The sequence below is a fragment of the Nycticebus coucang genome, chromosome 22 (genome assembly GCF_027406575.1).
Source record: "Nycticebus coucang isolate mNycCou1 chromosome 22, mNycCou1.pri, whole genome shotgun sequence".
Taxonomy (NCBI): Eukaryota; Metazoa; Chordata; class Mammalia; order Primates; family Lorisidae; genus Nycticebus; species Nycticebus coucang.
In genome coordinates this window covers 4,347,947-5,501,379 of record NC_069801.1, presented here as the reverse complement: position 1 = coordinate 5,501,379, position 1,153,433 = coordinate 4,347,947, and the positions used below count along the sequence as shown (strand labels likewise).

General features: G+C 46.9%; 8 protein-coding genes, 2 non-coding genes and 1 pseudogene across 33 annotated transcripts; 5 read left to right on the top strand and 6 right to left on the bottom strand.

The window, feature by feature from the left end:
- The first annotated feature begins 82,987 nt into the window (after positions 1 to 82,987).
- ERRFI1 (ERBB receptor feedback inhibitor 1) lies at positions 82,988 to 98,427 on the top strand. Of its 2 annotated transcripts, none has more exons than XM_053577387.1 (4): positions 82,988 to 83,161; positions 94,357 to 94,551; positions 94,660 to 94,736; positions 95,808 to 98,427. In XM_053577387.1, the coding sequence occupies exons 2-4, from the start codon at positions 94,430 to 94,432 to the stop codon at positions 96,986 to 96,988; spliced, it is 1,380 nt and encodes a 459-aa protein (XP_053433362.1). In that variant the 5' UTR covers positions 82,988 to 83,161; positions 94,357 to 94,429; the 3' UTR covers positions 96,989 to 98,427. The 2 variants fall into 2 exon arrangements, with proteins under 2 accessions (XP_053433362.1, XP_053433363.1); XM_053577388.1 differs by lacking the exon at positions 82,988 to 83,161 and adding an exon at positions 83,491 to 83,551.
- A 24,702-nt stretch (positions 98,428 to 123,129) lies between these two features.
- Positions 123,130 to 146,336, bottom strand: PARK7 (Parkinsonism associated deglycase). 2 transcript variants are annotated; one of them, XM_053577386.1, is made up of 7 exons: positions 146,253 to 146,336; positions 145,199 to 145,349; positions 143,896 to 143,997; positions 137,348 to 137,407; positions 134,749 to 134,818; positions 128,132 to 128,218; positions 123,130 to 123,514 (listed from the first exon to the last, which is right to left on the bottom strand). In XM_053577386.1, exons 2-7 carry the CDS (start codon positions 145,286 to 145,288, stop codon positions 123,354 to 123,356), a joined length of 570 nt encoding a protein of 189 aa, XP_053433361.1. In that variant the 5' UTR covers positions 145,289 to 145,349; positions 146,253 to 146,336; the 3' UTR covers positions 123,130 to 123,353. The 2 variants fall into 2 exon arrangements, with proteins under 2 accessions (XP_053433361.1, XP_053433360.1); XM_053577385.1 differs by having other exon boundaries at positions 146,202 to 146,327.
- A 14,929-nt stretch (positions 146,337 to 161,265) lies between these two features.
- On the top strand, positions 161,266 to 176,919 carry TNFRSF9 (TNF receptor superfamily member 9). Of its 2 annotated transcripts, none has more exons than XM_053577384.1 (8): positions 161,266 to 161,312; positions 162,157 to 162,340; positions 163,161 to 163,268; positions 163,657 to 163,794; positions 164,243 to 164,309; positions 165,843 to 165,973; positions 166,431 to 166,565; positions 173,169 to 176,919. In XM_053577384.1, the coding sequence occupies exons 2-8, from the start codon at positions 162,241 to 162,243 to the stop codon at positions 173,255 to 173,257; spliced, it is 768 nt and encodes a 255-aa protein (XP_053433359.1). In that variant the 5' UTR covers positions 161,266 to 161,312; positions 162,157 to 162,240; the 3' UTR covers positions 173,258 to 176,919. The 2 variants fall into 2 exon arrangements, with proteins under 2 accessions (XP_053433359.1, XP_053433358.1); XM_053577383.1 differs by having other exon boundaries at positions 161,287 to 161,348.
- A 35,585-nt stretch (positions 176,920 to 212,504) lies between these two features.
- UTS2 (urotensin 2) lies at positions 212,505 to 218,849 on the top strand. Of its 2 annotated transcripts, XM_053575056.1 has the most exons (4): positions 212,505 to 212,666; positions 214,547 to 214,657; positions 215,537 to 215,580; positions 217,369 to 218,849. In XM_053575056.1, the coding sequence occupies exons 1-4, from the start codon at positions 212,564 to 212,566 to the stop codon at positions 217,486 to 217,488; spliced, it is 378 nt and encodes a 125-aa protein (XP_053431031.1). In that variant the 5' UTR covers positions 212,505 to 212,563; the 3' UTR covers positions 217,489 to 218,849. The 2 variants fall into 2 exon arrangements, with proteins under 2 accessions (XP_053431031.1, XP_053431030.1); XM_053575055.1 differs by lacking the exons at positions 215,537 to 215,580; positions 217,369 to 218,849 and having other exon boundaries at positions 214,547 to 215,032.
- A 534-nt stretch (positions 218,850 to 219,383) lies between these two features.
- On the bottom strand, positions 219,384 to 281,697 carry PER3 (period circadian regulator 3). Of its 6 annotated transcripts, none has more exons than XM_053575051.1 (21): positions 281,048 to 281,200; positions 280,494 to 280,639; positions 279,587 to 279,702; positions 277,871 to 278,072; positions 275,500 to 275,548; positions 271,514 to 271,659; positions 270,106 to 270,184; positions 268,370 to 268,476; positions 267,984 to 268,140; positions 262,509 to 262,614; positions 261,376 to 261,504; positions 260,931 to 261,060; positions 255,158 to 255,308; positions 254,487 to 254,611; positions 244,030 to 244,203; positions 240,326 to 240,553; positions 239,249 to 239,946; positions 236,340 to 236,451; positions 228,048 to 228,231; positions 226,813 to 226,999; positions 219,384 to 222,038 (listed from the first exon to the last, which is right to left on the bottom strand). In XM_053575051.1, exons 1-21 carry the CDS (start codon positions 281,194 to 281,196, stop codon positions 221,955 to 221,957), a joined length of 3,459 nt encoding a protein of 1,152 aa, XP_053431026.1. In that variant the 5' UTR covers positions 281,197 to 281,200; the 3' UTR covers positions 219,384 to 221,954. The 6 variants fall into 6 exon arrangements, with proteins under 6 accessions (XP_053431026.1, XP_053431025.1, XP_053431028.1 ...); XM_053575050.1 differs by having other exon boundaries at positions 219,386 to 222,038; positions 236,340 to 236,448; positions 240,326 to 240,556; positions 281,048 to 281,697; XM_053575052.1 differs by having other exon boundaries at positions 219,389 to 222,038; positions 240,326 to 240,556; positions 255,158 to 255,290; positions 281,048 to 281,696.
- Positions 281,698 to 284,026: 2,329 nt separating this feature from the next.
- VAMP3 (vesicle associated membrane protein 3) lies at positions 284,027 to 293,902 on the bottom strand. Its single transcript, XM_053575048.1, has 5 exons — positions 293,818 to 293,902; positions 292,148 to 292,229; positions 287,767 to 287,925; positions 286,919 to 286,970; positions 284,027 to 285,812 (listed from the first exon to the last, which is right to left on the bottom strand). Coding segments are annotated over exons 1-5 (315 nt in total). The 5' UTR covers positions 293,820 to 293,902; the 3' UTR covers positions 284,027 to 285,792.
- On the top strand, positions 290,704 to 290,810 carry LOC128575626 (U6 spliceosomal RNA). Its single transcript, XR_008377053.1, has one exon. It is a non-coding gene; the product is annotated as a U6 spliceosomal RNA (small nuclear RNA).
- Positions 293,903 to 295,242: 1,340 nt separating the features above from the next.
- LOC128574629 (calmodulin-binding transcription activator 1) lies at positions 295,243 to 1,054,567 on the bottom strand. 14 transcript variants are annotated; one of them, XM_053575459.1, is made up of 22 exons: positions 1,054,536 to 1,054,567; positions 846,774 to 846,841; positions 725,804 to 725,939; positions 533,117 to 533,188; positions 396,709 to 396,862; positions 381,282 to 381,422; positions 377,955 to 379,801; positions 372,616 to 372,742; positions 368,202 to 368,336; positions 323,743 to 323,894; positions 321,126 to 321,322; positions 320,464 to 320,542; positions 319,906 to 320,221; positions 318,991 to 319,514; positions 316,163 to 316,350; positions 315,411 to 315,657; positions 314,041 to 314,112; positions 312,385 to 312,405; positions 310,807 to 311,000; positions 309,921 to 309,995; positions 307,178 to 307,208; positions 295,243 to 298,477 (listed from the first exon to the last, which is right to left on the bottom strand). In XM_053575459.1, exons 3-22 carry the CDS (start codon positions 725,921 to 725,923, stop codon positions 298,445 to 298,447), a joined length of 4,725 nt encoding a protein of 1,574 aa, XP_053431434.1. In that variant the 5' UTR covers positions 725,924 to 725,939; positions 846,774 to 846,841; positions 1,054,536 to 1,054,567; the 3' UTR covers positions 295,243 to 298,444. The 14 variants fall into 14 exon arrangements, with proteins under 14 accessions (XP_053431434.1, XP_053431440.1, XP_053431435.1 ...); XM_053575465.1 differs by having other exon boundaries at positions 318,991 to 319,175; XM_053575460.1 differs by lacking the exon at positions 307,178 to 307,208.
- LOC128575628 (U6 spliceosomal RNA) lies at positions 936,610 to 936,716 on the top strand. The gene has a single exon (XR_008377055.1). It is a non-coding gene; the product is annotated as a U6 spliceosomal RNA (small nuclear RNA).
- LOC128574643 (calmodulin-binding transcription activator 1-like) lies at positions 1,054,364 to 1,137,422 on the bottom strand. The gene is made up of 4 exons (XM_053575504.1): positions 1,137,269 to 1,137,422; positions 1,098,899 to 1,098,968; positions 1,093,466 to 1,093,584; positions 1,054,364 to 1,054,619 (listed from the first exon to the last, which is right to left on the bottom strand). Exons 1-4 carry the CDS (start codon positions 1,137,311 to 1,137,313, stop codon positions 1,054,611 to 1,054,613), a joined length of 243 nt encoding a protein of 80 aa, XP_053431479.1. The 5' UTR covers positions 1,137,314 to 1,137,422; the 3' UTR covers positions 1,054,364 to 1,054,610.
- On the bottom strand, positions 1,119,173 to 1,120,361 carry LOC128574639 (glyceraldehyde-3-phosphate dehydrogenase-like; annotated as a pseudogene). The gene has a single exon (XR_008376840.1). The product of XR_008376840.1 is annotated as a glyceraldehyde-3-phosphate dehydrogenase-like (transcript).
- Positions 1,137,423 to 1,153,433: the final 16,011 nt, after the last annotated feature.

Genomic DNA, 1,153,433 nt, shown 5'->3' with positions numbered 1-1,153,433 from the left:
CTGTCCCCACACCATCCCTTATTATTGTTGCAATTAGCAGATTTCTACTGTGACCCTCCCCAATTTACATAAAAATATTTATTTCAACTTTATCACATGCAGGGAGAGACACATGCTATTTAATTTACTTATTTCATTGATAAAAAGTATGACTCGTCACAAAAATTTAAAGTGATGCATTTTGTGACAAAAACAGCTCCAAAGTTAAGTATTACAGCATCAAGGAAAGATGAAAACGAGTTTTGGAATTTTTGCACGTTGTGTTCTTAACAATTGAGGTAGATTCCCAAAGTCACATTTTCTTCTAAATGACAAGCTAAGAGAGGAGGTTTGGGACTGCTAGTTGCAAGCACTCGTCAGTAAGTAATACAGTATGTGGGTAACCCTTATTCCTAACAAACAACGTACAAAATTGGATGTCATTGTCATTATGATACTTTTGTTTTCCAATTCTGGACAAATTTAATTTTGATCAGATGACAATGACTAAGAAATATGGGAAAGCTCGTGTTGGGGCCAATTTCTAGAAATTTCATTCTTTTATTCCCTCTGTTAGCCTTTATTTTCCTCAACAGTATTCCTTCGGTTTCCTTTAATTAACTATTCATTATGAGTATAAATTTTAAAATGAAAATGAGTTTAAAGCATATAATTGTCTGCCTGGCAGGGTCAGCTGTAGATCCACAGCCTGGGGACAGATTCCTGAGGACCCAGCTGAAAGCAGCTCAGTAGCTCTCAAACCGTCCCACTTGGAAGTTAGTAGTTTAGTAACTTCATTTTTTAAAATATTGAAATGGAAGCACTTTTCTGCCTTCCAGGGTCAGAACCCTCTGGTCTACCATGATGAACTTCACTCCTCCCAAATCCCCTTCCTGACAGATACGCATCTTTTAGAGTAAGGGACTCTTCCCTAACACCTAAGGCTGGTCAGATGTCCATGCTGTAAGATGAACAAGGAAAGCCGTGATTTCTGCAACCAGAGAAAACCAGTCAGTCAGTCACGCTGTCCTTTGGCCAAGATGAACTCAGCCCCTGGTCCCCAGAGAGCTGGCAACTCAGCAGCTGTAGAAACATACGGTTCTGTGTTTCAAAATGCAAATGACCACATTTCCCTGACCCCGGGTGTGCTCTGACACATTCCCCACCAGCGACCACAAATTTGCTCCTGGAATGTGCAAAGTTGATAAACTGCACACAGACACTCCAATCTGCTAACCTTCCTTCTGGCCCCTGACGGTATTGTTTATAGAACTGAATTTCAGAAAATGAATTCCTTTATAAGCTCATGGGTTTAGGCCTTTTCTCTCTCTCTCTCTTTTTTTCTAGGTGCCCAAACCATAAACCTTTTCATCGTAAAAGGAAACTGGCTGTCCTCCCCTTACCTTAAGTAAATTAGAGGAACTCAGGTTTCAGTCACTCCATGTCCCCGTTCTCCCATCCTCACGGCACCTGCGTTTCCTTATATGGGGCTGCCTCTTCCTCTTCGAGGTGGTCTGGGGAAGTCTCAAACCCAAGCACCTGCCTCCCACCTTAAGTGTGGGAAAGGACGGGGCTGCACACTTTCCGGAGACACACTGTGTCCAGCCCACATCCAGACCAGCGCCCCCGGCCCTCATCGGTCCCTGAGATCCTTCCAGTACACCCTTCACTGGCCTTCACCTAGTGACCCAGGGAGCTTGTTCACCCCTGGCAGCTTGCCTGGCTTCCCAGGAAGAACCCTGTTTTATCTCAAACCCATGTTCCTCTGTCACACACACACACAAATCTGCACACCAGGGTTTCGAAATCCAATGCTGTGGGGCTCTGGCTGTAGACGTAGTCTCACCCATCCATGAGTTCTTCTCACAAATATTTTAATTGTTTTCTTCTCAGTGAAAATCTTGAAAGGATTCATATGATCCATCCTCTTGTGACAGGGTTGTGGTCCTCAAGCCAAACTGGGCGTCAGAGGTTCATGTTAAAGATCATGGATCTGGAGTTGGGGAGGAAACAGCTGCAGGATAATGGGCTTCCCCGAGCACTAGGGACCCAGAGGTGGAGACACAGGCCAGCGACAGCAGCCGGGAACCCAGCCTACTTCCTCCGTCCGGATGAGCAGATGATCTTGCTGAGGCTGAACCCAGGGATGCAAATCCTTCTTGAATTGTGACAGTAAACCCAGATGGTAGAAGCTTAAAGGCACAGCAAAAATCACAGATGGTATTGGGCGGTGCCTGTGGCTCAGTGAGTAGGGCCCCGTCCCCATATATTGAGGGTGGTGGGTTCAAACCCGGCCCTGGCCAAACTGCAACAAAAAATAGCCGGGCGTTGTGGCGGGCGCCTGTGGTCCCAGCTACTCGGGAGGCTGAGGCAAGAGAATCCTAAGCCCAGGAGTTGGAGGTTGCTGTGAGCTGTGTGAGGCCACATCTACCGAGGGCGAAAAAGTGAGACTCTGTCTCTACAAAAAAGAAATCACAGATGGTGTTGACTGGCCCATTTGGAAATCTGTGGGGCATCTGCTGTTGGTCCCTGAGAAGCTAGTGAGATGTGTGTGACTTGCTCCCTCCTGGGTGCTGGGCAGGGGCGACACACCGCACTGCTTATAAATTTCAGTATTCTTCCTAATCTTACAGGGATGGGGTGCAGGTGTTCTCTTCTACTGAAATACTATAGCAGGTATCAAAGTGAGACTGGCACCACGGCGTGCAGAGAACTCCCCAAACTGAAAGTAGAGCCAGGGAACTGACCAGACCGAGGTGGAGGAGACCCAGCCTCCAGCACGTGGCTGGGGCGCGGCTGGGGCAAGAACACCAGTGGCATTTACCCGCAGTCTCCTTACACAGGACTGCTCAGCTCGCTGAGTAAGTACAGACCTGGAGCCTTCTCCAGCCTTCAGAGCTAACCGCTTTTATACCAGGAGGATAGAATTGAACAAGTTCAGGACGGGAGGAACTTCTATAGGGCAAACACCCCAGGTTCAACAAATAACATCCCGGGGGAAGGCGTGGAAGGGGATTACAAGAGATGGAACAGGCTCTGCACCTGTGGCTCAAGTGGCTAAGGTGCCAGCCACATACACCAGAGCAGTGGGTTCGAATCTAGCCCTGGCCTGCCAAACAACAATGACAACTGCAACCAAAAAATATCCAGGCATTGTGGCAGGTGCCTGTGGTCCCAGCTACTTGTGAGGCTGAGGCAAGAGGATCGCTTAAGCCCAGGAGTTGAAGGTTGCTGTGAGCTATGCTCCCACGGCACTCTACCCAGGGGGACAGCTTGAGGCCCTATCTCAATAAAATAAAATAAAATAAAAAAATAAAAGAGACGGAACAGTCGACAGCAACATGTGGACCTTGTTTGGTTGGACCCAGAGCTGAACAAATCAACTGGAAAAAACTCATCATCGAGGCTGAGCATGGTGGCTCACACCTGTAATCATTGCACTCTGGGAGGCTGAGGCAAGTGGATCACTTGAGCTCAGGAGTTTGAGACCAGCCTGAGCAAGAGCCAGACCTTGTTTGGACTAAAAATAGAAAAAGCTAGCTGGGCAATGTGGCCTGAGGCAGGAGGATTGTTTAAGCCCAAGAGTTTGAGATTGCTGTGAGCTGTGACGCCATGGCACTCTTCCCAGGGTGACAGAGTGAGACTCTGTGGAAGGAAGGAGGAAGGAAGACTGTTATTGAGAAACTGGGGAAAATTTGAACAGGAACCAGGTCTGAAAGGATTACAGAGGCTTGTACTGCATCATCGTGGCTGACAGTGAGCTGATTTCCCCAAATTCCTGCCTCTGTGTCGGGCTAGGGGGGATGTAGCAAAAAGGGGAATTCTTGTGAGATCTGGGGGTGAGTGAAGCTCCAGCAGTGACTCCCCGAGGTGGTTACGACTTGATGCACAGCACACACGGGTGTCCTCCTCACCCTGTCCACCCCTTCTCCTGACCACCAGCTCTGGGGACCAGCAGCAGCCCCGAGCCAACCTCCAGCTGCTTGGCCGTGGTCCACTCGGACTGAAGCAGTTACTATTAAAGAACCCTTGTTTACGGCATTAGCTTCACAATGGTGCTGCATTTAGGTTAGAAAAAAAACAGTCCTCCTCTGTTGTAGGTACATACTGAAGTATCTATGGGTAAAATTGTGCCTAGGATTTGCTTAAAAATACTTCCCCCCCCAAAAAAAGTTGGGGTGTAGAGAATAAATAAAGCAACTTTGGAAAAGTACTAATGATCATTCAAGTTGAACGATGGGCTCATTGTTCTATTTACCCCATCCTCCTGGTGTGTTTGATAATGTTCATGATAAAATAGGAGAGGTGGAGGAAGCCAGGGAAATGGAACAGAACCTGGAATCCAAACTTGGTAAATGTAGAATGTAAATGTTTTGGCACAGTAACTGAGATAACGCCGGAAAGGCTATGTTAACCACTGTGATAAAAATGTGTCAAATGGTTTATGAAGTGAGTGTATGATGCCCCATAATCATATCATTGTATACAGTTATGATCTAATAAAAAAATTAAAAAAAAAAAAAAAAAAAGAACCTGGAATCCTCCACCCCACTGTGCCAGTCCCAGACAAGCACTAAGGCAAAAGTCACAGGCAAAATTGCATAACTGGAAAATTCTTCAATTCTTTTTGAGGATGTGGGCTAAGAGCGGGAGGAAAAACTAAGCACGGCAAAGAGGGTGATTAATAAGACACCCGCCACCGGAGAAAAAAAAGAAAAGCAATTAAGTCTTGCTATTACTTTTAGCTGTGAGTAATACACTTGAACATGTGTGAGCTGGTCTTGTTCTTACTTACAAGGCTTAAAAAAAAAAAAAAGAAAAAGAATCTGCGAACTTGGACTTCTGACATTCATGCAGGCTACTGAATTCTTTTAAGTGGCATTCAGAGGACAGGGTTTCAGACCAAAGTATGTGCTTTTTAAAAGGTACCCTCTCATTTCAAATTTTACATACTAATTAAGATATAAAACTTCTCTTTAGGAAGATGTAAAAATCTTCAGGAGCTCAGACATGGTTTTGGTCAGTAGAGAAGATGACAGTGTCGGACCCGGGCCAACCCAAGCAGAAGGATGGAGGATGGTAATAGGCCTGCATTTTATTCACAAACGTTCTTCTCCAAGGCTAACCTTCTTGGAAAGAGATTTATTTTATTTCATTTAGGATCTCAGCTGGTGGCCACAGTTTTTGAGGCTTCTAACTCAATCTCTAGTTTTTGTTCTTGTCTTTTTTTTCTTTTTTTAAGGAGTTATTAAAAAGGTTTTTTAGGGCAGTGCCTGTGGCTCAGTGAGTAGGGTGCTGGGTTCAAACCCAGTCCTGGCCAAACTGCAACAAAAAATAGCCGGGCGTTGTGGCAGGTGCCTGTAGTCCCAGCTACTTGGGAGGCTGAGGCAAGAGAATTGCCTAAGCCCAAGAGCTGGAGGTTGCTGTGAGCTGTGACGCTACAGCACTCTACCGAGGGCGACAAGGTGAGACTTTCTAATTCATCCCTAGGATGAGTCTGCAGAATCAAAAGCCTCTAAGAAAAAAGGAAAAAAAAAGTTTTTTTTAAAGCAGGGAGTTGTTCTATGGGTGATGTCAAACAGAAGAACATATTTTGTGTTGAAAAAAGTAAATGTGTTCACAAAAATGTATACAGTTGATAAATCAGAACAAATGTTAACCTGACAGAGAAAGACAATCAAGGGGAAAATGCTGCATCGTGTTTTAAAAGTAAAAGTCAGTCCTAGTGCCCCATCTCGGATAAAAGAGCAAAGAGGGAGGAAATGGGAAATTCAGGTGACACGGGGGACTGTGGGGTGTGCCGGAGGTGAGAGAAAGGCAGAAGGTTGCAGATGCCCAAACTTGGACTTGGATGAAAAGATGCTCAAAATGCAAGCTCCCTGGAGGAGACCTGGCTCAGCCAGGCCCAAGGCAGACTGGCCAAGGTTACAGCACCTCCTTGTCCCACAGTAAAGTCCAAGAAAATGGTTGGGGGTGGGGCAGGGGAGCACACCACTTTAAAACATTCAGTTGTGGATTGGAACGTGCTACCCCCAATATGCCACTTCAGCCCAAGGATTATTGTGAGCTGGAGGTAATCAAGAATTGACAGATGCTGGAGAAGTTCTCTGTGGTAAAGTTGTCCCTTGTTCTTTGAAGGGACTCAAGGAAACGATTGGGGGTAGGGGGCGGTGATGAGAAGAGAAAGACCAGGAAGGGAAGAATGCTCATCCCAGGATGAGTCTGCAGAATCAAACCTTACTAAACTAACGCTTATTTTCCAGTAGCTCCCCATGTATTTCCTAATCACATCTCCGTGATGTAGTGTCCCTCAAAGCACAAATCCCCTTCTCTTTGTTAAAGTGGTATAGAAATCCCTGAGTCTAACCATGCCTTTGAGTTTCATTTTTTTCCCTGTGAACTCCATGCATGTAAGTGTTAGTAAAAAGCATGTGCCTTTTTTCTTACGGATTTTTTTGGTCAGTTTAATTTGCAGACCCCCAATCGCAAAACCTAAGAGCAGCGGAGTTTGTCTTCCCTGAAACCTACATCTGAAGGCTAATTAAATACACAAAATGGGAACCCTGGATGAGTTGCCAAGCCCCACCAAACAAATTCACCAAAGGCAGTTAAGGTCCTTGAAGCTACCCTTGCTGTACCTACCAAAGGTAGTTAGAAACGGATGACCAGCCGAGGCCCTGACCATGCCCAATGGAAAGTCCAATGCCAGGCTGACCTGTTTATGTTTGACACAGTTGACTACTGCAGTAGTGGTTTTAGCAATCTTATATGTCACAGTATTTTTTTAAAAATAGTTTACTGATTTGGAAAACACTTAGAGATCTAAAAATTAGACCTGCCATTTGATCCTACAATTCCTCTACTAGGTATATACCCAGAAGAACAAAAAAATCACATTATAACAAAGATATTTGTACCAGAATGTTTATTGCAGCCCAATTCATAATTGCTAAATCATAGAAGAAGCCCAAGTGGCCATCAACCCACAAATGGATTAATAAATTGTGGTATATGTACACCATAGAATATTATGCAGCCTTAAAGAAAGATGGAGACTTTACCTCTTTCATGTTTACATGGATGGAGCTGGAATATATTATTCTTAGCAAAGTATCTCAAGAATGGAAGAAAAAGTATCCAATATACTCAGCCCTACTATGAAACTAATTTATAGCTTTCATATGAAAGCTGTAACCCAGTTATAACCTAAGAATATGGGGAAGGGGGAAAGGGAGGGGAGGGGGAAGGGTGGCAGAGGGAGGATGATTGGTGGGACCACACTTACCGTGCATCTTACAAGGGTAAATGTGAAACTTAGTAAATGTAGAATATAAATGTCTTAACACAATAACTAAGAAAATGCCAGGAAGGCTATGTTAACCACTGTGATGAAAATATTTCAAATTGTATATAAAACCAGTGTATAGTGCCCCATGATTGCATTAATGTACACAGCTATGATTTAATAAATAAAATAAGATAAAAATAGCTTTAATGAGACATAAAATAAGATAGACAAGGGCGGCACCTATGGCTCAAAAGAGTAGGGCACTGGCCCCACATACCAGAGGTGATGGGTTCAAACTGCAAAATAAAAAGATAGACATAAAATAAACATTTAACATATGTATACACCCATAAAACCACCCACTGTGACTATAGAACATATTCCTGTGAATATAGAATATATTCATTACCCCAATTGTTTGCTCAAGCCCCTTTAATACCATAGTATTTTTAGGTGCTAAAATCACAATTGAGATGTATTTGAGAGTGTGATGCCATTGTTTTATTTTTTTTCACTTATTTTTACTTTTTATTTTTTATTAAAGATAGGGTCTCATTCTGTTGCCCAGGTTGGAGTGCAGTGACTCAAGCATACCTCAGGGTAACCTTGAATTCCTGGGCTCAAGTGATCCTCCTACCTCATCCTTCCAAGCAGCTGGGACCAGAGATGTGCACCATCATGTCCCGCTAATTTTTTTTTTTTTAATTTTTGTACAGGGCAGCTCCCATAGCTCAGTGGGTAGGGCGCCAGCCACATACACTGAGGCTGGCAGGTTCGAACCTGGCCCAGGCCAGCTAAAGCAACAATGACAACTGCATCAAAAAAATAGTCAGCCAACAAGGCTGACAAACTGGATGGGCCAGATCTGCACACCCAAGAGCCGATTACAAGATGATTGAGACCAGGATGGATGGATGTGGGGACCTGGATTGGGGGAGATGGCAGAACGGAGATGTGGGTGAGAGGGAGGGCCAGGGGCAGAGGCGGCAGAGCTGGGAACACGCGTGTGCTGTGAACTTGAGGTCTGATGTGAGGACAGGTGGTGTGAGACTTGGAAGGTCTAAACCCAAAGGGACACTAGACACATAAAGGGCCCTTCCCACCCTCCTTCTCGTGCCCGTTCCCTGTTTCTTTTCTGTTCCTTCTTGAACAATTCAGACCCTAACTCATCAAGGGTGGTAGAGCAGAATAGGGTCTGTCTTACAGTTTTTCCAGGCTGCTCTAACAAAAATACCATAGACTGGGTGATGTATGAACAATAGACATTTATTTCTCACTGTTCTGGTGGCTGGGAAGTCTGAGATCAAGGCCTGGGAGATTCAGTGTCTGGCGAGGGTCCCTTCCTGCTCATTCTCACATGGTGGAAGGGACTAGGGGTTTCTCTGGGGCCTCTTTTATAAGGGCACTAATCCCATTTGTGAGGGCTCCATCCCCATAACCTAATCACCTCCCAAAGCCCCCACCCCCTAATACCATCGGTTTAGGGGTTGGGATTTCAACATATGAATGTGGTGGGGATAGAAGCATTTAGTCCACAGCCTCATCAGGAAGACAAGCAGCCAATTGTGGGCAGTCTGAGCCCAGCGGGGGAGGAGGGAAGGCAGATCGCAAAAGGCCTGAAACAAGCAACAAGCTCCAACACTAGAAGGGCATCTAGGCCCGAGGGGGAGAGGGGCAGTCAGTATGGGGATCAGAGCCCCAAGCAGGGTGGGGAAGGAGTCCAGGCATGAGAGGGGTCTGGGGCAGGACTTCAGGGCCCAGGCAGGGGGAGGAGGACATTCAGGCAAGACAAAAAGCCTGGAGGACCTAAGTGAGGGGAGGAGGCTGTCCATTCGAAGGAGCTGTGGCCTGGGGTAAGGAAGGTGTCTTCATAAGGGGCTGAGTCCCTGTGGGGTGTCAGAGTCCAAATGGGGTGAGGCGGGCAGCCCATGTGGTACGGAGTGGGTAGGGTGAGAGAGATTGATTCCCTGCGGGGCACTGAGCAAATCAATCAGTATTTCTGGCATAACGGGAGCCAGGTTCTCACTGTTGGAGGAAGGAGATAAAATATGGACAGAGAGAAGGTGAGAATAAGCCCTGTGGTGCTGGACTAGAGCCGAAAGTGTTGGTGTGAATTTAAGGGTTTCAATAAAAATAGATACAGAAATAAATGTGTGTGTCTTGCCATAAAAATCTGCTTCCTAGCTCTGGCTGCCAGAGGCCCCGGAAGCAGGAATAGCCCAGTAGCACTGATCATGCCTCGTGCTCAGACCTTGGTTTCTAAACACCAGTTTCCACCCAAAGCTCTTCTGAGAAATGGCCAGTTCTGGGGCTGGACCGGGAAAGTTCAAGATAAGCCGAGAACTTCCGTCTGTGTCAGAAAAAGGCGGTGCTCAAAGAATGGCTGAGACGCACCAGGAGGACGCAGACGTCAGATTGAAGGGGCCACCAGATAGGGGACAATTTGAGCATCTGAATAAAGAGGGTGACAGATTAAACAGAGAGCTGTGAATCTGTGCTGAGTAAGCTCAGAGCTCAGTGAGGAAAGGGGCAGTTTTTAGCTGGTCCCTGAAGACACACACCCTGTACAGGCTGCTGTGTCAGGAGACTGAGGATGCTGTACCCATGGTCATTGCCACGAAGGGAAGAGTGCAGCTCCTGTGACTTCAGCCATCAGGAAAGGTCTGGGGTGAACCCAGGCACACGAGACAAAGCATGATCCTATCAACTTCCAAAGTGGCAAGGTCACGACGATCAAGGGAAGACCAAGACTAAACTCAATGCAATGTTCAGCCACGAACCGGGTCCTTCCTCCGAGGAGGACATTTCTGGGACAGCAGGGAAAACTAAGCAAGATCCTGCAGCAGCAGTGAGATCATACGGTTGTTGGTTACAGGGCTTCTACACAGGAGAACGTCCTTGTTAGTGGGAAATAGACCCCAAAGTGTTCAGGCTGGATGGGCCTCAGGTTGGCAACTGACTCTTTCTTTTTTTGAAACAGGGTCTTACTCTGTCACCCTGGGGAGAGTGCCATGGAGTCATAACTCACAGCAACCTCAAACTCTTGGGCTCAAACGATCTTTCTGCCTCAGCCTCCCAAGTAGCTGGGACTACAGATGTAACTGACTTTAAATGGCTCAGCAAAGGAAGTTTTTTTGTACTGTACTCACAACTTTCCTATAGGTTTTTAGTGGTTAGTAAAAATATAACAAAAATGTAAATAAATAAGGCATCATTTTTTTTAAAAATACATGTCTTAAGAGGGTTTGTTCACGGCCTCAAAGAAGTCAGTCTAGGTAGAGAAAGACATTGAGCGGGAGGCCTCCCCTAGTCTAGATGGACCATCCCCACCAGGACACCTGTTCTGCCTCCCAGTTCAGAAACCCTTCCCACGCGTTTTCACATGAGCCCTACTTTGCCCATCACTGCACTTAAGGTACTATCATTGTAACTTCCTGTTTACTCTCAAATTCTGTGAGATTGGACATATTGTCTGATTCGTTTTTCCACCATATTTCTAGAGATTGATACAATTCTGGGGCATGGTAGTTTCTGAATAAGCATTCACACTGACTCCAAAGAAGTCTCTCTCTCTCTCTTTTTTTTTTTGAGACAGAGTCTCACTCTGTTGCCCCGGGCCAGAGTGCTTTGGCCTCAGCCTACCTCACAGCAACCTCAAACTCCTGGGTTCAAGTGTGATCCTTCTGCCTCAGCCTCGTGAGTAGCTGGGACTACAGACACCTGCCACAATGCCCAGCTAGTTTTTCTATTTTTAGTAGAGATGGGGCCTCCCTCTTGCTTAGGCTGGTCTCGAACTCTTGAGCTCTCCACCTGCGTTGGCCTCCCAGAGTGCTGGGATTACAGGTGTGAGCCACCGTGCCCGGCCCAAAGAAGTCTCTTCCCATAAAGTCTTGGAATATTTCTAATCAAGTGAGTACAAGATCAAGACCAGTGATATAGCTGCATGATCAGTCTGTTCTTGGATGCAGGTGGAGTTCTTTGCTCTTGTCAGGGAACAATCACAGTTTTGCTACCAGCCTTCTTGAGTCTACACAGAAGCATAGGCAGGCCTGGCCTCAGTCACAGCCATAAGTCAGCATGACATTGTTCTCTGAAGGGCTTGCCGTGGAGAAACCTAAAAAGGAAGAAAGTCAGAGCAGGTGCCAAGGCTACCCAGCAAAGGGCCAGTCGCCAAATTCCAGACTCTTAATAAATAAGGTTATAAAGTTATGCAAATCCTTCATCCCTTCTCCAACTAAGAACCCTGGAACTTCTGAAATTGGAATAATGATTTCCTTTACAGAAAATGCTTCTGAGCAACCCAAGGACACTTCAGCGTTGCCTTTAACAATGTCCAGGACCTAAAAAAAAAATAAAATGAAAAATGTCTAGGACCTGCCCCGGAGAAACCTCGGCCGGAGACAGCCTTTGGCGGGGCTGTCCTTTTCTTTGTTCAGCTTCTCCCGGAAAAGAGTTTGTGTAAAAAGGAAAAGAAACCCGTATTCAGGCCACAATAGGGGCGATTGTTCTGAGCTGTCTCATCCCCTTAAATGTTTACCTTTTTGTTTCACAATCTAACAGGAAATGAGGGGTGAAGGGTTTTTTGGATTCCTCATTCCCCTCTGGTATTATTATCCTCACTATTATTATTTTTAGTTGTTCAGAAAGGAAATGCTAACAGGTAGGAAGTTAGTACTTAGGTGAAGACTCCAGATCACAACCCTGGGTTTTAACCAAATTCTACAGCAATTGCAGTGAAATGTTTCAGAGCCTTTGCCCGCTTTCTCCTCCTCCGGGAGTTTAGCCGGTGGCCTATTAACCATCTTTCTATCTGACCTACTGAACCCTTGATCCTGTCAAGGTTCAAGACAGAAAGCCAGGGGAGAGAGAGATAAGACAGGGAAGTGGCCCAAAGCTGTGACGGTGGGAAGGGAGCCAGGTTCATTCTTAGAGACCAGAGCAGAGCCAGCTTCTCCTTCTAGAAGTCAGTACCAGTGTTTGCATAAAGATTGACTCAGGGAAGGGCCTACTGGGATGGAAATGAGAGATACGGATTCCCCTACCAGCTCAGCCACTGAAAATCGGAATAGGACCTCTGGGCTGGAGTCTCCTGATAGGTAAATCCAAGTCAGAGAGTGAAATACCTTTTAGGGTATTTTCAACTTTTTCACTGTCTTGAAACCCAGTGTAGAGGAGGAAAGATTTGACCCTCCGGAAAAGCACCAACAAAGGTGGGTTGACAGGCGAAAGGGTTTGCACATTGACTAATCTCTAGTATTACGCACACAGGGGGATTTGGGGGGGTGGGAGTGAATACCATCTTAATAGGGGAGGAGGGTGAGATGGGAAGTGATGGGTCCTTAGAGGCGCAGGTGGGAGATGGCCATGGTTGGTGACAGAGCTTGTCTGGGTGCAAGAGCAGTCTTCCCTGGTCCATGAAACTCCCAGGCAGGGAGGGGATTTGTAACAACCAAGCTCTTTTGGAGGGTCTGTCCTGAGGCAGATAAAGGGAGCACAGAGAAAACCTCTCTCTAGCATTTACCCTGTTTAAGGATCTTTAGCTCAAAATCATCAATATACCAAAACAGTATTGGGGGGGTGGCATATCCTGAACCCCTTTAGAGGCAAGAATTATTTTAAAAAATTAAAAGGGTATAATTTCACTACAAGCAAGACTGTCATAAAGAAACAGAGTTAACTGTTTTCATTCTAAATGCTTCCATATTCGAAGCCCAGTCCCTGAACTTGGTGCCCTTGAATTCAAACCCCAGCTCTGCCACTTCCCAGCTGTGCAGCCTGGGGAAACCGATCCTTCTGTGCCTCTGCTTCCACTTAGACAAAAATGAAGAGAAGTAACAATATATATCTCACAGGTTTTTGTGAGGACGAAGAGAGTGACCGCAAACAAAGTAGCACCTGGCCCAGGAAACGCTCTATAAATGCTAATGCTCATCATTGTAGGATTGTTACATTTTAAGAAAGAATTGGCTATTTGGGAAAGAGGTGAATGTGTTTTAAGAAAAAAAAAGTTAAATATCTGTACACAGACCAAAGTCATGCATTTTCACATTTCAAATAATTTTGATCCACGTTCACGTCTGACCCCTTTCAGAACACAGCGAGAGTGTTCCCATTGCCAATGGTGCACACTGAACTCAAACCAGTTGGGGTTTGCCGAGAACCAGCCCGGGGCGGCACCTGGTAGGGAAGGGGTGGGGAGTGCACCAAGAAGCCTGGGGCCTGCCCTGCACCGGTTCTGCAGGACTCTCTGTATCCTCACTGTCCCTTGTGGGGCAGGGCGATGGCTTCCTAGATGTCACCCTCCTGCAGACCCTTGGTCCCCACCATGTCACGGGAGCCCCAGTGCAAGCAGTTTCTAGACCCACTATTGCAAGAGTTTAGAGGAACCTGGATCTTTTTTCTTTCTCAGATCCAACTGGAAAAACCTGGAGGGTGGACTTTGATGGGTGAAGTTTAGGTCACAGATCCCAGAACCGGATCCTGGGGAAGAGGAGGGTGGCAGAGGGAGAGCTGCTTCAGAATAACGGCCAGCGAGGCGGGCTGACGGAAGCCTTAGATATCCTCTGTGACAGCCACTGCCCTCGGAGGAAACCCGGCCATGCTCACATGGGCTTATGCAACAGGCGCCCAGTGATGAGACACCCGAGATCATGGTCATCGTCTGTAACACACAGTCAGCCTTTCCCAAGCATCCATCCCTCCATCCATCACAGTGGGGCTTTCGAGATGTGAAGGTTTGTTCACCCAAAAAGAGGGGTGCTTCCGGCTCACCAGGCATACGTCACTCCCCAGGTTTACAGAGTCAGGGACATGCTGGGAAGGGCACAGCGAACCCCATCCCCAGGCTTAATTATTGAACTGGGGATTCAGGACAACAAACAAACTCTCACGTCCACTCCAGACTGCAGGGTTTCAGAGGACTTTATGTTTATAAAATTTCCACTATCTAAATGTTACAAAGTTAAGTTAAAAAACAATTTTTTTTTGGTCTCACACTGTACTCTGCCCTCCTCACACTTCTGAGTTGATTTCTCGTCCCTCAGGTCTGTCTGGAAGTTCTAAGAAAGACCTTTTTAATACATTTTGCTAAACGTTGCAAAGGAATAGTTTGTTTTCACTTGTCATGAACAGCACAGGCCCACCTCCAGGTCTCTGGGGAACCATATGAGGCATTTTCCAGAGTTATTTCCAGAATAAACAAGCCTTGAAAGGCCAGCCCGGCTGAGGCTGCCCACAGCTCCACTGCTCTGCTCCAGGCTGGAGGAGAAACCTCTGACCTTCTGTAAATATTTCAACATGCGAGTTCTCAAAGGAATTAGAATTTGTATTTTTTTTAGTCAACCTCTTGAAACAGACACAGAAAAGGCAGCTTTTTAAAGGCTGTGTGTACTTTAGTGATATTGAAAAGTTTCACCTTTTTATTTTTATGGGTGTTCAAGGAATTTCACAGCCTAAGACTCTGGAGCAAAAAAAGCATAAAAGAAGAGTCTAATCAGGTTATAGGGAGTGCTTGTTTTAGCCATAAAAAAAGGTCAGCTCTCAGAAGAACTCTCTGTGACTGAGGAACGTCTCTGGCCACCAGCATAACTGAGGACCACCCAGCCCCTAAAATGAAGCTTAGAAAATGAAAGCAGGATGACGACATCAGCACAGAATGTTATGTATGAAAAATATTTAAAGGCTCAAATTTGTCACTGGCCTCTGCACCAAAAGTTCCTGGGTCTTCTAGTCCCTCCACACTCTCTTGGGGAAGGGGTCTTTACACTGACTGTTATGGGAAAGGGAACCCCAGGTATTCTGACACTTGAAATTCTTTGTATTGCAAGAGGCTGAACTTGGCCTCACCTTTGCCTCGGATATTCCTCAATGAACCTCAAGTTATGTGAACCGACAGACTGGGGCTTGTGATGGAGGCTTCCCAGGCCCTGAGTTTCAAATTCAAAAGGCTTCAGGTTTGCTAGCAAATGGCAGAGACTGCTTGGCCTCAAGAAGGCCTGGGGCATGGAGGAGGCGTGGTGAGCTCAGGACACATGTGCCCTGAGAGACAGCGCTTCTCACCTCTATACGACTGATGTCCACACTCCATGGTTACAGCACATACTAATTTTTAAAGAGAAAACACAAATCTCTCCATTTTTTTTTTTTTTTTTGAGATGGTGTCTCAAGCTGTTGCCCTGGGTAGAGTGTCAATGGCATCATAGCTCAGGGCAACCTCCAACTCTTGGGCTCAAGCGATCTTCTTGCCTCAGTTTTTTCTATTTTTAATAGACACAGGGTCTTTAGCTCAGGTTGATCTCGAACTTGTGAGCTCAAGCAATCCACCCCCCTCGGCCTCCCAGAGTGCTAGGATTATAGGCATGAGCCACCGCACACAAATCTCACCACTTTAAATATCAAAAACTAAAATGTAAGAGGCTGTGAGCTAACAATGAACCGACAAAGTACTGACCTTCCCGTGATGGCTTCTCAAATTTTTATTCTGAAATCTCCAATCTAAAGACTCTCCAGAGCTTTCGCTTTCTGCGTCATCACGCCCGGGGCTGGCCATGGGAGGGCACCGGCTCTGCAAAGGGGTCCGAGGCTTTGCACGCAGGTGTCTCTGGTCTCCAGGGTTCCTCCGTTCCCTGGCGCCATCATCCTCTGCTGTACCAAAGCCTACAGCAAAGTCTTATTGAAAGTCACAGTCTGGTCTCGCCTACCCCTGAGAGGGATGGAAGGAAAGTTCTGGAAAGTGACAGAAGTGTTTTTCGGGAATCTAGGACGTGAAGTCTGGACTCAGCCTCTGGGCTGCTCATGGGTTTGTAGGCAGGCGAGTGGCCTTGTGGAGGAGGAGCACCAAGGTGACAGTGCTCCTTCCATAGAGCAAACGCGCCATCACAGCCCGTAAGCTCTGAACACTGGGGTTACAAGAAGTTAAGACCCATCTACGGTGCCAGCCCCACAGGCCAACTCCACTGTCCCGAGTCCCTGTCTCTGCTCCCCAAGTGCCTTGTTCCTCCCAGCCTAGTCCCGCCTGGGGGTGGCCACACTCTCTCCAGCTCTGTGACAGTTACTCCTTCACCCTGAGAATAAGAAATGCCTCTTAACGGCCTCCACACTCACACCGGGAACAGAGTCATTGCACTGACTGTTAAGGGAAAGGAAAGCTTTGAAGTCCTTTGGCCAAAGGCCAAAGCATCTTCGGTGTCCAGAGACACCCCCCAATATAGACATTTTATGTTAGTTCTGTGCTGTTTTAATTTTTAATTAATTTGTAGACTTTATTTTTTCTGAGCATTTTAAGGTTGACTGCAAAACTGAGTGAAAAGTTTAGAGTTCCCGTACATCCCCACCCAATTTCTACTCTTATTAACACTTTGTAATTTATGAGCCAATAATCATTATTCGCTAGAGTTTGTAGTTTACCTCGGGGGTCGCTTTGGGTGCTGTATTAACTCTGAAACGTCGGATTTCCTTAAGTACTAAGTTTGACAGTTGGTATGTCTGACATTTTACTTTGACACTTCTTGGATTTGGCGGGGGACAGTGTTTGTGTGTGTGAAGGTGCATCCTCATTCCTTCAAACAGCCTGTCTTGGTTTCTGATTTTCTTTCAAATAAGTTTTTAGAGCAACTTTCGTGAAACCAGGGATAAGTCAAAATTTGCATTATTTCAAATATGAATTTTGTCGTATTTGGAACGAATACAACAGAGACAGCTTAAAATACCGGTGGCGCCTGCGGCTCAAGGAGTAGGGCGCCGGTCCCATATGCCGTAGGAGGTGGGTTTAAACCCGGCCCTGGCCAAAAACCACAAAAAAAATAAAATAAAATAAATAAATACCAATAGAGCAGTTTGGGAAGGACGTGGCTAATGAACACACAGAACATTGATGGTCTGAGAAGTTCTGGTGATTTTAATCTTGAAAACGAGCCACGTGAGAGACTGGAGACCAAGGTGGATAATGAGTAGAAGCCGTAATGGAAACAAATCTATCTTAACCTATGTGTGAAAGTAGCATTAGGTTTGATGCTACTATTGCAACAACATCAGACCATCTGAAATAAATTGGCAAGCTGGCTAGATGGGTTCCCTGTGAATTAAATGCTCATCAGAAAAGAAATAGTCTTAACGTTTGCCTTTTTGCTGTCACGACACAGAGGTGAACCATTTCTACACTGTATTGTTATGTGGGATGAAAAGTGGATTCTTAGGGCAGCGTCTGTGGCTCAAGGAGTAGGGCGCCAGCCCCATATACTGGAGGTGGTGGGTTCAAACCCGGCCCCAGCCAAAAAAAAAAACAATTGGGCGGCACCTGTGGCTCAAAGGGGTAGGGCACCGGCCCCATATGCTGGAGGTGGCGGGTTCAAACCCAGCCCTGGCCAAAAACAGCAAAATAATAATAATAATAATAATAATAGAAAAGTGGATTCTTTCTGACAACTGCAAGCATTCGGCACAATGGTTGGATAAAGATGAGGTGCTGAAACACAGTCCCAAACCGAGTATTCATCAAAACAAGCTAAGGTTCATTGCAGTCTGTGTGGTGGTCCAGGGCTGGTGTTATCCCCTACAGCTTCATGAAACCTTGTTGATTGATTACAGCGGTGTCTGCTGCAACCAGCTAGATCAAACCATGAGGATGTTTGCGATGAAGCAGCTGAGATTGGTCAACAGAGGCCAATCCTCTTTCAAGTCAATGATCTCCCACATGTTGCACACACAATGCTTCTCAAACTACAGAAGCTGGACTTGGAATCTCTCTGTCCCCCACCATAGTCACTAAACTTTGCAACAACCGACTACCATGTCTTCCAGGCTTTGGACCACTTCTTGCAAGGAAGAATATTCAACGCTCAGCAAGCTATGGGAAATGCCTTTTACGATTTCATCACCACTTACCCTCCAGGCTTCTTTGCCACCAGCGCACACAAGCTACTGTTGAGATGGCAAAACTGTGTCGATAGCTTAGGCAAACACTTTGATTAATTTTGTACAGCTTCTTGTTTGAGATATAAACCGAACTTTTGCTTTGAAATCAGACATTTCATATTTAGGGGCCTAATACACTGGGTTTGGACAAAAGTATGATGAATCCTGTGTTACCATATCATAGACTATCTTCACGGCCCTAAATATCCTCTGTGGTGGACACACTCTGCCTTTACTTGATAACTTTTCATTCAGTTAAAAACATTTTTCATCTTGTAAAATACACACACACACACGTAATCTCAGTTTGGCTGGCAGAATTCTAAGCTCTCCCCTTCTCCGCCCCCAAATCCCAGGCCCCCACGCCTTCTTCCAGTTATCCCATCAAGCACTAATCTAGGTTCTGTGGGGGAAAAAGACTTGCACGTGTCATCGAGGTCCCAAATTAGGTGCCTTAAAACAGGGGAAAGACTTGGGTGGGTCTAACCTAAAACCACACACCCTTCAAATGTGGAGAGTTTCTCCAGATGGTCACAGGAAAGTTTGGCTATTGGGGAGCAGGTGAGGGATCCAGGGTATCCTGGTTGGCTTGAATGGGCCATGTGGCAAGAAGGTGGACGCTTCTAGGAGTTGAGAGCAGCCCCCAGCTGACACTATCAAGGAAACAGGGACTTCAGCCCTGCAGCACTAACTGGTTATGGTGCTGGCTGCTGAAGGCCGGAGTGGCTGTGGCAATTTCTTAAAATAAGACAATGGTGAAGTTTGTTGCACCTGTTGGTCCTTCCTATCGTGAGAGGTTTTTCTGTGGCACGTGATGCTCTTAATAGCATTTGACACATTGTCAAAAATTCTTTCACAACTGGAGCCAATCCTCTCAAAGCCTGCTGCTGCTTTATCAACTAAATTTATTTCACATCCTAAACCCTTTGTGGTCATTTCTTTTTTTCTGAGACAGAGTCTCACTGTGTTGCCCTTGGTAGAGTGCCGGGGCGTCACAGCTCACAGCAACCTCAGTAAACCACTTACTTCGCTCATCTGTAAGAAGCAACTCCTCATAGCCATTCAATCCCCCTTCAGACTTCCCTTCTAGTTCCCTTGCAGTCGGCCACACCTGCCGTTATTTCCTCTGCTGAAGTCTTGAGCCTCTCAAAGTCATACATGAGGATTGGAACCAACTTCTTCCAAACTCTCGTTAATGTTGATTTCTTTTTATCTCCTTCCATGAGTTAAGAATGTTCTTAATGGCATCTAAAATAGTAAATTCTTTCCATAAGCTTTTCAATTTATTTTATCCAGACCCATCAGATGAGGAATTGCTGTCTACGGCATCTATAGCCTTATGAAATGTATTTCATAAATAATAAGCCTTGAAAATTAAAATTACTCCTTGATCCGTGGGCTGCAGAATAAATATTGTGTTTTAAGGTGTAAAAACAATACTAATGTTTTTGGCACCTGTGGCTCAAGGAGTAGGGTGCCAGTCCCATATGCCGGAGGTGGCGGGTTCAAACCTAGCCCCGGCCAAAAACCACAAAAAAAAAAAAAAAAAAAAGAAAGAAAAAAGGGCGGCACCTGTGGCTCAGTTGGTAAGGCGCCGGCCCCATATACCTAGGGTGGCGGGTTCAAACCCGGCCCCGGCTGAACTGCAACCAAAAAATAGCTAGGCGTTGTGGTGGGTGCCTGTAGTCCCAGCTACTTGGGAGGCTGAGGCAAGAGAATCACTTAAGCCCAGGAGTTGGAGGTTGCTGTGAGCTGTGTGATGCCATGGCACTCTACCGAGGGCCATAAAGTGAGACTCTGTCTCTACAAAAACAAAACAAAACAAAACAAAAAAACAATACTAATGTCTTTGTACAACCCCATCGGAGCTCTTGGGTGACCAGCTGCATTATCAATGAGCAGTGATATTTTGAAAGGAATCATTTTTTTCCCGAGCAGTAGGTCTCAACAGTGGGCTTAAAATATTCAGTAAATTATGCTCTAAACAGTTGTGCTGTCATCCAGGTTTAGCAGCCCCACTGATAGAGCACAGGCAGAGTAGATGTGGCGCAATTCTTAAAGGCCTTAGGATTTTCAGAATGGTAAATAAATATTGGCTTCCCGTGAAGGTCACCAACTGTATAGTCCCTACCAGTAGTCAGTCTATCCTTTAAGGTTTTGAAGTCAGGCACTAACTTCTCCTTTCTAGTTATGAACGTCTGAAAAGTCCTAGGAGAAATCTTCTTCCAATATTCGGCTGTTTCATCCACATTGCAAAGCTGATGTTTCATGTAGCCACCTTCATCAAGGATCTTCTGGGTAACTGGTAGCAGCTTCTCCTTCAGCACCTGCTGCTTTACCTTGAAATTCTATATTATGGAGATGGTTTTTTTCCTTAAACTTTATGAACCAACCGCTACTAACTTCAAACTTTTTTTCTACAGCTTGCTCATCACTCTTAGCCTCCATAGAATTGAAGAGAGTTAGGGCTTTACTCTGGATTAGGCTTTAGCCTAAAGCAATGATGTGCCTGGTTTAGATCTATCCAGACCACTAAGCCTCTCTCCGTATCAGCAGTAAGGTTGTTTCACTTTCGTATAATGCTTGTGTTTACTGGACTAGCACTTTTAATTTCCCTTGAGAACTTTTCCTTCACATTTACAATTTGGATTTAACTGTTTGGTTCAAGAGGCTTGGCTTGGCTTTCAGCCTGTCTCTACATTCAACATGTCTTTCTCACTAAGCTCCATCCTTTCCAGGTTTTGACTTAAAGTTAAGAGATGTGGGCTGGGCGCAGTCTCTCAGACCTCTAATCCTAGCACTCTGGGAGGCCAAGGTGGGTGGATTGCTTGAGCTCAGGAGTTCAGAACGATCCTGAGCAAGATGGTCAGGGTGGTCTCTACTAAAAATAGAAAACAGCTTGGCATAGTGGCGGGCACCTGTCGTCAGTCCCAGCTACTTGGGAGGCTGAGGCAGGAGGATCGCTTGAGCCCAAGAGTTTGAGGTTGCTGTGAGCTATGATGCCACATCACTCTAGCCTGTGCAACACAGTGAAACTATGTCTCAGAAAAATAAATAGATAGGCTCGGCGCCCGTAGTTCAGTGGTTACAGCACTGGCCACATACACCAGGGCTGGTGGGTTCAAACCCGGCCCAGGCCTTGCTAAACAACAATGACAACTACGACAACAAAAAAAAATAGCCAGGTGTTGTGGGGGTGCCTGTAGTCCCAGCTACTTGGGAGGTTGAGGCAAGAGAATTGCTTAAGCCCAAGAATTTGAGGTTGCTGTGAGCTGTGACGCCACAACACTCTACCAAGGGCGACATAGTGACACTTTGTCTCAAAAATACAGAAATAAATAAAGTAAGAGATGTGTAAATCTTCCTATCTCTTGACTATTTGGAGGCCATGATAGTGTTGTCAAGTGGCCTAATTTCAATATTGTTGTGTCTCAGGGAGTAGAGAGGCTTGAGGTGAGGGAGAGAGAAGGGGAAGGGCCAGATGTTGGAGTAGTCAGAACACAAACGTTTATCCATTAAGTTCATTGTCTCATATGCGCAAGGATTGTGGTGTCCCAAGACAATTACAAGAGCACCATCAAAGATGAGTGATCACAGATACCATCACAGATACAAAAATAATGATGAGTTTGAAATATTGTGAGAATGACTAAAATGTGATACAGAGGCACAAATTAAGCACAGGCTATTGGGAAAATGGTGCCAATAGACTTGGTCAACTCAGGATGGCCACAAAGCTTCGGTTTGTAAAAACATGTCTGCAAGGCTCAATAAAGGGAAATGCTAACATATCAGGTATCCTGGAATTCTCTGATTCTGTTTGCTAAGATTTTGGCTTAGGGTTTTTACAGCTACGTTCAAGAGTACAATCGATAAGGAGTTCGTCTCCCTTCTGCTATGCTCGCCTGCTTTTGACATCATTTGCATACAAATTGATTTGAGTATCAATATATTAGTTAAGGAGTGTTCCCGGCATGTCTATTCCTTGGAAGAGTTTGTGCAACACTGGAATTATTTCTTCCTTGAACAACTGGTAAAACTTATCTGTAGGATCATCTGAGCTGGATATTTCCTTGAAGAAAGGTTTTATCTTCTGTTGCAATTTCTTTAGTGGTTTTAGAACCAGTTTCATAATTTCCTCCTAAGTCGAGGCTGATAAGTTAGATTGCTCTAGCAACTTGTGAGTTTATAGTTCTAAAGACATTTATAACACCCTCTTACCAACCTGAGCTCTGCTGTGTCTGGGTTTCTTTCTGTTACCCTGCCGTGTCGGGGCTGTTTATTTGAACTCTTTTTCTGGTCTCTCTCTCCTTGATCAATGTTATTGGAGTGTGCGTTCATTTGGTTTCGGGGGGGGGGGGTTTGGGGGGTCCTTTCTAAGAACTACTTGTTGTCTTTATTAATCCTTCCTATTATTTCTCTTGTTTCTTAATTTCTGTTCTTATTTTGAGTATCCCTCTCTTTATTCTCCTTGCATTTGGCTCACAAATTAAAAGCATTTCTTCTTCTTTGGTGTAAATGTTAATGGCTAATGTTTTTGCTTTTGCAACATTCCTCTAGTTCTAACATGTAACACTTTTTATCATTCACTCTCAAATACTTCCTAATTTCCACGATCACAAAGTTTTCAATGTCTAAAAACATGGGAAATTTTAGGTAAAGTTTTGTTATTGATTACTAATCATATTGTGATCATAGAAGGACGGCAGGACACCGATCAGGGGAAATTAGCTAACTCTGCTGCGTAGACCAGTGGTTCTCAACCTTCCTAATGCTGCGGCCCTTTAAGACAATTCCAGTGGGTTGAGACCCACAGGTTGAGAACCGCTGCTATAGACACATGTTTTTTTTTTTTTTTTTTTGTGATTTTTTGGCCAGGGCTGGGTTTGAACCCGCCACCTCCGACATATGGGACCGGCGCCCTACTCCTTGAGCCACAGGCTCAGCCCTATAGACCCATGTTTTTATTTTTCTCTCATTCCTGAAAGACAGTTATTAGTGATGCAGCTCTACATGGAAAATCATTTCATTTCAGTCAACCAAAGACGTTATCATATTTCTCTTAGCACGGTCTCACCCTTCACCCCTACAGTAGCGGGCCTTCGTTCATTCAGCTGCTGCAACAAAATACCTTGGACTGAGCGGCTTATATACAACAGGAACTGATTTCTCATCATTCCTGAGGCTGGAAAGTCCAAGCTCAAGGCGCCAGCTGATGGGCTGTCATGTGAGGCCTCTCCCTCTGCCTCTCTCTCTGCCTCATGAATGGTTCATTCCTGCTGTGTCTTCTGCAGTGAAGGGGTGAGGGAGTCTCTGCGGTCTTTTACAAGAACATGGATACCGCTCATGAGGGCTCCAACCTCATGACCTGCTCACTGTCTTAATGCCCTACTTTTTTTTTTATTTTTTTTTTTGAGACAGAGTCTAACTCTATTGCCCTTTGGTAGAGTGCTGTGGCATCACAGCTTACAGCAACCTCCAACTCCTGGGTTCAGGTGATTCTCTTGCCTCAGCCTCCCGAGTAGCTGGGACCACAGGTGCCCGCCACAATGCCCAGCTATTTTTTGGTTGCAGTTTGGCAGGGGCCGGGTTTGAACCCGCCACCCTCAGCATATGGGGCTGGCACTCTACCCACTGAGCCACAGGCGCCGCCCAATGCCCTACTTCTTAACACTATTGCACTGGGGATTCGGTTTCAACGTGAATTTTGGGAGGGACAGAAACATTCAGATCACGGCATAACATGGGCAGTACCTCATTCCTTCCCAGTGCGGAGTAAGGTTCCGCTGTACAGATATACACCACACTTTACTTATCCATTCATCAGCTGACGGACATTTAGGTTGTTTCTACTTTGAGCTGTTAGGTATAAGTTTCTACAAACATTTGTGTACAAGTTTTTTGTGGACATATGTTTTTATTTCTCTTGGGTATATACCTAGTCATGGAATTGCTGGGTCATAGAGTAACAAACACCATGCTTAACTTTTTGAGGAATTTGCCAAACTGTTTTGCAAAGCAGCTGCACCACCTTACAAAACCACCAGCAGCGTATGAGGGTTCTAGTTTCTCCATGTCCCCAGTGGTGCTTGTTATTACATCTTTTTTATTATAGTGCTCGCTCCTTTTTGCCCCTCATTTCGCACTGTTGGTGGCACATGGCATACACATAAATATTTAATTATGAACAGCATGATGATCTCCTAATTACAGCATGCCTTTCATTTTTGTGTGCATGTGATGGTTATATACATTATGGTTATACATGTTGTATACATATGGCCAGAGTATTATTATATCCTGCACTAGTCATTAAATGTCTTAATTTACGTGACACTGCTATTTGAGTGGGGGGGGCAGGAAACACATCTCACTTGTGATCATCAGAGTCACCTTAGCCACAAAGAGCCACATCAGTGACGTACGAATTCTTGTCATTACACAGGCTGAGTTCTAATTTCTGGATACAAGATTAGAAAAAGCTTTCATCCTACTACACACCAACATCACCTAGACAGTAACAATATGGTTCCATTTTCCTCCATGAGATTTTTTAATTACTGAATCAAAAAGATAACCTAATCTTTTTATTTGTAGAAATTAACGAGGTACAAGTATAATTCTTTTCCAGGGATAGAGTAATGATACATTTCAAAAGTCTATATATTTTCCATGGGTCTCAAATCTATTTTAATTTTAAATGGGCAAGAAAATGATGATGGACTACGTAATCACTTATCAGTCAACAAGGTCCTTCCAGTCAACAGGTTTCTCACTGGAAACCAAGATTAAGAAGACAGACTCTATAGTGTGAGAATCTTGGTTCAGGAAAAAAGAAAAGGTTTACATTTTAAATACAACACCATTTAGGTGTTTGTCTTGGGGGCCAGAAAGGCAAGTGATGGGCTAAATTTGTTCACCCCAATGATCCTGGGGTGAGTTGAATGAATGAATAAATCACAGTATCCAAGCCCAACAGTGCTGGGGATCTCAAGTTGAAGTCCCCATGCTCATTTATATAACAAATTATATTATATATAATATAATTTGTTTATCTTCAACTTCAGCTCCCCAGCACTGTTGGGCTTGGTTACTATGATTTACACATCTTCTTTCTGGGCTATCATCAATGCGTTGGACGCCTCTTCCTCCTAAATAGCGTTTAAATTACATTTCCTTAAGCATCCTGGTATCTCCCTATACTTACCCATGGGGTGCTTGACCTAGTTTTTGTCTACTCACTTGGGCTTCCCTCCTGACTAGTCCTCGGGACCTCAAGATTTCAAATAATCACGGCTATATCATTTCTTCAGGCTGTTCTTTTGAAATAATAATAAATTGTTCTCTGATAATCACTGAGTTTGAAAAATTTACAGGGCAGTTGGCTTTGTACAGAGTTCCATATGTGATTACTTGCTGCCTTGAAGTCTGTCTGGAAATGACAATATGGAATTAGGTGATTTGGAACACAGATCTCAGCTGCCTGTCAAGCTATGACTTCAGGCCTGCCAAGGTGTGTCTGCAAAGGAAGATCCATTGGGCCCAGGAAGTAGGGCTCACCGTGTACGTGAGGGCCCCGGGCAATGTCTTAATCCTAGTCTCCTCAGGCTTGCCTTTCTTTTGTCCTGCAGTGAAAGGAATTCTGTTTCCCCTTTCTGTCTAAATGGAATCCTCCCCTATCTAACACGCGGTCTTTCTCCCCGGCCCATCCCCAACCCAGTTTTGGACTCTGGATGAAGGGGACAACGTCCCCACTGCAGGGCAGCAACTGAGGCTGAGAAATGGCAAGCATGGGGGGCTGGGAAGTAGGGGGCGGGCAGGGCAACCTGGCAAGGGGGAGCCTGCTGCATTGCAAGAAATCAGCACAACAGCCCTTCAAAAGGTATACCTGGGTGCTTCAGACTCGAGGACAGCATGCTAGGAGACAGAGGCTGGTCACAGAGAGACATTCTGCTCACATGAGGTCCCCAGAGAAGTCAAATTCATAGGGACAGAAAGTAATGGGGGTTGCCAGGGGCCGGGGGAAGGCGGGGAGGGTGGGGAGTTATTTAATTGGCACAGAGTTTCGTTTTCACAAGTTGAAAAAAGTTCTAGGGATTTCAACTCAACTTTATTGAGGTAAAATTTAAATAATATAAAGTGTATAAACTTGAAGTGTGCAATTCGGTAAGTTTTAACAAACAGATTTGTACGCCATGTACGAATCATCACCATGAAGACACAGAACATTTCTATCCGCCTTCCCCAGGACTGTGGGCCGACCAGCCCAGCCCACGTCGACCACAGACCCACTGTCTAGATTCAAGGTGTCTTTCCCAGAGTCCCCTATAAGTGGCATCTGACAGCAGGTGCTCCATTGTCTCTGGCTTCATTTGCTCGGCATGCTTTTAAAATTCACACACAGAAATCGTTAATGGGTTCCTTTGTGTTGCAACATCACATTTCATCCATAGACTTGTCACAGTTTTTCCACTCACCTGCAGACGAGGTCAGGGGTGTTTCTAGTTCTTTACAACTGTTACGAACAAGGATTCTACGAACGTTCATACACGAGTCTTTTTATGGACCTGTGTTTTCCCTTCTCTTGGACAAATGCCCAGGAGGGGGAAAGAGTTATAGGTATAACTCAATAAGAAATGGCCACGCTCTGCTGGTGGGACTGCAAACTAGTACAACCTTTCTGGAAGGAAGTATGGAGAATCCTCAAAGCACTCAAGCTAGACCTCCCATTTGATCCTGCAATCCCATTACTGGGCATCTATCCAGAAGGAAAAAAATCCTTTTATCATAAGGACACTTGTACTAGACTGTTTATTGCAGCTCAATTTACAGTCACCAAAATGTGGAAACAGCCTAAATGCCCACCAACCCAGGAATGGATTAACAAGCTGTGGTATATGTATACCATGGAATACTATTCAGCCATTAAAAAAAATGGAGAATTTACATCCTTCGTATTAACCTGGATGGACGTGGAAGATATTATTCTTAGTAAAGCATCACAAGAATGGAGAAGCATGAATCCTATGTACTCAATTTTGATATAAGGACAATTAATGACAATTATGGTTATGGGGGGGGAAACAGAAAGAGGGAAGGAGGGAGGTGGGTGGGGCCTTGGTGTGTGTCACACTTTATGGGGGCAAGACATGATTGCAAGAGGGACTTTACCTAACAATTGCAATCAGTGTAACCTGGCTTATTGTACCCTCAATGAATCCCCAACAATAAAAAAAATAAATAAATAATAAAAAAAAAAAAAAAGAAGAAGAAATGGCCACACTGTTTGCCAGAGGGGCTGTGTTAAGTTCCTACCAGCAGTGTCTGAGAGTTCGCCTTACTCCACGTTCTCCTCAACACTTGTCATGCTCTTAAAGTTTAGACATTCTCGTGGGTGTGTGTGGTTTTAGTCTACGTGTCCTTGATGTCGGATAATGTGAAGCATGTGCTTGTTGGATTACAAATACTGTTTTTTCCCAGTCTGTGACTTGCCTCTCCTATCCTTCCCACCATTTCCAGACCTGGTAAGAATCTCACTGAGTGCGTCTAAACTGTTTGGACAATGTGGTTTATGCTGAACACCTGCTTTCTTTCTGGGAGTCTAGAATTCTGGGCTATTCCATGCCCAGGCTGCCTATGAGACCAGTCCCCACGAAAAGCCCTGTGCTGAGTCTTCACGAGCTCCCTGGAAGACAACATTTCACATAGGGTGTCACAGCACAGGGAGAGGAATTTTGGAAGTTGATGCCTGGTCTCCTCCAGACTTCACCCATGTGTCTCTTCATCTTGCTGATTTTGCTTGACCTTCACATCCTTTCACTGTAATAAATCTTAACCACGAGTATAACCGTATGCTGAGTTCTCTCCAATGAAGCCATCTGGGCCTGGTGTCATCTTTCTCAGGAGTTTTAAAATTACAAATTGAATTTCTTTGATACATACAATGCTATTATGATTTCCTATTTCTTCTAGAATCACTTTCAATAATTTGTATATATATATTTTTTTTGAGACGGTGTCTTATTCTGTGGCCCAGGCTAGAGTTCTATGGCCTCAGTCTAATTGATAGCAACCTCAAACTCCTAAGCTCAAGCAATCCTCCTGCCTCAGCCTCCCAAGTAGCTGGAACTACAGGCACCTGTCATGATGTCTGGCTAATTTTTCTATTTTTAGAACAGCTCATGCTGGTCTCAAACTCCTGAGCTCAAGAATAATTCTCTTGCCTTAGCCTCCCAGAGTACAAGGATTATAGGTGTGAACCACCACACCAGGCCAATAATATGTGTCTTTCAAAGTATTTGTCCATTTAAGTTGTGAAATTTATTGGCATGAATTTATTGCAAATATTCCATTATAGGCTCAGGGCCTATAGCTCCGTGGCTAGGGCACCAGCCACATACTCCAGGTCTGGCAGGTTCAAATCCAGCCTGGGCCTGCCAAACAACAATGACAACTACAACCAAAAAATAGCCAGGCATTGTGGCGGGCACCTATAGTCCCCACTACTTGGGAGGCTGAGGCAAGAGAATTGCTTAAGCCCAAGAGTTGGAGGTTGCTGTGAGCTATGATGCCACAGCACTTTACTGAGCTTGACAAAGTGAGACTTTGTCTAAAAAAAAAAAGAAAATATTCCATTATAATCCTTTTAATATCAACAGGATCTATGATCATGCTTCTTTCCTTCCTGATATTGGCAATTCATGTTTTCTTTCCCTTTTTTTCTTAATCTGTCTAGTTAGGGGGTTCTTAATTTTATCAGTCTCTTCAAAGAACCAGCTATTGATTCTATCAATCTTTTTTCTCTATATTTTTTAAACCATCTTCTATTTCATTAGCTTCCATATTCATCCTTATTGCATCTAGGTTTGATTTAGGTTAGTTTCAACTATTCTTTTTTACTAATGTATTTATTTATTGCTGCTATGAACTTCCCTCTCAGTACAGCTTTAGCTGCATGTCACATGATTTGGTAAACTGTGTTTTTGTTTCCATCCACTTCAAAATATTTTTCTTTTTTTTTTTTTTTTTTGAGACAGAGTTTCACTATGTTGCCCTGGGTAGAGTGCTGTGGCGTCACAGGTCACAGCAACCTCAAACTCTTGGGCTTAAGCGATTCTCTTGCCTCAGTCTCCCAAGTAGCTGGGACTACAGGTGCCTGCCACAATGCCCGGCTATTTTTTGGTTGCAGTTGTCATTGTTGTTTAGCTGGCCTGGGCTGGGCTCGAACCCGCCAGCCTTGCTGTATGTGGCTGGCACCCTACTCAGTGAGCTACAATTGACACAAGATTAATGTTGAAATTTAATACTATTTTATACTTTAAGTGAAATATGAATGATTCTTTCTTTCTTTTTTTAAACAGAGTCTCATTCTTTTACTCTCAGTAGAGTGCCCTCATAGCTCACTGCAACCTCGAACTCTTGGGCTCAAGAGATCCTCTTGCCTCAGCCTCCTGAGTAGCTGGGACTACAGATGCCTGCCACAACGCCTGGTTACTTTCAGAAACAGGGGCCTTGCTCTTGCTCAAGCTGGTCTCCAACTCCTGAGCTCAAGAAATCCACCCACCTCAGTTTTGCATAGTGCTGGGATTACAGATGTGAGCTGCTGAGCCCCTGGCCTAATAGTAATAATTTCTAACAACCATTAATCTTACGTTAAACACTTGGATTCTTGTGCTTTTTTTTTTTAACTTGTGGATTTCAATTCCTATGTAGATCATTACACTTGAAACTAAAAGTCAGTCTCTGAATGGGTAAAGCACAGAGACCTTTAGGGCAGTAAACGTCTATGCTATTTTGAGTGATAGATCCCACGTCCATCTGTCAAAATCCATAGAATGTATAGCACCAACAGTGAGCCCCAGTGTAAAGTGTGGACTTGGGCGGCAGTGCGTGTCAACGTAAGTTCAACCACTGTAACACAGGCACCGCTGTGGTACAGGGAGCTGATTGTGAGGAACACTATGCTGGAGGATAGGGGCTATAGGAACTCCATTCAATTTTGCTGTGAACCAACAACTGCTCTAAAAAAAAGCCTGTTCAAAAAAAGTAATAAGACCTCATGATCTGCATTAAACCTTAATGTTTAAAGGTTAAAAGCTAAATGTTCATTGCTACTACTAAATTACCTTAGCTTCTCTGATCCCATCTGGTTTCAAGTATGATTTTTTTAAAACAATCCCCTTTAAACTTTAATGAGCTTTACCAGGTGACAGTAAAATTACTTGGATTAAGTCTACCCGATTTTAGAAATGAAGGATTTTGAGGCCTCAGCCAAGTCCCCAGGCTATGAGTCAGCTATTAAATTAGTATGATCTTAAGGAAAAATGACCCTTCTTAAGCTCCCCGCACACCCTGCTGAGCCCGTGTTAGCATCAGTCAGTGCTGCAAGTGCCACACAGCTGCCTCCCTATGAGTTCAGCCCGAGCTCGGTAAATAATATCAGAACTGAGTCATTTATGGTTGAATGACACAGAATGAAAAATAAATGCCTTTCAGGCAGTTCCTGTTGCCTAATATGGACTACGAAGCAGACACTTTAACCAAAGAGCCCCACCTGCGCCCCAAATGAACCTTTCCCTATAAGGATGTTGATCTAATTTCCTGATCCAAAAAAGAATCTGAAAACGCTGTGAGTGATCTGTCTGGACCTGAAAGGAGGCCTGTTTTCTCAAAGGCCTTGTCAACATAAGTTCACCGAATTTATCCCTTAAATAGCCGAGGGTGTCTTGTTTTGTGCTGTTAAAAGGAATTCCAATTAAAGTTGCTCTTTCATCCCGTGGCCGTCCTACAGGTGGCTAGAGTTAGTTTATTGCACTGGGAAGCAGAAACAAGATAACTGAAAACAGAGAATTCGTATTTAGAACTTAGAAAACAGGGCTGGAATTTTTATAGGCTGTTTCCAAACAACTACCTGTTCTACTGTGAATTGTAAGCCCAAGACAGTGATGCCTCCCAGAATCTATATCACTAGTTCCTAGGCCTTCTTACCTGATAACAAAAGTGAAATTGATATACTATAATATCCTCTTTCTCCATAAAGTAAAAAAAAAAAAAAAAAAAAGGAAGTTACATGACAGCTCCCAGGTAACAGAATTAAACTTTAAAAAACCAAAAGGAAAGGTGCCCTTTTCTAAGGAAGTGACAACAGATTCATAAAACAGAATGACTCATAAACTGATTTCATATTGCAAAACCGATTATGAATCACTGAAGAAAAAACTTAAAATCTCAAAAAAGCTCGGTTGTCTTTTAGGAACTGGCAAATACAGCCTCTGCTGTTCATTAACATAGCCTTATTCACCGGCCTGAAATAACCTCACGGCAATACTAAAATAGGTCAGTTTGTTAGAAATATTTGTTTAAAAGTCAGATTTGGCTCTAAATTTCTTTCGAATGAGTCATAGGAACCTCGATGATAAAAAGACTTATGCTCAGAAAAACGTCGTGGAGACAGGCATCTGTGTGTTTCTGAAATCTTGAAAGAAGATTCTGCAGTTAAGTAAGAACTTGATGAAGAATCAAGTGGCCTTGACAATCACACCTACCAAAAAATGTGTGTGGGGGGGAACGTTCAAAAGTAGTTCCGTGAGGTGTTTCATCATATAAAAGTCAGCAACAGGTGGGATTCTCTAGCTAACAACGCCTGTCTTAGGCCGTTTATGAACTAAAAATGGACGGATGACCCAAGACTGCTCCCAAGAAATGGCAAATAATGTCCACTCGAAGATTTCAGTCATTAACTTCAGAGCAACCTCAGCTTATGTCTAGGTCCAGGAACACGGAGAAGATGGACAGTAGCAAAAAAGATGACTTTTTTTTTTTTTGCAGTTTTTGGCCAGGGCTGGGTTTGAACCTACCATCTCCAGCATATGGGGCCAGCGCCCTACTCCTTTGAGCCACAGGCACTGCCCAAATGACATATATTTTTTTTTTTTTTAACTAGAAAGCTTAGCTATACTAAAGGTAGATAAAAATAATATTTGGAGTGTTGGGAATTTTTTTTTTTTTTTAGTATTTATGAAAAGGCAATTTTACTATTGCCTTTTGGGAAGTTGAAATACAAATAAACAATAAAATTGTATTTAGAGTAGGTAAACATTATGGATTTTACGATTTGGCCTGAAAAATTTGCTTGATAGATCTACATGTGACAGCTTCCTTGAATGTCACACCCCAAAATGAGAATAGATGATGAAAAGAGATTCTGAAACCTGACCATTCTATTTGGCGAGAGAATTTTAAGTTCCCCTGACCTCAGAGTACAGATAGGTTTTTTTTCCTTTGGCCCAGAGATGAGTCAATTTTAGGTGGTTTTTCCTTATGGGGCAACTTTGGCAGAGCAGAGAAATTTTAAAAGACCTGTGGGAGGTTTTTTCCCTAGTGCCAGTTACCAGCGTAAAGTCAGGGACGTTACTGCACCTCCCTGAGCATCAGTCTCCACACCTGCAGAACAGGAGTGACAAAACTATCTCACGGAGTTGTGAGGTCACTGAATAAAGTCAGGGGAGGCATGTCGTAGGAACCCCAGGAATGTTTAGCGGATGTGTAACTATACTCGCTGGGAATAGTTATTTTATGTTTCTAGTATTTGATGGTTAAAAATATTTTTTTCCCTTTTTTTTTTTATTGTTGGGGATTCATTGAGGGTACAATAAGTAAAAATATTTTTTAAATCACAATTAGTCAAACAGAAAAAGAAATGTATTTTCAGCATTACTACCAAGGATGCTGGCTTCAAAAATTGTCTTTGTGAAGACTCCGTCCCACGTCCACAAATAATTACAAGAACTCGCCTGCAAATCCTTCCAGTTACCGTAGACGTTATCATAGGTAAATTCTAAAGAGCAGAAACTGCGTCTCCTTTGCACCTGATCTCCGAACCATAGTAAACACTCAACCAATACTTGTTGAGACGAGTGTTTACAACAAGGAATTTTAAGGGATTCCAGTGTTTTCCTGCCTCCTTAACTTTGTCTCCTTTCCGTATGGAAAATGTCGCCTGGGCTGACCACAGATGGGCTTCCAGCCTCTCTTGATTTATGGCCCTTTCCTGTGAACTGCTGCCTACAGAGCTGAGAGCAGGATGGTAACCTTCGTGTTTCTTTTACTTCTTCTCTCTAGCAGGGAGTTTAAATCCACTGAGATTAAGAAACCAAAAATGTCCGCTACCCTTTTTGCTCTTTGGTAAAGTTCAATGTGTCAAACCCATTTGCAACCTGTGGACACTTTGCCCTCTGGCCATTGGCGGTGGTGATGTGGAGGGACCCGCCCGGCGTTTGGGAATAGATGTGTCTCCCTCAGCGCCCTCCATGGCTCTCCTTAGAGTTGGGTATCCACACTTTTGGATCCCTTTCAAAGTAAAAAAGAAAAATCATCCTTAAAGCTCTGCCAAGATTTTAAAAAGTAAAGTGGATGAAGTGACTTCATGTTTGAAGGCGAGAGGCGGCTCGTTGGGTGGAGTTAAGAAGGGCAGAGGTGAGTCATGGGGGCCTGAGTTGCGAGTGTAATTACAGCTCATTTAGCAATGAGCACGCACCTCCCCGACCTTTATTCTCCACCAAAGCTGCACCAACGTCCTTGTCAAAGGCAGAATCCAGACGTCTGATCCTGTTCATGGAGATCCTTAGCAGGCTCTGAGCAGATGAGGTGCTGAGAAACCCTGGCTTCCCTGTGTCAGTCACAGACCTGCAGGGTTCAGGTTCAAGGTGCCTGGCAGACAGTAGGTGCGGCTGGACAGCGCCAGGCTGGTGGCTGGAGTGGATGACCACGTGCCAGGTCCAGATCGCATCTCTGAGCTTCCCTGTTCCATGTCTCTGCTTCCCAGCCTTTGGCTGACTCAACCCTTGAGGGAAATCTTTGCTTCTTCCTTGCCTTGGATAATCCCTGATATTTGAATGACTTTTCATGGTTCATAGTTCCCACCTCATCATGTTGTCCTTAAAACGCCATCCCCACCCGCCTCTCCAGTTATTATTCTGGCCCATCTGGCTCCTTGCCTCCCACCTGTGCTGTCCCATGAGCCCCCTCATTTCTGCTCTGCTTAGCCCTTCAGCTGACCCTGCACGGCACCGCCATGTCTCTGTCCTTGGCATGCCCTTGGCAAACGTCATAGCTCTGAAATCTTTAGTACTCTTCCTCTGCCTGATGTTCAAATGTAAAATCTGCCTAAATCTACAGTACCAGGATTCTCTCCCACAACTCCCTTGCTCTGTCCACTCGATGGCCCTCACAGTACACCCTGCAGGACACCCAGGCTGCTTTCCTGGCTGGCTGCTGGCCCGTACTGTCCTCCTCCAGCCTCCTCTGTGCGCAGTGAATGACTGGCCTCCGAGGCCTGGTGCAGTGCAGCCTTCCTGGGAATCCTTACCAATCATCGCTTCCTCATGCCCAAGCTCCTCCGCAAAGCACCCTGGCACCAAGTGCCCCGATCCTCCCAGCCCTGACCTCTGTGACACTTTAGTTACGGCTCGTGACACATATCACGAACTGCCTGATTTTATAGTTATTTCCCTGTTAGATTACAAACTTGCTGGTGATAGGGACTGTGTCTTACTCATCTTTTTATACTCTACAGCACCCAACATGGCAGATTATCAGAAACGGTCTGCTGAATGAATAAACAAAACAGATAAAGAGCCCATCAAAGCCACAGGCATCTTCACCCGGACGGTTAGGTGACCCCTAGTGCCCTCTTCCCTGTGCCCCGTGACTTCCAGAAAGATCCACCATGGTTCGCCTAGCTACTCATCCAAAGATACCTTCCAGTTATATCTGATAAATTAATGGGGAATAAGGAAAATAACTATCACTCATTTCAATACGACCACTAGTATACATGGATAAGTGTTAGAGCTCAACTTTGCTAGCCTTTGGAACCAGCTGCCTAAAAACATCAAGCATTCAAGTCAGCCGTCGCAACTGAGGATAAATAGGGTAGAAAAAGAATGCATGGAGAGAGACCAGATTCTGGGTCCAGCGAGTGATTTATGCTAACACACACTCCGCCTTGTTCTCACCCTGCTAACACAGCCATACTTTTGCAAATAGCATTACAGAATCCCTGTTCACATCCATCAAAATATCCTGAAACGAAATGTCATTCTCTCCCCAGTCATCTCTCTCCAGCTCCTCCCCACCAGTCTCTCCCTGGTGCCCACAGCTGTTCCTGTTCGTGCTTCTCTGTTTTGGTGCTGAGAAGTGCCATGTGTTTCTTCCGGCAGGGATACAGTGTTGTCACCACCACACTCCTGTGTCGGGCCTCATAAAGACACTCAGCGTGCTTTATGGCCATCAGGCTATTACCAACTCAGTAATTGACATGATTCCATAAGGTAATTAACAAATATTCTTTCCACTGTGGAAACCAAAGCTCAGAAAGATTAAATAACCCACCCTAGGATATGACAAGGTCAACATCAGTCAACCAGGTGCTAAACTTGGAAGCCACACTCTTATCTTTCCCCTGGTGTGTTCTAAAGGCCACAACAAGAAACCACCAGCAGGGCATTAAAAAAAATGCTATCTTTAAAAAATATCATCACATAATTAATCTCCAGTTGCTCAGGTATCTGCACAATGTTCATACATTCTTATTTTTTTTCTTGTCCTCTCTAAACATTGGGAATGGCCTCTCCCTTCCCTAGAACTTCTATGCTGCAGCCTTTGGTCACAAAGCCTCTCAACTGCTCTCTCTGCAATCAGGTTATGTCATTTCTCAGCCCCAAACCCTCCTGGTTTATGTCTTAGCCCTTGTTTTCCAAGATGTGGCCCTGGTCCCCTCCTTCCTCCTGTCCCCACCTTATTCACTACATCCTGGCTATAGTCTTGTGTTCTGCCTCAGGGCCTTTGCACATGCTTGTTCCACTGCTTGGAATGTTCATTCCCAGATGCTGATATAGCTCTTATACTACTGAGGCCTTTACTTGTATGTTGCCATCCCAGTGGCACCTTCAACCTCCCCCCAGCAGGTTTAAGACCCTACCTACTATTTTTCACTACCTCTTGACACTTTCCAACATGTTTTAATTATCTTACAACAGCCAAGGGAACATGGAAGATCAGGAGTGAACATCTTTGGGGTGGGGGCGCAGGAAGGGTCACTCATCTCTGACTAACACCATCGTTAACTGTGCTCAAAGGGTTTTTATACTACTGCTAAGAGCTATTACAAAGTCACTTGTGGTTTGAATTACTTTAAAATTCAGAATACTATTAATTTCCGGTGAACGATTCCAAGAAACACGGTACTTGGGGAAGAATTAAGATGTTTTCAGAACAGCACAGAAGGCTGCCTGGTGTGGATCTGGAGGGAAAGACCAGGCTGCTGAAGTCATTTTCCTGTTTAGTAAGCCACAGCGGGCGGCTCGTGGATCTGCTGAGATTTACTGTACTCTGATTCATTCGAAATGAGATTCCACATGATAATATGTTTTTTTAGAATATTTTGGAAGAAAATCATTTCCATTCCAGTTCATACTTTTTTAAAAAGAAAGCACTTATTATTTCCAAGTTTAGAAGTTACTGAACTATACCAAAACATTTCTTATGGTTTGCTCCATAAGATTAAAAAGAGAGATTTAAAATAGACATACCTATTCAACTAACTTCAGTGTTCACTGAGTGCCTTCTGCCTGAGCAAATTATTTAGCTACCGTTTGCCTTAGTTTGTGCGTGAGTAAGAGGGGAAGGAGCCTTGCCTCATAGGATGCTGACTGTGTGTGCCGCCCTGCACCCATGAAGTGAAGGCTGGACAGAGGACGGCGGGCAGCAGTGCAGCCCTCGTCTCCCACCTGCATTTCAGTACCTGCCTCCAGAGGTGAGACTTGGCACCAAATTGATCGGAAATGTTCCCCAGCATCAAGACCCAAGAAACAAGGGACATAGAAAATTGCCATTAGACAACCATAGAAATAATTGTAGGCAAGATCTTCTTCCAATGAAGGCTAAAATTTGCAGGTGGAAGTTTAAGGAGAAATAGAACATTTGCTTAGTCTCAAAATAGCTCCTCCAAAATGTGTATCATTAATGAAAGGAAAAGCAGAACATTTACAGCAGGAAACCTCCCCAGAACCCTGGACCCGCGATCAAGGACAGTGTCTGTAGTAATTAGAGTGACCTTACTGTTCCTGCCTCAATACGATGAGGTCTCTGAGAAGGGCATAACGCCACTTCCTTCCATGTAATCAGGAGAAAACTTCAGACAAGCCCAGACTGAGGGACAGTCAACAAAACAGATGACGAGTACACTTCAAAAAGGTCAAGGTCATGGAAGACAAAGACCAAGGACAACCTCCGTGGGCGGAGACCAAGGAGACGTGAAACTCATGTGGGATCCTACAGCAGAGGAGGGAAATGAGTGGGAGAAGTGGTGCAATCCCAGTAAGAGCTGTGCGTCAGCTGACAGCGCCGTCTCCCTCTGTCATATTTTGGTTGTGTGAGGCGGTCATGTGTGGGGAAGCCGCGTGAGGGTATTTGGGAACTCTCTATATTATTTTGCAACTTTTCTGGACATCTAAAATTATTTCAAAATAAAAAGGGGAAAAAAAAAAGATGTACTGATGGGTGCCTGGGTATATTATGTGATAAATAAATGTATTTAAATGATAATTGCGGGATTTAGATGGTGACCACGTGGGTGTTTGCTGTACAAATCTTTCCACTTTTCTGTACACTTGACATTTTTAAGAATAAAATGTTGAGTCCCTGGGCGGTGCCTGTGGCTCAGTGAGTAGGGCACCGGCCCCATATGCCGAGGGTGGCGGGTTCAAACCCAGCCCCGGCCAAACTGCAACAAAAAAATAGCCGGGCGCCTGTAGTCCCAGCTGCTCGGGAGGCTGAGGCAAGAGAATCGCTTAAGCCCAGGAGTTTGAGGTTGCTGTGAGCTGTGACATTACGGCACTCTACCGTAATGGTAGACGGTCTCAAAAAAAAAAAAAAAGAATAAAATGTTGAAAACAGCCAATTAATAAAGTCAATTTGACTCTGATGCCGGTGATAACTTATTTCTTCCTAATTGAACAGAAAGAGAAAATGTAATCAGCAATTTGCACGCATAAAGGGGAACACATTTACTTGCTGGTCTTACTTTCTGGAGTTAGGAATCAAAGCGGTCAAGTTCAAACAACAAAAGGTCAAGGAAACAATAGCAAGAGACAAACTCTTAAAACCTTAAAAGTAAAAACGGAGTCATTAACTAAAGAGGACCACCCCTGTTTTTAGGTTCTTGAATATGGTTCTTGAATATTCATGATACTAATAGAAAACTTCTAACGTCTCTTAGTAGAGACAGTGACCCTGTTAAGACAACTCGGCCCCAGCCTGTCCCTGTGAGCATGGAGCAACATTAACAAGCTACTGATTAGAAGAGGGAGAAGGTGGTGGAATTAGTTATGCCAGGGCTGGTGTAAGTTGGGACAGTTGCCTTAGTTAATATGATTTAATTGCTAAATAAACAGATCTAATGAATCAGCCCCACAGTAAAACGAAGTAACAAGCAATAAATCTGAACGGGTAACCTTTGGCGCTCTGTGTGACCGAACACACTGTAACCCACAGATTTACCACTGAGCTCGGAAACCGTGGGGTTGTGATGAAATACACACGTGTTCCTTGGAGACTGAGAATCGGAGGATGGGGAAGGGAAAAACACGATCTTCATGCTCTGAAGATTCACAGATCAGGAAACATCCTCTGAGATAATTCAGAAAGCTTCTGGAACAGGAAACACCAAAGGTCCACTTCAGCCCTCAGAGGATATACATTTAGGGAAATTCCAAAACCTAGTCGTCCTGGGAACTCAGAAGGGAATCAGACCCAGAAGGTGGAAGCTTCATCAGCTGCTAAACTTATCTGGTTCTCCAAGTGAATTGTGAGTGCTTGAACATTCTGTCTGCAAAACAGAAATCCGTTTCAATGTTAGAGGAGGATTTAAAAAAAAAAAAAAAAATGCTTCCGTAATGATGAATGTTCTTCCTTTGATGTGTAGAATCTAAAACTTGGATATCTCGGTCCAGATCCTGTGTGTCGAGAAGGAATTTTGGTTCGTAATCACAATCATAGCTTTCGAGGACTGTGGTAGTGGCTGTTTCTCTCAGCCTCATCCTTTGTAGACACGCTCCAGAGCCCTGTGCAAACATTTTTTCGCATGGGAAAGGAATGTTTACTGTCTCAAACTGAATCCTGGGAAGTTAATTCTAAATAATAATTCTTAAAACAGCGATAGCTGATATTCATGAAAAGCTTACCTTGTGCCAAGCCTTGTGCTGAGCAACTGTCTGTATTAACCCAAATAATAATACTACGTCTTTCCCAGAGGACAGAGACCCTCCCAGGACACGGAGCAGACCTGTGTTCAGTGACAGTTCTAAAAGACAGGGCAATGACAGGATAGCTTTTGAGCTTCCTCCACAGCGTCTTTTCTTCTTTCTTTTTTTTTTAAACACACTGAAAGTTTGCCAAAGGTTAAATTAAAAATTATTCCAGCTGTATTTATCTCAAAACTGCCAAACAGGACCATTGCTCCAGCCAAAACTGCACTGTTCAATGTGACAGGATCATCCGACATGTCTTCCTCTGATCGTCAAAGAATATGCATCTTAGAGAGAAAAGAAATTTTGTGGCTAATCTATACTCACACATCCTGCAAAACATACAAGACTTTGCAAATATACAAAATTCACTCAGAGCAGCTGAAGTGAGAATCAGAGTGTTAAAAGCAAAGTTTCAGAGAATAAACGCCATCTAACAGAGCCTCTGTAACTATATTTTAAAGGAGGGAGGTAAATTTTAAGAAGGTCATTTCACTCTAATTTGTTTTCTGAATTAGGACATTAAATAAGCACACTCGGGAGAGCTGACACATCCTGTCTCACTGTCTTTTTTTTTGAGTCTGTGTCACTTTGTCATCTCTGTAGAGTGCCGTAGCCTCACAGCTCACAGCAACCTCAAACTCTTGGGCTTAAGTGATTCTCTGGCCTCAGCCTCCCAAGTAGCTGGGACTACAGGGAGGGCCCGCCACAACGCCCGGCTATTTTTTGGTTGCAGTTGTCATGGTTGTTTAGCAGGCCCTGGCTGGGTTTGAACCCGCCAGCCTCAGTGTATGTGGCTGGCACCCTAACCACTGAGCTACAGGCACCAAGCCTCACTGTCTTATTAAAGTAAAAAAAGACTAGCATCTATTTTAAAAGATTGATATGTTTTACCAGAAATTCCTGTGGCTTTCCTAACTTGTGAGTGTGAAATGTAATTACTGAAACACAGACTTGTGTCAGTATCCAGTTTATAAGAAATTATCGAGTCTTCCTAGGGAATGAAGCAAATCTCCAGCAGAGCTGTCCCTCTCCTGGGCCCTAACTCTGATCCCAACAGCAGAGAAACCTGCTTTATGAATCCACAAAATGACTCAACCAGGCTCAAGATGTCTGCTCTGACATTCGGAACTTTTTTTTCTTTTTTTGCAGTTTTTGGCCAGGGCTGGGTTTGAACCCACCACCTCTGGCACATGGGGCCAGCGCTCTTCCCCTTGAGCCACAGGCGCCACCTGACATTTGGAACTTTAAAACTCCCTGACTCTTTCCCACCATAAAATTGAAATATGGGCTCGCCTGTGGCTCAAACAGCTAAGGCGCCAGCCATATACACCTGAACTGGCGGGTTCGAATCCAGCCCGGGCCCACCAAACAACAATGACGGCTACAACCAAAAAATAGCCGGGTGTTGTGGCGGGTGCCTGTAGTCCCAGCTACTTGGGAGGCTGAGGCAGGAGACTCACTTGAGCCCAGGAGTTGGAGGTAGCTGTGAGCTGTCTCAAAAAATAGAAAATTGAAATATGGAGTTTGCAAGGTATTATGAGGATTATGCCATGTTCACGCACACACAAAAGAGACACAAAAATATTTCACCCTCTCATCTTCTAAGGCAACTGCGTCCTTTCTATGAACCATCTCACAGCTTCTTGCTCTTCTACCAGAGCCAGGTGCACCCCTATTACTTAGGGGGCCCCAGCCCCCTTCCAAGCCACATCTGAGCCCCCCTTTGTGCATCAAGGCTTCAAAGCCGGACTTCCCTCCTTTCCACCCGCAAAATTACTTACATCTTCACCAGCCCTCTCGTCTCACCTCAGGGTCAGTGCTCCTGATTCCAGAACCCACATCTTCCCTGCTGGGTTTTATTTCTTCACATTTCCTCTTCCTACAGTCCTTTCCCTTTGCCTACAAATAAACTCACGTATTCTGAAGTAAAAACTTCACCTTTTCCTCTCTCTCTCGCCAGGTTACACGGATTTCATTTGTTAGGTAAAGTCCCTCTTGCGATCGTGTCTTGCCCCCAAAAGGTGTGGCACACACCCAGGCCCCCTCCCCCTCCCTCCTTCTTTCTCTCTCTGCTCTCCCCTTCCCCCACCCCCACGGTGTCCTTAATTGTCATTAATTGTCCTCACATCAAAATTGAGTACATAGAATTCATGCTTCTCCATTCTTGTGATGCTTTACTAAGAATAATGTGTTCCACTTCCGTTCAGGTTAATAACGAAGGATGTAAAGTCTCCATTTTTTTAAATGGCTGAATAGTATTCCATGGTGTTCTCTCTCTCTTTCTCTCTCCCCTCCCTCCCCCCACTCCCACATTCCCCCCACCTTCTGGTGCTAATTTTAGCTACTACATTCTGGAATGAATGCACCTGCTTCTCTCTTCAGCTCCATCACAAAGACCCCAGTGCAAGATAGATCATCTCTCACCTGGACGCTTCGGCTTCATTCCAAACTGCAAAATGTTCTACCATCTACATATTAGCAATTTCCTAACTGTCCTTAGACCCAAATCCTTGTGATTGAGAAGACCCGGCACAGCCCCTTAATGGTCCCCTTGGCAATCCACCTTCATGAGGTTGGCACCTGCTGCCCCATGGCCAGGGCTGTTCTGCTCTCTGCCCCTTCCCAACCACTGGAAATCTCTATTTCCAGCTGACTTAGGAATGCCTAGTCACCGTTCAGATCTGAGCCCCCATGTCCCATCCTCTGGGAGCCTTCGCTGGGCACGTCGCTGTGCTCACACCACGTTTCTCCCCTTTGAAGCCCTGACTCTTCGTTTGTGTCATTATTTGATTAGCGCTCGTCTCTGCCACAAGAGCCTAAGGTCCATGAGAGCACAACCCTGGGTCACCTGCATTCACGTTTACAAATGACCCAGTGCCCGGCCCATCTTAAGAATTCAGCAAACATTCATTCTCACTGTCTAAAATTAACCTCCCAGAAAGAAAAGGCCAGACTAGCTGTCCCTACCCCCTCCTTCCCATTCTCTGCTTACTGCCCATCACTTGCTAGAGGTTGATCCAAAGTGTTCTTTTCATCCAGCCGACCTCAGGACACCACTTAGCCCAGCTGGCCATTCCTGCTATGGCTTTCTGCCCTCCTCATCCCTCTGGCCTCTTCCATTACTCCTCTGTGTTTACTCCTTAAATCCTGACCCCCTCCACCCAGTGTCCTGACCTTCTCGCTCTCCTCTTCCCATTCCCTAATTTCTTAGCCTTTGGAGAGATACTTTTAGGGATCTGATCAACGCTGTAGACACCCTCCATCACAGCACACTAAGTGGAAATTAATGGGAAATTTGCTTGTAATTTCTGACAGTTATGGAGCCCTGAGTGCCAGTATCTAGGCTGTGCTGGATCCCAGTGTGGGACCCCACCAGCCACCTATGTCTGTCATCCACCCACTGCCACCTTTGCCAAATCTCTACTTCCAACTCTGACTTCTCTTGAGCTCAAGTCCTGATTTCAAACATCTGTGTGCCCTCTCTTCCTAGGTGTCCCACGAAGACTGTCAATAAAGAAACGTATTTATTTCCCCCAATCTATTATTTTTTTCCTGCTTTCTCTATCTCTAGCCATTGCCCCAAGCTCAATATCCACTGTTAAAGAATTCATACTATTGCTGGGCATGGTGGCTCATGCCTGTAATCCTAGCACTCTGGGAGGCCAAGGTGGGTGCCTTGCTCGAGCTCAGGAGTTCAAAATCAGACAGAGCAAGAACAAGACCTCATCTCTACTAAAAATAGAAAAACTAGCCAGTCATTTGTGGTAAGCACCTGTGGTCCCAGCTACTTGGGCGGCTAAAGCAAGGGGATCACTTGACTTCAAGAGTTTGAGGTTGCTTTGAGCCCTGACATCAAAGCACAATAGCCTGGGTGACAGAGTGAGACTGTCTCAAAAAAAATAAAAATAAAAATAAAAAGAGAGCAAGAGAGAGAGAATTCATACTATTCATCCACACAGCTCTACAAAATCACCCAGGATCCGCCAACAAAGGAAAAGCTTTATTTTCTCAATCCAATTTTCAAATGATTTTTTTCCAAAATGCACTCAACATTTTTCTTGGAAACAAACCAATTTCAAAGCAAAATAATTAATAAATTAAGCTTACTTTGAAGCAAAGAACAGTGAAATCATGTGAATAATTCCCCACTGTACCCTTCAATACTACAAGAAGAGACAAAATGTGCCAAGGGTCCTGTGAAGAAGCTGACAGCTAACTCCTCGAAAAATAGGGAGGAAAAAATTGCTACTGGTTTGCCCCACATCCCAACCCCAGCACACTGGAAGACCCCCCATGGCTATATTCAGCCAGACCAATATCCCGGTTATTCTCCAAAACAGCCTCCTGGCTGCAGTCTGCCTGGCCTCCTCTCTGGCCCCGTATTTCATCAAACACTCAGCTCTGTTCTAATCATTGCACCAACCTGGCATTCTTCCCCACTGTTCTGGCTTTTCAAATTCTTCCTCAAGGCCCAGAACAAATGACTCATATATGGGTAACATGTCACCAGCCAACTGCCACCTCTCTATTGAAAAGCAGAGCCCGAGTCCTACCTTTCCAACAAGGCCTCCCGCCCATCCAGTGATGTCAACAAATGCTTGCCAGGCACGTGTTGTGTGAGCTGGGTCACGAGTGAAGCCTGGACGTACTAGAGCGGGGAGGAGACAGAAGGGGAAAATAACACAGCCTCTGACTGCTGGGTATTTGTAGTTCAGCAGAATGATTAAAAAAAAAAAAAAAAATACTAAGGCCGGGCCTGGTGGCTCACGCCTGTAATCCTAGCACTCTGGGAAGCCAAGGCAGGTGGATTACCTGAGCTCAGGAGTTTGAGACCAGCCTGAGCCAGAGTGAGACCCTATCTCTACTAAAAATAGAAAAATTAGCCAGGCACCTGTAGTCTCAGCTACTTGGAAGACTGAGGCAAGAGGATTGCTTGATATTAACCCAGATGGAGGTGGAGCACACGCTTCTTAGCAAAGCATAAGAACAGAGAAGTAAGAATCCAATGTACTCAATTATAATAGGAAGGCAGTAATGAGCTAATACAAGGTAGCGGGGGAGGAGAATGAGGGAGCAGGGGTCACAGTGTATGGCACACCTCTTGGGGCTGGACAGAATTATAAGAGGGATTTTACCTAACAAATGCAATCAATATAACCTAATTCTTTGTACCTTCAACGAATCCCAAACAATGAAAGAAACAAATAAATAATAAAAAGAGAAAGGAAGAGGATGGCTTGATGCCATGGCATTCTAGCTGGGCAACAGAGTGAGACTTTGTCTTGAAAAGAAAAAAAAAAAAAAACTAAATTAAAAGTAAGTAAAATGCGGGGCTGTGCCTGTGGCTCAGAGGAGTAGGGCACCACCCACATAGGCCGGAGGTGGTGGATTCAAACCCAGCCGTGGCCGAAAACTACAAATAAAAAAGTAACTAAAATGCTAGGCCAAAAGACACAGGCTAATATTACAGTACAAGCTGAGGCAAAAAGTAATTTCTGAAATTGCATTTTATTTGTACTACTTGGGATGGGTTTAGGACTCTTCTGGGTTGATCCCATATCCGAAACTGGTTTGGAAGCAGTCTCAGAATAGTAACTAAATTTTACCCATCTACAGGGAAGCTTGGAGCATGGGCCTTTGAATGGAGGAGGTGGGGCAGGGGAGGAAAAGTGGCCCAGGGCTCATCCTGTTCACTATCTTGAAACAAGATAGCAAATAGCAACTAAGCCTCAAATTAGCCGTAACCTTTCTTCAAGGAATTATACGTAGCAGAATTTTACGTAGTGACACATTCAATTGCCTTGGCTTTTGAAAGTTCCTAAATTTGAAGTTGAGATCAAATGCGTCTTCCGCGATCTTTGAGTAGCAATTGAGGAATACAATGTAAGAAAAATGAATGAAAGTATGTTTGTCCAAACCCCACCTTTACTAGTCCGGAAAGGCGATTGATAGTGATACCAGGTCAAGAACAAAACCGGCCAGGTCAAGCTGGGCCGCGCAGCCACGGGGCCACCAGACCGCAGTATCTGGCCAGCTGTTACAGTAGGTGGTTCACGAGCTCCTGTGAGTCACACAGGACCAGAGAGGCAGTGCTCGACCAATACTGTAGGCGCTGAGATCCGGTATTTGCTTTTAGACCGTGGGAGCAAAAACTAACAAGGAAAATACACCAGAACAGCTGGGAAACAAATTCCCTTCTGGCCTGCTCAGAAAGGGCGCCTGCCAAGTCATTTTCCGTCCTGGAGGCAGGGGAGGTCTAGGAAGGATGTGTGTGCTCTCTGTCCTTCACATGTATTTCTTTTGCCCTCCCTGGAGCTCACGGATCACTTTCCACCCCCCAACCCCTACACACCGCCAAAAATGATAGTAGCCTTGACTCCGTTTTGTATTTTTTTCATACCTCGCCAAACACTACCGGACAGAGAGAGAGTTCTACAAGCCTAAGAGATGCGAATTAACACGACCCCTGTAAGAAACCAAGACATGTCACCCCAACATACACTTCTTTGGCATATTTCCAGCTGGTTATTCAGAGAAGCTGCAGACCGAAATAGCTCTAAAGAGTTGTCCTTTTGTCAAAGAAAGTTACGTCTCTCTGCATCAGTGAGTGAACAGGGACACAGGCAGAGGCTTCCGCTGACGTCCCTTCACTGGGAGCCATGAACTCACAAGGACACTAAAGTTCTGACAGAGAAACTTTGACCGTGGGCCACCAGCTATTCTTTCTGAGGGCGGCTACGGCTACCTGCAAGACTTCATCTCAACCCTGCCTTTTCTCCCCTCTGCCCCCTAGCCTGTAACCACCTGCCCCTAGGAGGGCCAATCTTCTCACCCTTTCTTCAAGTTTCACATTTTGTGTGGCTCCCAGGCACATGTGCACGGAATAACTTTGTCTACCTTTTCTCCTATTAATCTGTCTGTTGTCAGTTTGTTGTACGGACTCAAATTATCAAACCTTCACAAGGCAGGGAAGGAAAGCTCCCTTCGTCCCTACACCCCTCTCTTGATTCAAGAGAGCCATGAACAACATCATTCAGCAATGAAATGCTTCTCTGAGAAAAACGGCCAGATTCCAGCCACAACCTTGTAGGATCAAAGTGAACCAGCCTTTGGAAGAAGGTCTGTATCTCAGAACCTACCTACCTACCCGTTTAGCACTCAATGCTTAGCTGAAAGTAATGTTTTGACCAGGCAGCAATCTTTTTTTTTTAAATTAATATATATATTTTAATTAATATATAATAATTAATATATATTTTAATTAATATATTTTAATTAATATATATATTTTAATTAATATATATATTTTAATTTATATATATATTTTTTGAGACAGAGTCTCACTGTGTTGCCCTCGGTAGAGTGCCATGGTGTCACAGCTCACAGCAACCTCAAACTCTTGGGCTTAAGCGATTCTTGCTTCAGCAAGTAGCTAGGACTACAGGCACCTGCCACAACACCTGGCTTTCTTTGGTTGTCATTGTCATTATTGTTTGGCAGGCCCAGACTGGATTTGAACCCGCCAGCTCTGGTGCATGTGACCTGCACCCTAGCTGCTGAGCTACAGGTGCTGAGCCAACCAGGCAGTAATCTTTTTTTAAATCTAGCTCAGTGATGAATCCACTTTCTGGATACCAGCATCTAGCAGCACATCTTACTTTAGTAACATTAATCACGGTGGCATACAAAATCTTTGATTTCAGTAACACTTTGCCCAAGCTGGTCCTTCGTGTGGGATGTTGGGTATCAAAAACACATATTGAGGTGTTCCTATGTAAAGGAAATACTATTCTAGTAGGGAATATGCAGAACTTATAATCAAATCAAGGGAACATACACAAATGACTTATTTGGGCACACAAATAATGATGTAAAAAATACAAAACTCTTTCGATGATTCTTTTCCAGTTAGGTTCCATCCAGGTGGCTTTCAGCCTAGTCCTTGCTCTTCAGTTTTCATGCTCATACTTAGGCTGAAATAAGGACCAGGATATTGAGCAAAGCAGAGTGTGGTATAAAGCTGCAGAAGAGAAGATGTAAAACTAATAACCTCTTACTCATCCAAGAAGCACTTACAAAGTCACCTCTGCTAACTGGAACTCCACTGAGAGAAAGAAAAAGGGAAAGAAAAAGATATTTCAACAGTCAAAACAGAAGTGGCAAAGTTAATGCATGTATGGAAAGGTAGATGTAGGAAGCTATGACAGTTACCTGGCAGAGGAAAGGAAGTTTTAATAAAGGCCAGAAGTGGTGGCTCACGCCTGTAATCCCAGCACTCTGGGAGGCTGTAGCAGGTGGATGGCTTGCACTCAGAAGTTCAAGACCAGCCTGAGCAAGAGGGAGACCCCCATCTCTACTAAAAATAGAAAAACCAGTTGGGCGTTGTGGCAGACACCTGTAGTCCCAGCTACTCAGGAGGCTGAGGCAGGAAAATTGCTTGAACCCAGGAGTTTGAGATTGCTGTGAGTTAGGCTGACACCATGGCACTCTAGCTGGGACAACAGAGTGAGACTGTCTCAAAAAAGAGAAGAGAGGAGAGGAGAGAAAAGAAAAGAAAAAAGAAAAGAAAGTTTAAACAAACAGTATATGAACTCAAAAAGCAGACTCGGGGAGGGCAAACCAGTGTAGTCAAAAGGTCTTAACACACCCAGAAACCTCCAGCACCCCTGGTTCCAATAGGCCAGGAAAGCTACCAGCACATAGTAGGCCCTCAATGTGCATTCACTGATGAATGGTCCAGAGTAGCTGCCGACCCAAGGATGACTCAAGACCTCAATGAATACATTGTATTTCATATAATTTTTACTTAAGTGTAATCATAGGAGTAGAGTAACATCTTTCTTTTTCTTCCCAAAAAAAGCTTACTATAAAAATAAGCTTCTTATATAACGAGGCAAACATCAGACATGGACAACTTAATGCAGGGGTGTCCAACCTGTGCCCTGTGGGCCACATGCAGATTATTTGAGGATTGTTTTGTTTGTCTACTGGGTCAGATACTATGAAAAGTATGCACAGATCTGGATGGCACCTGTGGCCCAGTGAGTAGGGCCCCGGCCCCAGATACCGAGGGTGGAGGGTTCGAACCCAGCACCGGCCAAACTGCAACAAAAAAATAGCCGGGCATTATGGTGGGCGCCTGTAGTTCCAGCTACTCAGGAGGCTGAGGCAAGAGAATCACCTAAGTCCAGGAGCTGGAGGTTGCTGTGAGCTGTGACACCACAGCACTCTACCGAGGGCAATAAAGTAAGACTCTGTCTCTAAAGAAAAAAAATGCACAGACTTTTTTTTTTTCCTTTTGCTCGGTACTACCTGTCCTTAGGGTTTGTGTTTGACGTGTGGCGCAAGGCCTCTCACTCTTCCAACGTGAGGCAGAGACGAAAAAGCTTGGACATCCCTGACTGGTCCTAAAACAGAATCTGGGTTGTTCTGCAAAACCTGCAGTCCTGCCATGCCCCAGTGGAAATGGCCAAATGCAGGTTCTAAGTGGAAGGGCAATTTTAATCCATTCTTTTGGGGTGACAGATGTATTTCTTTACTACACATATAAAGGAAAGGAAATTGCCCTCTTACAGACTCCACTGCTATTCTCCTTCATTTCTTATTGGCCTGCCCCCGCCAGAGTGTCTACACCTGTGCCTGTGCTGGTCCCCGCTGTGTCTCCGCCCCCAGAGCAGCACCCAGCACACGGCAGGGGGCCAGTAACCCAACAGAGAGACGGCAGAGTGACGCTATGACTTTCCTAAACCGACAGTAGGAACAGGCCTCTCCTTCACTAGGTGAGCCGTGCTTGGCAGGTGCTGGGAAAGCAGGTGGAACTCACCGTCTGGTTTAGACCAGGAGACGCTAAAATACAGCAAGTGTCAGGGAAGGGGGTGTTCAGGGAAGCAGCTCATCCCAAGGACCCTTCGTGTACTCTCGGGGATCAGGAAAGGGCCCCCACAAGGAAGTGACATTTAGACCGAGACCCACGTGGCAGCATGGTCTCCAGGCAAAGAGAGAAGAGAACGGTCCAGGCAGAGGAAAGAGCTGGGGTTCTGTTCATTCGTTTATGTCTGTGGTTGGGAGAACTGAGCCCCAGCTCCTGAGACAACAGAAGAAGCTCTGCATGACCAGAAAATGGCTTGGAGGGCGGAGGGCAGAGGGCGGAGGGCGGAGGGAAAGGGCTGGGGAGACCTGCCAAAAGGTGAGGACGACGGGTCTGGTCCTGGCAGGCAGAGCAGGGCCACTGGCTTTATTTCTAGGCAGTGAGAATCACTGAAGGGCTAAGTTGGGGAATGGCATCCTCAGGTTTTTTAACATGTTCCTGGTCACAGTAGTTTCTTTATAAAATTTCCAGTCAACCATGTGTTAAGATATTAGAGGTGCTGAGTGATTCTATAGGATAAGCAGCTGAGGGACGGTGGGGAGGGGCGAGAAAAAAATAGGCTGAACTGGGGACAACTGGGAATCGACACTGGGAGTAATGGATCGGGGTACAGCTGTTAGGTGAGCACATGGTTCACCGGGAATTTTATGCGGAAACTGCCCATGTTACTGGGTAACTGGTGACTGGGCAGCAACACAATAAACAAACATTTGCTCTATATTGTAAGAAGCGAGTTGGAGGGAGGCAAGAATGATGGAGGGAGATGAGTCAGGAACCGGGGCAGACAGGGGCTTGGACGAGGCCAGTGAGAGCAGGAAGAACAGCCCAGGAATGTCGTATGGGTTTATACAAAAGCACCACCCTTATTCAGGCCCTGTGTGCTCCTCGAACTTTCGCTATTTGAGTCGTCCAACACCTGAAGACTTGTAGATGAACTATGATAAACATGAAGCTGCCGTTAAAATTTTATAAATTATTTTTAAAACATTGCAAAGTATGTTATTTATTTTGCAGAAACAATCAAAATACAGCACTTACCAAATTACACGTGCAACTAACAGATAAAAACCAAAACAGGCTCCTTGACGTTGCTGAGGAAGACAGCCTGTGGAGATGTTTTTATTCCACTTTACAAAAAAGGAGGGCGTTGAAGCTCAGAGAGGTTAAGCAACTTCCCCAAGGTAACACAGCTAAGAAGCGACAGTGCTGGGAACCTAGTCTTTTGAAGACCAAGCCTGATTTCAATCCACTGACTTCACCATAGAGCACTCACTTCGTGTCTGGCAAAACCCTCTAATACCCACCAGTATCTTTCACCCCAAAATAAATATTTTAAGCTCAAGGTATTTGGGGTGCAGCAGTCACAGAAAGGGCTGTTGAGCTGTCCTTTCTCACCTGTAGCGGGAATTAAAAACTATGACATCAATGTGGCGTGATGATAGCAGCAGTGGTGGTGGGGTTCTGTCTTTCCTTTCTGCTTAAACACAGAGAGGTGAATGCCCCTTGCCCATCAGCCCAGGGCCAGGGCGATCCGATCCGGGAGCCGACTTTCCTACCTCCCTAAGGTATTCCTGCTTTGGGAGCCTGAAGCTGCTTCTTCCCTTCTCATGTCTGAATTCGTTGTCCTTTGTGAGGCAAAGGGATTCTAAGCCACCATTTCTAGAGATTTCTCCTGAAGGACAGGCCCAGCACATGCTAAAATAAAGTTGCCTGTTTTTTTCTTGTTATTTTGTTATAGAGGTGTCCCAGTTATGAATTTTTAATTGGGTTGAGAAAAGAAATCACGTTTTTCTTCTCTTCCGGATTTTTTGTATGATAAACCTCTTTTCCTTGTTTACTGAGCTTGCCTTGTATGTGCAGAGCCAGGCTCTGGGATAAGACCAGGCTGTGACCACAAGGGGCTTGTGGTCGGATAAACATGCAGTGATAACAGCACCCAAAAAATGCTGCGGGCTGAGAGAGGGCAGACAGCTCCGGGCACACCTGAGGGGCACAGCCGAGACGCAGAGTAGGTGTAGGGCAGGGGCAACTTACAGGAATCGTCCTCAAAAACCTCACTCCACAAAATGAATTTCCAATTTGGATGCCCTCTCCTGCCTGTCTCCTATACTCGCTTTCCAAAATGGTAATTACGTATTACTTTTGTAAAGGGCTTTAGCATGCACACAGAGCTTTTGCACAGAGCATCTCACTGGCTTCCCTTAAGGAAATAGACCAGACGGTCCTTACTACACAGCGGCTGTTTCACAAGTAAAGAGATGGGGGCTCGCGGGTGGTTACTTTCACACAACTGATAAGCACAGTTCTGAGGCTAGATCAGTGGTTCTCCACCTTATTAAAGGGCCGCGGCCTTAGGAAGGTTGAGAACCACTGGCCTAGATAGATCTCAAGGCCTTAGACTTCTCATCTGTGGCTCTTTCCCTTAAATCACAAATTCTCATTTAATGTACATTCCAGGTCTATCCCTCCCCCCCACTCTGCCTCTCCTCCCTGGTCAGTTGCTTCTCTGCTTTCTTTCTTTTATATACTGTGTGTAGTTCGGACAACTTACAGGATAATACACAACAGTCTTAATAAACAAGTTAGTGCTGAGTAGGTAAATTCCTAAAGGATCCACATAAATTCAAAATAAAGCTACACCTATGCCGGGCATGCTACGGAGTCACTAAGAACCTTCCCAGCATGAATTTCATTTATAGTTTTGAAGGAAAAGGAGGAATAAAGAATGACAGGAATGAACAGTGCAATTTACTCCTTTTTATCTGTCCTGGAACGAAATGTACTCTTGAAGACGAAGAGTACGAGTTGTTTTTATTTAATTAATTAGTCACAGGTTAAACGAAGCCACTTAAAAAAATTACTGCAAGGAGCCATCTGCACACGGATGCTGTTCATTGGAGAAACAGAAGTAATGAATCCCCAAATATGAAGAAGACAAGATAACGTGAAAGTAAAACAGTATCACTTTTACTTAAGGATTCGTCTCACAGAAAATGTGAAATCGCACAGTAATCTCGCAGGAAATAAATGGATCTGCGTAAAACAGATGAACACCCAAAGATTCGTGAGCTCCATCACGTGTCCAAATCTGTTCCCCATGTGACCCTGGGCCTTCTGAAGGTCAGTCCTGGCAGCTGTCCTGAGGCCCCGTCTTAAGGACTCAAGGCTACACTGCTTACTGCAGGGCCCCCTTGCCTCACTTTCTGATCCTAGAAACGTCTAGAATTCACATCTGAGCTTGCAGCCAGATCTAAAGCCCTTTTCTCTTGAACAAAGGAACAGCCATCCCCAAAACCTAGTCCAACCTGAAATACCAGATTTCTTAATGAGAAGTCTGCTCCCAGCGCTCCCATGCCACATTTAACCCCTTCACTCCCTCAGGTCCTTAGGAGTCTGCCTTCAAACATCATGAAGGTTATTTGATTAGTATATTATATATATATATATATATACACGATATATATTTTAAATTCAAATAACCTTCATGATATAAATATATATACATATATAACATATCTAAGGACTTTTTGGAGATAAATATTCACAACTTTCCTTTATACACACAAAAACATTCCAAAGAGTACCAGTTAAAAAAATTATAAGAAATAGTATCACCAATTATTACAAAGTTATGTATTAATCTTTCTAATTCATATATCTCTTTTGGATAAAAAAGGAAGTTAATAGTGCTGATCATGTCTCAAAATGATCTATCATCATCAAATTTTGAGTTGGGTCACAGAGTATATCACACACCTTTAGGAAAGATACCTTATCTAAAAGTCCGGCTATTTTTGATTTTTCTTAATACTTGATACATACAATTAAAACTAACTAGATCAGAAAAGTTTTGGCTATTAAAAAATTTGGTCAGAAAAATTTGATGGAATTTGAAGCATAGTTTTTTTGTTTGTTTTTGAGACAGAGTCTTGCTTTGTTGCCCTTGGTAAAGTGCTGGGGTGTCATAGCTCACAGCAACCTCAAACTCTTTGGCTCAAGTGATCCTCTTGCCTCAGCCTCCCAAGTAGCTGGGCCTACAGGTGCTCGCCACAACACCCGGCTATTTTTTAGAGACAGGTTCTCACTCTTGGTCTCAAACTCCTAAGCTCAAGCAATCCTCCCACCTCAGCCTCCCAGAGTTCTGGGATTACATGTGTGAGCCTTATCCTTGGCCCCTTGAAGCATAAATATTTTATTAAAAACTAATAAATTAAGGTGGCACCTGTGGCTCAGTCGGTAGGGCGCCGGCCCCATATACGGAGGGTGGCGGGTTCAAACCCAGCCCCAGCCAAACTGCAACCAAAAAATAGCCGGGCGTTGTGGCAGGCGCCTGTAGTCCCAGCTACTCGGGAGGCTGAGGCAAGAGAATTGCTTAAGCTCAGGAGTTGGAGGTTGCTGTGAGCTGTGTGAGGCCACGGCACTCTACCGAGGCCACGGCCACTCTACTCTGTCTCTACAAAAAAAAAAAAAAAAAACTAATAAATTAAAGATATTCAGATGAGAGAAAAAAATGCATCTTTTTCGTTTTTGTTCTTTCCTTTGTTGGGGAGAGAGCCTTGGAAATTTTTTTAAAAAACAAGACTAATACTCACTGACAGCAAAATACAGAAGAAATGAATTCTCAGATCCTGTTGGTGAGAGTGTAAATTAGTCTAACTTACTTGGAAGGTAAGCTAGCAATTCATATCCAAAGATTTATTTATTTCCTTTGGAACAATACTTTTGCTGTGATCAATTTGTTCTAAGAAAATAATTAAGATGCACAAAAAGTTTTTGGTAAAAAGTTGTTCATTCGGCATCATTTATAGTAGTCAAAATTAGAATCAGGTGGAGCACTGCAGCTCACACCTGTAATCCTAGTGCATTGGGAGGCCAAAGCAGGAAGATCACCTGAGGTCGGAAGTTTGAGATCAGGCAGAGCAAGACCCCATCTCTACAAAAAAAAAAAAAAAAAAACAGAAAAATCAGCCAAGCATGCCAGCATGCACCTGTCCTGGCTACTTGGGAGGCTAAGGAAGAGGATCACTTAAGCCCAGGCGTTTGAGGCTGCAGTGAGCTATGATGACATCAGTGCACTACAGCCTGGGTGACAAAACCCGTCTCAAAAAAACCCAAACAAACAACCAAAAACTTAGAACCAACTCTACATGGGAGAACTGAGAAAATAAGCTACAACATTAGGACATTAGAAGTCTTTATTTCTCACATCTAGTCTTCCTATGTACTTTATTCGAGTCACATCATCCATGCACTGGGCTCTTCAGACACGGACTATGTTAGTTTAATAAAATGTGGATAATCATTCCCACCTATGTTCTCACAGTCTCCTGACAGAGGTACTTAATGATAGCTCTGCTGTAAATTTCTAAATAAAATATGTGTCCAAAAAAAAAAAAAAAAAGTGGGTAATCTACCAATCCTTCTGGGCTCCGACTAAAATTACTAAATTCTAGGAACTGCATTAAAATATTCTTCCCGACAGATCACCTGGAAAGGCCTGGATGGACGGGTGTCCCTGGATGAGATGGCATCATTTTTCTTTTCTGATTTTGGGCTCATTATGGTATCTAGAGGAGCTCAATAAGGAGGAATTTGGAGAATTTAAGGAGCATTTCAAGCAAGAGACTTTAGAACTTAGACTCAAGCAAATTTCTTGGACCGAAGTGGATGGGGGGAGGGAATCAACCCAGGAAGAACTGGCCAACCTGCTCGTCCAGCATTACGAGACACCTTAAGGGTCTTTCACAAGATGGGGTAGGCAGGGTCTCTGTGATAAGGGTGGGAAAGAGCATGCAGGACACGAAAAGATCTATCGAGCTTACATTAAGAATAATTATTGTGGGCAGCGTCTGTGGCTCAAAGGAGTAGGGCGCTGGCCCCATATGCCAGAGGTGGCGGGTTCAAACCCAGCCCTGGCCAAAAACTGCAAAAAAAAAAAAAAAAAAAAAGAATAATTATTGCAGGGCAGTACCTGTGGTTCAAAGGAGTAAGGCGCTGGCCCCATAGCCCATCCACCCATGAGTGGATTAACAAATTGTGGTATATGTATACCATGGAATACTATGTAGCCATAAAAAAGGATGGAGACTTCACATCTTTTATGTTTACCTAGATGGAATTGAAACATTCCTTTAGTAAAGTATCTCAAGAATGGGGAAAAAAAGTATCCAATGTATTCAATACTATTATGAAACATATAATCACCTAAATGATGATTTAATAAATAAATTTCATGATAAAATACATGAAAAAATAAATAAATTTCATGATAAAATACATGAAAAAATAAATTTCATGATAAAATACAAGCATAGTTCAGAAGGAGTGGAGACAGAGGGGAGGGGAGGAGGGAGGGTATTTGGTGGGACCTCACCTATTGTGCACAATGCTATGGTACATTTCAAAACTATTAGGAGTAGAATATAAATGTCTGACCACAACAAATAAGTGAGGCGATGGTTATGTTAATCAGCTTGATGTAAGCATTCCACATTGTATATTAAATCAGCACATTGTATCCCATAAATGTACATAGTTATGATTTAATTTTAAAAAATCATAAATTCAGCAGCCTTTGCACTAGCAAATCTATCATTGGCTTTTATGACTGTTTTTGTCAGGAAGTCAGACCAGGAGAACCCCAACATTTGCACCTCTTTTGTGCTGCCAAGGAAACTGGGCAGGAATCACATACAACGGTCTCTCAAGGAGCACAAGGCTTCGGAAAAGCGACTTTCCTAACAAAGCTGATCTTGGGCTGGGCGGAGGGCAGCCTCTATCAGGATTCCTATACGAATCTACTTCTGCTGCCGAGAACTGAGGCAGTTGAAGGAGACGAGTTTGGGTGAACCAATGTCCAGGGAAGGGCCTCACCCTTCACCTGCTCCTATCGCAGAGATCGCGTCCCACCCAGAGACACAATCTTGTTGGTCATCGATAGCTTTGAACAACTGAAAGGTTACCTGAGCGAGCCCGAGTCGGGCCTGTGCGGTGCCTGGACGAAGAGGCGTCAGGGTAGGAAGGAGATGCCCGGAGGCCTTGCTGCTCTTAGAGGTCATCCGGATGCTGCTGGAACTTCAGACTCAGCTGGTGCGCCCAGGACTCATAAAGCTGCCTGGATTCAGTGAGGGGGAAAGAGAGCTCTATGTCCACCACTTATTTCCAGACAGGAATAGAGCCGTGACGCTTTCCCTTTTGTAAGACAGGACGCACAGGTGTATTCCCTGGGCCACATCCCCCCCATGTGGGTTGTGGGCACCTGTGCAAAGCAAGAGATGGGGAAAGGCAGATATTTGGCGCTCATTTGCCAACGTACACCTCTGTACTCTTTCATCTTGAACTCGTTCACTCCCCGGGGCACCAGTTGTCCAAGTCAGCAGAGCTGGGTCCAGCTGACAGGCTGTGCTCCCTGGCTGCAGACAGCATGTGGACCGACGTGTTTGAGTTTAATGACGAGAATCTCAGGAGAAATGGGATAGTGGGCTTGGATGTCCCTGCATTGCTGGACACCAACATGCTCCTGAAATGCGGAGAGCTCACACACATTCTGCATTCTCAAACAGGAGCGTCCAAGGAGTCCTGTGCCGCCACGTTCTACTTGCTGAGGCGCCACCGTCCCAACCCGGCCGTCAGACGCAGAGAGACACTACTAGTTGCTCATGTGAAGAAAGTAAAGAAAGTACCTTGGACTTATTGGGGAATTTTCCTATTTGGCTTTTTTTTTTCAAATCCTATTTGGCTTTTTTAATGAAAAGGAACAAGAAAAGCCAGACCAGTTTTGGCTTCCTAAGAGATAAGGCAGCAATTTCTCCAGCTCCTGAAGAACTTAGATGAACACGAAGGTCTTCAGAGCAGAGAGATTTCTTGGTATTATTTTACTGTCAGCTGGAGATGCAGGATGAGGCCTTCGTGAGGGAGGCAGTGAATTGCCGCCAAGGCGTCAACTTTTCTGTCCTTACAGACTCAGAGCTGGTGATCTGCACCTACTGCTTAAAACACAGCTGCTCTGGCTGGAGGAAACTTCCGTCTTCAGTCCCAAATGTCATTGACAGAATGGACATGGCTCTAGGTCAAGTTGCAAAGTCATTCAGAGGCATCACATTTTCTGTGTTCATGACCAATGAGCGCGTCAAAGAATTGGAAATAATAAGCCCTGACTTCTGCCTATCCATTCTATGCCTCCATGCAATCAGCTGAGACATCCCAACCGCTGTGCAAAGCTTCAGCTAACTCTTTCCCTTTCTGGTGGAAGTGGTGTTTTCTTTGAGGTGCTTTTTCACAGCCCAAACTTGAAATACCTGAATCTCCAAGACGTAAATCTCTCCTGCAATGACACGGAGCTGTTTTGTACAGTCTCAAAATGGTCAATGTAGAAGAATTAGCATTGTCTTGCCGCTTCCTCAGGAAGCCTTGCTGGGGCTTCTTCCATGAAGTTCTTCTTTGTTAAAAAAAAAAAAAAATGCCTGTGCTATCTGGCCCTCACCATCAATGGCCTGCAGGATGAAGGGCTGAAAATTCTCTGTGCAGCCCTGGAACTGCTACCCCCCAGTCACGGGGCCTGGCAAATTGTTCTTTCACTGCTGTGGGCTGTTCTTACCAGCGATCAAAAGCTGCCAAGTGTGCAGGTTGGGCTCAACAAGACAGGAGACGTGGGCATGAAGGTGTTGCGTGAAGCTCTGACGCATCCCAGCTGCCACCTGGAGACTCGCGGGTGAAGAACTGGGGGCCGCCCAGCAGCGGCTGCAGGGAACTCTTTTCTGCTCTCACCAACAGTAAGACCCTGTGGATGCTGGGCCTGGGCCTGAACACCTTGGACCATGCGGGTGGCTGTGCCCTGCGAGGTCCTGAAATACCTGAGATACCCACCGTGTCCCCTGCAAGTTCTTGGGCCAGAACAAACTAGATTTGATGAGGAAACCCAAATGTCTCCCACCTGACAATCACAGGTGTCTGACGAAGCAGAGACAGGGGCCGCGGGTGTGGAGACCTGACTCAGGGTCACCTGAGCAGGCCCGGAATCAGGGCCTTCCTTCAGGCCATCCTGTATCCACATATTGCAAACCTCTGACACTCCAAGATGTCATCTTTTTGGTACCCATTCAGCTGTGTTTCATAAAACGTATGTTTTTATTTGCTCTTTGGCCTTGTAAGACCTTTGTGGTAAAATGTTTACCCTGTCTCCTAAAGACATTTTAAACACTCAATAAAGTATTATATCTTAAAAAAAATTCTTCCCAAGAATATATAATTCCTTTATTTAAACTTTTTATTTTCCTGAATAAAAACTCTTCCAACAAATAACAATTTGTTACAAATGATTTTACATTATCCAATTATTTCACAGGTGAAATACAGCAATAACATAACTAAAATATTTTTTAAAGTCTTTTCTCAAAATCTTTGCAGTTGACATAATGGCTTCCTCACAGAGTGAACAAAGTGCTCGACACACATTGACTTGTCACAGTCAGCGTCTCAAGAGTTTCACAGACATTGAGTCTCTAAATCTTCCCATAGCCCCATGACGTGGGCAGTGTTATCATTCCATTTCACAGATGAGCAAATTGGAGTAATTTGCCCAGATAACCTAGCTAAGAAAATGGAAAAGCCAGAATTAATAATCCAGGCAGTCAGCATTCAGAGCCTGAGGTCTCAACCCTTGTGCAACACTGTTATTAAAATTAGATACAAATTACTAATTAAAACTCTTGGAACCTGGATTCACATTTAGAATGCATTGGAAATTGTGTTCAATGGAAGCAGGGGAGGGAGGAAAGAGCTTATCAAGGAAAGTTTAACAAGGAGGTGATGATACTGATCAGGGAGGAAGGTTGGGGAAGGATATTCCAGGAGAAAGCAGCTCACACCTGCAGTCCCAGCTGCTCAGGGGCTGAGGCAGGAGGAACACAAGAGCCCAGGAGCTGAAGTTGCTGTGAGCTAGTGACAAAGGGAGGTCCTCTCTCTTAAAACAAGAAAGAAAAAAGAGAAGAAATAAAAAAGAGGAAGAAATTCTAAGCCAAGAGCACACTTTCTTTGGCTTGCCCCTGAGGCTAGAACACCAGCAGTGAAGAAGTTCGGGTAGGTGGGCGAGGATGAAAAGGCAAGAGCTCTGCGTTTCTTCTCATCTTTATTTTGTGCTTCTGTCTTAGGTTGTCTTTTTTTTTTTTTTCCCCGTGAGAAATGAAGATAGAAGGATTTCCAGCGGCAGAGTGACGTGGTCAGGTATTGTTTTCAGAAGAGCCATCGCTACGGCAGCAATGATGAAGGTGGCTTGGCGAATGGAGGATTTGGACTTAGGAAGACCAGTTAAAAGGCAAGAGGAATGGCAGGGGCAGAACAGCTGATTGGGGAGGAGGGGACCAGGAGGCTCACTTAGCTGCTGGAGTTCAAGGCTTTGATCACCAATTAGATGGGAGGAATTAAAGGACCAGTAACAATATGGCAGAGCTAGTTGACTAAAGAAAAGCTCCCTGAAGGCATGTGCATGTATTTCCGAGGCACCTGCTAAGTGAACTGCTTTTCAGCAGACCACCTGAATTCCTAAGGGCAGCGTTTACTTTTTTCCTTTCTGATATTTCCCTTCCTTATTGTATCACTCTGAACCACAGTTACTCTGTTTTCTCTTTTAATTACTAGATCACCTCAAAGTAAACAAAATACGAAAGGCTGAAAGTTCATTTGTCAAACATCTTTCTGTCATCGAAACTTCCTTTGAATTTAAGGATTGGGTTAACCCACACCGAGTACAGGCGATTCTGTTACCTTGTTTTCTGAAGCTGAAAAAAAAAAAAGGTTTTCAAGTACAGACCTGATCTGATTTAGAAATTCAAATCCATAAAAGTCTCCACTTTGCCTCTTTCAAACTTTATCTTAGTTTTTACTTGAAGGTAAGGAGAAAATTCAGCCATGTCTTACATGTAAAAAGCACTGCCTGGGAATGGCTCTTAGCTGTGACGTGTAACCTTTTCATAATCGGTTCAGTTTTTTCAAATTACATCTGAAGGAGAACAATTATAAAGCACAGGACGGGAGAGCATTTAATGTTGAAATGTGCCTTTGGTGAACGTACTCTGGTCTAAACTGCAATTCAATGCTTTTTTATTTTATTTTATTTATTTATTATTTTATTTTATTATTAAATCATAGCTGTGTACTGCAATTCAAAGTCAGGATGGCAACTTGTTAAAATAATGTTTAAAGGCTGATTAAATTATAATATGTTAAAGAATAAAAGTCTTTGAAAATGACTAAAAACACTAATAATTAGTAATAATACTCAGAGAACTAGAAGCAGCCTCTGAAAACCCCACACTGTATCAGAAACAGTAACGATGACCCAGCAGCATCACGTAACAAATCTGCCATTCTCAATGAGAGGACGCAGAGCTCTGCTGAATTCTGACCTCCACGGTGAGGAGACAGAATTACAGTCTCATTCAACCCAGAGAAGAAGGCTTTGTCTCTCTTTTTTCCCAAGAGATGCAACGGTAACCCTGGAATTGTAATTTGCTACAAAGCCTCGGAGTATAGCTCTTAAAGCAGAGGGTAGATATCTAAAGGAAAAGCTTTAAGGGAAATAGAAGACATTGAAACAATTACAAAGAAGGTTATTTTAGAAAAACAACAGAGCACATTTAATCTGTAACACCCCCTTTTAGCAATAAATGCTGTTACTAAGTAATAATGGGAATAAGCAGAAGTATACCAGCTTTAAAGTCAGACAGACTGCTACTGTTTAGTTGCTGTGTGACCTTGGGCCAGTTGCTTAACCTCTCTGACATTTCTTTCTTCATCTACAAAACCGTGATAATTGTACCTACTTAGAAGAGACAATGTAAAAAGGAGATGAAATAATATGTGTAAAAGCACAACTGCCTGGAACACAGGCCCCAACAAATGGTCATTAGTTTCTAAAACTTTTGGTCATGAACTCTGTCATGAGTTCATGCTCTCTGGCCACACTGGGTTCAGATCCTGGATTTCCTAGCTATGCAACTCTGGGCAAGTTGTTTGATCTCTGCTTTTCGTTTATTTTGAGATAGAGTCTCACTCTGTCTCCCTGGATAGAGTGCTATGGCTTCACAGCTCACAGCAACCTCCAACTCAGACTCAAGCGATTCTGTTAACTCAGTAGCTGGGTCTACAGGCATCTGCCATGATACTGCCTAGTTTTTCTATTTTTAGTAGAGACAGGGTCTGGCTCTTGCTCAGGCTGGTCTCGAACTCCTGAGCTCTAGCAATCCACCCGCCATGGCCTCCCAGAGTCCTTCATCTTTGCTTGAGTTTTCTCAACCAGTAGAACTGGAGTAACACTTCCCTCAGGGGGCTCCTGTGGGGACTGAAGGAGGTGACACCTGTAAGTCCTTTACAATGGAGGTATTTTATTATTATTACTACTATTGACAACACTATTTTTATTAGGCTTTTTCCTCCTACAGGTTCAATCCCAAGACCAATTACAGAGGTATTTGCAAAGTCCTAGTCTAACACTTAAACTCAGATGTTCAATCCCTGATATCCAGAAGCTCTAAGTCTAAGCAGAGCATTTAGGAATTACTCTTCCCTAGACCCCCCCCTTTCCCAGGAAATTACTACTCACATCCTTCAAAGCCTGGCTCAATTCTAACCTCCTCAAATAAGCAGCATTAATTGGAAATTGCATTCCGCTGCATGGAAAAGACACCCATGTACTGTGGGGGAATCCTTATTATCCCCTAACCAGGGGTCAGGGGGTAGGCTGGGCACGGTGGCTCATACCTATGATGCCAGCACTCTGGGAAGCCGAGGCAGGAGGATCGCTTGAGCTCAGGACTTTGAGACCAGCCTGAGCAAGAGTCTCTATTAAAAACAGAAAAACTACCTGGGTGTTGTGGCAGGTACCTGTGGTCCCAGCTGCTCGGTAAGCCTCAGGTAAGTTGAGGCAGGAGGATCGCTTGAGCCCTGGAGTTTGAGGCTGCTGTGAGCTGGGATGACAGACACCACAGCACTGTAGCCTGGGCAAGACAGTGAGACTCTGTCTGAAAAAAAAAAGCCAGGGGGTAGAAAGCAGCAGTCTGGTCCTACAGTTTCTGGGGCTCTTACCTTTCAGCTGCGCCTCCTTTAACGTGTGACTTCAATCCTGCACAATCTCAGCTTATCAGGCAGGAATTAGAGGAAAGGGATGAGGATGAAGAGGCAGGGCTTCTCCCCACCACGCTGGTCAAGGTCAGCTCAGGAGGACACCCCCTTTTGCAAGGGAGCCACACAAATGGAGTTTTTAAAGCTAGGTACATGGTCAATCCCCACCAACTCCAGGTTCTGTTCTTAAGACACAAAGGAAGAATGATTATCGGGTAGCCCCCTCACAAAGAAGCTTCTGGCGAAGGCTAGTCTAGGTCCTGCTGGAGTGTGCTTTCACGACGGCCTAGACTTCCGTCTGTGTCACTCACATGGCAATTGTAATCCAGTCAATTCCTAGGGAAGCAACTGTTAATATCAGCCTCACCACAGGACGTGAGCTTTGGGAAGGCAGGGACCATGTCTGTCCTGCTCAGCTAGCCCAGGACCCCCCAGGGCCCAGTCCAGTGCCCCACACTCGGTAAGCACTCAGTAAGAATATGTAAAGACTTGGTGAATAAACCACTTCGTAGAAGAGCGTACGGCCATACTTGTCAGCTGCAGACAAATGACCAGGTTTTCCTGTGGAAACCCAGACAGCATACATTTCTATTCCTTATAAGGTTAGTGTTATGAAGACGTGTAAAAAAAAAAAAAATGAAGCAGCACTGGGAAGATACGTTGTGTAAGAACTTGATACATGTGGTAACAGAAATAACAGCCTTAGTATTCAGAAGGGATGTGTTTTAAGGTCATGGGAAGAGAGAACCGTACAACAGGGGAATCCCAGGAATACTAACTAGAGTATTTGGTAACAAACACGGGGACAGAGACGCTAAGAGGAGAGGTAGGGACATATTCGGTTACAGCTGCCTTTTTCTTCTCTTTCTTTCTTCCCAGGAAAGAGGGGTGCGTGATTATAAACTGAATGACACGGCTCAGGGAAACGCCCTGGCCGAAAGACTTCATTCACGCACTTAACCAACACTTCTTGGAGCACTCTGTGTCCCAGGCACTGGCAGGTGCAAGCAGTGTGTGGCACTTCGATGCCAGCTGGGGTGGGATGGGGGAGAGTCACTAAAGATGGCCTGTTCATGACAAGCACCATGAGGTGCTGTGACAAGGAATAAGAAGGGAAGTGGCATTTACACCACCCCCCGAAGAATGAGAAGACAACTCTAACAACAGCCAGAGGAAGAACACTCAAGGTCCCGGGAGCAGGAAGAGCAAAATGCAGCAAAGGCAGGCGTGTCATGGGAATGTGCCAAGGCCGGGTGCCGGCACAGCGCAATCAAGGCGACCAGGGATTGATGTGATCCTCCTCCCTGCCCATATCCCCTACCACTCACCCTGGCTCACAGGCCAACCTGGCTGTTACTGAAGCTAACCACTCTGCTGGCCTCAGGCCCTTTGCACGGACTTAAACATCCCTCTCACTGCTCACTCTGATCCGCATCTCTGCTCAGTGTCATGGTACCACTGACTTTCCCGCTTAACATAGCCCTGGGAGTCCCACACTGTCCCCTAACTTTAGGGTACATTTTCCCCCTTAATCACTGATCTACTTACCATCTTGTCTATAAGTAGATTTATTTTCTGTCCCTAGAACCTAAGTGTCCTAAGAGCAGGAATTGTGTTTATTCGTTGGTATAGCCCAGCACCTCTCCCCCTGCTCTGGAACAAAGCAGGTTTTTAGTAAATATTTGTGGCATGAAAAAATGCACTCCAAGCGAAAAAGCAATCTGGGAAGAAGCGGGAGACATGGATAATAGTAAAATATTGTATCTTGTCTAGGTCTGTAAACTAGCAAGAATGGGTTATATCAAAATAGGATACGAAAGAAAACATATGACTTCAACAATGATGCCTTTCAATATACAAAAAGCCTACCCTGCTAGACCTGTAAACAATTTTTTAATTGTACCTCCCAATAGAAGCTGAAATAGGAAAATAAATGCAAAGAGCAAAGGTTTAGCTATCCTGAATATACAACACATCCAATCTCCTGCCAAACTGAATAGATTATGACAAGGTAAGAAATATTAAAAGACTTGGAGAATTCATCAGAGAAATCCCTTTGTACAAAAGAAATGTATCAGGGTCATTAGGGAAGGTCGGGGATATGGAAACCAAAGAAGTAAACTGTCTAGAAGAAAAGGTTAAATAATTCTAAATAAAATAAAACCTAGCACAGTATCAGTTATTAGGCTGCTTGGGGGTGCTCTTAAAAACACAAGAAAGCAAACAAAAATCAAGGCTGTAAAAATATTCACATATCCTTTTCTTAAGTTTTCAAACCAAAACTTAAAAAAGAAAAACCTCAGAAAACTGAAAAACATATGTCAATGAAAAATAAAAATGATTTTGACCTCAGAGCTAAGAGGAAGATCACGAGTCTTACAGATGCAGTGTACCGGGCTGATGTGTCTCTTCAAAGGTAAATGGAAATATTTCCAGAACTGGAAAGGTGAAATAATCAATAATGACAAGTGACAGGTCTGATCACAATCAGGATAAAATAACTCCAAGTGTGTGAAAGCAGAGAGACATGCTTATCAACTCCATCAGGAGCAGAGCCAGTAACAGCAAGTTACTCGTCAGAAAGCAGAGTGGGGGAAAAACTCTAAAACCTACATAAATTTCAAAAAGAGTATTAGCTGACAAGACAAAAATTTGGAAGAGAAGAATAGACTGGACCTAATTTATCCTCCCTGGAAGGAAGGTGAAGTGTTATGTAACTGAAATAATTTAAAAGTAGAAATATTGAAAATCTAGCATAAAAATAAAAATAACATTCAACAAAACATTGTAAATTAGGCTCATGCCTGGAATCCTAGCACTCTGAGGCTGGAGGATCCCTCGAGCTCAGGAGTTCCAGACCAGCCTGAGCAGGAGCCAGACTCCATCTCTACTGAAAACAGAAAAACTAGCTGGGCGTGGTGGTGGGCGCCTGTAGTCCCAGCTACTGGGGAGGCTGTGGTGGGAGGATTGGTTGAGCCCAAGAATGTGACGTTGCTGGGAGCTGTGATGACACTAGGCCACTCTAGCCAGGGTGACCGCGTGAGACTGTTTAAAAAAAAAACCCAAAACATTGTGAATTAAAAGAAGCAAAGATTGGCAATAAAGTGATAGGGAGGTGGATGCTGGTGTGATGCGTTCATTCGTGCCTTGCACCCATCTTTATGGGGTCCTGCTGTGTGCCAGGCACTGTTCTGGGCTCTGGGGTGATGGGAACAGGCAAGATAAAGCTCCTGCTCTCCCCACATTCCAGCTAGGGAAACAGGCAAGGAACAGACAGACACACAGTGTCAGGGGGTGGGGGCGAGCGGGGGTCAGTTTCTGTTTTAGGTAGGAGGTCAGAGAGGCCTCTTTGAAGAAAGGAGTTTTGGGCAGATTCCTGAAGGATCTACGTGAGCCCTGAGAAGATGGGGCACCCAAACGCAGCAGAGGCAAAGGTCCCGAGGCCGAGGCTGTTTTCTGAGGATCCAGGAGATCTCTCAACACAGCCGGGGAAAATGCATCTTGTGTGTGTGAACACATGTGGTCCTTTAGGGTGATGGCAATGCTCTACCGGATCGTGGGGATATTTGCAGAGCTCTGCAGATGTGCTAAAAATCGCTGAATTGTGTGCTGAATAGTTTGTAGTTCAGTAAAGCTGCTTTAGGAGCCTCGCGCAGGGACAGAGCAGCTACCCCAACCTGCACAGATGAGGGGCAGGCCGGCGGTGCGCTGGGGTCTGGGAGGCAGCTGGGCTCAGTTCTGGCCCTTTCAGGAGGGTGTTAGCAGCAGAATGACACACTCTAAAGCAGGCGTCCTCAAACGGCGGCCAGCGGGCCACATGAAACGGTGTGAATTGTATTTGTCCCTGTTTTGTTTTTTACTTCAAAATAAGATATGTGCAGTGTGCATAGGAATTTGTTCATAGTTTTTTTTTTTTTTAACTATAGTCCGGCCCTCCGATGGTCTGAGGGACAGTGAATTGGCCCCCTGTTTAAAAAGTTTGAGGACGCCTGCTCTAAAGGATCTCTCTGGCTGCTCTAGGACAATTGCCAAAAAATATCTGACCAGTCTAGAAGCAAGGAAACCACACAGGAGGTTGCTAAGCGTTCCCAGCAAGAGAGGTGAGCGGCTTACACTGGACGAGAGCCGTGGAGGGGGCAAAGCAGTGGGACCGGGAAGCCGGTGCCCTGGTGGGACCACTGGATCGCTGGGCGTCGGGGTGTGAGCCAGAAAAGAGACGCTGAAGTTGACCCCTGGATGGCACTGGGCCTGAGCAAGTGTGGGAGCGGTGCTGCCATTTACTAACATGGGGAAGAATGAGAAAGAAGGTTTACAAGTTAGGATTGAAAAATTCTGTTGTCTAGGTATCTACTCAGAAGAAAAAAATCATTTTACCATAAGGACATGTGCACTAGACTATTTATCGCAGCTCAATTTACAATCACCAAGATGTGGAATCAACCCAAGTGCCTGTCAACCCATGAAGGGATCAACAAACTGTGGTATATGCACCCCAGGGAGTGCTATTCAGCCATAAAGGAAGATGGAAGCTTTACATCTTTTGTATTAACCTGGATGGAGTTGGAGAACCTTCTCTTTAGTAAAGTATCACAAGAATGGAAAAGCAAGTATCCACTGTACTCAATACTAATATGAAGCCAAAAAAAAAAATTCTGTTTTGAAATGTGAAGTTTGAGATGCTGTTAGGAGTTGAATTGTGTCCCTCAAAAAGATACGTTGAAACCCTAACCCCCAGTGCTGCAGATGTGATTAGAGGAGGCGAGGTCAGACTGCAGGGGGCAGAGCTTTAATCAAAGAGGACAGAGGAGGACCAAGGTCTTTATAAAATGTCCGTGGGAAGGCTCGGCACCCATAGCACAGTGGTTACAGCGCTGGCCACATACACTGAGGCTGGTGGGTTCAAACCCAGCCCGGGTCAGTGAAGCAAAAATGAAAACTGCAACAGAAAAATAGCCAGGCGCCTGTAGTCCCAGCTACTTGGGAGGATGAGGCAAGAGAATCATGTAAGCCCAAGAGTTTGAGCTTGCTGTGAGCTGTGACATTACAGCACTCTACAGAGGGTGACATAGTGAGACTCTGTCTCAAAAAAAAAAAAAAAAGATGGAGGTGGAGGCGATGCTGAGACACTGCAGGTCAAGGAAGCCAGGGATGGGTGGCTACCACCGGAAGCTTGGAAGAGGCAAGGAAGGAGTCTACCAGGGGAACCGTCCCCTGCTTATACCTTGACTTTGGACTGCGGGCCTCTGAGCTGTGAAAGAATCCATTTTTGTTGTTTTAAGCCACCCAATTTGTGGTACATTCCTAGAGGAGCCCTAGGAAATGAATACAGACACCTTCCGGACACGTAAGGTCTGGAGTTCAGGGGAGTGTTTGTGACCGAAGATGTAAACATGGAGATGATAATATAACACAGACGGCAAAGAGAGTGGACTTCACTACACAGCAACTCCTGAGATCTGCCATCTACAGGAATCACATAAATGTAAATGAAACAGATGCCGACCTTGAAAGTGAGAAGCTGGTCGACAGTCTAGGATGCCCACACAAATTTAGGAAGAGCAGAACTGATCACCAGGATATCAGATTAAATCAATGCCACAGTATTGGCAGATAAGGTCACCATGTGGTAGGACATTAAACAACAGAAACGTAACATCCCATTTACCATCCAATTAACATAATCAAAATATCCTCAATGGCAGAAATGCAATAGCAGTAACTGCTGACCTCCATACTTACCAAAGTTACAGAATTAACTACCAAAGATTTGACCCCCCCAAAAAGTAGCACAATAAGTATAATAGAATTCTCAGGAATAATAAGACAATAGCCATCCTTTTCAAGTATACATGTCTCTCTAATAAAACGTTATCGATAGCTCGGCACCTGTAGCTCAGCGGCTAGGGCGCCAGCCAGGTACACCGGAGCTGGCAGGTTTGAATCCAGCCTGGGCCTGCCAATCAACAATGACGATTACAACCAAAAAATAGCCAGGCATTGTGGCGGGCGCCTATAGTCCCAGCTATGTGGGAGGCTGAGGCAAGAGAATTGCATAAGCCCAAGAGTTGGAGGTTGCTGTGAGCTGTGACACTATGGCACTCTACCAAGGGCGACATAGTGAGACTTTGTCTCAAAAAAAAAAAAAAGAAAGAAAGAAAATGTTATCAAGACTGGGCATGGTGGCTCATGCCTTTAATCCTACCACTCTGGGAGTCTGAGGCAGGTGGATCACCTGAGCTCAGGAGTTTGAGAGCAGCCTGAGCAAGAACAAGACCCCGTCTCTACTAAAAATAGAAAAAAACTAGCTGGGCGTGGTGGTGGGCACCTGTAGTCCCAGCTCCTCAAGAGGCTGAGGCAAGAGGATTGCTCGAGCCCAACGGTGAGCTATGCCCTTTAGCCTGGGCAACAGAATGAGACTCTGTCTCAAAAATTCTAGAGCAGAATTTGGTCATATTCTTAGAGCAAAACAACGATAGGAACCAAACATGAACAGGTCCCTTGAAGTGATTAAAACTTACGAACTGTGAACACCCAGGATGGGATGAAATTCAGAACAGGTCAGGCCATTCACAGTGACGAGGATAACTATACCTCCATTTCTATAACGCTGTCTTAAATTAAAAATTATGTTGGGCATATACAAACAGGACTGGGAAACCCGTCATCCCGCCACTAAGCACATTCTTGCAAAGCCCAGGCCTCATGCTGGTGGAGCAGGACTGGGCTTCTCAGTAAGCAGCTGTTCCTCCCCTACAGAACGTTACTAAGTTTTCTTCTTTTTTTTCTAAAAAGTCTTTTAAGATGCTCATTTTTAGAGAAATCTCATTGCATCTAAAATTGAGGTCCCAATTTTTGTTCCAGCAGCCTCATTGAATTAAAAAATTAAAAACTGTGTAGAGGACAGCACCTGTGGCTCAAAGGAGTGGGGCGCTGGCCCCATATGCCGGAGGTGGTGAGTTCAAACCCACCCCCAGCCAAAAACTGCAAAAAAAAAATAAATAAATAAAAATAAAATAAATAAATACTTCTAAAAAAATTTTTTTTTAAAGTCTAGAATCCATTTTTAACAAATGATGGTCCTCAGACTCAAGTGAGTTTAAGTGGGTGTTTGGCAGGGTTAGGGATTTCCTGCCTCCTCTGTTTGATGAAATCTCTAGTTATAACATTGTTATGTCACCAAGATTCATCCCTTGCCAAACCTCATCTTAGACAATTATGTGGGTTTTCCCGAATACCCTTCAGCAACTTAAATCCTCGATGTTATTGCCAGCTACCAGGGAAATTAAATAGGGAATACAGGAAATATAAAGTGAGTAACAGTTACCAATTGCACAACATTTTTCTCATGGGCATTTTCCATGGCTGGGAAACAAACTCAGGGGTACAGTGAAACACAGTAAAACACTCGCAGACATCCTGAGGTTCGGTGTCTACAGACATATGGAGAAATTTCTGGTTCTGTTCCTGGAAGGACTGAATGTTTTAGTCGTAAACGTCTGTGCCTGGGGCTTGTTCAATTATATCTGAGTAGTCATGATTGTTTTAGAAAAGGTCAGGGTTTAAAAGCTTTAGAGCTATACAGTCACCTTGCTCTCATAAAAGTAATGAATTGATAAACATTGGACATCAAGAAGAACTATCAAAAGAAAGACATTTCCCAAACTTAACATGCCACAAGCATTTGAGAGTGCAAAAAGGGAAAACCTGAATAATAAATACAAATTTGTTATCTAAGCACAGAATGGGGAAAATGGGAACAGATAACCAAATACGGACATTATTTAGCAGTGCGGGAGACCTACTAGAATGAGGAAGCCGGGGAGAGGAGTCTGAGTCTGGGAAAATAAAGAGTATTTACAGCATTAGCTCAAGTATATGAAAAAAAAAAAAAACCCCAGCTAAAAGCCAGAAGATGTAATATGAAAACATAAGGTGTGCCTGCTTGAAATGGACTCAAAAGATAGATTTCACAACGTGGGAAACACAATTTTTTGTCCGGGATCCCTTACGTCTGGAATCTCCTCTATTTTTATGTATAATAGAAACCAAAACCTTCTGTGAAATCTTCACTTCTATAATAGGCTAATTTATCTGAGATTTTTCCAGTTAGTTATTAATTTCAACATTAGGGTGTGAATGCTCAGGGAAGTCTTAAAAGTCAAAAGGAGATCTCTCTCTATCGCTGTGTATCTGCAAAAACAATAAAACTCTTTAAAAGCATACTTGTTATTTATGAAAAATGTGCTTATCTAAAGTCTGTTTCCTGTATCCTGGACTAAGGAAACATTTATCTGTCTGCCAGACATCTATATATCCATCAATTTCCAGCTTCTCTCATGGAGAGGACAGTTTGCTCTGCCACCTGTTTTTGTGACATTTGGTAAACTATTTACGTTAAGGTGTTTAGTTGCAAAATAAGTAGTGTGTGCTCTCTCTGGTCACATCCGTCCTGTAGCCAACAAAAAGAGGCAGAGAACCTCTGAGAATCTCTAAAATCCTGCTTCTGTAAAACGTCCTCTGAACCAACTGACCCCTCATAACCTAACATCTCACAACTTAACAGTTTATCTCTGCTCTCCTCCACACTCCAGAATACACATTTGAGCCAGATGGAAAATCCACTGACTAAATTAAAACACATTAATTGGGCATCGGATTTCTCCTGAACATGTTCCTTCCCAGCAGCATCACTGATGGCAGACCGTGTGGGTGTCGGATGTACCACTAAGAGGAAATTCATTCTTTCTGTACAAATAAATCATTTGGGTTCATTTCACCAAAACTTTCTCATTGGCTCCTGGAAAAGATTGAACGTAGGATGTGGGAAATTTAACTAGTCAAACGTTCAAAAGGTTTATTCAGCAAATGGAAACAGGAATCAAGGCAACAGACAGCTAAATCATTTCTAGGTAAGATGTGTTCCTTTGCAAAACGATCCTAGAAAAAAACCAAAGATTTGTATCTGACACACGGTTGCATCCAGCTGTTCTCACCTTCATATGAATATATGTAAAACTTTCTTCAGTTCAACTACTATGCTAAATATTTTAAAGAAAAAATTTTAACAGTTTCTGTTCTTTCTTTTTTTTTTTGAGACAGAGACTCACTTTGTCACCCTCGGTAGAGTGCCGTGGCATCACAGCTCACAGCAACCTTAAACTCTTAGGCTCAAGCAATTCTCTTACCTCAGCCTCCCTCCCTTGTAGCTGGGACCACAGGCACCCGTCACAATGCCTGGCTATTTTTTTTTTTTTTTTCAGTTTGTTTGTTTAGCAGGCTGAGGCCAGGTTCAAACCCACCAGCTCTGATGCATATGGTTGGTGCCCTAACTGCTGAGCTACCGGTGCTGAGCCTCTAACTTTAATCTTTAGTTCATAGCATTGCCAAAAACATACTGCATAAAAAGTGTTGTCCAGGCTGGAGTGCAGTGCCTACTAATTAGACAAAAATCATAGAGCACCACAGCCTTAGACTCCTGTGCTCTCATGTCAGCCTTCTAAGTAGCTAGGACCACAGGTGCATACCTACCAGCTTTCATATTATATAAAAAATTAACCATATGCTCAGAGAATTCCCTTCAATATATTTATTCAGGCCCATGAATTGCAATGTATACAATAGTTTTATGGCTGCTGTAAAGTTTTCAGGATGATTCAAAGATAATTTGAATCCCCAGATTTTGTTCAGAATAGTTGCCTTAATGTCGCTAAGTATGTATTTATATAGGCCTTAGAAGGCTATGTGTTTCTCTCTAAGGTGATCAAGGTCAACATCAATAGTGATCAATCATATAGTACATTTGCCTTTGATATGATGTGATGAAACTGGCTTTTTGCCTCTGTGCCTCTGGAGGCAGTAAACAGTAACTCCAGTCAAATCATGAGAAAAGTATCACATAAATTCCAAGGGAGTGACTGTCTTAGTCTGTGCTGCTGTAAGAAAAATACCATAAGCTGGGTAGCTTATAAACAAAAACAGAAAAAAAAATTTTTTTTTTTTTGACACAAAGCCTCAAGCTGTCGCCCTGGGTAGAGTGCCATAGCATCACAGCTCACAGCCACCTCCAACTCCTGGGCTTAAGCAATTCCCTTGCCTCAGCCTCCCAAGTAGCTGGGACTATAGGTGCCTGCCACAACACCTATTTTTCGGTGTAGTTGTCATTGTTGTTTGGCAGGCCCAGGCTGGATTCAAACCTGCCAGCTCTGGTGTATGTAGCTGGTGCCTTAGTCGTTTTGAGTTACAGGTGCTGAGCCCAGAAATTTTATTTCTCATAGTTCTAGAGGCTGAGAAGTCCAAGATCAAGGAGCCAGCAGATTCTATGTCTGGTGAGGGCTGTGTCCTCATACAGAAGATGGAAGGTGAGAACTCTGACCTCTTCAGGCCATTCATAGTAAGGGCACTAATCTCATTCACCAGGGCCCCACCATCATGACATAATCACCCCTGAAAGCCCCACCTCCTGACACTATCACATTAGGGATTAGGTTTCAGCATACAAACTCAGGGAAGCACAAACATTCAGAGTATAGTGGGGACATTCTACAGAACATCTGGCCAGTTCTCCTTAAAACTGTCAAGGTCATCAAAAACAAGGGAAGTCTGAGAAACTGTCATAGCCAAAAAAGCGTAAGAGAGCATGACAACTAAATGTTATGTGGTGATCTATTCAGGATCCTGTAGTAGAAAAAGGACATTACGTTAAAACTAAGGAAAATCTGGACAAACTATGGACTTTAGCTATAGTAATGCATTGATATGGGTTCATTAATTATAACAAAAGTGCCATACCAATGTCAGATATTAAGAATGGAGAAACGAGGTGTGGCGTACAGGAGGCTTTATACTATCGCCTTAATTTTCCTGTAAATCGAAAACTGTTCTAAAACTTAAAGTCTATTTTAAAAAATTACAGGGTTACTTTTAATGCCATGGCATCCTTTCCACAACTTATTTTTAAATGGTTCAAGTAAAAATCACCTAGACAGAAAAAGAGAAGAAAAAGAATAGAACAAATGCAGTAAAATACAACATCTAAGGGCTCTGGGTGAGGAGTAGCTGAGAATTCTTTGTACTAATCTTACGACTTTTCTGTAAGTCTGAAGTTATGTCAAAATGTGTTAAAATGTAAGGTAAAAAAATTGCCATACACAGGAGACACATACACTAAAAGAGGGGAGGGAAATTTTATAATATATATGACAGACAATGAATTCATTCCCTGACATAAACCATAACGAAAGGACAAATACCACAATAGAAATGAATGAATCAGTCGCGAAAAGAAATAGAAGGCTAATCAGCACGTGTGTATATGTGTGCATATGTGTACACACATAAATATTCATCATCAGTATCAATACGAAAAATGCCAAAATTATTTTAAACTGGTAAAATATTTGGCCTCGTCAATTGCCACTTCAAAAATAAAACACCATATGTGGCTCAGTCGGTAAGGCGCTGGCCCCATATGCCGAGGGTGGCGGGTTCAAAGCCGGCCCCGGCCAAACTGCAACCAAAAAATAGCTGGGTGTTGTGGCGGGCGCCTGTAGTCCCAGCTACTTGGGAGGCTGAGGCAAGAGAATCGCTTAAGCCCAGGAGTTGGAGGTTGCTGTGAGCTGTGTGAGGCCACGGCACTCTACTGAGAGCCATAAAGTGAGACTCTGTCTCTACAAAAAAAAAAATAAATAAAAAAAAAATAAAACACCATAGCAGGGCGTTGTGGCAGGTGCCTGTGGTCCCAGCTACGTGGGAGGCTGAGGCGAGAAAATTGCTTAAGCCCAGGAGTTTGAGGTTGCTGTGAGCAATGATTATACCCCTGAGGTCCAGCCTGGGTGACAGAGCAAGACCTTGTCTCTCAAAAAAATTATTTTTTTATAGGCATATTACCCCTAATTATAAACTCTTCCTGAGCATGTGACTAGATATTCCATATTTCACTTGGTCAGTTTTCCTACCAACAGGCCAGTTTTTCACTATTGCAAATAATACCACATTGAACATCTTTGGGTATAAATAAAGCTTTCTGTATTTATGATTGTTTTCTTCATTTCGAGCACTAGTAAAGTACTAAATACGAATGCAGACTGGTTGATTCTCAAAAGTCTTCCAAGACATAAAATATACAGCCTTGCTGTCATGAGTCTTCCTTTGTATTTTCATATCAATTAGGCAGGATGTTTGCCTTCACCCAAATCTTTGGTCTTATAATTTAAGATTGTACTATGGCCAAGACAGTCAACAATGGTCCTGTGTACTATGAGATGTATAAAAGAGATAGCAGTCTCCACGGGGATGATTTAACTAATGAGGCAAATGCACATGAATGATCAAGAAAACATAAAACAGAAGCAACGAGAAAGTTCAAAGACCTGGAAATTTTTCTGAATTTTACTTTCAAAAAGGGCAAACCATCAGCAGTATATATATGTATCAGTAAATATTTGTTGGGTGAATGTAACGGTTACTGTCCGTGTCCCGAGGTGCCCTTCCCATGCGTCAGGACAATAGCAGAAACGAGGGACAGATTTTATTATATTTCTAAGTCTGTGAAAACTAAGTTTTGGTTCCTTTTTTTCCCCCTCACAGCTTTCATGAATCATAACTCCTGAAGATGAATGACTCGATCACACCTGTTGAATTGACGCAACTCAACATAAGCATGGTTATTTGTCTTAATTACACAAACATGTCTTTTTTGGGAAAAAAAGGAACCTTCCACCTTTAAGATATCAGGCAGTCACAATCATTATTTTAAGAGAAGAGTAACGTGGGAAGAAGATGACTTGAAATTCCACAGTCTTAGGTTGACTAAGGAAGAGGTTCAGAAACAACTCAAAAGAAATGATAGTGCTAAGAACATCAGCAAATTTAACTCAGGGGTTCATCATTATTAATCTGACCTTCATAAATGATTTGAAACTCATAACTTCTCTTATAAAAGAAGGTATCAAACCTGAAGACCCGAGTTCCAGGGGTGTCTCCACTAGAAATCTGTAGCGTTTGTAATGTAGACACCAAGGGATTTATTGTAGGAGAGCAGAGGTATAAACCTGTATTTCTCAAAACAAGGATGCCAGCCTTCCCTTCCCTAAACAGTTAAAGATGAAGCAGCAGAGCCTCTCTCTGAGCCACCCCCAGTCTCTAGATGCCAGGTCACGGACCACAGGGATCACCGCACAAACTTTCTTGAGTAAAATGAAACCAGGTTCCCCATCTCTACCCCATCCTGCACAGGGCTGCAGAAACTGATCATTTCAGAAACCTTCACACAAGAAAACCCTGTGCTTCCCATCTCCTGTCCTGGGCTCTTCACCTGGGTCATAAGCCCCTCTAGGTATCATCATACCTTCTCCCCAGACTACTGTGCTCCTCCCACAATTTTCTGCTACTCAATAAATGTCGTCATTCACTCATTTAAGCCAGAAACTGGAATCATCCTTGAATTTCCTTCTCTTTACTTCTCACGTGTAAGTCATCATTAAGTGCTATCGATTCTAGATCCTGAATTTAAACCTGGAATCAGTCTTTCTGGAATCATTTTGCTCTGTTCCTTTCCAAGTACCGTAACTCTCCCACAAGCCGTCAATTTTCACTTAGACTCTTGCAATAGCTTTCTACATGATTTCAGACGGACCTCCTCCCTGTCCCTCCAACACTGCGGTCCCCAACCCCTAGCCCGTTGTCCAGGAATGACCTGTGGCCTGTTAGGAACCAGGCCTGGTCATACGATGCCTCTGGCAACAACAGTGATCTCTGTGAAGTGCAAATCCAAACATTTCACTGTTCACCTGAACCTCTTCATGGCTCTCCTGCTTTCACCACAAAGTCCAAACTGCTTAACATGACGTACACAGCTGAGTAAAACCAAGCCTGTACTTAACCTCTTCAGCCTCAGCCCTTACCTGCATTCACAGTGAATTTGGCTTCCTCAAACATTTCGTATTCTGAACATTTGCTGCTGGCCCTGCTGACTTTGAACCATCCTTCTATTCTCAGTACAGATCTTACTTGCCTGGGGAGGGGAGCTCTCAACTTTTCCCCCTGGTGTCTATCCTATATTCCCCCCTACATGGCACCCGTAGGTCCCTATCACATCATTATGTGGATTTTTTTTTTTTTTTGTAGTTTTTAGCCAGGGCCAGATTTGAACCCACCACCTCCAGTATATGGGGCCGGCGCCCTACTCCTTTAAGCCACTCCATCATATGGATCATGACAAAAATTACGAGATATACAAAAGTCAAGAAATTTAAAATCCAAGTGGACGGGAACACAAGAAGCCCTCCCAGCAATACCCGAAACTTACACGGGTGAATCAGAAAGGATACAGTTGACTGTGTTTCTTGGAAGTGAAAAAATGGACTGTAACACAGTCTGTCTCAAAACTTTCGTAGTGACCCATGTATGTCACACCTGAGCTCTTAGCTATAGCCATCATTGCACAGAAATCTTGCTGAGGACAGTGATTATAATTCCTGCTCACTCCTGGATACCTAGCATGGGACTGGCTCATAGTAGAAGCTCAGTAAATATTTATTGACAGATGCATGAATAAATGTCTGAATGAATAAAGTGTGACCCCCCCCCAAGAAGTGTTGGCATTCACTCAGTTCTTACAACGCTACTGTATCTAGTTGTTGAGTATAACTGTTGACTTCTAGAGAAAATGGTAAAGTTGTTTATATCAAAACGTTTTGTAAGGACGTTTACGTATGTTTACATACAGACTAAATCTTTTTTTTCTTTTTTTAAAGGAAACATTCTATGGATGTTTATGACTGTGGGCTTAGAAGTAACTGTTCACAGACCTCTGACGACTTGCTAGCTTGCCTTCAGGAGAGTTAAGAAGATTCTCCCTGCCCTGCATATCTCCCCAAGGATTGCTGGTGCTTGAAATTTCACCATTACAGAGCCCTTTCTTTTTCTTTTCTTTTTGAGACAGAGCTTCAAGCTGTCGCCCTAAGTAGAGTGCTGTAACATCACAGCTCACAGCATCCTCCAACTCCTGGGCTCAATCAATTCTCCTGCCTCTGCCTCCCAAGTAGCTGGGACTACAGGCGCACACCACATCCCCGGCTATTTGTTGGTTGCAGCTGTCAGTGTTGTTCGGTGGGCCTGGGCTGGATTTGAACCCGCCAGCTCAGGTGTATGTGGCTGGTGCCTCAGCCGCTTGAGCCACAGGTGCTAAGCCAACGAAGCCCTTTCTTTATCTCCAGGTTTCAGAACCTCTTAAGTGGAAATGCTGCAGTCAAGCAAGACATTTTATCTTAGGAATCATTTATGTTCCTGGGATTTAATGAAACAAACTCTTGGGTGAATTACATCACAAACAATAGAGAATTTTGGAACTTTGCAATGGAAGACGTAAAAGAAAGAATATATATTGGGGCGGCGCCTGTGGCTCAAGGAGTAGGGCGCCGGTCCCATATGCCGGAGGTAGCGGGTTCAAACCCAGCACGGGCCAAAAAAAAAAAAAAAAAAAGGAATATATAATAACAGTAACAATGAAAATAATAGCTATAATAAAAATAGCTGACTTACTGAACTCTGATTGGGCCAGGCAGTGTTCTAAGCGCTTTTACATGTACAATCTCATTTATCTGTCCAATAACCATAGGGAACCACTCCTCTCCCCACATTCCAAGACATCAAGAGGTTAAGAGCCGTGCCCATAGTCACACAGCTAGTGTTAGGGGTGGGCTACAAGCCAAACCCTCTGATTCCAAAGCCTCTCTTTTAATCACTACCTAATTTTTCTTATTCTTCTTTATCCAGAATAAAAGAAAACACCAACGGATCAAGTTGGCAAATAAGACCAAATTATTTTACAACTAAGTCAAGGTAGCATCTCAAAGTTTTCTTTTTGTTTAACATAACAAAGTTACTTCTACCTATGCTTATATAGCTTGTATCTGTAGAAACACATCTCATCTTTATCAATGACAATGAAGAAGTGAAATATGCTTCTGAAATCTCTTATTAAAGAGTTTGCATTGATATTTTAAATTAATTAATTAATTTGGAAAGGGACTAGAGCACACCCTACTGGCCAGCAAATAGGCTAGCTAATGGGAACTACAGCAATTACTTGGGAGAAAATGCTAACCTGACTTTATCTTTAAATTGAAATAATGTCTAAATGAAACATGAACAGCTGTCTTGTAAACATCTAGATTATGTATCTAAATTAAAGTATCTGTGGTGGTGCCTGTAGCTCAGTGGTTAGGGCACTGGCCACATGCACCAGGGCTGGTGGGTTTGAACCTGCCACCTTTTGGAGCCTGCTAAAAACAAAACAAACAAACAAAAAAATAGCCCGGTGTTGTGGCAGGTGCCTGTAGTCCCAGCTACTTGAGAGGCTGAGGCAAGAGAATCGCTTAAGCCCAAGAGTTTGAGGTTGCTGTGAGCTGCAACGCCACGGCACTCTACCCAGGACAACAAAGTAGTCGAGACTCTGCCTCAATTAAAAACAAAAAAAATTAATGTATCTGTAAGACACTAAAAAAATTCTGACAATTATAAGTTGTTGAGATGGGAGAAAAATTAGAAATATAATAACTACTGATAGCATCAAATGTTCGTTCAGGGAGCACTCAGTAAGCAAAAGGTGGGTCAATTAAACACAAAAACTGTGGGTGGCGCCTGTGGCTCAGTCGGTAAGGCGCCGGCCCCATATACGGAGGGTGGCGGGTTCAAACCCGACCCCAGCTGAACTGCAACAAAAACATAGCTGGGCGTTGTGGTGGGCACCTGTAGTCCCAGCTACTCGGGAGGCTGAGGCAAGAGAATCACTTAAGCCCAGGAGTTGGAGGTTGCTGTGAGCCGTGTGATGCCACAGCACTCTACCGAGGGCCATAAAGTGACTCTGTCTCTACCAAAAAAAAAAAAACAAAAAAAACTGTACAAACAGCTTGTCTAAAATTTACACTACGAAAAGGCAGTTAAGTCCTAACCCTAACATCTAAAACCTCAGACTGACAAATTAGAACAGCCCAATCAGACATCTCATGGGTTAAGTATACACACATACTTAACACACACACACACACACACATACATATATCCTCACTTTTAGGGAAAAACTAGAAAGGGGGGGGTCGTATTAATAATTATACAGTCACAAAGTGAAATGCTGCAAAGAGGTATTTTTCTGTGCTACTTTTCAAAGGGCTGTTAAGGTTGAAAGGTCAATGGAAACCTCTAGTGATCCGACATTCCTCATGCATGAATCCTGGGCTCTTACCAGCGTGTATGTTTTAAATAATCCCGAGTTTACTGCATATATGCGTGGATGTGTCCAAAAGGTAATGTAACACACTAAGCAAATGACCTCTAGGAAATGCAATCCTTCCTTTCCCTTCCCTCACTTTTTTTTTATTGCACACTTATCTACAAATCAGTAACAAAAAAAAAAAAGCTGTATAATATACAAATTAAATCAGGTTTAGACAGAAACAAAGGCCCTAGGACCAATGGGGTAATGTAAAAAGTATCTCACTTTAAAATATTGTTTTATAGGCTGGGCATGGTGGCTCATGCCTCTTGCCACTTTGGGAGGCCAGGTAGGGGAAGACTGCTTGAGGTCAGGAGTTTGAGACCAGCCTGAGCAAGGGTCAGACATGACTCTACAAAAAAATTCTATTAAAATTAGGCAGGCTTGGTGGTACATGCCTATGGTCCCAGCTACTAGGGAGGCTGAGCCAGGAGGATCGCTTGAGCCCAGGAATTGGAGGTTACTGAGAGCAACGATGACATCACTGCATTCTAGCCTGGCAACAAAGTGAGATGTTGTCTCAAAATATATAGACACACATACATATATATGTACACACATACATATAGGTGTTGTTTTACAAAACAGAAACACAAAAACATTTGTAATCAAGAAGAAGAAGCACCAAAATGTGTCTACTCTTCTACAGGATTCAAACAGCACAGAAATATAAACTTGTTAAGGTCCCTGTCCAGAACATTTATGCTTACGCGTGACTGTGGAATTTCTCTGAGAGGACAGAAAGAAGCAATGACCTCAAGAAAACAGGGTCTGTGATTCTAAAGTTTCTAAGCCTCACCTTGTTCTCACTCTAAGTACAGTTTCTTCTTACACCAAAAGAAGGGCAAGAGCACAGTGGCAATCTGGGTCAGTAAGACACAAGTCCAATGTGTAGATGTTATGTTTAAGCGCTTCTCTATTGAAACAAAAAAAACAATCAGCTAACATAAAAATTTCTTGGGAAACTGCCTCGAATTTAAATGGCGTGTGAGAGATGCAAAAATCACGGACTTTAAATTTCTTTCTTACCGGAGATAACTCAAAACAAAGTTAGCATCAGGAAAAAGAGAATATTTTCCCAAATCTCTAGTCTACTGTTCTAATCTGTGAAAAGTCGATAAATAATCTTACTTGATAAATACAAATATGCTAGTATTGACTTCAAGATGCTTAGCACGTTCTCCTTAAACTCTTCCCAAAATATTCTGCAATATTACTGATGTATCAACATTATTATAAAATATCATTAAATAGACGATTAGAGAAGATTTGCGGGGTAAAAGTCTTCTCATGTGATTCCTTCCCAGCTGCAAAAGCCTATTACGTGACTATTAGCTGTAAGCGTGATTCAGTAAACCAGAAGCTATACCTTGTTCCCCCCTCCCAAAAAGAATAATCAAATGTTTATTTTGCAAGTTCAAAATAGAAGGGAAAAAAATCCAGATTAATCATGTATGACTCGTGTGATTTTACAATTTTTGATAATTTACCAAAACATTAGCACATCAGACAGCTCATAGCAATATAACTAATATCCTGTTGATCTTCTTTCTCTGAAGAAGGGGCGTGTTTCACGGTTGCTTGGGTGATTATCGCTGTTTTATGAGTAGGGGAATGTACAAGCATACCAAAAAGGCCAAAGCACAAATTACAACTGTATTGTAGTGACTTGAAATAGCGTAACTAGGCCTCCTTTCAGATGAAACTGGAACTTAGCTAGGACCCCATTCAGTCAGAGCCATCCTGTGAAGCCTGGAAAGATGTTCTCTGGCAAGTTCTCAGGCTGATCCTTTTTTCACACTGATAACAGCACTTGAGTGAGCCATGCACATAAATAACACCAAAATAGGGGTAGAATCTGGACAGATTGTCTTTGAATGAAAAATTCTACTTACTTGGTAAGGAAACCAGTCATTAGCTGTGACTCATTCCCATCATCCTAAAATAATACTGAATGGTAATAAGAAGACAAGCTCACAGAAAGATGGAATAACTGAACTGTTGATAAATAGCTTAGGCATGACAATGACCCAACAGCCCCCCTGTCGCCAGAAGAGCCATCAGAAGGGAGGGTCGAGTTCTCTTGGCTAAACGTTTGTTTACCTTGCAACTGAGAGAGGACAGAAGGATAGATACTTCCGATTTATGTGTGCGGGCTCCTCCAGCACTCAAGGCCTTGAATTCAAAATCAGGCTTTTGAATTACATTTTTAAAAGAATGTAAGTAAATAACAGTGGAGAAAAGGCAAATCGTTGCATGGGTGCCAAGTTAATAGTTAACCGACAATGAGGCTGGAATCTCAATCTATGTTAAACTGCCACAATTAGGTCGCTAAATGTCTATCAGCAGCGAGTGCGGCAGGGCGAGGTCAGCCGCGGGTCTCTGGCCTCCACTTGTTCTAGTTAAAACTAGAGAGTTTCTGTCTGTTTACTTTTTTTCTTTCCTTAGTTACTCTTGCTTTGTTATCATTTGTATTATTTATTCTACGGTTAAACTATAAGCCTAAGTTGCATCACTGGCGCCCGAGGAAACCACCCCTCCCAGGCTCGCTGGCCTTTGTGCTGGGGCACCTGCTCCGCCCATGCCACTGAGGCCAGCTCAGTCCTCGGGGATGACCTGGTCAGAACTGAGGGCCAGACCAGGCCTCTGCACTCAGAAGAACCCCAGCACTCGGCACGTGGCCTCGCCAGCCCTCACTGTGTCCTGCCGTCCCACTCTGTCCCCTGCCCCTCGCCGTCCCGCACTGTCCCCTGCTGTCCCATTCTGTTCCTCGCTGACCCTCACTCTTCCACTCTGTCCCCCACCGGCCTCCCACTGTCCCCTTTTCGCGGTCCACAGAGGCCGCCCCGCAGACTCCACTCTCTCTCTCTGGGGTCCCTCGCTCACCCGCCCGGCCGCGGACCGCAGAGAGGGAAACGCGCAAATATCGTTCCTCGGACTTGAAATTATGGGGAATTCAGCACGACGCGCGACGCACCCTCTACTGGCGCAGAAGCCGCGGCTGCCCTCAGACGTGTGAGGCAAGCTGCGCGTCGAGAGGCTCCTGGGGCTCGGCAGCCGCCGCCGGATCCCGCGCAGGCTGAGCAGCAGGGTCCGGCGAGCCCAGGGACCGGCGGGCGGGAGACAAAGCGGCCGCGCGACGCCGGCCTGGCCCCACGCAGCCACTCGGCCGCGGCATCGCCCCTTTAAGCGTGCGGCCGCCCGGATTGGCTGCGCCCGGGAGGCGGGGCGGAGCTCGCTTACTATATAAGGGCGGCGGAGGCGGCGGCGGCCACGGCGGCCGAGTGTGAGACTGGGAGCACGAGCGGGAGGGCAGCGAGGCGCCTGCGCGGTGTCCGGGCCCCCGAGCCCGCGGCGCTGAGCCAGCCGGGACGGACATGCGCGGGAGGGCGCCCCGGGGCAGCCGCCGCTCCTCCCGGGTAAGGGGCCTGGCGGCGGAGGGGTGGACGGGCGGCGCCGCGCTCCGCTGCCCCGGGACCAGGGCGGCTCCCCGGCGCGAGGGCCGGGGGCGCGGAGGGCGCGGGCGAGGGTCGCCGCGACGCGGAGTCCCCGCCGGGCCGAGGGAGGGGCGGGCCCGGGCCGGGGGCGCCGGCGTCCGCCTTGTCCCCTCCAGGCGGCAGTGGGCGCCGCGCCGCCGCTCGCCTCGGCCATGCCCCCCGGCGCCCCGGACACGTCTCCCCGGCACCCGGGACCGGCCTCGGGCCGCGGACGGGGCTCCCGAAGCGGCGAGCACCGGGGTCCTCCCCACCAGCCGGGGCTCGCGGGGCGCTGCGCGGAGATCAGTGGCTTCGGGCACCAGGGAAATTGGGGTGGGTTTCTTCCCCCTTTTAAAACATCGGGACCACGTTTGCCTGTGAACACCGTCTGCCGGGGAACCTGCCCTGAAAGCGGTGTGTGTGTTGGGGGGCGGGGGGCGGCTGCTGGAGGCTCGGTGATTGCTTGTCTGTGATTGGTACCAGTCCTCCTCGGCGGTCAGCCTGGGTCCCTCTGCCTGATTTCTCGGCGACGATGGTGATTCGTAAATCATCTTTAAATTCAGCTGAGCTGTAGGTAGCCTTTTCCTCCTCTTAGAAACGTGGTTCTTTGCTATGAATATCTTCAATACCGCTTCAAAAAGAATGGAACTGCAGAATTACGTGTTCAAACGTGGATGTTTGTTGGGAATTGTGCATCATGGCCTTGTACAAATTAACCATGATTGGTACTGCGCTGGTGCTTGCTAAGTCTTTATTAGGATTTCATCATTGCTCAAAAGAAACCAGTGTCTTCCCTGATAAAAATATGAATAGATCGTTAGTCATAAACTTCAGTGTAGTCAGAATGGAGACTGTAGCTTTAAAAGAGATGTGTTGGTGACTTGAAGGTTACACCTGCAACACAGGTAGGGCAGGACTGGTTTCTAGGCAACTGTCAGGGGTGAAGAAAGGTGAGATTAAAATGCCTTTTTTTTTTTTTCTGGAGAACAAGTTTTCGAGCTTTTTATATCTGTAGGAATGCAGTGGACACACATTTGTTGAGACGACCAGACCATCTAAGTTCACCCTGCCTAGCATTTCTTTTTCTGAAACTGTATTTTTTTCTTTACATTTCTGTAATGACAGTATATGGTTTTAAGTGCAATTTTACTTAAACCGAGACTAGAGATGTGCTAGGTACCTGTATCAGCAAATGACCAAAATTTGCAAAGACCAAAACAAAAGAAGCTTTTTTCTTGCTAATGTTCTTTTTTTACCAGTATGTTATCAACTAAACTCTTCTTGTTATTAGCAAGTTTGGAAAGAAATATACAGATGTTTTAGCATGAACAGACACTATTTGTCATTTCCGTCACTTCACGCAGAGGTTTATTTTCACCTGTGTGTTCCAGTGGACACACTTGGTAATAGGCGATAAGTGGTCTTGGACTAACAGTTTGGACTGTAAACTCCATACGGGTAGGAACTCTGTCTGGAACCTCTGCTTCTGTCTCATGCAGCCTCACACATAGTTGATGTTGATGAATAATTGCACAAAAGCATGTTTTACATTTTAAGGCTTAGCAAGATTGGACCTGTCACTGATAAAGGTTGGAAAGCACATCTGTTTAACTTTTTTAATGGCTGTTATGAAATGTCTGAATTATTCATGTTTTTAACAGATAGGTAAAATTGTTTCAATTAATCCTTTTTAAGTTCATAATAGATACTGGTCACTTTTGGTGAGATTTAATATGCTATAAACTTGAAAATAACTCTTGGCTGCTGCTTCTCAGAAGCTGAACTACATACCACTTCCTTTCTGCTAACACTAATGGTAGCCTTTAAAAGCAAGTTGCTTAAATTGCAGGTACAGTCTAACATGCTTGAAACTGACCTGCTTGTCTACATACCATCGGGTTGCTCTAGAAAGGTGAGCAGAGGAGGGAAAAGGTGGTGCCAAGGGTAATTCCAGGAATTTGAATGTTGGTAGGCTCCCTCTCCCAGAGAAACAACTCTGCTCTTAATCTAAATAAATTTGAATTGGTACCTTATGATCTGGAAGCATTTAGCATCCTTTGCATGTGTTTGGCTATGCTTTATAAAAGCTAATGAATAACTCACTAGCTAAATACAGTCCAGTTATGGTGGTCTGGCATTGTTCACACTGTGTAGATGAAAGAGGTGAGTCTCAGGGTCCTGAATGCAAGTTAGTAGCTTAACAGAATTAGTTTTAAGGTAGGAAGAAGAAAGTGGGATTCAGATTTCAAAAGGTGGGGGAGAGAAGATTCTGAGACTTGAAGTCTTCATTGATACTTCAGTCCAGTCCACTTCCTTGAGCCATAAAACTGGGTAGTACTAGAAAACGAGGGATCTCCCAGGTCTCAAGGAATATACTTTTAAAATGTGGGGTTTTGGCTACATAAAACAGAGTCCCTTTCAACTTGGAAACGATAGGAAGGTAATGATTTGAAGACATCGTCCAAAAGCTCTTATTAAAGACCCACAAGTATGAAACTGGACTAACTGTAGATTGTTTTTAAAAAATAACTATTCACTCTCTGTGGAATGCTCTTCTCTTCTCATGGCTGCCTCTTTTTCATCCTCACCTACTCAGAGAGGCCTTCCCTAACCACCTATGTGAATTTGTTCTTCTCTCCCTCCTTATGATATTACTGTACCCTGTGTGTTTCCTTAGAAGTTATCAGTCTGAAATTGTTCCTTGCTTATTTATTATCTCACCTTTCATTAGACTGAAGGCTTCCTCGGGCAGCGATTTTTTTCACCTATCTTAGTGTCTAGTTCCAAAGAAGCACTTGATAAGTATTCGTGAAAAGAATCGATCCCTGCAGGTGGTGATCACCGTGGGTTCCTGTCTCTGCAGCTGACTAGCTCTTAGGGCTTGAGGGTTTTACTCAACAATTCTTCGCTTGAGTTTCCCCGTTTATAAACAATGTTAGGAAGAGAAATGAGGTTGTTGCCTAAAATGAAGGTACTGTAGAATGGAGAACCCGTGAGAGTGGAGCGGGGACAATGCTGGATTATAGGACAGAAGAGCCGGGATAGCCTTTTTGCTCATAGCGAGATGTTTCACCTCACTCTTACTTCCTCATCTGCAAAGTGGAGGTTATAATCCCTGCCTCTTCTTACAGGGATGTTGTGGGGATCAAGTGAGATAATGTACAAGAAAGTGCTTTGTAATTTGCAGAGTGCTTTACAAATATAAGATATTCTGTTATTAAATTCCGGATTCTACAGTAGAGCCTGATTAAATGCTATCATTGGGATCTATGCTGTGGAAGTGTATGAAAAGGAGGCCCCACGGGTATGTGCAGTAATACCTTTTTTGTGAGTAAAGATTTGGGTTACATCAAATGCTGTGTTATAATGGGTTATATGGTGGTGAGGCATCGATGTATCATTAAAGATCGCGGGCTTCAAAGAATTGTTTGAAATGGTCATGGAATGTTCAATTCATACCCTAGCCCAGTCATTTTAGAGGATATATAGGCCAAATCTACAATTAATTTTTATAGTAGAATTTCAGGGAGTTAAATTAAAACAGGAACTTTCAAAGCCTGCATGTTACCCAAGAAAAACTATTACCAAGACCAACCAGGAAATCCCCAAAAAAGTACATCTGTGCTACCCTTAAAAGATGAGCATTATACTTGGTCAGATCTTATTCCACCTTTAGAGAATCTTATAGACCAGAAGAGGCAGTGGAGTGTTGATGAAAGGCCTGGACTCTGTAGCCAGGCTGTCTGGTGTTTAAGTCCTGGCCCCACGTTTCCCCAGCGTTGACCCCTGAACTCTGTAGGTCTCCGTTCTTCATGTGTAAGTGAGGGTGAGGGTGAGGATGGAGACCCACCTTACAGTGATTCTGAGGATTAAATCAGCCAATATGTGGAAGGCACTTAGGACAAGGTCTGCCTGGTAGATGAGTGTCCAGTGAATGTTATTTATTTATTTTTATTGTTTGGGATTCATTGAGTGTACAAAGAATTAGCTTACACTGATTTGCATTTGTTAGGTAAAGTCCCTCCTGTAATTGTGTCCAGCTCCCAGGTTATTTATGGTTTTATATTAATTGTAACAAGTTACCGATTGGGTGACTTAAATCCACATAAAATAAATTTGAAGTTTTAAACACCGTTGTACTCATCAGTATTAAGATTAGAACAGAATTCATATATCTTTACAGTAAGAAATCTGTTGTATCAAAAAAGGAATAATATTTTTCTGTGTTCTGTGTGTATATATATAGTTGCTGATTGTAGTACTTTGTAGGAAAAGTACAAAGAACAAAAGAATATATTCCTGCCGCCCTCCTCCTCTGCTATCACACCAAAATTGAGTGGGAGACTAAGCGAATCAAAAGGCTATTGATTATGGTGGCTGGACCAATAGGTTTATTGTCAGCTTGCCATTTCTTAAAATACTTAGCTAGAAAATATTCTGAATTATTGAAGACAGTATGTCATTTGTGCTTTTTTTTTTTTTTTGACAGTCTGAAGATAAATTATTTTCTTTGTTGCCTCCATTTTCACCACCTACAAATGGGCCATTATGTGGAAGACCCGTTTGAGGCCTGGAGGTGACACACCCAGAAGCTCATCTTTACCACACTGAACTGCATTCTGAACAGCTACCGAGCATCAAGTTTTGCTTAAATTTATGCAGGAATAGTTTAATTACATTACGATATGACTTTATTTTGAAAGCCATCTGTGCTTTTACTTTTAAAGGCTGTTTGTGCTTCCCGGGACGGTAGAGTACAAGGAGAGGGATTTTCTTGACTTGTTTCCCCTTTTCTTTCCCAACCCCCAAATCATAGCCTATTAAATTGAAATCTGAAAAACTCTGAACTGGGGCCTTTGTTTTTGAATAATTTGTGCAAATTCTCCTTTTGCTTTTAGTAATTAAACTCGCGACAGAATAACTCTCAGAAACACTGACTATGTTAGATGAATATCAGCGGGGTTACTCAGATTATTAATGAAATTCTATAAAACCGCTAAACCGAATGTTCAGGGTGTCAGCCTGCTTACTAGTGCTTTAGACACTAATCACGATAAAATTGGTAGGTTTTTTGGTTTGAGTGGTTTTGGGTTTTTGTTCCCATTTTTCCCAAAGGTGAAATTTTAGACATTTTTATATTTGTTTGTTTGTTTTTGGCCGGGGCTAGGTTTGAACCCGCCACCTCCAGCATATGGGACCGGCGCCCTACTCCTTGAGCCACAGGCACCACCCAAAATTTTAGACATTTTTAAAAATGAACATAAACGTGCAGAGACTGGTAGATTTGGGGAAGATCACAAGTCACAGAATTTGTCATGTTCCTAAAGCAGTGTTGTTTTATACATTTTAGCCCTAAATATATTACCTTGTGTCTCCCCTGGGTATGGAAGTAGTTATATAGGTAATTGTTAAATGCAATTGAAAAGCCCATTTATCACCCTGAGTAAACAGAAATCAGGTTCTAGAACCAGATTGAAAGAAGGAAATTACATCACACTCTTAAATAAGGAAGCACTGGGCAGAACTGGATGAGTTGTATGACAAAAATGTGCCCCTCCCCCTCTGGCGGAGTGCTTCTGAGATTTATTAATGAGATCTGGTGGCAAGGTAAGCCTATCTAGGTTAATGCCTTAAGGTAGCCTGGTTTAATACTTTTAATAGACTATCCTTAAGGTAAAGGTATACGATTTCACCTTAATAAAGAAGGTACAGTGTGCTTTTTGGTGTAACTTTTTTTTTTTAAAGGAATGTGATTTTTTTTTTTTTTGACACAGTCTCACTCTCTTGCCAAGGCTAGCCAGGCTAGAGTGCTGTGGTGTCAGCCTATCTCACATCAACCTCAAACTCCTGGGCTCAAGCCATCCTCCTGCCTCAGCCTCCTGAGTAGCTGGGACTACAGGATTATTTGTTGGGGGGTTTTGTTTTGTTTTTTCCTCTTTTAGTGGAGACAGGGTCTTGCTCTTGATCAGGCTGGTCTCTAACCCCTGAGGCTCAAGCAATCCTCCCTCCTCAACCTCCCAGAGTGCTGGGATTACAGGCATGAGCCACCAGGCTGAGAGCCTGACTAAAGGAATGTGACCTTAAACTTAGCAACAGGAACACAGTAGGTGCATTGTAATCTAGAAGGGATATTGTGTAAGAGAAGGTAAAATCAAGTGCTTTCAGGACCCACTCTAATTTCAGTAAATACACAGTAACAAACCAATATAGAAAGTTACATTGTTAACCACTGAAACTCATGATTTTTAGTCAATCTGTACAGAGTCCACTTTGCATTCTGGAAGTCACTTTAATGATGATTCCTTCCTGTCTGAAACTTATTTGACTATTACTGGACAGTCTTAGCACTCCAGCACATGTTAGGCGCTGTGACCGACAGTGTATGTGACTCTTCCTCTGTAATTTCTTAAAAATGAGATGGTTATTTTCACAGTATCTATTTAATAAATAATAGAGATGATTGATGCCAAGATTTACAGGGAGAAAACATAAGTCAGACATGAGTGCTGTCCTAAAAGACCTGGAGGAAACTGGGGACTAGCGAGAACCTGGTTTGGTGGTTCATAGTAAGGAGAGGATTCTCGGATCTCAGATTCTCCCAAGTCTGGTGAAAAGAGAAGCAAGAGCTTGAAAAAGATAGATTGGGTCCATGATGTGGAGGCCTCTCATGCCAGGCTGAGGGGGGTTCATTTAGGACCCTTGGAAAATTGGGGGCAGTGAAAGAACTTGGTTTGAACTACATTTAAGGAGTATTGATCTGGTCCTGGTGTGTAGAATGGGTTGGGTATTTTCAGACCCCAGAAAGGATGATGCTTATGAATGGAAGGAAGATAAGATTTGGGAAACTGTGTAGAAATAGTCTGTGGAACTTGGCAATTGATTGTATGTTGGCCTCAGGTCAAAAATGGTGCCTTGAGGAGAAGTGTGATTCTTAGACCTTGAACTGGTCTGGGGAAGGGGTGGGGTGTGACCTTATGTAGAAGGAGGAGATGCCAGTGGACCTCACCAGACAGTAGGAAACGCAAAGCTGGGGTCTTCATCAGGAGCTAGCTAGGAATTAAACTATGGAAATGGGTTACAACTTGGTGAGGTGGAGAGAAAATAAAAGGAAAGCCTCAAGAATAATGACTTCAGGGGATTTCTCCCCCAAATTAAGAAAAGATCAAATTATGTTAACAGGAAGTAGTTCACATCTGAGATTGGTACTTAACAGCATTTTGACCCATTAAAAAAACTAAAGATTATAGCTTATGAACCTTAAAAAAGTTATGCCCAAGGTTATTTGGACCCTGGTCTAAACCATGCTGTCCAAACGAACATTCGTTTTCCTATTTTTGCATTTCATAACAGAAAGCCATCTTATACTTTTGGATAGTGATTCTCCCACATAGGTGTATTTTTGTAATTGTTTTCTTTTTTTTTTTTGTAGAGACAGAGTCTCACTTTATGGCCCTTGGTAGAGTGCCGTGGCCTCACACAGCTCACAGCAACCTCCAACTCCTGGGCTTAAGCGATTCTCTTGTCTCAGCCTCCCGAGTAGCTGGGACTACAGGCGCCCGCCACAACGCCCAGCTATTTTTTGGTTGCAGTTCATCCGGGGCCGGGTTTGAACCCGCCACCCTCGGTATATGGGGCCGGTGCCTTACCGACTGAGCCACAGGCGCCGCCCTGTAATTGTTTTCTTAATGAATTGTAAAATAGAGCTAGTCTTGCAGTTACAGGGGGACGTGCCATTTGAAACACTGCAGCAGTATTTAAGTTTCATTTGAGCACAGTCTGTCTTTTTGGCTGGGGTTTGGCCAAACCGATTGATCCACCACCCCTAAGAGTAAATACTGAAGGTGGAAAAGAGTTTCAGGTGGATCATACCCTTAGTTTACAATCTGGGGAACGTGTGTTTAAAAGTCTGCTTCCAAACCTATGGCACGCTGCCCTTTTGAGGCTATGGTTTGAAGTTATTTTCCGAAAGAAGAGAACATGGTAATTGTATTGCACCCTCCCTTCTCCCATGCAAGCAAGTAGGAAGTTCGGACAGTTTCATAACATGGCCCATTCACAATTCCCCATTGAGATTTAGAGGCAGGTCACCTTCTACGAAGAGACAAAGACACTATTGTGGTCAGAAGTGAGCTGGCTTAGTGAACACAATTCTTTTTATACTAAAAAAATTTTTTTCTTAAGAAAGCTAACAAGTAGGTGATGGAAACAATGAATGCAAAATAACTTTTTCTAGAACACATAAATAATTTTAAGTGCCATTGAAATGTAAGTTTAGAATTCCAGGGCAATTTCTGCAGAGGCGATAGTTACACAATCATTCTGTTGAAAGCTAAGATTTAGATGGCATCAGGAGGCTGACACACAGTAATTACTAGTAGGACTTGTTGGCTTGCAGACAGGTGGGGGTTGGGCCTCCGAGTCCCCCACAGCGTTTTCCTGTAATCTGGGCGACTGATCTTCAAACGTGTGCTTTCAAACTACTTAAATTCCATATTCTTCCTATCTTGCCTTTCATTTTTATATTACCACAGATGCCTTCCCTACAGTCTTGCCAGTGCTTGTAGAATGCTTAGAAAAAGCTCGATAAAATGCTGGGCTAAGTACACAGGGGAGAGGCTAGCAATATTTTTTTAATTGGTTTTTAAATTTTTTATAGCTTCATGGTAGATAACACATTTGCTTCATTTCAGCGATCTAAAAACCAGCCCTCCAACCAACCGATCATTTACGGTTCCTGAATGGCAGACTTTTTTATCATGTATCTTTGAGCTACTGATTTCAGGAAAAATAATGCTTGACTCTCTGAAACAATATTTTAAACCTATCAAAAACTCTTTCTACTACTCGGGAGGCTGAGGCAAGAGAATCGCTTAAGCCCAGGTGTTGGAGGTTGCTGTGAGCTGTGTGATGCCACGGCACTCTACCGAAGGGCCATAAAGTGAGACTCTGTCTCTACAAAAAAAAAACAAACTCTTTCTAGTGTACTAAAACAGCTGACTTTGAAAGAGTAAAATGCAGAGAATCAGAGATTAGGAACCCCCCCACCCCCGTTTTGTCCCTGGAATCTTTGACTTGTAGAACATTACTATCTCTGTGTTCCTTCCTTCCTTTTTTTTTTAGAGATGAGTCTCACTTTGTCACCCTCTATAGAGTACTGGGGCGTCACAGCTCACAGCAACTTCCAGCTCTTGGGCTCGGGTGATTCTCTTGCCTCAGCCTCCCGAGTAGCTGGGACTACAGGCACCCACCACAACGGCTGGCTATTTTTTTGTTGCAGTTTGGCCCGGGCTGGGTTTGAACTCGCCACCCTTGGTATATGGGGCCGGCGCCCTGCTTACTGAGCCACAGGTGCCACCCTTTGTGTTCCTTTCTAAGGTGAAAAAATAAAATCTTGCAGAGTGTTTTCAAAAGATTTTTAGCTTAAGAAATACCCGGTGCCTCACACACTGTCTATACTTCAGTTGATACTGATGGTGATAATTAGATGGCATTATACAATCATTCACTGAACAAACATTCACTTACTGAGCACCTACTAATGTTCCAGGTACTGATTATTAAAAGGTGATTGAGACACAGCCTGTTCCTGAACTCACCGTCTTGTGGGAGGCGACAGATTTGTAAATAATAGATTTGAAGTTGCTGAGCAATTATGTGCATCCCTCCCCTCCCCCAGCAAATGTGTCCTAGTCACCCTGGTGTCATCCACAGTCCTCAGCTAGGGCCTGGCAGGAGGGAGGTGTGCAGGTATTTCCTGAGAGAGTGAGAAAGTGTTGTAGAATGCATCCGGGCATAACCCAGAAGGAGTCAGTGACACACAGACGTCTTGACAGGTATCGTCCTACTGTCCTGGAGACAAAAGCCTAACTCCTGTAAGTGAACATGAATATCTGAGAACTGGCAGACACTGGTGCTAATTTATGCTTATACAACAAAGAATAGGAAAATTTAAAAGAGGCAGTAGGGACTCCAGACAGGTGCCATCCAACAGAGGAGGAAGGGGTTCCTGGAGTTGAGGGACTACTAGTTTTAAAAAAACATACTTCGCCTTTATAATCCATGCCTTGCAGCTAAGCAGGATGGGAATGACTAGGCCTTGCACAAAGGAGAATGCAAAGAATGTACCTTTTAGTTTGTCTTTAAAGGGAGGGGGGAAGTGTCCAAGGCTTCCACTGTAGCTAAGCAGTCTTGCAGAACTTGGTTTTTACAGGATAATAGAAATTAGTATTTTCATATATAACTATTCCTTGGGCAAATAATAACTGGAAAATTTGTCTTCCCATGGTCAACCTTGAAATACAAAATCCAAATAAGTTCTGGTCTATGGGGTAGTCAGGTGCCAATACTGTAGAATTACCTGTTTAATTTCAGCTTTGGGGTTTAGTATTAGTTCTGCAGTATAAAATTCAGTAGTCATTTCTGAAATTACCTTTTTTTTTTTTTTAACTTTTTGAGACAGAGTCTCACTATGTCACCCTGGGTAGAGTGCTATGGCGTCACAGTTCACAGCAACCTCCAACTCTTGGGCTTAAGCGATTCTCTTGCCTCAGCCTCCCAAGTAGCTGGGACTACAGGTGCCCGCCACAACGCTCGGCTATTTTTTTGTTGTTGTGGTTGTCATGTTGTTTAGCTGGCCCGGGCCAGGTTCAAATTCACCAGCCTTGGTATATGTGGCCGGTGCCCTACCCACTGAGCTATGGGCACCACCTGAAATTACCTTTTTAGCTCAGGAAGAATTAGCAGGATTCCCTGGTGCTTCAATGCCCAGTACAGGCGCGTCGTAGGAGGTTGGTTTAACAGCTCGGAGAGGAAGGTTTGTGTGTTTTGGCAGGTGAGCACACTTGTGCAACTCACGGGCTCTGCTTTGGCTGGCAATAGATTGTTTCTGATTTTGCTAAAACATTTCATGTCTTGGAATGTATTTTTTGTATTTACAAAAAAGTTAATTAGGGTCTAGATTTAAGTACCCTTACTGGAAGTAAGAATTAGGTAAAGAATTCAGTGAAAGTCTACAACTAATCATTTCTGTTCAGTACCCCTTCACCCTAAATTCTCTAGTACTAGCTCCGTGGTGGAATGTAGACCATCCTAATGGGGTCTTTCTAGATGTTTCTTCATCTCTTCTCTGTACCCCTTAGGGAATGAAAGCTACTGGTTGATTTGAAAATCCCTGGGTCTCACAAGTCTGGAGACATCCCAGAATACGGCACAATGTCAACAGCAGGAATTGCTGCTCAGGAGATTAGAGTCCCATTAAAAGCTGGATTTCTACATAATGGCCAAGCCATGGGCAGCCTGAAGACCTGCTGGGGCAGTCGCAGTGAGTTTAAAAAGTGAGTAGAGGCCTTACCCTGCGTGATCTGAGGAAACGTGGGATATTAAAAGTGACAGAGGACGTAATTGCTCCTTGATTATGACCAAGATGTTTCCTTTCCTTTTAGCAACTTTTTAAATATTGACCCCATAACCATGGCCTACAGTCTGAACTCTGCTGCTCAGGAGCACCTAACATCTATTGGTATGTATTCCGAAAATCTGAGTGAAGTGAGCATTTGAGGAACAGTCTGGATGACTGTTAGCTTGTCCAGCAGCATTTTTTAAATGAGGAAACCTGTATTGTTTCCAACAACAGCCTGACCCCTAGTGGCACTAGATTCTGAAGACAACTGTTTTTCTCCAGTTGTTTCACTCCACTTCCTTTATCCTGAATCGCTGCTTCCCAGCTACAACTATTTATGAAAGTGTGATGTTTTGAAATCAGGAATGAGTTCCCATTCCAGCTGTGATGCGTACTTAACTTTGAGAAACCTTAGACAAGACTCACCTTCTTACTAGTATTGAGTGCGTGTGCAAAAGTGACAGATGAAAGTAGTACGTGTTAAGGCTTAGAAAATTGTGTCTATATAGTACATTTAATGTAAACGTGATGGATTTTTGTCAAGAGTTGCTTATCATTAGCCAGGCATTGTGGCGGGCGCCTGTAGTCCCAGCTACTCGGGAGGCTGAGGCAGGAGAATCGCTTAAGCCCAGGAGTTGGAGGTTGCTGTGAGCTGTGATGGCACGGCACTCTGCCGAGGGTGACACCATAAGACTCTGTCTCAAAACAGAAAAAAAAAAGAGTTGCTTATCAGTTGAACACACTGCGAGCAAGTTGACTCTCTGGCAGTGTTAGGACGTGCTGGAAGTAAAGGCCTGGTCTTACCTCACTCGCACCCTGCGTGCCTTGTGTCGTCACGTGTCTTGAATGGAAGGCTGGTGTAGTATGGTACTCATGGAAATTACATGCTGCTCATCTCCACAAATTTTGCACATGTCACAAAACTTGCCTGTGATGAGTGGGTGTGTGCTCTGCACATGTCCAAGGGAGATAGAAGAGATAGGTTGTTCTTTGAACCAGATCATGTGCGTTAACAATCTTTGGTCTCTAATTACACCTGTGATTACTGCACGGGTGTTCTCAGGGTTACCACAGTCAAGTATTTCCCTCCCGGTTTAGGTAGAAAGCTGTAAGTACAGGTAGCTGGAGCCTCCACCCCACTCAGTGGAGGGGGGTTGTTGCCCTTTCATTAACTTATCTCATTTATTCTAGGGCACACTTCAAAATCTGTTCCGATGAACAGCCACTACTTTACAGAAAATGGTCCACCTCAAAAGTCCAGCTTGCCCCCTCTCATTATTCCTCCAAGTGACAACTTGGGACAACATAATGAGGATCAAGTTGTCTGTGGTTTTAAGAAACTCTCAGTGAATGGGGTCTGTGCCTCTACTCCTCCACTCACACCCATAAAAAGCTCCCCTTCGCTCTTCTCCAGCACGACTCTCTGTGAACGGGGCTCTAGGCCCCTTCCGCCACTGCCGATCTCTGAAGACCTCTCTCTGGACGAGACAGACTGTGAGGTAGAATTCCTAACAAGCTCAGATACAGACTTCCTTTTAGAAAACTATACGTTTTCTGATTTCAAATATGATGTTCCTGGCAGGCGAAGCTTCCGTGGGTGTGGACAGATCAACTATGCATATTTTGACACCCCGGCTGTTTCTGCAGCAGATCTCAGCTGTGCATCTGACCAAAACAAAGGTGTCCCAAGTCCAAATCCTCCACCTCAAAGCCACCGAAGGTTAAGAAGGTCTCATTCAGGACCAGCCGGATCCTTTAACAAACCGGCCATAAGGATATCCAGCTGTCTACACAGAGCTTCTCCTAACTCTGATGAAGACAAACCTGAGGTCCCCCCCAGGGTCCCCATCCCGCCGAGGCCAGCGAAGCCGGATTACAGAAGGTGGTCGGCAGAAGTCACTTCCAGCACTTACAGTGATGAGGACAGGCCTCCCAAAGTGCCGCCCAGGGAGCCTGTGTCCCGGAGTAACTCCCGCACACCGAGTCCTAAAAGCCTTCCCTCTTACCTCAATGGGGTCATGCCCCCGACCCAGAGCTTTGCTCCTGATCCCAAGTATGTCAGCAGCAAAGCTCTGCAGAGACAGAGCAGCGAAGGAGCTGCCAACAAGGCTCCTTGCATCCTGCCCATTATTGAAAATGGGAAGAAGGTTAGTTCAACACATTATTACCTACTACCTGAGAGACCACCGTACCTGGACAAATATGAAAAATTTTTTAGGGAAGCAGAAGAAACAAATGCAAGTCCCCAAATCCAGCCATTGTCTGCTGACAGCAGTGTAGTCTCAGCCACGGAGAAGCTGGACTCCAAAGCAAAGGTGGATCCGGGCGGCCCCGGGAAGCGTAAGCACTTGTCCTACGTGGTTTCGCCTTAGACCGCAGGGCTGTGGTTCAGCAGAGTTTGCATAGGAGCAGATGGCTCTCAGTTTTCCATTTTGATTGAGGTTCACAGAAAAATCTTCCAGATTGTAAAATAAAATAGTTGAGCTCTCTGTCTTAATGAGAAAAATTTAGAGCAATCGTGAGATGCTATTGTGCTGAGAATCCCCGATTTTGTTAGATGGAGAAAAGTCTATTCAAGTTTATAATTTAAAGATGTGATGGCAGGGAGGGAGGATGGGGAAACTTTTATATATTCGTACCTTATATGCCTACATATAAACTTGTGGTATAACCATAAACCATAGTTTCAGGTTAACCGGTTAGTTACTATCTTAGAGTAATATATATTCAGAATAGCTAAAACCCAACCTGACAGACTGAAAATTGAGCAAATGGAAGAAAATACAGTGTTGCTTATTTCGGAATTATGAAAAAAGATTATTCTTGTTTTGTAGGTTTGAAGATTTGTGGCTTTTAGGCCTGTTCCATTTTGTTCATTTGCAAGCGGTCTTTCCCAGGGAGGGCAGGGTGTACGTCCTTCACCGTGTCCGTGCCGATCTAGTTTGGAGGTCGTCCCGAGGCCTCAGTTTTTGTCTCGCTGAGGGGAGGGATAGCAGGTTATTTGGCAGCCAGTCACCTGCACGCGTCTCATATCTTGAAGAGGGGAAAGATACAGAGTTAGTGAACAATTTCTCCTTACAATTCCTGCTTGATCCTACCCACTGAAGTGGCCGCTTGTGGTACAGGCCTTGCAGACACAGTGGGGTCTTGAGACTCCAGAGGAAAAGCACACTGGATGCCAGTGTTTAGCATGTCAGTTTTACAAAATAATGAAGCAATTAGCTATGTGATTGAGAGTTACTGTGTGGGGATGTGTGTTCTGTTTTTTGTTTTTGTTTTTAGACTGTATTAATAAACAAATACGACACAAGCTGGCCTTGTGTTGCTGGTTCCTAGTCAGTATTTCCTGGGGATTGTTTGCTTTTTAAGTCAAACACTTCTGACCAACAGCATGGTATGTCTTCATACCAGAGGTCACATCAGCGTCTTTCTGCTTTGGAAACTCTCCCAGCCGGCTGCTTCGCCTAGGTGCAGTGAGACACAGCTCACATTCGTCTTCACACCCTTCGATGGATTCAGCTTGAGTAGATAAGCACAGAGAGAAGGTGCTCACTAACAGAGGGACATTGCTACAATGTTCTCTTACTAGTTAAACAAGCTGTTTACAGTTTAAACTGCTGAATATTATTTGAGCTATTTAAAGCTTATTATATTTTAGTATGAACTAAATGAAGGTTAAAACATGCTTAAGAAAAATGCACTGATTTCTGCATTATGTGTACAGTATTGGACAAAGGATTTATTCATTTTGTTGCGTTATTTTGAATATTGTCTTTTCATTTTAATAAAGTTATAATACTTATTTATGATACCATTAGTAATGTTTCTTGACTAAACTCTTATAAAATGTCTGAAGCCATTTGATAGCATCATTTTTAAACACAAGGGAAGATTCATCGAAGCTTACCCTCGCTCTTTAAAATGGCAGATTTTTTTTTTTTGAGACTAAAGAGTCTATATTGCCCAGGCTAGAGTGCTGTGATGTCAGCCTAGCTCATGGCAACCTCAGACTCTTGGGCTCAAGCACTCCTCCTGCCTCAGCGTCTCAAAAATGACAAATAATTTGAGTAACTTGACAAATCATAAAAGCGTACAGTGAAAATGAGCTGTTTTTATTTGCCTTTAACAATTAAAAAGTTGGGTGGCACCTGTAGCTCACTGGGTAGGGCGCTGGCTGGCCACATACACTGAGGGTGGTGGGTTTGAACCCAGCCCAGGCCAGCTAAAACAACAATGACAACTGCAACAAAAAGATAGCAGGGCATTGTGGCAGGCGCCTGTAGTCCCAGCTACTTGGTAGGCTGAGGCAAGAGAAGCACTTAAGACTAGGAGTTTGAGTTGCTGTGAGCTGTGACGCTACGTACTATACTGGGGAGCCACATAGTGAGACTCTGCCTCAAAATAAAGAAAAAAAATAGGGCAGCGCCTGTGGCTCAATGAGTAGGGCGCCAGCCCCATATGCCAAGGGTGGCAGGTTCAAACCCAGCCCCGGCCAAACTGCAACAAAAAAATAGCCCGGCGTTGTGGCGGGCACCTGTAGTCCCAGCTGCTCCGGAGGCTGAGGCAAGAAATCGCGTAAGCCCAAGAGTTAGAGGTTGCTGTGAGCTGTGTGACACCAGGGCACTCTACCCGAGGGCAGTACAGTGAGACTCTGTCTCTACAAAAAAAAAAAAAGAAAAAAGAATAATTAAGAAGTGAACTCTATTCTGGTGTTACCATCAGAACAGACACTGGGGCTCAGCTCCTGTGGCTCAAGCGGCTAAGATGCAGCCACATACAACTGAGCTGGTGGGTTCAAATCCAGCCTGGGCCCACCAAACAATGACGGCTGCAACCAAAAAACAGCCGGGTGTTGTGGCCGGCGCCTGTAGTCCCAGCTACTTGGGAGACGGAGGCGGGAGGATTGCTTGAGCCCAGGAGTTGGAGGTTGCTGTGAACTGTGATGCCACGGCACTCTACCCAGGGTGACAGCTTGAGGCTCTGTCTCAAAAAAAAAAAAAAAAGAAAACAGACACTGGAACAGTCCATATCAGAGAGAAGGTAATGGGAGAGACCAGCTCTGGCTGGACTGAATTTAACTGAGTTTTAGGAGTAGGTCCAGAACTGTTCATTGTTGACTAGAGAAAAGAGAACTATATTCATATATATACTAGTTTCAGAGTCAAAATACAGTAGAACCTCTGTAAGCTGACCACCCAAGGGACTGTAACACACGGGTCACATAAGGGACTAGGCACTCTGTATGATGCACATGTGTGCATGTCCTGTCTATGAAAATCAGGTCAACTGGAGGTGGTCAGCTATGGAGGTCCTACTATATATATATTTTTTTTTTTTTTTTTTTTTTTGGAGACAGAGCCTCACTCTGTAGCACTCGGTAGAGTGCTGCAGTGTCACAGCTCACAACAACCTCCAACTCTCGGGTTTAAGCGATTCTCTTGCCTCAGCCTCCCAAGCAGCTGGGACTACAGGTGCCCACCACCACGCCTGGCTATTTTTGTTGCAATTGCCACTGCTGTTTTTTAGCTGGCTGGGGTCAGGTTCAAACCTACCACCCTCAGTATATGGGGCTGGCCTGTTCTACTATGTATTTTAAGCTTCATTTTGGTTCTTAATTTACCATATAACTAAGTTTAAGGTATATTGGAGCTTTTATTCTTTAAAGTAAAGCTTCTATCACCGTTATTTAATACATAGGGGTTTTTATTTTTGTTTTGAGACAGAGTCTTACTTTGTCGCCCTTGGTAGTGCTATGGCATCACAGCTCACAGCAACCTCCAACTCTTGGACTCAAGGAATCAACCCTCTTGCCTCAGCCTCTTGAGTAGTTGGGACTACAGGCACCTGCCACAACGCTCAGCTGGTTTTTAGAGACAGGTCTCACTCTTGCATAGGCTGGTCTAGAATTCCTGAGCTCTGGGGAGTAGCTGGGACTACACGTGTCCGCCTGCCACAACGCCCAGCTGTTTTTAGAGATGGGGTCTCACTCTTGCTCAGGCTGGTCTCCCAAAGTCTTGAGCTCAAGCAATCCACCTGCTTGGGCCTCCCAGAGTGCTGGGATTACAGGCGTGAGCCAACAGGCCTAGCCTTACTTTTTATCTTGTAATTAGAGATCAAGAAGTTTCCAACATTAAGATTGTCCTCTGTGCCCATTATCAGGTCCCCCCAGTGATAATATTTTATGTAATTTATCAAAACCAGGACGTTGGCTCCGCGCCAGCCACATAAAACCTGAGCTGGTGGGTTCAAATCCAGCCCAGACCTGCCAAACAACAACAGCTGCAACCAAAAAAAAAAAATAGCTGGGCGTTGCAGTGGGCGCCTGTAGTCCCAGCTACTTGGGAGGTGGAGGCAGAGGCAGGAGAATCGCTTGAGCCCAGGAGTTGGGAGGTTGCTATGAGCTATAATACCATGGCACTCTACCCAGGGCGACAGCTTGAGGCTCTAAAAAAACAAACAAACAAAAAAAGAAACAAACCAGGACATTACCTAGCCCAATATTCACGTAGTATCTCACTTAGAAGTAGTTACAATCAAGCTGAATGTAGGTTCTACTTTTTAAAACTAATTTAGAAATTAATTTTGGTCTTCAGTTAGGCATTTTGTAAAAAGCTAATAAAACTTTATATATTGTCATGTAACTATACATGATGGTGACTATGATTGAAAGGATAAAATCAATGCCTGTTAACTCTGCTCTGCCGAGGTTTCCTGCAACATTAATTTGCACTGGCTCTAGTATAGACACTACTTAGAGAAGTCAGGAATGGTTTTTCTTCTAAAGGCCTCCAAATATCCACAGCCTTGAGGTTCCACTTTTTTTAATCTGAAATGTGTAACAAGCCAGGAAGCCAGATGTGAATTTCTAATTCAGTACTAAAGCTCTGAGATGTTCTTATCCTTAAAAAAATAAGTTTCATTCAAACTAAAATACACTCAAGGACTTGTTTTCTTCATGGGCTAGATCAACTGACAGTGGTTCTGGCCCTTTTCCTCTCTGAATGTGAATCATACAACTCTTAAGAACCATCTTGGGTTTTATTTGGGGAAAGAAGAGGCGAGTATGGTTGTGGTTGGGTGGGAGGTGAGAACAATTTGTCCGAACTCCACTGGCCTTGCCTCTCGCTCCTTGCAACTTACAGTATGATTTAGTCATGTTTAACGTAACCTGATGGCTGTGGGGTGTGAACTGTGCTTTTCACTTGCCTGCGTGGCACGTCACTGCACTCACACCTGAGCCCCTGCAAACCTGCTAGGGAGCGGGTTGAGACAAGTGCCTCTGCCTCCATGCTGTCTGTCCGATTTCAGAGTCCTGTGCCTGAGGAAACCATTCGCATCACGGGGGCTCTGCTGCGATGATCCCGGGTTCTTCAGTGTCCCTCTGCCACTTGGCCGCAGGTGGGGTTTGGATATGGGAAGGTGCCCCGGGAAGGGATAGCAGGGTCTGCTCCAAGTACTAGTTTGCATTGTGTTAGAGACCGGCCATTGGGCTGTGGGCCTGCCATCTCTCTCATACCATCAGCTCTCCCCCATGACCCCAGAACACCACCAGGAAGCCCACACCAGTAATCCTATGGCCAGGTCACTAAAACAACATGCCCACAAATCTGCCTTTTTCCCCTCTCACTAAATAAGAATGTTATCCCAAGGGACCACTGCTCAGGGATGTACGTCATCAATTGAGTTGATATTTTGCTCTTTTGTAGAAAAGCAGCACCTTCATTCCTTGCAAATAATTTTGGAGCCATGTCAAACATCTTAATCACAATATCTCATGCACATTTCTTCATTTTACGCTCATGAAGCTTCAGTCTGGGGCCCTCCCCTGAGTCTGGATGACTTACCCCTCTAGTCAGAATGAGTCCTGTCTTCCTGGCCAAGCCCTGCACCTTCCTCTGGCTGAGCCTTGGCACCGCCTTGGGCCCAGCATGCAGGAAGGAAGCTGTATTTTGTATGTTCTGAGTTCCTGGCTGCCCTTACGTTCTCGGATGAACTAGTGTCCTTGTACAGAGTGTCTCTCCTTAGTAACTGATAAAAGTTCTTGGCAAAGCAGAAGCCAGTTGACAGTTCCTGCAGTTGGGTGAGTCATGGAAGCCTCCGCTCACCAGCTCCAGGCTGCAGGGGCAGCTCCGAGCACTCAGCAGCCCGGCACATGATAAGACTTGTCTGCAAACCGCATCGTCCCAGCCCAGGAGCCTCTAATTACACGTCTGGTGTTTGCAGGAGCCCAGGTGGCCTGTGCTCACTTGGGCCGAGAACTGTGAAGACAGCACGGACTGGGTTCTCACTGCCGGTGCAGAGGGTGGGTGGGGGAGGACCTCAAAGCCCTGTGCGTCACTTGAATACAAATTATAATACCCACATTCCAAAGAAAACAAGAGTCCCCTTGATGATGCACTTCTTTTTTTCTTAAAGCATTGCCACAATTCTATCTTCCAATAGATGTTTCAAGCCCTTTTTGGTTTTTATATCTTGGTTTTCCCCTCTAAGTACAGCAGAGACACCTGGTACCACAGGAGAGTTAGTGTGTGGGAGATGCACAGTGAGAAAGAGTCTGAACGGCGGCGTGCTTTCCTCCACACCATGTGGCTTTGTCTTCCCAAGTGTCTCGCGAGGGGACTTCTGGCGGAGCTGACTTGGCTGCAGGGGTCTTCCACAGCCTTCACAGCCCCCAACTGTCAGGAGCCTGATGTTTGCCAGGCACAGTGCTGGGCACACTGCAATGTCGTATGGTGCCACTGGGATCAGCCTTAGGACCGTGACTCCTACTTTAAAGGAAAGGACACCTGTACAGAGAGCAGAGCAAGAAAGTCACTGCCAATAAGACTGAAGCTGGTCTGGGCGCGTGCAGCCTCTGGCTTAGTGTTGAGGCTGCGAGCTGAAGAGCATTCATTGATCCTCTTAGGAGCATCGGCTGTGTGGGAGGGTTTTGAGGACAGCAGCCAGAAATCTGTTTTTGTTTTTGAAGCTACGTGGGTTTTCTCCCTTCCACATTTAGTTGATGCTGAATAAGTCTGATTGTTTCTTTTACAAGAATCCACAAACTTTAACAATAAGAGATTGCTCTATGTCATCTGGCAAGATGAGATTGTAAGAATCTCATTAAAAAATTGATTTACCCAACTGAAATGTTCATTACAATTTTTTTTTCTCAGCTCAGCGCCTGTAGCTCAAGCGGCTAAGGTGCCAGCCACATACACCAGAGCTGGTGTGTTCGAATCCAGCCTGGGCCTGCCAAACAATAAGGACAACTACAACCAAAAAATAGCCGGGTGTTGTGGCGGGCACCCTTAGTCCCAGGTACTTGGGAGGCCAAGGCAAGTGAATCATGTAAGCCCAGGAGTTGGAGGTTGCTGTGAGCTGTGATGTTACAGCACTCTACCCAGAGTGACAGCTTGAGGCTCTGTCTCAAAAAAAAAAAAAAATAATAATAATAAAACAATTTTTTTTCTTTTCTCTAAAACCTGGAGGATTAGCATGTAGACAACTTCTATTTATATATTTTTTCTTAAATTGTATATTTAAACATTCTATGTATTTAGTGATCACAAAATGTCTGTTTTGTGGATATGGTTTGTGTAAGCCAGAAGAGGTGTTGCCACCCACAGGCATGCATTCTAATTCTGTCCTTGATTAATCCCCACCCAAATGCCCATTGCCATCTATACAACTTATATTATTCTTTCTGAATCATACATAAATGCCACACCCTCAGCTGCACATAAAACTTCGCCATATGATGTACACATCTGTGTGTACTGAAACAAGATGTGGCTGACTGAAAAGTGCATTTGTATTTTCTAGCCTTGTCTATCATCTCCCTTCTCCATAACTGGTTCCAGGTGGGAATTTAACTTAAAGGTTTTCTCCTAAAAGTTTGACAGCCTAATTCTGCAATTCTGTTTTCAACTCCTTTTCTGGTTACAATTCCTGACGTTGGCAGGATCCCCTGTAGGAATAAACACCAACCAAAACAAGGCACACTATGGTATCAAAGTGGCAGCAACAGCACTTGGGAGGCTGAGGCAGGTGGATCACCTGAACTCACAGGTTTGAGACCAGCCTGAGCCAGAGCAAGACTTCATCTCTAAAAATAGCCAAGCGTTGTGGCAGTGCACTACTCGGGAGGCTGAGGCAAGAGAATGGCTTGAGCCAAGAGTTGGACGTTGCTGTGAGCTGTGACGCCACATCACCCTACCCAGGGCGACTCTGTCTCAAAAAAAAAGGGATTTGATGACATTTAGATTCAACCAAAAGGCCACATTAAAAGATCCAGATGGCCACAGGCTCCCTCCCCCTGGCAGCCTCGTGGGCCTCGAGGCCACGGGTTCCCTACCCCTGGTAGCCTTGTGGGCCTCCTGCTTAAATATCTGAAAGTCTCTTGAAATTAAGAGTAAACCCGTAACAAGAAAAAAATCTCTATTGGTATACCAGACTGGTTCAGGAGTTGATGAAAGATAGAAAGCAGACGGATTTGGTTTGATAAGAGCAAAGGAAAAGAAAGGCTAAAAACATCTATAGGAGTTGACTTCTGTGAAGGTAGCTCTGAGTTCTGGAAAGCTCTAATATTTATGGAAATAGGGGTAAGAAGGCGCCTTGGGATAGCCGTCAGGGTGACCATCAAGGGAACAACTTCTGGAAGGCACCCAGCCAGCTTCCCCGGCTCCCATGCCTCCCTTTGCCAGACTGTGTCAGTGTGTGCTCAGACCAGAGCACTGGCAACAGGCACGTTTCCCTACATGGCCTGGGAAGCCCTCCTGGTGGAAAGGACGTGTCTCTGCTACCACTCTGTCCAGAGCAGCCCCTTCCTTGTCTGCGGCTACCAGAGGCAACACGTAACCAGGCCCAGGGCTGACAGGAGAACAGGGATTTTCAGATACAAGCAAACAATTAAGAATCACCTAGAACTTGGAGAAAATTAATGACAAGAAAAGCACAAAACTCAATAAACAAAGACTGACCCTCACGCAAACATTTCACGGAGCAAATAGATGTTAAAACAACACTGTGAAATCAGACACGATATTATTAAATATATCCATGCAAGAAGAACAGCCTGTTTTGTAAAAAAGCAAAAGGATGGGAATTACGAAGAAAAGTTAAAAGACCGGGCAGCGCCTGTGGCTCAAGGAGTAGGGCTCCGGTCCCATATGCCAGAGGTGGCAGGTTCAAACCCAGCCCCGGCCAAAAAAAAAAAAAAAGTAAAATGTTAAAAAAAAAGAAAGAAAAAGAGAGAAGTTAAAAGACCTTTGAATCTAAGAAGAAAGGAATAGAGAGTGACACAGAAGAAATAATTAAAACGTAACAGAAGAAAATGTCTCAGATCTGAGGAAAAACCCAGGTCTTCCTGTGGAAAGGGCCCTCAGAGTTAAATGATTTACTTGGAAATAAGACCATGCCCGGGCACACTTCCTGAAAATGCAGAACACCAAGGATACAGAGAAGAAACCTTCCAAGGAAAAAACAAGGGAGTAAGGACTGTCTGAGCCCCAGCAACGCTAGACGCTAGAAGAAAAGTCCTATACTCAGCCACGTTAGTATTCAAGTGAAAGATCAAAATAAACCATCTAAGGACGTACAGAACCTCAAAAAGCTTTTCTTTTCTTTTTTTTCTGTTGTTGAGACAGGGTCCCACTCTGTGCCCCTGAGCAGAGTGCAGTGGGCGTGGTAGCTCAGCACAACCTCGGGCTGCGGGCACCCCGCTGCCTCAGCCTCCGGAACCGCTAGGATTACAGGCTGGGTTTTTCCATTTTTTTCATGAGTCGGGGTCTCACTGTCGCTCAGGCGAGTCACGAACTCCTGAGCTCAAGTGATTCTCCCTCAGCCTCCCACAGTGCTGGGATTACAGGCGTGAGCCACCGCGCCCGGCTCAGAAAGCTTTTCACACTCAGATTTGCTCTCTGAAAGACTTTCTCAAAGATTGTGACCTAGCAAGACAAAAAAAATAAATAAATAAAAAAGTAACAAGATGTGGCATCCAGTGGCAACGGTAAGCAAAGCAGCTGTTATAACTTAAGTGATTCTTCATGCACAACTAAAAAATTAATAATAATAATCAGGAACTAAGACCCCAGATTAATTAAGGAGAGAGGGAGATGGAGGGATGGAGTGAGAATAGGCTGAAGTTTCTGTCCTTTTGGAGGAGAGGACAGAATTGACTGAATCTGCACATTATTGAATATGATCAAGTGTGTCTTAAAAATTTAGAGAGGTTCCACATCCAGTAGTATCAGAAACTTGCATCAGATCAACCGTCCTGCCTATGGCATTTATAAACTCAGGAGAAAATATAAAAACCAATTCTCTGAAGGCACTGGAAAGTGACCCGTGAGCACCCTTCAAAGAAAAAAAACAAATGGAAGTCCATATGCTTTTCCTGAATGCATTCTCTGACCCTCTCAGCACGCCAGGGAACTCAAACACAAAGTGGCAGTCTTGGCTCAGTGTCTGTGGCTCAAGCGGCAAGGCGCCAGCCACATACACCGGAGCTGGTGGGTTCGAATCCAGCACAGGCCCGCCAACCAATAATGACAACTACAACCAAAAAATAGCCAGGCGTTGTGGCGGGCGCCTGTAGTCCTAGCTACTGGGGAGCCTGAGGCAAGAGAATCGCTTAAGCCCAGGAGTTGGAGGTTGTTGTGAGCTGTGACGCCACAGCACTCTACCAAGGGTGACAGCTTGAGGCTCTGTCTCAAAAAAAAAAAAAAAAAAAAAGAAAGAAAGAAAGTGGCAGTCTTCTTGCATTGAGAAGACAGAATTTGGATTTCAGGGCTGCCGGAGTAACTGGAAATGGAGGGAGCTCCAGAATCTGTGTACAGAATACCCTGAAATACTTGGCTAAACTCAACACTGTACACTGTACACTGTACACCCTCCAAGGGGCCCAGTGGAAAGTGATCACTGTAAGAAAGGTCAAGGGAATCAAGCAGAGATTTTAGCAGCTCTCCACCTGCTAACTCAAGTCCATGGTATGTGGTAAACACTATGAGTTTTCTATTAAAACCCCACAAGGGCCATGTTTTAGAAGGGAGGGCCACATCCCAAACTGAAGGCAAAACTCAAACCTTCCCTAACAAGCCACCACAGGATCAAGGTTCTCGGCCAGTAATTTAGCTTCCTTTTAAAAATCTATCACTTTTAAGGAGATGACAGAAAACAGCCTTCCATAATGTGTTATCCATAATGTTCAGTACATTGACCACAATTCATTTACGAGGCAGAAAAGCAGGAAAATGCATCCCATAATCAAGAGAAAAAACAGTTGAAAGAAACAGACCCACAGATAATCTAGATACTGGAATTCTCAAAGACTCTAAAATAATTATAAATATGCTAAAGATTTTCTAAGAAAGGATGGAAAACATAAGGCGTTTCCAGACATGATATAGAAACTCTAAAAAACCAAACAGAAATCTAGAACTGAAAAAATGCAATATCTGGAAAAAAAAAAAAGCTTTATGAAATTGACAGCAGATTGGACATTACAAAAAAAACGGTGAACATAGAAGACAGATAAATGAAATTATTCAAACTATAGCACACACAAAAAAAAAGATTGGGAAATTGTGTCAGTTGGGACAGCAAAAATTCAATATACAACTTTTAAACCACTTGAAGAAAATGAAAAAGATTTTTTTAAATGATCGACCTAGGCCAGGTGCAGTGGCTCATGCCTACAGTCCCAGACTTTGGGGAGGCCAAGACAGGAGAATCACGTGAGGTTTAGTTTGAGACCAACCTGGGCTACATAGTAAGATCCCATCTCTACCCACTCACCCGCCCCGCCCCCCCCCCCAAAAGCTTAGCTGGGCATGGTGGCACATGCCTGTAGTCACAGCTACTCAGTAGGTTGAGCCCAGGAGTCTGAGTATACAGTGAGCTATGATTACATCACTGGACTCCAGCCTGGACAACAGGGCAAACAAGACCCTATCTCTAAAAAGGCCAGCCACAGGCTTGGCGCCTGTAGTTAATTGGTTAGGGCACCAGCCACACACACTGAAGCTGGCAGGTTCGGACCTGGCCCAGGCCTGTAATCCTAGCACTACGGGAGGTCAAGGGAGGAGGATCCCTTGAGCTCAAAGAGTTGAAGACAAGCTTGAGCAAGGCCCAGACCCTGTCTCTACTAAAAATTGCAAAATTACCCTGTAGTGGTGGGCGCACATAGTCCCAGCAACTTGGGAGACTGAGGTAGGAGGATCACTTGAGCCCAAGAGTTTGAGATTGCTTTGAGCTATGATCAGGCCACTGTACTAACTTAGGCAAAAGAGTGAGACTCTGTCTCAAAATAAAATATAAAAAAATAAAGAGACTTTCAGATGAAGTTATTATCAACAAAAAATCTATATACAGTAAAACTTCTGTAAGTGACCAAGGGACTGTAACACATTGGTCAAATTGGAGGTGGTCAACGTAAGGAACTAGGCATGCTGTACTGACATGTACATGTGGGGAACGTCCAGTCTATGAAAATTAGGTCCCGTTAAGGAGGTGGTCAACATAGGGAAGTGGTCAACAATGGACGTTCTACTGTATTATTCAGAAAAGATATAAAAAGTAAGTTCTATAATGCTTGGGACTACTTTTATTTTTTATTATTTTTCTTGAATTTTGTATTGAATTGTTTTTTAGTTTGAAATTTTTTTTTAACTTTTGATTTTCATTTTTTTGAGAGTCGCATTTTGTGGCCCTCAGTAGAGTGCCATGGCATCACAGCTCACAGCAATCTCAGGCTCTTGGGTTTACGCAATTCTCTTGCTTCAGCCACCCAAGTAGCCGGGATTACAGGCACCTGCCACAACAGTCTTTTTTTTTTTTTTTTTTTTAGAGAGGAGGTCTCGCCCTGGCTCAGGCTGGTCTCCAACTCCTGAGCTCAGAGCAATCCATCCACCTCAGCCTCCCAGAGTGCTGGGATTATAGGAGTGAGCCACCGTGCCCAGCCATTGGGACTACTTTTAAATATGAATAACGGAAACAGCAGCCAACACCAACAGTGGCTTAACAAAAAAATGGATTTATTTTTCTTATATAAGAAGTCTGGAAGTACGTGGCTGCTGGTGTTGGTTCAGCAGCCCAGTGATGGTAATTCAGCGATACTCCTGGCCTTTTCTTCATGGTCACAGAACAACTGCCAAGGCTCCAGGCATTCCTTCCACATTGAAGGCAGAACATGGAAGGAAGCACTGGTCACATTTCCTCCTCTCAGGGAGAGAAAAACCTCCCTAGAGGTCTCAACCTTCTAGATCCTGCTTTTGTTTTGCTAATCAAAACTGTGTCATATGACAAGAGAGGAGGGTCACCCTCTGTCTATACAGTATAATAAAGTAAACACAAAAGAAGAACAGCAGGAATGAGTCTTCAGTAGCCAGTGACTAGAGTCTCCCACAGGCTGAAGATAAACGGTGGGAGAGGGACACGAGACCAAAGCGAACAAAAGGCTAACGGCGCAGAGGACGTTTCAGAGCAGTGGAAACACAAGAGCAACAGGACCAGCACCCTTTTCAATTTCTGTAGCAGAGAGGCTGGAAAATAAATACTTAATGTCTGAGGCTCGTCTGCAGCTAGGATTCTAGATGTGAATGAAGTTCTGCCAATTGCAGGGCCCTGAGCGAGATGTGGTAAGTGGAATCAAGGTGGAGACTATATTTTGGTCACCAAGGCCATGGAGATGTGAGTGTAAAAGGCAGGGATGGCAGTGGCCAGACTCAACATTTCAGTTTTATCAGCAGCTTTCTGGTAGATGTGGTCACCATGACGACAGCTGCAGCGGCAGTGGCTGACCCAGAATGCCAGCTTCCTTATGCCTGAATCCAAAACTGTGGTGATGTAGTTTTGAATGCAATGGTTCTAGAGAAGGCCTCTTGATTTCCACTCTTCCAGTTTTTCCTGCACCTGGTTTATAAGCACCTAATACCCTATATTAAACCCCCCTCTGCTTTAAAATGCACTGCGTGCTTTCTGCACAGAACTCTACAACTGATACAGGCACGCGCACACACACATAAAATATTGGTATTATGGGGCCCTCAGGTGTCTTTCAGAAGCAACGCAAACCTTCCTTGGAAGAACTCAACTTTAGTCCAAACCTCAAAGAATTCCCACAGAATGAAAATAAACGAAAAAGAATACTTTTCAAGCAAGACGCCCCAAACATGCAAGGAAAGAAAGCGCCGTGAAGGAGAGCCGGAGGAGCCGCGGGCCGCGGGGAAACGCACCCAGACCTCAGACTGCAGTCACCAGACCCGGGGCGTCTAATGAGATCACACATCATACAACAAACGGGTTTGGAAAATGCTCTGAATGTCTGTCGAATCATTCAAACACGTTTAAATCCGGTTTAAACTCACACTGAAATGTAGTTGCCATTGTAACAGTATTAACAGATGGGACCTTTAAGAGGTGTGAGGTCAGAAGGGCACCACCCTCCTGACTAACACCATTATCTCAGGAATGGGTCCCTTATCGCAGCAGTGGGTTCAACACCTCTTACACTCTCTCTCATCCTCTTTGCCTTTCCACCATGTGACGACACAGCAAGAAGGCCCTCGCCAGTTGCCGGCACCTTGACATTGGACTTCCCGGCCTCCAGAACTGAGTCAATACATTTCTGTTCTGTATCAATTTTCCAGTCTTAAGTATTCTGTGGTAGCAGCAAAAATGGACAAAGACAAAAAGGAATGAAATAAAACATTTTAAAATAAAATGTATATATAATAATGAAAAATTAGTGTTATCAATGAATGCACTGGCAACCAGAGCGGACCCAACTAAAGAATTATGAACAAGATGAGGGATCTGGGACTATTACACAGAAAGCAGTACAAAAAGACTGAGGAATGGAAGGCTAAGAGATACGCAAGTGTCTGACCCCGTTTAGTGCTGCTGTAAAGGAGTGGCTGAGGCTGGGTAATTAATAAAGAAAAGTGGTTGATTTGGCTCATGGTTCGCAGACAAGAAACAGGGCAGCAGCACCTGCCTCTGACGAGGGCCTCGTGGGGGAAGGAGCTGGGGCTGTTATGTGCAGAGACCCCCACGGTGGGAGGGGAGGTGAGGAGCAGGAGGAGATGTCAGGCTGCTTCTAACCACAAGCCAGACAGCTCTGGGAACTGAGAGCGGGAGGGCGTTAATCTATCCCGAGAGATCCACCCCATAGCTCAAATACCTCCCATCAGGCCCCACCTCCAATCCTGGAAATCAAATTTCAACATGAGACTTTAATGGAGTCAAATAAATCATACCCAAATTATAGCAGAAAGAATGAAATGACGTGACTTATGTTTTCAGGAAGGAGAGATGGAGGGACTGAGGAAGAAGCATTATTTGAAGAGATAATTGATGAAAAATTTCCAGAACTGCTGAAGCATACAAAGGCTTACATCCAATCCAGAAATTCTAAAGATCCCAACTGAATGGAAGGAAGAAAGGAAAGAAGGCAGAGAGAGGGAAACAGGTTCATAAACTGCAGAACACCAAAGACAACCAAAAGTTTTGGAAGCAACCAAAGGAATAGGAAAAAAATCGCCTACAAAGAAACAGCAAGTAGACTGCTAAATTCTCAGCTGCGACAAGGAGAATCAGAAGGAAGATGCCAGTAAGGCCGGGTGGGGTGGTTCACAGCTGTGATCCTAGCACCTTGGGAGGCCAGGAATATGAGACCAGACCGGCCAACAGAGCAAGACCCCATCTCTACAAAAAGTAAAAACACATAAATAAATAAAAATAAGATGCTAATTAAAAAGAAAACATGGTTTTAAAGTAATTCAGCTATATGTTATTCACAAGAAGGGCTCCCAAAACATAAGGACACTAAAAAAAATTGAAAGTATAGAAAAGGCCAATTGGAAAGTAGTAGTCACAAGAAAGCTAGAGGAGATTATTTTATTTTTATTTTTGGAGACAGAGTCTCACTACATCACCCTGGGTAGAGTGCTGTGGCATTACAACTTAGAGCAGCCTCAAACTCTTGGGCTTAAGCGATTCTCTTGCCTCAACCTCCCAAGTAGCTGGGACTACAGGCGCCCACCAGAACGCCCGGCTATTTTTGTTGTAGTTGTCATTGTTGTTTGGCAGGCTTGGGCTGGATTTGAACTTGCCAGCTCTCGTGTATGTGGCTAGTGCCCTAGCCGCTGAGCTACAGGCGCTGAGCCTTTTATTTTTAATTTTTGAGACAGAGTCTTACTATGTCGCCCTCAGTAGAATGCCATGGTCACAGCTCACGGCAACCTCAAACTCTTGGGCCTAAGTGATTCTCTTGCCTAAGCCTCCCAAGTAGCTGGGACTACAGGTGCCCGCCACAACACCTGGCTATTTTTGTTGTAGTTGTCATTGTTTTTTTTTTTTAGCAGGCCTGGGGTGGATTTGAACCCACCAGCCCCAGTGTATGTGGCAGGCACCCTAACCACTGAGCAACGGCACTGAGCCATGGAGGAGCTTTTCAAATACAAAATAGACACAAAAGCAAAAATCATTACTAAAGATAAAGAGGATAATAAAGATAAAAAGTCCAAATGACTAGGAAGAGATGATGATTCTAAACCTTCATGCATATAGCTCCCAGATACATAAAGCAAATATTTACAGATGAGAAGAAACCAACAAATCCATCATTTAACAAAGTTTAACATACTTGTCTTAGTAATTGCTAGATCAAGCATATAAGCAATAAGGATAGAAAGATTTGACCAGCCTAGTTGACAAGTTTGATTTTTTTTTTTTTTGTAGAGACAGAGTCTCACTTTATGGCCCTCAGTAGAGTGCCATGGCCTCGCACAGCTCACAGCAACCTCCAACTCCTGGGCTTAATAAGCGATTCTCTTGCCTCAGCCTCCCGAGTAGCTGGGACTACAGGCGCCCGCCACAACGCCCGGCTGTTTTTTGGTTGCAGTTCAGCTGGGGCTGGGTTTGAACCCGCCACCCTCGGTATATGGGGCCAGCGCCCCACCGACTGAGCCAGAGGCGCCACCCAACAAGTTTGATTTCATGAATAAACACTGCCCCCAGCAATTAAAGAATACGCATTCTTTTTTTTTTGAGACAGTGTCTCACTATGTCACCCTCGGTAGAGTGCCCTGGCGTCACGCTCACAGCAACCTCAAACTCTTGGGCTTAAGAGATTCTCTTGCCTCAGCCTCCCAAGTAGCTGGGACTAAGGTGCCCGCCATAACATCTGGCTATTATTTTTTGTTGTTGTAGTTATCATTGTTGCTTTTTAGCAGGCTCAGGCGGGTTTGAACCCACCAGCCCCAGGGCATGTGGCCAGCTCCCTAACCACTGAGCTACGGGCTCTGAGCCACTCATTCTTTAAGTAAACGTTTTGGTGAACTATAGTGTAGTAGACAATAAATAAAAAAAACTATGACTCGGTGAGTTTTTACAAAGTGAACCCAGGATATAACCAGGACTTGGATCAAGAAATAAAACTCAAGATTGTCCCAGAACCCCCTCTTCTTCCTGAACCACTTCCTCAGTCACAATCCATGCTAAAGGTAACCCCCACCCAGACCTCTACTGCCACAGATTAATGGGGCCTGGTCTTAAACTTTGTATAAACAGAATCGTGGAGCAGTATTACTGTTCTCTGTGTGGTTTCTGTTGGTTAAGACTATGTTGTGAGATTTTTGCATGTAGGATGTCCTTTATTCTCATTCTATTATGTGAATAAACCACAAAATATTTACCCATTTTTTTTTTGTTTGTTTGTTTATGGACATTTAGGTTGTTTCTCGTCTGTAGCCAGCATACGAGGTGCTGGGGTGAATATCCTTATATGTGGTCTCTGGATGATCCTGTGTACACATTCCTGTTTAGCTTATGTTTAGTTATTTATTTATTTATTCTTGAGACAGAGTCTCACTTGGTCATCCTGGGTTGAGTGCTGTGGCATCTTTATCTCATAACAAACTCAAACTCTTGGGCTCAAGAGATCCTCTTGCCTACAGCCTCCCTGTAGCTGGGACTACAGGTGCCTGCCACAACACCAGGCTATTTTTTTTTTTTTAAAGACAGGGATCTTGCTCTAGAGCTCAGTCTGGTCTTGAACTCATGAGCTCAGGCAATCCACCTGCCTCGGCCTCCCAAAGTGCTGGGATTACAGGCGTGAGCCACCATGCCCAGCCTAGTTTTTTATTTTTCACTTTTTGGAGAAAAGGGATACAAATTTATTTAACATGTATACACAGAGAGAGTCACAGAGGGATCACCTATGTTTAGTTTTTAGATATTGCCAAAAAATTTTCCAAAATAATTGTAGCGATTTATCTTCCCACCAGCAGTGTGTGAGTTCTGCTGTCTCCGGCTTCATCAACATTGGCATCATTCTGCCTTCTTCATCTCAGCCATACTGAAGGGAGTTACAAGGCCTATTCTTTCCGATAGCAAATGAAATATTTACACAAATTGACAAACTGCTAAAGGTACAGCCGATTTTTAAGGATTGGTACCATACAACAGACCAGGTGCTCAGTATATAGAAAAATACATTGACTTGAATGTGCACAGCAGGAAAGAAGAAAATCTCAACGTTAAGGAGCCAAGCATCCACCTTCGGAACGTAGGAAAAGCCTGGAAAAGTAGGAGCTAAAATTTCTGAAAAATTAGGAAAACATAAAATGGAGATTATCAAAGCCAAAACTGATTGTTTGAAAAGATTAATACAATAGACAAATATCTTTCATGATTAATCAAGAAAGAGAAAACATAAAAGAAGAGTAACAATGAAAAGAGACAAAAATACAGACATTAAAACAGGATTAAAAACATCCTGAAGAGGAGCAGACAAGCATGTTAGTAAATTTGAAAACTGTGATAAAGTAGATAACATCCTAGAAAAAATACAACCTACCCAAACCATCTCAAGAATTAATAAAGAACCTGAATAATCCTTCCACCTACAAAGAATTTGAGTGGCAGTCCCTGAAAAAGTTCAGCATAGAATTACCACATGCCAGCGACTCTATACATGGAGGAGGACGGGTGCTCAAACGAGGTCATGAATGTGATGCTCGCAGCACAACAGCCAGCAGGTGAAGAGCACCCAAATGTCCACCAATGCACACATGGGTGAACAAAGTAGGGTACGTACACACAACGGAACACTATTCAGCTCTAAAAAGGAGTGCAATTCTGACACACTCTACAGCATGAACGTGTGCGTCCTGAAAACACCATGCTGAGTAGGCACATGAGCCGGACACACAAGCTGACACGCCTGTGAGTCCCTTCATATGACATATCCAGAGCAGGTACAGCTATAAAGGCAAAAAGTAGAATAGAGGTCACCGCAGGCTGGGACAGAGGTGCGGGCAGTGACCGCTGGTGAGTACCTGGTCTCCTTTGGGGTGATGGGAAGGTTTCAGAGCCACAAACAAGAGATGGTGCACAATGCTATGAATGAACTAAATACGCTGAACTGTCCGCTTTAAAATGGTTAATTTATGTTGTAAGAATTCAGCTCAACTCAAAAAGATTCTCACCATATTCTCACCAAAAACACCAGACACAAGTAGATTTAGAGGCAAACTCCATCAAAGAATAGATAATTCCAACCCATCATAAATATTTCTATACAAAAGAAGGATAACCCCCGATTCAAGATAGGACTTTAGCATAACCTTAATACCAAAATTATACAAAGACAGTACAAGAAGGAGTAATTAAAAAAAAAAAAAAAAGTTACAGTTCAACCCAACCCTTGTGATACAAAAATCCTAAATACTTAGCAAAAGATAAAACATCATGGTGACGTACACAAAAGATAAAACATCATGGTCAAGTTGAGTTTATCTCAGGCGTACAAGAGCGCTTCATTAGAAAATCTCCTAATTTGCCACGGTTACAGATTAAAGGAGAAAAGGCTATAAGATTTCAACTGACGTGGGAAAAGCATTCAATAAATTATAACATCATGACAAAAACTCTTTCACAAACCAAGAACAGAGGTGTATTTTCTGAACCTAATAAAGTATATTGTGACAGGCAGAATAATGTTCCCCCCTTGACCAAAGATGTCCCTACTCTAATCCCCCAAATGTAGGAATATGTTTCTATACATGGCACAAGGGAGTTTCAGATAGAATTAAGGTGAAGAACCTTGAGATGGGCTCAATTTACTCAGTGAACCCCTAAAAGTAGATTCCTTTCCCAGCCGCAGTTGGTCAGAGAGATTTAAGGGGATCAGGTTTGGCTACCCCAAAGTACGCCACTTTGACATAAAGACTGTTTTGGGCTGAAAACAACTGAGTATCAACAGATGTGGGAAAGAGTTCTCTGCCCTGCCCTTTTTAAGCAGGGCCTACTTTATTTATTTATTTTTTTTTGAGACAAGAGTCCCACTCTGTTGCCCTAGGCTCGCCTCCCCAGCTCCGAGCCTCAGACTCCTGGAGCCGCCTATGGTCTAGCTATTCTGGAAGCTGAGGCACATGGATTGCCCGAGCTCAAGAGTTGGAGTCCAGCCTAGGTGACACAGGGAGACCCTATCTCTTAAAAAAAAAAAAAAAAAATCAACTTACAAGACAGTATACCCAATGGGATCCTATCTATTTATTTACACATAATTTTTGAACTGTATTGTACAATCTCTGTGTATGCCCAAAATACAGTGGGTGTGGGTGTGATTATACATTTGCAATTACCTAGAAAACAGACCAAAAGAGAGACCTCAAAGTGGGACTCTGGAGAAAGGGAGAGGGATTAGGGAGGGAGGGCAAGATACAGAATGTTCAAATCTTGCTTTATGTGTTCATGGATCATTTGAGTTTTTTCCAACAAGCAGGTATGGATGTATTTATTATATAAATTTTTTTGAGTGCTTTAAGACCCAGGCAGCAATGAGCTAGATGCCTCATGCACTAATGACATAGTATCATTCACCATCCAGAGATAACTTACTCTGTCGCAAGGGTGCTGAGTGGCTGTCATTCCTGGATAAGGGATGTGGACGCAAAGCCGAGTATTAGGAACCAGGATGACCTCACACTTGCCTGTGAACTTAGTACATTTCATTCTTGCATCAATTTTCTGCTTAAGCCCAACTATGAGGCGGGCATGTGGGGCTGATCACGACCGTCACCCTGTGCCCTGCCTCTGGGCGCAGGTCATCTGTGAGGAGGCTTCCTCAGACTCTCTCCACCTTCCTCAAGCTGTCATTCAGCAATGCAAACAGAATTCTGCCCTTCGTAAAACTGACCACACACCCCAGTGAGGGCCTCAGGCCTCCACCCTCCAGATGGGGCGGGCTGGAAGGACAGACCCTTTGGACAGGGCAAATACAGGATGGACACCAGGCCACATTCCATCTGAGGCTAAAAACAAAACACAACTTTCTCTTCAGTAAACTTTGAAATATCATTCTCCCTTGGAAAGCAGAAACCTGAGCCAAGCACGCTTTTTATGGCTTACTGACCTCTGCGTGGCTTTAAAGAAACCACTCAAGCAAAGAGATGGAATCTAATGAGGACGACGCCTCTTGATCCTGGTTCTCCTGCCACACAGCCCCTCAGAGGAACCCCGGTTCCTCCTTCACCTGGGGTTTGTGTCTGGAAGCTCCTCCCTCATTGCCGAGGATTTGGTCTTTCCTTCTTGATTTTTTAAGAAATAAACTTTTCATTCTAACTTTATTAGTAAGCCAAGTAAAAACCTCCAGGCTGGCAGAATGAAAAAACAAAGTATTTTTATTTTGAGACAGTCTCCCTCTGTCACCTGGGCTACAGTGCCCTGGCCACAGCCCAGCATCATCGCTATCTCAAACTCCTGAGCTCAAGTGATCCTCCTGCTTCAGCCTCCCAAGTAGCTGGGACTACAGGAGCCCACAACCATTACAGAATTTTACAAAGAGGTGGCCCACACGTAGAGAGTATTTTGTTAATATTTTGTGAAACTGTGTAAGGAACATTTTGTAGATAGACCGGGTGCGGTGGCTCATGCCTATAATCCTAGCACTCTGGGAGGCCAAGGTGGGTGGATAGCTTTAGCTCATGAGTTCCAGACCAGTTTGAGCAAAAAGCAAGACCTCATCTCTACTAAAAACGGAAAAACTTGGCTGGGCACCCACAGCTCAATGGTTAGGGCGCTGGCCGCATACATTGGGTCTGGTGGGTTCGAACCCAGCCTGGGCCTGCTAAACAAACAAACAAAAAATAGCCAGGCGTTGTGGTAGGCACCTGTAATCCCAGCTACTAGGGAGGCTGAAGCAAGAGAATCGCTTGAGCCCAAGAGTTAGAGGTTGCTGTGAGCTAGGATGCCATGGTACTCTACCCAGGGCAAAAGCTTGAGACTGTCACACAAAAAAAAGAAAAAAAAGAATCTTTTGTAGATAAAGGTACTTTTAGCTATAATTTCCCGTTTTCTTATGTATGACATTTGGGACACCCGTAGAATGTTACATCAGACTCTAAGATGATACAGTGGGCTACAGTAAAATAATGCTTTACATTCCATGTTTAATGTTTTTTCTTTTGAGGGTGGGACAGAGTCTCACTATGTGGCATCACGAGGCTCACATCAATCTCAAACTCTTGGGCTTAAGTGATTCTCTTGTCTCAGTCTCCCAAGCAGCTGGGACGACAGGCGCCCGCCACAATGCCCAGCTATTTTGTTGTTGTTGTTGTTATCATTGTTGTTTAGCTGGCCCTGGTTGGGTTTGAACCCACCAGCCCCGGTGTATGTGGCCGATGCTGTAACCACTGTGCTACAGGCGCCAAGCCCACCTTTCATGGTTTGAACAATGATCTTCCTCTTTTATTATTGTAGCCTCTGATTCTTATGACAATCTTATGGCACAAGACAGACAGGTTCTGGACCTCTAAAAGGACTATTTTTCTTTTTATAATAGATGGTACCATCGGCTGTGGTTGGTAGAACTGAGTGGGTGATGAGGCCAGCATGGACCTGTCCACACAGCGGTAGAGGAAAAACTAGATGCAGTAAGCAAAAAAGCAAGGCCAGGATGGCCCGATCCCTTTGGGATTTTGGTAGAAAACACATCAACAGACAAGCTCCAGCACAGGAAGCGTGCTCACCACACAGCTGTGCTCAGTAAGCCCTGGCCCTTTCCTGTTGTTCTGTTCAGCACCTGGGAAGCAAACCTCCCTTCCAACAAGGCGGTGTGGCCACCTCTTCCCTGATGAAGGCTCTGACCAGGCCTGGGAATTCAGGTAGTCGGGGACTGGCTTTCCCCTGCCCAGCAGGCCACAGCTCCCAGTCAGGTTGCCTGTCCCGAAGAAACCTCAGCTTCCTTCCTAACTCTCCAAGTGGCCTTGGATAAGACACTTGGGCTCCCAAAGCTGCAGGTACTGTCTCTGAGGTGAACCTGACCTTCGGTGACCACAGGCTCAGAGGAGACAGGCAAGCCGATCACCCCCACCTGAATCCCAACTCCAGGCCCCTTCTCCAGTGTGGACAGCACTACTCCACTCTGTCCACTCCCAAGGTTTCTTTGACCACCCACCCTTCCTTAGTAGAAGTAAGAGAGCAGGTTTGTTCAGCCCAGGAAAGCAGCCAGATAGAAAGGGCGGAGGCTTTTTAAAAGTTATCAACCTGCCAAAAGCCGGTAATTCAGGAAGGGCCGGTAAAGAACCCGAAGTTTAGATAAAGCTGGTTCCTGAAGACCCCACCCCACACACAGGAAAAGAAAGCACCACTACAATGCCCGGCTCCCAGACACGTTCTTTAGAAATGTCCATCTAGAACCACCTTTTCCTGCTGCCCTGAAGGCACAAAAATTCAGAGCTAATCTCTCTCACTCTCTCCCTTCCTGCAGCCATCTCTAACATTCCAGGGAGCTTATTCAGACACAGGGGCTGCTGGCAAAACATCCAGCTGACTTGGGAGAGTTAACAAATTGTTAGTAAGGGATTTTTAGCTCAGCAACTTACAGTGTTCAAAGTTAACAAATCTCCAGTTTTTCTTTTCTTATTAAAAGAGCTTCACCAATGTGAACCTCTAAATTCACCTCCAGCCCTTCCCCCAAGGGCTCCTTCACCTGCTTAGGACACAGAATCTCCACCTGACCTGTGTTCAAGTCAGAAATGTGAGAACTGCCCTTGAGGCCCACGTAGGTACCCAGAGTATCCTGCCCTGGAGAGCACCCTTGCTCCCCAAAGCCTCCTCTCCGTAGAGAAAGCCTAAAACTAGATTGATCAAGTCTCTCTTCCAAGGTTCCCATCCAGGTCAAGATTCTAGGTCTTGACCGCTTGTTAGGCTCTGCTAGCCCCCTCCCCCATCTCCTCACCCTGCCCTCAGTGCTCCTCCCTGCCCCAAGCATCAGCTACCTCCAGGCCTTTGCGTTTTCTGTTTATTCTGCCTGTTCTTTTTTAAGACAGAATCTCACTTTGCCCTGGGTAGAGTGCTGTGGTGTCATAGCTCACAGCAACCTCAACATCTTGGGCTCAAGTGAGCCCCTTGCCTCAGGCTCCTGAGTAGCTGGGACTATAGGTGCCCACCACGACACACGGCTATTATTTAGACAGGGTCTCACTCTTGCTCAGGCTGGTCTAGAACTCATGAGCTCAAGCAATCCACCGGCCTGGGCCTCGGAGAGTGCTGGGATTACAGGCGTGACCCACAGTGCCCAGCCAGCCGGGTTTGGTCTTAACAGATAACTGCTTGTCTTTCTTTCACACCCAAGTTTCTTCAGATTTCCCCCAAGATCTCTTTTCAGAGGGTCCTTCTCTAACTGTAATGCAGAAAATATTCCATCGTTGCCTGCTACTGCTACTGCATTTTTCTTCATAGAATGTAGATACTTTAAAATTGGTTTCCATCTCCCTCCCTCTCCCACAATAGAAGCTCAAGGAGAGACTGTGTGTTTCTCCCTGGCTTATTCCCAGAGCCAGTACCAGAGCCTGGCACACAGCAGGTGCTGAGCTGAGCAAACAGCTGTGGAGCTGATGAGAAAGCTAGGCGGTAATTCTTACCCTGTCAGTCCCAAGGCAGGTCCTCAGAGGCCTACCCTGTCCCCACACCGCACAGTCTCTCCCTCAGCATCTTATCTTTCACAGTGCTTCTCAAAATGTGTAATTACATGTGTTTACATTTAAAAAAATGAACACCTGCCTTACCTTTTAAACCAGGGGTCAGCCACCTTCAGGCAGGTTCTTTCCTTGAAGTAACAAGGTGGCTGCAAGGTGACAGCATACCCTCTCGGCCACTCCAGGAGAGAGCAGCGTAGCTACAACAAAGGCCCTAGAACTGAGTCTCATTTGCTGACCAATCTCACCTGGTCTCAGAGGTCAGGGGACTAGAAGGCTCTGATTAGGTGGGCCTGGGTCACGTGCCCACCTGGTAAGCACCATGGGCTCTTCAGCAACCTGAGGAAGAATAGGTGCCAGACAGCCTTGAAAAGGTTCAGTTCTGGGCGGCACCTGCGGCTCAGTAGGTAAGGCGCCGGCCCCATATACCGAGGGTGGCAGGTTCAAACCCGGCCCCGGCTGAACTGCAACCAAAAAATAGCTGGGCATTGTGGCGGGCGCCTGTAGTCCCAGCTACTCGGGAGGCTGAGGCAAGAGAATCGCTTGAGCCCAGGAGTTGGAGGTTGCTGTGAGCTGTGTGATGCCATAGCACTCTACTGAGGGCGATAAAGCGAGACTGTCTCCACAAAAAAAAAAAAAAAAAAAAAAAAGGTTCAGTTCTGAGGAATCTTCCCACAATGGGAAAAAGAGTGGTTTACAAAAGTTCATCATCATAGCCACCTTCATTGTTTTTTGAGACTGAGCCTTAAGCTGTCACCCTGGGTAGAGTGCTGTGGCATCATGGCTCATGGCAACCTCCAACTCCTGGTCTCAAGTGATTCTCTCTTTTTTTAATTATTATTAAATCATTGCTGTGTACATTAATGCGATCATGGGGCACCATACACTGGTTTTATAGACCGTCTGACACATTTTCATCACACTGGTTAACATAGCCTTTCTGGCATTTACATTCTACACTTACCAAGTTTCACATGTACCTTTGTAAGATGCACCACAGCTGTAATCTCACCAATCACCCTCTCTCCGCCCACCTCCCCCTCCACCCCCCTCCCTGCCCCCTTCCCCCACTATTCTAAGATTATAACTGGGTTACAGCCTTCATGTGAAAGCCATAACTTAGTTTCATAGTAGGGCTGAGTACACTGGATACTTTTCCTTCCATTCTTGTCAAGCGATTCTCTTGCCTCAGCCTCCCAAGTAGCTGGGACTACAGGCGCCTGCCACAACGCCCGGCTATTTTTTGTTGTTGCGGTTGTCATTGTTGTTTGGCAGGCCCGGGCTAGATGCAAACCCACCAGCTCTGGTGTATGTGGCTGGTGCCTTAGCCGCTGAGCTACAGGCGCCGAGCCTTTACTGGTATTTTTAAATAGCACATTACAGTGAATGGGAGAAAACCCCAAACCTCTTGCAATCTTGCTTTCATGCCCCTCCTCCTCACTGCACATAGTGTGTGTTCAAGGCTCTTTTACTTCGGTAGCTACATGAAGAATTAAGAGCTGCCAGTGATGCTGATCGTGAATTTGGTTTCATAAAAGAGACAAAAGAAGAACGGTCAGTAATTTATTTGCTAAGTGCCCCGTTTATTGTACACGTAGGGCTCAAAAATGTGCCGGCACGTCTGCAGGCTGAGATCGCTGCAGCTGCTACCTGACAACGACATTTTACAAAAGCAGTAACGAGGTGGCTTCGCGTCACATTAACCTACCAGTTTTTGTCAAGAACACGATGAGAATGGATTACAAAACGGCCTACTTCTGTCATGATCTTTGCTCTAATCTTTAAGAACAAGCGGAGCCTTCACTTGATCCGCCACCTCCTTGCCGCTCAGTGCCTCCACGATGGCGAGCGCAAACTCAAAGCTGGTCCCGGGGCCGCGGCTGGTGAGGATCAGGCCGTCCTTCTCCACGCGACTCTCCGAGTAGTTGTAATGACCTGCCAGGTAAAGATGAGAAAGGTGACGTCCTGACCGGCTATGCCGCAACTATCATTTGGCACTTAATTCTCTGTTACAGCAGGTTATTGGTCTCCTGAAAGTAAAATTTTTTTGATTTTTTTTTAAGCAGCTCTGAAGATGGCACTCAGAAATGTTCAGTAGGCTCTCTAAGCTCTGCACCTTATAAAGATATTGAAGACACTGGGGACTTCAAAGGGCGCTGTGAATGAAACAAAGATGCCTGAGCTAAATGCAGCTGCTAAGACCTTAAGTGAGTGCTGAGGGAACGTCAGGGCGAATGCTCATTATTCGCATTTCTATTGCACAACCAATGTTCGAGCAAATTCTGTGCATGCTAGGCAAGGGGGCAGGTGCAGCAGAGGCGAAGGCAGAAACAACCTGTGCCCACAGCCTGTAAGCCTGCACCCCCGCTCTCGGCTGCCTCAAAAACAAACGTGAACGATCACAGCACCGCACCGTGGAGGTGGAGCGTGGGGAGACGTACGCCTCTCAGGGGCTCCTTGCCTCCTGCGTCCCCCTGGTCAGCTATTTCTTGACAAATACATAGGATGATACCAAAGCTGGGCTTCCTCACTGCACAGACTTCCCACGCCCCATCCCCACACCAGGCAGTCATCAGCCACCCCCTCTGCATGTGGAGCTGCACCTGACCCTGCCCCCACCTCGCTCCCCACACCTGTCCCATCTCTCTCCCACCTGCAGTTCTCCTTGCTGAACACAACAAGTTCCTTCCTGCCCTTGAGGAGCTCCAAGGGCTGCTCCCTCTGCCAGGAAAGCTCTGCCCAGCTCCCTGGCTCTAGGTTTCAACATCAACCCCAACCCCTCAGGGGGTATCTGGGACCCCCTCCCTAAATTAGCTCCCTCTGCGCACTCAGTCACAGCGCCCAATTTATTTCCTTCTCAGCACTGATGTGGTCTGTGAACAATTTGTTTCCTTATTTACTGTCTGCTCTTTAAAAGGGCTGGGCCTTTACTTGTCCCCATCTGGCTACCACACTGATAGCACAAGGGTGGTGCCCCTTCAGTACAAGGTCAATTAATGCCCACTCCTTGACCCGATCTCCCTCTTGGCTTTAAGGAAGGACCTCTGCATCGTTACAGTGGGGCTCCGGTTCTGCGCGGCTCCAATCCATGTACAACACCCAGAAAGGTAACTTCCCAGAGCGCAGGCACATTAGGTCTCCCCCCCAAGGAAAGAGCTCACCAACTCTCTTCAGCACCTAAAGGTGACTTTGAACCCCACTTCACAGAGCACGTAGCCCTCTGGGGTTTGGCCTTCAAGTTGAGACTGGACTAGGAGGGAGAGGAAAGCAACCCGCTGTCCAGGTAGGGGCTGGTGCTGGCCTGGCCTAGGCAGGTGACAGTGGCAGTCAAGAGGAAATGATGGTTTGAGATGGCTCTCAGTGACAAAAAATGCCCAAACTTAGTGCAGAACTAAGTGCAGGACCTGGGGAGGCTTCAAGTATGGCTTTCAGCGGTCTGTCCTGGGTGACTGGGGGATGGTTCACCACTTAGTGACCTGGGGATACACGACAGACTGTAGGAGAGGGGTCAGAGCAGACCAGATTCCTCTCTGAAGCCCTATGTCCTGATGTACCTGCCCCTACAGGCAGCGCTGGACATGCCGGCAGGCACCCAGCTCTGACCACCTCCCACCCAATCCCAGCCCAGCCTGGACCCCCACATCTGAGGAGGCCTCCAGCTCTGCACCCCTCCAATCTGTACCCCAGTGTGTGGCTTTATCGTGCTCTTTTTTCTGTTCCCAGCACCTGGCACTAAGCAGCTCAGGAAAAGCCTCACAATGAACACACAGGAACATTCATCTACTAACCTCCCATCAGGCAAAGAAGAGCTGTGGAAACCGCACAGTAAAGCTCGTTTCTTTTCAAAGTGGATTGATTTTCAATATCTATGGTAACTTGCCTTACTATCGCATTAAAAAATCAAGTCAGCCACTGAAATAACTGAGTACATTAACAAATTTCGTATTTATATTCCTATAGAGAAAAAGAGGGTCCCTAGTTTGAGGGGAAGAGATTTTCATAATCTAGGTTCAACTACTGATGGTTAAACCACACCAAGGCCATTTTAAATGCTAAACTAGAAAACCGGCTGGGCTAGGTCTCCCCGAGCTGCTGAGAGATGCTCTGTAAACTGTTCACTTAATAATACCTTCGTGGGTAAAATATAACAAGCAGGACTTAACTGGGTAAATACACTTAAAGGTTCTAAGGTTCTTTTCAAAATTTCAACCAGGAAAAAAGCTTACACTTGATCACTGCTTCCACCTAGTGGCAATGGGAAAGACAGACAATACTCGCCCCGTCAACGCTGGCAGGGTGCACGTTTGTGAACGGGGTCAACGGACACATCTTATGCCTCAAGTTCACAACAGCATAAGGCACTGAGGTTTCTTTTTTTTAATTTTAGGCAAAGACCCCCAAACCAGGGAGCCTCTCCAGAGAACAAGCACCTGTGTAGGCTCAAGACAGGACACAGGGGTCAGTGAATGAAGGCCAGACCCAGGCTGCTGTCTGTTCTGCAAGTCACAAGGCCACACTGATAGTTCATGGACTGTCTGTAGCTACCCTCGAGCTCCAACAGCCAAGCCAGAGGACCTGCAGGCTGGGGAAGCCAGACATGTTTGACAGTCAGCTGACCCCTGAGCACTGTAGTTCTGGGTTTGAATCTGTCAGACCTCCAGGAGCCTCACTTTTCTCTTCTGCAAAATGGGGATGATACTAACCTGACAATCACGCAGTACTAAATAGTGGCCCTACTGCTGGGTGTGGGCAGCCTTTTCCCCAGAGATCCAGAAACAGGATTTTTCTGGATCTGTCAGCTTCATCTGATGAGGACCCCGAGCCTGCCCAGAGAGGGGAGCTGGGAGCCACCCCCACGATGGCTGGCTGCAGAGAGACTGCCTGTCACAGCTCAGCTGTGATCAGGTATTCGAGCGCTTACTCAAACAACAGACTTAAGAGAATGGTAGTAAGACATTGCAGTTACAGTTTGTTTAATTTAAAAACCTCGGGCAGCGCCTGTGGCTCAAGGAGTAGGGCGCCGGTCCCATATGCAGGAGGTGGCGGGTTCAAACCCAGCCCCGGCCCAAAACCACAAAAAAAAAAAAAAAACACCTCCACATTTGGCTCGACGCCTGTGGCTCAAGCGGCTAAGGCACCAACCACATACACCTGAGCTAGCAAGTTTGAATCCAGTCTGGGCCTGCCAAACAATGATGGCTGCAACCAAAAATAGCTGGGCGTTGTGGTGGGTGCCTGTAGTCCCAACTACTTGGGAGGCGAAGGCAAGAGGATCACTTGAGCCCAAGAGTTTGAGGTTGCTGTGAGCTATGACAGCATAGCACTCTACCAAAGGTGACAAAGTGAGGCTATGTCTCAAAAAACCCAAAAAACAAAAAGAAAGTTTATTTAAAAAAATAGGCAATATTATTAAAAAATTATCACTTTACTTTAGTAGAGAGCTCCAGACATGTTCATAATGGCATGCAAGGACGTTCATTACGGCAAGATTTGTAAGGGCAAAAAGCAGAAACCAGCTGCTATGTCTACCCCGAGGAGAACAGTGAACGGCATCGGCAGACCCCACCCCTGGACTAGAGCACAGCCCTCAGAAAGAATGGGGCGAGTCTAGATCCGTGGGTACTGCAAGATAACACGCAATGTTAGTTAAAAAAGCAAGCTGAAGAACAAGGTTTAGTACATCTCATGAGTAAAAATATTAAAAAGACAGTGAGTACGTACACAGCTAGACACCAAACTCTCAAGAGAAATGACAGAGAAAGGAGGGACAGCTCATTTTACATCACCCCTCTTCTCTACTGTTTGCATTTTTACCATGAACAGAAGTTGCTTTTATAAAATAATAAAATTTAAATGTCTAGCTGATATTTACAAAAGAAACATGTCATGAAGAAAATAGGCCTTCCACTACGGCATTCTCTGACTGAAGAGAATAGTGTTAATTTTACTTTGGACCAGGGATAAAAGGGCACTTTCTAAAATTGCTGTCGAAGTTTAAAATTGACCCTCAGGCAGCTGGCGAAGTATTGAGTAAAGATACCAGTTAAACCAGCATTCCATAATCACTTTCTTTTTGAGACAGAGTCTCACTATGTCACCCTGGGTAGAGTGCTGTGTGGTCACAGCTCACAGCAACCTCCAACTCTTGGGCTCAAGTGATTCTCTTACCTCAGCCCCCACACAGCTGGGAGTACAAGCACCCGCCACAACTCCTGGCCATTTTGAGAGACGGGGTCTTTCTCTTGCTCAGGCTGGGCTCAAACCTTGGCCTCCTAGAATGCTAGGATTATAGGCGTGAGCCACCATTCATCTATGACAAGGAATCCGGCTGGTCTTTGGTGTGGACCATGCAGCCCTGTTATGGTATACACAGCGGCTGGCACACACCCCCTGTCGAGCCCAAGGTCTGAACCGCTGCAAACACCTTGAAGGTGAGCAAGGCCCCACTGCACCTCGGCCCCTACTCTCTACACCCTGGATTATACTCATGAGGACACAATGCTAATTTATGAGACGGCCTTTTTGTACATTAAAATACAAGCATATACTTACTTCCGTTCATCATTTTATCTTTAGCAAGTGGATGTGTTGTAACTTTACTTCCAAAACCTATTTCATGAGCCAACAGAGCAGTAGGACCTAAAAGTAAGATCAATAAAAAGGTCTAAGTACAGATACAGAAAAAATCCATGTCTTAAAAATTGCAATAGCAAAAGTATTCTTCAAAATCAAGAGGTTCTTACCTAAAGTATAGTTATGTTTCTCAAACACTTCTTAGTATAAGAGGTAAAATATGTTTATAACAAACCATTTGCTTAAATACTTCAATAACCATTTAATCAAAAAGATGTACCTGGATACCAGCAGAGCTTACACAGCCAAACAAAATGTGCTTATGTCCCTCCAGCCCCCACCACCGCCCCAGCACAGGGACTGAATGTACCAGGAGTCCAAAGGAGGGACAGACCACCTTGAGGCAGGACTAACTTCTTACCTCACTCTTAGCAAAGGGAAAGATTTAGTTACATATTAAAGGCAAGTGATACTCTCTGAACTTCTGGGCTTTATTGCTATTTTATTTTTCTACTTAAAAATGAAAAGTGGAAAATTAACACTCATTCATCATCAAATATACCAGGTGGCAGGATAATTAAAATGAACAGCAGGCCGGGCACGGTGGCTCAGCCTGTAATCCCAGCACTTGGGAGGCCGAAGCAGGTGGATTGTCTGAGCTCACGAGTTCCAGACGAACCTGAGCAAGAGCAAGACCCTGTCTCTAAAAAATACCTGGGCATTGTGGCAGGTGCCTGTAATCGCAGATACTTCGGAAGCTGAGATAAGAGGATCACTTGAGCCCAAGAGTTTGAGGTTGCTGTGAGCTAAAGACGCCACGGCACTCTACCTAGGGTGACCAAGTGAGACTCTGTCTCAAAAAAATAAAAATAAATAAAATGAACGGCACATTGTTCCCTCCCCGAAGGACAGACCTGTAACATGCCTAAAAGTCTGAGATACAAAGATACCAGTATCACTTTATTAAAACTACTTAAGGAAGGAATCACACACAAACTCAATTTGTGATACTATGCCTTGCTTTGAAAATAATGCATGTAATAACTTGAGCTTTTTAACCAAATTTATCCACTGAAAATGATCAGCTTCAGTGGTAATCACAAGCATATTTTGTATGTAGGGGTCCCTGAATAAGGTTTAAAATCAAAAAGAATAGCGGAGCCTGTGGCTCAGTGGGTAAGGCACCAGCTACATACATGGAGGCTGGTGGGTTTGAACCCGGCCCAGGCCAGCTAAAACAACAATGACAACTGCAGCAAAAAAACAGCCAGGCATTGTGGCAGGTGCCTTGAATCCCAGCTACTTGGGAGGCTGAGGCAAGAGAATCACTTGAGGCCAAGAGTTGGAGGTTGCTGTGATGCCACGGCACTGTACTCAGGGTGACAGATTGAGACTCTATCTCAAAAAATAACAAAAAACAAAAAAGAAAAACCAAAAAGACTTCATATGTTTAATTGTTACCTTACCTTAAAACTTTTTTTTTTTTTTTGTTTTTTTTTTTTTTTTGGCCGGGGCTGGGCTTGAACACGCCACCTCCGGCATATGGGACCGGCGCCCTACACGTTGAGCCACAGGCGCCGCCCACCTTAAAACTTTTTACAGAGTAATTATTCTACCTTTTTTCCTCTAAGCCACACAATAAAAAATTACTTCTTAGGTCTCATGTCATACCTAGAAAAATGTATTGGAGCTGCGTCTTGGCGGTGCCCGTAGCTCAGTGGGTAGGGCACCAGCCATATACACGGAGGCTGGCGGGTTCGAACCCAGCCTGGGCCTGCTAAACAATGACAACTGCAACCAAAAAATAGGGCGTTGTGGCGGGCGCCTGTAGTCCCAGCTACTCAGGAGGCTGAGGCAAGAGAATCACTTAAGCCAGTGGTTCTCAACCTTCCTAATGCCACAGGACCCTTTAATACAGTTCCTCATGTTGTGGTGACTCCCAACCATTATTTTGCTGAAAATAATTTTATGGTTGGGGGTCACCACAACATGAGGAACTGTATTAAAGGGTCGAGGCATTAAGAAGGTTGAGAACCACTGGCTCAAGCCCAAGAGTTTGAGGTTGCTGTGAGCTATGACACCATAACACTTTACGGAGGGCGACATAGTGAGACTCAGTCCTAACAACAACAACAAAAATGCATCTGACCTTCTAAATGCTTAGGGTCCTGTGGGTGGCCAAGACCTATAGTGCAGCCTGTATACTTTCAGCTTCAGCAAACCTAAAGACTTAGTCTTACTGATTTTTCTTTTTTTTCTTTTTTTTTTTTTGAGACAGAGCCTCAAGCTGTTGTCCTGGGTAGAGTGCTGTGGCATCACAGCTCACAGCAACCTCCAACTCCTGGTCTCAAGAGATTCTCCTGCCTCTACCTCCCAAGTAGCTGGGACTACAGGCACCCGCCACAATGCCCGGCAATTTTTTGGTTGCAGCCGTCATTGTTGTTTGGCAGGCCCGGGTTGGATTTGAACCCGCCAGCTCAGGTGTATGTGGCTGGTGCCTCAGCCACTTGAGCCACAGGCACTGAGCCAAGTCTTACTGATTTTTCATTTTTCAACAAAATTCTAAGAAAAAGTAGTTAAACAAGGTGTGTACTATGTACCCCACGGGCTATTCAAGACTGTAGGTGTTACAAATATTTAAGAACACAAAAATACCTAGTTATGGCCGGATGCAGTAATCCTAGCACTCTGAGGGAGCACTGCTTGGGCTCAGGAGTTAAGAGATCAGCCTGAGCAAGAGTGAGACCCCATCTCTTAAAACAAAAGACAACTAGCCAGGCATGGTGGTGGGCGCCTGTAGTCCAGCTGCTCAGGAAGGTGAGGTGAGGCCTCTGGGATTGAGGCCAAGAGTTTGAGGATACTGTGAGCTACGACGCCATGGAACTCTACCCAGGGTGACGAGTGACTCTCGAGAGGGGAAAAATAAAAGAAAGAAAGAAAAACTAGCTGGGCAGCCACCTACAGTCCCAACTACTCAGGAGGCTGAAGTAAGAGGACCTCTTGAGCCCAGGAGTGTGAGGCTGCTGTGAGCTGTGATGACAGCACTACACTCTATCCAGGACAACAGAGGGAGACTGGGTCTCAAACCTCTCCCCGCAAAACCCAAACATCTAATTACATAAGCTTTCTGCCTAGTATCACGTGTCAGCTTCAGCCCAAGTTCTGAATCACAGCTCTTAAATCAAAAGCGTCAATACTCGTCTCTCCCCGTTACTTGTTATTCTACATGTAAGACAACAGCTACAAATAGCAGCAAATTGAAAAAGTCTGTAAAAACAAAATAATTTTGTCTTTCTTTTCTTTTCTTTAAATTGAGACAGACTCTCACTTTGTCACCCTTGGTAGAATGCTGTGGCATCACAGCTCACAGCAACCTCAAACTCTTGGGCTCAAGTGATGGTCTTGCCTCACTTTCCCAAGTAGCTGGGACTATAATAGGCCCCCACCACAATGTCTGGCTATGTTTTGTTTCGTTTAGCAGGCCCAGGCCAGGTTCAAACCCACCAGCCCGAGCATGTGGCCGGTGCCCTAACCACTGAGCTATGGGCACCCAGCCAAAACTGTCTTTCTTATTTAAGATTTTAATGAAAAATTCCTACATTATATATATAGAAACAGAGTCTCACTTTGTCACCATTGGCAGAGTGCTGTGACATCGTAGCTCACGGCAACCTCCAACACTTGGGCTCAAGTGATCCTCCTGTGTCAACCTCCCAAGTAGCTGGGACTACAGGCACCCACCACAATGCCCGGCTATTTTAGAGACAGCGTCACGCTCTAGCTCAGGCTGGTCTTCAACTCATGAGCTTAGGCGATCCCGCTCACCTAGGCCTCCTGGAGTGGTGGGATTATAGGCATGAGCCAACCTCATCCAGCCTTCCTACGTTTTTTTTTGTGACAGAGCCTCAAGCTGTCACCCTGTGTAGAGTGCTGTGACATCACAGCTCACAGCAACCTCCCAACTCCTGGGCTCAAGCGATTCTCCTGCCTCAGCCTCCCAAGTAGCTGGGACTACAGGTACCCACCACAATGCCCAGCTGTATTTTGGTTGCAGCCATCATTGTTGTTTGGCAGGCCAGGGCTGGATTCAAACCTGCCAGCTCAGGTGTATGTGACTGGCACCTTAGCCGCTTGAGCCACAGGTAAAATAAACTTCAATTGATGATTGTCAAGCGAAGAAAGTGATTTTAGAGGGAGTTAGAATTTTCAAGCTGCTCCTTTCAAGGTGATAAGCTTGCTGCCTACAATAATGTTAATTTACATTACAACTGGATGTAGGAATTTACCGATGTCTTACTCATCATGGCAAGCTCATATTACTGCTTTCTGGGGCTTAAGAACCCATCTTGGAAGATTACACAAGAGACATTTAATACTCCCATTACTTGAAATTCTGATGGATGAAAATGCTGCTGAGTCTGCACCGCAGTGGAAGTGTGGGTAAAGTTGACCAGATCCCCTTCTGCAGTGAAGAAGCCAACAGCGCCACCTTGTGGTGACTCACAAGAAGAACACGCTGGTGAATCCCCCTGCCCTGGGGGGTGTCCAGCCCTTGTTCCCAGACCCGCCTCTCACCTGACACCCCACCCTTCACCTCTAGCTTCCACCGCTCCCCCACGACAAATAACTCACATTTAATCTCAAGATAGTCTCCCTTCTAATTTCTGTCTTGCTCATTTACTCAATATTAAAGGCTAAGCTAATACTCTTTCGGTTCAGAAGTTTCCAATTCCTAACTGCAACACTTTAGAAAAACAAATTGTTTTGTTTGCTGATTTGAAAAATCTGAATCTCTTTCATCAATTATTCCTCTGTTCCATGCCCATCACACACCTGAGTTACAGTAATGTACTCAGCTCATTATCACACTGGTTCCCACTTTGTGTAGTGCAGGAAGGCGGTGCAGGGTAGCCCCTAGAACCACACTGTCAGCGTTTCCTACTGCTGCCATGCTGTGAGGTCCACGCTTCTGAGCATGACAGTCAGGCCTGCCTGAGCACCAAATAGTGAGCCAGACACAGCTACTCCTGTGGACTGACTTTCAGCACAGTCCTGAGGGAACAAATCCAGCCCAAACCCTTACTTTCTTCCTTAGGTCAAAGCGCCTAAAAAAGAGGCCACTTTCACAGAAGCACATTAGTCAAAGAAAACCAAACCAACAGGATCTATATGACCTATGACCTTCTTCCCAAAGAGGACTGCAGCACCCCAACTCTTGTGAGCCCAAGGTCAGGGCCAGCCAGGGGGGTTGACCTCTGTGGTCCTTCCCAGCCCCTAATGCTGCAGTTCTAAAATTCTAAAACACTTAGGGCTTTAGATACCTTTAGCTTTTATGTGGGTCACACCTATCAATATCTGCCATTTTACAAATTAAAACTGTGAGTTTTTAAAAAATAAATTCACCCTGATAAACTGAAAGTCTTTAATAAAGCACAAGAACGGCGTCTTCATACTCGAATGTCATCCTTGCGAGAGGGACAAGGAGGAGGGCAGTGAGGTCTTAGTCGATCTGCTCTGACCTCAGCGGCCACAGGGAGGGCTCTGCAAACACAGCTCTGCTGCAGGGCCTCCGGATCTCCGGCCCCAATTTCTTTTAAAAAGTCCTTTGTGCTGAACAAAACAACATGTACTTTTATCAAACCATCCATCTATTCATTCACTCTTCTGCCCAGCACTTACTAAAGACCTATAACAAGGAAAGCATGGGCAAAAATTACACTATAGAAAAATGCAAGATGGCAAAATATCATCTGATGTTAAAGCAACAAGAATGGATTTTACAATGTTGCCAGAAAATGAAATGTTCCTAAGTTACAAAGATCTGGGGACATTTGAGAAGTACAAATGGGCAGGGCGTGGTGGCTGACACCTGCAATCCCAGCACTCTGGGAGGCCAAGGTGGGTGGACTGCTTGAGCTCACAAGTTCAAGACCAGCCTGAGTAAAGCGAGATCCCATCTCTGCTAAAAATAGAAAAATTGAGGGAAGAGGATCACTTGAGCCCAAGAGTTGGAGGTTGCTGTGAGCTATGATGATGCCATGGCATTCTACCTAGGGTGACAGCTTGAGACTTTGTCTCAATAAATAAAATTTAAAAAAAGAAGCACAAATGGCCTTATTCTAAATTACATGGCAGATATAGTGTCCAAGATCATTCAACACAGCATCAGAAAATGCCCAGGAAACTGGTGGAAAGCACCTCGAGGCTCCCGAGACTGCAGGGCAGGCACGGGGCAGAGCTGCTGTTTACATCTGACAGATTCTTGCTGACTAGGTGCTGGCAAAAAGACCTTCTGGCCCAGAGATTTGCTGTAACAAGCTGTTCACTGAATTCCAGAGGGCCTTACTTTCCTCTGAGGTCAACCAAACACTGAAAACTAAGTTTCACAGAATGTAGATCAAAGGCACCGAGGCAGAAAATGGAACAATTGTACTCATTTCTAAAATGACACCAACTTCATGCCACCCAAACTAAACACATCAAAACGGATGCCCTTCACACTGTGTGAAGGGGAAGAACTACGTGGAGTAAACTTAGAAGGCAAGGCTCAACCATCCCCCGGCAGCGCCTTGTAACAGAGGTGCTCCTGCGCTCACCTGCACAGATGGCGGCGATGAGGCCCTTCCTCTTCTCTTGCTCCTTCAGTATCTCTTTCACAGCAGCAGACTAGTCAAAGAAAACCAAAATATATCAAGTTACCAGTAAACCACAAACCAATCTCTTCACCTGGAAACTTCGGTAGAAACTGATCTTAGCTTAAACCACAACCTCTTTGATCTATTTTCCAACAATATTTCTAATCACTAATGTACATTCATAATGTCTGTATTCTTACACCCAAGCAAAGCATTTATTATGAGGAAGGTATTGCTCCGTAATTAAAAGATAAGAAGAAAAAAGCAATTTTCTGTGGGCACATTCGATCCCGGCCATTTCATACTCCAGGGAGAAAGAAACAGAACGGAGGGAAGGTGGTGCCTGGGGTGATCTCAGCCGGCAGAGGGACAGACAGACTAGCGGGAAACCACCCTGGACCTCAACCGGAGTCCCCCTGCTCCTGGGTGTCTCTACCCGCCCTGCCCCTCCCCCTCCTGTTTCTCAGGGGCCGACTCTGACTCCCCCTGCTCCTGGGTGTCTCTACCCGCCCTGCCTCTCCCCCTCTCCTGTTTCTCAGGGGCCGACTCTGACTCCCCCTGCTCCTGGGTGTCTCTACCCGCCCTGCCTCTCCCCCTCTCCTGTTTCTCAGGGGCCGACTCTGACTCCCCCTGCTCCTGGGTGTCTCTACCCGCCCTGCCTCTCCCCCTCTCCTGTTTCTCAGGGGCCGACTCTGACTCCCCCTGCTCCTGGGTGTCTCTACCCGCCCTGCCTCTCCCCCTCTCCTGTTTCTCAGGGGCCGACTCTGACTCCCCCTGCTCCTGGGTGTCTCTACCCGCCCTGCCTCTCCCCCTCTCCTGTTTCTCAGGGGCCGACTCTGACTCCCCCTGCTCCTGGGTGTCTCTACCCGCCCTGCCTCTCCCCCTCTCCTGTTTCTCAGGGGCCGACTCTGACTCCCCCTGCTCCTGGGTGTCTCTACCCGCCCTGCCTCTCCCCCTCTCCTGTTTCTCAGGGGCCGACTCTGACTCCCCCTGCTCCTGGGTGTCTCTACCCGCCCTGCCTCTCCCCCTCTCCTGTTTCTCAGGGGCCGACTCTGACTCCCCCTGCTCCTGGGTGTCTCTACCCGCCCTGCCTCTCCCCCTCTCCTGTTTCTCAGGGGCCGACTCTGACTCCCCCTGCTCCTGGGTGTCTCTACCCGCCCTGCCCCTCCCCCTCTCCTGTTTCTCAGGGGCCGACTCTGACTCCCCCTGCTCCTGGGTGTCTCTACCCGCCCTGCCTCTCCCCCTCTCCTGTTTCTCAGGGGCCGACTCTGACTCCCCCTGCTCCTGGGTGTCTCTACCCGCCCTGCCTCTCCCCCTCTCCTGTTTCTCAGGGGCCGACTCTGACTCCCCCTGCTCCTGGGTGTCTCTACCCGCCCTGCCTCTCCCCCTCTCCTGTTTCTCAGGGGCCGACTCTGACTCCCCCTGCTCCTGGGTGTCTCTACCCGCCCTGCCCCTCCCCCTCTCCTGTTTCTCAGGGGCCGACTCTGACTCCCCCTGCTCCTGGGTGTCTCTACCCGCCCTGCCTCTCCCCCTCTCCTGTTTCTCAGGGGCCGACTCTGACTCCCCCTGCTCCTGGGTGTCTCTACCCGCCCTGCCTCTCCCCCTCTCCTGTTTCTCAGGGGCCGACTCTGACTCCCCCTGCTCCTGGGTGTCTCTACCCGCCCTGCCTCTCCCCCTCTCCTGTTTCTCAGGGGCCGACTCTGACTCCCCCTGCTCCTGGGTGTCTCTACCCGCCCTGCCTCTCCCCCTCTCCTGTTTCTCAGGGGCCGACTCTGACTCCCCCTGCTCCTGGGTGTCTCTACCCGCCCTGCCTCTCCCCCTCTCCTGTTTCTCAGGGGCCGACTCTGACTCCCCCTGTTCCTGGGTGTCTCTACCCGCCCTGCCTCTCCCCCTCTCCTGTTTCTCAGGGGCCGACTCTGACTCCCCCTGCTCCTGGGTGTCTCTACCCGCCCTGCCTCTCCCCCTCTCCTGTTTCTCAGGGGCCGACTCTGACTCCCCCTGCTCCTGGGTGTCTCTACCCGCCCTGCCTCTCCCCCTCTCCTGTTTCTCAGGGGCCGACTCTGACTCCCCCTGCTCCTGGGTGTCTCTACCCGCCCTGCCCCTCCCCCTCCTGTTTCTCAGGGGCCGACTCCTGGCACAAAGCAGCCAGGGCACTGCTGAGGCATCTGTTATCCCAGCTGGCAGCTCTCGACCCTGACCGCTGAGTGGACAGCCAGTCTCTTTACCTTCCTATGCCTAACCCTTCCCAAAGCACAAAACCAGAGCATTCTTCTGCTGCAGGGGAAACAAACTAGTCGTCTTCCTTGGCACTATAGCCACTAAATCTGCTTGTAAATAATCGGGTCACCAATTCAGCTGATTTCCGTAGTAAATCAAAAAACAAATTTTTTTAGTGAAGGCTAGAACACCATTTTGTTAATTTTAGTTGTTTCTGTGGTATTTGTAGCCTCCTCCCTGACGTATCTGAAAAACAGCAAAATCAACAGAACACAAGAAGAGGCTGAAATACTGTTCCTAGAGCCCCCCCAGCTTCACCGGGGTGTGTGAGTACAGTCTTTACCTCAGATAAATTCTGTGCGCCCAGATTCCCTCCTGGTAGGACTACCACGTCATATGGTCCCTGTAACAGTTCAAAAAAATTTTTTTAAAAAGGACTTTTCAAATATATAATAAGACAGTGCAATAATATTTTCCCATTTTAAATGTGGGACACAAACAAAATACAGGGGATAATCTAAATATCTGCAACAGAAGAAGTTAAAGTGTATCCGTAGATGGGATTTTGTTGTAACTAGCCAAAAAATCCAGAAAAATCGGGATACAGTAACATGGAAGGGTGCCCATGTTGCAGAATAGCAGATTGGAATAATCTTATTCCTGTAAAAAGCTGTATATAATCTATGTGTGTGTGAGTAGATTATATATGCATGTATGTGAACATTACAAGCAGCCCCCACGTGTTGGTGTATGCAGGTGGGTCTGTATGAACATCACACGCACACCCCACGTGTTGGTGTAAGCAGGTGGGTCTGTATGAACATCACACGCACACCCCACGTGTTGGTGTAAGCAGGTGGGTCTGTATGAACATCACACGCAGCCCCCACGTGTTGGTGTATGCAGGTGGGTCTGTATGAACATCACATGCACACCCCACGTGTTGGTGTATGCAGGTGGGTCTGTATGAACATCACATGCACACCCCACGTGTTGGTGTAAGCAGGTGGGTCTGTATGAACATCACATGCACACCCCACGTGTTGGTGTAAGCAGGTGGGTCTGTATGAACATCACATGCACACCCCACGTGTTGGTGTATACAGGTGGGTTTGTATGAACATCACATGCACACCCCAGTGTTGGTGTATGCAGGTGGGTCTGTATGAACATCACATGCACACCCCACGTGTTGGTGTATGCAGGTGGGTCTGTATGAACATCACATGCACATCCCACGTGTTGGTGTAAGCAGGTGGGTCTGTATGAACATCACATGCACACCCCACGTGTTGGTGTATGCAGGTGGGTCTGTATGAACATCACATGCACACCCCACGTGTTGGTGTAAGCAGGTGGGTCTGTATGAACATCACATGCACACCCCACGTGTTGGTGTAAGCAGGTGGGTCTGTATGAACATCACATGCACACCCCACGTGTTGGTGTATGCAGGTGGGTCTGTATGAACATCACATGCACACCCCACGTGTTGGTGTAAGCAGGTGGGTCTGTATGAACATCACATGCACACCCCACGTGTTGGTGTATGCAGGTGGGTCTGTATGAACATCACATGCACACCCCACGTGTTGGTGTAAGCAGGTGGGTCTGTATGAACATCACATGCACACCCCACGTGTTGGTGTATGCAGGTGGGTCTGTATGAACATCACATGCACACCCCACGTGTTGGTGTATGCAGGTGGGTCTGTATGAACATCACATGCACACCCCACGTGTTGGTGTATGCAGGTGGGTCTGTATGAACATCACATGCACACCCCACGTGTTGGTGTATGCAGGTGGGTCTGTATGAACATTACAAGCACACCCCTCGTGTTGGTGTAAGCAGGTGGGTCTGTATGAACATTACATGCACACCCCTCGTGTTGGTGTAAGCAGGTGGGTCTGTATGAACATTACAGGCACACCCTACGTGTTGGTGTATGCAGGTGGGTCTGTATGAACATTACATGCACACCCCACGTGTTGGTGTAAGCAGGTGGGTCTGTATGAACATTACAGGCACACCCCACGTGTTGGTGTAAGCAGGTGGGTCTGTATGAACATTACATGCACACCCCACGTGTTGGTGTAAGCAGGTGGGTCTGTATGAACATTACATGCACACCCCTCGTGTTGGTGTAAGCAGGTGGGTCTGTATGAACATTACATGCACACCCCTCGTGTTGGTGTAAGCAGGTGGGTCTGTATGAACATTACATGCACACCCCACGTGTTGGTGTATGCAGGTGGGTCTGTATGAACATTACATGCACACCCCACGTGTTGGTGTATGCAGGTGGGTCTGTATGAACATCACATGCACACCCTATGTATACACAAAGGAGATACTCCAGCTGCTAATGGGAGTAGGATGGGCTGGGGTAAAGATGCAGAGGGAGAGTGAGAAGAGACACTTAGCACTGTGACTTTCTTTCTGTGTGTATATATCTGTACTGTAAGAATCATTCCTCAGTAAGAACATCCCTAACAATTTAAAAAAATAGGCTCTGTACCTGTAGCTCAGCGGCTAGGGTGCCGGGCACATACACCAGAGCTGGTGGGTTTGAATCCAGTCTGGGCCTGCCAAACAACAATGACAACTACAACCAAAAAATAGCCTGACATTGTGGCAGGCACCTGTAGTCCCAGCTGCTTGGGAGGCTGAGGCAAGAGAATCGCTTAAGCCCAAGAGTTTGAGTTTGCTGTGAGCTGTGATGTCACAGCACTCTACCGAGGGTGACAAAGTGAGTCTCTGTCTCAAAAAAAAAAAAAAAAAATTAAAAGTTTTAAGTAAAATGTACAGAAAAAATACTTAACTTAATGAAAAAGTGGGACAAGCCGTATTTTAGAATCCCTAACACCAAAGGATTCTAGAAATGTACTTGTAATTAATTTCAAACTTGCTGAAATTATAAAATTATAAAATGCAAATTGGTGGGGTTTTTGCTTTTTAAACAATGTCTCACTTTGTTGTCCAGACTACAGCGCAATGGCATTATCATCCCTTACAATAACCTCAAACTCCCCACTCAAGCAAGCAATCCTGTGCCAGCCGCCCAGGTAGCTGGGACTACAGACATGCATACCAGGCCTAATTTTGTTATTTTTTTGTAGAGATGGGGGACTCAATTTGGTGTTCATGCTGTCTCAAAATCTTGGCCTCAACCAAACCTCCAGCCCTCGCCTCCCACAGTGCTAGGATTATAGGCATGAGTCACAATGCCCAGCCTAGAATTACTTTTTAAGACCATAAACATCCTGTTATTTTAAAAGCAAGGAAAACTCAAAACTAAAAGAAAATTTATAAAGTATAAAATTTCTCTCACTTAAAAAATACATACAAAAGGTACCCCCTGTCTCAAAAAACTACAAATAGAACCATCACATGATTCAGCAATCCCACTACTAGGGGGATTCCCAAGGACAGGAAATCGGTATACTGAGGAGACACCCACCCACTGTAATCACAGCAGCACCATTCCCAACAGTCAAGGCAGGAAATTAACCCAGGTGTCTGACAACAGATGAAAGACCAAGAAAATGTGGTGAACACAATGGAATACTATTCAGCCATAAAAAATGAAACCCTATCATTTGCGGCAATGGAAGTGGAGGGCACGTCAAGTGAAATAAGCCAGGCACAGAGATACAAATATCACATGTTCTCACACATGTGGAAGCTAAAAAGAGCTGATCTCATAGAAGTAGGAAGTAGGATAGAGGATGCTGGAATCTGGAAAGAGCAGAAGAAGGGTGGGCTAGGGAAAGTTTTGCTAAAGCATACAAAACATAGTAACAGCTAGACAGTAGGCCTAAGTTCCAGTGTTCTCTACCACCATGGGACAATTAATACACATTTTCAAAGAGGAGGAGGCTACTGAATGCTCCTAATACAAAGCAATGATAGACGTCTGAGATGGTGGGTATGCTAATCACCGATCTAATCACCACAGGTGCACGTGTCAAAACATCACTATGCACCCAATGAATATGTACAAGTATTATGTGCCCATTAAAAATAAAATAAACCACTGTTCTCAAATACACAGACACCATAGGACAAAAAAAGAACAGAGAAAAACCAGTATTCAAATTCTGCACGATCTGGCAATGAAACGTCTGAATCGGTTATAAAGGAATAAACTTTTTCCTGTGCTCTAGAGGACAGCTCAACCTGGAACCACGCTCCAGGTTCCTCAGTGGAGGACAGCGAGCTGTGCACAGGTGTCCCTTCTGCTTCCTCTCCGGTAGTGACTTTGCTGCCAAAGGGTGCAGCCCATGCTCCCGCCACGCTGGCCAGTCCCCAGAACCTGTCAAAGGTGTTCAGAAGGGTCTGTGGGTAGGAATGTTTCTGAGGAAATGGATCCTGACAGATTTTCCCAAAATTCTCCATCACACTTACAAGTAAGAACCGTGATTCTAAAGATACTGAAAAAATGGTAACAAAAAATAATGATAAAGAAAAAAATAACAAAAGTGAAAAAGCGACACAAGTAGGATTCTTTTTTCTTTTTTTTTTTAAGTAATTTTTAATAGATTGATGTATTTTAATGTTTTTTTGTATGTGTGTGTGTTTGTGTGGTTTTTGGCCGGGGCTGGGCTTGAACCTGCCACCTCCGGCATATGGGACCGGTGCCCCACCCCTTTGAGCCACAGCCACTGCCCGTAAGTAGGATTCTTACTCCTCCCTTAATCCAGCCACTAAACAAATATGGGTTGTACCAAGTGAAACACGTCGCACGGCTACATCTGACACTGTAGGGAGAAGAGCAAAGTGGCTTTAAGAAAAGAAATACACAGTGTGGCAGCTGATTCTCTAATACCAGGTAGAAGTGTATATAATAGGAGGCAAGGATGCGGTGTAAACCAGAATACTGAGGCGAGAACAAGGCGCCCCATCCAGCCACCCACCCGTCCATCCTCCCCCAGACTGAGCACCTTGTGGTATCAAGCAATAGTCAAGCTCTGTGGATACAGAGCAGAATGTAAAGTCCTCCTCTTCACGGTGGTGTTTAGAGGGGAAAGCACCCAAGCAAATTATGTTCTTTCCTGGGGGGGGGGAGCGGGGGGACAGAGTCTCACTATGTCACCCTAGGTAGAGGGCTCAAACTCTTGTTCAAGTGATACTCTTGCCTCAGCCTCCCAAACAGCTGGGACGACAGGCCTCCGACACAACACCTGGCTATTTTTATTGTTGTTGTTGTTGTAGTTGTCATTGTTTAGCAGGCCTGGGCCAGGTTCGAACCCACCAGCCCCGATATATATGTGGCTGGCACCCTAACCACTGAGCTACAAGCGCTGAGCCCAAAAGGATGCTCTTAAAGTAAGTCTGAGCCAGGCACAGTGGCTCACATCTGGAATCCCAGCACTCCAGGAGGCCCAGGCAGGAGGATGACGCTTGAGCTCAGGAGTCTGAGACCAGCCTGGGTAACAGGGAGACACCCATCTCTACCAAAAATAGAAAAATTAGCCAGCTATTGTGATGGGCATCCATAGTCCCAGCTACTTACTTGGAGGCTGAGGCAGGAGGATGGCTTGTTTGAGGTTGCTGTGAGTTAGGCTGAGGCCATGGCACTCTAGCCCAGGTGACAGAGTGCGACTCTGTCTCAAAAAAGAAAAATAAAAAGAAGTAAAGTAAGTCTGTATCAACAAATGTCAAAAGGCATTTCAAGAAATAAAGAAGACACTTTTGGCTCAATGAGCACCACCATGGCAGTCGGCAAGAACAAGCGCCTTATGGAAGGGGGCAAAAGGGAGTCAAGAAGAAAGCGGTTGATTCATTTTCTAAGGCAGAGTGGTCTGATGTGAAGGCACCTGCAATGTTCAATAAGAAATGTTGGGAAAACACTAGTCACCAGGACTCAAGGAACTAAAATTGCATCTGATGGCCTCAAAGGTCGTGTGTTTGAAGTGAGTCTTGCAGATCTGCAGAACGATGAAGCTGCATTTAGAAAATTCAAGCTCAGCTTGAGGCTCTGTCTCAAAAAAAAAAAAAGAAGCTAAGGTCAGAGGATCGCTGAGGCCAAGAGTTTGAGCCAGCTTGGGCAACACAATGAGACCCCAGCTCTAAAACAGAAATAACAATTAAAAAAAAAAACTTACTTAGAAAATTCAAGCTGATTACTGAATATGTTCAGGGCAAAAACTGCCTAACTTCCATGGCATGGATCTTACCCATGACAAAACGTGTTCTATCGTTAAAAAATGGCAGACTATGGGTGGTGCCTGTGGCTCAGAGAGTGGGGTGCCAGCCCCATACACCGAGGGTGGCGAGTTCGAACCCAGCCCTGTCCAAACTGTAACAAAAAAATAAATAAATAAATAAATAAACTTAATTAAAAAATGGCAGACTATGAGTGAAGCTCATATTGATGTTAAGACTACAGATGGTTATCTGCTTTGTCTGCTCTGTGTTGGTTTTACTAAAAAACGCAACAATCAGATATGAAAGACCTCTTACGCTCAGCACCAACAGGTTCGCCAAACCCGGAAGAAAATGATGGAAATCATGACCAGAGAGGCGCAGACCAATGACTTGAAACAAGTTGTCAATAAACTGATTCCAGATAGCATTGGAAAAGACATAGAAAAGGCATGCCAATCTATCTATCCTCTCCATGAGTAAAAATGCTGAAGAAACCCAAGTTTGAATTGGGAAAACTCATGGAGCTTCAAGGTGAAGGTCGTAGTTCTGGAAAAGCTACTGGGGATGAGACAGTGCTAAAGTTGAATGAGCTGATGGATATGAACCACCAGTCTAAGAATCTGTCTAAAATTCAGGCTTTTAATAATAACAAATAAAGAATCCTATTTGTGATTAAAAAAAAAAGAAAGAAAGAAAGAAGACACATGAAAGAATAATTATATGTATAAAAAACCAACCTCTTTTTTTGCATCTTCAAGACTGGCATCAGGACAGATGAGAACATCACGGCTACACTGTACTGGGTCTTTTCCAGCCAGGCTGGCTATGGTGACCTTAATCTGAGAGAAAGACGTCAACCATCATGATACTTAAGAACACTGACACGTAAATTTAGGGTAACATTTTCACAGCTGCCCTGTGTTTTAAAGTAACTTGACCAGAAACAGTGCAACTAAAACCATGCTGAATTTAAGCAGAATATAGTTAGCGACTAGGTCAGTCTGGTTTGCCTGGGACATCCCTAATTTATAACTGCTGTACTGGCCCTTGTGGGGTTAGAATGCCCTTTCTCCCCAAATGTTTTGGTTTGGGTGGTAAGTTACATGATCATCCTATTAATAACCCATCTTACAGGGTTACTGCTGCCATTTAAACACCATGGTATAAAAGTCAAAATACTACCTTATCTTGAAATTATTTTTAAAAGTTAACAATACCAAGAGCTGGTACTGGAAAAATGAGAATTTTCCTACATGGCTGGTGGGACTACAAATTAGCAACTTGGCAAAACCTAGTAATGCTGACTATCGGCTGTCCTTAAGTCTAGCAATTCCACTCTCAGGTATATAAGCCTGGAAAAACCTCCACACATTAGCATGAGGAAACCTACACAAGAATATTTACTACAGTATTGTAATACCATAATTAGAAGAATGGATAGATTAAGGCATATTGATACAGTGCAGTGCTGAGTAGCAATTTTAAATGAATAAACCGGATCAACATGTATTTTCATTTTCGACAACCTGTTAAGCCCAGGGTTAACAGACTCTGGGGCCAGACTGCCTGGGGCTGAGTTCTGGGCTTTTGTACTTACTAAATCTGCAGTGTGGGCACATTACTTAGTGTCTGGGTGCCTCAATATCTAACTCATGGGGTTGTTTTAAGTGCTCAGATTGACGCCTGGCACACAGTAAGTGCTAAATGTAAAGTAAATGTGCAGGAGAACCACAGTCTAATGCCAGGGATACCTATGTATCAATGTAAGGATGGTAGTTACCTGTAGAGAAGGAGGAATGGGATGGGGACATTTACAAAGGGGGCTTCAAATATATTTAAAACATTTGCTCTTAAAGAAATACGGCAAGATGTTACGTATTAAATGCGGACAGTGGATAAACAGGTACTTATTGTTACATAACCTCTGAATTTCTGTGTATGTTTGGAGTATTTCAAAGAACATCATTTTATCAAAAGAACTTTCAAAAATCCAAAACTTTTCAAAATGGGGAAGACAAAAAGCAATGGAGGAGGACTTACCCCGGCTCGTCTCATGACATCTACAGGGATGACAGTCTCCATTTCCTCTGCTCCTTTAGCCAGGATGACTAGGGCTCTTTTGGATGCCATTTTTATGTTATATTTCTTAAAGACTTGAAATAAACGTTTTCAAAAATCCTTCGCCACAACCCTGGAACACCCCAAAATTTGTAAGTTTAGGAACAATTTCAAGCAGAGTACCTCTGAGAGAAAAGGTTCTGATAGACACACACAACTCACTATGAAAAAAAGCTATTTAGATTAAACTCTAGTGTCAACTGCTCTGTTTCTGAGATGCAAACACAGCTAGTTCACAGGGGTTAGTATTGTTTAGGTTTTCTTCTACCACATTTTCTTAAAATCCAGTTTCTAGTAATGTCATAAGTGAAGTCTTCTAAAACATAAGTGGGTCTTGCATTTCACACAGTGGGTGAAGACAGCATTTTTTGAAGCACAATTTCAGAGAAATGAAATGAATTTTATAGGCACATATTTAAATACAGTTTTGGGGAATTAGACTGTTAAAAGAGTTTTGGAGGGGATTTTTTTTTTTTAGTTCTAATAACTGTACCAAAACTGGGGGGTGGGAAGGGTTGTGTTAAGTATGTGAACAGTTTTATGATAAAGATGGAAATCCCCATTGAAGTCAACCCAACTAGACTGCATTGGCACACAAAGTTCTCTCATTGTAAACGATGGCTGGTAAACGACACTCCGGATATTTTTTAGCCTACTTTCCAGTAAAGTTCGCTGTCCGTGCAAAGCAGATAATAATAGAGCGATTTCAACACACACAGGGTGGACTAGTTCCAAGCTAGAGGAAAGCTACGCTGACGGCCACAAATCACAGAATCTGCTTATCCTAGAACGCCGCGGGATCAGCAAACGCACGGGCGCCCTGCAAGGTCGGCCCCGCAACCGGGCTGGGTGCAGTGGACACGGTCCAGCCGGCGGCCCAGAGCCCCCAGCCGCCCACAGCTCTGCGCTCCCCGCGGGCCCTGACCTGCACCGCGCGTCTCTTCCCACAGACGCAGAACCACTGCCCTCCGCGTACCGCTCTCCCGACTCACACCGCGAGGGGACGCACGCACGCACGTCCTGCCGGCCCCTCCGCCGCGCACTGCGCAGACTCGCGCTGCTTTGCGCACGCGCATCACAACCGGCCGAACCCACTGCGGACTACGTCAGGGAAGCGCCCCCCGCCTGCGAATGGTACAGTCCGGCTTGCTCCTGGCGGCCGCTGGGTTTAACACGCGCCCTGCCGCATCGGCTGTTGCCTGTTTGAGCTGTGCGTGTTTACGAGCGAGGTTCCCTCCTGCACATTTTCTTCTGTGCACGTCCGTCAACCTTTGCAATGTTCCTCATTTCCCGAACGCCTTCCCGTTTTTGCTCCCTGTTAGGACTTTCTTCCAGGTCCCGGGCCACTCTGTTGGGTATTTATTCGTGCACGGTGATTTCACGGTTATTAGTTTCTCTCTCAACGTTGCTTTTTTTTTTTGCATATCGAGTCTTACTATGTCAGTCTCAGTAGAGTACTGTGACGTCACAGCTCACAGCAACCTCCAACTCTTGGGCTCAAGCGATCCTCTTGCCTCAACCTCCCGAGTAGCTGGAGCTACAGGCGCCCGGCACAACGCCCTCCTATTTTTAAGAGACGAGGTCTCGCTCTGGCTCAGGCTTGTCTTCAACTCAGGAGCTCAGATGATCCACCCGCCTCGATCTCCCAGAGTGCTGGGACTATAGGCGGGAAACGCTGCGCCCGGCCTCTACCTTGCTTTTTAAAGGTCTTCCTGCTGCACCCCCTGGATGAGAGCAATGCTGAACACATAAGCCCAATAAAGTGGTTGCTTAAGTTGATTTACACCATAATTTCAAATTTTTAAAAAGTATGTTAAGGCTCGGCGCCTGTAGCTCAGTGCTTAGGGCGCTCCCCATATACACGGGGGCTGGCCAGCTAAACAACACAACTGCACCAAAAAGAATAGCAGGGCGTTGTGGCCGGCGCCTGTGGTCCCAGCTACTCGGGAGGCTGAGGCAAGAGAATCGCGTAAGCCCAAAGTCTGAGGCTGCTGTGAGCTGTTGACACTACAGCACTCTACTGAGGGTGACTTAGTGAGACTCTGTCTCAAAAAAAAAAAAAAAAAATCTATTGAATAATAATTTTACCAGTTTCAAAAATCAGAAAAAGGGGTACATACTCCTTTCTAGTTCCATCCCCCACCCTCCAGGTGAGGATGTTACTGCTTTCTTGTGTTTCAAGTGTTTATTTATGCAAGCACAAGCAAATACAAATATATACTATTAATTTCCCTCTTTCTCCCATAAACATGTGTTATGCTATATACGTTGTTCTACACTTCCCCCACCCACTTACACACACTTAAGTGAATATCTTGGGAGATCTTTCCCTATCAAAAGAAATTTCCTCACTTTATTTATTTTTCAGATAGGTAGTATACCATTGTGGGCATGCTCCAAAGTTTATTTGTTGGTGCCCCATTGATAAAAGTTATTTCCAATTATTTTCTGGAGCTAGCACTGCATTGAATAACCTTATACATTTGTCCTACTTGTGCAAGTGTAACAGGTGGAAAAATCTCCAGAAGTCAGAATTACACTTGAGCAACCAACTCCATACAAGTTGAGACACATGGCACTCTTATCAGTAATACAGGAGATGAACATGTATTATAACATGTCAATGTTTTAAAGTTTCAATTTAAGTATTAAAATCACATTTATTTTCAAGAAATAACATTTTCTTTGTTATTTACCAAAAAAGATGGTAATTTTTATTTGATTTTTAAAATTGCAAATAGTCTTTTACGCAACATTCAGTACTTGCACAGAAGTTTGAAATGTCTTTAATCATTTGATATTCTAAGAAGAAACTTTTAGTTCTGGAATGACTTCACCTCTGGCTGTTTGCAAAGGAAGCAGGCAAAAGCCACCCCCTTACAGAAAACAGGAAAGACAGAGGAGGCAAAGGGTTGGATGTGTGTTTCAAGTTCCCCAGAAGGATTTAGGTAGCAAAAGAAGACATGCTGTTTTGCTCCAGTTCCTGTAGTAAACTTTTAAAAGGAGACAACTATGCTGGCAGTTTACAGAATGAGACAGTCATGATAGAGCAAAAATGGCAAAACAGATGGTTCAGCAATCAAAGAAAGAGAACAAACCACAGTTCACACTCCAGAGATAATCTGCATTACCTTCAAGCTCGGAAATGGAACTGAGTCAGCATTAATTTTTATTCAATTAATACATTGCACACAGTTTCTTAAAAACTCAGTATCACTTATGTAGGTTGGATTATTTTTCAGAGGCAGTCTTTCCTGCATGGGTGTACTTCTTGTTCCTGGACTTTGGTTTTGGCCTTGTTTTGGCCAATGGAATGTTAAGAGATGACCAATCAAAGCCTTCAAATGATTGAAGCCTGGCTGATGATTTGGACTGTGCTTCTGTGCTTTTGAATTGCATAAGAAGAACCTTCACCCAGAGACATGCTGCTGTCCCCTCAACCTGAGTTTCAGAATGAATACACATGGAACAGAACTGCCCCAGCCAACCTGCACAACTAACAACCTGAGGCAAGCACCAGAGCCAAACAGCAGACTGAAATAGTCAGGTTTTGCTACCTAGCAGTAGCTAACTTCTGCAGCAGCAGCCCTCTGACTCAGTCCTTCCTACTCAGTCCTCCTCTTCAGAAGGAGGGTGCATGTCAACCCTTTTAAATGATATCTTTTGGTAATTATCTCAGTACTTTCTGTGCTAATATTTTTCTCTTGTTTATTTGCTTTAGACATTATATGCACATATTGACTTCCTGGCAAGTATTATCATAAATTTCATTCCCCAGATATGAAGATTGAGGTCCAGAAGGGTGAAATGACTGTAAAAGGTCCTGCAGTCTTGATCAAATTTAGATATTCTAAGGCCAAATTTCACATTCTACCCACTATATACTCTGTCGTTATTATTTCATAATAAGTCAGTTAACACTCAGGACACTCTCTTCACAGTTCATACATATTTCTTACCACACTTTTATAGAACAAAGCCAAAAAAATCAAACCATTTACCAAAAAATATTGCGCTAGTACTGGCAGTGAAGACACTTCCTCATTCAGTCCCTACTTTCCAGGCAGAACCACCTCATTCCATCTATTACCTTTTTTTTTTTTTTGACACAGAGTTTCACTATGTTGCCCTCAGTAGATTACCGTGTCATCACAGTTCACAGCAACCTCAAACTCGGGTGTAAGTGATTCTCTTGCCTCAGTCTCCCAAGTAGCTGGGACTACAGGTGCCCGCCACAACGCCTGGCTATTTTTTGGTTGTAGTTGTCATTGTTGTTTGGCAGGCCTGGGCTGGGTTCAAACCTGCCAGCTCCGATGTGGCTGGCGCCCTAGCCCATCCATTACCTTTTAAACTCCACGTTTGACAAGTCTTTACAGATTTTGAGAAGTACAAACTAAAAACTCTTCCCTGTTTTCAGGGAACTTGATTTCCTGCAGCAGTTGCAACATTTAATAAGAGATACTGTTCTGCCTTGTGGAGCTTACAAACCAACAATGGAGAAACAGCGTGGACAGTTACAGCAACAGCCACCGTGGCATTCTCAGTCTGGCTCTGAAACACGATTCCCCCCAGAATTATCCAGATCACAATAGCAAAGAAACTACTGCCAGGTTACTTATTATTTTTCCAAGGGTCGCTCTTACATTTTGGATCTTAAATACTTTAACAAATCACTCTCTATGAACTTCTCATCCTAGCATTTTCTTGTCTTTCGTTTACGGTTGTCTACCCGTATTCCTACGAACTCCACGAGGTGAACTTGGTCTTGGTCCCTGCTGAATACCCAGCATCTGTTAGTTCTACACACGGCAGGTGCTCAATAACTATTTGCTGACCAAGCATTATCCTGTTTTCACCCTATGTTGACAGTTTTCTTCATCGCCATAGATTAATAACTTCATTATTTTGGGGACATTGTTGTTGCCAATCTTATTTCTACGTCAAATTCATTTCGCCAGATGATAAACAGTGAGATGTAAAATTTCACGTGCAGTGGATAAGTCTAATTTTCCTCTGCTTTCTAGCTTCACTGAAGAGAAGAAATTTAAACTGCAGTTATCGGACATAAAGACCTTTGGGGCACTAAATAAATGTGCTTTTCAACATCCGATCCAGTCTGTGTTCAGGGCTCACTCTAGAGAGGTCCGGCAGAAGCGGCAAATTTCCCCTCTGGAGCCCCCAAAAGGTTAGGTGGGCGAGAGCGGAGGAGAGTGGGCGAGCCCTGACATTTGAGGCAGCGCTGGCGCAAGGGGGGAAATTCTGACACCGAGGTCTGCGAGGGGCCCCGGGCACGGCTTCGCGAAAGCTCCCACCAGTGCGAAAAGCCCCCCAAGCGTGGGCCACGCAGCACAACTCCCACGGGTGCGGGCGCCGGAAGTGGGACGGCTGACCCGTAGTGACGTAAGACCCAGTTCCGCCGGCCGCTGCGCGCAGTCCCCGGCGGCGCCCCGGATTGGCCGAGCCGCAGTGGGCCGGACGAGAGTGGGCGGGGCGTGCGGGGTTCCCAGCGGCCTGTGCGAGGCCTGGAATGGGGGCGCCGCTTCTCTGTCCCGCCTGAGACAGCGTTTCCTGAAAGGTCACCTCGATTGAGCGTTGCGAGTGTGTCCCCGCGGTGCTGGAGTCTTCATGCCTCAGCTACCCCGCCGACTTCCGCGGGGGTGTTTGCCGGGGGTGGAGGAGGCCGGCTGAGTAGGGGCAGGAGATGGATCCCTTGCCACCTGCGGGACCTGCTGAGTAGGGGCGGGAGATGGATCCCTTGCCACCTGCGGGACCGGCTGAGTAGGGGCGGGAGATGGATCCCTTGCCACCTGCGGGGCCGGCTGAGTAGGGGCGGGAGATGGATCCCTTGCCACCTGCGGGGCCGGCTGAGTAGGGGCAGGAGATGGATCCCTTGCCACCTGCGGGGCCGGCTGAGTAGGGGCAGGAGATGGATCCCTTGCCACCTGCGGGGCCGGCTGAGTTGGGGCAGGAGATGGATCCCTTGCCACCTGCGGGGCCGGCTGAGTAGGGGCAGGAGATGGATCCCTTGCCACCTGCGGGGCCGGCTGAGTAGGGGCAGGAGATGGATCCCTTGCCACCTGCGGGTCCTCGGTTGGTCCTGACGACCGCAGCGAATGGGCACATCACACATCACTTATCTTGTTCCCAATCCTCAGAGCCTCTGTGTCTTGAATCCAGTGTCAAGGGATGCTTTTTTTCTCAGAAGGATATTCTGAATAAGATGAAGCAAATAAACATGACTAGGAAAAGCATTTTATTTTATCTTTTTTTTTTGAAAAGCATTTCAGATGCGAGAACAACAGGCTAAAAGCCCTGAAGTAGAAGTGTGTTTGACGTATTAAAGAAAGGCAAGGAGGTCAGGCCAGTGGAGGGTGGTAGGATGCAAGTCGGAGACTTTAACGGGGTTCAGATGATGTGCATTGAACATTAAGTTCGTTGAATTGATAAGGGGTAGAGAATAGTGATAGTGACAATAAAACTTGGAAATTACTTGAGATTGTAACAGCATGGAAAGTATTTACAATTTACAGGTACATTGGAACTATTATGGGTGTGGCAATATTTAACTGAAAAAAAAAATTTTTTTTTCACAAAAACCAATGGTTTATGCAAAGTTCTCCCATTATAATGGAAACCCAGAATAGGAGACAGATTCTGTGGAGGAATAACGAGAATGACTTGTGAGTGGAATTAGTTGGTAGCTAATCCTGATCACCATTAAAAAGTTCAGAAGTAAACAAAATCCATCTCCTAATGTTGCCTGTTTATTTGGAGGAAAGAATACTTCCATGTCAATTGACAAAAGTTGAGTAAATTTACGTATGTACGGTATTAATTGTAATAGTACTTCCCAAGGTGAACACCAGGGATGGGGAGCCTGTGCCCCACAGCCAGAAGCTGGCCCTCTGTGCAAAGTCATGATACCTCAGGAGTACATAACTTTGGGGTGATAATGCTTTTGTCACAATTGTCTCTTGCAGCCCCGGAAGTATTTTCCCCCTTAGTGGTTGGCATATGGCAGCTCTCTCCAACAGAATTAAAAAATACAGACCACAGACTTCGTAGCTTTTTGATTGTGTGCTTTTTAAAGTTATTCTCTAAAAAAGGGACACTCTGAGGCTATGAATTCTGTTCACAATTCATGGTATTTCTCAAAGTTTAAGTTGACCAGTTTCTTGGTAGTCATGCATGTAGATGAGCTCTGATGTGGTTTCCAACTCAGCTCTCAAACCACTGAATTGACAATCTCCAGCGTGGTTGCTGAGTCAACACATCTTTTCATTCATTCACAGGAGTGAACCATTTATAAGTAGCTCCTTCCTCACTTAGTCATACCTCTTGGCCAAATGTTAAGGTTTGGAATGAGACCTGGGTCCCGTCCCTGGCCTCCTCACTTAGTCATACCTCTTGGCCAAATGTTAAGCTTTGGAATGAGACCTGGGTCCCGTCCCTGGCCTCCTCACTTAGTCATACCTCTTGGCCAAATGTTAAGCTTTGGAATGAGACCTGGGTCCCGTCCCTGGCCTCCTCACTTAGTCATACCTCTTGGCCAAATGTTAAGCTTTGGAATGAGACCTGGGTCCCGTCCCTGGCCTCCGTTCTTACATGTGGCAGTAGTGTGTGATGGGAAAGTGTTTTCTGATTCCAGCCCGTTTGGGTTTAAGCCCAGGTGTGCCCAATGCTAACTAATTTTCCCTGAACAAATTAGTTATCCCTCATGCCTCAGGTTGCCTATCTTTGTAACAGGGTAATGGTACCTATGTACTTCAAAACGTGTATCAGGGTTAAATGAGCTAGCAATGGTAAATTCTGAAATGCTGCCACTTACCTGGCTCAGTTACTCAGCTCTCTCCGCTTCTGTTTCTTTTTTTTTCTTTTTTTTTTTTTGTAGAGACAGAGTCTCACTTTATCACCCTGGGCAGAGTGCTGTGGCATCACAGCTCACAGCAACCTCCAACTCCTGGGCTTAGGCGATTCTCTTGCCTCAGCCTCCCGAGTAGCTGGGACTACTGGTGCCCTCCACATGCCCGGCTATCTTTTTGTTGCAGTTTGACCGGGGCCACCCTCGGTGTATGGGGCTGGCGCCTACCCCCTGAGCCACAGGCACTGCCCTCAGCTTCTGTTTCTTTAGTAACAACAGTTCTTGACTTCACAGAAATGATGAGAGGCTAAATAAAATAATATATTTAATAATAAAATATTTAATAAAATAAAATATTTAAAGTGGCCACAGTGTAACATCTGCAATGCAGGAAGCCACCCATAATTATTAGCTTTGTGTATTAGAAAACATTTATCAATAGTCAAAACCTGTTTTAATTGAGTGATGGAGGGATCAGAGGAGTGGGCCACAGAAAGTGATACATCATGAATGTGCCATGTGGATGAGGACACGGAAGGGTAGAAATGGGAATCGAGTTCATGCCTTAAGGTACAGTGACAGTCTCTGAAGAAATAAAATGAAAATAGCTCTTCTTGGATTCAGAGCAAATTCCCAGAGCTGAAACTATTCAAGTGCACGAACAGCAATGAAGAGTCTTTGTACAGAGCTCACGACTCCGGGGTCCCCAGATGCCCAAGCAGGCACAGATAAAATTCAGGGAGTCCGTGAAGTTACGTGGGAAAATCATCTGTGTCTTCGCTAACCTGTAACGGAAATCCAGCATTGCTTCAATTTTGAATATAAAAATTCACAAAAGAACAGTGCCTGGGGATTTGCACCAATAGAAATTGAAGTTATCTTCATGTCACATTACACTTCTTACAGATGTCCCCCAAGTACCATTTGCATTCAGGAATAATTATAATTATGACAGGTCTGTGTTACGAAGAAGTCCGTGTATTACCACATCACAGATTTTTTAAATAGGTGGTAGGAATGCATCAATGCACTTAGTTTCCTTTGTAATCTTTTGTATCATGTTTTAGGAATTTAAGAATACTATTCGGAGAAGGGTCCCCAAGCACAGGCCCCATAAGTTGCGTTTCTTGGGCACAGCCAGGTTAAGAGTCTTGGGTAAGAAAATGGGCTCTGGAGCTGGACAGCTGAGACTGAACCTGTTTTCAGCTCCTCACCAGCCAGGGGACACTGGGCAAGCCACCTGGCCTCTCTGTGCCCTAGTTTCCTTACTGTGCAACAGGAAGAGACAGTGCTGTGAGGTGTAACTTGAGGGACCTTGTGTATGCACAAAGAACAGTGCCTTGCCGGTTGTAAGCCCTCAGTTGATGTTAGCCATGACCAGAAAAAGCATTTCCTGTTAGACCTGAGAAATACTTTAACAGAGAAGTCTTTGAAATAACATAAAAAATTGTTTTATGTTACAAATTGACAACATATCAAGCTGACTGAGTTTAATTATTATTGCAGATGTGAAGTTGTTCTTGGACAGCCCGGCAATGTTTGAATGGGTGGTAAATAAGGACACTCATAAATTATTTGATCTTCGCTCCATAAAATGTATTTTTCTTGCTTTCCTAGAGGATTTCACACAATTTGCGTGTTGTTTTTGTTTTTTTTTTGAGACAGAGTCTCATTCAGTCATCTTGGGCTGAATGCTGTGGCATTATAGCTCATAGCAACCTCAAACTCTTGGGCTCAAGTGATCCTCTTGCCTCAGCCTCCTAAGTAGCTGGGACTACAGGCACCAGCCACAGCACTCAGCTGGTTTTTAGAGACAGGTCTCACTCTTGTTCAGGCTGGTCTAGAACTCCTGAGATCCGGAAGTCCACCTGCCTTGGCCTCCCAGAGTGCTAGACAATTTGTGTTTTGACAGTAATTGATCTAAAGGATGAATAAATATAATTATACTCAGAGTATACAGAATTTGTATATATTTAATGCAAAGTGTGAATTGAGCTATAATGCCACAGCATTTAGCCCAATGTAAATTTTTAAAAGCTATTTTTTATGTTTGGTTTTAAAGAAGTTATTCTTCTAAAAGTTTTAAAATTATTTATTAGAATTAAAATATATTGATAAATATAAGATATTTAAAATTGTTTATTATATTAAATAAGCTGCCAGGCGCGAGTCCCGGTAATCCTAGCACTCTGGGAGGCAGGTGGATTGCTTGAGCTCAGGAATTCGAGACCAGCCCGAGCAAAAGTGAGACCCTGTATGTAAAAACATAGCCAGGTATTGTGGCAGGCACATGTAGTCCAGCTGGAGAGGCTGAGGCAAGAGGATTTCTTGAGCACAAGAGTTTGAGGTTGCTGTGAGCTATGATGCCATAGCACTCTACTCAAGGCAACTGAGTGAGACTCGGTCTCAAAACATGAATAAATAAATAAGCTAAGATTTTTTATTTTGTAAAATTTAATTAAATCATGTTAAAGATTTTTATAAAAATTAAAATCATTTGGTATTCAGGGGATTAGGGTCCTTCTAGGTGATGTTAGGAAGGAATTGACCTTGGAGTTCTTATATTACATAGCACCTAAATGCAATCAATATTCAAGAGTAATATGAGTTGTTCAATATCACAAAGGGTTCCTCAGACTCTGTGTGCAACTATTGTGAATTCCACGCTAATTTACAAGGACTCCCAGAACCACAGACGGGAGCATCAATAAGATCGAGAAGGTGGGCACTTGGTATTTTGTGAAACTACTTTCCATAATACTCTTGCATATAACAGATTACGCAAGAACCTATTACGCCCCTGGTATCTGAGAAAGGTTTGACAAGTCAGTGCGCCTTGACCCTGCCCTAGTACTCCTGTGGCTCACACCCTCCCTACCCTCTTTGAAAACAGCAGCACAGCCCTCACAGCTCAGGGACCCTGTCATGCAGAGCTTTAAGGACACAGATCCAGGTATGTGGAGAAGGGTTTACAGGAACCTGATGTCTGCGTTCCCAGAGCAGATGGAGCTGAGGTCTGCAGTCATGTGTCCCCTATACCCTCCCCACACAGCAGCGCAGGTGCACCTGCGTCTGAGTTGTGTGTGTTTGTGATGTGTGGTATCTGTTGCCAGATAAAACATATATTACTTAGCGTGTTTCACTCGATGCATGACTTCTAAATGTTTGGACGTATCGTACACAGGCTTCCATCTGTACTCCTGTCCCGTGTGCTGGGGGTGTCCTGACGCTGGAGATAACTGTGCATGTGTCCTTGACAAAGAAGTGGACACCACATAGGGAAAGGACAGAAGAGGGAGGGAAAGTGAGCCAATTATAAACATTCTACCTTCCTAACAGCGTGCACTTCTCTCTCTTTTTTTTTTTTTTTGGCCGGGGCTGGGTTTGAACCCGCCACCTCCGGCATATGGGACCAGCGCCCTACTCCTTGAGCCACAGGCGCCGCCCAAGCGCGCACTTCTCACTCCACCTCCTTCCTAGTCTCTGATTTCCTACTCTTTTTCCTTTTACTAACTTTTCTTTTTCATGTACTCCTTCCCAACCTTAGAATTCCCACCAACCTTACAAGCACCATGTATACCTAAGAGTCACAACGGCCTTGACAGCTGGATGCATGTGGTCAGGGATGGAGACACTGAATCGTGAGACAAAGAATACCCTCTTTCAGGAGGGTAACAAGTATAAACAGTGAATATTCCAGGGATTAGATTTCCTCTAATGTGTGCCCTGGAAGAACAAGAGCATATTTTATTGGAAGCTTATTTTAATTTTTTTATTTCTGTTAGAGACAGGGTCTTGCTATGTTGTCCAGGCTGGTCTCATACTCCTGAGCTCAAGAGATCCTTTTGCTTCAGCCTCCCATAAGGCTGGGCTTACAAGCATAAGCCAACACACCTGGCCATGGTCTAGTTTTCTTTGCCTTTCCAAATATCTTCTTTATATTTAGAGTATTTGAGCCTGCATGCTATAAGTCTCAAAGTATACTCACTTGAAATATTTAAAATCAGACCTGTAGTCAAACAAAATAAAACAAAATTTATTCTTCAATTGAGAATGAGATGCTTAGAATGTAATGAAGCAAGTATTATTAATTTGCACTGCTGAAAGGTGTTGATATTTTGCTAGGATCACCTTGGATTTAGTTTGGGAAGGTTTTATGGAAGAGATACGTTTTTTATTGCATTTGAAAGATTACAGGGCTAAAGTGGGGAAAGCAATGTGATATATATTTTAAAGGAAGTGAAAATCATATTAAAAGAGTATTATGCTTTTTGCTAGTTAGATAGTATATATATGTGGTCAGCTATATAATTTGCTTTAGCTTATTATGGTGATTTTATTTTATTTTATTTTTTAGAGACAGAGTCTCACTTTGTCGCCCTCGGTAGAGTGTTGTGGCATCACAGCTCACAGCAACTTCTAGCTCTTGGGCTTAGGTGATTCTCTTGCCTCAGCCTCCCGAGTAGCTGGGACCACAGGCACCCGCCACAACATCCGGCTATTTTTTTGTTACAGTTTGGCCGGGGCCAGGTTCGAATCTGCCACCCTCGGTGTATAAGACTGTCACCCTCCTCACTGAGCCACAGGCACCGCCCACTATGGTGATTTTATAACCCCAAAATGTAACATGAGTTCTTTAAACACCTAAACAGAGTGTAGCCTTCAGCAGAATAATTCTGAAGTTGATTTTATTTAACTGTAGGCTGGCAAAATTAATCTTGAAAATCTTTTACCTCATTCAAGACTTTTATATTACTGGCATAAAAGCTCAAGCTAGTGAGCTAATTGCTGTGCTGGGAAACTAAATATGTCACTTTCAGGGGAGGGAGTATCTCTGCCCACAAAATACCCCAAACGTGGACTAGTGAGTAGCACGTAGTTAAATGAAAATACAGTCTAGTTAAACGTCACGCCATGATGTTAAGCACAGAGGACCACATGTAAATGAGGCGGTCACCTGATTCGCAGCGACTTGGGCAGTGCAGAGTGCACTCGGCAGTCCACCTGTACTGCACGGCACTGTCCCATTCAGCTAATTCTGCCCAAGTGAGGGGAGGGGAGGGGATCCCACAAATATCACAGATAAAGTGACTCTCCGCTGACTCTCAGAGTTTATAAATTTTATAGAACAGCCCGTGCATTTTTCTCCCTTTCTGTCATGACTTGCCCTGTGGCTGCTTTACTGGTGATCAGTGTGGGAGGCGGGGAAGCAACATTTCTAACCAGTAAGTTTGATAATTACAGTTATTATTTTCTGAGAAGCACTGAGTTGCTTAGCACCCCCCACTAAGCAAGGATGAGATACGGTGTTACTATGCATGTAAGATGTGGTTGAAGAGAACTAAGAGGGGGGTGAAGTAACTTGCCCCGAGTTACACAGCTGTACATAGCAGAGCCTGTGTTCCACCCAAGTCAGTCTGGCAGCCAAGCCTGGGCTGGTAACAGAATTGAGGTAAGGATAGCAAATCAAAATCACAATGAGACACCACTTAACACCTGCTACGACATGATGTGTATACTTTTTTTTTTTTCAATGGAAAAATTTCAAGTGTTAGCAAGGATGGGGGAAAACTGAAACCCTCATTCACTGCTGGTGGGGATGTAAAATGCGGCACCTGCTGTGGAAAACAGTCTGGCAACTCCTCAAAAAGTGAAACTTAGAATTACCAGAGGATGCAGCAATTTCTTTTTTCTTTTCTTTTCTTTCTTTTTTTCTTGAGACAGAGCCTCAAGCTGTCACCCTGGGTAGAGTGCTGTGGCATCACAGCTCACAGCAACCTCCAACTCCTGGACTCAAGTGATTCTCCTGCCTCCGCCTCCCAAGTAGCTGGGATTACAGGCGCCACAACACCCAGCTATTTTTTTGGTTGCAGCCATCATTGTTGTTTGGCGGGCCCAGGCTGAATTCGAGCCTGCCAACTCAGGTGTATGTGGCTGGCGCCTTAGCTGCTTGAGCCACAGGTGCTGAGCCAGGATGCAGCAATTTCACTCCAAGGTATAAGCCCAAGAGAACTGAAAACATGACTACATGAAAACCTGAGTCAAGAATGCTCCAAGCAGCATTATTCATAATGGCCCAAAGGTAGAAACGACCCAAATGTCCATCAACTGACGAAGGGATAAACAAAGGGTGGTGCATCCATACGATGGAATATTATTCAGCCATGACAAAGAATACAATGTGGCTATGCACTGCAACGCGAAGAAACCTTGAACGTTATGCTAATTGCAAAAGCCAGGCATAGAAAACCACACATTGTATAATTGCATTTTTATGACATGCCCAGAATAGGCAAATTAATAGAGACAGAAAATGGATTAGCAGGTGCCAAGAGCTGGTGGGCGGGTGAATGGGAATGGCTGTTAATGGGTGTGGGATTTCTTTAGCACAGATGAAAATGCAACATACAGCTGAATTTTTTTCTTTTCTTTCTTTTATTTTCATAATCTCTCTTCCTATAATTGGTGGAGGTGGGGTCTTGCTTTTGCCCAGGCTGGTAAGGCGCTCTGGATTTTGAAGGACCCACCCAGCCTGGCACCCCAAATTCCTGGAGTTGCAGGTGTGGCCATAGCACCAGCCAATCAACACCATTTCTCCCATCTCTCTCTTTCTGTCCTCCTCTCCTTTTCTCCAATTCTTTTCTTTCACGCTCCCCCCTTTTTCCTGTCTGTTTCTTTTTCTCTTCTTTCTCACTGCTCCCTCTTTACCCTTCTCTTCCTTTGGGCCTTTATACGAAGAAGCCACTTCAATAGCTAAGCTCTGAGATAAGGCAATTCAAAGTGAAGGAAGTGGTGAGAAGGAAAAAAGTAGGGAAGAAAGGGAATAAGAAGAAAACACACATGAGAAGGGACCAACAATGGTTGGAAGGGACCAACCATTTTGGCACCATGAAAACCCAAAACAGAGCAGTTCCCCCCCCCCACCACCAAGGGCATGCCAACAGTTACTGCAGAGGACTACGCCCATCAAGAAGTAATGAAAGTGACAGAAAGGGAACTTCAAATATGGACAGTAGAGGCAAGAGAAAGTAGAAAAACAGAATCAAAAATGGATGAAAGATATGAAGACTATAGAATGGATATGGCAGAGCTTAAGGAAATGAAGGAATCAATCAGAAACTTAAAGATGCAGTAGAAATTATGAATAACAGATTAGACCGTGGAGAAGAAAGAATCTCAGAGCTAAAGGATAAAGTTCATGAGCTAATCCAGGTAGTCAAAGAGGCAGAAGAGAGAAAAAGCAAAACATTAGCTCAGAGAATTATTGGACTTCAGGAAGCATTCAAACATACCAATTATAGGGATTCCTGAAGGGGAAAAAAAAATGTCCCAAAGGTATGGAACCCCTAGGAAGGATATCGGAAATTAAAACTCCCCAAGTTTCACTGAACAGTCTGAAACTCTCCTTTCAGAGAGATAATTGCACCCTAGGTCATCTCAACACAAACAGAGCCTCTCCAAGACACATTGTAATAAACCTGTCCAAAGTCAACACGAAACAGAAAATTCTGTAAATGCCAACTGACCTATAGGGGCAGAACCATCGGGGTGACAGCAGACTTCTCAACAGAAACTTTTCCTGTAATTCTTCATTTCCAGAAGATAATGACCATCTACCTTCAACCTTTTTTTTTCCCACTTCCTTTTTTTTTTTTATTTTTTGCAGTTTTTGGCTGGGGCTGGGTTTGAACCCCCCACCTCCGGCATATGGGGCCAGCACCCTACTCCTTTGAGCCACAGGTGCCGCCCTACCTTCAACCTTTTTAACAAAACAATTTTCAGCCTAGAATTCTGTATTCTGCTAAACGAAGAAGTTAATTGCATCCTTCAAATCTCAAATATGGTTCTTTTAAGTATTTTAAGGACATACTAAAAGCTTTGATATAAAGAACTATTTTAAGTCACACTTTTTCTAAAGCCATCTGAGATATGCCCTAACAGAGGGCTGCTTCCAAGAAACAGTTTGAAGTGCTATTGTCAAGCAGAGGCAGGGGCTCTAGGGGATTTTGGGGTCAGCAAACATGAACCTGGCAGAGCCCTGGAGGGGATTTCCCATGAGACCCCGCCCCCAGCTGAGTCACCGCCTCCTGTATTTGACCTGCAGCAAGCCGTCCTGAGCTGCAGAACCCTGAAGACCAAGGAGTGGAAAGTTTGCTGGTGCCCTGAGATCTCCAGGTCTGTCCGTTCAGGGCACTGGGTGGGAGTATTGAGGTAGGGGAGAAGACAGAACCTTTGTTCTCTAGACTTTTCCTCATTCTTACTTATAATAACTTTTCTTCAATAGCCCATTCAATAAAGATCAGGAATTCAACCTGAAAACAATAGTCTTTACAAGTTACTAAGTTAACAACTTTATTGTAATGTTCATCACAGGAAAAGTTATGAAATGATGAAAATGCCTCCTTTTTATTATTGCTGTCACTTTTTACACGAGGTTGTAAAGACTGTGGCTCTGGGACTGTTGCTTTTACTCCCGAGTTGTGTTACTATACAGACTTCAGATTTTAAAATGGGCTGTGTATGTCTGTGTTTAAGATGATGTGATAACGAATTGGGTGGAGAGATTGTTGAGCATGTTACCAGGGAGGCATTTTGTCAAGGAGGGGTAGTGATCATGGGATACCATCTCCTTGAATTAAACTGTCTGATGAACGGATAAATTCCCTTCCTGGGGCTCTATTTCAGGGACAGCAAACAGTTGGCACCATTGAAATCCGGACACTAAGTATCTATGAAAGTCCCCAAAAGTTCTTGCTGTTGTTACATCTGCATTTTTGCAGATTATGTTGGAAAATTCACTCTTGGACTTTGGTAAACCTGTGCAAAGATACGAGTTTAGTCACGCTTGCCCTGTTACATACGTTTCTATGAATTTGCTGCTTTTCCATAATATTCCATTGTAAACTGTGCCCCCAAAAGCACACGTCATGGTCTTGTGGAATGGTGTGTGTAATGGTCGAAATGGAGCCAATTCTAAAAGGAGAAACCACCCTTCCTTGGGAATGTTTATCTTCTGCAGAGTGACGTTTGTGGAGCCAGCTAACTTGATTCAAGTTCTCTTGGCATATACTTCACTAGTGTCCTATCTACGCAAGCTTCTGTCATGGGAAGTGGCTATTACAGCATGTTGGCAGCAGTGGTGCTAGTTATGAATTTGGAAAGGATGCAATCACTGCAGGATTTCTGTGGTAACTGTCCCGCTGGTAAGTGCCAAGTTAACATGTGCATTTGATCTGTTCAGTTGAAAACACGGTTGAGTTAGTCCATGAATGAATCTTTTATTCATTCATTTACAAATATTCATTCAATGTTACATATGAACTATGGATATGGGTAAGTCATTTATCCTCTTGCACCTCAACTATCAACTGGGGATAATAAGAGAACCCATCTCACGGGCTGGCTGGGAGGATCACAGGAAGGGCTTATAACCTTGTATGGCACATGGTGAGACCTCAGAAATGTTACTTTTGTGTGGAGGCTCTGTATTTAGACTGGAGGCACAGTCCGCAGTTAGCAGGTGGCAGGCAGAGGGCTCAACAGAACGGGAAAGTCAGACACATTTAAATTTTTTTTTTTTTTTTTTTGGCCGGGGCTAGGTTTGAACCCACCACCTCCGGCATATGGGACCGGCACCCTACTCCTTGAGCCACAGGGGCCGCCCAAGACACATTTAAATTTTAAGGTAGCAACAAAGGACATTACTTTTCTCCTTCATCCAGTCTATGGGTCTCTTGGATTGATCAAGAGAATTGGCCCATTTTATTCAATAGACTGAGGATTTTCTTTCCATTGACTTATTGGTTACAATATCTGCATTTTTTTATTTCCAATTCCGTGATTATGCAAAGGACGATCTAGCAAATGTATAATTTTAAAAAGTCCATCGAAATAATGTCTATCACTGTGTCATCTAGAAAACAATTCATTCTTTCTTACTCCAATTTTCCTGTAAATTTCATAATGCTTTGGGTGACAACTGTCCACTGTCAAGCATGTACAGCTATTAACTGCTTTTTGTAGGTACTTTCTGTGGGAAAAACAAGAATCAGACTTGCATTCTCTGTCCTCCAAACAGCTTCTCCAGCACAGGTGGACAAAGGACCTGTGATATATGCAGACAATGTAAAGGTATGATTTAAAACATGTTTCTTTTTCCAGAAGGTTTTTGGGAAGACAAACTTTTACTGCCAATTTACTGATTGATCTGTACTGAAAATCTTAAATGTCAAAGATTCTGACTCCTCTGTCACTGGGCAGGTTCAGTAAAATAACATACTGTAATAGCACTTATTTGTAGGTCAAGCTTTTTAATTATTAGAGGAAACATTCCTTTGATGACAGAGATGTTTTTCATTAGCAAAACGTAAAAATGCTTGCTGGAGATTTAGAAGTTAACTTTATACTCTAAAGTTCTTAGGAACATAAGTAGAATGAATATGATTTTTATTGCAGAACATAAATTTGCTTCCTGGATCTAAAGGTCAAGTATAATAAAATGTTCGGGGGGACTTTGTAGGTGTTTTCAGGACCAAGAAGCCGTGCTCCCCCATCAGCAATGCAGAGTGTGTCTGCATCTCCGGGTTCCACTGCCTGGGGGAAGGGTGCACCATGTGTAAGAAAGATTGTACACAAGGTCAAGAACTAACAAAAGAGGGTAAGTCTGCTCTTCCATCTAGTGGGAAGCTTGTTGTGTAGACATATGCCGTTAGGTTTTGAGCCTTGGAATATAAAGAAGCAATAGATTTATAGAACCTTAAAGTAACAGGTGATGAACCCCTGAGTCACGTAACTATTAATATCATATATTAATTACTATTTTAAAATTAAATTAATAAAGTACTTTTCCATTATTTTTGCATAAATGGAAGACATTTGAAGGCAGAATGTTTATTTCCAGAACCATGCTTTCTCCCGCATTTTAGATATACACTATATGTACAATTAGAATAAAAATAGCAATCTTAGGGTTTTGTTTCAAGACTTACTCACCAATCTGTGCAGGCTGTATTATGTTAACAACTTTACTGTAATGTTCATCACAGGAAAAGTTATGGAATGATGATAATGCCTCCTTTTTATTACTGCTGTCATTTTTACACAAGGTTGTAAAGACTGTTGCTTTGGGACATTTAACGATCAGAAAAATGGCATCTGTCGACCCTGGACAAAGTATGTATAATTTCCTTTTGCTAAAAAGCATTAATTGCCTTTTGCTTATGAAATAAAGAACCGGGGTTAAACTTCCCTAAAGACGAGGAATGCTATCATTAAAACGTTTTTACACCTGTGAAATGTAGGCAGAAAGTAACTAATATTGTGAGTTCCTGGTGACTCAATATGCAAAGAGAGCGTTTTCTCCAGATCAGAAATACGCACGGAACTCCGCCACTCCCCACAGTCTTTTCTGTTCTGTCACCTTCCAATCTGTTTGCCGCCTCTTACCTTTCCTCACTGATCAGCCCAGCTCCCAGAGTTCAATGCCAGCCCTGAAAACGATACCGAACAAGGCTAAAGATTGCCTGTTACTCACCCTCCAGAATGTGACATGTGGCTTGGGCACACGAGGCCACCACAAGTAGTAAAAAGCCAGTGATATCTGAGAGAACATGACCATTAACTTGTGAGACCAGCGCTTCTCCAACTGTGGTCAGGTGCCGGCCTTCTCAAGGTCTGTCGTACGTCCCCGGCCACACCAGCGCACGGTTGGAGAATAAGCATTTAGAAACTTTTAAGGCAAAACGGCAGACTAATGTGGAATGTTGACTCTAAGAGTAAACATTTGAGCTTTTTTTCTGAGACAAGGTTTCATTCTGTCACCCCAGCTAGAGTGCTGTGTCATCCTCCTCCTGAGTAGCCGGGATTACGGGTGCGCTCCACTATCCCCGGCTAATTTTTTCTTTTTCTTTTTTTTGGTAGCGATGGGGTCTCACTCTTGTTCAGGCTGGTCTCACCGCAAGTGATTCTCCTTCATCAGCTTCCCAGACCCATGCATGTTGTATACGCCTTTATCTTTGTTTTTTTTTTTTTCACTTAATTTTTCTACTAGAAAATCATTTTTACTATCTTTTGCAAGTGTTATTGGTTTGTGACAGATCGAAGTTGTTTTCTTTTTAAGGTTCTACACACACTGCTCAGAGTCGTTGAGTGTCTCCGCATGGAAAAGTGGGAGTGGGTGTGAACTGGGCTTTGGAGGATGGGAAGGAGCCAGGGAATGTACAAGGACAATGGTGGTGACGGTAATGGTGACAGCTGCCATTTATTGGGTGTGTCAGGCATGCGAAAGTGACCTCATTCGTTAGCTCTTTCCAACAGTCCTGGAAGCATACTCAGATGAAAAAATCGAGGCTTAGAGAGATTTCTCAACTTGCCCAAGGTCCTCTGGAAAGCAGCAGACCTGGGGCTCAAACCCTGGTTTGTCTGATGCTGAAGCCAGAACAAGGCTAGACCTCTCCCCTCTTTCAGATATGCCAGTGACGGTCAAATGTAGCCAAGAGACTTGGGAGTGAGAGACGACTCAGGTAAAGTGGCCTGAACTCAGGTGCTGCAGGAAGCTGAGGGCAGCCAGCTGGAAGGTTTCCACATCTCAGCATCAGCTATGAACATGCAGTCCCGTCTCTGTGTCACCAGGCTAAACAGTCAAAGTTTTAACCCGCAATCCTCTGCACCTATATTCATTATTTGAACTCTTTTCATTGAACTAAGCTGTTCTTCGAATGGGAAGTCTGTGCTCGTGAATGGGACGAAAGAAAGGGATATGGTCTGTGGACCGACTTTGGCCAACTTCTCCCCAGGACCCTCCTCCACCACCACGCCTGCCCCCACCAGAGAGCCAGGTAGCTGGTTTGATGCTGTGAAATCTAACTGAATATATTATGGTTGTTCCCAGCTGTTATTTAAATTGCACCAATACTGTGGTGTCTCACGTCCCCACCTTCAATGGACCCTCCAGGTACCTCCCTCCTTGTTCCCCACCATCCAGGACGGGTCTGTTTTGGGCAAGGTGGGACTTCACCCAAACAGACACATCTTCATCAAGGGCAAATAAAGGGGGTTAGAACGTCCCTCATATGCTCGAAAGGGTAAAACACTTACCTTTTAGGGCCTTCTAAGAAAATGAAGTTTGGAGCTTTGTTTTTTTTTTTTTTTTAAGTTTTCTAAGTTTACTAAGTTAGCAGGTTGGAAACGGCCAAGGCTCTGACCCTCTCAGAGTTGGCCCATGGAAATACAGACAGGAGAGTGTTTGCAGAGACCCGTTCCCATGCGCCTGTCTCCTTTTGCTCTTTTTTGAAGGACACGCTCCGCAGGTCCTCACCAGCTTCTTGGCGCTGACGTCGGTGGCGCTGCTGCTCCTGGTCTTGGTCCTGATCCTCCGCGTCTCTGTTGTCAAACGAGGCAGAAAGAAACTCCTGTATATAGTCAAGCAACGTAAGCTCCCTGCTCACTGTGATGTGAGCTCTCTCAAGACAAAGCTGTTTGCAGCAGAAGGGAAGGGCTGTAGAAATGAGGTCTGACACTGTGGCTATCAAGCAGGGACAGTTTTTTCCCCGAGGGGACATTTGGCAATGTAGTGGGTCTGGAGACAGTTGTGGTGGGCCATGCTTTGTAGTGGGGGCTGGGGGACACTGCTCACCTGCTAGGATGCCCAGGACACCCCTCGGCGAAGGTGATCTAGCCCCAGATGTTAACAGTGCTGACGGGGAGAAAGGCTGGGGTGCAGCAGAACACATCCCAGGGTTCTAGAAAAATGACAATTTAAGTATGCTGCCGTCTCAGATAGTGGGTGTGTGTGTGTGTGCGCACGCCCTGCACAAAGGACTCCGGCAAGGAAGAATCAGAAAAAAACATTCCCTGCACGCTCTTCTGCTTGGTAAGTAGCTTTAAATCGAGTTTAGACTCACATGCAGAGGAGGCATTGTGAGCTAAGAGGAGGTTTGAAGTGAGTTTACGAGATGGATTATTATAATACCCATCTGGATTAAACAAAAAATCTCAACAGTGAATGTCATTCATTAATCCATTAAACGAGACAGAATTTCTGTAAGGTACCCAGCAAGTACCGGGCAGAGTCAACCAAAGCCACAGGCGATGTGTGTGGATAGATGTGGGGCAGTCTGTCTTGTGTCTCTGCGGAGGGCAGGATGAGCTGTGACAGGCTCACGATGACTCCACAGGAGGAATTCTGAAAGCAAAAGCTTAACCCAAAACACTTCAGTCAGACCAGAGTGTGTCAATTTGAAGGTTGTTAAGACATACGGGATGACCCAAAGTTCAGGTGTGAAGACAGGGAAAATGGGACCTTGTAGCTAAATGCACCTTTATTTACCAAATAGTCATGACAACATTTTACAAAGTGTGCTCAACACGTTGGTCACCTCTTTGCGAAATTTTGTAAATAAAGGTCCATTTAGCTACAATGTCCCATTTTCCCTGCTGGGTACATGTATAAGGTGCCACTACACACAACCTTTGGTGCACCCATGTATGGGGGGGAGCATTCGTAAAGTCTTATCCAAAGATATACGGCACTAATTTAAAGATTCTTTTTAATGCAGCACAAAACTCTTTTAGCTTGTGAAATGTACAGAAAAACGCATGAATGTAAAGTTTAACAGATTGTAAATGAACACCCCCAAACCTTCCCTGGGCCAACAATAGACCGGAGTTGCCTCCCTCCGAGCCCTGCACGCCGCAGCCTTGTAGACCACAGCCGCCTCCCCGCTGCTGCTAACCACAGCTAGATCTGCACAGCGTTTACTTCCTTGTTCTTTATGGTTTAACTACCTAACGACCCCGTTTTATTTGGCTGTGTGTGAATGTCACACAAGTGGAGTCACAGGCGGTGTGTGTGGCCCCTTCTCACCCTCCACCCTGTATCTTTTGAGATTCACCCCTGGGTTGAGTTCCCCTGTGCTGATTTCCACTGCTGCAGACTCTCCTATGGAGTGACCGACAGATCATTGCTCACTCCTTCTAACCCTGGAGGACCCTGGGCTGCTTTCCAGTTTGCCGCTGTTACAGACAAGGACATGAATATTTTTCTGCGTCCTTACGGATGTCAGTACACATAAGCACGTGTTTCTGTTTCCTTTTTATTTTTTTAACCTAGGAATAAAATCTGCTGAGATATGAGGAATGTGTATCTTGGTAGGTATAGCAGACAGTTTTCCAAAACGGTTGGCCCCCATGTACACTTCCCCAGCGGTATGGAACAGCTGGCTCCGCGTCCCTTCTACCTCTTGGTACCATCCGTCTATTTTTACCTATCTGATGGGTGGAGACGAGGATCTCGCTGTGGTTTTGATTTGCGTTTCCCTGATTCCCAGTGAGGCCAGAGGCCTTTTCATGTTACATCAGCCATTCGAATGTCCTCTCTTGTGAGTGCCTGATCAAGTCTTTTCAGCATTTCCTCTTAGGGCTATCTGCTGTTTTCTTATTAATTTATAGGAACTTTTTAGTCTGTTGCTCATGTGCTGCAAATATCTTTTCCTATTTTGTGGTTTGCCCTTTCATTCTCTTTCTGAGGTCTACACCTCTCTGGGGTAGGGAAACTGGGGCCTTCTGATTTTAAGATTTCTTTTTTATTTTTAAGCACCAAAGGAGGCGAGAAAAGCCTCATCTTTCTCTGCTGCACCCCCTTTTTTTATTGAGACAGAGTCCCACTTTGTTGCCCTTGGTACAGCAACCTCCAACTCTTGGACTCAAACAATTCTTTTGCCTCAGCCTCCTGAGTAGCTGGGACTACAGGCATCCGCCAGAACACCTGGCTATTTTGTTGTTGTTGTTGTTTTAACAGGCCCGGGCAGGGTTCAAACCCACCAGCCCTGGTGCATGTGGCCAGCACTCTACCCAGTGAGCTACGGGTGCCACCTGCTGCTCCCCTTTTAATAAAAGGGTTTCTTCTGGGGTGGCACCTGTGGCTCAGTCAGTAAGGCGCCGGCCCCATATACCCAGGGTGGTGGGTTCAAACCCGGCCCCGGCCAAACTGCAACCAAAAAATAGCCGGGCGTTGTGGCGGGCGCCTGTAGTCCCAGCTACTCAGGAGGCTGAGGCAAGAGAATTGCTTAAGCCCAGGAGTTGGAGGTTGCTGTGAGCTGTGTGAGGCCACGGCACTCTACCGAGGGCCATAAAGTGAGACTCTGTCTCTACAAAAAAATAAAAAAAAAAAAAAAGGGTTTCTTCTGTAAAATTTGGATTCAGTCGAAAGGCACCACTTAAAGACCTAGAAGGCTACAGGTGACCTACGGCTGTAGATTCCACCCCCTGCTCCTGATTTTAAAGAACTCTCTCTCCCATCCTACCCCAGATGACAACAAAGTTCTTTATAAAATGCTTTCCAGAAGTATTTATGAGTAATGAGTGAATTGCCATGGAACTATAATCAGTTTTTAAAAAATTTTTCAGATCATTCAAAAGATGATAGATCATAGGAAGTTACAAAGAACAGTACAGAAAAGTCTCATGTGTCATTCATGGGGTCACATCTTGTAGGATAGCATCAGAACCAGGAAGCTGATGGTGGCACTTGGCGCAGGCATATGCAGTGAGTCATTCTGGCAAATGAGTAGAATCGTGTAACCACCGGCACACTCGGAATACAGAACTCTCCATCCCCACAAGCTCTGCCCCACGTGCCCTTTCTAGACACGTCCCGTCCCTGCCCCCACGGGCCCCAGCTCCTGGCAGCCACTCATCTGTTTTCCATCCCTGTACTTCTGTCAGTTCAGGAGTGTTGGATACATTAATATATAGAATCACACGATACGTGTCAAACCTAAGTAGTAGACAGAGAGAGATTCTCTAAAAAAACCCTGATATTTATCCAGGAGCACACTGCAGCGTCCACCTGGTGGGGGCATCCAGAGAAGTAAAGGGAGACAGCTTTTTTTTGGGGGGGGGAGACAGAATCGCCCTTGGTAGAGTGCTATGGTGTCACAGCTCACAGCAACCTCAAACTCTTGGGCTTAAGCAATTCTCCTGCCTCAGCCTCCTAAGTAGCTAGGACTATAGGCTCCCACCACAATGCCCCACTATTTTTTGTTGCAGTTGTCATTGTTTAGCTGGCCCAGGCCAGATTCAAACCCACCAGCCTCAGTGTATGTGGCCAGCTCTGTAACCACTGTGCCACAGGTGCCGAGCCAGGAAGACAGGGTTTTTAAGGGAAAAATGAGGAGGGTTGTGCATGATATATATTTGAGACAGAATCTCACTTTGCTGCCCTGGACAGAGTGCCGTGGCGTCATAGCTCACAGCAACCTCAAACTCCTAGGCTAAAGCAATCCTCTCGCCTCAGCCTCTTGAGTAGCTGGGATACAAGTGCCTACCACAAGGCCCAACATCTTTTCTTTTAGAGACGAGGTCTCACTCTTGCTCAGTCTGGTCTCAAACTCGTAAGCTCAGGCATTCCACCCATCTCAGCTTCCCAGAGTGCTGGGATTACAGGCGTGAGCCCCTGTGCTGGGCATTGCATATGATTTCATGGCTACAAAGATCAATAACAAGGATGGCTTCAATCCAAGGTTGGACCAGCAGTTGCTGGGTAAATGTCCTTGCATCTTCCCAGAGGCAGTTTTTGTGCAAGGTTGAGGCTTTTGTAGAGTTGTGACAATTCTCATTGTCAGGCATCTGTGACAGGGTTTTTGACAGCGACTCTGTTTTGGTTCTGACAACTTTCACATGTGCAACCTTTTAAGATTAGCTTTTGTCAAGCACGATGCCCTTGACACCCACCTAGGTTGTGTGTTTTCAATAGTTCATTCTTTTTTCTTGCTGAGTAGTATTCCAAAGCATGGTGGTATCACATGTGGTATCAGGCACCTGTTGCCAGACACTTTGTTTCCAGTTTTGAAGCTCATAGAACTGGTAGGGATAATCACATAGAGGTTTATGTGGAGATACATTTTTTTTTTTTTTTTGTGAGACAGTCTCAAGCTGTTGCCCTGGGTAGAGTGCTGTGGCGTCACAGCTCACAGCAACCTCAAACTCTCCGGCTTAGGCGATTCTCTTGCCTCAGCCTCCCAAGTAGCTGGGAAAACAGGTGCCCGCCACTACACCTGGCTATTTGTTGTTGTTGCAGTTGTCATTGTTGTTTAGCTGGGCCAGGCCGGGTTTGAACCTGCAGCCTTGGTGTATGTTGCTGGCGCCCTACCCACTGAGCTATGGGTGCTGCCTGGAGATACATTTTCATATATAAGGTAAGTTGCTGAGAGTGCTGTTGCTGGGTTACATGCTAAATGCTTGCTTAGTTTTTTAAGAATCTGTCAACTACTTTCCAGAGGAGCGGTATCATTTTAATTCTCACCAGCCATTTATGAGAGAGAGATGCGGTTTCTTTGCATCCCTGCAGGCATTTTGCACTGCCACGATTTTTTGTTTCAGTGGTTCTGACAGGTGTGCAGTGGTACCTCATTGAGGCCTTCAGTTGCATCTCCTAATGGTTGGACATTTTTCCATGTGCTTATTTTTCTTCTTTGTATCTTCTGCCATGAAGTGCTCCTTCAGATCTTTTGCCTGTTTTCTAATTGTCTTATTTGTTTGTTTTATTGTTGAGATCTGAGAGCTCTTTGTATTTTGTAGATATGAGTCTGATCTCAGATAGGTGGTTTGTAAATATTGCTCTGCACTCGGCAGCCTGCCTTTCCATCCGCTTCACAGGGCCTTCCACGGAGAAAAAGTTTTCAATTTTGACGAAGTCCAATTTATTGATTCTTTTCATTGGTGGAGTCATGTCTAAGAATGCTTCATTGAGTCTTTGGTCCCAAAGACACAGATATTTTTTTCTGGTGTTGTCTTCTAAAACTTGTGTTTCACATTTAAATCTCAGATTCATTCGTTTAGTTACATTTTGTATAAGCTGTGAGAGGCTTAGGTCAGGTTTTTTGTTTTGTTTTGCTTTTTTTGCTTATAGAAGTTCAATTTATCCAGCATCATGTGTTTAAAACATTTGCCTTCCTTCATGGTATCTTTGTTGAAAATCAATTGTCTATTCTTGTGGGGGTGGATTTCTGGTTTTTCTCTTCTGCTCCATTGATCTGTATGTTTATTCTTTTGCCAATACTACACAGTCTTGATTACTATAAAAGAAATCTTCCCCTTCCCCTCCGACAAGGTTTGGCTCTGTCGCCCAGGCTGGAGTGCTATGGTGTGATCGTAGCTCACGCAGCCTTGCACTCCTAGACTCAAGCTATTCTTCTTTTTTAATATTGTTCTAGCTCAGCGGTTCTCAACCTGTGGGTCGCGACCCACAGGAACTATATTAAAGGGTTGCGGCATTAGGAAGGTTGAGAACCACTGTTCTAGCTATTTCCATATAACTTTAGGAAAGTTTGAATATCTTTTGTATATCTACAAAAAGTCAGCTGGGATTCTGCAGCTTGTATATCAGTTTAGGGAGAATTGCCATCTTTAATGTGTTAAGGACAGTCAGGCCTTGTTTAATGACTACGTTTTGAGAAATGTGTCATTAGGGGATTTTGTCATTGTGTGAATAGCACAGAATTTATGTACTTACATACACCTAGATGATGTAGCCTAGCACATCCCCGGGCTACATGGTTTAGCGTACTGTTTCTAGGCTACAAACCTAGGGACAGTATGTTACTATACTGGATACTCGAGGCAACTGTAACACAATGGTATTTGTGTATCTAAACATATCTAACTATAAAAAAGGTACAGTAAAGATACAGTATTGAAGATAACAAGTGGTACATCTGTATAGGGCGTATGCTTGGGAAATGGCTAATATTTCATGCTATAGTGATTCATTTTCAGGACATTTTGTAGCCAACGTAGACAATAAATAAACTCATTTCTAAAGATAAATACAGACATTTGATAGGAGGGAAAATCACAAATAATCTCTAGAAAAACTCATGCTTGCTATTATCTCTCTTGAGGACGAATTTGTTAAGATTAAACTTGAGACCGTTTGCTGCTTCGAGATGTTCTACAGCTCTGATTCTTGGAAAATACGTATGAAACGATTAACACAGACAACAAAACGTAAGAATCTTTTAAATTGCTTTTCAGCATTTATGAAACCAGTTCAAACTGCACAAGAAGAAGATGCCTGTAGCTGCCGGTTTCCAGAAGAAGAAGAAGGGGGGTGTGACCCATGAGATGGAAGCACAAGGGCTGTTGGACTCTCGGAGAAATTTCAGCAATTCCCCCATCATGTTTTCCAAAACCCAAAACGCCATCCTCAATAACACCCAGCATTCCCCCCGACAAGTTTTTTTTTCTAAATGCTAGTAAGTTGGCCTTTAAAAATGCACCACTATTTTAACAGAACAGACACGTAGGGACAGAGCGGTGGTAAAGGGTATTTTCTAGATACCATTTCACAGGCTGCAGGCTGAGGCTAGCCTTTAGAAATCCAAAGAAAAATATAGTTTAAATTTAATCACATAGGCCAACAACCCAGCTACAATCATAATCCAAATCAATGCAGGTTTGTGTGCAAATATGACATATGGCAATTAGCCGTAAGATGCAGTAAGTAGCCCCAACCAAACTTTCCATCGGGCCTATCATTTAGACGTGGTTGGGGGAGAGGGGTCAGAGTGCCTGAGTTTGGCGTCAGACCTTGATGAAGCGTTTCAGAAAGAGTTCACATGTCTTCCTGTATTCCATGGCCCTTCCATCCTCACACCTCCTGCCTTTGTCTTGCTCCGCTCTGAACCAGGTTACTTTTGTTTTGTTTTATTCTTAACTTTTTACATAATATTTGACACACAAACTAATGAATGAAAGGTATGAAGCACAGTGAGACAATGAACACCCATGAACTCATAGCCCAGCTGGAGTGCTGGGACAGGGCCCACCAAACTCCCATGGCCAAATCTGGAACCATTTGCCTGTTTTGTTGTTGTTGTTGTTTGTTTGTTTTTGAAGAGCTGGGTCTTGCTCTGTCACCTGGGCTGGAGCACACTGGCTATTCATAGGTATGATCTTAGTGCACTACAGCCTGGAACTCCTGGCCTCAAGTGATCCTCTGGGACTACAGGTGCGAGTCATTGGGCATGGCTGCCTTTATAGCTTATAATTAAAAAAATAATTTATCATATAATCATGTACCTTAAAATGATGTAATTTAGTTTTGTTTGTTTTTGAGCTTTATGAAAATGGTCTTGTGCTGTATGTGAAACTTCTGTGATTTGCTTGAATCAGTCAAAATTATATGATTTTTATGAGACTTGTTTATGTCAAGTGTAGCTTTAGTGTATTTATTTTTACTGACTAATTTTGCAAACATGCCATTATTTATCAATCCATTCTCTACTAAGGGAGATTGGGTTGTTTTTAGGTGCGTTACAATCATGAACAATGTTGCTATGATTTTTTAAAAATATATTTCTTGTGCAAGAGTGCTGCCGGGGCAAGTTTCTGAAAGTAATAATTGCTGGATCTTATGGCACAGGAATGCTCAGCTTTATAAGCTGGTGCCCTACCAACACATGCTAAGTTATGCAGAAATAGCAAATGACTCCCTAATTTTTAATGGATTATAACAAAACAACAAAGGTCCATTTATTATAATCATGACAGGCCAGTTGCAGGCTGGCTGGGGCTCTGCTCCACATAATTTCACTCTGGAATTTAGGTGGATGGGGAGATTCTATTTGGAACATTGGCCATCTCATGGCAGAGATATCTGTCACTTCTTTTCATATTTAGCTAGATTGACTCGAACCTTTAGAATGAGTCGTGAAGCAAGCCAAGTATTAATAGGGCACAAAAGTATATAATGTTCACACAGGGAGGGACAGAAATATTTCTGAATAGGATCTACCTCAGTGCCAAATTGCTCTTTAAAATGGTTGTCCCAATGTAGGCTCCCGTGAGTCATGTAAGTTTCCTGGGTGTCTCATAAGGTATTCCATCGATCCAATCCTTGCTACTTTCTGGTATTGCCAGATTCCTTTAATTTTGCCAGGCTGGTGGGTATAAAATGGGAGCTTGCTGTGGTCTTATTTTGCATTTCTTGGTTACAAATAACTATTTTCTCACATGTTTATATATAATGTGTGTTTTCCTTTTTGTCCAATGCTTGCTTGTACCTTTTTGCCCATTTAAAAACAATTAGTTGTCTTTCTTATTGATTCCAAGAACATCTTTATATATTCTGGATCATCATCTTTGATCAGTTACATGTGTTATAACTACCGCCTTTTGCAGGAGACACCTGAAAAGAAACACCTTGGTCACAAGGGAATGGGGAAGGGATTAGTCTCTCGTTGAAAAGCACGAGAGCAGGTACATCATTGCTTGGCAAGCTCCACACCAGTGGTGTAAATAGCCACAGGATCACTCTAGAAATAGCCACAGGCAAAGTTAGTCAGACTCCTCCTAAGACTGACTGCTGCACCTTTGAGGCACTCCGGCATCTCTGACCTGACTGAGACAACGGGCTCCCCGGCACTGATGGGGAATCATACCCAGAGAGAGCTTGTACAGCAGTCCACATCCTGGCAGTTTCATGGCTGGGGCCGGTGGCCTAGCGTCCCAGCTCGGACAAATGGCAATGAGGATGGGAAAGTGGGCAAGGACCGAAGGGAAAACAAGCTTTTAGCAAACAAAAGAAAGAGAGGAGAAGTATATAAGAATATTCGGGAATGAGAAGAGCCTTTAGCAAGAAGAAATATATAAGAAAAGATTCGGGAGAGAATGGGCGGAGGGAGGGTGATTGGTGGGACTACACCTGTGGTGCATCTTCCAAGGGTACACGTGAAACTTAGTAAACGTAGAATATAAATGTCTTAACACAATAACTAAGAAAATGCCAGGAAGGCTATGTTAACCAGTGTGATGAAAATGTGTCAAATGGTCTATAAAACCAGTGTATGGTGCCCCATGATCGCATTAATGTACACGGCTATGATTTAATAATAAAAACAAAAAGAAAGAAAAAAAGATTCGGGAATAAGTAGAACCTTTAGCAAACAAGAGCCTTTAGCAAACAAAGAGGGGAGAAATATATAAGAATTGGGAATGAGCACAGCCGTTAGCAAACAAAAGAAAAAGAGAAGAAATACATAAGAAAGATAAGAACTCAGGAATAAGAACCTTTAGCAAACAAAAGAGAGGAGAAATATATAAGAAAAGGGACAGAGGATGAGCCTGGGGGTGAGAGAAGCCTTTGGCAGATAAAAACAGCAAGGGAAAGAAGAAATATATAAAAAGTAAAAAGATAAGATACAAGAAGTTTGGGAAACAAAGGGAAAAGAGATAAGAAATAAAAAGAAACAGGAGGGATGCTGCTTTGAGTAATGCGGGGCCTCCAACAAATTCGTAAACAAAGGGAAAATCCGCTGGAGAAAGCGGGACCTTTGACCAAACCGAAGGAGAACCTGCTTTAGGGAAGCGGGACCTTTGACCAGGTCAAAGAGGGGCTCGAAGTAAATGAGAACTTTTGGCACCCCGACGAGGGCCCCCGGCACCCTATCCCATCCCGCACTCCTTACTCAAAGGAGGGCAGGAAGCAAAACAGCAGCTGGAGTAACGTGGAACCTTTGCAAAAAGAAGCTTGAGAAAAAGATAAATGTAAGAAAAGGGTAAGAAGTTTGGGATCGGGTTGTAAGAACTCTCATCAGTTAGGGAAAGAATATCTAACTGCCTTCCCCATATCATCGTCTGTGGTCAGCAGAAAGCAGTTTAGAACTGACGTAGGGCGGCGCCTGTGGCTCAGTGAGTAGGGCGCCGGCCCCATATACCGAGGGTGGTGGGTTCAAACCCGGCCCCGGCCAAACTGCAATAAAAAAATAGCCGGGCGTTGTGGCAGGCGCCTGTAGTCCTAGCTACTCGGGAGGCTGAGGCAGGAGAATCGCTTAAGCCCAGGAGTTGGAGGTTGCTGTGAGCTGTGTGAGGCCACGGCACTCTACCGAGGGCCATAAAGTGAGACTCTGTCTCTACAAAAAAAAAAAAAAAAAAGAACTGACGTCGCCCCCTGTCCCTTCAAGACAGTCAAAGGTTCTATATGGAACGACAGAAAAAAGCAGGAAAAAGAGAACGGCAGGCCAGAAAGACCTTCGGCAAAAAAGAAAGCAGCCGGAGAGAAAAGATCCTGGCAATTCAGATACAAGACCAATGTTGAAGGTAATGATCTGAGTTCATGTTTTGCGTATGGACAGCCACCGGTCCCAACACCATTCACTTAATGCTACTTCTTATCCCCTGTGGAGCTGCAAGGCCACTCTGCCATCCAAGTTTCCACATGGCCCTGGGGCAGCTTCTGTGTGCTCTCTCCTGCTCCATCATCAGTTTGCCGACCCTGTGCCAGCAGATTCAACACTATCTTTCTTGCAATAGCTTTGTAATAACCCTTGGTAGCCCAGTGGACACCTTGTTCAACATCAGGAATGTTGTGGGTATTGTTGGTCTTTCATTTTTTTTTAATAAAAATTCTACAATCTGAATCCCTAAAGTCTTTTATTAATAAAAATATTTTATTTTAGAATATAATGTATGAAAAACAAGTGCCTGGAACGTAGCTTGATAAACCAAACCAGAGGGGGGCTATTCTCCCTTTTATAGAAGAATTCTTAATGCCCAAGTGAGAATTTCTCAACCTCTCAAACATCAGGAAAATGAGCAATAAAACCAAATGAAGTCACAAATCAGTGGAGTGGGTGGGGACGCTCACCCCACTGGGGGTGCTGGGATAAGCCCTTTAGAAAGCTCTTGGCTTTCAAGAGGAGCCTTCGCTCCTAGTCAACAGATATTCACAGTCAACCCAAATGACCATGTGGGGACATTCATAGCAGGGTGACCTGTGATAGTCACACAGAGAAGGCAGCCAACACCCACTCCCACAGGTTGGGTAAAAGGCAGTGCATTCAAGAAAGTAACCAGCCGCTGCTGCAGGCCCTGTGGCCCCTGGGCTTCACAGCCATGGCTCCCTAAACCTCCACTAGTATCCCAGAGCTGGAGTCTTTTTCGTCCACAAAATCATCACCCTCTTGGTGCTCAGATGTGGTAGTGGAAACCGAGGAGATCAGAGAAGGGTCTTGGGGTGACAGAGGCTCAGAGATGTCAGACAAGGGAATGTCTGCAGAGACGTGAGGGCTGTGGGACCCAGTGGGCCCGGGCTTGGTCCTGTGACGAGGACTAGGACTGAGCCTGGGTTTGAGGTTAGGCCTGGGCCTGACAGTGGGCCTGTGAAAGGAACTGAGGTTAGGCATGGGTCAGCCAGCCAGTGAGCCAGTGGGACTGGGAATGGAACTGAGCTTGGGCACTAGAACTGCCAGCCAGCAAGCCAACAAGTGGACCTAGGAACAGAACTGAGCTTGGGCACTGGGCCTGCCAGCCAGCCAGCCAGTGGGCCTAAGAATGAAACTGAGTTTGAGCACTGGGCTGGCCTGCCAGCCAACCAGTGGGCCTGGAAAAGGAACTGAGGTTGGGCACTGGGCCAGCCAGCCTGCCACCAGATATTGGCCCTGAGTATGTAAGTGAGGTAGGGCATGTAGCCAGCCAGCCAGCCAGCCACCCAGTGGGCCTGGGAATGGAACAGAAGTTGGGCACTGGATCCTCCAGCCAGCCAGCCACCCAGTGGGCCTGGGAATGGAACTGAGGTTGGGTACTGAGCTTGCCAGCCAGGCGTCCTGCCAGCCAGGTAGTGGGGCTAGGAATGGAATTGAACTTGGGCAGTGGGCCTGCCAGCTAGTCAGCCAGCCCGCCAGCCAGCCCACCAGCCAGGCACTCAGTGCGCCTGGGAATGGAACTGAGGTTAGGCCCTGGGGCTGCTAGGCAGCCAGCCAGTGGGCTTGTTTATGGAAGCGAGGTTGGGCACTGGGCCTGTCAGCCAGCCAGCCAGCTAGCCAGGCCGCTGGCCTGGGAATGGAAGAGAGGTTCAGAACGGGGCATGCCAGCCAGCGAGCCAGCCAGTCAGTGGGTCTGGGACTGGAACTGAGGTTGGGCACTAGGCCTGCCAGCCAGCATGCCAGCCATCCATCCAATGGCCCTGGGAATGGAACTGAGGTGGGCACTAGGCCTGCCAGCCAGCATGCCAGCCAGCCATCCAATGGGCCTGGGAATGGAACTGAGGTGGGCACTAGGCCTGCCGACCACACAGCCAGGGGCCCTGGAATGGAACTGAGGCTGGGTAGTGGGCCAGCCAGCCCCCAGCGGGCCTGATAATGGACCAGCTCTTGCTCGGGCTGGTCTTAAACCCGTGAGCTCAGGTAATACACGTGCCTTGGCCTCCCAGAGTGCTAGGATTACATACGTGAGCCACCGCACCTGGCCCTGGGAGCTGACATTTTTACAAAATGGAGTTAATTTACACAAGTGTTTAGAACAGTGCCCAACAAAGAGCAGGCACTGTGTGCATGCGTGTGTGTATGTCTGCGTGTGCTGGCTCTTCCCATGCATGTGAATGGTACGACACTGCCCCGGTTAGTTAAAACTTCTTTAATGTCCAATAATAAAGTCTGAAAAGGTTTCTTCAGAAATCATTTGTACATCTTTTTTCAAGTTACTTCTAGGTACCTTGCTGTTGCTTTTTACTTATTATTATTTTTTTTTTTTTTGCAGTTTTTGGCCGGGGCTGGGTTTGAACACACCACCTCTGGCATATGGGGCCGGCGCCCTACTCCTTTGAGCCACAGGCGCCCCCCCCCCCGTTGCTTTGTAAATGTTTTTTTTTCTTGCTAGAATGTAGAGATACAGTTCATTTCTTTAAACTGGATTATAGCTGGTCTCTGTGCTAAGCTTTCCTATTTATTTATTTATTTTTGTTGCCGTTTGGCCGGGACCAGGTTCGAACCCGCCATCCTCAGTATATGTGGGGCTGGCACCCTACTCACTGAGCTACAGGTGCCGCCCAAGCTTTCCTATTTCTAATAACATGTATGTAGACTTTTTTGTTTTCTACATAGACAATCACATTATTTGCAGTAATGCTTTCTTCCTTTTCCAGCCCTTTGTTTCTTGCATTTTACTTACTAATTGGCATATTGTTAGGACTCCAATACAATGGCATAGCCTGGTTTTGTTTTTTTTTTGGAGACAGGGTCTCTCTGTCACCCAGGCGAGAGTGCAATTGTCTGATCTTAACTCACTGCAGCCTTGAACTCCTGGGCTTGAGTGATCCTCCCACTTCAGCCTCCCAAAGTGCTGAGATTACAGGTATGAGCCACTACACCTGGCCAGGTGGCCTGTTTTTTTCTTTTATGGAAATACTTTTAGTTTTTGTTTTTTTTGCAGTTTTTGGCTGGGGCTGGGTTTGAACCCACCACCTCCGGCATATGGGGCCGGTGCCCTACTCCTTTGAGCCACAGGCACCGCCCTACTTTTAGTTTCTTTGTATATGTATTTGATCAGATTAAGGAAATTCTCTTTTATTCCTGGCTTATGAAGATGATTTGTTTTTATTTTTTATCATGAATGGGTAGTGAACTTTACAAATATTTTTCTGTTAAAAAATAGCATTTGATTTGCAGATGAATCAGCTGATGGTTTTTATCATCTTTGATTTTAAAGATGGATCCGAACTACAGCAATAGTTCAAGAAGATTATGCCTAAAAGAAATTTAATGCAGTAATAGGTATCCATTTTTTTCTCCTCTTCACAGGATATATTTTCTTATGCTTGGGCAGATGATATATATGTTCAGAAAATATTTGTAGTTTTAATTTAAATCGATGAAGCACCTTCATTTGGTTTTTTTCTTTACTATTTGGTAAGAGATTTTTGTTATAGTAAAAGGGGAGGTAATATTTATGGAGGATTGTATTAACTTTCCGAAAAACATCAGCAAACATATTAAAACACTCTTAAGAGTAAGAAAGGCAAAATAACTTACAGAACAAGATCAATTGGAATTTGATTTGAGCACATGACCTACTGTGAATGTCCCGTATGAGGTCTCTGGGTGGAATTACCTGAAAATCTGGGAGCCTGAGCAGTTGGCTGCAGGCAGGAGTCCTTTGAACCTGGTGTTCTGGCAAGAATAAGAGAATAATCTTCGGTGGTAAAATTCTTCTAAGAGGCAAAGCAAAGTTTAGGGAGTTTACCTGTGCTGTTTCAGCAACAAAGCTAGCTATAAATTTTTTCGTTCTTTCCAGATCATGAAGCCATAAATTCTTTTTTTTTTTTGTAGAGACAGAGTCTAACTTTACCACCTTCCGTAAGAGTGCCATGATGTCACAGGACTCACAGCAACCTCCAGCTCTTGCGCTTCTGCAATTCTCCTGCCTCAGCCTCCCAAGCAGCTGCGACTACAGGTGCCCGCCACAACGCCCGGCTATTTTTTGGTTGCAGTTCAGCCGGGGCTGGATTTGAACCCACCACCCTTGGTATATGGGGCCAGCGCCCTATTCACTGAGCCACAGGCGCCACCTGAAGCCATAAATTCTAAAGTGATTTTCCTTTTGGCTTTAGGCTCATGGTCTTTGATTATCAGTCCTACATACAGAAAGGGACTGGTCATGCCCCACAGGCTTAGGGCATCCAGGGCAACTCAACTGGCCTGTCATGTGTCCCAGACTATAAGCACAAATCAATTTATTCTGCTTATCTGATAGAGGCTGTGTTTATTGCACAGACTACGAATCCTTATTGTAGTAAATTTGGAGATAGTATACGAAAGTTATAAATGAAAAACAGAACTTAGAGTCATCTTTCTCCCTAAATGATGATTAACAGGGAAAGAAAATTGAGACAGAATACAACGATCCCCTTCTGAATTTAATTTAGGAAGTCCAACAATTAGGTTTGATAGCTATAAATGTAAGTTTTTTTTTGTTTTGTTTTGTTTTTTTGGCTGGGACCAGGCTTGAACCCGCCACCCCCGGTATATGGGGCCGGTGCCCTACTCCTTGAGCCACAGGTGCTGCCCAAATGCAAGTTTTTATGATCAAAAATTAAAATATGTAGGGATATACTAATTGAAAATGGATGTTTGGTTTCATTTTTGAGACAGGGTCAAGGTCTTGCTGTGTCTCTCAGACTACACTGCTCTGGTGTCAGCCTGGCTCACAGCAATCTCCAACTCCTGGGCTCAAGTGAACCTCCTGCCTCAACCTCCCAAGTAGCTGGGACTAAAGGTGCCCGCCACTGTGCCTGGCTAATTTTTCTATTTTTGCAGAGACAGGGTCTCTCTCTTGCTCAGGCTAGTCTCAAACTCCTAGTCTCAAGCAATCCTCCTGCCTGGGGCCTCCCAAAATGTTAGGCTTTACAGGTGTGAACTATTGCACCTGGCCTGGAAATAGTTTTCTAAATGTTTGAAAACAAGCTTAGGTTATTTCTGAACCAGATTTTGATTTTGTTCTTAGTGGAAGATTTCACTCTGATGGAAACTTATGATATGAGGGGCGTATGACTATTAAGGTGGGTGTATGCCTCTGCCAGACAGATGTTTCCATTTGTGGGTGGAAGGTGCCCAGGAACCACAGCTGGGGCAGTTTACGTGTGGTCTAGTGGGGGTTGGGGGTGGGGTGCTACAAGAATGATAATGATTGATATGTTTTGAAAAGGAGTCTATAATAAAACACAGATCTATCACATTCACAGAAAATCTAGTTTTTAAGAAAAACTGTATTACTATTACAACATCAAATCCTAAAGTCTAATTATGAAATAAGGCGGCAATTTTTTGTGAACAACAGGAACTTAGACTTTCATGCCAAGGGATGTTAAGGATTTAAGAGTTCAGAATTTCTTTTGCTTCCCCAAATTGACTTATTAGTCACATAAACCTGAATTGTATTTTTATATCAATATTGATCCAGATAGCTATATTTCAAATTAAGTCAACCATTGAAGGCTTTCAAACAATACGTGTTTTCCAAATTCATCAAAAAAGCAGATTCTGACAAATTCACTGAAGCAGCTGACTATGGGATTGTGAATAAATGACCCCCTCATTGAACTAGTACGTGTTGAGGTGTCTGCTCCACACTGGGGACCATGTAAGGACACAAAGGCATGAAGATAAAACCCAATTCCTTGGGCGGCACCTGTGGCTCAAAGGGGTAGGGCGCCGGCCCCATATGCCAGAGGTGGTGGGTTCAAACCCAGCCCCGGCCAAAAACAACAAAAAACAAAAACACAATTCCTACCAGAGGACTGTCAGCTGAGGGGACTGACAGGTCTGACTTGGAAAGAGCTGCACCAGGGTCCCTCCAGACCCCTAGGAGGATTCTGCTTCACCACAGTGATGCCACCAGGGATCTGTTGTGCACTGGAAACAGAACTGCCCTCCTGGCTCTCAGAATGGGAAAAGGCAGCTAGGCCTTGGGTAGTACATGTACTTGGCTGGGAAACTGAGGCAACAAAGGGTGTTGATGGGATGGAGGAGACCCCAACTGGGCACCAGCAGAGACCCCAGAAGGAGCTCAGGGCCCAGGCTTCACAAAACCACAGGGTAGCAGGTGGGTACAGCAGAGACACCCCCAGCAGCCTCCTCTGGTGGGTGAGGGTGCCAAGGAGGAAACAGCAATTGCTAGTTGCAGACCTGAGGAGGGGCTTCCTGCCGGCCTGGCCCGACCCTCCTCACTCTCCCCTCTCCATCCTCTGTGCCCCTGTCTCTACAGAAGAGCCACAGACAGACAGCTTTTCATCCCAGAAGAACACCAAGTTATACAGACTGTCACAGACACGACATCCTGGGGAGAACTCATCTCTACTGACCTGATGGTTGGGTGTCAGTGTCTCGTCTCTCTCCCAGGCTGGCATGGTGGCTTCTGGGCAGGAGTTTTCTCGGATACTCTGCTGCGGTTCCATCCCTGGAAAATGCCAATCACTGTGGATTGAACGAGTGTACAAATGGGATCAAAAAGGCTCACAGGTCGCCAGCCAGTTATTACAGTGTATGTGGCGAGAAGCGATTTCTGCAACACGAACTCTATTCCCTCATAAGATTTACCAAGTTCTCTTCTATTTCCCAGTGACGGAAGACAAAGGTTGGATGAGCTGTCGATAGTCATAGTTTTAAGATTTATAGGGGCTTATTTTCTTCCAGCTTTGGTAATGACTGCGGGTCACACCAGAGAGGGACTGTGGGAAGGTTGAACATGCTGTGTTACTTTCCCCTTTGGGGTTATGAGGGGGCTTAGGAAAAGATTTTATCTGCTATCTGGGAAGCATATTATTACTTCTGTGGTCCTACTTTGCTTCTGTTTAGAACAGCTGAGACTGAGATGGAATTTGATTTTTTTTTCTAATTTAATTCTTTTTTTCTTGGAGACAGAGTCTTGCTCTGTAGCCTGGGCTAGAGTGCAAAGGCTCAGCCTAGCTCACGGCAACCTCAAACTCCTGGGTTCAAGCGATCCTCCTGCCTCAGCCTACAAAGTGGCTGGGACTACAGGTGTGGGCCACTGCATCCACCCAGGGGTGGAATTTCAGTTTTCAGTCTCTATTCTTGGTGTTGGCAATCTCCTGCAGAACATGAACAGAAGTTTTTGAAAAAGCATTTGGAGGAAAGAGACTTTGTTCCAGTGAACAGTTTGAGAAGGAAGGAACAAATAGCACCAGGTATAAAACAAAGGTGCAAGGTGCGTGGCAGAGAACAAAGAGAGCGGGGGGGGGTTTTATAGAGGGAGTTCCCACTCGGGTTGAAAGGGTCTGTTTATGCAAATGAAGGAGCGAACCGTGCTTCATTTCAATTGGTTGATGCAGCTGAGCCCTGATTGGCTGAGGCACGTGAGCTCTGATTTGTTGGTTCAGGTGAGCTCAGAAAGGTGTTCCGCAGCTCAAAAGCTACAGGTTTTCTGGGAACTCAGAGTATATGTGTGACCCCTGGTCAGCAAATGGCTGCTTGGCTGTATTTTAAATTTAGCTTTAGATCCGGATTGGCTCTTTTAGGTCCACGCTTGTTCACAGAAATAAATAACTTGACTGCATTGTGGAAGAGATGGCTTCCAGGCGTCCCAAACTTTTTAAACGGGGGGCCAATTCACTGTCCCTCAGACCGTTGGAGGGCCGGACTATAGTTAAAAAAACAAACTATGAACAAATTCCTATGCACACTGCACATATCTTATTTTGAAGTAAAAAACAAAACGGGAACGAATACAATTCACACCGCTGCATGTGGCCTGCGGGCCGTAGTTTGAGGATCCCTGCTTAATCTGTCAAACAGGCAAGATAAGGTGGCATTTGGATCTGGATTACAAATCCCTGGATTACACTTTATCAAGATTTCTTTTCACTACTGTAACTTATTATGAGAAGCCAGAATCCCCTGAAAACTCTTCCATCTGATACACTTAAACAATTTTGAGTCAGGGTTAAGTTCACGGATTTTTGGAACCATGCACTTTGAGGTTGGATCACCACCACTGTCACTGTTTTGTAGCCCAGAGCCCTTGGGCAGTTTACATAATCTAAATCTAAATCTAAACCCTCCTTTTCTCATCTGTAAAATTTCATGGAGCTGTTGTAAGGAATAAATAAATAAGGTATTTAGCACAGTCCCTCACTGCGACCAAGCACTGAAAAAATGTTCTTTTGGTATTCTCATTAAATAAATATTAATAACATGTTTGGACATGCTTGATGCAGAAACACTCACTTTTATTAGGTAATTTAAAATTTCTAATGCAAGAAGGGCTTACAATTCATTGCAATTATGGTGTTTCCAAATATAGATACTGCTGGTCTGGTTCTAAGAGGCCCCAAGAAGTCAATCCAAGCAAACTTTCTAACCTCAGGGACACCTACTGTGCAGCTTTGCAGTCTGATAACGTCATTGAGTCCTGATTCCTCCTTGTTCACCATAAAAATACAAGGAAGTCGAAAATACCTGGGCTTGCCTTTAAGCCAAGGAAAACTTTACCTTCACCTTCTGGAGGGTCACGAGAAGGCAACTGACAAAAAGGCAGATTAAGATAAAAGGCACACAAATTTATTTGACCAGTTTTCAGTGACACAAGAGCCTTCAGAATGAAGGCCCAAAGATACAGCGGAAACTGTCCATTTTTATGCTTAGGCTCAACAAAGTAGAACCACCACATAGAAATATGATTGCACTGGATAAAAAGGGTATTCTCCCCACCAGCAAGCAAGCAATCAGTTCTTCCTTGGATACCAGGTGAGTGTCCTGTAATTCCGTTTTGGTACTATCCGCTTTGAGACAGCCTCAGATCCCACTGGCTGGAGGCTCACTCCCCAAGACAGCCCCCTTCTTGCTTGAGTTATCAATCCCAAGTCCAGGCCTGGAGACCTTCTGACTGGTACCAGGCTTCAAGTTGAGTTCAATTGACTTGCTAGAGCAGCCCACAGGACTCAAGGAAACACTTAGTTGCCTGGCAGTTTATTATAAAGGGGAAAGGGGCTCAGAGCTTCCAGGCCTTGCTGCTGCACTACCCTCCAGGAAGCTCCCTGAACTCGGTCCTCTTGGGTTTTTCCAGAAGCTTCAGTGTGTCATCATGCCTTCCTCCAGGGTAGGCAGAACCCTCTCTGGAATGAAGGTCATAGGACCCACATTTAGAATGGCCAGAAAGATGAGAATAACACTCTGGGCGGGTGAAACAGCCTCCCAAGTAGCTGGGACTGCAGGCACCCACCACCACACCTGGCTAATTTTTATATTTTTGTAGAGATGGGTCTCGTTCTTGCTCAGGCTGGTCTTGAACTCCTGAGCTCAAGCAATCCTCTTGCCTCAGCCTCCTAAAAGTGCTAGGATTGCAGGTGTCCTAGGATCACAGGTGTGAGCAACCACTCTCTGCCCAACACAGATATTTATTTAACTGGTTAGCAATGTTTATTTTCTAAACTAGGTGGTGGATATGCACATATCCATCAAATTTCCCTTTAAACTCCTTTTCTGTGTCTTATTAACACATTAATGCTGCATAATACATAAATATTTAAGAGTAATAAATAGCAATGATCAGAAAGTATGTTGTTTTTTTTTTTTTTTTTTTTGAGACATAGTCTCACTGCTGCCCTCGGTAGAGTACTGTTGACTCACAGCTTACAGCAACCTTAAACTCTTGGGCTTAAGCCATACTCTTGCCTCAGCCTCCCAAGTAGCTGGGACTATAGAGGCACCTGCCACAACACCCAGCTATTTTTTTTGTTGTTGCATTTGTCGTTTTTTAGCCAGTCCAGGCAGGATTTGAACCCACCAACCTCGGTATATGTGGCTGGAGCCGTAACCACTGTGCTATAGGCAGCATGCTATGGAGCTGATCAAAAAGTATTCTCAAATCCAACTCCCACAATGAAAACAAATCAACTATACACGTCATATACACATTAGACGCCTTTCTTAAAAGTCAGGTATAGGGAGGCACCTGTGGCCCCGTGAGTAGGGCACCAGCCCCTATGCTGAGGGTGGTGGGTTTGAACCCGGCCCCGGCCAAACTACAACAAAACAATAGCCGGGTGTTGTGGTGGGCACCTGTAGTCCCAGCTACTCGGGAGGCTGAGGCAAGAGAATCGCCTAAGCCCAAGAGCTGGAGGTTGCTGTGAGCTGTGATACCACAGCATTCTACCGAGGGTGACAAAGTGAGACTCCGTCTCAAAAACAAAACAAAACAAAAAACCCGTCAGGTATAAACTAAAAATTTATATTTGAACCATAAAAATTAAATTATAATGAAATGAATGAAAAAAGGTTGTAATATAAATTTAGAAATAAATCAATTATCAGATCTAAATTTAAAAATCACACAACCCTAAAATCCTAACTTTAGCAGTTTGGGGCAACACATTTCTTTCACCTCTCCCCAAAGTCACTTCAGGCAGGAAATAAAACACAGGAAGTTCTTTTTGTTTGAGACAGAGTCTCATTATTGTCACCCTCGGTAGAGTGCTTTGGCATCACAGCTCACAGCAACCTCCAACTCTTGGGCTTAGGCGATCCTCTTGCCTCAGCCTCCCAAGTAGCTGGGACTACAGGCGTCCGCCACAACACCCGGGTATTTTTTGGTTGTAGTTGTCATTGTTGTTTGGTGGCCTAGGCTGGGTTGGAACCCACCAGCTCAAGTGTAATGTGGCTGGTGCCCTAGCCACTGAGCTACAGGCGCCAAGCCAAAACATATGAAGTTCATTTTTGAAATGCAAATTTGGAGAACTAGCCAAATAGAAGCAAGGTATCAGTTTGTTTAGAGCTCCTATCAGGAAAAATTAAGCCTCCTTCCTTCCTTCTTTCCTTTCTTCCTCTTTCCCTTCCTTCCTTCTTTACCCTCCTCCTCCCTCCCTCTCTCTTCTTTCTCTTGCTATTACTAAGTAGGACACTTAAATGTGAACAAATGACACGCAGGTGCGGGCATTCCTTGGCGCACCTTTGATGCTTCCAATTTCAGGATTTCATTAGGAACGTTCAAGGCTGGCGACGCGCCGGCGAGAAGGCAGCCCTCCGCCAGCAGGGGGCAGCACACACCGCTGAGCGCAGGCGGAGCTCCCGGGCTGGGGAGAGGCGGGGGGTGGGGGGCGGCGGCGGGAAAGGCCCAGAGCCTCTCCTCTGCCTTTGCTCTGGGGCCTGGGAAGAGGATGGCCAACCAGGGTCAGCGGTGTGCCTGAGACTGTGGCGCTCATGGCCAGAGTATATTGTCTTCTAAGGCTCCCATGCCCCCAAATCGAAGAGAATGAAATAGAAGGTGCCTTCTGGGGGGTGCCTGTCTCCCCCACCTTAGGACTCCAGTGAGGCTGTGCAGCTCACGGGGTGACCCCAGCACTCTGGGAGGCTGAGGCAGGTGGATTGCTTGAGCCCAGGAGTTCAAGACCAGCCTGAGCAAGGGCCAGACCTGTCTCTACAAAATAGATAAATAAGTAATAGAAAAATTGGGGGCGGGGTGTGTGTGTTGTGGCAGGTGCCTGTAGTCCCAGCTACTCTGGAGGCTGAGGCAGGAGGATGGTGAGCTAGGCTGATGGCACTGCACTCTGGGGGTGGGGGATTGACACACTGAGACTGTCAAAAATAAATAAATAAAAATAAATTAGTAAATGTATGCTCATGGATGAGAAATGGAAATATAGAAAACATGATACAACTGAGGCTGTTTTTAGGCATATATGACATGATGTTACCCAAATTATTTTCAGGGTCTTTACTAAAATGGTAAAAGTGTCAGGACTTCCCTTGACCTCTTTGCCCCCAGCAGCCACCCCTTCCCTTTTACAGCCAGTGGCCGCACCCCTTGAAGACAGCCATCCTTCCCAGAACCCATGGAGAATTGAGATCGTTTCTAACTTTCACAGGACAAAGCTGAGTAGAGGCAAACATCGGTTCTATCAAGGAGAAAATGCTCCTCACAGGATATCCTGGCACAGAGGCACCATACAGAGCCTGGGGCTTTGGGGCCAGAAGTTCTGTCCCCGTCCCAGGTGCTGCTGTAGGACCTGGAGGGGCCCTGCTGCCCTCTACAGCCCTCTGGACCCAGAGCTTCACTTCCAACCTGGTATCAGTAATGCAGAGTCCAGCTCCTCCTCGCCTGTCACCCTCTGCCTCTCGCCCCCACCCTGGTATCATTGCAGAATAGCTTTCTGTTCCTGGAGCCCACTGAAGTCTCTCCTGCTTTGGGACATTGCTGTTTGCTGTTCCTTCTGCCTAGAATGCTTTTCCCTCCAGACCTACCCCCCAAGGCTCAGTCTCACACCTTCAGGGATTGCCAGACCCGTCCACAGGGATCCTCGTAGACATCAAACCCAGGACGTTCCAAACTGGTCCACTGGGTTGAACCTGGCCTCTCTAGCCTGATGGCTGAATAGTTCCTTAATTGCTCTAAGTCTGTTCCCTCATTTGTGAAACGAAGGGAATCAGAGGCTTTGTGCGAGTTTGTGAGGATTAAATGAGGAGATCATATATATGCATATGTGTATATATACGTGTGGGGCGGGGCACGGAGGACAGTGCTGGTTCCTAGAACACCTTAACACCTCAATGAATGGCAACCTTTACAGTCAAGGGTAACATCTTCTTCCATAAACCGGCTCCTCCCACCTCCTCTCCCAAGGCAGAGTCAGATCAGTATCTTTCCACTTTGTCCCGTCTCCCACCGGCCACATTTAACTAATAGATCCCAGTGTGCACTCCAGGAACCCAACCCGTCCTTTCCACAGCCCCCCTAACCTCACGTCCTGGTTCCTCCCTACCCTACTTCTTGCCTGGGTGGCTGCAGCAGCCTCCAAAGCCTGCCTCGGAGCCAGACTCCACTGGCTCATCATGTGACAAGAGGCTACCATGAACAGCTTTGGGCCGATACATTTGAAAACTCAGACAAAATGACCAATTCCCTAGAAAAAAACATAATTTACTAAAAATGACTTAAGAAGAAAAAAATTGTATGGATGGGGTCATACAATTATTGGGGAAATTGAAACAAAAGTAAAAATATTTATCAAATTAAACCTTAGATTTTACAGGGGAACTCGCCTAACTCTCACGGAGTGGATCAACCCCATCTTACACAAACTCTTCTAGAGGATAGAAAAAAAAAAAAAAAAACTACAGGTTGTCCCAAAAGTCACCCATATATAGGAAAATGGGAAATTATGGTTAAATGTACTTTTATTTACAAAATATTCATTACAAAATTTTACAAAAAGGTGGCCAACACAGAGAACATTTTGTAAATACTATATAAAACTTTGCAATGTATATTTTGTAGAATGAGGGTAGAGCTCCCACAAAGACATACTGTAAGTACAGTGATTTTCAAACAGGAATATTCCCAAGAATTCATTCTTAACATATTTTTAGAAGCTGTATAATGATCTGATGCACATTCTCAAATACGCCAAGCCAGAGAAAATTGGGAGGCAGAAATCTCATGTCATTTGGAAGTGAAAGAGACTCAAACATAATTTTGTAAATACATAATCCAGAAAGCTTTCTCAATAGACTCAATGAACTTCATTCTCATATAAAACCTTGGAAAAAAAATCTACTATCTAACATAGAAGAGATCATTAGTGTTTTTTTTTTTTTTTTTGTAGAGACAAAGTCTCACTTTATGACCCTGGGAAGAGTGCCGGGGCTTCACCATTAGTGTTTATAGTGATAATATTATTGAAGTTTTTCTTATATAATAGAATAGTTGATTTTCCTAAAATGATACGAAATAAACTCTTAAAACTCTTAAAGGCTTTCCTCAAGACAATTTTCTGCTAAGAACATGTATGTGCTGAGACACATATTAAGATTGTTTTGAAAGCCAGTAATTTATGCTATCATATAATAGCAATCATCAGTTCCACGCATGTTTAAAATCAACTGCAAAGCCACATGTGTTTAGTGTTTAATTTGAAGTTTTAACCTCTGTTTTAATCAATTCACATAGAACTGGTTTTGTGTTTAACGCGAGGAAGACAAGCTATTTCCCCCCCATGTGAATAACCATCCCTTCCCCACTTAACCTGCAATGCCACTTTTGAAAACCCAAGTATCTAACTATAGATGAAGCGAAAGCACAGTTCAAATAATACCTAGGAACAATTCCACTCACCACCATAATATTTTTCTTTTTTTTTTTTTTGTGGTTTTTGGCCGGGGCTGGGTCTGAACCTGCCACCTACGGCATATGGGACCGGCGCCCTACTCCTTGAGCCACAGGCGCTGCCCATAATATTTTTCTTAAAAAGCATTGTCAGAAGGAAATGCAAGGGGAAAGTGGCATTTGCCGTATTGTCTGGATGACAGAAAGAACATCATTTATCTCAAGGACTGGTATAAACACTCGTGTCCCCTCTGAGATTTAGCATGTCAAAAACCCTGGCCTGAAAAAAGGAGGGAGCATCCCAAGATGTGTACATCCAACTCTTTCATTTCAGTTACAAAATGAAATTCCGGAATGAACTCTAGTGATTCTTGAATAAGACGCGAAGATCGGGCGATTTAAGCTCTCGCTCAGCTCTTATCATGAAGGACTATTTTTTAAGTTTCGGTCACATCAGATGGGTGTTATCTTCAGATTAATAACGGGCGAGTTATTGATTCTAAAGTCCACACTGCTCACCTTCCTGTTGCTGGGACCGGCTGACCTGTGAATTTTCTCCTGCGCTGAGCACACACCAGCTCTGAATCTCTCCCTTCCGTAAAAGTTAAAGGAAATGGGATTAAGAGGAGAAAAAAAGTCACTTTAGACCTGTTCAGTTTAGGCCTGATTCAATGCACTCAACAGCATATTTTCTTTATGCACAAAGCTGATGAGGATAATACAAGTTAAACATCCGGGTGGTTATAAAAATAATAAAAAGGAATGGAGACCATTCATTCATTGTCAAAAACCAATGCCAGGCCTTGGAGAGCGGCCACTTTCTTGTTCTCTGTTCCTCCGTGATCTGGAAGTCTCCCTCTCACTGTGACCCCTCTCCACGCCTCTTGATCATTTCACTGTTGATTCTTTTCTATGTGATGTTTCCCAATAAATGTATGAAGACCTCTTAGAAGCATCGGGATCTGTCATGGTAAATGCCACCCTTGGAAGGAACAACCGTGTCATGGATCGAAGGGCATGGAGGTCATTGTCCCCAACGAAGGCTGGGGCAGGAGGCCAGTGAGTGGGGGAGTAAATCATGAGGGGAGGGCTCCTTGGAGCTGCCACAGGCTGCTGGAGCAGGGAAGGTGACCCCTGCCACTATGGGAGCAGGTGTCCAGAGACTCTGCACATCCTTCAGCAGGTGGGGCTGGCAGAGGAAAGGCAGAGGTGCGGGGAGCATCTCTCCTGCCCTAGGGCTCCTCCTGGGCTTTCCTGGGAGTGTCTGAGGGGTGGAGAGGGGTCTGCCCTGGGCAGGCAATAGATGCCCCAGAGGGGCAGACTGCAGCCACAATGGGCAGCGGCATCTCGCTCAGCTCATCGTTGGGACATTGGGCCCTGTTGTTCACTTTAAAAAGAATCTCTCGGGCGGCTCCTTTGGCTCAAGTCGGTAAGGCGCCAGCCCCATATACCGAGGGTGGCGGGTTCAAACCTGGCCCCGGCCAAACTGCAACCAAAAAATAGCCGGGCGTTGTGGCGGGCACCTGTAGTCCCAGCTACTCGGGAGGCTGAGGCAAGAGAATCGCTTAAGCCCAGGAGTTGGAGGTTGCTGTGAGCTGTGTGAGGCCATGGCACTCTACGGAGGGCCATAAAGTGAGACTCTGTCTCTACAAAAAAAAAAAAAGAATCTCTCTTTTTTCTCATTCTTATCTTTTGTCACTTACAAAGCAAACAAGCATAAGCCACCTTTCCCCCATATCCTCTTACTTTTCTCCACACAGAAGGACTCCCCACAAACGTCACGATGCTCGGTCTCCACCTACCCCTGGTTTTGCTGTGACGAATGCCCCTTCCAGAGTGGACTTTGATGTCCGTCCAGGCCCTTCTGGATTCCATCTGAGCTAGTAAGCTCTCCCAGTGACCAGCCGGGAAGGGGGATGGCTGCCACTCTGCTCTCGGGGCAGGCACAGAGCGGCACCCCAAATTCCTGGCTGTAGGGAGCTAGAGAGAATGTTCCAGCAGAGGGCACCCCCACGGGGGACAGTTAATTTTGTCTTGTTCTAATAAAGGTAGCAGTGGGATATAATCTCTGAAAGAAGAAAATTTGCATCCAAACACACAGGCACTTTGGAATGATGAATAAAACTTCGGTTCTACAAAAGTACATCACCATAAAGACAGTAGATAAGAGCCTCTCAGACCTTAACCTCTGAGCATGAGACTTGGGGACTTTTCTTCCTCACTTTTTTGTCTCTTTCATCTTTTTGGTTATCCAACTACCTTACTGATTCCAAGTTTGGAATCAGTAAAAGATTTTGAAGGACGAGCTTTAAAAGGGTTGTCAGGATAAGAATAATTATCAATCGAAAGTGGTGCTTCCCTTCCTGCTTTGAGACTTTTTGCTCTGCGATGGGCATGGAATCTCTTCAACTGCAAATAGGATGTCTTTTAATGACTACAAATCAGTATTTGTTATAACACAGTACTGTAGAGAAGCTTAAATGGAACGTAAATATGTATAAACCTCTGCTACAGCACCCCTTTCTGATTAAATACTTTTTTTTTTTTTTTTTTGGAGACAGGGCCCGGCTTTGCTGCCCAGGCTGGAAAGCAGAGGCACCATCACAACTCAATGCGGCCTCCAACTCCTACTGCCTCAGCCTCCTGAGTACTTGGGACTATAGCCTAAATTGTTTTTTGTTTTTTTTTTTTTTAACAACACAAGGACTTGGGTAGACTGCTACTGCCCACAGCAATGGGTTTCATCTGCATATGGCCTGTCCTGCTTGCGGCTTGTCACTGCTTCATGCCCAGGGACCAGACTTGAGGTTTTCTCTCTCATCGCCATTCTTCCCTCACAGCAGGTGGGCAGGACTTCACAGGTACCATGGATCACACAGGAAGGAAATATTTGGGGTCATTTTTCACTGAACATCTCCCTGGAGCAAAGCCAGTTATATGGCCCCTGGATGCCCCATTCTTGGACTCACATAGGGAATATTCAGCAAAGAGGCATCCAATGCCCCATTTTTCACCGTGGTACTTAATTCTATTCTTCTATTTTTCCTGTACCAATAAAATGCTTTGTATTTTAGATGTTTTCTTAGATGTTCATTATTAAAATTTTAAGAGCAATAGAACAGTTTAGTGAGGGAAGGAAAAAAAAAACCCACACTCCTCATTCTGGAGATGGCTAGGAAATTCTCTGTCCTTGTATATAAATGTGTATACACATATTTTGTTGTTAAGTGTACATCCTGTTTCCTCACAATGAGGTGCACAGACCCCTAGCCCTGGAATCACCTGGGAACTAAATAGAAATGCAGAATTTGGGGCTCTGCCCTAACCTTACCAAATTAGAATCTGCATTTATCATCATCATCATTAGCATTATTGCAGTAAGAACTCTCCTACCATGAGATCTGCATTTGAGAAAAAAAAAATTTTTTTAATATAGTCTCACTCTGTTGCCTCAGGATAGAGTGCTGTGGCCTCAGCCTCGCTCACAGCAATCTCAAACGCCTGGGCTCAAGAGATCCTCCCGTCTCAGCCTCCCGAGTAGCTGGGACTACAGGCACCTGCCATGACACCCAGCTAATTTTTCTATTTTTAGTAGAAACAGGGTCTATCTCGCTCTTGTCCAGACTGGTCTCAGCTCCTGACCTCAAGCAATTCACCCACCTTGGCCTCCCAGAGTGCCAGGGTTACAGGTGTGAGTCACTGTGTCCATAAGTTCTTCAGAGCACCATATAGTAGTGGTGGCTATGACACAATGTCGGATACCAGCTCTCTAGTCAATCCTGTTCTTTAAGTGAACCATTTCTCATCCGTCTGCCTCATTCATTCCTAAAATTGGCATTTCAGAGGCCAGCAGCGGAGCATGGCTAAGAGCAAGATTTTGGAGCCAGAGGGCCTGAGCTGAAGTCCTGTCAACTCCTTCCTCACTCGGAGACATGGGCCTGTCGCTCCACCTCTCTGTGTCCTGGGGTACCCACCTGTAGCAGGGGATGAGAATGGTGCCACCCAATGGCATGGGATTGTCGTAAGGATGCCCTTAGCTAATGCTCGTATAGAGCTTGGTACATAAAGGGAGCTTTAATAAACATCCTATGATTGATTATTTATTTTAATAGAGAGAGTCTCACTATGTTGCCCTCAGTAGAGTGCAGCCGTGTCACAGCTCACAGCAACCTCAAACTCTTGGGCTTAATTGGTTCTCTTGCCTCAGCCTCCCAAGTAGCTGGAACCACAGGCGCCCACCACAATGATTAACTATTGTTGCTGTTGTTGTTATCATTGTTAGCAGGCCTGGGCTGGGTTCGAATCTGCCAGCCCCGGTGCATGTGGCCAGTGTCCTAACCACTGAACTACTGGCACTGAGCCCTATGATAATTATTAATGTTTTTTCTTTGCAGTTTTTGGCCAAGGCCGGGTTTGAACCTGCTATCTCCAGTATATGGGGCCTGCGCCCTACTCCTTCGAGCCATAGGTGCTGCCCAATTAAACAGATAATTTTAACATTCTCAAAATATAAAAATAAAAGGATATGAACTACAAAACTCAAGTCAATTTTCTGAGCGTGTGCATCTGGCTTTGTGCAGGCTTCCATGCCAGGCCTGTCTTAATGACTCCAGATCGGCATTTGCCCCCAGACTGCGTGATATCTGTCCTCAGCACACTGGCAGGAAGGCCTTTTATTCAGCACAGCGCCTCTGCTGAGAAATCAGAGGCATAAACTCAGCGAGAGGGGTCCTTGGGGAAAGAGTTCAAACACCTCAATTTACTTTGGTTAGCCATAGAGTGACTAAGCACTAATTTAGGGGGGCAAGGAGCCCCACTGTTGGCCGGAGAGAGCTCAGCATGGCAGCCAGACCTAAATCGTATCTCTAGCTCAGCCTCTGACTCACTCCACAGTGTTGAAACAGAGAAGAATCTATCATTTTCCAGCTGCAGTAGAAGGGTGATTAATTGTGTGTGGGTTCTTTTTTTCCTTCCATTCAAGGTGCTGGATGACAGGACAGTCATATTTTACTGGGTTGTAAGTTAATATAAAAAACTATAACAAAATAGACAGATGGGGGAGTGTATGCGAGATGGAGGCAGCCTGGAGGACAGTATTTAGTTATGGGCACCACTTGCACTGCTGCCAACATCAAACCAAGGCATAGAGGTGGCTGAGCCAGTAAATACTCAGCTCACAGGCTCAGACCTCTCCTGAGATGCTTGACCTCACACACAGCACTGCAGTGGGGTTCCGTGCTGTACCCCTACCCGTATTTGCAAAAATGGTATTTCTACGAGTATTTAACCCCCAGGTCTTATTTTTCTGTTCCTGCTATGACCCAGTGGTCTGTCTTCAGGGATTGCAAAGTCTTGACAAACCATCCAAAAGAGAGGAAAAGTAATTAAACACACATAGGATAAGGCATTCAAAATCCTTCACTTAGCAGTTTATTTAGCCCACAAAAATGTCCTGAGCCCCTCCTGCTGGGAGGTTTTGTCGATCTTGTGTGAAGAGACACAAGCCTCTGCTCTGAGACCCTACAAGCACTCAACCAACTATGGCAGGTGGAATAACGGCCCCCACAGCCACCCATGTTCTAAGCCCAGAACCTGTGGATAGTTTACCTTACTTGGCAAAAGGGACTTTGCAGATGGGATTAAATTAAGGATCTTGAAATTTGCCTTGATTATCTGGGTGGGCCCCCTGTAATCATAAGGGTGGTTTTCAGGCAAAGAAGGATGCAGGAGGGCCAGCATCAGAGTTGAGGACAGATTTGGAGATGCTATCCTGATGGCTTTGAAGATGGATAACTCTAGAAGGTGGAAACAACAAGGAAATGGGTCTCCCCCCTCCAGGGCCTCCAGAAGGATGAAGCCCTTGATTTTAGCCCATAGCACCCATTTCAGACTTTCGACTCCCACGACTGTAAGAGTAAGTTCGTATTGTATCAAGCCACTAGGAACAGTCACAGGAGGAAAGTCACACCAACAATGACAGCACAGTGGGACAGGTGCCCTGCAGAGGTGTGCTCAGGACACTGAGAGAGCAGGAAGGGGTCAGAGAGGCCCCGGCATCTACGGAGAGCTGGAACCTGTCACCACAATCAACACAGCAGACAAACCACCTCCCAAGGCTTCCTCATGTCCCTTTGAAGTTCACCCTCCCCATCCTCTGCCCCAAGCAAATGGTGACCTACCTTGCTGTCAGCACAGATTAGCCTGAATTGTCTAGAATTTTATGTAAATGGAACAATAAAGTATAAACTTCTTTTTGGACCTGGTTTCTTTTTAAAATTTTAATTGTTATTTTTAACTAACAAAATGTGATTTGTTTTCCTTTTTTTTTTTTTTGAGACAGAGTCTGACTCTGTTGCCCTGGGTAGAGTGCCATGGTGTCATAGCTCACAGCAAACGCTTGGGCTCAAGTGATCTTCTTGGCTCAGCCTCCCAAGTAGCTGGGACTATAGGCACCCACCACAATGCCCAGCTAATTTTCTATTTTTAGTAGCGATGAGGATCTTGCTTTCGCTCAGGCTGGTCCTGAACTCCTGGGCTCAAGCCATCCACCTGTCTCAGCCTCCCAGAGTGCTGGGATTACAGGGGTGAGCCAATGCACTGGCTAAAACACAATGTTTTGAAATGTATATAATATACATTGTGGAATGGATGGACCAAAATAATTCACACATGCATGACCTCTTTGTGTGTGTGGAGAACACTTAAAATCTAGTCTCTGGAAGAAAGTGGAGGGAAAACTCTTGAAGAAATCAGCCTGGGTGAATATTTTATGATGAGGACTCCCCCCAACCCCGGGCAATTGAAGCAAAATAAAAAATACACTACTGGGACCTGATCAAACTAAAAAGCTTCTGCACATCCAAGAACACAGTAAGTAAAGCAAGCAGACAGCCCTCAGAATGGGAGAAGATATTTGCAGGTTATGTCTCTGACAAAACTTTGTTGTTGTTGCAGTTTTTGGCTGGGGCTGGGTTTGAACCCGCCACCTCTGGTATATGGGGCCAGTGCCCTACTCTTTTGAGCCACAGGTGCCACTCATCCTGACAAAGTTTTAATAACCAGAATCTACAAAGAACTCAAACGTATTAGCAAGAAAAGAACAAGTGATCCCATCTCAGGGTGGGCAAGAGACTTGAAGAGAAACTTCTCTGAAGAAGACAGGTGCACGGCCTACAGACACATGAAAAAAGGCTCATCATCCTTAATCATCAGAGAAATGCAAATCAAAACTACTTTGAGATATCATCTAACTCCAGTAAGATTAGCCCACATCACAAAATCCTAAAACCAGAGATGTTGGCGTGGATGTGGAGAAAAGGGCACACTTCTACACTGCTGGTGGGAATACAAACTAATACATTCTCTTGGAAAGATGTTTGGAAAACACTTAGAGATGTATAAATAGATCTGCCATTCAGTCCTATAATTCCTCTACTAGGTATACACCCAGAAGACCAAAAATCACATTATAACAAAGATATATGTACCAGAAAGTTTATTGCAGCCCAATTCATAATTGCTAAGTCATGGAAGAAGCCCAAGTGCCCACTGACCCATGAATGGATCAATAAATTGTGGTTCTTGGGCGGTGCCTGTGGCTCAGCGGGTAGGGCGCCGGTCCCATATGCCGGAGGTGGCAGGTTCAAACCCAGCCCTGGCCAAAAAAAAAATAAAAATAAAAATAAATTGTGGTACATGTACACCATGGAATATTACGCAGCCTTAAAAAAGATGGAGACTTTACCTCTTACATGTTTACATGGATGGAGCTGGAACATATTCTTCTTAGCAAAGTATCTCAGGAATGGAAGAAAAAGTATCCAATGTACTCAGCCCTACTATGAAACTAATTTATAGGTTTCTTATGAAAGCTATAACCCTATTATAGCCCAAGAAGAAGGGGAAAGGGGAGTGGGAGGGGAGGGGAGGGGAGGGGAGGGGGTAGGATGGGTGGGTAATTGGTGGGAGCACACCTACAGTGCATCTTATAAGGGTACATGTGAAATTTACTAGGTGTATAAATGTCTTAACACAATAACTAAGAAAATGCTGTGAAGACTATGTTAACCAGTTTGATGAGGACATTTCAAATTGTATATAAAACCAGCACGTTGTACCTCATGATTGCATTAATGTACACAGCTATGATTAATAAAAAAAACCTAGTCTCTAGGCAATTTTCAAGTGTATAATACATTGTTATTAATTATATCACCCAGTTGTAGAATAGAGCTCTTGAACTTATTCTTCGATCTAACTGACAGTCCGTATCCTTTGTCTAATGCCCCCCCAAACCTCGCCTCCCCCAGCCCTGGTGACCACCCTTCCGCCCTTCTGCTTCTGGGAGTTTTTCTGGTTTTTTCCACTCACCATCGTGATGTGGAGGTTCCTCCATGTTGCTGTGCATATCAATAGTTCATTCCTTTTTATGGCTGGATAATATTCCCTTGTACCGCCAGGGGTTGCACATTCACTTGTTAGAAGGCATTTGTGTTCTTTCCAGCCTGAGGATATTGCAACGAGCTGGTGTGGACAAGTGTACGCAAGTCCTTGTGTCATGTCTTGTTTTGGGCAAATACCCAGGACTGGCATGGTTAGCTCCTATATGTAAAATTTAAAGAAAAACATAGTATCATTTCTTTCTTATGTAATCCATCCTTTACCCTTTTTAATTTTTTTATTAAATCGCAACTGTGTACAATAATGCAATCAGGAGGTACAATGTGCTGGTTTTATATACAGTTTGAAATATTTTCATTGAACTGGTTAACATAGCCTTCATGGCATTTCTTAATTATTGTGTTCAGACTTACACATTCTACATTTAGTAAATTTCACCTGTACCCTTCTAAGATGCACCATAGGTGTGGACCCATTAATTACCCTCCCTCCACCCATCCTCCCCACCCTTTACTCTTAACAATATGTTGTGAGCGTCTTTCTGTGTCACTATCCAATTTACTTCGTTATTTTGATGCTACTAGAAACATCTTTGAAAATTCATTTTTGCACACCTGTTTCCTCAGGGGCATATTCCTTGACCTGGAATTGTGGTGTCAAAATATGACCTGCATTGCTGCGGTTCTCAACCCATGGGTCGCGACCCCTTTGTAACAATGAAAATACATCCTGCATATCAGATATTGACATGATGATTCATAACAGTAGCAAGATTACAGTTAAGAAAATCATTTTATGGTTGGGGGTCACCACAACACGAGGAACTGTATTAAAGGGTTGCGGCATCAGAAAGGTTGAGAACCACTGATTTAAAGACTTTTGAGCCCTGTTCCCACGTTTTTGGGATGAAGATGGATGAGCCACCACCTGGCCTGGTATGAATGTCCCTCTCCCCAGAGGTGTCCTTGGAAGGGTGGAGCAGAACCTGAATCTTCCGGTGTCAGTAAAGTGAAGAGAAAGGATGAGAACGTGAAGAAGCTGAGTTTAAAACGGACTTGAGAGAGACGTGTACAGTCACTTAAAAAATAATTGGTGGCTGATTTGTTTTTATTATATTTGTCATACTCTGAACTGCTTTTATTTTTTTTCGAGTGCTGTGGCGTTACAGCACACAGTAACCTCCATCTCTTAGGCTCAGGTGATCCTCTTGCCTCAGCCTCCCGAGTAGCTGGGACTACAGGCACCTGCCACAATGCCTGGCTAGTTTTTCTATTTTTAGTAGAGATGGGGTCTCACTTTTGCTCAGGCTGATCTCGAACTCCTGAGCTCAAGTGATCCCACCGGCCTCAGCCTCCCAGAGTGGTGGGATCGCTGCACCCAGCCCCAAACGAGGACATTTCTCATACTGAGTTGAATTCTACTTCCCTGTACCTGCCCTTCATTGGTCCCACTCCTGCTCTCGGGGGCCTTTTTATAATCAAAAAACCCCATCACTACCATCATCACACCACAGCTAACAGGCAGTGAGCACCGCCTTTATTCATACCTTTAATCCCACTCCCCCCTCTGGGGGTTCTTCTATTACTATTGTCACCCCCAAATCTGACATGAAGAAACCAAGAAGCCGCTGGCCAGAGATGAGGCAGGATGCTCACCCAGAAGGTCTGTCTAGAGCAGCGGTTCTCAACCTGTGGGTTGAGACCCCTTTGTAACAATAAAAATACATCATGGCATTAGGAAGGTTGAGAACCACTGGTCTAGAGCCTCAGGGATCTACTCTCGTCCATGGGACGACCCTTGCAAACCAACCCACACCCACCCGTTCTTGATTGCCTCAATTATTCCTTTAGATTCTTAGAGATGTTTTTCAGACTATCATCTGGACACAATTGGGTTTGTCAAAAGATCTGCTTAAATTCACCCTTTACAGGTGAGGCAGGAGCACAGAGTTTTAACCTCCTTCATTTGAGACACCTGTCTTTGATGAGCTAGCCAGAGGGGTTTCTGGCCGTTGGGCCCTTGCGTTGGCTCCTGCAGACGGTGAAAACCTTGGCATGGAGACAGCATTGCAAATGCGGAAGGAATAAACAGAAGGGCACAGATGTTTTCTGGGAAAAGCTGCACTACCGACCTTATTATCGAATGAATCCTGGCTTTAAAAGGGGGCAGTGACTCACAGCGGACGCATCAGAGGTTGACCCTGGACCCCAGGGGGAGGGGACGGCAGGCCCTGATGGGGTAGGATGGGGGCAGAGATGTGGAGGCAGAGCCAGTCTGAAGGGCGAGGACGAGTGCCATTTCTGTGAAAATTAAAGTGTGGCTGGAAACACTGCTTAGGTGGAAAGGGGGATTAGAGAGATGCGGAAATTGTGAACACAGAGGTTGAAGTGGAAGATACGTGTAAAGTTCAAGTGTGAACCAACAAAGAAATGAAGAGATTCAGGAGCTGGGGGTGGTTCACTTGGTGGAGAGCAGGGTTTAACCTATGAAGCCCTTTTCCTGGTCTGAGCCTCTAAAATCTTGGACCACTTAGGAAGGGCCAGGGCCAGACTTCTTAACATCTTCCACAAAAGCACTTTAGTCTTTGGGAAGAGCAAGCTGCCGCTCCTGAGGTTGATCATTTTTGCCTTTGAGCCTCACTGAAATTCAATTCTATAAAACATCAATCTAAGCGCCTCCATTTTTAAAAAAATGGTCACTGAGGAATCTCCCAAGTTCACTTCTAATCTGCTATAAATTTCAGATATTTAAAAAAATGCATTGATTGTGGCAGATAAAGATTTTAATCACACAAGCTTGATTTTATGGGTAATTACCTTCATTATTAGGTGAATTTCAGCTTTCTGCTTCTGTCATCTCTGCTTTAGGCTCCAGATGGTAAACGCACACCCGAGTCCAACTGTAAGGCAGGGGTCCCTGTGGGTGCTCACCCCTTGCTGTGGGGAGACCACTACAGGGCTCTCGAAATGGAAGTTAACTCCAGCAACTCAATCCCATAGTGAACTTCTTAAGAACGGTATAGGACAGCCTGGTAACTTTTATGAAATTGTCATGGTCACTGACAAAGTCCCTGCACAGGCCAACTGGCAGTAAAGAACAGAAAAAACGTGAAAAAATGCATCCTGGCTACAGGAATGAATGGCAGATCTGAGCTTCTTATTCCCCCTAATTATTCTCTGGCAAAAAAAAAAAAAAAAAAAAAATCCATGAAGAGTAACTGGGCGATGTAATGCTGACCGGAGAATTGAAGCAGAAAGTGAGAGGACAACAGAAGGGCAAGAAGAACCATCCTCTGGGGTGACGCCAAGGGCTGGGAAACTTGATTCATTATCTGGCAACTGACAGCTCCTTCGGGGACCACGGGTTTCTCTTCCACCTGGCAGAACCTGCTCCCCCAAGCTCACCTGTAAGCTGCCTTTTAATGAAAAATGTTAATCATTGGGGCTGCTGATTCCTCTGTCTTTAAGAAAGCAAGTACTGGGTGGCACCTGTGGCTCAATGGAGTAGGGTGCCAGCCCCATATGCCGGAGGTGGCAGGTTCAAACCCAGCCCCGGCCAAAAACTGCAAAAAAAAAAAGCAAGTACTTCTCGTTACACATCATTTGTTGCAGATATGGATTATTTAAAATTAAGGCTAGTCTGGCCGATACAGTGTTTTAAGCATCCCCACCCGTGTTGATCCAGTTTGATAAATGTTAATACTTTATGCCATTTGGTGCAAAACTGCCATCTGTTCCCTTGGTCTGGTGGGACATGGGTGTGGAGCCAGTAATCCTGACAGCAGGAAGGACCAGAGGCTTTAAGGTCTCGGCAGTGGGTAGGAAGCTCTTTGTGTCAGACCCTCCTGATGTCAAAGTCCCCATACAGGGAAGGTTGGTCCCCAGGCCTCTGGACAGTGCACACAGACACTGATGTGGGTGGTAACAAGTAGGGGGCCAATGGTGCACACATGTACAGGATAGGGCGGGTGGGGTGGGATGGGTCGGGCCCCAGACCGGGTACCGGGTGTCAGCAGTGAAGGGCAGGCCTGCCCACAGGCCCTCAGATGGTGTACCTGGGTGGGTATCAGTGATGGGGATGCCAGGCCAAGCCTGTTGTCAGGCCCCCTCATGATGTGACCCCCTCCAATAGCTGTGGGCGTGAAGGGCTCCCTTCCAGGCCCCGAATGGTGTGCTCACATGCCAGTAGCAGCAGTGGTGAACGGGGTGGACCTGGCCTCAGGTGCCCCCACCTCTACGGTGCATGCAGGCAAGAGCACCAGCAGGCGGGCTGCCTGGATCCCTTGGTGCCCAGATGATGGGCACTGGTGATGGCAAGGAGACAAGCCTGTCAGGCTCCCGACGGTGTGAGTGCCAGCTGGGGTAGAGGGGGTGGGTCAATTCTCCAGCCCCTGGACAATGTGCCAGGTGGTTGTGGCAGTGGTGCGTGGGATGTCCTGGCACTGCACCCAGCAGGTGTGTGGCCCTGCTCCTTCCCACAGGTCAACACGCCCATGGTCCCCATCCTCCATGGGTTTATGGAAGGAGCGAAAAAACCCAAATTTGTTTGGCTACAGGTGTGCTCCTGGTGCTTTTTGGCTAGAGGACATTGGCAATGAAGAAGTAATAAAAATGACATGATTTGTGCAGAAACAATAGTTCAATGTGCTGTCTTTCAGAAACTTGAGGAGAGAGTCTCTCCTTCCGGCCTTACTCTGGAGGACTCAAGCAAACTACTTTCTGGTCCTGGAAGAAGCTTGCAAGGCCCATAAGGAGAACTTAGGAAATCAAAGCTGTTACTGTTCCAGGGCACAAGAAAAGTCAATGTTCCCTGTGAAACAGCTACTCTAGTGCACTGCACTGGAGTATTTACTTACTTTGATGATTACACTTGCACTAGAACAGTTACATGAAGTTCAGAGCCTACTATGTGAGTGTCCCACAGACGTGGGCAGAGGATCAGTGTATGCAATTTATGTTTTCACTGTCCTGGAGGCTGCAAGACAGAGGTGTCAGCAGGATTTGGGTCTTTCCAAGACCTCTCTCCTTGGAATGATACCCACAGGGTCATTCCTGTGGGTGCATCTGTGTCCTAATCTCCCCCTCTGTAAGGACACTTGTCACACTGGATTAGGGCCTACCTTAATGACCTCATTTTAATTTAATTGCCTCTTTAAAGACCCTGTCTCCAAATAGAGTCACATCTGAGGTATTGGGGGTTGGGATGTTGGCATATGAATTTTGGGTGGGCACAACTCAGCTCTTAATACCTACTTTCCATTATGTATGATTTAAAGATGGGAACTAGAGACAAAAACCATTGGGAAAATCACCCAGCTGGCTCAACAAGGCTCAGCATTGATTCTCCCCACAAAGCCATAGTTGGTGGCACAACTGTGTTGATGTTTTCCATTTCTACTTAACTTCACCCCCAGTTTTCAGCAGCAATCAATATTCTCTATAACTAGAAATGTCCTCTAATACCCGTGATGTGACATAAATACTGGCTGAAGCCTTGCCGGCATCACTCAGGTGACATCTGAGTCACTGCCTTGAACCTCTCCACAGTGAGCTTCCTGGGTAATTGGATGAATCAAATCAATAAATGGAGTGGATATTTATCTACACGTCACCCTTCCTCCCCTGCCAGCCGTCTTTGGGGTGTGTGACACATTCCCTGCTGGAGCAGATCCAGGCCCGGATGTGGCTCCCTTGGCAGCTCATTCTTTAGAAAGTGGCCTTCATGGTCACAGGGATGGGAATGGACGTTTCTGCTAGAAAATGGTGTCTGAATGTTAAGCACCAGCTCATCTGTGGCTGCCAGAAGAGCCTTTAGAAAGGTGACATTTTCAAGATTTGCTTTTCAAAGTACTTTGTAAACCTAGGCCAGTGGAATATCACTAGGAGTGTAGCCACTTTCTCAGGTCCTCACCCTGTTTTGGGCAGGGCAGGGTAGGCAGAGCCACATGGTTCAGCTCTGCAAAGTTGCTCCTCTCAGGCACCACTGTGGGGAGGGACCCCCAGCCACCCAGGGGTCCCTAGAAAGAGATCAGTCACATACCTTCCACCTTCCAGTGTGGTCAGGGTCATTTCAGGGGATGTAAACACTGTGCAACAAGCCAACGGTCCTCCCATCACAGGCCCATCAACAGCAACAGCAGAACTTCGGGCAGGTCATCTGGAAAGTGGGGATGCTGCTGCAGCTCTCACCTCTTTCCTAGAGACATTGGACACATGCAGCTTGACTTAGTCTATCTAGGCTACTATGACACACTACCACAGAACTGAGGGCTTAAACAACAGATGTTTACTTCTCACTGTTTCAAAGATTGAGAAGTTCAAGATCAAGGTGCCAACACATTCAGTGGCTGGTGAGGGCTCTCTTCCTGGTTTGCAGACAAGCAGCCTCTTCTTGATGGGGAGAGAGCTCTCATGTCACTTCCTCTTTTTATAAGGGCACTAATCCCTCGAGGAGGGCCCCATCCTCATGACTTAATCATCTCCCAAAGGCTCCACCTCCGAACACCATCACATTGGGGAACAGGGGTTCAACATAAGAGTATGTTGAACTGTCCCAAAGTTCACAGAGCCCTGGCACACTTAGGTAAGCACTGACACCATCATTATTATTTTGCTTACAGAGAAAAAGCCAAGGCTCAAGGTCACATGGGGGGAAGGGCCATAAGCTTTCTGACTCTCACTGAGGAAGACAAACTTGTGGACTAGGGTGGGTCACGTCTGCTGTCATGATCTTGCTTCCCTCAGAATCCCCAGGGGATAGGCTCGCATCGAGTCTATTCCAGGATGTCCTTACCCGCTTCTCTCCACAGGGCCAAGCACTTGCACACTGCCTCAAGGGATGTTGGGGGAAGGACTGCAAAATTGCCTCCTCTTAAGCTTGAATTAAAAATCAGAACTCTGAAATTCAAGTTCATCCTCCTGCAACTGGATGGGGCTTATCTATAGGTTGGGCAGAATATGTGCCCACAAGCAAGCCATTGCCCCATCTGCAATCAAGCAGTGGAAGACATTATCATACTGACTCCGCTGGTACTGTGGCGACAACACACTTCAGGGGAATGCTAACCCCGGAAGACACCCTCATTAATAAAATTGTCAGAGCACAGAACAGCAGCAGACAGGCTTTTGGGGGGATGTGCTGGAAGAACTATGGATTTGTTTTCAGTTTGTGGCAGCCATTGTGCAGGGAGAGAGGCAAAATTTTGAACATGTATTTTGTGCTAATTCTCTTAGCACAATGGTCACTCTAATGGTTATTCCCCCCCTCCCACCCCGAGGTCTGCTTTACTATGTCTTCATTGCTAACCAGCTGGACTCATCTGCTTGCTAAAGAAGGACAGGGTGGTTCAACAACAGAGGCTTATTTTTTCACAGTTCTGGAGGCAGGAAGGACTAGGTCGAGGGGTCAGCAGGTTGGGTTTCTCCTGAGGCTGTTCTGCCTTCTCCCTCATGTGTGTGTCTGAATTTCCTCTTCTCAGAAGGGTGCCAGGCAGGTTGGGTTGGGGTGGCCCCCCACTGACGTCATTTCCACTTGATTGCCTCTTCAGGACCCTGGTCCAAATGCTGCATTCTGAGATACTGGGGGTTACAACTTCAACATATGAATTTGGGGGAACACAATTTAGTCCCTGACACCAGACAATATCAAATTGTGCTAAATTCTTGCTATTTCAGGGGCTCTCCCCCTTTTTTGCATGGAATCATGTTGTATGCTAAACTTATGGAATTTGATGGTCAGTGACAGAGCGCTGGCTCTGGGCAAGGTCCCGTCATCAGCTCTGGGAATGAGTTCACCGTGGGATTTAGTGGGACATGTCAAAGCTCCAGCAGGCTTGGGGCACTGGTGTCTCACACCCACCATGAGCATCTGTCCCTGGTGGAGGAGACAGGTGGGCACAGAGTTTACTAAGTACCTTCCTTCCTTCAGCTTCGTGAGGAGGGAGGAGGGGAAGCTCAGAGGCACTCTTGGGCTGGGTCTATCCAGGAAATGAGGGGGAGCCCTAAAGGCAAAGAGCACCTGAGCTGGGAGAAATTGCAGGGCCTTGGACAGGATGTCCCCCGTCTCTTGAGAGCTCAGGCACCGGGCCTGTGATTTCCATGGTTTACTGCTGTGGTGCAACTGACATATTAGACATTCCTTAACCACCTAAGCTAAACAGTTATCTGAAATATAGACCCATATAAACTAAATTCAGAATATAGATTTATCGAAGCATCCAACCTTTCCAGGGCTGCATATTGGCATAGGAAGAGTTGTTTGGGGGGCCACATATTAAATACACAAACAGTAATGACAGCTGAGGAGTAAAAAAAAAACAGTCTGCGCCTACTTTTCATGATATCTGATACCACAGATAAGCAAAACAGTCCTCATTAATTTGCATGTGGCCCACGGGCTGCAGGTTGGACACCCCTAGTAAACTTTACTGTAAATTAAAGGTCTGAGAGCCTATAATCTTTAATTTTACATTGACAAAAATAAGAGTGGCCCTCAATAGAATTTGGAACAGGTCAATGTCAGCTGAACATGATTGCGCAGTTTCAGAAATCTTGAGCTTCCAGGGACCAAGTCCGTATGGGTGCCAAGGGTTGTCAAGGATCAAACTGTCCCCAAGGGTTGTCAAGGACCCCCCATACCTTGACACACCCTTATAGATAACCCACAGGACGGTGTCAGTACATGGGCATCACGAAGTGCCAAGGAGGCTTTAAGCATTTGGCAAAGTCACTTCCTATCCATTTCTCTGTGTGGAGTCCCCACAACCCAGGACAGCCAACGTGAATACTCTGTGCACGCACCCTGGCCATATTACAGCAGGGTGGAGACGCTGTGCCAAGGGAACTTAGTTCAATTTCAGGAGCAAAACCAAGAAGCAGTTGATTTTTATGCTTCTCTAATGAATACTGGTGCTTCAGGAACAAAAATCACTCAAAATGTGAATGGTTTGCTTCTTCGCAACATGGACAAAATACCCCTGTGTTTTAAAAAGGTGCCTTGCACATACACCAAGGCTGGCAGGTTCAAACCGGGCCCTGGCCTGCTAAAACAACGACAACTACAACAACAACAAAATAGCCAGGCGTTGTGGCAGGTGCCTGTAGTCCCAGCTACTCAGGAGGCTGAGGCAAGAGAATCGCTTGAACCCAAGAGTTTGAGGTTGCTGTGAACTGTGACGCCACAGCACTTTACCAAGGGTGACAGCTTGAGACTGTCAAAAAAAAAAAGAAAAAAAAGATGCTTTGCAGTTAAAGGAACCGGCCTTTCTAGGTAGTCATTGTTATGCGTCCCGACATACACGTGAAAGTTTCACTGCCTGAGATGAGGACCATTAGGGAGGGATGACGTGCGCGTGCTCAGTACATTTCTAGGACAAGGTGACACTGTCATTGATGGCCTGTTGAAGGAAAGAAGCTAATTTTCTTTTCAGCTTAAGCCTTTAGTACTAACTTAATTAGGCCAAGCTATAAAACCGTCACTAATAACTGCCAGAAGTACCCCTGAGTCACCCGAGATTGATGAAGCTCTGCAAACGGCCTCCTCCATGGAGGAGGAGGAGAGGAGTGTGGAATTCACCCTCCTGCCTCTTTCTGAAACTGTCCCCAAGGGTTGTCAAGGACCCCCCCACGTCTCTCGGCCTGTCCTTCCCCCATCCTGGAAAGACCTGACCTCAGGAGCACTTTACACACGCAGTGCACACATACAGACATCTATATATGTCAAACAACACTTTAAGAAAAGAACGCTTTTGTAGTCCCAGCTGCTCGGGAGGCTGAGGCAGGAGAATCGCTGAAGCCCAAGAGCTAGAGGTTGCTGTGAGTCCTGTGACAGCATGGCACTCTACTGAAGGCGGTAAAGTGAGACTCTGTCTCTACAAAAAAAGAAAAAAAAAAAGAAAAGAACGCTTTGCCACAACTATTTTCAGTTTTGCAATATTACACAGCAGTGCCTGCCCACATTGCTCTTAGCCACCATCTGGTAGTCCAATTCTTTAATGCCATAATTTTCCAGTTTCTATGTTCACTTTGTTACTATTTCATTGATTTCTAAATGACATGTTGATAGTAACTTATGCCCTTATGTAGGCCCAAATTTGGTGCCTGTAAGTCGAAGGATGGCTTGTGGATGTGCTTTGTTCGAAATACACAGTACTGTGGTATCACAGCACTTTGTCTGGATTTTTTAAAAATTTGAATTAGTTGTCCAGGGGCAGCTCAGATTTCTAACATTGTAGTGTGATGACTGTAGCCCCATTGGGTTCAGAGGGATAACAGGTCTCCACCGTGCTGCTGCCCCCCTCACCGCTATTGTCACTGACTGAGCCTGCGTCACCTACTCATGTGGCCACCTCACGGTCCCCAGGTGTGTTTGAACTCACCACCTCTGACTTTCTGCCACCATAGATAAAGCTGCCGAAGATCCCCTTTTGCTTCTGTTCTGTTATTTCCTTCAGGTATACGGAGGGTGCCAAAAAATGTATACCATGTTAAGAAAGGAAAGAATTGTATTAAAATTCTATGTATACCATGTTAAGAAAGGAAAGAATTGTATTAAAATTCTAACACTCAAGTTACGTTTGACTTCTGCAATTATAAAAGATACAAGAGAAAACTAAAACATACAAGATAACAACCTTATTGGTGTACACGGAGTATTTATTATCTTTTCAACTGCAGGGCACGCTCACGGTGATTTTAATTTGCATTTCTGATGACTAATGATTATTTTCTTATATCCTTAAAAGCCACTTATGTTCCTTGTCTTGTGAAGTATCTGTTCAAACCTTTTGCCCAATCTTTTAAATTGGGTTGTTTGGCTTACTGAGTCATGGTTCTTTATATATATGTTCTGAAAAAAGTCTTTTGTCAAACATATTTTGCAACTATTTTCTCACAGTTGTGGCTTTTTTAAAGAGCAGATGTCTAATTTTCATTAAGCCTAATTTATCTGTTTTTTCATTCATTTAGTGACAAAATTGTATATTTATGGTGCACATTTTGATATATACATATACCGTGGAATGGCTAAATAAAATGAATTAGCGTCTTACCTCACATACTTAATGTTTTTTAATGATGAGAATAAAAATTATTTTCAAGCAATTGTTAAATATACAGTATAATGTGATTAGCCATAGTCACTGTGAGGTACAATGGGTCTCTTGAACTTGTTCCTATCCCAGTTTTTTCTTAAGCAGTTGGTGCCCACTCTTAAGAAAGATCTGCTTAACCTGACGTGATGAAGCTGTTCACATTCCCCCCCAAGTAGTTGTATTGTTGTGGCGTTTATGTTTAGGCCAATAGAGGTTTTTTGTTCCTCTTGTTTTGTTTTGGAGATAAGAGTCTCACTCTGTTGCTCCAGGCTACAGGCCATGGCGTCAGCCTACCTCACAGCAACCTCAAATTCCCAGGTCCAGAGATCCTCCTGCCTCAGACTACATGTGCCCACCACAATACCTGGCTAGTTTTTCTATTTTTAGTAGAGATGCGGTCTCACTCTTGCTCAGGCTGGTCTCAAACTCCTGAGCTCAAGGGATCCTCCTGCCGTGGCCTCCCAGAGTGTTAGGATTACAGGCATGAGCTGCCGTGCCGGCCCCATACAGAGCTTTAAGCAAAGAACTGATGTGCTCTGACTCACGTGCCAGAAGTATCACTCTGCTGTGTGGAGATGGTCCAGGGGGGCTGAATGCAGAAGCATCACTCTGCTGTGTGGAGGTGGTCTGGGGGGCTGGATGCAGAAGCATCACTGCTGTGTGGAGGTGGTCTGGGGGGCTGGATGCAGAAGCATCACTCTGCTGTGTGGAGATGGTCCAGGGGGGCTGAATGCAGAAGCATCACTCTGCTGCGTGGAGGTGGTCTGGGGGGCTGGATGCAAACTTGAGGAGGCTTGTTAGGGGATCCTTACCATCATCTGGGCTTGGACAGGGCTGGACAGAGCACAAGTGGTGTAGAGGCCAAATTCTGGAAGTGTTCACTACTGAGGTTTGGGAGCAAGCTCTTCACCCCTCTTTGATGACTCACGTCCCACTTGATGGAGAGTCACCCCGTTTCTCTGAAGAGGCTGAGCGTGCATACAGAACTGGTCTTGAGCCTTGAGCAATGTTCGCTGTGGATTTTGACTTACCTTCACTATTTTTAAGGGAAATAAGTGGTTTCAAGTTTTAATCCACATGTTGTCCTTCCTCAGGGATGGCAGCCCCAAAGACAACACAACAACCCATCTATTCACTCACAAAAGATTAAAAAAAGGAACCCGACATATTTCATGTCATGCTGTGCGTCACTTCTGTGAGGACTCATAAATCCACGTCTCTCTGCTTTGGCTACTCCAGTCATCTCCGACCCTTTCTTTAACTCATGATTTATTACTCTAAGTTACTCTTTTTGCCAGATTTATACACTTAACTGTTCTTTCTTTATATAATACCTACTTTGTACACTAAGCAACAAGACAGGAGATTTATTGTCGATGAATTGTTACCTTGAAAAATTACATCAATGCAAAGTGATTGCCTTTTAGCTCCCACAGCCAATAAATTTATTTTATTTTTTTGGAGAGGATGATATGAGGTCATGGGGTGGTGTATATAATGGGAGATCACAGAACAAGAAGCCAGAGAGGAGGACTCCTGTCTCCGGCTCATCATGTGTCAGCTGGCCTCCTGCTGTCTGCTTTTGATCGGATTCTTAAACCCTTTCTTATGTCTTCCTATCACTGACTCCAGGGAAGTGTCCCTCCAGCTCTCAGGTAAGAAGTTTGTTTTGTTTGCTTTTCTTTTAGTCTGAAAAAGAGTCTTCACCAGTCTTAAATGCAATGTTGTAGATAAGAATGAAATTCTTGCTCCAAGGAGTCTTGTTACCTCAAAATTCCCAGCTTTGAAAAGAATATTAAGGGAAGCTTGCTGCGCATTTTAGACAGTGATGGATACGGTTTTTTTCTCTCTAAAACATGCAAGTAGAATAATAGAATTGCTTGTTTCATGCTGCCTCTGCAATTCACACTATGGTTTTGCTTAACATCCCCCCCATTTAAAAAAACTGCACTAAATTGAAAATATGATTACTTTTAGTTTTTATTTTAAACAAACCAGTTGAATGTAGAGTTGATTATTCTAATGGTATTTATCTTATATGAACTTAAAGTCATCATCTGACATGTGTTAGACGCAACAGAGAATGTTTACTGTGAGAAGTGACGAGCTGCAGCTAGGGCGTCCCAGCTTGCAGGGTGCCCCATGCCTACCTTTCCTCGTGGCTAATGCTCACTCAGTGTAAGTCTAAGTTGGATTTTTAAAAATACTAGTCAAGTAGGTGACTTCTTTACTATTGTTTAGTTGAAGAAATAAAAAGTTGATGCTTGGGTGTTAGGTTCTATAACAACTGGATTTGTCTGTAACTTTCAGTACTTTAAGAATTTTTTAAAAATGAAAAACTCTTCTAAGCCATGAATTTTATAATATCTAGTCTCTACAAGTTCATCCCACGCAGCTTTGGGATGACTGCCAGGCACTACTAGTTGCTCGGTACTGACCTTCGATCGAGTCACCAAGGTCACAGATGGCAGTCACCTGAGAGGTCAAACAGGCATTAGCTTTACTGGATCTCTGCTATTTAAAACGGAACAGTGACAGTCACAAAATCAAGAATGAATACTCTGATAACAGCGTCATCCTCAAAAATGTACACGTAATTGTTACAACGTTAAAAAACTTGGATGAAGTAAGTGTAGCATCTCAAATTATGAACAGGTGGCAGCTTACCTTCCAGTTTTTGCCAGAGTTTTTATTCATTTGAAAAATAATAAGCCTTTATGACATAAGCATTAAAGTATAATTGAATTTCTTAGATTTTCATTAATATTCATTAGAAACACTGGGAACGTGCCCAGATGTCTTTTTCGGTGTCCTCCAGTCAAGGCTGGAGCTACCTGTAAGCCCAGCGCCAGTGCTATGTGGCCTCCCGTCCTCACCACAGCTTCCAGTTTCCACAGCGCAGCTCCTGGCTGTGACCGACGCCAGCTCTTTGTGTACCACCCCTCCCGTGCACTCTAGCACACGTCATATGCACACCCACTGCACACTTCTGTGCCATTTAGTCGACCACATTTTACCTCGGAAATGCCGCAGTCAAGCTCCTTAAAGACTATTTTGACACTGACTCTTTTCTAAGTAGGATGATTGTGTCTGAATTGTGAAGTCCAGTAAGGTGGCAGTTCCTCCCACTTGCTTTATATGAGGAACATAAACAGTCTTTGCTTTATTTTTCTTGCTCCAATTTCACCATCCAAATACCTGACAGCACAGGCGACAGGCAGCAGCAGATGACATGCGGGTGGAACAGTTCCAAATGCAGGGGTTTCAGGGATGAAGCTCTGCTCTCCTGTCTTATTTGAGGGTCTGGGCAGGTCACACGGGCAGCGTAGGCAGGGTCAGAGCCACTGCTGGCTGGCAAACCGGATGGCAGCATGGCCATGCCTCTTTCAAAACACCGCCAGTGACAGATCACACACTTGGCATTAGACGTGTTTCTAGTATTCACCCCCCTTTGCCTGGTGTTCTCCAAAGACAACAGGGACAGACGCGCTCACCCAATGATGAACTGAGTTTCGCATCTATTTTTACTCTGTAGCACCCAGGGAAGATGCAAGGTTGACTCGCATGGCGCCGGGGAGCGGCTCCCTCCTGCAGGTGCTGCTGGAGATGCTTGGCGCCGAGAGAGAGGATGGCCTTAGGAATGCAGGTGAAATTATCCCTGTGTTTATAGGGTGTCTGATTCCATTGCTACTGAATTTGTGCTCTATTCCCATCTACTTGATGAGGTCAAACTGCATTTTGGAACACAGAGATGAGCTATATAAGACGAGCCGGCTCCCCGCACTCTCCCTCCTGACCCCTCCACTTGTTTCCTCTCCCAGCTTCCGGAAGGCAGCCCAGCTCTGCTTGGTGCCTCAGGGTCCTCTCTTTCAGAACGGACTTTTACTCGGGGGTGGATTGGTGTTAATCATTCTAGTTTCCAATGAGTGCAATTAAAAATCCTGGTTTCCTGCTTACTAAAATCTTAAAAACATATTACATAATTTTCTGAATTCTTATTAATCTGTGAACAGGAAAGATAAAAATGTCCATCTCGTAGGGTTATTGTGATGAATCCACAAGTAAAAGCGACAGCAAGTCACATGAAAATAATCCATAAAATGTCAGCTTATGTTCCCCATGAATGTTTTCCTCCAAGCATTGACACAAATGCTTAGGAAGTTCTAGAAACAAAATAAAATGGAACCTTTTGTAGGCACTGATAGCTCTTCTGCTAATATTTTTGATAAAGTACTGAGTTGCTAAGTTACCCAGGTGAATGCAGCACCTTTGTGAACTCCAGAGATGAGAACAAGAGTGCCTGCCTGTCTGCATTCAAGTAACTGTCTCTGCAGTGCGGAAAAAGACCAGAAAATAAACATGGTCTGGCCATATTCTTTTTTTTTTTTTTTTTATTGTTGGGGATTCATTGAGGGTACAATAAGCCAGTTACACTGATGGTCTGGCCATATTCTATTTCTGTATGTTTTAAAACAAGCTGAACATAGAAACAATAGATGTGAATTGGCTTCAAATTGTTTTCCAGATCCCAGTACCAACATTTTTAACCCAAGAGGAAATCTGAGGAAGGTAAGTGACTCTACTTACAAGAGGCGTAAAATGTCAAACATACACTTCATTTTCCAGTTATCTTTTTTTTTTTTTTGAGACAGAGTCTCACTCTGTCACCCTTGGTAGAGTGCGTGGTGTCATCAAAACTCAAAGCAACTTCAAATTCTTGGGCTCAAGTGGTCCTCCTGCCTCAGTCTCCCACGTAGCTGGGACTAGAGGTGCCGCCACAACGCCCAGCTAGTTTTCTATTTTTAGTAGAGATGGGGGTCTCACCCTTGCTCAGGCTGGTTCCAAACTAGGATCTTAATTTTATGAGTGTTCTTGGTGGAAACTACACCTTAAAATAAACGGCCAGTGTTATTTCACAGCATTAATTTTTCCAATTTTTTTTTTTTTGGCCGGGGCTGGGTTTGAACCCAGCACCTCTAGTATATGGGGCTGGCGCCCTACTCATTTGAGCCACAGGCGCCACCCAATTTTTCCAATTTTTGATTGATATAAAAAATGAATCAGAAAAAATGAATCAACCAGAACTTACCCAGTGCCTGTTTTGGGTAAATGACAAGTTGGAAGGCAATGAAAAATGTAAGAGTCCCCTGCAGCCAGGTCTGCCGTCTACTTGGGCTCTTACGCATCTTAACACGGGGCCTGCAGTTCAGCAGCTTTGCCCTCACAGGGGAGCCTGTGAGAAGCCGGAATCTCAGACGCCACCCTCAGCCCACTGAATCAAACCTGCAGCTGGCTGAGACCCCCAGGTGACTCATACGCACCTTCATTGCAATGTGGCACCTAAAGAGAAGAATGACATGCTCAAAACGGAGATAAAACACATACATCACAGAATTCCTAGGAAACTATTTTGGTGTGGTACAAAGACTGTCATAGGGAAAGATGAATGATAAAACCAAACCGTTAGAAATGGCATGCAATTAACACAAGGCTTTAACTGCTAAAAGAACAATGTGTATTTGATCATTATCAGCCCCCAGAAAACTGTGAATTAGTGTCTTCTGGGCTGGCCATCCTGTAAGCCGGTCTGCAGTGCTGTGCTGGGCATGGTGGCCCTCCCAGTCAGAAATCAGGAGATAAAGCTATTTACATTTAAGTCTTTACTTTTTTTTTTTTTTTTTTGTGGTTTTTGGCTGGGGCTGGGCCCGCCACCTCCAGCATATGGGACCAGCACCCTACTCCTTGAGCCACAGGCGCCGCCCTATATTTAAGTCTTTCCTAAACATTTTGATCAGAGATATCTTTTTTGTGTAATACACATTAACATTCTAGCAAAAATATACTCCAGAAACACTGAACCCTGGAGACTGCACACACCACCCGAAACACCGAGGAGGGGCTCTGTGGCTTGTTCACGTGGCTGATTAAAAGTTACCATTCAGACGTTTCTATTCTCCTGAATAGAGAGATTGTGACTGAAGACTGTAAAATCACACAGGTGATTAGTGAGATAGGCTCTTATTATTTTATTCTAGAATAAAAAGGGTCAACTTTTAAAGAAGTTAATTTCGAGATGAACAAATATTTTACATAGGACATAATCAATGCAAAGAACACATCCCTGACAGGTGATTTAAACAGAAATAGGTCGAGAGGGTTTTATTCCTGCAGTCACTGGAGGAACAGTGCACAGACCAGGAGCCTCCCGGAGCCTCGGACACTCTCAAGCAATTACAGTCCAGAGAACAACAGAGCAAATGCTTTTTTAAAAAGCCCAAAGTCTTGCCAAAAGATCCCTTTTTTCTTGTAAAACTCTTAACTTATTGATAACTGATTTGGGTTTTTGTTTTGTTTTAGTTTCAGGATTTCTCTGGACAAGACCCTACTATTTTATTGAGTCATCTTTTGGCCAGAACCAGGAAAGAATACAAGAAACGTGGGACTCCCTCCGAATGCTTCTGGAAATACTGTGTCTGAAGTGAAGTCAAAGTCAGTTAGTTAACTCAAATACCTATACCTTAGAAAACTAAAAATAAAAATGCTTGGTTTCAAAGAATGAAAAACTAGGCAAACTATACCCTGTTCCTTATTATTTGAAAAATAAATCCTCTGTTTTGCAAATACCATGAGTGATTATTTTTCCTATACATTATCCTGAAAACTAATTAAATTTTTTCCTTCAATTTATCCTTAAATAATTCTTTGAAAATTTAGAAGTAAAATTAATAAACAGAAGCAAATACTAAGGAAGTTGTAATAGTTGAAATTAAACTACAAACCATTTACAAATAAACTGTATTATTTTAGCTTATGAGGTCCTCTTGAAAATGATGTTATTGCTTTCTTATAATAACAGGTTTTTTTAACTTAGGATCTTAGCTTGGAAATATCTGAGTGAATGATGCCTGAAGACAGCGCTGGGAATAGACTTAATTCTCTTCAGTATCTGAGGAGACGTTCATGTGCTCAGGTTCTTTTTTAGATGACCAATGTAGTGAACACGTGAAAACTTTAACCTTGTAATACTGAAATTTATTTGATCTTGGTTTCTGTAAACTCCAGGATTATAATCCATTTACGCTAGGGGGACAGACCTTTGCGTTTCTTATACAAAGCTGAAATGAGATTTAAGATTATAGAAAAATGAGCCTCGTTGATTAATTTTTAAACCACGTGTGTGTCAATACGGATTTTTGTTCCATTCCTACACCTCTGTTGTCTGTGTAGAAGGGACAGGGTGAACTCCCGGAGCTCTGAGCAGCACCGAGGACACACGTGTCTCTGAGAACCAAAGTCAGAGCCAGGTGTGATGTATCAGTAGACGTCACGCACTTCTTGTAGAGCCCAGGTCTGATAAAGTTCACTTCACAGTATGAAGAACAAACCTACAGGGAAAAAGGTTTTTCAGCTGGAAGACCGAGCTACATAATCTCAGCTGTGATAAAATGGTGGTCTCTCAGGGTCAAGATTAAACTAGTAACTGTTCTCGGAAACAGAACTATGGCACCACAAAACTATTTTATATTTTTAATACCAAACACAGTTTAAAAATGGACTTCTGGCTTGGCGCCCATAAAACAGTAGTTATGGCATCAGCCACGTACACCAAAGCTGGCAGGTTTGAACCCCGCCCAGTCCAGCTAAGACAACAATGACAAGTGCAACAAAAAGTACCCGGGCGGGCGTTGTGATGGGCCTGTAGTCCCAGCTACTTGGGAGGCCGAGGCAAGAGAATCACTTAAGCCCAAGAGTTGGAGGTTGCTGTGAGCTGTGATGCCACGGCACTCTACCAAGGCGATATAATGGGACTCTGTCTCAAAAAAAAAAAAAAAAAGAAAGGTGTAAATTTAAAAAACCCCTGTTGTACACTCTGGCTTCTCTTCAGTGTAAATCTTTAACCTTTTGAAAAGCCTTCTTGGCTCCAGGATCTTGTTCCATATTTTAATTTCTTGATTTTGTTGCTACCAGTTACACTATCAGCCTTTGTGAAACAGAGGTGCACACTACAATTTAGATACTGAAATTTTAAAAGTTGGCATTAAAATTAGTTATTAAAAATATGTACGTTAGGGCAGCGCCTGTGGCTCAAAGGAGTAGGGCGCTGGCCCCATATGCTGGAGGTGGTGGGTTCAAACCCAACCCCGGCCAAAACTGCAAAAAAAAAAAAAAAAAATGTACGTTAGCCGGGCGTTGTGGCAGGTGCCTGTAGTCCCAGCTGCTCGGGAGGCTGAGGCAAGAGAATCACGTAAGCCCAACAGTTAGAGGTTGCTGTGAGCCGTGTGACACCACGGCACTCTACCGAGGGTGGTACAGTGAGACAATGTCTCTACAAAAAAAAAAAAAAAAAAATGTACGTACGTACATTCAAGACCCAATAAATTCTACACAGTGTTGAAGGGAGGATTAAAAATGCCAGTGGATAGGAACACAGCTGCACCCGAGTCTCGCACAAGAGGTGCCGGGACATGCTGACCAGGCAGACACAGGTGCAGATGGGAAGGTGGCACTACCCTAACGTGAGCAGCCTCCAGGATGCTGTGAAATACATGCTCAGGCAAACACTTGTTAACACAGTGCAAGAAAATGTCACGAGTTTTATGTGTACATGTTTATTTACTGCTTTTTACTTAAAAAAGATACCCATTAAAAAATTAGTAATGATTAAAAACAAGTCAATTCATAAAGTTAATTATGAATTCAGATGACACAAAATTTCAATTTGGATTAAACTTACCTTGTGAATCTATCATAAAGGTATGCTTAATTGCAAAACTATTCTATTCATATGACATCTTGTTTTTCATACATCTTGACCTTGAACCCCCCCAAAATACAGCTTTTTGGGTAACATTTATGTAAACATTGAAGCCTATAATGTACATTCTTATTGTTTCTAGTCATTAATATAAAAAGTTAAACTTGAACAACAATGTTTAGATTGGGTAAAGCCCCCGTGGGGGGCAGCAGTCATCACCACTAATCCCCACTGCTACTTTGGGCAGCAGGATCAATCTCAAATGTACTGACGAATCTATTTACCAAAAGATGAAAATTTTAGTTTTACAGATCTGTCTATAACAAGCACCAGTTTCAAATCAAGTCTAGTATAATATACACTTCATAAAATGTGTACTAAGGCAAAGAAATAAGCAAATTTAGAAAAAACAAATATCCAGAAACAATGGAAAAAAAGAGCTTGCATTATTGGAGAGCATAAGGCTTATTAAAATATGCACACACAAATGCAGGATGATTCTGATATCTATACACATTATTCTCTATCCATACAAATAAAAACATTTTTACTACAGAGGTCATTGGTGGATAATTTTTAGATGGTTAATACCAAAATTTGATTTTCCACCAATAACAAAAATACAATTTGACCAATATACAGGCTTCAAAAATCATTTAACTATCAAAATGGAGTAGACAGAATATGAGCATTCTCTATTTATAAAACAGGAGCATTTGCATGGAACTGCTTAATATTAGAAAATGCCAAGAAATGCCAAATGCAGCATCTGAAAATGGTTTGACACATTACGATAGAATTACCATCCAGAAAACCACTACTGTGAACGACAGGGAGAATCAGGGCCCGACAGTTACCATGGATGGAAAAACCACTTCTCATTATCAGGACGCATTTATAAAAAGCTATAAAACTTCAAAGAGATGTTTCCTAAAACTAAAAAACAAAAATAAGAAGGATAAGTTAGTTTAAAAGTTTTATGAAGAAAAAGGTTATACCGTAAGTTTCATTTTTTTTAATTTTTTCTTTCTTATCTGCACGAGTATGAATTTCATCTATCATTCCAAATGTGAGAAGGAATCACTCTCTAGAGCACCAGACACTGAGCTGACGTATCAAGGGAACAACCACACTCACACCTTCCAGACACAAAGGCACGGAAAGATTCACGGGCCGCCACAGCCCCCTGCTGGCCGGGAGGAGTGAGCTCTCTCGGCAGGTGTCCCCGCAGCACTTACCCCTATTTAAGGGCAAAGAAAAGGCAGTGGCAATCACCCCTCTGGCAGGGATGGAGAGACCTCTTTTGTGTAAATTGATTGAAAAGAAAGAATTGTTAGTTTTGGTAAGACTGAACATTTAAACATACAAGCATATAAGAATATTAACTTTTGCATAACTTTTGACACTTTTACAATCATTATCTTAAAACAAAAACATTAAAAAGGGAAATACTAATTGATTAAGATCTTTTAAGAGGACACATGAAAATGCTAATTTCAACTCTCCAAAGAATAAGCCCATTGTAAACTGGTCCATTAAGCAAGACTTCCAGAATTTCAGTGGAAGGTGGAAAACCAAAAGGAAAGGCATCTACAAGAAGGAAGATCCAGGTATTTCCAGATATACTAATGGACCATGTGTTTCAGTACGTTGTGAGAACACGGGAATGATCTCCCTTAGAGGGGACGCACCGACCGGTACAAAGTCTATATGACGGTATGAACTTCATGGAAACCATTGTGAAAAGTACATGGCCTAGTCAGAGGTGGGATCTCCTCAAGTAACTACCAGGGGAAAATAATTCCGTAACAACAGAATACAACAGATGAGGTTAAGGTTGGAGATGACAGTAGCTATACTTCTAATTTATTTTGGGTGACACCTGAAATAAAGTTTTACCACACACGTACCTCTTTAGAGGCCATCCAATCTCTTCAGAAGGCACCTAAACTAGAAAAGGAGTCTAAATGACAGTTCTAGTATGTAAAGAATAAAAAGAAATAAGATTCTATGTACAATGTCTGCTTCAGAAAATGATATATATTAAAAAATCAAGAAGGAAAAACCTTAACATTCAATTGTAACTTCACAGTCATTTAACAGTACAGGATTCAAAGAGATAAGCAAAAAGGTCTGTCTGTCTGACATGGCTGGGGAGGGGCACAAGGTGCATCTTCGTAGTCACTACTCAGCTGCTGTCTTCTGCTGGGTCCCGACCGCAGGATTCTGCAGCAGCATCAACTGAGTCTTTGTTTTCAGCAGTGACACAGCCCTCCAAAAAAGAACAAAAGCATGCAGGTTATTTGATGTTAATATTGTTTTTAAAGTCAGTAAAAGACTAGCCAAGCAACATATTTCTAACTCTCCAACTTATTCATGTCTGAAAATACCCATTATAGTTCTTTTTTTATTATTGGAAGTTAAATGACAGAAATTGTTTAAATATAATCATGTAACACGTAACAACTTTGCAGTTAATGATGGACTACATATACAATGGTGGGGTCCCCTATGATTATAATATCTTATTTTACTATACCTTTTCTATGTTCGCAGATATACAAATACTTACCATTGTGTTACAAATGACTACCATATTCAGTATCCCATGTTGTACAGGTTTATAGACTAGGAGCAAAAGGCTACACCTTACCGCCTAGTGTGTAGACTGCAGCATCTACATTTGTGTTAAGTACATTTTCTTTTTTTTCGGGGGGTGGGGGACAGAGCCTCAAGCCATTGCCCTGGGTAGGTAGAGTGCCATGGGTCACAGCTCATAGCAACCTCCAACTCCTGGGCTTAAGCCATTCTCCTGCCTCAGCCTCCAAAGTAGCTGGGACTACAGGCACTTGCCACAACGCCCAGCAATTTTTTGGTTGTAGTTGTCATTGTTTGGCAGGCCTGCACCGGATTCGAACCTGCCAGCTCTGGTGTATGTGGCTGGCGCCTTAGCCGCTTGAGTTACAGGTGCCAAGCCTAAGTACACTTATGATGCTCGGAACATATCCCCATTGTTAATTATGACGCACTGACTGTACTTACTACGTATCTATCTATGAACGACAAGAGTCTCAGTCTCACTGGGGTCTTATTGTTCTTGCCAAGGCTGGTCTCAAACTTCTGGGCTCAAGCAATCCTCCTGCCTAGGCCTCCCAAAGTGTTACGATTATAGGTGTGAGCCACCATGCCTGGCCTGTACTTTTGTTTAAACTGCTTTAGACAATTCAATAGTTCATTCTTCACAGACCCTTGTATTCAAAAACTGGAAAAAATGGGCGGCGCCTGTGGCTCAAGGAGTAGGGCGCCAGTCCCATATGCCGGAGGTGGCAGGTTCAAACCTAGCCCCGGCCAAAAACCAAAAAAATAAAAAAAAAAAAAACTGGAAAAACAACATTTAAAAAAATAAAGACGTTTTGGTGAGATCCTATCTAACCATTCTCAAATGGAAGACACTCGTTCTTTCCTCTGAAAATGGGGTGGGAGGCAGGATTCTGAGAGCATGGCAGGAAGCCTAAGAGTCTGTCTCCTCACCCAAACAACAACTGCACTGACAAAATCAGTCTGGTGTAACTGCTGGGAGCTCCAGGGCCGGCGTGAAGGCCTGTGACTTCCGGATGGCAGACTATGGTCTGATTCTGATTGATCTCAGCTTGTAGTACAGCAGCAACTACCCACTTCCTAATTCCAGGGACAGGTGTGTGTTCCTGGAGCCCCTTGCCACAACTTGTGGGAGTCAGCGTGGGCCACAAGGACCAGTTCTTCCAAAAAAGGGGGCTTGTGTCTGTATTTCTGATTGCTTCTGATCTTGGAGGTGCAGAGACAGGCTGGTGGCCACTGTCACACTCCTTCCCCCACTGTTGCAAGCTCCTTTCCTTCTGGCTGAAGCAACTTCTAAGAAATTTGAAGAGCCAACATCCTCCTCCTCCATTCATTTTTTCCTTTTTCCCCCTTTTGTGAGCCAGACAATTTATAGTCTATGACTTTCTTTTCTTTTTTTGAGTCAGAGTCTTACTAAATTGCCCTCAGTAGAGTGCTGGGGCATCATAGATCACAGCAACCAAATTCTTGGGCTTAAGCGATTCTCTTACCTCAGCCTCCCAAGTAGCTGGGACTACAGGTGCCTGCCACAATGCCCAGCTATTTTTTGTTGCTGTTGTAGTTGTCGTTGTCGTTGTTTTTAGCAGACCTGGGCTGGGTTGAAACTCCCCAGCCCTGGTGTATGTGGCCGGTGCCCTAACTACTAAGCTACAGGTGCCGAGTTTTGTATAAGGCTTTCAAAAGAAACTATATATGTGGGGGAATTTAGAGAGTTACCATGCATGCCCAGGGAAAGAAGACTTTAAAAAATCTGAAAAGACTCGAAGTTTACACCTACTAATCTCTAGCAAAGATATGGCCGATAATAATCATAATCATAATAATAATAATAATAAAAAGATGGCTGGGTGCAGTGGCTCATGCCTGTAATCCTGGTACTCTGGGAGGCCAAGGCAGGAGGATTGCCTGAGCTCAGGAGTTCGAAACCACACTGAGCAAGAACGAGATCCCATCTCTACTAAAAATAGAAAAACTAGCTGGGTGTTGTGATGGGAGCCTACAGTCCCAGTAAGATTATCAGCAGACGTCTCAACAGAAACTTTAAAGGCCAAAAGGCACTGGGCCAATATATAAATGAAAGTGCTTAAAAAAAAAAAGGCAACCAAGAAATCCTGTATCTGGCAAAACTGTCCTCCAAAAATGAGGAGAAATGAAGACATCTGCAGATAAACAAAAGCTGGGCATGCAGGAGAAAAGAATCCACCAGACCCGCCAGACAGGAAATGCTGAAGGCAGTCCTGTGGGTTGAAATGAAAGGACTTTAGACTTAACTTAAAGCTGTGTGGCTAAACAAGGATCTGAGTAAAGGCAAACACATGAAAACTGAGAAAGCTAGCATTATGGTAATGATCATGTATAACTCCCCTTTTTGTTTTCTACATGGTTTAAGAGACTAATACAATCAAAGAAAACTACTAGTCTAAAAGCTAGTGTTCTAACTTTGGTTTGTAATCCTGCATTTTTCTTTCTATGTAATTTAACAGATTAATGCATAAAAGAATTAGTTTATGTTTTAGGACACAGAATGTACATTAAAGATTCAATTTTGGGCTTGGTGTCCATAGCTCAGTGGTTACGATGCTGGACACATACACTAGGGCTGGTGGGTTCGAACCTGGCCTAGGCCTGCTAAACAACAATAACTACAACAACAACAAAATTGCTGGGCGTTGTGGTGGGCGCCTGTAGTCCCAGCTACTTGGGAGGCTGAGGCAAGAGAATCGCTTCAGCCCAAGAGTCTGAGGTTGTGGTGAGCTGTGACACCACAGCACTCTACTGAAGGTGACATAGTGAAATTCTGCCTCAAAAAACAAACAAAAAAAAAGAAAGATTTAATTCTGTAACATCAATAACTAAAAGGAGATGGGATGGAGCTCTATGGAACCAGTTTTGTATATTACTGAAGTTACACTGGTATAAATTCGAATTATAGTGATATGATGTTGGAATGTTGAATGAAATCTCCATGATTATCATACAGAAAATAGCTACAGGATATATAGAAAAGGCAATGATAAGGCAATAAAAGTATTTTACTTCAAAAAATCAACTAAAATCAAAAGACGGTAATGCAGCAAATAAGGGGAAAAAACTATAAGGCATATTGAAAAGAAGTAGCAAAATGATTTGAGTTAAGTCCTTCTTTACCAGTAATTACTTTAAATGTAAATGGTTAAATTCTCCAATTAAAAGACAGATTAGCTGAATGGATTTTAAAATGTACTATCCAAATCTATGCTGTTTGCAAAAATCTAGACACAAGTATGTCAAAAGGGAAAGGATGGGAAAGAATGACATAAAAATAGTAACCAAAAGAGAGCAGAGGTGTCTATGAATATGCCAGTAACAAAAAACCAAATAGTATATGATTCCACTCACAGGCACTACCAGGAGTCGAATTCGTAAGGACGGAAAGCGGAATGGTGGGTGCCAGGGTCAGAGGGGACAGGAGTTGGGTACGGAGTTTCACTTTTACTAGATGAACGGTTCTGGAGGTGCATGTGGTGATGGATGCAGGATGTAAATGTACTTAACGCCAGTCAAATGTACACTGGAAAGTAGCTAAGGAGGTACATTTTGTGATATGTACTATAAGCATATTACAGTAAAAGGAGTGTTATTAATTTTAACCAAAGGGGGTGGTGGGAAGTAATTTGTTTACTTTGTAAGCCTCAAACAATACTGGTTTGAATACCTAACTGTATTCTTTAGTTATAATTTATTTTTATTTTTATTTTTTTGAAGTTTTGGCCAGGGCTGGGTTTGAACCCACCACCTCCGGCATATGGGGCCAGGGCCCTACTCCTTTGAGCCACAGGCGCTGCCCTTTTGTTATAATTTTTAACCTGACTCTTCACTTTCACGCATCTTGATACTTGTGTGAATAAAGCTCTCATTACTAGTACAAGTGCCACAACCATCGCCACAGCTGCCCCCACTGCTGGTTGGCACCAAGGGTAAATCACAGCTTTACTGTTCTGGTTTTCACAAATGATCTCATCGGGAAGACCCCATAACAGCACAAAGACCACTTGGGTCCCAAGGAAGTTCCTGTGTAGTATGAACACTACCTTTGGGGTGAACCTCCACTTTGAATTTGTCTGTTCCAACACACAGGCGTACTTGAAATGCGTATCTCATATCACAGCACGTGTCCTTACTCTTTCTGTTCCCTTTACATCACTAGGACAGTTTCATGTCTTTACTCATTTTTGCCTCCAAACATTCCAACTGGTGGAAGAAAAAGAATCACTTGGAGGCAAGAAAGACTTTTATTCAAATCCAATGAACTGCATAGCCTTGTCCTGTTATTAATATCCGCACGAGCTTGTACTATTATTTAACATCTGTACAGCTCACTTTGTTGCTTACTGGTAAGGTGGGGAATACCTACCACAGAAGTAAACTGTGAGGGTTGAGATTTTCAGTGAACCACACAAGACTACTACCTGTATTAAGGCCCTGCCTGGCACCAAGCTGTCAGCGGTGATGTCTGCTTCTTGAGGGACAGTCTGGCTCTGAACCCAAGAATAGACCTTGGCCAGCTCCTCCTTTTGGCTGTGAGAAAACCGGGGCTGCTGCTGCCTCATTCTTTCCAGCTTTTCTAGGTCTTCTTTTAGTACAACTTCTTTAACCCTGAAAACAAGCAAACAAAAGCTTAACAGTCCTGAATAAGACACGGGGTTCTCCTCACGCCATCTATGAGCAGCACTTCTTTTAGGTTGGTAATACACTCTATGTATTTTATTAATATGTTACACATTAACAACCAATGGAATCATTTCTTTGTCAAGCTGGCGAAGTAGACCATTTTTCTTGGTAGAAATTAGGTTATGTTTGAATGAGGTGCACAGAAGGAAGATCTCCCTTGGCTCATCTTTTTTTCTTTTGTTTTAGTATGGGCAAAGGAAAGGTCTAACAGAAACATCCTTGCATTTATGAACCATACTAGAAAGCAGAGTCTCCTATGTTTTCTTTTCTCTCTATATATTTTTTGAGACAGAGTCTCACTCTGTTGTCCTGGGTAGAGGGCCAAGCGTCACAGCTCAACTCTTGGGCTTAAGTCAGTGGTTGTCAACCTGTGGGTCATGACCCACAGGAACTATATTAAAGGGCGGTGGCATTAGGAAGGTTGAGAACCACTGGCTTAAGTGATTCTCTTGCCTCAGACTCCCAAGTAGTTGGAACTACAGGCACCTGCCACAACACCTGGCTAATTTTTCTATTTTTGGTAGAGATGGGGGGTCTCGCTTTTGCTCAGGCTGGTCTCACACTCCTGAGCTCAGGCAATCCTCCTGCCTTGGCCTCCCAGAGTGCTGGGATTACAGAATGAGCCACCCTGCCTAGCCTCCTCTGTTTTCTTGCTTCACAACATGGACATTTGTTTAGTCTGGATCTGAACGTATGAGGCACTATCACTACAATCCTCATTTTAAAAAACCATCTGTCACTTCAAATGAATGAATTTGAAAATACATTTCTCTAGGGGTATGCATAAACCATTAAAAAATCCCTTTTTATCAAAAACACAAAAATATAAAAAGTGGGCCTTCCCAGGCAGTGCCTGTGGCTCAAAGGAGTAGGGCGCCAGTCCCATATGGTGGAGATGGCGGGTTCAAACCCAGCCCCGGTCAAAAACTACAAAAAAAATTTTTTAAAGGGGCCTTCCCACATGCTTCCTTACCTCTCAGGCACCTGATACGTCATGAAGATGCTCTCGGGTACTTGTCGTATCATTCTCCAGATGGGCTCTTCAGCTAAACTGGGAAAGGCTTCCCTTTTCCGTGAATCCTGAGATTGCTGCCCATTTGGGGATATTCCAGAAGAATAATCACTACTAGCAAAATAAATACTGCTGTCACTGCTTCCTATCAAAAATCAACAACAAATCATTAGGAAACACTTGTCAGAGAGCGACTTGCCAAACTGGCTCTCTTTCTTCAAAGACTCTGGCAGCCAGCTGATAGCTTTCCTCACCATACGGCCCTGCAGTTTTTCCCAGGTAACGTCATCCTCCCTGAGGACAGACTTCCAGTTCCTTGGTCTTCCCCACATCTCTTCCTTGCCTCCTGAGCCATCCATTCCCAAGGCCACACATTACTCCTTTACCATCACCCTTAACTGCTCCACCTCTAAAACCAAGCAACATCTCAGCTTCACCTTCTCATCTACTTGTTGAATTGTTTTGACTACAAATTCCTGGTGGCGCCTTGGTCTTTCAGTTCCCTCACTATTCATCGTTCAGTAACACACATGCAACACCTTAGACTTCTTCCAACTTTTCATAACTATCAAGATGTCAACTCCAAGAAAGCAGATTATTGATTTTGTTCTTTTTTTTTTTTTTTTTTTTGTAGAGACAGAGTCTCACTGTACCGCCCTCGGGTAGAGTGCCGTGGCGTCACACAGCTCACAGCAACCTCTAACTCTTGGGCTTACGCGATTCTCTTGCCTCAGCCTCCCGAGCAGCTGGGACTATAGGCGCCCGTCACAACGCCCGGCTATTTTTTTTTTTTGTTGCAGTTTGGCCGGGGCTGGGTTTGAACCCGCCACCCTCGGCATATGGGGCTGGCACCCTACTCACTGAGCCACAGGCGCCGCCCATTGATTTTGTTCTTACCTAAACCAAAATAGCCAAACACATAACAGAACACATCATTTCTACAGTAACTTCATCATCACCAACCTCCCAAGGCCTATCGCAATGCTGGGGAGATCCTGCTGCAGTTCTCTGGTCAGTGCACTAACTGACTGATTTCAACTTCTCTACTTCCTCCCTCGGTCTCACCTATTTTTCAAGGGAAAAAAAAAATAGTTCTTTGAAAGCAAGCTCACTATCTTCCTGACACTGAACGTACAGATGAATCGCACACCCCCCCACTCCTCCTGTGCTGACAGAGAATGCGCATCCCAAGGCCCAGCCCTCCCTGCTGCGGGCAGCGCAGCTCATTCCTTTCCTATCTTGCATTTGACAGTTTGAGCTCCTGCTCACTGACTTTGAAAGAATTAAAACATACAAGAAAACTTGTCTAACTTTTAAAAAGTAAGCATATGGGTAAGTAGTAAAAAATTATTTTTCCTTATAAAAAAAAAACTCTTTAAAATGTTACTATTTAAAAGAAAAAAGTAAGAATTTTTTTTTTTTTTTTTTTGAGATAAGAGTTTTACTTCATTGCCTTCAGTAGAGTGATATGGTGTCACAGCTCACAGCAACCTCAAACTCTTGGGCTCAAGCGATTCCCTTACCTCAGCCTCCCGAGTAGCTGGGAGTACGAGCGCCCGCCACAACGCTCGGCTACTTTTTTAGAGACAAGGTCTCGCTCTTGCTCAGGCTGGTCTCCAACCTGTGAGCTCAGCCAATCCACCCACCTCAGCTTCCCAAAGTGCCAGGATTACAGTAAGAAACTTAAAACTCTAAGTATAAAGACGAAGACAAGTTAAAATAAGAGGATTAAAAAAAAAAAAAAAACAAACACAAAAAATTGCGCCCAGCCAAGAATATATGTTAAAATGTATGACAGAAATACCATAGATGATATGGAGGGGAATGAAAACACTCGGTTTTAAGGTTCTAAAATGTAAAGTGATAAAAGTATAATATTTGAAGGTAAATTGTGTAAGTAAAAAATGTAAGTTGTAAATCTCCTACAACAACGAATTTTTAAAAAAGGCAAAATAAGAATAAAAAGAAGAGGTATGCCTAAGAAACTAATACTGGAGAGAATCTGAACTCATAAAAAAAGACACCCAAAAGGACAAGGAAAGGAGGAATAAAGAAAGGACAGATGGAAGATGGAGTTTAATTCAACCATACCCATAACCACACTGAAGGGCCCGAGTAAGCACTCCAGTTAACAAATTAACAGCAAGATGGAAGACGGAGTTTAACCCGACCATACCCATAACCACGTTGAACGGCCTGAGCAAGCACTCTAATTAAAAGGCAGAGATTGTCACATGGATGAAAAGCAACACTCATCTACATGCTAGTTACAAGAAACTTACCTTGAGTATAAAGGCAGAGACAAGATAAAATAAGAGGATGGGGAAAAAACCCATGTAAACACTAACTGAAACAGAGCTAGACGGAATATTCTGATATCAGACAAGTAGATTTCAAAGCAATGTATGTTTCATGTTAAAGGGATTCATCAAGAGGATATGGTCATCTTCAATGTGTATGCGTCTAACAAAAGAGCTTCAAAATACATAAAGCAAAACCTATTGAACTGAGTTATAATGAACATGGTTATATTAGCATAAACTTATTTTCAGACATTTCCCACATTTTAGAGTCTGTCACAATAAATGAAAAAACAGACAGAAAATCAGTTGGCTATAGAAGGCCAGATTAACATTACTAACCAATTTGATCTATTTTTTACATTTACAGAACAAATGACTCCCAGGAACAGAACACATATTCTTTTCAAGTGTACATACAACACTTATGTAGACGGATAAATAAATATAAATATAGTAAAATAAATTCTGGGCCATTGTGCAAAGTCTCAGCAAATTTAAAAGAAAATACAAGAAAGTCCAATGCATTTAAATTATGTATTAATAAAATAAAAATATCTGAAAAATCTCCAAATATTAGGAAATTAAACAACTTTCTAAATAACCCCAAGATCACAGAAGAAAACACAAGGGAAATTAGAAATAGTCAGGACTGAAAAAAAAATGAAAGCACAACCTATCAGGATTTGTGAGATGGAGCTAAACAGTGCTTACAACATTAGACTTTTATATTAGAGGGAAAAAAAGGTCTCAAATCAATGATCCAAGCTTCCACCAAAAGAAATGAGGAAAAGTATAATAAATTCAAAGTAAACAGAAAAGAGGAGGTAATAAAAATTAGAGCATATATAATAAAATACAAAAAAGGATGAAATATAAAACCAAAATACAATAGGAAAAAAACTCAGTGGAACTGAAAGTTGCTCCTTTGAAAAGTTATTAAAATTGATATACACATAGTCAGACTAATCAGGAAAAAATTATTAATATCAGCAATGACAAGAGACATTACTTATAGACCTTACAAACATTAAAAAGATAAGGGAGTATTATAAAAAACTTTATGCCAATAAAAACAAATTAGAAGAAACAGATAAATTCCTTAGAAGATACAAATTACCAGAGATCAATCAATAGCAACAGAGAACTCGAGGAGACATGTATCTATTAAAGAATTTAAATTTGTTAAAATCCTTCCCGCTGAGAAAACTTTAGGCCCATTCCGATTCACTGGCAAATGCTACCATACATATAAAAAAGTATCAATTAAATACAAACTCTTCCAGAAAATGGAAGGAGGAGGAACAGTTTTCAACATATCTTTTGAGGCCAGCATTACTATGATATCAAAACCAGACAAAATTACTGTAAGAAAAGAAAGCAATGGGCCAGTATTCCACACAACAGGTGTAATAATCTGTAACAAAATTATTAGGAAGAGAATCCAGCAACATATAAACAGGATAAAATAGCATGGCCAAAGGCAAAGTTAATTATTTAAAAATTAATGTAATTCACAATATTAACAGAATAAAGGAGAAAAATCAAATGATTACCTCAATATTATAGAAAAAGCACCTCAATAAACCAGCACTACAAAGTAAGCTCCTCCAACTGATAGAGGACATTCAAGGAAAACTTAACATTTCACATCACACCTAAGGATGAAATACTGGCTGCTTTCCCCTTAACACTCTGAACAAGGCAAGAGTGTCTGTTTTACTATTCAACACTGCACTGGGAGGCCCAGCCAGTTCCATAAGGCAAGACGAGAAAAGACACACAGATGCAAAAGGAAGAAGTAGAGCTGTATGTGCAGACAGCAGGACTGTAGGAAAGTCTTAAAGAATCTATACAGAGCCACTACAGTGAGCTAAACACGTCACCAAGACTGAGAAGAATTAAAGACCTACATAAACAAATACAAGAGTCAGTGTCATTAAGATTGTTCCCAGATTAAAAAAAAAAAAAAAGATTTTTCCCAGATTGATCTACAGACTTAACACAATTTCAATTAAAACATTAGCAAACTTTTTTGTAGAAACTGAGAAATGGATTCCCTAATCCATATGAACAAAGGACCTAGAACATTCAAAGTCATTTTGAAAAGAAGAATAAAGTTGAAGGACTTGCCGGATTTCAAGACTTACTTGAAGGCCATGTTACTCAAGAGTGTGGTATTAGCCTGCAGTTAGACACATGCATCAATGGAACAGAAGAGACTCAGAAACGGCCCCACACTTGATGCCCGACAATTAAGTTTGTGAGCTGAACTTGCTACAGCATGCTTACACCGGGCAACACTGTGCACACAACTCAGCAAGCACCCATAACCTTGGTGTATCAGTGTCTTGCAGCTGTGTCTGTGTGGATGTGCGGCGGTGTCTTGCTGAAGAGTTGTTCATTATTGTGTTTTAGTGCGCTATCTTAAGAATGTCGAAACTTAAATTAGAGCAATGGATGAATATTTGTAAATTTCTTGTTAAACCTGGCAAGAATGGAAATTAAGTCAGGGACACATTAGTCCCAGGTTATAAGGATAATGCCATGAATTAAATGGCAGTGTACAAACGGATTAAACATTTTTCTGAGGGGAGAGAAAGTGTCATTGATGGAGAGAAGTCAGGGTGGCCAGTAACCAGCAGAACTGATGAAAACATTGCAAAAACTTGTCAAATTGTGTTTCAAAATCCTCTACTGACTGTGAGAAGCACAGCAGACCAAGTGAACATAGAGAAACAGGAAAATCTTAACTGAAAATCTTGGCCAACAACTCATGGCTTTTGCATCATGACAATGCACCTGCTTACATGGCATTATATGTGAGAGAGTTTTTAGCTAGTAAACAACTGTATTGCAAACACCCTCCCTACTCACCTGATCTGGCCACCTGCAGAGGCTCTTTTCTTTACCCAAAGATAACAGAAATAGTGAAAGGAAGACATTTTGATGACATTCAGGGCATCAAGGGTAATACATGACAGCTTTGATGGCAATTCCAGAAAAAGAGTTAAAAATTGCTTTGAAGGATGGACCAGGCACTGGTGTCAGCGCACGGCTTCCTAAGGGGAGTAGTTTGAAGGGAAGTAGTTTGAAGATGCCACCGTAGTGATAATTTAGCAGTGAGGAATGTACCACCTTTTCTAGGATGAGTTGGTACTTGTCGACATTGTATACGACCAATTTATTTTCAACAAGTGCCAAGGTAATTCAATATGGGAAGGAGTAATCTTCTGAACAAATAGGGCAGGAACAATTGGACCTCTACAGGCAAAGAAAGCATATCACACTTACCCTATCCTACCTGTAAAATCAGCTCAAAACAGATCACAGACCTAAGCCATAAAAGCTAAACCTATACTACTCCCAAGAAAAAACAAAGTCTTAGTGACTTTTGGTTAGGCAAAGATTTCTTTAAAAGAACACAAAAAGCATGACATATACAAGAAAAAAGTAAGTTGTGCTACATTGAAATAAAAAGTTTTTCAACTCAAGCTTCAACAAAAGCAAATGTAACCAAAATATTTATACCCTTGCAATATTCTAAAATAAAAATAATTTAAAAAACCTTTTTTCTCTTCGAAAGACACTGTCAATGAAATGAAAAGGGAAACCACACAGTGAGGAAATTTTTGGAAAATTGGTATTTGATAAAAAATTTGTACTCAGAATATGTACAGAACTCTTAACTACTCAATTGGAAAACCAAAAACCAAATTAAAAAAGATGTGCAAGACATTTTTAACACACCACCAAAGATGACACATGTATGGCAGAGAAGTACCTAAGAAGACGCTCAACACCTCAGTCAACAGACACATGCTTAAGACCACAGTGAGATGTCTACACACACCACGGGACGGACCACGCTGAGATGCCAACGCACACCACAGGACTGGACCACACTGAGATGCCAACGCACACCACAGGACCGGACCACACTGAGATGCCATCACACCCCACGGGACTGGACCACACTGAGATGCCATCACACCCCACGGGACCGGACCACACTGAAATGTCTACACACACCACGGGACTGGACCACACTGAGATGCCACCACACACCACAGGACCGGACCACACTGAGATGCCATCACACACCACGGGATTGGACCACACTGAGATGCTACCACACACCACAGGACCGGACCACACTGAGATGCCACCACACACCACGGGAGCGGACCACACTGAGATGCCACCACACACCACGGGACCGGACCACACTGAGATGCCATCACACCCCATGGGACCGGACCACACTGAGATGCCACCACACCCCACGGGACCGGACCACACTGAGATGCCATCACACCCTACGGGACCGGACCACACTGAGATGCCATCACACCCCACGGGACCGGACCACACTGAGATGCCATCACACCCCACGGGACCGGACCACACTGAGATGCCATCACACCCCACGGGACCGGACCACACTGAGATGCCATCACACCCCACGGGACCGGACCACACTGAGATGCCATCACACCCCACGGGACCGGACCACACTGAGATGCCATCACACCCACGGGACCGGACCACACTGAGATGTCATCGCGCACCACGGGACCGGACCACACTGAGATGCCAACGCACCCCACGGGACCGGACCACACTGAGATGCCATCGCACACCACGGGACCGGACCACACTGAGATGTCATCGCACACCACGGGACCAGACCACACTGAGATGCCAACGCACCCCACGGACCGGACCACACTGAGATGTCATCGCACACCATGGGACCGGACCACACTGAGATGTCATCGCACACCACGGGACCGGACCACACTGAGATGCCAACACACCCCACGGGACCGGACCACACTGAGATGCCAGCGCACACCACGGGGCCGGACCACACTGAGATGCCAACGCACACCACGGGGCCGGACCACACTGAGATGCCAACGCACACCACGGGACCGGACCACACTGAGATGCCAACGCACACCACGGGACCGGACCACACTGAGATGCCAACCCACACCACGGGACCGGACCACACTGAGATGCCAACACACACCACGGGACCGGACCACACTGAGATGCCAACACACACCCTGGGACCGGACCACACTGAGATGCCATCACACACCCATGGGACTGGACCACACTGAGATGCCAACACACACCACGAGACTGGACCACACTGAGATGCCATCACACACCCACGGGACTGGACCACAGTGAGATACCATCACATAGCCATGGGACTGACTAGGATGTTTCAAACTGGAGCTCATACACAGCTGATGTACACGTAAAATGGCACAACCACTTTGTAGAACAGTCTTGACAGTTCCTAAGACGTTAACCACATGCTCACATGACCTGGTGATTCCATACCTAGGTATTTGCCGAAGGGAACTGAGACCATGTATCCCCAGAAAGACTCAAGGCAGCATTATTCCTAACAGCCCTGAACCAACACCCCTGACCAACAACTGGGGATGGCTGCCCGTACAATGTAATTCTGCTCAGCATGGAATGAAAAGGAACAAACTGCTGCCACGCTCAGTAGGGCAACTCGGCAGCATTATGCCGACAGGAGGATTCAGAAGAGACTGTGTACTGTCTGATTCAATTTATAAGAAGTCATAGAAAAGGCAAAACTCAGGAGGAGTGTCAGTGGTTGCCAGGAGCCAGAGGATCAGGGCAGGGACTGACTGTAAAAGGTCAAATAACTTTTTGGGGTGATGTTAGATGTTCTATATGGCGATTGTGGTGGAGGTTACACTAAGTTACACATCTACTGGAATTCTTGTTTTGTATACCTACAATTGGTTAATTTCATCGTATGCAAATACACCCTAGTAAAGCTTATAAAAAGAGAAAAAAACCTTTCCTTCTGTACCACTGCCTGGTGTTCACAGTGACAGCTCAAGATACAGTGACCAACCAGCAGTCGCTGGAAGAACTGGGAACCCAGGTACACTACCTGATGCTGCAGACCTTGCTCCAGACTGAGACTCCTTGGGAAGTGACAGTGGGGTCAGTTCACTGGCAGGAGGACAACTGTTCTTATTCACACTCTTGCCTGTAACATACTGCTAGAAAGTAAGGACACAAGAAAAGACACTTTAATTTTTTTTAAATATTATATATATATATATATATATTTTTTTTTTTTTTTTGTAGAGACAGTCTCACTTATCAGCCTAGGTAGAGTGCCGTGGGGTCACACAGCTCACAGCAACCTCCAACTCCTGGGCTTAGGCGATTCTCTCGCCTCAGCCTCCTGAGTAGTTGGGACTACAGGCGCCCGCCACAACGCCCAGCTATTTTTTTTGTTGTTGTTGCAGTTTTGCCGGAATCCGGGCCCAAACCTACCACACCTGGTATACAAGGCCAGTGTCCTACCCACTGAGCCACAGGCACCGCCCTAAGACACTTTAATTTTAACATCTCGAGCCCCATGTCACAAATACGGCACCTCCTTTATCTGTGGCTTTGCTTCTACAGTTTCTGTTACTCGCCATCAACTGCGGCCCAAAAATATTAAACAGAAAAGTCAGAAATATACAATTTGTAAGTTTTCAATTGAGCTCCATTCTGAGTAGCTGATGAAATCTCAAGCTGTCCTGTTCTGTCCGGCCTGGGATGGGAACTGCCCCGTTGTCCAGTGTCTCTACGCGGTGTGTGCCACCCCCCTGTGAGTCCCTCAGCAGCTGTGCTGCTCGTCACATCTGCCGCTGGGGAACCACAGTGCTTGTGTTCACGTCATCTTATCTGACAGTGGCCCCAAAGCATGAGAGCAGTGACGCTGGCAACTGGGATACGCCAAAGAGAAGCTGTAAAATGCTTCTTTTAAGTGAAAAGATGAAAGTTCTTGATTTAATAAGTGAAGAAAAAAAGTTTGTTGAAGTTGTTAAGATCTTTGGTGAGAACAAATCTTCTATCCATGAAATTGTGAACATCAGTATACGCAATGTTTTATTATAGTTGTTAATTTCTTATTATGCTTAATTTATAAATTCCACTTACTATAGGTATGCACGTATAGGAGAAAACATTCTGTATGCAGGCAGTCCCTGAGTTACAAACATCCAACTTATGTATAACTCACACTTAAGAACACAGGCTACTCTAGGTAATAGGTAAATGTACCCATTCCAACTTAACACACAATTTCAACTTAAGAACAAACTTATAGAACCCATCTCATTGATAACCTGGGGACTGCCTATATAGGGTTTGGTACTACCCACGGCTTCAGGCATCCACTGGGGGCCTTGGAAAGTATCCCCACGGATGAGTGGGGATCACTGTTAACTGGTAGATCTTCAACGTCACATCGTAAGCAGAACAGAATTTACATATATAGCTAGGAAGCAAAACCTTTCCAGCCTGTCCCCGTATGTGTGATCCAAGTTCCTATATAATGATACAGCTACTGCTGTTTTCTGAACACCTACTCCCTTCCAGGCACCACACAAGTGTGAGCTTTAATTTTCTTTGTCATTTGGCAAATATGTATCGACCACATTCTATGTTCCAAGCCCTGGTCCAAACATGAGGGGAGACAAAGCTCCCATTCTTCCCAAGAGTCCACTGCTTGGAGAGAATACCAGAAAATACTACATCATTCAGTCCTCAGCGAAAGCTATGAAGTAGTAAACATTTCATCTTTCTAAAAAGGAAACAAAAGCAAAAAAAAAAAGAAAACAGTTAAGTAACTTGTTTAACCCACCTAACTAGCGAAGAGAGCAGGGTTAGAACCTATCTCTTCACAGCACTGACTTGCTCACTGCGACCTGCTGCCTTGCCTCAGATTGTAACAAGGGCATTAATACCAAGCTTTCAAAAGTGAGCATGTTTTCCCAGTTTGAATCACCGGACTTGGAACATCTGTTAAAGAAGGGTATTACAACTTGGAGGGAAGACCAAAGAAAAAAAGGTATGTAAATAATCACACTCGTCTTGGACTCTATACTTAAATACAGTAATGTCAGTGTCCAAAGTTAACCTGGGCAAATAAATCCGAAGATGCCACTTCACATAAAGAGATGAAAAGTTAAAGGAAACTCATTGAAAAATGTGTGTTTTTGAAAATGACACATTTAAGTGTCAAACTATAAACTGGCTACTCTACTGATAATAAAAATGGCTCTACCACTCCCTTCACACACGCCTGTTACATACAACTGGGCATGAAAAAGTACCATCACCACATTCCTGTCATATCCATATGGCTTGTGCCATCTTGCCAGACCACAACTGCAGTTATAAGTAAAAAATATATATACGTATTTTGAGACAGAGTCTTGCTCTGTCACCCCAGGCAGATCATCCTTGCAATCTCAAACCCCTGGGCTCAAGCAATCTTCGTACTCAGCCACCTTAGTAGCTGGGACTGCAGGTGCCTGCCACAACACCTGGCTAATTTTTTCTATGTTAGTAGACCACTCTTGCTCAGTCTGGTCTCCAACTCCGGAGCTTAAGTAATCCTCTTGCCTCAGCCTCCTAGAGTGCTAAAATTGTAGGTGTGAGCCACCATGTCTGGCCAAGAAAATACTTCTGTAAGCAATGAACATATTTAAGTTTAATATCTAGGTATCAAATTTTACAAGGTGGAAGGAACCCAGAAAACTCGAAAGATAGCACTTTGGGGAAAACCTCGCAATGGATCTAAAGGCCAGAGCATAGAAGAGCCTTTAATTCCTACTTTTCAAATGGAGTCAGGTAGTATGTTTCATGTTCACGTAGAACAGGCTTATATAGTCTCAACTGCAACAGTAATGCAGATTACTCACTTAGGCTGTCAGTACTGAGCCCCAATGCACCTGCCTTACTTTTAATAAGGTATTTACGCTCTCATTTTTGTGCTGAAAAATTAGCATCACTTACATACTCAGGTTCTGGGCAAATATCCCTTTTCATGTGATCTGAAAATTCAGAAGATTTGGGCATTTCCTCCTGAAGTAAGTTCAGCTGTAGCGGTGAGCTGCTCCTTGAACTAATAAACGGGTGCCCTTCACCGTGAGTCTCCCACTGCTCCTCAACGCCAGTCTGGCTGGTGACTGAAGGTGCTGGTTCTGGGTGTGGAGGTGCTGCTGCTGTTGGGGGTGGTGTTTCAGAAGAATCTGTTGCTCCCAAGAATGGATACGGAAAGAGCGATGATGACGAGAGAGGACACACTGGGGGGCTGTGCAGGAAAATGGTCATGACAGTATCCAAGTAAGGAGGGGGGAAAGCTGGGAGAGGCTGCAGGCCCCTGGCCAAGGGTGGCTCAGGTGGATGGTCTAGTGCGGTGCCCACAGCTGCGTATCCTCTTCCCAGAGAGGTCACGGGCGGGAGGGGGAAAGCTGGGGTGAGGTAAGGGGCCTGGCTGGGAGTCATCACAGCAGACGGGAATGACAGGCCCAAAGGGTGTGGACAGGAGGCAGCAGGAGGGCACTGGGGCTGTGTGTGGCCAAGTGCTCCCCTGGCGTGGGGACCGGAGCCGGCATCAGAGCTGCTGCTGGCCGAGGGTGCCGGCATCATCTTGCCTTTGCGCTTCCCTTTCTTGCAACCAGCTGATCTTGTCTGCTTAGAAGTAGAATCTCCTGAAAGGATAAACATGGAGGCAGATTATGGAAAATTAAACTCGAAAAAGAAGAGAACGATGCCATTTATAGGTACTTATAAGCAGATCACACAGGAATATGCCTTTGCCAACCCTACCAGGATGGCACAAAGTAGCTCCAAACAGATGAACAAAATTCTAGATGAAAATGGTTGCTATAAAATAAACTTTCCCCAGTATTTCTCCATTTCTTAGAAAAAGCAGCTACTCAGACCCAGGATCCTAGATAAGTTATTGATGTAAACGGATTTATTTTGGCTTCTCTCAGTTTCTTACAAGCAAAACTGCTGCTCTCCACTCACCTTCCAGGACCTGCATACGTAATCTTACTGGCATGGATTTTTAAGAATGTTATGTACCTGGAACATAAGAATATTTAGCTTTGTTTCTGCTTTCCTGCTGAAGATAGGAGCTATAGGGTGATGACAGGATCCTCTCCCGGAATTTATCAACGTAATTCTGTTCTTCCTTCTGCGTGTGGGCTGACAGCACAGCCTTTGTGAGCCCTATGGGTTTGAACTCTTCCGAGGTCAAAGGGACTGGCTGTGTGTTTAGAGTCCAGGGCTCACAAGTCAAGGTAGCGTCTCCTGCTGAGGTGGAAGGAGACATATTTAATTTTACCTTCAATCAATTTTTTGTACTTGTTTATTTTTACTTTTTGGATTACCTTTCAGTAAATTTTTACAAATATTATTACAACTGCTGGAGTATAAAAAAATTTCATCAGCTTAGCATAGTAATTCTTATTTTCTATCTTTACTTATATTCTTTGTATAAATAAATGTACATACATTTTATAGTTGTAATAAACAATACACATACATTTAAATTTTGCTTTTGTTTTAAACATTTTTTCTCTCACTGAATTCACAATTTTTATTTTTGAATTTAAAGAGGTAATACATTCATATGATTCAAAAATGAAGAAGTATTGAAAAGCTGTTTAGTAAATTCTCCCAGTCCCTGTCCACCATCTGCCTAGCCCTTACTCATTCTTCCTCCAAGTAACCCTTCCTTTTATACATCCTGCTGGCTCCTTCAAGTCTGCGCAAACAAGCCTTATGGGTTCGTATCTTCCTCCCTGACCCCACTGCTGCTCAAAAGGCACATGTGTGTATTAGGCTGCAGCTTACTTTTTCACTTCCTATCTGCTGGAGAACTTTATCAGTACACAGATAGTTGTCTCACACTTGTACACTGCATGGGGTTCCATTTTATGTGTATAACACTTTTTATAGTAATCATCTGTGGATGGACTTTGGACTCCTTCTACCTGGGGTTTTCCTTGATCTTTTTTGCTAGCTTCCTAAATTGGAACCTTAGATCACTGATTTGAGACATTCCTTAGCATTCAAAGCTATTAATTTCCTTATAAGCTGTTTTTTAGCTGCATCCCACAAATTTCATTATACTTTTTCATAATCATTCATTTTGAAATACTTCCTAAATTCCCTTTGTGATTTCTTTTGTATGGATTATTTAGAAATGTATTATTTAATTTTCTAAAGATTAAGGTTTATATATCTTATTATTGATTTTAATTCACTCTAGCTGACAGTAGTTAACATATCACCAATTCTTTTACAGTAGAGACTTTTTTTGCAGCCCAACATGTTTTATATCACAGTGGACATACTGTGTGTACCTGAAAGGAAGGTGTGTAATGCAGTTATTAAGTGTCAAGTTCTCTAAATGTCAACTAGGTCCAGGTAGCTAGGAAGTGTTTTTCAGGTCATTTCTTTCTTATTTTTTGCCTAGATGTTTCATTAACTGTAGACACAGGTGTAAAAATCTTTCAACTATAATTATGGAAAGTCTATCTCTCTTTAACGTTTTCCATTTTTGCTTTTTATCTTTCAGAGCTGTTATTAGTGAATACACATGACTACTATATGCCTTTCTGATGAAGTGACTGTCTTATCATTACAAAACGACCCTGTTTTTATATTTTATATAAGACACATCTGAAACACAATATGCATGATGGCTGGACACTTTCCGTACAGCCCTCGCATATTAGCACAGAAACTGCAGCCTTCTCAGCTTGTAGCCTGAACAGTGTGTCTACTCTCATGCTCGCTGTAAATTTAAACTGTACTTTTCAGACAGCATATAGTTGGGTCTTGACTTTTTTAACCTGTTCTGACAACTTTTGCCTTTTAATTACAGTGTTTAGTCCACTTTATGTCATTATTGATACAGCTGGATTTAGAGCTATCATTTTCTGGTTTGGTTCCCATTTCTTGCTGTTAATCTCTTCTTCCTTTCCTGCCCTTCTTTTGGAGTATTTTTATAAATCTCAATTTATCAATTTTCTTTTTAGTTAATTTTGTATTCTTACATTCTACTTTATTGAGACTCTGCTGTAAGTTCAAAATATCCATAACGAAAACAGCTCCTGGAGTCATTCCTATCCTGCTCACGCGCTCTGTGACTCTGGACCATTAATTATGTCATCTGTTTGTGCCTTAATTATCCTGTATACAATAAAGTGGAGACAACTCGCAAGAAAATGCCTTTGTGATCATGGTCCTCCGACTCCAAGTTAAAGCCAGGCGGTGTGAATATGGACTTTCCAGAAAGCAGAAGATAAAGGTACTACACAGCTTAGGAGTATCTGGGCTTTGATTCTGCTTTTTGTCCTTGGAATATGCCTTGCAGATGCTGACTGATTTAATATCAGGAGAAACTATTATCAGTGAATACTTCCCGAAGCATATAGATTTCAGCAAAAATTCATTCAAACTTAATATAAGATCAAAGTATAAAAAGTGCAGCAGGCCGGGCACAGTGGCTCATGCCTGTAATTATAACATTCTGGGAGGCCAAGATGGAAAAATCCCTTGAGCTCCAGAGTTTGAGATCAGCCTGAGCAACGAGACTCAATTTTTACTAAAAATAAAAAATCTAGCTGGGTGCAGTGGTGCACACTTGCAGTCCCAACTACTTAGAAGGCTGAGGCAGGAGGATCACTTGAGCCCAGGAATTTGAGGTTGCCGTGAGCTAGGCTGACGCCATGGTACTCTAGTTGGGGCGACGTAGGAAGACTCCTGTCAAAAAACAAAACAAAACAACAAAAAACCCACTGTGGCATCCTCAGAAAAAGAGCTTTTCATACTGGGTGAGACCCTCTCCATTGGCTGTATCATGGACAGTTATATGCTCACACAGGATTCCAAAGTGTTAAGAAAATGTACACTAAAAAAATGTGTATATATGCTCCTGTCCTGAGGGGCTAGCTCAGTTCCAAATAAATGCTATCTTTTGCTATTTAGAAACATAATCTAATCTCACAACAGCTGTGTCTCTGTTCTTTCCCCACCAACCCATAGCTCTCCATGTCAGTACCACATCTCATGGAGTTATGGGGAGTGAATGCCTGCCAAGAGCCAAGAATGGGAAGTGGGACGCAGAAACAGCTCCACACAGTAAGCTACCGTGTCACCAAGGGCCAGCAAAGATAAAGCACAGATCATCTGAAAACGTAATTTATCACGTTTCTCACCATTTCTTCATCTACCAATTTGTAGATGAACCAAAGAAATGACAAAATGGATAGGAGGCAGTGAAAAGGAATTTTTTAAAAAGGCATTAGATTAATTTACCAAGTAATTATGCTATCAAACAAAGTTTAAAAAGTACTCTTTTCATTGTTATCAGACTAGCACAAAAATGTAAATGTACATGTGACTGATTCAGTCAACATAGTTGAAATGCAGAAGAAATGAACATCTTTTTTAAGGTCCTAACAAAGTAACCTAACCCAGCCCCATCAATGACTGCATTAACAAAGGCTCACGCTAACTGAGGGCTTACCACTGTGCACCTGCCAGTACCTTCTAAGTGCTCTGCAAAAGATGTCCCTGACAGATAATCTAAGAGAAATATAGCTCAAAATATGTAACCAGCACAAGCCTAAAAACATTCCCCCAAATACTTTAATTGAATTAAAGAAAGGCATAAATATTTATAATGTATTTAGTTACAATTAAGCATATGTAAGTATTAATGATTTTTGCATCTAAGGTTGACTATGCTTCCCGAGTGGCAGGTAAACATATACCTGGCTCTGTGGGTGGGACGTGAACCATGGTGCTGCTGTAACTACACTGGCTTATGCCTGACCCCAAGCTCAGTGCCGCAGTGGACAAGGTCCGTGGGACTCCTCCTTCAGCATCTGTGGACCATTCATTTGTTGGCATTTCTGATTTAGGTACAGCTGGGATCTGAGAAACAGCTGGTGATATAAGAGAAACCGACAGTCAGAACCAAAATTCCCATTAGGAAATTTATATAAAAGACCCAAACAGTTCACAGTTTATAAGTGACAAATTAAAGTCTACTGGCTATTAAAAAGTAATACAGGACGGCGCCTGTGGCTCAGTGAGTAAGGCGCCGGCCCCATATGCCAAGGGTGGCAGGTTCAAACCCAGCCCCGGCCAAACTGCAATAAAAAAAATAGCTGGGTGTTGTGGCGGGTGCCTGTAGTCCCAGCTGCTCGGGAGGCTGAGGCAAGAGAATCGCGTAATCCCAAGAGTTAAGAGGTTGGTGGTGAGCCGTGTGACGCCATGGCACTCTACCCGAGGGCGGTACACTGAGACTCTGTCTCCACAAAAAAAAAAAAAAAAAACAAAGAAGTAATACAGGCTGCTCCGGGACACACAATCTGCACCCTCCTGGACCTCCGGAAGAGCTGTGCCAGACCCATGATTGGCACCCTCCTGGACCTCCCGAAGAGCTGTGCCAGACCCGTGATCGGCACCCACCCAGACCTCCAGAAGAGCCGCGCTGGGACCCGCTACCCCGCCCGCCAGGCCTCCCCACACCCTGACCAGGAACTCAAGGAGCTGCGCAACCCCGCATCCTCCCTCCTGTACCCTCCCTGCCTCCACACCGGCCCACTCGTCAGGCCGTGTGCCCTCCGGAGCCCTCCCTGCCTCTGCATGGAGCCCTTTTCCTGGCCAGAGACCGCTAAAGCCTTGGGCCCTCTGTGCCAGTCACTGGGTGCCAGGCACTCCCAGAACTGTGTGCACCATTCCCCGCCCTGTTGCTGGATCTGGGGGTTTCACACTCAGGAGCTGCTCCCACAACCAGAACTCCCTGGCTGGGGCAGCCCCAGAAGAACTACACAGGGTCATTCCCTACAAAGATCTAGCAACAACAGAGTGATCCCCCTGGGGTCTAATCTCAGAGAGACACCACCCCAACTCTGAGGACGGCCAGAGGCAATGGTGAAAAACAATCATGAGACGAAATCAAAGGAAAAACTTTGGCAATCTGAATAATCAGAGTAGATCAACTCCCCCAAGGAACAACGGGGCAGACACAGCACAAGATCCCATGCACGGACAAATAGCTGAGATATCAGAAATCGAATTCAGAATCTGGATATCAAATAAGATCAAATTAGAATTCCAAGCAGTAACCCAAAAGATGTCTCAAGAATTCAACGAATTCAAAGACCAAATGACCAAAGATTTTGACACACTGAGACAAGAAGTTGCAGCCCTCAAAGATCTGAGAAACAGCAGAATCCCTCAGTAACAGAATGGAGCAAGCAGAAGAAAGGATTTCTGACATCGAAGACAAAGCTTTTGAATGCTCCCAAACTCTCAACGAGGAAGAGAAATGGAGGGCAAAAACAGATTGCTCTCTCAGAGAGCTCTGGGATAATTCTAAGAAAACCAATATTTGTCTTATAGGGATCCCTGAAAGCGATGAAGTGGCTTCACAAGGCACAGAATCTCTTCTCCATGAGATTATGAAAGAGAACTTTCCAGACATGCCAAGAGATTCTGATATTCAGACAGCTGACAGTTTCAGAACTCCAGCACGACTCAACCCAAATAAGACATCCCTCAGACACATCATAACCAATTTCACTATAGTTAATATGGAGAATATTCTGAAAGCAGCCAGACGAAAGAAAACCATCACCTACAAGGGGAAGAATATTAGAATAACTGCAGATCTCTCTGCTGAAACCTTTAAAGCTAGAAGAGGATGGGCATTAACTTTTAATGTCCTAAAACAAAATAACTTTCAACTCAGGATCCTGTACCCAGCTAAATTGAGTTTCATTTATGATGGAGAAATTAAATACTTTAATGACATTCACATGTTGAAGAAATCTGCCACAAGTAAACCAGCTCTCCAGGATATTCTCAAACCCATCCTCCATAAAGACCAGCATAATCCTCCACCACAAAAGTAAACCCACCCAGAAAATTTTGATCAAATTCCAACTTTCATAGTTGCAAAAGGATTAAAAATGTCCACCAGACTCTCAAAAGTCTTATCAATATTCTCAATTAATGTGAATGGTTTAAATTGTCCTCTAAAGAGGCACAGGTTGGCTGACTGGATACAAAAACTGAAGCCAGATATCTGCTGTATACAAGAATTGCATCTTACATTAAAAGACAAATATAGACTCAAGGTGAAGGGATGGATGGTCATCTACACTCCAGGCAAATGGAAAGCAAAAAAAAGCAGGCTTTGCAATCCTATTCACAGATACAATAGGCTTTAAACCAACCAAAATAAGGAAGGATAAGGATGGACACTTCATATTTGTTAAAGGTAATACTCAATATGCTGAGATTTCAATTATTAATATTTATGCACCCAAACAGAGTGCACCTCAATTTATAAGAGAAACTCTAACAGACATGAGCAACTTGATTTCCTCTAGTTCCATAGTAGTTAGAGATTTTAACACCCCTTTAGCAGTGCTGGATAGATCCTCCAAAAAGAAGCTAAGCAAAGAAATCTTAGATTTAAACTTAATCATTCAACATCTGGACTTAACAGACATCTACAGAACATTTCATCCCAACAAAACTGAATACACATTCTTCTCCTCAGACCACGGAACATACTCCAAAATCAACCACATCCTAGGCCACAAATCTAGCCTCAGCAAATTTAAAAAAATAAAAATTATTCCTTGCATCTTTTCAGATCATCATGGAACAAAAGTTGAACTCAATAACAACAGGAACCTGCATACCCCTACAAGAACATGGAAACTAAATAACCTTATGCTGAAGGATAGATGGGGTATAGACGAGATTAAGAAGGAAATCACCAGATTTTTGGAACAAAACAACAATCAAGAGACGAATTATCAGAACCTCTAGGATACTGCAAAGGCAGTCCCAAAAGGGAAATTTATAGCACTGCAAGCCTTCCTCAAGAAAACAGAAAGAGAGGAAGTTAATAACTTTATGGGACATCTCAAGCAACTGGAGAAGGAAGAACACTCCAACCCCAAACCCAGGAGAAGAAAAGAAATAACCAAAATCAGAGCAGAATTAAATGAAATTGAAAATAAAAGAATTTTCATGTGGATTAATTTGAGTTCTCTATAGATCCTAGTTATCAAGCTTTTGTCTGATTGAAAATATGCAAATATCCTTTCCCATTGTGTAGGTTGTCTCTTTGCTTTGGTTATTGTCTCCTTAGCTGTAAAGAAGCTTTTCAGTTTAATGAAGTCCCATTTGTTTATTTTTGTTGTTGTTGCAACTGCCATGGCAGTCTTCTTCATGAAGCCTTTCCCCAGGCCAGTATCTTCCAGTGTTTTTCCTATGCTTTCTTGGAGGATTTTTATTGTTTCATGCCTTAAATTTAAGTCCTTTATCCATCTTGAATCAATTTTTGTGAGTGGGGAAAGGTGTGGGTCCAGTTTCAGTCTTTTACATGTAGACATCCAGTTCTCCCAACACCATTTATTGAATAGGAAGTTTTTCCCCCAAGGTATGTTCTTGTTTGGTTTACCGAAGATTAGGTGGTTATGTTAGTTTCACTTCTTGGTTTTCAATTCATAGATTCCAAGTGTCTATGTCTCTGTTTTTGTGCCAGTACCATGCTGTCTTGACCACTATGGCTTTGTAGTACAGACTAAAATCTGGTATGCTGATGCCCCCAGCTTTATTTTTATTACTAAGAACTGCCTTAGCTATACGGAGTTTTTTCCGGTTCCATACAAAACACAGAATCATTTTTTCTGATGTTGGTATTTTGATAGGAATGGCATTGAATAGGTAGATTGCTTTGGGAAGTACAGACATTTTAACAATGTTGATTCTTCCCGTCCATGAGCATTGGTATGTTCTTCCATTTGTTAATATCCTCTGCTATTTCCTTTCTGAGGATTTCATAGTTCTCTTTATAGAGGTCCTTCACCTCCTTCGTTAGGCATATTCCTAGGTATTTCATTTTCTTTGAGACTATGGTGAAGGGAGTTGTGTCCTTAATTAGCTTCTCATCTTGACTGTTATTGGTGTATACAAAGGCTACTGACTTGTGGACATTGATTTTATATCCTGAAACATTACTGTATTTTTTGATGACTTCTAGGAGTCTTGTGGTTGAGTCTTTGGGGTTTTCTAAGCATAAGATTATGTCGTCAGCAAAGAGGGAGAGTTTGACCTCCTCTGCTCCCATTTGGATTCCCTTTATTTCCTTGTCTTGCCTAATTGTATTGGCTAGAACTTCCAGCACTATGTTGAATAGTAAAGGTGATAGAGGACAACCTTGCCTGGTTCCAGTTCTAAGAGGAAAAGCTTTCAGTTTTACTCCATTCAGTAAAATATTGGCTGTGGGTTTGTCATAGATAGCTTCAATCAGTTTTAGAAATATGCCACCTATGCCTATACTCCTCAGTGTTCTAATTAGAAAAGGATGCTGGATTTTATCAAATGCTTTTTCTGCATCTATTGAGAGGATCATGTGATCTTTATATTTGCCTCTGTTAATGTGGATAATGTTTATGGACTTGCGTATGTTAAACCAGCCTTCCATCCCTGGGATGAAGCCTACTTGATCATGATGAATGACTTTTTTGATGATAAGCTGTAATCCATTGGCTAGGATTTTGTTGAGAATTTTTGCATCTATATTCATGAGTGTGATTGGTCTGAAATTCTCCTTTTTGTTTGGGTCTTTTCCTGGTTTTGGTATCAGGGTGATGTTTGCTTCATAGAATGTGTTGGGGAAGATTCCTTCTTCCTCAATTTTTTGGAATAATTTCTGCAGTACAGGAATAAGCTCTTCCTTGAAGGTTTGATAGAATTCTGGAGTGAAGCCATCTGGACCAGGGCATTTTTTGGTTGGAATATTTTTTATTGTTTCTTTGATCTCAGTGCTTGAAATTGGTCTGTTCAGGAGCTCTATTTCTTCCTGGCTGAGTCTAGGGAGAGGGTGTGATTCCAAATATTTATCCATTTCCTTCACATTGTCAAATTTCTGGGCATAGAGTTTCTGGTAGTATTCAGAGATGATCTCTTGTATCTCTGTGGGATCAGTTGTTACTTCCCCTTTATCATTTCTGATTGAAGTTACTAGAGATTTTACTTTTCTATTCCTCATTAGTCTGGCCAATGGTTTATCTATTTTATTTATTTTTTCAAAAAACCAACTCCTTGTTTCATTAATTTTCTGAATGATTCTTTTGTTTTCAATTTCATTGATCTCTGATTTGATTTTGGATATTTCTTTTCTTCTACTGAGTTTAGGCTTAGATTGTTCTTCTTTTTCCAATTCCATAAGATCTCTTATGAGATTGTTGATGCGCTCTCTTTCTGTTTTTTGAATGTAGGCATCTAAAGTGATGAATTTTCCTCTCAAAACTGCTTTTGCAGTATCCCACAGGTTTTGGTAGCTTGTGTCTTCATTGTTGTTATGCTCAAGGAAGTTAATGATTTCCTGTTTTATTTCTTCCTGCACCCATCTGTTATTCAACAGAAGATTGTTTAATTTCCATGCCTTTGGGTGGGGTCGAGCATTTTTGTTAGAGTTGAGTTCCACCTTTAGTGCCTTATGGTCTGAGAAGACACAAGGTAAAATTTCAATTCTTTTGATTCTGTTGATATTTGTTTTGTGTCCCAGGATATGATCAATTTTGGAGAATGTTCCATGGGGTGATGAGAAGAATGTATAGTCTTTATCTTTGAGATAGAATGTTCTATATGCGTCTATCAAGCACAGTTGTTCTAGGGTCTCATTTAAATCTCTTATATCTTTGTTTAATTTCTGTTTAGAGGATCTGTCCAGCTCTGTAAGAGGAGTGTTAAAGTTCCTGTTATTATGGTATTATCAGATATCATATTGCTCAGACTGAGTAAGGTCTGTTTCAAGAATCTGGGAGCATTTAAATTGGGTGCATAAATATTTAGAATTGAAACGTCTTCTTGTTGTATTTTTCCCTTGACCAATATAAAGTGACCATCTTTGTCTTTTTTGACTTTAGTTGCTTTAAATCCACATGTATCTGAAAATAAGATTGCAACGTTCTCTTTTCTTCTGAATTCCATTTGCCTGAAAAATTGTCTTCCAACCCTTGACTCGGAGCTTGAATTTGAAAAAAAGCCAACAATCCCATATATCAATGTGCAAGAGACATGAATAGAACCTTCTCTAAAGATGACAGACGAATGGCTAACAAACACATGAAAAAATGTTCCTCATCTCTATATATTAAGAGAAATGCAAATCAAAACAACCCTGAGATATCATCTAACCCCAGTGAGAATGGCCCACATTACAAAATCTCAAAACTGCAGATGCTGGCGTGGATGTGGAGAGAAGGGAACACTTTTACACTGCTGATGGGACTGCAAACTAGTACAACCTTTCTGGAAGGAAGTATGGAGAAACCTCAAAGCACTCAAGCTAGACCTCCCATTTGATCCTGCAATCCCATTACTGGGCATCTATCCAGAAGGAAAAAAATCCTTTTATCATAAGGACACTTGTACTAGACTGTTTATGGCAGCTCAATTTACAATCGCCAAAATGTGGAAACAGCCTAAATGCCCACCAACCCAGGAATGGATTAACAAGCTGTGGTATATGTATACCATGGAATACTATTCAGCCATTAAAAAAAATGGAGACTTTACATCCTTCGTATTCACCTGGATGGAAGTGGAAGACATTATTCTTAGTAAAGCATCACAAGAATGGAGAAGCCTGAATCCTATGTACTCAATTTTGATATGAGGACAATTAATGACAATTAAGGTCATGGGGGGGAGCAGAAAGAGGGACAGAGGGAGGGGGGTGGGGCCTTGGTGTGTGTCACACTTTATGGGGGCAAGACATGATTGCAAGAGGGGCTTTACCTAACAATTGCAATCAGTGTATCCTGGCTTATTGTACCCTCAATGAATCCCCAACAATAAAAAAAAAAAAAGAAAAAATCTTTATAAACAGATTATTAAGAAATGACAATACCAGAAGCTGCTTTTATTACTGTACTAATAAATTCAAAATTTGTTGAAGAAAAAAAAAAAAGAAAATAAAAGAATTATACAACAGATCAATAAATCTAAAAGTTGGTTTTTTGAAAACGTCAATAAAACAGATAAACCTTTGGCCAACCTAACCGGTAAAAAAAAGAGTAAAATCTCTAATTTCATCAATCAGAAATGGTAAAGGTGAAATAACAACAGACCCCTCAGAAATGCAAAAAATCCTTAACGAATATTATAAGAAACTTTACTCTCAGAAATATGAAAATCTGAAAGAAATCGATCAATACTTGGAAGTACGCCACCTACCAAGACTTAGCCAGAACAAAGTGGAAATGTTGAACAGGCCTATATCAAGTTCTGAAATACCATCAACTTATACAAAATCTCCCTAAAAAGAAAAGCCCAGGACCAGATGGCTTTATGTCAGAATTCTACCAAACCTTTAGAGAAGAACTAGTACCTATATTACTAAACCTCTTCCAAAATATAGAAAAAGAAGGAATATCACCCAACACATTCCACAAAGCAAACATTACCTTGATCCCCTAACCAGGAAAAGACCCAACAATTAAAGAAAATTATAGACCAATATCACTAATGAATATTGATGCAAAAATACTCATAAGATCCTAACAAACAGAATCCAACAACACATCAAAAAAATTATATACCATGACCAAGTGGGATTTATCCCAGGCTCTCCAGGGTGGTTCAATATACGTAAATCTATAAATGTAATTCAGCACATAAATAAACTAAAAAATAAAGACCATATGATTCTCTCAATTGATGCAGAAAAAGCTTTTGATAATATCCATCATCCCTTCATGATCAGAACACTTAAGAAAATTGGTATAGAAGGGACATTTCTTAAACTGATAGAGGCCTTCTATAGCAAACCCACAGCCAATATCGTATTCAATGGAGTTAAATTGAAATCATTTCCACTTAGATCAGGAACCAGGCAAGGTTGCCCATTGTCTCCACTGCAATTAGGGAAGAAAAGGCCATCAAGGGTATCCACATAGGGTCAGAAGAGATCAAACTTTGACTCTTTGCAGATGACATGATCGTATATCTGGAAAACACTAGGGATTCCTCTACAAAACTTTTAGAAGTGATCAGGAATACACTAATATCTCAGGCTACAAAATCAACACCCATAAATCTGTCCCCTTTATATATACCAGCAATAGCCAAGCCAAAAAAATAGTCAAGGACTCTATTCCTTTCACAGTAGTGTCAAAGAAGATGAAATATTTGGGAGTTTATCTAACAAAGGACGTGAAAGATCTCTATAAAGAGAACTATGAAACTTTAAGAAAAGAAATAGCTGAAGATGTTAACGAATGGACAAACATATCATGCTCATGGCTGGGAAGAATCAACATCGTTAAAATGTCTATACTACCCAAAGCAATATATAATTTTAATGCAATTCCTATCAAAGCTCCATTGTCATATTTTAAAGATCTTGAAAAAAATAATACTTCGTTTTATATGGAATCAGAAAAAAAACCTCGAATAGCCAAAACTTTACTCAGAAATAAAAACAAAGCAGGAGGAATCACGCTACCAGACCTGAGACTGTACTATAAATCCATAGTGATCAAAACAGCATGGTACTGGCACAAAAACAGAGAAGTAGATGTCTGGAACAGAATAGAGAACCAAGAGATGAATCCAGCTACTTAACCATTATTTGATCTTTGACAAGCCAATTAAAAACATTCAGTGGGGAAAAGATTCCCTATTTAACAAATGGTGCTGGGTGAACTGGCTGGTGATCTGTAAAAGACTGAAACTGTACCCACACCTTTCACCATTAACTAAGATGACTCTCACTGGATAAAAGATTTAAACTTAGGACACGAAACTATAAAAATACTTGAAGTAAGTGCAGGGAAAACTCTTGAAGGAATCGGCCTGGGTGAATATTTTATGAGGAGGACTCCCCAGGCAATTGAAGCAGTATCAAAAATACACTACTGGGACCTGATCAAACTAAAAAGCTTCTGCACAGCCAAGAACATAGTAAGGAAAGCAAGCAGACAGCCCTCAGAATGGGAGAAAATATTTGCAGGTTATACCTCTGATAAAGGTTTAATATCCAGAATCCACAGAGAACTCAAATGTATTAGCAAGAAAAGAACAAGTGAACCAATCTCAGGGTGGGCAAAGGACTTGAAGAGAAACTTCTCTAAAGAAGACAGACACACGATCTACAGACACATGAAAAAAAGCTCATCATCCTTTATCATCATAGAAATGCAAATCAAAACTACTTTGAGGTATTATTACCTAACCCCAGTAAGAGTAGCCCACGTAACAAAATCCCAAAACCAGAGATGTTGGTGTGGATGTGGAGAAAAGGGCACACTTCTACACTGCTGGTGGGAATGCACACTAATATGTTCGTTTTGGAAGGATGTTGGGAGAATACTTCAGAGATCTCAAAATAGACCTGCCATTCGATCCTATAATTCCTTTACTAGGTATATACCCAGAAGACCAAAAATCACAATATAACAAAGACATCTGTACCACAATGTTTATTGCAGCCCAATTCATAATTGCTAAGTCATGGAAGAAGCCCAAGTGCCCATCGACCCACGAATAGACTAGCAAATTGTGGTACATGTATACCATGGAATATTATGCAGTCTTAAAGAAAGATGGAGACTTTACCTCTTTCATGCTTACATGGATGGAGCTGGAACATATTCTTCTTAGCAAAGTATCTCAAGAATGGAAGAAAAAGTATCCAATGTACTCAGCCCTATTATGAAGCTAATTTATAGCTTTCATATGAAGACTATAACCCAACTATAACACAAGAATATGGGGAAAGGGCCAAGGGAGGGGAAGAGAGGGGGGAAGTCAGGGTGGAGGGAGGGTAACAGGTGGTGCCACACCTACGGTGCATCTTAGAATGGGTACAGGCAAAACCTACTAAATGCAGAATACAAATGTCTACATACAATAACTAAGAAAATGCCATGAAGGCTATGTTGAACAGTTTGATGAGAATGTTTCAGATTGTATATGAAACCAGCATATTGTACCCCTTGATTGCACAAATGTACACAGCTATGATTTAACAATAAAAAATTAAAAAAAAATAATAAAGTAAAAAAAAAAGAAGTAATACAAAACAGGATTTTATGATTATACTACAGTAATCAAAGATAAGAAATTAAAGAGAAACAGAGAGAAAGGACAGACTGTTCTTTGCATCTAACACCGAAGGGCATTTTCGTACCGTGCAATGCTTGGACACTATCTGCCTTGAGGTTTTGTTTGTCGTCTTCGGAGGATGAAGAAGCTGTATTTGCACAGGATACGTACTTTCTTTTTAAAGCTGGAATATTATAGCTCTTCAGGTATCTGCAACAACGTAAGTAGGCACCTGATTCTTACTGTTCCTTAATTGGGCCATTTCCTACCTCTTCGCTTTTCTCACACGCTGTCTGTTGGGTGCTCTGTACTCTTTTCTTTGACGACGTCTTCCCTGACCATCCCAGCCTCAATCACTGGAGTACATCTCCTTCACTATGGTCCTGAATAGATCTCTAAATGTTTTAGGTCTTCTCAACTGTACCACAGCGCCTTCAAAGAAAGGGCATGTCTTCTAATTTTTTACGCCTTCCATAAAGTTCAGTATATCATGAACTATATGCACCTCATAAGTATCTACTGATTTACAGTGAAAAATCAAGACAGGATACCTATAAAAAAAAATCTATGAAGGTGGGCAGCACCTGTGGCTCAAAGGAGTAAGGCACTGGCCCCATATGCCAGAGGTGGCAGGTTCAAACCCAGTCCTGGCCAAAAACTGCAAAAAAAAAAAGGAGAAAAATCTATGAAGGTTCTACTGTTACAACGTATGCTTTTGGAAAAAACTAACATGCGATCAAAACTTGCATCTCATACCTGATAACACTGTCAATACAGTTTATTTGTTGATAGGATGGGCTGTGCTGACCTTTCCTCAAATCCTCACAAGACTCAGTATATATGGTATTATTTCTCAGTGCTTGGAAGGAAGAAAAGCCCTTTTGCTCATCTGAAAGAAAATGGAAGGCTGTAGAATTAAAAATATTAAACATGGAGTTAAGCACATATATTTACTCAACAAAATTAAATCATGATACTTTAAGAATAAACTGCTATTAAAATGAGCTTAGACCTAAGGACATCACTACAAAGATACTCACCACAGTTAATGTAAATAGAATAAGGTTCAGAGCACAATACACACAGAATGATTACATCTATATTTAAAAAAGTAAAGAGTGAAACAAATGCTTCAGACAAAGATTATCACAGACTCAAACTATAGGTGAAAGGTTGAAGGGAACTTCCCAGTGTTGAGCTGACACTACTGGTTTGAAGGGTCAACCCCAGCAACCCAGCACCACTGAGAGAGGGATGAACAACACAGCTCCTTCTACAGGTGTGTGCTGCTATCTCATGTGGTTCCATTTCTTTTTGTCTAAGGACTAATGAGAGTCAGCATCTTTTCACATGCTATTAGCTGTTCACATTCTTTTTTGGAAATGTTCATATTTCTTGGCCATTTTAAAATTAGGTTGTCTTATTATTTTTTGAAAGTTCTTTACGTACACTGAATTCAATTTCTTTATCATATATGTAATTTTCAAATATTGTCTTCTGTCTTCTCAGTGTCTTTCAAAAATGTTTTAAATTTTAAGAAAGCCCAATTTTCTTTCCTTCCTTCTGTTGTTCTGTATAGCTGATGATTTCTCAATTTTACTACCTTTCGGTTTAATTAACTTTCTCTACATTTTTTTTTGTTTTCAATTCCCTTGATAGCTGGTCTTCATTCTTTCTTCCTTTCTGCCTATTTCAGATTTCCTATGTCCTCTTTCATTTGTTTCGTAAGGAGGGAGCTTAGATTCCTGAGTCGAGATGGTTGTTTTTTCCCCATCCAAATACGCAATGCTGTAAATCTCCCTTAGAGCACTATTTTAGGTTTGTCCCACATATTTCATATTGTCTTTTCATTTCATTCAATTCAAATGTTTTTATTTCCTATTTGACCTGTGGATTGTTTAGAAGAATATTATTTAAGTTTTAAATATTTGGGGATTCTCTTTGTAGATATTTTTATTGATTTCCAGTTTAACTGATTATGTTCAAAGAATAAACTCTGTATAATCTCTATAAAATTTAAGATTTGTATCATAGGCAAGACTACGTTTCATGTGAAAAGTACATGGTGTTGCAGGAGCAGAAGTGCCCCGTGACCGCTACACGGCGCCCCCTGTAGACAGTGCTGTGCCAGTCTTCTCTGTCCTCCCTGGTTTCCTGCCTCCTTTATCAGAGAGAAGTCTGCTGAAGTCGACCTCCACTATAGATCTATTTTTCTCCTTGCAGTTTTGTTAGCTTTTGCTTCCTGTATTTCGAAACTGTTAGGTGAATAACCATGTAAGCAGATCAATCCCTTTACTGCCACGCACTCTCTGTAACCCTAGTAACAGTCTGTTCCGAAGTCTACTTGGTGAGATTAACACAGCTTCCGTCTGTCTTTTGGTTGTGTCCACACGGGGTAACTTCTCAAGTCTTTTAACAGCTTTCACATTCACAATGTGCTCTTGTAGACAGTATGCAGCTGGGTCTATTCATTCAATGTGACAACTTCTGTCTTTAAACTGGAGATCATTCCCATGTAATGTCATTATTGATACTGCTGGATTCAAATATGTCAACTACAAGTAGTTTTCTCTTTGTTCCCTTTGTTATTCAATTTTTCATTATTTTTTTTTTTTAGAAATGTAGTCTCTCTTGCCCAGGCTGGATGGGAACTCCTAGGCTTAAACAATCCTCCCACCTCCGCCTCCTGAGTAGTGGGGAGTATAGGCACATGCCACCAAAACCCAGCTCTAGTTCTGTTTTGGTTTCTTTTTTCCTCCTTTTTTGCCTCATTTTGGTTATCTTAAGCTCCATTTTATCTCCTTTTCTCATTTATTACATGTACTTCTTTTAAATTTTTTCTAGTTTTGTTTTTCTCAAGTTTTCTAGATATATTCTTAAGGACTCAGTGTTTACCTCAAAGTAATATTACACTGTTTCAAATATAGTGTAACGACCTTACAACGGCCTATTTCCAAGGCCTGCCCTGACTCTGTGGTACTGTTGTCATGTAAGTCACTTTTATGGATGCTGTAAATGCAGAGTACTGTTTTTGCTTTAGTTGGTTATCTTTTGGAGCAATTAAAACATGATTTCTAATGCTTGTTACTTCTTTGTGTAGATATAAGTCTTTTTGTGTGGTATCATGCTCCTTTTGCCTTAAGAAATTCTAAATAAAGGAAAAATAAAGAGTATGTCTGCTGCCAATAAATTCCCACCATCTTTGTTTAAGAAATTAAGACAATAGATTTTCCCAAAGTTATTTTTCTTATTTTCCCCGAAAATAAGACAGTGTCTTATTTTAAGGTGTGCTCCCAAAGATGCGCTAGGTCTTATTTTCAGGGGACGTCTTATCTTTGATGTAAGTAGGTCTTATTTTCGGGGAAACAGGGTAGGTATAGAAGTCTGTGTTGACAGGTTTCTCTTTGAGGACATGATTCTATTATCTGTGGTTGTTTGACCCCCAACATTGTTTTTCTGTCACCCACAGTGGAGTGCAGCTGTGAAATTGCAGCTGTGACCTCAAATTCCTGGGCGCTGCCTCAGCTAGGACCACAGGCGCATGCCACTATGCCCACTAACTCTTTAGTTCCTGTGGAGGCTGGTCTCGAACTCTTGGCCTCCCAAAGTTCTGGGATACAGGCTGAGCTGCCACTCTGGCCTCTATTGTTTTTCTAGTGTGCATGGCTTCTGAAGAAATGTCCATTGTAATTCTTGTTATTGTTTCTCAGTATGTAACCTTTTTCCCTCTGGGTGCCTCCAAAACTTTTTCTTTAGTTTTGTTTGCATCAGTTTGAATATAACATGCCCAAGGGTTTTGTTTTTGTTTTGTACTTAACTTACTTGAATGTTCTTCAGATCTATAGAAAATTCCTGGCCATTATGTCTTCAAATATTTCTTCTCAGATTTCAATTACACACGTTAGAATCTTTCTCTGTTTCAGTCTGAGTAATTTTCCAAGCAATCTATCTCCGAGTTCCCTGATTCTTCCCTTGGTTGTGTTCAGCGCATCTGACAGTGTCCGTCTCCTCATCTCTGGCACTTGTAACATTTCCGCCTGATCCTTGTTTTATGCTGCATCTCGGTGCTGGATCACCCCCTCTCCCCCAATCCTGCATGCTGCCCACCTTGTCCGTTAGCATTATTAATGTATTCTTAATTATTTTAACTTCCCTACCAGACAGTTCCAACTTCTATGTCATATCTGCATTGTATTCTGAGGGCTGCCTTGTCTCTTGAGATTTTTTTTTGCTTGCTTTATGCTTCGCAATCTCTTGGTGAGGACTGAATAACTTGAGTAAGACAGCAGAGCTGGGGACGCCTTGCCTTCTTAGGCCGGGTCTGCATTTACGGGTTTACAGGATGTGGAGAGGCTACAGTTCTTCTCTTCAGCTGTACTGAACGTGGAACGCCAACTCCTCCTCATTTCCACTTCTCTTGCAGTCGGCATCTGGACACGTGGCTGAAGGGGCTTTGCCTGTTTTTCCCTGCCCTCCCATGAGAACTTTTAAAATCTCCACTCTTACTCTACCTTAAAAGCATTAACTGCCCTTATAATAAAGATAAACATACACATTTAAAATCTTACCTTGTTGGCTCTAGTACTTTATACATAAAATGTGTATACCCCGGAACAGTTAGCATTTTCCTTTCCCTTGGTGTATATTTCTACCCAAATTCTAACATTAAAATTGTAACATTTTTATTGTTAAGTTCCATCCTCATTTCTCATGAGTAAGGAGTTCTAAAGACTTTCTAAAAAGACTATAAATGTTAAATAGAATCAAGACACCCAAGAAACACTAGTCCTCCAGAGTTATACCAAAGTCGCGACTCCTTGGTGTGGCGTCGGAGCCAAATACAAGCATCTACCTAGTGTCTCAGTCTCTACAGCAGCTGGTGAGCACAGAGTTACCGTAGCCTGAGTTTTCTAAGACAGTGAATGACGGAATACTGCTCTCTACCTAAGTAAGTAGCCTTCAGGGGACAGTACCACTGTTGATGAGGAGAAGCTGAGTAATGCGGGAGGTGAGCAAGGAAGCCATTCTAGGTAAAACAGGTCAGGATGTGAACTGTGATTCCAGGTCAAGGCAGCTGTGAGCAGGACTAACTGTACCAGACAATCAAGAAAACATTTAGAAATTTTAGCTTTGAGGCCTCCCCCAAAATGTTCTCTGTTAGGACACAGAATAAAGGTACACAGCAAAAATGATATTTAAGATAAATTCATTCATTCTGGTGGTTTTAAGAGACCAAACAAACAAAAAGAGCTATTACTCTATCTTGTGCCCTTATACACCTTGCATGTAACAGAAGAAACAAACGGAATGCTTATCGTCTCATCAAGACAAAAGGAGACAACTAAAGGATAGGATTTACTGTGTGTGGAGAGTCAAAACACATGTCTCTCCAATACGCATGTTGGAACACAAAACCCCTGTGTGACAGGGTTGACAGGCAGGGCCTTTAGGAGGGAGGAAGTCATAAGGTATTAGTGACCTTATGAAAGGGCTGGAAGGAACTAGCAAAGTCCCTTTTTTGCCTTTTCGTCCCTGTGCTGTGAGCAGAGCTCATCCCCCACCCTCCTGAGGATGCAAGGTTCAAGGCACTGTTCTGGAAGCAGAGGCCTGGCCCTCACCAGACATGACAGCACCCTGCTCCTTGGACTTCGCAGCCTCCAAAACTGAGAAAAGTAAGTTTCTATTCTTTATAAACTATTCAGTCTCGGGTGCTTTGTTATAGCTGCACCGGGTCCCAGTAACATCACCTATGGGAACAGCAGCTTGGTTTCTGGTGTGAATCATGTCAAGTGCTGAAAAAAAAAAAAATAGCCATTACTATTATTCACCTTAAAAAGGAAATTTCACCCCTACTGTGTAAAAGTGGCTATGTTTGACAATGATACACACCATCAATAACATTTAGGTATCCAAAAATCCATCGTAACTTTGAAAACCATATTAACGTTCAGAGAGAAAAATGAAGAGAAAGATAAATTAAAATGTCAATCTAAATGATCTCTGTATCATAGAACTCTGTTATGCTATATAAAGTAACTCGGTTAACTTTTCAAATTAATGCCAATTAGTAGGCCTGATCCAATTATTTTGGAATGATCCTTACCTAGTAAACATCTATCAAGAAAAAAGCTAAAGCTTTTCACTCAATTTAGGTCATAAAAATATTCTCCATTCATTTGAAATGACAGGAAAGGAATACTATTAAATATACTTTATTATTTAAAATGCATTCTAAAATCAACTCTTTTGGTTTACAGATAGCTCACATAAGGGGAAATCTATTCATCTGCTGGTATTGTCAGAAAAGTTGAGTCTCCAGTAAAAGTGCACTGGAACTACATTCTCACACCACGCAGCTCCCGGAAAGCACTTGCTGCTGCTAGTATTACCACTACTCTTGTCATTACCACTCGTTTCTGGGCAAATAAAGAAAAATGGAAAGCATAACACTGCAAGCTCAGGGGTCACACATGACGTCTAGGCAGAAGGTGACAGCCCGAGGAGTCCTGGGGCCGCCCTGCGGACTCACCACCACCGAGCAGCTCTGTGCATGTCCCCGTCACGGGCTTGGCTGATGACCTGGTCATCGACTCGATGTACAGCTGCTGGCCCAGATTCTTAATTTTGTTTACACTGGCATAGACCTGTTGCAATGTCATCTTAGGAAAAAGAATGACAAAATATGTTTCAAAAATCAGAAAAATGTGCATTAAAAGATACATAAAATATACTTATCTTCTGGTTCTCTGAAGACATGCTGACTAAAAGCACAGTAATCACTTTAATTCCGTTTCCCTCGTGCCAAGTACACAGATACCAACAAACTATCTTTTTACAGCCACTTTCCAAAACAAACTGTTACCAGCTGAGGCTTCAACTCAAGAACATACACTATGATGTCACCACAACACACGCAGAGCTGCCACGCTGCAGGGAACACGAGTCCTGCTCAGGGACACGGCATGCCTGCTTACCGGCTCCTTCCGCGGCTCCTCCGCACAGTGCCCACTCGACTCGCTGGAAGATGCCAGGCTCACGTGCTGCTCCTGGGAGCCACTGCTGCCCAGGCTCCCGTAGCCACTGGAAGCGCTCACATGGACCGGCTGAAAAGACCAAGAGGACCCATTTCAGAGCTACTGGCTATATAAATGGCCGGGTTACCTGCATCAGAGCCGATCCTGAATCATCTGAAAATTAAGAGTAAAATTTGTAGGACTGGTGGCGCCTGTGGCTCAAGGAGTAGGGCGCCGGTCCCATATGCCGGAGGTGGCGGGTTCAAACCCAGCCCCAGCCAAAAGAAAAAAAAAAAAATTTGTAGGACTCTAAATTGTGTACAGATTGATGTTTTGAGCCCTGATGCTGTCTTGAAAGGCTCTGTCATTTCAGTAATTTTCAAGGGCAAAGACTTGTTTTCTAGTCTAGGTTGGTATTTCTGCAACAATTTTTTAAAAAGCCACAGCATAACTTTTAGAAATAGGGAAATAAATTCTAGCTCTTTATGCTGAGTTTAGAACAAATTCATTACCTTCCAGACTTTTTCCCATTAAGTATACCCTAGAGATTTTGTGGCAAACATTCTGAAAAGCACTCGAGAACAATTATTCTATGTGACACCATCAGGTTTATTTACTACAAACGTAATGACTGAATGTCTAGTAGACACCATCTTTGGTATTTCTTTCCCACATGTAATTCTTCCTACTTTTACCTTATAATAGCTAGAGGAGCTGAGAGCCACCATCTCTGTTCTACCACCTTGAAAACTGGAATCGTTTTAAAACATACTAAAGCCAAACCCAGAGGCTGAGCACACTGCTGCCACCTGGAAGGCAAGAAGAATCCTCTTAGGCAGAGAAACTTCTCTGTCCCACTGCTGACTATGTATGTGTCTGCTGTCTTAAAATGGGTTCTTATAAAATGTGCTGGGTATTTAACACAGAATAAAAAATTAATAAAACGAAAATAACAAAGACAAAAACTTGAGAAATGTAGATGGTTAGGGTTCCTCTGTCCTTACAGTTTATTTTTGTGAAGTGACTTTATGAAGACTAAATGTTAAAACACAATTACGAGGATTTTGTGTTCGTTTTTTAAAATCTTACTTTACCTGCAAGAGAAGTTTGTGAATTTGTTCTTGTAATTCTGTTATGTCTTTGCCATTACGGTTCATCTTTTTTATTCTGGTACCAAAAACATCCTCATTTAGTGGACTCCTACAAAATGCCAAGTGAAAGATTGAGTCAAGCAATTTCAAATTCATCTATGATGAAATCTAAAATGATTTTCAATATTCAAAGAATAAATCTATGCTTTTACAAAGTGACTCTGTGACTATAAATACAGAAAATACGAAGCTAAAATTCTACTCACGAAGCTCTAGATAATGTTAAGAAACAAATGAAAAAATTTTTTTTTTGAGACACAGTCTCACTCTGTCACGCTGGACGGAGTGCCATGGCGTCAGAGCTCACAGCGACCTCAAACTCCTGTGCTCAAGCAATCCTCTTGCCTCAGCCTCCCTAATAGCTGGGAGTATAGGTGCCTGCCACAATGCCCAGCTATTTTTATTTTTATTTATTATTATTATTTTTTTGAGACAGGATCTCACTATGTCACCCTCGGTAGAGTACCATGGCGCCCCAGCTCACAGCAACCTCAAACTCTTAGGCTTAAGTGATTCTCTTGCCTCAGACTTCCAAGTAGCTGGGATTACAGACCCCCACCACAACACACGCCTATTTTTTTGTTGCAGTTGTCACTGTTGTTTAGCTGGCCTGGGGCCGGGTTCGAACCCACCAGCCTCCGTGCAGCGCCACATCCACTGAGCTACAGGCACCAAGCCACACCTGGCTATTTTTAGAGATGGGGTCTTGATCTGGCTCAGGCTGGTCTCGAACTGGTGAGCTCTGGCAATCCACCTGCCTTGGCCTCCCAGAGTGTTAGGAATACAGGTGTAAGCCACCACACCTGGCCAACAAATATTAACAGGCTTTTTAAGTTTCTCTATAGCCATAATTTTCATACAAGTTTCAGTAAGACGTGTCTAAACCTAAAATTAGTGACAAACAACCTCCTTAGCTACTAAAGTATCTTTAACAATGACTGGTTTAAAAATGTGACATTAACTGAGAAACCTACTGTGAATTTTTTTTTCTTTTTTTTTTTTTGTAGAGACAGAGTCTCACTTTATGGCCTTTGGTAGAGTGCCGTGGCCTCACACAGCTCACAGCAACCTCCAGCTCCTGGGTTAAGCAATTCTCTTGCCTCAGTCTCCGGAGTAGCTGGGACTACAGGAGCCTGCCACAACGCCTAGCTATTTTTTTGTTGCAGTTTGGCCGGGGCTGGATTTGAACCCGCCACCCTCGGCATATGGGGCCGGCGCCTTACCGACTGAGCCACAGGCGCCGCCCCCTACTGTGAATTTTAAGACCCTAAGTTTGCCAAACAACATTTAATGTTGAATGCATCTAATTGCTTAAGCTATCTAATAAAGATGATTCTGTGACCCACCCTAGTGGTGAAACTGTAGCTATTACACCTTTACAGTGTCTCATTTATGCTTAGTTCTACAGCATTTTACCTGCTACCTGAATTCAGCAAATGACAGATACGCTAAGAGGACAGCAGAGAAGGAGCTCACATTTATTTAGGATCTTCTATGTGACAGGAACTGTACTAGTTTTCATAATACAAAAAATGAACATTTTCAAAACCCTTACAGTTCCAAGTACTTTATAAATATTATCTCCTCCATTGGTTAGAAACCCTCCCCGTCCCCTGGCTGCAGAGGAGAGGCAGGTATTTGTAGGACCTCCACATTTCACCACCACACTGCACTGCTGCCGGTACTTGGAAGAGCAAGTACTAATATATACCGAGTCTGACACATCATCTCTGAATCCTCACAGCCACTCTAGGAAGCAGGAATTATCCCTGATATGGAAGCCAAAGAGGATCAGAGTCTAAGAACTTTCCCAAGTTCACACAAGCAAGAAGTGGAAGAACCAGGATTTGAGTCCACATGTCTGACGACAGAGCTCCTGTCTTCTCATTTCCACTGTGCCCGCCTGCTGACTCTCAACAATTTTTCTTTCTTTTTTTTTTTTTTGTACAGACAGAGTCTCACTATGTCACCCTCAGTAGAGTGCTATGACATCACAGCTCACAGCAACCTCTAACACCTGGGCTTACGCGATTCTCTTGCCTCAACCTCCCGAGCAGCTGGGACCACAGGCGCCCGCCACAACGCCCGGCTATTTTTCTGTTGCAGTTTGGCCGGGGCTGGGTTTGAATCCACCACCCTCGGCATATGGGGCCAGCGCCCTACTCGCTGAGCTACAGGCGCCGCCATGCAACTCAGCTACCTAAAAACTGAAACATTTTTTCCAAAGGCAGAAATTACTATATAAAAAATATCGTAGGTGTCAGCATTGCCATCAAAGTAGCCGGGAGTAACTGCACAGGCGGCACCCACTCAGGTGTCACGCACGCCCCTCCACTGCAGGGTCACGAGCTCTGCTCACCTTATTTCCCCTCAGCATCCAGTGCCAGGTGCCAGTATCAGTGGCACACTACGCTGGAACACACTACCTGAGTCACAACCTCACATGCTTGCACTTTATGTAACTGTTTTGTAGGTTATTTCCCCCTCCCCACTTCCTACTACTGAGTAAGCTCCATGAGGTCTGGGGTCAGGTTTTTAGTCTATTTTGTTCAACCCTGTTATCTCTAGCACCTAGAATGGTGCCAGACAGGTCTACAGTAAGCAGTCCCTAAATATCTGTTAAAAAAATGAAAAATACATAAATGAACAATCAGTCTAGGAATAAAAGTACATCTGGTCCCTAATATAAATATATCCTACACAGTAGGTGACAGAAAATCTTTCAGAGGTATTTATTCAGATTTTGTTTTTAGAGTGAAATTCTATAGATCGCTTTATACTGTGATATTTAGGTATACCTAGTTGTGAAAATTTCTACGTATTTTAATCACTAATTATGTAACTCAAAACTAATTAATCTGCAGGTGATAGCCATCGTCAAACAAGTATCAAAAAAGCTTTGAATTAGGGTGGTGCCTGTGCCTCAGTGAGTAGGGCGCCGGCCCCATATGCCGAGGGTGGCGGGTTCAAACCCGGCCCCGGCCAAACTGCAACAGAAAAATAGCCGGGCGTTGTGGTGGGCGCCTGTAGTCCCAGCTGCTTGGGAGGCTGAGGCAAGAGAATCGCGTAAGCCCAAGAGTTAGAGGTTGCTGTGAGCCGTGTGACACCACGGCACTCTACCCAAGGGCGGTACAGTGAGACTCTGTCTACACACACACAGAAAAAAAAGCTCTGAATTATTATGCTTTGTATGCAAAGGAACTAGGAGTAAGAAAGAAAACCTGCCTTTATTCTCCATTTTCAATTTCTCCCTGCGATTCCTGGGAAAGTTACTCTATTCTGGATACGGACTTGATCCGTAAATTGAGAGGGAACATTACGTAACAGTCCTCTCTGCCTGCACAGTACTGTGGGCAGAACCCAGGCAGATGGGGAGGGTTACTTGCTAAATGTTCTCCTAGCTCATTCACATGTTAACTGTCTGCTTTCCAGAGCTCCAGCTGTAATTATAGCACTAGATTTCTTTACTGTCTTTATAGAACCCATTGCAATGTGGGTTCCATGATGGTGAAGAGAGTGCATCTTGATTATTACATCATTCTCAGGGTTTAGCACAATGCTTTATACAGAGTAGCCTATTTCTTTTTTTGGCCGGGGCTGGGTTTGAACCTGCCACCTCCGGCATATGGGGCTGGCACCCTACTCGTTTGAGCCACAGGCGCCGCCAGAGTAGCCTATTTCTAAACACTTACTGAGGGCATGGATACATTAAAATTAAGTTTATAAACGTAACAGACAGGTGCCTGTAATCCCAGCACTTGGGGAGGCCGAGGTGGGGGGACTGCCTGAGCTCACAGGTCGGAGACCAGTATGAGCCAGAGTGAGACTTCATCTCTTAAAAAAAATAGCCGGGCATTGTGATGAGTGCCTGTAGTCTCAGCTACTTGAGAGGCTGAAGCAAGAGTATTCCGTGAATCCAAGAGTTTGAGGTTGCTGTGAGCTAAGACGCCATGGCACTCTACCAAGCGCGACCAAGTGAGACGTCGTCTCAGAATATAAATATATACATATAAATGGTAATACCTACTGCACCTTAAGTTCTTTCTCTCACATAATCTTTGTTTTTGAAGATGTAAATATTGGTGTAATTTTTAAAAATACTGAAAACATTCGGAGTACAGCAAATAGTTTCATTTTATATATATTTAAATTAAGGAACTGAAAAGACAACTTGGGACAGGCAGGATGTATCTGTAGGACTGACAGAGGCGGGGAGAACAGCCCGATCAATCAACCCCCAGACAGATGTCTGGTGAGAGGAATCTTACTTGCTGCTCTGGGGCTTCCCACATTCATACTAAGCAACCAACTGATTTCATTTTCATTTCTCACTGGAAGGAAAAAAGTCCTTTCTGATTAACAAAAATAGCAATCACTTGGCAGTCATATTTTTTATTTTAACTGTTAAATTAGTTTTCTAGCACAATTCAGGCTCATGAGTTAAAACAGCAAAGGGCCCATTTCTTCCATTAAGATTACAGCCCTGCTCTGTAGAGAGGCCAAACCTCAGAGTACGAAGAGGTAAGGGCAACCTTGAGACGTCTTCTCACTGTGGATATGAATCACCTCTACTACAACACTAACATGGGATTACCCGGGTGATAGAGCTACTGCTGTTATAAAGCTCAATAACAAGTTAGTATCAGTCTCGGTAGGATCCTGAAGAGTTAAGGGAAACCTTATGGACAGGCTGAGAGTCCTATAGGTCAATTAAAAATGGGACAAAAATTCAAGGGATTAGGAATATTTCAGGCCACAAGCAGCAGTGTGGCGGGTTGTCTCGGATCCATCTCACAAGACTCTGCTGCACGGCAGGTAAGGGCCATCAACTAAGCTGAGTTAGGTGGCTGGCAGGGAAGGGAGGGCTAAAGAGGATGAGTTTAAAAAGATTTAATAAAATACACACAGTAAGTGGACCTGACAGAAGGCTGATAGAAAAAGTTTTACATGTTTAAAAAGATAATTTAAAGAGAAAGCAAAACAAGAAAAAACCTTTTACCCATAGTCTCACTACCCACCTGAATCCAAAATTCGTATTTTATTTTCTTCCAATCGTCTTTTCCCTATTCATAGTTTGGGTGTTTTAACCATAATTATAATCATATGCATAAATAATTTCGTATAGTGCTTTTCACATCTAATGTTTCAAACATTTATCTCTGCAAAAATTTTTATTGACCAATGTAACGTCAAACAAATATTCCAGAGTTCACTTAATAATGGACATTTCAGCCACTTTTAAGTCTGATATTATGCTCTTGGTACATAGTAAGAAATCACCTTCCAAAAGCATTAAAAAAAAATGTGTGGTTTATTTAGTTCATGAGTTAACTGATTCGGGTGGTGGCGGGGACTCAATGAGCTAAGGAATAGTAGGTAAAATACTTCTTTTCAAAATGTGAAAACTGATTGACTCACGTTTGAACTTTATGCCGACCAATGATGAAAGAAACCTTCCGGCTCCAAGGGTTCACAAAGCTGGACCAACTGGAATCCAATATGATGTAATCTCCATTTTGAGTACAAAATCTAATGGGAGAATGTTCAAAGGGAGGATGGCCTGCATACTTCAAGACTATATAAAATAACAAGACCAAAAATGAATTTATTCAACATAGATATTTATTAGAAATGTCCTTTTTAAGTCATTTATTTGAAAATTTATGTTTAGAAAATGATTGTTCTGGCAGTTTCAGTACAGTGTACAGATGGTTAAAGGTTAGGCTCTAACAAGAAATGAAAACGAAAAATCAGAACAACTCAATGGTAGAAAAATTTCCTTCAATAAAGAAATAGGTCCTTACCTTTCTGGTGTACAGACACCATCAGAGAACGATCTTCTGGGTGCAAGTATGTTAGGATGGAGGTCCCAATCAGGTCCTGAGGTAGGTAACCCAGCAGAGGCACTGCTCTGGGACACACAAACACAGCACAGGCAGCATGCTATACTCATCACGTAAGTTTTGTACTCTGTATAGTTTTTAAAATTCTCATTTAATTCTAAATATGAAAACATTTTATGTAGAAGATATTTATCACAGCATTTATAAATGCAGCAAACCACCGAGGTGCTCAACCCTGTGGGGAGACGGCTATGCGGTCTGCTGTCTGTGGTCATCTGAGACGATGCAACCTGCTAAGAGCTCGCTGAAGCAGACTCGTGGCTCACTGTCAGCTTACTAAACCAGAATCTCAGGAGGCAAGAGCAGGGAAGTGTTATTTTCAGCAAGTTCCTCAGAGGATTCTGATGTCTTCCATTATGATGCCATTTTAGAAGTCTATAAAAATCACAGCATAATGCAGAAAAGATGCTGATGCTATTAAATGAATAAAGCAGCTTGCGAATGCATGCGGCATAATTAAAGGTACATAGGAACAGCGTCCCCTAAAAGGCAGTAAAAGATAGACAACTAGTACACAGAACCATTTTCAGGATACAAGTTCACAACAACCTTGCAATGGTAAGACAAGGCTGACTTAGAAAAAATGGACTCCATAAACATTTTGTGTGTAGAAATCCACAAATCTTTCCTAATGCAACAGATTTAAGCTACTTTCAGAATTATCTTTAGGCGAATTTTTTTACTTTATACAGATTATATTATACAAAGTATCTCGCCAATCATTGTTTGCTTTCAGGATAAATATTATTAAACTCATTTTCAGATATAAAGACATTTTAAAAATCAAAATTAATACTGATTGTAACTATGCCCAGATTTCTGATATTTTTGCTTTATACTTAAGTGTGATTAGGGTGCCTTAGTTCCCAGATTTTCAAATTTCATGAGTAAGAAAAATTTTTAAATAAATGTGGGGAGAAATGGAGGAATACGGATGTGGTGATACTAATATTTACTTTTTCTAAATTAAGATTTTAAAAACAGCAATAAGCAGTAACTATCTACTATAACTATCCTTTAAATAACAAAGACTATTTTAACATCAAAAAAGTAGGACAGATAGGTTCTAAAGAAAGAACAATCCTTTAGAAAAAAAAAAAAAAACTCTATACACACACATTCACACACACAGCCTATCCTTCCCCACCCTGCATTTCCGATTAACCAAAATTCGAGATGCACTGTAATAACTGCTGGCAGCAGGATTCTGGTCCCTGCCTGAGCACATCCAGACGCTAACATATATTCCTGGAAAACTGGCTTCACTGTCCTCTGTAAAATGGAATAATTCTTGACCTATCTTAAGCCTACTGTCGTGAAATCGAATATGATTACTCATGATCACCTTATAACATGCAAGATAGTTACATTAGAAATTCACACAGGGCGGCGCCTGTGGCTCAAAGAGTAGGGCGCCGGTCCCATATGCTGGAGGTGGCAGGTTCAAACCTAGCCCCGGCCAAAAACCAAAAAAAATAAATAAATAAAAGAAATTCACACAACACAAATTTCAATGTAACAAAAATCAAATAGGTTAGATTTCATCTATATACTATGTAAACATGCAAATACAATGTAAACGTTTTCAAATTTTATTTTTGGAATCAAATTTATTTTAGGTTTAAAGAAGTATTTACCTTTCATCCACTTCAAGGAAAACACACCCTGGGCTGTGCGTTGTGGTAAAAATTCTTTTATCCACTGGGATTCTAGGAGCTATGAAAAAAACAGAGATGCACTTAAAGGCAAATATCTAATTAATCATCCACTTAACATACTAAAAAAGGAACAAAATCTCTTCATGAAAATAGCAGAAATCTCACTGAGAAGCCCAGCCTTCAAGCAGCCACATGTACAATTAAAGATAGTTAACTCTCACTACTGACTACATTTTAATCAGGTGAAAATGTAATGCCTATAAAGACAATTTTAAGCAAGAAAGCATGTGCAGATTGAAAATCTAGTTTTCTCATCACAAATAATCTCATTTAAACCCAAGCAACTTAAAAAGTTCAGTCATATTTAGTGGCTGTATACAACTAAACAAATAAAAGGTTCTGAAGTGTTAAACTTAGCACCATATAGACATTCTTTATTTGTGTAATAAAATTGGTACAGTCAGTTCTTTTCCAACACTTGCCTTGAAAACGTGGTGATCGATATGTTAGCAAACAATGTGCACATAGTGCTAATATCCTTTGTGCTTATGCATTATTTCATTTGCAAGAAATCTTCAGTGAACACAGAAAACAGCACCCCCTTGAATGGAATCACTTAGGAATATAGAAAAACACACACACACACACCTCTCAAAACATCTGCCTACTACCTCAATTCACCCTACCCTGTGAATCATTGTAGTGTTTGTATATTTTCTAATCATTTAACTTGTAAACTGTGTTATCATTTTGGTTAGATTCCTGTCTTATTTTTAATGCGAGATAAGTTTTTGAGGATTGTGTTCCTGAACCCATCTTCCTCATAAGCCCTGCAGTTTTTGTGTGACAATGGCACAGGGCAGTAATATGAGGGAACCACATGTCATGTTACATCAGAACTGACTGTGATTTCAAGTAATACACGGAAGCTGCCTATGTACTGATACGTGAGTTTAGAAACATAACTCTGTTCATAGAAGATACAAAATGCATGTACCTCTTACTCGGGGAATTTTAAAACACTTCAAAGACATAAATTCATACCTGTGGCTTCTCTGTGAAACAATTTTCACGTGCTTGTTTCATATAAGACAGAAGGCCATACAATGCGTCATCAACAGAGAAAGGACTAGAAGACTGAGTGCCTATCGCCAAACCCTACACTGAGACCATGCTGCCCACGATGGAGATGATGGCAAAGAAGTCAAGGTCAGCCAACAGAGACCTCAGTAAAAATCAGCAGGAAGTGCTGACAAAGTTTAGAAGCCAAACTGGAGACCTGAGCAACCTCCTGTGTTCTATGGCTGCGGGAAACAGGCGCTCCCACACCCCCTTCTGATTGCTGACATTTCTACATCTTTTCTAAAAGAACATTGTCCTCACTTACCTTCGTAACCAGAATGAATCTTTTCAACCAGTGTGAGACAGCAGGGTTCCGACTCTGGTTGGGCAGAACTGTGTACATGAATCATGTAGGGAATGATCCGGAATGGGGAATAATACTTCTCTTGCTTTCTCCAGTTTTCACCTCCACTGAAGAGATTAAAGATGATTAGTGCTGGTCCTGATGCATTCAGTCAGCCACTGTGAGACAAGGCTGGGGGAAATGCTTTATTGGTAATGTCCAAGGGAGACATACCCAAATCTAAATTGTTTAAACCTGTTTGTTTTCAGAAAAAGGAAAATGTTAGCTTAAATTTTTAGTACCAAGGGCAATCATATTCATTATTCAATAAATAAGACATTTTCTAAAGAAGTGGCTTAGATTCTGTTGAGTGTAAAAAGAAAACCAGTCCTTCCATGCCTTTTTCCTCCGGTGATTTTCCACATGCGGTGTGAAGGGGGACGGCGGCCTAACGGGGTCACTCCACCTGTCTACAAGTGTCACAAACCAAAAGACTGGGCCCCCTGTGATCATATCCCTAGAGCAAAGTCTTAGTCACCCCTTTTGAAACTCTTTCAATGAACTAATTTATTTTCACAGCTTCAGCAACCACCAGAGCAGAGGCAAGGCCCCTGCATGCAGTGAAGCACTCTGTCCCTAAAGGTGACTGGCTGAGGAGGAAAGAAAAAGTAGGGACTGAAATTCAGCTCTGCAGGCCTGGTCTCTGACCAAGAGGGTGCGCTTCTTCAGTCCTCACGAAGGCTAGGAAGGAGAGGCTCAGACGGATGACTACCAAGACTCCTACCCTATTTATCACTCTAGCTACCTAGAGGACATTTCTACCTGAAGGTGCTGCTCTCCCGGAGAAGTTACGAGGTCCAAGACTAAATTCATACTCTCTCGTGTCTACCGTTACTCTCCCCCCAGTGTTTAAATTCATGGCCACCAACACCAGGTGGCTCTTCGGGGCTGCCCAGGGGGCCTCTGGTCTATGCACACCCATTTCCCTCTTGAGCTTTCTCTTCTCTCCTCAAACTCCTGTTCCTTTCCCATTTCCCCGTCTTCAACTGATGACCTGTCTCTTGTCTCACTGTGACAAAACAACCACCTGCAAGCGAGTCTTCTCCCAGCACTGCCTGCAAGCGCCCACACTTACATTCTCTGGCTTTCTCTATTTCCACAAATGAATTTTCCAGGCTCACCCAGTCAATGAACTCTGAATGCCACTGATATGATATGATAACTTCAGTATCCATCTCCAGCCTGGGCGTCTCCCCTGAACTTGAGGTTCAACACAGACTCAACTGAGATTCCTAGTAGTGTCTCAAACTAAACCTATGTGCCTAAATCTAAGCACCACATCCTTCCCCTCTCTCCAGGAAGAATGTTTTCCCTACAGTTTGCTCCACCTGCACAAATAACTCCACCCAAAGCCCTGGTGTCACCTCGACTCCTCTTTTTATTTCACACCCCAAATTGAATCCATTAATAAATTCTGGTAACTCTAAAAATGAATCCCAAACTATCCAGACATGTCTACCCCCAGCACTGCCACCAGCCCTGGGTGCTGCTCCCGCATCTGCTCCCGCAGCAGCCTCCACCTGCTTGTCTGCTTCCCCTTCTGCCCCCACAGCAGCCAATGTAACACTTTGATCATGGAAATTACATTTCCTTTCGGAAAAGTGAACATTTCCTACCTCTGTCCGCTGTAAATTCCTAGAAACAAAGGCAACACCGCAGCAATGACCATCCCTACCACCAGACTCTGCCTGCAGATACTAACGCCACTTCCTACCACAAGAAACCAGGGGTCCTTAGAGAAACGTCTGAGGAGGTAAGAAATGACTAAAGTGAGTCCCATGCCTGAAACAAAGGAAGCTGTCAAAGACTAGGGGTTATTCTCACCAGGGCACAGGAGCCAACCGGAAGGGATTCCTACTAGTCTAAAAGTGGGACAGTTTGATTAATGAGTTTTTTTTTTTTTTTTTTTGTGGTTTTTGGCTGAGGCTGGATTTGAGCCCACCACCTGCGGCATATGGGGCCGGTGCCCTACTCCTTGAGCCACAGGCGCCGCCCTGATTAATGAGAACTTTATCTTTTAGAATGACATTCTGCAATACTGATGGAGGAAATGATGTGAGATCTGAGATGTGCTTCAAAATACCTTGTGTAGTGAGAGCTGAAGACTCAGGGGTGACACAGACGACACCAGACTGGTCACGGGTTAAAGTGACTATGGGTGGGTGATAAGAACATACTGGTTCACTACACTATCTTCTATACATTTTTGAGTTATATTTGAAAATTCCCATAGTAAAAAGTTTTGAAAATAAATAAGAGATTAACTTGAGGGCGGCGCCTGTGGCTCAGTGAGTAGGGCACGGGCCCCATATACCGAGGGTGGCGGGTTCAAACCCGGCCCTGGCCAAACTGCAACCAAAAAATAGCCAGGCGCCTGTAGTCCCAGCTACTCGGGAGGCTGAGGCAAGAGAATCGCTTAAGCCCAAGAGTTGGAGGTTGCTGTGAGCTGTGTGATGCCACAGCACTCTACTGAGGGCGATAAAAAAAAAAAAAAGAGAGATTAACTTGAACAAAATGTTTCATTCAGAAGTCAAAACTCCCCACTTCCTCATCTTTTTCCATCCTCTCCATCCTCTGCTCTGGCCACATTAGCTTCCTTGCTTCTCCTCCCACAGGCCCGGTGTGCTCTACCCCGCTGCCTGGAACGCAGGTGCTTGTGTGGCTCCCCCCTCACCTCCTTCAGATCTCTGGCTCCAAGAGAAGAACTCCTTGCTCACCCTAAACACACAAGAGCAAACCCTCTACTGCCTAGAACTCCCCTCCTTTGCTTTACTGTCTCCACAAAATTTATAGCCAGCTGACTCATGTATTTGGACATTTGCTCATTTCTGGTCTCCTCCTGACACAATTTCAAGAATGAAATTGAGACAATGAGACAAGAACTTTATTTTGATTCCAGCACTGAAACAGAAAAAACACTCAAAAACATCTATTAACATAAGAACACACACAACGCTTTACCAAGCAGCAGGCCTCAACTCATTTTTGCGAAGGACCCAGTCAACATCTCCTTAGTTTATCCCTCCCCAAGTGTCTAGATACTATTAAGTTCCCTAATTCCATGGAGGGTCAGAATAACCCATTGTAAGAATTTTCTTCTTCTGTAAGCATCTAGAGCAGGGGTCCTCAAACTGCGGCCCACGTGCCACATGAGGCAGTGTGAATTGTATTTGTTCCCGTTTTGTTTTTTTACTTCAAAATAAGATATGTGCAGTGTGCATAGGAATTTGTTCATCGTTTGTTTTTTTTTTTTAAACTATAGTCCGGCCCTCCAACGGTTTGAGGGACGGTGAATCGGCCCCCTGTTTAAAAAGTTTGAGGATGCCTATCTAGAGCATTTAGTAACTTCAATGCTAATATTGGCAATCATAATGCAATTTAAAAATGTTTTCTTTTTATTATGAAAGTAACATTAATATATTATGGTAAATTCAGAACAGAAAAAAATCACTAAGAAATCCTCTCAGAAGTCAACTACTGTTGAAATTTAGGTCTATCTTCTTCTAGTTCATGGTCTATAGATCTTTTAAACACTTTTAATAAACATAAATGTCTTGCTCTGTTTAAAGCTATTAAAAATTTCAAAAATTAATTTTAAGTATGACTGAAAATCAAAAAGCAAACAAAAAGAGCCCCAAATAATGGTCATTTTAAATCTAGTGACTCTTACATGCGAGAGTTAAGAACTTTCTGCTCTTTTTTCTTACTGCATTATTATTTGGTTTTCTCATGAGTCAGTTTCTTCTCCTCAATCAAAATATAAACTCCTTGTGATAAGAACCAAAGTCTTAATTTTTGTATCTGCAACAGAACCTAGCTGCACATGCAAAGGAATTAAATAAGTACTAAATAGAATCAGAGTCTAATGCCCACTTGTGGTCTCCTCAGTCAGCAGAGGGGACACTCACCGGATCCTGCAGAAGAAGGATTTCACGGGCGCGGGTTCACACTGGGAGGCTGCGAGAAACAAGAGCAGACTGTCAATCACTCCCTCCTGGGCAGCCCTTCCTCAGCAAAACAGGATTGCACTATTACCAAACAACAAATCCTATTTTTTAAAAGAGAGAGGTCCTCTTGATTAAAACACAACTCTTTTCCCTAATTTTGAGATCCAGTCACACCCAGTTATTTTCCAATGGCTTTACTGGAATAGTAACTCTCAGGTAAAACAGCGAGTCTTTCCCTATTACTTCCTGTCCCCATTCTGTAACTGCCCATATTCACTGTCTCATGTGTCAATGTAATGATCCTTTGGCACAATTATTTTGATGGTAATAGTCTATTTTACTGTCTGGACATTTCTCAAAAATTGGGAATTTAGACTATTTTCAGCTTTTAGCTATATACAATGTATAAATTTTTTTTCTTTTTAAATTCTTTCCTTGGACAAATTTCAGAAAGTTGGCTGGGCATGGTGGCTCACACCTATAACTCTAGCACTTTGGGAGGCCAGGAGTTTGATACCAGCCTGAGTGACATAGCAAGACTATTTTCAGCTTTTAGCTATATACAATGTATAATTTTTTTTTTCTTTTTAAATTCTTTCCTTGGACAAATTTCAGAAAGTTGGCTGGGCATGGTGGCTCACACCTATAACTCTAGCACTTTGGGAGGCCAGGAGTTTGATACCAGCCTGAGTGACATAGCAAGACCTCACCTTTACAAACAAAAAACAAAAAATTAGCCAAGCATGGGCCTGTAGTCCCAGCTACTTGGGAGGCTGAGGCAGAAGGATCACTTTAAGTGCAAGGGTTTGAGGCTACTGTGAGTTATGATGATGCCACTGTAATCTAGTCTGGGCAATGCAGCAAAATCCTGAGTCAAAAAAAAAAAAGGAAAAAGCATTGAGCTCCTAGGAAAAATGACAGGATCCTTTCCTGACTCTAATCATCTCTAAAACATTGTGCCCATTTACAGTGTCATTAATGTTTTCTTACAACCCTCATGTCAATGGCTTGTATTTTATTGATTTTTACATTTTTTTGATTTTGCATCAATTTTATTGATTTATGAGGTGTTTATTCGGAAATGTTTAAATCTGCCTATCTTAGGGACAAATGAGGAGGCCAAGTGTTTGTTGACTATATGTATTTCTTTTAATTAGGGCTCCCTAAGTATCATTTGAGGATCTGTTCAAATCTTGAGATGTTTAAAAATAATACACTGAAGGTATAAGCTAAACAATGAGAATCCTAAAGAACCACGATATTGAAAAAGTCCAGGTCCCTGTACACATAAAGAAGAGTTCACAGAAAAATCAGAAAATGGCCTCTACTGTCCTGTAAATTTGCTCACACCACGTGTATGCATGGATTGCAGCAGGCACCAGAACACCAGCCACACCTCACTGAAGTCCTGTCCTATCCTACCCAAGCCAGACTGCGTGATCTAAGACAGAGCTAGACACAAGTGCATGATGCATTTCAACATCTAGGCTCTCAGATCCTTCTGAGAGGTCTGCATAACACAAGTTAAGTAGAAACATGTTCTAATGCAGGACCAAAGGCTTACACCTGTAATCCTAGCACTCTGGAAGGCTAAGATGGGTGGATCTTCGGAGCTCAGGAGTTCGAGACCAGTGTGAGCAAGTGAGACTCTGTCTCTACTAAAAATAGAAAAAATTAGCCAGGCATTGTGGCAGGTGCCTATAGTTCCAGCTATTAGGGAGGATGAGGCAAGAGGTTTGCTAGAGCCCAAGAATTTGAGATTGCTGTGAGCTAGGATGCCGTGGCATTTAACAAAAAAAGGCTGATATATACAAAGCTCTTTAAGAGACACTTCACAAAGAATATGAAATAATAAAGGGTGACTTTAAAAAGAATAAAGATCACACAGAAACAAATGTCACAAAGAAAAGTGTGAATAGACATCCCTGGTTTAGGAAAGTAAGTATTCCAGAAGAAAAACAAAGTAAGGAGATTCATGAACTTTCAGGGGCAAGAAAAACTGGAAAAGGGAGTGAACCATCAGAATTTTATCTCCAAAGTAAAATCTATTATATAAAGAAATCTTAAAGTCAATGTAGAAGGAAAACATTTAATTTTATTAACTATAAAAAAACAAACCTTCATAGCAATTAAACTGCTAATCAAATCATTTTACAATATATAATCTATAAAACTGATGTGACTAAATGAAAACAAATGTACTGTGACTTTTTTAAAAAGCAGAAAAACTGTACATTTCACATGTTCTAAATCATAATTTCTGTGCTATTTCTGAAAGAATGAAGCTGATCCTGTTGAAGCAGTATAAAGAGCTGAATAATGGTCCTGTTACCTCTTTGGGTCCAATTGTTCCAAAAGGGAAGCTGAGCTCGGGCAGTGTGCGTATAGAACACTCTCACATCTTGAGGAGCGAGCAGGTCAACAAAGTGAGAAGACTCCAAGCAACCTTTCTTACAATTCAGGATCAAAGCAGCCTGTTCAGAAATGTGCACTAACCTTCCAGACAGAAATGAAAACACTGCCACAAAGGTATCCTATGGAAAACATTTAAAATAAATGCAAACACTGAGACACTTACTAGCAGTGTTTCCTGAAATATAAATTTCTCCTAGGTTTCTGCCATGATCAATAGCTTAAGACATACATGCACATCATACAAAGGCAATATAATTCCTTACATAGTTTTCCCAAACATGCTTCTTTAGTATCAAACTTGCATTTTTTCCTTTTGAAGGTTTGACTTCTGTATCAAAAAATATACATGTAGCAGCTCATTCTATGTAGACTAAACATTCATATGGTACATAAACTTCTGATGCCTTCTCCTCTGCACCTACTCTGTTTAAGTCCCTCCTTACACCTGGAGGGACTGTCTTCTCTTCAACAACACAGATTTTATGCTTTTAGACCAAGCACAAGAGTCACCTCGTGGCTGGGCACAGTGGCTGACACTTGTAACCTCAGCATTCTGGGAGGCCAAGGTGGTAGGATCATTTCAAGCTTATGAGTTTGAGACCAGCCTGAGCAAGAGCAAGACCCGCCTCTACTAAAAATAGAAAAATTAGGTGGGCCTTCTACTTGGGAGGCTGAGGCAGGAGGATTGCTTGAATCCAGGAGTTTGAGGTTTCTGTTGGTGAGGCTGTCATGGTACCCTAGCCCGGGGCAATAGCATGAGACCCTATCTCTCAAAACAGAGTCACCTCCTTGAAGAAGCTGCCCTTGACAGCTATGTAATTCTCATTACATAAGAATTACTGCTCTAATTTCTTCCATTAGACATAAAAAATAACTTATTATTATCGTGTGTTTGCCATCAATGATGGACTTTCCTCCCTAGCTTTATTTTAAAAATCTTAAAGAAAAAATGTTCTCTTAAACTTTTATTTAAAATCTCCACAACACGTACTCAGTACTATGCACACACAAGTCTGTTAAACAAGCACTATTATAATATTAGGGATAGCTCACGTTCCAATGTTATAAAATCTTTAAGTTACAATTGAATCCTAAACCTATTAGTAATCTCCACCATATCAACAAAACGTGTGGCTTGATTATTCTGTCAACAAGAAGAGATTTAAAAAGATATACTAAAGGTCTCTTCCAACATTTTACAAAAAATGACAGCATCTCAACTCACCTGTTCTACAAAATCCAGTTGTTACAACTTGAAGTAGTAGGTATTGGAACTAAGAATGATATAAATAGAAATTAACAATTTGGAGATTAGCATAAGATGCAGGAAATTACTCTGCAGCGTTATTTTTTTTCCTTAATTCAAGAGAACTCAAGAATGCTAAGGAGACAGAAGCACCTCGTAACTAAAGTACACGAACTACACACAGCACACTGCTTCTGTTTTGAGATGTTTTCTCTGACCAAGGGCAGGGGAAACCACACAGTATCTCTTTAGCAGTTTCTGCACTGTTTACGTCAAATTGTGGTTACTAAAATTTTCAGTTATCGTTTTAAAAAATCTACATCTAGAGGAAGAAGGTCCTTAGAAAAAGTCCCCCAGGTTGATATGGCAAAATTCATGAACTCTTACTGTGTTTTTGGAAGTGTGTTCTGAAGCAATAGTGGCCAGCTCCTCAAGACTGTATGTGGTCACATCTGCCTGAGATGCTCCATTTTGACTGAGAATCTGGAAAAACTCACTGTTTGCTAAGAAACACAGGGAAATAAACAGGCATTCTCAGGACATCTTTAGGAAATCATCTTATCACTATAAAGCTGGATTTTTTAGGACAATAACTCAGTCCATCTACCTCAAAACCAGATAGTTCTGCTTTTACCTAAAATACTGATACTTGTGCCCCGAAGATTTTGAATTACATGTTCTAGATCACAAGGCCCAAGATACATTTAAGGTGCTAAAACAAGTTACTCAAACAGAAAATTTCAAACACACACAAATGTTTTTGGCAGAAGCATTACTCCTGCATTCAGGAACTATGTATCATTTACAAAGCACAGAGGTTTGTGCTAAAAAAGATATGACTTTATGACATCTTTCAAGATAAGTCAAAGAGAGAAGTGTTTAAAACTTTTCACTTTTAATTTGGTAAAATCCTGACAGATCATATTGCATTTTAAAAGTATGTATAGGACAGTGAAAGGTAATTGTATTTTGTCAAACGTATTTTTTCCCCTTAATAACCACAGCGGACAATGCTCTTTCAGAAAACTAGCTTTCAAAATGTGCTTATGCTAAACTATATCCTTCTGCAGCAAATCAGCCAAATGCTGCAGTTACTAAACTGTTATACAAATGAGGTGGTTTTTGTGTTTTCAGATGTGAAAAATTATGACACTAATGGAACCAGTACGGATCTGGTTATCTTACACAAAGCATCATAACAAGTATTTCTGTGGCTAAAATCCCACTGAGCACTCTCTGTTGCATGTGACAACTACATCCCATGGAGGATCCGATTTCTTTCCAGCCCATTTACCTTGCACACTGTGCACACAGCGAAGGGCATAATTGAGGGCATCTAGAGTGCTTGGCTTATTGTGTCTCTCTGATGGGAAATATTTCTTCATTTCTTGGATAACCATTACAAGTTCTTCAGAAACTCTGTTCCGATCTTGCTGTTTCCTGGAAGATTAAAAAATACTACCATCAGAGCCAGCATTTATGGAATAGTTTGCAACTTTGTGCCAGGCAACTTTCCAAGTGTTCAGATTTATTATCCCTTTTCTTAAAAGTACGGAACCCTCGGCAAAGACATTGATAAATACCAAACCTTTCCCACTCTGTTTCTCTCCTTCCAACTTGGAACCTGAACTCGGCTCATTTTAACCCCTTCTTATCTCCTTCTGGTATTCTGGTGATTTTCTTCAGTGTCCCAGATCATTTCATCCTAAGTTGCCTGAGTTTCCCCCTACATTTTTCCCTGGCCTTCAAAGCAAAAAATTAAAAAGACTTAAATCCTCCTTCCCCTTTTCCTGCTCCAGTGAAAGACAACAAACACACTGGGTCGTGGAAATGAAGCCAGAGCGTCACCTGTTGCTGCTCTCTACGAATTTCCTCTGCAGCTGGAACTGAGGACTCCACCTCTCCGCCTCTCCACCCAGGACCTCTTCATCGGCCTCCAATCGCCCTGGGTCAGGAGACTTCCCGCCGGGCATCTCCAGATCTTCGCAGCGGTCCATGAAGTGCGGGCAGCCCTCAGTCCTTTGCTTGCTTCTCTCTCACTTTGCAAAGAGCGACAGACACCGACTTCTTATTTTGGTCCGTGCCATCGCGTCAGAGAAAAATCGGTGAACTCCAGACGGTAGGTGCCAGTGTACGTTCGTATCAAAGAGGCTTCCCTCCCCAGCACTTCCATAAAACCTTCTGAGACTTCTCCGGTCCGCTCCCGGGAGTCCAGTCTGGGGAGAGGAGACAAAGGGGACGAGAGACAAGTGAAACGCACGATCAGACGCCCGAAACCAGGCCGGCTGCGGCTCCCCGGCGCGCGGCCCCGGGGAGCGTCCCCAGCCTGTATCCAACTTTACCCCCGTCAGTTCAGGAAAGTCGGCGTGCGCCGAGAAACGGGGCCCGGACAAGGGGACACCTCCGGAGCGCAACGTTCCGGTGGCCTCCGACAGGAGGGCAGGGCTCGGGGTGCCCCTGGGCCGCGCGCAGGACGCTAGAGGCCTCCCGCCCGCAACCTGCACCCACCAGCCACCGCTGCCCCTGGCCCGGAGCGCAGCAGCTCGTCACGCCCTGGAGCGCCGCACGCAGTCTCGAGGCCCGCCGCGTGCCGGGCGCCGCGTGACCAGGCCCCGCCCCCGGGCCGCGTGATTGGTCGCCAGGCCGGCTATGCGGGCTTCCATTGGCTTTGGGGCGGGGCCCGAGCCTGGGCGTCCGGGGTTACATAATCCAAGGCAACAGGGCGGGGGCGAAGGCTCAGGAGCGCGTTACATAACCTGCAGAGGTCGGGCCGAGGACGGCATCGGGCCAATCGCGGCCGGCGATGCGTGGGCAGGGGGCGGAGTGGCTAGGAGGAGGATTCGGTCTAGGCCTCAGGAGTCTAGTGCCGGGTCCCGTGCTCAGCGCCGGGGGAGGAGCCGCTGGAGCCAGCGCCATGATGACAGGGAGCCAGAGCTGTCAATCATGAGGGGGCCAGAGCCTTATACGCGGGGTAGGCGGGGCCGGCGCGGCCTCCACGTGAGAGGAGGGGCGGGGGAGGTCAGTGGGAGGTGGGAGGTGGGAGGTCCAGAGTCAGGTGGGGCGGCCCGCGCGAGAGGGAGGCGGGGCGTCGGTGAGGGGCGGGGCGGGAGCTAAAGGGAAGCACAGTGGTTAGGACTGTTTTCTGGGGGCAGGTGGCTCTGGCTCCCGACTAGGGAAGAGCCACCCGGGCGGGCAGGCAGAAGAAGGCGCTGGACTTCGAAGTGCTCTGGGCGGCTACTTGGGTTTCTGTAGTTTTCATCTTTCCTAATCTTCTTGCCCTCTCTCACGCCACTTCTTTAGGTGAGCCAGGTGGGCTTGAAGGAACCCGGCTGTATTAAAATCCAACCCGATTTTCAGTTATGGAATTTTGACAGTAGTATTTAAACCCGTCCCTGGTCCTAAAATTACAGATGCATTTGGCAAGTGGAGAAAGAGAAGTGTATGTAAGGGACACTCCTTTCAGAAAAGGAGAATCAACCAAGTCTGATTGTCTCTCACCTCATCTGAAATGAAAGGTACAGTGCAGAGCTCCGCCCCTCTGTGCTGCCTGGTGCATGAAAAACATCCAACATTTTTTGCATCAATGAAAGGAACTGTGTATAATGGAAATGGGGAAAAGTGAAGTGGGTGATTGTTTCTATTATGTACGGGATAAACCACCTTTTTTTCCTTGCTAAGTGATTGTCTAGATTGCATGTCTTGCTCCCAGACCCTTGTTTTGTCAAACTGCATTCATCCATCAATTGAGTGCATAGCTGAGCAGGGGCAACTGTAATCCCTGGAGACTGAATGGAGTATAAAAGTCCCTGCCACCCAGGGAGTCTACATTTTGTTGAGAAAGATACACAAATGACCCCATAAAGTTAAGTTCAGAAAGCCCAATGTGCTGTGTAGAAAATGAAACAAGCTAATGTGATGAGGTGTGACTGGGACAGAAGCATGTTGGTGACGGAGGCAAGAGCCGCGTTAGTCAGGTGACCGGCAAAGTTAAACCCTGAGTGATGAGGAGCCTGCTAGCGGGTAGGGAAGCAGGCCCCACAGAGTAAAACCGCACCTGCAGAGGCCCTGACCAGAAGGAAGTTTGCTGTTGAGAAGGGAAACAAGCTTAGTCCTGGTCTGTTTCTCCCTCAATACTGCCCGTTTACATTCGTACTCAGTTGCTGGTCTTTAAGCAACATATCCTGATGGTGAAAGTCTCTTGCACACCTGTAACCCTCTTACATGACAACAACTGTACTAGCACACTCTGCCTGAGAACAGAGGGGGGAGGGTGTGTGAGATGAGGTCAGAAAGTTGGGAAGGCCTTATCATGGTGGGGCTTTGTAATTAGAGAAGCAGTTTGAATTTTTCTGTTGTAAACATTGACAACATTCCATCCGTGTTATGTGGTTTCCTAGGGGTCGCAGTGTCAGAGTGAAAACATATTTATGGGGGAAAAAAGATAATACAGAATGGAAACAAGAGCCATGTGTTTGGAGGTGTTCCTCATCTATTCCATGTCAGAGGCTGACCAGCCTGCCATATGCAGAGCCAGCTCGCACATCACTCTTGAAAGACTATTTAAGAAACTCAAAAACCAAATCCTGAACATTTGGTAACTGTGTGAAAGCCAGTTTCCTGTTCATTTCCTATACTGAACAGCACTTTTTACAGTGTTTTGCTTCTATTCTCTTGGGTATGGAGAATTGCTGGGTACTCGTGACAAAGGAGAAAAGGAAGTGTAGTTTGGAGGTTTATAAGGGAGACGGGGGGAAGCAGCAATGAATGACATTTTTAGGACTTAGACCAGGCATAACTACCCCTCTACAAGAAACACTAGTACCAGAATTATGTTTATAAACATTTTATTCAGGTCATTATAGTGGGCAAGTTCTCAGCTAAATGCACGGTTATGAGCGAGGTATTCCTGGGTTAATGCAGGAACCAATGGGTTACATGGAACCGAGCATTGAGGCCAAGGAGAAAGCACCAAGGTTTCAGAGTCAGACTTGGCCACAGACCCTGTGCTGAAGGTGGGCTAATGTCCTGACACTGACAGCTGCTCTCTCCTCACAGCTAGGCACATTGCAAAGCCTGTCTTCAGTATTAAATCATTTCAGTGACATCATGGGAGCAGACACTAGAGAAACAGAACCACATCCTGATGCACCTAAGCTGTTGTTGCTTTGAGTTGTAATAGAATGTGAAGAATTTTAGAACTTTCTAGTAACATTGGGCCACAGAGAAGTCTGTTTCTCCTTCAGCGCCTCCTTTCCTGTTTTCATACCTAAACTCCCATCTTTAAACCACATACCCTGATGTCATCATGTAGACAACAAGTCTTCCAGATGACAACAGATTTTTCAAAGCAGCATCCTGTGCAGGTAGTTTATGACACTGGAGAAAGGAAATGTCTCTGTGAAAAGCGTCACCCTCCCCTGACCAATGCCTAATTGGAAGCATAATTTAGAAGACTGATTTAGGAAGTAGAATATGAGTAAAAATAGGAAACAAACTCCAGAAAGCTATAGTCTATGAGGACTGGGCCAGATAATGATCAAATTCACAGATGGTCTTACTTGAGGGCTACATCATTCCCAGACACCTACTAGAGTCCGGGGCTGATAATCTGCAATTGCAGAGTAAACGCTTTGTCCCTAGGTATGAGGCAGTCAGATTCTAGCTCAAACCTTCTCTAACCCCCCACGAAAAATGACAAATCAGAGGGTGAATTGCACCATCTACATTTCAAAGCCAGGAAAGAGCTGTTAACGTGTAGTAGAAAATTCAAACACAGTATTACCATTTTAATTCTGACGGGTACTTTGAATTCCATTTGGCACTTTTCTATATTTATCTGTTGGGAACAGACTTAATGATATTTTATCAGTATTTAACTTTTTGGCAAAATAGAAACTTTGGTCATAGCCGCAGCTCTAAAAAGCTTCGTAAAAAGGTTTGTTTCTGATCAAAAGAGTATTTTTTGCAAATGATACAAATATTAACAAGAAAGTAAACATCTTCATATCTAATGTTAGAGAAGAAACTCTTTACCAGCATCTTATTTTAAAAACAGTGAAAAAGTCAGTAGTGCTCATGAAAACACAGAGGAGCGAGTTTTTTAAGGGGAATCAGAAAAGTATCAAAATAAGGCACAGCCTATTAGTGTCACAGATTTGTGCTAGGCAGTAGTGTTTTCTTTCTGGAAGGCACAAGTTGGAAATCTAATTACCCAGGAGTTTAAAATGCAGTTCTGAAGACAATGCCATATGACAAGGATTACTAACTTGGCACAAATTCCCTTAACTGGGATCAACAGCAATTAATCAGTGACGACATTACATCTAATCTACTCTGGAACTTAAGAGGTCCTCTTCATCAGCCCATATGTAAATCTGTAAAGGCACTGTGCAAAATGTGGACGGGGCTGGCCATACTTCTAACTTGGAGTACATGTTAAAATACAAAGGTACATTTCCTAGAAACTGAACTTTACATTAACTAACAAAAATAACCAGTTTAGATATAACAGTAGGTAAGCTTGATAACAGAGCAGGTTCTACATCAAAAGTCTTGAGGTTTCTTGAACAGCAGGCTTGAGTTTCACTGGTTCTTCATGAAGAGATGCTCCACACTAATAAAAGCAAGGGAGAGGCCAAAAAAAAAAAAAAAAACCAGGGAAAAAAGCGAGTTAGTCTCTCAGTGCAACTCCAGAGTGAGCATCAAATGCTACAGGTGAAATGAGAACACAAATCTGACTTGGCTGATCTCCTACGAGTGGCTTCTCTTATGGTATAGAGGGCTACAGGAGACCAGAAAGGATCCAAGTAGCTGTACATTCTTGTTAAAAGGAAACATCTGCTACTCACATCAACCTATCAATGAAAGGAAGCCATGAGAAATTGTGCCCATCTACTGGGTTACTCTGCTCTAATATTATATGTAATAACTAATAACAGTAATAGTTGCATCCATTTGTGTTTATAGGAGCTCAGACTAAAGGTTCCCTCAGAAATGTCTCTTTATTGGGTGTGCGTACACACAATATCTGACAATTATATTTGTGAACTTGTCCTAGAAAAAGTGCTACATACCTACCTCATTGCTGAGTATCACTACGGTCACCTTCGAAGTACTCCCCTTGGCCATGTGGTGACTGTAGTGATATTCAGCAATGAGGTATGTAGTATTTTTTCTAGGATGACTTCATGAACTTAATTGTCCAACCTTGCATATACACTTTATTTGTATAACTGTTATTTTTATTATATGCCAGGTACCATCCCAAGCATTTTTCACATATTACCAGATTTGTCCTTATAAGGAACCAACAAGGTAGGTACTATTATTACCTCTATTTTACAAATGAAGAAACTGAGACCCAGAGATATTAAATTGCTTCCTGGATGGTGGTGGAACCAGTGTGGATCACAGGTAACCGATGCTTGTCACTACTACAGTACATAAATGGAAATATAGGATAAAAATATATTCTAAGGAAAGAACTGATCGGTCAGTGGAAATGAATACATTTTCTCTAATCTAAAAGGATTTAAGTTTATATCAGAAATTTCAGACTCATACAAAACTCAAATATTTAAAACATTTATGAAAGAAAATTAAAACCCTTGGAATAAACAGATGTTTCTGGGAAACTTTTGGTCTGAGCTCCTGTATGTGTGATCACCTGTGAACACATGGAGAGGACTTTCCCAATGAGTTTAGAACAGGTTAACTTACCGATGATGATGATGATGATGATAACCAGAACACTAATCCCTATGGCCCACATCTGTAACAAAACATATGTCCATTTCACATCTCAGAATTAGACATAATGTGCTTACTGAAGAGTATCATATGATGTTATTCTAGTCACTAGAAGAGAAATTAAGGTGCATTACAATTTGGAATATTTAATGATTTCTGAAGTCTAAATGTAATGTACTTAATTAGGCCTTAATTACTTATCTGCTTTTTAAAAGGTATTAAAATGATTTGTGGTCTCTAGATAGGCATTTATTTGTATATATAAGTTTTCCACATAAGAAAGGGCTACTAAGCTTGTCCTATGTTTGAAAGTATCACTTTTAAAGCAAGCAGAGGACAGGATACATTTGGGATCTGATCACAGAGCCTTATTTGCTAACTGCGTAAAATCTGCTTTGGGCCATGTTCCTTGTGTGGCTGCTTTCTACTCTTTGTTGAGCACACTGTGACTTTCTAGCATTGCTTTCCCTTGACCTTGGAGCCATTCACAGAACTACATGGAAATTGATCATCCAGTTCCAGCCCTCTCCCTTTAAACTGTGTTAAGGGCACTGCGGGATGGAGGGCTGGGAGAGGCTGATGCCTATGATGGATTCTGGAGATTCCTGTTCTATATGCTTCCTGAAACAGCCACAGGACATGGAGGATACCTGGGAAAGTGGATGTGGTCAGTGTTTCAGATTCATAGTCAACCCCAACTTCCACATGTGGGAAGTAAAACCCACCTCCCAAGATTCATGAAAGTCCAATATTTGTAGCCTCTGTTGAAGCTCTAAGAATGGAGAAGGGGACTTAAAGGTCAGTTAAAAGAGAATTACCTTGCAATTCTTCCACCAGTATTTTCTCTTCAACTTGGCAGCACTTGTTTCAAACTGAGAGGCGCCTGCCTGCAGCGCATCTGCACGGTCGTCTAACTCGGAGAGCTTCTGGTCTCTTTCCAACACCTTATCCACGTTAACTCGCATTATGTCCACCACCTAAGCAAATATGATCACAGTAAATTACACATAATGGAATGGGAGAACAAAGATTCCAAATAAAATCTACTGGCACATTTTTTCAGGTCCACATTTTATTGCTTTGAGCCAAATTTTCATTAAAAAAAAAATGGGTCCACTTTGTCATGATAAAAACACTCAGCATGTGATAAAAATGTGTCAAATGGTTTATGAAGTGAGTGTATGATGCCCCATAATCATATCATTGTATACAGTTATGATTTAATAAAAAAAAAAATAAATAAAAAAAAAAACACTCAGCAAACTAGACAGAAGGGAACTTCCTTAATATGATAAAGGGCACTTATGGGAAAACCCACAACTAATACCATAATGATGAAAGACTGAAAGCCTTCCTCCTAAGATTAGGAACAAAACAAGGATGCTCTCTTTCATGACTGCTACTCAACATTGTATGGAAGTTCTGACCAGAGCAGTTAGTCAAGAAAAAGAAAAGGCATCTAAATAGCAAAAGAATAAAACTCTCTACTCAGACAATTCTATACAGAAAATCTCAAAAGAATCCAAAAACCTTTCAGAGCTAGTAAATTCAGCAAAGTTATAGGGCACAAGATGAACACACGTACATTGGCTGTGTTACTATACACCAGCAATGAACAATCTGAAAAGGAAATTTAAAAAAATTGCATTTACAAAAGCACACAAGATAATACCTAAAAATAAAGGTACCCAAGAAGGTAAAAGACTTGGCACACACGAAACACTGCCGTGAGACATTAAAGATGACCTAATTAAATGAGGAGACATCCCATTTTCATACATTGGATGACTTAATATTGCTACAGTGGCAGTCCTCTCCAAAGAAATGTATGGATTCAGTGCAATCTCTATCAAATTTCCAATGGCTTCCCCCACTCCTGAAATATAAAAGCCAATCATCAAATTCATATGGAATTACAGGGGTCCCAAATAGCCAAAACAATATTGAAAAAGAAAAACAAAGTTAGAGAGCTCGCACATTCCAATTTCAAAACTTACTACAAAGCTACAATAATAAAAACAGGGTAACTGGCTGAAGGACATTTATAGACCATATAGCTGTAGACCTAGAGCTATAGACCATACAGACCAATGGACCAGAATTGGGAGTCCAGAAATTAACCCAAATAATCTATGGGCAACTGACTTTTAACAAGGATGCTGATTTCCAATTAGGGAAAGAATAGTCTCTTCAAATAATAGTGTTGGGATAAGTGAATAGCTACATGCAAAGGAATGAAGTTAAACCCTACTTCACCCTATAAACAAGCATTAACTCAAAATGGATCAATTATCAAAATGTAAGAGCTTAAACTATTACAACTCTTAGAAGAAAACATAAGCGTAAATCTTCATAACTTTGCATTTGGCCACAGATTCTTACATTTGATACCAAAAGCAAGACCAACAAGAGACAAAACAGATGAATTGAACTTCACAAAAATTAAAGACTTTTGTGCATCAAAGGATATTAGCAAGATTGTAAAAGACAGCCTACAGGATGGAAGAATATGTACAAATCACAAATCTGGTAAAGAAAGGTTTACCGTCCACAATACATTTAAAAAACCCTCTTGCAATACAACAACAAAAAGACAACCCAATTAAAAAATGAGCAAAGATGAGCAAAGGACTTGAACAGATATTTCTTCAAAGAAGACATAGACATGGCCAATATTCTTAACATCATTTATCATTAGAGAAATGCAAATCGAAAACACAATGAGATGCCACTCCATGCTTGCCAGGATGACCATAATAATAAAAAAAAAATTTGTTGGCGAGGATGTGGAGAAACAGAAACCCTTGGCCACTGTCGGTGGGAATATAAAATAGTACAGCCACCGTGGAACACACTCTGGCAATTCCTCAAAAAGCTAGACATAGAATTACCATGATCAAGCAATGCTACTCCTATCTGTAAACTCAAGAGAAATAAAAACATATGTCTCACCCACATCTTATAAATGAATGTTTATAGCAGCATTATTCATAAGAGCTGAAAGGTGAACAACTCAAATATCCATTAACAGATCTACACACTGTGGCACACACATACAATGGAATACCACTTAGCTATAAAAAGGAACGAGGCGCTGATACCTCGATGCTACAAGTTGGATGAATGTCAACAACATCCTGCTAAGTGAAAGAAGCCAGATGCAAATGGCCACACAGTGTATGATGCCGCTTATATAATATACCCAGAATAGGCAAATCCACAGACACAGAAAGCTGATTGGAGTTACCAGGGAATGGAAGACAGGGGAATAGGGAATAATCACTGAATGGAACAGGGTGTTAGTCTGGGATGACAAAAATGTTTCTAAACTGTAAAGACGTAATGGTTGTACATTGTGAATATACTAAATACCACTAAATTGTACACTTCAAAATGGTTAATTGTATGTGATCTGTCTTTCACCTCAATTAAGAAATTCTCCTGAGATGGAAGAAAAAGTATCCAATGTACTCAGCCCTACTATGAAGCTAAATTATAGCTTTCACATGAAGACTATAACCCAACTATAGCACAAGACTATGGGGAAAGGACCAAGGAAGGGGAAGGGAGGGGGGAGGTTTTGGTGGAGGGAGCGGGGAGGTTTTGGTGGTGGGGCCACATCTATGGTGCATCTTAGAATGGGTACAGGCGATTGCACTAATGTACACAGCTATGATTTAACAATAAAAAAAAGAAAAGAAAAAAAAAAATAAATTCTCCTGAGAATTACTTTGATTAAAAAAAAAAAAAATCAAGTGCTCGCTTCAGCAGCACACATACTAAAACTGGAACCATAAAGAGAAGATTAGCATGGCCCCTGCGCAAGGATGACACCCAAATTCTTGAAGCATTCCATATTTTTAAAAATAAACTTAAAAAAAAAAATCCAATTTGATTTTCTGAGAAAACAGAAGTTTTAGGCCAGACAAAATTACAACAATATAAAAATTTCAGAATTAAGTTCATTAACAAAACCACCAGTTCAAAACATTACTATGTAATTTAAAAACAGTGTCTAGTATAACTTTTTTTTTTTATTTTTTTATTTTATTTTTTTTTTGTAGAGACAGAGTCTCACATACCACCCTCAGGTAGAGTGCCGTGGCATCACACAGCTCACAGCAACCTCTAACTCTTGGGCTTACGCGATTCTCTTGCCTCAGCCTCCCGAGCAGCTGGGACTACAGGCGCCCACCACAACGCCCGGCTATTAACTTTTTTTTTTAAGAGACAGGGATTTTGCTCTGTTGCCCAGGCAGTCTAGACTCAAGCAATCCTCCTGCCTCAGCCTGCCAAGTAGCTGGGACTATAGATTTGTGCCATAACCCCAGGCTAATTCTTTTAATTTGTGTAGAGATAGGGTCTCACTTTGTCTCAAACTCCTGGCCTCAAGTCATCCTTCTGTCTCAGCTTCCCACAGTGCTGGGATTACATGTGTGAGCCACTGTGCCTGGCCCTAACGTAACTTTAACTCTGCTTTTTAGGGCAGCAAAACGCTGAAGGCCAAGATTATTTTCAGGGCACAGAGACAACTTTTAGGAATATGGAAATACTATTCCATTGTGGTTCTCCATGTACAGGTCACAATAAAAGATGCTTTGAAATCCTCTAGTTCAGCGGTTCTCAACATGTGGGTTGCGACCCACAGGAACTGTATTAAAAGGCCACGGCATTAGGAAGGTTGAGAACCACTGCTATAGCTTAAGAGTTCTACAAACGTAGATTGGCTGGGCTGATGCAGTTTGCTATCATCTGCCTTCTGTGTGTCAGTGGGCAACCATCAGCGATGGAGGCTTGCTCAAGCCCACAAACTAGTAAGGTCAAGCTACAGGCAAAGCATTTTGATAAAAAGTCTGATCCGAAGAACTGGTTCTGGCTTGAGGAATCTAGAGACCTAATACTTAAACATTTTTACTACCATATTCTATAAAGTGGCTTTTGAGGAATGTTCTCAGGGTGGGGTGCTTGTTTTTAGACATGTGATTTTGTCACAGGAAGGTAAGCAAAAAGCCTTGACGGTGTGACTTCTGCTTAGATCAGGGCTTCCAGAACAGCAGGAGCAAATTTCTGTTACGATCATGATACAGTCGAAATTTACTTTACACCCACACTTTTATGATACTTTTTCTAAACAGAATTATTTCCAGAGTGTTCTCATATCTGTTTCAAATTCAAGTTTCCAACATGTCAGAGCAATACCTCATCTACTTGATTTTGTGTCTGCTGAAGTCTTCGATTACTGCCAGCAGCAGCACTTGAACCTGCAGGTGCACCCGAAGCCCTGAAACGTGTAAAGGCAGGAGCATGAGTAAATTATGACCCCAAATACACTTGAGTAAATATAAAGATACTATTCCAGGACTCTCAGTGCAAACCATCTCTTACATCATAATTAAAGCAAAAAAGAGAAAGATCTTCCCTAAAGTAATGAACAAAGGTCCTAACAGCATTTCTTCTAAGTCCTCTACAATTTCCAAGATTGTCCTACATGGTAAAGTGACCAAGGTCGAAAGTGAAGATGTAATAGAATCTACTTTTTGTCACTGAAGTACCTGATCCTAGGACAGATGTCTACTTTTTAAAAAAAAATTTATTGTAAGGCATAACTCTGCTTAAATGCACTCAGTACTCTCCTGATCTCTTCATTGTCTTCACAGTTATAAACAATTATAGAATGTACTTTCTCCAATGTGGAGAAATAGATCCATTTATAGAAGCAGAGTCAAAGAAACTTGGTTCCAGGGAGAGGGTGGTGTTAAGTGGAAGGTGAGTTGAACAATGTTTCCTTTTTCAGAAAGGTATTCACCTTTTAAAATCTTCATGGAAGGCTTTATTTGCCTCCATGAACATTTATTTATCTTAAATCATTCTGGCCGGAAGTCCTTATTGCCTCCATTACTTGGTTGGCATCACTTTGTTTTTTCAGGTGTACATCATGAAGTTTGCCCTCCCCTAATACAGATCACAGGCTCCTGGGTCTTGGAATTCTCTCTGTATCCAAGACAGCACCTGCAAAAGCTAGGTCGTTGTCCAGCAGCCACTGATTCACTGATTAAACAGAGTCACTTCACAACCACGTATGAACTACCAGGCATACAGCGGATTAGACTGCTGCCCCCAAAGAGTTTAGTGTCTGGCAGACAGTAAGGACCGTGCCCTGATGCTAGGCCTTTCCTATATATTTTCTTATTTAATATTCATAACTCTTTGAGGAGGATACTACTGCACCCCTCCCATTTTACAGAAGAGGAAAGTGAGGTTTAGAAAGCAGTTGGCTGCAGTGGAGTCTGTATTTATTATATCAGGTTCTGTATAATTCCGCAGACCTCGATCTTAACCACTGTGATCTACTGGCACAGGACACTGGATCAGTGTTCCCAGCTACCAGGGGAAACCCGGGGCTTCCCGCGTGGGTGGAGACAGGGTCCTTGTGGCTCTAACAATTACCATTTTGAGTCTCACCACTGGAAACAGCGGTTTTCCAGGGCCACACGATAGTGTTTCGCTCAGGAGAGTGCGAAGGCCCCTGCCTAAGTTATCCTGCCGGGAGCGCTTCGGCCCGCAGCGGCCTGGAGACAGGGCCCAAGTCCTTCCTCTGGCAACTTCCGGGCCGAGCGCGGGCGTCACCGCTCCTCTCAGGGACCGAGGGGCCCGGGGAAGCGGCGAGGCGCCGGGGTGCGAGGGAGGCGGCTAGCTCCCCCGGGAAGGCCCTGGCCGCCCTCGCCCCTTCCGCGCCCGGCCAGTCTGCAGCCCGCTCCCCCGGGCCGCCGCCCACCCCCAGGCCGCCGGCGGTACCCGGGCCGTGCGCGGGCCCTGGCCGCAGGCCGGCACCTCCGGGGTCTGAAGAAGCCCAGCGTCGCGTCACTCACATTTTGGCGGCGACGGCGGACAGGGGTCCACAGAGCTGCACTGCTGGGAGCGGAGGGCGGGGCAGCGCAACACAGACCAGTGACGTCACCGGGCGGAGTGGGCGGGGCGCGCCGACCGCGGAGGGCGCGCCGGAAGTGGGCGAGTGGGCGGGGCTTTCCGCCGGGCCAGAGCGGCCGCCCCTCTCCGGGCGAGGCCTCGGTGGCCCGGAACCTGTGCTGCGCTAGGAGCTGGGCAGGAACTGTTCGGGTCAGTGTGGGAGGGGCCATCTCTCTGCCGGTGACAGTATTAGAGACAGCTTATTGGCTGCTTCTTCACGTCCCAGATTAACCTGGTGACCCGGGCTTACCACGTTCTTCCCTGAATGTTAAAATGAAATAGGTAGTCCATCGAGACATTTGTCGCGGGCTTGGGTTGGGATAGGTTCCCCCGCTTCAGGTTTTCACTTGTGACACAAGTATTTGTCATTGCCCAGACCACCTTGACATTAGGAACTGTACTTTCTTCATTTCTGTGTTTTCCGGCCCTAGCACATGTAGGTCCCCACCTTTCCGGTGAATGAAGGAACGCACAAGTCTGAATTCCTCCTACATTAAAAAACCAAAAACTCTAATAGATTTATTGGCAGATCTCTTAGGTGAAGAGAGAAAAATAAAATCTAGTACTTAAATACTAGGCTGTATTTTCCAGCTCTAAATAGAATAATTTGAAAAGGGAAATGTGGGCATATATTAGAATAAACAAGAGTGTCTCAGAGGCAGTGGATTTAAACTCAGTAATAGCTAGATAGGAACACCACGAACAAATATGACATTTGAAATGGAAATGGAGATGGAAAAATGGTGTGCATAGGCCAACCGGAGGGTGCAGGCTGGGCACAGTGAAAACAAGCCTGAATACACAGGATAAATAAGCAAAATGTCACATAAAAGGAGTGGAGTCTAGAAACCATTGAGGACTCACAGATTTAGGAGACCCATGATACAAACTTTGGCAGTGGCACTGAGATGGATTAGAAAGAAGAGGTGGTGTTAGGGAAATGAGAGGCCGTGTAGTAAAAAGGAATGAACAGTGATGACAGGATGAATCTTCGGAAAGGAGGATGATAGTAGTAGTCTGCCAGAAAATGCCTTTGAAAAAACTTCATTAAGTTTTTACCTGGGAAGATGAAGTTAAATTAACATCTTTACCTTTCAAATAACTGCACTGCCTTATGCCAGGGGAGATAGGTGAAAAACAAGTGCTATAGGAACAGTAGCTCTAAGAAATTTTTTCTTTCAAGGACTTATCTGGAACAATGTAACGTTCAGTGTCAAAACACTGTATCTAGATTAGAAGGAAATACTTGAAATCATTTTATATGGCTTGAAACATGCTCATTATCTTGGATTTCTCTATGAGGTCAAGTTAAAGTAAAACACACATAGTATGGGGAAATTTTCTTCATTTTTAATTTACAGCAGAAAGAATATAAAGCATTCAGAAAACATTTTCCATATTTTAAGGGCAATTCAAAACATTTTGCATGGTTTCCAGCAGCTGAGTTCTTCAACAGATCCATTGATTCAATGATGCTTTACATGCACAATTACAAAAATAAAACTTACAAAAAAGAAGACATCTAGACTAGTTTTACATGCAAGTCTCAGGGACCCCCCATTGGGCGCCAACTACTGTGTGGAACTGCCATAAGCGGCCGTGCAGCCAGAGAGGGGTTCGTGTTATTGTCTTTATTTTGTTCACACAGTACAGCTGATTTTGAATGGGTAACAAGAATAGCAATTAAATCTTCAGGAGATAGAATAAGATTAGCTATTAATTTTATAATGAAATCCTACTCCTGGCACTTGGGAATTCAGATTATCCAAGAAAGCTGCGCTTACCTATCATCTTATATCCAAAATTAAGATTCACAACCAAGAAAAAGCAGTCAGAAATACTTTGTTTCAGTGGAAGTGTGTTTTTACCTCACCTAGGATTCACAGTTGTACTGGTAGGTTACACTGGTGGTAGATTTCGAACCTACTTCCTATCCCTTCCATAAGAACCCTCCTAATTCTACGTAAGTCTCTTATCTTCTGGAATTTTCTAACTTATTCAGCTAATAATGTAGCATGTGAAACATTTAAAAAAATAAATGTGAGGGTTAAAGCAAATCCACTGAGGTCATTACTCTGGTCAAAAGATCATTATTTGTACCATAGTAAATGGAATAAATGTATCTAAAATTCAAAGTTAATATAGGATGTCCTGAAAGAGCTGGCTTTCACATTCTGTTCCCATTTATGAATGCAATTGTGTGTCCATCAATTACTCAGTGTCCTCCTATAGGTCAAATTGTGTAAAATGGTATCTGGGGGACTGCGACAGCTGCAACATAACCCACACATTTAAAAACAAAAATTGAGTCAGGTCAGTTTAGAAATGTACAGGTGGCTACTGGTTGTGGGGCTGTCTCTGTTGTCAAAGCTGATCACAAGCAGAACGACATACACTGTACAGTAATTCAAGGTTGGCAGTGAAAGGAAGTAATTAAAAAACAAGTACAATTATAGAAAAGGCACCAAGAGCACTGACCCCAGTTTGTACCACAATCTTTTTGTGTCTCCCTCCTTCCAAGACACCAGTTTAAAAGCTTATTTGTGAATATTTTTAGGCTTCACAACAAGCCTTGAGTTTTAACTCACAGTTGGCAGCCAGAACCAAGAAAAGAAAAAAAAAATCTCAGCTTTACACCAACTGATCTTCAAACTTAACCTGGGAGGTTTAAACTGGCATCAGCAAATGCAAACTTTATTCTCTCAATTTAACATTAGTAGTTTAATTTTTAAAAGCATCAGATTTCTTTGGCTCCTCATTATGTGGAAATAGGAATACACCACGACATCCCTATAAGACCAGTTTGATTCGTTTTCACTTTTAGTTATTTTTTTGTGCAATTTTATTACATTTTCTGATTTCCAGCAGGAGATATGAAAGCGTGACTTTTTTTGACTTTTCATACTATTTCTTTTGTCAGGTTTTGATCATTCTAAGTGTTCTTTTTTTGGAGTGAGTGGATGGTGTTATGCTACGTACTGATTCGTCTTATTATCTGTTTTGCAAAAGTAACTTAATTTTCTTAAGCAATATTAGCATTCACATTACTTGGCACCATTGGCAAAAAAATTTTAAATAAAATAAAATAAACTCCTGGTAGCCAAAATTAAATGTAAACATATCCTTTTTTTTTTTTTTAAGTAATGTTACTCTGCCTTTGTTCCTAAGTCTAAATACAGTAGCTCTTTTTTTTGCAGTTTAGTCATGCTTTAGCAAAATGTTCTTCTAAAGAACATTTAAAATAAAGTACTCTTATACTGAAATAAAGTTTTTTTTTTGTTTCATTTTACAGACCATAGCCACTAATGCTTTGCTTTTGTTCATTTCTTTTTCTTGATTTCATGCACATATCTCTTTGTTTTAATATATACAATATATACAAACAGTACATCCATTTTTTCTCGCTCAGACAAAACTATACAAATAATTTTATCTTGCCATGTTATTGACCTTTGTGAATAAAATATTTAGCAATTAATATAATCCCTTTCAAATATTTCCTCACTTTTTCATTTCTACCTCCTATATATACACAGAAACTGCTCAGTTTGGATGAGATATAGCCAAAACATGGACTTTACTGGCCAGAACGCAGCACCACACTCATTTAGGTGGCAAATGTCCAGGCAAGGTTTATGATTCCTTAGAATGACTACAGTTTCCAAGGTTACTAAAAAAGGCTACATGCTTTTCCAATTCTGAAGTAAATCCTCATTGCACATGAAAGTAAGGCAAAAAAATTAAAGTGCTGAACATGAAAAAGGGGACAATACGATTACTGTCCTTGCAGGTTCCTGGGAGGTGGTGGGGACAAGAAAATAAATTTAAACTCTGTAAGCTGTTTCTCATTATTTCCCATGCATTACCCGTTTACCACACACCTGCCCCTCTGCAAATTTCCACAAGACATTAAAAACCTGCAGATCTTAAAAGTTGCATTTAGTGTGCTGTAGAGATTCAAACAAACGAACAAACAAACAAACAAACAAACAGAAATAAACAGTGAAGGAATTGAGAACACACGGACCCGATGAAGATTTGTATGGTCTAAGCCCTCCACTGAGAATCAAACCCAAAGATTCAGCTTCTTGGAAATAACCGACAGGTGCAGGCACAGCATTCCTTTCTGTTGCTAGTATATCCCCACCTTTTCTTATCTATATTTTTGGTATAAATATTTGTACAGTTCCACACGATGTTTGAATACAGCCCTATGTGAGAAGGAAATGACTTCTTCCTAAGAAGAAGCCTTTTTCAATTCCTCCTGGTGTCTTGTTTTCCCATGATCCAACAGAAGATTGAGTTCCAAGATGTCTTGCTGATCAAATTAAAAGTTGTCCATGAAAGTGCAAATGCAATGACCAAAACATTCCTGTTAAAATCCTGCAGCTGATCGCCCCAAAACTGCAGAGGGATTTTGTGTGTTTGTGTGTGTGTGTGTGTGTGTTGTTGCTGCATGTCTCTGCTAAAAACAAATGAAAACAGTCTGAAAAGCAATGTCACATTGCTAAGGGATGCTGCTGTATGTCTTCAAGTTCCTTGGCCTTTTTCAATTCTTTCACTCTGGAAGAGAAACAAAACAAAACACCAGGCGATAACTATATAGTGAAACTGTGACCAACTTAAGGAAAAGGGCATTACGATTCCCTCTGAAATGAAAATCCAAGACAAAACTCTTTTGAGGACTGATGTCAAAACAAACTCCTGCAAAACTGCTGGGAAAAATATTCAAAGAGAGGACATGACCCTTCTTAAGGTGATTTTAAAACCCCCCAAAACTTTGCTCTATATCTAAAGTGCTCAAGAAGCAAAGCAGACCTGAAGCCTAATGTATTAAATCAAGTGTGATAGTAACATGCTTATGTTAGAAAAATTCAACTCTTCCTTTTGGCCTGGTGGAAAATCACTAATGGTCTATAATTCTATGTGATGTAAATTAAGGAAACCACACACACATTCATTTAGCTTTTAATATACCTAGGGATCAAACTATTGCTTTGCTCACAGACTCAAGATTGTTAGCTACTTTGAAACTGATCATATGTCTGCACAACTCTACTATGCTATCTATTTCAATTATGGATTGTACAGTCTCTGATTTTCACAATCTCCTTCTTCCCCCCCACCCCATCCCACACTGTAATTTTAAAAGACATCCAGGCTCCTCCCTCAGCGCTCCCAGATGGACAGCTGCAGGGCCCCTACGACAGCAGTAAGGGATTCCATTGCAGTCATCAAAGTAGTAAATGAATTTAAATAAAATTGTTACGGACTGAGTAATCTGCAAGTTCACACCAGCAAATTATGAGCTTGCCTTAGTAGCAGAATGATCAAATGCAAGTTAGCACAAACTGTGTGTAAGTCGTAGTTGGTGCCATTGCATATTACAGAGTAACATCTGTTTCCCCAAAATGGGCGGGAGAGGCCGCTGTTAGCCAAACAGCAGTAGCAGTTTCTCAGAACACCTATACTTCACCTCAGCAGCATGACAAGGAAAAGCCTTGATTTGTTATGGGCCTACACAAAGGTCAAGCATTTCAAATACAGTTTGCATCTGGGTATCTAACAGTAAGGTGTCTCCTACTACCTTAAGTGATACTAGTGAATTACACCTTCAAGGAGATTCTTGGTTAAAACTCAAGAAGGGAGAAAAACATATGGAAGAAACCAGTAATAAGTTACTTTTACCTTGTGCAGGGTGAGAGCAATTTAAGAAAACAATTAAATTTACCTCCTCCAAGCAGAATCACTTCTGACTATTCTGCAAGGTGGATGCAGTCTCTTCAAAGAGGAGATGCTCTTTTTCAGAAGAAAAGCTTTATCATTTTATCATCATTCATACTAAAATGAATTGTAGTATTTGAAAACTTTCATATCTGTCTGATTTACTGACTATATACACTAAGCCCAGCTTGGTGCTAGTGTGATTTTTACAAGACAGTGACAAACTGTTACCGCCAAAACTGCTGACTCCTTTCTTGACAGGCACCTTTAGAACACATTGTCATGTTCACAGGTAGATACTATTTGGTTTTAAATTTTATAATCCAGTATACCATGGATTTTTAAATTGGGGGGGTAACTCGGGTCGTATTACAGTATAGAATTGTTCGTCATCATAGGTTCCTAATTTTGGACATGCATACTTCATACATGGCTTTTTAAAAATTGAAACATGCCATAGTCTACGTTCAATTTTTAAACATGCAACGTCTAAGCTGACATCCCTCGGCTGGGAGACGCAGGGCATGCACCGATGCCAACTCTCCTTCCCGACATGCAGCGTCTGTCCCCTGTGCACACGTACCTGTGCACACGTATTTGCTGGATTACTATGAACTGTGCATGCTACTTCAAATATTACATTTTGTGTCTGCACTAGCACAGAACTCATTCACAAATACGCAACAGTGACTCCACCACTGATGAGCTTTCTAGAATCTGAGGAATTCTGAACTCAAAATCCAATAGCAGAAACACAAGGATATCCATTCAGAATTTTCCTGGAGTAAACAGGAACACCTTACAAATATTAAGTTCAACATTGAGATGAAATAAAAGGGAGACTGAATTATAAACCAGAGATGTTTTATGCAGTTTCATACCAAAGAATCTGTAATCAGCTGACCAGGGTAGGTATAACTTAAAACTTTTTTTAGTTAAAATAGTCACATTTGTTTTTGCAGGGTTTTTTTTTTTTTTTTTTCAGTTTCTTTCAGAAGTCGTTAAAAAGTTAAACTAAGTTTTCATGAGGTGTTAAAGTTACCATGCAAATGCTGTGTTATAAGATTAGTGATGGTCTCATAGACTACTAAGTCAAGGAGACGCACGTCCACAGATGATGCCTGCACAGGAAAAATGAGAGTATTTACAATTTTCAGGTATATTTTTTAGGCTTTTATAACTCCGAAGTTGAATCGGAGAAGTTACTTCTTAGTTTTATGATGAAGTTAGCAAAGTATGCTAGCATGATGAACAAAATGAAAATGACTTAGATGGTACTTTTTTTTTATTTACAGAAGTCATTAAAGGAGGAATTAGGGGAAAAAGGAAGAAAAGAGAAGGAAGAAGAGCACACTGACTGCATTCTGAAAGCTGCACAGTTCACTTGGTATCTCTGACCTTCTGGAGTCCTCACACATGGCCACTATCTCAGTTTGCAAATATAGGACTTGAGACTGAACAGGAATTAAGTGACCTGCCCCAAATTACCTATGTAATGACAGAGAAGGGATTTAAACTCAGGTTTGTCTGACTTCAAAGCCTGTAGGTTCAACACGTCACTCCCCCGCCTCTAATAATATCTCTTAGAATAACACAGAAATCAAAAACAAATTCTTACTTTATTGGTTTTTCCAAAAGCCCTCATTAAAAAACGTGCATTTGGAAAATCTCCATGGTATGAAATGGACAGCAATGATATTTTCTCAATTCTAGGCTGTCATCTTTTATAAGATTGATTTTTGTGACAGTGTTCTGGAGAAAATGGACCCTCACACAAAAAGTATGCAACAATTTTATAACACAATTAGACTTAGAATCCTAAAGCGTGAAAACAATGTGTCCAAGAATCAAAGCCTCTCAGCCTCATTCTCCGGTCTGTGACTGATACACCATGTTGATCTGACTCACCTTGGAAAGCACATGGACTGACAGACTTACAATCTGCCCTACTGAAATCGTAAATGGGAGTTTAAACTTGAGAGCAGATTATCAGGATGAGACAGTGATGCCTAATTTTTGTTTTGCTTTACATCAAGTATCAATTGGGTAAAAGTAATGTCTGAGTGTTATATTGCCCCCAAAGAAACAGGAAACAATTTGTATCCCTGCAGTGATTCAGTATAACATCTGGTTTACTAGAATTTTTAACATATTAAAAAAAAATAGGGGCTTCAAACCAGAGTGTTTCAAATAGTTAAAAAAAAAATCTGAAGTTGTCTTGTTATCAGTCAGGGACATGGATAATCACTAAAAGGCAGATATTACCTAAAAATTAATCTGTACCAACGAGAAGGATGCACAAGGCAAGTTTAACCGTTACCATCTCTGGTGATGCTCCTCGCTTATCTGTATTTCCAAAATTTGCTCTGCGCATGTGCTACTTTTGTGGTAGTGATTAGTACTGCCTGTTAGTTTGTAAAAGGAAAAACTTACTAGACGTTTTCTATCCATCTGTTACCACTTCATCTCACAAACGCTGTGTTCACGTGACATGAAAAACAATGGCTTCCACTTTCCATCACACACAAGACAGGCAGGGCGGTCTGCCCTGAGAGCATAAAGACAGCACAGAAGCTGCAACCTCTGCAGGTGCACGGCTGCTGCGACCCTCGGAGGGCTGAGGGACCACATTTCTGAACCTCCTTTCGGTAACTTGGGAAGAAGTCCCCATATCACTAGCTTGGAGCTACAGTATTGAGGATACCAAGACTCTGACCCGTGACCATTCAACTATTAAAATTAAAGGCAACCCCAGGATTTCCCCAAGCACTCTGGGCTGAAGATAATCACCACTTGGGGATACAGCTGCAGTCTCAACCCATCCCTCCTTCTCTCCCCCCAAAAGTTGCATCATAATGTACGGAAGTGATGTAGTAAAGCAACAGCACCAAAAGCCAGCACAAGCCCATGGCTCATCCCCCTCAGACGTCCAGTGATCACTTATGATAAATGAGGTAGGCCTGCTTCAGAAACTCAGCGAGCAATGGCTCCATGAGCAAAGCAGAAGGCGAAGCTGCTTCGTTCCATCTATTCAGTAGTGCTCAGCCAAAGAAATGTTTCATGAGTCAGTGGATCCCAGCAGGTATAATCTCGCAATGCTGGACGTCAAAAATAGGGCAACCAGAGGTGGCTTTCTGATGAGTTACCTGTTGCTCTGAGAGCTGCAATAGCTTGTGGGGAATTTAGGAAAAGAGAGATCTTGCCATTTTCCAGAAATCTCATTTGGATTGCAAAACAAAAAAGACAGAGAGGCCCAATAAGAACGACACAGAGCATGTTGTCTGCGATTTAACACACACCACTGTGTTCCAAAAATATTCATTTCCTAAAAGAGGCAAGTGAGACAAAATTACTTTGGAGATTTAAAATACATCCACGATGACACATCCCACATTCATTTCTCATTCACTGAATAGACTGGGCCACTCAGAAACGATAGACCCCGTGTCAAATTTAACTAACCAAGTTAAATCCAGAGCACTGTTTACTCCTCTCGACAGTACACTTCAGGCCTGGTTAGAGAACTGTCTCTCGGATAAAAGTGTACATAACAAAGCAAAAAATGCAAGGACAGCCTGCAGAACTCGGAGATGACCCTCTGACGGCAGTTCTCAGGGCTGTTGCCGTAAGCCCACAGCAAAGCTGCTTTGCTGAAATTGCTACTTACCGAAGGGACTGGCAGCTTCTGGAAAAGTTGAGTGTTTAGAAATATTCAAGTACAGAGAGGATCTACTGTTTAAAATTTGTGACCCCAAAGGGTATTTCTTCTTCCTCCAGTTAAGGTTCTTTTACTCCAGTAAAATAGCTGCCCCCACCTTTATTGAACACAGATAACTAGGCCAGTAATTTACAAGAAACTAGTTATTTAAATACCAGAATTCCCATTGCTTACAATGATACCTGTAGTGACTGTTATACGAAGCATCCCAAAGGTTTCCCCTAAAGTCTCCATACACAGAAAAACTGGGAATTATATATAGCTAAATGTATCTTTATTTGCAAAATATTCATTATAAAATTTTACAAAATATTTAAAAATATTTTCTACATGTTGGCTGCCTCGTTATAAAAATGTATAATGAATATTTTATAAATAAAGGCACCTTTAGCTACAATTTCCCATTTCCCCATCTATGGAGAGTTGAGGGGCAACCTTCAGGGCACCCCTGTAGTTTATAAAGCCCTCTCATAGGGACCTTATCTCATACAGGGAAAGGAGGAATTTGTCCAGGGATGGCTTTTCAGAGAGTAGTCTCTCTCATCTTTTATCCACTAAAAAGAAATGCCTTAAAACAGAAGTGAAAAACCAGTTTTTACCTAAAAGGGGGTGGTGGTGCATTTTTTTAGGCCAGTTAAGTCTCAATACCTTGAGTTAAGCTGTTAAGTAAGAACTGTATTTGCTATTTCCTTTACATGAGGTGTCTTGGTTTTTCTACTGTGAAACTGCGTAGCATTCTGTTAGATACACTGAAAATCCAACTGAAAAGTGGTATTCGGCACACACCCTTTAAAAGTTTCTTAAACCTTATACGTCCTGCTGAAATTTGCTGAAATCAGCATAACACTTAAATTAACTAAGCGAAATAATTTAAACTGTTTAAATATCTCTTGGTGTATAACAAAAGTTCTCTCTTAAATACAGTTATTGTGTCCAAGACAAAAAAAATCCCTGACAGTATCAAGGTTTTAAGCTATTGGACAAAACACAGGCTAAGCCTGAAGGAAAAGTCTGAATGAAAATGAACTGGATTCAGTGAAGAGTATTCGGTGCCTTTTGTTAGCCTCCTCCAAGCAAAGACTAAAAATGTCATCCCACGAGCAGCATCTTCGGGTTGTTGTGCTCCTGGAATTAGCCACTGTGCTTCAATTCTGAAGAGTGACGCGGCCTCCCTTTTTAGATACCTTGGCTCCATCAACCCAGGAGTCTGTATCAGTGATGATGTTTTACAAACACTGTACCATATAAAGTTTAATTCTTTACGTTTTCAATGATTATTTTTTGCTGCATAAACCTTAAATGTCTTAAATATGGTGTATTTTACAAATGAACGAAATAAGTATATTATCTTTTGATGTGATTTCCAGAAATACAAATCCTCCTCCAAGAATGCTCGTCCCCCCGAGAGTAATTTCAACATGGGGAATGTTAGTAGAGGGAGAGCCACCGTGACTTCTCTGATGGAAGAAAGAGGGAGAGAAGGTGTGTGTGTGTGTGTGTGCTGTTTCTCTAAATTCACAGTTAGAAGAACATTACCATGACAGAGGAAAACTGAAAGCTTATCAGCTCCTATCTCTCAAAGTCTCTTAAACTGCGTGAGGCGTGAGGGGTGTTATGAGATTCCAACCTTCCATGCATGAGTGGGAGTTTTAGGAGTTCACAACAGAATGCAGCAAGCACTAAAGAAATTAAGGTAGGGATTCTGGCTGGCATTGGAAAGCACCTGTGGGAAATGGACTCTTAAAGATGATCGTTAACATACCAGAAACTAACAAGCTTCAAAAATGCATAAGCAACCACTTCTAACATCACGTCGATTCCTGGCGGCAGGCTGGATTAATTGCATATGACATGCAAGATACAACAACTTTTAGTTAAATTGAATACCAGGGCATGCATATGTTCTTTTAGAGTTTTTTTTTTTTTTAATTAAAATGGAAAGTAATATTATCTACGTATGCAGAAGGTGACAAGGAAAGAGAGAGAAATGGAGATTTTTATCCTTTTCCTCTTGTATTTCAAACACAGACATCTCTGAGCCGGCTCTAGTATTTTAGTATTTTAGCTCTAGGGAGCTAAAATATGTAAACTGAGAACACATGCCTATGACTCAAAAGGATTAACTACAGAGTTTACAAATGAGTAACTGCTTTTATCTTTCAAAACAAAATTTCTCCTTCAGTGACTTGTTCATACTTTTAAGATTTCAATCTTTTATAAGAAGAAGGTCATTATTTAGGAAGAACTTTTAAACACTCAATTTTCCTATCATCAAGCTGGCAAAGGACAGCCTGTGGGCCAAATCCAGTCCAATGCCTGTTTGTGTAAATAAAGTTTTATTAACACACAGCCACAAACATTCCTTTATGTACTGTCCCTGGCTGCTTTCACAAGGCAATGGAAGAAACTGTCCCAAGTTGGGATAGACTGCATAGCCCTCCAAGACTAAGATAATTATTATCTGACCTTTCAAGAAAATGTCTGCTACCCTCTGGTTTAAAATACAATGAATAAACATTAGCATCAACATAAGTCTAGTTAGACAGGAAATGGTATCTTCAGAAACATTAGAAGTTTTAAGATTTTTTTGAATTATGAACTTTTCAGTGTAAGGTTAAGGGGGGGGTATTAAATACAGCTGATAGCCATAACGCTCATGCTATATTTTAAATTCATCTTAAGACTATATATAAGAAAAATGTTGTTGAATTAAAGTCAAGTCTGAGTTTGGTGAAATTCTATTGCTGGCTTTAAAAAAAGTTTTTGGACACTAAATCTCATATGGTAACTTAAGGTGCGTTATGGCAGCATCTGGCAGATACTTCTCCCTCTTGTATATGGGTAGATATTTGTGTTGTATTCTAAAATCTCAGGGACAAAAATACAAATTCTACTGGACGATCCACTGTTTTGTTTTTTTGTAGAGACAGAGTCTCACTTTATGGCCCTCGGTAGAGTGCCGTGGCCTCACACAGCTCACAGCAACCTCCAACTCCTGGGCCCAAGTGATTCTCTTGCCTCAGCCTCCCAAGCAGCTGGGACTACAGGTGCCCGCCACAACGCCCGGCTATTTTTTGGTTGCAGTTTGGCCGGGGCCGGGTTTGAACCCGCCACCCTTGGCACATGGGGCCGGTGCCCTACTCACTGAGCCACAGGCGCCGCCCTATCCGCTCTTAACTGCGATACAGAATATAGAGATTTAAGACCCTTTACATTGCGTTTTCTTTATTGCTGGGAGTCTGGTTCACTCACTATTCTAAAACGAATGTCCTGGGTTGGTTCTGAAAGGGCAGCTGTGTGTACTGACTTACCTCATAGCACCAAAGAAGGAAAGATTTAGGAAAGGGAACTACAGGAGCGGCATAACAAGGAAACGGTAATTCTAAACAAGCAATAGATTTGCCTAGGACCACCTTTAGACATTTGGACAAAGCATTTGAGAAAATGTCATGTGGCAAATTATTTTAATCATGAAAAACACTTGGTTAATATTTTCGTACAAGGCAACCTTATTTAGATTTTTTTTTTTAAATACTGAAGGCTTTGTCCACCACCTTCTCAGCATGCCCTGCAGTGGCTGCAGAAGGCCCCTCCCTTTTACTTACTCATGCATTTGTACATCCACTATACGTGACTGCTCTCCTGTTATACACAATAGCAGTGTTAGTAATTAGGGTTAGTTTTTATTTTACTCAATGTCATTCAAAATGGAGGTGAAACTTACTGGCATACCTAGGCTGCAGCCCCATGCAAGCAAGCAAAAAGCAAAATATCGAAAATGGAAGATACAGATAAACTGGCTAGCAGGCAGCTAAACTCACCCTTTTGTACAGCCTATGGTCCACCAGGGGGCTTTAGACAGTAAAACAACACCAAAGAGCTATTAGCATGTGAGGGTCACAACAGAAATCTTACAAATTGCTTTACTTCAACAAAAAAGAGTATCAAGTGTTTTCTTTTTTGGAAAGGAGGATGATGGTGGGGTATGTGAAATGAGCAGGTAGAAAATTCAGCAATTTACTTTAAGTCTTAAATTAAAAGCTGGGGTCACAGGAGTTAGAAAATGGGACTTTTTTTAGTGATTCTGGTAGCCTCTATCTACCTACCTGTCTGAGAGGGTGTCATATGAGTTTTTCTATTTTGATATAGATTTTAATGCTTCTAAGGGACAACAAACATGATAGCTTCTTTCAGAATAATTAAATAACCTAAAATGAAAACAGGATTACACACATCCCGGGGAAGATAAGAGTTTAAAACAAACTTCCAGGGTAGATTTTCAGGATTTCTTCAAGTTCCTTGTTGAATGTATTAATTGAGTATATAGGAATGGGAAGTGAATAGTGATCTTATACAGTCAGTACACAAAGGTTATTAAAATTTGCCCACATTTTCTAACATCAGAACTATATAAAGGGTCAACTAAAGAAAAGCATCAGTAATGATCTCTATTTTATTCCAAAGAATGCACAGAAATTTAGAGCCCACAATCTGATGTTTACTTCATAATGAACCTTCGTTAGTCTTCTTACCAGGTTGTTCCTAGTTAAAATATAAACCTAACAAAGGTAAAAAGCGTAATGAAATTTTTCTCTACCAGTTTACAAAAAGAGAACTCTAAAAACAAGAATGAAAGGATTGCCCTGTTCAGCCCACTTTGGGAGGCAGACTTGAATGAATTTACATTTGATTTATACCTGATTCTCTCAACTCACCGAGTGTGAACACAGGGCATAGCTTTGGCAAAAATAAAAGGATAATGTCGTTTTGCTCATAATCAGAGCTGGAGGATAAGACTAGAGGAGATGTGGGGAAGCACAGCACAATTCAGCTGTGGGCATCCTGCTGTGGGATGACCTGGAGAACAACAGTAAGGTGGTCTTCTTGGAAATAAAACCTGTCTGCAAGGACTAAGCAAAGTGCCGTGGAAGCAGAGGTGCCAACGTGACTCCGCTCAAACTGGCCCAAATCTATTGCTTTCAGGGTGAGACAGTCTTCCTCGGTTTTTCACTTTGCAGATGTAACAGGGAAAGGGAAGAAGGGGCTGTGAACGCAGTTGAGAATGAAAGGGAAAGGGCCAAGATGAGCCCTCACTATTTTCACCAGAGCAAGGAAATCAGCTACTCTGTTCCTGAGGGCCCAGATGCTAAGTCACAGGTCTGACTGAGTTATAAAGAGAAGAGAGTGAACATGGTAAGGCTCACGAACTCATTCCCTAAAGCTGCAGCCACGCCTGTGTTTCGCTGCACTTCCTACCAGGACTTCCTTTGTCAGAGCCTGTTAGCTGTCACACGGGAGAGGGGGACTCTCCGTCACTGCCGGCAGACAGCGCGCTGCTGAAGCACGTGTGGGAAGTGTACACTAGCTTCTGCCACAGTGCGGGGAAACCTGCATCCTAACAGATGCTCTTTTTACATTTGTTATTGTTGTTAATGCACTGCCTGGGCATGTTTCCTTCTACGGTCACGTGAATGAATTCTTTCATGAATTTAAGTAAAAGTACAAGTAACCAGTCAAACGCTATTAAGTCTCAAAGGCAAAATATTTCCAAAGCTAGCAATAGGCTGGTTGTAGGAGTAAGGAAAACTACAGGGAACTCTGAAGAATAAAATTAAATATGAGTACTACGGCTTTTGGTACAATCAAACGGGAGGAGGAGATAAGACGTTAAAGAGACTGTTTCAAAGCTTGGTTCTATAAACCGCTCGGCTCCTGATACACAGAGAAACAGCAAAGCCACATGTAAACACAGCTCAGAAGGCCATTGCTACAGATGTCAGGTTGGAATATTAACCTAAATAAAGGAAACGCTTTCGCCAGCCCCCCAACAATCTAAGGAAAGAGTCTTGTCGTCATAAAAAAAGCTTATGGAGACAGAGAGATTTCTCTAGCTTAGCTCCCTAAGAAGATGCTGTGTCCCAGAGGAACCCCGGGGTCACAAGATCCCATATACTTCTAACCTCAAATGTGCCTATGATCGCAGTTCTTTCTTTTCCTGCACAGTTTCATTCCAGTACTTTCTCCCTGTTCTTCCCTCATCACAGGAGAGGCTTTACTGGTAATTAATAGACCGTGTTAGCTACTGCACAGCCAGCAGGGGGCACCAGCTATTTAGCAGAGAATCTACATCAGAAAGCTTGGATGGAATTAATGGTTTTCTTTCCTTTCCTTGAGAACAGAAAAGTGTTTATTTTCTGTTTGGATACACGTTAGCATATCCAAATATCCCACAGTAAGGGATTAGCATGAAGAGCATTCTTACAAAGTGGCACATAAACAATAGGTTAAAGAGAAATTTATAATTAAAAGCTACATTCAAAATAAAACAGAAAAACACTGGCACGAATCTCCATCATTCGACATACACAACCTAGGCAGAAGTGGCTGCCAGAGTTTGACAGTAACAACTTAGTCCTTAGTTAGTGAGGTCTATCATCTTACTGTAATTTAGGACACTTGCTCTGACAATTTTCTGGGTGGCATTAGCCTTACACGGGAGTTAGTGAGTGGTAGGGTTGTTTTATTATTCTTGATAGAAAAATGTAGAGATGAGGATTAATGTACCTGTGGCGACAGCGGCGTAGAAACCTCATTATTTTTCGAGCAGCTTGGTCCTGCTTTTTGGTTAGCAAACTGCTCCTGGAAAAGCCAGAATATTATTGTCAAAAGAAAGCCTAAAATGCAAAAGTTGGAAACTGGTCCGTGGTGATGGAGGACTTTATTAATTAAGCAGTTCACGAAGCAAATCCAGGGGCATACATGCGTGTGGTTTTCAAAAGGTGAAAGAGTCATGGCATTGAGTCTGGACACTGCCAGGACAGAAAGGACGGGGCATGTGTAAGGACTTTGACTTTTATGCTGTCTTTAAGCAGACAATATAAAGACTGAAAATAACTTGGCCCTTAAATATTCCTGCACATCTCTTTATAAGCTCATTATATGGAAAAAGCCATTCTGGCATTAGATGGGCATTCTTAGTCCAGAAGATGATTCACCTGAGTTTGATCATTTCTTTGGGCTATTATCTTCTAATTTTTATCAATATATGTTACTTTGCTAAATGTTTTTACTGCACTCTCTAAAATGGAATAGCTTAACCCTGATTACTCCTCCAAGGTTACAACATGCCAGAATTACTACTATAATACAATGATATCTTTTTTTAGCAAAAACTTTGGTCCTGCCAAATTTTGATTTAAGCCGAAATTGGAAAGTGACATCCAAATAATTGGGGTGGGGGCTACAGAGAAAGGGTTAAACCGTCAAAATTAGATTCATGGCACAGGCATAATTTTGAAGTCACTACACCTAGAATATTCTGGAAAAAAAAATAACTGCAAATGCATTAGCCTCCATACAGACCCTCATGTCAATATAGGGCAATTCTTTCATCTAAGTCAGAGTTTTTTTCCCTAGATAGCTTTACCTCCAAGAAATCTCCTCCACTCACCTGAGTTTCTGTTGTACGATCACAGCTGTCCGGCGAGCCTGCCGTCTTTTGCCACATTTCTTATAACTCCGGTAATACTTCTGGATCAGCACAGCAGCCCGTCGGCTCTGCTGAAATTTTTTTTGTTCATAATAACTTCGGAATTTGCTCTGGATCAGAATGGCAGCCTGTGTCATCTTTTTATAAAGTGCATACTGCAGGGGAGACAAGAATAAGCAAAACAGTAACAACAGGAGCCACACGAGTTTACGTGTCCTTTGAGCTTACCGGGGAAGGGAAGAAGGGAGACTCAGCTCCCCCTTGGTATTATATTCTCTGTTTTGGGCTCAGTCACAAGAGGCAAATTAGGAATCTTTACACCTACCTTTCCAAAATACAAAATAGTACTTTAAGGGTTGCCTTCAGATTATAACACATTGCTTTATATGTGTTCCCCCCCAAAAAAAGATACCGTACCAAAATACTTTGCCCTTCTTGAAAAAAATTTCACAGTAATATTTTGAGTCTAAAAACACTGAGTAAAATTTTAAGTGTTTAAGATTAATATTGACCATTCAGTTTTGAAACATTTTAAATCTTTTTTATGGCTCCCAATTCCCACCATGAACAAATCTGTGTTAGCAGTCAGCACCTAATTTCTAACTATCATTCCACATGACAAGTTTCTAACTGAGTTGCAAGGTCCCAAATACAAGGCTTATCATGAAACGCTGACACCTTTTAAGCCTCTTTAGCTGTGGTGAAGCGGTAAAGCCGGAAGGTCGTCACTGAGCTGGGGACTGCTCCGGAGCCAACACTAGCAGCCCCCTCCTCCCCCCAGCCCACTGCAGAGTTATAAAAGTCAGGAACGGAGGCCCAGGGGGATAAATCCTCTTCCACATCACTTTCTAGGCAATAAAAATACTGCTCTCTCCATGGTTTAAAAATGCTACGTATGAATCTCTAATGAAGTCGATAGAGTATGACTCTTGGGACAAGAAGAATGAAGCCCTGGGCTTGGCAAGAAGGCAACTTACCATTGCAATGAAAACTATCCCCCAGAAAGGCCCTGTGCCTGCCTCACTGTCTCTGGATGTGTGAGGAGGAAGGAGGGAGGGAAACTTCTCAGAATGTCCAAGGAGCACGACTCCTCTGCAAGAATCTTTAGTCTTATCTAACCTGCTTTTTATTTTCACTGGCCTGAAAGTCTTTCAAGACAAAAACACTGTACCCTACAGAGCTTCTGTGATTTTCTTCATCTTGACCTGTACACACTGCACATTCAGACCCACTGGGCCACAGTGAAGCACATTGAGAAAAAGGGACTATTTACTTAGTGGCCACTGGGCTCACGTTACTTGGCTTGAGTCGATTGATGGTAGCCAAGAAAATGTCCATTTATCATTAATGTTAAAACCCACTCCAACTGAACACCAGGTGGTCCCCGGAGGATGGATGCACTGTGGGTGGGTGGCCTGACAGGGCAGCATGTCTATTTCATGACGTGCCATCTCAATGGCCCTCCGTGTGGTGGGTGATGGGTGTGGAGTTTGTGACTCTGGTGGAATGGTTTGTGAGAGGACTTGGGTGTATCATTACCTTCAAGGCTATCCATGTCAGCTTGGGGGAGAAACAGAAAATACAAGATTAACGTTAGATTGCTGAATATAATGGAATTAAAAACCAGAATCAATAAAACTCCCAACCAGAAAAAGAAAAAAAGAAAAGCAACCTGGTTATATTAATGCCTTCCGTTTTCCAAGGTATTTGCTTTATAACTATCAATAGTTTCAAAAATAATGCCTTCCGTCTTCTTAGCTGTAGACAACGTAACTTTGGGAGGGGGCTTTATTTTTTTAAAAAGCAAACTCACATTTTGGAACAAATACCTGTTGTAATCACAGACTTGAAACCTTGATGCTGTCTCTCACTGTGCTCCTAGGAAACCTGCTCAGCAAACAGAAGCCGGTCTAGTCCCCTGCCGAGGGGCTACAGGTAGGTGGTGTCAGCGTTTGCACAATAAACCTTTGTTTTCTGGGATCGTGAACTCAACTGGCTATAACCTGAAGGCATCTCCTCCCCTATCCCCCACCACGGATAGGGCTTAATCCTCGAGAATCCAGAGAAAATAGCAACCCTGTGAGAAGTCGAAGCAAGCCCTCAGTGGAACCAGAGAACATAGTCCCAAATTTCTCTGTAACTATTACACATCTTAGCATTTATTACTCTGCAACTAATAGGTTTGAAACTGCCAAAACCACAACTTTATAAACCAAGTTCAAGAATCTGCTGATAGGACTGAATTTTACCATGTGAACCAGTCAAAACTCAACCAGGCGATTTTTCATATTTGAAAACCACCTTGATGATTAGAAAGATCTAAAATTTATTTCTCTGAGCCTCAGCTTCTTCATCTGTAAAATGGAAATAAAACTATTTACTTCAAATTACCATAAGGTGCGACTGAGATGGTGTGTCTAAAAGTCCCACAGTAGTGTAGATAAAGTGCTTCACGAACATTAGGTCCTTGGTAGTGTATTTAACACTACAAATTGTTTTGGAAACAGTCATAGTGCACAAAAGAGTCCTTAGACATTCTTCCTGCACCTCTTAACTAAGGAATGAAACAGCAGTTTAGGATACCCTGAGCTTCCAAAGATTTTCAAAGATTTTTACAATTCTTCATTTACGACTGGATATGAAGAAGCTGAGAGGTAAATGGCCAAATGGCCAATGATGACATATTCATGTCATGCAATGTCAAAGGTAATGGGTAGTATTTCCTTCTCCAATCACCATATACAGCCCCCTAGAGTTCTTTAATTACCAGGGAGTTTTAAATTATGGATTTATCCAAATTATTGGATCATAGAGCCTCACTTAGAACACAAAAATTTTCTTTGCACCAGACCCATATCTCAGGTAAGTGATAATACTATAATAAAAGGTAAAAAATTTGAACAAAAATTCTTTTATGGTGCAAGTTTAATTGCAGATGGCTTTGTTTTGTCTTCCTCTGTTTTTGCCTTTTTTTTTTTTTTTTAAGAGACAGAGTCTCAATTATGTTGCCCAGGTTGGACTTGAACTTCTGCCTTAGCCTCTAAACCAGCTCCTTTTGGTTTTTAATTGAGGTGGCAATTCAAATTCTTTGTAAGGAGGGGCTGAATGCAGTGCTTGTTAGCCACACTGCACGTCAGAATCCTGGGTGGCCTGGTGAAGCTCATCCTCCTTCTGCGGCACAGAACTGCTGTTTACCTGTTTGTATTTCCTGTAACAGCGCTGAATGACAGCAGCAGCTACTTCTTGCTGTTCCCGCAAGGGTCGTCCCTTAAAGTGAAGTGAAGGACAGAAAATCAGCCATGATTCAATGTAGGAAGTGTCAGCTTTCTCAAAATTTAAACAGAATTGCTATTTATCCAATGCAACTTTCTTAGAACTGAGACTCTAGGGTTATCAAAATACATTGATAATTAACTATAAATATAAAAAAAAAGAGTTGACAGACTAAATCTCCTGCTATTCTTATTTCTAAATAAACCATGATATTTGAATGTTAGAATTTTTGAAGTATTTAGCAAATTAGGGACTGTATAAAACTGTCTTGCTAGATCTCAACTGTCTTTCAGATAACACCAACCACTTTACTTTTAGATCAACGATTAACGGCTTCTGACACCTTTTGTGGGAGCAGGGAGGTTACAGATGGTCTCTGAGAATCTCTAGAAGGCTACGTAGCCTCTCTTCACCAAACACCTATGTTTAGAAAGCTTTACCATGTGATTTTAGGAGTCCAGGGGCTGCCTATAGTTGGTCCCAGGCCCCCAGGTGGAAATCCCTGTTTTAGGTCATAAATACCCGTGGCAGAAGAGCCAACTTGCTTATGTTAACTAAACAATAGATATGCATTATCACTACAAACAGGAGGGTGAGATGGTGCCATCATACTACTGACAGTTTTATTTTACTAGAGCTTCTGAAAATAAATTTAATGTGACATAATCAATAATTTTAAACACAGATTCTATAAACACATGAAATCGTCTTTTAAGAGACTCGAAAAGAGATGCTGCTATTGGGGTGGTGGTAGAATAGAAGCATCACATTGTCCCACGCCCAGGGAGCCTCATTCCTGCCCTGGCCTCCCCTGGGCAGAGGCAGGTCCCAGCCAGATAACTGAGGAGACCACAACTTTTTAAAATTATTCTATGAAGGTGCTTTAGGGACTCTGGAAATATTTGATTCTTGTTTCATTTTTAACTATTTAAAAAATGGCCTGGGATAACCCAAAAATTCTGGAAATGGACAGCAGTGATAGTTACATACTGGGAATGTTCTTAACGTCCTATTTCATATGCTTAAAAATGGCCAAAATGGCAAGTTTTATGTAATGAATGTTTTACAATAAAAAAAGTTCACAAAGCAAATATACATACAGACATCCTATACACCGAACTTTAATAAATTAGAAGCTTCCAAAAATTTCTATAAATTTGGAGAAAAAAAACAGTAGTTTATTATGCATTAGTATTATGTTATGTTAGTTAATGGCATTAGTTTAAATTTCTCACTTTTATCTGTCCTCCCTGATCTTAACAATGTCCCATCTTGACTTTGTCCTGCTGTACCTTGTATTTCCGGAAGGCTGTCTGGACGAGCCTAGCGGCCTCATAGAGCTCCCTCTGCTCATGGTCAGACAGAGTCAGCTGAGCAAACTCATTCTCCACCTTCTCACTGGTAGATGCGCTCAGGAATTCTGACCAGTCTGCGGCGGAGGGTAGGTTGGGTTTCTCAAAAGCTATTTCACTGACTGGAGAGCCTGCGGGGCTCAGGCTGGTATTAGAAGAGGGTGTGAGAGGCTCAGTATACGCACTTCTGAAACAACAGGAGAAAAAGGAGGGAGATTAATGATTGATCTGCACAACCTGTCTCCTCAATTATTGGGACAAGATGGTTATCTACCAAAGCTGCTGTGGGTGATTTAGAACGAGCCTTCATTCAGTCAGGTAAGCTGCCAGACAGAGTGTGTAAAATTGTCCTCCAGTTAAATAAATCCATACTTGGCATCCGTTAGGAGCTCGGTTCTGTGGCTAAATATCAAACCCACTAAGTGCACTACCCTGTCCTTATGAAACTCCAATTGAATTGGAGGGAAAACATTACATTATCTCAGATGCTCTGACACCAGGCAAAAAAATAACACGAGAGGTGAGGACAGCTGGGCCTTGAAAGCGGAGATGGTCTCACCACAGTCCTTCCTTCCTTACTTGGTAAGGTCTTATATTATGCAGCATTCATCAAATATATTTAATTAGCCCCCTTTGCCTCTAATTAAATCCAGGAATTTGTACTGGGTAGGGCCCCCCACAATTTCACTGACCTGATCTGGGCAGCACTTGGCAGACGGTCGGCGTCGGCCAGATAACTGGCCAGCCAGCTCATGGTACTGCTGGTGCTGGCAGCACCTGTCCTCTCCACGCCCGAGGCCTCCATGGGCACAAAATTCTCCTGCTTGATTCGGTCTGGTGTGGCTTCAATAATGTGTTCCGCCAAGGTCATCATGTTCACCTGGAATCAGAAGTTCACAGAGGGTTAGGAAAGGAACCTTACAAGTTGTCTAAGTCTTCATCCCCTCCCCCACATTGGAAAGAAAAAAACCAAGGGTGTGGGGCGGGGACAGGTTTATGACACCATCGTTGCCACTCAACTATCATTTTGAGGTTATAACAATTCACCCAAATATGCTGAGATCCTGAGACCTGATTTTCTCCAAATCATAGTTTGGCTGAAAACCTTTTGCCATCTCTTAGAGAACTTCCAGCTTGTGCCCATGCTCCATTCTTGGTTAGGATCAACCAATGAATAATACTACAACTGGGCACATCTAGAGTAAGTGGTAAGAAAATGTGGTGGCGGGCGGCACCTGTGGCTCAAGGAGTAGGGTGCTGGTCCCATATGCCGGCGGTGGCAGGTTCAAACCTAGCCCCGGCCAAAAACCAAAAAAAAAAAAAAAAAAATGTGGTGGCATTATGAGTTGCCTAAGCAGTATCCACCTGCCCCTTTTCACCTTGCCTAGAGAACCTCAGTCTTGCAGCTACAGCAGCAGCAAGCCAACCCCCAGGGAACAGATGGTGCCTGACCAAAGCCAATTGTGAGGCTCCTTTTCTTGATTTCCTACCTTCTGTGCACTCAACAGAAGACAAGTGACCCATTTCCAGACAATAAGACTACACAGCAGGAGTCTGCTGGGAGGGTCTGGTACAAAGCTTTTTGTTTTCTGACAAAAAGGTACCAATGCACCTGGCATGTCCCCGTCCTCTCTTCTTCCTGCCGTGACTACAGACAAGCCTGGGCGGCCATGCCCTAAAGCAACAGGCATGAAGAGGAAAGCCAACAAGAACGGAAAACTAGACAAGAAACCCCTGGTCCCTGATGGTGTCAGTGAGCAAATGAACCCCTGCATTTCTTGTCATCTGGAAAAAAAAAAATCATTTTGCATTAACCCAACATAGTTAGGCTGCTGGTGCTTGCATGGAAGATACAGTCCTAACAGATACAGTTAAGAATGCTCAAAGCTGGTTTGAATTAAGGTGTCCTTTATCAGAATCAGAGATAAGAGCCCATTTTAAAAAATTTTCTTGCATACCTCTCAAAAATGGTAATTGCAATTTGGCAATTTAGGTCTTTAAGTGAATCAAAAATGTTCTGAAAGGAGCTAGACAAAGGTGATCAAATCCAACATGAAATTAGCCTTAAAAACATCACATGCAAGACGCTTGAGGCCAGATGCAGAAGATTATGTATTGTATGACTGCATTAATATGAAATTTCTAGAAAAAGCAAAACTCTAGGGATAGAAATCAGATCAGTGATTGCCGGGAGCTCTGGGGGGTGGCAGAAGTGTTCTAAAAAGGGACTGTGGCAATGGCCGCACAGGGTATAAATTTACCAAAATTCATCACATGGAGTACTGAAAATGGGTGAGATTTGGAGCATGTGGAATTATACCTCAGTAAACTGTTAACAAATGCATATCTTGGATAACTTTCTCAACCTTCATGAAAGAACAGGAAATAATTTTTTATAATAGGAGTAAAAAGAAAAAATTAAGGGATAAATATATCACAGTTTTCTTCTCCTTCTATATTGGCTTTCTTGATTTGTGACTCAAACTGTAGGAAATCCTGCCTTTATTCCTTTCCCATAAAAGTATTCAAATATTTGTATTAAAAGCAAAGTGGAATTTCTGAAACCTGAAGATTACCACATGGTGGTCACTCCCTAAATCTTTCTCTAGTTTATGTACCCGTGTATTAAGATGTAAGGACAGGTGTGGGCCCTCTAGTGGGAGACTTTTCCATTTGTTTGGGGTTCTATCAATGGGGAGTTAGAAAGAGAAGCAGCCAAACATAGTTTTTAGGTTGCTCTTTTGGTCCTTGCCTATATACAGTGTGTCCCAAAGTTGCCCTACGTAGGGAAAAAATTGTAGCTAAATGTACCTTTATTTACAAGATATTCATTACAAAATTTTACAGAAAGGTGGCCAACACATAGAGAGTATTTTGTGATGAATATTTTGTAAATAAAGATACATTTAGATACAATTTCCCCTTTTCTCTCTATACATGGACTTTAGGTTCGACCTTTGGGACACCCTGTACATTGATGAATGGAATTTGCTTAATAGCCTAATGTCAAATTGCTTCAGTTCATATTCTCTTAGTCTATGGCAAGTTGAGCGCCCTGAAAGGATTCTGGATTTTGACATTTATTACAAGGGGCAGTCAGTTATCAGATTTAGGGACATTTTGCTGCATCTCGTGAGACACTCACGCCATATATGCCCTTTACAAGGGCTAGGGGATGGCTACGTCGATCCACGTCACATGTGCAGTTCAAAATCTAGCCACAGCTTTCCTATTTTTAGGGTCACAAGTCCATTCTAACAAGTGACATCAGTGACATCAGTGAATACGGACACCGAGAGAAAGCAGACAGCTCGCCTGAGAGTGGTGAGTGAGTTCTGAGGGGCTGGTGCAAAGAGGGTGTCACTGGGGTGCAAACATGGGCCCAAAGGAAGAAGTTGCTCCAACATTAAGCACAAAACCAAACTTCTACTCCTTCAGTGGGTAGAATGCTACACGACCTTCAGAAACTGCCGGTGACATCAAGGCAGCCACTCTGCTTGTACGCCTGGGCAGCGCTTACCTGTATGTCATCCATGGGCTGTGAGCACTCTTCACTGTCTGCACTATCACGGTAGGCCCCCATCTCTGTGTTCACCACCTCTCTGTTAGCCATCATCAGGACACTCATTGGCTCCCGCGGACGCACCTGTGAAGGTGCTGCGTCCTTTCCTACACTGGTCCCCTTCGGATTTCCAGTCACCTGTACTGTAGACACACCAATGTAAAGATCTTTGGCATTCCACTTTACTACAGGCTGAGATCCAGAGGCTTGGAATCCTGCAGTCTCTGGAGTGGGAGGGGAGAGTTTCCGGCTGCAGTCCCTCACTCCTTCACTGGGGCTGACTGTCTCAGGGACAGGCTGCTTAGAACTAGGGCTTTGCCTCCTGATATTTGGCTGTTCCAGACTCAGTGCAGTGGAAAGCAGCTTCTCCTGCCTTGCCTGGAAGTACTCAGGGTTCAATTTATGCTTTTTGGGAGCCGGAAAATCTTTGTGGCTCTCACTGCTGTAGTAATTAGAGGGTTCAGACCGAGGTCTTCTCAGCTCTGAAAAGTACAGTAGAAAGGATAGTCAGGACAGGTGATAAAATCAGGAAACCTAAAGAATTAACACTTTCTCTATGTCTGAGAGTTACAAAGCACAAAGCCGGAACTCAAGACACGTCCCTAATACTTAATTATTCCCTCCTAGCATATATTGTGTTCAGATAATCCTCCTTCAAAAATTTATACTTCTCACATGAACATAGAATTTTTGCTACTTTCTATATTTTTTTGGGGGGGTTGGGGTGGGGCACTAGGCATTCTTAAAGGAAAATCAGAAACATTAAAAAAAATAAATCTATGTGACTATCTTCTGGACTTTTCTGAGGACAGGTACATGAAAGCAAATGGGAGCCCTGTCAAGTTCTGAGATGTAATAATTTTGAATTCTTACCTGGATTGGTACTTGCAATAACAGTGACTCCTTTGGGTATTTCTGTAGAGTTAATGGCTTCACTGTGCCACTGGGCCATCCAGCTCTCTGTAGCAGGCTCTTCACTTGCAGGACAGTGGATCCTGGGGTTCTGACCCAGCTGAGCCTGCTCATCTCTCTGCAGGTGCTCCAGACATTCTGCTAATTTCACATGACCCCTTGACCTAGCAATTCCCAAAGGTAGTCTTCCTAGAGAGTCTGGAATGGAGATGGCCCGTCGGTCCCACTTGTACAGCACGACAGCAGCTTCCAAGTGCCCTAGGGCACATGCCCACATCTAAAAGACAAGAGGACAGAGACAAGTTTCTTAGTAAGAGATTAAAACTGTATTTCACTTTTGTCAGTGCTGCCAGTTGGCAAGCTAGTCCTTAATGGCAATCTCAGTGGGGCCATAAAAAGTTGCCATTTACAAAGTATCTCACAAATGCTGTATGTCAACAAGAGATAACAATGAGAACCAGGCATATCCCAAAGCCAGATGGGAAAATCTCTTGGGGACTAAAGGAACCTACTCCTTACCAGAGGAGTGCAGGAGAAGTGGTCCACATTCAAAGGGTCAACTTCCAGTTCCAGATCAATGCTATCTGCATGCTTTGTACTGTAAGAGACAGCATCAGAAATCACCGCTCTATTAATCAATGCTAAAAGGAAAGATCAAACTACCACAAAACCCCACAAAGATGAAACCAAACTGTAAAGAAATGGAGTTCCAGGTTTCTCAGGCAGCTAGGACTCTCTCTGGCCAGCAGAGATGTCCGAACTTTTTTCCCTCTGCTGCACATTGGAAGAAAGGTTGTCTTGGGCCACACATTAAATACACAAACACTAAGAAAAGCTGATCAGCAAAAAAAAAGGTCTGTGCATCATTTTCGTGATATCAAATACCACAGATAAGCAAAGAAAGTCCTCACGAAATCAGCATGTGGCCTGCACTGCAGGCTGGACACCCCTGGTAGGAGTTCAAAAGAAAAAAATCCAACAATAAATTAGGATCTCGTTCAGTATTTTCTGGAGAGAAATTCATAAAAAACCCTTGGAAACTATGTTAGAGAAAACCTTTTGCTCACAGGCTACAATGCTTAGAACAGCCAGATTTCTCTCCACAGGTATAAATCCTCAGGAAGAGTTTGACACTGATAAGCAGCGAGGCTGACCCCAAGTTGCCAGCACCGCAGGCTTACCGCCACTTGATGAGGGTCTGGATGAGAGTGGCATAGCCCTGGGCAGCAGCCAGGTGTAACAGCGTCATCCCGCGGAACGTCTTTGAATGGATCAAGTGCTTGGACTTGGCCCAGCAGGCTCGGCTCATCATCTTCTCACACACGACGACTACACGGCTCTCGAAGCAGCTCCCCAAGGTCCCAGTCCCGGAAGCACACTACATGGAAAAGCACATTCAGACATCAGGACGCCAGGCCCCCACCAAGTCAGCATTCTGATGGCCAGGAAACAAATGCTCTAGAATCAGCACCTCGAAACAGAAAACACAAAACACTAAAATCAAGGAACATCGTGAAACAGAGAAGCGAAGGTGCTTGGTCTTGCAGCACTGCTCTGCAGCTGTGTGGTATGATGTGATCTCCCCGACCTTAAGGACACGGGAGTCCATCTGTTTCTGCTGACACTGATCACAAGCATCATGCCTGTCTCAGGGAGAGTGTGTACTACTTTAAGAAAAAAAAAAAAAAAAAGGCTCTAGCCTCCCAGTTGAAATCAACATCGTAGGCAGAAAACCGCCCTGAGAGGACAAAGCAGAGTTGGCTTTCCTGATGTTTCCACCTGGGGATCCAGAGCTCTGTGCCTCCTTTGCTTCTTCTGAAGGAGAATTAAGTCACTTAGATGTGGATTTTTTTTTCCCTCTCAAGAAGCACTTACTAATATCTGGTAATAATTCGGTCCTCTGTATAAAGTAAAAAGGATGCTGGAGAAAGCACAGAGATCTTGAGTGTTACTAAGAACAATAAAGGTATAGGAAAGAGAAATTCATGTATTTTAACCACACGGCTTTCTTCCTGTGAATCTGTTGCAAAGGAAAAAAATAAAATCAAAGTAAGTAATCTCAGTAAGTTATCCGAGTCTCTAACCCCAGTTTTATGTTTAACAATCCCCTCCCCCAAATAAATGGGCATATCCAGCCTAATTCACGTCTCTGGCGTTATTTTTAATTCTATTTTTTTCTGGTAATAAATGCCATAAATTTCAACTACTATAGAAATACTGTGGCTCCTGGTTGCTTTTATCTTTAAATCTGGGGAGAAAAATGCCTCCAGAAATAAAAGGCAGATGTGGGACATAATGTCCCCTTACAGAGCTGTAATGCCTTGAAGGCACAGCGGGGTGACCCCATGGTGCCGATGGGCCTGGCTGCCCCACAAGGCCCAGCAGAGCCATTTCTATACACACCAGACAGACAGGGAAATCGCACAGGAGAGTGAATGAAGAAGCAATTTTCTTGTATTAAACAAAAATGAAAAAAATTAAAAAAAAATGGTCAAGTGTCTATATATACAGGAGACACAGGCATTTACTGAAGCCAATTTAAACTGATGAAGGAATATTCAATAGTAGTTAATATGGGATAAGATTATAATAGCCAGATGCCATATAGCTGAGCTTTAAGACGAAATCAACTGCCATTCCCTTTTTGCAACCTTTGCTGGTGAAAAAAAATATTTTATGGGGATCTCTTATTTTAGCCATGAGGTATATTCAACAACGATTACTTCTTTTATAAAACACAGTAGTGTCAGGTGAAGCAGCAGCCTGTCTTAGCCTCAATGACATGTCACTAGGTGCCAAACCTTCTCTTTTCTATTAATTTCTGAAGACAGGGAAGACAGAAGAAGAAAGTGTGAGGAGAAGGGAGGTCCCTTTCTGGGTTGCGGTATACTACGTTTTGTTTCCATCTGTTGTTATTATGAAAATATTACTGGGCGGTGCCTATGGCTCAAGGAGTAGGGCATCGGTCCCATATGCCGGAGGTGGCGGGTTCAAACCTAGCCCCGGCCAAAAACCAAAAAAAAAAAAAAGAAAGAAAATATTACTGACACTCACTACTTGAGTTCTCAGGTAACAACTCAGTAGTGGAGGTTGGAAATACTACCAGCCTCTTTAAATTTATCTCTGGGGTCTCTGGAAAAATTATTTCTGCCTAGGAGATTTTCCCAAAATGAACTTCTCTAAAGCCTTCTAGGCCAATGGGACGCTAAGATAATATTCAGTAATTTCCCTGTCCTTAGGAGTATAATACATTGTTCATGGAATTTATGAAAAAGCAGGTAAAAGATGCTGCACCAGATGAGGTTGTTCAGTGCTGCATAATCGCATAAACTGTTTCTCTGGGCCCTTTCATACTGATCTTCTTGAGTTTGTAAGAGGCTTATAAATTACTGAATTCAATTATGTTTTATACACCTCTCTTAAGATAGGGATAAAATACAAAGCAGGGAGATTCTAATTTAGTTCTGAGCCCTAGCAGATCTGAGTCACCATCTGGCCTCTAATTTTTCATTGGGTGCCCTCCTGCCACTGCCAGGTCAGAGCAGTGAATTCTGAGCTGAGTAAGATCAATATACTAGATCCGGGCGGCACACAGGTGAGAAGCTCCACATCCCGGGGCTTCTTTTATATTACACAGGTTACAACTCTGGGAAGTACAGGCACTCTCAAGCACTTCCTTGGACATCCTGCCCATCCCAGGAAGGTTGACAGGCAGCGGAGAAGGGACTTGTGACCCACCGCCTCACCCATCAGTATGATGCTGGACAAAACAAGATGGTCACCAGCACAGAATCCCACCTGGGCTTGACTGCTGCCGCTGCTGCTGCTGCCGCCACCTCCGCTGCTGCCTCCTCCGCTCGCTTGTCTGTGCTGCTGGGACCCCGTCATCTCGGCCATCCTCCTTTCCATCTGCTCCAGTCGCTCCAGGATGGACATCCTGAACTGGTTATCTAGGGTAGAGCAGGGGGTCAGAGTGAGGTTGTGTCTGGAAACAAAGCAGTTAACGTGCGCTCTATCCCAGGACGGGCACCTGCAGGCTCTGAGTAACAGCACCAGATCAGAGAGGTCTGGCTGGACCTTGCAGCACGGCAGTGGGTCTGGTACTTTACACATGACGGTAGCACCACAGAGCCCGAAGGTCTCAGATAAAGGAACAGTAAATCCCTTTGTCAAAGATCCAGGTTTCAGGTTCCTACCACCCCGTTTCTTTGTCTAATTCCCCAATGGAAACCTCACCATGAGAGCTGGTGGAGCAAATAGATGGAATGAGTACAATTTAATTCAAAAGAAGAAAGCGATCACTGCAGGAAAAGAGGATATATTAAACCCACCGAAAAAAGAGTGGTAGCCATTGGACTCAAACACTGAAAAAAAACAAAAAAACAAAAAAACCTTACATTTTACTTCCTCACCCAGGCTCTAGCTTTTATAATTCATTTTAAGGTTAGTATCCCTCACTGCCCGAGACCCTTACACATTTCTTTTAACACACATCTCAATCAGAGACAAACACAAAGAAAAGCTTTAATTCTGTGTAAGAGGAAACCAGCCAGGGCTGTTAACTCAAGGAGAAAAAGCTCGTGATTATACACCCCCTCACGGAGGTAAAAATGTACATGTCCACTGTTACACCTGCGTGTGTGCACATACAGCACACGTAGATTAGAACTGCGTTACCTGTATGTACACAAGGAGCTGAAGCCATTCATAAAATCAACCCACCTATATTCATTTAAAATATTTTAATGAATAAACCGGGCCAGATAATTAACAGCAAACAAGAGAGAAAAAGCCTCCTTCTACCCCAGTATAGTCAGATCCGGTAAGAACACAGGATGCTGTCATGAGGAGGGATGTGGTAGGGGTGGAACTTATTAAGTCCAGGTAACACTCAAGTTTATCCAGAATGACAGACATGCCAACAACTGGGGCAAGGTCATGACAAATGCAAAGGTCCTGGGGCAGGACATCCAATGAGCAGAACGGGAGGATCATGGGAGGAGCTGGAGCTGGAGAGGTGGGCAGGAACCAGGCAGGAATAGTGGTTAAGGGCACAGGCTCTGCCATATAACAGTTACATAACTTTGAACACTGAGCAAAACCTTCAGTGCCTCAGTTTCCTCACCTCTTAAATGGGGATGATAATTACACTCCCTCAGAGGGTTGTTTATGTAAATGCTCGGAACGTGCTCAGAACGTGGTGAGCCCTAGGTGAGTGTGCTGGCCCCCAACTTCACCTTTGGACAAATGAATTAAGTGTCTGTAGCAAGTGGCTAAACAGCTGTGACAACATGGTTCTCCTCAAACTGCTAAGGGTGTAACTATTTTCAAAATACAGTCATCTGAATCATGGAAAGGAGAACCCAGAAAGGAAATATTTTATCAGTACTCCTGGCCATCCTCAGATACTACAAATTACCAGACCAGTGAGCGAGCAAAGCTTCCCGATTCCCCGGTGAGAGAGAACAGTGGGCAGGGCTAACACGGCCCCCTCCCCGCCCGCGGGCGCTGTTTCCGTCACTTCACAGACATCAACTCATTTGCTCCTCCTGACAATACATGAGGAGGGTATTGTCATCTCCCCCACTTCACAGATGAGAAAACTGAGGCAACTGGAGAAAACTAATCTGCTCGGCTGTAGGACCGGGAATTTAACCACACATGGTAACAGGAAGGGCAGGTTCTGGGAAGAGAAGGTACATACAATGAGAAATCTCAGCTTTAGGAAGAGAGCAGAAAATACCCACTCACCACCAAAGGACTCAGTGCTGACTTAGTATCAAATTGATTTTACTTCGCTAAACCACAAAAGCAAGAGGGAGACTGCTTTTCAAGAATCCTCATATTATTATTTTTCTAATAAACTATTTCCAGGAACAATACTAAAGGAAAAATCCTTCGTCTTTCAAAGTGAAAAATGACATCTTTGTTCCAACTTCACACCTACGGATAGACCAACATGGGCAAACTGGGGGATCCTGGCCCTGTTTCCTTTCTGTGACTTCTCATGGAAAACAAGATGACTAAGAGGGGTCATAAGCGTCCTCCCTCCAGATCCCACGGGTTTCCATGAGAAACCCAAAATGCTGCAGAATGCAGACACCTCCATCTCAAGCCAGCTGAAGAATAAGAATTTTACTCTTTAGTTGAGAGTTCAGCTCAAAGTAGCACAACAATAACCCTTCAGGAAATATTTATAAAATTCCCTGGTTGGCCGGGCATGGTGGCTCTCACCTGTAATCCTAGCACTCTGGGAGGCCGAGGTACATGGATCGCCTGAGCTCAGGAGTTCAAGACCAGCCTGAGTAGGAGTAGGACCCTGTCTCTACTAAAAATAGAAAAACTAGCCTAGCATTGTGGCAGACACCTGTAGTCCCAGTTACATGGGAGGCTGAGGCAGGAGGATCACTTGAGCCTAGAAGTTTAAGGCTGCTGTGAGCTATGATGACGCCATAGCACTCTACCCAGGGTGACAGAGACTCTGTTTCAGAAAACAAACAAAAAAACCCTCCTTGCTCATTTCCAACGGTGCTAAGCCGGACAGGCACTGGTGTCTGAACCCACTCAGAGATATACTCATGCATTCCATTGCAATGCCGTGGCTTCACTGCCACCAAATACCTCTTCTGCAAGCCTACAACTCTCGCATCTCATGGATGAGTTTTCACTATCCATTCCACTGGTTTCAGAGCACTGTGGAGCCAGGGGCCAAGATGAACATTCCATGACATGCGAAAGGGCAGAAGAGCATAGAGGCAGCCGCCCACCACCACTCACCAAGGCGGCTTCGGGCTGGCAGGCAGCGCTGCAGCACGGTCCCTGTGGCAGGTACAGTCACTGCAGAGACAGACACTTCCTGACCTTGCTGGGCCAGGCCACACCTACAGCATCACCAGGTCAAAACACTCCACGAGTCACGCCGACTCCACGTCTGGCCTTTGTTCCCTGACAGCACTCCCTACTGCCATGCAGTGAGCTCTGAGACGCACTTTGCCAAAATACTCAGAAAACAGTTATTTGCCTCTTGACAAAATCACATCACGCATGACAGAATGTCTGAGCCTCCCAATCCCCAAAGGAGAGAGGAGTGATCATTAAAATAAGAAACCAATCACAAACGGAAAGGGCTGAGCGGCACCCCAGGGAGGCAGGTGTGCTACACGGCACTGACCAAGAGTCCGAGAGACCTTCTGGCCGCACACACTGCCTCTCCCCTGTGCAGGGCCAGGCTACGTTTCTGAAACTTACTCAGCTGGACAGATAGGACGCTGGTCTTCATGTCTCCTTCACTAGTGAGTCAAAAGCAATGCCCTTCTGCTTGTTTTGGTTTTACAGCTACACTGTGATCATTAAAACACCGTAAAAAACTCGGCAAATTCGGAGGTCTGTATTGCTTTAATTGCATACTGTGTGATTGTGGTGTGAGGCAGAAATATAACCACTTGAAGCAAAAACAAGTTATGATTACATGAGAGAAAAAAATACATTTTAAAGATTCACTTATTCATGCACAAATATTTCCTGAGCACCTACTGTGTACTAGGTACACAGGAGTGCCCAAAACAGCAGTGAAAATATCTCTGCCTGCTTTTATTGACCAACAAGTAATTTCTGCAGTCTGAATGAACCTGAAGTTTTAGGTTAACACATAGGGGAGGGAGGGAGAGAAAAAAATAGCGTGTGGATTTAGAAGATTGATGAGTCTGGCCCCGGCTGTCACCCAGGATGCTTCAAACCCAGCCAACGTGAGTCAGCTTTGCGGGCTTTCAAGTCAGATGTCCTTAAGAAGCTACCAGACTACCCCATTGTGGGAACTACTCTGCAGAGAGACAGAGTCGGGAGTGCAAGTTTCCAAGGACACGTGAGGCCAGAAGGACCCCAGAAGTCACACAAAGCAAATCAGCTATTCTTACTCTGCCTCCTGCCCACGATTCTAAGATTTGAGTTCTTATCCAGAAGTACTAGATAGTATCTGTCTCACCAAAAGAACCAGTTACTAGCCCACTGGCTACCAAGTAAGTCCAGCCCCTCAAGGAGAAGGCAATTTATCCGCTGGAGTTCTCCTGTAAGGAAGCTTTATCTTCTTCTGTTTTTCAGTCGTCACTTAACCTGTATCAGTATGGAATCATGGACACTTTAATTTTAAACTTTGGGTCATCATCTACCACTCTGTCATTTAGTTCGCTGCTCCCACTGTTCCAGCCTTGGCCAGCAGGAGCTCTTTCAGGCTGGCTCCTGTATCCCTCATCCTCATCCTTTTTTCTTCTTTTTTGAACACTTCCTAACTTTCTGGCATTTTAAGATGCTCCAGGCTCATCTCTTATTTCCCCTGTCTCAGCCCTAGAACTAACAATTTCTCTAAGAAGTGAAGCCCTGGTTCCCCTTATTGGAGGATGATATTTAGAAACCAAGATCTGGGCGCTGGTGCGCTCACTGGTGTTGGGTATGACTGCTGCCAGGCCCTCTCAGTAGACAGAGCTAGGAAATATCGGTAGAACCACCCACCTTCACACATTTATCTACAGTCATTCCTACACCTGCCTGTATACACATTAAAATAACCAGGCGTTCATACGGATGTCTCTAATACAGCACCACGATGTTCATTATGTCCCCTGAGGGCATTTTAAACATAGATACAATGGTGATGAATGCTGAAAATGAAACCTTACTGATGTTTAAGCTACAAAAAAAGTCTAATTTCTGCATCTCAAAAGCATAGGTATAGCGTATAATACAGTAGTATAATCCACTACCTCCTTATACTCCAGTGCTTAGTTTATAAGAAAACAGAACATGTGTTTATATATTAGAAAACTTAAGTATGAAGAAAAATATACTCATAATCCTAGAATAGCTTTGAGTATTATAAAAATCAAGAAGATACAAACCTATTTCTAACCAACAATGGGCCCAAGAGGCATTGACTAGCCAGCTGGGGCTCCACATTCCCTTTGCTTTTGCTGGGTCTGCCCATCCCAGCCTCTCTTTTAGGGCTATTATGCAAAGTGTCAACACAGCACAGCCATGGGGCATCTGTCCGTTTCTTTTTGATAGGGATTCTTAATCTTCAAAGGGACTCATTTAAAAACGTCCCAAATTAATATTCCCTTAAGTGTTTAAAATTCCTAAACAATACCAAAGTTTTAAAAACAGAATGTTTCATGAAATCAGAGGCCCTCAGCACGTTCCAAGTTTAGAAAGGCTGGGGTCTGCTGCAGTGACAGCAGAGAATCCCGTGTGCCTGTGCACCTGTCGTAACAAAACATCTGTGCCAGCAAGTCAACTACTAGCCGGACCACCTAGGCCCTCACACCTACTGCTTCCTCTAGGTTTTGTACAACTCACTTTAGATCTTGGACCCTAATTAACTTTCATGGCTACAATGAGCACTGTAACATGAGGCGGTTCTAGACACTGTATCAGATGATTTTAAAATGATTTAAATTCTTCCCCTTAGACCTACAAAATAAACTTTAATTTAACCTCTTTGTTGTGGCACAGAATGCACCTTCCCAACCACCCCAGGCTACATTGCTAGTGATCCCTCATAACTCATTGCTCGCCAGCACCACCTGGAAGTGACTTACCTTTCAGCCTCTGCAAATGCTGACCTCTCCCCGCGTCTACTTGGTGAGCTTACTCTTCAAAGTGTGGCTCAGACATTCCTTCAGCATCACTAATAATAACAGCAGCAACTGAGCATCTACATCAGTGTAGCAAAGGGCTGTCAACCTTCCTAATGCCGCGCGACCCTTTAATACAGTTCCTCATGCTGTGGTGACCCCCAACCATAAAATTATTTTTGTTGCTACTTCATAACTGTAATTTTGCTACTGTTATGAATCATAATATAAATATCTGATATGCAGGATGTATTTTCATTGTTACAAAGGGGCCGTGACCCACAGGTTGAGAACCACTGATCTACAGTGAGCCAGTCTACCTGTGTTATTCCTAGTCCTCGGATTCACTCTGAGAGATTTTTCCTTTTCATTGTACACATGGGGAATTTGAGGCTCAGACAATGTGCAACCTGCCCAAGGTCATGTCACCTCTGAGTTTCAGGGCAGAGATGTGAACACGGGTCCAAGTCCAGATCTGCGTTATCCCCGCTACACCCGGTGAGCCTCCCACGTCTTGCCCTGTGCCCCAACGCTACCTAACAAATGAACACGTGGTTATCGTCCTACATTGATGCTCCTAATAGAGGCTACACCGTATGCTTTTTGAAGCAGGGACCTTGTCTCGTATCCCTGGCATCATTAGAGCTCTTGAAAAGGAGTATTTCCTCTTTTTAACCTCTGGAAGGCAATTTATCAATGCCGTCATCGAAATGCTGGGGCGAAACTACTGAGTCCTTGGTGGCCTCCAGGTGGCTAATATGCCAATTAGCAGTTTCGTCTCCAGTTCCAGTCATGAGAGAGAGAGAGCCGTCAAAGTGATCAAAACCCACAGGCGCTGACGTGGGAAGCACAGGAGCAGCTCGGAGTTGACCTGGCCGGCTTCCATCTCCTCTCGGTCAGGTAAAGAGGTGATGAAACCACAGCATGCTGGAGTGAAACTCTGGTGGTAAAGCCAGGGAATTATCTGCCTCCTTCCCCGACAGACACAAACTGGAATTCCCCAGCTGTGTCACTTTTCTTGAGCCACCGAGCTTCCCATTAGAGATACTGTTCCCTGTTCTTTTTACAGGGTCCCTCTTTCCACGGGTGAAATGGAGTATTTGGAATACAAAAGACCAGAAATACGCCTTAGTGAAGGGAATTCCTCTAACTAGTTACTGAAGCGTTTAACCCATCCGTCAGGTTAAGCTGCTATACAAATATGACAAGTCATGGTGTGAAATAAGAAACGTTTTCTAGAAAAACCTCAGAAAGCGTGCATGGGTTTGAATGCCTCCACACTGGCCGATGGATAACAGCCTCTGGGCAGGAGAACTTGCTACCATAATTGTTTCAGCTGATCCACTTTGGATCTTGCTGCTAGTGTAGATGAAAAAGTCTTGCCTTGGCAGATAAATGAATGAAGAAGCAATCGTCAAATACCATCTGCTATTTTAAAACCGTTATTTGTAGCTCAAGTGCACATGTGCCCTCCTGTTGCTATTTGGACTGGGAATGAGAGGCCATCTCTCGTTCCATTTACAGCCCTTTGCTACACTGGCAGGAAGAGCTGAGGAAGCAGAAGGAGGCAGGACTTGAACTATTTCTGTAGAGAACTGTAACTGCAGCTTAGGAAGTCTCCTAAATTTTTTAGGAAGCTTAGAAAATGAAGTCACTTAATTCCCTCCCAGAATAAACGGGGCCGCCAAGGGCGTATCAAGCTGCTCCTCCCGGGCAAGCCATTTAAGATGTCCAAGTGCAGAGGAAAGGGTAAGAGCCCAAGATAAGGCACAAGCTGTACCACTCTGATTTTCCAAAGCAATGGCTAAATTTAGCCTCAGAAAAAGCTGCCATACTTCACTTTTTAAAAACTCTCCAACTAACTCTGTATACCAAAACACTGAACATGGAAGTCAGTCATTCTTCTAAGGCTTTCTTCATTTGCAGTGATTTTGAATTCATATTTCTTCTTGGTCTTTGTTTCATGCTATTCACAAATTCAGAGTCTTAGATATGTCCAGAAAAATCAATTAGGATTTTCATTTTCATTAAAAGATGGCCGAATCATTTTTGGTGCTAAAATAACAGATTAACAGCAACCGGGAGACAAAACATTACAAAGGTGGCAAAGTATATTTACAATAATTTATCACTTGAAATCTTTCAACATTAGAGTTAGGGGTGCATCTGGGAGAAATGTGGGAGAAAACCTCAAGCCTTTTCTCCAAGGAACACCAGGCTAAGAGAAATCTTCACGGAGCCCAGGATAACGCGGCATTAGGCAGACAGGAGCACCCATGTCATGCGGTCCAGCTTTGCTGTCCGTAAAATAACAAAAACAACCAGAGTTAAAGGCAGTAAAACTGCAGCTAATTATCTCAAGTGCAAAAAAGATCAGGAGTTGCCATGCAGACTCTGTTCCCACCTTTATATAATTTACAGAAAAGTTCATTTTTCAAAAAGCAGCCAATTTGGAGGACAAGGCCTCACCAGTTTCTGTGCGTAGCAACAATGAGATACTTTAAGCCTGAGCTGAGATACTCTGAAGTGATACGGGTGAGATGTACGCAGAGGATGGGGAAAGCCCGCAGCTGACAAGACCACTGAGCTCTTCAAAAGAGAAAGTGTTGCACTGAGCCCTGGAGCTGGGGTGTGATTTACACGGCTTGTATGAAGGAACATGGAATATGAAAATCCTGACACTTAACTGAAACTGCAAAGACCGATGCTACAAAACGCCCAGGAGTTGCCAGGAGGCGTGAATACATTCATGAAGCACCCACAGGTTGTTCTGTGGTGACCAGCATTTATCAAAAAATGACTTAAAATCCTTTGGGAGTAACTATGACCAATTGGGGCCAGAACAGATACATTCCACAGATGTTCACTGAACACACCTGGGACTGTGCTAAGGTGATGAAGGGGACAACTCAGGGTGTGGCCACCAGGCATACCAAAACCAAGTAAGGTATAAGCCTCGATTTCAAGACACTCAGCCTAATATAAAAGAGGAATCGTGTCAGCAACATGAGGCCAGGGACTATGTTCACTCTGGTCACTGCTATATTCCTAAGGCTCGGCACACAGTATGTCCTCAATATTTTTCCTGATTAAATGATTTCATCTGTTTGAAAGATTAAATGTAACCTTCAAGAATGACAAGGTAGGCTTGGGGCAGTGCCTCCCACCTGTAACCCTAGCACTCTAGGGGGTCAAGGCAGGCATATTGCCTGAGCTTCGGAGTTTGAGACAAGCCTGAGGAAGAGTGAGACCCCATCTCTAAAGACAGTGGGGTGTTGTGGAGGCACCTGTAGTCCCAGCTACTTGGGAGGCTGAGGCAAGAGGATCACTTGAGCCCAAGAGTTTGAGGTTGCTGTGAGCTGTGATGCCACGGCACCTACCCAGGGTGACAAAGTGAGATCCTCAAAAAAAAAAAAAGAATGACAAGGTACAGGATGCTATCCAGAACAAACATTCGTTTCCATTAGTCATTTCTATGATAGGCTTTTTTTTCTCCAACAAAGTTATTAAAAGCCACATCTTCACAGCCACTTTTTACGTAATCCCATCAAATATATCACGGACTGGACATCTGAAAACAAAGAACAAACAAAACAGCTCACTGAGACAACTGACAGCTCACCGAGACATGATGTTTAGGGCAGAAAAGAGGGAAATGCTGATGGTAGAATAACCCCGGCAGCTTCTAGCTTCCCCACTTTCACTCCTAACAGATGCATTTGCCCTGAGGTCCTGGTTTTCAATACATGACTGAGAAACCAGGAGCTGGCGGGTCTAGATAGAAAAGTCCTTCTCTAGTTTTTTTATTTTCCGATTTATTTTTTTAAAAACTGACATATAAAACATATTTATCATGCAGCATGATGTTTTGGAGTATATTTATACCACGGCCAAGTTAAATCTAGCTAATTAACCAAATGCGTCACCTCACATCATCATAGTATTTGCAGTGAGAATACTTCCCATCCACCGTCTCAGCATTTTTCTTTTTTCTTGCAGTTTTTGGCCAGGGCTGGGTATGAACCCACCACCTGCGGCATATGGGGCCAGTGCCCTACTCCTTTGAGCCACAGGCGCCGCCAGTATTTTTCATGAACATATTGTGACCAACTACAGCTCACCGCAGCCCCGCTGTTCTACAGACTTCTTGAACTTATTCCTAACGGTCAATACGTATTCCGTGAGCAATGTCTCCCCAGTCTCCCCTCTCCGGCCTCTCCTAACGACTGTTCTGCTCTCCACTTCACGCCGTCGACTTCTTTACACCCCACGTGAGTGAGACCATGCAGTTGTCTTTCTGGGCTGGCTTATTTTGCTTAACATAGTGTTCCCAGATTCGTCTACGCTGTCACAAAGGGCAGGATTTCACTCTTCCATTGCGGCCGAACAGTATTCCCTTTGTGTCTACAGTACATTTCGGGGCCTGATCACCTGCGGCTACTGTGAACAGGGCTTCGGTAAACACAGACAGCAGCTACTTTGTTGCCCTCCTAATTCCACTTCCTTTGGCTACATCCCCAGTGGTGGCTGCCGTCTCTTCTCTAGTTCAGACGAGTCCTCCTCACCTTGTGTAGGGGTTCATTTCTGGCAAGGCTTCATTCTTGCACCTCATTGTAGGAACATCACCTGCACAAGTGGTCCCAACTGTCTTGCTAACTTGCGAGAGTTAGTCCAAGATGTTTCAAAAATGTTTTGTTTTCTTTTTTTAAAACAATGGATTCTACATAAAAGGACTTCCACTCCAGAACTCAAAAGTACAATGTTTTTTCACAATGCTATAAAATGTTTTAAACATCTAAAATAAATATAGGTGAGAAAGTCATTCCCACATTAGAAAATAGAAATGAACTTTTTTTCAGGTCTTTTTTTAAATTTCAAATTAACATGAAAGTACAAATTTTTAGGTTAGATTGTGGGTAAAGTTCAAGTTGTAGTAGAGCCCTGCACCCAGGGGAGTACTGTACCCTCACATCGTGTACCTAAGATGGAAATGTATTTTGGAAGAAACAGCTGCATTCTTTAAAATACTGAACACAGTATAGATAAAATAGGTTGTAACAGAATTTTTTGAGAATCCTACTTTATAACTCACCAAAGGCCCTTTTGATAGAGATTAAATGTTTTTTAAAAATTCAATCGATCCTTTGTTAGTGTAGTGGTAAATATCCCCACCTATTATTACAGGAAGAATGAGTCAGATCCCCCCACAGGGAGAAGGGCACTTGCCTTTGGGCTGAGGCGTGGTGTCTCACCCAAGTAATCTCAGTACTCTGGGAGGCTGAGACGGGAGGATCCCTTGAGCCCAGGAGTTTGAGATTGCTGTGAGCTGGGCTGACACCACGGCACTCTAGCCTGGGTGACAGAACAAGCCTCATACTAAAAAAAAAAAAAAATTTGATACCACCTTAAACATTTTATTTAGAAATAAAATATTTCTTCAAGGGAACCACCAGAGGCTTAGAAAATTTTTAGTCCTTAAGCTCCTTTTCAGTTGTGCCATGATCCCTGAGAGGATTGCTTTGTTTCCTGGCTCCACATGCCATGCCACAACACACCAAGGACTGCTGTCCGAGTCCGGGAGACACTCACTTCCACACCTGAGTTTGGGAGGAGGTAACAGGTGCTACACTTCCTTTGGCACCCTAGTCCTACTCCAGAATAATCTTCCAATTTTTGCAAATTCCAAATCAGTGAGGCCTGAACAGACACATTCCTGAGGTCAGCATTAAAACATGCCTTGGATTAGACAGAAGAGCTAAGAACTCATGGTGTCTCTCATCAAAGTGCAATTTGACTTCATCTGGCTGCAGAGATTGTCCTGTCCTGCTAACCTCACAGAAGGCCCCCAAGTGGGCTTCTTTAATCATCCCATTCAGGGTACCGTTCCTCTAAGGCAGGTATTTTCACTGGTACATGGTGTGCTGAAAAAGGTTTTAAAGAGCATTAATTAAATTATTCTTAAAAGAAGTTCAAAGAACAGTATATTCTTTTTCTAACTCTTTTTTAGATCAACATAAGTGAACCATGCAAGTTTAACTACAGCTTTGAGCCTGCTGTGATACAAAAAGGTTGAAAAAACGCTCCTCTAAGCATTTAGAACGGTTAACTAACGGACTCAAACGGCAGTGGGCGCTATTCCTCTCGTAAATCCCAACACATCAAAACTCCCGTGCGCCTCCTTCTCTCCCTTCTTCTCACGTATCCCGATTTGCTTCCCCGCGCCAATCCATGCCCCCTCAGCCTCTCCATCTCCCTCCCAGGCTTGGTGTAACCGGTAACAATCCTGGACCCAGGAATATCTGCTTTAGGTGGCTGCTGTAAATACTTATGACCTTATGATTAGGGAAAATCAAGACTCACAAAAGATCAAAATAAACCTCAAATAGAGCTATTATATAGAATAGCACCAAACCAAACTGGTGAAATGTAAGGTCCAAAAGTTGGGTGAACTTAGCAGTAAAGCAAAAAAGGGAGGCTATTAGCTTCTCAATCATGGTATGTCAGCTGCTTTGGAGTATGACTTTTCCTGGGACTAATATCTGAAAGAAATTTCTCTCCTAGGTCCTAATAAGAAAAGGATGCTGTGATTTAAAGGATTTCAACATCCTTGCAGTAAAAGCAACACTAGGTTTCAAATGACTGCTTATTACTCTTTAGTATTGAAGGTTATGTATGTACCAAAGCACCACTTCACAAAAGCAATTCAACAAAGGCCCAACATGGTCCCGCTTCATGGCTCTCTTAAGATTTGGTAAATTAGACTACTCAGAGAAACACCTGTTTACTACCTACTCTTTACTGAACAGTATTTTGTGATCCCAATTTCTAAATCTAAAGGTAGATGAGTTTAATGTTTTAAATGTCTTGCAGAAAAAGCTTTCTACAATTCTTTGCTTTTAAGTTCTTTACCATTAAGTCACTCTCAACTGATTGTTCCCTTTTGAAAAGTCTCTTTACTGGAATGAAATAGTACTTTATTTTCCTTCCATGTTTAGGAATGAATGTAAAAGTCTGGCAAAAAGGCAGTGTCCTGCACAGGTGATTTCTTCCCACAATTCCTGGTGCAAACAGAGTAGTCGCCAATTTTTTAATCTATTCAAAAACAAGCACAAACCTCAAGTGACCAGTGAGTCCTGCTGATAACCTGGGATATGCAGGGAGTGGCTGCTTGACCACTGAGCCACAGCCCCGTGCTGCCATAATACGAGCAGAAAGAGATTTGAAAGAAATTGGACTTTGCTTATTACACAATAACAACGATTCTTCTCCTTTCTGTTCACTAACAAGGATAAAAGCTCTGGATCCTTTAGGGAAATACCTACCTGTGAAAATCTTGCAGATTCCGGGGACTCACAGAATTGTGGGAAGTCCATGGAGTGAGTGTAAGTTCAAAACTATTCTGTGATGATGGTCTACTGTGGCGCTTCCCCCAGTGCATTCTACAGAACGTCCTCCATCAGACGTTCATCAATGGGTCACAAAAACAAAACATCATGTCAAGGATGTTTCAGAAACCTCCCCAGGTGAAACACAGCCATGTTTACAAAATTCATTAACATTAAGACTTTTCTGAACCTTAATATGCTGACGTACACTATAAACTGCTGACACAGAGCGCTAATGGCAGGGGGACCTCCTAAACCCACCTGAAGCTTTCTTCATGGGGGGAACTCTTATAAGCACTTCCTGTGACTACTGTTCCCACAAAGTTTGGGAACTAAAACTAGTCCTAAAGATATCTTTTCAATACAGTCTCTAAGATGGGAAATTCTTGGTCCACACTCTTCCTCTCATCAGGTCAAGTGCTTAGCTCAGCCCCCAACACAGCCGTGCAGAGTAATGGTGCATGTCCCCCAGGGACTAGCATGGGACACTGTCTGATCCAACATCTGCTCCCTCCCAGCCGCTTTCTTCCATTGAGGGACACTCCTCCTTACTTCTCAGGGCCAGTCACTTCCACTTCTGACAACCTTGGACAAAGACAGTCACCTCTGGAACCTACACTCTCCTTTCCCTTTCGTTGTTCTAACTCCTCAAGATACCGCAGAAAGATCTCTCTCACACACTCTGTTCTATTTGGGAATAAAAATACAATTGTAATCATAACAGACAATACTAATGCTAGGATTATGTTATCAAGAAACTTAAATTACTCTCTCTGGCTTTATCCTAAAACATCAGAGAGTTGAGCTTTGTGTTTAATTTAGAGAACCATTTTCTTCTTCGTACATGATATTTGTACATATATATGAGGTGTGTGTGATATTTTGTGACATGCATAGAATGTGTTAATGATCAAGTCAGGGTATTAAGGGTATCCATCACCTATAGTATTTACCATTTCTATGTGCTGGGAGCATTTCAAGTCCAGAAAATCATTTTGAGTTCTATATCATAAATTAAGAATCTTCACACCAAACAAAATTACCATTCACTGATGTAATTTCATGTTTTTATTCAAGCAATGTCATTTAATATATAAATGTGAGGTTCACTATTGCACTTGTTTTGCAACATGTAAGTGTATGTTATAACTGACATTACTGTGTAGATTATGCTGTTCAATGTTTTATAGTATGAACATGATATATGTATACACACATTCTTTTAATCATTTTTCTCCTACAAATGCAGAGTACCTGTTATGGGTTCAAAAAGATTTTTGTTTTCAGGCTATCCTGGGAATCTACTTACCATTTATGGCACTGTTTACCTGGGAAATATTATTCAATTGATTTATAAGCTTTCAGAATCATCGGTTTTAGGGGAAGCATATCCGATTTTCTTACATTACTAGATAAAACACCACACTTGCACAAAAAGTGCCAGGGGTATTGATTCTGGCCAGTGTGGAACAAATGGTTTCTTTTACCAGAAAAAAACAAAATAATATTTAAATAAATTCTTTGTTGCTTAATCCAAACCACAGGGTGTAATAGTTAAGTAAATCATATTATCTGAAAACAGTTCTAGGGATTGTTAGCAGCCATTTAAAGATCACTGAAAGGTGATGTGTTCTGGTTTCTCCTCATTTAAAACAAGACCCCAAGAATAAAAACATGGAAAAAAGCCTTATCATGAGTTTCTGTGGTTTCAGAATGGTGTTTTCTTTAGGAATAGGATAATCGAGTGTGAAGATAAAAGTACTGGTTCCTCCCCAGCACACCTTCCCAGTATCCCTCTCCCTTTCCTGACCAGGGCCCTGCTTTTTCTTCAGGGGTGCAATGGCCTGAATGTTTATGTCCCCCTGAATTCACATGTTGACATCCTAACCCCCAAGGTAATGATACCAGGAGGTGGGTGCTCTGTAAAACGATTAGGTCATCAGGGTGGGGCCCATGTGAACGGAATTAGTGCCCTTATGGAAAGGACCCCAGACAACAACCTTGGCCTCTTCCTGCCTCGTGAAGATAGAAGGAGTCGGCAGTCTGCAGGCCAGAAGAGGGCCTCACCGTGCAGGCACCCTGAGCTGGCCTTCCAGCCTCTTCTGTCGTGTCTAGGTCACAAGTGAACGGCACTTTGTTACAGCAGCCTGCACTAAAACAGGGGTCGCACCCAGTTTAGGAGGTGCTGACCCTGACTCTTGAGTCCGGGAGTGAGTGTCTGAGCAAGGCCTTAATGACCGTACCACTTCCCCTCATTCAAGTGACTGAACGCATGATTGAAGTCAGGCCGTGAACAGAACACTCCTGGAACTACTGGGGAGTTCGAGCTGTCTTCCTGTACATTTGTTAAATTGGCAGACTATAAAGCCTGGCGCTGTGTGGGACATCTTGGTGCCACCCTGGGAACCCCTGCCTGAGAATAAAATCAACACAGAAGAGAGGAGAGCCAAGAGAGGGAGACATTCCTAATGAAATCAGCTGAGCACCTAGAACCAGCCGTACCTGAAGATGATGCTAAATCTGGACTTCTATGCGTCAATAAATTCCCCCTTTTAGGTAAGCCAGTTTAAGTTAGAATTATGACTCTAACCGACCTGAAAGAGAAGTCTAAAATCAACTTACTAACTGAAATGTGGACCCTTTTAATAAAATTACAAAAGTTCTGTTTCTACTTACAAATAAAAATACTTAATATCATTAAATATACCTTAGTAGTAGCATACAAATATCATCAGAATTTTTCTATAACACAAGGGATAAATGATGGCAGAAAAATATTGTCACGCTTATTTGAAACACTGATTCAATGTCCATTATTCAAAGAAATCAGACAAGAAAAAGGTACGTTGAACCCCAGCCTAGCTGAAGACCATCTGTTGTTGAGTTATATCCATACAGAAGTATCTTAACTCCTCCAGGCTTTCAGTGACTGCCAAATGCAGTGTCACAACACAGAAGAAAATCACTACAGAAGGCTGGAGTTGAAAACGAATGTAGGAATTACCCAGTCGAGTGGCTTTCAACTTGTTTTGATTGTGGCCCCACAGAAAGAAACAGGACCAGTGTGTGTGCGCGCATACATACAGACCTGAAATAAGAACTTCCCAAGTCAATACTTACCCTTCCTGTGTGTAACACACTCTGATTTTAAAATCTGATGAGCTAAGGAGGTAGTGATAGGGAGAGCAGGCTGAGAGCGGGATCAGGTCTGGATGGTAAAAGCCAGGTGGAAGAAGAAAGGTGGTAAGAAAATGGGAGAGACGAACTAATTTTAATAATTTATAAGTATTATTTTAATGTAACAGCAAAGTTTAATTTACATTATTTACCATCACTTTCCGTATTACAAAAACATTATGTAAGTTTATTATCAGTTTAACTCCTATAAACATCAGCCCTGTTCAAATCCTTAACTTTACCTTCTTCCAATTAATATTTAGTTATTAGTTATGATTTGCTTAACAGTTGATACATAGTTGGGGCTTTAAAAATGAGCTGACCTGTCTCCCCATGTCACGTGTCTAAAAGCAATGCCCCATTTTCAATGCTTGAAAGACAATGTAAAATTGAGCAAATTATGGGTATCATGATACTTTCAAAACCAAAATTCTGGTTAGTACATGAAAGACAAAGCATCAAACAAGATCATACTGGCACCCCACCATGTTGTTCTTTTAAAAAACCCACTATTAAAAAAAATAAAAAACAATAAAAACCACGTAGAGACAGGGTGTCTCACTCTATTGTCCTGGCTGGGGTGGAACGGCACAATCATAGCTCACTGCAGCCTCAAGCGATCCTTTCACTCAGCCTTCTGAGCAGCTTGGCCTACAGGCATATGCCAGCCACCACCCCGGATAATTTTCTTTTTTTGTAGAGATGTGTTCCCCATATGTTGTCCAGGCTGTTCTTGGACTCCTGGCCTCAAGTGATCTTTCTACCTGGGCTTCCCAAAGTGTAGGGCTTACAGGCATGAGCCACCATGCCCGGCCCCTTCTGAGGTTTGAATGAGCCACTTGCTATGCTGGGAGAGTGTGCAGAATAACTCTTTCCTGATGATAAAGGCATCCCCTTGTCTGTCTGTGGTATTATCCCAAACGTACGCACATCAGAGAATGGCAAAGCATAGGAGAGCATAGGACTTCCGAAGCAGTTCATTCAAGAGGATGAGCAGACCATAACCAGACCACCTCATGATTATGACGCCAATATCCTCAGAGTTGAGGTGGTGATACCCATTTGTGTCACCCTTTGGGCTAACAAGCTGCTAAGTGTTACGTGTGACTAATATTAACATGTGGTCTTTAATATAATGTAGTACATCTCATCTAGACTTCTCCCCTCATCACTTAAAATTAACTGACGGCTGCCAGACCTTACATGGAATATAAGAACATTCATTTTGTGTAAGGCGTAAGACAAAATTAACCACACACTGCTTATTCTACAATCGCCAGCAAACCTAGAATGCAGTGTATGGCCTACACCTAGAAAGTGTGTAAGGTTTTATAAAGTGAATTCCTCTGTTAACTTCATTAATTGCATCATTTCCTTTTCCTTCACTTTCCTTTTGCCTAATCCTCCTTTATTTCATCTATTTTTATTTTATCTTGCTGCATCATATAATCTGTACCTCAGTAAACTCCCTTGAATCACTTTTTGGAAAAAGGTGACGTGTACACAAATAAACCACATCAAACCTGGTTGCCAAAAGATCTGGCAAAGGAATATACAACTGAAATTAGCTCCCAAATATTAGGTTTATACACTGTGACAGGATACACAGTTGTTATTATAATAACCTTAGTTATTATTAATATTTCATAACTAAGACTTGGCACCACTCTGAGAATCTCTTCCTTTTGCAAAGATCAATAGAATACAAATATTAAACCACTTTAAATCAGAGAGAGCACAATGAATAGTTGGGAGACGGGGTGTGGAGGAGGGGTGGGGTGGGAAAGAAAGAATAAAGGACTTCCAGGAAACCTCTACACCAGCTAAAGAACTGTGCCAAGTTAAATTAAATGGTCTTTATTGAACTTTTGGTGTGGTATCTACAGCTATGTTCTATATTAATATCAATGCATTAACAAACTTTCCTTAAACATTTTTAAAAGGCAGCCTACAAGCACAGCTTTGCAACTTCAGTAAGTTCATGATAGCAAAGACCAAAATATCAGAAGGATTATGATGGTTCTCTAAGTAAACTCCAGCTCCCTCCAAATTTATTAATATATTCCCTTCACTTCTAGAAGACAAATGATGTTCAGATGAGTGCATGAATCTTAGCCATCAACAAGAGCTTCGCACACACACAACCTTCACTCCGGGAAACTTTCTATGTCAACTAATTCTTTCAATTCACTATCCTCACGTGAAATAAAGATTTCTCCATTCCACCTTTGCCCTGCTCTGTACTCCAGAACAGAGCAACATGAGTATACTGCACAGTGACAGTGACTTCACACAAGACCCAGCTCAGTCCTAAACAGAAGACTAAAGCCTGAAATAACATGCCTGTGAGTGTATCACAAAAGCAGAAGAGTTGATAAAAAAAAAAATCCTTAAATAATACAATGATATTAACCACTGCACTAAAAGATGTATCTCCACTTGGCTTTGTTCAGATTATAACCAGGATGACCTAATCAAGATTCCTTAGGACTTCTGGGCAGTCCTTGCTTGTTTTCACTACTAAGCTAAATTTACTTGGGAAATGCACATCCTGTAAGTAAATGCTACTTTCTAGAACATTAAATATTGCTATTCTCTAAATCTAATATAAAGAAAATGAGAACTATAAACTTATCACCACCTAATTCTGTTTGCCTCTAAACACACCTGGAAAAGTGCTGCTTTACAAATGTACTTATCTTTAGGCTCCTAGCTACTAGTTTCTCTATAGGATGCAGAATCCACGGGGAAACTCTGAACATTTCCTTTAGGTAGTTAGAGAAAAAGACTGAGGTACAGCCAGGCATTTTACCAACACACGACAAAACTTGCTGGGGGCACAATTTAAGTGTATCAGGGTTTGCCTCACTGGTGGAAGAGATAGGATACATTCAACCAAACACACGAGGAACCTCTGTGAGGTGTCCAAGGGTTCCCATTTGTTTACTGAGTCTGTACCCCAGGTTAGGTAGGCTCTATTCTGTGGGATAGTAGAAATCAGATCAAATAATAGCGGACAAAATAAGAAATGAACTTTAAAACCGTTGTCGTCGTTCCCTGGTAAGGCAACTGATAAAAAAGATAATTTACAGGAATATTATCATTTCAGAAATTTGTTCTGGTTTGTAATTTGCAAAGAAATCAGTCTTGACGTCTGCAGAGATGGAAGATCTTCAGACACACAAACACCATCAGTGCCACCTCTAATGTTGTGCCATACCTGGAAACCCGCTCAAGATAGGTTCTAAAATGCAAGGGGGCCATCCCGAGCATCTACTCCGGCCCACCTGCGCGCGGTGGAGGAAGCCAGAGCTAAACGGCTCCTCCTGTTACTGGTCTGCAGCTAAGCAGAGCTCTCAGGAAGTTCCTCCAAACCTTTGACTTCGCTTTCGGGACTTCACCCTACTCACGGAGGAATAAAGCGTCCAATTCCTTCCACTGGCCTGCAGGCAAAGGCGTCCCAGCCGCCGAGTCCACAGAGCCGACTGTGGTCGGTGGAGGGGAGCGCGGGGCTGCCCTGGCACCTCTCTCCCTCGGGAGGAGGCACTCCATCCCCAGAGCTCCAGGAGGGGACACACGTGCCGGCAGGCCCGGCCCCGCGCGCACCCTGAGTCCTCACCAGGCCAGCGCGCGCCACGACACCGCCCTGGCCCCGCCCGCGCGCCCCCGACACGCGCGCCCACACAGCCTCACTCCGGCACATAAACACGCGCGCTCCCTCAGCCCGCTTCCGAAACACACCCCGACACCCAGTCCCGGCACGCTCGCGCACACACCTAGGACACTCCCTTCCTCGCGCGCCTCCCGGACACGCGTGTCAGACACCCTCGATACACACACGCAACGCCCCCCACATCTTCCCCGCACCCCTAAAGTAAACACGCGCTCCCCTCCTGGTTGTTCTAACACGACCCCATCCCCACGCACACTCCGGCAGCTACGACACTCCCCACTCGCCCCATGGACACGCGTGTCTCATACCCACTCCCCAACGCACGCCTCGCTGCTCACATTCCCCACTCACTCGCTCGAGAAACACGCCCCCCACGCCCGCTCCCCGCGCACACTCCTGCAGCTAAACACGCGCCCCCACTCGCGCCAGAAACGCGCGCGCTCCACGGCTCCGCCTCAAATGCAGTCACCTCGCCGCACACTCTCTCAGTAAACACGGCCGGTCTGCGCACGCCCCCCTGCCCGTGCGCCCCCACTCGCGCCCGAAACACGCGTGGCAGCGCACCCACGCCTCAAGCGCACTTGCCCTCACACCCCCTCCCCCGGGCACGCGCGCGCCCCCGCCGGCCGCCGCCCTCGCCCCAGACGCGCCGGGCCGCCTGGCCCCCTCAGCCGCCGCACACTCACTGGGACTCGGTGAGCACCGCTGCCGCCTGGTCAGGCTCGCGCCGAGCAGCCTCTCGCTGCTCCTCCGCCCCGCCCGGCCCCTCCCAGCCGGCCCCGAGCCCGCTCAGCTCCACACGCCCGCAGCTGGAACGACTCGCGGGTCTCCGGGTACCGCTGTCTCCCCGCCACAGCCCGAGTGTGCGGCCACGGCCAATGGCGGGGCGCGGCGGTGAGCTCACCGGCTCCGGCCCCACCCTCCGGGTAGCACGGACCAATAGGAGAGCGCGACGTCACCCGCAGCCGGGCAGAAGCAGGTGTGGGGCGCTGAGCCGCTGGGCACGGGGACTGCGCCGGAACTGCGCCCGAGCCGCGCGGCGCCGCGCTGGACGGCGGGGGCCCGGCCCGGAGGGTGCGGGCGGCGCACGACTCTGGGCGCCTCACTTACCCAGCCCGGTGGGCCATGGCCCGTTGAGACGCCGCCCAGCCAGCCCTTCGCCCTGCTCGTTCCTCCTCCCGTCCAGATAAGGGAGGCCAGCTAAGGGGTCGCCACGGTCTGCTCGAGGGTAGGGACGGCTCCGAGCAGGACAGCTGCTCCCGCTGCCCGAGCCGACGGCTCCAGGAGCCCCGTTCGCCCGCTTGAGCCGCGAGTTCCCTGCACAGCGGAGCCGCCGGTCTCCCGGCGCCGTCGGGTCCGCCCGAGAGCCCCGCGCCCAAGGGGCCCGCGTACCTGGGCTCGGGCTGTCTGCGCGGCCCCGGCGCACCCTGCGGCGGCGGCGTCTGCAATGCAGCCGCGGGAGGAGCCGGCGCTGCGCAGCGAGCGGGGGAGAGCTGAAGGCTGGGCGGGAAGGAGGGGCGCGGGGTGCCGGGCGCGACGGCTTAAGGAGCCAAGGCAGCGCCCAGGAAAAGGCGCGGACACAGGGCGGGCCAGGGACTGCGGAGAGACCCCGGGGCGTCGGCCAGGGTGGAGCAGAGGATGGCTCCGCAGTGACGGTGACAGGCGGTTCCCCTAGAGTTCAGGGGCGTCCAAGGTTCCTCATTAGGGCAGTACAGGGCTCTCCCTGCTTAGCTGGAGTTGGAGGAGGTTTCTGCTCACTCCTTGGGTCTAAACTCTGTCCAAAAGTTCTACCCCAGCTTTGCTCACTGGCATACTTCTGCATAATACGCTCTCACCTGCCACAATCCCAAATCACACCCCTGGCTCTGAGCAGCCAGCCCAATTGGACACCACTACACTTCCTCCTTTCCCCCTCAACATTCCTAGTCCTACCGTTATTCACTTGACACCCACCCACCCACAGCCTTGCACAAAGAAAGTGCCTGACCCACCCAGACTTGTGATGAGGCTGCCACTTTTCCCCCCACATTTTCAATTCTTTTCAAATGGACTATGTTTCCTTTCTGCCATTGGTGTTAGAAAGAATCTAGAAGATGGGGGTGGAGTCTCTGTTTTGACCCTACCCAAACACACAGGAAAACAACCACAAAATTTTGCACAGCCTTTAAGCCTGTACAGCCAATAATGAACCGTTGGTTAGAGGCCAAGTGAAGGACATCCTGGAAGGCTGAATCCTATCCTGGGTCCACGCCTCTGAGCCAGGGAAGCAAGAGGTGCTGTATGGTCTCAGATAGGAGCTGGCCACCAAGTCAGAACCTGAGCAAGTCCATCTGTTCCAAAGCCGGCCCTGGCAAAGTCTGAACACCCAAACATATTTCCAATCCTGCTGGGTCCTTGATATTCCTACCTCCATCTGCCTGCACCCTGCATCATCACACAGGAACCCTACCCCTTCCCAACTCTGCCTGTGCAACCCCCCCCACCCCCACCCAATACCTGCTACGTGAACACCTGTTCATTAAGGTCTGGCTCAGACCTCACCATCCCAGTCTTATGGCTTTTCCTTGGAAGAACTGAGCTGTGAGCAGGTTCCGTTTGTTTCCCGGGGAGGCAATGAAAGGGCAGTAGTCAGGGACATAGGGGCCTTGGAAACAACGACCTGAGTTAAAAGTCACATTCTGCCACTTGCTAGCTCTGTACCCCACTCTCTTGTGTCTTTACATCTAAGATGTACCTAGCACACATTGTACATTCAAGTTAGCCATTGTTGCCAACTTTGCAAAGCAAGGTACCCTGCAATGGTGAGTAGCATTCCGTGGCTTGGTGGGGGGGCAGCTTTGGGGGTTTTGGTAATGTTGTGTTCCTGACCTGGGCACTGGTTTTAGTTTGTGAAGACTCCCTGAGCTGTATCTTTATGGTATGTGCATGTGTGCACTGTCCCACATGTAAAGTGCTTCTAAAAGTTAGTTGTCATGAGCTAAGAGAAAGAAAGCCCTCCTCTCCTTGAGAACAGAAACAGTCTAACTTCTTCTGGCACCCTGCACAGTGCTGGCTGGGCACACTGTAATAGCTCAGCCAATAGTTGCCGCGTTGCTCTGAATGACTTGTGACTCATGTGCAACTCAGGTGCACATGAGTGCCAGCAGCTCCTGATGGTCTGGATCCAGCTTCAGGAACTTGGACCCCACCACAGAGAAGGAATCGCCAGTCTTTTTTCTCTCCCAGGTGGGGAAGTTCTTTCTCCTTCTCCTATTATTGTTTTTTGTTTGTTTTTTGAGAGCAGAGGCAGATCTATCCCTGGGCATCCCTGCTGTCTGAGAAGAGGCCTCAGGGGAAGCCCCACATCCACTGTGCAGGTGAGACCGGTGAGGTTGTGACCACTGCCACACCACGGCCACTGTGGCACGGAGGCACTGGCTTAGCCCTGCTGAGTGGGTTGGGCCTGCAGCTATGAGCGTTCTTTTCAGACAACCTGAGATGCCATTTCTGAAGTGAGAACAGCCTCTTACCATTCCCCAGCTGGACTCATTCTCCCACAAGAAGGCCTGCCACTCTGAGTCCCCACTGTACTACAGGAGACCCTTCCTTGGGCCCCAAGTGTGGAAAGACAGACAGAGCTGGGGTGGGGTGATCTGGATGCTTCTGAAGCAACTCACAGCTCTGACCACATGCCTACCAAGTGCCCATGTGTTCTTTTATTCCTAGTTAGAAAATGAAAGGGTAAAGCATGCATGTGATTCAAGCAAATTATTACCGTGGGTTTCTACGGGACCATTTTTTTTTAAACAGAGAAAAAGAAAACGTTACTCAGTCTGAATCCATTTGGCAGCTCCCAGACAAACTATAATTTTTTGTCCCTGGAGTTGTGTCAGCTCTAAGCCCTGCTGACACCCTCTTGATGAACCAAGGGCTGGACCTTGCTGTTGATGAGGAAAAAGGGAGCTAATTTCTTGGATGCCCATTTTCTGCCTACACTGCTGCTAATTCTTTGTACCTCAGATACAGAAGATGAGACAAAATCTTCACGAAGTCAGATAACTCGCCCAAAGCCACACAGCTGACAAGCGGCAGATCTGGGTTTCAAGTTGTGACCCTGTGCTCATTCTGGCCTATATTCCAAGCCCTTAACAATTCTTACCATCAAGTTGATACCATATGTTAAAGAGAACAGTCAGCAAATTTCTACAAAGGAAGTTTCTTACACTAAAGTTTGTGATACACAACAAAATGTCCAAACCGTTATATTTCAGTACACTCCCGGGAAATAATGTTATATTATACACTAAATATTTCTGGTTATCATTCTTGGGTGTTTTTTGCATTGGCCCAAGCCTTTTGACGTTAGATGTGACCATGACCTTCTTTGGCCAATGAAATGTGAGTACAAGTGATGTATGTTATTATAGAGAGAAGCTTTAAGAAGCAGTGACTTGACCACCATGTTCTTTTCCCAGTCCTGGCAATTGTGACAGCTTGTTTATGTGAACAGGGAGCCTCTACCAGCCGAGGTCCCTGACTGACCTTGATGGCCAGAGCCCTCCTAACCTTCCGGCTTTGGACTTGTAACATGAGTGAGAAACTTCAGAGATCGAACTGTTTGTTACTACACCATAAGCTTTCCTATCTTACAAGAAATAAGTTTCTGCATATATCAACTTCCAATAAAAGAAAAAAATAGGATTTTTCTCAAACTAAGGGACAATTTAAAAGTAAGTGTAAGATGCATATTCAATGTATCTTTAAGGCACAAGGAAGTAAAAACTTTTTAAAAACTACAGGTAAGGGTGACAAGGCACTTGAACACAGAAAGAATAGTCTTTTCAACAAATGGGGCAAGACCAACTGGCTATCTCCAATGCAAAGAATGAAGTTGGACCCTTACCTCACATCATATATATAAAGTAACGCAAACTGGATCAAAGATCTAACTATAAGAGCTAAAACTACAAAACTTAGAAAAAGAACATGACTTTGGATTTGGTTTTAATGATTTGAATTTGAATTCAGTGGTTTCTTAAAAGCATAAGCAACCAAAGAAAAAAATAGATAGGGGTGGCGCCTGTGGCTCGGTGAGTAGGGTGCTGGCCCCATAAACCGAGGGTGGCGGGTTCAAACCCGGCCCTGGCCATACCGCAACAAAAAATACCTGGGCATTGTACTGGGTGCTTATAGTCCCAGCTACATGGGAGGCTGAGGCAAGAGAATCCCTTAAGCCCAAGAGCTGGAGGTTGCTGTGAGCTGTGATGCCATGGCACTCTACCCAGGGCAACAAAGTGAGACTCTGTCTCTCCAAAAAAAAAAAAAAAAACAAAACTTTGTGGTACCAAAGTGCAACACCAAGACATGAAAAGACAATTCACTGAAAGGAAGAAAAATATTTTCAAATCACATAACTGGTAAGGTAATTCTATGTGGAATTTTACACAATGAATATCTACAACTTAAAAGTAAAGGCCAGGCCTGGTGGCTCACGCCTGTAATGCTAGCACTCTGGGAGGTTGAGGCAAGTGGATTGCTTGAGTTCAGGAGTTTGAGACCAGCCTGATCAAGAGCAAGACCTCGCCTCTGCTAAGAAAACTAGCTGGGCATTCTCACAGGGTCCTGTCATCCCAGCTACTGGGAGATTGAGGCAGGTGGATCAGTTGAACTCAACAGTTTGTTTGTTTGTTTTTGTAGAGACAGGGTCTCACTTTATGGCCCTCGGTAGAGTGCCGTGGCCTCACACAGCTCACAGCAACCTCCAACTCCTGGGCTTAAGCGATTCTCTTGCCTCAGCCTCCCAAGTAGCTGGGTGAACTCAAGAGTTTGAAGTTGCTGTGAGCTGTGACGCCACAGCACTCTACCCAGGGCATAAGAGTGAGACTGTGTTTAAAGAAAAGTAAAAAGCAAATAACCCAATTAAAAAAAATGGGGTGAAAGATCTGAATAGATAGTTGTCCAAAGGAGATATGCACCTATATAGTAAAGACATGAAAAGATGCACCACATGTGAGGAAATCAAAACCACGAGACACCCACTAAGTGACTATGGTCAATAGCAAGTGTGGGCAAGGCTATGGGGCGAGTGGAGCCTTCCTGCACTGGGGGAATATGAAATGTCACAGCCACCTTGGAAAACAGTCTGGCAAGTCCTCAAAAGGTTAATCATCACATTATCACATGACACACCAATTCTAAGTATATAGCCAAGACAAATGAAAACAGATGTCCACACGTATGGACATCTATATGGCAACAGAAATAAATGAAGTGCTGACACCTGCCAGGACCTGGACGAACCTTGAAAACATCACGCTAGGTGAAAGCAGCAGGCTACGGTACCACATGTTGTACGGTGTCATTTACAGGCAATGTCCAGAATAGGCAAATTTATAGAGATAGAAAATAGAGTAGGGCACGGGCCCCATATGCCAGAGGTGGCGGGTTCAAACCCAGCCCTGGCCAAAAACTGCAAGAAAAAAAAATAGATTAATAGTTGCCTAGGAGGTGAGGTTTTAGGGGAGGGAAGAGCTGGGGAGGAATGGGGAGTAACTGTTAATGGGTTACAGGAATTTTTTTTAGGGGGGGAATGAAAATGTTCTAAGATTGTGTGAATATATTTTAACTTTTTTTTTGAGACAGTCTCACTATGTCACCGTTGGTAGAGTGCTGTGGCATCACAGCTCACAGCAACCTCAAACTCTTGGGCTTAAGGAATTCTCTTGCTTCAGCCTCCCCAGTAGCTGGGACAACAGGTGCCCACCACAATGCCCAGCTGTTTTTTGGTTACAGTTGTCATTGTTGTTTAGCTGGCCCAGGCCGGATTCGAACCCGCCAGCCTTGGTGTATGTGGCTGGTGCTGTAACCACTGTGCTACAGGCACTGAGCCATATTTAAAAACTTTAAATTGCACACTTTAGGTAAATTGGATGGTATGTTAATTGTAGCACAGTAAAGCTGTAACACACACTGGAGAAAAGAAAGAGAATGAAGAAGTATGGAAAAGAAATCAACGGATTTAGGATTTAACTGGAGCAAAGAAGACTGCCCCTGGGCCCAGGTCCTACCAGTGAGTGGGTCCGTCCCTGCTCACCACGCCCTGTGTCCAGTCCTGTGTAGGGGATGGTGGCAGGAGGAGAATTTCCTACCCTGTGAGGGGACAAGGCTAACGGGAGTGGAGGGGTGGCCCCGAGTCACGTGACAGTGATGCCCAGGGCAGAAGGAAGTCCGAGGACAGGCTGTTTTTCACAGTGCTTATGAGGGATTGTGAACAAGCCAGGGGTGAGCCCATCAAGTACTGCTTGCCATGGCTGCCGTTGCCAGCTGGGGGTCCTGGAGAGAGCGGCATCCTGAACTTGGCGCTCACCTTCCAGGTTATAATGGTTGGCTGTTTCAGTAGCCAAAGGGACCTTTGCAGAGAGCCTCAACTATGTCCAGCTGAGCTGCAAATGTCCTTGGTCTGGGTCCCTGGTCTGTCCAGGACGAGGGAGGTGCTGAGGGTGCGGCTCTGGTTCCACCACAAACTAGCCATGTGGTAAGTGCCTTTCCCACCCTCTGCCTCAGTTTCTTCTGTAAAATCAGACTACAGCCTCAACATGATCCTTTTACAATTCCTGTCCAATCCAAATCCATTTTTACTGCTGAAGGAAGAGGTCTAAGGCCACATAGAGGTGGTCACAGTGTCCAGCATGACCCAACGCAGCAAGTGCCCCATGCCTGGGCCACCGAGGGCTGGATTTATAAATGACAAACACAGTTGCCTGAGTGAGCCCGGCCAATGCACAGCATCAAAAGAACTTACACATTTCAAGCCACTTGGCTTCGGACGCTGTCAGTGAGAGAGGCAACGGTGGGGAGGAATGTTAAGTACTACCAGGACATGCCATGATTCACATCAGCGGGGAGGCTGTGAGCGCTAATCTGTGGGGAGGGAGCCACCCATCAGCCACTAAGAACCTGCAGAGCTCTCAACGCAGGGAGAGAATCCAACCACCTGCAATGCATTCTCCCTTATACAGGCACATCCAGCAACCTCACCAGCCTCCAGCATGACACACATATCAGATGATAAAATACTTCCCTATTATTTGCATTAAAGTGGGGGTGGAAATGCAGAGACACCTCTGCTCTCAAGTGGCCGTAGGGTGCCGAAAGGCAGATCATCCGGAATAAATTCGGCAGGTGGGAATGAATGATAAGCACCCAGTGGGCTTCAGCGTCCAAAGGCCCTGAGTTTGAATGCCAGCTGTGTGGCACAGGGCAAGTCACTTGACCCCTCTGAGATTCAGGTTCTTCTTTAGTAGAATGGAAACAGAAACACCTCCTGGAAACACGGCCAGGATGAAACTAGAAAGTGGGTAGCCCAGGGCCTGTTGGGTGCTCGGTGAGGGCTCAGGGGAAAGAATCAGGAATGTCACAATCGCTTTGGGTCCCACAGTCTTTGTGATATACTCCAGGATCCTCTCGAGAAGCAGACCCTTCCTACCACAGTTACTCCCTATGCTATTAAAATGAGCTTGTCTTTCCTTGCCTTCCTGAGTACAAGGTAGGATGCCTTAGGAATGGTCAGAAATCTCTTTCGGATGGAGAAGAGGTGCCCTATCTGAATCCTATTCTGTAGCCATTCCAAAGTAGCTGCAGTATGAGTACCCAGGTCCCTTGGTACCTGCAAGTTTAACACACGGGTCCCATCCAGCCCAGTCCAGCCTGCAGATCAATCCAAGCTCTTTCTTCTAAGCATGAATCCCTGCACTTCCATGTGTCTCTTTACCTGGCTGAGGCCTCGCAGACCCTCATGTGCAGAGCTTGTCAGCTGCCAGGGCCTCCTCTACAGTTGCCCGTCCTGGGTTGCTCTTGTCAAATCAGGACCCAACCTCCTCAATCTCCTGGAGAATGGCTCAGGGAACCCCAGAATTGAGGCCTGAGAGAGCACTGCAGGTCCCATGGGTCTCCAGCTGGCCTTTCCACAAGGCAAGAAGACCCATCTGTGCCTTCAGGGAGGATGCCATGTACTCACAGCCCATTGGAGTCCCAGTTGTGAACAGCCCTTTGAATCGGAAAGCTACACTCAAAAGGCACACTCAGTACAGCTGTCTTACAAAGTAGATACCTTTAATTTTTTTTTAAACATGGGGATCTGATTAAAAAGAAACAAGTGTGTTCTTTTGTGGGTGCCAGCAGAGTCACAAGAACCAGATACTTATTGGGAAAGCCACTGTGAAATCACCATCCTCAGAGCTGCTGCCGGCACCCTGACCATGAGAGTGGAAACCTGCCATTTCAGGGACACAATTACTTGAGACCCTAAGTAGGACTGAGGTCATCAACGGAGGAGTCATGCTTGTTGCCAAAAAGAAAAAGAACAATCAAAAAGGAAGGCGCAATTATGCACAAGTGCATTTTAGATGACAACCATCTCCCGTGCCCAGGGAGGCAGAGCTGACGTATTTAGCCCAGGAAGGGCTGCACGCACACAGGTGCTCCCACCCCTAGTGGTCTCCCATTGATTCCCCTGGTCACTCCTCCCTGTAGCCCCACACTGGCGGGCAGATCTCTGGGATCAATCAAGTCCAGTCTGTCCCTTGCTTGGTTCTGCTGCCCCCGGGGCCTGAGGAGCACTGTCCTTGTCCAAAGTGAAAACCCTTGGATTACACTATTTGCCGAGTGGAACAAGAAACACAGCCCAACCCGACCATCCCCCTGGTTTAAACTCACTTCCAAGCAACTTGGAATAATGCCGGGGCCTTTCACCAAATATAAATGAGCACCCACTCCCTTTTTTCACTGGGAATAAAATAAGGAGGACACCAGGGGAAGAATGATGTCTTTGGGTGCAACAGGGGAGGGGGACCTTGGGGCTTCAGACTTCCTGTGGTACCTTCTGCTTTCTGCTCAGAGCTTGCCTTTTCCTGCTGCTTTCCAAAGGAGGGGCAGAAAGACTCATGACAAATGCATCAGTCATTCCCAAGTTCCAGGGCGCTGGGGGTTCAAATGCATCAGCCCCGGTCTCCTGGGGCTGTCTGCGGCATGTGTCCGCTGGCTCCACAGCACCCCTGTTACAGGCTCTGTTCAGAGCTGCACGCCTGCATTTACGGGAAACTTTAGCAGTTCCCAGGTGACCCAGGCCAGGCCTTCCAATGTCATAATAAACATCATCACGCTTATAAAATTAGAGCATTGATGCATTTTTTATGCCTTAAGAATCACACTGAATTGTTAAGGTCTTAGAAGACAGCTGAAGATGGCTGCCTCTGTGTTTTTCTTTCCCCCTGAAGGGTGAATTATTGAGCAGGAATGCTCTCTCCCCAGGCCCCGCCCTGGCCCCAGATCCTGTCTGCACCCAGCTGGTCACCATTTGCAAGGTCAGAGCTCTTCCCATCAGAGTTGGGGGAAGGAAGAGAAGCCCGTAGGGAGGAGGGCAGCCACACAGCTAGCTCCCAGCCCCCAGTGCAAGAGGGGGAGGAGGAGAGAGAGGGTGGGAAGCAGAGAGTGAGGGAGAGGCTCAAAACGAAGCTGTTCACCACCTCACACAGGAATGGAGCCATGGGGAGAACACTTGACTCAGAAAGGACATAGCTGTAGCCCAGGTGCTGTCGGCAGGCGGGATGCAGACAGGGGTGGGTTTGCTTCCAGAGCATCAGGGCTCACGGCACAGGTGAGTAATTCAAAGAGGTGATTGAAGTAATATGTTAGAGTAATAACCTTTAGCAGTCAAAGGCTCCTGGAATTGCTCATTTAATTTCACATTTAGGTGGACTGATCTGTCATTGAGTTAATTTCACATCCCTACCCAGGAGAACTTGGGCACTGCATAATATTCTCTGCAGAGACCAAGTATCCTCCCAAACCCCTTTTCATCATAAAATGTGTTCTTCGGCCCTAAAGAATTGCTGAATACTAGGTAAGATCTGTGTGGGGCAATTCTTTAAAAACAACAATTGGGAGGAGGTAGGGAGATTGGTGTGCTCCCACTTAATGGGCACCCTGCACAGGTATATGGCACACCACCTGGGCGCAGGACATAACTACAACAGGGACCTCACCTAACAACACAAACATTGTAACCTTATCGTTTGTACCCTCATATTAATCAGAAAAAAAGAGCGGAAACAGCAACAAAACCTTACCTTGGATACACAACACAATTTCCTCCTTCAGTAAAGATTCCAGAAACAATCTGGTCTCTGGGGTAAGGAGGAGGGTATGCAACGGAGGGTAGGTGGGGGCAGAGGAGGGCAACGTGTCATTCTGCGTACTGAAGCATTAAACTTTTCCCAGGGAGGTCTAGCTTTGTCCTCACCTTCTGGGAGGTAATCACAAAGCCTTTGGAACGCTGTGCCTGATCTGAGTGTCTTTCTTTGCCTGGGTACCTTGCGTCACTAAATAGTCTAACAATATGATTTAGGGTGGGGGCTGTCCTTGCTAGAAAGATCAACAATGCAATAGAGGGGTGGGGCTTTGGGGCACCTGGTATCAGCTGACTCTGAGGTGTAGAGATGGAGATCAGCCATTTGGGCAACCAGTCATTCCTATTGATGGAGCCCCAATAAAAACTGGACACTGGGTTTCCAGAGAGCTTCTGTGGTTGGGAATGTTTTAGGAGCATTGTCACCTATCACTGCCAGCACAGTGATGCTATTCACGACTCCATGGGCAGAGGACAATAGAAGTTCCTGCTTGGTCCCTTGCTGGACCCTACCCTAGGCACTTCTTCCCTTGGCTGATTTTAATTTGTACCCTTTTGATGAAATAAACTATAACTGGGAGTATAACAGCTTTTAGTGAGTTGTACGAGTCCTTCTAGTGAATTATCAAAGCTATGGGTGGTTGTGGGGAACTTTGAACTTGCAGTTGGTGTCAGAAGTGAATGTGGTCTTGTATGGGTATCCTCCCTCCTCCCTTCCCTCCCTCTAACTTTACAGTTGGCTGAATCCTGCATATTCTTCCTACACAGGAAGAACATACCTGTGAACACACAAGGTAGTTTGCATACAGGATCAGCCCCTGCAGAGTGCATTCCCCTCCTGATGAGGGAGCAGAGGGACACACGTCCCTCCCACACCTCCCCAACACTTGGAACCTGCCCCTAGAGCAGTCATCACACCAACTGTGCAGTCCTACTTCCTGCCCTGGGCTGTGAGCTCCTGAGGAGTGGGGGCCCAGGCCTTGTTGATGGGCAGAGCCTTGGTCCTAGTGAGATGCTTCTAAGGTAGTTGAGGCTCAGCAGGTGCCACCGAGTGGCAGGTGCATGGATGTGCTGACTTCTACCAAGGCTGTTTTCTTCCATAATGGCTATGACCCAGTCAACCACCTGAGCACACAGTTGCCAAAGGGCCTGGGTGCCATGAGACTTCCACAGGGTCATCATCTGAAGCAGCAGGCCTGGGGCCTGGGACCTGGCTGGTCATTACTGTCATTGACATAGCAGCACATTTTGATGCAGTGGGTTCCATGGGGTGTGTTGGGTAGGGATGTTACCACGGCCCTCGACTCTGCTACCCACCCACTCATTCATTCATTCACCAGGCTGAGATGGGATGGGACTAAGTGATGGAGGTCAACAGGTCAGATTGCAACTCACCAGGCAGAGACTTGCAAGGACCTGTCTGGAAAGTCCCCTTCTCTGAGGTCCACAGATAGGTCACAGCAGTTCAGGAAGAACTGCTTTTTCCCTTCTTTATATAACTGCAGTGAGCTGGAGGGAGTCTTCTCTGTCCTCACGGGTGGTCCCTTAAAAGCTCTGAAGGCGGCTTCAGGACACATTCAACAAAGAAGTAGCTTGGCACGGAGCTTCTATTTTCTTGTCCTGGGTCTCCTAGTGTTGTGCCCAGGTTGCGGGGTACCCCTCATAAATCACCCGAAGACCAAGTCCGATGCAAAAGCAAGAGGTAGTTTATTCACAAGCTCGGGTTTGGGCTTCTCCATTCCTGACGCAGCAGAAGAGCAGAGATGCCCCGATGCAGAGGGAAGAGCAGTTTTAAGGATACCGAAAGGAAAAAGGGAGGGGGAGTTGGGCAAACTGCTGGGGAGAGCTGACAGGGGCTTAGGGAACTGGACAATGTTTGTTGACAATGTTTGATCTGGGCTAATTAGCCTGGGGAAGGATATACTACTACTGGGGCTGAGGGTGGGAGCCGGGGTCGGGGAGGAAGCAGGTTGCCTATCACCTTTGGTATGCAGCTGCAAATTGAAGGCTGTGGGGCAAAGTGGGGTCAGTGAAGGTTGTGAGACAAAATGGAGTTGGTTTTAACAAAATGGAGTTAGCTTGGTTCTTTCACTAGCTGAAGTTCACCTAGTGATGAGGGGCACTGGTGCCTGGATGGTTCTGGACTCCCTCCACAGCACGGTATTGGAGAGCGGGGCTGCTGCAGCCTGAGGCTGGAGTCAGTTGGTAGTGAGGACAGTGGGCACAAAGACACCACGGGGTATCCATCTGTCCATCCACCCTTTGAAGAAACACTTGATGAGAACTGACTGTGTCCCTGGTTCCCTTGGTTGAGCATGATGATAATTAAGACAAAAGCTTTTGGGCTCAGGGCTCAGCAATATTCTCACTCTTATCAGTTTGATCCAGACCCACTGACCCATTTCATCTGATGCCACCTCCATGCAGACATTTCTCTCTGAGCTCTGCAGCCTGTCCACTTGCTTGTCAGATGGAAAAGCCCCTTAACTCCGCCCAGCTCACGGCCGGTCCTCCTCCAAGGTGAATGATATGGAGTCCCATGGAGATCCATCCATGAGACCTACTGATGCCTCCTCTCAACGTCTCTATCCTCTTGTCCTCAGAAACGCCAAGTCCACCAACACTCTAGCCTGGACGTGTCCCTGGTCTACCTTCACCCACTTGGCCTCCTGCCATCTGTTCTCAATGCAGCAGCCAAGCACGCGTCCCGCAGACCAGACCTGGTCACACCACTGCCACTCATACCCTCAATGGCTTCCCTGTCCTCAGAGATAAAGCCACACTCCTCAGCCTGGTGCAAACAGCCTTGCCTGGAGGGTCTTTGCTCCAGGGTAAGCTGGGGGAATGCAGGGCCCCACCTATTCATCTCCATTTGTCTGACTCTCAGCACCTGGCACGGTGCTGGCCCTGTTGGGGACTCCATTAAACATCAATAACCAGACAGCGGGGAGGGGAGGCTCAGAGGGGGATTCTAACCATGTGGAGGTCCAACCACTCTGTGCTCCCTGCTCACTGTTGTGTCTGAATGCCCTCACATGCAGAATGGGGACCTCGTGGGTTGTTGGGGAGTCTGGTGAGTCAGTGCAGGCAAACACTCCACGGGCAGGTCCTGGCAGGTGATGAGTGCTCGGGCATCAACTGCTGTTACTCCTGGGAGGAGGTAGCTCTATGCCCCAGGAGGTGTTTTGCTGAAAGAGACAATCGCGGTGGCTCAGAGGTTGGCCAGCACTCCTGTGTGCCTCAAGAGCAATCCACGCAGCTTGGTGCCACTGAAGTAACACAAGGTGTCACCAGTTCCTCTTAACACCACCAAATTGGGTGGGCTTGGGGCAGGGTTCCCTGCTCACATGCCAGCACATCTCAGGTCCTGGTAGGAGAAGAGCAGCTGGGGGCTTCCCATCTGATGCTGGAACCTGTCCTTCCACACGAGGGGCCTGCAGCCGGTCACTGCTCCCTCTGTCATCAGTGTGAATGTGGGAAAGAGAGTCCATCAGCTCCTTCAGCCAGGACAGCTGAGACAAGCCACAAGCCACGGCATGGCCCAGGGCTCTGGCCACCGCCCATTTCTCAGCCGCCTTTGTGACCTGCCTTGCTGGGTGTCCGCAGGTGGTTTCCATCTTGATTCAGAACACGTTTGGGGTAAGTAGCTGCTCTAGGCAGGGCCTAGTTTCCTTCCAGAAAGATGAAGAAAGTGGACTAGGTGACGAGCGAGTTTCCCTCAAGTTCCAGCACCCTAAGTCTGTCTCTGGCATACTGACCAATTCCACCGTGCCAATGACTTTTTAAAAAGTCTCCTGTGACTTTTACTCATTGAAGATGGACACACAACACAAACGTGTCCCTGCCCCTCACACAAGACTCTGAATTCACAGAAGGTGAAAAGCATCATGGGGTTGCCATGGGGGTCTTCAGCCTATTGAAGACTATTTTGAGTGTCCTGGCATCATGGAGGCAGGGGACAAGGTTGCTGGGTTGCTCGTAAAGGATGGAAAATGTATGTACTTTAAGAGTTCATAAAACAGTTCATAAACCACCTCCAGCCCTTGTCCCCGAAGAGGGATCCTGTCCTACCCAGAGCAGATGTGGGCTCTCTCTGTGAGCCCAAGGATGGGGGTATGAGGCAGGGAAAGCCACAGAGGGGCCTTTCCTCCTGCTGCCGGGAGGGGATGGGGCAGAAGGGGGGCACAGCTCAAGGTCTGGGAGGTCCCTGCCCCAGATGGTGGACGGCTGTGGCTCTGAGCTCAGACACAGGTGAGGCACCATCCTACCGCCTCTCTGAGTTCTTCAAACCCACGGGCCTCCCTGCTGGGGTTCCCTCTTCCCCATCTCTCTGCTTGACACTTGACATGGCTGACCGGGCCTTTTCCTTGAAACACCTCTTCTGTTGACCTACATGGGGTCACGACATCCTTCCATCTCAACGGCTGAGCCTCCTCAGCCTCTCTTGCCGGCTCCTCTTTTGCATGACACCCCAACATCGGTGTAGCCCACGGGCGACCCGGAGGCCTCTGCTCTTCTGTATCTTGACCCTTTCATGGAGCTGTCGCCTTTGGATCCACGACTTTAAATGCCATCTCTAAGCTGGTGACTCCTACCTGTCCTCTCACTCCCAGTCTCTCCTTGGCTTCTGGACTTTCAAACACAACAGTGACCCTGGTGTCCCTAATAAAGTGTCTCTGGTAAGGTGGCTAACACCAAATTTGAGATCTTGTTCCTGCTCCTTCAGACTTCTCTGTCTCAGGAAGTGGCCCACCTGCCCCCAGGTGTTCAAGCCCCACATCGCCCTCTTCTCATTCTCCATATTAAAAAAAAAATTTTTTTTTTGAGACAGTCTCATTCTGATGTCCTGGGTAGAGTGCCATAGTGTCACAGCTCACAGCAACCTCACACTCCTGGGCTCAGGTGATCCTCTTGGCTTAGCTTCCCAAGCAGCTGGGACTATAGGTGCCTGCCACAATGCCCAGCTAAGTTTTTCTAGTATTAGTAGAGATGGGGTCTCGCTCTTGCTACTAAAACTCCTGAGCTCAAGCACACCACCGCCTTGGCCTCTCAAAGTGCTAGGATCATTCTCCATATTCAAAGCATCAGCAAGACCCTTAACTTTACCTCTAAATGTTCCCCATGGCCACCATATCCCTCGGGAGACATTATTACCAGCCCCATCGGAGCCACTATCATCTCTTGCAGCTGCTGGGTAGTCTCTGCACTAGCAGAGACACAACTCAATTTCCATACGAACACACACGTGAGCGTGGTAACTCACCTGCTTTAACACACACCTGGACACATGAACTCACCTGCTTAAACACACACCTGAGCAAGGCGACTCCTCTCCCGTGGCTGCCACTGACTTTATGATGCAATCCCAGCTCCCTGCTTTGGGTGACAGGCCCTGTGGCCTGGTCCCTTCTCCTTCCCCTCCACCTCCCTTTATTCTCTTCTCACCACGGTGGCCTCTTCAGCTCCTCCCATGCCCTGCTCGGTCTCTCCCTGAGGACATTGTTTTTGCCCTTCCCTCTGCCTGGAATGTTCTCCCATGATCAGCATGGCCTGCTCTGTAGTCATTCGTACCCCAGCTTCAGGATCACTTTCTCTTTTTTTTTTTTTTTTTTGCAGTTTTTGGCAAGGGCCAGGTTTGAACCTGCCACCTCCAGTATATGGGTCCGGCGCCCTACTCCTTGAGCCACCCCCAGGATCACTTTCTCATAGCAGCCTCCTCTGACCCCTCAACTTAAAGCAACCCCCCAGCACCCTCTCCCAGACCACTTAGTTCTGAGTTGAGCTGCCCCATGGGCTGTGAGAGGGACAATCTGAGTACAGACACAGAGGACTGGCCAGGGCAGCTCCCTGCCAGAGAGGAAAGAGCCCTCCGTGGGAAAAAGCCCTCAGGGAGGCTGGCCAGAAAGAGGCCTAGCAGCCACATGGACATTTACAGAATCTTCTGGAAGGAGGAGCTGGTGATAAGAGACTGAGAAGGAGCAGTCTGGGGAGATGGGGGAGAGTGTGGAGTCACAGAGCCCAGAGCTAGGGGGCTTTCCCTGGGGTAGGAGGGAGAAATGTATCAGAGGTGCTGGGACTCCTGCAGTCAAATGAGGACTAGGCAAGGATGGACCGTGGCCTGCGCATGGTGTGCGGAGGGCATCCTCTGGGCCTCCCGGCAGGGGCACTCTCCCCAAGCAGGCACCATGGCAGTGTGCACAGAAGCAGCTCAATAAACACTGATGGGAGCTGCACATCTGGTCTCCTCCTTACAACATCTTTGATTACAGAATGTGAACTCCCTAAGGGACTGAAGAGCAAGCTCCTAGAGACCAGGCTGCACCCCCCTTTTACTGTCTGTCTCACAACACCTGGGTCAGAGCCCCGCAGAACTGACCTCGGGAAGCTCCTGGTGTTTTCCAGGGTCAACCTTATCTTCAGCCGGGCCTGAGGGCTGGGACCGTGTCTGGTGCTGGGCAGCAGATTCCTTTGGGGACCAGCTCACAAGAGATGGTGTGACAGGTTGAATAGTGTCCCTCAAATGTTCAGGTCTACCCAGAACCTCAGAATGTGACCTTGCTTGAACACAGATTCTTTTTGACTAGTGAATTACAGATGTCCAGTAGTTCGTTAAGGTGAGCTCATACCAGATTGGGTTGGGTGGGTCCTACCCCACGGACTGGTGCTTTCTTAAGAAGACAGAAACACACATACCAAGGGAAGATGGCCATGTGGCAATGGAAGCAGAGATCACAGTTGTGTTGCCACAGCCAAGGAACCACAAGGATTGTCAGCAGATGCCAGAAGTGCCAAGAAAGGATTCTGCCATACTAGGGCCTTAGGAGGGCGTATGGCCCTATGGGGACCTGCATTTCAGACTTCCAGCCCCATCAGCTATGAGAAAATGCCTTCCCTCTTAAGCCCCCAGTTGGTGGTCATTCTGACAGCAGTCACAGGGCACAAATGTACAGTCAAGGACAAGCTGGTTAATGCTGATCACCAGAGCATCTGAGCCTCCCACCTTCGGGCTGCAGGACAAACCACCTGATTTGCATGTGGCCAGTCCCACAAGTGCATTGTGCACTGCCTGAGTTTGGGGCCTCCTCCGTGGGGTCTACTTTGCTTCCTGTCCTAACAGCCAGGATGAGGTGGCAAAGGCTCCTCCTCGGCCACCGTGCACAGGCCGGCTGAGCCTTCTCTTAGATGCCATTTCTCTGCAGGGCACCATTTGTGACTGCTTCAAGGAGGCTGGGTGAGGCCCAGCACAGGGGGACACAGTCCCTACGGCACACAGATGCATGTGGTGGGGCCCCAGCAGTAACTGCAGGAAGCCACTTCCCCATGAGGTGTCTGACGTCTGGGCCCCTCAGTATCAGCTCAGGAGCAATAGCCAGCCCTTTGGGAACGCCAATAGCTACAATGCTCCCAAGCTGGATGCTTCCATCATTAGCACAGCTGTAGAGCTAAGGCAAGTGTGCGACGGGGCACACAGACCCAGGCAGATGGGCATCCACCCCCATCTGTGATGTGGACCCCACAGAGAACAAGGGAGTCTGATGAGACAAGACACTGTGCTTTGGAACAAGGCACTGGCAGGGCTCAGGGAGGTGCTATTTCTGCTGCTCAGGTTCAAGTCCCAAGGGCAAAACTAGGTCATACCAGCTTGGCTGCTGCTATGTGAGCCTCTCAGATCACTGCTATGGACAGAAGTACCCAGAGACCCACAAGCTAACCCACTTGTGTCTGCCCCAGCCCTACTCTGGGTGGACACCAGAAAGCTCACAGTGGGGCCCTTCTGGCTTCCTGTCAACCCCCTACAGAAGCACTTTGCTTTGACCATGGGTAGAATTCACACAGCTCTCCCAGTCAGGACAATTCACCTGTGCTGTTTCATCTTAAAAATTCTTGTGCATTTTTTTTTTTATTTGTTTATGAGACAGAGTCTCACTTTGTCAACCTGGGTAGAGAGCTGTGGCGTCATAGCCCACAGCAACCTCAGACTCTTGGGCTTACACGATTCTCTTGCCTCAGCCTCCCAAGTAGCTGGGACTATAGACACCCACCACAACGCCCAGCTATTTTTAGAGACAAGGTCTTGCTCTAGCTCAGGCTGGTCTGGAACTCATGAGCTTAGGCCAGTGGCTCTCAACCTTCCAAATGCTGCGGCCCTTTAATACAGTTCCTGCGGGTCGTGACTCACAGGTTGAGAACTGCTGGCTTAGGCAATCCACCTGCCTCGGCCTCCCAGAATGTTGGGATTACAGGCATGAGCCACTGCACTAGGCAAAATTCTTCTGCATTTTATATTCTATTCCATAAAACCACAGACTATGTTTGTTTTAATAAAATAATGACATGTTAAATTACTTAATGATGAAATTACTTAAAGTTTGTCCCTTCCTCTTCCATCATCCAGGGTAACAGATGCCTTTGGAATTTGTCCTCAGTTTCTGCTTGACTCTGTGTCACACTGAGGGTGACTGGAAGGTGGGCTGGGAGGGTGAAGGGAAGGGGTCAGACTGGGAGGGGCCACTATAGGCCCACTGGCCAGAATGCCCAGGAGGAACACTCACCCAGAGGCCTCCCAGGGGCCAGTGTCCCAGCAGGAATGGCCTCTCCTCCTGTCCCTGGACTGTACCAGTGGTTACTAGGTCAGCACGTGGTCACCCAGCTCTGGAGGGTGGAGGCCAGTGCTGGAAACCAGCAGGGAGGAGGCAGCAGGGCCACAGCCACATTGGTGGACAGGCCTTCTTGCGGCTTAGGTGGCAGTTCAGAAGTGCTGACAGAGCTGGGGACTACCCCAGCTTCAGTCTCCCACCAGGCAGCCCAGAGGGCTTGGTCAGCCTAGAAGGCCAAACCAGGAGGCCAAATCTCGCCTTCCCTTTTCTCTGCTTCCTGGTGTGAGAGTGAGGCTCTTAGTCTTCCCATATGCCTAACACAGAGTTGGGCTGCCCCAGAAGTCAGAGGATAACCCCTTCTAGCACCTGGAAAATGAGGTCTGAACTCCCAGTCCCTGCTCCTCCCTGTGCCTGAGATGACCAGGTCCCTGCCTGACCCCTGAGGCCAGCAGGGGGCCTGCCCAGGAGATAGCCAAGCCGGGGAAAGCCTCAGCCATGCCTCACTCCAATCCTTTGATGCCAGCAGGAGGCTCAGTGCCCAGGAAGCAAGTGAAAATAGAGCCTAGCATAAGCAGCTTAGTGGGGTTCCAAAAAGGAGACCAGCGGCGTGGGGGTAGGGGCAGGCGGACCCTAAATCTTCTCAACCTGGTCTTGGGGACAATCAGATGCTGCAAGAGAAAGAACAAGGCACGCAGACACTCCACTCGCCACTTATTGTAGGGACGGGGTCACTCACATAAAGGTGTCCCAGTGCCCTTGACCAGATGAGGGCCTGCCCCACCCCCTCAGCTCCAGGGCTGCAGTCTAAACATACCAACAACCCTGGCTGTTTTATCCACAGGGACCTGCTGTGTAGACAGAAGCGACAATTTCCAGAGGCCCTCCTCAAAGGGTTGCCAAGGTAAACCCAGTTGCCTGCCTACCTCTAGCTGGAAGAGGGTCCCTGGCATCCCCAAAGGAAGAGCTGGCCAGCTCCACCTATCCTGGGGTCCTGTGAAAATGGCCAGGAAGTTTGTTCTGAATCTGGACTTTGGGGAAGGAGGGTGAAAATGTTGGTTCCCAGTGAGCCTTGGACAAAGGCAGCTGGCTCTCCTGGGGCCCTGACATCCCCTCTTCCTGGGACACTTCTGCCATCTCTCTCTGGGCCTGGCTGATACCTGCTCAGGCTTCAGATCTCACCAAAAGGGTCACTTCCTTTGTGAAGCCCTCCCGACCTAAGCTGGATTAAGTCCTGCTGTGTCCAGTCTTGACTTACGTATGCATACATGGGTGTGTACTGCAGCCCACCTCGAGCCAGCCTAGTGATAGGCAGCTGGGTCGCAGCAGGCAAGCCTCTTCCACATTACCCGCAAGCTCACAGCAGGGGGCGAGGAGGGAGGGGAGGCTCCCCAGGTCTGGGGGGACCCTGCGGCTGCCGGCTCCAGAAGGCTGTGCCTCCTCCTATCCCCTCCCCCACATCTCCAGGCCGGGTCTCGGCGGCGATGACTGCGCCCCGCGGAGGTTTGGGGGACCTGGGCCCCCTGTGCAGCGGGAGGAACTCTCTGCAGGACGGTCCCCCTCCGCTGGGCTGGGCTGCGCAAGCAAACGCTACGCCGCGGGGACAAAGGCTGCGGCGCATTGGCTGCTGCGTGTGAATTCGCAGCGCTCCGGACCCGTGCCCCCCCCCCGGCCTTTATTCTAGCAAATACATTTTTAAAATCACATGAGAGCAGAAATCCTCCTCCCCAAACATGTCGCTCTGGGACGGCAGAGGGGACAAAGAGCACTCCCAGGATGCAGCGAAGGACCAGGACAGGAGGGAAACAAAGGCGCACACCCGGGATCGGCGGGACAGCCCGCGGCGCATGTGCAACCGCAGCGCATTGGGCGGGGTCCCGCCGGGTTAGGGCCCCCGCGGCTCCCCGCAGTCCTGCCGCAGTCGAGGCGCCGCAGTTCCGAAGGGCGCCCGCATTGCGGCTGCGCGCTGAGACAGTGAGCGCGCGCGCGCGGGCACGCCTGTCAGCAAGCCCCTGTGCACGCGCCACCCGGCCACTGTGCCCCAGTTTGCTGGGCGCCGCAGTCCCCTCGTCCGCGCCCCTCCCCTCATTCCTCCGGTGCCCCCGCACGCACCTCTGCCCGCCCGCGAACTCTGGGGCAGCGTGTGCCCGGCAGCCGAGGGGGCGAGGGCTATGCCTGGAGCCTCAGAGAAGGGTGGGAGTTGGGAGGGCAGGGGAAGGCTTCCTGCTGCGCGGCTACTGCGGTATCTCCCCGATACGACACCGCAGGACCTAGGGGTTGGCCAGAGGCCGGGGACTCCCTCCCTCAGCGCTCCCGGCTCTCTGTCCCAGCTGCCCCCTTTGCCCCTGGTCCTGTGGCTGCGGTGCTGCCCTTCTCCCCCTCACCCCGTTAGTATTTATCAAGCTGGTGGGAGGCTGGGAAAATGGTCCTTGGGTGGGTAAGTCACTTGTATTCACTTAGGGGAAAAGAATAACCAGGGGAGGTCCACTCTCTCTTCAGCCAGGTAGGGGGCCAGCTGGGGTCTAGCAGGTCCTCTGCCCCATCTTTTCCTCCAGCCCTTTACTTGAAGTTCAAGGGAAAAGGTTGGAACATGGAGCTGCTCTCTGTAGGGCACCTGGACTGTGGAGGAAAGCGAGATGGCCCAGGCCAATTCAGCAGGGTGCTCCGTGCTCCAGGCTTGGCCCCTGGGGAGGTATTAAATGTTCCCCAGCCCTGGCTGGGGCTGACACAAAACCTACATGGTCCAGACACCCAGGTCTTGATGTGGGATGCAGAGCAAGAACACCACATCCCCTCCCCAACTTCCATCATCTCTCTGGTGTATCCTGCAGAGGCAGGGGGTGCTTATTTCAACTTGGAGGTCTGCAGAGGTCAGAGCTCAAAGCCTAGGGGAGGAGGCTGCAAGGGAGCAGGTGCAGCAGGCCCACTCTTGGGGGCTATATTGTCATGAAGTAGTTATAGCAGCTCTGCTTCCCCAGGTCTCCATCCTCCCCTGTGGGTAGCCTCTGGGCTTCTGGGGGCTGGCAGATGTTTCCTATGCTCTGGGGTACTGCTTGGCTATGACTCTGCTCTCTGCAAAGGCTCCATCTGACAGGTTCCTACACTGGGACTAATATCCTTTGGTCTACCCTGGGGAGGCTGACCAGGTCACTCAGGGAGAGTCCAGCTCTGCAGAGCTCCTACTTCATTCCCCATTGGTTCTGCATAACTGAAACGAGATTTCCCAAACAGGAGCCCCTGGACATACTGCCCTGCTCTGTTACATCCTGCTACTGGTCATCGTCACAGCTCCACCTGGCTCCAGCCTCACCAGGGACACTGCCAAGGACAGCACAGTGTTCCTAGGCAGCCACTGCCAGGGTGCAGAGCCTGCTGACTCAAAGCCATCTCAGGGAATATCTCCTGAGGGTTTACGAGCCAGGGCAGCTGCCAGGAACCCTCTCCTTGCTGGACAGGGGCTGGAATAAGGTTTGCACACAGGGTGGCTCAGTAAAGTGTCCAGGGCACACACCCAGGCCAGACATCCTCCAGCAGCCGGCAGCAAGTGGCAGTCAGAAGCGAGAAGGCGAAAGGGCTGCTATAGGTGGGGCAGGGATGCTGAGAGACCTGACTTCTGCAGGGGACCCCAGCTTAGCTTAGCCAAGACCCCAACATTCTGGCTTGATAGGCCTCTGGCAAGGTACTTCACCTCTGTGGGCTGTGCCAATACTGAGGTCGTGTACAGGCATTTGGTCTACCATATCCTCCCAGTGCAGAGGGCAGCCTGGGCTCAGACCCTCAGGCATTGGCCAAGTTGGGGGCCTCCTGCAGCATTCCCAGGGGTGGAAAGGCAGCTTGACCTTGGCGCCCCTGCTCATCTTTGGCAGCTCTTCTCTGCAAAGCCTCTGTGGCCTTGAGGGGATGGGTGGAGCCAACACTCATCACTCTAGGGAGCCCCCGCCTCTCCTCGGCCAGCAGGCCCTGCCTGCTCCCGTTGAATCCACTGGGTTTCTTTGTCCCTCCACCCTCTGCCACTACCACAGCCCTGAGCTTGTCTCAGAGACTGTAGAGGGCAGAGGTATAAGTAAAAACAGTCAAGAAGCAGGGGGTGACAGGCATTTGAGGGCTTCCCAGAGAAGGTTTGGCAAGTTAGCCCTTAAAGGCAGAAGCAGTCAACATGAAGTTCTCCCCATCTAGGCCTCCAAAATTAGCCCAGGCCTGAGCCGCTTCTTCCCAAAGAGGCCTGGGGCTTGGCAGTGGCCTCAGGAACTTTCTTTGCTTCCAGGAAGCCATGGAAACAGCCCTAGAGGGGCACAGCAGGTGCCTGGGATCTGTCCCAGAGGGGCCTCCTAAGCTCCCTGAGGGCCTGATAGGCCAATCAGACCACCCAGCAGGAGTGACAGCCACAGGCCAGGAGCTCACATCATTCTGTCACAGGGAGCAGAATGAGAGCGGGGCCAGCCAATGTCCGGACACAGGCTGCCCAGAGCACAGACGCACAGCCTGACAGTAGGGACCTGGCCAGCCCTCCTTCGGCAGACACTGTAGCCCTCCCCACTCCTTTCTGGGTGCTTACTCTTAATTCACACTGTGTGCATAAGGCCCCCAAGTGCCCCCCTCCCTCAGTGCCTACCAAGGTGACCACGGCGCTGTTCTTACCGTCCAACGACAGCCAATCGTGCTGAGAAGAAGGGAGTGTGGGCAGGGCCCGAGCTTTGTATTCAAACACCACTGAGTTGGAGATGATCTGGTTGTTGAAGGCAACTTGTAGGGTCACTAGACCAGTATCATGGGCTGAAAGCAAGAGAAAGAGAGGTCAGGTCAAGCGGTGGGTGGGCACCCCACAGACTGGAGAACCACACAAGGGCCTGGAATGCCCCACCCTTGATAGGTTAATGTCCAACCCTCCTCACTCCCAGCCTATGCCTGCTCATTCCCCAAGGCCCACATGCAATGCTGCTGCTTCTAGGACCCTTCTTGGGTCCCCCCAGATCCAGCCAGGTGCCCTGTAATCAATCCCTGCTTCTGTATTGTACCTGTCAGTTTAGTTTGTTCCTCTGCTCCCTGGTGGGGGCAGGAACTGAGTGTATGGTACAGATCGACTGATTGAGTAAAGAAACAAGTTAATGAATGAATGCTCTTCCATCCCTGCCCCATGGCTGCTTGACTTCTGCCCTCTTCCCATCCATCAGGTACAACTTCTGTTTGGGGCTTCTCTGTGCTTAGATCTGTTTCACCTTTTTCTACAAGCTTGTGCTGACTCAGTGAAAATGGCATTCCATACATATATATTTGAGACAGAGTCTCACTATGTCGCCCTCAGTAGATTACCATGGTGTCACAGCTCACAGCAACCTCCAACTCTTGGGCTTAAGCAATTCTCTTGCCTCAGCCTCCCAAGTATCTGGGACTACAGGTGCCTGCCACAATGCCCGGCTATTTTTTTGTTGCAGTTGTCACTGTTGTTTAGCTGGCCTGGGGTGGGTTCAAACCTGCCAGCCTGGGTGTATGTGGCCGGAGCCATAACCACTGAGCTACAAGTGCAGCCCCATCCCATATATTTTTACAAGTTCTGCTTCCCAGTTGAAAAGCAAGAGCTTCAGCTATGCCTCACTTACTCTGGTTCAAAGCCAGGGTAGGATGCTTTGGACCCAGTGGGTGCTGAGCCAGGGGTGCTAGTGCAAAGGTTGAACCTTCCTCCAATGATCAGAGAAGAAGCTTCTGGAAGGCTCTTATGGGTCTCAGCGGTAGCTCTGAGGGTTGAACCCTACCCAGGGTTCACCAAATACTGTATGTGCTGAACACATGAGAGATGTTCTCACGGTGGCAGAGGCTGCCACTCCCTAGTTACCTGCGCTGATGTCCTGGGGGATGGCCCCAGACTCCCTGCCTTGCCACAAGTCCTGGTAGATGTCAGGGTTACGTGGCCTCTGCCCTGCTTTTCTGGAACACCAGGGCCATCCTAGTACGGATTTCCAGGAGAACACACACGGGGATCATGTTACTGTTTGGGCTCTTGGTTGTCAGAAGCTCACAGAGGTGAGGAAGCTGTCCAAGTCAGTCACACTGCCTGGGGCTGCATAAAGCTCCAGCCCCACTCCTCCCCCAGGCTCTCTGATACAAATCCCACTTCCAGTGGGAAAACCACTCATTCTCCAGCAGCTCCCATTCATCCTAGATGCATGAAATAACACAGCAGCCACCCTGCCATCATCTCCAGGGCACTTTAGGAGTTACTGCCTAAGGGTGACAGTGGGGTTTTCCCCTGTGCTTTGCCACCTCAGCTCCAGGTCATAATCTGAACCAAGGGGCTCTGTAGTAGGGGTTACCTAAGACCTCTGAGGTGTCTAAGCAGGGATCTCCAGCTAAGTTCAGAACCTCCCACAGCTCTGCCAGTGTTCCCGGGCAGATTTCCAAGCTTGTGGTCACTGGCCTTTCCGGTGGAAAGGAAGGAAGGGCAGCGGCGGTTCATGTCAACCGTGTGCCCTCTTCCCAAATCATTCCCAGCCCTGAACTGACTGGTGCTCACAAGCCTTTGAGCTCTTCATTGTGTTGAGGCCTGTTTGGTTCTGGCTTCAAGTGGCTCTTCCTTCAAGTTCAGCCTCACATTCACCTGGGGAGATGGACAGCTGAAGTTCCTAACCAACCAGCACAGTCTCCTGGGGCAGAGGTTGGTTCATGTAACTTGTTCCTCCTTGGACTGGGAGCTTCTTGGAACCAGGGCCCCAGTTAGGGGCGGGGTCTTATACTTTGCTCTCCTCCAGACCTCCTCTGTACCTAGAGACAGGGGCTACTCTACAACTATTTGGCAAATCAGGAAACGAATGGATGAATGAATCAAGAAATACCTCCAGTGCTGTTTTAGGAAGTGACATGTTTCAATTTGGGCCTCAAAACAAAGATACCCAAAGGAAACTTCCTTGGGGGGTTATTAGGTATAGACAGAATGGCACCTTAGCTAGGGGCCCGGCTCTCAGTCAGCCTCAAGCCTTGTGGCTTCTGGGTCCCAGGTCCCAGACTTACTACGTCTAACACAACAAGCCTGACTGACTGGGCAGAGACTCTGCCTGCCAGCTTTGGGAACCATGAAATGCTCTAGGACCAGAAGAACTGCCTGCTGAGACCTCAACAGACCTGGCACCCTCTCTACACTCCCCCTTGGGAAAGAAAGCTCAGGGCTCATTGACGCACATTTTCATGAGCTGAGCACCTGAGCAAGGTACTTCAGAAAACTTCTCTCACCTCATAGTCTCATGCATCTGGTGGGCAGTTTTCAAAGATGTAGAAATTGAGGCCCAGAGAGGTCAACCACTGAACTAGAGTCACATGGATGGTTTCTGGCTTATCTGGGATGGCCCCAGGTGTGGCTGACCGCAGCCCCCAGGATTCTGCAGGTCCTGGCCTGGGACACCCACCAGAAGCACACAGTGGCCAGTGCTCTTATTTTGGAGGGGTCAGATAACTGAGGACAGGCCTGAACAACCCTGCCCTGGGTCTTCAGCCAGGCAAGAACCAGGAACAGGAAGTGGGGTCTATTTTTAGGCCAGGCGAGCCCCATTCCAGCAACAGGTGACAAGTGGTCTGTTTAATACCAAGCAGCCCTCTCCCTTATCCCTGCTGGGGCAGGGGCTGCCTTAGCCGTGCACAGCCCTGACCCAGCCTGGCTGGCTTCCTAATTGGCTGTGCTCCAGGCCCAGCAGGGCTGCTGGGAGCCCAGGAGGCCAGGCAGGCAGGGACAGGAGACCAGCAGGGGTGGGGGCTCCCTGGGATATTTGTGGTGAAGGAGGCCTTGAGTTCAAGAAAGCTTGGCCCACCCCCTGCAGCCGGAGCTTCCTGCTCTGGGGGCTGCAAGAGACAATTGAGAGGGAGAAGGAAAAATGCTCTCTGTGGGCTCAGGAACCCCAGGCTGGGTGCACAGTTCAAGAGGAAAGAAGGCTGAGGTAGCCAAGGCTCAGAAGGGTGGCCAGAAGGATGCCGGGGCTTGCCTAGAACTGGCCTGCTCTGCCTCTGCCGTTGGGGACCCCTGCTCGCCCTCCCCTCTTCTATGCCTGGCCTTCTCCATGGAGCATTGTCTTCTCTGCAGGCTCCCTGGCTTTGTGTGATGAGGGTGGGTCTCTCTGCCCTCTGCGGCCCCTGCCGCCTCCTCCCTCTCTCTTGCTCATTGCTGGGGCCATCAGGGCAGGCCATCCCTAGAGCTCTTGATGCTCAGCCAAGGGGTCCTCCTGACACCAGCCCAGGGAGCTCTAGAAACTCATGCACTCTTTTGCAAATATTCATCCTCTGGGACATGCTAGTACTTCGTGAGCCCTGGGGGTATAATGGTGAACCAACAAAGACACAGTCCCTGTGTTTACCAAGCCAACAGGCGTGATGGTTGGAGGTCCAGGAGGAGCTGACCAGAGAGGGATGCCTTATTAAGTAGATAATGAGGACACCCTGGGGAAGGGGAGAGGGTCAGAGCCCCAAGGGACAGCACAGAGGGACTCTTAACTGGGTTTCCTTGGTAAGGGTCATTGAGCCCCCAAATTAGAAGCAAATCGTGTGCATGTGCCATTTTTAGGCACAGAGAAGATGGCTTAATGACATTCTCAAAGGAGTTTGTGCTGTTTATTCTTTGTCTGACACCTCCTGGCCCCTACTCCTCCCTTCACCCTTGCAAGGTCTTCTCCTTCTTTCCATAGCCTGCTCCGTGGATTGCATCTCCTGGGCTTGGTTGGCCTGGGCCATGCAGGCAGGTGCAGGAGAGGGGTCTGCCTTGCTGCAGGAGTGGCTCCTGGCCAGGCCCCTCTGCCTGCCAGTTTCCCGTGCTGGCCATTCCTGTGTCTATCACCTGTTTTTTTCTTGCTCCAAATAGTTCCTACATCATGTGCTCTTCAAAATGCCAGCCCTGTTTGATATGCAGCCCACAGGCCAACACAGATGACATTCTAATGGACCACCTGGGACCTACTTCTTCACAGCCGAGGAAACCGAGGCCCAGAGCAACAGGGTGACTTACTTAAGGTCACCCCAAGGCTGACTCCAAGCCTGGTGCTCCGTGGCCTCCACACCCTCCTGGGGAGTGGCCGCTCACCTGGGCAGTAGCAGCGCAGCACCCCGGGCTGAATCAAGGACGCTGGTACTGATATCTGGTCGAACAGGCAGCTGTAGTTATTGCTGGCCTCCTGCCACGGGCCTGTGATGAGGACCTTCACTCCTCCCTGGAGGGTATAGAGAGGGGGACAGTGATGGTGCCACTGAGGGAGGCAGCACAGGGAAGGCCCCTGGGCCCACACTTCTTAGATGAGGGTCGGCACCCCCTTATGTTGGTCAAACATGCATATTCCTAGGCCCTTTCCTCTGGGATTCTAGTAAGCCCAGGCTTTTGAGAACCACTGCTCCAGGACTACAGGAAAAAGAGGGTTCCCAGTTCCCCTTCCCCACCCTGGGGAAGCCCCAGGTGCCTTCCTCAATTGGTCCAACATGCACGCAGCAGCTCTAATCCCTGAACCTCTCCTGCATAACTCAGCAGTTCTAGGCAGAAAGGAGCAAAGAGTTTTTCAAACTATTTCAGCCTGTGATGCACAGGTCAGGTGGGACCCCAGGAAGGAAGCAGAGGAAAGAGAGGGACCTGCTCTGTCGCTGGCTTGTAGGCAGACAGAAGGAACTCCGTGTTTTGGAAACAGGTCTGGGCAACTAAGTGTCAGCCCAGGGAACCGAAGTTCTTGTGGGGACTTGAGGAGAGCCCCAGGAGCCCCAGGGTGTGGCGATGGCAGGGGAGGGGCCCAGAAGGGGTGGAATAAAGGAGCTCTATGAGAAAGGCCGCAGAAAGAGAACCGGCGAGAAGGGCCGGCGCTGGAGGGGCCAGGACTGCCTGGGAGCTGAGCGTGAGACTGAGGGCTGGGGGCTGGGATGGAGTGGGGCCTGGGCATTGGTTCCTCCCGTCGAGGGCACTTGCTCTGTGCCTCTGCCCGGCTGCTAGACCAGCCCTCGCCCCACAGCAGGCAATTGGCTGGGAGGGGCCTTGACTGCCTTCCTCAGAGCCAGAAGAGAGGACCCCGCCCCCAGGGACCCCTCCCCGCCCCGCCCAGTCGCCCAGGAACCCCGGAGAGGCTCGGGGGCAGGAAAGCGGCAAGAAAGGTTCAGACACTCCCTGACCTGAAGCTCAGACCAGCCCAGGGTGCGGCAGGGCACAGGGCAGCCCCACGTCACGGTGCGCGGGGCAGTCCTGTGTCCTGGCCTTTGTTCCCGCTTGGGGACTAGTAAGAACATTTCCTCTCCCTCCAGCGGGTCCGAGGTGGACCATGCGTCTTAGGTCCCCTACTTACGGCGTAGCAGGGAAGAGGGGCTGGTCACTCAGAGTACAGAGGGTGGGGGGCACTGGCCTCTCTGGCTCTCCTGGCTAACCTTGGGCGGCCCCACCCTCGAGGCTCCATCCACCCCACCCCCAGACCAGTAAACACCTTTCCCTGCAGGGGGGCGGCAGCTGCGCAGGTCGGGGGGCGCGCCACCTAGTGTCCAGGCTGGAGAAGGCGCGAGGCGCGTCTGGAGATGGGGAGGCGGCAGGGGTGCGGAGCAGCCTGGAGCCCCTCCCCAGCGAACCCTCCCACGGCTGCCAAAGCCACGCATTCCTGCACGGCCTCTCTTGTGCACCCATCCCGTCCCTGCCTTGAAAGGACCCGCAGCATCCACACGGAGATTGCTCCTGATTCTCCCCACAACGTTCCTGGACCCCAGACCTGGCCCCCGGCTGGCCTGGGGTCAGGGGTCGGAGGTGGAGAGGGATCCTACTTCCACCTCCAAAGGGCCTCTGCCAGGCTGAACGCCATTCGGTCTGGGGCGACGTTGGAGGGGTCACCTTACCGCTAAACAACCAAAGCTTGGGGGCAGGGGAGACAGCTCAGGAGCAAAAGCAGGAGGCCTGCCTATGCCTTTCAGTAGCTGTGTGTCCTAAGGCAGTGGTCCAACCTCTCTGGTTGTCATTTGGTGTCAGGGGCCCTGCTGGCCCCAGCATTCCTCGGTTCGGATCTATGGCTTTATGGGGAGATTTGGGGCTCTGTTGGAAGTGGGAGGGGGCAGGAGTGGGTTCCTGGCTGGGACCAGAGCCAGGTAGACAGGTGTAACCCAACTTTGGGATGTCTGGAAGCTCCAGAAAGTCAGCTCAGAGCATCGTCCTCCCTGGATCCTGGGAAGTGGAAGAGCAATGGCCTCAAAAGGCCACAGACAGTTACTACATGAGGAAAAAGGGGAAAAAATAACCCTGATCAACAGCTGCGAGCGTGGAGCTGGGCTGCTGTGGGGAACAAAGAACGGCAGAAATTGCTGGATCACATCAGGACCTTCTCCATGGAAACCACCACAGGAAGGCTCAGCATCCATCAGTTCCAGGGACAGTTCCCATGGCAACAGCTCGCCTGGCTGCTGCTCTGAATCACTTGTGATGCTTGTGGCTCTAACTGCAGCCTCTTCTGCCTGCTGCGCCAGGAGTGTCAGTGGCAGGAGATGACGAAGGAGGGTTTGGGGTGGGAGGGGGCACTAAATGCCATCTGAGGTCTCTACGCCCAGGGCATGCTGAGAGTCCAGACTTCTGATGCAGCCAGGGCAGATGCTGGGGCACAGGGGGCTTCTCCTGGTTATGTGTGTGTCCATGTGTGGATCTGTGCATGTTGGTGACCAGCTGCAGCTGGAGGTGAAAGGGTGGACAGAGCAGAGGAGAGCTGGGAGCAGCCCATGGGAGGGAGGGACACTCAGAGAAGAGACAGCAACATAGCCTGGCCATGGCATTTCTGCTGCGTGGATGCCTGGGAACCACCCAGGTTTAAAGCGGGGAGAAGATGCTGGGTGACCGTTTAGGAGTGACATATTTGCAGACTGGAGAGCAAGGCAAGGGCTTTCATGCCTGGCCACAGAGCCCTCCCTGAGTTTGACAGAGCCTGGCTAGAATGGGTTCCCAATGCAGGAGGCATGTGGATTGGATGAGGGGCAAATGGGAGACCTGGGAGGGCAGAAGGTGCTGCCTCCTGTACAACCAAGAGGAGGAGGGGTGGCTCCTGCTGTGGTGGGGGGACAGTGGCCTGGGCGGGAAAGGACAGCAAGGAAGAAGGGGCAGGTCAGAGCGGCCAGGGCCTCTGAGGCCTCATGTTGAAGCCACATTGGGCTCCAAAGGGACCAGCTGGGTGGCATCTATGCATTTTGCACATCAAATTGAATTTGAGTCGCTTTTGTTTCTGGGTAGCTGGAAGCATCCAGGGTTCTGGAAAACCAGGGCTGGACGCTCCCCCTGCCACCACCCAGACTGCTTTTGCTTTTCCTTTCCTAGGCCGCCCTCGCGTGGTGAGCGGCTGAACTGACTTTCTCTAAGAGTTTAGGGATCCACAGGCGGGAAAAGAACACAGAAGGCCAAGCCTGCTAAGTCTGTCAGACCCAATGGGCCCAAGGACCTGCATTCACAGGGAAAAGGCTGAGCTGGACCTCTTAGCTCCTGCAAGACTCGGGCTCCAGGGAGTCTCTAAGCATCTCAAGGACCAAAGAACTAGGAATGCTTCAAAGCCACCTCCTCTCAGCCACTTATAGATAGGGAAACTGAGGCCCAGAGGGTCAGGTCTCAAGGGGCGAGGACCAGAAGACAGCTCTTTTTTTTTTTCTTTTTTTGTAGAGACAGAGTCTCACTGTACCGTCCTCGGTAGAGTGCCGTGGTGTCACACGGCTCACGGCAACCTCCAGCTCTTGGGCTTATGTGATTCTCTTGCCTCAGCCTCCCGAGTAGCTGGGACTACAGGCGCCCGCCACAACGCCCAGCTATTTTTTTGTTGCAGTTTGGCCGGGGCTGGGTTTGAACCCGCCACCCTTGGCATATGGGGCTGGTGCCCTACTCACTGAGCCACAGGCGCCACCCCCAGAAGACAGCTCTTGAATCTTGGCTCTGACTTCCCACTGCACACCAATCCTAGCCCCCACCCCACCCCTTTGTAATTGCTTTTTTAAGCCCCATGGGCTCAAGAGAGATAAGATACACAGCTGGCCTGTGTGGAGGCTGGGAACTTTGGTGGGAGCTGTAATGATGCTACTGAGTTCAGTGCTGCTAATAGGAGCAAGGGTCAGAAACAGGGTCATTCTGGGCCACACTAGGAGGAAGGCGGTGGGTGGGCTCTAACTAATGGAGGTGGGACCTAGAGGACTGACAGAAGAGGCAAGGGCTGTGCTGAGCACTTTCCTTGCTTAGTCCTTACAGCAACACAAGGAAGTATTGTTCCAATTTTAGAGACAGGAAAGGAAGGGTGACCTTGACCAAGGTCACTGGATAGTAAGTGTGGAGCCAGGATTTGAATACTGACCTACCAGCCCTAGCCTTCTCCTCCTAACCATATACATCTGGTGGTTGCCTCTGAATTTCCAAAAGCAAGCTGTAGGCAGCAGCTGTGCAGTCTAGACCCCTGCCTTGTCTCCAGGCCAACTTGTCCTAAGGCTGGGCCACTACGTGGAATGATATGGAATCTTTCTGGGGATGAGAGAGGACATTTATACATAGATTTTCTTAGCTTTGCCAGAAGGGAAAGAGGCATTCCTCCCTTAGTATTCTGTAGCAGCCCTCACCCTGGCTTCTAGTGAACAGCAGCAGCCATGGGCAGCCACCCCCTGGGGTGCAAGTGTCAGATCAGGCCCCATGGTAGATAGATTGCTCCCTGAGCACCTGGCAGGCTTGGGGGGTTGGTCAGACAGCATGTGTCCATGTGCATTGGGATACTTAGGGAAAGCCTAGACCACTCTGTCCCCTTTCTTTGCTATTCTGCTCAGGAGAAAAAGCAAAGATTCCTCCTTGTGCCCCTGAGGCAAGAAATCCTGTTCTTTGGAGCAGTGGTTCTCAAAGGGAGGGAGGGGCCCACAGGTTGGAATCCTGCATCATAGGACAGGGGCTTGATGTTGCAGAGGGCCAGACTTGCTTGGAAAGAATCTTAAGGATGACTGCTCAGAAGCTCTGCCCTATTCCGTGTCGATGAGAGGTTGTTCTGTTTGTTCTTGCTTGACTTAGTGACACAAAATAAGAGCAGTAGATAAACATGATGTACAATGGCAATTTTCAAATGTTTTTAGCAGGCCTGAGACCCATTTTCAAAAAAAAAAAGCAAAGCAAAGCACAGGTAGACTGTTTACACATAAGCCAAGAAACAGCAGACTGCTCTGGCAGGTGCTACAGTGGGGTGGGGGGATATTTGCCTTCAAGGACACCCTGGTTTTTAAGCTACTTGCTCCCGTGAAGTTTGAGCACCGCTGCTCGAGTGCTGGAGGAATTCCAAGTGCCCTGGGGATGGAGGGACAGGAAATCCTTGTCTTTACAGTCCAGAGCTTCATCCAAAGGCCAGCCACATGCAGTGAGCATCCCTTAGCTGTGTGACTGCGTGGGGGCAGGTGATGGGAGTGGTGGCGGCTGCTTACCTCGGGGTAAGACCACTCTGGGGAGTAGTCGGTCACCATGAACACCCGTCCACTCTGCTGCAGCATCCCCAGGGTGCCCTGGGCCGAGGCAGCTGAGACCACCTCTGCGACGTGCATGTAGGCCATGGTGCTGGCCCCGGCCTCTGCGCTGCTCAGCTGCAGGTTCCCCTGCTGGGGGCTGCAGCAGGGAATGCACATCTCCGCTTGTGTGAAGGGGGCACGCACCCCATCTTCTGACTGTGAGAGCGCCGCACTGTCCCCTGACACCAGCTGGTGCCCATAGATGGTCCCGCTGCCCCCCTCCACGGAGATGAAGTCATTGATCAGGTCAGAGAACTGGTTGCTGAAGGAGATATCAAAGTGGTCCAGGCTGAGCTCCATGTTGGAGGCGTTGCCAAGGCTGGGCTGGGCCACTGGGTAGAGTCCCTGCACCACATTGCCTGGGAGGATGGGGACTCCGCCGGCACTGCGGATCACCCCATTGGTCTCGGGCTGCAGGTAGTGCTCAGAGCTACAGGACTGCAGCTCCCCAGATTTGAGGAGTACCTCGCCCCCTTCTGCTGCCTGTGAGGTCTCCATGGTGACCTCCCCTTCGGCTGTCATGGTCTGGAAGTTGGCCTGGAACTGCATGAGGTGGAGGGAGGAAGTGGACTCTATCCGCGTCTCCACGTGGCCACTGCAAGAGCTGGTCTGGGACGAGGCTTCTGTTTTCACTGTGGGCATCACAAAGGTGCCCCCAGAGTCACTCAGGCTGCTATGGGCATTTTGCTCGAGGGGAAGGGGTTTGCTGGCGTCCTGCAGGAAGAAGCTGGGGGAAGGGGTCTGGTGGATGTGGGGGCTGTGGCCTGTCTGGCTGAAGCTGGACGTGTAGTCCTTGTTGGAGTCTATGGCACTGAAGTCCATCTGCTCCAGGGTGGTGCTGGGGCTCAGGCCACCACCCGATGGCAGAAGGCTGGAGCCGGCGGTCAGGGTGAGGGAGCCGGACGCCGAGGCCGCCGCAGAGGAGGAGTATGCTTCTTTGGCCATCTGCTGCTCAAAAGAGGTGTCCTCAGTCTTAATCTCCTTAGTGAGGACGGTGGTGAAGCTGAAGCCTCTCTCCACAGGTGGTGAGTGCCGGACGTTGGTGCTGACCATCTCGGCTTTCAGGCCTCCGCCCCCGTACGTCTGGCCCTGCTTTGGGTTATTGAGGAAACAGTCGGGGTCAAAGTTCATAGTGGTTTCTGGAATCTTTCGGCCACCATCGAGGGTGGTGGAGAGGACCAGCTCTTCAGACACGTTGGCGGGCAGCATTGACAGGCTCTCTGAGCTGCCCGTGGTGGGGAAGGCAAACTTGTGGCCATCGGAGCTCACAGCCAGAACGAGGCCCTGAGAGGCGTCGGGGGAGAGGAGGTGGTGGTTGGGGCCAGCGGTGGGGGACATGGTGTACACAGCCTCGTTGGTGACCTCCGACATGAACACTGTGGCGCTTTGGGACAAGCTCCCCATCACGGAGGCCACCGCCATGCTGGACACGCCGGTGACCACCGGGCTATCCACCATGTCTGGGTCACTGTTGAGCCCGCTACTGATGGACACTGGGGAGCTCTGGGTGGTGTCGGGGACCTCCACCTGGTTGGTGGAGGAGACCTCCGTGCTGTTCTGGTGCAGCAGCACGGGCTTGGCCACCTTGCCGTTCCTCTTCTCACGGCCCGAGCCCTTGCTATGGCTGTGTTCATGCTTCCCCTCAGACACGTCGTTGTGCTGCACCTCTGAGTGGCTCCCGTACCCCCCTGTCCGTGGCTCAACCTTCGGCGAGATGATTCGGTGTTTGGCACTGTTACACTTGTGGTGCACACTGCTGCCTGCTCCTGCAGAGATCAGAGCGCACACACACACGCACACACACGCAACATGCACGCATGCAAAGAGGGAGTCAGAGCTGGGACTTCAGTGGACCCTGTCTCTGAGCAGCTGGGACCCTAGCAAAGTCCGGGTCCCACTCCTTAGATACGCAGGGTCTCAGACCCACTTACCCAACCCCTGGGGCTCTCCCACAGCCTATGTGATCGTTCTCCATATACTGGGGCCTTTATCTTTGATGCTCTTTTCATATAGGAATGACAGCATCCTGGCATGTGGAAGTCAGGAAGGAGAAAGTGGAGAGGCTGCCACCAGCCAGGGAAGTCCCCTCCACTGTCACGGACCACTCACCTGGCTCTTGCTGGCCAGAAGGGCTCAGCCCAGGGACGGTGGCTGTGTGCCTACCACTTCCCCTGACTTCCCACACCTACTCAGGCCGAGCCATGTTTCAGAAAGCCTGTCCTTTGGGTGCTCCAGGGGGAGCCACTCATGGGGACTGGCAGTCAGAGGTCAATGGCAGGTGGACAGAATATACTTCCTGGATCAGCTCTCAGGCCCCAGCGCCAGAGAGGGCTTCAGATCCTGCCTCAGAGGCAGAAAGGTATGTAAGCCTGGGGCTGTCCTCAGCTATCTGGGGGGGACAAAAGTCCTAAGTTCTAACCTGGAACAAAGCCCTAACCCTCTTAGTTTAGAGGCAGAGAAGAAAAATTCCTCAGGAGCAGAGCACTTCTGAGTGCTGGAGAGTCCTTGCAGCTCCTCTGGACCGGCAGGCCAGGACGGCTTTTCTCTCCCACTCCGTCTGATATTTTCATTATTTTCATTCCATCTGATGAGGGTCATTTTGCTTTTGATAAAAGGGTAAATTCTCCCCGATCTTGTTACACAGTCCCACCACCAAGATTCCTAAATGCATGAGGACTTCACAGAGAAGTGACATGACCCTTTAATGGAAATATCTAATTAAGGCAGCCAAGAGAGTGGAGAACGCACATTTCAAAGCGCAAATACCATTATCAGAGAAACAGCCACATTAGGATGGAGAGTGCCAGGCGCTTGCTGCTTGTGGCGGAGATACAGATTGAGAAAGAGGAGAAGCGGGTGTGGCTCTATTGAGGATAGGCAGATCTCCCTGGAATGCCAGGATCTAAGACTTGGGTTCCTGCTGAAGGTGCCAGAGATGTGGGTCCTGGCAGGCACCTACAGTGGACAGACGGAGGCCTGGGGCCCCAAACCTCTTCACTTTCCAACTCTGCTCTTGCCCCATTCCTGGAGGGAGCTGCCTCTCTGGAAATTGCTCCCTCTTGCCTGGCCAGCAGTGCGGGGCAGAACGCTGACTAAGGCGCCTGCTGTGTCTGTCCTGGTAGTCGTGGGTTGCCCCAGGATGGCTCCCTCTTCCCTCTCTAGATATCATGGCCACCCCTGTGGAGAAGCCCATCACACTGCCTGGCAGGGCCCCACACCCTGTGTGCCCCAGGAGCCCCGGCTCACCCAAGCTGCCGGTGCAGAGGCAGTTGTGGGTCCGTGGCTGGGGCTTGGTCTGGTGGCTGTCCAGAATCTGCTGCACCAGCTGCTCCACTGAGAAGCCCGAGCTGCTGTTGCCGTTGCTGCAGGTCCACTTGATGCCGTGGACTGCGGAGAGAGCGGTGTGGGTAGTTAGAGGCATGGGGTGGGGGAGGGGGGTGGGGGGACCCAGACCCTCACAGCCGAGGGTAGCCCCCTCTCTGCTGGAAGGCTGACTCTGGGGGTGACCTGCTGAGCATGTGGGAGGAGGAAGAAGGGCAGCCAACCTGCCTCTGCCTCTGCCTCTGCCGGAGGGACCTCGAAGCTGCACCTGCCCCTGCTGGAGCTGGAGTCATGGGGAGTTCAGGCCTCTTCCTCCCTTCCTGTCTTCCCTGCCTTGAGTTTTGCTTTTGTTTTCCGAAAGTCTGAGTGCACCAGACGGTGGGTAGGAGCTTCCATGGGAGGCTGAGGGACCTCCCCAGGCTGCAAGCACCTCTTGACACTCAGAGGATGGAGGTTGGTGGGTTTAGGGAGTAAAAAGGACCAGGCTCTCTGCAGGGGAGGAGGTCCCCCCTGGAGGGGAGAGCTTCAGCTCCTGCCCTCACCAGACTTCTCAGCCTCAAAGGGAACGCAGCCCAAGGGCCTGTATGGCCCAGACAGTGGGTGCCTCAGTGCCCAGTGCTGCCTGCCACCCCCTATACTGTTGCAGTCCCTGGAGTTGGGGTGCTGAACCCAGAGTGGGTAAGCTCTACTGCTGCCGGACAGGGTGGGGGCTCACGTCTACACTGCTCTGCCCAGCTGAATGTAGGGGCTGAGTCTCATGTCAGCTCTCTGGTATTCCCCATCCTCAGCTGGAGTGGACCTGGCTAAGAGGGGCGGAGCCCTGAGCCCAGCATGTGGCCCAGCTCCAGTGTGGCTGGGCTCCCGTGGGGCTGGGCTCTGGAGGCAATGAGGCTGCAGCCCTTGGCTGAAGCCATTGCCCGCGGTTTTACTAATACAAGAGCAATTTCCTTCCTCATTTGGCCACAGATTCTAACATGTGGACTCCATGCTGACCCTCGCAGCTCCTGCCCTAGCTCTGAAGGGTCCAAAATGCAGTCACTAGGGGAGCTGGGTCGGTCTCAGACCTGTCTAGGTTTTGATCTTGCTGTGCAGATTCGGGCAAGTCACTCAGCCTGCCTGAGCCTCAGTTTTCTCACTGTCAAAATGGGAGTATAATAACAGTTCCTGCCTCACTGGTTATCCAGGAGGAAATACCATTTACAAGCCTGGCACTTTGTGTGTGCCCAACAAAGAGTGCCTGTTGTTTTAACTGTTACTGGTGATGATGGTGATGACTGAGACAAAACTCAGGCAAGGCTGGTCCTGCCCTGGGGCTTGGGTGACCTTATGGGGCCAAGCTTAGGAAAGGAAGCAGGAAGCCTCTTGCTGTGAAAACCCTAGATAGCTCAACCCTGGAAGGCTGGGGGGAGCCACATCTCATGTCTTTCAAAGAAAAGGACCCATATGTGAGGGTTGGGATTTGGCCAGGACACTTGTAGGGAGCTGGTTTCCTTCTTGGTGACAGCTGCCCACCTGGCCCTGGTGTTTGCTCACTTTCCAGCCCTTTGCTCCTCTCTGATGAGGCCCAGCCTTCTGGACCTTCACCTGTCCCCAGAAAGACCCAGATTCTGATGAGTCATCCAGAGGAAATGGATAGGGCACAGCTGAGCTGCTGGCTTGGGCTCCCTGGAGGACTCTCTGGCAGCCCCAGAAGAACTTTATTCTCGCTGATTTGGGTTTATGGTTCTCCCTGCTCACCTCGTCCCCAGCAAGGGAAACCCCAGGCCAGACATTTTTAAACCTCATCATGGTTACAAAGCTCTTTTCTCAAATAAGCCCAGAAATCCAACGTGAAAGGCAGAGAACAGCAGAAGCGACCTGGTGGGGGCAGGCTTGCTGTCCTGTCTCTTGCCCAGGGCCCTCTTTGGCTGAGGACCTTTCCAAACTCATTCTGCAGATGAGAAAACAGAGGCTCAGGGAGAGGAGGCGACAGCCCGTGTCACCCTCCGGGGGCCACAGGGCAGGGTTTGGGACTGCCCTCTGCACCACTGCACATGCAATGGCCGGTGCCAGCTGTCTGTCCCCTACCCTGGCTTTGCCCAGGCTTCAGCTTGGAGATTCTGATGTCATTGGTCTGGGGAGGCACCAGGTTTTTTTTTTTTTAATGCCATTAGAATGGGGAACCCTCAGCTCTGTCCTGAGCCTGAACTCAGCAGGGACTGCAGGTTTGAGAGCAGAAACACCTGCAGAGCTCATCAGCACTGCCACCTGTGGGGACTCAGAGCAGATGTCCCTTGCAAAGCCTGGCCAGAAGTTCTCCAGGAAAACCCCCACTGAGTGTGAACTTGGCTGTGTTGGGTAGAAGACTGTTCTCAGAGCAGTCCTACCTCTGGCTTCTGGCCTCCTGGCCACACCCTATTCAAGGTCCTTGGGTCTTGGGGCTGGGGGCTTGTGAATCCCTGGACTGGCAGAACCTCCTGGCATTTCTGGTCAGGGGCCCCTGTTTACTGACCACTACTACTGGGGGCAGGTTGTTCTTCCTGCCCCTTGGGGGAGGGGTGAGGCTAGGGCTTTCTCTGTCTCTTATTCACTGCCTTATGTTGTGAAGGTTACACGATGAGAACCCAGTGAAGGGTGACAGATTGCAAGCAGAGTTTCTGGATGCTTAATGCAAATCACCTACTGTCTTGGCACATGCAGTATGCAGATCGTCCCCTCCCCCTCAGGGGTTGGGGATAGGGTGGGGGAAAAGCCCCCTCCTCTGAGGTGGCCAATTGTTAGCACTGAATATCAAATACCATCAAGATGGCTTTCAGCATGTCATGCTCTGCTTCCCCCTTGCAGTGAATCAGTGGGAAAGCAGATCTCTATAGGGAGAAAAGCGCTTTCTGAAAGGAGGGTAAATGACACCAGCAGCGGCCCCTTTGGCGGTCCCTCCCCCTTTCTAAAGCAGCACAAGAGAAGCTTCCTGAATAGTACACTGGGTTGTGTGACCTTCCCTAATGTGTAAGGTCATGGCATGTTGTGAAAAGGAGGGGGCACAGAATGAGAGAGAGGCATTCATTCCCAGAGAGGTAACCTCCCTGTGGCTCTGGGTCATATCTGCCCTCAGTGCAGGGCACTGGACTCCTGGTTCCCGGCATGGTTGGCTGCCTTGCCAGGCCCAGCGGTGGTCCCAGGGCCACTCAGGGGATGGAGAGGAATCCATGTCCCCAGGAAGGCTGGGACAGAGGAAGCAATGGAGAGAGACAAGCGCAGGGGCGGGGTGGGAGGAGCCACAGGACAGGGGCCCCGGGATGGCCACACTGGCCACTGGGAAGTGGGTGCTGGACTCCATAAAGGGTGCCCTCCTGCAGCTGCCCTGGGACCCACAGGCCGGGGGACTGCGTTGTCGCAGATGGGGCTGGCTGCAATGCAGTGTGGGTGAGGACTGTTCCATTGAACTAAAGCTGGGGTGGCTGCCGCAGGATCCCAGGACCCACTCCAGCATGGACCTGGGCAGCTGTAGGAGATGTTTACCCTAATCGCAACCTGCAGAAGGCAGTGGTGCTTCCACTAATATGAATAATCAAAATGAAATCAATGACAACAGCATGTGGGCCATGCTTTGGAGAGCATCTTCTGATGAACAATTTACCCAAGAGGCGGCCAACCGCCGGGAAGAGAGTAATTGAGATCTGGAAGAGGGCTGGGGGAGAGGGTGGGGAGCTCACCCCCATGCAGGGCAGGCCGCCAGCGAGGGCCTCATGGGTTGTGGCTGTTGCAGCCCGGGCCCCTGGGAAGAAGTGGGGAGCTTCGGCTAGGCAGGCTAAGCCTGTGTCCAGACAGAGCCCCTACTTTCTTCCATTATGAACTGAATTGGGCCCCCCAAAAGTCGTGAGTCAAAGCCTAACCCCTAAAGGGACTATATTTGGAGGCAGGACTTTAAGGAGATCATAAAGTTTAAAAGAGGTCACATGGGTCCTAATACAACAGGGCTGGACTCCTTAAAAGAAGAGGAAGAGACACCGGAGGGGACCGAGAAAAGGCCACAGGAGGACACAGTGAGAAGGTGGCCGTCTGCAAGCCAGGAAGAGCAGCCTCACCAGACACCAACCTCAGTGTCACTTCGATCTTGGGCTTCCAGCCTCTAGAACAGAAAATGCTATTGTTAGAGCCACCAGTCTGCAGAGCTGTTATGGCAAAGTCTTAGTTTGTTCCATGCTGCTGAAACAGAACACCACTGAGGGGTAATTTAGAAATGAATGGGCTCGTGGTTCTAAAGGCTGGGAAGCCCAAGATCCAGGTACTGGCATCTGGCAAGGGCCTTCTTGTTGTCATCACATGGTGGAAGGTCAAAGGAAGAGAACCCATTTGCGGGAACCCTTTGTATGGTGACAGTTATCTGTTCACTAGAGTAGAGCCCTCACGACCTAGACACCGCCCATTAGGCCCAACTTCCCAGCACAGTTGCATTGGGGATTAAATTTCGACCTGGATTTTGGGGGGGACAAACATTCAAACTGCAGCAGGCAGCCTGAGCAGACTAGTACATGGGGGCTCAGGCCTTCCCCGCCCCTCCCCCGGCTCCTTGGTTGAAGGCCCGCAACCTCCTGAGAGACCACCCTGTCCTGTGCACAGCACGTGTGTGTGTATGTGTGTGTGTGTAGTTCAAGGGGCCCTGGCATCAGGGGCTTGCCAGAATCCCACCCTTCTTCCCAGCACAGCCCAGATCAAACCCCACCTAGACCTACTAAATCAGAAACCCTGGAGATGGGGTCCAGCATCCTTGTCTTAATAAGCCCTTCACGGGGGTTCAAATATACACTCAAGTTTGAGAACTATTGGTATAAAGGCTACACCTTTACCTTCCAATGATCCTCTAAGGCACTCTATCTCATTTGATTACTGTAAAATCTAAGACTCAGAGAAGTCATGTCTGTGCTCAAGGTCACACAGCTGATAGATAAGGTGGAGGTGAGGAAGACTTGCGGATTCAACATCTTTTCACCGAGTGACTTGCCTGCCTGCGTGCCTCCCAGGCCCAGCTTCTTCTGGAGGAGTGAAGGCAGTCTGGACGCTGATCCGCTCAGTGGGCAGAGGAGGAAAGCTTCCCTCTCTTCAAGAGGTGGAGGTTCACAGCCTTGCGCAGTGAGGAGAGCCTATTTCCTGCAGCAGAATCTGGGGCTGGCACCAGTGCTGCCCAACTGAGCTGGATGGCTGTCGCAGCAGCACCAGGCTCACTTTGTTTGTGGTATCAGTAGGAGGCAGAGAATTTGAAGTCCCTGGCTCTTTTCTCTTGTAATTTTCCTCACTTAGGGGCCAGGCCAGGTGAGCAGTCAAGCCCGAGTGAGTGGCCGTTCAGCTGGCCAAGCCCCCAGGCCAGAGCAGAAGGAACTCTCCCATCAGCCTCCAAGGGGAGGGTCTGATGGCATCGGCTGGTGGGAAATCCAGAGTGAGCTAGAGAGGAGCGGCAGGGGGCCCAGGGCCACCATCTCAGGGAGGCTGAGGTGGCCATGGCAGTTCAGTGTTTGGGCCTGTGCACTGCGGGTTCCTGCAGGTATGTCCCGGCCTCACCGTGGTAGGCTGGCGTGCCTAGGCAGGGGTGCTTTTAGGGGAAATTTCTATGAAAGACAAAGAACCCAATTAAGGGCTTCATTCTGGATAGCACAGGGTTTGCGTGGGCAGTATTGGCTCCAAGACAGGGCCTCTTGGCTTGGATTTCCCGTCACTGGGAGTGAGACGGGGGTGTGGAGGGGACCCACTGAGTGACAGCCTTTGGGGGCTGAGGGACAGCTTCCTTTTGGTTGTCTGTGGAAGCCACAAACTTTCATTTCCTGATGTGGCTGCCTATTTACCAGTGGAACTTTCCTGAAGGGCAGGGCGGACCTCTGAGCTCAATGCCCTTGAGTTGGCTACGCATCACTCATGTCACTGTCCCCCATAAAGATAAATGGACACCACACCTCAGAGTCTGGTTTGGTAGCATGCATAGGAGATCTGAGCAGGCCAGGGTGGAAAGCCCCGAGTGAGAGGATGCTTTCTGCTCTGAAAAGGATTTGGACAAAGAGTCAGAAGGGGGAAGTCTGGAAGCTCTCCTTGGCCCACCAAGGCCTTGGGAAGTGGGCGGGAGCCAGCTGTGTGCCCCCCTTTGCTCTGCAGGGCAGTAATTTCTGGAAGGATGACAGGGTAAGTCCGGCTGGAGTGTTGGTCACCACGGTAACACCACAGGCAGCACCTGCTGGAATTGACATTTGGCCTTTCTTTGCAGGGGGGAGCGATTCCTTGGTTCTGTGGTAAGCAAGTGATAAGGACAAGTGGCAGTGTCCTTGTCCAGAGGGTTGTGGAGGTCCCTTCATTCTCCTTGGCCTGTTCATCTTTCGTCCCATCCAGGGACCGACCACCCAAGAAGGATCCATACCGAGAGTGACCATTTGACTCACAGAACCAGGTCACCCTGGGAACTGAAAAGGGTGCTGCGTCGTTTGTCCAGGCAGTGGTAAAGACAACTGGGAGTGACTTTTGGGTCCCCCCAAGTTGTTGACACTAGGCCTGTCTCCATGGCGACAAGGTCAGTGGGAAACGGCAGCTGGGTTGGGCTAATTTTCACCGTATTCTTGTTGACAGGAGCACAGGCCCTGCTTCTGATTTCTTGGTTCAACTGGATGAAATTTTCATTAGATTTAACGTCTCATATCCAGACACCCACGTACTATTCAATTTCCCGATCTCACCACTCAACTCTCATTCTCCTATTGGTCCTGAGGACAAAATTTGCAGAAATCTCATTTCAAGGAGTGCAGAGGCTCAGCGGGGACAGGATGGAGTGGGTGCTTGTGTGTGTGGTGTGGGGTGTATCTGCTGTGTTCCTGATGAGCCTGGGATGTGGGGCTTCAAGGTTCCCCATTTTACTAGGAGGTGCAGGCTTCGATCCAGTGTCACACATCCTCTGGGAAAAGGCAGAGGATGAGGGCCCAGCAGAAAGCCTGGGTGTTGAGAACTTAACCTGGCCATCTCCCTTCAGGCAGATGGGCCTCAGAGGTGAGGTGCAGGGAGGGAGCAAATTGCTGCTGGCCAGTGACTCCAAGGCCAGGAGATGCATAGCATGGGGGACGGCATGCCCTTTGCCTCTGCACTTGACCTCACTGGACAGCTCCAAGCTGCTCAGTGACATAGAAAGTGGCCAGATGTGGCATGTCAGAGCTGCCCGGAGGCTCTCAGAATATCCTCCTGATTGGATAAGTGGCATCGTTACCAGGCTGGGAATTCTTCCCACCATAGGAGCAGGGATATACTAGGATTTCTGATTGTCTAGAAACATGACAAAAGCATTTAGCAGGAAGGGAAGAAGCTTTGATCATACCTCCACATCCAGGAGCCACGTGGCCCCTGGTATCCCATTCTCCCAGGCCCTGGCAGGGGCAGAGATGGCGGGGATGAGGGAGTGACCTGCTGTCTGTCCAGCCTCTCTAGGCTCTTACCTCTGGTGAGACTGCCCTAGGACTCTCTGTTTGGCTGCCCTTCAGGTGTCTGGAGGGAGGCCGCTCCCAACTGCGTGGCCTAGAGCTTTTGACTTTCAGAGAGGCTGCAAATCTGAAGATCTACTTGTTGGAAATACATTCTAAATTTAACAGACCCACTGCCTGGAGATGAGCAGGGCTCAGAATCAGCTCTGGGTGGCAGTGAGGACTGAGACCCAGGCAGCACAGACGCCTCCCCAGCACCGACACAGAGGGCTCCATGAAAGCAGGGACCCATGTAACAGCAGGGGGTGAGCAGTGCTGGAGTGGCCCTGAGCAGGGAGAGGCAGGAAATCCAAAGGAGTATTTCTCTTCCAGCCCTAGGTGGGGCTGGCTGAGCTCCATAAGATGTAGCCTGAGGGGGGAATGAACATTTGCAACAGGACCCTGGATTGTGATACCCACTGGATGCTCTCAGCTGGCTGCTCCCATGCCAGCAGGTCCTCCCCAGCCCCTTCCATGCTGTCCCTGCCATCCCTGACTCCCGTCCTGTGGACACAGGCAGGGAGCAGGGCCTCTGCTGTTTTGGACAGAGCTGCTGTCCCTGACCCTGGGCCTGCTACAGGAACATAGAGTTACTTCCTTTGGTGGGACTCCGGTGTGACTTCTCACAAGTTTATGTCAGCACATGTCTGGCAAGACCCCATGGTGTGCTGGCCCTGACCCAGCTGCAAACCAGGGCAGCCTCTAGGGTGAAAGTGTAACCGGGGGCCTATGGAAGGACACCCAGGAATCACAAACCCAATTCTCTATACATGTTGTGGGGGACTGCCACCCTCTGGGAGAGTGTCCAGTCAAAACTTGGCAGCGCCTCCAAGGTTTGTCTCCTTCCCTCCCAGATGCGACTTCCGAGAGACCTGAAAGGTGTTGGTCCTGCTCTCCAGCACGGAGCTCCTTAGAAGGCCTTTTTCTGGAAGCTGCTTGAGGCTGGGGTTCCTCAAAATGTGTGGTCCTGGGGACCCCAGCATGAGAAAAACCTCAGATTCCTCTGGCACATTCCAGACCCATGGATCAGAATACGTGGGGAGGGCTTAGGGCTCTGCTCCCTAACACCCTCCTGGTGTTCTGGCTGCTTTTGCTGCCTCTGCTCAGGCACTGCTAGGCTTTATGGCTTCTGGGCACAACGGTGCCTGGATCTGCCTGAGCCCGAGGGACAGGACAGCCCGGAGGGAGGGTGGGTGGGTGCCAAGCCCACTCCTGATTTTTTGTCCTCAATTCTATCCTGACAGTCTCACCTCAGAGTTAGAGACCCTTAAAAATGCTTCTGAGTAAACACTGCTGGCCAGAGAGAAATCCTCCACCCCTTTCTCATGATACATGACCCCCAGCCCCCCATGCCACACCCAAAGCTCCATGGGGGGAACGTCCTTGCAACTTTTCAGCTAGCTGTCCCTCCTTCTGCACAAGCTCTGTCTGAGAACTAGGCACATATCCCCCAGTCAGGGGTGAGCTCCCAGTCTCTCCTCCCACTGCCAGCCAGGTGGTGTCTGGGCAGGACAGAATAAGCTGATGGCAAAGGTGGGGCCTTTCCCCAGAGCCCTCTCCTGCTTGTTCCAGCCCCGCAGCAAGCCCCAGCGCCCCCATCCCCAAATCACAGAGCAGTCCCCTGACAGGTCCTGACAGGCCTCCCATCACATCTCAGATGCCACATGCAGGGCAGGGGTGGGACAGTGCCCCCTGCCTGCGGGTTCCCACTGGACTGTGGGGAAGTCCGCCTCCCCCGCAGCGCCCCTCTCGGAGCCGGTTGCTGCCACTGGCCACCAGGTGGCGCTATCGGACCAGGAACCGGTTCAGTGAGGCCGCGGAAAGGAAAGCCTGTGTTGATTTTACTTCTTGATACTCTATAATCACCAGGATTACAATCTAAGCAAAAAAGCAAAACAAATAAACACAGCCCCCCTCACTGGATCTTTGGTCTTTGTCTGAAAAATTACAATAAAACAAAAGATGCATAGAAAATACAAGCCAAGGCTTGGGTGTTAGCAACAGCCAGGGCCTGGTGGGCAGGTGCAGGCAGGGGTGGGGGCTCTGGGCCTGGGGGTTCCATGGGCTTCTGTCAGGGCTCCTAGGAGGCAGGGGGCTGCTGATCAGCCTGCTCTGTTGGATTCCTCTGCCACTGCAGCCACTGCTCAGCCACCCTGGCCTCTTCTAGGTCCTGGAACTCGCAGGGTCTTGCAATGCTGGGCTTGCAGGAGCATGGAGAACAGAGTAAGACCATTTCTCAGAGCTGTGAGGGGCCGAGACCGTGGCTCCCAGCCACACCAACAGACTACAGATGAGTAATGACAGCCTACTCAAACCCCACACTTGGCCCGACTCACCATGGCCTCACTCTAACTCAGTGCGGCCTCCTCCTCCAATTCACCAGGGCCTCCATCCAACTCACTGTGGCTTTCACCCTCAATGCACCACGGTTTACACCCCCAACTCACTGTGGCCTCTATCTCTAATTCACCATGGTCTCCACCCTCAACTCACCATGGTGCTACCCTAACTCACTGTGGCCTCTATCTCCACTCACCAGGGCCCCCACCCCAACTCAGGGCTGCCCCCACCTCAACTCCTGTGGCTTCCACCCCAACTCCTATTCCTCCCACCCCAACACCTGTGGCCCCCACTACAACTCACGGCTGCTCCCCACCCTCAACTCACTGTGGCCCCTACCTGTAACTTACTGCCACCCCCACCCCTAACTCAGTGTGGTCCTCACCCCAACACTGTGGCCCTCACTCTCAACTCGCTGTGGCTTCCACCCCCAAACCACTGCGGCCTCCACCCTAACTCACTGCTGCGTCCACCCTCAACTCACTGTGGCCCTTACCCCAACTCACTATGGCTTCCACCCTAACTCACTATGGCCTCCCCAACCCACAATCATTCCCACCATGGAGGTGAGTTTGCCTTTGGAGAAATCATTATAGGTAGAGGTGCTGGAAAAGTAAGCGCCCCTGCCCTTGTGAGCTCACAAGTGTACCCACATTCATGTGTGGCAAGGGCTGCTGTGCTCATATGTGTGGGAGCACACATTGGGGTGGCTGCAGGCTTGGCACTGTGCTGATTCCATAGGCTGGCTGCCGCTTTGCCCAACCAGTGCTTGACACTTGCCCCAGATGCCTCGGGACTCTGTGAGGACAGAAGAACTCCAGAGAAGGCAGTCAGAGCGTAACCACACCCAGAGGCGGCTGGCAGAGCATGACCTTTGGGGCCATCAAGATCTGATGTAGGCCCAGGCCTTGGTCAGGGCTGTAGGATTTCTGGCCAACGACCAGGACACTCTGAGAGCAGCCTCCAGGTGGAGATAATGGGGCAAGGTCACCCTTTGGGGAAGGACTCTGAATGCAGCCTACAAGTCTTGCTTTTGTCCCTCACTCTGGATGGTACAACCTCGTCTACTGCTAGCTGGGAAATGACTAGCCTGCCCATCCTCGCCCAGGCTTCCAGGAAATGGGGCTGGTGCTCAGAGGTAGAGGATCGGCTCCAAGGGAACTGGCTCCATCTGGCTCCCTGTAGGCTCAGCTAGAGCCTAGGTGGGAGGTTTGAGGCGGGGGGCTAGAATCACTGTGGTTCTGAGCAGCCAAAGATCACTAAGCAAGTTTCCTGCCATCCTGGCAGTGCTGGGGCACAGGAAACTTCCTGGAAGATCAGTCCATTCCACTCAAAATCACCTCTCAGCGGCTGCTGTGGGAAGAGAGGAGCCCTACCTAGCTCCCTGCTCATGTGATGGGAGTTTACTGGGTACAAAGCTGGTGTTCTCTCAGACCAGTTGCATTGAGATAGACTCCAGAATTTACAGACTGAGGAATACTGAGCTTTAGATCATGTTCACTTGAGTTCTATAAACTCCAGTCCCCAGACAGAAGCCCAAATAATCATCCCCAGGCCTAGAGCTGAAAAGAGCAATTCTGTGCACCATGATCCAGAAAGCTGAAGCCTACAGGGGCACCCCAGGCCAAACTCAGCTCTGCTCAGCCCTGAATGACTCACATGCAGAACCTTATTCCCCAAAGTATGTTAGGGCATGAGTCCTTAGCAAAAAAAATACACTTCCCAGACTCCCTTGAAACTAGGGGTTCCCACATGACTTAATTCTGGCCAATGGTATATGAGTAGAAAAGATGTGTGTAATTTTTCAACCCTGTCGATAAAGGGAAGAAGCTTTTCTCCCCTTCCAACTGGTTGGAATGCAGTTGCAATGGCAGGAGCTGAAGCAGCCATCTGGGACCTACACAAAAGAGGGCAACAAGCTAGAAAGGGCAGGGTAACCACCTGGCAGGAAGCTGAGTGGCTGATCCCTGACACTGTGGGGCTGCCACAGCAACCCTGAACTGCTGTGTGAAAGAGAAATAAGCTTCTATTTCATTTAAGCTGCTGTTTTTGCTTTTTGTCACAGAGGCAGGACCTGTATTCTAACTGCTACAGAAGAGATTACAAGAGACAAGAAGGAGTTTTGGAAATACAGTGGGAATTCCTATCAGATGTCTTCATTTATTTCTGTGTTCATTTTCTTATCTGGAGGAGCACTCCTCAGATGGCAGGTTGAAGGGAAGCCTCCTCTGACCAAAGGGCACAAATTACAAGAATCAAGATGGGACTCTGAGAATAAGCCCAGCTGGTGAGCTTTCCCAAGGCATGAGAACAATGAGCCTCTCATCTCACAACAGGTGAGGTGAAGGCTGCGGATCAGAGTTCCCCTTCACCACCGATAAGCACAACATTTTGATTAAACCACTGACAACTCTGCTGTAGGGCAGAGAAATTTGGAAACATCAGGAAATCAAACTGTGAAGTCTTTGAAGGAATGTGATTTATGTGAAAATGTGATGAAGCTAATGTGTTTGGCTCCAGTGTTGGGTAGCATGCCTGATTCTGATGCCTTCTTGGCTCTGAGCACACTCTGCTTACCCTGAGCACAGTTAGCTGGTGCTCTGCGTGCGTTCCAGGCCCGATCGGCATCTAAGCTTCTGTGGGCACCGTGCTCCCGGCTGTGCCTCTGTAATCAGAGCCAGGCACAAGCACACGCGCTCCCAGTAATTGTGTGCTGCTCTGCTCCCCCCTCACAGCCCCCTGAGACCCCACAGAGCCAAGCGTTATTAGATTTATGGGGAGTTTGTTGAAATTTTACATAATTTTCTTGCTGCACTGCAGATTTTTGAGCAGGCGTTCGCAGTTCCTACTAGTCACACATCAGAGGCCCGCTCAGGTTGGGTTTCTCTCCCCCGTTCAGGAGCCTAATCCCTCCTCCCAGCCCTCCCAGCCAGGAGGTGGCATTCCTGTCCTAGAGGTCATGGCTCCTGTCTGGGGAAGGTGTCATGGAAAATGGAGATGACAGAAGGGCTGTCTGTGTGTGTTGAGAGGAATTTGGGCAGGCCTAGGCCAGAGACCTCTGGCTGTGGAGGGCGTCTTGCTCTTCCCTTGGGAGTATCCTTTCGGCTAACACAGTCTCTGGAACTTTTGTGGGGGCCTCCTCTCTGGGCGGATGGGACTTTTCACCAGGGATGGGGCCTAATTTGCCAGTGGAATCTGACAGTAACCTAAGAGGAAACAGAGGCCCAGAAAGGCCAGGGAGGAATGTCTTCCTTCCAACCGAGGATGCGCGTTGGGCATCGACTCCTCTCTCTAATGGTGAACATGGAGGGGCCTGATGTCCTGCAGAAGCACCCGGATCCTGGCCACCTTTCCAGGGAAGCATCTTTCTCTGGACCCTTGCTGGAAGCACTGACCAAGCCCCAAGTGCACCCTCCCATGGCAGCTTCTCTAGGACAAACCTGAACTACTTGGTGAGTCCACTTGCCAGGAAATAGGGAGAAGTAGCAGCCTCAGGCCCTAGTCTGCAGAGGCGAGGAGCTAGGTGCAGCTCCCTCAAGCTGGTGAATGCAGTGGCCTTGGTGCAGAGTCTGTTGGATTCATCTCTCACTTTACAGAGGTGGCCACAAAGCCAGGACCAGGGCCCCTTGCCTGACTCTCCAGCTCTTTCCCGCCTGCCCTGGGTAGGTTGCGTCAGTACCCCCTAGGAGTAGAACCATCGTGCTACTCTGCCAAGGCTCTGCTGGAGAGAAAGTGTGATCAGGCCAGGTGTGGGGGGAAGGGCTCCCTCAATGTCCAGTGCAAACCCAGGACAGGGGCAGGCAGGTCTGACAGCAGGGCCCCTGGAGACTTTGCCCCAGACCCCTGGCCTTGGAAAGAGGCTGAGGGGAGCCTTTGTCCAGCACTGTGCAGAGAATAGGAGAGACCCATGGGGAGCTAGCTTTCCTGTCCCCACATTTCCAGGTGCCCTGCAGGAGGGGCAGGGCAGCCCCTCTGGTTAAGGTGAGAGGCTGACTTCAGGCTGATGGCTCCTTGGTGGGGTTTGGGGGAGGTCTGGATACTGGGGCTGCAAAGTCCCTGCTAGGGGTGCGGAGGGCCACCAAGAGGCCACATGCAGGCTGAGAGCTGTAGGGTGAGGTGGGGTAGCAGACGAGGGCAGAGCAGTGGGGAAACCGCAGAAGGTGAACCACGATGACATGGCACAAGTCTTCACAGGGCAGAGGCTGGGATGGGGGCCCCTGCAGGCAGAGGGCTGTGTGCTGGGCTCGGTAGCTTGTGTGTCGAGTGGGGACATACGGAGGGCTTACGCAAGGAGGGACATAGCCAGAGCTGCAGTATCGAGGCTCCACTGCATGTAGCCTGGTTCTGGGAGGCCCCTGGGCCACCTAGTTTGACAGTGCCAAGGCCAGGCTGGCCTAAGCCTCCCCACGGGGCACTTGGTTCAGGAGGACGGTGTGTGAGGACTCTCAGTTTTGTGTCCAGCCCCTGGACAGTCTGGGCTATTGCCTGGGGGGGCCTCCCTTTGTATGGGGAGCCCTTCATCCTCCTGACCTCCCCAACCCTGAGGCTGGGGGCAAGTCCCTGAAGCTGAGCACTCAGGGGACTTGAGGTCAGCCAGTCTTTGCAGGTGCCCTGGCCTCAGTTTGGACTCCCCCAGGGACAGGACCCTTCTCATACTCTCTCTGTTCCCAAATTCCCCTGAAAGGATGTTTTAGCTCCTTCCCTGTACATGGTGACCCAACAGCTGCTTCTCTGAGGAAGTACTGGTTCCAGTAACCCATCGACCTGCCTTCTTTGCCCTGATGACAGGTTTTTGGCCTGAGCCTCAGTGATCAATATTCTGGAACCCTGTGGGCCTTATGTCCAGCACTGGGCAGCCCCCATGCTCTTCTCGTGTCTGGCAGACCTGGTTTGTTCTCCTTAAGCCCAGCTGTCCAGGGGCAGGAGAGGCTCATGGAATCTGGTACTGGCTGCGCCCCAGTTTCCAGGACTCGCTGGGTGTTTTGCATTCAGTGATTTGCACCTGACAGATGCTTCAGAAAGCATCACTTTGCTGACAAAATGAAATCCAGCTCAATTACCATCATCCATTTGCCACCCAGCCTGTGAGCTGAGGCAGGCCCTGTATCCAGCAGGCGGTAGCTGAGCCCAGAGCCAGTGCAGACAGGTTGAGGCTGGCATCAGGGTCAGCTCTGGCTGTCCCCTCCTTTGTCCCCTAGCCTCTCCCTGCCTGGCCTGTCCCCTGCCTGTCTGTGGCCCGGGAGACACATTCGCAGGCCCACTCTCTGCTTTGCTCCTTGCTTATGTTGCTTGTGTCTCTGAACCTCACTTTTCCCATCTGTCAAATGGGCCTGATATTCTGTGCCCTGCTTGAGTGGGGGCTCACAAGGCCCATGTGGGGGCACCAAGGGTGTGAACATTCCAAGAATTACGTTCACAGCGCTACCATCATCTGAGCCAGATGGGGCTCCACAGTCGGGTCCCTGCAGCCGTGGAGGACTATCCAGGGCCTGCCTGGACGGCACCAGCTGGTCCCCAGTGTGGACGCCCGGCCGGCTGAGGCTACTCACACATGGGCTTCAGCTGCCCGATGAGCTCCTCCTTCGTCCATTTTGCCCACTCCTTCTTGTCAGTGTTGATGGAGCAGAGGATGGGGCCGCAGGGCTTGCCACAGTCCTCGATGGCCGGCACGTTCAGGTAGTGCACCAGGACGATGTCGGGGTTCTGTAGGGAGAGCACAGGGACTGGCAGCATGAGGGTGGCACAGCGCCCGCCACAGTCGGGGCGCCCAGACCTCCAGCAGGTATAGGCAGAGACTGAGTCCCCACTTTAGGCCTCCTGGGCCTTGGAGCTGCTGACGTCTGGAGCCAAGGACTCTCAGCTGCTGGCCGCCTGGTGCTGGGCAGGCAGGGTGTGGGCAGCCTCCCCTCTCTAGATTGCTAAACCCCTCCCCCTACAGCTGAGACAACTGGAAAAGTCTTTGCATGTGGGCCAACGTCCCCTGGAGGGAATCCTCTCCATCTGAGAAGCACATCAGTTGAAATGTGCGTAACTAAGGACCATGGACGTGAGGTCTACCTGTGTCTCCAGCCTCACATCCCGACTCACACTCACAGTGGCTCCTGGGGCACTTGCTCCCTGCTTCAAGCCTGACATGCATTTCCTTATCACAGCTTGCCAGACACTCCGACACAGGCACCTCCTCTTCCCAAGGGGACACAGAGGTCCCAGGCCTTCAGGTCCACTGCTGCTAGGAGCTGGCACCCCTCTACCCTTCAGCCTATTGTCTTCTCCCCACACAAACAGCCCACCATATAGTACTTTCCATCTAAGCATCGCCCAGGCAGCAGCTGACATCCAGAATCCCTGGGACCTCCTCCCAGGAAGCCCCTTTGGAGCTTAGAATGGATGGAAGCATTCCTGGTCCAAAGACCGCAAGGGCCCAGTTTGTCTCAAAGTAGTCTTATTTAAAGGAGTTAGCCTCTGACCAGCAGATTCCATTCAGAATTCCCTCCGTCCCTTTCCTGACACCTAAATTCTGCGGGGCCTTCATGGGATAACATCTATCCTGTGATGGGCACCGGGCCTTCCAGAGATTTCTCATGGCTCCCAGAAGGCAGGTCTGTTATGTGGCCAGGTCAGGCCTGATGACTTTGTTACGAAACAATCCTGCCACTTTAAAGATGCATCTGGATAAACCCAGAAAAACTAGGCTTATCCCCTTAGAAGGTATTTCTTGAACCATTTTCTCTTTACATTGTTCTAAGGAAACATGACATGAGCCTATGAAAAGAGCCCTGGGGGCGCCCCCTCCTGTGCCTCTTCCCCAGGCCTGTCCCCTCGGTGTTTTCCACCTGATGTTCAACCACAAGTCCCAGTACCCGGCATGGGCAGGACCCCAGGCCGGAGGCAGCTCAATCTGAAGCTTTTTTTTTTGGATGTGGTCAGAGAAAGAGTTGTAAATGAATATATGAATCAATCACACCATTAATAAAAAAAAGACTCAAGACTACACCATGCCTGGTGTAAGGAAGTAGACTGGCATAATTTAAAAAGATTTTCAATAAGGGTTGAAACACGGTTTTTTTCTTGCCAACGCTCAGTTAACCAGGAAATTAAATCAACACGAACAGGAGCCTTCTTGTTAATGGCAGCTTTTCTGGACTGCGGTAATCATGCTCCTTAATAATAATGATAATCCCTGACATCGGTGCAGCACTTTATTCTTTTCAAAGCACTTTCCAGCCATTATCTCATTTGGGGCCCCTGCTAGCTGGGGAGGCAGGCTGGCCGGGGCAGGGCAGGGCACCCTCTGCTCGGACCAGGGCATGGCTGCTCAACAAAGTTGCGGCTTGCTGGGGCAGAGCCTGGGCCTCGGGGATTCTGATTCCAGACTCTGGTCCTGCTGGGACCTCTGGTGGCCTCCTTTTGCTTCCCCCAAGTTCTTTGCCATCTCCCATTTTGCTTCATCTGGCAACATGCCCTGAGCAGTCTGTGGGCTGGGGAGGTCTGCTGTGTCTGTGACACGGATGGGGTGACTGAGGAGAGTGGGTGATTCACCGAGTCCCTGACCCGTGTTCTTCCCCCTGACCGGTGCACTGGCCTTTCCATGCTGCGTCTGGGCAGGGTGCGCCTGCCTGAGCCTGCACCCAGCGGTGGCAGTACAGCTGCTGAGCAAGATGAGTAAGGATCAAAGGGCTGCAGGGCCTTCTCTGATCCGGCCCCTAGAGCAGGAGCCTGGCCCTGTAGGAGGGAGTCAGGTTGTCAGTAGCCTAGGAGATGAAAGGGCTGCAGCCTCCTGCCCCACAGCCCTGCTGAGCATGCAGCCTGGGCTCCTGGGACATGCAGGAAGAGGCCTGTGGAGCAAAGGCTGTCACTCTCCATGAACCAAACTCCCATACCTACAGCTCCTCCTGCCCTAGCATCAAGAGGCTCCTGTCAAGAAACTCCACTGTCCGCCTGCAGGGCCTGGCCTCCCTCTATATAACCAGCTTCCCCTGTTCTTTGAGGAAAGGCACCAGGACCTCCTCCTCCAGGAAACCTTCCCTGATACCTTACCCTCTCTCCCTCTGCTGTAGCAGGATGGCAATCAGTTTTGTGTCTTTTTCTTTTTTTCAGACAGAGTCTCATTATGTTGCCCTTGGTAGAGTGCTATGGTGTCACAGTTCACAGCAACCTCCAACTCTTGGGCTTAAGAGATTCTCTTGCCTCAGCCTCCCAAGTAGCTGGGACTACAGGTGCTTGCCACAATGCCCAGCTATGTTTTGTTGCAGTTGTTATTGTTGTTTAGCAGGCCCGGGCTGGGCTCCAACCCAGCTCCCTCAGTGCATGTGGCTGGCGCTGTAACCACTGTGCTACAGGTGCCCCGCTGGTTTTGTGTAGTAATTGTCTGCACATCTACTGCATTACATCAACCTCAGGGATGGTGCCCTGGAGATAGAACATTGTCTGGTCATAACTGGAGCTCACTTCATATTTGTAGATTTGAATTAGGCCGAACTGTGGCCTCTTGTCCTCATCCTCCCCACACTTATGTTCCACTGACATCTGTTTTTGGTTGTCTCTGTCTACTAAGGGCAGGGAAGCCTTTGGGAACATGGAACTTTCAGGGGGAGGCTAAGATGTAAGGCTGGTTCTTAGTCTTGTCTGGGTCTGAAGTCCCACTCCTATCCCCCCAAAATGCCCCAGGGCATATCAACACTGCCTTTCAGGGCTTTCCAGGTCCATGGTCAGCAGACACTACTTTGGTAACTACTGAGTTAGGGATTATAGAGCGTCTCAGCTCAAGGCATGTGCCTGACACACAGGTCCGTTCCCAGAGTTCTACCCAGGGTCTTGCCTGTCTTTGGTTGTTTTGACACAATTAGCAGGAAGTCCTAGTCCCTGGAGGGCCTTGAGGACTGGGTTGGGATCAGGAGATGCGGGAGCAGCTGTGGGGCCTCCATCCCCCAGCTGGAGTTCCTGCCCCTGGAACTCTGGAGTTGCATGTTAAGTAACAACCTCCTGGCATGGGGCTGGCTTTAAGACACAGACTGATGGAAGTATTTTTTGAAATTTGGGGGATACATCGCTTCTTGGCAATGTTGTGATTTTATTCATTAGTTGTACATTTTATTGGGTGTTTTTGGCAGAAAAATATGTTAGCCTTGGAGTCCTAATGTATCAGTCTCATGGAGTGTTCACAATAATGTCAGGGTCCCTGCCGCCAGAAGCAAGATGGGCTCTGGTGAACCAGCTGGGCTGGCCAGCTGGACAGATGTGTGTGGGGATGGTGGGGGTGGTGGGGTCTGCCTCTGAGGGTCACAGGAGGGGGGTACTTCCCACCAGTCCTCTTGATTCCTGATTCTGGACAACTGAAAACCAGGTTGCCTTGGCCTTGCCGGGGCCACTCTCCTGTTTCTCTGGGGTTTTTGGTCCAGAGCAGGCCGTGTGGGTTGGGCGAAGGTATGAGAGCTTGTTGTCAGGTGCCTCCCTGGGCTGTGGAATTTCCACAGTGATGCTAGAGGCTGTCCCCCCAATGTGGGCATGGCCTTTGGAAGTGAGTCCCACGTGTCCTGGAAGCCTGGTCGGTGTCTGAGGCTGTGGGAAGGGAGCCTCATGGGTGGGCTGTGGCCATGCTGGTGGTAGGGGAAGCCAAGGATAAGAAAAGTCTCAGAGAAGTTCCAGAATCTTCTGGAAACAGGCATGGACTAGGGAATCCCACCCTCCCTCTTGGTGCCTCCAGCTTCTCATCTATAAATGGAAGTAGCGCGCCTGCTATGCCTGCAGGGGCCAGGGCAGGGCCTCAGAAAGGTCTGGATGCCATCTGGGCGGACTGAAGCCCTGCTGTGCTCGCCCCCAACTGCCACTGAGCCAAGCCAGAGCCCTGATACTACTCCTGAGAGGACGACCAGAGTGGAACTTCCAGAGGCAGTTACCCCCTTAAAACTCACTTTAGCCACTGGCTGCCCGGCCTGCCCTGGTTCCTCCCCTGCCCGTGTGCATGCCCTTCCTCTGTGGGGCTCTCTCCCCTTCTCTGTCTTTGGGGACCTCATCCAGTAGACTCTGAGGACTCCCGAATTTCCCTTTCCAGCACTTGTCCGACTGCCTTTCAACAGCTCCCCGTGGAGGCCTCAAAAGACCCAGGGCTTCCGGGCTGAGCACAACCCCTGACTACAGCCACTACACCTGGCCCACCTGGGGCTGCACTCAACAGTGAGAGGCACCTGTGTCCCCTAGCTGCCCAAGGCTAGAACCTGGGAGCCATACTTTCTTATTCTGTCCCTCCTTCCATCTAGTCCACCGCCAAGTCTTGCCAGGTTTTTCTTCCCATGAATCTGACTTGCCCATTTGGCCCACATACCTGCCACCACCGAGTCCAAGCCTCCACCTGCTTCCTATGGACATGGGATCGAAGCCCTTCCTCCCAGTCCACACTTCAAACACCAGCAGCTGCGATTGGGCTACTCTGGCGAGGGCTCCTGGCACTCAAACTAGAGCCCATGTGCCTGCTGTGGTTGTAGGCACGGCCATCTGTGCTTGTCGCCAGCCGCTCCTGGCCTGGTGCTCCCCCCCACTGCCCGGGTTCCCACCACCCTATTTCCCTAATCTTCAGCCTTCAGCATCAGTCCCAGGTCTCATGGAAACCTCATTGAGCCACCTGGCTCCCGGCCCTCCCGTGCGGTGAGCCTCTCCACTCCCTGCCTAGGACTCATCTCTCAGTTCCTGTTCAGTAACTACTTGGGTTTTGGCCTGTGTGCCCAGCCATAAACGTGAGGTCTGGATGGCCAGGCCTTTCTTGCTCATGGCTGGCTCCCCAACCCAAGGCAGGGCGGATACGCAGCAGGTGCTCCCGTCCCAGGCGGCTGGTCCTTGCTGGGGAACTGCTGCGCGGGTAACTGTTTCCTCCTTGGTGACTCAGTGTCTCAGGACCAACCCTGGAGAAACCCTGGTGTGTCTTCCAGAGGGACTGTCAGAAGGAGGGATGGGATTATTAGAGGCTGCCCCAGGCATGGGTTGAGTGGCACCTGCGGGGCCCACACCAGTGCAGGAGGCTCAGCTTGTCCCTCAATATAGGTGCACTTCTCTCTCTTCTTTAATCTGAAAGTCTGAGTTTTAGATTTGCTGATTACCTAGTTCCAGACTGCCAGGACTCTGCAGGGCAGAGGACTCAGGCTGAAGGTGGTGAAAGGGCATCTCCCAGGAGCCCAAGTCAAAGTCAGTCTCTTAGATGCTTTTTCCAGATGGTACCTTTCACCTAAACCACAGGGACAATGGGAGTACAGAGAATAAACTGAGGACCTTAACTTCAAAGGCACAGGCGGGATTAAGAATGTTCTGCAGGAAACACTTGTTAGACAGGCTCTTTAGTGCAGGACTTGTCAGAGCCTTGACGGTGCTGTGTATAGGAGGACCCCTCTGTGGCACTGCAGTGGGCAGGCCTCTCCAAGGCTATTTGACTATAAATGTGAGCACCTCTCGTGACCCTCCTAGTGTTCTGGAACATACTTTGGGAACCTCTGATAGAATTCAAAGCCAAAGGAAACAACTTTCAGAGCTACTGGGAGAGAGGGGTCCTTGCCAGTCCCCAGAGTCTCTGGGGAAATTGGGCTTCAGGTGCCCCCTCTCCCACTGCCCCCCATCCTTGGCCTGGCCTGAGTGCCTGAAGGTGGGGGAGAGGTGGGCAGGAGGTGAGGAGAGCGTAGTAGGTCAGACTGCTAGCTTCGTTTAATCTTAATGACAGGTGATGAGGATTTGAGGAAGTGAAACTGCTTTGAACAAGAAAGCCTCACCAGCTCCATGAGGCTGGCAGTGATTATGCAGGAGTTCATGACTGAGGTGGACAACAAAGGGGGCCCGCAGGGGCCCAAACGGCAGCTCCTGTGGTCTGGATTAATACACAGCAGCTCCTGCTGCAAAAGCTCTGGCTTTATACTCCCCTGCCTGGGGAACCTGGGCACAGCAGCCTGGGAGAGCGCAGGGAAGGAGGGCTGGGCAGGTGTTCTTACCCATCGCTTCCCACCAGCCCGGGGGCACCAGCTTCCCCAGCAGAGCCCCCAGCCCTTGGAGGATGGACCTCAGGCCAGGCCTGGGGCAGGAGGGAAAGAAAAGAAGGAAGGAAGAAGGGGTGGAGAAAGAGAGAGGGAGACAGACCAAGAAAGGTGCTGCAAAGTGATGTGGGAAGTTCAAGCCATGGGTGGGTACCAAGCTCTCCCGAGCTCTCAAAGATTCTGATTCAAACCCTGAATGATCTGCCCACAGCTCCTGGTTTCTGAGGGGAGGCATATGGTGTAAGGTGGGTGAATGGGTGCTCCCCCTCAGGCCAGCACCTGCTCTTGCTGAGCTTAGTGTCCACTCTTTGGAGCCAGGGAGATGAATACAAATGGCCTTGACCTTGTATCAAGGCCATTCTCCTACCAGGCCACCGACACTGCTTGCTAAGTGGGTGTCCAGGACTCTGACTCTGGTGTGGGGTGGGGTGGGGGGGCAGTCCTGTATCAGAGGGAAGCTGAGCCCTACGCTGCCTGCAAGTGGAGCCTGCTCCAGGGACGGCTGAGGCTGCGGTGGGAGCTTCTCATCACAGACCTGCCCAGGGAGCTCCAGGCACCCAGAGCCCTGGGAAACTGACATCCTTCTCTTGGCCATTTCTGGGTGGATGCTGGGTAACAGGGTGCCGGCTGGGGCCCCGCAACTGGGCCCTGACTCCTCCACCTCTGCTGGGTGGGAGGAAGCCCAGAGCCGGCACCCCTTTCCCTGGAGTAAGCAGGCCGGCAACACAAGGAGTGGTTAAAAATGCAAAAAGCTGTTGGTTTTGATAAGGAAAAATGCAGCTGCAACATCTGTTTGACTCTTGTTTGCAGCTTCATCAACACTAAGTGGTCAATAAATCAGAGTGGCGTGGCGTTCCGTTTCTTCTGGGGCTCAGCCATTAATCTCGTGCCAGTTCTCATGAAAAATGAAGGAGAGAGGCCTGTGAGATACTGACAATGTATACATTACCCAGAAAGTCCTAATAGCATGTAATAGTGGCACACACCTCCCACCTGCCGCAGGGGGCGCGGGGGACGGGCCTGTGCGCACCAGCAGGGGAGGAAGGGGGAGGGGGGCGAGCGAGTAAATCAGCATGGTTTGCGCCACAAGCCCAGTCTATTATTGCATTTGTCATATTAGCGCCATTTATGCAGATTCCACATGCCCCATCAGCCCAATCTTCAGGGGGACGGCCTCCCCCGTACCTGGGTGCTTAATAACCAATGAGGGCAGGAGCCCGTGAAGCAGGCGTGCAAAGCAGGCCGGAGGAAGGGTGGGATTTATTAGGGGATGAATAAATGATGATAGCAGGTGGCTCAGGGCTGTGGTGCCACGAGGCTGCAAGGCAGAGAAAAATCCTCTTACCCACGTTCTGGCTGCCCCAGGCAGCTGCGTGGGGTGCCTGTCCTCTCTGCTCTGGATAAAGGCATGAGGTGGGCTCATTGGGGTAGACTCCCTGGAGCTGAGGCCTGAGGCTAGAAGGAACTATACTCCCCGAGAAGGGCCAGGGTGGGCAGGCACCCACAGCTCAGGTCTCCTGGGATCTGCTGGATGCTGGATTCCACTGCCTTCCTCTTAGCTTCCTCTGTCCTGCCATGGAAGGGAATAGGGTCCTCCTGGGCCCCAGTGGAAGCAGCAGGTGTCCTGTTCTGCCACATGTGGGTGTGGCCGTGTTCTGGCTGCTTCCTGGGCCACAGTAGGCCTGCCCCCTTAGCACGCATCTCCCAGAGGGCACTTCTACCTTCGAAGATCACTTTCCCAGTGTCAGCTGTGTCCTGTGCCTCACACTCAAGCTTCACATATGTTTTGTCCTTAACCGATGTGGATACTGGTGTTACCCTCCTCACAGAGAGGCAAGTGCATTTGAGGTCACTGAGATTCAGCCCCAGCCCTGAGCTTGAAGCCACTATCTTCACACGACCCTCTGCCCCCTGGGCTCTGCAGGACGCCGAGGGATTTCCCGGCAGGGCTGCATGCTCTGTCCCCAGTTCCCTGGGTGGTGGCATCCTAGTCAGTGTCTGCACCAGAGCAAGAGTGGGTCCTGGCTGGGCCATGTAGGTGCAGGGACCTGGTGGGAACTAGGATGGGGCTGGAAGACTCCTGCACTGGTCTTGGAGCTCCTCAGGTGGGACCAAGGATGCAGATGTCCCTGTCTCCACAACGGAGCCAGGCAGTAGTCAGGACACGCTCTGTGGGGGTGTTCGAGGGAGTTGGGGGAACAGCCGCAAGGAACGAGACCTGGAGCTGAGCTCACAGCACCTGGGGGGCAGATCCAGGCCCTTAAGTCAATCAGTTAAAGAAGCAAAAAGCGAGGGAAGGGAGGGAGTCAGAACACAAACGGGGGCCCTGGTGCCCTTGGACTAGGCAGGGCCAGGCCCTGTATCACGTGCTGGGTTCGGGAGTTCCCTCTGTGGTTCCATGCAGGAAGGACACACAGAAAACCTTTTTGCTTCCTCACCAGCACTGGGCAGGGCCAGGTGACCAGCAGGAGGCCTGGAGGGCCCCATGAGTGGAGCCCCTACAGCCCCTTCCAATGGCTGCCCTCATTAAGTGAGCACACGTCCCAGCGGGAGTCAGGGCCGCAGCCCTTCCCTGCTTTGGAGGGAGGCTGGGAGACTTAATTAGTTAATGTGGGTAAAGTGGTCTGAAGATGAAAAACCCTGGGTAATTGCGGAGTGCTGCCGCTGTTGTTATTACACAATTACCAGAATTTTCCAGTCATGGGAATATAGTTAAACAATTTCCACCTGGTGCGGGGTTCTGGGCACCATGCTGGCTTCGGCACTGCCTGCCCTGCCTCCTTCAGCCTGAAGGTAACGGAGAAAAAACACGCTAACGCAGAAACCATGCTTGGCACCGTCCTGGGCACATCCCAAACGCCTGAGAATGCGGAGGTGAAGGATTATCTCCCACCCTCCCTGTGCAGAGAAGGATGTGTGTGCTCTGAGAGGAGCTAGAGGATCCCACCTGTCCAGACTTTCCAGCAGCCTCTGATGGAGTTCTACCCAAAGGCCCCTGGAAGGCCAAGCCATTCTGCACGGATGCTGAGGGGAAGGACGTTTCATTGGGCAGCGAGATCTGGTTGCATGTGTTGGGTGGGGGCCAGGTCTGGCCTTATTTAAAGTTGTTACAAATGATCTCAGAGAAGAAATGTCCAATGAAATCTCCTGTTTGCAGATGACTCTAAACTTTATGGGTAATGAACGCTCTCAGAGGTCGCCTTGGTGGGTGGAAGAGGGACAGATGGCTCCCAGTGCAGTGCAAGGCTGGGGAGGAGCGGAACAAACTGCCCGGGGAGGCTGTCATCTCTTGAGCCCAGGGAGGACCCTGGCCCAGAGTTGCTGCGGCGACCAGAAAGAGCCCAGCCTGGAGAAGTGGGCACAGCCTGGAAGGTGGTCTCTGTTACAGATGGTGACCCCCAACAGCAAGCATGGGAGTGAGGGGAATGACCACCGAGGAGGTGCAGGCAGCCCCCACAGGACAAAGACAAAACCAGAGAATGATTCAAGTCTCTTAGGTCAGAAAGGGAGAAGTGTGATTTTATCTGCAGATCCCAGAAGGCTAAGAATAAGGCTTCCCCTCCTCCAGAGCTCAGGGAGGTAACTTTGGCACAATCAAACTACACAGCGGGCATTAAACGTATACGACTCATTATTTCGAGGGAGATAGGGGCTGGGAAGTGTAGAGCGATTTTTCTAAAATGGGTGGCATTAGTTCGTGGATGGCTGGTCCTTAAGGCATTAAGGAAGGAGCTGGGGGATGTTGGGGTCATCATTTTCTGGAACTCAAATCCACGAGGCACCGTGATACTTGGTGCCACCCCAAAGTGGAATCCAGGGCTGGACGTTTCAGCCAGAGGGGTCAATGTCCACCCAACTGTTTGCCCCTTGCTGGGGACCTCTCAGGGCATGGGCTGCTTGGGCCCTGCAGTTGGCACAGCCTGAACTTGGAAGAGATTCCTGCTTCTCTCCTGCTCTCACCTTGAACTAGTTTTTGATTTATTAGAGATCACTGCAAGAGTTGCTTGAAGCAGCCCTGAGATAAGAAGACCTTATCCAGGGGCCTTTTGCTGGGACACAGACAACTCCTATAGGGAAAAGGTCCTACCCACGTGGGCAGCCCTGGGCTAGTAGGCAGCGGTCTCTCCTCCTCTGACCTCCTCTCCCCTCCCAGGAGTCAAATCTATGGCCCACAGGGCCTCCTCCTCACCAGTCTCACAGAAGCCCTACCTGCAGCCTAGATGTGGTCATGTCTTCCTGGAAGGCTGGAAGCTCACAGCCCTCCCCTGTCTCTCCCACCCTCTCTGAGGACATGCGTCTCAGTCCTCTTCCAGGGCTTGCTGTGCCTGCACAGGACTGTGCCCCATTAGGCAGTGAATCAGCCCCGTCAGGTGACAGTGGCACCACACAGCCATCACAGTGTCTCTAGAGTGACCCATGTGCTCTGGAGCCTTCCCTGCCCATCTGTGCCCCATGTAGCTCTGGAGGAAGTTGGGCATGTGCCACCATCCTCACTGGACTGAGAGGTGCCAAATGATCTGTTCATGGCCATGGCTAATGGGAGGCAGAGCTAGACACAAATGGTGTTCTTTTGATAAAAGTATCCACATTTTCCTTAGCAAACCAGCCATCTCCTCCCACTCAGTCCAGGGTGGAGCATGTGACTCAGGCTGGCCAATAGGAGCCCTGCCTTCTCTGGGCCAATTTGATTGGTTAGACTCATGGCCCCACCAGAGCCAATCAGAGATAATTCTGGGATTTTGGCTAGCGCCACTGGTAGGCAGAGATGCTCTTTCCTGCTGGACTTGAACCTGGGAGGATGACACCCAGTACTTCTGGAAGCCATCTCTTGCCAGCGCATGGAGTCTGAGAAGGCAGCTGGCATGGAGGAGGCTGAGCTGAGGGAAGGAGGCACTAGGCCTTGATGCCATCAATTGAACACCTGAAGCCGGCAAACCTCCAGACTTCCCAGTAACTTGAACCTCAAAATTACCACTTAACCTGAAATCAGTTCAAATTGAACTTTCTTTTGCATCAACCAAGAACCCCAATTTCTAAAAACATCCTATATTTACTTTCTGCTAAGCCAATAATTCTCTCCATTATGTAATGAAGACTCGTATCTGGTTTCAACCACCAGCACCACTATGATTACTGAGAACTATCATCTCTTTAGTCCTGTATCTTCCAGGTGCTGGATTCTAAGTACTGTCCAGGGCTTAGCTCACTTAATCCTCACAACTCTAGCCAAAGCCCCAGGCCTTGAGCCCAACCCTTCTGACGCTGAAGAAGCAGAGTGGTTGACAGTGGGTAGCCCAGAGGTCGCTGTCTGGGGTTGGTCCTGGGCTCTGTTCCTTCCTAGCTGTGAGCTTTGGCCAAGCACATCTTTGTGCCTCGGTGTTCTCACCTACAAAATGGAGATAATAATAGTACATTTCTTGAGGTGGTTGTGAAAATTCAATGAGTTAAAGCATTTGAACAGTGCTTTCCTGACACACAGCAAAGCTTTAAAATTGCCAGGTATCTCCGGGATTGGCCTTTTAAACTAGTGGTATGTGGCCTCATGCTGTGGCCGCAGACAAATTTCCCTAAGACCTTACAGAATTATATGTGGAGCAAAACTGAATTGATTCATATATTGCTTATTTACGAGGTGTGATTCTTTAAGATAGAAGTCCCTCCATGCAAAGTTTAGAAATCCTTTTCAAACACTGGGGAAGCAGCCTTATGTCCAGGGGATGCTCAAAGCATCGGAGGGATTTTGATGAGCTGAATGCCAGTCATTCTCATCCAATCATAAAAACAGGGTCTCTGAGACAATTCTTCCAACGGCTAGAAGAAAACAAAACTATATTTCCTCAAAAATTATTCTATAAGTCTCTATGCATTAAAGAGATCCCCACCCCACCTCCATCCTACCACATTGCCAGAATGTGTGGGAGTCTCCTAGGCCACTGGGCCCATTTCTAGTCCTCATCTGGATGATAAGGGCAGCAAGCGACCTGCAGGTCCTCGGGGAAACCCAAGTCATTCAAACCTTTCTCTGGTAATTATTATTCACTTCCCAGATGCTTTAGGTATTTTAATTTGTACAGGAAAGATCTTCAAGGAACCTACAAATCCTGGGTCTCCTGAACTCTGTTTTTTCCTCTTGGAACAGAGGATAATAAAAGTGGGAAGAAAAGCCTCATCAGGCCAACATGGCCATCCCTTTCCATTGCCAGTGGGACAACTGAGCCAGGAGAGACTGTGACTTGCCGAATGCCAGCAGATGGGGAGAAAGACAGAGGACAGTGACCCACACCTGACACCTCCCCACCTTGCTTGGCTTCTTGGCTTTGCTCCTTCCCCAATGTTTGGATTTGTTCCGAAACAAATGATTGCAGAGAGAATATGCAGAAGGGCAGAGTTGGCTGTTACACACCCAAAGTGACATTCAGAACAAGGCTGGCTTCCGGCCAATGTGATCCTTTGCAACTTTGAGGGTAAACTGGGTCCTAAGATCCTGGGTGGGCTCATCAAGGAGCCCTGGGCCTCCTTAGAGCTCATTCTTTTTTCTACTTAGCATCTTCCTGGTGGTGGTGACAGTGGGGCAAGTGCTCTAAGCAGGGACATCTAAGAGGATGGGACTGAGGGCACCCTCCCTCTGCTCTGGGGGAGCACCTGGGGAGCCCCTTCACCAAACTCTGCAAGACCCCCAACCCCCAAAGCTCTCTCCTTTTACTGACAAGCCAGCTGGCTTTGGAGGCAGCTGAGGACAAGTCGTGCCCAGCTCATGGAGCATCTATGATTTTTATGCTCTGGCAACTGTAACTGTGAGATTCCAGCAATTGTTTTAGAGGGAATTGTGATTAAATTGGGCTGTATGTTTTTTTAATGTGTTCCCCAGTTCCTCTTTAGTACCTTGGTAGGACAAGATAACGTGTAATCACTGAAGTAATTGTGGCCCTCAACAGTTTGTGTCTTGAAAGAGTAACCAGGGTTTAACAAAGCCACCGCAGGGCAAGGTTGGGATCAGAAAATACAGTTTCTCTTTTTGTTATTTTCTTTTGAAATCCCTCTTTATCTTCTTCCTTTCTGCAGGAGCTCCTGGAGCTCACTGATAACCTGGAAGCCTCCCTGGGTAAGCACAGAGCCCGCTGTACTAATGACACAGGCACATTTGGCTGTCCCCTCTGCAGAGCTGCTGCGGCAAGCCCACCCCTTCCTGGAGTGTGTGCCCTTGTAGGCAACACCCACTGTCCCCCCAAACCAGCGGGGCTCGACACCCTGAAACCAGCGGCGATGCCTATGTCGGCTTCATCACCACCTCCTGAAACCGCAGGCTGGATCCAAGCAGTCAGGCTGCTCCAGGCCAGCCCACTGCTGACAGCAAAGGAAAGTGAGCTTGCAAACCTGACACCACCTCAAAATGTCCCCTGTCTTGGCAAATGCCGACTTACCAGTGGGTGGGTGTCTGTGGCCTGCAGGGAGCTGAGGGCCCTAGTCATCCCCCTTCAGATGGTGTGATGGAAAGACCTGGCTTCCTTCAGCCTCCTCTGGGAATCTTAAGCATCGTGCTTGGAGACTGAGCTGGTGGGGGCAGAACTGAGCTGCAGAGAGATCACACAGCCTTTGCTCCTGTGGCTCTCAAGGGAGGGGGAGATGTGGGAAGGAGTGAGGCTTTTCTCCAGGTCCCTGAGAGCACTGCCCCTGCCGGCCTGCACTATCTCATCCACGTACCCTGGCACCAGCACCCTGACAGGCCTCTTGCCTCTGGGCCACGTGCCCCTACCCCTGACTTGCACAAGCCCAGCTCTGATGTGCCATCCGCTGCTAACCTTCCATGGCACCTTGTTTTCCAGGAATGCAACCCTACTCCTGACACCAAAGGTCTCCATGGCTGACCCAACCTGCCTTCTGTCCGCACCTCCCATGCCCCCTCATCATGCAGCCTGCTCTGCGCCCAACGCCTGCATTCCTTCCACAGTCCCTCTGCTTGGCAAGACCCAGCTTCAACAATGCCACATTGTCCTTGGGGCTTCCCCGAATCCTTCCAACCAAGAAAAACTGCATGCTCCTCGGGACCTCCCAGCAGCCCCCTGCACCTCCCTCCCAGCATCAGATCGTCCTGCCCCTTCCCGCTGACCTCTAGTCCCCAGGGCTCCTGAGAGCCGAGTAAGTGTTGGGAGGAGAATCATTCTGTTAGGTGGTGACAGGTGTTGGTTGAGTCCATGGCTGCCTGACTACATCTGCCTTTGGGCTGCGGTGAAGGTGACCAGTCTAGACAGGTCACCAGAAGGTGCTCCAGTTCTGGGGGCCGGGTGGCACCTTTGGAGGAGAGTGTGTCGGCCACCCCGCCCCTTGCCCCACTCTCTTCATCTCTTCCGCCTTTGCTAAGGTAGCGTGAAAGACCCACCATGACTTTTGGGGAGCTTCTGCAGGGAAGCTTACTGGAGTTTTCATTTCAACCTGGTGTTGCCTCCTTGTCACCTGTGGGCGCAGTGGTACGCTGGGATGATTTGTTCCAACTGCTCACACTGGGCCCCCAAGCCCCATTGTGAGCCTTGGAATTGTGCACTTAAACCATGGCAGGGTCTTTGCACAAAGCTCATACAGTGTCCCAGAAAGCTCATATCAGAGCTCTGGCTTGCCAATACCAACCAATCTGTGCCAGTGTGAGGGACAGAACATGGGTGTCATCTCTGTACACGCACACATAAAGACATAAACGCACGTGTGCACACACACCCACACACATACACAGACGACCCCCTGAGTGGGGAGACTCCCTGCTCTCTCTCCTTGTTTGTTTTTAGGTCTCACCACGGCTGCCTTGAAGCTGAGAAAACAGATGCTAGGCCAAGGGCCTTGGCACCAGCCCAGGGTAACTGGGACACCCGTGTTTGCAAAGGAAGCATTTGTGAAGTGTGAAGAAATCAGAACAGCGCTGTTCAAAAACTGTGTTTAAATTTCACTCAAAATGTTCTATTTTATGTTGGGGGATAGAGTCCCTTTGGAAAAAACACTTGCTAGCATTTGCAAAGCACCGTTGCTATGGAGCTGTTAAGCGACATTAGCTATCCAGGGATGGCAGTTAATTCTGGTGGCTGTAGGTAAATCTACCCAGCAGCTCCCTCCCAGAAAACTGATGGGAAAGAGGAGGCAAAAAAGCAAAGCTGGAGAAGTACTTCTGATGGGCCTCTTGGGCGGCCTGGGGCTTTCTGGGCTATTTCTTTGTGCTCCTCTGGCTCCCTGGGGGCAAGAAGACCAGTTCACTGGACAGGCCGGGGGCGCCCAGCCCATCGACCCTCCAGTGGGGGTGCCCTGGGGTAGGAGTCTTGGCCTCCCAGAGGACAGTTTCCACCTCTGTAGAGCAGGGGTAACCGTGGGACTCCCTTCAGAGGGCACACGTTCATTCCCTCTCTCATTCCTTTACTCAACACTTATCTCTCAAGAACCATGACATGGCAGGGACTGGCCTAGGTTTGTGTCGACCGTGATGAGACTAAGTCAAGCAGGAAGAAACCTGAAGGGGATTTGGACAAGTGCAAGGTGCTGTGAGCATAAAACCTCAGGCTGATGAGGAGGAAGGAGACGGGTAGGTGGAGAAGCTGGCTGCGGAACTCAGGGAAGGCGTCTGAGGACACGGCCTTGCACTGAGTCTGAAAAGAGTGGTGGTGTGAGGACAAAGGGTTCAGGCACAGGGGCCGTGACAAAGATCTTAGGATAGACTCAGACCCACAGCGAGCATCTGGGAAAATAGCCATCCAGGGGAGAGGTGCGGAGAGTCGGCCAGAGAGCCGAGAGTGGGGCAGGGAGGGCTGGTGTTCCAGGGGGTGCCCTTGTGGCCACCTTGCTTGCGGGGCCTCGAGCCTGGCACCCAGCCCAGAGCTGGGCCCCGCAAATGGGTGTTGAATATGTGAAACGGTCTGGGAAAAGTTACATGTTGAATGAGCCTCTACATGGAACTAAGATCGAATCTCTCCAGGGAAGAAAAACCTCCATGTTTAGAGATCCAGTCACCAGTCAAAGCTCATCCAGGCAATACGGATGAAACACACGATTTTGCCTGTTAAGGAGAAGGTTGTCAAAAAGTTTAAGTTGTTTAAGGCTTATTCCGAAAGAATAATCTGTTTTGTTAGTTATTTGCTGAATGGAGGAATAGATAATGGGTTATAATTAAGTCAGCTGTTTTCAGTAGCAGATACTAATTTTGCAGCTAAAATACACTAGGAAGAGTATACCAATCTATTACCCTGCTCTGACGGAAAGAACTTGGATGTGGAATCAGACCTTAGCTCAAATCTCACCTGTGCCACTTTCAATACTGTGTGATCTTGGGCCAGTTACTTAACCTCTCTGGGCATCACATTCCTCACCAGTAAAACAGGGGATCCTCATGTCTACCTCACAGGGACAATGGAGGGTGTCTTACACAGTTCCCAGCCGGCAATATGCTCCTCAGCCATTGACTAATGAATGAAGGAACAAACCAATCTCTGCCCCCTCCTCCCCCCACAGCTCCAGGGTCATGAACAAAAAGAGCAAGGTTAGATTCACTGGGCCTTCTTTTGTTTTGTCTTAGAGGTGACCAACTCTCAGCTTGACAGCTGTTTCTGTAAAACTAAATGTTCGACGTGACTACAATGTCTCATGAGGTCACCCAGAGAAGATGTCTTGCTTTGTCTTTAGCGTATTCTCTCTGGAGGCACAGGGAAGCCAAGACATGGCAGAGCTGAGTCAGTGCCTGGAATTTTGAATTTTGCAACAGACCAGGTAGAAATCAAAGTGACCTTCTCAGAAGTGATGGTGCCACGGCCAGGCTGTGTTGCTGGGCGCCCCTGACCTGCTCAGGAGTGCACAGATTTTTCCATTCCTCTTCTAGAATGGGAGCAGAGATTGGTTTGTTCCTTCATTCATTCATCTTCTGGAAGGGCCAGCACAGCATATGGCACCCCCAGCCCCTCTTTGTTTGTTACTCAAGTCCATTCCCAATGACGGAGGGGGTGGGGCTGCCATTGCCAGGCAGAGCACCTGATGGGAAGTTAATTTCTCAGTTCCTTATTGACTTTGAGGAGAGTCTCTCTACTGAGCCTGCTGCCAGGACAAGGTTCACTGGGGCTTCCAGCAATTTTAATTTTGGAGGTTGGTGCCAATCTTACCACCCTCTCAAGCTGGCACTTGGCTTAACAAATGTCTCAGGAGCGAATGGAAAATTCTTGGCATCTGAGACTGCAGCCCCATTGAAAATCCTGCTGATGCTGACAGGTGACAGTGATGAGATATTCTGGCTGTAGAATGTCACCATGAAATGGAAGGGCTCTGGAGCTCTTGGGGCCCACTCTGGGGTGCTCCCAGAGCCCTCTGCTGCTCTTGGACCAGCAGCCCCCCTCCTGTGGCAGCTTCCCTCTGGCTGCCCCTTTTCCTGGTCCACCCCCTGCCTGGCTCTCTCCTGTTCACTGGTCCCCAATCAGGACTGGTCGCCTCTCAGGGACCTTTACCATTCTCTACTCTAGTCCTTGTGTTTCCCAGCACTGGACAGAACTTTGATGGATTCCCTCGTGACCCTCTGACTGTTCCCTGATTTCCGCTCCTTCTGCTGGCTGGGCCCTCTCTGACCCCATGCTTTCTGTTCCCATCCGCAGGGCTGCCTCCTCTGATGCTACTTCTTCCCTTCTCTTCTCAGAGGACCCTTTGGCTTGGTCTTAACTGGCAGGTTCAGTTTCTCAAGCAAAACCTTTGCATCTCTCTGACCCACTCTTGAATGGACTTGGTTCCCTAGCCAAGAATTAGCTGATCTCAGCTTGGTCAAGGTTTGCCTTGAGGGCCTCGGCCTCTAAATCGCACCTTCTCTGCTCAGTCCCAGGCATTTTCTCCACCTGCCTCTCTCCTCCCTCCCTCTGGCCCATGTTTATGGGATACCCTTTGTAAGTGCTGGTGTGGATACAGGGAAGGCTAGAAGGCGTCCTGCCCTCCAAGTGCTGACAGCCTCCCAGGGAGATACTCATGGTAGAGTGGAATAGATTTTTTTTTTTTTTTTTCAGAGATAAAGGAAAATTCTGTGGGAGAAGAGAAGATGGGTAATGACTAATCTGAGTTCTCCAGCTTCCAGCCACATCTGGTTGGTAAGCTGCCCTCCTCTCTCTCCTCCTCCAGGAGCAAGGCATCATGGGAATATCTTGGATAAAAGCCAGGCTTAAACAAGGTTTCTCAACCTCACAACAATAGACATTTGGAGCCAGGGCTGTGCTGTGCATTATAGGATGCTCTGCAGAGCCCCTCGCTAAGCTAAATACCAGCTGCATCCTCAAACAGTGACAACAGAAACATATTTGGGGATAAAGTTACCCTTGTTAGAGAACTGATGGTTCCAAAATGGCCCCAGGTCCCATCCACTCTCTTGGCACCACTCTCTTGTTCCATGTTTAAGATTCCAAAGGTAATGGAGAAGAATAACACTGTCCATAGAGGGAACTTAAAAGATCTGGGGCTAGTCTGGCCTGTTCTGGGGTTCATTTTCTTGCTACTCTGGTTCTGTGCACGTACATTTCTTTGACAGTGCTCAGGGTTACAGTGGGTATTACGGTGGATGCTGCTGTGTCCTCTACACAGCATTTATTCCCCAGCAGAGTCCGTCCCTCCTCAATGTTCCCATGAGCCTCAGGGGGTGAGGCTGGTCAGCCTGATTAGCCCGGAGTTCTCCCATCCTGCTGCCAGGCTTACTTGGGAATGGAGGCAAGGCTCAGTTCTGACCGTGCGGTGAAGAAGAGTGAGGGTTTCCAGGACAGGTTTTTTCACTGGCAGGAGCTGCAGGATGTCCCTTCTCTCCTTCCTTTTGGCACTGACCTGTGTCATATGAACCTGGGCTTGCTACAGTCATCTCGCTCCCCACAGGAGGTTGAAGCCAGCAGTAAAGATAGCAGGGTGAGCAGTTGGCTGGTGACATGGCTGAGCCCCAAACTCACTAACCCTGTAGTCTGCACGCCCTCCAGCTTTCCTGTAGGACACCCAGTAACTTCTGCATTGTATACCCCAGTTTCAGCTGGGGTTTCTCTCCTTAGAAGCAGGAATATCTGCCATTCAGTAACAATAGTAGGTGGGAGGCAGTTGGACTGGAGTTTCCTCCTAGAACTGGCTGCCTCTTACCTCTTCAGGCTTTACTCTGCAGTGTAAAGAGGAACCTCAGCGGCCTCCCTGGCCTTGGCCTCCCTAAAGTATACTTAAGATGGCCAAATTTCTTCATCAAATTTGAACAAATTCTTTATTTCTCATCCCTATTTCTAATCTGGGATCAGGATAAGGGGAAAAAACATTTCTGGAAAGAAAGGACTCTACACTGAAACCCAAATAACGTAACAGCTTTCAAACTGGCATTTGCAATTGGGCTGAGTTAACCTAATTCAATATCGAAGGAACAGGGAAGTTTTTAATTATCTCATAATGGGAGAAGAAACTGGTTCCATGGGATGTAAACACCCTAAGCCACAAGGTTTTCATGTAAATTACAGTGCTCAACTTGAGCTGACAAGGAGAGGGGACATTTCTTCCTATTTGATGGCATTCCCTGATGTGTGCCCTTTTACTGTAGTCATAAAAAGGCAATAAATTAAGAAGGCATTGTAAAATATCATCAGGACTGGCTGGGATCAATCACAAGGAGCCAAATTCCCAGCTGAAGCCTTGACAATGAGGGAGACATAAACAGCACAAAGCCGGGCTGTGGGGCAGAGGCCCCAGGCCAGGAGAAAGCAGGTGTCTTTTCCAAAGGTGCAGAGTTGAAGATCTGGGCCTGCACACAAAGCAAGATGAAAGGGGGCTACAGAATTGGAAAGAGAAGGCTTCCCACTCCTAAAAAATGGTGAACTCTAGTCTGGTTCAAAGGCAATGTAGGCTGATGTCACCTTTCCATTCACCACTCAACCAACTCTCGAGTCACCTGCACAGAGGTGGAGATGGAAGAAGAGACAGTCCCTGCCCTCAGGGTCCAGGCAGAAGACAGATAATGTGCCAACCATACGGTCTGATATGATCAAAATCAGCTGAGATGACAGCAAGGGACGATATAACCATGATGGCCTCAGTGGGGACATGCCCAGGCTGCCAAGGGAGCACTGCACCTCAGAAGTGGACTCAAGTCCATCTGAACAATTTAGGAGCACCTGCTGTGTGCCTGGAGCAAGACTATGTCCTTCCCTGACAATGCTAAGAAGAGCTAATCAATCTCCAGCTGTGTCGGGCCCCAGGCTGCAGGCTTGAAGTACTATCCTATGTTGAATTCTAAGAATTGTGATCAGCCCTATGTTAGAGCTTAGGAAACAGGCTCAGGGAGGGTAGGAACTTACTTCTGGGCATGGTTTCATGTTAGAGGTGCCAGTACCTGAGCCCAGAATAAGCTCCTCTTGCCCTGGCTAGGCTGGCCCAAATGCTGGACGTCTGAATGGCTAAGACTCTTGACTCTCTATTCATTGGATTCTTTCATAATCAAGAAGATTTGGGCCCCAAGAGCAAATTCCCCTGAGGGACATGAATTCCAGTCCTTAGAAATCGTGCTTTAGGCCTTATATGTACGTGTGTGTGGGGTGCGGGGCGTGTGTGTAATCAAAGTCTTTAAGGTGGCCCTACCAGTGAGACCTCTATGACCCCTGCTGTGCCTGCTCCCCAGTGTCCAAGTATCTGATTAGCAGGGAAAGGTGCCACTGCAAGACTTTAGGACCTCCTGAGCCTTGAGGCTTTACTTGTTTCAATGGTATACTGGCCTGAGTATATCAGCAAAGGGATTCTGCATTGGGGTTCTTCTGGGAATTTCCCAAAGCTGCTGAAGTCTTCTGATTCTTTTCTTGGTGTCAGGAAGAATTGCCTTGAGCCATTTCAGGCAAAGGAATGTTTATATTTCCAGACTTTGCAAAAAGGGTTGTTAAGCCCCAGACACATTCCTCCTGTCTCTCCTGATTCTCTGATGTGATACTTTCCTGCTCTCTCTCCTCTTCTCTGTTGGATTTGGAGAGGGGACCTGGCAGAAGAGCCCTCCTGATACTTAAAGACAGAATTGAGACACTCCTCAGCCATGACTGTGTATGTCAGGCACCTTGATTCTGGGGCACAGGACAGCCCTAACAGCTTCTTGGCTGGAAATGAAGGTCAGGGCCACCAAAGCTGGACCTGGCTTCTTCTCTGAGCTCCTGGCAGTCACATTTCCCCCCACGGGAAGAGCTATTTATAGAGCAGAAAGAACATTTGCAGCCGCATTGTACCCCATGAGCCCAACCCTCCGTGTCTTAGAGGGAACACTTCACTGCAGGTGACACCTGTATGATGGCAAGACTTATTTGGGAGACAGATTTATAATAAACAGCCTTATTTTATAGAGTCCCAAATATTTGCACAAAAATGAGCCCTTCGTATAACTTGCTCCATTAATCTCCCTGCTGTCACCAGGTGTGTCTCTCTACTTTATTACTTTATTTTCCAGTTCCTCCAGCTTCTGCACTCACCTCTCCCTCTCCTCATTTCTACTGCAGTTGTCATTCTGGGGGGCCCTGTCTCCCCTCCCCGCCACACTTCTCCCTCTGCCTGCTCATGCAGGGGACCAGGCATCTCAGGACCCCTCCATTCCCCCCAGGATTCTAGGGAGCAACACGAGTGTGTCCCTGGAGAGGAGCCCCATCCAAAAGCCTTCCCATCACCCCCCTGGGCCTGGCTTGCCTTTCAGTACTCTGGACAGCGCTCCCGGAGGCTGTCACTTTAACGGACTTGGCCTTGGCTTTGCAGGTCCGGGCTGACCCATTCCGAGCCTTTTACAATACCTGCCTGCCTCATCTCGTAGCATTTCGAGCACTATGGAGTAAACCCCGAGTGTGTCTAACCTCCACAACTACCCAAGACACAGACTCAATAGAAGAGTGAGCAGTGTATGAAAAAAGAAGTGATTTTCATTTCAAAGTTCTGCTGACATTCATCGAGTGCTCACAAGGTTTAGACAAACAGAATGCCCTGCTTGGAATATCACTTTCAATTCCATTTGTGCAATGGCACCTCTAATAGGCTGCTGTTTTGGTTTCTCTCAGCAGTGTGGGCCTTTGTGTTTTAATATTCAGAGGCACGAGGAACAAGGAAAATTATAGCTGGGGAAGCCCAGGCTTGGCTCTTCATCATCCAAGTTAAATTTGGCTGAATGGAGGAAAAACATCCTTTTAAAAGGGTGGTGAATGGGAATAATAATCTGTTACATTTACAAAACACTGAGCATTTTCAAAGCCCTTTCGCATTCATTATCTTGTTAGCTTTTCAAAGCAAACCTGCTCAAAACATTCCACAAGTAGCTGTTGTAGGTGCTGGATTTAATGGCAGACTTGAGGAGGCCTTCTTGGCAAATGGAGAAACTGGGGCCAAGGAAGGATAAGTGACTGGCTCAAGGTCACTCCATGGCGGCCAAATTGGAGCAGGGTTGGCTGTGGCCAGGAGGTGGCAATGCCAGCCACCCTGTTTTGCAGGCTGCCTCTGCCCTTCCCCGTGTCCCCAAAGTGATCTTTCATCTCTTCTCCAGGCCAAGTGGTGACAAGAACACCTCGCTGGGGCTTCTGCCTTTTTAGGAGAGTTAAAGCCCAAAGCAAAAGGACAGAATCTTCACAAGTAGCAATTGTCTTCACCTACTCAGCACTGACTTTGTGCTGAGGAGCCTGCTGTGATCCCCGTGTACTTTATTCATTGACCATCTTGAAAATCCTGAGAACGTGTCTAGTCCCATTTCACGGCTAAGAAAACTGACATTCAGAAGAGCACAACTAATCAGTGCTACAGCCACAGCCACAGCCGTATTCAACTAGCCTGCTCCAAAGCCTGAGCTGCCTGTCACTATGCCACATATGTCCTTCCTGGGTGTGTCCACAGACAGTTTATAGCATCAGCCAGATGGGGGGGGGGTGGAGGGGCGAGGGGCCTGCTTTGCCTGCCTTGTCAGTGGCAGGTACTCCCAGGATGGGGACTAGGGCATGGTAGGTTCTGACATCCTGGGTTCTGAGGCTACCCCTCTGCCTGGCATTGCCCTTGCCCAGCAGTGCCCTTGACCTTCAGGAGGGAAATCACTAGATTGCATCCTGTGCGTGGCCCAGGCATTGATGCAACCTTGCAATCATTTCAGCAAACATGTTATACGGATGAATAAATGAATGAGTGAATGAATGAATGAATGAGGAAAAGGGTCTGACTCTTTGCAGGTGTGCAGATGGAGCTCTGCAGCAGAAAGACAGCAGCAGTCAGGAAATGTAACACCTGCCCTGGCTCCAAGCCCTGACTCTGGACGGAGGCCCCACCGTGCCCCCTGCAAGCCCCAGCTCCTGGTGGATGAGGTTGAGCGGATGCAGATGGCATCAGGGCTTTTGGGGCTCAAAGTGATGAGGAGGCTGGAAGACTCAGGGAGGGGGGCCGTGGGGTGCTGGAGGCCCGTCAGATAAGCCTGATTTGACGTTCATGGTCCAGCCTGGGCCGGGAAGGCTGCCGGCGGCTTCTGATAGGCTCTGTTTCTGGGCGTGGTGTCATTTATAGGTCCTTGAAATTTGTTGCCTTTGATAACAGTGACGAGCCATAAACATCCTCAAGTGAAGAGTGTTAATAACATGGGAGGCATTTTTTAAGTGGTGGCTTTGGGGAGTCTTCAGCGTGTCAGCACCGATGGGGCGGCAGTTGTCACTGTCATATGTCTGGGAAGTTATTCCGGGAAGGTTGTGCAGTGACTCCGTTGTCATTACACACAAAATATTTCCATTTTCCTGAATGGAGCTGGTTCTGGCATCAAGGAATCTCGTCTCCTTTTATATTACCCTGTTTATCTCTGGAGTCTGGTTTTGTGTGAACAGGAGAGGGATATAAATAGGGAGCTAGAATGGGGAGCTCCGAGCTGGAGCTGTGACGGGGAAGGTCTGGGGGGTCCAGGGATGAGCCCCTGGGACCCTGTAAGGGGACAGGGCAGCCAGCTGTGCAGGGCTTTGATCCCAGCTCATCCAGCCTGACTCCTCCCTGGACGCAGCCTGCACCTTCCTTTGCTCCGGCCTGTGCTCACATTACCGTTTCTCCTCTGCCAATCCATCCTGTCTCTGTCCACCTCATGGCCAGCCCGCCCTTGACACCCCTTATTCTTTTCCGACTGAGAGCCAGTATGGTGGATGTGATTCATCTGGCATTAATCACGAGCTCTCCTGAACCACGGCTTCCATTCCTTGCTTGGCAATGGGACTTAAATCTTGTTCTATTTAACTTGTCCCCAATTTGTCACCACCTCCTTGTGGGCAAGGACCATGGCAGGTCTTGAAGGGGCTGGCTGCACCTTGCGCCTCCATGCATCCTTCTCCTGGAGGCCTGGTTACCCCCAACAGTTCTCTGAACCTTCTCCACCTGCGGGGCCCCCTGGGATGCCCCCACTCCATCCCTGCCCTGCATACTTGTGGACCCCCTGAGGTGCTCATCCATCTAGCCCACACCCTCTGCTTGGGACCCTCCTCCCAGCTCATCTGCCTGTCCCAGCACTGGGCACACAGCTGGTCTTGAATAAGTGAGCGGATCAATGGTGGGCACTGGCTGGGGTTGGGGGACTCTGTCTTTGCTATGCAGTCCAGGTTCAGGGCAAACTGCCGAACATGTAGCCAGACATGTCAGCCTCAGGCTACCCACGGATTCAACACAGCCCCTATCTTTGGGAAACCTACACCTTCAGGGGAGACAAGACAGGCCACGTGAAGGGTTAGCAGCGGACACAGGTCCTGCGGGGGCAGAGAACCAGCCCGAGGCAGTGGGCGTCCCTGGGGCCGGGCACTTCCAGGGGAGGGGGCTGGAAGCCCAGTCTTTGCTTTCACAGGCCCCATGTGTCACTTCCACTGTCTTTGTTCACCTGAACCTTTTCTTTGAAATGCCTTATTAACCCTTGAAGAGCAGTCACGTCTCCTAGAGGTCAAGCAGGACAGCCAGAGCTGTCTGATCCTGGCCTTGCTTGGAGTCCAGCCCCTACGAGGTCCACAGTCTCTCTAAATGCCAGAATGGCCATGCCCAGCAGGTGGCCCTGCGCGTAGCCTGTGTCTCCTGCGGCCTCTAGCCAGTGAGCTCTGAGTGGATCAGGCCAGTACCTTGTAGGTCAAGGCGGGAGGGTGGGCAAGGCACAGGGTGGTGTGGAGCCTCAGGTGGCCCTCCCCGGGCTGGCCAGTGGGGAGAGTTGGGGGTGAGGGGCAGCCTGAGGCAACAGCAGCCTCCATTTGGCCCTGGGGACATGGCAAGAACAGAACCGGATGCCCCAGCTGTCCCCTGGGAGCCTGTCTCTAAGGCCTCCACGTACTGAGCTGGCTGCATGTGCGTCTGTGAGGGCCATGTCATTGTCCACTGCCGCCACCGCCACTATGCGTGTATACATACACACATGTGTGCACATGTGAATAGGTGTGTGTCTGTGCGTGACCCCTCGCTGGGCTGGGCACCCTGGGAATGGGGGGATGGGTCTGTGCCCTATAAGCTTCTTCATCCCAGAATGTGGTTAAGAAATGTCCTCAAAGCCTGGGCATGGTGGCTCACACCTATAATCCTAGCACTCTGGGAGGCCGAAGTGGGTGGATTGTTTGAGCTCATGAGTTCGAGACCAGCCTGAGCTATAGCAAGATCCTGTCTCTAAAAATAGCCAGGCATTGTGGTGGCACCTGTTGTCCCAGAGGTGAGGCTAGAGAGAATCACTTTGAACCCAAGAGTTTGAGGTTACTGTGAGCCATGAGGTCATGCCATGACACGCTGTACCCAGAATGACAGAGTGAGAGTCTGTCCCCCACAAAAAAAGAGAGAGAAAAACCTCCTGTGGAGGCCATGAGGCCCCTTCCCAAAGCTGTACGTGCAGTTTGGAGGAGCAGCACACTGTCCAGAGACATGGGTACCATCTGGCTTGGCTCTCATTTCATGGACAAGAACATAAAGGCCAGGAGAGGTGATGTAATCTCAGTAAATGCTAGTAATACTATCACACTTGGACTTCTCCCACACGCCAGGAGCCTCAGCCCCTAGAGAGTATGTGTGTTCACGGGTGCCCTGTGGGACTCCCCACCTGGCTTGGTAGATAGGAACAGGGTGCTCAGACAACCAAAGTGACCCATTCAAGGTCACACAGCCTGTTGGCGGTGGAGGTCTGGCTGGAGTCTGGGGGACTTGATGGGGGTCTTGAGCTTAACACCCTCAGCAAGGTCACAGGACATGCAGTGACAGCAGGACCCTGGAACTCTTCTCCTCTCCCCATTTGTGCTGTGGTCTGGCTGGGGCCCTGAGGGAGGGCTGGTGGGCCCTGGGCATCCCTCGGGGCTCTGGGGACTCTTGGGAATTGCAGGCCAGGGCTGGGGCTCCCCTCCCAGCAGCCACTCTGCCACCCGTTCTGAAAGGCTTTGATTTGCTGTTAACACCCAAAGTTGAGCAGAGCCTTATGAATCATTCATGAAGGTGCTCCAACGAGATCATTATTTTGAGTGTTGAGTGTCAGGAAAACAGCGTTGGACGGGTAAACATGATGTCTGATGACAGAACAGCCGATGGGATGACCCGGCAGCCGGGCACCTGCCATGCTGCTGGGAATTTTTAAACATTAAAAAAAAAAATTCAACCCAGGCTCAGGGAAGAGCAGGCCAGCCTATCATGAACCTCTGCCTGTGGCTGTGGCCAGGGCAGGAGGCGAGGAGCAGGCAGAGGGGCTGGGCAGGGGGGCACAGACTGTCCCGGGAGCCCAGGGCCTGTCCTCTACCAGCAAGTGACTCAGCACAGGGGCCGAGCCTGCACCACAGACCCCTCTCCCATCCACAATGCAGGCCTCTCAGTCAAACAGGTTCCCTTGGCTTCCTCTTAAGAGTTTCCCAATAGAATGCCCTTCTAGAAGAGGCCAGGCAGGGTTCAGGCTCCCACTGCCCACGTTGGCTCACGCCAAGGGCCTGGTCTTCTCTGGGACCTGTGGCCAGCCGAGGCCCTGGGGGCCCTCCCAGGCTCTGGCTGTGTTGGAGCCACTTTTTCTTGGATGACAGGTTGTCAGTAGCCTCACCACCTGTATTGTTTAAGTAGAACAAGGTGCCCCAGCTATAGCCTCAGCAAGGTGAGGCTCAGGTCAAACTGATGGCCAGCATGGAAGCCACGGCCATCAGATTTTCTAAGGAGACAGCATGGGGACTAACAGGCCAAAGGGCATCCTGCTGGTGGGGTGGGCATAGCTCCTCCCCGGCCACCAGCCTTTCCTGGGGGTGGGAGGAGATAGGTCCTTGTGTCATCCACTCTCAGGTCCCAGAGTCTCTCTTAGACCTTCTCTTGCTCCTTTGAGCCCTGGCTCTGAGTAGGGGAGGTGGGTGCCAAAGCCACATGCCTGTCCCTAGAGGAGGGCCCTCCAGCCCTGAGCACATCGTGGGAGCCAGGCCCAGGAGGCTCTGCCCTGCTCTGTGCGACCCCTCCCTGCAGGGGTTTTCTGGCAGTGCTCTGTGCCTCCCCGGTCTACCCCTCTCTCCGCTCTGCCAGCCTGCCTGGCTGTCACATGCTTTCTGTCTGTGCAGATCAGCTTCCCCCAGGCCTGTTGGGAAGAGTGCCAGGGCTGCATCTGAGAGCTGGGGGGCAGGGGGGTTGGGGCGGAATGCAAGGGTCTGCAGCCAGGAGAGCCCCCACCCCACATGCAGCAGCATCACAGGCCAAGCATGGGTGCCCTGTAGGGCCATGGACAGACCTAGCTGGGGAAGGGGCTCAGTAGCAACCACGGTGACCCAGAGGTGGACACACGCTCTCAGGTCTCCTCCGGCCAGCTCAAGGACAACTTCTACCACACCCAGCAGGTTCTTCCTGAATACTTCCAGGGACAAGGGCTTATTCCCTCTGCACCATTCATTCTACAATTTGGGTCATCACAAAGTTCTTTCTTAACCTGAGTCCGAATCTACTTCTCTAGAGGATCTGCCATGCTGCTTTCTGCCTTCAGAGAGGATGGGATTTCCCTCTCTAGGGCATGAGAGTCCTTTAAAGATCTGAAGAAAGACGCATGCCATTCACACATCTGTTCACCCATATGTCCATCCATCGACCCCTCTATCCATCCATCTACTCCTTCATCTGCCCACTCACCCACCCATCCATCTGTCTGTGCATCAGCTCATCCATCTTTCCATCTATCTTTCCACCCACCTATCCACCCAAACATTTACCTGTTATCCTCCCGTGAATCCTCTATCTACATATGTGCCTTCTTGTCCTCCCTTTCTTCCACACATTCACCACCATTCACCTGTCTTCTCTTCACCAATCAACCCATCCACTTACTCATCTGCTGGTGTCCATCCCCCCACCTATCCTTCCATCCATTCACCCATCCCCCTCACAACACCCATCCTTCCTCCGTTTAACAGTGTGGAGGACCTGTTGAATGCCGATACCACTCTGGGTATTGACAGACCCAGTCCTTGCCTCAAGGTGCTCACTCTCCCAGTGCTGAGCTCAACATGTGACCAGAACCACAGGACAAACCGAGTGCTCGCCTAGAGGAGTGAAGACAGCGTCCCAGGCTTCCGCACCTCCACACTCCCACCCTCTTCCCCTATCATCCTATGGACTCTAGACCCCTCCTTAGCCTGGTGATCCAGCTCCAGTGATGGCTCCTGGTCTATACACTGCCCTCTTCAAACTCAACACCTGGGCATTGTCTGGTGTGGACACAATCCTCTCCCACTGGTGGAGAGCAGGCAGGCCTGAGGCCAGGGGGCAGGGCAATGTCTGCCAGGGTTTGAGGCTGGGGGTAGGATCTAACCTCCCCTGTCCCCATCCCCTGGAGAGGACAGTGTGCTTGTGCTGTGAAGAGGAGGAAGAAGCTCCTTCCTCCCAGCTCCTCCATAGATCACGTTGGTGCTTCCTGATGCACCAAAGAACATATCAAGCTTCTCCCTGGCAGGCTCAGTTGAGAAGTTTTCTTGGCCACTTAAAACCTCAGCCTCTGAGTGTAAGGCATGCTGGCGGTAATTGTTCAAGAAAAGCAAATGAAAGCAGAGACAGCAAGTTTCTGGTTATTTATCAGCCAAAGATATAGGCCACTTTTCATCATGCTGAGCCTCAAGGAAAGATAAAAGCAAGAGAATTGATCTGAGCCTCTCATGGGAGTGTCGCGTGCTGCTGGCAAACAAGTGCCATCTTATAGGAGCCATTTCCTGGCCTGCACCATGCCCTGGACAGCAGCTGTTGGTTTTGGGCCCTTCTCCAGTGGCTCCTTTGACCTCTGGCACCCCCCTTGCTACTTCCTGAGCACCCTACGGAGGCACCTGTCAGCCTCTGTCTGGCTGGGGGTCTAGGCCAGAGTGGGGGGACCTTGCTTTAGAACGAGGGCCTGGGGGCCTGTCCAGAGTCTCCACTGAAACTGCGCTGACCACTTTCCACCCAGACCAACCAAGGTGACCTCCTTATTCTTTCCCCAGGGGCCTTGCTTCCGTCACATGACTCAGAGGGCACCAGGCTCTAACGGGGGCCAGCCCTTTGCTGAAGCCTTCAGCTCTGCCAAGGGCAGGAGGTCAGGCAGGGCAGAACCATAGGTCTAAGGGACCATGGTGCCAGCAGAGGATGGCCATGGGCACTTGGCTGTTCTTCCCTGTGACAGTTAATTTTCTGTGTCAACTTGACTAGGCCACAGAATTCAGACATCTGGTGAGACCTCCAGCCAGCTGCCTCTAGATGAGATGGATTAGTAGAGTTTGGGGAAGCGGATGCCCCTCTGAATGGGACATGAATGGGCTTCAGTTATTAAAGCCCATTCAGTTCTTAAAGGCCTAAGAGAAAAAGACTGAGGTCCCCCGTGGAAGAAGGAATTCTGCTAGCAGACGGCTATCTTCCTTGGGTCTCCAGCCTATTGGTATGCTCAGCAGAACTTGGACGTGCCAGACCCATGGTCAAGTGTACCAATTCCCCAGAGTGCCTGCATTTGCACACCCCAGTGGCTCTGTCTCTCCAGAGAACCTGACACAGCCCCCAGCCAGGAAAGCCAGGCTCTGCTCCAATGGCCCCACGGGAGAGCCAGGGGCCACCCAGCTCTGGGCCAAGTTCCCTCTTCCTACCCACGCAGGTCTCTGGGCCAGCACCAACAATCAATCAACCAGTCAATAATAAGGACAAATCCTGGTGGTTTCTGGCACTTATCGGGCAACCATTATGTGCAGGACACTGGGCTAATACCCATGTGCGTCATCTCCTCTCGTCCACTAACCCACCCCAAGAGGCAGGTGTCATGACCGCTCCCGTTTAGAAGCAGGAGAAAGAGAAGATGGAAGTGGTCGAGCAACTTGATCAAGGTCAAGCACAGCAAGTACTTGGTGGAGCCAAGACTTGAAACACACCAGGGCTTTGTCCCAGACCTTTGCCCATGCACTGGGCTCTTGTCCTGGTCTTTACTAGGGAGCCTGGGAGAGCGGGGGGAGGGCATGGGTGGGGTGGTGGCACAAGAAGGAGGCCATGATCTTGGAGCGATAGAAGGCACGAACAGACCAATAGAGACCAATGCCTGGGGCTGAAGAGGCTGAAAGTGGGGAGGCTGGGACCAGGCCAGGCTGGACTCCGTGTCCTCAGGCTCCTGGGGTTGCTAGCGGACATGGTCTCCCCCAGGGGAGGGCATCAGCTCTGCTCATGTGGGCAGTTATCTAATGCCTGTCACCTTGTCATTCTCTCCCACAGACAGAGACACAGAGGGGGGAGCAGGGTGTGTGTGTGTGCAAAATCTAAAAAGCCCTTGTCAGCTTGAGTTCTTGGGTTCTTGAGCAGCCGGCTGCCCCTCACTGCTCCAAGAACAGCAATAAGCCAGGAGAGTCAATAAAAGCAAATGCCATGGGGCCTGACAGATGTGCTGTCCCTGGCAGGTGATGGCCAATTTGGCCGCAGAGGGAAATGGAAGATAGAGAGAAGTGGTCCAGGGAGCCAGTGACCCTGAGAAGGCTGGCACCCACACTCACCTGGGGAGCGGGCACTTGTGACAGCCGTGGGTAGAGGGGAGCCCACAGCACAGTGCTGTGAGTGGTCGTGGATGTGAGGTGGACATGTGTGTCTAGCACAGCACACGCACAGGGGTGTGAGCAGGCTTGGGGGCTGAGGAAACATGGGAAGCCTTCAGCTGTGACAGGATTTGTCCCAAGTCCAACCACATCTTCTGAGCTGATCCCTGTTCCCAAGCTGCAGCTGAACCTAGTGTGGAATCCCCCACCCCACGGTCACACGCCCACACCTGGGGTGAGGGTAGGCACTGCTCTAGCCCCACAGTGGCCTGAGTTTGTTACTCAATGGGGCTTCCTGATTCCCTGCCAGCCGGCAGCCACTGCTGGGCTTTTCTTCCTCCCACCCTCATCTGCAGGCAGCCGGGCCTTGTCACTTACTGCAGTGGCCTCTCTCTGGCTTCCCGCCCATCTCCAAGGACAGAGGGGCAGATGGGGCTGGGAGGGTGTGGGCTAGAGGTCGTTGCTGCTGGAGCTGGCCCCCCAGGAATCTGGGAAGAGGCTGAGGCCACCACCCCTGGACAGCTGGGCCTTCAACCAGGGCTCACCTGGACACGACCTCCTGTCTCTTCTCTGAAACACCTCTTTGGCAGACACCCGCGTCACTGGAGTGTGACTGGAGGTGGGGAAGGACTGGGGGTGGGGGCATCTGTGAAGATGAGACCTTGCCAGAGGCCTGGCTGCTGTCCTTCTCCAGGCTCCTACTTCTTTAGCTGTGGAGGGAGGGGTGATTGCTAAGGCCCCTCTGACACTGACATTCTCTGTCCTGTGAATCTAAAACCATGACAATGGCCCTCGCTGGGGAGGCAGCCTGGCCTCTCAGGCTTTACTGAACTTCAGAATCACCTTGCAGCTCCCTGGGGCCTGCTCTCTGGACTGCTGTTAGCCCAGTGAGGCTGCCTGTGCCACAGGCACCAATGGGGGCTGATGTGGGGTGAGGGCCCCAACCCCTCCGAGAATTGCTGCAGTAAGGCCTGTGCCAGGGGTCCAAGCCTTTGCATACCAGGACCTTTCCCCACCCTGGGAGCACAGAATACTGCACACTCCTGGGGACAACCAGCCTGGCTGGTGGGGTGGGAGGTGTGGCAGTGCAAGGCCCAAGGTAACTGAGATGCTCAGGCAGGGCAGGGCAAGCTCCAGCATCCTTAAGACCACAACACTCCTCCCTCGGAGCTCTGAAGCCTGGGGCACTCCCTTCATCTTTCCTCTCCCCATCTGGCCTTGCTTAGCTTCTTATTTATTAACCAGCCTGGGCCTCAGCTTCCCCATCTCTGAAATGGGAGAAGCCACATCGCTGCTTTCACCTCCTTGGGTGGTGGTGAAGATCCAGGGATGGCACGTCAAGGTCTGGAGCCCAGCCAGCCCTCGGTGGGGGGCATCCCTGGAGACGGAGGCGCTGCCACACTGCGGGGGAACCAGCCTCCAGATTCAGTGAGGCTTGTGAGGAAGCAGCTTCCCACCATCTTTGTTTAACAAAGAAGAACCAAATTAAGGCGTCAAGTTTACACATTAATTTTGTTATAAGATGGGAGAATTTAAATAGCTTTCTAAAAGGTATTTTTAAAAACAGCTTTTCAATGCTCCATTAAAAGGCTCTCTGCCTTGCCTTGGAGTCTTTGCAGCTGCCAAAAATACTATGAAAATTACTAAAATGCAGTCTATGTTGGCTCTAAAAGAGTTTGTCAACTTGCTTCAAATGATCTGAAAACTAATGGCGTGAGGGCTGAGACGCAATACGATGGCCCAGGGGGCTCTATGTGTTGTGTCCCTGGGATGCTGTGGACCCCCTTTCTGAACGCCTCACCGCGTCAGTTCCCTCCAGGTACTCTCTGCTTCTCCTGTTGTGACCTGAAATGTTAGGTTGTCCCTGGACTCAGTCCAAGCCCCTCCCCGCCCCCCTTCTCCTCCTGGGTGATTCCCTGACCCTTGACACCATGATTCCTATCTTGGGTCCTGACTTCACCCAATTCTAAACCCACAGCGTCCACTGCCTGTTTAAGATGAAAGAACTTTGTTACAACATGGCCCAAGTGGAGCTTTTCACCCCCACCTGTTTGGTCACCAGCCACCCAGTACTTCAAGTCCTGAATGCATCCGTCACCCTGGAGTACTCTCGTGGCCTCAGCTTCACGGTCAAACCACTGGCACATTTGTCAACCTTGTTCTCTGCCGCCCCTGACTCTGTCCTGGTCGGCAACGCCACCCTCTCTTGCCTGGACACTGCCAGGGCCTTCCCACTGCTCTGCAGGCCACCACTCTAACTCTTTGTAAACATTCATTTTGCCCATAACAGCCGGGGGGAGCTTTAAAAACACATCAATCAGATCATGTCACTGCCTTGTTTAAAATGCCCCCAAGGCCTCCCCTGCGCTTTGAAGTCCACATGAGGCCCCCTTGGCTGCGGGGCCCCCCTGGCTCAGCAGATCTGGCCCCCGAGGTGCTTTCCTTTTCCTTCCTTCAGCCTTCATGCCCCTGCCCCAGCTGAACTCTCTGGAACATTTTTTCCCCAGGCCTTAACAAGGCTCAAAGCTGCTTCTGTGTCATCTGTCACAGCTCAGATGCCACCTTGTCAGAGAGTCTTTTTCTGACCCTTGACCAGGAAAGACCACAGGCCTTCCATGTATCTAGAATTTTCTTGTTTATTTGCTCAGCTGCTCCTTCCCACTGGGTCACCAGCTCCATGAGAGCAGGGACTCCAGGATCCCCAATCCCCTGGACCTAGAATCATGCCCAGGACTTGCTTTCCAGTTAGTGTATCTTGGTGAACAAAGAAATGAAGGGTCAGGACCTGTCCCAAGCCATTCATTTGCTGGTCTCCTATGTGCGAGGTGCTCACAGTCTCTCCACCTGGGGTGTCTTGACTGGGGAACCTAGGCCTCTGCTGAGCCGCCTCTGGCTGCCTCCAGACCTGGGGGAGACATCACCAGCCCCAGAGCAGAGCAGATGAGGCAGCATTAAACGCCTCGGACGGCAGCTTGACATGATGGTTTTTAGAACCTCAGCAAGTGAAGTCCAACCCTGCCACTTACACATGTGGCACTTGGACAGGTTTCCTTAATTAACCTCTGAGCATCAGTTTGTCCCTCTGAACGCCGGACCCTGCCAAGGGGCTTGTTGAGGTTTAAATGTACTGTTGCATTTCATGAGGTCACAGTGTCTGACCCTGCCCTAATGTTTAACCAATTAGGTAGCCATTGTTCTTGCTGTGATTATTGATGAGAGACCAAGGTGTGTGAGGGTAGGAAGAACCCTCAGAGAATCCTCATTTTCTAAGGAAAAGGCCCCAGGAGATCCTGGTTGATATCAGCAAAGACACTGTGCCCCACATTCAGGGTGCAATCAGCTTCTGACCTGATCCAGAGCCCCTGGAGGCGACCCACCTCCTAGGGACACCTGCCACCCCTTCCTAACCTGGAGGGCACCTTGCAGAATAGCCAGGCTTTTACATGGCCCTGTGTCCTTAAAAGTCCTTGCCCCGGTTCCCAGGGGACCCTCAGGTGGTGCCAGTCCATTCCAATAGGCTACTACCCTCGTCTCACTCCTAGAGCTGTCACCAATTGATCACTCACTGAACATTCGTCATGTTCCTGTTGCGAGGTGGGCTCTCGCTCTGCTGCCAGGTGCTGAGAGGACACTGGCAGGGGAAATGTGACCAGATGAAGATGTCATCTGTGGTCCTCCTCGGAGCTGCGGGAAGGAGGAAGAAGGGTGGTGGCCAGGACAACAGGGAAGGATGCTCTGAGGACGACTGCTGAGCTGAGACCTACACCACAGAGTGAGGCAACTGTGGAAGGCAGGGAAGGGGTTACAGGAACTGCCGGGGCAGAGGCCTTGAGCTTGGTCGGTCTGCAGGAAGGGAAGTTAAGCCAGTGTGCCTGGAAGTGTGGTAGACGTGGGGCAGAGAGACCCAAAATGCCACCTGAGGGGCAGGTGGAAGCCACGCTGTGCAGGGCGTATTTTGGCCAGAGTGGTAATTCTGATTTTAGCCTGGGAGCAGGAGTCGCAGGAGTTCTTTTGGACTTGGGGTTTCCCACCTGCTATCAGGATCCCTTTCTTCATATTTGATTTGCTTAACAATGAAGAACTGGTTAGAAGTTTTAATTATTTCTGGAAACTTTGAGGCCTCGGAGCAGTGTGCAAAGGCCTACTTTAAATGTTTTACAATAACGGTCTGTTAACAAATTCCAGACTTAATTTATCCAAGAACTTGTTAAAATTCCCTCTGCGCAGCCACAGAGGAATGGGCTTTTGAAGTCATTTACTTACCAATAAATTACAATGGTCTGAAATCATTAGCAGCAAAGTAAATTGTTTTAATTGATCTGAACTTCGTTCCGACCCGGGGACTCCGTTTCTGTGCAACTGCACTTTCTAAAAGTCTAAAATAACAGATTAATTTCTTTTGAATCCTGTCATCTTTGGATGAGTCCTTTGTCCCAGAGACCAGGAAGGGAGGACAATCTATCGATTTTGCTGCATGGCTGTGGACTTGCCCAGAAATAGTATTTCCATTCTGGGGTGCGTGGGAGGTCTAGTCCAAGGTTACTCTTTCCATCTAGAGGGCAGAGGCAAGCCTCAGAGAACCAGCCTGTGTTTCTGTCTCTTTCTCATCCGGGTTGTGGTTACTCGCCTGGTAATTACTTATTAGCTGGTTTGTGTATGTTTCCTGTGCTTTTCTGTAGGTGTAAAGACTGCTTCCCAGACTGCTCCTTGGGAAAGATCTAGAATTTGTGTACAGCAGTCCGCACTGCGAGAGCTCCTCTCTCTGGGGCTGGCTGCTGTGGGTGTATAAAAAGGTGCCGGTCCCTTGGAAAGCGGGACCACACATGGCTGCAGCTGTACTTTGGGGCTCCTCCAGGTTGAGGGGAGGGAGCAGAAATGCTAGGCTGGCTGGCAGCCCACTGCCCACTGCAAGTATGGCTAAAGGGTGGGGGCATCTCCAGCTGTGGACCTCAGGAACCACCTGTCCAAGGTACAGATAGCAAGGCCAGACTGTTCCAAGTCACTGTCCTGTGTGCAGACACATCAGACCAGGGGCTTGTAGAGTCCCCAAGGCTCCCCTCCCCTAGTTCTGGGGTTAGTCTGGGCTGGTTATATTGAGGTGTGGGGGTCAGCATCCATCCAACTGCTCCAGCCTGTGCCAAGGCCCTGCCTCTCTGTCCCTGTGGAGCATGCTGCTCTTCCTGCCAGCATCGTCCCTCTTCCTGTGTCACTGTTTCCACATGAGAAGCTCAAGGCTGGCCCTGGCCAGGGACCCATGTGGAACAGCAAGGCTGTACCTAAGTCCTCCCAGAAGTGCCTGTGATAGTGGCTTATGCTCCACAGACCCCAACTGCCACCCCAGGGAGACGGGAACCCTCTGCACAGCCAAATGCAGATGTTGGGTTTCAAGGTGGAGCCCTTCAGGACAAGGTTCAAGACTCAGGACTTGGCTCTTCAGCTCGCATTTCCAGAGCATCCTCGGCCCGGTCCTGCCAAGCTGGGGTGTGTGCAGGGCTGGAAAATCCCATTCGCACACAACCCTGCTTTGTGTGGTTGGCAGGGGCGGGGATCTGATCAAACAAGCGGGGGCCGGGGCTGGAGCCACACAGCCGGGAGGGCAGCCAGGGGTTGAGACTAACACGACAGTTTGTCTTTGCTACGTGGACAGAGCGGCCTCGGGGGGTGACGGTTAAATTTGCAAGAGGAGGACAATTTACATCTCCGCAAACCCTTCTCTTATTACCCATGGAACAAAAGGAAACCAAGGCAAGGGCTTTGGGGGTCAGTCCAGAGGCCTTGCCCAGCCTCCCAACTGTCAATAACGACTGAGCAGAGAATTTCTTTCCTGGAATTCTGAACAAACCTTGCAGGATTTTCCCCACAGGTATCTGTGGTGCTGTGAAGACTGAGGGGAGGACATGTGGGAGAGAACTGTTGTCCCTCAGACCCCAGGCTGCACAGAGGGGCAGACCCCACAGTGCAAGTTGACAAACCGAGTGCTGACTGCCTCTCTAGGATCCCCAAACCTCCCAAAGTCAACCTCTGATCTTGAACTTGGAAATGAGACCAAAACTCTGTAGAAGAATTGGCTTGAGGACATCTGTCCCTCACAGCCCAAACACATCTGGGGCACGTGGGCAGCCCTGCCCGGGCAGGGAACAGGACACAGAGCCCCAGGAAAAGGGCACCACCCACCCTGCTTGGGGCCCCTCTCCCTGCTGCACCTGCCTCCTCAGGTGCGATACCCAGCTCGGTGCCTGGCCAGCTGGCCAAGGAGGAAGGGGAGGGACTACGTGCATTCCTGGTGCCTGGTGTCTGGTCTCCTTACCGGGAGGAGGGAGCAAGATGTCACTGCAGGCCCCTCCCCAGTCAACCCCTAGTCTCCTGGAGGAAACAAATGTTAATGTCGGCACTTACCATGGAAAGGGAGTCTATTTCTCCTTAACTGTCTCTGGCTGCACAAAATTCTGAGAAGCGATTGAAGTTAAATTGCTTGGTTTTCAATTTTAAGCTGCACTTATCCAAGCACGATCAGTCTCCTCTGATCGTGGCAGAAAATAATAAGCGCCTGATGTGGGGTTGCCCTGGTGCCCAATAACATGGTGGGATTGTATCCCCATTTCATTACAGAAGACAGAGTGTGCTCTAAGCAAGTTTACTGATAGGATAAATTGCCCTGTCACTTCCCTTTGGGTGAATCTCCAGCCTTGAGGCTGTTGACTGGGTCCCAGAGCCAGCACCCACCAGTAGGGGACAGTGGTCCATGGGACCACACCTACCAGGGGCCTGGAGGTAACCCTGGGGTACCCTATGGGGCAGGGACAGCATGGGTCATTGTGGCCAGGGTTGCTCAGACTGCCCTGGCCTAGAGCTGGGAGTGACCATGCTGCATAGGGCTTGAGAGTCCAAGGCCTGGGGTCTAGCCGGTGTGGGTTCTAGCTCATGCGACCTTGAGCACACTGACCTCTCAACACCCTCAAATGTAAAATGGGGGTGATGATAGCAGTGGCAAGGGCCAGATAAGATGGTGTGTGCGGGGCTGTGAGTGTCGTGTGATTATGGGGCTCCCCCATGCTGCGCAGCATCCTAGGCCACTGACCACCCATCTAAGTGAATGAATGGACACCAGAGCAGGACCAACGGGGAATGAAGGAACTGGGGGATGGGAGGTATGGAGAGGCCCCTGGTGCTGTATGTTCCTCTCCAGTAAAAGCCATTTTAAATCTCTGGGTCCAACCTCCCAGCTCTGCTCCCAGGGGTCCTTCCCAGGGGACGGGGTGCCTCCTCCAGGTCCCTGCCACCCTGGGGACATGACCTGCAGACCCTGGGCCAGAGCAGAAAGGAGGAGAGGTCCCTGCAGAAGCCGAGTGCTCAGGCAGTCCAGGTGTCTCGAACCTGTCTGAGGCTCTCATCTCTAAGCACTTACTATGAAGATAAACGGGTGGGAACGTGGCGTTCCCTCAACCACGTAAACACCAGGCAGCAGACGAGTAAGTAACATTAAGCCTGACACGGGGAAGCAGTGAGGTATTACTCACCCTGATAAGTTTAATGTATAATTTAGAAACACATCATCAAAATGGGAAAAAAGGGAAGAACCTCTTAAATAACTCTGAAAGATATTCAGCTCTGAAATCACAGCTGTTAGAGCTGAGGGTGCGCTGCAAACGGCAACGCCTGGTGGACGCACACCCTGCACCCAGGGGGGATTGGACCGAGGTGGATCTGCCAGCAGGGCACTTCAGAAGGAAAGACCCCTCTGCAGGGGTGGGGGCCTGGGCTGGGGGCTCTGCCAGGCACAGCGGGGCACCTGCAGAAGCCTTCTGGGTGGGGGACCCACTCAGCTCCCGCAGGCTCTGAACTCTCACAGGCAGCTGGGCGGGCAAGGCTCCTTGGCACCTGACCTCTGCCAAGGAGGCCTCTTCCCTCTCACCTGGCCTAGGGCAGCGGCGGTGGGGAGGTGTGCACATGGACAGGTGGATGGAGAGGCTTGGGGATGGAAACAATTCCTAACACGCCATTCCCCTCTTGGGAGAGCAGGTGGTGTGTACAGATAGTATACAAGGTGGGCCGTGGCAGAGTTTGGGGATGTCCTGGGCCCTTCTCCTGGCATATCTGGGTGACTTTGGATCCACAAGCCCCTCTTGGATGGTACAACCTCTCCCAACAGGGTGGGGGCCCCTATCCACACTGCTCTTTTACTTCCTTGCCCCACCAGGCAGCACAGGTGTCAGGAGACCCAGGTCCCAGCTCAGCCACTGTGTGAGCCACAGACCTGGGCCTCTCTGAGCCCATGTAGTCTCTGCCATGTCTCAGGGCTGCTGATACCTCAAATGGTGTGAGGATCCAGTGGGACGCCAGGGGACAGTACTGGCCTGGTGAGCCAAGCACGAGACTCTCCTCTCTTTTCCAGGGATTTCTGCTGCCGTGATGATCTGAGGCAGGGGAGTGTTGGGAGGGGAGAGAGGCTGCAGGGCTGCAGGGACTGGGGTGGCATTTTGAGGCAAAGATTCACCTCTTGGCCACTGCTGCCATACCTGGGCAGGCCAGGGTGTTGGTGTTTGTGGTGTTAATGTGGCTCCAGGGTTTAGCATCTCTGACCTTGACCTGTAGGATGTGTGGGCTTTATCTCAGGCCTCCAGGAAGAGCACAGATAAGGGGAAGGACTCAGGCATTTGAACAAATGACATTTCCCACTCACACTCAGCTGCTGAGCCCCCCAGCTGGCCCCTGAGACACAACTGCAGGAAGGAACTGTCCACACTTGTGGTCGCTCTGGTGCCCAAAGGATGGACATAGCCAGTGACTGCCTGGAAGTGGCGCCCCCATCCCTACTCCTCTAGATTCTTTTTTTTTTTATAGAGACAGAGTCTCACTTTACCGCCCCCGGTAGAGTGCCATGCCATCACAGGACTCACAGCAACCTCCAGCTCTTGGGCTTTCGCGATTCTCCTGCCTCAGCCTCCCGAGCAGCTGGGACTACAGGCGCCCGCCACAACGCCCGGCTATGTTTTTGGTTGCAGTTCAGCCGGGGCCAGGTTTGAACCCGCCACCCTCGGTATATGGGGCCGGCGCCCTACTCACTGAGCCACAGGTGCCACCCTCCTCCAGATTCTTCATCCTACTTGTTCTTGGGGTCTTGTCTCCCTGGGAATTGCCCTGACCACTCAGCCCCCTCCTTGAGGATTTCTGGCATGAACTCCGCCTCTCCCTGCAAGCACTCCTGCTGCGCTGTCCCTGGGGTACTGTGCACACGGCCCAGCTGGGGAACTAGACAGGTTTATGCACAAGGGAGGAGTGGCCCAGAGGGAGGGCTGGGGCTGGTGGGGCTGTCTTGTGACTACAAGACAGGAATCGGCAGGTGCCTTCAGGATGGGTGAGTGGTATCTGGCCTGAGGATGTACATCTGCCTGCCCCCCTTTTGTCCTGCCTGGGGCCTCCACCCTGGGGGCATGAACTGGGGCACCTTGTTTCCTGGCCATCCTTCCGACCCTTGAGGCCATCTGTTCTTATCCTCCTGCAGCCCATTCTGTGCCTGTAGCCAGCATGACCCATGTTTCTGTCCCTCTGTGCTCACAGCAGAACCCCAAGCCCTGACAATGCCTGCAGCCTGGGCTCATCTGCTCTAGGTCACCTCTGTAGGCTCCTTGTCCCCTCCTGGAGCACCTACTGGGGTTTTTGGCCTCCTGACTGTTCTTACACTCCATGCTCACTCCCACCTCAGGGCCTTTGCACACGCTGTCCCCTGTGTCAGGATTGCTTGTGCCTGGATGCGTTCATGGCCTGTTTCCTCAGCTCACTCAGATCTCTGGGCAGATGTCACCTCCGTAAGGGACTGTTCTGGGCTACTCCATCTAAAACCCTCTGTTACTCTTTCCTTTATTTGGCTATGCTGTCATCATGGCATTTATCACTATCTGAAATTATATTATAGGCCCACAAGCCAATTCCCAAATCCATAAAGCTCTGAAAACCAGAAGCTTATTCATAACTCATTTGGTGACAAAACGTGACCTGAGCTGATGTGAGGCTATTTATAGTCGTGGTTCATCCTTCTTCGTGTGAATATTCATATGTTTTGCCATAGAAACAAGAATGCATTTGATTATGGGGTGCTACTCTGCACCCTGCTGGGGATGTTCCATAACATATGGTCTGTGCACCAAGTTACAGTGCTGAAATGTGAGGATGGAATGCTCCAACTGGGTTTCTAAACCGGGGCACTAGTTTCGGCATCAAGGGACAGATAATGCTTTGCTCTAGGGGCTGGTTAGCAGGTGAACTCGGGGATGTTTACAGCGGCCCTGTCCCCCACCCACGAGATGCCAGTAGCACCATTCCCCAGAGCAGTGACAACCATTCGTGTCTCCAGACATTGCCAGATCACCTCCTGTTGAGGACCACTAGTCTAAGCACGTCTGGCCGTGGGTGTTTCATGTGGGGGCTTGTGGCCCCCTCTCTGGTTGTTTGTTTATGTGCACGGAGTGTGAACTCCACGGCAGAAATCCTGTCTGTTCTGCTCTGGGCTGTGTGCTCAGCAACTTGGGGTGTCTGCTGCAGGCTCAGTGCTTAATTCTGGCAGGGCCTCTCCTTGACCAAAACTTTAATCAGTCTCCCCTGAGTCCTCTGCGTGGCTAGATCCAAACACAGGTTCCTCTCTCCACCTGGGAGAATCTATTTTGAGCAAGAATCCTGATGTCAGCTTGGTAGAAACCCCCCACTCTTGGCTGTGACCATCTATATCACCCCAGTCTGCAAGGCAGTTTAGCCAGAAATCCCTTCTCCTGGGTCATCCTCTTATTTTCCAGCCACTGACCCCACGCTGCTGCCTGTCCTTTTTGATAGTAGAGCTGAGTCCCATCTCCTCCCCAAACCTATCGCTGTTCACCTTGTGGAGTAAAAAGTGCCTTACTGTCTTTAACACGCGTCATGAAAAAGTTTTCTTTACCAGCACACAATCGCGTATAAAGAAACAAAGGGTCATACAGTCCCTCTAGCAGATGCCTGGGGGTCCCCACCCTGAGGGGTGGATGTCCTTTAGACATCCTCCTCTCTTTTTTTTTTTTTTGTGGTTTTTTTTTTGGCCGGGGCTGGGTTTGAACCCGCCACCTCCGGCATATGGGACTGGCGCCCTACCCACTGAGCCACAGGAGCCACCTGACATCCTCCTCTCTTGAGCAGAGTCATGGACACCTTATCTCCATTGTATCCCTGAGAGTCTGGGGCCCCAGGAAGCTTCGCAGCCCCTCCACTGCCATGGTTGACCTCAGATTGTTGATCCCCACAGCAGGGACAATGGTCTGTGTCCGCCCCTTGGGAGATGGTACCTTACAGACACGAGACAGTCGCTGTACAGAGTTGAACTTCTCTGTACCTTCTTGTGTACCTGGCACAAGTCTGGGCACATGGGAGGGCCTCATGGGCCAGGGTGGACTTGGAGAGGGGCAGAGGCTCCAGGTGGCCTGCAGCATCTGGTCATCGACAGGCTAGGGTGCGGGTAGGGGTCTGTGAGGAGCTCTAGGCTCTGGCGTTTGTCCTGCTAGAAGGTGCCGAGGGCAGATTACATGGTGGGTAGGGAAATGTACAGGGTCCCATCCCCATCTCCGTCCAGTAAGAGTCCGGCCTCTCCAGGAACCCCCTCTCATTGAACTAAAATCCTACAGCCCTTGCCTGCTGGCCCCAGCCTGTTCTCCAGAGCCCAGGGCATCCTCAGGCTCCCTTATGTCACACCAATTGGGTGGCCAATGTCCTTGGCTTTCCCAGGGCAGTTCTGGTTCCAGTCTCTGCACCCCTTCTACCTTCCCAAAGGGGGCACCATCACTGGGGGCGTCTGCTTGCTGACTCCTTCCACATATTCCCACACAATCTGGAATCACATCCCCTCTTTCCCAGGGTGATAGGGCAGGGAAGGATCCACTTCGGAGGAGGCCAGACCTCGTGCTGTAGACAAGCCCTACCATTCTCCACCCAAGATGTGCCCATTCCTTAGCCTGGACCCTTCTTAGCTGATTGCCACTGGAAGGTTCTGGAGGGTGTGCACTCAGGGCCAAGTGACCACACAGAAGCTGGGGGCAGACATGCAGGAGATACTGAGCATGGAGAGGGTGGGATGGGGTGAGGCCTGGGATGTGGTCATGGAGCCCACAGCACAGGCTGCTCTTATCCCCAGTGTTTCTTTCCTTCTGTTCCTCAGTGCCCAGTCTCTTGGGCACACAGCCACCTGGATGACTGGTGACATTTCCCAGTTCTTTTTGCAGCCAGGCATGGCCAATAATGTAAGTGAAAGTGGTGTTCTTAAAGGGAGGGCCTGTGCCTCTCTCCTCCCTGGTGGCTGGGAAGTAGACATTATGGGTTGGAGTTAGGGCAGCCACATTGGAGCAAAAGCTGTTAGAACAGATGGTAGAGCAACAAGATAGAAGGAGCCTGGGTCCCTTGGAAACTGTTGAACCACTGGTACCAGCCTTGACTGCCTTGGTTTGCAGAGAGAGAAGTGAACCTTTATTTGTTCAATCTCCAGTTAGTTTCAGTTTTTTGCCACTTGCTACTGAAGCCACCCCCACAAAAAGTCCAAATCCCAGGTGGATCTTCTTACTGGAGAAAATGACTAAGACTCATCCATGGCCCCACCCAAGGCAGGGCGTGGGTGAAGGTCAGGGCAGGAGGCCCTCAAGTGGGGGTGGGAGGGGATTGAGGAAAGCAGTGGCCAGGTAAAGCACTGCCCCACTGCAAGGACAAAGAGCTCCGGGCAGAGACAGGAGACAGCTCTTCTCCCTGAGCAGCTGCCCCGTGGGCTATATCATTGTGGGCACAGCTGGTTTCTAGCCCAGCAGGGCCCTGCTTTCCTTTGGGACAGACTCCCAGAGCAGAGAGTCCAGGCTGGGACCTGCACCTGGTCTTCCTCCTACTGGCCTGCTTGTGATGTGGAAGTCACAGATGTCATAAATGCTGCCTTTGGTCCTCCAGGAGGAATCATCCCCAGAGAGCTACTAGGAACGCAGAGATAAGGAAAGGAGGAAGAGGAGCCCTCCTGGCTACACCTGTCATATCACCTTCCCAGGCTGTGCATCTCTGTTAACCCTGCAATAGCCATGCAAGGAACAGGGGACACGTTCCTGCCTCCCTGTGACAGAGGAGGGACTGAGGCATGGCTTAAAGCAGGTGCTCAGAGCCCCTCATTATCGAGGTGGGAACCAGACCTGGAAGTAATACTCCTTCCATTCCAGAAAAATTCCAGTGAGAAGATGCCCACTTCCCCTCGGGCAGAGCCACCCAGGGCAGAGGACGCACCCAGGTTGCACAGGGCTGGTATGGAGGCTTGTCCCTAAGGGCTTTAAGGCTGCTCTCAGCCTGGCTCATCTCTGCAAGGCTCTCACAGTGGGGGAGGACCGTGGGATGCCTGTCTGCAGGTCCAGGCCTCGGGTCAGCCTCACCTCCTGATTTCTGGTACCTGGCTTGGCTATTGGTTTTGTACTTTCTCCAAATTAAAAGAGAGAGGTGGCACCTCTCTCTATTGCTAGGGTGGCGCCTGTGGCTCAGTGGGTAGGGCGCTGGCCCCATATACCGAGGGTGGCAGGTTCAAACCTGACCCTGGCCAAACTGCAACAACAAAAAAATAGCCGGGCATTGTGGTGGGCGCCTGTAGTCCCAGCTACTCAGGAGGCTGAGGCAAGAGAATTGCCTAAGCCCAGGAGCTGGAGGTTGCTGTGAGCTGTGGGGCGGTAAAGTGAGACTCTGTCTCTACAAAAAAAAAAAAGACAAACAAAAACCCCCAAAAAACCCCATTGCTGCCCCTTCCTTGGTAAAAAGAGTTAATTTTCAATTCAAGCACATGGGAAGGTGTCCCCAGGGAATAGAGTAATGAAGCAGCTAGTGCTAGTTGCAAAACAAATAGATAAATCAATGTTTCAATTTTCTCCATGTGAGAAAGGCCGCTGCTGCTTAGAACATTTCCATGGGTGCTTTTGAGGAAGCCATAAACACCAGCAAAGTTTCTGGGGTTTGAGCCATATTAGGACAACAACGGAACTTCTGTTCCCAGGGCTGCAGCTGGCTGGAGCCGGGAAAAGAGGCTGTGTCCTTCAAATCATCCTCTTGTGTATGGCATCTGAGTCCCCAAGGGCAGACAGGTGGGACAGAGCCAGAACCCTGACTGTCACTGGGGCCCGGGCAATGGGTCAGGGTTGGTTCTCACCAGGCAGGTAAGACTGCTGTGACCCTCTGGGCTGTCAAGACACCCTGGGGGAAAAGGGGTGCCTGCTTTCCACACGCTCAGAGACCTCAGCCCAGCCCAGCCCGAGTGCTTCTGGCTTCAGCCCTGCAGCGAGTGACACTGGTCCTATGCTTCCTGTGGCTCCCCAGCACCCCGGCACAGAGTTACCCAGAACCACATACTCTATGGCTGTACATTACTAAGCTCTGCAGGTGTCTCATCTTCTCCCCAAGCTTTCATGGTATTTTCTATTATTACATCCCCATTTACCGTGAGAAAACAGAGGCCCCGGGAGGTTACATGACTTTCCTAAGGTCACAAAGTCAGGACAGAGTGTTTCTCACTTAGACTGAGCACACCATATGGGGTTAGTGATGGCACAGGCTTGGGGGGGATCTTTCTTGAGGAGGGGATACTCTGACCTCCAAAGCCAGAGAGTAAACTCTCAAGTTCACCTTCAACCAGCAGATGAATCTGGGGAGATGAAGCATATGGGGGATTTTGTACAGCACTTGGCACAGAGTCAGGCCTCCAGTCTAGTGACCAGTGACGCTTGGCATGTAAGGCCCTGGTGGCCTTTGGCGTCACCAAGAATGACTGGTAATTGTCAGTCACTGACATGTCTGTCCCAAAGGAGTGGGAGGGTCTGCCACTCATTAGTAGCTGCTCCACAGGGGGGTCCTTTGTGCCACCTGCATTTGGAAAAGGGACTATGTGTCTCAGGGGTTCCTGCAATGTCTGCTGTGCCCAAGGGGGGGGCATACTGCTTGTGTGATCTCACCGTGGTTCTCAGCAGCTCCCTCACTGTCTTCTCTCCTCTGTCCTGGCTGCCCCATGCTCATGGGCTTCCTTCTGGAAAGCTCCTCCCACCTCTCCACCTGCCCTCCCTCACTAGCGGCTCCCAACGTCCAGCCTAGATCCTGTCACTTGCCCAGGCACCCCCTGCTTGTGCCCTGAATAGACAGACCTTGGCAGAAGCTTCTCCAGTGAGACCTCAGTTCCCATGTCTGTCTCTGTCTCCGCCCTACTCCTCTGGCACATGCCTTTCTATTTCAAGTCAGCCACCACCCCCTCCTCAGCCCCAGGACTCAATCTGGCCCTCCAGGGGGGAGAATATACCTTCTAGCTCACGTGTCACTCTTTCCTGGGGTTTCTGAATGGGGCAAGGGAACACCTGTGCTGCCTAGAGCAGGGGTGGTGCTGGGAGAGCCCCCCACGGGGATGGTCTGAACACCTTTGCATTTGTGGATTGAACGTGTCCTCAGAAGTTCAGGTGTGGGAAACCTAACCCCAATGGAACCACGAGGGGAGACATGTCCTCATGAGAGTGGCTTTGACCTCATGAATGGATTGATGTCATTTTGAAAAGAGCGAGTCCCTTGCTGTGTGATGCCTTCCACCATGGAAAGATGCAGTGGGAAGGCCCTCACTAGACATGGCCCCTCAATCTTGGACATCCCAGCCCCAAGAACTACAAGTTATTCAGCCTGTAGCATTCTGCTAGAGCAGCTCAGGGCAGGGGAGATAGCCCTGTTCCATGGGGTGCGGCTTCCTATTGCCAGGGGAGTGAGTGCACATGTCTGGTCTGGCACTCCCTATCTCTAGAGGTGTCGGTGGGACCCAGTTTCCATCCCATCTGACTTCAGCCCTTGGAACAAGGAGCCTTCTGAGACAGGTCCCTGTGAGACAAGGAGCCTTCCTGAGAGCTGGGGACTGGCAGGCAGGGCACCTGGTTCTGTTTTTGTTTGATTTGTTGAATCTCTGGTTAGTTACAGTTTTCTGCCAACTAATCTCTGGTTAGTTTCAGTTTTGCTTCCAACTGCCTGAACACCCAGGGCCTGGTTTTCTCTTTGTGGAACAGGGATGTCATGGAATTATTGACACATATGACCCTAGAGCAGGCCACATCCCTACATCTGACCCTCCAATAGGATCCAGAGCTGGGGGACATCTGAATATGACCACCAACCTTCCTTTAGCAAACTTTCCAGGCTATGTTTCAAGAAAGATGTTAACAGGAGCTGTGTAGGAAACATGGGAGTCACCAGGTCCTCTTGGAAACAAAAATTCACAGACAAAATCCATGTTACCTCCCCACTGAGGGATCTGTGGTGTGATGTCAACATATTAAATGGGTCCAGAAAAACCTGTCAAGTTTTGTTTTAGCTAGTGTTCCCCAAATTCGTCTGATGGCAGAACCCTGTTTTTTTGGGACAGAGAATTACAGTGATGCTGAAATATAGTTTTGGAAATGCTATAGGCCAGGAGTTGGCAAACTATAGCCTACAGGCCAAATCTGGCCCATCACCTGTTTTTGTAAATAAAGTTTTATTGGAACACAGCAGCCCATTCCCTGAAATATTGTCCATGGTGGCTTTCCTGCTACAATAGCAGAGTTGAGGAGTTGATATAGAGACCCCCAAGGCAGAAAATTCTTCCTATCTAGCCCTTTAAGAAACAATTTGCTGACATTGCTTTAAACCAAGGGCTGATGAGACCATTTTAAAGAAATGCAGGCTGGTGTGGGTGTAAAGAATATCAATCCATTTTTATGCCATCGGGAGCACTTGCAGTTAGGAAGGAGATCTGATGCTAAGAAAAGGGCACCCCATATTCCAAACAGAGTCCCCATGCCTGTGTCTGGATGGAACCTTCCTCCAGGAGGGCTGATGAGTGAGAACTGTCAGAGCAGATAAAGCTGGCCATTAGGGAAGCCACAGTCTATGTCTGGGACAAGCACGGGTGCCATAGGTGGCCTTGCTTCCCACCAGGAGGGAGATGTTGGGGCTTCTCCTCAAGGTTGTCAATCTTAAAATAAATAAATATACATAGCTGGGGGCACTCTTTAGCGCTGGTGCAGCTTGCTATACACACTAGATGGGCTTCTGGAGAGAGGCCACTGTCCCAGACAGGCAGAGGTAACGGGGATCTGAGGACCAACCTCTCCAGACCTCTGCTCTCAGGGCTCCCAGCAGCAGGGCTCAGGAGAGGACCATGCTGGCCTGTCAGTTCTTCACCTGGGCCAGCTGCCAAGATGCTGCTGTGTTCTTGGGACCCCATAAATCCAGCCCCTTCTCCACTTTCAGAGCCATTAGACAGACAGATCCTTCTCAGCAACTGCCCCATGTTTGCAATTGCCGTCCCTGTCCCCCTCCCTGCCTGCTCTGGTGGGTTCTACACCCTCCAGACAGTTCTCTCTACAACGCAACTGTCCTGACGTCACGCCCCTTCTCAGGGCCGGCTCTGGTGCACTGGTTAGTGCCTGCTCCTAGCACTCCCCACAGCACGGCCCTCAGCCCACTCACACCTTGGTATCTGGGCCCACTCAGGCCTCTGTAACACAGTGTCACAGTCTGGGTGGTTCATGAACAATGGAAATTGGTGTCTCCTGGTTCAGAAGACTGGGAATTCCAAGATCAAGGTGCTGGCAGACTTGGTGTCTGGTGAGCACCCACTTCCTGTTCACAGATGGCGGCTGGTGCCATCACATTGAGGGGGTGTTAGGATTTCAACGTAGGAGTTTCGGGAGAACACGGACACTTAGTGCAGCACCTATACAATTAATATTCCCCCACTCTGGGCGGTGCCTGTGGCTCAAAGGAGTAGGGTGCCGGCCCCATATGCCAGAGGTGGTGGGTTGAAACCCAGCCCGGCCAAATACTAAAAAAAAAAAAAAAAAAAAAAAAAATATATATATATATATATGTATATATATATATATATATATGTATATATTCCCCCACTCTGGTGCTGAGCTCCCTGCAGTGAGCCCCCTCTGACAGCTTGGGTCTTGCCCACCCCTCTGTATCCACCCTTCTCCAAGGGAGGCAGGAAATGGGTGGGTTCTTACCAATTACTGGGGATGGTCTCCCTTGTAGCCATGTTCCCCTCCCAAGCAGACTCCCTTCGGCTCTCCCCTTCCCCAGGGGTCTCACCCAATAGGGATGTGGGTGCTGCTACTTAGCTGGTTTGACAAGGTGAGGTCTGCCTCACCTTCCCCTAGCTGAACCTGTGCCAGATGCTGCCAATCAATCACAGGCCTCTTCTCCCCTGAGCCAGAACCCAGACTACCCCATGACAAATGTTTCTGAAAGTGGTGAGCCCTACTGGCCATGGTTCTGCTGGGCTGGAAACTGAGGCCCTAGGAGGGGAAGTTACTGGCCCAAAGGCATATGGCCATTTGAGGCAGAGCCAGGCTTAGATCTCCTATTCTCCTGGTCCTGTCCCAGAGTTGTGGACAGGCCACCTGCAAACTCTGGAAACTGGATCTTGCCTCAAACAAGCTGTAGGGACTCAGCAGGAGCTGGGATGCTTCTGAGGTCTGGCCCTGCCACCTGCCTGTCTGTGGGCCTGACTGTGATGCACTAAACACAGGGAGAAAGCCAGAGTCGGGTGGTGTTGGGGGGAAGGACTGGCTGCAGGGGCACAGCCTGGGCTACTGACTCAAGGCACCCTGGCCTGACTCCCAGCTCGGAGGCTCTGCAAAGATGTCCAGTGGCACTCACTGAGCATTTATCACTGGTCAGAGGCACAGCCCAGCACTCAGCACCATCATCGGAGCAGTAGCATTAACCCATTTCCTAGATGAAACTGCAGAAGTTCAGAGAGAAACAGGATCTTGCTGACACGGAGGCAGGGCATGTGCCTGCAGGGGTCACCCAGAGCCCACCATGTGGCCGCTGTTTGGATTGGTGCTACTCAGACTACCCTGCCGTCCTTCCCTGGTGAGGCCATGGGGTGGGGATGGAGTGAAGGCTCGCGAGTGAGCCCAAAGCTGGTGGGCCTGGGGGCTGCCAAATGAAAGTGGCAGCTGGACACCAAGTTAGCTGGGCTCAGGGGAGCCTGGAATTCCTGATATGACCCTGGCCTCTCCCTGTTTGTCCCCTGCGAGTCTAAGGACCTTCCCCAGGAAGGCAGAGAGGGCAGAGTGGGCTGGTTGGCTTAGCAGGGGACAGAGCTGGCGGGGGAAGACCTGCCTATATGGTATCAAGAGGGAGCTGAGTAAATAGCCCTCCCTCTCCAGAAAACGACGCTGCTGATCCCAGAGTTAAAAATAGAGGTCAATCGATCGGGGGCCTGTGCCCAGTGCAAGTTATCAGAGCTTCACTGGCAAAATGACCAACCTGAGTCAGCCCCTCGGGTAATTTATTTTTCTACTCAGCTGGCCAGGGAGCACCCCCTGCACATCCTGGGCTGTGCGAACCAGGTGCTACATGTTCCCCAGCACCACAGCTCTCTGGCCGGGGCGCCCTAACCCAGGGGTGGGCAAGGAGCAGGCTGCCCTTCCTTCCTGGCTTGGTTCAGACTCTGCCCGGTTACCCCAGTAACTGGTAACACCTGAAGTGTTGCTGGGAAGGGCTCAGAGCTCCGCACACCGCAGTGCCTCTTTCCCCTGTTACTACGTGGCCCTGCAGGTGGGGGAGCCCCAACTGTCTCTCAGCCCTGGTGGTGGTCAGACCCAGCACCTGCCCTGAGTGGGCTTTGGGCTTCCTGGAGAGGATCCAAGCCTGTGGGGGAGTGAGGGGACAAGGCAGTTGTTTATCTGCTGAGGATGCTGGAACCATATGGTTTCTGTTCCATGGGCAGTGCCTTGCATGGGGGTACAAATTCCCTCTCCACATGGACCACCTTCAGACTTTCTCCTCCCCAGGGCACCTTGTCCATCAGGAATGCAGGTGTCACCGCTCTTAGCTGGTATGTGGGCTGAATGATATCCTCACAAAACTCAGGAACTCAGAATGTCACCTTATTTGGAAACAGGGCCTTTGAGATGAGGTTATGCTGCCTTTGGGGGGTGGGGGGTGGTCCTACATGCAATGGCTGGAGAGATACCAGAAACACGGGGGTCAGGGGAGAGGCCTCCCCTGAGGCAGAGATGGGCCTGCTGCAGCTGCAAGCCGAGGGGCGCCAAAGACGGCCAGGTGCCACCGGGAGCTGAGTGAGCTCGGCACAAACTTGCTCTCATACCTCCTCAAGGACCCAGCCTGACTAGACTTTGAGCTTGGACTTCTGGCCTCCTGATCTGGGTGAATAAATGTCTGTTGTTTCAAGCCACCTGGTCTGTGGTCATTTGTTATCACACTCAGGGATCAATGCTCCTTTGTAGAAATGCCACAAGCCTGTGCCAGGATGGCAGGGAAACAATAGCACCCCCCAACCCTCAGGCTCTTGGATTGAGCACTGCAGCCGACAAGTTCCCTTTCCAAAGCCTCCATTTCCTCCAGCCTAAAAAGGAAACAATAGTCCCCCCTGGGAGGGCTGCGTCCATCTGGGTGGTAGAACTTTGTGCACTCCAAGGTGCACCCAGCTGTGGGGGCCGCGGGGCTTCCAGGGAGCAGGGCCCTACTGCTCTGAGGGTTAAGTGGGGCTTCTCAGATGTTTCTAGTTTCCCATGCACCTTCATCAGGCTGGCTTTGCCCAGTGTGAGGAGTTGAGCCCTGTCCAGGAGTACACTCCTCAGAATCAGAAACATGAATATGGCTTGAAGTGAAGACCTTGCTTCCGGGCAGACATGGCCAGGAGCGAGGAAGCAGTGAGTTCAGGCACCAGCTGCCTGTTCTCCAGGAGAGCTGGGGCTGTGTGGGCCAGAAATGGAGGGACAGGTGTCTGCACATACAGCTGGAGCATGACTGAAGTTTCTTAGCAGTCTGGGGCCTTGGCCAGCCCTGGGGGCCTTTTATTTTTGTCTCCATTTCTCTTCTGTGTCTAGTGGCCTTCCTTCCTACGAGTATTTGTGCCCTCCCCCAAATCCATAGGCTGAAACCTATGCTCCAAGGTGATAGATTCAGGAGGTGGGGCCTCATCAGTGGGATCAGTGGTCATATGAAAGAGGCCCCAGAGAGGCCCTCATCCCTCCACCATGTGAGGCTGCAGAGAGAAGGTGGCTGTCTGTGAATCAGAGTGGGAATCCATGGGTACCTCGATCTTGAACTTCCCAGCCTCTGGGACTGTGGGAAACACATTTCTATTGTTTAATAGCTGCCCAGATCATGGGATTTGACTATATAGCACCCAAATGGTCTAAAAAACTTTCCAGAGGTGGTGGGAACCAGTCCAGGTTCTAGGAGCGACACCCCACTTAATCCTCACAACCTCCGGGGACACTGAATGACTGCCCTGTTTCACAGCTCATAGAAGTTTCACCCAGCAAGTTCACAGGGGGCCAAGTCCCTTGGCTTAACCTTGCTCTGTCCCCTCTCTGTGCCCACCAGGACAATACTGACTTCCCCTCCAGGGTTGGAGGTGATGGAGAGCAGAAGTGAGGCATCCACCTGGGGAAATGGGGGCCCCTCAGGGTCTGTACAGATGCAGCAGGAGGCCAACAGGACCTGGGCCTTGGTGAGCAGGGTAGCGCCAGGCTCAGAGAACAAGCTGGATGAGCAATGAGCGAGATCCCCCTGACCTTACCTCCACATTTAGGGTAAAGGATAATGGCACTAAAGGAATTTCCATATGAAAAGCTGATATCAGAACACTTTCCAGGGCCCTGGCTTGGTCCACTTGCAGTCCAACTCCCCACTGCCATCTGAGGCTAGCCCTTGGCCTGGGCACAGGCAGGCAGGGTTTTGCCCCACTTCCCCTCCCTGTGTTTCTTCCTCCAATCCTCCCAGCCCCCCTCCAAGCACGAGGTTCTGCAGCCTAACAGGGCCCTAACTCCTGTAACAGTGTAAATGACCTATAGCAGAGTGTAGGAACCCTCCCAAGGAGGCTGCATCTCATCAGGAATCAAAAGCAGATGCTAGGAAAGAAAACCCTCCTAGGTGGATATCAGGATTGGGTCAGAGGGGGAGTGATGGGCACCTGTCCCTTCCAGGGAGCTTCAGGATCCACAGTGCCCAGCAGGGGGGCCCCGATTCTCCACTTGAGGACTGGGTAGGATTAAGAAAGTTGGCCCTGGGGTGGCACCTGTGGCTCAAGGAGTAGGGCGCCGGTCCCATATGTCGGAGGTGGCGGGTTCAAACCCAGCTCCGGCCAGAAACCACAAAAAAAAAAAAAAAAAAGAAAGAAAGTTGGCCCTAAGACCTACAGGATCCCTAATTACCAAAGCAAAAGTCATTTTAAATTGATATACTATCATTTATAAGGCAGGGAAATGGACATGTTATTTTAGAAATGTTTCCATTAAGAGTTAAAAGGATCAGGCAGGGCAATTTGCTGAGTGGGAAAACTCACTTCCTGAGTGTTTCCTGGTTGATGGGACTGATCACAACAGTTGAAATTGGGGCTGCAGGGACTGGGACCAGGGCACACGTCCACACCTGGGTGGCACAATGGTGGTGATGATGATGGTGGTGGTGATGATGATGGTGTTGGTAAAGGTGGTGGTGATGATGACAGTGGTAGGAGTGACGGTGGTAATGATGATGGTGGTGATGATGAGATGATGGTGTTGGTAAAGGTGGTGGTGATGATGACAGTGGTAATAGTGATGATAGTGATGATGATGGTGTGCTGATGATGAAATGATAGTTTTGGTAAAGGTGGTGGTAATGATGATAGTGGTAGGAGTGACAGTGGTGATGATGATGGTGTAGTGATGAAGGTGTGGTGATAGTGGAGAGGATGATGTTGGTGAAGATGGTGGTGATAATGACAGTGGTAATAGTGATGGTGGTGTTGATAATGGTGCGGTGATGATGGAGAGAGTGGCATTAGTGATAGGGGTGATGATGATGATGATAATGATGATGGTGGTGATGATAGAAATGATGATGGTGATAACAGTGATGGTGATAATGGTAATGATAGTGATAATGGTGGTGGTGATGGTGGAGATCATGATGGTGATGAAGATGGTGGTGGTGGTAATGATGATGGTGGTGATGGGGATGATGGTGATGATAGAGATGATGATGGTGGTGATGATGGTGGTGGTGATAGAGATGAGGATGAGGATGATGGTGGTGGTGGTGGAGATATGGTATGATGGTGATGATGATGATTAAGATGATGATGGTGGTGGCAATAGGGGATGGTGGTGGTGGTGATAGAGATGATGATGAAGATGAGGATGATGGTGGTAGTGGTGTTAGGGTATGATGGTGATGATAGGGATGATGATGAGGATGAGAATGACAATGGTGGTGGTGGTGATGATGATGGTGGTGATAGGGTATGATGGTGATGATAGAGATGATGATGGTGGTGTTGATGGTGGTGGCAACAGGGTATGATGGTGGTGGTGATAGAGATGAGGATGAGGATGATGGTGGTGGTGGTGGTGATATGGTATGATGGTGATGATGATGATTAAGATGATGATGGTGGTGGCGATAGGGGATGGTGGTGGTGGTGATAGAGATGATGATGAAGATGAGGATGATGGTGGTGGTGGTGTTAGGGTATGATGGTGATGATAGAGATGATGATGAGGATGAGAATGACGATGGTGGTGGTGGTGATAGGGTATGATGGTGATGATTAAGATGATGATGGTGGTGATGATGGTGGTGGCGATAGGGCATGGTGGTGGTGGTGATAAAGATGATGATGAGGATGAGGATGACGGTGGTGGTGGTGATAGGGTATGATGGTGATGATAGAGATGATGATGAGGATGAGAATGATGATGGTGGTGGTGATGATGGTGGTGGTGGTGATGGTGGTAGTGAGAGGGGATGATGATGATGGTAGAGACGATGATATGGATGAGGATGAAGAAGGAGATGGTGGTGGTGGTGGTGATAGAGATGATGATGAAGATGATTAAGATGATGATGGTGGTGATGATGGTGGTGGTGATAGGGATGATGGTGATGATAGAGATGATGATGGTGGTGATGATGATTATGGTGATGATAAATACTTATTGATTACCCTTTATCTGTCAGGAAATATTCTAAGAGTTTGCCACACATTAACTCCTAACCCCTACAATCTTAATTAGGTAGATAACAGTATAATGTTATTTACTATAGGTATATAATTAGGTATATATAATTATATATATGATATATAATTAGGTATATAACAGTATTATTCCCCTTTTACTGATGTGGAAACACACTGAGAGTTTAGTGTGCCCTGAGGGCACAGAGTTAATTGTGGCAGTGGTCAGCTTTAGTTCTAGTTGTTTAGGACCAGACTCCTCCCTCTTCACCTTTCAGTGGTGAGTGAGTCCAGGATAAAACCCTCACCACAGACCTGAACTCCATAGACTGGCTGGCCATCCCAATCACCCAAGCAGCTTATGAAAACACAGATTCCAGAGCCACTTCTGGATTCTCCGTGGCCAAGACCTGGAGATGTGCATTTTTCATAAGGTCCTTGGGTGATTTCAGTGAGGACAACCTAGGACCGTAGTGGATAAACAACCTACAAGGAAGTAGTAGGTAGTAGGCTAGCACAGTGGTCAGGGGCCGCTTGTCCTGTCTCCAAATTGCATTTCCTATCCTGTCTATCCACTGCTTTCCTTGTCTTCAGCATCACCTGTGCAGACACCATTCCCCGTCCTGCTGCAGCTCAGCTGAGAGCTTTCGAATACCCGCACCTGTTCCAGGTCACTGCTTCTGTTTAGGTGTAATCTTGTAACTGTGCATCTGGCACAGTGGCCCTCCTCTAGGTGATCTTCCCTTGTCCTTCAGGCTATCTGTGTGCACATCCTGTCTGTCCCAGTCCTCCTCACTACCTCTTCCTCTGTGGCCATGACATCCCTGCTCCTAGGATGCACAGCTCCCTGGACCCCAGGGCCTGCTCTCATTGCTTCCAGCCCTTCCCCTGCTGGCCCTGGCTGCTGCCTTCTACTCTGTCAGGTCACTGGGAATGCCACCTCCACAGAAAGCCTTACAGAGCCATACTCCCGGCTGTGTGCTCAGTAGCCCTCTGCCCTAGACCCTGCCCCAGGCTGAGCCACACAGGCGACCACGTGGAGTCCCTGCTTTCACAGATCTACAACGCTGGCTGGTTTTCCATCCCCTAGCAGTGGGTGAGGTCCATAAACTCTGGCCTATGTTATTGCCCATGTGGGCACTGAGGGGACTTGGGAGTCTGTTGGGTGAACTATGGTGTCAAGTGCTCCCCATAGCGACTATGAGGATTTGGGCTTAGAGTGGTCTTCCTGGCCTTCTGCCCCCAAAGGATGGAGCCCACCTGACACAGAAGCACAGGACTGGGCACCTCGTCACCTGCCCCTCCGGATCTGAGGACAAGAGATGTGCTAAGTGTGATGCAGCCGTTAAGGGACCTGGGGTCCTCGGCCCCTGTGGAGGCCTCTTGGCCCAGCAGGGCTGAGGTCTGGGCTTCATATTCCTTTTGGCCAGGCCCGAGAAGCTGTGACCATGAGACTTTCTTGGAGCTGTGGCTGCCTGTTTGTTGTTTAGGCCTGGTTCTCTCTGCTTGCTGACAAGCCTGGAAGGAGGGAGGCAAGACGGGGGCTGGTGAGAAGTTTGGCAGGGGCTGGGCCGGGGTCTCTTTGGTATTCTGCACAGTGCCTAGAACTCAGTGGGTGCTTAATAAATGTTTATTATGAGCAATAAAACTAATCTTATTTACACCAAGCCTGTCTCCAAAGGCTGCTTTACATACTTAAAAATAACCTTAATCATCTTTTCCAACATCCTCCAGAGATATGGTTGACTCTTTGCGGTTTATAAATGAGGGGAAGGCCCAGAGAGAGAAAGCGAGTTCCTTGGGGCCACACAGGAGCCTAGCCCAGCATGCCCCAGGTCCCTGTCTCCAGTCTCTAGGGAGCGAAGCATATAGGAAGCTTCCATCTTTCTTTCTGAAGTAGTTTCAAGGTGCTATGGACTGAATGTGTCTCCCTACCCCAAGATCCATATGTTGAAGCCCAAACACCCATATGTGACTATATTTGTAGATAGAGCTTTTAGGGGTAATCAAAGTTCAGTGAAGTTGTGGAGCAGGGTCCTAGTCCAGTAGGATTGGTGGGCTTACGAGAAAAGGCAGATCCCCCTGCCTCTCCACCACATAAGGACACAATGAGAAGGTGGCTGTCTGCAGGCCAGGAAGACAGCCCTCACCACACTCCAGCCTTGCTGGCATCCGGATCTCAGACTTTTAGTCTGTAAAACTGTGAGAAAATAAACGTCTGCTTTTTAGGCTGCCTAGCCTATGGTATTTTGAGCAGATTGAGACACAGGGCAAAGCAAATAAGGTAGGACAGCCCCCAGAAAACACCCAGGAATTTCTTTCCCTGAGAAGCTCTACAGAGTGGCTGATGGTGCTCAGGAGCCTCCTCCAGCAGCAGGGCACTTCCTGGGGTCTCTGACAGGTGGGCCCAAGAGTTTGAGGGAGATGTCATGTCCCACCCAGGCTCTACCAGCCTGCCCTACTGAGCCAACATGTGGTGTCCCTTCAAAGCTGGGAAAGCCCAGCCCCCTGCTGTGGACACACAGCCCTGCCCTCTGCTCCCAGCCATGTACACACATGAGCCCGTGTGAACACACATGCATGTGCACACACTCACACAGTGTGAACACACATGCTCTCAATTCCTGTTTGTTCCATTCACTTTTGGCTCTCAGGAAACAGGGCAAGGAGGGGTCAGAGTTGAAAGAACTTCCAAATAAATGAGCTCTCAGCTACTTGTGGGTGAATGTGATGCCCTTGATAATTATCAGAGTTCACTATAAACTGTAGAACGTGCATCCCGAGGCAGCTGTCTCCCACAGTCCCTTACATGTCACACAGCACTCATAATCCCGACAGCGTGCAATCTCCGAGAAGGCGGCTGACTTGGCCGCCTGGCACGTGAAGTGATGGAGGCCCTACCCAGCACCAGGAAGTGGAGGGTCTGGGAGGACCAGAGGCCAGGAAGGGATACAGAAGGGAGGACATGGGGTCAGCCATGGGGCTGGCTTTCCTGAGAACAATGTGCTCCCCACTGGGCGTATCGGCCAGAGTACACATCTGTAGGACTCAAATTCTATTTGATTCTCATTTCAGTTAGAGAAACCTAAAACTGAAAAGGTCCCTTACAGACTGTTCATGCAACTCAATGCTTGAGTCTGAAAGGGCAGCCTCATGGCCTCCCCACAAGCCGCCCACTCTCCCTCTCTCTGCAGCGTGCACCGCTATACGCGCGTCCCCACACCTGCTAGTCCTCTGCCTGCTTTCTCAGGTGCGGTTCTGTGGGCAGCTTTCTGGTCTGCCTTATCTGTGGTGCTGTACACAGTAGGCGCACGGTAAATACTCACTGAGCCAGTGAGTGAGCCCCACTTCATATACACACAGAGCGTTCAGCAAATTCCTGAGTCTCGAGGACTCAGCTTGCCCAATGGGCATAAAAAGATGTGGGGTCCCAGAGTGCCCCCGTCTCTCCTTGGGTCCAAATATTGTCATTATCTCTAAGACTCAGGCCATGTGGCCACAGGCAAATGTGCTGGCTGCCGTCCAGTCTCAAAATGATCTCCTGGGTCCCACTGTACTGCCGGTCTCCGTCCTGACCGTTTCCCCAAACCAGGCTTCTTGAGTCGCAGCTGGGCTCCCCCGATGAGCCCCCTCCACACCCCCCATAAAGATCTGGGCCAGGCTGAACACAGGTGCATTGCCCACAGCCGTGCTGATGGCTCTATGACAAAACCTGGCACATACTTAGGGTCCTCCCTCAGAGGCCATTTGTTCACTTGCCCCCACATGTGAAGAAAAGTGCAGGGTAGAAAGGAGCTGGGGACGCTGGGCTGAGAGAGCCCTGCTCTGTTGCCTGGGGGCTGCAGCGGGTAACCAGGACAGTGCAGCTTGGGACTGAGGTCAGTCACGCTGGGTTTGCGGGGGACAGAAGTGTCTTGAAGACCACACAGGCCATAGCAGGAGCAGGCTGTGGAGAGCTCCCTCTAGAGGGCGAGGAGGGGCACCCAGAAAACATTTCTGTAATGGGTGCCACAGAATCTGCCCGAATCTGGATTTTTGGACCAGCTGGGGTAGGTGGATGCTATGCTGTGGCTAAACTTGGAGCCTGGGGGGTGGGGTGGGCTCCAGAGCCACCATTCCAGGCTTCAGGGGAGAGGGTGGAGGGGTTAGAGGGGCGGTCAGCAGCCTCTCTCATGGGGCAGGCTCCTAGTGGCCCCGGTAGGGTTAATGACAGAGGCAGAGGACACCAGCCCCTCTCTATGTGCCTTGGTGCCAGCCCTTGGAGTCAGATAAGCCATCTGAGCTGCGTTGTACAACTCAGTATCTCTTCAGATGGCTGTGGTGACATTTCCGAAGAGGAGGAGATAACCTTTCTGGGATGTGTGGGCAGCGTGACAGCGGTAGGACAGCCTGTCGGGGTCCAGGTAGCTGTCAAAGGCAGCAGCAGGTGTGGGGTAGCGGCACCACCCGCCAACCTGTGGGCGGATGTAGAGGGCCAGGCAGAAGTTTCTGCGCAGTGCAGACAAAGCTTAAATTACCCGAACTGCTGTGGCCTTCCCGGTCTGCCCGACAAGCCGCTGACATCAAACTGAGTTATGCTCTCTACTGTGCAGCCAGGCGCTGAATTAAACAGCCTGGTGCCCTTACATATTCAGACCGAGGCACAGCACCACAGATGCACAGAGTCACAGTTGTCTAATGCACAAGCCTTAAACTTCTTGTTGCTCTGATGGCAGAGTTGGGAGGGGCGGGGGCTCTGGGTGCGTGGCCTCAGGACAGGAAGGCTGGCACCTGCTTGTCTTGGTGGGAGTGAGGCTGGTAGAAGGCAGGTATGTGCAGGCAAGGTGGCCTGTGACCTAGCTCTGAACACCCTCTCTAAATCACCATCTTGGCCACAACATGTTGATGGGCAGAAAGTCCAAAGAAAACCCTTGTGATCTCTCCAGAGACTCTGCACCTACTCTTCTGACCTGGGACAGTCCTGGCCAGATCAGGGAAGGGACTCAGAAGCCAAGGAAAACTGGGCGGATGGTGGCAGAGGCTGTCCTGAGGGTGGCTTCCTCCCCCAGGGCCAGTGTGCTGGCAGGTATGAGTCACCTCTCCCCCTTGAGAGTGGCATGTAGTCACTGTAACACTGTCCTGGGGGGCCTGGGAAGGAGAGGTCAGGGGCCTATGCTGCTGCCACCACATGAAGCCAGCACTGCCCATGAAAGCGCCTTGTGCAAGCTGACTCACTTTCCCTTCCTCCTGGCGAACCAGCCCATCCCTGGGCCGGCAGCCAGTTGTCAGAGGCAGTGTGCGGGTGCGTGTGCCAGGCAGGAGCTGGGAACTCAGTTGTCAGAGGCAGTGTGCAGGTGCGTGTGCCGGGCAGGAGCGGGGAACTCAGTTGTCAGAGGCAGTGTGCAGGTGCGTGTGCCGGGCAGGAGCGGGGAACTCAGTTGTCAGAGGCAGTGTGCAGGTGCGTGTGCTGGGCAGGAGCGGGGAACTCAGTTGTCAGAGGCAGTGTGCAGGTGCGTGTGCCGGGCAGGAGCTGGGCACTCTGTGCCATGTGACTCACAAAGATGAGGCTCCTGCTCCTGCCTGCCTGGCTCCTGCTCCTGCCTGCCTGGCCCATCTGGCTTGCTGTCCAGGGACTCCCAAACTGTCCCTCTGTCCCTCCATCACCCCAGCTGGGCCTCTGGGGGTTCCTATGAGAGTGCTGATCTCAGCCCTGGTGGCCGAGTAGATGGCAGAGGGGCCGAGGTAATCAATGATCAGGTCCACATGCTGCTGGGGGGAGCTGGCTGGGTTCCTTCCACCTCAGGGGGCTGGGACCAGGGCAGCCCTTCGTCCACCAACCCATCCAGCCATCATCTCTTTGCCAGTGCCTGGCTGGGCTCAGAACACTGGCATTGTTTATAAGGTGTAGAGATGAGGCTCCTGTGACAGGGGAAGTGCCTTGGTCATATCACTCCCAAGTGTGGAGGGCCAGGACCTCCAGCAGCCAATCGGTCCCATGGTCTTTGTGAGTCACCTGTGCTGAGAGCGTCCTGTCCCCCCAGGCCTCCTGAGTACATCTTAGCTATAGTGAGGCTGACACCTCAACTTTCCTTCCCACTGCCTCTAGCCGTGCCTGACCCTACAGCCCAGGGTCCCCAGGTCTTAGCCTTTTCCCATCCAGCTGCCCACCTGGCTCCCTTCTCTTATGACACTCTTCACTGATGACACCAATGCAATCCTTTAGCCACCTCATGGGTTCCTGTGCTAGATGACACCACATCTTAAATCAGCTGAAATGCTGATCAGACCTGTGATAATTAAGTGTGACCTGTCACATCATGTCCCTACTGACCCCTGCCTGGCCAGCCAGCCCTGCCTGTCCTGCACGTCTGAAGGCCCTAAGGCCTGATTTCAGTGGCCCAGGCCTTACTCATACCTAGATTGCCGTGAGTCCCTGGGGCCTGACAAGGCATGAATTTGCTCATCTTGTCCAGGGCTCATGTCATAGAGGGGAAACTAAGGCCCAGAGGGACAGGGACATCTTGTGCCCCAGGTCCCAGCTCTTTGTCCCTGCTACCACTGTTAGGCTTTGCTTGGCCCCCTGCCCCTGGGGCTCAGCTCGAGTCTCACTGGAGGGGCCGTGGACCAGGGATGCCTTAGGGGCCACAAGGAGTCATGGCAGGACCCCACGCAGGTGCCACCTTGGCCCACTCCCCTCATTCTCCTTCAGGGATGAGGGCCAGGGATGGGAATGAGAACCCCAGGAGGGCAGAGGGGAAGAACCCTCCTGCAGCTGATGTCACACCTCATTTAGACTCATCTTCAGCCTGTACCTCAGGGGCCTGAGTCACGATAATTTTGGAGGGAACATGCACTTATTTTATGAAGAATCCTTCAAACAACAGAAAAGCTATGTTTTCCTAAGAGCAGAGAACCAAGCTCTTATCCAAGAAATCAGACATGTGCCAGAAACTCGCTAGGCATCTGACTTGTGCTTTTTCTGGAATTCCCTTCCAACTAGGATAAGGAAGCTCAGGTGCCGGGTGGAGGGGGCTCACAGAAGGTCGGTGCAGCGGGCCTGCTTCATCCAGGACCCTGAACTCCTGAGGCCCAGCACTGGCCCCTGGGGACTGTCAGTGCTCCTGGACCCCGTGTGACAGGGGCAGGCTGGCTGCCTGCTGATGTCCAAGTGCAGACCGCCAACCCCGAAACTGTGGCTTTACCAGGCCCTCCATAGAGCAAGAAGCTTTGCTCCATGGGAAAATACGAAGCTGACAGGCAGGCTTCCCGCTCCCCTCTGTGCCCTGATCCTTTAATCTGAGACTATTAAAACTTCATTCCACTCCTATTGGTAAACCATCAATCACCGTCAGCAAGCAGCCCCTGGCTGAGGGAGCCTGGCAGGGGAGGCCTGTGGCCATCTGAGGCCCGAAGGCAGGAGCCTCCCTTCCCCAGGCTGGGAGGCCTGTGTGCTCTTGAGAAGGACGGCTGCGGGCAGAGGGACAGGAGGCGGAGGCCCTTGTCTGGGGGTGCCTGTGAGGTTCCATGGACCTGGGAATGTAGGAAGGGCTGCCACTCAGGGGTCACTTGGGGTGTGTTGGCGGTGCCCACACCCAGTCTCCTGAGCCTGACAATGTTATCAGTGCCAGCTGCCCCCTTTCCTGAGCAGCCACACTGTGGGGAGCCTTGGCTGTTCTCTCTGGGTGGCTCCCTGCTTCCTCCTTGGCTCAGACTCCAGGCCCATTGGCCAGCCTGCCCTCCCCAAGTCACCCTGCCCTCAAGTGGGAGGGACACAGTCTGAGGCCCTGGCCCTTTATGGTTAACTTACAAAATGGTGGCACCAGCTCAATGCTTGAAGGATTATGGGTCTTTTTCTTAATTAAAAAAATCCAATTAAATTAAGATATCAGAACTAAATAATGCTTGAGTCGTTAGTGCGACTTTTATCTTAATGACTACAGCTGCCAAAATCCTTCTCTAATTCTGACGCCTCCTGCCACAGTGGCGGGCACAGGGAGGCCGCCTGGCACTGTAGCCACGGGGTGGGCGGAGCTGGGCCCCGCTTCTCCTCTGCACCCCAGGCCCACAGAGCGGTGAGCTCTCCTGTCTCAGGGTCTGCGCTCACTCCTCACCAGCCCTGGTGGACTTAATCTGTGCAGGCAACTTTGGGAGAATTTTCCCTGGAGAAGGGAAGAGAGAGAACCCCCCCACCGTGGAGTCAGGAGAGCAGCTACTTAGAACCTGCTGAGCCCTGCTTTGGATGGGTTGGGGGCTTCTTGGACCACACAGAGGGTCTTGCCTCCTGGCCAATCCTGGTGGCCTGGTGCCCTCCCTCTCCTGCTGTGTTCTGGGGGCAATGCCAGCCACTTCAGGGTTGAATCCAGTTCCGCCAGAAATAGAGGCAGCTGGTGCGGCTCTACCACATGGCCTGAGGTAGAGCCTGGCTGGGGCGAGCAGAGCTCTGGGAAGCAGGAGATAAGAGTTTGCTGGGGACCCAGGGGCTGAAGGGAATTTGGGTCACAGGGGGATGGCTGGGGGTAGCTGCAGGGAGTCCAGCAGTGGAGAAATCCTGGTTATCACTTCACTCCAGGATGTCACTGACAGACAGAGGCAGCGAGACCCCTGCAGGGGGGGAGCTGCTCCGAGGTGATTGGGCTCATCCTGCCCTCCCCTGCTACAGCCCCAGTGCTCTCCCTGCCTCCCCGCCCCCCTCGCAGATGCTCTCAGACAGGGAAGGCCCTGGTGGCACCCCAGACCCCGAATGCCTCCTGTGAGCCCTCCTGCCACAGAGGCATGAGGATCTGTGGCTGCAGACCGCCAGGCCAGGGACTCCGCTGCCCTGTGTCTAGGCGAGAGTCTGCTACACAGTAGGTGCTCAGTAAATACCTGGCAACTGACTGATGGATTGAAGGAAGCCAGGGGAGAAGTGGACCAGACCCTCCCACTGAGCTCTACCATCTTGCCGTGAATGTGTATAATAATTTTTAAAGTGGCGAAAATTATATTTTTTACTTACTTTTCTATTAGAAAATAAAGGCCTGTAGACAAAGAGGCTATGAACATTCTGGATCTTAGAATATTATCATGAGGAATAGCTGGGAAAGATCCAGCCCAAATCCTCACCGTTTAGCCGAGGAAGTGAAGGCTTGGGGAGGACAGAGTGGTCTGCCTGGCTGGCAGGGCTCCAGATCCCCAGTCCAGGTTCTTTCATGCCCGATTACATCCCTGCTTTTGGACACGCAGGCCCTGGTAGGGCCCAGGCCAAGGCTGCTTTGTGCCCGGGTCCTGGGAAACAGCCACACTCAGGCAGCTAGCTGCACAGAGGAAAGGACAGGCGCTGGCCCTGGTGCTTAGACAGGGGTGTGGCTGGGAGGGAGAGGACAGGAGGAAGAGGAGACCTCTCTGTACTGGGACAAGTAATGCCTGCCCCAAATTATCTTCTACCTGGGACCTCAGAGTGTGACCTTATTTGGAGATCAGATCTGTGTAGTTCTCATTAATTAAATTAAGATGAGGTTGCCCTGGATCATGGTGAGGCCTAAATTCTATTTGACTGATGTCTTCCTAAGTAGAAAAAACTGTGGCGACAGACCCAGAGACGTACAGGGAAGACACCATTTGATTGGAGTGACGTGCCTGCAAGCCAAGGAGTGCCAAGGCTTGCTGGCTGCCACTGAAGCCAGGGCAGAGAGCCAGGGCAGGAAGGGTCCTTCCCCGAGACTCAGAGAGTACAGCCCTGCCCACCCCTGCCCACCCCATCTCAGACTTTCAGCCCCAAGACTGTGAGACTATAAATTTCCTCAGTTTGGGGCCACCCATTTTGTGGTACTTTGTTATATAAAAGCTCGAAGACACTGATGCACCCCTAAACCAGCACTCAGCAGTGGAGCAACCCCCCAAGCAGACCCTCCCCACTCCCTAAGCTGCTAGTGCTGGTTCCGTTGCTTGAAATAGGATGTGGGATTGGGAGGTGGGTGGGGGCACCCTGGGGGCTGGGCCCTGACCATGTCATCAAGTGATCACAGCTGAGCATGGGGCAGTGAAGAAGCATAGAGAGGCTGGGGGCCTCCCAGGAGCAGCCCCGGCTTGAGATCCTGGCCTGTCCCTTCTAACTGTGTGACTACAAAGTCTTGAGCCTCCCGAGACCCCATGCTATGGTTTCAGTGTGTTCCGCAAAGTTCACGTGTTGGGAATGTGATGTCCCACATGGTGATGTTGGGGTGCCAATGGGAGGCTTTTGGGTCCTGGGTCCCCTGTCTTCAGGAACAAATGGATGCCATTACTGTGGAGGTGGGTTTGTCATCTTAGGAGAGAGCCCCCACTCTGCCCTGCCCTGCCCTGCCTATGACCCATGGGATGCCTTCTGCCACATTAGGACACAGCACGAAGGCCCTCACCAGGTGCCGGAGCCTTGACCATGGCCTTCCCAGACTCCAGGACAATGAGGAAATACATTTCTGTTCTTTATAAATTACCCAGTCTCAGTGTTCTGTCCTAGCAGCGCAAAGTCATTCCACCTCCATGTCTGAAGAACAGGGATGAGCAAGAATATTGGCCTCCCAGGGTTACCAAGGGGAGTTTGAACCTGCAAGGGCCAGCATGTCTGGAGTATGGGGTGGGGGCACATGGGTTGCGCTGGGGCCTGAGAACAGGAATGGGCACAGTGGTCTCAACCGTAGAGCACAGGCGAGGTTTTGAATTGGCAAAGGTGTGTGTGTGCGCACATAGATGAAAAGATTGGATTGACCTTTCACCCAGTGTTTGCTGTGTAAAGAAGAGTCTGGAAGGGCGAGGACATACTCAGGGCCACCTTGGAAGGTGGATGAACATTGCTGTCTTATTCTCTGCACTTCTGATGCTTTGACATCTGTGGCCTTGCAGACCCTGGAGGGACTGTCCCTCTCAGGATTAGCCAACTGCTAGAGGTAGTGGAGGACCTACCTGGGGCCCACCTTTCAAACCCACCCACCCAGCACCTCCTCTAGCAGGGTCTAACCCCAGGGCTACCGTCAAAGTCCTGATCACCCTAGGGCCAGGTATCAGACAACTATGGGTGGCGCCTCCAACCAGAACTTGCAGGAATTTCTCCTGCCAGCCAGCTCTGAGCCTGCTCAGACTGCCTCACGTCTCTTCCTGCAGAAACCACAGTGGAGGCCCCGTTTACAAGTCCACTTTGCCGCCTCTGTCTCCTGACTGCCCTGTCCTTCCCTGTGGGGCTCTGTGTGGTGTGGCCTGCGCCCCTCCCCCCAGGTCTGTGAGCAACACGCTTCCTTCCCAGAGCTGCTGTCTGCTGACCTGGCGGCCTCACCACCGCTGAACAACAATATAACCTCTGATTGAGACAGAAGGACCGTGGCGGCTTAGACTGGGGCTGGCACAATGCAGAAGGTGGCTGTGTTGGATTATTTAGGAAAGAAGGTGGACAGGCCTAGTGGCGAGCTGGAGAGGGAAAGTGACAGAGGGGTGTGAAGTGATTGGCTCCGGGCTTGAGGCCTGGCCTGGGGGACCTCGTGCTGGGTGCGTGGCTGGGGTGCTGGCACAGAGGAGGACACTGGGCTACAAGTGTGACTGAGCCAGCCAGGGAGGGAGTCAGCCTTTGCAGAAGCTCTGTGGGGGACAAGGCTTTCTTGTCTGCTGCCAGGCGCAGAGCCCACCAAGATCCTTGGGTCAGAGTTCTGAGCTTGTGGTCTTTGGGAAATTGCCCTAGCCCATCCACCATGGAGAATGAGGACAGAGTGGCCTCTGGCAGGGGACAGCCCTGGGTCCCCAGAAGGAAAGAGAAGGAAGAAGGGGAGAGCTGTGGGCTGGCCACAGGTGGTGGAGGGCAGAAGACCGGGGCCCAGTGAGGACAAGGAATGACAGCACCACTTGGTTTGGTTCCAAGAAGATCTCATCCCAGCTGCCCCCTGGGTCCTGCCCACATGCACCCCAAAATAAGCATCAGTGCTTTAAAAATGGAAACACACGCTCCCTTGCTTTTTGTGGAGTTTTCTGTCACTCAAAGCTGTCAGTTTTCTCTAGTTCTAAATAAAGGAGCGTCTAGGGTCCCATAAATAGATTTCCAAAGCCACAGGCCAATCTGGCTCCGAGAACAGAACAGTTCCCATCTTGCCACGGGCTCACAGGGGCTGCTGCGGCACAAGCCCCTCGGCTGGAGGGCAACCCTGGCCGTGTGGGTTGCTTCAGTGCTTGGGAGTATCTGGGAATATCCTTGAGGTTCACAGTTTACCGTGAGGTGTTGGCGTTCACACATCATTACCCAGTGTTGACAGAGGCAGCCCATGACTCTCTGAGCCTCGTTCTCACCTCCATTAGCAGATTGCTTGAAAAAAAAAAAAAATACCAGAAAAATTTGGCTCTCAGATTTGGGCCCCCACTACATGGCTTAGGAAGACAGCTGAATTTTGTAAGCGTTCCACATTGTATATCAAATCAGCACACTGTACCCCATAAAATGCATCAATGTACACAGTTATGATTTAACAAAGAATTTAAAACCAGGCATATTGGAATTCATAAAAAAAAAGACAGATGAATTTTGTTGTGCCCTACAGAAATCTGTCTCCTTTTTTGGGAGATGGAGCAAACCAAGGCGAAAGGTCCCAGGAGCTGGGACAAACCCAGCAGGTCACTGAAGCTTAAGTCTGGGGGGTTGAGAAAGACCCCAACTTGTGGTCAAGGGTGGGTGCTGGGGGGGGGGGATGTGCTCAGTGTTGGTGGAGGTTTAAAATGGCAGAAAGAGCAAAGAGGTCAGAGACAACCACGCTGGAGACAGTGACAGGAGCGGGTGACAGCAGGGACAGCAAATTGCTTCCATCTTATTCACCCACTTTTGCTGACAGCTGACAGCTGACAGCTGCAGGGCCAGGCTGAGAAGGTTTTTGAGGCTGCATGCAGGTTCAGCAAGAAAACATGCTGTGATCCATTAGTAATGTCTGCCCTGGGCCCAGAAGGGGAGGGTGGCAGCTGGTGGAATTGTTTTCCTGAGTTTAAGACAAGTGGCTTAGAACTAAGATGAGGAAGAGCAATGTCACCTTCCAGAACATTCCTTTCATGTGATACCTGGAATGGGGGGGCTGAAGTGACAGAGGTGATCCGGCGGAACTTGTGTTTATCATTTGTCATCTCTGATGACTTGTTGGCCAACGGAGACCCCATGTCTGTCTGACTCACAGCTGTACTGTGGCACCTGGGACAGTGTCTGGTGCATAGCAGGTCTCTGCGCACATCTGCCAAATGGCCGGCTGACAGAGCCAGGGAGGGCAGGCTGGAGGCGTGAAGGAGGAGGGACCACTGCTGGGGAAAGCTGAGCCCTGCCAACAAGGGCACCTGAAGGAAGCAGCTGGCAGGGCGGGTCTTTCTCCCTGTGAGGAAATGAGCGCAGGATTCCCACCCTTTCTTCATGCTGAGGTCACTTTCATCTGCCCTCAGTATTCATGTCCGATCCCCTCTCCTGCTTCTAGACACCTCCCTGCAGCAGGACATAGCCACACCCAGGAACTGTGGGCATAGGACTTGTCACTATGCCCTGGCAAGGGGCAGTCATGGTGGCCTCAGAGCTCAGCACAGGTGACAACTGTTCTGATTTTAACCTCCTACATCGTGGTGCTAGTTTAGGCCTGGGCTCTGCTCACAGCCGAGATGGTCCTGCAGAAAGTGACCTCCTTCCCTTCTCTTTGAGTCCCACGCCAAGCTCTTGACTGCAGGTGAGAATTTCTGGTTGGAGCTGTGTGACCCGAGCCTCCTGGCACTTTGCCAGCTGCCTTTCCCTTTCCTGGGGCTTAAACTGAGGGAGAAGTTTCTCTCAGCTTCTTTCAGCCCCTCCATCCAGGCCTCCAGGAAATATGTGCCGAGCCAGCTCTGAGCCCCCTCTGTGCACAGATAGGGGCACTGTTGAGGGTCAGGGTCTGCGCTGAGCCTTGGCTCTCTCTTGTGCTTTCAATCTTTTCATTGACTATGCTGTGGGCCTCTGCAGGGGAGACCCTGAGGGTCACCGAACCACTCAGGAAAAACCTGACCGCTGCTGGGATGGATGTGCTCGGTTTCTTTAAAGGGCTGACTTCTTCCTATCTCTTGCTCACAGCCAGCATGTCCCCCTCCTCTGCCAGGGGGCCCTGATTTCACATGCTAGCTCATTCATTCATTCATCCATTCACTCATTCAAGATACTTCCTGTGTGCCAATGTTAGTGCGGCCCTTGGGCCTGTCTAACAACAATCAGACCGTGGATGCTCCCCTGCAGCTCCTGCAGGCTCCCCTGTCCCCAAAGCTTGAAGGTGAGGATTTGCTGCAAAGACTCTCCCACTCAGCTGCTGTTTAATGTTAGCTGGAGATCAGGGTGATGTTTGCGTCATAGAACGTGTTGGGTAGTCTTCCTTCTTTTTCTACCTTTTGGAACAGGTTGAGTAATATAGGTACTAATTCCTCTCTAAAGGTTTGGTAGAATTCTGACATAAAACCATCTGGTCCCGGGCTTTTCTTTTGGGGGAGATTTTGTATGGTTGATGTTATTTCCGAACTTGATATGGGCCTGTTCAACATTTCCACTTGATTTTGGTTAAGTCTTGGAAGGTGACGTGCTTCCAAGTAACGGTCAATTTCCTTCAGATTTTTGTATTTCTGAGAGTAAAGTTTCTTGTAATATTCATTAAGGATTTTTTGGATTTCTGAGGAGTCTGTTGTTATTTCGTCTTTGTTATTTCTGATTGATGAGATTAGAGATTTTACTCTTTTTTTCCTGATTAGGTTGGCCAAAGGTTTATCTATTATGTTGACCTTTTCAAAAAACCAGCTTTTTGATTTATTGATCTGTTGTATTATTCTTTTGTTTTCAGTTTCATTTAGTTCTGCTCTGATTTTGGTTATTTCTTTTCTTCTACTGGATTTGGGGTTGGAGTGATCAAACTAAAAAGCTTCTGCACAGCCAAGAACACAGTAAGTAAAGCAAGCAAACAGCCTTCAGAATGGGAGAAGATATTTGCAGGTTATGTCTCCGACAAAGGTTTAATAACCAGAATCCACAGAGAACTCAAATGCATTGGCAAGAAAAGAACAAGGGATCCCATCGCAGGCTGGGCAAGGGACTTGAAGAGAAACTTCTCTGAAGAAGACAGGTGCACAGCCTTCAGACATATGAAAAAATGCTCATTATCTTTAATCATCAGAGAAATGCAAATCAAAACTACTTTGAGATATCATCTAACTCCAGTGAGACTAGCCTATATCACAAAATCCCAAGACCAGAGATGTTGGCATGGATGTGGAGAAAAGGGAACACTTTTGCACTGCTGGTGGGAATGCAAATTAATGCATTCCTTTTGGAAAGAGATATGGAGAACACTTAGAGATCTAAAAATAGATCTGCCATTCAATCCTGTAATCCCTCTACTGGGCATATACCCAGAAGACCAAAAATCACACCATAACAAAGATATTTGTACCAGAATGTTTATTGCAGCCCAATTCATAATTGCTAAGTCATGGAAAAAGCCCAAGTGCCCATCGATCCACGAATGGATTAATAAATTGTGGTATATGTACACCATGGAATATTATGCAGCCTTAAAAAAAGATGGAGACTTTACCGCTTTCATGTTTACATGGATGGAGCTGGAACATATTCTTCTTAGTAAAGTGTCTCAAGATTGGAAGAAAAAGTACCCAATGTACTCACCCTTATTATGAAACTAATGTAGGACCTTCACATGAAAGCTATAACCCAGTTACAACCTAAGAATAGGGAGAAGGGGGAAAGGGAGGAGAGGGAGGGGGGAGGTAGGGGGAAGGAGGGGGATTAATGGGATTACACCTGCAGTGCATCTTACAAGGGTATATGTGAATCCTAGTAAATGTGGAATGTAAAGGTCTTAGCAAAATAACTAAGAAAATGCTATGAAAGCTATGTTAACTAGTGTGATGAAAATGTGTCAAACGATCTATGAACCAAGTGTATGGTGCCCCATGATCATATGAATGTACACAGCTACGATTTAATAAAAAAAAAAAAGAAAAAAAATAATGTTAGCTGGACAAGAGGCTCTCTGTGCTGCCTCTGTGTTCCTAGGCCTGTCTCCTCCTGGCTCATCTGTGACTCTGTGGAGGTCACTCTGAGCACACAGTGCTCAGGGCTGTGGGCAGTGCCTCCTGGCTCCTCTCCATCACCTACTCCCTGCTGTGCTGCTCTGTACTGGCAGGAGCCGCAGGGAACGGGAGAGCCAGACGTCACCTGCTTTCTGTTAACAAGCAACCTCTCAGACACACGTGAGCAGTGACTTGGCGTAGCTGGGTCTGGGAGACCAGTGGGGTGACTTCTGAGCTTCCTCCCACCCTCCTTCCTACAGGCCACGGCCTTGCTGCCCTCCTCCAGGGGTCAGGTGCACACACAGGACAGCCTCGCCCAACATCCTTGGATCCTCTCCTGCATCTGGGCACCCTCAGCATCACCCCAGCCCCACATAGAAGCTCCGGATTTCCCCCTTTTGCCATGCCCCTCCTCCCTCGCCCCTTTCAGAGTCCTCCCAGTGGCCTTCTCTGGGCGTCAGAGTCCCAGCCTCTGTGCCACTCCCGTTCTTCTCCCCACAGACACTGTAGTCCCTGAGACAGGGCTGGCCTCTTCTCTAAAGCTCCAGGACCACAAGGTGCTCCCTAAGTTCTCGAGAAATGAAACTCACCCACCCAATCCTCACGTTCTTCCTGAGCTTTTTCTCCTTCCCAACCCTCATCACTTTCTGACATGCTGGGTTATTTATTATTTTTCTTTTCTGTTTTTTCTCTCCTGGCCCCAAGGGACCTTTGTTTTATTCACATAACATCATGCATCACTCGAGAACACTGTCTAATTGATAGTTGGTCCTCAACAAATATTTGTGGGGTGAAAAGATTTAAGCCAAAGGTGGGCAAACCCAGCATTGAATTTTATCCCAAGCTGGACTTTCTGAAGCACACCCCAGGGCATCAGGAGGAAATGAGTCATGTTGTGTCTGACGCATTTGCTGACAGCCATCTGTGAAGCTCAGGTCCCTGGTCACCAGTCTGGGGAATTAGGATGAGGGAGGTGGGCAGGGACTGGTTGGTGGCAGGAAAAGATCAAATACTGTCAGCTTCCTGCTGCCACCAGAGCCAACCCAGAAGAAAGTAAGAGTTGACCCTGTGAGGCCTGAGTAGAATCTTCATTCTTAACAAGCCTTGTTAGGGACTCACTCAGTCTACAGAAGAGGGGCAGGAACCAGATGGGAAGTGGCAAAGGACCTATTAGAAGCTGTAGGTGTATCCTTGACAAAGAAGGTTGAGAATCACGGAGCAGACCCGGAACTAGTCCCCGATGCATAGCAGGACCAGATGACCTGCTTCCTGCCGGTTGCCCATTGTCATAATCAACTTTCGTTAACTGTAATTGTTAACTATTATCTTTCAAATTTATATGATCACTTAATTAATATGGATGCCCTCACTGACTATCCTAAGTCACCAGTCAGTAGCACATGCAAGGCAGGTTGCTCCACACTTTCTGTTCCTCTGTCCAGGGCAGACATTGCTAACCACTCACATTGCTCTTTCCCCAAGCCTGAGGGTGGCATCAGAATCCTTCTTACAACAGAATCAAGAGCATGTTGATGGGTGAAGAAGCGGTCCACCCAGTGGTGTGTCCTTCAAGAGGTGTCACAGCCCAGGCAGGGTGAGGAGAGTGTCCACCTGGTAGAGACGTGAGATGGACTGGGCACAGGGAGATTGACCAAACATGTAGGTGTATTTAAGGATAATAGGAAAGAGAGAAAATGAGAATGAACTCTCTAGTGGTATATTAATTCACTATATCAGAGTGAACTAATGGTTTCAATATATCTACTTCTCTATATAGAAATAAATACAGATATAAAAGTGAACATTAATCACACATATGCATGCGTGCACACACACACACACAGAGTTGTCCCTCGGTACCCATGAGGGATTATTCCCAAACCTCCTGCAATACCAAAATCCATGGATGCTCAAGTTTCCAACATAAAGTTGCACATTGTTTACCAACTCCAATGTCACATATAGTGACATTTGCATAGTGACCCATATATGTTAAATCATCTCTAGATTAATCATGAGACCTAAGGCAATGTAAATAGTTGTTATACTGTACTGTTTAGGGAACAATGACAAGGAAAAAAGTCTGTACATGTTCAGTACAAATAGAATTTTTGCTTGACTATTTTTGATCTGGAGTTGGTTAAATCTATGGATGCATAACCCATCAATATGGAGGGCTAACTGCATATTCATTTATATACATACACACACGTAGAATATATATATTCCCCAGCTCTGTCCATTGAGAGGAGCAGTGTCATACCAATAATAATGAGCACACTTGTGCCCATGTCTTGGCTTCTAAATATCACTTTCCACTAAAATAAACTGGGGCTTTTTGGAGAAATGATTGATACCAGGGAAGTACACGATGTGCCTGGAACACCTTGTTCAGAAAGCAAAGAAGTGCTCAAAGAATGGGGGGCTTACACGAAATGAACCAGAAGCCAGCTTGAATGGGCATCCACCAACCAAGGCTGAGATGATTGAAATAAATAACAATAGTGATGAATTATAACCCACTGAATAAAATAGGAAATGATGAGTCTGTAAAGTCATAAATAAATGAATGGATACACCGAAAGTTACTGCTGAACTCTGAAGAGAAGAAGAGTAACTTTACAGTGGAGAAGCCTTGCAGAGACCACCTTCACCCCATGATCAGGGTGAACATCACCCGCAATGAGTGAAAAGGAAATCTCAGACCCCCTGATGGGGATCAACCCCTTTGTGTGAGGTCCCTGCTAAAGATGTACCCTGAATCTAATTACCATGGCCCATCAAACAAACCCACACTGAGGGGCACTGAGCAAAACAACTGTAATCTTCAAAAAAGAAAATTGGTCAAGGTCACAAAAGTCAAGGACAGAATGAAGAACTGCTATAGACTGAGGGACGCAGCTACTCAATGTGACAGTGATGGGACGGTGGGTGAAACTTCAGTGAAGACTGAGGGGTAGGCGGAAGTGGTACTCCAATGTCAGCTTCCTGATTTGAGAGTATGGACATGGTTCTGTAGGAGGAAATTCTTGTTGGTAGGAAAAGGACACCAAAATATTCAAGGGTCATGGGCCATCAACGTGGCTACTTTCAAATGCTTTGTAAACCAGTTCCTTGAATTGTACTCCCGACTTTTTAGTAAGTTTGTGATTGCTTCAAAATTTAAGAGAAAATGAGAGGGACAAGTAGAAATTCAAAGAAAAAGTAAACAAAAATAACTACATCAACACATCATGGTTCGAATAGAAAAAAATATAAGAGAGACTCAACGACCATAGTAATACATGTATTTTGGTGCTTGCTATGGTCTGGATATGATTTGTCCCCCCCAAAACTCATGTTAACATTTGATCCTCCATGTGTTGGTGTTGAGAGAGGTGTCTGGGTCCTGGGGGTATAATTTATAACAAAATTAATGCCCTTCTGAGCAAGTACGTCTTCATTCTTTCTGAGAAAATGGGTTGTTAAAAAGATGCTGGCTTCCTTGGTTCCTCTTTCTCTGCACACTGGATCCCCTTCCACTTCCTGTCAGAAGTTGAAGCAGCCTAGAATCTTCTCCAGATGCAGCTGCCCAATCTTGAACTTTCCAGCCCCCAGAGTCATAAGCCAAATAAACACCTTTTCTTAATAAATTACTCAGTCTTGGGTATTCTGTTATAGCAAAACTAACTGCATGAATACTGTGTTTGAGGGGAAAACTTCAGCTATATAGAAAATTATCTTTTTTGGCAATTTTCAGGCTCAGCACAGAAGGACACAAAGGAAACCACCCACTGATCTTTGATTTTCACGGGGATGAAAGGTGAGACCTAAAAAAAAGTCCCCTGATGGTCAGGGATGTCCTGACTCCTCAACGCCAGTAGGGGAAAAATCTTGCACGAGCAGGACTAGCTATATAGTTTGTGTGGCTTGGCGCAGAATAGAAACATTGGGTCTCTTGTTGAAAAATCATTAAGAATCTCAAGAATAAGGCAACAAAGCATAAAACTAAGTTCAGTTTAATGTGACTGCACAGGTTGCACCCCCAGAATCTGGCCTTTGCCATGACATTTGTCACTGGCTGTTGGTTGAAGAGCTTGCCCTCTATAATTCTCAGAGATGAGATGAAAGATTCATTTCTAAGGGTGCGCATCGGTGCATTATCATCGAATTATAATGCTGAACCCTGGAAGCATTACAATGTCCAGCAACAGGGAGTGACTAAATCAGTCATGGTGTAGCTATAACAGGGAATATTATATAGCCATTAAAAACCATGTTTTGAAGAGCACTAAATGACAGGGAAAATGCTGTTATATAATGGTAGGTGAAAAAAATGCAAAACGCTACATATCATATAGGCAACTCTGTAAAAGAGAAAACTATTCATACACACAAGGATAGCAGAAAGACAGGTAGGAAATTTACCAAGATGAAAAGACGGCTTATTTCTGGGTGATGAGATTGCAGCTGATTTTTATTATCCTTTTAATACTTTCTTGTATCTTATAAATATTCTGCTATGAGCATATCTAATTTTTCTAATTAGAAAACATTTTTATATATTAAAAAATAATGTATTCATTTGTTATAATGGACCCGTTTGCCTTTGTGATTAAAAATTTTTAATTAAGAAAAAAGCAAAGTGAAAAAAAAAGGCAGTCTGTGCTACCAATATTTATGGAATGCTCCCATGTCGGGTGTGATGCTTGGTTCTGGAGGAACACCTAGGAAGCAACGAGAAGCAGACGCTGTTGTCTGACTCCTGGGTCTTCCGTAGACCTCTCCTGGGATCGGGCAAGCCCCAGAGCCTGCAAGTTGAGCTTGGAGGGTCAATCGGGTGACCACAGGAGTAACAGATGCTGGGGGTGGGGACGCCCATGGGGTGGAGTAAGGCGCCTCTGTGACTTTAGTGTATTTCAGTGGTGCACAATGAGGAAAATATTTGTTAAACATATTACCCTTTAATAAACTACAACTTAAAAACCAATGGCAGGTTCTAAGTAATCAATACCACATTGTAATAATTTCAAGCAAACAGAGATTTATATTCTGTGCGCCTTGGACAGCAATTACTTTATTCTTCTAATATACTGGTGAATGCCGCTTTATTTTCACTTAAACCAATTTGCCTTATTGACCAAATCAAACCCTGTGGCTGTAATATCAACCCTTCTCCCATCTTCTAACTCAGCAAATCCAGTTCCCATCAATAATGAGGGCGAAGGTGGTGATTTTTTCCTCAAAGCCAAGACAGCATTGATGAGACCTGTCTAGAGGCATCCTGTTCCTCGCCTCCATTTTCCTGACCTGGGAAGGAACAGGCAGAGGGGACGGGGCTTGCCCACCCGGTAACTCCAGGGGTAACAGAGCTAATTCTAAATATGAGGATGGGGTAGGAAGGAACAAGAAAAGGAGGGACGAAAGGAGGAATGCAAGAGAAAGACAGGAAGAGGGCTGGGAGAAGGGTGCACAATTTGGGCCCCATATAGGAGAAGCAGCAGGGAAGGTGACTCTGCCCTTCTCAGCATAGCCCCTAAGGGCCAGTTTGCAGGGGGACCCTGAGCCCTTGGTTCTTCAGGCCGATGTGCCCAGGGCAGGTTGGAAGCAACTCACTGGGACACATTATTAGCTAAAGACCAGTGATCAACCCCCTCTGCCTGGCGGGAAAACAACTTTTTGCAACTCATCAACTAATTCATTCAACTTCAGGGAGGTAGGTCAAAGCCTCTGTGTTTTAGTTAATTAATCAAGGACCAGAGTTTCACTTGGCTTTGGATCTCAGCAATAGTTTCCTTGACCTTTCTTTGACTAGGTAACTAACTCTCAGAAGCCTTTAACATACTGCGTTTTTCATGTTGAACCAGCCAGTTTGTTCCCACCTATGCCGTGGGAAGGGCCAACAATTAGGCTTGGGCATCCAGGCTGGTGTACCTGACAAGCAGAGGCAGGAGAGAGGGACTAACCCAGCTGCTTGCACAGGGGAAACGGCACACTGTCTCCTATGCCAATTACCCATGCCCTGTACAGTGGACGTCTCTTGAACTCAGGGCCAAGGAGCCAACAGGTATCTGCAGGCAAGATGGCCGCCCTCCTAGCTACATTCTCCCAAATGGGCCACTGTTCTTGGTGGGGGAGTGGGTATTAGGATATCAGAGACTCTCATCTAGGGGTTCAGAGATGTTATGGCAAGACTTTGGGTTAGGGGGCTCTTCTGGTAATGTCTGATTCCAAAAATGAGCTTATTCTGACTAAGCCCTGCCTGCACTCAAGGTAGTTTTTTTTTTGTGAGACAGAATTTCACTTTGTTGCCCTTGGTAGAGTGCTGTGGTGTCATAGCTCACAGGAACCTCAGATTCTTGAGCTCAAGTAATCCTTTTGCCTCAGCCTCCCGAGTACCTGGGACTATAGGTGCCTGCCACAAGGCCCCATCAGTTCTCTATTTTCAATAGAGACGAGGTCTCGCTCTTGCTCAGCTTGACCTCAAGTTCTAATGCCAGGACCCAGTCTGAGCCCCCCAGGCCTGGAATTATTCTGTCTTCCACACACCCATCTGTCCATCTGTTTCTTCATTCATTCATTCACGTAATTATTCAGTGAATCCCAATTATATCCCAGCACTGAGCACACAGTTGTGAACCAGGCATTGCTCTTACAGAGGTGCTAGATCACAGCAGCACACAGCAGCACCATGTATGATGTCAGGCACGCCCAGAGTTCAGAGGAGGGCCCAGCTGACTTCCTGGAGGAAGCAGCGTCCCACTGGGCTCTGAAGGAGGAATAGAAGTTTGCCAGGTGGTCCATGCAATAGCAGGGGTGAGCCCAGCAGAGGGCGGTGCTTGCTCCCCTGTCTGGAATCCTGGCGTGGAGGTCAACCTTCTGCCTGGCTATCTGGTACTCCCCTGACATGTGATTGCCATCAAGCACTTCTCACATCTGTGTGGGGACTGCCCGCACTGGGGCTGCTGATCTCTGGGCCTTGACCTCATCATGCTTTGCCAGAATTTCTGTGAGACTGTGGAGTTGAGCAGAGCCAGCTGTGCAGACACATGAGTGTGTGATGTAGGCCAATTATGTGTGCAAACAACGGCATCTTAAGTGGAACAACGTTGATGCTATTTGATTTGCACATTAAACGCAGAGGAATCAGGCTGCTTATGCTGTGCAACGCACAACTCTAGGAGGCGCCATTCCCACTGACTGCAGTGCGATGCACCCTCCCCCCCCCCCCGAGAATGGTTCAGTGCAATGGCCCCAAGGAGACTATTCTTCACTCCCACAAAGAAATATGCTGTGTGCTTTCTCTGGAAACACATGGCCCACTTGCTCTATCTTTCATTTCCTACTTTTGAAAGAAACCTGGGTAGAGGGAAATATTTCTCTGAGAAAAACCACAGTGCAGGCATCATGAGAAATGGTAATGGCTCCTTGGCCTGAGCATGGGAGAGGACAGTACAGGGCCCTGTGGCCTGGGAAGCCAGGTGGTCCACGTCCTGTCTCATGGGGCAGCGGCTGTCCTTCAACCTCTGCCTGTTGCAGCCACATGGGGATTTAGGCCAAAAGTGTTAGGTCTTCTGACTGTTTAAGAAATTCTAAGTCTGGGATTTTGTGTGAAATTTTCAGATTTTTTTTAACGTTGGTTCGAATTTGTATAAAACACGGTGGAAGGCCCAGGAAGGTGCAGGCTCTGTGCATTGGAGGCTGCCATCTTTAGGAGGGGCTCTGAACAAGGGCACGGGCTACAAGGGGATAAAGTGGGTTGGGACTCAGGATTCAGGCCCTTCTATCAGGGCTAGCCAGGAAATGGTAGCTGTTCAGAGGTTGGGTGCATCTTCTAGCAGTTCAGAAGACTGGAAGCCAGGTAACCCCATCAATGTCTAAGCAGGAAGCTGGGGCTCACACTGACCACTCTGTGTTGCCTGTTCTGAGCAGGGCCTGATGCGGTGCCATCTTGGGAGGCCAGCTGGTCCCACTTTTTCCTTCATAAGAACCTCCACCACTGTACCATAACCAGAGGCAGACTCATTATTATAATCTGAGGGATCTGAGGTTTATATAATTTTGGAGACCTTCGTAAAGAAAAATTTTACATGGTGTAAAAAGTTAGGCACAGGGGCCTGGGAGAGCCTGTAACAGTGGCATGCTGACGTCTGCCCGGACCGACTCACAAGAGCCAATTATATGTTTTCTCCCAACTTTGCATTCAGTGACATCATGCTGGTACCTTGAAATTGGCCATGGGGGGATATTTACACCATGGAAGTTGGCAGATGCTACAAATTAGAGGTTTTCCTCTAGAGAGCTGGTGGTTAAACATTTACCAGCACACCCCTGCATGTCCTAATGAGGGCCCTGAAGCTCCAGCTTCCACAGATCTGCTGTGAATCTGCCTCTGATCATAACACATTTATTAGGCAGGAGTCCATGAAGGACAGAGAGAGGGGAAAACAACCTAGAGAAGTGATAGCAGAGAAGGAGGGAGGATTGTTTTCTGAAATAAAAGAAAATAGGAAAAGACCCTTCTGACAGGAAGAGGTTTTCCCTTCTCGGTTTGAGCTGGGAATGAAAAAGAGAAAAAAAAAGTCTTTCTTCTATGCCCAGAAGGCGAGACTGAACCTGGAGTTTCCCTTTGAAAAGCGCATGGTTTGGGGGCATTTGCTGAATGAAATCATCCCAAATTAAAATCTCATTTCTTTCAAGGGGCTGGAGAGTGTGTCTATTTGTCTGGGGCTAAAGGATTTAAAGTCATTTTAAGGGGAGAGATTCATCAACCAAGACAGGCTGAGGAGCTTCTGGGGAGAACACTGCTCCAGCTCCTGGATCTTGATGCTCTTCAGTGGGGAGAGTCTCATCCTTGGGACTCTGGGCCTTGAGGCTAGTGTGCCTGGGCCATCTCCTCGGGGGCTGGCTCTAGGGAGACAGACTCCTGGGCTCAGCCTTGCCTCACTGTAGCTGGTGGAAGCCCGAGTGGGCAGCAGCACCTAGCACAGCCTTGGTGCGTGTAGAGGCCGCTAGGGTCACCGCAGCCAGGGCAGTGCTGCATGTGGCTCAGGGAGGGGCCTCTCTGACTATGCCCGGCCCCCTTCTGAAGCTGAAGGGGCTGCACATGGCTCCTGGCCACTCTCTGGAAGATGGGGGGTGGGCAGTTGGGGTTCAGAGCACCTTTCACAGGTGGGGGTAGCCCACATTGCCAACCGCCTGGGGCAGTGGCTCTGTGTGCTTGGTCCTGCTGCACATTGGCAAAGGGTCACAAAAAAAGTGGTCTTTTCGAAGATAGCCCCAATACCCTATCTGGTTAATCACTTTGCTCCATAAACCGTGGGGCAATGAGTCCCTCCTGCTTAAGCCATATGCCCACTGTTTGGTCTCTGCTTGGTCTCCAAGTGCTGCATGTGTCAGTGGTGGGGGAGGAGGTGGCCAGCTGCAGCTGCAGATGAATGTCCTCCCCTGCCTGCCGTGCAACTGCTGCTGCCCCCTGGCCAGATGGGGCCTCAGGAGGAAGGCCAGGGCCAGGGGGCCGCCTGACCACGCTGGATCCAGGAAGCCCCCTGGAGGAGGTGGCACCCAAAACGACAGAGGGACAGGAGGAGCTGGGGGAGAGGGCATCAAGAGAGCTTCAGGAAATACCAGAGCTGAGGCCTAGGGGAATAAAATGGGTCAGCAGGGATCACAGGGAGTAGCGCAGGGGTCCTTTGGGGAGGGAGGGCCTCCTGCTTCAGGGAAAGGTGCAGCACCATGTGTGGAAGCAGAGCAGAGACCTGTCACGCCTGCTCTTCTGAGAGAGTACTCCTGCGGGTGCCCGGGGGTCCCTGCCTGGTGTGAGCACCTGCCCCGATGCACCCACGCCTTGCCTGATGCACCACAAGATCGGAACTCTCTCTCAGAAAGATAGGGCATAAGGGGACCCACCTTCCATCCCCAGCAGCCCTGCTTTTTCCCAACAGGGGAACCTTGGGCTAGAGCTCTTCTCAAGCCCAGCCCAGCTCCAGTAAAACCAGATCCTAATTCTGGGCTCTCCGGTCGCTTTTTTAAGGACACCTGACGCCTCTGACAGAGTGACCCAGAGAGCAGAGAAAGCGGGACCTCCAGCAAAGGCTCCCCCAGTGCAGCATGCAGGTTTACTCAGGAGCCACCCATTCACTGTCGTGTGATTTGGCCACAGAGCCCCTCCCACCGCTTACCCCCAAAGTGCTGAGTCAGATGCAGTTACTTTTTAATGAAAGTACAGTGCAATTTATTTTGCATGAGAATCTCCAACTCTCTGCCCCGCCCCCCACTCCCACCCCACAGACTCGGGTGGGAGGGAGCTGTGGGTTTTACGAGCCTGGCATTTAATACACAGAGTGCGGGGGGTGCGGGGGTCACCTCTGGGAGCCGCCAGCATGCTCGGCCCACCTCTGCCTTCATCAGCATTTAGTTTAATGCCACGCGGAGGCTGTTATAGCCCAAGTCTATAAATAAAGGATTTACAATTAAGGTTATTAGCATCAGGTGGAATCTAAACTCTGTAACCTCAAATCTCATGCACAGAAAAAGTCATGCCTTGTATTTTGTTCTTATTTAAGAAAGAAAAGCCTAGTGCTCACCCACCGTGAGCTTCTTTGCCAAGACACACCATTCCATAGCTCATGGCCGTGCCCAGGTTCCTTTGGGGTCGGTCCAGCCTCTTTGAGAGATGCTCATGGGTCTCAAAGAACCAGGGCCTGGCTGGGCCATTGGGGTCACAGGCTGTGTAGTCCAGGGCAGTGGCCATGGGAGGGGATGACACAGGTGGCTGTCCAAACTCCCAAGGATTTCTACAACTTTCAAGTGGCCACTCCTTCCTGGTTCTGTACCCTAGCAAGCTCCACTGAAATATCCCAGAGCTTGAAATCTCAGAGCCTGCAGGTTCTTACTTTAGGGTAATGTCACAGAGCAGGTCCTAAGTCACACACTCTTTCCCACATGAAGAACAGCCTGCCCCTGCAAACCAGTGCACTTTCTAAAAGAAAAGCCAGGCTGGGAGAATTCAGGGCTCACTCCTTGGGAACTACGGCTTCCCAGCCCCAGGAGGCTCTCACCCGAGAGTGTTTGAGGGGCCTTCCAGGGGTGCTGACTTCAGAGGACCAGGCCAGCCCATCAAAGCCCTAGTCCTCAGAGCCAATCATCCACCCATTCATTGGAGCTCACCAAGTTCCTCCTATCAGCCCGGCAAGTACTGGCAGCCTTGGGGGCTCAGTGGCCTGTGGTCCCCATATCCCAGCCACCTCCTGCCATTTAACTCGCCCTTCTTGTGTGGAATTCCTTCCTCTGTCCTCTTCAGGCCTCCCCTCTACCTTTCTATTTCTTTTTAAAGATGCAGATAGAGAAGTTTGCAAGGGGTGGAAGGCCAGCCAGCTCTGCATGTCCCGGGCAGCCTCAAGGATGAGCCACGAGCGTTTTGGGCTGGCCTCTCTGAAGTTGAGGACTGCTGGTGGAACCCCAAACGAGCCAGCAGAAGCCCCCTTGGCCCCAGATCTGCCACCTGTGGTGCTGTGTGGTTGCAGGCAGGAGGAGGGAGGAGACTCAGCTCCCCTCTGCTGTGACTGTCCACGGTCACAACTGTGGGCAGTTGCTGGCATTTTGCAGTTGAGCCCTGGCTCTGCAGAGGAGGGAGGTTGATGGTACAGGGCCTGGGTTGGGGGTGGGGGGTGGGAGCAGGCCATGTGCCTCAGCGGCTCAGCTTCACAGGAGGGTGGTGACTGCAACTTGTTTAAGGGGAAGTGGGCTTTGTGTGAAATGTGACACAAATTCATCTGGACAATTATTACACCATCACAAGTAGCTGCTCCTCCTCAGGTCTGCGGCAAGCTCTCCCCATGTGTCAGAGAAGGCACTGGGGTGTCAGGAAGATTTAATTCCTCCCTTTCTAAATTGAATGCTTGCAGAAGGATGTTGATGCAAACTAAAAATAGCCCCACCACCCCCAGCCTCGGCCTCCAGCCAGCCTGGGCTTTGCTGAATATTATGATGACTCTCACGTAAAGGAAAGACTAATGGATTTCTTCCTTGAGGCAATTAAAAAGTGATTTGTCACACACCAAGATGTATGGCTTTGTCCTGGCAGCTATGAGGCTGCAGGAAGGCCGGGTAAGGGCAGTGGGCGTGGCTTCAGGGGCAGGCATGGGGAAGCTGGCAGTGTGGAGGGGTCCTCTGGGGCTGATGGATCTGCTGGAACAGAGCAGAGCTGCCACAGGACAGGGTTGGGGTCAGGAAATTGGGCTTGGCCTCATGGCCTCTGGAAGACCTTGCTCCTGGCCTGGGGGAAGACATTGGTCTCAGCATTTTCCTATCCGGAGGCCCCAGCCCAGTGGCACCCCTACCTCTCTGGCCACATCCAACGGGGAGAGAGTTTTGCTCAGATGCTTCTGCTGGACAGGACTCTCCATCCCGCTTTCCTTTTGGGGTAGCCCTTGCTCCCCTCTCATGTCTCCTTTGTAAGGGATAGACCTGGTAGACTTCCGCGCTAATGACACCTCCCTCTGCTGTCCCGGCTCACCCACACTCCAGCATGCTCTACCCCACTGCTGAGTTCGGGGGCAGCACAGGCTGCCTCCTGCTTGATCAGCTGCCTGCTGGGGCAGGGCCGCCTGCTCTCCACCAGGGTGGAGCTGGGGAAAGGCCTGCCCCAGGGGAGGGTCTGATGGTGCCTGTCACTTGCAGGCCAGCTAAGTCCTGAGTGATCCCGGGCCTGGCTGGAAGATGCCTGGGCTTATCCCCACTGCTGCTCCACACCTGGGCACAGCAGCTCTGTCGGGAATGAGGCCAGGAGTTCATCTGGACTGTCTATCTCTTTGGTTTCTCTCAAAGAGATGGGAACGCCTGCGGGGGAGACAGCTGCTAATTATTTGGCTCCTTGACCCCCACCTGGGCCTGCCCTCTGGCGTCCCAGATGAAATCCCTCCTTCCCATCCATGCCGGCAGAGAGGAATCTCATGTCTCCAGCGTGGGAGACCTTTGGGCCCACCGCTTCTCTCCCTTCCTGCCCTTTCTTCCCTTTCTTCCTCCTCTGACGTGGATTAAACACCCCTTCATTCACTCATTCCTCCTTCCAGCAGGGACTCGGCACTCATCCTGCCAGTCACTGCCTGGCCCAGCCCTGGCTTTGAGAAATACTCATCCACCGGGAAACAGTTTAAAGAGAGAGGCTTAGATTATGGGGGTGTGATTGGGGGGCACTAGTGGGCAAGAAGGTCCCCTCCACTGAGAGTCTGAGGGCCGCATGGTGAGGAGAGGCCTGATGGAGACGCCCAGGGAGCAGCTTCGGGCCCAGGTGGCCCTCAGTCCTCTAGGTCCTGCTGGAGCCCTGGCCCCCTTCCTCTCCTCCTTTCCTGCTCACCTCTCTCCTCCCTCCCTCCCTGCTTCCTCCCACTGCTTTCATGGCAGCAAACACCTAGCAGAGCAGCATTACTTGAAGCCACAAGAACGCCAGCCATCTAGGGCGTTTTGTAGGTGGATGTGAGAGCATTTCTCATCTACTTAAAAGCCAATGTCCCGCCCAAAGGTCTGCGGTTGCCCTCAGAGAGGTGGGAATGGGATGGCCCGACAGGCTCATAGGGTGACCTGCCCTATCAGCCTCCTCTGAGTCTCAGCTGCCCCAGGGACCCTCTGCAGGCCTGGTGAGGAAGAGCTTCGTGCACTCTCTGTGAACGCCACTCTAAGAAGCCCTCTGCTTTTGGAGGCAGCTCAACTTCAAAACTTCTTGGAGCAAAGAGGCAGAAGGAAGGCCCAGGAACAGAATCCCTGTCCCCGGACATGGCCAGAGGGAGGCCCCACTCAGTGTCTCCTGGCTTAGGGGACCCAGGCACACTTTTCCCAGGCCTGCTTCTGGTCTGAGACCCCTGCAGGCTAGAGTTTATCTCCTTCTGGACTTGTGGTTTCTCTCTCAGGGGCCAGGAATAACATACTCAGGAATACGACACCCTCTGCAGTTTGCCTCATGGTGACAGTGGATGACATTGAGCACTCAGGCTGGGCCTGGTGTCCAGTAATGTGTCTACCTGTGTCAGCTCATTTAACCCCTCCAGCGACCCTGTGGGGTGGGGGGTTCTATGATCATTCGGCCCATTTGCAGGCAGGCGGCAGGAAGCACAGATCTGAGACTTTGGATGCTCATCAGGCAGAGAAAATGACTCTGACACCTCTGTCCCTCCCTCCTTTCCCCACTCCCTCCATTCTTTCCTGTTTCCTTCCACGTATCCTCCCACGCCCACTGCCATCCTTCCATCTGTACATTTATTCAATATATTACAAGGTCACTCTATGCTGGAGATAGTTCAGTGAATCAAGAACCCAATCCATCTTCTGTTCTATGGATACGGACCTTATTTTCATGAGGGAATAACGGTACGCATTTAATGAGTCCCTATGGTGTGCCTGGCAAAGTGGCAAAGATGGGACTCAGACCTGAGTTTGAATCCTGGTTTTGCTGCTCACCAGCTGTGTAGCCCCGGGCAGCTCCCTTACCTTCCCGGGCCCTGTAATCCTCATCTAAGCAGCTCTTCAAGGCTGCTGGGAGGATACCTGGGTTACAGTGGACTGTGACATCTGTGAGGCTCCCCGGAGTGGCTGGATTTCCATAAATCATGGAAACAAATGTGTGTCCCCAGCTGCTGGGGACTGACCACAGCGCCATTCTGCCTTGAATCAATAGACTTAATATTTAATAACAATCCGCTGAAAGGCACTTTGGTCAGCTCAACGCATCAGTGCCACACTAATAACAAATTACTTCTTAAATTATTAGCCTCAGTTCCTTTCATGAAGCTCTGGTTAAGTTTGTAGTGGGAAGGGAGGAGGATAAGCTGGGGCCAGCAGCAGCCCCAGGCCAAGGTGGCCACGTGTAGGCTGTGGCCATGTACGCCTATGTCCTCCCGTGGTGGTGACCACAGATAGGTACAGGTGCTGGGCAGGGCTGCGGAGGTTCTGGAGAAGGGAGGGTGGCCTGGGCAGTGTGCTAAGCCGCTGAGCCCCGCTGGTGCAGGGATGTCTACCTCTCCTGCACCCAAGAGACCCAGTTCAGCTCCCAGTGGGCAGCGAAGGGGTGGGTGAGGTCAGCAGACACCCCTCTTGGGCTGGCCACCTGTGGTTGGAACTTCATGTCCAGCCTGTGGCCAGCATGTGCCTATCCAGGATAGCTTCATTGCTGGTATCACACATCACCCGCATCACAGTCACAATTTATCAAACACACACCATCTGCTGGGCTTCATGCGATGTCATTTCCATTGAAAACCCAACCCCAGCTTGATGACTGCTTTTCCCCATTTTCCAGATACAGATGATAAGGATCTTTGTCCAGGGTCAATAGCTTGTGCCCCAGATCTGGGACTTAACTATAAGCTAGCCAGGCATCCTCAAACTTTTTAAACAGGGGGCCAGTTCACTGTCCTTCAGACTGTTGGAGGGCTGGACTATAGTTTAAAAAAAAAAACCTATGAACAAATTCCTATGCACACTGCACATATCTTATTTTGAAGTAAAAAAACAAAATGGGAACAAATACAATCACACTGCCTCATGTGGCCCGTGGGCTGCAGTTTGAGGATCCCTGAGCCCATAGTGAAAGTTCTTAACCTTTAGATGAGGAAGCATCACAGCAGTGAAGACCAAGAGCACTGGGCCCGACTAGGTGCAAATCTTAGCACCGTTGCTCATCTGCTGTGTGACCTCAGGAAGTTATTTACACTCTCTGTGCACCAAGTACCTCATCTGTGACAACAATGGTTCCTACCCTGACGGGTTCTGTGTGGACTGAGGGAATGGACAGTGTTGGCACAGGGTGGGGGAGGCTGGGAGGACCTGCTACTGCCCTCTCCAGGCTCCAGGCCTAGAGCACTCTCTGTCTACGTGGCTGCTTCACAGCTCATGAAGTACAGAAAGGACAGAGGACCCTGGCTCATGCAGGAGGAGCTGGGGTGCAGACCAAGCCCATCCCACACGGGGAAGCAAGTGGAGGCATGTCCAAGGTCACAGTGACCTTGTGCCCATCTCTGCCCCACTCATCTCTACCACGAGGCAGCGTGAGCTGGCTCACTGTCCCACACTGCCCCGGTCCTCTCGACCCCGGGAACCATCCTGGACTTATATAAGATAGCTCTGTATTTCCATAGCACCTCCATAAATTCCGTGCTTACAAGAGACCCACGGGGTGGATAGGATCTGGAGGAAACTCCCTGTTAGCAGGTAGGCAGCTGAGGCTTTAAGCAGTGGGCTGGCTTCGCTGGGGTACAACAGCCAGTTACTGGCACCAGGGCACCAGGGCACCAGTGCTATGCTGGTTTCCCCCCTACCCCGATGCTGGGGAATAGAGCATGGGACATACTCTAAGGAGCCACTGTCAGGTGCTGCAGGGTGGAGCTCACTCATCTGTCTGTCCACCTGTCCGTCCATCCATCCATCCATCCATCTGTCCAATAGCTACGTGGTTTCCTAAGTTCAAATTCTGGTTTCCTCACTGACCTGGTGCAAGTTGCATGGTCTCAGGGTCTCCACTGCCCTGGGTGTCCTACTGCCCTTCCCAGGACCCGTGAGTGCAGGTGCCAGGCCTGGTGTGAAAGCACCTCGCCCAGACCCATGCAGATGTTCATCAGCAAAGGTCAAAGGCTTATCTATGCAGAGCTGAGTAACCCGGGCTCTGGGCCCTGCAGGAAAGCTATACTTTTCTTCAGAAAGAAAATATTTTTAACCAAAATATTAGCGGTGGTTATGTGCACCAGGCCTTGAGGCTATTTTAATTTAAAATTATTCCTGTCTATTCCATCTGTATTTTATAAGTTTCCATCAATAAACATGGATTACCAGTGTCATAACAAAGATGACAAACGGGTGAAACAGGGACTCCCCCGGGCCATTTTCCTTGCAGGCTGAGCCCTGAGTCTTTACTTCTGTGTGGTTTAATTGCCAAAAAGGAAAAGGGAACATGTGGAAAGGCTTGAGAACTCCAGCAGTCTGCTGTTGTGTCTGAAGGACCCACACTATCCTCCCCGCTTCCCCATTCACACTGTGAGCAGCTGACTGGCCCTGGGGGGTAACCATCCAGGTAGCGGGTGCTCAGAGATGCTTGTGAAGGGAGTGCCCACTGGTCAGGGCTGTCTACCCTTGGCTGCAGGCTGAGATGGAGGAGGGGGAGCTGGGTGGTGTCACAGATATTCAAATCAGGACAAAGTTGCCAGTATCCCTTGATAACGTCTATCATCTTCCTGGCTGGGATTGGTTCTAGGGAAAATGAGCCTCCCCCTCCTCCCAGGAGTGGGCCTGATGATGCTGAGAGCCTCTCTGTGGAAAACCATCCACTCAGCTCCTCTCCAATTCTGTGAGACTGCCTGAGGCCACACTGATAATAATATTATTATTATCGAAGAGATTTGCATTTAGAGAAATTGTTCCCTTGATTAAAAAAAAAGAAGAACATCAATAGTATATCATCCTGTAGCTGTTGGGGGTTGGGGGGGACTGGGGCCTCTGTAGAAGGTTCCAGCATCAGGGCTACAGCTAGGCGGGAGTGAGGAGGCTGGTCCCCTGCCTGTGTGTGCTGGTAAGAGGGGCGAGAGGGCCAGGGGCTGCTTCTGCCTTGATGAGGGTAGCCTTGGCGGCTATTTGGGATACATGTTTCCTGGTAAAAGGAAATGTTACTGCACATTTCCTGCTGGGGTCACAGCTGGCCCTGACTGCCCTGCAGAGAGGAAGGTGCAGTCCTGTGCCATGGGCTGGGGCTGATGTTGGGGCAGGAGGAGTTTGGGCATTAGGCCGCCCTTCCCTAAGGCACAGTCTGCAGCTTGGCATTTCTGTACCACGGGCCCTGGCCTAGGGGCTTGGAGCTGGCTGAACGAATGACCAGGTGGAACATCAGTGGCCTGCACTGGTTTGGTTTGCCAGGGCTCCTTCCGCTAATATGGCTGGGGACATGGCGGAAGGATGTGGGCTGGTTGGGGAGAGGACAGGACTGAGAGTCAGAGACCGGAGCTGGAAGTCACAGACCCCGCACTTTCCGAGGGAGGCCCGTGAGATCAAGTGACAGCGTGGATGAGAAAAGCAGTCCTGGGCGTGGTACAAACTGGTGGGTCCCAAATCTTCAGCATTTCTGGACAACGAAGTTGAACAAATGAGGGATGTCCTCTTGGTAAGTAAGGAATAGAGGGAAATGATCTCAACTAGATAAAAAGCATCTATAAAATCTCTGCAGGTGACTTGAAACGGCGGAAGGCTGAACATGTTCCCCCAGATGAGGAACAGAGCAAGCACTTGCCCCACCCCCAGCCGACACAGTGCAGGGAGTTCTGCCGCTAAAAGGCAGGAGAAAGAAGTAAGGGACTCACGGACTGGACAGGAAGAAATACACCTGTCTCCACAGATGACATTATTGCTTACATAGAAAATCCCCAGAAATCTACAAGAAAACAAAAATCTCCTGGAGCCAATAAAATGAGTTCAGTGAGATCAACACACACAAAAATCCATTTCATTCCAATATACTCATAATGAACATGTGGAAACTGAAATTAAAACCACAATACCATTTACAATAGCTCCAAAGAAAATGAAATTCTTAAGCATACTCTTCACAAAGCATGATGTATAGGGTTTATAGGCTGAAAATTACAATGCACTGATCCTTGGAAATCCAAGAAGACCTGAAGGATGGAGAGACACACCTTGTTCATGGATTGGAAGAAGGTTCCACATAGCGCAGATTCTCAATTCTCTCTAAATTTATCTACGGGCTTAGTGCAATTCCTATAAGAACTACAGCAACACTTCTGATGGACATAGCAAATGTATCCTATAATTTATATGGAAAGGCACAGGTCTTAGAATCGCTAAAACAAGCAGGACAAAGAACAAAATACAAGCTTAGCAAGGCTCACTATACCTGATTCTGGGGCTTTCTCTGCGTGATAGCAGGATGGTGGGGGGAAGAACAGACACGTAGTCCAATGGGACAGAATACAGAACTCAGACATAGCCCACACCAACACGCTCAGCTTGTTTTTGACAAAGACACAAAAGCAGTTAAATAGAAAAAGTCTGGTCTTTTTAACAAATGATGCTGGAACAAAGGGATAGCCATTACATGGAGTGGGGGTAGGGCAGAAGGAACCTCGACCCGAACCTCAGACCTTATACAAAAATGAACTAAGAATAGATATGGGCTTAAATGTAAAATTACAAAACTTTTAGAATAAATAAAAGACCTCTGAGATCTAGGTCTGGGCAACTTGACACTAGAAGCAAGATCCACAAAGGGAAAACTTGAAAAATTGGACCTCATCAAAATCAAAAACTTTCATTCTGCAAAAGCTCATTTGAAGACAAGCTCCAGACTGGAGAAATATTTGCAGACCGCATATCCAACACGGGACTCAGACCAAGGATGGAATGAGCAACTCTCGAAATGCAAGAGTAAAAAGTCAAGCGAGTCAGGGAGCAAACAGGCAAAAGACACATACAGGCATTTCACCAAAGACGACAGAGGATGGCCAGCCAGCACAGAAAGAGACGGTTAGCATCCTCAGCTTTACAGAAATGCAAATCAAAACCACAGTGAGACGTTACCCCCTATCTATCAGAATGCTCAAATAAAAAATAGCGACAGCATCAAATGCTGGTGAGGATGTGGAGAAACTGGACCCCTCAAACACTGTGAGTGGGGACGTGTACAGTCACTCTGGAAAACAGCCCGGCAGTTTCTGTAAAACATGCAATTGTCACGTGACCAAGAAATCGCCTTCTCGGGTGTTGTTTATCTCAGAAAAATAAGACTACATTCATAAGAAAACCCACACATGATGTTTACAGCCAAAAAGTCGAAACCCCCAGATGTCCTCCAACAGGTGAATGGTTAAACAAAGGTGGGATGGTACCATAGTGCGCCGCTCAGCGGCACACAGGAATGAGCTATGGACACCCCCAGCAACTCGGAAGAATTTCCAACCAGTATCTCCATGGTGGTGGTGGATACACAGACTACGCAGATGATAAAATTGTGTAGAACTAAACACACACCTATGTGCACACACGCATACAAATAAATACAAGGAAAACTGGGAGAAACAGAATAAGACTCATGGATTATATCAAGACTCTGGCTGCCATATTATTCTAGCATTTTGCAAAATGTCACCATCGGGGGAAATGGGGTAAAGGGTATATGGGGCCTCTCAGTATTATATCTTACGACTGAATAGGAAGCTATAATGACCTCGATAGCAATTTCAATTAAAAATGGGGGAACCGACAGGGATGCTGCCTTTGAATGTTGCCAAATAAGTCATTAAAAAACAGTCACCCCATAGACCATCCCCCTGCTTTCATAAAAGAAAAGACATTTTAAGTATAATAAAAGCAAGGAAGGTCACAGTCTCAGAATAAAGGACGGTTCTTTAAAAATGAACATTTAGCTTATGAAAGCTCACCACATTTTTCTTATTTTTCTCATTTCCCCAAGGACTGATAAGAGCTTGATCACAAGCTATAAAGGATTGAAGAGCAGCATTTGGGAGGGGTTCATATTAAGTACTAGGGAGTTAAAGATTACTTTGGGGGAAGGTGGTGTGTGCGTGCGTCTGTGTGTCTGTGTGTCTGTCTGCAGGGGGTTTTGAAGTGTCTGGCTGTGCTCTGGAAAGCTGGTCTGGGTAAGGTCCTGATGTTCTGGATGGTACAATGAGCACATGGGGAGTGAGAGGTGGGGAGGTGCCAGGGCCTTTTTTTTGACACCAACACCCCCTCCCCCACTCGGCAGCAAGACGCAGGAGGCTGTGTGCCCTTTGGGTCCTCAGTATGGGAGCCTGGAACAGCTGGGACTGTGAGGGGAGGGGCTACCCTCAGCAGCAAGGCCTCCCAGCAGCGTGACAGTGGCGTGCTCTGCTCCCCTCAAGTGACTGCCCCAGAAACATGGGTGGATCATGGGTGCCCACATGCTTCTCTCTCTCTGCAGGAGAGATACTGTCTTTTAGCTGGACCCTGCTCATAGTAGATGGGTCTCCATCTGCCCCATGACACCAGGACTGGATGGCCTAGGGAGACTGGACATGATGCTGTATCGGCTGGTCCCACCCCGCTTCCAAGAAGTTTGCACTTGACACTTCTGAGAGGGGTCTTGCTCCAGGCCTGGCCATGGCTCCAACCACTCTCAGCCCCTAGTTATTCCATGTGGCCCAGAATTGGATTTTGTCCAGCCAGCTCTGGGAACCATGGATGCAGAACTTTACAGAGGAGAGTCCCTGGCACAGAGGCCGCTGTCATCCCACACCTGCTCGAGGTGTGCTGGCAGACATCAGCCCCACCAGACGCAGGGCGTGGCCTTCCCTTGAGCGACTGTCAAGTTGGGGATGTTGAGAGGTAGGGGGGGCAAGGAGCTCGCTCGGGGAGCTGCTTTTTCTCTCACAGGACAAGGAGCCTCTGAAGACTTCAGGCAGGGGAATGATGTGCAGAGCTGTATTTTAGACATCGCCAATCTGCTGGCACGTACACCATGGAGCAGGGTGGGATGGCTGATGTCCCCAAGACCAGCAGGGAGATGAGACAAAGCCCAGGGCAGAGGCAAGAAAGCCCAGGGAAGGTGGTAGCCACACAGAGAGGGGGGCAGGGACAAGCTGGGGAATACAGAAGAGTGGAATTGACAGGCTTTGAGTCATCCAGGTGTGGGGGCACCTCGCAGAGCGAGGGAGCCTTGGAGGAGCAGATGGGGCAGGAGGGTGGGACAGAGCTGAGATCAGCATCACACTCAGCCATGGGGGGCGTGTCCAGGAGAGGGCTGGACACACATGTCTGCAGTGTGGGGGGAGGTGCTGAGGCTGCCCAGGCAGAAGGAGAAGTCGAGGTATCTCAGGGAGGACGAGGACAAGAAAGGTCCCTGGCTAAGGACATTCAAGGAGGGGTCACCAAGCCTGGGAGAAGCCCCACCGCCGGCTCCAAGGATCCCTGGACACCTCTGAGGGCCTTTTAGGCCTCCTCTCCACATGTGGCTCTAGGTGTGTGGCACTCCCTCTGTAAGAGGGCCCAGCAGGTGGCCGTGCAGAGATGCCTAGCAGGGTGCCATGGCAGGGGCTGCCCTCCCCAGGCCTGGTGAGAGACCTCCTGTGAACCTCACTTCTCCAGGCCCCTGCCCACCTGCTAACGCCTCAAGTAGCCAGGAGAGGATTCTCCCCAAACCCCTCCTCACCAGCATAGAGCTCCATGTGGCACAGCCACCTCCGGCATCTCACCTGATAAATGAGCTTCTGATGACTTGAGCAGACTTCTAATTAGAGCATCTGTCTATTATCTTGACTTCAATTGCATATTAATATTTTTCCTTCTGCTTCCCTTTTGTCTGGAGCAGGCTGTCTGTGGTCGTGGATGGGGCAGCAAGGCAGGGAGCTCTCCCTGGGGACCACCTTCCTCTCCCCATTTTGTGCTCTTGACACCGGGTCCAGACCCTCTCCCTGATTGCCTGGGCCGTCCTGTAGCGCTGGGACACCAGGGGATCGCCAAGTTTGACCTGAGACGGGAGATTAGTCCCCACCAGGCTCCTGGCCCCACAGCGGGGCATGTGGCTCCTTGTGAGTTTTAATTATGACATTTGTCTTCTAGAGAGGGAGATGGGGAGTGATGGAACCCCTCTCATTTCAGGAAGAGTGTTTGAATGGGGATGTGGGCCATGCCTTCCTCTCCCCAAGGGGTCAGCCTGGCCCTCCCCCTGGAGCCTCCTCGCTCCCAAGTGTAGGGTGAGTGGCCCATGCTCTGTTCAATCAGCTGCCTCCTGCGCTGGGAGTATGACTCTCCCTCAGACAGCTGCCCTGCGAGGGACTTTGACTCTGTGATAAGCCTTCACCTAAAGGTGTACAGGACCCCCTATTCCTGCATCCCATTGGAGTTGAAGACCTGGCACTGGGGCTGTCACTTGGGCTCCTGGTAAAGCTGGTGTGGGTGAGGCCCTTGGAGGCAGCAGAAGGGCCACAGCAGGAATACAGGCTCTGGGGTGGCCCAGCCTCCCAAAGGTCCAGCCACATCTCTGAAAGGGACTTCTAGGAGTCTGGGAATCTAATTGTTAGCTTCATTTTACTAGGTTCCCCCCCACCCCCCACCCCCGAATCGTATCATAAAGACAGTCACAACCAGCCCTGGAAACTAGTACTGGGACCTCACGTCTCTGCCATGTTCTCGTCTAACAGAACCTGACTGTCTGGCATCAAGGCCCCGGGCCATTTCTCACCCCAGGCTTCACCACACACCACTTAGCTACTGAAATGGAGAAGCTTCTCCAGGTTCTGCCGATTGCCTGAGCTTAGTAAGCAACGGGATCAACCTCAGAGGTGGCCCTGGGGCAGCCCAGAGTCCAGGCTCTCAGTTGGGGGAAGGGGGGAACTTCCAGGCCACTGTGGGTGACTATCGCCTCCCACGGCAGGACTTCTCTTTACAAAACCTCGGCTCAAACCTCTGCTGGGGCTCCTTGTCTGAAATCGCATCCCTAGGACTGGACGGACACTGCATTCTCTCTCTGGTGGGGGATGCCCAGACATGGGGTGTGGGGTGCAGGGTACACAGTAGCTGCTCAGGCGCCTCTGACCCTGAACGTTTGACGACCAGCCCCAGACACCTCTCTGTCACCAGCTCATCTGGAATCAGCCACCCAGGAATCTACCTTCTTGAACCTTCCTATGTGTTTTACTTATTCCTCCTTTTGGAGTAAAAAGACTAAAAGGGACAATATATAGGAAAGCTCTTTGTAAGCCAAGAGCTCACATATACACAAATGTGCTGCGGCAGAGCCAGCATTCAGCAGAACCTACGGAATGCCGGGCTCTGTGCTACACCCTACAATCCTCAGAACAGGATTATTATATGCATTTCATGGGATGGGGGGAAACAGCTTCAGGAAAATCAAAACACTTGGCCAAGGTCACAGGTAGACATGGACTCAAGCTTTTTCTCCTATGAGGAGAAAGTTGCCCACTGATCTTGTCCCTGGTTTATTCCAAGGGTATAACCAGACTAACACTGAAAGGGGGATTTGAAGGACCCTGATTATGAATTATGAATAATGAGGGATAATCCAAACATCCAATGCTCAGAGACTGCTTAGACACATTATGGCACATTCGCAGGACGGGTTATAACGTAGCCGCTGAAAAGAATCATTCTTTAGCCCAAAAGAATGCTCATGAGATGTTATGTGGTCAACAGAGCAGACCACAAGGTAAGTACATGCCCAAAGAGAGCTTAGAGGTTCACACACTGAAATACGTAATGTTAAAAGTTCCGATCTCTTGATGATGGGATTTTATGCAACATCTATTACCTCTTTTCTGGATGGTTAGGTTTTTAAACATGGGCTTGGATTATTTTCATAATTAGAAAATACTACTAGAGCTAAGTCCATTTTACAAAGAGCCAATTAAGGGCCCCTCATGTGGCTCCCTTCACTGTCAGACACGACTTTCGTCCATTTGTCCCCAAATATGCAACTTCTCCTTCCAATGAGGACCAGGTCTGCGACACCCGTGTGGTCTGTGGCCACCTGGGGTGAGATAGCCTTGGTCCCTTCTCCTTTTCCTTCTGGCATTTTCTGGATGGTTCCCTGGCATTCCTCCTGTCTTGGGCTGAGGGAATGGGGAACACAGGATCCTGAAGGGTCTCAGTAGGAGGAGACTTGTGGAGCCACTGGGCAGCCCCTTCCACCTCAGCTGTTGCTACTGTCAGTCTGGCCATCCAAAGGGGCTATGAAGAGGCTGCAGCAACCTGGACTCTGGCCAGTGAGCTGTCCGGCCAGCCCCATGGCTCTGCCTCCTCTCAGCACCCAATTCCACAGTGTGACTTCAACAGGAGGCTTCAGGACAGCAGAACAATTTAATTCCTATTACAGTATAAAAATTAATAACATTAAAATGTCATGATCATCCCACACTAATTAAGCACCTAATGAATAATTAGCTGTGGACATATCTGACATTTTTGGTCATTAATTTGAGCAAGTGTTTTAAGTTCCAAACAAAACCCCTCTGTGGTGGAGCCTGCATCTCCGAGTTAAGTGGCAGAGACTTACAAAGTTGCAGTGTGTTCCCAGCTTGTGGGAAGGTTTGCTGCTGGAGACAGAAAAGGCCTGGGGAGGCTGAAATGGAGCAGACCCTTTCTGGCTTGGGAAGCCCCACTGGGGAGGACATGACTCAGGGTAACAGCAGATGCAGATTCTCAGGGACATCAGCACCTGAACCCTGGGGTCCACAAGCCCTGTATCCATACACCCCCGTGGCAGAACGCGACGGTGGTCAGCCCAGTCTCCCGGCTGGCTGGCCAGAAGCGGCTGTCTCTGTCTGAAGCCCTGCCCGCTTGGGCCTCCACCTCGCGGCTGGGCACAGAGCTCCACCTGCCTGCGTTCTCCACATGAGTTGTTTCTGTGCAAAGTCTTCCCCAGAGCAGTGAGCAGTCGTAGATGCTAAAGAACGTTAGTGCAACTAGAGGGAATCGTACTCATATCCACGCGTCACTGCCCTCCCCAGCTGCCTGGCTCCTGAGGGGACACTCTGCCATAGGTATTGCTAGTCTGCCTACCCAGTGTTTGGGCAAATCCTTTAGACTTGGGTTGGCTGGGGTGGGGGGTGGTGTGGGGTCTAAGGAATCTCCACCTCCCTCCCTTGCCTGGGGAGCTGAAGAGGCACCTGGGATCCCACCCAGGGGGGATCCTCCTCTCTCTGGGGAGGGGCTCTCCTCACCTGCACGCTGTTACAGGAGGAGCTGCATCTTCCCCACACCCCTGCTAACTTGTACGTTGAAGTCTCCAGTACCTCGGAATGTCACTGTACTTGGAAATAGGCCCATGGCTGATATAATTAGTTAAGAGGAGGCCACACTGGAGGAGGGCAGCCCTAATCAGACGCGACTGGTGTCCTCATGGAAAGGGGGGTTTGGACTCAAGAGGCATGCACATGGGACGACTGTCATGTCAACATGGATCCTTCTACAGGACAGGGACTCACAAAGGTTGCAGTGACCACCACCAGCTAGTGGTGAGGATGGAGAAGACCCTGCCCCACCCTGACCTTAGACTTCTGGCCCCAGCATGGCAACATGGTAAAACCTGTTGTTTAGGCCCTGCCATCCACGTTACTTTGTATGGAAGCCTCGAGTGATGCAGACAGGTGTCCATAGCCTCCTCCAGCTTAAAATACCAGGGCAGCCCTCCTAACCCCACAGAGACACCACCAGCAATAGCAGGACCCAGGGTCAGCCTGGAAGCTGCTCTTTCTCTCCCACATTCCAGCGGCCAGCAGACCCCAGTGGCTCTGCCTCAGGATTCAGCTAGACTCTGGTCTCTTCTCCACACCCAGGGCTCCAGCCTGGATGTCACCATTGCCTTAAACGTGGGATCACTGAAATCTCTTTGCTGGTCACCCCACTTCCACCTTGGCTCCTCTGGTCTCCCTTCAGTGGAGAGGCTGGTGGGATGGTGAGCAGAGCCACTGTGGCCATCTATGGCCAGAGGAAGAAGCGAACATCTGCTCTTGCCAGCCACCAAGATCCTGAGGCTATTTGTCACACAGCAGTGTCACAGCAAACCTGGCTAATCACAGCCCCTCCCACGTGAAATTACATCTTGTCCTTACCAAGGACACCCTTGGGCTCTCCCTTCTCATCCTTATCCAGCTCCACTCTTTCTTTCCCAGAGCACCGACACCTTCTTCACACCATATAATCGATGAGTATGTCTCTTGTTTGAGGACACGTGCCCATGCGAGGGCAAGCTCCCGGTACGGGGATCTTTGTCTGCTTTGTTCTCTGGCATTTCCAGACATCCAGGATGGTGACTGGCACAGAGCAGGTGCTCAGTCAACACTTTTGAGTGGGTGAATGAATGAACGAAAAGCACTCTAATGGGTTGACAGCTCGCCCTCGCTTCCTTCAGGCAGGGAGTCCCTGAGCAGCAAGCAGCCAGGTGCAGAGTTAGGCAACCCCGGGGCGTGGCTCCATTTATCCAGAGAAGCCTGTGCTTCCCAAGTCTGGGTCAAAAATTCTAGGAAGCTCAGAAGAAGCAGAGAAAACAAAGTGAGCTCCCTGCAGACCGTAACTTCCTGTGGCTTGTCTTCTGGTCCCTATTTTTCCCAAGGGAGGTGTATGAGGTGCTTCCTTTGCAGGGCAGAGCTCAGGGAGCAGGGGAGTCACTGGTCCATAATCTGCATGAGAAGCACCTGGCCAGATCTGGGGAAGGGAAGTTCCAGGCAACCCCACCAACTTTTTGGGGTCGGTAGCAGGAACCTAGAGAGAAGCTGGTGCTGCTGCGGTCAGGATACACTAACCCAAGCTCTAGAGCTCTCGACGGCTATTGTCCCTTGTGCCTGACCCCGGTGGCAGAAACACTTGCAGTAGCTGGACAAGCTCCTAGATGTTTCTTGCGGTAGAGAAATAGCAGCAGGTGCACCTCAGGGACAGTGGGCACCCAGAATCCTGCTCCTTGGGGCTAATATCCCTGAATAGGAGTGTGTGTCCACAGTGGTGAGGATAACTATCAATCCACAAATGCTTAAATGCCTTAAAGATACTAAATGATTTACATTCATTATTTCTTTTTCTTATAACATTTAATATATGTTTGACTATCCCCATGGTGAGAAAATGGATACTACTAAGAGCTATGAAGTTGTTCCTCCAGGATTTGAACTCAAGGAGTTCTGATTTTCAAGTCTGAAGATTCCTATGCCGCCCTATGTTATTCTGGTTTAACTGGAAGTTGATAAACCAACTCGAAGACACAGGAAGGCAGCAGGCATAGTCCCTGCCTTGGAGGAGGTCCAGCTGCTGGGGAGTGAGGGCCACTCACAGGTCCCCTACCCAGCCCACGGTGGGTGCCACGCACATGGCTGGGGTGACTGCTCGGGGCAACTGCAGAGAGTTGAAAGCAGGGAGACTCTGAGCTCCAGGAGGCTTCCCAGGAGAGACCCATGCTTGGCGGGGTAGAGAGGTGAGGACCAGGGCAGGCAGATAGGGCACAGTGAAGCTGGCGAAGTGACTCCCAAGCCACAGGGACCCCGAGCATGGCCCTCAAACACCGGTAGGAATTACAGTGCTTGTCTGTGACCCAGGACACCTGGGAGGGACAGAAGTGTCAGGCTTCAGGAGGACAAGGTCCCGCTGTCCCCAGCAGGGCAAGTGTAATGAGGGAATCTTATTTTATGTGGTTTCTGAAGGCCACTTGTATAAACCACACACCCTTGTCCCAAGAATTTAAAGAATCACTGAAAAGATTCTTGACCTCATTTCTGGTGGGTCATTGATGGATTCTGAAGCCCTTGGAGTTAAGCATTCCCCCTTCTGGACCCCCACCCCGGCTGGGCTCCACTCAGCAGTTGGTCAAGGCTGTCCTGTGTCCCCCACATTGCCGTGGCGGGGGAAGCTGCTCTGGATGCTCCTACAAGTGAGAAGGTGGCTCTCCCATTCTTCCCACGTGATGGTGAGCTCCTGGGGCCCAGCTAGGTGCACAATCACTAGCAGGTCTGGGAGGCGGCGGGGGCCTGAGTCTGTCTGGCACCAACACCAGCCCGGGAACTGGGCTTTGCTGAGCAAACAGCCATCTGGGCTCTTCCCCAGACCATGTGACCAGAATTCCTGGCCCATGTTTTTTTTTTTTTTTTTGCGGTTTTTGGCCGGGGCTGGGTTTGAACCCACCACCTCTGGCATATGGGGCCGGTGCCCTACTCCTTTGAACCGGGGAAGGGAACCTCCCACAGGTGCTGCCCCTCCTGGCCTGTTTTTTACAAACTCTTCAAGCCTGAGAATTACTTCTCTTTCCTCTTCCACTTCCCTGCATGTTAATGACAATGGGAGGGTTATTTCAAGTCCCGAGTACCAAATGTGGAGTCCCTTCCTAACGTGAAAATCAGTCTGCGAGGTATCTCTTTGGTCACTGGGTAGAGGCCTGCAGCAAGGGGCCTGTGTGGCCTTGGAAGAGGTATTTCTTGCAGGATGACTTAGGAATGACAGTTGATGGCCTAGGAGACTCATTAAGAAGCAGGGAGCTTTTCCCCCTTGGTCGCTGGCCTGCCAAAAAGCAATCTGGCCTCACTAATTCATGAGAATCCTTTGTGGGCAGCCATTTGGACCATGTAGCTCCTCGGCCTGGCAGGAGCGAGGCCTGATGTCCACATCCCCTCATTCTGGGGTGCAGAGCTCCCCCACCCTGCCTCCTGCCCTGCTGGACATTGGGCTGGAAGGAGCCCAGCAGCTGTGCATGGTGCAGTCCACGCCTCGGGACTCAGTGCATTTTTATGGCCGAGATATAAACCTCTGAGAAATGGGGTTTATAATGGAAACTCTGACACCACCTAAAATACTGCAGCACTACAGGGTGCTCCCAGAATACAGCCCTAATTTATAAACCACTCAGGGATCCTGGGCCATTTTGAAACTTATAGACAATAATCCAGAAATAGAGTAAACCAGGAAGGAAAAAATGGTACAAGTGTCCACGGATTATAAAGTCTGCCGAGGCCGCAGTTCAGAAATCAAACCGGTGTCACAATGTTTGGTCTCTGTCCTGAATCCTGGTCCCCCTCCCCACCCTGCTGGCCCTGGAGGCTGCAAGTGGCGCTGTCAGCTGCTGGCACGGCTCTGTCCAGCTCCCAGCTGTATTTTTAGCGAGAAGTGGATGGAGCGGAAGAGGGAAGTGCCCAGCTTGGTCTGCCGTGACGGGTGCGTGTGAGAAGGCTCAGCGCTCTCTCACATAAACTGCGAAGAGTGAGGAGGGAAGAGATGCCAGCACCTCCCTAAGTGGTGGAGGGAAGCACCTGCCGGCCATCTCCCACCTGGGGGACCCGAAACAGACCCAGTAAGGGACGTCCAGGCTTGCTCAGCACACGGCTCTTAGCGCCTGGTCTCAGGTCATGGGCACCTGTCATGTTTTCCAGCCCTCCACGATCCTTTGTGCAGGGGTGGGGCTCACTTTCTACCTGGACCTGCCCTGCTTGGAGCCTTGGCCAACAATTTCTGAGTCCCCCAGGAGAAGGGTCCTGGGGGGCCCAGAAGGTGTTGATTTTGCAGGAGAGGTGGGTGCTGGGACCCCTCCCCTCCAGGGCCCGGGGCTGGATCCCTTCCTCATTTTTCTGGTTTTCTCCCCAGTTCTGGGGTTCATGCCCTCCCTCCATCCCTTCCCTCTGTCTTGTCCCATCACTTTGCCCAAGCTTCTGACTTTCCCAAACTCCCTCCACTCCTTCCTCCCCACTCCATCCCTTCCCCACATCCTCTCCCTCCTTCCTTCCCTTTCACTCTTAATTCTAATCCCAAGTATGCTCTGAGCATTTACCATGAGCCACACTCAGGGCTGGGTGTGGGGACACTGAAGTGACTCAGGGAGCTCTAGGGACCGAGGAAATCACACCCATAAGTGCACAGGTGCCCGAAAGTAGCATTTTCCTCCCACTTTAATCCAGGCCTCCTCTTGCCAGTCTTTAACCCTGTACAGACTTTAAAGTAATCAGCATGACTAGTAATAAATCACAGCAACAGGGTTTCAGAGGAGGCTTTCCCAAAGCACACCAGCCCCACACCCCTGCTTCTGGAACCTCCTAAATGCCTCTTCAGGTGGGTGTGGGTGGAGGAGTCTCTCCCTGCCATAGGCACTCTCTGGCTGTGACAGGGGTCTACAGAGGGTCTGGGGGAACAAAGGGCCTGGACCTGCCCTGCTTGAAGCCCCGGTGAAAGCCCAGATCCATTTGCTTTTAGTGAGACCTCTGGGTGGTTTCCCCATTGGTAATGTGGCCACACACCCATTCCCACCTCGGAAGGGTGTGGAGCAGATTCTGGATACTAAGTAAGGCTTGGCTCCCTGTCCAGAACACGGCCGAGCGCCCCTCACGCCTTGCTGGTAGGTAGAGCCTTGTTGAAGGAACAAGTGGGCATCACAGAGAGTGGGTGCGGGGGCGTGCAAAGTCCTAGGGCAGGAACCAGCGTCCGGTCAATACAATGTGGGACAGCTGCCATATGACCAGCTGGAGAAGCAATGAAAGCCCTTCGGTGGGGGAGGGGACAGAGCTAGGAGGCAGGTGCAGGTGACGGGTGCTGCCCACTCAAAGGTTGGGTTCTCTTAGGAAGGGGGGAACAAGGTTCTTCTATCTGGACCTGGCCCATGGTCCCCACAGTTGCCAGCAGTGACAGGGAGCCCTCTGGGGACTGGGCCTCTGCCACTTGCCTGCTTGGGGGCTGGCCTTGGCCGCTTGCTCCCCCTCCTGTGGCCCCCCTTCCTGCTCTCCATCCTATGTGCCTCCTCGGAAATGCAATTTGAGTCAAGCCACTTTCAATCACTGCGATGCAGTGTTCTGAGCCTAGGCAGTAATAAAGGGCCTGGTCGCCCTCCTGGGAATGTTTGGGGTTTTCCAGACGCCAGAGGAGCGAGAAAAAGGAAGTGAAGCTAATTGCTTGCTCGGAGGAGCAAGTGACTCTGGTAGACCTGAGAGCTGGGTATGTGCCCCCCTCCCCACCCTGCAGGCCACTCCCCAGCAGCAGAGCAGCCACGATGGGGACAGCAGGAGCCCTGACCCCAGCCCAGATCCTGGACAGCAGCAACCTGGGAGTGTCTGAGTGTATTGGAAAGGCAGTGAGTGTGTAAGTGTGTGTGTGAGTGTGAGCATGTGTGTGAATGTGTGAGCCCGTGTGTGAACAAGTGAGCATGTGAACATGTGTATGTGAATGTGTAAGCGTGTGCATGAACATGTGAGTATGTGTGCGAGTGTAGTGTGTGAGCATGTACACAAGTGAGCGTGAGTGTGAGAATGTGTGAACATGTATGTGTGTGTGAGAATGCAAATGTGCAAGCGTATGAGTGTGTGAGCATGTGAATGCCTGAGAGTGTGTGTGAGAGCATGTGAGTATATGAGCACGTGTCAGTGTGAGCACTGGATGAGTGTGAATGTGTGAGCATGAGAGTATGAATGGGTGTGAGTGTGTGAACTGTGAGTGGTGTGTGCCTGTTGGGTGGTGACATGGGCTAGCATGGGCTCCCCTGCCCTTCCCTGGGAACCTGGGACTCCGTCCCCACCTGCTCTCTCCTTTGCAGCCCTTGGAATATTTTCTTCGGTTTCTGGCATGTTTGTTCCATTCCTGCTACCTGTGAGGCCTTCCCACCACCCCCGCATGGCCTGGGTGTGGCCTGTCTGTCTGGGATCCCCGTGTCTGCCCTCCTAGTCTGGGCCATCTCTTCCCATCTACCCAGGTGTCCTGCCCCTCTGCTGTGGGTCTGGCGCTCTCTCGTGGGTCAGCCCACACATGGCAGGCCTTTGTAAACCCTCTAGTCTGAAAATCAGATGGGAAAGGCCCTCTTGAATGGGGGGAGGGCAGGTAAGGCTGTGCAGTGACTGCACACTAGGTGTGTCTGCTGGGCCCTCAGCCAGCACTTGTTCTGTGCTCCAGGGGCCCTGGAGTACTGGGGCTGGATGCCTGGGCTCAGGAAGGGGCTGAGACCATCCTCTAGCCATGTGCCCACTTCAGGGATGGTGTGAGGGCCCGAGAAGACCCACAACAGCCAGGCCCTGCTCAGCTGGCTGTGGTGGCCCTACACCATCCAAGGATGTCCCAGTCTGTCAGGCCCAAGTTGGCTGCCTCATTTGGGCTCCAGATGGGCTGCCTCCAGCCCAGCCTCCATCCCTGGGAGGGACACCTTCCTCTCCCCGGTGCACCGCCTAGCCAACAGAAGCCACAGCCCTTGGCGGGGGGATGGTGACTATGCTGGGCTTGTCCGCACAAGCTTGTCTGCTGACTCCCCTCCTGGCAGTGCCTGGGCCAGTGTGTCTTCCTCTTACTGCTTCCTTAAGGGGGCATTCTGGGGACATAGCAGGAGGTGGGCTGGAGCTGGGGCGGCATGCTTTGCCTGTCCTAGTGACCAGGACTGCTCTAGTTTTCATTGTGTGTCTCTATCTCAGGAAACCCCCTGGTCAGGCCCTGGGAAGAACTAACAGGCTGCAGTGTTCCTGGCAGCTCCTAGAAAGCGATGGCGGCAGGGGTAGGGGGTGGCACTTGGCTGTCGGAGGAGGGGGGCAGGGAGTGCAGGTGTAGCCTATTCTTCTGTGGACAGGGGCCAAAGGACCCTGGAGTCCACTCAGGGCTTCCTCTCCAGCCTCTGGCCAGCTGGCACACACTAGCATGTGTGTATCTGGTCTCCAGGTGACCATCATCACACATGTGCCCATGAGGCACCTCTGTCCTTGTGCTGTGTGCACAGAGTCTTTGTCTTGGAGTCAGCTGGCAGAGAGACCAGGAGTCTCTGAGGGACAGTGGCACCTGGTGGGCTGAGGGGCCCACACTCCCCTACTGAGGCTGAGACGCATATGCGAGTCCCCTCCCTCCCTGACCCGGGTGTGTCCAGCTGGGTCCCTGAGGCCAAAAGGAAAGAAAGCCCTGTGTCCAGGCCAAGCCCAGGCAGTAGAATAGCTGAGCACAGTCCCTACACCTGGGTGCCCAGGAGCCATATCTGGGCCAAAAGAAACTGTAGAGGGTGAGCTGTGGCCACAAGGTCCTGAGAGACCCCTTAGGTCTCCTGAAGAGCAGGACCTGGGAGCTGACTGCAGACCCTCGGCTCAGGCCCCGTGCTCAGCCATTGACCATCTCCCCACAGGGAGAGCTCCTAGCAGTGCTGAGTGGACATGGAGCTTCCCAGTAGCCATGTCATCCAGGAACACAGCACCTGCACAGAGGCCTCAGGACCACAGTAGTGGCTGAACTCAGCCAGAGAGGGAGCAGCCCTGTCCTGCCCAGAAGGCCCCTCTGGCTGCTCCTGGGGTCAGGCAGTGTGCCCGGTCCTCCTGCTGCCAGGGCCCCAGCTCCTGCCTCCTGCCAGCCAATCCTCCTTCCAAACTTTACCCTTGGACACAGTGAAGGGCAGCAGAGGCCACTCAGGGTGGGGGTGACAGGCACACTTGCAGGGAACTCTGACAGGAGGTGTGTCCAGAATGGTCAAGCATGACCCTGGGTCAGCGATGGTGCACTGCAGACGGGTAGGCCTCCCTACCAAACCTGAGACAGGAGCTGAGCTGGACCTAGATGGAAACAGTTGGGGACCCAGAGAGAAAGCCAGGGTAGTAGCTTGGAGCTCCCGGGAAGGCCTCTGGGTGGCCTAGACTTTGGTTTTTACGCAGCCCCCAGCATAGCTCACACACCCACCTTGCCATGAGCCAGGCCCTGAGCTAAGTGCTTCCTGAGCGCCACCCCACCACTGCCCTCCACAGCCGTGGGAGGGAGAGGCACGTGCCACAGATGCCTGAGTGGGCGTGGAAGGTCCTTGCTGGGGGCCCATCAGCTAGTAAATACTGGAGCTGAGATTAGGTCCAGAGGCCTCACTATGAACTGTCCTCACAATCTACCCCTTGGAAGCCAAGGGTGAGGGCAGCGACCTCTCCATTTATTTCCTTGTAGTGCAGGTGGCTGGGGCCCAGGCCAAAGAGAGATCCAGGCCGACTGGGTGAGCTTTATTTCTCTAGGACACAGGCTGGTCACAGCAAGGAAATCACTCTTTGTGCTGTGACTGAAGGCCATCCCATGAGATCACCCCTTTAGCTTAACACTCCTCTAGTCCATCTTCACATTCTGTAAGGAAAGGCGAGGCAGGCCAGCCCCCCATGCCACAGGCCTTTGCTCTAGGTACCCAGCCCTGGCCATGCAGGTACAGCAAAGCCAGGAGCACTTTCTGGCAGTCTGGCGCTGTTTCACCAGGATGAAGGCTGGCACTACTGGGGATGTGCCCAGCAGGCTCCTTCGCCACATGGGAGGAGACCTCTCACATCAGCCTGCCGCTGACTGGCCTCGCTATCTGTGCCAGGCCCCAGGTAAGAGGTGAGGACAGAGAGGGGAGAGGACCCGGGCCTTGTCCAGTGGGCGCTTATCTTCTAGAATGCCTCCTCTCCAAGCCCATCTGAGCCCAGTATGACCCTTGGGCTGTGGGGCAGGGGCTATTGGGGCAGGGGCTGTGGGACCTCTCTTCTGCCCCGGAAGGGAAGCTCTTATCTGTGTGCTGAACAAAGAGAGGTGTCAGGATAATCACAGAAAATGTATGGCACTTCCCCCACTGACCACAGTAAATTCATTTCTACCTCTTCACTCTCTCCATGTCCTCACAGGCATCGATCCCCACCCAGGGTCTTCATCATATTATTAGAGCTGGATTCCCTGAGTTCCAGGCCCTGGGGCTTAGCTGCTTCTTGGGGGCAAAGGCCAGGAACTCCTGACTGGCTGCGTGGAGAAGCGCTCTGGCCCCTTCCAGGAAGCAGAAGGCTGTAGGCGGTTTCCTGGTGGGGCATGGCCCATCCTCCTCCAAGAGCTCCCTCACTAAACAGGCCACTTGCAGACTATAGCTGAGTCCTGCCCAAGCCAGGGACCAAGCAAACACTTGGAATTCGTAAGGAGATTCTGCTGAGCTGCCGGAGCCCATCAAATTTTTATTGAATGCATTTCCTCTGGAGAACTTGTGTACTAAATCCTGCCTAGGCTGTATTAGAGGAATAAAAATGCAGTGCACAGACTCGCCTGCAAATGTTCCTTCCCAGAGCAGAGGACACACACCTTCAAAAACCACTTCTCTGCACAGAGGCTGGGCTTGGCCTTGTCCTTGGCTGGGAGCTGGAGGGATGTAGAGAATGAGGCCTCCAGATGAGAGACTACCCTGTGACTCCTAACCAGCCCCCTCCCAAGGCTTCCGTTGACCTTGGACCTGTCCTGGCAACCTGCAGCCTCCTCATTGCTGCGCCATAGGTCCTACTTCAGAGCCATCTTGCTGCAGCCTCTTTCCCAGGGGCTCAGGATGGCAGCTGAGACAGAGGACCCCTTCACTTCCCCCCAGTCCATCTGAAGACTCAGAGTCATGGACTTGCCAGGAGCCCAAATGCCCTCACTGGAGGCCCTGTGGACCCCCATGGGCTGCAGGCAGCTGAGGCATTTAGGTTCCTGCAGAGTCCACCCATTATATAATCCCCAGCCTCAACTGGCTTAGTACAAGTGGATGAAATGACCGAAAAAGCAGGAAGAAGCTCATGGAGAAAAGCCCAGAACAGAGGCCCTGCCAGCTGGACGGAGAGTGCCAGTTACAATAGAATCTAGACAAACCATACATCAGTTACATAAGTGTATCCCAAATGTACAAAATTGCTCTTTATCCAAAATTCAAATGTAACTGGGCACCCCAAACTTTCATTTTCTAAATTTGACAAATCTGCACACCAGCCCCCAGGGGTTATGGCACAAACCATCCCTGTCTCCCTGACCCACTGAGATCCACACTTCATCAGGCACCAGGCCACTGAAGGCACCTTTGGTGAGCCCTCTGCCCCCTACAGGCTCTAAGAGTTAGAAATCCGGGACAGCAGCCTGAGCAGGCCGGCAGCTGGGAGGCGCATCTGGCCCGGGGATTCCGGAACCAGGGATTTTCCCAGACCTGCCTTCTTCTTGCCAGCCAGCACCAGGGCCCTCACATCTAATTCATCTCAACACTCTGCCTCCTGCTCTTCTGCTACACTTTTCCCAGACTGATGCCTGGCTCCGAAATTACTGCTGACTGGAAGGGCAGGGGCGGAGGCTGCTTTCCAGGGAGAGCCTCCCAGCGGGTCTCTGAAGACTGCTCTGGAATCTGCTTACTTGGCAGCATTCTCTCTCTCTGCTCCCTTTCCTGGCTCCCTAGCAGGGGCCCATAAACACGTAGACATCAGGGACAGGCCCACATTACCGATGGGTGATGACCAGCTTCCTACAGCTGTGCTCACTTTTCCAAAAGGTTCTTGGGAGGTGGTCCTGGGCCTGATGATCCTACCTCCATCCCAGCTATCGGTCTGGGTTACCGTTCCCAGAGTCTCCACCCAGGACCCATCTTTCCAGTTGAGTCTGACCAGTGCATATGAAGCCCTGATGTCACAGAAGCCTGCAGAGGTGACACTCAGACCTGCTGCCACAAGAAGGTGAGGGTAACAGGTGCCTGTTCTCTCTTCTCTGAAGCTAACCCAGACCCTGAGGGAGGGAAACAGCCAGCTCACACCCTGACTTTGTGCCTAGAAGCAGGAAGGTGGCCTGAAAAATGGGGGCCCTTGAGAGGAGGCTTCTGCAAAGGGAGGGCAGAGCCCTGCACTCCTGCCTGGAGGAGTGGGGCTACGTCTTTGGGGCCATGGGCACAGCATGGGTGCAGCAGCCTCAGCTTCACATGGAAAGTCTCCAGATGGCATAGGGGCTGAGCAGAAATGATGGCTGATGGTATATGATGCTGAACTAGCACACATGCTCACACTCTCATATACATAAGCACACAGTCATGCACACACATTCATATGCACACACCCATACACATATGCATACACTCATGCAGACACATTCATGTGTACACATGCACACAGTCATGTACACACATTCATATGCACACAACCATATACATATGCATACACTCATGCACACACATTCATGTGTACACATGCACACAGTCATGTACACACATTCATATGCACACACCCATACACATATGCATACACTCATGCACACACATTCATGTGTACACATGCACACAGTCATGTACACACATTCATATGCACACTCATAAACATAAGCACACAGTCATGCACACACATTCATATGCACACACCCATATACATATGCATACACTCATGCACACACATTCATATGCACACGTGCACACACTCATGCACAGTCATGTACACACATTCATATGCACGCTCATATACATATGCACACACTCATGCATACCCACATTCATCTGCATTTGCATACACACACTCATACAGACATGTACACTCAATGCAGTCATGCACACACTCATATACATATGCACACACATTCACATGCATTCATATACTACATATGCACACACTCAATGCACACTCACACATAGGCACACATGCTCAATGCACACAAACCCATGTGCATGACATAATTGTACACACATGCAGATGGCACACACGTGCTCTCACCCACATGTACACACCTTCACATGCATGTATGCACGCACATGCTCCCCACACACACACATGTATACAAACATCCACATACTCACACATCACCAATATCCTGGTGATCATTGCTTAGAAGCAGGAAGACGTGTCCTCTGTCCCCCACACCCATCCCAGACTTCCATGAGGATAACCCAGAAAGGACTGGACTCATCCCACGTGTTCAGAAAAGACTCCCACCTGGAGCACTAAGGGTCTCAAAGGCGACCCAACAGACAAGGCCAGTCTTCCTGGTAATTGGGTCTTCTCTCTCTGCCTGGGCTGTGGGCAGGATTAGAATCGCCTCACTTAGTAGAATTCTCTGGAGTGAAAATGACCTCTCTTTGGTCTGGTGTCTCCCCCCATGAAGGTGCATTCTTTTGCCCACTGGGGTGGGCATCCTCATATTCCTCTCCTGAATTTGTGTGGCTGTCTCTCCCACCTAGGTGACTCCCTTAAGATGGAAGGTAGTGGAACATGAATGTGATAATGTTTGTGAAAGTATTAGAAGAAAGAACGGAAGACTGTGAGAGATTACCATTCTGGAATCACACCAAGAACATGCCAGATGAACAAAAAAGAGGGGTTTGTGGATCTGGCACTGCAGGCCAACAGCAGGACTGTGCACAGGGCCAGGGCTGTCACCTTGTTCCCTACACAAGCTGCGACTTGTCCAGGGCTGCCTCATGTGTGAGGGGCAGAGCCAGGGTTCTTGCTGCTCAGACAGGGAGAGGTTCAGAGGATGTGGGTGGGGGGCATGGGCTTGGCCCTGGGTGAGCTGTTGACATGCAGGGGGTGGCTGGCTTCTAGCTTCAGGCCTCCGCCGGGACTGGGCAGTGTCTGTGCTGGGCCACTGTGGCTAAAGGTATGGGGAATGGAGCATCACAGGGGCTCTATCTCCCCAGGGTTGGGGGGACACTGCCAGCTTCTTCAGCCCAACAGGAGATATTCAGTGGGGGTCCGCAAGAGAAGCTGCAGCCACTTTTCTTTCTGCTTATCTCTGGTGATGAGTTTCATGTTCAGTAAACTGAGAGGATCGTGGCCATAGTGGCCTTGGCTATTTATCCTGGCCCTAGGTGCCCTGGAGGTGAAGCCTGGCTTGGCTTCTATACCTCTCCCCAGGCTGTGGCACCTGCATACAGCTGAGTAAAGTAGTATGTTTCTGTGGACACTCAGGACGGAGGCTGAGCTTCCTGACAGCATAGGGACCACAGCCCTGGGGGGTGGTGCCAAGGTGGAGGAGCCTCATCCCTGGCTGAGCTCAGGGCCAGTGAGCTCTCAGGAAAGTCCAGGCGACAGCCCATCAGGAGGCAAAGGGATGAGGGTACAACCTCCCAAGCACCTTCCTCTCAAGGGGGACAGCAGGGCAGGAATAGGGGGTGCTGCTCTCTGTCCCTGCCTTTATTTTCTGAAGCACCCATTTTTCAATTACAGCCAACACCAAACAGGCAAGGCCAGTCTGAGACACTGGTGATTAATTCCCAGAGAGACATTTCTGTGGCTGGGGCATCTCAGCTCAGTGGGATACCCAGGCTGGGCTGCAGCTGGGGGAACCCACGTCTTCTTTGTCCACTGCACAAGGATGTGGACACAAACAAGAAGGGAACGGGCAGCCAAGACCAGCAAGCTGGCTTTGCCCCAGAGCCAAGGACATAGGCTCTGCCCTGCTTCTTGTGCCCTGGAGGCCAAGGATAAATGGTGACTTGGGCCAACCCCACTCCTGCGTCCTGGCCAGAGCAAAGGATCTCGGGTTGATCTCCAGGCTGTCACCCCCAGATGAGTGCCCCATCTTTGAAAACCTGTGTTTAGGGATATAGTTAGCATGTGAGGCTTGGCCCAGCCTGCTTTCCCACGCTCTGTGGGGCTCGGCTTCACACAGAATCCCTGTCTGAATTCCCTTCACACAGAATCTACGTCCACTCCGGGAGTCCTGAGCGTGCATGTCCGACATCCAGCCCCGTCTTGGGGAGAGCTCACTTAGGCTCACTCCTCTGCCCCCCACACCTCCTCCTGTGTATGGACTATTTTCAAGTATAAATAAGCCCCCAGACTATTTGGGCTACCTGTGTAAGGCCACTCTTAGCAGAGGCAGCCCAGGGAGAGGACAGCGAGCTACTCGGAGCTGCCCCTCCAGGTCCAGTGGCCAGGCCTGCCCAGGCTGCTCCCCACTGGCTCAGAGGGCCGGTCCTGAGCCAGGAGCGAGAGGAAGTAGTTTCCCAGTTCGAGGGGAAAGAGAGGAACTTTCTTCTACCTGAAATTAAATTATAGCAGGAGACCCTCTTAATAAGCCCTAACAAGATAACTGGGCACAAGCAGCCCCCACTATAACTTCGGATTTGCAGGCTGTCCCAGATTGGTTTATCCCTGAGAAGTCCAGGAAGTAATTCTGTTCTAACAAGATCTAGGGAACTCCAAGTTAAAGGACACAGTCTTCCCGGTTAACAAAACCCTTGTTAGCAGAAATCTCCCTGACAGACACTAAAATCTGGAGACAGAATGGTCACTCCACACCTGGCCAGGGTCCATGCGGTCTTCAGAGTGGACCCTGCTTTGCCTGGAGGGAGGCCAAGTGTTTAGGATGTCTCTCCTGCCCTGGGCTCTGTAGCCCTTGGAATGAGAGGACAGATGTCAAGAACCCTGATAAGTTGACTCAGGCTCTGTCTGACGGTGCCAGAAGGTCTCAGGCCCTGCCACGCCCAAGCATGGTGGACGTAGCCTGGACATGGGCTGGTGGGCAGGGGCAAATCGCTTCTGGGAATGGAAAACTAGGTCGCAAAGACAAATGGCTTTAGATCAGGCTCTGACGTCATAAGGAATTCATCACTTCTTATCGCCATCTGCACCCATGGCCCAAGCTTGCTCCTCCTCACAGAGAACCCAGACGTCACTGTAGGAATCAGGTGACTCGAATCACAGCAATTGATGAATGACAAAGCCCAGCAAAAAAAAGTGTTAAACTACAGTCTGATGCCCACTCCCTAGAACGCCCCAAATCTTCCATCTCTCGTGGAATGTGCGGGATTGGCATCTGGGTGGAAACAATTATTAGGCTTCTTAATTATTTATAAATTTGCATCTCTTACGCCTCTGCAGCAAGTGGACAGGAGTCCGACAACTTGGAAAGAGGGTTTTCAAAGATGGAGCTTGGAGATCAACAGAGGCTCAGGATCATTTGCTGTGGCCAGAAGCAGGAGTCACCCCTGTCCTCAGCCCCCACTCCCAGGGCACAGGAAGCAGGGCAGGACCCACATCATAGGCCCTGGGGCAAAGATAGCTTGCTGGGCCCGGCTGCCCATTCCCTTCCTGCTCAGCCCCAAGCTTCTGTTCTATCCTGATGACCTGTATACACCCTGGGCCTAGCAGCCTCCACAGAGCCCCCTCCAGGGACCCACTCCCCAGGCTCTTCCAGACAACCCCCTCCCCTCTGGCGGCTGCCTGCTGCTCGGGAGTTTGGACTCATTCATATTTCTAGGTACATTCAGCTGAGGTTCTTCCTCTGATCTCCTGCCCAGGAAAGGATAAATATTTCTGATCTATAGCAAATGTGTTTTCCTTTAGCCAACATCTTGGCAGGCAAGTATACTAATCTCTCAGGTAAATCTAGGGCCTGAATAGCAAGCAGATTTTTTTTCCTCCTGAACAAATAAGAAATTCTGAGTTGCTTTTTGAATGTAGCTTTTTTTTTTTTTTAAACAGCAGATCTGGAGAAAAATCACAGTCCATTAAATCTGCATCTCTTAAAAGAAAAACCCAGAAGGCCACCTCCCCATCAAAGCCAAAATGAACAGAGCTTGGAAGTGTGTTTAAAATGCATCAGGGGAACAGCAGCCACCCTGAATTACCCCTGCACAGCCCAAAGTAGCATGGGCTCCTGAAACAGGCAGGGGAGGCCAGCAGGCAGCCTGCACAGCCTGGGAGGTGGTGACAAAAAGCAAAGCCACACGTCCCCACTGGCCTGTCCACTGCCACCGAGGCCTTAGCAGCACCCCCCCACCCCAGGTGCTTTGTAGCCCCCAGGCTGAGCCCAGAGCACACTCCCCCAAGACCATAGAATCTCCCAATGTTCTCACTTGGTAGTCCTACATTTCATAACTTCATGGCTGGACGCCGGTCAGGATGCCGTCCAAAGAGAGGTGTGGCCCGGGAACACACACATAACTTTGAGGGAGCCCCAAAGAAGATGCCCTGGGGGACGGAAGCTTTGCCTTTGAGGAATAGGAGAAAGGTCGCAGAAGGATCTGAAGTGCATGGATTGGCCACTGTGGGCCACACACTGGTACGCTCAAGTCCACGCAGCAACAGTAGGAATACATGTATCTGTCTTTTACTGCCTGGAAAGTTCTGTCCGCCCCACAGTGCTGCTCCCTGAGCTGCCTGGGGCTAGAGGCGGGAGATGGACCCCCACTTGCTATCTCACATACCTGAGCTGAGGGGCCAGACCTCGGGGACTGAAGCCAGTTCCACCTAGGCCCCAGCTGAGCCCTGGCCAGCCCCCTCTCGGGGACCCCACAGTTATGCCTTCATTCCACTCACAGGGAACCTGCGCGCGCTGTCCCTTTCTCTCTGTAAGAGGTGAGTCTTTGTGTCCCTGCCTTATAACCGCGGCATGCTGGGAAATGCCCCCTACCCAACAGGACTTACTTAGCACCTCTCCAGCTGGAGTAGCCAAGGTGTTCTCTGCAGGGGAGGGCGCCCCAGAGCCACATAGGTGCAAATGCCATCCTAGACACACTTCCTCCACCCCACGTGGGGCCGAGGGCTCCCGCTTAGAGGCTCTAATAAAGCGAGGCAACAATCTGACATCCAACATGGCCAGCAAGACTTCCGGGGTGAGCGGCCTCAGCTGAGAACACAAGTTCGACAGCAGCACGGGCCTTTGTTTTGCAGGAAGACCAAAGTCTCCGCAGAAGGGAGCCCATTAAGCCTGCGTTTTCCATCACGGAGCAAGAAAACAAACAGAGAGGAAGAGCTGCCCGTCACTGAGCTGGCTTCCCGACAGGAAATGCTGTGAGTGACTTCGTTTTTAAACATTATTATCCTCTTGAAAGCAAAAGATAAAGGACGCCTTGGAGCAGCCAAATTGCTTTGGCTCAAAAATCATTTTAAATACCATTTCCTTTAACAAGCCTACTGCCTGGGCAACGGATCAACACTATTCATTTTAACCTTAGTCAGTAGAAAAAAAAATCATCCAAGTGCTTGTAATTATTTAGCTCTCTCCCTTCCTCCCCACCCAGGCTCGTTAACTAATGACCAAAACAACGCACACCCAAGTCCTATTTTAAACAATGGAACCTTCAGTGGCACATACAGAATCTATCCGGAAGCATTTTCCCTCAGTCGACTCTGAACCCAAACAGGTGGATTCATGGTTATTTTTGGCCCATTCCCCAAAGTGATGGAACACCTACCCCCACCACCCCCGTCCCCCCTGCATTTCTTGTGTTTGTGACAGCACCAGATGAGTGCGGGAGCTCAGTTGGGCTCCTGAGAGAGTCATATGAATGAGAAAGACGGCAGAGGAGCCAGCCCACCTCTGCCCAGGCTGCCAGGTTGGTCCAGCTCAGGCAAAGGTGGGGAGTGGATAGGAGGCCTTCTGAGAGTGCCGCATAGGCTAAAATGCTACGATGAAGCTTGGGGGGCTCAGATATGGAGGTGAAATGTGTGCTACAGACTCCTATTTTGAAAGAGGAAAAGGAGTTTTCATTAGGTTATTTGCAAACAAACAAACACAAATATAAACATCCAAAGTAAAGGACAATCACAGATCAGAGACTGAGTCAGTGGCATGGAGCTGGAAGTGACTGGCTCTGTCTTAGTTGGGTGGAGACACACAGGCACAAAGGGAAATGCCTTCCCTACCCAAACCAGAAGGGTGACGTCCCCAGCCTGGAGGCTCAATGTCTCTTGGCGGAAAAGCATCTTGCCCGGGAGAGAGCAGCAGCTCCTGCCCAAAAGACCATCTCCAAAGGTTGAAGTCAGAAAAGGGGGAATGTAGCCCTCACAACCAGGTCAGAAACCCCCCTGGGGCAGCGGAACCTTCCAGCACAGACCCCAGTAGGACAACCACCACGCCAGCCACTCAGCAGCAGCAGGGCGGCTTTTGACATCACTCTTGACAGTGTGGACTTTGTGGAGGGCTAACTGTTGTGTTCTGGGCTGATTGACTGATAACCCGAAACAGTGTCTGCACTGAAACAGGACTCGCCACCAGGCCCCTGCATTCCCAACTGCATCTCTTATAGAAATTAGTTCTCAAAATTGCCCAGAGCAGCACGAAGTCCAGAAAGTCAGCAGGGGCTGCCGAGCGAGCGTTGGGTTTACCACAGGACAATGTGTGTCTGGGCTTGGGGAGAAGCGCTGGTCACGCCCATCGTGCTCTGAGACATCAACCAGAACGCTGGGTTACTTCTAGAGCAGAGAGCAATCCCCCAGGATGGAGGCTGGTGGGGAGGACTTCACCTTCAGGACTCGGGAGGGCAGGCCGGGGAGATCTGATATTTAGGCCTGTGCATATTTCTGCTGGGGTCTAAGTGTCCTCCTGTAACTGCTGAAAGTCACTCATCTGCTGAGCTGCCAGAAGGGAGCTGATGATTCCAGTGGCCAGCCATCACTATGCTCAGGGGACTGGGCATGGAGGAGTGGCAGGGGCATGTCCTAGCCTCTTCTAGGCCACAGCATGCTGGCTGAAGGAGTGGGGAATGCCCTGCTTATCCTGGCTCTGGCCCCGGGGTGGGGGATGGAGGACTAGATGGCGATGGGGGCACCGGGAGAGGAGTCCCCCCACCACTGCTGTCTTGGGGGTGGGGGAGGCCTGCATACCCCACTGAACATCTCTATTTACAAAATAGATAAATTTGGGCGAGTCTTTGCTTTCCAAAGGACTTGCCACCAGGCACCCTTGTGAGTGTATGTTTACCATCCGTGCCGCTCAGACTATAAGCTCCTGAGGCCTTGTTCACCCATGTCCCCAGAGCCTGGCGTGTTGCCTGATCCCTAATAACACACACTGATGGCTGAATAATGAGCCTCCCCGCCCTTCCCCCCACCCCAGAATTCTGCAAACAAGACTCCCGAGCCAGGCAGGAGGCCACGCAGGCCTGTGTGGGACAGGTGCCTACTCCCCAGCGCAGCTCTGAGCCTGTACTGCCCTGTGGCGCTTTCCTCCCCCTCAAAGACCCAGGAAGGATGTCTGGGATGTGAGTTTCAGAACTTCTGGATGGTTCCATAGAGTGCCCCACCTAGATAGCCGAATCTTCAGGACCTGCAACAGGGTGCAGAGACCACCAGGAGCGAGCTAGGGGCTGGCAGGCTCAACCTCCCCACCCCATGCCAGGCCTACCCTATCACCAAGGGCCCCAGTGAAAATCCATCTGGGTTCTCCTTTGTGCACCGGAGGCCAGAGATCCTGGCATTTGTTCCTGCAGGCGGCAGAAGCGAGGCCCAAGGCCGTGGAGCAGCCACCCTGGCAGGACCTGGCAACCCTGAGACGAGGAAGGAGGTCGCAGCAGAAGGGAGAGGAGAGGAGAAGGCGGCCGACACGGCAGGACCATGGGTGGGGCGGGGAAGCTCAGCCTACATTGGATCCAAATCTCCTTTTTCCATATGAGGCAACTGAGACCCAGAGAAGGCAAAGGAAGCCCACATTGTGTGTTGAGATTCCACACAGGTGATGCCACGTTTTTATTCCTAGGAAACAAGTCTCAAGAGAGCAGAACCCTGCCCAAGGTCTCAGGGCTTGGTGACGAGGCTGGGTAACGAACGAGAAATGTCTGTGGGGGACATTACCACGTGGCTTGGGTATCGCTGTGCAGTGCCCAGAACACGGATGGCCTCTCTCCCGACCCCAGGGGACAAGAAACAGCTCTTTGAAGTGTCTCCCCCCACAGGAAGACCACTGTGCTCCCTGGGGCATCACGGGGGCTGGAGCACGGTGCATTTTCACAGAAGGAACAGAACGGTAATGGGCACCCTCACGGTGTGAGCGAGCCAGCAAGTGAAGACAGGAAGGAAGGAAGGGAGACTTCCAGCCTGGACCCTCAGGAAGGCTAATGCACGTTCTGGGCCTACTCCTGCTGCTAGGATTTTATTCCTTGAGTTTTGAATAAAGGGTATTTTTATGCCCGTTTAAAAGTCCTAACTGTCCACTTTGACCTAACACAGGGGAGAGAGAGGTGCCCAAGGGTGCCACTGAAGCCCCAGCACCAGGCATCCCCAAGTCCCTCAGTCACCTGGATACATCCCCGCCAGGCTGCAGCTGCAGCAACACTACGAGGTGAGTTCCGAAAAGGGACTGAGTTTCCACAGGGCCACAGGAAGCCCCCCACGCTGGGCATGGGCCAGCAGGGCCTACCTGGGCCCTAACTCCTAACTCTGAGGTTGTGAGTGTAGCCATGGAGAGCTATGATTCTGGCCTTGACACAGATACGGGAGCTCTCTGGTTTCTGGACCATGGAACCTACGTTCTACGGGGAAACGTTTTTTGGTTTCTAGAAAAGCCTCTGCAGGAGAGTGTGGAACAGCTTGGGACAGGATAAATAAAACAAAGGGCTATTTAGGGAAACAAATGCCTGCTGGACACGGGGCAGAGGCCTGGGCCAGGCCCCGCTGGGAGCCCATTCCTAGCTTCTTCCCCTCTACAGGGGGAGGCATGGAAGGGCTTCCAGTGCCAGGACCTGTGGCAGAGGCACCAGACTGGGGCTTTCTTGGCCAAGCTGAATACATCTCACTGAGGCAGACAGTGGAGTCAGCCCTGCCTGAGTTAGGGGCAGGTAGGGATACCCCCCAGGAGCCTTTGTGGCTTCAGATATGACCAGCTTCCCCTAGTTAGCTGGCAGGCTGGCTTCTGCTGTCTGCTCCGAGCACCCAACCTTCTGACCTATTTTGCAAAGCTAGGCTATGCTTTTGACTCTTCAGAAGCACATTTCTCTGCACTTACAGGGACTCTGCCTCTGGACATTCGGGGGCTTGCCTGTCCCCCAAGCTGGAGTATTTCACCACAGCTAAAGCCACTCACTTCAGTGTGCTCCAATGCCCACCTTCTCATAGAAGCAGGCAGAGGGCCGCCAGTTTAGATGGAAAAGTCGGAGAACAAAGCAAAACCAGTAGAGCCCCTGCATGGGGCAGTTTGGATCCAGATGGCGTGGGGCTGGTGCTGCAACTGCCCAGGACCTATCAGCTGTCCGCTCACATGCACCCGCCCAGCTGGTGTCTGAGGACAGTGGAGCCTAAGTGGGACCGAATAAGATACAAAACTCTGCAGAGAGAAAACACTCCTTTGGTGTCCGCCTGGGGTGGGATCTCTCCGGGCTCACTCTTTCCCCACTCATAGCTAGACCCAACGCCCCGTGTGGCCAGGCCCCCTGCAGTCTGTGTCCCTCCTTGCAGAGGAGTCCACATATTTGTAAATGTGAGTATTGTGTGCATGTGTGCATATGAGCACGAGGTGTGATGTGCATGAGTGTGTGCTGTGTGTATCTTGTATGCACACACATGTCCACACGTGTACTAGGTTGTACACATGCGTACTGTATGCATCATGTGATGTGTTTGTGTACGTATGTAACTGTACAGTGTATGTGTACGTGTGTGCTCCTGCATATGTGACTGTGTGTGTGTATATACACATATTATGAATGTGTACATTATATCCACAGTGTATGCACGTGTATGTGGGTAGATGTATATACGTGTGTTGGGCATGTATGTAGGTGTGTGGAGGTATATATGTGTAGCATGTGTGTGGGTATGTGTGTAGGTGTGTATACATGCAGTACATGAGCACATGTGTGTGAGGGATTAGCAGACAGGCTGTGTAGAGCCAGGCCTCCCTGTCCTCCCTGATTCCACCCTCTGTGGATCTCTGTGGTCCTCGAGGCCCAGGGAATGAAGTGGGGTGGTGGTGATGTGGACCTTTAGAAGGGTGGGTGCCAGAGAGGTCTGGGCTGATCCCTGAACACTGCAAGCCTCTCCGCTCCTATCAAGAGTGAGTCCTGTCCATGCTTCCATCCAGCCCCACAGGAGCTCTGACCCCCATCCCAGGTGCTGCTGCCAGAGACGCTGTGGTCACCTGGGAGGCTCCTGGCTGACCACAAGTGTCCAGAGAGAATCGGGACGGTAGATGGGAAAGGTCTCAGCACAAAGAAAGAGCTTTTGTCTCCCTTGGAGGAAGTGTGGGAAGATGACAGCAAATGACCGGGGCTCTGGTACGTGGCTGAGACGCCCCCCAGCTGGGCCTGGGTGTCCTGAGGCAGAACTGTGCAGAGAGCCATAGAGAAGGCCTCCGGGAAGCCGCAGAGCCCAGACAGGAGGAGGTGGGAGGCAGTGAGTGGGCAAAGGACGGGCCGGGGTCCCCTCTGCTGGGGGCTAGCTGGGAGTGCTCTGGAAAGCTCAGCCTTTGGGACACTCTCTGCTTGTTCTAGTCCTTGGTTTCTATTCTTCTACCTACACCTGGCAACTGAGAGTGGCCTCCTCTCAAATCACCCTTTAGAGACCTTGTGGGCATTGGCTGGTCCTCAGTGGATGTCCAGGCAGAGCTGGAGTTGGGGTGGGAATTTCCATGGTGGGGGGGAGCTCCCAAACAGCCATCATTACAAATGTTATTCATAAATCAAACTAAGGCCAAAATTCATGATGGACAAAATATCAAAGCTGTAAATAAAAACGGGTCAGTAGTCTGACTGTTCCTTTTTCTTTAAGGCTCTGATAAGGCAGAGCCGGGGCGGCTCAACCCTGAGGGAAGGTTCATTACCCCAAAGTGCTGCCTTCTCAGCCCCTCTGGAGGAACAGCCGATGGCTGCTGAGGGACCTTCATGCATTTGTTACAGGAAATGAGGAACACAGAACACGTGGATGGGGAGAGAACTGGCTGCTGGCGGGGAAAGCCACTGTGATGACAGCTTCTATTTACTGAACACCTGCTCTGTGCCACACAGAGTGCTGAGGGCTTCCCCTCCTGACAACCCCTGCAGGCAGAAACTATTAGCATCTCCATCACACAGATGGCAGTGCAGAGGCCCAGAGGAGCCAGGGAAGAGCTTGGAAGTGCTAGGGAGGTAGATGGGGAAGCTGCTGCTCCTGCCCCCAGTGAGGATGGAGGGCCTCTACTCAGCTCCCCACTCTAGGGAGGCGGCACCCCAGGGAGGAAAGACTGAAGTCACCCAGGGATAACTATGACCATCAGAGTGGAACCAACGTTCACCATATTCCTGATGCTAGGTCCCACGGAGTCATCCCAGGCATGGAAGAGAGGCACCTAAGACTGGGCCCAAGGTCTGGGGGAGCTGAGCCTGGTAGCCCCTGCAGGACAGTTAAGTGACTGATGCAGGGGAGCAGAGACCACCCTGGAAGTCAGGTCTCAGATGCCCGAGGCAGGCCCCGTTCAGCCGCGGAAATCTCATAGTAATATTATCACTCCTGCCAGTGGAGACTTGAGTGGGAGACCCTGCCTTTCATTACCTAAAGAATGAATGTCATTAGTCTAGGGCAAGGAGGGGAGGGGCTCACACAGGTCCTAGGAGGCTGGACACACAGAGAGGAGATCAAACAGGGGCGTGTTGGATTTGTGCTGGCTTAGGAGAGCTGCCTGTTAGAAGTTTACAAGCCAGTGGAGCTACTCGGGTGGGTAGCGTGAAGCCAGCTTTGGTGGCAGTATTTACACCATGGAAATGGGCAAACACCACCAATCAGGAATTTGTTTTTTCCTAGAAAGCTGATTGTTAGGCATTTACTGGCACACCACCTCCTTAAAGGACAGAATCTTATCATTCATGAAAATCAGTCCGTCTTGCAATCTGCCCCACCAACTGAGAGGCCGTTTGTCTGTCTCCTCCTGAAAGAGGCTATCATCATTCCTACAACAGTTATACCTGAGTATCAATTGTGTCGCTGGAGAGCACGACCCATCACTGGCAGCAGAATGCTCCTTTGTCTAAGCTCAACTTGGGCTAACACCGCAGTGTGTTCTCCAATTAGGAACCGAGGCTCGGCAGCTGGGTTGCATGCTGGGTGGCCTGAGAAGCCAGCCAGACATGCTAACTTGTTCCTCATTGCCCACCACCTCCACGCAGTTGGGAAGCAGGGTTCAAGCCTATCCCATCTGCTAGCTCACTGGGAGCCCCAGGTAAGTCATTTGGCCCAGGTGACAGCTGTCCTGTGTAGAGCAAGGGGCCTGGCCAGTGGCTTTCTGAGGCCCTGCTGATGCTGCCATGAAAGCTGAAACCTCCAAAGTTAAGGGGGGCCTGGTCTGACCGAGGGGCAGAGTGACCAGGACTGAGTGGGTAAGCCCTTGGGAGCTCCACCCAGTGGCTCAGCACCTAGCAGGATCCCAGCCACAGAGGGTCTTCCAGTGTCACTGACAAGATTGGCTTTGGCTGAAGAGGTGAGGTGCTGGGCCCAAACCTCTCGCCTTCCCCAGCTGCCCCCAAAGGCAGCTGCCTCCAGGAAGCACAGAGTGGCAACGTGACACTGTGAGGCACCTGTCGGGAAGGTGGGGAAGGGACCTCTTTCTTCTTCTCTCCTGGGGCAGCAGGCATAACCTCCCTGACATCCCTGAGAGATGAGGTACGATGGAAACAGGTGACAAATGGCAGGCTGTATGCACAGAGGGCCCCTGCATCCGGTCCTAGATGTCAGGGGATGCGGGGAGGGCAGGTCAGGTGTGGCAGCCAGGAGGTATTTTGCCGGTAGAATTTTGAATCCTAGCCTTTTGGAGGTAATCAAAGGAGCTGGATCAAAGGGAGGGCAGCTCTAGGGACACTGCTGGAGTCACAGGCAGGGACATCTTGTAGTGAGTGTGGACCAGGCTTAGCCAAAGTCTTTGGCTGTGAATGCCAGAAGCAGATGCCTGGCAGGGTCTGGTGGTCGTCAGAGCGGGAAGGACCTAGGACTGGGACTCCGTGGGGCTCGGCGGCTGGGTTGCATGCTGGGAGCAGGCAGCTCTGTCAGGGTGACCATGTGGTTTACAACAACATAACAGTCTGATAACAGCAGCCATGACCACTGAGTGCTGCCTGTGTCCAACTCAGCACAGTGCCTTGAAAATCTCTTTGAATCCTCACAACCATACCATTCTACGAGTGAGAAAACTGAGTCCTAGACTATGAATTAATTAGCTCAAAGTAACCTGGCTCCAAGTAGCTTTAGAAGGGTAGATTAGAACCCCAATCAGCATGGCCACCAAGGCCCAGCCTCTGCGCTGATCAGAGAGGCCATTCCAGGGGCGGAGGCTCAGCCTCCTGGGACTGGAGCCAGCTCAGAAAGCCCGCGAGCCCCTTAGGAGGGAAGGTGTGCAGACACTTATTTACCACCTCACAGGACCTGTCCCTGGATGCACTGGTGACGGCCTGGAACATCAGGTCATGGTCTGCGAGTGTCTGAGTTTTATATCTTTTGCTTGGTCAGGCCCAAAGTGATGTGGGGTCTGTAACACTTCAGCCCACAACTAAGTGGGCACCTGCTAGCTGGCAGGGGCTGGAATAGGCCCAGGAAGGAGCGAAGGTAACAGCCAGGTTCTCTACCCCAGTGGGGAGGGGCCCAGAGGTGTTTGGGGCCAGGCCACTAGAGGGGTGAGGGCAGGGCTCAGCCCACCCCAGGAGCGGCCATGCCTCCAGGCTGTGTGAATAGCTCTCTGCAAATCTGGGAAAACCTCTGATGCAGCGGGAGACTGTGGAAAGATGTGGTTTCCCTCCCCAGGGTAGGGTGAGTCTCTCCTTGTTCTATATGCCAGTCCTGGGCTCCTGTCCCTGGGTCAGCTTCGGTGGTCCAAGGGAGAATCCCATAGCCTCCTGCCTGTGCCCTGCCCTGGCTTTTGTGGCTGTCCTTGAAAAAGTGGGAGAAGCTTACTTTTTCTCAATGGCTCCAGCTCTTGTCTTTGTGCTTCCAAAAGATCTGAGGGGTGCCCATCGGCCACCTCCCCTCCACCCAGGCTCCTAGGCTGCTATTCTGGCTGTGGTGGCTCCGCATGGCTGCCATGGTGCCTGCCCAGCCTCCTGCCTTGGAACTCTGAAGCCCTCTCGGACTGTGAGATGCACCCCCCACCATGACTTGGGGTGGGGCCGAGTACATTCCCAGTTCACAGCACCCCAGGAGACTCCTGGTTCACCTGTGTCAGGGACCTGAGCCCTGGCGGCACCCCCTCCCCAGCAGAGAGGTGGAAAGTGCAGAGAGGCACAGTGGGACCCGGGAGCTCATTTCCGTGGAACTGACGGTGTTTCTCTGAGAACTTGGCCTCCAAATTAAGAAATCTTTTAGCAATTCAGGATCAACAAACATTTCTGCTGTGGGCTTCCTTCTCAGTCCTCCAAGCTAAACTCACAGAAATCCTCCTGCCTCGTGTCCCCTGGCTTTCCACAGGCTTCGATGCCTTAGCTCTGCCCAAGCTAAGGCCAGTTTAAACTGCATCTCTAAAGAGCAAAACTTTTCCCTCCTAGGAGGGATGGAGGGAGGAGGGAGCTCATCCACCCTGACGTCTTTACCAAGTTTTGAGTCATGTGCTCATGGGATACAGCCAGGGTCAGGGAGGAAGCCCCAGCAGTAGAGACCCTGCCCGGCCCACAGGATGGGGTGGACACCACTCACACCTGTCCAACAACACAGACCTAGGTGCCAGGCCCTGAACACACACGTGATGTCCCCACACTTACAGAGCTAACTTCTAACCGTCTGTTATTTTTTTTTTTGAGACAGAGTCTCAAGCTGTTGCCCTGGGTAAAGTGCTGTAGCATCACAGCTCACAGCAACTTCAAACTCTTGGGCTTAAGTGATTCTCTTGCCTCTCAAGTAGTTGGGCCTACAGGTGCCTGCCATAATGCCCTGCTATTTTTGTTGTTGTTGTTGCTGTTTAGCTGGCTCAGGCCAAGTTTGAACCCATCAGCCTCAGTATATGTGGCCGGTACCCTACCCACTGAGCTACTGGCGCTGCCCAGAACTAACTTTTAAAGGATGGGGTTGGGGCTGGAGCCAGGGGGTAGAGAATGCATGAATGATACCGCGGTGTTGCAATAACATGAGGAACGGCCAAACACCACCCTGAGCAAAGGTGGTGCCCCATCCCAGCACCGACACCATACAATTCCATCTACATGAAATTCTAGAATAGGAAACATTAACCAATAGTGGAAAAATCAAAAGAGTGATGACCTCTGCGAGGTGGAGGTGGGGACTGAGGGAAGGGAGTAAGTGGGAACTTTTAGGGGGGAGGGTAATATTCTTAATTTTGATCTGGGCTTCAATTAAAATTCATCGATTTGTGTGGATCGATCGCAATCTATCAGCACTTAACACTGTGCCTTCAGTCATTTCACTGCCAACTACACCTCAAAAGCAAAAGGGGACCCGCATGTAAATACTGAACTTTGGGGAGGTGAGAGATTTGTGTGCTGAGAAACTTGGGGGGCAGTGCATTGTGTCTGCCACTTACTCTGACATGCAGGAAAAAGGAATAAGACACATGGCTGGATAGGTGACACAGAAGCGGCAGAACAATATAGTCAAAGGCTAACGGTAGAATCTGGTGGAAAGTATTTGGGTGCTGGTAAAATTCTCTCAACTTTTCTGTATATCTTAAATGTCTTGTCACCAAGTGGGAAGGGGGGGTCAGCGGGGCTCTCCAGAGAGTGAGGGAACTGTAGGTGGGGTGTCTGGGGGACTCCGATGAGGACTGAGCCCTGCATCTTGGCATCAACCACAGGTCCTGGAGGCCTCCAGGCAGCAGGAGGAACATGGGCAGAGGCCCTGCAGCGGGACAGGGCTGGGCGTACTGAGGAACGGGAAGAAGCTGGCGTAGCTGAGGAGTGCCCAGGGAGCTGCAGGGCAGGGTACAGGTCTCCAGAGGTTTAGGAAGGCAGAGGTCACTGGGGAACTTCCTGAGAAAAAAGTGAACTCCAGGCCCCAGAGGGGAAGGAAAGCCAAAGGGCAGGGGAGGGACAGGGGAAGCCACTGAGGCCGGGGGGGTGAACCCTGCACGGGAGGGAAGCTGAAACCAAGGCAGGTGGCCACAGCTGCCACTGCCAGGGTGACCTAATGATGGCAGACGAGGACGAGGTCAGGAGAAGGCAGAATTGAAGGGACAGCAACGGAAGACACGGGCAGGAGGCTGCAGATGGTGGGAGGTGCTTCTGCTCGGGGCACCTGCTGGGTGGCACTGAGCAGAGGGTGCCCAGCACAGTGGATCTCTTATGACAGGCTAAGGAGGCCAGGGGAGGGCGCAGCTCAGCTCAGGACTGCCTGCTCCCAGGCATGCAAAGAGAGAGGGACAGCCTGATAATCCCCCACATCACCAAGGGGGACCCTGCAAAAGGAAAGCAGAAAGCCCCACCCAGGAGGTCCTGAACATTTTGGGGGTGTTGGTGGGAACAGCAAGAAGTCTTCTTGGGGATCCCAGATCCTACCTCCAGGAAGAAAGCAGGAGAATGGAGACGGGGGTACGTGAAGAAACACCATGTCTGTGTACAGCCATGTGCACCTGTGCGTACCTGTGTATACTTGGGTGCACCTGTGTATAGCTGGGTGCACCTGTGTGTACCTGTGCGCACCTGTGTATAGCTGGGTGCACCTGTGTGTACCTGTGCGTACCTGTGTATAGCTGGGTGCACCTGTGTGTACCTGTGCGTACCTGTGTATAGCTGGGTGCACCTGTGTATAGCTGGGTGCACCTGTGTGTACCTGTGCGTACCTGTGTATACCTGGGTGCACCTGTGTGTACCTGTGCGTACCTGTGTATAGCTGGGTGCACCTGTGTGTACCTGTGTATACCTGTGTGTACCTGTGTGTACCTGTGTATACCTGTCTAGCTAAAACCACCTGCACTCTAAGAGTAAACAAAATTTTAACGGTGCTAAACGCAGTGATAACACCATATCGTGGAATCTCCTTGCTGAACCAGAGTCTGTAACATGCCAGTGTAAAGCAACATCACCAGCTGGACCCAGCTGGAGGCCTGAACAAGCTGGACGATGTCCACACGTGAAACGTGTCACCCAAGACTCCATTTTTCTATTTCGCTCTATCGAACTATATCGGAATTTCATTCTCAGTCCTTTGAGTTCCTTCAGAGGCAACACAAAAAGTGTTTCCTAGAGGCAAACTTTTGTCTTTTGCTTTGGAAACCAAAGTTTCCCCTTTGCTCCAAAGAAGATTAGGATATTAAGGACAGAATGTCAGCTGAAGATTACATGAAAAGGATAATTAAACAAAGGCCCCATATTATAAGCCAACTAGAAGGGAAATTAAGCAGCTTTTGAATCCCCTCATCTTTGAAGGATGTTCTGTGGAGGGAGCAGGAATCGTTTGGCTTGATAAGTAAAGATAGTAACCAAACTGTATCGCCCATTGTTCTGCCTTTATATTAAAAGCAATTGCTTAGCCAAGCTGACAACACACACTGTGGAGGCATAAACCCCTCTGCAGACAGAAGGATTAAGAGACTGACAAGTTCTGGATAATAAGACTAATTAATAATTTCCATCTCTAAGGAACTGCTGCTCTGGCAGCTTCATCCTTCCTCTGTCTCCTAAGTGAGTCCCCCAAGGGCTGGGGACAGAGGAGAGTTGGCAGGACCAGCCAGGATAGATTGTGGTCCCCGTCACAGCAGGGCAGGGTGCAGAGGGGCCTTGGGGTAGCAGCATGCTGGGGACAAATGGTCATAACTCAGAACTTCCATCTCCTTTAACCAAATACCAAATTCCTGCCTAAGACTGTGGAAGAAACTAGGAAATGGGGTTTCTAATCACAGTTGCCTTGGAGAGACGTAGAATTCTGTCATTTGAAAGGTGAGCCACTGCCACACCCACCTGCCCAATCCTCTAGAGTGAAAGCCACCAGGTAACAGCATGATGACAACAGCCACTCCTTCCTAGGGGCTGCCGTGGGCCAAGCATGACACTATGACCTTTGTGTGTCTTAGTTCAATTTATCTCTCCAACTTCAGGAGGGAGGTATTTTGTTTTAATATAGAGAAAAAGAAAGAAGATTCAAAGTGATTGATTCACGATCAGAGTCACATGGCTGATAAAGGTGCAGTTGAATTTAAACCAGGGGTCCTGGTGGGGTTGCCAGGAGGAAGACTTTCCTGACATGGGGGTCTCACCTGTTCGCACGGGTGGGAGCAGAGCATCCCACTTTCCAGAGGGCTCTGGCAGTTGGTGTTTTCAGAGCAAGGGGAAAGTGAGGGAATCTCCTGGGTCTTCAGCCCTGCTACAGCCTGCAAGGTGAGGCTGAGCAGCTGGGCCTCAGCACAGGAGACCCTGTGAAAACAACTACGGGATGTCCCCCTGTGCCCTGTTTTATGGAGGAGAGATGAAGTAAGGGATCAGGATGAGAGAGTCTTCTGGAAAATGCCCAGTGACTTTCCTCTGAGAGCATAATGGCTGTTTTGGGGACTGACATATTTTCTGGAGGCTTTAGGTAGGTACAGCAGTGGCCTTGGCATCGTAAATTGCAATCAGCCAAAGATGTCTGAGAAGGAAATACTACCCACTCTGCCATGCAGCTTTGGCAAGGGTCCTGAAATCTTAATGGAACTGAGCAATTTTTTGCATAGCGCCGTAAATTCCTAGTGTCTACCTTATCTCCTCATCACGTTATTCAAGGAACATTAAATGGAGAAAGATGTGGAAGCTGCTAGCCAGAATAAACCCGGAAGCAGAGGCAGCTGAGCGTCGCTGGCCTGATACAGCCTCCCCCAGCTCCTCTTCCAGAACGACCCTCCCCAGCTGCAAGGGGCTTTGCCATTCACTGGAGGAAAAGCCTCCAGATGGCTAACAGGACCGGGCCTGGGTTTCACCATCCCCGCCCATAACCTTCTAGACTGAGGCTTCCTCCATGTCACGTGTCTCGTGGTCTCTCCAGCAGGGGTGGGGGGCTTGTCTACCTGGAGGCAGCCCCACCCCCACAGCCCCGGCTTCCCCTCGTCTTTCCTGCTGGACAGCGAGCTCCCAAGGTGAGGGATGGTGTCTCAGTCTTGGTCAGATCCCTCCTCCCTGGGCAGGCCTGCTGAGGGCTGACCTAAAGCATAGACCCCAGGAGCTCCCAGCCTCATTTCCACAAAGCGACAGTAACAAATACAGGTCTCAGGGCAGCCAGGGTGCACGCAGCACCCAGCACTCGCAAGCCCAAAGCCAGCAATGACTATGGCTGTTACTGATGATGGTGGTGGTGGTGGTGGTGGTGGTGGTGGTGGTGATGGCGGCCATTGTTATCATCAGCCTCAGGAACCTGCAACCTCTGCTCTGGCCTGGTCTTGCCTCTCCTGCCCTCTTCTGAGCTCAAAGCAGAGACTGGAGAATTCCTGGCCCCTCTCCTGTTCCCTCCAGATCACCTGGCTGGCTCTGGAGCTTCTTACAGGCAGCCCTGTATAGGTGTATGAAACTGGAGCCCATGGCAGCTGGGAATCCTCCTTTTTCCCTTCCCCCCCCCCCCCAGCCTTTGAGCCCCACTGACCACTGGGCTCCCTGGCCCATGCCTGCCTCATGTCAGGAGGACACAGAACGGCCCCTCCCTATTTCTTCCATCCTCTAGCTTTTGGCTCACCTCCTCCTCCAGGAAGCCTCCCCTGACCACCCGACCCATCTGTATCTCCTCTGGATTCGTCATGTTGAGTGGCTGTAGGTGCCACCTGCTAGGCTGGGGTTAGAAATGGCTTCGATGCCCCAGAGTCCTTTACCTGCTGTCCACACAGGGGTCTTCCCCAAATGCTCCAGGCCTAGCCACTCCTGTCCTTGCGCCACTGAGGTGAGCCGCCACTTGGAGTGGAGTGCGCTGGCTCAGTGCCCCCTACCAAGGACTACATGCTCTGGAGAGCACTCACAGTCAGCCTGGGGTTGTCAACCAAGAATGTGGGATAAAGAGGCCTGGCATCAGACCCAACATCACAGGGATGCACACAGCCAGGGGAGGGGAAACTCTGGCTTTGTGGCCAGGGACTATGGAACTCTTTCTTGCCCTTGTTGGCATTGGGACTGGGTCCCTCTGAGGTCAACACACTTGGGGTCTGTGAGCATTTCTCTCTGTGCAGCCCCCATGCATGTCCCTCGGATCTGACCCTGTGAGCTCTCAAGGTCAGGGACCATGCCTGTTTAAAGGGTCTAAACCAGGGCCCTGCCTTCCCTGTGTCTTTTGGCCTCCCTATCTTCCCTGATTGTTGGTTTTCATCCAGGCCTGATTCCCTCCCAGGGCAGCTGTGGAAACCAAAAGATGTGACACTTGGAGCTCCTGGCCACACTCAGTGGCCACCCTCAGCCAAGGCTGTGGTCTCCCGAGCCACATGCAGTGGTGAGCAGGGAGGGCCTCTGTTCATATCCGCCTATGTCCTCCACTCTTCGTAGCCAAGGGTGACACACAGTGCTTACAAGACCAAAGATACCAGGGCTGGACTGATGCTTGGCTTTTATGATGCTGCGACTGCAGGACAGTTCCAGAGGATCTGGCAGCCCTGGGGCCCCTTCTCCCCCTATAGGTGTGGGGGTCAGTGACACCTTGGACAACAACTTGGCTACCCTCCTTGAACTGCATGGGTCCAGATGCCCTCTGGGGGCAGGGTGCTGGTAACACCAGCACCTCCTGTTGCTCTAACCGCTGCACAAAGCCTCGCTCTATGGTGAGCCGTGGAACTGCACAGCCACGGTAATGTATGGTGCGGCTGAAGGCCACGTGCAGAGCAGCTCATTAATACTTCACTTCCCAGCCACTTCTATTTCACCCTGACAAAATATAAAGACGGTAACTGAGCAGAAAGCCTAGGTATTTTTTATGAAGCTATAATATTCTCCATTTTTAAAAAAAATTAAAAAAGGAAGAAAGCACAAGAAAAAAAGACATTTTGTTAAGCTATTTTATGCATCTTAGAGACCTCAGCCAGAGTGGAGGTGTCCTCACCACTAGGACCACACCATAGGCTGAGGGGCGAGTGTGGACGTGCTCTCTGGCTGTCACGCTTGGCCTTCCTTGGCCTAGCTGAGGACCAGGGCGACCCTTCCTGAGGCTGGTTCCAGGTGGGGCTGGTTTCCAGAGGGGTGGAGGCGTTGCTGGGGGAGGCACTTGGGTTGCAGGATTGTTGATCATTCTGCAAACAGATGTCAAGTCTGTTTGGGGACTGAGGACATTTACTGAAAGGATGGTGCCACTGTGGAGTGTCCTCTACTCCCTGTGAACAGGGCTCAGAGGAAGATGGTGTGAGAGAGGAGAGGCTGCCTGGGCCACCGGGCCAGCCGGCTCATGCTCTGGGGGGACTGGCTTGGCCTATCTCAGCCTTGCTATGGGAGATGAAAAGGACATGGGAGGCTGGGGGGCATTTGTCACCAAAGCTTCCCCGGGTGTCAGGATATCAGCTGACAGGTCCACCTGGCTGACAGCATGGAGCTATCATTTACAGAGTGCCAGCCATGTGCCAGGAATCAGGTTACATTTTAAAGGCACGTGTAGAAATTCATTGAATTCCTACAGTAACCCTTGCAGGCGATGCTGTCGTCTCCACTGTATTGATGAGGAAACTGAGACTCAGAGAAATCAGCCAGAATGCCCAGAGTCACAGGGGCACAAGCGCTTCTTTGGGGGATCCCCCCGACTATTCTCAGAGTCTAAACACCAACTCCAACAGTGGTGTGCAGCTGCCCACTCAGAGCTCCAGGTGGGTGGCCTCAGAAGGGTGCAGGGCCTGGTGCCCAGGGACCCCCACAGGGCCGTCCACCCGACACAGATGTATGCCTGCTTTGGTGCTCTGTGGAGCTATGAGTTCTGAGGACCCTTCTGGTTCTGGGGAACCAGATGCAGTCAGCTCAAAGAGACCCTCATGTCACATAGACAGATTCTGGTGTCAGTGGAGAGGGACAGGGACTAAAGCCGCATTGGCGTGGTGCTAGGCACACCTCAGACCCACCGCCAGGTGCCACAGGCCCTTGGACTGGGCCACGAGGGTCACGGCTGCCAGCAGAGAAGACCCAGGTGCCTTGCAGACCTGAAAGGCTGTCCCTCTGAAAGGATTCTTCAGAGCTGAGGCCCCAGTGGCCACCATGAGTGCCGCAGCAAGAAGGAAAGCTTTCCTCCCTACACCGGGACACACCAGGGGCCAAGGCCTGTGTAGTCTGTGTCAGGTACAGAAGTGGAAATGGCTGTTTGCGTTGAGCTCAGTCTCCAGAACCAGGAGGAGAGGTGGCTTCATGGTGCCCCTGCCTGAGAAAGCCCAGGGCCTGAGGCAGCCTGGTGAGGTCGGCTTGCCCCCTCCTGCTCTGGAAGCCGGGCACACAGCCGGTGATAATGACAGGACCTGCTCCAGCTGGAGAAGTCCACGTTCTAGATAACTCTGCAGCTCCTGCTGGAGGGCAGACGGGCCCAGACTGCTTCGTGTCTGTGGCCGGCTTGGGGCAGGAGAAAACCAGGGCACCTCCCCAGGGTGACTAGTGTCTCCTGGCTTCCTTGTCCTCCCCCTGCTGTCCCTGAGAGCTGCCTCAGGAAATGCTGTCTCCAGGATGAGGGTGGCCGAGAAGCTGACCACACCGAGGACGAGATGCCTGCTGCTCTGGGACTTGGGGGCTCCTTGTGGAGGGATGTGTCTTTTTCTGGGACCCCTATGCCCATTTCTGTGGGATCCAGGGCCAGACAAGGAGGAGGCAGAGAGTGTCCAGGCTAACAGCCCAGCAGCTGTCCGGCTTCTGACCTGGGACAAGCTGTCCAGCCTCTCTGCTCCTCAAACTCCTCATCTATGGCAGCCATTGAAGGCAGTGATGGGTGACCTCAGAGTCACCCCTGGTTCTGACCCCATTGGCTGAGAACTGTGGGACTTCTCAGAGCCTCAGTCTTTCCCTGGTGAAATGGGAGCACATGGTGGGGGCTCCCAGCTGGTCAGAAGTCAGTACCCGGAGGTGGTTGGCTGTGCTGCTCAGGGTGGTTGGGCAGAGCTAGGACAAGCTCCTCAGACTCTGAATCCGTGTCCTACCTGGTCACTCAGCTCCTAGGCCTGCAAGCTCCATCAGAGCCCTCTCCCCACTCTACCCAGTCCTGGGGTTTTCCCAGAGCCCCAGGTGCCCTGTATTCCCATAGAACACTGCACAACCCCCAGGATGGGCCAGGAATGAGCCCTGGTGGCCTCTGCCCCAGCATGCAGGCCTTGGCAGCCAAACATCCCTGAGGACAGCAATGACAGACACGTGGGACACACCCCCTACTTCACTGCAGCATGGAAAACATTCATTAAGCGGTTTAGAGGACAGGCCAAAAACACTCATTAGAAACAGAAATGGTTTCCAAACAGCCATACGGATTTATGGGGAAGTCTGGCCTGAAAGGGGGTCATCCCCGGGAGGGGAGTGTTGGGGAGAACCTGGAAAAGAACCGAGGTGGCAGGCTGGAGAAGGGGCACAAAAGGAGGGCAGGGAGCCCTGAGCTTCTGCTGCCTGCCCACTCCCTGCCACCATCAGGAGACCCCAAACCGGAGGGATGGCTGTATGGCTTGCCACGACTCGCCTCTCCACCCAGCAAGGCTCAGGGCCCAGTGGCTGCTATGACAACCCCGTCAGGAGTCAGGATCCCCACCTGCTCCTCCACTGACAAATGGGAAGCCCCGCTTTCTCTGAGTCTCAGTCATCCTTCCAGAAAATGTGGTAGCTGGGGTGAGTGGAGCCCGAAGGCCCTTCTAGCTGTGCCACAGAAGGGCCAGTGACGCCAGCAACATGAGCAGAGGTGGTGCGCCTGCCTCCAGCAGAGACGGCCTTGTCCAGGTCACAGCGGGGTGGTGGCTGGGGCCCTGGAGACACTGCACTTGGGCAGCCTGAGGCCTGAGATGTTGCCTGAGCAGGAGTCGCCTACTCTCTGGCACCACTGAGCTGTCCCGGTCGCCCCACGTGGTGCTCATCAGTTAGGGCTAACTGGGTTCAGGAGCTACATTTCTGGGGCTTCTCCTCATGGGTCACAACCTGATAGGATGTTTGTCAGCAGTGAAGAGAGGGAGCGGGAAGGAGGCAGAGAGGGGAGACTAAGTGGTAGACACCAGGCAGCGCCCTCCCTCAAAGCAGGTGACTTGGGGCTCTGAGTGCTACGTCAGCTGGCGTCCTCCTCCCTGTGTCTCGACACCAACCCTGTGCTCCTGGCCGCAGGTCTGTGCGGCTCCCTCTGTCCTGGAACCGGCAGGCCGGCTGCACACGCAGAGCTGTGGCGCTCCCTGATGCCGTCTCCTGCACTGTCACAGCTGTGGCTTTACGCCGGGTCCCTCCCTCAGGGAGCTGCCTGTCTGGCTGGAGAGGAAAACCCAGGCCTCTGCGGGTAGAAGTCCCCTCTGTGCTGTGTGGCCTGGAGGTGACATCAGCTGGGAGACCTCAGAGGGCAGACTGCATTTGTGGCAATCTGGAGAAGCTCTCCTTCCCTCCCTTCCGCCTCCTTTCTCCAAGCCCCCTCCTTTCTGGAAAGTCCACCCCTGCCATGGGCTGGGTGGGTGTGGCCAGCCCATCATCCCTTTCCCACAGGGCCTTGTCTTGCTCAGGGGACTGGCTGGCCGCTGGGCTGGGTTCCCTTCTCACTCCCATGGTGGGCACTGCCTGGACACCTCCACTCCTATCCAATCCTTTTTCTTGGTAATTTGCATCGGAGACAAATTTGGGCAATTTCCATCTGAACCAGTATCTCACAGCTTCCTCCCCATTTAATATCTGAGAAATTAAGCAGGCCACCCCATTATCATCCTGGTGTTGTAATCAGGACCAAAACAAATCGCCTGGCACGGCACAGGCTGCTGCATTAGCCCCGGCTTGGAGCAGGACGCACGCCACACTCCGTGGCCTCTTCTTGCCCACCCAGCACAGACAGGGGAGCGGGAGACCCCCACCCTGTGTGTGTCCCTTCTTTGTTATCTGATCACAGAAAGGAGAATGAGGCTGGAGGGCACAGAGGATGGGGAGGGAGTGACAGCACCCTGGACCTGAGCAGAGAGAGTCGAGAGGCCCAGTCCAGCCAGGAAGAAGCCAGGGATACAGCATTTTCAGGACATTCCTGTTTCCTGCCCATTTGGAGGTAACAAACCAGATGTACACAGAGGCCAGGAAAGGGGGCAAGAGGGAGGCAGGGCTGGGGCACAGGAGGAGGACTCTTCTCCTTCTCTCCTGGCCTGGGAAACCAGGCAGGAGCAGCTGGATGCATGGAAGAGGGGCCTGGAAGGAGCTTGGGAGGTAACCAACTTAGACCTCAGGCTGCCCAATGGTGTCTGGCTTTGGGAAAGTAAATTCAAGGGAATTAAAATGCCACAAGAGTGTGATGGAATGAGGGAGGCAGGCGCAGGCGTGAGTGCAGGAGGACGGCTGGGGAGACGGCTATCCTTGGCGGCAGGTGGTAAGGGCTGCTGGGGGGTGGGCTGGACGGTGCTGCCCAGCAGGAGGGTGATAGCTGGGTCTGGGGGAGACAGTACCAAAGAGGTGTTCTGACCAGGGGCCATGAAAGCCAAAAGGAAAAAGCCAAAACCAGGTCCTGGGGGTTGAAGGCTCAGAAAGGACTTTACAGGGCTGCAGGCCACTTAGGGAAAATGGCATTTCTCTAGAAGCCAGTATTTGATGCTGGGGACACAGGGACAAGCTCTGAAGGCTAAGCCCCACCCTCCTCCACTCCTGCACCAGGTAGAAGAGAAAGTCCTCTGACAAACATTTAAATGCATATGGCTCAGTTCCTATTAGCAAGACACAGAAAGTACCACCCATGACCACGATAAACCTCCCTGTCGTCACAAGGACACAGGTCTGAGCAATTAGAAATCCAGGTGCTACCATCAACCTGCACAGGAGACAGTCAGCGGGGCTGATAGCAAGACAAGGTGCAGGCAGTGTCTGCAGATCAGCACGCCCGGGACGGTCTTGAGCATCATTCTCTAATGAACTAGCTAAGCCACAGACAACTATTTCTGGAAGCTGAGGGAGAAAGAAAGTGTTTGGGGGCTATGGCTGGGTGGAGCCTTGTCTGGGCTGAGTTCTGGCCTCCGCCTTGAGGTGGCTCTGGGCCCTGTGGACACCAGCCAGGCCAGCTTCCCCGGGGCCAGCGGCCTCTCTGTACTGCCTGACATGCACAACTCTTCTCTCCCTGAACACACACCATCCACGTGGGGGCTTGATTCCCCATCTGCCAGGCCCCTCCAGCCACACCCTCTACATCAGGGGACCCTCAAACAACCCAGACCCTGGAGTTTGCTAATGTGTGGAACCATGACGGGAAGGGCAGTAGGGAGAACTTGGGGTGATGGTGCCAAGCCCCCAGGGGACAGGCCCTACAAAGAGAAGCTACTAATCAGAGCACTGAACATGACCCGCCAGATCCCTCAGACCTCCCCTACCAAACGGCAGGACCTTCCACCAAGCGAGACAGCTGGGTGACCACCCCCAGCTGGCCAGAGCCTGGTGGGTGGGGTGTGCTCTGCACAGACCCACCTGTGGCTCAGCACTCAGCACTACTGTGTCACAAACACCACGGACAGAGATCAGGATGCCAGGCCACCCTTCTGTAGGAATGGCCAGCACTCCCACCACCAATTGCTCCAGCCCCTCTGCGGCAGATGTCACAAACTGATCACGGAGCTCCTTGCCCTCGAGCCCTGGCTTCTCCACCTCCAGCGGCCGCCCCTGACAATCCCTCTGCACCTGGCATGCCCCCGAGCATCTCCTTCACGTGCCCTGTGACTAACCCAGAAGAGAAAATGCATTGGTAGCTTTCAGCCTACAGGCATTTCAATGTCAGGGGCAGGAGGCTAAGCTGTCTTTCTTGTCCTACCAAAAGGGAATGGAGGCACCTCAGAAACTTGAAGCACGTAGGTTTCTCTCTCATCAGGTGGGTGAGTGCCACCCTGCCACCAGGCGTCCCCTCCTGACACCTGACAACACCAGACCAGCCACCACGCTGGGCTCAGCACCACACAGCTGAAATCTTTCTAGGAAGCTCTCCTGAGCCTAAGTTGAAGCCGCACAGGACCCCCTGCCCCTCAGTGCCCTCCGCACACCCTTCCCGAGCACCACTGACGGAAGAAGGATCCAGTCCCAGCCACCTACCTGAAGGAGCCAGTAGCACCTCCGGTGGAAGGTGGGGATGATGGAGGAATGGACATAGCAGCCGTACAAGCACTAGGGAGAGAGGAAAAACGAGAATTCAGTTGGAAAGAGGGAAGGAAGGAAGGAAGGAAGACGGCGCGACAGAGAAGGGGCAAGAAGGGGGCACAGCCTCTGCCAGCGGCCCGGGAGCCCTAGGGCGCCTCTGTGTCTGCCCCAGCTCCAAGACTAAGGTTCTGGGACAGCCTCTAAGAAGCACTGTCAGGTCACCCCAGCCAGAGGGCAAACTCAGATGGGCAGCAGGGGCCTTAAGCTTCCAGGGCGTAGAGGCATCGAGAGTCAGAGGCAGCCAAGGACCAGGGACATGCGTGTATATATACAATTTGCCTATAATTTTAGGAGCTGGCAGTGACTCTGTAGTTCGTTCCTGGTACTCAGGTCAAGACTCTTTGTGTACAGGGAAGGACTGAAGGGTACAGATTGATTAAATCACACCAAACACACACACATGCTCCAGACCTTTCCTGGCCAGGGAGGGAAACACCAGGCTAAGCTGGGCACCCCTGGCTGACATGAGCCCAAAGCTGGGGGGCACAGAGTGGGGTCCGGGGATGGGGTGGGGGATTCGTCTTAGGATTGCCCTTCAGAGCCCTAGAGACCCCTTTTGCACATTCCTGACTTTCACTGTGAGTGACAGTTCATTCATTCGTGTATATATATTTAAGTATAAGCCTGCATCTTTTGCAGACGGATTTTGTTTTGGAAAAGAGCCAGAACTAGGCTGGGGAATAAGGTAGGGGGGATGCAACTGTCATGAGGGACAGTGCTCAAGGGGCCCGGGTGGGTGGAGTGGACTGAAGGGTGGGGACATCAGGACCTGCATGGTTGTGGGGATGCCCACACAGCTCTGCTTCTGGAGCACACTGAGCTCTGCTCAGCTGAGAGGGAGGAAGGGGCCTGAGCAGAATCATTGGTCAAGTCCCTCTCGCAGACCCACTGGAGGGTCGGAGGGTGAGGGAGAAAGGTCTCAGGGCACCCAGTGATGGGGCCCACAACAAAGCCAGGGCCAGAGCCTCTTCTTTTGGAGCCTCCAATTCCAGACTGGAATGATCTTCCTTCCAGCAGCTTTGGAGCAGCACATGCTCCTGAGGGCTGGGGCAGAGAGGGGCAGAGGGCCTGCAGAGCCACGAGGAACGCCAACAGGGAAAAAGCCTCTGCCCCTTCTCTTTGCCCCCTGCCCGCATCCTGACGCCCACTCTCCAGAGGGTAGTGGTTCCACGTTCAAAGCTTCCATCAGATATTATTTACACCCCCAAAAGACCAAGTGCAATTTTGTTTGAAGAGGAATCCGTTTGAGCCCTGCCTGTCTGATTAGCAGAGTTGAAAGAGAAATCATTTTGGACTATGGGATTCTGGCTGCAAGAAAATCAGATTTCAATATGTTAGAACTTTTACAGATCGCTGTCAGCTGGGACTTAAGCCCTGTATAAACCAAACAAACAAAGCGGAAATTAATTTAAACGATTCCCTTGCAATTCTTGCCCACGAAATGTATTTATGATTAAGAAGGCAATATTCTTTCTTGACTTTTCTGGTCTTCAAGACACCGTGTTTTATGATTTTGTTGTTTTGGCTTTTTGATGACTCCCTCCTTGCCAAAGGAGACTCAGGCACGGGCATTTCCTGTGAGCGTTTGGCTGCTGTGAGCAAGCGGCCCACCCGTGGCTGGAGTCAGCGGCCTTCCTCGCGGATTGCAGGCTCTCAGGGGAGCAGTGAGCTGAATGGAGGGAGAGTCTCTCTCACCCTTTAAATCAAAGGACTCCACCTGCTCTTTCCCTCATCTTATTCGTCTTTCTTTCGGTCACTTGCCCCCTCCGTCTCTGTCCGCTGCCTTTTCTCGGACTCCAGAAGAACATGATTGATTTTCTCCACCGCCTGTGTTTAGGACTTCATCATCCTTGGACCCCACATTCGGTAGTCAGAGAGAATTCACCGAAGCCCTACTCTGTCCCTTCCTGAAAGCACAAAGCAAGGAGAAAGCACATTCTCCCTGAAGCATCCCAACATCTCTCCTGTTGGCGACCCAGCCTATCTGGAACTGCCCAGAACCACCCAATAAGCAAAAGAGAGTTAAAGAGAAAAATTGCTGTTTCTACATCAAGGCTCATGCATTTTAATCCGAGGAACCCTTGGGACCTCGCTCAGAACCTCGTCACTCTATTTTTAGATATTCTTCTGACCACCGTGATGATCCCATGTCTCCGGCCTCCTCAGAGGAGAAGCTCAATCTCAGGAAGGTGGGAGGGAAGGGAAGTGTGACACATGCAAACAGTGACAAATGGCACCAAGGGAGGAAAGGAAAAAGCTACACAAAGAGCCCCAAGGACTCAAGAAGCCCGAGGACGTCGCACTCCTTCCCATGTTGCTGTGCTCAGCACACGGGGTCATGCCTGTTGTTAATTACCTGACTTCCTGACTGGGGGCTTCTGAGGGCAGGGAGCCTCAGATGTTTTGAATGAAGATGGCCCAGCTCTCCACTCTGGAAGCCCCAAGACACAGGTCTTCATAGCCTGGTCCAAGAAAGGACTTGGGAGATGATGTTGAACCTTTACTGGGGCACCCTGAAAGCTGAGGACTTCTAATACACACCAGCAGAGGGTCCTGAAAGACAGCCCTACCGTTGATGCATAAAGAGTCAATTTTTGGTCTCAAGGAAAGCAGATTTGAGTATAATGGCTGGTCTGCTGTCCTGGTGGGGAAAGAGGCTCATAGTAATGGCTCTGGAGGAGCTAGAGTCACCACCGAGGTGGATCCTGCTTGGGGTGGGAGGCACAGCTTAGAGCTCAGAGGATCCTTGCCCTTCTGGGCCATAAAGATGGTTATGACCCTAATACTTTCCTGTAGGGTGGCTGTGAAGGCTGAGAGCTGATATGGCAATGGGATGCTTGGGAAAGTCCCTGGATCCATGTGCAATGACATCAGTTATTCTGACCACAGCAGGTGGGACATGGAATCAGAGCAGGCTTGGCCCAGAGAAGAGGGTATTTGCAGCAGCAGGAAAAGCACAGGGCAGAGGCTGGGGGGTGCAGAGAACAGGCTAGGCTTGAAGGTCTGTAAGAACACGTAGATGGATTAAAGTACACAGGGGAGTTCAACAGGGCCAGATCACAAAAGGTCACAGCAAGGAGGTTGGCTTTACCCTGGCACGGTGGGACACAGGGATGTCATGATCACATTTGCATTTTTGGAAGCTCACTGTGGCAGCAGGATGACCAAGGGATGGGAGCCAAGGAAGACTGGGGCATGAGGCCCAGTCTGAAGGAGGTGGTCCTGCGAGTCTGGGAGGCATGTTTGGGATGGGACGGCAGCAGTGGCAGTGAGCACAGAGGGAAAAGAACATGTTTGCCAGGTGCACTCACACCCAGTTTTCTGGCTGGGCAGGTGGGTATGTGGGGGTCCCATTGCTGGGACAAGATCCCTGGGTGGGTCCCTGCAGGCAGGCTGGAGGGGGAGGCTAACTTTGGATGTCCACTCGGTGACTTTGAGGAGATGTGCAAGTGGAGATGTGCAGGGCGCTGGAAGTGGCAGAGATCTGGTGGTCAGCTGGGCTGGAAATAGTCTGGGCAGCAGCAGCTTAGGAACAGTGTCTGAAGCCCAGGAGGAGGCCAAGTGGCCCAGGAGGGGCTGCACACTCAGGCTGGTTTCTGTGATGCAGTCCTTCCAGCGGACAGAGCAGCCTAGGTAAGAACTTGCCAACACACAGAGCAGCCTGCCCTTCCTTGGTGTCCGCAATTGGCCTGCCTCCTGCGGGCCCTGCAGCCCTGTCCCCACAGTCCTGTCCTGAACCCTGGCTCTCTTGCTCTGCCACCATCCTCACTTTGCAGTCTTGTCACCAGATTCTGGTTTGTATGACAATGTCATTACCAAGCCAATTGGGGATTAATTGCACAATATTTCCTAAGGTGGTGTATCAAATCCATTCCCATTCCCACTAATCAAAAAAGCAATCAAGTTTGTCTGTAATGATTTGTGTTGTACAAACTCCTGGCACTTTCTGATCAGGCTCCTGGAGTCCCCGGGGGGTGGGGGAGATCTCTGGGCGGAGCTTTCCATCTGGGGCTATGCTGTGGTGGGAAGGGAGAGCCACATCCCAGGGCTTGTGGAGGAATTTGTGTGCTTGTGTCAATTGTATGTGCACAGTCTCGGGGGGTGTGGGAATGTGTGCCGTGGGGTCCCTTGTTTATATGTGCACACAAAGAAAGAAAAAGAGGAAGCAACTAGTTTTTTTTTTTTAAACAGGGTCTTTCTCTGTCATCCCAGCTCCCAGCTAGAGTGCCATGACATCAGCCTCCCTCACTGCAGCCTCAGACTCCTGGGCTCAGATGATCCTCCTCCCTCGGCCTCCCTGATAGCTGCCAAGGTGCCTGCCAAGACACCCAGCCTATTTATTTATTTATTTATTTATTTATTTATTTATTGAGACAGAGTCTCAAGCTGTCACCCTGGGTAGAGTGCCAGGGCATCATAGCTCACAGCAACCTCAAACTCTTGGGCTTAAGTGATTCTCTTGCCTCAGCCTCCCAAGTAGCTGGGACTACAGGCACCTACTGCAACACTCAGCTATTTTTTGGCTGTAGTTGTCATTACTGTTTGGGAGGCCTGGGCTGGATTTGAACCTGCCAGGTCTGGTGTATGTGGCTGGTGCCCTAGCTGCTAAGCTATAGACACTGAGCCTAATTTTTCTATTTATTGTAGAGATGGGGTCATACTTTGCCCAAGTTGGTCTCAAACTCTGGAGCTCAAGGGATCCTCCAAGCTCAGCCATCCAGAGTGTTGGCAGTATAGGCATGAGCCACTGTGCCAGGGCTAAACAGATATTTATAGGAAACTCAAGAGAATTTCACCCTTCAGATGAAAGCAACCTTCAAATTAGTTATAGTTGGGCAATTAAGGCCTGACAGCTTCGCTTTAATATGGCAGTTGAGCGAAGAAGAATTATTTCGTAAATACTCAAAATTGGTTTTTGGCACTATAGGGCTTCTTTTAAAAAAAATAAAAATAAAAAAAGATGAAATTATAGGGGAAGCCAATAGCAAACAAGAGCTTCCTTCAGTTCAAAATACACGCTTCACATAAAGTGGTGTCCCTGAAGGGAGCGGAGTCTGCCGAGCTCCCAGGATGGGTTTCTCCACACAGGCTGGGCTGCCGGGCAGGGCTCGGCTGACGGCCTCAGTGGGCTGATGGGCTGAGGAAGGGAGCTCAGCGCTTTACTGGTGGGAGGTTGGGCTATGACGGGCATGGCCCTTCCTGTCCAGCTCTTGATGCCCCTTCTGATACGGCCTCTCCCTCTCTCACTTCTGCCCATCTCTGTTCCTCTCTCCCTGTCCGTCTCTCCCTCCCTGTCCCGCTCTGTTTCTGTGCCTCTCTCCCTATCGTCTCTTTCTGTCTCTGATGCACACACACCCTCTAGCCCTTTCCTTCCACCCCCTGATGCCCCAGAGGGCAAAGCCAGGAGAGGACCCAGCAAGCTACCCAAGGCAGCCTGAGCAGGGCAGGCTTAGGGCACAGTGCCTGGGCCATGATGTTGTCCCCCAGTGCCCCACTCATGCTGATGCCTGGGTCTGGGCAGACCTCGTGCCCCCACCCTCAGGCTCAGCCTCACTCTGCACTGCTCGCCAGGACGTCCCTTGCCAGCCCTGAAGACCTGGCTCAGCTGAGTCCAGCTCTGCTCTCCCTCCAAGAGCCCTCCTGAGCCAGTGGCCTGGGGCGAGGGCAGGTGGGGGTGGCTTTTGCCCCAGGGTGTTGCATGCACCGTCATTATCATTTCTTTTCACCTCTATCATTATCATTCCCTTCTCACACCTATCCTGGGGCAGGCACAGGGCCAGATAGCAGAGGTGCTCAACTTTGGAGTCCAAGGGCTCAATGTTCATGACTCATCTCTGCCCTTGCTGGGGAAAAGCAGTCTCCAGCCATAGGTAATGATGGCTGCGTCCCAATAAAACTTTAGCATGGGCACAGATACTTTAATTTTACATGATTTTCACATGTTGTAAATGCTATTTTTCTTTAGATGTTTTTTCCAGCTATTAAAAAAATATAAAAACCATTCTTACTTCACGACCTATTCAAAAACAGGTGGTGGGCCAGATATGGCCAACCAGCCGTAGCTTGATGATTGCTGACGGCTCCGATTGGGAAAAGTACTAATGGAATAGTCCTTCTTAAAATTCCCCACCACGGTTTTCATGTAGCAGATGCCCACTAAGCCTCGTTTGATTTCTACACAATGTGGATGTCCAAGCAGGGCAAGAAAAGAACAGCAGGGCCCAGGCACATGGACAACCACAGACGCCAAGGGCAGGGAGCAAGTTCTTCAAGTGTCCTTGGTTTGGGACGTTTGCTTCCTGGTCCCTCTTCCCTTTGGGGAACAAAATGCTCCTATAGCCTGGGCTTCCCAGGAGGTTTTTCTGGGGAAGGTCTGTTGATACTGTTCTCTGCGCCCCGCAGCCCCCAGGAAGCAGGGAACCCCCTAAGCCGATGGCTTGCTGTTAAACATAAGCCCAGGGTCTGACTTCACAGACAGCTGGAGAACCCAACCCTGGCACTGTTCAACAAATCTCTTTAGAGCTGCGCTATCCAACTTGGCGGCCACTGGCCACATGTGGCTACTCAAGTTCAAATTTAAATGAAGTAAAATGAAATAAAATTAAAGTTTCAGTTCCTCAGTGATACGTGCCACCTTTTAAGTGCTCGACAGCTGCGTGTGGCCAGTGGCTACCATACTGGACGGCACAGAAGCTCCATTAGCACAGAAAGTTTTGCTGGACACTCTGACTCTGGAGAACATCTCTGCGATCCAGCTCAGAGATCTTTGGCCAAGATGCTCTTGAGCTGGGGCCCAGAGTTGAGGAAGTCAACTTTATGGGGAAAGGACGTGGCGAGTTGGAGTTTTAGGGGGAGAGGACGTGGGGAGTGGGAATGTTTGAAGGTTGACACCTGTCATTCTACCTGGCCAGGCTGAATCAATCTGTGAGGATGTCCCAGAACCTTCTTTGCCTCTGACAGAAAGGCTCATGGCCCTCTCCAGCCCTTCCAGTCTATAACCTAGTCAGATGATACCCCCGGCTCCTCAGACACTGCTGTTTATCAGCAAATCTGCATCTAAAATCCTCCCTTATGGGGCTCCCTCTGCCACCTCTTCAGCACAGAGTCCTGCCTCAGCCCCATGAGACAGGCCACCCACAGCAGGCATAGAGAGCTGGGTTAGGCTTGTCATGGAGGCCATGCCCACTGGGGAGGTGACCGTCTACAGCAAACCCATCGGAGTGAACATAGAGTTTTAGAGCTTGGTATCCAATGCACACATGACAAAGATAAATAGGGTTTAAAATGGGTCATGGGTATAAAAGTGAGAGAAGAAAAAGACATCAGAGAAGGGGAAGGAAAGCCCACCCAGAAGGTAAGGGTTTCACCCTGCCCTGAGGAATGACGCAGGGGTGGTGAGAGGCAGCCGGGGAGGGGGAGAGGGCGCTGGTCTGTGCTCAGATCCCCCAGGAAGAATAAAACCAGTTCTCTGGTGAACAGGTTGTCCCTGGGGTTTGCCCTGGGCCTGTCGTGAGCCCTGGCCCTCCAGACTCCCCTAGCTTTTAAGCCAACACACAGGACTAGGTCAAGCACCCTGGTGCTGAGTGCAGGACCCAAGAGGGGCACACACAGTCTGGGGACGGGAGAGGCCCTTTGTCATTCTTAAGGTCAGCAAAGTCACCTGGGAGGACATAGCATTTGTGATGGTCAGGTGGACAACAGGTGGAAAAGACTAGGCCAGGTGGACAAAACAGGAATGCTGACCGGAAGGAGAGGCCTGGGCGGGGCAGCAGCCCCTCCCCTGCATTCTCATCTAAATCCTGTGCTCAGGACGAAGCTGGACCCAGCCCATGACTCGCAGGCTGCTTGGCAGAATCTCCCCCAGGGGACCCATGCCGGGAGGTTGGCAGATGGCCCTGTGTTTGAAGCAAAGGCCCTGTGATTTTTATGGCTCTGCCCTTCTCCGCTGGTCTGAACTCTACATTGAAGTAGATTGCCAAGAAGGACTCTGGGTCACTTCCGAAATTGGCAGGCCAAGTGCGGGCTCAGGACTGGAACTCTGGCTCCGACCCCAGCTCCTCTGCCTGTCCTCTCCCTCCTCACTCTCCCCCTCTGTTCCCTGCGTCCTCCCTGACCTTCCTGCTCTCCTGCCACAGCCTGGCCGACTGCGTGTGGCAGGTAGCAAGGGGCTCATTATGACCCCAGAGGCAGGAAGGTCTCTTTCTTCCAGATTTGGGATGATGGCACCAGGGAGAGACTCTGACCCACCTGAGCTGTAAGCCCAACCTTGGGGACAATCAGGGGCAGAAGGGCACCTTTGTGGTTCTCCCGGGACGTGGAGAGGGCCTGTCCCAGTGTGCCGTGCTGGTGTCTATTGAGGGCAGTGCTGCGGGACTCAGAGAATAGGGTAAAATGTGATTCTTTTCTTGTCAAATCCTTGACCTCCTGGGAAGAAGTAGGGGTTCTTCAAAGAGCAGGTGGGAGTGAAAACTTTCTAGCACCTTCCAGATCTCCCTAAACTAACTGCAGCTGTGACAAGGCACAGAAGCAGGTACAAGCAGCCCCACTGCTCCCGGGCGCCCTGAAAGCCCCAACAGACTAGGAGGCCTTGGGAGGATCTGTGCGCGGCACACGCAGATTGTGCCTGGCCCCTCCTGCCTCATCCTCGCTGCACGAGTGCCCTGCATGGGGGCGTCCCTGGGGAAGACCAGGGACCAGACAGGATGAGCAGCTTGTCCAAGATCGCACAGCTAGGAATAGGCCAAGGACTCAAATGGGACCTTGTTTCTTCCTGTCCAGTGCACCACCTCCTTGAAGCCTGGCTCAGACCCCACTGCCAGCGGGTAGTCAGCCTTCTGCAGAGCCCACCTTCATCCGAGACAAAGAGGAAAAGTCCCGGGCTGCTCACTAAAGGATTTGGTTTGTATTAATCGAAGATTAGACCAAATGATTCAATTCGCATGCTGCCTGCAAAAGCACAGGGCCTCAGAACTTGTTAAATAGTGAATTGCTTGAAAATGAGTTTGAGATAAATAGATTGCAGCGTGATTCAGCCTCCGGGGCTAGGTGACAGCAGAGATCTGGAATATTAGATTGCCATCGAGCAGGGCTCTAGCCCAGCCCCTCTCCTAAGATACTCAGCAAGTGTATCCCAAAGCAGGCTGAGCTGTGGCCCTGCCATGCCAGGGCACCCAGGCCATATAGCAAAGGGGCTGGCCTGGACCCCTCCATCTCTGAAGCCTTTGGATTACTAGGCAGATGCTGCCACAGACCCCCCAGGCTGCATCTGTGGGACCAAAGCTCCCCTGGATTCAGCCCTTGGACACTGCACTTTCTTGGGGGGCTCCTCTGGGCAGGGGTGAGCAGCCTCCCCAGGAAAGTAGCTGCCCCTCAGTCTGGCTTGCTGGTGGCCTTGCACTTCCATTGTGCTCAACTGGTCTTTCTGACCATTAGGAAATGCCCATGCTTTGTGCAAAGGACCCAAGAGGACAGGGAGGGTGGCCTTGCTGGGGACCTCTCCACCACCCTTGAAAGAGGGAGAGTATGGATCCTTTTATAAAGAGCTGAGGCCCAGGGGTCCCGGGGTCACATCAGAGCTAGAATCTGGGCCCCCAATGCCTCCAGACATTCATCCCCATCTCCCTGGGGCAGAAGGCCTGGGGCACACTCTTGAGAGACACATGGGGCCAGGTGGCCCAGCCTGGCTGCGAAGGTCGGGTCCTCCAAGGTAGAGGAAATTTAAGGGGCGGGAGAACCCAGGGGGGACCAGCAAAGTTTGCAAGATTGCTAGCTCCCCGTCTACACTCTGCCCCCAGTCAGGAAGTGTGCAAAGGACAAAGATAGGAGAATGAGGCAGTGCTGGGCAAGCCAGGGACACATGTGTGCCCCCACCCCACCCCCGTAGAAAGTGCCTGTGGGCCCCTGGGCCCTGGAGATAGCAGAGACCCCTGGCACCTGCATCAGCAAGAGCTCAGAGGAGGGGGGTGCACCTGGACAGGGCAGGGAGACCGCCCAAGCAGGGACTCTGCCAGAGAGGGAGGACAGGTGGGCTTTGGACCAAGAGAAAGTGGAGGCACCCCCCAGTCTGGGTGAGGTGCTATAAGAAACTCTGCCAGTTCTCAAGCTGGAGGCTCCCCTAACCTCTGCACAGAAAGTTCTAGAACACACCATTTATGGCATGGGACCTTTCGGGGGGCAGGAAGGGGACCTAAAGAGGAAATACTGAACAGAGGTGAGAGTCAAGGGGAGTGGTGAGCTCTCCAGAAAGGGGCCGGCGGAGGTGCTGGTCCCATCCTGGGGCCACTGGTGGCACCTGCACCTCCGCTCTGCTTGGTGGCACCTCACCTTGGTGCCTTCCCGGGGGATGTGGAGTGACTGCGGAAGAGACACATCTAAATAACCCAGCTGCCAGCCTAACGATGACATGAGTGAGGAGGGCAATGAAAATTAAATGAATTTTTAGATAAAAAGGTATAAAAATCATGTTTAAAGATATAAATAAAATCCCTGGAGCTTCAGCTTTATTGTTTTTTGGGGGGGGTTCTGAGATTAATAAATTAGTGGGCATAAAATGGAATAATAGCTGAAAATTGATAATAAGGTAAATTTAGATTTAGAGAGGGAATTGATCTGAACCATGAATCTCAAGTCTGTATAAACCATCTTCGAGATCAGCCAGGAGCTGCATGGGGGCACGGTGGGGACTGACTCTCCTGCTCCGGCTACATGTGGGCTCTTCCCACCCGCTCTGGCTCTCTCTGCCTGGGGTCAAGCCCAGGGACCCGGCTGCCCTCAGCTCATTTTTCTGTCCTCTTGGGAACCTCAGCTAGGCCCACATAGGCACTACCCTCCCCAGACATACTAGATAGCTTTGTGGGGACCTGGAAGCCTGGGCATTCGACCGTGCTGAGAGCTGACCTGCTGCTGTGTCTCAGAAATCTGTCCTGACACCTGGTCCCCTATGGGTCTCGAAGAGGGACACACTCTGTCTTTCTCTCTCTCTTTCCCCCTGTGCTTGGCCTGCCCTCCTGTCACCAGCAGGAAGCCCCCTCAGTGTGCACATGCACACGTCTGTCTGGTTTTCTCCCATCTGTGGGTTCTTGCTCTTTGAGCCTATTTCAGTGCCTGTGCTGTTTCCCTCTCAAATACTTTCTAAAAGTGCTGGGCGTCGGCTGGGCGCGGTGGCTCATGCCTATAATCCTAGCACTCTGAGGCCAAGGCGGGTGGATAGACCCCGTCTCTACTAAAAATAGAAAACTGAAGCAGGAGGATGGCTTGAGCCCAAGAGTTGGAGGTTGCTGTGAGCTAGGACGCCACAGCACTCTACCTAAGGTGACATCTTGAGACTCTGTCTCAAAAAAAAAGAAAAAAAATATTGGGCATCGATAATACGTAAGGTGAAATTTCCTTTCTTCCTTCAAAGTGTGTTGCTAAGACCTGTTTCTTGGAGCACTGCCAAGTGGCTGGAGCTGGTCTCGAAGATGGTTTATACTGACGGCGGCCTGCCTTCCTGCTGCCTCCCTCTGTCCCTGCCCTGGTCAGGAGAATCCTTCCCTGCCCTTTACCAGGCACACCCCCAGCAAATGGGCTCCCGGCCTGGTGTGTCCCGTGGCAACTGTTAGGCTGACGGAGCTTTGTGTTTCTCAGCCTAAGGGACGCCAAGGGTGACACTGAGCCTCCTAAGGAGGCCGGGGCTTTGCCCTCTGGCGTGGGGAGCCTTCCTGCTGGACATCTGCAGGGAGCTGCCCCTTTCCTCACTCCTCCTCCTGTCCTGCCGGGGGCAGAGGCAGGCTCAGGAGCACAGGGTAGACGAGAGCAAAGTGCTGCCTGGAAATCAACCACTGCCCTCTCCCCCCGGCAGTGCACTGGGGCTGGGGCTGCCCAGAGCTCCTGGCTGTGGTGACTGCTCAGCTCCAGAGTCTGCCCTGTGGACCTGCTGCCCAGAGCTCCTGGCTGTGGTGACTGCTCAGCTACAGAGTCTGCCCTCCTGCTGGCGACAGGAGGGCAGTCTGCACTGTGACACTGGCCAGGTAGCCACCATGGCACACTTCAACCCATGCAGCTGCACGAGGCCGCCTGGGGAATCCGGGAAGGAATTCTCGCTGAAAACAGGCAGCAGAGGCTTGTTTATTAGGAAAGTGGGGGAAGCGCCAGGCCAAGCCTCTGCTACGTTAATGTGGGGCCGGGCTGCCTGCCAGGACATTAAGTGGAGTAGAATTCCTGAAACCAGCTTTAATCAGCAGATTTTTAAGGTTAGAATTACTCTCTCCTCTCGAAGGCTTGCCAAGGTTAATTCGGGCCTGAGCATGCAGAATTAATGGGCTGGACAGAGGGAATCAGCCTTTTCCTGATTTTGTCTCAAGTTCATGAAAACATCTCTACAACAGAGAGAAGCCAGCTGCGCAGAGCCTTCTGGGAAGGGAGCATCCCCAGAGTCAGGCCATTGATCTGCGAGCCAGTGACGGAAATGCACAGACAGAATCACGCCACACAGTGGCTCCTGCGAGAGACTTGGGGGCCTGCAGCAGGTCTCGTCCTGGGAACCAAAGTGCTTCAAACACCGGTGGGTGCCCAGGTGGGTCTGCTCTGGGGGCCTGCGAGGGCCCAAGCACACCTGACCCTGCAAGGCTGTGAGGACACCTAACGGGAGTCTGAGCCTGAGCTGAATCTCTCAGTCGAACTGAGCCTTGATCTCCTCGACAAACAATAATGATGGTAACAATAGTAATAATGACCCTTCTGTATCTGCTACTGAAAGCAGTCTCAGTGGGTTAGCAGAAAGAAGGGTTGCACTCCAAAGGCTCTGTAACTCTGGATAGAGGAGAAGCACAGGATGGGAACCCTGGACCTCGTGGGCAGAGCAGGAGGAAGAGGCAATGTCCCCAGGAGCTCTGCACCCCCCAGACCAGCTCGCCAAGGCCTTCTGCTCAGGGCTGCTCTTCAGGCCTGAGAACCTCAGGAGGAAAGAGTTGAATGGACGACAGCCCTGCCCCCCCACCTGTCTTGATCAAGCAGGAGTGTCAGGGTCCTAGTGGAGGTGTGGGCAGGCACTGAGCCAGACCTAGTTTTTAGAATCAACTGCACATCTTGGCAGCACTGACTGCGGGGGAGGGACTCGGTCTCTCTGAATGTCAGGGTCCTCTATAGCAGACAGGGGGTGGAGGTGACCCCATTTGTGCAGGGTGCTGGATGGAATGGGAGCACATTTTCAGCGATGGGCACCTAGAAACCTTGGTTTTCCCAGACACAGGCACCAGGTCTCCAGCCCACCCACCTCAAGATTAAGACAGTATCCTCTCTGCCACTTCCAATGGCCTGGACACCACCGGGACAAGCTGGCCTCCAACCCTTTCTCTCTTCCCACCTTCCTCAAACAGCAGGGCTGTTTGAAAATAAGCAGTGGAAAAAATAAAATAAAATAAAATGAGCAGCAGCTGCCTAGGACTCAAGAGCCCTGCTAACATGCTGATAGAAAGGGGGACACAGCTCTGGAGAGAGTAGAGAAGGTTGTCTGAGACCACCTGTGTGCCTGCCCACCCACCTGCCTCCACCATGAGCATCCCCACAGGGCCACCCACCCTGTAGGACTTGAGCCGGAGGCGACAGGTCTGTTTGCCTCGGTGCCCAGGTTCCTAACAGTGTCTAGAAATATGTCGTCTGCACATAAAATGATGAAAGTGCAGCCTTCCCTGTGGAAAGGCCTGGGACCTTCTTTTCTGGCCAGTGGTTCCTTCATATGAGGCCCAGGAACATGGAGACCTGGCACCTGGGAACTGTCAGGCCCACCCCGACTCTGCAGATGAGAGGGGGACCTGCCCAAGGCCAAGGTGCTCTCTGTGTGGCTTGCTCAGCCACATACTTTACAGGACAGCTTCCTCCTGTCAACATCCCGGTCTAGGGATCCTGGGCTGCCAGTGGATGAGATTTGTGCTCCAAGGACCAAGGCCAGCTCAGAAAAGTTGCTGCCCCCACAGGCTGCCAGGAGCGCGAATGCACCGAAGCTTCTAGCAGTCCTTCTGTTGGTGTCTCATGGGGGCTCAGAGCAGACCAGGAGCTCCCACGAGCTCCCAGGAGACAGGGACAGGGTCTCATTTTGTATCTGTTTCCCTGGAGCCCAGTAGTGCTGGTCACCTAGAGGACTATTCAAAAACCTCAAGTGAACTTTGTAGAGAGAATGCCCATCCCTTATAAAGTTAGACACAGAATTAACATATGACCCTGCAATTCCACTCTCAGGCATGTACCCCAAAGAATTGAAAACTGACTCACATGAGTATATACACACACACATCCTTATGAGGAACGTATAACGCAGGCCGTCCACACCGTGGTATATTACTCATCCTTAAAAAGGTTCAAGTGCTGGCAAAGGCAACCACAGAGATGAACCTCGGAACATCACACAAGCTGACGGAAACCAGACACCAAGGTCACATACCATATGATCCCACCCATACAAAATATCCAGAACAGGTGAATCCACAGAGTTGGGGTGCAACTTGGTGGTTACTAGGGACAGAGGGGAGGGGGGTTGCTAATGAGTGGGGGCGGTGGAAAGGTTTTGGAACTAGATGGTGATTGTTGCACAACACTGAATGTACTTCATGTTGCTAAACTGTTTACTTAAAGGTTAATTTTAAGTTATGTGAGTTTGATCTCAATGAAAAGAAACAAAAAGAAAAAGTGGCCCAGGCACAAACAAGGGACATGGATTTCGCTTTGCCCAGTCCCTGGAGAAGCTGCTTCAGCACACACACACTCCGGGGGATAGTAGTCTGGAGGAGACTCAGCCCCATCTATGAGCTTACCTGTGCAGCTAACATGAATTTGCTGAGCACCTATGACGTGCCAGGCCCAGTCAAGGCACTGGGATTCAGGGGGGAACCAGACAAAACAGGTCCTGCCAGTGGGGCTCAGGTCTGCAGAGGGTGGGAGCTGCCTGCCTCTTGGGTCCCCTCCACAGTAGGCTGTCCCTCCCTCCCCACAAATGACCTCCCCTCAGCTGGTCACCTGCACCCACCCATTTGGGTTCCCAGACCTCCACACCTGGCCCAGAGGAGCTTCTGAATAATGGTGTGTTGTTGGGACCCAGCTTAGAGGAAACCAGGAGAGCTGAGGGCAGAGAGCCCAAGGGCCTTTCTGGGTGGGCTGCTGGTGACCTGTCCCTCTGCAGCTCTGTGGCTCTCCTCAGCTCAAGGAGCCTCCCTGGAGAGTGCACCCAGTGTAGGTTTGTGGAAGGAAGAGGGCCCCACACCCCACATCTCAAGTCTTCTTGAGGAGATATGGCTTCTTGTTTCTCTCCATGTCCCCACCTGCCGTAGCACCTGGTACACGGTTAATATTCTGGAAGAGTTCATGGGTCCAACTACCAATGAGGAAAGATGGCTCAGCAGGGACCATGAGCTTCTGTGAGCAGGGATGGTGCCAAGCTGATACCTCCTCCATCCCAGGGCAGGGTCAAGACCTTCCCCAGGCTGTGACAAGGCCATGAAGGCAGCCCCCTGCCTTGGTGGGCGGAGGTCCCTGTGTAGGGCACAGCCCCTAGGGGTTGTGTGCTCTGCACACTGAACTGGAGCCCTGGAAATCCACTTCCAACCCCCTCCCTGTGCATTCTGAGCAGCTCTTGGGTGAGAGGCACGGTCTGCAGATGGGGACACAATGCCAGCGGCTCTCCCCTGGGCCAGGCACAGGGGGTCAGGACTGGCTCAGTGCCTTAATGGGGCAAGGCAGGAGGTTCAGGGATCTGGAGCCTAAGCACAGTGTGGGTGGGAGTCCTGGGGGCTCAAAAATGTGTAAGACCCCAGGACCCCCACCCCCACTGTGGGCTGCGGATCCGGCATCTGCTACAGTAGTGCCCTGCCCAGCCTGGTAATTACACTGCTCCTCCCAAGCCTGCGCCTGCACCAACCTCCCTCCCCAGGACACAGAAGATCCTGCAGATCCAGGATGAGCCTGGGGGTGGGGGCTGAGTCCTTGGCAGGAGTCAGTCACCTACACTTAGCCATGAGCTCTGCCCCACTGGATGACCCTTGGCCTCGGTCCTGTGTTTCATCTGCCTGGTGATGGGTCTATAGGCGCTAGACAGAGAGGATGTGGGATTTTAAAGTGTGTAATGACATGCAGGCTGCATGCGGGACAAATCTCCTAGATGTATAAAATGGGAATGAAACAGGTTTTCTGTCGCCTGCAACTATTCAGCAGTGTTAAAATATGACTCGCTGGAATCCAATATGCTGCTACCCCAAGCGGGGCGGTATTGACTCTTGCAGGCAGGGAGATGAGGCAGTGGCTGCAACCCAGGGCACTTGTGAGTAATTCAATCCCACCTGTCTCCAGTTCTGTGTCTGGGCTGCTTATGAGGCCCACAGGCCCCCTCCCCTCTCATCTGCACTGAGGTGGGGGTAGGTGACAGGGGGCAGCCATCCCTCCTGCTGCCTCTCATGACAGGTGTCCCCTGCCTGACACCACACTTTGTGTTCTGGATGTTTCTACGCAATTCATACCACTGGGCTGTGCCTCTGGGCTATACCTCTGGGCTGCTACTTACCCAAGGCATTGTTCTCTTAGGCTGGCTGCTGGGAGGATGGGTGCCTGAGGTCCATGTTGGTGCCAAGGGGATGAGAAGGCCATATCCCCACTGGGCTGGCTCGTGGAGCTTCACACCAGGCCCCATAACCACAAGCAGGACACCAGGCCTTAGGGTGATGTGACAGCAAGGGCAGAACTCAAACCCAGCCCCCTGCTCACTCCTACCCTGAGCCACCTGCTCCCTTTCTCCCCTGTGGCTGTGGTGAGTGGGAAGGGCAGTGGGTGGTTAACCCTGTTTCCCAGGGGCAGCGGCTGAGGACCTTAGAAAGAAGGAACCTGAGGGCCGTGGCTCTTGGCTCCCACCCACCTCCAGCACCTCCAGCACCTCCACCACTCTCAGGGGAGCCCATCTGCCTGGGAGTCCTGGGCCATTTCTGAGCTTCCTAGTGAAAGTCAGGAACCCTGTGTCAGAAAAACGCCACTCAGCCGCCATGGGCACCATGTTGGGTACAGCTTCAGATGAGAGGCTCTGGCCTCACCCTGATGAGGGGTCCGGTCTGTGCCCCCTTGCCATGCTCCCAGGGTCAGCCTCTTTGATGCTGTTTTTCTTAAAAACATGCAAACCACCATCTTTCCTACTTAGCAGTGGCTCCCTGCAGCTGTCCTGAACTTCCAGACACTATCCCGGCCTGCTCCTCACGATGCCCAGATGGGCCATGTTGGTATTGATGTTCACAACAGATCACTGTTTATTTGGGGACATGTTTTACTTCTGTGCCTTGGAGCCATTTTCTGCCTGTGTGTGCAAAGCAGCCTGGATGGTGGCTGTGGGACAGGCAGGCAGCAAAGCTCAGGGCCCACAAAGGGATCTGCTACAGTCTAAAACATCTGTGCCCCCCAAGGGAGTGGTATTAGGAGGTGGGGGTCTGGGATGTAACTAGATCATGGGGACAGAGCCCTCAGGAATAGCATTAGTGCCCTTACATAGGAGGCCCGAGGGAGACCCCTTGCCCCTTCCACCAGGTGAGGACATAGAAGGCCCCGTCTGCACCTTGATCTTGGACTCCCCAGTTTCCAGAACTGTGAGAAACAAATTTTTATTTTTTTAATAAGCCACATGGACAGGCCCACCCCCAGGTGCTCCCAGCCGGGATACAGAGGGACTCGTCTCTGCTGGGGACCTCAGCTCGGTCCTGGCAGGGGTCCTTCCTGCAGACAGGCACAGACACGCTCCATACCCACTGAAGCACCAGGCTTCCTGCTTCCTTCTTCTTGGCCCAGAACCTGAGATGGCAGCACTTACAGAATGGTCATTTGTGGAGAGCCTACCCTGTGTCCATGTTTGCAGCTGGCGAGTGAAGCACGCCTGTCTGTGTGGCCCCACCCCAACATTTGTCTAGGGAAGGTAGGAGGGGGTCCCCAGACCACCTCTCTGCTCAGCAAAGCCCAGGCCTGGAGCCAGGGGGAGGAGCGAGGGGTGGTAGAGGGTCTCTGAGGTCTGTGGGGTGCTTCCTGGGGGCCTGATTCAGAGCGTGGGCTCTGGGGCAGACTGACCTGGGTATAAACCCCGAATTATTATTACTGTGTGACCTTGGACAAAGAGCTTACCTTCTCTGCACTGAAGTGTCCGAGAAAAGCAGAGAACAGCCTTGACCTTGGCCAGTAGTGAGCCTGGCCTGGGATGCAGGGGCTGGTCCCAGAAAACCAGCAAAGGGCCCCTATGTAGAGCACTGGTTTTCTATCCTTCTTTCCAGGAGAAAGGAGATGATGGGGTTCCTCCCTCCCCTCAGGCTAGGGAGGTTGCCAGGACCACAAGTCCATTAGGTGAACAAGAGAACCCCCAGGCAGGTTGGGAGGTCTGTGGCAATAGCAAAGACAGTCTGAGTCCTTGATGTCCCCTGAGGCTGCCCCATGTCCCTAGCCTAGTGAGTGCCAGGTGGAGATGGCAGAGCCAGACGGGCACTAAATGGGAGCTCCCAAGGGCTGGCAGGATGGGGACAGTCTGTAGGGGGGAGTTGAAGTCTGGATGAAGTTGGAGACCCACCCAGTTTGGGTCTTGAGGGGTGGGTGGCCCACTTCTGGGCTATATCAGGAGCTCAGCTGGGGGCTGAGGTGGGGGAGTCCAATGTAGGGGTGGCCCTGGAACCGCCAGGGAAGATGCTTGTGGAAGCTGGGAGCATGGCCACTCACACCAAGTGTTCAGCAATTCCTGGACCCACCAGCACCCCCGACATGACAAGCTCCTTCTCCTCAGGACAAAGGCAGGGAGGGCCCCCACCATCCAGCTGGCTTGACTCCTGTGCTCTTCCTCCACCCCCATCCCTCAGCCAGCGCCTGCCACCTGGCACCTCGGGGTGTTCCAGGTGCCTGTCCTGTGCAGTAGCACTCTCCACTGTGGCACTCAGTCCCTAGGGACATTGGGCACTGTCTTGGTGGGGGAGTGTTGTACCTCCAACAGTGCCTGGGACAGTTCCCTCCGCAAAGAATGACCAGCTCAGGGGCGGCGCCTGTGACTCAGTGAGTAGGGTGCCGGCCCCATATGCTGAGGGTGGCGGGTTCAAGTCCAGCCCCGGCCAAACTGCAACAAAAAAATAGCCGGGCGTTGTGGCGGGCGCCTGTAGTCCCAGCTGCTCGGGAGGCTGAGGCAAGAGAATCGCGTAAGCCCAAGAGTTAGAGGTTGCTGTGAGCCGTGTGACGCCACGGCACTCTACCCGAGGGCGGTACAGTGAGACTCTGTCTCTACAAAAAAAAAAAAAGAATGACCAGCTCAAACGCCAAGTCCCCTGCAGACCTCAGTACTGTGCCTGGGAGGTAGGAAATGTGGTGAGAGTGGGGATGGGTGGGGCGCCCATGAGCTGAGGGGACCCACTGCAGTGTCTGCCTCCAGAAAGCTGTGTGTACCCCACTTCTGGAGATCAGATGCTCTCACGAGAACTGGCAGGGGGCCATGTGCACTGTTCCACAGAACCCCAGGCGGACCATAGCCCTGGAAGGGACTTTGAGGGCTGTCCCTTTCACAATATCCCCTACACATGGTACAGACTGGGATGACACAAGCCAAAAGGCTGCCCCTTCTGCAAGGGAGGCTCCTTCACAGCCCTGCAGAGGTGCGGCTCCAGAGAGGCCTCTGTGCCCAGCCGCACCGCCACAGCCACGGGAGCACCATCTGTCACTTCACCCAGCTGAGGGTCATTTAGGCCCTTGGCAAACCTGTGGTCACCTAGCCTCTCCCTGTGGCCAGGCGCATCCCCTCCCTTCTTGGTCCCCCAGCCCCTCCTGGCCGGAGGGATCCCCTGCGCCATGGGCCCGTAGCCCCAGATGCTCCATCTTTCTGAGGCTCTGTCAGGCCAAGCAGCTTTTGTGATCAAATATTGTTATATTTACCTAAGGATCTGTTAGGAAGCAATTTTTGAGATGATGAATATTTAATGAAATATTTAAATATTTAATAGGAACTTTTTCAAACCTGACTTAATAATCCATGTCATAGGGAGAGGAAAATGGGGTTCGTGTTTTAACATTTTCACTTCCTCTGGTGCTCTTGGTGTTCACTGGGCCTTTTTTTTTTTTTTTTTTTACCACAGCAGAGTTTTAATTATACTCAATATTCCGGAGAGAAATTCTTTTCTCATTAAAACTTAACTCTTGCCGACAGCAAGGTGAGTGGGCGGGCAGAAGATGCATCAGGTTGGAAAACGTTTGGAGCTGAAAGGGCCTGCTGGGACCGTCCACTCCCTGGCCTGAATCCTTTGTTTTCCAGATGAGGAAGGCACGGCCTCGCCCAAGGTCACACTAGGGATCTGTGGCCACACCCTGATGGGACCTAGGTCTGGGACTCCTATGGTCTGAGAGCTCTGGCCATGACACCAGCCTGACCCCCAACAGTTTACTCGAATCAAGGCTGACATCAGGCAACACCTCCCAGCCTTGCTCCCTCCAGCCCTGGCCATTAGTAGCAGCAGCAGATGAGACTTTTGTCACTTAGGAGGCAACCTCAGGCCCCGTTGAAAGACTTCAAATTGAATGCTGTGCCAGACTCTCCTAACAGGCGGGTGGACGTGATTGAGGCCATGTGCGTCCCTGCCCTGTCCTGAGTGTCCTCACCTTCTCTCCAGCTCCTCCAGTGTTAGATAGCCTTGGGCCCCACACCGAGGGGTCACCTGAGTTCTCCCACCCCGGAGCTGAGACTCTCCCTTCCAAGCTGAGACTCTCTCTCATCCAGCATCACTTTGGCTGGTTTTGCCTTGGGTGGGCACCCACATCCTGCCGGCCACCCTGGCAGCAGCCTCCCAGCACCCACTGTGGGCAGTGGGGCGTCCTGGGCTCCAGCTACACTCTCTCAGGACTTCCCCATCCGCACCTGCTCTGCCTCAGCCACTGCCAGACCTTCTTCAGTCCCTCCTCGTGGAGTCTGCATGTTCCTATGCTCGGATCACTCCAGGAGGTTCTGGCTCTCTCTTTCCCACACCTTTCCACTGCACTTCTCAGTCTCCTTCTATCCCCATTGGTCCAGTTCACACAGCTTTTCCTGGTAAGTTCAGGTTCCTTTGATCCCTCCCCTACCCCCAGAAGGCAGCTCTCCCACCTCCCACCTGACTCACAGTAATCACTCCTCCCCTGTGCCATGGCTGCGGAACATGCTTCCATTCCAGCACATTTTAATCAGCCGTTTCTAGTCTGTCTCTCCCACTGGGCCGCAGAATTTACAAGGAGTGAGGAACACGTCACACACATCATTCTATATTCTCCGGGCCTGGCATGGTTTTCAGCATAAATTAGATGCTCGATTGTTTGTTGAATGAATCTTCGAACCTCTCTATGTCTTTGTATGTTTTTCTTTGCTTTTGGAGGGTTGGGGGAGAGCTGATTTCTATGCTCAGCAAACTTGCTTTCATCCTTGGTGTGCTGCTCAAACACCTAACTATACTCCCTAGCCCTAACCCTACACGCTAACCCTCACATGGGCTTCTCCTCTTGTCCAGCCCTAATTCCCCCAGGCGGGAGTCAGTTCTCCTTTCTTGGTGCAAAGAACTTTGTAGCCATGCACTGGAGCGTCATCTGCCTCCTCTCAGTGCTCCCTGACTCCTGGCAATGTGGCACTAGCCATCACATTGCAGAAGCTACTGTGGCCAGAAGGACCAGGCTGAGCTGCCAGACACCAGGGCAGCCTACAGTGCCGGGCACAGAGCAGGTCCTACTTGAGAGGCTCTTGGGTCCCAGGGCAAAGGTTTTCTGTCTCTGGGGTGCTTGTTTCCAACCCTGAGGCCATATTCTAGAGGAAGGACCTGACGTATGAAGAACTGACATTTTTAAGTTGGTGACTCTTTTAATAAGGGGTCTTTAAATATTTAGCAAAACAGTGGAAGAGGCCAATTCAGCCAGGAGTGATAGTTTTAATCTCATGGAGCACCAGCGGGTTTCCTCCAAGTGAGGGAAGCAGCTTCTCTTGGCTCCCATCCCTATCTCCTGCCTCCAGGAATTCTCCTGATCTCTACTGGAGATCCTGAGGGGGGGGGGGAGGGACAACTTCTGGGCCCAGCAAGACCAAGAATGGCATTTCCTGGACCTTGTGTCCAGGAGAGGCATGGGTGGAAGGCTGGGTCTCCTCCTTCTGGCCTGCTTGCCTGGGACCCTCCCTCCCCTTCCCACTTAGGACCCTGGGCAGGATGTTGGGGGTAAAAAAAAAAAAACAGAAAAGAGGAGGGTGCAGAAACTTGAGGGACCCATTCTGGAACTCAGTTCTCCCTTTCCCCCTAATTCCCACATTTATGAAACCTAGCTCTGGCCTCGGCCCATCCAGAAAGGCTCCCCCCTCCCCTTGCTCTGGGCTTCCTGCTACCTTGACGCTAACCCCAGGCCACTGAATTCATCTCTTCACTTGTCCATCTCCCTGCCCACTCCACACAGCCAGAAGGCAGGACTGGGTTTCCAGTGCTAAGAAGAGCTCAATAAATGTTGGTTATAGTGCTGAGGTGGCCCAAGGGCCAATTTCCAGAAAACACTGATTTAGATGCTCAGGGCTGGGTTCACCTCTGTCCTGGCTTGCCCAGCACCGTCTCTAGGTGCTTCCAAGAGCACTTTGACTCAGCCATTAACTCAACACTGAGACTCGCCACATGCCAGGCCCTCTGCTGGGCTGAGCATGCGGTGGGGTCTGGAGCAGACCTGGTCCCTGCCTCAAGGGGCCCACAGCCCATGGAGGTGGGAAAAAGGGCATCAGGCAGGTCATCACACACCCCAGGGCATGAATTCCACATGTGACTGGGCTGTGAACTGGAGGCCACAGTGCTCTGAGGGCTGTCACTGAGGCTTTGACCTGGGTGGGGAAGCTGGGAGGGGCAGCTCTGTCACAGTGAATGAGCTTGATAAGTCAGGAGTAGGGTAGGGGAAGAAGTGTGCAAAGAAAGAAAGGGACAGAAAGAAAGGACACCCATGTGGCTGGGCCCAGAAGGTCAACAGAGAAGGCGGCACCTGGGAAGGCGGGGCAGGGTGGTGGCAATTCTTCATGGCCCTTTTGTCTGACGTCTGTCTTCTCCACAAGAATACCAGCTCTGGGGGCAGGGACAACACTTACCTTATTCCCTGCCAATTTCTCAACACCAGTACAGCATGGCATATAGTAGACGCACGGTAAACTTTTGTGACATTAGCTAGCACATTCTATTTTAGCAACAACCTATTGAAATAGTTCGGGTAAAATCCACCTGCACCCATCAGGAAACGGAGGCCCTGTGACCAAGTCCCATATTGAGTAAACTGTGGGGGTGGGAGCTGAACCCAGGACTGATCTGACCCCCAAACCTACACTCTCGTTGGGTGTGTGGTTTTGCTTTGCAGTCCTCCCCCAGGCAGAGCTCCTTCTCCCTCAGAGCTGCTGCCACCACCTTCACGAACATAGCCCAGCCATTGGTATGCAAACCCGCACACTCCTCTACACAGGCCGCCCGCCTGTCTATGCATATTTCTTTATTAAAATGGGGGTACTTTAATCTCAGTCTAATTTTGTCTTTAGGGAAGCTCTGTCCCCTGGCCGCCTGCAGCTAAAGCCCCCAGGAGGCGGGTGCCTACTTTTGATTCAGGCCGTCGCATGGATCTGTTAACATGTTTGTCTCCTGTATCTGCCATCTCTTATTTATAATCCCGCTCAGATTAATGAATGACAGTAGTTCTCATCACAGGAAATTTGATTAATCAATTTAAGTGCTTAATCACCACAGCCTTTTTGAGAGCTGAACAGAAGGGATCTTGCTTTGATGTGGGTGAATTTCGGAAAGAAGCAGGGCACCGGAGACAAAATAGTCTGTACTTCTCCTTGAAAACACAAGGGCTCACACAGCTCTGGGGGAGTCCTGGCAGGGGGCGCAGAAGCCAGAGGTGGAGGCTCTTGAGAGAGGACTCATGGGTGCCTCAGGCATAGAGCAGCCCTTGGAAACTTCCAGAATTGAGGCCTCCCTTGGGCCCGGGTTCTGCTCAAAATCTGAGCTACATGTTGGCCAGGCAAGGAGATTAAGTGGGCAGTGCAGGAGGACCCACTTTGGTGTAAGTACAGGGAGGCCTAGGCATGGTCCAGCCACACCCCACAATGTCTGAGGGGTACCAGGACTTGCTCTTTGTGTGGTAACCACATGGCAGACAAGCAGCGCTGTTTCCCACAGGCTACCCTCCATGGCAACAAATTCACTCTACCATTAGGCATCAGCTCAGGGCACTGACTTTCCCTGCAGAGCTGAAAGCAAATCCAAGTTGTATCACAGCTCCAACGGCCTGGCCTCTTCTCTCCCAGGAAGCTGATTCAGACTGTGCCCTCCCCCCACACCTCCAGGCTTCTCCGCTTCCCGACCCTCATGCGGCCCAGACTTGGCCTTGTGTGTTCACATCTCTTAACTCCCCTCTCTCCACCACAGACGTGCCTCTTTCTGAGATCATCCCTGAAATTGCTCTTTATCCCTCAGGATTGGCCCAGCGTGGGGCCAGGCATACAGCAGGCACTTAGTAGCAGCTGCTTTTACTTTCTCAAGTCAACGAGAATTTGAGGACAGTTTTCTAACAGTGTGTCCAAGGGGGGTGCACACTCTGGGGGAGCACGTCCAGGTGCTGGGTTGGGGAGTGATTTGAACATGTAGTCCATATTATACCAGGTTTTCATTATTGGAACCTGTTATTTTGAATTGCAAACAACAGAACAGAAAACTCAACAATAAAATCTTGGCTGGTGGAGGAGCTCAGAAGGTCCCAGAAGACAGTCCCCCAGCAGTGGCCAGGCTGGGGGAGAGTTTTGGAATGTTCACCCAAAGGAGACAGCTCACAGCAAGGGCTGAGAGGCTGCGCAGACAGGGCTGGGAAACTGAGACAGATCAGCTGCCCAAAACCTCTAGGAGGGCAAGAGGCAGGAGACGGAATCTCCCACTTACTGAACGCTTATTGGGCAGCTACTACGTGGGGTCTAGGTTTATTGTCATTTTGATCCCAAAGCAGCTTCAAGAAGTAACTGTCACCATCACCTGAGGAAACCGAGGTACACAGAGGCGAGGTCACTCAGCCCCCGAGCCACAGAGAGCAGGGGTGAGAGGAGGGTGGCCAGCTGGCTTTGCCTCTGTCACGCCAGCCCCCATGCTACGAGAAGGCAGGACCGGACCCTTGCTTCCAGGTGCTGGGTTGGGGGACTGCACCTCCCTCACCTGCTGCTCTCTCGAAGGAAAGCAAATGTCTACGTTTGACAGGTCAAGAGTGTGTGGTTCATGCTGTTTGGAATAGCTGCTCCACAGAGAAAGGCTAATTTTGGAAAAAGACTGTTAAGAAATATATCCACAGTGACTGTACCACTCAATCAACCACTCAAGATGCAGACTGGCCCGGTGCCGTGAGCCTCCTTCTCTACAGTGTGGCCAGGCCTCCCTCCCACCGGAGCTGCCTTGCCTCTGCCCCTGAGACCATTGCCACCCACCCGGCCTCCCCAGGCCCCAGTGGGGAATGAGGGTCCTATCTCCCGACTAGTCTGGAGGCTGCGGAGACTCAGATCAAAGCTGCATTGCTCCTGGGGGGCAAAGTGAAAACCTCCTTCCCCTAGGTGCTGGGCACAGAGCCGGGGTCGCCTGACCCATTGGCTGTTCTCTAGGTCACTGGGCCACTCACAGAAGCCCAGCAGGTGTCCACCCAGTGCCTCCTGCTCTCCGGGAGCTTCCTCCCTTCCTTGCCACTGAGACAGGTTTGCTGGGCCTCCACAGGCCTGGAGAAGATTCTGTGAAGGGTCCCCAGTCGTTGTGTTTTATAAATGAGGAAGCCAAGGTCGGTGCTCCTCAGCTCGGAAAGCCCCCTGGAGGCTGGGCGCACTCTCCCCTTCCCTTCCCCTTCTCCCCCACACAGAGGGGCTCAAGACCCTGCACCCTGGAGGCTACCTGCTCACAGGTAATCACCTTGGGGCCGTCCCAGGTGAGGACTGGCACAGGTGGGGTCTCCTCTGAGTGCCTGCACGTAGGAGGCTGGATTTGGGGGCTGTGCGGGGTGGGTGTCTGTGTGTGGTGGGCACCCGTGCTCTACAGATGCCCAAGTCTGTTAAGAAGCAGCACAGAGGGTCCATAGTGGGGAGCTGCCTAGTCCTGCATTGGGGGTGTGAGAAAGGACACTGACATGCTGGAACCCGGCACGGGACCGAGGACATACCCTCGGTGCACGGTCCATTTAGCCTGAACTAGTGGAGGTGGCCAGGGAGGCTTCATTCTCTCACGGTGGCGTTTCCGGGGAGGGGCCAGAATCCAGACCAGGAGGGATGGGCCAACAACACTCCCTTCGATCATGTCTTGCTGCCTCTGGCCCCAGTCTCAAGGCCTTTACCTGCCCACCTGCCTGGGCCGGCCCCGCGGGCCTCGACTTGGCCAGGAGATGGCACCTCCTCTGTGCCTCCGCCTTCACCTCTGTCCCTCTCACGCTTGAATGCCCCCTTACCCGATTTCAGCTCACACTTAAGGCTCGTGGCGAGGCCTCTATTATCTGCATGTTACCTCCTTTGTAGCTCAGAGTATTTTTTATATTTGCTGACCTTGGTGTCTGAATTCCCCTTAGAAAGTAAGGCCCGGGTGGCTTCGTGTAGCCAGCTGTACCCCGAGTGCCAGGCGGCACCTGCAGGAGCGGGTACCAGGAACACATGAACAGGGGAGTACAGGAACCTGTGGGGAATGCGCCTGCAGGGGTCCTCTGGGGATGTGGAGACCCCTGGTCAGCCCAAGGCTGCGTGCATCTTTCCCTTCAGACCCAGAGACCAGGATTTCCTTGGGGCAGGGTCTGTTTGTTTGCTTAAAAGTCAGTGGTCCCCTGTTATGGGTTGAATTTTGCCCCCAAATTCATTTGTTGGAGCTAACTCAGAATGTCACCTAATCTAGAAAGAAGAATCATCGCAGTATAATGATAAGGAAACCCTCAGCACTCAGGGTATTTCAAATGCCCTCCCCAACAGCCAGCATCTCCCACCCGGTCCTGCTGGGCCCTCTCTAGCCTCCCAGCCTGCTTGGAGAGCCCCAGGCAGGCCAGGCCAGGGGCACAGGGAGAGGAATTTCTCCAATCTGTATTCATATCAGTCCGACTTGAGCTGCCTCAGGGCTGAGTCTACTCTGTAAATAATGGGCTAAGAAAGCCTAGGGCCCTCTCCCCTGTCAGACCAGGCTTGTTCCCTGTTGCAGGTGTAGGGTGGTGGTACCGGAGTTTCTCAGCTCCCTCTTCTGCTAGTGGGAGGCCTCTTATAGCTGAGAAAGAATCTCTCACGGAGTCCAGCACAGCCAGGACCCCAGGTCAGGCGCTGTGAGCACAGGGCTGTCCAGGCTTCACCACAGGCAAGGTGCAGGAGGAGGGTGAAGCCCCTGAGCTGGGCCCTCTACATGGGCCACCCAGGCTGGTCACCCCATGCTGGGTAACTGCGCCCCCTCCCACACTATGTTAGGCTGGGAGTCCTGCAGGCAGATCTATTGCTGGTTATGGTTACCTTTCTCGGGGTGATGGAAGGTTGATGACTCTGCCTTGGAAAGCCAGAAGGTTCTATTTGAAAACATCAGTGGCAGCAGGGCAGGGATCCCATGGAGAGAGGCCCAAACTTGAGTCCCAAACTTGCAATCCTGGAGCTTGGGAATTTTAGGCTTCAGCCCTCCGGGATCCTGCCCTGAGAGCAGGGAAGGGATGGGGCAGGTGCAGGCCTGGCCTCTCCACCAGACTGTGAGCTCAGCTGGGACAGATACGCTGCTGGTGGTCCGAACGTGTCTCCTCTAGAATTCGGGTATCAGAATCCAGGGTCAGGTGTTGTGTTATAGCCACATAAATGGACTAAGGCAGGAGCTACATGCACCAGACTCATTTTAGAGCACCCACTGTGTAGGACAGGTGCTAAAACATAGTGGGGAATCAGGGGCCATTGGTTGAATGAATGAATGAATGAACGCGTGAATGCTGCTTTCCTCCCCATCCCCCAGGGGCGGCCAACCCAAGGGCTGCCCAGACACTCCCCATACAGTGTCTGCCCTGCCAACGTGGTGCAGTGAGTTAGGAGGCATCCTTGCCGCCGGCTCCCTGTGGCTTCATACCCTGCAATCCCATGCGTGGTAAGAGATACAGGTGCCATGCGCTGATCCCTGCACATGCTCAGGGCTGTAGAGCACAGCCCCTCTGTTCTGAGAGCGAGTTTGGAAAGAAAAGGAGACAGGGCCAAGGGCTCCCAGAAGGAGGAAGGGCAGGGGGGAGGCATAGGGGTGCAGGTGGGCAGGGCAGCAGTGGAGGCCAAGGCCCAGATGGCAGACTTGATGCTCCCCTGTCCCCATGCACCGCATGAGGAGGGCTGAGAGCAAGCAGGGATGCGCACTGTCCGCTGTCGTAGACAAGTAAGCCTCGCTTTCCTTCACAGCCCAAACGCTGACACAAGGTAGGGACTATTCCCATCACAAGGATCCCTCCTGTCGCTCCTTTTAGCCACACCCCCTTCCCTCCTGCCCACCCCCTTCTTAATCCCTCAATCCCTGGCAGCCACTAACTTGCTCCCCAGTCCTATAATTCTGCCATCTCAACATTATCTAAATGGACTCCTGCAGTCTGCAGCCTTCTGGGAATGGCTGTTTTCACTCAGTGATACTCTCCGAAGAGTCCTCTGAGTGGCTGAAAGATGCCAAAAGCTCATCCCTTTTTCCTTCCATCAGTGAGTGATGTGGCTCCCAGCTCCCCCGTGTCCCTGAGACGCAGGCACCCAGAAGGACCCTGCCTCTAAATAGTCCTTGGGAACCTGGAGGCGAAGGGTGGGGCTGGGCAGAAGTGGAGGATCGCCCAGCCAGCATCTTGCAGAAGCCCCTACTGCCAAAGTTCCATTGAAGGGCCACCAAGGAAAGGGAAGAAGGGTGTCATCCCCTCCCCTGACCCCCACTGGCCTAGCAAGGAGGCAAGGAGGCCCTTGCAGGTTGCAGAGGCCTGGGTGAGGAGGCGAGAAGGCAGCCCTCCCTCTCCCCACTCCTGTCATGACAGGCGGGCAGCCACAGCCTCGTGAGGAACTATTTCCTGCAGAGCTCCCTGAGGGGCAGGACCAGGTCATAGGAGCCAAGTACTACTCAGCCACGAGACCCAGGGCTCAGCCATGCGTGGTGTTCACAGGGAGGCGCCCGCATCTTTCTGAGCAGTGACTGTGCCAAGGCTGTGGACCTGTTAGGTCTGGAGACCTCCTGGGGATCAGCCCCTGTGAGGAACCTGTGCACTCAGTGGGGCAGGCCCTGGCTGCCAGGCTGCGCTGCCCTTTGCGACCTGTCTCCCCAGCAGGACTCGGCCTGAGCTCTGTCCATGGACTCGAAATAAACAAGGCCATAAATAATTCTCTCCTGGTGGCACTGAATGCAGAGGGCCTTGGATAGAGATAACAGGAGTGGCAGGGCCACAAGAGGGTCAGCAGGGAGGCAGCTGTGGCTGGGGAAGGAGCCAAGAGGGGCCAGCATGGTGTCAAGGGGCAAATGCCTGCTGGCCTCAACCTGGACGGATGGAGGCAGAGTGCTGGCCCTGGCACCCACTACCCTGGGCCAGATATGACCCCACAGGAGTGTCATCTCCCAGAGGGAGCCCCAACTTCTCATGTCACTCAGTCCTCTCTTACTCATCTGCCCCAGCACAAAGACTGATCCCCCTGCCTCTACGCCCTGCCACTCCCAGGACACGCTTCTCCCATCCCTGCCAACCCTCTAGATCATGTGAAAAGCTCGCAGAAAGCCCTCCCAGACTGAAGTCCCTGGGACACCAATGTGTAGTTAGACCTGGGTTCAAATCCTGACCTCACTACTTCCTGACTGTGTGACCTTGGCGAGGTCACTTTCCCTCTTTGGGCCTGGTTTTTATCTATAGAAGGAAGATGTAATGAGTAGCTCACAGGTTGGGTGAAAGCTAAAAGAGGGAGTGTGGGCAGTCCTGGCACCTGGCACGCAAACGACAACCGCAGAGCTCATGGCTCCAACTTCCCCAGCGTCCCCTCAGTTCTACGCTGGTCGGCCTCGTCTCTAGTCTGCCGTGCAAGTGTTGTTCAGTCTCCTCCCCAGGTTTAGTTCTTCTTCTCCAGAAGTGACTACAGGCTTCCCGAGGCTCAGATGTTCCCCAGCATTATCAGCAAAATTCCTGTGTGCCACTTCATTCTGGGTACTAGCCGTCATCCTGCCGACAACACACGGCCGCTGCCTCCTGGGGTCTCAGAGTCTGGTAGGATGAGCGGCACCCACACCACATGTGCTAAAGGCCCCTGAGCAGATGACTCAGGGCTTTGGAGATTAGGAGTGGGAATGGGAGGAGGAGAGGGTATCTCCAGGGGGTTAGGTTTCAGGAAGGGCTTATAGAGGTGGGTCTCAGCCATCAGGAGGGATTGGAGCAGCTCAAGGGAAGAGCTTACAGCGCTGGGAAGACACTCAGCAAGGGTGCAGGCATCCTGATCTGCAGATGGGCTGGGGTCTGCCTGAGAGGTACCATGGTAGGAGGAAGCAGACACTGTTAGTTGGCTTAACTGCCTGGTGCCCACTTCAAGGTGGCCATCCATTCAGGTAGAGTGGGTGGAAATGCCCCCTCCTTCCATCTGCAAAATGGGGCTTGCCCAGTGAGGAGCCGAATCCACTGTAGGGTGGGCTTCCAGCAGGCTGGGGCCAGGGCCTGCCATGGGCCAGGACTTGAGGAACTAGAGATCTGCATGCCCACACGTCCAGGTCCTCTGGGCCAAGGTCAGCTGTGCTGGCCACCTGGAGGCAGCGAGGCTTAGCCAGAGGCCGTGGTCAAGGGCTCCCACTTTTGCCCTTCCAGACCAGGCTTCCTGACTGGGCTCCTCAGGAACTCAGCTACAGAGGAGTCCCAAAAGTAACATCTCTGGCTTCTCAGAATGGCCCAGGGGAAGGACGCTTTGGGGTTGTCAGATTGGTTTGCTCTCAAAAGGCTGAGCAGGTATCTCTGCATCGGCAGCAAGCTGCTCTCCCCGAATCCCCATAAAGTGTCCTGCGTTTCCACTAACTCATTGATCCAATGCCTTCCCAGGCCTGAAGATTTCTTAACTGTCATCACAAGGTTAGAAGAATTGTGAGTTGGAAAACTATGCAGCATATTAAAGTCAGGCTGAAATATTGCCACAATACAGAGAAATATTTTATATTTATTCTCTTTTAGAAATTGTTATAAAGGGAATATAATGAGAATGTTGCAAACGAGTGGAATATTTTCTTCTAACCTGACAATAAAAATATGTCAAAAGGATGTGTGAAACTCTAATAGGAAACACGATGGGCCCTGGAAGTGCAGGGATTTAGCAAAGATTTTACTCGGCATCTTTATTGATTGGCCCACAGAGGCTTCTAGAGAAGGCTTCCTATGAGTGGACATACCGAGGATGGGAGGGGAAGAAATGGTGCTCTGTGTATCTGACCAGGGGCTGTCACCGCTCAGATGTCGGGGACTCATACACACCTGCAGACATGGAGCTTCGCTGGGCCTCAGAATAGGAGACTCATACTAACATGCCAATCCCCCTCATCCCCATTACCCTCCTCGTCATTGCCGCCGTCCTCATCATCGTCCCCATCACCATCATTGCCATCATCATGGTCTTCACCACCATCATCTCCAGGCTAACTGTTCCCACGTGTGGAACGCTTACAATGCACTGTGCCATATGCTAATGGATCCATGTAAATTATTATCATACATTTCAAATTCACAGTAACCACATGAGCTACTCTTATGATTATCAAATATGAAAACTGATGTCCAAAGAGGTTTTTGAACTTACTCAAGGACACACACCCTGTGAGTGGTGGTGCTCAAATTGGAACCCAGGTCATCACAGCTCCAACATCCTGATAAAACTATGTTTCAGATGAAAAAGCCTTTCATGGAATCTGCAAGCACTCCAAGAAATCTAAAGATGGGAGAATCTTCTCCCTCAGAGGCCTTTGTGCTGGCATATCGTCTCAGCCTATGGTATATGCATGTATACACACACACAAACATAAATAATATACACATACACAGATACACATCTGCATGCATACCCACATCCAAATATACATATATAGATGTACACACATGCATATACATACATATACATCCAGGCATATACACACATAGACATCCAGGCATATACACATGCATATACACACATAGACATCCAGGCATATACACACATAGACATCCAGGCATATACACATGCATATACACACATAGACATCCAGGCATATACATACATATACATCCAGGCATATACACACATAGACATCCAGGCATATACACATGCATATACACACATAGACATCCAGGCATATACACATGCTTATACACACATAGACATCCAGGCATATACATACATATACATCCAGGCATAAACACACATAGACATCCAGGCATATACACATGCATATACATACACAGACATACACAAATTCATCCATGCATATATACATATGTGCACATACGCATATACACATATACACACATATATATACATACATATACACACACGCATATACAGAGGGTGACAAAAATGTATACACATTTTAGGAAAGGAAAAAACTATTAAAATTGCAAGGCCACCCTGAGCAAGAGGGAGACCCCATCTCTAAAAAAACATTTTTTTTAATTGCAATACTCAATATATGCTGATAACAAAAGATGAATACAAGCCGCGCTTGACTTCTGCAATTACAAGAGGTGCTCAAAGAATATATGTAATATAATATATAATACATAGATAACACCTCTTATAATGTGCATATATTTTTGGCATCACCAGCACATACACATACACACATATACATATATATGTGCCCACATATGCACACACACAGACACAGACACACAAATACCTACAATGGGGCTGGGATGACTTATGTCCTCATCATCGCTGTCAGCAGACCAGAGAAAATTCCACTTAATACACATGCACGGAGCCCCTGCACTGGGCCCGGCTGTGGAGAGCCAGGGGAATAGGGCACAGGGACGACCAGCTCTAAGACACACAACCACAGTCCAGGCAGCACAAGGCACGGCACACAGTCATTCTGATCCTGCACAGGGGTGGTGGGGACATAGATTTGAAGGATACAGTTTCATCAGACAGGTAAGGGAAAGGGGTACGTCATCCCAGTGGAGAGGGCAGTGCGGGAAAGCAGAGACAGAGCCAAGAGCTTTGGGCGATTTCGGAGTAGGACCCTAGAGCTTATCATACCTCAGGGCTGATCCTTGAGGACCTGCAAGGTATGAGGGACTAAGTGCCTGGGGGCAGCCCTCACTTGCCCAAAGGCTCAGCAGGCCACCTCAGGGGAGGATTTCTCAAATTGACATTCAATTTCCCATAGCTAAAAATATTTCTGCAGCCAAGCCACTCAAGATTATAAAAGAGACTAGAGATTGAAAATTAAATACATAGGCGCTCAGTGTTGGGAAGGATTTGACCTTCAAAACTTCCTTTCAATGAATTCCCAAATAAAATACTATTTATACAGCTTAAAGAAAATTATTGTGTAGCCCCGTACTAAATATTCACATTCCAATTTAGACTCTGCAGACTTTCCCAGAGCTCCGAAGCTCTGGCAAGAGCAACAATCAGTGAGTGTTGGAGAAGGTCTTTCCAAACCCATTGCTGTAGAAAGACTGGGTTCGGATCGCTCATAATCGACTTATAAATATTACATTCATGTTCCCCAAACCCAAATAGCTGAGCATTAATCTCTTAAGATTAGTGACTAAATGTGCTGGAATTCACAATGAACAAATAGGAATGAAGCTTTTTTGACATATGCCGGCCACTTAGGAAGCAGCCGAAAGGTCAGCATTATCTGGGTTTTTTTTTTTTTAATCAAAGATGGCCAAGCTCATTTTCAGGGTGGCTCAGAAAACTCCTGTCCCCACCTCCTGGAGCCTCACTTGTCCTTGAGGATGGGGACACCTCATCTTCAAGCCTCTCCAAGTCTCTAAGCCACTGCCCTGCTTCTAGAAGATTCATCCAGGATACCTTAAGAGGGGATGACACCTGAGAATTTTGGGTAAAGAAAACGCACTCTAAAGGCCACCGCTGAGCAAAAAGGCCTTCCTGGTGCCCCGATAAATTACTAAAAATACAGGCTAGATCTAAGGACCAAATTTAATCTCTACCTGCCTCCCAGGAGCACAACTGTTCAGGTCTTTTTAACTCTGATCTTGCAATTCTATGTAAGCCCTGATTTATAAGTCACCTGCAGGCTAATACGCTGAAACTAAGCACAAAAATGATCCAATTCAGAATTCCCATTTCCCCAAATCTCAGATTTCTCCTTCCCAAATGTGGTGAGGAAAGGAGCTCGCTCTCCCTTCCCCACTGCCACCCCCTTCTTCTTTTGCAGAGTTGTCACCAGGCCCCAATTACAGCTCTGAGCCAGGCTGATTAATTATGGATTTGCCAAACCTTGAAGCTTTCACTAAAGTTAATCTTTTAAACGATCTCCATGTAAATCAGGCCTTGCTCAGCCAGGTTCAGGGCCCTCTGGTTTATCTAACAAATAAGTATCAATCGAATTGATGCAGTTATTTAGCAGATAATAGGCTGTGAGTTGGAAACCCCAAGTCGGCAGTTTTGGGGGGAGATTGTTCTGCTGGTCTTTTGTCAGTAGCCAGGACTGGGGTTGATGCTGCCCCCAGCCAGCCTGCCCCTTTTTGGCCCCACGTTCCTAGGTGGGGCACTCAGGGAGGCTCTGAGGGGCTAGAGAAGTTGAGAATTCCGTGAGCCTCAGACTGTGTACCTGCAAGGCTTGAGGGAGGTGCCCTCACCTCTTTAAACAGCAGGCTAGAAAAATAACCGGTCAGAAGTGCTTCGGCACAAGGATGGGTGCCGAGGCTGGGGGATGGAGGGAGGGACCCTGCCAAGAGGCCACTGCCCTGCCACCTTACCCAGGGCCTCAGCTCACCGCAGTTCTTGAGGATGTGACACGCTCGTGGTCACTGCAGTCCCCTGTCTTGGCACCCAGCACCACACCTGGCATAAAGCAAACCCTGGGTAGGTAAATGCATGGTGACAGCATGAAGGCACAAATGTCAGCCAGCAGTGACTGGCTCAGTGGCTATGGTGGGGGTAGGGGGAGACAGGGAGGCAGGACCCACACAGTGGCATTTTTCACTGTATAGTGGGACTGGAGTCCACAGTGCAAGGGAGACCCTGTGGCCCCCAGCTAGGAAGCTCACAGGGGGGATCGGGTGCTCCCTGCTCATTTGCCTCAGCGGTGGAGTGAGGTGGACAGCCCGGACAGCCCAGGGGGAGGCCCTCAGGTATGTGGAGGGTGCCGGCCACATCTGACCTCCTTCGGCCATAGAGGAAGGGTGGCATGTTGTGGGGACTTTGCCTCCTTCTCCCTCACTGTGCTCTGACCACAAGAAGCTCCTGGATCTGTAGACACCCTGACCCACTGCCCTGCAGCCTTGTCCACACTCTGCCTGCATCTGCAGACGCCAAAGGGCTTGTCCCTTTCCACCAAGGCACAGCCACGGAGGCTGCTCCTGAGGACCTAGCCTTACAGCACCCACCCAAAACAAGGTCTTTGGAGGACTGGCCTCCTGCCCTGCCCTGGCAAGATTCACAGAGGACGACTGACCTGGGGTAGGGGACAGCCAGGGCCTCTTTCCCCAGGGTCTGCGTGGCCCCTGAGGCCCTGAAAGACCCACTAGCAGCATTTCCTTAGGCCTTCCCCACACCCGCTGGTCAAGGCCTCTTGGCCTGGGGTCTATGGACCCTTTGCGACCCCACAGATTGATGTCTCATGAGGTGATGTATATTTTTTATTTTCTCTTGGGGACTAGGGTCTGAGTTTTGGTCCAAGTCTCAAATACATTCAAGCTCTCCCCCAAGTAAGTATGCAGCGCTTACGGTCTAAGGGCAGGGGCTGGGTTCCCCAAGCTCTCTTGGAAGTGACTTTGACACCAAGTCCACTCTGCCTCTCTCCCCTCCCTATGCAGGGACACCCTCTTCTTCTTGCTCTCAGTCCCCCCACCCCCCTGGGAAGGATGCTGATGGCCACACAAAGCTGCGCGTTCCTGCTTCCCTTCCAGAGGAGAGTGGTTTATCTGGCTTGGGGACAGCTTCCCCTCTGCAAGTCTCAGACTGCGCTGAACTTGGCCAAATGCTCATCTTGCCTTATTGAGCAGCAACACGACACTTTCAGGCCACACTTCCCTGGTCTCTGAAGCCACCTCCCAGGAGCCTGGGCATGACTGGACTTTAGCTGGAGACTCAGGGGAAGGAAGTGAAAAGTTTAATCCTCAAGAAAGTATCATCAACATCGGGGCCTGTTTTCTTACTGGCAACCCGTAAGCTGCACAGACAGGCCGTGTAGAGCCAGGCTCCAGCTGCCCACCCAGCTTCCCTGCAGCACGTGGGCTGGGAGTCACCAGGTAGAACCCCCTGGGGGGGCAGAGCCCTACCCAGCTCAGCCAGAAGAGGAGGCTTGCTTCATGGGAGACCCCTCACTATGATACATGAGGCAAAGTGATGTTTCTAAGATCTGGCAGAGAATAAGAAAAATCAAAGCAATTTAATTTGTAGAGCAGAGGAAATGGGGTGGGGGAGGGGTTTTAATTTAGTTTCCCTTTTAAAATGTCTGTTGATGTTTATATGATAAATGACTTCGGAATGGTTTTAGTTGATACAAGAGAGAAGACACTGGCCACACAGGATGGCTGTATCTGAGGGGTAGCTTTCTTACAGGGAAGAAAGCGATGCCCAAGAGAAGGTGGCCCTGACTGTAGAGCCCAAGTGGGGCTGATGACAAAAGGTACGTGCAGGTGTGTTTACCTGTCCTCATGTGCCCACCAAGCACCTATGGCGGGTGCCGAGGGCTCAGCTGCAACAAAAGGCTAGGGCAGACAGCGAGGGTTCCCAACAACCCTCAGTGCTCCCTGAAGCCCGAAGCAGGAGAGGACATTTGGGCCAGGTCTTGAAGGATGAATAGGAGTTCACCTAGTTAATAAAGGTGTAAAGAGCATTCAAAGTCGCTTCCCTTCTTTCCTCCAATCCTCTCTTACCCATACCCTATTCTATTTTCCTCCAGAGCACATTTCTCTTGCTTGTTACCTGTTTATTTGTCTAGTGAATGAATGAGTAGAGAGTGTGTGCAAAGACCTGGACACACCGGACATCAGGCCGTGGGATAGCCCTCCCTCCTCCTTATCATGGTCCACCCGATAAGGCAGGCAGGGAAAGTCGTGGACAATTTTATTGGTAAAGAAATTGAGGCAGAGAGATTAAACGGTTTGATTGCTGTGGAATTCATGTTAATCCATGACAAAGGCAAGATTTAAAAATGAGTATGAAGTATGATCTCACCCAAATAGAGCAATAGGTAACAAGGGGAATGTGGCGAGGTGTCAGTGCTGTGCTGGTTCTAGGAGTGGGGATGGGGTGCTCTCAGCACCACACCAGGTGATTGTCAAAGAAGCGTGCCCGGCCCAGAGAGGCAGGTGCCAGGGGCAGGCACTCTCTGTGCACTGATTCTGAACCAATTAGGAAGTCCTACTCCCGGCCGGGCCCTGATCTGGACTGGACTGTGAGGCCCACATCACCCAGGGCTCTTCCCCCGGGACTCTGTCTGACTCTTGCTACGTCTTCATGAGCCTTACTGGTCATAATTGGCTCCCAATCGAGACCAATAGGGAAAATATGTTCAAAGCACTTGAATGTGCACTTCCATCAGTCTAGGCTCTGGAAATGAGTCCTGTCGGGCAACCTGCAAAAGGTGTTCATGGCAGTTTCAGACACAAACCCGTCAAAAGTTTGCATCTGCTCCTAAAGGCCAGTCTCTGGGAGCCAAAGGGAAGTCCATCCTTGTCATGGTCCTTGTGGACTCAGTGGCCCTGGGCTGGCTGGGCCAATGTGGGGGGTTTGGGCTGCAGGGAGCCCCCTGCCCACACAACATGTGCCAGCCCCATGCTGGAAGCTGCTCAGAGAGCCAGCCAGTGTGGGTCAGACAGGCAGTGCTGACAGCCTGGCCCCACTGGTTGTGGGCTGTTGGCCTTGGTCTGAACCTCTCTGACCCCATTTTTCCTACCTGTAAAAGAGGGATATTAAAATACTCATTTTGTTTTTAATATTTGCAGTCCATCTTCATCATGGCATCCCATCCCCTGCCAGGCTGCTGTGACAGGCAGCAGAGCCTCTTATGTGGAGGGGGTATAGTTATCTGTGCTATCTGTGCTGTCAACACCTCACCCATGATGCACCCTTCCTGGCTTATGCTATGGACTGTCTCTGGAGGCCCAAATCTGCTATCTTCCCCAGACTGGCTCCCTTACCCCTGAAGGGCCTGCTCACCTGCCCTCCAGCCCCCTAGCCCCCAGGCTTTCCTCTGGCCTCTTCCCATATGGCCTAGTGTCTGCCCTCAACACCCAGAACATGTACATGCAGCTGCCCTTTGAAAATGAGCATCTTGAGAACTGGACCACACCCGAGAATACGGTCCACAGTGTGCCCTGGCATGGGGGAGAGCTCCAGAAGCTCTGTCCAGCCCCACTCTGTTGCTCACCAGCCACACCTGCTCCCTGCTTTCTTACATGCTCATGGCTTCTGATATGTGGCCCTGTTCTCCCTGGACTGATTGTAATATCTCAAGGACCCCAAGGAGGGTCTTGGGAGCACTCTGAAGGGCCGTGTGCTCATCCACCCACACAGCCATCATGTGCTAGCAGGGTGAGTTCACCTCCTGCCCCAGAGGAGGAGCCACATGGATGAGCAGAATGAGACCCGATGGTTGAGCCCCACATGCTCCTGCCTGGCAGGTGCTGAGCTGTGAGTCCACTCCATCCGTTGACCGCAGATGCCTACTCCAGGGAGAAGAGCTCTCCTGCCTTACTGGTCCTCCATCCCCACCCTTCATCCAAGGACACACCTGAGACTGAGGCAGTAAGAACGAGCACCAGCATACAAGGCCTTTCGTGTGCCAGCCACCATCCTTCCCGTCACATCTGCTAATCCTCATGTAGCCCAAGGGGGTTGCACTGCCGCCATCTGCAGCTCACAGTGGAAGACACAGGCCCAGAGAAGCTCAACAACTTGTCCAGTGAGCCCACTCATAAGTCACAGAGTGACCCAGCTGGTCCCTAGCCTTGGCCATTACACTCTACATCCTCTGCTTAAAAATATTTAGCCAATGCATATGGAACATGAGAGGTGCCCGGGTGCTGCATCAAGGGGTGGTGGGAGTGCCCTGGATGGTGGGCAGATGAACATAAGAGCTCAGACACGGAGGGGCAGTAAGCTGGTCTGCGCAGTGAGGAGATGGCTAAGACTTTATCCCCAGGGAGAGGCACCTGGGGCAAATCGCAAGCCCCCAAAGCACTTGCCATCCAGCCTCCAAGGTGCTCCAGGCTTGAGTCCGGGAGGAGCTCAGAACCTGGGAACATATACTCTGGACCAGGTGGGCCCCCACCGGCCTGGCCGAGTGCCCTCCTCAGAGGCCTTGTGGCACAGATGGATTTGCATTTGGACGCCTCTGGCTGCTTCTCCACCAGCTTGGAGGCTCAAAGAACATGCCGATTTTGGCTCAGGGCACTGCTAACATTTGGACTATGAGGTTATGTACGTGGATCTCTAGGAGATTGTGCAGGGAGCAGGGACTTGTTCACAGAGTGAAGACACATCCAGCTCTGTGGAGATGCAGGCTGGGGGAAAAACTTCACGCCAGGGCCACGTGGGAGAGAAGCCCTCCTTGGCCTGTTCATACTCTTATGCCTCCGTTAGACTCCACTTTCTGAGTGCCACAGCCCTGGCGCTGCTGCAGGCACTCAGGATACAGCCGCTAATAAATGCAGCCCCGTGGACACCAGTAACTACCAGTGAAGCCCAGAGTATTGTTCAGGCAGGAAGAGATGGAATGCAGGAAAAGAAGACAAGGCAAGGAGGAAAGAGAGCCGGGCACTGGCGGGGAGGAGCAGGCCAGGGGTCCCCAGTGGTGGAGGAAAGTGCCAGAGGGAAGGCCCCAGGTGAGGATGGTGCAGCGTCAGGAGAGCAGGGACACTGCCGGCATGAGGAAGGCTGAGGTCCTGCTCCGAGTATGCTGCCAAAGCCCCTTGGGCATATGGAGGCCACCAGCAACAGAGCTTTTAAGCCGAGGGAGGTGGGGGCTCTTGCAGGGTTGTGGGCAGGGAAGTCACCTCACCTGGCCTGTGTTTGGAAGTGGAGAGTGGATGGCAGGGGCTGGGAGGAGGCTGCTGTGGGGGCTGGGACAGCTGGGAAGTGAGGTATTGGTGGGGCACACGGCTGGGGGAGGAGGGGAGCAGGAGAGGAGTTAGGATGCTCCAAGGTGTGCGGCCAGGAAGCCTGGAAGGACAGAGCTGAGAGGGAAGGGCTGCAGTGCAGCAGGATTGGGAGGCCTCTGGGGCCCAGCGTTGGCCCGTGACATTTGAGACATTTATTAGGTAGCCAGGTGGAGGTGTGGGTAGACAGCCGGATGAGCAAATGTGAAATTCAACAGATAAATCTGGATGAGTCACAAATATTTGGGGACATGGGTATAGAGACGGTTTTTCAGGTCACAGGGCTGGAGGAGATGACCAGGAAGTGGGCTCTGGGTTCTCCACCCTGAAGAGGAAGAAGGGTCCCGAGACGGAGGAACCCGAGAGTAAGAGGAAGGCTGACAGAAAGTGGTGTCCTGTAGCCAGGTCGGGGCAGCAAATCCAGAGGCTTGCCAAGTCCCCTCAGAAATGGCCAGTGGGGAGGGGCCAGGTGTTGACACAGAGGAGGGGCCTGGGTCCCAGACTTGCCTTCCTAAGTCATATAGAAAGCTGGCTTTCTCCCATCATGGGAATGGGCTCATTCATCCATCCAGCCTTGTTTGCTGAAACCTAACACGGACCCAGGTTCCCTCACAAAGGCCAGGGGGCCAGCGGCCATGGGGGATGCCTCAGCCTCCGAGTATCATTTCCAAAAGAAAAAGGAAGGGTCCCTGCCAGTTGGCATTGCTGTAGCCCTTCAATTTGATTTGGTTATAATTCTTTAAAGAATTATAAAGTCAGCAAGCTGTCTCCCCTGGGAGGGGACCGACACTCAGCACAGAAGAGGTGACAGGTGTGCTGGGCCAAAGACAAGGAGGTGGCAGGAGCTGGGGCCTGGAAGATGCAGAAATAGCCTGCACCAGTCTGGGGCACGGCCTCATCACTGCATCGAAGAGGGAGCCGTGCTCATGCGCCAGGGCAAAGGAGACCTGAAATCTCTGAGATGACTGCTGTCGCCCCTGCTGTTCTGGGTCAGACATGGCCCCTTCTGAAAGGTGATTGATCAGGATCACTTCACCAGTAAAGAGGGTGAAGACACATTCTGCTCAGGCCGCCTTCTTATCCTGAGGAGCAGAGCAGGATGAACACCCAGGAAAGTGGGCTGATGGCGAGAACAGAATCTACCATGGGATCCATTCGCTTCTCTAAAAAAGACGCGAAAATGCACGTCCGGGCACACTTCTATGCACGTCCTGCACAACAGGCTTCCAAAACTCCTCCAGGGCACTGGAAAAATTCTCTTCCCAGTCAAGTACGTGACACAACTAGCAACTGTCTCTCAGCAGAGTGTCGTGCGGGTCCGGGTGCCCTGGGTTTGCTCAGCATCTGTCTTTTGATGGCATGAAGATGCCTGTAGCCTCAGGGCTCCATATTTACAGCCCCGCCACCTGTGCCATGGAGACATCATCAAGTGGACTCCACTCAAGGACTCGGGTTACGAGTCTTCCAGCAAGCTGGGACGAGCATCATCTGAAGGCTGCAGTCTCTGGCTGTAAATATTCATTGGGGCTTCCTCTCCCTCTGTGGGTGATGTTGACTTTTTTCCTTTTCTTTTTGCAAAGAGTTACTGTTTTTATGGTTATCAAATCTTTGATGATGTTGCTGAGTCAGGGATTTAGCCTGTTCAAACATGAAGCCATCAGATAGGCTCTGAGTGTCACTCTGCACGTCACGTGGGCTCTTGACCACAGGCAGGCAAGGTGGGGTCCTGGCCATGGGGAGGGTGAAGGCTGGGACCCTCACTCAGCCGCTGTCAGGAGACGATCTTTGGCAGCAGGTCCTGGGCTGCAGGGGGTCATGCCTGGGGTTTTCAGTTCTTCCTTCCCCACTGTGTGTGCGTGCATGTGTGTGTGTGCGCGCGCGTGCGTGTGTGTGTGTGTGTGCGCGTGTGCACCCGCGCGCACATGTGCTTCGGGGTCCAGGCTGCCCTGCAGTGAAAACTCCCAGGCCTTTTCCATGTCTGCCCTCCCAAGTTCTCCTGTTTCAGCTCACTTTAAAATCAATTGTAATATATCCTCGTTGCTACTTCCCTTCAAGGAGGAAAGAGCAATGAGATAAAATGCTCAAGCCACATACTCTGCTCTTTGTCTGAAACACAAAGCTCTAGTCACCATCCCCTTCAAAGCTCCTTGTGCTGCCTCTGCTGCTGAACAGGCAGTCAGCTCTTTCCTGCTTGGTCACTGGCTTTGACTGTGGTTCCCGGCGACGGCCAGGTCTCAGCTCTCCCATCATCAGCAAGGAGAGTTCCTGTGTCAGATACCCAAAGAACTTGAGCGTCACCCACTGAGATGTCTTAGAGAGAAACCTAGGCTGGGTAGCTGGTGTCTCTCTCTGAAAAGAAAAAATTAATCTAGTTTGCATTTGAAAGCAGGACCCTGGTCTTGGATCCTAGATAGAATATTCAACTTCCACTGTGGACTAGCCAGTGACTTTGGGCAGGTTACATCACCTCTCTGAACTCCCCTTTCCTCCAGTGTAGACAGTGGTCATCTCCACCCCACGGGTGGCCAGGAGGGTTTGACACAGTCAGTGGGAAGTGCTGAGCACTGTACCTAGGACTGGTGACGGGCACAAAGTGTCAGCCAAGGCCCAGGAAGCCCTTGGGAGGGAGGGGTCTGGGCAGGGGAGGCTCTCACACCAGCCTTTCCCTCAAGGGCAGCCTGTCGGGGCATGGGCTTCAGTCCCCACTGAAGGTGGGTTTTCTTTTAGCCTGGACTAGGTCAGGGACCAGTGAGCCGACCATTCAAGGGACAGGACTGGAGGCCCTTCCCTCAGAGAGAGGCCAGGGTTTTTGGATGTCTTGGGCTACCAGGGGCACCCTCTCTCTGGGTGGCAGGATTCAGCCAAACAGGCTGCTGTTCCTCTTTCATCCTTTGCTCAGCCCCCTGTCTCTCCACCTGGGACTGCCCAGGAGAAGAAAAGTGAAATCTGGCTGGTGGGCCTGCTAGGCCTGTCTCCCCCTACTCCCACCGTGGTTCACTGCTGGGAGAATCACTGGGCTTGGGATGTGGCTCCTTCTCCAGACTGCTCCTGTGACCTTGGATAGAGGGTCATGGGCATGTACATGAAGGAGCCCGAATTACTGTCTGCAGAGAGCCAGGGGGACTGGGGCCAGAGAAGCACTCCAGGGTGTGCTCTGGCCTCTGCTGCTTCAGGGTAGGCCGGGGGAGGAGAAAGTCAGGGAGGCTGGGACAGATGGATGGCTGGGCACAGGGTGCCCAGGGGCTGTAGATGATGGCACATGAGTTGGAAGGGGCCTCCCAGGCCCCAAGCCAATTAGGACCAGACCTCAGTTTACCTATTTGCCAAATTGGAACACTGGTCTAGATGATCACTAGTCCTCCCAGCTCTGATGCTGGCCCAGTGAGGTATGCTGTGGAAGCCCAGAGGCCAGGGATACCTGCATCCAGGGCTTATATCCAGGTGTCAGTGTCCAGAAGACAATGGCTACACATACCCAGCTAGGCCCATCACCAAAGGCAAGAAGTGCCTGCGGGTCACTGAGAAGACTCCAGCCAGGGCACAGGTGCTGCCCAGGGTGGGAGCTGCTGAAGCTGCTCAACAAAGGCTCAGGGGCTACATCTCATACTCAATAGACATTCTGGGGAGCTGCTGGGCCGTGCCCTGTGCTGGGTGGTCAGGTGAGCCGCCGTCCTGGGCCACACACTGTGCTAGGCACTCAGGTGAGGAGTTTCCTGGGCTATGCCCTGTGCTGAATGCTCAGGTGAGCAGCCGTCCTGGGCCACACACTGTGCTGGGCACTTAGGTGAGAAGTTTCCTGGGCTATTCCCTGTGCTGGGTGCTCAGGTGAGCAGCCATCCTGGGCTACACACTGTGCCAGGCACTCAGGTGAGTAGCCATCCTGGGCTGTGCTCTGTTCTGGTGGCTCAGGTGCAGTCCCTAAATTGCACGCACTCTGGCCCTGTTCTCAGGCATCTCCTGGACCCCCATCTCAGGACTGGGCCAGGGGGCTGGTCTCTGATTTTCCTCTGAACGGACCCCAGCTGGACTATGGGGTCACTGTGAGCTCTGCCTCAGATGGTCTCTGGGAGAGGACAGGACAGGGGAGATTACACGTGTCTCCCTGTGTTCTGAGAGCCAGGCCTGTCCCTGACCTTTCTCCAAGTCAGGATGTTTGGCCCTCTCTCTGCCTGCACCAGTGTTTGTCAAGAGCTCCTGGTTTCTCTACTGACAAAAAAAGTTCTCCCCTGGAGGTTGGGAGCACTTGCCTGACATGTGCAAGGCAAAGAGGGATGAAATACCCAAACCTTTATCCAGACCTTTGCTCTGCTTCCTGGGCCATGCCCGCAATGCCTGGCAATGCCATGATTACCCAGATCCGCGCTGAGTCTCGGCCTCACGGGAGCACCTGGGCTGAAACCCTGCCTGCTGGTGTGGGCTCCCCAGTGTGCTGGGTGGAGAGGCAAACTGAAGAGTTACTTTTAGTCTTAAAGCCTGGAGGGGCCTACGCCCAGCCACCCGCACTCTTTGCATTTGGGGGTGGGGAAGTGAGGCTGACACAGAGAAATGCCTCCCTCCAGATGGCCTGGCTCTTGAGGGGCATCTCAGCCCTCCCACTACCACCCGGCCTTGTCTCTCACCCTGAGACTTCAGGCTCCAGGATACATGGGGAGGGGTCCACAGAGCACAGCCCTTCCCAGCCTCTGTGATCTGGTACTGCAGATGCTGCCTACAGCCCCCCAGGATGGGTTCGTGGCCCCCTGAGGCCCAGCTGCTGCCAAAGGTGTGGGCTCTGACGGCATCTTTTCCCTCTTTCAGAGTCACCGCCCTGGTAGCCCTCCAAGTCAGCTCCTCCAGCAGCCCTGCTGGCCCACAGCCACAATAAGGTGGTCAGGTGGGGGTACACTGTCACAAACCTACCCACGGCCCGAGCAGCAGTGTCACCAGAGTCTACTCCAGAGGGGCGGTTTGGCCCACGTGTGTCTTCAGGTAATCGAGGGGTGTCGGTCAACCACGTGATCACAGTCTCACTAAGGGCAGGCCATAGGCTGGCTGCCCTGGGGCCACAGGTTCAAAGCACTGCCAGAGAGCCCAGGGCCAGCTGGCTGGGGACTGAGAAACTGAACTGACAAGGCCTCACCACGTCCCCTCTCTCAGTTGGGTGTACAAGTCTAGGAGCAGTTTCTGCACATGTAACTCAGAACAAAAACTGGCAGAAAGTCAAACAAAGTTTTCTGAAGAGCTTAAATAACTCTTTGCATCACCTGGGCAGGCGCAGGCTGCTTGCGGAGTCAGAGACGGCTGTTCTGCCACCATCAGGGCCCAGGGGCCTCTGGATGTGGTCCGTTTGGCATGTGGGCCCCGTGTGCGCGCGTGTGTGTGCACACGTGACAACATGAAGACAGAAAAGGCAAAGCGTTATTGGCAGCCCAGTGTCCAGGAGGAAGAGCCTTCAAAGTCCCCCCATCCTGTCATGTAGCTCAGATTTAGAGAATCGCCTCGTACAGTAGCTTCTGGTATTGCTGGTTCACTTCTGTGACAACTGTGCTCTAAAGCTGCCTCCTCCCTCCTTGTCAGAGTCTGGGGTCCAGCACCAGATGCAGGGAATGTCGGTTCACACTGCCCAGCTGTGACACATTCCCCTCCCACCCAGGACTTGGCAGCACCCCCCCCAATAAACCTTCCCTCACTCTGGGTCCAAAGGAACATGCAAATCAGAAGAGATTTACTTCTCACAAGGAGAGACATGTACCACAAACCCGAGTGCCTGCAGAAGCCCCAGCTCAGCTGTTAGAGGGGGACCCGTGCTCCTGATAGCTCGACCTCTGTCCAAATTGTCCTTCAAACCTGCCACAGCAGAGTCAGGGCCTGGGCAAGCAGCATGAGCACTAGACTCACCATCACAGCAGCACGAAAGACCCGAATCCCCGACATCAGTACAGCTGCCTACAGAACAATGCTTCCTCCTGTCCCTCAAAAGCTGTGAGGGCATCCTCAGCCAGCTTCCAGTTACTCATTCAACACAGAGTCATGCTCATCACAGTAATGGCCGTGACTAGTCAGTATCAACCTACAAGTTCATAGAAGGCCCACATCTGCCCAGAGTGGTGTTATACCCATTTACAGATTCAGAAACTGAGGCTTGGCAAAAACAACTCACACGTCAAAGCTTGTTGTAACTGAGGCCCCAGGCTTTGAGGCCCATGCTGGTGCTCCATCAGGATGCCCCACCGCTGAGCCAGAAGATGCAGAAGCTACACAGGGGACATGTCCTACTGACCTGCAGGGGCCAGGAGAGGAAGGGGGGCCCGGGACCCCTCAGCCCCAAGGCCAGCCTCCAACAGCGAGCCTCACCTCCCACCTCAGCGTGTGTGAGGGAAAAGTGGCCACGTGTAGCGCTGCCCTCGTCTTAATGGTATTCTCACTTCAGCCCAGCTGTGTAAGTCATTGTTGTACTAAAGAGACCTTCATTTTATGCTGATCATTAACCGGGGAGGCGTCATACTCCAGATTAGTTCTACTAAAGACATGAAATTACTTCTATCAATTTCGTTGTTCTGCAGAGACTTCCTCAAAATGGGTTTTAAATGGTCTCTCAGCTGCCCCCAAATAAACAAGGCCTGCTCTGCCATCCATACAGGCGGGTCCGGCGGCTGCGTTTGGCCCCTCGTGTCTCAGAGCTTGACCTCCTGCAGGGGAACCCTAAGCAGGACAAAGACGGGGTCCCTGACAATCTGGGCCAGGGAGGGCTCCACCCACCATGCAGCATGGACAACTCAGATGACAGGCAACGTGACCCTACCAACTTAGGAGCTCTCATTTCCAGTCAGCTTTGTCCCTGGTCACCGGCCAGCCTCACAGGGATAACAAACATAGAAGGGTGGTCTCTGCCTGGAAGGGGCTCACCTTCTTTCTGTGGTGCAAGGGACAGCCGAGGGTCCCTTGCACCACAGCACATCAGAAGTCCATGTCTAAATGTATAGGACTCATGCGTGCGAAGTGGGGTGTCGGAGTTGGAGGAGACCAGGGCAGGACTGAATAGGAAATGTGAGGTGAAGGCAGCCCCCGGGAGTGGGCAGCAAGCCCGAAGGAGGTTCAGGGACGGGGCAGAGTACAGGGTGTTCAGTGGCCAGCAGGCTACAGCTGGACAGGGTACAGGTGGAGTGGGCAGCAGTGAAAACAGGTCAAAACTACAGCATCAGATAAAGCAGAAGTCAGGCCAAAAGCAGAAAATTAGGCAAAAACAATACTTTATGATGTTAAAGAGTAATTTCCAGTGAAGGAATAACTGTCAGGGACCAAATAAACAACGTGCAACTTACAGACAACGAAAGTTAAAGAAAATGGGGCGGTGCCTGTGGCTCCAAAGGGTAGGGCGCCAGCCCTATATGCTGGAGGTGGCAGGTTCAAACCTAGCCCTGGCCAAAAATAACAAAAAATAAAAAAATTTAAAAAATAGAGAAAATGCAAGAAAAAATAGAAACACACTAATGACAGGAGACATTAGTCCCCTTTCTCAGTCCAGGATAAATTAGATGAGAATGTGTTAGGATATTAAAGACCTAATAAGATAAATTATGATTAATAAATAGAAAAAATTATAAATGCATGTTCCTTCTGACTCAGAAAACCCACTTCTGGGATGTACTTTGCAGATACGTTTGTGTAAGTACAAAACGACTTCCCTCAATACAGTTTGTCATAACATCTGTCCACACAACGGAATATTATGTAGCATTAGAAAGAACGAAAGAAGGAAAAAAGAACAAGGAAGTTTTCTGCAACTACGGAAAACGTTTTCTGGGTTATTCCTTTAAATGACAGAATCAAAGATCCATAATTCTGAACAAATGGACAAGAAGCCCAAGAAAAAAGGTGATCAGGAATATGTATGCGCATTTATACAACGAGGCCTTCAGGTAGCACAAAGGAAAAATCCAAGTATGCTCAACGCCATACCTCATTTACAATATTATTTTGAATTTTGAATCATGTGAACGTGTTACTATGGTAGCCAGGATAATTGCCATGCAAAAATATCCACATCCTAATTCCTGGAACCTGTGAATATATTTCCTTTCGTGGCCAAAGGAACCTTGCAAATAAGATTAGGGGTAAGGTCCCTGAGTCAGGAGGCTATCCCGGATCATCCAGGTGGGTCCAGTGTGTTCAGGTGGCTACAGAAAAAGGGCAGAAGCGTGACATTGCTAGCCTTACAGATGGGGAGGGCCATGAGTCGAGGAATGCGAGTGGCCCCTAGAAGCTGGAAAAGGCAAGGTAACGGGTCCTTTCCCAGTGCCTCCGAAAGGGACACGGCCCAGACGACAGCGTGACTTTAGCCCTGTGAGACCTGTGTCAGACTTCTGACCTCCAGAACTATGAGAGGATAAATTTGTGTTGTGCTAAGCCACTAAGTTTTTGGTAATTAGTTACAGCAGCTGTTGGAGACTAATATAAATCACTAAATTTTTAAAAATTACATGGAAAACATCAGAGATGATTTTTGGCTTATTCTACTTGTCTGGCTTAGAAATTGTTTATGGCAAGAGACTCCTGGGTTAAGGCTAAGTAAGTACACAGCTTACTGGGTCCAGAAAAGACAGGATGAGTGTGAGGGGTCTGGATGCCCCAGCTAGGGGCTATCCCGGATGGAATACAGGGGCCCCAGGCTGTTCTCAAAGCCCAGAATGTTTGGAAAATGGGGCCAGCATTAATCAAGGGCTACATTCCTGATGACATCTGTCATTAGGCAGCCTGTGACCTTGGGCAGCCACCTTCACCTAGAGGCCAGTCCTGCCCTTGGTATCATAAGGGGGTGGCCAGACGATTTAAGTACAGGAGCTTTGGAGTTGTAACTCGGACATCAGATCCCACCTGTGTGACCTTGAGCTTCAATGTTCTCACCTGAAATATGCAGATAAAATCACCCACCTATATGTTTGTGAGGGATGAAATGAGCTTGTAGATGTCAGCTGCCCTGCCCAGCACCAAGCCCACAACAGGTGACAAGCGAATAGCATCCCTGACCCTCACCCTCCAGGACGCTCTTGGCAGGTAGGACCCCATAGTCAAGGGAGCTACCTTGCCCCTCTGTGCCTATTTTCTCACTTGTAAAATGAGTAATTCTAATATGTCCCTTGGGAAATTGAGGTGAGGATTCACTGAGACCCATCACAAGCGTCAGGAGCAGAGGCCAGCACATGGTATCTCTCAGTAACTTCTTCCCATGCAGGTTTTATAGTGGTCCCAGTCTGCAGTACTGACCCTGCAGTCAGGAGGCTGGTGGGTTTCCTTGGCCATGGAGGGAAACTGCAGACAGCACTCGCCCGTCTGTCTATAGCACCACCAAAGCGCCATCTACTCCCAATCCCAGGCTTGTGTTATCCCCTGCCTTTCCCTCTTCTCCCCTCCCACCCCTTAACATCTGACTGGCTCCTGCTCATCCTTGAAGGCCTTGTGTCGCCTCCTCCAGGAAGCCTTCCCTGATTATTCTCCTCTCTCCTCACTACATACACCCAGAGAGAACTCTCTCCCTGGACTTATCTGCACAGTATTATTTGTATTTTTGTGTCTGCCTCCCTCACTAGGCCATGAACTTCGTGAGGGTTAATATTATTTCCTATTCATCTTAGTATCTTGAACACCTAACATAGTTCCTGGCACATAACACATGACCATTCCTCATTCATTCAACCCATTTTCTGTAAGCACTTACTCCGTAAGAATGAGTGGATGCCTCTCCCACCTGCCCCATCCCTGCTGTGGAAAATGCTTTGAGAACATTTCCTCCTCTCAGTAGGGACACTGTTTGAGAGAGAGACCGCTTAGGAGGTTAATGTGATATATCTTTTAGTTTCAAAAATAACGTCTTCTGTATCCTCCACACCAGCTTCTGCTCACCACTTCTTTTTGCCAAGGCTGCTGCTCACTTCACCCGCTTGTGTTCACTGTCAAGTCTAGACTGAAGCCCCTCCCAAGGTCAAGTGCAAACCATAAAGAAGGGAGAGGAAGGAGAAGCTGGTGCCCCAAGTACAGTGTGGCTTAGTGTTTGTTATACCCTTAGCATGACTGGGGCATCTCACGGGCCCCCTGACAGGCCACAGGAATGAATTAGATTCCTTCTAATGCCCACAGTGCAGGGAACAAAACAAACATCCCATAGGAGACAGAGCCACCTGCCCTGGCCTTGGGGAGATGGATGGGGCCAGGTGATGTCCTGCAGGAGGAGGCGGCAAGAAGGGAGGCTCAAGCTGGGTCTCCCAGATGGTAAAAAAGAATGGTAAGGAGAGAGGTGCTCTGGGAGGCAAAATGAGGGAGGCCCAGGGGTCTTCTGAGGCTACGTGAGAGGTGGGAGGAGGTGGCTAGAGCCCTGCAGAGCACGTGCAGCTGCTCCTGACTCATCATCCACCCACCTCCATCCATTCCCCCCAACATGCAAATGACAGTAATACCTGGGGTAGGAGAAAAAAGAAACGACCAGGTCTCAACCACTATTCATGTCAGAGGCTGACACCTTTGCTGTCTTAGTCACTTGTCTCTAACATTCCTGGGAGCAGTAAAGGAGCAGGTGGCTCAATCCTTGTTTTAGGGAAGAGGAAAACTACAGCACACGAGGTTGATGACTCATTTCTTCAGGATGACTCAGAATAATGAACACTGGGACCATAACCCAGTTACCCAGTTCCCAGACCTTGTTCCCGCTGCCAAGGAGACAGCCTAGAGGGTGGGGGTGGCAGTTGGGAGGGGTCGGGCTGGATATGGAGCCAAAAGGCCTAAGCTCAGGTCAACATACAACAATCAAAAATCAACATAAAATCAGAAATGGGAAAGCAGCATGATTTATGATAGCAACAAAAATATAAAAAGTTAAGAATAAATCTAACAAAATACGTGTAATAGCTGTGTGCTAAAAATTACAAAATTCTGATGAAATATTGGGTATTTGTTTCATCCCCCAAGACCTAAATAAATGGGGAGATGTACCATGTTGATAATTTGTAAGACTCAATAATTACATAATGTTAATTTTCCCAAAACCGATCGATAGGTTCAATGCAATTCTAATCAAAATCCCAGTAGGTTTTCTTTTTTTTTTCAAGAAATCAAACTAATTCTAAAATTCATATGGAGAGAAAAAAAAATTAAAAAAAGGAAAGAGTAAAAGAATCAAAAAACAAAAATAAAATAAAATAAAATTTATATGGAAAGGCCAATGAGGTATAATTGCCAAAACAGTTTTGAAAAAAGAATAAAGGTGGAAGATGCGTGCTACCTGATTTCTATTACATTACAGCCATCAGGACAGCACGGAATTGGCAAAGACATAGATAGCAATAAAAAAGAGGACAGATAGAATCACAAATACATATGTTTGTGTGTGTATTTATATATATAAATCACAGTTGATTTTTTTTTTGGTAGTGACAGAGTCTCACTTTGTCGCCCATGGTAGAGTGCCGTGGCCTCACAGAGCTCACAGCAACCTCCAACTCCTGGGCTTAGGCGATTCTCTTGCCTCAGCCTCCTGAGTAGCTGGGACCACGGGCGCCCGCCATAACGCCTGGCTATTTTTTGTTGCTGTTTTGGCCGGGGCTGGGTTTGAACCTGTCACCCTCAGTATATGGGGCTGGCGCCCTACCCAATGAGCCACAGGCGCCGCCCAATCCCAACTGATTTTTGACAAAAGTGCAAAGGAAATTCATTGGAGAAAGCATAGTCATTTCAATAAATTATGCTAGAAATTTGGATATCCAAATGTTAAAAAGAAAAATAATCTCAATCTACACCTTGCACCATTTACAAAAACAACAAAGAAGAAAATGATAATTTCCAAAAGGCCAAACTCCCATGATGAACAGAGATGCAAAAATCCTCAGGAAAATACCAGCCAACTGAATTCAATACAGCACTAAAAAGATAATCACTCCCCATGACCAAGGGTGATTTATCCCAAGGATGCAAGGCTGGTTCAACATACACAAATCAGTAAATCTGACACACCACATTAACAGAATCAAGGACAAAAATCATATGATCATTTCAATGGGCACAGAGAAAGCATTTGATACCATGTCCCTTTACTATATATACGTAAAAAAAAACCTCTCAACAAATTATGTGTAGAAGGAATGGACCTCAACATGGTGAAAATCAGACAGGAGGATCCCACAGCTCATGTTACACGGACCTGGGAAAAGTGGAACGCTTTTCTTCTAGCATCTGGAGTAAGATAAAGATGCCCACTATCACCAGTTTTATTCAACATAGCCCCTGAAGTCCTGACCAGAGCAATTAGGCAAGAGGAAAAAATAAAAAGCATCGAAATTGCAGAGGAGGAAGTCACATTGTTGGTATAAAGGAACAGCTGAGGCTGGGTTCATTTATAAAGAAAGGAGGCTTATTTGGCTCATGGCTCTGCAGGCTGTGTAAGAGCACCCCCTGTGAGGGCCTCAAGCTGTCTCCATTCAGGACAGAAGGTAAAGGAAGCCAGTGTGTGCAGAGGTCACAGGGAGAGAGAGGAGGCGGGGGTGGGGTGGAGTGGGAGGGGCCAGGCTCATTTTAACAACCAGCCTTTGTGGGAACTCAGGATGTGAACTCACTCATTATCACAAGGACAGCACCAAGCCATTTATGAGGGGTCCATCTCCGTGAGCCTAACACTTCCCATCAGGCCCCTCCTCCAATATGGGAGACCAAATTTTAACACGAAGGGTGAAGAGGTCAAATGCCCACGGCATCACATCCCTATTTGCAGAGAACCTGGTCCTATGGAATCACTATACACAAATAGCAATCTCTCTGAAAGATAAATTAAGACATCAACCTCATTTACAATAGCTACAAAAAATAAGATACCTGGTAATAAATTTAACCAAGGAGGTGAAAGATCTCTTTACAAAGAAAACTATAAAACATAGCTGAGTGTGGTGGCTTATGCCTGTGATCCAGCACCTTGGAAGGCTGAGGCAAGAGAATTGCTTGAGGACAGCCTGGGCAACAGAGTGAGACCCCATTTCTTAAAAAAAAAAAAAAAAAAACATTAGTCAGGTGCGCCTGTAGTCCTAGCTACTCAGGAGACTGAGCCAGGAGGATCATTTGAGTCCAGGAATTTGAGGTTGCCACTACACTATAGGCCAAGCAATAGAGCAAGACCCTGTCTCAAAAAAACAACTCTTCCCATCCCTAGAAAACCTATAAAACATTGATGAAAGAAATTGAAAAGGATAATAAGTGAAAAGATATCCTGTGTTCATGGACTGGAACAATTAATATTGTTAAGATGTCCATACAACCCAAAGTGATCTACAGATTCAGTGCAACCTTTATCAAAATACCAGTAACATTATTCACAGAAATAGAAAAAAAAATCTGAAAATTCATATGGAATCACGAAAGTCTCCAAATAATAAACAAATTCTGAACAAAAAGAATGAAGCTGGAGGCATCACATTACCCAACTTCAAAATATGCTACGAAGGTACAGTAAGCAAACAGCATGGTACTAGCGTAAAAACAGACATACAGACGAACAAAATAGAGAGAAAACTAAATATCTCCACACACAGCCGACTGATTTTCAATAAAGGCACCAAAAATACACATTGGGGAAACGACAGTCTCTTTAATAAATGGTGTTGGTAAAAATGGATAGCCACATACCAAAGAATGAAACTAGACCCCTATCTCTTGCCATATACAAAAGTCATCTCAAAATGGATTAAAGACTTACATGTAAGACTTAAAACAATAAAACTACTAGAAGAAAACATGGGGGAAATGCTTTATGACATTGAGCTGCGTCAATATTTTAAGATAATACCTTAAAAGCAAATATAGACTAATGAGATTATGTCAAATTAAAAAAGCTTCTGCACAGCTAAGGAAATGATCAAGAGTGAAGAAAAATCCTACAGAAGAAGAGAAAATATTTGCAAACTATGCATCTGACAAGGTTTTAATATCTAGAATATACAAGGAGTTCGAACAGCTCAATAGCAAAAAAAAAAAAAATTTAAATTATGATAACCCAAATAATTTAATTAAAAACAGGCAAAAGACCTGCACAGACCTTTCTCGAGAGAAGATTTACAAATGGTCAAGAAGTACATTAAAAAAGCTCAACGTAGCTGGGCGTTGTGGTGGGTGCCTATAGTCCCAGTTTCTTGGGAGGCTAAGGCAAAAGAATCGTTTAAGCCCAAAAGTTTGAGGTTGCTGTGAGCTGTGACGGCACAGCACTCTACTGAGGGTGACATAGTGGGACTCCGTCTCAGAAAAAAAAAAACTCAACATGACTAATCATCAGGGAAATCCAGGTCAAAACCAAAACTACCTCACCCCAAGTAGAATGGCTATTACCAAAAAGACAAAAATTAGCAAATACTATCTGGATATAAAAGGGAACTTTTTTACATTGTTGATAGAAATGTAAATTAGTATATTCATTATGGAAAATGGCTTGGATAATCTTTAAAAAATTAAAAATAGAACTACTATATGACCCAGCAATCCCACTACTGGGAATATATCCAAAGGAAATGGCATAGCTTCGCTGAAGAGATAGCCACACCCCCTGTTTCTTGCCGCACTATTTACAATAGTTAAGACGTGGGTTTAAGCTAAGTGTCCGTCTGTGCAAGAGTGGACAGAGAAAGCCCCTTCCCCACCTGGCATGGGAGGGGGAAACACCATGGGAGAGACCATAAATGGCTCCAACAACCCAAAAGGGCTTTCTAGACATTATCTGTAAAAAGCCAAGCCAGGGGAGGGGAGAAGAAAAGCAATCAGAGAGAAGATCAATTGTGCTGCAGACAACGTAGCAAAAAGACGAATCTCGTAGGAAATTCCTTCTGGCTGGAGTCTGCCAGGACCGGGGTATTTTTCATGGCAAGATTAAGCAAAATTCCTTCCCATCATAACCTCCTACCCATCTGTGTCCGATCTCTGGTCGCCGTTTTTATACTGGGCACATTTTAAAATCTATCTTGCAGCATGCTCTCTCTCTGTGTTAGTTGAAGCAAACCTGCCTCCAGCTTTCAGAAGAGCAGAGACGCACTTCGGGAAGCTCACAGCTGGGGCGACCTCAGGCTGTCAGGGGATCAGGCAGGCCACAGGGGACCAGGCAGCTGGGACTCACTAGCTGCCAGGGCAGCCGCAGCCATGGAGCCCTGAGTAATTCCAGTTTCTACCCGCGGCCTGGCCTGGGTAGACACAGAGAACAGATGAGCGACTAGAATCGGAAGTTCTTAATTGGGGATCGCATTTGGGATGCAAAGGGCAAGGAGAAATGAAGGTTATGAGTCTCCTGGTCGGGGCGACCGTGTGGATGGCGGTGCCGCTCTAAGTGGAGAGGGTGGAGGCAGGTCAGTTGGTGTGGTGGGGGCCGGTGGGGGTCTGTTTGTTGTCAGGGGCACGTAGGGGGCTCAGGGCTGAGCACAGCCAGTGACAAACTGACAGTGCACACAGGTGAGGCGGCTCGCCCTGCAGAGCCGATCTGTGGGAGGGAAGTCTCAGGGGTGGGCTGGAGTTGTGGGCAGGGGTGGGATCCAACCAGGGACAGAATCTTGGGCCCTGGAAGAGAAGGAGGCCAAGGGCAGGATTCTAGGAGGCTCAGACTCTGAGAAGCCAAGAAAGAAGACTGGAAACCAAAAGGTTAGAAAGAGAGAGGGACACAGAGGTAGCAACAGGGACCATGGCAACGAGACCCTCCAGGCAGGAGTGTGAAGCAGAGCTGAGCATGGCAGACTCTGTGAATCTGAAGCCACCGGACCTGGCAGCAGGGACTTCTCAGAGCATTTTAAGTGCCCTTCGTGGTGTCAGAAGAGCAAGGAAGGAGCCGAGCGCTCAGGCAACATATTTTTCACGTGTTATCCTGCGGATATCTTAACCCAGAAAACTGGAATTACTGCCCCTTGGGTTTTGTTAAGGGGGAGGCGGAAGCTGGCAGCAGTTAAGTAACTTGCAGCAGGTTGCAGGGTTAGTGAGGGTGCCCGAGGTCAAGGTGAACGGTGCCCTCAGGAGAAGGGAGAGGTCACTGAGCAGGCAAACGCCTTTGGAAACATTTGCAGAAGACAGGAGGCCAGGGACAGCCTCTGTGGGGACCAGAACACACCAGTGGGAGGTGAGATGCTCCATGGAGTAGTACGCAGGGCCTGCCCAGCAGCGAACAGAGCCCCTGGGCAAAGCTGACACTGCCACCGACCCTCAGCGGAGGTGACATAGTCACTGCAGCCTCCCCAAGGGCAGCAGCTGTGACCAGATCCTCTGGACACTGCGCCCATCACTGGCTGCAAGCTCAGCTGGGTGCAGCGGCTGCTGGTGACCAGACATAGGAGGGCCAACTGAGCTCTGCATCATGGGCCTGGGAGTTGACGCAAAGCCACATCCTTGGCACAAATGTGGACTCTACAGTGCAAACCTGACCCAAGTCGAAAGACAGGCTCGAATCGCCGCTCTGCACCTTCTAGCAGCTGGAGCTGCAAATGCATCTCTGCTTGACCTGGTCACTGTGAAGCTAGGGTTCCCTGGGGAAGGGGGTCGATGTCTTTAACACCAGAGGGAGGAGAGAGGCCTAGGGTCAGGCTTCGCCCCCGCTGTGTATGAGGGAGGCACAAAGAGACGCTGGGACCCTCAGGGATGTGCACAACCAGACCCCTTTGGGAAGCGAGGCTCCTGCACGTGGAAGGAAGCTCAGAACTGTGTGAGGTGGAGCTGCACCTCCAGCCAAGTCCTGGGTCTCGGATGAGACAGTCAGAGGCTCCTGGATGAGGGGGAGACACCTGGTGGGGCTGGGGAGCAAAGCTGAGCCTTCTGGGGAGGGGGAGAGGGCACCCCAAAGTTGCTTTGGAAACCAGGGAGCATTGTGCTTGGCCGAACACTCTGGGGGCGTCTCCCGGTTTTCTCCAGGTATTTGCTGTTCCTGCTGGGCGTCTGGCTAACGGCTCACAATGCAGGGCAGCCTCTTGGGGCCCCCCAACTGTTTGGTTCCCCTCATTTCCAGCTCTGGCCTGCAAGCAGGAAATGCAAGTGCCCAGAACCTCCCTCCAGAGACACCACACAAACAGTAAGGCCAAAATAAACATATTCAAATTGAAGCGCAAACGCCAAAGCAAATGTCTAAGCAGACTTATTTGTTCTAGAAATATTGCTCCCTTTTGCCCAGCAGAAATCAAGTGTCCTGTTAACATAGCAAACAGACAAGCAGGATGGGTAGGTGGTGTCCTCTCCTGCTGAGGCCTAGTGACCCCTGGCAGACACCCACCTGGTGCAGTGCCACCTCCCCCAGAGATGTCCTGACCTGGCAGCCCAGCTCAGGAGCTCACGCAGGAGTGGAGTGCGCAGGGGGCCCCAAGTGCACCCCACCCAGACTGGCTGGGCCATCCTGAGCAGTGTGCTGACTTGGGGGGAGACAGAAGTGGCCCAAGGGTGGTCAGACGTGTCCCTGGGCCCTTTCCATCCCTTGCTGACTCAGGGCCCCGCCAGAAACTGATCCCAAAGGTACGGTCCTGTCCTTCTGGATTAATGACGACACCACACCCAGCTCACGTGCTGAGGTGATTTATGGGATTTTATGGTCTGTGATTTAGTGTACTAGATTTGACTATCTCTATTCTAATTAAATTAACAAAAAATTGGGAGTGACAAAATGGCAAAGACTTACTTACTTAATGTGTGCCCTTGCTGCACAGATGGATACAAACTCCTTTTAACTTTGAATGTAGTCAAGGGAAATATCAGGCATTTGATCTACTCGTTTGCCAAAAAATTAGTAATGGATTCAGGGAAGCCTCTCTGAGTGGCACACTCAGCACAGGGCCTGCAGGGCAGGGTAGGACACAGCAGTACTGGGCAGGCAGGATTAACATCCAGGTGCCTGCAGTCCCAGAGGGCCCTGGCCAACCTGCTGCCCTTTCCTGCCCAAGTCCAGCTTTCCCTGAAAGTCATGCTAGAAACCAAGCCACTGATGCCACCGTGAAGATGCAGCCACTTTCAAACATTTGGAGAAGCAACGAGCATACATACACTGTGCTGCAGAGGACGCTGCCAGCGCACAGCCAGCAGCACCTTTCACTCCGTGACTCTTGTTCCCACAGCCTCTGCAGGTGCCTTACCATGGAGGTTTCCTGCAGGGAATCCACAGCCTTCCCACAATCTCTCTCCCTTCCCAGGGTGGTCCTGAATTGGGAGTTGGGGATGGGGGGCTTTAGCAGGGATGGAGTTCTGTGCCCTCCTTTGCAGCCCAGACCCTTCGTGCTGCTCCATGGCATTTGTGCCACCTTGCGGTCACCTTTGGGCTTCTCCGCTCCTGCTACATGGGAAGAATAGAGGCAAAATCTCGTTCCTTTCTGCACACTTAGCATGGAGGGTGGTGGTTGGCACATAGTGGGGTCTTCCATGGTCATCCTCATCATTATCCTTCTCATCATCTTCAACATTGCCATCATCACCATCTTCAATATGATCATCATCACCATCAGATCTGTCACCATCATTACTATCATCAATGCCATCCTCATCCTCATCATCTTTAACATCTTCATCATCCTCAATATCATCACCATCACCATTAGCTCTATCACCACCATTATTATCATCAATGTCATATTCATCCTCATCATCTTCAACATCCTCCTCCTCCAGTTCATCATCATCAACATAACCATCACCTTCTTCATCATCACCTTCATCATTATCATCAACCTCATCATCATCATCTGTATCCTCCTCATCATCTTCAGCATCCTCCTCCTCAAGTTCATCATCCTCAATATCACCATCATCATCAACTTCATCAGCATCATCTTCTTCATTATCATCATCTTCAACATCATCATCATCATCCTCACCATGGTCATCCATATCACCCTCATCATCTTCATCTTCATCATCATCACCAACACCCTCCTCTTCAAGTACATTATCATCAACATCACCATCACCATCAACTTCATCATCATCATCAACCTAAACATCATCGTCATTCTCATCACTCCATCATCTTCATCAACATCATCCTCATCATCTTCAACATTCTCCCCAAGTTCATCACCAATATCACCACCATCATCATCTTCATCAACATCATCCTCATCATCTTCATCAACATCTTCATCATTATCATCAACCTCAACATTGTCATTCTCATCACCTCATCATCTTCATTATTATCATCAACCTCAACATCATCGTCATTCTCATCACCCCATCATCTTCATCATCATCCTCATCATCTTCAACATTCTCCCGAAGTTCATCACCAATATCACCATCATCATCTTCATCAACATCATCCTCATCTTCATCATCATCAACCTCAACATCATCGTCATTCTCATCACCCCATCATCTTCATCAACATCATCCTCATCATCTTCAATATTCTCCTCAAGTTCATCACCAATATCACCACCATCATCTTCTTCATCATCATTATCATCAGCTTCATCATCATTATCTTCTTCTTCTTCTTCAACATCATCTTTCTCAAGTTCATCATCATCAACATCACCATCATCATTAACTTCATCATCATTATCATCAACCTCAACATCATCCTTATCAACATCGTCCTCATCATCTTGAACATCTCCTCCTCAAGTTCATCATCATCGCTATCATCATCACTATCAACTTCATCATCACCTTCTTCATTATCATCAACCTCCTCATCATCATCTTCATCAACATCCTCTTCATCATCATCTTCAACATTATCATTGGCACCATCACCACCACCACCACTACTACCACCATCCTCACCATCACCACCACCTTCATAATCCTGAGCTAGCACTTCCCTTAGGGCTTACTGCACCCTATGTTCTTTTAAGTGCTTTATATGTAGTAACTCCCCTTAATGGCCTCAACAGCTCTATGCAGAAGGTATCCTATCCTTGTTTTATAGGAGAGATGACTGAGGCACATCGGCTTTAGCCTAACTTGTCCAAGATTAGTTACTGGGTAGACAGAACCAGAATTTTATTCAATTTGAACCTGCCTGGCTCTAGAGTCTGAATTCTAGTTCACTGTGACATGCATATGTTGCATGAGTGAGAAAGAGTAAATGAATAAATAGCATCTGAGTAAGCACATAGACGAATATTCAGTGAGTGTTAAGGCCACTTACGGAATAAAGAATGCTTTTCCTACTATTTATATTTGGCAATAATGTCTGTCTTGGCCCTCTCTATTCCTTTTCTTAGCATGTCAATGATGTGGGAAACCCTGCAGGGTTGGGACCCACACTCTCCTGGCACCGTGTTGTTTCAGCCATGCCACTCACTAGTAAGGATGCCCTCGTTTTGTGATGCCCCCACAGAACGCTCAGCTGCATACCAGCATGGAGATGGTCTGGTTTGTTCACCACCATCATTCTAGTTTATAGCACAGTGCTTGGGACACACGCATTGCTCAGTAAATAGAGAATGGCTGTATAGACTCATGAACTAACAGCTAGAACGAAAGCATTTCCCCCAAATTTCTTAGATATAACCCTATAGCTATAGGGATATCTATCTATCTATCTATCTGTCTATCTATCATCTATCTACCTACCAATCATCTATCTCTCTGTCTAGGCTAATAAACCCCTGCAACACAGAGGCATGTACTTAATGTTTAAGTCAAATATTGTTGTTCTTTTATTCTTCCCATCTGAAGGAGGGCATAGCAATTTACAGAGACACAAAAGAATACTGGGTTTTACATCAGAAGGACCTGGGGAGCTGGGCATTGTGGTGGGCACCTATGGTCCCAGCTACTTGGGAGGCTAAGGCAAGAGAATTGCTTAAGCCCAAGAGTTTGAGGCTGCTGTGAGCTTTGATGCCATGGCACTCTACTGAGAGCAACATAGTGAGACTGTGTCTCAAAAAAAAAAAAAAAAAAAAGAAGGACCTGGAGCCAGTCTCTCTATGACAGGGTCACACTGGTTACTGTGGAATTCAAGTGTGGCAAGGTGGCAAACCACACATGTAGAACAAATTATCCCAGGCCTGGCAGGGATCCTGGTTTCAGACTGGGGACTTAGTGGCTGTGCCTGTCTTGGGCAGAGACGGCAAGTATTTCCACATTTTGAGCCCTTGTTTACATCTGGCCCTAACCTAAGCATTGTAGACCAATGATCTCACATACTCTTCATAGCCCCATCACGTACCAGCTTTTACTTGATTTTATAGATCAAAAAATGCTATCTAGAAACCACGTCCTAACTCACCCAAAGCAAACAACTAGCTTTGCACATGGGTCTCTGGGGCAGAGTTGATGCTCTGTTCCCCAATTCCCTTCTTTCTTAAGTGCTAGGCAAGTAGATACTTGGAGTAAAGACTACATTTCCCAACTTCTTCTGCAGTTAAAATGTGGCTTTAATTGTGTTGTGGTCGGTGAGACACAAGCAGAAGTGTGGTTCTCCTATTTCCTGCTGGATGGGATGCAGGCACTATGGCTTGAACTCAAGCAGTCATTTTGTGCAATGAGGCTGAGGCTGTGTATGGAGGACAGTAGTGCTACATTATGGGAGTCTGGGATTCTGATGAACCACCAGCTGCCATGCCAGCCCTTAATCCTTTAACTGATCTTTTCCAAGGTCAAGAAATCAAACTATCCTATTGAAGCCATTGCTATTATGGGATTTTGGGTCACTTGCAGCTGAGCCTATCCTAATACAGTCTGTCTGGCCCCAAAGCACATTTTCCTAACCAGTTTCTTTAGAAAGCAGCTTATCTTTGTCATCCTTTCAAGACCTTAGGACATTGTGATAAAGCTGTTGGCACAGAGTGAATGCTCAATAAATGCAAACTAGCCACTGTTCTCACTGTTCTGTGGCTACTGCTGCTGCTATTTGCAAACACGTGTCACCCTGACAGCTGTGCTTAGTAATCCAGAATGATCAGATCAACTAGGTGGGCCGGACAAGCCAGTTTTCATACAGCTCCAAGTGCCCACCCCTGCCTGGCATCAGAAAGCAGCATTGTTATTTTGGCTCCAGAAAGAGTCTTCCAATTATTTGTACCAATCCTGTATTTATGCCAGAGTCTTATTTAGTAATGATGAAATTAGGCTATAAAGAGGAAGAATTGTTTCAGCTCAGCAGCCCTGTTGGACGGGTGGCCAAGAATGGTGAGATCTGATCCAACTGGACAACCTTTTAAAGAATGCCCAAGGAGAGGGACATGCCAGGCGAATGGACGGTCACTTTCTGAGCTTGCAGGGAAATGAGCCCAATGTTCTCTGGGGAAATCCTTTCTGAAGAGCCAGATTTGCATATAAATAATGGACATGTCAAATCATATGATGTCTGGATTTGGTATTCATCCTAAGACCCGAACGTACAATTTGTAATAATTTCCTCAAATTCTGGAGATGTTCCTGCAGACCCTGTCTGCAGCGCTGGCATCGGGCAATTAATTAAATTGCCATTATCTTTCACAAAGTGATGACTGCTGATTAAGAACTGCCCTTTCTGCGCTGCTCATTCTGTGGTCCTAGTTCTGCCTGGCCACACAGTTGCATCAAATCTCTGCTCCGCAGCAGACGCAGGCAGACAGGCTTTCTCGGTTCACTGATGGTGTACAGTTTGGAAAATGAAAACACAAGGAAACATTTCCTTAGGAGGAGGGAGTGAGGAGAGGCAGTCAGGGTGCCCAAGAAAGCGAAGCAAGGAGTCAGGAGCAAAGAGGGCGGAGGTGTTCATCCCCTTTCAATCCTGCCTGCTAGTTCAGGTGGCCACTGCCCCCGCCTTCTAGGACATTCTTCTGGGATGAGAACCCAAAAGGAAGGTGACCCATAGACAGAGCAAGCGCTTTGTTTTACAGTTTCCTGGGTGCGGATAGCAGTTCAAAATATGAGACACTGATTTTTCCTTTCCCAGGCTCCCTGAATTTAAATTACATCACCAAAGAAGAAACTTCCCGAAGGAAATGAATTTCTGCAGATAATCAACCTTCACAACGGATTTCAAATTGTAATAAAAATATAACTTGAATGTTAAAGGTGAATTTCAATTAAGGATTCCATCACATATTTTGCTCCAGACCACAATAAAAAAAAAAAAAAAAAAAAACTTATTTCACTGCCGACAGCAAGTCTCCTGCGACACCTCTTTGAAAACTCAACTATTTTTGAAAGCCAAGTTAGAATAACACATGTGCTCTAGGGTATAAAGAAAGCAGCATTGTGTATAAAATGTAATACTGAGAGGTAGATCTTAGTATGTTGACATTATAAAAACCGGGTAGCAATGGGAAATAATATTTTTACAAAGGTGGCAAACATAAATGCCAGACCTGCAGGCAAATTTATGGACTCCATTCTGCACTGGGGCATTTCACCACTGAGTGCTAAAGGAGTCAAGTGAGGAGGGCGCCTGCAGGTGCCACCCTGAGGCACGAGAACCTCCTCAGACAGGCCTGCCAGTCAGAGACCCCCAGGGGCCTAGGTGTGAGGGCGCCTCCGGATTAAAGTCCCCGGGCCCTCGGGCTCTGCCTTTGACCGCCTGCTGAGAACACAGTCCTTCTCCGCAGTTTCCTGCAGACTTGGCACTGATTTTTTTTTCTAATTTGAATTAAAGTCAAATTCACATAGCATAAAATTCACCATTTTAAAATGTACAGTTCAATAGATTTGAAGGTATCCTCGGAGTTGTGCAACCATCACTACTGTCTAGTTCTGAAACATCTTCATCACCCTAAAAAAAACCCCATTCTCAGGAAGCTGCCCGGCCCCACCTCCGGCCCCCAGCCCCGGCAAGCCCTGAATCTGCCTTCTGTCTCTGTGGATTTGCCTGCCCTGGACACTTCATATGAATGGACTCACAGGCGCCTGTTGTGACCGATGCTGTCCCTCGGCAGCACATGCTCCCCTACCCGGCGCCACGTAGTGAGACCTCCTCTCTGTGGGGGAATATCCTCTCTGTGGGCAGACTACTTGTTTATCTGGGACGCTTGAGTTGCTTCTACCTTTTGGCTGTTCTGACTACTTAATACGGCTTCCTTCTCTCTCTGAAGTCAGGATCTCTCTGGCAGAGCTTAGGGCATTAGTCACTTATATGGGTCATTATGAAAGTTTTAAGATACACAAAAATCAAGAAACGTTAAGCCTGGATGGAAAAACAAATGAAGCCCTCCCAGCAACACTGATGAGCTAGGCAAGTTGTACGGGTGAATCAGAAAGGACGCTGTGCACAGTACATCTTGTACCACAGCACAGTCTGTCTCAAAACTTTCACAGTGACCCACGGATAAGGCCACCAAGCTTTGTTGCCTGTGTGACTACATGAACAGGAGGTGTCACCGTACACAGATGACTGCCTTCTCAGTGAGGGTCCCCACACTGCTCTGTCCCCCATATGTCACGCTCAGGAAAGTTGGGAGAAGTCCCCCCAACACCATCTCGCAGGGGAGACACAGCTGCGTGTAAGCTGGAGCAGGCAAATTTGTTCTCTCAAAGACCTTTTCTGAACGTAGTTTTGGTTTGGGAGGCAGTACCGTCTCTGTGGCGGCCTCTCCATTCTGCCAGCGTCTCCCATAAGCTGTACAGTGTGTAAACAAAAGGACGTGCTCCAGTAAAGTTCCAATAAAACTTTATTTACTGGGCGGTGCCTGTGGCTCAAAGGGGTAGAGCGCTGGCCCCATAAGCCGGAGGTGATGGGTTCAAACCCAGCCCCGGCCAAAAACTACAAAACAAACAAAAACAAACAAAAAAAAATCTTTATTTACTAAAACAGATGGCAGTGTGGATGGTCCCTGGGCCACGGTTTGTTAGACCCTAAACTAGTCATGCCCTCCTAGCCACAGTGACTGGTTTAAGGTGGTCACATGACTTTAACTGATCCAGCGTGAAGCCCGGGTTGGGAAAAGACGAGTTCTCTCTCCTTTTCGACACTGGAGTGTGTTTGGGGCTTCGAACGCCTGCAGCTACTTCCTAACAGGAGGGAAGACAGCCTGAGGATAAGGAACACCAAGGAGAAGGGAAGCAGGGAGAGAATTGCGGGAGAACAGGGCAGAACCCTTGATCAAGCCATGCCAGAAGCCCCCTCTAGCCCGGGACCACTCACCGCTGCCCTTACACATGTATTACTTGTTTATCTTCTGATGTTATGACCACATATTATAAAAAGTGCATTCCCCATGCCTTGCACTCTTAGAGTCCTTAGTAAATATTTGCTGAGTGAATGAACTCTGAAGATTGCCCTATCTCCCCTAGGACAGGGAGGCGGAGTGTGAGCAGAGGCTCTCCCCTCCTCAGCACTCAGTCGGGCTGCTGTTCTGTGAGCTGCCATTGGGTGGAGCTGGCCCGAGTGCCATCCAGCCATGGCAGAGTCCTCTTCAGGGGGACATGCAGCAGGGGCCCAGAACCCCTACACTGATCTGAATCTGCAAACTCATCCACTAGGGCCATCAGACCCTGGCTGAGGTCAGCAGCCCCAGGGAGCAGCCCCACATGGACGGGCTTTGCCCCCACGGGCACCAACACTGGATGGGCTTCCATCTCTGGGGCAAAAGAGGCACCGGAGTCAGGACAGGGGACATGCTCACAGTCAGACAGACCCGGTTCAAGTCCTAGCTCCATCATCCCCCAGGTTCATAACCTCAGCTGCAATTTTTCTCTCTCTGACCTCTGGCAAGAAGCGGGTGTGCTAACCACATACCTCCGAGGGGGCAGTGAGCTCAAGGAACAGGGCTGCTGCTGTTAACCCCTTCTGCCCAATGAGCTCATTACACAGAATGACCAGGCTGCTCAAGCACACTGCTGGACACTAAATTAGCTACCACCTGTGCCCTGTCATCATCACAAATGTGCCAAGGGACTGGGCCAGGGTCACCTAGATGACAGTACTCACTGGCTCACCCATGTGAGGTGGCAGGCCCTCTGTGGTAAGCGAGCTTCTTGTTTGCAGCTAAGGACCAAATGCAGCAATGTGAGCTTTCCACTCAGATGATGCCCAAGCAGACAGGCAGATGTCAACACCAGGCAGGCACCTGGGGCCAGCCAGAGCAGAGACACATGCTGTCCTGTTACACTGGACCCATGTGGTTGGTGGAGGCAGCAAAAATAAATTCATAACCAAACAAATAAATAAAAAGCTGCTCTCAGAGAGAGGGAAGGAGGGAGGGCAGTGGGGCCTTGGCGTGTGCCACACCTTTTGGGGGCAAGACATGATTGCAAGAGGGACTTTGCCCAACAAATGCAATCAGTATAACCTGGTTTCTTGTACCCTCAATGAATCCCCAACAATAAAAAATAAATTAAAAAAAAAAAAGCTGCTTTCTCACTACTCATACTTCTGCAATTTGAAATGTTTCTAGGTCAAAGCAACTAGGATGCTGTAAATAAACAGGACCCAGGGGAGCCTTTAGGTGACCTTGAAATATTTATTTGGCCTTCCCATTAGTGTTTCAAGAGCTGAGGACGCAGTGGCTCTGAGTCTGAGGTGGGCCAGGGGATGAGGCAGCTGGAGACCCCTGGGTAGGGCTGCTCACCTGCCCCAGCCCGCTGCGTCCCTCACCCCACCCGGCACCCTCTCTCCACCACTTCCCTCCACCCTGTCTTTGTTTACAAAGGGTGGCTAGAGGAAGCCAACTCCATAAAGTTTTAATATTTGCATTCATCAATGGAAAAGCCATTATGGTAGGAAACACCCAATTCTTAAACTCACAAACCTGAGTCTCATGTGACTGGACTGGAATTGAGGCCCCAATATTTACCACCGTCATCTGTTGCCCAGGCTGGTTAGCCATGGGGACATGGGTCCCTTAATCAGTAGAGCCTGGCCTGGAGCAGGAGAAGGCCTCACCCACTGTGGCTCGGGATAGGAAGGTGGGTTCAGAGACCTTAACACCTGGGCCCTCACCAGTCTCCCTGGGGGCTGCTCCCATAGCTGGTATGTTTTCCATTTTTTGACAGACACACTGTGTGCATCCATTTCAGTCCCCCAGTGGCCACTAGGGAGCTCCTGAGGTCAGATTGCCATAGCAACAATCACTCTTTGAAACAGGGTTTTACTTCTAGCTGATGAGGTGACCCAAGGGCTCTAATGAAATCACCAGGGTGAGGGTGTTGGGTGGGTTGGGTAATCCCCCATTAGTCACTTGGAGACTGAGCTTTATCCTGCTTGCACTAATATCCTTTCTCCCATAAGCTCAGCTCAATGCCCCCAATGAAAATGACTCAGGCCAAAAACTCACTCGTCCTTTGCTTCCAGAACCTTCTAGGAAAATAGCTCTACCATGGAGTTCCCTCACTGTGATCACCCTGCTGACAACCCGGGGACTGCGGGGGAGAATGGGAACAGCGTTTCATCTTTGGTCCCTGCAGCTGGTCTAGGTGAGTAGCAGCCTAGGGGCCAGAGGACGGCCAGAGGGTCCCTCACGCTTTTACTTCCACCCCTGTAACTTTCAGGCGTCCTGACATGTGGTCAGCTTGTGGACCCAGTGCTCAGGCCCCCCGAACACTCTCCTTCCCCTACATTTGTCTTCCCACCACTAGGTGTAGAACTGTGACAGCCACTACACTGCTCCAAGGAAGGATGAAAGGCTTCTCAGACCCAAGCAAGGCTGAGATGGGCAAATGGCCTCTGTATGCAGGGGAAGCAGCGAGACAGTGCTTTCCTGCCATTGTCAGTGGCCCCCTCCTCCTTTCTCCTACCTGCACCCTCTGCTAGGCAGTGGGCTGGGCTCTTCCCCATCTGCCCTAGGACTGCAACAATTCCCTTTTGTGTAGAATGTGAAAGTTCTTCCATCTCCAGTTTGAGGCTATTACTCTTATTTCCCCTCTCTCAGCAATCTATGAATTTTCTAATATGGAGAAAACAAGAGCAGGCCTGCACACGTGCATGACTTTGCCCATCCCTGAGTGGTGGTATTGAATAGAGGCTCTATTAGAATTTCATCTCTGCGTAGGAAGGAGCGCTTTGGACAAGGCTCTCACGCTGTCTGTACTGAGATGGGCGCTTTTCCATCAGGGGCTCGGCTGCTTCCCGGGCAATCTGTCAATGACATGCGCTCATTCTGGGCTTGCGCTGGAGGCTGCGGCTGCCGGCAGGGCCGGGAGGCTCTGGGGCCTTCTTCTTGGCCAGGGGCCGCCAAGTGGGACCTTCCTTGCTCTTCTTGACTTTGCCAAGCTCAGAGCAGCCAGTCGTTGTTGCAGCTCATCCCATCTATGGGGGCGTTCTTTATTACCCAAGGAAATTGAGGATGTCCAATAGTGAGGGAGGAATAAATCATTGTTCTCAGCTAAATGGAGTAGTGCAGATCTGCTGAAAATGCTGCCTTTTATCAACAGTGCAAATAATGAAGATTCCATGCGCTGAGAACAATGAAATGAGCCACTGCACTATTGATGGGGCATTTGTACAACTCTGTGAGTTATGTTTCAAAACCAGGCTCTATTAAAGATGCAGAACCCCTTTCAGAAGCAAAAAGACTAATATTGCTCTCCAAATAATTTATAAGTTTCCCCACAAGGCAGAAAAGTAAAGCTATGTGGAAGCAGGCGGTCGGTCGTTGTTTCAGGTTCCTGCCGTCTCTCGGGGCCTCAGCTCCAAGTCTGGGTGCGACTCCTTCCCACCGGAAGCCCAGGGGATACACAGGCAATGGCTGGAGGCACAGTATCCAGGCCTGGGCCTCGCTTCAGTCAGTCCCAGCCACTGCAGCCCCACTGGGCACCGGGAGAACTGAAATCCACCGAGAAGCAAAGCCTGCAAAGCTTTAACAAAACTCTTGCTTACACCAGAGCTTTGGTGGTAGCTCTCAAGCCCAAGGATTTTGCACCCTACCTGCTCTTAGGGATATCTGCCTAAGTCTGAAGACACTCTTGGTAGTCACCAGTGGTGGGGAGGGTGCTGCTGGCCACAGACATTGCTCACCCTCCCAAGATGCGCAGGACAGTATCTGTCCTACCCCCACAACAGAGAATGACCCAGTCCAAAATGTTGACCAGGCCTAGGCTGAGAAATACTGGCCTAGAGTCCCCATCTCATTTCCCCATCCAGTCCCCAGGCTCCTGATGACTAAGTTTGGGGGAGGAGGAACCTGGCAAGAACTCACGAGCCTCAACTTGCGACACCAGGCTGGGTACTCAGCTTTGAGGAAGGTGCTGCGGAAACACCACCAGGTTAGCCCAGGGCCATATGGGCCGGTAGGGCGTTGGCTAAGAGGGCAGCTTTAGACTGTCGTCCTGCTTCTGTTCCACAACCAGAATGTCCTGCTTGTTTGACTAATCGCTGAGTGTACCTGCCTCCTGGGCTGCCGTGAGCGCTGAACAGCTCTGCATGCACAGCCCACAGCGGGGGTGCATGGTACAGTAACCGGAGGCTGTTACCATCAGTAACACCGACAATGATGACGTTGAGTGAGAAATGCAGAGACAAGTTCCTGCATCCGACTAGGTCAGAGCGTGAAATGCCAGATTGTACGCCTGCACTCCCTGCAGCCCCATAGTGGTGAGCCTGTGACAACGTGGGCCGGTGTGCCTGGAAGACGTACACTGCCCATGGTCACTAGTGTAACTGAAAAATCAACCAACAAACAACATAAACTCCTCACAAAAAAACACTGACATTTCCAGTCTTACCTGGATCTGTGCTTATTGGCATAAAGCAGGTGTACGCAGCAGGCTCACCTGTGCTCTAGGCGCAAGCAGCTTCCGAAGGGCTGGAAAGCCAGCACAGGGCAAGGAGTAAAGATGCAGAGAGATTTAAGACAGAAGGATGGCAAACCCCAGCAGCCTTGGCTGGGGCAGCCCTTGGCTCTCCTGAGGCCCCAACCACACAACCAGCGACAGAAGCTTCAGGAGCACGTCCGAGCAGGGGCAGCCAGGAAAGGAGAGAGGCGCATACTTGGCCCAGGGCCTGGCCCAGGTGGGGTCTGGACTCAGGAAGGTCTTGTCCTCAAGTATGGTCAGAGAAAAACACAGAACCATCCTAGACCTCAGAGGTCAGCAACCGTCAGGAGTGCACCCCCACTTTCCAGTCATGACAACCAAAAATGTCCTTGGGGAGAACAATATTGCCCCACCCAGGTGGAGAATCACTAGGACTTCCTCGGCCCTCAACTCGAAGGTCATGGAATCAAAGTACCACTTCAGTGAATGTCAGAAAGGGAAGCAGATTTCTGCAGGTCACTGCTTTGCTGCCAGCAGAGGCCTCCTCTTGAGAACTGTCAGGCTGTTTGGAGCCATGAAACTCCTGAGCAGATTTGGTGAGGATAATCAAGTAACACCAAAAGACAGGGCGATTAAAAACACAGCTTTAGGTGGAATTGCAAACTAACCTAACCTTTATGGAAAGAAGTATGGAGAATTCTCAAAGAACTAAAGGTCGACCTTCCATTTGATCCTGCAGTTCTATTACTAGATATCTATCTAGAAGAACAAAAATCATTTTACCCCGAAGACGTTTGTACCAGAATGTTACTGCAGCTCAATTCATAATTGCCAAGTTGTGGAAGCAACCCAAATGCCCATCAACCCATGAATGGATTAATAAACTGTGGCATTATCTGTACCATGGAGTCCTATTCAGCCATAAGAAAAGACGGAGACTTTACAGTTTTTATGTTTACCTGGATGGAGTTGAAACACTCTCTTCTTATGGCTCAGTCGGTAAGGTGCCAGCCCCATATACCGAGGGTGGCGGGTTCAAACCCGGCCCCGGCCAAACTGCAACCAAAAAATAGCCGGGCGTTGTGGCGGGTGCCTGTAGTCCCAGCTGCTCGGGAGGCTGAGGCAAGAGAATTGCGTAAGCCCAGGAGTTGGAGGTTGCTGTGAGCCGTGTGAGGCCATGGCACTCTACCAGGGCAAAAAAAAAAAGAAAAGTATCTCAAGAGCGTTAAAAAAGTATCTAATGTACTCGATACTAACATGAAACCAATATACAGGGTGGCCATAAAGTTTATGTGCAATTTAAATAGTTGTAATTATTTATAGTCTAACAAGGGAGAGGGGAGAGGTGGGGAAGGGGAGAGAAGGAAGAGGTAAGGGCCTTGGCGTGATCTCACCGAGGGCACAATGTGACGGTGTGTGGCACGCTCCCCGGGTGAAGGGCTCAACTACATCTTGAACTTTACCTTCGGAATGAAAACAGTGTAACCTAAAAATTTGCACCCTCATATTAATTTGAAATAAAAAAATAAAAATCCAGCATTAGAAAGTGCCATACCCAAGAACTCAGAACAGAGAGAACAGGCTCTGGGAAATCCTGTTAGGGGCGAAAGATAACCTAGATCTTGAGAACACATGGAAGCCCTGGAATCTATTTTTAATGAAATGAAGACATGGAAAATTGGCACTATTTCTCAACGGCTACATTAATTTAGGTGGTGTCTGCTTCTACATACATATGCATAAATGCATTCATAAACAGTAAGAAACCCACCGAGGCCGAGGGTTAAAACCCCTCCCCGCCACGCTGTTCTTTCTCACTTAGCGATAGATTAATCCTGAACAATAACACGTGTTAGTAAATACCAGTCTGTGGAACATGAAATGGTAAAATCACTTTTGGTAATGGGTATCTTCCCTCGGATCTGACCTGGACCACAATTGATTATTTTACTCCATTTCGGGTTGTGGATGTTTCTTAACGTATATTTTAAAACTCTTGGGTTCAAATGTACCTTATTACATTTTAAAGTCTTTGGATTGTAGCAGAAAAATGTTCTGCACTATAAAATGTAGAGCATAGTTGAGGTTTGATGGGTTTGCTTCTATTTTCTACCCCACAAAATGCTTTCTAAATGCCATTAAAATTTAGCATATGCCATAATAACCGAGCCGCATTTGTTCCATGTTTAAGTCCATTGACTTCCGAGTTTTATTTCTGCATATACATCAAATCAAATAAAGTTGTTGCCACGGCTGGAGGTGAGAACACGGATGCCCCTGTGTGCAGACTTGTCCCTGCTGCCACGTGGAGGATGGGCTGGGTGTTGGGACGTGTGGGGTGAGGAACAGATTTGCTGCTGTGAGTCTGGTGCAGAGAAGCACCATGATGCAGGTGAGGGCACTGGGGCCTGCAGCAGGGACAGACGTCATCAGACGGCTGAACAGGCAGGGGCTGGAGTGCCCTGAGCCCAGATGAGAACAGCCTGGCAAGGAATAAGTTGGAATTTGGCTCCCAACACTCTCCTCATTGGCACTGTGTTGAATAAAGCATTGACCTTACCTGAAGAGATGTCTGGCCTTGGTCCTAGACCCTTGGAGGCGATCCTAAGACAGGAGCCGGGAGTAGTGGGCCATTTCAGATGGCCTAACAGTGTGATAAGGCTGCGTGTTTTAAGTCATGTGGTGTCAGCTTGGCCTTGGCAGGGCTGGAGACTAGAGGCAGACACAGGGGTGGCTAGCGAGGTCTGCGCGTGAGCCCCAGTACAGTCAGGGCACCAAGGCCTGATGAGCTCCCTGGTGGGCAGTGCTGGCCCCCAACACTGCCGGGAGGGGTTAGCAATGCCCATTCCACACAGAGAGGATGACTGGAAGCCGTCCACACAGAACGTTCCTGTAGACACAGAATGCTCCTGCAGGCACAACCCCCCTGCACGCACAACCCCCCTGCACGCACAACCCTCCTGCACGCACAACCCCCCTGCACGCACAACCCTCCTGCACGCACAAGCCTCCTGCAGGCAGAACACCCTTGCACGCACAACCCTCCTGCACGCACAACCCTCCTACACGCACGACCTCCCTGCACGCACAACCCTTCTGCAGGCAGAACCCCCCTGCACACACAACCCTCCTGCACGCACAACCCCCCTGCAGGCAGAACCTCCTGCATGCACAACCCCCCTGGCACACACAACCTCCCTGCACGCACAACCCTCCTGCACGCACAACCCTCCTGCACGCACAACCCTCCTGCAGGCAGAACCCCCCTGCACACACAACCCTCCTGCACGCACAACCCTCCTGCAGGCAGAACCCCCCTGCACACACAACCCCCCTGTACGCACAACACTCCTGCACGCACAAGCCCCCTGCATGCACAACCCCCCTGTACACACAACCCTCCTGCACACACAACCCTCCTGCACACACTACCCCCCTGCATGCACAACCCCCCTGCATGCACAACCCCCCTGCACATACAACCCTCCTGCACGCACCGACACGTCTCTTTCCCAGGCTGATTTTTATCTGTGGACCATCCTGGTAATAAACTGTAACTGTAACAGATTCCAGTGAGTTCTGGGAGTCTTTCTAGGGAGTTAGCAAACCTAAGGATGGTCTTGGCAACCCCTGAACTTACGAATGGTGTCACAAGTGCAGGTGGTTTATGGATGGTTCCCCTAACTCTTATACCAATCAGGGAGCCTCAAGTTCAAGTCTGAACTCTGTCCTTCCCCTAACTAGCTAGGAAACCTCTGCAGATAGAGCCTGCACTGAGCATGGCGAATACCCCTGGGCCCTGCGTGGTCCGGGTCAGACACTTCCCACCAAGGACAACACCCTGCCTTCTCTAGACCCCTTGACAGAGAACGGCAGGAAGCTCCCACCAGACAGGGGGGCCTGGCCACGCCCTCCACACTTCTACCTCTGCACTTTCCTGCTCTCTACTCTGCGGCAACATGGAAGCTTTAACTGAGCCCCAAGAAAACAGAGGCAGAAGGGAGGAAGTGGAGGTGCCTTGGGTTAAAATTCAGGGTGACAGTCCCGGTGCCAGGAGAAGTCAAGAAAACGTAGGGCTTTGAAGTGGGACAAACTGGGGCTCGAATCCAGGCTCTGTCAATAGCCAACTGGACGACTGGGGGGGAGGGGGAACTCATGTCCCTTCATGCTCCTAAGTGTGGGGAACTGGGCGCCACCTGAGGTGCCAAGGCTGCAGAGGCAAGACAGAACAGAGCTGCAGCTCCTGAGGGGGAGGGGAGGCAAGTTGGGAAGAGAGGACAGGTGGCGAGTTCTACCCCAGGGGGCAACAGCAGGAGCCCTGACATGGCTGGGCAGGGGCTGGGGAGGCGCCACCTCCCGTAACCTCCTTCTCACCCACACCTGGACACACAGGGCTGCTTCATGTGCCAGCCGTCCGCTCCCAGTGAGACCACAAGTGCCAAATGTCTGCTCTGGGTCTGAGGCAGGCACACGCTCACCAATGGCTTCTGTAGTGGGATCAGCATTCAAGCCTTAGACGTGGGCTGCTTACTCTCAGAATGGCCCAGAAGTAGGGGACCTCCCAGGAGAGTGCTCACCAACTCAGTCTGGACCCAGATCCTGAGCGTCAGAGTCCCCAATATTTCTCCAAAGGTGCCATCTCTGCCCAGAGCCAGGCGTAGGCTGAGGACACAAGAGCTGGTGTCCCCAGCAGGGTGCTCAGCAACACCCACTGAGCTGGGCTCACCACAGGAACATGTGACCGCCCTCATGTGCCATGATGGGAAGGAAGCACAAATAAACATCATAAATCTGGTGGAGTGGCCATTACAAGGTAGAACGCGAGCAGAGCAGGGCACGGGGGCAGTCGGGTCTCCTTTATGTCAAGGGAGCTCACAGCTCTTTCCTTTTACCTGGGGCTCTGTTCTTTACAGCAAATTGGACCTTTCGCTCCGAAAGAAATAATTACTCTCTGAGGAGAAGGGAGCTGGTCATGAATGCTGATATGACACACAGTGTCACCTTGCCAGTCAAAAGAGGCTCCAACTCCTCGGCTTGGGTCCCGTCCAACTCCCCGTCTCTTTCTCATAATGGAGGTCACCTCTCCATAGAATTTGTTGATGATCTCCAAAATGACAAGTTAGAAAGCTCCTGTCAGCAGGATTTTTTTTTTTTTTTTAAGAGGAAAGAATGGCAAAGAGATAAAGGCAGCGGAAGCCACAGGGTGAGGAGAAGGGAAGGAGCCGAGACTAAGCCAAAGGTCAGGTTTGGCATAACCAGAAGCCGGGGTGACTGTGAAGTCCCATCCAAAATTAACTTCTGGAACCAGTGACCCAGACAGATAGGCCAAATCAGAAGTCGGCTGCTCTCCCTCATCCATTTCAGGGACAGAGCCTGCAGAGAGAGCTCGGGAAGGCAGCAGCTGAGCCGCGGGTCACTGCAGTCTCACGGCAAGGCGCGGGCTGCCGCTGGTGCTCTCTGCGGCTCAGAGCCCGAGAGCCTTCACTACAGATGCGTGCACTTTGGTGCTGACTCGCCTGGGAAAATAAAAATATCAGTGGTCGTGGCACCGACGACACAGGGGCGGGGTGGGCAGAGCTGAACGTTATCATTAGCTCTCTGCAAGAAGAGAGCGCCCACTTCATCTGCTGCCCGTCGTCTGCGGAGCAGGGAAATATTGGCCCTGGTGGTTGTAAATAATTCCATTTGCTGAGAGTCCAGAAAAGAATTCTAGCCATGTGCACACTCGGCCAGTGCCTAAGTGGAGGCCACAGGGCTATTCTGGGCTTTCTCCAAGGCAAACCACAGCCTTGGAGGGGCAGTCCCCCGAGAGGAACGAGGAAGGGGGAAGCTTCCCCTTCAGGCTCCCACCAGCTATGGACAGGCAGCTCCTTCCCTCAGCTGAAGCCCCCCACCCCATCCCCTCTGCAGGACCTGGCCCCCGGGCTCCCCAACACAGGCTGAACACCAAAGACTTTGTTTCCACGTGGAAACCCACCTCAGGGGTAGCTCGGTGAAACCAGGCAAGAACAAACAAGCACAAGGAAAGCAGGCAAGCTAGAATTGAAGACGTGTGCCTGGCAAGGGGACAGAGACGTGCTGAGGACGTCACCTCTGCCTTTGAGGAGTCATATGGCCACTTGCACAGAAAACTCCCCAAATCACGCTCCTTCTGGGTGCCGATGGGAATTCAGCCATCCAACTGAAAAATACTTTCTGAGCACCACGTGCTGGCAGCTGTGCCAAGGACGCCAGGCTCACTGAGGACAAGCTGGCAGAGGATGAAAGAGGACAGAGTCACCAGGTAACATACACAGCTGAGCAGGTGGCAGTGCCAGGTGAGCCCTGGGGGGCGTGGAGGACACTCCCAGCTATGGACTCAGACCCAGAGAGCTGATAACTGCACAAGGCGGAGGGGCCTCGGGGAGGAGTGGAGTCTGCCTGTGGGGAGCACTTTCCCTTGCCCTGGGCCGAGCCAGCTCCTCTGGATCCCACCAACTACTGGAAAAGCCAAATTCTGGCCTATATTCCCAGATTTCCCAGAATCATACTGGAGAACGAACTCAAAGCTGAAGTCTTAAACCAGTGGCAACTGGAGCTGCCTGTTTAATCCAGAACCACAACTATAATCTTAGGAAGCAACCAAGCTGGGAGGAGAGAAAGGGACCCTCCTACCAAAAAGGGGGTTGCAAGAGGAGACTGGCACCTCCACCCACAGGGCTGCCCTGCCCACCAGCACGCCCAGGCCCTGCCCTGGCAGATAAGACTCTTGGCTGTACACTTACACTTTTAGAAGCATGAAAAAATAGGTCTGAGATTTTTTTTTAAAATATGAACAGGAGGTTTTAATCAGAACTAGAGAGAGGAATTCCTTCCCAGTGATAGCCAGTAATAGCCCTTCCTACAGTAATGAGATTTCAGGATTCAACAATAAAATGTGATCTACTCAGGATTCAAGGAAATAAAACTAGAGATAATTCTAGGGCGATTTTCTGATGCCTGAATTGGTGTTACAAGTTCAGGCCATTAAGCTCATCCGCTGGGCAGCGGCCAAGTGCTTGCCACTGGATGTAGCCTCGCCCACTGATGGCCACCCTCCCATGGCCCCCAGGGATGGTCCTCATGAAGCCTCCAAGACAGATGCAAGGTTGGCTGGACGTCACAACTCTCCCTGGGCTTGGACTCCTGAGAAGGTCAGGGAGGAGCACCTCAGCTTCAGGGCCACCTCCCCACCCATCCTCAGTAGCCACCCTTGGTGTGAGGTCACCCACTGCTGGGCCAGGGCTGACTGGAGAAAGCAGTCTGACAGGTGGCACACTCATTTATTCATTCAATAGATACATACTGGTGCCTGCTTTGTGCCACAGATTCTGACAGATCTAGAAGCTCCGTGCAGTGTCTCTTACTGGGATTACCCAAGTGCCATAGACAGGGACCCGATCTTTGCAGCCCCACAGCCCACGCCACATCAGGACACCCTCTCCCATGGCCCCGAGAGATCCTGCACCTCCTTTATGTTTCACCCTCCAACGTCCCCTTCCTCAGGGACGCCTCCGCCCCTGGGTCTGCTATGGCAGCCTCCGTCATGCCTGCTTTCCAGCATCTCTGACGGCCACTGTGTGCTCGTCTGATAGACGAGACACCCAGGAGGGCAGGGACAGCACACCAATCTTGCTCCCTATGGTGTCTCCAGAATGCTGTCCAGCAGCTGCATGGAGTCAACCCTACATGAGCGTTTGGTTACAAACGAAGTGACTCTAGCACCCGTCCCATGACGGGGAGCACTGGCGAGGGGGACCAGAATCTCAAGATTCAAATAGACAGTTTGCTCTCACCCATGTGCCACTTTGGGGAAGCCTCGGCTTTTCCAAACCCCCAGTTCCTTTCTGAAAGCTAGGGTGACCAACCTGCTGCCCGTGGGCTGCATACAAATTATTTGAGGTTGGTTTTGCTTATCTATGGTGTTGGAAATCATAAAAATTATGCACAGAGCTTTTTTCTTTGCTCATCAACTTCTTAGTGTTTGTGTGTTTCATGTGTGGCCCAAGACAACACTTCTTCTTCCAATGTGTGGCAAGAAAAAATATTTGGACACTTTTGTGAAGCTGAGGGACTAGATAAGCATTTTGGCTTTTCTGGCTTTAGCCCTCAGTGATGTTACGGTCCCGTGACTCTCCATAGGGCATCTGTTCCCAGGTACATCCTTTGGGGGGACCAAATGTAGAACACCTTGAGGACAGAGCACATCCGCAGCTGCCCACTGGAGACATCACTCACACCCAGCTGGCTGACCACAGCACTGTCACCCTGCTGGGGACCGCCAGACCTCATCTCAGCTAAGAGGAGACACCCCAGAGCTCCTCCCTCCCATATTTGGTGGGCCAAAAACAGACCTGCTAATCACAGGGTTTAAATCCTTCTGAGGGTCCCAGAGGCAATGGCATAACCGACCGTTCCAGTGTCACCCCTCCTGTGAAATATCACTGACGGGCAGGAACCAAACCACCTGATTTGCAAACTGCCGGAGCCTAGAAGCCAGAAGACGGTGTAAAAGGAAGGATTAAGTGAAGTTCAACTGACGGATGATGTTCTACAAAAGGTCACCCCCAGATCATTTCTCCATTCATTATTTATTAACAACCTCTGAGACATGAGCATTACATCAAATGTCCAGCATTGAGAAGATGATAAAGTAATATTTTATAGCTGGAGGCCTCTTAAAGGTGTTAACAGAAAGCTTACAAAGTGATTTCAATGCGTTACAAAATAATTTATTAAGAATTCACTGCAGCAGAACATTAAAAGAGATATTAATCACTAAGTGAAATGGATGCTAGGAAAACAGCCCAGCCCATGTCCGTGAGTGATACAATGAATGAGAGCCACCTTCCCGTTGATTTAGCACTTGGGTCAGACAAGGGCACTGTGCATACCGTTCACCTCATACACATTTCAAGTTTGGCATAATGTCCCCTTTAAAAAGATTCCTCAACATCTTTCTTCTTCTACAGAGAACCTTCCTTAGCTGAGTGGGTTGGCAAAAATAGTCATGTCCCAGAAATTGTCTTTGCCACACACCTACCAACTCTACCCAAGTTTATCAATTCCACTCAAGTCCTCTAACTCTATCCAAGTCTACTAACCCCAACCAAGTCCATCAACACTATGCAAGTCCTCTAACTTTACCAAATCCCTCTACTCTACCCAAGTCCACTAACTCTACCTAAATTTATCAAGTCTTGCCAAGCCCACCAACTCTATTCAGATCCCCCAACTCCACCCAGGTCCACCAATTCCATCCAGGTCTACCAACTCCACCCAGGCCCATCAACTCCATCTGAGTCCACCAACTCCACCCAAGTCCGCCAACTCCACTCATGTCCACCAACTCCACTGAAGTCTGCCAACTCCACCCAAATCCACCAGTTCTACCCAAGTCCACCAGCTCCACTAGAGTCCACCAACTCCATCTGAGTCCATTAACTCCACCCGAGTCTGCCAACTCCACCCAAGTCTGCTAACTCCACTCATGTCCACCAACTCCACCCAGGTCCACCAACTCCACCCAGGTCCATCAACTCTACCAGAGTCCACCAACTACACCTATGTCCACTAACTCCACTCATGTCCACCAATTCCACCAACTTCACCCAGGTCCACCAACTTCACCCAGGTCCGCCAACTCCACCCAAGTCTGCCAACTCCACTCATGTCCACCAACTCCACCCAGATCCACCAATCCCACTAAGGTCCATCAACTCCACCCAAGTCCATCAACTCCACCCAAGTCTGCCAACTCCACCCAAATCCACCAATTCTACCCAAGTCCACCAGCTCCACCAGAGTTCACTAACTCCACTCAGGTCCATCAACTCCATTCAGGTCCACAAACTCCACCCAAGTCCACCAACTCTACCCAAGTCCACTAACCCTACCACACCCACAATTCACAAAAGAAATGCTACAAGACAGAATAAGCATAAATGATAAGAGAATGAAAAGGATGTGAAAATAGATAGTGGACATGTGTTATGCCCTTATGAGGACACTGGGTCATTAGCAAATGGGTGTGACTATTTGCAACTCCTGGCCCTGTCCAAACACAGATACATGATTCAGGTTTGGTTTTCTAACGCATACAGATTATGGCCTCTGCATTTGAGGACTAATTAAATTCCGAAAGCATAGATATCAGAGATTCTTTCTCAAAGAAGAGCCAAGATAGAGAGCAGCCTCAGGGCTTGAGGAACCAAATGAGAGACGCAGAAAGGGAGGAAAGGGGACTGAGACTCAAAGATGATTAATCTACATGGACCCACTTGGAGGGAAACTTGTGTAACTTGCCAAGCAGAAGAGGTGGGATGATCCCCACCAAGAGAATTTTCACCCCAAATTCTATTAAATAGTAGCGAGCCCTCTCTTGCATAAGAAATTTATTGCCATACATAAAAGTTTAATGCACCCCTAACCTTCCAGGTTAATATTTATTGCATGAAATGAGATTCACCTTGACTTTTTAAAAAGTCAAGCTGTGGAAAAAGTCGCTTAGGTGGCTAGATACATAGGACTTGTATTCTTATTCCTTCTTCTCAGTAAATAAGTAGAATCACAGAAGTCCTTGATTGGAAAGTACATGGTTCCCCAGCCGTCCCAGACTTCTCCAGCCTTTCTTTTTGGCCCGGCCGGCTCTGACTCACCATTAGCATGATTATCTCTACAGAGACTCTGTCTCCTAGTAAGTTGACATTCTAAGATATAGGGGATTAATTCTTCAACAGATGAATGTTGGTGGACACAGCTCCACCCATAACACCTTATTAACACGGGAGCCAGGACTCACTATGGAGGCCACAATCCCCTCCCGCGAAGGTTCTCTGCTTGACTCTCAGTTCCATGAATTGGAAACCAAATCTATTCCTAGTACGGGTGATGGGCCTGGCCAGAACTAGGAGTTCAATAGATATTCCATGGACAAATGAATAAATTATGTTCAGAGTGATCTGAGGACCCACCCTCATTGTTCAGTCCAGCAATGATAGCTTGTTACGATGAAGGGTCACAAATTCTAAGCAAATATAGTATCACTCTTATTTTGCTGTCAAAGACAACCCTTTGGCCGGGCTGACAGGCAGCAAGTGGAGCGGCAAACCAAGCATCCATTACTAAGTCCTCTTACGAGCTGTATCCCTTCCCAAGGAAGAAACATCCAGAACAATTCACTAACACCTATAGCCCCGCTTTCCAGGGGCAAATCCCATTAACAGTGGCTGGTGTAGCAGCCACCTGGGAACGTCAGCCGAGCATGGACAGATTTATGTGCTGGAGAAAACGACCCTATTAAGTCCAGCAGTAAACTCCCTTCATCCCAGCTGCCATGTGCCCTGACTGCCAAGTGGGTGCAGACAGACCTGGGGGAGAGAAGGCGGCAGGCGGGACAGGAGAGGGACGGCCTCTTGTGGCCATCGTGTCTTCTTCCCTGGAGCATATCGTCTCACGTGAGTGCTCCAACACTGACCATCCACTCTGCCAGGCCAGCTGAGGAAAAGGCTGGGGAGGACAAGTCAGAGAGAAACAGCTTCAGGGGCACACAGTCCCGGGGGAAATACACAAAGGCCGTGAGCACCTCCCATGTTCCCAGCACAGTGTGGACACACAGGGGCACGTTGTCTGTAATCTCACGAGACCCAGGTCAGTCCTAGGATGGGGGTGGTATCATCTGCCTTTTACAAATAGGAAACTGAGCTTTGGGGATGTGAAGTCCCTTGACTGAGGTCACATGCTGGTAAACTTGGGATTTGAACCTGGGCTCGCAAGAAGGCAAAGCCCACCTTCTCAGACCCACACTTCACCACCCCTGTGAGGGAGTCCTGTTGGGGCACACACGTGGTAGAAGTCACCTCCCAAACCTGCCTTGTAGTGAGTTCCTGGCTCCCGTGTTAATAGGGTGCACCCCCTTTTCCTAGACGTTATGGGTTGATCTGTGTCCCCCCACATTTGTCTGTTGAAGTCTTAACCCCCAGTATCTTAGAAGGTAAACTTAATATGTGGTAGAGTCTTCACAGAGGTGATCAAGTTAAAACAAAGCCTTAGGGTGGGCCACGATCCAATACAACTGTGTCTTTATAACAGGGAGATTTGGACGGACGCGCACACACAGGGAGAACTCCATGTGAAGATGAGGAGAGAAGATGGGGTCCGCTTGCCAGCAAACCCCCAGAGTCTGGGGATGGCTTGGCACAGACACCCCTCCCAGCCCTGGAAGGAACCTACCTGCCTGCACACCTAGAATTTCATCCCCCAGAATGATGAGACAATCAATTTCTGATTTTAAACCACTCATTTGTGATATTTTGTTACCGCGGCCCCAGCAAACTAGTCCACTCTGGAAATCCTGGCACAGGCCCTGGTTCACAGGAAGGTGAGAATTTTTCTCCCCTGGGCATCATGCAAGCGACTGCACCCCTCTCTTCCAAAGCTTTCGTTCCGAGGACACTGTGGCAGGCCAGGCACCACTCACAAGAAGCCATTACCTTTGCGTATGGCCCATTTGCAGACCATCCCTCTGCAAATAACCATCCCTCTGCAAAATGTTTCTCGCCACAAAAGAGCTAAAAACAAATTGCAAAAGGAGAGCAGGAGAGAGAAATGAATTCTAAGTGACAACTTCAAGAAAAGACGACTTTGAGTCCAGCTGTGTATTGAAGAGTGAAGAGGATCTATGGGTGGGCTGGCGGACAGTTGCTGGGTCCATGCAGCCTGGCTGATGGGGCTCAACATGGGGCCAGCGGAAAACCTGAGAGGGATGGTCTCCAGCCTCTTCCAGAGCACAGCTTGGTGAGGCCACTCATTGCCTCCCCTGTCTTGGGAAAGGGGTCATCCAGCCGCCTGGCTCTTCTGTGAATCCTGGGACACTCTGTAGCCTCAGCATGCCTTCTCAGGCCCTCCATAGTAGTGCTTGTGGCACAGGGATGGGGAAAGGGTAGCTTCCCGCTGACTCCTGGTGTCCCCAGAGTCTCACTGGAGATGGGCCACCTGGCACCCACTACTGTAAAAAGCCTGAGCAGGGGCAATAAGACCACAGAGAACTGCCCACTGCTCCTGGGAGCCCTCCAAACCCGGTGGGCCTGCTCCATCTCAAGCTCTGCTGTCAGGGCAAGCCTCCTAGAACTTTCTAGAAGGGAGAAAGCCCAATGTGCCTTGTGGGCTGGTGAAGGGGAGATTTCACAGCCAAAGCCAGCAGGCTCAGGGCCCTGGGGGCCGCTGCTCCGCTGCTACCTTTTCAACTGTCAAAGACATGCCCCGTGGCACAGGGCTGGACAAAGCTGGGCGACCGGCCTGTCCATAAACAACACCTTCTAGTAACAAGACCCCGAGGCCTCATTCGGTTTGGAAACAGCAGTACTTCTCCTGACCACGTGCCTCACAAGTCACATGAGGGTGGCTGGCTGACCAAGAGAGGCTGCAAATCACTCTCTAAAAGGCGGAGGAAGGAAAGTATATCTATATTCACCACTGCAGATTTATTCGTGCGGGCTCTCAGAGGTGGCTGAGCCTGAAGAAGCAAGTCTGGGCCCGGGATGAAGGAGCAGTGAGGCAGCACAGGCCAAGCCAGGTGGGCACCGGGGTGGGCAGGGACCCTGGGGCCTCTCAGGGGAAGGACAGAATTTTGGCCCCACCACAGCCTGCCCTGGGTGCTAGCCACCTAAGCATGACTCTATCAATAAAAAAAAAAAAAAAAAAAAACAGTATAAAAAGTCATCAAGCAGAGATGAGTTTACTACTAATTATGAAAAGCTTGACATGCTCCGACTTCTCGTAAAGTAAATGAAGTCCATTTTTAACGTCTGCTTCCATGGTTTCTAGATAATAGGCAAATTCACTTCAAGGTCACAGCTCATTTACCAAGTCAGGGTTTTTAGCTACAGATTCAGAAAAGTAACCAAAGAGTCCACCTCCCCATATCAGTGATGAAAACCACAAGGACCTGGGACTTTGTGTGACCCCCTTGTGACCACTGACACGGCCTTTCCAATTAACCTTGGAGGAGCCTGGAAAAGTGTTCTCTGTGGCTATCGGCCCTGCAAAGAGCTGGGCTTGGACCTTCATTTTGAAAATGAGCCCACAAATCTCTTAACCACCCGGTTCCCCCAGGACACGAACAGCCCTGAGCATGGCCCAGAAAACACAGATCCTGTTTGCAGCCATCCAAGTGTCGCGGAGGGCAAAAACAACCTTCTAGGGAAGACAATGGTGGGGAGGGGGAGGGAACCAGGGAGCAGGCTACAGGCTGTACCCCCAGCACCCTGCAGAGATGCTGCATGGCTAACAAGGCTGTACAGCCAAGGATTCCCCCAAATCTAAGGGAGCACGCTGCACAGAAAGCTCCAGAACACTGACCCACAAGACCCCGGGAAAGACACACATGTGGATGAGGACACCCAGCTATTTAAAAATAATACAAATAAAAACCAACCAACCAACCAAACCTTCTATCCCTTTTCAGGTTGCCTTAAGGCAAAGAGAGAAAGTTTTACCATGGCTTAGCGGGGACCCCTCGGACTCATCCCCGTGAGCCTCACCTCTACCCTTTCACATTTGTCAGATGACAGGATGACCATACTTAATTATTACTCCCCCCGTCACAAAAAAGCAAAGCTCAGAGAGGTTAGGTGACTGGCCCGAAGATGCCCAGCGGTCAGGCAACTCAGCTCCTCCCCCGCTGCCCTTCCACCAGCTCACTCCCTCCTGAGCCAAAAAGTACAAAGCCTGGGAAGGGAGGCTGAGTTAGGGGTTCTTGGCAACTGCTGCTGCCTGCAGGGGCCTTCGGGGAGGAAGGTTTGAAGGGAGGAAGGGAGGTTGGGGGGTCCATTCTCTTCTCCCTAGCTTGGTGTTCTGTGAGACTAGATAACATCATCTCACCGGGCCTTCAGTTCCATCCTCAAATCCCCTGAGCCAAGGAAGCCACCAAAGCACCAGCAGGGTTTATACATAGCAATATCCTTCACCTGGACCTGGTCACCAGCAGGAGTGACCATCAGAGGGACTCTGTCTCACCTAAAAATGGGCAGAAAAGCCCACGTGAGGGGCGGGGAGCCACAAAGATGCAGATGCAATGCTGAGTGTGGCTGATCACAGCCGTGGCCAGTGTGAGCCAGGGCTGGCTGGGGGCTCTGGGCTTTACAAACAATTCATCAAATCCTCACTAACCACAGAAGACAGTCGCTGCACTGGCCCCGTCACAGAGAAGGAAGCCATGGCTCAGAGGAGCTGAGTAATTTGTCGTTGGTCTATTGGTAAATGGAAGAGGCAGGACTTTAACTTGTGTCTACATGACTGCAAAGGCTGGGTTCTTAACCAATGTTCTACCATTTTCCTACAAAAGCAGCCACCGGGAATAGGGCAGGCTGGGCACCTACAGAGCTGAGTCCCAGTATGCTAGAGGGACCCTGTGAACAGGCAGCCCGACGGTCTGGAGGTTAGGTGCTCTGCATTCACCTGATTCGGAGATTTAAGGAGCCGGTGGAGTAGTCACTCATGGAGAGTTCCAAATCTTCCTGAACCATTGTGGGCTCCGCTGTGCATCCCCAAGAGGAAGAAGCTCTGGGGCTCTGGGGCTCTGGGAAAATATCTTTCAAGAGGCATGTCTCACCCAGGGTCACCTGGTGTGATGAACTTCAGGATGAGGCCAAAACAGTATCAACACAGCCCAGTGCCAGGATGGGAAATTCCACAGTGCGCGCTCAGGTGTGGTGCACTGCTGTGCATTTGGTGAGGATTCAGACAGTTCAATGCCCTGTCTGCCAAGGGCGTTTGGGTTCTGGCCCAAAGCCTGCATGGAGGCTTCAGAACTGCCTGGAGGGTACACCCACCTCTCCGTAGGCATGTCCATCCAGGATAAGGGAATGGGGAGTTTGGGGCTCTTCTAGTTGTGGAAGAACACCTGCAACCAAAGCAACAAGTTTGCTGAAGCCAGATGGCCTCTATGCCCACCCCTCCCAAACCTAGCTCTGATGTGGAATCACCATTATGGCAACAGACTCCACTTGAGCTCTCTCCAGCCTTCTGGGTGGTAGGTGAACCTCTCTGTCCCTGGGCCATGCAGAGTGATGCCACCCCCAGATCCTCCTGAGGGAGAGGAAGGGACATGTGTCCCTCATGAGTGGAGCCAGCTGTAGTAAGAGTGTTCTAGGCAGAGGGGATAGCATGTGCCAAGGTCCTGGGGTTTGACCAGAGGTGGCAACCCTAAGGACCAGCAAAGAGGCCAGGCTGGCTGGAGCTAAGGGAGCAGGAAGGAGCCTGCTGAGAGGTGAGACTAGAAGGCAGGGCTGACCAGGGCTTGGGGGACCATGGGCAAGAGTTGGGATTTTATTTTAGCTGCAACAGGAGCCACTAGAACATGTTAAGGAGGGAAATATTAAGATCTGGTGCATGTATTTTAAAGTTCACGCTGGCTACTGAGTGGAGAATGAATTGTAAGAGACTCAGCAAAGGGCTTCTGCAGGCGAGGTGGAAAGCAGTGGATGGGCTTGAGCTATACTGTGGGTTAGGGTCAGCAGGTTGGCCGAGCAATTAAATAAGGAAGAACAGGAAAGATAGGAACTCAGGGTGACTCCTTGGGTTTTAGAGAAATGGATGGACGAGATGATTTGGAAGGAGTGTGTTTGGTGAGGATTCAGGAAGTTCAGATTTGCTTGTATTAAGCTTGGGAGGCCAATTAGACACCCAGGAGGAGGCATGCGGTGGGGGTGCTGGATACTGGAATCTGGGGTTTGGGAGAAAGAGGTAGCTTTTGGTGTCTAACATGGGTTGGGCACTGTCTTTACAATAAGGAACAGAGTAGATGCTACCCCTGTCCTCTCACAATTTATTGTGCAATTACAATCTCTGTGTTACAGACGAGGAAATCTCTCTTCAAGAGATTAGCTGATTTGACTTGGCAGAGTCCACAGGTGACCTAGGCTGACTGCTGAGGTTCCCCACCCCTGAGAGCTCTGTCTCCATCCCCTTCACCAGACAGTCGAAGGTGATGACTTCTGAGTGTCTCATTCAGGACCTGGAGCCTACAGATGCTCCATGGACATTGTGGACATCTCAACATAACTGCACTGACCCGGGCGGTGGACTTCCCTGTCTGGGCTACAATGAGGTTGGCTCACCTGGAGGGCGAAGAGAGTTCCACACAAGATTCTTGCTCTTCCTCTCAAGATTAAGGCCTTGCCAAGAGTCCTAAATGAAGCTAGGGAGGAGGTGCAACTTCCCTTCAACAGAGTCCACGCCCCCGGCCTTGCAGCACTCACAGGGGCTTACCCAGGAGTGGGGTCTGCTGAACTAGGGCCAGGAAGCCTAGAAGACACGCGGCTTGTTATAATTTACTTTGAGAATGCCTTTCCTGGGAAGGGGACCACAGTCTGCGGCCAAGGAGTCTACCCTAGAGGGCACCTTCAGAGACAAATGCCACACTCAAGCCTGAAGCTCGGACAGAGTCACAGACGGGGCCACTCTGTCTCTGCTAATGACCCGACAACATGCAAATGCCTGGGGACTTTTGTGCAGACACCAGGACAAAACCAAGAGGTGACATCCAGCATGTGCTTTTTGGAGTCCACAGCCTGACGAATCTCAAGACACACCTGGGATCAGACCTCCAGGATGACAAAGTAATGTCCCTTCCCCTGAAAGGAGCTGGTAGGCCCAGGTCCACAGTCATGGAAGAGACAGACCAGGACTGACTCGGTGACTACGCAAAACCCTCTCTCCGCTTCCTGCTTGTCCTTCTCCCGGCCCCTCTCCTCTTTCTCCTCCTCTCCCCTTCCTTCTTCTCCCTTCCTTCCCTCTCCCCAGGACCCCAACTCATCCCCCAGAGGGTGAGCAGGCCACTCCTCTCATCTGAGTTGACTCTATCTCTGCTGCCCTGGACCTGGCGCTTTCCTGATGGTTTCAATTTTCTGCTCTCCGCTCTCCTGTTTTATGGTAGCCGTATTAAAAGTGGGAATATATCACTTTGTTCTCTTTTGTATAAAAACTCCTTCTCACTTGTGCGTGCTCTCAGCGCTGCCTTCCTCTTGGTCGGAGGCTCATGATTTGGTAGTAATAACGCTCTGTTTATACTCACCATAAATGTCAAGCCCAAATAATATACTGCAATCGTATCTTACCCTGCAACGCAGGGATTTATGCACGGCCCCGAGTGCAGAGCTGAAAGCTTCCCAAAGGACCGTGGCTCTGGGAAGGCCCTGCGCTTGATCCCACCTGACCGGACAGGTAGACACAGGGGCCGTGCCTGGATAGGAATGGAATGTGTTTCTCTAGTCTCCGTGTCCATCGCTCCCTGCATCCTGCCTCCCGTGGAAGCTGGGTTCAGGCCACAGCCATGGCCAAAGCTCGGCATGTGCTCAGTCATTGACCTGAGGTCCTGCCGCTAGTTCTGCAGAAGGAGGACTTCGTGGATAAGAGGACCTACTCCCTCCTCGGGCAGGGACCTGTGAGTCCTGGGAGGTGCCTGGCCCTTTCTAACAGAGCAGCCTCATCTGTGCAGTCTGCACTCAGGCCGGGTCAGGAGCCTGGAGGCATTTCAGGCCGTGTCCTGCTAGAGTCCCCACCTGGCTATTTTTAGCTCCTGCGTGCCTGGCACTTCTAAGATTAGAAGGGGGAACAGTCCGCCAATGCTGCACAGTCTCCAAATGAAAGTAATGCCTCAGACCCCAGGATCTATGCCTGGGGAAAGCAGGAGGCTACTTGGACGTGCTCTTAGGAAATGCTACCCTTGGCAGGTGGCCCTGTCTGGGTCAACTCCTGGGGGGTAACACTGCCCAGCCCCAGGTTTCTTATGATACTGAACTCTGCCACCACCAAATGTTCAAAAGGGACCTCAGAGTGCCACCGTGGGTGTGAACCCTGCCCACGATGGGCCTGGAGGACCCAAGCAGCTGGTGGGGCAGAGGAGTGCCCCCTCAGGAAGCCCCGGCAGCTCAGCCCCACGTAGGGCCCCCATGCTGCTAGGCAGCCTCACAACATAACCAGAAGGCTCCCTCCTTTTCACCCCAAAGGAGTACAAAGGGCCCTGGCAGAACTTGCAGGGACAGAGACCTCAATATGAGAAGTGCCCTCTTTTGTACGGTGCGTGTGCCGTGCAGACACACAGGTACCCAGATGTCATACCTGTACTCCCACGAGTCGTTGTGATTTCTTTTATTTAAAAATTCCCTGCAATTGTATGCCAACAGTTTAATATGAAGTATGAAGTCCTAGGAGATAGATCTTGGCTCAGAATAAAGAAAAAAATTAAATTTTCTAACAGATTTTCCCAGAAAAGGAGCAGGCTGCACAGCAACTCATCATGGGAGGTTTTCAAAGGCCAGACAGCTGCTCCCACCAGTGGCGCAGAGCCGGGGACTCTGCGCCTCTCCCACCTTTGGTTTTCTCTGCAGTGAGAAAGGGCAAAATGACTTAAATGAACGCAAACACTGTCATCCGTGTCTGCAGTGGTGGGCTGTGGGCTGGGGCTCCCAGAGGGGTCAGGGGACGTCAGAGCAGCAGCGCTGCATGGCTGTCTCCTGAGCTCCTCCCTGGCTCTAGAACAAACAGCGAGACTGGCACCACTCCAGACTGGTGCTCAGTGTGGGGCACGTAGGCGGGAAATGTGGGCTGGGATAGAGGGGAAATCAGGAGACACCCCTCCCAGGGGGCTCGGTCAGAGTCTCACAAAGAGCCTCAGCTCAATCTGGGGATCCAGGGTGACAGACCCGGAAACATGCCCCACTCAGTGTCCCCCTCCTCCCAGCACCAAAGTTAGGCCCCAGTGTGAGCCCAAGCTGAGACCTCACTGCACTTCCCTTCAAGCAGAAGGTCCCTTGCACACCTAAGAGCTTACACAGGGGAGCAGGGGCTGCTGGGCTGAGCCAAGAGACCCAGAGGCATGTGGCTTACCAGGGCTTCCTTTGAACCTGAGGTCCAGCTACAACATGCTTCACTACTGTGATAGGGTGTTCCCCCAAATGTGTCAACGTTCTAACTCTCCTGTACCTACAAATGTGACCTTATTTGGAAATCAGATCTTTGCAGATGACCAGATTAAAATAAGGTCATTAGGGTGGGCCCTAACACAACATGGCTATCCTTATAAAAGGGACATTTGTACACAGAGACAGACATGCAGGGCAGATGACATCAAGTGGCAGAGAGAAGACGGTGTCCCCACAGCAAGGACAAACAGGGAGAGAGGCGTGGCGTAGGTCCCCCACAGCCCTCCATGGGAGCCAGCGTCACCAACACATTGATTTCAGACTTTAGCCTCTGTAATGATGAGACCAGGTATTTCTGTCACTCGGTCCATGGCCATTTGCTACAGCAGCCTCAGAAAAATAAGACAAGTGCCAGCATGACAAGTTTAGTTTGCAGAAAGAGAAACTGAGGTAGCCCAGATGGTATAAGGGCTTTGTCTCAAGCTACTCGTGATAACGTGGGGATGAATGCGTGGGATGGGGATCACAGGCACTGGGTACAAGTCCTACCACACCCCTGACCTGCTTTGTACCTCAAGCATGTTAGGTGACCCCTCTGGATTCAAAAAACTGGGGTGGTAATGGTATATCCTTCATGGGGCCACTGCATGAATTGCTAAGGAACGTGTGGACAAAGGTGTAGGAGGCTGCCTGGCTCCTGATAGTTGGCGAGTTACTCAGATTGAGAAAGAGTAAGCGGGATCTAGCACCCAGACAGCACCGAGCACAAAGCAGCGCCCCTGACACCCACTTGACGCCCAGAGAGGTGGCCCTGCTGTGCTCCTGGAATTGGGAAAGTTGATCATGGGCCATCTGACTCTCTCTGAACAGGACTGGGACCAACTCCACCCAAAACAAGAGGGACCATGTGAGGTTGTGCCCCAGCCAGATGCCTTGGAGGTGGGCGGGGTGTGGTGACTAGTCACATGGGGCCTCCAGACACAGCTGGGAAGGGTGGTGCCCCTGACAAAGGCCATCTGACGGGGCATGACAGTGGCCCAGGAAGGGCTGCTGCTGGGCCTGTGAGAGTTACGGTGTGTGCCATGGGCTGGGCTGGGTCCCCTCACATGTAGGTATTGAAGTCTGAACCTCAGTGCACCAAAGTGTGATGGGGACTTTAAAGAGGTGAACAAGGTAATAGAGGTCATTGAGATGGGCCTTCGTCCAAGCCAGCCGGCGTCCTTGTAAAAGGAGATTAGGACACAGAGAAGCACAGAGAGAGGCCATGAGAAGACACCTGTCAGCCTTGGACAGCAGCCTCAGGAGGAGCCCACCCTGGCAACACCTTGACCCCACTCTTCCACCCTCCAGAGCTGGGAGAAGACAGAAAGCGTTGCTTCAGCCGCCCAGTCTGTAGCGCTTTGTTACGACACCACCGAGCATGTGCAGACAGCAGGTGGCTGAACCGAGGGCTCACGCCAGGGCTGGCCAGGCTGGGGAGCAGAGGGACAGGGAGGGCAGGCAGAGAGTGCGTTCTCCTCTCAGATCTCTAGAAAGAGGCAGGGGGATGGCGGCTGTGCACTCATCAGGCAGTAATTAACGGCGGCAGGAGAGTCCCCTCGTCGGGTGCTCTGAGATACTGCACCAGTCTCCATTTTGCTGACTTTGGAGAAAAGAATGGCAATAAATAAATGTAAAGCACGCTGGTGATGGTGTGAAATGATGCTTCATCTAATTATCACTATTCCGTGGTGTCGTTAACATACACTCGAGGAGAATGGTAATGACTTTTACGTTTATATCACAGCTCGGATTTGCCATCTGAAGCCCACAGCACAGGGACACGCTATTCCCTGGGATGGAATCTCTTACAGACAAAGGACATGACTACACAACTCGGTAAGAAGAAATGACTCGCTGTTGCCGAATTGAAAGCAGCATAGTAATAACTCGCAGGCGTCCGGGAAAACCCAAAGACCCAGAAGGTCGGGAAAAGAGGAGTGCGTGACTTTGATGGACGCTCAAGGGGTGTTGCTGGAAAAATCTTCCCTCAATCGCAGATGTCCCTTCTCAGCCGACCGGGGTCATAATACAGTGAACTGGGAGGTTCCATCTTTCTTTGCTGCCTCACAGACCGTGGCCACGTGCCGTTCTGAGTCTAAGGGGTGAGTGGAATCTAAGTGTGCATTGAAGCTGGAACCCCCCTGCCGTGGCTTTTTCTCCAGGTTCCTATTATCTATTTTTCTCTCCTCTCAAACTGGAATAAAACCACAAGTACTTCAGTTAACTGACAATTTGACAACTCTCCTTATTTGGGTCCCGGCCCCTGGAAGATCCCCTGTGGGGACCATGCTGTCACACTGTGTCCTTGTAGACATCCTAACCTCCACCCTGTCTGTGCCGCATGCCTGCCTCCTCCATGCTCGGTGCCACAGCCCCATCCTGCTGTCTCACCAAGAGGGGGTCCACGCTCAGGGACAACCATCAGCCAGGGGCCTGGGAGGTGTCGCCTGTGCTGAAGTCACAGAAGATGAGCTCAGCCAGTACATTTTCCTGCTTGAGAACTGGACTGGGAAAGGCACAAGAAGAAAGCAATTAGTGGCAGAGACGGAGGCTGGAGAGTGGACACGGACCCACGAGGGGTCTAGGCAAGGAGGGAAGAAGTCGAGAAAAGGAACACAGCACAGAGAGGCAGAGGCTGGGGGCACAGCAAGGCCAGAGAGGCAGGTGCACAAGGCAGAGGCAGCGACACCGAGGAACCCAGGGGATGGGCAGTCCAGGGAGCACAGCCCTGGCCCCGGCCTTCTCCACAGCTGCCTCTGTCCCATAGTCTTGCCCTGAGGTCCAGCCCTCCACCCATTTTCTTAACCACACTCTTCCTAAGGTCAGTGTTGGCCCCCCCAAAAGATCTGTCACATCCTGACCCTCCGAACCTATGAGTGTGACTTGGATGTGATGAAGGACCAGTATGAGAGCAGGCTGGAGAGGGTGGTGTGACTCCAGTGGGTGTCCTTATAACAGACAGAGACAGAGAAAGGAACACTGTCATGGGAAGAGAGAGGCAGGGGTGGGGCGATGTCCTCAGGTCGGGGACCCTAGATCACTGGCAGCCTGCAGCAGCAGGAGCGCAGCCTAGGACAGAATCTCCCTTTGAGCCTCAGAAGGAGCCAGCCCTTGGGCACCTTGACTGTGAACGTCTAGTGCCTAGAACACAAGAGAACGAATCCCTGCCGTTTTAAACCACCAGTTTGTGATCATTTGTTATGGGAACCACTATGGTGATCTGAGCAAGTCTCAGCTCCTTGCAACCAAGGAGAGAACTTTTAAAAATCAAAATTGAAGGATGTGACCCAGGGGCTTGGTGTGTCCAGGCTCTGGATTCACCTCTGACCTGGGGCTGGTCATTCCCACACTGGAGGTTGGCTCCCTCCAGAGAAAATGAGGGTGAGCCCAGAAGCCCCTTCCCAATGGAACAGTCCGGGCTTCACCATAGATCCCTATGAGAAAGGTGAGGTGAGGACAGGACCTGGAGGCAGGGTCCACGTCCTGAACTCTTTCTGAGCCCCGTAACCATTATTCATACACAGCGTCTGGGAGGAGGCAGCGGAGTATTTCCTGCCATAAATAGCTCAGAATCTCTTTGCCATCTGTGGCTCACAGAGATTGGAAGAGAGTGTGGATCTTTCAGTAGCTGTCTCTAAACAGCTGATCTGGTCAGGACGGTCATCCTGCAGGGCCAGAGGACAGCTGCATCATATGCACTTTGCCCTTCAGTCAGTGACAGCCCATGAGTATATCTGGAACGCCCTGTTCTCAGTGCAAGGTTCAGACCCAGGGGCACCTACTAACCTGGGGTAGGAAGCCAGCCCGCTAGGAGGAGTGGGCCCTGGGTGTCAGTCAGGAGTGCCACCTGCCTTCAGACCTAGCAGGTGGGGCAAACCCAAGCAACCCCCTTCAGATGTCAGGAGCTCTGCAGAGGCCGCCTCCTGCCAGGCTCCGAGGGAGCTGGGAGAAGGACCATCCTCCCAGAAATGAGCCCACCTCCATTCCAGAGGTGCAAGCTTAATGTCCTACTCTCTTCCCTGCAAAGTCCATTAAGAAATACTTTAGATTTTCACCTTGAGACAGGATTGGCATTATCCCTGATAAAAGAGACCTCACTGGCTGAACGCGTCTTTTCACGCCCAGGTAACAACTGCCACTGGAGGTAGATTATGATCTTTTCAATCATTTAAGATCAAGAAGATGCAAGCCCTTGTCTGCTTGCATTTTAGGCTAATTCTGGGACCTTTCTTGCTCCACTTCACACCCTTAGCAAGAGGCAGCCACCCAATACCTCCACCACAAGCCCAGAGACAAGAGAAAGAGTGGGCTGGAGGGACTGTCTCAGCCTCTGAATGGTCCTTCCATTCTAAAGAGAAGTAACCTGAGATTCAGAGAGGGAGAGTAACCTATCCAGGGTCACACAGCAAGGTCATCGTGGAACAAGGACCAGAACCCAGGACTTCAGGGCTCTTTTCCTGTCTCGGTTCACAGCTCCCATGGAAATACGTTCTGATCCTTGGATGAGATGGACTAACTCTCTGCAGGGCCTTTCACATCCTAACACATTAACCTCACTAAACATGAGTCCCACGCCAGTGCTGCCCAGCCCTTCTTGAGCTTAACTTGCAAAGGCAGTTGCCAGCGACTGGTCCCGGGCTTCTCTGGCATTTAGGGACTCACCGTGGCTAATGGGAAGGGAAGGCTTCCACAGCACAGGGCCTGCCTGCACCCCAAAATACCTTCTTGAGATCTGCAGTCCTGACATCTCCCAGAGCCCCAGGAGTGCTGTCCCTCTGCCTTTCCAGAGATGTGGCGGGATGCTTCCATGTGTTTGGAGCAGGAAGGCAGGTAGGTTCAGTGACAATATTTTAGCCAGAGTGACTGTGGCCATTGCTTTAAAAGTCAGCCTAGTGACCCCCAGGCATTAAGCACTGATCATGTGCGTGGTCTTAGCCATCACGACGAGATGTGACCTTCCCGCCACCCTGTGTGGGGTGAGCATGGGTGTGCGCTCAAATAGCCAACGCTTCCCAGGGCTGAGAGTCAAAGATGTATAAAGTGAGAGCAGCCTTCCTGCACATATGACATGGTCTCACCCACACCACTCTCAGTGGCTTCCAAGTACAAATAAAAGTCCTATCAGGATGAGCCTACCACCGTCAATGTGTCAGAGACAGCTGGATCATAGGAAGGGTGCTGGGAAGACTGGCAGTCCCCAAAAGATTTAAACAACAACAAATGAGATCAACTTCAGATAGATTCAGAATTCAACGGTCAACATCAAACTTTAAAACTTTGAGGAAATGTGCTGAGTATCCTTCTGACATTGAGATAGAGAAGGATTTCTTAAATAAGAGCTAAATAAGATTTTAAAAAGATTGAAAAGTGCTACCTTTAAATGTCAATAAATTAGACTGTATTAAAAGAACTGTTCACCAAAAGATACCTCAAAGAAACTGAAAAGCTGCAACTGAAAAAGAAAAGAAATTTGCAGCCTATAAAAGGCAGGAAGGATTAGTATCAAGAAAATATAAACAACGTTTACAGTAAGAAAAACAACAAACCACCAGATAGAAAAAACTTACACAGGGAAGAGGAGAAACACAGGGCCAGCCAAGGCTAAAAGGGGTGCCGCCCCCCAGATGCAGGCAGTTAAGGTGTCTGACATCAGACGTAGACCTCACTCGTGCACGGCTGGTAGGACTATAAATTGGTGATCACGCTGGAAAAACAACGTCAAGATTGATATTCACGTGTTGCATGGGATCTAGTGGAGATAACTGCTTTTCCTGGACCTCTACCAAGAGGTGAAATCCAATTCGCTTGCTGTGAACCTAGACTGGCCCAGGGGACTTGTTTCACCAACTAGACATTCTGAGACTGCTGGGTTAGACAATGGGAGGCCCTATATCTTCCACCAGGTGTCTCGGAAAACTCATTCGGAGCCCCGAGCTGCTGCTGGGGGAGACCAAAGCGGGGAGACCAGGGGGAAGAGACCACGTGGAGAGGGCCTAGACCAGTGGTTCTCAACCTTCCTAATGCCGCAGCCCTTTAATACCATTCCGGTGGGTTGCAACCCACAGGTTGAAAACCGCTGGCCTAGACAGCAGGGGGAGCGAGGGGGGGCCCCGCCAGCCCCAGCAGGCCGGTCCCCAGCCCACAAGTCATCCATCCCAGCTGAGGGGCCAGGTACGGTGCAGCAAAGAAGAGTCATCCCCTCGAGCCCTGGCGGCACTACCACGGCCACGGTTGTGTGGGCAGCATGTCTCACGGCAGCAGATAACCCATCCCGCGAGCGCACTCCCAGGACACGCAGACACACAGGTGGCTACTCTGGGCAGTGCTGTGCCTAACAAGAAAAGCTAGAAGCGACTCAGTGTCCACGGGCAGGAGACAGCGAAGTGAGTGGCGGCAGGAATATTGCACGAGCTGAGAAGATGGGTCCACTGCAGCCTCCTGCCGACGGCTGAGCTGGGGACGGCGTGACGAATGGCCAAAGCTAAGCCAGAAAGACCACAGAGCGCGTGAAACGTTTTCAGTGACATTCAAAAACAGGCAAAACCAAGCAACGTACCATTCAGGGACACGTTAGAAGCGGTAAGACCGAAACAGTCATCAAGAGACGTGATTGTGCATCAGCCACTAGGTCTGGGCATTCCTTGTTATGATGCTCAGGCAAACACTCTAAAGTAGTGTTTTTCAACTTTTTTTTTTTTTTAATCTCACGGCACACTGGAACCTATAGGAACACTTTCACAGCTCACTTAAACTATGTCAATCAAAAAAAAAAAAGAGTAAAAACACACTCAGGGTGCTTTGAACTTCTTTCGAAAATAATTTAATGATCTTTAAAATGTTCGCGGCATATCTAAGATCCTCTCATGGCACACCAGTGGGCCTCAGCACACGGGTTGAAAATCACTGCTCTAAAGTAAGCAGTAAAGAGTGTGTCATGAAGGAAGGGTTGCAATTAATCCAATTCCTCCAATTCCTCCTTTGTTTTGAAAACAAACACCTGACTAGGCAGATAGGCAAGGCTCCAGCCCTATGTGGTCGCAGGGGGCCGGCCAAGATGCCCCAGGTTGGGCCTCAGGCTGTGTGTGGTTGAGCAGGACTCCGGCGGCCATCACCCCCGCGTGCTGGGCACCCGGCGATCCAGGGCAGCTGGGGCGCAGGACGCTACCACCTGCCCCTCCACGGCCCTAAGCCACTCAGAGTCATGGAGCTTTGTGTTTTATTTCACAATTGTGTGCCCACCACTTAACACAGAAAGATATTACTTATAAAAGATGATTCCTGAAAGGAAAGTTTGGGGGTTTATTATACCTCTGGGCTAGATTGGACGATCTGTGAAGAAATAAGGTTGTACCCTTTTCATTTCCGATCCACGGGACAATATTTTAGCGGTGCACAGGGTCAGGGAGGAGGCACAAGGACTGGCGCCTGTGGAGCCAGGAGGGCCCTGAGAGGGGCAAGGAGACCGTGGGTGATTGACAGTCCCAGGTTAAGTGAGAAATGCCTCCCGCAGGACAGGCGTGGTACCACGGAAGACAGTCGGGCAGAAGGACAGTCAGCTCCCTGGCCACCCAGGGCCCTCTGGGGCGGCTCCATCTTCCGCCACCTGAGTTTCTCGTCACAGCTCTCCAGTGCCCTGCTGGGAGACATGGACAACGTCTATTCATCTCTCCCCTCTACTCCAGTCTCCCTTTAATTCCAGTGTTAGGTTCAATTACTTGCTCCCTGACGCGCTTCCAGCCCTATGTTCTGGGATTCTACATGTTATAAGATTTGAAAAAATGAGGCCCATTCTTTAAGTACTACCATGGGCACCTTTCATACCATGGGGTCATCTCTTCCAGACCCCAGACCCCTGAGCCCTCCAGCCCCACCTCTTACCACAGCCCCTGCCTCCCAACCCCCAGGCACAGCCGGAGCAGGTTACAAACTGATTCCCCTCCAAGCAGTCGTTTAGCATGGAAAGGTCTAGAATCCTTTTGCCCTGCCCCTATGATGACCCCCAGGGCAGTCCTGAAGCTGCAAAAGAAGTCACCAGCTGGATGGGTGCTGGGCAGGAGAAGGGGGGGTCTGCCTCCCATCCCAGGAAGCCCAATGCATCCTGGGCTCTGCACCTGCGGAAGTCACCAACTGGATGGGTGCTGGGCAGGGGAAAGTGGGGGGGTCTGCCTCCCATCCCGGGAAGCCCAACAAACTCTGGGCTCTGCGTCTGCCTTGCTGCCTCTGGACAGGTTGTGAAGGTTGCAGCTCTTCTGAGGTCACTTGGCTGCAGCAACCTGCCCTCTACCCTGGGCCATCTGAGGCCCCAGGACCACTCCCAGAGGCGGCCCCCAGTGGGCAGACCTAAAAGATTCCACACCTATTTCTGATGAAGAAACCACAGCATGCCTCAGTTTCCTCCTGAGCAGAACAGAGTCACCAGTGGCCCCTGCCTTCCAGCTGGTGTGAAGGTTCCTGAGATATTGCCACAAAGCAGCTCCCAGGACAGAGCAAGCAGAGGCAGGCTCACCAGTCCTAGGGGTTATCCAGCAGGGGGACGCTGGTGGGAGCCCTGCCTCTGTTCATCCCTGCAGCTCCTGGAGCCCAGTCTCTGGACCCCCTCTAACATCTAATCCTCACTTATGCCATGGAGGCTGAGATAGTCACGACTTAGATCTGTGCAGAGAGAGAGCGCTGGACCCTGGCCAGACTGCCGAGTGCAGACTGTCTGAAGATAGAGCAGGCACAGACGATGTTTACGGGAGAACAGTCGTGCAGACGTGGGGCTGGTGGCAGCCCTGGGAAACCCAGGCTGGCTGGGGTCGCCACCGCCCCCTGGCTGGGCAAATGCCAGCTGGGGCTACTGTCATTGTCCTTTGCAGGGGAGCCAGCTCTGAACTGGGCAACAGCTCAATTCAGAGCTCTCATAAGAGAGCTCAGCTCATCCTTCAATACCAAAACCAATCTCCCACCTCCTCGGTTTGTGCCTAGATATCAAAGAGGATGGAAATGCTTTTGTGTCACTAGACATGATGACAGCTGCACCCCACCTCCTGGAGGGTGTCCCATTCTGCTCAGAATACATAGGCTGGTCACCTACTTCTGGTTGGGAGGAAGAGAGAGGTGTCTCTCCTTCTCTGCCTCATGGCTCTCCCTGTCAAGCACCCCTCAGCATGGTCCCCATGTCCCTGAGAACCAGCTCTTTCCAGTTGCACTTTCCCCGTGGGGAGCTACAGGCCCCAAAAAGCTGAAGGCAGCTCCATGCCCAGCAGCCCTGATCCAGCGCGCATGGTGCAGGCTGCCCGGAGCCCTTTGTCAAAGAGCTGATGTCACTAGTGTGTGGTGAACTCTGGCTAGGCTTGAGTCCCAGCTCAGCCTAAGAAGGAAGGACTTCCAGCCAGCGTGCAAAGCCCCTGGACAGCTTTCCAGGCCACCCACTGAACCCTGAACATTTTTTTACCATGGCACTCACTCCAGGGCTTTGTTGTCTGTGTATGGGTGTATGTGATCTCTTTGAGAACAGAGACCCGACCTCCACTGAGTTGCTGTGGCCCAACTCAGGGTTTGGCACAGAATAGGCCCTGAGGTTAATTTTTGAATGAGGCTGGGGATGGATGGATGGGTGGATGGAAGGGTAGGAGAGAGGGAGGGACGGAGAAAGGGAGGGAGGGAGAGAGGGAGGGGCGGAGGGGGAGATGGAAAGAGGAAAGGAGAGAGAGGGAGGGAGGAAAAAGAAAAGAAAAGAAGGGAGAAAAGGAGGGAGGGAAGGAAGGGAGAAAGGGAAAGAAGCAAAGAAGGAATAAGGAAGGAAGGAAGGAAGGAAGGAAGGAGGGAAGGAGGGAAGGAGGGAAGGAGGGAAGGAGGGAAGGAGCAGGCTGGGCAGATGGGTGGATTACAGCACAGTTGGGAGAAAGCCACCACCCAGGAAAGGGCTGCTCCCTGGGCTCTCCAGCCTAAGCCCTCCCCACAGAGACAGGTCCACAGGGCTCTAGCCTCATCCCACTCCTTGGCGGGGGACAGGGGGCTTGGGGAGTGGGTCTGGCCTGAAGAAACTCTCGTGCCTTTTCCTGGATATAAGCATAGGGGAGGCAGAAGTGTCAGGCCCCCTCCAGCCTCCCCTTCCTCCAGGGAATCTTTCTGGAGATGAGAAAATCATGAGCCAGAGCAAGAATTGGCAAATTATGACCATGGGCTAAATCCAGCTCGCTGCCTGTGTTGGTAAATAAAATGTCATGGGAACACAGCCACATGCATTTGTTTACACGTCGTCTGTGGCTGCCTCTGTGCTGCAACAGCAAAGATGAGCAGCTGCAACACGGACCATATGGCTAGCAAAATCTGAAATATCAACTGGTCCATACAGAAAAGGGTGGCCCATCCCTAGGAGGGAGCACTGTCTGGGGCCCTGCCATTGGCCATGGGACCCTGGCTCAGGCCCCAGATGTCTGTCTCTCACTGTGTCTGCCGGAGGAAAGACAGAAAACAAGGATGCCTGGAATGGAGCAGAGACAGTGTGAAGTGCTCTGAGAAGGTGGGAGACTCAGAATGGCTGCATGGGCAGGGCAGCTGGCGGGGGGCAGGGGGCAGGCGGGGCTATGCGCCCCAGACGGGCCACTCTGGGCAGGTCGCTCAACCTTCTTGAGACGCCTCTGGAAAAAGGATGACAATAATTCCTACCAAATTTTTTCACTTCTTGGAGAGGGCTTCCCTGACTGCTCTACCTGAAATAGTCCACCCTCCCTTTGCTCTGTCGTTTTTTTCTTTAAATAGCATTACTGAGATAGAGTTCACACACCGTACAATTTTCCCCTTTAAAGACTGGCTTTTAGTATATTCACAGAGGTATGCAATCACCACCGTAATAAATTTTAGAATAGTTTACATTATTTTAAAAAATACACTCAAAATAAAATTCTCCATTTTAACCATTGTTAAGCACCCCCTCAGTGGCAGTAAGCACCACCACACGGCCATGGAAGTATCCAGCCCACTGTGGCGCCATCATTTTGCCCAGGCATACTCTTTTTTTTTTCATGGTATCTACTTGAAAATTGCTGATGTTTTAGTTGTTGACTGAACATCCTTCCCACATGAACTCCATGAGGGCAGGACTCTGTCTTGTCCTCACTGTTTATCCCTAACCCTTGGAAGAGTGTCAGGGAAATGGCAGGTGCTTGGTAAATACTTGAATAAATGAAAATGAATGCTGAGTGGACGTGCTGAGTTCACCCTGGTGCTCGTGGCGGACTTCATGGGAAGGCTTGGCACTGCTCCTGGGCACGGGCCATGCTCAGTTAAAGGTGGGCAGCAGCAGACCCACCAGGATTAGACAGACGTGTCACTCCAGGGACAGTCTGCGTCCCTCCTGACCTGGCGTGACTCTCTAAGTAGCATTGTCACCTCTGTACAGCCCTTGCCTTGAGAAGAAATCTCCTATGGAGGAAATCCTTCCTTCCAGGACCTAACGGGGGGCAGGGACCTGGGTGGGGACCTAAGCAGGAAGGTGACTGAGGTGTCAAGAGCAGAACCCCCAATATCTGAAGGAGGAAGTGGCACCTCCATACTTGTTTCAGTCAGGGTTCTCCAGTGACCCAGAAGCAATTGGATATCTATCTATCTATCTATCTATCTATCTATCTATCTATCTATCTATCTATCTATCTATCTATCCATCCATCCATCCATCTATCTATCCATCCATCTATCTATCTATCCATCTATCTATCTATCTATCTACACAGAGGGAGAGATTTATCTTAAGGAATTAGCTCATGTGATTGATTATGGGGAGTGACAAAACTCAAATTTGTAGGCAGATAGGCAGGCTGCACAGTCAGGTAAGAGGGGATGTTGTACTCCTGAGTCCCAATTCCCCGGGGGCAGTTGGAAACTCAGGCAGTGCTTCCAGTTTCCAGTCTGGAGCAGAATCCCTTCTCCTCCCGGGAACCTTACTCTCTGGTCTCAAAGCCTTTGGCTGATTAGATGAGGCCCAGCACATCAGGAAGGTCATATCTGCTTTGCTGAAGGTCCACTGATTGAAATGTTAATCACATTTACAGAATATCATCATAGAAATATCTAGATTGGAGTTTCACCAAAATCTGGGCACCACGGCCTGGTCGAGTTGACCCCTGGAATGAACCATGGCTATCCTAACCTCACCCATCCTCTCCCAAACCTGCAGATGGCTTTCACCTTCCTGAAAAGTGGAGGGCAAAGTGGAAGTTGGGACAGAAGAGCCTCTGTGCTTATATCTTTATCACAAGGTGGCAGGCACTGATCAGCTGGTGCTAAGCCAGGCCTCCTGGGATGCTGGCTGGCTGCAGACTCACCAACATCCCTCTCAACAATCCGTCATCATCTGCATAAGCCACTCCCCTGGAGAGGTGAAACCATTAGGAATTGTATTCAATCTATTTATTGGTGAAACCATTAGGAATTGTATTCAATCTATTTATTATCGTGGCATATGGAACATAAACCAACAGGAGAAAAATGGCTTCTAGCCTTGGCCACCTCACTGTCTCTCTTCCTGGATGGGACTGAGGGGCTATCACCCAAAGGGAGATGAGAGAAGGACTCCAGCTTTGGGTTCCTTGGGGCATATGTGGGGACTCAGAGGACAAGAGGGAGGAAGGGAGAAGGCTGTGTGGACAGCCCCCGCCATCCTGCCCTCCCCGGACATGAAACAAGGAATAAACCCAGGCCACCCGCTACGCACCTGCTCCTGGCCTCGTTGAGTCCAGTCTCTCTGCCTTATCTTTTTCATCACATCTTTCTGAACCTTTTCAAAACCTTTTCAACATTCCAAACTAGCTTATGCAATAAGCCCTGTGCTCTCTTCTCTCTGCTTAGCGTCCTCACTGCACCCGTCCACCCACACATGCCCATGCTCAGGAGGGAAGAGGTAATGGCATCTCCGGCCATGGGCCAGAGCCCAGGAACCCTGGAGATTCTTGCAGGACAGGAAAGAGACACTCCTCTACCCGCCAGCGCTTCTCGTTCACCCTGAGTCATTTAGGGCAACTCTGGGCTGCACAGATGCCCGTGCAAGTGGCCCAGGCCTCTGTGTCCTGATGCACACACCGCACTCTGCTTGCTCTACATGGCCCAGCTCCTGGCCGGTACAGCACCTCATCCCAAGCTGGGGCCTCCTCAGGGGCCAGCAAGGCTCACTCCCTCTTTGAACCAACATGAACCCCAAGCGCTGCCACAACCCAACACCCAGCCCCGGTGGGCAACGGCCAGGCAGTCAGTGTGAGTAGCCATTCCAGGCGACAAATTCAGGCCTTTGTTTTGTGTTCCAGTGGGATAAAGAATGAAAAATAAAATCCCAGGTGCTGAACAAAAGGCTGCTTCTTGGGCAGGAAAGCCCTGCTATCAGAGTCGAGGAGCCAGTGGTTACATTTTAATTAGTTTAATAAATAATTAGGCCCGGGGGACACCCAATCTGCCTCACAGGCTCCCTTCCCCACCACCAATAGATTAATCTTATTTAACCACATTTTGCTTATTACACAGACTTGTGCTCTGTGTTTCAAACACCAAGGTTGCAGAGGTTTTTTTTTTTTTTTAAACATTATCTACAAACACATCCACCTTTAGGATTGGCAAGATCCCTGCACTGTAAGTCAGCCTGGCAGGTGCCACCCAGGAGGATGCGTCCTCTCTGAGTGTAAATCCTGGCCTTGGTTTGTCTCCCCCGAGTGATGCACATGGCTCTCAGGTGCAGGCCCGTCTTTTTATCCAAAGCACCAGGCAGCTGGAACCAGAGCTGCTGCTCAAGGGCATCATGCAGGGAAGCTGGTGACACGCAGAGCCAAAAGCGCTCAGCCGCTCTGATGGGCATCTCCAGGACTGTGGATGTCCCAAGCTGCTGACAGGTGGCTGCTGGGTAAACTGTCATTTGACCTGTATGTTTGTTTTGATAAACGCACTGATAAGAATGTGCTGCCTGTAAATTTCAGTCCTCAGGGAAAGAAAGAGTCCTTTTCTTCCCAGAGATATTGTTACCCCGAGGCATTTCTTCATTCCCTGGGCTTTGCGAGGCAAACCCGGACTGCCCCAAGACTCTGAGATGTAACCTATTTAGAACTTAATGGGAACTTGCACAGAAAAATCCAAATAAAACCCCAGAAGGGTGACCTTGGGGTGTGACTTGCCCAAGCTGTGGTGCTGGTCTCTTGTGTGGTGGGCGCCAGACGATCCTTCCCTTTTGTACTATACCGGTCCAATCGCATCATGGAAGGCATGTCTCAGAGCTTGGATTTGTTTTAAAACATGGCGTGTCCTAAAGGGAGCTGTATGGGCTTCCGCAAGCAGATTCATCAGTTTAAATTGTCTGCAGAGTGCAAAACGAGCTCTACCTCCTAAGTCAAGCTACGACATGTTCTAGTTAGGAAGGGGCTCTCCTGCACTCCAGATGCCAGGTGAGAAGAATTACTGATGCACTCCTTTCAAAGCAGTTGGTTTTATGGCCTGGCTTTGGAATCTGCTGGGCTCCATTTGCATACCACATGATAGCCCAGGAAAAGGCGACCTGAAGGCCTCGGACACTGTAGGCCTCCTCCATCTCTGCTGCCAGTTACAGGTCATTTTAAACTAACATCTGGCAAGTGTATTTTTAAACCGCATCTGTAGCTTTAATTAGGGATCTCCCGGGAATGTCAGGGGACAAAGAAGAGAGATGTCCCCAGGGAAAGGTGAAAACATTGGCAGCTGTGCCATGCAAAGCCCCAGAAGCTGCTTTGACCCAATGTGATCACACTATATAATTGACTATGATAGACAGTCCTCTGCACAAGAGCGCTTTAATACCAGCTACATGCTGGGATGAGCAAAAATTCTGCCCAAAAGAACTTGTTGCCTCCAGAAAGTGGCTTCTGTGTCCCAAGATCCAACTGGGATTTCCCCTCACACAGCCACAGAAAACAAAACTGTCCCCAAAATGCTACTACCAAGGAGTTGGGGTCACCTTCCCACCCTCCTAATCAGAATATCTGTCTGTGACAAAGAACCAGTCCAGGGCTTCTCTGCCCTGCTAGGGAGGTTGATTTTTCTCCCCTTTCTTTTCCATAAGGACAATTCCCGATTGACCCCATTAAGTAAGGCAGATTTTACTGTCCACATAGACCAACGAGACTTAATATTCTTCTTACACATGTTCATGTCTTTCAGCAATGTTTGAGATCTAAAATACTGTTTTAAAATTCTGTAAATTCTCAGAGATATTTAAAACCCCAATAAAAGTGGCCTTTCCTCTTTGTTGCACCTGCCTGGCTAAAGAGCACAGTTTGTTCACACTGGGGAGCGGAGAGGCCAGAGGCCTCTCTGGGGAGAGGCGGCCATGCTGCTCAGCGGGCTCCAGCCCCACCTCCTTCCTTGATAAATCTAAGTAACAAAAAAAAAAAAAATTCTTCCATTTCACTGGAATGCCCATTAAAATGTAAACACAGAGAGAGGATTTTGAGTAGGCTACAAAAATGCTTTATTCAAGATACTGCAAAAGGCAAAGCAAATCTAAAGTTGATTTTTAAACCGAGGGCGTAGTATGTAAATATATGCTAGCTCCATGTTACTAAGAGGTTCATGGGAAGTCCGTGTATGTGTTGGAAGATCTGCAACATGGTGTCAATACCCTTGCAAAACCGGAGGCTTGGCCCCTTCCTTTTACAAACACAAAGACACCCATGCCTGCGGCTGCTCATGGCAAAAGCTCGGGACATTTCACACTGACAAAATACAGGCCCCTGCTACCCTGTTTCCCCAAAAATAAGACAGTGTCTTATTTTAAGGTTTGCTCCCAAAGATGTGCTAGGTCTTATTTTCAGGGGACGTCTTATCTTTCCTGTAAGTAGGTCTTATTTTCAGAGGATGTCTTATTTTCGGGGAAACGGGGTAGAAATCTCCCAGTGAAAGGGAATTCCACAGCAGACAGAAGGGTGCATTCTGTCCATGCCCTTTTGCACACATGAGCTGGCACAAGGGTGCACCTGTGTGATCATCATCGTTGGGTGTGCAGTCCAGTGTCAGATCATACTCATCCAGGGGTCTCTTCCTCATTCACAGGGACAAGTAGGTGCCGATTTCCACAGCTCACCACTATCTATCTGGAGCCTGAGCTTAAAAGGGAAGCTTGCCACCACCCATCAGAGTTGGCTTCTGGCACACCATTTGAAGCCAGAAAAGCAGCCTGCAAGATGGGGTTTGAGAAACTCAGCGGAGGCAGCACAGCTGACCCGGTCTGCTCAGCTCATGTTCTTCCCACACCCCCATGATGATCTAGTTTAGGTTTCGCCACAATTGTGAAGATGTTGATCTCTGGAGGCTCTGAGGAGGCGGTCACACACATACAATAGGTGTCGTGGTATTTATTTGGAGAGTAAAAGTTACTGTGATGATATGATGTTTTCTCTGATGAGTCTCTCAGATATTTTGTTAAAATGAAAATCACCTTTCTGTTGTTTAAACATTGTGCATTGTTAGAATGGAGACTATTTTGATGTTATTTCCTATCAGATAAAGTTAAAATTTTCTAGGTTTATTTCCTTGTATTTCCCTATAAAAGTTATTAGAACTGTAACCAAGGCAGGACAGAATTGAGAGGCTACTCTCGCTGTTCTCCAGAATTGCCAGCCTTTGGATAATAAAGTTTGTTTGGACCTAAACCCTGTCCGCATGTTGGCTGGACAGTGACAGGCGGCCAGACTTTCTTTGTCCAGTAACACGTTTGTCATCCTTGTCCAAAAACTGCAAAGAAGGGTCCATCCCTCATCAGGCGTGCTGTCCTCATCTCAGCCAGCTGGTCACAGGGTGACTTCCTACTAGGATTAAGGAAGATCCTATGGCTCCTGCCCTCCAGAATGGGTGCAGGAATAAATGGCTGGGGACTACCAGGGAAAAGCACATAAAGGTCTTCACACTTGCCCCTTCTTCTGGGAGTCTCCTGGGCCCCCCAACTCTCCACGAGCTCACAACCCTCAATATGGGTGGCCCCAGGGTACATTGCAAACTTAGCAAACCCAGCATCACTTTCCCTGAACCCCCTCCCTGCAGGTAAGTTCATGTTTTGTGTACCTAAGGGGGTTACGAGCCTAATAGGTATTGGGTGTGTGTCGCTAAGGATTTGTGCACTTTTCTATAAGATGCTGAGTATGCTCTTTTTTCTTTTTTTTTTTACTTTTCTTTAAATTTCAGGTTAATGTGAGGGTACAAACAACCAAATTACAATATTTGAATTTTTCAGGGAGAGTCCCTCTTGTAATTATGTCCTGCACCCAAAAGGTGTGCCACACACCCCTACATTATGCCCATTCAGTGGGAGCAGCCCAACCTCCCCTCCCCTACTCCCTCATATTCCCTTATCCCCACTTGAGTTGAAGTGAGTTTTTCTCCTATGTGGGAGTGAATTAGATCATCTACCAGCTTCACATTAGAATTGAGTACACTGGATATTTGCTTTTCCATTCCTGTGATACTTCACTGAGAAGAATGTTTCAACTTCATCCAGGTTAATATAAAAGATATGAAGTCACCATCTTTTTATGGCTGAATAGTATTCCATGGTATACATATACCACAGCTTGTTAATCCATTTCTGGGTTCATGGGCATTTAGGTTGTTTCCATCTTGGTGGTTTTAAATTGAGCTGCAATAAACAATCTAGTGCAAATTTCCTTATGATAAAATGATTTTTTTTCTTCTGGATAGATGGCTAGTAATGGGACTGTGGGGTCAAATGGGAGGTCTAATTTGAGTTCTTTGAGGATTCTCCATACTTCTTTCCAAAGAGTATGGAAGTATTTCTTAGTTCGCAATCCCACCAACAGTGTAAAAGTGCTCCAATCTCGTCACAGCCACGCCAGCACCTGCAACTTCGGGATTTTGTGATGTGGGCTAATCTTACTGGCATTAGTTGATATCTCAGGGAAGTTTTGATTTGCTGTTCTTTCCTTTTACTGCCTGCTTTGCTTAGAGTGCAGGGAGTGCCAAGACCATCGGCAGCCTCCTAAATTATAGATGGGCTCTCCAAGTGTTCCCCGTCACTCATTAGCCGCAGCATCCTCAGCTCCGCACAACAGTAAATTAGGTAACACAATAGCTGCAGGAACATTAGGTGAATAATTCCCACATTAAATAAAAAGTTTTGGCTGCCTTTGGTTTCTCCCAGGCATCTCCTAAGACAATCTGGTACCGTGAACAGACAACAGACAGGACTCTAAATTCCAAGGGTGCAATTCTTCAGAGCGAGTTAGGTGTGGTTTACATTAAAAATAGAACAGGCTCCCGCAAACAGACTTGTATTTATATAGAATGTTGCGACAACTGTCATTTTACATTAGTCAGAGAAATCCCACAGGACTGGTGTAAGTATTAAATGTAGCAATTTTTTTTTGTTTACCGACAAAACATAATAAAAAGAACACAGCCTCCTGCATGACATTCTGGGTGATTTTTTTCCTCTTTCCCTGAAGTCATTCATAAAATAAACATGTGTTCCCAGTTCTCACTGGCCTGCTTTATGAGAGGCTCCTGACAGTGGACTAGAAGTGACGGGCAGAGCAGGCCCTCAGAGACCCCCCACCAGCATCTGATCCAGGCCCTGCTGCCCTCCTGCTGTGTTTCCATTTGTTGCCCCCAACGGCAACCACAAGGCTCCATCCCGGAGTCTTTCTTGAACAGCGTAACAAGGATGGAGTTACAGGTTTCAGTAGGAACATTTATCTTGTGAGGAAAGCCAATCTCTCTGAGCAGATGGCTGGGCATCAGAACCCTAAATATCTTGGGACTTACTTCTTGCTGCCAAGAATGTGGAGGTCTTGAAAGTGCCCCAAGGAATCACCCAAACAAGAAAAAGGAGGAGAATTAGGACAGGTGCACTACTCAGATAGAGTCAGCAGCCCTGGGTGGCCACCTCGCCCTGCCCCTATCCATTGCAGGCAAGCGGGTCAAACAGAGAGACCGAGAGAAACTGCTGACCTTGGCACGAGGTCACCTCTGGTCTTGCTGGGCACACGGTTCTGACCAGCGCTTCCTCTGTTCCACTCCCTGGGGGGGTGGGGGTGGACACTGAGGGCAGAGGCTCTCAAGGCATGGTCTAGGAGTTCCACATCACCTTTATAATGCCACTAAGACATGACCTGCCTTGAGTGTGTGGCAATGTTTTGCAATGGCTACTGGTGACAATGTTGCTGTAGCGACTTATGGGATGGGCAATGCTTGAGTATCTTTGCATTTTAAAATTGCCTCATTTTTAACTCAGTGACTATTGATAGATGCATCCTACACAATCTGAAGGCTTTTGAGATCTACCTTCATTTTTAAGCATGTAAAGGGGTCCTGAGAACTTTCTGGGGACTGCACTGCCTTAGGGGACACTGGGTGGACTAACAACAGCCCCATCTGTTCATTCTCCTCTGAAACTCCGGCACAGGAGATGTCCCTGAGTCTTACTCTAACCCCACTGCCCCTGCAATGTGACCTCAGCCTGACGCTGGCAGCTGTTTGTTCTTATGACAAAAAGGCCACCTCTGCTTCTTCCTTCCAATATCTGGCTGACGGGATAAACACAGCTCCTGCCAGCCTTCCCTTCTAGCACAGCCAGTCCCTCTGTTAAAAAGGGAAAACAAACATAGAAACCATCTTGGCATTTAACACTTGCCTTTGCTCGTGTAACTCACAGTCAATTAGCACAAATAAACGTGATTAATTGCTTGCTGTTTGCCAGTGCACAGTCGCTTGTCTGAACAAGGTCTTCATCTAGAATTCAGGTGTACGAGACTGGAGTCATCTTAAATTCTCAGTGAATGATCTGACATAACGAGGCAAAATGCCCTCATCCTGCTGACACTCACGCATGGCTTACGTAGGGACGGTGGGCTCCTCCTCTCTGATCTCAACTCACGTCTGGGTCCAGAAGGACGGCCCCTCAGAAGAGGGTTCAGGCCCCATCTCCCAGCCAAGTGGAAGATGCGAGGGTCACTGCAGGCGACGAGGACAGCGGACTTGCCTCTTCCCCAGCATTGGCTGCGCCATCGGGCCTCCTGCTGACCACATGGTCAGGGCAAGAGGGCACTCGGTTTGAGTCATGTGACTACTACCCATGTGGGCTGGCTATTTGGTATCTTAGACCCTCCTTCCTTTCACTGTACTATACATAGTATTTCTAACTCTGGTTAGGCATCCAGAGTGCTGGTTAGACACCCAGAGTGCTGGTTAGACACCCAGAGTGCCGGCAAATAGTTGGTGCTCAGTACACACAAGGGTCCCTTGTTCCCTCCTAGCAGTAAAGGCTCGAAGCTGAACCCCCATGACCACTAGTGTTTTCTCCCAATCTGTTGCCTTCCTAGAATCCAGAAGAGAAGCAGAAGGCTCAGATACTCCCCCACCCCAAATACCAAGAAATCCATTTGTGACAATTGTTACCCGTGAGCACAGGTCTCGAGGGAGACGCGAGAGGCAGACACTTCTCATTGCATATGCTTCTGAAGTCTGTGTATTTTTAACAGGTGTATGTGCAATTCCATACTAAGAAAGGAGGAAAACCTGTCTTTGTTTTGTGATAATGGTCATTAAATGGAATTTCATTTCATTGTCTATAAAAGTGACATCCTTGCAAGTCTTGGTTCTAAAGTTTGCCTCAGACTTTTGGGATTTCTTTCTACAAAGGAAAAGGGTCTTAAATGGAGAGAAATAATGATTCATTATGAATATAACTATAATGTCTTAATTGTTAAAAATATTAAATTATTTAGAAAACAGTCACAGTTTATGTTCATGTAGAGAAGGAGATTTTTATAACATAATTAGAAATTATAGTAAGTTATTAATTTAGAATTCAGAATTTTTGTCAAGGTGTTACTTCAACTTCTTTGACTTAATACTTCTATCACCCAGAGTAAAAGGAAGATAATCACACTATTTGGATTTTTAAGGACAGATTTAGGAAGGATGTGGATGCATTAAGTGGAGTTAAGGCATTTTGATTTTATCTCTGTACAGCTTTTAGGGCACAAGGTCATAAGGAAAAACTCAGCAAGCACAAAAGGAAACAATCTCCCATAAACGGGGACCAGCACAAACAAAAAAGTTGAGACTCAGACCTGCAGGGACTCTGATATTGCAAATACCACAAACAGAATATAAAATTAGTTTTTAAAATCTGTTTAAAGAGAGGAAAGAGGGAGATAAAAATATGGTGAAGAAAAAAGAGAATCTCAAAACCAACTGGGCAGATTTGGAGGGGAATGGGCAAATAGAACTCCTAGAAATAAAAAATTCAGTAATTAAAATTTTAGAACTCAATGTGAAGAAAATATTATACCGTCAAAGAAAGAATTGGTGAATTTAAAGATAAATAAAAAGAAAATCAATAGCAGAGGTATTTAACCTATAGCCCACTGGCTGCATGCTGATTTTGTGAGGATTTTTTTTTTTTTATTGCTCATCTGTGGTGTCAGATATTATGAAAAGTATGCACAGGTGCTTTTTTCTTCCTAATCAACTTTCATTAGTGTTTGTGTATTTGATGTGTGGTCAAGGACAACTCTTCTTAGTCCGAGGTGCAGCAGAGGAATGAAAGGTTTGATGCCCCTGTAATACATAGAGAAAAGCTTAGAAAATATGAAATAGAGGTAAACATATGGAAAGCAGAGTACAGATGACCTGAGTTCAAGAAGGAGAGAAAAATAAGGCAGAAGCAATAACTGACTTTGAGAACTGACAACTGAGTGTCCAATTTAAGAAGCCAAATGAGGGCGGCGCCTGTGGCTCAGTCGGTGGGGTGCCGGCCCCATATACCGAGGGTGGTGGGTTCAAACCCAGCCCTGGCCAAACTGCAACAAAATAATAGCCGGGCGTTGTGGCAGGCGCCTGTAGTCCCAGCTACTTGGGAGGCTGAGGCAAGAGAATCGCTTAAGCCCAGGAGTTGGAGGTTGCTGTGAGCTGTGTGAGGCCACGGTACTCTACCCGAGGGCCATAAAGTGAGACTGTCTCTACAAAAAAAAAAAAAAAAGAAGCCAAATGAATCCTGGTCAGAAAAAGCAAAAACAGACCCTTACCTAGTAAATAATAGTGAAAATGAAGAACATAAAGTTAGGGAGGCAATCTCAATATAGTCAACAAAAGAGAAATGATGGTTAGAGCGATAGCTGATTTCTCAACTGCAATAATACGTCCCAATGCTTTCAAGTGCTGAGGGAAAACAACCAAAAATGTCAGATTAAAATCAGATATCCAGAAAAACAATCTTTCACAAATGAGGATGAAATAAGATATCTTCAACAACGAAACAAAACTTGAGAGAATTCACATCCAACAAGACCCCACGAAGGAAGTTTCTCAAGGATACACTTCAGGAAGAGGGAAAATGATCCAGAAGAAAGGTCTAAAGTGTAAGAATAAATGATAAGAAAAAAAGGGGTAAAATGAGAGAAAATATAAATAGTTCCTCCTCCCATGTGTAAGCCTGCTTCTTCCTGCCTACACAAACACGCCTTCAGCAGTTCCCCCTGTCTCCTACTATTATCAACATCCCACTCTCTACCAGATCATTCCCCGCTGCACGCCAACGTGCTATTTCTTCTATTTATAAAAAAAAAAAAAATCTCATGTCTGCACAGCACCACCTCATTCCTTTGGTTTCCTTTGCGGTTACCCCTAAAATCAGTCATCTTTACTTTTTGTTTCTTATTTCTTTCCTCTTGATCTCTCTTAAGCCAGCTCCAAACAGACTTTCACCTCCAACTGCCCATCAAAGCTACTCTCATCAATGACATCATCATTGCTGAACCAATGGCCAGCTCCCAGGGCTCCTCAAATGTGACCTGGGGAAGGAATTTCCTTGGTTCCTCCTTGATACGACTTTGTTCACCTGGCGGTCAGAATGCTCTCTCCCCAGGGCTCCTCCTTACCTCGTGGTCATGTCTTTCTGGACCTGGTTTCCTAGATCTCATCTCTTCCCTGACTAGTCTCAGGGATGACCCCAGTGTCCTTTTAGACACATTCTCTTGCTGTGTCCTGGGGCCACCATAACAAAGTGCCACAAACTTGGGGGACTTATAATAACAGAAATCTATTCTTCCACAATTCTGGAGACCATAGGTCCAAAACCAAGGTGTTAGGGCCATGATCTCTCTGAAGGCTCACGGGGAAAATCCTTCCTTGCCTCTTGTTTCTGGTTTTGGCTGGCAGCCTTAGCATTCCTCAGCTGGAGCTCATCACTCCACTTTCTGCCATCGTCACTTCATGTCCTTCTCCCCTGTGTATCTGTCTCTAAATTTCCCTCTACTTATAAGTACACCAGACGTATTGGATTTTGGCCTTACTCTAATCTAGTATAACCTCACTCTAACTCGATTACATCTACCAAGACCCTATTTCTAAATAAGGTCACATTCACAGGCACTGGGATGTAGGTCTTGAATACATCTTCTGGGAAGACACAATTCACCCCATTACACTCATCCAATCTCATGCTTTGAAATGGCCCCTCTCTGCAGATGACACACACATTTCCTTTTTTTTTTTTGGCAGTTTCACCAAACTTTATTAGATATTCTTATTTTCTTTGCTACACACGCTCAAAAATTTCAGTTTCATTAAGAGTATCCTTTATCAAACAGCAGAATTGTTAATTTTTTTTTTATTGTTGGGGATTCATTGAGGGTACAATAAGCCAGGTTACACTGACTGCATTTGTTAGGTAAAGTCCCTCTTGCAATCGTGTCTTGCCCCCAAAAGGTGTGGCATGCACCAAGGCCCCACCCACCTCCCTCCTTTCCTCTCTCTGCTCTCCCCTTCCCCCACCCCCACCCCCACCATGACCTTAATTGTCATTAATTGTCCTCATATCAAAATTGAGTACATAGGATTCATGCTTCTCCATTCTTGTGATGCTTTACTAAGAATAATGTCTTCCACTTCCATCCAGGTTAATGAGAAGGATGTAAAGTCTCCATTTTTTTTAATGGCTGAATAGTATTCCATGGTGTACATATACCACAGCTTGTTAATCCATTCCTGCGTTGGTGGGCATGTAGGCTGTTTCCACATTTTGGCGATTGTAAATTGAGCTGCAATAAACAGTCTAGTACAGGTGTCCTTATGATAAAAGGATTTTTTTCCTTCTGGGTAGATGCCCAGTAATGGGATTGCAGGATCGAATGGGAGGTCTAGCTTGAGTGCTTTCAGATTTCTCCATACTTCCTTCCAAAAGGGTTGTACTAGTTTGCAGTCCCACCAGCAGTATAAAAGTGTTCTCTTCTCTCCACATCCACGCCAGCATCTGCAGTTTTGAGATTTTGTGATGCAGGCCATTCTCGCTGGGGTTAGATGGTATCTCAGGGTGGTTTTGATTTGCATTTCTCTAATAGATAGGGATGATGAACATTTTTTCATATGTTTGTTAGCCATTCATCTGTCTTCTTTAGAGAAGTTTCTATTCATGTCTCTTGCCCATTGATATAAGGGATTGTTGGCTTTTTTCGTGTGGATTAATTTGAGTTCTCTATAGATCCTAGTTATCAAGCTTTTGTCTGATTGAAAATATGTAAATATCCTTTCCCATTGTATAGGTTGTCTCTTTGCTTTGGTTGTTGTCTCCTTAGCTGTACAGAAGCTTTTCAGTTTAATGAAGTCTCATTTGTTTATTTTTGTTGTTGTTGCAATTGCCACGGGAGTCTTCTTCATGAAGTCTTTCCCCAGGCCAATATCTTCCAGTGTTTTTCTATGCTTTCTTTGAGGATTTTTATTGTTTCATGCCTTAAATTTAAGTCCTTTATCCATCTTGAATCAATTTTTGTGAGTGGAGAAAGGTGTGGGTCCAGTTTCAGTCTTTTACATGTGGACATCCAGTTCTCCCAAAACCATTTATTGAATAGGGAGTCTTTCCCCCAAGGTATGTTCTTGTTTGGTTTATCGAAGATTAGGTGGTTGTAAGATGTTAGTTTCATTTCCTGGTTTTCTATTCCATTCCAAGTGTTTATGTCTCTGTTTTTGTGCCAGTACCATGCTGTCTTGACCATTATGGCTTTGTAGTACAGACTAAAATCTGGTATGGTGATGCCCCCAGCTTTATTTTTATTACTAAGAACTGCCTTAGCTATACAGGGTATTTTTGGGTTCCATACAAAAATGCAGAATCATTTTTTCCAAATCTTGAAAGTACGATGTTGGTATTTTAATAGGAATGGCATTGAATAGGTAGATTGCTTTGGGAAGTATAGACATCTTAACAATGTTGATTCTTCCCATCCATGAGCATGGTATGTTCTTCCATTTGTTAATATCCTCTGCTATTTCCTTTCTGAGGATTTCATAATTTTCTTTATAGAGGTCCTTCACCGCCTTTGCTAGGTATATTCCTAGGTATTTCATTTTCTTTGAAACTATGGTGAAGGGAGTTGTGTCCTTAATTAGCTTCTCATCTTGCCTGTTATTGGTGTATACAAAAGCTACTGACTTGTGGATATTGCTTTTACATCCTGAAACATTACTGTATTTTTTGATGACTTCTAGGAGTCTTGTGGTTGAGTCTTTGGGATTTTCTAAGTATAAGATCATGTCCTCAGCAAAGAGGGAGAGTTTGACCTCCTCTGCTTTGGATTCCCTTTATTTCCTTGTCTTGCCTTTGTATTGGCTAGAACTTCCAGCACTATGTTGAATAGTAAAGGTGACAGAGAACAACCTTGTCTGGTTCTAGTTCTAAGAGGAAAAGCTTTCAGTTTTACTCCATTCAGTAAAATACTAGCTGTGGGTTTGTCATAGACAGCTTCAATCAGTTTTAGAAACGTGCCACCTATGCCTATACTCTTCAGTGTTCTAATTAGAAAAGGATGCTGGATTTTATCAAATGCTTTTTCTGCATCTATTGAGAGGATCATATGATCTTTATTTTTGCCTCTGTTAATATGGTGGATAACGTTTATGGACTTACGTATGTTAAACCAGCCTTGCATCCCTGGGATGAAACCTACTTGATCATGATGTATGACTTTTTTGATGATAAGTTGTAATCTATTGGCTAGGATTTTGTTGAGAATTTTTGCATCTATATTCATGAGTGAAATTGGTCTGAAATTCTCCTTTTTGGTTGGTTATTTTCCTAGTTTTGGTATCAGGGTGATGTTTGCTTCATAAAACGTGTTGGGGAAGATTCCTTCCTCCTCAATTTTTTGAAATAATTTCTGCAGTATGGGAATAAGCTCTTCCTTGAAAGTTTGATAGAATTCTGGTGTGAAGCCATCTGGACCAAGGCATTTTTTTGTTGTTGTTGGAAGCTTTTTTATTGTTTCTTTAATCTCAGTGCCTGAAATTGGTCTATTCAGGAACTCTACTTCTTCCTGGCTAAGTCTAGGGAGAGGGTGTGATTCCAAATATTGATCCATTTCCTTCACATTGTCAAATTTCTGGGCACAGAGTTTCTGGTAGTATTTAGAGATGATCTCTTGTATCTCTGTGGGATCAGTTGTTATTTCCCCTTTATCATTTCTGATTGAGGTTACTAGAGATTTTACTTTTCTATTTCTAGTTAGTCTGGCCAATGGTTTATCTATTTTATTTATTTTTTCAAAAACCCAACTCCTTGTTTCATCAATTTTCTGAATGATTCTTTTGTTTTCAATTTCATTGATCTCTGATTTGATTTTGGATATTTCTTTTCTTCTACTGGTTTAGGCTTAGATTGTTCTTCTATTTCCAATTCTATAAGGTGGCTTGTGAGTTTGTTGATGCGCTCTCTTTCTGTTTTTCGAATGTAGGCATCTAAAGTGATAAATTTTCCTCTCAAAACTGCTTTTGCAGTATCCCACAGGTTTTGGTAGCTTGTGTCTTCATTGTTGCTATGCTCAAGAAAGTTAATGATTTCCTGTTTTATTTCTTCCTGCACCCATCTGTTATTCAACAGAAGGTTGTTTAAGTTCCACGCCTTTGTGTGGGGTTGAACGTTTTTGTTAGAGTTGAGTTCCACCTTTAGTGCTTTATGGTCTGAGAAGATACAAGGTAAAATTTCAATTCTTTTTATTCTGTTGATATTTGTTTTGTGTTCCAGGATATGATCAATTTTGGAGAATGTTCCATGGGGTGATGAGAAGAATGTTTAATCTTCATCTTTGGGATGGAGTGTTCTATATGCGTCCATCAAGCACAGTTGTTCTAGGGTCTCATTCAAATCTCTTATATCTTTGTTTAATTTCTGTTTAGAGGATCTGTCCAGCTCTGTAAGTAGAGTGTTAAAGTCCCCTGTTATTATGGTATTATCGAATATCATATTGCTCAGACTGAGTAGGGTCTGTTTTAAGAATCTGGGAGCATTTAAATTGGGTGCATAAATATTTAGAATTGAAAAGTCTTCTTGTTTCAAGTCTTCCCTTGACCAATATAAAGTAACCATCTTTGTCTTTTTTGACTTTAGTTGCTTTAAATCCACATGTATCTGAAAATAAGATTGCAACTCCTCTTTTTTCTGAATTCCTTTTGCCTGAAAAATTGTCTTCCAACCCTTGACTCGGAGTTTTAATTTGTCTTTTGAAGCCAGGTGTGTTTCTTGCAAACAGCAAATGGATGGCTTGTGCTTTTTAATCCAGTCAGCCAATCTATGTCTCTTCAGTGGGGAATTCAAGCCATTAACATTTATTGAGATAATTGATAAGTGTGGTAGTATTCTATTCATCTTATTTTGTGGGAGTCCATTGCTTAGTTTTATCTTTTGCATCAGTGTGGAAGTTAAGTTCTGTCCTTTAATTTCTGAGTTCTTACTTTGCTGCTGATCCATTGTGATGGTCAGTGTGTAGAACAGGTTGAAGTATTTCCTGTAGAGCTGGTCTTGTTGTGGTGAATTTCCTCAATGTTTGTATATCCGTAAATGATTTGATTTCTCCGTCAATTTTGAAGCTTAGCTTAGCAGGGTATAGATTTCTGGGCTGGAAATTGTTCCATTTAAGTAGATTAAAGGTAGATGACCACCGTCTTCTTGCTTGGAAAGTTTCTTTAGAGAAGTCTGCAGTCACTCTGATGGATTTTCTCCTGTAGGTCAACTGGTGTTTACTCCTGCAGCTTGCAGAATCTTTTCTTTTGTCTTGACTTTGGACAGGTTCATCACAATGTGTCTTGGAGAAGCTCGGTTAGAGTTGAGGCGACCTGGGGTTCGATATCCCTCTGAAAGCAGTGTGTCAGAATCTTTGGTGATATTTGAGAAATTTTCCTTTATAATATTCTGTAGTATGGCTTCCATTCCTCTGGGGCATTCTTCTTCCCCTTCTGGGATTCCTATAACTCATATGTTATAAAGTCCCAGAATTCTGACAGTGAATGTTCTGCTTTCTCTCTCTTCTTTTCTGCCTCTTTAACTATCTGAGTTATCTCAAGAACTTTGTCCTCTACCTCCGAAATTCTTTCTTCTGCATGATCTAACCTGTTGCTGATACTTTCCATTGCATCTTTAAGTTCCCTAATTGACTGCTTCAGTTCCTTCAGCTCCACTATATCCTTTCTATATTCTTCATAGTGTTCATCTCTTATTTGATTCTGTTTTTGGATTTCCTTTTGGTTATTTTCCACTTTATTAGCCGTTTCCTTCATTGTTTCCATCATTTCCTTCATTGTTTTCATCATGTGTATTCTAAATTCCCTTTCTGTCATTCCTAACATTTCTTTATAGGTGGAATCCTCTGCAGTAGCTACCTCATGGTCCCTTGGAGGGGTTGCTCTGGATTGGTTCATCATGATGCCAGGAGTTTTCTTCCTCATGACTGATTTCTTTTATCTGTTTCCTTGCCCTAATTTTCCTTTCACTTCCTCTTGCTCTTTAAGTTCCTGTGCCTGTGGACTAAGGTTTCGATGAGTCCTTTTGGTACAGGATCAAAAGAATGAGAAGGTTGAAAAGCAAGAAGGGATTAAAGAAAGAAAAAGAAGGAAAGAAAGAAAAGAAAATAGAGAAAGGAGAGGGGGTGGGTAAAAGGGAATATTGACAAAAAGAAGAGAGGAGACAGAAAGAGGGAGACAGAGCAATATAGGTGTACAGTAGGTTATACTTTCACACAATCTTAAAAAAACCCAACCTCTGGAGGTGCCTGGTTGGGTGGTTCCCTTGAGGTCAGCAGCTCTTTGATAACTTGATTGGACACAGTACCCCACTTCTACCAAGTAGAGAGGAAAGACAGAAATGCTATAAATCAAACCAAAACAAGCAAACAGAAAACTTTACAGGATAAAATTGGGTGAAAAACCAAATAATAGGGGTAGAAACACTAGCAAAAATGAAGTTATAATTATTGAAAAAGGCAGCAATGGGAAATTGTATTTAAACTAGAAAAATGGAGAAAGAAAAGAACGAAAAAGAAAAGAAAAAATCTGTACAGAAAAGGTTGAAATTAAAAAACAATATAACAATGACAAAATAAATAAAAGACAAATAAACTAACAGCACCAAAAACCCCCACCAAAAACAAAGCAGTATATATATCTTGTTGAATATTGTCTGGGCAATTTGTGGTCTTCTGGGGTATGAGATGTTAATCACAATGCTGATACGACTGGAGGCCTCCGCTGATTTCTCAAACCCCACAGAGTGGAGACCCTAAATCTTCTTCAGCCCTCTTAAAAGGCACTTTAAACTTCTAAACATGGCTAAGCAGAAGCTTTCCCAGGAAAGTGCTTGTCGCTGGGATCACTGCTAAAGTGGCTATCCACTTACCCAGTGTGCCAAAATGGGTTAAGGCTGTAAGGCGGCTCAGTCCCCACCTTTAGGCTGGTCAGTCACTAGGTTACTGGCTCCTGCCCGATCCTTGCTCTGCAACGCTGAGGGTGGAGCTTGCCTGGACAGTTCTCTCACAATGGCTCCCTGCGGCCCAGAGCCGAACACTATTAGCTTCATCTGGCTCAGCGGCTCAGTCTGGGGCCCTAGACAACACCCAAAGTTCTCCGCACTTCTGCTCAAGCTCTCCCCAAGGCAGTTCAACTGAGTGCCAAGACCAAAAACACAAAAACGGTTCACAGGTAAGGCCTTTCTGGTTTGCAGTCTCACTGCTGCTGTACTTACAGCTCCCAGCGGGATAAGACCGATCGAACACACACAACCACTTGCCATTTTTCCACTGTTTTTGTCCTTCTCTTGGGGTCCAGAAGTCTCTTGCTGACTCCCTGTATCCTCAAAGGGATGATTATAAGTAGATCGCACCAGCCAGAGATGCCTGGAGTCTTATCACCCCAGACTCACGGTGCCCAGTTGCAGGGAAGCTGTTACTCAGCCGCCATATTGCTCTCACTCTCGTACACACACATTTCTATTTCCAGCTCTGGCTTTTCTCCGCAACCCTAAAAGGCAGCTCTCTATCAAGTCAGAGGAGCTAAAGCTTCTGGGCCTCTCTTATATCTGACTTTTATGTAATTTTTTATTTTCTTCATTGAAGAAGGTCCATGAAACTTGCATCTGCATTTGAAACCCCAGACATGAGTATCTAATGGCTTATCTGAATTTTGAGGCATTTTAAGTTCCGTGTACTTTCACACTCCCTTTCTTCCTCCCAAACCTGTTTCTCCTGCAGCTTCCACATCTCAGTCGATACCCACTATTCTTCTAGGTGCTTGGGGCAAAAATCCTCAAAACCCTTGACTCTACCCCATATCTGTTCCATCAGGGAATCTGTGCCGAGCATCAGACCCCTTCTCACTATCTACCTGGCTGCATGCTCCAGCAAATAAGTCCCCAACATCTCCGGCTTGGGTTACTGTATTAGCCTCTAATTGGCCTGAGTCAACCCTTCTTCCTCCCAGCCTGTTCTCAAGGCAACAGTGAGAGGAAACCACTCAAATTGTAAATCAGACCCTGTTCTCTTATGTGCAGAACATTCCACTGGCTCTCATGACACTCAGAGCAGAAGACAAAGCTCTCATGTCAAACACCCCCCAAGGCCCTCTGGGGCTGGCCCTGCCTGGACTCTGTGATCTCATGTCCTCACTTACTCTCCCCAGCCTTGCTGGCTTCCATCTGTCTTACAGCATGATAAGCATCCCCACTCAGAGGCTGCACAAGCTGTCCCTCCACCCAGATGCTCCTCCTGCAGATGGACACGCTCCCTTCCCCTCTCCCTACAGCCATCATGCAAATCTTACCACCTTGTTGAGGGTGCTAGCCCTGAGCATCCCATAGCAAACTGCAATTTGTATTCATAGCCTCCCTGTCCCATTCTGCCTTTTCCTCACAGTAATTACCCTTTTCTGACATCTTATATAATTTACTCGTGGATGATGGTTATTGTTTGGAATCTGTTACCCCCAGCTAAAACAGGAAATCTTTGAGGGTGTGAGACCTCTGTTGTGCTCACTGTGAATCCCAAGTGCCCAAAACAGTGTCTGGTACCTGGTACTCACTAAATACCTGTGGAAGGAAGGGAAGTAGATATTAAATGTACAAAAGGATAGTGATAATAATGTCTATTTTGTAGGGCACACAAAAAATCAAGACAATCAACAATTTCACAGCAAGAACATAAGTGTATTGGCCGGGTGAGGAGGACGTGGGAGGGGCTCAGTTATGGTGAAGTTTCTTGTATAGTTTGAGAGGACACTCAAACTACTGATTCACTCAGTCTCCGTTAAGCTAACTATGTCAGACTTTCTAAGGTAACTATTAAAAAAATAGAAACAAAAGTTATAACGTCTAAGCCATAGAAATTAAAAAAATGGAAAATGAAAGACCCAAAGCTCAATCAATTGAAAAAAGAGCAAGAAAAGAGAAAAAACAAAGAAACACACACACACAGAGAACAGATGGAAAGTATTAGATGGCAAATAGATCAGTAATTACAACCAAAGCAAATAGATTTCAATTTTCAAAATAAAAGAAGAGATTACCAGGCTGAATCAAAAAAGGGATCTTGCTATATGCTATTTAAACCCAGCATGGCTATTAATAAAACACAAGCAAATGAAATTCTTAAAGTATGAAAAGAGGAACACCAAATGCTAATCAAAAGAAAGCAGATAAAATAGATTTTGATGCCCAAAGCATCACTAAAGATAAACAGGATCTCTACACATTGATGAATATTCATTCAAGAGGAAAATACAGCTCTAAACTAGTATACACCCAATAAGATAGCTGTAAAATAGTTAAAGCAACTTAGAACAGAAATTGAAGGAGAAATAGACAGAGCCATCATCATAGTGGCACATTTTAATATACATGTCTTAGTTCTTGGTAGATGAAATAGAAAATAAAGGAAAAAAATATAAAAGATTTGACTAACACAATTCATAACCTTGACTGAGCAGATGAGGTGTCACACCACACAGTACACACTCTTTCCAGGGACATGTGGACACATTCTAGACCATAAATCAGGTCTCAACAAATTTGAGAATGACCATCTCTCACTGAGCACAGTCTCTAATCATGGGGCAATTAGGATGGACCCTCAGAATGAATGTGTCACGACTTCATTCAACTAGTGCTTTCTGGGGGGCTACTAAGCATTCATGTTGAAGTTATGCACTCAGGTGACAGTGGTATGCAAAGAAAGACAGTCACCTCCACTTTCAAAGGAATGTACATTCTAGTGAGGTGGTTCTAATATTCCAGGGGGAGGGACAGAACCAAACAACCAGAAAATATAGCACAAAATCCCAGGCTGCAGTGTGAGGGGTGCTGAGAAAGTGCGATTCTAAATTAGGGAGTGAGGACTGCCTTTCTGAGTAGGTAAACAGGGAGCAAAAACCTGAAGCAGACTGCGTTGGTATATGGAGGAAGATTTTACCATATAGAATAGAACAGGAATCTTCCCCCTGCCTCATATATTTGGAAACTTTAAAACATTCCACATAAGACATGAATCTTACAAAAGAAATTAAAATGAAAATTTGAAAGTATTTTGAACTGAGTGACACCAGAAATGTTGATCAAAACTTACAGATGTACCTGAAATTCTTAGAGGGAAAAATATTATCTACTTTAAGGCTGCAGTCCCCAATCTCGGGCCGTTCTGCCTCCCCCCACCTACTTTCCATCCATGGAAAAACTGTCTTCCATGAAACTTAGGAATCCAGCCACAGAGCAGGTGAACAGCAGGGGAGAGATCAAAGCTTCATCTGTATTTACAGATGCTCCTTATCACTCACATCACTGCCTGAGCTCCACCGCCTCCCCACCCTCCAATCCAGGGGAAAACTGTCTTCCATGAAACTTAGGAACCCAGCCACACAGCAGGTGAGCAGCGGGTGAGCAACCAAAGCTTCATCTGTATTTACAGATGCTCCCCATCACTCGCGTCACTGCCTAAATTCCACCTCCTCCCCACCCTCCAATCCCGTGAAAAACTGTCTTCCCTGGTGCCAAAAAGGTTGCAGACGGTTGCTTTCAGGGTTATTTTTTTCAAAAAAGAAGAAGTGAAAAATAATGAGTTAAATAAAAGGAAAATATAAAAGGATAAACACAAATGGGGGGAAAAAATGGAATCGACACAAAAAAAGTAGGAAGAAACCAAGACAAGAGCTGAAATTTATGATGTAGAAAATAAGCACACAAGAGAGAGGATCAGTGAAGTCAAAAGGTGATTCTTTCAAAAGCCTGATACTGACAAACCTTTAGCAATTTTTATCAAGAGAAAAAGAGGGGGAAAGTTATTAAACAATACCATGAACCAAACAGAAATGTAAGTGCAGATGATACAAGGATTAAAAAGATAAGAGAAGTTATTAACACCTTTCTGCCAACTAGTTTATAAACGTAGGTAAAATAGACAAATTACTAGAATAATGCAAAAAAACAAATGTGCCACAAAAAGAAAGGGGCTAGAGCATTTTACACCCTACCCTCAGTGCCTGAGGGGTCCGGTTGGGTGACGGATTGGATGTTTGCTGCCATTGATGCTCTGCTGCAGGCGTGGGCAAACAAAGACCCGAGGGCAGCCATCTGTTCTTACAAATAAAGCCTTGTTAGGACACAGCCCCACACAGTTCACATACTGTTTAAGGCTGCCTTCTACCAGGGCAGAGCTGAGTATGCCTACAACAGAGAACATGTGGCTGAAAAGTTAAAATATTTACTTTCTGTCCCTTCAAGAAAAAGTTTTCTGATTTACAGAAAACTAACAAATTGGGAAGGGCAAATAATTGAAATCCAGATGTGAAAGCCAGTGAGCCTTTGGCTGCAGGGCCAAGAAAGCCCAGGAGCAAAGTTCAGGATGCCACAGACCAAGCAGCTGAAAGGTAGAGCTAGTTGTACAGGCACTCAATGCAGGTTGGTTAGGCTGAGGTAAGGGACCTGGGTGGGAACACTGTTAAACCAGATACCTGGGAGACATCTGTGCAAATACCTGGAAAGATTTGGGCTGCCCTAGGGTACTCTGAATCTTCCAAGCCTGCAGAAGCCCCGCCCCCCACAACAGTAAGGGCTAGCACACCCCTGTTCTAGAAGACAGTGCAGAGGCCTCTCTTCTATAAGGTAACCAGTGCCTCAACTCAGGATATGTTCGGACTTTCCCTCCTCAACATCGGGCCTGTAACTAGGGTTCGGTAGCAGCACAGACCAGTGGAGATGTGCTAGGCTTATGAAGGGAGGAAGGGACTGGACTGTACCTCAAAGAGCTGCAGGTCCTAGCCAACACATGCATCCAGGGAGGAGGGAGGACATGGGGGATAGGTTCTGAGTGTGCTGGGTCAAGGGGCCCTGGCCATAAAATTGGGTAGCGAAGAGGTACTCTCCTGAGATCTGGCACCACGGCAAGGGCCCCTGGGGTGGGATCAACTCTCTGCCAGGACGGCTTACAAAATATGTAGAAAGAGAAGCTGTAGAAAGGGAAGCCAGAAATGCCCTGGCAGATGGCAGAGGAAGCAATTAATGGGCTCAGGGAACGGGGAAGGCTTGGAATGGATCTACCACGTGTGGCCAGAACACCTGCTGATGAGCGTTCCGTGGAGAGACTGGAGGGCACACTGTCCCCTAATGTCACAGGAATGTGCCAGTGAGAAGGCCCCAACATCATTACAGAGTTCCGCAGTGGGTCTCCTTTGTAGGCCAAGCTGAGAGGCCTTGGAAGGAGAGGCTGCGAGAGAACTTGGCTGGCTAAGAGCAGGGGGTTGTAGGGCAGTAGCACTAGCAGCAAAGGCCAGTGCCTAAACACAAGACTTCAGGGCTCACAACCACTAAAACAAGTGAGTAGCCAGGTTAAAGTGTTACAGGGAAGATCATTAGCACCTGGGGCAGATGGGTGGGCAGCTGGCACCAGAGACATCAAAGCTGGATGCCCGGGAGGCCAGGGCAGTTACCCCAATAAAAGGTCACAATCCCTACCCAGTCTCTGGATCCAAGTCAATTTTTAGAAATGGAACTCAAAGGAAGGAGAGATAGCTGGGTGCCCAAGAGAGAGGACCCTGCATTTTCATAGCAAGTGTACACAATGAGATCATACCCCACCCCAGTTCTTTCCCCTAAAGGGTTTACTGCCATTTGTATGGGTAACTACATATTGGGAAATACCCAGATATTTTGAGGACCCTTAGACACACAGTCTAAGTTGATTTGAGACTCGGAGACACCCCAAGTGTCACTGTGGTACCTCTGTTAAAGCAGGACCTTGGTAACACATGGAGTCCCACCCACAGTCCACTTATAATGGGTCCACTGGGTCTGTGGGTCCTCTGGTAGTCACTGCCTTTGTTCCCAAATGTGTAATTGGGATTAACCTACTTGGCAGTTGGTGTAATCCTACAGGGGGTGCTTAGTCTCTGAGGTATAGGGGAGAAGGGCAAGCAGAGGTCCCTGAAATTACCCTTCTCATCATGCTGGCTAAGAAAATAAAACTCATTATCATCCCTAGGTACTGTGGAGATGAGGGCCAACCTCAAGGAGCTAAAGGAAGCAGGAGGTGGTCCTCCTCATGTCTTTGCTTAATCCACCAGTGTAGCCCCAACAGAAACATGATGGAGCCTAAAGGGCAGCTGTGGACTTCTATAAGCGCAACTGAGTGGCACCCCTGACCAGTGCTGCCAGCCCGAGGTCTCTCCTACAGCAGAGTGTTGCAGCTTAGACACATTCATTGCCCATGGCGACGGATCCAATCATTGTGACCTTTTCTATCTCAACCAGAAAAAGTTTTCATTCACATGGAACAGATAATGATACTCATTTACAACAAACAACAAAAACTCTGAGCAAAGTGAGAAGGTAACTTCCTTAATCTGATAATGAACATGTACCAAACCTTTATGGCAAGTATCACAATGAAAGGTTTTCCTCCTGAGATCAGGAGCAAGACGAGGATGCCTACGATTAACATTTCTATCCAACATTGAGTTGGTAATCCTAGCCAGAGGAACAAAACAAGAAAAAGAAATCAAAGGCATAAAGATCAGACAGGACAGAATAAAAATTCCATTATTTGCAGATGACGTGATGTTATGTAGAGAAAATACACAGGACTTTACAGGTAAGCTGTTAGACTGAATAACTTTAGCAAGGATACTGGATACAAGGTCCATGCAGAAAAATGAATTGCGCCTCTCTATATGAGTAGCCCTAGAACACAAAACAAAATTTTTAGAATACAAAAAAAAAAAAAAAAAGATTTAGTATTGCATCAAAAACGTCAACTCCTTGGGAATATAACAAATCTAACAAAACTACATAAATCTAACAAAAGGTGCACAAAACTTCACATTTTGTTTTAAGTTCAGTAGGGGCAAAAAGCTCATTTTGCTCACTGTTGAATCTTCCTAGCACATGGAACGCCCCTGGTACGTGATAGGTACTTGATACATATTTGCTCAATAAATGGATGTTTATTGATGCCCTGCATGTTTTCCCACCTTGCCATCTGACTCTCACCCTTCCTTCAGCCCTTCATGTGAATGCCACTTCCTCAGAGAATCCTTCCCTCACCCCTGCACCTTTCCATTGAAGGGCCCACAGTTAGTTGTACTTAAGTAATTAATCACACGGCTGATCATCTAGTGTGCACCTTCTCTGCTAGACTGTGGGCTCCAGGAGGACAGGAAATGTCTCTGACTGACTGACTGATTGGACCAATGCCACCTGCAGTTCCATAGCCCTTTGACAATTCACTGGTTGTCCATTTCCACTCATCTGACACCCGTGACTTCTTGCAGTCTTCCTGCCATCCTACTCTCCTACAGGGTGCACTTTTGCTGGTCACCACCCTCTCATTCATTCAACACATACATCCTGCGGCACCTGCTGTGCTAGGCGCTGTGCGGGGACCCGGAGATCCCACAGTGAATACGTTCCATGCACCTGAGAGCTGGCTTCATAGGCAGCAAGTGCGACCCTTGCACAACAATGAGAAGACCTTCCTGTCTGATTGCCAAGAAGAAGGGTTCTCCCTTTTTGGAACATTTTATGAAATCCTCCAAAAGAGCTGAAGAGAAACATTCCTCCCTTCTTATTTGTTATATCCAGTAATCCTCTGCTGTGGAATTCTGACTCGGTAGCTTTCTCGGCTGAGTGGTTGGTCAGCGAAGGAAACCCCACTGATACCATCATAGCTCGTGACTCTATTCATTTTATACCCAAATGGAGGAGAAAAATCAGTAATACTTAGTTCCAGTCACATTATATTTTTCTTTCTTTTTTTTTTTTTGTAGAGACAGAGTCTCACTGTACCACCCTCGGTAAAGTGCCGTGGCGTCACACGGCTCACAGCAACCTCTAACTCTTGGGCTTATGCGATTCTCTTGCCTCAGCCTCCCGAGCAGCTGGGACTACAGGCGCCCGCCACAACGCCCTGCTATTTTTTTGTTGCAGTTTGGCCAGGGCTGGGTTTGAACCCGCCACCCTCAGCATATGGGGCCAGCGCCCTACTCACTGAGCCACAGGCGCTGCACATTATATTTTTCTTTAGCCAAGGTAACTGTCTGCCATAGATATGCCCCGCAAATAGTTGTGAAACTCCCTGGCCCTCGTTCCCCACTCCCACTCCCTGTTAAGTTGCCGGTGCTATATTTTATTCATGATTTATCAGGTGACTGCCCAGCTCCCAGCCAACCTGCCCCTGATCAAGTCCACCAAGCCCAGTAAAGGTGCGGCCTGGTCCCTGTCTAGGTAACTGGCGACAACAGAGCATCACTCCCTTATCTGAGCCACATGGGCCTGCTTCTCTGAGCAGAAGTCAGTCCCAAGCCAGCAGGGCAAGGGGCCCCTTGGAGCTGCACGAGCAAGCTGAGCTCTAACGCCAGCCTCGCTGCCATCTTTTCTCTTCTCCCCTTTCTGCCAATCATGCCAGCTCCACATACCACCTACCTGCCACTCCCCCAGGTCACCTTACGGCAGCCACCTGTACTGCCAGGCCCTCTGTGACCAAGCAAAACAATTATATCTCCCCATAGGTTTGAAAGGATCAAGAATATGTCCTAGTCAGGGCAGGGACAGAGAAATTCAACAATACTCTCCTCTGGTAACATTGTGTTGATCTTTAACCAATGTACAAGGTCAGATAATTAAGTTTGGGAAATCATCCTAGAAAAAGTGCTACACACCTCATTGCTGAGTCCTACAGTCACCTTCAAGGTTCTCCCCTTGGGAAGCTATGCACCAATGCCAGTGCCTCGTCGAACCTTCAAAGCAATTTTGGAACACTTTTTCTGGAATGGCCATCAGAGCCCCAGTGAAGAGTTGTTTCCAGCTCATTTTATAACTCCCTGATGGGGGATTCTACTTGGCCAGTGACAAGTCTACTCAGACAGGCACTGCCTGGGGCTGCACATGTATCAATGTGTAACACTCATCCCCAGTTGCAGATGAGGATAGGGAGACACAGAGAAGCTGAGTGACTACCTCAAGGTCACACAGATTGATCTGATCTTATTCATCCTTTCAACAAATACAGCTAACAGCTAACCTAAGCAGCTCGGAGGCTAAGCGAGGTGGAGTTCAGAGTCAGGTCAGCTCTCAGGGGGCCACACACCTCCTCAGGGACCCATCTTGACCTTCATGCCCCTGCAATTATCCCATTGTCCTCCCCAAGCCCAGGTCTTCCTTCTCTATGTGCTGGGAAAGGAACACCTCCTCCTCTCCTCCCACACAGCATTGGCCTCCAGGAAAGGCTGCACTCCCCACACAGGGCGCCTGCTCAGTTCCCAGGACAGGGTCTGCGTCTTGGCCACTTGTTTCTTTCTCTGCTACCTCCTCACCCCCAGGGACAGGACAGGATGTACCACAGGCTGAGTGCTCTTTTGTTCTCCCCAACTCTCCTACATGCTATAGCACCCCTAGTGGCATGGAGGAATCCTAACTCCCCCTTGAGTTTCAGCTCCCACCTCCTCTGAGTCTCCCTTGTCCCTTAGGAGGCCTCAGAGCACCTTCCTGTCCTCCTCCCCCCAACACGTACGTCCTTCCCTTCTGCAGTTACCTCATCACAGGCTGCCAGGGTGTGTCCATCTCCTCCCCAGATTGGAGCTCCTTGAAAACAAGAGCCCAGGCCTTTCATCTCTGCACCCCAGGTCTAACGCAATGCCCAGCACATACATGTCTGCGAATACATGGGTGAACAGAACTGTCATGAACACTGGCAGGAATAGCAGAGCCACGTAGCAACAATGGATGCCACTATCCACTAGGCCGAAGGCATCCCGTGTATGATATCATGTAATCATCAAAAGATCTGCTCTGAGTTGAGTGGTGTCCCTTTAAAATCTGTGTTCACTCAGAGCAATAAATGTGACCGTATTTGGAAATATTATCCTTGTAGGTGTAATGAGTTAAGATGAGGTCGTATCACAGTAGGGTGGCCACTAAAGTCCAAGGACTGGTGTCACTGTAAGAAGGTCACACGAAGACCAAAACACACCTGGAGGCTGCCAGATTGGAATGACGAGTCTACCAGGGATGGCTGGAGCCACAGAAAGCTGGGAGACGCAAGGAAGGACCCTAACCAGGAGCCCTCAGAAGGAGCGTGCGCTGCCCACACCTGGATTTGGTATTTCTGGCCTCCAGAACAGCGAGACAGTAATTTCTGTTGTTTCAGGCAAGCAAGTTTGTGGTCCTTTGTTAAGGCAGCTTTAGGAGACTAAAAACAAGGTCCTCAGGAGCAGAACAACCCACATCTGGCATTTGCATCTCAGAAAAGTGTAGAGAATTGCCCATGTTGACCCACTTAGCAAGCGATTAACCAGGGTCACAGGTAGGCCTGGCTGCTTCCCATGATCTACTCTGATCTGCTGAGTTGGTCTACACAGAAGGGAGGGAAATGGAGAAGGCATCTGACCTCCTGCCTGGTCCCTAGGCCTCAAATCTTTTGCAAAGAAGAGAAAACATCAAACCAAATTCTGCATTCCCCACAAAGGGGCCTAGGCCAAGTCCTAGCCTTTACACTCAGTTTTCTCCAGCTGGCAGCAGAGATAATGCGTCTGCAGCTCCAAGCCCAAGTACCTCCTCTCCAGCAGCACGAGGTCCCAAGGTGTGTGGGCAGATTCAACATGATCCCTGGCCCCAGCGCTGCTCTGCGATTCAGCAGCTGCCAATTGCTTTCCAGGAGAAGGAGCAATGAAATTGAACCTTCTACCATGTTCTGATCTGCTCTTTGTGCTCTCTGACACCCGTCACTGACTCCAGAGTCCAAAACCCCTTCAACACCCTCATTCTTGCTCTCTCTTCCTCTGAATCTAATCATTCTTCTTGCCAGTGTCTCAAGGTCATGTCTGCCCTTCAGCTACAGTGAGTCCCAGGATGATTAGAACTTTGAGAGTCTCTCTGGGACTTGGAAGGAGAGTTAGGTTTGCCGGTGGTCAGTGGCCGTTAACGAGAGATCTCAGATGTACTTTCAGGCCTCTGGGGGTGCACCTGCAGCTGAGCTCCATAAACGCAGGTGTGGGAGTGGGAAGAGTTACGTCCCTGGGAGAACCTATAACTGTCAGAAATGTGAAAGATTTGTTGACAGCGCATGGAATCAGCTGCCGCAATCGTGAAGCCAGAGTTGCAATTTCGTGTGTTCCAAGGTGATTTAAAAGCACAGCTCTCTTCCTTTCTCACAGCTCTGTTTTCTCTCCCTTCTCAGCCCATTTGCTCACTTGGCTGAGAATGGTTAGAGCCATTCCCTAAGACACTCAGGTTTCACTACAAATGGATGGTCGGAAAGGGCAGTTCAGTACCACGGACAGCGCCATGGGCACACAGGGCCAGGAGCGGAGAACCAGCCCCCCTGAGAGAGGATGAATTGGCAGGGACTACAAACTGACTCTCCATCCACAAGGGCAGAGCCTGAAAGCCCAAACCCTGAGGCCGCCATTGCAACGTCTCCCCAGGCCCTTTCCCTGTTGGGCAGTGGAGCTGTGTCCACCTAACTCTGCCATCCCCTCCAGAGCTGGCTGCAGGGAAGGTCTTCAGCTGAACAACTCTGCCTCTGAGTATTTAAACCTCTGCCTTGTGCATGGAGCAGACTGCAGATAGCACCACATGACAAGGACAGCAGAGGCAGGCTTCAGTCTGTGTGAGGACTTGCTGGGAGCCCCTGGTGTCCAGGATGGGAATGGATCCCTCCCCAGGGAACAAGCTCCCTGTCCTTACAAATCACCTCTCAGGAACAGTGAGGTTGTTTGCCTACTCTGCCTGGGAATTAAGGCCCCTGATGCAAAAGTGCCTTTAAAACGTGTAACCCTCGAATCAAGCAGCCCCTTTGTGCCTCTGACAGCTCCCTGGTGCCCACCCCTTGCTTCCTCACTGCCTTCCCAAGACAGCTGGTGGTTACAGCTAAGCAGCCACCTTCCCAAACTGTCCTCCTGCTTTTCCACAGGGACTGTCCCTTCCCTACAATTCTTTCCTAGTACAATGGGTTAAATTTATAAAGAAAATGTAAGGACATCTAAGGTTAGTGAGGGCAACTTGATAATACATATCATTGAAGAAATGAACCTACCCAAATTCTGCCTTTAACATGGTGGAGTAAATCCGAGGTCACCCTCATTCTCTCTAGGAAATCACTCCGTTACTAAGGAGAACAAGAGAAATGCCGACTCTGGTTTCAATGCTGAGAAATTATCTCTGGTCTTTTAAAGGTGTCTGGAGAAAGGCTGACCAAAGCAGTAAAGGTCTGACACGGTTATAGGGAGATCCCTAACTAGGGTGTCTGCAGCCACAGGTCTGAGGCAAAGCCCGGAGTGCAGTTCATCAAAACAGACAGCATGTGCCCTAAGGCACAAAACCAATGAACTTAAGTCCAGAACAACAGAAAAAGACTAAGACTGGCAGAAGAGAATTGCCAGGTTCACAGGTACCCCGTTTCCCTGAAAATAAGACATCCTCCGAAAATAAGACCTACTTACAGGAAAGATAAGACGTCCCCTGAAAATAAGACCTAGCGAATCTTTGGGAGCACACCTTAAAATAAGACACTGTCTTATTTTCGGGGAAACAGGGTAGGACAGAGAGCTGGGTGAGGGACAGGGTCTGGGAAGAGGGGCCCAGAAGAGACACTGAATCGGTAGCTTCCCTGCAGCTGCTGATTTCTGTTGGCTGGAGAGAAGTAAAGGTTCATGAGCACATCACAGCTCAGTATCTAAGGACCATTGTGATTCAAGAAAATTTCATAATAGCCAGAAACCCTCCCCTGGATCCTCTTCCTTAAGGAACTTCTTCAAACAGTAGATCAGGGTGGGAGAAAGGTATGAAAATCCACTTTGTTGAAAGACTAAAAATAACAGGAAAGGTACCAGAAATTAATGAGTGTAAAAATAGAGAAAAAAGTAGGAACAAGATAGAAATGAATGAAGAACACTAATAAGAAAAATGCCACGGAGCCATTAGAAATTGTTGACCAACCATCACCGCAAATTAAAAAGAAAATAAAACAAGGGCCTTTTTAAAATAACATCTCCAAGCAGAGATACAAAAGGCATGAAATTGCAGCAAAGGGAAATAAAATATGAGTTTGCAGAGCACAGGAAAGAAGAAGAAAAACAACCAAAATAAAGTCATCAGCGTCAGGAAGGCCACATTGGAAGGTGTCCAGAGGACAGCAAACCCTGCTGAAAGAGGGTAAGGGGCAGAGGGGAGAGCCTGGGAGAGTGAGGAAAAATACGTGGAAACAGTTGTGCTCCAGAGCTGGACAGAAAGAGCACCCTGACTGAGGCTGTAAGACCCGGACGGTGCTAGAGCAGCCATTGGACTCTGGAAATACACAGAAGCAAGCAGACTGGGGAAGAAGACCAGAGCTAGAAATACCACTGATGCAGCCTGGGGCTCTGCTGTCTCTTTGTCGCTGAGCGTGGGCAGCCTGAAACTGGGGGTGGAACACCAGGATGTGGAAAGGGAGCTACAGGGGAAGCTCTCTGATTGCAGCTCAAGGAGCAAGAAAGAGACCCCCAAACCCTCAGAGTGGAGGAAATCACTTATTTTTCTTTACTTTTTAAAATTATTTTTCTATTCTCTAGTACTGAAATCCCCAGGCAATTCTGTAGTGATGATGGCAGTGACGGTGGGGGCTACAGGTGCCTAAAACCATGAGCAAAAGGAAACTCCAAAGACTGCAGACCCAGGAGGGGGAGGCAGATCCCTGTTTCTGTTTTTTCTTCTTCTCTACCTACTGGTGTGGCTTCAGTTATGCACACGGGATCTACAAAACACAGCAGGGTAACTGAAATCCCAGCTTTTCAGCCAAATGACTGAAAAAAGAGAATCCCCTAGGAGATGGTGGAGAGCAAGGATCTTATAAAGTTGTGTCTGAACTCCCATTCTTACCTCTGAGCTGCTTAGCCTAGAACTGACCTGATAGCGATACCAAAGACTTAGAGAACCTGGCAATGGGATAGGCTGTCACCCCTGTCCAGACTGGCCACTGGGTAGAGGACACGCAGGATAGTTCCTGATAGGACAACAGAAGGTCCAGAAAATAGAACTAATGTTTAAATCACGGTCCAAACAAGCCTAGTTAAAACTTGCAGTCTACCCCAACTGGGTTGATTACCTACCAGAACAAAAATATTAACATTCTCCTTCAGATTTAAACAGGACCTAGAGTGTCATAACAAACTATTCAAAATGCACAACATGCAATCCAAATCTGGCAGGCACAATAAAACTAGAATAAAAAATTCAGCTTTCATAGAAACAGATATAGATGGTAGAATTACCTGGCAAAGACTAAAAGCAGCTATTATAAAAATGTCCCAAGAAATAAAGGTAAACACTCTTTAAACAAATGGAAAGATGGAATCTTTCAGAAAATAAATACAAAATATAAAGAATCAAGTGGAAATTTTAGAACTGAAAATTACCATGACCCAAACAGAAAACTCACCACAGGGGCTAAATAGCAAAATGGAGATTACAGTAAAAAACAAACAACAACAACAAAAAGTGAGCCTGAGGATAGAAATTATCCAATCTGAACAACAGAGAAAAATGATTTTTAAAAAAAGAACAGAGCCTCAGGGAACTGTGGGACAATATAAAAAAGTCTATTATTGGTGTTATTGCAGTATTGGAAGAAAGATGAAAAGGATTGTAGTACAGAAAAAAATTTGAGTAAATAATAGTTGAAAACATCCCAAATTTGGCAAAAGGCATAAGCCTATATATTTAGAAGCTTAGTGAGCTCCAAGCAGGGTAAATCTAAGCAATCCATAATGAGACACATCTGAATCGAACTGTTGAAAACTAAAAACAGAGGGAAAAAACCTTAAAAGCAACCAGAGAAAAAATAATGCATCATTTATAGGGCAGAGGCCAGCTAACTATGGTCCAGGTGCCAGATCTGGCTCACTGTCTGTTTTGGTAAATAAAGTTTTATTGGAACATACCCACAATCATTCCTTTACATATTGTCCATGACTGTTTTAGTGATGTGGTAGCAGAGGTAAGTAGTTGTAATACCATCTATATGGGCTGCAAGGCCTGAAATATTTACTATCTGAACCTTGTTATAGGAGAACAATTATTTGAATAGCTTCAGATTTATCATCTGAAACCACAGAGACAAAAAAAGTGAAAAAACAAAAGAAACATTTTTAAGTGATTCAAGAAAGAACTGTCAATCCAGGATTCTAGATCCAGCAAAAATATCCTTCAGAAATGAAGGTGAAGTAAAGTCAATATGATGTGAAGGAAAACTAAAACAATTAGTTGCCAGTAGACTTGCTCTAAAAAATTGCTAAAAGTTCTTCGGATGGGAGGGGATTACATAACAAAAGTAAATTTGGAACATCAAGAAAGAAGAAAGAGCAAGAGAACTAATAAACATCTGGGTAAATAGACTACTCTCCCTTGAGTCCTTTAAAATGCTTCTGAGGGCTGAAAGCAAAAATTATAACACTCCATACTGAAGTTTTCGATATATGTAGATTATAATATATAAAATAGGTAAAATATAAGGGGTGAGAGAGAAAGGGATCTATATGGTGGTAAAGGTTCTATGTTCCACTTTCATGTGGTAAATACTCAAAGTGGTAAATGTTGATTGTAAAAGTAGATAGTGAAACATTAAGAATGTATTATAATCCCTATAGCAACCACCAAAAAAGAGATATATTCAAAAACATAATATAGAAAATAGAGTACTAGAAGATGCTCAAATAACACAAAAGGAGAGAGGAAAGAGAAAACAAAGGAAGAAAAACAGAGGAAACACAATACTAAAATACTTCAATAATTACATTAAATATAAATTGTCTAAATACAATAATTAAAATACAGAGATTGACAAAATGAATAATTTTGTTGTTTATGAAAAACAATTTTGTTGTTTATGAAAAACTCTTCATATATAATGGTATGGGTAGGGTAAAAGTAAAAAAATGATATATAAACACTAAGAAAAATAAAGTTGAAGTGACTATATTAGTATTAGACAAGGCAGACTACACAGCAAAAACATTACCAGGATTAAAGAGAGAGACTTCATAATCATTAAAGGGTGAAATGTAACAATCATAAACATGTATGAACATAACAATAGTTTTTAACATATATATAGCAAAAACTTAAGGAACTGAAAGGGAAAAATAAACAAAATTGCAGTTAGAAACTTCAGTAACAGATAAATGAGTAGACAGAAAATCAAGAACACAGAAAACCGTCAACCCAGGGACTCCAATTGGCATTTAGAGAACATTCTACCCAGTTATCAGCAGAATAACATTTTTTTTCAAGTGTACATGGAATGTTCACCAAGATCCTACCTGAGGTCATAAAACAGGATTTCAGAAAGTTAAAAGACTTAAAATCATACAAAGTATATTCCTTGACATTAATGAAATTAGTTGAGAAGTCAGTAACAAAAAAATAAGAGGAAACTCTCCAAATACTTGAAGATTAAAAAGAAAACTCTTCTAAATAACCCACTGGTCAAAGAGAAAGACTCAAAAGAGATTAGAAAATATTCTTAACTAACAAAAAAAAAAAAAAGAAAGAAAGAAAGAAAATATTCTTAACTAACCAAATAATAAAAACATAGCATATCAAAGTCTGTAGGATGTAGCCAAGGCAGTCCTTACAGGGAAACTCATATTGTTAAAAGCTTACATGAGAAAAGAAAAAAGATCTCGATCAATAATACAGAAACTAGAAAAATAACAGCAAATAAAAGCCCAAAGCAAGCCAAAAGAAGGAGACAGTAAACATGTCTGAGAATAAACTGCAAAGGTAAATGAAAACAGAAAAACAATAGAAAAAAACCGATGAAAGCAAAAGCTGGTTTGTTGAAAAGGGAAATAAAATTTTAAAACCTCTAGTAAGAATGACTGGGAAAAGAAAAAGGAAAAAACTACCAGTATTAGAAATGAGAAAAAAGATGTCAGGCCTCATAGACATTAAAAAGGTAATAGGGGAAACAAAGAACAACTCTACACTCATAAATCCAACAGCTTAAATGAAGTGAACCAATCCTTGAGAACCACAAAATGCCAAAACTTATCCAGATGAAACAGGTCACCTGAATAGTCCTATAACTATTTAAATTGAATTATGTAGCTTACAATTTTCTGAAAAAAAGACGTTCTCTAGGCTCAGATGGTTTCCCTGACAAATTTTATTAAACATTTAAAGGAGAAATAGTACCGATTCCACTCAATCTCTTCCAGAAAATAAAAAAGGTGGGAACATCTCCCAACTTATTTTATGAGAAGAGCATTACTGTAATATCAAAACAACAATAGAATAACAATAACAACAGAAACTACAAACCAATATCCCTCAGGAATACAGATACAAAAATTCTTAGTACAATATTAGGAAATAAAATTCAGCAACATGTAAAAAGAATAATGTATTGTGACCAAATGAAATTTATCTTACGAATACAAAGCTAGTTCAATATCCAGAAATCAATTACTATATTAACAATCTAAAGAAGAAAAAAATACATGATTATATCAACTGATAAACAGAATTTATTTCTACAAAATTCAAAAGTCATTCATGAAATTAACATGGCCTCAGTGAACTAGAAATGGAAGGGAACTTTCTCAACCTGGGATAAGAAGTCTCTACAACCCTTACAACTAATTTGCTTAATGGTGAAAGACTGAATGTTTCCCCCTAAGATCAGGAGCAGATGGAGAATGTTCATGCTCACAACTCCCACTGAGCATTGTCTGGAAATCGTAGCCAGGACGATAAGGCAAGAAAAGAAATAAAAGTCATGTAAATTGGAAGGGGAGAAGCGTTAACAGTCACTATTTTCAGACAGCATACAGAAAATCCTAAGAAATATACAGGGGGAAAAAAACCACAAACACTCGCAGAATTCAAATGAGTTTAGCAAGGTTGTGTGATGAATAAACAAAATTAAATTATATTCCTACACACTAGCAATAAATTATTGGAAGCCAAATTTTAAAAAATAGTAATATTTACAAAAGCTACAAAAAATTGCAATACTTAGGTAAAAATCGAACAAAATATATATATAGCATCTCTATACTAAAAAAAGTAGTAATGAAAGAAATCAAGAAAGACCCAGATGGAGAGATACACAGGCATCCCTCGGTATCTGCAGATTGGTTCCAGGAACCCCTCCAGATATCAAAACCCACAGATGCTCAAGTCCCATACACAACAGAGTGTAGTATTTGGGTATAACTCACACAATCCTGTATATTTCAAACCTTCTCTAGATAACTTATAACATCTAATGTGATGTAGATGCTGTGTAAATAGTTGTTATGCTGTATTTTTAAAAATTTGCACTATTTTTATTGTTGGATTGTTGGGTTTTTTCCTCTCTAAATATTTCTGATTTACTGTCGGTTGAATTCATTAACGTGCCACCCTTAGACACACTGTACTGTGGTCACGTACTGGAAGACTCCAACGTAGTAAAGATTTCAATTTCCCCCAAAGTGAGCCGCAGATGTAACACATTACCAATAAAAAATTCAACAGGATTCTTTTTGTAGCTATAGACATGCTGATTCAAAAATTTACGTTGGAGGCAAAGGAGCTGGAATAGCCAACGCAATTTCACAACAGAATACTCAGTTTAGGGAAATTAGAGTGCCCAATTTCCAGATTTATATAAATTTACAACAACAAGACAGGGTGGCATTGGTGATGTGACAGGCACATAGTTCAATGGAACGAAATAGATATAGCAGAAATACACCGCACAAATACAGACAATTGATTTTTGACAAAGGTGAAAAGGCACATTCAATGGAGAAAGGATAATTTTTTTTTCAGTAAGTGTTGTTAAAACAATAGGGCATCTATATGCAAAAAACAAAAACCCTTCAATCTAAACCTCATACTTTATACAAAAATTAGCTCTAAATGGATCGTATATCTAAGTATAATATGTAAAATCACATAATTTTTAGAAGAAAACATAGGAGAAAATATTCAAGACCTGGAGTTAAGCAAAGATTTTCTAGATACGACACCAAGTAAAGGATGCGTAACAATTGATAAATCGCACTTCCTCAGCATTGTAAAACCTCTGCTCTATGAAAGACACGCTTCAGATAATGAAAAGACAAGTTACAGACTGGCTCAATGTAACAGCAAATCACATATCTGACTCAACAGCAAAGAAACAATCCAATAAAATAGGCAAAACCTAGAAGAGACCCTTCACTTAACAGAAAATAGACATAGAAAATTAGCAAATGGAAAGTTGTCCAACATCACCAACCATCAGAGAAATGCAATTTGAAATCAGAATGAGATACCCCTATACCACTATTAGAATATCAAAAACAGAAAACATAAATGCACAAAACAATAAGAAGCTTCATGAAGTTAATCATACCATTTATTTAGGAAATAAAATTCAGCAATCTATAAAAAGAATAATGTACTATGACCAAATGGGATTTATCCCAGGAATGCAAAATGCATTATGTTTACTAAATAATGCAACAATCCTGCTCCTGGGTATTTTCCCTGGAGAAATGAAAAACTGTTTACATGACAATATACACATAAATAGATGTAGAATATCTATTCATAATCACTTCAACCTTATTTATTCAGTGAATGTGTAAACCGCTGTGTGCAAACAGTGGAATATTACTCAGCAACTAAAAAGGGATGAACTGCTGGGCAGCGCCTGTAGCTCAAAGGAGTAGGGCATCGGCCCCGGCCAAAAACTGCAAAAAAAAAATGAATGAACTGCTGATCTGTGCAGCAACTTGGATGAATTGCAACAGCATGAAACTGAAGGAAAGAACTGGTCCGGAAGTTTCCATATTGTACAATTCCATTTATAAGACATTTTCAAAAAGACAAAATGATGGTGTTGGAGAACAGATGAGTGATACTAGGTTGCCAGGTAGGTTGAGGATGTACATACAATAAAAACACCAGCCAGAGCTGGGTGTCCTGTCTTGGTCTTGCTTTGTTTAGATCAGCATTCTAATACTCCATCTCATTAAAGAATACGGCGAAAGTGGCCAAGAACATTACAAAAAAGAAGAATAGTAAAAGTGGGACTTTCTAAGCAAATATGAAAATGTACTCTAAAGCTACCATAATTGAGAGTGGGGCAGGAGAGTGTGAATGAGCAGACAAATCATTGAAACGCAAGAGACAGTCCAGGAATAGATCCAGATACAATTGGAAATTTAGTACATTGAAGGCATATGCCTACCAGCAGGAAAATAAGTGCTAGATTATAATTTAATGAATAGTTTGGGGATGTTTGAAAAGCTATCTGGGGGCTGCGCCTGTGGCTCAGTGAGTAGGGCGCCGGCCCCATATGCCGAGGGTGGCGGGTTCAAACCCAGCCCCGGCCAAACTGCAACAACAAAAAAAATAGCTGGGCGTTGTGGCGGGCGCCTGTAGTCCCAGCTGCTCGGGAGGCTGAGGCAAGAGAATCACGTAAGCCCAAGAGTTAGAGGTTGCTGTGAGCCGTGTGACGCCACAGCACTCTACCCGAGGGCGGTACAGTGAGACTCTGTCTCTACAAAAAAAAAAAGAAAGAAAAGCTATCTGGAAAAGAAAAATAAAGTTGTATACTGACCCTAACCTTTCTGCCATAATACATTCCAAACCCTTCAATGAAAAAAATGAAAATGTTAAAGTACTAGATAAAGTTTTCTTGTAATTTTGGCATAAGACAAGGCCTGTCCCACAATGCCGTGCACCTTAGAATTCACAAAAGAAAAGACAGATACATTTGACTACTTAGAATTTTTTTAATGTTCATAAAAAATATTTTAAAAAAATACAAAATCAGGCCAAGCATGGTGGCTCAGATCTGTAGTCTCAGCACTCTGGGAAGCTGAGACAGGACAATTGCTTGAGTTCAGGAGTTTAAGACCAGCCTGAACAAGAGCAAGACCCCATCTCTACTAAAAATAGAAAAAAATTGACTGAGCGTGGTAGTGCAGCTACTTGGGAGGCTGAAGCAGGAGGATCACTCGAGCCCAGGAGTTTGAGGTTGCCGTGAGCTAGGCTGATGCCATGGCCAAAAAACAAAAAATCAAAATCAAATGAAAAAAAGAGAAATTATTTACAATATACATCATAGGAAAAAAAGCTGATTTCTGTAATATATATAAAAAAAAAAAAGCTCTCCCAACCAATAAGAAAAGACCAAAACCTTACAACTATCTAAATAGTTCATAGAAAAATAAATGTGTTTAATTAATTAATTAATTCAAAGTAAAACCATAAGAATCTATATGTCAGAACTGCAAACGTTTTTTAAAAAATGAACACAATGTTGTGGCCATGTCTGAGGAAACAGATCATCTCATATAGCGTTAGTTGGAATATCGTTTAATCAGCATCTGTGGAGGGCAATTTGTCTATACCTGTGAAGGGAAAAGGTCACACGGTCCATAATAGAAACATTCCCCTTCTAGGATTTATTTTACATAAATATTCACATAATTATGAAATCACATAGGTATATAAAATAATTGTCCAATATTATTAAAATATTGTTTGTAATAACAAAAGACTGGAAACGACCATCGTTAATAAAATGCTAACTAAATCAGACACGGTACGTTCCTTCCATCCAATACCAAGTTCCCATTTCGAGGCCTTTTGTTTTAAATGGAGGTAGAATATACATACCATAACATTTCCCATCTTAACCACTTTTAAGTGGTCGGCATTAAGGACATTCACCTTGTTGTGTGGCCATCATCACTGCTGTTCATTCCAGAACTTTTCATCTTTGCAAACAGAAAGTCTGTGCTCACCAAGCAGTAACTCTTCGTGGTCCCTCCCTGCCCAGCTCCTGGTGACCCCTCTCTAAACCCTGCCTCTGTGAAGTTCCCCAAGTTAGATACCTCAGAGAAGCAGGAACACGCACTGTGTGCATCCTCTGTGCCTGGCTTCTCTCACTCAGCAGAACGTGTCCAGGGTTCATGCCCCTTGTGGAAGGACCTCAAAGCCCCCCACCTGCTGCTGTAACCAGAACGTTCCTTGCCCAGGCTCCAGAGTCCTTCAGCTCCCTGTCCTCTCACCTCAGTCAGGCGACCCCGCCACGCCCTACCCTGCATCTCTCTGATCTGTTTTCCCCACCATCTCTCACAAGCGTCCGACACACATCCATTCTCATTCTTTCTGCGCACGCCCGTTCTCTAGAGCGTTCGTCAACCCGCTACAACACCTCCAGGCCTAGAGCAATGGGTCCCAGCAGCTGCTCAGACACACTTAGTGGGTGAACAAAACAGCGGACATGGTGTAACTACACCCAACACAAAGGGCAAGACGATACAATGGGTTACTATGCAGGGGGCAAATGTGTTGATTTTTATCACATAGATAATGTCCACAATATATTAATAGTTGTGCTTAAATGTGACACATATAGTATAGCCCTGTTTCATAACAAATATATGGGCATAATTGCTAAGTCATGGAAAAAGCCCAAGTGCCCATCGATCCATGAATGGATTAATAAATTGTGGTATATGTACACCATGGAATATTATGGAGGCCTTAAAGAAAGATGGAGACTTTACCTCTTTCATGTTTACATGGATGGAGCTGGAACATATTCTTCTTAGCAAAGTATCTCAGGAATGGAAGAAAAAGTACCCAATGTATTCAGCCCTACTATGAAACTAATTTAGGGTTTTCACATGAAAGCTATAACCCAGTTACAACCTAAGAATAGGGGGAAGGGGGAAAGGGAGGGGAGGGAGGGGAAGAGGGAAGGGGATTGGTGGGATTACACCTACGGTGCATCTTACAAGGGTATATGTGAAACTTGGTAAACGGTCTGTGAAGCTAGTGAATGATGCCCCATGATCGTATCAATGTACACAGCTATGATTTAATAATAATAAAAAAAAAATATATGGGCATGTGGTGTTTGTACACCCTGAATTTAGGGGGGATTTTTACTGCCTGTATAGTTTTATACAGTTCTCATGTTTACAACAGATTTTTTTTTTTTTTTTTGAGATAGAGTCTCATTATAGCTCAAAGCAACTTCAAACTCCTAGATTCAAGCAATCCTCCTGCCTCAGACTCCCAAGCAGCTGGGACTACTGGTGCCTGCCACCGCACAGCTAATTTTTTTTAGTTTTGGTACACATGGGGTCCCACCTTTGCTCAGGTTGCTCTCAAACTCCTGATTTCAAGGGGCCCTTCCACTTCAGCTTCCCAGGGTGCGAGGGTCATAGATGTGAGCAACCTCTCCTGGCCTACAAGAGATTTTTTTTTTGGACACCAACTCTCACTCTGTCACGCTAGGTAGAATGCTATGGCATCATCGTAGCTCACAGCAACCTCTAACTCCTGGGTTCAAGCAATCCTTTTGCCTCAGCCTCTTGAGTAGCTGGGACTACAGGTGCTGGCCACCACACCCAGCTTCTTTTTCTATTTTTAGTTGAGACGGGATCTCAATCTTCCTCAGGCTGATCTCAAACTCTTGACCTCAAGGGACCCTCCCACCTCGGCTTTGCAGGGTGCTAGGATTACAGGCGTGAGCCACTGAGCCTAGCCAGAGATTCTTTTTCTTTTTCTCTCTCTCTTTTTTTTTTTTTTCCATGTGGGCAGCTCAGCCTTTATTCTACTCGAGTGAGCTGAGCCCAAGAAAGGAGTCAACCAGAGATTATTTTTCATATAAAAATAAAGACAAGATATTTGCGTTTTGGAGAAAATGCAATGTCTCTAAGTCAAACCTCATGGTGCAAACTGCATTCTTTCACAAGGAAGAGAGCAGTCTAGTCACTGTCTCAGCCCAAGGCAAAATGCAAGAAAAGATGAAGCAATAACAATGGAGGTTACAATAATTCATACTGAGTGCTTCCTTTGTACCAGATGCCACTCTAAGTAAACACTTTGCATGTAGTAATGTTCCCGACATCCCCGAGAGGAAGGTGCCGCCCCCAGTCACAGGTGCGGAGACCGGGGCACAGAGAGGTTGCAGAGCATATTCTAGGTCAGCTCAGCCACCCGTAGCACCTGAGTCCCACCTCCCCTCTGCCCCTCATCTCACTGCACTGCCCTCACTTGGTAACTCGTCCATCTTCCTCCATAGACAGTGCAAGACTTGGAAGACTAGTTTAGCTATGGGCTGCCAGCCTAGTGCAGGTCTGAAACATGAGCCGTGTTCGCTGGATCCATATGACCAACAGAGGAAAAGCACAGAGCAGGGAAGCCTGCACGGAGAGGGCCTCCCGAGGGCTCCCCTCCAGATGAAAGACTCTCGGGAGGGATTCTCGGTGGGGGAGGGGGATGCGGACGCAACCGGGCCTCTGACTGGGGAACAGGTGACATCCCAGCTCCTCCTTGTTTATGGCACGTGCATGCAGAATTGCAAATCTTCTAACAGCAGTTATTATAGGTGCATATTTCATTACTCCCAGCATCGCATATTTATAATTTAGCAGTATGTAAAAATTTATAAAGGCACAACTAGTGGTTGGTTAATGACAGCTACTGTGGCAGCCCATATTTAGTGTATTTTTCATGTCACAGAAATCTGTCCTGGAACAGAATCCACATGCATAAAACAGGTGATGAAAAGAGGGGACGTGGGCTGTGGGGCTTAATGACAAAACCAATCCTAGACTCACAAAGCCTGTCCCTCTACTGTTGGTGAGAGGTGAGCTGCTCCAAGAAGGGGGGCGAGGCCAGGCGCGGGCGGCGGCTCATCTCTGTACCAGCAGATGCGTGGAAGCCCAGCGCCAACCAGGCTTCAAAGAGAAAAGCTTTCTGACGGAGAATAATTAAGGAGAGAGACCCCTAAGAGAAAGCAGTCGATGCTATTGCTATATTGACAATGCATAATTTTATCTTGGAAAAAGAAACCCCTGCCTTTCCAAAAGTGAGCCTGAAAATAGCAGCCTTTCAAGGACCAGCGGCCTAATCGAGTTTTTATTCATCAGTGGCTGCAGATGAGCCAGAGCAAGTCCTGGAAGTTTACCCCTGAAGCCAAGCTCTGTCTCACTATCATCAATTCCACGAGCTAGATGACAGGGCCTGGGCCCAGGGGCCAGGGAAAGCCCACAGCCCATTCCAGAGCTCAGCACAGCTTGGCTCTGGTGGACCCTAGCAGGCAGAGGCCTCCTTGTGGGAGTCCCCAGCGGCCCTCATGAAGGGTGCTAGAGAGGCACCTCTGCAGAAGACATCCTGGGGGTGCCCCATCTCCTCCCAGCACCCATCATGCCTGACTCTACTCCCCAAAGATGATGAGAGGAGGGTGCTGGTGTTTCCTGTCCTGTCCATGCCATGAAGAAGAGGTGAGGGGACGCCCCTGAGCTGTGGTTCCACACATGTCATCTGAGGGTTGAACAGAACCCAAAGCACTGCCTCCAGAGGCTCCCAGGACCCTCCCCAGGCCCTGTGTGACAAGCCCCCTACGGTCATCAATGAGGACCAGGAAACCAAAAAACCCCCTGTACTCTCCAAACTCAGAGTCAAGGAATTTGACAGAGTCATCTATTTTCACTTAGCACAATTAAAGCAGACCCATATTTTTTCCAAACTATCACTCTGAAAAAGTCAAACCACAAACTACAAATCAAAAAAGAATAATTAAAACCTACGCTTCTCACAATACCACAGGGTAAGGCAATTACAAGTCCCTTCGAATGAGCAATTTATGTCATTTAAAAAGTCAGACCCATAATATGCAAAGAACGTGTCACACGAATTACTGCCGGGTGACCGGGGGCCCTCTGACCCCTGTGTCCAGCCCCTGCCCCGCTGCAGTCACTCCTATGTCATCCTCTCCTCATATTTCTGGCCTCTTGGATAATAGCCATGGAAGATTTTCTGCATAAGCTCAGCCTGTGACTCATATTTAGAAAGCGCATTTCATGCCGGCTTGCATAAAGGATGGTGGGTAATTGCCGCTAGAAACCAGTCTGTGTGCTGTAGCTCATCTATGATACGCAATTTAGAAGCTATATTCTAGTAAGAGAACTTTATGACTTGCTGTCATGATAAATAAAAGTTTATGGCATAATGGAATTAATATTTACTTTGAGTACAACACAGACTATTCAAATAAAGTTGTTCTGGAATCTTTAAACCAGGAGAGTTTGAAAATTTCGCCAGCCAGCTACAGGACACTTCCTCTCGTCGCCCGCCGATTATTCCCAATCTTTCGATGATCTGGTTCAATGAATTTCTAGACAATTCTTATAGTTAAAAATATTGAAGCTGGGGTGGCGCCTGTGGCTCAAGGAGTAGGGCGCCTGTCCCATATGCTGGAGGTGGCGGGTTCAAACCCAGCCCCGGCCAAAAACCACAAAAAAAAAAAAATATATTGAAGCTGGCTGTGATGTACTAAATGAGGCCGGCATCTGCGGGGCTGGGCGGTACAACAGGGATGGGCCAGGAGGGGAGGAGCAAGAATGAGGGTCGTGTTTCTGGGCAGGGTTCCTTGGATGAAGGGAAAGGTGCTTTCTGGGTGAGCCTCTCTGATACAGCTGTTTGCAGGAGGGCACCGGGACCGTCTGCTGCTTTATGGTGAAGGGAAAATGTTTTAAAAAGGATGCTGTCTCCAATCTAAATGACACAGTGGTTGCTTGATTCTGAAATAAATATCCAGCATGCAACTGTCTTACTTCACTCTAAATTATAATTACTTAAGGTGCAGGGAGCAGTTATTCCAGATCTTTGACGAATCCGAAACACAGTCAGGTTTACTGGGAAGCTAATAGGGTTCAAGCTGTCAGGACCCCTCAGGGTAAACGGACCTCAGGCCTCTTCTGTGTTCTTGTTTCACATTGCTTATTCTTACACAGAGCCCCAAATAAAACCGGGAACTTCCCTGATCAGAAGTCAACTTACATTTTACAGCTAAATGAGACAAACCCATAGCAGAGGCTGGCCCCTGCCCCAGCGTGGGGCTCGGGCACACCACTTGCTCTCTTGGGGTGCTGACTCGGGGTACGTCTCTGTGTGGGCCTGGGTGGTGCCTGATGGTGGCCAGGGGTGGGTGGAGGTGGACGGCTTTACTGGAAGGTTCCAGGAGCCTGAGAAGCAGAGGCCAGTGTCTGACTCCAGGGAGCCCTGGCTCAGGGTGAGGCTGGAAGCTCTCCCAGTCTGAGTCATGCAGCTGCAGGAGGCAAATTGCCCAGACTGTAAACAAGTGGGAGCATTCCAGAGAAAGCATGGATTAGTGGGGTGGTCCGGACTCCCCCCCACTGAGCCTCTGCTTAGCTCATGAGTCACAGATAGGCTGGCTTGTGATAAGGGACAGAAACTGCTGACGAAACCGTCTGCAGGGCAAAGCATGCTCACTCAGAGGCTCAGGTGACTTGAATGATATGTTTCCATTTACAAAGTGCCTTTCACAAAAAGAAATCAAGCCATTATTTTATCTACTGTCTCACTGTGATGAAGTGACATCTTCTTAATGATCGGTCCATGAAAACACAGGAAGCAGCAAGGCAGGGGACATGGGTCTCTTCGCCTCCTCTCATACTTGGAATCAGGATTTTCAGAGATTTTGAATATTCAGGAACCAGGCCCAAAGAGTGGAAGGTACTTGCTTCAGGTCACACAGCAAGTCAGTGGAGAGGCGGGATGGAAATAGGATGCTTGAGTCTAACACCTAAGCCCCTCAGGCAGAACACTTGACCTCCCTAGTTCCTCTCAGAGGGAAACCCTTGAGTTGGGCTTGGCAATGCAGGGAAAATAGAATGAGGTTGAAATGCTGACTGCCTGGAGCTTTTCAGTCTTGAACATCTTTCTGACCTCTGTCTGAGCTCATTAAGGACAGACTCACTCAAGCATCTGAGATTGTCCCTGGGACAGGGATTGGGGGGGAGGGCACTTCAGAAGCTAACACACTACCTGCATATCCTAGGTGCTTAATAAAAGGTTGCTGATAAACAATTTGGTAAGTATTATTATAGAACATATGGATGAATAATGAATACTCAGCTACCCTCTAGATAACAGTGATAAAATTCTAATGTATAACAGACTTTGATAACCTGGGGCCCGTTAGGAGACTTCCAAGACGGTGGGCTACATGTGCCAGGCCAGACAGACCTATGGGTCCCACTTTTATTCATGGTTCACAGCTATAAAAAAAGATAACCACTATCTCTCAGAGCAGGAAATACATTCATGGGGACCCCCCAAGGGGCCTGGGCAGTGACTTTTCGAGAGCAGAAAATATCTGTGACATAATAAAGATGGGGAGCCATCCTGCGAATAAGCACCTGGGGGCCAGTACACCGCCGGGGAAGGCCGAGGTAGAAATTTGGCCCCCACTGCTGCACCTAGGGACCCTGCTTTGTTCCTCTGGTTCCTGTCCTGCACGTCCCACTGGAAGTCACCCTCACACTCAGCCCCGTACCTCGCTGTCTGAAGATTTCCCACTGAGTCTTCCTTGAGAATCTTCTCCCAGGAGTCCCCTACATACACTGGCCTAAAAATGCAACCAAAAAGCTTTTACAGTGGTCCTTGTTCATTTCAGATCACAAACAGTTTGATTTGATTTGATTCCAGCCAAAAGGACTGCCCCATATCACACTATGAACACAGAACTGTCACTGATGAGGATGATGAGCTGGTACAGGGAATGGGTGGAAGCAGCAAACGCTGAACCACAGGGACATTGACCCCAGCCACAGTGACGTGACTAGCATTGGACTTGCCTTCCCACTGCAAATAAACAATCATCAAACGAGATAAAAACATCCGAGACCATTAAGTTCAGGCATCGGACAACAGGAAGTTCAGGGTTGTGATCCTGACAGAAAGAAAAGGCATGAGGGAAGCCCAGGTCTGCCCAGCTCTCCGGCCGGTTACCCAGGGTGTTGGGGCACAGCAGCCTCCCTGACTGGAGAAGGCAAAAGTCAGAATATGGGCTACTGATGCAGCTAGAACTTGCAGGGCTGGCTCTGGAGAGAACTCTGTGCAGAAGGAAGGCTCCAGAAATCTGCTTGGTGGTTAAGGGCAGAGCTGCCCACATGCAGGACAAAACTCCATCGCTGCCATAGGGCTGAACACTAAACAGAGACACTAAGTGTCAGTCAGGGTGGAAGTCTGTTGGTTTTTTTTGTTTGTTTGTTTTGAGACAGTTTTGCTCTGTCCCCTAAGCTAGAGTGCCATGACCTCAGCCTAGCTCACAGCAACCTGAAACTCCTAGCGATCCTCCTGTCTCACCCTCCCAGGTAGCTGGGACTACAGGCATGTGACACCATACCTGGCTAATTTTTCTATTTTTAGTAGAAATGGGATCTTGCTTTGCTCAGGTTGGTCTCGAACTCCTGAGCTCAAGCGATCCTACTGCCTTGGCCTCTCAGAGTGTTAGGACTACAGGAATGAGCCACTGCACCCAGCTGGCTCAGAAATCTTTGAATTCTGCCAAGCCCAGATTGCAGAAACCTTTCTGGGTACCTAAGGCACTCGTTTGCAGAAAGGCCAGTCCTTAGAAGCAAGGACCATGTTCTAGGGCAAAATCAAAGTAAACCAACTCTAACAAAGATTCAAACCAAGCCTTTCCAGACCAAAGATCTTCCAGCAATTAACAAACAATTAGCCAGTAATTAAACAACATAATCCAAGCCTCCCACAATATATCTTCTAGAATATCTAGAGCAGGGAAATACCATGTTCATGGATTGAAACTGGTCTACATATCTAATAATCTAAATCAAAAAGAGATTTTTCCTTTTTTAAAAATTTTTTCCTTTTTTCTTGTAACAGAATCTTACTCCATTGCCCCAGAAGGGTAGAGTGCCAGGGTGTCAGCCTAGCTCACAGCAACCTGAAACTCCTGGGTTCTAGTGATCCTCCTGCCTCAGCCTCCCAGATTGGTAATCACAAGCACGAGCCACCATACCCAACCAAGAGACTTGTTCTTTTTTTTTTTCCATTCAATCCTTTATCTTCTCCCACTCATACTCAGACAAGAAATTGGCACAGCTGGGCGGCACCTGTGGCTCAGTGGGTAGGGCGCCGGCCCTATATACTGAGGGTGGTGGGTTCAAACCTGGCCTTGGCCAAACTGCAACCAAAAAATAGCCGGGCGTTGTGGTGGGCACCTGCAGTCCCAGCTACTCAGGAGGTTGAGGCAAGAAATCGCCTAAGCCGGGCGGCGCCTGTGGCTCAGTGAGTAGGGCGCCAGCCCCATATGCCGAGGGTGGCGGGTTTAAACCCAGCCCCGGCCAAACTGCAACCAAAAAAATAGCCGGGCGTTGTGGCGGGCGCCTGTAGTCCCAGCTGCTCAGGAGGCTGAGGCAGGAGAATCGCGTAGGCCCAAGAGTTAAGAGGTTGCTGTGAGCCATGTGACGCCACGGTACTCTACCTGAGGGCGGTGCGGTGAGACTCGGTCTCTATAAAAAAAAAAAAAAAGAAAGAAATCGCCTAAGCCCAGGAGTTGGAGGTTGCTGTGAGCTGTGATGCCACAGCACTTTACAAAGTGAGACTGTCTCTAAAAATAAAAAAGAAAGAAAGAAATTGGCACAGCTAACCACCCCCTCCTTGGAAGCCCCTCTTCACTTGGCTTCTAGGTCACCATGCTTTCTGGTTTTCCTTCTACTTCCTGTGGTTCACGTCTCTATTTCCTTTGCTGGGTTTTCCTTTTCTTCCAGACTGTTAAATGTTTTAGACACCATGAGGTCTCTGTCCTTGGCCATTTTGTATGCTTTGTGCTCTTTCTCTTGGTTGTCATATAGGACTGAGGACAAAAGTCTACGTCTCTGGTCTGATGCTTCCCTGAGCTCCAGACTTGTACATTCTTGGCTCCTTGACATCTATACCTGGACGTTCACTTAACATGGTCAAAACAGAAGTCCTGATTTTCTCCCTATACCTACTTGTGTCCCATCATTTCTCCATCTTGGGTTCACGCAGCTCCTTGGGTCCCCGACTTCAGAATCATCTTTAATGTGCTTCTTTCCCCTATTCCCTCATCCAGGTTTTCAACAAGTTCTAACAACAATCTCTTCAAAACGCATCCCAGCTCTGCTGCCTCCCCCCAGCACCACTGCTGCTGAAGTGAGTGAGCCGCCCTCCTCTCCTTCCTGGAAGACTCGGCAGACCACGTGAGCCTAAAAGGCAGAGCAGCAGGCTGCTGTGGTAGTGAGGAGCCCAGGTACTGCAGCCAAGCAGCGTGTGGGGGTCACACCTGGTCCTCACACACACTAGTTGTATGACCTAGGGCGAGCTGCTTTACTGGCTAGGCCTTACTTTTCATCCTAATAGCACCTACCTTACTCCAAAGATGGTTACAAAAGATTGTAAGCAGAGGGTCCTAGGACACTCACTCTCCCTGGCTCTTCTCTCTCACGGACTCTGATGAAGCAAGCTTCCATGCTGTGTCCCATGGAGAGGTCCACATGGCAAGGAAATGAGGGTGGCATTCAGCAAACAGCCCAACAGCTGGGTTCAGTCCAACAGCTCATGGGAAACTGAATCCTCCCAACAACCACGGGAATGAGTTTGGAAGAGGATCTTGAGCCAGTTGAGCCTTGAGGTTACTACAGGCCTGGCCAGCACCTTTTGGGTAGCCTTGGGAGAGACCATGAGCCAGAGGGTGCAGATGAGTCAGGCCCGAGCCCCAGCACACAGAAATAGTTAGGTAACAAATACCCATTGTTTTAAGCTGCCATGTCTGGGGGTTTGATTTTTTACACAGAGAGAGACAACCCTGCACCATGATTTGCTTTTTTTGTGGCACTCATCACCTCTTGAGACTGCCTATGTCCACAGTCAGCCTGCAGGTAAGCTACCTGAGGGCATGGATATTGTCTGTTTATTTCTGAGTCTTTAGGAATTAGCATCACGCCAATGCCAGCACTCAATAAATATCTGTTGAATGGATAAATTTCACATACTGGGCCTTTTCCTGTGGGGCAGGTGATATTGAAATAATGAACACCTGGAGGTAACCTGGACTATTCTTTTTTTTTTTTTTTTTTTTGAGACAGAGCCTCAAGCTGTCACCCTGGGTAGAGTGCCATGGCATCTTAGCTCACAGAAACTCCTGGGCTTAAGCGATTCTCTTGCCTCAGCCTCCCAAGTAGCTGGGACTACAGGTGCCCGCCACAACGCCCGGCTATTTTTTTTTTTTTTTTTGGTTACAGCCACCATTGTTGTTTGGCAGGCCCCGGGCTGGATTCGAACCCACCAGCTCAGGTGTATGTGGCTGGTGCCTTAGCCACTTAAGCCACAGGTGCCGAGCCTGCATTATACTTCTTAATCCACAGAATCACTAGCTGTCTGTTCAGCCAACGTGTAATCCCTGAACCCCTACCACATACCTAGAGCTCTGCTAAGTACCAGTGAATAGACCCAAAGCAAATACTCGGTGAAACCTCCCCTTGAGGAGTCACAACCTGTTTGAAAGAAGAAAAGGTCAGGTCACGAAAATGAGTAGAGGGGTTCAGTTCTCACATCTGGGGTGCTGTCTAAAAGATCATAGCTGGAGATGCAGCATAAGAGATAGGCCGGGAGGGTCCCTCTGCCTCACAGAGCACACACATGTGCCCAGCACGGTTACGTGCAGTCCCATTTAAACCTCCAGCCCCAGAGACACAGGTGCCATGATGGTCCCTGTTTTTTGAAACACAGTAAGTAAAGCAAGCAGACAGCCCTCAGAATGGGAGAAGATATTTGCAGGTTATGTCTCCAGAATCCACAGAGAACTCAAATGTATTAGCAAGAAAAGAACAAGTGATCCCATTGCAGGCTGGGCAAGAGACTTGAAGAGAAACTTCTCTGAAAAAGACAGGCGCACGGCCTACAGACACATGAAAAATGCTCATCATCCTTAATCATCAGAGAAATGCAAATCAAAACCACTTTGAGATATCATCTAACTCCAGTAAGATTAGCCCACATCACAAAATCCCAAAACCAGAGATGTTGGCGGATGTGGGAAAAAAAGGGAACACTTCTACACTGCTGGTGGGAATGCAAACTAATACGTTCCTTTTGGAAAGATGTTTGGAGAACACGTAGAGATCTAAAAATAGACCTGCCATTCAATCCTACAATTCCTCTACTAGGTATATATCCAGAAGATCAAAAATCACATTATAACAAAGATATTTGTACCAGAATGTTTATTGCAGCCCAATTCATAATTGCTAAGTCATGGAAGAAGCCCAAGTGCCCACTGACCCATGAATGGATCAATAAATTGTGGTATATGTACATCATGGAATATTATACAGCCTTAAAGAAAGATGGAGACTTTACCTCTTTCATGTTTACATGGATGGAGCTGGAACATACTCTTCTTAGCAAAGTATCTCAAGAATGGAAGAAAAAGTATCCAATGTACTCAGCCCTACTATGAAACTAATCTATAGCTTTCATAGGAAAGCTATAACCCAATTATAGCCCAAGAATATGGGGAAAGGGGAAAGGGAGGGGAGGAGAGCAGGGAAGATAGGTGGAGGGAGGGTAATTGGTGGGACCACACCTACGGTGCATCTTACAAGGATACACACGAAACTCACTAAATGTAGAATATAAATGTCTTAATACAATAACTAAGAAAATGCCATGAAGGCTATGTTAACCAGTTTGATGAAAATATTTCAAATTGTATATAAAACCAGCACATTGTACCCCATGATTGCATTAATGTACACAGGTATGATTTAATAAAAAATCAATGAAATAAAATAAAATAAAACCCAAAGCTGAGAAGCATTAAAGAACTGCCCAGGCCAGGTGATGGGCAAAGGGCGGAGCTGGGGCAGAAGGGAGGAGCAGGTTCCTCTGGGGCTTGTCAGGGTAGGCGGGGAGGAAGGTCAACACGGAGATGGTCTTGGAGACTAGATCAAGTTCAGAGGGAAGCCGTGGAGCAATTGGAAGATCTTGGAACAGGGAGAGCTGAAATGATGAGTGCTTTTGACCCAGCGCCTTGGCCTCGGAGGCCATTTGGTAAAGGGCCCCGGAGGGTCACTGCACACCTGCAGGCTCAGAGGCCCCTCAACTTGCAGTCTCTCAGAGTGACAGTCTTATCTTTAACCAGGTTCATAAGGCACAGGATAAAGTCACAGTGCCCATTCATTAACGTCTGACACAAAATCACTATTCCAGGGACCAGAAAGTTGTGTGATTTACAGTTTTCTCTCTGGAAAGCCAGAGGAGCACAAGGCAGATGGTTTGTATGTTTAAGGCTTTGGGCAGCCACGTGCTGTTGGCCGAGAACACCTGTCCCCTGTGCTCTGCTGCCCTGAGAGGCTCTGTCCAGCATCTGGTGAGAGCCCCCCATCCTTTTGGGGTGACAGCACATGTCTGTAGTTTCATAACACTCAGAGAGCTGGTGAATTTCCCTCCCCACCAGCTCTAGGGAGAAGCTCACCACATGCGGCCCCCCAGATACTGAACCTCAGCCAGTGTTAAACAGTGTAAACCACCAGAGGGGTCACATCCTGGCTGAACAGGACAGCTCTGTCTACAAACCCCATAGAGGGGTGGGAGAGTGCCCCCCCTGCCTTGCCTGATCATCCCAATCATCTGTGCTTCTAGGATGAGCTTGTTCTGGGGTGACTGTCTCCTGTGGGCACCAGGGCTAAGTGATGCCTTCGGCACAGAAACACGGAAAGCCTGGATTATTCTGGGCTTGAGAGGCAGCCGTGTCACTGTGCTCTCCTGGGAAAACACCTGCTGATGTTGTCTCTGCAAGCTTTACCAGGTGGGAGAGTGAGGATGCTAGCACGGAGCAGAGAAAGGATTACAAAAGCCAAAAGCTCATTACTGCAAAACCTCCTCCACTAGGCTCCACAGAGAGCTGGCAACCCTGGCAGCCATCAGGGGTGGCAGAGTTACAAGAGGGATCCCAGGGGACCCTGAACCTTGACGTGCTGGCTGGGGTAATTCATGCCTAGACTCTTCCTCGAGAGCCCCAGGTGGGGTGTGACCCATTTTCACCCTTTTAATCTTATTGAAATACCAAACATTTCCTTTACATCATTTGAAGATAGACCCCCAAAACATACATTTCCCAGTGGGTGGAGAGAAAGCAAATAACAAAGAAAACTAGGAACGTGTGTGCGTGGCTCACAGAGCAATCCAGGCCTCGGCCCCCAGCTCCCTGTCCACTCACAGAGACTTTTGTCTTTGCTGACAAATGAGCAAATGGGCTTCGCTCATGCTGAGTGCTAGACAAGCTCAGCCCCAAACCAGCATCCAGGTGCAGAAAGGAACACTGTTGCTTCTGCCAGCTGGCACCATCCTGGTCACAGAGGGCTTCCAGCAGCTTCTAGAGGTGGGGGCCTCTCGTGGTCCCCATCCTTTACCAGCCCCAGCCTCGCCAGGACAGCCCCTTCCTACTAGAAGCAGTAGACCGGGGTGGGCCGGGGTGCAGGTAAAGTACCAGGCTTCCCAGCTGCCCTGCGGGGAGCTGGACACCTCCCGGGGGAGCTTGCTGCACCTTAGGGCGGTTCTTCCCCAGGATTCCCAGGAGACAGGGCCCTGGATTTGCTTTCCAAGAGAGCACCCCCATGTCTGCCTGAGAAATTTGAGGTGGTGCTGGGGTGGGTGGGCGATTGGCAGGAATTCCTCTGCCTAATTGCTAAGGCAAAAGCAAAGCTGCTGAGAACACTTGGCTCTGAACCAGCCTTCTGGTCTCAGAGGGAGCCGAGCACACAAAGGGCAATCGTGTCAACCTCCTGCAACAAATGGCCACATTTCCTTAGAGGTGTCAGTGGGTGCGGGATAGCCCGCAAACGTACCCAAAATCACACGATCCCTCATGGGAAGGAGGGAGAAAAAGAGCAGCCTTTGATGATCTCCGAAGGTCTGGGAAGAGGCTTCTTCAGGAGGAATTCAATTAGCGATCAATTCAGACATGTGAGCCGGAGCCGAGTTTGAGCTTCTCTCCTGAGTACTGAGAGTTGGGAATTCAGCCTCTGGGCTGACATTCCTAAGAAAAAGAGCAGGGCCAGTGTATATCATCTTTCAGGAAATAATTAAGTCTTCAGGATGAATGGTGAGGCCGGGGGAGCGAAGGTTAGGTGGTTTTAAGGCCACGCACGTCCCACCTCCCCGGAGTGTTCCAGCAATTCCCATAAAGATCCACAAGAGGCACACAGATCCATCCAAGCTGAAATACAAGGAGGCTTCCAGAAAACACAACATATTGGCGCTGCCTGCTAAATAAGTTTTTCCAACAAACTTGCCCCCCCTCCTTTTGAAACTGCCAGGACTTCAGAGGAGTTCTGAACAGATCCCCAGAGAAGGCCCCGTCCAATAAGCCTTCCCTCCAGCTCACATCCCAGGAAGCCGCAGAACGAGCCGGCGCTTCTGCAATTCAATCTCCATATATTTTATTTTAAATATATTTCATTTCTGGCCACCAGTCCTTAGATCTCCAATTTGATTTGGTTTCTATAAATGGATTTCTCATAGTGTAGGTGGAAAGTATATTTAATTTCGAATTTCTGCAAACCAAAATATTCAGTATAAACGTCAGCGTATGTTTGCCCCACACACCCTCGCCACGAAGCACACACTAGCTTCGAGATGGGCACAGGCACCCTTGGAGAGTATTCTCAGCTGTTTCCATTTACAGAGCCCAGTCAAAACAGCGGGGGAAGCTGGCATCTGGTTTCCTTCTCTGCACCAATTCCTGTTTCCAGACAGTTGTTGGAAAGAGGAACGCACCTCTAGAGCTCTAGCTAAGAAGCCAAATGCAGGCGACAACCAAAATTGTCTGAGGGCAATGCCGCCAATGGAATGCAGCCAGGCTGGCCACCCGGCTCACACCAGCAGCCAGTTCTGGGCAGCAAAGACAAGGGAGGCATAAAGCCAGTGCAGCCTGTGGTGTCAGCCTCCTAAGTTCAGGCAGCTGAACATCCCAGAAAGCGTCCTTCCAGCAGCAGCTAATTCACTGCTGCAGTCCAGAGGACAAGCTGACCATTCGTAAGAGGGGGTTGGGGGAATACATGCCAAAGAATGATCAGCCCATTAGGTGCTGGGATTGGTGCTTAACATACACCATCTCTGAACAACTTGGAGTTATGCATTGAAACTCCATTTCAGAGGTGGACACTGAGGTTCAGAGTGGCCCACTGTCGTTATATAACTACTCCGTGGCAGACCCAGGTTGGGCTGACTTCATGAGCCAGGTTCTCCCTACCAGCATGGCACCCCTCCTGTGAGGCAAACCCTACAGAGAGCCCCCTCTGTAGCATGATGGAGGCTGCCAGCAGAGCCCAGCGTCCCCTACCATGTCTCTGCCTGCATCCCCAGCCTCTGGGCACTGTGTCTGTCGTGGAGACAAACTGCCCATTCCCACAGCACTGAGCACCTTCCCGGGGCCCAGCAGACTCAGAAGAGGTACATGACCATGGGCTTGGGAGCACATATCAGGAAGCCAGGGGTCGCGCCCCATCCTGCCAGTGACAGCTGGGCAATCCCGGAAGAATCATTTCACCTACAAGTCCCCATTTCCTCACTGGCAAAACAGAGGACGTTGTAGAAAAGTAAAGTCAAAAGGAACCTGAGCTTTGCTGGCAGAAGCACAAAGTAAAAGAGGAGATGCTGGGGGCTCCCCGAGCTGGGAGTGTCCATCTGTGGCTCTCATCCATCAGAGAGGGTGACTGGGAGCCACTGTCCTCACCCTCATGTGAGAATGAAGATGATGATGGTGACACGTCCACAGCAGGGAGAGAACAGCCCATGATGGCAGCCAGTCCACATGGGCAGAAGGTGTTAGAAACGTGTCTCAACGCAGGCAGGGAGTTGAAGGCAGTGAGTGCCTGGCAGCAGCACGTCCATTCAGAAATGCAGAACAGGGACACAGGCGTAGAGGTCTGGAACTTTCTAGCAAATGTCCTGTGCTGAAGGAAGCCACCCCCGGCCGGGAGGGAGGGCAGGTGGGGTGCGGTGTATCCAGGACTCCACCTGTGGCTCTTACCACAGTTAAAGCTGAAGGGGCTGCACAGCCTCTCCTGAAGGTGGGGGCCGCTGGTGAGGGAAGAGAACGCAGGTCTCTAATCACCTCGGTGTGGGGCCGGAGAAAACCTCCAGGCCCAGGGAGAGCACTTTGGGAGGCACATCCCCTCCACCCCCACCTCTGCCAGGCCATGCCACCCAGACCTGCCTGACTATTGCCTTTTTGATAATTCTAATGAAAAGGCGCACGTTGTGTGGCATGTTCCCCACTGCATCTGCCTCCTAGGGTTTCTCTGCCAATTACTTACAAACTGGTTGGCTTACAACAGCAGAAATGTCTCACAGTTCCAGATGCTCCAAGTCTAGGGTTTGGGTGTCGGTAAGACGGTGCTCTCTCTGGAGGCTCCAGGGGAGGGCCCGGCCTCGCCTCCTCCAGCTGCTGGTGCAATCCTAGATGTTCCCCAGTCCTCACCCATCTCCATCCTCATGTGGTCTCTCTGTCTTCACGTGTCCAAATTTCCCATTCCTTTTTTTTTAAGACAGAGTTTCACTCCATGGCCCAGGCTAGAGTGCTGTGGTGTTAGCCTAGCTCACAGCAACCTCAAACTCCTGGGCTCGGGAAATCCTCCTGCCTCAGCCATCCAAGTACCTGGGACTATCGGCATCTGTCATAACACCTGGCCAGTTTTTCTATATTTATTAGAGATGGGGTCTTGTTCAGGGTGATCTTGAATTCTTGAGCTCAAGTGATCCTCCAACCTTAGCCTTCCAGGATGCTGGGATTACAGGCATGAGCCACTATGCCTGTATAAATTTCCTTTTTTTTTTTTTTTTTTTATAGAGAACCTTAGCCTTAGCCTTCCAGGATGCTGGGATTACAGGCATGAGCCACTATGCCTGTATAAATTTCCTTTTTTTTTTTTTTTTTTTTTATAGAGACAGAGTCTCACTTTATCACCCTCCGTAGAGTGCTGTGGCGTCACACAGCTCACATCAACCTCCAACTCCTGGGCTTAGGCGATTCTCTGGCCTCAGCCTCCCAAGTAGCTGGGACTACAGGCACCCGCCACAACGCCCGTTTATTTTTTGGTTGCAGTTTGGCAGGGGACAGGTTTGAACTCACCACTCTGGATATATGGGGCCGGCGCTCTACCTACTGAACCACAGGTGCCACCCTTTCCCTTTTTTAAATAAGGACATCAGTCATTAGATTAGGGCCCAGCCTAATCCAGTATGAGCTCATCTAAATGTGGTTAATGAGATATTCAAAGACCATAATTCTAAAGAAGGATGCATTCTGAGGTTCCAGGTAGACATGACCTTGGTGGGATATTATTCATCCTGGCACACTTACAGTCACCAGGAAGGCTGGGGGTACAGGCAGGAGCATCCCACCTCATAGATGAGGAAACTGGGTCCTCCTTCCCTCTCCCTCCTGTGTTAGAGGAAAGGGTGTTCTTTCCTCTCCGAGGTCAACCCCACTGTCCACCCAACCCCTGGCATTCTGGCTGCTGCTCATCACCTGTGCTCTCCACAGGCACCAATAACCTCTTGGTTACTCTTGTTTTTTAATCATCTTCCCCATGAGCTTCTGTTGCTCATAACGCAAGTCTCCACCTCTTCCTCCTCAACTTGTGATTCATCCTTGGACTTCCTACCCCCAGCACGTTGCCCTTCCCTGGGTCTCTGCCTGCTGCCCCTCCCTCCCACACCCATGACCCCAAACTCTCTACTGATTTCGTGGTCCACATCATCCCCTCTCTATTCAACCAGCACTCACTGTGTATCAACTAAGTAATGATGATGCAGAGATGCACGTGAGGCCTTGACTTTGAAGCTTAAAGTCTAGTCAAGCAGATAGTCAAATGCCCACAATGCAAGGTAAAGTGGAGGTGAAGTGCTCTGGAGACAAAAGCAACCCCTGCCTGTTAGGAAACCACCCTGGACCCCACGCTTTTGCTATGGGAAGGAGTGGTGTCGTGTACTCTGCACCTCAGAGTCTGGTGTGTGTGGGCTCCAGAGTCACATGTTCCTATTCCTGGGGCTCACGTGGAAAGTCAGGTCTCCTCTTTTTCACGTCAAGCTGCTCGTATATAAATAGGGGTAAAAATTAAGTGAGACAAGAGACGACACCAAATTGGAGTCCTAAAACAAATCCCCCACGGTCACCATATTCAACCCGAGCCACCCTGCCCTGCGTTCTGCAGACACAGGCCAGCCCGGCAGGTGCTGGGCCCGCCTCCTCTCTGGAGCATGGCCCTTGCTCCGGCCCCTCGTCTAGCAGTTCCCAGGCCAAGTCACTCAGCTCTCCTCCTCCCCTGACCTCCCCCAAAGTCGCAGTTTCCTCAGGCAGGCCGATCTCAGCTAGATTGAATAAGATTAATTTATACTGATAGAGTCAATCTCACAGTGATCGTTGTGAAGGATTTTGACACCATAGTAAAAGCAGCTCCAGCTCCCATTGCTGAGTTTGATGGTGGGCATTGAGCCAGACTCACACACACAACCCAGAGTCCTTAGCGCCTCTCTGTCCTCATTCACAGAGGAAACGGAGGCTCACAAAGGTTAACTAACTTCCCTGAGGTTTCGCTACTCAGAAACAGAGCTGGGTTCTCACTCAGGTTTGTTTCTTTCCACTCGGCCTCAAGACCTCTCTGAATCTCAGGAATACTTAGGGGCACTTACCACCCTTCCCAATCTGAGCGGGCCTTACTTTGAGACTTGACCCCAGGCTCTAGCCCAGTGGCTCCAAACATCTCCACATCTCTTGCAGAAACGTTGGATACCAAAATGCAGTGATGACTTGCTGATTATACTCACAAACCTCAGTCATACACACCAAACATCTTAGGCAAAGACAGCAGCGTGAGTGCCTTGAACATATAGATTCCAGTCCAGGAGAAGAGAGTGCATGCCACACCACAGATATGCTTACCATGCATGGGTTCTGGTGGGCATCTGAGATGCTAGAGAGCGCTGAAGACCCCCACGACTGTCTCCTAGGACCATCTGTTGACTGCAGATCTTAAATCGCTGCCTTGGCAGCTCTAAAGCACGTGGTGTACCCCATGGCCTCTGCTTCTCTGCTAACCCTGCCAGACACTCGCCTCTGCCCTCTGCCTGGACAGTTCCTCCTCACCCTGCAGGGCTGAAAACACGTGCTAACCCCCTGCCTCCGACAGGAGACCCAATGACCCCCTTAGCACTCAGGCTGTGAGCAGGAGCCATGGTCTTGAAGGCCGAGACCAGGCAGCATTGGTTTTTGAGTCCTCAGAACCAGCACAGTACTTGGCATACAGTGGCATACAGCTCGGCACAGGGGTGAAAACACCGGAAATGGCCACTTTGGAGAAAGTGAGCTAGAGGAGCAGAGCTCCTTCCTGGCCCTTACACTGGGAAAAGAGGACCTGCATGCCTGTGTGTTGGTAGCAGCTATAGAAATGCACATGGTCGCCTATATCAGTAACTGCCTACAGTTCCAGCTTTGGCACTATGGGGCTTTCAGCCATCAGTGGGGCTCGGGAAAAGTGGTGCCAGGTCATGACGGCTGCTGGAGGCACTGGTATCATTATGGGGCTAATCCTCTCGAGGACCCTACTGTCACCTGAAAAGGAGGCCTCGTGACTCTCCGGTTTAATGTAAAGAGATGGGGCTGATCTGGGAGTCGGTTCTCTTGAGTTGGTCCATCCGTTCATGTAATGTTTAGGTTGGAGAGTTCTGTTGTGCCAACATCTTTAAAATAGCTCAGCTCTGTATAAACCATAAAATCTGTGGTCTATACTTCAGAAAGGAAAAAACCAGCCTTGAGCATCTGTTCCGAGGAGTTGCCACCAGACAGGCAGGCACTGGTGGCTTGAAGAGAGCCACTTGTCCTTGAGGCACCAGTCAGTGACACCGAGGGCTGGGACATTCCCACTGAGGCGAATCCATGTCCGGCTCGGCCTGCACATCACTGGGCCTTCCAAGTGCACAGCAGAACAACCCAGTCCTGAACCACAGGACGCAGTGTGAAACGTGGACTAGAAATTGATCCAACACGTTCCCTTCTGGGATGTAATTACCTGCCGAGGATTCTCTCCATCTTCTCCCAAATTAAATGAAAACAAAGAAACAGAAACAGGCTCTTGCTGATCCATTTTCTCGTCAGCAGCCGTGGTGATGGGGGTGTGCACGTGGAAGTGAGCTGCCTGGGAAATCCTGCTCAAAAACACAGTTGTTACTGATGACCCAAGGCAACAAATCCAAATCCCCCTATCTGCCAGCCTCTCTCCAACGAGGCCACATGTCTCCTCTTGCACTGCTGGGACCACCTGGCCACAAGGAGTGTTGGGGTGGCCAGCCACCAGAGGCCACCAAGGACCCTGTGGGAACACCCTCAGGAGCAAGGGGTTTCCAAGAGGGCTTCTGCCCACATGTGGGACTGGAAAGCTGAGAGCTGCCTCCCCGTGTCTCCCCTCCTCATACAAGTTCTGCAGGCTCTCGAGGAAAGAGGACCCCACACGAGGGAGAAGCGCCCATCAGTGAGGTCAGGAGTGCTGTGGAACTAAGGCCTGAAGAGTGTGTTACTGGGGTGAAGAGGAGAGGAAAGTGCCCCAGGCAGAGGCAGGACATGTGCAAAGGCCCTGTGGTATGGTGGGGGGGAGGGGGCACATGGTGAGCATGAGGAACTAGGGAGCCAGGACAGGACAGGAGGGGCTGGAGGACACAGCAGCAGCTGATGTTGGCAGAGGATGCACTAACTCACCGTTTCTCACCACATACCATCAGTGCGTGTCATAGACGACAACAGCAAAGCAACAGTAGCCACAGCAGCAAACACTAAAATATCACTGCGTGCCAGGGCTGATCTCAGGGCACTGTCTGTGATTTACCCCCCTGAGCCTCATGGAGAAGAGAAAATGAGCCCAAGGGAATGTGCGTGACATGCAGGAGGCTCTGCACCAAGCGGGCGGGGGGGTGGGTGGGCGGGGAGGGGAGTCGGGAACCAACTCAGGCAGTGGCTCCAGAACCCCAGATCCTGACCCGACAGCCATAAAGCTCCAGAGAACGGGGCAGGGAGTGACAGGACTTGCACTTTGGAAAGAGCCCTCAGCTGCCCTGTGGAGAAGGGAATGGGGCAAATAGGCCGCATACGAGGATGCAGCGACAGTCCAGGCAGTGGGAGCTTACACTGGGTGATGACCAAGGGGGTGGAGGGAAAGCGATGGATCTTCCGGCTTCTAGAGGTCAGAGGCTCGGAGGAGTTTATTTGGATGAGGGGCTGACAGAGAAGAACTCCCAGAAAGCACTCCTGGGCTTGTGACTTGCGTAAGTGGGTGCCTTGGGCTTCCTTCAGTGAAACAGAGATGCGAAGATAAAAGGCAGGGTTTGGGGTCTGGCCCTGCTGAGAGGAAGGGGAGACAGGAGGTGACAGACACTTGGGCATCTGCCATGGGATGAGCGGTTGACTCTCCTGTCTGGAGGTCAGAGAAGAGGTCTGGGATGGAAACGGGGGTGGGCTGGGGAGGGTGAGTCACCTGTGTGCAGGTGCGCGTGGAGCTGTTGGCACGGACAAGACGGGGCCTCAGAGAAAGTGGAGAGAGGGAAGGGAAGAAGGTCTCGTCCAAACCTTGAGAAGGGCTGACTCCAGAACAGGGCGTGTCTGTTACACATGGGGATCACAAAGCACGTTCAAGGATGTCAGAAACCACGCAGGATATAAAGCAGAAAAGCAGAGTGGCCGGGGCGGTAGTAAGTGTAGAGCGTCTCATATGGAGGCTGGGAAGGGGGACCACGCAGAGACCGTAACTGCAGTGACTCAGGGGATGGGCTAAGAAACGCTATCTTTCCTTTTTTATTCTTCTGTGTGCTCTTACATAATCATTTATTCAATAAATACGTGTAGAGTACTATGATTTATTTAACTACTTTCTTATTGTGGGAGAGTTAAGGTGTTCCAAATTCCCACTGTTATCAATACTGCATCATTTCATGTGAATCTTGTGGACGTTTTGTGTTTTTTGTCCTGCTCAGAAATACAGTTGTTCCTGATGGCCCAAGGCAACAAATCCAAATCCCTCTGCCTGTCCCCCAGCACCGTCTAAATGTTACCAAGTATCTCCCACCCGCCCTCACTCAGGGCAGGCTCCGGAGGGAGGGCAGCCACACCCTCCTTTCCAGCACATCCTTCTTTATTTAGCCTTCAAGCAGAGTCAGTCTATAGCTATAGACCTAGGAGTGGTCAGAGAGGTCGCTGAGACCCAGATTTCCAGGTTGAGGAAGCCAAGGAAAGGGAGTTTCAAGAAAGAGGCTGAGATGAGCAGTCATTGAATGTTACTGAGAAATTCCACTGAGATGGGAATGGAAACCACCCAGCCAGTTGAGTTGGGCAGAGTCACCAGTCACTGTTGGTCCAGCAGTTTTGTTCTTCCAGATTCAGGAGTAGTTATCAGAGAGGGAAGACTGCAGGGAATAAGGAGGTCTTTATGGAGGAAGGAGAAGGCTGGACTTAGGCACAGGGACAAAAGTGTGCAGGATGTATGGAGTCCAGTCTCTGAGCCCCAGGAGAACCAGCAAAATGCTGTCTCGGGAGACTACAGGCCCTCAGGAAGTGTGTTTAGTTACTGTGTGGACTTCCCCGCTTGTGGGTGGGATTCTTTTAATACATTCATTGCATCAGAATATCCACAAGAAATGAGCCCCTTCAAGCTCTCTTGCTGGAGGACAGGGGAGAGGTCAGCTCCCTCCATTGCAAAACAAAGAGCTGAGCTGGCTGGGCCCACGGGTTCCTCTCTGCCCAGACTCTCCTCAAGAGCAGCAGAGCTCCTCAGGAAGACTCTAGGAGCCCAGATGTGGAGAAAGGCTGATTCCTGGCACAACTCGCAAGAAGAAGGCTTTGGTTCTCACCTATTTCCAGAGTATGAATTTGAATCTAAGCTTACTAATACACACACACATGCAACACACGCACACGTGTGTGCGCAAACACATTTCTTTTTTTCCTCCTTCCATAAAGGACAACAACAAAAAGAAAACACACGGATTTGGAAGATTTTGCAATGATAATTTAAAAACCACTTAATACTCCGTGAAATTCAAGCTGGTAAATTGAATGGACAGTGATATTAAAATATTTCATTAGATGCTTTTTATGCCAAATTAGGCTGCTGCAATTATACTGATATTCATAGTCTGCATTAATCTAAAACTATTTTAATACTTTTTCTAATTTAGCATGATTAATTCTTTCATTTAAGAACAAACTCGGTTTCAAGTTTTGATTGTTTTTCTACTTTGTTGTTTAGACTTCTTGATGCCTGAATATCTAATTCACAAAGAATTTGTATTTGAGGGGATGGAATCCAATTTTTCAGGACATTTAGCTACCTAGGCCTACGGTTTTTTACTCCTATTTTTATAACAATTACTTCTTCCACGTGGTAAACCAGGCCTGTGACATGTTAACCACAGAGCCTTTCAACTTATTAAATATGTACCCACAACCGAGAAGCCCAAAAGGCCATTTTTTTAAAAGAAATTCTTGAACAGGTTTACAAGATTAACATTCTGCCTGGTTATAAAGAAAAAAAGTTACAAGTCTGTGTTTTCTGAACTGAACTAAAGGTTACTAACATAATTCCTGCTCTCTGCGGGGGATCAGACTTAGGAAGGCCTGTGTTCAGGTGCAGAAGGCTGATTGGGTGACTACAAAGCGCCTCCCTGGTTGCCAGCACTAATAATTTTTCTGCGGAAAGCTCATCAATGGACTCATTAATTCTGTGTTTGTAAAGAATTTGGCTCTTTAAGTCAAAACAAATGTGTCACATTTTGGAATCTTGTTTATGAAATATTTGTTTTTGCTTTTCAACACTTCTCTCCTAATTTGGCTTTAATTTTAAAAAAAGCATACAAGTTACGATACCAATGTCTTTCTCCGAGACACACCACGCCATTGTAGTATCAATTATGAGGACAATTTCTATCCATCCAGACACTAGTGTCATTAGTCCATAGAGAATCTTTTGAAATAATTTACATGGAAACGGCCTTTACATGCTTAATGAAAAATGTTCAGCTAATGTCAATGGAATCTGAATTACAATCCAACCACATGCGGGCTGGTTTTATTCGTGCTATTTATTAAGCAGGAAGAAGGTGATGCAGTCAATTACAAAGCAATTACCTGAACGTTACTGCAAACCTGTGCCACATGGCCAATCCCATGCTGCCTCCCCAAGAAGACCTTGCCCTTCCTTGCTCTTTCTGATGCCCCCGCGGTGCCCTGCGTCCAGCCTTAGTGTCCTGCCACCATCACACTCAGCACGTGTAGCCAGGGCCGAGCTGCTGCTGCAGAAACCCAAAAGTCATAGGCTTTTGTCAACCCCAGGAATTTCATTCTGGGACAGGAGGCCTCACTACAAGAGTAGGGAATTTGGGAATCATCCCAGCACTCCTTTAAATGAGCTCGGGGAGACTGATGAGATGAATTCTTCGGTGTCCCTTCCCTGGTGGGCACAAGGCAGAAAACCAAAGGACTTCCGGATGATTCCAAGCCTGGTGGAGCGTGGGAGACGAGTGTGAGTCCAGGTAGCCAGGTGGAAGGGGCTTGGATATACGTCAGGCTAGGAAGAACATGGTCACTGGGTTTTTTGATTTTTTGAAGGCCAAACATCTCTGATATTTGTAGAAATAAAGATCCAGAGAGGGGTGAGTGGCTTGTTTGGGTGTTGCAAGGTTTCTGCAGCAACCAGCCAGCTCCATCCCCTTGTCCAAGCCTGGCTGGCAAGAAGCACAGCTCTCTCCTTGCTGTCCCTTCCAGCCCTGGGGTAGGGGGACTCCGACAGGGACCAGCCTCCCTTCTCTGGTCTAGGGGAGGCTGCAGGGGACAGGCACAGGGAGAACAACTTGCAAAGTCCTGCTTTTGCCTTGATTCAGGGCATTGTAGCAGTCAGGCTCATCGCGTCCCTCAGCCCTGCACTGTGGGTTTGGAAAATACCAAAAACAGATGCTGGAAGAGAGAGCTTGGCCCAGGGAACTGTGAAGTGCGGTGGGAGGCCAGGAGGTTATCTCTGCAGAAACCTGACCATTTTGTTTATGGTGTTCTGACAATGCTCAGAGCCATGCCAGCAGCTGCTCCCCGTACCAAGCTGCTTGACATTCTGCCGAGAAGGTGGCTGCGGCTCTGGAAGGATGACTTGTGTGACATTGACAGCTTTCAAGGCTGCCAGTCCCCTGGCTTCACTGCTCCAAGACCCAAGCCATCTGTAGCCTCTCACTTCTTAAGCCCGAGGCCCAGAATGTTAGAACAGGGAGAAGAAACCAACCGAAGGAGAAAACGAAAGAGAAAAACAGAACCGACCAGGACCAGGACCACCTGTTTTAACCAGTGAATGGAGAAGTCTCTCCTTGAATCAGCATCCCCCCAGGCAATCCTCCAGGCAGCAGCCCAAAGCAAGGTTTTTAACTGTTACTAAGACAGAGGGTGACATCACAGACCCTCCTTGTGCTGCAGGCTTCCAAAGGCCTTCCCACAGCCCAGAGGACTGTGCAAGGTTCAATGCTCACCCTGCTCCCCACTCTTCTGTCCTCACTGCTCCTTCAGGTGCTGTGCTCCAAGGATGCTGACTGGCCTTCATCCCTCCCCTTACCAGCACCCTTCTCTCTTGGTGCCCCAGGGCCTTTGCATATGCTCCATCCCCACTGCCCTGCCCTCCCCTCCCCCACTAACTGACAATCAGTTCTTCAGAGCTGTCCTCCCGGATCCCCAGATTAGATCTGATCCTCCTCTTCTAAGATCTTATAATTTCTGCACTTTCCTCTTATGGCACTGAATCGGTTCTTTCATACAACTGGGTGATGAAATTATGCCTCCTCTGTGTCAGACCCAAGCCTTGAGAGGCGTGGGATCTTATCTGTATAGCTCCCCACTTCCTTCTCTCCTGGCCTTCAGGTGGGGCTCAGTAAACACTTCTAGAATGAATGAACCCCACACAAGGCAAGTAGGAAAAGAAAGACTGACAAGCTAAAGTTGAAAATCCAGGATTCGAGTTCAAGTTAGGAAGACTTGCATTTGAAACCTGGCTCTCCCACAGCCTCGGCTTCTCATCGGTGAAACATTGTAGGATTGTTGTAAAATTAAGATGATGCGGGAAATCCCTTATTGTAGTAAAGGGTAGCATCTGTTATTATTATTTTGTTCTTTTTATTAAGTGGTTGAATGGCAGGTTGGAAAACCTCTCAATACAAAAACTCCAAGAATACAGATGCTTTCTATGAGCTAGACAAATGTGTTACATACAGCCCTGGTACACAGTGCAAATCATTTCTGCTAAACAAAAGTTTTCACTCATCACTAAGTCACTAACACAAGTGCCAAGTGTGTGCCCTGCCCTGTGCCCAGTCTGTGGGGTGGAGGCCACTTTTGTAAGCAGCAAGACTCCTCAGAAACTGCTGGTGCAGTTAATAGACCAACACAGTCTTTCTGAAGGTTCATCTGTCATTTGTATCCAATTTTTAGGTGTCTTTACCCTTTAACCCAGAACTACTATTTCATTTCTAGAAATACACCCAAGGAAACAACTGATCAAATATAAAAAACCTGGCACATAGTAAGTCTTCAAATATTTGTTGAGGGATTACTGAATAAATACAAAGATCTCACTCACTGTGTGATTTCTAAGGGTGAAATGTGTAATGGCAGTGGACAGGTTAACTTAATGGTATCACACAGGGCCTTCAGAAGAGATGTACATCATTTAACATGGGATAAAGTAAAAAAGGCAAAAAAATGTATATGATATGACCTTGCATTTTAAAAATATGTGTGTGTATGTGAAAACATTCAGAAGGACGTATACCATGGGCCATTTTACCAGTGGGATGTGGGATCGATTTAATGTCTTCCTCACCTTTCTATATTATCTGGACTTTTTTTTTTTTTTCTACAATGAATGTAAGAGCTCAGAAACCAAAGAAAAGGGGAAAGTGTATTTTATTTTGAGAAGGAGGAGACAGGAGATGATCCATAGTTTCGGCTGGCCTTCTTGGCTGCTTGGGCAACTTGGTCTATTTATCAGGCAGTTCAAGCCAGAAAGTGAGATAGAATGAGCTCTCACACACACAGACACCTGTACACATAGACACACACATACAGACGTCCTCACACACAGACCTCCACACATAGACCCCTGTACTAATACACACACACACACACAGAGATGTCCTTAACACAGACCCCCACACATAGACCTCTGTACTAATACACACACACAGATGTCCTTACACATAGATCCACACATAGACCCCAGTACTAATACACACACACACACAGGCGTCCTTACACATAGACCCCCACACATAGACCCCCGTACTAATACACACACACACACACACACACACACTCCATTGCTAAGGAAGATTAATTTAATTCTCTAGTTTTGCTCCTAGGGAAGTCCAGAAACTAAAATCTGTAACCTGCTTCCCTGGAATATCAACTCAATGATACCAATATTGCATCGTTTTGATTACTGTAGCTCTGTAGCTTTAGATTAAGTATTAAAATCAAGTAATACAATTCTTTTAACTTTAATTTTATTCTTAGAAATTCTTTTAGCTATTCTAGGTTCTTTTTATGTTTTATGTAAATTTTAGAATTAGCTTGTCAATTTCTACCAAGAAAAAAAGAAATAACCTGATGAGATTTTACCATCTGAACAGCCCTGAGTCCGCCTGCCTATGCTCACGGTCTATCTCTGCATTTATTCAAGCCTTCTTTAATTTCTCTCAGTAAGGCTTCATAGCTTGCAGGGTACAGGTCTTAAAATATTTTGTTAATTTAATAAATTAAAAAATGTCAAGGAATTTGTTTATGCCATTATAACTTGTACATTTCTTCACCTTTATTTTCTAATTGCTAATATACGGGAATTCACCTTTTTTCCATATTGAGCTTGTTTTTATAGTCTTCCTAAATTCATCTACGAGTTCCAGTAATTTTTCATAGATTCTTTAGCATTTTCTACGTACACGCTCATGTTGTCTGAAAACGAAGGGTCTAATGTCTTTCTTTCCCATCTGAATATCTTTTCTTTTCCTTGCCTTGTTGAACTTTCTAGGACCTCTAGTCCAATGTTGAATAGAAATAGTGAAAGTGGACATATTGATCATTTCCCAGTCTTAGGGAAAGTACAATAGCACACTATTAAGTACAGTATTAAGTGAAGGCTTTTTATAGATACCTTTATCAGACTGAGGAAATTCCCTTCTGTACCTGGTTTGCTGAAAGTTTTTCTTTTCTTCTTAAATCATGAATGAGTATAGAATTATGTGTTCTTCTGCATCTGTTGAGATGATTATATAATCAATATCCTTTGTTCTGTTGGGACAGTAAGTTACATTGATTTTCAAATGTTAAACCAAACTTGCATACCCTCAACCCCATAAATCATGGTGCATTATCCTTTTTACATGCAGCTGTATTGCACTTGACAATATGCTGTTATGGGTCTTTACATCTATGTTCATGAGAGATGTTGGGCTATAATTTTCTTGTAATATCTTTGCCTAGTTTGGGGATCAGACATACTGGTCTCATGAAATCAACTAATATGTGTTCCATCATCCTATATTTTCTGAAAATGTTTGGTAAGGTTGGCATTATTCTTACCTTAAACATTTAATAGAATTCACCATGAAATCGTTTTCTTTGTGGAAACATTTTTAATTACAAATTCAATTTCTTTAATATAAAGCTATTCAGATTTTCCATTTTTGTGTCAATTTTAGTATTTTTTTATTTCAAGAAAATTGTCCATTTCACTTAAGTTGCCAAATTTATTTCCAGAAAGTTTTCATAATATCCTTTTATACCTTTTATGATATCTTTAATGTATATAGCATCTGGAGTGATGTAACATTTTTATTCATGTTATTAATAATTTATTTTTCTGTTTCTTAATCAGACTAGCTATAGTTTTATATTTTTTTATCTTTGAAGAGAGACACCTTTTTGTTTTATTAACATTTCCTATTGTTTGTCTACTTGCTATTTCATTGATTTTTTTTTTTTTTTTTTTGAGACAGGGTCTCTCTCTATTGCCCAGGCTAAAGTGCAGTGGTGTCAAAATAGCTCACTGAAATCTCAAACTTCTAGGCTCAAGTGATTTATCTCCCTGCCTCAGCTTCCCAAGTAAGTGAAACTACAGACAGGCATGTGCCACCATATCTAGCTCATTTTTTAATTCTTTGTAGAGATGAAGGTCTCTGTATTGCTCAGGCTGGTCTCAAACTCTCAGGCTCAAGAAACTTCTTGCCTTGGTCTCTCAAAGTGCTGGGATTTCAGGCATGAATTACTATGCCTGGCCTATTTCACTGATTTTATTCTTATTTTAATATTACCTTTTTCCTACTTACTTTGGTTTTAATTGGTTCGTCTTGTTCTACCTTCTAAATGTGAAAGTTTACATCACCTTTTAAACCTTTGTTAATATCAATTACACTTACTGATTTTAAGGTAAATATAGTATTAGCACATAAATCTATACATTTCCTTCTAAGATATGCATTAACTGTGTTCCACAAATTTTGAATGTTGGGTTTTAATTTTCGTTCATTTCAAAATAAGTTCCAGTTTCCCTTGTAATTATTTTTCTACTCTTAGCAGCATGGGAATTTGGGAATTTTTAAGATATGTTTTTTTTACTTTATTCTTTATTTTTTTATTTTTTTGAGATAGAGTCTCAGTATGTCACCCTCAGTAGAGTGACGTGGCGTCATAGTTCACAGCAACCTCAAACTCTTGGGCTTAAGCAATTCTCTTGCCTCAGCCTCCTAAGTAGCTGGGACTATAGGTGTCTGCCACTATACCTGGCTATTTTTTTGTTGCAGTTGTCATTGCTGTTTTGCAGGTCCAGGTCAGGTTCAAACCCGCCAGCCTTGGTGTATGTGGCTGGTGCCCTACTCACTGAGCTATGGGCGCCGAGCCTTTGCTACTGAATTCTAAATTAATTCAGTTACTGTTAGAAAAACAGATCACAATTCTTTTAAATTTAGCAGACTTGTGTTATGGCACAGTGTATAATCTATATTAGTAAATGTCTCATGTGCAAGAAAAATATTCTGTTTTGAGAAGGATGTATATTCTGCCATTGTTGGGTATTTGTTTAAAAAATAACAATTAGACCAGTTTGATAGTCTCATCCAAGTTTTCAGTGTCCTTACTGAGTTCCCATCTATTTATCCTATGAATCACTGAGAAAAGAATCTCCCACTATCATCCTGAATTTATCTATTTTTCTTTTCAATTCCATTACTTTGGCATGTGTTTTGAAACTGTGTAATTAGGTGCACGTACATTTAGGACTGTCACGTCTTCCTGATGGACTAATCCTTTTATCATTATGAAATGCCTCTTTTTATCTTGAGTAATATTTCTTGATTTGAGACTGTTCTGCTTGATAATATAGTCACTTTGATTTCTTATACTTAATACGACATATTTTCACACTCTTTCCCCATCTTTTTACTTCTAAGCTACCTGTGTCTTTCTTATTAAAGTGTTTCTTAGTGTTCTCCATATATCTTTCCAAAAGGAATGTATTAATTTGCATTCCCACCAGCAGTGCAGAAGTGTTCCCTTAATAAAGAAAAAAATAAATAAATGAAGTGTTTCTTGTAGAAAGCATGTAGTTGGGCATTACATTTATTGTCAAATTTTATTTCCCCATCTTTTTACTTCTAAGATACCTGTGTCTTTCTTATTAAAGTGTTTCTTGTAGAAAGCATGTAGTTGAGTGTTACATTTATTGCCAAGTTTTATGCTCTCTAGCTTTTAAATGGAATGTTTAAACCATTTACATTTAGTGTAATTATGTTATAGTTGAGTTTATCTCTACCATCTCTAGCTCTTTGTTGTCTATTTGTTCTGTTTTATTTTCCTCTTTCCTTGACTTAATTAATTAGAACATTTCTGAGTATTCCATTTTATCTCCACTATCAGCTTGTTAGCTGTATCTCTTAGTTTTTAGTAATTGCTCTAGGATTTTCCATATACATCTTTAACAGTACTCTACCTTCAAAAAATATTATAGCACTTTACCAATAATGTGAGAATCTTTCACCAATACACTTCCATTTCCCTCTGCTTTCCTTTGTATCATTGTTGTCAAACATTTTGCTTCCATATACTGTTAATATTTTTGTTTTAGATAATATCTTATTTTTAACACATTATTGAGATATAATTTACACATCATAAGGTTCACCTATTTAAAGTGTTCTTCAGTGCTTTTATTATATTTACAGCCTTGTGAGATCACCACCATAATCTAATTTTGGAACATTTTTATTGCCCCCCAAAGAAACCTCATTCCAACATGAAACACTCCCCAGCCTTAAGCAATTATGAATCTACTTTCTGTCTTTATAGATTACCTTATTCTAAGTATTTCATATAAATAGTACATGTGCCAGGCAGCCTTTTGTGATGTCCAATCTTTTGGCTTCTCTGGGTCACAATGGAAGAAAAAGAGCTGCCTTGGGCCACACATTAAATACACAAACAGTAACAAAGCTGATGAGCAAAAAAAAAAAAAAAAGTCCATGCATAATTTTCATTATATCCACCACCACAGATAAAAGGTCCTCATATAATCCACATGCAGCCTGTGGGCCATGAGTCAGGGGCCTCTAGAGGTTCATTCAAGTTGTAACATGTATCAGTACCTCATTTCTTTTTATTGATAAATAATATTTCATAGTATGGATATGCCATATTTTCATCATTATTTGATGGGCATTTGAGTTGTTTCTACTTGATGACTATTATTTGTAATGTTGCTGTGAACATTTGTGTATGAGTTTTTCTGTGAACACGTGTTTTCATTTCTCTCAGGTGTGTACCTCCGAGTGAAATTGCTGGGTCATATGGTTACTCTATGTGGAAGATTTTGAGGCACTGCCAGGCAGTTTCCCATAGCAGCAGTGTATGAAGGTCCAATCTCCTCACATGCTTGCCAATACTTGTTACTCTATTTTTTCTTATAGCCATTCCAGGGGATGTGACATGGTGTATCATTGTGGGTTTGATTTCTCTGCTGATTGATTAATAATGATGTTAAACATCTTTGCATGTGTTTATTGGCCATTCATATATCTTCTTTGGGGAAATGCCTACACAAATTATTTATCCATTTTTTAATTGAATTATTTTTATTATTAACTTGTAAGAATTCTTTATATACTCTAGATACAAGTCCTTTTTCAGATATATTTTTGCAAAATTTCTCTACCAGGCTATCAGGTGCCTTTTCACTTTCTTTTGTTGTTGTTGTTGTTTTATTGTTGTTGTTTGTTTGTTTTGCAGTTTTTGGCCAGGGCCGGGTTTGAACCCACCACGTCCAGTATATGGGGCCAGTGCCCTACTCTTTTGAGCCACAGGCACCGCCCATCCTTTTCACTTTCTTGATGGCATCTTTTGAAGCACAAAGCTTTAATTTCAATGACGTCCAACTCATCAACCTTCTCTTTAATCACCTATGCTTTTGGTGTCATTCTAAGAAATCATTCCCCAGCCTAAGGTCATTACAATTTATTTCTTGTTTTCTTCTATGGCTTTTTATAGCTTTAGCTCTTACATTTAGGTCATTATTTAACATCCTTATAGGCCCCATCTTCAAATGCAGCCACACTTGGGCCTATGTATTCAGCATAAAAATTTGGAGGGTATACAAATATCTAGTCTACACTGCCTTTCTTTGGCTCATTTGATTTAGTTTTCTTTTTCTACTTTCCTGTCGTAAAAGGTTAGGTTATTGTTTGAGATATAACTTTATATATATATATAGGCATGAAGAGCTATAATGCTCCCATAAATTTTGACCAATTATACGTATTTTAAAGAAAATTTTTAGAAGCCAAGAGGGAAAGGATCTCATATTTATCCACATATTTACCATGTCTGGTGCTCCTCATTCCTTTGTTTAGATATGAATGAATGTTTATCTTGTAATATTTTCTTCCAGCCTCAGGAACTTCCTTTAATGCACTTTGCAGTATAGGTCTGCTAGCAACAAATTCTTTTATTTATTTATTCATTTATTTATTTATTGTTAAAAAATGCCTTTATATTATCTTCATTCTTGAAGAATATGTTCACTGAATATAGAATTCTAGGCTGGGTTCTTTTTTCCTTTTAGCAATTTAAAGATGTGTTTTCTTCTAGCTTGCAATGTTTGTAAATCAGTGGTAATTCTTACCTTTGTCATGAGTCTTTTTTTTCTCTGCCTAATTAGAAGATTCTCTCTTTGTTGCTGCTTTTGAACAAATCGATCATATTTCTTGGTGTTCTTTTCTTGGCATTTCTCCTGCTTCATGGTAAAGGTTACTGAGCTTCTAAAATCTGTGACTCTATAGTTTCCATCGAATTTGGAAAACTCTTGACCATAATTTCTTCAAATATTTTTCTGTCACCTGCCACTATGAACTGGGCCTCCAATTATATGTATCTTAGGTCAACTGATATTGTTCCCTAGTATACAGAGACTATTATTTCTCCCCTTACCCTTTCTTCTTTGGGTGCTCCATTTTGAATAGTTCCTATTGCTTCATCTTCAGATTCACTGGTTTTTATTTCTACTGTGTCCAAGCTGATATTAATCCCATTATGACACCAGATGCTAAAGTAGCCTTCGGCAAAGCCTAGCTCCTGATATTTATCCCCTTGTGTAATTCCAACCTGTTGATTATGGGCATGTTGGTGACTTGCTTCTCACCAACAGGTTGCATCAAAAATGATGGGATGTTACTTTTGATTAGATTATAAAAGACTGTAGCGTCTGTCTTATCATCAAACTCCTTCTACAGACTTTTTTGGCTTGCACCCTGTGATGAAGCAAGCTGCCATGCTGGAGAGGTCCACACAGCAGGTAGCTGCAACAGCCAGATAAGAATTGAAGCCATCAGCCCAATGTCTGCCAAGGAACTGAATTCTTACAATACCCGAGAAAGCTCAGAAGCAGTTCCGCAGTTTCTCCTCAGTTGAGCCTTCACATGAGGCTGGCCAACATCTTGATTTCATCTATTTTGTTCAGTGTTCTAGTTGGTTTGGATGGGGTGGCAAGTTCACTACCAGTTACTTTGTCATAACCATCAGAGGCCTTTGGGCATTTTAAAAGATGGACAAGAGGGAATGACATTAGCACTTAGCTCCACCCTTTGGGTTTTTAAGCTCTATGCAGACACTCAGCTGGCTCCTCACTGGGGACAGGAACACACATGAGAAAGACTCCTCACCAGCCATGTCATGGCCCCCAGATCCCAACCTTCACCTTCTCAGCAAACAACTTGTCAGTGTGTGATAAAAACCTATCAGAAACCCCCTGGGCCTATCATGATTTGTTTGTTCTGTGGGTTACAGTAGATTCCCTAGAGATGTGGTCATAAGTTCTGAGCCAAGACCCTTGGTCTACTAGTAGGTCTGAACATTTGAGCTCAGAAGGGTCTCAGTAAACCTCATGGGTCTCAGGTGTCTGGCACACTGGAGCCTCTGGGTACAGGGGCACTGTTTGTCCCCTAAAAGAGGCACAAACCCTAAGGGATCTCCTATCTGACTGATATGCAGAATCAATCACCCAGGAAGCATATACAAAATGACCAGTGCCCAGGTCCGACTGCAGACCCATTGAAGGGGAACCCTGTCACTCCACAGTGACTTCTAGGCACAGCCAAGGAGCAGCCTGTCTTCCTGTATCTTACAAACCTGAAGAACTCACAGGCATGAGAGCTGAAGAGTTCACAGAAGTGGCAGTGCTTTGTAAGCTATCCAAAACTAGTCCCAGGGGACACAAAGGTGACTCAACTCCAAGGAAAGAAAAGACTGAGCTCTCTCTCTGAATCATGGCATGTTAAATAAGAAGGAAACTTGGAAAACGTCCAGGCCAACCCCTTCCCCTCCCCCAGGCTTTCCACTGCACTGATGCACCCAGAGGGTTTAATGGACACGTCCAGTATCTCTCAGTCCAGGATGCAGTTTCATCCTGAACTTTCCCCACTATCTTCCAGACCCCTGCTAGGATTCCATTAATGGTTTCTCATGACCCTTAGAATAGAACCCCAAATGCATGACACAGCTGAGCTCCTACACCACCTGGCCCCTGCCCCTCTAACCCCACCCTCTCCTGTCCACCAGTCCCTTTCTATCAATGGAACAGCCAGTGTCCTTCTGAGCTGTTCTGACCCTGAGATTTCTGGTCTAGTTCTTCACAGCAATGGCCCCTTGTACTTTAGTCACAGGTGGAACAGTCCTGCCTCCGTCGGCTGTCCCAGACCACTGAAGTCTGGTGCACGGCCATCATTCTCCATCTAGGCACAAGCCGTGCCTGCTATCTTCCAGCAGGTCTCTCGGGGATCCTGTTGCTCCTATTAACTTGGGAGTTCCAAGAGGGCAGGAAATATGTCTGTTTTGCATATCACTGTATCTGCAATGCCTCCCAAGTCTACCAGGGCAAGCACTTTATGTTCCCAGGCTGTCCCTGTAATGAGTCCTGTTGGCACTGGGTCACACTCTGGACTAGTGATGTGTAGTGTCCAGGCACCCTGGCAAATGTCTGGGTCCAGGTTTGCCCACAATTGAACCCTGTTTACTGTTCCCTCCTCCAATCCATACACCCCAGCTCTGCAGACCTGCCTCAGGGCAGGCCTGTGCTCTCGCCATTCTACTAGACCTGCATAAGCCATGAAGGAGACTTTAGGATTCACCAGTTTCCTCTGAGAAACAATCTGGGAACTGGGCTCCTCCATCCGCAGGCAAAGGCTTTAATATTTAAGCTAGAAGCAACAGCCAAGCACTGCCAAGGGAGAAGGGCTCAATTTCCTTATATCATGCTGTTCTCCAGTGTGCCCTACAAATCTCCGACCAAACCATCAAACAAGACCTATCCTTTTCACTGCGTCAACCCCTAAGTCTCTGATTGTAAGTCAGAGCCTGATGCAGGGCTGGTAGGAGAATCAGAATGAGAGTCTGAGTCACGGGTGTGATTAAGAGTGATCTGGGGCTCCAGTCTCCTCATTAGTGTAGTGCGGGCCCAGCGCTGTACAGTGGAAGTGCAACAAAACCACATTTAAAATGTTCCAGCAGTAACAGCAGAGGAGTGGAAAATGAATGGGCAAAACACATTTTAACAATATATTTTATTCAGCCAATATATTTAAAATATTATCTCAACATGTAATCAATAGAAATATTAATGGGTTGCTTAACGTGGCTTTTTCTCATACTGTCTTTGAAATACAGTGTTGCTCTTATAGGCTTGGACAAGCCAAACTCCAAATGCTCAATAGCCACGTGTGGCTCATGACTACTGGTGGGGACAGCGAAGGAAGAGCCCAGATGCCTGGCACTGGCCCTGAGTTGGGAGGAGGCACCAGACCACCTCCCTTGAGGCTGCCCGAGAGCTGCTCCCAGGTCCCTGAAACCCTCCCTCACCCCTGCATGTGCTGGTGTCAGTGGAGGGATCTGAGATCGCTGCTCACAGCTTTCTCTTGCTTCTTAGATTAATTCACTTGTATTTATTTGGCTTTTTATAAACAAAAGTCAAACTTAATACGTTCTATTCATCGTAAGCAAAGGGCAGTGTTCCTAAGGGGATCTGTCAAACAGAAGCTCTTTCCGTAAATACATAAAAAGGGGACTGTGTAGGGAAGGAGAATTGTACTGAGCTGAAATCTGGGGTATTTTTCCCCCTTTCAGCTCCATAAGCCAAAATATTGCTAAGGCTTTTTATAAACAAAGATAATGAGTTGTATAATTTATGTAGATTAACTAATGCTGCCGCATTTTCTAGAAGTAACATAAACTGCATTATTTATTTGATGTGCTTTTTGGAGTAAAAAATAATTCTAATTGGACATTATACCTAACAGGTTTCTTCTATTGTTTTCTTATTAGTGTTTGTGGTTTTGAATATAAAACACAGAGTCTCTGGAGGGTGCTACACGTGTATATTTTCCTTTGCATGTATGAAAACGAGGGTAACCTTGACCAGGGCTCTTGACCACTTCTGTGTCAGAGGAAACTGGACACACCAGGCAGCAAGAGCATAGGGGTAGTCGGTAGGTGGTGGTTATTTTCAAATAGCGTGGGGTGATGGTCGGTCAGCTGACGTCATTTTTATTCCCTAACCATCTTCACAACTCAAAGCCCGGTCTCTGCAGCATGGGCCGCATCAGCTTCACTGAGGACCCACTTTAAAGGCAGCATCTCAGGCCCCACCAGACCGGCTGAACCAGAATCTCCGGCAGACTTGTGTGCACAGTAAAGTTTGAGAAACATTTTTGCAGCATCATTTGTAGTGAGGGCTCAGCCTTTTCCTGGGCCCCTCCCAGAGGAAAGAGCTAGAGCTGCATGCAGAAAAGGAACCTGGCCGGGTCCCCCAAGTTTGTCCGTGCCCAGCTCACAGCATCAGCTCACATGTCCCCTCACATCTAAGGCATATTGAAATGAGCGCTACATAATCTCACACTGAAATTCTTAATATTATCATATTAGGAGCATTAAAAATGCAAGAAAGGATAATTAAACAAAATAAATTAAACAAGGATCTTGAAATACACAGCCTTGGAAATACTTTTGCTGCCTAAATGCCTGCTAACATCTGCTGGCCTCGATCAAGCTTGCTATCCTCTTCTGATATTCAAAGCACAAAATATGGTAAAATGCCAAATGTAAATAGCTCTGATTCGTAAACTTATTTATGCAGCCGAAGATGGCCCTAAAGTGGAAGAAGGAACTCTGATGAAAGCCCATTGATCTTTGGGCTTTCAAATATTGGGTTCCTTAGCACTCCACATCCCCAGAAACAAGGTGTATTCACTCAACATCAGAAAGAAAACAAAACAAAAACATCTCAGACCAAAAAGGAAGGGGGGTAATTTACTGAATTTATTTCATCTCATCTCCCTTAATCATGTAAAACCAAAACCCAAAAATGTTCTACATTCTGGTTTGTGTCCAACACGATGCACAAACTAATTGAGTGTAAAAAGCGTTGCTTTGTATTATATCAGTTAAAGTAAGTGTAACAATTGTTCTCTCTACCCCCAAGCTCTGCTTCATTTCTGTTTTTGTTATAATTCAGTCCATTCGCAATATGTCATTGCAAACACTATTTGCAAAAGAAAGTATAAAAAACAGATTCTTTATTTCTTAGTGCATTTATTTTCATTTCCCCTTCTCAGCCTCTCCACATTTATACCATGCTTCCATCTGGAGGGCTTAAAAAAAGTTATAGACGAAGTTACTATACATAATGAAGCACACTCATCTGGTATTTAGCCTGAGAATTTTATTGCCAGGTGTTGTGAAAGGAAAAAAATATGTATATGGCCAAAATGCTGTGTTGTGTCTTGTTTCCAAACATTTCACATCGTATCTGAAAGTATTCATTAATTTGTGGTGGGGGCTGCTTCAATAAGGTTTACTTAACCACCTTTCAGAAGACAGATGTGATCAGCCGGGCAACTTGGACGAGGCTGTGGCTCACGGCCACACTGGTAGTGTCCGAGGGGCCCTAGCAACTTAAGTGTCTGCTTAGTCACCATCGGAAACCCCCACCCTTCATCGGGCACTCGAAGCCCTAATGAGCCAGCCTTCAGAACACACAATCAGCCGCCAGGGAAACGTAAGCTGTGCACCCATCTCGTTAGGTGCTGGCCAGACAGAAGGACATCTAGGGGACACCAGGGCACAACAAGGACAGGCACCATCTCCCACATTGACATCCCTCCCAGGGGGGCTCTACCAGTTTCTCGTAAAGGGGAAATGACTTTGACGAGAACAGAACAACCAAAAAATAACTCTGCTGGCTGTCAAGAGACCAAGGGAGCCTCCTCCTGCCCACCTGTAGGCGGAGGCTGTAATTAAAGATCTTTCAACTATTTCTCAGCAATTAAAGAATTAAAGGTCAGTGGCAAAACTCACTCCCTCATGGATTGGTCAGTCCCGTGGAAAGCCAGGCAGATCCTGACTGTGAGAAATGACCACCGATTTTCTTTCGGGAAAGTGAGCTTCCCACAGCATATTGACAATCAGGTCTGATTCCTCAAGTAAAGGCACTTGACAAAACGAGCGTGAGTAGCCAATCAGCGGGCGGGCATCACACCACGTGAATGCACTGAGAAAACGAGCGGGTGAGTAGCCAATCAGCACATGGGCATCACACCATGTGATGCACATGACAAAACAGCGGGTGAGTAGCCAATCAGGGTGCGGGCATCACACCACGTGAATGCACTTGAGAAAACGAGCGGGTGAGTAGCCAATCAGCGTGCGGGCAGCACACCACGTGAAGGGGTTGAGCTCCGCTTCAGCAGCACACAGACGAGAAGGAATCTGGGCAGACATGAGGAATCTTGGGGCTTCCCAAATTAGTTTCTCTCAATATCCTACAGAAAAGATCACAGTGTTTAACACCTGTCTAATATTTTGGAAAGAAAAACAAGTCTTGGGGTATTTTGAAATTCAAGCTATCAGACAACGCCCATACCTTGGAATTGTCTTTCTGAGGCTGTGTGTTCATCACCCTTGCTGAATGTCACCTGGGGGCGCCACTTGCTTCACCTGCCCTGAGCTGGTGGCTGGGCAGCCCCACCTGGGATGCCTTCCGTAGCCCCGAGTGCCCTCCCGCTTTCCACATTGAGAATGGGAACAGCCCCAGAGCCCAGGGAAACAGAGAATTCCTCCTGTCATTCTGAGTCCAGACATTACTCATTAGGTGAGCGTGCAGCCCTGCTGGCTTCTGCCAGAACTGGTTCAGGGCGTCACACCCCACCCCCATTCTCCATCCTCCAGGAACTAATCTCACTCCCATTGGAATTCTGAGATCTAACAGTAACTTGTAGTCTCCTTTGAGACTTAACAAAATTTGAGGCAAAAGAGACCCCAGACAAATACTTTACCCTGGTCTCCATTAGCATCTCAGGTGTTGGCGCGCATAGGCCTCAGTAGAGAGTTTGCCATCAAAAGTTAGAAATTGTAAAACAAAGGTGTGGAGATTAAAGAACGGTGAACACTAGACGCTAACTAGGGGATTAAGAAAAACTACCACCTGTGAGTGAAAGTGGTGAGGAACCACAGAGAGGGGGAGACCCACAGCCACTCGCTGTGGAATTTGTGTTTCCATAAGTGAAAGATTGGGGTTCTCACATAAAGAAGAAGTTACCGATAGTATGCTCCCTTAAGGGAGGCTGCTTAAGAGGCCCATTCCAGATTCAATAATAATCCATATTCTTCCCATGGAAATGGCAAACTGAATGTTTGATTTCCTTATCACCACCACAGATGCATGAATCATTAAGCTGCAAACCAGCAGGTGTATCCCGCGCCACCTAGAATATTTAATAAAATAAATTCTAAATAATCAATGCATGAACAGTTCACATTTCTTACTTTTTTTTTTTGTAATGAATGTCTACCTCTCACATCCATCACAAACTGTGCGTAAATTGTGGCAGAAAAGATAAAAGAGAACCTCTCCAGTCTTCTTGTGCTGTCACGTAAATGCTTAAACACGGACAAATAACCTCTGTGCCCTCCCATCGGTCACTATTCTAGGGGGACCTTGTTACATCCAACCTGCATAGGCTTCTTACCATGTAGGTGGTCCAACCTTTCTATCTTCTGTGACATCCTGGTCTTTTAACCCTCCCAGTCTCAGCAAGGGCACAGGTGCAGGCTCAGCTTTCCCACTGGGCAAGACAGTCCAGAGTTACCTGCCTGCCCTCTCTGCAATGCTCCCAACAGTGCCCGGGGCTCAAGGGGAAACGGAACATTTCTCAGCTCTCATTTTCAATTTTTTTTTTTTTTTTTTTTTTTTTGTAGAGACAGAGTCTCACTGTACCGCCCTCGGGTAGAGTGCCATGGCATCACACGGCTCACAGCAACCTCTAACTCTTGGGCTTACGCGATTCTCTTGCCTCAGCCTTCCGAGCAGCTGGGACTACAGGCGCCCGCCACAACGTCCGGCTATTTTTTTGTTGCAATTTGACCGGGGCTGGGTTTGAACCCGCCACCCTTGGCATATGGGGCTGGCCCCCTACTCACTGAGCCACAGGCGCCGCCCTCTTTTTTTTTTTTTTTTTAAGAGGCTGGGTTTCACTCTTGCTGAGCGTGGTCTCGAACTCCCAAGCTCAAGCGATCCACCCGCCTTGGCCTCCCAAAGGGCTGGGATTACAGGTGTGAGCCACAGCACCCAGCCCGGCTCCCTTTTTCAAATTGCCCTGTGCAAGAGACGTTACCCCAACTTTCTAGCCTGAAAATAACTTAGGATGAGACAAATAAGCCTTGCTATGTGGAAGTATTACCACCAAAAAATTTTTAAAAAGAGAGAGAAAAGACCCCAACCTCACTGAGTGTGTTGTTAACAAAAGCATTAATTCATTGCAGAAATAGAAACTGAGTACGAACAGCTGCAGACGAAAGTGCTAGGACATGCCAGGGGCCAGAATGAAATCCTTGAAAGGGCTCGTGGAAAGCTCTCGATCATACCCTACAAAGTCTCACTGGGTCCCGTGGTACCCTACTCCTCCCAGCAATTGCTGCCTTCATCCAGAATAGAGGCGGGTAAACAACATCTATGGTTCTGATCCAGCCCACAGCCTATTTTTGTAAAAAAAAAAAAAAGATTTATTGGAACACAGCCACACCCATTCCTTGCCTGTTGTCTAAGGCAGCCTTCAAGCTACAATGGCACAGCTGAATTGTTGGGACAGACATCTGGCTCACAAAACTGAAAATATTTACTGTCTGGCCCTTCACAAAAGGTCCATTCATTCATTCCTAGAACGGTTATGGGCACCAAGTATACTTGGTGCCAGGTAGCATGCCAACCACTGGGCTATCACAGCGAACAGACAGGCAGGTTCCCTGTTCAGAGGAGCTAAAGGATTGTGAGAACAGAACAATTTCCCCCTGTGAGCAGAGGGTGAGGGAACTGCTCAGTCATTGCCAGCCGGTTTATTCTGATTTCAGAAACCTGACACTCTGTATTGTTCACTGTCAAGGCCAGAGTAAAGAAGGCCCGGCTTAAACCACATAATCCGAAATTTCAGGAAAAACCCAAACAAATGAACTTCAAAAATAGCTGCCTAGGGGTGAGGCATTGAGGTAATAAGACCCTGCTGGTGACAAGAGGATGGCGTGTGTCTGTACTTTGCAAATGGAGATGCATATGTGTGACGTGGGGGTCGCACCAAGACGCAGGCTGGGACCCACAGGCCTGGGGGGACCTGAGGTTCTGCACACCTGTCGCACTCCTAGGTGGTGCCCATCCAGCCGCACCATGCTGAGGGGAGCGGGGAGGGAGGCCGCTGCTGCCAGTGGGAACTGGAGCTTTTGGGACAGGAAGGAAAGGCATGCCTTGAAGGCACCAGGTGACCCAGAAGGTTGTCCAACTATCCAAGAAAAAGGACTCACGATATGAGAGGCACTCAGTCTTTCACGAGATCATCGGACTTCTGTCTCCGGTTCTGCTCTTGCGTGGAGGAAGGGCAGGCACAGGGTTCTCAGCAGCCAGAAACGCAGACGACCGCAGGGATGGAAACCGGCTGCTCCCTCCTTTAATTTCTGGGGTAGCCTTTCTCCCCCTACTCCTACTGGTAGTAAAAACACCCTTCCTCCACCCTGTGTTTCCCTGTGTTTTTGATACAGTTGGGCAGCAGACAGAGCGACGTGGGTCTAATTCACTTGCCAACCGTACACCCTCCCTCTTCTGTGCCTAACTCATGCCGACCGACGTGTGTTGGGTGCCACACTCCTAGGACACCTGGAGGCAGATTCACGCCTGCTGAGCCCCCCACCAGGACACAAGCCACCGCCACCATGACGGGTCTAAACGTCCCCAGAAATACCAGAAAATCCAAAGTCACAGAAGATCAATGTTTTACAATTAAGCCAAGTGATGGCTGGAGATACTCTTTACCCAATGCAAACACCACGTCTGCTGAGGGGGGAAATAGAGACCATTGTCTTAAATCACACCCCCGGCTTCTGGATGAGGCTGTCAATTATGCTAGCAAACACCAGGTTGTGTGGCCCGGTGACACCTGACTCTGCCTGTTGTATGTTGGGGTCCAAACGGAAAATGGCCCTGCTGAATTTTGACAGTGGTATTCAAGGGTTTACATTGTAATTGAATATGCTAAAATTTCCATTCCTGTCCTCCTGGGCTAATGTGCAATGATGTTAAGGGACTGTTATGATAATAATTAAATACACGTTCAGCATACCAAGTTGATATTCTGCCGCTCTACCTTCATCAGGGAGTTTCTAGCTTAATAAGGCTCAAATCAAATTTTAAAATGGAACTTACACAACATTGCACATGTTGGCATCTACCAGCGTTAGGGAAGGCAGGGACTACAATCTGTGTTTCCTTCGAAATCTTCCCAGCACGTCCTGTACTAACAAGCTTCTCCCCAAACACCACCGGCAGAAGGCAGCAGCCTCTACGGGCGCCACACCTGGGCTTCTAGAAGTCCCAGCATTTTGGAACTGGGCAGACACTCAGGACTCACTTTTCAGAGGGAGCAAGAAGGTCCCCAGCCCTGGTAGCACTTGAGTTTGCCTCCTCCTGCTTTCCATGGGTCCTGCGTCAATAACGCATGTGGAGACAAACCAACTCACTTGCTCATGTCTTCAAGGAAACCAGTACCCCAAGCACACACATCTCTGTCTCCAGAGACTCAGAGGACGCTGCTCTGCTATCATGTCAGATAAAATACATGAAGCCCAGCAAAGTGTGAGATCCAGACAAACAACCCATAATATTTAGTATAGATACATTGTACTAAAAAATTCCCCTTTGTTAATCTGAAACTCACATTTGTGGAGTGTCTTGTGCCCTCCCACCGTGTGCACACTAAACCTGGCAGTGCACGTCCTGGCCTATGCCATGAAGAGTGTGCTCGGACCTTCACCGCCAGGCCTGTGCTGTGAAGAGTGTGCTCGGACCCTCACCACCAGAGCGAGCGTATCCTGGAAGCTTGAATGCTACAGTTTCAGGACAAATGGACACGGACAGTTGGTGTTGGGGGCAAATAGCCCATTACTCTGGGCAAAGGTGCACATGGGACTACAAAAGTCTCCAAAAACAGCTGAATCCAATCCCAGCTAAGGAAGAACAGCGGGTTACTGGGGTGTTCAGGGCATTTGGAGACCAACTCCCAACCACTGGAGTGGACAGCAAGGCACCTGTGTCTTCTTCTTACGGGCCCTAGATTGAGTGGGGACAATGACACACCAACCTAATGGGCCATGTAAAACATGACATACGTAAAACAATGGCACACTGTTATTAGTATTGCCATTGTTATTTGGCTACAGTTAGGGAACAGGGCGTTTAAAGAGATGCCAAAGGATCACTATTTGTGTCCTCCTAAAATTCACATGTTGAAAACTAACCCCCAGAGCTATTGTATTAGGAAGTGGGGCCTTTGGCAGGTGGTTAGGTCATGAGGGTGGAGCCCTTCTGAATGGTATTGGTGCCCTTATAAAGGAGCCCCCCAACCTCTTCCTCCACATGGGGAGACAGCGGGACAATGGCCATCTGTGAACCAGGAAACGCCCTCACCAGACACCGAGACTGCCTAGGCCTTGACCTTGCCCTTCCCAGCCTCCAGATCTGTGAGAAATAGATTCCTATTGTTTGTCACCAGTACATGGTATTTCTTTCTTTCTTTTTTTAGTACATGGTATTTTGTTACAGCCGCCCGAGCACACTCTAAAACAGAAGAAGTAAAACCGCCACCCTGTAGGCCTCTGTGAACTCAGTGAAATGTGGGCAGAAAGGGCTGCACCTGCTTCTGCAAAGCCTTCATGTTATTTATTAGTTAAAATTTTAATTATATGAATTGGGTAGGGACATGTCACCAGGGATGGTAAGTAATTAGAAATTACAGAAAGACTATGGATTTTAGCTTCTGCATTGATTCTACCAAAACACATCCAGGTAACAGAAAATTAAGTTTTAACTTCTTAACATCCCAGCAGAACAATGCACAAAAGTGCGGACGATTAAAAGTCAGCAGAGAATCCTGGGAGATTCTCCAAGGTGCCACTGAACAGACTGTCTCCCTCCCTTGGATGTGGCCGTGGGACGGGGACCTAAACCACCAGCACTAGGAACGAGATGGGAGAGGCAGCCCGTACTCGAAACCAAAGACCCGGGTTCCAGTCCCAGGGGAATTGCAGGGTTGGGGTGAGGCTCAGGTGAAGGGCCACCATGGACGCATTTAGATGGGGCAGGTCCCACTGCCCAGAGCAAGGCCTCATGGTGTAGACTGCCCCCGGGCCTGCCTGCAGGGAAGGAAAACAAGTTCCTTCAAACACTGAAAACCTTAACTAACAAGTCTGACATTTTAACAATTCCCATGTCAAATGGAAACGTCCGGCTTTGTTCCTGTAAGTTTGTCAGACACAGTGCAGTGTCTTGATCCTCTGTGTATCTTGAGCTTAACAGCTCCCCTAACATTCTGAGACTGCACCCAGACTCGCTTATACTTAGAAAATACTAAATACTCAAGGTATACGTTTAAACCGGACAAAACTGATATGAAGTAAAAGTGGACACTTCCTTAAGAAAGGCAGGGACAGAATGTTCTGGAAAAAAGAGGAGGAATAACCACTCCTGGCTGGAGAAGATCAGGGAGATACCCTGGGAGGGTCAGAGGGTTAAGGCTGACACATTCTGGACCTGGACGGGCAAAATGGGTTTTGAACCAGGAATGCTGGGGGTAGAGGGGGACTGGTGGGCATGTGGGTGAGTCTGAAAGGGAATGGGGCCAAATAACATGTCCATGCACCAAACTCACAGAGTTGCTGTCTGAGGGCAAAACCCACCTACTGTATGTGAAATACCTACCAGGCACACAGGCTCGTCCAGCTTCTGAGAGCTCCCTCCTTACCTACTTACTGCTGTTTACCAGACTTGATGTGAGCACCGTGCCTGTTTGTGGCCGGCTATTTAAAATATTTTCCATCTGCTGCAAGTAAGACACCAATTGATCCTACGGCTGCAAGTAGAGCCGAAACGATCTGGCATTGCCACCGGGCAGACAGTTATTTCATGCCCTGTTAATTCCTAATGCAGTAACTTACAATATCATTCCTGCTTTTAAAAGAGGGGCTTTTTTTTTTTTTTTGGTAATATGTGGCCTGAGTGCAAAAATAAAGAACATCCCTTCTAATGAGGCCAAGTCCCCACACATAACCTCATTACCACAGCTGCCGTGCTAATGCCGGGCTTCTAGCTTTAAGGCAGTTAGTCAGGAAGTCAGAGAAACTCTTCCATCTTTTGAGGCAACTCAAGCAGGTCAGCAGAACTAAACTTCCCCTTCTCGTCTGAAAATTACAATCAGAGGTGATGGGCTGGCGTTTCCGCCCCAAGGTGGCCCAGGCCGGGGGCTCCATCCTCCTTGGAACAAGCCCAGAAGGGACGGGTGTCCTTGTGCTGGTGACTATAATTGAGCCATTGGCCTCTGTGCTGTGATCACCCATTGTTTCCAAAAGCAGGATGTCCACAGCAAGGTACCTGTTAACAATCGGAGCAGAGAGCGCCCCCTCCCCAGGGGGCAAATGTCCCCCTGGGGAGTGCAGGGAGAGACACGCCATGCCCCAGTCCCACTTTCCTGCTGCATCAGCCATTTCTCTTAATTTTTTTTTTTTTTTTTTTTTTGGCCAGGGCTGGGTTTGAACCCACCACCTCTGGCATATGGGACTGGCGCCCTACTCCTTGAGCCACAGGCACCGCCCGCATCAGCCATTTTTCAACAGACCCTCTCATTGCTCATCCACCCCTCCCAGCCCTCCCTGACGAGCTCCCACCATGCCTGAGCTCCCCCCACACGGGGCCTGCTAACTCTTTCCTCGCAGCCCTCAGAATCCAGCGTCCCGGCGGCACGCTTGGCTTTTCATCTCTGCACTAGCTCAGGCCTCACTCATTCCCTGTGCGTTGCTGCACCCTTTGTCCTTATCACAGAGCTGTTGGCCAGGAAGCATCCCAAGTCTGGGGGAAGGGCAACGGGTTTGTGCTGAATCAACACCTGCCAACTTGATCTGAAAAAGCTACAGATTCGACCCAACTCAGACCTGGGCTTGAGTCCCAGATTGGCCACTAATTTGTGCCCACACAGGGGGCAAGAGAAACTCTCCTGAGGCCCAATCTCTTGGTCTATCTATGGATATAATTATTAATATAGACTTTGCACAGACATTTTTATAGAATTACACGAGAGGCCGTACCTGGTACGTAGGAGATGTGTCGGCCCATGACTATTGCTATACCAAGTGTGTGGCTCCTATCTGTTCTGGGAACCCAGCAGTGAAGAAACGGGGGTGGTGGGGAGCCAAGCCCTGGCCTGAAACCTCCAGCACTCTCAGGAGAGAGCTGTGGACAGAGCAGAGAGCAGCCCTGCGAGCTTCTGGGCCAGAGAGAAGTGCCGTGTACTTGGAAGGAATTCTTCCAGAGACCAGCACCACCGCCACAGCAGTGGTGACGGGGCGGCTTGCTCTGCTTCACGTCCGCTCCTGGCTTTGTGCTCAGGCATCTCCCACTCCCCAAGTCTCTGCACCCTGCCAGGCCCTAGACAGCAGCATAAATCTGCACGGGGTGCAGGACCAACTTCAGACCTGCTGAGATTTCATCTCATGAAACGTTGACATTGCAACCACCTTCTTCTTCCTTCCTGCCAACCTTTGTCATCCCTGGAAACCTTATCGAGCCAGCTTCTCCTCGGCTTACCGGCAAGACAACTAATCACGGACCTAACAGCTCGTCAGCTTCAAATGCAGCTGCCTCTGTCCTGTGCCTGGCTGAGAAAATCAATGTGCCTTTGAGTTGCTGTGCATATAGAGGGCCTGGCCTCTGAGAACAAAAGGAGTCAGACTGCTGAGCAGTCCCACGCACAGGACTGGAAGTTTTCCTGGCCTGAGGGGAGGCTTATAGCAAGTGATGTGTTAAACGGTAGATCCAAATATCTTTATCATGCCCAGAACTGAAGAAACAGCTCAGGTGGGGGGAGCGATCAGAGCTCCAGGGCTCTGTGAGAGGCTGTGTGCCCATCCAGAAAGGGGACTGGCAGCTGCCATGCCTGGCATCAGGTAGCTTTTGAGTCCGTGGGGCCTGATTGAGTGCACGTAAGGAGCAGGCAGAGCCCCAACTCAGAAGTCCCCATCTCCTATACAACATCATGCCCCGGGTACACCCCCACTGCAGTTTCCCAGTGGAAAAGATAGCCCACCCCCTGTCCCAGAGGACACCCGCTGGGCTTCCTAGCCCTGGCCCAGCCAGAGGAAATGCAGGAGAAACGCCAGTGAGATGTGAGGGTTGACCTTTCCCGAAAAGCCTTTCTTTGGGGCTGTTGAAAAATCCATGCTGGTGGTAGATGGTTCACAGCAAAAGGTTCCCATTAACATAAGGTGTTTCTTCCTACTAATAATTAAGAAAAACTCAAATTCAGATAGCACAGGGTACCACGTGTGGGAGGACGTGGGAGGGACGGTCCCTTCAAGTTCTCGTGGGCCTGTCATTCGGACAGCCGCATAGGGACATCCAGGAAACCTGAAAGTAACTCAGCACTCACAGCCCAGCAATCCCAGGTCCAGGCACACTTGTACACGCACAAGGACACGGGCCTGAGAAAGTACCTTGACACACTGTCTGCAATGCTGGGAACCTGCAGAGAATCTAAAAGGCCGCCAGTTGGGGATTGGCTCAGGTGTTTATACAGTGGGGTACTAGAAACAGGATGAAGTGATCTCACAAATGTCAACATAGATACAGCTCATGGGGCCAAGTGGGAAAAGTAGGTAAGCTACAAGGCCACACACACGCATGCACACACACACACACACATACACGCAAACACACACATATGCACACATACACGCAAACACATACATACACTCGCACACACACACACAAAACCCCACCCAACTTGAAGAGCTCAGCTTTGAAGCATCCCTGATCACTCCAGCCCACTTGGAACCCCCAGGATGCTTGCCGTAAAAGCTCAGGCACTGTGCTTCTCAGCACCGTTAATGACCTTCATGTATGGACACAGCTGTCCCCTCCATGGCCAGTGCACTAGCGGGGCAGAGCAAGCTCTCCCACTCCCTCCCAGCCACCCTCAGGGCTGGCACAGAGCAGGTGTGTGCTCAGCATTTGTCGCCCCACTCAGCAGGCAGCTCCCTGTGCTCCAGTGAGACACCACCACACAGCACATCACTTCAAGTGGCTTCTCCCAGAGGCCCCGACAGCAAACCTCCTCACATTGTCACCAGCCCAGGCTGCCCTGCGCCCACCACCCCTTCCTTGCCGCCTGCATGACACCTGGAAGTCACTGAGGCCCCTGGCCACCGCCCTTCTCCTCCCTCCATGCTCTGAGGGCACAGACTGTCATCCACAAGTGTGAGCGCCACAAAAAGTCCCAACATAAATATGGCCCCCAAATAGCCATAAATCATCCCAATTCCATCTGGTGACAATTCTAATTTATAACACAAGGGAAGGAGATGAGCACTGCGGTTTTTTTTCCTTGGGCTTCTCAGCTGCTGGGAGGGAGAATCCACCCTGCTGCCGCTCCTGGCAGAAGTTCCTGATTTACGGATTACTAAAGATGAAACACACCAGCCCTGGTCAGCGTGGATTCCCGCAGCCCTGCGAGCGCGGCGTGAGCAGCCCCCTGAGTCGGCCTCCCTCCAGGCTCCTCCTCACTTTCTACCTCCCGCTGCAGCCCAGGAGGTGAGGGCCCTCTGGGCTCCCTGCACGGTGGCTAATGTACCTGCACCATCACTGGTCACAGCCCCAGAGGTGGGAGCTTGGGTAATCTGCATTTTAATGTTCCAGGAAGTTGATTATACCAGCTGTGCAAACCCTGAGCACAGGCGAGTGGAGGGAACCGGAATTTCTTGGATCAGGGCTTTTCTTTCTGCATCATCATAAAGCATTGTTATTAGACATTAAAAAAAAAAACATATAAAACAAAAGTTATCTCTCTCTTTGGGGAAATATAATAAAATATAATAAAAGCCATCATATGCTATATTTAACAGCCATAAGAAGCACATGATTAACACAGAAAAAGTCATATTGACAAAGTGCATCACAAAAAAAGAAGTCAGCATGGAAGGGCAACCCATTGAACTCAAGTGGGTTTATGGTCCAAGCCGTACCTCCCGGCGCGCTAGGGACTCAACACAGCAACAGACTCCGGACACCTCTCTCTGACCTCTTAGAAATACCGGGTAGATTCCCAGCCAGCTTCTCAGCTCCTGGCCCAAAGCAGCACCTGCCATACTCCTGGGGAAAAGTCTTTCCCAGGGGCAGAAAGAAACACAGAGAAGTTCATGCTTGCTAACTAGTGGGCCAAGAACTTGCCACCTTCACCTCGATTCACGCCCTCTCCCCCCATAGCTGTGACACAGGGCTCAGGCCCTCAAATAGGTGGAAACAGGAAGGAGGGAATTTCTCTGTGGCTGCCCAAGGTTCAGAGAGCCTGTGGGATCAAAATGACTGTAAGGAAACCAACCTGCACCCAGTCTTCACTGAAAGCCAAAACCTCACCTTTGCCCAAGATGTTTCTGCAGCACCCCAACCCTGCAAGAATCACACGCTCCCTGTAAGTCCATCCGGGGAGCTTTAACCTCTACTAAAGCTGAAAAGCCCAGGGCTGTCCGTGGAGGGAGTGAAGCCTAGCTGGGGTAGGGTAGAGGGGAGACCACCAGGTCAGCAGAGGCAGGCAGGGGCTCCCTCAAGAGGGACGCTCCTTCCTTACCCTGCCACCCCTCCCCCTGACACCTTGCAAACTCTCCGAGTACCGCAGGCTCTTCTGTGATAAACACCGTACATGATTCCAGGCCCTCACAAACCCCCATCTATACACCCATGACTCCCTAGAAACAGGAGTGCTTTAGGTCAATCCAGTTTCTCTGAAAACTTGAATCCAGACTCTAAAGAGTAAGAAGGTAGAAAAAATAGAACAAAAGCAAAAACCAGGGTCTTGACAAAGTTTCTTTTGACAGAGGTAGCTGGTGCCAACTTACACCAAAGCAATTCCACTGTGCACGGCTGTTCTCTCCTGGGGGCCGAGAGAACCTGTTCTGCTCCTTACCTCTACTCCCTGGACCTTGAGTTTCATATGGTCCTCTCTGGTCGTCTTCCCATCTTTCCTCTTTTTCCAGCAGTACCCATCTTTCCTGTATTTCACTTTCTTCCTGTTGTAGAGGATCATGGAGCCATTCTGCGGTCTGGAAACAACAAATGGTTAAGTTACCAAGAGAACCAAACAGAAGGAAAATTTATGAAGAAAGATATCGTCGACCAGTAAAAGTCTCTACAGAAAAGCAATATTCCACATTTGCTGGAACATAATTTTTCACCTTTTATTGCAGCTCCCTGGATTAACCATGTTTTATGGCCAGCCAAAATTTGCTTTGGATTTGGTACCTAATGAATTAAATGTGTCAATGATAGGCTTAAAAAACATTCCCTCAGTAATAACCACAAGCTAATCAGGATATACAATGTGGGGGCCCGAGCTCTGCCCTGAAAAGTAGACAAAACCAAGAGAGAGCAGAAAGAGCCGGGGGTGTCACGGCTGCCTGCAATATGTTATCTCTTGTAGAAGGATTTTCTGCACATCTTTTAATCCATCACCCAACATTAAGAGATAAATAAGTTTAACACAGATGCTGGATGACTATGTTAAGAGCAGACCAATGGCAGAGCTAGTCGGAAGGCCAAGCGCCCTCAATTCACGGCCCGCGACGATATGACTGTTAGATACAAAGAGCTTCCGTTCTGCTTCTCAGCGAGCTAAGTGCCTGATTCTTTCCCATTTGGGCTTCAGCTGTCAGAGGTCTCAGAGGTCTCCAAGTAAATCCAGGTAAATTCATCTGTTCAGTCTACAGCCATGGTACCTTAGGAAAAGAGTTGCCCGCTTGCTAAAGGCTATAAGAGTAAGCTGGCCATTCTTGTGATATTTAAAAACAACAAATAAAAAGAAACTTGAATTTTTCCAGAAAGAAAACAGGCGTCGACCACAGATAGCAGAGGATTATGATGTGCATATCTGCCATTGAGGTGGTCACATAAGTGGTTTGGAAACTCTAAGGAGAGAAAAGATGAAGCCTCTCTGGCAGCTAAGGGCAAGCGCTTCCACGGTGCAGTTTTGGCAGGTGCAGGCAGATCCGACCTCCAAGGAAGCCTTCCCTGAAAGCTAGCAGCACCCCTCCTGGTGACATAAGAGAAGGAGGGACAGAGGTCAGCATGGCGGCTCACACCTGTAATCCTAGCAGTCTGGGAGGCCAAGGCAGGTGGATTGCTTGAGCTCAGGAGTTTGGGACCAGCCTGAGCAAGAGCAAGACCCCATCTCTAAAAATAGAAAAACTAGCCAGGCATTGTGGAGGGCACCTGTAGTCACAGCTATTGGCAGGGGAGGCAGGAGGATTGCTTGAATCTAGAGTTTGAGGTTGCTATGAGCTATGTACCACGGTGCTGGACTCAGGGCACCAAGTGAGACTGTCTCAAAAAAAAAAAAAAAGCAAAGGAAGGACAATGATTCTGCATCCCTGGAGGTCAGCACGGGTCTGCCAACCCACGCTCAGGGAAGGTCAGGGAGCTCTTCATACAAATAAGACAAATGTTGCTGGTGTGTTTCTCTGCCACAGAAGAGGTGAGGAACGATAACTCAGCCAGCCCCTTTCCTTGCTGCTTCCTTTGAACAATAGGCCATTACACAACTGGGCACAGAACATCGGGCTATGCATGGCTCAGTATTCCATTGTCTGTAGAGGAAAAGAAAACTGCCGGGTGACTGTAGCTAATTGTACTTCCCACCCAGCCCTGACTAGTCAGTGGCAATATGATGACTAAAAGGCAGTCCCATCGCAAATTATAGACTTGGAACAGCGACTCCCAATACTTCATTGTTTGCCGATCAGGACGCAATTGGTTTGTGCCAACGTTGGTTTCCTGCCTGAGCCTGTACCGGCTAAGACAATCAGGAAGTGGTTCCACACACTTGTCACAATGCCGTCACCTGACAGTCTCTGTCTCATTCCTACAGGTCTGCATGGAAAACCTTAGAATTCACTTTCATTTCTAGAAGGCTCTTTCCACATCAGCCCCGTGCTAGTTTCTTGTCCCTAATCTTCAGAGGGGTGTGAGCCCTCCTGTGCCCTGACAGGGCCGTTAGAAGGCCCTCAAGGTCACCTGCTATGCGTGGGGCTCCTGACTGAGGAATAAGCAAAGGAATGTGTCCCAGCAATCGGGCTGTGCACTGGCCTGTCCTCCCCAAGGAGGAATGAAGAGTCCCCTACGAGAGTGCTGCAGGGACAGCTGGTTATGGAAGACGCAGCCACTATAGAAGACCTGGCCTGGATCCAGCCCACCTGCTTCTGAGCAAAGTCACAGATTAGCTTGTCCCCGCTAAATATGGTCAGTACATTTCAGCAGCGTCTTCAGACCAACTGCCCCCAAATTGTACACTGTATGACCCAGGTTGAGAGGGACTCTCCAACGCACTGTTAGGTACACAGAATCACAGCTGCATCCCCCACCTCCCAGGAAACCACCTGCCTCTGGGAATGTGCCCTTGGGCACTCTGAGAATGGCCTGTCATTGGACACTTTAAGCAGGACACAGTCCCACAGGGAACTTAGTGTCCAACGTAAACAGCCTTCATAAATGGAATCGTCGTTTTAACTCGCACACCTAACAGTGCTTAATCCACCAATCTGACATTATTGGGACTTGCTCCTGCTCTGAATGACGCAGGAAGATCCTCACCACAGCTCAGGGGCCCGAGGACGGCAGTGGGGAGCGCGGGTGGGTGCAGGAGGCCCACGTGCCACAAGGCAGGAAGGTAAGGCTGCTCGCCCTCTCCAGAATAGAATCAGGAGCAAGTCGGAGCTGGTGGGAAGGGATCTGAGGAAGAAAGGAAGGAAAAGGGTGCTACTCGAGGGGCAAGAGAGGTCGGGAGGCCAGGGGGAAGTGGGGGGGGGGGCTTAACACACTTCTTGACCGCATGAAAGGTAACACCGCCTAAGGAGAGCAGGGGAGTGGGAGCAGAGCTTCAGACAGAGAGGCTCCTGATACGGCACAGAGGAGGCCGGGGAGCCTGCCACTTGACACTGTCACCAGCTTCCGGTTACTGGCTCCCACTGTGTGCCTGGTGATATGGACGCAGCCCCTGCAGCTCTATCGCTCTAGCTGTTTTCTTTATCTATGCGTATCATGTATTGCTGTGCATCCTCATACCAATCCCAGGAGGTAGGTACTGTTACCATTCCTCACATATAAGCAAACCTTCTAGCCAAAAAGTGTCCGAGTGGGGTAACCTCTGAGTCAGTCCAACCCCAGAGCCACTCTGAGGCTGCTCGGTTAGCACAGACTGTGGGGCCAGTCTGGGTCTGGGTTTGAGTCTCAGTTCTGCTCTAAGAGCTGGACAGGCGTTAGCACCCTGCCAGCACCCCGCAGCCAACAGGCAAGGCCCAGTATGCACTCTCAGAACTCCCCTCTGCTGGTGAGTTCCAGCTGCCCACAGGGGTCACCGGCAGTGGGAGGGAGGTGAGAGAATGCTTTATTTTCCTTCCACACTCCCTGACTGGTGCCAACTGAGCTCTAATCCTCATCTTGGGATCTCCTGGGAGATCTAAACTGACAGAAGCTAAACTGAGGCTGATGGTCTAATAGGGCCTCAAGGAAATCTTCCCAGACCTCCATAGCCACAGTGCAGAGGAATGTCAAGGAAACAGGTGGACAATAGGTACTTCATTCTCACTACAGAGACATCTAGCCAAGTAATCCTTTTATCTAAAAGACTCCTAGCTGGCAAAACTCATAATGCCCAGTGCCACCTGCAAAAAGATCATGGAGTCAAGGGAAGCCTACACAAATCGAGAAGTAAAGAAACAGGTATATAATTAAGATACATGCGTATAAGCTATTGATTGTATAGATAGATAGGTAGATAAATGGAATGAGAGTAGACCCATTTACTGCAGAGAAAAAGGAAATTAAATATCTAGGCATAAATCTAACACGGAATTCTCAAAATCTAAAAAGAACAACTATAAAAATGTTCTAAAGTAGACAAAAATAGGTTTCGTTAATGTACAAAACCATAACTTGTTCTGTTTAGGGGGAGTCAAGATGACGAAAACGTCAGTCTTCCCAAAGTTAATTCATAACTGGGATATCATGACAGTGAGACTCCATCGGGATTCTTTTCCAGATCTAAAAAATTTTATTATGTGTATTCAAAAGGAAAAAATACTGAGAATACCCAGATACATCCCCCAGAAGACCAACGTAGAGGAGTGGCCCTACCTGCTACTATAACGTATTATAAAAGCTCTGTATTTTTGAAAAGTGTGGAATTGAATGAATCAATAGGCAAGCCCATGGAACGGGGTAGAAAATCCAGAAGTATTCTCACGTATACAAATTCAATATGTATAGGTGAGGTATCTGAAGTCAGTGGGGGCGACTAACTTTTTAATAAGTGAAACTGGGTTATCTAGATAGTCATATGGAACAAGATAAAATTGGATCTACCCCTCACACCACACAGAAGCATCAATTCCCAATGGAAAAGGGATTTCAATGGAATAAATAAAACCATAAAAGATAAATAAATAAATAAATAAATAAAACCCTAGAGGAACATGCAGGTGCATTTCTCTATAATCTGAGAGTCAAAAAACACTTCCCTACCCATGATTCACGACCCAGCAACAATATGTGAAAGATGGGTAAATCTGATGACATAAAAATAAAACTGCCAGACTGTTTTCCAGAGCGGCTGCACCATTTTCCATTCCCACTAGAAGTGTCTGAGGGTTCCCCATTCTCCGCCTTCTCCCCGACATTTGGCATGGTCTGTCGTTCGGATCATAGCCGCCCTAGTGGGTGCGTAATGTTTCCATCTGCATTTCGCAAACGGCTAACAATACTGAGCATCTTTTCATGTCCTTATGAGCCATTCATATCATTTCCTCCATGAGATGTCTATGGGAATCTTTTGCCCAGTTTTAATTGAGTTGCTTGTCTTTTTATTTTTGAGTGGTAACAGCTCTTTACATATAATCTGGATACAGGCCCTTTATCAGATATGCGATTTGCAAATACTTTCTCCTGCTTCATGGTTTCTTTGAAAGAGCAAAAGTCTTCAGTTTTGGTAAATTCCAATATATCAAGTTTTTTCTTTTTTTGAATAGTGCTTTTAGTGTCATGCCTCAGAATTTTTTACCTAATACAAGGTCACAAAGATCCATGATGTTTTCTTCTAAGGGTTTTCTATTTTTAGCTCCTGTATTTAGGTCAGGGGTCCATTTTGAGTTAGTTTGTGTGTATGGAATGGAGCAAGGCTCTGAGTGGCATTTGGTATTTGAATATCGGATTATCTCAGCACCATTTTTTAAAAGCTTATTCTTCCCTCTCCAGTTCCCTTTGAATTAATAAATTGTCCACGAACATAGTCTGGACTTTATATTCTGTCCCATCCTCTGCTGTGTGCCAGGACCACAGTGCCTTGATTCCTGCAGTTTTATAGTCAGTTTGAAACCAGGGGTTATAAGCTCTCCAACTTTTTTCTTCTTTTTCAAAACTGTTTTGGCTATGTCTTGTGTATTTCCAGATGCATGTTAGGATTAGCTTGATGATTTCCGCAGGAGAAAGCCTCCTGGGAATTTGGAAGGAGCTGCATTGAATCCAGCGATCAATTTTGAGAGAATTGCCATCTTCATATTGAGTCTTCCAATTGCAGAACTTGGGATGTCTCTCCATCTAGATAAATCTTTAATTTCTCTCAGGGAGACTTCGGCTTTCAATGTATGGGTTTTACATTTTGTAAATTAAATGTATCCCAAGTACTTTATTCTTTTTGATGCTCTTGTGAATGGAATTGTGTCCTTAATTTCATTTTTTGATTGTTCATTTGTACTATATAGAAATACAATTGACTTTTGTAATTGATTTTATAACCCATGATCCTTGCTAAACTCATGTATTAGTTCTGGTAAATTTCTTTGTAGATTCTTTAGGATGCTGACATATATAATTAAGTCACCTGTGAATAAAGATAGTTCATGTTCTCCATTTTTTATTGAGATTGCCTTTCATTTCTTTTTCTTCATTTATTGCACTGGCTAAAACCTCTAGTACAAGGTGGACTAGCAGTGATAAGAATAAAAACCTTGCCTTGTTCCTGATTTTAGGGGAAAAGCATCCAGTCTATCCCCATTAAATAGCTATATCAAAGACTTAGGATAATAATGAAAAGGATTCAAAAAGCAATTTGAAGAGGCTCCCACTGACCAAAGATGTGTTGATCAAAGTATCTGTATAAACAATAACTATGTGTACAGTAGAGCAAAATACATTAAATTTATTTAAATTCATGAGTTCTTAATAGCCCTAAAATAAACCAACAAAAATCTTATTCTCTTTGTTGGAGGATGCTAGTAACCCAACACACTATTTTGAAAACTGGAGGGAAAAGAAAAAAGTGGGCAAAGGGAGAATTAGGCATTTATTCTGCCTTCCTTGTACAAACTGTTCTTTTGAGTTACCACATAGGAAAAGAGAGGACTTTCTCTATAAGAGAACCCCAGGCAGTAAAGGAAGAAGAAATAAGAGAATCTGACTGTGATCCCTAGTGAATTAATGGATCTGGGCATAGATCAGCAATGGTGGCTGATATCACAATAGAGACGACCAGACAGTGTATGTCCCCTGCTGTGGTTCACATGTGTTCCCCAAAGTTCATGCGTTAGAAACGTAATCCCCAGTTCCACAGTGTTGGGGAGTGGGGTCTACTAAGGGGAGATTAGGCATGAGGATTCGGCCCTCATGAATGGATGGATGACATCATTGCAGAAGTGGATTAGTAATGGCAAAAGTGGGTTAGTTATGAAGGAAGTGGGTTAGTTATGGTAGAAGTGGGTTAGTTATGGAGGAATGCCTTTGTTATAAAGTGAGCCCCGCCCCTTCTTGCTCGTCCCTCTCTTGCTAGTCTGCCTTCTGCCATGGACAAAGCAGCACGGAGGCCTTCACTGGCTGCCATGCTCTTGGACTTCGCAGCCTCCAGAACTATGAGCCAAATAAATGCCCATTGTCTATAAATTACCCAATCTGCGGTATTCGTTATAGCATCACACTTGGACTATGACATCCCCTATGGAAGCACATTTTGCTGCTGCCAAAAAAATTGAAAATTGACCTTGAAACTATTCAGACTTCTTGATCTAACCTTGACTTTGCATGACCCACAGAGGGCAATGGAACACGGCAAAGCACAGCATGGGAACCATCAGCAAAACCCAGGCTGTGGGAAACTCTACAAAAGACCTGGCTTCTTTAACCAACTCTGAGAAAGAATGAGTGGGGAAGGGAGACCAAAAGAGCAGGAAAGTGCTGGGATGGGAACATACAGATTAAAGGAGACAAAGAATTAGATCAACTAATTGCTATGCGTAGACCTTGACTGAGGCAAACAAACTGAGCAAGATGGCATTTTCACGTGGTAGGTAGGCTTTCAAAAAAAGTGAAAAGACAGCATTTGTGAAACAATTACAATTTTGGACAGTGACCGGAATTTTAGAATTATTTAGGGTGGTCATTGTAGTACAGAAGCATTTTTTAAAAAGAGATGTTATCTTTTAGAGATATATACTGAAATATGTATGGAAGAAATTACACAATGCCTGACATAGGCTTCAAAATCATGTCAGAGGAGAGGATGAAACAAGACTGGCCAGGTGTTGACCACAGTTGAACGTGGGTGATCCATGTATGGGAGCTTATTATATGAGTCTGTCCATATTTGTAGATGTTTGAAACTTTCTGTAACAAAATGGTCTTTTAAAAAAAGGTAATGGTGGGATTGGGAGTGGAGGCTAGGTGACATCTTAAATCTTGGCTCAACTCCTTATGAGCTGTGTGACCTTGAGCAAGTGACTTGGCCTTTCTGTTGTAGTAGACGTGATGTACGCAAGGTGCCCCACACGCTGCCTAGCATGCAGTACATGATCCTTGTCACTAATAAAGGTAACAGGTGCAGCCCCTGTCTGCAGCATTTTCCCTGCAGAGAGCTGAGAGGGTAATGAGAGAACTGAGAGAAATGAAAGGATGCGTTTCGGGGTGCAGCTGGGAAACCCATCCAGGGAGGGGGCTGTCCCCAAACACACGAGGCTGCATACGCACCCATCATGTTAGGGTGTGACATATTTTTCAAATTAGATAGATATACAACAATTGATAATTGAAGATCAGAGGTGTTCTTTTGGGTGTGGATATTAAATAGGAATTTATGGAGCAACTGGGGGTTGAATCCAAGACTGGGTTAATTCTATGAAGTGGACACCCTGTCCAGGGTCTAAAAATCAACATCCCACAAACAGGTCTGGTTTGTGGACTTTCCTCCTAGAACGTTCACTTTCCCGGTGATTAGCTGATCGTTTCCAGGACCTCACAAGCCCCAATTTTGTCTGGGCAGACAACTGAGGCCCAGCCTGCCATCTCAGCGACCTGTGGACTTACAAGGGACTGTTCTCTTGTTAGCCCATTCCACCAGCCCTGGCCAGAGGCAGAAGACTTTTCACAGAAGGACCTGTTCAACTTGGCCAGCCACTGCGCTATTGAATTCCTGAGATCTGTTACTCATAGCATCCTTTGAAGAACAGAGCATGTCCTCGTTCCTGGTGGGGCTCCATGAACAATATCTGCATGGCTTCCAAACAGCGAGCATCTCCAAACTATTCTCCTTTTTTTTAGCCAGAACCCAAAACCTGGGGTGTCTCTGCCCTTTCATTCCATTGCCTTTGGTCCTACCCCTCCTGCCATAAGGCCCGGGGAGGAGCCTGGCTAAAGGAAAACGTGGTTCCTGCAGTTCAGCCTGCCTCCCAGCCATGACCCCAAATGTGAAACAGGCTCTCATGTTAAAGCACAGACTATAGTGTCCTAGGGCAGTGGATGCTACTTCTGAGGCCAGTGCTGAATCTCCGTTCTAGTGGACAGTCAGAAAATGAGAAATGCCACACTTATTTGCAGATTATGTATTTTTTTTCTTTTCTTTCTTTCTTTTTTTTTTTTTTTTTTTTGAGACAGAGTCTCACTCTATCGCCCCGAGTAGAGTGCTGTGGCACCACAGCTCACAGCAACCTCCAATTCCTGGGCCTAGGCAATTCTCTTGCCTCAGCCTCCCAAGTAGCTGGGACCACAGGCATCCACCACAACACCTGGCTATTTTTTGTTACAGTTTGGCCAGGGCTGGGTTTGAACCCATCACCCTCAGTATATAGGGCCGACGTCCTACCCACTGAGCCACAGGTGCCACCCAGATTATGTATTTTTTATGTACCTCTACCTTCCTTTCTGATCTTTCCAACACAGAATGGCCTGATATAAATACACTAGAGGCATGTGGTCTGGACCAAAATGTCAGTTAGAACCATGACAACTGCTACCGCAAGAAGACCTTCTATTTATTTGTTTATTTAATTAAATTTTTTTTTTCGGTGGAGAAAGCGTCTCACTCTGTTGCCCTTGGTAGAGTGCTGGAGCATCATAGCTCATAACAACCTCAAACTCTTGGGCTTGAGCAATCCTCTTGCCTCAGCCTCCCAAATAGCTGGGACTACAGGCACCTGCCACAATGCCTGGCTAGTTTTTCTATTTTTAGTAGTGACAGGGTCTCACTCTTGCTCAGGCTGGTCTTGAACTTCTGAGCTCAAGCAATCCACCCACCTCAGCCTCCCAGAGTGTGGGGATCACAGGCGTGAGCCACTGTGCCTGGCTAAGACCTTCTATTTATCAAGAATTTACCACATGCCAGATGCAGGGCAGGACCATTTATACTCATTTTTCATTTTGATTCCACAGTAACTTCAGTAGGTGAGTAGTGTTAACCTCATTTTACGGGGACACAGATTTGGAGCACAGAGAAGGGAGATAACTTTCCCAAGGTCACACAGAGGACAAGGACAAAACCAGGAAATCGCCCCACTGTACCCCTTCCTGATGCTGCAAACCCTGGGCATGTCTCAGCCCCTCCTTCCCACTCTTCAGCGGTACGTTCACGGGGAACCAGCCCCAGCAGAACACTTCATGTAAAGGAAGGACAGTCTGAGCCAGATATAAATTGTTCCTCTAGTCCTTCCTTTTGTTGCAAGGGGAGGAAGAAGCCTGGTAAAGGAATGTCTCTTCCGCTTATCTCTTGCGCACAAACCCTGCGAGAGCAGTAATTGATGGCTCATGCGCAGCAAGGCTGATAGAACACCAAATAGAACCCCAAGGAGCCAGGGCGACAACCCAACTCTCATGGGAAGGGGCTGGCTTATTAACTTCCAACCTGGAGACTTCTTCTGACTTGTTTATAGGGTTTTTGCAGTTTGGAGTGGGGGAGGATCAGTAAAGCTGGTCACGTGCACCCCCACCCAGTCCAGCCAGGCCACTCTCAGCTATCTATGGAATGACGGGGAAGACCACGCTGTCAGGCCCAGCCCAGGCTGCAATCTGCCAGATATGAAAACCAATTGCTTTTCATAATAAATTCCAGCTGGAGCCATAGAAATAATAAGGACGAGGAGAAGGTAACACCAATTTGCTTTATTTGATTAGCTCCTTCTTGGGCGGTCCAACCCGGTTTCTTTTCATTAAAATAAGGGCAAATTGAAAATCGTAAAAGAGGCTTTCTTATCAGAGAACAAACGATTGGGTAGATTCATAGGCCTAAAAGCCCCCAAAAGCCATCAGGCATGGCGATTTCGCCCGCTCTTGCCGTTTTAGATGAGCAGGTCCCATGAAGCTGGTGCTCCCAGAGAGCTTCATTTGAGGACTCTCAGCGCTTATTTTCGTTTTTCTGAATAGGAGCAGAGACAGCCATCAGTGCTGCTCCAGATCTAGCATTTTCTGTAGTCTGTCTCCCTTAATCCTCACCATCACCCTGGCAAGAAGGCCAACCCCAGGCAGCCAGGCAGGAGGAGAACCTCCCAGCCTCTCTAAGGGCCAAGGACTCTGTGCGGAATGGAAAACAGGTGAGAGGTAGCTGGGCTTCCAGAACGGGGAGGCAAAGTCAATGTGTATTTCCCAAGGATCATTAAATGCAGGCTGTTACCCAGAGTTTTGTTCATATAAGTTGTCACTGGAGGTCACTGACAAGAAAAGGCTACCCATTCGGGAAATGGTAATGACTAGGTCACTCCAGAGCAGTCTGCAGGGCTCATTAGTGGACTCTTCCATGGACCTCCCAGGGGCTCCACTTGAAATGCAAGGATGGCATTCAGAGAGTTATTCGGTTAATACTTACTGAGCAGCTATTATGAACCAGGCATCTGTGCGGGGCCTCTGGGTGCCCTGCCTCTGCACTGACTCTCGGAGGTCTGCTCGGGCAGGCCCCAGAGCAGGAGGAGGGGAGGTTACCCATGGAGACAGTGGAAGAGAGGGTTTGCTCCCAGCTGGCAGCTGCAGGACTGTGCCCAGAACATAGCATCTGCCAAGGCCAGGGCACAGTCAGCTGAGTCCCTAGGAAAGAGCTGCTGGTCGAAACAGCAGCAAGGTCCGAGGCCTGAGGAATGCAGCCTGCGTGTGGCTGGCAGGCAGAGACTGAGTGCGAGGGCAGAAGATGGGGCTGGGGAGCATTTGGGCCACCTGAAGGAGGGTGGATCTTACTCTAAGTGTGATGAAAGACACAGAATCCAATTGTATTAAGGGCAATGGAGAAAAAATTAGGACTCTGGACTTTAACCTAAGGGTGATCCACAGTGTTAAGACGGCACAAACTAACTCTGCCAATGCGACTTGGGCAGGTGCAGTGAGGGAAGAGCATATGACAGAGAGCTGTGTCCTCCCCATCCCCACAAAAACGTGACATGGGACACTTAGGCAGAGAGATGAATGAGAGCAAAAGTCAGACGGAAAGAACCAGGCAGGTGCCTTCCAGACAGCGGGAACAGCTTATCCCAAGGGGCCAGACCAGGGGCATCTGTGGGTCCTCAGAGAATTCTGAACTTCACTTCCATGAGCATGTGAAGCCATTGCTGGGGTTTAAGCAGAGAAATGGGATAATCAGTTAGACTTGGCAAGTCTGGCTTGTTTTTCTGCCTCCTCCACCTTTGTAACTTGTAAACAGCAAACACTCCATAAATGCTTGTCAAATGAGTGAACCAGTCAAGGAACCTGGTGGCTTTTCTAAATATATATATATATTTTTTTTAATTTTAATTTTAAAACCTTAAAATTAACCTTACACTTAAATCCTTTAGCCAATGATGAGGCAAACAAAATATGGGGTTTTGGAAGAGAGAGTTTAAATGGTGCCATCTTTCTTTGGATTCAACACTGTCCTCATGGAAGAGGCCCTTCTGTTCCTGCTGCCTGGTACAGCTGGGTGACAGAAGCCAAAGACTGGCGCCGCAACAGGAACATCACTCTGATGCCACCCTATGTCTGGCCCACATTCAAACCCACCACAGTTTCGTCCAGCCAGAGCACGCACCTTCTACATGGAGCTTGGAGCTGCCATGGCCCCTCACTTGTCACATTCCAACACCGATATTTTATTAATAATCCAATGTAAATCTGAGAGAAAATTAATGTGTCACCTCCTAGCAAGAAGGACTAAACATCTCAATGTGACGGTCTGTTAGAGTTGTCATTTATCATTAGCATGCAATTCAAGGCAAGCTTCCCACATTCTGGTGGGAGCTTTCGAGCAATGAATCTCTGGGAATTAGCTTCTGGTCCAATTATTCCTGTCCCCCCCCTCCCCCACCTACCTAAGAGATAAATTCTGCCTCATTGGGAGGGAAAAAAAAAAAAAAGAAAACGGGGAAGAGGGAGTTTGCTATTCTCCTTCCTGGTTGAAATCAATTTTTCTCAAGGAGACAAGGCAATATTCGTTTTGTGAGAAGGGAATAGGGCTATACGCTAAAGGCCAATAAATGGAGCCGTTCTGATGAAAACTTCCTCAAATCAAATGTAGGGGAACCTCTTAATAGGCTTTGTTCTCTTTTTCCATAATCCATAACTATTAAGAGAAAGATGGGCAGAGAGAAGATTACACCAAGGGGCAGCTATTGTAAACATCAGGCGGGATCATTGTCCAGGTGGGTCCAGAGAGGTCACTGCAGGCCCTGGTCTGTCCATCCCCTCGGTATGTTTTCGACAGGTCCCTAAAAGCCAGGCACCATCTTGGGCCCTGGGAACTCAGTGCTACCCAGATAAGCGAGGCCTGGTCCTCAGGGAGCTTACTGTCTAGCAAGGAAATGGGGCAATAAAAAATAAACTAATAAAAACAGGTGAGTGCTATAAAAATCACCCAAGATGGAAATTCTATGCATTAAAATAGAATTGTTTTGTCTCGTAACTTTTTCTTTTTATCTTTAGTGCAAAACATAAAAATGCACTCTGATGTAAACCAGGCTTCTGGTTCCAAAGCAGACAGAGTAGTTGGGATGACCCAGCAGATACCAGTGCCTTGGCTCAGCCACCAGGAGTGGAACTCAGTGACCATCCCTGCACCTGCAGACTGACCACATAGTGCACCCCAGCATCATCAACCCCAGCCCAGAAGGCCAGGGACAAAGGGCTGGAGGTCCCTGTGTCGGCAAAGTGCCTCCAGACCTAGTGTCCTCCAGCCGGCCCTGCTCATCTCCTGGACACACCCCTCGGGCAGAACAAAACCAGTCTCGGCAGGGATGGTGTCTCCCCATGACAACAGACCCCTGCCAGGCCCTGCCCTGACATCATGCGCCCCCACAATGACACTGGGCAGGCTGAGCTGTCCAGCTCTGTGGCCTCCATGAGGGCAGAGACCATGCCTGTCCCGTCGGGCCTGTAAGGAGCTTCTCCTTTAATCTGTGCACCACATCTCAGAGACTGATCGACACCCACAGTTGCAGCTGCCAGGTGGGGTGTGCACTTAGCCAAGGCCCGCCTGCCACAGAGGGGAGCTGTCATTGCTGTCCTCCTTCCCCCCATCTTGTTACTTTAGAGTCACACATCAGCTTGATTGAGTCTCACACACGCACATCAGCTGAGCATGCGGCCAGTGCCAGGCCCAAGATATGCCTCTACCCAGCCTGCTGGCTTCCTCCCTTCCCCTGAACCCTTCTCAGATCTTGCCTAGATGGCTTTTGGCTATTTCCAAACTTCAAACTCACCATCAAAGGGCAAAGGTGTTGCCTGGTCAGATCCCTGGGGCCACTTGTCCTTCTCAGGGAGGGCATCTGTGGGGACGCTCAGTGTGGAGCCCCAGCTGCACCTCAAGTTGGCAGCCCCCCATGCTGTGGACTGGACTGCCTCCTTCTCCACTCAGGTATCCAGGCATACAAAGATGGCTGTCCTTCAGCCTGCCACACTCCAGGCCCCGAAGAGTCCCTCCAGACACTGACTCCCATCAGCAGTAGGCATGGAGCCAAGTCATTCTGTGCTCAGAGAGAGAGGCATCCAGGAAGGAAACCCACCTTGTGCCCCACACCAGATCCTGCACCGACTCCCTGCCTGGCAGGGCTCCCAGGGGTGGTGGGGGTGAGTCCAGACAGTATCCCGGCTGCCCTGCCTGGCTGCCTTTCACCTGGGCACAGAAATCCTGAGTCTCTCCCAGGTCTCCCAGGCATGAGCTCCCAAGCTGAAAGCGCTGAGTGGTAACACCCCACCCAGGCAACGTCTCAGTCAAATGTGGATTATCTCCCACATCTAAGATGCCAGCTCCAGTGAACAGAACAAGGAATGGCAAATGGAGGGTTATGGGACAGAGAGCTTCAGGGGGTGCTCCAAAAGGTAAGCAGGGAAGGAGCTTTCCCACAGGAAAGGCCAGGTCACCCAGAGCAGGAGCCCATGGGCCAGCTGGGGCAGGACACAGAGGCCAGGAGGCTTCGGGAGCCCCAGACACAGAGGAGAGCGGGATTGTTCCTTCTCCCCGACTCTGAGTCTCCCCAAAGACTCTCTAACTGAGAGGCACCTTTTGTTTTACCAGAAGGCTCTGGCAAAAAATACAGCTGTGAACGGGGAAGCTGCTGTTTCAAATCCAGAGCCAGGGCCACAAGGGGAGCCAGGCCGGGTGCGGGGACCACCCAGGAAGCCCCTCTCTGCGCTGCCAGGAGCAGTGACCCCATCGTCCCTGAGGTTTGTCCTGCACTTACAGCACCCCTAAAACCCCTGCCAGGGCCTCCAAGGCCCCAGCCAGCCCTTCAAAATCCCCAAAAGAAATACTTGGACAAGAGTAATAGTGAAACCAGGCCCCATGTTTTTTGTCAGTGGACATCTGTGACCTGGAGGACTATAGGGGTCTATTTTCTCCTTTTTACCTGTATTTCAACTTTTCTATAATGAATGTGTATTGTTTTCTAATAAAAGAAAAAGGAAAGCTCTCTGCCATTGAGAAGTTGAATTCTTAAGGACACTGAAACCAATGTTTTACCCTCTGTGCCAGGCTCCTCCCCCACCCTCTCAGCTGCCCTGGGCGCCTGGACATCCACTGTGCTGGTGGGTCTGAGACCACCTCGTGGTCTAGCCCTAAGTGCGTCTGCTTAACGCTTCCCCAGCTCCTTGAGAGCAGGTCACGCTTTATAAGTTCCCACGGCCATGCAGAAGCCCCTCAGTGCCAGGGTGAGGTGAACCCCTTTCTGGGGGTGCTGTAAGGGCAGGGTGAGGCCATCCGTGAGGACTACAGCCCAGCAGGGAGGTGCCCCTCAGTCCTGAAGGAAGTGGGGTGCAGCGCACAGAACCCCAGAGCCCTCTCAGCCCCTCCGCGGTCACCTTTGCTCTCCTTCCTCTGCCCCAGCACCTGCCCGGCCTGGCCAGCCTCGCCACCTCCTCGGGCTCTGTGGACTCCCCTGAGCTGCTCTGGGGGGGCCTTCCTCACCCCTAGGACAGAAGTCCTGACATGCACTTGCCCTGTGAAAGGGACTCCTTGGGCTAAGTGCAAAGTCTTCCACTGGGGCCCAGCTGCTCTGCTGCCCTTTCCCACATGGCCTTACACCCCTGTGACCCAACCCTGCTGCCTCAGTGTCCCTGTGCACACTATCATCTCAGCCCAGAGTGCCCAAAAAGTACAGCTGAGACTCATGAATCAAACCCAGAGCTCCATCCCCTGACCAAAATCCAAATCCTGCTCAGTTCTTCGAGGCCAATTGCAGATGCCACTGCTACTGTCACACTCCTTCCTCTCCCCACGGGTCACTCCCCCCCATACACACACACATGCACTTGTTTTATTGCGGTTAATGCCACATCTGCCTCCCCAGAAGAAGGAGGTCCCTCTATCTTGGGGACACCAGAAGAGTGTCCTAGAACTCCAAAATTACCTCCAATGGGTTCCTAACAGGGGCTGGGAACAGAGGTGACCTGTCCTGGCTCCCTGAGGCCCCAGACAGAGCTCACACGTGCTAAGTACCTGTCGGGATCTGTGTTGAGGACTGACCCACATGAGTCCATCTGACTCTTGTAATGACCCTCTGCAATGGGTGACATTATCACTCCTCTTCACAAGCAAAGTCCACACAGCAACCATGGTGACACCAGGGTCCCAGGTAGGGAGGGCTTGATTCTGACAATGGCTTGGCCACTTCCTGTATGGCATTCCCAGGAAGAGGTTAGGACATGCACAGAGGCCCAGACGCCAAGCAAACCAGCCGAGCACTAGGAACAGGCTGGCCCTGCTCACACCTCACCAGAGGAGGCGTTCTGAGTACTTTAAATATCTCCCCACGCCAAATGTGTATATTCCCCAGATGGAAACGCACAGTGCAGACTTTCCAAGGAACTCCCACACCACTCTGGCTCTGTAGAGCTGCACCGTCAAGACAAAGGGCCTCTTCACTCAGTGTCGCCTGAGGGTGTCATGGTCAACAGAGCCCTCTGGCCCCTCTTTCCAGAGCTTGTACGTCCGAGTTACAAGCTGTGGTGGAGTGGCTGTGATGTTCCCCTGATCATGTTACTACCGTATTAATAAGGCTATTTAATGCAACGGGTTCCTTCTAAATTAACACATAAAAATATGGTAAATGTCAGACATCTCATTTCATAGAAAGCAATGTTTTACTGCCAGGGGAACCAGGTGGCAGAGGGACATGTACAAAAGCCAGTGGTGACATTAGGCAGGTGGGAAGGGCAAAGTGCCCCCGGCCAGGGCTCCCCCTTGGGCCCCTCTTCCCTGGCAATCAGCAGCCACCCTCAGAGTGTGCAGGCGTGTCCACCCTATGCCCGACACCGGGCAAGGATCCCTAGGGTGTCGGGGGTGTGGGAGGCAGGCTTAGAAAGAAACCGTGTTTCTCATCCTCCTGCGCCTGCAGTCTTGTCGGAACAAGACAGACCATCAAGTTTTCAGTTGCCTGTCATTCCTCACGATGCCCCTTATCATAAAGGATTGTTATCCCCATTTTAGGAAACCCAGACAGCTCCCAGAAACGTTGGCCCACACAGGAAGAGCTTCACATTTACAAAGGGATGAGCTCAAAATGCTAATTAGTGCCCTGTGAACTGCTCATTTAACGATGGGGCTGGTGTCACCAATCTAGGGGGACAGGAGCATGGGGAGACCCAGAGTGATGTGCACCACAGCCTAGTCTAAGATAGGAAAAGTGTGGAAACCACTAAAAAGTGCTTCCACCAACTACTTTGGCACATAAATCACAGCATATTGATATATAATGGAATAGCCCATAGTCATTAGGAAAAAAAGTCTATAAAAAATGTTATAGACCAAAAAAGTCTAAAAAATTTCTAAAAAAAATTAGAAAAAATATCTATGTTTGTTGACATGGAAAAGCTCTATATTTGAAAAAAAACAAGTTGCAATGTAGCACATGTGGTAAGGTCTCTCATCTGTGAAGTCATTTATATACCCAGCACCTGTCTATCTGCATGTCCATGTAGAAAAGCCTAGAAGGACAATGGTCTCCAAGACGTCAGCCGTGGCGCCCTCTGTGCAATGGGACATCTGAGGATTTGGGGGCTTTTTGGTTGTTATATCTTTCTGTGTGGGAAGAATGCTCTTCGGTGAGCATGTACTATCTTCACAAAAAGACAAAAGTGTTAATTTCAGTAAAATTAAAGGGGAGGGATTACGGAATTAACTCGGTGAGTATGTATGAGCACCTGCTCTGTTCCTAATCCTGCGGGCATGGAGGAGAATAAGACCAGGTTGCCGTCAACCCCGCTGGCCCATCACACTGGGGTGCCAACCTCGCCACTCCTGACGGGTGGCTGTGCCCTCCCAGTGCTCTCAGAACCTCCCACCCCCACCCCAGAAACGGCAGTCCCAACTCCAGAACTCCAGTCCCGTGGATGAATAATTCCCACCGCCCGTCACACTAAATCCTCCAAATCTCATGGGTTGGGGTAATGGCAGAGGAGGGGTTTTTGTGGGAAGAGAACCAACAGGCAGTGAGAATTCTCACCAGACTGCAGCTCCCTCCTGAAGCTTCCAGACCCTCCTGCAGCCTCCTCTCAGCGCAGGAGAAATCGGACCAGGGGTGTCAAGGTGCTTCCTGCTGTCCCCTGGCTGGTGATGAGGATGAAGCTCACATGAACCAAGGCTTATCACACAGCAGCTGTGCACAGTGGCAGCGAGGGACACTGCAGTGTGGCAGACAGCGTGCCATTGGTCCACCCAGACAACATGGAGTGGCGGCATGGTCAGGTCCTGGGCAGTGGGCAGGGGAGGCGTGTCCACCAAACACTCCTGGGGCCCTTGGTCAGGGCCTCACTGGCCCTGGAGCCTGGCCTTGACAATCAGTGACACCAGGAGGGAGAACCTGTCCCTCACGCCAGTACCTGATTACAGAGACTCTGGGATGCCACTGGAGCAGGGACAAGAGGGCCTGTGTTCTGAGTACTGCGTTCCTGTCCAAAAGGATGATGCTGCTCAGGAATAAAACCAGTACCCAGCAGACTTTCTAAAAAGCAAAATATCCTTAATTTTAGCAAGTGGAAAAATTTTTTAAAAACAATTTCTGCAGTCAGATCTCACTGGGAATGTGAGCACAACCTCAGCTTCAGGTGGAAGCCAAGCCATCCTGCAGAGATGTCCCTGCCAGCTGGGATGAGATTTAGTGTCAATTTAGGCCATCAGGTGTGAAGCTGACCAAGTGCTTGGGCCACAAGTTCGCAGCCTGCCCTCGAGCAGCTAGTTCTCATCCACCTGAGCCCTCTGACCTTCACACAAGAAACATAAGGTTGACCAGACCTAATGCCTCCACCTTGCAGGGTCAGCCTCCCTCAGGCCAGGGGATGTTGAGAGTGGCTTGAGCCCCCTGGCTGCCCTGAGGCTGCCGCCAGTAGCCTGATCCTGTACAATGTACATGTGTGCATCAGGTGGGCTCACAGCAGTGATTATGACTGTCCTGTGCTTATGACAAACCCAGAAGCTCTCTGGTCATCTGGGCTGACAAAGGACTTCAGTAATCTTCCACCCTACCCTCTGACAACCGCACTCAGGATGGATGAGACCTTTGTTACATTTCTCGCAGACCCAAACGAAAACCCAAGATCTAACAAATAAATTTAAATGCATCTAATAAAATAAAATTGGAGATTAAAAGAAAGCTGGCTTGCATATTCATGAACCGTGTGAAGACGCAAATGAGCTCTGCTAAACTCCTCATTTGTGGGGAGTCAGAGATTCACCGTGTGTCAGGAAGACTCCTCAGCAAATGTTAAGCCCGGCGAAGGCATGTTTGTCCAGGACTCACTGGACAGCGTTCACAGAGGCCACCCTGCATCACTGTTTACTTTCCACATCTACCCTGTCACCAGCACCTAACGTGAATGATTGGGCCACCTATGGGTGAAAGTGTCCCAAAGGCACAGCCCCTCACCTCCCTGTACCTGCCAAAGAGAGAGAGTCCCCCCTCCAGGGGGCTTTCCTGACCCCACAGGCCCGGCCTGGTGCATTTGCCAAGCAGCCCTTCCTACCCCGCCTAGCCCCACCCTGTACTCACACTCACACACCTGCACACACTTACACATATACACTAACACACATACACTCTCACACACACACTTACTCTTACTCACACATACTGTTGCACACTAACACACAGGGTATCACACATTCTCTCACACATAAACTCACACATACTCACACTGACATACACTAACTCACACTGTCTCAAACACACACTTTTCATACATACACACATATACTCACACACACTCACACACACATATACTCACACTCTCACAAACACTCAAACATTCTAACACACGCACACTCCCTCACACCCACTAACGCACACCCCCCAGCCCCGTCTCCATCCTCTGCGAGCTCAGAGATGACACAGACCCCCCAGCCTGCTCCCCACCTGGCGCACGCCCAGGAAGCCTCCGTGCAGCCCCGGGTGGGTGAAGCGAGAGGTGAATGATGGGGGATGATGGGCACGTAGGCAGGGCAGGGTACAGGCCTTGCTGTGGCATCTGACGTACCAAGGGGTGGGCAGTGAGGTCAGCTGAAGAAGAAAATCAGAAGAGAGGACTCAAGAACTTAAGGGAGGTTAAGGACTTGGTGGGAGGGAAGTGACATTTTCAGATCACACGTCCTGGGCCATGTGCCAGGCATCTCCCAGGCCTGGCATTGGGTCCTCAAACTCACTTGGCACAGGCATCAGACCACACAGAGGAGGGGACGAGGCTCCCGGGACCCACCTGCACAACTGCACCACCGCAGAGCCCGAAGGTGGTGGAGCTGGGCTTGGAGACCAGTGAGGGCTGATACCAGCTCCCTCCACCAGAGCAGGAACACCAACTGACAACCCTGACCCAGCCATCTGTGGCCCTGAGGAAGGAGCAGCACACTCGCTCTGCGAGGCACTTCTGACAGGGAAGTTGCCAGAATGGCAGCTGGGCCCTGTAGGACAGAGAGCATGGGGTCAGGGCTCTCTGGGAGGGCCAGGATGTGCGACCCCCTCCAGCCCACCCGGCCATAGCCACTTCTTCATAGGGTGACACAGAGCTGGAGAGGGGGCAGGGACACTTCCCTAAATCTTATCTTATTCTGCCCTTGACAGTCAGGCAAGAGGGAAAGTGAGGAGGAGGAGGAAGGGCGTGAGGATGACGTGTTCCACGAGGTGAAGCCTCTTCTTCCTCCAAAAGTGCGTTGAGATGTGAAGCTCGGTTTGCACAGCCAGTGGGGCTGGGCCAGCCCAGCGACATCTCCCAGGAAGAGCACAGAAAAAGACAGCCCACTGGTCCTGCAGACAGGATTTTCTCAAAAGCATCACCTATTTCGCCAATGGTCCTGAAGTGTTTCATTTAGCTGGAAATCATGCCCGGTCCGTTTTCCAGAGCTAACTATGCCCTAAGAAGCCCAGGCAACTTGTCTGGCAACGGAGCAGCTCCACAACCCATCCCCTCCAGTCAGAGGCCTGACACCTGCTATCTGGAAAGCAAACAGTCCAGGACACTTGTGGACGGCAGAGTCACTGCTGCCTCCCCAGCAGGAATTATGGGAAGCCTGTGTGTACCTGTATACGTGTGTGCATGTGTGTACGTGTGTGCACACACACCTTTGCACACCCACTTTGAGGGAAGGCAGGGAGTCACATGGCGCAAGGCACTCGCTATCCTCCCTGACCATGGGGTAAAACTTTGCAATTCCTTAACCTTGTCAGTCCTCCCACTGACCCAGGGATTATTATCCCCAACTCCTGAGTGCACCAAGGCTCAGCAGGTTCAGAGGCCTGAGCCCCCAGCCCATAAGTAGCAGAGCTGAGCTTCTGACCCAGGCTGGTTGGATCCAAAGGCCGGGGCCCCAACTGTGGCCCCAGCACCATGGGCCTGGAGAGGAGTTTCGCATCAGATTCATTCACAGGTCTGCCTAGCACTGTATAAAATAAATTTGCAGAATTCTCAGTGAAACATAATTGAATGGGTCTGATTCTGGAGGGGCCTCCTAGGAGTCTGTCGAAGGCTACTGCAGAAACCCAAAATCCAGAGTGCCACCCTGCTTATCAAAGCTCCTGAAGGCAGGAGCTCAGGGTCTGTCTCTGGGTCTGGGTGTCTAGCACAGTTCTAGGCACAAGGTTGGGGAATGTAATATCGATGAATGTGGGAGCTAATGAATGATGGATGAATGAATGAAAATTCTGTCTTAAGCTCTTAAAAATAACAAGGCTCTGGGTAGCAAGGTGGCAGCATCTCCCCCCTCATGGAATATTTCTTGCCCACCCACAGCCCCTCCTACGGAATCAGCCCTTCATGAGCTACCTTTGGTTCCTCGGGATGGATTCTGAGAATGCCAGGCCCTTAACTTGTGCAGGTGCCACAGGGCTTCTGCGCATCCTGCCCGTGGCTCTCCCGCCTGCTAGGCTCCAGAAGGAAGTCCGCATGGGGCAGCACTCTGGTGCTGACTGACAACATGTGAGAGAGACCAGTGACGGCCTGGGCCCAGTCAGGGGCAGAGGCAGGAGAAGGGAGGCCCCTTGGACCTCCAAGGATCTCTCCTCAGAGACCTGTCCCCTGTACCCTCTCATTACTGACCATCTCCTCCCAGGCCTTTGTGGAGGTGCAAACCCTAAGGGAGACCCACAGTGTCAGTCAGGAGGGACAGTGGGTGCCACCTGCCTGCCTGGGCACAAATTCTTGACCTCCCTCACTCTGTCCCTTGGGCACTAGGGCTGGGTGTGGACCAGCCGGATTCAGGAGGACTGGGAGGAGTTCCTTTCCTCCAGTCACACTCAGCTGCAGCCATGCCCTGGCGAGAAGCAGTCTGGCACTGCTCCCCCTCTGGAGGGGTCTGACACCATGGAGCTGAGGAGTTCCTTTCTCCTGGGACCCACAGAGAACATGAGAAGATGGGGTGGCACCCTGAGGACACCAAGTGACAGGACTTTTCTGTCATTCCTGAGGACATAGAAGCTGTCTCCAGGGATCTGGGTGCTACTGGGGAATAAGGCATCATCCAGGGAGGAAATAGGCCAGGCCAGGTGAGGTGAGAGCCAGCAGCAGGTGGATTTGTAGGTGCACTTTCCCAGTGTGCAAGCCCCTCCCCGTTCCTCCTCTGGGCCTAAAGCACAGGCATGTACCAGCCTCCCGTGTCCTTGAGGGGGCCTGAGTTTTGACTATAATTCACAGCTGGACTGTTTTCAGAACAAAGATACTCTACTTGTTCATTCCACAAATACCCTTAGCCCCTCCCCAAGCCATGTAAGGCTCTGTAAAAAACGTGGTTGGGTGGCATCTGACATAGCCAAGTGCCATCAACTGAGTAGCTCAAAGCACAGACATTTAATTCTCACAGGTCTAGAGGCTAGATGTCTGAGACAAAGCCCAGCTGACCCAGCTCCTGCTGAGGGCCTGCTCTCACAAGGTGTGTTCACAAGGCAAAGAGTGAAAACTCTAGGCTCGTCCTCTTCTTGTGAGGACACTAATCCCACCAGGGGCCTCACCCTATGACATCATCTAACCCTAATTACCTTCTAAAGGCTCCATCTCTAAACACTATCACATTGGGGGTTCAGGCTTCAGCATCGGGACTGGGGACAGGGGGACACACCTATTCAGTCCATAGAAAACAGTGAGACACACACACATATGGCCACTAAATCACACTGACCTATGGCAATGCTCCGTCCAACATAACACAACACATTGAGTCCAACCTCATAAATGCAGAAACTGAGAACTTGCCAATATTCAGCTGAAGCGTCTATGGAGAAGGGCTGGCTGAACAGATTAATAGTGTAAATAAGCTTGCAGGGGAGATACTTAACCTTCATAAGAGAGCATACCTCTTCAAGCATGTCCTCAAGATTCCTTTGTGTACAATTAACATGAAAAGACTTGTTAATAGTAGGCTTGATTTACAATTATACTTGAAATGGATATAACTGCATGAAATCTCTTAAGATGCCATACCAGGGGGTCTCTTAGGTAGACAGGGTAATGGTGGCCACAAAAATTGAGATCTCTCAACCCATCCTCCCCAAAACTACACAGACCAACAGCAAGAACTACACAAAGCCTACAACTTTAGCATGACTAGAAGAGATACTATAAACATAAAATTACTTAGAATAGAAAAATAAACACCACTTTCCAGGGAAGCTCTTTCTTGAGTTCCCACCCAAAACCTTTGTAAGGAGCAAGGGGTTGGGATGAGTCCACAAGCCTCATGAAGACAGAACAGAGTGTTTAGGATTAAATTAGTATTACCTCAAGCAAGGAAAAGTGCATCCTAAGTGGAAAAAATCTGAAAATGAATCCAGACAGACCAGCGCATGGACAGGAAGATGTGAAGGCAGCTGTGGGCACCATCCAGAAAGTGTGCAGGGAAAGGAGGGAGAAGCAGGAAGTGAGCATTTAGAACCCAAAAAACAAAAACAATAAAATAAATCAAGGACGTAACAACTCCGATCCCCTTCCCCAGAAGCCAATCACAAAGAAGCTGCAGTGCGCTGCACTGACAGAAGAGGGGGACCTTGAACTAAAAATCACATAAACCACTCAAGGCGGAGACGTAGGCTGTCTTTAACTATAGGAGGCTACTAAGAGAAGAAAAAACGAAAATGAGCGTTCATATAGTTCAGCCAACGGAAATTACCCGAAACATACAACCATAAGCTGAGAGGGACTGTAACATAACATAACAAACCAAATTAAAAATCTCAAAGAAGCATTTGAAAAGTATCTTCACAGCCTGCAAATGAAAAGATCAAATAACTTATAAGGGCAAGAGATTTAGACGGCTGTTAGCCTTCTCAAAAAGAACCTACAAGTAGAGCAAGGATGAAGCAGCATTTTCTTGAAACTCAAAGACTTTATATCCAGACCCTCAAAAATCAAAGCCACAGAAAAGGAGTTTTAAACATGGAAGAAGTGATAAATGATGCATTCATGAGCCCTTGTAAAGGAATCCTCTAGAGAATTAACTGCATCCAACCAGGAAATAATAACTCTTTAGCAAATGGACTTATGGGGAACATTTAATATATTTAATTATAGACCTAAATTAAATGTGTGAATAAGGATAGGAGAATAATACATTGGTGATAAATATTTTCTCAATGATAAAATAATAAAAAATAAAAACAGAAGAGGGATAGACAAAATTAGAATAAGCTCAATGATGGCCATATAAGCAACAGGTGAAATTCAAGAGATTCCATTAATAGCTGACCACACAAAAAGGGACTAAAGCAATTTTAAAAGGTAATGAGTACAAAGGTAATTATTAGAGTAAAAATGAAAGCCAGACTCAGTGGCTCATGCCTATGATCCTAGCACTTTGGGAGGCCAAGACAGGTGGACAGCTTGAGCTCAGAAGTTTGAGACCATCCTGAGCAAGATCAAGACCCTGTCTCTACTAAAAATAGAAAAACTAGCTGGGTGTGGTGGCAGGTGCCTATAGTCCCAGCTACTTGAGAGGCTGAGGCAGGAGGATTACTCAAGTCCAAGAGTTTGAGGCTGCTGTGAGCTATGACACCACAGCATTCTACCATGGGCAACAAAGTGAGGCTCTGTCTTAAAAACAAGCCAAAAAAAAGAATAAAAATGAAAACTTCTTAATAATAAATAAGTAAAGAAAGTGCATCATATAGAGAAACAAGTACAACAGATAGGATGAAATACACGTAGTATTTATTACATAAAATATTATGAGAATGTGTTTAATCATATAAATGTTAGACCTTTATGTGAATGGGCTTAACTTATCTCTGAAAGTAACAAGATTTTAGATTTGGATGAAAAAGCAGGACCCAACTATATGTTGTACATAAGAGGCATACTTTTAAAAAGGGATTTAGAAAGGCTAAGAATAAAGGATGCAAAGATGTATCAGGCAAATGGAAGTAATAACAAAAAAAGTATTTTGCAATCTTAACCTCAAAGTAGAATACGTAGAATTCAAAAATAAAAGTATTAAATGTGTCAGACAAATACTATTGTCTAGTGCTAAAAAAAACATTTCACAATGAAAATATAACAGTAATGAATATCAATGCACCAAACAATACCGCACTACCTTTATTAGTAGGAATTATAGGAATCAAAGGAAATGTAGAAAGAAAGATGCTAATAAGAGTATGTTTACCACACCACTCTCAGCACAAAAGACAGCAGGCAGACAAAACAAGTAAAGGTGCAGAAGCCCTAAAGAACTTAGTCAATCTATTTGACAAATCAAATAAAAGTGTTCTATACAATGTCTTTCTCCTTGCATTCTCCAATATTAGAAAACACACCTTCTCTTTCAAATGCACTTAAAATAGCCACAAAAATTGATCATGTGTTATGTAACAAATAATAAATACATTTTATAAAATATAAATATTACAAAGAAACATTTTCTGATCACAGAGCAATAAGACTAAAAATCAATGTTAAAACTTTAAGAGCAAAAGTAAGAAATTTCAAAAGCGTATATATGATCATTAAACATGACGTGATAAAATTTATGAGACCTATTTAAAGCGGTGACAGGATTGAAAATTCATAGATTTAAACAATTGTTTTCATAATGATGAAAGAGTTAAAAATTTAAATTCTGAGTACAGAAAGCTAGAAGAGACAAAGAATGAAAGCACAAGAAGGGAAGAATAAAGTTAGATGTAAAAATGAATGAGGTAGATCAAATTAACTGATCTAAATTTTGGATTTTTTTTTAACAAAGTAGGATTACCACTAGCTAAATGTAATCAATGAGTGAGGAAAGCACAAATATTCCAGATAAGAATGTTGGGGGTAGGGCGAATGTTGACGTTGGGAATGAAAGAATGTTTATTATACAGCCTCAGGAGCATGTGGTATTAGCAATAGACATGTAGACCAATGGAACAGATAGAGAACAGAAAGATATTCAACAGCATGAGCCAGTAGAAAAATACAAATGTAAATCACAGTGAGATATTATTACACACCTGTCAGGACAGCTAAAATAGAAAATAGTGACATTAGCAAATACTAACGAGGATGTGGAGACACTGGATGGCTCGGGCATTGTAGCGGGGATGTGAATGACATAAAGCTACTTTGAAAAGTATGGTGGCAGATTCCTTGACAGTTCAACATGTTAATTACCATACAGCCCAGCAACTGTACTCCTAGATATTTATCCCGAATAAATGAAAATTCATGATCACGCAAAAATCTGTACACAAATGTTTATAGCAATTTTATATATAATAGCCCCAAATTGGAAACACCTAGATGTCCTCCAATAGGTAAAAGACTGAATAAACCAGGGCATATTGAAACCATGGAACATTACTCAGCAATAAAAAGAATAAACTATTAATACATGCAACAATCTGGATGAATCCCTGAAAATTATGCAGTGAAAGTAGCCAATTTCAGACGGTAACTTACTGTATGACTCTACTTATATAATATTCCAGAAATGATAAAAATTATAGAAATGTATCACACACTAGTAGTTGCAAAGGGTTAAAGAGAGTGCAGGTGTAGGGAGGTAGTGGACATGCCTAAAAGGACAACACGGGGGATCCCTGTTGGGACATGTTCTATATTTTAACTGCCCCAATGTCAAATACACCAGTCATGACACTCTTCTATAGCTTTCAATACGTTACTACTTGGAAAAATTGTTCAAAGAGTAAATACACGAATCTCTCTGTATTATTTCTTATAATCGCATGTAAATCAATAATTTTCTCAAAATAGAAAGTGTAATTTTTTCAGACATAGCAATGTGTAAAGGAATATTTATAGTCGCTCCTTTTGGTGTAATGAACAAAAGGAGTAAGCAAGGAAATACACACATACCTGTTTATCTTAGCAAAGAAACAAGACAGATTAAAAAAATTAATGAGATCGGTTATCCACTTAGCGTGAGTGGCAGGAGCTGTGACATTTCTCTGGGTCTAGCTTTCTCGCATAACTTTATTTTTGTAAACATGTTCATGTTTTCCATACTAAAAAAAAAAAAAAATCAACAAGGGTGGGGAAGAACCCTAGACTCCAACACAAACAAAACCCACAAGAGTGTGACTGTGCTTTATTTCTAAGAATAACATGAGCAGAGTATTTTGTGAGTCTATTTTGGGCTCTCCGTTCTGTTCTCCTGTTTTACGTGTCTGTGCCTTTGCTAGCGCGCAGACCACATGCTCTTGATAACGGCAGCTGTACAATAAGCCACCTTCTGTTCCGGACGTTACTATTCCCCTTGCTCCCCTGTCATTCTTATTTGGACTATTTGTGCTTGCTCATTCTTTGATTAAATTTACTTAGTGGCGATCTTATTTTGTTGGGGGGGAAATCTAGAATTTAGATTAATTTGAGCTACCTCATTAATTTCTATACTTTTGGAATTTACATTAGTAAATGGGCAAACCAATTTACATTGGTTTTTGTTCTGAACATTTTTAACATTGATTTAGTTTTATTGCTCTGCAATAAGAAAACATTTCTTTGTAATATTTCTATTCTATGAAATGTATTGATTGTCACCTAACACATGATCAATTTTTGTGGCTATTTTTGTGTGCGCTTAAAGAGAAAGCTTGTTCTCTGATATCAGAGAGTATAAGGAGAAAGGCATTAAATAGAATACATTTATTTGATTTGTCAAATAAATTGATTGATTACGTTCTTTAGGGCTTCTGCACCCTTACCTGTTTTGTCTACCTGCCATCCTTTGTGCTGAGAGTGGTGTGGTAAACATACTGTCATTAGTGTCTTTCCATCTACATTTCCTTTGATTCCTACAATTCCTACTAATAAAGGTAGTGCAGTTCTGTTTGGTACACGATATTCGTTACTATTGTATTTTCATTGTGAAGTGTGGATTTTTTGCCACTAGACAATAGTGTCTGTCTACCACATTTAACACTTCTTCCCCTGGACTTCTACTGACTTTTGGACCCTCAGACTATGCCCTCAGACTAAAGACAGAAAGTGCTATAAACAAATTTGAACTCTAGTTAGTATAAGTGTTTTCAATGGCATGGATTAATTCTTATTTAACCACTTTATATGTATTTTAGGATTTATACAACAGATAAGTATCTACAGGAAATTTTCTGCCTGTTGGCAAAAGAGGTGCCAATATGGAAAGATAAAAGGCTACAATGAACCTTGTGGCACTGGATTAGAGCTGGTATCATGAACACATGCATTTCACAGACACATCCATGAACACATACATACAGAAAAATGTACATACAGGTGTATTTTTGTATTTATGAGCATATACTCACATGTACGTTTCTTGGCTCTTTCTCTTGAGAGAGAAGGCTTAGAAGTGATGACATGCCAGTAGCAAGGGTCACAGTTAGAATCCGGAAACCATTCTCTACTGAAAGGAGCCAGGGCTCCCCGAAGATAGAGCCAATCCCAGAGTTGGTGCCAAGGGTATATATCAGGTGACTTTGGGACAGTTTGTTAGACCAGAAAAGAAGGCAGTGGTCATCAAATGATGGGAGAGATGAACAACCAAGGCAATCGATAACTTGGGTGAATCTCAAAATCACTGTGATTAGTGAAATCATCTTATCCAAAAGAATGTTCACAGTACATGCTCCATCTAGATGAAGTGGTGTAACAGACAAACCAACCTGGGGTGCAACCAACTCAGAATAGTGGTTGCTGCTGAAGAAGATGGCGCCAAGCACTGACTGGAAAGGGACATGAAGAACTTTCCAGGGTGGCTGTAATGTTCTATGACCTGAAAGGGGTTTGAGTCTCGCCGGTGCCCGCCCTGCCCCAAACTCATCAGCTGGCCCACTTAGTATTTGTACATTGCACCATATGTAAACTTTACCTAATCAAAGAATGGTATAAGCAAATGTTAAACTTCAGACAATGACATGCCTGCCAAAGTGTTTGAGGATGAGGTGTACTGACATCTACAACGTACTTTGAAATGCAATTAAAAAACAAGATGAATTGCTGGATAGGTAGATGGATAGATCTGTGATAAAGCAAGTATGGTAAAACATTAATTAAAGAAGCTAGGTGACAGGCATCTAAGTGTTCACTAAAAAAAGTCTGGTAACATTCTGGATGTTTGAAGTTTTTAATAATAAAATGGTGTGGAAAAATATCATGGGAATTTATCCAAAGGATGCAGCAACCAAATTAAAGAGGCTCCTAGTGATCAAATCTGTGACAATTTCACCACAAAGATAACTAGATTACAATCCATTAGATAAATATATAAACCACTGAATGTAACTTAATCAACATGATTTAGTCAATTTAACCCATTGACTAAAATAGGAACCCATGAGTCCATGTGGATACAACTAAATAAATGTGGGAGAGCAAAACTTCTCCAATATGGTACAAAGTTCTGAACAATAAATAAACTTAGAAAAAACCGCCATCTGGCAAACATTATAATAATTGATTCAGACAAGAATTATCAATGGATGTTAAAGCAAGTGGGTAAAAGTTTAATGAAAGACAAAATATTTATTCAAACTTAAACCATCTCCCCACAAAATGCTAGTTCATTACAAATGAAGGGAGGGGAAAAAAACACAATAACTCTACACTGGAGAAACTGAGCAGATACCATCGTAACCAATGACCAAACATGACAACTCAAGTGATGGGACAGCCCTTGTGCACCTTCTTCTGGGCTCAGAGGTCCTTCCTCTGAGAAGAACCCAACATCATGGCTGTGACACTCCTGCCAAAAATGCATACCCTAAATCTGGTCATGAGGAGACATCTGACAAATCCAAACTGAAGGACAGTCTACAAAATCACCGGTCTATCTGCTTCAAAAGTGTCAAGGTCATGAAACACAAAGAGAGTCTGAAGAACTGTTCCAAATGAATGGAGATCGAAAAGACATAAAAATAAATACAACATGAGACCTTGGACTGGATCCTAGAACAGATTATTAATATTATTATTATTACATTTCGCTCCATTATTGCATTACTGGGACATTATTGCTCCGTTATTACATTATTGGGACATTATTACATTTACTGGATAGACTAGATAGTGCTATTGCATCAATTCTTTTTTTCTGATTTTGATCCTTGTACTGGGTTATGCAAGAGGATATCCTCATTTTAAGATATACACATTGAAGAATCTAGGATTAATGGGATATTTTTAAATGGTTTGGGCAAGTGGACACACATACACACACACAGACACACACACACACATATTCACACACAGAATGATAAAGCAAATGTGATAAAATGTTACCAATTAGGGAATCAGGCTGAAGGGAGTATGGGATTTCTTCATTCTAATCCATCAACTTTTCTGAAATTTTGAAATTATTTTAAAATAAAAATTTCTAAACTATAAAACAAAACTAAAATGCTACATAATGTCAAATTTCTCCAAGGTTGAATAGTCTTTTTTGGTCCAAAATGGGGTAGGGTCAAAATCTCTAAGGATTAAGAACTTTGGTGGCCTTTTGCCACAACTGGAGTGATTACAACACTCAAGGCATGAGTTGGAAGCCATCCAACCCAGGGCAACCTGTGGAGTCAACAGGCAATGCTCTTGAGTTGAAGAGGGAGGTTGTTTCATATGTTAGCCTGGCCAATTCCAACAGATTGCTGCTGACAGAACTGTGGGTTCTCTCAAAGAGAGTGCCAAGGAACAGACCTGACAGCTGCCTCCCCCTCCCAGTTCTGGAATCACCATCAAAGAGGCAATTAATAATCCAAGGGCAACACTTCTCTTTCTCACACAGCCTTGGATACGAATCAACCCCAAAGTGTTAATAGATCAACAGTTATCTCTAATACCAAATACAATTTGCATTTGAGATGACATCTGCAATATTTTAAAAGCCAAAGTCTAAAACAACAAACTTGGCAGTTTTTCTGAGCAGCAATTAACACAGTGACTAATCCTATCAAAGAGACAGTAATTGGCATGGAGACATCCTTCTCACACCAGCAGCAGGTTGAAAAACTTAATCCTAACCTCGTTTTAACAGCATAGACTCTAGAGCATCTCTGCTCATCAAGGAAACTAATGCAATTATTAAGGACAAGGGTAATTACCCTACAGCTTCAACAACAACAACAACAACAACAACAAAAAAAAATAGAAGTGTTCCAACAGCAGTTACACGGGAGAAGAATGGGGGCTTGAATCGTGGTTGAAGGCTATTTCTATGTTGTGGCCCAGACCAGGACTAGGCTACGGTACCTCCATGGCCATGCCCAGGGCAGAGAGTAAACCTCAGCCCCAAGCCAGCTAGCTCTGCACAGTGATGGCCACTCCAGGACATAGCTTTCCATACTAAGGTCCCAAGGACATGACGTGTGAAACATTTAACACCTACCATCCAGCTGGTCTCATCAACATCACTAGAATTTACTATATTTACTCTCAGCACACTCAGATTATTCTCCCCAAGCATGATGCTTTTCCCCAGAATTTGCCTAAAGTCTACCCATCCTTCAAGGCTCAGCTCCACTTCTAGGAAGCCACTCCAGCCTTCAGTGAATCTAAACAGCTCTCCTCTGACCCGCAAAACCAAAACACAGAAGTGCACGTGTTGCCTCATTCTCATGTGGACTGGCTTGATTAGCACCCTCCACTGAACCATGTGCTTTTCAAGAGTCAAGACCTGCCCTCTGCAGATTTCACACCATCTGGCACATGGGTAGACAAATGGGTAAAGTTCTGGCAACAACTATACAAGCTCTTGTATACTCAGACATTCTAAACTCCATGGGGTAAAGGAAGACACAAATTCTTTTTGTGTGAGTGTGCATTTTGTCTGACCAGATAATTGCAAAACTTTCAGAGAAGTTGATGATGCATATTTATCAAATGACTGAATGATTGCACCAATGAACAAACAAAAAAACACAACCAACTACCATGAGCCTGGCCATACCAGTTTGCTTGTTATGTTAGCAAGTGGGCATAGTAAGTTTAGGGCTATGGAGAAGATGTCTACACAAGTCATCTGGCTTCTCAAAAAATATCACTGCTTGGCAGTGACTGGACCCACAGTGCTGCCCAGCTGCCTCGAGGGCGTGCTATTGGCCACAGGAGGATCAAGCATAGAGAAAGAGGCTTCCAACTCACAGGGAATTGTTCCCCTTACGTAAAGCAGATGAAATAGCACTTTACTGAGCATGGAAACATTTTACCCATATGTTTTAACCAAACCTTTAACCAAACATTAGTCATACCCTGGCTTTGGCAGTCAGCAGATTGAAGGAATTGCTAATGGAGGAAATACCTGGGCCTGAGGTAAATGGTCAGTTAGCTTTGAGAAGCCCAGTAGAGGTATCAGGGCCCCAAACACCAAAGGGAAAGAAGAGCTCTGATCTCAGGAAGACTGAAGAGGTAAAGTCAGATCCTGGAGGTACCAGGAGATCCCAACAGAGGACCTCATGGGGGAAAAAACAAGCAGCCAGAGATTTGGTCATAAGAAACAAGGGAGGGGCACCTGGTGCAAGGTCACAGTTGGTCCAGCCACTGGTCTCATGACACCGGATCCTGAAAATCGTCTCCTTAGAAACAGTATTGATCCTAGATCCACCTGCAAGTGGTGGAACTCAGCTCAAAGGTGAAATTTAAGTTGTTGATAATTTTGCAGATTGGAAAAATAGAGTGGATCTTTATAAATTGTATGAATTTAGTCTGTTTTGGACAAAAAGAAAATATTCAGTGACTGCTTTTACTTCTGAATTTATAATAGGAAGGGAGAAATGTGCCCTTTCTTTTCATACTCATTTTATGTAAACCTTTCTGTCAACACCAGCATCCTCGCACCTGAAACCCTTCCTGGGTATTGCTGATGTTGGCCAGGGTTACCTCTTATGTTAATGTATCTTCTCTTCCAATTAGATAGAAAGCCCCTTGAGGGTGGAAACTGGGTCTTATTCAACACTAAGCCCTGTACAGAGCCTAACAAATGTCAGGTACAAGGTGCTACTCAGTAAGTCCTGATTTTTTGCTAATTACCTAACAACTACAAATGCAAATAAATCAGCAAAGAAATTCCTCTAGGATTGCTGTCCCAAGAGTGGACATCCTTTCTCTAATAAAGAGTATGTTTTAATTTTTCTGGAATATGGAAGAGATGACGATGTTCCCAATTCCTATCAGCAGCCGAGTATTTCCAAACGAGAGGAGGGCACTTTGAGAAACAGGAAATGAAGGTATGTAATCTATAGAGACCATGTCCACAGAGAAAGATTTGGATCAGAATTTAGAAACAAAGAGCTTAAAAACACACGTTAAAGACCATGCTTCTGTACCATTTGGTGTCCTTTCGGATCGACGACATTGAAGCATTGACAATAGCTAAATGGAATTGCGGCCAAAGTTGACCAAAATGTGAAGCAACAGTGACTCACACATTACTCCTTTGGAAAACCACTTGGCAATTTCAACAAATCGGAAACAATGTAAATGCCCAATATGAATGAACACACGAGGGGATAGTGTACGGCAGTAAACATGAATAAACCAGAACTAGAGGCATTCACGAAGATGAATCCCAAGAAAAATGTACTAGAAAAAGCATGTTTATAACTCAAACACATAATAAAAGGATTCAGTAAAGTAGCAGAATATAAATTTTGCCAACTCTAGTCACAGATGAGATGATCTTTTCTATAGAAAATCCTAAGGAATCCACCAAAAAACTATGAGAACTAATGAGTGAGTTCAGAAAAGTTGCAGGATACAAGACCCATACACCCAATATCAATTGTATTTTTTATAAGTTTCAATGAATAATCTGAAAGTGAACTTAAGAAAACATTTCCATTCACAATTACATAAAAAAATAATAAAATACTTGGTGATAATTTTAACAAGAGAAGTGTAAAAACTTATACTGTGAAAATGACAAAACATTGTTGAACCAAAAAGACCTAGATTACTGGAAGAACATCCACGTTCATGGATCTGAAAACTTAACATCGTTAAGATGACAATACTCTCCAAACTCTTCTACTATTTCAACACAGTAGAATCAGAATCCAGCTGACTTCTTTGTAAAATTTTCAAGCCATTTCTAAAATTCATACGGAATTGTAAGAGACACAGAACAGCCAAAACAATACTTTAAAAAGAACAAAGTAGGAGGATTCATACTTCAAGATTTACTACAAAGCAATGATAATCAAGACGGTGCAGGACCAGCACAAGAACAGACATCTAGATCAACAAAATAGAATTCAGAGTCCAGAGGCAAACCCATACGTAGATCATCAACTGATTTTCAACCATGGCACAAGACCATCAATCGGGAAAGAACAGTCTTTTCAACAAAGGATGCTTAGACAACCAGCTGGCCACATGAAAAAGAATTAAAATTAGACCCTTACCTCATCCCATATAAAAATTAGCTTAAAATGGTTGGGTTAAAGAACTAAATAGAAAAACTAAAACTATAAAAACCACTAGAAGAAAACGTAAGTGTAAATCTTCCTGACCTTGGATTCCGCAAAGAATTTTTAGGTATGTGTACATCTTTCTGACCTTGGATTCGGCGAAGAATTTTTAGGACACCAAAAGTATGAGTGACAAAATTTAAAAAATAGAGAAATTAGAATTCATCAAAACTAAAAATCTTTTTGTTCTCGTGGAGATAGAGTAGAATGATAAACATCAAAGGCTGTCTGCAGGGGGAGAACACAGAAAAGTTGGTCAGTGGGTACAAAGATACAGTTAGATAGAGATATAAGATCTAATAATGTTCAATAGCAGAGTGAGGTGAAATTAGTGACAATGTATTGTATATTTCAAAGGAGCTTGAGAAGAAGGCGTGAAATGTCCTCAACACATAGAAATGATAAATAGTCACAGTGATAAATATCCCAAATACATTCACTTTGAGCAAGTAACGAAATACCACATGTTCACCATAAATATGTAAGATATTGAGAATCAATCAATGAAAACTAAAAAATTTTTCCCCCATTTTTTTTCTTTTTTAATTAAATCATAGCTATGTACATTCATGCAATTGTGGGGTACAATGTGCTGGTTTTATATACAATTTGAAATATTTTCATCAAACAGGTTAACATCGACTGCACGGCATTTTCTTAGTTATTGTGTTAAGACTTTTTTTTTTTTTTTTTTTGCATTTTCTGGCCGGGGCTGGGTTTGAACCTGCCACCTCCAGCATATGAGGCTGGCGCCCTACTCTTCTGCGCCATGTGTTAAGACATTTGTATTCTACATTTAGTAAATTTCACATGTACCCTTGTAAGATGCACTATAGGTGTAGTTTTGTGCTTTGAAAGACACCATCTAAAAGTGAACATACAACCCATGATTTCTCCTATTAGGAGAAAATGTTTTCAAACCATCTATCTGATAAAGAACTTATGTCCAGAATACAGACAGTGCCAAAAAAATACATACACATTTTAAGAAAGGAAAAAAAAATCTGTATTAAAATCATAATACTCGGGCAGCGCCTGTGGCTCAAAGGAGTAGGCGCCAGCCCCATATGCTGGAGGTGGCAGGTTCAAACCCAGCCCCAGCCAAAAACTGCAAAAAAAAAAAAAATCATAATACTCAAGTCGTGTTTGACTTCTGCAATGACAAGAGGTGCTCAAAGGTGAGTTGTTACTCATCTTTTGTTTTTGATATACATTGAGTATTACAATTTTAATACCACTTTTTCTTTTCGTAAAATGTGTATACATCTTTTGGTACCCTCTGCATATAAAGAATTCTTAATCACTTCATGATAAAAAGACAGCCCAGTTAATAAAAAGTGATCCAATTAAAAAACAGGCAACATATCTGACTAGACATTTCTCCAAGGAAGATACACAAATGGAAGATATACGGATATGCACTGAAAGATACCTGACTTCATGAGCTATCAGGGAGATGCCCATCAAAACCCTGATGAGATAGTGCTTCACCTCCACTAGGGTGTCTAGATCAAAAGTCAGATAATAACAAGTGTTGGCAGAGAAACTGGAACCTCCCCGCATGCTGCTGGTGAGAATGTAAACCGGTTTTGCCACTTTGAAAAACAGTCTGGGTCTGGTGGTTCCTCAAATAATTAAACAGAGTGACCACAGGACGCAGCAATTTCACTCCTACATGTACAAATAGACTGAAAAGAAAGGACAAAATATTTCTCCACTCAATCTGGGCAGAAATCTTGATGCTGTCATTTTTCATAATATCAAAAAGGTAAAAAGAACCTAAAGTATCTACCAAATCCCAGAAATGGATAAACAAGGTGTGTTGTATCTATACGTTGGAATATTATTTGGCTGTAAAAAGGAATGAAGAACTGATATATATTATGGCTTGGATGAAGATTAATAACATTATGCCGGGTGAAAGACGTCACTCTCCGAAGGCCACATATCATGCGATTTCATTCAGAAAGTCCACACTAGTTTACAGAGACAGAAAGTGGATTAATGCCTGCAGAGGGCAAGGGTGGTAGTGGGAACAGGGATACAGTGGGGTGGCAGCTAAAGGGCACAGGGTGGATTTGGGGGTGATGAGAATGCTTAAAGTTAATGGTGGCACCTATCTGTGAATATACTAAAAACCACTGAATTACACATTTTCAGTGAGTGAATTACACAGTATGTACAATAAAGTTATATCGCAATAAAGCTGCCTTAAATTTTTTTAAAAATAGCAACTCTAAAGTAGAGAAACCCGGCAGGCACCATCTTAATCAAGGGACCAATTAACATCATCCAGCACTGGGCAAGCAGGTGCCAGGAGCCTCCTGATACAGTGTGCTGAGAAGGACAGGACGTCACCTCCACGGCATTGTGGACAACACTGTGTAACCCAACCTAACCGCAAGGAAACAGACAAACCAGAACTGAGGGACATTCTACAAAATACCAGGTCTGTACTTATCTAAAAAACATCAAGAAAGAAAAAGAAAGACTGCAGAACTTCCAGATTAAGGGATGAAAAAGAAATGACTATTCATGTAACCTGCAACCCTGGATTGGATCTTGGCCCCAAACCCCAAACCCCTTGTTCCTCTTTTGCGATAAAGAACGCTGGTGGGATCATTGCTGAAATTTCTATAAGGGATGAGGATTAAATAATAATAGTATTGCATCCGTGTTAATTTCTTGACTTTAATATTTGTCCTGTGGTTCTGTATAAGAATATCTTTGGCCTTAAGAAACATACAGGGAAGTGTTCAGAGGCAAGGAGCATCATGTCTCTAACATATTCTCAGATGTCTCTAAAGAAAGCTAAAATGTTCCTCTGTGCACTCTCCATACACACACATGCAGAGAGAAACAGAGAGAACAGCTAAGCTTATATATTACAGTAAAACGTGACTATGAAATCTGGTACGTTACACACAAATGATACTTGTACTATTTTTGAAACTTTTCAACTCTCTGAAATTGTATTGAATAAAAAAAAATTAGTTTTAAATACACGTTTGCAGTAGAATGTTATTTATATTAACATAAAGTTTTAAAGCCTAGGAAAGAAAATTATTCACACAGGGACATCTGTGATAGCGGCTACCTCTGGGAGGGATGGAGCCATGGGCAGTAGCTAAGTTTTATTTCTCAAGCTGGTGGTGGGTATGAGGCTGTCCATTTTATTATTATTCATACTTTCGAATATCTAAAATAATACATAACATTCTACATTTAAAAAAAGCCATTCCTGTCCCCTACCCATCCACCATCCTCCTTTCCTCCCACACTGCAGGATGACACAGAACAGCGAGCTGCCTTGTCCTCAGATGTATTCCAGCAGCACTGAGAGCTTGTCGCTGCACACAAGGACAATTCCCTGGAGAAGGGGCCAAGGAGAGAAGTCCTGTGGCCAAGAGCACTGGGCACAAGGGCTGCCCCTGGCGGGATGAAGGGGCCTTCCAGGCAGCAGCCGTGCTCTGGGGAAGGTAGGGGGCAGATGGCTTTTGGCCTCAGGCAGGAGCTGGACCGGGGCTATGTGGGGACACAGTGTGGGCTCCTGGTACTATCTAGGGGCACTAGGCATTCCCGGGGCTGCAGAGCCAGCAGACATCTCGTCCCAGAAGCAGGGCTGACACCACCGCCATGCATGGACTGTGAGTAGGAAAAGAAATGGCCTCTGCCTGACTCACAGCTGGCCCTGACTTGGGTCAGATGCCAGCTGACTGCCACTTGCTCCTGGGAGGGCTGGGGACGCCCGGCAGGCAGAGCAGGGAGTGCTGTGCTGGACCCCCAGGCTGGGACAGGTATGAAGAGCAGCTGGCACTGCCCTGGAGCAACACGATGTGGTGGGGGCATCCGTGCAGGAGGTGGCCGCTGTCCCTCCGAGGAGGCGAGAGAGTGCCTGAGCCATGACCGTGACCTCCCAGACTCAGGAGAGAAGGGGGGAAACAGACAAACCCCTCCACCCACTCACAGGAGGGTGGAGACAAAATAAACACGTAAACGCACAGGGTGTGGCTGGCGTGAGTGCTCTGGAGGGAAGAAAGAGACCAGGGAGGGGCGGTGAATTCTAGATGCCGGTTCAGCAGAGGGGTGGGGACGCCTGGCCAGAAAAGGGACTTTGAGCAAAGACAAAGGAATGGGGGCATCTGTAGTGTGGGAAGATGTTCCCCAGCAGAGGCAACAGCAAGGAGAGGTCCCCCAGGTAGAAGCCTGGGACTTGCCTCTTGGAGGATCCCGGAGAAGCCAGCATGGCCCATGGGTAACAGGGTCACCCTCTGGAAACCAGACCAGAGAGGTGTTGGGGTCTACTCAGGGTCATGTGAGGAGCAACTGGGGCCTCTGAACAAAAAGGACATGAGAAGGACAATTTCTGAAGCTTTCTTGGCCATTTGCAGCAGCCGAGGCACAAGGCGGACATCGGTCAGCACCCACCTCTGGGAGCAGGCATCTCATCTACTGCCCCACTAAGCTTCCAGAAGAGTCAGGTTAGGACCAGAGAGAGCCAGGCAGGGTGCCCTAGGTGCAAACTGTAAGGAGGCCTCCTCTCAGGGTCGGCTCCGCTGAGCACGCTGAGCTGGAGCTGGGGGTGGGGGAAGTTCATGCACTTGAACTATTCTCCCCTGTATGCAAGAGAAAAGGGAGTGCAGAAACTGGATTTGTGGTTGGGGGCACCCCAATATCCAAGAACTCACTGAGATGACAGGCCTGGGCCTCCTGCTGACTAGAATGATTCCCGTGTCCAGAAAAGGGGCACATTTTGAATTTGAAGACCACCCTACAGACCTCCAGCTAAGTGACTTTGGGCAAGACGTCCAACCTCTCAGAGTCTATCTTCTCAGCCATTCAAATGGAGTGAAAAATGTCCTGGTCCTCGGGAGAATAACAGGACACACGAGTGGCCAACCAGGGCCCCCAGAGGGGCCAATGCGGCTAGTGTCCGTTCCCTGCTCTCTGCGCATCTCGCCCGAGAACATCCCCCATTCTAGTTTCTCCAGAGGCCAGTCATCTCTCAGGGCCAGGGGAGCTGTGAGCCCTGGCTCCCCGGGAAACGAGGCTGCATCCTGGCATGAGTAATGTCTGTGTCTAGCAGAGCAGGCATCTCTGAACCCTGCTCGTGCAGCTGAGGGAGCATCTCCTCATCTTCAGAAACTCCGTGAACTTCCTGCAGCCCGTTCTGAACACAGGTAGGCCCTGTCCTCCCAGCCATGTCCAGCCCATACTCAGGACCCATCCTGCCTCCTCCCTGAGGCTGTCTCAGAGCCTCATGGCCTCCATGTCCCTCCATCCCCTCACCTGGCCTGCATTCACGTCTGGTGTCAGCGTTCCCAGAAGCTGTCACAGCTCAGTCTTCCTGTGAAATTTACATTTCTGGAGCTCAAGAACCACACATAACTTCTCATTTTTCTGGTGTCCAAGGCACAGGGCATTATGCCAGACAATCTGGATGTGTGTCGTAAGTACGTGTGAAATTGTGACTAAAAAATACGTATCCATTTAAAATACTTAATTAGAAAAACGACTAAAATTAGATAATGAAACTTCCACCTCGTGTACCAAATTTGCACTTTTTCTAGAAATGTCTTTTTGTTACGGACTTTGCAAGGAACCACGCAATTAATGCCTTCTCATTACAATTTAGGACTGAAGCTGGAATATTAAAATTGCCACTCAGCGGAATGTGCACAAAATGCCAAATGTCTTCTAGTGAATAATTCCTGGGTATAACGACACGCTATAGACTTAAACCTTACTCCTAGACACGAAAAAAGACAGTTAAATCAACTTTGTCCGTTTAAATATCATTTTAAGATATCTAGAACCCATCTCTTTATTGCTCAACAACCCTTAGCAATTTCTTTTGCCCTCATTTATTTCTGGTTCCCGAGGGGATCCTGTCTGATTTATTGGAAATTAGTTCTTACAGCTAGTAAATGCTTTAAACTGTTTTCGTATAAATCACTCCAAAATCTGCTCGCGCACGGAAGCCCATTTAGAGTGATTTCCTCCAGCAACGCCGAGCCCACCACACCTGCTCTCGCGAGAACAGGCACCAGTCAGGAGCTCCAAGGGAACAGGCAGATCAGTCTCTCATCGCCCCCCGATCCTTTAGTCTGTGTTGATGGCTGGCTGTCTAGAAGTGAGTCAGCAAGCCAGCTCCCGAATGGGATGAGTTGTCTCTGGAGCAGTGAAGTACGTGGCCGAATGTGAGAATGTCACGTCTGAGGGAAGGACATTGCTTTCTCAGTCAGGATTGCCTGCTTGCATGCACCTGCCTGGGCCAGGCTAGGTCAGGCCACGGTGCAATAGCAAGAGAGGTTTAATCCTCACTCAGGCCACGCGCTTCCACATGGCTGGCGTGGAGGAAGCATGTGGCAGATGACACTCAGATGCTGACAATCTGTGCCTAGAAGTGGCACGTGTCATTTTTACTCTTGCTTCACGAGCCAGGGCATGTGACGTGGTCGCCCGAGACATCGAAAGGCATGAAGAAGTGGAAGCCCCCTAGGCCTGGAAGCACAAAGGCCAGTTAGCCTCCCAAACCCTTCTCTGGTGCAGACTAGCAAACCCCGACCACGGCCGGGCTGGGTTAGTTGGCTGGTTTGTGCCTTTAGGTGTGTGTTTGTTTTCACCATAACACCAGAAACCTTCCAAGTAGCCAGCAGGCATCTTCCTACTCTGAAAAGTGTGACAGTTTGCCACATTCAGCCCATGAGATGCCCGCTGTACCCTTCATAGAAATCAATCTCAAAAACAAATGGTTGTTATCTCGACAACTACCAGGAATAGAAAGAGAGCTCTTCAAATTGACAAAGCAGAAGGAGGGAGGGGTCTCGAGAGGCTTGAGTGGAAAATAAAAATCACAGAATTCTAAGCCTCCTAGCAGAAGAGAGAAGCAAGCATGTCTCTGAGCCTCAAGCTGCTTCCTGAGCACAGGGAAGGCAGGGTCGGCCTGGGGCTATGGAGCCCTCGCGCTTCCCTGGCAAGTGAAATAACCCACTTCTCTTCCTTGCCTTTCTCTCCTTTCTGCTTTCCACGAACAAAGTGCTACTTTCGGGAGAAATCCTGCAAGCATTGCTATAAACCAGCAGGATGCAATGCTCGCCACAATAACAAATGTATGGGAAAGACCATCTGTAGAAATCATTTTTAAGTGAGGTATCTTTCAAAGGCAGAAATGATCTATATGCTGAAAGACAGTGCTCATATATCTTCTGGAGAAATGATAGGACCTTATTCAATGATTTAAAGAACAGCACCATAAAAAAATAATTCCACATATAAATATTTAAATGTAGTTTATTATATCCAATACCTGTCCAAATATATCCTCCATATAGATCTTTTCCAACTGCACTCAAAGCTCTGGACCCTAAGAACGCTAGGAAGTATTTTAAAAAAAAACCAAAAAGAGCAATTAGAAAACTTTGCCATGTTTTTGGAAGACAGAACTGTCTTTAAAACCAACTTAGCAAAAAAGTAGCTATATTTTTATCAGATATGGAGGAGCGAAGGGGATTGTGAAGGGAAGGAATTTAGTGAAAGTGTTTTCCATTTGTTCTCAGGTCATGCTCTTAAAAACCACAGTTCGTGAGCTCAAAATGCTTCCTATTATTAGGTACAATTCTGTTTTTGATGGGTATCCCTTAAATTGAGGTCACTCACACGCATATGTGTGTATACATATACATAAAATGATTCTGTTCATGTGTGTCTGTCTTCGTATCAGTGAGATGAGATGCTAGGACGTCAGGGATACTGAGTAAAATTGGGGATACCATTGTTCTGCTGTCTTCAAGAGCTCCGTCATTTTGGCCTCAGAGATTGTGGGAGACATTTATAGAAACCTCACAGCTTCAGGCCACCAGCCTCGTCCGTAAAATCTACCCAGACACCTGAAGAAGCAAGCACCCAGGGAAGATAATTTTCCAAACCTCATACTCTCTTTCCATCAGGTTCTATGGAATTCTGGGTGTCTGAGGTGTGTGTGCTCCATCAAGGGGGGGGTCACCTTCAGGAAAGCCACCACCTGGGCTCTCCACGCTTGGAGCTAGATACTGGAGTCTCTCACACAACTTAATGTGTGTGGCCTGAGCTTCCATGCCCCTGTCCTGGAGGGGAGGACACGGGTGGGATGATTCTGTGTCCCCAGGGTCCATTTCCTTCACCGTCCTGCTGCTGTCCCTTCTCCTACAACCTGGTGACCTCCCCATCAGCTAGCGCTCAGGTGATCTTACCCACTGTCATCAGAAATATCAATAGTTTTTGAGAAACATATAATGGGGCTGCAGTCACCTCCTGAGTACTATAAATTTCACAAGGCATCTGGCTTTCATGGGAGACCTGGGACTTGAAAAATGACACTGCAGAGAAAATGACTACTTTTAAAGGTCCAGCAGAAGACATTGGTCTTTTCAAAGAGTTTCGGCACCTGTGGAGGTCAGTGCCCCAGTATGGTGCCCCTGCCCTGTGCCCACCTGGACACATGCTCTCTGCATGATGAAACCCAGGAGCAACTCAGCATGATTTCCAACTTCAGCCCGATGCTAGCCAGAGTTCTCCTCCCTCCAGGGATTCTGCACCTGCTCCTCACTCCTGGGGTCAGATCCTAGCCCTGCCATCGACTCCGGGGTGACTTCTGGAAATCGTGTAACCCTACTAAGACTGGCTTCTTCATCTGTAAAATGAGAGTCATCTGTCTCATTTTGTGGGGCTGTGAGGAGACCACAACACCCAGCATGGTGCTGGCAGGCAGTGGCCCTCAGCGCCAGGTCCTGCCCATCATCCTCGCTGCTCCAGCAGGTGTCACGGAGCTCAGCTGCAGGCAGAGGCCATGAGCACAGACAGTTCCAGATGAGTTGCCTGCAGCCCCAGGGTCCAGATCCTCAAGGATGCCCACATTTGAGATCCCATCTGGGCTATCTGGCTTCAGCCCCACCGGAAGAGCCAAAGAGCCAGAGCGTAGTAGCCAAGGAGACAAATGCTTACTGACATGTCATGATCTAAATAATGTGCCTCGGGTTGTTCTAAAAGCTCCTAACAAAAGATGACGCTATTCCCCAGCCAGCACTTGCACCCTAACAAGCTGTAGGAAGAGGATGTGGTGGACGGTGGCAGCCCATTTCACAGATGGGATGTAGAGTCACAGAGATGAGAACACCTGCCTAGTGACACAGCAAGTTCCAGGCTCCTCAGAAAGTGAGCCCAGTGCCCTCGATGCCCAGCAGTTCTGTGCTGCCCTTCTCAGTGCGGGAAGAGAACGTTCTTGGAGACATAGCGCAGGGCCTAATAATGTCTCCCTGGGAAGCTTATTCCTGGGGGTGGCAAACAGCAGTGCAGAGACCGCCGATGACAAAGTGCTCCCCCGCCATCCTTTGCATTTGTTGTCACGGCTCTGTCCCCATCCCTCATGCCTTGCAGCTGTACCAGATGTGGAGAAAATTACATGTTCCCTGAAACTTAATGACCGAATTTAAAGCAATTTTGAACTAATCAGGGTTCTGTTAAGTTGATTTTATTAATTTAACAGTTTTAAGAGTTTAACAAAATGATGCACTTAGAAATCTTTGTTGTGGAATCTGCTTATTTAGGTCCAGAAACCGTGGCACCACCCAAGAGATTCCCACTTCAAAGAAAAGGGTGCTTTGTAGAGTAACTTGTAACACTTCTCAAAAATGCACAACTGTTGACAGCCTGGTGCAGGGGGGGACACCATACCACCACTTAGGCTGTTAGGGACAATTTATACGTGGTGCTTACACACGGGTAAATTAATAAGCAACTTATACCCAGAGTTAGAGAATTCGGCAGTAACTTTAGGATGATCTGTGGTCTCTACGCACACCTGGGATGCAGAACAAAGCCAGGAGGTGCCTACTCAGCTATTCTTTCTATTCAAGATAGAAATTCAGAACCACTCATTTCTGACAGAGCCCACTGACAGGTCTCGGCACTCCTCCCCCCTCCAAGGACTCTTACAAACAAAGCTGTGTTCAAATTAAGGCAAACAAACAATCTAAATGCCAGATCCTAATAGTCCTGGAATCTTCCAATCACAGTCTGCAGGATCTCATTATTTTAAAAAATAAACTGGGAGTTAAAATCTACATTCTAAAAGATTACTGGTGTTGCTGGCTCGAAAAAGAAGCCTTACCATCAAAGAGCTAAATAGATACTTCTCACTCGCTGTGTGCATTTAGGGGAGTGACCTCACCTCTCTGAGCTTATTTCCCTCACAGTTCAGTTTGCTGGGGTGAATGAGTTAAAGTGCTTAGACCAGAGCCTGCCTCCTGGTTACCATCTGAATAGTATTAACTGTCACCATTACCTGCACCTAAAATGTACATGGTGCCGAGACTGGGGGGTGGGAGGGCGGTAATGCTTTATGACTCACACGGTGGGCTTAATCTATTTGTTGTCTTTCTTTCTGTTTGTCTAAATTACAAAATGTAATACATTTCTTATTTTTTTAAAAAATGCCCAATTGGAAATATAACAGGCAAAAATTGAAATTCCACTCCCCTACCGACCCCAAGTCGTCTCTTTCTCAGAAGTAATCACAGTCAACAGCTTCATGTGTATTTTTCCAGAGCTTTCTGTATTTGTTTAAAAAGGTATAGAGCAGTCCCCAAATTGTTGCAGCTGCGCTCTGCGCTCGACAATGTTAATGTGCTCTTAACATTTTTGCTACACAAGACACATGTTGCATAAAGTAAAAAAAAAAAGTACAGACAGCATAAATTTATATTACATGTTATATTCAAGATTAGTTTAGGGCGGCGCCTGTGGCTCAGTGAGTAGGGCGCTGGCCCCATAAACCAAGGGTGGTGGGTTCAAACCCAGCCCCGGTCAAACTGCAACAACAACAAAAAAGAATAGTGTACGTTACATTAGTGCATCTGTATACATCAATACATTACCTGTAAAACATACACACATGTCTTTCACACACACATGAAGTTTTTAATCTGTATTCTATGGCTGGCTTCTCTCACTTCACATGTCATGGACCTCACTCCGTGGCCTCACACACAGATGTCACTCCCTCTTCATAGCTGTGTGGCATTTCCTGAAGCCCATGTGTGGTATAATATTTAGCCTTTCCCTTGCTGACAGACATTCAGGCTGCCCCCCGCATTTCCCGGTTTAAATCTAAACAGAAAGGACTTTGTGTACAACTTTGTGCAACAATCAAGTAAGCCTGGGGGAGGGGCTGAAGCCAAGGGGAAGACAGGAGTCAAGACGGAGAATGGATGTCTGTTTTGCTTATTACCTGGTAATAAAAAATATGAAGCTTAAAATGTAATGGTTCCACTTTACACGCACTAGGATGGCCATTATTAAAAAAAAAAAAAGGAGGGAAGGTGTGGGGGTCATCTTTTGGGGCTGGGACACAAATATAAAAGGGTCCTTATCTAACAAAAGCAATCAGTGTAACCTGGTTCTGTGTAGCCTCAATGAATCCCCAACAATAAAAAAAAAAATGAGTGAAAGTCAAGGGGTAATGGAGACATGCAGAAACACCGTGTTTCATGCAAAATATACGTTTGTTAAATTGATGGATGAATTCTCCACAAAATAAACACTCTACCCCTGTTACTGAAAACCCATTTTTGTCAGAATCCAGTTTTTGCCATAACTATGCCCGGCTTCACTAAAAGTTATTAAGGAGTTATCATTTCTGTGTCTAAAATAAATAAATTCAATATTTCATTTGAAAATAGAAAATAAATAACAAGTGTTGGCCAGGACGTGGAGAAACTGTAATCTTTGTGGAAAGTAGTATGGCCGTTCCTCCTTATTCTCTAGAATTTTCTGTATGTTAAAAAGATATAATTTTTAAAGTACATTTTTTAACTGGAAATTGCCATGAAACTTTATTCAGGAAGTCTAGAATTTCTAGATTCCCAGCTGTTTAGATTTTATTATCTGGTTCTAAAAAATTTAATGGGGAGACAAATATAGGATTGACAACTAAGTAAAGACATTAAAAAATAAATTGCCATCTGCTTTCAATATAATTTCATAAAAGAAAGTGTATTTTATGTTAGAAAATGAGCTTGGACATAAAAGATAGTATTTCCCAAGAAAGAGCAGTTGGCAGTCCTTCCCAATGCATATGCAGACACCACACTGTCCCAGTAGACCAGTGAAAACACCACAGGCTGGCCCAGGTCAGGGCTCCCGAATCCGGGACCACCCCCACCACCTGCAAAGCCACAGTCATTTTAATCTCAGCTCACATGCCCCAGCATCCCTCCTGCCCTGGACGCTGGCTGTCCGCACACTGTTGGGACCGTGACCGGCACAGCTTCATTCCGGTCCTACGCTCCCTCATCACAGGTGAGCACCCCAGTCCTTCCCGTAGACTGAGTACGTACCGACTGTCCAGGGAGGCTGCGTCACCCTCTTCCAGGAAGACTCTGAACCTCTCCAGGGAGACTCCAGATCACACCCCACTCGGAATTATACCCACTAGAAGATTCTTGAACTTCACCCCACTGGGAAACATGTCCCTGCTGAGCATGCTTCACTCCCCCTAAACTATAATGTTCATTTCCTGAGGAGCTGGCTTATTGCAAGAAATAGGGCTGGTGTATCATTTGTAATAAATGATTTTAATGAGTAAATAAATCATGAAAGAATGAAGCTTATCCTAAAGAGGTCTATCAAGAACACCCCCAAACCCCCAGAAGGAAGCTAAAATGGGAGCTACCAGCTTGCAGTCCCAGCAAGAGGGTGTCAGAGCTGGTGAGAACCCAGGTCACCTGATTCTCAGCTCAGGGCTCTGGCCACAAAGGAGGCTGCCATCCATAATCTCCCTGCAACAAAGGGATGTCTCCCACAGGTCAGCTTGGAGCCAGCATCGTCTGCGCCCTCAAGCCGTCACGGGGTGACGCTCCCTTGATAATTCTTGTGTCCAAATCCCAGCATGGCACTTACGTGGATCATCTAATTTAATCACTAACACCGCACCGCTTTAAGACATAGAAATCTTGCAAATATAGTACAAATAATTCTGGTATATCTTTCAAATGCCCCAGATAGTAACATATACTTCATTTGCTTTCTTTATCTCTCTCTCTCTCCCCCTCCAGACACTAGCACACAAATACACACACACATACACATCATTCCTGAACTGTTTGAGAGTAAGAAGAAGCCACAAAACCCCTTTACCTATTCATCATGTATTTCCTAAAAATCAGAACATGAACACTGACATAAAACTATCAGCTAATCTATAGGCCTTCAAATTTCACCAATTGTCCTATTATGTCCTTTGGAACAAAAGAAAAGAACATCAACTTGTCGGGTCCAGGACCCAGCCCAGCATCACTCCAACGTCCAGTGTCTCTCCAGTTTTCTTTAATATGGAACAATTCCTCTGGGTGTTTTTTTTTTTCTTTCATGACCTTGATATTTTTCTTAGGGTACAGGCCAATTATTTTGTAGATGCCCCTCAATTTGGATCTGTCTGAAGTTTCCTCACAATTAGGTTCAGGTTGTGCATCTGGGGCAGGACCACCCCAGAAAGGGTGCTGCATGCTCAGGATAACTTCTTACTACCGCCTCGGATAACTCCGTGTCCAGGTAGGAACGATGTTAACAGATCGCTTGATCCGGGTAGTGTAGACCATATTCCTTCATTGTAAAATGGAGATTTCCCTTTGAAACGAAGAACTTTGTGGGGAGATATGTTGACATTACATAAATTCCTTCGATAGTGTCAATCTGCTATAATGAAACTCTTTCACTTCTTCCCTTTTCCCACTTATTTATATTAATTTTGATGCTCATTTGTCCCAGATCTGACCAGTGGGAGGCTGCCCCTTCTGTCTCTCGCCACGCCTCCTTAATTCTTAGAGCACTTTCTTACTTTCTGGTCCAAATTATTCCAGGTTCATTTGTACTTTCTCTGCCCTATCCCTAGAGTTAATCACATTTCCAAAGATTCCTGGTACCTTTTAGTGGAAAAGTTATTTGGGAAACAAGCTCTGGGTGGTAGGTTTGCTGGTGGGATGTCAGTGCTTGCAGGCTCTCTCAGTAGACAGAGCTACATCAATACCTGCGTTTATATTTCTAGAACGCTCCCTCTGTGTGTGTGGGGGTGTGTCTATACTGATACCTCACTTTCCAATCCGGCACCACTCACATAGTGCTGGCCTTCCGCCTTGCCATAAGGGTGACTCCCTTCTCTGATTTGGAGACAAGTGGCTCACACTTGCGTACTTCTTCAATCTTGACTATAAAGCGTAATTTCTGCTAACCTGCACCACTGAAAAAAACAAACTTAAGTAGAGCAGCCCCACCATTCATTATCTTAGAGTTGTTTGTTGTCAGTATCCCAAGAGTGCACGGTCAAAACACTGAGTCCAAAAGTGACTTGGGGGGCTGCCCCAAGGTTATTTTCCCCTTAAATACAGCTCCATTTGTTTGCTTCTGTTTTTCTTCCACATTGGGCTTTTTCTCTAGCCCCTGATGTTTTTTTTGTTTTTTTGGTTTTTTTGAGTTGTGAAATATCAACAGGATTGTTAATGTCCAAAGTACACCAACTCAGGGATGTCTCACTCTCCACCCTGCCCAAGGCCACCACCACGGGTTAATCAATCTCACGTGATTCTAATTGATCCTTCCTCTATTTCTTTTTTACCAAAATAAACAAATCTGTGCCTATTTTCCTCTTTTACTCCATTATACAAATTGTTTAAGTACAATTTTCATACAATAAAGTTCACTATCAGTGTATAGTCTGATGAGTTTTCATAAAAGCATACAGGATGAGCTATCACCCCAAAAAGTTCCCTTTCAGCCTCTGCATTCAGTCCCACCCCAAGCCCCCACGAAGACGCTCTTCCTGTACGTCCTGACACTCGCCCCGGGTCAGCTCCCCGAGACCCTCCTCTTGCTTATTTCCAGGCGCTGTTAACAGTCATCTAAGCCCTCCAATGTGTTTGGGTATTTAGGTTGTCCCAATATTTTTGAATGACAAATAATTCTGCCATGAATTACCTTGTGCATAGGTGTCTTCACACTTTGGCTAGATCTTCAGAGTTAACTCCTGGAAGTGAGATTTCTGGGTCAAAACATAAGTATATAGGCAGCTGTGATGAATATTGCCAAATTTCTCTTCCAATGGGTGGTACTCATTTGCCCTCCCACCACCAATGTACAAGATCACCTGCCTCCTCACAACCTGGCTTTTTTATTTTTGCCAACCCAATAGGTGAAAAATGGTTTCACTCTGAGTAGAGATGAATATATTTTCATAGGTTTAAAGGCCCTTTGTACATCATTGATTTGAATCATCCTTCATATTCCACCCATCTTTTTCTAGTAAGGTCTCCCTTCCTCAGTAGTAACAGTTCTTTATGTATCAGGGATATTAACCCTTTACATCTGCTATATGTTGCAAATATTTTTCTCCCACAAAGTTATTTGCATTTTGACTATGTTTATGGTGGAGTGTTTTTTTTTTTTTTTTCCATGTCGATGAGGTTTAGTTTTATGTAATAAAACTCACCAAGCTTGAGTTTCACTACACATGGATTTTGACTCCAGGTTAGCAAATCTTTCCCTACAGCTATGTTATAGAAAAATTCACCCATGTTTTCTTCTAGTACTTAGAGGATTTCATTTTTTTATATTTAGATCTCAGATCCATTTGGAGTTTATTCATATGCATGCTATAAGATATGCATTAATTTTATCTTCTTTCCTGGGTGGTGCCTGTGGCTCAAAGGAGTAGGGCGCTGGCCCCATATGCTGGAGGTGGTGGGTTCAAATCCAGCCCCGGACAAAAACTGCACCAAAAAAACCCACAAAATTTTATCTTCTTCCCAAGAGCTTCCTGATTGCTCCAGGGCCCTGGGGATTTGAGATGCCACTTTGTCCTAAGCTAAGTTTCAATGTGTACTTGGTTCTACTACAGGACTTAATTTTCATCTCTACTATTTTGACTATTCGTGCACCAATAACATACTATTTTAATTACAGAGAATTTGAAGTTCATGTTAGTGCCTGGCAGAACGATATACCCCTTAGTAGCTTTCAATTTTCAGGGTTATCATAACTATTGCACTTTTTTTGTTTTAATGAACCTAAGTGAAAATGATCTACCTCCATAAAAAAATCTTATTGGTATTTCCACTGGGATCGTGTTGAAGTCATAAATTAACTTGGGACAAACTGTCTATTTTGTGATGTTAAGTTAACCCAGGCAAGACCAAAAGACGTCTTTGTTTGTTCAAGACTACTTTTATGTCTTCAGAGGTGTTTCAAGTCTTCCTTCGATGGGCTTTGCTCATATCTTGCTAAGTTTATTCCTAAGGATTTTACCTTCTTTCATGCTATTATGTCCTCTAATTGGTTCTTATTTGTGTATAAGAAAGCTATTGAGTCTTATATGTTAATTTTTTATCCTGCTACCTTAATGAGTTCTTTTATTGCTTAATTTACTTTCCTTATTTGATTTCCTAGGGTTTTCCCAGTATACTACATATCATGTGCAAATTGAGATCATTTTTATTTTTCTCTTCTAGTACTCATGCTACTAATTGATTTCTCTTATTTAATTGTCAATACCTCCACCACAGTTGTGGGATAGTAGTGGGAATAATGACTATGCTGGCCTTGATCCTGATCTTACTCAAATAAGATCCTGACTTTAGGGCTCAGGCCTATAAAATATTTTATCATATTAAAAAGTATTCATGGTGGCGACGCCTGTGGCTCAGTAAATAGAGCACGGGCCCCCATATACCGAGGGTGGCAGGTTCAAACCTGGCCCTGGCCAAACTGCAACAAAAAAAAGTAGCCAGGCATTGTGGCAGGTGCCTGTAGTCCCAGCTACTCGGGAGGCTGAGGCAAGAGAATCACCTAAGCCCACGAGCTGGAAGTTGCTGTGAGCTGTGACGCTACAGCACTCTACCAAGGGTGACAAAGTGAGACTCTGTCTCTATTAAAAAAAAACAAAAAGTATTTGTCTGTTCCTGTTTTCTTAACTGATGAGTCAGGCACAGGTACTGAATTCTTTTAAAGGCTTTTTAGCATCTATGGAGAAATAAATGGTATTTTTTTTTCCTTAACTCTAACAATACGGTATATTATATTAATGGATTTTCTCGTGTTGAACCAACCTTGCATTCTTGGAGAGGGAGGAAAACACCATTTGGTTATGGTGTATTAACTTCTTAATATGGTATTGGATTTGGTTTATGAATAATTAGTTTAGTACTTTTACTTCATTATTTAAAAGTGGTATCATTCTGCAATTTCATTTTTTTAACTTGCTTTTTCAGATTCAGGTTTCAATGTAATATTTATTTTCAAAAAGGAATTAAAATGTATTCCCTTATTTTCAATACCCTGAAACAATTTACAAAAAAGGAAAAACATCTAGTCTTTGAAAGTTCAGTAGAAGTCCCCTGTGAAACCATTAGGTCTGATAATTTTTTGTTGGGTAATTCTTTCATGACTTTTTCTAGATCTTTCGTAGAAATTGGTTTATTTAGACTTTATCAAATTGATATTATATTTTGTCTAGGTATTCATATCTATTTTTACAGGTCTGTAAAATATCTTATGATTTTTTCCAATTTCTCCTATTTCAATGGTTATATCTCCCTCCTATTTCTTATTCCAGATATTTGTGCTATTATTAGTAGTAGCAAGGTTCCATTTGTTAATGTTTTAAAAACTAGATTTGGAGGTTATTAATTAGATCTTCTGTTTTTCTATTCTCTTATTATTTTCTGTTTTTATCCTTACTATTATTTACTTTCTGTGCTTTCTTTTGATTTACTTTTTGTTTCTTTTCCTATTTTCCTAGTTTTTGGCTAAAAAAATAGTCAATTTCCTTTTTTCTTTTTTTTTGGTGAAAGTGTTTAGGGATATGAATTTTCTCTGATCACTGCTTTAAATATATCTCATAAATTCTGGTAGTAATGTTTCCATTACAATTTTTCCTTTTTCTTTTTTAATTTGCTTTCCCCATTTCATCCAAGAATTAATGGGTTTTTACGTTTACAGATGATATGATCTTTTTCCCTTTTTGTCTTTGTTAATAAAGTCCAATTTTAGCTCATTGTGATCAGAGAGTATTGTTTATTTCTACTTTATAGAACTTACTGACCTTTTCTTGTTACCTTATATATGATAAATGTTTGTAAATGTTCCCTGTGCACTTGAGAAGGTATATTCTATATTATTGTGACATAAATGTATACATACATACATGTATATGCATACCATATATATCAACAACTACCTTATTGATTATGTTAAGTTTTTGCCCACTTGATCTGCTTTGTACTGAGTGTGGTATGTTAAAATCCCCCATTATTCTTATGTTTTTATCTAAGTCTCCTGGTTCCTTTTGTATTTTCAGCCTTATAAAGGTGGTTCCTATATTATTTCATGTATAGATATTCAAAATTGCTGGATAACTATTTTGAGTTGCCACCGGCCCCTTTTCTCTGAATTTATGAATGGAGTACTTTCTATGGGCAAGGTACGATCATCCTTTGTTCTTTCATGTATTTAGGAGCAGTGGTCACACAGAGGCACAGGGATGCTTTGCCCTGGCCATGAAGACACCAGAAAAGTATTTACGAGTCCTGGGCTGTTTCCTCCTATTCGCTCAGCCAGCATTCTGGACAGTTCCTCCACAGCCATTACCAAGCTACTTACTGCTGCTGAAAATGGATTCTTCCGACTTAATCTAATCACGTTTTTAAAAGATTAACACAACAACCACCAAAAAAATTTTTTTAAAAAAACAAGGAAATCCCTGAGGTTCCGGCTTCTGGACACCACGTTGTGTTCAGCTCAGTCCTGGCAGACTTAGGAAGGAGGCTGAGGAGGGCTTGGTCTGGTCCTCCGTTGTGGTCGGCGGCAGGGGGTGCCCTGCAGCCCACCCTCCGCAGCACCCTTTCCCTTGCACCTGTTACTCTGGCGGCAGGGGGCGCTCTGCAGCCATCCCTCCGCAGCGCCCTTTCCCTTGCACCTGTTACTCTGGTGGCAGGGGGTACTCTGCAGCTGGCCCTCCGCAGCACCCTTTCCCTTGCACCTGTTACTCTGGCGGCAGGGGGCGCTCTGCAGCCGTCCCTCCGCAGCACCCTTTCCCTTGCACCTGTTACTCTGGTGGCAGGAGGCGCTCTGCAGCCGGCCCTCCGCAGCGCCCTTTCCCTTCCACCTGTTACTTGGATTGGCGGCAGGGGGCGCTCTGCAGCCGGCCCTCCGCAGCACCCTTTCCCTTGCACCTGTTACTCTGGTGGCAGGGGGCGCTCTGCAGCCGGCCCTCCGCAGCACCCTTTCCCTTCCACCTGTTACTTGGATTGGCGGCAGGGGGCGCTCTGCAGCCGTCCCTCCGCAGCACCCTTTCCCTTGCACCTGTTACTCTGGTGGCAGGAGGCGCTCTGCAGCCGGCCCTCCGCAGCGCCCTTTCCCTTCCACCTGTTACTTGGATTGGCGGCAGGGGGCGCTCTGCAGCCGTCCCTCCGCAGCACCCTTTCCCTTGCACCTGTTACTCTGGTGGCAGGGGGCGCTCTGCAGCCGGCCCTCCGCAGCACCCTTTCCCTTCCACCTGTTACTTGGATTGGCGGCAGGGGGCGCTCTGCAGCCGTCCCTCCGCAGCACCCTTTCCCTTGCACCTGTTACTCTGGTGGCAGGGGGCGCTCTGCAGCCGGCCCTCCGCAGCACCCTTTCCCTTCCACCTGTTACTTGGATTGGCGGCAGGGGGCGCTCTGCAGCCGTCCCTCCGCAGCACCCTTTCCCTTGCACCTGTTACTCTGGTGGCAGGGGGCGCTCTGCAGCCGGCCCTCTGCAGCGCCCTTTCCCTTCCACCTGTTACTTGGATTGGCGGCAGGGGGCGCTCTGCAGCCGGCCCTCCGCAGCGCCCTTTCCCTTGCACCTGTTACTCTGGCGGCAGGGGGCGCTCTGCAGCCGGCCCTCCGCAGCGCCCTTTCCCTTCCACCTGTTACTTGGATTGGCGGCAGGGGGCGCTCTGCAGCCGGCCCTCCGCAGCACCCTTTCCCTTGCACCTGTTACTCTGGTGGCCGGGGGTGCTCTGCAGCCGGCCCTCCGCAGCACCCTTTCCCTTGCACCTGTTACTCTGGTGGCCGGGGGTGCTCTGCAGCCGGCCCTCCGCAGCACCCTTTCCCTTGCACCTGTTACTCTGGCGGCAGGGGGCGCTCTGCAGCCGGCCCTCCGCAGCACCCTTTCCCTTGCACCTGTTACTCTGGTGGCCGGGGGTGCTCTGCAGCCGGCCCTCCGCAGCACCCTTTCCCTTCCACCTGTTACTTGGATTGGCGGCAGGGGGCGCTCTGCAGCCGGCCCTCCGCAGCACCCTTTCCCTTGCACCTGTTACTCTGGTGGCAGGGGGCGCTCTGCAGCCGGCCCTCCGCAGCGCCCTTTCCCTTCCACCTGTACAACCCCCACCCCTGTGCCCATCCGGAGACAGCGCCCCTTCGGCAGGAAGGGAAAGGTAGAGAGCCACCTTTTCTGGGCACAGAAAGTATTTCGAAACCAAAAGCCTGCAGGCCTTGGCTAAGAGTCAAATTGGGGTATAAATGAGGCTTCATGGATTGCAGGGCAGGAGATGATTCCACTGACCCTGGGGTTATCTGCAGCTGTGGAGGGGTGTGGCTTAGGCTCAACACCATTAACTCGGGTGCCCGCCTTGCCCAACACAGTCAGAGATGCGACATAAAATCTGCCAAATTACAAGGGCTGAGCCTTCATTTGTTAGGCAATTAATAGTCACTGGAAATATAAATCGAGGCAGAGACACAAACAGCAGATAACTCTGGGGGCGGACCTTCATGTGGACCCGCACTCTCTGCCAGTGCTGGCAGCCCTGGGCAGAGGAGTGAAAGCCACTGGAAAGAGAGCAGACCTTTTTCTTTTGAAGTGTTCAAGCTTTTTCCTCAGTGAAACCTGCTGGAGAAGAGAGGGCTGTCAATCAACATGAAGACAAATCCTGGGTGTGGGGGAGTGGCCTTGGTATGTGGGTGGGGCCAGGTGTGGGAGGGGCCTCGGGTGTGGGAAGAGTCTGTGGGGGCCTCTGTGTGGGAGGGGCCTTTAGGGGGGAAGGGAATTGGTGGACACCAACGCGTTTCCTCTTCCTCAGATGCTCACCAATGTGTTTCCTCTTCCTCCTAGGCACATTTGTCAACAGTATTTCCTGCCTCTGCAGTCAGGTGGGGCCGTGTGGCTCACTTGCGCCCAGTGGACAGTGGCATGCTGCTTCCAGGAGGTCCACAGCAATGTCTCCCGTGAAAGCGCCAAAGGTCCTGCCCACCATGGTGCAGCCAGTAGGTGGCCTGACTGTTGCTACGATTCACATTTTTATCACTGTCCTGTGTCACCGGCTACTTCATCCAGTCTTCTGAAGAAGAGTCTCCGTTGAATGAGTGCTCGGATCCATCCCAGAGTGCATCTAATGCCCTCAGGGTCCGTCTATCACCACCACCGAACCAGGGAGATGAGGAAAAGGATAATGAGCTCCAAAGTCAGAAGCTGCTGGGGCTGGAGGAGAAAGTCTGGGCCCAAGGAGCTGCTGCAAAATTCCCTTGGAAAAGGGCCCTCCCTGAGCGTGGGCACGAAGTGGAAAGGGTACCTCCACCCTCGCCCCTAGCCACCCGGCGCCTCTTGGTCCCCACAGAGCTCCAAGTGTCCTGAATGTTGGGTCTTTCTTTCCTCCAGTTTTGCCTCCACACCCATCCTGCTACCTGAGCACAAAGCTCCACCTACAGTGACTGCATATCTGGCTTTAAGAGAGTCCTTGCGACAAAACTCTGACCTGACAAAAGGCTGGGCGCCTTCTCAGGCGGAAAAGCAGGTGTCGCACTCCGGCGGGTGGCAGGGCCACCGCTCCAGCCAGTCCCACGCCCCCTGAGGAGCAGCTCTTCTGACCATTCGGGGTTTGCCTGGAGATCACTTGGGCAAGTGTGGTCAATGACTGACAAGATCAGCGCCGATGAAAAGCACTTGACTGTGAAGTCACAGCGTTCACCGATGCGAAGGAGCTTTCCTGAAACCCACTGGCATTCTGCAGAGCCTGCCAGTCCAGGGCCTGCAAAGAGCCAGGGGCTGGAGGGACCCAGCCTGCTCCCCTCAGCTGTCTGCTGCCCAGGTACAGTGCTTTGCACAAAGGTGGCGTTCCATTGACTTGGGGTCTCGCTCAGTGAAGAGCTGACCCCAGGGCACACCCCACTTCCGGTAGCTGGGAGTGACTGCAGGAATTCAACCTCGGGGTTAGCTGGGGAGTCACCTGCCACCATGCAGCTCCTGAACTTGGCTGTCATAAAGGGAAAGAAGATTGGGATTCCGCACTTTAATTCTGATTACGGCTTAGTACAACACATAGAACATTTGGCGGGGTGCCTTTCTGCTGAATGTATGAACGTTATAATGGAATTGTGTTATCATGCAAGTGTGTGGCCAACTGTTCAAACCAGGTTCTCTATCTGGCTTTCTTGCAGAGCTAAGGAGGTTGTGGTAGAACATGAAACAGAAGAATAGAATTCCAGTTTCGGGGATGGCACCTGTGGCTCACAGGAGTAGGGCGCCAGCCCCATATGCCGGAGGTGGTGGGTTCAAACCCAGCCCTGGCCAAAAACCGCAAAAAAAAAAAAAAAAAGAATTCTAGTTTCGGACAATTTGCAGGGAGAAAATATTTCTATTGTTTCATTGCCACGTTTCTGTCTTCATCACATATCCCCTGGCATTAAGACTGCCGGCCAGACGTCCACAACCCTGTCGTGGTCCTTCTCAGAGTACACAGGGGTAGGAGCAGCCCCCGGACCCCTGAAGTGCCAACACCAGGTGTGTGCTGGGGCCTGTGTGCCGAGCACCCGCCCCTTCCTTCTCACTCTCTCTAACACATGAAGTGCCCAGATAATTTATGGGATTTTTCCTAAGTTTCTAATTTTCTAAATCACCTTCAGACCTCGTCCTGGGGAGAGACCCACAGCCTCCTGTATGAAGAGGGTGGAGGGGGTACCTCTGCCTGCCCAGGTTGGGCTTTGACAGTCCCCAGCTGCCCCCACCCACCCAAGGAGAAGCTCTGGCTCCTCCCAGTGCCCAGAGCCCTGCACCCCTTCCCTTTGCTTGACCAGGGCCCTGCTGGCTGGAGAAGCTGGACTCCTCAGAAGCAGGGTCCCCGTTTGCCCCAAATGTGACTCAAAAGCTCCTTCTGGAATCTTCCAGCCACACGATTGCTCTCTGGGTTACCCCTTCCCTCATCCGAGGCACCTGTAAACAGTGACATTTTGAAAAAGGGCTTTGTATATTTTTATGCACTCAAGATTTATAGAAATAATTAAGAAATTTGATTACAATTCCATAGTGGCTGTTTACTTGGAGAACAAACCTTTTTTTTTTTGCAAACACTTCCTCACTCTGACTAATGCACTTGAGTTTCTTTTTATTTTTAAAGCATAAATTTTCCTTGTTGATAGTGACTATGTATAGTGGTTGCAGCTGGGGCTGTTTTTACTAAGTTTCTAATCTAATAAGTTCTGTGGAAGAATAATACAACCATTTTCTCGGCCTGACAGGGCTGCTGAGCTCGCGGGGGCTTTCTCTGCGCTACTCCCTGAGGGACAGTGGAGGCGTGGGGAGGAGCAGAGCAGCTCTTGCATGAACTGATTCAGGGGGTTGGCATTCACAGTAGCCTGGAAAGGTACCATGGCATCTTGGAGGGTGGGGGTGAAAAGCCTCGGGGACTAAGGTAACCACAGCAGAGCTGGGCCCCTAGGGTTCCACTGGTTCCTCTGTGTCCTGCAGAGTCCCTCTGTGTCCTGCTGGTTTCTGCTGGGCCCTTTCTGGGTCCCACTAAGTTCTTCCGGGGTCCCCTGGGCCACTCTGGGTCCACAGGAAGGAATGTCTCTGCTGTCTTCCCCCTGCTTCTCCTGCCCCCACCAGCTAAGGCAACACATAAAGAAATGTAGAAACAATTACTTCTCTGCCTTTTGGCTAAGATCAAGAATAGAAGTGTAGAAACCGATATTTTTTTCAATTATAAATTATACTCTGTGTTCCTAGCACCAAGATTGAGGGCCAGACCCAGTGTTGACTGAGCATCGATCCCGGCTGGGCGCCAAGCTGCTCCATTTTCGCCACCTCATTTAATCTCACAAGCTCCACCATGCAGGGGTTGCTGGTCCCCATTTTGGAAACTGTACCTCAGACCAGGGACTGGGAAAGCTCAAACACGGTCATGTCAACCCTCAGGTAGACAGAGGGCAGCAAAATGCTCCTGCCTCCTGCGAGGAAGGTGCAGCTGAAGGGATGGAGAGGATGCAATGTCCACAGCTCTCCATCTGGGCCTTGCCCCTGTCCTCTTGCCTGGGCTGTCACGAGCCATACTTTGGCACAGGATGGATGGACAGAGTTGGCCCGTTCTCCCCAAGGCACCAGGGAGGGAATCTAATTTTAGCTCCCAGAGCCTAAAATCACTGGTGCAGAAGATCATTAAACACGTGGCTGCTCCAGACCTAGGGGGTCGCAGACGGAGAGTCCGTAGAGACCCACAGGAGAGGAGCTGGTGCGTTGATGTCACCACCCAGGGCTCTGGGGATGCCAGCCACTCACAGGCAGGGGCCCAGGAAGCAAATGCCCTTCCTGCTGCTGAATACAAGTGTCCTCCTGTCCCCCTGGGGAAGGCCTGGCAAGAACAAAACATCAGGCTGGCTGGGAGATGTGGCTCCCAGCACCAAATCTGGCAAGCCCCAAAACTGCCAAGACAGTTGTTTAAAGATAAGCAGACAAGTGTCCAGGCTGGGCCTCCCCTGCCAGATGGGCGAACATAGAAGTCCAGGCTCTCTGTGCTTCTCAGCTCCCTCTGCCTCTCACTGCCTGTGCTGACCACCAGGGCAATGCCAAGGCCAGGGGCTCCCTCCTCCTCCTGGCTCTCGCTCCCCACACCTTCACCTCCAAGAAGCCTTCTGGATTAGCAAGCCACAGGAGCTGGTCTCCATCTTCACTGGACTCTGCCTGAACCTGCCTGCCCCATGACTGTGAAAAGCAAAATGTTGAATGTGGGGGGAGGGAGAGGAAAGGAAAATTAGGAGGAAGATGGGAAACAACCCAAGCATCCAAGGAAGGAATGCGGCCCACCCACACAATGGAATATTATCCCACCATGGAGAGGAACTCCACACTGACACAGGCGACAACAATATTTTTTGTTGTTTTTGTTTTTTGAGACAGAGTCTCACTATGTTGCCCTCCGTAGAGTGCTGTGGTGTCACAGCTCACAGCAACCTCAAACTCTTGGGCTTAAGCAATTCTCTTGCTTCAGCCTCCCAAGTAGCTGGGACTACAGGTGCCTGCCACAACGCCCGGCTATTTTTTGGTTGTAGTTGTCAGTGTTGTTTAGCAGGCCCAGGCTTGGCTCAAACCCGCCAGCCTCTGTATGCGGCCGGCACCCTACCCACTGGAGCTACAGGCACCGAGCCAAAACTTGCAATTTTATGCCAAGCAAAAGAAGGCGGTCACATAAAGTCACATGTGTGTCTCCATTTATAAGAAATATCCAGAATAAACAAACACATGGAGACAAAAAGCAGACTAGCATCTGCCCGGAGCTGGGACTTGGGGGCTAGGGACGGGGTGAAATGGGGAGTGACCGCCACAAGAGTCCAAAGCTTTACTGCAGGGTGATGAAAATGTTTTGGGACTAGGTATGGGGTGGTCGCACAACACTGTGAATGCACTAAATGCCATTGAATCCATCGTACACTTTTAAATGGTTAATTTTGTATTGTGTGGATTTTGCCTCAATAAAAAAAACAATGTTTAAGGGATGGATGTGATGAGGGGGAGGGAATAGTTCACAGAAAGGAGGTCCTTGAGGGCAGAAACGCCTTCAGTCCTATAAATACTTGCTGATCTCTTCCTTGGTGTCAGCCCTGTGACACCAGAGAGGCAGATGTATGACAGAAACAAATAGCTGCAATTGGAGGTGACTTTTGAGCAGGGCTTGAAAAAGTTCACCAGGTGAACAAAGGCCCAAGAAAAAGGAGTAGTTAATAGCCTTCTGGGCAAGGGACAGCACGGGCACAGCCACCGAGGCCTAAATGTGAGCAGGTGTTTCCAGATTAACACGAGGGAATGTTTTCTTAACAGCCACCACTGCTGAAAATGACAGATGCTATTCCAACCTGTCTAGAACCAGCGACGGGACAGATGGAACAAGGAGCAAGCTGCATTTTCCCTTTAGTTCCAGGAGAACAGGTTGAAAATAAATGTATCAAGAAGTGAGGTGGTCGATAAGGAAAGCTTTAACAAAAGGATGAGAAACTGACAGACCCACCATGACAGTGGGAGGTTTTTAGCATACCTTTCTCAGTAATGTATGGATCAAATAAAAACTAGAATCACTAAATATAAAGAAAATTTGAGTGACACATTAACGAGCTTGATTCCACAAGCACACTTAGAGCATTGCATCCCCCAGATGGAGAATATTCTGTTCCATATTTGCTGGAACCAGTACTGGGTCTCAGACATGTCTAAAGTTCTAGCATCATGTACCTCATGCCATCTAAATAACAGTGAAGTGAACTAGAAAGCTCAAATTAAATTAGAAGTCAGTCACAGAAGATTCTAGAAAAAACCTGCACGGTTGGAAATTAAGAAATCAATTTTTAGAAACTCAAAAAAGAAAAATAAAAAATCACAATGGAAGTTATAAAGTATTTTGAACTGAAGGACAATCAAAACCCTACCTGCTAAAACACACAGAACAAGCTCACGCATATTTCAGAGAGGGTTAATTTAAATGTTCCCATAGAAAAGAGAGAAAGCTAACGGTTGATGAGATGATCTTCCAATTTAAGACATTAGAAAAAGGAAAGTAGAATAAACTCAAGAACATAGAACATAGGAAATACAAATAAAAAGAAAATTCACGGAACAGAAAACAAACGTAAAATAGATATGACCGACAAAGTCAAAAGTTGGTTCTTTGAAAAGAACAACACAACTGAAAAAATTCCGATAAAAAGGACAGTGTTAGGAGTGAAAAGAATACCAGCAGAAAAGCTGCAAAGATTAAAAATTTATTGAGACAATATATGATATCATGACAGTAAACTGAGAGCTTCAATGAAATGGACAGACTGCAAGAAAATAAACTTATCAAAACTGTCTTGAGAAAATATAGAAACACAAATGTTCTCATAAACACATAAAAAAAATTAAAACAGCAGGTAAAAATACCGGGCCCTGCTGGTGGCACCATTGAAATAGTTCTATTAAATATTCAGGTGAAAAATAATGCCAATTTTATACAAGTTATTCCAGAGAGTGATCATTCCACAGCCTCAAACTCACGTATGATACCAGGCGGGACAAAAACATCGTCAGAAAAGAAAGGCAGAGACCAGTGTGTGTGGAGATCATAGATGTGAAACTCCTCAGCAAAATCTTAGGAAACCAAATCCAGCAACGTATAAAAATAGTAATACATCCCGAACAAGTCAGGTTTATCCCGGGATCAGAGTTAGAGTAACAGTATAAAATAAATACAAGTCACGATACTAACAGATTATAGGAGAAAAATTACATGCTAATTCTTTTTTTTACATGCTAATTCTTAATAGATGCATTAAAAGTAATTTTCAATAATTTTTACAGTAATTTTCAATAATTTTAAAGATCCATTTGTGATTAAAAACTCTTAGCAAACTAGGAGTAGGCAAACACTTCCTTGACCTAATAAAAAGTTTATATTATACTAACAAAATAGAACAAACCAATGCAAACCCCTACAGCAAACATCACTATTACCCATGAAACGTTAGAAGAATCTCCTGCAACATCAGACGTAAGACAAGAGTTCCTATTACCATTTCTACTCTACATTGTACTAGAAGTTCTAGTCTGCACAGTAATAAAAGAACAAGAAATAAAAGCTATAAGGTTTGAAAAGGAAGAAAGAACACTTTTGGTATTAACAGATGATGTGATTATCAACAAAGAGTCCAAAGCATCTAGAGGCAGAGTTTTGTTTTTTTTTTTGTAGAGACAGAGTCTCACTTTATGGCCCTCGGTAGAGTGCCGTGGCATCACACAGCTCACAGCTCACAGCAACCTCCAACTCCTGGGCTTAAGCAATTCTCTTGCCTCAGCCTCCCGAGTAGCTGGGACTACAGGCGCCCACCACAATGCCCAGCTATTTTTTGGTTGCATTTTGGCCGGGGCTGGGTTTGAACCCGCCACCCTCGGCATATGGGGCCGGCGCCCTACGGACTGAGCCACAGGCGCCGCCCAAGGCAGAGTTTTAAATTAATTTAAAGATTTTTACCAAAGTGACTAGATGAGTGTGTATAAGGTCAACATACAAAAAATTAATTTCTCTGCAACAGCAACAAAAGGAAGATATAATTTAAAAGGTATCGCTTATAATTGCAATTTAAAAATCTAAGATTCTAAAAAAAAAAAAAAAATTCCCAGGATTAATCCTATGAATACATCTATGAGTAAAACATAAAACCTTAAGGAAATATATTAAAGATGACCTAAATGTATGTAGAGGTATACCATGTTCAAAGATAGAAGATTCAGTCTCATGAAAAGGGCAATTCTCCCCAAACTGATAATAGATTCATATAATTCTGATCAAATCTCCATAGGAATTTGTTGAAATTGACAAGCTTTCATTCCACAATGTTCTCGGTACAGTAAAGGCCAAGAAGAGTTAAACTGAAAAACACACGTAAAGTGTGGGGAGAGGGGTGTAGAAAGTGATTTACTACATGTCAAGGCTTCTTTCAAAGCCAGAGTAAGTTACGGCATTTAAGATGATGTGATAAGAACAGGCAAACCAACCCCTGCAGTGATAGGGTAAGGAGGCCAGAAGCAGACCAACACACGTGACCATTTGACACAAGACAGAAGTCATGCATGGAAGTTAACACATGCAGATCATTGGAAGCAAGGACCCGTTCCTTAAACGGTCTGGGGACACCTGCTTTTCAATGTGAAGGAAAAAAAGTGAGACTTGTCCAACACAAAATGAATTCCAGATAGCTTAAAACTGAAAAACAAAAGCCAAACTCCTAAAACTTTCAGACGATAATATTTATGGCTTGGGATATAGAAAGATGTGTTAAAACAAGAGCAGAAAGCACTAACCAAAAAAAAAATATATAAGACGAAATAAAATTAACCTGCATCAAAATCAAAACTTTCTATCTGCCAAAAGACATCATGAAGAATATTTTCTTAAAAGCCTCAAAATATAGAAGACATTCATTGGTAATGCATTAGCTCGCAGAAGATGAGCATTTAGAAAATATAAAGAATCCCTGAAAATCAAAGATGTGGACTCAACCCAAGTGCCCATCCCTCTATGAGTAGATACAGTGGAGCTACTCAGCCACCAAGAGGAATAAAATTGCGTCTTTTGCAGCAACTTGGATGGAACCGGAGATCATTATTCTAAGCGAAGCATCTCGGGAAGGGAGACACCACATGTACTCACTAATTTGGGAATAAAACAATGGGCACACACAGGACGTGTAAAGCATTATGGGAACCAAGAAGGAGGGTGGGGAGGAGCCGAGGGCACAAACTATTGGGTCCAAGGAGCACTACCATAGTGATGGGCACACTGAGAGCTCCCATGTAAATACGATACAAAAAGAATCTCTGCAAATCAGTAACTAAAAGACAGAAAACAATACCTAATAGGCAGAAAAATGGGCAAAGGAAAAGAATGGGCAATTCAGGAAGAAGACACCCAAATAACCCCACGTGAGAAGCAGCTCCACCTCCCTGGTGGCAAGGGCGGTGGAAATGAACACAATACTGAGATACTTCGTGATCTTCAGATGGGCAAAAAGTTTAAATTAAGTCTGTGATGAGACCGTAAAGAAATGGGGGATATCGCATGCTTATAGTTGGGAGCATAAAGCAATACTAGCTAGCATTTGGAGAATAATTTGACACTTGCTAAAGAATCATGTACTCTTATCGCCAAGCAGTTCCACTTTTAGGAATCTGAGAACGTCTGCATAAAGACACATGTACCCAGACCCCTTAGAAAAAACACCAGCAGAGAAATGTTAGCGCAGTAAAATCCCAGACAGCAGTTAAAATATATCAAACAGAAATGCTATCTACATGACTTGTGTATATGTCTGTGTGTGTGTAAGAATATAGACAGATAATATATATATTATCTACACACACATACATAAGTAAGGATAACACTTATAAACAATGTTCTAAGAGGATATTGGATGGTTTCATTCATATAAACCTTTATTATCTGCAAAACAACGCCATACATTGTTAATTAATACATAACTATGTAATAGAAGTATTAAAAATATATTGGAATGAAAAATATATAGGAGAAACACCATGCATGACAGCAGGAGGAAGGGAGGGAAGTTGGACCAAGCTGTCCATGTACACATTAGGTTTTATTTCTTTTTTTAAATATCAAATTAAGGCAAAGCATGGTGGCTCACGTCTGTAATCCTAGCATTCTGGGAGGCCAAGGTGGGTGGATTACCTGAGCTCAGGAATTTGAGACCAGCCAGAGCAAGAGTGAGACCTTGTATCTACTAAAACTGGAAAAATCAGCCAGGCAGTATAGTGGGTGCCTGTAGTCCCAACTACTCGGGAGGCTGAGGCAAGAGAATCGCTTAAGCCCAAGGGTTTGAGGTTGCTATGAGCTGTGACGCCACGGCACTCTACTCAGAGCGACATAGTGAGACTCTGTCTCCAAAAAAAAAAACAAAAAAAGAACTCAGATTAAATGGGACAAAGGGCGAGATTTGATGAAGCTGGGTGGTCGGCAAACAGTACATTACTCTCCTCATTTGCCCATAGTTATCTTACTATGAAGTAGTTACTAATCCGTTTAAATAAAGATCTCCAGCCACTACTTTATCTATTGATGGCTGTTATCCATCCTAGGGAGATTTTGTAATCTTTACCAATTTTAAGGACAGTAATTTGGCAACTTCGATTTAGTTTTCTTTTTAAAAACAGATCATTTCTTTTTAGCCAGTGATATCTACTTTATTATTGTGATACTTTCAGCATTTTTCAACTAGATTGTATTTAAACAGCCTTTTCAAACACTTTCTCTCTCTCAAAAAGGTGACATTTTCAAAAGGGACAAGGATTATAACGTAGGATGCTCCTAAGAAGAGTGATACTGCTATAGATGTTTTTACCATTGAAATGGGAAACAAAGAGGGCAAAAATGTTTGTCTGAATTATCTCTCTTGGTATTCCAATAATCACATCGCCCTAAATACACCCACACACAATTAGAGGGCTTTTCTCTTAGTACGATTAATCATTCTTTGTAAAAGTGACATAAACCGTGCGTGGCTGAGACACTGCAACACAGGGAACAAGTAATTTTAATTTTCAAACAATCTGTTCATTTTTATTTCTCCCTGGCTTCCAGAGGTGCAAGTGTGAATTCAGCACTCCCTGTGACATGTGACCATGTCCAGCTCTGAGCAGGACAGGACGGGGCCAGTCCTGGTCACAGGCACAGACCCCAAGACTTGCTGCTCTGTGTCGCGGGTGCCACAGTTTCAGAATTAACAAAGGACCAGGCCAAACATCAGCCACACTAGCAGCCAGCCACCTGCCTACCAAAGCCCTAGCATTTTCTAGAATCCTCAGATGGAATAAGTACTTGGCAAAGGGCTGCTGGCAAAAATGGTAAGTATTAATTCAACTCAGTTCCCACCGCAGACTGGCAAACTCCTTCCACAACCCTGTCTACTCTGCCCGTCTCAGCTCCCAAGGATCCATTAATGGACCAGGCTCGGGCCGGCGTGACCCCAGCAGCTCCAAGCCCACATCTTATGCCTTGTGATTTACTAAAACTTCTAGACATAATGTAGGGTGGACTTGACTTCCTCTCCAGGGTCAGGATGGAAAGGAACTCAAGGAGCGGAGAATGGGGAGCCTGTGACTCTGTGTCCCCTTCTCCCTGGACTTGTCCGTTGGGTCCTGCATTTGTGTTTCTGTCCCTGTTCTGGCCATGTGTGCATCTGCCCCCTCCACCTGACTGTGAGCCCCCCAAAGACAGAGACTACCTCCTCTTTGTCTTGGGGTCTTCTTTTGTCACAGAGCTGACCCTGGAAGAGGCGCCCAGTGTGTGTGGACCTGCAAGAACGGAGAACCACATGGGAAATGTGTGTCTCCTGCTCCCAGCCACATTTGGGAGAGGTGTTGAGCTGGGTATGCCAGGGGCCAGGTGGTGGAAATGCCAGACACAGACAGGGATCGAGCAGGGAGGCCTCACCGTCCCTCCCACAGTACCTTGCTCAAGACCTCCTGGCTCCCTGGCAGCAGGTCAGGCCTAGACATGGGTCTCTTATTCCCAACGCAAGACCCCTCCATGACCTGCCCTGCTGGTGCTGCCCTCTGTCCTGCTTGACCGCAGCGAAGTTGCCTCCACCAGCCCCAACCCGTCCCTCTCCCCAGGCACAGTCCTCCCTGGGACCCTCCTGCCACCAGGTGCTTAGGACCTAGGCAATCCTTGCTCACTGGTATCTCTGGGTGTGACACTCAGCCATGTGCATCTTAGCCCCTCTAGCTGGAGAAAGGCCCAGAATGGAGAGGGAATGCGAGCTGGACAGGGCATTTCTACACACAGGACACAGGGATTTTTAATGAAATGCATGCCCCAAAAAGGCCATGAGCTCTAGCTGGGGCAAAGAGAGGCTCTGAGGCTAGCAGGCCTCTTTGGGAGTCAATTGAAAAAATAAAATCTTTCACCTCCTGCACAATAAAACTCTGAGTCCAGGGCAGCGCCTGTGGCTCAAAGGAGTAGGGCGCTGGCCCCATATACTGGAGGTGGCGGGTTCAAACCCAGCTCCAGCCAAAAACTGTAAAAAAAAAAAAAAAATCTCTGAGTCCAATAAACCTAAAAGGTCGCCCACAACCTCCTGATCATTTTCACATCCACCAGGCTGGCCCAGAGGAGTGGGAGGGAGAAACCCTTAGCCTCCACAGGGTGCCTCCGCCTGGACTGCCACCCTCACCACCCTGTAACTTTTCAGTGAGCACCTCCCCCTTCACCCAGTCCTCTCTTCAAAGTGAATGTCCCACAAGAAGGAGTGATTACGCACAAATTCACCACACCGTAGTGTGACTTAGTTCGTCAGCTCGGTCCTGCAAGAGACGGTGAAAGACCCCAGTGAAAGTTCTAAGTACCCAGAGAGGGACAGGGATGCCAATGGTTAGAAAGGGTCCCAGGAACTAAAGACAACCTCCACTGACCTTGGAGGGAAACAGAAAGTTTAAGACAGAATCATTTGCTGATTCACCCACTCACGGATCAGTGGCTCCAGATCCTTTAATAAGGCATTTTCCTACTCTGGAATGCAAATCTCAACCCTCCAATGGGAGCTCAGGGGCTGGGGGCTTGGCTGGGGGCTACTCCCAGGGTCATCTTCTCACTCCAGGTAATGGTTCCCCCAAACTATAAAGGAGGGGACCCCAGCATTTCATCTCATGTTGAAATTCCATCCCCATTGGAGGTGGGGCCAGGTGGGAGGTGTTGGGTCTCGGGGGTGGGATTCCTCTTGAATGTCCCAGAGCCATCCTGAGATAATGAGCAAACTCTTCTTCTGTCACTTCGCAGGAGAGTTGGTTGTTTAAAGGACCCCAGCACACCCTCCTCCGTCACTTGCTCCCTCTCTCGTCACATGACACCTGCTCCCCTTGCCTTCCACCTTGATTGGAAGCCCCCAGAAGCCCACCCTGAACCAGGTACTGTACAGTCTGCAGAACCATGAGACAAATAAACCTCCTTTCTTTATAATCACCCAGCCCCAGGCAGTCCTTTCTAGCAATGCAAACAGCCCAACACAGTCTCCCTACATCTTTCTCTGCTGTCTCCTACAGAGACTTCTCTAAGTAGCTGTTGTGAGCCTGACCTAACTGTACAGGGACACTGTGGAGAAAACAGGGCTCGCCACAGGTGCCAGGATCTCCAGGCCCTCCCCATCTCCTATCCCCATCCCTCCACCCCCAGGTGCACTGGATACCTAGGGCCCCCAGGAGGGGTTGTTGTGCCCAGACCAGAGAGGAAGCCAGGGTGGAATCAGGACCATAGCCCAGGCCTGGTGGTTCCTGGCTTCTTCAGTCTTCGTCCCACGTCAGCAGGCATCCAAGACTCAGAACACCTCCCTGTCCCACAAGGGACCCCAGGAGGAAAGAAGAAAATGAAGCTTGAAGCTTGACAAGTTGCAGTGCCTGGAGCAGGAGGTAAGGCCGGGGGTAGGTGGGGTTCCACCCAGATCACATTATACTGACTATTGGCGGGCGGAGAAGACAGGGTGTGGATTACTCACCGCCCACCACCTTTTCCCTACTCCCCCAGACCTTTTTTCCTTGCATAATTTGCTTGTCTTCTTTGGTTTATGTCATTTCTTCAGAGTGTCACCTACCACGGAGTGAGAAACAGAGCCTCACCCCCAGTGCAGGTGAGCAAGGCGGCAGGTGGAGACAGCTAACGCAGCTAGAAATCACTCCGTTTCCCCCTAAAATCATGCTTGCAAATGAGAACTCAGTCTGGATAGCAGGTGCGTACCCTCCACATGGCAGCCTAAAATGTTTCCAATCCAATTTTTAATTTTTTTGCTTTATACAAACTGACAAAAGATCACCCGGCCCCTGACATAGATGTTCAGTTTTACATAGCAACCAAGTTCCCTAAGTTGCAGGGATTCTGTCTTTTTCATGAATACAAAATCTTTCCATTAAAGGTCTAGCTGCTTCTTTTTTTTTTTTCTTCCACATTCCAAACACTGCAAGAGACAGAAAGGGTTTAAGACACTCATTATGCCTCTCCCACAATGCTTCCCATGGCAGAAGTCTGATAAACTACCTCGATTCAATATCCTCGCATCCCGCCTAACTTGCTTCAAGTGTCTCTGAAATGACCTCGAGGCTCTGGCAGTTTCTGCTGCTGGTGCAGTATGCAGATTTTACAAATAAGATTTAGCTTCACAGCTGGTTTTCAGAACAGCTCAGAGTCAAAGATTCCAAACACAGAACACGGTGAATGGGTTCTTATCAAAATGTCAAAATCGATTTTGCCAGAAAACCTTGGCCTAAAACATCTGTGAAAGGTTAGGGTCGAGCACCACTTCCTCTGGTTCGTACAGATGCCGAGTTAATAGGGCAAATGAAAAGCGACAGAGTCACACGAGGCGCCCAGGTCCTCCCCGAGCCCACCCACCCTCACGCCCCAGGGGAGAAGGCTGGAAGGGCCCCAAGAGCCCCAGGGAGGCAGAGCAGCTGGCCAGGGCTGGACGTCACTGCCCTTGGCAACTTTCTCCTTTTCCCAGCATGGCTGAGAGGTGGCCCCAGCAGAAGAGTAGGAAGAAGAGTGAGAATGTCCCTCAAATCCAAAAGAAAGCCTCTGGTCACATCCTCCCGGCAGGCACCATCAACTGTCAAAACACAGAGCTGGAGTAGGAGCGGAGTCTGGGTGCTCTGAGGTCGCCACCTGCCCACCCCGTGTCTTCCCTGGAGGGCTGAGTCTACACAGAGACACTTCATATGGAAGGAGGAGCTGGAAGCCACGGAAAGGAGAAAGGAGAAAGGAGGCAGTGACCAGGCTGGAGCGGCAGGAGTTAACGCTTCAATTCTCCACTAGGAGCTCAGACAGAAGGCTCCAGGGCCTCACCCAGACCGTGTTCAGATGGTGGAGGACACGATCACGTCATTGGCAGCCTCTCCTGCTCTGAGGGGCCTCGCCAGGGGGTCAGCGCTAATAACTGATTCTAATTTTTTCCATTTCAGGCAGAACCACAACACTATTCTGACCGAACACATTTATTACCCTGCTCCTCAACTGGGCAGTATTAAAACTTGCGAAAGTGACTTTGCAAATTACTAAACAGTCACCAAGCTAATGAAGCAGGACTTTTAAAGTGACTGAGGAATAATTCCTATATTATAAAGACAGCAATCTGTGAAGGGAGATTTGGTTTTAAAAAAAACACATTATAATGTATAATGGAAAATGTTAATCTGTGGTGAATCCAATCAGAGTCAGCTGAAGAGGAAAACATAAGGAAAGAGGAAGGACAAGTGGAGTGCGCACGCTTGAGCCCGGGGAAGGTAACTTTCTGGGACAGAGGTTCCCTCCAAGGCCGCCCAGGGTCACCAGGCACGGACCAGGCATCATACTCCACGGGGAGACCCGCCCCAACAAAACCATTTCCCCCAGAGGAGGTTGTATAAGGAAGCACTGGGGGTCCCTATCTGCCCCAATCCCTGGGAAAGGCTCATGAGCATGGTCAGGAATTGGCTGTGCCTTCAAGACTCTGAGTGTTGAGTGGCTTAGATATTCTGCCAAGAAAAAGAAGCACACGTCTTGGATGGTGGCTGTATTCCGAGATGTGGCTCCAGACAATGAAAGTAGGGGCATGGCCTGCACTGATGGGGTCACTGGGGGAACCCCCCACACATACCCTCAAGGGTCCCGGATTGCTGGGCAATCCAGGGCTGCCAGCTGCCCACTGCCAAGAGAAGCCGTGAACGGGAAAGGGAGCGGGACCCAGGCCTGCCTCGGCGCTAATGATGAATCACGCATCGGTTAATTAGGCTCGGGCACTGCCTTTCAGAAGCAGCTCTCTCCATAATGAAAATACTTTAGAAGGTGCCACATCAAAGCGCAGCGCAGAGGGAAGCCAAGGAGACAGGCGTGAACGCCAGCCCTGGCCAAGGGAGAGGGGGCCCATGGCTCTTGTTAGCGTCTGACAGCCAGTCCTGCGCGCTGCCTAGTGAACCGAGTCCTCCTTTATGCAAAAGTGTTTTTCTCAATTCTTAGCCCAGTGGTTTCAACGGGTGCTCCCCCCACCAGATTTCAAATCCTATTATACAGTAAACATCTGTGGCATTAATTTTCATTTGATGAGTCAATCAATACACGAGCAGCTTTCCGCGCCTGCTTTCTTTACTTGGGCAAAATGAAAAGGTGCTTCCTGGGCCCGGCCATGGCCCCAGCCAGCAGTGCAAATATGGGAGGAGAAATGGGCCTCCCACTCTTATGTCAGCCCAGACCCCATGTCCCATCCCTCGGGGGCACCCTAAAAGAATCATCACAACCCAAGCACAGGGGCTCCATGTCCTGCCCTGTCGCACATCCCAATATTTGATCCTAAAAGTGCTGAGAATCTGCAACTTTGTGCTGTGCAGAGCAGTGGGCCTCAGCTGGGGTGGGGATTTTGCCAGGGGATTGGGCGATATCTGGAGACACATTTGGCAGTCACAACTGGGGGATGTGGGGGGAATGGTGTTGGCCTCTAGTGAGCAGAACCCAGGGACACTGCTAAACATCCTTCAATGCAGAAAGAATTATCTGGCCTGGGATGTGCACAACTCCTGTTTTGAGAAGCCCAGGTGCACAGATGTCTCTGTCTTGGTGAAATGCACCTCTGACGTGTCCTGTCCCCTTAACACGGAGGAAGCGAGAATTGTGCTCGGCTACACCACATGGCTTTGTCACTTGTCCCCTTTCCCTTCACGCAGCTGGAGAGGCATTTCTGTTCCTATTCTGTTAGCCACACCTAGCCAGCCACATGGGCCTTGTGTCCACCTGCCCTGCCCTGCCCAGGCCATCCTGCAAGGCCAGGCCAGGGCCTCCCGGGCACAATGCAGCCAGCCTGGAGGAGGCTGGTGGCACCTAGGATCCAGGTGGGCTGTACCTGCTGTCCCTGCCTTGCTCCTCATAAATCTTGGTGCCCTCAGAGTCCTGAAAGAGACATCACTGAGGAAGTGGACATTGTACGACAGTGGTCCAGCTTGCAGAGTCTAAGGTCACCATCCCTGGTTGGAACTGAACGTCTCCAAGGCTCAGTTTCCCTGTTTGAACCCTGGGTAGATGCTCCCCTAACAGTGAAATACAGTGCTCTACCCCAGCACGACCAGCCCCCAAGGACAGTTAGGAAGGATGGCCATTATTTCGGGAATCGTTATCAGGATTTTTATTGCCACAAGATTGCTTGTCCTACAGGCTCATATTTCTCCATGACTGTCTTCCCAGCATCCCCTCACCCTGGGCACCATCACCTCTGGCCCAGCTCTGAACTGCTGGCCACCACCCAGGCCTGACTTATTCCGGGAACTTGGTTGGACCTGCCAGGTCCCTCAGAGCTCAGGAACAGCTGTCCTTGGAGAGCCTGTCTCCTGTTCTCAGTGTGCGTCAGGCAGGAAACCTAGCCTGGCCATTCAGACCCAAATGAGAAATAACTCACATCACCATTTCTGTTCCTATTCCGTTAGCCACACCTAGCCAGCCACATGGGCCTTGTGTCCACCTGCCCTGCCCTGCCCAGGCCATCCTGCAAGGCCAGGCCAGGGCCTCCAGGGCACAATGCAGCCAGCCTGGAGGACGCTGGTGGCACCTAGGATCCGGGTAGATCTACACTGTCTTGGTGACAGTCAACTCCCTGGATCTTCCCAATAGCCCTAGAGATGGGCGTCACCATCACATGCCCAGGGGGTTAGATGACTGGCCACGACCCCACAGTTGTTCAGAAACTGAAGCACCGGCCTAAGCTGATGACGGCACTTCTGCTGCCTCTTCTGCCGCACTGGATGGTGACGGGGTGGGGCTGGGGGCAGTAAATGAGCACAGTGCCCTTGGCAAGAGCCCCTGCAGGCTCAGGCCCTTTGAAGTTCCGGCTCGTGATCCACTGTTTCCCCTGCCAGGGAGTATCTCAGAAACCAAAGGCCAGTGTGCTCAGACACAACATCCCCTTCCTCCAGGGAGGGTCACCCTTCCAAGCACAGCAGAGAGACATCTGGGACCCCCAACTCTCTTGGTTGGGAAATGGGAAGGATCCCTCCCTGTCCTCAGGGGAACTCCCACCCCAGCCACACCCCAGTCTCTGAGCAGCTGGAGGGGAGAGCATCCCACGTTCCCTCTACCCTGGACCTCAGAAAGGCACCCACAGAGCAGAAAGGCCCCTCTCTGCTGGGCACATGTCCTCCCCCACAGGGGACAACAAGGCAGAATGATTCTGCGGACTTCTCTGTGCTCAGCCCAGAACAGACCCTGGGGATGGGGGGCCGAGTGAGCCCTGGCTGTCACCTACCTCAGGGACCACAGTCCAGTGGAGTAGACAGTTAGCAACCAAACAGTCCAACAGTGGGCGGGCCAGGAAGTAAAGTCACTTGCTGGTGGGCAGTGTTCTTGTGGTGCCACTTTCCCAGCCCGCTCAAGAGCGGTGGCCACACAGCCCACAGAACACCCTCTGCCACCACGCTCAGTGCCCCCAGAGGCCCCTGACAGGGGGAGGAGAAAAGCTGGAGCCTGGAGGCACACGGGACTTCTGGGTGTACCAGGACTGATGGGCAGGCTGACTGCACCCCAAACTGGAGCAGGACAGCCAAGTGCACATTAGGAAGGTGGCAAAGCTGGGAAACCTCACCCCCTGCCAGGCAGGTAAAGACACCTGTGCAGGGAATTAGGAGGACGGGAACTGAAGCCAAAGCAGCCTTCTAGACCGTTCTTAGAAGCCCAGCCAAGGGAGAAGAGGAAGGAGGGAGCAGAGAGCACACGTGTGTGGGGGTGGGTGGGGGTGGGTGGGTGTGTATGTGGCTTGTGTGTGTGTGAGCATGTAGTGTGTATGAGTATGTGGGGTGACTGGTGTGTATGAGTTTGTAGAGTGTGGCAGGTATATGTGTGGTGTGTGTGGGATGAAAGCTGTGGGTGTATATGTGTGTGTAGGTATGTATGTGGGTATGTGTGGTCTGTGTGTGTGTCAGTGTTTGTGTTTTTCAGGGTATGTACATGTACCCATCTGTGTGTGGTATGTATGTAGGTATATCAGTGTGTGTATGTGTGCCACACATATGTCTGTGTATATGCGGTGTGTGCACAGGCGTGTATGTGTATAAATGTGCTGTATATATGTGTATTTCTGTGTGTGGTGTGTGCACACATGTGTAAATGTGCTGTATATGTGTGTGACTCTGTATTTGTGGTGTGTGCACGCGTGTGTACACGTGCTGTATGTATGTGTATTTCTGTGTGTGGTGTGTACACACATGTGTGTACATGTGCTATATATTGTGTGGTGTGTGCACACATGTATGCGTGTACATGTGCTGTATATGTGTATGTGTCTGTGTGTGCTCACACGTCTATGTGTGGTGTGTGTATGTTTGCGTGTGTGCAGGGTGTGTTGTGTGGTTGTGTGGTGTGTGTACATGAGAGAGACGCCTGCATGCCACACCCTTCCTTCCTTCCCCTCTGACTCCGCTTGTCACCCCTCCTGCAGCCAGCCCGAGGGACCAGTGAGGAGCCAGTCCCAGGCCGGGGGCAGGTCTTGGCACCCCACCGGTTGGTGTTGGGGGGCTCTGTGCTCCCTCCCAGGGGAGCCATGTGGACCTGGCAGGTGTCTAGGCGGCCGCTGGGCGGCGGTGTCCACACGACACAGAATCCCCTCCTTCTGCTTCTCATCAAAGCACTGGAGCAGATATCCCCAGACGAGACTCCGCACGCGAAGCAGCACCGCCTTCCGTAATGGAAAGACTGCCTTCCTGCATGCTCTTCTCTCCTACGCGTCCTGCCCCTTCTGGTCTGTGAAAAGTTCTCTGGTTTCCCACGGAGGCCCTGGTGGATCTAAGAAAACCGGGGGCGGCCTGGGAGGCCCCTGCCACTCCCGCCTGGTGGGCACCGTGGGCACATCCCTTTCGGGTCTCCTAGGAGTGCAGCTGGCATTGTGTCACCTTGTGTCCCCCAGGGTGAAATACTCAACTGGGTCTTTACAGACGTCTCACTGAAAGAAAACAATCCAATTAGAGCACAGGGCACTCAGTGTAGCCCCGAGTAGGTGAGTGTTCAGTAAATAGCGGCTATTACTCAGGCAAGGACAAGGAGATGGCTCAGATTATCTCGGCTATGCAGAGGAGAAGGCTGGAGCTCAGGAACAGTGGGCAACTGGCCCAAGGTCATGTACACAGTCACAAACGGTGGCACAGGGGGTGCCACCAAGACTGTGTTGTTCTGTTCAGTGTAAGAACCCCTTAACCCACTTTACGTTTCCCCTGAAGAGCAGCCTCTCCCTGTACTCGGAGGCTTCCCATCCCTCCCTGAACACACATGCTGGGAGCCGGCACTGTGTGCTGAGGACAGAGAGGTGACTACCACGTCTGGGCCCCCACGAGCTCACAGACCTGGGCTTACTGTTGCCCTGTGCTGTCGGGCTGCACTTGGGCTCCTGCGGGGACCCAACCCAGGGTCACTGGATACTGGGCTGCCCTTCCCCAGGGCCCTCGCCTTCTGCAAGGCAGCCACTCAGGAGTTATGTGGGCTCAGCTCCACCATGTTCTGGAATTGCCCTCACCTTCCAAGCCCAGTGGTGTCACCAGCACCTCCCATCTCCATTTCCATTTTCTCTCTTACGTGGCAGAGAAAGTCCTGTTCCTTCTATATAATAACAGCCCAATTTTCCCTGCACTATTAAACAAATTTCTTCCAAGACAGAACCTCACATTGAATTAAACCCATTTTTGAAGTCTTTAGGAGTTTCCATAAATACAACAGATGGATAAGCTGGCAGCTCACTAAAACCGGTATTCCGTGTGGGAGGAAGACTCCTGGAGGCCCAGGAAGCCCCAGAGGGAAGGTGTTCTCCCTCGAGGGCCCAGCAGAGGGGAGGCCTCTCTGGCTGGGGGGGGGGGGGGGGGGTGGATGTGGATTTTTAGGAGATCCTTGTTGATTTTGAGGAGGGCCCTGAACAAAGGACTTGCTCTGCCCCTGGTCCCCTTAAAGATAGGGGTATGTCACTGAACCACACTCTCATTACTCCCACCCAGAGCCCCGTGGTGGGTGGAAAGCGACAGGACTCTGCACAAACAAGGATCCAGGTTCAAGCCTGGCCTCAGCCACCTAACAGCTGTGAGACTAAGAGCAGGTCGCTGACCTTTATCACCTCCATTTGCAAAACAGAACAAACAAGCAAATCAAGCACTACCTCGCCTGTTTGTTGTCAGGGACAAATGGCCAACTTACAGCTGATCAAATTATAGGGAACATTCTCAATTGCTCTACTTTGAATAATAAGGTACCTCTTTTGGAGAAGACCCATTAGTAGAACTGACCTGAATGAATGCTAGATTGGGATGCTTTAGAGACCACCAGACAGGACTAGGAAAAGGAGGGGAATAAATTTGACACCATTGTAGTAAATATTCTGAGTGGTGTGACCTCACAGTCCCAAGTTCTTACATCTGTATAAACTAAACAAGCCTAGTAAAGAGCTCTTATAACAAGAGCTTCCTTACAATATAGAGGTACCTACCAGGCAAACTGTTAATACCCTGCATGGTGTTACGTGTTTATCAGACCTTCTAGCATGGTACTGAATTAGGTCCCCCCCCCCCAAATTCATATATTGAAGCCTTCGTGCCCCAGTGGCACTATATTTAGAGATAGGGTTTTAGGATGTAATTAAGATTAAACGAGATCATAAGGATAGGGTCCTAATCAAATAAAATTGGTGTCCTTGTAAGAAGAAAAAGAAAGAGAATCTACATCTTCTTTCTCTCACTACATGAGGACGCTCCAAGAAGGCAGCCGTCCACAAGGCAGAAAGAGAGCCCTGAACCTGCCAGCACCCTGGTCTTGGATCTTTAGCCTCCAGGACCATAAGGGGAAAAAAATTCTGTTAGTGTAAGCAAAGCAGTCTGTAGTATTTCACTAAGGCAGCCCAAGCTGACTAAGGCAGACGGGATTCAAATTTCCAGTGCAGCATCACACGGAGATTCAAAACGTCTCAAACAACAGAGAAGCCCCTGGGTCTGATGACACGCACAGTGGCTTCAACCAAGGACAGGATGGAAATAAAGAATCTGTATAAAACTATTTGATGGAACTCAAGAATGCAAAATAGCCACATTTCTCCAGATACGTTAGTTTACATACATATGACTTTATATATGTTCAGAGCCCAAGTAGAATAAGCTGAGATTTGACTACATCATCTAAAGCCCTAAAAGTCCACAGTTTTGAATAGGCTGAAAATACTTTTATATCCCATCATTAGGAAAGGTGGCATTTGGCATCTAGCTGACTTTTTCTGTGATGACTCCTCGGTACAGGCGAGAAGATTGGATGAAACGACGCCCAGATCATCCTGAATCCTCTCGGAAAAGAACCTCGGCATTAAGCCCTCGACGGATCCTGGAAAGGGACGTGCAAAGGGAAATCCCGCACCACTGCAGAAGAAGAATCCGACCAGAAAGACCAGCTACACCCAGAGACGAGAGAAAGCCTCGGTGGCCTTAGGAGCTAGTTTAGGCATGTAATAGGGAATCGATGCCGGTTTCACACACCAGAAGTGGCTCCAAACAGTGCTAACTCCGGAGCATGCCACAGTGTCTCAGGGAAGGTTTCTGCCTCTTGTAGTGACTAATACGCAAGGGTGGGACTGATATTCAAAACACATAATAACAGATTAGAACGGAGACCCCCACCATGCAGTCTGATTGTTAGCTCTCGGGTGTGTCTGATCTCGGTCCACCCTGACCTTGCTGCTGACACCACGGCTCCACACCCTCCTCTGCAGGCTGCACTATCCGCCTCTCCCCATGGCTTCTGGAGCGGGGACAGGGCAGCATTTTGTCCAGCAGCCTATCTTCCCACTGGGGTCACCTGGAGGGAAAGAAGTCTAGATTCATATTCCCTAAAACCGACCCCAGACGGGAGAAACTGAGACCAGTGTAGCCATGACAACCTCAGATCAGACTCTAGGTGTGTGGGCTGAAGGCACCCGGAGAGGGAGGTGCCCACCTCCAGCCTGCGGGGAAGGCATGTCCCTTAGTCCAGTGCTATTGCTCTAAAGGAACCCTGGGCTGGGTGATTTATGAGGAACAGGTCTACTTGGCTCACAGTGCTGCAGGCTTTCCAAAAACCATGGTCCTGGCATCTGCTTCTAGTGAGGGCTTCAGGCTGCTTCCACTCAGAGGTGAAGGGGAAGGAACCAGTGTGTGCAGAGATCACGTGGCAAGGGTGGGGCAGGTACCAGGGTCTTTGCAAGAACCAGCTCTTGTGGGAACTCAGAGAGAGAACTTAGGAGAACTTGCTCATGGCTGCAAGGAGGACCAAATGTTCGTGAGGGCTGCAACCCCATGACCCAGACACCTCTCACCTCCAACAGTGGGAATCAAATTTCAACAGGAGGTTTGGGAAGACAAACATCCAAACTATAGCAGTACCTGGTGTGCAGAGAAGAAACGTCACCTGCCCGTAATCACAGACCTGGGGGCATCCTCTCCCCATCACGGCCTTCTTGGACTGCTGCGTTCAAATAGCACCATCACAGCCACATCCCAGCACAGGAAGGAACGTGGCATTTCTTGCTACAGGGTGTGGATGGTACTGGCTGCTTGGTAGGGGGAGAGAAAGCAGAGAGGTTGCTGGAAAATGGAAGGTTCTGCTGCAGCCTGGGAGGCTGCTCTAAGCAGGGCTGGGCTCTCTAAGAGTGCAGGGGTCTCTTGGGCCCTCGTCCAAAGTGATGGAAGGGAGCAAGGAAAAGCGAAATTCAAACCCCTCCATGTTGGCCCTTCCTGCTCAGGGGCAGCAGGTGAGGTGGGAACAGTGGAGCTGTTGGAGCGCGCAGGAGAAGACGGAGCCCCAGCTCTGCAGCCCTGCTGCCTGTGCTCAGCCTTTTCTCCACCAGGAGCCCCTATTTTCTGTTCTGCAAAAATGGGGACATTCAATGAGATGAACCCTAAGATCTCATCCATGTCTGATGACCGAGCACAGGTCTTCTAGGCCATTTGAGGAACTGCTTGTTTCCCTTCCTTCCAGAAGGATCCTTAAGATGGCCTACCAGGATCTGATTATAATTAGAATAATAAAATATTCATAACCTCAATAACAGCCAATATTTATTTAGTGCTTGCTGGGTGCCAGGCTCTAGGATAAGTACATTGTAAGAACTGGTCTCATTTTAAAAGTAACACCGAGTATGTTGACAGCCATTAATTAGCTGCAGCCAGAGCCAGCCTTGGGGGACCCCAGAGCCCCAGTGCGCCCTTCCAAGCCTTTTCTCCTCCATGAGGGCTGTTTCCTGGGCATCAATATTCAATATCCTTATGGTCTTCCTTGAAGGATCTCAAGACGTCAGCCATAGCGACAGTTCCGGGACTGGTGGGTCCTCCTAGCCACCAGTCCCTTGTATTTTAACAGAGAATGAAATCTCAGGTTAAAGAGATAACATTCTCAGGGGGAAAAAAATCAGACATGAGAAAGTTAGTAACAAAGGTGTTTGGGGAGAACATGACCAAAGGGGTCCTTGTATGGGGTGCTGACCTGCCACCTTGAAAGTCATCACACCACCTCTGGCCAAGCCAGGAAGGTTGCTGGAAAATGGAAGGTTCTGCTGCAGCCTGGGAGGCTGCTCCAAGCGGGGCTGGGCTCTCTAAGAGTGCAGGGGTCTCTCGGGCCCTCGTCCAAAGTGATGGAAGGGAGCAAGGAAAAGCCAAATTCAAACCCCTCAATGTTGGCCCTTCCTGCCCAGGGGCAGCAGCTGCCCTTGGCAGCCATCCTCTCCCTGCTTTTGCAAAGATCTGTTACCCTCTTAATCTCTAGAACTGGCTGCATGAGGTTAGAGGGTTTGACCAGCCGCAGGCATCACAGCCTGAACAAAACATGAGGAGCTGCCCTTTGGCCTAGAGAGGGGCTGAGCCCAGCCAAAGAACCACAAAAATTAATATTTAATTAAAAAGTTATTTCCTGCATAAACATCCCCAAAGGTTCATAGAACAGTCATGTTCCTTCATCCTTTAGTCGGTAAATTTTAAGAAAGAGAAGAAAAGGTAGCAGAGAGTGGGGACGGTTCAACTTTAAGGTACATTTTTAATTAAAAGAAAAAGATCAGGGCTGTGATGCAGCATCATAAAGCAGATAATTTTACAGCTGGATGGTCTCCCTCTGATGTACTTGAAAACATTTTCAAGCGACATAAAGTTTAACATACCGGTACATCTGCCTACCCACTAGATTCTACATGGAATTTAAAATTTAATTATATTAAAGCTTTGTTACAGTGTGCATTGCAAGCATGCTAACCAAGTGGAACTTGAACAGAATCTCTGCAGATAGCTTTTTTTTTTCTTCTTTGAACTCAGTTTTGTAGAACCGAGAGCTGAGTTTGACAAACAGTTGATGACTCTGTCCAAAGTGTTTGCTGCTTACATAACAAACCACTCGAGACCCAGTTGTTTATTCTCCTGGGTGGATTCTCACAAGTTCATCTCTTTGTTGTTCCCTTTGCTAACGCAGAAAAGCAGCCAAACACATCCAGCTTTTGGAGAGCTGGGGTTGACCTTTCTCAGGTCCTGTGCAGGTTTGAGGGAGTGGCTGCAGGAGGGTGGTTATTTTGGAGAGTCGTTCCACTAGTAGTCGATAATTTTAGGTGCAAATTAAAGTACTACCTTCTCTGGGGCGGGACAGTTGCCATATTAATCTATTAACCAGAGGTTGGGTGCTTTCTGCAATTAACAAGGCAACCAGCTCCTGCAGGAAGAAAACATTTTATGCAAGCCTGGTTCTCCATCAGGGAAGCACAAGGTTGGGCTTGAGAAGTTGGGACCCTGGGATCAGGCAGCCCTGGTTTGAATCCTGGCTCTGGCACCCACAAGCTGTGCACTGGTGATCAAGTTGCTGCACCTCTCTGAGCCTATTTTACAAAATGAAAATAGCAACAGTATCTAACACATACATACCAGATGGTTGGAAAATTACAGAGGATAAAGCATTTAAGCACAAACACTCAATAAATGGTGACTATAATTTTTATGGTCATTATTGTTGCTGCTGTTGATTCTTCTTTTTTTTATTACTGAGACAGAGTCTCACTTTGTTGCCCTCTGTAGAGTACTATACCATCATAGCTCACAGCAACCTCAAACTCTTGGGCTCAAGCCAACGAATTTACAATCTAATAAACCAGATCAACAAGGAGCCGTGCTGCAGGCAGAAAGGTGGCAACCGAAGACTGAGTTAAAAAAAAAAAAAAAAAAAGTCCGGTGAAGGTTGTGAAGAGGTAATGGCGCCCAGACTCCAGGGTTTCCAGGGAGGGGCTTTTATGTGGTGAGTTTAGCAAGTAGGACACGCCCCTTAAGGGGAGGAACCTGAGAAAAAGCCGAATCCCTGCCAGGGGTAATCTGGAGACCTAGAGATGCCAGCACAGAAAGATCTTCAATATATAGAGAATGCCAAAAAAAAAAAAAAAAATGTATACGTACTGGAAGAAAGGAAAAACCTGTATGAAAATTGCGTTATTGAGCCACGTTTGACTTCTATAATTTTAAGATATACAAGATATCAAATGTTACTGGTATACTGAGTATTAAAATTTTAATTTGTGTATATTTTTTGGCACCTTCTGTATTTTTAAGAGAAAAAGAGGTGAGCTACATAGTTCAGCACGAGATATTATATTTGTAAAATGTGTGTGCATATTTCATCTATCCAGAGAAATGATGTAGGAAAAATTGTGAACAGAGGTATGTGACCATGGAGTGGGTGATGGGAAGAAGTCGAAATGGGCGTAAATGTGCACAGAACAATATTTCACATTTTACTCTGTTTTTCTGTACAGTTTCATGTCTTCAAAATTAGCATAGATTATTTTTAAATAATTATAAATCACAAAAATGCATAACTTGAATTTTAAGTGATTTACTAGTATTAAAAAATGATAAAATGATAGTGACTCTCCTAACCTGTATGGGAGTAAACTTTCTATACCACCAGGGCGATGGGAATCTGTCAGTGGAACTTGCCCAGGGAAGGCAAAGCAACAGAAAGGCATGGGTGGAGGTAGCAGGATAAGTCGAAATAGAAAAAAAACAGAAAGAACTAATCAAAAGGAGGATATTTCATAAATTTTATGGTTTATCCTGATGTGAATCTTAAAGTTTTATATTATATCTTTTTCCTTTGAAAAATAAATAAATTTTAAGTGATTCATTTGTTTTCAGTTATCTTATTTCATTCCTAACATTTAAATTAATATTAAAGGAGGGCTGGGATTTTTATGCCTACAAATCAAGGACACAAGCTAAAAAAAAGATATACTAAGTCCCTATGACAAACTGGGCACCATCCAAGCCACCAGGAACATAGCTGCAAAGCACAGAGCTAGCATGTCTGCCCTTTGTATTCTGGCAGGGGGAGACCAGCAAAAGCAAATATGAGGTTGGGTGTTAGCAGAGGAAGAAGAATACAAGAAGGGATGGGGCTTGATGTTCTATGTGGGGTGGTGGGGAAAATCTCCTTGAGAAGGTGACCCTTGAGGAGATGCCTGAAGGAAGTGAGGGAGGGCACCACAAGATGGGGGAAAGAACATTCCAAGCAGAGGAAACAGGAAGTGCAAAGGCCCTGGGGCACGAATGCCAGAGCTGAGCAGGCAGGAGATGAGGTCAGAAAGTGGTGAGAGCCTGACCTAGAGAACTGTGTAGACCTCATGTGGAACAGGAGCTGGTCCAAAAATGGGGGGGAGAAAACATCCAGGTGGAGCAGTAACCCCAGGAAAGGACAGGGTTCAACTAGAGCAGCTGACTCTGTTCTCTGACTTTCATACCTGAGAACTTTTTTTATAGCCTTGAAAATCATTGAGGACTTCTGAGGTCAGCCATGATGGAGTCATGAGGACTGGATTTTCCCTCCCACCTTAATAAAACTTTCTAAAAGGACAAATTATATGAGGCGAGTGTTTCATACACTGACAGCACAGGACAGAGATGCCTGTGAGAACATCAACAGAATTAAAAAGTGGCTCAAATAAAACTGATAAGCCTCTAGACAAATTGATCAGGAAAAAAGAGAAAACATGCAAATTATCAACATCTGGAATGAGTAAGAATACATCACTACAGGTCCTACAGACACTAGACGTATACAAAGAGAATAGTATGGATAATTTTATGGCAATAAATGTGATAACTTAGATCAAATGGACAATCCCTTCAAAGAGATAAAGCACCAAGCTCATTCCTAAAGACATTGATCACCTAAATAGACCTTTACCTATTAAAGAAACTAAATGTGCAGCTAAAAAATTGTCCACAAAGACAACTCCAAGCCCAGAGAACTGGTATTTCACTGATAAATACTACTAAACATTTAAAGAAAATAATAATATCAAACCAACACAAACCCTTTCAGATTATAGAAGAGAAGGGAATATTTTCCAACCTATGAATCTGGCATTACTCTGACTAAAACCAGACAAAGATAATATCTTTAAAAGCTATCAACCAGTATGCCTAAAACATACATGTTAAAAAATTTTTTAAATGACCAAATCAAACCTACCTATATATAAAAGTAATAATACATCATAGCCAGGTAAAAGGTTGGTTTAACATTTAAAAATCAATTAAGGGGCCGGTTGCCCATGCTCAGTGGTTAGGACGCCGGCCACATGCACCAGGGCTGGTGGGTTCGAACCTGGCCAGGGCCTTCTAAAACAGCAACAGTAACAAAAATAGCCTGTGTTGTGGTGGGTAGCTATAGTCCCAGCCAGTAGGAAGAGGCAAGAGAATCACTTGAGCCTAAGAGTTTGAGGCTGCTGTGAGTTGTGATGCCACAGCACTCTACTGAGGATGACAAAGTGAGACTCTGTCTCAAATAAATAAATAAAGTAATTAATTTAATCTTTCCTATATATAAACAGGGATAAATCAATAAGAAAAATCCTAAGACCTCGGGCAGCACCTGTGGCTCAGTGAGTAGGGCGCCAGCCCCATATACCAAGGGTGGTGGGTTCAAACCTGGCCTTGGCCAAACTGCAACAAAAAAAATAGATGGGCGTTGTGGCGGGTGCCTGTAGTCCCAGCTACTTGGGAGGCTGAGGCAGGAGAATCACCTAAGCCCAGGAGCTGGAGGTTGCTGTGAGCTGTGATGCCACAGCACCCTACCATGGGCGATAAAGTGAGACTCTATAAAAAAAAAAAAAAAAACCTAAGACCTCAATATTGACACGAAAGGACATGAACAGATAAGTCATATCATCAAAAAGAAGGACAAATAGGAAAAAATGTTCAGTCTCACTTGAAATCAAAGAAATAAAAGTTAAAATAAATAAGAAGAAATAAAATAAGTAAAATAAATAAGTAAAAAACAAGTAAAATAAAATAAGTAAAGTAAAAATAAATAAAATAAAAAGAAATAAAAGCGAAAGCTATAACCCAATCTCAGAACAAGAAAATGGGAAAAGGGGCAAGGGTAAAAGTGGGAGGATAATTAATGGGTCCACATTTACAGTGCGTCTTAGAAGGGTACAGGTGAAACTTACTAAATGTGGAATATAAATGAACACAATAACTAAGAAAACGAAGGCTATGTTAACCAGTTCGATGAAAATATTTCAAACTGTATATAAAACCGGCACATTGTACCTCATGATTGCATTATTGTACACAGCTATGATTTAATACAAAAAAAGAAATAAAAGTAAAATAACAAAATAATACCCTTAAAAAATAAAAATAAAAATCAATTAAGGTAATTGACCACATTAACAAACAAAAAGAGAAAAATCATGTGATTGTCTCAATACATTCTGAAAAAGCATTTGACAAAATCCAACATCCTTTCATCATTAAAAACTCACAGCAAGGGCAGCACCTGTGGCTCAGTGAATAGGGCTCTGGCCCCATTTACCAAGGGTGATGGGTTTGAACTCGGCCTCTGCCAAACTACAACAAAAAACAGCCGGGCGTTGTTGGCGGGAGCCTGTGGTCCCAGCTACTCGGGAGACTGAGGCAAGAGAATCCCGTAAGCCCAAGAGCTGGAGGTTGCTGTGAGCTGTGACGCCATAGCATTCTACCCAGGGTGACAAAATGAGATTCTGTCTCTAAAAAAAAAAAAAAAACTCACAGCAAGAGTCCAAGTGAAGATAGTCCAGCTTTTATGCCAGTGCCAATTTCCTGATTTTGACAATGTCTTGTGTATGTTGTCATAAAAAGAAATTGGATAAAGGGTACAGAGAAGTTTATTGTACTATTTTTACTTATTGAGAGCATCTAACTATGTCAAAATTAAAAGTCAAACTCCTTGCTCCTCCCCCCAAAAAAAAACTAACAGCAAATAGAAATAGAAGGGAACTTCCTCAACCTGATTAAAGGCATGTATGAAAAGCCAGACTTAGCTTACACTTAAGGGTGGAAGACTAAATGTCTCCCCTCCTAAGATCAGGAATGAGGTAAGGATTTACACTTCTCTGTGGCTTTTCTACATCGTATTGGAGGTCCTAGTAAAATACGTCAGGAAAAAGAAACAGAAGGCATACATATGAGAAAGGAAAAAATGAAAGTCTTTATTCACAGATGACATGATTGCTACTCTTGTCTCAGCCTCCCTAGTAGCTGGGACTACAGGCGCTCCCCACAACACCCAGCTATTTTTTGTTGAAGTTTGGCCGGGGCCGGGTTTGAACCTGCCACCCTCGGTATATGGGGCTGGCACCCTATCCACTGAGCCACAGGAGCCACCCCACATTTTTTATTTTTAAAAATAAATTAATACTAGCACTCTGGGAGCCTGAGGCAGGGGGATTGCCTGAACTCAGGAATTTGAGACCAACCTGAGCAAGAGAGAGACCCCGTCTCTCAAAACAGCCAGACATTGTGGCGGGCACCTGTCGTCCCAGCTACCAGGGAGGCTGAGGCAAGAGAATTGCTTGAGCCCAAGAGTTTGAAGTTTCTGTGACTTACGATGCCATGGCATTCTACCAAGGGTGACACAGTAAGAGTCTGCCTCAAATAAATAAATAAATAAACTGACCATATGAAGGGTTAGCAAGGATGAGAAGCAATTGGAACTCTCGTACACTGCTGGTGGGAATGTAAAATGGTGGCAACCACTTAGGAAAACAGTTTGGTGATTCCATATGAAGTTAAACGCACATTCAGCATACAACCTGAGCCCCTGTGTCTAGGTCTTTATTCTTTATTCCAGATAAATAAAAGTGTGTGTCCACAGAAAGATCGTACATGGATCCTCAGAGCAATTTTGTTTGTAATAGCCAAAAGTCTGAAACAGACTCACCAGGCACCAACAGGTGAGTAGAAAAAAGTGTAGTACATCAAAAAGATAAGACTATTGCTCACTAACAAATAGCAGGAATTTTTTTTTTTTTAGCAGTTTTTGGCGGGGGCCTGGTTTGAACCCACCACCTCTGGTATATGGGGTTGGTGCCCTACTCCTTTGAGCCACAGGCACCGCCCAATAGCAGGAATTTTTGATACATGCAACAACGTGGATGTGGATAAATCCCAAAATAGTTCTGCTGAGTACAAGAAGCCAGATCTAAACAAGGACATACTGTATGTACCATTTATGTAATGTTCTAGAAAATGCATACTAATCTATAGTGACAGAAAACAGACAAATGGTTGACTACAGCGTGTTCCAAAAGTCTCCAAATATAGGGAAAAAATTAATTAGCTCACATAAAAACAAGTATCTTGGAATGTGTTCTCCATGAGTGGGAGAGAAGACGGTATGTGTGCATAGAGAGGTGGCCAGCATCTAGAGACTATTTTGTAAATATTTTGAAAATTTTGCAATGAATATTTTGTCAATAGAGGTACATTTAGCTACAACTTCCCATTTTCCCTATGTACGGTGACCCTGTCGAGATGGGAGAGGGGTGGGGGATTGATTATAAAAGAGTGCAAGGAAAATTGGGATGATGAATACATTCCTTATCTTGACTGTGGCAATGGTTTCATGGCTGTATACATAGGTCGAAACTCATTAAACTGCATACTTTAAATATGTATAGTTTTTTGTACCTAAATTACACTTCAGTAAAACTATAAATGAACGTATTGATTGAACTCTATTATTATCCCCATTTCACAGATACAGAAACTGAGGCAAAAACATTAAGTCCATTGCCTGAAGTGTGACCAAAGTCTCTAACAACAAGGATTCCAGTGGCAGACCCTCTGACACCAGGGACAGGGCTCTTGGTCATAAGACTCTGTCCCTCCCCTCAGTGGTGACTGTACACAATGCTTTACCAAAGCACTTAGTCCCAGAGAAACAGCAGATCCCAAAGAAAAGCATAGAAGACAGTAACCTGGCTTGGGTGTTCTCAATAACCTTTCTCAGGAAGCCTCAAGTCCTGCCCTTGTCTGTACCAAGGATCCGTTGGAAAGAACCCAGGCCTCTAAAAGCCAAATGGACCTAAATTCATAGCAAGTTCTCCCACACACCAGCTGTAGGAGACCAGGCAAGTGACCTTATTTTCTTCATCTTTAAAAATGGAGCTCATCTTTTGTATTTGGCAAAGTTGCTGTAAAAATTAGAAATGAGATAAAGTCCAAATTCTTAACAATGCCTAAAAGGCCCAACATGATCTGACTCCATCTGCCTTTCTGAGACCATCTGACCCTGTGCCCTACAGACCAGCACCCCTGACTATGACTCTAACCTGTTTCTCTTGCTACCTCAGGGCCTTTGCACAAGCTCTTAGATTCATCTATGACGCTTTTTAACCCACTTTCTCTCATCCCTACTGTTCCTGAAGGTCTTTGCTGACTGCCACCTCATCAAGGAAGTCTTCTCTGACTCCCTGTCACTGGAGGGCTCTGAGATCACTCCCAAGTTTGGTGATTCACTAGGACTCACAGGCTCCAGCATATGCTCATACCCTGGGCTCAGATTTATTACAGCAAGAAGATACAGGGCAAAAGGAACAAAGGGAAGGGCACATGGGGTGAAGTCCAGGGCTCCTCTCCCGGGGGAGTCACACGGGCTGCTCCTAATTCCTCCAGCATCAGGTTCCAACAACACTGACAAAGTCCTGCCTGCAGGGAAGTCCCACAGAGGCTCAGCACTCGGGGTGCTACTGATCCGGTATATAGGTATCCTCCGCTTAGCACATGTGTCAAAAATTCCAGACACCAAGAAGGAAAGCCTGCGTCCTGCTCTTACTGTTTAGTGGGTGTTTTATGTCAGAATAGAGAACTGTTCACTGCTAAGGTTCCCAGACACCAGCCAAGGGCCAGAGTTGCGAGCAGGCCTTTCTAAGGATGGGGCCAAAGGCTTTCTGCAGACAATGAGCAGGTGTGGTGGGTCAACTCTCTTCTGCACACCACCCCAGACAGGAAAGCGTCCCTTGCTTCTGTGTGAGTCATGCCTAACTATCTGTGTGATCATTTGTTAACATCGCCTCACTTCTAGGCTCTGCGTTCCCTAAGGGTAGGTGTGGTGCCTGCTTGGCACAGAGCTAAAGTTTAGTGAGTATGTCTTGGGGAAACAAGTGCAGCACCAAGAAGGGATGAATGGAAGGAGCCTGGCACAGCGGCTGGCACATGCTTGACACCAGCACGTGGCAGCTCTGCCCCAATCATTGCCTGAATCTTGCCCCTCTGGGGGAGCACTGAGGAAATAATGGTAGCCACAAGTGAAGAAAGTCAGACTGTAAAACGTGGATGAAGAGACAGCCTGGGCACTTTAAGACCCCATGGTCAAAAGTCCCAGTAAGAAGGTAGAGCCACCAAAGCCCTGATTCTCAGGGAGGAGATTCCAGCTCAGCAAAAGAAAAAAGGAAACAAGCTCCCAGACCCCCCCGCTGGCCTTCCCTTCACCTTCACCCCTAGAGCTACAGGCACTCGAGAAACACAGAATAATCAGAGAAGTCCCCTGGCGCCACTGCAGCTGCTGGGGTAGCCCCACATCTGCAGGGGCAGTCACCATTCTCCCAAGACCACCCTGCCCTCCAAAAAAGCAGCAGAAGAGAAGAGCGAGGACAGACAGACAGAGGGATTTCAAAGTAGGCGTTACAAGTTACGTGTCGGCTGGATCTACAGCAAGTGGGTGAAACAAAATGTTTAAAGTATACCACATTCTAAGGGTTACTCGACTATCTTAATACACCCAGATAGCGCATGATCAATACGAATCCTTGTATTTTTAATGCAAAGCATTATTCAAAATATGTCACTGTCCAATCAATATAAAAGTTAAAACTCTTCAATATTTAAATTTTTCCAATTGACATCTTATCATTTTATCCAGGAAAGAGCCCAGCAGATCACAAAATCCATTATTTAATCTTTCAAGTTTGCGGAGTCCAGAATTAAACACCACTCTGTGTCATGAGCAGGCTGAGCAAAGCTTGTGGCAGATCAAACAGGGGAAGGAGACAGAGGGGTGGAGGAGGAACCCTGCCCCAGGGCCCCCCCGTCAGAGGTGGCCTCAGACGTGGGATCACTGGGCTTTAGGGAAGGCAGGTGGACAGGAGGGACCCCTGGAGCCTCTGCCTTATAAGCTGGCTTCAGGCTGAAGCCCAAATTCCTCATGTTGGGGGATGTCTGAGGACATACAGGACCTGTTCCCTCAAGCTTCAGCCCCTCCTACCCTATGCTCTGGTCCTGCTGAACCTCTCAGCCCCCGTCTCCCCAGGCCAGCTGTCCTGCCTCTGACCTTGAAAGGCCCTCCTTCCATTCCCCTTCCCATAGGTCTGACTAATTCCTGCCCCATCCTGGGAACCTCTGCTTAACTTGTCGCTGGCTCCAGGAAATGTTTCCTTAAGCATCTACGGGTGGGTAAGTGGCCATGGGTGCCACCCATGGCGGATTCCATGCTGGCCTTGAGCACAGGGTCCACCCGACTATGTCAGCATCACTCTGAGTTTCCGTGATGCAGTAAGCCACATGCATGGCACACAGGAGGGGACGCAGGAGACTCAGACACCATCTGATAACGTCCCCAAGGCTGACCTGGAGGAGAGTGACCCAGGGAAGGGTGGGAGGTCAGAGGCTGATTTCCACGCCCGGCTCGGTGTTCCTGTGGGTGCCCTCCTCTGTCTTAACACAGTGTGGAAGCAAAGGAGCTGCTCCTGGGGACTCGGGGGAGCTGGGGTGGCTCAGAGGGGGGAATGGGAGATACAGCGGGACTTCTCACTTCCTACAAATCAAACCTTCAGCCGGATGACAGTAGCTGGGCCCAGAGCTCCCTGACTGCGCACAGACAGTCGGGCCAGGGCAGAGACAGCACGTGGAGCAGATTTCAGGGCACCAGGGAGCACCAGTCACAGAATTGCCACCCTCTGCTCTTGGCTTCCACCAATAAAAAGTTATTTCTTCAACAATTGAAAATCTCTGTTCTCCAAGAGTTTACCACCAAACTGCACAAAACCTGGGCAAGTGGCTGCTAAATCTTCTTGGATAACAACTTCATCCCCTCTGGACACACCCACTAAGTCCCACCTTGCTGTCGGCACCCAGCTTCACCATAGGGATTGAGCATGAGACCCACAGTCCTGAACTTCAAGAATATGCATGATATTTACTGGTGGCAAAGCCAGAAAAAAATCAGTCAAATCTATTGGGTGTCCCCCATGTAAAACATAAAGTATTCAATTAACACATCAGCCCTGGCTCGAAGGACTTTACTGTGAAACAAGGGACAGAGAGAGAATAAACACAGCTCGTATTGAACGAGCTGCTGTTGCCTGAGCACCATCCACACGCCACGTAAGATTCCCTGACAAAGCGAGAGCCGCTGAATTGGACTGCGAATGTGGAAGAAAACATCAGCGAGGGTGGAGCATTTGATCCAGGCCCAGAAGGCAGGAATCTGCTCCAGCAAGAGGGACTGTGAACACACAGGGAGAGGGTTCAGACCATCGCTGGTCCCAGAGGCTGCACAGCAAGAACTGGACAGAGGACAGGTGTCTGGAGAGAGGGCGTCCACCCCAGGAGGAGGGAGAGGGCACAGAAGGCAGCCAGGACCCCAGACCAGAAAGCATGTGGTCGAGTGCAGACTCCAGACCCTGCTCTGGGCTCACTCAGTCAGGTCACCCACTGGGACCCAGACACAAATGCGAACAACGGCAAAGCACCTGGCAGGCCACCAAGAGATAGGACAAGACCTGTGAGGGGCACGTCTGCGCCCCAGCGCCTGCCCCCTTCTCTGGCATCCCTGCAGATGAGACAAGGTGACTGGGGCTAGACATTCTCACGGCTTGTCACTGAGGTCACCCCCTTGGGCTGAGCCCAGGAGACACATTCCCAGCAAAGCCCATAGCCTCCTCCCCAGAATCCCCTTTAATGGGGTGAAACCCCACAGGCCTCTCCCACAGCAAGGCCTATGTTCCCACAGTGCCATCAAAGGGACCAGCAGTGAATGGGCCTGACGCAGGAGGAGGCAGGCGGGGCAGGGAGTGCCGCAAGGAGAACCGGGGGCCTGTGAGAGGGACGACAGCAGGACTCTTCCTAGAAGTTGGGGGCCAGAGAAAGTACCCTGGGAAATGAGAGTGAGGACTGTGATCCAGCATCAGCTAAGCCAAGGTCCCAGCTGGGCTGGGCAACTCAGGCTGACTGGGAGCAGGACAGCACACGCTGCTAGGTGGTGTCAGGTAGTAGGAGAGAGCTCAGCAACCTGGCCAGGGCGGCAGGTATGGAGGGGCACGGACGTGCAGCACCCACAGCACCTCCCCCAGTACCTGGAGTCCCACCCCAGTACCTATGCCTGGGACATTGGGAGACAGGGTCTTTGCAGATGACCGAATTAAGATGAGGTCATTACCCCAGCTAATCCAAGGTGACTGGCGTCCTTATAAAAAAAGGCAAGTGGGCTCAGTGCCTGTAGCTCAGCAGCTAGGGTGTTGCCGGCCACATGCATCGAGGCTGGCAGGTTCAAACCCGGCCCGGGCCTGTCAAACAACAACAATAACAACAACAAAATAGCCGGGCATTGTGGTGGATGCCTGTAGTCCCAGCTACTTGGGAGGCTGAGGCAAGAGAATCACTTAAGCCCAGGAGTTTGAGGTTGCTGTGAACTGTGACACCACGGCACTCCACCAAGGGTGACATAGTGAGACTCTGTCTCAAAAAAAAAGAAAAGAAATAAAGGAAACTCTGAGCGGGAGGGGCCAGTGAGAGGGAGGGGCCTGATGGCTTGGCAGGGGGTGGGATAGAGCCACCACTCTGGCCCTCTGCCCACATGCCCCCACCCACCATGCACTGCATGGATTCTGCAGGGCCTGTAGATTTGAGTGTCCCCTAGAGTGCACGCTGGCCTCCAGCACTGTCCAGGGCTTGCCCTGAAGTGGCCTGAAGAGCTCTCCTGCTCTGCAGCTTCTGTTCCCAAGGGCCCTCCGGTGGAGCAAAGGGGAGCCTTCGAGTGAGTGATGAGCCACAGGTGCCCTGAGGAGAAGGTGACGTCAGAGAGGGAACACAGGCAGAAGCAGTGCCCTCCCTAAAGCCCAGCCTCTCACCCCAACAGAGCCCCACAGGACTCGGGGACACAGAGTCACCGCAAACAGCGACCTGGCCTCCACTCCTCAGCTCTCCCCCTCCACCGTGGGTCATGTCCAGGCCTCCGCACCAACCAACGAGCAGACAGCAGGCCCGAGAGTGCTGCCAGCCCCTGTCAGCAACCTCCCCTCAGCGAGCAGGAGGGAGGAGCAGGACTGGGCCTCGTTCCTGTCTCCAGCGACCCCGCGGGACAGAGTTCTAAGAACCTTCCAATAACCCCACAGGAGACGAAGCCAGCAGTGCCTTCTGAAACTTCAGAGAAAAGTAAATTAATGGTGGAACATCACAGGCTCTCCTTGCAGGTGCGTTCCCCATCCCCCAACCTCACCCCCCCGTGAACTACTCCCACGACTGTAGGAATTTTCTAGCTCTTTTATAGCTGACCATTTCTCTAGCATCCGGAACATTCCATTAACTGGAGCATCTAATTGCTGACCATGTTGGAGCTTAATTTACCCCAGCTCATCCACCTGCTGCATGCCAGAAATTGTGGCTTCTTTTTTATGCCTCTACAGCACCTAGCAGAATGCCCTACTGGGCCCCACTGGGGTCTTTAAATTACACACACAGCTCATGTTCTTTTCTATTTAAACTCAATCCTGGCCCAGCCCTGGCGCAAAGCCAGAGTGACTCAGGGGTGCAGCAATGCACAGCGATCTTTGCTTCCTGCTGTACTCTATTCTCCAGTCACTGTGCTTGACTCAGCTGCTCTTGGAAGTTTCTTTCCCTGTGATTGTGGGCGCCGGGCCCTTAGGAGGCCGTCTGGATTCTCGACACCACTGGCAGTGCCACTGGCTTTTTTGAGCTGCCAAAGCGAGAGTGCTTCTGCAAAATAACCCTTGCCCTTGACACCTCTCCTGGAAGCAGATTCACTTTCTTTGAAAGCTAATTTTATGAAATGCAGAATACGGTATCTCCTACATTAATCAAAAGTACGGCTTTCACATTCAACTTCTGCCCCTGCTAACAGCAGAGATGTAGCAAACAGTGGGAACCGTGTTGCCTGAGAGCAGACAATTAAGCCTCTTGGCCCATGTGGAGGATCTCAGATCATCACCAAACTGTTTTTTTTCCTACTCCACAAAGGGAGGTGGCAAGGCCTAAGCATGGATTTGGGGGGTCTATGGTGGAGGGACCCCAAGATTTCCCCAGTGATCCCCACCTCCTGGTGCTCACACCCTGCAGCAATCTCCTCCCCTTCAACATGAGCAGCATGCATGCTTTGGTTCTAGCCAACAGAATACGACCAAGGTGATGGGATGGTTCTTCCACGGTTTGTTTACACAAGACTGTAACTTCTGTCTTATGGGCAGACTCTGTCCCTGATGGCTCTGATGAAACAAAGGAAACTGCACACCCAGGAACTGAGGATGGGTTCTACCAACCACAAGTGGGGAACCAAGGCCCCCCCTGTCCAACAGGCCAGGAGGAACTGAATCCTGCCAACACTGTGTAAGCTGGGAACAGACCCATCCCAGGGGAGCCTTCCTATGAGCCCGCAGCCCAGCTGACTCCCCTACCACAGCCTCCCGGGAGTGGAGGCTGAAGCAGAGGATGCAGCTAGGTAGGCCTGAATCCTGACCCAGGAGAGGATAAGCATGTCTTGTTTCATGACACTCTGTGTGTGATAACTTGTTATGCAGCAGCAGATAACTCATGCCAAGTCAGACAGATCTGGGTTCCAGTCCTCCATCCATCATCTACTGTCTGTGTGCTCTTAGGCTAGTTACTCAGTATCTTTAAGCCCCTGTTTCCTCATCGGTAAAATGGTGACAATAATCACAATCGTTCCTCTCTCCAGGGGTGGTCGTGAGGATAACAGGAGACCATTGATTGAGAGGGTATGAATGTTTTTTCAACTCAGCTGTTCTTAACTAGGTTTCCTTCAGGGAGTTAAACCCTAATGCTCCTGTAGGCCATCATGGTAAGAAACTAAATTTTCTCCTGAGCATCAGAATGGTACCCAATTCTCTCCTGAGCATGAGCATGGTGGCTCAGGTCTGTAATCCTAGCACTTTGGGAGGCTGAGGCAGGTGGATTGCTTAAGCCCAGGAGTTTGACACTAGTCTGGCAACTTAGTGAGACCTCATCTCTACAAAAAAATTATTTTAAAACTTAGCCAGGCATAGTGGAACACATCTGTAGTCCCAGTGACTGGGGAGGCTGAGGCACGAGGCTGGCTTGATCCCAAGAGTTTGAGGTTGCTGTGAGCTATGATGACACCACTGTACTCTAATGCTGGTGACAAAGCGAGACCATCTAAAAAAAAAAACCAAACTAACAAATGATGCAAGCTATGCACCGTCCTTGGAAAAATTGAGAAAAAGTCACACAAATTTTTTTCTGTGTGGCTTAATTCTCTTATGAAATCCCAGGTAAGAAAGGTTGCAAGTAGGTATCCAATTAATAGTAGCTCTCTCTTTATTACTGTTGAACATTACATCAGCTGCCTCTGTTCTCTGGAGAAAGGGAGAAATTCAGTAATGTGTGATCAGGGCTCTCCTAAGCCCCCTACCTACTCCACCCACCAATTAGCCCAGTAGACAGATCCTGGAGTAATGTAACAAGAACAGTATTTCTTCCCAATAACAAGAATTTTTCCTGTACATTTTGGGCTCAGGGGTGCATCCATTTTAACTCTCCAGGACTCAAATTTGGCAGGACAGAAATAAAAATAATGCCCCCCACCATTAACTGCCACCCTTTCCAGGGATTATGTTGGGCCCTGCAGTTTGTTTCCTCTGGGAGGCTGCGCCGACCCCTTCTGCACTGGGGTCATCTGGGTCTCAGCTCAGACAACAGCTGGACCAAAAGGCGGGGTTTCCGCAGTGCCGCAGTGGCTCTTGATTGGTTTGGGGGAGAGACTGCACCAAAGGAGTCATTTTAATGAAACAGATCAAGCGTTAGCCAGTCTTCAGAGAAAACAGAAAGCATTTAATCCTTTAATTTCTGAAATTTGAACTGACATCGGGGATCCTTGAAGAGCTCTGTGAAGTAAGGCAACTCCTGCTCTCCAGACCCCAGGCTGTGTGTGAACTACACGGGTATCTGGGAAATAAAGAAGTTAGCAAATTATTTCTCATTCCACACGGAGATAAACTCTGTTCATTACGCACGCCACATTCTGCTCTTCGGCATAACAAGCAGCTTCTGAAGTCAGCTCCTCTGACAAACACGGCTTGTTATACAAATGGGTCTGTGTGTTCGGGGCGCGTGAGAAGCAGCCCTCCACCGCGCGGTTCCCTTCCACCCAGCTGTCCCGCCTCCGTCCCTGACTCATAAAAAGTTCTGGTGCCGCCGAACCACAGTCCCCACCGACGACGTTCAGTACATGTTCATAAAACAAGACGAGGTGCTATGTACCTAACACACCAGGACACACGTTTTTAACAATGGAAAATTTCAAACAATGTGTAAAAACAGTTATCAACACTCTGACTCTAAAAACCACCATCTGGGTAGTATCAAAAGCATTGGAGCTCAGACAAAGTGGCCTGCCACGCATCCGAAGTCTCGTTCTGACCCGGGCTACTGACTCCTGGCACGGGCTGCCCTGGGAGCGTCTCGGTTAGCCGGTACCCTCAGGTGAACCCAAGAATGGCTCCAGGATCCAGACAATATTAATATTTTCTCAGCAACCAGACAGCGTCGTAGCCATCACCCGAGACCACCAGGGGTGTACAAGGATTTGAGCAACAGAGTTGAGACCTGAACATCACCCGAGCTTAGAGGGAACGAAGCCTTTGTAAGCCACGCCTTGGAAAAGTTTGGGAGGAAAAATAAAAAGACAGGAAGGTACAAAGGTGTCTGGGCCAGGTGGGCTTGGGACAGACAGCGGGAGAGCAGCACCGAGGACCAGGAGGAAGAGATGGAAAAGAAGGGCAGCTCTGCAGAGGGCGGCCAACCTGCCAGGGGCTCAGGAGTTATAACACAAAGCGGGAGAAGCGGTGGCTGAGTGAAGGTAAATTCAGGCTGAGATGTGCTGGCTTTTAAGCACAGTAAAAGTTCTTTTACCTGGTCTTCCTTCCTCAATCAGGAGCAGGGAACCTGCAGCCTCAAGGCCATACGTGGTCCTCCAGATCCCAAGTATAGCCCCTTGACTGAATCCAAACTTTACAGAACAAATTCCTTTATTAAAAGAGACCGAAAGCAGCCAGGTACAGTGGCTCATGCCTGTAATCCCAGCACTCTGGGAGGCCAAGGAGAGAAGAGCCCTTTAAGCTCAGGAGTTTGACGCCAGGCTAAGCAAGAGCAAGACCCCATCTCTACTAAAAATAGAAAAAACTAGCCAGGCATTGTGGCAGGTGCTTGTGGTCCCAGCTACTCGGGAGGCTGAGGCAGGAGGATCCCTTGTGCCCAGGAGTCTAAGGTTGCTGCGAGCTAGGCTGAGGCCAGGGCACTCTAGCCCCAGTGACAGAGTGAGATGGAAAAAGAAAAAGGGACCAAATGGCGGGGTTTCTGCAGTGCCGTGGTGGCTCTTAATAGGTTTGGGGGATTTGTTTTGTAAATTTGACTTCAGTCAAAAACCACACTCAAGAATCCAGAAGGCCACACGTGACCCTGAGGCTGCAGGTTCCCCAGAGAGCCAGACCCGGGGCCCATCCTCTGTTCAACGCCAGGGGGCAGCAGGCGGCGGTGCGCTGAGAGCCAGGGAGGAGGGCCATTCGGTAAACTTTCAGGGAGTCTGAGGCTGTTTAACCATGAGTGACTTGAAACCAGCCATAACAGGAGCACTCACACCATAGGAAGTAGCGAGTGCCGCCGACCGTAACTCAAGGCACCAGCAGTATGACGCTCTGGGCCGTGGGCATCACTCCACTGGCTGAGTTTGTGCACCAGGAGTCAGTCATGTTTCTCACGCACCTGTTTGTGCTGGCTGTACTATTTACCGTAATTTCATAAATAAATTAAACATTATAGTGAATAAGGAAACATACTATAAAAAGAAAGATAGTTGTTGTTTCTATGAAAACTAAGTCAAATACATAGAAAGATTCAATAAAAGTGAGTTGATTAGTGAATGCTATCAAATTATAGGGGATTGATATAACTATAAAATATGGGGGAGGTCACAAAACTCTAGAAGGACTCTGTACTCTGACAGCTTCACAAGCGTCCTTAAGTTCCCCTCCACTTTGAAGAAATCTAAACCAGAAGCTGTAGACAAGGAATTTCCAGGGGATTGGAGACAAAAGCTGGAACTCACCCACCCTGGGGACACGGAGAAAAGCTTGGCCCTACACCAAAAGATCAGTAGTCAGTACTCAGGCGGGTTTAAGGTTTTAAATTAAAATTCTTAACCTAGTACCTGTAATTATTATGATTCTTCTAAGTGATATTTTTAAATTAATTGATTAACGACTCAACCTAGCAGGATCAGAAGTCAAGCAGTGGCAGCCACCTGCCAAGAAGACACCAGAGCAGAAGGCAAGGAGCAAAGATGGGAGAAACCAGCGCGTGTCATGGGGAGAGAGGACTGCAGAGGCAGGAGGCGTGGCGGTTACTTTGGTGTGTTCATTCGACCAGGACGGGGGCTGCGCCTTGGAACTGCATCGGGTCAAACTCAACTGTGGGTATGTCTGTGGGGGTGTCTGGGAAGAGGCTGAGGGGGGCAGGTGGCCTGCTCTAGTGTGGATGGGCACATTACCTGAGGCCTGAACAGAACCAACCTCCGAGGAGTAAGTGGGAAGCGCGGGCCTTGGAAGTCAGGCTGAGACTTTGCCTCCCCTGCAGCCTTAAGCCTGCGGATTTCAATCTGGAGCTGACACCGTCAGCTCTCTGGGCTCTCAGGCTCTCCAACCCAGGCTGGACGGCACTATGGCTCTCCTGGCCTCCACCTGCTGACTGCAGACCTTGGGATTGTTGACTTCCACAGTCACGTGAGCCACCTTCTTATGATAAATCTCTTTGTAAATGTATATGTGTACACATACACACACACACACACACACCCCAGTGGTTCTGTTTCTCACGAGAGCTGTGACTTATACAGAAGACATCTAGGATGTGGCCCTGGGGCCTTCCCTCCCAGCTCTGTCACTATGGTCTGGGCATCTGCCACCCCCCACGAGACAGAAACTCTGAGGGCAGATCACAGCCTTGGCCTGCAGCAGGTACTCGGTAAAGCCAACAGAAGAAGACTTGGATAAAGGGTCAGTCAGTCGGCAGAAAGTCAAGGGGGTGAGGGCAGAGGAAGGTCCCCACACTGGGTACATCAGTCGGTGACAGCTGTGGCAGGAGAAGCTGTTAAGGAGCGAGGACAAGCCTTGAAGGGTCAGAAACAGCGGCCTATGAACTGATGGAGAGAAAGGCCATGGCAGCCACAAAGCCGAGGTCTCCTGTGGTCATTTCACTCTTTTGTCCTCCCAGACAATCTTGTCCCAAAAGCACAGAGAGATTAAAAACTCCCACATCAAAGAGACTTCACTTTGGCCAGGTATTTGGATGCAAGAAGTGCTCGCTTCTTTCTGTCTGTTATATTTTTGAAGCATAAAATATATGGCTAAAGTGAGAGACTATCATTAAAGGTTAATTATGAGAAACTTAAAGGTTATTTTTGCATATCTCACCTCTTGGACAAAAGCCGTTTCCTCATTACCGTGATAGAATATAAATTAATCCGTAAAGCATTTAAAATGCCACAAACTCTTTGCTTTTACTATGATGTTAAATATCATGACAAAGCTGTGCTCCCCTGGTCCGTCTGTGGTGGGAGGTCCTGCCGGAGACCCCCCACTTCCTGCCTCTGTGATCCTGAACACTGACCTGAAGCCACTCTGGCCCTCAATCCTTTTCTCTAGAGCCAAGTGTTGACCAACCTTCTCCAAGGGAACTGTGTCTCTTCTCCCCTCCAGCCCACCTGGCTAAAGGGCCAGCACAGGTACAAGGCCAAAGGCACATACATGGGCAGCCCAAGCCACACCTGTGCGTGGTGCTCAGCCCAGGCCTGCCACATCTCTGGCCCCAGGAGCTGTCTGGGTCCCAGGGCCTCCCGTTGATCCAGCCTGTTTGTAGCTTCCGACAGAAAAGGATGATTCTGGCCTTAATAAAGTTAGACTGGGTTTCACTGAATAATTTATCTGCACACATTGCATTTCAGAAAGTCACTGCTGTTTGTGCTGATGCTATGCTTTCCTGGGATGAACAGAAAGCCCCATGTGCACGAACTGGAAGAGACAGGGCCAGTGTACCTGGAGCGGAGACCTGGAGCTGCCTGGAAAGGTTTCTGTCACTGGGGCAACAGGAGCAGGAGGAGGATGTCCCAACACATCCAACCAGCAGCCCCCCAAAAGCAAGAGGCCCAAACCCAGAGCACCTCCTCCCAGTGCAAGGAAGTGAGGTTGGAACATGGAAGAAATACACAGTAGCCCTGTCCCCAAATTACTGTCTCCTGATCTTTACAGGCAGGGGTTCACAGAGAGCCCAGGAGACCTGGGCCTCCAAGAAACATGAGCCAAGGGAGGCTGTTCAGCTCCGTGTGACTGTGACACGGCCCTCGTATGTCACAAACAAAACTGAGCAGGAGGCCGTTGCCTCCACAAAGTGCTGCCACGAAAGGGGAGAGACAGGGAGGATGCCCCAATGCTTATCAAAAGCAGCCCACACCAGCTGGGGCATTTGCGGGGAGAAGGGTCCAGAACCCAAAGGAACGCTCAGCCTGGAGTCAGACCCGGGGTTAATGTCCATCTCTGCCAATTATCAACTGTGTAACCTTGGCAGATCAAGATTGAGATCTTCTTTCAGCAAAATGAAGAAAAATAATCTCAATCTTCACCCGTTAGAGTGGGGACAAGCATGGCAGCATGGCCAAACTCTTTGAGGAGTGTAGGAGAACTAGTCAGAAGATGGATATCATTAAAATTATCTCCAGGAATCTCAAGGGAGACAAAGGGAAAGGTCAGCCCAGGCCTCTGCAGTCCAACATCCTCAACGTAAGAGGGTGAGTGTGAATGAAGCTAGATGTGGGACACCTCCAAAGAGCCCAGCAGCCACCTGCTCTGTGCAGTAACCTGTAAGAAATGCACCTGCGGCCCCAGCAACCCACACATCCTCCCCCCCCCCATGTGGGGTCCAGGTACAGGGTTCATAAGATACGAACCCTCACTTCCCAACAGAGAGATGCCAACACACAGACTGAAAACAAAGCTATGTGACAATCACAACCACCTATGAGCTGCATGCCTCTTCTGCATGTCACCTCATTTAGTCTCAACAACAGCCCTGGGAGGAAATATTCATAAACCCATTTTACAGGGAGAAAAACTGGAGCTAAGAGAGATGAAGCAATGTGTCCACTGTTCCTCTGTTGTCATGGCCCAACACCACTCCCTTAACTCACAGATGGCAGAGCTGCGGTGAGTCTGGGCCTGTCTCCAAGGTCCACACTCTTAAATTCACTCTAGACTGCCTGCTCCAGAAAGCTCTCCGAGTTTCCTTCTCAATGGAAATTTCTATAAAACCAGGAACAATGAAGATATGGGAGGCAGAATACTGGCCCCCTGAAGATGCTCATGTCCTAATCCCTGGAACCTGTGAATGCATCAGATTACAGGCAAAGAGGGAAGAAAGGCGGCAGGTTGAATCAAGATTGCTAATCAGCTGACCCTGAGCTGGGGAGAGGACTCAGGATTGCCTGCTGGGCTCAAAGTAATCAGAGGGTCATTAAAAGTGGAAGAGGGAGGCAGGAGAGGAGGTCAGAAACAGAATGAGAGTCTAAGACAGCGGTTCTCAACCTGTGGGTCCCAACCCCTTTGTAACAATGAAAATACATCCTGCATATCAGATATTTACATTACGAATCATAACAGTAGCAAAATTACAGTTATGAGGTAGCAACAAAAATAATTTTATGGTTGGCAGTCACCAGGACATGAGGAACTGTATTAAAGGGTCGCAGCATTAGGAGGCATTAGGAAGGTTGAGAACCACAGACTAAGAGATGCTGGCTCTTAAGAAGGGGGATGGGGCCATGATCCAAGGGATGTGAGTGGCCTCTCCCATTGGAAAAGACAACAGAACAGATTCTCTGCTGGGGCCTCCAGAGGGAATGCAGCCCACTGACACCTTGACCTTAGCCCAGTGAGAACTATGTCATATGCCTACCATACAGAACAGTAAGCTAATGAGTTTGAGTCATTTTAAGCCACTAATTTCTCTATAATATGTTACAGAGACAATAGGAAACCACTATTGTAGGCAGGCTTTGGGGACTAGGTTGGGAAGCCCTGGGGGTCCTTTTCTTCTGCTGTAGGAACAAGGCTGACCGAAAAGGACCAGGCTGAGCCCAAGAAGCACCATTCCCCAGATCAGAGGACAGGCCAACTTCCTTGAAGAGGCAGGATTCTGACCCAACTTCTAAGAACATTCATTCTCTGCCTCTAAGTGAGCAGCAGCTGTCTTTAAAAATGACACTGTCCTCTCAGGTTGCTGATTAAATATTACAAGAGGAGCACCCACTCTCCCCTGCAGCGGGGCTGCATAATTCATAGCGGATTCATCTGAAGGAAGCAGCAAAAGACAAGGAGCCGAACTGGGTCAGGCTGGCCCGGTCTGCGTGAGCAATTCAGCTATTAGGTCATTTTAAAACAAAAGGGATGAGCTGTTGCAAGGATTAATCATTGGTTTCTCACCTCTCCTGAAGCACAGTGGCAAAAAATCATTGCAAATCGATGTCTATTAAACTGCCTCTGAACATTCTAGCCCTTCAGGAAAAGAAACTAAAAAAGGAGGCAGGGGGATGCTGAAAATTCTAATGGGTTGGGATAGAGGGTTCCATGGCCCTGAAAATGCACTCAGCTCCTTGTTAACAGGAGGACTCCACCCCCCAACCCCCAGCAGCTCTTAGAAGCTAGAGACTGGGTGGTATTGTGGTTGCACAAGCAAATTAAGCCATCACCTGGAGCCCAGAGGCACAATCCAGGAAGGAACAGCATGAGTCACTTGCAAGTCAGACAAATTGAATGCAGAATCACCTCTGGCCACGTCAACTCATTTCCAGAATGACCTACGCTCCTTTTCCATGTGTAGGTGAGTCACTGTGGCCAAATATGCCCCCGCAAGGAACCAGATAGAAGATGGCGGGCTGAGACCACCCCACCAATGAAGGGGCCAGGCCAAGGCAACTCCACACTGGGCTTTAGGCCCCACAGACTGCTCAGCCAGTGCCCCTCTGAACTGCCCCATCTGGAGACTGGGTACTGGCTAAGAAGGGAAGGGCTGTGCTGTGGACCAGGACCCCCGCCCCCCACACACTCAGGACTCACCTTTCTCACTCAGGACCACTCACCTGCCCTTGGCTGGTGGTCTGTGAAGCCCTACACACAGGGTCTTCCCATCTGGATCCTCAGGACAACAAATGGATTTCAACATGAACTCTGTCTCCGATCAATGAGCAGTGGCCATCCAAAACCAGGGTGGTGTTAGGGAGGACTCTGAAGCTGAATCCAGCTTACAGGAAAACTGTGTTGTGGGTAGTGATGTCTGCCCAGGGCACTGATAGATTATGTGTGTAGTTTCCATCCCTGAATCTAAGTCAGCCATTGTAAAGAAAAGAAAACAAAAATACTTTGCCCAGAAGGTGCATGATGACTCTATGATTAGCTCCTGGCTCCAGGCCTGTTCCACCCCTGCCTCACCCCTTTAACCAGCACATGTAATGCACACATAACACATGATATGATAGGCAGCATCTAAGTAAGCCCCTGTGAGCCCCCAGAACTGCTCCAGGAATTCGTGCTCTTGTATGATCCACCCACACACCCCTGTCTTCCATGTGAGCTCACGTCTAAGAAACAGATTACAGCAAAAGTGACAGGATGTCACTTGTGAGATTCATGTACAAAAAGACTCTAGCTTTGGTCTTTTGTAAGTCTCTGGTCAACTTACTCTGATGACACAAGCTGCCACTTGGAGAGGACCGTGTGGCAGGGACTGAGGACAGCTTCTGGCCAAAAGCCCAGGAGGAACTGAATCCTCTGACAACCACAAAAGTGAGCTCAAAGTGGATCCTGCCTCAATCCAGTGTCCATACTGTCAGACTGTGGTCCCAGCTAACACTCTGACTGCAGCCCTGGGAGAGAACTTGAGGCTGAGGACCCAGCTACACTATCCCTGATTTCTGACCCACAGACCAGTGAAATGACAAATATTTGTTATTTTGAGCTTCTAAGTTTTGAGCAATTGATTACATAGCAATAGATAATCAATATAATGATCAATAAATATTTGTTGGATGAATAAATAAGTTTGAGGCTCTTAGCTTGACCTCCTGTGCACCCTTTAGATTTCTTGACAACCATATCCTATTTAAAATGTTCTTCTCCATCATGGTAGTCAGTGTTGAGAATAAATCTCAGTATTTCCTGTAAGCTGGTCTTGATGTGGGGAATTTTCACAATGTTTGCATGTCAGCAAAAGATTTGATGTCTCCATCAATTTTGAAGCTTAGTTTATCAGGATACTGAATTCAGGGCTGAAAATTATTTTGTTTGAGAAGGTTAAAGGTAGATAACTATTCTGTTCTGGCTTGGAGAGTCTCAGCTGAAAAGTCTGCTTCACCCTGATGGATCAGCTCAATTTATAATCACCAAGATGTGGAAACAACCTAAATGCCCATCAACCCAGGAATGGATTAACAAACTATGGTATATGTATACCATGGAATACTATTCAGCCATAAAAAAGATGGTGACTTCATATCTTCTGTATTAATCTGGATGGAGTTGAAACATATTCTTCTCAGTAAAGTATTACTAGAATGGAAAAGCAAATATCCAAAGTACTCGATACTAATATGAAGTCAGTAGAAGATCTAATTCATACCCACATAGGAGAAAAACTCAATTCAATTCAAACTGGGAGGATGGAGAATGAGAGAGGGGGAGGGGAGAAGGGGAGATTGCTCTCACTGATGGAGCACAACGTAAGGGTGCATGGCACACCTTTTGGGTGCAGGACAGAACTACAAGAGGGACTCCCCCTAACAAATTCAGTCAGTCAATCAATAAAACAAAATGCTCTTCTCCGTTGATCATGTGATGTGGACTCTCAGAGTTTCTTTCCCCTCTCCTTTCTGGACACTGTTTATCCCATGGATTGCACGGTTGTTTCTGACAGTCAAGAATGGCATGAGATGTCAGCCCATCCTTCTGCACAACTGCAAAAAGCAGAACTGGGGAACAACAGGGCTGTGTGTGCTCATGGCGCAGGGCCACCTTGAGCTGCTGTTCTGAACGGATTCCTGGTGAGATGATCTAATAAATGAATAAAAGCACCAATCACATTTCCTGTCCTTAGTGTTTAATGCCCTTCACTCGTTTACTCCTCAAACCACAGGTACTACTAGGATTCCCATTATACAGATGAAGAAACTGAGGCACGGGGTAGCTTGCTGCTAAGGAACGGCAGAACTGGACGTCAGACCCAGAGCCAGGCTCTTGGCCACCATGCACTTTGGGATGAGTTCCTTTCAGGGTTTCTCAACCTCAGCACTATCAACTTCAGGGGCAGAATGATTCTTTGATGCGAGAAGCTGCCTTGAGCACCATAAGAGGGTCACCAGTGTCATGGCCTCCACTGGATGCCAGTAGCAGGCCCCTCCCATTGCAACCACCATAACATCTCCAGACATGGTCAACTGTCAAATGTCCCAGGGTTGGGGGTGGGGCTGGGCAACCAGGGACCCCTCAGGGTTGCTTTGTAAACACTTCCATGTACCGACAAACAGGCTTAAGTGCACACAGGCTAGAGTCCTGGTTTGGGCAGGCCCTGCCACCCACCAGCGCCTTCCTAGACACCTGTTGACCAGCCATGTCGTGCCCTTGAGGAGAGCCAGGCAGCAGGAGGGGCAGTCCCCAGGGAATCTTCTCTGCGCTGTGTCCAACCCCTGCTAGGCCCCAGCACAGTAAACATAAGAAAAGACATCCCAGCAGTGCCGGCCCTTGGGGAAGCTCCCTGGCCGGGATGCTTGACTTTCGTGCCATCTTCCTGCATTCCACGGCCACTAGAACCTTGGAATCATTTATGCCAAAGCCACCAATTAATGTGCTCTCTGTGTGGCTTCAGGATGAGAAAAGTCCAAGGGCCGTTCCTCTGTCCTTCATCAGGGCACATTGTCCCCTAAACAAAGTTGGTGGCCTTCTGACTGAAATTCGCCCTTAACAAATGTTGCTGCGCTGTTTTTCCCAATGAAACCTATTGAATCTGATTGATCTTGGCCCGTTCTGCATTGCTCCTGCAGCTTTGTACACACATGCACACGTGCACGCACACACACACACGCACACCAGGCACCACTGTGTGTGCGTCTGGGACTCACGCTCCAGTTGTCTCAGATGCGCGTGACTTGTCTCCCCAATTAGATTAGGGGCCGTGGTTTTCTACCACCTTTGTAACCCCACGGTGCCTCCTACAAACCTATGCATGCAGTAGACACTCAGTAAAGGCTTGTTGATGAATGCTAGCCATTACAGAATCGCATTTCAAGGCCCTGTCTCCCCACCCCACCTGCCATCCACCATCTCAGATGACACAGGCTGTCCCTGTTGGTTTCGCAACATCTCCCCAGAGGCAGCCATTCCAATCTGTACGTTAGTGATAGCATCTTATCCTCCGAATTAACAAGACCATTATCCCAAACCAGATCTAATCCTATACCTCCCTGAGTCACACCAGAAAGGCAAGATATTAAGCCATCTGCCTGTTGGAAGCCACTTTTCCAAGCCAATTAGAAATAATTTTAGGAGAGCAGGTTGGTAAGACGCAACATCAAATGCTCTCCTCTGAAACGAAGGCTTACTGCAGGATCAAGTTCTTCAGAGCAAACAAGTTTCACTGGAAAATTATAATGAACGTTCGGTGATACAGAGAAACAGTGCTCTACAGGGTTATAAATACTCCCAAGCGCTCCGCTACTTGGGGGTGGTTAAAAATTATTTTAAAGCACTAAGGAAGACAGTGAAGTTGAGAAAAGCACTCAAATGTGAGAAAGAAAGTTCTGGGCTCCAGTCCCAACTTCTGTGGCTAATTAGCTGAGTGACCTTGGGTAAGGAACATAATCCCTGGGTCTGGGACTCCTCGTGCTTGAGCAGAGGGAGCAGCTGGACGGGAAAGAAGGCACAGCCTTGGTTTCTCTGTCCCTCGCTTCCCCACTCCATCTCCCCTTCCCTGTCTTCTCCACCTTCCCTCTCTTCTCTGTCTCTGTCTCTCTCTCTCCTCCTTCTCCTTCCCCTCCTCCCTTCACCATTCTCCCCACCCCACTCCGAGGAATCCCTGGGCATTACCTACTATGCAGGGCTAAGAAGATTGAGATCCCAGATTTGAAGGGGCTTTGCAAGTTATAAGCAGCCTACGAGGTGCTAAGGAACCTTCTGTATGCTCTGTGGATCTGGGCTACAAGCAGTTTTACAAATTATCACAAACCAGATCTAGAAGAAAATCAGATAGTCAGAAAACAGAAATGAAAAACTAAACTGTTGTTAGCCCTTGACTGAGAGTGGTAATACATAAGAAATCACTGTGCATACCTCCTAAAACGCAGTGGGGAAACCCAGCTATTGTATCATAATAGTGACTTTGAGGCACTTGCCTCACTCATCATTCTTTTGCTGGGATGTATATCTGGATCATATTTGTTTTGGGCTAAAGGTAAATCGTGTTGCAAAAATCCTGAACAAACAATGAACAGCTCAAAGCAAAGGCCTGGTGCTTGGTGGAAGGGAGGAAGGGGCCCCGTGAGCGGTTCGGTGCCCTTCAAGGGGAATTCCCCAGCAGACTCAGGGCATTCTCCTACCCTGATGGTCACATTACTTCTGCAAACTCAGACACTTTTCCAGATGATGAGCCCTAACTTTCTGGCAGGGGGTAAACTCACAAAGCAATGACCTTAACTTAGTAAATTAATTCCAAAGCACAATTGTTTTCAATCTTCATTTAAAATCGGCCTTCGTTAATCTAGATTTAATGACATAGGAAATGGAAATTCCCTTAATAAAATAAGTTATGAATATTTATCATCCCATTTTACCTGAAAATTGAATAATTCATCAATTAACTTTACTATTAATTATTTAATGCAAAATTAATAAACTGCAAAACTCATACATATCCTTGCAGACCCCCTGGCGCCAGGTAAGAAAATTAAGCACCAGAGGAACAGTATAACTACAGGTAATCCCAGGCATCCACTGCTGGGATCTATGGAGTTAAGGCTGGAGTTTCTCTGCAAGACTCGGAGCCACTTAACTCACGGAATTCTGCACCACAGCCAAGAAAGAACTCAAAGTTTGGCAATTATTTCTAGAGAATGATTCTCCTATGCAGTCTCTCTGTTATCCATCACCAGCTTCCTCGCTGGCCACATTTTTCTAACATATATGGGCCCGTGGTGTGACATCACCACAGCCAGCAAGGACCCTCCCCCTTGGAGACTACTTCCTCCCCGGAAGCCTGGATTAGGACCCCAAACTGCAGAGGAGGGACTGAGCACACAGAGATAGGAATAAGCTAAAAAGGATCACAGATTGTGAGGGGACAATGGGTCAGGGGAGAGTGAGCCAGACGCTGAGCAGCTGGCATTTGAGAGGGACAGAAGCTTGGCACCCCCAAGTCCCCCAGAGAAGCCTGGCTCACTGAGAGTTCTTCTGCCCCTCCAGACTCATACAGTCTGGGGTGTCTGAGAGGACATGGGTAGCTTTAGTTGGACAGTGCCTCAGTCTTCCCATCAGTAAAATGGGTATCTACAAAGGCACATGAGAGCACCCAGGGTCTTTCTACTCCCACTCTGGAACTTTATCCTCCATCCCAGGGCAATCAGGGTGAGGGAGTTAACATCTACGTACTTAATTGCCCCATTCCAAAGCCCCCACTAGGAAGCCCGACTGTATTCCACATTGTCTTCAAATCCTTACCAGCCCTCCCTAACACCACCCTGACTCCTTCCCAGTCTCCCCCGCAATGCTCTCCCCTTCACCCCGAGCTGCAAGGACTTTCTGTCTATTCCCACACTCTCCTGACACCTTCCTGCCTCAGATGTGCTCAGGGCACTATAGCCACCCGGGGACAATGTACACATGTGTCCATGCACACGTGCACACATAGGTCTCCCCAAAACTCAGCCAGCAGGGAGGAAGCCCACCACCCCTAGGCAAAGCCTCATCCCACGCCTGTCCCTGCAGCTCTCCTCAAAATTGCAGTTCTTATAAATTCTCTGTCCTGTTCACCACCACGTCCCCAGGCTCAGCACTGTCCCCCTGGAGAATGGTAAATAATCCAGGAGTTTTCACTGAATAGTCAGAGGCACAGGTGACAGCCAACAACTGCAAGAAGGTGACGATTTGGTGTCCTGCAGTTCGGGAAGGAAAGGCTCAGTCCAGTCCTGGGAAAAGACAGAACCCCTTCCTCAACAGAGCTCTGCCACCCGCAAGATCAGAGGGCCACATTCCCCAATGCTGATGGGCCTAATTAATTATCCCGAGCCCATGCCAAGGGATGACAATGGAGACAGGAAGACTGTGGATGTTTTTGGTGGGAAAATATGTGGAAATGGCACATTTCACTGTGTAGGCTGGGCTCCTGGAGAGAAGCAAAAGTCCCCCCATCCATTTCAACCCCTCCATCATTGGACGAACTTTGCCCTTCCCGTAACTTCATCGCCCATCTCTAGACTTTTCCCCAAACCTTGTGAGGGCTCATATCCCTGATGTGTGGGCCGAGGCATCAGCTGCCATTTTACACACAAACTCAGTTCCACCATGGCCAAAAGTCCTGTACCTGACAAGATACCAAAAGAGGAAAGAAAAAAACCCGGTTCAGAATTCCTACGCGCCCCCTCCCCAACCCCAGGGTACGACAGGACACCAAAAGCAGGCGCAGAAATGCTTCAGTGAGTTCCCACGTCCTTGCTTCAGCCAGGATTCTCCCCTCCTGAGTGCAGCTGCCCAGCCTAGACCCTGCCCTCCCCCCACATCACCTCAAATTCAGCAATAAGCTCTCCACTGAGTGAGGTCAGGGAGGACTGATGCATAAAAACTAATTTTTTCTTTTAGAAGAAATTTTCCTCTACCCCAAAATGTTCATCTTATTAAAACATAGAACAAATAGAAGGAAAATTTTCCCAGAAATACTTTCTTAAAGACAACAGTGCACAATGTAGGAAGGTGTATGTGGGAGGGTTTTGCTGCATGTGTGTATACGTGTGTGTTTATAAGCATGCATGTGTGTGAGGGTGTATTGTGTGTTTCTGTGCTGCATCAGCCATGGATTGGGTGCTGTATATTTTTGTATGTGCATATGCGTGCTGTGTGCACACATGCGTGTATCACGCCTGTGTGTCTGTGTGTGCCTGACTATGTGCACACAGTGCATGTGACTGCGTATGGGCGTGCATGCTGTGTGTTTGTGTATGTGCCTGTGTATGTATAAATGCAAACATTCACACAAAGCAGAAGCTCATGTGGAAAGTGGGGTACGCATCAGAGCTGGAGAATCAGGACAGATTTCCTTCCTTTATCTTTGGCTTATTTTGAAATGCTTAGAAGGCTCCATAATAAAGGACTGTGGAAAATCTTAGAATAGCAAAGACAGCGATATCTTCCAGCCACACAGAACAGCCTGGAGCACCCTGACGACTTGGTGGTTGCTGGCTGGGCCGCAGGGACTGCAGACGGTGGGTCGTGTGTTCCCAGAACGACTTCCCCTACACCTTGCAGTGCTGAGAGTGCACAGGCACGCCCCTCTCTGCAGCCAGCCGTGATTTACAATGGTGATTTTCAACCAGTGTGCCACGAAAACTTTTAAAGATCATTAATTAAATTATTTTCAAAAGTTCAAAACACAGTAAGTATATTCTTTTTTTAACTTTTTTTCCTGATCAACATAATTTAAGTGTGCTGCAGAAGTTTAACGTGAGAAGTGTGCCATGAGATGAGAAAGTTTAAAAAACACTGATTAGTAGATCAGAATTGACCCAAAGGAAACACCACCTATCCCAATCCCGGCCATGGCAGAAGTACCGGACAATCCTAATTTTCCAAATCTAGAGGTGGTGAAGATCTAAGAATAAACTGGTCAGTGGCGGACACAGAAAGAAATGACAGTAGACGGCCCCTGACAGGGGGTGCCAATGCCCATCTGCTTGTGTGACCTCAGTGCCAGTGAGCATCTCGTTCTCAGAAATATTAATCACCGCCAGGTCCTCCTGCTGGAGATGCCAGCAGGCGTCACCCTGGGTGAGCAGTTTCCAGCCAGGGTGCCCAGCACCCCAACGGGCATCACAGGTACCGCGACACGAAGCCACCTGCCACACTAAACTCTTGCCCTGATGCAATCTAAGGAAGACACGTTCGCAACCATGGAGAGATAAAAGGCATCAGATGCCATAGTCAGGGGACATTCACGGCGTACTAGATGGCCCAGGCGGCCCCCAAGACCCCTGGGGTTCTGCTCAGGGAGAGCCACACCTCACCCTTTGTGCCAGCGCCAGGACAGGCTCTGAACGAAGGTGGCGTCCTACGGAGGGTGGGAGGAGCCAGCCTGGGGCGCAGGTGGACTGGCTGCGCATGCGTCTTGGCACACAGGGCGTGTGTGCCTGTCAGCAACAGGGTTTCGTGAGCCCGGAGCAGTTGTGCATTGAGAAACCTCAAAACTGCATTTTGAGGCGTTGCTTTCTGCAGACTGAAAAAGGGAAGAAAAGCAAGAGAGTGAAACAGCAAGTTAGCCTGAGAGTGCGCGTGAGATGAGGAGGAAAGAGAGAAAACTAGGGAGCAAGTCCCACTCGGGACACCTCTGGGTGGAGACGGCGAGGAAGTGAGGGTGCTGGTGCAGAGGGAGGAGCGAGCCCGCAGGGCCCAGCCCGGGACGGTACAGGAACGGAAACAAGCATAACCCTGCAAGGACAAAGCTCAGGGGACACAGACGGCACGGACAAGAAGTGTCAGCGCAGTCTGGGGAGCCTGGGGGGTCGGAGGGGTGGAGTAGACGCAGGGCCGGTAACCCACGCAGCAGAGTACAGGACCTGAAATCCCAGGGCAATTCGGGGAACGAGCTAATTGGTCGGCAGAGCCCGGAAGGACTCATGAATTGGGAGTGGCAGGTGCCACAGAGTTAGGAATGGGGGTGGGAGGCTGGGGGAGGCTGCGGATCAGTGTGGGGGACACGTGACGATCCCAGGGCCCTGCATCTAACCTGAGCAGCCAGGCAACCCCCACCCGGCCTCTGCCCCACCAGAATCGTGTTGCTTCTCTGGAGAAAGGGAGTTCCCAAGACTCTGAACTCGGGAACAGCAGAAGAGAAGAAGCAGACAGCAGACGGCAGGCTATAAACGGGGAGAATTAGTAATGAGCTTCCACACTGAATGGTGTCTTTCCCAGCCCCTGCCCGGCCTGGATCCCAGACCACTGGCAGCCGAGCTGGCTCAAAGCGCGCAGCACACTGAGGGACGCTTCTCAGAGAACTCCAGTGGTGCCAGAAGAAAGATCTAGAAATGCAGAATCTCAGAGCCCCCCAACCCAAGCTGGCTCCCTCCGTGAAGGAGCCCCTCCCCCAGAGGAGGATGAGCCAGGCGGCTGGCACCCCAGCAGACCTAAGCCCTCATTTAGCCTACAAGGAAGTTGGAAGAAATGTCTAAAACCGGCAAATCAAGAAATAGCAGAGTAAACATGTTTAGAAATCGGGAGGTAAATATCAGAACCCACAGCGTGGAAAGAAACCACCCCTGGGGAAGCAGGATTGAGCTGTAGGGCAAAGGATTCTATTTTTTCTTGCAAGCTTTGGAGGATAATTTGACACATGCAACTATAGACATGTATATTTTTTATAAAAATTAAAATAATGAGAAAGTAGGGAGCAGGAGCCATGGCTGGCAGCTGCCTGACCCAGGGAGAAGCTCAAGGCACAACGACGCCTCTCTCCTGCTTTCTCAGGGATGCCAGGGCCTGCACACCCAGCTCTGACAAGTGATGATGGCCAACCACTTCTGCTCCCATTCCTGGGACAGGAACACATGGCCACATGGCCAAAGAACACATAGCCAACTTCGGCAAGTGGCTAAGCACAGCTGAGAACATATGGGGCTCACCCATTCTGAGACCAGGGTTATGGGACATTCTCCCCACCCAGGTACCAATGCCCCCTGGACACAGAGGGGGGCCTCCCTGGGCTCCTCCCACTCTGACATTTTGTATTCTGTGATTAACTCAGATAAAAGAACTGGAATCTGGGGCAGGCCCACTTCTACCCGGAGGCTAGGTACTCCCCACAACTGTCAAGATAGCACCAGACACTTTATCAGTACCCAGGTCACAGCTCCTTCCCCGCCTCCTCTGGGAAATGTATAAGCACTGGATACAGAGACCTTCCAGGTAAGTCCTCAGGCATCCAGGGCTCCCTGTGGGTTGTGACAGACACCCACGAGCTCCCTCACTCTTGCTCTCTGGTTAATGGTAATACAGGATGGACTTGGTCTAGGGTTTGCTCAATGTATTAGGCAAACGCTGAGTGAAGCTCTGTACCATGACACATCGTTATGTTAATTTGAGAGCAGGTCCCCAGTTCAGCATCATGCAAAGGATACTGCAATGAAAGGATTGCTGACCCAGTTTATTTTTTCTTTACGGTTCCCAAGTACAGAGTCCCTGAAATGATCTGAGTAAGGACTGCCAGACTGCCGTCCTTCAGACTCTGGCCACGACCCGTCAGCCTCCCAGGCACACTGTAGCCCTCCTCTCACCTTCCATCCTGCCCCCTGAACACCTGAGACAAGGTCAGCAGGAAGAATGCAGGATGTTTTTAACTGTGGTAAAATATATACAACATAAAGTCAACCGTTTTTAAGTGTAAACTTGAGTGGCATTGAGTGAATTCTCACTGTGGCCCAGCCATCACCCCCACCTCCAGAACCTTTTGTATCTTCCCCGACAAAACTCTGTCCCCAGTAAACACCCCACTTCTCCCTCCCCCAGCCCCTAGCACCCACCACTCTATGTTCTGTCTGAATTTGACTATTCGGGATACCCCAGGTGTGCAGTATCGTGGGCCACTTGTCCTTTTGTGTCTGGCTTACTTTACGTGGTATACCATCTTCTGGCTTTATTGGTGTTGTGGTAGGTGTCAGAATTTCATTCCTTTTTAGTACTGGGAATTTTTTAATTAACCAAATGGTATTTCTATATTATTTTTGCAATTATATTCTGGTCACTCACGTAGCCTCCCCAGGGATAGAGGCTGGAGGGGTTTCTTAGAGAAAAGTCCTAAAACTGTCCCAAGGAGCAAATGCCTCCCAAGTGGCTAACAGGTTACTCTCCTAGGACCACACAGGAGCCAGGATGGGCCTGATGATGTTGGCTTTCTAGATAGAACCCTCTGTGCACCATTCTAAGACCTCCTGGGCTCTCTAGGACAAAGAACCCCACCAACTGCAGAGTCTGGGCACTGGGGCTCCTGCCTCCTGGGCACACGCACTGCCCTGCAGTAGAGCCACACTCTGACATCAAAGCTACAGCCTCCCCTGCACGCAGGCTGTTCAGAGACAAGAGAGACGGCATGACCTTGTCCTTGGAGAACTTACCATCTCACCAGGAGGAAAGACTCACTTATGACACTGAATTGTCAAACAGCTGACGATCAAGCAAAGGCTGGAAGAGGGCTTGTCAGGGCCGCATGTTGGGGAGGGAGAAAGAGGCAGATTGGGTTGGACACGGGGGCCTTTGAGGTGAGGTCAGCAGGCGAGTGAAGGCCACCGTGGGGGACGAGGAAAATGAGTTGGGAGAGCAGTCAGGGGCCCCCTCACCGCAGCAGGCCCCGGCAGTGGGCAGCACAGAAAATAAACTGGAAAGTAGGCTGAGCCAGAATAATGACCTTAAATACAACACCGGAGAATTTGGACTTTAACTCCTGGGAAGTCTCTAGGGTTTTCAAGTAGAATAATGATGTAATAAAAGGAATATTTCAGGAAAACTAACTGGGAGCCGGAGTTCTGTATAGCGAGGGAAGCGTGGTAGGTGCCATTTCAATAATCCCAGCTCCAGAGGGTGGGGAGGACCGAACCCACGGAGCCTGCAGGGAAAACCCAGGAAAATAAGGAAGTGAATTACAGGGTGAAACAAGGGTATGTCTGGCGACTAATTAGATTCTGGGGACAAATGAGCAAGAGGAGCCCTAGGGAAGAGTAGGTGTGAGCTCTGGCATCTTTTGAAATGAGGTGGCTCTTCTGAGAACCTGGGAAGTCAGAAGGTAGAAACCAGAGTAGCAGTCAGGAAAGGGGAGACAGAGAAGGTGACGAGTTGGAGATACTAACACAGCATCCTTCGGGGGGGATCCTCAGAGACCGTGCAGTCAGACCATGGAGCTAGGGCGGTAGTGAGTCCTGGGAGGGAGCAGCTGGGGAGGAAGAGGAGTGGACCAAAGCCAGAGTCCAGATGCCATGGGGCAGGGAGGGAGCCAGCCTGAGAAGCAGCATCGGATGAGTGTGACGAGAAGACCAGGAGGGTGGGGGAGTGCCCGGCCCAGAGCTCACTTTTCCTTCCAGATTCCTTCCTCCTACGCGGTTGTTTTACTGCTTATTGACCAAAAAAGCATTTAGCCTTCATTATAAGAAAATTCTGTTACCAGACCTTTAGTTCTTCAGTATTAAGGTGCGCTGTATATCAATCTCATTAATTAATTAGATAATTATTAGCATTTCCCAGCTTCCTTCCAACCAGTATAAACAGGATTCCTGGGAAGGAAATGCCTGCGCTTCAATCCTGAGCTTTGTGTGTCCCCGGCTTCCAGGGAAGGTTGCACATTTCCCAGGGGAGGAGAAATAAATTACTGGCATTCTAACTTTTGCAGCTGCCTTCTGTGCTGGGCTCGGCTGGGCTCCTGTGGGCCGTGTGCCACTCTCCGTGTGCATTGCCTACTGCTGGGGGCGCTAAGTCCCGCTCCGGGGGGCCTACCTGGCTGGCATGCCTGGACCACACCCCCAACAGATGGAACCTCCACCTGGCACCTGGGTCTCTCCGTGGCTTCAGAACTCTTGGCGACAAGAGGTAGAGAGGACAGTGGGGCTACTTGTTGGGCTCCCTCGGTCTCTAAACCCACTGTGAGCAGTAGGGCAGAGCTCACGCAGAGGGGGCAGTGCAATGAGAATGCCTGGGCTCTAGTTCCAGTCCCAGTACTTACTCGCTGGGCAGCCCCAGGAGGTCACGTCCCCTCATTGCCCTGTCCTACAGACTGAGAGCCTATGACATGTGCACACTGTCCTGGGCATTCCTGCCCCCAGGAACTAGCTCCACTAGAAGTCCCTCTCCTCTTGATACTTACACACTTGGGGGAATGGGGTCAGACAATGAATAAAGGAATTAAACAAAGAACAGGGACGTAGTGTGTCAGCAGGCAACCAGCACTCTAGAGAAATATAAAACAAGAAAAGAGGAAAGGAAGTTTGGCTGGACAGGGACCAGGGGGACCTCACGGAGAAAGGAACACTCAATCAGGCTGACAGAAGGAGCTGGAAGAACATTCTCACAGAGGAGGGTACTTCCTTCCCAGATTCTAAATCCACCTGGCTGGGTGGGGAGTGTGGGCTTCCCTAGGGTCTCCAAATGTTATTATTATAGTGCTGAGCACACAGCAAGTGCCAAATAAAGATGTCCTGAAGGGTGATTTTTCAAACTGGAGGTCCCAGTTGCTGAGAGTACAATATGGGCCATTTGAACATTCAGCATTCAGCCCAGCACGGCCCCCACAGCCCCAGCCCTGGGAGCGCCACATAGTGCCTCGTTATTAAACAGGTGAGCCGGGGCTCCGGGGCCTTCTCTGTAATTAGGGCAGCATCTGAGCGAGGCCTCTATTTATAACCCCCAGCCCTCAGCAAGCCATGGAGACTGCCGGTAGATCCCTCTGCGGCTCCCCTACCAACATCTATATGTGAACTGATTACAACAATTAATTTAATAGGGATTCCTCCACACAAACAATGTATCATTTTATTAGGAAACTCTATAAATGTCAGTGGTGCAATTCATTTTTATTAATTTTCTAAAATGAAATTAGCAGTGGCGGCGGCGGCAAACAGAAGTTGTATTGCCTTCTCATTCAGCAGAGTATTGGTGTCATTAATTCCTTAATACCAGGAGGCCAGTTTATATGAACTCAGCAGTTAACTGCACCAATTAATTTCAATACAAGAGATGGGGGTGGGGGTGGGGCATCCAAACTTAACTCAACAACTAATTTAGGAAGGTCCTTGAACCACTGCAGCAACTCTTCCCTCCTCCTGGGACGTGAAGCTCTCAAGCGTAAACACAGAGAAGAGATTATAATACTAATAGGAAAACTTCTCTCTTCACCCTAGGCTTGTAGAAAAAAATTTGTCCTTCCAAAGCCTAGAAAAATTTTGACAGGTGTGTGCTGAAGCCGAACCCTCTGGCAGATTGGAGGATTGCCCCGAGAGACGAGAGAAGCGGTGATACGGACACAGACCCCGGCAGCTCGAAAGCAGGACCATGAACAGCATCACACCCAATCCCCGTAAGGACCCAGAGAGGACAGGCCCCAAACCAACTCCATTTTCTACACAAAGAAGAAAGAGGGGAGTTTTTAAAGGAGCTAAGATGACCTTCTTACAGAGACAAAGCCAGGGCTCAAAGCTGAATTCATCCACATCTGAAACCCACATTCCTTCCTCTGCCAGGCAGGCCCCCAGGCCTCAGGGTGAAAAGTCTCTTCGTCCTCTTCATGTTCCAAAAAGTCAAGGGAGTCAGGTGCGACCACGAGAGACATTCACTTTTCAATTAAAACCTAAATTCCGAAGGCCCAAGCGCCTGGTGAAACGTCTGCCTTAACAGATCCCACTGCTGTTCTACGTTCGAACCCAGCCCGCATCTGCGTGTGTGACATCAGACATCTGACCCAGGACGCATTCCAGAGAATCTCACTCTCCAGCTAAAGAGAAGCTCTTCTTCTTCCATTTAGATTCAAGGAGTGTGTCACCAGGAGTGAAGGGCACCCGGAGAGGCTGGCAGCTGCTTGAGATGAGAGCTGCTGCTGTGAGTCAGGGAATGGTGCAGAGGCAGAAATCCGGCAAGCCTCCTCCTCCCCAGAAAACTAGGGCAGTGTTTCTCAAAGTGAGGTCCCTGATCACCACCTGGGAGCTTGTTTGAAATACCAAATTCTGGGCCCTGCACCATACCTACTGCTTTGGAAACTCTGGAGGGGGGCCCTGGGTGCATGCTTTAATGCAGTGGTTCTCAACCTTCCTAATGCCTCCTAATGTCACGACCCTTTAATACAGCTCCTCATGTTGTGATGACCCCCAACCATAAAATTATTTTCATTGCATCTTCATAACTGTACTTTTGCTACTGTTATGAATCATCATGTAAATATCTGATATGCAGGATGTATTTTCATTGTTACAAAGGGTCATGACACACGGTTGAGACCCGCTGCTTTAATGAGCCTCCAGCTGACTCTGATGCCCTAGAAAAGACACCCCTGAGGAAAGAGGGGAGCAGGGCAGGCTTCCAGGGTTTATAACCTTGCCGTCCTCACTCAATAGCAGACTGTGTTACCACCATTTGCTCTCTGCTCCCCACTCTGGGAAGGGACATCCTGCCCAGCCCCATTCTTAGGGGACTTGGCCATGGGACTTTCTTTAGCCAATGGATTTGCCAGCAGGTGTGACATTTGATACCACAGTCAAGCAGGGATTTTAATTGCACCTGCCTTGAGCTTCTAAGCACCTGCCCTCCTCTGTGAGCAGCAGAGGTCCCAGACAGACGGGGCTTCCTCCGCCTGCGTCCAAGAAACAGAAAGATGCCTGGAGTAGTCTTGACCCAAAGCCACAGCCAGGCCACAGACCCATGCACAGGAAACGGAAGTTTGTTGTTTTATGTCACTAACTTTGGGGATTGTTTCTTATGTGGCATCACAGTAGAAGCTGACTGATACAAACTACCTGATTTTATAACAAAGGAACCTGTGGCGGCAGCATGCTGAGGTGTTGAGACTGCCCACAGAGGCCTTCTCCTCCAGGTCTTAGCTGATAGGTAGAAGAATCAAAGCCACCTGGGGGATGGGATTCTCAACAAATAATCTTCTTTTAACCTTCCCCTAAATGGAAAATGTTGCCCTCGTCTAAAAGATCAAAGCCTAGTGAAGCAATATTTTTAAATACCTTCTAGAATGAGAAAACATTTTTTTTTTTTTTTATTTGTTTGAGACAGAGCCTCAAGCTGTCACCCTGGATGGAGTGCATTGGCATCACAGCTCACTGGAACCTCCAACTCCTGTGCTCAAGCAATTCTACTGCCTCCACCTCCCAAGTAGCTGGGACAACAGGTACCCACCACAACGCCCAGCTATTTTTTGGTTGCAGCCGTCATTGTTGTTTGGTGGGCCCGGGCTGGATTTGAACCTGCCAGCTCAGGTATATGTGGCTGGCGCCTTAGCCACTTGAGCCACAGGTGCAGAGCTGAGAAAACATTTTTAAGGATGAGAGCCTCCTTCCTCTATGACTGAGGAAGGATGAACAGGTCAGGCTGACAGTTGAGGGCACAGAGGATGCACCCCAACCCCTTTCCTTGGTGCCAGTTGACAAAACTTTTATCCAAAGTGAAACATCCTGGAAACATTCTACTTTTTATGCTCCAGCCCCTCACCCCCACCACACCCCTGCAAGTGTCCCGTAAGCCACTCTAGCTGATGCCCCTCAAACCCATAAACACTTGGCCCTGTCACCACTGATAGAAAAGTCACAGCAATTGGCAGAGAGTGGCCACGTATTTCCAGAGCTCTAGCATATAACATACCAAAAATAAAAACTTAGAGTCAGGGATAAAAGAAGAGGCTGCCTTTAAAATCCACCCTAATTCCCAATGTCACCATTCTTCACAAAAATAACATCCCTTGTGCTGGCAGAACACAGGTTGTCTGTATTTTCACCAGTTCCCTCTATTCCAAAGTGGCAAGAGACGTTAAATGTGTGTGTCAGTGAGTAAGTTCAAGGACATTTACTGCATAATAACCTGCGAACTTAGCCACTGCTTCTGATTGGGGGTGATCTCAACACCAATCGAGAATAACTTTCAGTTTGTAAAACACATCCAGATAAAAATGGGCAGTAAAGCTAGTTTCTCTTTTGAACAAGCATGTTTCCAGAGAACACTAGTGGCAGGTGAGCACATTCCCAAAATAAACTCCCCTGCTATTCCTGCTTGCCAAGGTGTCACGCACCCAGCTGGAGGATCCAGCCACAGCCATCAGGTTAAAAGTTCCAACTGGCAAGACGGAACAGAAACTGCGCTGTTTCTAATCCATCTGACTGCATTTTTGCCACAGTCTTTGATCAGACGAGACCTCAATGTCACAAGCCGTCAAGCACAACATGGGATTTTCAACTCGTTGCCCATGAATGGACAGGCCAAATCAGGTAATCAACGAAAATCAATCTACTTACTGTACATATTTGAAGAACTGCAAGATTTGGGACATTACCTTGTCTTAGGGGAGGTGGTTAGCCATTCTTCATGTTTCTCAAATGTTATTAAATAAGCTGCAATTTCCTGAAACAGAAGAATAAAAAAATAATAACAACAATTAGCTCACGTTGGATCCTGAGAAGTAAGAAAGTTTTTCTTGTGTCCCAGCTGATGTTTCCCTTTGCGAGGCTGAACTCCATCCTGCTAGAAAAACACTCAGCTTGGAGTCTATTTCTATTTTGATTTTTAAGTGCTTCCCATTCAACCTGCCAGACAACAATAATCAAAGCGCTGGGTCTGAAAAGATGAGTCGGTAGCAAAAACAAAAATATTTCTCTGGGGGAGGAAAACATCAGATGCCATTTCAGATTCTAAGTGGCATTAATTTGAAGGTGGGAAAAACACAGGCCAACCAACAGGCCTCTACTTATGCAGGGTCATAACTGGAAAGTTTTGTCTTTTTCTGAAGCTGGACAAATCTGTCATTGTTGTCACCAGAGACACCGCATTCTCTCAGCTTGGTTCCCAACCCCCCTGAGCCAAATCACACAAAGATTAAAAAGAAAAGAAAAGATAAAGCCATATTCCAGAGAGAGAGAGAGAGAGAGAGAAGTTGACCTTTCCCACCACTGATAACTTAATCTACTGAGCAGAGCTTTAGAAAGAAGAGCGATGTCAGCAGAGTTTAAGGCAAAGATGAAGAAAATGTGGGCACCCGAAGGTAAATTAAATATTGATAAACACAACATCACTGCAGATAAAATTACTGATTTATTAATAATTTCCATAAAAAGCCAGTGGGTGACATCAACAAGTCATTGTTCCAGGTCTGAGGCCTGATACGGCCCATTACTCCCAGCTCTGAACGGATCTGCTAACATGAAATTGGCAGGGACTGTAAGCAAAATTGAGGTTGGACTAGCACACATTTCCTCTGATCTTGGTGAGGCTGCAACACGGAGCAGCTGTCCTTGACTGTCAGGAGGCTTCCACCCCATCTGTCCCTGCAGCCAGGCTTTGTGGGGGGGGGGGTCCCATCCGCCCAGAGGCCAGTAGCCGATTCCAGGCTGGACTTCATGGAGTTGACACCTATAACCAGAGACACTAAACTTGGCCCTGAGGTAAAGGAAGAGACTACCACCAAAACCAGGTAACGTGGGCAGGTTAGAGTAGAAAATATATCCCTTATACAATCACTGGGACTAGCCATTAGCACAAGGCAGTCAGTGGCCAGGGACTGAAAGCCTGAGCCAGTTCAGTCCAGAAGCCTGGACCTTCCACCAAGAACTTGGGAAGCAGAAACTCATGTCAAAAACAGAGTCACTTTCTATCATTGACTGCAGCTGAGGAAATGGTAAAGTAAGCAGCTGACCGCCTAGTGCACTATCTGCTCGTATCTGAGCCTTTTCACATTTTATTTTTCTCTCCTTAGGAAAGTCTTTCTGTAGACAGACGTCCCTTCCTTTGGCTGGCCTGCTCTAGCTATTCATGATGGCGGGAGTTACCCCACTGCCTGCTCCCAGCTCCAGCACCTTCCTCTGGATTTATCACCCTGTACCCTAATCGCTTGTTTACTTGGATAACGTCTCCCCTTGAACTGTGAGCAGGGGCAAGGAACACGTCACCACCGATGTATCCCCAGGACTTAACAGTGTCCTGGGGCACACAGGAAGCACCTGATAAATGTTTGCTACACAGGTGGCTGGACAAATGGACAGCTGGGTAGGAGGGAGGAAAGAAGAGCGGGCATCACAGAAATAAATATACACACACAGGTGAGCATTAGTGTGCGCTGATTACCCAAGACAGTCGCTGCAAGGGCTTAAAAGCAGCACAGTGCAGCGGTTTCTGGTTAACTCTGTGTGGAAGGCAACATAGCATCCTGGATAAGAGCCCAAGCCTGGAAGAAAAGAAACCTGCCGTTGGGCACCAGCTCAGCCCTGTATAGCTGTCTCGTCTTGAGCACAGTACTTAACTGTCTAGACCAGTTTCCGGTGAGACCAAGATGTGCCAACCTCATGGGGTGGTTATAAGGAACAATAATACTTAGTACACTAGCTGTCAGTGGCATGTCTCCAAACAGCGACTGTTACTATCATTAGAAGGTCTACATGGTATGAGTCACCTGCCTAGTAGCCCCTGACACATCTAAAAGTACCAAGACAGTCCAGACCAGAGGCTTCCCCCTTGTCGGACTCACCATCATCCCTCCCCACTTGCAGCACCACATGTACACCCTTGCAGACAGCGAAAGTAACATCAGGATGACTGTTGTTGGACTCAGCCCTTCCACTTGGTTTCACAAAGCACTGAGAGCAGACAGTGGCTGGGGTCGGTCTGTGGATACACAGAGCCACAGGGTGTGTGCATTGGCTCACGTGCTTGGAATTCAGGAGACTCAGTATCCAGAGGAACAGGTTGTGCCAGCTGGAACCCCCAAATGTGTACCCTTGCCTGGGAGCATGCTGAGAGGGACTCAGGGGATGGAGGCACAGTGCCTCCCAGCCACCTCTAGATTTACCACTCTGTTCCAAAGACCCAGACACCCAGAGAAGACCTCATGAGTATCCCTCAGCCAGCACTTGCCACACCCTGGCCGGGCTCCTACAGCCGTGGTCCTTCACAGCGAAAAACTTTCCAGGTGCTCACTGCATTCGATATTTCCAAACACACCTACTATGCGCCAGCCAGTCAGTGAACAGACCACAGGAAGCCGGCGGTTAAGGAATTCACAGCTGAACAGCAGATAGTTACAGGTTCACACAATAGCACAAAGTAACTGCTGTCACAGGGGCCACTGTGCAGCCAGCTCTGTAGCCAGACTCCAGGGCTCAGCTCGTGTCTACCGAGCTGCCATACAGGTGAGCAGCGAGTTCAGTAAATCACACTGATTTGTGATCTGTGAGCACCAGCCACGCCCTCCCCTACTCCCCGCCAGGGAAAACTAGCTTCTCCCAACCCACAACACCTCCCACACAGAGCCCCTTGGTAGAGCACCTTGCCCATTTGAGAGCAGCTTCTGTAAGTAAAGGAAGCTAAATCCCTGGACCCAAGATCCCATTTCAGTTGTGCCCAAGTCGACTGGGCCCCTAAGCAGGACCCAATGGCCAGGGACTGTCACCATATTGCTGCCTGCTCCCCAATGGACTGCTGCCTGGTCCCCACTGGACTGGCTGTGTCCAATACCAGGCTCATACTGCCCAGTCTTCTAAGCCCACTGCCCTTCCCCAGGTCTTGGCCCACCTTCTCACCAGATGAGCAGACCTGCCTTCCAGAAGCTTAGGATCTGGGTGGGGATGCATGCCAAAGAACCAAAGAAAACCACACAGAATATTAGATGCTAAATGGTATGTGGCAACGTATGAACCACCAAAATTCAGAGTGACTCTGTGCAGAAGAAGGTCTCTGTCATCTGCGTCAGTGCTGCCATCAAGCTCGCCAGCTCTGCCCAGAGCCAGGTACTGCCTAGGACTTTATGTGGGGTGATCCTATTTAATCTACATAACAAACGATGAAGTACAGACCATGCCTGTTCCACAGGTAGGGAAACTGAGGCACACAGAAGTTAAGTGACTTCTCTGAGGTCACATAAATAGTACCTGTAGAACCAGAACTGTAACCCATGCAGTATGGTTCCAGAATAGCCACAACGTGCTTGAATAGAGAAGACAAAAGAAAAGTTGTAGAGAGTTGGGTTTTCCAAGCTCAGGCTGACAGCCACCTGCTCCACGCTGAGCCACACTCTCTTCCCAGCCCCACTTCCCTCAGTGGACCAGGAGGACCCTGCAGTTGGATTCCCTCCTCCCAGCAGGGTCAAGCTCGTTTCCACCCTAACACCCTAGTCCAATTCATGAGGCCTAGTGACAGGCATGACCCCTTCTCCTGCACGAGCCCTTTGCTGCAACAACTCACATGGCAGATAGAACAACAGGCAGCCACGAACGTGCCCCCACCCAGAGTGCCACTGTCTAGGGCCTCAAGGAAGGCAAAGGGTCCATCTCCTGTGCACAGAAGAGGAAACTGAGGCATGGAGAAGGGAAAGGACTCACCCAAGTTTGGCCCATCTGTGGCTAAGCCACGCCAGGAGCAGGGACCCCTGACTCCCAGAGCATGTACGCGCTTCCCCCCTCACTGGCCACCCTTCAGAGTCAAGTGTGTCTCAGGAGACTCACAGGAGGCTGAGGCGAGAAAAGAGTGTGCCCAGCCGAGGTGAAAATGAGGGCAAAACAGAAACACAGACACACAGTCACAGCAGCATTGTCCCTGAAGCCACCCAAGTGTCCACTGCTGGAGAGTGAGTGGGGAAGGCCGCGCAGTCACTCGATAGACCCACCTGCGAGAGGTGCAAAGCACTCACAGATGCCCAACGTGGATGCTCCGTGACAGCCTGTGCTAAGTCACAGCAGCCAGTCGCTAAAGGCTACACAACGTCAGAGGTCACCTGTGTGACATGTCTAGGACTGGCAGATCCGTGAAGAGAGAACGCAGATCAGCGGTCTAGGGAAAGAGGAGACTGGGCATTTCCTGCTGGGGTGATGAAAATGTCTGGAACCAGACCGCGGTGAAGGCGGTGCAGCACTTGTACCAACAGCCAAGCACAGTAAATCTCCTGCCATGTGTATTTTACCACGATAGAAATAGAAAGGCAAACAGAGGACAGACATCCAGCCGATGCGGCACTGGGAGGAAGGAACTGCCAGGCCTCCCCGCCCAGTGGACAGACCCTGAACCCAGAAAGGGCAGAACTGGCCCGCCCACTGACCCCCCCAGCTCCCTCGGCTTCCTTCTCCTCCTGCTTCCTGAATACCCCCTGGATGCCGAGAAAGATGACTCCACTGTCAAGATGAAGAAAGCCACTGCGGGCTCCAAAGCAAAGACTGTCCAGCTTGCAGATTTTAAATGTTTAGTTTGTCCTTTGGACGTTCAAACAGAAAAACTGCCGCCAAGGTATGACGTCTGTGTGTGGCGGGAACTCGGGAGCACAAACCATGTCAGAATCCCCAGGTCCCTTAGTATCTGCTCAGCGGCAGCTTCAATCCCTGCAGACCAGGGAGCAGCAGGTGGGCCCTTCCTCCCCACAGCACTGACCAAGCCCCCTCAGGAAGGGCAGGGAGGGCTGGACGGAGGGGCAGCAGGGCCGCGGTTGGCTTGGCTGCCTCTTGGCCCATGTCAGTGAACAGCCAGATGGGGGACAGCCTGGGGTGGGCAGGTGAGATGCATGGCTGCCCTTCCCACCTCAGTCTCCTGGTCATAGCCTAGCCCTTGTGTGGAATCTTCCCTGCTGTCTCCCTCCATGGTGAACTCCAGCTTCTGGAACCTTCTCAGCTGTGGCTGCCCCACTCCTGGACTCCTTGCACACAGTGCTTTGTGCTGCTAGGTCCATGCATGTGGCATTTCTCCCCTCCTGGGTGGCAGTAGCCAGAAAGGGTCTGAGTCTCAGTCCTTGCATCCCTGCAAGGCCCTGCATGGTTCTCAGGTCTGAAGCTGACCACTGACATGTGGAGAGCTAAGTGAAAGAACGCAAAACTCTCGTCTAAAGGACATCAACACGGGAGCACATCCGCACCTCCCTGTGCTGCCAGGGGGAGGGGACCCCGGGTGTGGACAGATAGAGGTCCAGGTGCCATCGAGGCGCAACGCCCTGTGTGCCAGGCTCTGCAGAAATGTTCCTCTAAGGCAGTGGTTCTCAACCTTCCTAATTGCCCCGTTGCTACAAATGGAACAAAGGGGTTTTGACCCATAGTTTGAGAACTGCTGTTCTAAAGGCTCCTCATTCAGAAGGGCAGCATGTGGCCAGTCCCTTAGCACGTGAGCTGCACTGCCCAGTAGAAATAGAACCTGAGCCACAAATGCAAACCGCATGCGTCATTTAAAAATTTCTAGAAGCTATGTAAAGAAACAGAAGGAATTAATTTTAATATTTTATAGTTTAACCTAATATATATGATATCCAATACACTGTATATAGTATGACTTCATTAATTTTTAAAAGTATTCAAGAGTTCTCTCATATTCTTTTCCATGCTGAGTTTTCTAAATCCATGCATGTTTTCCAGGCAGCCCTCTATATTCAGTCCAGCTATATTTCAAACGCCCTGTGCCATATGCAGCCGTTGTATAGATGTCACATAGACCTGCAAAACACAACCTGCTGTATGGAGCCCCAGGCGGCTACCCTGCTGGGTCCCCTGTATCCCCCGGGGCCGCCTTAGAGCCACAGGTGGTAAGGAAGCCAGGGCCACAAGCACATGGAGAGGAGGCCCCCGGGCCCACTGGCCCACTCAGAGGTGAGGAGCTGTGCCCCCTCCAGTGTACGTGCAGCTCCCATCTGTGGACGGTGGGCCGTGCGATCCCCAGAGGGTCTAGATTCCCAGAGAATTCTCAGCCCCAGGTTTCTGCTGCCTCTCGCACCAGCCCCAGAAGGTGCTACCCACAACAGGCTGGGCTTTATTTCAACCCCATAAACTAGTCCAGCCCGGAGAAATCAGCTTCCCCTCCTACAACTTCCCCTGTAACAGCCCATCAGGAAAAAGATAGGAGGCCCTCCCAGGGACAATCCAGTCTCAATCTGTCTTTAAGACACAGGTTCAATGTCAGGCAGAAAGAAAGGTCTTCAGTACTCATGTAACAAACTTAAAAAACAAACAACAAGTATGCATATAAATTGTAAGGATGATATAGAGAGTGTGTGTATACACATGTTTTGTTCTCTACTCGCCCAGGTCCAAGTAATAAAAATATCTACACAGTCTACGTAGTCTCAGACATATTTTGCACACAAAAACATGGGTTTTCAACCAAGAGATCATTTTTCCAAGTTTGGTTTTTATGTGAATTCTGCACAGGGTTTTATCTGGAAGGGCCCAAAGCTGGGGGAGTGGGGGAAGGAAAAAAAGCCAAGGCTCCCCTAGCAGCTGGCCCCAGCATCTGCTAGAGCCACAAAATGCAATTATATTACTCCCAAACGAGAAGTAAAAATATCTTGTTTCCAATACTCTTGGTTTTAAGACCCATACTAATGTCCTCTGGGTATTTCAGTGGTGTCAGATCTGTGGGTTAGGTACTTTATTAGGGATGTGTGAGTGTCATATTAATGACTTCCAACCAACATGTTTACAGTGAAAGCAAACTTTCCCAGAATTTGCACTTTACAAAAACATAATTGGCCTTAATTTAAATAAATAAATAAGCCCACCGTTCCCTCTTCTGGTGGAATCTCTCACCTGCTGTCTCCAGGGTACTCCATGCACAAAGCTGCTGGGTCCCTACCACATGATAAATACTCCAACCTTGGTTCCAAAAGTACAATGCTCCTGTCCAAGCTCTCCTGTCCCTGCCCCTAACGTCCATCCCAAGCTGGCCAAACCTACACCCCAAATCCTGCTTTCAAAATGATTCTATTAGAAACAACAAGCCTACAGAATGATGGTTTGTATGTGTTTTATTTGCATAGGGAGTAACATAGCTCTACTCTGACAATTTATGAGAGCAATGGTGGTTGAGGTCTCATGGCTCCAAAGGAGTCTGGAGGGCTTTCTACAAAACAGTAAAGAGCAATTCAGAATAAATCCCTAACAGCCCAGGCTTCTGAAATCAGCCTGGTCTGGGTGGTTGGCTGTTGTCTAGACATGGTAGAGTCTTCTATGAGGATCAAAGTGGTACCCATCAGTAAGAAACAATGAACCAGCATAGAAAGATTCAGAGATAGATTCAGTAAAAAACCAACTCACCCAGGCTTTCATTCATTTACCCACTCAGTGGTTTAATCATTTGATAAATTATTGACCACCTACAATATTTGCTATTCGAGGCCTTAATGATACAGACTTATGAGTAATGGCCCTTGGAAATATAGCTGGGAGACAGATATGGCTGCAGGGTCCAGGGCTGCTGTGTCAAGTACAAACAGACAATGAGCACTGAGTTAACAGCAAGAGAAGGGAAGGCTGCTCCAAGGGGCTAACGTTCAAACCAGATCTTGAAGAGTATAAATGTCTTAACACGATAATTAAGTAAATGAGGTGAGGGATATATTAACCAGTGCAATGTAAGCATTACAAATGTATATGAAATCAGCACACTGTACCCCATAAATGCATTAATGTATACATGATCTATGTATTTATATGATTTAATAAAAAAATATGAAGAGTGAGTAGGAGGTTGCCTGGTAGACAAGTTGTGGAGGCAACAAGTTGTGGGAAAGGAAACAGCAAATATAAAAGCAGGAAAGTGGGGAAGCAAAGATGTTCAGGGAAATCTGAGTCATATGAAGTAGCCGAGTTTACAGGGCGTGGACAAGAATGGTAGAACCCAAAGCTAGAAGGGCAGGGAGGCACCAAACCACGCAGGGATTAAAATGCTAGGCCAGTGGAGTTTTATCCACAAGAGCCAAGGGAACTAGGCAAGGCATTAAACAGAGAGGAGACACAAAAAAAGAGCTATGGTTTAGAAACGTCACCCTGATGGTGGCCTGGAGGAGTGGGGACCACGGATTGGAAATGAGGATTACAGCCCAAGAAAGAGGCAATGATGACCTGCACTATTTTTGAAAAAAAAGCTGAATGTTTTCAAAAGAGAAATAAATGGGGCTTGAAAATCAATTGGTTGGAGCAAGTGAGGGAAGGTAAGGCTGAATCCACCCAGAGATGTGCTTGCTTGGTCCACATAGCATTTTCCCATTTAGTTTATTTGCCAAGGTTTAAAGATTAGGAGATGGGGATTTCTATCTTCTCTTGAAAAATAAGGTTTGGCACCTCAGGGCCCACTATCCTCCAGAGCACCCAATGGTTGGAGCTGAGGAGCTGCTGCCTGTTGGAGGGGCCTGAGCTCTCAGGTGAGCACCACCTGCATCTGGATGGCTCTCCTCACTGACAATACCTGCTTGGACTTGTAGACACTTGACTTTAGGGCTCCTACCCTGATGCAGCCCTGGAAACTAGGTAGATTGCAAGACCACGTAGGCTATCCAGAAAGAAGCACATTTAGAAGATAGACCAATAAATTTTAGAAAAGCACGATTTCAACCAGAACCCTCACTGTCCCTTGAAACAATGTCCCAATATTGTTCCAATTTCTATTTTGCTATTATTTCAGTTGGCAATTTATTATTGCCTCTGAGCTCCAATTTCACCCTTCTTTCCTGTTCTGTGATACTAAAGCTGGACTTTGTACACATTTCTCCTTGACTGGCTTAAGCAGAATGTTAAGCTTTGTCAATAGAGAGCAACAAAGTGAACTTTTAAGATTATAGTCCAATAAAACACATCTCTTCTGGTTCAGTCCTCTACCATTATTATTATAATTATTATCACCATAATAATAATAATAATTATTATTATTACTATTACTAATACTAATTACTATTACTATTATTATTATCATCATCACTATTATTCAGAGCAAGAGCCCAGTGGCCACCCAGATGAGCTCCAGCTACACCCTTAGGACATGCTCCCTCCCTTGGCAGGCTGCTTTAAGGTCAGCTCTGTTCCCCTCAGAATCTTCAAGCAACAATAAATTCCACTTGTACAGACCAACTCTGTCCCCTGCCCTTGGCCAGGCAGCCTGTTCCTCTGGCAGCCACAGTCTCTTTGAAGAGGCCAGTAGGGCAAGGGGGACATCTAGTTCTTAGTTTATACATTGTCTGCACTTCCTTCTCCTAGAGGTAATAGCCGCAGCTTGGCATCTGATATTTTTGGAAACCCTTAGAATTCTCCCTTATCCTTTTCAATAGTCAACCACTTAGCAATCCTTTATACTAAATTTTCTCTGCTCGAATAACCAAATGTGGTTCCTGCCTCTTCCTGGATCCTGGCTGATAGGAGAATCATCCATCACCTTAGGGATCGTTACAATCTCACTGATGTGTCATCTTAGAAGACACACTTAAAGTATTGGTAGAATTTTTTAAAATGCCTTTAAAAGAAGCAGAATGTATTTGGTGGAAATATCCAAATTACCCACAACAAGGACTTTATGGTAAGTTTTCCAGATGTCAGCCAGATAGTGGTTTGAAAGGCATTGAAGGAATGTGCGTCCTACACTTTAGTTTGTAAGAAGATTTAACTCTGCTTATTTTGAGAGACTAAAAAGTATTTCCTTTAGAATACCAAAATTTACTCCATCTCCCTTTGACTGTTCAGGGCAAGTCAACTGACATCTCTGTACCTCAGCTTCTTCATCTGAAATATGGAATAACACAACTGTATTAAATAAGGTAATATTTGTAAGATTCACGGCACACATTATTTCACTGGGTTAAAACTTATTGTGAATTGGATTTGGAGCAAGATGGCAGCCAAGTAACAGCTTCCTTGCAACTGGGCACAGACTCCTCGAAACCCTGGTTCAGAGGCATGGCAACTTAAAGACCAAGAGAAAATGAAAGGAAAATTATGGCAAGGGAACAGATAAAAGAAATCATTTGTGAGAAAGAATCAGCCAAAAAATCCTGGAAACATGAAAAACCAGTCCAGAGCAAACCCCCCAAGGGACCATGAGGTAGCTACTGCAGAGGATTCCACCTATAAAGAAATGTTAGAAGTGACAGAATTTTAAAGGGAATTTACAATACAGATGATGAAAACAATGAAGGAAATTATGGAAACAATGAAGGAAACTGCTGATAAAGTGGAAAATAACCAAAAGGAAATCCAAAAACAGAATCAAATGAGAGATGAACAATATGAAGAATATAGAAAGGATATAGCAAAGCTGAAGGAACTAAAGCAGTCAATTAGGGAACTTAAAGATGCAACAGAAAGTATCAACAACAGGTTAGACCATGCAGAAGAAAGAATCTCGGAGGTAGAGGACCAAGCTCTTGAGATAACTCAGATAGTTAAAGAGGCAGCAACAGAAAGTATCAACAACAGGTTAGACCATGCAGAAGAAAGAATCTCGGAGGTAGAGGACCAAGCTCTTGAGATAACTCAGATAGTTAAAGAGGCAGAAAAGAAAAGAGAGAAAGCAGAACGTTCACTGACAGAATTATGAGACTTTATGAAGCGTTCAAACATATGAGTTATAGGTATCTCAGAAGGGGAAGAAGAATGCCCCAGGGGAATGGAAGCCATACTAGAGAATATTACAAATGAAAATTTCCCAAATATCACCAAAGATTCTGACACACTCCTTTCAGAGGTATATCAGACGTCAGGTTACCTCAACTCTAATCAAGCTTCTCCAACACACATTGTAATCAACCTGTCCAAAGTCAAGACAAAAGAAAAGATTCTTCAAGCTGCCAGGAGTAAGCACCAGTTGACCTACAGGGGCAAATCCATCAGGGTGACTGTAGACTTCTCTAATGAAACTTTCCACCCAAGAAGACAATGCTCATCTACCTCTAATCTACTTAAACAGAACAATTTGCAGCCCAGAATTCTATATCCTGCTAAGCTAAGCTTTAAAATTGATGGAGAAATCAAATCATTTACCAATATACAAAGGATATTGTGAGGAAATTCACCACAACAAGACCAGCTCTACAGGAAGTACTTCAACCTGTTCTACACACTGACCATCACAATGGATCAACAGCAAAGTAAGAACTCAGCAATTAAAGGACAGAGTCTAACTTCCACACTGATGCAAAAGATAAAACTAAGCAATGGACTTTCACAAAATAAGATGAATAGAATGCTACCATACTTATCAATTATCTCAATAAATGTTAATGGCTCAAATTCCCCACTGAAGAGGCATAGATTGGCTGACTGGATTTTAAAAACACAAGCCATCCATTTGCTGTCTGCAGGAAATACACCTAGCTTCAAAAGACAAATTAAAACTCAGAGTTAAGGGTTGGAAGACAATTTTTCAGGCAAACGGAATTCAGAAGAAAAGAGAAGTTGTAATCTTATTTTCAGATACATGTGGATTTAAAGCAACTAACGTCAAAAAAGACAAGGATGGTCACTTTATATTGGCCAAGGGAAAAATACAACAAGAAGACGTTTCAATTCTAAATTTTTTTTAATTAAATCATAGCTGTGTACATTAATGCAATCACAGGGCACCATACACTGGTTTTACAGACTGTTTGACACATTTTCATCACACTGGTTAACATAGCCTTCCTCGCATTTTCTTAGTTATTGTGTTAAGACATTTATATTCTACATTTACTAAGTTTCACATATACCCTTGTAAGATGCAGTGCAGGTATAATCCCACAAATCACCCTCCCTATGCCCATCCTCCCCCTTCCCCATATTCTTAGGTTATAACTAAGTTATAGCTTTCATATGAAAGCCAAAAATTAGTTTCATAGTAGGTCTTATGCACCCAATTTAAATGCTCCCAGATTCTTGAAACATACCTTACTCAGTATGAGCAATATGATATCCTATAATACTATAAGAACAGGGGACTTTAACACTCCTATTACAGATCTGGACAGATCCTTTAAACAGAAATTAAACAAAGATATAAGGGACTTAAATGAGACCCTAGAACAACTGTGCTTGATAGATGCATATAGAACACTTCATTCCAAAGATAAAGAATATACATTCTTCTCATTGCCCCATTGAACAGTCTCCAAAATTGATCATATCATAGGACACAAAACAAACCTCAACAGAATCAAAAGAATTGAAATTTTACCTTGTATTTTCTCAGACCACAAGGCAATATAGGTGGAACTCAACTCCAACAAAAATGTTCAACCCCACACAAAGGCATGGAAGTTAAACAACCTTCTGTTGAATGACAGTTGGGTGCAGGAACAAATAAAACAGGAAATCACTAACTTCCTTGAGCATAACAACAATGAAGACACAAGCTACCAAAACCTGTGGGATACTGCAAAAGCAGTTTTGAGAGGAAAATTCATCGCTTTAGATGCCTACATTTGAAAAACAGAAAAAGAGTGCATCAACAAACTCACAAGCCACCTTATGGAATTAGAAAAGGAAGAACAATTTAAGCCTAAACCCAGTAGAAGAAAAGAAATTTCCAAAATCAAATCAGAGATCAATGAAATTGAAAACAAAAGAATCATTCAGAAAATTAATGAAACAAGGAGTTGGTTTTTTGAAAAAAATCAATAAAATGGAGAAGCCTTTGGCCAGACTAACTAGAAGTAGAAAAGTAAAATCTCTAGTAACCTCAATCAGAAATGATAAAGGGGAAATAACAACTGATGCCACAGATATACAAGAGATCATCTCTGAATACTACCAGAAACTCTATGCCAAGAAATTTGACAATGTGAAGGAAATGGATCAATATTTGGAATCACACCCTCTCCCTAGACTTAGCGAGGAAGAAATAGAGCTTCTGAACAGACCAATTTCATGCACTGAGATTAAAGAAACAATAAAAAAGCTTCCAACAAAAAAATGCCCTGGTCCAGATGGCTTCACTCCAGAATTCTATCAAACCTTCAAGGAAGAGCTTATTCCCATACTGCAGAAATTATTCCAAAAAATTGAGGAGGAAGGAATCTTCCCCAGCATGTTCTACGAAGCAAACATCACCCTGATACCAAAACCAGGAAAAGATTCAACTAAAAAGGAGAATTTCAGACCAATTTCATTAATGAATATAGATGCAAAAATTCTCAACAAAATCATAGCCAACAGATTACAGCTTATCATCAAAAGTCATACATGATGATCAAGCACGTTTCATCCCAGGGATGTAAGGCTGGTTTAACATATGCAAGTCCATAAACGTTATCCACCATATTAACAGAAGCAAAAATAAAGACCATATGATCCTCTCAATAGATGCAGAAAAAACATTCAATAAAATCCAGCATCCTTTTCTAATTAGAACACTGAAGAGTATAGGCATAGGTGGCACATTTCTGAAACTGATTGAAGCTATCTATGACAAACCCACAGCTAATATTTTATTGAATGGAGTAAAACTGAAAGCTTTTCCTCTTAGAACTGGAACCAGACAAGGTTGTCCTCTTCACCATTACTTTTCAACATAGTGCTGGAAGTTCTAGCCAATACAGTTAGGCAAGACAAGGAAATAAAGGGCATCCTAATGGGAGCAGAGGAGGTCAAACTCTCCCTTTTGCTGATACATGATCTTATACTCAGAGAACCCCAAAGTCTCAACCACAAGACTAGTGGAAGTCATCAAAAAATACAGTAATGTCTCAGGATATAAAATCAATGTCCACAAATCAGTTGCCTTTGTATACACCAATACAGTCAAGATGAGACGCTAATTAAGAACACAACTCCCTTCACCATAGCTTCAAAGAAAATGAAATACCTAGGAATATACTGAACAAAGGAGGTGAAAGACCTCTATAAAGAAAATTATGAAATCCTAAGAAAGGAAATAGCAGAGGATATTAACATTTGGAAGAACATGCCATGCTCATGGATGGGAAGAATCAACATTGTTTAAATGTCTATACTTCCCAAAGCAATCTACCTATTCAATGTCATTCCTATTAAAATACCAACATCATTCTTTCAAGATTTGGAAAAACTGGTTCTATGTTTTGTATGGAACCAGAAAAAACTCCATGTAGCTAAGGCAGTTCTTAGTAATAAAAATAAAGCCGGGGGCATCACCATACCAGATTTTAGGCTGTACTACAAAGCCATAGTGGTCAAGACAGCATGGTACTGGCACAAAAATAGAGACATAGACACTTGGAATCCAATAGAAAACGAGGAAATGAAACTAACATCTTAAAACCACCTAATCTTCAATAAACCAAACAAGAACATACCTTGGGGGAAAGACTTCCTATTCAATAAATGGTGCTGGCATAACTGGATATCCACATGTAAAAGACTAAAACTGGACCCACACCTTTCTCCACTCACAAAAATCGATTCAAGATGGATAAAGGACATAAATTTAAGGCATGAAACAATAAAAATCCTCAAAGATAGCATAGGAAAAACACTGGAAGATATTGGCCTGCGGAAAGACTTCATGAAGAAGACTGCCATGCAGTCAACTGCAACAACAACAACAAAAATAAACAAATGGGACTTAATTAAACTGAAAAGCTTCTGTACAGCTACGGAGACAACTACCAAAGCAAATAGACAACCTACACAATGGGAAAGAATATTTGCATATTTTCAATCAGACAAAAGCTTGATAACTAGGATCTATAGAGAACTCAAATCAATCCACATGAAAAAAGCCAACAATCCCTTATATCAATGGACAAGAGACATGAATAGAACCTTCTCTAAAGAAGACAGACAAATGGCTAATAAACATATGAAAAAATGCTCATCATCCCTAATTATTAGAGAAATGCAAATCAAAACCACCCTGAGATACCATCCCAGTGAGAATGGCCCACATCACAAAATCTCAAAACTGCAGATGCTGGCGTGGATGTGGAGTGAAGGGAACACTTTTACACTGCTGATGGGTCTGCAAACTAATACAACCTTTTTGGAAGGAAGTATGGAGAACCCTCAGAGAACTCAAGCTAGACCTCCCATTTGATCCTACAATCCCATTACTGGGCATCTACCCAGAAGGAAAAAAATTCTTTTATCATAAGGTCACTTGCACTAGACTGTTTATTGCAACTCAATTTACAATCGCCAAAATGTGGAAACAGCCTAAATGCCCACCAACCCAGGAATGGATTAACAAGCTGTGGTATATGTACACCATGGAATACTATTCAGCCATTTAAAAAAATGGAGACTTTACATCCTTTGTATTAAACTGGATGGAAGTAGAACACATTATTCTTAGTAAAGCATCACAAGAATGGAGAAGCATGAATCCTATGTACTCAATTTTGATATGAGCACGGTGAGGGTGGAGGAAGGGGAGAGCAGAGAGAGAAATAAGGAGGGAGAGGTGAGGAAAGGAAGAGCAGAGAGAGGGAAGGAGGGAGGGGTTGGGGCCTTGGTGTGTGCCACACCTTTGAGGGGCAAGACATGATTGTAAGAGGGACTTTACCTAACAAATGCAATCAGTGTAACCTGGTTTCTTGGACCCTTGATAAATCCTCAACAATAATAATAATAATAAAACTTATCGTGAATCAGCTTCATTCAAGAGTAATTTATATACAATAAAATGTCCCACATTTAAAATGTACAGTTTGGTGAATGTTAACAAATACACACATTATGTATCTGTAACAACATTCAAGATATAAAGCATTTCTAGGCCCATATAACGACAAATTCACTGAATATAGAATTCTAGGCTGACAGTTTTTTTTCCCAGTTTCAGAGCTCAAGGCTTCATTCCATTGTCTTTTGGCTTCCATGGTTTCTGGTGAGAAGTCTACATATATTCTTACCTTGCCTTTATAACTTTGTTTCCCCTCCTCTAGCTGATTTTATGGTTTTCTCTTTATCCTGTGAAGAAATCTCTTCATAATGTGTTTGCCTTTCTGTGATATTTTTCATATTTATATTTCTGGGGGTATGTCAAGCTTTTGAACCAGTGATGTTATACTTTTCATCAAATTTGGAAAGGTGGCAGCCATTATATCTTTAAAGAAAGAGCACTAGGCTTTGCCCTGGCTGCCATTTAAATTACTTGTAGATCAGCATAATCCTCCCAAGGCTTATTTTTAATCTTCATAAAGGTGTATCTACCGTACTTTTTATCTTTGAAATGTTTGTGCCCCACTATTATTGGTTTTCCCTTCTGTGGTCGCTACTGGATGTTTCAGGTATTTGGGGAAGACTCTCCAATATGGCTGGTCTGATTTTGAACATCTCCAAATCCTGTGTGAGTTCTGTAAATTTCTCACCTTACGACCCCTAGGTACATTTTGCCCAGCCTTCTAGAGTTTCACCTTACACATCAACAGTTTAGTATCCAACAGAATATTCCAGGGCAGCCATGTAGGTTTCTAGAGCACTTTCTCTGGAAGGCCTTCTCCTCTGTGATATTATACCCTGCAAATTCAAGCCATCTCAACCTCTCCAAACTCTGATATCTGTCTTCTCAGTTCAGCAAGATCACCGTACTCTTCTTAGGACACCTCCCTGAAACCAGTCTTAAAATGCCACCAACCAGAAATACAAAGTGATCGGAAAGTTTATGGTCATCTCTTAGTAACCATACCCTTACTCTGGCTATTGTCTCACATCCAGAAATACCTCACACATTTTGTCCAGTTTTATAATTGTTTATAGCAAGAGGACAGATCTAGTCCCAATTACTTCATCATGGCCAGCAGCAAAAGAAAAATCTTGCCATGGATTTTTTTTTTTTTTTTGGTAGAGACAGAGTCTCACTTTAACGGCTTCAGTAGAGTGCCATGATGTCACAGGACTCACAGCAACCTCTAGCTTTTGGGCTTCTGAGATTCTCCTGCCTCAGCCTCCAGAGCAGCTGGGATTACAGGCGCCCGCCACAATGCCCGGCTATTTTTTGGTTGCAGTTCAGCCGGGGCTGGGTTTGAACCCGCCACCCTCGGTATATGGGGCCGGTGCCTACTCACTTAGCCACAGGCGCCACCCGACCATTTTTAATTGTTGTTTCATTCTTTGAAAGATCATCAATCTTTGGATTAAAGACCTAGCTAGCCTATGGAAATAGAGCTAAAACTTTAGGTTGCCACTGTTTTCTCAAAGAGAGGTTGCTACAAGTCCTAGGGAGATCCAGGCTTTCTCAAATACCAAAAAGTGGATGAGAGAGATAGTACTGGATAGTATAGGATAACTCAATACTGGTTGTGCTGTCTTAACACTACCCACCCTTCACCTCTACCCCCAGATGAAGATGAAGACTTGCTGATCGGAGAGGTTCAGTTCAAGCGTCAGAAGAGCCTAAAAGAGCACAGATTGTTTTTATAAGGCCTTCCAGAATAGTGATATAAACCTGAATATAAAACAGAAGTAGTGCTGTAAGAATTTGGCTTCTTCCTCAACCTTGGCAGGGTCCTCTCTGCACAGAAAGTGTCACTGACAGCCACACACTGCCAACTCTCATTAAGAACTGGGGACAAGGGATAAGCTATGCAAAAATACGCTGCATCCACTTGGTCTGTGTGTAGCCAACTCCCTTTGAGATAAATTCTGAATCTCTGGCTAATAAATCATGGATTTAGATCAGGTTGTGTGTGCATGTGTATGTGGTTATGTGTTCTCTTCCCACCAACAAATAATCCCATTCATGATGCTGAAAAGCTCAACGAACACCTGTGCTCTAACAGAAACCACGACAGCCCTTCAGAAATGGGTTGTCTTCAGTCATTTGAAGAGGTCAGAAAGAGCTTTGAACATAGCAGACAGCCACTGTGGTGCCTGCAGAGACAGAGCAAGGGTAGACGTTCCGCCTCTCTCCAAGCCCTTCCAGCCTTCAAGCAGAGCCTCGTAACACCGGGTGACTACATTTCCTTGCAGAACAAATACCAGCACTCGTCCTAACCCCTTCCCCATTGCAAATCCAATAAAACTAATAAAAACAGAAGCAAGCCATCTTAAAATTAACACATCCAAGATACAAGCAGAAACCATTGATCAAAACCTCCTATCTTCCCTCACAGCCGACAGCTCCAGAGAAACCCTAACACCCCCATAATGGAATCCCATTATCTGCAAAAGAAACTCGTTCCGGAGGAGAGTCACAAACAAAGAGAGAATCAAAGAAGGTTAGCAAAGGGGAAGACTCCACCACTCGCCTCTGCTCTCACAGAAAGGGCACAACGCTCAAGCTGAGAGCTATTAGAACTGTGGCAAGGAACAGGCACTTTCTACAAGTTATAAAACTGAGAAGGAAATTAAGGCAGAGTCCAGTGAGGAAAGAGGGCTTCAGAGCCTTCTTCTTTCCATCTGTGCAAAAGCAAAACAGAAGCTTGTTTTATGTAGGGGGAAAATTGGGTTGTAAATATCTTTCCTTAAATTCCAGAACTGCCTACATTTGGAAAACACAGGTATTTTAGCTAAAGAGGGAGCCAGTAATATTCATTAGCAAATGCCTCAAATCCTTAATTCACACTTCAAACAAACAAGTTAATGGTGTAGCTAACTGAGTGTGACTTGATTATAGGCCACTGGTGGCCATTAATAGATGAAAGGTGTCTGGATTTCAATAGCATTTGAATTTCATAACCCTCCATCATAAGAGAAGTTCAGCTTAGTCACCACCTCTATTTGCTAACACCTGTGATCATGAATCCCACATGACAAACAAGCACCCTGGCTTTGAGCTTTTGGGATTAAAGAGTAAACAGGAGGAGAATTCATGAATTTTATAGAGGTAATTGTTCTACCCTGCTTTGAAGAGGAGTTGAGTTTAGTCTCAGAAGACCTTAACATATGCATGAACCGTCTTTCCGAGCCAACACATAATTCAGAAGCCCCACTGCTATGTTGCCGCAGCAGGGACCCCTTCAAGAAAGCAGAAAGGGACCAGGGTCCAACTCTCAGATACAGTCGATTGATCGTGTTAATGCCCCATTTCCAAAGACACAAGCCCATACAAAGACAGTTAAAACTAAAAACTGTCGATAAGTCTATGTTGGTCTTCCCTTTGACCAGGTGGACCCTATCTTGAGAATTTCAGACTCCCTTAGAAGGAAAGAAAGGGATCTGCTTCCGTTTTTCATGCTTCTTGATAACATCAGGCAATACCATGAGAGATATTATAAGAGGCCCAAAAGCATCACCTTGTGTCATCTGAAGAGCAGCACAGGCTGCAGGGAAGAAAACACAATCAATCAAATACCTCTTCCTGAGCGCCCCGTGATGCAATCATGCACATAATGTCAAAACTATAAAAAGGGAGCTTGCTTTTCAGAGGGTTACAACAGAGCAATATCAGGAGGACGAGGACTAAATTGGTCTTTTTTCCTGGTCATGCAAAAAAGAAAAAGATTCCAATAAAGGAAGGCCCTACCTGTGCGATGCACTGATAGTCTACAGAGTCAGTCCCAGTGGATCTGCGGCCAGCCACACAATCAGGGAGGGGACTTGCTGTGTCCTTTTCTGTAAAGCTCCACTAATTTCTCAGAGATCTGGGTCAAGCATCAGAGGACTGTAAGATGTGGAGAAGACCCAGGCCCTCTCTCCAAAAGCTTACCATCTGGGAAGACCAGGCACCTAAACCAGAGAGTGACAAGGCTCTACGATCACTAAGATCAGAAGGGGGCCCCAGGAGGTTCAAGAAGAGCCAGGTGTACACAGGCTGGAGAAGTCAGAAGGAACCAAAACATGACAGCCAGAAAGAGCAGAGGTGGGCGGTGCCTGTGGCTCAAAGGAGTAGGGCGCTGGCCCCATATACCGGAGGTGGTGGGTTCAAACCCTGCCCCGGCCAAAAACTGCAAAAAAAAAAAAAGAAAAGAAAGAGCAGAGATGTGTCCGCTGGGTGGGCTGCTGTCCTTGGTCCTGAACCAACACTAGTCCAGGGCAGAGATCTCTTCTTGCGTATAGTAACCCATAGAGTCCTAACGTTGGTTTAAGGTGGACGTTGGTATTTTTTCATTGGAAAGGATGGAGTGGAGTCATGTGGGAACGATTGCAGCACACCATGGGTAGCGCTGCTTTCTGAAACTTCTGTTCAGATATTTCATCACAGATGAATACCCAGTCGTGTGTTCTGGGTCATAACATGAAACATATTTCTGGCTGTGTTTGTCAAGGACAAAGTATTGGAACATCCCTGCTCTAAGGTTTTTTCTCTCCATCCTTAGAGACCAAAGACTTCTGATCCTACCCCCAGGAATTCTGCCCAAAGTTTCACCAAAGAGGCAGAGGAGGAAAGAACACAGGCTATAAATTGAGAGAAACAAACAAACAGAGAACTACAACCGCTAAGAGACTGCGAGGGGAGGGATGGGGAGAGACTTTTGCTGCTTTTACATACAATTACCAAAATTTGGGCTGCGGGGGTGTTCCTGAAAAGTTGAGGTAGGAAGCATGTCCCCAACCTTCCTACTCCCAGATCTAGAGGAGTGTCCAGAGGGCAGCAGCTCCAGCCTGACCCAAGAACAGCTGACAATACTAGCTGGTTAAGGATGACGGTCCCCTCATCCTTTGGTCCTCACACTCAGTGAAGGGCTTGAGCCCACATTAAAGGCTTTAACTGTAAACTGGGCAGAATGATCGCACCTACGTAAGAAGGTGAAGTTAACTTCCTTAAAGTACTTAAAGCAGGGCCTAGAACCCAGAATGTGCTGTGTAAAAAGGATTACATGGTAACTATTACGACTCTTTCACTCGGATATAAGTTTAAATGGAAAATGTAAAGATTACATGTTACACAGTCATCGAAAATATTTATAAGGAATGTGATGCTTATGATCCCCACAGTGAGGATAAAAACCAAGACGCCAAGCTATAGAACCATCTGATCTCAGATATGCTTGTAGAGACTTCATAGAAACATGGGAAGAAAGTTTACTAAAACGTTAAGAGCAGTTGGATTTGGGTATGCGGCCTTAGCTAAATGACTTTTTTGTACGTTTTCTTCTATTTTCTCACTTTTCTACAATTAGTATGTGTTTTTATAATTAGGGAGAGAAACGGTGCTTCAAAGACTCTAACTCAAAGCCGACAAGGCTTTAATCTTGAAATGTGCCCTTTTGCGAGGCAGGCACTAAAACCCAACCCAGGAGCGGGGAGAGCACCAGGTTCCATCAGCACAGTAGGAACCTGGCAGGAGCTCCGACTTTCTGATCTTTCTATGACACTTCACCACTGCTGAAAACGTGGAATTGATCTGAAGTTTTGATTTACTTCCAACCCCAGGAGGGCAGAGTAACAGAGACCACCGTAAACTACGCAGGATTCAGACCCACCCTCCAGCACAGACCCTCCCCACCTCACCCAGTCACAAGGGAGCAGCAGTAGTCTGGCAAATGTTTTTTTTAAGCCCTTTTTATAGATCAAACACTGAGTCTCCAGTGACCTCTCACTTGATCTTCCCAATAACAATGTGATGTGAGTATTCAATGTCCCCTTTTACTGATTTTTTTTTTTGAGATGGGGTGTCACTCTGTCCATCCAGGCTAGAGTCCCATGGCATCACAGCTCACAGCAAACTCAAACTCTTGGGTTCAAGCGATCTTCTTTCCTCGGCCTCCCCAGTAGCTGGAACTGTAGGTGCCCATCAGGATGCCTGGCTAATTTTTGCATTTTTAGTAGTGACAGGATCTCACTCCTGCACCGGCTAGTCTTGAACTCCTGAGCTCAAGCGATCCACCCACGTCAGCCTCCAGAGTGCCAAGATTCCAGGCCTGAGCCACCAACCCAGCTAGAAAAGTGAGAATTCATGAAGTTAACTAAGTTCATCATTCTCTTTCATGCTCCCCTTCAAAGCAAACTTTCTGTTCCGTATCTAGGCTGGCTGCTTCTGAGTTCTTTCCTTCCACTGTCTCCCAAGCCCACTCCTGCCAGGCTGCTACCCCCAGCTTCCACCAAGGTCACCAGTGACTTCCACTGGCCAAAGCTGGGAGTAAATTCTCGGCCTTTGTTTTGTTTGCCCAGTCAGCATCTTTGGATAATCCCCCTCCCTGTCCACAGGCGTCCCAGCACTCCCATCCTCTCCTGGTCTTCTCCTCTGGCTGCTGCTTCTCAGCTACTTTTTTGGCACCTCATCCTCCTGCCCTCTACACAGTGGACGGTTCCCAGAGTCCCACCCTGACTCCACTCTCCATCTCCACTCCCTCCATGGTCTTCTCATCCAGACTCGCTACCCTGACTACAAATAACACTTTCAGGTCTCACACATGAACATCTGATCACACTCCCCACCCCATCCTATACAAGGCCTGCCCGTCTCAGTAGTGGAGCTCCTCCCTGCCCGCAGCTCCAGACCCACATCTGAGAGTCACCCTTGTTTCTTCTGCTTCTGAAACATTAAAAGAAAATCTGCCCGCTCTACCTTTAAAGCATGGCCCAAATCAACACCGCCCCTGCTCATGGCTGCCCCTCACCCAGATGACCACAATGGCCTCCTATATGGCCTCCCTGTCTATACCCTTGGCCTGTCTACACCCTGGCTCCCTTACACCAGCCAAGGGGGAGCCTTTAAAATGGCTCCGATCATACCAGCAGTCAAAGCCAAGGTCCTCATAATGGCCTGCCAGCCCTGTACGTTCTGTCCCCACCCTGCTCCAGCCACTGTCCCTGTGTGAATAGACAGCAGGCTCCTGCCCCAGGGACTTTGCATTTGCACTTCTCTGAGCCTGGGAGAGACTGTTCCCAGACACTCTTGGCTCACTTTTTAACTTCCTTGGGGTCTTAGCTCAAGTGCCCCCTTATGGGGAAAGCCTTCCCTAATCACCGTTATCAAATAGCGACATCCCCTGACACCCTCCTTGGCCCTCTCACAGCTTTCTTTTCTCCCCAAAGCCTATTTTCCCACTGAAGACCTGCGTACTACGCATCTTGCTTTACTATCTGTTGACTGACCCGCTCTGTTCCTTACCACCCCAAGGAACGCAGAGGTTTTTTCCATTTTGATCACTGCTATGTCTCCAGCCCCTAGAACAGCCCCAGGTTCAGTAAATGCCAAATGAACAAATGAATGAGCAAATGGACAAATGAGCCTGTTCAAGGTCATTCAGTAAACTCTGGTGTCAGGTTTCAGACTTAGGACGTCTGTCTCCCGAGCCCACTCATGTGACATCCACTCTTCCCTGGCCTAGCTGTCAAGACGTGACGCCTGACCACCAAGAAAGTGAGAACTATCCGACCAGCATGCAGGTGGGGAGAAAACTGGTGTGAGCCCCACATGGCTCATGGAACCAAATATTTGAAATAAGGTTTGTACTAAAAAACTGGAGACACATGGTCATGACAATAATACCACGTGTCTTCAGCTCAGCTCAGACAGCTCAGCACTGAGAGTGGTCACCGGTTGATTTCCACATAGACCAGAGCACACAAAGCCCCAGGAAGCCCGGAACAAGAATTGGCCCTTGATCCCAAGAAGGCTCAGAAGATGCAATGCAGACAGACCAGCACAAATCCATCTTCACCACTAGGGAAAGCGTTCAAAACCTTGACCTCCCAACAGAGCTATTAGCCTCTGCTTCATCCCTCTAAGATGGCTTGGACAGGCTGGGTGCAATGGCTCACGCCTATAATCCTAACACTTGGGGAGAGCCCATGGTAGACATATGGGAATTCCAGACAAACCTGGGCAATAGTGAGATCCCATCTCTACATTAAACAAAAAATAAAAAAATTAGCTAGGCCTGGTGACACACAACTGTTGTCCCAACTACTCGGGAAGCTGAGGCAAGAGGAAGCTGGAGCCCAGAAGATTGAGGTTGCAGTGAGCCATGATGACATCACTGCACTCTAGCCAGAGCAACAGGGCAAGACCTTATCTCCCAAAAAGCAAAGACAGCTTGGACAAACACCTCCACCCTCTCTGCTCATTTTGATAATAGTCCCCCAGGCAGGAGGGCAGAGTATTTTCAGCACATTATGCCCCAAATCCTTTGTTTTAATTGGCCCCAGGCATTTCCACTTTTAGAGCCTCCTTCACTCATTTGGTTTAAAAAGTCAATCTCTAAATAATCCAATAGGAGCCCAGAGAACAGATAAGATAGTGAGACTAATCTATAACATTTGTGTTTAATGGTTAGATATTAATTGGCTTTTTTTAAGTGTGTAAATCGGTCCATCTTCAGTCTTTGTAATCTGTTTGTTCTCATTAATGAAGGAGCAATACTCATCAACAGCTCCGCACTTCACATCACCTTGTAAAACTATAGTCCGTTTGGTTTAAAAAAAAAAATAAAATAGATTCATCATGATTTGAAATACAGAAAGTCATTAAAATAATAATTAAAAACACAACTACAAGCACAATAAAAGTTCCATGATAATAAACTACATTTTAATGTATATTAATTCCCCTAATGATTTACTCTATACATCTCGCAGGGTCAAATCAATGTCTGTACCAAAAAAAAAAAAAATTTCAATTAAATTCTATTCACTGTATCTTTCAAGTGAGCCTATTGTTTGCTTTTGTCTCCTATCAGGCCATTTGTCAGTTGTTCCAGCTCAAGATTACAAATAGAAGGGACACAGCCCCACCAAGGTCAGAAGAAACACGTCCAAATCCTATCCAATCCACCTCGCCATCTCCTGTTCATTTGTCATGTATGACCTTGTTCGAGGTGGGGAGGTGGGGGGACGGGGGAGGCCCACTGTGGAGCCAAACTGGCAATCTGTTGCTCCCTGGGCCAGCCCGTGCACCTCTGTGCAAAGCCTCAGCGAGCTCCCACAAAGAACAAGCTCAGACTTCTCCTTGCCTTAAAACACACACCAAGTCAGTCCCTCCCTTCCAAAGCCCCCTCTAACACTTGAACACCTGGGTGTTCAGAGCCTGAAAAAGCACACCTGCTTCCGAGGCCCCTGAACCACACACGATTTACCACGTCTGTACCTCGCCTGAGTGACTTTTCTAGATTAAACAGGCACACGCACACATGCATGATTTTCCTGCTTAGAAAACACTGGCAGCTAGAGACATCTTGGTGAACTGGGGGGCTGCCTGGTGGAGGCGCTTAGTCCCCACCAACAACCCACGCTGCCCAGTGATGTCTACAAACCAGCACAAAGACCTGGGTTCTGGGCCAGCCTGGGATCCTCAGCCCCACCACGCCAGATGCCAGTGACTAGCGGCCAATAGGTATTGCCAGGCATATCAGAGAGAAGGTGGTGCTTGAAGGCCATTGGTTTTGCAAAGCCAAAGAGCTCCAGAATGGGAAAGGGGAACAAAGCACCCCAGAGCCTCAGTATATTGAGCAGAACGCCAACCGTGACCACCAGGATCGCACCCACTATTCAAGCAAGGAGTTACCAAAGGAAAACTGAGCTACTTCAGGACTCAATGTGAATTAGTGACAAAGCAGAAATATAGCCAGAGGTGGCTACTGAATATTCATGCCCTTTCGTGAATAGCCCTGAACATCTGGAAGATGCAGTACAATATTCGGGGTTCCCTTTGGCCTCTTCACAGCTGTAATATCAGGGGCCCCTCTCTCTTGGGCTGCTCCCCTTTCTGTGGACCGGAGAGGCCAGGGCAGCCCCCCAGCCGGTAGCTCTAGGCACTTCCAGGCCCCACCTCTCAGAAAAGCCCTTCCCCCTGCAGAGGGCAAAGGGTGCATCCTTCCCAGGGAGCTGCGCTTCCCACCAGGGCCAAGCACACCCGCCCCAAAGAGGAAGCAAAGCAATTAGCAGGGAGCACAGAGGTTCTCATTAACCAAGACGGCCTCACGCTGGTGCCGGGCTTTATACGTCTCAGCTGCGCAATGCTTTTTAAAATATAGGTGCAATTTGGGCCTGTGGTTAATACTGTTTAATTTTATTTTGTACTGTGTAATATTTTCCCAGGCTGGGCCTAGGGTAAGTCCTGGGTCTCAGCTCCAGACTGAGCTGACTTGGCAAATTAGCCCACTTAAGCAGCCACACACAAGTCCCTTCTGCCAGCCCCTCCGCTGGTCCTTTCCCCATGTGGCTCTCAGAGCCCACAGCACCCCCAGAAGTGGCTGCCCAGGCTCTCCTTTCCCGCTCCCCACACAGGCTCCCTGCCACCCTGGCCCACCCTACAAAGGAGGAACCCAGACCTGGTAGTCCCTGGGATCAGGCCGCCCAGAGGGTCCACTGATGAAAGACCTTTCCTGCTGGCTGACCCAGATCCAATCAGTGTGTGCTGCCCAGCTGCTCTATGCCAGGCTCTCTGCATCTAATTTTTGGTTTGGAAAATATGATCACTGTGATCCCAGTGGAAGGAGGTGAGACTCCAAAAAAGAAACTGCATTTTCTAATCCTGGTTCCAACACTCGTGGCCCCGGGCAAGTCACTTAGGATCTGGGGTCTCATTACTGTCCTCAGAGGGTCTCAGTAAGGGCGAGATAAGAGGAAGCATCGAACGCCCTCTGCCTGGACCGCGGCATGCAGGAGGTACTCAATAATGAACGCTGCTTCCAGTGGCAAATGAGGATGGTCTTTCCCGACGACCTTGGAGTTAAGGGAACAGTCATCAAATGAAGATGTCACGAGATGGGAAGGCACCCACAGAACCCCAGGGCCTAACAGGATGGAAGGCATGAGAAAGGTGGGCATCTGGAACCTGCCTTCCTGCTCAACAGCCCTGCAGGGGCCGGGCCACAGCAGCTCCTCTCACCGCCCAGGGGTTCTCGGGGAAGCGAAGAAGGCAGCCCACAAGTGTGTGTCCTCCTCCACCGTCCATTATCTGCACGAAAACACGTCAATAAATCCACTAGGCTGAAACACTTCATAAATGCTAGTATGTGAAAAAGAAAGAAAGATTTTCATGCCCACATGTTGAGAATTGCAAAAGTGACTCACAGTCCCAGGACAGCGACCAGGGTAGCCCTCGGGCTCCTACTCGGGAGAGAGGCACTGGAGCGCTGGCTGGGCCAGGACATGGACTGGTTTGATGTTTGGGAACCATGAATTTTTCTGAATCCCAATAAAGTGCCTTTTACTTTATTTTCCCAGATCATTTATAAATGGATTTTTCAATAAAAGACAGAGGTCGGGACGCATGATGGATTTCCTCTGGCCCCTGGCTCGGAGCTGGCTCATCCCCACCGCCGTCTGCCCGGCTACGGCACATGCCTTGATGAGGCCATCCTCTCTTTGGCTTTTAGTAATTCCTTAGAAGCCCATGGGTAGTCACTAAATTTAAACTTCTGTCCTAAAAACTCACACTCAACTCAATAAGCACTTATTGATATCCTACTACACGCAAGACATTAGGCTGGGCTCTGTGCTGGGGAGAGGCTGTGGAAGAGGAAATCAAAGCATCTTAAGCATCTTAGTATTTCGAAAAGATGATACTTGTGTGCAAAACTGAGAGCACAGCTCAGGGAACCCAGACGAGAGCCAAAGCCAGAATATCACGCACGTTGAGTATAAGAGCAAAATGTCCTTTGCTTTCAGCATACCTGGGGCCACAAAATTACAGAAAATCCAACTTACAGTACCTTAAAAAAGAAGGAAAATGTAATATCTCACATCACAGGAGGGCTGGAAGTAGGGCTAATGTCACCTGGGTCCTTTCAAGATCTTGGCTTAGCCATGCCAAGACCCTGGGCAGACCCCACGGCTGCAGGGTGATCCTAGCAGCCTCCTACAATAATCACCTTTTCCAAAGCCCAGAAGACAGAAATCTTACACCCCTTTATAAAAGCTAGGAAATGTTTCCAGGAGCTCTTACCCATCACACTGGCAATACCTGAGTTATGGGCCACATCTAAACCAAGTACTGGCATGGCAGCTTAGACGGATTTAGGTTTGCCACCCAGGACCAGGAACGGCCCAGCCCCTCCTAAAGAATCTGGCCACTGACCCCTGAATGCCATGAGGTCCCGCTGCAAGAAATAAGAGGAGGAAGCTACTGGGTAAAGCATCAAAAGTCGCCCCTGCCTGGAGAAACTGATATTCTCAGAAGACGTCCTGAGCTAAACTAGTAAAATCTATGCACAGTCAAAGCAGGGACTAACCCATCTCATTCTTTGCTGTATCCTTTGCTAGTAGCACAGTGCCTGGCATGTGGCAGATACTCAACTATCAGCTGAAGGAATGAATGAATGCTGGAATTAAACCAAGAGACTATCTGGGAATAGATTCAAGAATATTCAACAACCCCTTCCCCTAGGTCTCAGAGAAGCTGGACAAGATGATGACTAATTCAGCAAGTAAGAACTTGTTTAAAGAAAGACAATGACCAAAGATAAGGAACTTCCCCCAAAGTCAAAGGCTGGCACACTTATCCAGGTCTGTCCAGGAAAGAGGGACTCTGAGTACAGGGATGTGAAGTTTCCAGCCCCAGGAGAAGCCTCCATCCTAGGGAACAGAGGCGCCTTCTACCCTCTACTTTTGCACGATCTGAAGTTACTGGCCCTACCAACAACATCTGTCCTTGCTCCACTTCCCTGCACCCCAGCCATCCTCTGCTGAGCTGGTGCTCTGGGTAGGGAGTCCCTGTATAGGGGCCTGAGCTTTCCAATCACCAGGGAGAAACAGCCTCCACTCACCTTAACAAGCGGCACCTGGGTCACATGTTTGCCTCTCAGGCTGACCAGCAAAAGTCATCTTACAAATCAGCAGTTGCTCTGGGTGGCATCAGTGACACCCAATCGCCCCCACAAATGTCCCACCTCGAGCTAAACAAACAATGCTAGATTCTGGGAATTCGCCATAACAGCAAACACAGTTCCTGGATAAAGGACAATGATGTTCCTCTGAGCCCAGGATACTTCCCATGTGAACTACAACTTTCCTGCTCTTAATTTCACCTATTATCCAGGTGAAGTCCAGCCCTGATGAGCACCCAGAGATATCAAGAGCCAGCACAGCCGTCTGGATGCTGCCTATTATGTGGCAGATGTCAGCATCAAGACATCTGAAAGGATGCAACTGTTTACGTAAGTAGACCAATGGACGTTTAGTATTCAATGTTTGCTCTTCTTTGAAGCAAGTGTTCAGCATCTACTCCTGTGCTTTGCAGTCTGACGCAAGCAAGTTCTACCAAATCCATTCCTGGAAAGCAGGCTCATTATTAGAGGCTCTGGTGCTCTGTACCAAAAGTAAACATACTCATCTTGAAAGAAGTAAAATCTAACCTATAGGCATCTAAGTTAATGTTGACCAGAAACCAAAAAAAAAAAAAGTCTTGTGTTTTTTTAAAAACCAAACCTTTTTTTAATTAAATCATAGCTGTGTACATCAATGCCATCATGAGGAACAATATGCTGAAATATTTTCATCAAACTGGTTAACATAGCCTTCACAGCACTTTCTTAGCTGTTGTGTTAAGACATTTATATTCTACATTTAGTAAGTTTCACATGTACCCTTGTAAGATGCACTGTAGGTGTGGCCCCACCGATTACTGTCCCTCTACCCATCCTCCTCCCTCCCCTCCCCTCTTTCCCCTGATTCTTGGGCTATAATTGGGTTATAACTTTCATATGAAAGCTATAAATTGGTTTCATAGTAGGGCTGAGTACATTGGATACTTTTTCTTTCATTCTTGAGATACTTTGCTATGAAGACTATGTTCCAGCTCCATCCATGTAAACATGAAAGAGGTGAAGTCTCCATCTTTCTTTAAGGCTGCATAATATTCCATGGTGTACCATAAATTGTGGTTATATGTACACCACGGAATATTATGTCTTTTTTAAATGACACACCCCATGGCCAGGCCACCTAGATGAGACACTGAGGATGGACAAGCCCTACGCCACTGGGCAAAGTGACCAGCTGAAACTCAAGAAGCCAGGATGAGCCTGGGAAGGCCATTGCCCCTGGGGCTGGGTGGGGGGGAACTGCTGGGAAGAGGGGGCTGATATGTGGAGAAGCAAAGGGCAAGAGAAAGGTCCCTGGGCACAGGTGGGGCTCGGAAAAGATGAGCAGGACAAGCATTTAGGACCATGAGGTCAGTCGGCCCCAGCTCCAAGGCTCAGCCCAGGGGGACTCATTGGCCTTGAGCTTGTTCAAGACACCCAGTGCTGATCTGCTCCCAGCAACTGCTGAAGGCACAGTCAAGGTCGAGCAGGTGTTGTGTCCAGCTCCTTTTCTTCCTACCCAATGTAAATACTGCTTACTCTTTCAAAATATAGGGAGTGGGGGAATGGACATTGATAAATGTCCTTAAAGGCCACCTGGCTCTTTGACAGAAAAAAAAAAAAATACTACACCAGGTTGGAAGAGAAAAATTATTTCCCCGGTTGGTCTTTTCTGCAGTCAGGTATTTAACTCAGGGTTTCTACCTGTCCACCTACCCATCTCCCTTTTCTGGATTCTACCAAACCACGAGGCGCACTTATGTCCCTGATCTTCCCTCCTGCTGTGTGTTAGACCCCTGCCACTGGGCCCCAGATCCCATCTTCCCCTCCTTCTCCAAGACCTCACCCCTAAAGTTTTCCTCACTGCTGATGGAAATTAATTTCTTTCCCTTCCTCCTTCCAACCCTCTTTCTATTGGTTCATTCCCATCCCCTCCCCTTCTCTGTCCTCCATATTCTGTGAAACTTCCCCCGGCCCCTGTCAACCTCCAGGTCATCAAGGCCAGTGACATCTTCCTCTCACCTCAGTTTCTCAATGGCCTCCCACAGTGGGCCAAGCCCTCCAGGAAACACTCAGACCTGCTTTCCTCCTGTGGCTCCATCACCACCTCCTCCCCGCCTCCCGCCCTCTAATGTCTGAGCCCTGCCGGGTGCTGCCCTCAGCCTCTTCACTGTGCTCAATGCACTTCATGTTATGGCCATCCCGTCCCGGACCACAGCTCCAGGCACCAACTGTTTGTTGATGACTCACAGACTGACCCCAGTGAACCGGGGCTCCTTCTCTGAGCTCCTGACCCAGCACCCACCTGCCTGCCTGGCCCCTCCACCTGGACATACAATAAACAGCTCACCTTTAACACGCCTAGCAGAGAAGCTGTTACTTGCTTCCTAAAACCCGTTTCTCCCCAGGCTTCTCTTTCTCAGTAGACTGCATGGCTGCTCACCTGGACACTCAAGCTGAAAACCTACAAATTCTGCTGCTTTCACACTGAGCTGTCTACTTCTCCATCTCCCCTGCCAGACCTGATCTAAGTGGCTGCCGCTCACCTGGTTGGCAATGAGAGTCGCCCAACCAGCCCCCGGCCAGAAAGACCTGAGTCCATTCAGGGAACTCCTCCAGTTCCTATGGCTCCCAGCACACCCTCCGGAGCCTCCTGAGGGCTCCAGCCCCTGCGCCTCGCCCAGTCCTGGACCACTCTCCGCTCGTCCTGGGCTCTTCGCCATGGCCTGAAATGCTCCTCTCCTGGCCCTCCCCAGGCCGCCTCCTTCTCTTCCTTCCATCTCAGCTTGAAGGTTCTGCCTCCGCAGGACTAGGCCCCAGGGAAGCAGCAGCCCCGTCCCAGTGCCACTTCCTCTCTTCCCAGTACTTGCCACTAGTGAAAATGCTCTCGGCTGTTTACTTGACTGCTGCAGACTGAACTGTACAGTTCCCCAAAGTTTCTATGTTGAAGCCCCCCAGTGTGACAGCAATTGGAGATAGGGTCTTAGGACATAATTAGATTAGGCAAGATCACAAGCATGGGTTCTCATGATTGCATCAGTGAGTTTATAAGAAGACAGAGAGAGGACGTTCCACCACGGGCGAAGGCCGCCAGCTCCTGAAGAAAAGGGCTCTCACCAAGCATCAAATCAGCCGGCACCTTGATCTTGGACTTTCCAGCCTCCAGAGCTGCAAGAAATAAATGTCACCCAGCCTGTGGTATTTTGTTATGGCAGCTCTGAGCAGCCTCGTACACTGGATTTATTTTTCTCATTCCCTCAATAAAATATAAACTACAGGAGGCAGAAAATATCTCTGACTTTATTTGCCATTGTGTTCCCAGTGCTAGCAGGAGCCTGTCAGATGACAAGTGCCCAAGAGAAGTGTGGCTGTTGAACTTGCTCCTCCTTTGTAGCTGCAACTTGCTGTTTGTAATAATGAGGAAACGGCTAAAAATCTAAGTCCAAAAATCCAAATGCGAATGGTAGAGCCAGGAAGGCATTCCAGATCTAAAACAGTTTTAAGAACAAAAAGGCTAGGAAAGATACAGTGAAATCTTTCATTTCAAAAACTTGAAGGTTCTGTCTAAAAGGTAATCCGTCTGCCCCGCCTCCCACCTGCAATGCAGCTAACCCAGCCTTTCCCCAGGTGTGTGCTACAGAACGTTCTCTCCTCTCCGCAGAGGCTCTGCCAAGAAGAAGGGCCATGGGGGTGGGGGGTGAGGGGGGTTGCAGTATGGGAGTGCCCCCCTCCAAATAAGCCAGTGAAACACTCCAGCTCACGCTCCAGGCTGGGGAAGCTGACAGCACAGCTGTCCCTTTAACTTCCTTTCTGCTAGAAATTCTAGAGTAGATGTGACCTACTGTTCTGGGTAGCAGCATCATGTTCCCCACAAAGATATGTTCGAGCCCTAGCCCTGGTACCTGTAAATGTGACCTTATCTGGAAATAGGGCCTTTGCAGATGTAATCTGGTTAAGATGAGCTCATCCTGCACCAGGGTTAGCACTAATCCAATGACGGGTGTCCTTACAAGAAGGCCACGCACAGGCAGGGACACATGGGCAGGGGAGCCGTGTGGAGATGGAGACAGAGGCGGACGTGAAGCTGCTGCAAGCTGAGGCCACCGAGCGCCACCAGCCACTGCCAGATGCTGGGAAGAGGCGAGGAAGGACCCCCCCAGAGTCTCAGAGGAAGCTCGGCCCCTCCGGCATCTTGATTTTAAACGTCTGGCCTCTGGAAGTGGGAGAGAACAAATTCTTGTTGTCCCAAGCTACCCAGTTTGTGGTGCTTTGCTGTGGCAGCCACAGTCCAACAACCCTCAGAGCAAAGGCGCGGTGGTCCATCCTCACCACACACCTGGCCCCAGTGCAGGGCCGCCACCGGGGGAGGCTGTCACCAGAAGCCCTCTGTCACCTTCCCAACACCTCTGCCTGGCCGGTGATAATCACGCCACCTTCTTTGCACAGGTGGGGCAGGACTCACCCCTGAGTGGACTGTTCTGTGTGGAATCTGCTGTATGTTAATCAATCTCGCCTCATTTTATCTGCCTTTTCCTCAGTTTTTGCACCAAAAATGTTTACATTAACTGACTGACCGTATTATATATGTGTTTATAATTTGCCCTAAATATATAATTCATTACACAAATATTTATTGAACATCAGCTATGTCTCAGGAACCTAAATCCACTCTGGAACAAGAATATAAATCAATACATATGTTTGAAAACATAATGAGACTGTATAAATTGTCAAAATAAAACCCCGTACTCCTTCCTCCCAGCCTTTGGCACTGTGCCATGACACTCCAACCCCACCTTACCTGAGTCCTGCTTTTCTTTCTAGCTCCCCCTGCCAGCGCCACGCTCTGCTCAGCTCCCACCCCCGACTCTGTCCCCTCCCCTTCCCACCCTCCACCTCCTGCTCTGTCACCATCTCACCAAAACTACCAGCCTCTGCCCTGCCCCAGTGCCTTTGCACAGCCTGCTTCCTCTGCTTGGAATGGCCTTTCCCCTGCTCCTGCCCAGTCTGTAAGCTGAGCTCCTACTCAAAATCTGGCCTAGACTTGACCTCATGCAAAAAGCCTCTCCCTACAGTCGACACTCCACCCTACCCGTCCTGTCCACGAGCCCTTTAGTAGGTGTGACATTCAAAATATTTAACCACTGGTCTGGCACAGATGCTGGTGTGGACGCAGGCAAGAGCAATGGGAGTGTTTAGGGAGCTTGGGCTGCAGCACAGAAGTGCCTCCATGGCTGAACGACAGACTCACACCAGCACCCACAGCCCATCCTATACACACTGTGGGGACGTGCGGGACACGCTCAGGGCAGGACCAGGGCTCCTCGGTGCCTGCATCACACCTGGCAGGAGGGATTTGTTGGGCTGCGCCAAACTCTTTCAAGCAAAGACAAAATGCAGAGAGCAAGGATTTTCCCAGCCCGTCGCATCTACTCGGTGAGCGGGATAAAACCAGCTCCCGGACAGTCTGTTTGCTCAGATGGTGAGTCTGTCAGATTTCACAGCTTCCGCGACCTCGGGAAGCTCTGACCTGAAAATAAATTGAGAGGGAATAAAAAAAGAAAGTGGAAGAACAAGGGAAGATGATCTGCTCCTCCTGAGGCCGCTCTTTTGGCAAGCACACTCCCGCCGGTTCCAAAAACAAAGGGAAATCTTCGTTATGTCAAAAAAACCGACATAAATCTCCGACTCTGCTTTGCTGGCAACACTCTATGTGCTCCTGGGAAATTGGAAGCCGATTCTTGAACAATTTCAATGCAGAAGGCTTGTCTTATGTTATACAACAGGCCCCAAAACTTTCCATAGTCTGAAGTAAATGCATGCTGCTCCAGGCAGGGCTGGGGGACGTGCGGCCAAGGCCACTTCCAGCGCTCCCCGCACCTGCAGCTCTGGGCTCGGCACTGCCTGAGTGGTCTAAAGACAAGCGCACAGGTAGAAAATCGACCATCCTGCAAAGACCCCTCCAATAGGAAGCAAAAGACCCCTCTTAGGAACTAAGCTGCAGCCCCCAAAATTCTCAAGTTGAAGCCCTAACCCCCAGAACCTCAGAGTGTGCCTGTGTTTGGAGTTGGGGTCTTTAAAGAGGTGATGGAGTTAAGATTGAGTTATCAGGATGGGCTCACCCAGTATGACAGCTGTCCTTACAAGGAAAGGAAATTTGGACACAGAGAGACACCAGCGAGGTGCATGCCCAGAGTGACGACCGGGTGAGGACCTGGAACGAGGACAACGGTTCCCAAACCACAGAGGGGGGAGAAACCCACACTGCCTATACCCTGATCTTGGACTCCGGGCCTCCAGAAATCTGGTTTCTGTTATTTAAGCCCCAGCCTGTGGCACTTAGTTACAACAGCCCCAGCAAACTAACTCAGGCAGAACTTAAGGTTCCCATCTATTTACTTAAGACTCGTGGGTGCTGCAGGGGACACAAAAGTCCCAGGGGGCTGGGAGCCTAGGCGGGGACAGCTGTCGTTGCTGCACAAACACACAGACTGGGGTGGTGACACAGGTTCAAACTCGGGCTCTTCAGCTCATTTCCTGTGTGACCTGGGCCGCAAGCTGCTCTTCTCCAAAACAGGGGTGATGACAGCACCTGCTTCTTAGCATTTGGTGAGATGTAAAGGCGATCATTATCTTTAAAGCTCTAAGCGTAAGGCCCATCGCGTTCTGATTTCAATCCTTCCTCAACACACACGATTCTACGTGCTTCAAGCAGGAGTGGGAAGAAGTTCCCTTAAGAACAGAAAGGAGGGCGGCGCCTGTGGCTCAGTCGGTAAGGCACCGGCCCCATATACCAAGGGTGGCGGGTTCAAACCAGGCCCCGGCCAAACTGCAACCAAAAAATAGCTGGGCGTTGTGGCGGGCGCCTGTAGTCCCAGCTGCTCGGGAGGCTGAGGCAAGAGAATCGCTTAAGCCCAGGAGTTGGAGGTTGCTGTGAGCTGTGTGAGGCCACAACACTCTACCGAGGGCCATAAAGTGAGACTCTGTCTCTACAAAAAAAATTAAATTAAAAAAAAAAAAAAGAACAGAAAGGAAGGCATCCTTTGAACAAGACTCAGGAGACAAGGGTGCCAGAACCGTGGAGGAACCGTAAGATCTCTTAAGCTCCTCCAACTTCCCCAGATCTGCTGTCACCACCCTGCCATCTACTTGACAAACAAAATTCTTTTTTTTTTTTGCAGTTTATGGCCGGGGCTGGGTTTGAACCCACCACCTCCAGCATTTGGGGCTGGTGCCCTACTCCTTTGAGCCACAGGCGCTGCCCGACAAACAAAATTCTTTAACAGAGCCGGCAAGAAGCAGTAGTCCTTCTGAACCTGTCTAGAGCCTAAGATGGGACAAGAAGGCAGTGGGGGGCCCTGGCGATGAGTCCAGGGAGGATGGAAAGGAAAACCAGGGATGTTGAGCCCTCTGGAGCCAGGGAGGGGCCCACAAACTCATGCTACCTGTCTGGGACCTCTCACTGGAGGCCAGGAGAATGCAGCCCACAGAGTATGTACATAGGGGACATTATCTGCTTTCTCAGAAATGTTTTTCATTCTTCAGTGGGGCCAGGATAACATCAAGAATATGCAACATAAGGAGAGGAGGGGACTTTAATGAGCCCTGGCCTCCATGTTTAGACTCTAGAACTTGAGCACATCTCCCAATCCAGATGCCACCTCCGTACAGGAGAGCCCAGCCCCCCCATGGACTCTGCTGTACCTGGTACTCTGGTGTCCCACAGGAGCACCCCACCTTTCTGGTCTCTTGACATCATTTGTTCATCCTTTGCTTATTCATTCATCGCATGAAGGTCTACGCGGCATCACTCTGCACAGAGAGGCTACGTCAGTGCCTGCCTGGCCCTATAAGCAGTAGGACCAGCTCTGAAGCAGGGAATGTATCTAGTTTGGAAAATTCACCAGCCTGGTAAAAGGGATTACAGGTGAGGACTTCCCAGGTAGGGCAATGGCCCACGAGCAGAGTGCCCAGATGTCTTTCTCCACTTTTTTCCCCAAAAGAGATTAGGCCTGGAACAGAAATGAGAAAACCTCAGACATTCCTGGCTAAGGGATACATCCTGACTGTAGAACACGCCTGCAAGGCAAGGGACCTCTCTCCCCACCCAGGATGAGAGGGGGGAGGGTTGCAGGGGAAGCAAAACTTCCCAGGGGATCACCTAGTTCTATAGACAGATATAGCACGACTCGGGGATCTGGGGAAAGAGCCCAAGCAGCCCAAAGCAGGATGTCTGCAGGGCCATGTCCATCTGGCCTAAGCAAGGAGAGCAGGAGACCAGCCTCCCTCCTGCCCGGCCACCACTCCTGGGAATGACCAGCCCCGGCTGTGCTGCGTGTCCCTTGCCTGCTTCTGGAACAGAAATCTGCCCTCATTCCCCCACACTGTACTGAGACAAGATGGCCTGGCCTGGCTTAGAGGTGTCCAAGGAAAAGGCCGTCCTCAGATGGGAAGTCTCCTTCCTAGCCCTGGCTAAGTGTCAACGGGCACGTCTCAGTGGGCACGTCTCGGCTCAGAAGGGAAGGAGGTCTCGTGGCAGGATCAATAGCAAACCATGACTGCATCTGGGCCAGGGACTTACAACGCTAAAACTTCATCTGTATTTTAATCCAGATATTGTCAGGACCAATGGACAAAAAAGGTTTAAAGAAAGACCTCTCAGGAGAGTAAACAAAATGCCAGGTCCACAGACCACCTGGTCAGGACGTCCCTGCCCCATGACAGGGCCTTGGCCTCTCAGGGTCACAACAGTCAGCTGGGCATCTGTCCAGGCATGTAAGGAGGCCCCTGACATTTTGGCCTTTTCTCTGGGAAGATCAGGATGTAGCCTGAACATACTGTGCCCTAAATGGGATCAAGAGCCACCCCACTGCTCTGGGAATCAGCTGTGCCTGACTCTTGGAGCTGTCATAAAATCCACGTGAGATCCATTTAAATAGCTGTATAGTTAGCTTTTTTAAAACATTTTTTTCTGGCCACAATACAAGCTCCGTTAAAGATCGATCCCGGGCCTGCTCTTGTGTGCCTCGCAGGGTGCTGGGGGACGGGGACGGGGAGCCCGCCACACATGTGTCATTTCAGAGCTGAGAAACCCAAAGGCAAAACTGGAGACCTCACTCTGCTTCCAAACAGTGAACTTCCAGGAGGATCTTGGATTGCAAAGACAAAGAGAGGAACCTGGACTCGTCTCCAGCCTGGGTGGCAGAAGAGCAGAGAGCCTGAGCCTCAGACTCTCCCACTTTCATGCCCACCCGAGAGGGAGGCTGGCCCTAAGCCTTGATAATGGAAACAGAAGAAAGAAAAGACTAGAACCGGACTGGAGAATCACAAGAGCCGAGATGTAGACAGTGGGGTTCTTAACAAAGACCCTTCTGACGGTTCCCTCTCTGGAAGCACCCAGAGTGCAGAGGATCAGCCCTCCCAGACCCTATAGCTTTGGGAGGAAAGGATGCAATGTCCCTATGCCTGGTCTCCAGTCACCCACCTGACTCCTCTGAGATGGCCCAGGCTTCCCAACCTGCCCTAGCTGCAACCAGCAGGGCAGGGCCCCCCTTCCAAGCCTCCCCTTTCGGCACCTGCTGGGGGCACAGCTGCTCCCTGTCGCCCTCTGGTGGCCTGCTTCCACCTCAGACTCTGAGACCTGCCCTCAAGAGCGGAGACCAAGTCACCTGTCTCTGTGTCCCCAGCACAAAAGAAGGAGCATCCCATAAACACTGGTTCAATTCATCCATCAAGGAGTCCCTACATCTGGGACTCTGCACCACTTGTCTTACGTCACTATTTTAACCAAGTACATTTTTTATTTTTAGAAATAAAAAGAGCTGGAAAAGAAATTACTCCAAAATGCCTGTCAGGTGATTCCATCTGGCGCCAGCCTGCTAGGTCAGAGCACAAACCCTTTCCCACCTGGTGGCAGTGAGCTCTAATTGCAAGTTCAGTTATCCGAGTGGTTAAAAATAAATTACTGAAAATATAAATTTAAATATTCAAAAGCACCATGGTAACATCAAAAGAGGTCGCAAAACCATGCGTGTGCATGAAATGCGATTTTCTCTGCTGACTCCGAGTGAGGAGTGATCCTAAGGACGTGCAGCCTGAGTCCCCTGAGCTGTCACTCCCAGCCTCCAGCCCTGAGACAGGCTCTATGTCCTGCAGGCTGTGTGCCCACCTGCCACCCTTTCTGGAGCATGTGAGAATCCCAGGATCCACAGAGTGGCCAAGTCACAGAAACTTCAGGTGAAAGGAGGGCTTCCCAGAGAAGCAGCTGTGACCAAAAATTATTCTCCAGGGAGGTTGCTTAGCCCATGGTCTGGGTGATTGAATGTACCTGGGCTAGCAAAACCCGTGGGTATAACAGACTGAGTGAGTGGCCTAGGGTCCGCAGGTGGGGGACAGAGGGTCTCCCATCGATGCTGCTACAGCCTTTGGATAAGGACCGAGCCACCTGGATAAAGGTGTCCCAGGACACTCAGGAGGTCCACCTCAGGGACAGGTCTCTCTCCAGGCCCTGGCCACCTCCCACAGCCTCTGGCATGGAAGGGGCACCACAAATGCTCACTGCTGAAAGAAATATGAATAGAAAACAGCCACTGAAATGTGAGCGATGCATTTGCGTTCACAAAGCCCCTTTGCATGTTCTTTCCCTCAGGATGACCCCGGTTCCACGCAGGAGGAAGTGGGGGCTCCGGGATGCTGTCGTGAGAAGCGTTATGCACAGATTCTTACCTGTGTTGTAAAGGGCAGTCTCTGGTTCTTAATTCTGGGGTTTTGCTTAAAGTAATAAGTACGAATAAGAATAGGAATGCCATATGCTGGTCTCGCATTCTCATTGAACCTAATAATAACTGAACAAGCAAGGTACCATTGCTATCCCATTATGCAGATGATAACACCAAAGGCCGGACAGCTGCCCTTCCAGGGGCTGACAGCGCTGAGACCAGTCGCGCCGTGACTCAAGTGCAGGGCAGCCAGGCTGCCTCCAGCCAGAATGCGCCTCTCCCGCTGGCCTTCCTCACATGGGAAACCTACCTTGGGGCCAGCCTAGTTCTTCAAACACCGCAGGGATGGCTCAGCCCCTTTTTAAGAGGAGAGAAGTTGCCAGGGGGCCCCATGAGTTGCTTCCAACAAACCACAGAAAAACGAAACAGGAGAAAAACAAGAAATTACAAAGGATGACTATGCACAGGATATAGACTGGCAGGAATAAATCCTAAGTCCCCCGTCCACGCTGCCAATAGTCCTTGGGCCGGGAAAACCTGGGCGGCCCACTCTTTGTCGTAGAAGCCAAGAGAGGCACAGGTGGCCTGGCCTCTCCTCACCTTCCTTCCTCCTGGGGGAGAAGGTGAGCTGTCCCCACAGGGAGCAATCCATGACCCGCAGAAAAGCCACAGTCACCACACCACAGTTCACCCTGGGCAAGGACAGCCCCTTGGGTCTCCCAGTGGAAATTCAGTGAGTCATCTCAGGAGTCCCAGGGACTAAGCCAGTGGCCAGCGGGTGGTGAGGGGCATGGTCTGTGACGGGCAAGGGACCACCCAGCACCAGATTGCTGAACTAAGAGTAGGGGCACCAGGCAGCAAGAAGGTCCCCAAGGCAGGCAAGGACAGAGGATCAGAGGAGCCCGAGGTGGCAGTGAGGGCAAAACATGACACCAAGCCAGGGTGGCTGACAGAGGAGTTGCCAGTGCCAGGGACTTTGTGCTAGGAACAGACTCCTCTTGCCAGGAAGACTTGGGCGCCAGGCATCATCCATTCACTCATTCATTCACTCCACAAAAGTGCTTTGAGCCACCAACCCCATGCCAGGCCCTACAGTAGGTGCTGCCAACACCTACGGGAGTGAGAGGGCGCCACGCAGATACCTGGGGAAGAGCACTTCAGGACAGGACACCAGTGCAAAGGGCCTGTGTGAGAAACAGCCACGAGGCCCAGTTCCCTGCTGCAGGGGGGCTCGGAGGGGTCCCGCTGGGGCAAGTCCAGCAAGGACAGCTATTGGCTTCTGAGTGAGAAAGGACTCCTGGAAGCATCTGAGCAGAGACGTGATGTGATGCCAGTTCTAACAAGGCCTCTCAGCGGCCGTGCCGAGAAGGCATTAAAGCGGGGTATCATCCATCTCAACATGGGGTGAGGGGGTGATGGAGGAAATGGAGACGCCAGGCATAAAAGAACTTTCTCAAAGGTTTCAAAGTTCTGGCATAAATGGGCAAAACAGAAATGGAGGCAGAGCTGGAGGGAACTATGTCAGGACAGTGTTGATGGACAGGGATGATGGACAGTGCCCACCACATGCTGCCGATGCCGGAGAGCAGTGATGCCTCGGAAGCAGGGGGGAGACAGGGCCAAGATCACGAGTGCAAAGTTGTCCTCGGCAAGGAGCATGGACCCGGCTGCCCAGGGGCTGGCTGGGAAGTGGGAGGGGAGGGGTGGCCTTGCCGAGACAGCCAGAGTGGAAAGGGGCAGATCAGGAGCACGCAGGAGCATCAGACAGTGCTGAGAGGGCACCTGAGGCCAGTGGTCAGGAACCAAAGACCAGTCACCCCGGGGAGGGGCAGGTGCTATGCAGGAGGAGAGTTAGCTGACAGTAAGCATCCTGGGCCAAGTGAGCCCGGCTCCATGAGAGAGGCGGGGGGCAGAGGCAGAAGACTGGGGGAGTCCTGGTCTGTTTGGGGGGTCCAGGCTGAGTGAGGTGCATCAGACCTGAGAGTGGTGGTGGGACCTGACAGGGCTGGTGCTAAGGCAGGGCTGGACTCAAAGTATGGGAGAGGTGGGCAGTGGGGAAATGGAGCGGTGGTCTGGAAGGGGACTCCTGGAACCTGAGGTGGTGGAGGGGTCTTGGAGAACAGACCACGCTGTGGGATGAGCTGGTGAATGAAGTGGAGATCCCCAGAGGGGAGGAGGCCCAGGAACTGAGAAACTTCTGTCAAGAGAGCATCTGAGACACCAAGACACTGGAGCAGGTGGGCTGGACAGCATGCCAGGGACATGCAGGGACAAAGGAGAGTGGCCCTGGGGCTAAGGGAGACCCCAACAGCCAGCAGGGGAGTGAAGTGGCGTGAGACGCAGATTCGGGAAGGGGAACAGAGAACCAGACACAGCCCTACGGGTCAAGGGCATATTCACTCCCCCAGCCCCCACCGGGGAGGGCTGCAGGGGAAGCAGTGTCCTGGGGCACACGATGGCATCAGAGGAAGGAGGGGCACAGCGCCCAGGGGAGAGGCTGAGAGGCCAGGGCTTTACTGAGACACAGCAGCCCAGCCCAGAGCAAACAGTGGACGGTTTCAGGGCCGGGGGGCGAGGGGTAGGGGCAGAAGGTTTCAGGATCGTGGGGCCCTGCAGGAAGCAGAGTCCAGGGGTAGAGGATATTTAGGAGACCAGAGAACGCTGTCTTAAGCTTAACAGGGCTGGCTGCCTATTAGAATGAATGTGATCCAGAAGGAGCATCCTCTGTTTCTGGAATGTTCTGAGTCTATCCATGCACACCAGATGCTTCCTCAGAAAGAAGGTCCTATCACAGAGCAAATGGCAGCAGAATCCCCAAGCTCATCACCAGCCTCGTCAGGCCTCCAGGAAGACCATGTATGTGGCTTTACTTGACATAGTGAGAGGTTAACTGCCGAGCGGAGCCAGAGGCCTCGGTTCTGATCCAGCCCTACCCGCCAGCCCTGTGCAGGCTCCAGCATTTAGTGGGAGGATGGGTTCGCTGGGGACAGGAACCCGCATTAACCTGCCTCCTTCTGCTGGGGGCTGGATGGTCACTGTCACAGGTGAGCCTGTGACAGCCGCCAACAGTGCGTGGCCACCTCTCCACCAGCTCACTGCGCTCTGGATGAACAGAGAAACTGTCCACCTGAGTCCTGAGGTCCTGAGAGATGGTTCAGCCCAAGGCACTACCTCAGTCTCCCGCTCAACTCCCCTGGCAACACATCCAGGGCTGACGTCACTCAGCCAAGGAGTGTGGGCACCTTGGCGTACCTCTCCCAACTGAGACCAAAACTCAAGGATCTGCCTAGGGGCCTTGCACTTGCAGACCCAATTTACTCCCCAGAAATGGGCCTCACAGCAGCTATCGCTGTCCTGAGGACACACGTTACAGAGGTCACGCCCCTGACACTCTGTGCCCTGCAGCAGCCCTCGGGGTACCCCCAGGTCCATCAATACATCACTGTCCTGCTTCTCTCTCCTTGAAAGAGCCCTCCGTTCTCGGTCCTGCCTCCCCCTACAGAACTAGAAATTCGCAGAGGCCAAGGGCATCTTTGGGCTCTTCCCCTCCCCCATCACACTCCTGCCCTAGTCCCAGGACTGTCCCCACAAGACAGCTTATCTATTACCAAACTTCTCACGTGAGAAATATACGCCAAACTTGTCTGTCTGGGTGACGCACCCACAAAGACACACTCAAATAGCCTGGTGCTGCTGCGGCGGGCATCCCAATCGGGCACTGCCAGGGGGCCCCTGCAGAAGGCTGAGGTCCATCCTCAGACTGAAGCAGTAAACTCCACCCCGGCCCCCATGTTGCGTTTGGTGCAACCAAGGCCATTGGAGGGGCTGTGTCTGAGCCCTAGTCAAGGCCCAAGGTGGCAGGAGGGTGAACACCTCCACCCCAGGGGGCTCAGGGTCAGGCTTCTCCACTCTTCCCGCCCTGTCCAGACAGACTCCATCTCCGGAGTGTCTCAGGGTCCTCTCGCCCTGTCTCCCCCAGAAGGTTAGACAAGGAGGCTCTGGTGCTACCTCTGTCCCTCTACCACTGTGCAGGACCAGGGCATGGGCCCCGCCCAGGGGCCCGAGTCCTCCACACCCCTGTTGGTCTCTTCCCTTGCCTCCTGCCCTTCCGTCTCCCCCTCGCCCATTTGCCCACCTCCAGCCTCGAGGGCTTCTGGCTGCCCCTCACTTGCTCTAGTACACTCTCACCTCAGGGCACATCACTTGCCACCCCTCCTGGGGGAATGTCCTTCCCCAGATGTCCACATGGGCCCCTCTCTCCCCTTCCCAGGCTTTACCCAAACACCACCTGAGGTGGCCTTTGCTGCCTGTGCCCCCACTCCCACCCTCTTTCCTTTCCCTCTGGTCACTTCCACCCTCTAGAACATCCTGACACCTGCTAATCATCCCAGGTCACTGCTCCTCCTCCCACCAGAACATAAGCCCCTCCAAGGCAGAGACTCCCAATGGCTCTAACCACTGTGTCCCCAGCATCAGGACAGCACCGGGCATGCACTAAGTTATGGCCTGAATAAATACTTGGAAAACCATAGAAACTTTCCAGCTGTTAATCGTTTCTTTAAAATCAAGATCCACAAAATCAAACAGATCACATGGACATCTGCAGCAGCATCAGTCATGTCTTCCCAAAATGGGGAAGGGGGCGGGAGGCAGGTGCGCTCTCCTGCTCCCTCGGGTGCTCCCAAGGAATATCTCAGCTCCTGGCTCCCGGCACACTGGCCCTTCCCCAGTGTAATGTCCCTAGTGATCCCAACTGGGCCTTCAGCTTGGAGACCTCAGAGCCAGCAGGCGGCTAGCGTGGGAACCTGAGCCTTGAAGTGAGCAGAGCTCGCCGCCCAGAGAATGGTGGGTGTCGGTTCCTCGGGCGAATTAACAGAGGTTCGGCAACATTTTCCTCATGTACAACGTCAGAGAGTGACTTGTTAAAATGAGGCCGTGTGTTGTACTTCCCTAAGTCAGCCTGGGTCTAGGGAGATTTGGCCTATCTGTAACTTTAATTTTAAACTAATTCCTAAAGCTGGCGGAGATTTGCAACACAGACTGATGGATCATCTCAGAGTCTTGGAAGTCCCACGAAGGATTTCGAACGCACTTGGGGATGGCCTTGTCACAAAGCTCAGCTTCCAGCAGTCGCCCCTCTGAGGTGTACACCAGACCCGTGTGCACACCTGTCTGCACACACCTGCAGAGTCACACCCCTGAGTGTGGTGCCAGTCAACATCCACTGTGCACTGTGTGACAAACGGAGCCACCTGCTTCCAAATCTAGACCAGGTGAGCAGACAAGAAAAGCAGGCAGGAACCGGTCAGGGAAGACACAGAGGTGAGGGGTAGGAGGGTCAGGACGCTCGTAGGGGAAGACGGGATCTCTTAGAGATCAGACAGGACGGCAGCTCACCTGGTTCGTGCTGCAGGGGGCCCAGGAAGAGGCTGCGGGAGCAAAGCTCCACCCCTAGATTCTCCCCTCCGCCAAGAAGACCCATTCCTGAAACTCTTCATTTACTTATTCCATCCAAAGTCAAACTTTTAATTGTATTTTGTTTTTCAAATGGCTCCCACTGTGACTATCTAGTTAGTGTCTGTCTCACGCTAGTAATTACCTGGACTTTCTGATGGTGGTGGTTTATTTTACCTTGGAGTGACTCTTTTTTTCTTTTTCTCCACACTCAAAAATTTCTCCTTGTCACAATAATTAATAGGTTCTATTTCTAAAGCAATTATATTCAAATCATCTTAATAAAGCACAGCTCTGGGTGCCACCCAGGGAAAGAGCAAATTTTGATCCCCACTAGGCCAGAAAGCCCCCATCCTCTGCCTCCCCAAAGTTCTCTGTGTCCTAGGCCCCCAAACAGGGTGCAAAATTATGACCGAGGGGCTTTCCTGCTCTCAGGATGACTCAGTTTGGAATTCACCAAATAGGGAATCAGTTGGAGGGATGAGAAAAGTCTAAAATCTCTTCTTTGTCAATGAAAAACTAGAAAAAGTCTCCGGGCAAAAGAATCTACCCCAAGTCATAGAACTCTATTCCCAGGGCGGCATTAAACTTGGGTGGGTGACACTCCAACACATCTCTTGCTCAGTTGACACCCCACCACCGTCACCACCCAGCAAGAATTTGCCCTTCTCAGCTTCATTATCCAATCCTGGTAACTTCCCCACACGGGGACACCGTAGGAAACCCTGCCAGCAGGAAAAAATGAGGCTGCCAGGAACTTGGAGACGTACAGCCTCGCTGAGGACACAGGCCAGTTATGTGACAACCTCCAGAATCACTCCAGAGCCTTGGGACACCTGGAAAGAGAAGAGCATGGAAAGGAGGAAACAGGGAGGGAAGAGAAGGAAAGAAAGGCGGGAAGTGAGCAGAGGAGGGAGGCAAAGAGCACGTGTAAGTCTTCCTGAGGGCCAGAGACGTCACCTAAGGCCGTGAGGGTGCAGGCTCCTCATCTGGAACTCCCTTCCCCCCTGCACCTGGAAAATGTAACCATTTCTCTGGTGCATCCTCCTCCTCACCAAAGGGACAAAATGTCTTCTCTCAATTCGTCAGGACAAGAAGTTACACTGCAGTAACCGTAACAGTCAGCCCTAAAATTTGAGTGGCTAAAAACAAAAAAGTCTGTTCCTCACTACAGTATCCATCATTGGGTCAGATGTGAGCAGGGTGAATGGCAGACACAGCAAGGCTGTCTTGGACTGCCGTGGGTTGGGCTGACCCGGGCTAGCTCAGGAATGGGGTTGATGGATAACCAAATCCTTCCAGGTATAAGACCTTGCAGGTGGGTCGTTTTGGGGAGCTTGGTGTTTGGGGAGAACTGATTAGTGTCCCTGGGACTTTCTGGCACAGATAGATAGATATGAGTTGTTAGGGGAACAGAGTTGGTCAGGACCAAGGAAAAGTTCCAAAAAGCAGCTGACACCCATCAAAAGTTGTGTATAAAATCCAGCACGGCACTCTCCGTGATGCCTGCGGTCACTAGGATGAGGCCCAGCCTGCTGTCCAGGTTGTTAAATAGCCTTTTTCTTTCTTGTTAAAACCTCACTTGCTTTTGTTCTCTTCAATTATTTGGGTAAATACCTCGAGCCACCACTGTTCCCCTAACACAAGCACCCCATTAGGGAGGGAGCCCCACTCCATGTAGACATTCAGGGATCCAGGCTGACGGAGCCCCCCCCTCAACACAAGAGACCATAATTGCTGAGTCAGGGGAAGGGCACATAAAAAACCACATATGGCCCTTCTAGCTTCTGCCCAGGAGGGACACGTGTCACTTCTGCTCATGCTGCATCAGCCAAAGCCACTCGTACTTCCACTCCTAACCTCAAAGCAGGTGAGGATGCACAGGTCCACCATGAGCCCAGTAGGAAATACAGAAATACCAGTGGTCAGCACTGAAGCTATGTCCGACATCAGCTCCCGGCCAGTAGCTATGGTGGGGCACTGCTCCACAACAGCAGTTCACATTCATCCTAATAACAAGCTGGAAGAAAGGCTTTACCACCTGCACTTGCCTCTTTACAGATGAAGAAGCCAGAGCTCAAAGAAGTGAGACACGTGCATTGCGGTCAGATACCTACTAAGTAAGAAGGGCAGCATTCAAAACCTGCTCCTGTGAGTCCCAAACTCACACTCCTGCCCTTCCGCCATGCTCCTTCCTAGACCAACTTAGTCACTTTCTCCTCTCACCCACTGGATTGTGAATTCTTCAAGGGAAACGGTGTCTTCTTGGCCAGAACATCTGTGTCAGGCACTCAGAAATGTCTGCAGAGCGCATCAATTCCCTCACCCAGGGATGCAGGGGTGAGGACAGCACCACGGAGGCCCCGCCCATTCCAACCATGGGAACCACGGACAGCTCCAACTACAGGAACCATGGACAGCTCCCGTGTGCAGGCCACTGGCCTCTGGAAACTGGGAGGCCATCCTCAGGGGACCCGCAGGCTCTGTTGTTCTTGCCTCCTGCTGCTCCGGAACAAACTCAGACTCAGATGCATCAGCCAGAAAAGTCTGGGCAGTTGTAAACAAATGCCCTCCAGGTTTTTATCAGTGTGGGCTTAACCACATTGGCTGCCAGCTTATTAAATAAAGTAAATTAGGTCTCAATTATTTGCTTATACGTCAGGCAGGAAAAATGAAATTTTCAATTTAAAAGTAATACTGCTATTAATATGCAGAAGTGGAGCTGAAATTGGACTTTCTGCGCACTTCTGCTGAGAGGTCAGAGACGAGAGATTCTCTTAAGGGGTCTCCTCCCCACCGAGACCCCCTGGGAGGAGCCCCAGGCCCTCTCAGAGGAGCCAGGTTGAGATGCCTGGAAAGGCAGCTCAGGGAGGAACAGCAGTGCCTAACCCAGGAGTTTAATCTTCCCCTTTGTTTTCCTCAGGTGTAAGTACCACATCCCTACTGAACGCCTGATGAACATTGCCTTTCAGTATTGAAAATCCAAACTGAGCACATTTAACGCCTCTGATTTACATTTCTTAATGGAAAGGGAGAACTACCGGAGGGAAGGATGTGCTTAACTCCAAGGCCTTATCAGCCACACAATCCAGGAGCAGATTTTTCCTATCTGGAAAGAACCAGGAGTGGGTAGCATCAGTCGCCTTCCAGGGCCCCCCTTCCTGGCCCCCCTTTTGCTTAAGGGCATCAACAATAAGCATAGAATGGTTCCGAGGGAATAAAAGCAGTCTTGCAGATGTGGATATAACAGTTTTGAGAGGCTGAGGTTGGCCTGGGGCGGGAGGATGAGACATACCTGCTGGGGTGTTTGGTGCAGGGCGGTGACCAGCTGTTTGCTATTTCAGCAGAGGACAAAACAAACAGGAAATATGTTTCTGGCTCCCACTGGATGGAGTCCGACAGGCAGGTGTGCCGTGAGGGGGGCAGGGCCCAGCCCAGGAAGTGAGCCTCACGCCTGGAGGTGACGTCACAGTGAGCGAAGGGTGCAGCCCTGGGTATTCTGCCACCTTTCTGCTGGGGGCCCTCAAGCAAGTCAGCTTTTAGACTCTCCACACTTCTATTTTGCATCTAAAACATGGGGGTAATATTATTACCAGCTTCCTGGGGTCCTCAGGAGGGGTCCACATGAGAGGCTTGCTAGGCGCGTGGCACGCAATTAAACACAGGGTGTTGGCACACGACGCTCAGGCACACACTACGTTTGGAAGGACCTTCATGCACAAGTTGTCACCAGCTGAAGGGAGGCATTCCTCCAGTTTGGAAAGATGGCTGGTTCCAAAGAGGCCTAGAAAACCTTTCTGTGTGGGGGGTTTTGGTTTGGGGTTTCGTTTTTTAAAATCAAAATCAAAATGGCAGGATTAGGGAGAGGAGAGGAGGCTGGCAGATAGGAACAGGGAGGGAAAACTCAGGAGGGAGAAGGAGGGATGGGATAGGGGAGCAGGGGAGGGTGAGAGAGGGGAGCAGAGGAGGGTGGGCAAGGGGAGGAGGGGATGGTGGGAGAGGGGAGCAGGGGAAAGATGGGAGGATGGGAGAGGGGAGAAGGGGAGGGATGGGAGAGGGGAGCCAGGGAGGGATGGGAGAGGGGAGTAGGGGAGGGTGGACAAGGGGAGGAGGGGACGGTGGGAGAGGGGAGCAGGGGAAAGATGGGAGGATGGGAGAGGGGAGAAGGGGAGGGATGGGAGAGGGGAGCCAGGGAGAGATGGGAGAGGGGAGTAGGGGAGGGTGGACAAGGGGAGGAGGGGAGGGTGGGAAGGGGAGCAGTAGAGGGTGAGAGAGGGGAGCAGGGGAGGGTGGGAGAGGGGAGCAGGGGAGGGATGGGAGAGGGGAGCCAGGGAGGATGGGTAAGGGGAGGAGGGGAGGGTGGGAGAAAGGAGCAGGGGAGGATAGAATGGTGGGAGGGAAGATGCTCCAGGAGTGCAAGAGGATGACACGCAGGGAGAAGTTCCTTCTCCAAGGCAAGTGCGGCCCTGAGACCTCAGAAGGTCACCCAAAGAGGGGAGGGCGAGGCTTCCCATCTCCCGCTCATTCAGGCTCCAAATGCCAGGTCCTCAAGGTCACAAGGACAGCTCCTCTGTCAGTGCTGCCACAGCACCTGCACATGGGAGGCCAATCTCCCGTCTGCTAATCATGCATGAGCCTTGCCAGCCTCAGATCCTCCATCAGTCACACTCAGAGGCACAGGACACATATCAGGGTCCCCAGCAGCACTTCTCTGCCTCTCTCTGGGGTCTCCCTGCTTCCCGGCCAGCCAGGAAAAGACCCTGTGGCCAGTCCCAGTGGTGTGTGCCCTGGCCCAGTGGCTGCAGCCACACAACCCATGCTATTGGAGCACCTGCTCTGCAGCCCCAGCATGTCCCATGTGTGAGTGTGTGCGTGTTTGACACGTCCTCAGACACATCCCAGGGAAATTGCCACTGGAGGCGGATGGCAGCAGCATCTCCTGTAGATCACCGCTCCTGACCTCCTCCACTGGCAGCCCAAATGGCCCTCTAGAGGGCCCAGATAACACGCTCACCCTCCCTACGACCCATATATCCACCAAATGTCCCCGGTGAGGAATGTGAGCACCTCATCCAGATGGCCCTCTCCCCTCACCGCCCAGCCCCTTGCAGAGATTGCACGCATCTCTGATTTCACTGTGTTCAGGCAACGCGGGGATTTAGAACTAGAAGAGAAACCAGTGCATGAAAAGTCTCGTGAAAGCTCTAGCCAGAGGGCCCAAGTATTTGATGAACGCAGGCCCACCAAACAGCCCCCTCAGCCCCTCCAGCCTCCTGCCAGCCACCCACCAGAGCTGAAAATCCCCCACTGGGACAAATACCTAGAGCCGCTGCTCACAGAGGCAGCTGTTTCCGACTTTGTACCAAGAAGCATCGACATATAGGGAATACGACATTCCCTGCGGATCCTCCCTGCTGAGGACATCATGGTGGCTGACATTTTCCTGTCCTCAGCCAGGACCCGAGCACACCTGACATCAGACATGATCACATTTCAACACTGAACAGCTCCAGGTGAACAGTGCCGCTACTGTCCCCAGGTGACGGGGGTTGGGGGGTGTGTACAAGTGCACACACACACACACACACACAAAAGACATGCATATTCCACACACACGACATCCACACAGACAGGTAAGTCAGGCGAGCCAAACCTAAGAAAGCCCACCCACTCACCCAATATTGCTCCCAGAACTGACTTTGAGCATGCAGCTAAGGGGGTGGGTGGGGCGTTGGGTAGGGGCAGGGAGGAGGCCCCCGAACACCCACCCCACGTGGGGACAAGCTTGCCGAGGGGCAAGGGATCCATGGACTCAGATATTCCCTAAGCAGCCGCCTTCCTGGTCCTGCCCAGTTTTGCAGCTGGGTGAACCCTTCACAAGTGAGAAGATGGGGCTGCAGGTCCGGCCCCAGAATGCACAGCAGCACACCCCAGCCTTGCAGGAAATCTTGGGGGGATTTTACCTGGTTTCATTTTATTCTCTTGAGGCAACCACAAACTTAAAACTGGCTGAAACACCTGCTTTCCACCTTATTACAGTGACCTCTGGTGGTCAAGAATGAGACATTGCAGGGCCAAATTAGAATTAAATTACTTAATTTCAAACAATTTTAAGTAACAAATGCCTTGAGGTCCTTTCAGAGGTTCCAAGAGGAGCAGAGGAGTCGGGATCTTCTGTCAGCCCCACTGAAGGTATGAGGCTATCTGTCACCTGACCCTGCACACAGCCCCACCAGGGCTTCTCGGATGACGCTTCCAGTGCAAATGCAAACACCTCGGAGCACCGAGCTGGGGCAATGTCTCAGCCGCAGCGCCTCCTCCCCCCCCAGCTGGTGGCCTCTCAATGCCAGGCATAGAGGGCACAGGCTCAGAGAGGCTTTTCAGAAAAGCTTCCACCCTACCAGGAGAGCTGCTATGAGCTCAGGGAAGGGAGGGTTTCTAGAAGGCTTGCAATCTCAGCACTGCTGCCAGCCCTGCTCCAGCTGCTTGGGCTGCACAGGGGAGGCAGGGAAACTGCACTCTTTCTCCACCAGGATCACGAGCCTCAGCCAACAGATGGTCGGCCAGGAATGAGAGGGGGAAATGGGGCTGCTGCCCAACTTCTCGGTCCCCAGGCCAAGGTGTGGGGGTTGCCCGGCTCGGAGGGGCCACAAGGCAAGAGAAGGAGCTTTTGCTTTGGGAGTTATTCCAAAAGAAGGAAGGAGACAGACCATATATGCCAGGGGACATAACATGTATCCATTTAGCCCCACTCCAGTCAGAGAGAGTCCAGAGGTAGAGTAGGGGACATTTTTGTGGACAACAAGGCTAAGCAGAGTGTCCTGTCGGGTAGAAAAGAGATGGACACTGGAATCCAGCCCCACCACCAGCCAAAAACAATAAAGCTTAGCAACAGTCTCTCACCCTGTCCCCAGACCACCCCCAAATCATCCCAGACAGATGCTTTTAAACCCTAAAAATTCTCCAAAGGGACCCAATGACCTCAGCAGCACCTATTCTAGTAGCTTCTAGAAGGTTCTAGAAGTGACCAGGTCAGAGCATTCAGACATTAATCCTTCCACATGTTATTGCACCACTTGGTCTGTCTGTGGAGTGTAGGCTTTGGTCAAAGCCCCAAACCTAAGGACAGATTCTCCTGCAGTCCCTACAAGCATCAGCAAGGATAAGCTGGGCCTCATTGTTCCCAATATGGAGACAGACTGCTTCACTACCCTGGTATCCTCTGGAATTCAAAATGGACGTGGAGTATCAATATTGTCTCAATTTCCCTTTATCTATGAGGAGACATCAGCAACCCTTTCTGCCAAGGATTGTACAAGGATCATTAAAAGGAAAATGTCCATGGTAATTGTGCCTTTATGCATATTTCTTCACTCCAATATTCTATAACATAATAATGTTTCACATTTCTACAGAACTGTCTTTTCAGCATGTTTTCGCATTATGCTTAATTTCGTAAGAGTTTCTCAGCCCCACATAACGACACAGTTCAATGCAAAATCAGATATAAATCTAGCTTAAGAGACTCTCAACAGGAATTTCATTTACAACTGTAAATGTTAAAAGATTCTGGCTCTGATTTATGTTATGTTGTGTGTGTGTTTCAAAGAGAGAGCTTAACTGGCCCTCTTAGACAATAGATGCCCACGACGTAGTGGCAGCTACACCCCTGAACTCCGCAGGTCTGAGGGGACTGTCTCTCTGCCCCTCTGCAGAAGAAACCAAGAAAAAGACAAACCCAGGGTGCAAGCTCCAGCTGCGGGGCCGAGCAGGGCCTCACACAGGAAGTGAGCCAAGGGTACCTGACACCGTTGCCTGCCGGCTCAGAGACTACGCTCGGGGGATAATTCTGCAGTTTCCTCTCATCTCCCTGCTCCTCCAAAACGCTGGGACATGGGCACAAGGGTCCTCAGCATCCTGCTACCACCCACACCTGTTTTTAGGAAAAGCAGGAGGGAGCTCACCGAGAGAGGCAGAAAGTCCTGGGTTGGGATCTCAGTCTGCATGGCACCCAGCTGTCCCCAAGACACTTCACTGTCAAGGTGAAATGATAACCCCAGGGCCTGGGAGATGGCGGACTGGCAGACTGCGCCCAGGGCTCTTTGGAGAAGAAGCAGGCCCTGTGTCTGCAGGTGCTGTGAACTGTGAATTCTTGATGGAATTAATGAATCTGGAGGAGGCATTCATCCATTGTCTAAGCACATTTAAGACAATTTTCAAATGCGGATTATTTACATACTAGGCTCTAATGACTCTGAAGCAACCATTACAGTCCGTCATGTAAAATCACATCCAGGCAATTTTATTGCAGCCTATCGGCACGCATACCATGTTTAGACAACTTACAATACACAAATTATTTACATCGTGAAAACATCTCTGTGGCCCTGGCATTATGCTATCAAGAGACAACGCGGCAGCAGTAGATTAAATTGAAATATGCTGGCTGCTTCTGAAACTTTCAACTTTATTCCAAAATGCTGAAAGCCAAAAAAAAAAAAAAAAAAAAATTCACAGTTAGCGTGTCTAAAATTTCACTTGAAAGGTGGAGCTGTTATGAATTGCAACCCAAAAAAAGAGAAGTCGCCACTTTGCAATTGTAAAATCCATTTATTTAAAGAAGATTGAGGTATCCAAGCCTTCTGATAGCACTTAACATATTTTAAAATATGCACTGCAAAGCTCTAAAAGTTCCTGAATTCCTCCATAAAAAAAAAAAAAAAAAATGTTTCGCCATTCCACCAACTCCAAGCAGAATCTGTAGGGTACACGCCCCCAGGAAAAAAGGCAATTGAAATGACTTGTCTATATCTTTCCAGGAAAGTAAATTATATATAGGTCTGCGCTGACGCCCCCACTCCCCTATAGGTTACCCATTTTCTTCCCACACTCCACAGCCCACAGAAATGAAGAGAAAATTATCAAGTGGGTTTAAGCGCTTGGATATCTAATTGCAACAAATCTAAGAGCCTCATCTTTCTGCCTTTTAGAACTTTGGTTTCAGACTTGAAAGCGAGTCCCATTAGCCAAGTTGACACATGCCAATTAGCTTCCAGCATTTCACAGAATAAAACGCCCCTTGAGGTAAATCGCCCCACACACCTATATGTCTTCTAAGTATCTCCATTTGTTTTTCAATATTTCATTAAAATGAGCTCTTACATGACGGTTCGGATGTAAAAGGCACATCTGCTATTAATTTCAATTTGAAGATATCAGAAACGACCCCAGATTAACTAGGGATAACGTAAGTATCTCTAATCAGAAGAGTGTCCCATGTCTGTCCCCTTGGCCGCATGAATTGCAGGGGCCACCTGGGCATTTTGTACCTTTGCAACAGAAGCAAAACTTCTTACGACTCTGGAGGAGGAGGATAGTGGTGATGGTAAAAGAACAGGGAGGAGGAGGAGCAGCGGGAGGGGGAAGTGGCAGCCACAGCACCACACTCCAACAGTATATTAAACGGTCTCAATCACGCAGAAGGAAGCCGCGCACAAGGTAAAGTGACCTGCTCCCCGGATCCCCACCGCGAGGGTCTCCTATGACCCCGACACGCCTGCCTATGTCAACATCTTTCCTGTTGTACAGATGGGCAGATACAATATCTGTATTGTTGTAGAAACTAATTTTTCAAAAGAACTGCCAAGAACTAGTGAACTCTAATGAACGATACGCTGCATGCTGGAATATTTGGGGGGAAGCATATTGATGTCTACAACCTTCTCTGAAATGAATCAAAACATCAAGATAGAGCAAGATGCATGGAGGAATGGAAGGATGGGTGGTGATAAAGTGAGCAGAGTGAAATGTTAACTCTAGAAGCTACTTGGTGGGCATCTGGTTTCACTGCAAAACTCTTTCAACATTCTCATACGTTGAAATTTTTCAAATTAAAATAGAAGAAACCTAATTTTTTCACTTCATGATATGACACTGATCTCTTCTTCCCAGGCTGGTAGGTACAAATGGCTTTGTCCTTTTGGACAACTGCACAAGATTCCATTCTATGGGACCACCATGCCTTCAACTGTGCCCCATTGATGGTCATTTCGGTCACTTTGCATTGACAGGCCACAGTGAATGTCCAGGTAGTGTACCTTTGAATACTCACTTTAGCATTTCTATAGGATGCATTTCTAGACATGGATCTGCTGACCTAGAGAAAGAACATACACTTTTACTTTTGATCTAGAATAAAAACAGTTAACACCTGCTACCGATTTCCTCTGCAGACCCTGCTGTAAGCAGCTTTATTATCTCATATGCCAAGAGAACTTAATTCAGTAGGAACGAATGCATCCTAGTTTCATCATTGAGGAAACTGAGGCACAGAGAGATTAAAAAAACTTCCCCAAGTTCTTACAGGCAGACGGTGGAAGTCTGGTTCCAGAACTGGTCATTTTAACCTTCATGCTTACAAATTATGGTCAAAGAGATCAAACCAATATAGATCCCTACCATGAGCATTTTAGAGACATGGTTTCCCCATGTTTTGTTGCTTCTAAATTTATCTAAAAACTTAAAGAAAACACCATCCATTTTCCCAGCACACAGAGAAAGCTGCACTGGGAAAGGGGTGAGCCGGGACTGAAAGTCTTGTTAATTCCGGCAAGGGCACAGGGGAAGCTGGTGTTCCTCTCCCTGCCCATCTGCGTGCCTCTCTGCAGCACGTACCCTCTCGGAACATTCCTGTGAAACTCTCAAACTTCTATTTTTAAACTCTATAAATCCCCAACCCATCTTCCCAGGTGCATTAACGCAATCTCAAGTATCCTACCCCCATTTTTCTTTATCAGGCAGCTGCAAGCAGAAAGGGCTAACCAAGTGAGTAAGTGTATCGTCTCTCTTTCCATCATCCACTCAATTAAAATTCAAGTAAATCTTTAGACAATGCTTGATATGTCAGTGGGATATTATTATCAACAACCTCAAAAGGTTCTTTTGTTTTATTACCTAAAACATTATAAATGATCCCATTATAAAACCGATTAAGAAGTCTTCCTACAGCAGGCTACAGTACCAGCCCCAAACTTCCAAGGCCTGGCGGAAACACAGCCTCCACGCAATTAGTTTCAAAGACCAGAAAGCTGCAGCCACGGGAAAGAGCCTTCTGCAGAGAGCAGGGCAGCCGCCTAACTGAAGCTCTCGACACACGAAACAGTAATAATACCTAATAATACCGCCGCATTATTGCTGCTGTAGCAACAAAAATGATGTGATTGATGGAGCTGGCTTGCTTAGCAGAAGCATAACCAACTATGCCAGGAAAATCGGGTTTGTTTGGAAGAAGAGCCAAAGGAGAAACAGAATAACTTCAGATGATAAGCCCATCGCTCAGACGTTAGCAGCATGGAGAATACACAGACCTTGAACCCACAAGATGGAGGTTCTGACTGTGACTTTGTAACTTGACTGTGTGAGGTGGGGCGAGTCACTGAGCATCTCTGAACCCTAATTTAGGTCTCTGCTGTGGAATGAGCACCTTCAGTGATAAAAGCTGACGGTGAAACTAGGGACCGTCCCCGGCCGACTGCAGTCACTGCCGTGGCAGCTGCTCGCATGCACTGTGACAACAATCAAGGTGGGCTCGCTGGCGCATCTTGGTTCAGCGGTTTTCACACGGAACTGGGAATCTGTCATGCGTTCACACTTCCATGCCTTTTCTATATTTCTTGATGGTGATAATGATAAAAGAATGAAAGAGTTCAAGGTTTCCAAAAACTATAGAAAATAACATAATAAAAACCTACATGGCAGCCAAAAATACTGTCCAGTCTTAATATTTCACTGGACAGCATCAGATTTATTTTCCTAGAAATAAAAAATAGCTGGGGCTCCTAGGTACCTGGCCTGCTTCATTTTCCTCCTTCCCTCCCAGAAGGAGCCATTCTCTTCCATTTTAGTTTTTATTTACCACATGTAGATCTCCATAAACAACATTTTTTTATATTTATTTTAAGCTTATATAAATGGTACCATATTTTTCTTTTTTCAACTTGTTTTTTTGTGGTTTTGTTTTTGTTTGTTGAGACAGAGTCTCACTCCGTCGCCCTGAGTAGAGTGCCATGGTGTCATAACTCACAGCAACCTCAAACTCTTGGGCTCAAGAGACCCTCTCAGTTTTGATCTTTATACGTACAGATACATATACCTTATTCGTTTTAACTGCTATATACCCTGTTTCCCCGAAAATAAGACAGTGTCTTATTTTAAGGTGTGCTCCCAAAGATGCGCTAGGTCTTATTTTCAGGGGATGTTTTATCTTTCCTGTAAGTAGGTCTTCTTTTCAGAGGATGTCTTATTTTCGGGGAAACAGGGTACTATATCTCACCATGGAAATATACAACTTATTTCCCATTCTTCTGATGAACACTTAAATTGTTTCCAAATTTCTATTAGTATAAATAATACTACAAAGAACATCCTTGTACATATTTCTGCACAGATATAAGGGTGTTTGTAGGGTAGCAGCTCTCAAAGTGGGGTTTGCAGGCTCTTACTATAGCCCCAAGACCCTTTTGGGAGACCAGTAAGGTCAAGCCCATTTTTGTAAAATAAGTAGGCCAGGCACAGTGGCTCACGCCTGTAATCCTAGCATTCTGGGAGGCAAAGGTGGGAGGATAGCTTGAGGCCAGAAGTTTAAGACCAGCCTGAGCAAGACCCAGACCCTGTTTCTACTAAAACTAGCCAAGTGTGGTCATGCACACCTGTAGTTCCAGCTACTTGGAAGGCTGAGCCAGGAGGATCACTTGAGTTCAGAAGTTTGACGTTGCTGTGAGCTATGATGATGCCATGGCACTCTACCCAGGATAACAGAGTGAAACCCTGTCATAGAATCTAAAAAATATAAAAACTAAGAAGTGACTTGCCTTTTTCACCATTTTGACATTTGCCCTGTGGGAGCAAAAGCGATGGTGTGTAAATGTGCTGGGGCCTCAGCACAATTCAGGGTAGTGGCAACCAGCTGCACCAACAGTCAAGCGTCTTCACCGCCGTGCACTTACAGAGGCACACACAGGCTGCACCAGCAGTCACGCGTCCTCACCACCGTGCACTTACAGAGGCACGGTGGTTTTGTTTTTGCCATTTTGACATTTGCCCTGTGGGAGCAAAAGCGATGGTGTGTAAATGTGCTGGGGCCTCAGCACAATTCAGGGTAGTGGCAACCAGCTGCACCAACAGTCAAGCGTCTTCACCGCCGTGCACTTACAGAGGCACACATAGGCTGCACCAGCAGTCACGCGTCCTCACCACCGTGCACTTACAGAGGCACACACCGGCTGTGCCAGCAGTCACGCGTCCTCAGTGCCGTGCACTTACAGAGGCACACACCGGCTGCGCCAGCAGTCACGCGTCCTCACCGCCGTGCACTTACCGAGGCACACACAGGCTGCACCAGCAGTCATGCGTCCTCACCGCCGTGCACTTACAGAGGCACACACCAGCTGCGCCAGCAGTCACACGTCCTCAGCGCCGTGCACTTACTGAGGCACACACCAGCTGCGCCAGCAGTCACGCGTCCTCACCACCGTGCACTTACCGAGGCACACACCAGCTGCGCCAGCAGTCACGCGTCCTCAGCGCCGTGCACTTACAGAGGCACACACCGGCTGCACCAGCAGTCACGCGTCCTCACCGCCGTGCACTTACCGAGGCACACACAGGCTGCACCAGCAGTCACGCATCTTCACCACCGTGCACTTACAAGGCACACACAGGCTGCACCAGCAGTCACGCGTCCTCACCACCGTGCACTTACAGAGGCACACACCGGCTGCGCCAGCACTCACGCGTCCTCACCGCCATGCACTTACAGAGGCACACACCGGCTGCGCCAGCACTCACGCGTCCTCACCACCGTGCACTTACAGAGGCACACACCGGCTGCGCCAGCACTCACGCGTCCTCACCACCGTGCACTTACAGAGGCACACACCAGCTGCGCCAGCAGTCACGCATCCTCACCGCCGTGCACTTACAGAGGCACACACTGGCTGCACCAGCAGTCACACATCCTCACCACCGTGCACTTACAGAGGCACAAACACAAAATTAATTACATATCTTTTCGGTATTCCACATGACAAGATGGAAGTACACATAAAGCCCTGAAACATGATTATTGTCTTGAAGAAAACGCTTGGGTGAGTATTTGGGCTGCAAGCTACAGCAGCCACCTTTTTCACAGAATGCCACTTTTATTTGAAAGAATAACTGAAAAAACCGGCTATGGTTATTTAGATGTCTGTGTTTGGCAGGACTTCTGCTTCTGGCCAAGATGGAGTGGTGGGGGCCGGATGTGCTCTCCTGCTTAGAACAACTAAACAACTGGACGACATCTGGGAAACATCAGTTCTCTGCATGGTGGACATCAGGCTATGAAGGACAGTGATCCTGAGATATGAGAAATAATTGAGGTGAGCCCTGTGCCTGCCCCAGGTTACTTTCTAGAGAAACTCTCCAGACCAGACCCAGCAATCTCCCTGAGTTGAGAAGAAACTAGGAATCTAAGGAGGCCAAGGCAGGTGGAGATCACTGGGAAGGTACCAGAAAAAGATCCACAGAGAGCTCTGGAGCCCTACAGGAGATCCCCCTCTAGTATTCAAACATGTATGGATCAGCACATGTGTACAAGGAGACTGTCTGAGGCCATGTAACGAATGCCACACCAATCACTGCCACTCACACTTGGACTTAGAATAGTGTCTGTTTCTACCACCTAGAGTGAAGAAAAAGAAAAACTTCAGGGAAAAACACAGGGAATAAGATGAGTACTCAGTACAGCTGTGCCTCAGTAGTAGGGAGAAATTAGCACTAAACTCAGTAATGCTCTGGATCCCACCTAACAACAACGCAATGAAGCAAGATCTGAAAGGATTAAACTGATTCCAAATAATGTGACCACATTCCAGAACAAAGCTCAAGAATATTGATAGGAATAAAAATGTATACGGTATCCAACATGGTTAAGTTCATAATGTTTCAGGTCAAAAAATAAATTCCAGGCATGCAAAAAAAAAAAAAAGAAAAGAAAAGAAAAAAGAAAGAAAGAAAGAAAATGTGACTGATAGTGAGAAGAGAAGAAGGAAAATCAATCACAACCAAACCAGAAATCACACAATGACAACATCAGCAGACAAGAAGGTCGTATATGCTTAAAAGAGACATGGACACACGAAACAGACCCAAATTAAACCTGCCGAGGTGAAAACTTCAGTGAAAATATAAGATGCAATCTAAGGTAAATAAAACACTAGATGGAATTAATAGAAAATTAGACTCACAAAAGAAAATATTAGGAATGTTTAAAATAGCAATATAAACTATCCAAAGTGAAACACAGAAAAGAGGAAAAATATGAGCAAAATATCAGTGACAAATTCAATCAGTCTAATATATGCATGAAGTTCCCAATGGAGAGGAAGGGACAGGAAAAGGTGGGAAAATAATGGCCCAAGATTTATGAATTTGCTAAAAATTGTAAATCCACAGATTCAAGAAGCTCAAAGAGCCCCAAGCACATGAAACATAAGAAAACTACACCAAGGCATGTCGTAATCAACATCCTTAAACCCAGTGACAAAGAGAAGCTCTTAAAAGTGGCCACAGAGAAAGAGCACATTTGTGTACAGAGAAACAAAGACACACAGAATTATCAGAGATTATGCGCATAAGCCAGAAGACACAGAGCAACTTCTTTAAAGTACTAAAAGGAAAAAAACAACAGTCAATCCAGAATTCTCTACCCATCAAAAAATATACTTCAAAAATAAAAACAAAATAAAGACTTTTTTCATAGATACAAAAGTTAAAATAATTCATGAGCAGCAGACACACACTATGTGAAATGTTAAGGGAAGTCATTCAGCCAAAAGGGTATTATACCAGACAGAAGTCCAGATTGACATAAAGAAATGAAGAACAGTGAAAATGGTAACTGTGTGGGTATATACAGACTTTTTATTATTTAAATATCATTAAAAGATAGTCAACTACTTAAAACAGAAGTAATAAAAATAAATTGTGTGTTTTAGAACATATCTAGAAGTAAAATGCATAAGAATAGAAAAAGGATATGAAGAGAGAATGGAAGTATGCTATTATAAGGTTGTTACACTATGTATATACATGAGACAGATATATATATATAGTGTGTGTATATATGTATATATAGTTACATTATATCTTACATTATACATGAAGTGATATACTATCACTCAAAAGTGGACTGTGATGAGTTAAACCTATATACTAAAACCTCTAAACCACTAAAATAACAAAGAAGCCAACAAAGGAAATAAAATGGAATTTTTTTTTTTTAAAAAAAACTCTCAGTCAATCCAAGAGGAGGAAGAAAAAGAGAAAAAAAGGAACAAACAACAGATGACAAAAACAGAAAAACAGAAACCTAACTACATTGATAATCACATTAAATGTAAATGGTCTAAATACTTCAAATAAAAGACAGAGATTCCAAGAATGCATTAAAAAGCAAGGTCCACATATATACTATCTCCAAAAAGTCCACAAAATAAGCTAAAACTAAAAGGATGGAAGAAGGTAGACCATGCCAACACTAATAAAAAGAAATTTGGAGTGCCTATGTTAATAACATGCTATGTAAATTTCAGAACTAAAAATACTAACAGGGATGAAGAGGGTAATTTTATAATGATAGAGGAGACATTTAATCAAGAGGACATACTAGTCATAAATGTTTATGAAACAAATGAGAACTTCAACATATATGAAGCAAAAATTGATAGAAAGACAAGAAAAAAACAGGCAAATCTACAATTATAGTTAGACATTGCCACGTCCTTCCCTTCATAATTGATGAAAATAAGTAGACATGAAAAAGTAAGGATGGAGAAGACTTGAACAACATTATCATCCAACTTGATCTAGTTATAGAACATTCCAAGAGCACAGTACACATTCTTTCCTTTTATTTATTTATTTTTTATTAAATCATAGCTGTGCATTCTTCTTTTTTTTTTTTTTTTTTGTAGAGACAGAGTCTCACTTTATTGCCCTTGGTAGAGTGCCGTGGCCTCACACAGCTCACAGCAACCTCCAACTCCTGGGCTTAGGCGATTCTCTTGCCTCAGCCTCCCAAGTAGCTGGGATTACAGGCACCCACCACAACACCCGGCTATTTTTTGGTTGCAGTTTGGCCGGGGCCGGGTTTGAACCCACCACCCTCGGCATATGGGGCCGGCGCCCTACCCGTTGAGCCACAGGCGCCGCCCTGTGCATTCTTTTCAAGTGCATCTAGAATACTTGCCAACATAGAGCATATACTGAGCCATCAAATGTCTCAATAAATTTAAAAGAATTCACAAAAACGAAATTCACATACAAGGTATGTTCTCTGACCATACTAGAATTAAGTTAGAAATTAATAACAGACAAGTATTTCGCAGATACTTTTTCAAAAGTCAACACAGTAAGACTACCTCTTCAACCATATTTGTTGCCGATGATAAATTTTGTTTGTAAATAAAAGGCAGAATTTGGGAAAACTTGTATTCATCACTGTGAACGTGACAGATTGCAAAATTAAAAGACTTTCCCGAGGGCTTCAGCGATAATATTAGCAAAGGTAATTTTATTTTGATATTGTATGATGAAACGTGTCAACATAAAGATCTGTATAACTCACTGAGCCAATATTTTCAAAATGACCAATGTGATTTTACAAAACCCTGCCAGGATGAAAGATCTTTCCAAAGATCCATATTAAAAGATGGCCTCCTCCAAAAGACAGGCAGATAGATTTTTAACATTAACAAGGTCCAAAAGATTGATTGATACAGTTTCAGATTACACATTACAACTTATCTTGAAGAAACCACCACCTTTGGGGAATATTCACAATTCTCTGAATGGTTATTAAAATACCACTTCCTTTACTAATTACACATCTGTGTTAAGCTAAGTTTATTCATTCATTTCAACACATCAAAATAGTGAAAGCAGAGCACATGTGAGAATCCAATTGATTTTCATTAAGCCAAATGCTAAAGAAATTCATAAAAATACAAAACGTTACTCTTTTCACTAAATTTTATTTTCCTTTGGGGGAAAAAGTTATTTTTCATTAAACAATGAAACTATATCAACATGAAATGAGTTTCTGTTATTTTAATGAGTTAATACATATTTTAATAATTTCTCAGTTGTAATTTAGAATGCAGTAAATATGGTAGCTATAAGTCAGAAAAGAGAAGATTTGGAGGATCCTCAATAACTTTCAAAAGTATAAAAATGTCCTGAGACCAAAAATTTCAAGAAACATTGCTCCAGAGAAGGTGAATTGTCAATTACCTCAGTTATAATCTATGCAAAAAAAAAATATATATCTTTTTTTTTTTTTTTTTTTTTTTTGAGACAGAGCCTCACCCTGGATTGAGTGTGACAGCATCAACATCGCTCACAGCAACCTCAAACTCCTGGCTCAAGTGATCCTCTTGAGCTACTCCCTAGTATGCTCCCTAGCCTCCCTAGTAGCTGGGACTACAGGTGCCTGCCACAACACCTGGCTAGCTTTTTCTATTTTTGGTAGAGATAGGGTCTTGCTCTTGCTCAGATTACTCTGAAACTCCTGAGCTCGAGCAAATATTTGCAAACTCACTAGGAGATTCCAAGGTAAGTAACAGACTATTTGATACAGATTCATAGTAGTGATAATAATGATGGCAGCAGCTCACATGTATTATGCCCTTACTGTGTGCCAAATATCACCCTCAGACTGAAATCCCTGTTACCCTCCAGCAATTAATACCATTCACATTTACCCATAGGTAAAGAAACTGAGGTTCTCAGAGGTTAAATTACTTGTCCCTAGCAGGGGTCCTCAAACTTTTTAAACAGGGGGCCAGTTCACTGTCCCTCAGACTGTTGGAAGGCCAGACTATAGTTTAAAAAAAAAAACTATGAACAAATTCCTATGCACACCGCACATATCTTATTTTGAAGTAAAAAAATAAAACAGGAACAAATACAATCACACCACCGCATGTGGCCCGCGGGCCATAGTTTGAGGACCACTGTGAGGGTGAGGGAATCAGAATTTGAATCCAGATCTGTTGAATTCCAAATCAGTCACACTTCCCACTTTCAAATTTCCCTGAAACTGCCATGTCATTCTCGCCTCTTCACTCTGTGATGTCTTCCTTCTTAGAACTTGCCTGACAACACATCACAACATTCGGGCATTATCTCTGCCCCCTTGGAATGGGAACAGGACAAGTGCAGAGAGGTCAGTTTATTCACCTCTGACACCCACACGCATACTGAGCAGGTGCAGAATACTGTGCAATGCCCTGGGGAGGCAAGTGGGCAGGAAGAAGGGCCTCCGCACAGGGCTGTGGGCCACACCTGACCCACCGCAACCCACACCCGTGGGGCGTGAGGACAGATAAGTGCTCCTGCCGTCTACAGCCAAGCACAGTGGCCAAGAGTAGGATGATGATCAGAGAAACACGGGGAGAAAGGACAACCTTGAAAGTACGCTCACGAACGGTAGCAACAAGGACATTCCTGAAATCAAGCCGTAGTTTCAGAGAGCAGCCAGGGACCTGACGAAGGAAACACCTGTGCTGGAGACCGCCTCAGAAGTTGGAGGAATCTAGGGGCTGGGCGTATCTGGCAGCTATCACTCACTCATGCTATGATTCTGGCTGCAGGTTCACTCTGACCCCCAGATCCACCACCCTGAGACTCACTGGTATTAATATCTGTGCCCTACAAGTAAGACAATGCAATACTTGACAGCTATTTCACTATTTGCTGGTCCACGTTATGCACTTTTTTCTCGTGGGCTTAGTTTCTGCCATAAACTTGGACCCAGAAAAGTGTCAGGAAGAAATACACTAAAGAGTGTCTCTGGTTGGCAGTAAATGTACATCCAGACATCAGTACTGAAAGGAATAAATAAAAAGTCTAAGGTTCCTGTATCCACGCCCAACCTTCCTAACTATCTGAGACAGATGGCTGCATCCCACATTAAAGACTTGCTAGAATCTCCCTCCATGCCCACGGTCAGGCTAAATCCATCCCACACTCTTCAGCTTGGTGTCCTGGGTCTCGCCAGTTTCTCTCTCTGCCGCCAGCACAGATACCCCAGCCACTTTCTCATCTTCTGAAATCTGGCTCCAATTTCCTGTAGACCAGGTTCAAATGCTGCCAGCCAGGGGAGACACCATAGCTGCCACCAAAAATGCTTAGCTGACTGAGCTTGCTGAAAATACGGTCCCAAGTGAGGCTCGAGATTTAAAGAACTGATAAGAAAATGTAATCTGGCATATATCGATCTCCAGGTCATTGAAATACATAACTAAGTTTCAATTTGTCCCTTCCCCCAGGTCCAATGGGCCTCCCAGGAGCTGTGCTTTCAGGTTTCAGCCTTAATTGCAGATATTTAAATGCAGCCCAGGCATCGCTATTGATCCCCAAAGCAGCCTTTTAATGCTGATATTCATGATGTTATCAGGAAACTCAGCAGCTGTGAGTGATGTATATCCAGTCACAAACGGGAAGGCGTCTTTTTTTTTTTTTCACTTTATCCCCAGAGGTGAGAAAGGTAATGTGTCATTGACGCTTCTTCAACCATCTTCCCACCTTTTTCTTTAGCCATGGAAGAAGATGTAAACTTCAAACCTGGGTCAAACGAATCCCAGGGCCAGGAGTCTACCCCAGGCCTGACTGCCACCTCTAAGGAAAGGCCATCAGTCGTCCCAACCCTTAGTATCTGGGCCAAAAGTCCTAGAAATCCTGCTCCCACCCCGCGCTCCCACACAGTCCTTACTTCCTTGTTATTGGAAACTACCCATGAAGGTCTCCAAAACCTTTTGCAACAAATTTTACATTCTTAGCTACAGGGAGCAGGAAACCCAGCCGTGCTGTGGGAGTCCTGTCCCTTCTCTGGCCTGGCTCCCTCCCCTCACAATCCATTCACCTGAATCACATATGGGCCATGCCGCAGATGCTGCCCAGGTAGGCATTAGAGAAAGTCAAGATTAAGTCCAGAATCCTAGCAGAGCCTGAGCCACAGTCTATAACCTGGCCCATCTCAAATCTTAATTACTCCTTAGATTTAGCTCACACATAACTTCTCCAGGAAGCATTCCCCAAACCCTCTTCCCACCCTCTGTCCCCAAAGTAGGTAAGCAGTAGTCATCTGTACTCTACCATTCCACCAGTCTGGTACGCTGAGCTCATCGTCTTGGTCTCTGCCTACCCCCACGTCCCTGCGAGCACCTTAAAGGCAGAGGCGATGTCTGAATTATTTAGCTGTCTCTCCAGCACGCAGCCCAGTGCCTGCCGTGGAGCCATGCTCAAATTCCTGTTGAATGTAGCTACACCCACCCTCCTTAACCACCGCCACCCAGTAAGGCCCGGGGGGTTCGTGAAATGGAACAGGTGGACTCAATGCCCACCTGCAGCCTTTTAATTTAAGAGGCCCTAGCTATTTCCCTGTGCACCCTAGAGATTCGACCATCCCTCTTTTCTGCAGCACAACTTCATGGCCAGGGCCCCCCAGGCCTCCAGAGCCTGCTCTCGCGTCCTGCAGCATTGACTCCCGCGGGGGGGAAAAAATCATTGCATTCAGATCAGCTACTGCGGCAATAGGTCAGGCTTCCAGAAGCCTCCCCCAAACGCTGATTAATGGGCAGGAGCAGCTCTTACGCATCTCATTACACACACAGCTGCAATGAAACCATCTTTGCTTTACAGTTTTGTGCAGGACATAAAAGTGGGAAATATCCCAGCCTTCAGAGGGAACAGGCTATGAATATTGAAGCAGCCCTGGGTTATTAATCCAGCACCATTAGTCTTAGGGAGTCACCCTAGCACTGACCCCCTAGAAGGAAATTTCTCTTGCTGTCCATTTCTCATTTCAAATTATCCACACAGCCATCGTACCTACCACCTGTGAATTATTTGATATTTTGGAGAGGAAAGTAAACAAAATAAAAAATCAGCAGAACTTAGGGGATCTATAAATTCTTAGCAAGTTATTTTCGGAGTGAGGAAAGCTGATTCATATGGCACTTTACTTCCCAAGACTAATTTAGTTTGCTTTTTTTTTTCTTTTTCTTTTATTAATAGGAGGTAAGCACCCTGGAAAGAACACATTTTCATTCTTGGCAGCACCTGTCAAGAGGATCCCAGACCCACAGCCCACGTTAAGGTTTATCCCAGAAAGGTGTTCGTGGAACAGAGAAGCACAGCAGCACTGGCCGTGTAGTTAGGTAAGCAATACTTCAGATGCTTTAGAGGACAGCGTCACATGGCCAGTGCAGGCCGACTGAACAGCCAAAAGTACCCTATTTACCCTTCCCTGAGGAAGATGCATTGACTTATAGAAAGCGGCCCCATCTTGCATTTCCCCCACTTAATATTTATCCAACAATACGGAGTCTTACTCTCACTGTTTTGCCGATGGTTCTTAAGATACCACTTTATCTCCACTGCTCACTAGTTTCCCCTGATGTGTCCACAGGTGGATTTTGCTTTTTTTTCATTCCTCCTGGGGCTTGGTGCTCATTTGCAGTAGGAAGGCTCGTGTCCATCCTTACTCTTCAGCCTCTTGCTCCCTTCTTCTGAAACTCCCATTATGCCATTATGTACATGTCGGACCTCCACTTCCATAATTTCCTCGGGACTATCTTACACTTAGCTAACTCTTTCTTCAGCAGTATGTCTACCCTTTTTTTTTTTTTTAATCCCACCTATTAGGACTCTTTCAGCGTCTTGGTTTTAGTTTCAGATATTATCTATTTTTACGTCTAGAAGAACGTATTCTTTTTAAAACTGTTTCTTCCCATCATCTTCGAGTCATGGATTTTACTTCTTATTTTGACTTTTCAAACATTTCACACGTATTTGGCCTATTGGTCTTCTCAGATAGCTTTACTGTCTACAGCTCCCAAGACACCGATTCTCCTTCCACAACATGTGTTGAATGTATCTTGTGGTAGTGGATTTTCCTGTTTGCTTTATCATTGTTGTCTAAGAGCTTATCTACAGTGGGAGTTCCCCCAATTTTTTTTCCATGAGACTCTCACTTTGTGTCCCGTGTTGAGGAACCCTGTCCCACAGGACAGGTCTACACTGACATCTGACCTCCCATCTCCTGTGGGAGCCACTAGTTCTGGACCAAATTTTATGCTAGGTTCTCAGTGCAGAGTTGCTGCTCCCATAGACAGTGAAGTGTGTGGTCCCACAGCTGTACGCAGTCTAGGCTTGGCGCCCTCCTTTCTGCAGGAAGCCCTTATAAGCTACTACTGGGGGAAGGGGTCACGGGAGCATCTTGTTCCTGAGCCAATAGGAAGGATTTTTCCAGGTTTTATTGACAGAAAAGAGAGTCCCTTCCTGTTTCCAGCTTGAAAGCCGCAGCCTTAAGGGATTTACTGTGGGAGCTCCAGCAGAGCCACTCAACTTGAACTCTAAATTTTATCTGTGTTTCCAGCACCTACAAATCTCCAAGTCTCATCTTTGAATTCAACTATGGTTTTGCTGCCATCATGACTAACCCAGTGTTTGTATGGGTCTGGAGAGACAGAGAGAGATTCCCACATGAGCATAGACAGCACCTCGATTATAAGTTCTGCTGTATCTCCCCTCTCCCTTGGCCCGAGGAAATTATACTCCTCCCTAATATTCACCAAGACACACACCAAACCCGAGACACAGCTGACCCTCCGTCAAATGCCTCAGGGATATTGCCAATAAATATTAGCCAATCAGATAGAGAAAAGACGATGACAGAAAAAGTCAAAAGTTGCCAAGGCAGGGCAGGGCCTGTGGTTCAAGGAGTAGGGCGCCGGCCCCATATACCGGAGGTGGTGGGTTCAAACCCAGCCCCAGCCAAAAACTGCAAAAAAAAAAAAGTTGCCAAGGCAATTGTGCCTAGATTGTCCAAAAAGTTGGGAACGAATATCTGATTGAAAGTGACTGTTCTATATCATACGACACTAACTGGGGAGGCTACACCAAGATGAAATCTCACTCCTAACATCCCCTTGCTACATAGACAGCCCACACCATCCTGCCCCTACCCAACACTCACAGATCAGGGTCATCCCACACACTGTCCATTCTGCTCTCCTGACCACCAACCAGACAAGTCTGGAGGGAAGAGATAATAAGTAGTCCCTCCCCCACACCGATGACATCTGCTGGGGACACAGAAGCAGCGGACAGAGGCAAAAAGGCAACCACCATCTTCTCTTCAGGCTCAAACCCAATCTCAAGAGCAGGTAACAAGCACTGTCCCAAACAGGTGACAAGCAATTTCACACACTGTCTGGTGACTGTTCCCCAGGTGGCATTCCTATCCCCTCCCATAACTGGTGCTATGGAAGTCACCCTCCAGAGACCCAGGTGTGAAGCAGAACTCTGCCGGCAGCGTGGCCTTGGGCAAGTCACTTCATTTCCCCCCTGTGAGTCTCTGGGGACCAGCGCGAGTTATTTCTACAGCCTTGTCGTACAGATTAAAACGCTCACCTAATGGGAGTGGTTGTTGACGCTGCTAATGATGATCTTACAATGCCCAAACCCCAGAAATAAACTGCCCTTTGCTAGATCTGTCTCTGTCTATCTTATAGGGAATCATAATGCAGCTTTTCTAAAAGTTAAATATCCAAAAACATGCTCTCATTGCTTTCCCTCCTGAAATGGGTGTGGGCTTTAAAGACATGTTCATTAAGGTGGAACCGGTATACAGTAAACTGCCCTATGTAGAGTGTACAGCAGCTGAGTGTGGACACAGTACATACCTGTGAAACACCACCACAATTGGGACAGTGAACACACCTGTCACCTCCAAATGTCCCTCTGCCCTGCCCTGTCCAATGGGTGGCTTTGATTATAATTTTTAAACCTAATAAGAAAGAAGGAAAGAGAGAGGTGGACAAAGAGGAACCAGAAGGAGAGCGGGAGAGCGTGTGTTTGACGGCTGAGTTGCAGTCTGGAGAGACGGAGCAGCAGAGAAACACCATGTGCACAACGGGACCGAGCGGCTAAGAGGGAAGCTGAAGCTATCAGTGCACAGCTGTCCCCTCCTCCGGGGCTGGAGGAGGTACCCACTGTCTCCAGTGGCTTCAGATGCCCCTGCTCAGGTACGGGCTCCAGCCCCGCAGGGACCCTGTGCCTTCGTGCTCCATCGCACCACCCCATTCTTCACTGTCAAGGCCTTGCCGGAACACAATTCATCACAGCCACGTTCAGAAGCCACCCATGTAAATGCAGAGTGATTCCGCTTGGTGAGGGCCTGATTGCCCTGAAGGGAGTTTCTCAACGCATCTCTGACACCTGTGGTCCTCCATGTGTCAGCCATGAGGCCCCTGGGCCTCTGGGTGGGTCCCCAGACTTACATCAGCACAAGGAGGGGTTAGAATCAGTGAGTACCCAGGCCTAGGTGACCCACACCCAGACTGGAGTTTGCAGTGATTACGGCCTGAGCCTGGAATCAGAAGAGGCCCTTGCCAGGGCAAGGACAGATGAGGGCTGCTCAGCTTCCCAGTGGGGTCAATTAGGCGATCAGCTGGCTCTGTACAGCAGCCCGGTGAGAGCAAGCCCCCCGCTCAGGTCCCCACAGGGCAGGAGGCCCCCAGCTGCTTGTGCCCCTAGCCCTGGTGTCTAGCTCTTAACCATCTTGCTGCCCATGTCACAGCTCAAGGCCAAGTCCAGTTTGCAGACCCAGCTCTCACTCTCACCAGACACAGAAAAACATGCTACAGAGGCCCTTGGAGAGCCCAACCTTTAGGCCTTGGGTATGGGCTGGCAGGAAATTATTTGTCTATTTATGTCTATTGCCTGTACACTTGTACACGGCTTAATGCCAGGGATATCTTCTGAGAAATGCCTTCTTGGGCAATGTCATGGTTTTGCAGACATCACAGAGGGCCCTTTCACACACCTGGCTGTACTGCCCCCTGCACACCTGGGCATCACTGCTGGGCTGCACATGTTCAGCGTGCCACTGGGCTCAGGCCCATGCACAACATAGTGGTGAGTGTGTAGCTAAACACATCTAAACACAGAGAAGGCACAGCACAAACATGGCGTGGCACAAAACATGGTCCATATATACCGTGGAGTACTACTCACCCAGGAAAAGGAATGAATTAATGTCTTTTGCAGCAATTTGGATGGAATTGGAGACCTAAGTAAAGCATCTCAAGAATGGAAAAACAAACACCACTTGTACTCGCTAATAATTGGGAACTAATTGATGAGCACGCAGGGGTATAGAAAGAAGTAAAAATCATTGGGAATGAAGACGGGGGAAGGGAAAAGAAGGGAGGGGAAGAAACCCACCTTCCAACAGGTACGGCGAGCGATACTCAGGTGATGAACTCACTGATAGCCCAGACTAATGCAGCACTAAAAACTATCCATGTAACAAAAACATTTGTACCCCCTGAATAGTTTGCAATTAAAAAATAATTTTTTAAAAAAATGGTGTCACATCAAGAATGGAGAAACATGAATCCTATGTAATCAATTTTGATATGAGGACAATTAATGACAATTAAGGTTATGGGGGGGAGCAGAAAGAGGGACGGAGGGAGGGGAGTGGGGCCTTGGTGTGTGTCACACTTTATGGGGGCAAGACATGATTGCAAGAGGGACTTTACCTAACAATTGCAATCAGTGTAACCTGGCTTATTGTACCCTCAATGAATCCCCAACAATAAAAAAAAAAAAAAAAATGGTGTCACATACTCAGCTAGTCGCTGGCCAACGTGTTTCTGCAGCACATAACTGTACGTGTTTTGGAATATCCTTTCACAGCCCTAATTGGCTCCAATTCACACTCCTGCTTATAGAATGAATTGCTTCAGGACCCAAAACAGAATTGCCTGTTCGAAAAGATGGAGGTTTTTCCACAGGTAATATTGATGAATGTGCCTTTGCAGCCCTTCTGGAAAAGCAGCCTGGTCATGCTGCTCCGGGAAACCCCCAAAGAGCCCCTTAAACAAAATGCCCTTGGTCCTGCGTTCTGAGCTTTCAGCTGAACTTGTTTCTGGACTCACCACCACTACACTGGGGAAGAGGAGGAGAGCTGCAGGCTTCCCAAACTGTGTCGCAGAAAACTGTTTCCCCAAGAGGTGGACTTCAGGCACGTGTGTGGGGAACAGGAGAGCCAGGCACGGGCACTGGGATTCGGTGGAAACCAGTTTCTCCAGGAAACAGTCTGATCTCAGGGTCAAAGACAAAGGCTCTCAGTGGGTCTGTGCTCTGCTTTCTCGAAGGAAATTTTCACCATGTTAGCTCAGCAGCAGAACAAATAGGCTCTGACCAATGGTTTCATCCTTTACGCTGTGATTTTTTTTGTACCCTGATGGATCTGTAGCGTTTCTCACCGTAGACCATTGTCCCCTCTGGGAGGTTGAGGGGGTACCTGGTACCCCACACCTAGTTCTGCTAAGCAGGCCCCCTCTATTTCAGGGCTTTGTCACCCCTGTCCCCACCCCCACCAGGAGCTGTCCCTTCCTGTGTGCCTCTTCTCCACACAGGGGACCTTGCTGTGAATTTCTATGCGCTGTCTAAAGTCTTACCCACTAAGTCTTGCCCCCAACTCAATCTTACTACTTTGGAGGTCGAGCTAGCTGATGAGAGTGCTGTCACTCAGAGGGAACTGACACCGAATGTCCCCAACACATCTTTACAGACACCATTCTAGTGGACAATAAAGGTTTGGAGCATGAAGACCCTCTTAGAAGTCCCCCAGGCCAACTCCTCAGCTTGCCAGCCAGAAACCCAAGGGGCTGTGGGTTCCAAGGAACACTTGAGTTGAAGCTACAAAAATGGCAAGTCAGCAGTTCTGGAGCAATTCGGGAATGTGGGCACCTTGCAACAGTGGCATGGAAAGCTTTCAGGAGTCTGCTCTGCCCACCAAGGTCCCCTGGCCAGGATGGAGCACAGAGCCAGAGCGAGAGTGGAAGCCCTTGGGCCAGGAGGGTGTCATCTATGGTCTGTTCAGGCTCCCAGGGGACTTCTCAGACACGTTCCCCAAACCCAGCACCCTTTTCCGAGTCCCCAGGCGGCTTCCCCACTGCTGAGCAGAGATAACAGATGGAGGACACCAGGTCACTCCAGCAGCCGGGCTCGTCTAGGCTGGAGGCGGTAACGGCTGGGGAGGAGCAGGAACTGCCTTAAAACCAAGAAATGACGCCGGGAATAGGTCCGACCCCAACGTGGGGAACAAATCTCCCCTCACAGAGATGTGCTCTGCGGACGCCATGGCTGCGTGACTGGGAGGCACGTGGGACTCCTTTCTGCTACCGAGACTGTCTCACTAGCTGCTGGAAAGACACCTACAGACACAGCCCTTTGCTGATTGGACAAGGGGGAGGGGAAGAGAGGACTTAGAAGGATTGGAAAAGTTTTAAATGGACCATGGAGTTCTCCACTTGGGGGAAAGAGACTCCTACACAGATCTCATCCCTACCTATTCTTTCTGGGATAAAGACGATAGCGAAGTGGTGCCCACCCAGGGCAAGCCTGCTGGAGACGACAGACACTCACGCCCTCCATCCTAGGCACCGCTGACCACCAGCCCGCCCCACACTTCCCTATGTCACTGGGTCTTCATCTGTTGTCTGTCTACAACTTCGGTCTTGGTAAACCCATTTGAGACCATTAAAAAGTTTGTTCAACTGGGCGGCACCTGGGGCTCAATGGAGTAGAGCGCCGGCCCCATATGCCAGAGGTGGCAGGTTCAAACCCAGCCCCAGCCAAAAACTACAAAAAAAAAAAGTTTGTTCAACCGAGTTGCTCTCGGACCCAGGAGTCAAGAGACAGGGCCTAAGCCCCAACTTTACCCACCCCCAGAAGGCCCCAGACAAGGCCCGTAGCCAGTTGGAGCCCAAGAAGAGCAATCCAGGTGGTCTGGATTTGGAAACCATCAAGGTGGGACGCAGGCTGGGTGCTCTGTGGGTAGGCTCTGCAAAGGATGTGCTTTGGACCATCTGTTAAAAAGCCTCAAAGTCAGCCTCTGGGCTGAAGACACTCACAGGAAACACCGCATTACACCCAATTCCAAGAAATAGCCAGTGAGTCTCTGACTTTCCACTTTTGCTGGGGGACAACAGGAACTGAGTACAAGGAAGCAGGCTAGGGACAGACCCAGGCCCCACCCACACTACCTGCATTCCCAGGCACTCAGTCATTCAGTCCTAAATAGGTTCGTCTGCACGACACCAACTAGAATCTAGTGATCCCAGGACAGGGAGCAAAAGACAAGGCCTTGAAAACACAGAACAATTCTTTTCCTCTCTACTCTTCATTTAAAGAATAAATATAAAGACATTGGACAGTGTGTCTATTTTCTACAGAAACCAGAACTCAGCATTTCCAATTCCTACATATATTCAAAGTCTCAAGTTTGAAAATGACACACAGTAGGCCTTGATAAACACCTGCTGACAGAGCATTTGCACTAAGAATTAAGGAGTTTACTTAACCAAAGCACAAACGCTAGCTCTTTGGAAATCCTTCCTGTCTGTAGGAGAGTATGAGTGGAGATCACCCAGCCATAAAATCCTATTGTTTCAGAGCTTGAAGAGACCACAGACACCATGTTTCAGCAGCATCATTTAACACTGTGGTCCCCAACCCATGTGCCATGGACAAGTGCTGGTCTGTGGCCTGTTGGGAACTGGGCTGCCCAACATCACCACCTGAGCGCCATCTCCTGTCCCATCCCCTCCCCTATCCCACCTTCATTGTCTTCCATAAAATTGGTCCCGGGTGCCAAAAAGGTGGGACACTGCTGATTTAACAGATATGAACAAAATAAGGTTAAAAAATAAGTAAGAACCAGGGAGGGTAAGCAACTTAAGCGAAGTCACACAGCTAGGACCAGCAGGGCCAAGCTCCCAGCATAGGTGTGGTGACTCCCAGTTCAGAGCCTGTTTCTTTCTGCAGCTGTGCCTCCAGGGGCAGAGGACAAAACAGCTCAGACTTGGACCTGGTCAGCACCATCCAGGACCACTGTCTTTCTCTCTGGTGCACAAATTGTCAAAGACTCTCCATAGGGACATAGGAAATGTGTGGTGACACGGCCAGGAGGAGGTGGGTGGGTAGGTAAGTAGAAAGAAATCCTGTCTTTCCTATTAACAGAATGCAGGTTCAGGAAATTGAGGGTTATATTTATTAGAGATTTTAAGGATACAGAGAACACCAAAGTTCTACGAAATTAATTCTGCCTTCCTGTCATTCGCTGTGGTTCATTCATTCATCCCTTGGACAGCTGAGTGCCGACAGTTTGCAGAGCACTTGAAAGGTTATAAAAATGAATCACAGGCTGACCCTGCCTCCCTGCGTCTAGCAACATAGGCCATGCATAAAATAAGGCAAAATTCAGGAGGAAAAGGTGCAAATAAACGTGATGGGAACAGACTCGTACCCAGCCACCGAAAAGGAACCAGCTATTGATACACGCGACAACGTGGATGAATCGCCAAGGCGTCGGCTCAGTGAAAGGAGCCAGCCCCCATGTGACGTTCTCAAAAAGAACAAACCCCAGCAGCAGAGGAGAGACCCGTGACTGTGACTTGGGATCAATGGTGCTGCTGGGGTTAAAAGTCATAGTGCTGTGTGCCCCCCAAAATGTCAATTTTACTCTATGATCATTTAAAACATAAAATGTAAAAACCAGAACAAAAAACATCAACTCTGTGCATTCAGAGGAAAGGCAGGCTAAGTACAGCTGGGGCGCCAGGGGCCAGACCCTGAAGGCAGACAGGATGGGGACAAGGGAACAGTGGAACATTCCAGGCAGAGGGAAGGAGCCAGGCAGAGGTGGAAGGCACTAGAAGGGCAGCTGGGATGTGGTCCGATAAGCAGGGAAGACATGGCAGGAAATCCAGTTATTAGCACGTCACACTCAACTGTCCCCACTCCGTCCCATGGACGGGTGTTGTGCTGGAAGGACCATGATGGCAAATGAGAATTGCTCTGAAGATTAGAAATCTTGAAAATTCCAAGGTGCTGGTCCAGCCAGCAAACCCAAAACAGCACAGGGAATGGAAACTTACAAATCCCCGGCATCTGTTCTGAGAAGGAATGCTATCCTGACATTTTCAAAATTCCTTGACTTGGAAAAATAGAATCAGAGGCTTTCAGAGCTGGAAGGAAACATACAGATCATTTAGTCTACAGCTTTTGAGTCAGGGAGCCTTCCGAGAGGTGAAGAAAAAAAGAAAAACCCCAAAACTCCATACTCTTTCTCCAGAAGAAGACACCCAGAAACCCAGAGATGCAAATGGACTCCAGACATTGGTCATAAACTCCTTGACACTCATCCCTGGTTCTACTGGGGGTCTCAGACTGTCCACAGTACCCAGATCAAGGTGCTCAGACATGACCCAGATCAAGGAGCTCAGACTGTGGCTCCTCTGGACGCCCGTCTCAGTACCACCCACCTCTCACAAGGAGCCTGGCCATGGCACCAGAGAAAAGAGGCTAAATTTAAATGTTGAGTTATTAGAAGTAATTCTAGACCTGATGGCAAGGGACAGTGCTCACGCTTGGTGTTGCTGCCTTAAAACAGAAGCTGGGCTATTTCTCTCTACACTGGGCCAGACTTCAGTTACAGAAAGGCCTCTGGTCCGTAATGGACAATCTTGTCACTGCCCCGTCCAACAAGCCAGGCTGGTGCAGGGAGCAAAATCAAGTTCACATTTCTAGTGGGCTTCGGGCTCCCAGGAAAAGGAAGCCTGTCTCCAGCCGGCTCACAGTTGACTGAATCTCCAAACCCCCCCCACCAGGCCTCCTGGGCTATTTATAGCCTTGCACCCTAAACATAAACTGTTGTTTGCAGCTTTTGCAAGGCCTAGCCCAAGGCGGTCTCCATCCAGACTCCATCTGTGCATGCACCAGCAGGTAAGAGGCTGCCGCCTGCCTCTTGATGGGTTTGAAGAACAGGGCCTGACGGGGCCACCAAGCCCAGGCCTCAGTTTCTGTCCCCCCAAGTCGGGCACCTTCCAAGGCGCACCTGCTGCACTCCTGCACTGCCCAGCAGGCCTGGCGCCTGGGCAGAGAGAACCCCCCAGAACTGTGCTCGCAGGCTCCCCATCTCCCACATGGACCGGTCTATTTTAAGAACTATATTTTTAGGACAAGCAAATGTGCTGGGTTTCCACGTTCCAAGATCACGGCCTCGCCTCTGGCAGCAGCTCTACTGCTCTCAGCCGGCTGCTCATTGCTGGGGCTTTAAAGAAGAGGGGTCTTAAGGAGGTGCCTTGGAGAGTAGAAGGAAAATCTTGCCAGTACCTGGGAGCTGAGAATTGCAGATGGATCCTCAGCTTCACCATCAACAACATCCAAGATTGTAACATTGAACCAACAGATAGGGCAGGGCCCTGTCCACACCGGGGATGGGAGGGTGGGGGTGGAGTTGTGAGTCCGTTACCCCAAAATTCAAGCCCCCAGAACACCTCTGCTACCCGCAGCCAAAAACCAAACACCTCTGGGCCACACTTTACTCACCTGCATGCCAAGGACAGCCAGAATGGCCCCTGATTGAGGAAAGACTGAAGAAGGACAAAGGCAGGGCCTAGAGAGCTGGTGGGAGGGGCTGCAATGTCCCTGGAGAGACACCGGTGCAGGTGCCAGGCAGGGGTGATGAGTTAAGGGGGCGTTTTGAAGGTGGAGACAACAGGTGTGCTGAAGGACTGAACTTGGGGAGACAGATGAAGGGAGGGAAAGGCCCTCAGAGGTGGTCCCTAGACTTCTTGCCTGAGACACTAACAAGAGGAAAACAAAAGATGAGACATGGGGAGAAGTTCTAGGTGCTCAGGCTCAGTACCCAGGAGGTGCCAGAAAGCACTGGACAGGGAGGCTGGAGATTAGAAGAGAAGTGTTGGGGCTCAGGAAAGAGAGAAGGCACCTGAGTCACCTTGGAGCATGGAAGGCGTGGACGGGAGTCACCTGGAGGTGATGTGAACAGTGATGCCACTTGCAGCTGTCCTCTGGCTGCATGTGAGCCACACAAAGCAGGCCAGGAGCAGGGCGAGGGCTGGGACTGAGCAAGGTGTGGCGTCATGAAGCGACTGGGCTAGGGAGAGGCACCCACAGTGTCAGGGCTTGTAGTCCCAGGGGCATCGGAGGACTTGGACGAGTGGGCCGGAGGAACAGGTATTTGGAGAGGGGGATGTTTGCAGATTCGGAATCTGGAGGGAATGGTGATGCGGTCACAGCTCCACCTGCCACCCTCTGACCTGAGGACTGGGGACACAGCAGTGACAGGTGAGTGGTATCTCCCCCTTGTTGAGCTCACACTAGGGGAGGAAGTGGACCAACAAGGAAAGGAACAAATAATGAAGTAGCTATAACTGTAAAGTGTCATAAAGGGAATAAACAAGGCGGGAGAGGGAGCTGGGGAGGGTGAATTTTAAAGACAGTGCTCAAGGGTTGCCTGGCAGGGGTGGGGCGTCTGAGGGCAGCTGGGGGGAGGTCAAAGCACAGCCCTCCACACCTGCAGAGCACGAGGCTGGGCAAGGGCCAGACACAGTGCTAGAAAGGTGGGAGGGGACATGCAGGCCACGCTGAGGGTCGGGAAGCTTCTAAGGGGAGCAAAGGAACACAAGCCGAACGGGGACATCTGCTCCTCATTCACCCACGGTGTGAGAGGACCAGCCACAGGGTCCAAGGTGGCTTCCTTCTGATGTCACTATGTCGGGCAGGAATCGGTGAGCAGAGCTCCCACTCATGACAGTGGGTGCCAAACCAGTCGTTGTTTATAGGGACAGTGGCTGCAATGTTCGGAGCTGGAACTATTGCCCCAACAATCAGGACTAGAAAGTGGCCACCGCTGCTTATCTGCTGTACCCGCCCAGGTCTCGGGACCAGATAAGAGCTTTTCCCATCGTGTGCTCCACCATGATGGGTCCTGCCGAAACAGAAGGGGCTAAGCACAGGAAGCTGTCGGTAAGAAATGTCACTACCAAGAAACCCCGGGGGAGGCGGGTGGGGGGCGTAGCCAATGATAACTGTTGACGCGCGCACAAAGAGCATCTATTCCGTGCCAGGTCCTCTGCCATGAGCCTTCCCAGTGGTATCTCGTGGACTCTCAGTATTTTCTTCATTTTACAGGTCACACAGCCGGTTATCCGTGGAGCTGAGATTTGAACTCCTGTCTTTCCAATCCCCAAGTCCATTAGCCAGATAGCTAAGATGCTAAAAATAAGAAAGTAGGCAAGATGCTCCAGAAAGCATCTCCTGGCTTCTCAGAACTAATCCAACCTGGGAGTGGTTAAAGGTCCTGGGGACAGTGACACTTCATCCCACAGCCCAAGGTCATAAGCACAGCTAAGCTCAGGCAATGTGGGGGGTGACAGCTCAGAGCCTGCATGCTGGACGCAGCCCCGCCCTGGAGGTGTTGCCCCCTGGGGTGTCTTCAGCCACCTCCTCTCCCTTCTCTAGGCTGAAGCTTCCCTGAGATTCAGGGAGCCCTCTCAGCGACCTGTCCTGTAGGCCACTGTTTTGGTTTACCCTGATAACATCTCACCCAGGGACATCCAGAAGAAGAAACCAAATCAAACCCAGGCAAGTGCTTGACGGTGACAATGGAAAGGTGTTAGCGAATGCCCAGGAACGGCTCTTTTCTGTCCACACCAGTCAGCACCTCATATGGTCAGTGTTCTCAAATCCACAAGCAAGACCCAGACATCTGAGGCTCGAGAGGCAAACCCCTGAGCAAAGGCCTTTTGGGCCAGGCTAGAGCCCAAGGCTCAGCTCAGCAGAAAACAGCCCACAGGGTGCAGTGACAGAGGCCCCACTCACTGGACAAAAACCAGAACCAAATCTGAGCTTTCTAAGTCAAATGTGACCCAGAGGCTCTGCACAAACTGGAGACGTGTGTCTGAGCCGAGAGGCAAACTCCTGAGCCAGGCTGGACCGGAGGTCTGGGCGCCACACAGCACAGGAACAGGTGTGATCTGGCTCACACTCACCGCTGAGCTTCCCAGAGCTGCAGGGGTCTGTGAAGCAGCCACAGCATGAAGCACATCCCGTTCTGAGGCTGCAGCTGACAATCTCCACGGGCTACTGGGACATAACCACAGCCGTGCAGCACAGACGCAGGGGAAGGAGGAGGCGCAGACAGGGGCCTTCCTCAGGCCATGGAGCTGCACCCTGGTCTTGGAACCACATGACCCTGAGAAGACACAGACCCAGGCTTCTTGCTTGCCCATCCCAATGCCTGTGGGGGAGCCTGTGCCCCTTCCCCCACCGTAAAGTCCCTGTAGCCATTGTCATCCCAGCCCCCAGAAGTCTCTAGCAGCTGACAGAGCCCCAGGAGCCCCTGGTCCGAGGCTGAGTCGTTCTGAGGAGCAAACAGGCCCAGAGAGAGAAGGACAGACAGTGCGAGGCCCTCAGTGTCCTCTCCCTGCCCTGAGTTCCTGGGGTACAGGCTAAGGGTGCTCTGCCTGAGCTTGGTAGAACATGGCTGCTGACCTGCACCGAGGGAGGACCCTGGCCCAGGGAAGGGTCCTTTCCTCACCAGGACGTGCCAAATTTCTTCTCCAGCACCAAACCACAGCCTTTATCCTTGGATCATTTAAAGCATGTAAATTAGGTTAAATATTTCATTCACTAAATATCTCCGATAGCTATGGATCCTACCATAAGTGAGCAGAAAGTTAATTCCACACATACTCAATAATATAAAATAATCATCTCGAATGAATATTTTACAGTTTGCATTTATTAGCAATCCAATTCTTTTCAGAGCCATTTATAAGGGGTCCTAACACCTTAAGAAATTCAAACAATCAAGATGAAGTCTTTAACTTGCAAAAGCTCTACTGCTTTGGGGGAGACACCCGGGTTAGAACATGGCCCCCAGAAACCCCCAATCAGGGCCTTCCTGGAGGACTCTCCAGCTGCCCTGCTCCAGGGACCTCAACAGGCTGGTCCCCTCCTGCCCATATAGGGCCCAGCCCATTTCTGGCCTTTCTGGATTCTCTGCCTGGTGTCCTGTTCATGGTGATTAAAACAACAAACATGTCGTGAAAACTTTTATCTGGCAGGTTCTCTGAGCCAGCGATGCACCCACCTCTCTCGGGACCACACTCAGTCTACCTACAAGGCCATTCACACCTGTGTAAGAACCTCGCTGGAGCTGGGCCAGAAAGCGGAGGTTCCACGGCGTTGGCCGCAGAGTCAGCCCTCCAAGACCTCCCTGCATTCTAAGATCTATGTACAGGAGAAACACAGACAGAGATAGGACCCATCCATGCCTTCCCCTTCAACTCTCTCCTCTCCTCCTCCTGGAGAAGGGCAGGGCAGGCAGGCTGAGGACAGGTAGAGCAAGGCAGAGGTGTCATAGGGCCTATCCAGAGGGTGGGGTTTGAACTATTTCTTGTGAGAGGTGGGAATATTCTTTGGGGCCTCAGCAAGGGAAGGACCTAGTGTGATGTTCTGTGTCCCCCCAGACTGGCTTGGAGTTCTGGTGTACAGCTGCTCACATCCCTAGCAAGGGTCCCCATTTTCAGATCCCTTGGTTCCCAGTCTTCCCCTATCAGGCCTCAGCTCTCATTAAGAGGTGAGAATATAAATGTTCCCACACTCTAGGCCACTGTGACCGTCTGGGCCCTTCCCCTGGTTGATATTCCTTATGCAAGACCCTATTTGATGAGTGTCCTGCAGGACTGAGTAGCAGAGCATCATTATTCTCCAAGGTGACGCGTTTCCTCCAAATGAACAGCCACATGCCCATCATCTGCCCCCCTTGACCAGGACATCTGCAGCTAAAGTAAACTCTGTTACATGATGTTTTTAAAATTATTTTTAAAAGTTTCTAGCAATATTATTTCCTTATATTTCACTTGTCTGGCAGTCCCGTTGAGAAAGTATATTTCATTATTGGCTGTCATACATCCTTCCTGGAATCAAACACAATGTAAACCCTAAATAAATAAATAAATAAGTCCTCCAACCAGGAAGAGAACTCTTAAAAAGTAGACAATGTCCATGTTTACATGGATGGAGCTGGAACATAGTCTTCTTAGCAAAGTATCTCAAGAATGGGGGAAAAAAGCATCCAATGTACTCAGCCCTACTATGAAACTCATTTTATAGCTTTCATATGAAAGCTATAACCCAATTATAGCCTAAGAATATGGGGAAAGGGAAAAGGCAGGGGAGGAGGGAGAAAGGGTGGGAGGGAGGGTGATTGGTGGGACCACACCTACGGTGCATCTTACAAGGGTACATGTGAAACTGTGAATATAAATGTCTTAACACAATAACTAAGAAAACGCCAGGAAGGCTATGTTAACCAGTGTGATAAAAATATTTCAAATTGCATATAAAATCAGAGCATGGTACCCCATGATTGCATAAATGTACACAGCTATGATTTAATAATAAAAAAAAAAGTAGACAATGTCTCCAAAGTTTGATTTCCTAAAGAGGTTAAAGGAGAAATCATATAGGCCGGTCAGGGTAGCTCATGCCTTCAGGAGGCTGAGGCAGGAGGATCACTTGAGCCCTAGAATTCGATTCCAGCCTGAACAAGAGAGAGACCCTGTCTTTACTAAAAATAGAAGAATTAGTCAGTGCGGTGGGGGGCACCTGTAGCTGTAACTGTTCAGGAGGCTGAGGCAGGAGAATCACTGGAACCTAGAAGTCTGAGGTTGCTGTGAACTATGATGATGCCATGGCACTCTAGCCTGGGCAACAGAGCAAACCTCTGTCTCAAAAAAAGCGAAAGAAAGAGAAATCTTAGAATATAAGCATGGAAGACAAAGGGCAACGGAATTGTGGCTCAAATGGAGACAGGCTCCTGCCCTCAAAGGCTCTGCACAGGTGGGTGTGAGCACTGACTCAGCAGGTGATGACAGACGATGGAGCTTGCTCATAGTCAGTGCGATGGACAAGGTCATTTCCATCTCATCCCACCTCAACTGTGATCCCAAGCTGGCCTTAGGGAGTGAGTTTTGTCTCAGCTATATCATTTTCCTTATAATTAATAAGATCATTTTCTATTTTGGGACCTCAGGGTTATTCTGAGAAGAGTACAGGGTTGTTTGTTTTTTTCCCCATCAAATAAAGAATAAAAGGAATAAATCCTGCCATCCACACTCCATAGGATTTCTAGGACCAATGCCAGTCCAATAAAATGTCACCACTTACTTTTTTCTTCTTTCTGCTTTTCTGTACTCTCCAAATTTTTGATAACAGCCTATATTTGTTTATAATGGGAAAAAGTAGACTCTATTCTTAAAAAAAAAAACATCTTTGCCTACCAAATCATACTCTCCAGGATTTTAAGGACAGAGGTAAGAGAATCTGAAGATATTCCACCTCCCAAGACAAGAAGAGAACTAAACCTTGGCAATTTCCCAAGCATATAACCATCAGCAGGTCTGCAAAGCCATTCCCAGTTTCCTGCTGGTCTAGCTAAGGCTGGAACCACAGGACCAGCACATCCCACACCCCTTCCCCAGGCTTCCGAGTGCTCCAGGCCCAGCTTCAGCCCCAACTCAACCTTCCCTGGCCCCGTTGTTCTTCCTCCATTAAAATCCGCTGCCCTGAAAACTGGCATGAATATAATTTGATGGCCCAAAAACCTAACTCCAGGGATGGCATCTGAGAATCTCCCAGGTGGGATAAAGTATATGTGGCAAACGTTTACAGTTGGGGAAGACTGGCCAGCTGCTCATTACAGCCCTCTTGCAGCTTCTCTGCGGATTTAAAATAGTTTCAAAGTAAAAAAAAAAAAAAAAAAAGGAAGGAAAAAAGAACCAGGCAAAACTAAGTCATAGGATTGGAAGTCAGGATAGTGGTTGTGTTTGAGAAGGACTGGGGGATAACGATCCAGTCTGGGGTGCTGGGGTGCTGGCACATTTTATTCTGGAATTAAATGGTTTTCACACTTTCACTGACATGCATGCTTTCACTTGGTGTATTCTTCATACAGATGCTTTAGTTCACAATAAACAGACATAAAATTATTTATTTTATTTTATTATTATTTTTTTTTTTTTGTAGAGACAGAGTCTCACTGTACCGCCCTCGGGTAGAGTTCCGTGGCTTCACACGGCTCACAGCAACCCCCAACTCTTGGGCTTACACGATTCTCTTGCCTCAGCCTCCCGAGCAGCTGGGACTACAGGCGCCCGCCACAACGCCCGGCTATTTTTTTGTTGCAGTTTGGCCGGGGCTGGATTTGAACCCACCACCCTCGGCATATGGGGCCTGCGCCCTACTCACTGGGAAAGCACCAGGGGGTCATGAGAACACTCTAGCACTAGGATGCGACCACCTCTGCTCTGCCCAGCTGACTGGCCAAGCCCCCAGGGCAGCTGCCTCCCCTCCTCACCCAGTGTTGAATTCCAGACCCAAGGTCTCTGTCTGGGGTCCCAGCTGCTTCATACAAAAGTCCAAATAACAGTGCTATCAACTCCCCATTTTTGAAAACAACCAACAGAGTTAGCCCCCTTGCTCCGTGGCAATTATTCTCTCTTCAAATAGACAATTTGTCACCATTAACTGGATGGTGGAACTTTCATTTATAAGGTGATCCATCTAGAAAATAATGTAGTGTCCACCATAATTCCCATTTCCTAAGCATGTTGAGCAATTTTTTATTTCAAGGAAAGCAAGGGAAATCATTTTCTGTAACTGAACGCAGTCTTGTGCTTAAATCATCTCAAAACAGCTTACATTTTAAAGTGGAATTACACCTTTGAGAGGCACAGCACAGACAGGCCCCTTTGGGGAGTTAATTTTCAAAATAAAAATAACGATGAATAATCTCTGGTTTGACGCGTGCTGACAGGCGTCAGCTCACCTCTCACAACTTCTATTCCCTCCCAGGGCACGAAGCAGATACTTTTATAGAGTTGCAGATTTCCCATTAGAAGGATTTCCTGTGATAACATGGGTTTGTTCTTGCTGGTATATGAAAACCATTACTCTTTCTAATGGAAACAGTAACTTCTGAACAAAGTACGTAGGTGGCCTCCCATGATCATCAACCTACCTGTGTGAGTGATTACTTTAAACCAAAGAAACTTGAGAGATTATCTTTTACGTATTTTTGCTGCTCATGATCTCCATCATAGAGTCCAGAAGCTCCTTGGCTACAGTCACGGACTGACAAGGTCTGGGATTCCATCAGCGTCTCCAAGTCGTCAAATCTAATTCCCATTGTTCTCATGTGAACCATTGGCTGACCCAGAGTTCCGTGCTCCGGGGATCATCTGGTGCCCCTCTGCCCACCAGCATGCCTCTGGACTACATCACTCCAGTTGACAGACACAATCAAAGCACCCAACTCATTTTAATACCAACCTTTGCAAAATGCAAGTACAACAACAAATCTGTTATCCTGAAGCCACAGCCAGAAATGATGGTGGGAGGGGAGGGTATCACTGTTCTAAATGTTTCTGCCTTTTTCTCCTTCAGTTACACCAGTGTTTCACAACCAGGGGCAATTTTTCCCCTGGGGGGGGCATTTGGCAATGTCTGGAGACATTTATTATTGTCACAACCGGGTAGGGGGGTGCCCCTTGAATCCAGAGCATAGAGGCCAGGGTTATTGCTAAACATCCCAGAATTCACAGGATGACTCTTAGCACAAAGAACTATCCCAACCCATTGTGAATAGTGGCCGGGTTAGATCACCAGCCATTTACCGTGGTCTGTGCTGTGTATCTTTAAGGAGTAGCAGTGACTTGTCCATTCTGTCTACTGTGATGAAACTCTGGGGATTGCAGGTTTGGGGAGCACTTAGGAAGAAGTTGTGGCCTCCGGGAGCCTGTTCATCATCATCAAGAGTGAGTCACATCAAAACATCACATTTCCTCGGGCGGTGCCTGTGGCTCAGTGAGCAGGGCGCCGGCCCCATATACCGAGGGTGGCGGGTCCAAACCCAGCCCCGGCCAAACTGCAACAAAAAAATAGCTGGGCGTTGTGGCGGGCGCCTGTAGTCCCAGCTACTCGGGAGGCTGAGGCAGAAGAATCACCTAAGCCCAGGAGTTGGAGGTTGCTGTGAGCTGTGTGATGCCATGGCACTCTACCAAGGGCAATAAAGTGAAACTCTGTCTCTACAAAAAAAAAAAAAAAAAAAGATGGAGACTTTAAAACATCACATTTCCTCTCTCCATGGGACCTGCATTCTGTGGATTGCAGCACCTCTGATTTCTCTCACATTGTCCGTGTGAATTAGATGAAGCCATATGGGCAGGATGTCAGCACACCAGGGAGACTCTTTGTCAGATGCATAACCAAACTTGCACAGTGACCCCAGGTGTGGGTGCCAGAGGCTTTGCCCTCACCCTGTTGTGGGGGACGTTTCTATCATGATTTGAACAAAGTCGCAGAAGGTCTTCTTATGAGATCCTGGGAATAACACCACGGACAGGGAATGCTGATATTCTGGTGGGTGAGACACAATTTAAACAGACCTCAATGGGTTTATGATGGAATTAACCAGCCACACAGCAATAATAGGTAGACTTAGACGTCTTAATGGCTTTCAAAGCACTTTCGCCCTGGGCTATTTGATTTGCTCATCATCATGCGTCTGTAATGGGGCTGGGTCTCCCGACTCCCAGCCATTGTCCTTTCCACAGCTCCCCTTGCAGGGGGGTGTACAAGAGTCTGCACCCAGGTTCAAACCTCTCCTGCTTGGAGTACAGAACAGGGGACAGAGTATGTCTGAGAAAGGATTTTAGTTGGGCGCAAACTCAAAACGTGTTAACTTGGTTGCGTAAGTCAAAGATGGCGTCAAGGAAAAGGAAGGAGGCGAGGCCATTCCTCTCTGCCCTCAATATGGTTTGATGTTTAGTTCTGGCTACCACATCTAAAATCAGTACTGACAGCAAGAGGTCACTCACAGGGGGGTGACTAAGGTCATAAAGAACATCTGTGTCCAGTAAAAAAGAGCTGCTCCTTAGCCTCACCCTAGGGAGCCCACCATGGCCATCTTCAATATCATCTCTGGATGAGATGAATTTATGGGATTCTCTGTGGTCCCAGAGGAAAGAAGCAGGACTCGTGTATATTCAGGGGAAATAATTTAAGCTTAACAGAAACAAGACCTTCCTAGCCATTAGGTCCCAGTGCTAACTGATGGCCCTCCAGCCCTGAAAATGCTCAGGCCCAGAAACGGGATTCTGACGGAGGTGGGTAATTAACTGCCTTGTTTGCTCAATCAACAAATACATTCCTGGGAGCTGAGGAGATGGAGGGAACAAAAAGACAAAATTCCATCCCTACAGAGTTTAGCGAGTCGGAAATGGCAGGAAGGACTGCGGACACTTGGGCTTCTGACAATAATCAAAAACTTGCGATCAGATTTCTCCCATCACTGTTACTCCAACATTCGGGTCCTTAAAACTTAAAGAAATTAGAAATGCAACAACTGCAATGTGTGAGGGTCCTACCTAAAGAAAGTGTGGGCCTTTTCCTATCAGCCTGGGATCTGGGTCTCTTAAATCAGTAATCAATGATCAATGAGTCAAATATACGATATTCTGAGATCAACAAGCAGGACCTGTCCCCTCTAAAATCCCTTCCTGCTCAGAGACACTGGGACTCTATAAAAAGACATCTGTGGCTTCCCACAGTGTTTCTTTCTGAAACAGATCTGAGCTGCCCATGAGAACTCACCAGAAGCTCATTAGCCAAAAGGAGGAGCAGGAATCGGGGGAGGTTAACGGGTAAGGGTGGGGACATGGAAAATGAATTATAAGTGAATGTGTATAAATGGGTCAAAAACCCGTGAGCCCAGACCCCAGAGAAGCCACATAATCCCCCTCAGACTCTGATGTGCAGAGGCCACTGAGGAAAGGGTCCCATCCACACCCTCAGCCACAGTCAGGATGGTGACCTCATAAGCTGACCTGCACAGAACTGTGACCCCATAAGCTGTTCTCCACAGACTGGGGAGACTGCCGAGCTGCTCTGCCTCCTAGTCTCCAAGTCTCTCCCCATAAGATGTGCCCCCAAGTCATCCTTGTCCTGCCTCTGCAAATTCCTAGTTGTCCACCTTAACCCCTGCGCTATGGCCTACAAAAGACAAAGGCAGCTAACAGGACCGTGGGCTGACGTGACATTGGCTGCTGCTTCTCCCTGTTTGGAGGGGCCCCTGAGCTAACACTATGGGGAAAGAGAAAGACGACTGGTCCCCACACATGGGGTTTGTAAGACGAGGAGGTGGAAGAGAAGCCAGCTGCAGGCAAGAAGGCTTCTGGGAAGCACCCCAGGATGGTCATGTCCCATCCTGTCCCTACAGCAAGGGCGGCAAAGGCACAGAAGCGCCAGCCCCTCACCCAGTGCCAGCAGCGGTGACAGGGCCTGGTGAGGTGGGGAGGCTATGACAATGGCACCCAGCAGCGGGTGGCCCCTGAGCACCCTGCTCTCTTCCTGTACCCCAAGGGAGCTAGGGGACCCTAGTAAAGTCTGACGGCTCTTAGAAAAGAGCCTGCCAGGGCAGGTCAGCCCAGGTGCTGGGGGAAGGGGAGAGCAGGCCAGAATCGGGCACCATCAAGCTCATTTTATCATCCACATCCTACACCCGAGTGGCACTCGCCTGCCCTCACCAACTCGGGTAAGGGTGGGGAAAGAATACAAGAGAGGGTCTGGGCCCTCCCCATCCCCAAGCCCATGTTACCATCCGAGCCAGGAGCAGCTCACAGGGAAAATAACAAGACATCTGAGGAGTGCAACCACTCTAAAGGAAGACCACGCACATCCCGTGTCTATACAGGAAGCAGAATTAATAGACAAAACAGAACAAGAATTCAAAGTAAGCAGATATCCTCAAAGAGATAAGAAAAGATATTGGGAATACAAAGTAGGGACAGGCAGTCATAAAGAACCAATTGGAAACGCTGGCTCTGAGACACAGAATTGCTTTGTTTAATGGGTACAGAATTTCAGTTTGGGAAAATGGAAAACTTCCAGAGATGGATGGTGGTGATGGTTGTACAGTAACGGGAGTGTACTTAATGCCACAGAACTGTACATTTAAACAGGCTTAAAGGGGCAAATTGTTGTCATGTATATTTTAACATGATACAAAAAATATATAGAAATGAATAAATGAATATTTAAATAATGCCATGATGTAAAGACCCTAACATTGTTTCTTTCACTTAGATGTCTAAGAAAAGGAAGCTTTCTAGAAAGAAACATAATAGGTAAAATAAATAAAGGCGATAGTATAAACATCGGTTCATTTAATATTCATTAAGCACCCACTATATGTCAGATGCTATGGCAAGATCTGGGGATGTATCAGGAAACAAAACAGACAAAAAGTGCCACCTTCACGGCCCTCGTATCTGGCAAGAGTGACAGAAAATAAATAAAATGCAGGTGCACCAGACGGCACTACAGAGAAGAGAAAGCAAATGGTGGGGGTTCTATATAGAACAGTGAGGACAGGTGTCATCTGGGAGAGGTCCTGGGCGTCCAGGCTCCTTGTGCTGGCAGAGGGACATGTGCTGCCCAGAGAGCCACAGAAGCAGGTGTCCAGAGCACTCAGGGCTCCAGGGTGCCCTCTGGACTTGGGCAAGGGAAAGAAGGCTGCCAGAGGCACAGACTTATACTTTATTCCTAAAAGAAAACACTTAATAAATAGCCAAAGAATAATCTAATGAGGTTAAGATCATATCAGGGAACTTACCAGAATGCATCAAGAAAGGACAAAGAGAGTGCTCGCTTCGGCAGCACATACACTAAAATTGGAACAATACAGAGAAGATTAGCCTGGCCCCTGCGCAAGGATGTCACGCAAATTCATGAAGCGTTCCATATTTAAAAAAAAAAAAAAGAAAGAAAGAAAAGAAAGGATAAAGAGAAACCGGCCTGGTGGCTCACACCTGTAATCCTACCACTCTGGGAGTCCAAGGTGGGAGGATCCCTTGAGCTCAAGAGTTCAAGACCAGCCTGAACAAGAGCAAGACCCTGTCTCTACTAAAAATAGAAAAAATAAGCTGGGCCTCATGCTGGGTGCCTGTAGTTCCAGCTAGTGGGGAGGCTGAGGCAAGAGGATTGCTTGAGCCCAGGAGTTTGAGGTTGCTGTGAGCTATGATGATACCACAGCACGCTACCCAAGGCAACAAGAGTGAGACTCTGTTTCAAAAGAAAAAAAAAGCAGAAGTAAGGATAAAGAAATGGAAACGGTCTTTAAAATAAAGGAAAGGGAAACAGAAGAAGACTTGTCAACATCCACATAACAGGAGGGCAGAGCGGTGAGTGGAGGAGGGAACAAAGAACTAATAACCAAGAATTTCCCAGAATTAAAGAGAGATGTGAAAACCCTGAAAGTGAGGGTGTGCAGAGTGCTAAGGAAGAGAAACGATGGTGTGCGCCTCTGAAGGGAACGGTAACTCAAGAAGACGTACCAACCACGAAAAGATAACGTACCTGAGAATGTGGCCCCAAGCAATGCAGAGTAACGTCTGACAGAGCTACAGAAACAGACAAATCAAGAGATTTGGTGGGAGACATGAACCACCCCTCTCGGAAAATTGACGGCTCCTACACACAAAAGGCAAAAAACAAAGAGGGAGGGATTTATTACGCCGGAACTAACAAATACAGGGAGCATCCCCCACCACCACCACGAAGAAGGCACATCCTTGTAAAGCACACATAGAACATTCACAAAAATTAAACAGGCACTGGACCATAAAGGAAGCTTCCGTAAATGCCAAAGAGTCAACATCATACAGGCCATGTTTATGACCGTAGTCTAATTAAATTTAAAATTATTAACAAAAGGATGGCTTGCAAATCCAAAATATCTGAGAACTAAAAGAACATTCCATTGATACTTACAAAAGGGAAAGTCATAAGGAAAATTTTTAAATATTAAGAACACAGTAAAATCAGTATGTTTTAAATTTATGGGCTGTAAGGAATTCTGCTTCTAATAATGGAGGAATAGCTCATATTGGACCAATCTCCCAAATTTTAAAATATTTTTCAAAAAATCTGAAGATGCCAGAGAGAGACCAAAAGCAGGGCAGAAATTGGTGGAGTTTGGACACTAGAAAGAAAGCATCGGGACTGAGTAAGTTTCTAAGGATTTTTTAAAATAGCTTTTTGCCTGAGGCAAGCATCGGTGTGTGTCATAGAACAGCAAATACTCAGATAGGAAACTGAACTCTTACTTGTAGAATCAGAGGAGAGTCTAGGGTAGCCCAGCAGCTGGAAAATGAAAGAGGAGCCCCAAAAAGAGAGTCACAGAGGGAGGGCTCTGAAGTCTGTGTATAAACTCTGCCCACATCTCTGGCTAACCCCTGAATGGTGCATGTGTGGAGCAAGCTCTGAGCAGCCACCTGAGGCTGTAAGAGTTAGACAGGGATTTTTGCTGCTCCCAATGCAGGGGAGCCAGAGTACAGAGTTGGGAGCAGCAGAAGTTGAGTAGGTGCTAAAACAACGACTCTACATTATTCAGACCGGCATAATGGAACCCTGGATCTCTGCGATGTATCATCCACAGGGTTCCAGAATAAAATCTCAAATTACAGGAGAGACAAGCAGAAGAATGCAATGCACCATCAAGAGAAAAGACAATGACACAAACGTTTGCATTAAGCAAACATCATATTCTGATGTTTGACCTCTTGGCGTCTTGCTGACGCTAGAAAGGCCCAAGTTTCTTAGGATTTTTAGCTAATTCCCTGCGTTAGCTAATTCCCAGAGATAGCAAACAACTTGCCCAGAGTGTCCCTTTCACAGGCAGACCACCAATCTGAAGCCTAGATCCCAACCACCTCCTCTACTGGGGTCTCACACTCACATCACTGCTCCCCTGCCCTAATTGCCCCAGGGCCAGGTCCCAGGCCACCAAGAGACAGACCCTTTGCCCCAGAGCCCACTGAAATTATGTAAACTAGCCAATCCTATGACTGTTCATCTAGCCTCTTCCTTCTCACAGAAACCACCTTAAAGGCTCCTATAGGCATTTTCTCGTTCCCCCTCTGCCCCTGACCAAACCCGGTGCTCCCCTTGTGCCCAGCATAATAAGACAGGTCCCTTCCTCCTGGGAACAGTAAGGAACAAACTATCTTTTCCATGGCAATCATCTCCTAAAATGTTGATCTCACCACAGCTGAATACTAATGACTTTTAAAACAATGTCGAAATTAGAAAACAAAGATTTTAAAGGATCTAGAATAACTGTGCTCAAGTGAGTAAAGGAAAATATCTTTGTCAAGAATGGATGGATAAGTCAGCTCGGCAGATAGGTAGAAACTAATTTATAAAAAATGAAAATTCTATAACTAAAAAATTTTTGAAATATATTCACTGGATTAATGATGACCGAAGATAGAGTTATGAACTTGAGGACTGGATAATTTCTGTTGATTTATCTCAGTGATTCTAAAGTGAAGGTGATTTTTCCCCTAAGGGACATTGGAAATGTCTGGAGATACTTTTGGTTGTTACAACTGGGGCTATGCTACTGGTATTTAACGATAAAGCCCAAAGCAGCTGCGAATTACCCTATAATGCATAAGAAACACTTCCCACACTTGGTGAATAATGATCTAACCCAAAATGTCAACAATGCTGGGATTCATAAAGCCTAATCTATCTGAAAAATGGAAACATGTATGAAAAAAGTGAAGAAGCCTCAGTGATTTGTAAATTATAATAATAATATGAGGCAGGCCGGCACGTGTGGCTCAGTGGGTAGGGTGCTGGCCCCATATACCAAAGGTAGCAGGTTCAAACCCGGCCCCGGCCAAACTGCCACAAAAAAATAGTCGGGCGTTATAGTAGGCACCTGTAGTCCCAGCTATTAGGAGGCTGAGGCAAGAGAATCACCTAAGCCCAGAAGTTGGAGGTTGCTGTGAGCTGTGGGATGCCACGGCACTCTACCGATGGCGATAAAGTGAGACTCTGTCTCTACAAAAAATAAATAAATAAATGAAATAAAAAATAATAATATGGGAGGCGGAGCAAGATGGCGGCCGAGTAACAGCTTCCTTGCATCTGGGCACCGTGAGTCTGGGGAGATAGGACTCCAGGCATCTCTAGCTGGTGGGATCTGCCTATCATCACTCCTAGGAGGATACAGGGAGTCAGCGAGAGACTTCTGGACCCCAAGAGGAGGACTAAAACAGTGGAAAACCGGCAAGTGGTCGCGAGTGTTCAATCCGTCTAAACCCGCCCACAACTGTAAGTTCAGTAGCAGCGAGACTGCAAACCAGAAAGGCCTTACCTGTGAACTGTTTTGGTGTCCTTGGACTTGGCACTGAGTTGAACTACCTTGGGGAGGGCCTGAGCGGGAGTGCGGAGAACTTTGACCGTTGTCTGGGGCCCCAGTCTGAGCCACTGAGTCAGACGGAGCTAATAGTGTTTGGCAGTGGGTCACACGGAACCATTGTCAGTGATCTGCCCTGGCAGGCTCCGCCCTCAGGGTAGCAGAGCTAGAAACAGGTGGGAGCTGGTAACCCAGCAACCAAGTAGCCTAAGGGTGGGGTCTGAGCCGCCTTGCAGCCCTAACCCTCGGGGGCAGAGTGAGACCAGTTTTGGCACACTGGGTAAGTGGATAGCCACTTCAGCAGTGATTCCAGTGAGAAAGCTGAGAAAGCTTCTGCTCAGCAAGTTTACAAGTTCAAAGTGCCTTTAAGTGGGCTGAAGAGAGATTTAGAATGTCTACCTGCTGGGGCTTGAGAAATCAGCAGCCTCCAGTCGTATCAGAACTGTGATTAACATCTCATACCCCAGAAGACCACATGTTGCCCAGACAATATTCAATAACATATACAAACTGCTTTGTTTTTGGTTGTGTATTTTTTTCTTTTTTTTTGTTTGGTTGTTTTTTTGGTTTATTTTGACGTTGTTGATGTTCTTTTGTTTTTTAATTTCAATCTTTTCCATACAGATCCCTTTTTCTTTCTCAATTTTTCTAGTTTAATTATAATTTCCCATTGATGCCTTTTTTAATAACTAGAACTTCATTTTTGCTAGTGTTTCTACCGATATAATTTGGTTTTTCACCCAATTTTATCCCCGTAAAGTTTTCTGTTTGCTTGTTTTGGTTTGATTTATAGCATTTTTATCTTTCCTCTCTACTTGGTGGAGGTGGGGTACTGATCAGGTCTGATCAGGTTAGCAAAGAGCTGCTGACCTCAAGGGAACCACCCAACTGGGCACCACCAGAAGGTGGGTTTTTTTTTAAGGTTGTGTCAAAGTACCCTACTGTACACCTATATTGCCCTGTGTCCCTCTTTCTGTGCCTCTCTTCTTTTTGTCAATATTCCTTATACCCAGCCCCTCTCCTTTCTCTATCTTTCTTATCACTTGGTCCTCCTTTCTTTCATCCCTTTTTTGCTCTTCAACCTTCTCACCCTTCTGGTCCTATAACCCTTAGTCCACAGGCACAAGAACTTAAAGAGCAAGAGGAAGTGAAAGGAAAATTAGGGCAAGGAAACAGATAAAAGAAATCACTCATGAGGAAGAATCAGCAGAAAACTCCAGGCAACATGAAGAACCAGTCTAGAACAACCCCACCAAGGGACCATGAGGTAGCTACTGCAGATGATTCCACCTGTAAAGAAATGTTAGGAATGACAGAAAGGGAATTTAGAATACACATGTTGAAAACAATGAAAGAAATGATGGAAACAATGAAGGAAATTGCTAATAAAGTGGAAAATAACCAAAAGGAAATCCAAAAACAGTATCAAATAAGAGGTGAACGATATGAAGAATATAAAAAGGATTTAGCAGACCTGAAGGAACTGAAGCAGTCAATTAGGGAACTTAAAGATGCAATGGAAAGTATCAGCAACAGGTTAGACCATGCAGAAGAAAGAATTTCAGAGGTAGAAGACAAAGTTCTTGAGATAACTCAGACAGTAAAAGAGGCAGAAAAGAAGAGAGAGAAAGCAGAACGTTCACTGTCAGAATTATGGGACTTTATGAAGCGTTCCAACATACGAGTTATAGGAATTCCAGAAGGGGAAGAAGAATGCCCCAGAGGAATGGAAGCCATACTAGAGAATATTATAAAATAAAATTTTATAAATATAACATCACCAAAGATTCTGACACACTGCTTTCAGAGGGATATCGGACCCCAGGTCGCCTCAACTCTAACTGAGCTTCTCCAAGACACATTGTGATGAACCTGTCCAAAGTCAAGACAAAAGAAAAGATTCTGCAAGCTGCCAGGAGTAAGCGCCAGTTGACCTACAGGGGCAAATCCATCAGAGTGACCGCAGACTTCTCTAATGAAACTTTCCAAGCAAGAAGACAATGGTCATCTACCTTTAATCTACTTAAACAGAACAATTTTCAGCCCAGAATTCTGTACCCTGCTAAGCTAAGCTTCAAAATTGACGGAGAAATCAAATCATTTACGGATATACAAACATTGAGGAAATTCGCCACAACAAGACCAGCTCTACAGGAAATACTTCAACCTGTTCTGCACACTGACCACCACAATGGATCAGCAGCAAAGTAAGAACTCAGAAATCAAAGGACAGAACCTAACCTCCACACTGATGCAAAAGATAAAACTAAGCAATGGACTCTCACCAAATAAGACGAATACAATACTACCACACTTATCAATTATCTCAATAAATGTTAATGGCTTGAATTCCCCACTGAAGAGACATAGATTGGCTGACTGGATTAAAAAACACAAGCCATCCATTTGCTGTGTGCAAGAAACACACCTGGCTTCAAAAGACAAATTAAAGCTCCAAGTCAAGGGTTGGAAGACAATTTTTCAGGCAAATGGAATTCAGAAGAAAAGAGGAGTTGCAATCTTATTTTCAGATACATGTGGATTTAAAGCAACCAAAGTCAAAAAAGACAAAGATGGTCACTTTATATTGGTCAAGGGAAAACTACAACAAGAAGACATTTCAATTCTAAATATTTATGCACCCAATTTAAATGCTCCCAGATTCTTGAAGCAGACCTTACTCAGTCTGAGCAATATGATATCTGATAATACCATCATAACAGGGGACTTTAACACTCCTCTTACAGAGCTGGACAGATCCTCTAAACAGAAATTAAACAAAGATATAAGAGATTTAAATGAGACCCTAGAACAACTATGCTTGATAGACGCATATAGAACACTCCACCCCAGAGATAAAGAATATACATTCTTCTCATCACCCCATGGAACATTCTCCAAAATTGATCATATCCTGGGACACAAAACAAATATCAACACAATAAAAAGAATTGAATTTTTACCTTGTATCTTTTCAGACCATAAGGCATAAAGGTGGAACTCAACTCTAACAAAAATGCTCGACCCCACCCAAAGGCATGGAAATTAAACAATCTTCTGTTGAATAACAGATGGGTGCAGGAAGAAATAAAACAGGAAATCATTAACTTCCTTGAGCATAACAACAATGAAGACACAAGCTACCAAAACCTATGGGATACTGCAAAAGCAGTTTTGAGAGGAAAATTCATCGCTTTAGATGCCTACATTCAAAAAACAGAAAGAGAGTGCATCAACAAACTCACAAGAGATCTTATGGAATTGGAAAAAGAAGAACAATCTAAGCCTAAACTCAGTAGAAGAAAAGAAATATCCAAAATCAAATCAGAGATCAATGAAATTGAAAACAAAAGAATCATTCAGAAAATTAATGAAACAAGGAGTTGGTTTTTTGAAAAAATAAATAAAATAGATAAACCATTGGCCAGACTAACTAGAAATAGAAAAGTAAAATCTCTAGTAACCTCAATCAGAAACGATAAAGGGGAAATAACAACTGATCCCACAGAGATACAAGAGATCATCTCTGAATACTACCAGAAACTCTATGCCCAGAAATTTGACAATGTGAAGGAAATGGATCAATATTTGGAATCACACCCTCTCCCTAGACTTAGCCAGGAAGAAATAGACCTCCTGAACAGACCAATTTCAAGCACTGAGATCAAAGAAACAATAAAAAATCTTCCAACCAAAAAATGCCCTGGTCCAGATGGCTTCACACTAGAATTCTATCAAACCTTCAAGGAAGAGCTTATTCCTGTACTGCAGAAATTATTCCAAAAAACTGAGGAAGAAGGAATCTTCCCCAACACATTCTATGAAGCAAACATCACCCTGATACCAAAACCAGGAAAAGACCCAAACAAAAAGGAGAATTTCAGACCAATCTCACTCATGAATATAGATGCAAAAATTCTCAACAAAATCCTAGCCAATAGATTACAGCTTATCATCAAAAAAGTCATTCATCATGATCAAGTAGGCTTCATCCCAGGGATGCAAGGCTGGTTTAACATACGCAAGTCCATAAACGTTATCCACCATATTAACAGAGGCAAAAATAAAGATCACATGATCCTCTCAATAGATGCAGAAAAAGCATTTGATAAAATCCAGCATCCTTTTCTAATTAGAACACTGAAGAGTATAGGCATAGGTGGCACATTTCTAAAACTGATTGAAGCTATCTATGACAAACCCACAGCCAACATTTTACTGAATGGAATAAAACTGAAAGCTTTTCCTCTTAGAACTGGAACCAGACAAGGTTGTCCTCTGTCACCTTTACTATTCAACATAGTGCTGGAAGTTCTAGCCAATACAATTAGGCAAGACAAGGAAATAAAGGGAATCCAAATGGGAGCAGAGGAGGTCAAACTCTCCCTCTTTGCTGACGACATGATCTTATACTTAGAGAACCCCAAAGACTCAACCACAAGACTCCTAGAAGTCATCAAAAATACAGTAATGTTTCAGGATATAAAATCAATGTCCACAAGTCAGTAGCCTTTGTATACACCAATAACAGTCAAGATGAGAAGCTAATTAAGGACACAACTCCCTTCACCATAGTTTCAAAGAAAATGAAATACCTAGGAATATACCTAACGAAGGAGGTGAAGGACCTCTATAAAGAAAACTATGAACTCCTCAGAAAGGAAATAGCAGAGGATATTAACAAATGGAAGAACATACCATGCTCATGGATGGGAAGAATCAACATTGTTAAAATGTCTATACTTCCCAAAGCAATCTACCTATTTAATGCCATTCCTATCAAAGTACCTACATCGTACTTTCAAGATTTGGAAAAAATGATTCTGCGTTTTGTATGGAACCGGAAAAAAACCCATATAGCTAAGGCAGTTCTTAGTAATAAAAATAAAGCTGGGGGCATCAGCATACCAGATTTTAGTCTGTACTACAAAGCCATAGTGGTCAAGACAGCATGGTACTGGCACAAAAACAGAGACATAGACACTTGGAATCGAATTGAAAACCAAGAAATGAAACTAACATCTTACAACCACCTAATCTTTGATAAACCAAACAAGAAATTACCTTGGGGGAAAGACTCCCTATTCAATAAATGGTGTTGGGAGAACTGGATGTCTACATGTAAAAGACTGAAACTGGACCTACACCTTTCCCCACTCACAAAAATTGATTCAAGATGGATAAAGGACTTAAATTTAAGGCATGAAACAATAAAGATCCTCAAAGAAAGCATAGGAAAAACACTGGAAGATATTGGCCTGGGGGAAGACTTCATGAAGAAGACTGCCATGGCAATTGCAACAACAAAAATAAACAAATGGGACTTCATTAAACTGAAAAGCTTCTGTACAGCTAAGGAGACAATAACCAAAGCAAAGAGACAACCTACACACTGGGAAAGGATATTTGCATATTTTCAATCAGACAAAAGCTTGATAACTAGGATCTATAGAGAACTCAAATTAATCCACATGAAAAAGGCCAACAATCCCATATATCAATGGGCGAGAGACATGAATAGAACTTTCTCTAAAGATGACAGACGAATGGCTAACAAACACATGAAAAAATGTTCATCATCTCTATATATTAGAGAAATGCAAATCAAAACAACTCTGAGATATCATCTAACCCCAGTGAGAATGGCCCACGTCACAAAATCTCAAAACTGCAGATGCTGGCGTGGATGTGGAGAGAAGGGAACACTTTTACACTGCTGGTGGCACTGCAAACTAGTACAACCTTTCTGGAAGGAAATATGGAGAAACCTCGAAGCACTCAAGCTAGACCTCCCTTTGATCCTGCAATCCCATTACTGGGCATCTACCCAGAAGGAAAAAAATCCTTTTATCATAAGGACACTTGTAGTAGACTGTTTATTGCAGTTGAATTTACAATCGCCAAAATGTGGAAACAGCCTAAATGCCCACCAACCCAGGAATGGATTAACAAGCTGTGGTATATGTATACCATGGAATACTATTCAGCCATTAAAAAAAATGGAGACTTTACATCCTTCGTATTAACCTGGATGGACGTGGAAGACATTATTCTTAGTAAAGCATCACAAGAATGAAGAAGCATGAATCCTACGTACTCAATCTTGATATGAGGACAATTAATGACAATTAAGGTTATGGGGGGGAAGCAGAAAGAGGGATGGAGGGAGGGGGGTGGGGCCTTAGTGTGTGTCACACTTCATGGGGGCAAGACATGATTGCAAGAGGGACTTTACCTAACAATTGCAATCAGTGTAACTGGCTTTTTGTACCCTCAATGAATCCCCAACAATAAAAAAAATAATAATAATAATAATAATATGAGGTCAAATACAGTAGAACTTCAATAAGTTGGCCCCATCCAGTGGACGGTAACAAACTTGTCCACATACAGAGGAGTCAACATGAGTAAGCAGCCCGACTGTACTGAAACGTCCATGTGCTTTACTTCCTTGTACAGCTGTTTTTAGAGAATGTCATATGAAATCATAATAATAAAAACAGTAAAATCACACATATGGTATCATACAAAACCAATACATTTACAGTTTTTTCATGGTTGAATCATTCTCTCTGAACAGAGTCGATCTTGATCTGTTTCTTGTCCTTGTTACAAACGTTAAGTGGAGAAAGCACTCTTGGCACTGGCTACACCACTCAGCATACCTGGGCATTTGTCCACAGCCAAGGATTTCTACTACATTATCAGATGCCCGACATCCTCTTCTTTTGGAGTCTTTTGAAGCACAATTTCTGTGCTTCTTCCATGTCATCAGCTCCTTCATGTGCTTTTATGCTGGTCTGTACTTGGGTCAATGTGGCTTAGAAAATTGCTTCTGGGTCAGGTTTTTTATCAGTTTCCGGCTTAATGTGGCTTCATTGACTTCATCAAGGAGAGTTTTCCTCCTTTTCCACTGTAGGTTGCTGCTTTCCTTACCATGTCTCTCCAAGTACTCGTATTTATGTTTTTGGATGTTGTCAACTGTGATCCTGCTAACATCAAAATATTCTACCATCTTTCTGCTCTCCAGAAAATATAGAAGATCAACCTTTTCCTTCAATGTCAGCTCTTAGAATTCTTTCCTTTGGGCCATCATGGCTCTACTGTAAAATTTTTCAGTAATTGTAGGATATATCTATGATTCAGACTAGTCCTTCATGTTGAAAAAAAATCTTCCAGGTGAGTTTACTTTTGTGGTATAGGATTGGGTCGGTCATTATGGAGGATAGGTCCGAGAATATCCTGGAGAGCGGCCTTCAGACATATGAAAAAATGCTCATCTTTAATCATCAGAGAAATGCAAATCAAAATTACTTTGAGATATCATCTAACTCCAGTGAGACTAGCCTATATCACAAAATCCCAAGACCAGAGATGTTGGCACGGATGTGGAGAAAAGGGAACACTTTTGCACTGCTGGTGGGAATGCAAATTAATACATTCCTTTTGGAAAGAGATATGGAGAACACTTAGAGATCTAAAAATAGATCTGCCATTCAATCCTGTAATCCCTCTACTGGGCATATACCCAGAAGACCAAAAATCACATCATAACAAAGATATTTGTACCAGAATGTTTATTGCAGCCCTATTCATAATTGCTAAGTCATGGAAAGCCCAAGTGCCCATCGATCCACGAATGGATTAATAAATTGTGGTATATGTACACCATGGAATATTATGCAGCCTTAAAGAAAGATGGAGACTTTACCTGTTTCATGTTTACATGGATGGAGCTGGAACATATTCTTCTTAAAGTATCTCAAGAAGGGAAGAAAAAGTACCCAATGTACTCAGCCCTACTATGAAACTAGGGCTTTCACATGAAAGCTATAACCCAGTTACAACCTAAGAATAGGGGGTAGGGGGGAAAGGGAGGGGAGGGAGGGGGGAGGTGAGCAGAGGGAGGGGATTGGTGGGATTAACCAGCGGTGCATCTTTTAAGGGTATATGTGAAACTTGGTAAATGTGGAATGTAAGTGTCTTGGCACAGTAACTGAGAGAAGGCCAGGAAGGCTATGTTAACCAGTGTGATGAAAGTGTGTCAAACGGTCTGTGAAGCTAGTGAATGATGCCCCATGATCATATCAGTATACACAGCTATGATTTAATAAAAAAAAAAAAAAGAAAGAAAAAAAACTTCCACAACATGTGATAAACAATAGGACATTAGGCCTAATCAAGCATGTGGTAATAATAAAACATGAAAAAGAACTTACACTAGAGGAAAAATTATACAACTAAGGGGCGAAGCCTACACCTCTACTCCTTGGGGTTAATAAAAGGTAAATTGATACCCTACGTCACAGTCCAAGTGGTCAAGATACAACGTACAGAGGTGGTCAGTATAAAGAGGTCAGTCTTCCACTGAGTACATGTGGTGCACGCCTGGTCTATGAAAATCAAAGCTTGACCAGCTTAAGGAGGTGGTCAAGTATGGAGGTTCTACTGTATATGTACGATTGAAATCCCAGAAGAAGAGCGTAAGAACAAGGCAGGGAAAAAGAGGCCAAAATTTCCCCAAATTTACTGATTCAGAATCAAGAAGCTCAGTAACCCTCAAACAAAATAAAGAAGAAGCAAACAAACAAAAACCCTAAGCTTGTCACGGTCAAAGACAAAGGGGAAATCTGGAAAGCAGCCAGAGACAGCTCTACATCATATAAAGGGAACAACCAGATAAAAGCTAAATAGCTTCTTTTCAAAACAAGAATCCAGAAGAGAGGGAAACATCTTTAATGTGCCAAAAGGAAAAAAACACTGTGTATCCAGAACTTTATACCCAATGAAAATATCTACCAATAATGAAGGCAAAATAAAGACCCATTGAGAAAAAATACATATAAGAAAATTCACCACCAGCAAATCTTCCCTATGAAAAAATTAAATGAAATTCTTCACGCTGAAGAGAAATGATACAAATGGGACCTGTGATTTCAGAAAGGAACAAAGACACTTCAAAATGGGTAGGTTATGAAAGATATCAATTTCAAATTGTATATAAAACCAGCACGTTGTACCCCATGATTGCATTAATGTACATGGCTATGATTTAATAAAGAAAAAAAGATGATAGACAAAAAAAAAAATCAAATAAAATAAAAGATATCATTTTCCTTTCTTATTTTCACAAAATACATGTGACTGTTTATATTAAAAAAAATATGTATGTTTATAGAATATGTATAGTGGATGTAATACACATGACAAATATAACACAAAGGAGTAGAAACAAATTAAACTATATAGTTGCAAGATTCTTAGAATTTACATGAAGTGGTACAACTAATAACTATACAAAGGCTGTGGAAAGTTAATATACTCTCTAGTACAACCACCAAAACCATGTACAATACGCAAAGAGGCACTGCCTAAAAGCCAGTGGACAAATGACAAGAAAATTATTTTACAACATTCTATTACCCCGCAGAGCAATAAAAAACAAGTGAGACAAACAGGAAATAGGTATCAACATGGTTACACCTAAGAAAGTGTGGGGAAAACCCTTCGAGATGTAAGCCTAATAAGGAAAGATTCATGAAGAAGACCCCAATGGCAATTGGAGCAGTAACAAAAACAAATGAATTGAATTTGATGGAGTTAAAAGGTTTCTGCACAGCCAAGGACGCAATCAACAAAGCCAATAAACAGCCTACGGCGAGGGAGAAGATGTTTGCATGCCACAGCATCTGACGACAGGCTGACAACCAGAATCTACAAAAAACTCAAGCAAATCAGCAAGAAAAGATTAAACAACCCTATTAATAACTGGGCAAGGAACATGAAGACAAACTTTTCTGACAAAGACAGACTAATGGCCAAGAAACACATGAAAAAAAATATTCATCATCTGTAATTATCAGGGAAGTGCAAATCAAAACCACACTGAGCTATCACCTAACCCCAGTGAGCTCCCATCATGAAGTCCCAAAGCAACAGATGCTGGTGTGGATGCAGAAAGAATGGAGCACCCATACATACCTACACTATTGGTGGGACTGCAAACTAGTACAATCTCTATGAAAAGTAATACAGAGATTCCTCAAAGGACTAAAAGCAGACCTACCATTTGATCCTGCAATCCCTTTAGTAGGTATTCACCCGAAGGGAAAAAGACAGCTTATCATAAAGACACTTGCACTCAAATGTTTATTGCAGCACAATTCATAATCATAAGATGTGGAAACAATCCATGTCCTTCAATACATGAGTGGATGAATAAATTGTGGTATACGTATACCATGGAATATTATTCAGCCATAAAAAAGACAGAGATCTGGTATCTTTTACAACCTAGATGGAATTGGAGACAGTTCTCATAAGTAAAGTATCACAAGAATGGAAAAACAAACCCACATGTGCTCCATACTAAATTGGAAATAGTTGATCAACACCTATGTGCTCACATGAAAACAAAACCTCAATGAAATTCACAGAGGGAGGGGGGAGATGGAGATGGGTAAATTCCACCCATGGGTACACTGCACAGATATATTGCAAACTTTCTTGGAGAAGGACACACCTATAACTCTGACTTTAACCTTGCAAAAGCAAATTATTTAACCAAAACAGCTAGCTGTACTCCCATAATAATCTGAAATTTTAAAAAAATTATAAAGTGCCTAGGAATAAATTTAACAAAAGATATGCAAAATCTCTCCACTGAAAACTAGAAAACATTGCTGAGGGAAATTAAAGACCTAGATAAATGGAGAGATAGATCATCTTTGTGGATTGGAAGACTCGATGTTTAAAAGATAAGAATTCTCTCTAAGTGATCTACATCTTTAATACCATCTCAGTGAAAATATGTGCAGGATTTTTACTAGAGATTGACAAGTTGATTCTAAAAGGTATATGGAAAGGTAAAGGAATAATAGATGGAATAATTAAAACCATTTTGAAAAATAACCATGTTGGAGGCCTGACATGAAAACGTATTATAAAGCTGTGGTTATCAAAACAGTGAGGTACAGGCATAAGGACAGACAAATAGATTAGTGGAAAATAATAGAGCCCCAAATTGAACCACCTTTGTCAATTAATTTTAGACCAAGGTGCCAAAGCACTTCAAGGGGGGAAGGAAAATCTTCTTAAAAAATGGAGCTAAATAACTTGACATCAGTATAGAAAGTAACGACCCTGTCTCCTCTCTTACACCATTCACAAAATCAATTTGAAGTGAGTAATAGACCTACATATAAAATCCAATACCACAAAACTTCTAGAAGAAAATATGGCTACAGAGGGGTAAGCAAAGATTCCTTAGAGAGGACAGGGAAAACAAAAACCATAAAAGGGAAAAAAGCAATAAACACTCAGCAAAATTAAAAACTTCTGGTACGGCTTGGCACCTGTGGCTCAAGCGGCTAAGGCGCCAGCCACATACACCTGAGCTGGCAGGTTCGAATCCAGCCCAGGCCCACCAAACAAAAATGATGGCTGCAACCAAAAAAATACCTGGGCGTTGTGGCAGGCACCTGTAATCCCAGCTACTTGGGAGGCGGTGGCAAGAGAATCACTTGAGCCCAGGAGTTGGAGGTTGCTGTGAGCTGTGATGCTACGGCACTCTACCCAGGGCGACAGCTTGAGGCTCTGTCTCAAAAAAAAAAAAGGCGGTGCCTGTGCCAGCCCCATATGCCGGAGGTGGCAGGTTCAAACCCAGCCCCGGCCAAAAACTGCTAAAAAAAAAAAAGTGCCAATGCTTACAACACACACGAATCTCAAAAACGTGCTGAATGAAGGAAGTCTTCCCGTACGTATTATAGGAATTCATGTATATGAAGTTCCAGAACTGGTGGAAATATTTTATGGTGAAAACAATCAGAATGGTAGTTGCCCAGGGGCAAGGGAATATGGACTGTGAAGAGACAGAAGGTAACCTTTGGGGATAAAGGAAATGTTCTGTGTCTTAATAGTTGCGGTTCCATAGCTAGATGCATTTGTCAAAATTCAGCCACGACGCACCTAAGATTATGCATTTCACTATGTTTAAACACACAGGTGTCCCTGAGTCATCTTTGTCTTCAGTTTAAAGCACTCATGATAAAAAAAAAAAAAAATTTCAGGCAAGATAAAAGAGTAAAACTAAAGGGAATGTTATGTAAGTTACAAAGAACTAGAGTTTCATGACTATACTTGAAAAAGTAAATAAACAGCTCATAATATGCATGCTGAAATATTTAGGATAATTAGCGAACAAATGACGTGGCCCTTCAGAGTCTAAAGCGGTTGACTTTCCTTTCAAAGTCAGCTTTCTCGGTGGTGGCACCTGGGGAAAGATGGCTGTCTTCAGAGCCGAAAGTGTCCCCCCAAATGAAGAGCAATATTGTCACTTAAGAGCAATAACAGAGCAGATCCCTTGAACTGTGGGTTCTCGTAAATCTTGTTTGGGGCGGGGGGAAATTTTCAATTCCCACTGGTAGTATGCAAAACAGCCTCCACACTGTAAATCTCCCTTTTCAGTTCTAAAGAGATAAGTTGGACCTATTAACCTTCCATGTTATTTTCAACTTCATTATTTGAGCTGATATGACGAGAGAGCAGCCATGGCTCTCTCTGGAAGAGCGCACGTAAATCGCTTTCTCAAAGGAAATTACTTCTCAGGCCTGAATGTTATTAATCTAAATTCCCCATTAGTCAGATTGTTGCCCATAATAAATATGGAACAGGTTGTGATACTTAGGGAGTCGGCACTCTGTGGATGCCTATGTTTCTAACCCCCTTTCGTGGACCCGTCCCCTTGAAGAGTCTGGCCGCAGGTGGATCCCCTCACAGCTCACTTGAGCCTTGGAACCTGGTCCTGTTCTGGTCTGCCCAAAGCACCTCCACCCTATCCTGTCTCCTGTCCCTCCTGCTTTATCAAAAGGGAAAGCAGCCCCTGGCCTAGGCTCCCCTAGGGAACATCACCTTTCAAGAAAACTCCTAGGAATAGGGTTGAGTCACTGCCTTGGATTAGCTCAGCCTGGAGCTACAAAGACAAGATCCTCACGATCCTTTGGGCAGCCGGCCAGATTATTCACTGGCTGAGACAGGGGTTAGGGGTTAAACTCTTTACAATCTCATTTAAGACACGTTTGGTTCAGCACCAAAGCCTTTACAAATCACACTGTTTTCAGAACCTGGGGAGGTGGGGGGGATGTAGTTTGCTAATTTGCATGTAGCCCAATCCTACCACTTGGACTCCTGGAGAAACTCTTCTCATAAAGACACTCATTTCTGTCAAGGCAAGCTTAGAGATGGAGAAAACTGATGGCCCTGACACAGGGGGCGGGGAACACAAAGGCTTTTTTCTGTTTCTACTGGGGTTTCTTTCCAGGGTAATTATAAGAAGTTTAGAATCCATTCGGAGACTAGGAGTTCATTAAATGAATTTCCATCTGTGTATTCACCACCTAAGAAGTATCACTTTGTACACTACTCGGGTTTTTATTGTGTATAAGTCAGATTGTTAATTTGCAGCAGGCAGCACTGAAAGGATCATTTCAATAGAGCCTGATTATACGAGATGAAGCCGGGTTTTCATTAGGTCTGCCTCTGCACTCCTCAGCTCTGGATGGGGTGCTGGGGTGCCACATGGAGCCCTGTGCAGCGCAGGGAAGCCTAGCACCAGCTTCCAGGGTGCCTGGACCCCTTCCCCACGAGGTCTTCCGGCACACCCCACCTCCCCAGCCTGCTGAGATCCCTCCGAGCCCAGCGTAGAGTCACTCCCATATCTCAATACTGCATAGCCAGTGGCAGCCACCAGGAGAACTCTGATGTGGAAATGGAACTCCTGCAAGATTAGCTGTAGATTCCAAGCACGTCCTGGGTCTATTGATTTTATTTAAGGGATAATGTTCCCAGGGAGGAGGGTGGGAAGCAGAGCAGCTCCTGCTGCGGGCATAGCCCTGGAGTCAAACACAGCTGGCTGAACCCTCTGAGTGACAGGAGGAGAACCAAGATCACAGACGCCAGCTCTGGCTGCAGGCGATTCTCACCCTAGGACAGGGCTGGGGCGGGCAGCATGCTGCCCAGGCTGGGAATGGGGGGTGGGAGGAGTGACACGAGAAGAGGGTAACTGTATTCCTGGGACCAAAAGCAAAGCCCCGCTCTCCACACCAACCCCCAGGCTCTGGTCCTGTGTGATCCACATTACACCCAAAAGCTGTGGGTATCTGCAGGTCCCAAAGGACTGAAGGAAGAGTAAGGGGCCCTAAAAATGTATCCTCATCTCCTCACGGCCTGTTTGTTCTGGTCAGGGTTAGAGTCTTGCAGCTAAATACCCGGCCAGGTCACCTGCCCCAAGGTTTTCAGTAGTCCTCAACCTGGCTGGACATTGGAATCGTTTGAGAAGCTTTTAAATAATACCAACATCTGAGCCCCGCCCCAGCCCACTGAACAGTTTCTGAGCGTGGGCCCTGGAGCTTCAGTAGATTTTAGAAGTTCCCCCCAGGTGGTAATAATGTGCAGATAGGCCTGAAAACCCCTGGCTTAGATCATTTTGAAAAGTTTACCAAAATATTTACCCCAAGTCAGGGATGCACAGGTGAGCACAGGACCAGACTGGCCCCAGGAGGCTCATACGCCACTGGGAGCCCAATTGGCATCACAAAATCTTCCCAAGAGCCAGTTTCTAGAATATTGGTCCCTGAGTCACCAAAGGAAAGCAGCAGGGGCACTTCACAAGGAGGATGGGCTGAAAACTCAGCCCCTTGCTCTGAAGGCTAAGGCGGTGTTCTCCCCACATTGACTCATGTCCACAGCGTTCTTCTAACATGCTTGGTGCCATCTGCAGACAACCAGGAGGAGCCACCCTCTGGGGATCCCAGGGCCTCAGACATTTCCAGGAAGCCTCCCAGAGTGACTAGGTGACCAGAAGGTGGCACTGGTCCATGTGCCCCAGCAGGCAAGCTCTCAGTTTATACACATCCAGGATGACTGTTGGTAAATCACCTAAAAACACCACCCCTGTCCCTCACTACAAATCCCTGCAGGGCAGGCACCCAAGTGTCCAACTCCTTTGTAAAACATTCAGCCTCTCCCAGGACAAGGGAGCCAAATCACCCAGCTCTCTCACAGAGACAACTTCCTTCTCTCTGCCTAGTGAGCCCTCCCCAAAACTCCCTCTATCACATGCTGCATGCTGTCCCTGCTTTGCTGGAGACAGACAACCACTTATTCCTCCTGCTAAAAAGAGACCTAATCTTCAAAGGACCATCTTCATTTTCTTTTTTTTTTTTTTTTTTGAGGCAGAGTCTCACACTGTCACCCTAGGTAGAGTGCCATGGCATTATAGCTCACAGCAATCTCAAAATCCCGGGTTCAAGTGATCCTCTTGCCTCAGTTTCCTGAGTAGCTGGGACTACAGGTGCCCACTACAATGGCCGGGTAATTTTTCTATTTTTAGTAGAGATGGGGTCTTGCTCTTGTTCAGGCTGCTCTCCAACTCCTGAGCTCAGGCAATCCACCAGCCTCAGCCTCCTGGAGTGCTGGGATTACAGGTGTGAGCCACTGTGCCCGGCCCAAAGGACCATCTTTTGATGCTGAAGGATGACACACCCCACCTGGCAACTCCAGTGCCTAAGCAGGGAAAATCTTGGGGAAGAGAATGCCCTGCTGCCGTGACCGTGGACATGTGGAGCCCAGACATCCTCCTGCAGGTGCCAATAAGGGAAATGCAGGGAAAGACGGGTGACCAGGAGGACAGTCCCCAGGACTGACCTCTTAAAAGTCTTCAAGTGTAAGCCTGTGTTTCCAGAATGTTCTCCTGTGCCTCAAAGAAACAGGTCAGCCCAAAACGAGTTAATCCTCCCACAGTCAGAGGTTAGAAGACGAAGCTCCTGCCCGCACACAGAGGTGCAGAAAGCGTTCCAAGCATAATAAATCTGTGAGTGCAGAAGGCCTCTCTCCTCATTTGTTAGTCAGCGATGTGTGAAAATGTTAATGAAGGGAGTTATAATCTATGAGAATTCCACTATTAAAATGTAGTTCACGTTCGAAGGCTTCTGCTTACACACAGCCCACTGTACATCAATCCTCCCCGGGCACTGCTAATAATAGACGTAATTGCCTCACTCTGTCTAGCCACCTTCACCCTGGCAATTCTAAGATTTGCTACAACTGTTATTGTAGAAATTATTTTCATGCTATTAACTTTGAGTTTTATTATATGTGTTCTTAAAAGAAAATAAATGCAGAGAGATTGTAACTGTATATCAGATCCCCGATTGAAAGTATTTTTTAAAATATAACGTAATGACAAAAAGCACTGAAGTAGGGTGATATAATGGTTCCTTCCCTTACTGAAGCCTAAATTAGATTCTGCATTGTAAAAATGCATAAAGGGGTTTCTTTCTTTTCATGGAGAAAATTTCCGTTCTGAAAATGGCAGCACTTTGCTTGTTGCCAAACCAGACAGAGGAGAAGAGCAGAGACCACCTGAGGAGCTGAGAGGCAGCACCTCCCACTTCCCCGTGGGTATTCAACAGACCCGGGGCAGCTCTCTTGGGTGACCCAGCAGGCCTTTACTGAGGGGCCCCGGTAGGTGCCTCGTACTGAAGGTGTCTCCCTCAAACCAGCCCGGCCCAGCCCCTCAAGTCAGCTCCGCACCCTCGGTGCTCCCAGCTCCAAGTGGGCAGGTTTCCCGAGCTTGCAGGGTAGCGGGGAGCTGCTGGTTGCAGGCTTCCAGGCCTGGGACCTAACAGGCAGAGAGCCAGGTGGTCATCAAGTAGAATGTAAGAACTTCCACCAAAACTGGAAATAAGGTTCACAGGACAGTCTCCATGAAACTGGTACAGCAGATATGTGACAAGGGTCCCTTTCTCTGGGCAGTGGCCCCCACATGCATCACAGCAGCATCCCCCACATCACAGTCCCAGGGTGTGACCCTGGCCCCCTGGCAACAGGGGACACCAGAAATCTGGCACTGGACTGAATGCCTGGCAGTCATTTCTTCAGACGGCTGACCTGAACCTGGCTGTCAGCTGAGGGACAAGGACAAGGTGTGCAGAGGCAGAAGACGCAGAGAGGCCAGGTGGCCTTCCAGCCCCTGCCCCAGGTCCTCCCTGAAGCCCACTCTCCTGTGAGACACTGCCCCACCCTCACAATGAGCTCCCTTTTCCTCCTCAAGCCAGCTGGACTTGTTTTCTGTAACTTATGTGCAAAAGAGTCAGAATACAGCAGCCCAGTGCAGAAAGAGCCTGGGACATTTTGTGATATCTAGTTAATTTTCATGGAATGACCCAGAGGTACCGGGTATTGCAATCTTCCCACCCACCCATCCATCTGCCAATCCACCTACCCACCCACTCATCAATCCGTCCGTCTGTCTGTCCAGTAACAGGGGTACTTACTAAGTGCCCACCACAGCCAGGCCCTAGGCTATAGTAATGAACAGATGAATTATACAATTTGCTTCATGAAGCTTTTTGGAGAAGATAAATGTGAAATAAAACCAAAAAAAACCCCACTAAAATACATAAGACCAGTTGTGATAAGTATTGCAAAGGAAAAGCTTGGAATGTGACACAGACTGTGACAGGCTGCCTGTTAGGTTTGTGGGGTGAGATTTAAGCTGAGACTCGGTAAGATGAGGAGGGGTGGTAGAGGGAGCGGGGGTGCCATGGCCTCTGGAACTAGAAGGCAAATATACTTTCTAAGATCACCACATTAAGACAAGACAAATTGGCTCGGTTCCTGTGACTCAAGCCATATACACCTGAGTTGGCGGATTCAAATCTAGCCCAGGCCCGCCAAATAACAATGACAGCTGCGACCAAAAAAAATAGCCGGGTGTTATGGCGGGCACCTCTAGTCCCAGCTACTTGGGAGGCGGAGGCAGGAGAATTGCTTAAGTCCAGGAGTTGGAGGGTGCTGTGAGCTGTGATGCCATAGCACTCTACCCAGGGCAACAGCTTGAGGCTCTATCTCAAAAAAAAAAAAAAAAAGAAAGACAAGACAAATTTACAGGAGTTCACATTGCCCCCCATACACAGATTCCTTCCAGAATTCACATTCGGACAACCTGCCCCAGGGGAGAGTAACCAGGATAAAGACAGCAAACAGGACCCATGACCTGGAACATGCCGTAAGCCCTGGTGACTGCTCCCACACCCCAAGCAGAGTTTCAGGGCATGAAGCATCAACATCGGGTTTAACACAGCAGCCTCAGAAGCCCCCCTCAAAAAAAGTACACCCAAGATTCCAGCGCAAAAATCCCACCTCCACCCTGTACCCTGCACCCCAGGGAGGATGATAGGAAGCCCCGAATCCGAGACCAGCAGTCTGGAGATAGCCTGGTCCCCACCAAGCCCTGCGAGTTTGGGATACTGAGGCAGTTCCCCTCACTCCCACTGCCCAACCCTCCTAGCTAGCACCACTCCAGGTCTCTGGGCACAGAGAGCTAAGTGAGGACTCCTGCAGAGCAAGGGTGGGGACGGCCAGGCAGGGTCCAGCAGAGGAGCCCATGCCATGCTGTGCCACCCCCTCAAGGACAGGGAGCTGGAGCCCAGGCCCCTGCTGCCAGTGACTTTGTGGAAGGACATTGGGTCATGAGAGAAGTACTTGGGACACTAAAGAAGTGAACAAAGGGCTCTTGGGAGTGACATGCAGGTGGAAATGTTTTTCCCCAGGGCTGTGTAGCCCCACACTGAAGGCGCCCATACTGCTTCCACCTGGGCCAGCAGCAAGAGGCCCCTCTCCAGGGTCTGCCCTTTTCCCTCAAGTGGAAGGGACTCTGGATTGCCCATAGCCAGCAAGGAACAGGGAAACATCACTATCACGTCCTAGAATCAGCCCCGGGAGCTTTGCTGCCACCCTCAGCCCCTAGAATTGCCATCACTATCCCCCCACAGGACCATTCCCGGAGTGATCCCAGACACTAACCATCTGCACACCTTCCAGAATGTTCTCAGAGGGTGCTCTGTGGGTTCACAAACAACCAGACTAGGTACAAAAGCAGCGTGTGCTGCAGGCTGAGTGCAGCCCTCAGAGTGTTTAATGTTAAAAATATAGAAAAGCATCTGTTCTCCAAGGCAATAAGAAATGCCTTATGCCCTAAATACATTAAATGCAAAAAATTATGCACTAATATAACGGAAAAAGTAGGATATAAAAATTGTACAGAGCAAGAAGTCAGCTATGTAAAAACACAGAGACAGAAATCTATGACTAGGTAAAAACTGGGGGCAATTGCTAACTTCGTCTAAAGTACTTTTTAAACTTCTCAACTTTTCTTTGAGTGTGTGTTACCATCAGACGTGGCCACACCCTTCACTGGAAATTCTGAAATCCAAAAAGCTCCAGGAACCCAAAGTTGCTTTCTGAAATTTGGTACCTTTGGTGGCAAAACGTAATCTGAACTGACATACATGACCATCCCTATTCATCCCACTTAGTGTGACATTGACAATTTCCACTGTAGAAACATCGATGTGTTTGCTTATAGGGTGTTGTTCAGAAGTCCAGCAAGGCTGTGCCCATGTGTCCACTCAATTACTCTTCCAGAATCCAAAGGATTCTGAGTTCCGTGGCACAGAATTCAGATATAAGAACCACATGGCCAGTGATGGCAGAAGAGGCCCAAGGTTCTAGGTTCAGTCTCATGTCCTCTAGGACTGGCCATGTGACCTGCAGCAGCCACCACCCTCTGGGGCCTCCAGTCTGGATCTGTCCCGTGAAGGATGAAGGTCTTCATGTCTCTGCTGGGTCCGTTGCAGCACCGGGCAAGACTCTTGGTGCTATTGCTGTGCGGTGCAGAGACCCTCACCAGCCCCCTGCCCTCAGTGCAGCTAGCTCCTCTTCCACCCTTGGCTGCCTGGGGCCTACGGAATGAAGGGAGGATTCTGGAGGCTGAGTGGTAGCAGATTGGTAAGTGCCCATCGGGTGAGGCAGCCCCTGCCTCTGCCCCCAGCTGTGTAGGACAGGCCCCCATGGGTGAGACATTAGCACGGCTGCAGGTGAGCATGGGACTACCAGCACTACCGGCAGGATTCAGCGGGTAGGGGTGCTGCCTCTGCAAGAGTGCTTCTCTCTGGAAGAGCCCAAGGGGGTGAGGTCCCAACGGTGGCACTTTAAGGACTTGAATGATAGAGGGCCAGGTAAGGGGCGTTCCTCAGTATCCCACAATGCTCAGCACTAAGATGTCACCTTCTTCACACAGACACAGGGCACTGAACCCTTGACAGCCAAGGTGAGGAGGGAAAGCTCAGTGAGGGGACATAGACTCTGTCCTGAGCACCAGGGGTCCTCTCCCCCACTACCCTGCCACCACCACAGCTTTGTGATTTTTAATTTTCTTCTAATTTTAGGGTTGTAGCAGTATTCTAAGAACCCCTCTAAGTGTTTTAGGGAGATGGTAATGGTCCTACACTAAAATAATTCAACCAACACTATAATTTTAGTGCCACCATCAAAATGAAATAATGGCTGTTTACTATGTTACACCTTTCAAATGACCTTCATTTGAATACAAATTGTGGCTTGAAATTCTAAAAGCTGCTCAATTCCAGAAGGCTGCAAAATACAGGAACCTGAGGAGGGCTGCTCTCCCCACAGCCCCTCCCCAGAGCGCGTGCTGTGCACCGGTCTTTCTCCCAAGCTGCTGGAGACCCATTTGGAGCCTAGATGCAGAACTGCACCGCCCTGCCTGGGGAAAACAGGCCCAGGAGCTGGAGGAGGCTGCAGCGCCTGCTGAGCACATGACGAGAACATTACCTGAGATGCCCCGCCCGCTGTGCTGGAAACCCCAGAGCAGGGAGCAGAGAGAGTTCAGGAAACTTCCTCAGAGGGGACACACCAGCCCTGGCCCACCAGCCATCCCTTCCCTGCCTTTCCACCAGCATCCCAGCCTGCCCTCTGCACTCCCACCTCCAGCCACACAGGTGATCCACCAAGGGTCCTGAACCTCACCCAGGCCCTGCCTCCTCCGTGTCTTTGCCCAGACACCCACCCTGCCTGGTACAGAGGAAGGGAGCTTCCAGGCCAGCACCCAGTTACCCATAAGCATTTGCTGCCCACGGTGGAGATAGAGAGGGACGTGCGTGCAGGTCCAGGAGGCGCCCTCTCTATGCGTGTCCAGCACCTCCGTCCTAGGACAGTGTCTTACTCAGCTTGGTATCCCAAAGGCCCAGCCCTCAACTGTTTGCTGAACTGAAATCTCTTCTCCTAGATCACTGGTCGAGTGAGTCAACCCTGCCCAAAACATGCTCTAATCATTACTAACTTTCGTTTTAAGAACCCAGGCTCAGCATTATATATGTGACTCAGGGTAAGACCAGGATCTCTCTGAACCTTAGTTTCTACATCTGTAAAGTTGTAATAATAAACAATTTACCCTGGAAGGTGCTGTGAAGAGTAAAGGAAAAGATATGCATGAAAAAGCTAAACCCAGAGCCACTGGAACCCAACAGGGGCCATGCCAGTATAAACATGCTGTGCTGTGCCTGTGTGGACACCTCTCTGCTGCCCCCCTCTCTCCAAGGTTCTCTGAAGGCTGCAGGTTCCAACAGTAGGACCCAACCACGTGACCTTTCTCCCATCCAGTGCCTCTGCTATTTGACTGGTTTGGGTCTGGAATATTCTCTTCCCTCCTTCCTGCCTAGGCACCGCCCATCCACCCTTCAGGGAGAGTTTTGCCCCTGCCTTCCAGAAAGGCCTCCTGGACCATCCCGGCCTGTGCTCACCTCCTACCGACAACTGCTCACTTAGCATCCATCACAGATAGCAGCCCATCCTGGGGCCTGACTGTGAGTGGATCTTCTCTCTCTCTTCTCTCTCTCTCTCTCTCTCTCTCTCTCTCTGACTGTGGGTGGATCTTCTCTCCCTCTCTCTCTCTTTCTCTCTCTCTCTCTCTGTCTCTCGGCTTCCCTAAGGAAGGAGCCTTTGTCTCCCAGGTCCACCCTCCAGAGCCCAATAGGCAACTGAACCTGGCATCTGCAACACTCCAAAGAGCCAGGTGGGAGTGGAGATGCTCTCCCTCCCTTCTCAGCTACCCCATGACTCCACCCCACGCCCCTGTCTCCTGTGCCAGAGACCCCAGGTCTCTCTCCCAGGCCCCCGCACATGTGACAGGAGGACCTGCTGGCGAGTTCCCCTCAACACTTCCCGTGTTCCACTTCTCTGGCTGTTCCTGGTTCTGACCTTCATGGCCTCCATCCAAGAAGCCCACAAAGGACTCCCCACAGGTCTCCACCTCCAGTCAGACCCATCTTCCTGAAACTGCGACTGGATCAGGTCCAAGTCCTGCTCTGACGGCTTCCTGTAGCGTCCTGGTGCCTCGCTTGAGTTTGCCTTTAAGATGCTCTGACCTGTGTCCACACCACAGAGAGGTGTCCTGAGCAAGAGGCCAGGGCTGGCCCTGGAGACGCTGTGGCTGTACATCGCAGGATTCTGTTCCCAGGACATGTCCAGAAGAGGTAGGTCCATACAGACGGAGAGCAGAGGGGTGGTTGCTAGGGCTGGGGGAAAATGGCATGGTTGGAGTGACAGCTAAGGAGTGTGGGGTTTCTCTCTGGGGCGATTGAAGTGCTCTGAAATTGACGCAGTGATGGGCACACAACTCTGAATATACTCAACTGCTGAAGGGTGTGCTTTCACTGAGGGAATCCCAATGTGTGTCACTCGTCTCCAGGAAGCTGCCGTTAGGCTCCACGCAGGCTCTGTCCCCTCCTCTCCTGCCCGGACAGCCTCCTGTCATTCCTCTCAACCTGCCCAAGGAATCCCCCTCCTCAAGGCCCAGCTTCCCAAACTCCTGGCCCTCAATCGTACATCCTTCATTATACAGGTGGGGACTGGGCATCTGCTGTCCCTCCTGGGTGCTCCCAAAGAGCCACAGCCCAACGACAAACAAAAGACAACAACAAACACTGACCCAAGTGGAAGGACGGTAAGCACGGAGCCTGCTGACCACACCACTCTGCTGGCCCTCAACGGAGCCTGTCAGGTTCACTCGTGTTACTCTTGGAAAGGTCCTGAGCCCCTCAAAGGTGGGGACATGGTGCTATAAGCCCCCTTCTTCCCCTACAGCTCACACGGTTGGTGGGGGTGGAGAGGGCATGGGGTTGGCCTCGGAAGACCAGGGACAGGTTTGCAGCTGCCACTGATGGTGTGACTCAGGCCCTGCAATGTCTGCCCCTGGAAAATGGAGATGGAACCTCCTTCAGGAGGAGAATCATCTTTGCAGGGTGACTCATTGAGAACTTAAGTCAACAGGATAAGAAGTTGAAAAATTAACTTATAGACGTGTCAGAAATGAAAGAAAGGGATTTTCCCTTTGTCCCAGGAAGATAGCAAGCCTTATATTCATTCAGCAAATACTTGGTATTTGTTGGGTGAATGAATGATTTTGTTACTTGTCCCCACAGGGGAGAAAATAACTGTCTTAAGAGCCAGGGCTGGAGGAAGCAGTTGTCTGGCTGCCCTGAAGGAACATTCCATAACTGAGATCTTTGCATTCCCAGGGCTCTAAGCTGACATCTAGATGGGTGGGACCTGGGGCTTAGTCAAAGAGGAGAGAAGGCTGATGCTGGGGGAACTTGTTCTTTCATGGTCTGGAGAAGACAGAGGTAGTGGGTCTCAGGGGGAAGGGACCTGAGGTCCAGAGAAGACAGGGGTGGTGGGTCTCAGGGGGAAGGGACCTGAGGTCCAGAGAAGACAGAGGTAGTGGGTTTCAGGGGGAAGGGACCTGAGGTCCAGAGAAGACAGAGGTGGTGGGTCTCAGGGGAAGGGACCTGAGTCTGAGCGTGTGCTACAACACCAGGGTAGCAGAGCCTCAAAACCAAATGCCATGGTTTTGCCACTGGTCAAGGCTCATAGTGGCCCTGCTTATTAATGAATAGAGCCACCCAATCCCAAATGGCCCCTGCTGACCATGGCAAGGCTGGGCAAGAGGATTCCTGCTTATGAGTAGGAGCCGCCACACACTGAGGGGTCCCTGCAGGACTCGGAATCCTCAGGTTCTCACGTAACCCAGAGAGGAAAGCCCCAAGAACTCCTGATTTGGGACCAACCTCTGATCATGGCAGATGGGGCCTTACCCCGGATTTAATTTGATTTAAACAAAGAAATGTAACCTTCCCTGTACTCCCGGCATCTTGGAATGATTCCAAGCTAATGTTTAGGGGGATTCTCTGGGATGATTAATTCATATCCGCCTCACTGGCCAAGCACAATTCTTGGACTTGGAGACAACTGATGTTTTATTTTTTGAGACAATGGCCAGAGAACTCAGAGAACTGGAACAGAGAGGAAGCGTGGTCCTGCTGCTTCGGGGATCCCAGCGCAGGAACAACAGAATGAGCTGAAAAGGATCCTGGAAAATATTTAAAACCCTGAGACAGGTGGACAAAGAGAAGATGATAGCATGTTTAAGAAAAAAAGGCTGAGAACAGCAGAGAGTGGAGACCCTATTATAAATGAATGACAGACAGCCCTGCCACTCCTACAGTACTGTACATGCAAAAGACAAGTTGCTCAATACAATTTACTGATTGATAACATTGATAACCTTCGAAGATTAAGCCAGTCCCAAGGACAGCCTGCGCATGATGGCAGGGGTCTTAGGGACATGTCCTTTTCAGTTACCAAGGCGTAAACAGGTAGCTGTGATTCTCAGTGGGAGGACCTCTTCCAAAACAAATAGGTCTTAGGCAGCAAAAGGCTGGGCTCTAAAGCCACAGGAGACAGACAGAGAAAAGCATTCCAATTTGACAGGCCTCAGAGATCACCGCCTGAGCCGGGAGCAAACTAATCTGCAAAACACAGTGCTTCTTGGCCAAACTTAAGCCTTCTGAATGCCGGTCCAAAGTGCCAGGAAACCACAGTGTTGCCACACGGAGGATCCCCCAGGACACGTGCCAGTGTGAAGAGAGTCCGCCTTCCTCAAAGCCTTCCTCTGGGACAGCCTAGCCATAGTCAGGGGAGCTGCAGGAGATTGTATAAGCCTCACCTTACTACTCCCCGGGTCCCAACCAACTCCCAGGTTCACAGAAAGCCCTTTGCTCCCGGATAGAACTGAACACCGCGATCATTTACATCAATCCCTTGGCTTGCTTAAGAAAAATTGCTTGTCTACGACTGCAGGGCACCACGCTGTGTGCCACCCCGTTCCGAGTTTATTTTACATTAAATCTCCAAGCCAGAGGCCCCCCAGTTGGTCTGCATAAAGCAGAGTTATTGGTCCAAGTGTTTTTTAAAATAGATGCAACTCCAGACCCCAAGAAACTGAAGGGGTATTATGGGAATACGCAAATGCACTGTTTCGTTACCATATGAAAAATTGGATTCTCCAGCTGCGGTTTTCTCGTCCTGCTCCTGGGCGCCTCCCTCTCCTCACCTCCTCACCTCCTCACCTCCTCACCTGAGAAACGGCTGCAGCTCCTGGCATTGAGAACAACACGCATGATAAACCAGAGCAACCCAGACCAAGCTGCAGGGTCCTGAGCTGCTCCACGCACTATGCGGGGCGGAAGCTTCCTCAGCCTTCAGACAGGCAGTCAAGGTCAGATTTTAAACCACGAGAACCCCACGAAAGATCAGTCACGGTCTCAAGCTGGATCTGAGGCCGAGCCTGAGAAAGGAAGTTCTTTCTGACGCTGAGATTGGGCGATGGGAAAGCTCCTTCCCTGCCTTGGGCAGGGCCTCCACCAGCTGAGGATAAGTGAGAGCAGGTGGCTCCTTGGTTCGTTCTCATGGCCACAAGACCAGCCACAGGACCAAAGATGGCACGGTCCAGGGGAGAGCTAAGCACTTTATTTATCCAAAAGAATTGAAATCTGAATCTCAAAGAGACACTGGCATGCTCCTTCTCACTGCAGCACTAGTCAGAACAGCCAAAATGTGGTCACAACCTAAACGCCCACGGATAGATGGTGGATAAAGAGAACACAGTGTGTGCATACTCTGAAATATTGTTCAGCCTTTAAATAGAAGGAAATCCTGCAACATGTGACCACGCGGATGAGCGTTGAGGACATTTTGCCACATGAAACAAGCCAGTCATATAAAGACAAATATTCTACCGAGATGAAGCATCTAAAACAGTCAAACTATAGAAGCAAAGAACAAAATGGCAGTTGCCAAGGCCTGGGGGTAAAGGGAAATAGGGACTTCTTGGTCAAAGTGTATAAAATGTCAATTATAGGCCAGGCACAGTGTCTGACGCCTGCAATCCTAGCACTCTGGGAGGCCAAGGCAGGTAGATTGCTTGAGCTCAGGAGTTTGAGACCAGCCTGAGCAAGAGCGAGACCCCATCTCTAAAAAATATAGCCAGGTATTGTAGTAGGTGCCTGTAGTCCTAGCTACTCAGGAGGCTGAGGCAAGAGAATCACTTGAGCCTAGGAGTTTGGTGTTGCTGTGACTATGATGCCAACAGAATGAGACTCTGTCTCAAAAATAACAAAAAATTTCAATTATGCAAGATGAATTAATTCTAATATCTGCTATATGACACTGTGCCCACAGATAACAATACGGCATTATACACTTAGAAATCTTTTAAGAGGATAGAGCTCACATTTAGTGTTCTTGTGAAAATGGTAATAATGGTAAAAGAACAAATTAGGCTCAGGCTGTTTGGATGTAGAGAGCAAAGTCTATCCAACCCAGGAGCACAGGTAAGATTCAGCCCTCACCCCTTTAATCAGCATTTCCCTGGCCCATTGCCAGCCCCTTAATTGCCAAACAGGACACCCCTCTTCTTCTTGACAGCCTTCTCCTTAGAATATAAGCTCACCAAGGGCAGGGACCATGTTGCCTGGTCAGCCTCACCCATGTCCAAAAAGAATAGCCTGGTACACAGCAGGTACTCACGGAAGCAGACTAACAGAATAAAGGTTAACAGTAGCTATGAGCACACGCAGGTGCTTAATAAACACGTGTCCTTTCTCTAAAAACAAGCAAAAAAAGTAAAAATTCAACCGCTTATGGAATGTCAAATCAACATTAATTTATGCAAAGGCACAAGTAAATACCTTAACCATGGCATTTTTGTCTTTATTAAAGAGTAACAGCCAGGTGTGCCACCCAGAGTCCACACAGGACTGTCTTTAAGTTGCTTATTATTCTTCCCTGCAATTTACATGTGCTTATAATCTATGAATGTCTTAACAGCTAAGATCTCTTATCCTGTCCCTGGAGGAACAGTTACCTTTCTCTACAGGAGAACCCATGCGCCTGACCAAGCGCCCCTTCTGGAGCCTTCAACCTCTACCTCCTCCCCTCCTCTCTCCCAACAACACCAAATTACAAAGGTCTGCGACACTGCCTCTGCAAACCCCCCTGCCCCCCACCCTGATGCACACCTCACTGGGACGACCTGTGTCCAGCTCATGGCCTGTCCAGAACACATGGAGGTCTCCCCTCCCGGGAGCAGCGCCCCCCACACCTGCCCTCAATGTGCTCTTTTCTCTGGGTCATCTCTTATTTTTTTAGTGAGGCTCAAGGTCAGCTAACGCAAACCAGAGAATGCGCTGAGTCACACCTTGGTTAGTAGTGGTAATGCCATAGCTGAGACCCTGGGGCGGCCAGGGACAAGCTGCCTGCCTCTCCAAGATAGCTCTGTCCTTTCCTTTCCTTCCTTTACTTTCAGAGAGCAGGAATCCACCCTGATCACTTACCTGGTAACAGTGTAGGTTGGCCATGGGGCTCTTTATCCTAGACACTGACACCATCCCTCTGCACCAAATCACCTCTGACACAACAAAGATTTAGAAGTCATTAACCTCCTTTGAATAAAAGGCCCACCTGTGGATCTGTTTCTCACTTAGAGACTTACCTAGAAGGTACCTTTGCCACTGAGCAGCTTAAAAAACAACATACAGGTAAAACTGGTAGTAAGAGTGAGGGTAGATAGAGAAAAGAGAAGGAAAGGGGAAGGGAAGGGGAATAGAAGAGGAAAGGAGAGGAGAGAAGAGAAGAGAAGAGCTCTTGCAAGCTGGGATATTACAATTTCAAGATTTCTATTTTCTATTTAGTCTTGCTCTTCATTAAAGTTGCAGCAGAATAGCACAGACACAATCACATTGTCTCACTATTTGATTACCTTTTTATAAGCGTAGTGCCACAAAGAAAAAATTTCGACACTCCAGCAAAAGAGGCGTTGCCTAAACGCCTCCAGGACACCCACGTGTAATTGCACACTGAGAGTGAGGAGCGTGAGGAAGGAGGGGTGCTGTGTGTGCCTCCTCTGCGGGAACCTCTGTACCAGCTCTGCCAATTACTTTAGAGGTTTTCTCCATCTCCACATTGTGCAGGCTGACATCCCCAGGACCACAGTCGAGCCAGCAGCTGGGTGACCGAGAGCAAGGCCACTCCGGAAAGAAAAGGGGCCTTAGAGGCTCTCAGGAGGCAGGAAGGCCTAACCTGGAGAGCCTCCCTCCCAGTGGCCAGGGAGTGAAGTTCAGAAGCAGGCTGATGGGGCCAGCCAGCACATGGGCACAGAGCTGGCAATGGTCCCTGTGGACACTGCCTGCTGGCCCCAGGGCATGCCCAACTTGGCCATTCTCCAGGGGTGGGAGGGGTCGCTTCTGCTCAGAGACTGTTGTGACCCTAGAGTCTTCAGACTCACTCTGTTCTCCATGAAAGTCACTGGGCCAGGCCCTTGGAGTGACTCCCTCCAAGCCGAGCATCCCTGCCCTCACAAGAACCCTCTTCACCTCTTCACTGATGCTGGTCTGCACCTGGCCCCCACTCCTGCGGCTCCCCACTCCCTGCCACCGCATTCCACTTCCCGGAATGCTGTGAGTGCACGCTCTCCGGCTCCAACTCATGTGGAGAATGCTTATGGTATGTCAGGTGGAGAAATAGGACATAAGGTCCTATGCACATTAGGATCACAAACACGGCAAATACGAGTATGCGCAGCCACAAAAAAGGCATGCGAGACACTGTGAAATGACTGCTTGAAAATGGGAGAAAAATGGAAATATGTGCATGCTCCTGAATTTCTGGAAGATTATCATATTTCATGTTTTCATTAAAAAATAAAGAAATTCGTCATTTAAAGTAATCTTACAGAGAAGGAGAACAAATCAGTGGTTGACTCGGGTTAGAGGTGATTAGAGGGAGTGGTGGGTTGACTGCAAGGACCCAGCAGGAGGGGTTTGCAGAGATGCAACAGCTCTGATCTCCGCGGTGGTGGTTACACGGATCTGCACGTGTGGACATGCATGACACAGAACTTCACACGTGCATTGTACCAGCAGCAGTGTTCTGGTGGGGATCTCACTACAAGGTAAGATGGAGGCACCAGGGAAACTGGACCAAGGGAACATGGGGACTCTCTGTACTGTCTCTGCAACTGCCTATAATTTTATAAGGACTTCAAAATAAAAAGTTTAAAATAGATCTAACTACGGTCTACACTCAATGCTGAAAGAGCAGATGAAGTCTCAACTGTGGCCCTAACCTGGCTTTACAGGCTGATAACCGCCCCACCCTGTCCAACCTTTATTTTATAAACACAGAAAGATCCAGAATACACAATTTCCGTTTGTTTTTAGCCCTCAAAGAAACCTGAAAGCTGGGTGCCCACACTATGGATGGGGAAGCAGAGGCAGGAGAACTACACGGACTAGAACAAGCCTGTGGTCCCGAGTCTCATCTCCCCTGGGCACCACCGCCCCCATGATGTCATCTGGCCCTCCTCCCAGCCCAGAGGAGGTGTGGTTATCCTCCCCATGAGGTTCAGGGCAAGTGACAGCACAGCCACTGGGGCCCAGGAGCCGCCCCAGCTGGCCACTTCACTTCTGCCCATATGCTACTTGGGTCACAGACATCCACTGCTGCCTCTGCAAAGCACAAACTCCACCCCCTTCCTGCCCAGAGTCCAGTTCAGGGCCCCTCACCTGCACTGCAAGCTGATTCGAAGGTGCCGAATTTGGCACAGCTCGGACTGACCAGACAAGTGCCCTTGCAGTAGATGAAGCAGCTAGTGTAGACCTTGCCGCAAATGCCCATGGAGGCCAAACAAGACCCCTGCGTATCTCAGCTGCCATTCTGGCCTCTTTGGTCCATTTGTTGCAGCTGGGAGGTTTCTAACACAAGACTGGCCCCTCTCTCTGTTAGGACAAGGTACAGGCCCTTTAAACGTCCCTCAGCTTGGCAAGACAGTCAAGGCCTTGGAGACAGACCCGCCACCTGCCTTTGCAGCCGGACTCCCCCGCCACTCCCCACCTGGTCCCAGGTTGCAGCCATACTCTGTGACTTGCAGCTCCCAAGTCACACTCTGTGTCCTCTCCTCAAAGCGTTCATACATTCTGTTCCCTCTGTCTGGCATGCTCTTCCCTGTACCCAACCACCTCCATCCCATCCGCCTCCTTCTGCCAGGGTGTCTCCAAGCCGCCTCCAAGTCCACACCTAGCACTTCCTCCGGGGGTCTCCCTGACTCCCCAGGCCTGGCCGGTAGGACCCAGAGAAGTGCCCCCATGACCCTCACACTTCGGTACACTACATGCACTGGCCGTGTCATTATTGCCACCTGATCGTCCCTCCAGTCCCAATGTCAGCTCCGTGAGAACAGGACCATATGCACTGCCCAGCACAGCATCTGGCACGCAGTAGGCACACAGCAAATATTTGTCAAATTAATGAATTTCAGACCAAGAAGCTGACATGACTTCCTGAGGCCACACTTGCGGGTGGGGAGCTGGGATGAGAACTCGGGGAGCATCTCTACCCAGAGCAGTGACCTTTCCAACTGAGGATGGGGAGAAGGGCAAGGGGCAGCCCTGCAGCCTCACTCTCAGATGCTGTCCCAGCACACACAGGGCAGAGGGCAAACCAGAATGTGCCAGGCCCAGTGCTCCTCAGCTTTCTGGCTGGTGGAAAACTCACCCTGGGCCCCGTGAAGAGCACCCAACTGCTCCCAAGGGTGCCATCTGGGGCAAGGAGGAGCTCTTGGAAACCTGGGCCGGTGATTCGGGAGCTGAGGGACTGGTCTCCGCAGCAAAGGGAACAAGCCGCCAAATGCTTCAGGCTCCGTTTGGCAATTTATCGATGTTCTTCGAGTGAACGCCTTATTATTAGCTTGCATATTTATAATGTGCCCTCTAGTTATTAGCGGTGATATAATGCCAACTGAGAAAACCAAGAGACCTCAGAAATATTTACATAGCAGCGTAATTAAGACTAAGAGCTGAGTCACCCGGAGATCCTACTGATTTTCTGGGACAGAGAAAACAGGACATTCTGACTTCATTCCCTACTCTAAGATCCTCCCTAAATCTCGGCCGGGAAGAAGTCCAGTGACCCCTCCCCACAAACAGCCGCAATCTTCAGCAGAAGATGGACCATCCCTGTGGCGCATGACAGCGTCCCCTCCTCAGCAGACAGTCCACACCTTCAAAGTGGTGGCGAACCAGGCAGCACTGCTTGCAGCAGGCACACACAGCCGCCATTCAAGCTTCCCTGGAGCCCCCAACCACACTGCCATCCCCCAGAGAAACTTCAAGCATAGAGGCTGAAGGTTCCTAAGGGAGAGAGAGCTCTCCAAGTGACAACGCCCCTCCCACAATCCCAGCATCAGCCTGGCATCGGCCCCGTGGCCAGGGCAGATGGCAAAGCCTCCGCTCTGTGTTTTCAAGAGTTCCACGCAGCCCCTTCTCAGTTCCTTTGCTCCTCCCTCCACCCGGAGCGCCATGCTCCTGCAGAAAAATCCAGTGGGTTCCAACAGCCCCACTCATGACTTTTTCATGAGAACTTTTAAAATAAAAAAGGAAATAAGTTTTTAAAGTGTTTTGAGGAAATCAAGTGATAAATACATAAATAGAAAGCACCCATATGGTGGAATATTATTCAGCCATGAAAAGGAAGTCCTGACACATGCTGCAATAGGGATGAGCCTGGAAAACGCCGTGCTAAGAGGAAGCAGCCAGACGCAGAAGGAGCCACGGTGTGCATCCACCCATGTGCCACGTCCGAAGGAAAGCGGAGCACGGGCCTTTAGGGCTGGAGAGGACGAGAGGCCTGGGGTAATGGCTAAGCAGGGATGAAAGTGTTCTACAGCTGTCTGTGGCTGTGGCTGCACAATTCTGTACGTATACTGAAAGCCACTGAATGGGACACTTAAAATGGGCGAAGTGCATGCTAAAAATAAAGAAGTATTTGGGAGATATTCCTGTTACTCCTGGTATGGAGCTTGAATCTTAAAGCGACAGTCTTGTCTAGGTCACCCTGCAACAGGCACCAAATCCAGCGGGTTCCAACAGCCCCAGGGTCTAGCCTGACCCCTTCCCCTCTTCCGAGGCAGTCCCCCCTCACCTCCCAGGCCCCTCCACTACCAGAGCCCTGGCTTGCTCTTGACACAGGAAGCTACCTCGACAAGTCCCGGAAAGATCCCAAGACAGAAAATCTACATTCCACAGGACACAACAAGCAGTAACTAATGCCAGACACGCAGCATCGAGCTTGCAATAAATGTCATCCTGTTTGGCTTCTAAAAGGGTCTCTGATATGCAGTTAATGCCGCATTCAGGCTCCATCCAGCCTCCATCACGGGCGATATGCAAATGCGGCTTTTGTCACAACCAGCACTAACTCTAATAACTCCCAAAGTGAAAATGTTCCCATAAAAACCACCATAAAAAGTCCCTTATTTTATTGCCAGCTAAGTTTTCTTTACTTGTTGTCAGGACTTTCTCCTCACTGTTGATTAGCTAACAGGCGGCACGTCATTTTTTTTTTCCTTTAGAGAAACCAGGGCACACAATCACCAACCTGTCCCCTCCTTCCATCTGGAGCACACCTTGCTTCAGCTGCCACCACTGCCCAGCCCCCTTCTGAGCTAAGGGGGCTTATAAACCACATTTACCTTCCCAGTGGGCAGCCGAAATGCATTACCTTTGCTCTGCTGCTTGCACTTTCTGGTCAAATGGGAACATAAAAACCAGCCTTATTTATATCAACAGAATGCCTTTGGTCCCTAAGTCAGGGCTGGCTGTGTGTGACACACACTGGTGCACATGTGCACAGATGCACAAACTTGTGCACACATACAGAGATACACATGCAAACACACTAGCATGCCCAGCTGCACACACATGCACACATGCACTGGGATCCTTGGGGGAGGGCCTCAAAACCCCCCTCCCATACAAGACAGCTCTTTCCCAGGCCATCAGCCTCCCCTGCCCCACTCTCACAGAAGAAACGTGGAGGACAGTCCCCTGCTTCAATCCACAGGCCCACAACTCACTCATCTCTGCATGGAAACCTCCTGGTCCTCCTTCCAGGGAATTCCTGGTGGCATCCCACAAGCAAGACACAAACTGCTTCCCCCAAGAGGCCCCTTGGAGAGGAGAATCCAGCCCCAATAAGGGACCAAAGAGAAACAATGCCTACAAGTTTCTTACAAAAATGTACAAGCAATGGGTAGATTAGTCACCCTTGTATAATACTGTGACCACTAGCCTGTGGGTCATGAGAATAAGAAATTGTAGCCCCCTTAGTATCAAGTGTCCATGTGGAGCCTGGAGTGGCCACTAGCAGGAGCAGCCACGGCGTTTTCTACCCAAGCACAAAGACTGGTCTCCAGATGAAGTGCAGGACAGAGTACAGCCATGCTCTGTGTTCTACGATCAACGTCCCCATAGGCTGATACAGAGTGGACGCACAGGTCAGCCATCGTGCTGCGGGCACCCCTAGCCCTACATCCGGGAGGCTGCGCCCCTATCCAGGACACCCAGGAGGCTGTGCCTCTACCCAGACATCCATGAGGCTGGGCTCCTAGGGCACCCAGGAGACTGCATCCCCACCCAGACAGGCTGCCCCTGTTCCCATCGGTCTTAGGCTAGACTCTAATAGCCTGAGGAATGAAGCAGGTGCCCCAGCCTTCAGGAGAAGCTCTGTCCTCAGGGACAAACCAAAGGAAACTGAAGTGGAATGAGGGGCCTTCTTTCCCACTGATGCGGTTAGGGGTCTGTCTGGCCCTTGGAAGGGAGGCTTCCGGTCAGTCACTCTGCTCTTCCCCAGGACTGGGGACGCCTCCCAGGAGCAGGCGTCAGGACACAACCGTCACTTCCCGTCAGGCTTGTGGAAGGGTCCCCAGTTCAGGCACCGCCTTGCCCCACATTTTCCTGGCAGCTCTGATTCTTTCACTTGGGGTTTTAAAGGTCATGTTCTCCATCAGCGGAAACATTCCACATGACGCTTCTGAGACAGGCTCCATTCGGAGACATTTAATCCAAGAACAGGCGCCCCTTGAAGAAGAGGGTTTATAGGTCACGGTTCAGGTGGCCCTTAAAGCACTCTCGGGTGCGGACAGGTTTGGGGGGAAGAGGTGGGGCCCGAGGGGAAGACAGGAGGGTGCAAAGGGGAAGGACTGGCAGGACGAAGCCAAAAGGGGACTGGGGCGGGGACAGGAGGCAGGGCCACAAGGGGATGGAGGGGCAAACGACTGTGAGCCTGGGAAGAAAAGAGAGGCGGACCCCAGGGGGCGAAGCTTGCAGGGAGGCAAGACCCAGTGGAGAGCGGGCGGGGCCAGAGGAGGGGGCGGGGCCAGAGGAGGGGGCGGGGCGAAAGGAGAGGGCGGGGGCATACAGAATGCGAGCAGGGCCGGGTGGGAAGGGACAGGTGTCCTTCACCCATCGGCTCCTTCACCCAGCCCCCAGCAGGGACTACCCCCCTCAGGGGTACATTGACCTTGGCGCGGTGCAGGAGGCAGCCTCCGAGGAGGGGCTGGGGAGGGACGGACGTCCCAGCTGCGCAGAATTGGGGAGGCAGCAGGACCTGTTTTTCCCTGACAGAGGCGTGTCTGTGCCCGCCTGGTGTCTGACTCAGAGCATCCTTGGAGCCCTGGCAGAGACAAGAAGGCAGCAAGGCCACCAAGCCCCGAGGCTCTATGGGCGCAAGGCAGCGCCGAGCGGGTCATGTCTGCCCCACGTGAGTGGGGCTGCAGGAAGGGCCAGCTGCGGCTGGTGGGGCTCGGGTTTGACAGCAGGGCAATGATTGCCATCCTGGTAGACCCGCACAGCCTCAATCCCTCCCCTCCTTGTAAAGGGGCCTTCATAGCATCAACCTCTGGGAAAGGTCCATTCTGCCCGCCTACCAGGGACACCGGGCCAGACCCCACCAGCTCCTAGACTAGAGCTGGGTGCCAGTCCACTGAGAGAGGATCGAACTACCCCTCGCTGGCACCCCAGTTTTCAAATGTCTGAGTTAGGCCGGCTTCATGGTATTCCTGTCCTTTGAAGACTGATAATGAATGGACTTGGATCAATTCAATCAACCCCCTCAAAATGTTAAAAACCCAAGAAAGGTCACAGCCAGGGAATATTCCTTTCAGAAGCATCACCCTCCCCCATCCCTCAAATGCCAGGACTAAGTGTCAAGGAAACAAGACTGAGAGCCCTGAGCTCTCACGCCCCTCAGCCCCTGCGGACATGGCCCTGGCTGAACACAGGTCTGAAGGCTGCCCCGGGGGGCAGAGTGCACAGCTTAGGAAGCACACCTTCTGCCTGCCTAGGTCCTCAGTTTCAACAGCAACCCGAGTCACCCCACAGCCATAGTGGTGATATCTGAATCCGGAGGGACGTGACATGCAGAGCTCGTCCCAGCAAGATTGTCCTCAGTTCCTGCCACTAGGTCCCTCTGGCCTTCCCAAAGCTCCTCCATCCAGTGTGCTCACTCTGCAGGCCACTCATATCCTCACAACAGGAGTCTTTCTTGTTTAATTTAGCCAAAGTTGGTTTCCGTAGCTCATAACAAAAGAACCTTAACTGCATCACAGCCCCAGCGCTTTTCCCAAACCTTCCTCAATCAGACCAGTTAGGAAAAAAAAAGAAAAGTGAAATGAGAATTCCAGAAACTCCCCTAGTCAGAATCAGTATCCTTACCAGGAATAGGCTCATCAACAAAATCACTTTAAGGACACGTTTCCCCTTCAGACTGCCTGTGTTTAAAATCTCAGTTCTACCACTGCCCAGCTGTGTGGTACTGAAGAGTTACACAACCTCTCTGAGTCTTAATCCTCTTTCCTGTAAAATGAAGATAATAGCAGAACTAGAGGATCTCACAGGGTTGTTAAAAGGCTTACATGTTAGGGAAAGGACTTACTGCAAGCCTGCTCCCAGAGTGAGAACTCTGAGCATGTTTGGTAGACGACATCAAATGAAATCACCACTGGTCCTTCGGGTACTCTAACATCATCTCTGACACCCTCTGCACCCACAGCACTGTCCCAGGCTCGACGACATAAAGGCACCACTGCCCTGGAGAAGTCACTGTCTAGCTGGAGAGACAGACTTATAAACACATAAATCCGCGTCCGATGTGATAAGACTATTCTAGAGGTACCAACGGGAGTGCTGTGGGAGCACAGAGGAGGTGTGATTAATTTTGCTTCGGGCAGTGGGGAGTCTTTGCAGAGGAGGTGACATTTGAGCTGAACTTTGAAAGATGAGCTCTCCACAGAACTAAATCCGGACCCAGTGCCAGAAGAGTCAGCCTTGAAAATCAATCCAGCCACCTGGGGCAGGGAGGAGGCATGGGGGGGAGGCCACAGGCTGCCTTCCCAATGACTCCCTGCCCTGGAGGACACTCGCATCCCCCCCACCCCCACCACAGGTGCCCAGACTCTCCTGGGAGGCTGGACTAGGCCTCTCTTTGAGCCTTGGCCTCATTTTCCCACCATCTGGGCTGTCCACTCACCTCCAGCTTAAGAGCTCTCTGCTCCAGGCAAACTCCCCTGCAACACAACTTGCACTTTCTTCCTCCAAGAATAGAAGTAATCGCAATTGCTTTTAAATTACATCCTACCTTTAAAGAATGCTTTATAGATTGCAAGAAATAAACATATAGAATAACATTCAAGGTCAGAGTTTAATCCCAGCTCCACTACCTGATGACTGGGGCTGGTTATTCAACTTCTCATATCTCAATGTCATCATCTGTAAAATGGAGTAACGGGTTTGCTATGGGGACATGATGACTTGTAGACATGAAGTGTTTAGAACAGTATTTGGCAAATGATGAGTGCTGGCATCTTCCTGTGTCTTTCCTTCCACTCTGGGTCTCTGCTACTGTGATTAGCACGGGGGTTTGCAGAAAGACAGACCTGGATTTGAATCTGGCTCAGCTGGGAGCTTGCTACGTGACTTCAGACAAGCAACTTAACCTTCTCTAGGAAAATGGAACAGACAAGGCTGTCTCACCGACTGTGGCGATGATTCCTAAGACAGTCATGGCCATGTGATTCGCACCTACCATGCAAAACACTAACATGTAAACATTAGCTATTTTTATTAACAACAAATACTTTCCTGGCACCAGACTTTTCTATAACTCAAGTCCTTGGTAAGATCGTGACCTCCTCTGCAGCCGGGCACAAGTCTCTGGCACATCCCTGCCCTGCCCCACCCTGCCCTGCACGGGACCCAGTACATTGGAGGGCACCCAGGAAACACGTGCTGGCAATCTGATTCTCAGTTGGGTCTGTTCTGAGCAAGTGGCTTTAACCAGCTCTGGATGGTGCCCTGATTCTGCTGCTTGCTGCAGACTACCTCACAGTGTCCCTATGTTCTGGGGCAGGGGGTAGGGGAGGCACCCACCCCACCCTCCCCTTCACGCTGTCTGAACTACTTGTTTGTAGAGGACTGTAGTCATCATTTTCTCCCAGAACACGCTGTGTACAGATCTCTGATTTCCCCTGTATATCTATATAATTTTTTTCAACACAAACTGAACCGAAGGATGAACATGTTTTCAGGACTCTCTGCAGAATTGCTGATGTTATTTTTGAATTGTTGGCAGCAAGGACTCCACCAAAATACTCAAGGTCAAGAGACCAGCATGGTTCTAGGCAATCTGTACCTCTTAAAACAGTGACAAATATGTTATTTAATTTTAATGAGCTTTTTTGCATCTCAAATCTAATTACAGCATTATCAAGTACTGCTTTGAACTGCAGGTGGCTTCTCATTACGTGTGCAAAGCCTGCCACGAGCATTTTTCGTGAATACTAATAACTGCTTAATTTTACTATCCTCTTAAAAAAAAATAAAAACTTTCAGCAACTTATAAGGCTGGGCTTTATAAAGCATCTGCAGAGGGTGAGCCACACAGCGACACAGCTTAATTAAAAAAAATAAATACTGTATGTGGCCACCCTCAAGGATGACAGCTCGGAAGCTTCGGAGGGGCGGTGAGCTCGGGCTGGGAGGAGATCCGCTCTGCGCTTCTTGGCGGCTCTGTTTTATTGCAGGCTTATTGCATCACATTCAAATTTCCCAATTTGCTTGCAGCTCAGGGAGAACGGTTCCGTCAACAGATTTTCTGGGTGACAGACTTCAGTAATAGGCATGGAACTGGAGGTCCCTGGGGATGAGCTCTGGAAATCTGTTGTGTGGACAGGTCCAGGGAGTCACCTGCAAAATCATCACAAAAGTTGTCCGAGAGGAGAGTCCGCTGCCCCTGGCCAGGCTGGGATAGAGAAGTGTATGTGGCCACCAGGTCCACAGCTGCGGGCAGGGCACTCCGCAGCTCCAGAATAGTGAAAGTTATCAAAACCCACAGCTGGAATTCCCGCCAGGGAGTTTGTGCAAGATCTGCAACTGTGTGCTCTCCACTTGCTCTGGACATCATTACGGTGGCCGGCCCCTGATTTGCACCTTCTCCAGGGAGGGGATCTGGGGAAAGACTCACACTAGCTCTAGGTCCTCCGGAAGGGACAGGTTTCCCACTTGTAATTTTCACTCAGGAAGATTCCCATACAGTCTGTGCAAACGTGGAGTACTTCTGCTCCTGGGTTTTTTCATGCACCTCCACATCCTATCTCTGACTAGAAGCTCCTGGGAAACGCCAGTGATGTCAGACGCATAGGCTGTCTCCTGCATGGCCAGGCCATGCTATTGATCCGGACTTTTCTGATTTCCTGCAGGATCAGATCAGCTTCCCTTCCTCAAGTTTGATCCCTACCTGTGCCCAGCTCAGAGGGTACAGAGGTCAACCTGACCAAAGGCCCAGCTCCCCACTTGCCTATGGTGGGCAGTGGAATGGCTCCCTAAAGATTTCCATGTCATGATCCTCAGAAGCTAAGAATAGGTTACTTTACATAGCAAAAGAAATGAAGATCTCAGATGCAGTGACGGTAGCTAATCAACCGATCTGAAACGGGAGCCAGGTATGCCCAATGTAATCATACAAATCCTTAAAAATGAAAGAGAAATGGAAGAAAAATGGTGTGTGGGTCAGAGAAATATGACGTGAAAGGGACCCCACCATTGCTGCTTTGAAGATGGAGGAAGGGGCTATAAATCAAGGTATACAGGTGGCCTCTGGAAGCTAAAAAAGCCAGGGAAAATGGGTTTCCTCCTGGAGTCCAGAAAGGAACACAGCCCAGTAAAACCCATGACAGACTTCTGACTTTGGAGCTGTAAGATTACAAAGATGTTTTGTATTAAGCCACCAGGTCGTGAAACTTGGTAAACGGTCTGTGAAGCTAGTGAATGATGTCCCATGATCATATCAATGTACACAGCTATGATTTAATAAAAAAAAAAAAAAAGAACGTGAATCCAAGTTAGTAAAGTTTAAAAAAAAAAAAAGCCACCAGGTCTGTGGTAATTTGTGATCGCAGCAATAGGAAGCCAGTATGTTGCTCAGAGCTGAGCTGGAGGCCAACAGCAGGGCCTCTGTGACAGCGTCACCATCACGTTACCAACCATATGCAGAGAGGGTGGGGTAAAGGCATTCTGTAGCAGCCTACCAGTTCCATCCTTCTCCTGAGAGTGGGGTGAACACGCTTTTCTTCCAAAGAACAAGTCTGAATCAATCCTCCATCATCCCCCATCGAATCATACGGTTTCACAAATCCCAGACTTATAAGCCATGGGCTGGGTTTTGTCTTCTAGAGAGTTGTTAAGCATAAGAATGGCAGACCTTGCCAGCCCACTCAGGAGGACTGCAGAAGCTCCGTGGGCCCTCATAAAGGCCATGCTCACCTGCCCACCACTGACTGATTGGTCCCACCCTGGCCTCTTGCTGGCCAGGCCTCCACCGGGGGGCTCAGAGAAGGCCACACCTCAAAACAGAGTCTCCCTAGTGTCAGCCTCTTAAACGGGCGCATTGTGCCCATGGTCCCAGACAGACAGAGGGAGTTAATGGGCTAACACTGAGCCCTTTGTTTTTATAAGAGAACAAGTGGTTTATGACAAAGAACCAAGTTTCCTTCTTTACGAGGCCCTCCTTGGTGCGCCTCTCCAAGCCCATTAAGCCTAGTTATCTCTTACACAACACAGCCACACAGGTACGGCTGCCACCGACAAGTTCATTTAAGAGAATTTATAGCCTAATTGTGCAGCTGTTGCCTTCTGAGTCAGTTTTAAGAGATTGTTACACAAGCAGTGTCATAATTTAGTCATGTTTTCATCTCACAACTATACTGTAATTACTGTTGTTAACAGCAAATGGTAAACAAGAGAGTGAAGAGGACCAGCCAGAGAGAGCACTAAAAACCACGGACGGACGGAGTGGGGCAGAGGGAGAGACGGCCCATCAACCCGCTGACCATGAACTTCCAGCACGAGCCCATAGCACACACCTGAGTGTTCACCTGGAGGCGGTAAGGGGGGGAGTGGTATCATCTGCCTCCAAAGTTCCTCCTAGAGGCTAGGTGCTGAGAGAAGGTTGAGGCATCCCCACAATTGGAGCCCAGCCCTTGCTGATCTGTCTGTTTCCACACAGTTGCCAGGGCCAGAGCATGGCAGCCCTCGGATGGTTCTGGACTGCATGGAAGTGAGCAGACCCTCAGTACCTATCCGCTCCCTCAGATAACTCAGCTGCCCAAATGAGGCTGTGCTGCAGCCCCTCCCAGAGCAGCAGATACTAGAAAACACGACTGTACAGGATGAACAGCCGGAAGTTCAGCTCCCCTGGCACACGCTGCCCTCCTCCCATCCCCTGGAGGGTTATTGATTTGCACAGAAAGACCCAGCAGAGAAAATCCCTCCAAGAGCCACACTGCAGGAGGGAGGTTAGGAGCACAGTCCAGGCAGTCAACCCCCAACCAATCCCAACGGCTTCTTTCTCCACAGGCAGCAAAGTAGGAGTCTTGGGGCCTTGTAGTGCTCAGCAGGGCTCAGCGTGATGCACGCCAACTGCGCCTTGTGAACATTGTACCAGGCACGGAGTGAGGGACTGGGGACAGAGACGTGGTTCCAGGTAGGGTCCAGGTAGGGAGTAGGTAATAAATACCATTCAGCAACCCCAATGACAACAGCAGACAGAAGTCCTGATGCAACCATACCCCTGGCAGGTTCTAAGCCTAAAGGTCCCTGTTCTCCCAGTTTCGAGAAGAGAGTAACATGTCAGGGCCAGGAGGCCAGGACTCCACTAACTGACCCTAAACCCTGGGCCCAAACCCCAGTCCTGTCTCCTGGGCCTGCCCTATGGCTGTAGACAGCAGCAGCCCCTCTGCCTCATTCTAAACTGCTGCAGCGGTGACAGGCTAAGTGCCGGTGCCTCTGGCCCCAGGGCAGGAAGGGTAATGGGACCTGGGGAGGTAGGGAGAGAGTAGCGAGTGCCAGCCTGGCACCTAGCATCGTCACTGTCATCATTAATGTCTCCCCCAGGGGGAGGTCCCTGAGGCCTGGCAGCCCCCAAGCTTGCTCTCCCTACCTCACGCCCCAGTCGTGATTAGGTGGAGCTGATTAGGAAAAGGTCGGCTGCTCTTCTGAACATGTGGCTAAGGAGGCTGGAAGACTCCTTTCCAGATTGCCGGAGCCACAGAGAAAAATCAAAGGTCTGGAGACAACAATCAATAAACACGAAGCTCTTCTAACAGGGGAGAATAAGATGAGGAAGTGAAGTGAAATCGAAACGGTGACCTGGAAAACAGGCGAACGCCGAGTAAGCTGGGGTGGTCTCGAGGGGAGGAGGGCTGAGCCACCACAGAGGCTGCTCCCACCTGCCCGGCCAGGAAGCCCCAGGCAAGGGGAAAGGTGGCCGTGACACAGCCCCAGCCAACCCGGGCAAGCTCGGAAACAAGAGCCTGCCTGAATTGTCCCCACTCCCAGCTGCCCAGGGGGCTGGGCTGGGCTTCATGGGGCTCATCTTGGGGCTGCGCTGAGCTCAGAGCCTGCCTTCTGTATGGTCTTGGGCAAGTGTGTTAACCTCTCTGAGTTTCTTATTGTCTTATTCACAGAGTCCCTTCCACTTGGGCCCCTATGTACCAGCAACAAGCCTGGCTCTTCCTATTTTGCAAAGCAAAACTCAGACCTCAAGATCTAACAAAATAATTACGTCCAGTTTGGAGTTTAAGAGGCAGACAGGAGATCCACTTTGGATAATGAAATACTGGGATAGATGGGATCGTGCTAGTACAGTTTATGAAAATATTTATAAGAGTTCAGGTTATGAGCATAAATAAAGCTGGGGCTTCCCCTGCCTGCACCCCAGCCTGGCCTGAGCAGCAGGGGGTTTCTCACTGGCACCAGGCACCCTCCAACCCCACAATGGTCTGGGAGCTGAGACCAAGCCTGTTCCCATTACAGGGCACCCAGCCTTCCTGCACACAGTCACAGGCCTTACCAACCTGCTGATGGCTCAGGCATCAAACAACCATCTTGGGATGTCATCAAAAAAGCCACGACAGGGTACCTGTTCTCCCTGGCTGGCTAACAAAACTTTTCACAAAATGGTGAGAAAATGGACAAGTCCCAAACAGCCTGCATGGCTAACTCGGGAGGTCAGAGGTCAAGCCTTGTCAGCATCACTCCCCACACAGGGGACTGAACCTCCCTCCCCAAGGGCCCAGCCACCCACATGCTGCCCTTGGGTTCAGAAACAGTGCCAGCCTCAGCCCTGGACTCCAGAAGCCCCTCGAGGCTGGAGGACCAGGATTCCTCCCACGGACGCTAACCCTTCACTCCATGGACTTTTACACTGTCTCTGGGTTTTATGCCAGTATAATGCTCAGCCATTTTATGTAGGATTATGCGCTGTATGTACCACAAAGCTCATAAAAAAAAAAAAAAGAAAGAAAGAAAAAAATTGAATGAACATTGTTTTTAAAAGGCCCTTAAAAAGCTATAAAGTGCAGTGACTTTCATACCCTTGGGTTTTTCCATCTTGTATTAGAGAGTTCCTCAATCAAAGCAGACTCTGGGCATAAGGAGGTGACAAGGAAGTAAGAAAAGTGAAAGCCAAGGTCAGGGAGATGAGAAATTCTAGAGCAGGCTGGCTCACCGCGGGCACAGACTTAAAGCCCGCCCAGCAAAGGGAAGGGCTTGCTGCTGGCGTCTCCCAGCTGGAAGTCACAGCCCCCGGGGTGATGCTGAGACAAGGCGCCGGAGGGAGGGGCCGCACTCATGGTCAACAACACTGACCACTGTGGTCTTGGCCACCATCTTGAGGTTGGACCCCAGCCCCTCCATGTCCTTCCAGTCCTCAGTACAGCTCACAAGGGCAGGGACACCACATAGCAAAGGGAGAATGCTCTCCACAATTTCTAGAATCTGCTCTCTCGCTCAGACTGGGCTGGCTTCCATGAATGGAATCTATACTGAATCTCTCGGAGCCAAAACAGTGATATAGACAGAAAATGCCAGGACAGCCGCAGGATGGGCTATTAGGCAAACATTAAAAATTATGTTTGCAAAGAATATTTAATGACTAGGGGAAGTGTTCGCAATATGGCATTAAATGGAAAAGTAAGCTACCAAAAATATGGTCCTAATGTTATAAAACAAAACAAAGCAAACACACAACTAAGTGTACAAACAGGAGCTAGAACAGAATAAACCCCAATGTCGATGGTGGTGAGATCTGGGGCATCAGATCTGGGGATAATCCCTGTTTTCTTCCTAACTCCTTTCTATATGTTCCAAATTCCCTGCTGAATAATTGGAATTATGTTAAAATGTAGTAAGTATTTAAATATTTCTTCCCAAAGCAAACTGTTCACTATGTTATCCCTTTTGATGCCAGAAACATCTAAACCACCCAGTGTTGTTTTTCCTTTTCTCTGTCACCATCGACAGAAGGCACCAGTGGGGCACAGACAGAAGGCTGACAGAGTGGGGATCCACTGGGTAGAGGCTGGAGGGGCTTCTGGGCCTCTGACAGGGCCCAGGAAGGCTGGGACCCTGGACCTCCTTTGGTGAGCTACAGCCCAATTGAAGAGGAGGAGGGATAATGGTCCCTTCCACCCCTGGAACTCCAGGAGGAAAGGGAGGTCTCCCAAGTGTCTGTACTGGGCTGGAGCTTTACAGAAAGTATCCCAAGAGTCCCAGGGGGTAAAAATGCTTACCATAACCCCCATTTTACAAAGAAGACTGAGATATGTGTTCCTTCAACAGAAATCTGTTCGATCCAGTACGTCCAGGCCCCCACCATGGACTTTCCATCCACTATCCCATTTAATCCTCACAGTATCCTTCTGAGATAGGGAATAATTCCCAAACTTTAGAGAGGAGACAGCCAAGTCTCAGATAGGTTAAGTGACTTACCTAAAGTCACATAGCTGGTCAGATACAAAACTAGGATTCAACAAAGGAAGGAGGAGGGAGGGACGGAAAGAAGGGGGGACAAAAGGAGACAGGAATGGAGGGAGACCCCACCTGAGCCAGACCCCACCCCTGCAGCCTCCCCAGCAGGAAGGTGTCAAGACACCTCTCTTCACTGCAACTCCCTGTCCACACCACTGTTTGACCCCATGGAACCCATCTTGGGTCCTGTGGGAATTCCTGACCCCAAATCAGCTATAGAAAGTTGCAACTCCCAGCCCAAAACTACAAGGAACAGCAAAACGAAGTGAATTCTGCAGCCCCCTCCTTTCACTTCACTCAGAGGCCAGTCCCCTGCCACAGCATCTCCCATCAGTAGAAATGGCCTAGGGGCCCTGCAGGAACCCACTTCATGCCTCAGGCCTCTTGCTGGATAGTCCCTGCTTGTGGACAGGCTATGACACGCACCCAGCCCTACAGCTCCCTTGTCCTACTTCTCCCTGGCTGCAGCGGCCATTGGTGCTATGACCTTTTCTCCCTCCTTTGTGGCACATGGCAGGAGTGTCCCTCCTGTGGCTGGGTAGGGCCATGGGACTGGTTCTGGCCAATGAGCTGCAAAGGAGCACATGGCTTCTGGCTAGAATAGTCGCTAACCAGTTCAAGAGCTCCCCTGTCCCTCTGGCATGGGGACAAACAATGCCCCATCAGCCCCACCACCACCTGCCATGAACACAGGTGGGAATGAGAAATACCCCTCTGCTGTTTGAACCCCCCACCGAGGATTGGGGCGTTGTTTCCCATAGTCTATTCTGATCCATGGTATGGGGAGAAAGCCTGGCATAAAAGCACTTGGGTTCCTTTCCTGCCACTCTAAGTCCCAGAGCTCTCAACCCTGGATGCCAAGGAGATACTCCACTGTCTGTAATTTAATCATATAACTAAAGAATACCCCCATCAAGATCAGAGGCTGCCAAGATGTTGCAGGAGCCAACAGCCTTCAGAGGCCCAAGGCTCCTCTTAGCTCAGGCTTGGTGTGAGGCCACGTGGAATGTTTGGGAGGAGAAAACCGCCCCCTTCCCTGATGCCTTGCTGGCCTCTTGCTCACCTAGCTGCCACTGTCCCCTGCGCCAGACATACAAGGTCCCTGCTCAGCAGCCAAGAAGCAATGGCCAATGGCTGAACTAAAAGTAGACAGCAGGGAGAAAAGGACAAGGTGCATCTGTCCTTGGGTGCCTGGAACCCACATGAATCCAGGCTGGTTCTGCCACTGGGATATAGGTTTTCAAGTGACAGAGTCTGAAGGTGGGTTGTACACTTCACCAGCTGCCTTTTCGCATCACGTCCCAGCTCCATCAACCGTCTGTCCCTGCCTCCAGGGAGCTATGTGATCTTGGAGGAAGACACTAGCTCTTGGGGTGGAACAGGAAAAAAGTCAGAAAGGAGCTGGTGCCATCCTCCCAGGATTCTCACCCACAGCATCATTCACGAGGTCTGTAAGAAGGGGGCCACCTGTACGTGTCCACCCCCATGGGACCCAAAATGAGTTCCATGATGTCTGCAGAAGAGGCTGCAGTTCCCAGGAGGGATTGCTGCAGCTCGAGACCTGCCGGACCCCTGGGTACCACCCTGTCTTCCTGACTGCACTTCCCCCAGGAGCACCCATGCCCGGGGGCTGAAATGGGAACAGTTTCACCTCTTTCAATTAATCGGTGGTTCTAAAGATAAAATCTGAGAGTGGATTAGTCACAAGGACTGGATTAGTCAGACTTATCCTAGAAGAGGCAGGAGTTTGCATGAGCAGGTCTTTGCCTCAGCGGATGGTCTTCTCTGCTTTTCTCTGGAAGATTATTCTGCCCCTCAGGACAGCAGTTGAACCCAAGTGGGGGATGACCCAACAAGCAGACGCGTGGCAGAGAGCCCTGCCAGGGCTGGCCATGTGGGGACTGCTCTTTCTCCATCTTAGTTTCCCTTTAATACATTTCCTTCATCATCTCAGGCCTCGCGGTGCCTGAGCAGGAGGAACCTCGGGTTGAGTGCCTGGGTTGGGAAGGAGACCCTCAGGGAAGGAGACCCTGCCGTTCCCACGCTGCGTGAGTCCTCCCTTCCCCTCCCTAAGCATCGATTTTCTGAGCTGCAGCAAAATAATAATGATGTTGAGTGAGAGTTACCTGACACCTGCACGCAAACTGTCCAGCATGGTGTGGGGCATATGGAAGCTGTCCTGCCCACACAGTGTCCTACCCTGTCCCCACTCTGCCAACATTTCTCAGAGGCCAGGCAAGTTGCTCAGCCTCGCAGGGAAATGGGGACAATAAAGCTTGTCCCTCCTATCTGATGTGGCTGCTGAGAGGATGAAACGAGATGCCAGATGAGAAAGTTCCCAGTGGAAAGTACCAGTGTTACAGTTTCTATCCCTCTCTTTCCTGCAATACACATTTGGGAGGCATCTAACACATCACCCCCCAGGAACTCTGTGGTGACAACAAGACTTTCAGAGCTTGACATTCAACCCTCCACATGGCATCAGACCGGCTGGCACCGCCCCAGTCCCATTAAGAGAGAGAGAGAGAGACAGCACAGGTGGGGAGAAGGCGCTCCAACAGCTAAACTGTATGTGGCTAAACTCTATAGCTGTGTGTCCTTGGACAACTTACTTACTTAACTTTTTAACTTCTTACTTAACTTCTCTAACCCTCAGTCTACCTGTCTGTAAAATGGGAATAATTACTGAAATGATGGGAGAAGTAATTTAGATTCATTTATTTCTTCCATTCAACATTGTACTAGAGCCTCTAACTAGGGCAATTAGATACGAAAAAGAAATATAAAGCATCCAGATTGGAAAGAAAGAAATAAAACTATCTCAATTCACAGACAAGATGATCTTATATATAGAAAATCCTAAGGAAGCCACAAAAACACTTTTTTAACCAACACACAAGTTCAGCCAGTTTGCAGGATATGGGGCCAATAGACAAAAATCAATTGCATTTCTAAAAATTTGCAGTGAAAGATTCTGAAAAAATGAAAACAAGAAAATAACTCTATGTGTACTAGCATTGAAAGGTTAAAGTACTTAGGAAATATTTAAGGAAAGAAGAGCAAAACTTGTATACTGAAAACTATATGACATCATTAATAGAAATTTTAAAAGATGTAAATGAAAATACATCCCATGTTTACAATTTATTACAAATCATAAACAATCATAAATGAGATCTCAAACAATCTCATAAAAGCAAAACAAAGCTGGAGGACTCACAGTTTCCAATTTGAAAACTTACTACAAAACTACAGTAATCATGACCTGGCTCTGTGAGGGATTGTAGAACACAGGTTTCACATTTATGGTCCATCAATTCATAAAAAAGGGGGGCCAAGACAATTCAACGAGGAAAAAAATAGTCTTTTCATACTGGGACAACTGGATATCTGCATGCAAAAGAACAGAAGTGGACCCATATACCAAAATTAACTCAAAATAAATCAAAGCCCTAAATGTCAGAAACAAAGCTATAAAATTCTTAGGCAAAAACACAGAAGTAAATCTTTTTTTTTTTTTTGTAGAGACAGAGTCTCACTTTATGGCCCTCGGTAGAGTGCCGTGGCCTCACACAGCTCACAGCAACCTCCAGCTCCTGGGCTTAAGCGATTCTCTTGCCTCAGCCTCCCGAGTAGCTGGGACTACAGGCGCCCGCCACAACACCCGGCTATTTTTTGGTTGCAGTTTGGCAGGGGCTGGGTTTGAACCTGCCACCCTTGGTATATGGGGCCAGCGCCTTACCAACTGAGCCACAGGCGCTGCCCCAGAAGTAAATCTTTATGACCTTGGGTTAGGCAATAGTTTCTTCGTTACAACACCAAAAACACAAGCAACAAAAGAAAAAATAAACTGAACATCATTAAAGCATAACTTTTGCACTTCAAACGACACCATCAAAAAAGCGAAAAGACAACCTACAGAACAAGACAAAATATTTCCAAGCAATTTAACTGATAAAGGACTTGGACCAAGGATATATAGAAAAAGCTTACAATTTAGTGATTAAAAAGACAAGTAACTCAATTTAAAAAATGGACAAAGGATTGAATGGACATTTCTGCACAGAAGATACACAAGTACCCAGTGAAAAGATAGCATCATCAATCATGAGGGAAATGCAAATCAAAATCACAATGAGATACCACTCCAGACCCAGGAGGAGGACTAGAATCAAAAAGAAACACATAGAATAATGTTGGTGAGGATACAGAGAAACCGGAACTCTGTACAGCTAGTGGGAATATAAAATGCAGCAACTTTGAAAAAATCTGGCAGTTTCTCAAAGGTCAAGCAATTTCACTCCTACGTACATACTCGAGAGAATTGAAAACGTGTGTCCCCACAAAAGGGACCATACAAGATTGGTCACGGTGATGTGATAAATAAAAAGCCAAAAAGTAGAAACAAAAAAGATGTCCATCAACTGAGGAGTGGATAAACAAAATGTAACGTATCTGTACGACAGAACGTTTGCCAGCGACAAGAAGGGACAGATAGTGACAGCCACTTCAGCGTGGATGAACCTGGAAAACACTATGGTGAGTTAAATTAACCAGTCACAAAAGACCATGTATTACATCATTCCATGTACGTGAAATGTCCAGAAGAGGCAAATCTACAGAGGCAGAAAATTCCCAAGTGGTTGCCTAGGATTGGGAAGGTCAGGGAGTGCCAGCTAAAGGGTGCAGGGCTTCTTTGGAGGGTTCTAAGAATGTTGAAATGCTGTTGTGCCGACGGTTGCACAGCCTGTGAACACGCTAAACCCACTCCGTTGTACATCTGCATGGGTGACATGTACACTGTATGAATTTTATCCCAATAAAGCTGTCACCCCAAAAGATTCACTTATTCATCAGACAAGTGTAAGTACCATAATGTACCAAGTACTGCTCAGGGTGCACAGGACACATTAGGAGCAGGAGACAGACAACAAACAATGAAAAAGTCAATTACGGCTGGTGCGGGGGCTCAGGCCTGTAATCCTACCACTCTGGGAGGCCAACGTGGAAGGATGGCTTGAGGCCAGGAGTTCAAGACCAGTCTGAGCAAGAGTGAGACCCTGTCTTTACTAAAAACAGAAATAGCCAGGAGTCGTGGAAGGCACCTGTAGTCCCAGCTACTTGGGAGGCTGAGACAAGAGGATCCCTTAAGCTCGGGAATTTGAGGTTGCTATGAGCTATGATGATGCCACAGCACTCTACCGAGGGTGACAAAGTGAAACTCTGTCTCAAAAAAAAAAAATTATTTTACTTTTGGATAAACAAAGCATGAACTACTCATACACGGTGCTCCTCAACTTACAACGGGGTTGTGCCCTGATGAGCCCATCATGTTGAAAATAATTTAAGTTGAAAATGTGTTTAACCCACCTCGCCTATTGAACATCATAGCTCAGCCTAGTCTGTCTTAAACATACTCAGGACACTAGAATTGGCCTACAGATGGGAAAAGATCAAGCTCCAAAATTCAAGGTATGGTTTCTACAGAATGCATATCACTTTCACCACCATAAAGCCGAAAGAAAAACCCGAAGTTGAAGCCTCACAGGTCAGGGGCTTCTACACCATGTGAGAAGGTGAACCCCGTCGAGTGTCTGAGGAGCAGAGGAGGGCACGGCACAGTGGGAGCATGGTGGGGTGCAGGTGGTGCCATCCCTGGGGCAAAGGCTTGAGGGAGCTGGCAGGGGGCAGGAAGCTCCTGGGAAGGACATCCCAGGCACAGGGGCTGTGCTTATGTGTGTGTCTGGGCAAGAGCAGGGAGCTCGTGTGGCTGTAGGAGGATAAAATGGCGTGGGGTGTACAGGTCCCGGGTGCCATGTAAGGGCCTGGCTCCTCCACTAACAGAACAGGAAGGCCACAGTTGAACAGAGGACGGTCATGGTCTGACTTGTGTTCCGAAGGAAGGGCTCTGCGTCTGCACATCCACAGTCACATCACCATTGTCCACAGTAGCTCAGGGGCGGAGCGAGCTAAGTGTCTGTGGCTAAACAAAGGGATCAACAAAGCGCGGACTATTCATACAGTGAAATGTTATTCAGCCTTTAAAACAAATGGAATTCTGACACATGCTACAACCTTGAAGACATTGTGCTAAGCAAAATAAACCATTCTCAGGACAGGCACTGTATGGCACACTCAGATGGGGCACGTAAAGTCACCAGAGCCACAGGGGCAGAAAACAGAAAGGTGGACGCCGGCGCTGGGGGATGGGAGGATACAGGGTTTCAGTTGGGGCAGATGAGAAGAGTTCTGCAGATGGATGGACGGTGGCGACAGCAGCACAGTAATGTGAACATGCTTAATGCCACTGAGTTGGACACTTAAAGTGGTTAAAATGTTAGGTCATGTGTATTTTACTACAGTTAAAAGAGTGAAAGGAAGGGAGGGAGGGGAGAAATCATTTTGGCAGCCATGCCGAGGGGGACAGAGGGAGGCAGGGCGGAGTGGGGACTGCGGTGCGTGGCATGGGCCGAGGGGGACGGAGGGAGGCAGGGCGGAGTGGGGACTGCGGTGCGTGGCATGGGCCGAGGGGGACGGAGGGAGGCAGGGCGGAGTGGGGACTGCGGTGCGTGGCATGGGCCGAGGGGGACGGAGGGAGGCAGGGCGGAGTGGGGACTGCGGTGCGTGGCATGGGGTACCTGCTTCTGGCACAGGACACTTTGCACATCCCACCCTCTGAAGTCTTGGAGCCACTAGCGTGATACCCCATGGTGCCCTCCCCTCTGCCACAGGGATCCACATGGCTCCAGACTGCAGCAACCCCCTGGGAGACAGAGGAGAGAAGGGACCACGGCTGAGCCCTGAGGAGGCTGAGAGAGGCAGGCAACCAGGCACTGTGGAGAGGACTGTGAGTGTTAAGTGCTGCTGTGTCCCAGGAGACGAGGAATGAGAAGCAGCCCCTGAGCCAGCCACGGGCAGGTCACTGGGGACCCTGAGCAGGGATGACACCTCCACAGTGGGCAGCACGTTGCCCAGCACGTCAAAGGCCCCCTACAGAAATTGCTGGAAGCTGGAAGGGGTCTCCCCCCACATCAGCACTCTCTTTCTGCTCCAAAGCACCTTCTTGTGCCCTGTCCAGCATGGAGCAGACTGTCCAGGGGCCACTCTGAGTCAGCCACAGGCCAGAGTCCCTTCCGCCTACACACACAGAGTCTGCCAGTCTGCCACGTGCTACCGGGCGCAGCTGGCCACCCCGGCTTCACTGGGGCTGCAGGCCAATCCTCAGGCCTCTAGGGACAGGCCTGGCCCATGGCAGGTGCTCTCCAACCCGCTCAGGTCTCTGCTGGCCACACAAAGAATCTATGCTTCTAACTCTGGGGTTTATCCACCAGCCAAATGATGAAAAGTATTTTATAAAATTGTAATACTGCACGAAATTGCCAAGTACATACATAAGGCTAATGTCATTGTAATATTAAAATACTAAATTCATTTATATCTTTTTATTTAAATTGCTAAGGCAACTTGCCATAGCTGATTAAAAATGCTGAACAGTGTGTACTGTATGGGCCAATTATGGGACGGGGTGTAAGCGCTGTGAACAGCACCTGGAATGTGCAGGAGACATCTGTAAAATGAGATTTCTTTTTTAAAAAGGTGAAAAGAGAATCAGGGTGCAGGCAGATTCTCTAGGCAAGACGGCCCTGAGGCTCAAGTCCTGGGGAGGCTTCCCTGGGACAGCAGTGCCACCCAAGCACGGCCTACGTCTGTCCTCTGTCCCTGGCATGTGTCCCCTCACTTGGGGGCTTTCAGTGGCTACATTCATCACAACTCCAACTCCCACCTCTCCTTCTGGACTTCTGGAACAGAGCCCTGGAGCAGAGCGCGGGGCCTGTGTTGCCCCCCCACTTCCAGAAGTCACCCACAGACCCCTCCAGGCATCTGACTGCTTCTTGCCACTCTGCCCAAGGCCGGTCTCCAGCAACTGTCCAGAAGTGCTGGCTGCTACTGCCCCGGGAGGGACCTTCAGGCCTTCAGGGACAGGAGCTTCCTCACCCTCCAGGGGGACATTCTGTGGTGTGTTCCCCTTTGTCACCTGGGGCCCAGGTGCCCGCAATGCTAACCTGCTCCTTAGCCCAGGGTTTAGTGACCCCTACCCTCCCTGACTGCTTTCCCAGATCACGTCCCATGTGGGCCCTTTGTACCCAATCCGGGCCTCGGAATTGGAGCCACATGTTGGCACCAAGTCCCTTCACTCTCTGGTCATGGCCTCCTCACTGCTGAGCAGAAACCAGTTTCTGAGCTGCTGCGGAGCTGGGCAAGGGTGCTATCCAAGACAGCTTTGGTCTGGTGGGTGTCTTTCTCTTGAGGACACTGTGATCTCCCACTGGCATCCTGCAACTTCAAGTGCAGCTAGCCCCAGTGCCCCAGGGACAACTGAAGCTGACTGAGGAGTCAGTGTAGGAACCCCACATACAGCGATGAGAGCTTTGGGGAGCTCTGGATGCGCCCAGGAAGGCAGCAGCACAGGATGGAGGGACACCAGGGCTTAGGGCCGGGCAAGGCTCAGCCCATCCCCACTCTGAACCTCCTGCCATGTGGGGCCCTCGCCAGTAAGTGATAAGTCAGACCTACTTGTCAGGGTCACGTCTACCCATGAGGGCAGCAGTTCTCGACCTGTGGGGTGCGACCCACAGGAACTGTATTTAAGGGCCCCGGTGTTAGGAAGGTTGAGAACCACTGTGCTAGGGTCATGTCTACCCATCAGGATCACTTCTATCTGTCAGGGTCACACCCAGCCACCAGACTGCTCCACAGAGTCCATGGGCACGGGAACTACACCCAAGCCCAGCCTTGGCATGGGGAGAAATGAATGACGGTGAAGCAGACTGTGACCGTGATACCTGCCACGCAGCCCGCTCAGACCTCCTTGCACTCCAAGGGCGGCTGTGACACAGCAAAGACCCTGCTTCCTCCTCTGCGGGGTCCTTGCACAGCCTGTGCTCCCCGGCAAGGCACACCTCTTTTATGCTAAACAATCCCCAGTGGGACTCTGTGATGGTTCATGTTATGTGTTAACTTGACAAGATCACGGGGTACCCAGATATTTGTCTCAACATTAGCCCTGAGTGTGTCTGTTGGGGTGTTTCTGGGCGAGATTGGCCCTTGAACAGATGAAATGAGTTAAGCAGGTTGCCCTCCCAATATGATGAGCATCACCCAATTCACTGAGGGCATGAGTGGAGCCCTCGGGGAAGGTGGAGGGAGGCAGAATCCTTTCCCTACCCCCCTGCAGAGCTGGAACCTCAATCTTCTTCCCTCAAACTGAATCTTACACCATTGGTGTGCCTTCAGCTCGGACTGGACACCCCACCAGCTTGCAGACAGCAACTGTGGGACTTCTCAGCCTCCATAATCACCTTTACACACCACAGTCATTGTACATGTGTGCACATATGTGTCGCCTACTGGTTCCATTTCTCTAGAGAAGCTGGTTCACACAGGCCCTGCCCAGCCTTCTGGAGGGACCGTGCAGGGCTCCAGCAGATGCCAGCACAGGACTCAGCTCACCTCTGCTCTGCAACCTCATGCTTGGCGCTGGCCATGTGGCCAAAGTGGTACTGTCCCTGCCCCTGAGGAGCTCATAGCCTAGTAGGAGAGACACTCATTCATTGATCCACCCAACGAGCACCCTCTTGTGCCTGCTCTGTGCTGGGCACTCTCCTAGTTGCTCTGGAATGAACAGATGGAGAAGGGCCCTGCTCCCCTAGAGTTTGCACTGAAGCCGGTAGACCAGCAGTTCTCAACCTGTGGGTTGCGATCTCTCTGGACTGTATTAAAGGTTCGCGGCATTAGGAAGGTTGAGAACCACTGTGGTAAACAGATCCTAAGCAGAGGCCTCCGAGGGAACAGGCACCGTAATGGAAACAGAGCCTCGTGCTGTGCCGAAGGGGGACCGAGGGATTAGGGCAGACAGGGAAGGCTTCTCTGAGGCGAGGCCTGAGTAGCAGGAAGGGCCTGTGTGAGGTGTCCAGCCCTGGAGAATAGACAGGTCCTGGGCAGCAGAGGGGGAGGGAAGGGTTCTCAGTACAGGGACCAGGCTAAGCACAGCCCTACAGCCCAGAGACAGAGGGCAGAGTGGCTGCCCCAGGAGGACGGGCTACAGCCACTTCCCTGTGCACCAGTGGCTCTGGGCCCTGGGCTTGGAGCCCGCGGGCAGTGCTGGCAGCTCCAGAGCCTATGCACACATCACCATGGTGATTCCCTTCTATTGGAAAACAATTGTGTTTATTTTCTTTTCTACATTCTGGACTGAGGCCATATGATAATTACAAAACACACCACTCATAATCTGTTCTAAACTGTCTCTGCATAGTATGTGGTTTGGAATAATACATAAAATGCTTAATAAAAATTAATGTAAGAAGGAGAGTCATCAGCCTCACTTGGAAATAAAATCAGTATTAATTCCTTTGCCCACTGTCACCCTGATGAGCTAGTGACGTTGTGTCCAGCTCCTTGATCTTTGATGCCATCCACTTAGGAGATGCCCATTTTCCTGGCTATAACCTCAAATCCTGACGGCTCCAGGGTCTCATAACAACGCTTGCATAGGAGGGAAAATCCTGTGAGTCATGGCAATTTCTGAGTTTTGCCCAGCTTTGTCATGCGAGCCAGGGTGCGCCTGGGGCAGACACGTAACATCTGCTGGACGTTGCTCTCTGAGAGACACAGGTCTGCCGGCTCTGACATCCTGGAAACCGGCGTAAGCCCCAAGATCTGCTGTGAGTACAGAGCTGTGGGGCAGCAGAGGAGAACGCGACATGTTCCTGTCCTCTGGTGCCACAGTCCTGCCACGTGTCCAGCCATTTCAGCCAGAGGCATGAAGCCGCGATACTGGTTAGTCCACACGGGAGTCAAGCACCAAGCCCAGGGTTCAGATGGGGCCTTGGGAGCCAGAGGAGATCACGAAAAGCCAGAAATACAGAGGCCAGGCTTCCTGGAGGGTGTGTGGCCATAACAGAAGGGTCATAGTGCAGGCCTCTTGCCCAGTCCCATCAGCTCCAACTTACCACATAAAAACAAGGCAACACCAACAACACAAAAGACAATAGGGACAGGGCTGTGCTGGGGGTGACACAACACAGGACCATGGGAGGACCACATGGCTGAGTTACTCCCCAGGGCCCGCCGGCCAAGCCTTCAGGACCCAGGCTCCCTCCTCTCCCAGACACCTGTCCCCTGAACTGCTACAAAGACCCCAGGGCTGCCAGGATGGGGAAGAGCCTGGCACCTCCCACCATGAGCTCCCAAATTGCTGAGCCTACTCCCTGCTCCCCTGGTTTCTTGCAGCAGCCCTGGTCCCCAGCGCAGAGAGAGTGCCGCCCCACACCCGCACCTGTCAGCCACCCAGGAAAGGAGATCCCCAAGGGCTGGCCTTCAAACCCAACACTGTTGATATCCACAGAGTTGATTTTTTTTGTTGAAAGCACAGAGTTGACCTTCTCTTTCCTCCCTTTAGCCTATAAAATTCTGTAAACGCTGTATATATTCCAATTCCCTAAATGAAAAAGGTATAGTTGCTGGGTGAGGTGGTTCACGCCTATAATCCCAGCACTTTGGGAAACCAAGGCGAGTGGAAGGCTTGAGCTCAGGAGTTCAAGACCAGCCTGAGCAAGAGCAAGACCCAGTCTCTAAAGAATAGCCAGGGGTTGTGGGGGGCACCTATAGTCCCAGCTACTCCGAAGGCTGAGGCAGGAGAATTGCTTGAGCCCAAGAGTTTGAGGTTGCTGTGAGCTGTAATGCCATGGCACTCTACTGAGGGTGACAAAGTGAGACTCTGTCTCTAAGAAAGAAAAAGTATAGTTAGAAGAGTGGGCCCCAAGGCCTGGCTTCAAGTCCTGGTTCTTTCATTTCCCTAAAGCTCCATTTTCTCATCTGTAAAATAAGCAAGAAAATATCTGCCCCAAGAGATTAAAGGAGATGACCAATTTAAGTGATTTGTCCAAGGGCCTTAGTCAGATGTATAAATTAAATGAGGGGGTAAGTGGTGGTGTTGGTGATAGTAGAGATGATGATGGTGACTGTGATGATGGTGATAACGATGACAATGAAATCCTCTCTCTGATTTATAAGCAAATTCCGATCAATACATCAAATGGTTTGGTAGCTCAAAGAGCTCTGGTGACAGCCAAATGCGTAAGACAGAGCTTTCTTTCCTCCCCCAGGTCTCAGGTCCTGCAGGCTCAGCAGATGCGATCTTGAGTCCTTATTCATCAGAGAGAAGGTCAGGGCAACGTCCCCTCCCTGAGGTGGCTTGCAGTGACAGTCACACCTATCCACTCTGCCCCCTTGCACAGCATCCACCTCTGGCCACTGGCAACACCAGGCACCACCAGAAACACTCAGCAGCATCTCTCATCCCTCAATCCTCATTGCTAAGCTAGTTACTGTATTTTACTTGCAGTGGAAATTCCATCACTTTGTACTAAATCCCGTCATATACAAAGCATGGAGTGGCTTCTCCTGATAAGAAGAGATACTGCAGGAAAGTTGCCACATTAGATACTGCCTGTTGTCTGGGCTATTTTTGTTGAAAACGACACATCATGGGCGTGAACTGATGGCACAGACTCCCAAGAGCCCTGCAGACTTCACTCCGTGAAATCTGATGCGCTCTACCCAAGTCAGAGTGCTGCTGCTCTGTCCCAGCATCTCACTGCCCAGAAGGTTTGAACAGAAGACGAACAGATGGCAATTCCACAGGGTCATCCTCTAGTCTCAGGCTCACCCCCCCACAAAACCATCAGACCTCTGACGGCCACAGGGACAAGAACACGGTGGCTTCCTGGGAGCCTAGAGTCCTGGGCTCCAGTCCCAGATCTCCTACCGTCTGAGACCCTGAGACTACCCCTCTGGATGCCACGGGGTCCCCCTCTGGTGAAAGAGCAGGTCCAGCCAGGGGGTCTCTAGGGAGCTCCTTTCTGAGACGTAGCTGATAGTGACTTCCGTGCCTACAGCAGAAACGTGAGCACACACCATCAGCCGGCCCTTTTCAATCCAGAAAGGAAAATCATTCATTTTGGCTCAGAAAGGCCACACAGAAAAGTTTACTTTTTGCAAATGTTTTCCTTACATAAAAGCCAAATCCCGGAGCTGATGTGATGTGGGGTGGATTAGACAATTAAAGCAGGCACACGGAATACCAATCTGCGTGTGTTCAGCTGGTTCGGGCGGAGATCGCCATTTCCTTCCTCCCACAAGTCAATTTACTCGGAGAGCAGCCTTCTCTCCAGATAAGCACATTGACTTTAAAATAAAGTGTGTGCCAACAGCTGCAGCCCTGCCACTGGAGCAGACAGAGACGTGGCACGGAATGATAATTAAATATATTTTCATCATCCGTCATTTTTTGCTGCAGGTGCCAGGGTAATAAATCTGGACTCGCCTCTTTTGTCAGCTGGCAGTGAACACATTTTAACGTGAAATCTCCTGGGAGGAATTAAGAGTCACTTGGCCTTGTAAAGGAGAAAGGGTTTTACTTCCAAACTGCCAAGTGGGGAGCTCACAGCTGATTGGTTTCATAATACTTTATTATTTGACAATATATATGCCTCAGGTTGTATTTCAGAATACCACACCTGCGGGACGACCAGCGCTCCAAGAGATTTGTCATCAAATTATAGAATAAAAACTTACTTGGGAAGATTTTCACCGCTATTTCTTTTTACGGATCCCAGATTTAATGTATTATTGACTAGGTATATTCCGATATTTTCAAACTTTTCTTACATTCCTTAAATTCCCCAATAACCGTTTTTCCCCTTATAACACGTTGTAGGGGACTCTGTGGCCTCTGCTGCCTATAGTCTGAGTTAAGTGTTTTCGATTGGCCTGAGGAGTTTGGCTGACTTTTTATTTTGACAGTTTAACAGCTGCTTCTCCCCAAGGGCAGCCTCATGGCGCAGTCCTCAGAAAAGTCCACTGAAATAGCACCTTACAGCTTCCTCGAGCCTTCCCTTCCTCGCCAACAATACCTTCGCTGCAAAATACCCTCGCAAAATAGTTTCACTGAAGAACCGGTCTTCAGGGAGGGGGAGAGGTGGCTCTGGCGAAGGGAGGGGAGGCACCGCCCTGGCTCCTCAGACAGCCCCTGCTGGCATAAGGCACCCTGGAAGAAGGGAGGAGAGTCCACAGTCCACATCACACAGGCAACACACACAGACACTCAGCTAGCCCAGTGGAGCCACAGTAACCAAGTTTCTTTTCTCTCCTCTTCAAAAGAATGTTCTGGAAAGGAAATCCCTGCCACACACACCCTCACCCAGACTCCCAGGGTGCCCACTTGCCACATCTATGGAACCTTAAACATTAACACCAAAAGCAGGTGACATGGGACAGATTAGAGCAGGAGGGCTCCCTGCACGCTTCTTCCAAAGGAAGACAGCTCCTTTGCGGAGCCTTGGCCATGGATCAGGGCCACGGTGACTTCCACAGACACGTCCAAGTTTTTCTGGTCCACACCCCTAGATAGGACATGGGCTCAGCCAAACAAATCACATCCAGAAACGCTAAGGTCCATGCAAAGTGTCTGAAAATGCTTCTCTCTCTCCACCAACCACACTCACTCAGCTGGTCCCACATCCACGGAGGGCAATGGGACGGTGGGTGGCATAGCACCAGCAGAGACACGATGATGTGAGGTCAACTCCAATCAAAATCCCAGCAGGCTTTGTTGGAGAAGCCGGCACACCAATTCCGGATGCCACAAGGAAATCCAAAGGTTCTGGAGAAGCCAAAACAACCCTAGAGAGAAGAACAAAGGCGGAGGGCTGACCTGCTTGGATTCAAAGGATTTCAAGACTTGCTACAAGGCTGCAGCAGGCAGGGCAGTGTGGTATTGGCTTAAAGACAGGCAACCAGACCATACCGAACACAGAGTCCAAAAATAGAGCCTCAAATACATGGACGAACGATTTTTCACAAAGGGGCAAAATGCATTTCAGTGGAGAAAGAGAAGTCTTTTCAACAAATGGTGCTAGAATAACTGGATGTCTATGTGCAGAAGAAAAAGAAAATAAACCTTAATCCATACTTCACATCATATGCAAAAATTAAATCAAAATAGATTATAAACCTAAGTTTGTGACCTATAAAACTTCGAGAAGAAAACAAAGGACAAAATATTTGTGACCTTGACTTTAAGTCTGCTTAGACAGAGGGCACGGTGGCGCCTGGTGGTGGCACGGTGGTGGGAGGCTGAGGCAGGCGGATGGCTTGAGCCCAGGAGTTGGAGACTCCAATGAGCTATGATCTCACTATGAATAGCCACTGCACTTTTTTTAGAAACCCTCTCTCTAAAAAAGAAAACAAAAAAGGAAGACTGCTTAGATACAACACCAAAATCGTAACTCATAAAAACAAACAGAGTGGGCGGTGCCTGTGGCTCAAAGGAGTAAGGTGCCAGCCCCATATACCAGAGGTGGTGGGTTCAAATGTGGCCCTGGCCAAAAACTTCAAAAAAAAACAGGGTGATGAATTGGACATCATCAAAATTGACTTTTGTTCTTTGAAAGATACTGTTAAGAGGATGAAAGACAAGTCACAGACTGGAAGAACATCTTTGCAAAGCATGTATCTGATAAAGGACTTACCTATATATAAAGAACTGTCAAAACTCAATAAGAACACAAGTAACTCAATTTTTAAAAATAAACAAAAAATGTGAACACATGCTTCAGTAAAGAAGCTACATGGATAGCACATAAGTACATGAAAAGATGCTTAACATCATTACTTACCAGGAAAATGCATTTAAATCCATTGCAAATATGATCATGCACCTTGCAGGGTGGCTAAAATTAAAGTGACTGACCATACAAAGCATTGTCAAGGGTGTGGAGAAAACGGAACTCTGGTACCCTACACGTCACATGATGTGTCACTTTGGAAAGCAATGTGCCAGTCTCCTTATGATCTAGCCATTCCACTCGAGGGTATTTACTCAAGTGAAGAGAACGCACACGTCCACACAAAGACTTGTACACAAGTGCTTGTGGCAGCTTATTTGTAAAAGTCAAAGACTAGAAACAACTCGAATGTCCATCAATAGGTCGACAGACAGAGTGTCCCATACCCATGCAGAACACTACTCAGAAATAAAAAGAAATGAATTGCAGATACGCTCGACATGGATGGATCTCAAAATAGTTATCCTGAAGGAAGCCAGACCAAAAGCAAGAGTCCACCCTATATGACTCCATGGATATAAAACTCTAGAAAATGCAAAATAACCTCTGCAGGTTTCCTGGGGAGGCCTTGGAGGAAGGGGTCACCAAGGGGCCGGAGGACACTTCTGGTGGTGCTGAATATGTTTGTTATCTTGATCTGGTGATGGCGGTGCCATAACCCCACCAGGTTATCCATTATAAATATGTGCAGTTTAATACATGTCAATTATGCCTCAGTAAAGCCATTTTAAAAAAAAGAACACGGTGTGCATGGTGGCCCCGAGGTTGCGCCAGGAGGCTCCTGTGTGTACCGGTTCTATACGAGCTCGGGAACTAGCAGTGAAAAGCTTGCTTCAAATTCAAAAGCATCCAGTCTCCATTCATCCACCCGTTTGTTCATTCAGAAAATGAGGCACCGAGCCCTGAGGGTACAAAGATATGGTTTCTTTGCTAAAAGAAACTAGGGCAAGAACCCTGACTGGTGACTGTGCCAATTGCACCATACCCATGAAGGCGCACGCCTGCAGGCCTGTGGGGTGTGCACATGGCCAGGCTGACCAGCTGGCTGAGCTTGGGCAAATTACATGGGGAGCTTGTGCCTCAACCTCCCCATCTATAAAGGGAGGACAATCGTCATATCCACCTCATAGGGGTTTAACGATTTAATAAATTAACATCCACGTGGTTCTTAGAAACTGCCTGACTAGGGAAGCATTCGTGAGTGAGCAGCACTTCCGGTGCCATGCTCCCCACTGCTCTCCTCACCCAGGGGCCCTGAGATCACTGACTCTCACTCTATTTGCTTTTCTGTATTTCCCTACTCTTCCTCACTGAACATGTATTGCCTCTGAAAATTAAAATTGTGAGTAAATAAAAATGCCCAGATGATCAAATAAGCCAGAATGCTAAATGGCTTCAGTATTTACTCATGCGGGGCACATTTTAAAGGCGGTTTCCAGGGGGTGGTCAGCCTACACCCTCTCTTCCCTGGATAAGCAGGTTAACACACTAGAGGTGTGAACAGAGGTTCTTTGCAGCCTTCATTCTACCTAGACTGGGCACTTATCCCCAGAGAAGGGCTGTTAAGCAGCTGTTAGGCAGAACCAGAGAACAAAAGAATCAAAGCCAAGGTCCAGATGTGCCAGTGAGGGTGGGTGCAGTCAAGGAAGAGGAGGGCAAGGGTGCTTGCTGCACAGAGCCAAGCTAGTGAGAGCAAGGAACAGACACACCACCTGCCCCACACCTGGAGGTGAGTGCACTTGACCCCCAGAGAGACAGATGCCCTCGGGCAGGGCTCAGCCTTGTTCCCCAAGTGGACGAAAAGCATCTTCCCTGAGCCCCGGAGACTAGAGATGACTCCTGGGGCTGGGGGACAGCCACATGGTCTCCTGCCAGGGGAACTTTCAGTTGGCTGAGAAAACCCAGAATTAAATAAGATTGTGTTTCTGAAACCTGGTGGAATAAAGGATTGAAACAGAAATTAAAGTCAGTCATGGAAAAGTGGAGAAGGCTCTGTGTGGAGTGCCAGAGCTGTGGCCTCTGGGTTCCTGTTACCCACTTGCAATCACCAGTAGTCAACCCGCTCATCCTTCAGCGCTCACAGTATTGACTCCACTAGTTAGTTCCACTGAGAGCACAGGTGGTGTCTCCCAAATGCTCAGAGAAGGTCTTCAAGCCTCCTGCCTCAGCCTCCCAAGGGGCTAGGACTACAGGTGCACAACACCACCACATCCAGCTAATATATATACTTTTTTTTTCTTTTTGTATATACTTTTGGGTGGGGGGAAGACAGGGGATTTTGCTATGTTGCCAGGGCTGGTCTCAAACTCCTGGCCTCAAGCAATCCTCCTGCCTCAGCCTCCCGAGTAGCTGGATCTACAGACAGGAACCACCGTGCCTGGCAACATTTTCAATAATGCTAAATATATTCCATTTAAAGAACCGTCCTTTATTCTGAGATTATGTCCTTCCAACTTCTCTTTTGTGAAATGTTGATAATATATGGTAGCTGTAATTTTTCTAAGCCTTACTTAGCAAAATTAAAAGTCATTAGCCTTACAAGTCTCTTCCATTTAAAAAAGAGAAAGGCACTGCTCTGTGACAGCCCCACTAGACACAAACCTACTGGGTGGCAGGCACAGGGCTAAGAGCTGAGAAGACACAACAAACGGGGTCTCTGCCTGCATGATGAAGCTCACATTTAAAGGGCCATGAGGAACAGTCAGAGGGCTTGGGGGCCTGCTTTAGACAGGGTGCCCGGCACCCAGCAGTTTGAGGAGTAGCATTTAAAGCGAAACCTATAAAATGAGCTGGGGCCAGTCATGGAAGAAGCTGAAGGCAGAGGGCTCTGAGGAAGGGGAATGGTCAATGCAAAGGTCTGGAGGTACAAACGAGCTAGGTGAGAACTTGGAACTCTTAGAAGGTCAGTGAGGGAGGGTGAAGCAGCAGGCACCTGCAAGGGCAGGTCCGGCCTGTCTGGAAACAAGGCAGCCAGGGGCATCCCACCTGGGAGAGAGGTAAGATGGGGAGGGTAGCTGGAGTGAAGGCAGAGAGGAGGGGCTGTGGGGACTGGAGCTGCAGAGGTACCTGCTCGGTACACACAGCTCTGCCTACCTGAGTTCCCAGCCGGCCTGTACCCGAGACACAACTCTGCCTGCCTGAGTTCCTAATCGGCCTGTACCCAAGACACAGCGCTGCCTACCTGAGTTCCCAGCCGGCCTGTACCCGAGACACAACTCTGCCTGCCTGAGTTCCCAATCGGCCTGTACCCGAGACACAGCTCTGCCTGCCTGAGTTCCCAGTCGGCCTGTACCGGAGACACAGCTCTGCCTACCTGAGTTCCCAGTCGGCCTGTACCCGAGACACAGGCACCCACTGAACATAAAGAGCACCTGGCTCATGCTCTGATCTTGTCAGGCTCCCTGTCTGCAGACCCAGCGGTTTCGGAAGCTCGCTGCCCTTTGAAGCACTACATTCAAGTACTTCAGGTGGAGGGCACATACCCACCAAAGCAACAAAGGGAGTTCTCCCGCTGCTGAATGCTGCTGAACGGCAAGAGTGATTTCTGTTAGCGTCGGCAGCATGGCCGCAGGCTTGAAAGCACTTTGTTGAGAGGGAGTGTTTTTTGGATTCACATTCTAAAGGATTCAGATCATCAAGTTCTTCCTCCTCATGTGAAGAAGATGCCCCGTCCACCCCCAGTGGCCAGGCCGGGACGAGAATCAAGAATCAGACAGAGAGGAGGGAAGAGCATGGAGCCCAGCCCCTCCCATCCTGAGAGATGAGAGTGGTGGGAAAGCCGGATATGTAGATCTCTGTCATCTTTCCTCTCTCCTGCACCCCCAGGGGGATCTGTAGGAGTCCCAGAACCTGAAGACTAGTGATCTGCTTCCTGGGTGGCCAGGGGAAAGCCACAAGGCTCCAGGAACACGGCTCCCAAACTGTGCCCCAAGGCACCCTGGGAAGCCTCGGCTCACCGCAAACCTTCAGGGTTTTTAAGCATTGGAGGGAATAAACAATACTTCATTCACCTCCACCAGTCTCTGCTGCAAATACCAGCTTGGGGTAGTTCACAGCTTCACCATCAGATCATCCTGCACCCCTGTTGAGGATGGCATGCCATTGTAAAGCTGGGTTTTCAACACTTGCTGAGATAAAAAGCAAGCACCTTGCAAAAATCAATGTGGAACAGGAGATGAGGGTGATGATGTCTGATTTCAGGATTGAAAAAGCTGCCAGCACCCAATGGGCACACATAGCCCATTAGTAAATAATTTGGTTATTTAAGAATGACATTTTAAAAATTATGTGTATTATATTTTTAAACAGCTATTAAGTTATTAGAACACAAATATTTATTAAGGTGTTTGTAGATAGCTACTTAATAAACTGAACTGTTAGATATTTATTTTGGCCTAGGGACATCATGAAAGAAATCACTGCGGCATCTGGATTGCCAAGACTGGGAACTCCTGCACGAGGGAAATGTTGGTCCCAGGCCCCTCCCACGGTGAGCGGGTATAAGGACAGGCACCGTTGGTAACGACCGCCAGGTAGTGTCTTGATCACCTGACTTCATCCTCCTCATTGCCCTCTTTGGTTAATGAGATTCAATGAGCTCTTACATGACGGCGTAGAATAGTGCCTGGGCCAGGAAGTGAGGGTGGCGGGCGCTGGTATTTTTATTATTGACAAAACGCCCACAGGAAGCAGAGGTGCAGGGGGGAAAGTCAGGTCCTCCCTCGCACAGCTGGCAAGGGGTGGTCCATGTCTATCTAAGCTCTGCCCCCTACTAGGCTGCCCCCAGTGGACAGGTTGGCCTGAGGACAGCTTAGTGCCATGTAGCCTGCAGGGTCTAGTGACTTGCTGAGGGGAGGCTGAAAGGTTAAGGCCTCCAGTGACCAGGATGGAGTCTTGATAAACAGTGGGACCAGGGCACCACCTTTGGGTGCTGGGACTCCCCGTGAAGTCTGGATGGGGCTGCTTGCTCCCAATACTCTAGCCTCAGGGACCCAAGAGGGTGCCAAGGAGTAGCCAGAGTACAGAGACCCTCTCCCTCAGCTACGACCAAGTCACAAGGACACACTCCTCCCTATACCCCAAGGTGCAGAGGGGAGTGGGTCAGGGGACCCTTGGAAAGATTAAACATCAACTCAAAACAGAGTTGCCCTGAGGGGCTACTGCGAGTTGTTCAATTAAACTCGCCAGAGTGGACCTACAATGTAGGACTTCAAGCCTTCCCCTCCTGAAAGCAAGATCGGGCCACTTAGCCAGAGAAGTGGCATTTTCCCTGCATGTGGGGGGTGCAGTATGAGCACATGCGTGACCCTGGACACACAGAGGAGGCATCAGGCATGGGAGGGAGGCCAGGGGCCAGCGAAGGGATTCGGGGGCAGAGGAGATGTGAGCCCTGTGGTGCTGCTCCGCCTGGGGAGAACGCTCAGAATTAGCCTCCCCAGCTCAGGGAGTCCACCACCACCACCCCGCCCAGCAGGCAAGACCAGCCAACAGCAGGGCCCGGTCCTCAGCAGCAGCCAGTCTTCAAGGCTCAAAGTCCAGATAAAGTTGTCAGCACACCAGCCACGAAGGGCCCAGCATGGGCGCCTGTAGTCACAGCACTGTCTCCCCACCACATCCAGGAAAGCTACGCAGATGTCAGATGGAAAAGATGCTCAGAGAAATCAGACCAAGAGGCAAACCTGAGCTGCCAGAGTCCATCAAAATCACTATTTGCAAGATTTTTATCTGCCCTATTTGACGCCTTTCAATCCCGAAGTGCTCGATTCCCTGGCATAGTAAGAGGAAGGGCACTCACAGGCATGCCGCCTTCCAATAAGATGCAAAAACTTAACTCACATTTTTTAAAGTTTATAAATAGCCTCGGAAAAGAAGCTGGAACATGCTTCTTAGTAAATACAGCTGACCCGTTTCCCTCATTCTTCACCAGGAATAAAGCGCCTGTTACCACGGAAAGTACAGAAGAGTCTAAATATATACTTCCTCCTCACAGGGCCCCAAATCAAAAAAGCGGAGTCGACACTCGGTGGGTGACAGAGAAAGGGGGGTGGGGGACAGCAGCCCCTGGTCACCTCCCTGCACTGGAGGGGCGGAAAGCCACAGAGCCCTCCCTCTCCCGGCTCCTGCTGCTCAAGACCAGCTGGGCGAGCTCCCCCTGGCCTGTGCCCCCCAGGCAGCTGGGCAATTGTGCCCTCGGCCCTCTACCATCTTAGTTTTCTCTGCCTGTCTCCCCAGCCGGAGGCGAAGCACCTGGAGAACAGGGTTTTTCCCTTTTGCTGGGTGTTTTCACCCAGGCCCTGGAATGGCGCCTGGCAGGCACACAGTAAATACTCACCAAATGAACCAAACGGTGTCCCCGTGGCCAGGCGTGGCTTAGCCGGTGTTCCTAACAGTCTGTTCCTGACTCCAGGTAATCTTCCATTTTCTTGTTGTGAACATTCCCAGGCAGCCCTTTCATTTGGGAAGCTATAGGATAGCCTTGGGTGGGGATAGGGGGGTTGTTTCTGGTGAATTCTATATCCTAAGGAACTGTTTCTCCCCCTCCTGGTAAGAGCTGTGATGTAAAAGAATTATGCACCAAACCCAGCGGGTCCCGGGGACTGGAGGTCCCCCGAAGAAGGAAAGGGTGTCTGTTTGCTGCCCTGACCCTGGTGCCCAGAATGTGCCTGACACATGGCAGATGTTCAATTTCCATCTGCGAACGCAAGAGCAGCTCTGGACATATCCCCGGCACTGCTCTCACAAGGATGGACATCTCGCCCGCTCCCTTTCTCTGGACTCAGAGACTGGCCCTGGCTTGGTCCAGGGCTGACAGCAGACCACTCACTGAAGAGCCGTCTGTGGACGGAAAGCTGTCCTTTCTCAGAAGGAGCTGAGGGCCAGGTCCCTGCCCACTGTTTTCCCAGGGAGTCCCAAGAAATGCACAGAAGAGGCAGGTGATGGGGGCTTGTCTGCAAGGGCAACAAGAAGGCCCTGAATGGTGGTAAGCTGAGGTTTCAAAGGATCAAACTCTTCAAGTGGTCTGCCACCCAGGTAGGACATGGGGGACAGCAAGCCTGGGGCAGAGACCCCAAGAAAGCTGAAGGAGGCTTTACGCTCATGCTGGGAAGCTGAGAGGCAGAGAGAATCAAACAGGTAGCCAGGGAAGCCTGGGTTGCCATGGAGCCGACCTCTGGGCCAGACCCAAGGGGAGGGCATGGCCACCAGCAAGGCCTGATTTTCACTGAGGAGAACATCAGAGCCTGGCTTGGACCCTGAACACCCCCCAGCTCACTGCCTGGTGGGTGGGCCTGCCCTCAGATGCATACAAGACCCTTCCAGCCTCTCCACCCCCCAACTCACACCTGTGGATCTTGAACAGGCCAGGCTTTCCATGGGGGACAAGGCGGGGCTGCCAGAGGCCAGGCTGTACAGTCACGGGATGCTCTAGTAGCTTCCTTAGAACAAAGCAGCTGGCCCACTAGCCCACTCCCCAAAAGAGGAATTTTAAAAGGGTCATCTCTTGCCCATTCCTGTACTCAGGTGCTGACAGGGTGGCATGAGGATGAACAAAGCCGATCACAGATATTCAGGGTACAGACTTGGTCCCCCTCATTCTTCCATACACCACTGCAGCCATCACCGGGTCACACTGTACCAGCCGCTGAACTACACACAGCAGGCGCTCAACAAGGGCTGACGCCGGCCTTCTTATAAAGAGAGTGCTTTGGATTCTGAGAGTTTATGCTGCATTTCTGAAGTCTTTGTTCCTTTATGGGTTATTTCTCTAAATCAACTTTCACCCATTATCTCTGCTATGATCATAAAAGAGCTTAATTGATACTTATTTGATAGAATCTACCTTGTTCATGAAATTTGTTACTTCTACGAGTGCAAGCTGGACCAGGAGGCAGAGCTTGCCACCTGGCACCGCAGAGCACCCTCCTCATCCTCCAGCAGATGTCTTCCTGGAACGCTTAAGGAAGGTGGGGCGGGGGGTGCAAGATCTTTGGACTTAGCCTATTGGATCCATACAGTGGTTTTAAAAGATGTTTGCAAATCCTCTGGCATGACTCCCACCAAGAAGTGGAGTCTAATTCCCTTCCCCTTGACACAGGCTGGCCTTAGTGGCTCACTTTGAACTAATAGAACTCAACAGAAGTGAGGTTGCGTAACTTCTAAGGCTGATTCATGAAAGGTACCCACCAGTCTCCTGGCTTTCTAAGGACACGCACTGGGGCCTCATGTGAGAAGTCTGGCTGTCCTAAGAAGCTGCCAGGATGGAGGCTAAGTGAGAGGAAAGGCACCGGAGGGGCCCCTGCTGCTCCATCTCCAGAAGTTTGCATCTTCCCGGACTCAGAGTGAGGAGCCTTCCAGGTGGCTCAGCTCAGCCACCTTCTCACTGCAACAGCACTTGGCTCTCCCTAAGTGAGAGCCACCCGGGCCGGCCCCCCAACCAAGAGAGGTGGTGATGACAAACAGCTGTTGTTTCTCACCACTAAGCCAGGAGGGAGCTGTTATGAAGCCAGAAATAACTGGAACAGTGCACCAACCTCACAGGCCGTGGGGCCCTGGCCAGGCCCTGCCCTCTCACTCATCTGAAACAAGATCTAGGGAACCAGGAACAGATTTTTCCAAGTGCTTGGCAAAATGAGACAGATAAGGAGGAAAGGCAGTAAAAACAGGTACAGTGCAACAAATCTATCGGTAAGCTAAATTTATTCCATTGAAGAGACATTCTTTATCTTGAAATTATGGCCCTCTTATATTGGTGGTTAAAATATTCTTCCCCTTGTGCTCGCTTCGGCAGCACATATACTAAAATATTCTTCCCTTTACGGAAGAGTCAGACAGTAGCTGGCAGCTGGCTTCTAATGGCCTCACTTGGTCAAATGTTTCTGAAATTTAACTGGCCTGGGACGTCCAGTCTGGGAGCACCTGGTTAGATGGCCTCAGATCACTTCTTCATCAGACAGGCCATCATTTAGTAAATTCCTACAGAGAGGGGGGATTTACCTCTTAAAATGCACTCTACAAAACTCTGCCCTGGCTGTCGGCTCAGACACCTGGCACTGGTTGAAAACAAACCCCTGGTCATGGGCACCACAGGCCCTTAACGTGGGCCCCACAGACCCTTCCCCCCGGGGGCAGCATCCCCTCCACCGGGGCCTCTGGCAGCCTGGCCAGCTACTGGTGTCCCCTCCACTTGCTGGGTCCACCAGGGTTGCAAGACTCCTGAGAAGATAGAGAGGTTACAGCTCAAACAAAAACCCCAGCAAAACTGCCTCACTCCCTGCGCCACGTGCCTCCCCCAGCCAGCACCTGGCCCTGTCCAGGACAGGGCGACTCACCACAGAGAGAAACACACAAACCTCCGGAAAAAGGTGTCAGCAGATCTGCACTTTCCAAAAACAGAGTGTTTTCAGGTCACAAAACAGAAAGACGCCAGCCAAAAAACGCTGTGGACTTCATTTCTAAAATGGTAACGAGGCCTTCAAATGCTTGGCTCTTCAGCTTCTGGCCCGCTGTGTCTCCCTCATTTCTCTGTGGCCTGTGGTGGCTTTGGGGTGGCTACACCTTCAGATTTGAGGCCATGACAGCAGCCAGCATGGCGGGGCCTAGTTCAGACCCTCCTTTCTTCTCTGCATCCACTGGCTAGAAGCCACAGGAAAGTACAGATCCTGCTGGCCACAGGACGACAGGCTGGGGTAACGTGGTGAGTGGGATTGCTGAACCCCAGTATTTTGTAATTCTCATGGCATTGTCCACCAAAAAGCACCCAGGAGCCTGGCCTCCTCCTTTTGCCCAGCTCCCGCGTGGGCAGAGGTGAGGTGTGTGATGCACCTGGCCCAAATTGGCCCCCAGGATGGTCCAGGTTCCTTGGGAGAGGCTGCTGCTGGTAGGAGGCTAGTGCTGACGGTTTCCCAGTGCCAGATAAATACCGTTCTGAAGCCACAGTATTTCTCAAGCACAAATAGTACAGTAAAGCCAAGACATTTATATGCAATTGGGAGACATTTATCCTGTGACAACATTCTATTCCAATGACTTTTCTATTACAGCCAATGATTAATGATGTAAATTCTGTCACCTGGGATGATGGATGCCGGCCAGCCGAGGGGCCTCTGCCTGGATTACCCAAACTCCCGCTTCTCATTGGCTCCCACAACCAATGTGGTCAGTGCTTCAGTCAAGCATAAATGTAAAGTTATTTTCGATTAAAAAAATATTATTATTCTTCAGTACTCTCCAGAAGCAGCTGGTGGAGGCCTGGGTGAAAGGTTCTCCTCCTCAAATTTGCTTTTCCTCTTCAACGTCAGGGCTGCTGACACGTGCTCCATGGAGGAATAATGAACGGCATAAGTCTAGCCATACAAGAGCTGAGAAGGCCTCAACCACCAGGGGCCACAGAAGGACCGTTAGAACAAGTGAGCAAGGCCCAGGGCCTTGGGTGTTCGGGGCCCTCTGGGTACCAGGCCTAACGCAGCCCCGCCCAGCCGAGGCCCCAGGCAAACTGATGCCACCTACATGCCACCTTGGTCACGTGATCCAGCTCCCTGGAACCTCTTTCCACATAATCCATGATCTGCACCTGCTGAAATAATTGTCCTTTGTTGAGCACACCAGAGGGCGTGCTCAACTGGGCCGTGAGGAAGACTCCCGGACTCTGCTCGGGGGCTCTGCCTCGCCCTTCCTTCAGGTGCTGTGCCTTCCTGGGCTCCTTGTCTCCCAGGCTATCCTCTCCAGGCGGGTGCGTGCACCTACCCCCAGAGCTTCTCCTGCAGGCAGCTCCCAAACCTGTCTTTCCAGGGCCCTCCTCCACTCTGTCATAAATCCCAATCCACAGCCACTCGAGGTTGACTCCTAGGGCCTCCACAGACTGCCCCACATGCCTTCCGCCCCAGACCCCTCAACCCACCTCCTACAGATTTCTTGACAATCTCTCCATCTGTCACTTCTCTCCAGCTCCACTGCCACAACTCCAGGCCACTGTCACTCAGATTAGAACGGTTCTCCTGGTATCTGGCCTTGCCACTGGCCTGCTCCTCCAAGTTGATGCCTGCTGGGTCCCTCCTGGACACTCTGTACAAACCACTATGGCTTAGCAGGCCCTGCACAGCCTCACTCTCACTCCCCACGCTGCACTACCTGGACCATCCTCCAGGTTCTTGAATACCTGGTTCCTCTCTCTGGAAGCTGTGCTTCATGGAGCAACTTCTCGTGCCTGGGACAATCACCCCCTCCCCCCCATCTGGCTGATCCTCACTCCTCCTTCAGGGCTCAGCATAGACACCACTTGCTCAGAGAAGTCTTCCCTGACCCCCTACACAGACCACAGGGGCTTTGCTGTAGGCTCCCAGAATGGCCTGTGACTCCCCCTCACACCTCTGAACAGGCCTCTGCCCCCCAACAAGGGCTGCTCAAGGTGAGCTTGGGATGCACATCAGTCTTGCTCACCATGTGCACAGCCTAGCACCTGCCATAGCATCTGCAGGGAACAAGTGTCCGATATGTATTTTCAGTGGGTAAACAAAGTGGAGAACTTACCTGCACATTAGGGTACTTCCCCATCTCACCCTAGAAGGCCAAGTCCTTGAGGCCCAGAACTGCGACCAGCTCATCCCTGGGCTCCTGGCACCTGCCCTGGGTCTTGCACTGCACAGATGCTCAGAGTATGTTTATGTTCAGGAAAGAAGAAAAATCCTGAAATAAAAGCCCCTGAACTTAGAAAATCAGTGTGCCCATTCCTAAGGCAGTCTTAAAAGTTTAAAGGAGGAGAAAGAATTGAGGCAAAGTGTGTAGCAGACACGTAGACCTGGAAACAAAGCAGCTATGAGTGTCTGCTGGGGCCACCCAGGTCCCCACAGCTGCAGACAGCTGCTGAATCAGAGGCGGGCAGGGCTGACAGGAACTCGGCGGCTTCTGGATACAGATTCCTGGCACTCCTGACTCTGGCCATCTCATCCTTTCCTGGAAAGGTCTTTCTACTCGGGGATGCCTGGGAAGCCCCTGGGCTCAGAGTACAGGTGGGGGATGCAGTCCACGCAGGGTGAGACCGGGAGTCTCTGGGCTACTTACTGGGGTTCCTTTCAGCAGCAGGAGACAGCCAAGAGGAAGGACACAGTCACTGCATTCCCAGGCTCCCTCCTTGTCCCCTTCTCTAGCAGCCTGGCTTCCTCCGAGGCTCTGGGCCTGGAACCGGAGGGCAGCAACGGACTTCATGGGTTGTCCTGGAGACTTGGGGGCTCTAACACCCACTCCAAGTGCGACAGACCCACCAGAGAGCAACCAGGGCACATTCAAAGACCCAAATGCATAGATGCTAGGGCATCAGTCCTTAGCGCTGGAGTCTAAGAGTGACTGCTGGGGGAGCCAGAGACTTTAAGGATGGAGGTTTTTGGAGGAGTCATCAGGGCCATCCTCTCTACAAGCCAGTCCAAGGGAGGCCCTGCCAGCAGCAGGGTTCACTTCTTATCTTGCTCAGAGGCATGAACTCTACTGACTCCATCTTCCTCACCATACCAAATGACCACAGCAGCTGGAAGCCAGAGGCCAGCTGCTGCTTCCGGCATGGCTCCCTCCTGCTCCAGGTCTGGCTCGTGGCTCCATTCCCTGTGGGCCCACATGACGAGTCCTCTCCCTGAGAGACACTTCAGTGGCCCTCCCTTGTGGACCACTTCGGCCACCTTCCCTCTCTCTTCAAGCTGCACCATCTCTATCATCTCAAAAGCCAGGTTCGCTTGGCACTACTGAAATACCCCCACCCAGCTGCTTCTCTTCTTCTTGTGAAACTTCTCAAACTACAGACTGCATTAGCGCCCCCCCACATCAAGAGGCTGGGCAGGATAAGAATTAAAGCCCATGTCCCCAAGAGTACAAGACAGGGAAATTATAAAATGCAGAAACTCAGAGTGCTCGCGAAATCACTAGATTTCTTGGCTGAGTGAATGCACATACCCAGCTACAAAAATTATTTTCCAAGATTGGCTTTTAAGGTTTCCAGAGTAAAAAAAAAAAATCTAATCTTTGAAACCTTCATAAATATATGCTTTTCTTTTTTAACAAAACTACTTAAATGAATCCACTTTTGCCTGACAAAGGAGAGGAATCCAAAGCTTCTGGATTTTAAAAGCTTCCATTAAAGCGGCTTTTCTTTTTGCAAAAAATAATGAATTGAAAAATAAATCAGAAGCCTTAATTTAGCCTGAGGCCAATACCAGACAGCCAGGGCAAAGCTTCCTGACAAACGCATGAAGCCAGAGAAGGGCTGGATCTTCTGTCTGTATTTTTGAAGCAGCTCCGGCCAAAAGCATGCTTTTGGATTGCACAGAATTAGAATTCAGCTGTGTTTTTTTCAGGCAGTACAGTACATCTTCATTGGTGCTACAGGCTCATAAATTAAGATAAAAAGCTGATGAGATGGAGACAAGAATGTGTTTCTGGAAAGGGGAGAGAAGCAGCAGCACAAGGCCCTGGAGTCTGCTGGCTTCTAATATCTCCCTGGCTGACTTGAGCTCCGTTTCCTCAGACCTGCTGAACTAGGAGCAATCAACTTTTCCAAAGCAGGCCTGGACCAACCACATGCAGGTGCCACCCCTCCCCAAGAGTCTGCCTGAGAACAGGCTCTGTGGATGGGCAGGCAGCTGCCCACACAGCCTGCCCACTAGTCATAGACCACAGGGAATGGCAGTAGCACGGCCACTAGTAAGGGCAGTCTGTAGTTTTGTGTGAGAATTTGCTTCATATTAAAGTACACTGTCATTTGTCTGAAAGCTTTATGTATGTACCATCTGTTAAATATATCAGGTGCTATTCCAGCACCAGAAATAGAACAGTGAAAAAGTCAGAGATGGGGCCTACCTTTCTGCAACCTACATTCATAAGGGAAAGGCAGGTGTCAACTGGATCATCTCAGAAGTAATTAGTTGTGATTACACCCAGCATCCTGAAGGCAGGATGAGATGATGTAAGCAGAGGATCTGGTCCTCATACAGCCTCTTTGCCCCTTTCTCAGGATAGTGAAAGGAATCCTGCAGGCTGGACAAAAAAGGGCTACTCATTTGCCTCCAAATTCATCCTTGCCTGCTCCCATGGATGTATTCATGCAGCCCCTTCTACCTGGAAGGTCCCTCACTGCCTTTCAAACATCCTACTCTGTCTGAAAAGTCCAATCCCATGCCGCCCTTTGTGTGGTGTCTCTAGGGAGCCTCTCCTTCCCCAATCTCTGTCCTCTGTACACTGCTTGGCACCATCTCTGGCACTGAGCACAGAGCTTGGCATGGCACAGTTTCAAGGGATCACACAGAAATGCTTGTCCATAAAGCAACTTGGAGGTACCCAGGAAAAGAAGAGGTCAGAATCCAGGGTAGGAAGAAGCTTCCAGAAGAAGTCAATCTGAGTTTATGCAGGAGAAAGCTTTGGGGAGGAGAGGAGCAAGGAAGGTACCCCTGGCAGGATCCTGGGGGGACAAAATCACCCAGGGCTCAAGCAGGGAAGTGACCACCAGAGCAGAATGCCCCCATGACCCTGACAGCTCTGGGGGGGGACAGCGCCTAGACACGGCTGGAGGGCCAGGGAACCCCAGATGCAGGCAGATCTGGGAGGTCTCCACAGACTCCTCGGCACACTTCTGATCAACCTGCTAGGAAGAGTCTGGCTGTGTGGAAGTGCACACCCTGGGTAACAGCAGGCAGGTGGAGTGACTAACTCAACCTCCCCAAACATCCAGGCAACAGGACCAGGTGCCAAGCAATGGCAGCCAGAGCAAAGCCAAGGGCATGGATCTAAAGCCCAGGGGAGAGGCCAGCCCCTAAGTACAACCCCTTTCTCCAACCCTTTTGTCCCCACAAGTTTTTACACATATGTGCAGGGATGGCACTTAGGCACTCTCATAGAGGTAGGGAATCTGAAGCACAGGTAACTAATCACTCAAGGCCACAGCATGTTGACACCTGGGGAGACCAAGTTGTGCCAAGGACTAAGGGGATGGGAGGGCAGCCCAGCACAGCAATTGTGTGCATGGGCACTTTGGAGTTCACCTACTGCCTGTGACTGGCCACACAGCCTCGCCAAGTCCAGGCTTCCTTCCCTGCAAAGTGGGGACAGAAACACCTCCACCTGCCTGCTGGGTAGTTCAATGACAGGCATGGGCACCCGGCAGTGTGCTGAGCTCCCAGACTGAGCTCAGTCTGCGCCGGCTATGACAGCACAGCCCCTGTGAACTGGGTAAAGCCTTCTACTGAGGGAGGCAGAGGTGGGGCACAAGGGAGCCGGGAGGCGTCCCCATGGGCTGCTGGGACAGCCCACTGAAACTATCCCCCACTGCAGGACAGGCCTCTCCCTGAGCCGGACAGTCACCAAGCAGAAATCTTGAACTTCCCCACTATGGCATCAGAGACACCAAGGTTATTTTGAAAAGTACTGAGAAATACTAATTCCCTGGGCTCTTCATGTAGAGATAGACTAAAATCGGAGGAAAGCCGCCCCAGGGAGACTAGCAGGAAGAGGCGCTTTAATATTTCATTAGTGTCCCATTAGCAAGACAACACACATTTTCACACTCCGTGACTTCTTGGGAATAATTTCTCATTCAGAAACAAACCGGGGCACTGCTGCTTATGCTTACCTCTACCTTCCTGGCCTGCTAAGTACCCAGAAGCAGCCAGCTGGAAAGAACTTGACCTTCAGGGTTATGGCTACTCAAGCCAAAGAACTCCATTGTGCAAAACTTCCTGGGGAGGCTGCTATGAAACTCTTAATCCAGAGACCAGGAGCTGAGAAGGCAGGAGGGTGAGCCTCTCCACGCCTCTAAGCCAGGCTCACGTGCTCTCCCCTGAGGCCCGTGGCAATAGAGCCACCCAGCAACTAGGGGACCCTGAAACCTCCACCCTGCAGTTAGGGTGAGAAGGGGGACAGAGAGAGAAAAAGAGAGAAAGAGAGGGAAGGGGAAAGGAAGGGAAGGGAGGGAGGGGAGCAGGGACTCAAGGAGGCAAAGGGAGCTTCCCTGGCTCTTGCCAGGCCTTAGCGTGTGGCAGCAACGTGCAGTACGTGGACACGTGGTGGGGAGCCAGCACACAGCAGACCAAGGTGGCTGCCTGCTCTCACTTTTCTGATGAGGAAGCTCAGCAAGCACCTCGCCAGCCAGCATGGTTTCTCAGGCTCTCCCTGCTGCCAGGGGCAGGGACGTGGGAAAGGCAGGGGCCTCCTCACACCCTTGTTGGACAGAACACACACAGGGGCTTATTTCCTGGTTTCATGTTTCATCACTGGTAGCTCAATCTCCACACAGACAACAGTTACTAACAGGCAGGAGGACTGCTCAGTGCCTTCTTCCGACCCCGACAAGGGCACAGCCAAGTCAAAGAAAACGACAATGGCCTTGCTCTCCCAGCTCCATGGGCCTCCTTCAGGCCAGTGGCTTCCTGGACCCAAGCCCCTCCCAGCACCACCCCCGGAGCCAGCCTGCAGTCCACCCCTGCCAAAGTCCTAAGCTGAAGTCCTCACAGCATCCAAGGAGCAGGGGGCACCTGGCCTCCAGGGACACCCTCCGCAATTCCCTCTAATTTGGTCTATTAATTTAAAACAAAGGAAGCTAGCCAGGAGTGAGAGGCACAGGGCATGTCCGAGAGGATGTAATTAATGCAGCTGCTCCAAGCGGAAGGTAACACCTTGTCTCCTCATTAGCAGATGTACCGCAATTTAGGATGACATCCTACAGGACGGCAATGGGGACACCGCTCCCTTTCAGGTCCAGGCCTCGCCCACCACTTGGATTTCCTCACTGCTGAGCAACTATGAACAAAGGGCTCCCAGCAGAAGGTTCTAAGCTGCTGAAGTCGGCGGTGAGCTGGGCCCAGGGCACCTCCAGTCCAGTCAGCTTGGTTCCCACTTAGAGACCTGTCAGGTGAATGTACGCACCTTGTCTCTTAAATATTTCCCGTTAAATATTCAGCAAGGGTTGCCGACCCTGTTTGCTGCGCTCTGTAAACAGAAGAGGCACCAGATGGACTCTTGAGGACACGATGACCTTCCCCAATAGTGACATGTTGGAGGGACTCAAGGTATGCAGAGAGCCGTTTTCCATCAACTCAAGCTCATATCAAGTTATATTAACATTCTTCCCTCTGAGAAACAAGACCAGTATTTCTCTTTAAAAAAACAAATCTGAGCTGGCTGTATTTTGTGAGCTCCCAGTGTAGCAGAAACATTTCTGTGGAGTGAGTCAACCCTGAAAAGTTATGCTTCAGCCTGGCTACAAAGAGGTGTGGGGCCACCCAGGTGACCGTACCCAGGCAGAGGCTGGAAGAAAATTAGGGTAAAAAGAAAAAAAGTTGCCATCCTGGCATTTTGACACCACAGCTCTTTCTTTCTACCTGTAGATCACATAGGTGAAGCCTGGCAGCTTTGGAATCACTGGGTAGTGAGCCTGGATTCTGACCCAGCAGAAGGGAGATAAACAAGCGCCCCTCAGATCACTGGACGGCCACGTGGGCCCCACAGCTCCAAAAAGCTCGGCCTGCACCTGAGGACCCAGTCAGTACGCAGCCAACAGCCAGGCTGCAAGCTCCATGACAGCCCATGGTACGGATGGCCGATTGATTTTAGCTGGACAAGGTTGGCTGCTCCAGAGTTTGAGACAGGCTGGGCTGCTCTTGGGGCAACCAGCTGAGGTGAAAGCACAGGTGGGAACCCTCCTTGGCTTTAGGTTAACTCCAGAGGGGGAGAATGCCAAGTCGCTGTCATCCTTCCTTAGAACTGAACCTGAAAGGCGAGACCTGGAAGTTCACACAGGAGAGGTTCCACAGGCTTTCTGAACACACAGATGAACTGTACTGGGTCATCCTCAAGATCACAGAATCAGCTCAAGGCAGCAAGTGAGGGTGCCCAGGACTCCGGTGATGGGATGGCCTCCTGCGAGCCATTTCAGCTGCTCCAAGTAGAACCACATTGCAGATGGCCAGGCAGAGGCCCCTCCTCGTCAGCCCTTTAGAAGGCTAGAGCCTGCTCCACCTCCCTGCTGTGTCTGCCAGCCCCGGTGTCTGCTCTGGAGCCCCTCAAGGTAGAGATCATTTCACTTGAGACCCCTCAGCCCTGAGAGGGGCCTTTTCTGGCTATGAATTTCCAGATGACATCTGCTTCCAACCTGGACTGAGGGTCAGCAGCACTTGTCATTTTAGGGCTTAGTTTAGAAAGAACAGCTATAGGTTTCTTCGCTAAGTGCGGCTGGACAGGTAGACAAAACTGACCTTTCACAAGTATTTTGAATTAATTCAGAAATACTCTACCCAAATATCAGGTATTATTATTATTAGGTAGTATTAGGTGACCATGTGTACCCTTTCATCTAAATTATTCAAAGTCCCAAGGATTCTCCAGCCTACCTCTGATACTTCAGATGACCAAAGGAAAAAAATTGAGTTTTCTTTTAGAAGCCAGGAAATTCTTGTTTTCCTGAAGAGTGAAAGAGAACATGGCAAGTCAGCCTGCTTAATCCTACCTGTCTCCATTGAAAAAATAAAAGGATTATGATAGAAAATGACCTGGGTGCTTGTGGTGATTATTGTACTTTACCATGTTATACTTTGATTCAGTGCTTTTTAATTAAATTTAAATTGACTGGGCAGTTTCCACAATACTCATGTATGACTCTGAAAATGTCAGAATCTGGCCACGTTAACACTGCACACTTACCTGTCAGTAACACCTCCTGCCCCAGCAAAGACCATCCCACTGAGCAGCTGCAGGGGGGCAACACCAGGGGCACTCAGCACAGTCTGGCACCCCCGCTCTGGAGTTGTAACAAGCTCCCTCTGTTGCTACATCTCCCAACGCTACATCCCTTGTGCCTCATGAAGAGAATTTTATCAAAGTTGAATCAAGTGTATTTTTTTTACTAATTTATTATTTATTTGTTCAATAGATACTCAAGTATATTTTTTAAAAATGTATGTCTGTTTTCGCAACTCTTCACCATAAGAAAACAAAATGAGTAAGTACTACAGTTCCTGATGACAAACTCTGACTGCGCCAGACCAAAAGAAGACGCCAGGGCTACTTTCCTAAGTGCCTCCAGTTGACAGGGAACAGTCAGGATGTGATCAAGTTGCCAGCTCACGGACATAAAGACTTTCTGGGGAAAGTATGCTGAACTTTTGCTTTAAATATGCTTCTTAACATCTGCAGCGACCCAGGAGGAAACAAGCTTGGGGCAGAGGACAGGGTGGGGCAATGCGGTGAGAGCCCCAGCAGGCTGGTCTGCTTACCACGGGCACCCAGAGACATGGGGCGCCTGTGCTGGGCAGGCACACAGGCCTGGGGCCACAAGGGGTTACAGGGAGATGAAGAGCCCTTTCCTTGTGTTGCTCAGCTCTCTGGAGTAGGGCAGGGGTATGGGACAATGTCAGGGAGCACCGCGTGCCAGGCAGGATGGCAGGAGGCAGAGGGAGCAGGCTGTACTCTGCAGAAGGGGCAAAACAAGGGAAAACAGGGCTCAAAGCAGAGCTGGGGTGAGTACACAAGGGAGAGCTGTCCAGCGTCCAGGCAGAGGACAGCAACTGACTTGGCACGTCTGAGGGAGAGCAAGTGGCTCATGTGGCCCCAGTAAGCAATGAAAAAGTAACAGGATATGAGATCGGAGTGGGAGCTGGAAGCCAGACCACCAGGGCTGGCAGGGAAAGGGGGTGTAGATTGTGGCAGGGTGACAGTCATGGAGCCAGGAAGGAGAGAGGGCGGGGAGGTCTGAGCTAGGTCTGAGGACCATGCTGGCTCCCTGGTGGAGCAGGAGAAAGAGAGCTAAACAAGAAGGACTCCATTGAGGCTTGGCTGGTCTGCTGGTCACCAGGCATGTGCCGGTGGCTGACAGCACTGCTCCTGCACCAGGGTTTGGCCCCTAGGGCAGCCACCCTGACTCCCCAGCAGGTATGAGAGGCTAGCCCTGTACCTGCTGGCTGACTCACAGAACCCTCAGGCTCACTGAGAAAGGAATGTCATCCCAGAGGACAGTTGGCTGTCTGGCAGGAGTCACATGAGGCCCTGAGTGGTACCCTGGCTTACTGAAGGTCAGAGTGACAGTTTGGACAAAACCCAGAACTCCTCAGCTGCCTCGAACACGCATTGCTCAGGAAGTGTTCCTGAGTAGAGCTACAGCGACCCCTCACCCACTTTAAAATCTCTGCACCCCTCCCAGGAATATGGGGACGCTGGGGCTGGCAGCTGCTGAGGCTGCAAGTTAGTTTGATCTGTCTCCTTACAGTGAAGTTCCCAGAGGTCAAGGACTATGTCCCTCCATCCATCCCAGAACCCAGATGTCTGGCGACTCAGCAAACAGTGAAGGTTGATGATGGCATCCTATAACTCTCACTGCTTCTTCAACTCAAGGACACAATGGAAACCACACACCGGATTTTTAGAAAGCAAACAAACTGGAAAGTAATTAGAGCAGACAAATCACAAATATTTAAATATTGAGACCTTCCCCTTAAACGAGGTCTGTCCACCCTGAAGACGGGAGTCACTGTGAGAGAACAAAGGCTGTGCCACAGGCAGGGTTGGGGTGAGGGTCCTCAGCTGCCCACAGCGGCTCGGGCAGTACAGTTAGCAAACTTAGCCAACAAGAATATTTTGATTTACTGAAGAAACTTGAACTGGCCCCAGGCAAATAATAACTGTATGAGAGTGTTTCATTTAGCGCCTTCCTTTTTCACTCCCTTTGGAGAAAAGGCTGCTGCACTCACAACTGAGGGGGAGTGAAATTAAATAAAAAATATATTCGAATAACAGCCAGAGTGGAGAAGGGAGGCACAAATTTCTGAGCCAACTTCTAAACTCATGTTGCTCCAATTTGCCCTTGAAACAATTTCACTTTGCCTTCTGTTTCTTAAACAGTAATTATTAAAGGCACCATCAATTAAATGTGCCCAGCCTCACTGAACCAGTGGCCAAGGTCCCTAGCTCACCTCCCACCTTCCCTGTAGCACCTGCCGCCACCTCATTTTCGGTGTCAGTGGGGCAGAGCCAGTCTGGGATAGAGCTTTTCTCCTTAAGGCCAGAAGAGGGGCTGCTGCCCACTGCCCTGCCAGAGAGGGCAGGAGGACAGAGCCTTCTCACTGCCTCTAATTAGCATCAGCAGCCCCACACAGCGACCACAGTGGCCTCCTTCATTAGGTGCTTGGCATCTCCTTCACAGAGAGTCCCATTACCAGGGTTTCACTCTCCTCCTTCCTCTCCCAGAAGAGGAAGACTCTGGGAGAACCATTCACAAGGATCATTTCAATGTGACATGAGAAGGAATCCCTTGTCTTAGATTCACACATGGGGAGAGTTCCCAAGTCATACAGTGGTCCCTCCTGGGTTGTCAGAAGAGATCATGGGCAATTCGGAGGGCTCAGGATCCCTGAGGTCCTGTGGCCAGAGCCCAGACAGTCACATGGGCAACACAGGTTCGCATCCCTTCGGGGCATCTGGAGAAGCAGGGGCATGTAGGGGAGGTGCAGCAGTGACCCAGCAGCAGGAGCCCTTGCCCGAAGGATGCTGGGGCTTCACCCAGGCTCTGCCAGCTGCAGCCACACACTTGCGCAGCAACAGACCAAGAGTCTTCTGAGTGCAGTGCCCTGAGTCTGGCCCCAGAACATGCAAGTGAGAGATCCAGGTCCTAAAGCCCAAGGAGCTCAGTGTATGTAGACAGACGCGTGCACAAATTATATTAACAAAGAGAGACGCAAATCACCATGCAAAACCAAAGCAGGGAATAATTCATTCTGCTGAGGGGAAGATGTGAACAATACAGACAGGAGAGAGAATTTAATTAAACTTGAATGAAAGTTTGAATGTCCCCTTCACCCAAGTGCAAAAGGAACAAGGGTCAGGGTTAGAGACAAAGGGTTTCACTGTCATTCTAAGGAGCTGAAGCTTGATGCTGTTGGGAAGAGGTGGAGGGATGGCTAACTAAAGGCAGAAGAGGATTGTAGAGAGAAGAGGGACAAGGCAGAGAGACCCAGGGATAATTCCGGGGGTCTCAAGGGCCCAAGATGGACCGTGGTGGGGAGACGGAGAAGAAAGGAGAGAACACAGTTGCAGGGGACCTACAGCTCACCCCAGGGAATGCTGATGGGCACCAATGAAGACTTAAGAGTTGTAAGCCAGGGCCACTCTGCTCAGGGAACATCTCAAACCGGACAAAGAACCTGTTGCAGAAAAAATGATGAGTTTGGACACTCTCACAGTGAGTGGGAAGCCTTTGGCATGCAGGATGAGATAAAGGCTTGAAAGTCAGGAGGGCGAGCCTGGAGACAGAGCTGTGGGTCTCGCTGGGGGATAAACAGAAATTTAAACCATCAGAAGAGAAACAGTCCAGGGTGAGAGTCACAGGAAAAGAAAGCCAAGGGTATAAACGTCATGAGCAGCCGTCTCAAAGGGTGGCAAGGGATGCGGCAGGTGTCGGGTAGTGAGGCTGTAGCATGGTGTCCCAGAACTGAAGGACAGTTATCAACAAGTGCCAGGGAGAAGCCAGGAAGAACGAGGCTGAAAACAGGCCGTGGGATTTAGGAGTTCAGCATCCTCAGTGATTTCTAAAATGAGAAGTATCTACCAAATGGAGTAGGTAGGGCGACAAAGGCCCGACTTCTGAGGTTAAAGGGAGAACAGGAAGGTGGAGAGAGAGAACAGTAGCAGGGGAAGTTTGAGAACGGCGGCACTTTTGCGAGGAAAGAGTGCAATGTAGACCAAACATCTAGACTTGTCGTTTAAACTCCGGGGAGAAGAATAAACTGCAGATAATTCAGGAATTGTCAACAGGGTGGTGATGGTGCAAGCCTTGCCCCAGGACCACCTTGGAGCACAGACAGAAAGGGCAGACCAGCAAGAGCCATGAGGTCCACGGGAGCCAGAGCAAGGGCCACTCTTCTAACACTTTTCCGAGTCACTCCTTCCTCCCCACCAGTTCATAATGCTGAATTAAATTGTATGGAAAAGTCTTAAATTCATGCACTGCTGAGGTTCCGCAAATGGTGACCTGGTATATACAAAGGCAGGTTCTGCAAGAGTTAGAGTCAGAAATGTGAGCTACATACCTATCCCCTGGGCACCGCCAGCACCGAGCCATGTCTAGTAGCTCACCTGAAGGTGAGCCTTTCCCGTTGCCTCAGTAGAATACTGGATAAAGCCAACAAAGTGGACCACAAAGAACCTGGGGTTTTACAAGATGCACATAATCATGACTAAACAAAATAAACAGTTAAAGAACTTAGGAAAAGCCGATGTTAAAAATATTTTTATTAAGGTATAATTAACATACGATAAAATGCACAGATCTTAATCTGTTGGATTTTAACAATTATATACCCATGTAATCACCACCCAGAACCGGATTTAGTAGACTTCTGCCACTTAAAAGTTTCCTTGCCTCTTTCCAGCCATTTCCCCTCCGTACTCTAGAAACCACTTTGCCCAGCTCTTGGACTCAGCCTGGGCGCACCCGCATGGTGCGTACTTGTATGCACACCCCTTTGTTCTTCAGCTCCATCCTATTGCTGTATCAGCAGTCCCTCCTTTATTACTGCTCAGTAGTATTCCATTGTGAGAATTCACATATTTATGTTTCAGTTGGTGGATATTTGGGCTGTTTCCAGTTTGGAGCTTTACATAAACATTCTCAGACAAGTCCTTTAGCCAACATTTTCATTTCTCTAAGGTAAATACTTAAGAGCGGAATCACTAGATCATAGTATGGATGTAAGTTAAATGTCAGGAAAAAAACCCCTGCCAAACAAGTCTCCAAAAAGGTTGTGCTACTTTAATACACACACACCAGCAGCACCCGAGAGCTATAGCTATTCCACGATCTCACCAACACTTGATGGTGGTGGTCGTCTTCATTTTAGCTTTTCTAGCAGATGGCATCTGCTTTTACTTGGTGTGTCCCTGATGAATGAAGGTGCTGAGCCCTTTCCACACATTTACTGCCCACTCGCATACCTTCTTTTATGAAGCACCTGTTCACAGTGCACAGGTCCAAACACTGACAAACAATGTCCTTCCACGCCCTGTCCACAGCACCACTGCCCTACTGTCTTTCCATATAGTTTTGCCTTTGAATGTCATATAAATTGAATCAGGCAGTGAGTGGCTATTTGAGACTGGCTTCTTGCACAGAACACAATGCATCTGAGACTGACTCACAGCTCGTCAGTCTGTTCCTTGCTATTGCTGAGTAGTGTTCCAATGAAGTTGTTTATTTGTTCACCAAGTGAATGGGATTTGGGCTAATTTCAACTTTTGAAATGGTTCAGTAAAGCCACTGTCAACACTCACATGCAAATTTTTGTATGAATGTAACCTCTCATTCTCTTAATACCTGGAAGTGAGAGACTGCTGAGTCATATTGTAAACACAGACTTGTAAGATTTTCAACATAGATTTACAAGAAACATTATCAATCTTACTTCCCAAGTGGTTGTACCATTTTGCCTCAACAAGCAGAGTGGAGAGTTTCAGCTGCTCTGTGTCCGCCAGGTTCGTCTGGTTATCACCAGGGTTTTTGTTCTTGTTTTTGTTTTGTTTCGCAGACATTCTACTAAGTGTGTACCAGTATCTCACTGTGGTTTTCAGTTCCATGTCACTAATGACTAAGGTTGATCATCTTTCATGTGCTTAGCTGCCACCTTTGTAATTTGTCTATTTGAATCTCTTGCCCATGTCTAAAATGGGTTTTCATATCACTAAGTTTTAAAAGTTCTTCATATATTCTGGACTTAGAATAGATATTTATTTTGCAAAGGTTGTAGTTTATCTTTTAATTGTGTCAACAGTATCTTTTGAATTGTCAAATTTTTATTAAGTCTCACTTCCATTTTTCTTTTTTAGATCTGCTTTTGGTTGCTCTAGATACTGTCACCTAACCCCAAATCAAAAAACTTTCTCCTCTATTTCCTTCTAGAAGTCTTACAGTTTTAGAATTTAATCTTAGGTCTATGAACCACTTTGAACTGATTTTTTTATACAATTCAGAGTATGAGCTGAGGCTCATTATTTTTGCACGTGGACATCCAGATCTTCCATTACCATTTGTTCAGGAGACTTCCCTTTCTACACTGGATAGCATCTACAACTTTGTCAAAAACCCACTGAGCAGGTATGTGTGGGCCTGTTTCTAGATTGCTCGTTCCACTGGTCAATGCATCTGTCCCTTCACACCACCACACTGTCTTATTACTGTAACTTCACAGCAAGCCTTGGAATCAGGCAATGTAATCTTCAAGCTCGTTCTCTTTCAAATCGATTAGGTTTTTCCAGATCTTTAGCATTGCTATATAAACTCTGTAAAGAGTTTGTCTAAATTTTGATTAGCATGGCACTGAACTCATTAATCAATTTAGGGAAAATATACATTTTTAACAACACTGAGTCTTTGAATAGATCTCTAATTTCTCTCAGTAGGGTTTTGTAATTTTCAGTGCAAAGGTCGCACACATTTTCTTAGTTTTATTCTAAGGTTTTTGATATTTTTGAGACTGTAATAAATGGTATGGAGTTTTAAATTTCATCTTTCAAATGTCTGCTGCTATCATATAGAAATACAATTGATCTTGTATCTTACAGCCTTCCTGACTTCGCTTTTTAAAAATACATTCCACAGTATTTTCATGTTGTTTACAAATGCAAGTTAAATTCTGAAGTTAATTTGTCTGAATCTCCAGAGATTAGTGCTTTTCAAGGATGAGAAACTGTTCAAAATTCCAGATAAGAAAACTTAGAGAAAATTCACTGTAATTGGGTAAGTTGAGGTAATTGGGTAAATTGAGAAATTTTGATCTCAAAGATTCGTTTGCTTTCCTTATTAAAAACTGTCCAACAAGAGATGATGGAAAGCTGTTCCACTGCACAGCAATGGGCTGCCGTCGTCAGCAAACTCTGGTTTGGAGTTCCTCCCTCCACGCACCACCCCTTCCTCCTGTGTAAGCTGTGGTGGTGGCAGGCCTGACAGAGAACCAGGCAAGGAAAGCGCCAGATGTTATGGGGTATTTCCACCCTCTGTCATCTAGATGTTTACCATAAGCTTCTGGTAATATGATCTCTCTTGGCCTGGTAAACAAACTTTGGATTTCACATGTGCCTTCTCCAAGAGCTGTCAGCTTCATCTTTTAAAGAGCTCCACGGAGTGGGTCTGTTGAAAGCATTTTTCCCACTAGGCACATGAAAAGGTCTCAATTACAGGTAACCAACTATCCAACAATAACAAACACAGAGTGCTGGAAATGTAAAAACCAAAGAAACTTATTTAACAGGGAGGCAACACCAAGTTCACAAAGTTTATGGTTCAATTACTGAAGAACAGAGAAACCAGGCAACAAATCAACTGATGAAAGACTTGACAAGGGCCTGAGTTTAAAACATATTTCTGGTACTATGTGCTTTCCATCCTGCAGCCCTATATAACTTGACGCCTAGGAGTTGCTGACGTTAATTACTGCCTCCATCCCAAAAGTCAAGCGATTACTCATCACGGTGTGCTCTTGCTCAATGGTTTCTGATACAACTTCTTTATTATGAGGCAGTAATACTTATGTATGTTTGTATGTATATTGTATATATAATTATTTTTAAAATTTTTTTCTAGGATAAAGACTAACACGGGATATATGTATAAAATCTTTTAACAGAGAAAGAAATAAAAGAGTTCTCAAGCACTCCAGTGCCATTCCATCAAATGCAAGGCAAGTGATTGCTGAGTTCCCAATTATGTTCAACCTTAAATCACGCTGCTTGGTCTGATTGTATATCCAGTCCTACAGGGAGCTGTGCAAAGGCATGTATTTGGCAAGCTTTCAAACCACAGCAACAAAACATGTGCTGAAGAAAATGATTCAAAATATTAAGAAAGCAGTCATTTATTTGGAAAGCCTGTTCACGGGAGACAGTAAGCTGCTTCCCAGAATAGGCTCCATCCGTCAGGAAACACCCTGACCCACACACACTGGCTGGAGTCTGCTCTGAGCCATCACACAGCAGTGATGATTATTCATCATCCACAGTGCACCGAAGATGGCTACGCAGGCCAAGCACATTCCATGATGGCACAGAGCTAACCCCCCACTGCTTGGAGAAGCAGCCATGATACAGATGACCTCACACCCTACAGACCTACCTGGTTCTCCCTACAGATCCACACAAGAGCTCGCTGTGGGCACTTGGGCAGACAAAGAAGATGGCAGGCAACTTCTCCATTAGAAGAAATCGTAATTCAAATAAAACAAACCAGGGGCTCCATGTCAACCAAGTACCTGTTTAGGGCCTGCTCTGTCCTAACAGACCAAAGGTCCTTCTAGGAATCGGGTTAGCGGGGCCTACTGAGCTCCACCCGCTGAAGCTAAGGAGGACTCCATCTGAGAGGGGACTTGGGAAAATCCTTTTCCACTATCTTAACGGAACATCGCCCTGGAAAGCATCTGCACCATTGTGAGGGGCCAACTCGCAAGCCAGTTCCACCCGGGTTAACTGTTCCAGCATCGCCATTCTCTCACCCTCTACAAACTTTAACTTGTCTGCATGGAAGACAGAATTTACATCTCCTTCTATGACCTCTGCCTGAGGAAAGGACAGCAGGTAGACCTTGTAAGGTGTACATAATGGTTTTATCTGAATCAGGGCACTAAAATTTCAACAAATATTTAAATTCTTCAACTAACTTTAAGAAACTCTTAATGAGCCAACCAAATTACCAAGACAAATATAAAACTGCAATTTATCAACCAAATCTCAACTTTCCTAGGATAACAATTTTAGAGTCATGGAAATTTACAGATACTGCCAAGCAGGGAGAAAGTTACAGAGTGACAGGTGGTTGGCCAGAAATTTCTGCAAATATCTTAGCCATGAAAAGACAGGCTAGAAAAGAAAAACAAGCCATGTGAGGGCAGGAAATCATTCTGGCTCTTTTAAGGCTGGGAAAAGAAAACAAAGAATAGGTAAGTGGGTACTTTCCCTTGCTGACACCGACGGCCGATGAATACGGTGTGTTCATCCAGGAGTGCCAATCTCACTTTTCCAGGTTCCATCAGAGGACCCTATTTTGTTTTCAAACAAATAACAACTACCATATACTGAATGTGTGTCACATACAGCGTCAAGCACACACTAAGTTACACGAATCTACGTGGGAAAGTTTCTGCCCTTCACATACGCACTGGGATTACTGGCCACCAGTAGCCAGCCAGGTATAGGAATATGTTTAGAACATTCGGTTGACTAAACCACCAAATTAAATTCAAAAGCAATTAACCAAAGGGCTGAATGAGAACAGCAGTACAATCTGGTGGATGTACTTAGGTGGTTTATCAGTGTTAAGAGAAAAATGGCTTCCAGCGAAGGCGGGCTCTGAGGTTTGCACTAACGAGGGCAGTGACGAATGACATGGACCCCCGGCTCTTCTCCCTACTCCCAGCTGACCCTCAACACACCGCAGCTCATCAGCTTGTCACCGTGGGAAAACCGCCTGCTACGGTTACCTGCTTCTCACATATGAGAGTCTTTGTACCCTGGTCAGAAGCCATTTTCCAGTCCCACCTGCCCACCTCCATTTCACACATCTTGATTCTGAAAGGCCAAGCCCGTTCCTGACTCCGCTAGTGCCCGTGCTGTGTGTTCCTCCCGCTGAACTGTTCTCTAGTCGGACAAGCTGGGAACCAGGCAGAGTCAAGGTGCCTTGACTGGGGTGGCATTAGGCGCCACTCAAACATGAGGAGGAGGATATTCTCTTAAACCTAGCCAATGAATTGATGCTCACTCAAAACCAACTCTGATCCTCCAGTCTACCCTATAGTAGACCCAGGGTTCTACCCCTAGGTCTACTATAAATTAACTGAGAAGCTACAGTTTTCACTTGTGCAACTCAACCCTGGAATATCACCCTGGTAAAGACAACAGACAAGCCTCATGAGTCCCAGAGTCCAGGCCCCAACCAGCATATTCAAGACCAAAGAAAATGCTTCGATGGACAGCTTGGACTGGCATAATATACTATTTGAGACTCAGTGAGTTGGAAATGCAATTCTTTTCTTGCCTAAAGAAGCTGGACACAAAGGGTTCGATGAACTACTTATGAGAACTCAGACCGGCTTCTGAATATCAGCAGCCTTACCACATTCTCCTCCTAAAGGTCTGGATGGTACCAGGAGGAAAACCAATGGGGTGAAAAGCAACTAACCAAAGTTTAGCTTACTGCAAATATCTGTATCTTAACAGATTTGTTACCTACCTACACAACACTGAAGACTAAAAGTGTCCCTGTCAGACACACCAGAGGAAATCACAAAAAAATGAGACGCTGGCTCTCCAGCTGGGTACTGGTGAGTTCAATGTCAGTCTTCAGTGAAGGGAGGCGACGCTAGGAGGCAGGCCACCACCAGTGAGCAAGTGAGCGCCTGAGGACCAGAGCACCAGGAACGTTACCTTTTCATCTCAGCTGCCAGGAGCTGTGATGTGAGAACCACTTTCATGTCCTTCTTGGGACAAAGGCTGATTCTGTTTAAGTACAGCCATTCTGTGAATCTTCAAATTTCAACCTTCAATCCTAAAAGTCAAGATTTACAGCAGTGTTTTCTAAACAGTTCGAAAAAACAGAGGAAGACATTAACAAGGACTTCAGGACCACCCTCTGGCAGGCAGGCCTGCCAGGTGAGAGCCCTCTGTGGGCATCACTGGTCTTCAGGGCTCCTCTCCCATGTTCATGTCACAATGAACATCTGTGCACTGACAGGCACGTCTGGCTGATGGGGACAAAGCTGAGGAGGAGACAGACCAGGGCCTTGCCCTAACAGGTTTCAGGGTGAGGAGGAGCTAAGGACAAAAATAACACAATGACTGCCACACTGGGAAAAGAAATAGAATAAAAACTTCAAAAACAAAACGATCCTTTCTAACTCAATGAAAAATGTGGGGTTTTATTGTTTTCTGTGAGTTACATACAACTCACATAGCCTTACAATCAACTTTTACACTGAACACCACATACGTGAGTTGAATGTAACTCACAAGATACTTACAAATTTCTGAGAATTTAGTCGTTCCCCAAGTATTAAGTTTTATCTGGAGCGGGCTTTAGGGGGTCCTGGGTACTGACTTCTGAATCCCACCCCTAAGTACGCCTTGTCACTGAACACTGTCACATGCATGCCATTCAGGGGGAAAGGTGCCGTCGGACGTGTGGGTAAGCCGAGGACACAGCACCTGTGCACACTGAGGCGGCCAGCTGAAGCAGGGAGACGGTGGGGGGGACAGGCCAACTGACAGCGAAAACAATAAGCAGAGGTTTCACAACCGCACAAGGCCCCAGGCTCAAAACCAGTGAGTTAAATACAACTCACGGGGCAGTTGTTGTGATAAGACAAAGACAATAGACCATTTCAGAGAGTAATAAATGCTATGAAAAAACTAAACTGCCACGTGGTAGAGTAATAGGGGACTCAATCACTGTCACAGGCAGAGCATCTCTGAGGAGACAACACCTGCGGTGAGACCTAAATGGGAAAAAGGAGGCAACAGACAAAGGGGGAGGGGAAGCGTTCCAGGGGGAGGAAACAGCTAACTAGAAAAAGAATCCTGCTTGGCGCGCTCCAGGTATGGCAAGGGTCAATGTCCCGGGAAGGAAAGTGCAAATGGTAGGAAATGAGAGAGAAGAAGGGCCAGGTCACTCAGACTGACTCCTGGAGTGCACTCCAGAAGGACGGAAAGTCACTTAGGGTTTAACCAAGCTAGTTAGACCTAATCCTAGCGACGTTTTTAATAGATTACCCTGGCCGTGTATAGGGAACATATTGCAAGGAGAATAAGACTGGAGTCCAAATAGGAAAATATGACCGATGTCTAGGCAAAGAAAAGAGAGGTTGGCATTAGGAAATGTGGATCTATCTTAGAAGAACAACAAAAAAAACTTACAGAAGAATGAGATGGTTGGGAAGGAAAAAGGGGGCAGCATCAAGGACACTCCCAAGCTTCTGGCTTGAACTACTGGTAAATTTGTGTAAATCAACCCTAGTCTTTGTTTTCACAAATATTCTTCCATACTCCTTCCACCAACAATGAACTTCTACCCTCACCAGGCATCTTTTAACAGGGGACAGAGAAAAACTGCACCCTGTCCAAAACAGCAAGGCAGATTTAAGTGGTAATGCTTCCAATCATGCTTCAAAACGAAAGGGTGGTGAAGCTCTGGCCTACATGTGAGCTTGGCATCTGCACGAAGCCTGCCTGAGCTCCCCCAGCCCCTGCTGTGACCTTGCCCTCTCTTCTGGAAAGTCTGCGTTTCCTGGTTCTGCAGAGACCTTCGTCCAAGGCAGCTGCTCACGGAGCAATTTCAGCTTCTGCTCAGGGAGCAATTTCAGTTTCCTTTTACCAGGCTTTTTAAAAACAGATACTTTTTCTACCCTGAGTTTGTCACCATTTAAAATGTTGTGCTAGTTAGCAGTAATTATGTAAATGCAAGCCACCATTTCTATTTTTAAAAGGAAACCCCATTTAGCATTCTTACATCCTGGAATGTTTAAAATAGCTAGTCCAGTGATGTTTTCACTTTATTCCAAGTGTTTGTGTGGATTTAAATACAGGTTCAGCAGAAACCAAAGCTAGTCAAACATTTACTTTCTATTAAACATCTAAATCAGAAGATTAAAAAACTATTTTACATTTAACTGAAAGCAGCCTTAAATCAGCACAGCAGCAGCTTCCCTGCTTTTACTGCCAAGCAGGGCTGATGTCTGAGAGGTAATCAATTCAGAAAGGGAGGGATGGATTTCTTTAAACTCTTCAAAAAGGGAAAAATACATTTGAGCAAATCTTTTAATTATGGTATCTTCCAAAGAACCTACAAAGCCTTTATTCTTTCCAAACCTAATGCTTTTTAAAGGCAGCTTTTGCCCCTTAATTCCACATGAAATATTCAGTGTAGCATAATTAAATTTTATTCCATGCTATTTTTACTGGGTTCACAGAAATAGAGGGTGGCATCATCTTTAAAACAAACTTCCCGGCAACTTTGCTTTCACGGTGAATGGCTGGTTCTCAAAATTGAACTTAAAATACAAAACCTACTCCAAATGTCTATTTCAGTTCAGGGTAGATGGGTGGGTAATTAAAAAAAATAGGCTCATTCATATGTCACACCCAACCTCCAAATTTTAAATAATTGCCCCAGTTTGCTGTTTATGGCACCTACAGGCTCGGATCTTCATTTTCTACGTTCTAAATTTTTAAATTTTATTTTTTAGTGTGAATCTGTCTGGTGGGTAAAGCAAAAAGAGAGGGAAGTCCCCACCTATGGCTGAAAGAAATCAGAAATATGAGCAAACATCTGGATAACTGGATCGCCTGCATATGTGGGGAGCAGGCTTAATGTTTTTGGACATTCACGTAAACTTGTACTACCAAACTCTTAACCTCTTTCCAGTGAGCTGCAATAAGCATAAACACCTCCCTCTCTCAGACCAGCAGCAGTGGCTGCAGCAGTCCAAGATACTAGAAGGGAACGGCAGCGGTCTCTCGGCTGCTCCACAGCAAAGTTCACTATCTGGCAGAACCAAGAGTTAGTCTCTCCCTCCAAGGACTTGCAGCCCTGATGGACTGTACGCCCGTGACAGGCACAACTGTGTGTGCGTGTGAAGCTAAAATCTTCTTTTTGACTTCTGCAAACCTATCAACAGAGACAATCTCAGACCAACAGCTACCCACCCTCTCCTTCCAACCAGACTGTCCCATTTGTTTGAAAAATTCCTGAAAGCACCACCTGACGAAGGCGACTAAACAAGAATGAAGGTTTTGTCACAGGACACCTGAGATTGCGGTAAGGGGCAGTGCACCCCTCCACCCAGGCAGAAGACACCCTCGGGGAAGCCCACAGGGAGTACTCTGGGCAGCTGCTCCACAACTCCTGGATGCCAGGCTGGCGCAGGCAAAATGGCTCTTTAGGACTTCAAAAGATTGACACAGATCTTAATTCACACATTTGCCTTTGTAATGTAGATTCCTCTGTTACTGATTTTTTAAAAAAGACAAGACAAAACACCCACCAAAGACACCAAAGTGGTCAATGAGACTTAAGGCGGCTGCACTGGTTCTCAGGGAAGGTTACCTGAGACGCTGTTAGAGATCAAGGCCTAACCAAAACTGTAACAAACCAGGGCCTATGACAACAAAATTTCATTTTTATACTATAGAAGCAGGCATTAGAATTTATATAAAAGCATTTACCCCCACCATATTTGAAAAAAATAAAAAATTCGTGGGAGACTCATTTCTGTTTCCAGATTGGACTTCAAGGTTTCTGTAAGACAATCTGCTAGCTTCTCAGGAACCTAGCCCATTTATCACTTTTTCAAACTACATCATCTTCTCATTCAAATATCCCAGTGCCTCTTGTAAGAAATATGTCACACATGCCTCTACTGTCAAGGTTTATCTCTGGCACAATACGTAACTCCCAGATTGCAGACAAGATGTAGCCTCACAAAACAGGCCAGTCTCCCCAGCCCCCTAGCTGTGCTAACACAGGGCAGATACGCGCTCAACACCCTGCCTGCCCACCCAGGGTTTCCTCCGAAGGCACAGGATGGTGAGAGTTTGTTAATTCAAACCCAACAATGAGGATTTCATAATATTCGGTCCAGATTTAGACTAAAATGAAATACGGACGTTGTCCATCAGGCATTAAAGAATCATTATGCATATTAATAGCATAAATAAGATTGCTGAGGTAGAGTTTAGCTATTTTAAAACTAAGAACAAGAGCACTGCGAGGCTTCTGACTGCAGGGGCGCTGTGGGCAGGCTCGCACCCTCCTCCGCCACCCTGACTTCCTGTGGCTTCACTAAAAGGCAAACATCTCCCTGCTGGTCTCTCAGGGTTACTAAGAAACCAAATAAGATGTCATCTGTGACATCAGTTTTCTTAAACTACAAAAGTTCATAAAACATCAGTTGCTACTGTTTTTTCATATCATAATGACATGATTACATACTAAAACTAGCTAGTGAATTTTTAATTGGAAAGTCCTATAAGTTTCTTATTTCTAAAGATAAGAAACCGTTGGGGTTGTTATTACTATTTAAGAGGCAGGTGCTTCTACCTTGACTTAAATTATAACTGCACGAGAAGTCACTAGGAGGTGGTGAAAGTGCCTAGTTTAACTACTAATGCAAACTGACTCCCTCGTCTCTCCTCAGGCAGCACTGCTCATTCATTGCACAGCGGCCAAGACCCTGGGCAAGGGCAGAAGGCTATTCTAATGTCAAATAGTCACACACAAGAGCAAGTAAAAACAGAGGATGGTCTAAGAGCAAATGCCACATTCACAGTGGAACTGAACACATGTTAATCCAAGGTCACAGGGATTAAGTAGGGAAAGTGATCAGGAAAACTCAACAGTAAAAAAGTGGGGCTTACAGAGAAACAAGGTACAGAGCATGTGGGAACCATGAACTACCTTTGCAGCTGTGTGGTAAATATGAATTTATTCTGAAATAAAGTTTGTTTTAATAATCTTTTAAATTAAAAGAGGGGGGCGGTGCCTGTGGCTCAGTGGGTAGGGCACCAGCCCCACATACTGAGGGTGGCAGGTTCAAACCCAGCCCCGGCCGAACTGCAACAAAAAAATAGTCGGGTGTTGTGGCGGGCGCCTGCAGTCCCAGCTACAGGGGGGTTGAGGCAAGGGAATCACCTAAGCCCAGGAGTTCTGTGAGCTGTGATGCCGCAGCACTCTACCCAGGGTGACAGAGTGAGAGTCTGTCTCTACCAAAAAAAAAAAAAAAAAAATTAAAAGGGGGGGCTTGACTTCAGAGAGGAGAAAGCACGTCTTTAGCGGGAGTCTGTATAGTTCAGTTTCATAGGAATCAGACACATCATTTCATTTCATCTTCGCAACTCTCTCTCAACACAGGTTTAAAACATAGGTTAGAAATCACCCCTATTTCACAGCTAAACCTATCGCAGGGTCCCACAACTTTTCAGAGGTCTGGTCTGTCTGATGCTAAAGCCCACATAATAACAGAATCTGGCCAAGGGGCCCAAGTGGCAAAGATAACTGCCCTCCAGGGAACGCCAAAAAGGAAAACCAATGCCCACTGAGGACTCACCTGCCGACAGGCTCAGCCCACGCCGTGCCACGGAGTCACCATTCCAGAAGTGGCATGGTCTCCTTTAAAAAGGCAAGTTAAGAGATCCATCGGAAAATGGACATCCTGGTTCCTCATGGGAAATCTTAATGTTGTGGATCTCTTACAGAAAGTCTACCTGAAAATCTCTCACCAAGCTGCTGGAGAAGATTAGTAAGCTTGTGGCAGGGTCAACTCCAAGGGCTACCACGGCTTCATGGAGGAAGAAAGTTACAAGCACCAAATGCAAGGAAAAACATAAAATTACAGATGGGCATAAGCCAACTACTATGGGACTTTTCAAAACCCACCAAAAAGAGAAGGTACCAGAAAGAACCGTACCAAGTGGCTCCTCATCAGAAGAGCCATCTGCAGGCTCCTGACCAGTCCCTCTCTACCTAACATTCCCCATGTGCCACCAGAGGGCACTAATTTGTGGAAAGTCACATATTTTAAATTGCAGGAATGTGCAATTTCAAAACTAAATTTCAAATCAATGAAGTCCTAAGTACGTAATTTTGACAGTAACGTTAGCATTTTTGTCATAAATTTCAATTTAATAACATAAAGGTACATACATGCAACAGGATATAAAAACAGTAAGTTACCAAATCTTCAGATTTATGAAAACAATAAAATAAAACTAAGAATGACAGATTTGTTCCTGCTTCTTGGTCACAGGGGCTGTCATCTGGATAACCTGTCTCACCATCTTTCACATGTACACAATGTATAAGAACCAAGAAAAACATTTTAGTTTCTTCTTTGCTTTGAAAATCCACTCTTCATTAAATCAGAAGTGGACTTCACCATAATAAAATTACAGTACAGTTTATTAAGCATGATTAAAACATGATTTAATCTTTCGTAACAGAATCTTTGTAAGAATAAATAGCAAATATTTACAAGTGCTTACTACATCTTAGGTTGCTACTCTAAGCATATTACATTTATTTAATTCTCAAAACATCCCTCTGAAAGGCTTTAAAATTCTATTTTAGTAAAAAGTTCAACCTTGCATTTCTTGAATACAATCAGGAATTTTTCTTTACATTTGTATCCTCTGGTGATGATGTATTTGTCCACAAAGCTATAAATACAGATTTATGAGTTCTGCCTCATTAACCACATTCTGCAATTTCTTCACCCCAGAATTCACACTTGTTATACTTCCATGGGAGCATAAGATTATATAATCAAAAGGATACAGCACTCGGTTTAATGAAATATGCATTGTTCCTGGAAAGGATTTTTGGTTTTGTTTTGCTTTGAGGTACATAAAAATGTGGCCTTTGTTTTTCACACTCTTCAAAAGGAACGGAAGCATATTTACCAATTAGCTAAAAAATGTTACGTCTTGACATAAAATAAAATGTAAGTTCAACTGGACCTTTGTTTTTTCTCAACTTTAGTCGATTCCTTCATTGTATAATACATAACTAAAGTTACACCGAAATGAACAAAATCTGACACAGAAAATGCGTATACCTGTAAAGAAGTTTCACTTCCTTAAACAATTCGTCAAGTTAAAGCTACAAATAAACTTACCTTGAGATAACAGCCTGCATCACAGGATGTTGTCTCCTTGGTTTGTTTTTGTCCTTTGTCACAGAAGAAAAAACAAAAACAAAAACCTCCTCAAAGGTTTTCAAGAACAATATTGGTATTCTGGCCCTTGCCAACACTCAAAGAATGAAGATGGCGTAAGTACAACATCTGCGCAGGTATCGGAAACAAAAGCATGTCTTTTGTTCTTTGTTAATAACCACTCGATCTAGAAAATACTTTATCTTGTTTACTTGATGCTAAAATGTATTACTGTAAATTATTAAGTAATGTGGAAAGTTAAGTATCTGCCTATTTTCTACCTCCCTCCTTTTATTTCCCAGTGTTTTCTTCCTACACTCTCGGGAGATGTCTTAACATTAGAGTACCCAGAGGCATGGCTCATGGCTCCCTGCATCGTGTCTCCCACTTCTTCAGGAGGCATGCGTACCGTAACACACACGCAGTTTGTAATCCATAATTCCAATGTCCTGATGTGCTCCAGCTTCTCACAGCATCCTGGACGAGACTGCCAGGTAGCTCAACCGCAACAAAAGTTTTACTCACTCCCAAAGCGTTATGGCTTTATCATTTGAAAAGGGTATACACAAATGACAAGTTAAAGGGGAAACATTCAGAAAGGAGGTAACGCTGGTGACCCACTCATTCGCTCAACAGCATTTATTTAGACTCTACACTGTGCCAGGTGCTGCCCTATACACTGGACATGCACAGGGTTGGATTAGACAGGCCCTGCTCTCTTGGAGCTTCCATTCTGCAGGAGACAAGGGCAACCGGGAGGAAAACACATCACTCCTGGGGCAGTGCTAGTAAGAAACGTAAGCTTGCTGAGGGGGAAGAGGGCAGCATCACAAGTGGTCATGGAGCCTTCTGGACCTGGTGGTGTGTGGACAGAGGCCTGCTCCCCAGGTCTGGACAGGCGCAGAGCTGCTTCCATTTGAACACGGGATGAGGCAAGGGTAGGTCACTCTAATCTGCTTCATGTTTAGTGGCATTTGGTTCCAATTACTTTGGGATTTTGAGAGCAATTCATTAATAGAAGTGTCTGGAAGCCAGATATGGGGCTGGTAAGATGGTAAGGCTCTCCCTACGAAGCCTACCCGCCTTCACTCCAGTGTGTCAGCCCTCACAGCTCCAGCTCTGTGCATCCCTCTTCTTACTGTGCCCATGAGCAAGTGTGTGGTGAGAGCCTGAAATAAATAGGTGTAAAATGGGTCAAAACCATTGCTTCTATTTCTGTTTTTAACTGAAGAAAATTTGCCCCATTTCCAGAGGCGGAAAAGAGGAAACATCAGGGTAAAGGCCAAAGATCTATTAAATACATATACATCTATATGCACATGTATCTATGTGGCCCAAACACACTACACACATGTACACCCACACGTCAGATAACTCCAAACTGGGCCTCACACAATTGGCCTTTTTGCAATCATTACAGCATAATATGTATTGGGTTCTAAATTGCATCTTTAAGAGGGCACAAAACTTTTTTAAAGTATCAAATTAAAAATTCAAGGTTAAAAATGATCAAAGTTTAGATTCAGGTAAGACTAATTTTATAATAAGTTTTTTACTTACTATGCATATTCAGCAAACAACTTAAGTTTTTGTTTTGTTTTTTCTTCCTAACATAGGATCCCGGGGGAGTCATTATGTACAATCAGCTCTCTAATTCAGATTAACGTGTCTAAGTACATATTGATAGAACAGAACACAATGCTTCGAGAGGCTCTCCTGCTAGGGACTGTTTGTGAAAGCACAGGACTAGGATGGGACTCCTAAAATTCTATTCCCAGCACTTCCAATTTCTGCTTCCCAGGCCAGTTCCCCAGTTTAGGAAAACCCAGTATTTAAAAGGTATAATGTAGGGTGCATAAATAAAAGCGCTGACACTTCCTAATTAATGTAAGATCCTAACAAGCTTCAGGTGACTTCTACAATGGCCCTTAAAATGCACAATAATGCTGAAAAGGAAGCCTCAGATTTCATTTCCCTCACTCGCCCCACCCAACTCAGGCATTATTATTGGGGAAGAGTCAAAAAAAGGAGTGATTTTAGTAAAACCCCCAATGCTGTGCTTACCCAGTCTCACAGGTAAGCTGGGAGCACATTCAGAGTGGGGTGGGTGCTGTCTCATTTGTTTACCCAATTTGGGACTGATTTCCAACCAAACCTCCAATCAACTGAATGTAACTTTTTAACTCCAGCAGACAGACCACCACCTTCAGGCTTGCGTCCAATGCTTGGAGGCCAGTCACCCGCACAATCTCAGAATATGGTACTTTTTAAAAGGGTATGTTTGAAAAAGAAAAGACTGATGGACTGCTTACAACCAAAGTACTCCTGACATTTATGCCGTATTTCCCTAGGAATTAATTACTTAAGATACCCAACAACAAACTTAAGATTTCAATGCAATCAAATGTAAATGACATTTTTTTTTTTTTTTTTTTTTTACATAAAATGTGAGCACCTCTGGAATCAGACAGCAGCTTCTGACTTGTTTTCCATTGCTCTTTGGACATTTGTTTCTGCTACCAAAATTTTAGACCTGTATAAACAAAAACAGTATTTATTCTTCTCTTCCTCCCAAACAATTATTATGTTTTATCTTTTTGCCTTAAAGGTGCATTTCCCCACCTCACTTCCCCCATCCACCCACCCACCAACCACACATGCAGATGCTAGGCTGGGACCCAGGGAAACAGAAAGGAGGCAGGCCCAGCACCTGTCCCCAAGGAGCTCCCAGTGCAGGGGATTCAGGACATCTCTGGAGATAAAGCACAATGGCTATGGCAAAGGCCCTCACAGGGATATGGAAACAGGGCCCAGAATAAGGGTGAACCAAAGGACAGGCTGTACTGAACACAGCCCAAGAAAGGGTGCAAGGGAGGAATGGCGCTGGACTGGCCTTTAGAATCTGACTGCCAGACGGAGCAGAAGTGGGGAGGAAGGGCCGGAGAGAGAAACAGCAAGTGGGAAGGGACAGAAGCATTAAGTGCCCACACGTTCAGGGAGGCCAGGAGGCAGGTGAGATGCAGCTGGGTGGGGGCACCTGGTACCTGGCCAAGAAAGGGTGGGGCTTGCGAAACTTGGTAAATGTAGAATGTAAATGTTTTGGCACAGTAACTGAGATAATGCCGGAAAGGCTATGTTAACCACTGTGATAAAAATGTGTCAAATGGTTTATGAAGTAAGTGTATGATGCCCCATAATCATATCATTGTATACAGTTATGATTTAATAAAAAAAAAAAAAAAGAAAGGGTGGGGCTTTATATTCCTCTACTTTCACCTGCATCTATATCAAGAGACAGAGCCTCAGGTTAATGAACACCTTGTTAGTAGAGAGAAATCCAAACGAACACAGAAGGAACAGTGCGATGGTGTGCAGAGAACAAAGCGGTGTGGGGGGCAAGTGCACGCCTCCTACAGACCACTAGCCCAGGTTAAGGCTATGCTGCCTGGGCTGGTTAAAGCTTAAGTCTCAACAGTAAATTTCTGGAAAAATAAATAAATTTAGACAAACTTTTTTTTCTTTTTTTGAGCATTCTAATGTCTTGGGTCTTAAAAAAAGAAACAATTTAAAAATGTCAGAACATTCACTGTCCTAACCTACGATACATGCCAACCTTCACTTTCGAAAAAACTAGAATTTTCTGTGTGCCGAATTAATTACATTAACAATGCCTTTTAAAAGCTAATACTTCTTAAAAATCCAATAACTTCTACAAAATGTGTTATAATACACAAATGGCATCACAAAATAGCTCTTCTGTTGTTGGGAAACATTCAAGTCCATTCGTCATAAAGATTGATATGTGAAGGGGTAACTGTGTAAGCAAAACACCACTTAGTGGGGAGAAAAACTCAAAATAAGCTACAATAAAGCCATTAATGTTCTTTTAATTTCGCGCTTAATTTCCAGTTCTTGGTATTCATACACTTCCCCATCAGATGGAAACATTTTAATTAGAATAAACGTACGTAATGAGTAAGCTTTCATTATTACTAAATGGTATTTACTGAGCTTTCTTTCATGTGAATACAATGATGCAGGAGAACATTTTATTCAAAAGAGAGTGAAACAGGACCGTTGAGTGACGCTCTTAGGAGATTATTCACGTCTGGACAATGACCAGCTCCAGACTACTTAAATCCCTCATTCCTGTGACTTCAGCTACTACAAAATGAACAATTACTCCTTCAACACACCAGGCGTCCAACAAGCACATGGCTCAAAATGGGCTCATCTTCCTAAATACCAAGACTTATAGGATTTTTTAGGTTAATTTTTGTGACATTTTTGGTTAATCTTAATACTGCAGGAAAGAAACTCAAGGGAACTGAAAGTAAATTTAAACTTAATAAAAAGCTACCAAGGTAGCTATGTACCTTTTTCTGTGAGTTCACGTGAACAGCACACACTACCAACATCAACAGCAGTAAGGGCATGTGTGCCACAGACATGTTCCTGTCTATTCTTTCAAAATATTGTACTTTTTCCTGGCCAAGGAGGCTGAAAAATATCTTTCTGACATCATTATCAAGTTTCATTAATTTTTAAAGGCACATTAATGGATCAAAGCCAAACAAACAAATATATATACATATACATAGACAAATTCTCGGCATGGTAAAAAGCTCATGACATCTGTCCTTACAAAAGGTCAGTCGCAAGGCAGGCAGATTTTTTTCTGTTACTGCCTATATCATGTAGGTCTGTTCCAACTTACTAAATGTCAGCTTCTGCAGGGATTCAAACACAATTACAACTGTTAACTACAAGCATTTGAGGAATTTGAGGATTATGCCTAAATCAAAACGGACTTCTAAAGATCTGCCAAAATAAAAATAAAAAACTAAAGTGTATTTTTTTCTGGCTAATAAAAAAAAAAACCCTGGTTGTAATGAGTTGCCCACATTGGCAGGTTAATATTTTTCTTTCCTTTCTTTTTTTTTTTTTTTTTGGAGACAGAGTCTCACTTTGTCACCCTGGGCAGAGTGCCATGGCGTCACAGCTCACAGCAACCTCAAACTCTTAGGCTCAAGTGATCCTCTTGCCTCAGCCACCCAAGTTGCTGGGCCTACAGGCACCTGCCACAATACCCAGCTATTTTTTGTTGTTGTCATTGTTTTCCAGCAGGCCCAGGCCGGGTTCGAACCCACCAGCCCCAGTGCACGTGGCCGGTGCCCTAACCACTGAGCTATGGGCACCAAGCCCCCATAGTTCTTGAGATACCACCTCAGCAGCGTCTGTGAGGCCTGTGTAAGCATGTCTCTGTCACCTCTCCAGCCTCCTGCCAAGCCCCCACTGCCCCGTCCTCCATTGTGTCACTGGTTCCTTGCCCCGTGTCCCCTCAGCGTGCTCAACTCCAGTCTACACCATCCTGCTGCTGCGTGGAATGATGGCCACTCCCCACTTGTTTTCCTTTGCATTTCAGTTTCATGTCACTTCAGAGTTGGTTCTCGGGGGAAGTTCCCCACCGCTTTCAGGGGCCATGTACTTCGGCAGTACCCCACACTGCTTCACCGTGTGCATCACGCTTGGAGTCACTTGTTCTGCGTCAGAGTTATACCTCAAACACAGCTGAGACCTTCCCCTGCTCTTCACCGGGCATTCCTGTTACCTGTACTGAGCCTGCCTCGGAGTAGGTGCTGGAGTAAGTGTTCGTATTTCCTTTTTTTTTTTTTTGAGACAGAGTCTCACTATGTCACCTTGGGTAGAGTGCTGTGACGTCACAGCTCACAGCAACCTCAGACTCCTGGGCTCAAGCGATTCTCTTGCCTCAGCCTCCTGAGTAGCTGGGACTACAGGCGCCCGCCACAACACCTGGCTATTTTTAGAGACAAGGTCTTTACCTTCTCAGGCTATCCACCTGCCTCAGCCTCCTAGCGTGCTAGGATGGGTTAATACTTTCAATCATGAAAGGCCTTCTGCATGAAAATAAAACCCAACCAAAAAATGCCATTTGAAGTCACTGATATTTCACTGTGACTCCCAATCTCACAGATGCTTTGAGAAGTGGGATAAGATCATGGTCAAAAGGGTTCCCCTCCTCCCTCTGCAAGCCTGCTCCCTCATAAAGAGTCATAGTGATTTCAGATCCACATAATCCCACCTCTCTGTTCTTTGACCCATTTAGCCTGTGATAATCCATGATCTCAAGCTATACCCCATGGCCATGCATGCTGTCCAGGGTGGCAGCCATAAGCCACATGAGGCATTGAGCACCTGAGATGTGCCTAGTCCAAACGTGGATGTACTGGAAATATAAACTTCAAAGACTTTGTACCAAAAATATGTAACATGCCTCAATAATTTTTATATTTATTACACATTCACATGATTTAGATATTGGGTTAAATAAAAGATAGGGTATCCCAAAAGTTGCCATTCATAGGGAAAGTAGAAAACTGTAGCTAAATGTACATTTACAAAATATTCATTACAAAATTTTACAAAGAGGTGGCTAACATGTAGAGAATATTTTGTAAATACCTTGTAAAAATTTGTAATGAGCATTTTGTAAATAAAGGTATATCTAGCTATAATTTCTCATTTTCCCGATGTATGGTGACATTGGGGGGTGACTTCGGGACACCCTGTATACCAAGTCTGACAATTAAGTTCGTGCACTTGCCCTTAGGCACTTACACTGGCAGCACTGTACAGACAAGTTGGTTTCATAACCGTGGTGTACACGGGTCATTATGAAAGCTCTGAGATACATCTGTGTGAATGGAAACAAATAAAGCCCTCCCAGCAACACCAATAAACTGAGTAAGTTGAAACTTCCACAGGTGAATCAGAAAGGACGCTGTTAAACGCCTTTCTTGGAAGTGACATAATGCACCATAGCATAGCTTGTCTCAAAACTTTCATAGTGACCACAAATACCAGTGTCTCACAGTGTGCTTGTGTTGACATGTGGTGGTGTCTTGCTGAGTGGCGTTCATTACCGCTGTTGCATGTTTTTGTGTGCCACTGCAAGAATGTCAAAGCTTGAATTAGAACAATGAACAAACGTTAAATTTCTTATTAAACTTGGCAAGAGTGAAGTGAAATGAGAGACATGTTAGTCCAAGTTTACGAGAATAATGCCACAAAGAAAACAGCAGTGTACAAATGGATTAAATGTTTTTCTCAGGAAAGAGAAAGTATCACTGATGAAGAGAGGTCAAGGCAGCCAGCAACAAGCAGAACTGATGAAAACACTGCAAAACCTCATCGAATTGTGTGTCGGAATCATCAGGTGACTGTAAAGAAGCATAGCAAACCAAGTAAACTTCGATAGACAAACAAAAAAATCTCAACTGAAAATGCTGGCATGAGAAAGGTGTGTGCAAAAATGGTCCTGAAGGAGCTCACCTGAGCACTGTCTGTGAAGGCGTCTTAGCCAGTGAACAATTCACTGCACTGAACACCCCCCAACACTCACCTAAGGTGGACCCCAGTGACTTTTTTCTTCAAAGATAAAGGAAATATTGAAAGGAGGACATTTTGGTGCCATTCAAGACATCAAGGGTAATACAACAACGGCTTTAATGGCCATTCCAGAAGAGAGTTCCAAAATTGTTTTGAAGGACAGTTTAGGTGCTAGTGTTGGTGCACAGCTTCCCAAGGAGAGCACTTCGAAGGTGACCACAGTGATATTCAGCAATGAAGTCTGTAGCACTTTTTCTAGGATGAGTTTGTGAACTTAAACCTCATATCCTGTATTACTAACATTTAACTTGTTTTTTACTTTTTGAAAATATGGCTACTAGGACATTAAAAACTGCTCATGTGGCTCGCCTGACATTACTACTGGACAGGACTGCCTTAGACCTTAATATTATCCTGACTGCACCCCACCATGCTATCCATCTCACTGTGGTCACCTTCGAAGTGCTCTCCTTGGGAAGCTGTGCACCAACACTAGCACCTAAACTGTCCTTCAAAACAATTTTGGAACTCTCTTCTGGAATGGCCATTAAAGCTGTTGTTGTATTACCCTTGATGTCTTGAATGGCACCAAAATGTCCTCCTTTCAATATTTCCTTTATCTTTGAAGAAAAAAGTCACTCTATGACTATCCCAAGTCTAAAAACTCCTTGAATCCACTGACCCCATGAACTCTTACTAGCACTCAACTACTCGTGCCTCTCCTTTGCTCCTTGTGTGGCTTAGACTAGATGCTCTATCATGGCATCAACTCTTCTGCAGTGCTCAACTCCCTTAGCCCTCCTCTCTCCGCTGTACTCACCGTATCCTAATCCCAGGTTAAATCCAACTCCCTGCCCTCTGCTGGCCTGCACTTAGGCTGGGGAACCCCTTCAGGTCACCAGCCCCACCTCCTATCCTCCCACGTCCGCTCACCAGCTGGGACTGGGCTTCTATCCTCACCATTTCCCTCACACAGCTCTTATCAGAGTCACCAATGCCTGGCACACTGCCAAACCCACACCGAATCCTCAGGCTGTATCTTGCTGTGAAACACATGCTTCTAGGACACACCCCGTCTGCTGCTTTCCTTCGCTAGTGAAACCCTCTCATTCTCCTTTGGTTCCTTTTCTTACCTCTTTCCCCTAAAGGTTGTGTGCCCTGGGGTTCCATGTCTGAACTTCTCTATACCATGTATTCTCTAAGACTTCACCCAGTCCCATGGCTTAAAGAATCCCTTCTAAAGCACTCAGAAGTCTAGCTCTAACCTTGGCCTCTCTCTGAGTTACAGACTCGAACATGTGATGGCCTATTCAACACCTGGCATCGTAACACATGTCCAAAATATAACTCCTGCATTCTCCTCACCCCTCCTCCCCAACCTGCTGCTCCCCTGGTCTTGCCAACCTCCACTGCAGGGAAGTGCATTTTTCCAGTTACAAAAGCACTGCCACCAGCCCTAACTCCTGCTGAGTACTCTACCCACTCTTCCTCCAAGACATACCACATCTGACCGCCTCTTACTACCCTGTCTTAAGCCACCATCAGCTCTTGCAACAGCTCCTCACTCATCCCATTTCTCTCCCTTTCTATCTCCCAAGCCTAGGAGCAGTAAACCTTCTCTGCACAGGGCTGAATAGTAAATATTTCAGCCTCTGCAGGCCATATGGTCTCTGTCACAGCTTGGCTGCTGCAACTCAAAAGCAGCCTCAGACCACACACAAATGAGTACAGCTTTATTCCAACTAATGGGAACTGAAGTGGACATTGAAATTTAAATTCCATTTAATTTTCATGTGACACAAAATATTATTATTAATGTTTTTCCAACCATTTAAAAATGTAAAAAGCCTTCTTAGCTTGCTGGCTGTACAGAAACAGATGGTGGGCCAGATCTGGCCTCTGGGCTGCAGTCTGTGGACCCTGCCCTGGACTATTCACTACACTGAAGCGATCTTTTTCATGTCTTTTTCATACTCAAGATCTCTCAGATGGTTTTCCTTCTCCTTCAGTACAATCAACAGACCATGTCACCACCTGCAATGCCCCACAGAACGCTGCCCTTGCCACTGCACCTCCTGCTTCCCTGCCCCACTCACGGTGCAGTGACACTGGCTCCTCGCTGTCCTCCCCACTTCTCCTACACTGCTGCCAAACCTGCACCTACCTTGGGGCCTTGGCCTTTGCTTTTGCTGTTCCCTCTGCTTGCTGGCTTAAACTCCCCCCTCCAGGTATCCACAAGGTTCACCGGATTGCTTCCTTCAAACCACCTTATGGCTATGGATCCTGACACCTGCTCAGGGTCCCCTAATGACAATGTGCACGAGAAGACACCAACATCCAGGAACCCAAACTATGTGCCTTGCTTCATCGTACTTCATCACACTATCATTGACATTTATTTCCTTATTTAGAAACAAACAGCCTGTAAGAGCATGAAACCTGGAGTTAGGAGACCCGGGTTAGAACGCCCCCAGCACACTCACTAGCTGTATGAGACTGAGCAGGTTAATACAACATCTCTGTATCTTGGTTTCCTCCTCTGTGAAATGGAGGTAATAATAGCATCTCTTTCCTCAAAGTGTTCTGAAGAGTGAATGAGTGAATAACTGTAACTGGCACATAAAGCACTCAATTCCCCTGACTTGTCTATTTTATCAGAAAGTAAGGTCTTCAATGGGATGACATGGTTTTGTTTACTGCTTTATTCCAGAGACCTAGGGTAGTGCCTAACACTAGGCGTTCAATAACATTCACTGAACAAATGGAGAAATACTTGAACTGAAGTAATTCTGGGGCGAGTAGAACACTCCACCTCCCTTCTATCACCACACAGACATTGGGCAGGAAAAAAGCTTTCTTAAAACCCACTACAGAAAGAGAAATAACAAGCCTACCATTCCAGACTGGTCTGCTCATGCCCCTCCTCTCTATGGAGAGGCAAACCTACTGTCTACCTGAAGCAAGGCCTAAATGCCGCTCTGAGTAACCGTAGTTTCATGTCATGAGTAAGAAGCCTCCTGCAATCTAACACTGTGTTGTATACTCAAAGGTTACAAGTTCGGGTCTTAAAACCAAATGAGAGAAAAAATAGATTTCATAGTTGGTCAGGTTCAAGTTCTGCATGTAAAATGCCAACTTAACACCTACTAGCACAATTCTAGTCTTAAAACAATATTTTCTGAACACAACCACAAAAGACTGTTTATTCAAAGCAGCTTACACTTAATTGACTTCTAAAACCAAAGAATATCTCACCAAATAACAGAAAACTTCCCCAGCCAGAAGGTAAGGGATACATTACCATCCACCTGTGAGACACAGTACCACTCACAGGGGATCATGGGTCTCATGTGTGGATTTGGCCTGTCTCCTTACACTTACACACGTATTTCTCCTAGGGTGACTGTGTTTGACATATGATGGTATTAAGAGAAGTTAGAATACTTCCAGGCTCTAGCATTTTACATGGTCTTTGAACCTGAAGATGCTCATATACGTGCCGGTGTAAAGTAGGCTCTTTCTCAAGCAGAAGCTCTATTGCCTTTAAAAGCAGCCCAGGGATGGAGTAAGGTCACCCACTACTCGGCAAAGCAGAAACTACTCTCCTAACTTGTAAGCTAAAACACTTCACTCTAAGAATGAATATCTTCGGTACTGGATGAGTCCCAAGAGGAAGAGAACTACCGAGGACCTTACCGCCTGCCCCCCCACTGCTCTGGCCTCTTGCTGATGCAACCAAACGTCTAGGGTTCGTGGGTGGAGCTCCCCAAGAAGTGTAAGATCTGAGATAAGCTGTCTTCTGTCACCTCCTGCAGACTTTTTTACTTCTGCACTTGATTGACCATTAAGGTCACTGTAACATGGCAGAGAGGGCCTGTGTGAAACAGGCGGACATAAGCCACTTCTCAATCCTGCACTGCTTTCCAGTGGCAAAACCTGAAAAATCATGATGGTGCTCTACTTTAATACTGTATTTAGCTGATGATCCTAAATAACACTTTGTCAGCTTTTGCGAACTAGCACAAAACCACATGCCTTGTGATCTACCAGCTGGGCGGTGGTAATGCCCTTGACTTCAGGCTTAAAAGCTCGGGCTGGGATGTAACTTTGATGTATTGTCTTTCATTTCCAACTGCAATGATTATCCCTGGATTTGGCATCACACAGAGTGGTACCAAAATTAGATTATGGTTAGTTAGTACGACTACTTACCCCTTTGGTGCACCACTGAATGCTGCTACTCTCGGCTTTTGCTTGTTTGCAAGATCGAAAAGCCATGGCTGTTTGGTTTACAGGATGCAAGGATAAGAACCATCTGCCTGGTCTGGTATTTCTTTAATTAAAACTTTAATTACAAATATATCTCTGCACAGATAGGTGTAGTCTATCTGCTCCTGTTCTTAATTACCTGTGCTAATGTGAAATGAAAAGAGCTGATGTTTGCTGAGTGTCTACTATGTGCATGAACCTCGGCCAGGTGTGCCACGGTGAACTGGAGCAGCTACAGCCAACCCCGAATCAAACCTTCCCTCTACCAGTCCACTCTCACCCTTAGAAAAAAGTTACTATCACTGAGCTCTCTGCTTTGGAAAAATGGAGGGCTGAGAGGAGTAAAATACACAAAAGGATCCATTCACTCAGAGGGCAGACAGGCTGGATACTCAAACCTGAATAATCCAAGTTCTGTGGCTGGCACACATGATAGTCTAGCATGTGGCATTTTTCTGAACCCATCTGAAGATGTGAATGAAAAGTGGAAAATCTCGTCTAAACACTATGATTCTGAGGTGTGTCACACTGTGCCATGGTAACCATAGCCACAGTTGTCCAGGGAAACAATAACACAAACAAGAACAAACTGGGGACATTCTCCATTATTCCCTCACTGTGCAGCAATTCTGTGGCGGACTTCACCAATTCCCTTTCTAGCTAGGGCAGATTTTCATGGAGAAATGACAAAAAATACCCTTCCAGACCTTCATTGCATATTTCTCAGTCTCCTCAAAAACCTCAAGCATGGTTAGACATCATCAGAACAGACTACAGACTCCCAAGGCAGCCCACTCGGCAGTGTCTAGAGCAAACACAGCCCCCAGCCCGCACACCAAAGAGGCTCTCTCTGCCTGCCCTCAAATTCACGTTAACCTTGTACCATTTGTTTTCATGGGGAGCAGGAGGCTGGGGAGAAGAACGCAGAAGGAGGATGGCTTTGACTGTTTCTCCAGTATTCCTAGAGGCCAACAGTTAATCGCAGGCAGCTAGCTACCCTGTCACCTTGGCCCTGCTCTCTCCTCCCCAACACACACTCAGTTAAGTGCTGGAAGAGAAGGCAGAAGGTCTGGACTGGCAGTGGGCAGCAAAGCAGCACCTCCCCTCTCGGGAGTGGGCTCCTCATTACCAAACACAAGGGATTTAACCCAGATGGCCTCAGACCTTCCAGCTCTAAGTACTATGAAATAGGTATGGCTAAAAGCCTGATATATGTGGCCCTTAGGAGAGTCCAAAATCGTCCTCCTGTTCGACATTCTATACTGGTCAGAAGCAGAAGCCTGATGTTTCCCTATCTATCTAAATCCATGATGCTAAATCAGCTAAGATTTTCAAGATAAACCACCCAAGTTAGGGTAGATGATCACAAACCAAATCTAACAATTTTCTGCCTAATTGGGGGGAGGGGGGATAGTGCCCACTACTTTGAAAGACAGATTCTAAGACAAATTAAGAAATGTCCATTTGAACACCTACTACATGCTAGGCGTCTGGAAGACTTCAAACACTTTACAGTCTGATGACCGACACACTGTAAACATCTGGTAGATGGAAGAAAGAGAAAACGCAGGACGACAGAACTGTGGAGGAGGAGCCGAGAAGAAAAAAGGGAATGGAAAACTAAGTACATAAAAAAGAGGAGAAAAAATAAAAGTGAATGAGAATGAGAAAGCAAGCACGGCCCCGGCCTCCTCTGACTCTGTACCTAGGTCCACACCTGGTTTCTGGAGTGGTCAGGTGCGCACCAGACAAGACTATACTTGTAAGTGTCCTCAAACTTTTTAAACAAAGGGCCAGTTCACTGTCCCTCAGACCTTCGGAGGGCCAGACTATAGTTTAAAAAAAAAAAACTATGAACAAATTCCTATGCACACTGCACATACCTTACTTTGAAGTAAAAAAACAAAACGGGAACAAATACAATCACACCGCCGCATGTGGACTGCGGGCTACAGTTTGAGGACCCCTGCTAGGGGCTAGGGCTTTTCCTACAGAAAAGGTGCTGATTGTTGTCAGCTGCACAACTAAACTGGCCCACAAAGACCCACTTTAACTTGTACAGTGTACACAACTATAGAATTAATAGCACTGACCCACATTCTAGAGGCATAGATCTGTATGTGCACAAATTATTTACTTGTTAATAATAAAATAAACTTCCCATATTTCTAAACCTACCGATCAATGATTCTCTGCTAGAACAAGATCAGAGTCTTGGGGATGGGGAGGGACATATTTTTAAAAGTCCATGTTTTTAAAAAGCTGTCAAGTGATTCTGCATAAGCAGCCAGGACTGAGGAAGCTGCTGCTACCAACTCTCACAAATGCCGAGTCCCACATACAGTGCCGCACCAGTGACAGAAACTTCCTGGTAATGAGCGTGGAGGATTGCTGGGGACAGCCACAAAGACCTTCCTAAGAGAGGCTGCTCTTGTGTTAAGACATCTGATGGCTAAGAAACAACGACGATAGCTGATGCTGACATCTCTGCAACAAAAATGCCAGGAATGTTTCTCGTAAATGGTTCAACCAGGTTGGCAGCTCGAGGCAGAGCGGCAGCGTCATGAGAAGCATGGTACCTGGTCTAGAGCCACTTCTGCAATTTACTAGAGTAGGAGCTTGGGAGAGTTTATTTAACCTCTCTGAGCCTGGCATTCACACATGCGAAAGGGGGTTAATGCACCACATACCTCCAAGGTCAATCTGAATGACGTATCTGTGTTCCAGTGTGGAAAGCACTGGGGTGAATACGGGGCAAGTGTTCTTACACACACGAGGAAAGCAGTAACATCCCTTCCCCCAACTCTACTTAAAAGGACACTAAAGCTTCCCTCAGTTGAGTAAAAATCTCTAAACAGTTCAATATTTCTGATTCCTTGAAAGCTAGCTACAGAGTTTATCAGGAGTAAAAGAGAGCAAGCAAGGCTAACAGGTAAATGATGGGTCTCTCCCTCAGCTCTTTTTCCTTGTATCTCCACAGCCAAAAATAGCTAAAACAAAAGAACCTGTCTACAAAGTACTAAGGAGCTATTCATGATCTAAACTTTTCTTCCTCAGAGATTAAAAGCCCAGATTTAACTTTACACACCTGAACTTGCCTCTGTTTTAGAAGTGCTTAATTACCATAAAATATTCAGTTCCTCTCTCTAAGCATCCAAGGGTCTCTAAGTCAGTGTTAGAAGACAAACAGAGGAATGTTTTAAAGTATAATTTTCTATAAGATGTACACACACACACCCCTTGGGAGGACTTTCCGGGCGTGCAAGACCAGGCTCACCATGTGACAGGTGCTGCTCTAAGTACTTTGCATATATCAATTAGCTAAAACTCAACGTGACCCTTTGAGTGGGTGCTATTATTATCACTCCCAATTTACAGGGGGGAAACTCAGGCACAGAGAAGTTGGGTGATTTGCTGTAGTCAGACCATTTGCAAGAGGCCAAGGTAAGATTCCAACAAGGCAGCCTGGCCCCAAAGCCCAGGGTCCTGGCACAGGGGGTCGCCACTACTACCTCTCAGCACAGCAGCTGTGACTGTCAAAAGCACGGCCACGGGATGAGGTTCAGTCTCAAAAGCATCTGTCTTCTGAGTTCGCAGTGTGTTTGTCATACAGTGTTTCATTTATCCCCTTACCCTAAAAAGCAAGTAGGAGACATACAATACCTACATTTCACAGAGGATAAAACAGAAGCAGCAGCAATGGAAAGTACTACAAATTCCTATATTTTAAGCCAAATTACTAATTTCACTATTTTACACAAAGCCTTTCTGCTTAGGTATTTCAGTTTTGTATAACTACCTCAGCACATGCTAATGACATATCCAAAGATCTTAATAGTCCAAATCAGGTCTTCTGACTCTCAGACAAGAATTTTCACAATGCGTCATGCTTACACATACAATACCCATGGGGCGTACAACCTACTAAAAGCCCTAAAAACTAATTAAGTAAGCAATGCTCACTGATAAGTGTTAAATGTGTCCATGTACTAGCTCTCTTAGAAAAATTAGGTAACATTAAAATGTATTAAGCAGAAAACCTTAAAGAAAATCTAATCTAATAGCAAAATAAAATATGGCAATAAAAACATTTATTTTCTGTACCTACTAATATCTCTTCAGCTCCTACTGGACTTACTACGTCTGTCTCATGAGTAGATGGGGGCCCCAGAGAGCAGACTCTGTGAACAGGAGTGTGACTCCCCTGGGGACCTTCAGAGGCTGGCTAGAACGTGGCTACTTGAGCAAGAAGAGCACAGCCCACAAGCATTCACTGTCCCCTGCAGGCCTATGATTCTCCATACCATCCACTCAGACACCATTCCTTTAGTGCTGAGAAAAGATGGCATCAAAGGAACAAATAAAAGACGCAATGAAGGCAAAAAAGGTCTTTGGAGATCTGGAAAACATTCCAGCACAATTGTTTAAAAAAAAAAAAAAATCACCTTAAAATTCAAGGTTCAGCGAGTATGTTGCTCTTGACTACTGTGAATATTATAATCACTAGAGCTTTATTATCAGTGGATGTTTTGCCTATGTGAATCTCTCAGCTCTGATATTTTGCAATTCTGTGAAAAGAAAAAATACCCAATAGGCCAAAGGCAGCTTTCCAGGTAAGTAAGTATAATAAGCAAAGACAAGCTCAGAAGCCTGAGCAAGTGTTGACGAGAGTTCCATCACCAGTGAACAGCTAACCACAACTAATTTTAATTTGTGGTCCTAATGAATGATATAAACTTTTATAGGTATCAACAAAGCTCAGAGAGGACTTAAATCCATTTCAGTGCTCATTCAGCAGCTTCAGCTGTGTGCAATTAAAACATCAGCATTAAATGTTAGAGAATAAAATAATGAGACACTTAAAAAGTAATCTGTGCTTCAGTGGGCCATGCTGGGAGAATTCACATTTTTTTGTGTTTTTTTGTTTTGTTTTGTTTTTACAAGAACATAATTTCTTAGGAATATCTGGCCCATTCAAAGAATTAACTCAAGTTTGACTTTTGTTTTTGATTTTGGTTTGTTTTGCTATTAAGAATTTTCTGAAAAGAGAAATACAACAACAATGCATTATTATGAAAACAGTCATAAAATAACATATGGCACAAATCAATCCTGCATGTACAGACCACCAGCGCTGTCTGATCAGGTTTCATCAGAAACAGAAGTACATTTTTGGTCATGTTAAAATTGCTGCTTGTTCTTAATTTATGCCTCGAATAAAGAAAAATATACTAAAGGGGGGAAAGGTGAATTTTGGTAAGGAGACAACTTTTTATTCTTCTGGCCCTTAAATGAAATTAAAATTAAGTCTAAGCTTTTTCACCCAATAATACTTCAGAATATAAAATGTAATCTGAGGATGTAGAATGTGGCAAGTGAGACTGATAAATTCAAGTTGCTGTAATTTGGGGAAGAAAGAAAAGACAAATGACTCTGCAAAGGATGCGGTATGTGGGGACAGGGAGGGGCTATACGTGTGAGAGTGAGGGGCAGTGGTCTGCAGGCAGAGGAGGGGCTCTGAGTATTCTGGGTGCGTGACTTGTATGCAAACATCAAGTTAATTCAGCTTTGGCAAAACATAAATAGGAAAGGAAACATACCGCATGGGGAAATGCACTCATTAAACTTAAATTTTAAAAGGATGAAAACACAGATTACACTTTATTTTAAAAACCGAAATGAATTTTAATACAGAAAATGAAGACAGCATTTTGCAAATTTATCGCTCAAAGGGGTATATCTATTTGAGGAAATCAGCGTGTTACACTTTGAAAGATGAAATGTTACAGCTTGTACACCAAAATTAAAAAATGAAATTAAATTAAAAAATGAAATGGTTACCAAGGTAATGCAGGTCAGGGGATCAAAGGTGAAGGGTCACACATTATTAAAAAGAAATCCAAAAGGACGGCTGCATCATGATCTCTGCAAAACAAAGGAGCTCCAGTAAGTAAAACTAGTATCTCTCAGAATTTAAAATTAACCTCTTGAAAAGAAGACTCCACTGTAATTGCACCACGGTCATTCCTGATGCCGTGTAGCGCCATTTTTATTTAGGTACAAAACCACATTTTAATTACCTGTTACCAGAAAATGTTTGTAAAGACTTAACCATTCAATCATATTAAAACCCAAAATATTTCCAATTTAAAGTGACTGGGAAATACTGTTTTTTCGATTTGACCACACAACCTGTTTTCTGGAAATGACAGAGTTTGATAAGTTGTCAGCATATCAGAAATCTAATTTGGTCACACACAGCATGGTGAGCTTTTTTCCCTGTCCTCAAGGAATGAGTTCCAAAATTGAGTTTTTGTAAATTTGTTTCATTTGAAGTAGCTGCATAAAATTTCCATTATTGGAACATTTAGTATAACAATGTTCTAGAAGACAGCAATAAAGTGAGACATGATAAAATAAATTGTGTAACTATATCTATTAAGAACCGTTCTCACATTCAACTTTCACCGCACTGGGGAAAAAAAGACATTTTAAGCAAAGTAACTTGCTAGTTCTATTGGAATTACACAGAACTAATAGAGGCTTAACATGAGGACAAAGGGGGGGAAGTATCTGACAGGCTTCACTTTTCAACAAATATTATTTACTCACTTTCCCCATTAACAAACTAGCTTATGTTTTTTAAAAGGATAGAAACACCTACAGTCTTGTTTTGAAACATGAAGCCACCATCTATCTCAAGACAAACTTAACTTCCTGGCAATAGATAAACACAATCATTAAGAGTTATAGCAAATAATTTCAGTACTCCTTTCACTAGCGAACAAAACGTGTAGCATCATAATACAGTAATCTTTAGCAGGCTCTGTTCTCTGACTTCAGGGTCCAATTCCCCAGAGCTTCCTGGACAGCAGTTTCTGAGCAGCAGTGTACGTAACGGCCAGCCACATGACAGCATGAGCCAGAGGACAGCCAGCCAAAGAACCCTGTCACCACTCTCTAAAGGAGAGTCCCCCTTGCCACTTTCACTCTCCTACTTCAGCATTACCCCACAATATCTAACACTTGAATTGACCTCCTTACAATCAAATTCCAAAAGTACTTACATATTAAAATATAGACAACTGTCCAAAAGGACTGTATTAAAAGGAACAGCATAGTCTTTCAAGTGGCTTCTGGCAATTGATAAACAAAGTACATAAATGCCAAGTTTTTGTTCACTCTGATTAGGTTTTGTTAAAATAACTCGGGGAGCTTCATGCACTGGATCCAAGTGTGTTAGTGCCTTGAGGCCACATTTCTAAAAACATGGAATCTTTTTTTAAGTTGCATAGCTACTGAAAAGTAAACTAGCATTTCATTTCTCTGGAATCCTCATCTCACATAAAGTCTGTCACATATGTGTTTGTTGCTGGGAGGCACACAAGCAATTTTGAACAATACAGAAGGAATCAATACCCCATCAAAACAATGCAAACGCTGTTTTAGTAACATCATTATTTAGGCCATTTCAGCATGTTTGCAACAAAAGGCAAGAAGCCAGTAGTGTAATACTCACCAAGTTTTATTTTCCCAAAATATTTTTATTAGAAAGGAGAAAAAGTAAGCCTCTTTGGATTAAATATCTCTATGTACCTCCTTCACTACCAAAACATGGATTGATTAATCTTTTCTTGACAATAAGATGATAAAGTACTTGTACATGGTTTTTTAAAGTCTTCTAAATCACTTTTAAAATTTGTCAACTCACTAAAATGTTACCTCTAATTTTCCACCAGCTCAAGCCCTGGTAAAAGGTTCAGACACTAGAATACTTGATCATGGACTATCTCCAAGTAGCCAGGACCCAATCTTTGAGTGCCTGAATATTATAACCAACCAAATTCCCAAAAACAATTCCATGGGGACCAGGCACAGTGGCTGAAGGCTGAGGTGGGAGGAACACTTGCGCTCAGGAGTTCAAGGCCAGGCTGAGCCAAGAGGGAGACTGTCTCTACTCAAAATAAAATTTAAAAAAAGAAAGAAAGAAAATTAGCTGGGCATTGTGGTGGGCACCGGTAGTCTCAGCTACTCAGGAGGCTGAGACAGGATCACTTGAGCCCAGGAGTTGGAGCTAGGCTGAGGCCACAGCATTCTAGCGTGGGCAACAGAGAAAGATGAGACTCTGTCTAAAAACAAAACAAAAAAAAAAATCGGGCAGTGCCTGTGGCTCAAAGGGGTAAGGCACTGGCTCCATATGCCAGAGGTGGCGGGTTCAAACCCAGCCTCAGCCAAAAGAAAAAGGAAAAAAAAAAAATCTATGGGGTTGAAGTCAACTTCCTTACCTAAATACTTACAGGTTCTGACAAAATGGCTCTGAATGAAATTGTGCCAATAATAGTAACACTCACAGTGACTTAAAAAAAAAAACTCCATGAAGAATTTAGCTAATTTTTTTAAGCAAGCTTGCTGTTTGGGGAGGGGAAGGTAAAGGATACTAGGAGTTTACCATGTCTCTCCTGTAATATAATATAAATTCATTCCAAGGAACCTGGAATATAATTTAACAAGTAAAAAGAAGACTAGAAGCCATCAAGGAGCCACACAACCCCAGGAAGCAACTGAATCCACTTCACAGCTACAACAATCCATTTGCTGAGACAGGTGTGTGGGAGGCACAGACTGTAAACAGCAATTACAGTTGACACCTGCCTATTTAACCTGAAAACTGTTAAAGGGACAGTTCTGCTCTGAATTCTTAGAGGTTATTGGGCCAGAACAGCTTTTCCCCCATCAAAGAAGTGGCCCAAGTTTCAACACTGGTTCCGAGGAAGCTTTCTCTTTGGAGATTCCTGTATCCTGGCCTCATTCTCAGGCCACACTGTACAGCAATGTCTCAGGACCTAAAATTACCCATCTTCCTTTTTCCTCCAGAAGTCTCCCTTTTTCTTCAGTAAGACTCCCAGTGAGCTACGTACTATGACTGGACTGAATTAATACACACACCAGTGCGTGAACTGACCGAGGGGTTTTCATTAACAAATAAACCCCCAAGTGGCAGAAGCGCAGGGTATCTCTATATCAAAGCGTTCGGAGGCTAGTCTACCTCAGGGAGACCTGTTAAGTTACAATTCATCTCTCTCTGTAACTAGTACCTGAACTAACCAGGAGATGCTCAAAAACCCTAACCTGCCTTCCGGTCTCTATCAGTGTAACTCTAGCACACACGCTGTCCTTAACCTAACCTGCCAAACCACCGCATTTGTGACTTATGTGACTAGAAGAAGAATCAGACTTCTGACAAAGAATATTTTTCCAGAGAAATTCTCACCCAACATATTAAGCTCTAACTATCTGGACAACATTTTATAGGGATGCCTTTACCAACCAACTCGATTTGTACTCTGTGTTAACAGGCTTTTTACCCACCACCAAGGAGCAGCATTGATAAGTACAGGGACCTGGTTCACATCTCAACCAAACAGAGAGCAAAGAACATCATTTCTAAGAAGGTTAAATCATGACAGAAATGCTGTCATTTTCACCCCAAGCACATTACTTTCAAAACAAAAAACATGGAAGAACAGAAAAGAAATGAAAAATAGCCAAGAAAATTCAGTCAGAGAAGCTAGGAGACAGCTGAAGAAATCCATTAAAATAAAACTCTATACATTTTACTAACTCTTACAAACTGCTGTTAATATTATATAATGCTTTCTGCAGCAGAAACTAACCTCAGCAAGTGCACTGAACGATTAAAAAGAAATACTCAGCTGATTACAGCAATGGGGCAAAATTTATTACTTTTCATCTATAAATATAAATAAATAAATCACCAGAATGCCATTCAATAAAACAGACAATTCAAAATGCCCTTGAACTAAGTATACCCTCCAGTTAAGTAGGGATTATATTTTTACTACCATTTGATGTTAGAATTCATGTTAGTTTTCCAACACAGTAGAAATGCCATCTACTGAAAAACCAAAGAGAAATTAAGCATTTGGTTCTCAGATCTAAGATCCACCTGTGAGTGGCCAGGCAGGTGTCATCCTTACATCACCCCCACCAACACTCGCCCATCTCTACCATTGTTCCAACCTGTCTGAAAATATATTTCCTGCCAAACTTCCAAGATAGTCTGTTCTGAAATACGTTTCTCAAAATTTTCTAAAAGGCACAGTGTGGTGACTCACACCTGTAATCTAGCATTCTGGGAGGCTGAGGCAGGAGGACTGCTTGAACTCAGGGGTTCGAGACCAGTCTGAGCAAGAGTGAGACCCTGTCTCTACTAAAAACAAAAAAATAAGCCAAGAGTGGGGGCAGGTGTCTGTAGACCCAGCTACTTGCAAGGCTGAGGCAGGAGGATCACTTGAACCCAGGAGTCTGAGGTTGCTGTGAGCTAGGCTGATGCCATAGCACTCAAGCCTGGGCAACAGAGTAAGACTCTGTCTCAAAAAAAAAAAAAAACCCCACAACTTTCTATAAATAATACAATAACCTATACCTACAATCATCATATTATTTCTACTGTACTCCTCAAAAATAAAACAAAAGCTAAAACTATAAGCTAAATACCTTTTTACCTAGTATTTTATCCTTAACAATGAAACTTTTATTCCCCCAATAAAGTCAAAGATTTCACAGAAGGACAAAGAGAGTGGGAAGAAGGAACTGCAAAGGTCATCAGGAGACTTTGGAGAGTGATGAATGTGCTCATTATTGTAGTGGTGTATACAGACAGGAAAGCCTTGCTTTCTTCGTTTACATTACAACATGAAAATAATAACATCCCTACTACCTCAGAGTTGCTGTGAGAATTAACAAAAATAATTAATGTGAACTGCTTAGCACAATACTCAGGCCCTAAGAAGCAATAAGTATCGGTTCTGCACTTACTATGGTTATGTTGTTGGACATCTTACATTCCTTTTCTTATCTTTTTCCACAACTTAAAAGGAAGACACTGCTGTCCCCCTTTTTACAGAAAGATAAAAGGTAAGCTCAAGACTGTAGATCCTAAAAACAGCTGAGGTAGAACACAACCTAGATCTGCACAACCACACGACTCAACGCGGCCCCAACAGGCTCACAAGCACTCACTTCCACAGCGTGCAGAAGGCTGGTGTGCGGTGAGCAAGGGGATGGATTAGATGGGTCCTTCAGAGGAGCAGAGAATGAACACATACTTGTAGATCCACCACTGTACCTATCGCAGCATATTACAAATGCACTTAAAAGAATGTAGGCTGCCATCCAATCCTATAATTCCTCTACTAGGTATATACCCAGAAGACCAAAAATCACATTACAACAAAGATATTTGCACCAGAATGTTTATTGCAGCCCAATTCATAATTGCTAAGTCATGGAAAAAGCCCAAGTGCCCATTGATCCACAAATGGATTAATAAATTGTGGTACATGTACACCATGGAATATTATGCACCCTTAAAGAAAGATGGAGACTTTACCTCTTTCATGTTTACATGGATGGAGCTGGAACATATTCTTCTTAGTAAAGTATCTCAAGAATGGAAGAAAAAGTATCCAATGTACTCATCCCTGCTATGAAACTAATTTATGGCTTTCACATGAAAGCTATAACCCAGTTATAACCTAAGAATATGGGGAAGGTGGAGAGGGAGGGGAGGGGGGGAGGATGAGTGGAGGGAGGGTGATTGGTGGGATTACACCTGCAGTGCACCTTACAAGGGTACGTGTGAAACGTAGTAAATGTAGAATATAAATGTCTTAACACAATAACTAAGAAAATGCCAGGAAGGCTATGTTAACCAGTGTGATGAAAATGTGTCAAATGGTCCATAAAACCAGTGTATGGTGCCCCATGATCGCATTAATGTACACAGCTATGATTTAATAATAAAAAAATGCAACATCAAAGGAAAAAAATAATAAAAAAATAAAAGAATGTAGGATTTAAGTCAGTGAACCAAACAAAATGAATTCAAGAACTTACTTGCATAATGGCACAGTGGCTCATGCCTATAATCCCAGCACTCTGGGAGGCCAAGGCGGGTGGATTTACCTGAGCTCACCGGTTTGAGACCAGCCTGAACAAGAGTGAGACCCCCCACCACACTCAAAAAAAATAGCCGGGCACTGTGGTGGGCACCTGTAGTCCCAGCTACTTGGGAGACTGCAAATTGCTTAAGCCCGGGACTTTGAGGTTGCTGTGAGCTGTGACACCACAGCACTCTACCGAGGGCAACAAAGTGAGACTCTGTCTCAAAAAAAAAAAAAAAAAAAGAACTGTGGGAAGTCACTCAGTGGCTTCAGAACAAGAGCCCAAAACACAACTCGAATTTTTCAAAGACTGCTCAGGAAGGAGAATGGCTTGGCAGGGACAGGAGATGAGACCTCACACAGCAGTCTGGGCACAGGCAATTTGGCCTGGGCTGGAATGGTGGCAGCACAGAGTGATTTTGGGAATAATGAAAAAATAGCAAAAAGAACCAGCAGGAATTGGCTTGAATTCAATACCGATTAGAAGAAGGAAAAAGTGTCAAAAATTACCCGTAAGGGGAAAAACAGTAACTTTACAGTGAAGAAATCTGGCAAATAACCCCCTCAGCCAGGTGATCACAGTTAACATCATTAGTGATGTCACACTGGAGCAGATGGATGGGTACGATGCAAAAGAAACAGCACTTCACCTGGGTTGTCTTCTTCCCCAAAACCTATAACCCCAATCCAATCATGTGAAAGACGGCAGATAAACCCAAATCGAAGGACCGTATGAAATACATAACCTGTTACGTCAACGAAATTCAAGGAAAATCTGAGAAACTATGGGTCTAACGGAGTCTAACAAGATAACTAGATGTGATGCAGGGATCCTGGAAAAGGAACAAGGAGCCCAGAATACAGTGTGGGGTTCAGTTCACTATAATGCAGTGGTTCTCAACCTTCTTAATGCTGTCTCCACAGGTTGAGAACCTCGGCAGTAACGTATCCATACCGGCTATCTGGTTGGGACAAATGGAGCACAATAAATGTTAACAGGGAAACTGGGTGTGCACTACTCTGTGTAGTTATCTTGTTCAGGTGGTATTCTTGAAAATCCTGTAACTCTAAAACTATCCTGAATTTAAAGTTTATTTTAAAACTGACCCCAGAAGGGCGGCACCTGTGGCTCAAGGAGTAGGGCGCCAGTCCCATATGCCGGAGGTGGCGAGTTCAAACCCAGCCCTGGCCAAAAAAAAAAAAAAAAAAACTGACCCCAGAATATGACTTGAGTCCCCAGAGGCTGAGGTGCCCTTCACTGAGACCAGGGACACAGGGAGGAAGAGCTGGAAGGTCTGTCTCAGACATGCAAGGCAGGAGCTGCCCATCAGCTATTCCAGCAGACATGGGGGAGCAGCTCTGGCGGGAGCTCAGCAGACAGAGCTGAGCTCAAAAAACAAAGGGAAGAGCAGCAAACTGAAACTATGGAAGTGGACAGGGCCACCCAAAGCAAGAATGGGTATCAAGAAGAAAAGGGCCTAAACTCTCATGGGATGGGAAAGTGGAGGCAAGGGGAAGATATATGCCACAGGGCACAAACTTTCACTTTAAGATAAATAAATTCTGGGGAATTTAATGTACAGCATGGTGGACTATACGTAATAATACTGTATTATATTGTTCACTTAAAATGTGCTAGGAAGGCAGATCTGAAGTGTCCTCACCCCATCACCCACCCACACAGTAACTATGGACATGTTAATTATGTTAATCATTACACAATGCATATGAATTTCAAATCATGTTATATGCTTTAAACTTATATAATTTTTGTCAATTATACTTCAATAAAGCTAGGGGAAACTTTTTGTCATTCCCTTCAAAAAAATTAGTGTAATTCATATGATTTATATTCTTGTCATCTCTGTCTTACTTTTCCCAAAGAAAATAATTATCTTATTCATGTAACAGATGAGCCTATTTTATTCAATTCGTTTAAATCTCTCTCTCTCTTTTTTTTGGAAAGAAGAGAAGAGAAGGGATTCCTCGGCCTAATTTCTAAGGAAAGCTGAAGGTACACAGTCAAGCCCTGAGGAAATTCCACCTTTAAGTACTGGGTAGAGGAGATTAAACAAGGAACTATATATGGGGGCGTGGGGGACAGGGAGCATTCACCATTCAAGGAGCTAACGGGGAAAAGTATGGTCAAACTATCCGAGTTTGAGAAACCACACAACAGGCGCTTAAATATGCTCCTTACACTTAACAACTTTGAAATCACTGGTGACCGAAGAAAAGAAGGTTCAGTGGAATAAAGGGAGCTAAATTCAAATTGCGATGGTTGAATATGAGCTAAAAAAAATGAATGGAGAAAAAAAAAAAAACCTCAAGAAGTCTGATGCTCAGATTTGTACACCCATGTTCATAGTGGTTATTCAAAACATCCAAAGGCTGAAGCCACTCAAATGTCTATTGATGGAGAATGAATAAACAGAATGTGGTAGATATAATGGAATATTATTCAGGCTTAAAAAGGACATTCTGATACATGTTCTAACATGAATGATCCTTGAGGACATCAGGCTACATGAAATAGGCCAGTCAGCAAGAAAAAGACAAATACTATATGATCTGACTTGATGAGGCACCTAGAATAGCCAAATTCATAGAGACAGACGGTAGAATGGTGGACGCCAGAGGCTAGGGATGAGGAGTTATGGTTTATGGGTGTAGAGCTTCAGTTTTACAAGGGGAGCAGAGCTCTGGAGATGAATGGCACTGATGGCCGAACAACGTGAATGTACTTAATGCCACTTAGGCTCAAAAATGGTTCAGACAATAAATTTTGCATTATGTACATTTTACCTCATATTTTTTTAAAAAAGAAATCTGACTCTGAATATTAAATTCATGTCAAGCTATAATAACCTACAATAAAAAACTGTAAAGCTGGAGTGCATGAGCCTAGAGCAGCACTTCCCAGACACTCTGCTGGTGGGTGCAGCATGACGCCAACAGACGACAGGTGCCCTGCGAGGGGACTGGGTCACCCACACCTCTGACCGGTGGTTTCTGACCTCAAGGAGACTCATCCACTCACCAGTAGGTCCTACAAATATCTTTGGTTTTGGTGTATTCTAAGATGTGAGATAAGCTGGGAAGCAATAGCTAGAGAAATAAAGGTCAGAGATTATTTCAACTCCATCTCCAGTGGTAAGAAAAGTTGCTTTTTATTAGTTTTCTTCATCAACCCAAAACTTCTGTTGCCAAAGGAGAAAAAAAAAGATTATGTGATCTCAACTTACTAAAAAGAGACCATTCAGACAAGCGAAGCATCTCTATGATAAAATCACACTCCACCATTGCTAGATCTTTAAGAACAGAATAGGAGCAATAATTTTCTCTTTACAATATTTTAGAGTGACAAATACTGTATCAGTGGATAAGGAAAGAAATAAAACATACGGTAGTAATACAGGCACAAAACAAACACATCGGTGAGTAGAAATAGTTCACATAAAGAACCACATATTTATGGAAATTTAGCGCCATGGTAATGGCAACATTGCTAATCAGAAGGAAAGGACCAAGGACTCAATAATAAGCATCTATTTGGGAGAAAAATAAAATTAAAAGCTCTACCTCACCCACATTCAAAAAAAAATTTTAAGCTATATTTGAAAAAAAAATCTAATGATAAAAGTTCAAAACAAAGAAGAAAATCTAAGGAGAATACTTAATTATTGGTATGAAGAAGATTTTCCTAAGTATCTATGCCATCAAGGCCAGAAAGATTCAAAGTCTGAGCGTCTGACTCAGAGGACTGGCATGAGATGCAACAAGGCAAAACTAAGGCTGAAATACGGTTGACTGACAGGAGAAAATATATACATACATATTTTTTAAAGAAAAACACACAAAAATCAGAAAAAGAATAAGAAATCTACTTAAGCCGGGCGCGGTGGCTCACACCTGTAATCCCAGCACTGTGAGAGGCTGAGGAGGGAGAATCGCTTGAGCTCAGGAGTTTGAGACTCACCTGAGCGACAGTGAGACCCCGACTCATGAAAAAAAATGGAAAAACCCAGCCTGTAATCTAGCGGCTTCCAGAGGCTGAGGCAGCGGGGTGCCAGCAGCCTGAGTCTGAGGTTGTGGTGAGCTACCACGCCCACTGCACTCTGCTCAGGGGCATAGGGTGGGACCCTGTCTCAACAAAAAAAAAAAAAGAAAAAAGAAATCTACTTAAAAAAAAAAAGACTGAGAATAATTCAAAATAAGTTACATAACGGAAAAGTTAACAAATGATTACTGCAAAACAAGTTAAACTACAGAAATATACAAAGAAATGCAAATGAAAAGGAGAAATAAGTTTTTCACTGTACAACTGAGAAAGATTTAAAAGACTGATACCTACTATGAGTGTGGGTGTGGGGAAATGGACACTCTCAAACTGGCACATTTCTAAAGGGGATGTGGCAAATGTTCACACTGACAAGAACATTTTGTCCTAGAAAGTAACTGAAGAAATCTGCAAAAATATGACAACAAAGCTGTGAAGTGCATCTTTTATTACAAGAGCAAAATACCGAGATAACCAAGAAGGGATTGGCTGGAAACTTCGTATGGCACACCCACACTACGCATTTAAGCACATGCACACCCACACATATGCACTGACATGAAAAATGTCCACAAAGTATCGTGTGCTAAGATGAAAAAACAGGGAAGAGGGCCGGGTGCAGTGGCTCACGCCTGTAATCCCAACACTCTGGGAGGCTGAGGTGGGTGGACTGCTTAAGCTCATGAGTTCGAGACCAGCCTGAGCAAAAGTGAGACCGCATCTCTACTTAAAATAGGGAAAAAAAAAATGAGACAAGAGGATCGCTTGAGCCCCAAGCAATGATACCATAGCACTCTGCCTAGGACAACAACTTGAGACTCTGCCCAGCACCCCCCACCCAAAATAGGAAAGAGGTGTACATGATTCCTCTGGCGCGTGTGTGCGCACGTGCTTACATATTCATTTGTAAAGTCCAAAGGAGGACATAAATCAAGTTGCTCACATGGTTATCTCTTAAAGCAGTGGTTTTCAACCTTCCTAAAGCCGCCATGTATTTTCATTGTTACAAAGGGGCCTCGACCCACAGGTTGAGAACCGCTGTTTTAAAGTGTACAATTTTAGGACAAAGTCAGTATTTAATCTCTACTTCCTGTATTGTTAGAATTGTTCCAATGGCCATTTATTACTTTTATAATTAAGTATATATTTTTATATACATTTATAATAAAAATCAGTGATTTATATGGGAAAGGATTACACAACCTACATCAAAAAGGACAGTGATTTTGTATGCTCCCTTTTCCACGTAGGTGTGTAAAGCCATTCAAATATATGGCTATGGGTATTTGCTAGCTGTAAGTGAATGGTCTTAAACATCTGTATGTCCCGTTCTTTTAGATAAAGGAATGCCCTATACTGAGCAGGCAGAAGAAATGAAATCTTGAGCAATGGCAAAGTTATATATGGCACTGGAATCCTCAAGTAAAAAGTAAAGGACTCAGCAAGTGAAGGACAATCTTCCTCATGCAGGCCTAAATTAGAAGGAGTTCTGTCCTGTCCAAGCGATTTAGGCAGACAAGTTCAGACGAGGCTGAACTTTGCAAAGGCCCGTGAAAATACACACTATAAGATGAGCCCACATGACTGATCAAGAGAGTAACTGCGTGGGGTACAACTTTAATATACAGTCACCACAGCTTACATACAGTTAAAATAGTAATGTGTGTTACTCTCCAGCACCCAGCTCCTGAAACACTGCAGCATCTCCTGCCTCCGGAGACGGCAGCACACAGCAGCCAGCAGCTCCCCACAGCATCCCACTCAGGTGGCTTTAGGACAGGATGCCTCCAGTGAGACATCTCTCCATGAGGAGCTTCTGAGTAGAGCCCTAGCAAGCAACTTCTGGCACATTCCAGAAAGCGCATTTCCATCCTCATGACACCCCAGCAACTTCTCTGGCATGTAATAAAGCCTTGCCCTCAGGCTATGGTCTGGATGGGGGGGTGGAGGGTCTTCTCTGGGGACTCTGAGCTCTGGGTGTAGCACCTGCTCCAAGCATCTGCCAGCCTCAAATTCGTCAGAGTCCTCTGCACTTTTTACTAGCCTAGCCAATTCATTTCGATTCCCTGCTATAATTACTTTTACACATTAAACTTTTCCTTCAGTTTGCTGGATTCTCTCTCCTGATTGAATGCAGACTGATACAAATTTAGAATTAATTTCTGAGTGATTGTTGTGGTATATAAAATTGCAATTGTGTCAAGAGTCACCTTGAATCTTGCAACCTTGCTTTTTATTATTTATAATAAGTTACATGGAGATATTTTTGGATTTTGTACATATACAATGTCATCTACAAAATCAGTTTTAGCCTTTCTTTCTGACCCCTGTACTATTATTTTTCTTGTCTTACTAAACTAAGTAGGGTCTCCAGCAAAATAATATGCAGAAATGGTAACAGTGAAATCTTTCCCAGTCTCAAGATTTTTCTAAGTAACCTTTATCAAATCAAGAAAGTTACCTTCTATTATGTTAAGATATTTCACTTTGAATCAGTGCTCAATTTTATCAAAGGCAGTCTCTGCATCTACCAGCATCATCATATTATTTTTCTCCTTTACTTATTACTTTAATGATTTATACTGATCAAGTATTAAACCTATCTGTATAACAAGTCTGATATTGTAGCTTTAGTCATGAAAGTTGTCAAGACTCACTGTATAGATTAGCAATTTTGGTAAATGTTCCCTGAGCACATGAAATAGAATATAATCTATAATTATTGGGTGCAGTGATATATTTTTCCATATGTCATTGAACTCTGTATTTCACTTTGAATATTTCCATTGTCAATACAGAGTCAGTACACATTCTAAGAAACATGTCCTTAGGAGAACATCACAGGGTGCACCTCCACGAACCTAGATGGTGAAGCTTGCCCCACTCCCAGACTCGCTCTCAGGCTGCAAAGCTGTAAAGCACAGTACTATACTGAATATCACGGGAAACTGGGGTGATAAGAGTGAGACCCTGTCTCAAAGAAAAAGAATCAAGAAACTAGAACAACAAAAATCTTGCCCTAAATAATACAACCAAACATAAATTCTAGAATTAAAGACTATGACTGAAATTAAGATGTCAATCACTGGGGTTTAGCTACAGACTTTCAAAGAAGCTGAGAAGGTATACTAACAAAGGAGCTTCAAAGGGAAAGCCTGTCCTGCAGAACCAGGAAGTGTAGAGAGCCGATAAGAATGTGGGTGACTAGAGGGACTTTGCCTAACAATTGCAATCGATGTAACCTGGCTTATTGTACCCTCAATGAATCCCCAACAATAAAAAAAAAAAAAAAAAAAGAATGTGGGTGACCAATGAACAATATAGAAAGAGATGATAGGCTCAGCGCCTGTAGCTCAGTTGCTAGGGCATCAGCCACATACACCTGAGCTGTCAGGTTCGAACCCAGGCCAGGCCTGTCAAACAACAATGACAACTACAACCAAAAAACAGCCGAGTGTTGGGCAGCACGTGTGGCTCAGTGGGTAGGGCACCGGCCCCATATACTGAGGGTGATGCATTCAAACCCAGTCCCAGCCAAACTGCAACAAAAAAATAGCCAGGGCTTGTGGCAGACGCCTGTAGTCCCAGCTACTTGGGAGGCTGAGGCAAGAGAATCACCTAAGCCTAGGGGTTGGTGTGAGCTGTGATGCCACTGCACTCTACAGAGGGCAATAAAATGAGACTCTGTCTCAAAAAAAAAAAAAAAACATAGCCAGCATTGTGGTAGGCACCTGTGGTCCCAAATACTTGGGAGGCTAAGGCATGAGAATCACTTGAGCCCAAGAGTTTGAGGTTGCTGTGAGATATGACACCATGGCACTCTACCGAGGGTAATAAAGTAAGACTCTGTCTCAAAAAAAAAAAAGAGAGAGACAATAATCAAAGACCAATAATAGAAAAGGGCAATAAAGCACGGAGGCACAGAAAGGTCGATGAAAGCGCTGCAACCAATTTCAAACTGAGAGGAAGCGCGTCAGTCCCTGTGCACAGCCTCCGCAGCTCCACCTCTCTCATCTCATCCTCACGAGAGAGCGGCCCGCCTCCCACCCTCTGTGGGAGTGCTCTAAACTTTATCGTTTTTCTTTGTCATGCTGAAACTTGTGCAGGTCACTTTTGCTTTATATTCATGCTGCCTTTGCTGCTCCAGTTTTATTTTCTGTCCATTCACTTTTGCCTTCAATTACCAGTGTGCCTTGATTATACTTTCTAGCTCAGCCAAGTAATCAAAGCAAGTCAACCAGGTTCAGAAAACCAGGCACTCTGGCCCCCAACAGAAGTAATAAATGGAAAATTAATATCCAGAAATACAGAGAGAAATATGGACCAGAATACATGAAAGAACGTAAGAGTCATATGGAATCCAGCAGAAAGGCCTAACTGATGTCTAACTGAAATCCCAGCAGGAGAGGGAGGAAGGACGGCACATAAGCCATATCTGGAGAAATGACCGCTGAGAATTGTTCAAAACACACAAAAGCATCAACTCACAGATTCAGGAGATACTATAGACTCCAAACTGGATAGATAAATTCAAATAAAATCACACTGAAACATAAGTTTATGGAAAACTTATGACAAAGAGAAAAATCTTAAAAATAGCCAGAGAAAAATTACATATTACATTCAAAAGAACAGTAAGACCGACAGCTCATTTCTCAACATATGCATTGAGCAGCGCATCACTGTTAGAAGGTAACAGAATGGTATTTTCAAAATGTAAAAGAAGGTAAATTGCCAAACTAGAATTCTATACCCAGCAAAAATATCAAAAGTGAGGATAAAATGACCACCTTTTTGAGATCAATGAAAATGGAAAGGATTTAAGAGGAAAAACTTCTGACTCCAAAAGTTTTGAGTTTTCCCACACCAACCCATTCTCCAGTTTTCTGTGGACACTAACGAGGTTATTCTACAATTTAACTCAGTTTGGCCACTCAAGAGTTATAGCTCACAGATTAAGGACTCCATCTACAAGACTGTCCCCTTCAGACAGCAAGTCCAAGTCCAGCTCTTCTGTACTTCTTACTAACCAGCTGTAAATCAGGGATTACTATACCCCCTTTTCAGATTCAGTGATTTGCTAGAATTTCTCACAAAACTCAAGGAAACATTTATTTAGCTTTACTGGTTTATTACAAAGGATACAACTCAGGAATAGCCAAATGGAAGAGATGCACAGGGCATGGTGTGGGGAGGAGCTCAGAACTTCCAAGCCTCATCCAGCTCCTCCCCTACCGGCACGTTCCACCTGTTCACCAACCTGGAAGCTGCCTGTGCTCTGTTGTTCTGAGTTTTAATGGAGGTTCCATTTTGTAGGTGAGATTGATTTAATTACTGGGCATTGATAATTTAACTCAATCTCCAGCTCCTCTCTCCTCTCTCCTCCCTGGACCTTGTGGGGTTGGTAAGGCTGAGTGCTCTAACCCTCCAATCATGAGGTCAGTTGCTTTGGTAACCAGGCTCCTCATTAGCATAAACTCTGTTATGGCTGAAAGGTGCTTATTATGAACAACAACAGATGCTGCCATCACTCAGGAAATTCTAACCCTTTCAGGGGCTCTCTGCCAGGGACCTAAAATGAAGACCAAATATATATTTCTTCTTATATCACAGTATCACAGAATTAACCCTACCAGACCTGCACTAAAGGGAGTAATATAATAATAAAGGATCTTCTTTGAGCAGAAGAGAAATGATCCTAGATGACAACTTTGAAACGCAGGAAGAAGTGAAAACCAAAAAAAAGGGGAAAGAAGATGGGAAATGTAAACAAACACTATTTTAAAAACCATAATTATGTATGGTTTAAAATACATATAGAATTTAAAAAAACAATAGCATAAAAAATTATGGTGATATAAATAGAGTTAATCTCCTATGGTTTCTACAATGACCAGAGAGGGGTAAAATATTAATTTACTTCAGATTTTGATAACTCAAGAATGCAGTTATAGGGCAGCGCCTGTGGCTCAGTGAGCAGGGCACCGGCCCCATATACCGAGGGTGGCGGGTTCAAACCCAGCCCCGGCCAAACTGCAACAAAAAAATAGCCAGGCGTTGTGGTGGGCGCCTGTAGTCCCAGCTACTCGGGAGGCTGAAGCAGGAGAATCCCCTAGGCCCAGGAGTTGGAGGTTGCTGTGAGATGTATGACGCCACGGCACTCTACCGAGGGCGATAAAGTGAAACTCTGTCTCTACAAAAAAAGAGAATGCAGTTATAATCTCTGGATATTCAATAAAAGAACAGCAAGAGTATATAACTACCAAATTAATAGAGAGGCTGGAATGGTAGCAGAGGCAGTGGTAAAATTTGATTAATGTAAACATAGGGAAGAAGACCCCAGTCACCCCACAAAGCATGTGGAAAAATACAAAGGGAGCAGGTGACGGATTTAAATTTAATTGATCAATAATTATATTAAATACAAATGAACTAAAATTTCTAATCAAAAGACAAAAATTGTCTTTTAATCCATTCTCTCAAAGCAAATCATACATCCATATTGCTTTCAAGGAAGGAGAAAAGTTGAAAATAAAATGGTAGAGAAAGATACATTACTCAAACACTAACCAAAGAAAACTGGTCAACTTTTACTAATAATGTAGACTTCAGGTAGAGATCATTACTTGGGATAATGAGATACATTTTTCTTTCTTTTTTCTTTTTTTTTTTGAGTAGAGTGCTGTGGTGTCACAGCTCACAGCAACCTCCAACTTTTGGGCTTAAGCAATTCTCTTGGCTCAGCCTCCCAAGTAGCTGGGACTACAGGCGCCCGCCGACTAGTTTGTTGTTGTAGTTGTCATTGTTGTTTAGCAGGCCTGGGTTGGGTTCGAACCCGCAAGCCCCAGCGTATGTGGCTGGCACCCCAAGCCATGAGATATGTTTCAGAATAAAATATTCTATTCAATTCACCAAGAAGTCACAATTCTCTACCTTTATGTACCTAAAAACACCATCTCAAAATAAACAAAAGCAAAAATTGACAAAAATAAGAGACAAATGCAGAAATTTTAATACACCATCTTTAACTGATAGAGAATAACGATCAGTAAGGACATGGATGACAGATGTGAGCTAAAATAAATTTCAAGCACCCTCACACACACACAGCGAGTGACTGACTGGACCCCCTTCTTGGCCAAGGGGATCCCGAAAACTCAGTTGTTAGCCATGAGAAAGGAGATCAGACAAGCCTCATCATGTCCTCGTCCCTTCTTAAGAGATGTTCTCTGTGACTCATCAACAGGCCTAAGGCTATGCAAGACCCCCCTGCAGGTCCTCAGTATACACAACCAACCACTTGGGTCTGGGCATAGGTCCTGCAGCTTGTTTCTGATTCACAGACCCTGCTTTTAACTCAGCATTCCTTTTCACTGACTCCCAGTCTATAAGACAGAATCTAAGTCTTTCAGCCAATTGTCAGCTAAAGAATCTTTAAACCCACCGATGACTGTGGGCCTCTGCTTTAAGATATCCCACCTTTTCAGGCCAAACCAATGTACGCCTTCCACATATTGATTCATGATTTTACCTGTAATTCCTGTGTCCCTGAAATATATCAATGTATAAAACCAAATGTAACCCAACCACCAGGAGTCCACTTGCTCCAAGTTTCTCAGGCATGGCTCCAGGCCATGGTCCTCAAATTTGGCTCAGAATAAACCTCTTTAAATTATTTTAACGTATGGCTTCTCTTCTGTCAACAGGTATGAAGTTGTAACCTAAGCTATTATTTTTAAGTGGTATGCCAACTGCTCGAAATTCATTTAAATAAACAGCCCTCCATTTCCTCCTCAAAAGAGTACCTTCTATCATACATGCTGTCCAAACCTCAAGGCGGTTTCAGTCTGGGTACAGCTGCTTATTGCACAAAGACCCAGATACTGAGAAGAGGAAGAAAAGAATTGTTAATGGGACAGACACCTTGTTTGGAGAATGGGAAAAGGGCGAAAGGAAAAATTGTCTCAAATTGTCTCTCCCACTAATGGGGATTAAGGGCTTTTTCCGTAGGGACCACGTGCCTTGGTGGCAGGGTGAGGGGAATGGTGAGTCCAGTCAGAAAGTCAGCCCCGGAACTTCCAGAATCTCAACTCCTTCCTTTTGCAGAAAATCCATCACTTCTGGGAACCAATTCAGAAGGTGCAGAAGTTAAGAGAAATTATAAAAAATATATGAGGTCCTTGTAGTTTGTTCATGGAGCCAATTACAATATTAAATCAAAAGATATTTTCCTTCCAGGCTGTGATTTCTTGATAAAAATAAAAAGTAAAAAGACACTTCTTAACACGTGTGATTTACCCTGCAGCCCTGCCCTCCTGTCTCTGCACTCTTTCTCCTTGCCCTCCTTTTGTTTCTGCGACTCTCCTCATCTTCAACTATCCCTTTTTAGTCTTCCTTTATAAGCTCAATTTCCTTCCTATTATTTCTTCCATCCTCTCTCATTTTCCAGCCTCCTCTAGTTCATTTCTAGAAACGCTTTTCTTTTTTCATCCTCCCTACTCTCCTAGGAAAATTTCATCTGCACTCTCACCTTCTTCGAGCTCTCTCTTGAGGTCCCAGATCCACTTCCAAGTGCTTTCTAAGATCTCCAGATGTTCCACAGGGCTCTAACCTCTACCATACAAGTATAAATTCAACACCTCCTGAAACCGGCCTTTCCTGTATATTTCATTATCTACAGTACCACTATCAAGCAAGCCAGAATCTCAGTGATTTTTCCTCTCCTATACCACGAAGGGATTCAAAATAAGGCACTGTGGCATAAAAATTATTTTGAGCTACAGGCACTGAGTTTTTGAAACCCAATATCTGACTAAAAGTATAGCCTCCCAAAAGAACTCAAAGAACTCAAATGCCTTAAATTTTCCCCCTATAGGAGCAAATGGAATCTTCTAAGGTGAAAATACACCCAAACAGAACGCATCCAAAGAAACGATGTCACAGAACTACCTCACTGTATCTCCTACCCATCCTCCTGAGGCCTGTTTATCTTTCCAAATTGCTACCTATTTTCCCACCAGTGCCCTTTGATCTCTACTCCTCCCCTGTTAAGAGAGTACATAAGCCCCATATTCTAGGGCTCCTTTCAGTCACATTTCTTTTCTTTTTTTTTTTTGTAGAGCAGAGTCTCACTCTACCGCCCTTGGTAGAGTACCATGATATCACAGCTCACAGCAACCTCCAGCTCTTGGGCTTTCGCGATTCTCCTGCCTCAGCCTCCCGAGCAGCTGGGACTACAGGCGCCCGCCACAACGCCCACTATTTTTTGGTTGCAGTTCAGCCAGGGCTGGGTTTGAACCCGCCACCCTCGGTACATGGGGCCAGAGCCCTACTCACTGAGCCACAGGCACCACCCCATATTTCTTTGTGAATTCCTCTAAGCACAGAGATAATTAAAAATCTATCTCTTGATTGTAACCTAATTGTTTGTACCCTCCCGTTAATCTAAAATTTTTTAAAAAATCTTTCTTTTGGCCTGGTATGGCTCAGGCCTTTAATCCCAGCACTTTGGGAGGCTGAGCCAGGAGGCTCACTTAAGACTAGCAGTTCAAAAAATATAAATAAACAAAAAATTAAAATTAACAACAACGAAAAAGACTAGCAGTTCGAGGCTTCAGTGAGCTATGCCTGGGCCACTGCACTCCAGCCTGGTGACAGAGTGAGACCTCGTCTCTACTTTTTTTTTTTATCTATTATTTCTCTTGCTAATCTGTCCTTTGTAGTAGGGCCCCAAGTACTAAACCTAACAAGGGTAGAGAAAAATCATGATAGCTGTGAGGTAAAATAAAATCTTAAGTTCTCCCCAGCTGACTGAATGGACCCCCCTCTCAGGTCAGAGAAGCCTCATCGTGCCATCTCCTTTTTGGAGATATCCTACACCTAGTTCTTAAAACTAAGCAAGACAAAGCTTAAACCACACTAGCAGGTCCTCCATTCACATAAGAAATCACCTGAGTCTGAGTTATAAGGGCGGTGGCTGGTCTCTGATTAACAGACTTTTTTTTTTTTTTTTTTTAAGAGACAGTCTCATTTTATCACCCTTGGTAGAGTACTATGACATCACAGCTCACAGCAACCTCCAACTCCTTAACTTGTAACATTCTACACCTTAAGACAAAGCTTCATTTCTTTAACCAATTACAAATCAAAGAGTTTTTAAACCACCTATAGCTAGGCCAGGTGTGATGGCTCATGCCTGTAATTCTAGCACTCTGGCCTAGCACTCTGGGAAGCTATAGCAGGTGGACTGCCTAAGCTCAGCAGTTGACGAGACCAGCCTGAGCAAAAGGGGGACCCACGCCCTACTAAAAATAGAAAAACTAGCTGGGCATTGTGGCAGGCACCTGTAGTCCCAGCTACTCAGGAGGTTGAGGCAAGAGGATTACTTGAGCCCAAGATTTTGCGGATGCTGTGAGCTATGACTCCACTCTACCGAGGGCAACAACATCTCCACCTTTATCTGTTTTATAGATTTTGGTTCTCCTTAGGATTATGTTTGAAAAAATGGTTCAATAAAAAAAAAATTTTAATTTCCAGACCTTCCAGTTCAAAAATACTAATATTCAATTGAGAAACATGTAGTTCCAACTGCAAGCTCCAGTCTGATTCATCCCGTTTCTAACCCTAACACCTAGCAAGCATCTTAGAAATGTTTGTTGAAGAAAGAGAAGAAGGAATGAGAAGAAATTTAATTAAGAAAAGAAAGTTGTGCTCTCTCTCCCCTCCCCTCTCTCCCTCTCCTTTTCTCTCCTCCTTGGTGCTGCTCTGCAGCATTCCTCCCTCGCCAATAAAAGCTTTTCTTACAAAAAAAAAAAAAGAAAGTTGTTTTCTTCCCCCCTTATTTCAATGGACCACCCAGTAAACTCCTGATACAGGTACAACATCCCTGGATGTTGTAAATTTGTTTTGCTATTCCTACTCTGCTCGTTATGTGTAGCTTGGCACATAGTAACAAAAAGCCATTTCTCTGAAGAGGTATATGGAAATTCTGTTCTTTAAGGATATTTACAAGTATAGGAAAGGATACTCACATGTGTGAGTTAGGGTAAGGGTGGGGTGGCACAGATCCCAGCTTCCTTTGTAAACCCTTACCTACACTTAAGAGTGTAGGCAGCACCTATGAGTTGATTCTAACCAAGAGTATATAGCAAAGTGATGGGCTGATGTAATCACATCACGTAAGATGCCAATAGCCTTCTTGGTAGAACTCGCTCTCTCTTGCTGGCTTTGAGGAAGCCAAAGAGCCATACCAGGAAGGCACAAACAATTGACAGTCTCAGGTAATAGTAAGAAAATGAGGCCTCAGTCCAACCATTCACAAGGCCAACAACCACACTAGCTAGGAAGAGAATCCTCCCCCACAATCAAGCCTTCAGATGAGAACCCAGCCTGGCCAACAGCTTGACTACAGCTTTGTGAGACCTTTAGCAGAGGAACTACATAAGCCATGCCCAGAAACAAAGGTAATACAAGTAGGTTGTTGAAAGCTACCAACTTGATGGTAAGATGAATAATACGATATGCAGCAATAGATGGAAATGGTATGTTCCAAGGTCTTGCAGTAGTAATGACAAGGCACATGTGAAGAACTTGGAGAACGAACAGAAGAGTAAGGGGGGACTGAAGGGCCCGCAACAGGCAAGCAGTGGACAAGAGAGGACCAGACTAAACAGGGATTTGTTGGCCATGTTCATGTGTGGATTTATAGCCAGAAAAAAGTGAAAAGAAACTGAAGAGTATAAAGGTAGGTAATAACAGGACTTTGATTCACATTTTACTATTTTTAAAAGATCTCTGCTGTTAAGGGGGATGAACTAGGGGGGTCCCAAGTAGAAAGAGGGTCTTGCAGATGTCCAGGTAAGAAGAGGTGACAGTGACAACAGAGAGAAATGGAGGGATTAAATAGTGAAGGCAGAACAAGAGTCCAAGAACTTGGATGAGAAATGAAACACATACTTGTTTCACTAACTTCCAAATGAAATTCCATCTTTTTGTTTAATTGTAAACATGGTCAACAAACTTCAGCAATACAGACTGTACATATAATTTTTAAATCCCAATTTTTCCCCCAGTTATCAATGCTGTGTTATGAAATATTTCCATTCATCACTATTGCAAAGTCATAGTAGTTACAGGCCAACCATTAGATCTTGCTATTTAAGAATATTAATGAAACATATATATATTATCACAAACCTGTGCTTTATGAAAATTCTGATAACTGCATTTCAGTAGTTGGTTTCCTTTGTAATCCAGTTTAAGACATGATTCTGAGAAGGTATCCACAGGCTTCTTTACTCAACTGCAAAAGGGGCCAGGCACCAACAAATGCCATGACAGAAAGGGTGGAGGAAGGCTTGAGAAGGCTGGTGCTGCACTTGATCCAGAGAGGGAGGAAAATAAGGATCACTATAGGACAGCAGGTATGAGGGAAGAGTCAGAGCTCAGTGTTGAGCTGAATCCTTTATGTATGGGGTGTCTATAAAGCACCAGAGCCAGCACGTGACGAGAAGTTGGGGCTTAACTAGGGACACAGAGATGGTTATTTTCAGCTGTTAGGAATTGAAATTACTTAGTGTGTGAAAAGAGGAGCTACAGAACAGAAGCCCCCCAGGGACTTCACTCTTGAAAGCTGGATTGAGAAGGAAGATCCTGACTAAGAAGATTTAAAGGCGGCCCAAAACACAGAAGGACCACCAGAAGAGGACCTTATCCCAAAGAAGAAGGAAAGTGCCTTGGAAGGAAGAGGCCACTATGCTACGAAGAAAGTTCTGAAGAGCCTGAGAAGGGGAGGACAACGTACCCTGGTCAGGGTGATACGGCAGACACAGAAGCATTGCTGACACAGAACGCAAGGCTTCATGGAGAATCACGACAAGCTCATTTGGTGAAAGATCCAAGACTGTAGTAGTGATAACTGCCCCCGTGAGGCTGACAATCCAGAATTCACTGGAAGGCCGGGTGCGGTGGCTCACATCTATAATCCCAGCTACTCAGAAGGCCGAGGTGGGGGATCGCTTAACACCTGGAGTTTGAGACTAGCCTGGGCAATATGGCAAGACTTCGTCTCTAAAAACAAAAAGAAGAAGAAAACTTAAGCGTGGTAGTGCACATCTATGGTCCCAGCTACTTGAGAGCCAGAGGGGGAGGACCCCTGAGCCTAGGAGTTAGAGGCTGCAATGAGCTATGACCATGACACTGCACTCCAACCTGGGCAACAGAGCAAGACTCTGTCTCTTAAAAAATACACACACACACACACACACACAGTGCCAAAAAAATGTATACAGATTTTAATGAAGGAAAAACCTGCATTAAAATCATAATACTCAAATCGCATTTGACTCCTACAATTACAAGAGGTGCTCAAATGTGGCTTGTACTCACCTTTTGTTACTGGTATATACTGAGTACACTATTTTTATACGTATATAAAAAGAATACATAGAAAGCTAACAGCTATGTTATCTCAGACTTCCCCAGCAACACTGAGCTGCCTGGGGGCAGGCACAGAGAAGCCAGAAGACAGGCTTCATTGAAGATCAAGATCTGTCCAGTTGGGGATAACGGAGGACAGGGGACAGGAAGGTTGAAGCCATCTGTACGAGAGTGGTTATGTACTGTGGACTTTGCAACTGAAGCTGGGTAAGAGAGGGAGCAATGAAAGAGAGGTCCCTATCTCACACATGGAGGTGCAGAGAAGACCTCTCAGAGGAGGCCTGGATCAGTCTGGGAGCCACAGCTAGTCAAGTGAGGAGAGCTGTGGGTGACTGGGGGTGGAGACCGGCACTATGCCAACAGCAGGAAATACTGCTCAGCCCAGTAGCTACCCACAATCAGAGGTAGACAGGGCTCCAACAGCAAACTGGTTAGATCACTCCAGACCCCCCAAAAGAGAGCAGACTGCATAAACTTCATGCCCTGCCTTCAGGGAGATGAAAACCTGGGATGGCCCTGTTAGTTGTGAGATGGGTCCACTAGAATGCAGGCCCTACAGGGCAGAGATCTGTGTTTCGTTTGCCCAGAGCCTAGTGTTCAGTTAGTACCATGGAGTGAAAAGATGTCATTAAGGAGGAATGAAATAAAAAAGAAACTAAGGCAGGACTCCAACTTAGCAGGTAGAGGGACAGGAAATACAGGGAAACTGGTTGCCACAGAGAAAGGACAGGAGAGGCCCAATTTCTGAGCTGCATGGAGGAAGCCCCTCCACTAAGGTACTAAGACAGGTTAGACCATGGAATGTCCAGGCTTCCCGAAGAATAAAGGCAGCAGCTCTACTGACTTGAGATTCAGCTGGCCACCCATGCAACAACGCGAGCATCTGACAGGGTGCTGTGGGGCCCTGAAGTGGCTGCTGACAAAGATCCTGTCCACCGCACCAGAGGCAAGCACGGGAACTGCCACTACATCTCCTTCTTATTAAAACAATCCTGTGAATGCCATCTTCACATGCCACCCCCCTGCAAACCATTTCTTTGTTTCACTGCAGGTTCTTTATCCAGACAACCTACTGCAGCAGACGCTCTCCTCGTCCCTTCCTCACAGGCTCTTCCCTAACCAACTCCTGTGCATTCTGTCTCCCACTTCACTGTCTCAGAGCTGATCTCTGTGCTTTCTCATGGTTTCTAGCCACAATGTACTGTCCCTCACAGCAACCTCCTATCAAGAATCATCAAGGCTTGCAGCCTCCATGTCCACCCCTTTCGCTCTTTGACCCCCTCCAAACAGGCCTCTGGGCCAAACTCCACTGAAATCACTCGGCAGGGCTACGAAGAGCTCCAGGTGACCAAATCCAACGATGCCTTCTCCATCCCCCCTTTATTCAATCCCAATAACCTCTGTGATAGGATGGATGATAACCTCCCGAAGAAATCCACATCCTAATTCCTGGGACCTGTAAGTATAACAGGTTACACAGGAAATAATGAGACTATTCTGGATTATCCAGGTGGACTCAATGTAATTAAAAGAGTCCTTAAAAGTGGAAGGAGGAAATAGAAGCAGTCAGAATCAGAGAATGAGAAAAGATGATGGAAACAGGGTCAGAGACTCTGTGCTGCTGGCTTTAGGATGAAGGAAGGGGCCAGAAGCCAAGGAATGCGAGCAGCCTCACGATGATGCAACGGGCAAGGAAAAGATCCTTCCCTACGGCCTCTGGAAAGCAACACACCCGGCCAACACTTTGTACCAGTGAGACCTGACTCAGATGCCTGATCTACAGGGCAATTAAGAAAAGAAATCTGGGGCGGTGCCTGTGGCTCAAGTAGTAGGGCGCCGGTCCCATATGCCGGAGATGGCAGGTTCAAACCTAGCCCTGGCCAAAAAAGAAAAAAAAAAAAGAAAAGACATCTGTGTTGAGTCTGAGACCAGCCTGAGTAAGAGTAAGAGCCCTTCTTTACTAAATATAGAAAAAAATTTTTCTGGGCGTTATGGTTGGCGTGTATAGTCCCAGCCACTCAGGAGGCTTAGATGAGAGCATCACTTCAGCCCAGGAGTCTGAGATTCCTATGAGCTAGGTTGAGGCCACAGCATTCTAGCCTGGGGCCACAGAGTGAGACTCTTGTCTCAAAAAAAGAAATTTAAGTTGTTTTAACCCATTGAGTTTGTGGTAACTTGCTATAGCAGCAAACAAAAACCTGACATACCCTCTTTGAAAGCATTTTTCTCTCAGCTTCCCTATCACAGCTGCCTGGTTCACCACCACTTCCCTGGTTCCCTACAGCCTCCTGTGCTGGCTCCTCCTGCTCTGCTCAGGGATTAGTCTCCCTTCTCCACCTGCCTTCGCACCAACGTGACCTCACCTAGTCTGTGGCTTTAAACACCACCTACGCATTGACTGCTCTCCAATCTTTATCTCCAGGCGGGACCCATCCCCAGATTTCTGGATAGCGACCTACTCCACATCACCACTCCAGTGTCAAACTCCTCATAATTAGAACCCCCAGAAGAACACTCTTGGTCCCCCAACCCTGTCCTCTCCACCTTTAGTCTTCCTAGTCTCGATGACGGACACCAGCACCAATGTTAACAGCTGATGCCACAAACCAGGTACCACTGTGGATTTCCCTTCCTTTACCACACGTCCAGTCCCGTGAAGCCCTGCCAGCTCTACTGCCACACCACATCCACGTCTCACCCCTCCACTGCCACCACTGTCTCTTACTAAGATCACTAATTACCCCAGTAGTCTCCTACCTGGTCTCTCTCCTTCCCGACAGCTACACAGCAGCCAGAGAAAGCCTTGAAAGTAAAGCTCCAGATGACGCGGTACATATCCTCACAGCTCACCTTCCAATGACTTCCTACTGCCCTTAAAACAAACCCTAAATCTTTATGCCCACAAGGCACTGCAAGATCTAGCCCCACCTCCTACATCTAGGTCACCCCCAGACGCCTCCAGTGCTCCACCCAACAATGTCTCGTTCACTTTTCCTCAAAGCAAGCACATTCCTGCCTTAGGGCCTTTGCACAGTCTACTTTTCCCCTAGATCATCAAGCAGCTGGCCTTCTCTTTTATCATCTGGATGTCTGCTCGAACATGACTTCCTAAGAAAGGCCTTTCCTATCAAATCTACTCAAGTGCCCAGACCTCATTATCCTGTTTTGTTTTCTTCTTAGCCCTCTCTGAAATTCGCATGCACTTGTTTGCTTGTGTTTTGCTTATCTTCCGCTCTAAACTATAAGCTCCAGGAGAACAGGATCTCTGTCAGATCCCCTCAGCGTCACCACCCGGTGTCCAGGGGTCCTCAAACTACAGCCCGCGGGCCACATGCGGCAGTGTGATTGTATTTGTTCCCATTTTGTTGTTTTACTTCAAAATAAGATATGTGCAGTGTATATAGGAAATTTGTTCAGTTGTTTTTTTTTTTTAAACTATAGTCCAGCCCTCCAACAGTCTGAAGGACAGTGAACTGGCCCCCTATTTAAAAAGTTTGAGGACCCCTGGTAGCACATATTAAGCCCTCAAAACTGTTTCTGAATGCACAAATGATGGCATGAAATAAAATGGAATATTAATAAGCACTCAATAAAAATGATGCTGTGGCTCACTCCCAAAAGGCCTAACATACCTCGCACATATGACATAGTAAGAGAAAAGTCTAGTTACAAAACTGCACGTATATCACACCTATCTGGGTTAACACTTTAAAAACATGAGCCCTCACTAGTACCAAACAATGTCTGAGGAATCACATACCAGAAAGTCAACGGCCGATTTCTGATTTCAGGACTCCGGGTGGTTCAGCCACCTACTGGTGCTGTGCCACCTGGAAGTGGAGGAGAGCGCCTGCCTCTTTGTGGGCTCCAGCCAAGTGCGCCTCCACAGGGGACACCTGGACTTCCTGTGTCGCCCCCACCACTCAGCAGGAGTGACTTCCCTGACTGAAGAGACTGAGCTTGCCTGCCTAGATCCTGCCTCCCAGGGTTCTGGGAAGCCACCTGTACACAGGAGCACGCATTCCGCTCCTCTCTCCCCATCACAAGTAGCTGCCATGATGCGTTTGATACTACCATGACTACTACTAAGCCAGACTGTCTACTTCAGCAACCCAGTATTAGCAGCCCACTCGAGCACCAGGCTAAATGATATGTGCTGACGGACTCTTTATCATTCATCCGTTCATTCAATGAACAGTCGCTGAGCACACGTTACGTGTGTGCTCTAGGCTGGAGGTCCATCACCAAGCAGAGCAAAGATCCCTTCCCACCTACAACTTGCAGTCTAGCAAGGGTGGCTAGACAATACATAGTAAAAAGATGTGATTTACACAGGACACAAATGCTAATTACAAAACACTAAGTCTCACTATCCTCATTTATGGGGGAAAAAAAAAAAATGCATAATCACCACACAGCAGGTTCTCTGAATTGCCTGAAGAACGGATTGTTAAAAATTACTGGAAATTGCTTAAATACCAAAAATTTGATTAATAATAATTAAAGCATTGAACAAAAATGATTCTTACATAAAACACAGTTAAGAAGTTCAAATTTTGCTCAACAGTATGAAAATAAAATTTTAACATGGACATTCACAACTGCCTTCTGTGGGGAGGGGGTCTGTCACTACACAGCTGAATGATGTGTCAGGAGAAAATGGGAACCGATTATGTGCAGACCTCAATTTCATAGATCCTGCTTAATTTCAAGCTATTTTAACATACCCTTTCTCAGAAATGGGAAGCGGATGGCATTTCCCCATTCTTTTAATTATAACTTTTAAAAAGTTAAATATATTTAAGTGTTCCCCCCTTCTCCTTCTGAAAAAAATGTCCCTTTCCAGCCTCTAAGTCAGAACCCCATCTTCCAAGAGAGACCCTCCCCCCATGGCCAGCTTCTGTGAACAGCCCCTTCCTCACACAGAGCTCTAGGAGGGAAGGGTCCCTGCACCCCTCATCCTGGACCTGCCCACTTTCCCTCTTCCCTCACTGCTACACAGGGAGTACCTCAAAACGGAACCACTTTAGGGGATAAGCTACACTGCAGATGACACTCTCTTCACTCGGAAGTCCTGGCCTAGGTTCCAGAGTTACTTGTTCCAGCCCCTCTAATCACCTGCTGCTCTGACTTTAGGCTACAGGTGCTTCCTTGTTTCTTGAACAAGGGAACCTTCTCCTCCTCCCCACCCCAGACTTCTTTTGAATCACCATAAAATCAACCAGGGCTGGGCAGCGCCTGTGGTTCAGTGGGTAAGGCACCGACCCCATATACCGAGGGTGGCGGGTTCAAACCCTGCCCCGGACAAACAGCAACAACAACAAAAAAAAAGCTGGACGATGTGGCGGGCATCTGTAGTCCCAGCTTCTCAGGAGGCTGAGGCAAGAGAATCACCTAAGCCCAGGAGCTGAAGGTTGCTGTGAGCTGTGATACCAATGCACTCTACCAAGGGCAATAAAGTGAGACTCTGTCTCAAAAAAAAAAAAAAAAAAATCAATCCAGGGCAAAGTGAAGCCTGCCTTAGTGTTTCACTTCTGGTCTACCACAGACGCCACACCCCCGGACAAGTGCATTCACGTGCAAACACACAACTCTCTCACCCTGCTTAATCCTGCCCAACTTCCCAGAGCTGAAGGTTCTCCCAGTTTCCTCCTTTCTCTCCAAATGTAAGTTCCAGGTTTCTTCTTTATGTATTTATTTCAACTCTACACCCTTCATCAGACCAGTGAATACACTACTACAGAAGCTATCAGAATAACTCATGAAAGCCACATGTCCTGCCCATAATATTCTTCCGTACAGAACATATTTATATTTCGTCACATTCACCCCAGCCCATCTGTGGTTTCTCATCCATCTAGAAAGGATTTCTTTCTGTTTTGTTTTTCCATTTGATGTTCTAACTTTCTAAAAGCATTAAAACTGAAAAGTTAGGTTATTTTTCAGAAACTTTCTTAAAAACCTTCATCTGAACTTCATAATTACCAAGATAACAGCATTTATCATGAGAAGCATTTGGTAGGTAGTATTTAAAAGACTGGAGGGTGGTTAGGCAGGGAGGTAGGTAAGCAGGTGGACTATGACATTCAGCTTTAAGGATTGAGCCAAATGAGAATAAAAAAAGAAAGGGGGAGGATGGCTATCGTTCATACCACCTCTTCAAAAAGTACAGGAAAAATTAAAATATGCCTCCACATACCCCCACCATTGCCACTCATGCTCCTATATATCAAGACATTAACAGATACTTTCGATAAATACCAAAAATAAAATCTTTGCATTCCATGACTTTTAAGTACTTACTAGCTAAAGACATTTTGAGAAAAAGTCTCCAGAAAGCTCAACTGTATCCCGGGTCGCCAAAGCACACCAAAAGACATCTGAATGGGATGGAGAGAGAGCACAGCTGGCCCGAAGTCCACTGGGACTGAACAAACACACACTTGTAGGAGGCTGAGAGTCACACACATTGTCAGGCCCTACCCAGTACTTGAGCAAAAGCTTGGGGGCAGGAGCCCTGCAAACAGTGTTTGAACAAGCCCTCAAGGCAATTCGCACTCCGCTCAAGCCTGAAATTCACAAAGCTAAAGAATGCCAGCCTCTCCACGCATCCTTCCCTTTTCCATCTCAGCCAACCTTGCAACAGAGCTCAGCTTCTCCTCTGTGGACGTCACCACAACCTGGTCACCCACCATTACTGCAAAGAGTGGAGTACTTTATCCCCTTATAACCCATCAAACCACATAAAACTGCATGCACAAGCAATCTTTATCCAACTTGGAAAAATGTGGGCCCCAAATTGATCCTTCCTTACACATAAACAAATTTTAAAAGCAATTTTAGGAAACAGCACAATAGATTATGATGGGGACAACCTCTCTGAATTTCAACTCCAGTACTAGAGAGTCTAGAGCAGTGGTTCTCAGCCTTCCTATTGCCTGCTAATGCCGCGACCCTTTAATACAGTTCCTCATGTTTGGTAACCCCCCAACCATAAAATTATTTTCGTTGCTACTTCATAACTGTAATTTTGCTACTGTTATGAATTGTAATGTAAATATCTGATATGCAGGATTTATTTTCATTGTTACAAAGGGGTCGCAACCCGCAGGTTGAGAACCGCTGATCTAGAGACTCAGAAAAGATACCAAAGAAGAACCTCTAGCTTCGCTGAAAAGATGCTTCCCACCTCTAACCCCATCAAGTTCAGAAAGCTGTTGCAGTGATGAAAATGGTCGGGAATTACGTAGTGGTGATGACTACACGACTTTGTGGACAGACTAAAAATCACTGAATTATATAATTTAAAATAAAAATAAGTAAAAGGATGATTAATACTAAAAATAAATAAATAAATAAAATTCCAAGATGGACCCAAGCACCTTGTAAGGCCCCACACTCCCAAAATACTCCGAAAGCAACACTCTTTAAAGACAAAGGTCACTAAGCACCATCACCTGAGACTCTAAAGAGGCCACTGAGCAGCTAAGTGTCCCACCTAACACTCAGCTCACCAGGGACAGAGTCAAGACTAGAGCCTGCTTCTGAAGCAGCCAGTTCTGTGTTCTTTCATAGCAGTAGTTCTCAACTTAGGCTCTATGGAATTATTATCAGGGGCCATGGGTTCACATGAAATTTTTTACTTCACATTTCAACTTATAATCTGAAAAAGTAACAGCTATAACTAATATTCTAACATACAAATTGATTACTCAACTTTATGATCTTGCCTTAGTACCCAGCTGTGTCGTTTAAATTGTTCTTAGGCTAATGAATTTAAGACTAAATGACAGATTTGTACCAAGACTTAACAGTCTTACAGAAATGTCTGCTGTACAAAAAAAGTTTCTCAGTGTTAAATAAAGCGCATGATACAAGAGAGTATCACACGTGAAATTCAAAACTCAGTATGATATTCATGTTGCAAAAGACGATTTAGTTGTAGTAAAACATCAACCCTGTTAATATAAATGTTATTAGTTTTGTAGTTTGGGGATTTTTTTGTTGTTTTTTTTTTTTCTTTTCTGAGACGAAGTCCACTCTGTTGCCCAAGCTAGAGTCCCATCGGGTCAGCCTAGCTCACAGCAACCTCAAACTCCTGGGCTCAAGTGATCCTCCTGCCTCAGCTTTCTGAGTAGCTGGGACAACGGGTGTGTGTCACCAAGCCCAGCTACTTTTTTTATTTTTAGTAGTGATGGGGTTTCCCTCCTGCTCATGCTAGTCTTGAACTCCTGGCCTCAAGGGATCCTCTTGCGTAGGCTTTCCAGAATTCTAGAATTAAAGACGTGAGCAACCACACCTGGCCAGTTTTGCAGTTTTTTATGTAATGTATATATCTGAGTTTTATATTTATTTGCATAAGAAATCCAAAAATCAAGAAATTTACATTGAATTTTCTTGTGTTTTTACATATTGCATTCACTCAACAAGTATTTTTTTTTTTTTTTTTTGAGACAGTCTCACTATGTCACCCTAGGTGGAGTGCAGTGACGTCACAGCTCACAGCAACCTCCAACTCTTGGGCTTAAGCGATTCTCTTGCCTCAGCCTCCCAAGTAGCTGGGACTATAGGCGCCCACCCCGACTCCCGGCTATTTTTTTGTTGCCATTGTCATTGTTGTTTAGCAGGCCGGGGTCAGGTTCGAACCTGCCAGCCTAGGTGTACGTGGCCCGCGTGGTAACCACTGTGCTACGGGTGCCAAGCCTCAACAAGTATTTATTAAACACAGACTACGGGCAAGTATTCTTCTCAGTGCTACATATTGGAGTACTACAATACAATATTTTAGGTTAAAAGTGAAGTAGGTCAACAGGAATTTTCCTACCGTTTTTTCGTGTTTGTTGTTGTTGTTGTTTTTTGAGACAGTCTCACTTTGTTGCCCTCGGCAGACTGCCGTAGCATCATAGCTCACAGCAACCTCCAGCTCTTGGGCTTAATCAATTCTCTTGCCTCAGCCTCCCAAGTAGCTGGACTAAGGCGCCCACCACAACGCCCAGTTATTTTTTTTGAGACAGGGTCTCTCTTGTTCTTGCTCAGCCTGGTCTCAAATTCCTGAGCTCAAGCAATCCACCCACCTTGGCCTCCCACAGTGCTAGAATTACAGGCATGAGCCAATGTGTCCAGCCTAACAGGAATTTTCTTGCTTAAAGAGAACTTTCTGGCCAGGCACGGTGTAAGCTACGATGCCATGGCACTCTACCTAGGGTGAAAAAGTGAGCCTCTGTCTCCCCCCTCCCCCCAAAAAAGAGAGAGAGCACTTTCTTTAACATCTTTTTCTAATTTTACAGACATTGCTCTACTCTGTGACTTCCTTCTCTTACCATTCCTCATGGCAAACCTGCCTGATGTAGAAGGACACCTGGCCCCAGCTTCTCAGTGTATCTGTCATCTGCTTCTGCTACTGCTGGTGCTGAAGTGCATACCTAACACAGGCTGTCTGAGCCTCAGACCTGTACTATCCATTTATCCTACATCATACTACTAATATGAACCAAAAACTTGTATTTAGCCCAGCTGCTATAAAATTACTGCATCTCCAAACTTGAAACTTGGTACCATATGCTGTGTTCAAAAACCAAATGGTATTGCTCTTAAAACTCAACTCTGTATTGTTCACATCTGCATTTTCATATTTGCAAATTAATCAGAAAAGCACGGCCTGGGCTCAGAATAATCTGGGACCATTCAAACCACTTGCATTGGCAAACTCTAATCAAAACAACGCCCCACCTCAGGGTTAACTAACTTTCTAAGTCATCAAAGCCTAAATAGCTCACTCACCCTAATGACTGGTGCTTTCCAGCTTAGCTCACCTTTAGTAAGACTGAAGAGTCCTAAATGATCCTCAAAAAATGTGGGTTTATATTTCAAACAGATAACACATGCACACACTAACAAAACTGATCACTGAAAAGTTACAGCCCTGGCTTGGCGCCTGTGGCTCAAGCGGCTAAGGCGCCAGCCACATACACCTGAGCTAGAGGGTTCGGAATCCAGCCTAGGTCCACCAACAACAATTATGGCTGCAACCAAAAATAGCCCAGCTACTCGGGAGGCAGAGGCAGGAGACTGGCTTGAGCCCAGGAGTTAGAGGTTGCTGTGACCTGTGATGCCACAGCACTCTACCCAGGGCGATAGCTTGAGGCTGTGTCTCAAAAAAAAGAGAGCAATATAGATTGATACAAGAGCCTGAAGAAAAAAAAAACTCTGAGTGTGTGTGTGTGTGTATCTATCTACAGAAGACATCTTTGCCATTAAAAAATACATTTAATGTGAAAAACTAAACCTAAGCCAACTAAAAACATTTGATGCAACTTTAAAGATCAGTACAAATTAGAATTCTATTTTGTTTGATTACTCTAGAGAAACTGTATTACAGGAAAAACAAACAAAAGAAAGAACATTAATAGTTCAAAAATAGCACACAAAAATGATTTGAACATATTCAGGGAGAACATATTCATTATAAAAGGTTTGCGGTGCCACATTAGTTTGGATTTGGAAGAATGCCATTTGAAATCTAGATCCAGAGACAGGGGAATGCAGTAGTTGTATTTTAAGTCAAACAGCTAATTAATGACTAAACAAAAGAAATTTCAGTCTGGACAACATGTATGGAGTACTAATATGTGTAATTATGAAGTAGTCATTTATGCAATCAGAAAGTTGCATTACCATAATTATTTCTGGCTCTGGGCCTTAAAAATATTAACCTAAAATGCAGAAACCTTATAATAGTTCACCTAATGAGGATGTGAATACCAAACTGATTATGAAACTAGAGTTGGTTCTTTAACAAATGTGCTCTGTGTTTAATATATTCTTTCTCCCTGGCCTGAATATAAAAATCAGACCTAACCCTCAAGTTACTATACAAAGATACAAAATGTCTACTTTTAATATACTTTTTTCATCATTCAAAGCCAACATACAAATAATATTCATTATTAAGAATCAAAACTACTTTCCTAAGAGATGAGTGTTTGGCACTTTAAAATAAATCATGCAAAACATACATTAAGTTTCTTATAACACCTAAAAATGCAAGCAAATAAAGCCAAATCTATAAAACAAAAGGAGTAGAAGATCTCTGGAAACGTCAATTTGAAATTGTTGTTTGGGACAGAACTGGGGATACTGTGAGCCCCAAAGTTGGGCTTCAGGAATTGAACCTCCCAGACCCTCACCTCCCAGCTCTCTGACTCTAGGTACACATTTATTATAACATCTCCATGGCTCAAGTTTCCTCGTCTATAACATGAGGATAATCAAATAACTTTCCTCACAGTATTAATTCAAAGATTAAATGTGATTATTCATGTAAAGGACTCAATAGTGCCTAACATACAATAAATGTTCGATGACTATTAGCTTCCATAATTGTTGTCATCATCACTTTGATTTCCTTTGTCATCTTCAGAACCTAGGGAACAGTATCAGTGGTTGAGAAAGCATAATCTAAAATCGATGTGTTTATTAGATACAACATTTAATTTATTTTGCAATTGCAAGTAACATCCAAGAAAAATCAGAAAGTTTTATATATTCCAATAGGCTAGAAAAGGTTAAAAGTAGCTTAACTAGGCCCAAAAATCTCTCTTCTTTTCTTTTTTTTTTTTTTAATTTTTTTTTTTTATTTTTAATTTCAGTGTGCTTGTTCATGTTTGTTTTGAAGTACTCCTTTTTTGTTGACTTTCTTCTATTCTCCTGCGGTGCTGGCTGTTTTTGATATTGTTTGTAGAGACGGGGTCTTACTCTGGCTGACTGCTGCTCATATGGGTTTTGAACCTCTGAGCTCAGGCAATCCACCCGCCTCGGCCTCCCACAGCGCTGGGACTACAGGCGTGAGCCACCACGCCCGGCCAAATCTCTCTTATTTTCTACAGCAGCAGTTCTCAACCTGTAGGTCGTGACCCCTTTGTAACAATGAAAATATATCCTGCATATCAGATATTTACATTATGTTTCATAACAGTAACAAAATTACAGTTATGAAGTAACAACGAAAATAATTTTATGGTTGGAGGTCACCACAACATGAGAAACTGTATTAAAGGGTCGCGGTGTTAGGAAGGTTGAGAACCACTGTTCTATGGTCTTCACTGAATATTTGCATATGAACCCATAATACTAATCCTACATTCACTCTATGCTATTCCAAACTACATTACAGAATGGGTTTGCTGAGTACACAAGTGTGGTTTAGATTTATGGGGTCTTCAATTAAAAGCCTAGGCAACAAACAATGAAAGTTCCCAAGAATTAATGAGCGATACAAAAGAAATTAAGCTCAGAGAGATAGGCCCTGTCAAGTGTGCTATCTTGGTCAAATTATTTCACTTTCTACCTATACGTCCTCAACTCTAAAAGGAAATGTTATCCACCTTGCAATATTATTATAGTACAAGGCTTAGAAATAAAGTACCCAGTCACTAGTAAAGAACAGGTGCTCAGTGAGTAAGTGGACACAATCTCACTCTCACTCTCTCAACAGACACACAGTAGAAAAGTTGTGTTTCCTCAAGTAACCACAAATACTTAAAGACAAGAAAGTACAGAGGAGTCGCATTATACCCAGGAATTCAACTATACACACCCAGCAGGGAGAGGGGGAGAGAGAGAATGTGGAAAAAGCAAAGCGTGACAGCTGACATTTCATGGGGCAGCCCCAGCCACCAGTCAGTCCTCCTTCATGAACATGTGCTGTACAGAGAGGGAGACAGAAAGCACAGGTCCACTGAGCTCGCACCTGCTCACCTCTCCCAGCATGAGCCCTAAAGAGGGACCTAAGAAATGGAGTTCTCATCCAACACAGCTTCTAAACACAAGCCAACCCCCTCATGTGGTCCTAAACCAAACACAGCAGTCTATTACAACTTTGGAAGGAAAATGGGCTGTTAATAAGGACAGTATGACTAAACTTTACTTCTTGAGTGAGGAATTTCACAGGCAATTTTAACTAAACATGATTTTGCCTTACATAGGACCACAAAGCTGCAGGGAGAGACAGGTCCACTGAACTACATTTCCTTCAGATGTAACGTCAACATGAAAGATGGCAGGCTAAAGAACATGGGAAAATGCCAATATCCAGCTACATCAAATACATAGGTGCTTTAATAACACCTATTATTTAATAACATCTATTGTTTTGTTCCTCCTATTATCCAAGCCAGTCTAAAAAAGGAAAAAATATATATCTATATACAGGTCATCACCATGTAACACTCTGAAGAATTAACAACTCCTAACATAAGGCTTCTGCTGTCACACTCAATATTCCCCCATTTTTCCTAAAGCCAAAAAATAAAGAAAAAATGAAAAAAGCCAAGGTCCTCTACCCAGAAATATGGATCAACCTTTTTGTCAGCGTTGAGCTAAGGAGTTACTCAAAAAACAATCAATCACAAGTAAAAGGGTGTGACATGATCTTGGCCTATGGGCCGTGCTACCTCCCACTGCCTCCATCCTTAGGAACACACTCTCCAACCTATATTTTTAGCAATAGTAACAGCTTGAGCAAGGCAATCCACACTCTCTCATCTAGATCCCCAATTTTACATGTCACCAATCAGAGCATTTTCCTATCTGTGACTTGTACCACAGCAACTTGTGGACCCCAAGGGAATGTGTAGACTGAAGACTGAGGTCCAGAAGAAAATACAGAACTCCTCATTTTTTCTTTTAGTCTCATCCTCTATAAAAAATGATTTATTGGGTGCTTTATAATGTATCTAACATATTAGTAAAAAGGAATGTGTAAATAATTTAGAGGTAAATATGTGAAAGTTGAAGGGCTGTGTTCCAAAGTTTCAGAAAAGTTTTGAAACCACTGATCTAAATAACCCACCAACTCAATTCCTTACACTGTGACATCCAGCTTTAGAAGGCTCTGAAGGCTCTTAATATCACTTTAACTCATTAAGTGATTTCTGGTTTCAAATATAATATTAAATCATTTTTAAAATAAATTGCTAACTTTATATGACACATAATATGAAAAAATACAGACCTATTATGTATTTTATCACATTTAACTAATACATAATAACATGGTATCAAATCTGTTTCAGGGAATACTAAGAAATGTAAGTTTTTAAATAATTCATAACCTAGTCCTGACCTACTAAATGGCTTCCAAATTATACTGTTTTGTTTTGATAGAGTAACAATCTATGATTAAGACTACTTTTCAGCATATTTATTTTATTTTCATGTTCTAAAATGCCTGAAATAACTGTTTAAAACAATAGTCCTCTAAACAAGCTAATGTTTGCTTAAACAAAATTATTCTGAGGGGGAAATATAATTTATGCAAATGATCAAACTATATACATATTAAAGAATTTTAAAATCGGGGTGAGATAGGGCAACAATGAAGCTGTAAGGTTCTAGTGAGTACCTAAATCTACAGCCTGTGGTAAGTAAAGAAGCCTCCCCCAGATAGCCACCTGCAACTCAGAACACAAGCGTTCTTAATCAAGAATGGTTAGCACAGAAGAATCTTTCAAAAATAAGGCTCAGCAGACAGCAGCGGTAGGGTACTAGGTTTATCTGAACTCGGAAGTAAATGTTGAACCAGCAACACAAATGGATTTAGACCAACTTGGCAAAACCAGTAACCCCAGTCGTTTGAATCAAAGGACTACAGTTCCCAAATTGATGGACACACACCCAATTCCATCACCACACTAAATGGGTTATTACCCTAAATTGAAATAGTCACATTTCAAAATAGAAAAGATGACAAAGTAACCCACTCCTAGTATTATGACTCATAGGTTAAAATTTACCAGAAAGGAAAACATCTAGGAAGATAAATTTATGTTCATTCTACTTTATCTATCTACTTTCTACCTAGAGGCCAAATAATAATCTACTACACAACCTTCATTTTTAATAAAAATCTCTATTATTAAGCAAACTTTCTTTAGCAGACAGGACTAAAAGCTGTTTTGCTAATAAGCAGCCTTGCCCTTTCCAATTCCAGAGAACACGGGGGCTATATATATATTAATTCATGACAACACAAGAATTAATGTTTAACTGACATGCAGAGTTAACCACCAAATGCAAGCCACCAAAATGCAAGAAAACACACATACACAATCTCATGCTACCTGAAGCCAAGCAGATCAGAGACAGATCAAGAAATATGTTGGTTTCTGTCAAATCCAGCTTAAATCCTGTTTACAACTTCCTAGTTCAAAATTTTAAATTTAAAGCTAATATACAATAGTGCTCTGCAAAATGACCTAACAAGTTTGCCCCTGAAGTAATTATACCCCTAAAAAAAGAAATGTATCTACCTCATTAGTGTTCCATCGGTGCCTCTCTTTTGGTAAACTTGAACATTTCGGCAGACATTCAAGCAGCTTTTTCGGTAAAAATATTTTTACATGACTACTATTGCTGTTCCCATGATCATCTATAAAGAAGAAAACAATAAATTCAGAGAAAATAATAGAAAAAAAAAACCTTTTTATGTACACTGGCAAGGTCAGAAATAGCTCAGTTTAGTCAACGTGAGAGAACATCAGAAGGTCCCTCTATTCCTCTCAGTTAGTAATACTCATTTACACTTTTATCAGATAGCTGGCAGCAGGAATCTGGTCAAGAGGTTCTAAAATAGGATCAGGCTTTTGCTCCAGGACAAGAGAGTAGACAGGGAAAATCCCAGCAGCTGCCCATAACGAAAATATTACTTTTAAAGGCTCTTTCCCCACATTTCCATGAAGTACACAGAATTTATAGTATTATTTAACTTCATAAAACCCAGAAATTGTTCCTTTTATTTTATTTTATTTATTTATTTTTTGGACAAGAGTCTGACTATGTCGCCCTCAGTAGAGTGATGTAGCTTCACAGCTCACAGCAACCTCAAACTCTTGGGCTTTAAGCAATTCTCTTGCCTCAGCCTCCCAAGTAGCTGGGACTACAGGCGCCTGCCACAACGCCTGGCTATTTTTTGTTGTAGTTGTCGTCGTTGTTTAGAAGTCCCGGGCCGGGTTAGAACCCACCAGCCCTGGTGTATGTGGCCGGCCCCCTAACCACTGAGCTATGGGCGCCAAGAAATTGTTTATTAACCAGCTGAAAAACTTTATTAACCAGCTGAAAAACTTTTATTAACCAGCTGAAATTGTTTATTAACCAGCTGAAAAACTTTTAGATAAGAATCATAATAAAATATTGCTGTTTCATTTATAAACTAATACTGTCTCATCCCCAAGAATACAAATGAGATTTATCCTTTCAAAAGCAAATAACAGGTCTTATAAATATAAAAGGATTTAAACTTGTAGTTAACTACCAGGGTAATACAGAAACTGGCCTTTCTAGCCTGAATCTAAAAACTTATTTTAATTAAGTTAATTTACATACACATATCTATAAAATTAATATATTTCATCAAAATGTAACTCTCCTAAATGAATTACAGAAAAATTAATTACATACAAACTAGGTGGTACGTCTTACTACCTAATAATCAGAGTCTACCCGATGTATTCTAAAAGAGAGAATTTCCTTTATATAACATTTATTTCATTCATTTATATCCGTATCATTTACTATTTCACTCCTACAACAAAGTTCCTTTGCCTGGCTCAAAATTTCTTGTCAGTTTTGGCATACTTAGGTCAAAGTTTCAAATTACTCACTCCAGCTTTTTTTCTTTTAATGCTAAATAAAATCCCCAATATCCAAAGGGTATAAAGCATAACTAGGTACTAAGGAACAACACATTAAAACATGAAAGTCTGATTTTGTTCCAGTAAAGTCATACGTGAAAAAACTTTTCCTGATATAAAGTGCAATAAAAATAATGAACTCAAAGTCAAGAGTCCAAGATTCTGGCCCAGTTCTGCTACTTTCTAATTGTGTGACCTTGGGTAAGTTACTTAATATTTTCAGTTTTCTCAAATCAAGGAGATTAGATGATCTCTAGTTCTCCTCCAGGCACAAATCGCTATCAAAGTTACTGTCATTAAATAACTTAATATGCCTTATCTTATGCTTTAAGGGGCCTTACTAGGCAATCTCACATAAGTATACAGGTATTAGTTAATAATGTGAAAAGTGAAATACACATTTTTCCAGTTATTTACCATAAATTTTTAGCATACTCTATTATTTGAACATGTTAAAAAACATAAAAATATAAAAAAATATAAAAAAATATTTTCTAAGGTCACAGAATACTCTCCAAACATTTTTCATCTGATTAACACATTTCTTCTCAAGTCTCAAGGAAAAGATCTTAAAAGAAAAATATCGGACATAGAAATAAAGTCTAAAAAAATTTACTACATCATATAGAAATATTTTATAGGAATGAACTTAAGAGAGTTTTAACGTACTAAATCTTTTTTGGTCCATGAACTACATAACCAATTGAATTATAATACCCATCCTTTATTTCTATAAGCAGCATGAAAACTGACTGCTTTTAGGAATGCCAAATTTTGATAACAAAAAATATTAAAATGTTAAAAAATCTTGTTATGAAACCAAAAAGAATATGTTCAATTAAAAGAAAGTTCTATATTAATTACACAGTATAAACCCCTGTAATTTCATGCATTTCTGTATGTTCCCTGCACTCCATCCTCCCAAGGGAGGCACCACGGGCCATAAAACTTTAAAGCGGAGAATACCAAATCACATGAGCCTTTACCTCCCTTCTCTCTTCCCCTAAAGTAGTTTTATCTTCATTTTTTAAAATTCCTCATGATGTGTGTGATTCTGAAAGTAGAAGTGAAATTCTAAAATCTATACTCAATTTAAATATTCGACATTTACAGGGCACCTTTTATGAAAATAGCACTATACTTGGTACTTGAGCAAGGGGCTCGCTCTGAATTGTATGAATAGTTGTTAACTCTGAGAAAGCTATTTGTTTAGAGTCTAATTCTGAACATTTATGAAAAGAATATTAAACCCCAACTACTAGTCTACTAGAACTGGTTTGGATCAAAATCTGATGTTAATTTTCTGTCCTTTTAGCCTCTGTGAGAAATCCAGCTGCCACGCAGTGTGCGTGTGTGTGTGTATACAGTGTGTGTGTGTGTGTATATATAATATTTTTTTATATATATAGGGTGTGTGTAGTGGATAGGTACTCTTCTCAATAGCACAAGTAAGTGCTCAGTTTTCCACCCTGACACCAAATCAGGTAGTGGTAAATGGAACCAAAGGCTTCTAAAGAGGACCAGAAGAAGAGCTGTGTAAGCACCATCCTCAATCCAATTTCCAAATATCTCAATCTCCCAAAAGGTGAGGCCAGGGCTTCAATAGGAACAGAGTATGACTAGCCAATGGGCTCCCCTTACCCATTTTTAGTTGTGCCAGTTCCAGAATTTTAGGTTCATTTTGAATATAAACAGAACGTTTTAAGAAACATAATAGGTATATTTTCCCACCATGCATTACAAAGATGGCAATTTTAATACTGAGAAAAGACATTATGAACTCAAATAGGCAAAATCTTAAGTCTTATTTTCAAATTTCAGTGTTTCCAGTTGGAATGTGATAAAGAATAACTTTATTTTTACACTAGAAAAGAACTATTCACATGATTATACTGCATAAAAATATTTTTTAATTAAAAGTTATTTTTAATGTGTTTAGTATTAACAAGTGATAAAATATTAAATGCATGTGCCAGTTTTTAAATCCTAATAAGAGTATCCTGCGTTAATAAAATTAAGGTGTACACTGGTTTACAAATGCATCTCAGTATTCAATCCAAATAGTTAAACTCTAACACTGCAAAATGGAAGTCTCAACCAAATGACAGTAAAACATTTAATTATCATTATCCAACAGAATTGCATGTATGATACATGACTTTACAAAATAATTTTCTAACCTACTTCGCAATAAAAAAATAACTAGTGGAGCTCTTAAAATTGACAGATGATTCATTTGGCTGACAGCTATAATTCTAGAGAATGAACCATCCTTTCTAGTCAACCTTCAAATATTTTCCAAATGATAATTTTAGAAGCATAGTATAATTTAACTTAAATTTTCTCAAGTGTAGAAAAACTGCTCATTCACTTAATGAATTAGGCAAAGGATTCTTGTTTTGTTTCTAAAAAATAAAATTCAATTGCCAAATCCTTTATTTAAATCTAAAGAAATGTATTTTACTTTTTCCTTGGAATACTCTGTGACTTCTGCCAGGTAAATTACAACTATGCTCTAACCTAGAAATAATATATCCATTTTATTTTGATTCATAATCAATATAAGTAATTTTGGTTGTATGAATGATGACAAACACTGCTATTTAATCAAGTTGATTATGATTAATCTCTCAACCTCTAGACCAAACTGTTCAAAATAAGTTGGTTTAACAGTGTATCAAATTGCTAAATCTTATTGGGAATATATTTGATCAAGAACTTGGAGTGGTAAATTAAAAGGAAGCACTGCAATTCTGTTTATCTCTAATTATTATGTGTTTAGATTTAATTAGCAGACTAGAAACTGATTCAGGAAAACATAAGTATGTATTGTTATATTCAAGTCAGCATAGTGCTCACAGCAGCAAGCACTGCCATCACTAACCTAAGACCTTCAGATCACTCCACATCCAAAAAGAAGCATTAATTAAGCACCATGTGCCAAGCACTGATCTGATTTTACATTATTCTTTTCTAAACAAAGTCCCAAAACAAATTACATTCAGTTAATTCCAAAAGATTTATGAAAGAGTTTTAAAAAATAGCTAAAGTGGAAAAACATAATAAGCTTTACTACTTAATCCATTTTCTTTTCTTTTTTTTTTTTTTTTTTGCAGTTTCAGGCAAGGACTGGGTTTGAACCCACCACCTCTGGCATATGGGGCAAGCGCCCTCCTAATTTGAGCCACAGGCGCCACCCAATCATTTCCTTTCCTTAGAGTTGTATGATCACCAAATCTTACCCTTTCTATTTTTAAGTGGCCCAGATTTACTCTTTTCCTGTCAATCATTACCAAATCTCTGGTCCAGATTTAGGCTGTCTCATAACTAAGGTTCAATAAACTTCTATTTATATGCATTTACATTTTCAATCTAAAAATATGTGGGTAAGGACAGATAAAGATGGGCACAGAAGTCCTCTAATACGTCACTTCAATTTGGATTTCAGGGTATCCTCTCTTGTTTTATTTCATTCAATTCCAACTTGAGCTTTGTGTTATCAAGTAAATCTAACTTCCATTATTTTTTTAGGGGTAAACATCTGTGGAACTCTATTCTAAACCAGGTACCTAGAAAAGACTTTACATTGCACTACCTCACAATAACATAAAGGCTTAATTAACCCGATTTTACTAATGAGGAAATCTGACATTCAGATTAATGTGCCACAGCTTCTAGTGGCTCAATTGGGATGCAAACATGACCTGTCGCTTTTCCCACAGTATCACACAGCTCCTACTCTAAGTCATCTAATATTGGACACCAGAATTATAGAACTCTTGTATCAATATCAAAAATTGCAGAGAACTTTGACTTTTCCATGTAATTAGATGTTTCAGTTTTTTAATCCCCACAGAAACTTTAGGAGAAAAGCATTCTTTTTACTCGCCCAGAAGGATTAAGTAACTCATCTAAGATCACACAGCAGTTAAATGCAGAACCCAGGTGTCCTGAGTCCTGGCCAAAGGTTGTTCCTACTGCACTAGATGACGGAATGACTCTCACTGCCAAGCCCACCCCTTCCTGTAAGTCAAAAGCTTTTTCAAATCCTACCTTCTATAGGTGGCACGGTGTTGAGAACACAGTAGGTGCTAGTTCCGCAGAATACACTTTGGGAAACGCTCTAAGGAAACAGAAAATAAAATGTAAAACTAATCTTTGAAAGAGATATATTCTGGCTCTTCTGTGATATTCCTGCCAAAGATGCAAAACCTGAATCTAATCATAAGGAAACATCAGACAAATCCAAATTGAGGGATATTCCACAAAGTGACTGGCCTGCAAGCCTCCAGGGTGTCTAGGTCATGGAAGTCAAAAAGGACTGAGAACTGTTCTGTAGAAAAGGAGAATGAAGAGAACAGGTGGGGACCCATGGTTCTGATTAGACATTTTTCTACAAATGTCACTGCTGGGTAAACTGGCAAAAGTGGAATAGGATTTGAGGATCAGAGGGTAGAAATGTCTCAATGTTAACTTCCTGGTTTTGATTACTGTATAGTGGTTATGGAGAAGAAATGTTCTTAATTATAAGAAATACTTTAAAATAAAGTATTTGAGAGTGATCCAACACACTGGCAACTTACTCTCAAATGGTTCAGAGAAAAGGGTCTTCGTACCTCAGGCTTAAGATTATTTCAAAACTTATGTGTGTGAAAAAAGATCTATGCTGGTAAACATTCAATATGTGCGTAATTTCTCTTAGTAGGAAGCAAGTGTGCTGTACATACAGTGAATTTTTGCTAAGAAAAACCAATGTCACATTCATTTCGCAGCTCAGTCAACACCAATGACATTATTAACCATTTCCCAGCAACAAGCCCAACACCCAGTACATCCAAAACAATATGATGCCAACTAGCAGATGGAGTACATCGGGGAAGTTGGAAACAAGGTCCTTGGCTCCCAGGTTGCTTCATTCAGTTAAAATTATAAGTTTTCTTATAAAATCCTAAACAATATAACTGAACACCTCAATGAATCCCCAACAATTAAAAAAAAAAAAAGAAAGAAAGAAAATAGTAACTGAACAAACAAGAAAAAATTCTCAGAGTCTTGCCAGCCAATTATTTTTAGTCCTAAGAATATATATTGTCTTATTGCAGTATTAAATGAAATTTTATATTATACATACTACATTATACACTGTATCTTTATATACACATACACATGTAGAAAACCAAAATAGTTTACAAGTTCAACAACCACCCTTAACATTTTGTATTTAAAATATAAAGCACTCAGTTCTACCACTTACTATCTGTCCCTAGGAAAGTAATGAACCTCTCTTATTACCTCTTCAGAAAAAGGAGAAGATAATTTTTTCTCTTATCTCACAGGGTAGGTGGGGAATTTAGTGGAATAACACATACCAAAGTGCTTTTTTTTTTTGAGACAGAGTCTCACTATATCACCCTCATTAGAGTGCTGCTACGTCACAGCTCACAGCAACCTCAAACTCTTGGGCTTAAGTGAGTCTCTTGCCTCAGCCTCCCAAGTATCTGGGACTAAAGGCGCCCACCACAATGCCCGGCTATTTTTTGGTTGTAGTTGTCACTGTTGTTTGGCAGGCCCGGGCTGGATTCGAACCCGCCAGCTCCAGTGTATGTAGCTGGTGCTCTAGCTGCTGAGCTACAGGCGCCAAGCCCGAAGTGCTTTAAATTCAAAAGTCCCAAGCAAAATGCTATTGTTACTATGGTTAATAAGAATAATCTTTTACAATGAACATTTTCTAAGAACAAACTAAGGCCTGACTAAATTTTTTATGCCATAATGAGTGTTGAAATCTGACTGAACTTGACTTCCATGAATTTTTAATTTTCCTCTCCCTTATATCCATGACCAAGTGCTTCAGAAGTCAAATTATTTTCAGGGTCCATATAATTTTTTCTCAATAATATGACTCCTAGCTACCAAGATAATCTTCGGTCCCCTAATTCTTTCTTTTCTGTTTCTTGTTCTAAGACTGTTACTGTCCCTTTCCTATTTGATATAATCAATAGCAGTTAACTATGGTAACATCTATGGTGACATCCATGTCTCAGAATTCTCCCATGAACTATGGACTAACCTCAAAATTCAGGTATCCTTTGGAAAATTCAACATTAGTTTCTACCCTTGAGTATGAGCATAGAATTATATAGCACATTATGAAAACTGGCTGATGTAAAAGTCAGCAGTTCTCTGACTTGTAATGTCTGTGAGTTGCCAGCAATAGCCGACTGATCACATGAATGCAGTATCTCATTTTAATGTAGTTTCTGAATTGAAACTTGAAATTTTACAATGTTAAAAATAATGTTTTACGTTCAAGGCTTAACATTTTCTGGCTTCCTATTACCAAAAAAAGATAGCAAAAGATAGCATAAGATTACCACTTTTCAAGACATCTTAACAATGTCTTAAGTCAAGTTTTAAAAAATTAGCAATGTTCAGTAGGACACACTAACGAATGGCTTCACGAAAACGATTTTCTAAGACAGCATCTGGCTCCGTTGCCCAGGCTGGAGTGCAACAGTACAGTGATCATAGCTTAATGTAGCCTTGAATTCCCGAGCTCAAGTGATCCACCTGCTTCAGCCTCCCAAGTAGCTGGAACTATATAGACATACAGCACCATTCTTAGCTAATATCTTTTTAGTTATAAGGTCTTGCTATGTTGTCCAGGCTGGTCTCTAACTACTGGCCTCCAGCAATCCTCCCACCTCAGCCTCAGGCTCCCAACTAGCCACGAGGCCTGGTTAGTCTGATAATAAAGGAATTAGTGAACAAATATTCTAAATAACAAATAGGAAGAATTAAGCACAAAAATAACATACAGAACAGATTTTTTTTTTTTGAGACAGAGTCTCACTATGTTGCCCTCAGTAGAGTGCCGCTGTGTCACAGCTCACAGCAACTTCAAACTCTTGGGCTTAAGTGATTCTCTTGCCTCAAGTGAATTCTCTTGCTACTTGATTCTCTTGCTATGTTGTCCAGGCTGGTCTCTAACTACTGGCCTCCAGCAATCCTCCCAAGTAGCTGGATCTACAGGCACCGCCCACAACACCCAGCCATTTCTTTGGTTGCAGTTCTCGTTGTTTAGTAGGCCCGGGCCGGGCTCGAACCTGCCAGCCTAGGTGTATGTAGCCAGCACCCTACTCACTGAGCTATGGGCACCTAGCCCAGAACAGAAATATTATGGACAAAAAACCAGTCATGTTTTCTCCACAAAGTCATAATAGTTAATTTACCTAAGAAAGAAACTCACATCAATTGAGAATGCAAACAGGTCATTCTATCCTTAAATACTACAGGACCTCTTACTGTTCTGATCTCTCTAAGTGCCTATCTGCAGCACTGAGGCGGCTCTGCAACCAAGGGGAGAGAGCCAGTCTAAGCATCTGCAGATCCGGAGGGCTTGTATCCCAGTTCCACCACTTACTGCTGAGATACCCCTCTGTCCACAGGACAGCACAGTGAATGGAAAAGCAAAACTTTCAAGTCAGACAGATCTGAGTTCAAGTCCTCCTTCAGGGGCAAGTCTCTATGCTGCTCTTCTGACTGACTCTTCACTTGAACCCACATTCGTCGCCCTCAGGCAGCCTGTCACCTACAAGATTAGGCCACCCTGCTGGGGCTTTAGAAGCCTATGCTTTCCCTCTCCCAGAACACAGCCCTCTTTATTGCAGCTCCTTCCATTTATTCTACAAATACTAAAGGAGCACCTAATATGTAACACTCTGCAAGGAGGTGAAACTCTGCAGTAAACAAGAGAGACCAGGGTCCTGCCCTCGTGGAGGTACACTCTAGTGGGGGGAAAGCAGATGACCAATGGAATATTTTCCAATAGGGGTAAATGCTGTAAAGGAAATTAAATACACTGGTGTATTATTATAAAAATTAGTGAGATTTTGGGGGAGGCGGAGCAAGATGGCAGCCGAGTAACAGCTTCCTTGCATCTGGGCACCCTGAGTCTGGGGACATAGGACTCCAGGCATCTCTGGCTGGTTGGATCTGCCTATCATCACCCCTGAGAGGATACAGGGAGTCAGCGAGAGACTTCTGGACCCCAAGAGGAGGACTAAAACAGTGGAAAACCGGCAAGTGGTCACGTGTGTTCAATCCGTCTAAACCCGCCCGCAACTGTAAGTTCAGTAGCAGCGAGACTGCAAACAAGAAAGGCCTTACCTGTGAACTGTTTTGGTGTCTTTGGACTCGGCACTCAGCTGAACTGCCTTGTGGAGAGCCTGAGCGGGAGTGCTGGGAACTTTGGCCTTTGTCTAGGGCCCCAGTCTGAGCCGCTGAGCCAGACAGAGCTAATAGTGTTTGGCTCTGGGTCACAGGCAGACATTGTGAGCGATCTGCCCCGGCAAGCTCCGCCCTCAGGGTCCCAGAGCTGGAATTGGGTGGGAGCTGGTAACCCAGCGACCAAGTAGCCTAAGGGCGGGGTCTGAGCCCCCTTGCAGCCCTAACCCTCGGGGGCAGAGGGAGACCAGTTTTGACACACAGGGTAAGTGGATAGCCACTTCAGCACTGATTGCAGCGACAAGCACTTCCCTGAGAAAGCTTCTGCTCAGTAAGTGAACAAGTTCAAAGTGCCTTTTAAGTGGGCTGAAGAGAGATTTAGGGTGTCCACCTGCTGGGGTTTCAGAAACTAGCAGCCTCCAGTCGTATCAGAACTGTGATTAACATCTCATACCCCAGAAGACCACGTGTTGCCCAGACAATATTCAATAAAATATACATACTGCTTTGTTTTTTGTTGTGTTTTTTTTATTTTTTTGGTTTGGTTGTTTTTTTTATTTTGATGTTGTGGATTGTTGTTTTGTTTTTTAAGTTCAACCTCTTCCATACAGATCCTTTTTCTTTCTCAATTTTTCTAGTTTAATTATAATTTCCCATTGCTGCCTATTTCAATAATTAGAACTTCATTTCTGTTAGTGTTTCTACCGCTATTATTTGGTTTTTCCAGCCAATTTTATCCCGTAAAGTTTTCTGTTTGCTTGTTTTGGTTTGATTTATAGCATTTTTGTCTTTCCTCTCTACTTGGTGGAGGTGGGGTACTGTGTCTGATCAGGTTAGCAAAGAGCTGCTGACCTCAAGGGAACCAGCCAACTGGGCACCCCCAGAAGGTGGTTTTTTTTGAAGGTTGTATCAAAGTACCCTACTGTACACCTATATTGCTCTGTCTCCCTCTTTCTGTGCCTCTCTTCTCTTTGTCAATATTCCCTTTACCCACCCCCTCTCCTTTCTCTATTTTTCTTTTTTTTTTTTCCTTATCACTCGGTCCTCCTTTCTTTCATCCCTTTTTTGCTCTTCAACCTTCTCACCCTTCTGGTCCTGTAACCCTTAGTCCACAGGCACGAGAACTTAAAGAGCAAGAGGAAGTGAAAGGAAAATTAGGGCAAGGAAACAGATAAAAGAAATCACCCATGAAGACGAATCAGCAGAAAACTCCAGGCAACATGAAGAACCAGTCCAGAACAACCCCGCCAAGGGACCATGAGGTAGCTACTGCAGAGGATTCCACCTATACAGAAATGTTAGGAATGACAGAAAGGGAATTTAGAATACACATGTTGAAAACAATGAAAGAAATGATGGAAACAATGAAGGAAACTGCTAATAAAGTGGAAAATAACCAAAAGGAAATCCAAAAACAGAATCAAATCAGAGATGAATGATATGAAGACTATAAAAAGGATATAGCAGAGCTGAAGGAAATGAAACAGTCAATCAGGGAACTTAAAGATGCAATGGAAAGTATCAGCAACAGGTTAGACCATGCAGAAGAAAGAATTTCAGAGGTAGAAGACAAAGTTTTTGAGATAACTCAGATAGTAAAAGAGGCAGAAAAGAAGAGAGAGAAAGCAGAACGTTCACGGTCAGAATTATGGGACTTTATGAAGCGTTCCAACATACGAGTTATAGGAATTCCAGAAGGGGAAGAAGAATGCCCCAGAGGAATGGAAGCCATACTAGAGAATATTATAAAAGAAAATTTCCCAAATATCACCAAAGATTCTGACACACTGCTTTCAGAGGGATATCAGACCCCAGGTCGCCTCAACTCTAACCGAGCTTCTCCAAGACACATTGTGATGAACCTGTCCAAAGTCAAGACAAAAGAAAAGATTCTGCAAGCTGCCAGGAGTAAGCGCCAGTTGACCTACAGGGGCAAATCCATCAGAGTGACCGCAGACTTCTCTAATGAAACTTTCCAAGCAAGAAGACAATGGTCATCTACATTTAATCTACTTAAACAGAACAATTTCCAGACCAGAATTCTGTACCCTGCTAAGCTAAGCTTCAAAATTGACGGAGAAATCAAACCATTTACGGATATACAAACATTGAGGAAATTCGCCACAACAAGACCAGCTCTACAGGAAATACTTCAACCTGTTCTGCACACTGACCACCACAATGGATCAGTAGCAAAGTAAGAACTCAGAAATTAAAGGACAGAACTAACCTCCACACTGATGCAAAAGATAAAACTAAGCAATGGACTCTCACAAAATAAGACGAATAGAATACTACCACACTTATCAATTATCTCAATAAATGTTAATGGCTTGAATTCCCCACTGAAGAGACATAGATTGGCTGACTGGATTAAAAAACACAAGCCATCCATTTGCTGTCTGCAAGAAACACACCTGGCTTCAAAAGACAAATTAAAGCTCCGAGTCAAGGGTTGGAAGACAATTTTTCAGGCAAATGGCATTCAGAAGAAAAGAGGAGTTGCAATCCAATTTTCAGATTCATGTGGATTTAAAGCAACTAAAGTCAAAAAAGACAAAGATGGTCACTTTATATTGGTCAAGGGAAAAATACAACAAGAAGATGTTTCAATTCTAAGTATTTATGCACCCAGTTTAAATGCTCCCAGATTCTTGAAACAGACCTTACTCAGTCTGAGCAATATGATATCTCATAATACCATCATAACAGGGGACTTTAACACTCCTCTTACAGAGCTGGACAGATCCTTTAAACAGAAATTAAACAAAGATATAAGAGATTTAAATGAGACTCTAGAACAACTGTGCTTGATAGACACATATAGAACATTCCATCCCGAAGATAAAGAATATACATTCTTCTCATCACCCCATGGAACATTCTCCAAAACTGATCATATCCTGGGACACAAAACAAATATCAACACAATAAAAAGAATTGAATTTTTACCTTGTATCTTCTCAGACCATAAGGCACTAAAGGTGGAACTCAACTCTAACAAAAATGCTCAACCCCACCCAAAGGCATGGAAATTAAACAATCTTCTGTTGAATAACAGATGGGTGCAAGAAGAAATAAAACAGGAAATCATTAACTTCCTTGAGCATAACAACAATGAAGACACGAGCTACCAAAACCTGTGGGATACTGCAAAAGCAGTTTTGAGAGGAAAATTCATCGCTTTAGATGCCTACATTCGAAAAACAGAAAGAGAGCACATCAACAATCTCACAAGCCATCTTATGGATTTGGAAAAAGAAGAACAATCTGAGCCTAAACTCAGTAGAAGAAAAGAAATATCCAAAATCAAATCAGAGATCAATGAAATTGAAAACAAAAGAATCATTCAGAAAATTAATGAAACAAGGAGTTGGTTTTTTGAAAAAATCAATAAAATGGATAAACCATTGGCCAGACTAACGAGAAATAGAAAAGTAAAATCTCTAGTAACCTCAATCAGAAATGATAAAGGGGAAATAACAACTGATCCCACAGAGATACAAGAGATCATCTCTGAATACTACCAGAAACTCTATGCCCAGAAATTTGACAATGTGAAGGAAATGGATCAATATTTGGAATCACACCCTCTCCCTAGACTCAGCCAGGAAGAAATAGAGCTCCTGAACAGACCAATTTCAAGCACTGAGATAAAAGAAACAATAAAAAATCTTCCAACCAAAAAATGCCCTGGTCCAGATGGCTTCACACTAGAATTCTATCAAACCTTCAAGGAAGAGCTTATTCCTGTACTGCAGAAATTATTCCAAACAATTGAGGAAGAAGGAATCTTCCCCAACACATTCTACGAAGCAAACATCACCCTGATACCAAAACCAGGAAAAGACCCAAACAAAAAGGAGAATTTCAGACCAATCTCACTCATGAATATAGATGCAAAAATCCTCAACAAAATCCTAGCCAATAGATTACAGCTCATCATCAAAAAAGTCATTCATCATGATCAAGTAGGCTTCATCCCAGGGATGCAAGGCTGGTTTAACATACACAAGTCTATAAACGTTATCCACCATATTAACAGAGGCAAAAATAAAGATCACATGATCCTCTCAATAGATGCAGAAAAAGCATTTGATAAAATCCAGCATCCTTTTCTAATTAGAACACTGAAGAGTATAGGCATAGGTGCATATTTCTAAAACTGATTGAAGCTATCTATGACAAACCCACAGCTAGTCTTTTACTGAATGGAGTAAAACTGAAAGCTTTTCCTCTTAGAACTGGATCCAGACAAGGTTGTCCTCTGTCACCTTTACTATTCAACACGATGCTGGAAGTTCTAGCCAATACAATTAGACAAGACAAGGAAATAAAGGGAATCCAAATGGGAGCAGAGGAGGTCAAACTCTCCCTCTTTGCTGACGACATGATCTTATACTTAGAGAACCCCAAAGACTCAACCACAAGACTCCTAGAAGTCATCAAAAAATACAGTAATGTTTCAGGATATAAAATCAATGTCCACAAATCAGTAGCCTTTGTATACACCAATAACAGTCAAGATGAGAAGCTAATTAAGGACACAACTCCCTTCACCATAGTCTCAAAGAAAATGAAATACCTAGGAATATACCTAACGAAGGAGGTGAAGGACCTCTATAAAGAAAATTATGAAATCCTCAGAAAGGAAATAGCAGAGGATATTAACAAATGGAAGAACATACCATGCTCATGGATGGGAAGAATCAACATTGTTAAAATGTCTATACTTCCCAAAGCAATCTACCTATTCAATGCCATTCCTATCAAAATACCAACATCGTACTTTCAAGATTTAGAGAAAATGATTCTGCGTTTTGTATGGAATCGGAAAAAACCCCGTATAGCTAAGGCAGTTGTTAGTAATAAAAATAAAGCTGGGGGCATCAGCATACCAGATTTTAGTCTGTACTACAAAGCCATAGTGGTCAAGACAGCATGGTACTGGCACAAAAACAGAAACATAGACACTTGGAATGGAATTGAAAACCAAGAAATGAAACTAACATCTTACAACCACCTAATCTTCGATAAACCAAACAAGAACATACCTTGGGGGAAAGACTCCCTATTCAATAAATGGTGTTGGGAGAACTGGATGTCTACATGTAAAAGACTGAAACTGGACCCACACCTTTCCCCACTCACAAAAATTGATTCAAAATGGATAAAAGACTTAAATTTAAGGCATGAAACAATAAAAATCCTCAAAGAAAGCATAGGAAAAACACTGGAAGAGATTGGCCTTGGGAAAGACTTCATGAAGAAGACTCCCATGGCAATTGCAACAACAAAAAAAATAAACAAATGGGACTTCATTAAACTGAAAAGCTTCTGTACAGCTAAGGAGACAATAACCAAAGCAAAGAGACAACCTACACAATGGGAAAGGATATTTACATATTTTCAATCAGACAAAAGCTTGATAACTAGGATCTATAGAGAACTCAAATTAATCCACATGAAAAAGCCAACAATCCCATATATCAATGGGCAAGAGACATGAATAGAACCTTCTCTAAAGATGACAGACGAATGGCAAACAAACACATGAAAAAATGTTCGTCATCTCTATATATTAGAGAAATGCAAATCAAAACAACCCTAAGATATCATCTATCCCCAGTGAGAATGGCCCACATCACAAAATCTCAAAACTGCAGATGCTGGCGTGGATGTGGAGAGAAGGGAACACTTTTACACTACTGGTGGGACTGCAAACTAGTACAACCTTTCTGGAAGGAAGTATGGAGAAACCTCAAAGCACTCAACCTAGACCTCCCATTTGATCCTGCAATCCCATTACTGGGCATCTACCCAGAAAGAAAAAAAATCCTTTTATCATAAGGACACTTGTACTAGGACTGTTTACTGCAGTTCAATTTACAATTGCCAAAACGTGGAAACAGCCTAAATGCCCACCAACCCAGGAATGGATTAACAAGCTGTGGTATATTTATATCATGGAATACTATTCAGCTATTAAAAAAAATGGGGACTTTACATCCTTCGTATTAACCTGGATGGAAGTGGAAGACATTATTCTTAGTAAAGCATCACAAGAATGGAGAAGCATGAATCCTATGTACTCAATTTTGATATGAGGACAATTAATGACAATTAAGGTTATGGGGGGGGGAGGAAAAGCAGAAAGAGGGACGGAGGGAGGGGGTGGAGCTTTGGTGTGTGTCACACTTTATGGGGGCAAGACATGATTGCAAGAGGGTCATTGCCTAACAATTGCAATCAATGTAACCTGGCTTATTGTACCCTCAATGAATCCCCAACAATAACAATAATAATAATTAAAAAAAAGAAAAGATAATATATGACTTAAAGGCTAAAATGAGGGGCAGAGACATCAGTGCATAAAGTCAGTAACTCTCTGGGTACCAAGCAGAAAGTTTTTGCAAACATGGAGGAAGTTTTATCCATTTTGTCTCTTTTCAGAGAGCCTAGCTCAGGATGTTACACACAGGCACATTATATATGTATAATCTATGTATAGACTATACACATATATTACACACAATAGTTTTTAAATAATGGATTAATGAAATAAGATGTTGTATGATAAAAAGTGATTACAGGCTTTGGAATAGAAAAGCTGCATAATGGGGTGGCGCCTGTGGCTCAGTGAGTAGGGTGCCGGCCCCATATACCGAGGGTGATGGGTTCAAACCCAGCCCCAGCTGAACTGCAACCAAAAAATAGCCGGGCGTTGTGGCAGGTGCCTGTAGTCCCGGCTGCTCGGGAGGCTGAGGCAGGAGAATCGCGAAAGCCCAAGAGCTGGAGGTTGCTGTGAGTCCTGTGACATCAGGGCACTCTACCGAGGGTGGTAAAGTAAGACTCTGTCTCTACCAAAAAAAAAAAAAAGCTGCATAATGAAAACGGTGTTTACAGTTCTTTGAAATAACGACTGAGAATGTTTAAGTCTCCACAGAGTATCTTTAAAAGTGAGGATCCACATGGCTTATTAATCAAAGATGAAGAGAGGCCACATTGAGTACAATAAACAACTGTACCAATTATAAGGGATACATTAAAAATTTTTTTTCACTTATTCTATCATGACTTAAGCTGATTCTTGAAATTCATTGGTCCTTCCAAACAACATTACACATAAAATAATCAAAATTAAAGCAGAGTCTAATTTTTAGCACCTTTACTACCTGGCATTTTAGCCATCAGGCCAAGATTAGCTAAGGAAACTAACTCATAGAACACACTGTAGAACGGTGCAAATACTATAAATTTTACTTCCTGCTTTTGTATAATCCAAAATAGGTATTGCTGGTGGCCAGACAGCTCTCCTCCAAGCAGTGGCTCTGGCGCCTCCCACCTGCACTCCTTGTACCTAGCAGCAGACTTCTCAGGTCCCTGGAACCAGAGGGCTTTAGGGGAGAAGCCTGCAAGTGGCACACTTCTCTGCTCTCACTCCACTGGCTGGAATTTGGCCACAACTGCCAGGAGGCTGGGACATGTCCAGAAGCGAAGGAGCTAGGTTACCATGATCAGCTAGCAATCTCTGCCCACAAAACTGTCTACAAATTGTTTTTTAATTACAGAATAGTCGCTCCTTTCAGAAACATTTTCTGCTAACCTACAACTCTACTTTTAATCCCTAAAGCCATTCAGCATCTAAAACCAATCTAATAGTTTTCCTTCTCCACTGAATTTTTTCTAACTCAAAATCAGATTGAGTACATCCTTGAAGGGATGACTGGCTCCTTTATCCCAGTATTCTGGTACTTAATACAGTGTCAGGTGCACAGTATCATAGAAGCTCAAGTATTTGCAGAACTCAAGAATGAATGATATTCCCAAAAGTTCAAGGAAAGGAAAAAGAGTGGTCTCACTCTTGCCCTGGTGACAGCAACAGGATTTATTTTTGTCTTTTCTCCCTCTGCTACCAACACTGAGTTGCCACCTATCCTCTGGTTTCCTGGACAACTGTTCCGATCTGCTGTGCCTTGGTGCTCTAGCCCCAAGACAGGAGTAAGTGACAGAACAGGAAGACACCCTAGACACCCTCTCTGGCCAGCAATGTTATAGATATTTTTTGAGAAAAGAACCACATCTCTTGATTTAAGAAATCAAGCAAAATGCATGACAAAAGCTACTTTAGACACACTAAGAAGAGCTAAAAGGGTTTCCATGAATTCCAATAAAGCCAAACTAAAATTTTGGGAGAGATCATAAGGCTGCTAAGTAAAGAAGAGCAAAGGGTCTACCAAAAGACATGCTTTGGAGACACTCCGTAAAACTGGATTAATGATCTTGTAAGACTGGCAAACCGCACGTACCCTACACACAAGTAATTTTATCCTTTTTCTGAACCACAAAAAGTTAGAAAAAAATTATGTGGTACAGTACAAAAATATTTTATACTCACATATTACCTCTTTTCAAGAAGTTTAAAATATACCATTAAGCGCTGCTAAACTATAATAACCCTCACAACGCTCCTATGGGATAGAGGCAAAATTAAAGTATACACTCAAGTTAAAAGGAAAAAGTCTGGTAGGTAGCCGGCTGCCTACTCTTGGGGCAGGCTAAATAAAAAAATGAACCAGTAACCTCTAAGGTAATTGGGGCACAAACCATTTTAGGCTTTCAAATTGAGTTCAACACCTAGAATTGAGTTCAAAAGCAAACAACCAGCCAGAATAGACCCCAAAACAGCTGAAGTTCTAAGAATCTTACACAGCAACTAATAACCACAATATATCAAACCTGATTTATAGCCTGAAAAATCAGATTGATTCACTATTACGAGAGATTCATGAAAAGCGTAAACTGATTTCGCAATTTTTTTAAAAAATTATTCTTTCTAGATATGAATCAAATGGTATCATTAGATTTTTCATATATATAATTTGACTAGAAAGCTAAGATACTCAACAGTCTGAAAATAATCAAAGAAAACATATTAAACGTCTACATTTGTAGAAATAGATTCCAGAAGAACATGTTCAGGAAAAAAAATACTATAGAAATGTAAAATTACATTGTTTCAGTAGTACTTATAAGTACTAAGGATAAGGTAACACAGTATTTTTAACTCCTTGGAGATACAGCACTATAAAATATCAACAAAAGCAACCCAACAAAGTAGGCGCTCTATTTGATATTATGTGTACGTAACAAGCATTTTTACATATAAAATCATATTTTGATCCTAAATGGCAGCAAAGCAAACAGTAAGCCTACTGTAGAGGAGACTCCAAGGCACAGGTCCAGGCACTTGGCAAAGACACAGGCTGGGAAGAAGGGGCCCCTCCCCCAGTCCTGTGCTGCTTCCACAAGACACAGGGCTCTCTCCCTACTAACGCTGAGATGCTCCTCCACAAAGAAACACGGTGAAATTTTGGCAGAAAAAGTAAACCAGTTGTCCTGATGGAAAGCTAATGCAAGAAACAGCAAAGATATAGCAGCTTAGCAGAGAGACAGACATGCCAGAGCAAAGGAGGCGGCAGAAATGAACTCTAATGGACACCTAGATGCTGATCTTACCTAAAGAAAATTTTCTGTGCTTCTCTAAGGTTTTCTGGCCCATGAGCCAGACTCCCATCACCTATCACTACTCACTACTGCCCAAAAACTAAAACTTCATCAAAACTAAAGGGGACACTCTGGGAGGCTGAGGCAGGTGGATGACTTGAGCTCAGGAGCTTGAGACCAGCCTGAGCAAAGGTGAGACCCCATCTCTACTAAAAATAGAAAAACTAGCCAGGCGTTGTGGCAGGTACTTGTAGTCCCAGCTACTCAGGAGGCTGAGGTACAAGAGTCGCTTGAGCCCAAGAGTTTGAGGTTTCTGTGAGCTATGACGCCACAGCACTCTACTCAGGATGACAGAGTAAGACTCTGTCTCAAAAAAAAAAAAAAAATCACCAAACAGGAGAATGACACCGTTTCTCCTAATAGAGCAATGAGGCGCAGCCAAGAAAATGGCATCCACAGCCCCTGGATGGAAGTCAGCGATCTGGGAACCTCACCTAATCCGACGCAGTCAGAACTAGGAAGGAAGCCAAGATGCACTCTGAAGGCCAAAAGAGACTTTCACAAAGTCCACACACAAAAGCTCACACAGTTTTCTGTGAAGAGGCTCTCCGACCCATATTCCTAGCTTGATTACTATTAAACTACTCAACAGTTCTAATAAGCTTAATTACCAGGTTGCCAAGCACAGAGAAAATCAGAAGCAACAAATCTGAGGAGGAAAGAGAACTGAAAAGCTAACACAGAAGCAAAACAGTGACAATGTACAGTAAAGGCAGATCATTTTTAAACCATAAAAACTCAACACAGGGACTTGTAAGGTGCAGGAGTATGGGGTCATTTATCGTAAAAGTGAATACTCAAAAGACCCTAAAACAAAAATAATCACAGTATTAAATAAAACCTAGTTTAATAACTTACGCACAATATAATGAATCCACATTAATAAGGAAAAGCACGTGCCTTTGTAAGCTCCACATGCCCTACTCAACATGGGGCACAGTTTGATACCCTTTGTTTGCGTATCACTTTATACTCTATAAAATACTTCCATATAAATAACTGCGCTGGATCACAACAAAATTATAAAGTAGGGAGGATATATACCTCCAGGAATTTGCTGGTAAATAATTCTATTTAGGAAGGCAGATGGGTTTACCAATGACAATTATAAAACAGCTCGTTAATTTGTCTAACAGGATAGAGTACACAGAAAAGCACCTGCCCAGGGACAAAGAAGGAGGGCACAGAGGCTTCCAAGAAGAGTCACCAAATGACTGTATCTTCACCTTCACCTGGAACTTCCACACTTCCAAAACTTCTCTCTGAAAGACCTCATCTTTCCACCTGCACCTGCAGGGGGGCCTCTGTCTGAAGACTGTTCTACTGCCTTCTAACCCTTCGTCCCTGCTGTGGAGGACGGTTCATGACATATCTCCTATCACCCTCCACCTCGTTTGTGTCACCCCTCCCCTTGAGTGTGGGCTAAACCTAGGGACTCTACCCAGCAGAATATGGCAACAGGGATGAGCTGTCACTTCTGTGAGTAGGAGATAAACAGTCTATGACTTCTGTCTTGCTAGTGGCCACACCCTCCCCAGCTCTGACGGAGTAGCTGGCTTGCTAGAGAGGCCCACGAGGCAGGAATTGAGGGCAGCTTCTGGCCAACAGAAGCTGAGCTCTCAGTCCAGCAGCTCACAAGTGAGTCCCTCAAATGACCACGGGAGCCGGAAAGCAGATCCTTCCTCTGTGGCAGCTTCCAGTAACAGGCCAACCCTGGCCAGCACCTTGACCCCAGTCTGGGGCTGGCGGAGGGTGGGGGTTTTCTGGAGCAGCAGACCCAGCCCAGCTCTACCTAAATGCCTGACCCACAGAAACTGCAAGATGACACATTGGGCTGTCTGAATGCTCTAGATTTGTGTGAAACACACCCAGTGTGTTTCAGTAGCAATAGATACCTAATATATCCACAGCCCATTAGGCCAGTGATTTCTTTTTTCAACTTGGATTTGATCAATCCTTTCACCATCACTTCTACCAGCATTCTGCATACATACCACCAAATCCCTGAAAGATGTCTTTCACTTCTCTCAACTCATTACCAGACAGGCAAATCAGTAGGTTTCTCTTAGTCTTCAGGCTACTCAAACCTGCAACATTACAGTGGATCACCTCCTTTCAACTCTCTGCACTTAGTGTTCTTGAATTTATATTCTGATTGTTCCATTTCCTCCCTGAACATTATTTCTCAGTCCCTACTGGTCTTCTCCCCTCTGGTGACATGGGTGTAAGCATTCACACTTCTGCCCTCAAGTCCCTTCTCTTCTCCCCTGGCAATCTCACCCACTACTGTGACTTCTAATTCTTTTGAATTCATTCATTCATTCATTCATTCAACCAAGAGGCATTATTCGGGAAGAGTGAGGCAGCAATGAGCAAGACAAACAAGGTCACTGCTTTCATGAAGCAAATTCTCCACCAGAGGCTGTGTGGGTGCATCTGTGTTTGCCCCACCAGATCTACTCACTGCCCTACTTCTCCCTGCCCTGTGCCCAGCGACTGACCTCTATGGATTCCATCACCAGGGCTCCTTTGCCCTCTGGAAGCCCAATGAAGAAAAAAATACCAGGTAATAACTCCCTAATCTTTAACCCACATTTCCAATGACATGCTGTATATGCATATTAAAAAGCTACCCAATGACATCTAAAACAAAGCAGTATCTTTGCCATCCATTCTCCCCCAAAACATCTTAATCTAGTCTCACAAAACTCCCAGTTGTTATGGTTCAAAATTTAGGAGTGACCTTCCAGCAAGGCTCACAGTCACAAAACTGTGTGTCTTTCACACACACACACACACACACACCACTGATCCACACCAGACCCAATGATATAGACAACTCTTGGCAAGAATGATTCTCTCCCAGCTCTTAAGTCTTTTCTATCAGCTCATTCATTTACTCATTCACTCAGCCAATGAGTGTTTGCTAAGCCCATGTGCTCAAGCCTCTGACCTCTAAAAATGTACATTTGAGGGAGAAAGAAAAGTAAACAAGCAACTCCAATACAAACCAAAATGTGCCATGACCAAGAAAACCATAGAGTGCTATGTGCACATAGGAAAGACACCCAACCCAACCTGGAAAAAGAGGAAAGGTCAAGGAGGCTTCTTGGAAAAGTCTCATTTAAGCTGAAAGCTGACAAGGAGAGTCAGCAAGAGCATGTGTATGTGTGCCTGTGTTCTGGAGGAAGGTGCACCTTCTATGTCAAGGCAACAATTGCCAACCCACAAGAAAACATGGTACCCTGGCACAAACAGAATCTAAAAACTTTAACATGACTACAGGGTAGAGAGGAAGTTGGCAAGGTGGTAAGGTGGCCCATATTAACACTGTGCAGGAAATCAATTTTAACCAATCAGTTCCACGCCTCTACTTAAAAAAAAAAACCCTAAAAGCTTCTCCCAGAGCAGAGAACAAAATCCAGACTCCCCAAATCTAACTTTCCAAGCCCCTAATAACCTGACCCCTCCCACTTCCCCAGGCTCATCTACTCATATGCACCTAGAATTCCAGCCACTCCCTGTACTCACCTGGCTCTAGGCCTTTGCTCCACTTCCTTTGCTTGAAATCTCTCCTCCAACCACATTTGCCTGTCAATGATTTTAGATCAAACTCTACTTCCTTGTGGTTCCTCCCAGTGCTATAGTACAGCATTTATGACCTGCCTTGAATCAGTTACATCCATACATGCTCCCCTACAGACTCTGTTTCCTACAGGTTTCTGGAGTATATATGAACTGAAATAATTTTCATTTCAAAGACCAGGAAAAATGTTCTGAAAAATATTCGTTTTACAGGTACTACATTTCTAAGTGGCCAACCATGGAAACTCTTAAAAAATATATTATTTTTAAATTATATGAAAACAATCAAAAGTCTACATTTCTGTATGTTTTCATATAAGTATCTCTAAATAAAATGCCTATATAAGTTTAAAAAAAAATAAGCTCAGAGAGATTCAGCTATGTTCCTAGTCACAAGGTACTTAAGTGGCAGAGTGAAGACCAGACCCAAGTCAGTGTTCAGGGGCTCTATCCTAAAAGTTATAAGCAGCTAGAATGTAACCAGAGTATTCACTAACCAGCTCATCCAATTACTTGGAACTTCCCCCTTTAATTCTTCCCACAATTAACTCCTATTTTCCGCTAGATCCCTGCTTGGGAATCCTCCTCCAACCTCTCAGATTAGTCAAACCCCTTTATGACACTTTGTACTTGCCTACACACCACTCAGTCCCCGCTATGATTTCACATGGCATCTTTTGTTTTTTTACCAATACTATAAGATTTTATTTGAATTAGTTTAATGTGTTAAATAAGTGTTTTGTTATGTTTTTTTTTACTTATTTATTTCAGGTTATTGTGAGGGTACAAACAATCAGGTCACCATTTTTGAATTTGTTAGGTAGAGTCCCTCTTGTAGTTGTGTCCCGCACCCAAAAGGTATGCGATACACCCCTACCTTGTGCCCATTCAGTGGGAGCACACCAATCCTCCCTCCCCCATCCTCTCCTCCCTCCCTCATTCCTCCTCCCCTCAACTTGAATAGAATTAAGTTTTTTCCTATGTGGGTATGTGTTAGACTAACTAGGGGCTTCATAATAAAATTGAGTACACTGGATACTTGCTTTTCTTGAGACAGAGTTTCATTATGTTGCCCTCGGTACAGTGCTGTTGTGTCACAGCTCACAGCAACCTCAAACTCTTAGGCTTAAGCAATTCTCTTGCCTCAGCCTCCCAAGTAGCTGGGACTACAGGTGCCTGCCACAACACCCGGATATTTTTTGGTTGCAACTTCACTGTTGCTTAGCAGGCCCAGGCCGGGTTCAAACCCACCACCCTAGGTGTATGTGGCCAGCACCCTGCTGACTGAGCTACACGCGCCAACAGATACTTGCTAAGAAGAATCTGTTTCAACTCCATCTAGGTTAATACAAAAGACGTAAATTCACCATCTTTTCTTACAGCTAAATAGTAGTCCAGAGTGTGTGTGTGTGTGTGTGTGTGTATACATATATATATATATATCACAGTCTGTTAATCCATTCCTGAGTTATCCTGAGCACTTTGGTTGTTTCCACATCTTGGCAATTGCAAATTGAGCTGTGATAAACATTCTAGTGCAAATGTCTTTATAATAAAATGATTTGTTTTCTTCTGGGTAGACGTCTAGTAGTGGGATTGTGGGGTCAAACGGGAGGTCTAATTTGAGTTCTCTGAGGACTCTCCATATTTCTTTCCAAAGAGACTGCATTAGTTTGCAGTCCCACCAACAGTGTAAAAGTGTCCCCTCTCTCTCCACACCCACGCCAGCATCTGTAACTCTGGGACTCTGTGATGTGGGCTATTCTCACTGGGGTTAAATAATTCACATGGTATCCTGACTAAAGTCCCCTCTCCCCTAGCTACATGAAGACAGGAACTGGGTCTGTCCTTCCTGTGCCTGGCACAGATAGGCACTTTTATTATCTGTTGAGTAAGTGAACTGAGTTAAAAGTATAATAATAACTGATGTTCACAAGGCCTCTGCAGAACTACAAGATCCTCAAATATCTTGACACCTCCAAAAATAATAATTATATAAATCTTTTTTTTTTTTTTTTTTTTGTAGAGACAGAGTCTCACTGTACCACCCTCCGGTACAGTGCCGTGGCGTCACACGGCTCACAGCAACCTCTAACTCTTGGGCTTACGCAATTCTCTTGCCTCAGCCTCCGGAGCAGCTGGGACTACAGGTGCCCGCCACAACGCCCGGCTATTTTTTTTTTTTGTAGAGACAGAGTCTCACTGTACCGCCCTCGGGTAGAGTGCCGTGGCGTCACACGGCTCACAGCAACCTCTAACTCCTGGGCTTCCGCGATTCTCTTGCCTCAGCCTCCCTAGTAGCTGTGACTACAGGCGCCCGCCACAACGCCCGGCTATTTTTTTGTTGTTGTTGCAGTTTGACCGGGGCTGGGTTTGAACCCGCCACCCTCGGCATGTGGGGCCGGCGCCCTACTCGCTGAGCCACAGGCGCCGCCCAACGCCCGGCTATTTTTTTGTTGCAGTTTGGCCGGGGCTGGGTTTGAACCCGTCACCCTCGGCATATGGGGCCGGTGCCCTACTGACTGAGCCACAGGCGCCACCCTATAAATCTTAATATTACATTATTGTAACATATTCTAACTCTTTTAATAATTAAATATTTATGTATGTAATCTGCTAATTCTCCATTAACAAGATACATGTTAACCAGAACACCACATTTTCTCTAATATACAAGGCATCAGCAAACTTTCACATCATAAGAATACATACTACAAGAAGCCAACCTGCAGACAATACAGAATAGCTATTTGCTCTCTTGGAAGCTGAGAAGTCCAATCCAGTTTAACAGTGAATTACAGTGTTTCACCAAGGCAGCCTATTGTACTACTAAATTAAAACAACACTACATTTCTTTTTTTTTTTTTGAATTCAGGGAACTTTATTGATGTTACATGACAAGGTGGGGCTCCTTAGGCCCCTCTTGTTCTTGAGGGGGTCTGGTGTGGAAACTGTCGGGGGGAGATTCTCAGTGAGGTGGGGGACTGAGTAGGCAGGGGCACCCCAGCAGCTAGGGGCCTTTCTCTTCCTCTCGTGCTCTGGCTGGGGCTGGTGGTCTGGGGGTTCTTACTCCTAGGAGGCCATGTGGGCCATAAGATCCACCACCCTGTTGCTGTAGCCAAATTCATTATCATACCAGGCAATGAGTTTGACAACGTGGTCGTTGAGGGCAATGCAGCCCCAGCATCAAAGGTAGAAGAACGGGTGTCACCGCTGAAGTCAGAGGAGACGACCTGGTGCTCGGTGTAACCCAGGATGCCCTTGAGGGGACCCTCTGATGCCTGCTTCACCACCTTCTTGATATCATCGTATTTGGCAGCCTTCTCTAGACAGCAGGTGAGATCCACGACCGACACGTTGGCAGTGGGTACCCAGAAGGCCATGCCAGTAAGCTTCCCATTCAGCTCAGGGATGACCTTGCCCACAGCCTTGTCTGTGCCAGTTGAGGCAGGGATGATGTTCTGGAGAGCCCCGCAACCATCACGCCACAACTTCCCAGAGGGGCCATCCACAGTCTTCTGGGTGGCAGTGATGGCATGGACTGTGGTCATGAGTCCCTCCACAATGCCGAAGTTGTCATGGATGACCTTAGCCAAGGGGGCTAAGCAGTTGGTGGTGCAGGAGGCATTGCTGACAATGCAGAGGCTGTTTTCATACTTCTCATGGTTCACACCCATCACAAACATGGGGGCATCAGCAGAAGGGGCAGAGATGATGACCCTTTTGGCACCCCCCTGTAGGTGAGCCCCAGCCTTCTCCGTGGTGGTGAAGACACCAGTGGACTCCACAACATACTCTGCGCCTGCCTCACTCCATTTGATTTTGGTGGGATCTCGCTCCTGGAAGATAGTTATGGGATTTCCATTGATGACAACCTTCCCGTTCTCAGCCTTGACTGTGCCATGGAATTTGCCATGGGTGGAATCATACTGGAACATGTAGACCATGTAGTTGAGGTCAATGAAGGGGTCATTGATGGCGACAATATCCACTTTGCCAGAGTTAAAAGCAGCCCTGGTGACCAGGCGCCCAATACGACCAAAACCGTTTATTCCGACCTTCACTTTCACCATGGTGCCTCGGGGATGCGGCTGGTGCTGCACTAGAAGAAGCGGCTGTCTGACGAACGGGAGGACCAGAGAGCCAACACTACATTTCTAAGGCAAGATGGTTGGGTGCTTGAGTTAACCAGGAGTTTTTAACATACAGCAGATCCATTAAACATTTAAATTCCCCAAACAGATCCATCAATTTAATATAATCCCTATTATATTCCAGTTGCCTTTTTTTGTACAAACTGACAAGCTGATCCTAATACTCATATGGAAATGCAAGGGCCCTAAATATAGCCACAACAATCTTGAAAAAGAAGAACAAAGGTGTAGGACTAGCAATTCCTGAATTCAAAATTTACTACAAAGCTATAGTAATCAAGACGGTGTGGTACTGGCAGAAGGACAGACATACAGATGAAACAGAATCAAGACTCCAAGAATAAACCCATACATTTATAGTCAACTGATTTTCAACACAGGGGAAGGAATGAGGAAAAAATGGTTATTTCAACAAATGGTGCTGGAACAACTGGATATCCACACGCAAGAGAATACTCTCAGAAGCCTACCTACCTCACACCATATACATAGATTAACTCAAGATCAATCAAACAATTAAATGTAAGAGCTAAAAAAGAAAAAAACAGGTGGCAGCACCTGTGGCTCAGTGATTAGGGCGCTGGCCCCATATACCAAGGGTGGGCAGGTTCAAACCCAGCCCCGGCCAAACTGCAACAACAAAAAAAAATAGCCGGGCATTTTGGCAGGCGCCTGTATACAGTCCCAGCTACCTGAGAGGCTGAGGCAAGAGAATCACCTAGGCCCAGCAGTTGGACGTTGCTGTGAGCTGTAACGCCATAGCACTCCACCAAGGGGGATAAAGTGAGACTCTGTCTCAAAAAAAAAAAAAAAGAAGAAAACATAGGTATAAATCGCATGACCTTGAATTAGACAATAATTTCTTAATTATGACACCAAAAGCACAGGTGACAAACGAAAAAACCAGATAGATGGGACTTCAGTCAAATTTAAAACTTCATGCTTCAAAGGACACTATCGAGAAAGTGAAAAGACAACCCACAGAATGGGAGAGTCATCAGATATCAAATATCAATCATATGTAATATATCCACATATTTCAAATCATGCATCTAATAAGGGATTGATAACCAGAATACACAAAGAATTCCTACAACTGAACAGCAAAAAAAAAACTGACTCAATTAAAAAAAGGGGAGAGGATCTGAACAGACATTTCTCCAGAGCAGATACACAAATGGCCAATAAGCACAGGAACAGATGTCCAACATCATTAGTATTAAGAAAATGCAAATCAAAGCTTCAATGATACACCACTTCCCATCCACAAGAATGGCTAAAACCAAAAAGATGAATGAGTGTCAGCAAGGGTGCAGAGAAACTGGAACCTTCAGCCGGGCGCTCTGGGAGGCTGAGGCAGGTGGGTCACCTGAGCTCACGAATTCGAGACCAGCCTAAGCAAAAGCAAGACTCCATCTCTAAAAATAGTCAGGCATTGTGGCAGCACCCGTAGTCCCAGCTACTCAGGAGGATAAGGCAAGAGAATTGCTTGATCCCAAGAGTTGAGGTTGCTGTGAGCTGTGACACCACAGCACTCTTCGGAGGGTGACAAAGTGAGACTCTATCTCAAAAAAAGAAACTGTAAACTTCCTACATTGCGAATTTAGTATGATGTAGCTGCTTTGGAAAACAATTTGGCAGTTCCTCAAAAAATTAAAAAGTTAACATATGACACAACAATTCCACTCATACGTATCTACCCAAGAGAACTAAAAACATAAGTACACATAAAAACTTATAAACAAACATTCAGAGCAGCATTTTTTTTTTTTTTGTAGTTTTTGGCCGGGGTCAGGTTTGAACCCACCACCTCCGGTATACAGGGCCAGAGCCCTATTCCTCTAAGCCACAGGCGCCACCCTCACAGTAGCATTTTTCATGACAGACAAAAGGTGGAAAAACTCGAATCCATCAATTAGTGAACAAGTAAATAAAATATGGTATATACACACATCCCATACTATTCAGCCATAAAAGGCATGAAGTAATGAAAAAGCGTGGATGAACCTTGGAAACATTACGCTAAGGGGAATAAGCCAGTCACAAAAAGATAAACACTGTATGATTCCATTTATATAAAATGTCCAAAAACTGACAAATTCACGAAAAAAAGAGTAGGTAAATAACTGTCCAGAGCTGGGAGATGGCAGGAATCTAGAGTGATGAAGGTTGTGGAATTAGACAGTGGTGACAGTTGCACAACTGTGAAAGTAGACGAAAAAAAAGGAATTACGTATGTTTATAATATAAAATAAGGCTGTTATTAAAAAGGAATCAAATCCCTATTAACTACTAAAACTATTTTGGCGGTTGTATTTCTTTAAAGTATTATTACATATATTATCCTTTCCTCTTTTGCTAAACAGAACATACCCAAGCACTGCTTTTCCGAATATAGTCAAGGTCATCACCAGGCAACATCAATTACTAAACAGCTGTAAATCCAGAGAATCCAATGGTATGCAGGCTGTTAGGCCCTTACACAGGGTCTCCAAACTACTGTTTTTCAGCTTCTACCTGTCTTCTGTGTTTCCTCTTTCTACCGTGAGAAGTCAAGAAAAACAAGAGATGAGAGGCAGGAAGGAAACGAAGGGAAGGCCATCTGTGTGCAGGCAGGCGACCACTTTTCTGTTTTCTTCTCCCCATACACACTCTAGAGGTAACATCTCCCTCTCCCACTAAGGATGCACATCTCCAGGCCTTTATATTTACTGGCCAAAATTGAGGGGAGAAGGGAGAAAACCCACCCATATATGTGAACGGTGGAAGACCTCAGACGGTGCTGACCTTCCCCCAACAGCCTCATTCTTCCTGAGAACGAGGGCAAGACTAAACAATCCACGGCATTCCAGGTGTCCTGCTGTACACCCCGCCTTACTCCACTCTAAGTCACTGACGAAGGATGCTTAAGCCTCTATCCGTTGCTACAGTGAACATTTTCTCTGCAAAAAGTTTAATCATTATAGCAACTGAACATACGAAACCCATCTAGGAGTCAATGTCCTTTCTTTTCACACTGTTTGATGGAGACAGTTTGAGGTGCCAGACCCTCGGCTACAGCCCTCTTTTCACACAATCTCATCCCACCCCAAGACCCTCTGAATGATGAGCAGAGGGTCATCAGGTTGGTTGGATCCCAACCAACCTTCCTTCATCATCAACGGAACTGGGACGAACACCCAGCCCATGGAAACAAAGCAAGTAGCTGAGAAGAGTCAGTCACGTTCTCTCAGTGTTTTTTTTTTGAGGTGTTTTTTTTTTCTTTACAATCTTAATAGCTATTTCTTTTTTTATTAGTAGTATTTTTTCACATTAATTTGGGGGCACAAAGTATTAGGCTAGAATGTTTGCATTTGTTAGGTAGAGTCTTATAATTAAGAGTCTTGAGTATTTTAGTCTGAGACATGGGGTCAGGAGTCAGATGATGGTGGGCACTGGAACTAGCGTCAAGACATGCAAAAGCCAGTTTCAGGGCCACAACTGTGTGCAACTTAAAAAGGAAGCTACATGTGAGTGGAGATAGCCTGGCTGCAAGGAGAAAACAGAAGGGAGCAGACAGAGGGAAAGAGCAGATGGCAGCCATGATGTCCCGGAGAAGACCCCATCTCTACCCCAGAGCTGTCCAGAGAGGACGTCTATTCCAGCCTCTCCAGGCCCAGTTCCTACTGTCCAGGTGCACTGCAGTTTCTGTCTGGGAGGCTGGGACTGCTTCCGCTCTGCTTAGACTAAAACTGTCTTCACCTGGTGTAAGCTGAGTGGCTTGTGATCCTCCAAGGCCAAAGTGCTCTACTCTGAAGCAGGGCCAGCTTACCTTCCCTGACATCAACCCCCAACAATAGCCATTTCCTAGGGTCTACTAAGAACCTCGGATTTTCTCAATGAGCTAGCTAATCCTCTTTACAAATACAAATATTGCAAAGATTAAAATCTCACCTAAAAATCACTTTCTGTATAAATGAACCTCAGGGCCTGATTACTATCATTTATTTATTTATCTGCTTTGTGTGTGTGATTTTTGACAGTTTATTTAAGGTACAACCTCTCACCTTGGGGTAATGAAAATGCTGCCATGTATTTATTGTTAGAACTTTAAAACTACTTTTCTCATTAAGTTGCAAATGCATTTGGAGTTTTTATTTTGTAACTGTAGTAAAATGTACAAAGTATAAAATTCACTATTTTACCCCTTTGCAAGTATACAATGACATTAAGCACATTTGCACTGTTGTGTACCACCACTAACCACCCCTTATGTTTAAAACCATTCTGAAAACCATGACTTTTTTATTTTCATTAAGCAAACGGTTCTGTCGCCATCAAATGGCAAGGGCGAGGCACCTCACCAGAGGCAATGCTGAGGTGAAACGGTGAAGAAGGCAGCAAAGAGCTTCCGCAGCAACTTGGAGCAGCCCCAGAACAGCTAAATCCACCCTCAGTTCCTCCAGACATGGCCACAGAGGGTACAGAGACTAAAAATACTTGAAGGGGACAGATAAAGGCCTCAAGGATATTCAGCCCTGTAAGATAGGTCATCACTGTTACCATATTCGCATCAGACAGCACTCACACAAGCAGCAATGGGTCATAGAATAATCAGATTCAGTATATAGGAGGACTGATGTTCCCTCCCAAATGTCTAGAACAAATCTCTGGGCCTTGAACTTGGTCAAGTAATCTATGATCAATTTCTGGAGGACCCCTAGGAAGAAAGACAAGTACTTCAAAAATGTTGAGTACCCACTCACCACCTTCTACCTGTCAGAGCTTTCTTTTTTGCACAACAGCCTCTATCAATAAAACTAAATGAGGACGAAGCCTCCATTGAAGCTTTTTCAAAGCAAATGATTCAGCCAACACATTTCATAATGGCATAAATGGAAAAGATAAGGCAGGGAATATTTATAATAACACCAGGAACTTTAGCCTCCCCCTCAGTATTTTTAAATATGAAAGAAACTTTCAAAAAAGTAAATTTCTGTTCCAGCCCTCTTTAAATGCTGGGCCTACAGTAGCCCAGGGAGTATGTCCAAGTAAAGATTCTACCTGACCGATTATAGTGGACCCACACAACTCCCCAATCTACATGAGTTTCTTAAAAGGGAAACTCTTTATTTACTGAATTACTGGCAATCAATACATTTTAATAACAGTTACATGAATCAACTCCAGAAAATTCATCAACCAAATGAATATAAATACTACCCTGAGCATAAAAAAGTCTGAGATTAGCAGATACTTTTTCATCTATAGTCATATATTTAAGTCTATTTTCCAAAACTACAAAATCTCATCTGTATCTAAATAAAGAGTTCAAATTTGTCATGGGGAATAATTGCAAATATTTTTGTGTTGTGCGTCTTTTTTGAATAGCCTTTTTTTTTTTTTTGTAGAGACAGAGTTTCACTTTATCGCCCTCGGTAGAGCGCCGTGGTGTCACACAGCTCACAGCAACCTCCAACTCCTGAGCCTAGGCGATTCTCCTGCCTCAGCCTCCCGAGTAGCTAGGACTACAGGCGCCCACAACGCCCGGCTATTTTTTGGTTGCAGTTTGGCCAGGGCCGTGTTTGAACCCGCCACCCTCGGTATATGGGGCCGGCGCCCTGCTCACTGAGCCACAGGCGCCGCCCAGAATAGCCTTTTTTTTTTTTTTTTTTACATTTTCTGAAGTAAACACAAGGTGTTGTTAAATAGACTAGAAATCTAAGCCCTCTGTGTAGCCCAGAAAGGAGGCACTTCAGTGACCGCAGTTCAAATTCCTCCAAATGGACTTGAGCCAGCACATTAATTCTTGACCTACAGCAAGCAAGTACCTCAAAAGGAAACGATCTAGTTATACAGAATACAGCTGAACACCAGGAAGGCAAGCTATGAAGCGAAATTCCATATATCCAACTTCATTTTCTTAAACAACAGTCCTCTCCTTACTTGCAGTTTCAGTTACTGGCAGTCGAGTGCACTCCAAAAATAAGTAAGTATGGTACAATTAGATATTTAGTAATTTGAGGAGAGGTAAAAAGGCCATATTCGCACAACTTTTATTACAGCGTATTGTTGCAATTGTCCTATTATCAGTTACTTCTGTTAATCTCTTACTGTGCCTAATCTGTAAATTAATCTTTATAAGTATGCATATACTACACAGAAAAAAAAGATACTGTATATAATAAGGTCTAGTACCTTCTGCAGTCTCAGGCATCCACTGGGAATCCTGGAACTGGCATCACAAGACAGAATGGGAGGGAACTTCAAAGGTCATCACCAGGACAACTCTTCACCTAACATGAACCCCCTCAAAATCACTACCGACTATTGTCACTTGTTATATGATAACTGAGTCTTCAAAAAACCAATCTGAGTTGTGCTAGAATCTAAAATAACAAATGGAGAAGTTCCTTTTGCTAAGAACATGTGGAGGTTGAGAAGAGAGAACCTTCTAGTTCTTGGCCTGCCTAAGTGGCAGCAAGGACAGTAAACAATGCCCTTCTAGCTGGGGCCCTTTGTCCCATTTGCTAGAGTTCCTAGCTATCAAAAGAAAAAAGAGCTAGCTGTGAATTAAAGTAGGATTTTTTTAACAATCATTTAGGAAACCTAAACCCTTAATGGCCTGAGGACTAACCTATCACTATTTGGTTCGGGGTGATACAAAAAATGATAATGCAGAAATATGGCTATCTCCATAGCCAATATTCCAAACATCTGAAATCTAATAATCACATTCTACTTTTCATAAATCCTACAGTAGGACATGGCTTTAAAAATTAGGGAGTTTTTACAGAGACTCTCTAACATTAAGTATGTTTTTCTTCAATATTACTCACAGATAGATTCTTTTCTAGAAATCATATTTAAATAATATCAAAACTTTTTAATTCTTTTTATATATATATATATATATATATATATATAGTTTTTATTTATTTATTGCAGTTTTTTGGTTGGGGCCAGGCTTGAACCCACCACCCCTGGTATATGGGGCTGACGCCCTACTCCTTGAGCCACAGGCGCCACCCAAAACTTTTTAATTCTTAAGGAAAAAAATATCATTTAAGTCATCTTCAAATGCTTGCTCACGGTCTATTTACCTTTTCCTTTTTCCTAGTTCATCTACTTAAAGAAGAAAGCTAGCTAACAGACCTTTCATCTGTTATCCATCAATCAGTTCAACCTAAAGAAACACAAAGCTCTAGTTTCATTTCAGGATGGGAGGAGGCAGTATCTGTGAGTTGTCATGAGGTTTAAAAAAGTCATCTCAAAGTAAGCCTGGGTATCAATCAAAGTGGTTACAGCTCAAATCATTCACTCAAACCATAAATTATAACTGAGCTAAAATGATGATTCCTAAATATAACACATTTTATTTCTAAATGTTTCTAGGCAATTATATATCCAGAAAGTCAGCAATACCCTAAGAAAGCAAAGAAAATGAACTTTTTTTACAGCTCACCATTCATCAACTGCAGGAGGCTTAAAAATGCCACAGGCCAGAGGCTCAGCCTCAAACTTGGCCCTGCAGAGGAAAACTCCAAATACGATTTCTTCAAGAACTGCTCACACACAGAACAAATTACAAGCAGTGACCTCCCTGGAGGAGAAACTGGAGTCGACAACTACATGAGTATACGATCTAGAGGAGATGAAACCTAACTCTAATAAAAGGAATGCTACACCAGATCCATGACAGTAATGATAACATCTTAAAAATACAAGTATCAAACAATAAAGTTACTGAAAATATTTCAAGAGCAACAAAATGCTCAAAAAATATATAAATTCATTCCAAAAACTATTTGAGTAAACATAATTTAATCTCCAGACCTAACTCTCTGAAATAAAGTAGAATCCTCCAATTTCATCAAATTATATAAGAAATGCTACTTTATAACAGAAAAGCCATAGCACAGCCCTCTGAACTTCCTGCAAGAACAAAAATTTTGTGTATGTTCACAACACAGTTTAATCCACAAAATCATGAGATAATTAAACTGGCTGTTTTTAGATTTCAATCTGTCCAGAAACCTTATCCAAACTGCACTGATGCAAATCAGCATGAGCAACTATAGCACTACCAAAATAACTCCAGTGTCTTATCTGTTGTTTCACCTTTTACCGTTGATTTATGGTCTGACTGATGGTAAACTGATTTGTGCATGTGCCAGAAGTCAGCTCAGGAATAAAAAACAAAAGAAATTTAGAAGAATCAAATTCATGAATGAAAATGCTGATGTCACAGTTCAGTTCCCAGCAGAGTTTATAGTAGCATGTGAAGAAACAATCTATCTTCTGGGGTGTTAAAATATCAAAATCAATTGGTAAAAAAGGTGAAAGAAAAATCCCTTCTTTGCCTCAGAATGAGGGGAGAGGAGAGACAAAGAAAAAAGCTATATTAACAACCTTTTCCCCAGACCAAAATGAAAAATACACAATGTACAAGGTACAAACAAGTATAACCTCTCCACCACAGAGCTGCTTCATACTATTAATGTTAGAAATAATCCTTTCAAAGATGTGGCTAGTGTGTCTCTAAATAAGTAGGACATAGTCCCTATCCTAACTTAAAATCTTTCTCCACCACAAAAAAAAAAAAAAAAAAGCATAATATAGCTAGGACAAGTTTTATTTCTCCACTGAAAACGACCTAGTTGCCACACCACACCTCATTTTAAGTAATTCTGAATATAAGAGGTGGAATTCAGTGACCAGAGGCAAGTTACTGGAAATTTTTATGTGAGAGAGAAAAAAAATGCCTTTATCTAATGATGTAATATAAACTAATAAAAAAAATTATAAAAATTTGATTTACTTAAAACTATTAACGGCAGTTAGTGCTGCTTTTAATACTGGTGTGGATCATTGATATTTTTCAACTCTTGGCAGAACTGAAAATACAACTAGCAATACAAACTTCTGTAAAGTTTAGACACAATTTACTAAAATCCTTTTATTCAAGACACTTAAGTCACTGATTCCTAGATTCCTAATGTTTCCCAGGAAATTTAAGATTATTACATTCTTAGAAAATAATAGTGACCCTGACATCTTTGGTAACCTCTCCAAAGCACAAAACTACAAAGACATTCTGTCTTCTTTATTATTCATTTGGCTTAAAATAGTCATCTACCCAAAATGGATTTTTTCTTATTTAAGTAATAAACAATTTTGACAATAAACATTTTAAAAAGAAGTTCTTAAGTAAAAATGCAAACATGACAGTTTTATCCATACATTTAAAACGTTAAAAGAGATCATCTCACAGTGCCACCACACATATCTTTGATAGAACATCACTACCCCCTTGTGGATTAGCAATAAAAAATCCTTATCTTGAATCCTCACTTCTTAAATGTTCCATTCTGCTGAACTTCCTACAAAGTTTGTATTTTCTTCTCTAAGAGAGGTTATTTTATTTCAATTACTTTTATAAAAGTAAAACAACATCTAAAAAAAAAATCAATCCAATCAACTTGTCTGTTTTCTGAACATTCCCATTTTGGAGAGCATTCTTTATGCAATACATGTACGTATCAATTTCAAAATAATAATCATGTCGATATTTCTATTTCCTTAGAATATATTAATTTTTACTTCCAATGATCACTTTGAGATTATTTTTAATCATAAATGGGTAATTTTTTCAGTATAACATATTTTTTCTATCTAATAATGTCACATTTAACCTCAATTTCTTCTTATCATTCCCAAATGGTTTGATATCCAAGTGCCCAGAAAACCAATAGGGCACATAAATCCTCAGAAATGACTTTTAAGAAAAGGATTAAAAAACAAATATAAGTTCTAAAGAGAGTAATTCTTAAATATATTAATTTATCTTCAGTAATGATTCCTGGCAATCTAAATCAACTCGGATGAAGGAAAGAAAAATAACATCTATTTTTCTAATTTGTACAAATAAAAGCTTTCTTGTTTTGTTTGCTTTTTTTTGTTTAGTTGAAAGAGTACTTCTGGTTGTATCTGCACATCATTCTAATATAATACATAGATACATCTTGTTGAATGTAAACTGTAAAAAAAAGATTAAATACAGACTTAAATATCTGGCTTATCCCTTAGACATTAGAGTTAGGTGGGCATAAAAATCATCATCACAGCAGTAACATACAGGCTGCATGGAAACGGTCTTGACTGGCTGTACGGCCATGACTAGAAATTGGCTACCAATTTTCTTAGGGATGGTGATCACAAAAGTCAGCACACAGTATTTTACTTTTGTCAGTATTCACAACAATGGCTAGGTGGAAATAAGAGGAAAATATAATCCACTTTGCAAGTGTCTCTAAGTCTCTAAGTGACTAAATATTTATTTAGTAATCAGACCCTGTGGCAAATGATAAGAAAAAAATGGGAGACTGCAAAGTCCGTTGAACAAATGAATGTTCTAAATCCGAAAAGCCTTTTCACATGTCAACCCACTGAGATTACACATCCAAAAAGAACTAGTTATGCGCTGTCCAAAGCTAGGGGCTGAACTGCAGAACAGGAGCCATCAGAGCCAGCCTTCATTAGAGGTTTACTTTTGGAGAGATTTTGTTACTATAGTTGTTGTTTTGGGAATTGAGAGGTGGGAAGGGAAGGCATAGAGAGAAATATTTTAGATGGCATGAAAACGTAAAGTTAGAGAAAAATGCCATTTGATTAGTCTACACGCATTAGCATGTTTAAAGCTGTTAAGAACACAGTCCCAAACATTTCTTTCAAGACATGTCACTTTGTGCCCATGTAACTATAAAACTATACCTCAGAGAGCAGAATGAAGAATACAGCCCCAAACTAGCAAACAGTCTCAAGAAGGGATGGATATATTACATGACTTACGAGGCCTGGTTAAATTTGGAAAAAAATAGTGACTGCACTTCTCCAAATAAGTAAAGGACTTTCTGTAAAGAAAGCATACACCTATGTCAAGAACAAGCAAAACACTGGGGATGAATGTGGGAAGAATCATTTAAAGCATCTCACTGGTCCTTCCACCTTATGCTATTATTAATCAGTTGAAAGTAAATAAACAACCCTCTATAAAAAGAGTAAAAGGAGAAACAATGTGGCTGACAGTTGGCCCCTCTTTGCAGTGGGGGCATAATATTTCTTTTTTAAGTCCAGGGTAATGAAGTTAAAAAAAAAAAAAAATGCTCAGGAAACATAACCAATCTTCACAGAAGGAGGCCCACGACCTTCTACAAGCAATGGTGTTCAAAGCAGAAAGATGCAATACAACTTTAAAAATACACAGCCAACATACTGATGGGGAAAAAAAAAGAACCTACTATGTGAAAAATCAGGAACTGTCCACTGTTAATATATACAGAAAAATACTTTCATTCAGATATAAGACAATTGCCACAGGATAACAGATCATCTGTATGTGTACAAGTCCCTCTTTCTAATAACAGAATAGTAACATGGCTTAATCACAGGACTGACAGATACTACCATGCATGACACAAAACAAAAGGATCTGATAGTGTCTGATCAATCTGTATCTTGAATCTAATTAGGTATTTAAAAAAAAGAAAAGAGAGATAATATACGATAATCTGGAAAAGACAGTAAATAACTATACTCTCTCATTAAAGTTACATGAACAAAGAAGTACAGAGCAAGAACACATCTCACTTTCACTCTCAAAACACACCAAGGACTAACGATAGTACCAAATACAACAGGCAAAGGAGTACTAGGAGATGACCCCACATCTTATTGTAAATGAAAGCTCCAAATGAAATAATATGCTTGTTGGCTGTGCCCAAAGGCAGAAAGAAGCTACCCTTATTTTAAGGTGTGCTCCCAAAGATGCGCTAGGTCTTATTTTCAGGGTACTTCTTATCTTTCCTGTAAGTAGGTTTTATTTTCGGAGGATGTCTTATTTTCGGGAAAACGGGGTAGCTAAATGCAGCAAAAACAAATTTCCAAAATCCTTCCTGGGGAAGTCCAGAAGCCTGAAGGACCCAGTGTTTCACCCAGAGATGCTATCTAGTTACAAATACTATCGCCACTTGCCTATGGTTTAAATCCCATTCCATGCACCCATCCTCACAGAAACATGTAGCAACAATGCCTCGTGCTATAGGACAAAGGAGATGGTGGGCATCCGTCCCCTTTTTACTAAGTGAGAAACTACAAATACAGCAGATCTAAAAATACTTTTTTATATTAATGATAACAAGGGCAATCAAGAAACTTCTTTACATGGGAAAAGGCAAAAAAATAGAGGGAAAGGCTGAAAACAGGGAAATAAGATTTAAGTCATCTAGAACATCAAAAAAAAAGGACTTGGTAAGTGATTCCAGAAGATAAAAAAAATTCCAGAAAATGATCTGTATAATGGAAATGTAAAAAGAAAACACATATCACCTGTCATCCCCAAAACATCCAGTCACATATTCATGCTACCTGGTATAATATGGAATATGAACCATACTATGGTAATAGGAAAAAAATAGTGTTCTACCATTTCCTTATATAAAGGATATATGTTCTGTACAATACCGAGTATAATGCTGCTGTTCAAATGTTAAATAAGCATTCCAACCAATCATGTTTCTTAATGACCTAAAAGTTATGCCTAGACAATCAAATTGAGAAGGCTGACCACTTTTTTCTATATATACAAACACTCTCTCTCTCTCTCTGTCTCTCTCACACACACACACACACACACACACACACACACGCGCGCGCACGCTGGGGAAAAGGCCTCTGTCCACCCTCCTCCACCTTCGCTCCTATGAGGAGGAGGGAAAAAAACTCAACAGGATAGTACACTATTAGAGCATATTCTTATAAGATTACAATCCAAAAAATTTAAATTCAGAAAAAAATTCCTTAGAAGAATAAAAGACAAGCATAAGTTACACTAAGATGTCATTCATACAAAAAGGCTAACACTATCCAATATGGTCTGGAGCAAAGTCACATCACCCCCCAGAGCACATAATATAAGCTCAGTAAAGGTCTTCGGAATCAGTGATTTCAGTAATGGGAGAATAAATATAAAAATGATTTCTCCCCAAAAGGGCAAATTCAAAAGCCCCACAAAACAGACAACTGGCACAAAAATGAAGCAAAAGGAAGAGAACAAAAGAATCACCTTCTACTGCTTTTTCTATAAAGACCAAAAGAAGTACAACTGAACACAAAGAAATATTTACCCCACACAGGAAACAAAGAATGGCTCAGAATAATGAGCAGAGTGGGGAAAAATTTTAAGCCACAAGATGGGCTACTTCAAAATCAGAAATAACGAAAACCCCACTAGCACAAACAGGAAACTAAACTAATACAACCTGACTCTGAAGAACAGGCTATTTCAGAAGGAAAACCCAAAACTGCAAGGGTCTAACAATTAAAGAAACAGAAAAACACAGCTGAGCAGGATACATAAATACATCTCAAACATCAAGCAAGAGCAATGCTACTCTTCTGAAAAAGAAAGCTGACCCAATCTGACCTTGAGTAAAGGTTGCGGTATGTATGTCAACATTTTGAATCCACTGAAGGGTGAGATAGAGAAACCCAACATTTCCAAGAAGAAGGATAAGCAAAGTCTCAGAGAAGACAAGGGAAGAGAGGTCACCCAACCTCAAACAAAATGCAGGAATGAGAGGTGAAGGGGAATAAAAAATGATGTTCTTACAGAAAGCCAAAACATAAAAAAGTAGTAAGAGAACCCTTCTAGTCTGCCTAACTGCAAGAGAGCACCTAGCACTGGAGGAGTGAAAGGGAAAAGCTGCCTCCAGCTGTCTGTGAGAGCTGTGACACAGTACAACCGCATCCAACTCAAGGGAACGTGCCCAACTCCAGATAATAACCTCACACGTGTCCCTCTGACCAATCACCACCACTCTGCCACCACTGTCCCTTGCAAAGAGCAGCAACCTGTTCAGCAGGGAAAACTCCAGGAGTCAGGGGGGTGGAGAAGGGAAGGAAAAGCTACCCCTGGAAACAAGATGACTCCAGTGGGTCTACACCAACAGAATACAGCACCTATTGAACTCCTATTCCCTAGATACAGACAGAATAAAAACACCAAAAAAAATTTTTACAACCAAAAAATAGAAAATGAGGTCAAAATCTCTTTCTGACAATGGGTACTGGGCCTACTGAACAACTCAGTATTAACTGAAAGGCAAAGACCAGAAGTCAAAGCCCGGCCAAGCCTCCTGATAACCACTCCTCCTTACTCTGTGAATCATGGTGGAGAGAGCCTCCAGGCCAGAAAAAATGGTTAAAGGCCCAAATGCCCAGAGCAGGACAGAGCTCAGTGGAGAGGATGAGATTCTATGCTAAGCCTGTCAAAAAGTAACACTTCCCTGCTAAGGGAGGGGAGGGAGGGAAGGAAGGAGACTCCTGGAAGCAAAGCACCTAACTAGAGCCCACAGGGCTCAAATCATGCCCTGCCCAGGAGAAAAGAACTTGAAGAAAATCACCTCCCCCACTCATGTAGTGTCAAGGGCCTTTCCAAAGGTGCCTCTGGTCAGATTTACAACCTCTCCTAATTATTTAAATGGCCAAAATATAACAGGGACATATTTATGGCCATTCATTCCTAGTTGTATCATAGAAAAACATATTCTCACTCATTTCCTATCATTTGCCTAAAACACATGAAATTTCTTTCCCTACACTGCAGTTATGAAATCAGGATAAGAACTTTTCTCCCTATGCAGAATCAAGCAGAGAATACCACCCTTAAATTCAGAATGCCAAGATGTGGTGCATTTGGGCAGGCACGCCACACTTCGCATACTCAGGGATTTGGGAGGCATGCAAGGATGTCATTCTGCTTATTCAGTAGGCAAATGACAGCCCAAAGAGTGGCCAGAACTGGCCATTTATCAATGATTCCTCTGCTGTTTCTAAGCCCGAAGAGTTACCAACAACAGTAATATATAACTCTATTCTTACACATACAGGTCCCCAATATACCCCAAAACTAAAACTTTTCTAACTTTCTGTACACTGTATAGGTAAAGGACATGATTTTATCCGAGAATACAAACTTACGTATATATGTAAGCAAATGCATACATCATCATGAGAATCTGTTTAACCAAAACAGAATCCGAACAGCAAAAAATAGAAAGCATACAAATGTCCCCTAAAAGCTCCAAAGAAATGTTTGGATCCCACAAGAGACAACACCAGGGCCAAAGGAAGGTTCTAGTGCAAAGAGCATATGAGCAACCTCTTCAGAGGGCAGCGTGGGTGTCTATACCCCCTTTCTGAATGGAAAGGCATACAGCTTCTCCCTGCCCAACCAATATGAATACTATCTGAGCAAACTAGAAAAAGCCAAGGTAATAGGCTCACTAAACATGGCTGACTGGGAAACAGAAGCCATAAAGAGGACAGGCGTCCTCTCAAAAAAGAATTGGGAAGTTTATTTCCAAGGAACCATCAAGGACTCTTGAGTGTGAAATGGGCAGTCTCCTTCTTACTGCACAGAAGCTGCTAATTAAAACACCAAAAACAAGGGCACATGCATGACCCTTTCCTCAGAGGAGTAGTGTCAACTGGTGAAACTGTCCCCTCCTAAGATGCAAGAGTCAACTGGAAGCAAAAATTACTCTTGTTTTCCTCAGACACATAAGTCATTATTGTGGCCCTTTCTACTCAAGTATTAGGTACAACGGAAGCCCTGCCCTACATCTTACTGGGGCGCCCACCCTTACCCAGACAACCAACTCCGAGGAGAGAGTAAAGAGACCGTGTCAGGGGAGCTAGACAAATGGGAAAAGGAGCGCAGAAATGCCCAGTTTTTTCCATAAGAAAAAGAGGGCAACTCAAAGGGTATTCAGGAAATGAGCTCATCCTAACCCAGGAAAGTGTGCAGAGAGTGTACATTAATCTGGAAGAAGTGTCTGCTTTCCTATTTAGAAATGACTTCAGAGCTGCACAGGCCCCCACTGTCCACTGAATGAGGATGAACACAGACAGCCCGAGTCCCCTTGTCCAGGCAGAAAGGGTCAATGGACAGTGTGCAGAGGCCCCAAAAGGTTCCGAAGAAGATGAGAAGACCAGACGGACCCCTGTGCCAAGGAAGGATCGGGGTCACGGAAGGTAAAGGGCAAGGGAGTGTGGAGATCCTCACTTGCCACAGAAACGGAGACCCCACCCTCCTGGCTATAAGGGTGCAAGGGCAAGAGTAGGATGTGAACGGCGGCGAGGGGCGGGGATGCTGCGCAGGCCCCCATCCCTCCCTAGGAGACGAGGGGGAGGGGTCACACGAGGCCCTTCGGCCGAGGGACGCTTAGCAAGAGGGGGTCCCCCTGGTGGGGAGCAGCACGGGGACCCCTTCCTGCTCGGGAGGAGCCCACAGCGCTGGAGGGGATGCCGTAGAGAGTACGTTTGGCCCTGCCCGCCGGAGAGCAGGGGGCCGGCGAAGGCTGAGCGCTGGCCGCGGCCGCCCGACGGTGACCAGCCCGGACCAGTAGGGCGCGGGGCCGGGGGGGCCGAGGCGGATAAACTTTCCGCCCCGCGGCCCCCACCCCGGACCCGGCGCGGGGGGCGCGGGCCGCGCCGCGGGCTCGGGAGCGGCGGGGATGCCCAGTCCGGGTGGGGGAGGCGCCGGCCCTCCGCCGGCTCCTCCTCCTCGCTGGGCCCGGCCCCCGCCCCGCGCGCCCCCCGCCCCCTCCAGCCCTAGACCGCCCCCGGGGGTGGGGTGTGGGGCGCCGCGCTCCGCCGGCCCCGCGAGTCACCTCAGGACTCGGCCGCGCTCCGCCCCCCCCCACCCCGCCGGCCCCCTTCCCGGCCGGGGCGCCCGCCCACCCGCCGCGCCCCCGCGCTCCCGCCCCGCGCAGCCGATGCCCGGGATGTCCGGCGGGGCCGAGTCCCGCCGCCCGCCGCGCCGCCCCCCGGCCCCTCGCGCTCCGGCTCTTACCTTCCGGCTTGTTTTCGGCAGCCATTTCCCCTCCGCGCGCCACATCCTCCTCCTCCTCCTCGCGACCGGGACCCCGAGCGCGCGCCTCGTACCGCCGCCGCCGCCGGCCCAGCCACCCCGCCGCCGCCGCGCACCCGCCCTGGCCCCGCCCCACGGCCCACGCACAGCGCCCGTTGGGCCGCTCGACTGCCACTCATTGCACCCGCCGCCAATCGCCCCGCACCAGGGATCTCACTACTCTCCGGGAGGAGCGTCCTATCCATCCGACCCATTGGCTGGTCACCACCCAAAGGGCTGAAAAGATTGGTCAAGGATCAACGCCCCCTCCCCACCCACTCCCAGGAAAGCCCGCCTTCCCAACCTAAACAAAGCTTCCCAGTGGCCAGAGCCCGAAAGAACTGTCCAATAAGAATAGGGCCGACACGGAATATTTCCTCGAGGCCGAGACGTGCCGTTTTGATTGGGCATCACTACAGTGTTTCCCAGGCCGTCCAGGCCAATCAAAGGGGGTTCCCGGAACTCGGGAGCGGCGAAGGGAAGCCCCGCCCCTAAGCGTGACCGTCATGAGGAAGGCTCTCGCCCATTGGCACGCTGGGGCTTTTCCCGCGTGCTCCCGGGGCTGAAGGACGTTCCCGGGGAAGCCGCTGCCGGCGCGTGGGGTCCCGGTAGCTGAGGAGGACGCGCTGGGATCTCCGGGATCCCGCAGCCTGCCGCTGTCGGCGTGGTCCGGGGCCCCGGGGGCCTCGGCTCTGAGGTCTGCCGAGGCACCGCGCTCCCGAGCCGATCGGCCCTGAAGTCCGGGCGTCGCTGCCGGCCGCGGGGGAAGGGCGCGCGCCTCCCGCCAGACCCGCCCCGCCCCGCCCGTGCCCCGCCCCCTCGGCCCGCGCGGCCGCGTCCCCACGGCCCCAGGCGCGGCCGGCTTGCGCCCGCCTTCCGCTCCCCGCCCCCGGAGTGCTCCGCTGTCCCCTTTTCTAGCGGCTTAAAATACTGAAACTTTATTTTGGTCACGTTGCCCATGTGACCCACGGAGCCGATGACTCATTATTGCCTGTCCCAGGATGAGGCCGCTGAACAAAATCCTAGAGAAACGCTCAACCTCGGCGAGCCTGGTTGGAGGACGAGGCAGATCAAGTTTTCTTTTTTCCTGCAATGCTTGGCTTCATTCAATTCGTGGCTTTTCCCAGTAAATATTCCAGCGTCCTCTGCACTCACGCTGTGTGCGGGAATTGTTCTCTGCGAAATGGGGAGTCAGGTTTCAGGCGAGGAAAGATCCTAGAAACAGAAGGGACAGAGCCTCAGCTTTGCTGGAAACTCGTCCACATCTAGTGCAGAGAAGCCCCAAGCCAAGCGAGGTGGCGGTATGGAAATGCCCCCTGTCCAGAGAAATTCAAGAATTCTGCACGTGGGCAGGTAATACCGGCGGTGAAGGAGAGGGATGGGATCAAAAAAAAAAGGAAAGGTTGAATAGGAAGCAAAGCTCCAACCCCTCACTGTAATTTTGTGCGGTTTGCAGTGAGAGCGTTTCGTTCTTCTGCATTTTATTTTTCCTTTTGCTGCTGTTGGTGACAACCAGCAGAATCAGTGAAAAGTCCTCGTTCAACTGTTTTGGCATTAAGATTGACTGTCAAAGTGAATTTTGTGCCAGTCCTAACAACATGTGTTCTTTTTCTGTTCTTCGCAAGTGAGAATTTCTTACGTTTTCCACAAGTAAAGATGTCCCAAAAGAATGTTTTGTATTGTACACTCATTCTTCAACAAACTTTCATTTTACAAGCCTCAAATTTTGCAAAATCTTAACAACTAGAGTACAATATTTTATCGATTAGCATTCTTAATAGCACCTATGTTGACGATTTGTGTGATGAAACGAATTCTTGTAAGTTCTGGTGGCATTGTAAATTAGTATAACCCTTTCAAGAAGCAATTTTACAGTGTGTATTAAAAGACATAAAAATGTCTGCATCTTTTGACCCAGTAATCTTACTTCTGGGAATCTATTCTAAGGAAATAACACTAAATGCCAAAAAGCTATATGAGGGTATTCTTCACAGGATGGCTGTATTTATTACAACAAAAAAATTGGAAGCATCCTGTGTGTGCTAATGTTGGGTATTTAGTAACTAAATTGTGTTATATTTACACAGTTGGACATTATCTGGGTCACAGACATCAGAAAGGAAAGCTTACCATTGGGGGGGGGGGGCAGTATTCAAAATTATGCTGTTCCATTCTTCTTAGTAAAGTATCACAAGAATGGAAAAGCAAGTATCCAGTGTCCTCAATACTAACATGAAGCCAGTAGACGATCTAATACATGCCCACACAAGAAAAAAACTCAATTCAATTCAAGAAGGGGTAAGGGGGAGGATTGGTGTGCTCCCACTCAGTGGGCACTGATAAAGGTATTCAGCACACCTCCTGGGGGCAGGAACAACTACAACAGAGATTCCACCTAACAAACCCAAACAGTATAACCTAACTGTACTCTGTCGGGGTCACCTGACATTTTAAAAAAATAAATAAAAAAAATTTTTTAATGAAACAAAATTATGGGGTTATAATACATGATGTGATGATAGGTATAGAACACTGCATTTTCAAAAAAGTTTGATATAAAGTAACACCCGAAAAATGACATTTGGGGATTATGAGTGGTTTTCTTACTATCTGTATTTTGTATGATACAGCCATAATATAACTATGCTGCTTTTATAATTAAAATGCATAAATAGTTCCAGCCAGTGCCTACTATGAACCAGACATTGTATTAGATTCCAAGAACATAAAGATGGATGGAGTGTCTCCAAGGGGCTCACAGCCTAGCAAGATTAACAAGCATAAGCAACAGCAGGATGAGGTGCAATGGGAACACAGGGGAGGGTAATGACTATCACCTACACCTCTAAAGCACCTCACCATTACCATTGAAATCACCTTAGACCCAGGGCCTTACAGCTGTACAGCGGTTGTCAAAGTGCAGCCCATGGGCCTCAGTGGAGGAAGGAGGTATCCATAAGACTCTTTCAGGCTACCCACAAGGTCAAAACTATTTTTATAGTAATACTGTGTCAGTCTCTCACCTGTGTGCACCAAAGTTTTCCAGAGGCTACGTGATGTGTGATCTCACAACAGCCTGTGCGAAGAAGTAGATATGAAGGTCTAGCTATCAAATCAGACATTAAAGAGGTTGCAAAACTGGAAAATAACACCAGTCTTATCACTAACTTATTTTTGTTTTGGAAAATACAGTTTTCCTCACTAAAAATATGATTTATATAACATATAATTATTATTAATAAGGAATATTTTAAATTGCTCAGTTTTAATTTCAAATTCAGTATATAACTATAGATAAACTAACAATTTATAACAATCTATAGTTACACAGTAACTGTAGATAAACTAACACACATAAACCCAAATTCTTTGGAGTCTTCTAAGTATATAAAGGGATCCTGAGACCAAAGAGTTTGGGAGCCACTGAGCTAGAGAACGAGATGTGGGGGGAAGGAAGGGTGGTTGGTTGGTGTTTGTTTTGTTTGCTTAGGGAGGGTAACCAAGAGATGGGGGCAAGTAACTGAAAGCCTCCTGAGTTCCTAAATGAGCCCATTCATCCATCCTAACATTGAGTCCCTGCCTACCTGGGCCTTAATGTTCTTCAAGGAACGAATGTTACTCTCCAGAAACAGTGCTTATATGGTAAATAACAGGGATATTACATTATTACCTCTTTAACCACAAAAATATTTGCAAAAGCACCTCCTTTCCTGGTCAGCTTTCTAAAGTAAAGTGGCTATTTATTATTACTGGTGATGATAAAAATAAAAGTGCTTGAACATGCTTCCTTAAATTGAAAAGTTACTGAAGCTTCCATAATACTGGATTGGGAGAGGGACGCCTAGGCCGAACCCATTTCAGAAGCTTAAACACTCCTCAAAGTGAAGCGCAGAGTACCAAGCTCATTTTCACTCAGCTTGGGGACAGGAACGAAACAAATTGTTCTACCTATGACTTCCTTCATCTCACTGGAGCTGTGTGGTTGAAAGTAGCAATATCCAAAATTTTCTCTTCCACAAAGTTTCTCCCCTTGCCTTCCCTTTAATTATTTTTTGTAAATTTTGAGATAATTAGATTTGCATGCAGTTGTAAGAAATAATACAGAGAGATTGCTATGTGTCTTTGCCTCTTCGAGGTAAAACATAATGAAAACTTCTGGGTTTCTTTGAAGTTTAACCGCATACTGCAGTTTTCCTGCCAAGAGTCAGCTTTCCTCATGTCTGCACCTCACCCACTTCCATTTAGCAATTATTTCAGACATTATAATCTATGTCAACTATCAGTATGCAAGTATAAAGACTTGTCAGATTCCCCAAATATACTGAGATACTTGGGCCTCGCAGGCTTGAATTTCAGTTCATCTAAATGTAATTTGAACATGAAAGAACTGATTTGCGGCCCAGGAATCTGCCGAAATTTTGAAATGAATCAGTAGTTTCATTTGTTCAATATTCACTTTACTGACAGTACCTCCGAGGACCAGCCACACCGTGTCTGACAGTTTTATTTTCCTTTTAGCAATTAAAAGCTAGAACAGAACATTATCCTTCTCGTTGGGGTTCCAAGAGATGTTACTTAAACAACAGTTATAATCATAAAGCTTTCCCACATTGCCCAGCTACTGCATAAAACACACCTGAATGCACTTGCTCTCCAGGGACCCTCCCCGGAGTTACATTGAAATGCCTTTGATGGAATGTATCTCACCTTCATATGCTACTTAAAGAATCACTCCAGTTTTTCCTGAACTTTCTCTTTAAACTGGAGTCTTTCCACCTCCTCTTGAGTCTTCTGGCATTTCCACCTCATAGTTCTTACTGAATTTGGACCCAGGACCAAAGCAATGGCTTCTTTTCTAAAGGAGGAAAAGGTTAGAGAGATCATATGGGCACCGATGAAAAAAGCTACATGACCTCCAACGTCAACAGTTACAGGACACCGGAATCCCACCTCTGCGTACTGAAGGCAGCAATCTGATTGGAGGGAGGGGGCAAGGGGACTTGAGCACCTGCAAATCAAAACTCAACCTGCCTTTCCCTGGTCTGTTGACTTGGGTGGTTCCAGGCAGCTGAAATCGAAAGGTTGCTGCATCAGGCTTTTTTTTTTTTTTTTTTTGCAGTTTTTGGCCAGGGCTGGGTTTGAACCCACCACCTCCGCCATGTGGGGCCGTTGCCCTACCCCTCTGAGCCACAGGCGCTGCCCTTGTTCAGCATCCCTAAATGTAGTTTGTGTTCCTACTTACTTGACCAACACTTCCAAATGTAGTTTTCAACTCTCACTCTTCCAAGGAAACTTCGTTTAGTTGTTGAAAGTAAAATGACCTATCAAAACGCCAGAAGGGAAAAGCTGCTGGTGTGTCACACTGTTGTCACGGGTGGTCACTGAGCAGCATCCGAGGAGAACCACACCGGTCCCATCCCAAATAAACAGGGTGTGAGTGCAAAGGCATTTGTCATTAGGCTTTCCATTTTTCAAATAAGGCAAGCAATTTATTTTTCTTTAAGTATTAAGCTGTGGGATACTGTGCAGCCATTAAAAAATGGAAGTGAGTCAATGTATGTTGCTGTGGAAAGATCTCCAGCTTAAATATTTAACTAAAATAACAGTAAGATGGGCGGCGCTGGTGGCTCAAAGGAGAAGGGCGCTGGCCCCATATACCGGAGGTAGTGAGTTCAAACCCGGCCCCGGCCAAAAACTGCAAAAAAATAAAAAATAAATAAAGTAACACTAAGGCACAGAGTGGAAGATGTGCTATTCCCATACGTATATTTAAAAAAAACAGATACTATAGTCCCAGCTGCTCAGGGGGCTGAGGCAAGAGAATCACCTAAGCCCAGGAGTTGGAGGTTGCTGTGAGCTGTGTGATGCCACGGCACTCTACCAAGGGCGATAAGGTGAGACTCTGTCTCTACAAAAAAAAAAAAATAATAAGATATAAGGTTTACTGCATATATATTCTACATGTACAGAAAACATTTCTGGAAGAATAACACAAAATTTATTTTTTGCCCATGGTTACCTTTAAGGATGAGGCAGAAAAAAAAATAAGCCTTACTCATTTGATATGGTTTAAATTGTTTTAACGTGCATCCATTCAACAAATTTGTATTGTGTGTGTACAACATGCAAAGTTGTTAGCTGTTAGTTTTAGTTCTAGGTGCAGAGTGTACAGCAGTGAACAAAACAGAGAAAAATCCCTGCCGTCAGGGAGCTGACAAGGATGAGAGACTCCAGGTTGAAGGGCAGATAATGCTAACTGCTCAGAGAAAGTCATGTGAGAAGGTGGGATGATGACTTTGCCAGAGGGTCGAGGAAGTCCTCTGAGACCTGGGAACAAGCATGAGGTGATGGGTGGGGCTGAAAAACATTCCAGGCAGAGGAAACAAGGGGCTGAAAAACATTCCAGGCAGAGGAAACAAGGGCAAAAGCCCCAAAGCGGAGTGACACTCGGTGTAGTACAGGAGCTACAAGGAGACTGGGTGGAAAGAGTGCTGGGATGTAAATCCAGGGGGGAAGCAGGACTTCCAATTCCATGGTGAAATCTTTGGCTTTATTCTGAGGGTACTAGGAACCCAGTGAGGTATTGAGTAGGGAACATATGTCACTGCTATTTTAAAAGGATTACAGACATCAAGCCTTGATGGTATCTTAGATGAGGGGTATTAGTTTCTAGTGGCTGCTGTGACAAATTACATCGTGACTTAAAACTACAGAAATGTATTTTCTTACAGGTGTGGAGGATGGAAGACCAAAATCAGTTTCACTGGGCCAAATGAAGATGTTGGCAGGGTCACACTCCCTCCACAGGCTCCAGGGGGAATCCATTCCTTGGCTCTTCCAACTTCTAGTGGCTGCTGGCATTCCTTGGCCTGTAGCCACATCACTCCAGTCTCCAAAGCTAGCATCTTCAAATCTCTGCCTGCTCCGTCTTCACACTGCCCTCTCTCTTCTGTGTATGTGTCAAATCTCCCTCTGCCTCTCTCTTACGAAGATACATGTGATGATATTTAGGGCCCACTCAGACCATCTAGTTTAACCTCACCCATCTCAAAATCTTTAACTTAATCGAATCTTCGAAATCCCTTTTCCAAATAAGATAACATGTACAGGTTCCAGGGATTAGTTATCTTTAAGGGTCATTATTCAGCCTACCATACCAAGGGTTAGCAAATTTTTTCAGTAAAGGATGCGATAGTAAATATTTTAAGCTTTGTGTCCGAGACTCTGAGATCTCTGTTACAACTACTCGCCTCTGCCATTGTAGCAGAAAAACAACCATGGCAATATGCAAACAGATGGGCAAGCCTATGTTCCAGTAAAACCTTATTCACAAGAACAGGTGAAAAGTTTTAGACTAAGATTTCAGTCTTAAGAAGTAGATGGATTTAGGATGTATACTGGAAAGTTGATTGCTCCAGTTTTGGTGAAGGATTGAATATGAGATCTAATAGAAAGGAATGCATTTGAGCCAATGTTTGACTTGGGGCTTTGGCCTGAACAATTGAGTTAAAGGTCTTACATTTCAAGACTGAGGGAGGAGCAGAGTTGGGAGAGACTGGGAATCCAGAATCCCACTTTCAACCTGCTAATTCTGAAATGCCTATTAGATATCCAAATGGTGATATTGTGCATCTGAGGCACAGAGAGGTAATGGTTAGGGATACACATTTCAGGGTAGTCAACATTCATTGGTATCTAAAACCATGGGGCTGGGTAAAATTTCCAAAAGGAGGGAACATAATTCACTTTTACTTGATCGTAAGTGTCAAAACAATAAAAATCAGGACCCTCATACGAACACAAAGTGAAAATGTGTCAAGAATTTTTCTCAGCTCTTTAATTAATGAGGAAACCAATAAGATGTTAAGACCAGTTCCAAGGAGAGTTTGAAGAACAGAAGTCTCTTTGTAGGAAAGCAAGAATGCTTACTAATTAAAATTGGTTAATATCCTACAGGACCATAAAGCATCATGTTTGGGGTTATCTTTTCTATGGGGCAAAACTCAGTTGCATCTATAGGCAAGGATCATCTGCATTACTCTCTGTTTATATTTCTACCTAGTCTGTAGAAAGGCAGTTAAAGGAATTCACCCCTTTAGAATCCCACAGATAATCTACAAAACACCTTGCTGAAAAAAAAACCAGTAATCTCTTGCTCATTCCCAAGTCTCAGATAATTTTTCCTGGCACTGTCATTTAACAAACACCTTCTAAGAGATTGTCACTGCTCTGTGCTATGAAGGTACGTCACTGAATAAAACACATCCTGCTCTCTTGGTGCTTATGTTCCAGTGGCGGGCAATAAACATAGTAAATAAAGACATTTTACAGTATGTGAAGGTCATAAGTGGTATGGAAAAAATTAAAAGTAGAGCAAGTTAAAGATACCAGGAGAACCAGCGTTGGAGGAGTGCAATATTAACTACGAACGGTCCATGTAGACATCTTAAAAAATTGACATCTGAGCTGGGCGTTGTGGCGGGCGCCTGTAGTCCCAGCTTACTCGGGAGGCTGAGGCAAAAAGAATCGCCTAAGCCCAGGAGTTGGAGGTTGCTGTGAGCTATATGACGCCACAGCACTCTACCGAGGGTGATAAAGTGAGACTCTATCTCTACAAAAAAAAAAAAAAAATTGACATCTGCATAATGCACAGGTACATGTCGGATCTATTAGTATAGAGTATAAATGTCTTAACACAATAACTAAGTAAACAAGAGACAAGGTATATATTAACCAGTGTGATGTTAGCATTCCTAATTCTATATAAAATCAGCACATTGTACCCCGTAAATGCATTCATGTATACATGATCTATGTGTTTATGATTTAATTTTAAAAATTGACATCTGAGTAAGACGTAAAAGTAAGTTAGCCATGTTAGCCATAAAAGGTGTTTAGAATTTCTATGAGGTTAATTTTTTTTCACTGTTGAAAGAAAAACGCATAAGTAAAAAAGTCTGAATCACAAATCGACTCAAAACAGTTTGTTTTCCTGCCTGCAACATGTTCTTTCAAGACTGAAGCATACTCTGATGCTCTGGGTATGAGAGAAATGTTAAATCAGAATAATTTTAAGAAAGCTGATCTTTTCACCCTTTCAGAATGAAAATCGACTCTTCTTTTTTATTGGAGGAGACTCCCATCTGCCTTGCTATTCCACCCACAAAGAATCAGACTGCCTGTGTGACAATGGTTGAAGGAAAAATTAAAATTTTAGTAGTAAATAATCAAAAATAGGTTTCTAGAAAGAGAACTTCCCAGTTAATGAAAATGCTGTACTTGAGTAGATCTGGGACTCCTGGTCTGATTTCTAAAACCCTGGTGTAGTAAATGTATGAAAATGAAGTTTTGTTTCTCTGCTCTCTTTTTGGGAGGGAAAGGGGGGAGTTGGCATTATTTCTATTTTAATTCGAACTGTGGAAAGTGCAGCCTTAAGACTAGTGCAAAGACTTCTCAAAGCAGAATTTTCTCAGTGACAAAAGATTTCTTTCTTTTTCATCTTGTCAAACATAATCACTCACAGATAAAGTCAGTTTGCTCTTTTGCCTTCATGTTGGGCTATTTCCTTTTGCCAGCTGACTAACGTTTTCTAGGGCAGGTTGGAATTAATCATTCAGCACCCTGAGATTTTTCAGGCCAGCCAGAGCTGAGGATTAGAAACAATAAGATACCCAGTTCACCCTCTAACAAAAGACTCGATAAGGGGTGGATCGTAAGACTATGTTAGAAAAAAACAATTCGGGGAATTTTACCAAAGAGCCCAATCTCGATTTTCCAAATCTGGAAAACCTTATTCTTTGGTAACCCCAACTAGAAAGAAGTCTTTTGTGCTAATTTATTCTAGAAGTGGTATCCATGTCTCCCTTCCCCTTGTCATTCAATCTGAGTGCAATTCTTCGTCTTATCTCTGGGCCCCCTCGGGCCTCCCAGGAACTTCACCAGAAATACCCCAGTTCCTGCACATCTGTTCTAGCACCTCTAAGGCCCGAGTGTTGATAGTCCATCCAGCATTGTCAAGTGACCTGAAACACCATGTTCTTTCTGCCAGGGTGGTGTCTTAACTGGGCACTTCTGCAGAGCCAGCTGGGTCTGCCTTTGCTACCAAAAACAAAAAAAAGCCATTTGCCTTCCTCAGTCTGGAGGTTCAAGATCAAAGACAGAATGTGGTCCCCTGTGCAAACCCAGGAGCAGTAGGAAGGGACCAGCCAGCACTTTTAGGCGGCCCGGCCAGGGTGCTAGAACAAATGTCGGGGGATATTTGCTGCAAAGAGGCTCCAGAAATAATGTAAAATTGTCCTGTCCTTTTAAAAATGGAAAATGCCTTGGCAGGGTGATATATTATTTGCCTGGCTGCATTTTCTCTCTGTCTCCGTCAAGGCTTGAAAAGTACTGGTACTTCTGCCTCCTCAAGCAGAGCTTGGTGTAACTGGACCACGGCTAATGCCTGTACCATGCAAATGAAGAGAGAAACTGTTGTTTCCTTTGATGTGTGTGACTAAATACTCAAAGGGGATATTTTCCCTTCGATCCTCCAGTGGATAGAGCCTCTTTTAAGATACCTGTTGGCTCCCTCTTCCCAATGGCAACTGAAGTCATTCCGGCACTGCTGGTGGAGGCTGGGCACAGCCGTGATGAATGCCTTTCTCCGGGAAGAATACCCTCTCGGCGTTTGCAATGATTGTTAAAGTTCTGGGGGAATTTAAGAAGCATGAAAGGCACGTTAATGATGGGTATCCACAATGAGCCAGCCAGGCTTGCCTCAGAAAGTGCACAGAGCACATTCTGGGAGTAGAGTCGGGGAGGCAGATGAGTCACAGCCAAGATTCACCCAGGCTGCAGTTCTTTCCAGTGCCCCGCAGCCGACAGGGCTTGGGGGGCTGCCCCCTGCATGCTGACCATTCAGTCCCTGCCAGAAGGTGAGGCGATGCGTGCAGCGCGGTGGAATCCAAGCTCTTGTCTGAACCCGGGTACTCTCTGGAGATACACACGCCAGAAAATCAATAGCCCTGAGCCCGGTCAGAGCCTCCAAATCGGCTACGCTGGATGCCTGGGACTGCTTGGTTAGCATGATTACAATCCACCTGGGTTACTTTTCTTGAATGCCCATAGCACACACAAGGCAATCTACAAGATGAGCTTCTATCTAAAAGTGATGAGAATTTAAAAAAACACATCTGGAACCATCTATACATCGTGATTTAGGTTGCTAATTTATTTTTAATGCATGTTCTATTACCTTTTTTCTTGATAAACATCACTTTGGAGGTTGGATATTAGACGGTAGCTCCATGACTATAGGGATTTTGTTACAGTCACTGCCCTGTGCCTCGTGCACAGGTAAACACAGGACAGTGCAGGCAGTAAATAGTGAATGAACCAGTGAGTGAATGCCAGCCCAGAACTGGGCAAAGAAGGCAGGCTGCTGCCCAGGCTGGTGATTCCTACAGAGAATTCAACCTGTTCCGTGGTTAGACACTGTATCAGTTTGCTCCAGCTGCCATAACAAAACACAACAGTCTGGGGAGCTTAAACAAAAGACATTTATTTTCTCATAGTCCTAGAAACTGGAAGGCTAAGATCAGTGTGCCACAGCAAGTTTTTTTATTTTTATTTTTTTTGGGGGGGGATTCTTTTGTTTGTTTTGACCGTTTTGTTTTTTTTTTTGTTTGTTTGTTTTTTGTTTTTGAGATAGGGTCTCACTCTGCCACCCAGAGTGCAGTGGCATCATAACTCACAAAACCTTAAGCTCCTGGGCTCAAGTGATCCTCCTGGCTCAGCCTCCCCAGTAGCTGGAACTATAGGTGTGAGCCATCATACCTGATAAATTTTTTATTTTATTCATTTGTTTATTTTTTGAGACAGAATCTGACTTTGTCACCCTTGGTAGAGTGCAGTGGCATCATGGTTCACAACAACTTCAAACTCTTGGGCTCAAGCAATGCTTTTGCCTCAGCCTCCCAGGTAGCTGGGACTTACAGGCACCTGTCACAATGCCCAGCTTTTTTTAGAGATGGGGTCTCACTTTTGCTCAGGCTGGTCTTAAACTTGTGAGCTCAAGGGATCCACCCACATTGGCCTCCCAGAGAGCTAGAATTACAGGTGTGAGCCACCACACACCCTAATTTTTAATTTTTTGTAGAGATGGGGTCTTACTGTGTTGCTCAGGCTGGCCTTAAGCTTGTGGCTTCAAACAATCTTCCTATCTCAACATCCCAAGTGCTGGGATGACAGGCAGATTTTTTTTTTTTTTTTTGTAGAGACAGAGTCTCACTTTATGGCCCTCGGTAGAGTGCCGTGGCGTCACACAGCTCACAGCAACCTCCAACTCCTGGGCTTAAGCGATTCTCTTGCCTCAGCCTCCCGAGTGACAGGCAGATTTTTAAAACAAAAGAACACAGGTTTCCTTTCCTGCTGAATCAGAGAAGGCTCCATTTTCTGGGTCTTTCATCCCACATTTGGTCAAACATGTCATGGGAGTATCCTTTGCACATAAACCGCAACATGCTGTAGTTTGTCTTTTAAGATCATGGGTCCTTGTTCTGTAGTTCCCACATATGGTCCTGGCATAACTGAATCTGTGTCCTGAGACGCCGTGAGAGAAGCTCCTGGGACAGAGCAGTGCTGGGTGCCCTCCTGGCTCCACCCTCACATGTTGTGTCACATGGGGCAGGTCCCTTGATATCGATGAGCTTCATCTTTAGAAAGGGCTAACAGCACTCTGGGAAGCCAAGGTAGATGGATCACCTTTTCAAGACGAGCCTGAGCAAGAGCAAGATCCCATGTTTACTAACAATAGAAAAACGAGCCAGGTGTTGTGGCAGGTGCCTGTAGCCCCAGCTACTCAGGAGGCTGAGACAGGAGGACCACTTGAGTCCAGGGGTTCGAGGTTGCTGTGAGTTATGGTGATGCCACGGCACTCAACCCAGGGCACAGGGTAAAAAAAAAGAAAGGGCCCATACTTCCTCACCGTACCACTGAGATAATCCCACAAGGCCACATGTCTATTCTTAAACAAGAATGCGTGTACCTGCAGAGGTGAATACGACTCAGGGTAAACAAGGGGCATCTGCCTGGAGCATGGGTGTAAAATGTGATTTTTAGATTGAAATGAGCACAGGTGCATTAGGAAGCAGAATGGAAAGTTGGCATGAAATGCAAAGAGAAACTGAAGATTTCAAATTAACTATGTCCTTGTTGCAATCTACGTGTCCTTACCATCCCTGGCACTTTGGTAGAAAAGTTCAACCAATGCTGTGTGTGAGGCTGCTCTCCATGTTCTGAGGTGGAACAACTGCCAAGATATGTTACAAAGCAGAAAAAAAATTCCAGGCACAGAACCAGGTGTTACCATATGTTTTAGAAAAAAAAAAAAAAGCAGAGGAGTGGGTATATTTATAAATCCTTGGGAATTCAGAAAATACTTGTGAGAGATACATGAGAAATCGTCACAGGACGTGGAGTTAAAGACGAAGGGGGGACATTGAGACAGGAGTGGGAAAAAGGCTTCTCACCTCAAACCCTTTGGTACTATTTGACTTTTCCTAATACGCCTGTACTACCTATTTTTAAAAGTCTGTCATTTTTAAAAGCAGCAGATCTGCTTTTAAAATTATCATTATTCAAATGATAGTTATCTTCTGAAAAATACAAAATATTGAACAATAATTATTAAATATTTTGAGTAATAGTGCACAGAAATTGAGTAACTGGGGAATTAAAATTTTAAATTTCTTCTCTCCTTCGCATCTGAAAATTCTTTCTCTGCTATTCCTACTCATCATGTCTAGGGGGAAAAAATGCATCAGATCTCACATCCTGTAAGAGTCTCCTTACAAATAACATTTAATCATAAAAGTTTAGCTCTAAGACAGAATATGAATCATGTTAATTCCTTCAGTAGGCACCTACAGGACACGCATGTGGGATACAGACACTGATGTGTGATCACGCATGGAGAAGGTACGGGGCAGCACCTGTGGCTCAGTGGGTTGGGCGCTGGTCCCATATACCGAGGGTGGAGGGTTCAAACCCAGCCCCAGCCAAGCTGCAACAACAACAACAACAAAATAGCCGGACGTTGTGGTGGGCGCCTGTAGTCCCAGATATTCAGGAGGCTGAGGCAAGCGAATCATCTAAGCCCAAGCGCTGGAGGTTGCTGTGAGCTGTGATACCACAGCACTCTACAGAGGGCAACAAAGTGAGACTCTGTCTCTAACAATAAAATAAAATAAAGAAGGTATGAAACACATGCAGTCCATTCTCTCATTCATATATTAAACAAATGTAATCGGATGTCTTCTCCAACACTAAGCACTGTGCTTAGACCTCTTAATATAGAAGTAAATAAAAATTAGAAACGAAAAGGTTTGTCCCTGTCCCCATGCATTCTATTCCAGTGACAGAAACAGGGAAGAAAGCACATAATTACTGCAGATCTTTAAAAAATAGTTCATGTAGAGCTGGGGAAAAAACAAACAAACCCGAATAGCCAATGCAATTCTACAAAATCTGGAGACAAATCTGGAGGCATCAGTTAACCAGACTTCAAGCTATACTACAAATATATAGTGATCAAAACAGCATGGTACTGGCATAAATAGAGACTTAGACCTATGGAACAGAACAGAGAATCTAAAGATGAAACCAGCCTCATGTTGCTCTCTGATCTTTCACAAAGCAAATAAAAGCATACACTGGGAAAAAGAATCCCTATTCAACAAATGGTGCTGGGAGAACTGGTTAGCCACATGTAAGAGACTGAAAGAGGACCTCCACCTCTCACAAAAAGCAACTCATGCTGGATAAAAGATTTAAATCTAAGACATGAAGCTATAAAAATTCTAGAAGAAAATGTGCTAAAAACACTTAATGATATCAGCCTAGGGAAAGAATTTATGAAGAAGACCCCAAAGGCAATCACAGCAAATAAATGGGACCTGCTCAAGTTAAAAGGTTTTTGCACAGCTAAGGGCACAACAGAGCAAGGAACAGCCTACAAGAGATTTATTTGAGCCCAAGAGTCTGAGGTTGCTGTGAGCTATGACATCACACCACTCAACCAGGGGTGACAAAGCGAGACTTTGTCTCAAAAAATAAATAAATAAAAATAAAAAACAATACAGTATAACAACTATTTACATAGCACTTACAACGTACTAGTTTTACAAGTAAGCTAGAGATGATTTTAAAGCATACAGGAAGACATCCATAGGTTATATGTAAATACACACATTACACCATTTTATTTATTTATTTTTATTTACTTATTTATTTATTTGAGACCGAGTCTCACTATGTCACCCTCAGTAGAGTGCTGTGGCGTCACAGCTCACAGCAACCTCAGACTCTTGGGCTCAAGCGATTCTCTTGCCTCAGCCTCCCAAGTAGCTGGGACTACAGGTGCCCACCACAACACTGGGCTATTTTTTGGTTGTAGTTGTCATTGTTGTTTGGCAGGCCCGGGCTGGATTCCAACCAGCTAGCTCTGGTGTATGCGGCTGGTGCCCTAGCTACTGAGCTACAGGCACCAAGCCAATATTACACCATTTGGTATAAAGGACTTGAACTCCTTAGATTGTGGTATTCGAGGGTGGTCCTGGAACCAATCCCCCAAGGACACTGAGGAAGGTCTGTACATTGGAGAGCAGGGAGTGCTGTGATGGGAAAAAAATAAATAAGGCAGGAAAGGAGAATGAGGAGGGCAAGCATGAAGGAGGGATTACAATTTCATAAGGGGGAAAGGCAGATTGGAGCAAAGTGAGGAAGGAGCTGAGTGGCCTCTGAGGGCTGGAAGAGCTGGTGCAAAGGCCCTGAGGCCACAGCTCCCCTGTGGATGGAAGGAGAGCAGCGCTGGGTATGCCAGGGAGAAAGTAGGGGGTGTGCTTAGAGCTCAGGGCTGTGCAAGTCTAGGTGGGGCCTTGTCGGTGTGGGAGGACTTTCAGCTGGCATTCTGAAAGCAATGAGAAGCACCACGGGGGAAGGAGTGCCATTATCTGACTTGTGACCCGGAACCATCAATCTGGCCACAGCATGGAGCACAGGCAGTTGTCGGGAGGGAGATGGATAGTAAGGGGGAAGTGAGGAAACCAGCTACGAAGCAGCGGCACAT

Excerpts from the sequence above, each read along its gene's own strand:
- ERRFI1 (XM_053577387.1), top strand. The coding sequence starts at position 94,430 with ATGTCAACAGCAGGAATTGCTGCTCAGGAGATTAGAGTCCCATTAAAA. Across the intron at positions 94,552-94,659 it reads AGTCGCAGTGAGTTTAAAAA|CAACTTTTTAAATATTGACC; the intron begins GTGAGTAGAGGC and ends CTTTCCTTTTAG. Across the intron at positions 94,737-95,807 it reads GGAGCACCTAACATCTATTG|GGCACACTTCAAAATCTGTT; the intron begins GTATGTATTCCG and ends CATTTATTCTAG.
- PARK7 (XM_053577386.1), bottom strand. The coding sequence starts at position 145,288 with ATGGCATCCAAAAGAGCCCTAGTCATCCTGGCTAAAGGAGCAGAGGAA. Across the intron at positions 137,408-143,895 it reads TTGAAGATGCAAAAAAAGAG|GGACCATATGACGTGGTAGT; the intron begins GTTGGTTTTTTA and ends GAACTGTTACAG. Across the intron at positions 128,219-134,748 it reads CATCGCCGCCATCTGTGCAG|GTCCTACTGCTCTGTTGGCT; the intron begins GTGAGCGCAGGA and ends TCTTACTTTTAG.
- TNFRSF9 (XM_053577384.1), top strand. The coding sequence starts at position 162,241 with ATGGGAAGTGGCTATTACAGCATGTTGGCAGCAGTGGTGCTAGTTATG. Across the intron at positions 163,795-164,242 it reads TCAAGAACTAACAAAAGAGG|GTTGTAAAGACTGTTGCTTT; the intron begins GTAAGTCTGCTC and ends TTTTTACACAAG. Across the intron at positions 164,310-165,842 it reads ATCTGTCGACCCTGGACAAA|CTGTTCTTCGAATGGGAAGT; the intron begins GTATGTATAATT and ends CATTGAACTAAG.
- UTS2 (XM_053575055.1), top strand. The coding sequence starts at position 212,564 with ATGTGTCAGCTGGCCTCCTGCTGTCTGCTTTTGATCGGATTCTTAAAC. Across the intron at positions 212,667-214,546 it reads AGTGTCCCTCCAGCTCTCAG|CACCCAGGGAAGATGCAAGG; the intron begins GTAAGAAGTTTG and ends TTTACTCTGTAG.
- PER3 (XM_053575049.1), bottom strand. The coding sequence starts at position 281,196 with ATGGACCGCTGCGAAGATCTGGAGATGCCCGGCGGGAAGTCTCCTGAC. Across the intron at positions 271,660-275,499 it reads TCCTTCTTCTGCAGGATCCG|TGGAGGTGAAAACTGGAGAA; the intron begins GTGAGTGTCCCC and ends TAATCTCTTCAG. Across the intron at positions 240,557-244,029 it reads CGTCCCACCCACAGAGCCAG|CAGGAGACGCTACCTTGACT; the intron begins GTATATGTTTAC and ends CTTCCACCTCAG.
- VAMP3 (XM_053575048.1), bottom strand. Across the intron at positions 287,926-292,147 it reads CACAAAATCAAGTAGATGAG|GTGGTGGACATAATGCGAGT; the intron begins GTATTGCTCTGA and ends ATATTTGCTTAG. Across the intron at positions 286,971-287,766 it reads ACTGGTGGAAGAATTGCAAG|ATGTGGGCCATAGGGATTAG; the intron begins GTAATTCTCTTT and ends GTTTTGTTACAG.
- LOC128574629 (XM_053575459.1), bottom strand. The coding sequence starts at position 725,923 with ATGATCCTCTACAACAGGAAGAAAGTGAAATACAGGAAAGATGGGTAC. Across the intron at positions 323,895-368,201 it reads CGATTGGCTGTCGTTGGACG|ATAACCAGTTCAGGATGTCC; the intron begins GTAAGAACAGCG and ends GCTCTACCCTAG. Across the intron at positions 321,323-323,742 it reads GCGGCAGCAGTCAAGCCCAG|TGTGCTTCCGGGACTGGGAC; the intron begins GTGGGATTCTGT and ends TTTTCCATGTAG.
- LOC128574643 (XM_053575504.1), bottom strand. The coding sequence starts at position 1,137,313 with ATGTGGCGCGCGGAGGGGAAATGGCTGCCGAAAACAAGCCGGAAG. Across the intron at positions 1,098,969-1,137,268 it reads TGCCGAAAACAAGCCGGAAG|AGCGTTTCCCAAAGTGTATT; the intron begins GTAAGAGCCGGA and ends CTGTTTCCTTAG. Across the intron at positions 1,093,585-1,098,898 it reads CACCGTGCCACCTATAGAAG|ATGATCATGGGAACAGCAAT; the intron begins GTAGGATTTGAA and ends TCTTCTTTATAG.